Here is a 1,153,433-nt window from a genome sequence, read left to right on the forward strand (position 1 = left end):
TTTGAGTCACTAGGTAGTCACCATGAGTCACTCATGGTGGCAAACCACTTCCCCTCAGGGAGGTAAAATCTGACACACTGCTTTTTACCCTGCAGCAAGCATATTTCCTGTTGGCTGTAAACAGAATGACATTGGCATCAAAGTGCTGCCAACACCCTCACTAGCTAAAGGGAACAAGCAAAAGGGAGCAAGCAGTGTAGAGGTCTGAAGGAGAAAAAGGGAAACATTAATAATTATTGGAAGCAGTTTCAGCAAGAATCCTGGGAAAGCAATGAACGGAGTGCAGATGCACAATTTACAAAGGCGGAGACACACCCAATCTACTTTTGGAGAAATTTTCAGCTTCAGTATGACAAATTCTCAAAAAGAAACTCAATCCTGTTTAAAAGATTGCAGATTTACATAGGTTATGGCGAGATTATCGAGCATTTTAAATCTAATCATAATGTTTCGTGGAGAAAACCATCTCGTAACTTTTATTTCAACTTTAACTGAAGCATTCCAAGTAATCTAAGGATAGATAAAGCAAGGCAAAAGAAAATGGCAATCTTCATAGTATTTGCAGTTAATGCTGATTTTTCTCCATCTCTTTAATGTTTTGAATAACCACTTTCTGGAAATAATTAAATGCTTTAGTTGTCATGCTGTGATTCCCTTTCAGGAATTCTTCTTATTTATTTTTACAGGGACGATTTGCTTCTGAGATGCTAACATAATAGAAGGTGTTTTGGGACTTTCATTATTAAAGAACAAAGAACAAAGAAAATTTACAACCTAGAAACAGGGCCTTCAGCCCTCCAAGCCTGAGCCGATCCAAATATACTGTCTAAACCTGTCAGTCAATTCCTAAGCACATGTACCCCTCTGCTCCCCACCTACTCATGCATCTGTCCAGATACATCTTAAATGAATCTACCATGCCTGCCTCTACCACCTCTGCTGGCAACATGTTCCAGATCCCCACCACGTTCTGTGTGAAATACTTGCCGCGTGTATCTCCCTTAAGCTTTCCACCTCTCACCTTGAAAGCATGACCTCTCGTTATTGAATCCCTCACCCTGGGAAGAAGCTTGTCTCTATCCATCGTATCCATACCGTTCATGATTTTGTAAACCTCAATCAAGTCCCCCCCAATCTCTTTTTTTCTGGCGAAAATAAACCTAACCTACTCAGCCTCTCTTCATAGCTAACACCTTCCATACCAGGCAACATCCTCGTAAACCTTCTCTGCACCCTCTCCAAAGCATCCACATCCTTTTGGTAATGTGGCAACCACAACTGCACACAATATTCTAAATGTGACTGAACCAATGTCTTGTACAATTTTAACATAACTTGGCAGCTCTTATACTCAATATCCCCGTCCATTGAAGGCAAGCATGCTATATGCCTTCTTGACCACTCTACCCACGTGTGTAGCAACCTTCAGGGTACAATGGACCTGCACTCCCAGATCTCTCTGCCCATCAACTTTTCCCAAGGCTCTTCCATTCATTGTATAATTCATTCTAAAATTAGACTTGCCTAAATGCATCACCTCACATTTGTCTGGATTGAAAGCCATCTGCCACTTTTCCGCCCAACTCTCCAGTCTATCTATATCCTCCTGTATTCTTTGAGAGTCCTTTATGCTTTCTGCTACTCCACCAATTTTGTGTCATCTGCAAACTTACTGATCATACCAACAGTGCCCTCTTCTAGATCATTTATGTATATTACAAACAACAGTAGCCCCAATACTGACCCCTGTGGAACACCATTGGTCACCTTTCTCCATTTCGAGAAACTCCCTTCAACTACTACTCTCTGTCTCCTGTTGCTCAACTAGTTCTTTATTCACCTAGCTAGAACACCCTGCACACCATGTGACTTCATTTTCTCCATTAGTCTACAATGGGGAGCCTTATGAAACGCCTTACTAAAGTCCATGTATATGACATCAACAGCCCTTCCTTCATCTAACAACTTGGTCACTTCCTCGAAGAACTCTATTAAGTTGGTAAGGCACGATCTCCCCTGCACAAAACCATGTTGCCTATCACTGATAAGCTCATTCTTTTCTAAATATAAATAGACCTTATCTCTCAGTACCTTCGCCAGCAACTTTCCCACCACCGACATCAGGCTCACTGGTCTGTAGTTACCTGGAATATCCCTACTACCCTTCTTGTACAGGGGGATAACATGAGCAACCTTACAGTCCTCTGGCACCTCACCTGTATTTAAGGATGCCGCAAGGATATCTAATTTATAAAGTAATTACTTTTATGTATATATATATATATATATATATATAAAATATAAATTCATCTGAAGGACTGAATGACATTGCAGGTTCTAAAAAGAGGTAATGTAAGATAGCAGACGATGACACATCCCTCCCAAATCATCTCAACGCCTTCTATGCTCGCTTTGAGCAGAATTTTGGTGGAGAGGTAATACCTATTTCGACAAGTCCTAACGGACCTATCCCAACAGTCACTGCATCAGAGGTCAGATCAGTTTTCCTTCGTGTGAATCCAAGGAAAGCAATGGGACCAGACAGAGTACCAGGCAAAGCACTCAGAGCATGTACAGATCAACTGGCAGAGATCTTCTCAGACATCTTAAACCCCTCCCTGCAGCAGGCCACTGTCTTTTCCTGTTTCAAGAGGCCCAAATCATCCCTGTGCCTGTGAAAACTCATGTAGCATGTCTCAATGACTACCGCCCAATGGCCCTAACTTTGGTGGTCATGAAGTGATTTGAAAGGCTGGTCATGGCATTAATCAACTCCAGCCTCCCCACTACTCTTGGCCCACTCCAATTTGCTTGTCAGACCAACAGATCCACATCAGCTGCCATTCACAATTTTATAAACTTTGATCAAGACATCCCTCAATCTCCTGCATTCATAGTGTGGGCGGCACGGTGGCACAGTGGTTAGCACTGCTGCCTCACAGCGCCTGAGACCCGGATTCAATTCCCGACTCAGGCGACTGACTGTGTGGAGTTTGCACGTTCTCCCCGTGTCTGCTTGGGTTTCCTCCGGGTGCTCCGGTTTCCTCCCACAGTCCAAAGATGTGCGGGTCAGGTGAATTGGCCATGCTAAATTGCCCGTAGTGTTAGGTAAGGGGTAAATGTAGGGGTATGGGTGGGTTGCGCTTCGGTGGGTTGGTGTGGACTTGTTGGGCCGAAGGGCCTGTTTCCACACTGTAAGTAATCTAATCTAATCCAATCAATTTCTGTGGGCACAGGGTCACGTAGGATGATGTCCATGAAGCATGTAAGTTCATTGTGATGAAGAAATAAATGGATGTCAACCAGGATAGGGAATCAGAAATCCTCCAGGTACACCTTTAATTTATATCGGGACATTGTGCCATTTAGTTTCTTGGGGACATAGAGGAGAATTGGAAATCACATAGAGATAGGCATTTTAGGCTAATAATAAAGTGCAAATGTATGGAAAAAGATAATTGCCATTCTTAGCAAATTTGTGAAGTCACCATTTAAAGCTCAAAGGGAAAATTGGAGAAGTTTTTCTTTGTTTTCATTCTTGCCATATTTTCACAACTTTTCCATCACCATCCATTACACATTAGGAAGCAGAAAATTCCACCTAAAGATGCAATTCTTGGTCTGCCATTGGGTCTGGAAAATTAGGCAGAGAAATAACAAGAAGCAAAAAAGAAGAGAACTGCATCCGACAGCCAATGATGTTCTCAAAAAGCAGGATAAATTCAACATGGTCAATTACTGCCTCATTTATTTACTTTCAATTATTAACAGAGTGATGAAAGCCATTATCCTCTGTGCTATCAATTGGCACTTGCTTAGTGATAATCTATGCACTATTGTTAGTGTATATGCTGCCAGGCCCTTCATTTCTTCACCTTATTATACATATTTTCTAATCAACCTGTTCAGGGACATTATTATCTACATTTGAAGCATATTGAACTTGAATCTAGGCCTCTTGACCCACTACAAGAACCCTTCACTTGCCTCATTATAGCCTTTGCCAAAGCATGAGCTAAAGAGCTGAACTCAAGAAGTGAGATGAGAGTGAGTGTTCTTAGCAGCAACTTAGCACTTGACTGAACTCAAGAAGTGAGATGAGAGTGAGTGTTCTTAGCAGCAACTTAGCACTTGACTGACTAAGGCATCAAGGAACACTGGCAAAACGAAGTCACTGGGAATCGGGGACAGCTTGCCACTGGTTGGGTCATAACTTGCACAATAGAAGATGTTTGTTGTTGTCAGAGGTGAATCATTTCAGTCCCACAGGTTCACTGGAGGAGTTCCTCAGGTAGTGTCTGAGGCCCAACCAATCTTTATTTGCTTCCTCAATGCCCTTCTTTTCTTCATAAGGTTAGATGTGAGGATGTTCACTGAACTATGTTCTGCATCATTTGCAATTCCTCAGATATAGGTTGTATCACAGGCAGCATGACCTGGTCAATATCCAGCCTTGAGCTGTTAAGAGGCAAGTAACATGCATGCAATATAAATGACAGGGAATGCTATCTCCAACAAGAGAGAATCCAACCATTTTCCCTAGTCTTGAGTACAGGAGTTCGGAGGTCATGTTGCAGCTGTACAGGAGATTGGTTAGGCCACTATTGGAATATTGCGTGCAATTCTGGTCTTCCTATTGGAAAGATGTTGTGAAACTTGAAAGGGTTCAGAAAAGATTTACAAGGATGTTGCCAGGGTTGGAGGATTTGAGCTGTAGGGAGAGGCTGAACAGGCTGGGGCTATTTTCCCTGGAGTGTTGAAGGCTGAGGGGAGACCTTACAGGGGTTTACAAAATCATGAGGGGCATGGATAGGGTAAATAGACAAAGTCTTTTCCTTGGGGTCAGGGAGTCCAGAACTAGAGGACATAGGTTTAGGGTGAGAGGGGAAAGATACAAAAGAGACCTGAGGGGCAACCTTTTCACACAGAGGGTGGTACATGTATGGAATGAGCTGCCAGAAGAAGTGGTGAAGGCTGGTACAATTACAACATTTAAGAGGCATTTGGTTGGGTATATGAATAGGAAGGGTTTGGAGGGATATGGGCCGGTTGGCAGCAGGTGGAACTAGATTGGGTTGGGATATCTGGTCAGCATGGACGGGTTGGACCAAAGGGTCTGTTTCCATGCTGTACATCTCTATGACTCTGTTTTATGGCATCCATTGCTGTATCCCTCACTATCAACATCCTGGGAGCTTTGTATTGTCCAGAAACTGAACTGTACCAGCCATATAAATACAATGAGCAAATCTGAAGCTAGAACTTCTGCCACGAATAATTCACCTCCTTCTACCTACCATACATAATTTAGGGGTGTGATGGAATAATTTCCCCTTGTATGGGTTAGCATTCAAGAAACGTGACACCAATCAAGGCAAAGCCACCTCATCCATTATAATTTATTCCAGCACTGATTCACAGTGGCAGCATTTTATAACCTCTTTTAACCCCACCCTCTAAACCTGCAACCACTACCACCTCGAAGGATAAGGACTTCAAATACTGGGATCATCATTACTTGTGTTTCCTATCCAAGACATGTATCTTTCTGACTTGGAACTATATTGCTATTCCTTCATGGTTGCTGGATCAAAATCATGGAACTTCCATCCTAACAGCACTGTGGATGTATCCAGCCTTCATGCACTGCAGCAGTTGCAGAAGGCAGCTCAATACCATCTTTTCAAGAGCAACTGGCAAAGGGCAATAAAGGCTAGCCTAGATTGGGATGTCCTAATCTTATGAATGAATGAAAATAAAGGGGAAAAAGAAGAGATAGCCATAGGAGATCTTGCACATTCTGGATCTTCCTCAATAGAATATCCACCACAACTTATCTGTGAAACAGATTGTTTGGTAGCTTCACTAGGGAAGAAGTCGGTGACCTATGTGTTTTCTTGCAGAATCAGACCATGTACATCATTGCCTGTGGCTATAAACATCATTTTGGTATGGAATATTTTAACATTTGAGGTTATATATGAATAATATAATCAATATATGTCAGGTAGGAGCACATTGCTCCATCAAGTGTTTTGTTAATGTTCCAATGGACTTAGCTAAGAAAAGAACTCAGATTAAGGGGCTTTTTTTTGCCAGAACACCAGGTATCCTTTAGCTTTACAACATCATTGTTTGTTACATTTTGCTCTGGGTGCTTCATGTGAAGACTTTGGAATATTCGTCACCTGGAGGAGTTTTCACTCCCTGAATGTGCATTTGGGTGCAACCACAAACTTTGGATCACGCACCTCTGTTTCTGGTTTCCTGGTAGTGTTAATGATGCAATTATTCTTTGTCAGTCCTTATTTCCCTTCTTTTGCACCCAGACAATGGAGTGTGAGGCTGGCTGCATGTAGAATGGGTATCCCTAACCATCACCCTCACAATAGGCTCATAAACCTATAGAACAGAAGCTGAGGAGTACTGAAGTGGAGGCCATATCTCAATCAGACTTCATTCAAAAAGGGTGCTTTCATTTCCTGTATAGATCTAAAGGGATTCATCAGTCAATATAGCCCAGTGAGCAAGTTCCAATTTGTCATTGTATCCTCACATCTTGCTCAATTTTCTTTTCCACTGATTTCAATGTGGAATGAGCATGGGTCATTTTGCACAACTGCCAAAGATGGATTTCCCCTCACTATTCACTATTCTAGATCAGGATATCATGTAACATGTATTTTAGAGGGCTTTCATATCCTGAAGAGATCCCAAATGCATCATAGTTGGGGCACAGTCATTGATAAATCATGAGCAAACAGTCTGTTTTCTTGATGCTTGTTGATTAAAATTTAGCTTGGAGAATTCTCATGCTCTTCCTCCTAACGGAAGGATCTCGATGAGGGCACATCGCTTCACATCTCATCCAAAAGATGTACTGCCAATAATGCAATGGGCTGTCAATACTAAACTACATTGTCTGTATCAATTGGGCACTCAAGTTTCTGAAGTGAAGCTTAAATCTTGACCTTCTGACTCAAATGCAAGACTGATACTAAGGTTGACACTGAATTAGTAATATTTAATGTTATATTATTTTCAACTTCTATCCAAAACTGATGAATATTTGTCAGAAATCATCCTGCTTATCTCTAAAAATAATCATTTTGGTTGCTGGTTCCCAAAAAATTGTATGTTTTTGCAAAATTGTGTTAACTACAAATGTGTTATTTAGTCTTGTCAGGTATGTTTGGAGTTAATATGTATTATTTCTTCACAGAACAACATTTCTAGAATTAATATTCTAAAAAAATGCATAGACTGCAGTATAAGACAATACTGCAGAATATATTTTCTTCCAACATGTATTTGGCAAGATTTGGCCTACTCCCCCAATTATTTAGTGACCCTACAGCTTCCACCAGAGAACATTGTTCATTACCCTTTACTGATAGTAATTTATTTTGAAGATCACATTCGGTATGTATATGTGTAACCTTTAATCTATTCACTGTTAGCACTTCTGCGTACTGAAACATTTATTGTAAGGTTTTTGAGATCAACAATTGGGGCCGAGTCCTTTGTTATGAGAGCATGACTTGTTTGAGACTGAAGAGATGGTCAGTTTTGTCATCTGACCATCAAATTGCAACTTGGTCACGTCAGGATTTTTCAAAGGTTCATAAATGAATTCTGATGATTACTCACTTCGTCAGCAAACAAACAATAAGCTCTAAATGTGCCTCTGAGAAAAATGTATGCATCATCTTAATGTTAGTGATAATAATAATTGAATTTCAATTTTCATCTATATATTATTATCCTCATAATCATTTACTGAATTAATCATTTTTAAGCAGGCTTGGAAAGGAACTTTCTTTCAAATGATCTTTTTAGAAACAGGACTAGTGTCAGAAGACTGGAGGGTTGCATATGTTGTCCCCTTGTTCAAGGTGTAGAGACAACTCTGGGAATTATAGACCAGTGAGCCTCACTTCAGTTGCGGGTAAAGTATTGGAAAAGATTATAAGAGATAGGATTTATAATCATCTAGAATGGAATAAGTTGATTAGGGATAGTTTTTTGAAGGGTAGGTAGTACCTCACAAACTTATTGAGTTCCATGAGAAGGTGACCAAACAGGTGGATGAAGGTAAAGCGGTTGATGTGGTTGTGTGTGGATTTCAGTAAGGCATTTGATAAGGTTTCCCTCAATGGGCTATTGCGCAAAAAAACAGAGGCATTGGATGAAGATGATTTAGTGATTTGGATCACAAATTGGCTAGCTAAAAGAAGACAGAGGATGGTGGTTGATGGGTAATGTTCATCCTAGAGTTCACTTACTAGTGGTGTATACAGAAAGGATCTGTTTGGGACCACTGCTGTTTGTCGTTATTATAAATGACCTGGATGAAGGCGTAGAAGGATGGGTTAGTAAATTTGCGGATGACACTAAGGTCGGTGGAGTTGTGGATATTGCCAAAGGATGTTGAAGGTTACAGAGGGACATAGATAAGCTGGAGAACTGGGCTGAGAGATGGCAAATGGAGTTAAACGCAGAGAAGTGTGAGGTGATTCACTTTGGAAGGAGCAATAGGAATAAAGAATACTGGGCTAATGGTATGATCATTGGTAGTGCAGATGGGCAGAGAGATTTCAGTGTCCATGTACATAGATCCCTGAAAGTTTCCACCCAGGTTGATAGGGTTGTAAAGAAGGCATTATATATGTTAGCTTTTGTTGGTAGAGGGATTAAGTTTCAGAGCCATGGGGTCATGTTGCAACTGCACAAAACTCTGGTGCGGCTGCACTTGGAGTATTGTGTACAGTTCTGGTCACCGCATTATAGGAAGGATGTGGAAGCTTTGGAAAGGGTTCAAAGGAGATTTACAAGGATGTTGCCTGGTATGGAGGTAAGGGCTTATGAGGAAAGACTGAGGAACTTGAGGCTGTTTTCATTAAAGAGCAGAAAGTTGAGAGGTGACTTAGTTGAAACATATAAGATAATCAGAGGGTTAGATAGGGCGGACATTGAGAGTCTTTTCCCTTGGATGGTGATTGCGAGCACAAGGGGACATAGCTTTGATTTGAGGAGCGATAGATGTAGACAGATATCAGAGGTAGTTTCTTTACTCAGAGAGTAGTAGGGATGTGGAATGCACTGCCTGTAACAGTAGTGGACCTGCCAACTTTAAGAGCATTTAAATAGTTATTGGATAAACATATGGATGAAAATAGAATTGTGTAGGTTAGATGGGCTTCAGATTGGTTTCACAGGTTGGTGCAACATCAAGGGCTGAAGGGCCTGTACTGTGCTCTAATGGTCTATGTAAATCACTTTACTGGAATTACCTTTCTATCCTGTCAATAAATAAGTAATGTTTTATCTCAACTTAGTTAAACCATGTAAGTTTGTTCTCCAGATACTGTATTTTGTTTGAAATCAGTCATGCAAAATCACCCACGTGTATCAACTTCTCAAATCAGGTAGGGACATATGTCAAAAGGCACCAATGCTTAAACATTTCTTCAGCTCCATGATTTTGGTTAAAAGCCTATAAAACCATTGAAGCATTTTACAGCTTGATTGTAATCCTCTAACACAGACAGAGTTCTCCTCAGGCACACAAAGTAACTTGACACAGATACTTACAGCTGACATGGTGTGACATATGGAGTGGAGAAGCACTTGTTCCAACTAATAGTGGGCAGAATTTGAGTTGAACTACGTCAATTTTTGTGGCTGTCCACTGATTTGTTCCATTTGTCTAAACTCACTGATGCTATTTATTTAAAAATGCTGCACACATTTTGAAGTAACAATGTACTATTAGATTTTCAGTTTACGTCAGTACATGTCTGCATGTGCCTATCTTTTAATCATATTTGAACTACTCTCCCATAACACTTTTGGTTAGCAATATTATTGTTGACAGGTAAAAGGGGAGATTAGACCATATGTGAGCATTGCCTTATTTACTCCTGCCATTCTTTGCATGCCGATTAATGATTACCTTGAGCTGAGTTGCCCATTATGCAAAACAGTGGGAATAAAATTTATGTCTTTCTTGTATACAAATAAAGGGAACTCAAATTTTTTTTTATGTGTGTGATTTTGGTCCTATTACTAAACTGTGAAATTGCTACACAGCAGAGTATTATCTTATAATGATGTAATTTTGTGGCCACATCAAGCCCTGCTATATATATTTTATGCTTTAAAAAATGGAGGTGTGTCTGGCTGTATGAAAATGTAATGCAAATAAGCCTTCACCCCTGTGGTACTTGAACTGTTTTCTCTTTGATAACCCAATTATTGTCTCAAGAGCTGTGTCAATTGCTCAAGCGATCTCTTCTTGAACAAATCACTCCTGTAACCTCGAGCACTTTATATTTGATTCTGCCATTTTTTGACAGTTCAAAGCAATCAGAGCCATCCTCACAAGGATGGGGATTGATTTTGTGTTCTCGCTTATCATGCTAATTCCTCTAAAATCGGCCTTTTCATCCCCTGCATGATTACTGCTGTTTCCAAAGGCTGTGTGCTGCGCAGAATCAGACCTGGCTCAACTGCCCATTGCATTAATGCTTCAGAGTAGCGTAATTGCATTGTAATGTGTGCCTCTCCCATTACCCCGCTGGTACTATTAAAACTATGAAAAAGGCAACAAAAATGTTATCAGTCACCAATAACAATGTGAGAGGGAGCAAGCTGATCAATATTTTTTGAGGGCCAATTACACACACGTCACCATTGATTACATTAGAATCCCTTTGAGCCAGTGAGAGAAGACATTTTGTTCAATTATTAATTTTTAGGGAAATGTCTTTATATATTTTCATTCTTTTTTAAATTTCACCAGCTCAAATCTGCTTCTGAATTGATTAAAATGTTCACCTCTCACACAGGACAATTAAAAAAAACTGTGTTGAAATAACATAATATTAATATCAATGAGAGGTTCAGATAAGATCAAAGGGGTGACGTTTGAATGACATATGAAAATTGTTTAAACACCTCCCTTCTGTTACAGCTTTCACCTTCCATTTACTTACCTACAATTTTTGCACAAGATAACATATATTGATAATATCTACTTCCTATTAATCAATTGCTGATTATTTGTCAATCAATTTGTGTAATAATATCACAATTGTTGGTCTCTGTTGTTGAAGTGTCACCATGCATCAATGACATAGAATACACTGACAGTTGCCATTGGCACTGACAGTTGCTGTCAGCACAAGAACAGTCCCAAATGGAATAAAATTTCCACATAAATTAAAACAGTAATAAAAGATAGCAGAGAAGCAATACGTGGTTATAATATGATTGAAAAGTTCTGCTGACAGTTTATGATGACACCTGAACATCCCAATTAGATTACCACCTTGGAATCGCTCCTCTGAGTTTGATATTCAAGACAAATATTAGAAATACAGGTACGATATTACAAGGACTAAAGCTTTGGCTTGTTTATCACAATTAAACTGGCATATGTACTAATCTGCTAAACTAGATTGATAAACATTTATCTATCTTTTACATTTGTAACAATTCCAATTAGAAGGAATCAGTTGAACGCCTTTGTGCCTTTATTTAATAAAAGCTATAAGGAGAGGACTGAGAACTATAGACCTGTGAGTCTAACATCAGTGGTGGGTCAGTTGTTGAAGGCAAATCTGAAAGATAGGATTTACATACATTTGGAAAGGTAAGGACTGATTAAGGATAGTCAGCATGGCTTTGTGCAAGGGAAATCGTGTCTCACAAACTTGATTGAATTTTCTTGAGGAAGTAACCAAAAAAATTGATGAGGGCAGAACAAAAGATATTGTTTACATGAATTTTAGTAAAGCTTTTGACAAGGTTCCTCATGGTAGACTAATTAGTAAAGTTAGATCACATGGGATGCAGGGAGAGGTTGCAATTGGATACAGTAGGAGACAGAGAGTGGTGGTGGAGGGTTGATTATATGGACTGGAGGCCTGTGATCAGTAGTGTTCCACAGGAATCGGCACGGGGTCCACTTTTGTTAGTCATTTATATAAATGATTTGGATGAGAATTTAGAAGACATGGTTAGTAAGTTTGTGGATGACACCAAAATTTTTGGTATATAATTCTTTGAAATCTGTATCACGTGTAGATGGGATGATTAAGAAAACATTTAGCTTGCCTTCATTGCTCAGTTAGACAGATTGTTATGAGCTGCACTGAACTCAGGCCCTGAGTTTATGGCTCTCACTGATTCCACCTTCTGGGATCAACCTGAAATTGGTCTTCATTTCCATATATACTTCATTCTGCAAATGCCGCCCAGTTATCTTGAGTGAAAGTGCCCAGTTTTTGGACAAATCCAGTTTTTTGGAAAGCCATATTTTGGATAATGAAGCTATATTTCTTTTTGTATTTTAGCAAAAATCCAAGGACATACAGTTTTCTATGCTGCCTAATGTGCATTTTCCACTGCTAATTAGAAATAAATGGACTGAAAGTGTTTGCAATCTATTATGAGAAAAAGGCTAGTGCTGCTGCAAGTGGAAAACTGAACCTGCAAAATGCTATGGTTATTGTTTTTTTGTGAAACCCATTCACTTTTACAAGACACCAGTGTGTAATATCTCCTTAGAGAGCTCAGCAGAGCAATCTCTGAAAATCAAATGGAGCAACAAACTGACAGTTAATTTTAGATTTTAATAGTTTGGTTCATACCTTCAGGAAGTCACCTGACTTTCTTTATCGAGATTGCCAAGTCACAGTTTAACTGAATGGCAAACTAAAAGAATTATAGATGCTGGAAATCAGAACCAAAATCATGAATCGCTGGAAAAACTCAGCAAGTATGACAGCATCTGTGGAGAGAAATCAAACTTCACATTTCAGGTGCAGTGGCCCTTCTTCAGAACAAATGGCAACTTGGAAAAGGTTGATATTTGTGTGGAGGATGGGTTGGGGGAGGAGGTAAGGCAAAAATGATAGGTGGACATAGAATCCAAAGAGAGAGAAAAACAGTTGGACAGACAAAGAAGTGCATTAAAGTCAGTCTTGGGGAATGAATAGCTGCTAATGAGGTTGTATATGGTAGCAACCCATTTAATGGTAACACCATTGAATATAAGGGGCAGTGATTAGATCATCTCTTATTGGAGGAGGTCATTGCTTGGCATTTATGTGGTGTGAATGTTATTTGCCCCTTGTCAGCCCAATATCAGATATTGTTGCATTTGAACATGGACTGCTTCAGTATCTGAGGAATCACTAATGGTGCTGGACATTGTGCAATCTTCAGCAAACAGCACCACTTCTGACCTTATGATGGAGGAAAGGTCATTGATAAAGCAGCTGAAGATGGCCAGGCCTAGAACACTACCCTGAAGAACTCCTGCATAGATATCCTGGAGCTGAGTTGACTGATCTCCTACAATCATGACCATCTTCCTATATGTCAGTTATGACTCTAACTACTGGAGAGTTTGCTCCCAGATTCCCATTAGTTCCAGTTTTACCAGGGCTTCTTGATCCCCCAAGGTAGAAACAATGACTGCAGATGCTGGAAACCAGATTCTGGATCAGTGGTGCTGGAAGAGCACAGCAGTTCAAGCAGCATCCAACGAGCAGCGAAATCGACGTTTCGGGCAAAAGCCCTTCATCGGGAATAAAGGCCACATGTGATCAAATGCAGCCTTGATATCAAGGGCTATCACTCTCACCTTACCTCTGAAATTGTCAATATTTGAAACAAGTCTCTGGATATAGGTTTGCTCACTGACTGGGAGGTTTATTTCCAGACGTTTCATCACCTTACTAGGTACATCTTCAGTGGGCCTCAGGTGAAGCAGTGTACATGATTCCTGCTTTCTATTTATATGTTTGAGTTTCTTTGGGTTAGTGGTGTCATTTCCTGTGGTGATGTCATTTCCTGTTCTTTTTCTCAGGGGGTGGTAGATGGGGTCTAACTCGATGTGTTTGTTGATAGAGTTCCGGTTGGAATGCCATGCTTCTAGGAATTCTTGTGTGTGTCTCTGTTTGGCTTGTCCTAAGATGGATGTGTTGTCCCAGTCAAAGTGGTGTCCTTCCTTTTCTGTACGTAAGGATACTGCTGAGAGAGGATCATGTCGTTTCGTGGCTAGTTGGCGTTCATGTATCCTTGTGGCTAGTTTTCTGCCTGTTTGTTCAATGTAGTGTTTGTCACAGTTCTTGCATGGTATTTGACATTAGCTTTGCTTGATGTCTGTATAGGGTCTTTCGATTTAATTAGCTGCTGTTTTAGTGTGTTGGTGGGTTTGTGGGCTACCACGATGCCAAGGGGTCTGAGTAGTCTGGCAATCATTTCCGAGATGTCTTTGATGTAGGGGTAAGTGGCTAGGGTTTCTGGACCTGTTTTGTCTGCTTGTTTGGGTTTGTTGCTGAGAAATCGGTGGACTGTGTTCATTGGGTACCCATTCTTTTTGAATACATGATATAGGTGAATCAAGGCTGTAATGAGGTCAGGAGCTGAGTCGTCTGGCTGAAATCAAGATTGGGTGTCACTGAGTAGATTATTGCTGAGCAGATACTACTTAATAGCGTTGTTGATGACCTGTTGCATCACTATACGTATAATTGAAAATAGATTGACTGGACGGTAATTGGTTGGATTGGATTTGTCCACTTTTGTAAGAATGAACCTGTGCCTTTGCTTATTTTCAATGGATGCCAGTCTTGTAATTGTACTGGAAGAGCTTAGCTAGTAGAGCGGCAAGTCCTGGAGCATAAGTCTTCAGTACTATTGCTGGAATTTTGTCTGGGCCTATAGCCTTTGCAGTATTCAGACTCTCCAACTGTTTCTTGATATCATGTCGAATTAATCAAATTGGCTTAAGTCTAGTATCTGTGATGCTGGGGACCACTGGAGAAGATGGTCCAGTGAAATGTATCAACTGCTTGGTACTTCTAGCTGAAGATTGCTGCAAATGCTTCGAATGGCAGTTTGGTACAAAATGTGAAGTCACATGGTATTAAGGATGAGCTGGCAAGATGGATACAGAACTGGCTTCGCCATAGGAGGCAGTGGGTAGCAACGAAAGGATGTTTGTTTGAATGCAGGGTTGTGACTAGTGCTGTTCCACAAGAATCAGTGCTGGGACCTCTGCTGTACGTGATCTACATCAATGACTTGGAGGAAAACGTAGCTGGTCTGATTAATAATTTTGCGGGTGATACAAAGATTGTTAAGAGTTGCAGATAGTAAGGAGGATTGCCACAGGATACAGCAAGATATAGATCAGTTAGAGGCATGGGTTAAAAGATGGCAAATGGAGTATTATCCGGACAGATGTGAGGTGATGTATTTTGGAAGGTCAGGTACAGGTGGAAATTATACAGTGAATGGCAGAACACTTAGCATAATTGATATGCAGGGGGATGTAGGTCCACAGGTCACTGAAGGTGGCAGCACAGGTAGTTAAGCGCAAAAAAAAGCCTATGGCATGCTTGCCTTCATTGGAAATGGCATTGAGTATAAGGATAGACAAGTTGTGCTACAGCTTTATCGAAATTCAGTTTGGACACACTTGGACTATTAATACACTTCTGTTCATCATACTACCAGAAGGATGTGGATACTTGGGGATGGTACAGAAAAGGTTTACTGGGATGTTGCCTGGTAAGAGGGATTTTAGCTATGCAGACAGGTTGGTTGGACTGGGCTTGTTTTCACTGGAATGCAGGAGATTGAGGGATGTCTTGATCAAAGTTTACAAGATTGTGAATGGCATGGATAGAGTGGAAGGTATAAGGTTCTTTTTCCCTGGGTGGAGTGGTCAATTCCCCCCCCCACCCCAGGACGCAAAGGGGGAAATTTAAAAGAGAAATGCGAGGCATGTTTTTTATACAAAGGGTGGTGAGTGCGTGGAACGCATTGCCAGAGGAGGTGATGGAAGCAGACTCAATAACAGCATTCAAGAAACACCTAGATGAATACATGAAAAGGAAGGGAATAGAGGGATATGGGTCCTGTAACTGAAGACAGTTTTAGTTTGGAAGGGCAAAATGTGTCAGCATAGGCTTGGAGGGCTGAAAGGCCTGTTCCTGTGCTGTATGGTTCTTCGTTCTTTGTTCTTTTTTGTTCTTTGTTCTGGGTTATATTTTGTTGACTTTGCTGTCAGTAGAATGGACCCATTATCTCATTTTAATACCTTCATTTACACCAATTTAAAATTGATATTTTCTACTTTATCATCATCAAGACTGCCTTTATTCTTTGCTCTGGGTACCCTCGACATCAGTTCCACTCACTCCTTCTCCTATTCCATCAACAATATAAAAACCACCAATTTTCAGTTGTTTTCGGTTTTAAAGATGAGTCATGTCGGGTTGCAATGTTAACTTTCTTTCTCGGCCAGACTTGCTGAGTTTCTTTAGGATGTTCTGTTTTCTTTTCAGATTTCCTGGAATATCTTTATTTAATTTGAGTAGCTTTTTCAACTTGCATTTCATTGTAGTTTTCTTTGAGAGAGGGAGAAAAGATCTTTCTAATACTTGCTAATATAGCTGACAAGCTCAGAACATTCTCTGTGAGTTGCCTAGGCTTGTCAGCTGATCATAGCAGCCATTTTAGATCAGTAGTACCCTTTCATTCACAAAAACTTTTTTGTCCAAGAAAGTCTTATTTATATAAGTCAAATGATGAAGATTGAATATTGATAGCTCATTTTCACTTTAACGGTAACACTTTGTGTCCTCTGGCATATCCAATATAAGCATTGCTTCTGCCAAAAACATTTTTTAATAAGTTTCAAAGTGTTACAGGTCTTAGATGGTCAAATTATTAAAACAGATTGCATTAACCTGACTTGTATTTTCTTGTGTATAGAATTATCTATTTGAGGTATTTAAAATGTTTAAAAATTTCTGTATAGTTGATATAAAGAATCAATTTCTGAGAGAAAATTGACTTTGAAAATAAATGGCAAGAAATATAAAAACAAATTGCAAGAGCTTCTACATACAATATATAAAAAAGTAAGAACAGCAAAAGGAGGATGTGACTGCGAAATTGACAATGAGAATGACAGGAAATGGCAGATAATTTAATTTATTATTTTGCATTGGTTTTCATGGTGTAGGACACTATAAACATCATGAAGAAAGCAGAATAGCAAGGTACTAATGGGAGGGAAGATCTTGTAACAGTCTCTATGATGAGGGACAAATTATTTGTCAAGCTAATGGGACTAAAGGCAGTCCAATCACCAGGATCCAAAAGCTTGCATCCAAAGATTTTAAAGGAAGTATCTGCAAAGATAATGGAAGTATTGGTTGCAATATTGCAGAGTTCACTGAATTTTAGGAACGTTCCTGCAGTTCGGAAAACTGCTAATACCATTTCCTTATTCAAGACAGAAGGGAGACAGTAAGCAGGAAATTATAGAATCACTTAACATCTATCAGAAAGGTAATGCCAGATTCCATTATTAAGGAATAAATAACAGTATAATTTAAAAAAAACTTAACGCAATCAAACAGAGTTAACATGATTTTATGAAAGGGAAATCATGTTTACAAATTTATGAGCATTCTTTAAGGAAATAACAAGCAGAGTTAACAAACAGAAACCAGTAGATGTAATGTATTTGGAATTCCAGAAGGCATATGATAAGGTGCTACATAAAAGGATATTACATAAGGTAGGAGCTCACAGGATTGGGGATAACATATTAATATGAATGCTGATTTGATAGCACACTATAAGACCACAAGATAAAGGAGCAAAATTGGGCTATTCGGCCCATTCAAACAAGGAGCAGACTTATATAATTAATGGTAGGCTCTGAGTAGGGCTGTCGAACAGAGACACCAAGGGGTTCAAATGCCTAATTCTTTGAAATTTGCATCACAGGTAGACAGGATGGTTAGGAAAGCATTTAGCATGCTTATCTTCATTGCTCAGATCTTTGAGTATAGGAGTTGGGACGTCATGTTGAGGCTGTGTGCTGTATTTGTTACTCTGTTATCGGAAAAATATTATTACATTGGAGAGGATTCGGAAAAGAATTACCAGGATGTTGTCAGGAATGTGGAATTTGATATGTAAAAATAAACTGGGAAGGCTGGAACTTTTTTCACTGGAGTGTAGGAGGTTGAGGGGTTGATTTTATAAACCTTATAGAGGTTTATAAAATCATGAGGTGCATAGACAAGGTGAATGACAAGAGTCTTTTCCATAGGGTTCAAAACTAGGAGGCATATCTTTAAGGTGAGCAACTTTTTTATACAGAGTGGTTAGTGTGTGGATGTAGTTGTGATGTTTAAAGGACATTTTGGGTAAGTTCATTAATAGGAAAGGTTTGAAAGGATTTGGGTAAAGTGCAGACAAGTGGGGCGAGATTAGTTTGGGAACATGGTCGGCATGGACTGGTTGGACCGTTGTTTCTATGCTGTATGACTCTATGACTCCAAGTCTGCTCCACCATTCAATCATGGCCTATGTGCTTCTCAACCCCATTCTCCTCCCTCCTCCCCATAACCTTTGATTCATTGATTATTCAAGAAACTATCCAATCCTTAAATGCAATTAAACACTTGACTTTCACAGCCATAGAGTCATAGAATCATAGAGATGTACAGCATAGAAACAGACCCTTCAGTCCAACTCGTCTATAATGACCAGATATCCTAAATTAATCTAGTCCAATTTGCGTGACCCATATCCCTCTAAACTCTTCCAATTCATAGATCCATCCAGATGCCTTTTAAATATTGTAATTGTAACAGCCTGTACCACTTCCTCTGGCAATTCTGTGGCAATGCATTCCTTGGATTCACCACCCTCTGGCTGACAAAATTCTTCCTTATGTCACTTCTAAAAGGTCTTCCGTTCACTCTGAGGCAGTGTCCTTGGGTCCTCGTCTCTTTGACTATTGGAAACATCTTGTCCCCAGCCACTGTATCCAGGCCTCTCAGTACTCTGTAAGTGTTAATGAGATTCTCCCCACTGAGATTTCTAAACTCCACTGAGCACAGGTCCAGAGTCCTAAACTATGACAAGCCCTTCATCCCTGTTATCATTCTTGTAAGCCTTCTCTGGATCCCCTCCATTGCCAGCACATCTTTCCTTAGACGTGGGGAAAGCTGTTCACAATATACCAAATGCAGCATTACCGTAGCCGTATACAGCTCAGCAGTGCATCCCTGCTCTTGTATTCTTGCCCTTTTGTAATGAGTGATAACATTGCATTCACCTTCCAATTCCCAACTGAACCTGTATGATGCCTTAAGAAAATTGTGAACCAGGATTCCACAGTTTGTGTTTCAGATTTCTGAAGTCTTCCTCCACTTAAAAATAGTCTGTGCTTCTACTTTTCCTATCAAAGTGCACAAGAAGGGCTCATGCCCGAAACGTCGATTCTCCTGCTCCTTGGATGCTGCCTGACCTGCTGTACTTTTCCAGCAACACATTTTCAGCTCTGATCTCCAGCATCTGCAGTCCTCACTTTCTCGTGTTGTCTTTATAAGATTATTTTCAACAATATCGTCAGGGATTGATATATCTGCAGAAGGTGAGACTACCAAGGAAGAAATCAAGTAGGTTCTACCACAGCCTCCATCTCCATCTTGTAGCTTTGTTTTAGAAATGCACATTGTTACATTATTCTACCTTCTGTGCAGTTGTTGTGTCAATTTGCTTCAAGATTTTCTGGCAACATGATAGCTGTGAACATAGCATCAGGAGACTAAGAACTTGAATTGAGTGGTATCTTTTCTGTCCTTAGTGTTTTCCAAAGCATGGCATCAGCCACCAATGTAATACTTTGAACAGAAGCTTACCAGTGAGGGTGTGTGGTGTTTGATGAGGAATAGATGGCTCAAACCCTGTTGGAAAGAAAATCAGTTTGGAATCAATGCTTTCCATACAAGCTCATCCCCACAGCCTTAACATGGAGTGGGTGGGCCACTTTGGTTAATTGTGGAACAGGTTCCTCTCGCTCAAGAGCAATTCCTGCCCTCAGGATCTGTCAGCTTATCTGATTGAGTGGCAGCTCCATTGCTTTTGGCAGTGCCAGGGTTCATTAGTGGCTGCTACCTGTAATGCAGGGAGAGATCCAAAGGCTGCTTCAAGAAGGTATTAGAGGGACCCCTAGGGTTCAGGGTGGTTGGAATGGGAATGAGAGGGGGCATGTCCAGCAGGCGGATGGAAGTAAGTGTGACAATATCTTGGGGTGGTTGACCCATTGTAGGCAGGGCACCCCCTGAATGAGATACACCCTCTCAATCTCACCTTTGTTCATAACAACCAGCCAATGACTGTCTGACTGCCAACACCAACTGGATTCTGGAATGGGCATTCTTGTATAATGTTGCATGGTGGGCAGGCTTTCAGCTCCCTCCTGCTCCTTCATATTATGGGTGTGGGCACATAGATAAGTAGAATGATGATGGGCTAGGCACTAGCAGTGCCATGGTGGCTCAGCAGTTGGCACTGCTGCCTCACAGAGATCTGGGTTTGATTCCACCCTCAGGTGATTGTCTGTATGGAGTTTGCATGTTCTCCCTGTGTCTGCATGGGTTTCCTCCGGGTGCTCCGGTTTCCTCCCATAATCCAAAGATGTGCAGGTCAGGTGAATTGGCCATGCTAAATTGCCCGTAGTGTTAGGTAAGGGGTAAATGTAGGGGTATGGGTGGGTTGCGCTTCGGCGGGTCGGTGTGGACTTGTTGGGCCGAAGGGCCTGTTTCCACACTGTAAGTAATCTAATCTAATCTAATCTAATCTAAATTGCCCAATAGTGTCCAGGGATGTGCAGGCTAGGTGGATGAGCCATGAAAAATGTGGAGTTAAAGGGTTAGGGTAGAAAGGGTTGGTCTTCGGGCTGTTGGTGTGACTTGATAGGCTGAATGGCCTGCTTCCACACTTGATTGTATGATTCTAGATCTATTTTACATGACCTCCTCATGGAAATATATCTAGGGAATGCAAGAATTATCCAGCTCTCAAGATTTTTAATGTTCTGTTGTTGAGATTTGATAGATTAATGCACAAATATTAATGAGATGAATGATCAAATGATCTGATTTTCATTTATGTTAATTAGGTGCCCACAGAATTCTGTTTTTTTTATAACAATGAAATTTGTTAGATCAATCAGATAGATAATTCTTGGATTACCATTCAAGCAAGAAACAGCAACACAGAAAGTGTAACTCTCTCAGTACTGCACTAAACTGCCACGATTTTGGTCAAGTCTCCGAAATAGGGCTTGAGCCCACAATTCTCTGACTAAGACATAACTAGGTACTATCACTATGAGCTGGATTCTCATTTCTGTTGTGAATTTACAGTGCACCTTCACAATAGAATAATGTTTCAAGGCACAGATCTTTGGACTTCATGCCAAAGGCCAAACTAAAACCAGATGAAGTAATCATTAAAGGAGGCAGTTAGATTGATGTAAACACACCCTTGGTCACTGCTAACTGAAAAGAAGTATACATTTTCCAGCTTTTGCACTGATGCTGATCATTGATTTTTGAACAGAACTTGGGTATGGTAAAATTCTCTGTAGAATGAAAAAAAATCAATGCCTCAGTTGACTTAACATCTAACTGAATGGACTAACAATCCTATTAAAATCAAATTACTTCTCTGTTATGATGGAAGTATGAATGCTAATCTTTTATTATTTAGCTTGTAAGAAGCAGCAAAATGAACCCTGGTAATAAATGGAAGTTGCTGTCTCCTTTCACAAATCACTTATACCAATAAATTATGTGATGTATATTTTACTTAAAATATAAATCTTCAGTAACATCTTATATTCCAATTCAGCATATAATTCATAGATAGTATTTAGATTCCAAATGGGTAGAGTAGATTTTCCCATGTAAACTCTGTGCATTCTGACTTCCTTTACATTGTTGTTACGTGTATCCAAGATCACTTATATAGTATAATTGAAGGGATGGCAATATTAAAATAACTGTTGTGTGTTGGATTCGGAAGCCTAGCAATGAATGGACGAAGGATATTTATTGGTTATACCAGTGATGCTGTTCAGCCCCAAGTTGATTGTCAGGATATTCATCTACATTGGCTTCTTGGGTTTTACCAACTTTGAATCCAACCTTCAAAGTGCTATATAACATTGATTATGTTTCTTAAAAGCTTTCATTGTTGGGAGGAAGTTCGAAAGATCCGGAATTGCGCAAATTTTGTTAAATGTGTTCTTGGGTTTTAAGTCAAGGATACAAAATAATGTAACATATATTTGCATTTAAGAACCTTTGAAACAGATAATGCAGTAACTTGAACTGCTTGCTCCATTCTATCAAAACCTAAGCTAGATAATAACATAGTAAATCTTTTCATGTAATGAAAATTTGTCAAGCCAAATGTTACTTAATAATTAAAAACTGGTGCTGTATGTTCATTTGACAAAGTCAGAATTACTGCACAAGCAACATGGAACTTCTGAAATTCATTTTTTAATTGCTATTTTGTGTGAAAGAGTCCTAAACAAAATTCATTGCAGACTAATTCCTTGAGATTAATTTAAATGTGTTCTGTGTATGTATGCAGGACCTGCATCCATAGTAACTTTAATTTAAAGTTACCAAAGTATACGCAAATAATCTATCTTGTTCACTGCTGGCAAGTTTGGAATTCCGCATCAACCCACATGAAATTGACACCAAATGTAAGAAACAACTCCCCAAACATTAGTACAAAAATAGCAATTTTCATACATTTCTAAATTACTGTTTTTTTTAAGGTTTTACTAGTCTTGATGTGTAATCAATCCTTTGGGTTGCTGCTTGTCTGTTTATAATTGTAACTTATTACATTCCTCCTTGAAAGTGATTGCAGAATTAAATCTAAATAAACAAATATATATAATTCAATGCAAAACCTTGAAGTGAAATTAACATGGAATCTAATGAAGTGAGGTTGAGCATGCTTAGCCTGTTCCCCTCCCCCCACCTTGTCTCAGTCGGTTCCCTCAACTCAGCACCGCCCTCCTAACCTGCAATCCTCTTCCTGACCTCTCCGCCCCCACCCCACTCCGGCCTATCACCCTCACCTTGACCTCCTTCCACCTATCCCACCTCCATCGCCCCTCCCCCTAGTCCCTCCTCGCTACCTTTTATCTTAGCCTGCTTGGCTCTCTCTCTCTTATTCCTGATGAATGGCTTATGCTCGAAACGTCGAATTCTCTATTCCTGAGATGCTGCCTGGCCTGCTGTGCTTTGACCAGCAACACATTTGCACCTATTGGTTACAAACCCAGTGCAAAAGACTTACTTTGCATTAACGTTGATATCATTGAGAGAAAATATTAGAAATAGCAAGTGTAGTAAATAGTTATATTTATAATGGAACAGAAGGGGTTCTGCTTTGGGGATTGAATTCTGTGTTTCAGCTGTGATGTTCCTGATTTGGGAGAGTTTACTGCTGACACAGAATGCACAAAGCAGGAAGTGTTCTATTTGCTAACATTAAAATTGTCATGAAATAACATGGAGGACTGGATTTTCATAAAATTAAGACTACTCTATTTTATATGGTGGGCAGAATCTGATGCAAAAGCTGATTTCCCATTTTTGTCAAACATGGAGAATGGGTCAAAGTGCAAATCACAAAGGCAGGATCCCACTCTCAGCAAAGTAACTTCAAAATAGTTGCAAGTGAGTTCAAAAGGATGCCACACTGAAGTGTGGGTGTCATAAATTTTTGAAACCAATGTAAATGCTCTTTGAAAGATGGATAATATCTGTTTATGTGTCATGAACTGAAGGTATTTAAATCCTCAGTCCATCAAAATTAGAAAGAAAACAAATCTGAAACTGACAGTTAAGCATAAAGGAACAAATATCCAATATTGAAGTGCATTGATGGAAAGGCTACATGATACAGCTCAGCTAAATGCATTAACACATGTTCTTGCAATTTCAATCGATTTCATTGGTGACATTTTCGAAGGGCTGTTATTATAGCTTAGTCTATTATGAATGCTTAGTTGTGTTCCAAAAGGTCCAAAGCTACTTATCTGAGCAAGGGGCCTAAATTTACATTTTGATTGTTAGTTTTGAGAAGGTATTTCAGGATTAATTTTATTTGATGTGGTCAGTAATGAAAGATTTGATATTTTAAATAACCTTTAGTTTGTCGTTTTGTCGATTATAATTTATAGTTTTGTTTTTAATTAACTACTAGAGGAAATCCAAAATTGTCATTTTGATTTCCTAAATGAGAGTTTTGTTTTCAATATAAAGTGAAAATAGGTGAAAGGTCTCTTTGAGGCTATTCTTTTCCATCAGCACATGACCCCTGATGCCAACCAATAGTCAATACAGGGTGAACAGTTATGAAGATATAATTGGTGTTATAAAGTGCCTATAAGGAGGAGGCATCAGTGTCTGATGTTTCATGGAAGCAGCATAGAAGTGTTATGAACCAGGCTAGACCCCCTCAAAACATTTCAGGACGATAGCCTGCACCCTAACTTTCTAGTTGTTTTAAGCAGGTGTAGAGTGGATATAGAGTGAATCAGCTGGCCCAACTACTTAGTTTTAAACAAAACAGAATCTATTTACAAAATTACTGAATTAAACACAAACAAAAGAGAGCAGAATACCGAATAATCTAACCTATCTGAAAACCCGGAAGAAGGGCTCATGCCCGAAACGTTGACTCTCCTGCTCCTTGGATGCTGCCTGACCTGCTGCGCTTTTCCAGCAACACATTTTCAGCTCTGATCTCTAGCATCTGCAGTCCTCACTTTCTCCTATCTGAAAACCCAACAGACTATCCCAACTTAATGATGCTGATCTAAATACTTGCAACAATTCCTATAAACAGCCCTTCACAAAAAGGTAAAATCAAAAAAAAGGTCTTACAGGGAGTGATATCAGTAAGGACCTGCTTCTTTAGGTCCAGCAGCTTCAAAACTGACCTACCGCTTTCACTGAACAGCTGAAAGCCAAAGCAAACCAGAGGAAGCCTGAGCTGGGAGAACTGGCCAATCCCCTTTCATTGTACAAGTGTTTCTTTTAAAAACTTGAAAACCTTTTGTCTATGGCAGTATCTGTTAGCTGTAATCAAATTGGCCGTAAAACCCATCCAAGGCAGACTACTTGGAATCCCTGCTTTAACGACCACTCTGAAATAAAAGCCAAGGACAGAATAACCTTATTAAAGGAGCAGCATCATCACAGAGGTATGGCAAGAACTGAGATGACGAGAAATGTCTTCACCCAGAGAGCGGTGAGCCTGAAGAATTATCTGCCACAGTTTAGGCCAAAACTTTGAATGTTTTCAATGAAAATTGTTCTGAGAGCTAAAAGGATCAAAAAAATTGGGGAGAAATCATGAACAAGGTACGCAGTTGGATGATCATTGTATTCAATGACTTGAAGAGCAGAATGGCCTACTCCTACTCTTATTTTCTATGTTTCTAAGTGATGAGGTTGGGGGGGAGGGGGGGAGGGGAGGGGTTGGTGGGACAGGGCTTTACAAACATTTTTAAACCTGGGCGAGGCTTAAGTATCATAGAAATAAAGTGAGTCTTCTCTTCAGTCCACCTCAACACTCACCCACTTCCCTAACAGACTTCAAAGTGTCTCAGGAGGGAGCAGGCTCAACTGAATCATGGCTTCACCACCTCCCCAAGCAAAATTGTGTGTGTGTCGGATATGTTACCATGGAGATGATCTGCCACGTTTGTTGCATTCCTAACTCAAGCTTCCCTTCTCAATGGTGAAAATATAATCCAAAGTATCATCCAACTCATCATCGATACATTGTCAATCAGAATTTCCAACAATTTCCATTACTGTTTGACAAATTTTAGAAATTTGAAAAGGACTAGGAAGAGATGCTGAATCAACAGTTGTGAAAATTGTGGCCGGTGTTAATAATAATGGAACAGTGCAGTGTGTTTGAGACAAATAAACTATTGGAGGAATTGAGTTTTGGCTTCATGCTTGATATGATTACCACAGGCAAACACAGATGGTTATCCTTTATTACTTAAAACAACAAAAAAAGTCTATGAGAATTACTTCAAATTTAGGGTACACCACTTTCTTCCCTTTTAGCTATAAGTATATTGATGTAGAAAAACATAAAACATCTAAGAGCAAGAATTAATTTTACTGGGGAACACTGTCTATGACATTTGTATTGATTCCAACACAATGAACTTTTCAATCAGATAAACAGGAAGAGAAGATACTGATCATGGCAAACACATGAAAAGTAATTTAAGAATTGCTGTAAAGGGAGAATGAACAAGGTAAACCTCAATTAATAGAGCCCATTTCCAGCAATATTTCTAGTCTGTCTTTAAAAACTATTTTTCGTGATTAAGGAAACCCTTTTAAATTGGCTGTACCTGCCACTATTGTAATGAATCATTTTGTTTCTCTCAAAGAATACGGTTTCACAAGACCTGATGCAGTCGATAAGTCTAAGAAAGTGGAATATTTTCCTTGCCATTATAAGACAATGGCCTTCTGCCTGGTGTTGACAACTGAGGGCCCTTTAAAACTAAAGTTTTCTAGTATTTCCTGTTTAGCTTGAGATCCCAAGAAATGGCTGCAAAAGCAGCTACATCCTTTCCCCAAAGGTAAAAGATTTCTAATAAATAAGGACAAAAGGAAAGCGGCAATAAAGAGCAACAAGACAATGTTCCATAAGGTGAAAACAAAGAATTATCTGGCATCATATGTACCCTATTATACATGCAATTTTCAAAATACATTAGATTCTGTACAGTGTGGAAACAGGTCATTTGGCCCAACATGTCCACACCGACCCTCCGAAGAGTGACCCACCCATTTCCATTTCCCTTTGACTAATGCACGTAACACCATGGGCAATTTCCCATGGCCAATTCACCTAACCTGCACATCTTTGGACTGGGAGGAAACCGGAGCATCTGGAGGAAACCCAGGCAGCACTTGGAGGAAATCCATGTGGAAAATGTGCAAATGCCTTTCAGACAGTCACCCAAGGCTGGTAGCGAACCCAAGTCCCTGGTGCTGTGAGGCAGCAGTGCTAACCACTCAGCCACCATACAGGAAATGAATGTTGTATTCCCAAGAAGAATGAAAACTTACCTTCAGATGAACGTGGGAAAGAGGACAATGGTTATTCTTATGTTGTGAATAGTTGTCCTGTGTTCAAGGATTCAGACAAGTGATTAACACATTGTAAATGTTTCACCCCAAACTAGTATACATCCACAATACCTTGTCAGGGGGTATTCCTCATCGGGTGACAGCACTTGACATCCGACTCCTTCAGCTGGAAGCTTGGTCAGGAAAGGAAGTCAAAAACTCAGAGCTAGGTAAAAACAATGACTGCAGATGCTGGAAACCAGAGTCTAGATTAGAGTGGTGCTGGAAAAGCACAGCAGTTCAGAAAGCATCCAAGGTGCAGTACTCAGAGCTCTTCAGTTGAAGATGAGGAGGCTTTCTCCTTTGTTTCAATCTGTTATGGTTATATATTTTCCTGCCTAATTAACCGATGTATCATGTTTAAACTTAATAAACTATCAGAGAGTTCCTTATGAATGGTTGACTGCTGATATTCAGTAACTGTGGTAATGAATCCCTAAAACCTAACACAAAACAAGTTCAAATTAAATGTAATTTTTCATAACATTTATAACCCTGAAATTCATGGGCATGTTCTTTCAATATATACAGCTAGAAGATTTGATAATTAACAACATAAACTGGAATCCTAAGCATGACAGACTCGCAAGATGTGGCAAAATACTACAGGGGTTGCACTAAACTTACACTGTAATTAGTAGCAGCCCAATAGACCCTGTCCAAGAAAACAGGGATTTGATTTCACTGGATATTGGGACTCTGGCTGGACTTGTAAAGCATGGAACCTTCGCTATCCCTATGTGGGAAAATGCTGCCAAGCGGGTGATCAGATTAGCAGAGCTAGGACAGGCAGCTTTCCAGCTTCATTCATGTTTGCCACGATGGCGCAGTGGTTAGCATTGCTGCCTTACAGTGCTGGGGACCTGGATTTGATTTCACTCGTAAGCGACTGTCTGGGTGGTGTTTGCACATTTTTCCTGTGTCTATCTTATTTTCCTCCAGATGCTTGGTTTCCTCCCACAGTTCAAAATGTGCAGGTTTGGTGGATTAGCCATAGGGAATGCAGAGTTACAGGGATAGGATAGGGGGATGGGTCTAGGTGTGAGCTCTTCAGAGGGTCGGTGTAGACTTGATGGATTAAATGGCCTGCTTCCTCACTGTAGGGATTCTATTCTATGATTCTATCGGCTGTTGGACTAGAAGGAGGTGTAAAAACAATGACTGCAGATGCTGGAACCTAGATTCTGGATCAGTGGTGCTGGAAGAGCACAGCAATTCAGGCAGCATCCAAAGTGCAGTGAAATCGATGTTTCGGGCAAAAGCCCTTCATCCTTTTACTTCCGATGAAGGGCTTTTGCCCAAAACGTCGATTTCGCTACACTTTGGATGCTGCCTGAACTGTTGTGCTCTTCCAGCACCACTGACCTAGAAGGAGGTGTAACAAGTGAGATAAGGCATATCAGTTTTCAAATGATAAATTTCATCTGTATTGTCCAGGTCAACAAAGAAGTCTTGCAGAATATCTGTTATTCTGTTGAATAAAAAGTAAGATTAACTTTTTACACTTAGAGTCAAGGGAAGACTTTTTTTTCTCTAACCAACTTTGTTTCCTAGAATAGGACAATACTGAATGTATTTCCCATCCCTGAGAAGCTGATGGTAAGTGAATCTTAAGAAACTGTGTAGTTTATCTGATGAAGAAACTTAGGTAAGGCATGCCAATCTGTTGTCTGAGCAATGCTGAAGGGATAGTGGTTTATCTCCGTATCTGCATGGTGTATCTGATGGGTAAGGCAATAACACTCTCATCATGATTGCATCTTCAAGGATGAAGGAGCTAATGAAATAACCTTGGCATTCCACATTAGGCCCTGTGAATTGTATTTATGATGGCAAATGCAGTGCTGATAGAGAAGTTGGGCATTAAATTCAATGGCATAGGCACATCCAAACAAACTAGTATAGCTTGAATTGTGCTCAATCTCTTGAATGAATTTATAATGGACCATCCAGTTAAACAATGCGTATTCTATTAAACTCCCAGTTCTAGAAGGGCAATGTTGATTGTGGGAGAATTCACAATGGTGATGGACAAGGCGGATTATCTAACTTTTCTTTTGGAGTAATCATGGGTTCACACTTCAAGTGATGGAAACATTATTTTCCACTTGTCAGCCCAGGATGTCATCTAGATCCTGTTGTAAATTGACATGGATTAATTGATGAATTACGAGTACAATTGAACACTATAGAATTGTCAGAAAATGTTTAAGAAAAGCCCCACTCTTGACCTTGGGATGAAGGAAAAGTGAATCACTTTTTAATGTCATGAATTGGCTACATATTTGCATGGGGATGGGGATCCATTGAGTTACTCAAGTAGGATCATCAGCTCATGTTACATTGACAATATCATCCACTCCCAAACATGTACTGTTTAAAAGAAAATGAAACTGACTCTCCACACGTAAAGCACAGCACGTTTAAAGTAAAAATGTTGCTGTTTTTCACAAAGTTTCACAAGATGTGCTGGCATAGTCTATACATCTAATCAAATTAATCATTGTACCAAGCCAGTGAGACTCTAGCAGAGTGTATTGTGACATAATTCCAGGTGGAAAAGCAACTTATTCCAAACAGAGAAGCAACTTGCACAAAAGCATTGGATAAACAATAGTTTATCACTGTAACTGAGAGTCTGTTGAGACTTTTCATGTAGCTGCTCTTCATGCAGGATTACCCATGGTATGTTGCACTTACATGCAGTCAGATCCATATGTGTGATCCTGATATGCATCCTTCTCCTGTGCCACTACATAAAGAGATCTAAGGACCAACAAGAGAGAATTCTACAATTAGGTGATAGATTCTGCAGCACTGGGGATTCACTTGTAAATTAAAAATGATGAATACTGTGTATATTATATATAGCCTCATCAGTTTTGTGATTTACAACTTGTGACACCACTGATTAGTATTCCTGATTTTATTACTCCCCTTGTGGTCTAACTAGTTGTCAGAATCTCATAATTGTGTTGCAAGCTATTCAGACTACAACAATACTGTTAACGATACAATATTGTAGCATTGCATATGATTAGTCTCAAATTGGGGGCTTTGAAGCTTTTGCTGATCTGGAATGTTAAGTCCACTGCTTCCGTACAATACATAATTGTACCTGAGATAATTTAAAGATCAAAGTATTGCTCTTAAGATTCAAATCTCTAGTCGATAGCTGGTTTTCCTCGCAGATTATTATACATTTGTAACAAAATAAAGAACATCTATGCTATCAAACCTTAAAAGCCAATGCTCATGCTAATCATTGGTTCAAGAACAATTAATATATAAGTTGCTAACCTTGCTTGTACCTCTAGGGTTAGCCATTGCTCTAACAATTTCTACTGCCATATTTAGAAATTATACATTTTTAGTCTCAGTTTAGTTAGTCTTTCTTTCTCTTGTCACAGAATCACAGAAGTCCGATTCTCGTTAGGCCTCACGTCATAGCTGCAAAGGGAACACGTGAATTTGTTACATTGATGCTAATAGCTGTCGCAGAGCTCACAATGCCAACAGCAGGATACGCCCTTCACGGCAAGCTGCAGACTATGTAGGGAGCTCATGGCTTCCTCATGGCCAGAGCATGTCTTCTACCTGTGAAGAGGCAAACAGAAGATCAGCACAGTGTGAGGTCCTTGGACTCATTCTACTCAAATGGAGTGATTGAACTAACCATACTGGTGTGACCAGATTCACTGTGTTTGGCCTAATACTCATACCAGGCCCACTTTTAATAGAAGTGATTTGAGAAATCGCCTCTTCACATGCTTCTTGTTATCATCCCTGAAATGTAAAACAGTAGAGAGAAAAATGTCAGAAATATCAAACAAATAGATCAAGGTCTGAGATTGTGAACCCATGTACACGCAAGTTTTATCATCCTGCCATTTTTTGTCGGTTCTTGACCTGAAAATTTAAAATAAGTTTGGATCCATTTATGGGAATTCTTGAAGACTGTGCGACTAATGGGCCTGTGCCACTGACAAACATTTCTTTGTTACAGAGATTCTGCTTTCAATAACCTATTGAACACAGGTCCAACAAGTTGAGATGTACACTTCCAACACATTAGGGCGGCACAGTGGCTCAGTGGCTAGCACTGCTACCTGACAGCGCCAGGGACCCAGGTTTGATTCCAGCCTCAGGCGACTGTCTCTGTGGAGTTTCCACATTCTCCCTGTGTCTGTGTGGGTTTCCTCCAGGTGCTCCGATTCCCTCCCATAGTGCTGGTTAGATGAATTGACCTACTGAATTACCCATAGTGTTCAGTGATGTGTAAATTAGGTGCATTATCCATGGGAAATGTAGGGAAATGGGTCTGAGTGGAATACTCTTCGGAAGATCAGTGTGGACTTGTTGGGTTTAATGGCCTGTTTCCACACTGTGTGGATTCTATGAAGTCTCATGTCACAGAAGGAAGCCATTTGGATCATTTTGTCTGTAGTAGCACTTCAGATAAGCATGAAATCTAATCTAATCTAATTACCTCTGTCAATCTCCTTCCTTTTCCACCTTATTATTTTTATCCAAATAATCACCTAATTCCCTCTTCAATTATTCAATTAAATCTCTCTTCAGCATAATTCCAGGTAGAGTATTCCAGGTCCTAACAACTGGCTGGGTGAAAGATTTTTCTCACTTGTGTGTTTTTGTAAGTAACTTTAAATCTGTGTCCTCTGGTGCATGATTTTTTTACGAGTGGGAACGGTTTGTCTCCACCCATTCTATTCAGACCTCTCATGATTTTGAAAACTTATATCAGATCTCCTCAAAACCTTCAACTCTCCAACAAGCACAGACCCACTTTCTTCAATCTCTTCTCATAGCTGAAATTTCTCATCCCTGGTACCATTCTTGTCAATTGCATTTGTGGTCAGCTGACACATGACCTCCAGGATTGTTACAGAAATATTGACATTTTTTCATGAGCAGGAATAAAGAAACCAAAACATCAAAGACAAGTTTAACCTGAAGTCACATGACACCAGGTTATAATTCCAACAGGTTTATTTGAAATCACAAGCTACTGGAGTGCAGCTCAAGCCACCTGACAAAAGATTAGTGCTCTGAAAGGTGTTGTGACTTCTGACTTTGTCCACCCTAGTCCAACACCGGCTCCTCCACATCAGGTTCAAACCTAAGTGGACTCTGCAATTTGCCAACTGCAGAGCTGGAACAGACAGTATTCATGCATCTTCTGGATTAGTGGTGTTGGAAGAGCACAGCAGTTCAGGCAGCATCCAAGGAGCAGCGAAATCAACGTTCCGGGCAAAAGCCCTTCATCAGGAATAAAAGCAGGCCCTCAGACAATAAACTTTCCAACAAATCCAGACAGGCCTGGAACTGCCTGGCCAGTTGCTAACAGCTACATTGTTTCAGAATGGACCATTGTTTACATCTTCTTTGTTAGAAGAATGCTATTATCAAGATGGTGGCAGAACAGCAGGGCTGCATGCAGACTCTTGCCTAGGGCTCATCTGCTCCCATCTGTTTTCTTTCTTATCTTTCCTTCCATTTTGTCTTTTGTTTTTCTTTTCTTTGGTGAGTTAGTTGATAGCATTGGTGTGGCATGTGTATGGAGTGGCGGCAGCCTCCCAGTGATTGGAGGCAATGGCTGCGGCAAGACGTCTTCCTGGTGTTTAGGACCAGCGGTAGTGGTGGCAGAACTCCTCCAGAGATCAGAGGCAGCGGCAGCAGACTCTTCAAGATGGTAACGTCAGCAAGGCGATATCTACGGCCGGAATAGGATTCTTGGCTAGATGACAGCCTGGCCTAGCAGTAGAGTTCGGAACTCCTGGTTACAATAGGCCCAGAGCAGGGCCTCCTGGCATCACTTAGGAACACCTGGTCACGGTCACATTAGACCCAGAGCTGGGACACCTGGTTAGTGGTGAGATGACAATGGAGCTGGGACTCCTAGGTGTAGGGTGGGTGTAGGTTCAGCATGGTACTCTGTGGCAGTGAGGTGGGCTCAGTGGCAAGAGCTTGCACTTGAAAAGTGGAGACTCCTACATTGGTGGGTCTGGAGCAGGTGGCAGCGAGGCAGTGGAGGACATTCTTTCAGTTATATCGCTTTACTCTTTTTATTCTTAAACTATTCAAAATAGTGCCAGATTGTGGTGACAGTTGAAGCTTTCCAATCCATTTTATGGTGTTATTCACTGTAAAATGCAAGTGAGATAATCCATCATTCATTGATTGACTGGCTTGATGGGATTTACCTCCGTAGGAGGCCAGAGGCATAGTATGACAAGGACAGAATTTGACAAGTGAAGGTTTAAAATCATGTTCTGCAACTTCCAAATATGGATCTCTCTCTCTTTCCAGTGTGTCATATTCTTTCTATGTGGTGCCCATAACTGTCCACATTACTCCATCAGAAGTCTAACAAGTGCCTTATTCAACATCATCTCCTTGCTCTTGAATTTAAATGAATTGGCTTTATTGTCACGTACTTAAATGAGTACAGTGAAAAGTTACACATCAACATCTTAGGTACAAAGGCACCAAGGTATAGCTTCTTTAGTCACAAGATCTTAGAAAATAGAGAAATATAAAGTCCAGCATTGTGGAAATACAAGTCCAGAACAATGGTGTTCCACCCAGACCACGCTGGCACTTAGACCACACCAGGTCCACACCAGGCTTTACATTGAGAATTATGAGGCTGGGAGATTGTTCTGGAATTGCCTCAAGACCAGGAGACCTTGCTGAGGATATGGCAGACCTGAGACCGTCACATCATGCCATACCATGTGGCTACCACGTCACTCTGAGTGGCGCCACGCCAGGCTGGGAGGTTGCTCCTTGTTATGTCTGTGCCGAGGTCGGGTTGTTGGATGTTGGGAGTCGACCAGAGGCTGGGAGTTGTCAGAGGCCAGGAATCAAACCCAGAGGCCGGGAGTTGACCAGGAGTCGAGCTGGTGGCCAGGAGTCATCAGAAGCCAGGAGAGAAGAAGAAAAGAAATACAAAGAGGAAATAAATAGACAAGAGAAAGAAGAAGAACATGAGCTCCGGCTGAAGAGGCCTACTCCACCGCCATCTTGGATTATTGCACTCTATGCCACTATTAATAAAGTCGAGGATACTGTATCCTTTCTCAATTGCGCTCTCTACTTTTCCTGTCACCTTCAATGATCCATGTGTACATATATCCAAGTTCCCCTGCTCCTGCACAATCTTTAGAATTTATGTTCTCTTTCAATGTTCTTCCACCAAAGTGCATCACTTCATACTTCTTTACATTGACGCCTAATTATTTGCCAACCTGTCTAGATCCTTTTGTAGTTCTACACTGTTCTCTTCACAATTTACAATTCTTCCAAGTTTCAAGGCATCTGCAAACTTTGAAATTATCCCTTACACACCAAGGTCTAGATCATTAATATGTATGAGGAAAAGCAAGGGGAACTCCAGTACAAAACACGCCTCCTGCCTGAAAATAACCACTGACCACTACACTCTGTTTTATATCACTCAGCCAATTTTGTATCCACATAATTACTTCCCATTTTCTTTCCTTACATATAAGTTTCCTCATAAGTTTACTGTGTCAGTGAACGTTCATTTGAACAACTAAGGACCAATTTTCAAATGGGGAGCTTACACCAGCAGAATGGGAAATTCCTATTTCCATTAGTATTTGTAATGTAGATATAAGAGTGAGTCAGGTTGTGGGAAAGGAAGCAGCAGACCAAGTAAACATAAACAGCATTGTGTAGAAGTCATGGTCTGAGGAAGTTTAATTACCTCATCAATTGTGATAAGATACAGTATCCACTATAGCTTGATAGAAGAGTGGTGCTATTGTCTACGATGGCAAGAATACTTCCATCCCACTTATGTCATACAACACTTTGAAAGTATTGCAAGACTACCTGCAATGATTACTATTTCAACTGGGAAATCCTTCCCTCTACTGCATTTGCATTCTTGATAAACATTCTTGTCATTACTCTTATTAGCGATACTTAGGCACAGGGTTTTCTGTGCAGGTGACACTGCCGAAGTGACTTAGTCTATTTCTTCCATTGCTTTACCTGGTGCTGAAGATACATCAAACCAGAGAAGAGAAATTGCTTGAGAGAAAACAACTTTCCATCTGTGTTTTCTTTGATGAGCAGCGCAGCTGATCTAGGAAATATAGATTATCTAAGATGCGAAAATAAAGTTTCATGGCTGGACTATGCTTAAGGTGAGGAAAAGTAGATGGTGACTGAAGCTCCACAGACCACTTAAGTTAACATTGTTGCCTGGTATGGAAGGTTTGAGTTATAAAAAATGCTGGATAGGCTGGGACTTATTTTACAGGAGCATGGGAGGTTGAGAGGTGACCCGATAGAAGCTTACAAAATGATGACGGGGGGGGGTAGACAGAGTTGACGTTTGTTGTCTTTTCCCTAAGATGGGGATTTTCAAGACTAGAGAGCATATTTTTAAGGTGAGATGAGAGAGGTTTAAAAAACACATGAGAAAATCTTTTTACACAGAGGGTGGTTCACGCGTGGAATGAAGTTTCTGAGAAAGTGATGGATGTGGGTAGAATTACAACATGTAAAAGACATTTAGATGGATATATGAATAGGAAAGGTTTGGTAGGATATGGGCCAGAAGCAGGCAGATGGGATTAGTTTAGTTTGGGATTATGTTCGGCATGGACTGTTTGGACTGAAAGGTCTGTTTCCATGCAGTATGACTCGATAACTCTATTTACATTCAGAAATGGTGTATGAATTACAGATGCAACCTTGAAAAGTGCAAAATGACTGAAACTTTCAGCAATAAGTTTAGGTATAGCCAATAATTAGGAAATGCTTTTTTCAGATGAAGTTAACTGTCCAACATGTGTAACTGAGGACTAATGTGACCTTTGGTAGTACTTTTAATCATATTGAAGACCTGGCAGAAGCACTAAAGAACAAAACAGACCATGATAGGATGCAAAAAGCATTTTGACCTTGGAACCTTCCTGAACCAAATAGAACAAAGAAGAGAACACTAGCTGGGTGGGAACTCCTAAAACAAATGTCTCAGATATGTGGAAGAAAGAGACCATAACACTGTTATTTCTCTCACCCAATATGTAGAGTACCAGCAACACTTTTATGATCCAACAAGAATAAATGAGACACTACACTGAAAAATTGACCAATTTTTGATTGGGTGTCAAGACTGCCAGCATACTGCTCACTTTCTGAAAATATGATATCTGTATATGCAACTCTTTACACTGACCTATGGTCAAGAAATTTGCTAATTCTTGATGCACTACCCAATCTCCTGAAATTATTTTCACATAAAAACGTAAATAGCTTTTGTCCACTTTATCAAGTCATTACGAGTATATCTGTAACATTAGCTACCTAATGGCACTTTGGAGATATCCTTCACTTGCTTACATTCACATATGCATTCAATCTTGTTCCAGGTAAAACCAATGTGCAATGTTGTACGAGATAGAGCAGTGTTGGAGACATTCTGGATATCAAAGAGCTCAACCCATACAAGGAGCATGCCAGTGAGCTTCTGGCCAGGCTCTTAAGATTAGCTTTCAGGTAATGGATTTTTGAATGCACCTTTAGAATCTCTGTGCAATCTCTGTGAAATAGCACAGAGAAGATACTTTTATACTTGTTCTGTCTTCATAAATCTGTCACAGCAGTGATGAAATATGGACTATGAATTTTCAAACTGATTTTTTCAATTTGCAGCAAACCTATCAAAAGATTCTTTGTAGTTTGTCACAAGCAACATGGACAATCAGTGATTGATATCCTTTTCTATTAAGAAATTTTAGACATTAACAGTACCTGTGCTTTGTGAAGCCAAAGAAAAACCACTGAATGGACTGAAAATGCTATCATCTGACTATCATTTAATACTGGATGAATTCCCTAAAATTTTTAAACTCTAATGTTAGTGATCTGACAAAGATGTTACTTAACAACATACTGAGTGATTTTGTTGTGGCATAAAGATTGAGTACAGTTGTCATTTATACAGCGACTGTTTGAGAAGGTGGTAAGGACAAGCCAGGGAACTATAGACCGGTGAGTCTGACCTTAGTGGCGGGCAAGTTGTTGGAGGGAATCCTAAGGGACAGGATGTACATGTATTTGGAAAGGTAAGGACTGATTAGGGATAGTCAACATGGCTTTGTGCGTGGGAAATCATGTCTCACAAACTTGATTGAGTTTTTTGAGGAAGTAACAAAGAGGATTGATGAGGGCAGAGCTGTAGGTGTGACCTAAATAGATTTCAGTAAGGAATTCGACAAGGTTCCCCATGGAAGATTGACTAGCAAGGTTAGATCTCACAGAATACAGGGAGAACAAGCCATTTGGATACAGAACTGGCTCAAAGGTAGAAAACAGAGGGTGGTGGTGGTGGAGGGTAGTTTTTCAGACTGGAGGCCTGTGACCAGTGGAGTGCCACAAGGATTGGTGCTGGGTCCTCTACTTTTGTCATTTGCATAAGAGGTACAGTTAGTAAGTTTACAAATGATACCAAAATTGGAGGTATAGTGGACAGCAAAGAGGGTTACCTCAGATTACAACAGGATCTTGACCAGATGGGCCAATGGGCTGAGAAGTAGCAGATGGAGTTTAATTCAGATAAATGCGAGGTGCTGCATTTTGGGAAAGCAAAACTTAGCAGGACATATACACTTAAAGGTGAGGTCCTAGGGAGTGTTGCTGAACAAAGAGACCATGGAGTGCAGGTTTATAGCTCGTTGAAAGTGGATTCGCAGGTAGATAGGATAGTGAAGGAGGCGTTTGGTATGCTTTCCTTTATTGGTCAGAGTATTGAGTACAGGTGTTGGGAGGTCATGTTGTGGTTATACAGGACATTGGTTAGGCCACTATTGGTATATTGCATGCAATTTTGGTCTCCTTCCTATCGGAAAGATGTTGTGAAACTTGAAAGGATTCAGAAAAGATTTACAAGGATGTTGCCAGGGTTGGAGGATTTGAGCTGTAAGGAGAGGCTTAACAGGCTGGAGCTGTTTTCCCTGGAGTGTCGGAGGCTGAGGGGTGACCTTATAGATGTTTACAAAATTATGAGGGGCATGGATAGAATAAATAGACAAAGTCTTTTCCCTGGGGTGGGGGAGTCCAGAACTAGAGGTTTAGGGTGAGAGTGGAAAGTTATAAAAAAGATACTAAGGGGCAACTTTTTCATACAGATGGTGTTACGTGTATTGAATGAGCTGCCAGAGGATGTGGTGGAGACTGGTACAATTGCAACATGTAAAAGGCATTTGGATGGGTATACGAATAGGAAGGGTTTGGAGTGATATGGGCCGGGTGCTGGCAGGTGGGACTAGATTGGGTTGGGATATCTGGTCGGCATGGACAGATTGGAACGAAGGGTCAGTTTCCGTGCTGTACACCTCTATGACGATGACTCTATGACGGGGTAAAGTTGTCTGAGGAGATCACCTTGGTCACAGGCCTTCACTTAGCAAACAGCATAATTCTCCTGTTACCTCTTTGGTGAAGCACAGTCTTTTGCTCAAGACTCCCTCTCTATTTACATTGTGATTCTGTGCTTGAAATCGGGGAAGGGGTTTTACTTTTAGCACTCTCCTCAGACTTTCCTTACCTCATACTGTTACTCCATTTGCAAAACATGCAGCTGCTTGTTCGAAATCTATACACTGTATTCAGAAACTCTTACTGTAGAGAGGAGCATTATTATCTTGATGGACTCACAGACTTGATGGAAACAAATCGACTTCTACTCTGTTTTAACGCAGCAAAACAAAAACAATTTGGCAATTTCAAAGATCTGTCAAGCATTGGAAAGTTTCCTCTACCTTGTGAGCTCAGTAAGATGGCACTCACAGCTCATTATACCTGAAAGGTATACACAGTCAACATGCAGGAATGATGTATTAAGTTTCACTTGGATCCAATGTTATGAGTCTCTTCCAAGTCAAAATCTAACAGGATTGCCCTGGAATAAGAGCATCTAGATTACTACTAGAGAAATAACAAAGAACCATTAAAATATTGCAGAATTTTGTAATTTGACTAGATATAATTTTAATGAATGACTTTTTGACAGCTATATCAAAAATGTACACTAAAACAGACTTTGTCACTGAGAGATTTCTATATTTTGATCATGATATATTTTTGATTAAATTGGGCAGGTCAAAGGTAACCAATGTTGATTGATTATTTTATATTGTAAAAACCAAAATATTGGAGTGGAATATCTGGTTTCTTATTTTTAGGGGATCTGTTTTCAGAAGATGGCTACTATACTAAGTAGGTGTAGGAAGTATTCTGAAAAAAGGATGCCTTGTGACCATTTTACAGACATGCAGCATAACCCACCAGGTAAGAAATAGCAAGACCAATCAGTGAGATTCTCAAAAACACATAGACCACTATCATAAAAGCAACAACATTTTGGAGGAAGCCAGCTAACTCATGAGGATCCATTAAGCTTGAGGTTTTGGTGAGACAGAGCAAAAGATCAAAAGGGTATCATTAACTCTGCTGCCAAAATGATCAATGAGACAAAACTGGAATGGGCATTGCTAATATTATTTCTCAAGATGACAGCACATCATGATTCTGCTGTTACCTCTTACAATGGCTGGGTGTGTCAGAAAGGCATTCAGGAAAGGTTGTCCACCAACAAACATAAAAGCTGTTTAAAAACTGTTTTTAAAAACTGTTTTCTCACTAATCTTTGATGATCTTTTCATATGATTGAATAAGGAAAATATCAATATCCTGGACACAGCATTAAGAAACTGCATCAAGAACACATTAAAACCTCATGAGAAGCTCGTTTAAATACACAGGTGTCAAGCCACCAGAAGAAAATGCCAAGCGAAATTTGCAAAGAATACTGAATTATGGAAATGCCATTGTTGTTCTTTACCCTAATTTTCAGCATGTTTTAAAGTAATTTATGCCTATTCTTTTGAACAAAATTGATTCAAACTTTTAGTCTGTAACAGAAGTAAATCAGCCAATTTTGAAATATTCCCAATCACCTAAATACACTCACACAGCTTTAACCAGTCTTCCTCTAAGTGTCAAATTGGCAATTTCTGACCATTATCATTACTCATCAAACATTTTGCTGTTTTTTAAGGTATTACATGAATGGTATGTCCAAAATAAGCACTATGTACAAAAGTCGATGATCAATGACAATTAATCTATGTTTTGTGTATAAGGTAAGCAAACCTCAGGCATTTTGAAATTACTTTATGTGTCTTGCCTTCTTAATCTATGTAAAATCAATAAGTTAATAGCATAACCTGTGAAATGTTTCCTACAATTATAATCTGTTAATAGAACTTTTAACCAAATGCTTCGTAATTGTTTTTCTTAAAACAAATGTTTACAGTTTTTATTTTATCTGTGCATTATCAATGCATACTGTGGACTAGATTAGATTACTTGCAGTGTGGAAACAGGCCCTTTGGCCCAACAAGTCCACACCGAACCGCAACCCACCCATTCCCCTACATTTACCCCTTTACTTAACAGTATGGGCAATTTAGCTTGGCGAATTCACCTAACCTGCTCATTTTTGGACTGTGGGAGGAAACCAGAGCACCCAGAGGAAACCCACGCAGACACGGGGAGAACATGCAAACTCCACACAGTCAGTCGCCTGAGTTGAGAATTGAACCCGGGTCTCTGGTGCTGTGAGGCAGCAGTGCTAACCACTGTGCCACCGTGCCACCCACTTATATGGAGCTATATGGTTTGACTGTTACCCAGGTTCATACTTTGATACCAAACTGAAATGAAATTTTATCAGATAATCACTAGCCTACATTTAGATATTCCACTGACTATAAGAAGCTACGTCAACATTGCATTAGCTGGCTTTGGAAAATTGTTAACACTAACAGAGCTGAATAAACAGATTTTTTTTTTACCATTGCATTGTTTTAAGGATTAATAATCTAGATGTCAATGGAATTCAAGCAACAGTATAATACAGGCTATCAATTACAAATAATTCAATGCCAAAGAATAAGTTGTTGGGTGAAATTGGTGCATGCCAGTAGTTTGAGTGGACTAATAGAAAATTGGCAAACATGCATAGTGGATGATTTTCAGTAATAAGATCGATTCTGATGTAAAATGGGCTGCCAGTTCTCTATCAGTTAATTGTGTGGTGTTGGCAATGACTAGTGATATCTACCAAAACTACTTATTAAGATCGTTTATAACTCTTAAATCCTTATTGCCAACACAACCATGAATATAGATTAATAATGCACGCAAGTATCAGGTAAAGTGTTATGAAGTTGAAGTCAGATATTGTACCTTTAAGAGAGGGTGAATGTTGTTCTGAATAGCAAGTTTGCAAGCACCTATAATATGACTGATAGCAGTCTCAGAGTGGACTAGAAAATTGAAAATATGTAACATTTGGCTGTGTAATGGATACCTGAGTTGGTTGCTGTTTTGACAACAATGTGGATTGAACCAATCAGTTTAAATTGTGCCCCAGGATATTAAAACTGAATCAAGTTTGAATTTATTGTTTTGCTATCATCAAACCAATGAGGTGATCCAATGTTGGGGATATAAAAATGCAGTTGAAAATGTGTTGCTGGTTAAAGCACAGCAGGTTAGGCAGCATCCAAGGAATAGGAAATTCGACGTTTCGGGCATAAGCCCTTCATCAGGAATGAGGAGAGTGTGCCAAGCAGGCTAAGATAAAAGGTAGGGAGGAGAGACTTGGGGGAGGGGCGATGGAGATGTGATAGGTGGAAGGAGGTCAAGGTGAGGGTGATAGGCCGGAGTGGGGTGGGGGCGGAGAGGTCAGGAAGAAGATATATATAAAAATGCAGACATTTTGAAAATTAGAGAGAGAGAGCAACTGCCATTGAGGGAGAACCAAGAAATTAGGAAACACTCTTTATCAAAGGTACCTTTTCATATGAAACATATTTGCAGTTAAAAAAACGAAGACAACTCAGGGAGATCTTCAGCCAGAAGAAGAGATACATAGAATATGACAGCGGCCACATGGTTTTGAAATTAAGTTGATGTAATTTTAATAAATGACTTATTGGTAGTAAGCAGTTAAGAGAAATGGGGCCTTAGACTTTTGAATAGTTGTTGTTTAACGTTCACTTTTAGAGTTAAAAAATAAATTGACTTTTTTTCTGTAAATAGTGGAATTTGGGAGTTCTCTGTCACTCATATTTTAACAAATTACGAGACAAGATGAGCTTTTCTAGGTGTTTGATTTAGTATACAGAGGGGTTCGCTGTTGTATCATAACAAAAAGCTTTCCAAATTGGGAAATTTGCTTTCTTTGTAGTTACTGATTACATTGTCAAGAGTTTAGAAGAATGAAAGGTAGTCTCATTTAAGAATTCAAAATTCTGACAGTACATGACAGGGTAGATGCAGAAGGGCTATTTCCCTTAAATACGTTTTGACTAGAACAAGGGGACACAGTTTCAGAATAAGAAGAAATCCATGTAATATTAAGAGGGAGGAATTTCTTCACTTTGACGGTGGTAAACTTAAATTAATTTCTATCCCAGAGGCCAAGAAGCCTTAGTCATCAACTATATTCAAGAAAGAAACTGAGAAATTTCTAGATATTAAAAATATTAAATGATGTAGGATCGTGGGAGAAATTGGCATTGAGTTTGAAGATCAGCCATAATCTAGTTAAATGGTGGGGTAGAATTGATGTGCCAAATAGACTTCACTTCCTTCTATTTCCCATCTCTTATATTAACATGTCTATTTCATTCTTCGTTTTACAACAAGCTGTACTAAAGGTGTATTTCAATCCATACATCATAAATCTTTAGCATTAAGTGCCCATTCATTGGCTGTCAAAACCAGGCTTGGAATTTTATCCATTTCACAGAATTAAAATGCTTAGCAATTGAGAATTTATTGTTGAAAACTTAAATTTTTGTAAGACCGTAAGTTATATTAAAATGAATAGAATGTTTAGACCTTTGTGCCTGCTCCACCATTCAATAGGCTCATGGCTGATCCAGCATTCCTCACATTCATTTTCTTGTCCTTTCCCCATTGCCCTTCATTCCTTTACTGACCAAGAATCTCTATTTCAGCCTTAAATATACACATGAAAAACTCTTAAGCCTCAGGGAGAAAAAAAAATTCCTCCTTATCTCAATCTTAAATTGGTAACCAAAGATGATGGAGAAAGTGAGGACTGCAGATGCTGGAGATCAGAGCGAGGAAAAAGTGAAAAGATCCTGAAGAAGGGCTCATGCCCGAAACGTCGATTCTCCTGCTCTTTGGTTGCTGCCTGACCTGCTGCGCTTTTCCAGCAACACATTTTTAACCAAAGATGATGACCGTTGGTCCTTGATTTTCCCACAGGGGGAAACATCCTCTCAACATTTATTCTGTTAAGCCCTGAAAGAATCTTATATATTTCAATAAGATCATCTCTCATTCTCAAAATCAGTGACTAGAGGTCACAACCTGTTTAGCCCTTACTCATAAGACAATCCTCTCTATCAGGGATAATCCTCATGAACTTTCTCTGAACTGTCTCATTGAAATGATATATTTTCTTTAATGAGAGTACCAAACTGCCAAAATGTGGTCTTGCCGATATCTTGTACATTTATAATACTACCCTTACACTTCAACTCCTTTCAAAGAAGGGCAACATTCCATTAGCCTTCCTGATTACCCTGTTGCACCTTTGTGCTAGCTTTCTCTGCTTTGTGCACAAGTAACATCAAGTTCATTTGTGTTGCAGCTTTCTGTAGCTTTTCTCCATTTAAATAATAATCTGTTCCTTTGTCGTCCCTTCCAAAATTAACAACTTTACAAAGCACATGGAATGAATACATGAATAGTACAGAAATAGAGGGATATAGAGCCTGTAATTGAAGACAGTTTGAGTATGGAAGGGCATAATGTGCCAGTGTGAGCTTGGAAGGCTGAGGGGTCCGTTCCTGTGCTGTATTGTTCTTTGTTCTCTTTGTTTAATATTCCATTTCCCAACTTTTTTGCCCATTTACTTGACCAGTCAACATCTCTGTAAACTGATTGTATCCCCCTTGCAACATACCTTTCCACCTATGTAAAGTTAACAATGAAACTGAAAGCTCACAAACATCAATGGAAATTCTGAGAAAAACTTCAAGTCTGGATTTAAAAAAAAATTGAAAGTTGGGAAATGACAAGTATTGTTTTAAGTTGGAGTGCATTTGGAGGGGTGACTTCTTAAATGGTTGCTCCTTGACTCTGTGCTATTCCACTATATCCAGTTTACATCAATAATTTGGATTCAGAAACCCATTGGAAATTAATCAAATTTGCGAATATTACCAATTTTGGAATGGCAGAGGAATCAAAGGAGTCAGTCCAGAGGCTCCAAACAAAGGAGGTATTCAAATGCAGTAGGCATCGTAGGGAAAAAAAAATCACAAGGTCAACCCATGGTGTCAGACATGTGAGTTATGAATTTATTGGAGAGATTTCAATTTTTCAGTCTTGGAAGAAGACATGTGAGATGTGAGCTTATATAGGGGACAGACATTTACTACTTTAACTTGTAACTGTGAAAGCAGTACAAGTAAACAAATGTTTGAACTAAGGTAAATTTCTTCGTAAAACAAGAGATTTGAAAACTTAGCAGAATGGTGGAGAAGAAAACAGGGACTCATTTACAAAATAGCTAAATTTGAAATAAGGGGGGTGTAAGAATAAGATGAATGGATGAACTAAAAAAGGTTGAATTGGCTTCCTCAGCAGTAAGTAACTCGTGATCTTGGAAGTGGAAAGAAAAGTTAAATAATGGGACAATCTTGTGAGACATCCAACAAAAGTCTTTGCAACATCTTGTCTGGGTAAACTTGCTCACGATACTGTGTGAGCTGCTGGTCATGATGAAGGTTGCTGCCACCATGCGCATTAAATGTAGGAAATGCAGAGCACATTTAATTTTGTGTGCCAGAGGAAGATCATTTCCTGGTATGACTAGAAGTTTGTCTTTTAATTAATAAGAGATGGTGGCACAGTGGCTCAGCGGTTAGCAACTGCTGCCTCACAGCTCCAGGGTCCCAGGCTCGACTGCAGCCTTGGGCGACTGTCTGTGTGGAGTTTGCACATTCTCCCCGTGTCTGCGTGGGTTTCCTCCAGGTGCTCCGGTTTCCTCCCACAATCCAAAGATGTGCAGGTCAGGTGAATTGGCCACGCTAAATTGCCCATAGTGTTAGGTGAATTAGTCAGAGGGAAATGAGTCTGGGTGGGTTACTCTTCAGAGGGTTGGTGTGGACTAGTTGGGCCGAAGGGCCTGTTTCCACACTGTAGGCAATCTAATCTAATGTTGCAAGATGGTTTATCGCATGTTAGTAACTAGTTACGGATTACATTGATATGATAAACATTCTCAGAGACTTTGAGGACAGCCATATTTGAGATTCCAAGGTGTTCTCCCCAAAAGTTAAAATGTCATTCCCATAATGTATGGTACTTATGGCAATCTTCAGTATTAACTCTTTCAGAGCTTTTCAGATCTTTGATCAACATTTCCCAACCTCCTCTCACCTCACCCTCCTCCCCACCCCACCCCCCGCCCCCCCTCCCAAGCTTGGTTCTCATTCTTAATGCTATCTGATCATATTTCCCATTAGTGCAACTGTCAGAAATTTGCAAGTTCAGGTCACTTGGAAGTTTGACTACTTTCCTGTCATTCTTTACATTGTCTTCTGACTTGGAAGGCTGATAGTTATTAATAGTTCTGAACAAGGGTACTGGACCCAAACACAACTCATGTTTTCTCTCCACGGATCCTACCAGACCTGCTGAATTTCTCTAGCTCTTTCTATTTTTGTTTAAGACTGGGAGTTTGTTGGCTGAATACTACCGGTTTTGATTCTCTTCCTGACAGCCTAGAATCTGTAAATATGCTTATACATGAGGCTTTTTAAACTCTTGGATTTTATTTGTGGAAGATGTCTTCCCTGCTGAAACAGGGAATGTATTTCTGAAATTCTGAAAAAGGCAACTCTAACTTACAATATCTCAAATTGTTGGACATTGATTATTCCTTCTCAGTGGTGACTTCCATGATGTTGTTTGCCTTATATCTTCAATCTATGTCGGCAGATTTTCATTCTCAATGCGGTTGTAGATTTATGCTGAGGTATGTAAACCTTTTACCTCAACGTGTCAGTTGGTTTGGGATCTCTTCTTCATCTTCAGCAGCTGCAGGATTGGTGAAAACACTTCCTCAGTTCTGTTATTTAAGGATTGCTTCTTGCTTCACATGATCTCAGTCACACTTACTGAAGATTATTGAAGACTAATAAAACTGTTTTGTCCCCAAGTCCACATAACATCATTAGTGGATGGTACTTACAACATTGTTCAATGTAAACCTTTTCAGAGCTATATATAACACAACTGACCTGTAAAAGAGATTAGCTCAAAGTAATTATGGTGCACTTTAAAACCCAACTTGGTATCTGGTGGATCTACCCCAGGCTTCACCATTTAAAAATGTAACATAGGAAGTATCATTTTAAAAAAAAGACTTCATCTATGGGTTGGATGGAAAATCTTTGGGAACGAACATCCAATTCCAGATATGTGCTTCTTTGGGTGAGACTCCTCCCTGGGAGCATTCTTTTATCAAATTATTCCAATTAGGCAAAATTAATTTTAAGTCAGATTAATCCTACTTAAACAGAACCAAAAACAAAAACAAATGAAAAAAAAACAAAGTTAACCTTGTATTCACAAATAAAACAAAATACACTGAAAATACATATCAAATCTGTCAACATCTGAATAAAAAAAAGGTCAACTAGAATTGTAAATGTTGACTTTTGCTTAGATTTTCCACTATAGATTGTGTTCTCTCCCAAATCATTACAGGTAGTCACTGCACTACAACAAATCAAAGTATGTTATTTGCACATAGTTTCTGAGGTCAGCTTATTATGGTTAGGTGGAAAATCTTGTGTAATTAAAACTAATAGGATGAAATAAAAGAAAGGGACATTTTACTGTTGGAAATTTGTTTCATTCTAAATTCTTGAGTTCTTCCATTTAGTGACATCAATCAATGCTTATACACATATCCATGAACGTCCTCCGACTCTTCTTCATCTAATCAAATCAGTATATCCTTTTATTCTTTTCTTCCTCATGTGGGACATGAGAATGACTGGCTAGGCCATTGATTGTCTATCCCTAAATACCCTTGACAAGGTTCTTGAAGACCTTCTCTTAAACTAAATCAATGCTGTTCATATCATAGTAATAAATACTACATTCAAAACATTTGCATGTCAAGGTATAACTTATGAAATTCTTATCAGGTTTATTGGTGACTATCTTATATTTACGTCTGCTCATTTACATTGAATAAGAAAATAACCTATAGAATGTAAAAATACTACTTGCTGTAAGCCAAAAATGGAACATCTTTTAGTTTTGCGAGTTCACATTTTTGAACACCCTGACATTTGACTGTGTGAGCACTTAATTCTTGAATGTTTTGTCATCTTTTAAATCTGTGCCCTTTTTTTCTAATGATACTGTTTGCATTCCGTTCATAGCATTGACACAAACATAAAGAAAAGAAAATCAGGAACAAGATTTCATGAAGACATTCAGTTTCTGAAGAAGAGTTATGTTTGTCTTGAAACATTAATTCTGTTTCTTCCTTCATGAACAATGCCAGACCTGTTGAGGATTTATTTCTGCTCCCATCCTCATAACATACTGCAGTTGGTCTTCATACTTTAAATGCCATGATTGCATTTAACAGCAGAGCAGGCATGAAGGGATGAAAGGCTTACTTCTTCTCCTATTTTCTATGTTTTTATATTTACCAAATGTTGTCTTTTCAAACCCACAAACATGATGTCTGTCTCCAATAGAATACTGATGACACTGCCTTTCCTCTCCAAAATCTCCTTTGCCCCCTACACTGCTGTTTCTTCAACATCTAATTTTGCATGAGCCACCAATTCCTTCAGCACTAATGTGGGGGAGACTGAAGAATTACCTGTGTGCCTGCCAGAAACTTAAATTTGTTTTTCTGTTGATGTATGATGAAAATATTTTAAATTGTGACTGGTCAGACTACAAAAATTCAAGAAGTTGTTATAAAGATATATAATCAAGTCCGTCCTTCTCTTTTCGATCATCAGTTAGGAGTCGGCCAGATTCTTTATTGCCTCAGTACCTTCAATGAGCTGAACTGAACTTTAGATACCAAATACTCTTAAGTCTCTATGACATTGCTTCCCTTGTTTTCTAACTTAGCCTATCTGCCACTGATACCAACTTCCATATCTTTGTCTCTGCAGACTGCAATACTCTGATGTCTCTGGTTTGTTTCCCATCCTCTATAAATTCAGTATATCCAAGGCTCTGCTGTCTGCATCTTGTCTCGTCATTTATTCCTGTTTTCCATGAACTATCATGTCTTTTCAGGTCATTCTATGGTTACATGCTTATCAGTAGTGCTACCAGCCTTTTATTCATTCTAGATTATTTCATTCACTTCTTGAAAAGTCATTTATGGGATGTGGGCATTGCTAGCCTGCCAGCATATATTGTCCATCCTGATGTGCTCTTAAAAAACTGATGGTAAGCTGCCTTCTTGAACTACTGAGTTCCACAATGACCCACAATGCTATTAGGGAAGGAATTCCAGGATTTTCATCCAGCAACAATGAAGGAATGGCGATATATTTCCAAGTCAGAATTGTGAGTGGTTTGGAGGGAAATATGAAGGTGATAGTGTTCCAATGTATCTGCAGCCCTTGTCCTTCTAGATGGAAGAGTTTGGAAGTTGCTGTCTGAGGATCTTTGATGAATTTCTCCAGTGTATCTTGTAGATAGTGTTGCAACTGAGCTTCGGAAATGGATGTTTGTGGATGCAATGCCAATCAAGCAGGCTGCTTTGACCTGGATGGTGTCAAGATTCTTGAGTGTTGTTGGGGCTGCATCCATCCAGGCAAGAGGGGAGTATTCCATTACATTCCTGAATTGTTCCTTGTAAATGATGAACAGGTTCTGGGGCTGCAGCATTTCTAGCCACTGACCTGCCCTTGTAGCTGCTGTGTTTATGTAGCAAGTCCAGTTGAGTTTGTGGAATCACTCACAGTCACCTGTTAGAATAGATGGGGCCTTGGTTTAATGTTGCATTTAAAATACTGAACGCTTCTTACATTGCAACAGTCCTGGACTGCAGTGTCAGTTTAGATTATGTGTTTAGCTCCTTGGAGAGGGGTTCATATCTACTAGTTACTATCTTTCAAATGAGGATGCTACTCTAGAGTTACAGCAGATAAGTTATGCCTGATGTCTGCAGTCACAGAGTCATAGAAATATACAGCACAGAAATAGACCCTTTGATCCAAATTGTCCATGTTGTTTGTTATCAAATAGTCCCATTTGCCAGTATTTGGCTCATATCTCTCAAAACCCTTCCTATTCACACAGCCATCCAGATGCTTTTTTAATGTTGCAATTATACCAGCCTCCACCTCTGGCAGCTCATTCCGTACATGCACCACCTTCTGTGGGAAAAAATTGTCCCTTAGGTCCCTTTTAACTCTTTCCCCTCTCACCTTAAATCTATGCCCTCTAGTTTTGGACTCCCCCACCTTGGGGAAAAGACCTTGTCTATGTACCCTGTCCATGCCCCTCAGATTTTAAAAGGTCAGCCCTCAGCCTCTGATGCTCCAGAGAAAATGGCCCCAGCCTATTCACCCTCTCCCTATAGCTCATACCCTCTAACCCTGGCAGTGTCCTTGTTAAAGCAGGAAGACCAGAACTGCATGCAGTATTGCAATAGTGGCCTAACCAATGTCCTGTATAGCTGCAACATGATCTCCCAACTCCTATATTCAATGCACTGACTAGTAAAGGCAAGCATACCAAACATCTTTTTCACTATCCTATCTACCTGTGACTCCACTTTCAAGAAACTATGAACCTGCACTCCAAAGTCTCTTTGTTCAGCAATACTCCCCAGGGCCTTACCATTAAGTGTATAAGTCCTACCATGGTTAGCCTTTCCAAAATGCAGCACCTCACATTTTTCTAAATTAAACTCCATTCTTACTTTTTATTTCAGATTTTAATTGTGATGTGGTTGATTTTAGATTCAAACCACTTGTCGAACACCAGACTTTAAGTATCTGCTTCCTCCATTTTAAAAAATCATTGTCCCTGAATCATAAGGTCATTTCTCAAAGTCTGTCTTTTCCTTTCTGAAAGGAGGGAGCTGTCTTTTTGACATTCAGTGGTGAGGTTACATTCCCTTCTGAGATAAATGGAAAATGAGAACGTAAGAGAATGTTGAAATTGGAACATTTCATAAAAGTTAGCTTTTAATTATGATTAAATGTTAGAATTTTCAGTATGTTAAATGAGCATTCTGGTCTCTGCTTGAAACACACCAGAAACCTCTGGATTTGCATTTGCAGCTGACAGCAAGGAATAGGGTCAACAACTACACCAGATCATCTCCTGAAAGCAATTAGTGTCTTTTACCAACTAAGTGGAAAATCTGTCCTTTGAAGTTTTATTAAATTAATCAATTACCGTTGTGATCTAGATAACCGCTGTCTATATATAGCTAGAAATAATTTGAAGTCTGGAGTTTTCCATTGACCATTGTTTTTGTTGAATCCAAAGTTTTCTGCAGTTTTTTTTAACCCTCTAAACATTTTCTCAATCAATGCCTATGGAATATCCAGTCATTACATAATTTTATACAGGTAATGAATCTTGTCATAGTTTTTTACATCAAGCAGGGTTGGATGTATTTAATATTCTCAAACAACTCAAGTAAATTTATCAATCATCATATCCTTTTCCTGAAAGGACATTTATATTACAAGTGTATTATTAAAACTTCCTGATGAATAGATTCCTGAATTTTCCTGAATTTTGATGTTAAGCTAAGTGGTCCATTGTCCCCTGTTTTCCCTTAACTTCCTTGAATGGCAATATTACATTTGCTTCATTCCAATCTGCAGGAACCATTCTCGAATCTAAGGAATTTTAGAAAATTTTAACAGCTGTCTTTGCAGCTATTTATTTTAGTACCAGGAATGTATTACATTCTAGACCCTTAAGTTTCTCCAATACTTTTTTTTAGATTACTTACAGTGTGGAAACAGGCCCTTCGGGGCAACAAGTCCACACTGACCCTCCGAAGAGCAACCCACCCAGACCCATCCCCCTACATTTACTCCTTCACCTAACCTATAGGCAACTTACCATGGCCAATTCACTGCAGCACCCGGAGGAAACCCACACAGACACAGGGAGAATGTGCAAACTCCACACAGACAGTTGCCTGAGGCGAGAATTGAACCCAGGTCTCTGGTGCTGTGAGGCAGCAGTGCTAACCACTGTGCCACCGTGCCACCCTGTTCTCTGCTGATAATAACTGCCTTAAATTTGCCATTCTTATTAGCCACTTGTTTCCCCTCTGTTTATAGCGTTTAATCTTTGCCATCTATTGTGATTATGCACAAAGGACCAGATTTTCAATAAGTGGTAAGAAATCTGACAAAGACACAGGGGGATTCTGTGTCCTGACACTGACACCAAGACAAGCCACAATTGTGACCCTTTTTAAGATATAAATGGCCTATTTGGCTAGGAGATAACTTTGGCACCCAATTAGAGGTACCAAGTGTCTTAAGAAAAAGGCAGAGGTGGCCTATTTGGCACTAGTGGCAAAGGCAGGTGGCAACCTTGTTGGGGAGTGCCCCTTCATTGTCAATTAGAGTAGGCAGCACCTCAGAAGGTCACTGAGGTGAAAGCAGTGACGAAAAAGAGGTTTTGGTGTAGCACTCTTCCTGCAACTATTTGGCTCCTCAGATTTCAATCAAAATGACAGAGAGGAAATTACCGGGTCCCAGTATTGAAACTGACATGTACATGACTATTCGGCTTGATCAGAAAAAACATGTTTAAATCCCCAGAACAAATGGACAGGTCTCTTAATAGGTTTCTTAAAGAGCTTCTGCTTGCTTATTTGGTGGTAGGAATGTTCCCTATTCCCTTTGCTCTTCCAACTTGCTATTTTAAAATTCAAAATTGACTCTGGACATGTTAGAATTTTGATATTCAAGACAATGATTGTCAAAGTTTATCCACTCCAGGATTCTGTATGCCTTGAAATGCCTTTGGGGCGACACGGTGGCTCAGCGGTTAGCCATGCTGTCTCACAGTGCTTGGGACCTGGGTTCGATTCCTGCCTGTGTGGAGTTTGCACATTCTCCCTGTGTCTGTGTGGGTTTCCTCTGGGTGTTCCGGTTCCCACCCACAATCCGAAGATGTGCAGGCTAGGTGAATTGGCCATGCTAAATTGCCCATAGTGATAGGTGCATTAGTCGGGGTAAATGTCAGGGAATGGTTCTCGGTGGGTTACTCTTTGGAGGGTCAGTGTGGACTTGTTGGGCCGAAGGGCCTGTTTCCATACTGTAGATAATCTAATCTAATCTAAAAAAAATCCTGGCAAACAAACATTGTCTGATCTTGCTGTTATTTCCCCATTTGTCATGGCAATTTCTTCTTTCTCTCCCACTAAGTGACCAACATTTACTTGAGCAACTTACCTTTTCATGTACTTGTAAAAACTGTTACAGTCTGTTTTAAATAAGAGACTCAAGTTTTTTTTCCCTTTCTATCAACTTTATGGAAGCTCTTTGCTGGTTTCTGAAAAACTCCCAGTGCTTCGGCTTATTCATATTCTTTGAAATATTATTAGCTTCTTTCAAATGAACAAAATCCTTCAGGGACAGATCTTTCTTGATGAGTTTTTGCTTTTTCAAGACATTTTTGTTGAACATTTTGAAGTGATTCTTGAAATGTTTCCCACTTTTTATTATAATCATCCCTATTTCTCTATTTACTCAATCAACCTTAGTAAGTTGTTTCTCTCACACTGATGTAAGTGGCTTTATTTAAATTAAAGATTCTTTCTTTAGAACCAGATTGGCAATGTCGCTTTCAAACTTAATGTGGAATTTGATTTAATGATAATCACTATTGCTGTGGATATTTTACTATGGGATTATTATTAATTTTGCTGCATTGCATAATAGTAAATCTACAATAGCTTTATCCCTAATTGCTTCCCCAAATTATGTTCTAGAAGTGTCACAAATGCAGTTTACAGACTCATATTGCCCCCAAATACCTTTGTGAATTTGGTTGGCACAGTTTATACTAAAATTAAAATACTTCAATTATTACATTTTCTGTGTTATAAGCACCAACTATTTCTTGCTTGATGCTCTGTACAATGTTATAATTACTTTTATGGAGCATAAAAAAACTACTGCTCACCTGCATTTTCTGACCCTTTCTCACAGATCAGTCATACAACAATCTGACATAGCCATACTTTCAATGATATATATCTTTCAACCAACATCCCAGACGTCTCCATCATTACTGCTATTATGCCCTGTTCCACCAGGAGCATAAAACCATCTGAGGTGATCGTACAGCAACGTACAGTCAGATCTCAGTACTCCTGGGAATGCATAAGTTTGATTCAGAAGGTCAGTGAGGTGAAAACAGTGACGAAAAAGAGATTTTGGTGTAGCATTCTTCCTGCACCTATTTGGCTCCTCAGATTTCAATCAAAATGACAGAGGGAAGATTACCAGGTCCCAGTGTTGAAACTGACATGTACATGATTATTCAGCCTGATCAGAAAAAACATGTTTAAATCCCCAAAACAAATGGAAGGATCTCTTCATGGATGAGGAAGCTGACTTCTGATTTCCATCATTCTTCCTTGCATGAAGAATCAATGCACTTCCATATTGAATGGAAGAAATGCTGGTGGCAGGACAATGCAGCCATGTACTCTAGAATACTGATTTAGAGCACTCCTCTGACTCATCTGGCTGAGATTTGAAGAATCTATCTGCTAGATTGAACCAGCACAGTACTTACATTAGTGGCCCACTTGACCTCATCCTCACTAGCATGTGCTAGTGTAAGTGTTGGTAGAAGTGACTACCAGACAATGCATCTTTACTGAGGGTACCCTTTCCTGTGTTAGGTGCCATTACCATTGTTCTGAATGGAAGAGATTGAGAAACAATGTAGCAGCTCAAGTCGGGGCAAAAAGAGGCTCTGAAGATCATTAAAGTGGCAGAATTGTTCACTACCACAATATGTAATCTCATAGCCTTGCAAGTTTTTCCACTGTCACCACCATCAATGAGGACCATAAAGGAGTATAGTAGGAGCAGCATCAGGCTGCAAACCTTGCGAAGGGACAATGCAGATTGTCTGCATTTTAAACAGTCAAAGCAGCATGCATAAGGTAAATAGATTCTATGTGTGAGTCTCTATAATTAGCTATGTCTAGGATAAAAGGCTAGGTGATCCCACAACTGATGGATCTAATCAAATTCTTGCCCAATGCAGTTGTGAACGTTGATGAGCAATTGGGGAGCTAATGGGGGAGAGGTACCTGGGTATCTCATCACAATGATCAGAGAGTAAAAGCAGATCTACAAGGTCTGGAACATTACTAATGCTCAACGAGTTATGGTTGAACATATCTACACACAAGGGATGATTAGAAAGGATATCTCCAAAACCTTTCGGACCCGGTCCCAATCCAATGTAATCTGACATCATCAAGACACATTTCCTTATGGTCAGTAGCAAATCATAGTATCAAAGTATAGTCAACCCTTTACTTCAAGAACCCAGCATATAAGTGCAATAGATTAGGTTGAAGCTTTTACAATCAACTTTAACCAAAACTGCTGAATAGATTATTCATCTTGGCTTCCTTTTGTAGGTGCCTACCATAGCAGAAACCAGCTGTTAATCAATCTGATTTCCTCATTGTTTACCAACTGGCTGAGCCCACTCAATACAGGAAAGGTTCCAGGCTTTGAAAACAATTAAGCTAACAATGTTCACATGCCACAAAAACAAAAATCAATCTATATGTTGCTTTTTTTTTAACCTTTTCTCGAAACTGCACCTTTTGAGAAAATATTATGCTGTTACATTTAATTATCATTCCTGGCTTACTCTACCAAAAGCAAACCATAAATATGCTCAGTATACCAGGGCTTTTTTTGAACTAGATAATATCATAATGTCATAATATTGGGCAATGCCATTTATTCATTGCTTATTTAATCCAATGTCTAAAAAGATACAATCTGCAGATCCTGCTATACTGTGGCATGGCCAACACTAAACCTGTTTTACAAGATGATTGGTATAATCTAGAGCAACTTTTCCTGTGTGCATGTGTAAACTCAAAGATGTTTTGACAGCAAGATTGAATGATCTTGCATTCCCACCAAGAAGCAGCATTCACAAGGAATGCATCTTGGGCATAGTACAGACAAGTGAATGGGAACTTTTGGCTGCACAATAATGATTTACCAAAATGTGCTCTCAGTCTTCATTATGATCACCAGATTGCAAAATTACACTTAAAGTATATCCAGCAATTTTACAGTGACATTTTACTGTGCAATCTACAATCTTTTCATTTTTGCAGCCAGAGTTGTATGCTGATTCTTGTACAGTGTTGACTTTAGGATTTTTGTCTCGTCTTTGGTGCTAATTTCTGGTCTGCTGATATTCATCTCAAAAATGTCACTTTTTGCACAATACAATTGAATGTATTTCAATGGATTTATCTGAAACCTGGATAGCAGGTTTGAGATAGAAACCTTTTATGTGATGGCAAGTTCCCTGGCACTGTCTTTAATAGGGATGGGATCCTATATTCTTTATCTACTTTTGATCAAAGCTCAATCTATCCTCTTTCATTTTAAATTATGGTGTCTTTTGCATGTCTAATCCTATAGTTTGACATATAATATGAAAGTAAACACTTCAGTATGAGTTTTGTTTGTATTTTTTACCTAAAATCGATATCCATAGCATGTAAATTGCACTAAAGCGGGCTTGCCATTGAAAATTAATAAGAAGTATGAAGATTGCTATCAATTCAGTTGGCTGCATTTTTTGACCAACAATTAAAGAAAACATCGTCGAAGTCATTCTCCAAAGTATAGTGATCCACTATATTTGTATTTTAGCAGTAATAATGTGTGGTCTTTGTTGTTGCATCAAGATCTCGAGATTTGTTTTGAACTTCTGACGCTTTAATTTTGTGACAGCCTATTCCTTAATATCTTTGCTTGGGTCACAGGCAATTAAAGTACAGTCTGGTATTTATAGATTAGTCTTGTGAAATGATTACATTAAAAAGTAATGTGTTATTGTAGCTCATATTTCTGTAGCGACCTCAGTGAACTCACTAATTACTTACTCCTTCCTGCCACCTTTTGATAGTGTGCATGTTTTGATACATTTTAAGAACAGGATTTTTGTTGGCAGTCATTCAATACCAAATTGGCAACTTTAAAAATTAAGGTAAAACAGGGCAAAGAATTCAAAGCAACAGATTAAAAATTATAATACAGTTGATAATGCTGGCTTGCAGCAAAGACAGTCTCTAAATCCTGCTTTGTGGTGATAGATCCAGCAGTCTCTCTACTGGAGGATTGAAAAGGGATGTAAATCTAGATGAGTTCAGAAGGTGGATCAGGACCCCTTGAAACAAGAATGCTTCATATTTAAAGTCAAAAAGAAAATATGAACAAGGAGATTTCTGGAATGAAAATAGCTTCCCTTCACACCTGAATGCTTCGTACAGACTGAGCACTCTTGCCTCCAAATTCTGAAACAAATAACCAGATCAAAATATTAATCACAGCCTCCCTGAATAATGAATGCACTAAAAGCATAGCCCCTCGATCACCAGAGGAACAGAGAGAGATAGATTAGATCAGATGAAAATAGAGAAATTGTGACATTGCCTCCAAAGCTGTGCAGGTTAGGTGAATTGGCCATGCTAAATTGCCCATAATGTTCAGGGATGTGTGGGCTTAGGTACATTGGTCAGAGGTAAATATAGGATAACAGGGTAGGGGAATGGGTCTGGTGAGTTACTCTTCAGCGGGTTTGTATGGACTTGTTGGGCCGAAAGGCCTGTTCTCACACTAAAGGGATTCTATCACTGTTGTATGATTCTATGATTACTGAACTATCCAGACGCCCAGGCTAATATGCATTCATATCCAATTATGGGAGTTGGTTGTATTTAAATTCAATTATTAAAGCTGAAATACAATGACTGTGTTAGGAATGGTGACCATGACAGCCGCATTGATTGTTGTAAAAGCTCAACTGATTCACTAATGTCCTTTAGAAAAGGAAATCTCTCATCTTTACTAATCTGACCTGCAGATGGTTCCAGAACAATTGCCCTCTGAAATGGTCTAACAAGCTACATAGTTCAGGGGCAAGTACGAATGGGTGAGAAGTGCTGACCTGACCAGTGATATCCATATCTCAGATTCCAGTATTCTAAGGGCATTATGAGTCAACCTATTGTACGTAGATTACAACGGTTCAAGGAGGCAGTTCACAACCATCTTTCCAACCAGATATAAGTGCTGGGCAGCCAGCAGTGCCCACATTTCATGAGTGAATTAAAAAAATGCAGAAGTCAATTAATCAGGCTTGTACAGTCACTGTCTTCTATCTGCCTTTGCCTGACCAAATGCTTCAAAACAGTTCCGTCTCCATGTCTGAAACATGAAATGTTGCTGACATTCAGTGAAGAAGACTGAAAATTATCTTGGAGGACAAACTTTCAACAGTTCTGAAGCTGGAGAGCCAGCGTGCGACTGGAACCATTTTGACAGGCAGGGCAGCATTCTGTGTTATCTGAGAAACAGGCATGAAAATTGGGGGAAGGACTCTGGAGGGAGGTTAAATGCTGTTTGTGGAGGGAGGACAGCAGATTCCTGCTGTACTGAACCACTAATTCCTTGAGGTACTGCACAGCAATCTTAACAACTGTTGGAAGATAGATGCTGAAAATCTCTTTGCACACTAAGAAGACAGCCATGAAAGCAGCAGCTTGAGGGTTGCACGATAACATTCTGTCCTAACGTGTCAGGATTTGAACTTCTGCTGCAGCATGTGGACACTGGGGTAGGGGTGTGAGGCTTCTTGTGCTACAATGGAAGCTGAGACTATCAGACTTGGTATCAACAGTTATGGATCCACTACTTCCACATGACAAAAGGATGGACTGTAATCTCTGCACTTATCTTCAGCCAATTTAGTGCCAGACCCCTCCATTTTGGATTCCTCTAGGTTTTGACCCATATTCTGCTGAATTCAAAATCATATTTCCAAAATTTGTAATTTATCGATTGAGAGATGTACATGATACCATCATCAAATCAAGAACTGGTGTGAAATTCTTCCAGACCAAATGGTCAAAAAATTGAATCAGTGATAATAGCAAAGAGATTCTTAATGCAACCATACTTTGAAATCTGTTTTATCATAACTATATAATAAAATCATTTTAAATGGATTTAATACCTCTAAAATATTAACAGATGAAGTATATATTTATTTTAGAGGTTTATCTGATTCTCTGTACCGCCATCAATGTTTCTTTCTTGGCTCCAGATTTTGCAACCTTTGTGAATATTAGGAATTTCCATCTTCTCTTCTTCTTTGTTTTCAATCTGTCCTTGAGAATCTTTCTAAGAGCTGGATAAGAATTTAGGGTAAAATCACAGATTTGTTTCAACAGTGCTGGTATTTCTCAAGATTACTAATTTAACTACTCATTTTGGTTGCTGATTGCTTTCTGTCAAGTATTTTGTCTGAAGAGTATTATCATGCTAATTTAAAATCTTCTCTTGTACAGCAACGAACTCTTTGAAAGAGGATTATCACCTCCACCACTGTAGGTGCTGGTTTTGCCTGATGTGCACTTGTGCAAATGAATACTGTTCCAGCGTTTTGACATTTATGTTAGTGAACTGCATTGCACCCCCACTCCTCCTTATTGAATTAACCTTTTGAGGACTAGACCTTCCCGACGTAACACTCATTTTAAAATGTCTTATTTGCATAGGATTTCTCTGAATGCTGCTCTGTTCAGTTTAGTCTCCCAGTGTGCTGTAATTCTCTACTCTTGTTCAGCAGTGAGAATTTTTTGGGTTAAAACAAATAAGGAATATTCAGATGGAAATCCTATTGTTTTCTGTCTTCCTTTGTCAAAAGTGCTAGACAATAAATGAATATCTTAACGGATAAAGGGATTCCAAAACAAATGGGTATGTTTAGGCTCAGAAGCAAATCTTTCATTTTAAATATGTTTTACTTTACAATGTACTTGATCAGTTTCAAAAATTCACAATCAACCAAGCAGCACTCTTTGACTGATACAGCAATAAAATCATTAATTAAATCGGACAGAATGGAAATAAGTTCTGAAGAGAAAATGATTTGGTGCTTATAATGAATAAAATTCACAGCCCTGTGATGCTGGTTTTCTGATAGAGAGCTGTCAAAGTTCCAACAGAATAAGCATAGCACTTTAAGAATTGGAGCTTTGCAGATTCTGTCGTTATAACTGTGAACAATATTTTTTCTCTGCAAAATCTCACAAAAGATCAGTATTTTTCAGTGTAAACTGGATAACGGAAGGTTGAAATTGCAACCTGTTTCATTGATGATACAGAATTACAAGATTATATTTTAGATTACTTGTTTGCATGATTGCAAGCAACCACTTGTACCATGAATGTGCACCACTGCTCATCAACTTGTATAAGCTATCTGGAATATTTGCTGCAGCCATTTTCATTGCTGGGAGAAATCTAGAGGGTCTGTTTGATTGATTGTGGAAGAGGAAAACTACGTCATAATTTAATGACAAAAAGCCCTTATCTGAACTTGATGCAACTGTATACAAGTTAGAGTAGCATGATAAAACTTGTTACAGAGACTATGAGGAAGACCCGTTGATATCCTTCGCTATTTTTTCCCATTCCCATGTAGAGTCATAGAATTGTACAGCATGGAAACAGTCTCTTCAGGCGACTCATCCATGCTGACCAGATATCCTCAATTAATATAGTCCCATTTGCCAGCATTTTGCCCGTATCCCTCCCTATCCCCTCCTATTCATATACCCATCCAGCTACCTTTTAAGTGTTGCAATTGTACCAGCCTCCACCACTTCCTCTGGCAGCTCAGTCCATGCATGTACCACCCACTGTGTGAAATAGTTGTCCCTTAGGTCCCTTTTATATCTTTCTCCTTTCACTTTAAACCTATGCCCTCTAGTTTTGTACTCCCCGTTGCTCGGAAAAAGACCTTTGCTATTCACCCTGCCTATGCGCCTCATGATTTTATAAACATCTATAAGGTCACCCCTCAACCTCCGATGCTCCAGGGAAGAAAGCCCAGTCTATTCAGCCTCTCCCTATAGTTCAAATCCTCTAATCTTGGTAATATCCTTTTAAATATTTTCTGCAAACTTTCAAATTTAACAAAACATTTCCTATAGAGGGGAGACCAGAATTGAATGTAATATTCAGAAGTGGTCTATGCAAGTCCTGTACAGTTACAACATGATATCCCAACTCCTATACTCAATGCACTAACCAATAAAGGCAAGTGTGCCAACAACCTGCTTCACTAACTTGTTTGCCTGTGACTCCACCTTCAAGGAACTATGAACCTCTGCCCCAAGGCCACTTTGTTCAGCAACTCTCCTCAGGACCCTCATTTTAAGTGTGTTAGTCCTGCACTGATCTGCCTTTCTAAATTTCAGTACCTCACATTTATCTAAATTAAACTTCATCTGCCATTCCTCAGCCCATCAACCCACTTGTACTCTAAGATAACCTTCTTCACTGTCCATTGTACCACCAGACTATGGCACTCTTCAGCAATAACCTTTCAGACACTTAGACACTTTTCCATCACCGCCCCTCAGCTTTTTTACACTTGGCTATTTATACATTTGTGTATGTAATTACATTTATCTTGAAGCTTCAGATTTCATAAATTCAGGCATACTGGAAGTTCTACTATTCTCCAGAACTTGTTGTCATTGGATTTGTAGATTTGTTGGTCTCTGGGTTTAAGACTCTGGTTATTTTCATGACAGTATGAGATGAAACAGTGCTTTTGAACTGGAGAGCATTTATCTCTTGGGGTTTCCTCCACTGAGGACATCTTCCTTGCTTTAACAGCCAATTACTCCATAGTAATATCTGGAAGGATTTTAATCTCATGAATTTGAGGGTGTTGGCCACCTTTTGCAACAAGCACTTTCTCTTTTGCAAAACCCTGGATCTTCTGACCAGGCAAGCTTTTCCTTTTTGACATTATCCCTTAACCAAATAATTTATGCCTGATTGTGTCCCAAATCTAAATACATTAGTTGGTCAGTATCAGTGATGGCTTTCATCAAGTTGTGTATATCACATCTTCAATCTCTAGGAGCTACATTCCATTCTCAATCTGCCATTAAAACTGTGCTGAAGGGTATAAACCCTTCACTGAATTTACTTGGATGTTTTTATTTATTGTCTATGATAGTAGTGCAGGTGAGACCAGGATGTCAACTTCTCAGGTTCTGCCCAAGAAGGTTGCTTCTTGCTTGGTGAAATGTCTGTGCCCAATACTAAGGATTCCTCCTGGGAGGATAAAGAAATGAATTGTTTAAATCTGTGTCCCTTTAGTATTTAATATCAGATTTAAATCATTAATACTATCTGTTCAAGAAGATGTGTTGTATTTTAAGTGACATCAGTCCTCAATTTGTTAGCTCACTCAATCCTCCATTGGGATTGCTTGTCTCACATACTTTGCTGATTCTTGCAATCTGAACACTTTTCAGTGTTGACTGCGGTAGAAAAACATTTCTACCAAGTTGTTATAGTCACAGTTTCATCTTGCTAACTGTACATTGCAAATTTCTTTGCCAACATAGCTAACTTTGATAAATTCTGTCCTCTGTTTTGGTTCTATCATGAACTTAAAGACGCCTATGAAATCTTTTCCTTATTGTCCTTTGGTTGTTCTATGAACAGATAATCAAATAACCAAATGTTCTTTGGCTTGTTGTTCTATGACTGGCAGTTACTTGATCAGTGCTTTCTTGACTAATTTGACTCCTTATGCCATATGAGGAAGATTCGGGTCAAAAACGCACTCATGCTCAAAAGTCTGAGTTCTTGTTTGTACTCATATGTTCTGTGTTAACTGACAACCCATGTTCTAGAATTGCTTATAACTAACCTTTGATCTCAAGAAGTAAACCTTTGGATCATGTTGCATTGTTGTCATTGTAAATGGCATTTCTTGAACCAGGGTAAACTAGCTGATAATCTCATGACATGCTCCTGTAGTAAGTTTAAAATTAGAAAGATGCCAATTTCAGCAATATTCTGTTGCCAAAAATACTAAGTTTCATACTTTCTTCCCTAGATATACCTTTGGCTTTTCTTCGGTTGTAGCCATTTTTACCTCATGAACATCTTTTTCTAACTGTGACTGTGCTCCTACTTCAACACATTTCAGGAAGTAACCTATTGTTTTACAGATAAGGAAATATGCTTTAATAGGCTGGGCACTTCTTGTGTCTGAAAAGTTTCCTTACAGCACTGACATTAATGGTTAATGTCTGGTTTCTGTCCTACTTCTTGAATTTACTTCTCCTGCACGTTTTAAAGGTTTTTGTGCCTTAAGAACCGACTGGATTCTGTTGGTCATCTGTGATAAGATTGTTCTTTGCCTCTTAGGATTGATTTGTGTTACTTCCAGATCTCTGCTCCATTCACCTTCTGGATGACTGTTTTTTTTATCATAAATCTGATAAAGACTCATCAGTAATTCCAACCACAGTTCTATCTCTAATGACTTCCTGATTTGAACGCTCCAGAGTGGGTGGCATGGTGGCACAGTGGTTAGCACTGCTGCCTCACAGTGCCAGTGACCTGGGTTCAATTCCTGCCTCAGGTGACTGATTATGTGGAGTTTGCACATTCTCCCCGGGTTTGCTCTGGTTTCCTCCCACAGTCCAAAGATGTGCAGGTCATGTGAATTGGCCATGCTAAATTGCCCATAGTGTTAGGGGAAGGGGTAAATGTATGGATGCGTTGCGGGTTGGTGTGGACTTGTTGGGCCAAAGGGCCTGTTTCCACACTGTAAGAAGTCACATTTTTCCATCCGTCTGTATAGTTATTAGCCAAACGCTTAATTGATTCTGCAGCATGCTCAAGTCGTGATATTCAAGAATTTCATTTTTTTATTCATTCATAGGATAAATGGCTAGGCCAGCATTCATTGTCCATCCCTAAATGTCCATCCCTACATGTAGGCCTAAATGGATAAGGACTACAGTTTCTTTCCCTAAAGGACATTAATTAACCAAATGTATTTTTCCTGATAATGATGATGGTCATTATTAGACTTTTATTGAATTCACATTCCATCATGTGCCATCATCGGATTTGAATCCATGCCTTCAGGACATTACTTATGTCTCCAGATTAATAGTTGAGCAATAATACCTCTTAATAGGCCATCACTTCCCCTCATTTTTTGTGAGGTTAAAGTCCTTGTTCAAGAATACTAAAACTTCATCAAAAACATTGGTTGCTTCTTTTATACATTGTTGAGCTGCGCTTATGTGCCATGCTCCCAATTGTTTAAATAGTACATTTATTCATTCAGATTCTGATTAATTTTAGAGGAAACTTTGTAACTTAAGAATTATTTTCTCCAAGATGTCTAGCTCTACATTTTTTTTTGACTCTCTTGAATGTTAAATCTTTGCAGCAATATTATGTATGCTGCCGAGTCATCTCTAATGTGATTAATTATTTTCTTTGCTTCAAAGACTTTCATTCTGAACATAACAATGCTGCTACTGTGTACTATTGTGTTTAAAGCTTTTCCCATGCTTTAATAATCCAAATTAAGGATTCTCAGGTTTTGCAAATAAAATAGATGATTCTTGCCTTCTGCAAGTCAAAGGAATGAATCCTACAATTTTTACAACTTGCTGAGATAAACCCCACTAATTGTGGCCTGAAGCCCTTTTCCTGTAGCTTTAATAGAAAATCTCATAGTCTTCACAGCCTGACAAACATATGAACATCTGTAATAGGAGTGAATTGGGCCACTCAGCCCCTTAAGCCAGCTCTGCTATTCAATGAGTTTATGCTTGATCTACTTATTTTCAATTCTGCATTCCCATCTATCATATAACCTTCAAATTCATTACCAAAGAGGACTTATCCACTTCTGCTCTGCTTTGAAGGTATTCAATATCCCCACTTCCACTGCTTTCTGTGGGCAGCAAATTTCAAAGTTGCAAACTCTCTGACCAATCAAGATCCTCCTTTTCATTTGAAAAGAGCAACTGCTAATTATAAAACCACACCCTTTAGTTCTGGACTTACCCAAAGAAGAAAACATCATTTTCATATTTATCTTATGAAGACCCTTCAGAATCTTATACACTTCAATCAAGTTGCTCCTCACTCTTTTCTTCCTGGGTGCATAAGGTGAATTCCATTCCTTTAATGATTTTTCCTGGATAATTCCCATTGTCTGCATCTTCAAATGATAATCCCTGTTATTTTCCCAGTTTTCTGTTGATGAGCACTGGTTAACTAAATACTTCTTACCCTTACTGTGGTTTAAGTGATGGATCTCCTGCCTTGTATGCTTGGGTTTCTAAGTTGCCTCTTTGTCACTTTAATTCTGATGCTGTGTCTTTTCGTGTCTGTGACCTTGTTTTAAATTGCTTCTGTGGTCCTCTACTGTTAACTGTGTCTTGTGGTGCTCACTTTTTCTGACAGTAATGCTTCATATAATCTTGTAAGTAATTTGTTTACTTTTTGTTTCTCCAGCCTATAAATATGCAACATATTTTTGAAGATTTCCTTTTGCTCATTGATGATGTTAAGTTCACTCGGACAGCCTCTGTTCGTTTTCTGGCTCAACTTAGAACTGTTCCAACAATTCATCAGCACCCAATCTAATCTATAACTGCCTTGGTCTGTCTAGTTCTCCAGCTCAATGGCAATTTGACCTCACTCTTGCTGTTGCTGCTGCATGTATCTTACTGGGTCCAAAACGTTTTTTAATCATTGGCTGATGCAACCCTGTTAAATCTTGCCATGAGGTTGCTTTTTGTAGGGTTCTCAAATGTCCAGCTACTGACTGTTCATATAGACAACATTCTTAAAATTTTGTATGAAGGGTGTAAAGGAAAAATACTGGTAGTCTGATGAAAAAAGCCTTTTGCTTTAAATATATCCAGTGAGTGATAGGCATTGTGTACATTTTACATCAAGGTGGTAGGCATCATTACAGAGCCCCAGGACCTGATCAGGTGTAACTGAGAATTCTGTGGGAAGCTAGGGAAGTGATTGCTGGTCCACTTGCTGAGATGTTTGTATCATCAATAGTCACAGGTGAGGTGCTGGAAGACTGGAGGTTGGCTCACGTAGCACCACTATTTAAGAAAGGTGGTAAGGAAAAGCCAGGAAACTATAGATCGGTGACCCTGATGTCAATGGTGGGCAAATTGTTGGAGGGAATCCTGAGGCACAAACTGTATACATATTTGGAAAGGCAAAGACTGATTAGGGATAGTCAACATGGCTTTATGTGTAGGAAATCATGTCTCAAAAACTTGACTGAGTTTTTTGAAGAAGTAATAAAGAGGATTAATGAAGGCAGGGTGGTGGATGTGATCTATGTGGACTTCAGTAAGGTGTTCAACAAGGTTACTGATGGGGGACTAGTTAGCAAGGTTAGATCCCATGGAATACAAGGAGAACTAGTCATTTGGATAGAGAACTGTCTTGAAGGTGGAAGACAGAGGGTGGTGATGGAGGGTTGCTTTTCAGATCGGAGGCCTGTGACAGTAGTGTGCCACAAGGATCAGTGCTGGATCCACTGCTTTTCATCATTTATATAAATGATTTGGATATGAACATAGGAAGTATAGATGGTAAGTTTTCAGATGACACCAAAATTGAAGGTGTAGTGGACAGCGAAGAAGGTTACCTCAGAGTACAACAGGACCTTGATCAGATGGGCCAATGGGCAGAGGAGTGGCAGATGAAGTTTAATTTCGATAAATGTGAGGTTCTGCATTTTGGAAAGGCAAATCAGAGCAAGACTTATACATTAATGGTAAGGTCCTAGGGAGTGTTGCTGAGCAAAAAGACCTTGGAGTGCAGGTTCATAGCTTCTTGAAAGTGGAGTCGCAGCAAGCTAGGGTGGTGAAGAAGACATTTATTATGCTTTCCTTTGTTAGTTAGAGCATTGAGTACAGGAGTTGAGAGATCATGTTGCGGCTGTACAGGTTAGGCCACTTTTGGAATATTGTGTGCAGTTCTGTTATCACTCCTATTGGAAAGATGTTGTGAAACTTGAAAGGATTCTGAAAGGATTTGCAAGGATGTTGCCAAGGTTGGAGGATTTGAGCTTTAGGGACCGGCTGAATAAGCTAAGGCTGTTTTCCCTAGAACATCAGAGACTGAGGGGTGATATTATAGATGTTTATAAAATGAGAGGCATGGATAGGGTAAATTGGCAAGATCTTTTCCCTTTAGTGGGGAATCCAGAACTGGAGGACATAGGTTTAGAGTGAGAAGAGGAAGTTTTAAAAGGGACATGAAGGGCAACGTTTTCATGCAGAGGATGGTGCATGACTGGAATGAGCTGCCAGAGGAAGTGGTGGAGGCTGATACAATTACAACATTTAAATGGCATCTGGATGGGTCTATGAATAGGAAGAGTTTATAGCGATATGGGCCAAATGCTGGCAAATGGGATTAGATTAGGTTCAGATATCTGGTCGGCATGGACGAGTTGGACCCAAGGATCTGTTTCCGTGCTGTACATCTCTATCATTCTGTGAGAGTGAACTTTCTATTCAGTACTTATCCTTCAAAATGTAAAGAGAAAATTATTAGATACCTATAATTTATGTTGTAGTGACTGGGAGAGACAGTTGGCACTAAAACAGAGATTAGTGAGGTAATAGCTTGTGTTGGAAAAAAGGAGAAATTATAATGTATTAAATCAACGTTACCGAGCATATGTGAACACATAGAGGACAGTAAATAATTGTGCAAATTGCCATGTGCAATTATGATTTTGTGGCTATAACAGATACCTGACTCAAGGAAGCGCAGAGCAAGGTTTTAAATATCCTGGATACAAGATGTTCAGTGAAGATGAGAAATAAGAAAATGAAAAGGGAAGGTGGTATTGGTTAAAGGGAGCATTGCAGTGCTGGAGAAAGTAAATGTTCCGGTGGGTTCAAGGATTGAATGAATTTAATTGGAATGAGAAACAAAATACAGTTTTTTTTAACCATTCATGGGATGTGGGTGTCACTGGCTGGACCAGCATTTTTGCCCATCTCTAATTGCCCTTGAGAAGGTTGCCTTCGTGAACCAATGCAGTTCATGCACTGGAGGTTGGCCCACAATGCCCTTTAAGAGGGAATTCCAGGATTTTAATCCAGCAACAGTGAAGGAACAGGAATATATTTCCAAGTCAAGATGATGAGCGACTTGAAAGGGAAATTGCAGGTGATGGTGCTCCCATGTTTTTGCTGCTCTTGCCCTTCTAAAGGGAAGTGGTCATGTGTTTGGAAAGTTCTGTTTAAGGATATTTGGTGACTTTCTGAGTGCATATTGTAGGTGGGACACTCTGCTGCTACTGAGCATGAAGGCAATGGGTGCTCGTGGATGTGGTGCTAATCAAGTTGACTGTTTTGTCCTGGATGGTGTCAAGCTTCTTGAATGTCATTGTAGCTGCGCTCATTCAGGCAAGTGGGAATTATTACATCCCATTCCTGACTTGTGCCTTGCAGACGGTGGACAGACAATGGGCAGTCAGTGTGTTACTCACTATGGTATTAGAACAAAGAACAAAGGAAATTACAGCACAGGAACAGGCCTTTCGGCCCTCAAAGCCTGTATCAATCCACATCCTCTATCTAAACCTGTCCACCTATTTTCTCAAGATCTATATCCCTCTGCTCCGTGCCCATTCATGTATCTGCCTAGATACATCTTAAATGACACAATTGTGCTCGCCTATACCACCTCCGCTTGCAATGCGTTTCAGGCACCCACCATCCTCTGCGTAAAGAAATTTCTAAGCAAATCTCCCTTAAACTTTTCCATTCTCAGCTTGAAGTCATGATCCCTGGTAATTGAGTCCCCCATTCTGGGAAAAAGTGTCTTGCTATCCACCCTGTCTATGTCTCTCATGATTTTGTAGACCTCAATCAGGTCCCTCCTCAATCTTCGTCTTTCTGATGAAAGCAATCCTAATCTACTTAACCTCTCTTCATAGTTAGTGCCCTCCATACCAGGCAACATCCTGGTGAACCTCCTCTGCACCCTCTCCAAAGCATCCACTTCCTTTTGATAATGTGGCGACCAGAACTGTACACAGCATTCCAGATGTGGCTGAACCAAAGTCTTTTACAACTGTTACATTGCCTGCCAACTCTTGCAATCAACCCATTCTGATGAAGGAAAGCATGCTGTATGCCTTCTTGACCACTCTATCTATCTGCACTGCCACCTTCAAGGTACAATGGATCTGAACACCCTGACCTCTCTGTATATCAATTTTCCCCAGGACTTTTCCATTTACCATATAGTTCACTCCTGAATTGGATCTTATAGAATGCATCACCTCGCATTTGCCCAGATTGAACTCCAGCTGCCATTTCTCCGCCCAATTCTCAAATCTATCTGTATTCTGCTATATTCTCTGACAGTCCCCTTCACTATCTGCTACTCCACCAGTCTTCGTGTCATCTGCAAACTTGCTAATCAGACCACCTATACCTTCTACCAGATCATTTATATAGTGGTTCTAGCACGGATCCCTATGGAACACCCAAAGGTCACAATTCTCCATTTTGAGAAACTCCCTTCCACTACTACTCTCTGTATCCTGTTGCCCAGCCAGTTCTCTATCCATCTGGTTCGTACACACTGGACCCCATGCAGCTTCACTTTCTCCATCAGCTTACAATGGGAAACCTTATCAAACGCCTTACTGAAGTCAATTTATATGACATCTACAGCCCTTCCCTCATCAATCAACCTTGTCACTTGCTCAAATAATTCTATCAAGTTAGTAAGGCATGACTTTCCCTGCACAAAACCATGTTGCCTATCACAGATAAGCCCATTTTCTTCCAAATGGCAATAGATCCTATCCCTCAGTATCTTCTCCAGCAGCTTCCCTACCACTGACATCAGACTCGGCGGTCTATAATTACCTGGATTATCCATGCTACCCTTCTTAAACAAGGGGACAACATTAGCAATTCTCAAGTTCTGTGGAACTTCACCCTTGTTCAAGGATGTTGCAAAGATATTTGTTAAGGCCCCAGCTATTTCCTCTCTCATTTCCGTCAGTAACCCGGGATAGATCCCATCCAGACCTGGGGACCTGTCCACCTTAATGACTTTTACAGTACCCAACAGCACCTCCCTCCTTATGCCGACTTGACCAAGAGTATTCAAACAGCTGTCCTTAACCTCAACATCCATCATGTCCCTCTCCCCAGTGAATACTGACGCAAAGTACTCATCCATTTTATCAGACGCCACCATAACTTTCCTCCTTTGTCCTGAAGTGGGCCAACGCTTTCTCTAGTTACCCTCTTGCTTCTTGTATATGAATTAAAGGCTTTGGGACTTTCCTTAACCCTGTTTGCTAAAAATATTTCATGACCCCTTTGAACACTCTTAATTCCTCATTTCAGATAGGTCCCATTTTCCCGATATTCTTCCAACGCTTCATCTGCCTAGACCTTATGTATGTTTCCTTTTTCCTCTTAGCTAGTTTGACAATTTCACCTGTTATCCATGGTTCCCTAATGTTGCCATTTTTATCCCTCATTTTTACAGGGACATGACTGTCCTGTACTCTCATCAACCCCTCTTTAAAAGTCTCCCACATACCAAATGTGGATTTACCTTCAAACAGCTGCTTGATGAATTTTGCTACAGTTGGTCTTTCCCCAGTTTAGCACTCTTCCTTTAGAACCACTTTCGTCTTTGTCCATGAGTATTCTAAAGCTTACAGAATTGTGATCACTATTCCCAAAGCAATCTACTGCTGAAACTTCAACTACCTTTTCGGGTTCATTCCCCAACATTAGGTCCAGTATGGTCCCAAGTTGGACTATTTACATACTGCTGTAGAAAACCCACCTGGATGCTCCTTACGAATTCTGCTCCATCAAGATGTCTAACATGAAGTGAATCCCCGGCAATGTTGGGAAAATTGAAATCTTCTATCATCACCACCCTGTTGCTCTTACACCTTTCCATTATCTATTCACATATTTGTACCTCTACTTCACTAAACTATAGGAACGTATACAACATTGTATCTCTACCTCTACTCCTAATCTCTGACCTGCTCTTGTAGCTACTGTGTTTATGTGGCAAATCAAATTGATTTTCTGGTCAATGGTAACTCCGCGAATTTGTTAATTGGGGATTCAATGATGGTAACACCACTGAATACCAAATGGCAAGGATTAGATTGTCTCTGATTGGTGCTGACCATTGTCTGGCGTTTGAGTGGTGCAAATATTACTTGCCACTTGTCAGCCCTGATGAAGAGATATCTGGACTTGAAATGTTAGCTTGCTTTCTCTCCATGGATCCTCCCTGACCTACTGTGATCTCCACCATTTGTTATTTTCAGTAGATTCCAGAACCTGCAGTAATTTACTCCTACATTGTCCTGATCTTGTTGCACTTGAACACGGACTCCTTTGTATCTGAGATGTTGCAAATGATGTTGAACATTGTTCAATCATTGATGAACATCTCCACTTCTGACCTTATGATGGTAGGAAGGTAATTGCAGAGGCAGCTGAAGCTAGGGCCTAAGACCCCACCTTGACAGCAATTGCATTGTTCACTGTAATCTATTGATCACCAACTAATTGGAGAGGTGTGAAGGAACAAACTTGGAAAAAAATACAGAGAAGTGCAAACATTATCAAGTAGTTAGATAGGAACAACAAAGGAGGATGAAGAGATTAAGAGGGGGAAATAAACTATGAGAACATATACACACTGTAAAAGCTTTTAGAAGTATGTGAAGAGAAAAAGATTAGCAAAGACAAATGTAAGTTTCCTTCTGTCAGAAACTGAGGAACAAAGAGATGGAAGAACAATTATATTTTAGCTGTCTTGACAAAGAGTGACACAAATAACACCACAAAATATTGGGGAACATGGAGCCTAGTAATTGAGAGGAACTGCAAGAAATTAGTATTAGTAGGGAAATGCTGTTGGAGAAATTGATGTGATTAAAGGCTGACAAATCCCCAGGCCAATAATCTACACCCAGTGTACTTACAGAAGTGGACCTATAAATAATGGATGCATTGGCGGTCATTTTTCAAGATTCTATGGTCTCTGAGAATACAGGGAATTATGATCATAGAATCCCTAAAGTGTGGAAGCAGGCCATTCAGCCCATCGAGTCCACACTGACCATCTGAAGAGCATCCCACCCAGACCCATCCCCCTACCCTATCCCTGTAACCCTACATTTCCCAGGGCAAATCCACCTAACCCACACATCGCTGGACGCCATGGTCAATTTAGCTTGGCCAATCCACCTAACCTGCACCTCCTTGGACTGTGGGAGTAAACCAGAGCACACAAAGGAAACCCACGCAGACACGGAGAGAATGTGCAAACTCCACATAGCCAGTCACCTGAGGGTTAAATCGAGCCCTGGTCCTTGGCACTGCGAGGCACTAGAATTAGCCATTGAGCCACTGTGCCACTTGATTCATTGAAGTATCTCTGGAATATACCCAGTGACTAAACCTCCACAGCATCTAGGGTACAGAATTCCAAACATTCACTGTTCCTTTCTGACTTGTTCTACAGTGAGTATAGAAAATTATGTGGCATAGGGATAACATCCCTAGCTCCAGGATTGCTTTCACTCTGGTTTGATTGATATGTCTAATTCATGATTTGCAGATTTTGCCAGATGTGTGGTAGTTAGTTCTTGAAGGTTGAAGATCCATGAGATGTTTGATCGGAGGTTTGTGTGCAATCACACACCTCAACCACATTGCCTCTTTAAGAACCAACCTTGTAGTTATGTGATGGGCAACAACTACAGGTCATTTTTCTGTGTGAAATCTCTGGGCATGTAGTACCAGGAAATACTACTGAAATGTTCTGAATCCTCACTTCTCCTTCTGCCTAATGTTCACTTTGTTCTGGCCAGAGAAAGCTGTCATGCAAATGATTTCACACACATTTTTACCCTGTCCTGAAAAGCAAGAGTTAAATCCAAACTTAAACCAAAAGACGAAGATTCGATACCTTTCTGTGGTAGACTGGTTGAAAGCATCAAATCAGACTAAACAGTGTCATGTTAATAAGGTTTATCATATCACTATGAATCTTAAATCATGTTCAGCAGTGCCTATTTTAATTGCATTAAACTAACAATATGCTCTTTCCACTAATTAGGCCCTTTAGGAATGTCTACATTAAAGTATCTTTAATTTTCATATGCACTGATCATGAAACAAATTACAGATTCTCCCTATATGCTCACACGATTCAACCAAAGGCTTTTGAAAATATGCAAAATTGAAAAGATCTCTATTTAGGTGTTATTAATTTATGAGGTTTCAGTTCATAAGAAGAAAGAGAAGATTAGTTTGTACCTAGTGAGATTACAAAGCTGTAATGTGTCAGAATTGATATTCTTTACTGCCATAGTCAGGTGGTATAACATAGCTTGTGAGAACAATCTGTAGAACCCAAGCTGAAATGAGTAAAGTAAATATCGAGCAACAGATTGGGGAGGGGATTACAAAGCTGCTAAAACGACACTGCAAACTGCATAAAAAAAGCTCAAGTTGTTTATCTGTGCAACCTGAACCTTGAGCTTGTATTACTGTTGTTAACTTGCTGCTGCCTGATGCCACTTTCTGTAATAGATATTGCAATGATTTGTAATCCTTGGATGGTGCAAATTCTCAGAGGTTTACCAGAATTCAGCTTTAGCTGTGGCATTGATGTCAATGAGAGCTGTAGTTGTTAAGGTGCAAAAAAATGAGAGATTTTGACTACCTGACAGTGAAGCGTTTTACCGATAAACACTTTACAGCCATAAAAGTCAATAGAAATTTTTTTTAACAGTGATGTAGCATGATATTTCCTATTTTCTTATACTGCTTAGTCCCAAAAATCCATTGCAGTTTCACCAGAGTTCAGTTGTTATTTTGGTCGTACTGATCAAAGGGTAAGGTTCAAGTGGCTCGGATTACAGAATTGCATAAAAAAGCACCCTCAAACATTCACAATTATAAGAGGGTGGATATGAGGTTAAGACAGAGACTACTAACATCATGAATTCCCACATCCAAGACATTGCTGCAAAGTTGACTGCAAAGTGGAGGTGCACTTGCTCAGGCACCCAAAACACTCCGATGACTGGCAGTTCTACTCCGACTGGGGATTCAAGGCAGGATTGTGATCGGCCCCAAATAAAAAATAATAATTGCACATGTAAAAGATACCCCAGATGGAATTTAATGACTTTTTTGACTTCTTAAGTTAACTGTACAAAACCTATGAATGTCACTCCAATGACCCGAATTTTCAAGGAGATAGAATCTGAGCGAACATAGTGCAGATGCATGTGTTTGGATGTTGTGTTGCTGAACCCGGCCCCTTCCATTTTCACAGACATGTTGAATAAAGATGTATTATAATTTGAATGTTCATGTTTCATATAGGCTGCCTCAGACAGATCTGACATTTGTTCATGGAATGTCCAAACATGATGTACACTTTAAACCTAGTAGGAGAATGTCTAGAGGTGCTTAGGTTCTTGGGAAGTAGGGTACTTATTTGAAGAGGTAAAGTGTCTATATATAAGTCTTGAAACCTTTGGGACAAATAGTGGCATAGTGATAGTGTCACTGGAATAGACATCTGTAACACCAAGATAATGTTTTGGGGACATGTATTTGAATTGCACGATGGCAGATGGTGAAATTTGGGATTAAAAAGCTGGTCTAATGGAGACTGTGTAACCATTATTATTTGATATGAAAAATGTCCTTTGCGTTTACAAATCCCTTAGCAAAAGAAATCAGCCATCTTTACCTGGCCTGGCCTACATGTGACTCCAAATCCATAGCAATGTGCATGAATCTTAATTGACCTCTGGGAAATTAAGAATGGGCAAAAAATGCTGTCCTCGCCAGTAATGCTCATATGCTCTGACTGAATGAGAAAATGTAAGTTACCCTTTAGCACTGTTAAATGTGGACATTAATATGTGTAGAATTCCTTGGAACAATTAAGAAATCTGTCAAGGCATAAATTCCCTTCTTTGTAAATATTTGAAATAAACCCTGTCCTGTTAAGAATAAACCAGTACTTGTGAGTTCACCCTGTCAGTTGACATAAGCCTTAAGGTTGTCATTATATGGATTAGTGCTTTCATGAGCTGAAAATGTGTTGCTGGAAAAGCGCAGCAGGTCAGGCCGCATTCAAGGAGCAGGAGAATTGATGTTTCGGGCATGAACACTTCTTCAGGAATGAGGAAAGTGTGCCAAGCAGGCTAAGATAAAAGGTAGGGAGGAGGGACTTGGGGGAGGGGCATTGGAAATGCAATGGGTGGAAGGAGGTTAAGTTGAGGGTGATATGCCGGAGTGGGGTGGGTGCGGAGACATCAGGAAGATGATTACAGGTTAGGAAGGTGGTGCTGAGTTTGAGGGTTGGGACTGAGACAAGGTTGGGGGAGGGGAAATGAGGAAACTGGAGAAATCTGAGTTCATTCCTTGTGGTTGGAGGGTTCCTAGACGCTCTTCCTCCAGCCGTCTTGTTGCTATGGTCTGGCGATGGAGGGGTCCAAGGACCTTCATGTCCTTGGTGGAGTGGGAGGGGGAGTTGAAGTGTTGAGCCACGGGGTGGTTGGGTTGGTTGGTCCGGGTGTCCCAGAGGTGTTCTCTGAAACGTTCCGCAAGTAGGCGGCCTGTCTCCCCAATATAGAGGAGGCCACACCCGGTGCTTTCATGATCATAGCAGGGTTTCTGAGTGTTCGGTTTGATTTACAGCTCTAAATGGTCTTTGAAGTGGGATTATGAACACATATTGTTTTTTACAAGAAATTAAAGGAAGTTAAACACAGTGAATGCATTTCTATCTGAGTGTTTTTCTTTAAAATTAGCAAATTCATCAGTAGACAATCAAGAGGTCTTTTAAATCTCATCATAGTGCCTGAGGTCAGCTTATCATGGTCACCTGGTGAGTTTGCATTCTAGGTATAAGGGAAAAGGGGTTGACCAGTGGATGATTTACCATATGTACTCATGTAAAAGTCGATCGCATGTAAAAGTCGACCCCTTATTCTTGGCCGAAAAATCCTGCATTTTCCACATACCTCATGTAAAAGCCGACCCTACTATGTTGCATTACAAACCTCATACAAAGGAAACTACATGTTCCCATTAACCCACTTAAACAAAGTCGCATTCATTCATTTATACCGGTAACTCTACTCATCACTCTTTGTTTACTATTGATTCACTCATTCATTCATAACTCTACTTAGCCCACTTGGTTTACTTCAGCACATTTTGATTGATTGATTGATTCATTCATTCAGACCAGTACGAAATCTATCGGTACTTATCACACTTTTGTTCACTATACATCCAAAAGTTAATATTGTTAAAAAGTTGATCATTTTTATTGTGCCATTATATCTGAAGAAAAGTGAGATATATTAGCTACATACCGATATATCTTTAATAAATTTGTTAATGTTGCTAAGGCTTATAACATATTAGAGTAAATGGAAGGGAAATGGAAGTATTTTGTGGGAAAGTTCAAGACACTTACACATTCAGAATTTAATAAATGTTTCATTTTAAGTCTGTCATTATATCAGGCCATGATGATGTTGAACAGTGTGATTTTGCAGGATTTCAATGAATCTTTGAGATGTTCAATTTTCATACCGGCATGTATAAATTAAATTTCCTACCAATAATTCATTCTTGTTTCTCTTGCTTTTATCTGGTAATTACCTTGACCGTAATTCATTGTGTTTTTCTTGTTTACCTGGGATTAGTTGTGCGATCAGATTGACTTCTGCTAATAATACAGTATTTCGAACTGCAGCATGAATTTCAGCCCCTCAAAACTAGTACCCGTGTATTAGTCGACTCTATAAATTGAACCTTTAAAAATAGTCTAAAAAATTCGACTTTTACACAAGTATATATAGTAGTTAGCATGATTGGTCACGAAGTAGGGATAAAGAACCATAGAAAATTAGTAGAGGAGTGTATTTTGGCACAGAGGCTATGAGAGGTTTGGATAGGTGATGGATAAGAGGTGGCATGGGTTGCCATAGATAGGGCATGGGTATCTTGTGTGAGGAGTGAGGAATGAAGGCCAGAGGACTGATTTTATTCTTCCTTAATGCATTTGACAAAGTGCCTGTGTACTACAGCAGTCTTCAATCCAGCCTGCTTCTGCTCTTGGTAGCCTCTGAAATCTCTGCAGGGTCACAGACCATGACCCCATTTTCAATGGCTCCCTGGAACATAGATCCAAATATTTTCCTGGGCAGGGTGTGTGAACGTGCAACTTTCTCTGACTCTGCACTGAAGACTTGGAAAGAAAGATTCAGGCCTATCTATTCAATTCCTTGTGTGTATGTATCTTTACTTGGCAACCTATGACCATATCTGCATTGTAATTAAAACTAAACTTTAACTGCCTTTATGTTCAATCAAGACTAATTCGCTGGCCCTGCTTTAAATTTTATTGAATGGAAGAAGTGTTTCTCCAAAGCTGGGAAGAGATGGGAATGAGAGGTCATGTCCTCACTTCCTCTTAATTTGTACTCTTCCAAATGATCATTTCAAATCCATTCTCTATTTGAAAGAGGATTGTTTTGTGAAGTGATTGATGTTGTTAGGACTTTAAGGCACTAGATATAGTAGGCCATAGATTAGAGAGGATTATTTCCAGTAGATAGAAACCAAGGAGGACGTGGCCTGTGCTTGAATGTGGTTAAATTCCAAATTAATCTGCTGAACTGGTAGTGAGCAAGGGGCATTCTATGGCACAAACTCTTTCAGGAGACAGTGGGAGAAATTAACGTTGATTCATTCAAATGCAAATTGGATAGATTTGCAGAAAACAATATTTCTGTTTACAAGATATGAGTAATCTAAATCATAACTAATGCTCAGTGTAATCAGGTTTAGCAGGAAAATGGTGAAGAAGGATATATAGTTCCCAAAGTTTCCTACCTTTGGGGTTTTCCTTGAATCTTGGTGTCTGGTGCAATCAGGTTAATTGCCATTATTAGTCAATTACTCCATTATTAATGTATTAAATAAGTCCAATGTAAAGTAAACTAGATGGACGCTTTATAAAACAAATCTTGATTCTTTTATCATTTCGCAATTTCAATGATCCTATGTAACATTTGTAGAAACTAAGTGACAGGTGTTGGGCTAAATATTGTATTGGGTTAAAAATAATACCTGGAGTGAGAGAGCAAGAGATTAGGAATAAGATATCTTAATTTACAAAACATAAACAAAATATCAGACTGTATTAATGGCTTAAGCAGCTAAGCTTTTATTTTTGCTATCAAAACAAAGATAACATGGTGAAAAACATGGCAAAGCTTGGACTGTAATTTTTTTACTGGACAGCAAAACGGGTTTGATACTTAAAGAACCTATTTCTGCAATTGAAACAATAAACATGGGTTCCATGCAAGATAACAAATTTCGATGAAGACAATAGACTGAATCTTACTTTTTTGATAAAGTCCACATTATGTTGAGTTTTTTTGGAATGTCTGTCATCATGAGGCTTTGCAAGTTATTTTGCTTTATCTTATCAAATCTGCCTCATTATCTACCATATCCCTGTGATGTCTCTCCTGCCTGATTCACAACACATTTTACTACAAGTCATTCCCACAACAGGTTGACACTCAGCTGATATCCCAGAATTCACCAGTGTCCCTTGCAGCTGCACCATATTTAAAAGCCCAATGTGTACCCAGACAAGCACTGTCAGTCTGAAGCTGTCCTGTAAAGTTGCTGACTTTTACCTGGACCCGACAGGTGGGGAAAATTGGTGACCCATTTTGTGGGCAAAGTCCCGGTGGCTCTGCTGGATGGGGTGCAAATGTAAAACTCCCTCCTTCTCCAAGAGTAGCAATGAAGGCCTGACACCAGTACATGCCAACTTGATCTGAGGTTTCCACCCGTTAATGCATTCTCAGCCATAAGGAGGATCCCACCCACCAAGGATATATTTCCCTCCCCTCCCCTATCAGCGTTCCGCAAGGACCACTCCCTTCGTGACTCCCTCGTCAGATCCACACCCCCCACCAACCCAACCTCTACCCCCGGCACCTTCCCCTGCAACCGCAGGAAATGTAAAACTTGCGCCCACACCTCCACACTCACTTCCCTCCAAGGCCCCAAGGGATCCTTCCATATCCGCCACAAGTTCACCTGTACCTCCGCACACATCACCTATTGCATCCGCTGCACCCGATGTGGCCTCCTCTATATTGGTGAGACAGGCCGCTTACTTGCGGAACGCTTCAGAGAACACCTCCGGGCCGCCCGAACCAACCAACCCAATCACCCCGTGGCTCAACACTTTAACTCTCCCTCCCACTCCACCGAGGACATGCAGGTCCTTGGACTCCTCCACCGGCAGAACACAACAACACGACGGCTGGAGGAGGAGCGCCTCATCTTCCGCCTGGGAACCCTCCAACCACAAGGTATGAATTCAGATTTCTCCAGTTTCCTCATTTCCCCTCCCCCCACCTTGTCTCAGTCGGTTCCCTCAACTCAGCACTGCCCTCCTAACCTGCAATCCTCTTCCTGACCTCTCCGCCCCCACCCCACTCCGGCCTATCACCCTCACCTTGACCTCCTTCCACCTATCCCACCTCCATCGCCCCTCCCCCTAGTCCCTCCTCCCTACCTTTTATCTTAGCCTGCTTGGCTCTCTCTCTTATTCCTGATGAAGGGCTTATGCTCGAAACGTCGAATTCTCTATTCCTGAGATGCTGCCTGGCCTGCTGTGCTTTGACTAGCAACACATTTGCAGCTGTGATCTCCAGCATCTGCAGACCTCATTTTTTACATCAGGAGGAATGCCCAGCAATGTAAGAAGAATGTCAATGTTGTTCTCCACTGCATAGGATTAGTTCCACCATCTTTTCTCTGATTCCTTTTACTCAATCTGTCTCAATGTGTCTGCATTATTTGACCCCCTTTCCATGAAGTCACATGCTCTATGACTCTCATTATTACCTGCAACATTTTCTGCACTTGTTCTCACACAAGCCAACCCCGATAGCACTAACCATGCATATCCTCTGCACTGTCTATTCAATCGTTTTGCATAAATAGTAATGTCTTTGCCACATCCTTTCACTGCCTGCAAGACTTAGCCCTCTCTCATTACAAGAGGAAGATAGCCTACAATAGGCAGCAAGAGTCAAGATCCTGTCATTCAGCTCCTTGCCTTTAATGAAGTGAAGATCTGACACTGACTGCCCTGAGCAGGGCCTGAACTGGTACGGAGACTGCCCTTGACTTATTGTGCCAAGATCCCCTGACTGAAGACTATCCCCCTTGATTTGATTGGGACCTGCTTTCGACTTTGGCAAGCTTCCTGGCTTTGTGGTTATGCTAAATGGCAAGACAAGTCTGCAGTATTATGAGACTAGTATGACTGATTGGCAAAGTGCAAAACAACACATCAAGGCAGTACAAAGAATGGATGCAGTGAGCATGCTCTCTAATATCATGTGAAGAGCCCATAGTTGCAGCCTAGTCCATTCCATGATCTGGCTGTGTGTCTCTGAGCACAGTGTTCTTGCAGCAACATTACAATGATAGCTGTTGGTGCAGCTTGAGGTGCAGCATTGAAATGCAGGACCATTTTATAAGTACATTAATGAGAGTACTTACAGATTGACACATGTTGAATGTCAATGTCCATGGATGTGGTGTGTGTATATGTGTTCATGTGCATGTATATGTTTTACTGGTGGCTGTGGAGATACTTTGGGATGTTGGTGCTTGGTGTCATTCAAATCAGAGCAAGCGGTGAGCCAAATCTACCAGGTGCCAACTCTGGTTTCCCTTGTCAAGTTTTTCCAACATCTGGCCTATTTGGTGAGTTTGCCAAGGTGGGAGTGTACATATTAATGAGGTGTTTCAGGTCTTTAATAAAGGTATTTAACAAGCAATAATGACCATCAATTGGAATCGAGTGGGAATCTCAGCTGGTCGTTTGTGAAAAGCCTAATAGATGGTGCTAGATGATCTCTATATGGGGCCTCACTGCATTCATTGTTTGATTCCGCTATAAATCTCTGCATAGCCCATGTTGCTTAGACCCCTAAAACATTGCGCCCATTTATAATCATTACATAAAATCAAAAATCAGCTAAAATAAGTCAGGCACAATTCTAGAGCATACATTTTCAGTAAAAAAGCCTTTGTCTCCATTTTTCATTGAATTTTAAAATTGAACTGGATCTCAGAAGTCTCAATTTAGTATTAAAAACCAAACCAATAATTCTGCATCCATTCTCCTCGTAACTATCATTTGCAGAATCAAGTTTGATTATAATCAATAACAAAATTGTCAGTTTGACTGAACAGTGTACTATCAGTGCTCCAAAACCATGGGACGTATACCTGGAATCTTATAAACAGTTTCCCTCAATGTGTTTACATTTCTATGTAACCAAACAAATGAATACAAGACTGAAAAATACATTCATATGTACAACTGGTTCATAAAGAACAACACGCAACAACATTTCTTTCTCATCCTGAGGTTTGATTATTCCAGGAAAAAGGCAAATACTGAACGCAACCAATGTATCTTTTCTTCTGGACCAATCATGATCCAACCAGTTTTGCTAAATCAAACTGATGATTTGAAAGATCAAAAGGTGTTAGGAATGAGAAATGACCGTATTTTTATTTTAAAATGGAATGAGACTTTATGTGTTGAATTCTAATTATATTCTAATTCAGTTGTAATTCAGGTATATTAATTAATGTATCAACAGCATTACTGATTTTATAATGCTTCATAGATATTGTTGACTTGCTGATGCAATCAGGCCTGGTCTGAGCTATGCAAATTGGTGTTTGTAAGGTATAATTTTACTTAGTAATTTTAGTACTTTGAAAATGACTTAGTTTCAGTATTCTCTTATTAGGAGATAGGGCAGAAAAGTTGTCCATTGCTGAAGCTTGGAGACTGAAACAAAAGCCAGTGGGTTCCAATTTCCAATTTCCTATCACCTATCAGGTAGGTACCTGCCTCTTAAGTCACCTCTCCACAGCAAATAACTTTATTGCTGTTCTAAAGATCTGTACTTCTGTGCTACCACGAGCATTTTAGACTTGCCATCTATTAATTATAGCTGACAGTGGAAAGTTATTGAACTGTATCAAGCATAACAATGAACAATCTCCAAATCAGAACAATGAACTGGAAATGCTTCATTGATACTAAATGTTACTAGTAACTGCAACACTTAGTTCACACCCTATCACGAGTGGTTTATTGACAAGAACATCAGCACTGGCTGAGAATTCAACTATCACTGTATTCTAACAGATGAAAGGCTTAACAGACAATCAATTTTCAATGTATAATTTCAGTTACATCACACTGCAAATTTTTGCTATAAATTCTATGTTACGATCGAGCCCTCCACAATCACCTGATGAAGGAGCGTCGCTCCGAAAGCTAGTGTGCTTCCAATTAAACCTGTTGGACTATAACCTGGTGTTGTGCGATTTTTAACTTTGCACACCCCAGTCCAACACCGGCATCTCCAAATCATGAAACCTATGCAGAGTCAGTGTTAGCGGTTCAAAGCCAGATTAGTAGGTAGGAATCAACTTCTAATGGTAGTGAGGAGAAACAGCCAGAATTTGGTCTGACACAAAGCAAACCGTCTGGCACGAACTGAATGCCTCCCACCAGCTGCATGTGACAGTTTGTGAAAGTGAAAAATCAACCTGACAAAGGCGAGAAGCAAAGTAGGAAATCAAACATCCAAATTCCAAAATTTATGCATAGTACCTTTTCTGTTTGTGAAATTACTCCCATTACTCAAATAGCAAAACTCTATCCATAAAGGTATCAACCCAAGAATATTTCAATACACTTAGATGTTTGGGGCTGGAGAAAAGAAATACATTAAATATACTGAATTAACTTAAGTCATAGAAATAAGTTAATTTAGCAAATACTGGGCTATTATCAATTTCATGCTGAACATCTTGTGATATTTATAAAGTGACTAATTCAGTATGTGTAATCACAGATAGTGAGTATTAAGGGGCTACTTACCCTTGTGGGATATACTAGACAGTTTGATCCAATCATTGTCTTCAGTCAATACACTCTTAGATCTAAAAATACAAATATATTCATGCTACACCCTTGATTTTGGTCCTTGAACCTCATTTCCAGGAAGTAGATGATCTATGGAGGGAAGAAACAGTGTGCTGTGCATTCGGCTACAGTTACAATAGCTGTGTAAATGAAGAAGTGGCCAGCGAGATCGCAGTGGCTAGATTTGGTATGATGCGAGATCAACAACTAAGGCACGGTGTTCTGTAGCCATGGGGAGTCGAAGTCTTAAGAATAGAATTTAGGTTATTCAGTCCCTCAAGTTTGTTCCACCTTTCATGGTTGCTGTAGATTCTAATCTGCCCTAAACTCCATATGAGTTTACACTCATTGGTAGCTAAATTCTATTGATCTCTGATTTAAAATTATAGCTTTGATTTAAAATTATGTTCCACACTCCTACAATCATTGCTTGAAGTACTGTTCCCAACCTTTCTGCTGAACAGATTGGGAGAGAGATGGATGGAAGGATGAGAAAATTGCTTGTCTGAATGGTGGCTCACTCGTTCTTTTAAAATGGGAGTTTGACAAGTTGCATTCTGGTCTTACATTCAATAAAGTACATTTGAAATAGATTGAGATTTTATACTACAGGTTTTGTGGATACCAGGAGCCAGTGCAGACCAGTGAGGACAGGGATGATGAGCGAGTGGGTCATGGTGCATGCTTGCATAAAAGCTGCAGAGTTTTGGATATGTTGTAACAATTTAGAACCAAACACCAATTCAATGGACAGCTCTTTTATGTTTTAGATGTCCTAAACAATCAAAAACAAGAACTTGCTGAGAGACCAATGTGTTTCTAAAAATGAATAATGCCAATTTTAGCAAATGCCTCAGTCGGTATTAACAGTGAACAACTTGGAGATGAAAACCTAAAATGACTTTATAATTTAAGTTTGATTCTTCTAAAATAACATAATTTTGCTAATATAATTAACGTGAGTTTTTCACCTGACTGTTTTGCTAAAATGGCTTAAAACTTTTTTTTGATTATTAGGATGCAGAGTTTTGTTGTATTTTAATCTTGTTTTGTTAATTAACCATGCAGCTATGATTCTGACTACATTCTGGCTGACCAATAGATACATTAAAAATCAGTAGATTTCAGTAACTCCATGAAACTGTTTTGTCCCAGTTGGATTTTGATTGAGGAAAGCAATTTCAAATTCAGTTGTCAGTTGTCCGTTGATTTGAGAATGACTTAAGTAATGATCAATCAGTGATTGTATAGTGGACTAAAAAAAGAACCTAGCCTCAGGGAAATGTCAACTATATAGGTTAATACAAATGAAAACACATTGAGGGAGGATACAAAAAATAAACAAGCAGCAGAACCACACACTGTCTTATCCAAAAATTCACCAATCACAAGTCCTTGGAGTACACTATTATCCCACTGAACAAGAGGCATCTTCATTTTCCCTACGGGTCGAAGATCTCAGTATGCTCTGTGAGGATCAGATCAATTATCTGGTTCTGGTATGTCATGAACACTGCCATGTTCGAGCTTTCATTTTCAGGCCACATAAGAGTTGGCCCAAATACGATGCCTAAACTCTGCGATGACATGAGATTCACCAGTGCTTTCGCGATAATCCTGGAATTTAAAAAAGGGACAGAGAAATTAACATGATTAAGACAGTAGTTTGCTTTAGTCAACAAAGAGAATGAAATGTATTTCAGAGTTTAGTTGAACTTTGAGCTCATAAAAATGAAGAATTGCAATGATTAGAAATAATACAATTTTAACCATTCATTAGTATCAGCTTAGTTTAAATTCTGAATAATCTAACAAAGTTACATACTTCCATATGTAATTTAACAATGTTGTTCAAGTAAAGCTGGAAACTCACTTAATGTGGGTGAATACATGTTGAAAAATGCATGTTAGAGACAGAGATGAGATTTATGTTAATAAATTTGATTATGTTCATACTTAAAAATCAGAACTTGAAGATCAGTATGAAAATCTGGCACTGTTCGTTCCATTTAACCTTATCCAGGCCCAATACAATCTTTGGAAACTTGACTTTAATGAACATGTATAAAATAAAGCTTTACATCAAATGCAGAAATAGTTCAAAGTGTTACTTTTCAAAGATGCGAACAGTGTTTTGTAGGAAAATATATCACCCATTTTACACATAGCAAACTCATACAGCAGCACTAAATTCAATTATAACAATAATCTATTTTTGGATTATTGGAAGAAGATGGTTGATTAGGTTGTGAAGCAAGCTTTAATTTTCTCAAAAATTGTCAAAATATCTTTCATATTTGAAAATGGCAGATAGACTTAATGCTTAATCTGAGGAAAAACATTCTAATGCCATGCCATCTTAGGGCTATGTTGGAATTACGTCTTGGATGATACAGTTAAAGCAATGAACTGGGTTTAGACCCATATTATTTTGACCTAGAGATAAGAATGCTGGCAACTGAGCCAAGGTGACACACTGGGGAAAAAAAACCACCAAACAATATATCTCTAGAATACAGTATTATTCCTCTACACTTAGAGTCATAGAGATGTACAGCATGGAAACAGACCCTTCGGTCCAACCCATCCATGCCAACCAGATATCCCAACCCAATCTAGTCCCATCTGCCAGCACCCGGCCCATATCCCTCCAAACCCTTATCAATTCATATCTGGCAGCAACCAAATAATAATGTTATCAACTCTCTTATAGTCAAATTTAGCTTAAGAAAATGTCTTTCTTCCTCTAGCAAACTGAAGTAAAAGAAGATTTAAGACTTCAGGCATTGTGGCAATTGTAGGATTGTTCCTGCAACATATTACTTGGGATATAAATGCTTCAGTACATCTGCTAGATTGTAACATTGCAAAAAGTGATTAACTTTATGAACACCTGCTTTTGTGATGCATCTTGAGTTGGGTATAAGTATTTATAATTACAAGTTGCTGTTGTTTTCTAAGAGACGTTGTGTAACATTAGCTTCTGTAAATCCCAAACCAGTCAAAGCATGATTAATTTAAGCTAATTTTATTCAAAGAACATGATAATAGCATTCCAGTTATCATGCTAGAATGGCATTTTTATTATTTTTCTTTATTTTTAATTGTGAACTGAAAAGGAAAAGAATTGTTTTAAAAAGACAATGATCATTTAAAGATTGCTGCACTTTTTAAAAGCAAGTAACCCGGCACTCATTGCAAGTACAGTTTACACAGCTGCTTATTGAAGCACAAGTGGAAGCCTAGTTTGCGGATGAGCTGAAGCCAAGGGGTGTGCAGAAATGGAGCTTTGGCTGGTAGCTGATTGGCCTCTGGACTAGTGATCAAAGGCTTTTTACCTGCCAACAACTATGTTTTTGGCACCCTGCTAGCTGAACAGCTTGGGGTGTGAATGTTTTAGGAGAAACCATTGGACCTCTGAAGGAAAAAGAGCTGTGCTTTTACCCTGCAGTAAAAAGCAACTCAAGCCTGAAGATAGCTAGATATTTCACCTTTCCATTTGCTGTAGGTTGTGACTTTTAATTGATAACTCAAAAATTGTTACAAGTAGGAACCTGTTACTCATTGTCACCTGTGAACACTTGGATGTATCTGGAGAAGGAGTTTCAAGTACATCCCTACAAGTCTATGAGTCTAAGAAGCAGCATTTTGATGCTGGCATTTTGGCACAAGAAACATCTCAATAAACCCTGTTGACAAGGAGTACTGAACAATCTTCCCAGTATTTCCTGCTCTCCATGACATTTTCTTCCTGTCCATGTTTTGTGTGTATAGATGAGTTGAGTTTATAAAGAGGTCAGAATTTCAACTAATAGAATTCATAAATGCCGGAGGAAACATCACAGAAGCGCTTCACAGGAGGCTCCCAAGCACTGATGATGTCACCTAGAAAGGGGACGAAACGTTTGCAACACAAACTCCCAGTTCAGCGAACAGAACCACAACAATTCATACTGTAGTTAGAATCTATTTATTTCAAATGATTACTCATTCTTGTTAACTACAGAAGCCGGATTTCTGCTTTCTATCAATCTGGGTCAAAAAGACAGATGAATTAGGGGATCCTGAATACTTTTAAAAATCTGTAACTTTTGTGATGACTTCAGGTTTAGTGGGGCTTGATTTCCAGCATGAGGTGTAACAATAATCAGACAACATTTACACTCCCATACGTATTTTTTAAATCAATAGTATCAGAGGATGGTGCACTATTTCTCTAAGAATATTCAAAAACCATTTTCAGATTAGATTATAACAATCTGACAGAATTGGGAAAATAAAGAAAACCAACCTCTCATACAATGCATGCAAATATGACAATAAAACAGGCTGAGTTTATTATTCGCTAATATGCTTTTTAAGAATGACCATTAATTACAATACCAGGGAAATAATTAAAACATGGGGAATGCTTTCTTAAAGAGACTGATACTTGGAATTTTAAGATATGGCTTAATCTAGCATTGTGTGAACCAGCCTGAGAAGTTGAAAGATCAGTGAAATTATTTAGATTCCCCTTTATATTTAAATAATTGCTTATTCTATAGTGCTCCACCCCACAAGTTCACTGTTTTGCATGCAGGAAATATTTTGTTTGCAAAGCTGGATGTCCTTACTCTTCACTTGGATTTATGCTCTGGGGCAAGACAACGGGTGAAGTAACATGAATTAAGCAATGAACAATCTCAGTCTGGTTCCTGGTGGGTTTGAATCTATGGCAGCAACTGCCTGTAATTCAATGTTAATTGGTACTAAATTGGCAGTCTTAATCAAAGAGACCTCAAGGATGGTGAGTGCAAATGCCACATTAAAGCACAAAAATACTGTTACTCTTCTGAAATCATTTATGTGTTGGTGGGAAATTCTGACTATAAGTGCAAAATATGAGAAAATTGTTATGTCTTCTGGTTTGCAGAAGTTTGAAAGTATCAAATGGGACGGCACAGTGGCTCGGTGGTTCACACTGCTACCTCATGGTGTCAGAGACCTGGGTTCAATTCCACCCTAGGGCAACTGTGTGAAGTTTACACATTCTACCCGTGCCTGTGTGAGTTTCCTCTGGGTACTCCAGTTTCCTCCATCAGTCCAAAGATGTGCAGGTTAGGTGGATGGGCATTCTAAATTGCTCATAGTGTCCATGGATGTGCAGGCCAGGAGGATTATCCATTGGCAATACATGATTACAGAAATAGGGTAGGGGGTTGGATCTCGGTGGGATCCTCTTCAGTGGGCTGATGTGGACTCAATGGGCCATATAGCCTGCTTCCATACTGTAGGGATTCTATGAGAGGAAAAAAGACTTAAGATGATCCTGAGGGGCCACATTTTACACAGAGTGTGTTTACTGCATGGAATGAACTGCCAGAGGAATTGGTAGATGCAGGTGCAGTTATAATGATTAAAATACATTTGGGTAAGTACATGAATGGGAAAGGTTTAGAGGGACATGGATCAGTAATAAGGTAGGGAGGTGGATCTGGTGGGTTGCCGTTTTGAGATTCAGGGTGAAACAGAAATATAGAAAAAAGATGCAGGAGTAGGTCATTCGACTCTTTGAGCCTGCACCATCATTCAATAGGATCATGGCTGAACATGCAATTTCAGTATCTCATTCCTGTTCTCTCCCCATGATCCCTTTAGCTGAAAGTGCCATGTCCAGCTCCCTCTAATGAACTGGCCCCAAAGCTTCTTGTGGGAGAGAATTCCACAGGTTCACAATTCTCTGAGTGAACAAAATTCTTCCTCATCTCACACCTGAATGGCTTACCCCTTATTCTTAGACTGTGACCTCTTGTTCCAGACTTCCCCAACATTTGGAACATTTTTCTCATGTCTAGCCTGTCCACTCCCATCAGGATTTTATATGTTTCTATGAGATCTCCCCTCATTCTTCTAAATTCCAGCAAATACAAGCCCAGTCAACTCAGTCTTTCCTCATATGTCAGTCCTGCCAACCTGAGAATCAGTCAGGTGAACCTTTGCTGGATTCCCTTAATAGCAAGAATGTCCTTCCTCAGAGTACGAGATCAAAACTGCACACAATACTCAAAGTCTGGCTTCACCAAGGCCCTGTATAACTGCAATCACACATCCTCACTCCGATACTCAAATTCTTTTGCTATGTGGGAGAGCAGGACATTAGCTTTCCTCACTGCCTTCTGTACCTGCATGCCATCCTTCAATGACTGTTCCACCACAACACCCACGTCTCATCGCATCTCACTTTTTCCGAAACTGCCACCACCATTCAGATATTAATCTGCCTTCCTGTTTTTGTGACCAAAGTGGATAATCTCACATTTATCCAAATTACATTGCATTTTCCAAGTGTTTACCCACTCAGTCAGTCTTTCCAAGTCACCCTGCAGCTTATTAGCATCCTCCTCACAGCACACACTGCCACTCAGTTAGTGTCATCTGCAAACTTGGAGATATGGCAATCAATTCCTTCTTCCAAATCATTCATGTGTATCCTGAGCAGCTGAGGTCCCAGCACTGAAATCTGCAGCATCACATTACACCACCATTTATTTCAAATCTCTGCTTCCTGTCTGCCAACCAGTTGTCCATCCATGTCAATACATTCCCTCCGATACCATGAGCTTTAATTTTCCTTACTAATCTTTTGTGTGAAATCTTGTCAAAAGTCTTTTGGAAGTCTAGATACACATCTACGGATTCACCATTGCCTACCTTACTGGTCACATCCTCAAATAAATTCCATAAGATCAATAAAGCATGGGGCTGGGATATCTGATTGGCATGGACAAGTTGGACCGAAGGGTTTGTTTCCATGCTATACATCTCTATGACTCTATGACTTTCCTTTAGTGAATCCACGCTGAGTTCTGTCACCACTTTCCATTACATTCTTAATGATGGACTCCAGCATTATCCCCAGCACTGACGTCAGGCTAACTGTCCAAAAATTCCCCATTTTCTCTCTCCCTCCTTTCCTAAAGAGGGGTTGACATTGGTTATCCTCCAGTCCATTGGAACTCTTCCAGAGTCTACAGAATGCAGAAAAATGATCACCAATGCATCCTCTATTTCCAGGGCCCCTTCCTTAAGTACCCTTGGAAGCAGAGCATCAGGCTCTGAAGAATTATTGGGTTTTAATCCCATCAATTTCCCAATACCATTTCCTTCAGCTCCTCCTTCATGCTTGACGCTCTGTCCCCTTGCATTTCCTGGAGATTATTGGTGTCCTCCTTCGTGAAGACAGATCCAAAGTGTTTGTTCAATTGGTTTGCCATTTCTTTGATGTCCATTATGTGGATTCAATGGGCAGAACAGCCTGTAAGGATTCTATGCTTCTATGATCAGACTTGAAAGCTGAATCTTATTTTTGGCCAAGTGCAGCTTCTGTTGAGCTTTCTTGTTTTTTTTTGCTACAATCCTAGTGAGCATCTTATCAAAATGCCTCATTAACTATCTATCCTGCTCCTGTAGCATCCCTCACCTACAATTCCATCTCTGATTTGCCATATCCCATTCCTGAACAAGTCCCACTGCTAGGATATTCAAGAATTGACTGGCACCATGGTATTGGCATCACTTTTAACAGACTGTTGTGTACCTGGATAAGCTCTGTTAGTCTCATGTACTTCCAGGCATTTGCACTGGACATGACAAAGGAAATTTTACAGTCTGTGGGAAAGGTCCTGCGGGTCTTGCTGTATGGGTTGGTACACAGGCAGGATACCCTCTTCCCCCAGGACAATCAGAGGTGGCCTTACTCTAACAGCCTGACATTGACATCTGGGTCACTGCAGTCTCAGGTGCCTGCAAGGGGATAATGGCCTAGTGGTATTATCATTTTACTGTTAATCCAGAGACCCAAGTAATGTTCTGGGTACCCAGATTCGAATCCTGCCATGGCAGATTGTAGAATTTGAATTCAATAAAACAGTCTAGAATCCATTCTTGAGTGTCGGTGAAAAACCCATCTGGTTTACTTATACCTTTTCAGGAAGGAAACTGCCATCTTTGCCTACATGTGGCTCCAAACCCACAGCAATGTGGTTGACTCTTAACTGCCCTCTGGGCAATTAGAGATGGGCAATAAATGTTGAGTTGTCCAGTGATGCCCATATCCCATGAATGAAAAAAAAAGGGAATGCATTGCATTTTGGGAAGAACGCCAGCATAAGTACCACCATCATCTCTGAAAACTCAAATCTATCTTCTGACAATGGTTTCAAACTAAATTCTCAGAATATTAGCCTGGGGCTCTGGGTTACTAATCCAATGACATTGCTAACACACAACCATATTTTGAGTTTGTCTTTTACAATGATAAAGTTTGCACTCAGAGTGCAAAGCCCCCCAAAAGACCCTAAACTATCAACTTTTAATCTGGTTTCCTGAATTTTTTGATTGTGTTTTTCAATCTTGTTGAAAAAGTTTCAACAAGTTCACCTGGTTCTTGCCTTAAGCTTTGAAATTCATGTTCATGGGTCCAATAATGTGCCTTTGGCTAGAGATGCAGATTAAATATTTACAAAATTGTGACTGGGTATTTTACTCTCATGCCCCCTCACCCCTCAGCAATTAAACAGATTTCTCTCCTGTTCACAACAGGATACAATTAATTCAGTATGAAGTGCATTTAAAATGTTATGGCCTTATTCACAAACACCTATTGTCACCACATTGTGCCTTCTAATCCGCTGAAATTTGAAATAATCATGTTTTTAGATAAAAATGCTGGAACTTCATTCACTGTATCTTTTTATGGGTGTACAAGTTGACAGACGCATTACTGTTTAGCATCTGAATGTAATGCAGATGTAAATGTGGTTTTTGGGGTGCATATTCTGATTGCAATTAGTTTCTGGTTCTTGATGAGTAAAATATCAAGATAACAAAAAAAACTTTTGATTCTCATTCATTCTGTTGAACCTAAGAATCTCTTTGCTTTTCATTTTTCCCAGGTTTAATAGTCAATTAGTCTTTATAGTCAACATGTTTACTGGGGCAGAATCCACTGCCATCAAGAATATATTCAATTTCCATTCATTTGATATTTTTAAGGATATTTGACATATTAAAATTACAGGCATTGTATGCTCGAACTTTATTTTAAATTTAAAGATTAAACAAAGTAAGAGTCAAATTAGCTTTAGCAGTGGCCATAGTGATTTGGCTAAATTGTAAACATTATTAAATTACTCCATCTTGAATTGAAAGAATCTGTCATGATGGTCTGTTGACCGTACTGACAGAGACACATCCAACCAGTATCATCCTCACCTCAAACGGAAGAACATACAGCAGTACAGGAAGAAAATGAGATGTAAATAAAACATGTGACATCCATATCCTCTTTATTATAAAGAATATAAAAGAATGCATTAGTTGAGGACATTATAATCAACATTTATAAAAGAAAACAAAACATTAATAAAGAAAACACGTTATATATTTTGAGTTATAAACAAGTTTGAAAGGGACCAGATGTGCTTTTCAAACAATAGAATAACAAGCTATTCGCTGCACAATATGTTCCATGTGGCATTTATTGGCAAATGATAATGAAAACAAGGCTTCAGAACTCTGAAAATAATGAAACAATATTTGAATAAACATGAAAGAGGAAAATCTAAACTTGACTAATCTAGAAGGTGTATCAATGTCAAAAATGGAGAATGAGAATAAAGTTAGTTAAATATCTTGTTGCGTTTGGTAACTGCACTGTTACAGATTGTAATACCTCTATAATTATAGATGGCCAAACTCATTGAAAGGCAAACTTATTAGTTATACTATTATAAGTCTTTTAAACAATCGAATGAATCGTTCCTACATTGTAGATCATATCCTTTTCCATTCGGGGCACCAAGGGCAGCTGATTTTTTTTACCTAGATTACAGATAATGGGGTTTGTTACAGTGTTCAGTGCTATTGGTAAGTATTTGTTCAGGAAACAGGATTAATTGGAAATTGGTGATTCTACCAATATCTCATATCTACTTGTCTGCTACTTAGTAAAGCAGAATTTTACTTCCATTTATAATGCTTCTAAAGTTAAAAAGTAAGGTGAAGGTGGAAGTGGATTAAGCTCCGTAAGGACAACTATTTTAAAATATCTCCCAGTATGCTTGGCAACTAATAGCAGTTGTTCATTTTCGTGATTCAAGCATCTTAGACACAGAATAGCAAAGAAATGATTTTTTTTTTAAAGGAATTAATATTGTTGGCCTCAACTAATATTTGGGAGACATGGATTGTAAATCTGTCCTACATGTAAAAGAAAGAACAACATGCATTTATCTAACACCTTTTATGACCTCAGGATGTTCCAGAGTACTTTACAGCCAATTAAATATTTTTGAATGTAGTCAACCAGCAGTCAAATTATACACAAGAAACATTCACAAATACCAACATGAGACTGATCAGATGATCTATGTTTTTATAGTAATGCCCCTTGGTCAGGTGACTACAAATAACTCCCCTGCCTTTCTTTGAAATACCGCCACAAGACTTTTAATCAACTTGATGGGGTAAACAGGGCGTTGTTTTAACAGTTCATTTACAGACAAGTGGATTCTGAACTCTGTGCATGGTAGCAACTTCTGGAATGGAAAGCCAATATGTCAACACACTTAGAAGGAACATTGCATGTGATAGATGACACCTCTGACATACAACACACTGTCTGTACTGGACCAGTTGGATTTTTGTAATTATGTCTCTGAAGTGGGACCTGAAGCATCTGAATCAAAGGTGAGAGTGCTTCCAAATGAGCCAGAGATGCACATTGTAAAGTGAAAAGCTGCAATTTTAGATCACCATCATTGCAATCAAGAATTATAATTTTATCAGAAATCACCCACCTTTAGCTTACAGTAAGAGCTATTTGTTATAAAGAAGAAATCCAAATCAGTATTGAAAACATCAGCCTTAGTCCCTTTACCCTCGACAGAAGCCTTGCTGATCTTTCAATTTTGTTGGTACTGACTATTCTCTGGTATATCAATGAATTATTATTCATATAAGTTAGTTATTTGATACAAGTTAATGATAACTTAGCTTGATTACATTCTTATTAACTGAAAGAATGGCTAATTTTCAACTAGTGAACCCCCGTCCATTACATTCACAGAGCTCACCTGACTTTGTTACAAAAAGAGGTCAGATAAGCAAATTTGGTTATCTGGCATTTGGTTATTCAAACAAAATTTTCCCTGCCCCTGTCGTTCAGATAATCGCGGTTCCTCTGTATGGGTATTGGAGGCAATTCAGGGTAGGTTGACTAGGTTGAACCTAGGTATGGAGGGATTGTCTTATGAGGAAAGATTAGTAGGTTGGGGTTGTATTCATTGGAGTTCAGAAGAATGAGAGGTTTCTTTATTGAAATGCACTAAGTCCTTCATAAAGTGGATGCACAAAGGTTGTATTCCTCTCAAGGAGAGTCTCAGATCAGAGGCTGTAATTTCAAAGTAAGGGGTCACCCATTCAAGACAGATGAGGAGGAATTGCTTCTCTTACAGGGTAGTGAACCTGTGGAACCCTTCACCGCCCAGTGCAATAGATGCCATTAAGTATATTCAAGGCTGAGATAGACAGATTTGTAATCTATAAGAAAATTAAGGGTTATTGGAGCAAGACAGATAAATGGATTTGAAGATGATCAGATCAGCCGTGATCTCACTGAATGGCAGAGCAGACTCAATGGGTTGAATAGTCTACTTTTGCTCCTAGATCTTATAATCTGGCACATATATGAATGAATAAGAAAAGAATATAGACAAGCACAGTCTTGCAGGAATCTTTGAAACTTGAAACTAAATTCCAGCAACATTAATGATAAAATATGACAAATGGTTTAGTGCAGGAATTGGGCAGGAGGAGTGGATGGATGGCTGGACGGATAGGTTCTCTATCCACAGTGGACCAGGAGCTGCTCCAGACGAAGCCTGCAAAGGCAGTTAAGTTTTCTGGTCAACATTAGCAAGGCAAGCTTGAAGAGCTGGATGTAATTTTGCAAGATTTTCAGTGACTTCACTTGAGTTGTCAAAGTCAGTGATGCATTTTTAGATACTATGCCCTACTGTGTGCCTCTCACACTGCTCAGTTCAACCTCTCATCACTCAACTACAAACAATCTTATTTACCATAACTCAACTCCATTCATAGCTTCATCTCACCTATGTACACTTGGCACTGCTGCAAACCTCAAATTGAAATCCCACACATCGTCAGATATTCAGTTATGACAGGGACAACATGCAAATATATTGTATCACACTCACTGACACATGTCCCTCTCTGCTGCAGGACCAGTTAGTGCACACCTGCTGGTAGCTGCAAGTATACAGGAGAATCACACTTATAGTCACATACTACCTCCTATTTTAATAGAATAGCCATACAGGCAACATGATCAGAGGCAGGGCTAAAACTATCAAAGATAACAGTACAATCACACCCATCTTCCTTCCCACTTCCCCTCACTCTACACTGCCTTTGAATTTATAAGCTACAGATGATTGAAATATGCACCTCTTCTTTTTGCCCCAACTCCCATTCACAACTTGTCTCCCAATCATTAGATGCTCAGTTGCAGGCAGGATTAGCATTTGTTGCCGGTCCTTTGGTGGCCTTAGAAATGTGATAGCTTGTCAACCTCTTGTACTGTCTGTTGTCAGGTAGTAAGGAAGGGCATTAACAGAGGTGATAGCTGATCAGAAGGCAAGATTTCACACAAGCTCTGCTGCACAGATTAAGGTGGGGATATTGATGGGGAAACAGACAATTCTGGTTGTCCTGCGTTAGGAAGGATGTTTTCAAACTGGAAAGGATGCAACAAAAGGATTCACAAGGATATTACCCAAGACTGGAAGTTTTGAGTTATAAGGAGAGGTTGGATCGGCTGGCAATTTTTTCCCTGGAGCGTATGTGGCCGAGGGGTGACTTTATAGAAGTTTATAATCATGAGGGGCATGGATAAGGTGAATAGCCAAATTCTTTACCTCAGGGTAGGGGAGTCCAAAACTAGAGGTTTAAGGTGAGAGGGGAAAGATTTAAAAAGGACCTGAGGGGCAACTTTTTCAGACAGAGGGTGGTGTGCATATGGAGAGAGCTGCCAGAGGAAGTGGCAAACGTGGGTACAATTTCAACGTTTAAAAAACATTTGGACAGGTACATGGATAGGAAAGATTTAGAAATATATGAGCCAAACACAGGCAAATGGGACCAGCTCAGTTTAGGAAACCTGGTTGGCATGGAAGTGTTGGGCTGAAGGGTCTGTTTCCATGTTGTATGACTCTATGACTATCTGACAGCTGATGTTTCTGCTTTTACTATAGGACAAGCAGAATCATCCAGTGTCTGAGAGCTGCAGTCGAAGCTCAGAAATCGGTGTATGTTCAGCAGTGTGAATTTGGGATTGAGCGATAACTGGAGACTGCAAGTGCCATCACTTGAGTCAAATCAGTGTTGGAAGTGGACTGATGTCTTGATCTGCATATTTTGTACACATGCGGCAAATGCTCACAATGTCCCACACATGTGACCTACCCCAAATAGCATTCAATGTGACACCCTTCAGACATGCTGTATGTGGCACACATGCCATTTTGTGCCTGAAGCAGCATCCAAAGAACCAGAAAATACACAAACAAATTTTGCAGCCACAGAATCTAATTGAACATTTGGTAAGCATTAGCTCCATATTTTATTGACAACAGTACTTAAAGGGTTAAAAAAAAACAAGAAATAAACTAACTGGAGCTTCAGTATGCTTTCAAATAAAAGGTAAGTGAAAAAAGCTTGCACAAATCAATTGGATTACATTACTGGCATCCTTGCAGGGAGATAAATATACAAAGCAGAAACAAAATAATTTGTCAAAGATAAAATACGTGGGGTGTTCTGTTATGAACTGTATATGAATCCCAAAAATACATGCCAAATTAAACACAAACAGGATACTACTTCTTAAAAATTATAGCCTAATAGCACTAAGCAAGAATTCATCTTTACAGAGAAAGGCTTTGTACACCCATTAGTCTTTTGGCAACAGACAGAAAAGTAATATAAATTTAATAACATAAAAGAGGGGAAAGGAAATGCCAAAGCTATTCCTTGTCAAGCACAACTGGAAAAAGCAGTGATCCATCAATTTAAGATTATTATAGAGACAATCTATAATCCTAGGCTAACGATGCTGGAACGTAGAATCATGGACCATGGTTTCTTGCTATGTGTAATATTTTCCAAAGGCTAGCTGAAAAACTGTTGCTAATTCAGCAAAGCCATTGCAAGTATAAGCTATGCACTCACCTTGCAGTGAATTGGAAACCCTGCTGCCTAATTAAAGGCTGTTGCTTTTAGATGTACATCCCTAATTGGTGGGATGGGTTTTTTTTTAAAAGCTGATCCACAGGTTAAACAAAAATGGTTTCCTGTTGAGCCGCAACAACCCCACATAATCCTGTGATTTAAAACTTTGAACATTGTGCTATGCACATCCAGCATGCATTGTAATTTGTATCAAGTGTTCCAATTAAACTTTGCTGAAAGCATCAACAACAACATATACTTACGTTATGGTTTTTGGCTATGAGAACATCTCATCAACAAAACACTATGGACATAAAATCATCAAATGAAACTTACATATTACACTAAATTACTTTATAACCAGAAAGACATTTTGAACTACCGTCACTATTGTATGGGTATAGCTTGTAGATAATATATGCACAAGGCATCACAAAAAGAAACAAATTAATGAATAACCATTAATCATCTTAGTGATATTGTTTGAGGAACTTTGGGAGAGTTTCCTGTGTTGAGTGTGGGGCTTTACAGGAAATTTACCAGTGAAATGTCTATTTTAAATTAGGGCGAAACAGGTGCAGCACGCCGGCTCAGTGGTTAGCGCTGCTGCCTCACAGCACCAGGGACCCAGGTTTGCTTCCAACTTTAGGCAAGGGTTTCCTTGCAGGTGCAGGTTAGGTGAATTGGCCATGTTAAATTGTCCTTAGTGTTCAGGTATGTGTAGGTTAGGTGCATTTGTCAGGGTAAAATGTAGAGTTATAGGGAGAAGGGTCTGGATGGGATACTCTCTGGAGGTCAGTGTGGACTTGCTGGGCTGAAGGTACTATTCCCACACTGTAGGGATTCTGTGATGATATTGAAAATTAACTGGATTGTAGGGAATCTTGCCTCGAGACTGGACAATGTTATTCATTTGTCATGACGATAAAGAATGCAAACTGGAACTTATTGAAATTCAAGTGACATTTTTCACATCTTGGCAAAGATAATGTGTGCTGCTGTTTTATAAAACACAGACCCTGGAAGACATTGCTGCATGGAAGCAAGATGTTGGTAGGAATCTTTTATTTGTGTTCATGAAGAGGAACAGAGCAGATGGGGATTTTGGAGATTTAAGAAACAAAGAGGTACTGAATGGGCCTTTGTAACGGAAGTCAAATCTGCAAGGCATGGGTTGAATGAACTGACTTCCAAAGGACACTGAAAATTAGAGCGTGGTGTAACAGTGAGAAGTGGAAACTGATTCCTGTATATTGATGTATCTGCCAGAAATGCGGTGTGCAGAGAAAATAATTGAAAGTTACTTCACCATTGCTTAAACTTGTTAAGAAAAAAGTACCACTTCTTTTGCTTGATTTATTTGATGCCTAATAAATAGTGCTTGATGTCTGTCAATTTTAGCTTGTTTGCTTAATAAAAGTCTTAAAATGTCCTTTGGTTAATTTTCAGTGGTCCAACTAGTCCTCCATTATGGGAGGCATGAGGAGAGGTTCTGCTGCTATTGAAGCCAAATGAAACAACATCATTTGTTTAATTTCAATTAAAGTTTTAAAAAAAGTTATTGGAAATTAATTAGGGTCTATAGACGTTCAGATCTGCAATGGGTAAGTGCCACTCTTGCTGAAAGTGCCCAACTGTGGAATTGTCCCCATTTTGGACTGACCTCTTGGGCCCAGATTTTGTGGTCAGTGGCAAGCCAGCATTCTCTTTAAAAAGACTGTTTAAAACAATGTATGCTGTTAAAAATCTAGGGGCACCTCATTAACAAAGGTACACTTTGTCCAGGGATTTTAACAGCACTCAAGGGGAAGCTTATTTAGCTGGGTGACTTTAAAATGCTTGCAGTATTCAGCAACTTCAACAGTGCATCTTACTGAAGAGCACAAACTCACTGCAAGAAACATATGGATTTCAGAGTTATGTTGAATGCGTGTGGACTCCTGAACTTGCTGTCAGCTTCAGAGAAATAATGATGGCGAACACTCATAATTGTGCCATCATTTAATACTGCAAAATCTGGGCCAAAGCTCAGCAACCTGAAAAACTGGTGCAGCTAAATTCTTATTCAACCTTTAAAGCCAAAAATTATCTCTGCAATGTGGAAATGATAGGTTGATTGGAAAGTTTGGGTTTGGCATACATATTTCTGATGTGTCTTTCTCGGTCTCACAATAACATTGTCAGCACTGAGATTATATCTAGTCAGATAATCATAACATTTAAATGAATTTTACCAGAAAGGTTAGATGAACACATCTTGTTTTTTAATCTCTATTTATCTATGAAACACAATAATTGCTTTGGTCTATGAACCCTTCACCCTCTCAGGCCAACATTTAAGCTTTTCTCATAATTATACAGATTGAGGAGTGCCTGCACATTTGAGTGAAGTAATTATTCACGAATAATTTTTGAAAATACTTTATGTCCAGTTTTAAAAGCAGCATGACACATAAGAGGCTTTCCAAAAAGTTATGAAGTAAACATCATTTCCCACGTCGAAGTATTCCTCTATGATCTGAACTTTTGATATAATATCCAAAGGACAGCAGGAACCATAAAATGTTATGGCAGAAAACACTGGACTATACTTACGACTGAAATATGGATCACTACATTTACATTAATTTTGAAATCATGCAGTTGAAATGCTCCAGTGCTGTGCAGTGCTGCTTGACACTAGCCCACCACAGTATCCATGTGAGTAACTCATGCTTCTATGCAGAAGATCATCCAATTTGAACTAGATATTTGCAGCTCCATGGAAAATTTACAGCGTCATTGTTTGGTCAATTTCCTACTATTAATAGTTAAATTTTCCTGTTTAATTGACTAGTGAGCTCAGATGCATGTACTTTACGGTCCAGAAGCATACTGCCTCACAAACGAATAACAGATAGGGTCAGAAGGAGGAAGAACTCAGGATCTGATGTTGTCAGTGAACTGAATCTAGAATATAAAGTTTTGCACAAAGTTTTCAAATACTAATAGGAACATAAGAACAAAAGCTGACCATTTAGTCTATCAAACCTGTTGCTTCACTAAATAAGATCATGGCTGATCTGAAACCTTATCTCATAAAACCATCTTTCTCCCCAGATCCTTTATCAACCTTGGATTAAAAATTAACATTGATCTCTCCTCAGTTGCCATCTGCTGAAGACTGTTCTCATTTATAACTTCAACCATCTTTATAACTTTAACCACCTTGCTTGGGTGGCACAGTGACTCAGCGGATAGCACTGCTACCTGACAGCACCAGGAACCTGGGTTCGATTCCAACCTCAGGCAACTGTCTATGTGAAGTTTGCATATTCTCCCCATGTCTGTGTGGGTTTCCTCCCACAATCCAAAGATGTGCAGGTTAGGTGAATTGGCTATGCTAAATTGCCCATAGTATTCATGGTGGTATAGGTTAGGTGCATTAGTCAGGGGAAAATGTAGATAATAGGGTAGAGAATGGGTCTGGGTGGGTTATTGTTTGGACGGTCAATGTGGACTTGTTGGGCTGAAGGGTCTGTTTCCACACTGTTGGGATTCTATGATGATTCAAAAACATAGTGCCTAGAACTGCCTGCTGGACACCAGGGATGGTTCAATCAGGACTTTTCTTTCAAATAGTTAAAGCATAACTCTGACTCCTTTGCGTTCTAATTCACTTGATTTAAATGTCATACCAAAAGGAAAAAAAGTTAAGTTAAATATATTTTTGTAATGTGGAAGATGTTAAGTTGTTCCACCAGATTTGTGAACAGAGAAGGTCTTGAAATACAATTTCTGAAAATATGAATTTAGATCATATGAATTACATGCACTAATAAAGAGAAAACTGAATGTCTTATGCTTGACTTGATTGGTATATGCAATACAAGCTATATATGTAAACCAATGTGACTTTCCGAATTGATTTCAATGGTTTGCAGTAAATTTATGAAATGTTGCAAAAAGGCATTGTGGACAGACTATAAACTCAGTTAAAGTTGTAAAGTGACAATTATTAGAGAATGAGATTTCAAGCTGACTTGGTTAAAGACATCCATGTTGGGAAAAACAGCTTTCCTAGTTGATAATACTGAGGTTGGTTTTCTTGCACTGACAAGAGTCACATAGTTAAACTCCGATTTTCAAACCACAGTACAGAATAACTGTTTAAATATTTGATTTGAGAATTTTAATTCAATTTAATTTATGTTTAGTGATCCTGAGGTAAAATGTAAGCTTCTTTCTATGTATTCTTAAATAATTAATGCACTTTGCCATCCTAACTGGCTGCTTTGAATACAGACCCTGCAAGAGTCATTGACTATAACAGTACGGAAGGAGGCTATTTGTCCCAAACACAAACAGAAAGCACTGGAGAAATTCAGCAGGTCTGGTAGAGAGAAACAGAGTTAACATTTCATGTCTGGCGTCCATTTGTCAGAATGCATTTGGGCCAATCTGCTTGTCTCAACATTTTGAAAGAATTTTACAATTCAGTCTCATGCCCCCAGCTTTTTCATCTGAAACCTGTAAATTAGTTCTCTTCAAATAAATGTCCAATAGCCAAGTGGACTTCCTATAGATTCTGCTTTCACCACCTTTCCAAATCTTTCAGGTGGTGTGTTCCAAATTTTAATAGCTTTCTGTGAAAGAGTTTCTCTTCATTTCCTCTCCAGTTCAATTGCCATTTATATTAAATCTTGAATCAGTAACCATTCTGCAGAAGAGACAGTTTCTCCTTACTTAAAGTCCCAGCTTAAAGCTATCGGAATCCCACAGTACTGAAACAGATCATTCATTCCAATGAGCCGTCATCAGCTCTTTCAAACAGCAATCTGATTAATCTCATTACCCGCATTTTTTCCATTACCCTGCAATATTTTTCCTATTAGGTGAGTATTTAGAATTTGAATTGCACTACTTGAGGAAATTATGGAGCTATGTACAATCATGGCCTTCAAAGGAGAATCTGATAAGCACAGAAAAGAAAAGGTTTTCAGAGAAAAGATAAGGGTTTTGAGTAGGACTAGCTTAACTATCTTTGCTGAGTACTGGCACAGACTTGACCTGGGTCTCATTCTATGCTGTGACTATTCTAGAACTTTATGTAGGTGCAAATTCATCTCTCGCATGTTGTGGGCTATAGAGGCTTCCCAGTCAGCTACTTTTTTTTATTTCCATTATTAGAAAAGGTTACTCATAAATCCCAACATTTCAGTTCTAATAAATCACTCATTTTGATAATTAAAACTGATGGCCTCCAAAAGGAAGAGCAGTACCTATGGTTCAAGTTATTCCTGAGGTCATCTTGCTTAGTTAAGTAACAGTTTCTTTGAGAAACCGATGCAGTACAGGCAGGTCTTTTGGTGACAAGTGATTGCAGTAAGTTCTGGGTAATGACAGGTGTGGACATTATACCTCAAATTCTTAAAATCATTAGTGGAGAAATGACGTTTCAGAAATCATCCAGACCTACATAGAATGTTTCGGCAAACTTGTATTTGCAATTATTTTCTATGATATTGCGAAACTTTTGCTAGTTTGATAAGCATAGCCATTCTATTGATTGATTTCTACTGAAACCATATTCTTACATCAGCTTAAGCACTTTCTGACAAACTGAAGTTGACCTTGAGAATCCCTTGCTGTTATTTAATCACTGCCAACTATCCTCTGTTCAATAAACGAAAGATCTACATCCCCTGAAATTTGACCAATTGAGGAACAATGATAATAATGATGATTTGATGCTTTTAAAGCAGCTAATAAGCCACCATTAGAAATGTTGAAAGTTATTTTCCCAACTGTTGGAATTAGCAAATTTTTTCATCATGGTTTTAATAAAAATTGATGCAATCTTATTTTAGCCCAAATTCCATGAATGTGCTTACTCTTATGACTTTCCTGTGGAAGATTTGTTTTGAAGAAATATTAGTCATTGTTATTTGTCTTTATTAGTCAAATCCTTGATATAATAAAATAGGCTTATTGGTCAAAAATTCATCTTCTCAGTTTTAACCAATAGTGTGCTATTATTTCCTCCATCATGTTTAATAAATACACCTTGGCTCCACACTGGCATTTTTGTTCAAGCTTTGAATTTTTTTTAAAAGTTGTGCTTGCCTTTTACAATGTAGTGCTGGAAATGTGTTGCTGGAAAAGCACAGCAGGTCAGGCAACATCCAAGGAACAGGAGATTCGACGTTTCAGGCATAAGCCCTTTCTCAGGAATCAGGCTTATGCCCGAAACGTCAAATCTCCTGTTCCTTGGATGCTGCCTGACCTGCTGCACTTTTCCAGCAACACATTTTCAGCTCTGATCTCTAGCATCTGCAGGCCTCACTTTCTCCTTTTACAATGTAGTGTATACTTCTTGATGTTTATGTGATAGGTTATATCCTAAATCAGGGATTTAATTAACCTCACATCTCAAAAAAAGATCAAGTTAATATATTTCTTATAAAATTATGATGTCGACTTTTAGTTTAAGTGAAACAAAATAAACATGTCGTTTTAGCTGGTAATTCCTTCCAAATGTTGCCATATGATGTCAACTTGAAATGATTATTTTGCAAAACTTGTTAATTAAAACAATTTAAGGAATACTTTTGATTCCAACTCATAAAATTAAATTCAAAAGGAATCTGGAATTGTTATACAGTATTACAATAGTATTACAGTATGATAATCACCTGATGAAGGAGCGTCGCTCCAAAAGCTAGTGTACTTCCAATTAAACCTGTTGGACTATAACCTGGTGTTGTGTGATTTTTAACTTTGTACACCCTAGTCCAACACCGGCATCTCCAAATCATGAATACCAAAGGCAGACAGTGATGTCTCTGGGCAGGAAAGAAAAAAAAGTTTCATGGTGGCAATGTCATTTTTTGTAAACACCCATCTAGTTCACTAATGTCCCTTTTGGAAGGAAATCTGCTGTCCACATTTGATTCCAGACCCACAATAATGTAATTGACTTTTCACCTCTCTGTGGCAAGATAACTTAAGGGTTTTATAAAACTTTTTTTTGTAAAACCTTAAGTTACTTCAAGAATGTGACTTAAAACAAGTTCTAGGATTTACATATTAATGAACTGAAGCCTGCAACCCATTCTAAAAGTTGAAAGACTTAACAGCAATTTAGGTTTGTTCAATATATTGTTTTAATTGCATGACACTGTGATCTTTTGCTATAAATTCTGTGTCTTATGATCCTGCCCTACTATTTATCTGATGAAGGAGCAGCACTCTGAAAGCTAGTGCTTCAAATAAACCTGTTGGACTATAACCTGGTGTTAAATGATTTTAAAGTTTGTCCACACTAGTCCAAAACCTGCACCTCCACATCATGTTTACCTGAACTGACCTGCATATAAGTTTAAACCCTCTAAAATGTGATTGACTCTTAACCATTCTCAAGGGCAATTAAGGATGGGCAACAAATGTTGTCTTTACCAGTAGTGTCCACATCCAACTGAAGACTAACACAACAATTGTACAGAACGTATCTCTTTCCAACATGTTCGTGTTTGCTTCTACTCAAAAGAAATTACCTGCCAGTGAATTAGCTGAAATTATTTGACCCAAGATATCTTATCACTATTGGGAGCTACATGTGTCCTGATGTGGGGGAAGTTGGTTCTTTTTTTGCCTCTACAGTAGAGCACAAAATAATTAGTTAGTAATTAGTCAAAGTAAAATTCTTCTGCCTCTTTCAGAGTTGTTGCTGTGCTGCTGATGCTTTGAACCATTGGTTAGACACAGTAATGCCACAACTAACTGGAAACAAAACATTCTCATTACAATTTGACTCATCAGTTCAGACGTTGCACAAGTACTGCTTCAATGAGTTTTACAATCATGAATCATTACATTTTTCTCATTATCTAATTTTCATAAAAGCTATTAGAGATAAGTGCTAAATACCAATGAATAATATAAAGATATTATCCTCTTTATGAAGATCAGAGGTAACACTATGGATTGTTACGAGGTCAGCCAGATGGATGTTATAGAATATGAGTTCCCTCATTGGGGCTATTAATCTGGTCCAAATAGGGAGCCCTATTTAGGGACAGATAAGAACAGGAGTCAGATGTCCTGTTCACTCTGAGAGCAGGCACTTGAGCGAGTTGGATGAGTGTTAAGGATTCTCCACATTTAAATAAAGGGTGACTTAGTGACAGGGTATTGGTCTCTGTGGAGTTATTTCAGTAACAATAATCGCAAGTTTATAACCTAATTAAAAGTTTTGCAACTTTCAGGCACAAATGTATATAAGAAACGAACAATCATGCTAACTGCAGGTATCCCACCTACAATTTATCTGAAGAGCCACTAGGGCCAGGTAATAAATGCTAGCCAGCTAGTGACGTTAATGTCCCATGAATGAATAAAATTTAAACATTTCAATAGCATTTTGAATATGAATCATCTGACCATGAGTTATGGCTTACACTCCTGCATTCATTTAAGAGAAAAAAATTATTGGCTGACAATTGCAAAGTCAGAAAATTTTAACCACATACCCTATTCTAATGCACATATTGTTCTCATTTTTTTCTCCTCCAGCACCCTTTGCATGTTTGCTTGTCCAAAAATGAGAGAGAATCTATTGAAAATTCAATGAAACAGTTCTGTTTCCTTTTGTCATTCTGCTGTTGAATTAGTTCCCTCCTTCTGTTCATATAGTTTTCGTTCAGTCTTTGCTTCCTCCTCTTCTACTGTATCTCTTTTCATTTGTTCTCACAAAATGGCTGCCAATATTATTTCCAATTTCTGAGACTCTTTTTTTGATTTACTGGGCAGGTTAACTGCAGGTAACTGTGATCTTGGCCAATCAATTTACGCTGCCGGTTGATTGCCCTGAGATATCTGCACATTGATTGGTATTACTCAGCATGTGGCAGACTGTGTTTGAGATTCTTTCAGGAACTTGATTGTGTCATTTGCCATCAAAGCCTTCTTCGAGTATTCAATTCTCTGTCTGTACCAATTTGCTGCCAAAATGAAACATGCATACAAATGTACAGTGGCTATGTCACTGGATTAGTAACTGAGAGGCTTGCACTAATGATTCAGAGGTTGGGGTTCTAATCTCAACATAGGAAATTCCAGCTGGGAAGTTCAACTTTTGTGAATTAAATAAATCTGGAATACGAAGCCATGATGATCACAAAGCTGTAGACTCACCTGACTCTGGCAGCGATGTCCTTTCCCTCCCTCGGACTGTTGCAATCTCAGTAATGTACACACCGCTGAGTTCTGATGCTGGGAGCTAGACCTAGCAGACAGTCAGGCTATCTAGCCCATCTACATAGAAGGGCATGTTTTTTAATCATTCACAGAATGAGGGCATTATTGGCTGGGTCAGCAATTATTGCCCATCCTTAATTGTCCAGAGAGCAGTTAAGAGTCAACCACATTGTTGTAGGTATGGAGCAACAGGTAAGCCAGACCAGGTAAGGATGATGGCCTCCCTCCCAAAAGGGGTCTGCCTGACAATGGTTTGTGGTCATCATTAAAGTCTTAATTCCCTATTTTTATTTAATTCAAATTTCACCATGTGTCGTGATAGGATTTGAATCAAGGGCCTCAGGACATTACCTGAGTCTCTGGATTAACTGTCAAATGATAAGAACACGAGGCCATCACCTCCCCTTCCCACCTTACTGAAGTCCATATGTTGATTGAGGAATAAGAATTGGCAAGAACACCAGATAGTTCTTCTGGTCTTCAAACAAATACCACGGGATGTTTTAAAACCATCAGATAGGGGGTAGATTGTGCTTTTTTTTTATCCCATCCAAAACATAGCACCTACATCAGTAAAATGATGGAAAGTGTCATCAACAATGCTATCAAGCAGCTCTGTGATGTCCAGTTTGGGTTCCACCTGAGCCATGCAACTCCTGTCCTCACTAGAACCTTGGTTCAAACATGGATATAAGAGCTGAATTCCAGAGGTGAGATGAGATTGACAGCCCTTGGCAACAAGACTGCATTCAACCAAGTGTAGCATCAAGGAGCTCTGGCAAAACTGGAATCAATGGTGTTGGGGCAAAGTCTCCAGTGGTTGGAGTCATTCCCAGCACATCAGAAGATGTTCATGATAGTTAGAGGTCAGTCTTCTCAGCTCCAGGGACATCTCTGCAGGATTTCCTCAGGCTTAACCATCTTTAGCTGCTTCATCAATGACTTTCCCTCCATCATAAGGTCAGAAGTGGGAATGTTCGCTGATGATTGCAGTGCTCAGCACCATTCATGACTCCGCAGATACTGAAGCAATCCATGTTCAAATTCAATAAGATCTGTACAATATCCAGGCTTGGGCTGACAAGTGGCAAGTAACATTTGTGCCACACAGATGCCAGGCTATGACCACCATCAGTAAGAGACAATCTTACTACTGCTTGTTGATATTCAATAATGTTAGCATCACTCAATTTCCCACGATCAACAACTATTATTGACCAGAAACAGAATTGGAATCACCACATAAGTACAGAGGATACAACAGCAGATCAGACGCTAAGAATACTGCGACGACTAATTCATCTCCTGACTCCCCAAGATAAGACTCAAGTCAGGAGTGTGATGGAATACTCTCTACTTGCTTGATTGGGTGAAGCTCCAACACTCACGAATCTTGACACCATCCAGGACAAAGCAGCCTGCCTGATTGACCACACATCCACAAACATCCACTCCCTCCACCACTGATGCTCAGGAGCAGCAGCGTATGCGATCTTCAAGATGCATTGCAGAAATTCACCAAAGGCCCTCAGAAAGCACCTTCCAAACCCATGACCACTTCCATCTAGAAGGACAAGGTCAGCAGATATATGGGAACACTACCACCCTCAAGTTCCCCTCCAGGGCACTCATCACCCTGGCTTGGAAAAATATTGCCATTCCTTCAGTGTTATTGGGTCAATATCCTGGAATTCCTGCCCCAAAAGCATTATGGATCAACCCACAACAGGTGAACTGCAGCGGTTGAAGCAGGCAGCTCACCACTACCTTCTCAAGGGCAACGAGGGACAATCAATAAATGCTGGGCAGCCAGCGACGCCCACATCCCACAAAAGAATAATAAAAACAGAACTTTTGCCATGTAGTACACTCTCATTACTGCACTGAAATATTATCCTTCATGTTTGTGCTTAAATCCCAAAGTGGGATTTCGGAATTTAACTTGGAGTACTGTGACTTGGAGGAGAGAGCACTACTCATTGAGCTATAGCTGACATTGATTAATAATTTCACACAGGGGTTCCAAACTGAAGCTATTCCTGTGCAGCCATTTTAATGAAGACTGATGTGTCTGGTAATGCTTGCCCTACTTTGATGGCTGTAATGTCTCTGCCTTTGCCACTCTATATGCTACCATGGCATGACAACTGTTCTCTCTGATATTGCCCGCACTGCATAGAAGATAACTTCATGGCTGAGTTGGAATGCAGCCACTGGCATTAATTCATTGGTAATCGCAAGGTGCCCACCCTATGTCCTGTCACTTGCTCTTCTCAGCTCCTGGCCTGGAACTTATCCTGACAGCTTGACCAGTACATCATGTTTGAAGATGACTGGGCTCACAAAAGTAATAACCCGCAAAATCTGGTCAAATAGTTCTTATAATGAGCAATCTATAAAAAGTAAGCATTTTTATGGTGGCTGGGGACCAGGACAGTATGTTTTAAAAGCTTTTTGAGTATATTACTTTTATTTTGCTAAATTCAAATTTTCTGCATAGATTTTTGTTGTAAAAATCACTTTCTATAGTTTAAATAATTCCTGGTGATAAACTATTACTACTTGTGTAAACTGAACAGCAGTATTTCACCTCTCTTAAATATGTCAAGGAATATATGCTATTGAAGAAATATCTAAACACTGACAACTGTTCTTGTCTGTGGCAGCATTTATGGTCAGTGATAAGTCTGAACAAAAACTTTTCATAAGACTAGACCACTCTCCAAATCAAATAGTTAGCAATCAAATAGTCTAACCTTTATGGACAGCATTTGGTCAGATGCTTTTACCCAATTTTTAGACAAGCTGGTGAATGGAAGAACACAGCAAGCCAGGCAGAATCAGGAGGCGAAGTCAACATTTTGGGGTGACAACGAAAGCTGCCTGGCTTGCTGTGTCCTTCAAACTTCCTGCTTGTCTACCTTGGATTGCAGCATTTTCAATTTTCTTTTGTCTCTTTTCTCCATTTCTAGCAGTTAGCTGGCTCAAATGCAGATGAACTACCTTAATGAATCATTGCAATGGATTCATGGTGCTGTTCGGATGGGATTTCCATGATTTTGACCCAGTCAAAGCAAAGGAACGTTGATTTAGTTCCACATAATATGGTTTGTACCTTGGAGGGGACTTTTTAGGCAGTGCCAATTCCATTCATCTGCTGCTCTTTTTCCTTCTAGTTGATTGTGATTGTAGATTTGGAAGGTGCTATCAAAGGAGGATAACAAGTTGTTTTGGTGCATAACACATATGGAGTACTGGACACTGCTGCTAATGTACATTTCTGATGGAGGGTGTGAGCTGCTTTATCCTGGATAGTGCTGATGTTTCAAATTGCTATTGGAGCTGCACTCATCCAAGTAAGTCGAAACATATCCTATCACACTCCTGACCTATGCCCTGTTGATGGAATGGAAGCTTTACAGTCATCAAGGTGACCTAGGACCTCTCAAAGATAACAAACCAGGAAGGAAAGAAACACTGACTATCCTCTGTTTTAATCATTTTACAGTCAATGAGCTAAAGGTTGGGATAGTTTAAGCTACAAGATAAAACATCATAAAATTAAACAGAAAAATTGTTTTTAAAAATCTGTGTAGTTTCAAAAAGTTGACATTGGAGACATCTGGCATTCTGAAATTATTCATTTCTTTGTCAGTCCCAAAGGTTGTTGAACAATAGTTATGAATTTAGTATGTTATTGACACCCAACTGGTGTCAATTCAACTGGTCCTATACTTTTTCAAAGTTCTTGTAGGGAGACTAATATCATAAAATGTTAATGACAATTCAAGTAATTTCACAAGATTTACAACTGAGTGGACATCAGTGAAACTGCCATTGGAGGGCAGAATTATTGACAGCAAAGTCCACATTCCCAAAGTAACTGCACAGGTGCTAACCAGAAGTTGTCAATTTTATCGTTGCAACAATGACCAACCATGATTGTTTCTTCAGCATGACAATTGTACAATCAGAGCTGAAAATGTGTTGCTGGAAAAGCGCAGCAGGTCAGGCAGCATCCAAGGAGTAGGAAGAAGCCCTTCCTGAAGAAGGGCTCATGCCCGAAACGTCGATTCTCCTGCTCCTTGGATGCTGCCTGACCTGCTGCGCTTTTCCAGCAACACATTTTCAGCTTTGATCTCCAGCATCTGCAGTCTTCACTTTCTCCTAATTGTACAATAAGATCTGCTTGATGGAGCCAAGCAGTTTTCACCTGCTTTCTCATCGTCAGCTACAAACTCCTAATTCATTTGGTGCAACAAATCAGAAGATTCCTGTTCATTCCTCCAGTATACAACAAGCAATGCAGGTCAGAATGTGCTATCCTAAATTGTGACGATGACATCCCTTTTGTGCAAGGTAATACCACAAAAAGCCAATGTATCTCAGAAAACATTTTTTACTGAAATCACATGGAACAAATTAGTGATTTTTGAAACATACATATTCACTAAGTGGCCAATTTGAGCCGAGTCATGTGGATCGGCAAATTTGCAATTTCAGGTGACAGTACAAAGTTGACACAATAATGAAGGTGACTCTTTGTGTAATGTCCTCTTAGTCCAGGAAAGTAGTTCTCTTAACATTTGCATGACAGACCTAATTCAGAAGAGTATTAAAAGTTACTCAAGTGCCAAACCTAACTAGTCATTACTGAATTAGTACATATGATATCACTTCCAGTGGTCTAAAGTCAAATACCAGCCTTTGATGCTCTTCTGTGCTACATCTGTGCACATTAGATCTTCATGTTTAGTCAGCTTTGGTTCAACTACATCAGCCAAAATTGATGAAATTTAGTGTCCAACCCAGTTATTTTCACATACCTCATTCTAAACCACAGTCAAGAAGTGAACTTGTATCAGCACAAAATATAATCGCCATCCCACATGTTAGCTACGTAAAGCCACACATGAGTTTATGTTATCGGCAGGTTAAAATGTCAGGGTGCAGTTCAATTTTAATCAAAATAGATAACCCATTTTCCGTAAATTAAGTCTACATTGATCTTTAATCTTTAATTGATTTACATTTCAATGGGCTGCCATTTCAAGGCATTCTGTAGAATTTGAGCCTGCACATTCTGTCACATTTCTACAGACAGCAGGAAAGTTAATGGTCTCTCATGGGCCTCTGTTGACTTTTCTGTTATGAAAGCTACTTAAAAATGAGATTCTCCTGTACACAGGAAATAGGCCCTTTCCTGAAATGTTCAACTTTGGTGGAGAAATCAGGCAGGTTGTTTAATGGCAAACAATTCACAATTCACAGTTCCTGACATGAAGTTGAAAACAATCTCTCATGTCTTTTTTTCAAATCATTGTTTCAAAATTTCCAAGCATGTGATCTTACTCACAATTAAGCTCCTAATCTGTGCGTCATTCTACAGAGATGCTAACTATCTAATCTGATGATGCTCTACAGCATATAGGACAAAGACATTAAAGCTTATAGTCATCCTGGACAATATATCCAGGTTTTACCAACTCAGTTCCACTGTAAAAGTTATATTTATGATCACTAAAGAGTAGCAATAAATTCTGAGTTTTACCATCCATTTTTGATGTTACGTGAGCAATAATCTGTTTGATCACCTCTGCCATGATCTACCTGTTTACAATTTTTCCATTTGAGGCCAAAATATGGCTTAACTAGTTTAATGATCCATATGGTTTTCCTCCTTCTTGATATTTCGAAGACTCAGCATTTCATGGTAAAAATGAAGTTTACTCATGGCATCTTTCTTTAATTGCACTGTCGCATGACTGAATACCTTGCTGTTGAAAGTACAATATGTGTCACAAGTTATTATATTGCAGTTTGCTGCATGTGTGTATTAAGCCTGGTTTGCAAGTCCAGTGGTTAGTTGAATCAAGCCTTTTGATGAGTCTGAGTTGAGTCATTTTGATTCCTGGTTAGGATTAAGACCAGTAGTACAACATTGTTACTTTATGAAAAAAGCTGCATAATCACATTTCGTCTATTTACGTGATGCCATTTGGTACGGACCAGCAATAAACATCTGCACAAAGCTAAATACATAGCTGTGATGCTGACAGAATCACCAATATCAATCCTGAGTGATGTCTGCATCATACTGGCCAAGCCACAAAGTAGTGCTATTTTAATTGGTACCTTTCATGTTCAGTTTTAGTGACCAACTCACCTGGCTGTTCAATAATATGGAAAAGGAATTCAAATTAGTAGAAATGGACAATAAAACATAAATGACAAAGTATTTGCTTTTCGTAATTCCTACCATCGATTAGTGTTTGCATCATTAGGATTCAGTAGTCTTCTTGGATGCCTGGAATTTGTTGCATCTAGTGCATAAGTTGTTTCAAAGGGATGTTAAACTATTAACTGGGAGAGAAACATTATTATTTGCTTCTCCAGCATTTCAGATGACAGTTGCAACTTCCTAGATATATTTTATTTTGTTATAAATTTTGGGCTTGCCTTAAAAACCCGACTCGATTCAGTGGGACTTTATCCCTGTCATATGTGATGCATGTGCCTTATTTTAAGGAGTGTGCCCATAATGTCCAATATCTAATCATACGCAATACAGTGTCCCAAGGGAATAACGATAGTACCCCCTTGTGGTTTGAATTGGGCATTGTGACTTTCACATGTGCCATTTCGTGTACCACATCAACCTGTCAGTAGCTGGACTGTAACTGCTTAAGTGAGAATAGGCCACATACAAATTGTTAAACTGACATATAGTAAGCATTTATACAGAGGAATAGTGACAATAAAGAGGCACTTCTCTTAACATCAAGCCCTGCTTATGAATAAGTAAAATAAAAAACTATGCCAAATTGTCTGAAAATGTAACTTTTCCTGGTCAGCCATTTGCATTGGCAGACACAAAAATGCCAAACTTGAAAGCAAAAGTCATACTATAAGAGAAAAGGGTACAAACTTATTGGTAAGTTGACTCTGATTGGTTGTGGTGTTTCCATGGAGATTGCATCAAGGAACTATTGACCCTCTTGCTTGTGTTTAATTCAAGCTTTTAGTTAGCCTTTTGGTTTGGTCTTGCTTAGTGATTAAGAGATGAGTGAGCTTTTCCTTACAGTGCTGGACTTCCTTCTTAAAGATAACCAGATGGACTAACCATCAGTGTGAGTATTTCTCTTCTGTCTGTATTTATGACCACAGAATGTGGGTGGGATATCCTTCTGACCTTATTGTATTCAGTGATTCACCACAAAAACTTAATGGCAACTTCCGACCAAAGGAGTTTCTTAACAAAATTCCTATTATGGGGATGAATGAGTAAGTCTTCCCAATGATAATGAGAGTGGAAGTTTGGAGAATAAATTAACTTTTGCCCTTGATCACTGTGAAAATGCATCATCATCTTATTGCTAACTTAGTTACGAAAGCTCACAAATGTCAGGAGCAGTTCAGAGAAGGTTTACCAGGCTAATACCTGGAATAAGTGGTTGTCATTGGAGGAAAGATTGGATGGGCCAGACCTGTATCTGCTGGATTTTAGAGGACTGCCTGAAAGTTTATGGGAGAATCCAGAACTAACTGACACTGTTTAACTATCAGCAGTCATCTATTCAAAACAACAAAAAAAGATATGATTCTTCTTTTTCTCTCAGAGCTTGAGAGCCTTTGCAAATTTGTTTTGGAATGAAAAGATGATGGAGGTAGAGTCCTTGAATGGTAAACAGGTTCCTATTAACCAGGGAGATGAAAGTTAGTGGGTGCGGGTTGCAGCTTTGAGGTTACAGTCAGATCATCCTTAAACTTACTGAACAGTATATCCTTGCTTGTATGTCCGATCAGTGTCTGGCACATTTTTTGCTGGCAAAACTGGCATTTATTGTCTTTCCATGGTGAGGCTATGTGAGGTACATAACACAGCCTTAGTACACTGGTGGTGGATGTTTAAACTGGTAGATAAAGTGGTCACTGCTTTGATCTGGAAGATGTAGACCTACTGGAATGTTCTTCAACCCAGACAAATGGAAAATATCCATCACTCTCTTGTCTTTACCTTTATGTAGAGAAAATCTCTGAGACACTGGAGGTGATTCCATTGCCAGAGGATGTCCAGACTCTGGCCTGTTTTATTGTCCATGGTATGTGGCTGGGGCAGCAGAATATTTTCTGGCAATGGCAATGCAATTCAATATCAATGGAAATGATAAGCTTTCTTTGTTGGCAGTGACAATTCCTGCCACGAATGTGGTGTTAATGTTTTTGTTAATGCAAGGACTCTGATTTTTGCGTTGTAATGAAACTCCCACATGAATGTAATGAAAGGTTCTGTAGGTATGGTGGTTTAGTGCTAATGGAGCGGTAACTGGTACATAGGGATTTTCGTATTACTACTGTCCCATTAGCTGAGTTAAAATGGAGTCTAATTTCTTCATAGTGATTTAAAATCAGGGAGTTCTAGGATTGCAAATACTCAGATCTTTGAAAATTGGAACTGGATTGGAAAAGCCATAAATAGCATACAAGAGAGTTCTGATTTTAGATGTAGAGTTAAAAGGAGCAAAATGATGATGAGTCTGTACAGCATGATAATTGGCTTTAGTTGGAGAATCTTATGTGATCCAGGGAACTGCCAATATCATTCTTCATTAGGTGCCAAGAAGGGAGGTATTAATGGGCTGTATTGCAGCTTCATTTATTTTCAGTAGTTGTTAATTGTACATTAGGGGTAGATGTACAAGTACATGCAGCTGACACACACCCTCACCTACTGGCAGCACAAGTCAGAACGTAAAGATTTCACAGATCATGATTTTCCAACCAATGATTAGTAGGTTGTCTTGGGTAATTAATTTGCACTGATGGTAGCTAAAGTTCCCCACTGGTAACTTTGAATTGTAGAATTCCCATCCGTTTTTGGTGAATGAGGTTCCACATTCTTTAGCGGAGTGAAACAGACAGAACTGCCAATACCCAACATTTTGAAAATATGTATAAATCTGATCACAAATGCATTGTGGGGCAGTCACTCTATTGTTATTTAGAGGTTGCAATTACATTTGTGGGCAGCACGGTGGCACAGTGGTTAGCACTGCTGCCTCACAGTGCCAGAGACCTGGGTTCAATTCCTGCCTTAGGTGACTGGCTGTGTGGAGTTTGCACATTCTCCCCGTGTCTGCGTGGGTTTGCTCCGATTTCCTCCCACAGTCCAAAAATGTGCGGGTTAGGTGAATTGGCCATGCTAGATTGCCCGTAGTGTTAGGTGCAGGGGTAAAATTAGGGGAGTGGGTCTGGGTGGGTGGTGGGTCGGTGTGGACTTGTTGGGCCAAAGGGCCTGTTTCCACACTGTAAGTAATCTAATCCAACTGGAAAGTAATCAAACAGGCCTTGGCTCAATGGAGCATTTTTACATCTGAGTCAGATGATTGTTTTGAAGCACCATCCTAGTGATATAAGCATATAATGTAAACTGCAACCTTAGTGCAGTTAATGATGGATTTCTTTCAATAAAATTTTAAATCCTGAAAACCTGACTTCTTCAGATGGATGCAAGATATTCCATACTACTATTCAAAACAGAGCAAGAATGTTGTCCAGGTCAACATTTGTCACTCAAGCCAAATACGTAAAAGGAACACACATATTTCACTCACTGTCTTTTGTAGACCTTTTGTACAATTTTGGTAACTGCATCTTTTCTATGTTGCAATAGTGACTCCACTTCAAATATTGGCTGTGAAGTGTTTTGGGATTTTGAAAGGTGATATATAAATTCTCTCATTTTCTTTCATATTAAATTACATTCTAAAATGGTGTTGGTACAGTTCTTATCAGAAAATGGGTATTTTCACTTATTGGGGAAAATTATTGCTGACTTTACAAAACTGAAATTGTTTCAATATATCAAATGACTTTTGATTTCAATACATTTCATGGTAGGATGACAGCTTTTAGAATATTCAAAAATGTCTTTTTCTAAACTTAAAAGAGAAAGCATTGCTTCTAGTAAAAAAATCACATGCTAAAATTAGCATCAATGAACTTTGACCTTGCTTCCAAGATCTTAACAGAATAAATCACTTTGCACAGACTAATTGATTCCATGCACCACCATGTAGCAATTGTAGGTGGAGACCAAAAAGCAGGATGTTTATTAATGAAGGTTCATTAATCAAGATTGACAATCATTAGAAAAGACAAACATGGAACCCATAATGTGAAACAAAATAGATATTGAGAGCGAGGAAGCTTTATGCAGGGAACAAGCAAAATTAGTAGCCCAGCAAAGAGCACTGACACAGTATAGAAACCAAGTGAAATGGGCAATAATCCAATATATGTGAACAGGCACCACTGAAGATTCTGTGAGTAATTAATTACTATCTAATCTGAACCATTGTACAACAGGATACTGATGCTTTTTTCCCCTTAGGCAAATCTCATTAGGGTCAGACGTATAGCATCTACCGGTATGTTAAAGGTCAGTAGATAAATTTGAGATCATTTTGACACACTTTTTTTCATGGAGGATCTCGCTCACTCTTTTCAATGCCTCTAGTACTGTTGATTACAGGATACTATCGCTGCTGCATTGTAGACAACGTAGCCTTTTCTACATCGACTTAGTGCCCCACCAGCCTTTGATTAAAATAGGCACATTTACAAAATGAAAGCAATATTCAGTTTTGAACACATTCTACAAGTTACCTTCTGCCCAAATCAATTAAACTTCAGGATTGATCAAGTACTTTCAATGCTTTGTTAACATTATCCACATCACATAAAATAAGTTGGCACTCATATATTTATGTTAAAGATGAATTACATCACTTATAATTGCACAACCCTTCAAATGGCTTTGATTACATCAAAGTAAAGAGATTCCTCATTAATCATAATGTTAATATTGTTTCTTGAGAGTTTGGTACTTTGAGATTTGAAACAAGGATGAAGTTTAAACTAATTAAATGATGCTGATAAGTACAGGATAAGACTTTCCTGTACATAAAACCAATTTCCTAGAGATCTCTGTAAGTGTGGTCACATGAACATGTGCCTGTCAGAGTTGGTTCTATTTCTACCAGACATAGGAAACAAACATTTCACATTTATACAGATGCTTTTAATTTTGCGTGGTTTTCAATGCAATTTAGATCAAACATATCCATTCAGAGTTGCTTAATTTCATGCCTCTCCAGGGTAAAATTGAACCACATCAGTGGTTGTGGGTGTGACGCCCACAATACTGGAGACACTCCCAATAAAGTATCCCAGAGTCATTTGGGGCAGACATACATCTGTCCTTATAAAGTCAAAGAGTGGTTATGAAGAATGTGCAGTCTCAGATGGTCTATTTTTATTTTAAAGGTACACAGCATAATGTAAATGCATTAGTTTGAAAGCCAAACAGATCTCTAAGACTCTTGTGTTGTTTCTGTGTCTGCCTGATAAAGTTGGTGGATAAGATAGAGAAGGTACAGTGCTTATCAGCTGTCTTGTGGCATATGTCTGTGCATCTCCAAGTATTTTCTGTTAAGTCCAGGCTTTCAAAGACGTGACCATATTCACAAATGTCAGTGCAGTTCATGTTTAGTTTTACCAAGGTGGAATCTTCCTAGCTTCTGAACAACCTAGCCAATGCTGAATCATTTGGGAAAATATGGCATGATTGGAAAAATGAGATTGTCAATATTGAGGTAACAAAGTTTTAAATGGGGAGATGGGAATCTTGCCAGCATGACACAGGCAGCGTTGGTGGACTTCTCCGATTTTGATCCAGTTTCCAGAGTGTCTCCTACAAATCTATCTGCTGCTCTCGTGTCTGTTTGTGGACTTGAATGACATTACAAATTCCCAATGCCACAGGATTGAGGGTTTTAATGAGAAAGTCTCACTAGCAAATAAAAAAAAATGGGTTGATCCTCAGGTCTTTTGCTTTGGCTATGCACTTCTCATGATATTAAAAGATGACACGTGAAAGCAAGACTGAGCAAGTCTACAAAAAAAAAGTATGTGCACTAGCTACAGTAAATAATGAGTTGCTATTTTGCTCATGTAAATGTTTAGGCAAGGTCAGGCGTTTTGTTGTCTGTTTTGCATAATAGATCGAAGAACTGATTTGAATCATCACTGAACTGACTGGATTATCGAAAGAAATGGATATCGAAATGAGTATGATGTTATCTGGAAACCTCTGTCCTCTAAGACCATTTAACCTGTATTCTCCCCACCTACATGTTGGGTAGGATAACTATGACACGCTACATTATCAGAGAAGGAAATGAAATGAAGTCCAGAAATTGCTTGGTATATAGCTTTGATAATGTCAGTTCGATGGCTTTCCCAGATTATCAAGAAATACTATCGAATGTATCAGCAGTATGTCTGTACTATGCTTTATTGCAATACTAGGTTAGAAAATGACCTTCATATTTGAATACATTGCTTAGGTTTAGTCACATTTCATTGCACATTCTGTAACATTCTACATAGTCCTTTGATAATAGAATTCAATTTACTCTGCATTTTCTTACAAATACAAATACATGATTGTATTGTATTGGGGTGCATCTTTACTTGAGGGTAAATGGAGGAATCAAGGTGATTCATTTTGAATGTTGCCCAACAAGCTTGGTGCGTCAATGTGGAAAGAGGCTATTTAGCCCCACAAGTGTATACTACTCTCCAAAGAGTTTGGCACACCAATCTTTACATTGCTGAGGCTAAACGCCAGCTTGCAGACACCTCCTCCTACTGTCCCCTTGACCATGACCCCACCTCCCACCACCAAACCATCATCTCCCAGACCATCCATAACCTCATCACCTCAGGGATCTCCCATCCACTGCCTCCAACCTCATAGTCCAACAACCCCGCACCGCCTGTTTCTACCTCCTGCCCAAAATCCACAAACCTGACTGCCCCGCCTGACCCATTGTCTCAGCCTGCTCCTGCTCCACTGAACTCATCTCTGCATACCTCGACACAGTCCTGTCCCCTTTAGTGCAAGAACTCCCCACCTATGTTCAGGACACCACCCATGACCTCTACCTCCTTCATGATTTTCGCTTCCCCGGCCCCCAACGTGTTAACTTCACCATGGACATCCAGTCCCCATACACCTCGATCCCCCATCACGAAGGCCTCAAAGCCTTCCATTTCTTCCTTTCCCGTTGACCCAACTAGTACCCTTCCACTGACACCGTCCTTCGACTGACTGAACTGGTCCTCACTCTGAACAACTTCTCTTTCCAATCCTCCCACTTTCTCCAAACCAAAGGAGTAGCCATGGGCACCTGCATGGGCCCCAGCTATGCCTACCTCTTCATCGGATATGTGGAAGTCCATCTTCCGCAGCTACACTGGCACCACCCCCTACCTTTTCCTCCGCTACATCGATGACTGTAACGGCGCTACCTTGTGCTCCCATGAGGAGGTTGAACAGTTAATCCACTTTACTAACACCTTCCACCCTGACCTCAAATTTACCTGAACCATCTCAGACTCCTCCCTTCCCTTCCTCGACCTCTCCATTTCTATCTCGGGCGACCGAATCAACACGGACATTTACTATAAACCGACCGACTCCCACAACTATCTAGATTACACCTCCTCCCACCCTGTCCTCTGTAAAAATGCTATCCCATATTCCCACTTTTTTCGCCTCCACCGCATCTGCTCCCAGGAGGACCAATTCCAATACCAAACAACCCAGATGGCCTCCTTCTTCAAAGACCACAATTTCCACTCAAGACATGGTTGACGATGCTCTCTACTGCATCTCCTCCGCTTCCCGCTCCTCCGCCCTTGAACCCCACCCCTCCAATCGCCACCAGGACAGAACCCCACTGGTCCTCACCTACCACCCCACCAACCTCCACATACATCGTATCATCCTTCGTCATTTCTGCCATCTCCAAACAGATCCCACCGCCAAGGATATATTTCCCTCCCCTCCCCTATCAGCATTCTGGAAAGACCACTCCCTCCGTGACTTCCTTATCACGTCCACACCCCCCACCAATCCAACCTCCACTCCTGGCACCTTCCCCTGCAACCGCAAGAAATGTAAAACTTGCGCCCATACCTCCCCCCTCACTTCCCTCCAAGGCCCCAAGGGATCCTTCCATATCCGTCACAAATTCACCTGCACCTCCACACACATCATTTACTGCATCTGCTGCACCCGATGTGGGGAGACAGGTCGCCTACTTGCGGAACGTTTCAGAGAACACTAACCAACCTAACTGCCCCGTGGCTGAACACTTTAACTCCTCCTCCCACTCCTCCAAGGACATGCAGGTCCTTGGCCTCCTCCATCGCCAGACCATGGCAACACGACGCCTGGAGGATGAGCGTCTCATCTTCCGCCTAGGAACCCTCTCAACCACAAGGGATGAATGCAGATTTCTCCAGCTTCCTCATTTCCCTTCCCCCCACCTTATCTCAGTCCCAACCCTCGGACTCAGCACCGCCTTCTTGACCTCCAATCTTTTTCCCGACCTCTCCACCCCCACCCCCTCTCCGGCCTATCACCCTCACCTTAATCTCCTTCCACCTATTGAATCCCGAACGCCCCTCCCCTAAGTCCCTCCTTCCTACCTTTTATCTTCATCCACTTGGCACACCTTCCTCATTCCTGAAGAAGTGCTTATGCCCGAAATATCAATTCTCCTGCTCTTTGGATGCTGCCTGACCTGCTGCGCTTTTCCAGCAACACATTTTTCAGCTCTGATCTCCAGCATCTGCAGTCCTCACTTTCTCTGAAGAGTAACCCAACTAGACCCATTCCCCTACCCTATTACTCTACATTTACCCCTAACTAATACACCTAACCTACACATTGTTGAACACCATGGACAATTAATTTAATCTGCACATTTTTTGTATTTGGGAGGAAACCAGAGCAACTGGAAGAAACCCATGCAGTCATAGGGAGAATGTACAAACTCCACACAGACAGAGAGTCACTCAAGGCTGGAATTGAACCCAGGTCCCTGACGCTGTGAGGCAGCAATGCTAACCAGTGAGCCACAGTGCTGCAGTTGTGAAATAATCAATATCCAGGGCAATTATGTTGATGTTTGATGTGCTGTGAGTCTTCAACTCACAGGGTGTAGTCAGGAATATCAGGTCGTGTAAATGTTTTTAAAACTATAATTTAACCCCAAAATAGAATGGAATTGGAATTCTCAAGAATACCTAATTAACATTTCTACCTAGATATCAAGTCCATGTGATCCATATTACTGTGAAATAGAATTGGCTTTGACAGGAAAAAAGTATCAGTTCCGCTGAGGCTTAGCAGGGAGATTTAAAATTATCGACACACTTTATTCTCGGATGACCACACACTTTGAGATGGGGGTCTTCTGGGATGGTCAATAGTCAGGGACAGGAGGATGTGAAGCAAGTAAAGCAGGAAAGGGTACTCAGAGGGCAGGAAATCAGGGTCTTAACTTTGCAGTTGTCCAACATGCTTGAGTTTTTCTCCAGTTGTTTAGATGAGAGTGAGGGCTGCAAGGTGGTTTAGCTAAATGAGTAAGGTACAAAGGTACACGAAGCCATTAAAATCGGGTGAGTAAGAATGACTACAATGCTATTAGAGAATAGTATAGTGAAGGGAATCAACATTCTTCTCTGCAACAAAATGTTTGGGATGTCTGTACTAAACTGGAGAAGAATTTGAGAAGGGACTGAGGTAAAACTACAAAAGAGCTTCTGCTGAGGGTGTAAAAGTGGTTATGTGCTAAATCTTTGAGATGATAATCTTTGGATTACAAGCTAAACCATGTATGAACTGACATTGGATGGATAAGATTGGAGGAGTAAATGCATGCCTTAAAAACTGATATGGGGGGGATGTGCGTTACAGTTCAAGGTATAACACCAATAGTGGGGAAAGAAGGGGTGGCACAGTGGTTAGCACTGCTATGTCACAGTGCTAGGGACCTTGCTTCAATCCCAGCCTTGGGCGACTGTCTGTGTGGAGTTTGCATGTTCTTCCTGTGTGTGTATGGGTTTTTGCCGGGTGCTTCAGTTTCCTCCCATAGTACAAACATCTGCAGGTTAGGTGGAATGGCCATGCTAAATTACCCATCGTGTCAGGGATGTGTAGGTTAGGTTAGAAGTGTTAGCCATAGAAAATGCAGGGTTACAGGGAAAAGAAAGGGGGATCTGTCTGGGTGGATTGGTGTGGACTTATTGGGTCAAATGGCTGTTTCCACACTGTATGGATTCTATTAAAAAAACTGTACCGGTAGGATTGTCTGCACTTGAACTGTGGTCGGACTGGTGTTCTTGCAATCATGTAACAAGAGATGTAGAGGGTTTTGAACTAAATAAGTAGAGGGGTGAACTTGGGTAAATGTAACAAATCAAAGGATGCAAGAGAGCAAAACACTAATGTAGAAACTAAGGATCAGAGAATGGCAGGAAGGGACAGCGAGGGAAAAACCCGAAAAACATAATAGCGCATAAAGGCTTTGTCCCTGAATGCATGTAGCATTGCAACAAATTAACTGAACAGATAGTGCACATTGAAGTGAATAAATATGATCTGAAAGCCAACACTGAGATGGGGCTCCTGATTGACAAGGGCTGGGCTCTGAAAACTGACGCATATGTGGCACTCAAGATGAACAGGAAACTAGGTAGAACCACAGCAATAACACTTGTGATCAAAAATGGCATTGGTGCAATTGTTAGAGAAGACAGATGGGACTGTAAAACCCTCAATATAAACAGTTCAGTCATGATCTTATTGGATTGCTGAGCAGTCTTGAAGTGCCAGCGGGTCACTTAGCTCAGTTGGCTAGATGTCCGACATGTGATGAAGAGACACACCAACAACAGCATGGGTTCAATTTAGGGCTGTGTGGTGTTTCAGTGATTAGCACTGCTATCTCACAGCATCAGGGACCCAGATTTGATTCCAGCCTTGGGGCGACTGTATGTGTGTAGCTTGCATATTCTGTATCTGCGTGGGTTTCTTCCAGGTGCTCCGGTTTCCTCCCACAATCCAAAGATGTGTGCAGGTTAGGTGAACTGGCCATGCTAAATTGCCCATAGTGTTCAGGGATATGTAGGTTAGGGGCACTAGTCAGGGGTAAATGCAGAGTTATAGGGTAGGGGAATGGATCTGGGTGGGTTATTCATCGGAGGTCGAGTGTGGACATGTTGGGCCAAATGACCTGTTTCCACATTGTCGGAATTCTGTGATTCTATGAGTTCTCACACCAGCTGAGTTATCACGAAGGACCCTCCTTCTCAACCTGCCCACTTCTCTATGAATGGTGATCCTCAGATTAAACCACCACCAGTTTTCTCTCTTTGATGAGAGAGTAGCCTTATGTTCTGATAAGTTTATGGTGACCTTGAGCCTGAACTGCCAAATGACCTACACTGCTTCTAATTTGTGTAACCCATATTCTCACTGCGAAATCTGGCATTTGTTCCTGGAGAATGAAGTTCCACATAAAGGATAAAGTATAACACCAAAGGGAAATTATCTGTCACATTAAAAGTTAAGTGGGGGAATCTTTTCTGAGGCTTAGAATATAATTTGCCCACTGAACACTATTTACATAATGTTGTTTTGAGTTTGCTTATTACTGGAAATTCTTAAAATATGAAATATTGTCATGTGATCCTTCCAGTTAGTCACTGAAAATTCAAATATCAATCTAAAGATTATTAGTCACCACAGTGAACACAAGTTACTAATATATCCAAACTTCATTGATGACTATTTGCAGTTTGTTTTAACATTTTAAACTCTTTATGTATAGGTTGAAAATTACGGGTATAAAATTGTAATCAACATCGCTTTGAGTCCTCAGAGGATGCTACAGCACCACCAGTGGCAGAAGAGGAGAATAAAAATGTTTTTTTTTCTACAGAGGAACCTTCCAATATAAACATTGACTTATGAATTGATAGTAATATAAAAATGGAAACAAGACTGCAGCACAAAGATGGAAACTAATTATGTCTGCATGGCCTGGCCAAAATATTCCTACTTTCTAACCCTGCTTCCCCTAAAGGTTGTACTTGATCCTGACTATCTGTCAACTCTATAGGAGACTGATTACTACATTAGGAAGCATCCAAATGCATACTCTTTGAGTCAATTTCTTTCTTTATAAATGTGTCCATTCAGATCTATAATGGAAATGGCCTTTGTAAGCTTTTCATGGAGTGCCAGCACAGATAAAAGTTGCCACAGTTCTCCAGGACTGTATTTAGATAGCTTATTAATGAGACACAACTGGTGGTGATTTAACTTCAAGGTCACCACAACTCAGGCAAAGGGAGATGCTGTAGTTGAGAGTGTGGTGCTGGAAAAGCACAGCAGGTCAGGCAACACCTGAGGAGGAGGAGAATAGACATAAGTCCTTCATCAGGAATCCTCAGCTCTGTTCTCCACCATCTGCAGTTCCCACTTTCTCCAAAGGGAGAGGTTGAAAAGGAGAGTCCTCATGATAATCTCAGCTGATGCAGGAATTTAACGTGCTGGATGGTTGGATGATATCACTGTTTTGCAGCTGGTATCACTTAGTTGCAAACCAGCCATCCAGCCAACTGATGGATAGTGACACCTGATCTCAACTCCTCGCTTTTAATGGAGTAGGTGAGGGCTGCAGATGCTGTAGATCAGAGTTGAAGAGTGTGGTACTGGAAAAGCAGAGCAGGTCAGGCTGCATCTGAAGAGTAGGAGGATCAACATTTCGGGGATAAGACCTTCATCAGGCTTATGACCAAAATGTCGATTCTCTTGTTCCTTGGATGCTGCCTGATCGGTTGTGCTTTTCCAGTGCCATACTTTTCAACTCTTCTCTGACAATGTTGACTTTGTATGATAGCGTTAAATATGCAAAGGTGAATTAAAAGGAGAAATTAAAATTGTCTCTGCCATTTGCAATGCTTTTTGCAATCCATTATTATTTCTGATTTTTCATCCATTTATCTTTTTTCTCTGTGTCCAGAATAAAGCATCAATGATGTTAAAGTTATGCTTGTGTGAACAAGGAGATTATTAACTGATATTAAACCCTATATTCCTGACTCCTATCCAATTTTGGGATATATCCACAGTAACAACAATGGATCTTACATACTTCGTCCAAATGGTTATTCTCCACATGTGAGTTGAGAGAACAGGCACCATCAAATGGTTTGACTAATTTGTCCTTTACTGATCTCATTTGTCATCTACAAATATTTCCTGCTCACTGCTGGTTCTGTTTCTTAGCCCAGAAACACTTAAGGCAATTGGCGCAATCCTGCAGCTACCATCATGATGATCAAAATCAATACAGACCAGTGATCTAATCTAGGGACTTTTGGCCTTTGTGTCTCATCACGACACATTTGCCAACATTGCTACCGTATGTACCACTAGTTCTGTACAACCATAGTGATTTCCTGCACGTGCAGGTTCATCACATGAGCTGCCAGTCACTACACAATCAGATACAGCTAATTCTGGTTATCTGCTGTTTCTATTTTGGTTCACACATTAGTTTTATTTTAATTTTCATGCCACTCCAGTCAGATTAAAAAGTAAATCCCTGCACACCTCAAAAACATGCAGTAATATACAAACGATGAAAATTTAGCAATCATCAACTTACAGAATTCATCAAATAAGTAGACCTACTGATACAAATTTACTGATTATTATAGCCCAGATATTTAATGAAACAATTAGCATTAATTGAAAAGTTCTATAAAATATTCTGTTGAAAGGTTGTTGATCTTGAATATTTCTCCAAATAAGATTACATCGTATTAATATAAAATGTAGTTTTGTCACTTCCTGATTATTTGTTTGGTTAACTAAATCAATTCTAAACCTTAACTGTATTATGTAATATATGCCAAAGGAGCAAAATCCTGAGAAAAAGAAAAAGAGCTGAAACTTAATGCCTATCCTGAGAAAATGCTTGACATCTGCTCAAGCTAATGGTATCCTTACTAGTTTCAGTATTTGGAATTTGTTCCTTAAATGTTATAGTTTCAGTAATGATGCATTCCTTTTTCTGTATGCACTGTTCCATTGGACAATGCCATGTGTTGAACAGATAATGCCAACAGCACAGCTGAATCCAGATCTTGTCTGAAACAATCCATTGAGAGTGGGAGGGGCAATATAAATTTGCCAATTTGAAAATATGCCTGTATTCCACTCATGGAATTTTTATAAGTTATTATTTTTAATAAGGAATCAGAATAGCAATATGTAATAGTGTTATCATTCTTTTTAGTGGTTGATTAAGTGTGGCTCAATTTTTAACAAAATAATCCAATATTTTTGGATGGGTAAAACAATAAACTAAGTCTTATCAGATCATGAGGCAATATTTGACAAAGAGCTGGGAAATTGTCGCAATGTCCTGGCCACCATTTATCCCTCAAACAAAATCAGCAAACAACAAACCGATCATTTCTCCCATTTGTGGTAATGTGCTATATCTGACTTGATTGCTGCATTGACCTCCATTACAAAATGGTTGCATTACAAATGTTCTTCATTGGTTGTGAATTACTTTGGAAAATCCTGAGCATATGAAAAATTGCCATCGGCTGGCAAGGTCTGTCTTTTTTGAAAGCGACTGAAGAATATTTCTTTTCGGATTTTAATGTTAGTTTTTTAGCCTTCAGTAATTAATAAACTGCTGTGCATTAGTTTCAGAGACAGAATTTCTAAAAGTTACGTTTGAGACTTTATCTACTCCAGACTTGATTACTCTCATTCTCAATGACTTCAGCCTCTGTCCATCATACAATGGAGCTCTGTCTGCATTCTATTCCATACTTGCTCACCCATCAACCCCATGATTTCCATAATTTTCTAAAGCTTTACTTTACAATCCTCACCTTTGCATTTAAATACAGCTATCACCTCACTCTTCCTTATCTCTTTAAGCCCTCATATCCTAAAACGAAATCATAAACTATCTGTTATGTTGGTTTATTGTTCATTTCCTCATCACTTGCATCATCAATTGTATTCAAGCATTCACCAAGTTTGTTCATGCTCTGAAATTCCTTTCCTCAGTCTCTCTGCCTGTCCACCTTGTTATCCTTCTTCTAGCATCTCCTTAATGCATCCATTTGACCATTCCTCCTAAAAACTATTTTTTTTTGCCCTGGTATTCATTTGTTCTTCCTATTCACCAACATATTGGAACAGTTGTTTTGTACTAACTGGGTTGTGTAAACTCAAGTTGTTATTTGTTGTCATCACTGTCGTTCAGTGACTATCACTAAGTACCTTTCCGTGCCAATTTGTAATTGATTACAATAATTGGAATGAAGACTTCCCCTCGTTACTCAGTATTAACTAATCATAACAATAACAGGGACATTTTCTATGTTCACTACTTAGTCATAGAGTCATACAGGACAGAAACAGAGACTTTGGTCCACTCAGTCCAAGCCAAACGTAATCCCAAACAAAAATTATCCCACTTGCCTGCTCCTGGCCCATATCATCTACTTTTCATCTACTTAACTAAATATCTTTTAAGTGTTGTAACTGTGCCCACATCCACCACTTCCTCATGAAGTTCATTCCATACATGAAACACATGCTGCGTTAAAAAAAATTCCCTCATGTCTTTTTAAAATTTCTCTCCTCTCACCTTAGAAATATGCTTCCTCATCTTGAAAACCCCCATCTGAGAGAAAAGGTACCTACCATTATCCCTATCTATACCCCTTATGGTTTTATAAACCTTTATAAGGTCACCTCTCAACCTTTGCTCAGGTGAAAAAAAGTGTGACTAGAATATTGGTGATATATAATGAGACAATGAAATCTTCTGTTGTTCAAAGAGACTCAAAATACATGAATTTTACAATTAATGTAATGTAATTTAAGTTTGTTGAAAGCATCTTGCATGTTAGGATACATAGATATGAAAGAAATATTTAATTGCTTACTTTTGTAAGTGTTTAACGAGAACTCTCAAGGTATCATGGTTAGGTTTAGGAAGCTTTTTCACCAATTCCTTCACACACTGAACACGTTGACTGTAATTGTGATATTCTGTTGGAGAAAAATGACCACAGTTAGATATTGGATGAATACTGTTATCTCTCTTCAGCTGGTCCCCTGCGACACATTTATTGCATTCTGAGACATATGCAGCAGTGACAGCTGAGTAAAGATACTACCGTAACAGAGAAACGGAATGCACTCCCAGTTCTTTTAACTAAACAATTGTTCACTTAATATCAGACATTCATGACAGTGATAGAAGGCATGCATGACCCAGATTACCATCTGAGTTTTCCACAGTTATGTTTCTGAATCTTTAAAATCAAAGCACTGAGTCTATTGTAACACTTCAATATAAAAGAAAAATCTAAAACACAGACTTTTGGAGAACATGGTCAACAGGAATCATTCATTTTAATTTGTTTATTGGATGCAAGATTTGATAAGACTTTAACCTGTTAGTCACAGTCTGAGTCTTAAAAAGAACCGTATGGGAGAAATGACTGCCAACTACATTACTGTACATAGACTTAACACATAAAAACTTGAGTGCCTCTGTCAATTATCTTAAAGAAGAGTTTAACTGCTTAGTACAGGTTGATACTAAGAATAACAAAATTGGGTCCCCATGTCCTAAGCATTTTTGTGGTGTGCCTGGCATTTCCTGGTACTATCTGGCGTAGTTACACAGTAAGACTATTCTAACACCTTTTCTGTTAGGAAACTTGTGTGTAACTGATTTTGAAAGATTTGTCTACATGTGTGTGAAATATTTCAGACCCATGCCTTTCCAGTTCCCCTCCCTGGTCTCGTTGTGTGCACCCTACCCCCATCCCAATGTATCCAAAGGGCTAAGGAACTAAAATTACCTTAAAGGAAATATCCCCTTTTGCAAAAATAAGAGGAACAAAGGAAAGAGACGATGAGAGTGAAACATCATAGTGAAGAGAAATAACAGCATATTAACTATTAACCACATAGCTCGTGCTGAATTCAATTTTATATTGCAATGTCGCAACATGGGCTGCGCAGGATATGTGGATAAAAAATACAGTCAGTACAGAAGCTGATATAAATTTAATTGTAATGTCAGCCTCATTATGATCAAAAGAAATTTAAGATTAGCATAAATCAGACAAACCAGAATAAGTACTAATTCTGATTCAGTTAGCAGATGGAAAAATATACGTCACACCCCACAAAACCCTTTTCCCCCAAATTCAAAGTATTGTGTTACAGGAGAATAAAAGCAATGCTGTTATCTCAGAAATTCTGCCATTTACATGGAGTATTACACATTACTGAAGCAATACTTGTAGGAATAAAAGAAAAGTTATCTTCATATTCTGACAGACTAGGAAGTGGTTATGTTCACTGGCTTTCAAAGCCCACAAATGTTGAGATGAACAACTCTCACTGAAGCAACTTGAAAAACCTTTTTCTCAGCAATGTAGTTAAGAAAGGAATTTGCAAGCTATCTTTCAGCTATGTCAAACAGAAAAGTCATTTTCTTCTTTACAGTGAAGCTTTTACCAAGAGTTCACAATGCTCATGTGTCCATATAATTGAGGTAGCAATAGTGCAAGAAGATGATGAAATGATAGCAGTAAACAGGACAATGCCAAACCAAAGGAGAAGACAAATGATGCAGAGGTACTCTTCTCCAGAGTATACAGGCTGCAGGGCTTTCTCGATAATATCTCAGTTGAGTTTATGGAAGTGATTATTCAATAGAAATGTTATCCATTCATTCTTGTGTACAGTAGGTGCAAGAAACATATTGATTTCTTTTTCATTTAGATGGGACCCATCCTTTTATCTCTCTTTGCTGTTTCCTCTCTTCCCCTTGCCAGTAGCCAAATATCCACCCTAGTCCAAAACTCCAATAGCTCCAATTACTCCACCAAACCTCCATTTTCCACCTTGAGTTCATTTGTTGTTTATATCCAATTCTATTGCTTCAGCTCATTCCAATTAAAACTTAACCTTCCAACTTCATTTCCAGCTGCCATGCCCTCAGGAATTGTAAATCATTTATTTTCATCAGGCCCATTCAAAACTAGTATCAGCACATCCTCCTCAAACAATCCTCGACCTGTCTGGTTGTCTGATGAGACTTCTCTCCCATCTCCAAACAAAGTTTTATCTCCAAAGTCCTTCAAATAAAAAAAATATCTATGATAGATAGAAGTGAATAATGGGCCATACCTCAGAAAATGGTACATTAAAGGTCTTCAGTACCTTTTCAACCCCTTAATTAGGATGTTCATTTTTAATTCACTCCTTTATTTCATTAAATTATTATTTTATTATCTTTCACATTTCAATCAGAGTGAAAAGAACCATATTACATGTATTCTCAGTAGCTGTTTAATGCTAACATTACTGGCAACTTAGTAGCTTCAATAGGAAGGGTTGTATATTACTCACTCCACTCTCACAAAACTAACGTAGAAATTTCAATACTAGCCTGGGATTTCTCTTAATTGGTTTCCAGCCGAATTGTCAGCCAACTTAATGCATTTATGCTAAAATTACTCTGGGAATCTGATGGAATGACCTTCAAGACCTTTCAAGTCACTTTTACATTTGACCCCTTCCTGATCTCGAGGCTTGGTGGGGATAAAACTGGTATTAATAACATTGGCAAAATTTAAAATTTCCAAGCTTGTGACCATCATAATGACCATCACAAACATACAAAACGCTGTCAATGTGTGAATGGATGGTGATGGCATAATGGTATTATTGCTGGAGTGTTAATCCAGAGACCCAGACCTGCTCCAGGGACCTGGGTTTGAATCCTGCCATGGCAGAGAATGGAATTTGAATCCAATAAAAATCTGGAATTGAGCATTTAATGATAACAATGAATTCATTGCTGATTGATGGAAAACACCCATCTGGATCACTAATATCCTTCAGGGAAGGAAGCTGCCATCCTAACCTCGTCTGGCCTACATGTGACTCCAGACCCACAACAATGTGGTTGACTCTTAACCACCCTGTGGGCAATTAGGAATGGGGCAATAAATTCTGTCTAGCCAGTGTTGCCCTCATCCCATACATGAATAAAAAAAATTTGGAACATTTAGTTGCTGAAAGCCTGTTTCTCTCTGCAAGCAGCAGTCGTATTTTGAGTGTAAATAACCAAGGATCCTCTCCTAACAGCTCCACCTGAGGTCAGCAGTCTATACATTGACAAGGAGGTTGTAGAGCTTAAATGTAGTCATGGAAAGTGATTTACCATTCGTCTCCCAGTAAGCCTAGTTGATCTCAGTTGTTTGTAAAGCAGTTACCTGTTATGTACAGGCATTCATCAAAATCATTTAACCACACAGGTCATTCACGGAAAAGGTACTTTATCTTGATAAGAGATCAGTATGAATTATGGTTTGCAGCTAGGTAGAAAATTCCACTTACTATATACCTTTCTTTGTTATAAATCACCCAGTCACATCATTTTGTTCTTTTGCACAAACCTGCTGAGGCTAGTTTTTTAGATAGCATTTTCATGCTTCCTGTAGAACTTCCAACTACTGCAGCTAATGGTAAGTACACAATTATTTCTAAAGATGTTACCTCAGCGGGTCACCACTGAATATTATGAAGTGTTAGTATTACCAAAAGTGAGCATTTTCAGCCTCCTTTTCAGAATGAGAAGAAAGAAGTTTTCACTGTTTAAAGCAACATAATTTCCTTCAAGCAGATTATTCTTTTTTTCAGTTTTTAACAGCATCTTTTGAAGTATAAGAAATGAATGAACAGTATACTACAGTATTCTAATTTCTTGAATTTCCAATCTTTGTTTTCTTTCCAGAGCAGTTAACTGGCAACTCTATTGGCTGCCTGACTGGCTGTGCTTTTCCAGCACCACATGTTTTGAATCTGATCTCCAGCATCTGCAGTCCTCACTTTCTCTTGGCAATTATATGTCAACATTAGTAGAAAGAAATAGTTACTTGAGCGATTGTAATGATGTTAACATTGGACTGAAATTGACAGGTTGGTTGGAATTGTAAGCTTTTTTATCATGAGTTTTTCAAAGAACAATTGTCCTGCTTACCTCTTTTTGTTTAATTGCTTCATGTGACACTGTTACAACTGAGAGATTAGCACATGATTTACACCAAGATGAATGACCCAGGGATAACCTATCAAAGGATGCAAAGGGTTTACCACTACTGATTCTGCGCTCTCCTTATCCTTCTAAGTGAGAGACTTTGGAACCTCCACTTCCAGTTCTGTATGGTTTGGATAAGGTACCTGAGCTGAGCATGCATTACCGAGTCAAACAGCATGGAAACAGACCCTTTGGTCCAATCTGATCCATGCCAACCAAGTTTCCCACACTAAACACAGCTCACTTGCCTGCGGTTGGCTCATATCCCTCTAAACGTTTTCTAAATATGCATGTTTCCAAATGTCTTTTAAATGTTGTATCAGTACTTGCATCTACCACTTTCTCTGGCAGTTCATTCCACATATGAATTACCCTCTGTGTGAAAATGTTGCCCGTTAAATTTTTCTCCTCTCATCTTAAAAATATGCCCCCAGTTTGAAATTGCTATTCACCTCCCAATGCCCCTCATGATTTTATAAAACTCTCCACTTCCTATGATCTCATGAAGAAGGCCCCAGCCTACCCAGCCTCTCCTTATAACTCAAACCCTCCATTCCTGACATCATTCAGGTAAATCTTTTCTGAACCATCTCCAATTTAATAATATCCTTCTTATAATGGGGTGATCAGAACCGCACACAGTACTCCAAACTACTGTACAACCTCATCACAACATCTCAACTTTTGTACTTAATAGTCTGAGCAATGACTGCAAGCATGCTAAATGCCTTTTTACCCATCATGTCTACCTGTGATGCAACTGTCAGAGAACTAGGGACCTGAACTCCTCAGTCTCTCTGTTCAACAACACTCCCCAAAGCCCTACTATTAATTGTATAAGTCCTGCCCTTCTTTGGTTTACAAAATGCAATTCCTTGCATTTATCCAAATTAAACTCCAACTGCCACTCCTCGGCCCATTGACCCAATTGATCAAGATACTTTTGTAATCTTAGATAACTTTATTCAGTGTTAATTATACCATCAATTTTGGTGTCACCAATTAACCTACTAACCATGCCTCCTAAATTCTCATCCAAATCATTGATATAAATGACTAATGCAAGTGGATCCAGCACCAATCCCTGCTAAACACAGCATGTCAAAGGCCTCCAGTCCAAAAAACAACCCTCCACCACCACCCTCTGTCTCCTACTTTCAAGCCAATTTTGTATCCAGTTGGCAAGCTTACCCAGATCCCATGTGATCTAACTTTACTAATTAGTCTAGTGTGCAGAACATTGTCAAAGGCTTTATTAAAGTCCATATAGACAATGCCTACCCCTGTGCTCTCATCAATCTTTTTGGTCACAACCTCAAAAATCTCAATCAAGTTTGTGAGACACAATTTCTCATATACAAAGCCATGTTGACTATCCCTATTCAATCTTTGCCTCTCTTTATGCTTGTATTCTTATCTCTTAGAATTTCCTCCAACAATTCACCCACCACTGATGTCAGACTCACCGGTTTATAGTTCCCAGATGTCTCCTTACAGCCTCTCTTAAATAAAGGCACAACATTAGCCACCCTTCAGTCCTCTGGCACCTATGATCCTATGAACTAATCCTGTTTAATCCAACAGTTCTGGTTTAAAGAGCTCACATTCTATTGCAGAAAGCTATACAAACATCAACGTTTTGAAATGTCACACTTTGTCACTTCATGAAAAATCTCTGCCATATTTTGATGAATTTCTTAATCAACCATTTGTCTCTAACTAACCTTAAAATGTGCCTACTTATAACCATTGCACCCTGTGACCTTAAATGGACAATCCAAGTTATATTTGGTTCCAACTCTGCTGAAGAATATTACATTATCTGTTTTATCATGGACTATTGTCTTCTTTTGAAACAAATGCTGAGACTTACTATGAGCAATGTTCATGGGATATCAGCTGTAAACTTTATAAATGGTCTTGTGGGTGTAACTGTATTGGGAAGTGGACTGATACCATCAATCCTTGAACACATTGACAGCCTTTTAGAAAGATTAATTTTTTGACCTCTTGTTAGACCAGAGCTGAACTAGAACCCAAATGGTCTGAAATATTAAGTCTCAGGCTTATAAAGTTATGTGTGTGATATCCAGTAGGCACTGAGGTCATATTTGTAAGAAATTTCATAATAATAGGCTTGCTATAGCAGTAACATGTTATTCAAAGTTTGGGAGAAGATTTGTAGCTCGGGTGCTCGTTGTTGTGGTTCTGTTCGCCGAGCTGGGAATTTGTGTTGCAGATGTTTCGTCCCCTGTCTAGATGACATCCTTAGTGCTTGGGAGCCTCCTGTGAAGCGCTTCTGTGATGTTTCCTCCAACATTTATAGTGATTTGTACCTGCCGTTTCCGGTTGTCAGTTCCAGCTGTCCTCTGCAGTGGTTGGTATATTGTGACTAACTAGCCACGAAACGACATGACCAGCTATCCTTAGTAGCCACAAACTCAGATGACAAGCAACATGAGTTTGACTGGGTCAACACTAATATTATAGGACAAGCCAAACAGAGAACAGCCAGGGAATTCCTAGAGGCATGGCACTCATCCACGGATTCAATCAATAAGCACATCGACCTGGACCCAATATGCCGGCCACTGCAGCGGACAGCTGGAACTGACAACCGGAAGTGGCAGGCACAAATCACTATAAATGCTGGAGGAAATGTCACAGAAGCGCTTCACAGGAGGCTCCCAAGCACTGAGGATGTCACCTAGACAGGGGATGAAACGTTGCAACACAAATTTTCAGCTCGGCGAACAGAACCATAACAAGTAACATATTATGTTACTGTGATTAAGATTCATAACAGGTATATTTTTAGACAATTTGGATTCTAATTTGGATGAGCTTTGAGTTGACTTTTTAGCTTTGAGTTCTGTGAAATTCTGACAGCCTCTTATCAATATATTCAGTGATTGACCACTATAATAAACAAAAAGAAAAATAAACCATATTGTCTATCAAGCCAGATTTCACTCTGGAATCTAACTTGTAGCTTTACAATCAGCTGGAACCATAACAGTACTATATTTGTTGTGTAGTAAAGAGCTTGTGTTATGTAAAGCCTTCCATAACCCAGGACATCCCAAAACACTTCACAGACAGTGAATTGTAGTCACTGTCAAATAACATAGGACACAGTAGCCAACTTACACAATAGGTTCTCACAAGCAGAATTGTAATAGTGGTGAGATCATATTCTCTTCACGGTGTTGGTGGAAGGATAAACATTGACTAGAATGCCAGACAGCACTCCTTTGCTCCACTTCAAAGTGAAAGTGTTGTGGAATCTTTTAGATTTACCTGAGAAAACAGATGTTGTCTTGACTTAACACATCTTCCAAAGACTGCAGCAATGTCAGTCAGAGTTATGTGCTTGGGTATATGAAGTGAAACTTAAACCTACAAACTTATGACTCTTGAGACTAGAATTCTACCACATGGATCAAGTCTAAAACTTTGCGTCATATCCAATTTACTATTATTTTTAGCAGAACTGACTCTTTATTTTTAACGTAGAATATTTAATTTTATCAGTTAAATGACCCAAGTGAATATAATTGCGCATGGGCAGAACGTAATGATCATGGGTAGCTCAGTGGTTAGCACTACTGCCTCACAGCGTCAAGGATCTGGCTTCGATTCCAGCCTCTGGCAACTGTCAACGTGGAGTTTGCACTTTCTTCCTGTGTCTCATGGGTTTCCTCCGGGTGCTCCGGTTTCCTCCCACAGTCCAAAGATGTGCGGGTCAGGTGAATTGGCCATGCTAAATTGCCCATAGTGATAGATGCATTAGAAGGGAGTAGGTGAATGGGTCAGTGTGAACGTATTGGGCCAAAGGGCCTGTTTCCGCACTGTCGGTAAGCTAATCTAATCATGTACTCACAATTAAGAATTTGTATTTGACAGTCCTGTCAAGAAGGCAACAAAGGAGCTTGTGATGCAGTGGTTAGCATTTCTCTATCTGAGCCAGAAGCTTTGGGTTCAAGTCCTATCCTAGAACTTGATGGCATGGAGAAGGTGCATTCATAATGTGGCCAAACAAGTTGACTCTCAACCTACGAATGATTCCAACAGATATCAATGGCAGACAGTATGAGTGGGAGAGATTTCTGGACAGCTAAAGAATGTTGAAAAGTCTACCATAAACACCTATAGTTCAGACTATAACGTGGCAAACAACATGTTGCCGTAATACTTCAGATTGTCTTTATGGCTCAAACAACTGCGATACTTTCATCCATGGTGCTGAACTAAAAATTTCACAATGAAAAGATGCTGGCAAAATTCAGCAGATCTAGCAACATAGGTGGGAAGAAAGCAGAGTTCATGTATCAAGTCCGGTGACTCTTCATCAGAACTATCAGCAGCATGGAAAAAGTGATATTTATGTTCAAGACAAGGTTGGGGGAGGGGTGAGAAAGGGGACAGCTAAGTGGATAGGTGGAGCCAGAACCCAGAGAGAAAGATATGAAAAGGGTCGGTAAACAAGGAGATTAAGGTTTTCAGGCCAGGACAGAAGAAAAGCTGAATACATGATAATGAGAGCTAAGGAGAGAATGGATGAGCTGCATCAAAAGCAACCCATATAATCTGATAATAGGCCTAGGAGTAGGTGAGAACCGATGTCTATGCTAAAAGTAACCTATGCCATAACAGGACTGGGTGTGGAGTGGTTGAAAAACATGAAAGACAGAATTAGGCTCCAAAGTCATTGAACTCGACATTGACTCTTTGTGGTTACAGGGTCCCCAAGTGGAAAATTAAGTGTTGTTCTTTGAGTTTATGATGAGGCTTGCTGGAGCACTGCAGCAATTCTGTGACAGGAATGTTGGCATGGGAACCCGGTAGTGTGTGCTACTGGTCGCTTGGGGTCATTTTTGTGGGCAGAATGCAGGGGTTCTGCAAAGCAGTCTCACAGTCTGCAAGCAGCTTAGATTGATTGAAGTACAGATAAATCACTGCTTCACCAGGAAGGTAGTCTGGGACCTTGGATAGTGAGAAGGGAGCAGATAAACGGGTTGCTATTCTACCTTCTGTGATTGCATGGGAAAGTGGCGTGGGAGTGTGAGGAGGTGTTTGGAATGGAGGAGGAGTGTACTAGAGTGTTCCGGAGGGAACAGTCTCTGCAGAATTCTGACGAGAGAGTAAGGAAATGTATGTCTGGTTGTGGCATCCTACTGGAGGTAACAAAAATGGTGGCTTACAATCCTTTGGATGCAGAGCCTGATGGAATGGAAAATGAGGATTGTGGTGAGATGGAAGGGAAGGGGCGAGGGCAAATTATGGAAGATGGGTCAAACATGGCTAAGGGCTCTGTCAACTCAGTTGAGGAAAAAGATGGACATTTCTGAGTCCCTGCAGAAGATGGCATCATACAGTGGCAGAAATTCATCTTGTGCTGTAACAGAAAACATGCAGTATTCGATTGGCTGCATGTTGCATGTAGCACCCAATACTTGGTTCTAATATAGTCAAGAGAAGCAAATATCAGGTGATAGGTGTAAGGGCAAACCTGTCTGATATTTTTCAGTTTGAACCAAATCAATACATATTTCAATGCTTTATCCTTTTCATCGGACCTGGGTTTAAATCCCTTTACTGCAGTCTCATGACTTAATTACTACTTTTAGTTTCTCACTTGCCAGTCAATCAGTTCACAATGAGTGCATGCCATCTTTGTCCACATGTCGTGGAAATAATTATATTGGGAATTAGAAAAGTACGCATTGACATCTTGATGTCTGAAGTACATGCTCTCAATACACAATAAAAAAAACACAAACTGAGATGCCAACATCTAAACAAATGAGGAGAAAGATATTGGTTAGAACACAGACAGGAAGTCGGAGGGATAGACACATGGAATTAGAAATTACAAAACTCAGATAAGACTCAGATCAGCTGCTTTTGATTAAAAAAAATTGTGAAATGCATTATCATGTTGAAACACTACAAAGTACCTTACAAAATTATTTGTGAGCTATTGCAATGGTTATATTGGCAGACACAGGGTCATTAACTGCTTACAACATCTAACAAACAACAGTGAGATAAATGATCAGTTATTTACGTTTTATTTTGGTGGTATATGTTTATGGAGCAATGTTAGTGAACACCAAAGGACAGCTCCCTGATCATCTTTAAATGTGGCTTCCATCACCACAACATCTCCTCTCTCTCCACTGATTGAGCTCATCTGCTACTAAAATCCTCATCGTTCATATTATAACCATTAAGCATAACTTCTCCAATGCTCTACTGGCTGGGCATTCGCATGCACTTCAAAAACCTGAGCTCAATTAAAATTCTGCCACCTGTATCTCTACTTCCAAAATTTCCCAAGTATATCCTGTACATAAAAAGCATGACAAATCCAACCTGGCCAATTACCGCCCCATCAGTCCACTCCTGATCATCAATAAAGTGATGGAAGGTGTCATCAACAGTGCTATCAAGCAGCATCTGCTTAGGAATGATCTACTCAGTGATGTCCAGTCTGGGTTCCACCAGGACCACTCAGCTCCTAACCTCATCACAGTCTTGGCACAAATATAGACAAAACAGCTGAAACTCGGAGGTGGGGTGAGAATGATAACCCTTGACATCAAGGCTGCATTCGACTAAGCCTGGGATCCAGAAACCCTGGCAAAACTGGAATCAATGGGAATCCAGGGGAAGACTCTCTGGTGGTTAGAGTCATACCTGACATACAGGACAATGTTTGTGACTATAGGAGATCAGTCATCTCAGCTTCAGGACATCTCTGCAGGAGTTCCTCAGGATAAGGTCTTAGGCCTGACCTTCTTCAGCTGCTTCATCAATGATCTTCCCTCCACCGTAAGGTCAGAAGTAGAAATATTCACTGATGATTGTACAATGTTCAGCAATCTTTGTGACTCCTCAGATACTGAAGCAGTCCATGTCCAAACGCAACAAGATCTGGACAATATCCAGGCATGGGCAGACAAGTGGCAAGTAACATTCGCGTTACACTAATATTAATAAGAAACAATTTAACCATCATCCCTTTACATTCAATAGTGTTACCATCACTGAATCCCTCACTATCAACATCCTGGGAGTTATCACCGACCAGAAACTCAACTGACTCAGCACACATACACAGTGGCTATAACAGCAGGTCAGAGGCTAGGAATACTGCAGCAAATAACATACCTCCTGACACCCTGAAGCCTGTTCACCATTTATTATGCACAAGTCAGGAGTAGTGCTGGAATGCTCCCCACTTACCTGGGAGCCCCATTAACACTCAGGAAGCTTCAACCATTCAGGACAAAGCAGCCTGCATCGTGACTGGCACTACATCGAGAGGAATCCATTTCCTCCACCACCAATGCTCAATAGCAGCAGCGTGTACTATCTACTAGATGCAGTGCAGAACTTCACCAAAGGTCCTCACACTGGATATTCCAAACCCATTGCGACTTCCATCTAGAAGGACAAGGGCAGCAGATATATGAGAACACTACCACCTTTGAGTTCCTCTCCAAGCCACTCAGCTTCCTGACTTGGAAATATGTCGCTGTTACATCACTGTTGCTTGGTCAAAATCCTGGAATTCTCTCCCTTGGTCAACCCACAGAAGGTGGACTGCAGCGCTTCAGGGAGGCAGCTCACTATCACCTTCTCAAGGGCAACTGGGAATGGGCAATAAATGTTAGCCAGCAAGTGATGCCCACATTTCACAAATGAATACTTTTTTAAAAAATGTCAATAACTTTATATACTTGTTACCTTTGTTCTCCCTGACCCACTTTTAGCCAACTGTACATCTAGTATTTTCACTGCTCCAGCATTGACAGCCTAAGCCCTAAGCTCTGAACTTCCCTCTATAAGCATTGCTAATTCTTTTGCCTCCTTTAAGACCTTGCATGAACTGTACCTGCTGAATTGAGTTTCTGATCACCTGAACTAATAATTGCTCATTCAACATGACTAACTTTGTTTGATAATGCACCTTCAAAAAATTTACTATTCCAAGGGTTATGAAATGCAAATTTTTAGTAGTACTTCCACAACGCCTACAAGGGTAGCCTTTCCCAGCCTATTCCTGAAGAATGGGCAGCCATTGAATAAATTGAGGAAAGGTCTTGTTTGTTGGGTCTCTATCCCACTATATTAATCTGAGATGCGCCTGAAACAGGCAGAGCCTGTGGATCCAAAGAAAGGGAATTCATGGAATGCTTACAGGATAGCTATTTGGAACAGCTTGTCATAGAGCCCACAAGGGAGCAGGCTATTCTAGACCTAGTGCTATGTAATGAACCAGACTTTATAAAAAATCTTAAAGTAAGGGAACCCTTAGGAAGCAGTGATCTTAATGTGGTAGAGTTCAGTCTGCCGTTTGAAAGAGAGAAGGCAAAATAGGACCTAATGGTGTTACAGTTAAATAAAGGTAATTATAAGGGCATGAGAGAGGAACTGACGAAAATAGACTGGAAGCAGAGCCTAGCGGGGAAGACAGTAGAGCAAAAATGGCAGGAGTTGGTGGGTATAATTGAGGATACTGTACAGAGGTTCATTCCCAAGAAAAGAAAGATGATCCAGGGTGGGATTAGACAGCCATGGCTGACAAAGGAAGTCAGGAAATCTATTAAAGAAAAAGAGAGATCCTATAAAGTGGCCAAGAGCAGTGGGAAATCAGAAGATTGGGACGGCTACAAAAACAAACAGAGGATAACAAAGAGAGAAATAAGGAAGGAGAGGATCAAATATGAAGGTAGGCTCACCAGTAATATTAGCAATGATAGTAAAAGTTTCTTCCAATACATAAGAAACAAACGACAGGCAAAAGTAGACATTGCTGAAAATGTGTTGCTGGAAAAGCACAGCAGGTCAGGCAGCATCCAAGGAACAGGAAATTCGACGTTTCGGGCATAAGCCCTTCTTCAGAAAAGTAGACATTGGGCCACTTCAAACTGATTCTGGAAGCCTAGTGATGGAGATAAGGAAATAGCAGGAGAACTTAACAAGTACTTTGCGTCAGTCTTCACAGTGGAAGATAAGAGTAATATCCCAACAATTAAAGGGAGTCAGGGGGCTGAGTTGAGTATGGTTGCTATTACAAAAGAGAAAGTGCTAGAAAAGCTAAAAGGTCTTAAAATTGATAATTATACTGGCCCCAATGGGCTACGTCCTAGAGTTCTGAGGGAGGTATCTGAGGAAATAGCGGAAGCATTGGTTGAGATCTTTCAAAAGTCACTGGAGTCAGGGAAAGACCTGGATGATTGGAAGATCACTGTTGTAACCCCCTTGTTTAAGAAAGGATCAAGACAAAAGATGGAAAAGACAGGCAGGTAGTACTGAGGAAGTGGGGAGGCTGCAGAAGGATCTAGACAGTTTGGGAGAGTGGTCCAGGAAATGGCTGATGGAATTCAATGTGAGCAATGCGAGGTCTTGCACTTTAGAAAAAAGAATACAAGCATGGACTACTTTCTAAATGGTGAGAAAAATTGTAAAGCCAAAGTACAAAGGGATCTGGGAGTGCTAGTTGGGATTCTCTAAAGGTAAACATGCAGGTTGAGTCCGTGATTAAGAAAGCAAATGCAATGTTGTCATTTATCTCAAGAGGGTTGGAATATAAAAGCACCGTTATGCTACTGAGACTTTATAAAGCTCTGATTAGGCCCCATTTGGAGTATTGTGTCCAGTTTTGGTCCCCACACCTCAGGAATGACACTGGAAAGTGTCCAGCGGAGATTCACACAGATGATCTCTGGAATGGTAGGTCTAACATATGAGGAACGGCTGAGGATCCTGGGATTGTATTCATTGGAGTTTAGAAGATTAAGGGAAGATCTAATAGAAACTTACGAGACAATACATGGTTTGGAAAGGGTGGACGCTAGGAAATTGTTTCCGTTAGGCGAGGAGACTAGGACCCGTGGACACAGCCTTAGAATTAGAGGGGGTCAATTCAGAACAGAAATGCGGAGACATTTCTTCAGCCAGAGAGTGGTGGGCCTGTGGAATTCATTGCCACAGAGTGCAGTGGAGGCCGGGACGCTAAATGTCTTCAAGGCAGAGATTGATAAATTCTTGATGTCACAAGGAATTATGGGCTACAGGGAGAATGCGGGTAAGTGGAGTTGAAATGCCCATCAGCCATGATCGAATGGTGGAGTGGACTCGATGGGCCAAATGGCCTTACTTCCACTCCTATGTCATATGGTCTTATAGCCCCAACATAGCTATTTGAAGTCACATGACCTGCGGGGGTGCTCATTAATTGCTGGTATGATTTCTGGACTTCTGCCAATGAAATAATTGCTAGGCTCATAGGGCAGCCAGAATACGTAAAGTCAAGTCAGATTTTTTTGTGACGGGACTGGTCTAATTAAGATTAGATCCATAACTCATCACTAGAAGTTGACATATAAGCTAAAACATAAGAAACTATGAGATCAGGATACAAACGCTGCCACTTTAGTATCATAAGCAAGGCTTATAGTGGCAGAAGGTCACCTTATAGGACAGTACTGAATCCATTGCCTGTTATATTTCTGTTTCATTGTAGTCAAGTCTTTTATATTTGTTCCACCACTGTCACAGTTGACTACTGTTCAAGAGAGACATTCTGAGATTTTGGTAAGCATTACATAAATACAGGTCTTTATTTCTTCTTTCCAACATTGTAATGAGTGTTAGGTAGGCCACATTGAAGGAGAATTTCATTTTTTATATTATTTTTGGCTGTTGATAAGGGTGAATTGTTTGCCCATGTTTCATTAGTTGATCACCAGTGATCAGTTACATATGCTCCATCAAGGAATTACCAGAGATTGGGAACAGTATCTCTCAATAGACAGAATTCAGCACAAACTACATCACTAGACTGAACACCTATTTCATTATTGGATTGTTAACTTACATCATTGCACATTCTGAGATTGAACACAGGCTTTACCATAAGAATTCCACCAACAAAACAAAGTGCTGGGGAACAAATATATTCAGTACTAGCACAGTGTCAGAGATTAGAGCTCTGATTTTAACTCAGGATGAGCACCAAACTTTAAAAATGCTCCAGTTCACTGTGACCTACAGTATCATACTTAATGGAATCTATTTAACAGTCCAAGCCTGACACTCATCTTGATGTCAGTGACACTGGGCTAACAGCTTGGAGTGAGGTGAGCACAGCAGGAGTTTCAGCCCTAGTCTGAATTGGGAATAGTAAATGAGCAAGGGAAGGACAAACTAGAAATCCAAGGAATATCCTTTATAATTAAGTTACACTGTTGGCCTCCTGCAGCTCAGCAGCTCAATGGCAGTGGGTTTCCCAGTGAGACCGTAAGATACAGGAGCAGAATTAGGCCATTCAGCCCATCAAGTCTCCCTGTTTTTCAATCATGGCTGGTATGTTTCTCAACACCATCTCTCTTCTTTCTCACTGTAACCCTTGATTCCCTGATCAGTCAAGAACCTACCTAGCTCTGTCCTAAAGACATTCAATGACTTGGTCTCCACAGATTAACCATCCTCTGGCTGATGAAATTCCTCATCTCAATTCTAAAGTGTTGACCTTTCACCCTAAGACTGTCGAGTAAAAAATGAGGTCTGCAGATGCTGGAGATCACAGCTGAAAATGTGTTGCTGGTTAAAGCACAGCAGGTTAGGCAGCATCTCAGGAATAGGGAATTCGACGTTTCGAGCATAGGGCTTATGCTCGAAACGTCGAATTCCCTATTCCTGAGATGCTGCCTAACCTGCTGTGCTTTAACCAGCAACACATTTTCAACCCTAAGACTGTGTCCTGGGAACATAGTCTCTCCTATGAGTGGAAACATCTACTCCACATTCATCTATTGAGGCCTCTCAGTATTCTGTAAGTTTCAATCAGAACTCCCTTCATCCTTCTAAATTCCATTGAGTGCTTTAGATTTTTGAAGCCTCTCCCCATTTAAATAATAGTCTGCAGTTCTATTCTTTCTACCAAAGTGCATAACCTTACACTTTCCCACATTGTATTCCATCTGCCACTTCTTTGCCTATTCTCCAAGCCTGTGCAAGTCCTTCTGCAGCCTCCCAGTTTTCTTAACACTTCCTGCTCCTTCTCCTATCTCTTTGTCTTCTACAAACTTAGCATCAATGTCCTCTGTTTCTTTGTCCAAATCGTTAAGTTATGACATGAATAGTTGTGGTCCCACTGATCTCTGTGGAACTCTGCTAGTCACAGACTGACATCGGTGAAAAAGGCCCCTTTATCGCTACTGTCTGCCTTTTTCCAGTCAAAAATCACACAACAGTAGGTTAGAGTCCAACAGGTTTAATTGAAAGCACACTAGCTTTCAGAGTGTCGCTCCATTATCAGGTGATTGTCACCCCCTGATGAAGGAGCAGTGCTCTGAAGGTAGTGTGTTTCCAATTAAACCTGTTGAATTATAACCTGGAGTTGTGTGATTTTTAGCTTTGTACACTCCAGTCCAACACCGGCATCTCCAAATCATGACAACTTTTTTTCCAGTCAGCCAGTCCTTTATCCATGCCAGTACCTTGCCCTAAAAACCCTGGTCTTTTATATTATTTAGCAGTGTCCCGTGCGGCATTCTGGAAATCCAAATAGATCCCATCCACTGGATCGTCTTTGTCTAAGTTGCTCATTACCTCCTCAAAGAATTCTAACAGATTTGTCAAGTATGACCTTCTAGTTCAGCTTGGAAGCAGGCACTAATCATACTGGTTAGTGACACATACATGTTACTGATTAAAAACTGGTTGGGTTTGGGGACTAATAACCATATTAAACTACCATTTTCTTTTACTTTTAGTGAGACATCTGCTTGGAGTGGGGTTGAGGGGAGGTGGTGAGTGTGCATGTGGGTAAAAGGGTCAAGTGGTGAGGACCTCACAGGCTGCCTAAATCATGCCAGTTAAAAAGCATAGGCAGTTTCAGTGAGTGCCACACAGCCAATATTTCAACACTGCTTGTGCTCCATTCCAAGTGGACATGGGGATTTCAAACTAAGACATATATCCTGCAACATCAGAATATTCAGGAGAATCTCAATTTTAAAAATAGTAAAAATCAGATCAGACTGCCAAGCATCAGACTTCCTGAGTATTTTATAACAATACAGACAACTCCTGATTGAATAGATTTAAAGTGATTTTCTTTTCTTCAAAGAAAAGCAATGTAAAATGATGGCTTCACTTATGACTTTGAAAGTTAACAACATACAACATCCTTTGTGAAGACAATATCCTCCAGGACGTATGTGAGAAACATCAGTACAAATGCACGGAAGTCCATTATAGCCTTTCTTTGGCCTTTTTTAAAAAAGGTGAACTTATCTAATTTGAATCAAATACAGATATGATTAAGCAGTTCAGGTTATTTTCGATTACAAATTCAGGTCAGTGCTTATCTACTGGAAATTTTTTATTTTAATTTTTCTGATCAGTTATACCTGTTTGGAGTATGATGTGAGCGTAACTGAAACAGGAAAAGCAGTAGAAACATGCAATGTTAGATAGTGGTTTATTTAAAACATTCCATGTATTTCCAGTGAAGTATTTGATAAGTACAGGCAAGAACTACAAGTGATATTCTGCTATTAGGTGTAGATGCAATTTCCTAACATACATTTATTCCTGACATGATTCATCTATATTTCAATATAAAATGGAGTCCCGGGTTCACTCAGACTGAGCTATGTAAGGAGGTTCATTGAAAATGCATACATCAGGATTGCACAATTTTCAGTTTTGTTTTTTATCTACCATGTTTTTTTAAACAGCTGTTATTTTTCAGATATTTAGAGACACTGTGGCCTTCATTGTTCTGCTGCCATTTTCCCTCCATGACCACAATAAGGCTGCAAAAGGTTTGATTATGGAATTTCCCCTGGACCTGTGCTTTTGAAAAATGTTGAAGGTGCAAGGCAGGTCAGGTTGTACAAGATCTGCAGTACACCATCTGCTATTATTCTTATATTTTTGTTAGCAGAATGAGATGCATAAAAAGATAACCATGGGAACAACGACACTTGTGCAGCCTCTCATTCATAAGGGAGTGTGTGGTTTAGTTGTGTTACACACTGCAAAGTGATTTTCAGGCAAACTCCATCCACAACTCACCACCATCTTCTCAAGGGCATATGGGGATGGTGATGAAGTAAAAATATCACTGGACTAGCAATGTAGAAACTCAGCAGCTGGCAGCATTGAGGGTAAATTAATTGAGATTTGACAGTTTGTTTCAGTAATAGCAACCATGAAGCTACCATTAATTATCGTAAGAATGCATCTCGTTCACTAATGCACTAATATCATTTAGGGAAGGAAATAGGCTATCTCTACCTGGTCTAGCTTAATGGGACTCCACAGCAATGTGGTGTCTGAACTGACCTTGTAAACCATTTAGTTCAAGACCAATTAGAGATGCACAACAAATGCAGGCCTTGTCAGTGATGCCCACATCCAATGTAAAAATAAACAGGAAAAGCAATCAAGAATGGGTATTAAATGTTTTCCTAGTATCACATCACATCTTATCACTGGACAAAAAAACGTAAAGAACTGGCAATGATTATGAAGATCACATTGGCTCTTAGCTGAAATGTCGATTGATGATTTCAATGCATCAATGGCACCAATGCATAAATCAGACAAACTGCTGTTTGAAGGCATATTAAAAACAATGAAATTGATACAACCAAACCTCTTGCCTTCCTCATTCACAACAGGAAGCAGGAAGACAGCTTTCCAACTTTAGCAAATGTCAGTAATTCTGAAGGCCAGCAGTTAGAGGCTCCAGCTAGATAATCTAGGTGCAGTATTGCACAAGGAAGAAAACTATAGAAATGAAAGGTGATTATGGTTGACAATGTTTAGCTCATTGGTAATGACTAACAATAGATTATGCATGACAATGCTTGGTGTCCAGGAAGTTGTCACATGTCTTTACCATCCATTGACGCACCAATATCTGACTCATGGAAACAAATGTTAGCTTCATTTCTGAGTGATCAAGGCTATCATCTGAAGCTGTGACTCATGTCATTTGGTGAATTTCACCTGCAACAGTTTATATAGTTGCTGCTTTTGTACCATCCCACTTCCAAATTGCCTTATAACTGATTGGAATGTCTATATTTATATGTTTTGGCAATATTCTTTGAATAATGGTTTTTATATATATACACACACACCCAGTATAACTCCCACCATTAGTTAATTTTTTATAACTAAAATAAAAATACGAAAAGTAAGGCTATGATCCATAAACAAATCTGATTTATAATCTGGATTTCATGGTATTTCCTTTGATACATTTTCAATTCCAAACGTTGACTGCTAACAACTGGAAATAATAATAACTTGGTTACCACCACTGAACATAACTGTTGCCAAGCTATTTTCCCAGTTGTAAGAAATGATTTTTTTTTATGTGATTGCTGCATTCCAACTCCAGAGGAGAGATATTGAACAATGTCAGCATTTACAACAATGTAAAATGGCATCTGCTATTAAGGTGAGGCAGGTATTATTTGCTTTACTCTTGTTGAATGTGAAATTAACTTGTCCTCAAGAAGCACATTGACCAGGTAATCTCAAGTTAAATACTCCAAACAGGAAATGATCTCTTTTTCACTAAATGCCAAGGGCTACATGTGGTAAACTGTTTCTTCCACAGATTTAACATCCAGCAGATCATGCTGAAGGTTATTTATGCAACAAAGATCCTTTATGACATGAGGAACTGAATAGACAAGTACCAGCATCTTGCCAGGAGAAATGGTTAACTGTGATGGGAAGGGGATAGCAGGAGTAATGTAGCTCTTACTTTAATCAGTTTAAGGATGACACTGAATATCAACACAGTATTTTGTGGGTGGGAATTCATGTCTCTATTCTGAAGTTGGCCTTGAACAGACAACCTGCTAAGTCAGAAATGAGATTGCAGGCAGTATGCCAAGGTTCACTCTACCCTAAACAATAATGTCATGTTATTGCCAGGATATCAGGGCACAGAAAGGGTTACACTGATTTTAGCACATTAGTGATTACTAATCTGAAAGTCAGTTCTGAAAGTCAGTTGTGAAAGATAGGATTGACTGGATTCACAAGGCTGCTTGATGAAAACAGAAAATGACACCAATATTGTGCAAAATTTTGTTGGGTGACAAAATGACTGGCCAAGGTCATGGCAGCAAGTTGCCATTGCTCATTATTATTTTCTCAAGGAAGCAGCTTGTTAACCTTTCAGCTGATGCACTGGAAAAGAATAACAAAGTTCATTAATAGATCTATATTTACATATTGTAAAATAACTTTTCTGAAATTTACGTGTGAGGTGACCCCATGTAATCATTTATATCAGTAGCACATTAATAGATAATTGTTATAGGACAGCGAAAATTCCTGCAGTATATTGTTGCAAATAATAATGGATAGATAGTAATGATTATATGGTGGAAACCTATTGAAGGGCTTAGAGATGCAGTGCAATGCAAGAGGCAAAACTAACATTAATCCTATTTATGTGACAAGAAGAGTGTGTGATGATAAAGTGATACGAAACATTGTATTGAGAAGTATTTTACCAGGTCCTGGACTATGCAAATTTTGGCCAGAAAGCTAATATTTGCTGAATGGCAGAAATAGAGGTGAAATGTCAGTAAAGTGGCAGGAAGCTGCATCAGGAAAGCTCCTCAATGAAGTTGCATCCCTAGTTTTCCAGGAGTGAGCAGCTGGTGGACCAGGGTGCAAACAGGCTGCCTGCTACACAGAGTTGGGCAGTTGATATTCATTAGCAAGGTTCCCATTAGATTATTGGCTTTTCAGAAGAATTCAGAAGAATTAGCCGATGAATATCAGCAGAGCCTATAGCTGAGGGAGTAGATGGGAGGAATTCCAATGATATCCCAGGAAGGTCCACTCCTCCAATCAGCAGAACTATCTGTTCTTCACCACCTAGCATTTTAAAATAATATTTATCTCTCTAAGATCTTCTGGCTAATTTAGCAGTGCTCACCTTTCCTGGTTGGTTGACGGCATCAGAAGCCCATTTATCCTAATTGGACAGCAGGCCCAGAGACAGCCTGCTTCTAGCAAAATTGCTGAGCTAATCCTATTTCTAGTCAAGTGTGGTCAGGACCCATTTTGTCATTCATTAAGGTTCTGAAGGCCACAGTGAAATTCAATCCATTTTTATCCATACTTTGTGGACTTCTGTATTTTTGTGCGTGACAGGAGAGAAACAGGAAATGATGATCTGACTGAACACATCTCTTCAAAATAATGAACTTGTCATAATCTCATCATTCACCATTTTCCTTAATGAGTTATAACCTGGCTTGGGCAGATAGATAAGCAATAATTGTTGGCTAGTCTGTTTAAGTATATTTTCCACCACTACATCCCTTTATCAAATACATTTTTGAAAAAAAATGACAACCTTTTAGGCTGACATGATTAGTTGATTGCTCATCATATTCAGTTAAAAGATAAATGATTGTTCCAGTTGAAAAACAATGTTCAAGTAGGCAATTTTTGAGTTTGAATCTAAAGTATATACAATTGCAGATGTATGGAATCTAATTAATTCATCTTTTCATCGCAGTTACCTATTCTCTGAAAATGGTTAACCAGAAAATGTGGGAATAAAAATCTCCATTATTTTATTGGAGGGTATGGCCTCAATATGCCAAATCTGTGAGAAATATAACTCCAACTCTGACCAAACAATCTGGATTCAAACTTCTTAGAATTGATTTCAGAGTCTGAAATCAGCAGGCTAACATTGTACTGATAGCCCTACAAGTGCTTAACTTGGACACCCAATTTTCCACATTGCAGAACAACTGCATGTGCATGTCATGGCAGTGACTGGCAGTATGCTCACAAGAAATATGAAACTGTACATACTACTGAAAATCTTCAAACCTACCAAGCTCTTAAGAGACACTGAAATATATTTTGTCAAAGGAAATTACAAGTTTATATTCTAATTGTCGTTTGTACAGGTTAGTATGTAAGGAACAGGGTTTCATAGATGGACCATGTGTCAAATATATTTTGGTCATATTTTAGAATAAAAGCAGGAAAGGAGGGAAATATTCACAGATGCTATTCTTAACAAGTAGAAATATTCACCAGGGGATTGAAAACCATATCAATACCAGTACTATTATTCTAATGGCATATCTATGGTGCAAGGAAACTTTCCATTTTGTGTATCAGGGATAATGATACATTTTTTTTCCCTAAGATGGAGGATTTCAAGACTGGGGGGCACATTATTTTTAAGGTGAGAGAAGAGAAATATAAAAAATGACATGAGCGACAAACTTTGTACACAGAGGCTGGTTCACATGTGGAATGAACTCCCTGAGGAAGTGATGGATGTGGTCACAGTTACAAAGGTTAGAAGGTTCTTAGATAAGTACATGACTAGGAAAGGTTTGGAGGGATATGACCCAGGAGGAGGCAGATAGGACTAGTTTAGTTTGGGATTATGTTCATCATGGAGCGATTGGATTGAAGGGTCTGTTTCCGTGTTCTGTAACTCTATGCTTAGTTGCATTCCTATTTTGTATTCATGCTTCCTTTTCTGATATCATGAACTGTTGGTCCTCCTGAAAGCCTGTTATATCTACATAACAGGAGAAAGTGAGGACTGCAGATGCTGGAGATCAGAGCTGAAAATGTGTTGCTGGAAAAGCACAGCAGGTCAGGCAGCATCGAAAGAGCAGGAGAATCGACATTTCGGCCATGAGCCCGAAGAAGAAGGGCTCATGCCCAAAACGTCGATTCTCCTGCTCTTTGGATGCGGCCTGACCTGCTGCGCTTTTCCAGCAACACATTTTCATATCTACATAACCGCCTGATTGTGCTATTGTGCCTGAGTTCCCTATTGCCACGCGCCATTTTTAACCCTTTTTCACTTCACTCAAAGGAGATTACCTATTGCCAAGAGGGAGTAAAGCAGGAAAAGAGGAGGATAAGACAAGTTCCATCCTCTAAATCGTGTTAAGGAGTTGTGTGATACAATTGCATGTCATTTTGTGTTATACAACCTTGCTACTGGAAGTAGTTACCTGCTTTCTTTTTGTTTGCTTACTTAACAAAAATATAAATAGAATTGGGGTTCAATAACTTGAAGGACAGCACCAAATAAGAATTTCTTTTCTTGTCCACAATGCACCCATTCTCTCCCGGTTTATTGATATTCAGCCTGAAGAATATATACAGTTGACTTTGTGGGGAGTACATTAAGAAATACAAAATAGGTAATTGAGCAGGAAAGGTGATGGGGATATAAATATTAACGGAATAAAATGGCTTCTTCTGCCTGCAGGGGAGAATATGCGATCAGCATTCAGGCCTCATTAGTTTAGGAAGAAGGACGCTTTATATGCAAAAAATGTTGAAATCATTCAAATGTACGTTGAAGAGTTTTTTTTTACACACAGTAGTTATATGGAGAATGTTATAACTCACATATGCATGGTTCTGATGCAAAGGGATCAAAACATTTGTTAATCACAATGGAGTGGCACCAACTCTAGAGCAATCTTTAGTTAAAACACTTGCAGTAAAGCCAATGCCAGAATTACAGGGAAACATATATTACATCTTGCACGTCTCTAGCTCTACTGTCTCCTCCTTCTTAAAAATGATGATAATGATGATGAGTTTTTGTCATTTGTACTCCACAATGAACAACACAGTAAAATACAATGAAAAGCTTCAACTGTTGCGCCGTTTGAATATTTTAAGAATAAAAATAGAAAGATAAAGCTGAAAGAGAGTCGATCTTTGTTCCAGCACGAGTCCTGAGCTTTGAGCCGGCCACCCCTCCGCTGGATCCACCAAAGTCGGAGTCACCACTCTTCATCACTGGATCCAACTCACCGACAGACCGGCGATGCCAGTTCCCATGCTGGACCCACACTGGCCCCACAACCCGGACCTGCCAGCTCTGTCACCACCTCACCAATAACTAGGAAACACCAGCTGTGGAGATTAACAGGATATTGAATTGAGAGTGGTTAGCACTGCTGCCTCACAGAGCCAGAGACCTGGGTTCAATTCCCGCCTCAGGCAACTGACTGTGTGGAGTTTGCACATTCTCCCTGTGTCTGCGTGGGTTTCCTTCGGGTGCTCTGGTTTCCTCCCACAATCCAAAAATGTGCAGGCTAGGTGAATTGGCCATGCTAAATTGCCTGTAGTGTTCGGTGAAGGGGTAAGTGTAGGGGAATGGGTCTGGGTGGGTTGCACTTTGGTGGGTTGGTGTGGACTTGTTGGGCCAAAGGGCCTGTTTCCACACTGTAAGTAATCTAATCTAATCTAAAGGGGCTTCAGTAGCTTCAGTGCTTTTCTTGGGTCTGCTCTTATGCAGGTCAGTGTACGCTGAGTTATAGAGCAGTCTGTGGATAGTGAGGGATTGTATTCCTGTTTCTCCAGATGACAACAGGTTGGAACCTTTTGCCTCATTCAGTGAGTGCATACATACCACAGGACGTCTGAGTTCCTGTAGCCCTGTAGCAACAAATGTGGTGCATTATCAAGTCATGTCACATCAGGACCCTGAAGTTGATAGCCACCACTAATTCAACAGCCCTTGGCTAAAACAAATGAGTAAACCATCCCTTACACACAGGCCAATAGAGGAACACATTGAAGAATGGCTAAATTAGGAAATAACTTCAAAATATGTAAGATTGGCACCGTTCCAAGGGTGATAATTTAATACTCCATTGCAATTTATTTTCAGGGTTCAGTTGTAATAGAGGTTATGATCATCCTCACACAGTTAATCAGACTCACTTAACCTAGTATACAATATTACTGTGAAATTTTCAGTGACTTCGTTCTTTGGATATTTGCCCACTTCATAGTAATTTAACACTGAATCTTGTACACCATCTGACCCATACTCCTGGAGTAGTGTTCCGATGGGCATTGAAAATGATTGAGTATCAGTTTGGATTCATTTGAAGAAATAAGCTCCAAGGAGTGTCATTGCTGGGCTCTGGCAGGGGTCCTATGCCACCACGTATGAGCATCTGGGCACATGCTGTTATATGCCACAAAAGTAACGGCATCTATCCATTAAGTTGCTTGTTGCTGTCTTCCATGTTACCAAGATAATAGTCACTTGTCTGCATGGAATCCAGCAGTCTCACATGAACCTGAACTTGACCCTGAATGCAGTTTCAGCATGATGTAGCAAAACTCTGTCATCTTGTGAATGACAACAGCTACTCAGGAGGGTTTTTGTTTGCCTTCCATTTAGTCACCCTGGGCTGGTTTCAATCCAGATCTTAGTCAACTGCGCCACCTAGCTAACTATTTCCACTTACTGTGATTCGTCACAATAATAGAAAAAATAAGAGGAGGAATAATTATCGAATAATGAATTATTTAAACTGAGTGTTAAGGTACTTTTTGTTGTAGTGCATTATTAATTAAATATTTTAATATTCTGTCTATAAATGAGACAGTAGTCATATTTTGTAAAATTACAGTTGTCAATTTGTGTTTTTGCCAGCAGTTACTGAAGCTCTCTGTCAGTGGTTTAATACAGAATTTATTCAGAATCATTAGCAGAAGCACTACTGAGGCCAGCATCAGCACATCAAACTCTAGATGCCAGTGTTACAACAGAATGACCGATAAAATACATTTTTTTTCATATTTGGTGTGACCAATCATGTGATGCATAAAGTCTAAATAGCTTACTGAATGTTGTAGCACGGTTCCATTCCATTGGCTGCAGTAGGGGTGCATGCAGATGGATGACAGTGACAAGGGGGAGAAGTGCTTTTGCTTATCCGTGCGTTAAGATGCCATCCAGAGGCTCTATGCTACAGACACTTCATTAGAATGCCAAGATAATGGCAAACTACCACCAGGAGTGACACCCCATTTCCTGCTTACTGATCTCTCCCACCTCAGCAGATGTCAACAATCTCACACAGCCCTTGCACAGCCCTGACTTTCAAACACTTTGACTTCATGTTCTACTGTCCCTCTGACTTGAAAAATAGTACAAAATTGCAGGCAGAGAGGAAATTGTTCCACATTTCCTGACAAATTGAGTTAAACGGACATTAAGTGAGTTTAAGAAAACAAATGGCTTCCTTTATCACAGGTGGACACTGAGGCTCTGAATGGGTCTGTGCTGATTGTATCATTGCTAATGGTTTGACGGGAAGCATTAGAATTTTTCATGAAAAAAAAACTGGCAGAGCACATCTTGCTAACACAGACCTGTCAAGCGCACTCTGTCCCTTTTGTGCAGGGAAGCAGATGTTTCTAAGTATACTATAGACTGGCATTAGATCGAGTGGCAGATGCCTGTGAGGATGCCAGGTTTTTAGATTTTATGAAATGAGCATGTGGCGTTCTGGGCAGAGACTTCTCTGCTCAAACTTTGCTGCTTCTCAAAAGGCATTTCTCCTGTTTGAATGAGAACACAGTCTTTCATTATAAGTGCTTTAATACACCTAGGCATATACCTAAGGCAATTACTGAAAGCTTGATTATATGTCACTCCACTCCGTTCACTTTATGCTTTAATCCACTACTCCCTCCTGCCTTTGTTCTCATCCCGCATTGGACCATTGCATTTTTACAAGGTTTGACAAGTTCTAGACAAATTCAAACACACTTCAATTTGATTTGTTTTATATCTGACAAGTTTTTTTTGTTAAATTAGATTAAACTGTTGCCAGAACATGCTGAAAATGCTGCAAGGTTTACTCTGTAAACTTTTTAATATCACTGAGAAACTTACTGTAAACAACAACAAATTGCCTGTGTTCAAGGTAAAACAATTGCACTAAATGCTGCAGAGTATGAAAAATTAACATTGTATCACATTGCATCCAACACTTAGCCAAAAGATTTCAGAATCAGTAAAAGTCTATTGTAACATCAAATAATAATGTAATTTTGAAGCATTTGCTGCTTAAATAAAGCGAGAATAACAAATGCAACAAGGAAAACATACATGTGCTTTCCAGAATTTGCTGAAGTCATGTATTCACTAGCAGGAGCAGTCAATCTGTTGACAAATTTAATGACTTATCTATTGACTAGTTTTTCAAAACTTACTGACAATTTCCCACTATCTTGATGACTAAGGCAAAGATGAAATCTGCCTCTGCCATCATGCAACACCATCCAGTGAACTAGTTATTTAATCAAAAATTTCCTTTTTTATAGCCTCTAAGAATGTAAAATCATCAGTAACTGCAGCTGGTAATTCAAGCAAGTCCAAAAGATTGTGTAAGTTTTACAAGTGCTTAACTCTTATGTTGTCAGAATAACAGGGTAATAACAGTCTCTCTATGACAGGAAAAGTCACAACTCTTATAGCAACGCAGTGAAATACATTGGTGTAGATATTCTGATGGCCAGATAATTCTTTGAGCAGTCCAGTCTGGACTTGCAGTTTGGGACCATATGGAATCCCTGCCACATCAAATGTAGTGGGAACTGATCAAAAAATTGAATATTTCAATGGATAGTTTCCCTGTAGCCAGAACCCTATGAAATGCTTCTGAACACTGGAAACTTTGAGGATTCCACTTGTCCTAAGCTAATAGTTACTGAGGAAAGCTTGAATAACTAAAACCTAGTCTAACTGCTGTGAGCTATTAAGCTGATCCTAACCTCTTACACTCCTGAACAACACAACTTCTGACCAGATTGCTCAACCCAACATGATTTTTGATCGACCAACCAGGTCCTGATATACCCCTCCATCACCTTGGCTGGGTCCATTGAACCATACCTGCTAGCTCTGATTTTCCACCCTTTGACATCCTCCGTCTTGTGCTGGCCATGACATCCTTTCCCTCTAGCCACCATTTCTTTTTCTTCATTCATTGGGTGAGTATGTCGCTGACTAGGCCATCCCAGAAAGCAGTTATGTACTGTGATTTGGAGTCACATGTAGGCCAAACCAGATAAGGATGGCAGCTTCCTTCACCACATGACATTAGTGAACCAGATGACTTTTTCCCAACAATTGGCAATGGGTTCAAGAGGCATTATTAGACACTCAATTCCAGATTTTTTTTTCTTGAATTCAAATTCCACCATCTGCCATGGTCATACCATCAGGCTATTGCCTGCCTGGCTGGTAGCACTGACTCACCCACCTACGCTCACGTTCCCATCACTCAAGCTACACACACTATCATTTTCCAAGAACCCTAGCAATATAGCAACATCTTATCCACCTACCTAAAAGTTTAGGTGACATGGTGCCTCAGTGGTTAGCACTGCTGCCTCACAGCACCAGGGACCTGGGTTCAATTCCAGCCCCGGGCAACTGTCTGTGTGGAGTTTGTATATTTTTCCCTTGTCTACGTGGATTTCCTCCGGGTGCTCCAGTTTCCTCCTACAGTCCAAAGATGTGCAGGTTAAGTGAATTGGCTATGCTAAATTGCCTACAGTGTTCAGGGATGTGTTCAACGTGAGCAAATGTGAGGTCTTGCACTTTAGCAAAAAGAATAAAAGCATAGACTACTTTCTAAACGGTGAGAAAATTCATAAAGCCAAAGTACAAAGGGATCTGGGAGTGCTAGTCGCGGATTCTCTAAAGGTAAACATGCAGGTTGAGTCTGTGATTAAGAAAGCGAATGCAATGTTGTCACTTATCTCAAGAGGGTTGGAATATAAAAGCACCGTTGTGCTACTGAGACTTTATAAAGCTCTGGTTAGGCCCCATTTGGATTACTGTGCCCAATTTTGGTCCCCACACCTCAGGAATGACATACTGGCACTGGAACGTGTCCAGCGGAGATTCACACGGATGATCCCTGGAATGGTTGGTCTAACATATGAGGAACAGCTGAGGATCCTGGGATTATATTCATTGTAGTTTAGAAGATTAAGGGGAGATTTAATAGAAACTTACAAGATAATACATGGCTTGGAAAGGGTGGACGCTAGGAAATTGTTTCCGTTAGGCGAGAAGACTAGGACCCGTGGACACAGCCTTAAAATTAGAGGGGGTCAATTCAGAACAGAAATGCGGAGACATTTCTTCAGCCAGAGAGTGGTGGGCCTGTGGAATTCATTGCCGCAGAGTGCAGTGGAGGCCGGGACGCTAAATGTCTTCAAGGCAGAGATTGATAGATTCTTGATGTCAGAGGAATTAAGGGCTATGGGGAGAATGCGGGTAAGTGGAGTTGAAATGCCCATCAAGAGAAAGTGAGGTCTGCAGATGCTGGAGATCAGAGCTGAAAATGTGTTGCTGGAAAAGTGCAGCAGGTCAGGCAGCATCCAAGGAACAGGAAATTCGATGTTTTGGGCATAAGCCCTTCATCAGGAATGAGGAAAGTGTGTCCAGCAGGCTAAGATAAAAGGTAGGGGGGAGGGGCAATGGAGATGTGATAGGTGGAAGGAGATCAAGGTGAGGGTGATAGGCCGGAGTGGGGTGGGGGCGGAGAGGTCAGGAAGAAGATTGCAGGTTAGGAAGGCGGTGCTGAGTTCGAGGGATTCGACTGAGACAGGGTGGGGGGAGGGGAAATGAGGAAACTGGAGAAATCTGAGTTCATCCCTTGTGGTTGGAGGGTACCCAGGCGGAAGATGAGGCGCTCTTCCTCCATAACAACACGACGGTTGGCCTTACTTCCACTCCTATGTCTTATGGTCTTATAGCTGGGCGCATTAGTCAGGGGAAATGTAAAATAATAGAGCAGGGGATTGGGTCTGGATGGGATACTCTTCAGAGGATAGGTGTGCACTTGTTGGACCAAATGGCCTGTTCCCACACTGTAGGGATTCTATGATACCCACTTCACACCCTATTTAACCCTACCCACCTAGCAGACTAGCCTTATATTTACCTTACTGGCTTACCCTTTCACAGCAGGTTTCAAAGTGTCTGGCTGTACTGCTGCACAGTTAAATCTCAGACATCAATTGCTGAAAAAAAGGAGGCATGGTTTGATTCTCCCAATGAAGAATTACTGGGGACTCAATTTTGATTTCAGCTATGCTCTACATTTTTGGAGGAACTGGGATTAGAATTCATAGGTAGAAATGCAGAGCTTAGTACTGACATTAAAAAAAAGAGCAGAGTGGCACCCCTTGGAATATCCTTGGGCCATAATGCTTTCAAAAAAGTTAATCAACTTTTAAAAATGGCTTTATACCTTAATATTTTCCCTAAGAGCTGTGTGGAAGAAATTGGTTTATGGGGTAGATAGAATTTTGCTTATAAATGCACTATCACCACAATGACAGTCTACATAAACAGAAAAAGAAACTTTCAAAGCTCCTCACTTTTAGTGTGGCACGGTGGCTCAGTGGTTAGCACTGCTGCCTCACAGTGCCAGGGACCCGGGTTCCATTCCCACCTCGGGCGACTGTCTGCATGGTGTTTGCACATGCTCCCAGTGTCTGTGTAGATTTTCTCTGGCCGCTCCGGTTTCCTCTCACAATCCAAAGATGTGCAGGTCAAGTGAACTGGCCATGCTAAATTATCCACTAAATTCGGTGCATTTGTCAAGGGTAAATGTAGTGTAGGGGAATGGGTCTGGATGGGTAACTCTTCAGAGTGTCATTGTGGACTTGTTGGGCCGAAGGGCCTGTTTCCATACTGTAGGGAATCTAAAGGAGATCAACATATATAGTGCTTGAAACAGGATGTGACCCAGGAGAAGTTCCTGAGAACATCTTGAAGGCAGGACAGATAATTAGATAAAAGCAAATTACTGCAGAGGCTGGAATCTGAAACCAAAAGAGAAAATGCTGGAAAATCTCAGCAGGTCTGGCAGCATCTGTAAGGAGAGAAAAGAGCTGATGTTTCGAGTCTAACTGACCCTTTGTCAAAGCTCCTGATGAAGGAGCTGCATTCGGAAAGCTAATGTGCTTCCAATTAAACCTGTTGGACTATAACCTGGTGTTGTGTGATTTTTAACTTTTTACACTCCAGTCGAACACTGGCATCTCCAAATCATGACTACTTTTGGTCCAAGTGTTGCTTTGCATATGTTCGGTAGCCTGGGCATTTGTGTGTTGACCTATTTTACCATTGTGTGTATTTGGCACTTTGAGACAAAATAGAAGTTGTGTTCACAAAATTCTGTGCTAGAGTCTTTGCACTATGCTTTATTCGCAACATCAGACTTTACTTTTACTTTTCTGCAATTAATGAAAGATGGAATACAGTATAAAATGGCTGTTAATTACATTGTTATTGCAGATTTCAAATAATTGAGTAATTTTATGTGCACATACTAGAATTCAGTAAAGTAGTACACCCTTTGATGTTTAGGGATGTGCCACTGATTCACTATAATGATGGGACAGACTTATGATAATTAAACAAAACTCTGACCTCTGAAGACATTAAAATGGATTAGGAATGTCAGACTCACATCAGATTTACTGTCAGTGCCAGTGAAGGCGTCTACTGCATTTACCTTCTGTGCCACTGGCACCTTTCAGACCCCTGCCATAGCAACCATCGGCATCACTCAGTCAGAAATGTCTGAAACAATTTCTCAATGCACTGTTGCTACACTGAGGATGACAAATCGTTAACTTAGCTTCCAAATGAGCCAGAAGAACTAGCAAAAAAAAGAATTGTTTGCTATTATCGACTTCCCTAATGACTTTGTAATGATGAGAATGTGCAAGTATACATTGACAGCAGAGATTTCTAGCCTATGAATTTACAGGTAGAACTTGATGCCAAGTGGGTCATTATGGATGAGTTTACCAGTTAACCTGATGGCACTCATGACTCATTTATCTATGCTAATTTAGCACAATAGGACCATTTCTTAACTTAACTGAATGGTCACTGACCTGAAGTGTTAGCTCTGTTTCCTTCTCTGCAAATACTGGTTGATTTGCTAAGCAATTCCAGTTTGACTGGCTGGAAGAAATTCTATTCTTCTTCCTGATGGGAATTTCCCTTGCCTCACATACCTGTTCATGTCACATGCTTAAAGAATACATATCTCTAACATCTTTCAGTTCTGACCAAAGATCCTTGACCCGAAAAGTAAATTCTGTTTTCACCATTACAATAGTGGCTGTAATGTTAGTAAAGCACTTGGGACTTCCAGAAGCTGGATGAAGTGCTATATAAATATGTGACTCTTACTTTCTGTTTTTTTCCAAATATGCTTCTGCTTTGTTGATATTTCCAGAATATTCTGTTTTTATTTCAGTACTCCAGCATTGCAGTGATAGCGTCACAGAGGAACACTTCAGTAAATTTGTGGAAGGTAGTGCAAACAAGGGCAGAAACAAAATAGAAACTCAGTTATGGCTTTTGAAGGAAATGAACAAATCTTTAATTCAACAGGGACTAGAGGGATGAAGTTTTACACTGAGTGAAGAGGGAAATAAAAAAAGTTCATATGAGATCATAGCATGGACTTAAATGATAAAGATGCTGGAATAGATGAGAGAACCTATCTTATTCTTGCATTGCGGTTATTTTGACATTGTTACTTTGAAAAATGCTATCTATTTTTTGCGTACAATTGTACCTAGTTATGCTGCCACTTCCAGGCACCATCTCAAACAATGTACAATTAAAATTGACAAAAATAGCAAAAAAGGCAGCTTAATGTAGAATAATAACAGCTGATGATAGCAGCTGTTCAGATTGTCAATGAATTTGTTCAGCTTGCTGGCAGAATGTGCAGATCAGGGATGCAGTTTATAATAATGCATGTTGATGTGGCAAACATTTGTTATTAAACGGAACTTCTGGAAAATGATGTGAAACACAGTACACCTTAAAATGACATGAAACTTCAAAGGACATTAATGGCATACCTACCAGCTTTGGTTTCCTATTTTCTCTAGCAGTGACAGCAGGACTCATGACTGTCTGCTGCCAGCTTTGGGTGCAGCTGTTGTGCCTACTGACTCAATCCCACATGGGCATAAAGAGCCACTGCACTGGCAACACCTCCCATACAGCACTGCTGTTATGGTCTTTTCAAGTGAAATTTCATGTCAAAACCTGCAGCTCCCTACAGCATAATTTCCTAGTTAACAAATTGTAAACAAGACCTATTCTCAAAGCTTTAAAAGGCATTTGATTCGCAACAATTTCTTTTGTACACCAAGAGCAGTGAGTTTAGTTAATCTGTAATTGATCCCATGGTTAATCAATTATGTGACATAGCACAGAATTTTCCCAAAAATCGGCCAAGTGTCAATTTTGGGGAGTTTCACTGAGAGCTTCTCTTTGTGAGCTCCAACGAGTTTTTTCATGCATTTGTCCGCTCTTCTCCTCATCACCTGTAGACCATTCCCCCATAGTGCTGCTCTTATGTGGTCACCCATAATGGAAGTGCTTGTTGCTGCCTGCACCTTATGGATTTCTAGTCATTGGTGCTCTATTTAAAGTCCAGGAATACATCAGGTTAAATGCTACAATCCAGGAAATGCCTTTCTCAGTTCCAATCTAAGAAAGTTTGCCCTTGAGATGACCAACAGAAGCAAGCTTACACTCTGATTTGTGGACAGGAACCTGGAGGAGTGGGCAGCACCCACCTATTTCCTCAGGACTGACAGAGGAAACAACTTCAAGACGCTTCTAGCCTGGTCTGCAATTGCCATCCAAGTCAATGTGGAGTCTATGGTCCAGAGGAATGCACAGCAATGTTGCACAAATGCTTCTGTACTCCACAACGGTAAGTGCCAATTTATTATCTGCCCAGTAATAGTTGTAATGACGAAGTGGGACAGGAAGAGACAGGAAGTACACAAGATACAAGTACAGTAGCAAGTAGGGTCAAAGAGGATAAAAGTAGACAAAAGGAAAAATGAATGGCTCTGAAATGCATGGAATAAGAATGGAAGATGTAGAAAGTATATGGAGGTCAGATATTAACAACAGGAAGAAAACAACAGTGTGAATATTTTAGAGAACCCCTAGCAGTAGTCATTACTGGGCAGAGAATAAATTTGTCGATTATAAGATATAAAATAGTCAGTGTTTTAATTATGGGTGACTTTGAACTTCATGAAGATCGGAAACATCTAAACTAGCAAAGATAACCACAAGGAAGAATTCATAGTGTATTTGGGATAGTTTCACAGAAAAAGTTATTTTGGATATAGTACTGTGTAATGAAATAGGGTTTAATAAATTATCTCAGAGTAAAAGATCTCCTAGGAAACAGTGACCATAATATGGAAGAATTTAACATTCAGTTTGAATGAGAAACTTGTGTCAGGAACAACAATGCCAATGTTAAATAAGGTTAATTCCAAAGGAATGAGGCTAGAGTTAACTTGGAATGCTAATGGACTTGGAAAGGAGTTTAGCAGAAATGTTGGTTGAGGATTAATGCCAGATGTTTAATAAAGTAGTTAATGGATCCCAGCAAAAATATACCTCAATGAGGAAGAGGATTCTAGAAAGGGGATAAACCAATTGTGGTTTACTGAGGAGTTTAACGATAGCACCGGATGGAAAGAAAAAAAATCTTAAAATGTGGCGCAGATTAATGGATAGTCAAAGGATTGGCAAAGTTTTAAAAACCTACAAAGGATGAGATGTACAAAAAGAGAGAGAAAACAGACTATGAGGGTAAACTAGCAAGTGAAATTAAAATAGAAAACAAAAGCTCCTTTCAATATATATAAACCAAGAGAGAGGCTCAAGTGAACTCAGCTACCTGCGAGAATAAGACTTTGCGAATAATAAGTGGATCAAAGAATTGCCAGAGGAGTTGAATGAATGTTTTACATCACAATTCACTGTGGAATATACTAATTGTCTTACATCACTCTTCAAGATGGAAGATACTAATCTGAAGATACAAAATTATCAAGGGACAAAAGAGGGCGGGGCACATCATTCCAATAATTATCACCAGAGAAAAAAGTAGGGAAACTCTTGGGGCTAAAGATGAAGAAGTCCACCAGCCGTTATGGGTTGCATCCTAGGAAATGAAAGGAAGTACCTGCAGAGATAGAGAATGCATTGGTAGTAATCTTCCATAAATCTTTCAATTCTGTAAAAGTCCCATAGGATTGGAAATCTGTCAATATAATAACACCTTTATTCTAAAAGGAAAACAGCCAAAAAGCAAGTAATTGTAGAAAATTTAGCTGAATGGCTGTCATTGGGAAAATGTTACAGTGGATTATAAAAGGATGTAATAACAGTTGTACAGAGGAACGTAATTATCCGAATTTCAGATTATCTGAACTAGATCGCAAGGTCCCGATGCTTGGCTAAACTGTGTTATCCGGCATTCAATTATCCGAACATTCTATTATCCGAACAAAATACTCTCCACCTGTGTCGTTCAGATAATTGAGTTTCCTCTGTATTTACAAATACATAATATAATCAGGCAGAGCTAATATGTAAAAGGGAAATTATGCCCGACAAATTTATTAGAATTCTTTGAGGAGGTAAAAGATAGATAGATAAAGAGGAACTAGTAGATACATTTCTAAAGGCATTTTAAAGGTACCATATCTAATGTTACTTTAAAAGGCAACAGCCCATGGTGTTGGAGGAAATATTTCAGCGCAGATAGAAGATCGGCTAACAAAGAAAAGGCAATGAGTTGGGTTAAGTGGGGACAGTGGTGTTTTTGGGGTGGGGTAGGTTGCATGGAAGTGCACTTTCAGGCAGCATTGCTGGTATACCAATACTAAACGGACTGCAGCAGTTCAAAAGGTGGTTTGCCTTTCAAGGGCAACTCAGAATGGGCAATAAACATCCCCACATCCTGTGAATGCATTAAAAAAAATCATCATTTCAAGACTACATTGCTGTCATGCTGCTGCTAGGTGACAATGCCTGTAATTCAGGCACCCATCTCCTGCATTAGATCAGGGAGATGAAGTGTTAGATGGGGAGAACAGACCAATGGAATGAATATTGTACAGGTATTATTGCATTTGGATATGGACTGCTTTGTTATCTGACGAATCATAAATGTTGCTGAATATTGCGAACATCGGCGTATATTTCTACTTGACTTTATGATGAAGGGAAGGTCACTGATGAAGCAGCCAAGGATGGTTCAGCCAATGATACTACCCTGAGAAACTCCGATACAGATGTTCTGGAGCTGGGATGACTGACCTCCAACAACCACAACCAGCTTTTGGCCAGCTATGATTCCAAGCAATGGAGACTTCCCTCTGATTTCCACACACTCTAATTTTGTCAGAGTTCCTTATGCCACTCTGACTCAAGTACAATTTTGATGTCAAGGGCAGGAGTTGTCATCTCACCTTTGAAATTCAGTTCTGTTGTCCCTGTTTGAACCAAGGCTGTAATGAGGTCAGGTGGAACCCAAATTGGATATCAGAGAGCAATTTACTGCTAAGCAAGTGCTGCTTGTTAGCATTTTTGATGACAACTTCCATCTCTTTAGGTGATTGAAAGTAGACTAATTTGACAGTTATTGGTTAAGTTGGATTTGTCCTGATTTTTGAGTACAGGATATGGCTGGTCACTTTTTCCCATTGTCGAGTAGATACTTGTAAACTATTATAAATGAGTCAAAGGTATGACATGGTTGTATAGTTAGGCAATAGCTTGGCTGATGTCAACAGTATGGATGAAAGAATGAATGGAGTTTGCCCTGAAGCACAGGGGTCACTGGCCAAGTTGGATATCTGAAGAAGATGCTAGAGACTTGTAGCTCCCAAAAGAACACTCTGAGTTTCATGTTGGGAATAGTCACTATCTAAGTTCTTTCCTATTCCTGGGAAATTACAAACACAGCTAAATGAGGTAAGACTAGGTACTGAAGAAATGAAAATGCATGCAAATAGGCTCCATAACACTCACAAGTGAGATTATTATTTAGCCATTAAAACTTTTTGCACAAAGCTGACCCGGGTTCGATTCCCAGCCATCGCATGCTGTAGCTTTTTTTTTCTGACTTTGAGAATCTCATTTCTTTTTCATTCTTGCCATTTTCCTCCCAACAGATCTGATTTGTCCACATCTTTCACACCCTGGGAGATTTCCACCTAATGTAATATATACGTTACACTTTCATGTCATGAGTTCAAGTTACGAAGGTTCTCTATCTTTGGAATTCACTTAAGAACAAATGAATTTATTAATGAGGAGCAGAAGGTAGCCACTTGATCCCTTATGTCTGCAGTGCCATTCAATAAGCTTATGATTGACCTGATTGCTCCAGACTCCCATCCAGCCCCAATATCCTGTCATCCCATTGCTTATCAAAAGTCCTTTGTTTTGCCTTAAAAATATTAAGGACTCTGCCTGCTGATGAAGAAGAGTTCAAAGACTACCTTAAATTTTCTTTCTCATAGCTACATAAAACATCACCAATAAGCTATCATTGTTCAATTTATTGTATTTGCAATAAATATTGGTTGATGATCATTGATAACAGATGTGAATCTGAGGCTTAGTTCCTTCAGAGTAAATGGGATTATATGGGACAGGTTGTGCAAATTGAAGGCTCTAATGTAGGAACCAATTCATAATTTAATTTTTAAAAGATCTCAAAAGAATGTTGTAGCTTCAAACACCGAGTACAGATTGGAATTAATTTAGTGACATGTTTACAAATAAAGCAAAGTCATGGAATATACTATTTTAATCTCTAATACAAGAAAGCAGAAGCAGATAGGTTTATTGCATAGATTTATTTTGAAGTATGATTTGCCTGTAAACCATGTGAGACAGCACTTTTCACTGTACCTCGGTACATGAGATAATAATAAACAAAATCAAATGAAATTATCCATGGCTTACTTTTCTTCATGACATTTTTCATCACATCTTTAGGATTGGTTCCTACAAATCTACCTATAATGTTGAATTTTACGTAGGATATTAGGGAAATATAAGTACAATACGAGATGAGGGACCTTGCTATCAAACATCTGATTTTTATTTTATTTAAGTTTTGCTTCCTGTGGCTTGTAATCTTGATATAAAAGGAATCAAACCTGAGAATCAGTCTTGCCAGATAACATGCAGGTCTTGAGAGTAGTGGAAAACATTACTATTCCAAATGAATTTATATAAAAAAAAATTAATGCACATTCTCTTTTTGCCATTGAGAGTCAAACAAAGAGCTTATTCTTCTCTTCCTCAGATCTGTAAGGGCTGCCAACAAGCTTCAGAAACATCCTTTCCCAGTTTGTCATTTCCATGTTAAATAAGCAGGTACTAAAACAAAATATTTTTTAGCTCTACCTATTTTTGATATTCTGCCTTGAATAATAAATATAAATCTGTCTATCAACTCACATAATGGTAAAGATATGTTTGATAAAATCTATATAATTAATAATAAGCTATGTGCAGAAGTGTCTTGTGATATACATGCAATATATTGTGTTATGTGCACAACTCCACTTTATAACAGTGCAGCATAAAGAACATCTGAAAGGATCAAAATCTGTGTCCATTTGATATTTGAATCAAATGCCATAATCACTTTTTTGCCTGTTTATCATTTCAACATAATTATTAAAACAATCTGGAAGAGCAAAGACTGGTCAATTGGCAAAGGGGTCTGTGTGATTTTTCATTCAGTACCAGGAAGCTATTTGCACAATTTCTCCTCTCAGAGTTGGCCAAATGCAAAATGACAGGATGACATCAACCATCAGCAATGACATCACCAAAAGTTATTGCTACAGGATCTTTAAATGACATCTTGGCAAAGGTGCAATTTAAAATTGAGCAGAAACCATGTTTTCCTCTAATATGGTGCAGCCTTCAAACAAGTCCAGTAATAAAAGAAACTGACTAAACACAGCTCAGACACTAATTCCAGCCCATTTTTCAACACGTGGCTCATTCCAGCTCAGACTGACATAAAACAACCCTACTCGTCTGCCCAAGAGGTTAGTATGCTCTCTAGGCGCACAGCCACACTATGGCCTCATAAACCTGGGTGCATTGGGACTTGCTGAACATGCTCAAGGGCTGGATGACATCTCCCTTCAGTGTGCCAACTATTGGTCCCTCAGCACAGTGTAGACTACAGTGTGCTGACTACGGACTGCAAGCTGCAGATGATTTAATATACACCAACATCAAAGTACTTTCTTTCATAATTACATTTTTTCTGACAAATTTAATGCCAACATTTCATGAATAATCCGACTCACACAAAAATTACTGATATTGTTAAAAAGAAAGGTAGGTCAGAGTGTATTAAGCAGATTCAGTACTTCGGACTTTTACTTGTCATTTTATTTGGCGTTGAAAAATGACCGGCAGTTGGATTATAACATAATTTGTCTTGTCTTTATTACTAGTACAAAGGACACCATTCATTAATTATTCTGCCGTTGTAGCTTAACACTGCCTGGAAAGGTCCCTCTTTGGACAGATGGCTGCAAAGATGTTATTTATATCAATCAGTTCAAAATGCTCAGCAAGGATTACTGTTTCTGTGACTACAATGATTTATTTCTTGTTACCTCACACACGGTACACCTCATGGCTATTGTAGGAACTGCGCAAAGAATGCTGCATGTACAATATTCTACCAACATAAAAATTATGAAGAAAAGCTGATGAAATTGTTTATTATTCCAATTCTAAAAATCGCAATTTGTGAAAGCTTTAGGTAAACAATATGTTGTAACCTTGATGTTAATTTTTATAACTAAATATGAATATTTTTCACAGAATATCAAGATATTTCTTAGCACCCTGGTTATTCTATGCAGTTTGCTGTTATGAGGTTTTGTAAAGATACAGAAACATAATATTTCTAGAGTAACTCCCCCTTTCAAAGAGTTTGATTTAATCTGTGGTGGCACATTGTAGATAAATAGGTTAACTAAACAATTTGCACCGAGACAATTGTATATCAGTCCTGTCGGTGTCCTGAAAAGAAACAAGCAGATCTCTAGCTTTTTGAAAGATATCTTGAGTGCTGATTGTTTTTTGTAGCCTAATCTACTCTTGTTGATACACAATACTTGTCACATTTTATGGAAATATGTTTTGTTCATGCAGAAATATTTTCAGAAATACAATTGGGAATAGTACCTCATTCTTTGCTATTTAACCAATACTGTTGGCAATTTGAAAACCTGTTAACATGCTGAGTATTACACTTAAAGTTATTATACTGTGTTTCCAACCAAGAGTAAATCAGAATACTTTGTCCAAACAGGAGCATAAGTGCAAATGCACAACAAAGTTACTCTTTTTTTCAGGCAATTTAAATTATATCCTTGCTATGAGAATCAGCTTGCTGGAATTAAGCCTCATGTAGCGAAGTATCAGCAACATGCAAATAACCTTGCAGGTTCTGATTTAGATTTTAACCATATCCTTTTGCTTTTAGTTAGGGAAAAACAAAGTCTTTGTGGATCTAAGTTGTAATTTATTAAACATGAAAGACCCCTTGATGAAATATAGAAATGAGATACATTTTGCATTTCAAAGATTTAAGCTGACAACTTACTTGCATGCAAATGAGGGAGAGATTTGTAAAAATATTTGAAAAGAAATTATTCTTGAATGTACTTATTACAATAATGCGGCATGTAGATAAGTGTAACATGCTGCACAAAAAGGCATTCATTTCTCCAAAGTGTTGAAATTAGCTTCATTCTGCTATTATGAATTAATGTTCATCTGCCAGAAAGCTGAATACGCAAGGAAGTGCAAAGAATTTGTAATAAATTTGTTAATTACATATTTAAGTAATACAACTCTGTTGTTTTCTCAGTATATTTTCAAATGTAGTCTTAGTAATACAACTTTTGATAATTTACATTTAGCGCAATGCAGTCTATCTTAAAATTCCTTCAGCTTAAGAGTCAAGAGCTCCTTATTTGCTAGCAAAATCAGATATGCTATATTACATATATTTTATCATTTTGCTCATCACATTCCCATTTGTCGAATGCAAATAAGACCAATTTAAGTGCTTTTAAACTGCAATTTAAATGAAGTATGTGACTGGCTCTATCAAAATCTGTTTAAGGTTGCCATGGTTGACATATCAGTCGGGTCAGAAACATGAGCAACAAAGGTCACCTATCTAAATTGATTTACAACCTTTCAACCTTTTGTTACTTGATTACACCAATGTTTATAATACAACAAGAAATTCAATGGTGCTGGATAGTTCAAATCCATTTTAAATGGCTCCACTTTAGGTTTTGTGTTTTCTGAATTGTTTAGGTCTTTTTTAAAATCAGACACTATCCTCTTCACTGCTAATATTTAAAGAAATTACAAATTATATAAAATGTTGTTTTAAGTGAGCATTGTATGAGATATAAGTCCTAAGTAGAGCTGCTGTTGTATTTGTATATCAATAACATAAATCCAGATCCTTGCCTATCTTATTATAAGCACATAAAAATATATTGCCCTTTAGGATTTTCAGAGTACTTTAAATTCTAAAGGCTTGAATCAAATGTACCGGTTAAATAGTTAACTTTAAAATTTTTAGAAAAACATCCCATAAATAGTGCAATTTCACCAAATATTATATCTTTTTTTTACACATTATACCCTATTTCATATGTTTCAAGTATCTTATTACAGTTTTGATAATTGAGAAAAATATAACAATGCAACAAACATTTGTACATCCATCTCCAAAAGATTTCAACACAGTTTCCACAGTTTCAAATTAACTTTTCTTTATTTTGTTCTCAGAAAAACACCTGGTTGGTGAGTCAAATCCACAACTCTATCTTCAATTAAACATGCTTCATGATCTTTATGCTTACAATTTGAAGTCAGTCTCATTAAGATTAGACTTTAGTTTGAATTTTCATGCTGATCATTGCATGTTCTAAAGATGAATAACATTTATTCACTCATTAGTTTTATGCAAACTAAGATGAACATGAAAGAAAAATTGTAATAAATTATGGATGGATTGTTAAAACCTATCTCTATGCACATTATAGTATTCCTGTTTAAAATGGCACACTCACTCACTTTCGACAATTGGGCACATTTAGTATCCTTTTGGTAACCAACACCAAAAAAAAATCAAAAATCCAGTTGTATTGATGCAAAAAGGTATATTTTGGGTAATATTTTTGTAAGGCTAGGTATAAAGATGTAAAAGTAAATGACCATCACAAGAATTGAATGTAGGAAACAATGTGTTAGCCTTATTAAAGTAGGAAATGTACAAAGCCATGTTGCAAATTGTATATTTTTAAATGCCTGTAATTTTGCTTTTCAAAACATTTTCTTATTGGAAAATAATGCTAAGATTAGTTTATATGCTAAATGCACATCAATATAATGCAGCATAATTGTTATTAGGTTCAAGGAATGGTATTGTTGTATTAATGTAAACAGATACACTCAACAGATCCAAAGCAAAAACTCAATTTATCTGTGATCCTGAATCATTCATTAAGACAACCTTATGAAGATTAGTGTTCACATGTGCCTTTAATACTAGCAGACCTTTATTGCTGAGATATAATCGACTTTTTAGATTCCTGATATTTCTTAACATTTGGAACTATGTAATAACTATGAAGAGAAGCTGATCAAAAGTTTCTACGCAACCAGTTTCATTGAAAATTCTGGAGGTACAAGAAATGTGTTGGAGATCCAATGTTTTGAATTCAATCTTACATCTGTTTCTTCTGATTTAGGATTATGTGGTACAGAACAGCATGAAATGCCAATTTATAATACATTTGTGTCAAGAATCCTCAGAACACATGAAAGGCCAAGACATGAGTAAGTTATCGGGAGTTTCCCTCAGCATTTGGTATGAATTGTTGTTATTTGTTATCTCCATGCTACACTATCCTCATATTAAACACTTTTTCTTTAGTTAGAATGTCATGCAGGACTCACCATGGTCAATCATGTAGACCACATTGGACTGGGGAGAAAGGGATATAATAATTATTTGAAACATCACTATTCCGAAAGGAATAGGTTTATGTTTGTAAAGAGCATCCAAATTGAATGAATTTCTAGTATCACTATAATCAAACCACAATAACAGTGTGGGGAAGATGAGTAAATTATCCTTTATAGATCATGTGACAGAATGGGAGCACTGAGTTACGTAAGGATCCAAAGTTTGATGTTTGAAATATTATTTCCTGACAATTCTTCTCTCTTCCTTGTGGAAAGCACTCTATTGAGGAAGCAATTCTACAGCAGACTTATGGTTAAGTGCTCTCTGTTCTATGTTTGATTATGCAACTTTCATGTTACATTAATACATTACTGTACATACATTTTACTATAACTCTATACATAGCAGAACTAAGGGTAATAAAAAAAGATATGGTTTCCATATAAATGGATGTTTCACGTTGTGATTGTTTTAAGACATAGCTAATACAACCTTCAAAAAAAAAGTCTTGTTGTTGGAAAACAAATTTTTACAGATGAACAATGTGAAGGTAATAGCAAACGGTACCAGATTAGGATACCTGTCATTAGTTAGGGAACAGCTGTTTCTCAATTTAAATGCCAAATTTGTATAAATGTATCCCTCTGGGAGCATTGAAGAGTCACTTTTTCAGCAAATAAAGTAAATATGAATATACAGATTTAAGACAAATGAACTACATTATTATCAGAATCAGGTCTATGGCATCCTGTGTTGTACACTTCCTCCTTTAATAAGTCTAACACATTATTTCCTACATTTTATTCTTGTGATGGTCATTTGCTTTTATATCCCAGAATAGTTTATATTTTTTGTGGAAACATAAATGGTCTCAATGTATTTGCATAAGATACATTGTAATTTAGAAAATGTTTGAGAATTGTAAAAATAATCTGAAGCTCTGAGAAAACTCAAAAGTGGTTCACGGTATCTATAGATTTTGGGAAAGTTTATAACTTAACTACAATTTTTGATCATTTCTGTCGATTCTTACAAAACATTTGCACTATTATCACTATACCTAAAAATGACCAAAGCATTTCAAAAAAGTGGTACGACACATGAATTTTTATCATAACAAAGTTTAAACCTATCAGGTAGAAATATATGCACAAGAGAATCACCTCAGCTATTTCCATCTTCCCTTGCCTTCTTTCCTTTGTCCACATATACCTGTCTACCTAATCTCCCTCAACACATATAAATGGTCAACCCTTACGTATCACCATCTCTCATAGCCTTTGTAGAGCTATGGGGGTGGCACAGTGGAGGCACGGTGACTCAATGGCTAGCACTGCTACCTCCCAGCACCAGGGACCCAGGTTCAATTTCCGCCTTGGGCAGAGTGTCTCTATGGAATTTGCACATTCTCCCCAAGTCTGTGTGGGTTTGCTCCGGTTTCCTCCCACAATCCAAAGATGTGCAGGTTAGGTGAATTGGCCATGCTAAATTGCCCATAGTGTTAGGTGCATCATTCTGGGTGGGTTACTCTTCACAAAGTTGGTGTGGACTTGTTGGGCTGAAGAGCCTGTTTCCATACTGTAAGAAATATAATCTATATCTCAGTCAGGAGTAAAACAATTGTGAGCTCTTCCTTTTTTTGCACAATCTCCCAAATTCTTCTATTTCTAATATCACTTCCTAATGAATTATAATTAATCACCCCTGATTGTCAAAATCCCAATTGTTACTTTTGTCCCTTCAATCTTTATGGCACCTCCATGGCTCCATTTAGCCACCTCCACTTTGATCTCAATATCCAATGAGAAACCTTCAAATTTTCTTCTTTCTGTCATTTCTCATGTCATATCCTCCAACATAACTCTTCCTCTGCGCTGATCTTCGCCCCCACGCCTAACCTCGCCCCCATGCCTAACCCTGCCCCCACATTGATCTCCGCTCCCATACCCAATCCTACCCCCACACCCAACTCCGCCCCCACGTCCAAATCCGCCCTCACACCCAACTCTGCCTACATGCCTAACCCTGCCCCCCTCCCCCCCACTCCCAGCTCCAGCCCCACACCAGGTCCTAGCACCCAGCCCTGCTGTATTTTCACCATCCGTCCGGACCTCCCCCTCTCTGAGGATAAAAGATCAGTCCTCAGCAGAGGCCTCACCTTCATCCCTCTACGCTCCCAGATTAACGAGTTCAACACGCAGCGAGAATTGAACAATTCTTCCTCCACCTTCGCCTCCACACCTACTTCTTCCACCAGGACTCTTGCCCACCCTCTGACGACCCCTTCTCCCGCCTCCAACACACCCCATCCACCTGGACACCATGTGCTGGCCTCTTACCCGCCCTCGATCTCTTCATAGCCAACTGCCGCCGCGACATTAACCTCCTCAAACTGTCCACCCCTCTTACCCACTCCAACCTCTCACCCTTGCAACGTACAGCCCTCCACTCCCTCTGCTCCAACCCCAACCTCACTATCAAACCGGCAGACAAGGGAGGTGTGGTGGTAGTTTAGCGCACCGATCTTTACATTGCTGAGGCTAAACGCCAGCTCGCGGACACCTCCTCCTACTGCTCCCTTGACCACGACCCCACCTCCCACCACCAAACCATCATCTCCCAGACCATCCATAACCTCAAATTTACCTGGACCATCTCAGACTCCTCCCTCCCCTTCCTAGACCTCTTCATTTCTATCTCGGGTGACCGACTCAACACAGACATTTACTATAAACCGACAGACTCCCACAGCTACCTAGATTACACCTCCTCTCACCCTGCCCCCTGTAAAAACGCCACCCCATATTCCCAATTCTTTCACGTGCATCTGCTCCCAGGAGGACCAATTCCAATACCGAACAACCCAGATGGCCTCCTTCTTCAAAGACTGCAATTTCCCCTCAGACGTGGTTGACGATGCTCTCTATCGCATCTCCTCCACTTCCCGCTCCTCCGCCCTTGAACCCCGTCCCTCCAATTGCCACCACTGTCCTCACCGTCCACCCCACCAATCTCCAGATACATTGTATCATCCTTCGTCATTTCCGCCACCTCCAAACAGACCCCACCACCAAGGATATATTTCCCTCCCTTCCCCTATCAGCATCAGAAAGACCACTCCCTCCGCGACTCCCTCGTCAGGTCCCCAACCTAACCTCCACTCCCAGCACCTTCCCCTGCAACCGCAAGAAATGCAAAACTTGCGCCCACACCTCACCCCTCACTTCCCTCCAAGGCCCCAAGGGATCCTTCCATATCCACCACAAATTCACCTGCACCTCCACATACATCATTTACTGCATCCGCTGCACCCGATGTGGCCTCTTCTACATTGGGGATACAGGCGCCTACTTGCGGAACGTTTCAGAGAACACCTCTGGGACACCTGCACCAACCAACCCAACCGCCCCATGGCTGAACACTTTAACTCCCCCTCCCACTCCGCCAAGGACATGCAGGTCCTTAGCCTCCTCCATTGCCAGACCACGGCAACACGACGCCTGGAGGAAAAGCGCCTCATCTTCCGCCTAGGAACCCTCCAACCTCAAGGGATGAATGCAGATTTCTCCAGCTTCCTCATTTCCCCTCCCCCCACCTTATCTCCGTCCCAACCCTCAGACTCAGCACCGCCTTCTTGACCTGCAATCTTCTTCCCAACCTCTCCGCCCCCAACCCCTCTCCGGCCTATCACCTTCACCTTAACCTCCTTCCACCTATTGTATTCCCAACGCCCCTCCCCCAAGTCCCTCCTCCCTACCCTTTATCTTAGCCTGCTTGGCACACCTTCCTCATTCCTGAAGAAGGGCTTATGCCCGAAACATTGATTCTCCTGCTCCTTGGATACTGCCTGACCTGCCGCACTTTTCCAGCAACACATGTTTCAGCTCTCATCTCCAGCATCTGCAGTCCTGGGCGGCACGGTGGCACAGTGGTTAGCACTGCTGCCTCACAGCGCCTGTAGACCCGGGTTCAATTCCTGACTCAGGCGACTGACTGTGTGGAGTTTTTCAGGTGAATTGGCCAAGCTAAATTGCCCGTAGTGTTAGGTAAGGGGTAAATGTAGGGGTATGGGTGGGTTGCGCTTCGGCGGGTCGGTGTGGACTTGTTGGGCCGAAGGGCCTGTTTCCACACTGTAAGTCTAATCTAAAAAAAAATCCTCACTTTCTCCTAACTCCTCAAGCGTCAGGTTGAGTAGCTATGGCATCTATCAGACCATGTATTGACTTTCCAGTGTTAATCTTTCACCTCCAAAATAATCCATGGCTCGGGCAACATCCAGGAATGACAGTCCCAAGAATCTTTTCACTGCAAACAATAGCTTCATGAAATCTTCCTCCTCCTGCCTCTAATCTGAAACCCAAGATTCTTAGGTTTGTCATTAAGAATAGGACTGTCTGGTCAATTTTCTCCTTTTCTCTCTCCTTCCATCAAGCATAACTTTCCACGTGGTCCTTTATTCTTTCCTCATTCTCAATTCAAAACTAAAGTCTCATCTTTCATTTCCCACTCCAGTATATCTTATTCATATAAATACTTTGCAGTCCTCACAGTAGAAGAAACTAAAAGCTTTCCAAAATTATTAAATAATCAAGGGGCGAAGGAAGAAGAGCAAATGAAGTCACAACTATCACTCGAGAAAATGCTAGAGAAACAAATAGGGCTAAAGACAGATAGGTCTGAGATTCTTAGAATCCCTGGATTCTGGAAAAATTCCAGAGAATTGCAAAACTGGCCAAGTAGTACCTTCATTTAAAAAGGCATGGAGTAATATATAGATAACTCTTGGCCAGTTAACTTAATGTTAATTACTGAGAAAACATTCGACTGTTTTATCAAAGGATGTAATGCAGAACTTTTAAAAATACATAATATGATCAAGGGTCAGCATAACTTCATGAAGGGGAAATTATGCCTGACAAATCTACTAGGAATCCTTGAGGAGGTAACAAGAAGGATAAATGGGAAAGACTGAATGTAATAAACTTGAATTTTCAGAAGGCATTTGGTATGGTACCACATATGAAGTTACTTAATAACATAAGAGTCCATGGTGTTGGAGGTTATTTATTAGCATGAATAGAGCATTGGCTAACAAACTGAAGATAGAGTTGGGATGAAGAAGGCATTTAAGGAAGACAACCTGTAACCCATGGCCTGCCACAGAGGTCAATGTTGGACCCACAATTACTGACAACATATATTAATGACTTGCATGAGAAAAGTGAATGCATGCAGCCAAGTTTGTAGATGACTCAAACAATAGGTGTAAAGGCAAGTGATGAGGATGACACAATGGGTATGCAAAGGGATATAGACTGGTTAAGTGAGAGGGCAAAAATTGTAAGATGGAATATAATGTGGGAAAATTTGATGGTATGCACATTGGTAGGAATAACAGAGGAGCTGAATATTATTTAAATGAAGGAATAATGCAGCAAAACAACACAGCGGGATTTAGGAATCCTTGTGCATGAATCACAAAAAGTTAACATCCAAGTTCAGTGAGTACACAGAGAAGGCAAGTGGAATATTGGCAATAAAAACAGAAATAGCAAGAAAAGCTCAGCAGGTCTGGCAGCATCTGTCAATGTTGCAGGTCCAGGAACCCTTCCTGAGAAATGGAATATTGGTCTTTATTTCAAAAGGAATGGAATATCAAAGAAGGAAGGTTTTGTCAAAACTATACAAGCATTAGTAAAAACACAGCCAAAATACTGTGAGCAGTTTTTGACCTCTTATGTATGGAAACATACATAGCATTGGAAGCAGTTCAGAAAAGGTTCACAAGTCTTATGTGGTGAGGTAGAATAGAATGTCTGTGTTAATTTGAGTTGAGAAGAATGAGAAGTGACCTTATTGAAAAATACAAGATTCTGATGAATGACTTGAAATGTTAACTCTGTTTTTTGTCCTGAATTGATACTGCCAGACCTGCGATGTTTCTCCAGCACTGTCTGTTTTTGTTTCAGATTTCCAGTATCTGCAGTTCTTTATATTTGTTTAAGAACATTAGAGGGCTTGACAGGGTGAATGCAGAAAGATTGTTTCCCTTGTGGGAGAGTTGAGGACCAGAGGGTAAAATCTCAGAATAAAACAACATCCATTTTAAAAAGAGATGAGGTGGAATTTCTTTTCTTAGAGGGTACTGAATCCATATAATTCTTTACTGCTGTCAGCTATACAGGCTAGATCATACCAACTGCATCATATTCAAAGCTGAGATAGACAGATTTTAAGTTAGTAAGGTAATCAAGGGTTATAGAAAAAGACAGGAAAGTGGAGTTGATGATTATTAGATTAGTCATGATTTCTTGAATGATGGAGCAGACCTGGTGGGCTGAATGATCTACTTCTGTTTTACATCTTATGGTCTTATGCAACTCACTTTCTGCTTCCTTTACACTATTTCAATCTGTCTATCACTTCAGACCTGTGTCTGAAATTTTAAGTAAGACAAACAGTAATTTCCTTTGGCTGAGCATAGATTTGATGAGAAAAAAATGTCTTTCCCCTGTCACAATCTCAGTACCACAGTCAGTCAATGCTGGCCTGTCTATCAGACTGAAGAAATTGTTTTAACCCTCACGATCCTATTTATCCATCTCTTTCCACCTCCATAGTATTTGCCACCTAGACCTCAGATAGGATGTCACAGAATCCTTCAACCAAACTTTCCTCTTTTCAAATCTTGACTATTACTATGTTGTTTAATTTAGGTTCCCATGGTCCACTCTTCGTGAACTATTGCTCATATTCTGTACTGTGCAAAGTCCTGTTCAATCACTATTCACATCGTTGCTTCTAGTCCTCAAGCAAATAAATTCTAATTTCATGTCATTGTGTCTAAATTATTTTATGGTTTAATCCTCTCTATATCTGTAACCTTCTATAGTACTAAAACCTATTTTCAAACCTTTTATACTTCTGGTTCTGATCACTTTTAAAAATCCTCCCTCGTTTCATCCCATCATTGGTAACTCTGTCTTTAGCCTCCTAGACCTCATGCTCAAGGGTTATTTGAGCTGCCCAACAACTCTAATGTTCTCTCCTCTCTTAATATCCTCTTTAACATAGTCCCTTTTCTGGCTAAATTTTTGATTTTCTTCGCTATGTTGATATTAAGCATCTTGGGAAAGTTTTTCAACATAAAGGTGCTATGTAAATGCATGTTGTTGCTATTCCCGCCAACACCTGGAGAATGTAATGAAAAAAAAATGTATGTTATTTAATACTTAACAACAGAAATAAATCCCTTTGGCTAAAGAGTTTATGAGGTTGAATATGCTTAAGAAAATCATGATAAAACTATACTGGGAAATTCAGCCAGATATTCCGTAGGGCCATAATAGCTTGCGCTTTGACTTAAAAACATTTCTGAACGACAAAGCAATGTGGAGCTGCAACAGACGAATCTTGAAGCTGTGATTACATGGTATGCTGAACCTTCTTTCCTAGCAAATTGAAGATAGAATGAAAAATTGAAAATTTGTTTTTATCTTTTAAATTTCTGGCCAATCTTCAATTTTACAATGCGGTTCAAATGCCTTTTGACAATTGCTTCTGTATCAAATACTACAAAGCGGGTGAGTAGAGAGAACAATCTAGCAAAACACCAATTCCCCTTTCCTCTCTGGCAGTCAGATCTGTACCAGGAGCAACAAGAAACGATGGGAATGAACCAGACTAGTTAGTAAAATGGACAGATCTGTATGCACCGGTTTTCCAAGAATATGTTATGCCATTCCTAAGTAGTTTCACCTGGCAAGGGTTAATAAAAATAAAGCTTGTGCTCCACTTGATATATTTCCAAGGGTGACGGTCAGAATACACATATTCTACTTTTGAAAAACTGATTCATTGGTGAAAGCACTGTACCATGATAGTTCCTTTATGGGTATATCTTTTAGCAAAGCTCATAAAACCTTAATTCATCAACATGAATTGTTGACTTTATTGCATGATGTCATTAACAACGAGCTCACAATAGGGTGAATTTGTCACATAGGCAGGTGGTTTGAGATCTCTCAGTGATACCGAATGATATAAATTCTAGTTTTTTTGTAAATTTATGCCAAGTTCCAGGCAGTAAACACAGCTGCCTTGATTCTCTTCCAGAATAACAGCTTGGAAAGACATGGAGGAGTTCTCTAAATCCACCTGAGGACCCGGCCTATAAACAAAATAATGGCAGCTTGTTGACGGCTAGATAATTTGGTGGACTAAGACTTTGGTCAAAGACCCAGTTCTTCACTTAGAAAAAAAACATGTTTTCAATCCAACTGTGGGATGAATAGCATTTTCTTTTTGCTGACAGTCATCAGCGACTGTAAATAAAATGAATTTTGGCAATCAAAAATAGTCTTTCAGAAATGTGAATCTTCAGAATAATATCCTGTGAGTTTGGCAACACTAGATTAGTGATAAACATCTGGAAAATGAAAAAGATTGCTTGATGCGATGGGACATGCTCCGCTTAAAGTGTGGCTTTGAAAATATTCCTGCACTAAATACTCCAGTGCTGCATCCAAAATGAACAGAACTACTATTCAAAAAATGTAATATCCCACTACAATACAATGCAACAATCCTACATTAAGGGATTGAAGCTGTGCAAGCAAAATTTAAATTGATCAAATAATATTTTCTGTGTGGGTTTTTCGTGGTTTGAACGGGTGACAGTAAAGGCGCAAAAGGCATCTGAAGGTTGAACCTTTGAATTGGTTCAAAGTATGTTTGCTACTTTGTGTATTGTTTTTGTCTTAAAGGATCTAAATGTACTGGTCATCAACTTGGTGCTTTGATTCTTTGGTTCTGTACCCTGACATCATTGAAAGGAGATCAACAGCATAGATTGGTGAGGTATTTTCAATACTGATTGCTAGCAATGCTATACCTGCAGCAAGAAATTAGCATGTAACAAAGAGGATTTTTTGACTTCTACTGTGCAGTAAATTGTTATGTGCATGAAGAATATAGGAAATGATTAAAATGCACAGTTAACATTTGTTAAGCAACTACATAAGGAAAACCAATTAAAATGTGGTATCCACAAACTGTGATACATCCATAAACTGTGAATTCAAAAGATAATTTTCACCTGAGTTGAAATACATCTACTGAATTAAAGAACACAAGTCAATAAAATATCTGTTTAAAATTACTTACGTTAATTAGATATCCTTTTAAAGAGAGGTTTTAACTGAAGCCAGAGTTATATTTTGCCATAGATATTTAACCCTTCAAAACCTATTTTACCAGATACCTCCAATGGCTTTGTTTTTTTTTCTAGCACATCGCTTAACACATTTTTGTAAAGCTCCTTTGTGAACCATTTTAATAGATTTGCCAGTCTATTTATTTCAAGTTGGCAAACAACTACATTACAATGGCATACAGAGCAATGTTATACAACAAAAGACAACTAAGCATATGAAGCAGTCAACAAAAGGGGAAATTAAACCTTAAACTCTTCTGATTTTTGACATTATACAAATTAATCACTGCAGTCTACAGAATAATTTGAGATGAAATGGCTTCCAAAAGTCAGAATCATTTGTTGTTGCTGCTTTACAGATGAAATGTTCTTATTTTAAATTCAAAACTAAACTATTTGAAAAAAAGACAGCATTTGAAAGAAGTGTTATATTGGAATTGGAAAATTTGATATTGTTGTCTTCACAAAAGCTGCCAGACCTACTGAGTTTCTCTAGCACTTCCTGTTTTCATTTCAAACCTACAGATTTTTCAGATATTACCACCACCTTGGATCCTGCTATTAACAGTTGCTAAACTCCCTCAGGTGGGACGTTATGTAATGCAATCTTTACTAAATGGTTGACATTAATGAATACTTTTCTGTCTAATGATCACACTGTTTCACCACTGTGCTTAAAAGTCAAACATACTCTTTAATGGAGAAAGATAAATTATGTAAAGTCATTATTTGGAACGGGATGTAGAAATATGTTTTTACATTTACATTAATTGTGGAGGACACCTATTCTTATTTCCAAATAGTTCCAGTTAATGTTCTAGTTATGGTTCTTGTTATGACATTTTGTAACTTCAATGACCCAAGTTCAGTTCTTTAACATATTATAAAATATTGAGATCTGAAATTTGTTGGTTGGGTGGTCAGACTATAAAAGACATGTTGTGGCATTACAGATGGCTGGCAGCACAGCAGCACCAAGACAGGGCAGTGAATTTTCAGACAGCCAAGGGTTCTACAGCCTTCAGCAAATACTTAAAAAAAAGTTTTAAAAACATTTCAGCTGAGTACTGAAGGAGAAACCCCTTTCAGGAGGTCATTGGCTTCCCCAACCATCCTACACTCTTCCATCCACCCCCTGGCTGAATAAATTCTTTCTCTTAGTTTGCATCAAATTGTGCTAAGGTATGTATCATATGTCTGAAGTAACGGAAATGTATCCATACTTTGGACTTGGGAAATTTGGAACTTCTCTCTTTACAAAATCTGCCCAGCTTAATGAAGTTCTCCAGCTTCTTGCCATGAGAAACTGGCTTAGCTAGCAACTTCTTGGTGTGGCAGTGGTCAATCAGCCATTACAAAATGCTGATGGCCTGTTAAAGTAGTCCTTAATAGTACCTCTACAATATTGTCTCAATTCCAATACCATTGTCAGTAAAATCCTCCAATGAAGGAACATGGTCTGAGAGACGATCCACCATCTTTTTCCACCTTTATCTCCATTATCACCTCCAGGAGTTGGTAAAATTACATCCTACAAGCTTGGGATGATTTCTTAGAATTGTTTGTAAATTATTCTACGGTTCTATCTGATAAGGAATATTATAATTTCTAAGTAAGCATGCCTTTTGGCATTGTTTATCGGGTAAGAATGATTCTTTTTTCAAAGCATTAGTTAAAATGGCACCATGATAATCATCCTTCTTCTCAGGGAAAAAAACATTTCTTTCCTAAACAGTGGACTGGTCAATTAAAACGAAATGCAATAATTTTCAGAATTACAATCAGAATGTTACAACCATTTGAACTTTTGATACAAAACTGCTTACCAGACATTGGCATAGAGTTGTGTAAGAAACAATAATTCAACATACCAGGAGCAACAGATGTTCTAGTGGACAAAATTAAAGATAGACAATTAAGTGACCAATGCTCATTTCCTTTTTGCCAGAAGCACATGGTACATTAAATATGGGAATAGGCAATACCATGAAGGCAAAACTGGTCAGCAATTACATTCCGGACCTAGCCACTTCACATACTACGCTGTCAGAATTATAGTCAATTAAAACCAGAAGCTCAATAGTTTTTCAGTGAAATCTAGCACCCAGTCACCACTTGCAATACTTGCACCAATTTGTACTAAGGTTTGTCTCATATGTCTGAAGTAAAGGAAATGTATCCATATTTTTATAATGTTAAACCAAGTTAGAAGCAGATAAAATAAATGTCTCACACTTAACTTAAACTTTGTGCTTATTGTTTATCTGTTTGTGTTATCTGGTTGGAAGGTCTCAACATCAGATGCCAATTGGTACGAACTGAGTTCACAAGTGGACAACAGGGTTAGTTTAGCTAGGTATACTTGACAGTTTGTGATTGTTCAAGTAAAATATTTTGTAGATGTTGCAATCCTTGGAATGCATATGGAATTGTTGACTGCCATACCAGTCTTCCTCCCTATACTGCTGATATTTCTGCTGATTTGCTATTGACATTATCTCCTCCCTATGTTTTTCATGTCTTGGCTATCCCAGTCATGAGAACATACATGCTGACCCTCTTTACAAAGTGAAAGTTATGCAGATAACAATTATTTTGAAAACCTTAGATGTGGAGAGAAATTTAAACCATAAACGTTTCTCTGATAGATACTGCCACAAAACGTCAAATGCATTATTGATAATTCAGCATTCTCACAACAGTTGATCCTTAGCCTTGACTGGTGAATGAGAATCCCAAGTACATGGGCGGCACAATGGCTCAGTGCTTAACACTTCTGCCTCACAATGCCAGGGACCTAATTCAATTCCTGCCTTAGGTGACTGTTTGTGTAGAGTTTGCACATTCTCCCTGTGTCTAATGGGGGTTTCCTCCCACAGTCCAAAGCTGTGCAAGTAAGGTGAGTTGGCCATGCTAAATTGCCTATAGTGTTTGGTGCATTAGTCGAGGGCAATGCTGGGAAAGGAGTCTGGGTGGGTTACTCTTCGGACTTGTTGGACCAAATGGCCTGTTTCCACAGTGTTGGGAATCTACAGGCCATTCTGTTATAATGGGGATTTCTTCAACGCGAATTGACGATAACATGGTTGATGACCTTCAATCTGTATTTGTAAAACATGAGCTTACCTTACCTGTATTGGCTGTAATGTGGTTCTGGTCTCATTGGTTTAAATGGTGCTGCTATTATGTGATTTACGTATGACGTAAGATTGCACAGAAACTGAACTATCATGTTATATCAGAATAGACTGTAATGATTGAATTGAGTAGGTTATGTTTCCTTGTTATCACCTCAAATTTTTGCATTTCAATATCTGACAAATAGGTGTATTACGTCAAAGGCTTGATGTAGACCTCATTTTTCTGCATGATTTAATTTGGCAGTTTTATATCATCTCCATCCTGACATTTAAAATTTCTTTTAAGTCTTAAAGGACCACAATGACAACAGAAGTGCTGACCAACAGCATCTCAAATGCCAGGTTTGCAAAGGGAAGTAGCAAAATTACATTTGGTTAAAAATTTATGAAGGAGTAGAAATGTTCTACTTGATTCCAGCCTGCTGTTGGACACCACCTTCTTGTGCCTTACACCTACAGAACATAGAACATAGAACATTACAGCGCAGTATCAGCCCCTTCAGCCCTCGATGTTGTGCCGACCTGTGAAACCAATCTGAAGCCCATCGAACCTACATTATTCCATTTTCGTCCATATGTCTATCCAACGACCATTTAAATGCCCTTAAAGTTGGCGAGTCTACTATTGTTGCAGGTAATGTGTTCCATGCCCCTACTAATCTCTGAGACTCACTGCCTGCAACAGTAGTAGACCTGTGTCTAGGTTTCTGTGAACTGATCTTTGTCTTTTAATATGATTACCATAGTATCTGTGTGGTATCCTGATCAATTTTATGTTTCTTAACATGTTTTGTGCAAAAATGCCCGATCAATTTTATGTTTCTTAACATATCTGTATGGTATGCCTCATGTCTCCAACAAACCCATCACAGTTGTGTCCTGATGAGAGCAGAGGACATATCCACACATGGGATGTACGTGCTGCTGGCTGTGGACCATCTGAAATCACTTTTGAATATAACTGGCTATTTCAGAGATCAGTTCAGAGTCAACCACATTTCTGTGTGTCTAGAGTCACTTGTAGCCCAGATGACAACATTATATTCTAACGAAGAGTCACTGGATTCAAAGCATTAACTGTTCTTTCTTTCCATAGATGCTGCCAGATCTGCTGAGTTCCAACAGCAATTTCTATTTTTGTTTCAGGTCTCCAGTATCCGCAGTTCTTTGTTTTATTTTAAGGGCAGCAGTTTCCTACCCTAAAGGACATTAGTGAACCAGATGGGCTTTTACAACAATTCACTTTCAATTTCAAATTTTAAAAAAATTGAACTTCCAGCATCTGCTATGGTGGATTTGAAACTTACTCCCTGGGATCTCTTGAATTCGGGTCTCGCAAAAATACCACTTGGCCATTTTCTCCCCTATTTTTGCACAATTGTCTCGCTCAGTGTAGTGGTTTGCAGTTGTAGTTTCATAAAGTCACTGACATCTACAGCATAGAGAAAGGCCCTTTGGTCCATTCTGTCCATGCGTATCAAAATAAGCACCTAACAATTTTGAGGACTAAGAACCAGTTCTGAGGAATGGTCACCGGACCCGAAACATTAACTGTGGTTTCTCTTCACAGATGCTGCCAGACTTGCTCAGCTTTTCCAGCAACTTCTGCTTTTGTTTCTGTTTTATAGCATCTGGTTCTTACCTAGCTATTCTGAATGGATTTTCCAGCACCTGCTCCATTGGGTGCCATGGCATCTCAAGTGTACATTTAAATAATTTGGAGTTGCTGATTGGTCTCAGAATGCTTAATTGATTGTGAGCCTATGTGTTTAAAGACATGGAGAAGGATTTAAGAAGCAGAATAGCCAAGATAAGTAAGCAGATGTTATGAATGATGATGCAGAGAATATAGTCCTCAATTTACACATGAGCTCAGGACAACCACACCAACTCACTTTTGTGCCTTGTGAAATATATATCTAACATGTGAATGATTTTGCTTGGAAGTTTTGTCTTTTCAGAAAGTGTTCCAGTTAGCAGTGCATTCTGCTAACTGCATTTGAGTATTTGAGGAGTTGGGGTGTAGAGGTTGGCCAGTTAGAAGGCCCACATCAAATATTCAATACAGTAGCCAATTTTCTAACTGTTTAAAATTCTTCTAAACTTCAACACTTAACTCTCTCACTCATCCCAATGCTACCTCCATGCTCCTCACCTTCCACTCACTCCATATTACCCCATAACTCCTCAAGTGACTCAAGCCACATGATCTCTCCTCAGATCCTATGTACACCTCATGCCACATCCATGCGCCACTGCATCCTATGTGAATGTTCGCCTAATATCTACCATGTCCAGTCTTCAGCAGCCAGGCAACAGCATTGGCATCATTGAAACATAATCATTTCATGATCTATCAAAGCCCTGAATTTAAATAGCGATCACAGATACCAGAAAGAGAAAAATAAAAACTTTAATTTATATAAAATGCAATTATTTGAATGCTTAATAGATTTATAAACAAACAAGACACCATCATCAAAGGCACAATCTGTTAGTTTTAGCCTTTTAGAACTGTCAAACAATCTTGGATTAATTGTCCACCTGCTGAGCTGAATTCACTGTTAATTATTCATTATTTTTGAAGCACATACATCACTCATAATAGCCAATACTGCCATACCAAAAACATCCAACGACATTGTCTGAAATTCACAGGACTAATGGTGTCTTAATTCCCATTTTGAAAGTGGATATCTGTGAATCAATTGAGATGAGTAGGTGTTGGAATTTTCTTTTCCAATGAAATATTTGAAAACATAAGTATTGACCAACATGATACATAAAGGAGAGAAAGGAGAGGTGCTAAAAGGCTGGCAGCACTCCAGGTCGAGGAGTCACCAGACCCAGATAGGATATATATTAGGTTGCTCAGAGAGGTAAGGGAGCAAATTTTGAAAGCATTGACAGAAATTTTCTAGGCCTCTCTGAACACAAAATTAGTGCAGGGAGACTGGAGCATTGCAAGTATGATGCCATTGTTTAAGAAAGGGGCAAAAGATAACTCAGAAAACTACAGACCTGTCAGCTTGTCAACAAAAGTGGGAAAACTGATGGAGGCCATAATATAGATAAGATAAATATACACTTAGAGTAAAAAAGTTAATACTAGACAGTCAAAATGACTGTCAAGGGCAGGTTATGTATGACAAATTTGATCGAGTTCTTTGACGAGTTGACTCAGGCAATGCATGAGGATAGTGCTATATGTAGATGTACATTTGGACTTTCAGAAAGTATTTGATATGGCGCTACATGACAGGTTAGTTATCAAATTCAAAATGTTTTGGATTGATGGGTTCTTGGCAGCATTGATTAAACGTTGGCTAAAAGGTAGGAAACAGAGGGCATAGAGATAGACACTACTCAGACAAGATAAGAGATGAAAGTGGTGGTCCCCAGGTACCGGTGTTGTGACCCTTGCTTTTTCTGATTTAAATAAATAATTTGGAGATGGATTTTAAGGGTAAAATCTCTATATTTGCAGATGATATTAAACTAGGTCAATATTGAATTGGGAAGATGATGTTGAGTGGCTTCAGAGAGACATTGAGTAGTTGGCCAAATAGGCAGACACCTGCCAGATGATTTCAACTGCTGAGAAATGTGGAGTATGCATTTTGGCAGAAGAGACATGGAGAGACATCAGAGGCTCAGTAGCACAACTTTGAGGAGAGTATGAAAGCAGAGGGACCTTGAGGTTCAAGTGCATAATTCTCTGAAGGTCGCCAGGCAAGTTGAAACAATTGTTAAGAAGGCTTACAGCATCTTTGGGTTTATGTATAAAGGCACAGAGTATAAAAGCAAGTAAATCATTAGTCAGACCACATTTGGAGTATTGTGTTCAGTTCTGGACATCTTATTTAAGGAAGGTTGTTAAAATTTTGGACAGAGTGTAGAGGAGATTTATTGGAATGATACCAGAAATAAATGATTTTAAATGCAAGGAAGCATTAGAGAAATTGAACTTATTCTCCTTGGGGCAGAAAAGTTTCAAGGGTTATCTTACTCAATTTTTACAGAGAAGAGAAGGATATTCTGTTTCCAATAGTTGGTCTGTCAATACTGATGAGTCACAATTTTAAAATTGTCAACAAGACAGCTAGAAGTCTGGGGCGGCACGGTGGCACAGTGGTTAGCACTTGCTGCCTTACAGTGGCAGAGACCCAGCTTCAATTCCCGCCTCAGGCGACTAACTGTGTGGAGTTTGCACATTCTCCGAGTGCTTCGGTTTCCTCCCACAGTCCAAAAAAAATATGCAGGCTAGGTGAATTTTCCATGCTAAATTGCCCATAGTGTTAGGTGTAGGGGAATGGGTCTGGGTGAGTTGCGCTTCGGCGGGTCGGTGTGGACTTGTTGGGCCGAAGGGCCTGTTTGCATACTGTAAGTAATCTAATCTAAAGTGAGATCAGGAGAAACTTCTTTGCTCAGAATTGTTAGGACTTGCTGCCTAAGAGAGTGGTGGAGGTGGATTCCATAGGACATCATAAAAGGGAGCTTGTACGTTTCAAAGTGATGAATTTAGAAGGCTGTGGAGATCTAGCTGAAGAATGGGCTTGCTGGGTAGCTCTTTCAGGAGCTGGTATAGACATGATGGGCTGAATGGCCTTCTTCTGTACTACAGAACTCAATGATTCTACAATTACGAATTGTTTCTGCCCTGAAAAACAAAACAAAGTGTCATGTTTGCACCCTCATTCCCATCTCTGTTTGAAGATACAAATCTAGCCCATAATGCCACAAACCCATCTCAGGGTCAAGCAGGGCTTAAATATTACAACACCATTAATTTACCAATATTTAACGTGAAAAAAAAATCTGGTTTAGCCAAATGTGGACATTTCAGTTGATAGTACTGAGTCATTTGAAATACGCATAGAGTTGATGGAACATTGTCACTAATTATGGTGAAGGCTATGAGCGATGGAAAATGTTCAGTGCAGGGAAACAGAGATTCCAGATCTTAGAACCTGGAGCTATCAAGATCAACTAAAATTGATAGTGTATTACAGTGCATATTATAGGCGATACAATTGAGGTTTTAAAGATAAAGTGATTGGAGATAATATGTTTATATTACTTACTTGAAATATTAGCAATGGAAGGACTAATGTTCATTCCTTTAAAATCCATAGACAAAATTAGATGTCAGGAAGTATTTATTTTCACTCAGAGCCATTGCCATCTGGAACAGATGGCTGTGACATGTGTCGAGTATGGAGTCACTATAACCCTTAATAGGAGAGCTTGACAAGTTCTTGATAGGAAAAGGTATTTCCAGTCATAGAAGATGTGCTGTTAGTTAGTAATGATTGTGATGAGTCTTTTTTTTACAGTTTCTTTGGTCATGTTAGATTGCCTGAGGAAGTCAGTGAACCATTTTCTAAAATGTTTTCTGAATGAGCCACAAAGTATTTGTTTTTCCTCTTTTCAAGAGATGGCATATGAATATTGTCACAAGGTTGCATCATTAAATGGTTGGGAAGTGCAGCTGGATCTGATTGTCTTTTCTCTCATGCAAACACTATACTTTGTTTTTCTTTTGTAAGTTAGCAGAAGTATGTATTCTATTTTTGGTTCAGATTCATCATTAGGAAAATATACAACACAATACACAACATTGGCAATCTATCTGACAATGTGGAAAATTGCCCAGGTGTGTCATGTCCACAAAAAGTATAGGATCAATCCAGAACTTGGTCAGTTACTGCCCCACCAGTCTTCACCTGATCATCCGTAAAACGGTGGAAGGTGTCACTCACAGTGCTGTCAAGCAGAACTCAATCAGCAATATCCTACTGGCTGATGCTGAAACTGGGTTCTGCCATAACCACTCAGCTACTGACCTCATTGCAGCTTTGGTTTAAGAATGGACAAGAGAGCTGGATTACAGGGGTGCGGTGACGTCATGTTTGCATTTTACCAAGTGTGGCATCAAGGAACCTAGCAAACCTACAGTCAACTGGAATCCGGAAAAAAACCACCACTAGTTGGAATCAATGATAACACAACGGAATTGGTTGCAATTTTTGGAGGCCACCTAACCTCCATGACTTGTCTGAATGATTTCTCAGGTTAGTGTTCAAAGCTCAAACGTCTAATGATGTTCCCTTCATCATACCTTGGGGACGTTTACTGATTAGCGCATAATGTTCAGCACCATTCAAAACTGCTTAGAGACTGAAGCAGCCCTTGTTCAAATGCAGCAAAATCTGATCAATATTGAGGTTTGGGCTGAGAAGTATGTGACAATGGACAATCCCAAGTATGGATGGACTTTTGTTTTTGCTTTTTATTTCAAAACACCTTATTTTTAAAGGAACAGCTGTGTCAGAAAAACTATCAATTTAAATTTAGTGACTGTCCGTGCAAGTCCTGGATGGAAGCTTTGGAACGTCAGACATGTTACAGAATCTTCAAACAAGGAAACATTTAACACAAGACAATGAGTGAGCAGACTATTTCTACTGTCATGTGAAAATGATATCTTGTAGCCTTTGTGGTGCAGTGGGAGAGTCTCTATGTCAGTGAGGCATGGGTTCAAGTCCTACCTGCTCCAGGGCTGTGTGATAACACCCCTGAAGAATGTGATTAGAAAATGTCCAGACACTTCTGTTTTTCCCTCTTACAATATACAAAAAAAGATTTCAAAAAGCCGTTCCAATTCTACTGTGCTGAGACTAAACATTCACATGTGAACTTACTTGGATTCGAGCATTAGCAGGTTGTAAAGGTCACAGTTGAAGAACATTTCACTAGTTAGCCCTGTGTTGTAAGCAAAGACCTTCTTTAACTGTGAGTGCTGCAAAGTAAAAGAATCAGCCTACAAAACCAAGAGTTTCGAAAGAATGACTTCTTTCATCTTCTCATGTCAATGCTACCAATCACCTTCATTTCAATGGCCACAATGTTCAATTATCGACTCTTCATGAACATTTCAGAGATTGATCCATATGCATATTATTCTTCAAACTTTTAACTTTTTGGACTCATCTCATTTGTAATCTGTGTGTATGTGCACGTAATTATTTTTGTATTTAGTAATTAATAAATTATTTCTTTATATTGATTAAAGGCAGCCTAGTTAAATTGACTTCTTTTAAAATTTAAGGTAATTTGGGCCTGGGAGAAAGGTAATCACAAGTAATCTTTTCTAAATTAACCCTGTTACAACCAATTGAGGATGCAGGTGAATAAAAAGGGGCAGCAATTCATCCATTCTCATCGAGGAAATTAACAGTTAGGTTGTCCTGACAGGAATTTTCACAAAATGAGGACCATAAGTCACAAATAACATCCGTACCACACAAGTGCCAGGCAATGATCATCTCCAACAAGAGATAATCTCATTATCATCCCTTGGCATTCAATGGCATTACCATCATTGAAACTCCACTATCTATATTCTGGGGGCTTTACTATTGATGGGAAACTGAACTATGCTAGCAATATAAGTATTGTGGATACAAGAGCAGATCAGAGCTTAGAAAAGCACACTTCCTGATGTCACAAGGTTTATCCACCATCTGTACAGAAAAGTCAAGAGTATCATTTATTATCTGCTTCTCTAACTGAATGCAGTTTCAGCAAAATTCAACAAGCTTGACATCATCCATGATAAAACAGTCGGCTTGATGACTATGAACTATAAAGTCACTCCCTCAAACTATCAAATGCTCAGTAGCAGCAGTATGTATCATCTGCAAGATATATTGCAGAAATTCACAAAGACTCCTGAGGACCTTCCGAACCCATGACTAATACCATTCAGAAGATCAAAGGTAACAGAAATATGGGAACATCACCACTTGCAAGTTCTTCTTTAAGGCACTCATCATCCTGATTTGGAACTATATTTGTTTTCCTTGTGTGTCATTGGATCAGAATCCTTGAATTTCCTCCCAAACAACATTGGGGGTGTACACACTCCAAATGGACTACAGCCATTCAAGAAGGCTGTTCATCATCGCTTTCTCAAGGGCAGTTAGGCATGGGTAATCAATGCTGTTCGGCCAGTGATCCCTACACTCTGACTGAATGAAATAAAGATCCTGATCAATATGGAAACCAATGGTGAATACTCCACTTAGTTTGAAAGAGGTTGATTTTGCATGCAGCACAGGAATGAAAAAAAATTCATTTTTGTGTTGCGTTATTCAGTTGGTTGTAGGACTGCATTGTGCCATAGGAAGGATTTAGTTGCATGCATTAGAGCAAATCAGCATAAAATTTCATTAATAATTTTATGCTATTTGTACTTCAATTATTTCAATGATATTCAGGCAGTCCCTCGGCTGTGAACAGGCTCTGTTCTTGAGCCTGTTTGCAAGTCAATTTGTAAACGAGTCAGAAATCATTGCAGGACAATATATAGGAGCCATTTGCAAGTACAAGAAATGTTCTATGTCAGGTTTTTAAAATTACACCTCTTTATGAGATTGTGCTTGTAAGTACAAGCATTTGTAAGTCAAACATTCATAAATCAGGGACACTTGTAATTGAACTATTTTTATATAATCTCCTGTTGCTATGAAGCAGATGCATTGCAGAACAATCTAAAATGTTCCTGAAGTGATGGAATTAAAAGATGAGGTCTTCCAGAAAAATACTGGTTTGACAAGGATCAAGGACCATGTGGTAAGGGTTAACCCACAATGTTGTTAGGAAGGAAGATCAAGGATTGTGATCCAGTGACACACAAGGAAAGCCAGTAGAAGTTTGAGTCAGGATAATGAGTGCCTTGAAGAAGAGCATACAGGTGGTGGGTGGCACAGTGACTCAGAGGTTAGCACTACTGCTTCACAGCATCAGGTACCTAGGTTCAATTCCAGCCTTGTTGGTCAGTCTGTGTGGAGTTTGTATATGGTCCCTGTGTGGGATTCCTTCAGGTGTTCCAGTTGCCTCACATCATCCAAATATGTGCTGAATAGATGGATTGGCCATACTAAATTGTCATGTTGTTGGCTAGTTATGATAAACATAGGGTTACAGGTAGAGAGTAGCAGTCCAGATCTGGGTAGGATGCTGTTCAGAGGGTTAGTACAGACCAATGGGTCAAATGGCCTCTTCCAGCATTGTAGGGATTTTGGCTATAATTATCGTACTCTCTGTAGAGCACACTTGGAGTGTAATGCAATAGAACTCAGATGAACTCTGTCTCCATTTTTACTTTTTTCTTCTTATCTATGATTTTTGTCATTAATATAGACACCATGATATGGTTTAGGGTGTGATGCTGGAAAAGCACAGCAGGTCAGGCAGTATCCGAGGAGTAGGAGAACCGATGATTCGGGCATAAGCCCTTAATATGGTTATAGTATAAATGGGTGTTCTGTTTTGACCAGATCTGGTGCAGTAGGATGAGAATGACACAAGGACATAAACGGGTTAGGTATATGGACAAAAACAGGGCCACCCCAACTCCTCTGCCAGTCAGTCTGTCCTTACAATAGCATGTATAGCCTTAAATATTCATTTCCCAGGCCCTGTCCACTTGAAGCCACGTCTCAGTTATCTCCACAACATCATAACTGCCAATTTCCAAATGAGCCTCAAACTCATCCACTTTATTTCTAACTTCGTGCATCCATATATAATATTTTTAATTTGTTACTCTGCTCACCCTTCCTATCAATCCCTACTTCACTTGACCTTACAGCATGATCCTATTTGATTTGGAAGTACTTATCCGTGAATAGTGAAAAGCTGGCATCCAAGTTCACTGGATAATAGGAAAGGAAATTGAAATGATGGCCTTTATTTTGAAAGAAATGAAATATAAAAGAAAGGTAAAAATGTACAAGTTACCAGTCACACCACAGTTGTGAACAGTTTTGTCTCAGAAGGTTCACTGGGCTGATACTAGGTATGGAGAGATTATGTTACAGGAGAGATTTCATATATTACAGCTGTACTTCTTGGGAATTTTAAAGAGTGAGAGGGGTCCTTATTGAAACATATAAGATCCTGAGGGGACTTGACAAGGTAAATGCAGAGATGTTGTTTCTCTTCATGGAGAGTCAGACCAAAGGCTATAAACTCAGAATAAGGCATCATGTATTTAAGAGAGAGAGATGAGGAGGAATTTCTTCTGTTAGAGGATAGTGATTCTGTGATATTCTTTTCTGCAGAGAACTGTCGAGGTTGGGTCATTGCATATATTCAAGGCTGAGGGACACAGATTTTTAATCAGTAAGGAAATCAAGAGGTATGGGGAAATGCAGGAAAGTGGAGGAGAGGATTATCAGATTAGCCATGATCTCACTGAATGTCAGAGCAAACTCAACGGGTTAAATGCCCCATTTCTGCTCCTACTCCTTGTGGTCACCATGAGGTGTGGCTACAGGCTGATGGACATTTTTGGAATTCCAGTGGTGCTTTCATTTTGACACATAAAAAGAAGTGAGCCACAAACAAGGACTACTGAATGTCAAATGCATTAAGAAATTCGGAAGAGCTGCAATACCTGAACAATGAAAAAAAATTGCATTGTAGAAGATCACTGTAGGAAACTGCTTTAACCATTTAGTAGAAATTCCTCATTATCCAAACAGCACCCACAATTTGCCATCGCGTAATAGTCAATTCGTGTTGACGAGACATGTTATATTCAAACAACATGTATTGACAAATATTTTCACCACTGACAATATGATGGAAGAAAGGTCATTGAAGAAGGAGCTAAATTGGCTGGGTCTGGAACACTACCCTGAAGAATTAACTACCCTGTGGTGGTGTCTCTACTTCTGAGTCAGGAGGCCTGGGCTCAAGTCTCAACTGTTCCAGAGGTATGCATTTACATCTCTGAACAGGTTGATTAGAAAACATAAATACCCTCAAGAACTCCGTTAAAAATCACACAACACCAGGTTAGAGTCCAACAGGTTTAATTGGAAGCACTAGCTTTCGGAGCGCCGCTCCTTCATCAAATGGTTGTGGCATCTCCAAATCATGACTAAAGAACTCCTGCAGTCATGTCCTGGGGTTGAGCTGATTGATCTTCCAACAACCAGAATCATCTTTCTTTTGTGATAGGTATGACTCCAACTAATGGGATGTTTTCCTCCAGATTCCTATGACTCAAGTTTTGCGAACTCAACTGAACACAGCACTTGGTCAAAAGGAGCCTTGATTTAAAGGACAGCCACCCTCACCTCCCCATATTAGTTCAGCTCTTTTGTCAAAGTTTGGACTAAGGCTTCAATAAGGAGAGGAGCCGAAGGACCTTGCAGAACATGAACTGAGCATCAGTGAGAAGATTATTGTTCAATAGGTTTTACTGGAGACACCCTAACTCACTTTGCTGATGATTGAGAATAGACCAGTAGGGCAGTTATTGCCTGATTTGGATATGTTTTGCTTTTTGAAGATAGGACAAAGGTGAACAATTTTCCACACTTCCAGAGATATAGAAAACAGGAACAGGAGTAGGCCATTCAGTGCTTTGAATCTGCTCCTTCATTCATTATGATCATGGTGGATCATCCAACTCAATGGCCCATTTCTGCTTCTTCCCCCATATCATTTGATCCCTTTAGCACAAAATATCATAAATATCCAGCAACTTCTTGAAATTGTACAATGTTTTGGTCTCAAATGCTTTCCATGGTGATGAATTCCACAGGCTCACCACTGTCAGGGTAAAGACATTTCTCCTCATCTCATTCTAAATGGTCTACCTGCATTCCTACACTGTGACCCCTGCTTCTGTATTCTGCGATCACCAGGAACATCCTTTCTGCAATCGCCTTGTCTGTGCTGTTAGAATTTTCTAGGTTTTTTATGAGATTTCCCCGTATTTTTCTGAAATGCAGTGAATATAATCTGAATTGATTTAACCACATCTCATACATAAACCCTGCCATCTCAGGAGTTAGTTTGGTGAACTTTTACTGCACTCCCTCGATAGCAAGAGCGTCCTCAGATAAGGACACCAAAACTGTGTACAATATTCCAGGTCTGGAGGTCTCATGAAAGCCCTGTATAATTACAGCAAGTCATCTCTGCTCCTGGAATCAATTCTTCTTGCAATGATAGTAATATACCATTTGCCTACTTGATCGCATGTTGTACCTGCACGCTGTTGTAACTGTGTTGGAACAGCATGGCTAGGGGGCACAATTAGTTCTGATCTGCATTCAACATAAACACTGGAAAGAAACTAGGCAAGTTGAGGACTGCAGATGCTGGAGATTAGAATCGAGAGTGTAGCGCTAGAAAAGCACAATAGCATCGGAGGAGCAGGAAAATCAACGTTTCGGGTATCATTCGTGATGAAGGGCTTTTGTCTGAAACGTCAATTTTTCTGCTCCTCAGATGCTGCCTGACCTTCTATGCTTTTCCAGCACCACATCCTCAACTGGAAAGAAGCTACCTGCTCCTCTGGACCAGCCCTTGAGGTCGGGATGAGGATGTGGAAAATTGAACTTAGATGTATTGAATGCAGGACACTGATATGTTCTTGCGCTCTGAAGATTTTTCTGGTAGCAAGTTTCACGTGGTGTTTGAAAGGGTAGATAGCATTTAATTGTGCATGGTAAGAATGTGTGCAGGTCTTACTTTGTGACAGGAATGCAGAAAGTCACACAGAGATGGTCTCAGCTCAGTACACCAGAGGAGCATTGGAGCTTGTTGACCATGGTACTGTGATGAAGCTACAATGACAAAACAGGCAATTACTCATTTATGCTGATAGTCCCAACAGTTCTGGACATTACTTCTATCTTAATTCTCTGAAGTCTAGTGACACTTCCTCAATTTTATGGCATTTTCACACTTTATATCTAACTATGCACAGTGGGTTTGCTAACAGATCATTCCTGTGCGCCATGCAGTTGGGACTTTCATTCATCTCCCTCTTGCTGACCTTAATTGAATGGTTCTCTATGATTGTGCCACAAGGAACACCTATGTTAGAAATGCAATTGTGCCTGCAAATCGTCCCCAAGCCTGAAAGGTATAAAGTGAAGAAAATCCCACATATTGTAGGTAGGCCTCAGTTCATTTATTTCTTTTACTTCTTCTACTATTCTACACGAAACAGCTTAAATGTGCAGCTGTTGATTTGTGTAACTTTGAAAAATCAAACAGAAATAGGTGAGATTTTTTTTAATAACTGGCAATCCCTGTTTTTCTAGTTAGGCCTCCTTATGATGATGGATTCTGAACAGCATCAAGGGAGGCATGGATAGGATAGTAAAAAATGAGGTCTGCAGATGCTGGAGATCACAGCTGCAAATGTGTTGCTGGTCAAAGCACAGCAGGCCAGGCAGCATCTCAGGAATAGAGCAGACATTTGCCAGAGTAACAACAGCGATGAGGTACTGCACTTGCACAAAGGGAATAAAGACACTATATTGTTAATGTTAAGAGTACAAAGGTTTAAGAGGAAAATTGACAAGAGTTGGATTTATGAGTGTGTTAAATAAATTATAAGGAGAAACTGTTTCACTGTCTGGTAGAGATGACGTGGGAAGTAATACAATAAGGATAGACCTTTAAAAAGTTGATGTAGGCTCTTTGACATTCAGATTGTAAGATAATGTATCTCTCATATTATGCAAGAAATTGGACCAATGTGAAAATTGCACTGCAATATATAATGAAGATTATTGTAACATGGTGAGAGGAAACACGGGATAATATTTTTTCTTGCAGATTGTAACATAACAGGTGGATATTATTGGAATATAAATTCAATAAACTGTGATCCATAGAATCCTAAAAATGGTCAATACTGCAAAAGTATAAATAAAATAGAGAGAATACTCAATGAAATAAATAATGTCCTTGCATATTGTAAAATTAAGTAAGTAAAACAGCAAAGAATTATGTTATTCCAATTGAGTGCTCAAGATTACTTTCAGATTCTTGGAATCAATATCATTGTATATAATAAATTAGTTTTTATACCAAATATTTTGTTATAAAGTTTTTATCAGCAGGATTTAAAAATAATTTCATGAATAAACATAAATCAGACTGATCTCAACTTCATCAGAAGTTTTAGAAACTGCTCCTAAGTTTTCAATTCAGCATTTTATATCCTTCCAAACTTGACATGTAGTTAACAATTCAGATCATAATGGCAGATCCCATTTTCAGTTGGACACCAGGTCTATGTAATATTTCTGTCATTGCTTATTGCGTACAATTCTGGTCACTGCATTATAGGAAGGATGTGGAAGCTTTGGAAAGAGTTCAGAGGAGATTTACTAGGATGTTGCCTGGTATGGAAGGAAGGTCCTATGAGGAAAGGCTGAGGGACTTGAGGCTGTTTTCGTTAGACAGAAGAAGGTTGAGAAGTGACTTAATTGAGACATATAAGATAATCAGAGGGTTAGAAAGGGTGAACATGGAGAGCCTGATGGCTAGCACAAAGGGATATAGCTTTATATTGAGGGGTGATAGATACAGGACAGATGTCAGAGGTGGTTTCTTTACTCAGAGAATAGGAGGGATGTGGAACGGCCTGCCTGCAACAGTAGTAAACTCGCCATAAGACCATAAGACTATAAGACATAGGAGTGGAAGTAAGGCCATTCAGCGCATCGAGTCCACTCCACCATTCAACCATGGCTGATGGGCATTTCAACTCCACTTATCCACATTCTCCCCGTAGCCCTTAATTCCTTGTGACATAAAGAATTTATCAATCTCTGTCGTGATGACATTTAGCGTCCCGGCCTCCACTGCACTCTGCGGCAATGAATTCCACAGGCCCACCACTCTCTGGCTGAAGAAATATCTCCACATTTCTGTTCTGAATTGACCCCCTCTAATTCTAAGGCTGTGTCCACGGGTCCTAGTCTCCTCGCCTAACGGAAACAATTTCCTAGCATCCACTCTTTCCAAGCCATTATTATCTTGTAAGTTTCTATTAGATCTCCCCTTAATCTTCTAAACTCCAATGAATACAATCCCAGGATCCTCAGCTGTTCCTCGTATGTTAGATCTACCATTCCAGGGATCATCCGTGTGAATCTCTGCTGGACACGGTCCAGTGCCAGTATGTCCTTCCTGAGGTGTGGGGACCAAAACTGGACACAGTACTCCAAATGGGGCCTAACCAGAGCTTTATAAAGTCTCAGTAGCACAACGGTGCTTTTATATTCAAGCCCTCTTGAGATAAATGACAACATTGCATTTGCTTTCTTAATCACGGACGCAACCTGCATGTTTACCTTTAGAGAATCCTCGACTAATACTCCCAGATCCCTTTGTACTTTGGCTTTACAAATTTTCTCACCGTTTAGAAAGTAGGCCATGCTTGTATTCTTTTTTCCAAAGTGCAAGACCTCGCATTTGCTCACATTGAATTCCATCAGCCATTTCCTGAACATTAAGCCATGCCAACTTTAAGGCACGTGAATGGTCATTGGATAGACATATGGATGAAAGTGGAATAGTGTAGGTTAGATGGGCTTCAGATTGGTTTCACAGGTTGGCGCGACATCGAAGGCTGAAGGGCTTCTGCTGCATTGTAATGGTCTATGTTCTCTGTTTACATTTCTCCTAACCCCATCATTCTTTTTCTACACTTGTCCTTTTACCATCTGCTTTGCTTTAGATAACCATCCTTTTTGTCATTTGATCATTCCTACTGTGCACTCTATCATAGGCCTTCCCATTTGTTCTTTATTCCCTTCCCATATTTCCCTGCCATTGTTTTGGCATCAACTGACTGGCTTGCTGACAATGTCAGGGGGTGGGGCACAGCCAAACATATTGCTGTGCATCTGGAGACACATGTAGTCAAGTCTGTGTAAGGATGGCAGATTTCCTTCTCTAAGGGACATTAAGTGAACCAGAAGGGTTCTTTTAATAATCAGTGATCGTGGTTGTCTCTATCTATATGAATATCTATATTCGCTTTTAATTTCAGGTTTTAATTATTTGAAACTAAATTTCACTAACTGCATGGTGTCATTTGATCCCACATCCCTACAGCATTAGCCTAGGCTTCTGGATTACCAGTCCAATGATACCGCTTCTGCACTTGCTTAAAACTGATACATGTTTAAAGGTTCTCATTTCTGATGAATAGTCATGAACTTGAAACTCCACAGATGCTACCTAAACCCACAAGCCTCCCCAGCATCTCTGCTTTTACTCCTGAAGCTATATCATTTCACACTAAAGATCATACTACACAAAGTAGGATTAATTTGTCCTATTGCTTGAGTTTAATGTATGAATAACAAGGAAGGCTTTCTCTCTCTCTCTCTCTCTCTCTCTCTCTCTTTGCCATTATTCATTCCAAGTGTTTACTTTCAAAGAATTGAAAACAACATGCTTCAATAACAAACAAAACATGTTAGAACAGCGTCAGATCTGTGCCAGTGAGACTTTTTAAGTAATAAAGTCCAACATGCAATTGAAGCATGAAGCTTGGGAATGTGTAGTAATTAAACCAATAGTTTATAATTCATCGAAACCTTCTGCTTGGAAATCTGCTTACAGACGTTGTGACAAACACTCAGGTTGAACTAAATATAGGTTGTAAACTAAAGTGGGACAGCTTATATTTTTCAATGTTACAACCTTGCATGAAGTAAGTATAAAAGTGTACTATCAAAAATAAATTGTTGTCATGAATATTAAGAAACTGGAATTGAATAAATACAACTGCATTCAAGGCACTGATTTATGAATGCCTTTCAGCGAGCTAATAAAAAAAATTAACCTCATCTTACTAAATGGTTGAATGCAGAATAGAGAATTGCTCCTTTAGTGCTTTGAGGGTTAAATTAACATTGTATTGTACTTACTTATGGCATCTACAAATTGATCAAAAAAACTGTATGGAAAAAGTGGCTCAGGCAGCTCTCTGAAAAACATCTTTAGTGCTCCGGTGACGACGTGGATGTCCTCCCACTGGCTGTCATCCAAATTCAGCTTCTCTTCTGGGAAAACATGAGGAGAAATGGAACAACTGGTTTTAATGAAACAATTACAAGACACTAATTATTATGTTAATGTTTGCCTACTATCATCAGCAACTGTTAACAGCCTCCTGCACCTAGAGGTTTAGAACTGTGCAATTTTCCACAGAAGGACATATTCAGTAGAACACCATCTGCAGGAATGTAACATGTGCTTGTGCATACACACACACACAAACACACACACAAAGACTTGTGCTCATTGACTGGAGGTGTCAGGTACACTTATACCCATAATGCTTTTGCCGGAAAATTAACATCACCATTGAACATGATTCAAAGCTATTAGCATTCAAGGCTAAGGGAGGGGAGGGGGGGTGGGGGGAACTGTGTAGTGGCAGCAACTGCTGGCTGAGCTGAACTCATGGGACCGGCCTGCAGGCCTCGCAGAGCCAACATGAGACATATGCTAAACATGGCAATTGAAAATGAGCTATTACTTTACATGTGTCAACTCTGCCACGTACAAGGGAATTAAAGCTAACTCCCTTTTTTTTCGCTTGAAATTGGTGCCAGTTAAGAATGTATGGGAGGAAGAGAAGCTAGTTCAACACTCATGTGCTCCTAACAAAATGTTGTTTTCTTGTAATTATTCTTTCCTGACTTAAAAAAATGGTAAGTACTGTACTTCAACTCAAATAGCATCAGTACTAATGTCAAGACATATAACTAAATTACTCTAAATTCCAGATCAATGATGGCCTAATATTTGTGCATGTAATTATTTCTCTTAAAAGTAAATGTGGTTATGCCCAGCACTATGAGAAAAAATATTGCTGACTGATTTACTTAGAACAGAATTTCACTGCTACGGTTGGTATAAAAGTGCATTAAATGGCAACGATTGGCACAGAATATCAGTATCTCGACTGTCAACTGAATGATAAAAAAAACACTACTGAAAATGGAAGATGGCTTTTCAACAGTAATTGATACATTGAGAGAATACATGAAGAAACATATGTTAAAACAAAAATACAAAACATGCATAAGATTATTAAGCTAATGATATGAAAATCATTAACAGGGTTTGGTCTTCTGGCTTTGAAAATTTCAGATCAACAACCACCCTCTAGAAGCCTTCCATTCAATAATAAAAGCCTGAATGAGAAATGTAGCTACATAGTGTATAGGCAGCAGAATAATAATGCCCTTCTTCACTATCAAGACTGAATTGTCTGATCTACCAAATTATCACTACCAGCAGTTCTGAAGTAAGAGGTTATTTGTGTTAGCATCCAAATTGAGGCGTTTGCCACTATATTGATATAATTATGTTTGCATAATATTTTAAATTCAATTATTACATAAATAACCTGACCATCACTCTTAAATATTCCGATGTACAATATACACACTTAATTAATTTGACTTGCAGGGATGGTTATTACATACTCAAACATGGCAGCTATTTTACACAACAGGATTAATGACCCGTTAAATCTCTTTGTTGCTTTTGGTTGAAAAAAGAATGCCACAAGAGTGCCAAGAGAACTATCTACACTGCTTGTATACAGGATCTGTGATGTCTCATCAGAAATACTACATCTCCAGCAATGCAATACTCCAAAGGTATTGTACCAGAGTATCAGTCCAGGTGTGAGGTCTACAACATGGACAAAGGTCAACTCAATCAAGCTGAGAAATAACGAGAGATATCCTGGATTTACTCAATGGCATAGAGTCTTTCTTTCATTATGAAAAGAGGAGGTGAAGTCCCCATTTATAGTACTTAAAACTTTTCTGGGGGCAGGTTGCATTCTTTGCATGTGTTATGCAGTGGCAGCTGCCTATATCAATCTTCTCTGAATTTGATGTCTAAAATGTAATGTGCATCAGATTAGACCTGGCAGGAGCAAGTATGAACTCTATTGATTTGTTTGAGTAACCAGACTCCTCTTTTGGACAGGGAAAGGACCCCTTTTTGATATGATCTTGGGACACCTTTGGGGAGGAGCTGGTGACTTCTTGAAGAAACAAGGTGCACTTTGGGATTATTAAAATTAGGCATGATTGTGCACAAAAATATATCATCCCATTGTAACTGTTATGCTCATTCGAACAATCAAAAGGAATTGTCAAAAATGCCTGTCAAAATTTTCAACAAGAATCATCAGAATAAAGTTAACAAAAACAAGAGGAATTGTCAAAGAACATCTTTTGTAGGTGCCATCTTTTGTAGAAGAGCTGTCAAAACACTATCAAGCTATCTAGATATTTAACATTCCTTCTATTTACATGTAAAAAAACATTGTTTGGCATGCTGAAAATATCATCACCTGATATTTCACTCTGTTGACATAAAACTGAGGGTTTTCATTACTAGATTAGTGCTCCATGTCTGATTTCACTGCATGTCACAATCTCTATGTGGTCCATAGCACTTCACAATTTGATTGATGGCTTCAAGTAATCATAGACTACTTGACATAAGACTATGACTTCAAAAGCTTGTTTTATAAAGTGTTATAAAATTAATGAAGTGCATATTCTTGTACTTAAAGGAAGTTTAACATTGTAAATTACCTTTCATGACAGAGTGATTCCTTTAAGAAAGATTGCAGTAGACTTTTAAAACTGTATCACATTTCATCTCAACATTGGCCCTGACATCTGCCCAGATTGTTTATTCGGTTAGTTGGACCAATAAGTATAAGGGAAAAGGATGTTGTGTGAGGATCATGGGTTGAAATTAGTTGTCACCTTACAGCCACGATGCAAACTGAGTGACATGAGAGTGTGAAGGGGTTGGCATGAGATATACGAGAGATTTTGATGGAAGGTGGAGGGGGCTTAGATTGACACAGAGGCTATAAGAGAAAATGGACATGGGTAAAGGAGTACAGATTGGCATGGACATTACGATGAGTTATGGGGGCATTAGTGAGGAGCATAAGTTAGTATGGCTGAGGTATGGAGGAATAGGTGAGTGGTCAGGGTTATAAGGCTGTCTTATGCTTCATTGGTTAAGATTAAAATAGTGCTGGGACACCAAAATAAGCCTTCCACCCAGCCTGTCTCTGCATTTATTTAGGGTCACCTGGCCTAACTCACACAAGAACATGCCACCATAGGCTGACAACTCCACATTCTGGGGTACTTTCTCCCGGGTTATGTTTGTGCAGGAGGTAGATGACCTGACTCTGTATCCCGAACAGGAAGCAAAAATTCAGGCCTCAGTTTTTCATCCAGATGCTCACTACCATCTAGGTGTTCCAATATAGAAGTGGGATTTATGCCCTACCTCTGTGTAGGGTGAGGCAAAAGGGGAATAACCCTGGAAAGACTGGAGTTGCTTTGGAGCTGTTTTGTTTATTCATTCATGAGATGTGGGCATCACTGCTTAGGCCAGCATTTATTGCCCATCCTTAGTTGTCAAGTTAAAAATCAACTACATTTCTGTGGGTCTGGAGTCACATGTTGGCCTGACCATGGACGAACAGCAGATTTCCTTCCCTAAAGGGCATCAGTGTACTAGGTGAGTTTTCTCTGACAATCTGCAATGGTTTCATGGTCATCACAAGACCCTTCTTTATTGCAGTCTAATTCCGCCATTTGCCATGGTGGGATTATGAACCTGGATGCCAGGGACATATGCTGAGCTTTTGAATTAATAATCTAGCCATAATACCATTAGGCTATTCCCTCTGCAATGTGTTACTTTTGTGTTACTTTATTTATGCAGTCAAAAGTATCTCTGCTTATTACTGTGCAAATTGCCATTATTCAATAAAATTATTAGATTTCAAACAACTTCACCAGATTATGTAGTTTGAGGTAAAAAGGATTGTAATATTGCATCAAATTATTCCTAAGTGATCTTTTAAGTGGTCAAAAACACAAAGCTTTTAAATTCTTTTAATATGTTTTAAATTATATGAGGATTTTTGAGTCAATTTGAAAAATAGACATATTTATATAAACATATAACAGGGCAAAAAGGTTGCAGAGTTCCAGTACAATTGATATTTGGTGGAGTGCTCAGATTGAAACATGGAGACATCATGCTGCCTGCTCATTTAAGTGATTGTACCATGTTGCCCATCATTGATTATGCCACTGACAGGCTGCAAGTTCAGCCTAGACCAAGGACTCTCTGTGTGATCATTATGATATGCAGACTGATATGCAGACTGTAAGTGTTAAAGGTAGCTTAGCTCTCTTAAAGGGGAGACGAATTCTGCTTCAGCATGCAACAATCGGTGGAAAAGTTTTGTATGTATGATTAAAGTCTCTTTATATACAGTGTCTTTTTACTTCTAGATTTTAGTAAACAGTGTATTGTGATGGTCCACAAAAGAGGAATGAAATGCAGCAATCTACGAGGGATCACAACTATAGGCTATTAACGATAATAGGTTTCCTCCTGAGATGCCTTCAGACTGCCCTTGTTAAGATGCAGTGTCACTCCCTTTTGGTTCCTTACAACTTTTCGAAACCCTCCCCCATTGATTATGTTAGTTTTTTTTAGATTTCCTACGGTGTAGAAACAGGCCCTTCGGCCCAACCAGTCCACACTGATCCTCTGAAGAGTAACCCACCCAGACCCATTTCCCTCTGACTAATGCACCTAACATTATGGGCAATTTAACATGGCCAATTCATTTGACCTGCACTTCTTTTGGACTGTGGGAGGAAACTGGAGCACCCAGATGAAACCCACGCAGACACGAGGAGAATATGCAGACTCCACACAGACAGATATCTGAGGCTGGAATCAGTACTGTGAGGCAGCAGTGCTTACCACTGTGCCACCGTGCTGCCCTAACACAATGTAATACAATGTGATGTAATACACAACACTGCCACTCAGTCTACAACAGCAAAAGAAAGCACAAAGCATCTTGTTTAAAAGCCCCACGCTTATGTCTTTAAGCAGTAATTGTGGAAGAAAGCGCAAAGCATCTTGCTTAAAAGTCACATGCTTATGTCTTTAAATAGTAACTGTGGCTGGAGCATGTGTAGGGCGGAGGTTTGGGGAGTTGGTTTATAGTAGATGAGGTGGATTCCATTTTGCTGATCAACACATTCATCTGACTAATGTTGAAGAGAAGGTAGTTTTGATGCATAGCTTCCCCAGAAGCTAGTGTGCTTTGTCTCAAATTAATGTATTCATGGATCTTCAAGTCCACCTCTTGAAGATATGGAAAAATAGAACATTGTTGAAATTAAGAATATTGAATACGCCTTAAGTAACTAAACTTCACTTAGTTAACTCATATGATCAAATTGTTGCACAAATGCAAACCATGTGTCTTGATCTTATGTTTCATTGAATCCAATTTTTTTCCCAGGGACGAAAATGTTATTTAATTTCTTCCCTTAATCTCAAACCATTAAAACAGACTGTTTTATTTCTTTTGATCTTTTCTAAAGTCTCAACTGATTATGAATAAATAAAACAGTTTTCTCTCTTCAGGTTATTGCAGATCCAAGTGCTGGATTTTGCCATGGGCTTCAGGATCCTGAGTTGAGACCAAATGAGGTCCCTGAGCCCACACTTTCTGTGACTGAGACATGTTGCACAAGGATGTTTCTGGAGGGCAGCCTCTTAATTGGCCATCTTCTTGCTTACCATTCAGTTAAGGCCGATGGGCAGACTCTTGATGTTGCCAGGCCAATCAGAGGGTTGGCAGCTTTGGACTGTCAGCAGATTCATCAAGAGAGTGGGTATTGCTTGTGGAGTAAAGGGTTCTATATATTTTTACTCTAAAAATAGCTGCTGAGTGTATTTGAAATGGGCTATGTCATTGTGATGCTAGATTGTATTAAATTGGATTCTGAGTTTGACAGATTCCATATGAAGTCTTCTCTTATCATCCCTTTTACCATCCCATTCAGTCACTAGATATTAGACATTGGTTTGCTGCGTGTCGGTCAGACGTCCAAGGGGGACTCAACATGGAGGAACTTTCGCTGACTTGCATGAGCCATTAAACTCATTCAATCCAGCCTGATGTGCATATGAGAAAAGGAATTGGATTAGTATGGGCCCCAATTGTGGCCCTTTGCTCCTTCAGACACCTCCCTGGGGTGCCTTAACAATGCAAATTGGCTCTGATAGAAACAGAACTGCAAATTGGCTGTGCCAACTGAGTGTCAAAAGATGATGGTTAAATTCTGTCTTGTTGAAGTTTGTCATTGTCTGACACTTGCATGGTGCAAATGTTACTTACCACTTGTCAGCCCAAGCCTGAATATTGTCCAGGTCTTGCTCCATTTGGACACAGACTGCTTCTGTATCTAAGGAGTCCTAAATGATACTGGACATGATGCAATCATCAGCAAACATCTTCATTTCTGACCCTATGATAGAGGGAAGGCCATTGGTAAAGCAGCCAAAACTGGTTGAGCCTAGAGCACTCCTCTGAGGAACATCTGCAGAGACATCCTGGAGCTGAGGTGAATGACTTCACATATTCAGACCTACGATTGTGAGTTTGTGCTTATAATATTATTACCTAATTATTTTCAATAACCCATTTATTTCCTTTATTGATGGGATTATAAAATCAAAAGTAATGTTGAATCATCAAACATTGGAACGATTTTAACTTCCTACACAACTACCTTTACAAAACCAAAAGTCTTTATCTTATAAATTAAATGATGTGCATTATAGTTTGAGTACAAAATTACCTGCAAAAGTGTACAAAAATTGTTCAACAGTTTGTAGCTTTTAACATTATACAGAAGTTGGAATGAATAGTAACTTTGGAAACTGCAGGACCTTAACATATCCTTTTTTGAATTTAGCTTTTAATCATCAAACCAGCCCATTCACATGTTGGCCTTCTCCAGATCCCCATCTGTTTGATTGAAAACACTTCAGGAGTATCCTTTTATTACATTACATGGTTTTAATTTAAATTGACTATAGCCTAGTGGGCCTGTTCAGAACAGTCAGTGCTGAACAATGACATCAAGAGCCTAAGGCCTAATGTGGCGTACAGTCACTTTAAAGAACAGAGGTTTTCAGTTTGTTGAAGTCTGTCAACTACTTTGAGTGTTAATTCTCACCAGGGTGTCACACCCCCTACATGTCTCTTTTGATACAATCTGTTTCATTTGTCTTCAGTTAATTCAAATCTTACCACCTTCACCCCACTACCCCAACTCACTTTCCATATTGTCTGGGCTTATTCAAATCAATTGATCCCTTCCCATAACTCTTGCCAACCTTTCACATTATAATCCAGTACTTTAACTTCATTTTTTAAAGAAAAATTATTAAATAAGATGCATGAGATCATTTATAGCATTCTCCCTAAATGAGCTGCAAATTACTTCATCTGATAATAAAGTGTGTTATTATTTTTGTGATTAATTATTTTCTTTACCATTAGTTTAGCATCACTGAATAGTTGCTGCATAAGATTTTTTTTAACCAGGGTTAATGGAAGGATTATTACTCATTTAGAACATTTCATTTAATAGTTTCATAGTCCACACAGTGATGTAAGACTCTTGAACTCTATATAAGCAGTGATAATCTCAAAACTGAGTTACCTCATAACTGACTAAAAAGACAAACATGACATTATTACCTAACATAATTTCAAAATCTTTTGACTACTACAAGTTCATGTCAGCTACTTCAATGTAAACTAAGGGCCTGCTTTTTAAAAGATTTCTTTTATACCAAAGGAAACAATTTATTAGCTGGATGCATAGAGAAATGTCAATGAATTCTTATCTGCGAGGCATTTTTAGAATTTTGGAAGTTTAGTTTGCAGTATTTTACATTTGATACAGCTTTTGTAGTCTGTGGAATTAAGTTACTGCTACTGCAGATGCATAACCAGCTAAAATACTTTTGGATGTTGTTGCTATTATCATCAGAAGATAGATCCTTAATTAATTACATATGAACAAAATACTGATTTAATTACTGAAATACATTATTTAGCTGCTGGTGTTTGTTTATACAATAAAATAAATCAGAAAGGTCAGCAAGTTAACATTTTCTGAATAATAAAGGGACGAGAATTTCAGACAACTAGATTTGGTTACAACAATCAGCATATGGCACGATAATTGCGTCCTACTTTTTGTAATGTGGCACATCTATTGCAGAGTATTTTCCAGAAGCATTCAGCAAAGTCACAGGAACGTAATGGTTCAATAACCACATGTCTATCAGTAGTTCAATAAGACCCGGCATTGAATACTGTTGGAAATTATGTTCTGATTTTCCATGCAAATGTCACAGTAACATTAATTTGCTTTACATCGGATTCATTTTTAAACAATAGCTAGGGATTTTCATGACTTCATCCAGCCATGTTATGTATCTCAGGTGACAGATATTCTTATCAGGTGAAGATCTTTTGATATCTGGTTTCTTGGGTCAATGCAACAGCATGAGAAAGTCAAATACCTTTCCATCAAATAATAGGCTTTTCAAATATCCTCAGTCCAATTACACATACAGTTCTCAGTCCAACTGCTCAAAATGAGGACATCTTTTGGAAGGTTGTGCTTTACCAGCAATACATATGGTCTATGATTCCTTGTACAAAGTCAGTCTTCAAACGTCCTTTTATAGTTGAAGGAGTAAGCCCCATAAACACAGATCTTCTCTTGGGGAAATGATGCACAGAAGATGTTCCTCCTTTTGGCATGTGTGTAGTGCTTCAGATCATTTCAAATTTACTTGACCTTTAGGCAGATCATTTTTTTAAATTTTGGAGTTTGTACTTCAGCAAGTGGAAGGTGCAGCGACTTTAACAAAGCTTGTCAGGATTGTACATCATTTTATTTTTTCTTAAAAAAAGAAAAATCTTCAAGTCATTTTAACCAATGTTTAAAACTACATAACTAATATTAATGATGCTTTTGGATAAAAAGATAGGGCTCATTGTTTGCTATGTTCAGATTACTTTATAATGTTGGGTGTTATTAATATTTTTGATCAATGATCTAGTTTGCTTTTTGAAGGTACTGTTGCCTCTAACTTCTAATTTATTTCTTTCACTGGTTTTCAGGGTCTCCCCACTTATGTATCATCTAAGCTTCAAGTGAAGATATTGGAGGTAGGCGGATAGAAATCAGTCTTCTGCCCAGAAACCATTACCATTATGTAGAAACAAGTCCCTAGAGAAACTAAAGGGCTTTGGTATTGGGTTTGCCAACAAAATTGCAACTTCCTTTGGATAACCTCAGGGTCTTTTCAATTTCTTTTCACAAATGTAACAGCTAAGATGGGTAAATTAACATGTTTAATATTTGTGAAAAAAATTTAATATATTTTATTGAAAGACTAGATCTTTTAAAATATTACAACGAATACAAAACAATACAGTTCAAAACAATACAAAGAGAGAACACAAAAAAACCCTACCCTCATATATATATATATATATATATACATAGAAAAATATATAAAAACACCCAATAACTATTTAACTAAATAAATAATAACCAACAACAACCTAATAGATATTAATAACTCAACTCAACCAAACAATACACTCATACGCTCACAGTTTCTCCTCCCTGGATATTGGACTCGTAAAACACAATTGTTACAGCTGTATAAAAGTGTGGCAGATAAATCTGTGTCCAGGTATTCCAAAAAGGGCTGCCATGTCTTATAGAAATTCTCAGCTTTGTGATGTACCATACTTGTGAGAAATTCCAAGGGGATATGCTCCATGACAAATCTTCCGCCAACCTGACAGGCCCAGGGTTTTTTTCGGATATCCAGCCTAGCAAGATATTCTTGCTTGCGCAGAAAGTGAGGATGGTGAAAAATCTTTTCTTATGTGCTTCTGCAGGGAACACACTGGGCAGGCCAAGAAGAGAGATCGAGTACTTCTCCACCCTTACACCCCAAATCCTCTCCATTGCACCTGCCACAGCACTCCAGTATGTTTGAAACCTACCACAGGACCAGAGACAATGTATAAGAGTGCCTGTACAAATCTTGCACTTGGGACATGTTGAAGATACCCCTGGTTTAACTTTTGACAAATGGTGAAAATAATTTTAGTGAGTGAATGTTTATACCTGTGTGAGGCCAAACAATTTTGGAGATAGAATTTTGTATGTGTTTTACTGGCAGAAAATTATTATTGATTCAAACAGCACAAAATGTGGCCATTCAGCCAATCAAGCTTGCATTGCTGCTTTAGCAAAGATATCTAATTAATTTCAGATTGCTGTTCATTCCCTATAGCCTTGCAATTTTTTTTTCATTTATTCATCAAATTTATTTTTTAATACTGCCATTGGATATGTTCCCACCACTCTTTTAAGCAACATGTTCCTTATCATGCTAACTTACTTTACTGGAGGCCTTATACCCCCATTGTACCTCATTAGCGGTACAGTAGGAATTCCTCTGGGATTCGTGGGTATTGGAAGCTGTTCTAACAATGATGCTAAACAGGTTGATGGTCAACACACAATTCCTTCCAATAGGCCAATAACAAGCTTTTGGAGCAGGAGGGCCACTGGTCAGCTAGAGCCCTGCATGTGACAACCACAACACAACCGCCTCTCCACATTCAAAGTTTCTTATCATGGGCTGTACTCTGTAGCATACTGTGAGAGTTGCTGTGACAGACTGCCAGGAGGAAAGAATTTACTACATAAAGAAATTGTTTCATCATCCTGTACTGATTAGATTAGATCACTTTTTAGATTAGATTACTTACAGTGTGGAAACAGGCCCTTTGGCCCAACAAATCCACACTGTCCCTCCGAAGAGCAACCCACCCAGACCCATTCCCCTGCATTTACCCCTTCACCTAACACTATGGGTCATTTAGCATGGCCAATTCACCTGACCTGCACATGTTTGGACTGTGGGAGGAAACTGGAGCACCCGGAGGAAACCCATGCAGACAGGTGGAGAATATGTAAACTCCACACTGTTGCCTGAGGCAGGAGTTGAACCCGGGTCTCTGGTGCTGTGAGGCAGCAGTACTAACCATTGTGCCACCGTGCCGCCCCTAATTCTTGTTGCCAATCACCTTGAATTTGTGTCTTCTGAAATACCAACTCTGCTGCCATTAGTTTCTCCTTAATTAGTCAGCCAAAACAATTCATTATCTTGAGAGAAACCTTATTCTGAGTGCAATCCCCATTTCAACATATACTCTTGTCCTCATGATGACCAACTTTGGTCGAGAAACAGGAAGGGCCATTTTGATGTGGTTGGTTATGATGGACACTTGAGACAGGGGCCAGTGGATCAAGTGGTGTACTTAAGATAGAGGGGTTGAAGGAGGTGCAGGCTTAAGGACCTTGTGGCCAAAGGGTGGGTGGTGTGGTGTCACTGGTGACTGATTTTGAGCCAGGATGGATCTGGGGGAACATGCACAACTGCACTAAGAATGGCGCTGCTGCCTTCTGGAATGGATTTCAAATGCATGAGAACACCGACAGTCAACTTGGTGGCAAGCAACAGTTGCATCTGGTCTATGCACATACAAAAAGCCAATCAGTACTGTGAAAAAGGAAGGAAGACCTGACCCAGGACATGGGACAAAACAATGGAACTGCCCTGAAAAATCTGGGATGACTGTTATCCTTTCCACAGCTGGAACCATTCTAGTAAATTGATCTTTTTGTGTCCAAATCCTTGTCATCATTTCTAAAGTGTGGCCAGGATGTGCTCAGAACTGAACTTATCCACTTGGGTTTTCACAATTGCTTTATCAAGGATTTGCATAACTTCATTGCTTAGTACTCTATTACAATAATAAGCCAAGGATCCAAATATTAGTTGAAGAGCCTTCTCAACTTGTATTTCTAATCATTTATGGGATTTGGGCTTGAAGGGCTTTTGCCCGAAACGTCGATTTCGCTGCTTCTTGGATGCTGCCTGAACTGCTGTGCTCTTCCAGCACCACTAATCCAGAATCTGGTTTCCAGCATCTGCAGTCATTGTTTTTACCCCTTTGCTGGCTAGGCCAGTATCTGTTACTAATTCCTAACTGACATTGCAAAGGAACTTGAACCACAGCAATCCATGTAGTGTAAGTGCACCATGGTGCTGGGGAGAGTTCCAGAATTTTAACCTAACAATCACCAAGGAACAATTGTAATGTTTCCAATTCAGAGTAGTGTGTGGCTTGAAGGGGCACATACTGACATTCGGTGTTGCCATGTAGCCATTGTCCTTGTCTTTTTAGGTGATAGAGGTCACTGGTTTGGAAGGTAGTGCCTACAGAGCCCTGGATGAACTTCTGAAGCACATTTCTGAAGTTCTGAAGATGGTACACACTGTTGGTGGTGGAGGGAGTGGATGCAGTGACAATCAAGTGAGCTATTTTGTCCTTGATGGTGTCAAGCTTCTAGAGTATTGTTGGAGCTGCACTCATCCAGACAAGTGGTGAGTATTCCAGCACAGCCCTGCCTTGTGCCTTGCAGATTTTGCACAGACTTTGGGGAGTTAGGAGGTGAATTACTGGTCACAGAATTTCCAACATGTTGACCTGCTTTTGTAACCAAAGTATTTATATGCTAGGTACAATTCAGATTCTAAACAATAACAATCTCCAGGATGTTGATAGTAGGTTTTGTGATGGTTAATGCCATTAAATGTCAAGGGTGCTGGTTATATTCTCTCTTGTTTGAGATGATTATTGCCTAGCATTTGCATGGCATGAATCTTACGTATCACATGGTAGTCCAAGCTTGATTTTGATTAATTCCTGTTACATTTGAATATGGATTGCATCAGTATCTACAATATTATTGGCTCAAAAACATGGATCGGCCTCCCTAACAGCATTATGGGTTACCTGCACCAAATGGACAACAGCGGTTCAAGTAAGAAGCTCACCATAACTTATTCAAGGAAATCGAAGGTTGGGCAATAAATGCTGGTCCAGCCAGATATGCTTACATCGTAAAATGAATTGAAATAAACAAATCAGCAAATATTCTCATCACTGATGTAACGATGAAAGGAAAGTCATTGATGAATCATTTGAAGATGGTGGGGCCTTGGACACTGCCTTCAGGAACTTTTGCTGTCATTCCTGCATCCTCAAAGATTGCTATACCTACATCCCCAGGGTCCTCTGCTCCTGCACCTCTTTAACATTGTCCCGCATTTTTCAATATGCCTATTGTTATCCTTCCTAACAAAATGCATCACTTTACAGTTCTCAATATTAAATTGACTTTGCTTATTTCACCAGTCAGAACATGTCTTCCTGAATCTTGTTGCTATTCTTGTCTTTCGTTCGTGCATTTCTGAGTTTTGTGAAATCGTGCTAAATTGTGAAATAGAGCAAAATTAAAGCACTGAAGTGCATCTTATCAAATGTTTATTCTCAGCTATAGATGGTTACATACAATTTTTGAAATTACAAAGTGTATCGGTAATATAAGGTTCTGAAGCAGTTAGTGTTCTTGTCACATTAAGCTACTCCCCTTTGATGATCTCACACAGAGCATTAGTTGGACACAAGGAAGTCTACACTAACCTCCATAATGTACAGATATGTCAGGTACATCTCTAGTAACCAGGATAATTGTGACTGACTTGTAACTACAATAAACCATATTGGTAACTAAGGACAGTAACCCTTCTGTAAAAACTCAGTGATGATTGATCCTCCACCATGAACCATTAGGTAGGTCCTAGGTGAATTATAGACAATGGAGCAACACTGGTAGCGAACAAACAAAACTAACCTTTTAATCAATCACATAATAGAAGAGGTGGCAGCTGCCACAAGTTACCAGTGTGGCAATCAGGGTAATACCATATGGTGTGCAACAGCATGGTTTCGAATTTCTTACAGGCACCCCAACCACTGGAAGAAGATCATTCAGAAGAAAATAACATTTTGAAGACAGGTGAGTTGACCACTTTAAGAACATTATCACTTTAAGAATTTAGTCAGTCAGTTCAGATGAAACACAAGTAATGAGAGAGAGAGAGAGGTTGCAGCAGTTGGAGAAACTGCACTGGTAAGCTTGAATCCAATACCAAATCTTTACCAAGAAGCTAGTAAGAGGTGCAGGTGTGTTCAGAAAAGAGAGAAAATCCAGCCACACTTAGAAAAAAGACATATTGCTGAGTGAAGGATGATCTGTAGGAATCAAGAGAGGCTCTGGGGGTAGGATTGGATGTACCTCAAAGAAAATGGCACAAAAGTGAGAAAAGAAAGGCAAGAGAGTGAAAAAAGAAAGTTCTTATTTCTCCCCATCAGCGACAGTGCTTTTGATATCAGGTTCCATAAAGCATTCCTGCAAGACACAGTAAACAAACCAGAAACCAGATTGGGGGTTAGGGAATCGGGAAGGCCTAAGAATTTATCTACAATGAAACAGAGCAGATTTAAAGAAATCCAGAGAAGGAATCCAGTGGTAAACAAAATGTCAGGAGGAACTAATGATTTAAAAGCATCAGGAATTGATATTAAACCGTGATTTTGACAAGAAAATTGAGAAGGATAACAGCCAGACAATCCTATTTAAACACTTGTGCAGAAGGAAGTGCTTGGTGTTTTATAATAGGAAAGGCAGTAAAACATTCATTTTGTCTCAGAAGCAGGAGGAAAATGCTATCATGGCTACAGAAGGTGGAAAAACCTTGGAAAATGCAGGCATCCACCATTTCAATCATTAATAATGGCAGGAAAACATAATATATTGGACAGAGATACAGTTATGACTAAAAATGTGAATAGAATCTTCTTCTTGGAGATCTTAATAAAATATTACTCCAATAGAGAGTGTGAAAAGACTAAAGAATAAAGAAAATACGTACATAGTCAAGCAATTTCTACAGTAATTGAAGCTAAAACAACATTGGTGATTGCAATTTAATTGGGTTCCTGGGCTATGACAACATTCAACAAGACAAGACTACTTGTTGTGATTGCCTACAAATGTGTAAAAATGATTCAATCAGCCAAGAAGAAACGGTATCCATCAAGCCAGTAGAGACTCAATCATACTCAACAGGAACTAAAGAGTGACTAAGAATTTGTTTTGCTACCGTTCACCATTATTGCATTGAAAGATAGCCAGGTGAAAAGTTGAGGGAATTGGCTGTGAGCACTGACTTGAAGCGCTGATAGTTTTTTAAAATTATAGACAATTTACGAGTGTATGAAATAAGTTTAGCTGTCCTTGGTTCCCTTTGGGAAGATGGATGGAAAAGAATGTACTGGAATCACTTAGGCATTGCCAGGTTTGAGTTAGCAGTCTGAAGATTCAGAAGAGATTTAGGCTCTCATAATTTATTGTAAAATTTGCAATTACATAGATTTGAGAGATTTTGAAAATTACCAGTCATCACAGAAAACAAATCAGAAAACTCAGCAAAGTTTGTGGGAAGAAACCAATACTGAGAAAAAGGATGAACAGTACAATCCACTTGAGCTCATTCAGGACTCGTTAACTGCTGTTTTTCAGTCTGGTGAATAAACCATTTTCGTAGAGCAGTCAATGCCAGTGGCAGAGATAGTGCTAAATGAGCATTAATTTTTTTAATGATACAATCAACACCCTGAAAAAGTCTACTTTATTAGTCAAACAAGCACAAAAGTAAAGACATACTCAAGGGAAATCAGTTGTGTGCAACTCCATGGGAGACAGACCGATGTCCACAAATTCAGGACATGATCAAGAAGAGAAAACTGCCTGGCATAACAATCCAGGATATTGCAATTTAGAAAGACTATCTCTTTAAGTTAGAAAGATATTGGCTTATAGAAATCCAGGGTACTGCAAGGAAGAAAGTTTCAGCAAAGGAGCTGTCTTCCTTGGTGAACATGAATAAAAATACCCTGGATGCTATGATGGAGTAAATAATTGAATAAGCAAAGAAAGAAGATTCTGGAGATTGATGGTGCTCTTGACAAACAACAACACCTACATGGAATTATATCCTCCATGAAAGGTAATCAAGAGATAAAATATCATCTACTAATTATGCAGAAAGCAAAATCAATGTCACCAGTCCTCAAGTGAAGAGCTATCATTCTTTCAAGTCTGAAGAGAATGTATTCTGCAAAAATTGGAAACACACAGGCTTCCTGCATTTGTGAAGGCAGAGACTCAGGAGTGAACATATGGTAAGGAAAAAAAATGTAACATAGTTCTATACATATTGTATAATGGTTTACTATGGGAAAATAGCTTGGGAACATGTTGGATATGGTAATATTTCTGAAAGAGTTAGTATTCTTGGTGCATTGAGCTCCATCCCTTCTGATGATGATACACCCACAGCATTCTATGTGACCCTGTGTAGGGAGCAGTGCATTCTGTAAAGCTCTTGCAAGTCCAAGTAATTGTGTCCAACTTGTAACCTGGTTGTACTTAATGCTATTACCCAATAAGTCATCTTGTTAAATAAGAAGAGTGTCTCTTCTGTAAAGAACCTGCAGTGGTGTATCCTTTACCATAATCATTTGATAAACCTTGGAAAAGTACAAACAAAGGAAGATTGGTGTCAGCAAACTACCTCAAAAATTCTTTCTCGAACCACAAACTCGCAGAGGCAATGGATACCATGAAGAGCTAGTCATAGTCAATCATAGTAATAGGACTGATGTATGTTCGTGTACCATTGATTGATATAGTCTACCAATCCATGAGGTGAGAATAGACAGCTCTTGTCATCAATAGACAAGGACTTTTCTGATTTTTGATTTTAAACTCTTGAAATACAATGGATTTGTTTAAGATCAAGTTTTTAGATTTTCTTTCTGGTACGTTTGCTCTAATATATTCAAAAATGGCTTATTTGATAATATATTCAAAAAATTGTTTATTTGATGGGCTGGGTATGTGATAAATGAAACCATTTATAATGCATTTGTAAAACTGAGTTTTCAATAAATTTCTGCAAATATGTGTCAAACCATAAGATTAAGGGAAACGTACAGACTCTACAAACAGGCCCGATGGCCTGGGCTTCAATCTTCTCTGCTTTGATTTAGATTAGTATTGATGCATAATATTACAGTAAAGAAAATCAGCTTCATTTCTGGCTTAAATTTTGGTTTTGAAATACTACTGGCCTTCTTGGAAGGTCACACAGTTCTCCAAATAGACATTTATGTATTACTGTTCTGTTTTACAACATAAGAGGTACTTGTTTTTCACAGCCTTTTGAAAATACAGAGGTCTTAGCTTTCTTTCACGGTCCTTTAAATTCTTCATTATTTCCTGCTACACAATTGACAACAGAAAGCACAGGGTAATCAAGGGATAAAATAATCATTCTATTCAATATAAGAGGGAACCAGCAAATCAATTAGTAAGCGATTATAATCCTGGCTATTTGAATACAGATTACAATAATGCTGGCACCTTGAGTTACTGTCGCTTTGTATAATTCATCATTTTTCATGAACAACAAAAAACGATGTCAGGCGCAGGGCAAATTGCCCAATTCAGAATGTTCCAAACAGCTACAGGTTTTTTTTTGAAAGGGAGATGTTACCATACACATCACTATAAAAAAAAGTTATCATTCAGTGACTAAATAGAAATCCAGCGCATGACCTACTGTATCACAGCTTTCCAGTGCATTACCTCGAGCAGTAAATGAAATGAACAGGGTTTAGTACTATCGGATAGCAAAACAGGATTCTATTTTACTGCATGCATAATGGAAATAGCACGTATTGGGCCTTTCATGTTAATTTAGCATTGCATGAAATTCAGCGCCACAGGTCTGAGGTCAAGCATCATTCATCATTAGCTAAAGTGGCATTTTCTCCACTTCATAAAGCAGCTGCTTGGAAGAAAAAAGGTATTATTTAACAGTACAAGGCAAGGAATACAATTCGCTCTCTATGAGGAATGAACCACAAAAAAACAAGGTGCCCCGATGTCAGAATTCGAGTGCGTGCAAAGTTGGTGATGTCAGCTGCCATAACCCAAAGAATCACAAGACCACTGCATTCCTAAGCTCATAAAATGAGTGGATAAGTCATATCCATCTGGTTGTAAATGAATTACTGCTTGACTGAAAGCAGGTTTTTGTGCTCCTTAATCATGATTTATGTTGCCCTGTTATCTTGTTTGCTGCAACTTTCCAGTGCTACTATTGTCAACAAGAGCACCACTCATTCACATGGTAACCTCAAGGCAACAGAGGGACCATATCAGATAATTTGTCTGGAATAAATGGAAAGAAGTGTATTCCAAGTTTCCTGAAAAACATATTACTGAACTCACATGTGGATGCTTAAATGTAATTTCTTTCTCAATGGCAATTCTGACATTATATTAAAGGAACAGCATAAAAGGATAATATATTTTTGGAAGTCATGATAACTTAATGCTTGATAAAGACCGATCATAACCAGAGTAATTTCAAAGTGAAATATTGATAGGTTAATTATAAATTTGAAATGAATTCTAATAATTGAATAGAACTGGTGCATGCTTAACACTGAAATGTTCAGAATGTACTGTCACATTTCAGAACTAATATGTTAAAGCAAGAAGGGAAGAGTCAAATGTATCATGTCAAAATAACAGTACCATTTTATGTAATATTGAATTGACACAAAAAGCAATGCACAGCAGCTTTTAAAAACTAAAGACAGAATGAATCATTATACATGTGTCACCATCACATCAATAAATTATACTTTCACATTGTTATTTTTATCTGCTGCAGCTTTTGTAGTGAATCACCTGGTTTGATTTAATAATTTGCTCAACTAATTGTAAGTTATTGTTGTTCAACTTAACACAATGAAACAGAAACTCACAGAAAACATTTGGCTCAAACTCAGTCCTTGAAATTATGCTTTGTGATATTAGCATCTCAAAGTTTAATGCCTTGTATTAAAATTCTTTTGCAAGTTCTTGAAAGGGGACATTATTAAATATCCAAGTCTGAGATGATCATACTCAAAGTGGTGTGGTGCTCTGATTGGGCTATACTTTGAATACTGTTTTGTTTGTCAATGCAGACAGAAAACTGATTCAGGAAGAAGTACAGAAATGGTCATGAGTCTGATTAATGCCTTGGTTATTGCAAAGGACAAATTAGCTATTGTTTATATGTTAAACATTGTATCATATAATTTCAAGATTATGAATATTACACAAAAATGCATAGACGTCTAAATTGCACTGCAGTCTCCAGCCAACACTTAGCAGGAAATTGACAACATTTAGTGGGCTCAGCAATTTAAAAAAATCATGGGATTGTGAGAAAATTTCATGCTTGGAGGGAAGGGCATCCAATTCATTTTGCTGGGATTATGTGCTTTCGGTCAGGCATCAACTTAGAATTGACTATCACCTAACTGTGCAGCGAAATCGACGTTTCGGGCAAAAGCCCTTTGTCTGAAACATCGATTTCGCTGCACTTTGGATGCTGCCATAACTGCTGTGCTCTTCCAGCACCACTAATCCAGAATCTGGTTCCCAGCATCTGCAGTCATTGTTTTTATCTCTGTCAACTAACTGGCAATAAAACTGATACTGCACATGAATGCAGGAAGGTATTACTTTGCTGTTGTTACACTGAAGAACAGTTGGAGTGTAGATTTTCACCACTGACACAGACGATTAGAATATATTGAATGAACAGAGGGGCAGAATTGATACTACTGGCTAAAATCATCCTGCATCTGCTGCCATGTAAACTCACATACCAGCCACATAAATTGAATCTAGCAACTTGTAAGAAACAATGAGAGGTATGTTTAAATTCTACCTGAACACGTCAAGTGAATGTTTAGCAGCAATCAATGGAACAAATAGAACATGAAGCAATATCACTGAATCAGAAAAGCTCTAACTCTGAGATTAATATACTGAAGCTTTGCTGAGCCTTTACTAAGAATATGATCTAGTTTCACAAAGCAGAAGGAAAACATATTCAGGTAGAAGTGCGGAAATGATCATGAGCCTGATTGTTTAGGCTGAATTTTCCTGCAGATTTTGGAACCTTAATTTGGCTGAGTTGAGACCAGGTAAAAACAATGACTGCAGATGCTGGAAACCAGATTCTGGATTAGTGGTGCTGGAAGAGCACAGCAGTTCAGGCAGCATCCAACGAGCAGCGAAATCAACGTTTCGGGCAAAAGCCCTTCATCAGGAATAAAGGCAGTGAGCTGGAAGCATGGAGAGATAAGCTAGAGGAGGGTGGGGTGGGGGGGCACAGAGATATTCCTGGAAATGTCTTTCAAATTGGCAATCTCCTTCCTTAACATCCAGCAAAGCCTTTTAGGAAGATTTTCAATGCTGCTAACTGGATTAGAAGGCCTACAGCTTAGAAGCCTCGGTAGCTTCAAAAGGATAGATGAAAACTGCTGAGGTGCATAGGAGATGGATACGGTGCCTCAAATTGGAGGTGTCCTGAGGTGCACACAAATGTTTAAAGATTTTATATGGACCAAACCAATGTTTCCCTCCAAGCAAAGATGAAGTGCCTCTCGTGACAGGGTTTGGGCTGTGGGTGCAATGATTCCTTTCTTTTAAGGGAGGAAGTGATGGCTCTGATGTCTTGCTGAAGTGGTCCCAGGTAAACATAATTAATTTGACAAACTCACTCCTAAGTAAGGCCTTGTCCTCCTGTGGGAAACATCCCTGGCAGTGGAAGTGCATTAGGGTGGCACCCTGCCACAGCTCCCCATTATTACCCTGGTTAGAGCCAAAAAACTGCAGATTCTAGAATACAAAGTAGACAAGCAGGAGGCTGGGAGAACACAGCAAGCCAGGCAGCATCAGGAGGTGGAGATGTATAAAGTCTGAAGAAAGTTTACACGAATGTTGACTTCTCCACCTCCTGATGCTGCCTGGCTTGCTGTATTCTTCCAACCTCCTGCTTGTCCCCATTATTACCCTGTCTCCCATGTCCTAGCCATCATGCTGGAGCTAGAAATGTCCAACCCCTAGTATCAGCATATTGAGCTATTAAAATAAAAAGAGTAATGTAATAGAAAAAGTTAAGAACAGGTACATTTACTTTAAACAAGACTGCAGTACTCAGGGGATATTGTTACAAACAGCCAAATACAAGTTCAGAAATGATGCTGTAAAACAAATCGATTAAAAACTGAAATAACCTTCCAGGATGGCCGGTCACAACTTTTCTTTTGATGATGATCTGTCGTCAACCAGAAACTCCTCTTACTCTCACTATTGATGCTATTACATTTGTTCAATATTTCCAGAATTTTTAGGTTGTGATTTTTTAAACTATGGAATTATTCAAGGGAACAGGTCCTGTGATGATCAATCGGCTTCTGTTCAGTGATGGACCAGAAGGACTGAATGGCTTTCTTCATCTCTAAATCTCTCAATAAATCATTACTGAAAGCAAGGACTGACATTAAGGTGGTATATTTCAAAACCTATGGGAATTCCTTTGGGTCTTACAGCCAATGACATACCTTTGAAGAGTAGTCACTGTTGGAAGACATGATAGCCACTTTCTGTGTAGCTAGGTCCTAAAAACAGAAATGTGATAATGCCAAGCTCATTTTAATGACATTGATTAAAGGAAAAATATTGACTAGGACATGATTTAAAACTCCCTTGTTCTTCTTTGAAAATGTCCATCTCTAGTGGTTTTACATCTCATGTGAAAGATGGCGCCTTTGATAAAGCAATAATCTCAGTTGAGATTGTGTGCTGATGGTCTCTGAGATGGAACATGCAACCAATTCATGCTACCTCTGAGTCACAGTTGAAAAGGATCACTTGTGTTCCAAACTTAATTTCAAATTGAAATGTGAAAATTATGATTCAACATTAATACATTCACATTTGTGCAGAAGATATTCATAACAGAGCTTCTCATTCCCCTAAAAGGACTCAAAGCATCATAAATAATATGTGAGAACTATTAGAACAGATTTCTGGAAAGAATTAAATCCTTTCTTATAATGATGGCATTTAGCTTCTTTCAGGCCGAGAAGGAAGAATTACTTTATGAATGATGCTGCTTCACTTAAACCAAAGACTAGACTTTCCTTTCAAACTAACAAACCCATACATAAGCCTAGATTTTTTTTTGCCTAATTCTATTATTAACCCCAGTGGAGCATCAGGTAAAACAATATCTACTGTACAGCAGACAGAAAACCTCGGATTTGCTTTCTTTGCTGATTTCTTGAATGTGTTCAGCTTCAAACATGGAGAGGTGTGAGTGGCTGTAAAAATCGATCAACCTGAGCATTCTTTTGGCTTTCTTACAGAGTAATGCACCCTCAAACTCCCCTGCAGCCAACAAAGATACAAAGAGGAAAGGGAAAAAAGTCAAAGAACAATGCAAAATGAATTAGTGCCAGAACAGCAAGACTTCTCTCTAATTTGACTTTCCCTACAGGTGGCATGCAGCTGCATCAGAGCAGGTTATTTCTCTGACGGTCACTTGTGCTGTAACAAAGTGCTGCCTGTTTTCAACAGAATATATTTAGTGATGCGCAACGAGTTAGGTCTATAATAAGAAAAGCATTTTTTGGCATTGCCCAAGGAGACTCCCTATGCTGGCCATGGACAGTAATGCTCTTGTTTCAGTGTCTGCATACAGAGATAAAGGTTGTCAGGAAATGCTGGTGCACATGACCCAATGGAAACTTTTTTTTGTGTGACTAGCCTATGACTGGTTGGCAAGCAACTCTTATCTAATTGAAAATGAATAAAGTGACTGAGGAACTGAGAGTGAAGCAGCACTGCCTCAGAGGCGGCCATGGAAATTAAAAAGAAAACCTCCCTTTTTAATCATTCTACCATAGAGAGGTGTCTCAATCGGTGCCGTGAACTCATTGCTAGGGACAAGAAATAAGCCAACTGCGTTTTCCTAAACATCACAAGGTTCCTCTGAATTACATTAAGCACCAGAGTTTAAATTAGATTTGATGTGGTCACATATAATAAGTGCACCTTCATTGAATTTTGGACAATTATGGTATAAGAATCCTTCATTGTGTGCTTTGGGGGAGCTTGCCTTATTCAAGATTTTAGTTACTACTGTGAAACAAATGTGTAAAAATCTACTTAAATAGTCATGTTATTGAATGTTTTAAACACTTACATAAGTCTGTTTACTAGAGAACTGAAATCCCATTCCAAAGTCCTGTGAATTTGGTATGGTTATTTCTGTTCTCCTCATACATTTTCTTCTGTATGTAATGGGAGCTATGGCTGCAAGGGGTTGGGGAATAGCACTGCGATAGGGGCTGTTATTGTCTGACATTTTTGTTCACTACCCTACCTGAGTAGTACAGATGAAATCTTATTCACATGGGATGAATTATTGGAAATGCTGAGTTAGCAAAGCTGCCATTCAATGGGAAGATGGAAAACTACCTCAAAGAGCCAATATGCAAAAACACAATGAGATTGCCCAGGGAGCCAATGCTTTGACCTCCCACTAGAGGTTACGGGAACAGCTGAGAAAGAAATGTTTTGCGATCAAAAAAAGTGCATTTGTACATCCGTTTGGAGGGTATGAAACATCAAATCTTTAATTCCCAAATAACCAGCTTGAACACTATGGCTAGTAAAGTGAAAGAGTCTAATGGCATATCTCAGTATTGCTTGGTTAGTTACCAGATCTAAGTACATTCCCCAAACAATTTGAATGCACCATACTGGAGTCCTCCCTTCTCAAAGGGTGGAATGCAAGTTGAGTGCACCTCAGTCGCAGCCAAATGTAGGCACTGCAATTAGATATCATGCTTAATAAAAGCCTTTTATCATGTCAATGTGCTGTATCAAAGAATTCTTCTGTTATTTGCTTGATGAATTGGTTCATGAAAGTATGACTCATCTGGCAAATGTTTCTAGTTTCCAAAAATTATTTGCAGTGATAGGGTTCAAAGAAACAATCAGCTTTGCCTCTGTTTTCTTTCAGTAATTCATGTAATATGGGCATGGGGCTCAAGGTGAATTGTCGAGTCCATCCCTAATTGCCCATAGTAATGGTGAGCCGTTTATTGTAGTCCATGAGATGCAGTTACACCCATAACGCCATTAAGGAGGTTCCCAGGGTTTTGACTCAGAAATATTAAAGGAATAATTTGTGACTTGGAGCGTAATTTGCCGGTGATGATGCTTCCATGCAACTGTCACCCTTATTCTTCCAGGTATTAGAGGTGCAGATTTGGAATAAGCTATCAATTGCACATTGGGGAGTTGCTGTAATGCATTTTGCAGATGATATGTTCTGCTGTTACTGCGTATTGACCATTGAGGTTTAAGTTGCTAGATGGAATGCCAATCAGAATGGCTGCATTGTCTAAATGGTTTATAGGTGCCGGTGTTGGACATGGGTGTACAAAGTTACAGTTAACTTTTAGCAAAGTAAAATTTTTAACTTTGTCCAAATGATGTAGAGTATGGATTGTTTAGTGTTGAAGTTGCATGCATTCAAGGAAGTGATGAACATTCCAGTACACTCTTGACTTGTGACTTGTAGATGCTGGTTAGGCTTTAGATGTTAGGAGAAAGTGAGGACTGCAGATGCTGGAGATCAGAGCTGAAAATGTGTTGCTGGAAAAGAGCAGCAGGTCAGGCAGCATCCACGGAGCAGGAGAATCAACGTTTTGGGCATGAGCCCTTCTTCAGGAATCAACAGGAATCTTCAAGATTCCTGAAGAAGGGCTCATGCCGGAAACATCGATTCTCTTGCTTCTTGGATGCTGCCTGACCTTCTGAGCTTTTCCAGCAACACATTTTCAGTTTAGATGTTAGGAAGTGAGATACTGCAGAATTTCAAATCTTTGATCTGCTTTAGTATCCACATAATTATTTGGCTGATTCAGTTCAGTTTTTGATCAATGACAAGTCCCAGAATGTCGATGAAGTGAATGCATTGAAAGCCATTGAATGTCAAAGAAAGATGGTTAGATTTTCTCTATTATTGAAAATGGTCATTGTCTAGGAGTAGGTGAGGACTGCACATGCTGGAGATCAGAGTCAAGAATGTGGTGCTGGAAAAGCAGAGCAGGTCAGGTAGCATCCGAGGAGTAAGAGAATCAATGTTTCAGGCATTAGGCCTTCATCAGGAATGACCATACATGGTCATTGTCTGGCACTTGTGTAACACTTGCCACTTATCAGTTTCCCCTGAATGTTGTACAGATCTGTGGGTTGTCAACAAGGTCCACTTCAATATTTGAGGAATTGCTAGTGGCACTGAACATTGTTATCATCAGTGAAGACCCTTTTATTCTTAATGATGGAGGAATGGTTATTGATAAAATAGCTGAAGGTTGTTTGGCCTTGGCCACTACCCAAGAAACTTCTGCAGAGATGCCCGAGAGCTAAATAATTGGCTACAAACAATTGAATCTATCTTCCTTTGTGTTGGCTGTGACTCTGACCAGTGCATGTTTCCCCGAAATAACACTGACTTCAACCTTAATCCCACACTCGCCAAATATTGCTTTGATGTCAAGTGCAGTCACTCTCACCTCACTTTCAGAATTCATTTATTATTCCATGTCTACACCAAAGCTGCTACCAAAGTGAAGAGCGGAATGGTCCTGGTGAAATACATGCATTTGTATCAGAATTGAAGCCTGAGTCTGCTTTAGACACTTAGTTCTCTGTTCACTCTCCTGTGCTTCCTTTTAAATTCTCTAGCTCAGTTGGCTAGATGATTAGCATATGGATCAAATTAACGCACCCCCTATAATTTAGATGAAGTGGGTCTGAGAATACCTGCCTCATCCTTCCAGTGATTAAAAAAAATCACAGTGTTTAGCAGAGATTCAACAAATATTCACTCAGGCAATACTTTCAAATAGAGAACTCAAGAAAGGTAAAAGAAATGCTAACTTTGCCAGTCATGGCAAAATCAATGAACTTTTGTTTACAAAATGATGTGGTGGTGAATTTATCGACGTTTTGATTCTTAATCTTCTCAACATGGACCTTCTTCTTACAGGCAGGTTTCACCGTTACTTCTAAACTGATTTGAAGAAAGTGATGCTTTGCAGTTTTACCAATAACGTGTGGCCACATTAAAAGTTTTTCTCTCCTCTCCAGTCTTTGGTTTCAGCATAAGCTAGGCTTTAGCAGGACAGGCACCTTTCATTGACATTTTCTCTGAGTTTGTACATAACCTTAATGATTATTACAACTTTTGTTTTACAAAATTTCACAAAGATGCAGGTATAAAATTGGGACCAGTGCAGTAGGAAGAATTTGTTTTATAGAATCTACCCTACCGCACTGACTGCATATATGTGGATAATGTACACGCAACCTGAGAGCTTTGTCTTCTAGAACATTTCTAATCGAGCTGTTCAGAGATGTTACCACACACTTAGCAGGTGGGACTTGAACCTGAGCCTCCGGCCTTACAGGTGGGGACACTCTACTGTACCACAAGAACTCTTAGCATGTTGTTTATGCCATCCCTGCATTTAAGGTCCTAGTTACTGAAGTTGGAGCTTGTTAAATAATACTATTAAATCTGGTAGAGTAAATACTCTAATTTTTGAATCCTGAGTTTCCGAGCATTAATACAGATATTGAGATTCCTGAATAAGATTGCCTTCCTCAACGAGCTGACTAATTGAATTCAATGAAAGAAAAGCTTTACATTTATAAAGCATGCTTCACAGCCCATAAATTATTCCTGAAGGATGTTTGATGTTGTAATTTAGGACAACACAGCAGAGAGTTTGCTCTTAGCGCAACAGCACAATAAACAGCAATAATACAAGCAATAACTAGCTTTTATGTAGCATTTTTAACACAATTTTTCTCATAACTACATAGTCATGGAGTTGTACAACATAGAAACAGCCCATTCAATCCAACTCGTCCATGCTGACTAGATATCCTAAATTAATCTGCTCCCATTTGCCAGCACTTGGCCCATATCCCTCTAAACCCTTCCTATACATGTACCCCAGCAAATGCCTTTCAAATATTGTAATTGTACCAACCTCCGCCACTTCTTCTAGCAGCTCATATCATGCACACATCACCCTCTGCAGGAAAGATTTGGCCCTCTCACCTTAAACCTGTGGCTTCTAGTTTTGGACTCCTGTAACCTGGGGAAAAGACCTAGGCTATTAGCCCTATCCATATGCCTCATGATTTTATAAACCTGTATAAGGTCACCCCTCAACCTCTGACTTTCCAGGGAAAATAGCCCTAGTCTGTTCAGTCTCTCCCTATAGCTCAAACCCTCCAATCCTGGCAACATCCTTGTTAATCTTTTCTGCACCCTTTTTTTCGGTTTAACACAACCTTTCCTATGGGAAGCAGACCAAAATTGCATGCAGTATTCCAAACGTGGCCTAATCAATGTCCTCTACAGCCGCCACATGACATCCCAACCCTATACTCAATGCACTGACCAATAAAGGCAAGTGTACCAAACACCTTTTTTCACTACCCTGTCCGCCTGAGACTGTCCAACTTCAAAGAACTATGAACCTGCAGCACAAAGTCTTTTTGTTCAGCAGTTCTCCCCATGATCCTACAATTAAGTGCATAATTCCTGCCTGATTTGCATTATCAAATACAACACCTCTATGTTAAACTCCATCTGCCAATTCTCAGCTCATCAGCTCATCACGTCAAGGTCCCTTTGAACTCTGAAGTAACCTTCTTCACTGTCCACTACACCATCAATTTTGGTTCATCTGCAAACTTACTAACCATTCCTCCTATATTCACACCCAAATCATTTAAATGAATGACAAAAAGCAGTGGATCCATCAACAATTCTTGCTGCACATCATTGGTCACAGGCCTCCATCCAATAAAACAAACCTCCGCCATCACTGTCTGTCTCCTACCTTCAAGCCAATTTTTTTTCCAAATGGCTAGCTCTCCCTGGATTCCAATACGTCTAATATGTGGAATCTTGTTGAACGCCTTATTGAAGTTCAGGTAAACAATGTCCACTATTCTGCCTTCATCAATCTTCTTTGTCACTTCTTCAAAACACTCAGTCAAGTTGGTGAGACATGATTTCCCACTCATAAAGCCATGTTGACTATCCGTATTCAGTCCTTGCTTTTCCAAATGCCTTGCCTTTCCAAATACTGTCCCTCAGAATCATCCCCAACAACTTAACCACCACTGGCTTACCAGCCTGCAGTTCCCTGGCTTTTAACTCATCACCTTTCTTAAATAATGGTACTACATTAGCCACCTTCCAGTCTTCCAGCATCTCACCCAGAGCTATCAATGATACAAATATCTCGGCAAGGGGCCCAACAGTTAAAGTTGTGGTATATACATAACTATGTCCCATTTATTGAAGGATGGGACACTGTGGAGGCAGGAAGCAAGTTTCCGCTACTGGGTGAGTCCCAAACCAGAGGACACAGTTTAATAAGTGGTTCTTTTCTGTAATATGGACCCTTTTTCAGATATCACTTTTTATCACATGGAGTGATTTTTAGATCAGATGATCAAAAACTTGCTGAACAGATAGGTTTTAAGGAATGTCTTAAAGGGAGATTGTGAGCTACACAGAGACAGAGGGATTTAGGAAAAGAAGTCCAGAGGTTAAGACAGCTGAAGATATAGCGAAGGGTGGAGTAGAAACCAGAATTAAAGGACCATAGAGATGTTGCAGGTTTTTAGAACTAAAGAGGGTGATTGAGATAGGGAGATGAGACAATGAGAGAGTTAAACACAAGTACAACAATTTAGAAACTTATGTGTTGTTGAACTAAAAACAACTGTAAGATGATGAGCAACAAGTGAGTGAGACTTGGTGAAAGTCAGGAACTGGGCACAGTTTTTGTGGCTTCAAGGCAGTCTTGTTAAAATACTGTCCCTATGTCTTCTCTAATTCCATTCCATTTCGAGCTTCAAAAAGTTTGACGATTCTCTGGTTCTTGATCAGTCAATTCTTGAAATTGTGAATCCATTTTTGGAAAAAAAAGATACTGGCTTATGTATTCGAGTGGATTATAGAGTCATAGAGATGTACAGCAAGGAAACAGACCTTTCAGTCTGACCTGTCCATGCCGACCAGATATCCCAACCCAACCTAGTCCCACCTGCCAGCACCCAGCCCATATCCCTTCAAACCCTTCCTATTCATATACCCATCCAAATGCCATTTAAATGTTGCAATTGTACCAGCCTCTACCATTTCCTCTGGCAGCTCATTCCATACATGTACCACCCTCTGTGTGAAAAAGTTGCCCCTTAGGTCAGTTTAATCTTTCCCCTCTCACCCTAAATCTATGCCCTCTAGTTCTGGACTCATCGAACCCAGGAAAAGACTTTGTCTATTTATCCTATCCATGCCCCGCCTAATTTTGTAAACCTCTATAAGGTCACCCTTCAGCCTCTGACAGTCCAGGGAAAAAAGCCCCACCTGTTCAGCATCTCCCTATAGCTCAAATCCTCCAACCCTGGCAACATTCTTGTAGATCTTTTCTGAACAGTTTCAAGTTTCACAACATCTTTCCATCAGGAAGGAGACCAGAATTGCATGAAGTATTCCAACAATGGCCTAACCAATGTCCTGTACAGCCGCAACATGACCTCCCAACTCCTGTACTCAATACTCTGTTCAATAAAAGAAAGCATACCAAATGTCTTCTTCACTATCTTATCGAACTGCGCCTCCACTTACAAGGAGCTATGAACCTGCACTCCAAGGTCTCTTTGTTCAGCAACACTCCCTAGGACCTTACCATTAAGTGTACAAGTCTTGCTAAGATTTGCTTTCCCAAAATGCAGCACCTCGCATTTATCTGAATTAAACTCCATCTGCTACTTCTCAGCCCATTGGCCCATCTGGTCAAGATCCTGTTGCAATCTGAGATAACCTTCTTCGCTGTCCACTACGCCTCCAATTTTGGTGTCATCTGCAAACTTACTAGCTGTACCTCTTATGCTCGCATCCAAATCATTCATGTAAATGACAATTAGTAGAGGGCCCAGCACCGATCCTTGTGGCACTCCACTGGTCACAGGCCTCCAGTCTGAAAAACAACCCTTCACCATCCTTCTTTGTCTTCCACCTTGAAATGTTAGTTCTTAGAGAAACATCATTGTTGAGAAGTTTTTAGCGATGGCATGATTTGTTTTTTTTAACAATGAATTAAGTGGTTCTTTTAAGGCGAACATGATAAAAAGGATGGCAGACCATCATCGCATAAGTTGAGTGATTGGCAAATACATGGCAGATACAATAAAATATGGATAAATGTGAGGTTATCTACTTTGGGAACAAGAACAGGAAGGTGGATTATTTTCTGATTGGCTATAACTGAAGACAGGGGAATATGTAATGCAATCTGGGTGTCCTCACCGACTAGTTACTGGAGATAGGTGTACAGATGCAGCAGGTGGTCAAGAAGGTAAATGGTTTGTTGGCCTTTATAGTGAGAGGAATTGAATGTAGACATAGGGATGTCTTGCTGCAATTGTACAGGGCCTTGGTGAGACCATACCAATTGGAATATTGTGTGCAGTTTTTGTCCCCTTATCTGAGGAAAGATCTTCTTGCTATTGAGGGTGTGCAGCTAAGATTTCCAAGACAATTCCTGCAATGGCAATATTGATGTAAAAGGAGTGGTTGAATCAATTGCTGGAGTTCTGAAGAATGAGGGAAGATTATGCAGAAGCCTATAAACTTCTAACAGTATCAGACAGGGTAGATGCAGGAAGAACATTCCTGATGACAGAGGAGTCCAGAACCAGGAGTCACTGTACGGATACAGGGTAGACAGTTTAGGACTCAGATAAGGAGAAATCTCTTCCCTCAGAGAGTGGTGAGCTTGTAAAATTCATAACCATGGAAAGCAGTCAAAACCAGATTACTGTGTGATTTTAAGAACATGTTGATATTTATATCACTTAGTTCTAAATGGAACAATGGATATAGGGGAAAAATGGGAATAGGTTATTAAGTTGAATGATCTGAAATGATCCTCATGAATGGCAAAGCAAGCTGGGGCCCTAATGGTTTACTCCTACTCCGATTTTCTATACTTCTACATTCGATGACTGGCAGTGCAACAGTCTCAGCTGTATCATGACTATGACAGTTACTGGTGAGGCTAGGTTTGGCAGAAGAGAACACATCATTGTCCTTATCCTGACAGAGAGGTATGTGGATGCATCAGGGCCAGTCAGTAAGACTAAGGTAGCAATGGTGAAGAGCACTGAGTGCAGGTGGCATCAATACCACAAGGATAGCCATTGGTCTGGAGTGCCTATTAAAGGTATTCCTCTCTCTCAAAGATGCTGACCATCTCACCCCACCATTCCTTTCTCTCTTAAGGCCATTACACTGCAATTGGTAAAATGCAACAAAGATGGAAAAAGGTCCTTAGTCATTTAAGTGGCGCTGTTAGGTTTCAGTCTGGCAGGCTGTCTGCCACTCTTCCTGCTACTAACAACATGGCTTGTGGAAAATGGAATGAATTTGTCTCTAATGGCCTAGCAAAATTCAAGCCTGAGATTTAGTAACCCTGAAGTGGACAGTTTGTATATGAATCAAATAATACAGCAGGAAGCTATGTAGTCCGATGTGTCATGTCGGACCTTTGAATGAACAATCCAAGTTGTCCCACTTCCATATGATTTCCCCATTATCTTTCAGATTTCTCCTTTCCAAGTAATTACCTAACTCCCTTTTGAATGTTATTGCTGAATACATTTCCACCTGCCTCACGGGCAGAGAGTTCCAGATGATAAGAACTCTTAGAATAGCAATAAATTCCCCTCATCTGAAATGAAAACATGTAATGCTAGAAGTACTTATTAGGTCAGGCAACGTCTGTCAAGAAAAACAAATCTAACATTTCAGGTCAACAATCCTTCATCAGGATCCTTCTGACAATTATCTTCAATTTGTGAAAGTGAGGACTGCAGATGCTGGAGACCAGAGTTGAAAAATGTGGTACTGGAAAAACACAGCAGGCCAGGCAGCATCCGAGGAGCAGGAGAAATCAACGTTTCAGGCATAAGCCCTTCTTCAGGAATGTGTTTTTCCAGCACCACATTTTTCTCAATTTGTGTCCCATTTACCTTCTTGCAGTGGAACCAGTTTCTACTAAAGCCCTTTGTGATTTTGAATGCCTGTGTTAAAATGCAACTTTAATCTACCTCCATTGGTCAATAGAGAGCAATACAAGTTTCTTCATTCTCTTATGATTTGCTCCATAAGAATAAGAAGTTGTCCATTCCCTAAACTAGTTCCTGAGACTAAATATTATTTGCATTCAACAAGTGAAGTGAGCATCTATATCAAACTCTCATTTGACCAGGCTGAATTATTGTAATCTGATGGTGTGTTATACTCTCACTGCCACTTTCTATCAGTGAGATTATTTAGTAGTCATGTTTAATACCTCTGCTGATACACCTCAGGTCTTATGAAAGATTCTTGTGTCAACCACCTGCAGGACTTTGTGTACATACAACTAAATATGATTTTTAACCAATTTTATATCCCCACTTTAAGTGATCCAAATTCCAACAAAGGCGAAAGTGAGGACTGCAGATGCTGGAGGTTAGAGTCAAGATTAGAGTGGTGCTGGAAATGCACAGCAGATCAGGCAGCATCCAAGGAGCAGGAAGGGCTCCTGCCCGCAATGTCGATTTTCCTGCTTCTCGGATTAGGTTGTTCTGGATGATGACATTCCACTAAATGTGTGGAATTCTTCAGCAGTTCAGACACTTTCTAAACTAGTGAAGATCTGAATTTTTGCAATAATGTCACAAAAGGAACTGTGTTGACAGCACAGAAACAATTCTCATTTTGAAAAAAAATTGATCGGTGCATTTGAACACAATGAATTTGTATGAAATTCTTTGTCTGTTTACCTTAAAGGTTAACATTTCTGTTTTAGAGTACAATGCAATGTTATAAACATGTTAAGCATTCACACACTAATATTGCACAAACTGATTTCATCATTTTAAGGGTTTAGTGGGATTGTGCAGTATACTCAGTCTAAACATTGACCTTTGAAGTCAGCTGCACGAGATTCCCACAGTGATGGGATGAAAATTTTTTAATTCTGAGGGATTGTTTTCTCTGCTGGCTATTTGTGGTGAAGCTTCAAAAGCGTTTTATCAAAGGTTTTCCATTTTTGCTACAAATGGGGAGCTGGGGCAGTATTACCAATGGGTTTATGATTTTCCCACATGTGATTAATAAGGGAAATTGGCGCTCCTTTCATTCTCATTCCCAGATAATTGTTAATATCACTAAATAGAACCCAGAGTGACATGTATAATAGAGGACTTTGTTAACAACATTGTTCAAAGAGGCAACAAAGATGGTAGGTATTGGAGATAGGGATACATACATATAGAATGGCTCCATTATTGAAGCTTAGAAAAGTGTCCAATCGAGGGACCACTAAATTTCCAGGAAATATGGTATTTAGCACCATTGAGTAGGAAACATTTTTACTCAACAAAGTGATTCATGAAAAAGTTCTCTTTGAGCCGAAAAGAGGAGGTTGATCTTAAAATATGAATAAATACAAAGACAAAGTAAATAATAAAGTAATGTCTAATAGGACTTTGGATTTCTTTGCATGTGCACATCTCCGATCTCTGGGCTGCTAGTCCACTCCAGAAACTTACACACTTCTTTTGAAAAAACGAAACAGTGAGTTATTTGTTTAGATCTGACATATCTTGTCAAAGGGGAGTCCCCGCTTCATGCATTTTTTGATAATTTTCTCTGATTTGTCACTCTGTTGTTTAACCTGCTCAAATTTTCCTATAATTATTCATTTCTTCACATGAAGGGGAGTCTACCCTCTGTGAAGAAGGAAACAAATCTGATGTAAATCAAGGTCCTGAAAATCAAGGGCATTTAGTCACAAGTTTCGGTTGTGTAAAGCTGCATATTTTTGGTGCCACAGGTAATGTTTAGGGTCCAAAATGGCATCCCTGACACAGGTGCATGTGTCTGAATCTGGTTGCATGTTTGCCATTATGGTACAAGCATTTGCATGGGTGCAGGCAGTGTTCATTGGAAGTATGCAGCATAAGCAGGTAAGCAATGTTCGTGTGTAATGCTGACATGACACCACAAGTTTCTGGATTAGTGGTGCTGGAAAAGCACAGCAGTTCAGGCAGCATCCGAGGAGCAGTAAAATCGATGTTTTGGGCAAAAGCCCTTCATCAGGAATACACCACAAGTGCCAATTATAATCTGAATACTGCAGTTAATATCCTTCCTTAACTGTGCATGGCTAAATATGAATTCAGCAGCAGGAAGGATACTGCACAAATGATATTTGAAGGGATTATTTTTAGTTTGTTTGTTGATTGATTTCTAGTGGATTTTTCTGAGTGATGAGGTATTTGTAAGTTTGCTGAAAGCAGTGAAGCACTTCAGGATTGTACTTAGATCACTTGTTGCCCATGTATACACTTGTACTAGTTTCTATCCACTTTGTTCTGCTACATGATAGGAAGAAGGCATCACAAGGAGAAAATGCTGCTTGAGGAGGAAAGAAAAGGTGGATGAGGAGAGCTCTCCACAGGTCACTATGTCTGCCCTGCATAATCTTCAGGAATCAGTTCTACTATGTGAACATTTGCCAGAGGAAGCATGCTGAGTAAGAATGCACTGTTTTCAAAATTGCAGATTTTCCTGTGGTACATTGCCATTGACTGAATGCATATCACTACATCAGCACTATGTCTGAAACTGGACAGATCCCACAATTGGTAGAGATTCAACTCTCTCAATGCCCATACACAGCCCATCATACAGGCTAGTGCTCAGTATCCTGGTAATGCCTAACAATTCTGTGATAATCCATTGAACAACAGCATTTGAGACACAAAGAGAAATCAAAAGCTGTTTCCTGGGCATTTGCTGGCTTATCATGTATATATTAATAGAATGAATAAAACAAGAGCCTTACTAACACATGAAATATCCTTGAGGAGACCATTGGTTGCCTATGTAAGCAAGCCTAATCCTAGGAAAAGCTGTGGGAACTGTGGAAGTTCACAGGAAGCTATACGCCATTAACAGTTCAGTGCAGCTGAGAATGAAAGTGAAGGAAGCTCACAGACAGTATTTGCTTTCTGTAGCTGAAAAATCATAGCTCCAGAGAAATACATGGGCAATACTAGCTTGGTCAAGCAGGCTGTCTGCATAAAAGCTGAACTTATGACTGCAGCTTGGTGTTACGGTGTGGATTCAAAAATCCAGGAGAGTGTAATGCCAGGAAAAGAGGGTGAAGTAATAGAATATGTGCACTTGCTGAGGAAGTCGGTAAATACTTTTGGTACAATTCTGAAGCTAGGTCTTTGAAAGAAAAGAAATGAGATTTTGCAGAATTTAGCAAAGGTTGATTCATAGTGTCATGGGTTGAAGGGAACGCTGAGGAATATGTGGCATATGTCTTGACCACATTTGTGATGTGATGTTCTCTTAGGACTATTTGATTGTAATTTGTTTGTTACCCTTATTTACCTCATAATTGGACCAATTGCAGATAAATAGGACTAGTTTAATTGTGAAAACTGGCCAACATGGGCGAGTTGGGCCGAAAGGCAAATTTCCATGATGTAGACCTATACAATTCTATGACTCCATGGTTTCCCATGGCTAGTAGGGCAGGCATTGACCGGTGGGAGAAAGGGGATCTATTAAGGAAACCAGCTATGGGTACCAGAAGCTCGTTAAGTGGGCTGTCCTCCCACAAACTAGCAGGGATGTCTCCCTGTTTTACTGAGCTGCCTTACCATGTAGCTTTCTGCCAGTATTATTGAATGCATTTGGTGGCATTTTAAGGCTTCAAGTAGTTATGGGAAGTAGGCCAGCCTTGATTTTTCCCAACCCCTGACTGTATTAGAGGAACTCAGCTTTACCTTTGTAGAGTTTACAGATTCACCTTTGTTTCCAGTTGTGAAATTCTAACCTTCCCCAGCCTGCTTCTGATGACAGGTTGTTGAGAGGTAAGTGATGCAGATTTGGTGATTTGAGCAGGTTTGAGACACATAGTGCAATTGGTGGTGTATGGCATTTTGAGATGCCTTCAGAGATGTTGACTGTTCATATGATGTCATTGAACTTCTTGTGCCATCCTCATGAAGTCCTCAGGACTGAATGCCTGGCATTAGCCACACAGCTATCTACTCCCATTCTCTTCTGACAATATGTCTGTGAGGCCTGCTGGTGGATAACATCTCACTTTGTCTAGATCACCAAGGCCTCCAGTGCAGCACCAGTAGGTCTTGGAGTCTGCTGTCTATTTTATTGTATCATGATTCCTGATGAAGGGCTCCTGCCCGAAATGTCGATTCTCCTGCTCCTTGGATGCTGAATAACCTGCTGTGCTTTTCCAGCACCACACACTCTCGATTCTGTATCATAATTCAGTTATCTTCTTTCTCACACTCCACTCTGCAACCAGTTTTGTATCTGCACATCCTATAACATACTTCACTTTTAGAAACGCAGGCTTACCTAAAGTAGTTAAAGCTTGTTTTTGTGGTGATAGTAAATGGTAATGGTTTCGAAGGACCCCTTAAGCCTGTATTGTGGCTGCTTTTATCTTGACTTCAACTCCACTTGCCTGCCCTTTCCTTGTAACATTCTAACCTATTACTAATGAAAAATCTGTCCATCTCTGCAAATTTATTCACTATTCTCACACCACCATATGCTGAGGTAGTAAATTCCACAGATTCATGGCCTTTCATGAGAATTCCTTCTCATCTCTGTTTTAAATCTTAGTCTAAATTTAGATTGCCTACAAGGGGAAATATCCACTCTATGTCTATTTTGTCAATCCTCATTAGCACCTTATATACCTCAATTAGAACTTCTCTTATTCTTCGAAACTCTGGCGAGTATAGGCCTAAACTGCTTAATCTTGCATTATAACTCAAGCCTTGCATTTCTGGAATTAATCCATTGAACCTTCTCTGAACTGCCTTCAATGCAATTTCATCCTTCCTCAGGTATGAGAACCAAAATTGTACACAGATGCAACACCATAGCATTCTACATTAGTGTATCTTCAACCACTGATCATTTGATAGACCCGAGACAAAATATTGGCAAAGGAGAATGGTTGGCAGCGAATAATCCTTACTCTGAACCAGGGATGACAGATACCATGAGGCAATCGGCATCTTAAAACATTAACCTGTCATAATTTTATGCCCCTGATTAGCTGTACAGCCACTCAATTGCTGCTGAGCACAGGCGGCATTGCTACAATCAATTCAATATTCTGGCAGCACCAAATGTTATCCCTGACTTTCTAAATGAGCTTGGGATACAATTGTGAATTGAGAACTGCACCCTTGAGTGGGACATTCCTGTTCAGGTTGCATCAGCAATGCTTCAGTGCTACTTCCATAGAGCAATGTCAGAGAGGTCAGATCCAATTTTATTAAGTCATCAGTTTTTAAAGGTCATAAGGATTTTAGTAGAGTTAGGGAGTGTATGGGTGGATGAGTGACTTGTGGTTCAGTATTCAGAGTGTGAGGCTAGGCAGTCAGATCAGGAGTTTGGTAGCTTGGTGGGAGAATGGTTGTCCGGTGAGTCGTGTGGTTAGTCGGATCAGGAATGAGGTTGTGGATATTGGTGGTCAGATCTGGGTATGGATAGTAAGTTTAGGAGGTGGTTGGAGGTGTGCCGTGTCAGGTTTAGAGTTGGGTAGCTGGGCTGGGTGTGTAGATTGAGTGGATTAGTAGTCAATTTAAAATAGGGAAAGTTGGATTGGGTTACGCTGTTAATCACTAAGCTGCATAAGAATTGAAACAGTGTGACAATACTGGGACATGTAATGGGTAGATAGACCAGATTTGGTCCAAAATCCTGATGCTGTACTCATTGTCAGAGACATGTTCTGGGCAGAGGAGAACAAACCATCAATATTTCCCAAGCAAGCACTGTGCACATGTGCTGGTCAGTATTTCCAAACCTCAAATAATATAGCAGTGGACAGCTCAACATTTGCCATGGTTGTCATTGGAAGACCTGACCCAATGGGTGCAGGTTAATTGATTCCAACCATTTTCTAACCTCATCAAATTTTGTGACCAATGAATGAAAACAGCTGAGAGTGAAAGAGAGCATATTGAAAGCTTATATCAAATTCACTTGCTTTTATGGTTCAGGTTTTTTAACACCAAGTAAAATTATTATGCCTCAGTAGTAACTGAATTAATGTCTATTTTATTAATATTGTAATGATACTTCTTCATCCTGAAACTGAATAGAGGTCCCATGAGTAAGAGATGCCATAGCTTTAATGATAGTAGATATTCTGAGCATTGTGGTTATGCATTTGTTGCCAATCAGACTGTAAAAGCAAATGAGCCTGACATCTGCTTCTGAAATATTATTGAAGAGCTGAGTCAAAATGTTTTGGAGCAGGTTTGATTATTTTAGACGCCCATTCCAGTGATTTCCCTTAAACTGAAAAAAAAGATTGTCAATCATTTTACAATGCATTTAGGCTGGATTTCTGGTGCTAATTGTGTCAAACAAGAACGTGAAGCAACACCCTGCACTGTGTGTAACATACTTCGTTCTTGAATCAGCCATAGCTGCAACTATGGATTGAAAGAATAACTTTAATAGCAATGCTAAATGGATTGTTAAAGTTTTATTGGTATCATATGTGGGATATTACATGCCCCTATTAGGTCAGGTGACTAGACCATTGTCTTCACACCCATATCCAAACTCATTCTCATAAAACAAAGTGTGCATTAATGGCAAAATTGACATTCCACTCATCTTATGTAAATAAAAAATGATTAAGGCTGTAATCAACCGCAATAGTTGGCTGGTGAGGGGAGTTGGATAGGAGTGGATGAGCAATTTTTAAAGAATTCCATCAAGGCCGCAAGAAAGGAGTGTCAAAAATGTGTTGGGACACCCCTCTAAGATATATCTCACCATTCCTTTCCCATAGCCAGTCCAATGGAATGTGGTCTCCAAGACCCCTCCCCTGTTCTTCACCTTTAAAATCCCTCTCCACCCCAAAACTCCTGGGATGTACCTCTTCGGGCAATTATGGTCCTCACAAGGCTTCCTCCTGAAGTCCCAACAGTGCCCCATGCTGGGCTTTGGCCTGACTGACCAGCAGTTTCTGAGTGTTGGACTTCCAAGTAAGTGAGGTGTAAAGATTCCACAATGAGGAACTGCAGCCATCTTATGGTGTGGACCAGGCTTTATTCTGGTCTATCAGCTTGCCACCCACTTACCATCTAGGGGTGGGTTGGTGGATGGAGGCAAGTGGTTGGCTCTACCTATAATTTCCTACACTGTGTAGTGGTAGAACTTCCTATGAATACAGTCATATATTCAGTAAGATGACAGATCTAATTTCCCTAATACCTTGCTCTGATTTTATAAATTCCATCTTAAGCTTTTGAGAGAATCTAAATGCTCAGGTACAAGTAAAATCAATTGGCTTTTTCACATTACGTACTTTCCATCCATCAGTGTCTAATCCACTGACACCAATAGATGCTAAAGGGTTTGTTTCAAATCTGAAGTTGATGTTAACATGGACAGCCAATTTGTGCAGTGTGGAGGAGCCCAGCATGCTGGAGTTGAGTTTTGTACCTAGGTACCTTGCACCTAGCTTAGCGTCGTAAGTGGCAACTTTGTAAACTTTTCACTGCACTCATTTGAGTACATGTGACAATAAACCTTATTCTAATTCTGGTTTCTCTCTGCAGATGCTGCCAGACTTGCTGAGTTTCTCCAATAATTTCTGTTTTTGTTTCAGATTTCCAGCATCCACAGTTCTTTGTTTTATGTAATGTCATATTTTTCTCATGTTTTGGCAGCTCAAGCCTTGGACAGTATTCAAGATGGGATCCGACCGATATAATTTAAAACCACTCATGCTAGCTATTGTACAGGAGACAGATTTTTCTAGTCTTTCTGTACTTCAAACCTATTTTCCTGCAACTTCAGCAGGTAGGGTAAGCTGGCTTAACTGATCATCAAGGGATGTACAATCATAGAAGCATCAATAGTCTCACAAGCTTTTCTTATATCTGCTCATCTCAGTTCAGAATATCACAGTAAAAAATGCCTTTTCTTGGTTAACTAAGTGTTGGTAAATCTTGCTTATTGTATTCTGTAACTTAATGCTTGAACAACAAAGACTGCAGCGACTGCATTTTCATGATTCTACCATCTTTCATGCCTCATTGCAATTGGCATCTTGTTGGACACACTGTCAATAATGTTTAAAAGGATATTGTGGTAACAGGTCACTATGGGAATTTTAATTGATGTAAGTAATTTTGACAAACAATCTGAAAAGCAAGTCACAAACAAGAAGGAAAACTATTCAATGAAAGGACTGGCGGTTGTGTGAGGCTGTTGGACTTTTAAAAATTGTTCTATCTTATACTCTCACATATTTCCAATATTTCACTTCACTTTTTATAACATCAAAAATAATCTGCTGCCTTTATATATCATGTTGCTTCCTGCCATTGCAATACATAACGAATAGCAAAAAGTACATTTTTTTTTGACGAACCTAATGTCAAGTTTTGGTGGAGAGGTTCTCGCCTTGAGGCTCAATGAGTTTTTTCACCATATCTTACCAAGTGTGTCACATTAATTGGTGTTGCAGCCTACTGTTGAGTATGTTGCTTGATTACTACGTTATTACTCAGTGTTCCGAGAGATAAGAAGGAATTTCTTCAGCCAGAGGGTGTTTAATCTGTGGAATTCATTGCCACAGCAAGCTGTGGAGGCCAAGGCATTGCATGTATTTTATACAGAAATAAATAGATTCTTGATTGTTAAGAGAATCAAGGGTTTTGAAGAAAAGGCAAGAGAATGAGGTTGACAATCTTATCAGCCATGATTGGATGGCAGAGCAGACTTGACAGGCCAAATGATCTAATTTTGCTCCTGTGTCTTATGGTCTTACTGATCCCATGAGCAAGGTTTGGTTCAAGTCCTGCTGACAATCATTCCTGAAGAAGGGCTCATGTCCGAAATGTTGAATTTCCTGCCCCTTGGATGCTGCCTGACCTGCTGCGCTTTTCCAGCAACACATTTTCAGCTCTGATCTCCAGCTTCTGCAGTCCTCACTTTCTCCTGCTGACAATCATGGCAATCTCACTGATTTTGTGTCTGTGCTTTATGGCATGGCAAAGCAGTAGCAACATAAGCCTGGTATTTCTGGCTGAGGGAGCAATGCTCAATAAGGCAAGACTCTGTGACTGTCCAGGTAGTCTCAGAGAGAGTGAACATTATGATTATATGCTTAGATTCCGGAGATGCAGCCTGTGCCCATCCCTGAAGTGCGTAGTCTTGAGTGAAGTGTGTCCCTACAACAACATTACAAATAGTTGAAGGTGCAGCCAAGGTGCACCACTGAAGTCTAAAAGTTTTTTAAATGGATTGGAATTGTGCCATAAAAGTTGTTAAAGACTGACAAATGTGACACGTCAGTGTCCTTGGACATGAAGTATATGTAGCTGGTACCAAAAATGTTGGTGCCCGGTGTTCAACATGGAGATCTTTTGAAGTGAGTGGTGAGTCGAATTCGCTGAGAACCTGCTCTGTTCCAAGCTGAATTTTTACAATGGTGAGTTTGGCAGTTCCCTCCCAAAATATGTTTTCCTGAAGTAGTAAAATCTTATTGATGAAGTAATTTCTTGTCCAAATCAGTAAACAATGTAATTTATCTTGTGTTCATTTGTTTCTCAGAAAATTGAGATTCCATAGTGCCCTTATTTCATTGGATGGGGTTATTGCTGGCAAGGCCAACATTTGTTGCTCATCACTAATTTATCTTGAATGGAGTAGCTTGCTAGGCCATTTCGGAGTCATTGCTTTGAGTCTGCAGTCATGTGTAGTCTATAGACCATTAATCAATGGGACAGATGTAGAGGAACAAACCGACAATGACGTGCAAAGATAATAGAATAGTTATAATGGGGAGGTTTTGATTGTTTGAATATATGTTAAAATATAAAGGGAGCGGGGTGAAGAGTTTATTGAGTATTTGTAGGAGGATGTTTCCACTATAATGAGAAAGGGAAGACTGCTAGACCTTGTTCTTGGAAATAGTCTGGCACAATGTATTAAATGCCAGAATGGAACATTTAGTCAACATTGAACACCAAATGAGCAGTACAGTGGCTCAGTGGTTAGCACTGATGGCTTATAGCACCAGATTCTCTCTGTGTCTGCGCAGGTTTCCTCTGGGTGCTCTGGTTTCCTCCCAGTGTACAAAGATGTGCAGGTTAGGTTGATTGGCCATACTAAATAGCTGTCTGTGTCCAGGGATGTGCAAGGTAGTTGGGTTAGCCATGGAAAATGCAGGGTTACAGCGATAGGGTTGGGGTGTGGGTGGCATGCTCTTTGGAGGGTTGCTGTGGACTTGAGGGACTGAATGGCCTGCTTCCATTCTGTAGGGATTCTATGTATGATGAGATTTAGGTTGATTATGGACAAGAAATATGAATAATTAATTGGGAGACAGTCAAGTTCAGTTAATGAATAAATCTGACTCAGATAAATTAAAATCAAAGTTTTATATACCAGACTGTAGCTGAACAATGGACTGCATTTAAGGAAAATATAGTCTGGACACAGTCAAAGTATATTCCTTTGAAGGGGAAACGTCACACACTCACATCTGGAACTCTCGAGTTGACAAATTAGATAAATAGCAAGATGAAAAGAAAAGTGTTCTTAAGACGAATGTCAGGTAGACAATATGCTGGGCAACCTAGCTGAAGATGGAAAGTTAGAGGGAAAGTGAAGAAACATTTAAGGAATTCAAACAGTGTATGACATGAGATAAGCAGATAGCACCATGAGGAATCCAACAGTTTTCTATAAGCGCATAAATTGTGAAATAACGGGTTTTGTGATACCGTGTGATACGGTGTCTCTATCTCCAGACCAGGAAGCCTGGGTTCAAGTCCCACCAGTTCCACCAGATATGTAATAACTTCTTTGAACTGATTGATTCAAAAATGTTAAATATTTGAAAATATTAAAAGGGTAGTTAAGAAAGGAGTAAAACTTTAAGGCTCAAAAAGATGATTTGCACATGGATCTAAGGAGTAAAGATAAATTATTTAGTGAGTACTTGTATTTGGCTGTATCAAAGAAGAAAGTGCCATACAGGTCATGGTGATGAGGAGACACGTCAGACAGTTAAAAAGTTTCAAGTTGTTAAAGAGGAGGTATTAGATAGTTTGTCTGTACTTAATCTTCGTAGGGCACTAGGATCAGTGAGATGTGTCCTAGGAGACTGAGGCAATTAAGTGTGGAAATTGCAGACTTACTAGTACTAATTTCCTCATCCTCCTTATTCCCAGGAAGGTGCCAAGAGACTGCAGAATTACAAATGTAATAAATTTGTTTAAGAAAGGGTAAGTCCAGCAATGACATGCCAGTGGATTTTCTGCAAATTATAATGTGGAACAAGATCAATAGTCACTTGGGCAAATGCAGAGTAGACCTTACGACCATAAGAAATATGAACAGGAGGAAGCTATTCGGGCCCTTGAGCCTGCTCTGCCATTGGATTGTGGCTGCTTCGACATTCCTCATGTCAATTTTCCCTATAGTCCTTGATTTCTCTACTGATCAAGAATTTATTATCTCAGCCATAATTGTACACACGAACTTTGCCTCACATCTCTCTGTGGCATGGAGTTGCAAAGATTCTCAAGAAGTAAGTTTATTTTATTATTTTCTTTAAAGCCATGGATAAGCAAATCTTGGATTTACATGAGTAAAAAAAACCAAGTGGTAAATTTCATAGAGAAAAGTAAAATCTGTAAACAATTGTTTGTAATCACTCAGATGCTGGACTCATGGTGGGAAATGCTCCTTCTGAGCCAAAATCTCATCAAATTAAAATATCCATCTGCTCCAAGCCATTACCAGATTTGTGTGATTGGTCAGTTGAAGATTGCTTGCAAGTGCTTGCATTGTAAGATGAGAGGAGAAGGATTCAAAAAAATGGCATGAGGGGCAACATTTTTCACACAAAGAGTGGTTCATGTGTGGAATGAATTTCCAGAGGAAGTGGTGGATGTGGATGGTTACAGTGGACCAAAGGGTCTATTTCCATGCTAATAGACTTTATGACATGTGAAAAAGTTATTGTTGCCACTTGGAACTATATCTAACTGGAGAAGTACCATCATGACATGCCAAGCTCTTCTGTCTGGTGCATTCCTCAAACATCCACTGCAGCTAATCTGCAGCCAACCTGTGCCATCTGTCATCCAACAAGGCCTAAGTCAACCCCTCTTTTTGCTTCCATCCACTTTGATTTCAAGATGAGATTTCTGTCGCTAGTTAGCCCTGATCAAATGGTCAAAATACTGCCATTTTCTTCTTTTTGTTGCATTCTTTTTTCCATTATAATTTCAAACACTTCATCTGATTTATGGTTTGTATTTGGAATTTTTAGAATGCATCTGGCATTCGTGTTTCAAATGCTTTCTTTTTGCAGAACTGTAACGGTTGATCAAGTTTCTGAGACTCATGGAATGTGGACAGAATTTCCTGGTTATAAGCTTGAAACATCTTGTTAGCACATGCCTCATCTTCACAAAATTACTTCTAACTACCTAGAATCTTCTTCTAAATTTGGCATTACTTCTGCCATCTACTAATAATATTTGTTCCTTTCTTTATGGTGTTCATACTCAATCCAGATTATAAACTTCTGCATTTCAGGGTTGGCATGGAGGCTCAGTGGTTGGCACTGCTGCCTCACAGCACCAGAGTCCCAGGTTAAATTCCAGCTTTGGGCAACTGTCTGTGTGGAGTTTGCGTATTCTCCCTGTGTTTGTGTGGATTTCCTCCCGCAGTCCAAAGATGTGCAGGTCAAGTGAATTGACCACGCTAAATTGCCTGTAGTGTTAGGTGCATCAGTCAGAGGAAAATAGGTCTGGGTGGAGGGCCGACTCTTCAGAGGGTCAGTGTGGACTGGTTGGGCAGTAGGGCCTGTTTCCACACTGTAGGTAATCTAATCTAATCTACTTGATTTATGATATTTTGTAAGGACTCTTATGATTCTGCAAGTAGCACTATATCATCATAGTTTGTTATGTTCTTGCCTACAATTGTTACTCCGGGAAGTATGTCTAATTCTCTGAAAACTTTTCCGTGTGCAATCAATTATTTTGTTGCTTTTTATTTATTCCCCTATGCACTGAAATATGTCTGGTTGTATCTCTTCTAGCCTGTTCACTATTTTCTCCACTTGTTAAGCCTCACATCTTTACCGTCATATTTCAGTCACTCATTCATTATCTTTTGATGCTAAAGATGACTTCATTATCAATGAAGAAAATGTAAATGTTCTTATTTACTTTTAGATACTTATCAAAGCTTCTCTTAAGTTGATTGATCTATCTTGTTCCTACGAAATGTCAAAATCTAGACTATTTGTACCAATTTTTACTTCACATGTGCTAATATTTCTTTCTGTTATGATTCTCAAGATTACTTTAATGAGATAATTCATTAAGCTTATAGCTCTGAAAGAATTGGATTCCATTTCTTTCAGTTTCTCAGTAATAACAAATGATGAATGTCTCCAGTCACTTGGAATATACCCTTTGGTATATATTTATTCACGAAGTTTGGATATCACTTCTAATTTTGATCCTTCAAGGGAATTCTAAATGTTCTGTTACTATTTCATTTAAGCTTGGAGCATCAATTTCAAAGCATGTAATATTGTGAAAGTTTTTAAACATGTTTTATTAGACTGGTTAAGTACAATAATTACTATTCTCTTTACAAAAGCTTACAAGAAAAGCTGTCTGTGTGTATCTTTTATTTTTATAATGTAAATTGTTAAATACTTTTTTTACTCTATTCGCTGTTCACAATATGATCTACTCCACATGGAGGAGACAGAACACAGACTAGGTGATCACTTTGCAGATCACCTACTTTCTGTCCACAAAATTGGACCTGAGCTTCCTATTGGCTGCCACATCTACACATGACTGTGTTCCCAGGCCAATAAACGAGTGCAAGCTTGAAGAACACCTTATTTTCTGCATAATTGTATTCACTTACAGTATGTAGGGATCTCTGGCAAAGGCAGCATTTATTGCCTATCTTTAATTGGCTAGAGGGTAGTTAACTGTCAACCACATTGCTGTGGGTCTGGAGTTGTATGTAGGCCAGACCAAGGAGAATATTGGGCTTGCGATGGCAGGGGAATGGTGATCGTTGAGTTTGCTCCTTCAGAGAGCCAACACTATCACATTGGGCTGAATGGCCTCCTTCTATAGAGTCACCTTTCTGTGATTTTGTGAATCAAAGTAGGGCCCCCGATTCTTAGAAATAGAAATACTTAAAAAGCGAATGCTGAACCTCGAATTTCGGATGCAGCTTATTACATCCATTGTCATTGCATTGTTGACTGGTATACATGCTATTACCTCCATGCCTTGATATTTGTGGAATATAAATTGAATGATTTGATGTTTTATTTGCTTCAATGGCAGCAGAGGTACCAATAGATATTTGGAATCTGTTTAAACACAGAAGATCTGTGAATAGAGGAATTTATTGTGATTCTATTTGTATGGACATCAACCTGAAACGTTAACTCCATTTCTATCTACCTAGATACTGGCTGACTGCTGAGTTTATTCAACATCTTCTGTTTTAATTCAGATTTCCAATGACCACCGTATTTTGCTTTTGTGTTTGGGATGTGGTTTTAGCCTTTAACCTATGGCAGACCAAATGCTTAAGGGTTGTAGGACCCAGACATGAAGGATTAAGCTAGAGAACAAAAAGTTCCTGCATTTATGGGGAACGTCCCAAAACACTTTACAGTTAATTAAATAACTTTTCAAAGTATAGTCACTGTTCTATGTTGAAAAACACAGCAACTAATTTAGACACAGCAAGTTTCCACAAACAACGAGTTCATTTAATTTCTGCAGCCAAAATCCTGTGCTGTTGTATACAAACATTGACTGCAGTTGAAAACCATAGAGGTAAGCTAATGATCCAAGAGTTACAGAAGTGATTAAGGATGCGCAAAGAAATTATTGATCTGCAATAAAATTTATTGTACATTAAAGACCATTTCTCGCAACCCAAAGGACAATAATTTATTCAGTATGTAATGATAAATATCTGTTTTATAGCATTCCTGGAATTAAAACCCAGTAATGCTCTTCCTTACTTGGCACAAGCAATCTGTTTTTTCTGATGTCAGACGTCATTTACTGAGACATGCAGTGATACCAATTAGGAAACTCATGGTAGAAATAATTTTCCATCTTGAGTTTAGCTTTGTAAATCTATTTTTCCACCTGTAAACTTTCATGTTATGCTGCTCACCCATTGTGAGCTGAACGGTTGCTTGGCAACCTGCTATGAAACCTTTCTGAATGCCATTTTTGAACAATGATATTTGTGACACTGGCCTATCCCGTATAATATAATCCTTCCTTACACTCAAGTGGGAGGAAATCAGTTGTAGCTCATTTACAGTTCATAATAAATATCGTGGGGTAAAACCACAAATCTGTGGGTTATCCCAAAATTGATCCCATGGCCTTCCTATCATTACTTGGATGTACTGAAGGTATATCTGTCACTCATCCATAGGCAGCTAATACCTTGTTACGTGATGACTGTTGGATAGCTTTTCTTTTGGCATCTACCGAGAAACCCAGAGGCATATCCTGGGAAGGAAATTGATACACAGGTGGGAGGAGCAGGGGGTGAAGCTGTTTTGGGATGGAATTGTGGTGACTGGACAATATTTGTCACTGGTGGGCATGGGGACTGCTGATGAATCCTGAGGCTGACCAACCTCAGCATCTACTCCATCCAACAATAACCAGTGCCAGAAAAGGGACCTAAAACACAAGTTGGATCCCTTATTTAAATGTGTAATGCAGCTGCCCAAACTGCTTGTTAAATGGGCCTGAGGAATCCTGGTGCCCTGAATGCATATGGAGATTAAGTGTGGATCATCACTCTGCTTTTTAGTCATTTGTTTCACATGTTCTACTTTCTGAAAAAAAGAGAGACAACACAAATCTGTTCTGACCTCAGTGCCTTCACAATGATAATGACTGAGATTGGAAACTTCAACCTTGTAGACAAAAGACAAATATCATCAGATGAATGATTGTCTTTCATTATCGACATTTCAGTTCAAGATTGCAACAAATATCTTACAGCAATTACAGAGAACAATTTGTTGTTCTAGTAGTTTCTCCAGGACATAATTGCAAAATATCCAATATTATTCCCATTTTTAAATAAAAAAAGCATTATATATGCCTATTAATAAAGTAAGATTAAAAGTATTCATTTGTTTGATTGCAACATCCGACTGATAAACTTTGCAATGTTAATTGTTATCTGGTTGAACAAATAGATATGATACCTGCTGTGTTTAATGATGTTTTTTGCATATATATGTAAAATATAATCCTTCCTTACATACCATAAAATTTATATTTACTTTGAAAATACGCTTAGGTAGCATTAAATCTCTTAGAATCTCTCAGGCTGAAAGACTACATTGTGAAATAAATTGGTGTGAAGGAAATGACATAAGAACTTAAAAGCTTGAAGCTGGCATCTCTTTCAACTTCAAATTCAAATGTCAGTATATAATATATAATAGGCTGGATAAAAATGTTTGAACAAGTGCAGCTACTCTATTGTGTAAATTCACTTTCTATGTCAGAAGAAATAAAAAGGATGGGAAGGCCTATGATTAAAGTGATGAATGATACAGCTCTTTACAATCTATGGTACTTGTAGCAATTTGGAATATCATATTTCTGAAGCTGAAATATGGCTAAAAGCTATCACATGTATGTTTAAACCAACTTTACATATTAACATTTGAAGCTTTTTTTTGTTAAACGGTGATGAGATTCATTGGCATACACTAAGTCTACAGACTTTAAACGAAACCTCAATACTCCTCATGTAAAGATATTATTCACAAAAGGGGGGTTCTCACGACTGAGCTGTGTGGCTCAAGTTGTCCACATCCATTTAAAGAGTCCTGTTAGTCAAATGTTGACTTTGGGAGAAGGCAACGGGATTGAACTGGGCTTGCTAGTGCTGAAAGTAGATTCTGGGTGGCCAAGGGGTAGACAGTTGCTAAGCCAGGCTAGTTAAAAATCTGGTTAGATTTTGTCTCAGTTGTAATTACAATCCTTCTAGTCCTTGCCCTCATACATCTTACCCTCATGTCATGTCTCTTGGTCCCTCCATGTAAACTCATACCCACAACAGATCACTCACGCACCCATGTCCCCTCATGCCAACAGATGTACTCAGCCAGCTCTGTACTTCCTCTAAGAGAACTCCATGTCAACTAGTGCATTTACAACCATAACAATGCCCCCACGTCTTAATTCACATCCACTATTAGCAGAACTCATAACTTATTTGGAAGCAAAGAAAATGCTTTGAATGATCTGAAACAGATGCTACTCATACACAGCCAAGCATGAAAAAAAGGACTCTTATTCATGATACACATTCAGTTGTTTTAAAACTCAAGTGGTTAGTCTCTTATAAGATCAAATTGAATTCTATTCAGACCACACAAGCATGACATCTGATCTTTCACTGGTTTATTTAAATTGTAGATCAAAATTGTGCACTCAAAATTTCTCATGAGCTTATTATGGCTTCTGAAACTCAGCCAAGCATTCACAACAGCATAATACTGATCTTTTATAAATGTCAACAACAACCACAGATGATCTATAAATTAAAGCTGAGGTTGCGTTTTACTTCTCACTGACAATATTAGCTTGGTTTTCTTTCTTGTTTAATGAGTAAACAAAAACTTCAGATCATGATATTTAAACAGAACATATCCATCCTTTGAAATTGTTTATGGTTACTCCACTAATGTCTGATTCCCACACATTAAATTATGGCCTTTGGAACTGCCATAATCAGATCTGTTTAAGCTCAGCATTAAGTTTGGGAGATTGGATTTCACTCCTGTTTGATTTGCAACTTGGTCTCTTCCCCCAGCCAACAAAAATGGGATCAATTTGAAATGGACCTGGGACGTGCATCCAGTTCCCACCCATGATTTTTAAATGTTTACTGAGTCCTGCTGGCTCTATGAAGATATGTCACCAGAATCTGAAACCACAGGAGCATCATACAGTCAGGTCCATATTCATTGTAGACCAGGTCACTGTCAATATTAACCAATGGGATAGCTATGCCAGAGATGTTCAAAGCAATGAAAAAAAACAGATTCAGTATTATAAGAGTTAAAAGTGCACATGGGAATAAGTCTTTTTTTAAAAAATGTCTGAGAAATTTTCGGTAAATGTTTCTGTCTGTCAAAAAAATGACTACAAATCCTTTCAACTCAGCTCCGAACATTAAATCCATCAGCAGACGTGCAGTAAAATAAATTTCTCAGATACATTCATAAACAAAAATCTTATTTCCATAATTCATACAGCTGGCTGACATTTATTGTCACATCAGGTGCAATGGGGACATTTCAAGAACATTAACATGTACAGCATCATTTGTCAACAAAGCAACAATGTAAGCAAATCGTTCTGCACTCATACAGATTTACAGTGCACACTGCCAATTGCTAATTATGGTGTGTTGCTTATTTGCAGGAGACCATCCTACTGAATTATGATAAAGATAGGATCCCATCCTCCAGTATAGGAGCAATGCTAAATTCGAAAGCTAAATTGAGGTGAAGTCTAACAAACACACTTCCTTGGAAACAAATAAAGGAGATGGTATTAAGGGAGAGTTGAATAGGCAGAAATGAACAGGCAACACTTTTCCTCCTCTCTTCATCTTGGCACCTTCCTTTTGGAAACAAATAGTGTCCGTCAGTTGTCACAGCTTTTTTTGTAATAGTAACTGAAAAACTATTAAAACTACCAGTGGGAACAGGCAGAATAAACAAATGCCAGAGTGATGGTCTCAATTGCAGCTGTGCTTTTATAGTAAAAAATGGGAATTAGTTCTACAGCAGAATTAATATATCTTGCTCATAAGATTCATTTTGACAGTTAGCATATGAATTCAGTTTTACCAATGTGATTAGATTACAAAAAACAATTATATTTATATGATAATAAATGCTTATTTTTAAGGTGACAGTTCAGCAGTTACAGCTTGATTTTATAAAGTACCAGCTAAGCTTTACACTGTAAAGTATCTTTCATTGACATATTTTATTGCCTTTATGAATGGCTATTCTTTTCTCATTTGCTTTGAGAGGCAATGAGCTTAGAAACAGCAGAAAGAATAGGTCACCAAAAAGGCAGTGAGAGTGTTTCCTGGATATTTTAAGGAAATGATTGACATGAGAAAGGATTTGTTTTTTTTTCACTCTTGCACTTGATTTCATTTTCGTTCAACATTGATTTTTAAAACTTTTGTTGGAAGCACTCCACTTGAAAAAGATATTCCATTTGTAACAATTCCCATCTTACAACTTCCATGACCTTTCTTGAAGAATACATTCTGGAACACGTTAATGAAGTTAAGTGAGTACAAATATTGAAAAGCATATTTTTCAGTAAAACGCATAAAGCCATACCAATGAATGTCCTAAAAGATCCAGGTACAGAAATCATTAAAATGTCATGAACAGGTACAGAAAATAATCAAAAAGACTAATGGAATGCTGGCCTTTATATCTAGAGAAGAAAAATAGAATGGGATAAAAGTCATGCTGCAGTTATACAAAACCTTGATTAAACTATGATTTGGAGATGCCAGTGATGGACTGGGGTGTACAAAGTTAAAAATCACACAACACAAGGTTATAGTCTAACAGGTTTAGTTGGAAGCACACTAGCTGTTGGAACGGCATTCCTTCATTAGGTGGTTGTGGACACAACCACCTGATGAAGGAGCGGCGCTCCGAAAACTAGTGTGTTTCCAATTAAACCTGTTAGACTATAACCTGGTGTTGTGTGATTTTTAACTTTGATTAAACTGTACCTGGAGTATTGGGAGCTGTTCTGGATAAGACACTTTTTAAAAGAAGTCTTACCAGAAGGGCAGTGTCCATTTGCTGATTGATATCTGAATTCGAAGAACAAAATTATGAGGCAAGACTAAAAAATGTACATTAACTTTTTCTGTTTCCACTGTTGCTGTCAAACCTGAGTTCCTTCAGCACTTGCTCATTTTATTACACAAAGTAAGATTCCATTTCTTGGATATCATAAGTTTAAGTGGTGATTTGATCAAAGTCTTCAACATACTAATTGCAATAGGTGGGTTGACAGGTACTATTTCCATTAGTTGGGAAGGCTGGTTTGGGTGAACATGTCTAGGCGTTGAAGCTAGGCATTTCAGGATTGAAATTAGGCAATAATTTTACACACAAAGGGCATATAGATGCTTGGAAATCTGCCAATGACAATTGATAACCAAACAAATTGGTTATTTCAAATCTGATATTAATAGATTTCACTAACCAAATAAATTGGTGATATTGAGAAATAGTAGGTGTATGGAATTTGATCACAGGTCTGTCTAAATCACATTGAACAGACTAAAGGAGCCAACTTCCATTCCAAGTTCCTTTGCTAGCTTTCATCCTGGATAGCCACGATAATGCTCCATAACATGTAAACAGCTTCATCTTATTGATAAAGCATGAACGGTGGAAGCCATAGCTGTGTCTTGAATATCTACACAGTATCATGGTGGCACAGTGGTTAGCACTGCTGCCTCACAGCGCCAGGGACCTGGGTTCAATTCCTGCCTCAGGTGACTGACTGTGTGGAGTTTGCATGTTCTCCCCGTGTCTGCGTGGGTTTCCTCCGGGTGCTCCGGTTTCCTCCCACAGTCCAAAGATGTGCGGGTCAGGTGAATTGGCCATGCTAAATTGCCCGTAGTGTTAGGTAAGGGGTATATGTAGGGGTATGGGTGGGTTGCGCTTCGGCGGGTTGGTGTGGACTTGTTGGGCCGAAGGGCCTGTTTCCACACTGTAAGTAATCTAATCTAAAGTTTGCAAACCTGAGACAAATTACCAATTACACCTAGTAGAGATGACAGTGGGATTTCTCTGTGCATGTGCTTGGATACGTGTACAGTACTTTCCTTCTTCAGTATCTAATTGTTAAAGTTATGACAGTACGCGTAAAATCCACTTTCTCTTTGCATGATAATCATGATGTGAAGGTGCCAGTGTTGGACTGGGTTGGACAAAGATAAAAATCACGCAGCACCAGGATGTAGTTGAACAAGTTTATTTGGAAATACAAGCTTTCGGAGCACTGCTTCTTTGTCAGCGACCTCTAGTCATGTTTGTCAAGTTCACAGGGTGTTCAGCAGACTTCAGATTGGAGAAATATTGCATTTGGCCTGAGCACCAAATTGTGTGAGACTATGTTGCAAATTTTGCCATAATGTGCTTGAGCATTTGTTTCCGATTCCTAGTTGCCCTAAATGGAGTAGTTTGCTGAATTCTGAAGGCAGTTAAGAGTCAACTACAGTATTGTGGGACTGCAGTTGACCAAGGAAGAATGGTAGACCTCCTACTGTAAGGACATTAGTGAATCTAAACATATTTTTACAATTATTGATGCCAGTTGTCATGGTCACCATTACTGAGAACAATTTTATATCCCAGACATATTTATTGAATTCAAATTCCACCAGCTACAGTAGTCCTCAGGGTATTATGAATTACTAGTCCAGTATTATACATCACCATCGTCCATCTTTGTCTCAACATAAAACTGGTAATGTATCCACAGTCAGATTTTCATTGAATTTTGTGACAGACTAATCCTCCCAGTAGAACAGCTAGCTTGCTACAAAGGAATAATTGTTGAAAATAAAGTAATATAAAGGAAGACTGTAACAGTATCTTTAGAGATATAATGGGCAAAAGGGGGCATAAATGAACATTGGGACACTGGAAATAATGCTGGAAAGATAGTAGTTGACAACAAAGAAATGGCTGAGGAACTGAATAATTACTTTGTGTTAATCTTCACAGTGGAAGATATAAGTAATTTTCCAAAAATTCAATAGAGTTAGGGGGCAGAGCTGAGCACGGTGGCCAGCACGAAGGAGAAGATGCTAGAAAAACTGAGTGGCCTGAAGGTGGATAAATCACTGGACCAGATTGACTACACAGTTGAAAATGCGTTGCTGGTTAAAGCACAGCAGGTCAGGCAGCATCCAAGGAATAGGAAATTCGACGTTTCGGGCATAAGCCCTTCATCAGGAATGAGGAGAGGTAGGGAGGAGGGACTTGGGGGAGGGGCGATGGAGATGTGATAGGTGGAAGGAGGTCAAGGTGAGGGTGATAGGCCGGAGTGGGGTGGGGGCGGAGAGGTTAGGAAGAAGATTGCAGGTTAGGAGGGCTGTGCTGAGTTGAGGGAACCGACTGAGACAAGGTGGGGGGAGGGGAAATGAGGAAACTGGAGAAATCCGAGTTCATCCCTTGTGGTTGGAGGGTTCCCAGGCGGAAGATGAGGCGTTCTTCCTCCAACCGTCGTGTTGTTATGTTTTGCCGGTGGAAGAATCCAAGGACCTGCATGTCCTTGGTGGAGTGGGAGGGAGAGTTAAAGTGTTGAGCCACGGGGTGGTTGGGTTGGTTGGTCCGGGCGTCCCTGAGGTGTTCTCTGAAGCATTCCGCAAGTAAGCGGCCCGTCTCCCCAATGTAGAGGAGGCCACATCGGGTGCAGCGGATGCAATAGATGATGTATGTGGAGGTACAGGTGAACTTGTGGCGGATATGGAAGGATCCCTTGGGGCCTTGGAGGGATGTGAGGGAGGAGGTGTGGGCGCAAGTTTTACATTTCCTGCGAAATGTATCATCCGCTGTCATTTCCGCCACTATACAACGTATCATCCGTCATTTCCGCCACCCAGCTATCTGGACTACACCTCCTCCCACCCTGCCCCCTGTAAAAACTCCATCCCATATTCCCAATTCCTTCGTCTCCGCCGCATCTGCTCCCAGGAGGACCAGTTCCAACATTGCACAGCCCAGATGGCCTCCTTCTTCAAGGACCGCAGATTCCCCCCAAACGTGGTCAACGATGCCCCCCACCGCATCTCCTCCACTTCCCGCTCCTCCACCCTTGAGCCCCGCCCCTCCAACCGCCACCAAGACAGAACCCCACTGGTTCTCACCTACCACCCCACCAACCTCCGTATACAACGTATCATCCGCCGTCATTTCCGCCACCCGCAGGAAATGTAAAACTTGCGCCCACACCTCCTCCCTCACATCCCTCCAAGGCCCCAAGGGATCCTTCCATATCCGCCACAAGTTCATCTGTACCTCCACACACATCATCTATTGCATCCGCTGCACCCGATGTGGCCTCCTCTACATTGGGGATACGGGCCGCTTACTTGCGGAACGCTTCAGAGAACACCTCAGGGACGCCCGGACCAACCAACCCAACCACCCCGTGGCTCAACACTTTAACTCTCCCTCCCACTCCACCAAGGACATGCAGGTCCTTGGACTCCTCCACCGGCAAAACATAACAACACGACGGTTGGAGGAAGAACGCCTCATCTTCCGCCTGGGAACCCTCCAACCACAAGGGATGAACTCGGATTTCTCCAGTTTCCTCATTCCCCTCCCTCCACCTTGTCTCAGTCGGTTCCCTCAACTCAGCACCGCCCTCCTAACCTGCAATCTTCTTCCTAACCTCTCCGCCCCCACCCCACTCCGGCCTATCACCCTCACCTTGACCTCCTTCCACCTATCACATCTCCATCGCCCCTCCCCCAAGTCCCTCCTCCCTACCTTTTATCTTAACCTGCCTGTTACCCTCTCCTCATTCCTGATGAAGGGCTTATGCCCGAAACGTCGAATTTCCTATTCCTTGGATGCTGCCTGACCTGCTGTGCTTTAACCAGCAACACATTTTCAACTGTGATCTCCAGCATCTGCAGACCTCATTTTTTACCAGATGGACTACACAGCAGAGTTCTAAGGGAGATAATTGAAAAGACAGTGGAGCATTAGTGGTAACCTTTCAGGAATCACAAGAATCAGAGAGGGTCCCAGAGGATTGGAAAATCACTAATGTAACATCCCTGTTTAAGTCAGGAGTAAGGCAGAAGATGGCAAATTACAGGCCAATCAGTGGATAAGATCTTGGAATCCATCATAAGGATGAGATTTTTGAATACTTGGAAGTGTATGGTAAAATAGGGCTGAGTCAGCATGGTTTCATCAAGGGGAGATCATGCCTGACAAATCTGCTAGAACTCTTTGAGGAAGTAACAAGCAGATTAAACCAAGGAGAACCAATGGATGTTACCTACCTGGACTTCAAGAAGGCCTTTGACAAGGTGCCACACTAGAGGCTACTGAGCAAGATAAGGACCCATGGTGTCAGAGACAAAGTGCTGCCATTGATAGAAGTTTGGCTGTCTGGCAGAAAGCAGAGAATGGGGATAAAAGGGTTTTTCTCAGGGTGGCAGCTAGTGACAAATGGTGTTCTGCAAGGCTCAGTGTTGGGACCATAACTTTTCATTTAATACATTAAGGATCTGGATGAAGGAACAGAGGGCATTCTGGCTACGTTTGCAGATGGTACAAAGATAGGTAGAGGGACAGGTAGCATTGAGGAGACAGAGAGACTGCAGCAGGATTTGGACAGGTTGGGAGAGTGGACAAAGATGTGGCAGATAGAGTACAATGTGAAAAAATGTGAGATCATACACCTCTGATCGTCCCTGCAGAGGGATGGACTATTTTCTAAATGGGCAGAAAATTCAAAAGTCTGAAGTGCAAAGAGACTTGGGGGTTCTAGTCCAGGATTCGCTCAAGGTAAACTTGGAGGTTGAGTCACTAATTAGGAAGGCAAATGCAATGTTTTCATTTATTTCAAGAGGATTTGAATACAAAAGCAGGAATGCACTCCTGAGGCTCTCAAAGGTTATGGTCAGGCCACATTTGGAGTACTGTGTGCAGTTTTGGACCCCATATCTTAGGAAGGAAGTGCTGGAGCATGTTCAGAGGAGATTCTTGAGAATGGTCCCAGGAATGAACAGCTTAACATATGAGAAACATTTGAGGACTCTGGGTTTAAACTTGATGGAATTTAGAAGGATGAGGGGAGATTCTAATTGAAGTGTACAAAGTGCTGAATAGCCTGGACTGAGTGGATGTCGGAACAATGCTTCCATTGGTAGGAGAGACTAGGACTTGATGACACATCCTTTGAGTAAAGGGAAGACCTTTTAGAACAGAGAGAAGGAGAAACTTCTTCAGCCAGAGAGTGGTGAATCTGTGGAATCCATGACTACAGAATACTGTGGAGGCTAGGACATTGAGTATATTTAAGATGGAGATAGATAGGTTCTTGATTGTAAAGGGGATCAAGGGTTACAGGGAGAAAATGGGTGAAAGGGATCGAGAAACTTATCAGCCATGATTGAATGGTGGAGCAGACTTGATGGGCTGAATGGCTTAATTTATGCTCTTATGTTGGCCCTGTAAGTATGTCATAAGATCATAATAAATGCTGCAGAGCAGGACAGCATTCGATTCTTCACCTTTCTGTTGGGCTGAGGTTTAGATTAGACCTATAGGTTAATTTTCATTGCTCACTCTCTGCAATCTTCAATATTTCTCTTCAAGTTTTAACTAGTCCATATTAATTGGCCCAATTGACTCATTTTGGGGAATATATTCCATATCAGAATAATATTTACATGAAAAAGTCAAATTATTTCCTTTCTCTGCTTCCAGTCCTAATCCTGAATTGACCCTTCTTTATTCACAATTCACTGATTAATGGAATTCATCTTTTATTTTGTTTTATGCTGTTGAATACTTGCTTAGTTTTTGTTTTTCAACCTTTCTATCCCAAGGAACATGGTTTAGTTTTTGAGCAGTTTATTATGACATCAGAATATCAATTGTTTATTTTCTACTGTTTATGAAACTTTAGGCAGGAAAATGAAAAGATCTAAATGAAAAATTGTATAAATAAACCTTACTCTATGACAGTTTGTGTCTCGTGACCTGTAATGCAATTTTGCTTGAGCTCTGTTGTGAGACCACATTGTGTAGCATTGCAAAGTGTTGAATGTGTTTGCACAAAAAAATCTTTCTCCTATTATTTTAATTAAAACATTAACCCATTAAAAGGTGAGTGCATTCATTAAAATAATGGCTGGAGGAATTTCACATGATGAGTTTGTCTGCAAATATAACTTAATGCAATTTCATCCGTTGATTATTACAGAAACTGTAGCTGGTCGCAAACTCTGCAAATAGTGTGATGCCACCTATTCTCCTTTTCTGTAATGTTTGGAGAAATTATTTCAAATCAGTGGTTGGATGATTTAGCAATTTTCAATCACTGCTGCAAATTATGAATTTGAGTTCATAATAATCTGCTACTTTATTGTTATCCCAATCAAAATACAAACATCATTTACAGATCATATCTGTATTATATGATGCATTCAAGCCTTTGAGTCAATGCACAGTCATAATGTTGACATGAGATGATATCAATACAATGCCCATGGCTCAGTGACATTTCAAAGCCTCTACTGCTGTTTACTTTAGCAAGATTTGAGATGATTCACATCTCAATCTGCAATTATAAGCAGGCTTCTAAAATTGCTGACAGCAAAATCTAGAAAGTTAATGAATTAGTAATTAAAGGAAAAGATTTCTTTCATGACCATTCACTTCCATCCGACTCTGTTCACTTGTGAAATTGGACAAGTATACCATGGATTCCAATGATTCTGGCACAAATGCTTGATGGGTGAGCTACACATTTGAATAGGATAAAAATAACACTAGATAGAATGTTAAGGAAAAAAAAACTACCCTAAAACGTAGACTTTGAAAAATACTTGAAAAAGCAAAGGACAAGGTAAAGTAATACATCAAAACTGATTTTTGATAACGAGAATAATTTTCTTCTGTTTTCAGGGAAAGGCATGTCGGTAACATGCAGGAATTCACATCTCTACTTGAATCATTTGTGAAATTGCAAAAGTATCCAGACATGTCATTAATGATAAGCAAACAGAGAACATGAACTGACGGATTCAGGAGAAGTTCTGCGATTACATACGAAACTCAGCACAGGTACCAAAAATAAATTGGGCAGAAAGAAGCGACACCAGGGGCTAAAGATGAGAAGGTGTAGGCTCCATAGAGAATTGAAAAAAAGAAACTGATAGATGGAGATGCAGCATGAAAGAATTCAGGAAAGATGTCGTGGAATTTAGATGGCAAGGCAAAGAAAATTGTTTAGCTATGAGGAGAAATACAGCAATTCACATACTGATATTAAGAAGAGGGAACATTGCACAAATCTCCAACAAAATAATTAAGAAATTACAGAGCTACTATGCTTTGATTACTAGTTTTATTATTATGAACTGACCATAATAATCCTTTTTAAAAAGGCAATGGGCCACAAATATGGAAAAAATGGAGATTATGAGGATTTCATCAAAATCATAGCTATGAATGTAGCACCAATTTTAACCGATGCTGTAAATCAAAACTTGCGACAAAAGTACGCCAATGAATGTACATCACAAGTAAAACAGATGGCAGAAGTCTGAAAAAAAGGTCTGAATACCACCAATTTAATTTGGATATAGCTTTCTGCATTTATGCTTTGCGTGGCAGGCATTTTATGATAGTTACATTCAGCTTCTTGTAGTTTAACAAGGGATGGCTTTGGAAGGATCAATTGGACGAAGAAATCATCTTTTGTTAGAATTCTGTCTCTTTTTAAATCAAAAAGTGTATGCCTGCACCTCAGTGGAATTTTTTTTTACATTTAATGTCATGATGTTTTCTTTCCAGATCTGTAAAACTGCAAGACATGAATTGAGCAACTTCAAATATGCAAGGACGTGTGAGTTAAGGTACCGTTCAAACGTAAGATGTTCCTAAAGTGATAAGACTTTGTTGTAAAATACTTAAATGGATATGAATAAGTAGAATCTTTCGTTTTTGTAAAATGCATTTCAAGACAACAAATGATAATAATATCTTCCACAAATGCATGCCAGTTGGTTCCCAAGCCTTCTATTATAAAATCACAAATCACTTCTATTCTTGCTGATTGCCGTTGAATCACAGTCTGATGATGCATCTATATTAAACTTCTTATTCCTGTTTTTAAATCACACCATGGCTTTAAACTTTCCCATCTATGTAAACTTCTGAAAGTTCACCCTTCAAGGTCTCTATGTTCCTCTTACTTATTGTGGCATCATGGCTCAGTGGTTAGCACAGTGCCAGGGATCTGGGTTCGATTCAAGCCTTGGGTGACTGTCTTTGTGGAGTTTGTATGTTCTCCCTGTGTCTGTGTGGGTTTCTGTTGGGTGCCTCGGTTTCATTCTACAATCCAAAGATGCTCAATTGCCCCTTGGTGTCCAGGGACATGCACACTAGGTGGATTAGTCATGGTCAGTGTGGAGTTGCAGGGAAAGGATGGGAGGCTGGGCCTGGGTCGGATACACTTTGAAGGGTCAGGGCTAGTTGGCCTCTTTCCACACTTAAGGGATTCTATGTCATATTTGACTCTGAAAGGAACTTCCACCAACATATCCACACAATTACTAAGACAACCAATTTTCAACTCTCCAATTTTGCCTGGCTGTACCATGATCTCAGACGTTCTACGACTGACATCCTCATTCAAGCATTTGTTATCTCCAGACTTGGCTATTGTAACAAGTATTTGGCTAGTCTCCTACATTCTGACCTTGGTAAATTTGAGGTGATCCAAAGATCTCGATTCATGACCTATCTCACAACAAACTATGTTCAAGCTCTGTTCTCACTGATCCACTTTTGCTCATGGTTAAACTGCACTGGGATTTTAAATTCCCATCAAGTTTTAAAATTTCTCCATCACCCACATCTCCCTAGTTTCCTACAATCCCACAGTTTTTTCGAGATGTCTATCTTCAGCATCCTTGATTTTGATCTTTCCAATGGTCGCAGCAATGTTTAACTGCCTAAACTGTAGTTCCCTCCATAAACTTTTTTTTCCTGCTTTAAGACACTCATTCAGTGTAATATTGGAAAATCTGTTTATATTTAGAACATCCTAAGCTAAATTGCCAATTCTAGCCTGATGGGAGCATTTGGGGCTCCCACCATTGTTGTATTGACTCAGACACCTTTCTCAACTTTAAAAAGGCATTCAGTTTGTGACGATATTGTGTGTTTGCTGTCCAATTAAGGAAGATAACAGGGTCTTGAAGTCAGAGGGCAAAAATCACAGAATTGCTACAGCACGGAAGAAGGCCAATGGCCCATCATGTCTGCAGTGTTTCTTCAAATGAGCATCATTGCTGACTGATGATCTCCTGCTTTATCCCCAAAACCTTGCACATTATTTCTATCCAAGTAATAATCAATTATCTTCTTGAATGCTTCATTTAAACCTGTCTTCACTTTACTTCCAAACAGCGCATTCCATATTATAACTACACTGTGTGAAAAGTATTTTTTCTCACTTGGCATTTGCTACTTTTGCAAATCATTTTAAATCTGTGCTCTCTACTTGACTAGGAGGGAGAGGGAATGCTTCTTAACATGGAAGTGACCCCTGGGGAGCTTTTTAAACTTAAAAAAGGCTACAATGCAAGTGACAAATGTGTGCTGGGGTATATTGTAGTTGAATGGAACAAATGTCTGCACAGGAATGGCTAGTGCTGCAAGTCTGGCAGCAAATAGTGAGCAGGGTCAACGGTGTCAGCAAACACAAATAGAACTTAATCCAAACTGTATCATTATGAACAAGATGCCAGGCAATGAACAACATCATGAATAATGCAAACACAACAATCTAGCATCTTGCTATGCTGCGCTAAATGCATTTCAGAACATGCTTTTTTATGCCCTGCTCAAGGTTGTACCTCCCTAACCTGGCACACTCTGGTCAGCGAACACGTGTAGTCTGACATGTTCTGTCAACATGATTCCACACTACTTCTGGTTTGCAGAAGAACCTGTAGTGCTTTTGCTTTGCTGGAATTGTATTGACTACCTTCTAAAGAGGTTGTTTACCTTCTCTAACCAAATGTCTTTTATGTGGCACTATGTTACCTCCTGTGGTTTGGCAAATTCTATGGCTCGGCAAAGTCCGGTATCTCCAGATTATGGAGTTACAACCTTTATTTTTCAACTGCTTCCTCACTGAAAATATGAATTACAGAAGTTTGAGTGCTTACTCTGTAAGCTGTAAATCTTTACTCTGTAAAAAGATTCAAATATGAGCTGCATCTTGCTTCTGATATTGATGTTGTACTGGAACCTTGTCAAAATTCACAAACAAGTTGAAAGACCATACCTAATAACTGTAATCTTAGTTCTGTGACTATCTTTTTACACTTTTGTGTGTTAATGATCTTTTTATAGCAATGGAGACCAGATTAGATTAGATTAGATTACTTACAGTGTGGAAACAGGCCCTTCGGCCCAACAAGTCCAAACCGACCCGCCGAAGTGCAACCTACCCATACCCCCAACCTAACACTACGGGCAATTTAGCATGGCCAATTCACCTGACCTGCACATGTTTAGACTGTGGGAGGAAACCGGAGCACCCGGAGGAAACCCGCACAGACACGGGGAGAACGTGCAAACTCCACACAGTCAACTCCACAACAGAGTTTGCTCAGTATTCGAAGAGCTGCTAGACTATGCTGTAATAAAAGATTAAGCATAAGTTCATCACCTTTCAATTCTAAACCACAAGAAATAAATCCGAGTACTGTATCAGTATATTTAATTGTTAATATGTGATACTGCTGTTAATGATTTGTTCAACAGTATCTGCACATTGCTTTGCTCTTAGATAGTTTCTTCCTTTCTAAGGTGTCAGTAATATTCTATTCTCCCTGCCAAAGAACATTGACATATATTTTTCTATGTTAAAATTCATTTGACACTTGACTGCCCACTGTGTGTTCTGTTTTTTTGTATTATGTTGTTTCCTTCCTCAGTATTTGCTACAACCCCTGGTTTGGTCTCATATGTTATTGAGCTATTCTTCCGAACTCCAAACCATTCATGCAAATCATAAATAACAGAGAGGATGAATGAAGACAGAGCACTGGATACAGGGGAAAGAAATGAATGAATGTTTATGGACTGGAGAACAGTTGAATAACTAAACAAAGAATCAAGATAGATGACAGATACTTTCTCTCTGAAAAGATTCACGTTGTCCTATTTCCCCAATAATTCTATTACTCACTTTGCAAATTAAGCAATAGCAGGGCAAACTTTAAAGGTAATCAATCCCTTCTGTTATCAATCATTGTCCAATTAGATAGTTTCTGGAACCAGTGTGGTTCTGATATGGCATGAGTTTCTACTGGAGTTTATGAAAATATATTGGGCAGAAATCCCAAAACCAGCCCAGACATGGCTGCACAGAAAAGAGATAGGACTTGCTGGGGAGAAAACTGATGATTTTTCACTTACATGGGCAGTATACTGTTGACATCGACCGGTCCCAAACTGTGGCCTGTTCTATATTGCTGGTAGCCTAAACATTTTAATGCTTTCTTAGGACTTGACAGACTTGGATCCAGGACTTTTTCTCAGTTGTATTCAGAAAAAAAAGAGTTGGAAGCTTATAAACAGTGGTGGATATCATGATCTTCATACTCATGAAATAGACATTGCAACTCAATCATGATTCAGAATTATGTTCTCTGCATGTAATCTGAGCAGTAGATTTAAATGTGTGCATGTGATTTCACACCAATGAGAAAGATGTCATTGATGGCGAAGTAGCACTTTCGCAGCATTAACCTGCTCAGTGATGCTCTGTTTAGATTTTCCTAGCATTACTCAACTCTGGGCCAAACTCTGGGTCAGATAGGATTGCCTGTCATTTACAGACATATAGATCTTAACTGAGTGTCGCGTCAAGGAGCCTAACAAATTTGTAAGGCAATGGGACTAGCAGGAGTATGTTCCACTATTTGGAGTCATAACTTAAACAAGCAATAATGTTGTTGGCTATTGGAGGTCAATTGTCTTTGCCCCAGTATACTGCTGTAGGAGTTCCTCAGTACAGTGTCCCAGGCCCAACCATTATCAGTTGCTACATCCATGATGTTGTTCCGGTAGTCACGACTAATGATCCTCACTGATAATTCTACGGTGTTCAGTCTCATTCAAATCTCCTCAGGTACTGAACCTGTCAATACCAACATACAGTGAAAGCTAGACAGCATTCAGGAATTGTCTAATAAGTAGCATGTAACATTTGTACCATACTGACAGTCACCATGTCCAATAAGAGAGAATCTAACCATCTTTGTTTAAATCTGAAGGGCATTGAATCGTTGAATTCCCATCAACATCCCAGAGGTTACCACTGATGAAATTTAGACCAGATCAGCCATTTAAATAAGGTCATTTAAATATGAATGCAGGTAGAGACTGTGAATTCGGCAGCATCTCCTGATATCACAAAGCTCATCTATTGTCTAGAAAGCAGAAGTCAGGAGTGAGCTGAAATACTGTCTGTCTGCCTGGATGAGTGCAGTTCCAACAATAAGAAGCTCAATGCCATCCAAGCCAAAGTAACACTTTTATTGGCACCCCATCCACGACCTTAGACATTCATTCCTTTCATTACAGGTGTAAAGTGGCAGCGGTGGGCACCATATGTGAGAGAACAGCAGTACCTTGCCAAGATTCTTTTGACAGCACCTTCCAACCCAATAATCTCTACCATTTACAAGGACAAATGCAGCAGCTGCATTGGAACACCTCCACCTCACAATTCCCTCTAGGTTAGACACTATTCTTACTCAGAAATGTATTGCCACCCCTTCACTGTCATTGGAATTCCTTTTCTAACAGAACAGTGAGTGTACCTACATCACATGGATTTAAGTAATTCAAGAAGACTGCTCATGACCACCTTTGCAGGACAATTGGACTATAAACACTGACCTTGTCAGTGAAACTCACAAATTACAAATGAATAAAAAAATCTCTACGGCGTGTACCAGTGCTGCATTGAAAGATCCCCAAACATTCCTTGTCACATTTTCTCAGCGATATTCTACTCAGGTTTGCAGATGTGGAGTGACTCTACAATTAATTATGACTTCATGTATTAAATAAACATGGATTTATTCTCTGGACACTGGATGCAAAATGTCACCCTGAGGCAACAATGTTGTTACTTTTTGTATTAGCCATGGCGACACATTCATTCCTGCAATAAGCACAAAAAGGAGATGCACTGTATTGCAGCCCAAGATAATATTTGTGTTTCTCCATTTTGAGCAATGTTAGACAGATAGGACAAGACAGCAATGCTGTATCTACGAGGATATGGGCAATAGTATGCTGTCCCCTTGATATTTTGAACACTTGATTTTTTTACAACAGCAAAGACCAAAGGTTTTTTTTCAGTCTAATACCAACTGCGCGCTGGCACAATGTAATGGTCTGAGATCTTTTGTGCTTGTCTTTAAAGAAGTTTGGCATTTGGCAGTCACCAGGATAATAGATCACAATGAGAATTTTTTTCACATAAAAATGCATTTTGCTCTATGTAAAGTTTCATTTTTCACAAAGCTTAGCATGCTGGGAGATCAGAACAAAGGCTACTTTCATATGTCCACTGCATTATTCAATTAAAAATGTCAGCTGCCATGGTGGGATATTATCTATGAGCTTCACTGAAACTGCAGTTTGTTTGTGCCAATTTTACTTCTCATGTCACTGAAGTGGAAGAACTTTCCCTGAATCTAACGGTGTGTAAATACAAGTATTTATTGATTATGAACTTCAAAGTTATTTGCAATTTTTATGGAATTAGTGTTATCTAGTTCAGCATTTGTGATTGAACCAGGTTCTGTCAAGTTTCTTATTTCTCTAGCCTTGTTGATTCCAATTACAATCAAGGACATGGGCACTTCTTCCATTGGTGCCCCAATCATTTAATCATATGCAAAGACAAATGTAATAGGATATTAAATGCTATGACTACTGCTGCTTTTCTCTCGCAGTTTGTGACAGGTGGGGTTTATCCAACTCCTTGGTTCAGCTGGTTGAGATCTTGAGAGTCAGGTAAAGTTAACAAAAAGATGCTGTGATATTACTGTACTATAAACAGGTTACACAATAACTTCCATATCTCCCCCTTGAATGTCTCAATCTTTCAGTAAGACTGTCCGTGACATTTATTGGTGCTTATCTCACACTTCCAGATGTTAACCCCTTCACATCCATGTAGAACAATTAGCCCCTTTGAAATTGTAGCAGAATTACACTATAAAGAACAATGGGAAGCTAGCTGTCTAAGTACCATAATTTAATTATAGTTATTGCAGGATACAAAGGGCAATGTAAATAGATGGTTTTGCAAATGGAAAGCACTCCACCCAGTAACATTCCACAAGGATCAGTTTTAGGCCTGTTGCTGTTTGTGGCATATATTGATGTACAATTTATATTAATTAATATATAATTACTATTCTGAGGAAGGGTCACTGGACTAAAGGCTTAACTGGGATTTTTCTCCACAGATGTTGCCAGACCTGCTGAATTTTCCCAACAATTTCTGTTTTTGTGCACAAAATAGTGATGGACTTGGACAGAATGGGAAGGGAGATCCTTGTTTCCCTGAGGAGACAGATCAATTTTCAGGGAGTGCAGCATTAACATGATTGGTAGAAGGATTAGATGTGTCATGTAGAAAAATGTTTTCATCCAAAGAATGTTGAGTGTCAGAAATCCACTGCCTGGATTGGTGTTTGACGGGCAAACCATGAATTCGTTTAAGAAGGAACGGGGATTAACACATGAAGTGCCATAATCTGCAATGCCATGAACAAGGTGCTAGTAGGTCAGATTAGAATGGATGGCTAGTTTATTTTACCAGAGGAGCACGATGCGGTGAATAGCCTTTTTCTGTGCTGTATGTTTTACCTGGCTAGTAATTCTGTAAAAGTAGCAACATCGAAGTAAATTCCACAAAGGAAGAATTTGCTATACCCTAATAATGACTGGCCGAGGGAGTGTGAAATTAATAAGTAGTTTATTTACCTAATTTTTTTTCTTTTTATTAATTCTTCTGACCGGAGATAACCGACAGGTCCACACCTTGTTGCCCATCCCTGGTTGCACTGGGAAGTTGTGATGAACTGCCTTCTTGAACTGCTGTAGACTTTTGAGTGAAATCGCTGCAACAATGTTATTAAGCAGGGAATTCCAGAACTTCTCCATCATGACAATGAAGTAACAGTGAGCGATGTTCATGGAAGGATATTGCTTAACTTAGAGGCAAATCGGGAACTTGTTTCATTTGTATGCACTTGTTGTCTTGTCCTTCCAGGTTTTGTATTTGTGAGGGACAGTTGATAAGGCTTTCGTAAATGCTGGCAAGACTTGCCTATATCATAAACGTTACTGTAATATGAATTGGTTTAACTGTTTCTTCATGCAGCCCAACTATTTTGCACAAACTTTGTTTTTTTTTGATACATCAGATATAAATAATCCAATAAAATGGCAGTGATCAAATGACTGATGTGGATACTATTTACAATACTAGATAATAATTTACTCATTTAGAATTTCTTGTCTTCCTTCTTGAATTAAGACATTTTTACTTTGAACGATGCTCAGGTGTTAACATATCCAAGTGGATGGGGAAAAAAAACTGCAAGTTAATTAAAAGTAGGTGAAAGATTATCAAAATTATTAACTTCAATTGAAGCGAATATCTGGGATTTGAGCCCCAACAACTCTGAACACCAGAATCCATAAATTCTCATTCATTCTTGTTTAATTAATTCATTACTTCTCACTTCTTCACAGTAATATAAATGTGAAATATGGCACCAAAGAAAAATGGAAGAAATGGATTTTAGCTGACTACTGTCTTTAGTTTGAAAGATGGCATCATTATGAGTTAAATTAACAATACTTTTGCATTTGTATTCACTTATCTATGTAATTAAATCCTTGTTAAACATACCACATGGGTTGTAATAGTGCTTAGGAGACTTGTTGACTTTCTGTTATTTTATCTTCCCCCCCCCCCCCACAAAAAACAATTAATTGAGTTAAAACATTTTATTCAGTAAATTATTTAATCAACTTTAAATCGTTATTTAAATGAATAATTAAACATTGTTTAATTAAAGTTTTCAAATGCAATTGGTTCCTGCTTAATTAATCTATAATTTTCACAATAAATGAGAACATTTGATCAACTAATTTATAACTTCTTCATGTTGGCATCTCTTATGCTTTAGTATCATCATTTGTTTATATTTTTGAGAGTTTGTTTCAGAAGTAACATTTGCAATAGAGCAATTCTTTCAAAATAAAGGTTGACATTTCTTTTCAGGTAGTTTATTGTTTAAAATGGTTGCCAAGCTACGAATAATTTATATTTTGTACCCAATGCCAGGTTAGAAGTTCCTCAAAAGGATTACATATATCAACCTTTACTATTGGGTTATGTCTACAGTTAGAGAGTGAATATCAATATGGATTTTCTTTATATTTTTCATTGGATTAAGTGTTTGCCCATTTAATCTCCAAGAGAGGTTTTAATTTGGTTATCGCAGTACCGAAGGAAATGTGTTCAGGTTACTTAATGATTTTTTTGAGCCAAAAGATGATGTTCTTAGGCACTATGTTTGGACCTATATTTATTAACAAATTAACACATTATTTCAGCAATGGTTTCCCTAATGATTTGAAATAAAGCTTTCTAATTAAATAGCTTGCATTTCTTAACCGTAACACTAATCAGTTTGTTGGCTAGTTAGAACTTGATTGGTATTTAGTTGGTCAACTTATCTATTTTAACAGAGTCTAGATTAGAGTGGTGCTGGAAAAGCACCGCAGGTCAGGCAGCATCCGAGGAGCGGGAAAATTGACTTTTCGGGCAAAAGCCCTTCATCAGCTCTTCTTCGTCTATTTTCCTGCTTCTCGGATGCTGTCTGACCTGCTGTGCTTTTCCAGCACCACTCTAATCTAGGCTCTGATTTCCAGCATCAGCAGTCCTCACTTTTGCCTTATCTATTTTAACAGTCATTATGTAATAACGTTTGACCTTCTGATCCACTTTCTATCAATATGGCCAAAAGAACATTATCATCTAAACAAAGCATTTTATATTTGGTTATCACTAAAACTATTTAGGTTTATTTGCAATACAGCTAATATAGTCATCTTGTCACTTTAATTTGAATACTGATTAGTCATGTTCTTCTCAGCTTGAAGCACATTATCGATGAGGATGTGTGCCTCACCAAGACCTTCCCTACACTTCCACTTCTCGCCTTTTAAACAACCGCCAAACCTTAAACAGACCATTGTTCACAGCAAACTGCCCAGCCTTAGGACATTAACCACAACACTGTACAATCCTGTCATGGCAACCACTACAAGATATTTCAGAGTGTCAACATGGATACCACCATTTCACGTGGGGCCACCATCCACTATGTACACAGCAAGTACTCAGCCAATGCTGTCTCTCTCAAACGCTGCAGGCAAGCATGCCCAAGTCATGGTACATTGGTGAGACCAAGCAGACACTATGACAATGGATGAATGGACACTGTGCAACAATCACCAGACAGGGGTGTTCCCTCCCAGTCAGGAAACACTTCAGTGGTCAGGAACATTCAGCCTCAGATCTTCGAGTGACCATCCTCCAAGGTGGACTTCAGGATATGCAACAATGCAAAGTGGCCAAGCAGAGGCTGATAGCCAATTTGGAACTCATGTGGATGGCCTCAACCTGGATCTTGAATTCATGTCAAATTACAGGTGACCCCATTATACTATATACACACACACACATACAAATGCTCTTACATACTCGCATAGACCCTTTTTCATACACACGCTGTCTCTCTCTCTCTCTCTCACACACACACACATACACCCCCACATTCACACCCTCTCATAGGCTTATACTCTATCACACTCACACACATACTTTACCAAGCATACACACACGCAAACACACACTCTCCCATGTGCACTCTCACTCACACTTACATGCACACACTCACACTCTCTCTCTCTCATGGACACACACACACACACACACACACACACACACACACACACACACACACACACACACACACACACACACACACAAAGTCTATGGGGTGAAGTTGCTTTTGCAGAATTATATTTGCAGATACATTTTATTTTGCTCAAAAAATGCACAATCTGCAGGCAGTCAATACAGGCAGTCAGTCCATGTAATATTTTGTAAATTCCTACTTTGGAAATAGAACCAGCCTTACTCAAGATTGGGATACAGACAGACTCTAAGCTTACACCTTTAGTGCATTGTCTGAGCTGAGATGTCACTTTTTTTAAAAAGACTTTAAGTTATCTCTAGAATGTGACTTAAAAGAAGTTCTGGGATTTAGATATGAATGAATAGAAACCTGCAATCCATTTTAAAAGATGAAAGGCTCACCAGCAATCTCGGTTTGTTCAATATATCTGAAAATGTGTTGCTGGAAAAGTGCAGCAGGTCAGGTAGCATCCAAGGAGCAGGAGAATCGATGTTTCTTCAGGAAGGGCTCATGCCCGAAACGTTGATTCTCTTGCTCCTTGGATGCTGCCTGACCTGCTGCGCTTTTCCAGCAACACATTTTCAGCTCTGATCTCCAGCATCTGCAGTCCTCACTTTCTCCTTGTTCAATATATTCATTTCAGTTGCATGAAACTGTAACATTTTGCTATAAATTCTGTGTCTTATGATCCTCTTCCGAAGCTACTGATGAAGAAGCAGTGCTCTGAAAGCTAATGCCTCCAAATCAACCTGATGAACTATAACCTGGTGTTGTGTGATGTTTAATTTTGTTCACCCCAGTCAAACACCAGCACCTCCACATCCAGCCATTTTGATGAAGTAAATCTAAATGAAAGCAATGTGAGACCTGAAGCAGTTTTGAAATAACATCTTTACATTTTCAGTTCTTTGATAATTTTTCAACATTAGATTTTTGACTACAGATACAATCTAATATGTATAGCCTACATGAATGTTAGTAATTATTTTGTGTAAAATAGTTGCTTTGCTATTTCTGTCAACAAATACACTATTTAAATATAATTTTTACGTAAAATTACGCGGAAACAAGTGAGAAGTAATAATTACAGGTCATGTTGGGCTGATATTTAAATGAACTCACAATTCAGAGTGATTTGAATTGATCCTTCTAACTTCATTTATGAATTATGCTATCCTATTATATTATACTTGCATCAAAACGTCCATTTATCACATTAAAATGTCTGAAAGCATTTCACATAATTAACTTTAACATGCAATGACTTGTTTTGTAGATCAATGCAACAGCCATTATGCAGCAACAACTTGGTTAAAAATGTAAGGTGAGGCACTATCAGCTAGTGTGTTTTATTTTGGTGTAATAGGTTAATAAATTTTGGTCAGAACCATGGAAGACCTCCGTGGCATTTGAATGGTGATGTGGGACATTTATAGGTCCATCAAAACAATCAGACAAAGCTTTAAAATTGAACCCAGAGGAAAATACCTCGGAATATCTGACACCACTTCGCTTATGGACTCATATACGAACTAGACTTTAAGCTTTGACTTTAGTATAGATCTGAAACCTGCAGTCTTATAATGGTTTCCCAATTGAGCTAACAATTGAGACGGTAAGACATCAGAAAACACAATCATCAATATAATAGGTGTATTAGACTTTGTCCCTTTGCGAAAATGGTAGTAGAAATGCATAGAGGCACAAAAAACTTTCTGGCTTAAGTATTCTAGTGGATTATAGAGTCATAGAGATGTACAGCATGGAAACAGACCCTTCTGTCCAACCTGTCTATGCCAACCAGATATCCCAACCCAATCTAGTCCCACCTGCCAGCACCTGGCCCATATCCCTCCAAACCCTTCCTATTCATATACCATCCAAATTCCATTTAAATATTGCAATTGTACCAGCCTGCACTACTTCATCTGGTAGCTCATTCCATATGTGCACCACCTTTTATGTGAAAAAGGTGCCCCTTATGTCCCTTTTAATTCTTTCCCCTCTTGCCCTAAAACTATGCACTCTCATTTTGGACTTCCACATCCCCAGGGAAAAGACCTTGTATACTTATCCTATCCATGCCCCTCATGATTTTATAAATCTCTATAACGTCACCCCTCAGCCTCCAACACTTCAGGGAAAACATCCCCAGTCTATTCAGCCTCTCCCTCTCATACAAATTCTCCAACTCCAGCAATACAAGAAAAAAAGTAAAATGTTCTGTATTTGAATATGTGGACCATTCATACCAAAGTAAATGGATTGATAGCACACATAGAAATGAATAAATATGAGCTGATAGTTATTTGCGAGATGAGAAGGATAGGGTTCTGAATATTGAGGTGATAACATTCAAAAAGGGAAGGGCATATGAGTAGCTGTCTGAATCAAAGATTGTATTGGTATAATTTTTGGATGATCTTGGTTAAAATCAGACTGTAAAATTGGTTTGAGTGGAGAAAAAGAAAGGAGGGGAAAATGCCAACAATAGAAAAGACATCCTGAACAATAACCTCAAAACTGGAAGTGTACACGGAGAGACAGGAGGTGCGTGTGATAAAGGCAGTAATTATGAGTGATTTGATTTACATATAAACTGGAAAAATCAGCTTGGTAATAGTTGCCTTGATTAGGAGATTACAGAATGCTTTCAAAACAGTTTCTCATAGCAGCACATTCTGGAATTGACCAGACAGTAGGCTATACTTGTACTGAGTAATGTGACAGCATTATTCATGGCCTCAGAGTAAAGGAACCTTCAGGTGTCAGCAATTATTATATGATTGAATTCGACATCCAGTTTGAAAGGGAACTGAGCGGATCTAAGACTAATACTTTAATCTCCAAGAAGTGGAAGAAGTGGAAAACAGGAAGTAATAAGCTAGTTGGCTTGACATCTGATGTGCGGAAGGTGTCAGAACTGGGCTTTTGGAAAATCTCAAAGTAATCAGCAGAGTCCACCTGGGTTTGAGAAACATAAATCATGTTTAACTCATTTATTAGAAAAAAATAGTTAGAGTAATATGATTTGTGGATAAAGGGAACCCATTTGATTTACTGTACTTGGATTTCCAGAAGATGTTTGACAAGGTTCCACATAACAGGTTATTGCACACATTAGAATCTCATGCTGTAGTGGGTAGCATACTAATAGCCAGAAAAGATTCACTAGCTGGCTTGCCAAAAACAGAATATTTACCAACATGTCTTTTCCAGACTGGCAGGACCTCTTATCTCATTCTGCCAAACATTTCATCAAAGCCACATTGCTCATACCACCATAAAAGTCTGACCTACATTTTCTTGTTAAATGCTTAGGTATCTCTGAGAATGTTTCACCTTTTAATGGTCTCACCATTTCTTTCTCACCATTGTGTATTTTCATTATGTGCACTCTGATTTTTACCCCTCCAATCTGTTCATTTACACAGATTAAGGTTCTCTAGTTTGGATGTTGAAGCTTATGTAGCCCAGGGAGTCATTACAATATGAGTGTAAGAGAGTAAAATACATGGAATAACCTTAATAATAACCCTTCTTTATGTTAGCCAGCTGTCCGATTACCAATACGTCACATTAAGTAGTTTTTTTTTTCTCTCTGTGTCATACACCCTTGATCTCTGCAATTATCAGGTAGTTCAGATCCACATGTAAAGTGTTTATGTCCAGGGACTTGGGAAACAGATGATAAAATAATTTATGTATCATGTTGTACATCAGCAAATAAATTAACATTCCTAGTAATCATTTAAAAAGTACATAATTTATATATTTTTAAAACATGACTTGCCTGTCACAGGTTAATTAGGTAGTCTGGTTGGAAACAGTCACATATACAGACAATTTAAGACCACTTCCTTTTCTGATGAAATATTACCTACTGATTGGTTTAGCAAACAATGAGATTTGTAGTGTGGCCTGGAGACTGTCATGCCAAGCTTTACATAAACACAGTTTGAAAGTGAGACCATTAAAAGGTGAAACATTCTCAGAGGTACCTAAGCTTTTAACATGGGCCTGTCAGAAAGGAAATATGTAGAGCCATTTAGGTAGATAGCAGTGTCTTTTGGTTGCCTGTGGGTGTGGAGCAGGATATCTGGCAAATATTATTTAGCAGTTAAAAAGAAGTCTTTAAAGAGATTAACTCTTTTGTATGTAGTAACACTAGGGAGGTCATAAGCTCCCGGTCCTCCCAAATAGGTAGATGGAATCCATTTAGACATATATCTATAATTACTCATCATTGTGCAGCTATGCTTGACACTGCAAAGTAACCAGAACAGATATTTACTGCAGAAAACAGCTGGGACTAAAGGGTCTAGGGCTGTAGGATTTCCTGATCCCTGACACATATATACTTAAAAGGTATACTTCATTATAATTGAAATATTACCAGATCTTCTCCCATACATCAGATTGGCACATTGATTTCTGTTATTTTGTATTGAGTATTTGGATTTATTCATGCAAATCGGACATGAATTAAAAGACAAAGCAAAAAAAATTGGAGGGGGCTGGACTTTCTGGGCGGCACGGTGGCACAGTGGTTAACACTGCTGCCTCACAGTGCCAGAGACCCGGGTTCAATTCCTGCCTCGGGCAACTCTCCGTGTGGAGTTTGCACATTCTCCCCGTGCCTGTGTGGGTTTCCTCCAGGTGCTCTGGTTTCCTCCCATAATCCAAAAATGTGTAGTTTAGGTGAATTGGCCATGCTAAATTGCCCATAGAGTTAGGTGAAGGAATAAATGCAGGGGAATGGGTCTGGGTGGGTTGCTCTTCGGAGGGTTGGTGTGGACTTGTTGGGCCGAAGGGCCTGTTTCCACACTGTAGGTAATCTAATCTAATCTTCCTCTGTGGTCAAGGTCTTCTCAGCTTATCATCTGTGCATTCATGGGCTAATTGAAATTTTACAGGCAGGCATGCAGGAAGTGAAAAAGCAACTAGACAGCACTTCATTCTCTGCAACCTAGCAACATCACTCAGTTTCTGCCCATCACCTTCAGCTACCCCTGAGGATGTCAGATACAAGATAAAAAGTGAAGTTTCCCTCCACTTGGATGGCTACAAGAGGCATTTCTAACTGATGAATGCAGGCTTCACAGAGGTGGCTACACAGCTTAGTGCTTATGGACTGTTCAAGAGAAACCGCGTCCAGAGCCGCAAGAGGGTGAATTATCTATTGCACTCTAACAGTGTATGGAGTACTCTTTAATCAATGCATTATGTTCCTGTGAATGTGAGTTAGCATTGCCATTGAAGAAGACTGTCACTCAGGAGGTTGAGTGTCAAGCATCTCCATCAAGTGCTCCAAATGCAATTAATATTTGTTACTTCATTTCAGCGACAAGGGTAGCAGTGTTGGCTACACTGCTGTGTTCCTGGCGGTCACACATCTGCCAGAGTTCATATGTAAACCACAAGGAGCCCCTTCACTCTATATCTCATGCACCATTGACTTTACATCACAACCAGGAGAACATACTTAGATGATACCTGCTAATCAAAACTTACACGGATGAGCATACAACAACACAACCACAAAGGTCTTTGGAGTTGATCCACTTTTCTAACCAAGCCTGACCTGTCTATCCCTATTACCTTTACAGTCAGTGTGGCCATCTTCTTGTGTAGTCTTGTTTGTCTAATGAGGCTTCATTATACTTCATGTAGTCATGTGCAATATTCATTAAATGACAAAAATGCATATTGCACATGACTACAATTTCTCTTGAGCTGGCGAACAGGGTGAGGGTTCAGCCCTTGCACTGTAAGTGTTAATACAATGAAATAGTTTGATTCTCTTCATGCCACATTTGTGAAGAAGTTTATCTAAGCTTGGAGGAAGAAGTTTACCCTGGCAGGTACATGCCCTGTGAATACACAGTTTGTGAACAGATGAATTTGTCATTTTGGTTGAGAGGACAGTGCTAGGAAACATAATTCTAGGAGGCTAATGTGTTCATGAGACTTGAAAACTCACTGATCAATGCAACATCAATTATGGCTAGGAAGGTAATCCTACCTGAAACATTCTGAGAATTTATTGAAAGATTTAAGCCACCATTAAAAGATATGGGTTACAGTCATGTCAGATAAAATATAGTAAAATACAGAAAAAATATTCAGAATCAGGACCATTTCCAGTCTTAATGCAGGTGAACAGAGGGACATTCACCAATTAATTTACAGAAAGTGGACTTGTCATTTAAACATATAGCTTCATGCCTCCATTTAATAGCGTTAGCCCCAGGAAACTGTGTGTCATAGTTTCACAAAGCCCAGCAATTTAAACAAAGTGAGAAGAGATTCATGGGTAAATGTTGTTATAGCATGGTTGTGGTTCAGGAAGAATGGTCAAGTTGTTAACAAGCTTTATCCGACACTTACTCTACAGTTGGGTCCCCAGAACTCATGTGATTCATGACTATAATCTAGAACCCTGGACTACTATAGGATCATAGCACCTATGATCTGTGGCGCTACCTCTTAATGCAGCATTATTGCCTGCCCCTATACACATACTTGCTCTCCTGCTTTGTCCCTGTGAAACAGACTTCCAGGCTGAAGGTTCCTAAAGTTGTCTGGCCATCAGGGGACTAGAAACTCACAGGGGAAATAAAAGATTAAAGCAGCCTTGCATTTAAATTCTGCAAGACATTCAGTTAATCTGTTTCCATGTATAACTTGCCTTGGGGCTAAGATACAGGCCTTTGAGTTGTGAGGTCACTGTAATCTAGGCTGAATCTTCATTCAGTATTAAGAGATTGTTGAGTGTTGTCTCTTCCATTGGACATTAAATGCAGATAAAAACTATCTAGTTTCCTAACAGTATTTATCCCAGGGTACCAATGTATGTTAGCTCATGATCTGCCTGATATGTTGTTTGTAACAACTTGTTCTTTGCAAATTGTTTTGTAGGTTCTCCCAACATTGTTATTACTTTCTGATGACTTGTACTGAATGGACTGCGAAAATTTCAAAGACTGAGGAACATTGGGTTTGTCTTCTTTTAACAGGTAATTAAAAGGACACTTTAGTCTTTTGAGGACACTTCCTAGAAGCCACCTGTCTTATGCCAGCTGCTTGAATTTGTACATTGCAAGTCATGTGTGGATTTAAGGCTGCCAGGAGTTGTGGGTTCAGTTGCTGTGTTGCCTGCTCAAAGAAGTCACACAACTCATCCTCTTCACCTGCTTTGAAATATCTTCTGGGAATTCAGAGTCAGAGCTGGAAACAGAGATATCTGTCCTGAGTAATGATTTGGAGATGCTAGTGTTGGACTGGGGTGTACAAAGTTAAAAATCACACAACACCAGGTTATAGTCCAACAGGTTTATTTGAAAGCACACTAGCTCTCAGTAACATGGTGTTGTGTGATTTTTAACTCCTGAGTAAAGTGTTTCTGAGGAAATCCCAAAGACAATTGCACATGTCTAACGACACCGTCTGTGTCTAATGATAACTGTTTACATGAACCAAGATGCCAGACCATAGGCCATCTGGAACATTTCATATCTTATCCCATTTTTCCTCATGAACTGAGAATTATTTGCTGTAAGACTTTCTTAAGGTTTATCTCTGTAGACAATTTTAAAATAAAGTTAAGTAGGATTTTATCGTGCATGTATTTTGTTTAGAAATTCCAAATTGTGTTAATTAACATTGTATCATTTTGAAGAATACTTGTCCAGGGACTTCTCATAGACATTCAGGACACCACCCATGCCCTCCACCTCCTCCATGATTTTCATTTCCCCCGCCCCCATTGCCTCATCTTCACCATGGACATCCAGTCCCTATACATGTCCACCTGCCATGATGAAGGGCTCCAAGGCTTCTGTTTTTCCCTCTCCTGCCAACTGAACCAGTACCCCTCCACCGACACACTTCTTTGACTGGTGGAACTGGTCCTCACTCTCAATAACTTATCCTTTGAATCCTCCCACTTCCTTCAGACCAAAGGGATAGCTGTGTGGGCCCTAGCTATGCCTGCATCTTCATCAGGTACGTGGAGTGGTCCATCTTCCTTAGTTCCACTGGCAACATCCCCACCTTTTCCTCTACTACATTGATGACTGTAGCAGCGCCACCTCATGCTCCCACGAGGAGGTTGAACAGTTCATCAACTTCACAAGCACCTCCCATCCTGACCTAAGTTCACCTGGACCATCTTGGCACCTCTCTCCCCTTCCTGGACATCTCTGTTTCATCTCCAGCGACCCACTCAACACGGACATCTACAACAAACCCACCAACTCCCACAGCTACCTGGACTACACCTCATCTTGTAAAATGATATCCCTTACTTTCAATTCCTCAGCCATATCTGCTTCCATGGAGCAATACTATTAAAGGACATTAAATGGCCTCCTATTCCAAGGACTGCAATTTGCCCTCCCATGTGGTCAACAATGCCTATCAACGCATCTCCACTTTCCACACCTCTGCCCTTGAATCCTATTCCTCCAACTGTAACAAGGATAGAACCCCTATGGTCTTCACCTTCCACCCTACTAATCTCCAGATACAGCTCATTATCTTCCACTATTTCTGCCACCTACAATCAGACTCACCACCAGAAATATATTTCTCTCCCCAACCCTATCTGCATTCTGCAGAGACCATTCCCTCTGTGACTCCCTTGTTATGTCCACGCTGCCCATTAACCTACCCTTCACACCTGGCACTTCCCCCTGCTGTTGCACTTCCCCTTTTACTTCCATCCAAGCCCTCAAAGGCTCCTTCCACATCTGGCTTAGATTTTCCTGTTCATCCAAACACCTCATCCACTGTGCCGGTTGCTCTCGATGTGGTCTCCTCTAAATTGTGGAACTAGTGGAACATTTCAGGAAACATCTCTGGAACACATGCACCAAACAAACCCATTGCCCTGCGGCGACCACTTCAACTCCCAATCCCACTCCGCCAAGGATATGCCGCCCCACCATCAAATCCAAGCAACTCAACGACTGGAGGAAGACCGCCTCAACTTCCACCTTGGGACCTCCCCCAAACACATGGCATCAACATCAACTTCACCAGTTTCCTCATCTCCCCTCCCCCACATCATCCCAGATCCAACCCTCCATGTGGTCAACAATAGCACTGCTGAACTGTCCCTCCTGTCCATCTTCCTTCCCGCTTATCTGTTCTATCCTCCCTTCCAACCCCCCCCTCACCTGCATCTACCTATCACCTTCCTCGCTACCTCACCCCCAACCTCACCCTCCTATTGATCTCTCAGCCCACGTTCCTGATAAAGTGTTTATGCCTGAAACATCAATTTTCCTGACCTGCTGTATTTTTACAGCACCACACTTTTCAACACTGATCTCCAGCATGTGCAGTCCTCACTTTCTCTCAGTTGTTTTATAATATGTCAATAGCTTTGTTGTTTATCTCAGAAATCTGTTCGGTAGATTTGTGTTCTAGGTCACATAGACTGGTATATGTAATTGGCCATATTAATAGCTGAGGTAAAGCATATTTAAATAAATGTGTGTTGCAATAAGAGGAGTAGTAGACCTAGAGAAAGACAGTGCAAAGCTCATGATTTCAATCATAACAAAATTGTCTAATGCATTTTCCTGCAGAACAACTGTGCCTATAGATCAAAGGAGATGAATTGGCAATGAAGTGAGGCATTCTAAGGATGTGAAAGACTCCTCATGAATACAAGGTCTTTCTCTATACCCTATTCAAATTTAATCTGAATTAAAGGCCCGTATCGTGTCATTTCTGCACAGTGGGAAAGTTGGGTCCTATAAAAACCACAGAAGCAAAGGCTTTTAAATACACAATGTAAGAATTATATTGAGCATCAACTGGAAGACTAAGAGATAAACAGTGAAATACAGAGAAGGAATGAAATATGTGTACGTAGTAGAATATGTTAGAGCAGTAAGGGCATAATGCATACACCATATTAATTAAGATCAATGCTCTGAAAAGAAATGGATAAATGCCAACTAAAAAAATATAAAAGAGATACAGACAATGGGCTGAATTTTTCTCTTGACCACTGGGTGAAAGAACTTCTGGGGCCCAACTCATCGTTGTTTTGGCATCAGATTTTAATGATAGCCAATTAGTGTCCAGGGAGCATGGTCTCCATGCAACTGAAGATAATGCGTGGGTTTCCGAAACTGGAAGGCCAGCATTAGCACATTGGTGGCCATGGCAGGCAAATTTGACTGGGCTTCTGCTTGGGATGGAACGATGCCTGGGCCCACCCTCTCCAGCCTGTTGCCAAGGGACAGTCTTCATCCTTTGGGTGTTCCTTGGTTGGAGGAAATGCACAAGTTACTTGAATTTTTTTTTGAGTACATTTCATATGCCTGTTAGTTAACCTAGAACTTTATCTGCTGTTGAAGGATGAGTATATGTTATCCCCTTCCATCATCCTTTGCTCCTGCCAAAAGGAAATGACTTGACAACCTAAGACACTATAATTTAATTTTCTTCACACAGCTCATTCTGCCTCTGAGGGGAATAGAAAATTATGGCCAAGTTGTAGTGTTAGGCAACTAGGAAAGCCACCAAATGTATGGCTCATGAATATTGTTACACCAGAAAAAATACATGCTCCACTTCCTTCTTTTCCATGGCAAATTTGTGGTAGTAAATCTAGAAACAACTTGATACATATAATTTCTTAGACAACTGTGAATTAATTCTGTGATCCAACATTTTTAATAACATCTAGATAGTATTGTCAGGATAGCTTGCATCAAGTAGTAATGACTTGTAAGAAACATACAAGGAAATACCATTTGAACCATTACATCTACCCCATTCAACTACTGTTCAGCCAGGTATATCATCTATCCACCTATGTAAAGTAATAAAATCTCCTGGCAGAAACAAAAGCCTCAGAAAAGCCCTGGCCAATATTTGAAAAAAAGGAAATTTTCTCTCCGCGTTCTAAGTTAGCGTGCCAGCTTTGCAAGAGACTGTTGATTCTTCAACAGTTACCTTGTAAGACATCTTCTTTTAACTGGACACAGCCTCTATCAGAAATTTTAACTGCAGTGAATTGTTAAAATGTGGAATCCATTGCTTGAAATGTGAAAGATTCAGTAGTCCAATACAATAGTCACCATGTCTCATAGCAAATTATTCATGTGTGGAAATATATGCACAAAATTGATGGAAAACTGTTGAACTGCACCTCCTTCAATCCAAAACCAATGTCATGCTGACCTCAATCATTGAGCTTCAGTATGCAAATAATGCTTGTGCATGCACTCACTCAGAAACTAAGCTGTAGGTTATTGTTGACTCCTACTCCAAAGTAAATGAGAAAATAGACCTTTCATTAATAATCCTTTAAACTAAAATTCTCTTCCAGTTCCCCAAAAAAAAATGCCTGTTTCCATTGATTAGGTTCAATAGCAAGATCCGGGAAATATTTATCATTTTCAGTGTCTTGATAGCTTCATGGTAGAGGCAGACAAAGAAATTTTGAATTTCATCCAATTGCCAGCATTCTTTGGACAACTAAGGAAAAGTGTATGTGAGGGACAGGATGTCAAACTTGAGAATCAGATCATTGTGTATCAGCAGCAATGATAACTGTGCCATTATATGCTTTGGACACTTGGACCTACAAAGTCCTAGAGAGGCACCATAAGACCAATAAATGTTGGAGCCAAAGTAGGCCATTTGGCCCATTGATTCTGCTCCACCATTCAATGAGACCATAGTTGATCTGATAATTCTCAACTCTGTCCTGCCTTTTCCTCATAACCCTTGATTTTCCTACTGATTAATCATTTGTCTATATTAGCCTTGAAAACAATCCCTTGGAAGCCATCTGTCATAATGAACTCTGCAGATTCACTGCTCTCAGAGTAGAAATGCCTCTGTTTTAAATGGGTATCATTGGTGTGTTCACTATATCTTCCCAGCTTGATGGCACAAGCAGCAGTCTAATCACAATGTTTTCTCTCAAACCATACATTCAGAGTCAAGGTAGTCATCTATCAAACCAGGTCTGCTGAGTGCACCATGTTATTCATATGCCTGAGATCAGTCTGCCAAAGCAACTGTATTACTTGCTGAACTCAGTGCTGGAAGGAGACTCACAGGATGACATTGGAAATGCTTTAGGGGTGCTTTGAAAGTGTTCCTGATCTTTGCCAACTCAGGGGAGATTTGGCACCAAATGCATCAAGGAACTTCATTGACAGTGTGCAACAATACAGTCTAGTCATCAAACAAAGATTGCACGAACCTCTAGCCACCTCGTCTGCCTGACTACTTCAGTACCACCTTCTTCACATGTAACAGAGTCTGCAGATTATACATTGGATGTATTAACTATTTCAGAGTTCACTGAGGGATCACCTAAGAAGAAGGAAGGGGAATTGAAAACACCGTCCAATTTGTCTAAAGAACTGCCACAGGCATGCTGTGTCAATTGGCCTTCTCTGTGCTTTTTGATTTAATGGCATAGATCTAGTTGCACTATTGAAGGACTACAGGGAAGTCATATTGACAACAAGATTGGTGAGTTATTTCAAAGTATCATTACTCTGAGAAGACATACTTTCCAACATCTAACTTCATTTTTCATCAATGAACATTGTATTCAAATCCCCTAGTTCTTTCATGATTATTCATCTCAAATAACCTACACGACTGTGCAGAATCGAATCTGAACACTTTTTAAAAGTTGTAGTTACATAGTCTTTCAGGTAAGGGATTTGATGTGTTCAGTTGGCTCAATGGGTGATTTGTAAAATATAGTGATCAAACAGTGTAGGTTTAATTCCTGTATTGGCTGAGTTTACCACAAAGGACTCTCCTCACCAATGTCTCCCCTTGCCTGAAGTGTAGTGACCCGTAGGTTAAACTCCCACCCGTCATCTCTCTCATGAGAGACCATCCCTGTGGTCTTATAATACTATGGCAATTTTAGCTTTACAAATGAAAATAAACCTAATTCCTTGAAATTGAACTAATGACTCACATGGTATATCCTAACATGATATCATTTTAGTTATTTTCTTTGTACTTTCTCCAAATCTTCGAAGATAAAATTCAATAAATAGTTGAAGAAGTTGAAAATACAGGAATTTAAAGAGAACTCAAGGCAGTTTAGTTCTATATTAATTCAACAGTGCTCTTGACACTTTGAGCTGCAAGAATCTGTGATTCTACAATATGATCGATGGTGATCATTATGGCAGAAATGTTGAATTGCTGTAATCTCCTCATCTAATAAAGTCAAATTAGGCATCTTGGTTGAACACTATGCCACCTTACATAGTAGCAAATAAGTCAATAAGTCACTTCATTGTGAAAGTAAGTATCACATTCAATCACTGTATAATGTAGCAAAATATCAATGTTCTGGATTGTGTCTTATTGACTGATTGTAATTCCTTTGTTTAAGCAACAGTTTGTCTGTAGGATCAGCACTGGCATGGACCAGATGGGCTGAGTGGCATGTTTCTGTATTATAAATATTGTATAATACTATGTAACTAAACTTCTATGCACAGTATTCTGGATTGAAAATCCATGATTGACATAAACAATTCCAAATCGGATGAAGTGCTTAAACAATTTATCCAAATCTTGAACATTTAAGATGAGTTCTCTGATGAATTATGCAATCATTTTTTTTTATTATCTTAAATATAGCTTTCAATCCCATCTGTTGGGAAAGATACAAAGAACCAGGCAATTCAATGCTGCAGTGGAATCTGATGCATGTTCTGTTTATACACCTTTTTTGTGACAAATATTGCACTGTATACTCACAATTTTTAAAATCCATTTCAAAATGGACCTTACTGGTCATCGAGAATTGACATGTGGAGCTTCATGTTTCGGAAATTACAGTACCTCACTAATTTTAATGAAAATGGAATGGCATTTTTGCTGCTTTATATATTTTCACCTAAATGTCTGGTAAAATGTAACAGTTGTAAATTATATATGCAGCAGGTTCTTTTGATCTGGAATGCACTTGAGAAAAGAGCAGTAGAAGTGGATTGAAGAGTTACTTTCAAAAGGGACTTGGACAAATGTTTGAACCGAAAAGATTTTCAGGGTGAGGAAAGAGCAGTGAATTGGGAAAATTGGATGGTTTTAAAGACCAATGTTGTCCTATATTGTATCATTTTATGATACCTATGATGTAATTGTATTAGGTCCAGACAATTTTTATTTGTTCCAAATCATGTCAAACAAAGTGCTATAAGAAGCTCAATGTCTGCATTAAGTAATCAAGTCAGAGTAAGTGATGAGTTCTAGCAGATTGTGCTTTACACTAAATACTTTAAATTGACTTTTCCTGATGTAACAAACAATTTGACTTAATTTGTTTTCCATACTCTCTTGTTTACTGGAATTAAAATGTAAGTTATCTTTCACAAGAAATAACTGTGGAAATGGCAGAAGGACAAATCGACATAGTACATTCAAGCTTCCAAATATGGACTCATGCAGGTATGGGAATAAATTTTTAAAAATCAGTATTGTACTGATCCAACTACACTCCACTTGGGAAAGGCCAACTGTTCAAAATCTGGCTATTTGGTTATTTGTTGTGCGACCCAAGTTTCAGGTTTTAAGCGTTTTTCAAACATTCAAAAATAATGTGGATGCATGTGCATGACAATTTGAATGAGAGCAACAGCAAGATTTGAAAAACAAACATTGTGTATTCAGGAGATGACTCTGTTCAAACAAGGATTGAATACACAATCGTGTGGAATCCACATTAAGAAATGGACAGCTATAAAGATTCAATTAGCACACAGCACTTTGTCTCAATGTTAAAATGGATATATAATCTCAGACGGAAATAAAATATCATTTTGAAGTTTGAAACAGTTTTGAAACCATTTATAATGATTAAATTCAACACACTCTCTGCAGCTGGAGAAATGTCAAAGAAGCAAGTCTTCCCATTTCCATTTAGACAAGATGATGAAAATAAAGTTGCATGTATGCATTAGGCTATACTCACCATGGTCCACTACAAATCGTAATTTCTGTATTGTAGCCAGATTGCCGCTCACTCTGTAAATGCCATCAGCATCCAAACCTGACAAAACAAGCATTAATCTATGATTAAATTAAAATTTTACAATATTTTCTCCTATACGGTCCTTGAACTTTAGGCCTTATTAGAGCAATTATGTCTGTGCAACCTTGCTGGCTGACACTACATATACAATTCGAGTAGTTCACTCATCTGTAAACGCATATCTCATCATCTGTTTACACCAGATCAGTCTCAAAATATTAATTTTACCTGACCAAAATCTTTGGGCTTCTAAAGCATTATTTTCCATTATTTAGGAGCATAAACATAAACTCAAAATATATTTGAAACTGAACCCTTTAAAATTCAAGAGGTAGTTTATTATTTTAAGTAAAAAGTGAGGTCTGCAGATGCTGGAGATCAGAGCTGAAAATGTGTTGCTGGTTAAAGCACAGCAGGTCAGGCAGCATCCAAGGAGCAGGAAATTCGACGTTTTGGGCCAGAGCCCTTAACCCAATTCATGATACTAGTGAGGCATTATAAAATTATCTTGGTTACCTGTTCCTGGTTGCGTCATGAATGTATATGGTAAAGCTATTTTGTGAACCACTGGTATGCTCATGATGTACATTTGCCATTGTTAAAAATAAAGGATTTATATTTTCAGTTTATAATTGCTAAGCATTAACCAACTAACATTTAAGGCACAGAAATTCCCTGGACCCATGTGGTCTGTGACTTGCATGGTAAATCATTCTGTTCCCATTGCAAACCTACTCCAATATTTGCTGGAACATAACTTGAATATATTGGAGAATCAGAGAAATTATAAGGAGGGTAGCCAATGGTTTATACCATCTGCATCAAGAAACTAATTAAACAGCTCAATATTGGCATGACCTGAATTATAGAATTCAGAATTTTAAACTCTCTCACTGCTGAATTTGGGCATATAGAGAATTTTGTTTGAGTTATGGACATGTTCAATTGGTGTATTTCCTTTTCAAGAACATCTTAAGATGAGTTTTGGGAGAAAAGATGTTTTCCTCACTGTTTACAGTTTTCAAAAGAAATGTTATGGTTTGGTGATTTGGAGAGGTCTTACATCATTGATACCTGAGTCAGACTGTTAAGTGCTGTCATGTGCTGGAAGTGTTCAGACAGTGAGGATCAAAACTGGCTCTCAGAGTCTCTAGTTGGGCAAAAGATCACGAATGTACAATCACTGAATTTATTGCAAGCATTTGGAGACAGGCTTTGTTGGAAAACATTTTATAAAAAAATGCTTGAATGTTATCCTGAAAATTGGTGACATAACATTACCAGTATACCAATGGCATCAGTCTATTCAGGTTTTCAGACTTACTTGATGACAATATCAATCCCATCATGATGCATAGTGAAGAAGCTAATGCTTTCAGATTAGAAATAAAAATATAAATTGCTGGAAAAGCTCAGCAGGTCTTGCAGCAGCTGTGGAGTGAAATCAGAGATAACGTTTCATGTCTAATGATCCTTCTTCAGTACTGAGCATTCTTCAGTACTGAGCGTTAACTCTGCTTTCTCTCCATAGATGCTGCCAGATCTGCTGAGTTTTTTCTGATTTTGTTTCTGATTTCCACTATGCACAGTTTTGTTTTTGTTTATTTTCAATTTAGATTGGGGGCGGGTGATGCAAAAATGATCTTGTTTTGATTATTGATAATTTCTCAAAATGGTGCCCTTGTTTTTATCCATGACTTTGTTTGGAAACAGGAGAAATAACTAAGAAGACAAAAAGCTTTTTGGTAGATATGAACACACTGAAGTGTTTCAAAGTGTCATTGTGTACAGGGACTCAAGAACTCTCCCAAGTACATATTATAATCCAAGGAATAAGGATATATTCCAAGGACATCTGTCACATCTGAGTGTTGGAAGTACTAGGACTGTGAAAAGAACACAAGTAGAAGTGTCAAATCATGTCAGCCAGCATTACGACTATGAAACCGTTGCAAGCATCTGTATTAGATCTGAGAATTGAGCAGTTTTGTGACTAAATATTTTCATCGCCAACTGTGAAAATAGGAAGTAATTAAGCAGTTGAATTAAGATCAAAGTATAATTTAATGAAGATTAATTGAAGGAACAAAAACCTCAATCAGATTTTATGTTAGAAAATAGGTGCATTTTTACTTTGTTTTGATTTCTGGTGTTCATGTCTTCAGTTTCTCATTTTACTACATGCAGTGTTTTTTTTGAGTTCAGAGGTCATTGAGTTAATATATTCCTTTCACTGATGTGTACAATCTTTTGAAATATAATTACACAGGAAAACATTAATTATTTAACAGCTCAACTTTAGAATGTAGGTCTGTGTTGATTAGTGAGTTAAATGAAGATCTTAAGTGACATAAATTTTTAATGTTAGTGCCTAAATCTGGAAGTTGTATGCAGCATATGTTGTGAATTCTTGAAAGTTAAAATGTTGACTTCCCATCACTTTTGTTAAATATGCTTTCTGTACCATACATAATAAATTGAATGCGTACTTTTTAAAAAAATACTGCAAGTAACAACTAACGTCCTCGTGCTGTACACAGACAAACAGATGATTAAATACTCACATTATAGTTCATAGTATTAGGATATTGCTTGATCTCAATGCCTATTCACAATCATGCTGTTATTTGGAAGGTTTGGAAAACAGAATGTGTGCCTCTCCAAATAGGGAGGGAAAATCAGTGAGAAATTGGCAGAAAAGTCATCCCTGGGCTCCTCTAGCATGTCTCTTTATTGTTGATACAGGGCTGGTAATTCTGGTGATTTGGGAGTAGTCAGTATGCCTGCCCACTCAATCACATAAGTATGGGAGAATCAAGGGAACTCTGGAGAAACAGTGAGATTTGATGCTTTACACAAAAACATCATGCTTGAAAGTGTTTTACAAGCTGTAACATGGCAATGATTTCACAAATCCCAGAAACAAAGATTTTCAGAAGTATTTGAAATCATCAGTTTTATAAAGACCTGTGTTATCTATAAGTTTCTTCTGGGTATATCTCTAGCTGTAAAAATGCTTTCAGCAGAAAGCTATTTCCTTTTCTTAACTGCACTTATAAATTTTTTTCTGTGCTCTTGTTCTGCTCTGACTCTTTTTATTTGGTGGGCCTCTTTACAGGACTTCCAAAAATTACCATTGAACTTTATATTATTTGATTTGATTTAATATTGTCACATGTACTGAGATACAATAAACAGTATTATTTTGCATGCTAACCAGACCATTCATACCTTACATAAGTACATCATGTGAAAAGAACAGAATGCAGAATATAGCGTTATAGCTACAGAAGAAGTGCAGAGAAAGATTAACTCCAATAAATGAGAGGTCCATTCATAATTCTGATAACAGGAGGGAAGAAGCTGTTCTTAAATCTACTGATATGTGTTTTCAAACTTTTGTATCTCCTGCCAGATGGAAGAGATTGAAAGAGAGTATAGCTGGGGTGGGAGGAGTCATTGATTCTGTTGGCTGCTGTCCTGAGGCAGCAGGAAATATTGATGGAGTCAATGGATAAAAGGTTGGTTTTCATGATGCGTTGGGCTGCATTCAGAACCCTCTGTAACTCCTTGTGGTTTTGCCAGAGCAGTCGCAATACCAAGCTGTGTTGTATATGAATAGGAAGCCTTCAATGGTGCATCTATAAAAACTGGTAAGAATCATTGTGGACATGCTGAATTTTCTTAGCCTTCTGGGGAAGCAGAGGCATTGGTATGCTTCCTTGGCTGTCGAGGTGGCCGGACCAGGATAGATCATTGGTAATATTTATTCCTTGGAACTTGAAGCTCATGACCATCTCCACCTCAGGGCCATTGATATAGACAGGGGTGTGATATCTAACTGATATGGTAATAGTACCTAACTGATATATCCAAAGTCAAGAGGGGAGGTGATGGCCTAGTGGTATTATTTTTGGATTACTATTCCAGAGACTCAGGAATACACGAGGGACCTAGGTTCAAATCCTGCCATAGCAGCTGATGGAATTTGAGTTCAATAACAAATCTGTAATTTAGGTGATTTTTTGATGTCCATGAAATCAAAACAATACAATATCATTTTATTGTCATGTGTACTCCATTATAGGAGTACAGTAAAAAACTTTTACAATGTCTGCCTTCTTATGGTGACAGTTTAGGCCCAATACTTATGTAGAATTCTTGGATACAGCAGAGGAATAAAAATAGTTGCATTACTTACGGAGTTGAAAAATAGTTTAAAATAGGACAACATTAAAGGGTTGACATTGCAGTAAGGTACAGAATTTCAAATAGACACAAACCATTGCCAATTGTCAGGAAAAACCCACCTGGTTCACTAACACTCTTTAGGGAAGAAAACTGATGTCCTTACTTGGCCTGACCTACATGTGACTTCAGACCCAAAGCAATATGGTTGACTCTTAAATACCCTCTGGGCAATTAGGGATGGGCAATAAATGCTGGTCTAGCCAGCGACACCTTTACTCCATGAATGGAAGAAAATAAATTGGAGTAAGTTCGAAGGTGCTCTAGAGAAGTGTATTCAAATATAAAATCAATGCCAAATCAAAGGCTGCTAAGGGAGCTATTAGTTCTGTGTGATTGTTTGCGCAGTAATGGAGGAGAGACACACTTTGCATGAAGCCTATGTCTCCGAGCTAGCTTGAGTGCTGACATGTAAACTGAAGCTGCATGGAGGCAGAATCACTATTCTGAATGACGTAGCAGCTAGTCACCATGGAAAGAATTGCATAGAAGCAGAATGAGAGCACTGCATCCCTTGTCTGTGATTGAAAAGGCTGACTATGGGAAATGGTGTATCGTGTTGAGAGTGAATGGCAACTCAAAGAAATGAGGATTCCACTGCTTTGCACAAGGCCAGCACCTCCGTAGCAGGTTACCTGGGTGTATACGGAATACACTGTTGGGAAAATTTACCTGTCCTGTCATTGTTTGCCTGCATAGGCACAAATATCTGCCATCCTGTGACCTATGGTCTGACAATACCACCTAACAAGGCTAATTGGGAAGACGGTGCTGCTGGATGCAGTTTATATTAGATTAGATTAGATTAGATTACTTACAGTGTGGAAACAGGCCCTTCGGCCCAACAAGTCCACACCGACCCACCAAAACAAAACCCATCCATTCTCCTACATTTACCCCTTTTACCTAACACTACGGGCAATTTAGCATGGCCAATTCACCTGACCTGCACATCTTTGTACTGTGGGAGGAAACCGGAGCACCCGGAGGAAACCCACGCAGACATGGGGAGAATGTGCAAACTCCATACAGTCAGTCACTTGAGTCGGGAATTGAATCCGGGTCTCTGGCACTGTGAGGCAGCAGTACTAACTACTGTGCCACCGTGCCGCCCGCAGTTGACAAACTGACAGCGTGAAGGAATGGATATAGAGTCATGGGGGTCAAAAGTTGTACAGCATGGAAACAGACTCTTCGGTCCAACCTGATCATGCCGACCAGATATCCTAAGTTAATCTAGTCCCATTTGCCAGCATTTGGTCTATACCCCTCCACATGGGTGGCACGGTGGCGCAGTGGTGAACACTGCTGCCTCACAGTACCAGAGACCTGGGTTCAATTCCCACCTTGGGCAAGTGTCTGTGTGGAGTTTGCACATTCTTCCAGTCTCTGCGTGGGTTTCCTCTGGGTGCTCTGGTTTTCTCCCACAGTCCAAAGGTGTGCAGGTTAGGTGAATTGGCCATGCCAAATTGCCCGTAGTGTTAGGTGTAGGGGAATGGGTTGCTGTTCAGAGGGTTGGTATTGGCTTGTTGGGCTAAAGGGCCTGTTTTCACACTGTAAGTAATCTAATCAAATGTACACTCTTCCTATTCATATTCCCATCCAGATGCCTTTTTAATTGTTATAACTTATAACTTCCTCTGGCAGGTCATTCCATACAGGTAACACCCTTTGTGTGAAAAAGTTGCCCCTTAGGGTCCTTTTAATCTTTTCCCTCTCATCATAACTCTATGCCCTCTAGTTTTGAACTCCCCTCCCCAATCCAGGGAAAAGACCTTGGATATTTACCCTAATCATGCCCCTCATGATTTTATAAACATTTATTAAGGTTACTCTTCAGCCTCCAATGCTCCAGCCCCAGCCTATTCAGCGTCTCCCTATAGCTCAAACTCTCCAATCCTGGCAACCTTCTTGTAAATCTTTTCTGAACCCTTTTAAGTTTTTTTCCTACAGCACAGAGTTCAGAATTGCATGCAATATTCCAAAAGTACCTAACCAATGTCCTGTACAGCTGCAACATGACCTCTCAAATCCACTTTATCAATGCACTGACCAATAAAGGCAAGCATTCACTCCATTTTCAAGGAACAATGAAGCTGCACTCTAAGGTCTCTTTGTCAGCAACACTTCCCAGCAGATTGCCATGAAGCATATGAGTCCTGCCTTGATTTGCTTTTCCAAAATGTAGCACCTCATATTTATCTAAATTAAACTTCATTTGCCACTCCTTGGCCCACTGGCCCATCTACACTCTGAGGTAATCTTCTTCACTATCCATTACACCTCCAATTTTGTTGTCAATTGCAAATTTACTAACCATATCTTCTATGTTCACATCCAAATAATTTATATAAATGATGAAAAACAGTGGACCCAACACCGATCATTGTGGCACACAACTGATCACAGGCCTCCAGTCTGAAAAACAAGCCTGCACCACCTCTGTCTTCTGCCTTTCAGTCAGTTCTGTATTCTAATAGCTAATTTCCCCTGTATTCCATATGATCTAACCTTGCTAACCAGTCTACCATGAGGAACTTTGTCAAATGCCTTACTGAAGTCCACATAATCACATCTACCACTGTTACCTCATCAATTTTCTTTATTACTTCTTCAAAAGAGTAAATCAAATTTGTTGCTGTGTTCTAGACTTTAAATAAATTTATGGAAAGAATCAACCATATGGTGCACAAGATCCTTATTGCTGGTTTATGGGAAACTGATTCTAATGGGTCCACATGACCAAAGTTGGTGGGAATAGAGTTGCAAATGTCCTGGTGAAATGCACTATTTTGTTAAACATCAAACCTGGGTTGAGTGCGAGCTGCTGTTGGATAAGGATCAGTGGCTAAATCCTTGAAGAAGCAAAGTATAGTTCTAGCTCAAGAAGATTAATCTCAAAGGACTTTGGAGCTGAACTTGATGCTACACAGTCTGAGTGGTTCCTCGATAAATCTATAGCTTTATTTTGTGTGTATCAGCTGTTTTATGTGTAAGTTGTGACATGTGTTGATCATGATTTGCCTGTTAATTAATGTCAATTCTGTATTTGATTGTCAAAGTAAACCTATAAAAGGTTTTTGAAATCTTGTCCATTTGTCTTTCATTGGAGTCATTAAGTAACATTCAGTAACAGCACCAAATTCACTGTAATGTATCTCATCATGTTTTTCATTAAAATTGCAAACATTAATAATTTAAATTGCTAGTAGTTAATGTTTATGTTAATGGCCGAATGGTGAAGCTTGAGATCCCACATTTCTATTGGGTTTCAGGCCCCATTAAGAATCAGCTCTGGCACCAACAGTAGATCATGAGGCTATGTTGGGTTATGATTTCAAAGACATGTTGGGAAGAAAGGCAGTGATCAAAGGAGGTGAAAAAGAGGGAAAGCAGAGCCCATGTTCTTTAAATATCAGGTTAAGAGCAACACTGCTACCCTCTCTACATTCACGCAATGAAATTTCAAATTCCTGTCCTTCTAATAGTAGGCAGCCCTAAGGCATTGATTTGCTGAGTAATAAACAGATATCAGTACAAACCAATCTTGCAGTGGAGGCATAAAATGATTCTAAATAGTAAATTTGCAACTGACAGGTAACCTGGATTGGGGAATTCTCTGACCTGGAATTTAAAGGGTCTAAAATCATGCCATTTTCACTCTGGGAAGGTGGGTAGCAAGACAGAGTACCATTCAATGACGACAGCAATTCCTAGTTGGTTAAGGATGTTGGTGAGTACTGAGATAGGCTAGTTAAAGACCAACCTTGAATCTCTGGGTCCTTGTCCCAGTTATCACAAAAGTGTTTAGGACCTCAAGCCTTTATCCCTCACACCATGTCACTCTACCCTGCCAAAATCCTCTTTGCAACTCAATGTCAACTCATACCCTCCTCCCTTTGCCTCTCACAACATTCATTCTATCTTAGTGTGAACTTACTCCACATGTTCTATGCTCTCCAAGCAATGCAATGTAAACTTCCATGTCATTCATAAACCTTTCAACCTCTGATTTGAAACATTCAATTAACCTAATCTTAACAGCTTTTGGAGAAGATATTTTCAATTTTCCATGCAAAGTTCAGAGAGGAACTGAAAAAATGCAATAATATCAACAGACTATAAAATAAGGTACTGGCAGACAACATAAAAGAAAGTCCAGAAATTTTCTAGAGGGGTAAAGAGTAAAAAGGGAGGCTGAGGACATGGCATAGGTACAGTGATCAGATAAGCCATGATCGCAGTGAATGACAAAACAGACTTGAGGGCTGAATAGCCTACTCTTTTTTTTAGATTACTTACAGTGTGGAAACAGGCCCTTCGGCCCAACACGTCCACACCGACCCGCCGAAGCGCAACCCACCCATACCCCCACACTTACCCCTTACCTAACACTACGGGCAATTTAACATGGCCAATTCACCTGACCTGCACATCTTTGGACTGTGGGAGGAAACCAGAGCACCCGGAGGAAACCCACGCAGACACGGGGAGAATGTGCAAACTCCACACAGTCAGTCGGCTGAGTCGGGAATTGAACCCGTGTCTCTGGCGCTGTGAGGCAGCAGTGCTAACCACTGTGCCACCGTGCCGCCCACATGCCACCGTGCCGCCCGTGTTCTTCTGTTCCTAAATACTAAGTTACTACACCATCAATCTTTATCGAGATAAACAAATCACACGAAAACAGAAGAACCAACAGTGTAAGTAGAAATTTATAGGTATGATCTGATAGCCACTATAGAGACATGGCTGTTTGCAGCAATTACTCAGTCTTGAATTTCAAAGGGGACAAGATATGTAGCAATGAGAGAAATGAGAAGAAGGTGGAAGGGGGGCCCTGCAAGTTAGTGACAATATTAGGACAATGGAGAGGATGGCTGAAATTCAGGAAATCAAGATGTGGAAACAATTTCGGTAAAAATGAGAAATAGTGAAAACAAGAAGGCACTTGTGGGTATGCTATAAAGACAATAACGACGTGGGTGGAACATATAGGAAGAAAAAGAGAGCTTGTTTGGCAGGCATGACGATAATCTTAAGAGATTTTTATCTATTTATAGACTGAAAAAGGGAACCTAGGAGTTCATAGTATATTTCTGGGACTGTTTCTGAGAACAGCATGTTCTGGAGCTGACCATAGAATAGAATATAACAGACCTGTTATTGTGCAGTGAGATATGATTAACTAGTAATGGGTGACCCGACAGAGTAACATACATAATACTATTGAATTTCACATTCAGTAATTAAAAATAAAGTGAAAGCAGAGATAGTTAAAGTAAATTGGCAAATTAGGATATGGTTTGGCCAATAGAGATGGAGTGGTAGACATATTAGGGAACACTTCGGAATACACAGAACAGGTACATTCTAACAAGTAAGGAAAATTCCAGGGGATGGGCTCACAGTCATCAAAGATATAATATGGAGTAAAGCTCTCAGGTCTGATGGACTTCATCCTAGGTTCTTACAAAAGTGACGAGTGAGATAGTTGATGCAATAGTTTTAATTTTCCAGAATTCCCTTGATTTAGAAATTGTCCCATTAGATTGAAGATAGTTAATGTCACTCCTTTATTTAGAGAAGTACTGAGAAGGAAAGCTGTAAAGTACAACTGAGTTAGCTTAACACCTGCTATTGGGAATAGGTTAGAAGCTGCTATTAAAGAAATTATAGTAGGACACTTGGATAAGTTCAAGGAATCAACTTGAGTCAAAATCATCTGAGAAGGGGGTGATTACATTTGATCACTGTATTGGAATTCTTTGAGGAGGTAACATGTGGTAGATAAAGGGGAACCAGTGAATGTGCTGTACTTGGATTTCCAGTAGGCATTTGATAAGATGCCACATTAAATACGATTGCGGAAAATAATAAAGTCATGGTGCAGGGCACAGCATATTGGCATGGTTAGACGCTTTGATGGTTAAGAGGATTCAATAACATTCATAAATGGGTCTTTTCAAGGTGTAATGAATGATATTCCACAGGAATCACTGCTTACAAAATATATACGTGATTTCGATGAAAGTATATAAGGTATTGTTGCCAATTTTACAGATGACACAAATTTGGTCATATAATAATTTCTGAAGAGACACAAGGGGGCTATAAAAATATGTAATGAACACAAACAATGCTGGCAAAAACTCAACGGGTCTGGCAGCATCTATGGAGAGTGAAAACAGTCAAGGTTTTGAGTCTGATAAAACATCTCTTCAATCTCTGAAGCAAAACAAAGTCAGGGCGAACATTTGTGAAATCTATTCTTGGCACCAGAGGATGCATAAAATGAAATAAGAGATTTCAGATATACAGATAGACTGAAGAAACCTGGGCAATTCTCCTTGGAGAAGAGAAAGTTGAGAGAAGACATGTTTAAAATAATGAGGATTTTAAACACAGTAAGTAAAGAGAAATTGTCCCCATTAGTGTTGAGAACCAGAAGTCACCAGTTTAAAGTAATTGGCAAAAAAAAACCAGAGATAAAAGAATCAGCAATGGGGCTCAGCGATTAGCACTGATGATTCATAGTGCCAGGGACCTGGGTTTGGTTCCAGCCTTGGGTAACTGCCTGTGTGGAGTTTCCTCTGGGTGCTCTGGTTCCCTCCCACAGTCCAAAAATGTGCAGGCTAGGTGGATTGGTCATGCTAAATTGCCCTGTAGTGTCGCGGGATGTGCAGGCTAAATAGATTTGCCATGGTAAATGTGGGATCATGGGACTAAGTCTGAGAGGGAGGGTTGGTGCAGACTCAGTGGGCCGAATACCTCTTTCCACACTGAAATAATTTTTAAATTCTACAACAAAAGGAAAAATACTTTTACATTGAAAAGGTCTGGGTTCTTGAATGCATTGAATGGGATTGTGTTGGGAGCTGATTTGGTCATGGTTTTAAAAGGGAATTGGATTATCACCTGAAGATAAAACTTTTGCAGTGTAGTAGGGATAAGGTGGAACTAGCTTGGCAGATATAATTGGCTGAATATATTTCTCTGTGTTGTTGTGATTGTGAGGTTCTATGACAAATAGCGCTTGCATCTTCCTGGTACAGTTCTTGGCATTGTTGGTTGCCCTTGATTAAAAAAAATTCTAAAGAAGTGCCATTCTTAACTGCATTTAGTTTTATATGCAGTATCAATTTGCTTCTTTAGATTCCTTATAGCTAGACAAGTCCTTAACAAAACTATATAGTTGTTGCTGAAATTCCACAGAAATACTGAGTACATTACTAATATAATGAAATGATATTTTAAAAGTCATGCAGCCAATGTAAGAGAAGTTATATCAGTCTGTATTTATTATCAAATTCTATTAAAGAGGGGAAAGTATAATGTCATTTTAATGTAAACATCCACAAGAAGATCTGGGAGCTACAGATCTTCATTTCTCACATGTTTCAATACAGTTGAACAAGCTATAACTTCATCTCGGCACTGTAGTTGTTTCAGTGAATTACTCAAGGCATGAAAACAATAGAGTCAGCACAAATGAAGAGCAAAAGGAGGTGCCTCTGCAAACAGGCAATGGATTTAAGACTGGAGCTGATTATTTGGAGATAAGACAAGATCATTTGTTTAACTCCTTATTGGTGGAATTAGACAGATTCATAAATCTGAGTTCCTGTATACCTAATGGCTTGGTTGCCACAGAGGCTGTGGAGTATGCCTCATTTACATTGTAAATATAGAATGATGTGCAAGTCCTATTTGTTATTAAAGCTGTGTTAAATAGGTGAAATAGTGATTTTATTTCAACCTGTTAGCTATTTTCAAACACACTCTACTTAGCACTCATATGATCAAACTTCATGTTGCTAACAATTAATGAGTGAATCAATGTTACTTCACATTTGGAATTGCAATCTTTTTTACTGCATGTAGAGAGAATAGTACTGATGCTTTGTAAATAAATAACGCAGAAAACAGAAATTAGATCATGTGTAGCTCATGATGTTAAATGTCAGGATCTCAATGTTGGTTACATTAGAATAAACTTATCTCATACCCAAAATTAAGCTGATGTTCTGAACAGTTGAGAATTTATTCAGTGGTTTGGATTTGATTTTGCTTTCTGTATTCCTTGTCATCTTTTATTTTGAGAAGCTTCCACAGGGGATTGTTTTAATATCATGTGCAACACTGGCATTTCACATCTGGAACCAGTCTTCAATTGCAACCATACAATCAAAACAAAGAACTGCAGATGCTGGAAGTTTGAAACAAGACTGAAAGTGTTGGAGAAACTGGCTGCATCTGTAGCGAGAGAAGCACAGTTAACATTTTAAATCCAGTCAGAACTGATGAAGTGTCACTGGGCTCGAAACGTTAATTCTGCTTCTCTCTCTACAGATGCTGCCTGACCTGCTGAGTTTCTCCAGCACTTGTATTTCAATTACAGAACGTCTGATACTCTAAAGAGCTCCTTTGTTCCTTAACAGTATGAGGTCTGTGTGAAATGAACTTGGTCAACATCGAGTCATAAAGTCCTGGAGTCATACAGCAGTAAAACAGACCCTTCTGTCCAACTCGACCCAGCTGAACAGTTTTCCCAAATTAAACTAGGTTAGTTTGCCTATGTTTGGCCCATCTCTCTCTAAACTTTTCCTAATCATGTGGCTGTCCAAATGTTGGAACTGAATCTGCATCTACGACTTATTCTGGCAGTTCATTCCATGTATACAATACCCTCTGTGTGAAAATGATGCCCCTCAGGTCATTTTTAATCTTTCCCTTCTCACCTTGCAATTCAGTTTATCAATGCTTCACATGATTCAATGACCTTCCTTCAAATATTCAGATTAACAGGGGAAGAAAAGCCTTTTATTCATGTTTAGTTGTTTGCCTCACATAAAAGTTAAAATATTTCAGAACTGCCTAATGGGAAAATGTCATGCCAGTTCTTAGTGGTGTTGAAAAGAGGAATTTATTAATTAGCTCCATTTGACATGATAGTGAAGATCAAAAGTAACTTGCAGAATACACACAAGAGTATGCTAGCCATTTCATACAATTGTCCTCTCTATTAAGTTTGATGCACAGAAAATCAGAGCAAGCTATATGTTAAATGAGTGACCCACTACTGCAAATTTCACATCAATGTTAAAGTTGAATTTCATCCTCAAGTTTCAAAAATTGAACTAATAATTTTTAATGGATTTATATGATACTTCAAGATAATCCCATGCAATTTAAAAAATATTGTTGTAATACTGGCAAAATATTTTTGCACACATCAATAACATACTGTTTAAAAAAGTATTTCTGCATAGTAGACAAATGTATGTTATAAATGTGCATTTTCAAAAAATCAATTAATAGTTCAAGTAAAATGAGTCTTAGGTTGGATAAACCTAAGTTCACCTAATTTCTAAAGCCTGATATTAGCCCTCTGTATACTGTGAAATTATTCTTTAATATTTCAAAATTAATATTATGCTCATCAAATAGACGATTAATTAATCCCCAATGATTACTGTTATCATGGTTGTCCTACAAGATGGAAAGCGTTTTGGTCAGCTTTCTAAGACTGTTCCTATTTGTCTAATACAAATAATTTGGCTGCATTAAGATGGAGTGCTCTTTCCAAATTCCATTTAGAAATCAAAATTATTGTAACTGACTATGAAGTAGAAATTATGACAAATGACTGAAAATTTTTTACCTAAGTAATTGCAGAAAGTGTAAGATTCAGTTTTCAATCTTATGTAAGGTTCATGTCTTTGTTCTATGTGTACATTTTATGTGCTATTTTCAAAACCCCAAACATATTTGAAAGGTTTAAGGAATAAAGTTTCTACCAACCATTCAAAAACAAAATACAACACAATTCAGTTTTATATATTTTTACTTGTAGTGTGAATTAAATCTGATTAATTATCCGTCAAATTTAGGAACTTTTAAGAATCCGCCATTGATACTTTCCATTTGCAAGTGTTCATCGTCTTTTAAAATGCTTTATTGGGTATGGATACCATATGATAGAAGGAATTTGTAGTGTATGCTTATCTCTTGAGAGCAGTTTTTGTATTATGGGGAATACATCTGGATCAGGAACACAACTGTGAATTCAATTTTGCGTGTGTTGATGGATTATTCCGTCATATTCTTCTCTTTGGTTTTTGCCAAACTTGGCACCAGAATTAAATAATAATTTTCAAAAGGGAATTGGATAAATAATTTAAGAATAAGAAGATTACAGTTTTCTGGGGAGGATCATGGGAATGGCACTATTTAGATAGCTGTGAAAGGTTGTTCAAACAGGGAAGTTGAGTCAAAAGTCCTTCCTCTGTTGCATCATTCTACCTTTTCGAGGATACAGGTTGTACATATTTAGATTTGTTGTTTTGAAACAATTCTGATCCAAACATGCAGTAAAAGTACAGAAAATACACTAATAGTATTCACATTTTCATTGCAATAAGTGTTCCAGTTATTCATGTTCAAGGCTCACGACACAGAAAATGGTCAACCACTTCCACATATTCAACTGTCTTCATGTTTCTTAATTAACTTGCTCAGGAATTTGAAATGCTTAGTGCTTTTCCAAATGAAAGATTTAACTTTTTGTATAATAAATGCATTGTCAGCATGAAGACACCAGTGAATTAATAACTTAATTATGCACTGAACTAATCAATGGTAGGAATATTTGTGATTATGTAATCAATAAAATACTTATGAACAAATTACTGTAATTTGAGAAATATTGGGCCCATTCAGTTTAATTTTTTGATCTCTTTTTTGACGTCAGGACCCTTAGATCCAAACTGATCACAGTATTGCATTCATTGCTTCGGACAGTGGCTGCTTATAGGGAATAAGAGGGAAATTCCCACTTTCTAATTTATGCAGTGGGGAATGCTATTCTGCATTTTCCTGAAGTTACGCCATTGGTCACTGTGGTTAGTGCAAACAATTCTCACCACTTTTCCAGCACATTTTGATGTAACTTTAGTTCAATGTTGGGAAGCACACCAATCTAACTTTTGCTGTCACCATAAAGTTGTTGTACTAAAACCTGCCAATGACAATTTGTATCTAAATAATAACTAAAAAATGGAGAGCATTCTGACATGCTTCATAGTTGTTGACGAGACAATAGGAGCAGATAGAGAGTGAACAAAAGCCAACAAGTTACTTTATATTTTTTTCACCGTAATGTTCAGATATTGAAATTGGCAACGGCCATCAACACACCAACATCCACTTCGAAATCTGTTTTTAATCCATTCAATTGCTATTCATTTTAAATTTATTTGTCGACTTTTTCAGTAAGTATTAACCGCCATATTCATTCCTGAAATTAAACTATCATTTAGTTGTTTTGCTCAGGCAGCCTAAAGATTTTTTCAACTCTTGTCTAGTTGTCTTCTAAAAAATTCAGCAGATCCACAATTAATTTTAATATTGATACCATTAAAACAATTGAAAGAAGAAATATTCAAGACCCTTACTGACCCTTCCATTTAGCACCTCCTCTCAGTGATATATTTCATTTTACAAAAATGTTTTAAAATCTTAGAAACCAACTCATAACCTAGTCTTTTGTTAGACTTTCTAAAGTGTTTGATTTAATGTTGCATTTGATTAAATGTTTAATAGAATCACTGTAAGATTTATACACAAATGGATGCTGAAACAAATTAAAGGTCACTACCCAAGTGCCTGCTTAAAATGAACTGAAGTTACGAAGCAATTTGAAAAGTTTAATAGATGTAATGCTATACAAAGGATGCAAAACACTGGGGAGTGCTATGAGAGTGGAAATGTCTGGTTAAGATCACTTTGAACTCTTTTCATTCTAAACTATTAGTCACTGTTAAATGCCTGAAAGGACCCAGATAAATGTTTTGATTGAAAGTATTGTTAGTTATTCTCCACTTAGAGGATCATATCTATCAACCTATTCCTGTCTAAAAACAATAATTCAAGATGGCTTCATTAACTTTTATTGCATTCCCAGATTAGTTTGTTTCCTCCCATGCATTGTCCCTCCCCAATACTGCCTTTGAAAATGCACGCTTGCAAATAGCTTTTCTATTCCTGTGCCAAGTGTAGTTTAAAGATTACTGTTCACTATAACATATAAATATATTACATAGTTGTATGATATTTGATTGTTAGTTTAATGAAAGTACTATCTTGCAAATGGGTTATGTATTTTACCTAGGACAGCAAATAAAAAATTCTTACCAATGTAATTTTTTTATAAGTTTCTGTTGATTGATGCATAGAATGTATTTATAAACTCCATTTTTACTATGTTGTGTATTTTGTATAACATGACGGAAATATTATTTTGTACAAAGAATCCTGGAAATATGAGGACTATCAATTCACCTGCTGGGATTTAAGCTTCAGGCTGGATTTATAGTCTGAATGCCGCTAACATCAGCTGAAGTGCGTAAAATTGAGCTGAATTCTGAAATAAGAGGATACATTTCTTGCAGGGAGGCAGGCTTTTATGACTTATGTGCCATTATAGAGCCATTTATTCAGTGAAAGTCAAATTTTAGAGCATTAGGCACTCCCCCCATATATCCGAAATACTGAACCTGAAATGAGGAAACCTCATGCAACTCTTGGAATCAAGAAAAACTTGCTCTACCAGAATTGTAGATCACAACAACGAATGTATTGAAAGTGATTGATAGTGTATCAATTAGGATCTTTCAAATGTATTGGATAGAAAGTGTAGTTGGGACAGGATTGAGAAATGCAAGTCCAGCACTAATCTTTAAAGCCTACACTTATAAAGAGTTAAATTAAGAAGCTAATAATATCAGCTGCACCTTACCTGTCATAATGCATATCAGATATTCACCTATCTCTGCCAATAATTTTCTCACCATTCTGAAACTCATGGACAACACAGCTTAAATTTCCAATTAGGGTAGAGCAGAATACTCAACCACTGTGTGGAATCAAAACAAGTGATTTATTTTAAGGGTCAATGCAGATAATCTGGTGATTCATTAAATTCTGGAGCCATCAAAGTGGTGCACCAAGAAAGTCAACCAATTTGTCATCTATTAAATAAGGATGCTGGTTTGCAGAAGTCATAGAGTCATAGAGTCCGATAGCACAGTTTCAGGCTCTTTGGCCCAAACCTGCTCATGCCAACCAAAATGTCCATCAATGCTAACCGCATTTCCCTGCACTTGGCCCATACTCTTCTGAACCTTTCCTATCCATGCATTTATCCGAATGCCTTTTAAATGTTGTTCGTGTATCTGCCTCAAACTTGATCAACTAGGTGAGCTGGAGCTTCTTGATTTGCTTAACCAGACACTCAGTTAGCCATGCCATTACCCTAGGCCCAATTCTTCCTCCACCTCCACCTCCACCTCCAACAAACTGACGATCAGCTAGTACTGCATTGTTTCATATTTGGGCCATCTCCTTGGAATTGCATCCCACATGAATGAATATTTTCCTAAATGAATATTTTGCATCAGTATTTACTGTGGAAAAGGATATGGAAGATATAGACTGTAGGGAAATAGTTGGTGACATCGTGCAAAATGCCAAGATTATAGAGGAAGAAGTACTGGACGTCGTGAAACAGTTAAATCCCCAGGACCTGATCAGGTGTACCCAAGAACTCTGTGGGAAGCTAGAGAAGTGAATGCTGGGCTTCTTGCTAATGATATTTGTATCATCGATAGTCACAGGTGAGGTGCCGGAAGACTGGAGGTTGGCAAATGTGGTGCCATTGTTTAAGAAGGGCAGTAAAGACAAGCCAGGGAACTATAGACCGGTGAGCCTGATCTCAGTGGTGGGCAAGTTGTTGGAGGGAATCCTGAGGGACAGGATGTACATGTATTTGGAAAGGCAAGGATTGATTAGGGATAGTCAACATGGCTTTGTGCGTGGGAAATCATGTCAATAAACTTGATTGAATTTTTTGAAGAAGTAACAAAGAAGATTGATGAGGGCAGAGCAGTAGATGTAATCTATATAGACTTCAGTAAGGCATTCGACAAGATTCCCCATGGGAGACTGATTAGCAAGGTTAGATCTCATGGAATAGAGGGAGAACTAGCCATTTGAATACAGAACTGGCTCAAAGGTAGAAGACAGAGGGTGGTGGTGGAGGGTTGTTTTTCAGACTGGAGGCCTGTGACCAGTGGAGTGCTACAAGGATCAGTGCTGGGTCCTCTACTTTTTTGTCATTTACATAAATGATTTGGATGCAAGCATAAGAGGTACAGTTAGTAAGTTTGCAGATGACACCAAAATTGGAGGTATAGTGAACAGCGAAGAGGGTTACCTCAGATTACAACAGGATCTGGACCAGATGGGCCAATGGGCCGAGAAGTGGCAGATGGAGTTTAATTCAGCTAAATACGAGGTGCTGCATTTTGGGAAAGCAAATCTTAGCAGGACTTCTACACTTAATGGTAAGGTCCTAGGGAGTGTTGCTGAAGAAAGAGACCTTGGAGAGCAGGTTCATAGCTCCTTGAAAGTGGTGTCGCAGACAGATAGGATAGTGAAGAAGGCGTTTGGTATGCTTTCCTTTATTGGTCAGAGTATTGAGTACAGGAGTTGGGAGGTCATGCTGCGGCTGTACAGGCCATTGGTTAGGCCACTGTTGGAATATTGCGTGCAATTCTGGTTTCCTGCCTATCAGAAAGATACTGTGAAACTTGAAAGGGTTCAGAAAAGATTTACAAGGATGTTGCCAGGGTTGGAGGATTTGAACTATAGGTAGAGGCTGAACAGGGTGGGCTGTTTTCCCTGGAGCGTCGGAGGCTGAGGGGGTGACCTTATAGAGGTTTACAAAATTATGAGGGGCATGGATAGGATAAATAGACAAAGTTTTTTCCCTGGGATCGGGGAGTCCAGGACTAGAGGGCATAGGTTTAGAGTAAGAGGGGAAAGATATAAAAGAGACCTAAGGGCAACTTTTTCATGCAGAGGGTGGTATGTGTATGGAAGGAGCTGCCAGAGGAAGTGGTGGAGGCTGGTACAATTGCAACATTTAAGAGGCATTTGGATGGGTATATGAATGGCAAGTGTTTGGAGGCGTATGGGCCAGGTGCTGGCAGGTGGCACTATATTGGGGTGGGATATCTGGTCGGCATGGACAGGTTGGACCGAAGGGTCTGTTTCCATGCTGTATATTTCTATGACTCTATGACATCTGAAGGCGCCCTCAAGGTCTCTTTTTGCAATTGGTCAAGTAGCTTATGTTTAATTTAGACAGAGGAAAGAAGGCAGTGGGTTTTGGAATGCCATCTTCCCACCTAATTGCTTTGCCTCTCTGCTTCCAAGCCCAACAATTCTGGGACCTGCAGATTCTGTCTGTTGTATGAAAATACTAAGTGACTGAGAAGTCTTGAAAGTAACCATCGAACATAGAAGAACAGTAGAACAACTAGTCTTGAACAAACAAAAGAAAAAAGTTTGAACAGGTATCAAATGGAATTTATTCACACAAAGCGAGATGGATATGCAGAGTCATCTGAAGCATAGTGAACAGAGATTCAGACATTGGAAGAACTCAAAAGACAGCCTGATAAAGGGCTGATCAACAAAGAGAAATCTTTTGGTTTACCAAATAGCTTCTCCTTTGTAAGGCACATTATTTTGGTAAGCACCATGTTTACAAAAGCTTTAGTATATTTTATATCATTAAAAATGAAATTGGCAAATAACAGTAAGTCACGTGAATTATCATAAAATTTCTTACAGGTGTATTAGGTAAGTCATTACTCTTCCTGTGTTGGCATATCAAAATATGACCTCCTGAACAACTGCCTTCTGCAATCATATTGAAGCTGGAATTTTCAAATGTCAAGTATGCAAAAACACTGTGTTGAATCAATTGGCAAAAAGTGGGGATTTTGACCATTAAGCCTATGCAAAGGCTACTAACCAATTATTTGTTCACTCCACAATACAATGCACTCAGTTTGCTGGAAGAGGAAGAAAGGTGAGATTAGTGAAGAGTGATTTATAATAGAACTGCATCTTAAATTATAACTGTCTTATAGATGAGTGGGGTTGGCCACTTTGAAATATTCACGTTATTAAAATATTTTATAATCACAATAATGGCACTGTGGAGAAAAACAATGTCACTTTTACAATATTTCATTATACCATATTGTGGGTTCACATCTATCAATCTGAAAAGCTCAATCTTGTTTACATTTGTGATATTATTGTGATAAAGCCAACCAGCTGTAAAATTAATTGTCAAGTACACTTCATTGTGTTTCTATTTCAACATGACTTATGCTGGGCCATTTCCCAAATTGGGATTCCTAAAATGAACAAAGGTGAAACTGGGATAGCACATCCTCCTGATCTGAGCTGAGTACAGGGATTAATCCCTGGGTCAGAGCAGTTGATCTAAGGGGCACTCAATCTTGTGCTTCAGGCTTCAGTTAAATTTGATGGGCCAACTGTAGATGATTTGTGCAATTTCCTTGGCCATAGACCAGTGAATCTGATGTAAATTTCAGGCCACAGTGTATCCAGCAACAACTCTGAGGAAAGCTTTGGGAAAAGGTATGTAGTAATGAATAAGAATGGAGGCAATCAAAATGCCAGAAAACATCAGGAAGGGCAGATGATGGGAAGATTTGAGCATTCTGGAGTAGATTGGCAAAGGTCCTCACATAGTTCCACCATATTCCACATTTTGGTGTCTCTTGGTGTCAACTTTCAGAATACACTTTACTGAGGCCACAAATAGAGCATGAAAAAGAGATTTCTGCACTGGCTGTGTTTAGTACAGCTGAATCTTGGGAACAGTTCTGAAAAATAGCTGTTACGTACTCCATTTTGAAATGCAAAGTGGCAACAAAATGAAAAAATGGGTAGCAAACTGGCATCAATAAAAGATTGGCTGGCTAACAGGAGACAGAGAGTAGGCATAAATGGCTATTTTTCAGATTGGCAAGATGTAACAAGATGGCATCAGGATTGGTGATGGAACATCAACTGTTTATAACTTAAGGAAATTATTTGGATGAATGCATGTCATGGGTACAGTTGCCAAATCTGCAGGCAGTACAAAGATAGGTAGGAAAGTAAGTTCTGAAGATGACATGAATCGACAAAAAGTTTAGCTAAGATAGGTGATTCTATATATGTAAAATGCCAGATGTTATTTGCAACCTTTCAAACATTCTGAAGCAGGCAGCCCAGACCATAACTTTGCAATTTGTTTCAGTAAGTGTACAGTGAAAATTACTGGGATTATGTTAGCGAGGTTGACTCCCAGGTTTAAAACAGACAAAACATTTGTTCACAAAATTATACAATGAAACATGAAGAATAGAACAAAGAACCCTTACAGAGCTCAGTTTATCTAAACTAGACTTAAGTATGTTGTTCTGAATGTACACAATATTCCCAATAAGCAAACCCCCTTTAAAACACAGTACAAAAAAGGGTCAGATGCTTACAGGTTGAAGTTAGAAGGGCAGAAGAGTTTCCACACAGCTCACTGTTGAACTCCCAACCAGTTCTGGACTGAGTTAAACTGCTCAGCTAGAGAGTTAACCACGCTCGCCCTGAAGCTCTTCAACCATGTCCTGAAACAGACTCGCTACAACAGCCACATTTGCTTCCTCAGTGCCTGCCTCCGTAACCAACTCATCCCACATGGACTTCGGACCACCTTTAAACCAGCAGAGTTTGGATCCGAACAGGACAAACAGTACAGACTACAGATTCAAAAACACCAGCAATGTTTCTCCTTCAAGATCCTTCGCTCCACACTCTCAGCAATGCACTGGCACCTAACCTCTCTACAGTCAGCCCTGCCTCAGCTGAGGGCCACACTCTCTCAGAGTTGCAAAGGACCCCTTCTTCACTATATTCTCAGGAGAATTCATACTCTCAAAAAACAGTATTTCAACACCGTCTCAAACATCAAAAACTGTAAGTACAACAAACTTTTATCTACCCACCTCCATAACCAGCACTCCTCAAACATTCCAGTAAATTCCCCCGGCCTCTGTAACAGCTCAGATGCCATTAGCCATGCGGCTGGTGCAGCTACCGCCCCCACGCTGATTGATGACATCACTTCCACCCCCATCAAAGCCACTTCCACAGCCACTTTCGCCCCTCACAATTCCTCATGCACCACACTTGACATCAATTCCGTCCCTCACATTATCGCTGTTGTCACATGCTCAGTGACTTCCGACCCCCACTACTGTCATGTTTGCCACCACTTCCACTCCCATCAATGCCGCTCAGCTGCATTCTGCTGACATGCCCCTCTGCAGATCCCACTGTCACCATCCCTGCCCCCCAACCCTGAAGGGAACACAACCCCTGCTCATGACTCTACCCCCTTTCCGGGAGAAAGTGAGGACTGAAGATGCTGGAGATCAGAGCATGTGTTGCTGGAAAGGCGCAGCAGGTCAGGCAGCATCCAAGGAGCAGGAGAATATCGTTTCGGGATATGAGCCCATTTTCAGCTCTATCCCCATTTCCCCACCACCACACCCACTCCAATTACAGGCTCCGCCCGCGCTCCCAGCTCCACACCCACACCAGATCCCAGCTCCCAGCCCTGCCGAGTTTTCACCATCCCTCCAGACCTCCCCCTCACTCAGGACAAATGATCAGTCCTCAGCAAAGGACACACCTTCATCCCTCTCCACCCACGCATCAATGAATTTAATACACCCCGTGACATCAAACACTTCTTCTGCCACCTCCACCTCCGAGCTTACTTTTACAATCAGAACTCCTGCGCACCTTCTGGGGACCCCTTCACTCGCCTCCAACACACTCCATCCACCTGGACAACCCGTGCTGGCCTATTACTTGCCCTCAACGTCTTCATTTCCAACTGCTGCCAAGACATTAACCGCCTAAACCTGTCTACCCCCCTCCTCCACTCCAACCTCTCACTTTCACAACCCGCAGCCCTCCAATCCCTCTGCTTCAATCCCAACCTCGATCAGCCAGCAGATAAAGGGGGTGCAGTGGTAGTCTGGCGCACTGACCTCTACACCGCTGAAGCCAGACACCAACTCAAGGACACTTCCTCCTACCGCCCCCTCGACCATGACCCCACCCCCCATCACCAATCCATCATCTCCCAGACCATACAGAACCTCATCATCTCAGGAGATCTCCCACCCACAGCTTCCAATCTCATAGTCCGGGAACCCCGCACTGCATGGTTCTGCCTCCTTCCCAAGATCCACCCTGGCCAACCCATTGTCTCAGCATGCTCCTGCCCCATTGAACTCAACTCTACCTAACTCGACACTGTCCAATCCCCCCAAGTCCAGGAACTCCCTACATACATTCGAGACACCACCCATGCCCTCCACCTCCTCCAAGACTTCTGTTTCCCTGGCCCCCAACACCTCATCTTCACCATGGATATCCAATCACTCCACACCACCATCTGCCATGACCAGGGCCTCCAAGCCCTCCGTTTCTTCCTCTCCTTACGTCCCCAACAGTACCCTTCCACTGATACTCTCAATCATTTGGCCAAACTGGTCCTCACCATTAACAATTTCTCCTTTGAATCCTTCCAACTCCTCCAGACCAAAGGGGTAGCCATGGGCACCCGTATGGGTCCAAGCTATGCCTGTCTCTTTGTTGGCTATGTAGAACAGTCTATCTTCCCTAGTTACACTGGCACCACTCCCCACCTCTTCCTCCGCTACATTGATGACTGCATTGGTGGCACCTCGTGCTCCCACGAGGAGGTTGAGTAATTCATCAACTTCACCAACACATTCCACCCTGACCTTAAATTCACCTGGACCATCTCTGACACCTCCCTCCCCTTCCTGGACCTCTCCAACTCCATTAATGACGACCGACTTAACACCGACATTTTTTACAAACCCACCGACTCCCACAGCTACCTGGATTACACCTCTTCCAGTGAAAAGTGAGGTCTGCAGATGCTGGAGATCAGAGCTGAAAATGTGTTGCTGGTTAAAGTGCAGCAGGTCAGGCAGCATCCAAGGAACAGGAAATTCGACGATTCCTGATGAAGGGCTTGTGCCTGAAACGTCGAATTTCCTGTTCCTTGGATGCTGCCTGACCTGCTGCGCTTTAACCAGCCAGACATTTTCAGCTACACCTCTTCCCACCGTACTCCTGCAAAAATGCTCCCAGGAGGACCCGTTCCACTACAGAACACACCAGATGGCCTCCTTTTTTTAGAGACTGCAATTTTCCTTCCCACGTGGTTAAAAAATGTCCTCCAACGCATCTCGTCCACATCCCGCACCTCCGCTGTCAGACCCCACCCCTCCAACTGTAACAAGGACAGAACCCCCCTGGTGCTCACCTTCCACCCTACCAACCTTCACATAAACCAAATCATCCGCCGACATTTCTGCCACCTCCAAACGGACCCCACCACCAGGGATATATTTCCCTCCCCACCCCTTTCCGCCTTCCACAAAGACCGTTCCCTCTGTGACTACCTGGTCAGGTCCACACATCCCCCCCCAACAACCCCCCCCCCCCATCCTGGCACCTTCCCCTGCCACCGCAGGAATTGCAAAACGTGTGCACACACCTCCTCCCTCACCTCCATCCAAGGCCCGAAAGGAGCCTTTCACATCCATCAAAGTTTTACCTGCACATCCACCAATATCATTTATTGTATCCGTTGCTCCCGATGCGGTCTCCTCTACATTGCGGGGACAGGACGCCTCCTAGCAGAGTGCTTTAGGGAATATCTCTGCACACCCGCACCAATTAACTACACCGCCCTGTGGCCCAACATTTCAACTCCCCCTCCCACTCAGCCGAGGACATGGAGGTACTGGGCCTCCTTCATCGCCGCTCCCTCATCACCCGATGCCTGGAGGCAGAACGCCTCATCTTCCGCCTCAGAACACTTCAACCCCAGGGCATCGATGTGGACTTCATCAGTTTCTTCATTTCCCTTTCCCCCACCTCACCCCAGTTCCAAACTTCCAGCTCAGCACCGTCCCCATGACCTGTCCTACCTGCCTATCTTCTTTTCCACCTATCCACTCCACCCTCCTCTCTGATCTATCACATTCATCCCATTCCCATCCACCCATTGTACTCTTTGCTACCTTCCCCCACCCTCCTCCCTGACCTATCACCTTCATCCCCTCCCCCATTCACCTATTGTACTCTATACTACTTTCTTCCCACCTCCTCTCATTTATCTCTCCACCCTTCAGGCACTCTGCCTGTATTCCTGATGAAGGGCTTTTGCCTGAAACGTCGATTTTACTGCTCCTCAGATGCTGCCTGAACTGCTGTGCTTTTCCAGCACCACTCTACTCCAGAATCTGGTTTCCAGCATCTGCAGTCATTGTTTTTACCCTGCTCATTCTACAAGTCACGTCTAAGGCCTGAAGTCTCATCTGTTTACACATAAACAAAAGGCCATTCAAAATCCTTTTCATCTCTCTACCAAACCAGTCTGATTATAGCCCAGCCTGGTTTATTACTTCTCTGAGAAACATCAAGGGGCAGAGTTTCCTTGAGCCAAGAACAGGCTTTAGGAAAAAAAGGACTCAATTTGTGACACTGTTTTAGTTTTTAACTAAACCATATAAGCCATCAAAAGGAATGTGCTCTCTTGCATACAAACTTCATACTTTCATTACATGACAAAACCATCTACCCAAGCCTTCAAGTATCACTTGCCCTGCATGGAGCAGAGTGTAGATCCTGCAATGGACTTATTAGCCATCTCAGAATCCATCCAACTGGTATCCTTTTTCCCACAGGAATACCTAGGAGACAGAGTACTCCCTGAAAGCAGTGTTATGTCAAAGGCAAAATGACCAAAAACACTGTCTCCAAACATCAGGAGGACACACACACAGGATTTGTAACCTAACATGATGTGTAGAAAGGTAAAAACACATTATAATTTCAATGTGACAAATTAACACAGTAATTCTTACATAAGAACACCTACCTCAAAATTTGATTTAATTTTCATGCAAACTTTGTGTAGTTCCAAGTGCAATTGTGTCAACGGAAACAATTTATAAGATAGAAATGTTGATTCATCATTTAGCATTCACTTAGATTTAATGAATATGACAACTTTTGTACCATGGCATTGTGATTCATTCAAATGCAAATGTGATAGATTTCTTTCAAAGTCTAACACAGTACATGAGTAATTTGATGCATGATATGTGGTAAATATCACTTGCTTGGCAACTTTGGGTGTATGGTTCACAAACGTTTCACCACTGGGGTTTCCCTCATGTCATTTCTTAGTCTGTTGATGATTAATTGATAGAGATTAATGGCTGTGTTTAGACAACTCCTCCATTATCATTACTTCATATGACTCGTGGTCCACAGAAGGTGGATTAGGTAGTCCTTCATACTTTTTTTAATCGAGCAATTTCTATGTGCTTTGCAAATAATTTTAAAACTGCCCAAACCTGTGCGCTAATGTAATGTGACCAAATAAACATAGACACTGTGACCCGTATAATATTTTAACCTCAACAGTGCAAGCATGAAAATCCAGTATCCAGTTCAAGAAAAGGTTAAATTTAAAGGCAATTCCTTCGCTATTAAGTTTCACACCCACAGGATATATTACCACAGGTTAGAGTGTCGCAGGTTATGGAATATATCAGATAAATTATTGCTGCCACTTTACAACATATTAACCACTCATGGTTGGAAAATTCCAAATAATTAGCTGATGAACAATGGATAGCAGCTGTGTACTCACATCATTGTGGGATTATTCGCAGGACAGGTTGATGTCATACTATAAAGTAGCAGTTTCTCAGAACTGAATGGAGTTTTTTTATATCAGAAATATGCATGTGACAGTACTTTGTTTTTGCAGCACCAGTTAATCATAATGTAAAACGTATAATTCCAGTTTGTTATGAGACACATTGTTACTTATTGTGACCTCACTATTTTATCATGCCTTTTATTTTGAGAATTCAGGAAAGGCAGCAAACTTAGCTGTTGGAATGTGGGAAACTCTATTCTGAAACTATGTCCAACCCAATTAATCGGGGCTGCAATTTCTTGGCAAGACATGAATCCTGAACTTCACATTCAGTTCAAGCTCTCTGTAAAATAATAATTCTTAAATGCTTTCCAGCTATCACTGGATCATCGGTAAATCGCACAGGACCTGAATAGGAAGTCTTTCAGAAACACACATACAAATGTTTTCCAAATCACAAGAGATAGATTCCCTATGAAAAAATAACAAGTCTGTCCAGCAATGAGGGATGTTTTCCCACATGATGGCATGTCCGGTCATCTGTGCTCCATGAATTACTTTCTATTTTTGGCATTTATGGTTCTGCTTCCAGTTACACAGTAAGCATTTTAAAAGTCAAAGTCAATCCAAATACAACAATAGTGAGTGTTTATTTTGAGGAAGATCTGTCGAATTTGATGAGAAAAGCATGCATAGGATCTAAGAAGGTCTGAAAATAGGTTAAACTTGACTTAATACCCATGGTTAAAAACCCATCTCTTTGACCAAGGTTTTGATTATTCATCTTTATGTGGTCCAATGTCAAAAACTGCTTGTTAATATTTAAGTGAACCATCTTGGGAATAGTATACCATGTTAAAGTTGCCATACAAATGAACGTTGTTGGTAAGGCCACAGCTTGTCATTTTAAGAACCTCCAGCCCAATCAGCACAAGGAAAACCATGGCTCAGGGAGGCAGCTAACCATCTCTAGAGAGCAATGAGCAGTAGGGAAGAAATACTGACCTCACCAAATACAATGAAAGATGAACAAATGTTATGCTGATGTATCGAAACTTTAACATACAGGACATGAAGCATTTTCTCAAGGTCTGGTTTCCCAAAGAAGAGCCACATGCTTTCATTATTTCATCAAATCAAAATTCATGTCTATGAGGAGGGAAAACTGTTCTTTTTTAAGTACTTGTAAATGAATGTATTGCTCATAATGGACCTTTTCACATAATCCCTACAGCATGGAAGCAGGCCCTTTGGCCCTACAAGCCCACACCAACACTCTGAAGAGTATACCACCCAAACCCATTCCCCATTACTCTACATTTAACCCTAACCTACACATCCCTGAACACAATGGGCAATTTAGCATGGCCAATTCACCTAACCCTCACATCTTTGGATTATGGGAGGAAACAAGGGGATCTGAAGGATAACCATACAGATACAGGAAGCATGTCTATGTGGAGTTTTCACAGTTGTCCGAGGCTGGAATCGGACCCAGGTCCCTGGAGCTGTGAGACCACAGTGCTAACCACTGAGCCACCATACTGCCCTCTATTTGATGTATACAAAAAAGATAAATTATTTTGTTTCAAGTGCATGTTTTATTGTTGTTTCAACCGTCAATCTTTTTTTTTAACAGAGTGCTGTTTCTTCGAATAAATGCGATATGTTTGCACATTGACTCTGAACTCAGATGTTCACTCCAACTTGCCTTTGTGATACCAGAAATGACTGAGCTAATTGGTGCCTTAGGTGGAAAGTTTGATCTGACAAATAAAGAGAGGTAAGAAGTTAGGATAATATACAGTTTTAACTATTGTAGCCTTAATGTGTCAGTGGAGGTTCTCCTGGAGTTTGAATTTGGTTAAAAATCCTGCTGTACCTGTATATTTTCATTTGGTGAATTGTTGATGGCAATGAGCAATACTTCACTAATGTCAAAATAATATCAAGTACTTCTAAAGAGGATCTCAACATATAGAATAGTTGTGTTGAAAGATGGCCTCATGGCAACATTTGTAAGCAACATTAGTAAAACATTACTAAAATTTCCAGGTGACTAAGCTGATGAGCTCACACTTTCTTCCTGTGGCCTTTCACCTTAACGTGTTCTGCTGAACACATGGCAAGGCATCTGCCAGAAATGGAAAGAAAACCTCTCTACAAATGTAAATTGATCTTCAGTGACAAGATCAGGATTCATATCTTAGCTTAACCAGAAACCTGAGGGAGGAAAATGGCTTTGCTGAAGCTAGCACAAAGAACACTCAGGGCCAGAAGAGTTCCAAAGAGGTAAATGTGCCTCCAGAGAAGTTTGTCTTTGATTCACTAACTTGAAAGTGAAGAAGCTTGAAATAAAAGTCCTCCCTAAACCCAAGTTCCAGAGACTATTCACTTGGTTTCCTGCTTGTTAACCTTTATCTCCCTCCTACTGTTCCATACCCAGTTGTGAATGGCAAGCTAACTGAAGGAATGCACATGAGGTCTTTAAAACATGATTTGATTTAAGATGCGATGTAAGAATTAGTCTAAGTTACATAATACTGTTAGTTGTCTTCATATGCTAACGGGCCTTTTTGGAAGAGTGTAATTTGTTTCATTGTGAGCTTATTGTAGCACAAAACAAAAAATACTAACCTACTGCATTTCATTTGCAACATAAATTTGTGCAAAAACCCATGAATTTAGTATGACTATCAATGTTCAGCAGTCAACGGACATGAAATTATGTTGTGGTATATTCAGAATTGCTTCCATAAATGGTCCGAATGTATTTTGGCACAATAACATTTTTGTAGAATTTTTAACGTAGAAAACATTCAAGGAACTGTTCTATGGACAGTTTGACGGGGCTGAGTTAATTAGTAATGTAACATTCAGATTGCTAATCTAGAAAGCAATCTATAGTAAATGGTATATCAGAAATGGAAATTACATCACATATGTAGGATGTCTATTCATTTCCAGGAAACAATTTGTTTTCTATTCCCGTTTGTATTGAATCAAAGTGTTCAAGGAAATCAATTCATACCCTAGTTCAACTTAGATCTTTTCCAAAGAATCATATTTTCTGAACATCATACAATTAACTTGTGCCAATATTCTAACTATTCACTCCACACAATACACATAAAATTCAAAATGAAACAAAGACCAATATATGAAGAATAATCTGGCTAATAAGCAATTATGGGACTCAATTCATCAATGATAGAAATGTAATTGGTATAACAAATAAACATTTCCAAAGCCACAGGAAAAGAAGTCAGGACCCAAAAGTATAATTAATAATCATCTTAGTGGTTTCTTAACTGTTTGGAACATGAATCAGCAGGAGACGAATCAAAGTGAAAGTTATATGATGAAAAGTGTTTGTTACAAAGGGCAGTTCTTTGCCTGATAAAGTCTGTGAAAAAGCCTGGGAAAATACTGATCGTACATACAGCCAACATATTTAAAGCCAATAACCTCCCCATTTCTTTAAACACATATCTAAACCACCACTGGAACCTGTCAAACAAAGACAGCAAAAGCACAACAGCTGCTGCATAAATGGAGTTGAGAGATATTACTTGCTGATGACTGGATAATCATTGCAGAGGTGCAGTTCCCCGCCAAGGGCCAAAATAGAGAAACCCGAATTGCCTTTTTGGCATCGTACAAAAATGTGAACTCTTTTGTATATCCTTACTGTCAAAGCACCTTATGTTCTTCAAAAAGAGCCATTTTTGAGTATGATTAGCTAAACATTTACAGTTCACTAGAATGTTGTATTAATTTTTCATAATGTCAAGAAACTGTTTACTGATGTGCAAGCTGTCACTGCAGTTATAATCGTTAACCCGTTTTGTCTGATAATTGTATTCTCTAAGGCCAGTTAGCATCCTTGCATTAGAATTGCAAGATTTTAGTTCGAGAACAGTTAACAGCTTAATATCTTTAATCTGTCCTTCAATATCAATGTAGTAATAAAAAAATGAAATTCTTGAAACAACATTTAAAATCAGATACTGATAAAAAAAATCTGCTGATTATTTTTGAATTTAATACATTGTTGATTAAATTTTGTTCTCAGTTCTCAACTGACTCACAGTTGAAATTTAGCCTACCCTATTTGGTAGTACAATACATATTATCTGAGGTTGAATTGATAAGAGTCTGTCATAAATTGTTACCATGCAGGGAAGTGGGAAATGCCTGATGCATAATCTGAATATATCTTGCTGGATGCTTTTGCTTTAAATTTCAATGTGTTTGTATTTTACATGAGGCAGAATAATGCATTAATTTGGTATTGTGTTAGAAATATAATTTTAATCAATAAGTTCATACATGTTGATGCAAGTTAGACTTGCACATAGGGTCTTTTGCACAGAGGTAGGGATACTAGAAGAGCACCACAAGATGTAATGATATTTTGTCAGACAGTAGTTGAATTAAAAAGGAGTACTGAAGTTGTACATTGGCTGAGGACAGAATACCTGGAAGTATGGGTTTCCTGACTTTATCACAGCTGGAGAAAGAGTGTAGCAAGTTGTAGCTAGTTCACGGTCATCTTTAGACTCTTAATTCCAGATTTTTTAAAAAATTGAACTGAATACCAATCTCTGTCATGAAACGATTTGGACCTCAATCCTCAGAATGTTATCTGGGTCTACAGTCCAATGATAATTCCAGTAGGCCATTGCCTCCCCAATATCATGTTGAATAGATGAGTGCAATTAGAAGCAAATGGTCAACATATTCCGGAAGTCAACAACCCAGGAAAGACATTGAACCTTAAAATCAACTGTCTTGCTCAAATCAAGCAAACTGTATAATGAGACATAACTCTCCAAGTGCTACAGGATGCGGTTCTGAAAAGTTGACAGAAGGAAGCTAGGTACTAACTCATACGAGAATTTTTATCATAAGGAGATGAAGTGATAGCCCAAGTTGGTATCTTTTACAAAAGAAATAAAGTCATTATCCCAAAGGAAATGAGAAAAGGGATGGTGAAGCACATCCATGCAAGCCAGTAAAGTACTGAATCTAGGTTGAAAAAGGCAAAAGCAGTGTTCCATTGAGCAGATCTGCGCAATGAGTTGAAGGACCACATTGGTAAGTGGAATGTTTATATAACACGTACCGATCTAAGCAAGTGAAAGAACTACTCATGACGTGACATACCAGGGATGTAGCCAGGAATAGACCTTCTCACTCTTATAGTAACTGATTATCTTGTCATCATTGATCATTTTCTTTTAAACCACATACAGTTAATCAACTTACTCAATATAACTGGAAATGTTAAAGCATAATTTTTTTTATTAAAAGGAGGATCTCTTGAGAAATACCTTTATCCAATTAATATGCAACTAGCCAGATCGAGATGGTGATAGGCTAGGGATGGCCTGCCAAAGAGAATAGAGAAGGGAAGAAAGATCAGGGAGATTGGTTGGGAACAAATATTGGAATGTGGAACTGGGGATGATCAGGCAAGCTGAGGTTGAGTTTGTGGGGGTGGAGATAGATCAGTGTTTGGAGCTGGGGAAGAATTGGGAGATTGGAGTGATGGGGAGGATGCTTGGAATCTGGGACCAGGGAAGCTCAAACATGTTGTTGTGGGAACAGAGATTGAAGTCTGGATGAAGGATGGTTGCAGAGGCAAAATTAAGCAGGAGACCAGGTTCTGGAATCAGTATATCAGAACAGTGAAGGTATAAGAAAATTGAGATCTAGATTCAGAGATTCTCTCAAAAAATTCTTCCAGGGTATGTGGCATTGCTGGCAAAACCAGCATTTGTTTCCCATCCCAGTTGCACTTGAGAAGGTAATGGTGAGTAACATTTTTGAAGTGCTATAGCCTATCTAGTGCAGGCACATCCAAGATGTTGGCCGAGAGTGTGGTGCTGGAAAAGCACAGCAAGACAGGCAGCAGCCAAGGAGCAGCAGGATCGACATTTTGAACATAAGCCCTTCATCGGGAATCAGGAATTCCTGATGGAGGACTTATTCCCAAAACATTGATTCTCCTGCTCCTCGGATGCTGCCTGACCTGCCGTGCATTTCTAGCACCACACTCTTGACTCTGATTTTCAGCATCTGCAGTCCTCAGTTTCTTCACATCCAAAATGTTGCAGGATTGTTGATCCCCCAACAATGTGGACATTATAATTTCAAGTCAGGCTCAGAAGGGAATGCACAGGGATTGGCATTTTCATGAATTTCCTGCCCCTTGTCAATCTAAGGCTAACATGTTTAGGAGGTGCTCTGTTACACAGTATATTCAAAAACTTGGGAAGTCACAGTTATGGTCAATATAATCCTTCAGTGATAGATTCTATTAAAAAAGAATTTGAAAAATATGGTAAACTCATACAAATATATTTTTTCAAACCAAACTGCTGTTGCATTCTCCATTTTAGTCTATTTTAATTAATGAGTAGCTTTGTAAAAGGCTGATAACTTCTTTTGATGTGTATATAGCTACTTTTTATAAGAATTCTGTAAAGCATTTTCATTTGTATATTATTGATGTACCTTATTTTGGCACTGATCTTTTGCTCTGACAATTATATTCAACAGACCAACTGCAACAATAGCCATTAATGGGCTAAAAAATATTTTTAAAATAAATGTAAAAAATCTGCAAATGCTGGCCCTCTGAAACTATAAATGAAAATGGAGAGAATACAAAGCAGTTCTGTCAGGTAATAAAAAATAAATTACTCTTTTAAGTGCAGGTCCTTTTATCAGAACAAAAAACTCAAGCTGGAAAATTCAGTTTACGGACTTAAGTTAACAAACTGTTGGAGAGGGAGTACAGGGAATAACAGGTAAAAGCCATAACTGGTGTGTGCTGACTACTGTCTCAGAAAATCAGGTCATGAGATCAAATAAATTCATGACTTTTACCTGATATTCTCCTTACCTGCCCTTCCTGTTTCAGTTTGTTTCCTTTTATAAAGAGGCTTATTTATGTCTGAATTTTGGTAAAGGCTTTATATGCGTAGTTTTAAATTTTCCTCTTTTCACATTTGATGGACTGTGTCATGCATTCGTCCTGCTTACTCTTATTGTATCACTGCTCAAGGTGAACAGGATGATAAAGTAAGATGAGCAACTTGTTTGTGCCTTCATTCTGCTTGTAAACCTCATGAAATGCAAACATTGGTCATGCCAGGGTAGGCTTCTATTTGAGAAAAAAATCATTCAAATTTATTGCATTTATGATTTAACAGCAATTAATTAGAAATATGTACTCTTACTGAAATAAAAGCAAATTAGTGTACAAATGATACTATTGGCCACTTCAATGGGACAGAGCCACTTTTGTTTGTGCTAAAATATGCAATTACCAGTAATTGTTCCTGCTCACATATAAAGTCCATTTTCAAGAGGCAAACTAAGCTAATTAACTGAATTAATTTTTCAAAAATGTAGTTTTGTTTATTAATGCACAGTTAATTAAAATTAGATTTAGAAAGACCTAGCAAGTCTAACAGACATTATGCACCCATTGATCATTAATTGTAATATTGCTACTCTATTAGTATAATGATGGCAGCTACCATTCTCCCCTACATTAAAAGCATCTTCCCCATTCCTTTCATTTTTCAGCATTTTACTCCCAGGCATTCCAGGTCCTTAATGTTCTCAGTGTTCATGACTCTGCTACTTATCCTCCTCATGGCCCCACACAAAATATTGCCATACCCTGCAACCTTATACCAATATTGTCACAACTTGCGGCTGCTTTGCACTTTCCAATCATAGAGCCGACTCAGCATGATTTGTCAAACTTCCTTGTAAAACATTGTGGCACACCATCCATGAGTTTATATAATGTTTAAAGTACTTTAGTAACAACTTAGAAGATTTGTTTGTATGTATAAGAGCTGAATGAAAGAAAATAATAATTTAGCTGGCATCATGATTACAGGCAGTTCTTGGGTTGCAAACAGGTTCCTTCCTGGAGTCTGTTCACAAGTCGATCTGTACACAAGTCAGAACGCAATGCAGAACAATAAAAATACAAGAAATGTCCATATGTCAGCTCTTTAAAATTACATCACCATACGAGATCATGTCCATAAGTTAGACATTCATAAACTGGATATTCATAAATTGGCGACCCCATGCTTAATCATTTCTTGTTCAAGTTGTAGCATTATGAAAAGTAAACTATTTGGTTCACAGCTTCTAGGGAAAGACACTGTGACATAGTGGTGGTATGTGTTCCTATCTCTGGAACAGAAGCTCCAGGTTTAAGTCCCTACCAGGAGTTAAAGGCCTCAGAAAGAGTGTTCATGATCTGGCTAAATGGCTTGAGAACTAGGAGTTTTTCCACCATTCCTCACTATAAAATAAAGAGAAAAGACAAAAAAAGGGGTGTGAAGATGTGCTAAAATAAACAACTCTAATAGTTTTGTGCTGATGTGATAACTGTATATGTCACAAAGATGGTGGTCCATGCTTAGTATTAAACAAAACATGTAAAGTACAACTACTTTTTAAAACAGGATGGAAGAACAACAAGACATTAAATAGAGTGTAACTGCTTCATTTTCTGGCCTCTATCCTTTCTATTAATGATACATCGATGGGAATTATACACATGTTCTATTTCCCCCCATTATGGAGAGAAAATATGGTCAGTAAGAATGCGGCACGTGGCAACACAGAACAGGACACATGATTCCTGAACTGATTTACTCACTGTCTTTGTTTAGGAGAAAAGCTGTAGTTTGAGGTACCGGATGAATTTGTTGTGACCAAAGGTTTGCAGAGCTCATAAATTTCAGTTCAGTGACCCCTTCAGTAAAACATTAAGAAGTTCACTAAATGTCAGATATAATTCAGAGGTTTCTACGAAGAACTGCTCACTGTATCAGTTCCAGAAAGAATAGGATCAGTTACGGTAAAATAAATGTGACATTAGATGAGTCAGTACCACCAGCATTCATATTTGTGACATGAATTTGCCAAAGTCTGTATAAACAAAATTAACGATAACTTTCAGTCTCTCAAAGGAACTAATTATTTTAGAATAGTCATTTATAAAATGTGGACACTGCTGGTTAGGTCAGTATTTATTGCCCATTCCTTCCAAGCTCTGGTGAAGGTAGTGAGCTACTTTCATGTACTACTGCAGTTCTTGTGGTATAGTGTCACTGTGCAGCTAAGAAGGGAGTTCCAGGTTCTTGACAAATCGACAGGAAAAGAATGATGTTATGGGCTCATGACAGGATGGTTAGAGGGGAACGTGCAGGTGGTGACATTTTCATGAATTTGCTACTTACTACTTCCAGGTGTAGAGATTGAGAGTGTGGAAATTGCTGTGGGAGGAAACTTGGTCAGTTACTGCAGCGCACCTTCTAGATGGTACATGGTGTTACTACTGCACATTGTTGGTGCAGGGAGAGAATACTGAATGTGATGGTGGGGTTCAAATCAAGCAGACTACTTTGTCTTTACAGTTTTTGAGTGTTATTAGAACTGTATTCATTTAGGTGACTGGAGAATATCCCATCACATGCAAGGCTTGCGTCTTGTAAATGGTGGATAAGAACTTGGAGTGGAAGTTAATTGTTGCAGAGTTCCTAACCTCTGACCAATCTTGTACTTCTATGGCTCATTCAGCCAATTTTCCACTAAAATATAACCTGTGGGATTTTGGTAGTGTTGGATTCAGTAGTGATAATATCATTGAACTTCAAAGGTGATTATTAGATACTGTTGAAAATAGTAATTGCCTTGCATTTCTGTGGATGGAATATTCCTTGCTACAAATCTGAATTTTGAACAGTTGTGCTTGCCAATGGAAATAGAATGCTTCAGTACCTGATGAGTCATGAATCATGCTGAACATTATATGAGAAATATCATTGAAGATGGTTGGGCCGAGGACACTAGTCTGAGGAACTCCTGCAAAGGTATCCTGGGGCTGAGATGTTGATCACCGTTTTCCTATGTACTAGGTATAATTCTAACCAGCAGAGAATTATCCCCTCTGATTTTCCATTGACTCCAGTTTTGCTTGGATTCCTTGATGCTGTGTTTGCTCAAATGTGGCCTTGATGTCATGGGGTGCCTCTTTTGCACATGTTTCAACTAGGACAAGAATGAGATCAAGAATCGAATGACCATGGTGTATTGTAAACTGAGCAGCATTGTGTAGTTTATTCCTTTTCAAATGCTGCTTGATGGTACTATCAATGACCTTTTCTATCATTTTACTGATGATCGAGCACAGACTAATAGGACTACATTTGGCTGGATTTGGCTTTCTATTTTATTAAATAGTTATAACATTGTAACTGTGCTGAAACAGATGGACCAAGGGCATGGCTTGTTCTCGAGTACAAGTCTTCAGTACTATTGCTGGAATTTTGTCAGGACCCACAACTTTTGCAATATCCAAAACCTTCAGCTATTTCTTGATATTGTGTGGATTGAATTGGTTGAAAACTGGCATCTATGATGTTGCGGACCTCAGGAGGAGGCTAACATGGATCACACACTTCAAGCTGAAAATTGATACAAATATTCACCTTGTCTTTTGCAATGATGTGCTGGTCTCTCCCATCATTGGCAATGCTGTTATTTTTGAAAATCTCCACCTGGCACAAATGTTTAATTGTCCACCACGATTCCCAACTGGATGTAGCAGGACTGCAGAGTTTATATCTGACCTTGGTTTTGGGATCTCTTGGCCCTGTCTATTGCATTGTCACTTGCATCATTTGGTATGCAAGTTGCCTTGTGTTATACCTTCACCAATTTAAAACCTCATTTTTAGGTTTGCATTATGCTACTTAAGGCATGCATTGTTGCATTCTTCATTGAACCAGCATTGATGTCCTGGCATAATGGTTATGGCAGAGTGGGGAAATATACTGGGCCATGAGGTTACAGATTATGGTTGAGCATAATTGTGCTGCTGCTGATGGTCCACAACAGCTCATGCTAACTCAGTTTGGTGCACCACATATGCTGTATTCTCTAATTTTGATTTAATTATATTTGGGATTAGCCAAGGATCAATGCATTCAAATTAGTATCCATTTTAACTAGCTTCATGCACCAGAGCTAAAATGTATAAACCCCAATGCAATTTAACATGCTGATGGTCCACATTTCCATGACAAACCTATCATTGGGATAGAGTTAAATAACAATGACTTGTAATTACATGATGCCTTTGACAGAATAAATCATCGCAAGACATTTTATTGAGCATTATGAGATAAAATCTGGGTCTGAATTTCATGAGTCAAAAAGTGTAGTGCTGGAAAAGCACAGCCGGTCAGGCAGTATTCAAGGGGCAGGAGAATTGATGTTTCAAGCATAAGCTCTTCATCAGAAATGTAGGGGAGGCCCAATGGGGCTGAGAGATAAATGGGAAGGGGGGGCTGGTGGTGAGATTGGGGGCAAGGTAGCTGGGATTGCAATAGGTAGATGACAGTGGGGGCTAATGGTGATATGTTGGAGTGGAGGGTGGAGGGGATAGGTGGGAAAGAGGATGGGCAGGTAGGACAGTTCAAGCAGGCAGTGCCGAGTTTAGATTAGGTTAGATTACTTGCAGTATGAAAATAGGCCCTACGGCCCAACATGTCCACACCGACCCTCCAAAGAGTAACCTGCCCAGCCCCATTCCCCTACATTTACCTCTGACTAATATAACTAACACTATGGGCAATTTAACATGGCCAACTCACCTGACTTGTACATCTTTGGATTGTGGGAGGAAACCGGAGCACTGGAGGAAACCCATACGGACTTGGGGAGAATGTGCAAACTCCACACAGTCACCTGAGGCTGGAATCAAACCCGAGTATCTGGTGCTGTGATGCAGCAGTGCTAATCACTGAGCCACCATGCCACCCACAAAGGGATTGGATCTGGGATTAGGTGGGGGGAGGGGGGAGATGAGAAAACTGGTGAATTCAACATTGATCCTGTGTGGTTAGAGGGCCCCAAGGCTGAAGATGAGGCATTCTTCCTCCAGGCCTTGAATGGCTAGAATCTGGCGGTGGAGGAGGCCCAGGACTTGCATGTCCTTGGAGGATTGGGAGGGGTAGTCCAGGGCTTCCTCTACCACCAGATTCTAGCCACCCGTCGCCAGGAGGAAGAATCCCTCATCATCTGTCTTGGGACCATCTTTGCTTGTGGTTCAGGTGTAGAGTAGTGTTTATAGACATAACAGCATATTGAAAAATGCAGCAACTTTCATGATTGAGATTTTCAAAATATTAATTATGGGGTGAGACGCTCTTCTAGAGAAGACAAGCTAGAAGACAAGCTACATGCTTGGGACCGGTCGTGTTCATTTAGCAAAGATTAGTTACTTCTTTGGAGATGTCCAAACACTTCTTTGGGAGAGGAACCCAGGTGGAGAGGTCAATGTACCCTTTGAATTGTTAAGAACCAACATATAATTTGCTTAAAAGGTTAAGAAGGTCTATGGAACTATTAAGCTTTCCAATCATTTAAATCACCTGTCCCTTAATTTTTGAAAAAAAAGACCAATTTAGACATGTGAGAAATTTCCCTCCATTTCCTTCATTCAAAATATAATGGCACAGATGGTTGGGAAAATAATTGAGAAAATAGATTTTGAAGCAACATGTACACTCTCAAGGGCATTGACAGGTATTAACCAGATAACTAGTAGCAAGCTAATATTTTTGTTAACCATCAAACTGTGTAAAAAACTGAAGAAAAAACCAACATGATTCAATTGATGGAAAAGTTAAAAAGAGCCAATCATTTTCTCAACATTATAAAATGTATAAACATTTTGATGGGCACTTTTCTTTTAAAATATGATTCAGAAGGTTTGAGGCAATGTAAGTTTTTTTTTGATATGTCTTGTTTTTCAAGTTGTTGAAATTTCATGAATCTAGAATGTGTTCTTAATTTTGGGGTGTTCATAACAATAAACAAGCATTGCTCATTAGTAAAGAACTTGAATGTTATGTAAATGGGATACATCTACAAGAGTATATGCTGAATACAAGACAGAAAGCAATAATCAATAACTAAAAGGATTAAACTGAACTCATTTCTATAACTGTTAACTGTCAGAGCTATGCCTATGCTTATTGGGGTATTACTGCTTCTAAAAATGGTGCTGTCCAAATAACAGATCTGTTCTTGTTAAAAGTAGTTAGGAAAGTTAATCTCTTGAGTCTAGCTGTGCAGTGGGCAGTTTTCAGTCACTGGATGATGATGATGATGAATGCCTATATTTTTCAGATGGATCAAGACGCTGCATTTATAACTTGTGAATCATTTTCAAGTTTCTCAGCGTTGGTGGGAATACAAGGCTCCTGTAAAATTCTCATTATAATTCCATGAAACTAATGCAAGGGAACTGAAAATAAAACTTTCGCAAGCCCACACAGAGATGAGCCTTTCAATTCTGACCCAAAAGTGTTTTGGTAAATTCCCCACTGAGTTTTTGAAAGTTGGAAATACAGATAGTTCCGAGTTGTCAGATTTGTGAAAAGATCCCACAGATGATGGCGACCTTAAAACTAATTTTAAAAAAAATGCATTGAAATGGCCTCATTTCTATTAATGTGATATTTATTTACTTGAATGTGACACACAAGTTGTCGATCACAAAGAACTCATTGTCTCACAGAGAGTTTTGCTAACAAAAGTTGGTAAATATATTAGAAACTACATTACAGAGTAAGCTCAGAGAAGCTATGCCCTCAGCACAATGGCTCACTGAGCAGTTCCACTGCCTAGTGAAAAAAGTACTGAGGTCAATACTTCTGATTCATGATATTCCCTGACTCCAGTGATTAAAATCTATCATCCAAAAATTAGGAATGCCACGGACTGATCTCATTAACCTTTATGTTTGATTTTACAGACTGAACTCCTGTTAGTTGAAACTGCATTCCAGGAGCATAGCCTCAGTGATCATACACTATAACGTTCAATAACGTTTCAGTCTAAGAGGTATTTAGACTCTATTAGTTCTGCTTCTCAAAATCATTCACCCAATCTACTTGTAGACTCTTAGTTGCCTCAGTGCTGTGAAAGCCATATTTTCTGTCTTTAAAATCTTTCAAAAATCTATCTCTTTGACCATGTTTTCAATCATCTTTCTTAACTCTGCATGTTGTCTTCTTGTCTTCTCTTAATCTTGTTTATCTATCTTATTAATTTCTTTTACTTCCCCTTCCCAGTTTTCTAGAGTTCTTTGGGACATGTGCGTTACAAATGCAATTTACTATTGTCTATCTTAGGTTTAATTCTGTAGGATGGAACTTCATATTGAGAAAAACACACAACTATCATAATTTCACCTATGCCAACAGTCTATGTGTTCCACCAATTAAACAAAGAAATAGTCCATGCTTTATAAGTCTTCAACTGCTTAGGGCATTTTAAAGTACTTGAAGACTAATTGTTTAACAGGTAGGCACTCCTGTTATAGGCATATGTAGCAGTTAAGGCCCCAAATCTAGCAAGAAAGATGAACTTGCTTTTAGTCAGGGATATTGGAAATGAAGAAACTTTATTGCATCTTCTATAACTAGTTTTATCTGGGGCCAAGGAACATGTCGCCACCATGTCATTAGTACATCGAGAATTGCATATAGTCTGTCATCAAGCTTGCAGTGAAAATGGCATCTATGTCCTAGTGAGAGCATCAAAATGCAAGTTTCCCATTTCATGTACCCTGCTTGCCTCTTTTCAGGAGCACGATCTACAAAGCTGCGTTATGTCTGTTCATCCCGACTATTTTTCAAGTCTTCACAATTCCTTTTGAGTCGTGAGAAGGAGCTGGTGCATTTCAAGCCTCTCTTTCTTTTAGTTTGGAATGTGTACCCAAATGCAAGAGTGGGGTGTGCATTAATAAGTGTCAGATTTAAAATGAACTGAACTGAAATTTACACTGTGAGTGATATTACATATTTTCTACTGAGTTTCAAACAAAACACACTCAGCTCATATATCACACAGTTTAGATGCAGAAAAAAATTTGTGCTCACTGAATAATTCCTGAATACAACATCCAATGCTGCAAGTATGTGTATTTTTTTCCCCTGTGTACAGGAATATTCCGGGGATGGCGGGACTGATGCATGAGGAGAGATTGACTAAGGTAGGACTGTTTTCACTGGTGTTCAGATGAATGAGAGTGGATCTCATAGAGACTTATAAAATTCTAACAGGACTAGACAGAGTAGGTACAGGGAGGATGTTTGCAATTGTATGTCTGCCCACAACAGGGGTCACAGTCTGAGGACTCGGGATAGGCCATTTAGGATGAAGACAATATAAAGATAGGTAGAGGGGAGATGGGGGCAGGGACACTGCAGAAGGATTTGGACAGGTTAGGAGAGTAGGCAATGAAGTGGCAAATGGAGCACAACATGAAAGAGTGTGAGGTCATGCACCTTGGTCGGAAGAATAGAGGCATGGACTAATTTCTAAATGGGGAGAAAATTCAGAAGGCTGAAGTGCAAAGAGACTTGGGAGTTCTAATCGAGGACTCTCTCAAAGCAAACTTGCAGGTTGAGTCAGTAGTTGGGAAGGCAAGTGCAATGATGGCATTTATTTTGAGAGGACTTGAATAAAAAAAACAGGGATGTACTTCTGAGGCTCTATAAGCCTTTGGTCAGACCACATTTGGAGTATTATGTGCAGTTTTGGGTCCCATATCTCAGGAAGGATGTATTGACCCTGGACCATGTTCAGAGGAGGCTCATGAGAATGGTGCCAGAAATGAAAATATAAGCATATGAGGAATGTTTGAGGACTGTGGGTTTATACCCAATGGAGTTTAGAAGGATGAGGGGGATTTAATTGAAATATACAGAATACTGAATGGCCTGGACAGAGTAGATGTTGGGAAGATGCTTCCATTGGTAGGAAAGACTAGGACCTGAGGGTATAGACTTAGAAGAAAGGGAAGACCCTTTAAAAAGCAGGAGAATAGGATTGAAAAACTTACCAGCTATGATTGAATGGTGGAGCAGACTTGATGGGCTGAAAAGCCTAATTTTTGCTCCTATGTCTTTTGGTCTCATGAGGAGATATTTATTCAACCAAAGAGTGGTGAATCTGTCAAATTCATTTGGACAGGAAATAGTTGATACAAAAACATTAAATGTATTCAAGAGACAGCTAGATATAGTACTTGGGGTGAGGGGATCAAAGTTTATGGGGAGGCAACAGGATTAGGCTACTGAGTTGGCCAATTAGCTATGATTGTGATGAATGGCGGAGCAAGCTCCAAGGACAGAATGGCCTCCCCCAGCTCCTATCTTTCATGTTTCTATATAGGAATTAGAGTTGACCATTTAGCCCCTCAAGCCTGTCCCACCATTCAATGAGATCATGATGGGTCTGTGGCCTAAGTCCATATACCTGCCTTTGTACAAGGGCCAGAATCCATTGCCATTTATGGAAGAGAGTTCCAAATGTTTATCACTCTTTGTATTTCTTAACATCTTTCCTGAATGGTCTGGCCCTGACTCTCAGGCTATGCTCTCCCTACCCCCCAATTTTAGAATCCCTCAACTGTGGGAATAGTTTATCTTTATCTATCCAGTCTTCTCCACAAACTTACTAACCCATCCTTATACTCCCTCATCCTGTCATTTCTAAAAATTACAAATAGCAGTGGCCCCAAAACAGATCCTTGCGGTCCACCACTAGTAATTGAACTCGAGGATGAACATTTTCCATCAACCACCACCCTCTGCCTTCTTGCAACTAGCAATTTCTAATCCAAACCACTGAATCACCAATTGGGATCACCAATCTCGGGACTCATAGCAGAGGCAGTTATGCAAAGGTTAGAACATACAGCCCTACCACAAATCCAACCCAAACTCTGGATCAGATACGTCGATGACACCTTTGTAATCATCAAAAACACAGAAATAGAAAAAACACACCGAATCATCAACGCCACACTCACAGGAATACGATTCACGAGAGAAGAGGAAAAGGATAGCCAACTCCCATTCCTAGACGTGTTAGTAGAGAGAACACCCAACGGAGAATTCACCACAAGGGTACACAGGAAACCAACACACACAGACCAAGTCCTAAACTATGAAAGTAACCACCCCAACACACACAAACGAAGCTGCATCAGGACACTATTCAAAAGAGCCACAACACACTGCAGTACACCAGAACTGCAAAAAGAGGAAGAGGAACACCTATACAAGGTATTCGCCAAAAACGGATACCCACGCAAATTTATCACCAGATGCCTAAGAGATAGACCACGGAACGAGGACATGCCACAACCAAAAGGACTAGCCACACTACCATACATCAGGAGCGTCTCAGAACTGACAGCCAGGCTACTGCGACCCTTAGGACTCATAACAGCACACAAGCCAACTTCCACACTCAGACAACAACTCACTAGAACAAAGGACCCAATAGCTAGCACGAGCCAAACTAACGTAGTCTACAAAATACCATGCAAGGACTGCACAAAACACTATATAGGACAAACAGGAAGACAGCTAACAATCCGCATCCATGAACATCAGCTAGCCACAAAACGACACGACCAGCTATCCCTAGTAGCCATACACTCAGACAACCAGGAACATGAATTTGACTGGGAAAACACTACCATCATAGGACAAGCCAGACAGAGAACAGCCAGGGAATTCTTAGAGGCATGGCATTCATCCACAAACTCCATTAACAGACACATAGACCTGGACCCCATATACAAACCACTACAGCTGAAACTGACACCCGGAAACGGCAAGAACATCCATCAACAGACACATCGACCTGGACCCCACATACAAACTACTACAGCTGAAACTGACACCCGGAAGCGGCAAGAACAAACCACTATAAATACCGGAAGAAACATCAAAGCAGCGCTTCACAGGAGGCTCCAATAGCACTGATGATGTTCCCTAGCCAGGGAATGAAACGCTTGCAGCAAAAACTTCCAGCTCGGCGAACAGAACCACAACCACTGAATCATCCCCAATCCCATGCCTCAGTATTTTGTGCAATAGCCTACTATGGGGAACCTTATCAAATGCCTTACTGAAATCCATATACACCACATCAACTCCTTTACTCTCATCCACCTGTTTGGTCACCTTCTCAAAAGAACTCAAAAAGGTTTGTAAGCAACGACCTACCCTTCACAAAACCATGTTGATTATGCATAATCAACTTATTCCTTTCTAGATGATTAAAACTCTTATCTCTCATAATCCTTTCGAACACTTTACCCACAACTGAAGTAAGGCTGACTGGTCTATAATTATCAGGGTTGTCTCTAGTCTCCTTCTTGAACAAGGAACATTTGCTATCCTCCAGTCTTCTGGCATTATTCCTGCAGAGTGTTGTTACAACATTATATCTGTAAAAGGATAGAGTAATAACTGTTCTGAAAGGTGAAGAGGCATGATTATCACGGAACACTTAACACAAAAGTGCTGCTTAGCCTCAGAAAGAACAAACAACTTCATAGAATGCATTAACTGAAGGCCCATCTGGTTCCATATGAAATTGCAAAGTACTGTAATAGTCTTGAGTAACTTATAATCATAGATTATAAGATATTGGAGTTTCTGGCAAAATTGTAAAGTATATAAGTGAGTGAGAAAATCTATAATAGAGAGACTGTCTCTACAAGAACTGTGTTCTGTCTTCATACGTGTGGTCTCTTCGGACCAAAAGCAGTCTCTGCCTCTAGTCCCACTTGAACATGATAACAGCACCTTTTATCATCTACAGCCATAACTTTAGTCAAATCTTATAAATTGCTTACATACTATAATGTTTTTTAAACCAAGCAAATAACACTATCACTCCTAAAGGATGTGATGTAGTATAATATCAACAGGCAGGAGAGTCAACGTTTCGGGCATAAGCCATTCATCAGACATTCCTGATGAAGGGCTTGTGCTCAAAGCTTTGACTCTCCTGCTCCTTGGATGCTTTCTGGTCTGCTGTGCTTTTCCAGTGCCACACTTTTTGACTCCGACTCTCCAGCATCTGCAGTCCTCACTTTCTCCTAGTATAATACTAACAACATGGATTCAGTTCCCACACTGGCTAAGATTACCCTGAATGTCACACTTCCTCAAGTTCGCTTCAAGCCAGAGGTCTGGTGATCCTCAGGGTGCACCATCACTAATTGTTTCTTTGTAATGGGAGAACAACCTTATGGTCCAGTAGGATGAGGGCAGTATTGATATTTTCCTCAAAGTACATAGGGCACAGTTTCCCTTCCATTCATGGTGATTCATAATAAAAAATATCTAATGCCAGATGTTCACTATAAATACAATTATTTACTTGAATTGTGAGAGTAATTCTCCCACCTCTGACTCTTGCTGTGTATGTAGCACATTGTGAATCTGTGATTCACTTTAGAAAACTACAAGCACACATGCTAAATAAACAACCCATTATTTCTCCACATGAATGAACGCAAAGGCAAGTTACTGCATTTATAGTGCCCCATATTGACATAAACTGATAGTGATAACTTATAGTTGTCAGGTGGAACTTCAGATGAGACACTAAAGAGCGTCAGTTAAACTTTAATGAAACATTTTAATGTTATTGTTATTGACAACTTTATAGTTTGCAGGCAGATCAGCAGACGGACATAGCCAGAAAACAAATCCTCACTTCTACCCACCCTGTACCTACACCAAGCCATCCTCCCCTCTACTACCACACCACACCCCCATACCCCCACCATAACTCACCACCTTCTCCAAGTCATCACATCTTGGACGCAGTGGTCTCATGAGCTAAAATACTTGTCTTACATTTACATGGTCAGGAAAATCAACGTTTCAGGCAAAAGCTCTTCATCAGGAATTCCTGATGAAGGGCTTTTGCCTGAAACGTCGATTTTCCTGCTCCTCGGATGCTGCCTGACCTGCTGTGCTTTTCCAACACCACTCTAATCTTGACTCTAATCTCCAGCACCTGCAGTACCCACTTCTGCCTTACATTTAGATGGTGCCTGTTCTGCATTTACATTGGACGAACACTTAATACTGTATAAACTGTTGTTGTGTTATTGTCAGAAACCTTGCATTTCTTTTTCAGAACTTTGAATCCTGATACAGTAAAATTGCATTTGAGTGACAGCAGAATGGATTATGAAGAAACTAAATACAACTTTGTATTTGTATTCCCATGAATTACTGAGTCATCTCTAGTTAGGTTAAGTTATCTGATAATGTCATTAATGAGTAATTCTACTAAAAGATGCAAAGGAGTTTATATTACTGAATTGCCACCTACCTCTTTTTTCCACAGCTTCAATGCAAAGCTTCACAAATTTTGGAACTGTGGTTCCTTCGCGCTTGCACAGAGTAGCCAAGTGACAGCCGAATACTTGATCTACAATATAAACACACAATTAGTGTTAATAAAAAGACTCTTGTATCAGTAATTATGTTGATTCTATCTTTGATTTATTAAGTTATTCCATTTTTTCAAGGTAATTCCTGCTTCTATTTTGATTTTGAACACTTCTAATATCTCTTTATTTCCTCACTTACTAAATTGCACTAAGAGATTTCAAAGTGTTTGTCTGAAGCAACTCAGAATCATAGAGGCTGTAATACCTGACAAAGAAGAAAAATCATAGAATTATAGAATCACCATGCAGGTTAAAAGTGCTTACATCTTGTCTAGAAATCGTAATGTTTTCATGAGTCAGCTATTTTTCAACAACATTGTTCAGTATTCCAGCTGTGATTATTTTACCGATTCAAAAATGTTATGATGATAAAACACTCAATACCTCATTCTTTAGGTGACTCTGACCCCACCAATGCTACAAGCCAACAGAATTAGCAACATGGAGAAGGCAATATATGATTAGTAAGGTGTTTTGTGCTCATTGGTCAATTAGGCATAGTGTGAGCATTCCTTAGGATCAGAGGTGTCTTTCAGCACACTTCATAGTTGGGGAAAGGTAGGTAGGGGGAAAAGCCATGGTCCACAGAGTACCTGATCAGGAGAACCACAACCTGACCCTGCAAGCAAGTCACCATGTTATAACTGTTGGTGTCTAAATGTGATCAAGTTCCCTTTTGCCCTGGTAAAGTATGAATGATAGAGATTCGAGGTCCTTGAATAACCTTTGGTTGAACTGTTTAGGTCCTCAATTGACCCAAGAGTGGGAAGGCTTCCCATCTTGCCTGCTGCAGGGAAGATATCAGTGGGATTGGAAAGACTGTAGATATACCTCCTGGTATCCAACCTAATATTGTTCCCTACCCCACAGTCCATTTGCCGGCATGTTCATTTGCATTTCTAAAATTCTGGCTGTTAATTGAGTGGGCATCAAGGTGGCAAATAAAGGACAAAGTAGGAAAAAGTGAGATTGTTCACTGAGTAGTAAGAGTAGAAAAGTAGAACATTTGAAAAAGCATGAATGAATGCTGACAGACTTGGTGTACTTGTGCAAGGATTGCAGAAAGTATTTTTGCAAATGGATTAGAGTGCAAGAATACTGAAAGGTTTAAGTTATAGGGAGAGGCTGAATAGGCTGGGGCTTTTATTCCCTGAAGTTTTGGAAGCTGAGGAGTAGCTTTATAGAGGTTTATGAAATCATGAGGGGCATGAATAGTTGAATAGCTAAGGTCTTTTCCCCAGGGTAAGGGAGTTCAAAACCAGAGGGCATAGTTTTAAGTTGAGAGGGGAAATATTTAAGAGGGATCTGAGGGGTAACCTTTTCACAAAGAGGGTGATGAGTATATGGAATAGGTGGCTAGAGGAAGTGGTGGAGGCTGGTATACTTACAACATTTAAAAGGCGTCTGGATGGGCATATGAATAGGAAGTCTTGAGAGGGATGCAGGCCAAACTCTGGCAAATGGGACTAGGTCAGGTTCGGACAACCAGCGCAGTCGAGTTGGACCAAAGGGTCTGTTCCCGTGCCGTGTAACTCTATGACTCTATGACCATCATTGGGGATTGACTGTCTGACAGAAGGCAGAGAGTTGGGATAAAAGGTTCTTTTTTGGAATGGCAGCCAGTGACAAGCGGTGTCCCGCAGGGTTCAGTGTTAGGGCTGTAGCTGTTCACGTTATATATTAATGATCTGGATGAAGGGACTGGGGGCATTCTAACGAAGTTTGCTGATGATACGAAGTTAGGAGGAAGTGGGGAGGCTGCAGAAGGATCCAGACAGTTTGGGAGAGTGGTCCAAGAAATGGCTGATGGAATTCAATGAGAGCAAATGTGAGGTCTTGCACTTTGGAAAAACAGAATAAAAGCATGGACTACTTTCTAAATGGTGAGAAAATTCGTAAAGCCAAAGTACAAAGGGATCTGGGAGTGCTAGTCGAGGATTCTCTAAATGTAAACATGCAGATTGAGTCTGTGATTAAGAAAGCGAATGCAATGTTGTCCTTTATTTCAAGAGGGTTGGAATATAAAAGCACCGTTGTGCTACTGAGACTTTATAAAGCTCTGGTTAGATCCCATTTGGAGTACTGTGTCCAGTTTTGGTCCCCACACCTCAGGTAGGACATACTGGCACTGGAGCGTGTCCAGCGGAGATTCACACAGATGATCCCTGGAATGGTAGATCTAACATATGAGGAACGGCTGAGGATCCTGGGATTGTATTCATTGGAGTTTAGAAAATTAAGGGGAGATTTAATAGAAACTTACAAGATAATACATGGTTTGGAAAGGGTGGACAGTAGGAAATTGTTTCCATTAGGCGAGGAGACTAGGACCTGTGGACACAGCTTTAGAATTAGAGGGGGTCAATTCAGAACAGAAATGTGGAGACATTTCTTCAGCCAGAAAGTGGTGGGCCTGTGGAATTCATTGCCGCAGAGTGCAGTGGAGGCCGGGATGCTAAATGTCTTCAAGGCAGAAATTGATACGTTGTTGATGTCATAAGGAATTAACGCTTATGGGGAGAATGCGGGTAAGTAGAGTTGAAATGCCCATAAGCCATGATTGAATGGCGGAGTGGACTCGATGGGCCGAATGGCCTTATTTCCACTCCTATGTCTTATGATCTTATGGTCTTATATGGGTGCCATGGTATGACGACTTATACAACTTTTAACTTCTTTTTGTAAAAGTATATGTGACAATAAATTGCTCTTCTATTCTAATAATGAAGCTTTTATACAGATGTGTGGGGCTTTTGGGGGACTACTTTTGGGGTTCTGTGCACAGTTTTGTTCTCCATTTCTAATAAACACTATTTCAAAAGAATAACTTCATGTAAATGTTGAAGAACAAATGTTGAATAAATTGGTTCCGGGTTGGTCAGCATGTCCTCTGATGAGGGGTTTTAAAAAATGGGCTTATACTCTATGGAGCTTAAAAGAACAAGAAATGATCTCATTGAAAAATATATGTTTGGAAAGCGTTTGACAGAGGATAAATTGAGATGTTGATTTACTTGGCATGGTCTCAGGGTAACAGCTCAAAAATAAGGGACTGATGTAAAATAATTCTGAGAGTTGAGAATTTCTGGAATTTTGTACTTGATATGATTTCTGGAGACTCTATCTTTGCATTTTTTAAGATTGAGATAGATTTTTGAACTCTGAGGGATTCTAGGATGATGGAAAATAGGAGGAAAAGTGGATCTGAGGCAGGGATCAGTTATGATCATATTAAATGTCAAGAAGCTTGAGGGATCATATGGTTTACTCCTGCTCCTATTTCTTATGTTATTTAAAGGAAAGACCAGAGAAAGAGAGAATTTAAAAATTGTAAAGTAAAAATAATCTCCACTGCACTGAATTAATAACACAACTTTAGTTGTGACTGGCTTGTATCAACACACAAATACAACAACATCACACCATCCAAATTATTTTCAATTCTGTAGAAAAGTAATGCCCCTCCACAAGGTTGATGGCAAAGCAGCTCAACCATGACAGCAATTTTTCAAGATTCACATTTAACCTCAAATTCTCCCCCACTGGACAATTTGCACATAAATAATGATGAGCACCATTAGCTTCACCATTATTTTGACAGAAACTTCTGGTCCATTGTCACCACTTCTTGGAATTCTCTTAGAAAACATCAATCGGATTACATTTGGCACCAAAGTCACTGAGAGTGCATTAGTGACATTATCCAGTGCGACTGAATAAACTGGATATCCATGCAATACAAAACCACAAATTCATGTCAGCAAAGGAAAAATGCATGAAAGTAGGCCATAAATAGAATTAGAAAGCATTGTTTATGGCATGGAGTAATTGTTTGAAATTTGATTATGGCTACTGAGTACTCTATTACAAGCATTTACAATCAATAGGTATAATGGACATCTAAGAGATCCCAATTAAAATAGACAATAGAATAAAACACAGAGCAACTTTTATTCAATCTCCCTGGATGTAAGCAGAATATCTGAACGCAAGCAGTTTTAATGAGTTTTGGGATAATTTTCACAGAAACTCACTTCTCGGTACTTTAGCCCATTATATTTTTGACCTTCACTTTTAGATTAGATTTCCTATAGTGTGGAAACAGGCCTTTTGGCCCAACAATTCCACACCGACCCTCCGAAGAGTAACCCACCCAGACCCACTTCCGTCTGACTAATGCACCTAACACTATATGCAATTTAGCATTGCCACTATACCTGGACTGTGGGAGGAAACTCACGCAGACATAGGAGAATGTGCAAACGCCACACAGTCACCCGAGGCTGTAATCAAATGTGGGACCCTGGTGCTGGGAGACAACAGTGCTAACCACTGAGCCACCATGCCGCCTAAACTTACTTTAGTCCAGTAACCACACATATACACACATGAACACACACACGTACACACAAACCTGCAAATTTCCTATACCAGTCATCTACCTGTTACTGCTCACTAAAGCCTCAGCAACATGCTTGATTTAAGTTGATAACCACGAACTTGAAAATTTTCACATGCTCAGGATTTGGAGATGCCGGTGTTGGACTGGGGTGCACACAGTTAAAAATCACACAACACCAGGTTATAGTCCAATAGGTTTAATTGGAAGCGCACTAGTTTTCGGAACGCCGCTCCTTCATCAGGTGGTAGTAGAGGGCTCAATCCTAACACAGAATTTATAGCAAAAATTTACAGTGTGATGTAACTGAACTTATACATGAAAAATTGATTTCTGTTCAGCCTTTCATCTGTTAGAATACCATGATAGTTTCACTTCTTTAATGTGTAAATCACAAAACTTTTTTTTAAAAAGTTGGATTCTCAGGTTAGCTGTTAACAATGGTGATAGCTAGACAATATGTTGAAGGTGTTAGCCCCCTGTGTTCTCTGTCTATGCCATGATGTTTAGATTGATTCTAAGCTAAAAAGTGAGAGAACGGAGTTTTACATGAAGTCATGCAGCTTTTGAGCTCAGAGTTCTACATGAATGCATGCAGTTTTTGACCAAAGTACAATGTAATCCTGCAAGTACAAATTTACCCCACAAATGTGTATGTGTGCATGTGGGTCTTTGTCTGTCTGTTTGTGTGTGTCTGTCTGGGTTGGGGGTTGTGAGTGTGAGAAAGTGTATGTGTGCGTGTGTAGTGAGTGCAGAGTGTCTTAAGTCTGTGAGGGGGTACATATGTGAGTGTGGGAGTGTGTGTGTCTGTAAGGGTGTGTGTGGGTGTCTGTGTGCGCGTCTGTGTAAATGTGTGTCCGTGTGCATGTGTGTATAGGAGTGCCTGTGTGTGTGTGAGAGTGCATGTGTGTAGGAGTATCTGTGTGTGTGTGTAGTGTAATGGTGGTCACCTGTAATGTGACATGAACCCAAGGTCCAGGTTGAGGCCCCCCCTATGGGTACCGAACTTAGCTATCAGCCTCTGCTCGGCCACTTTTTGCTGCTGCCTGTCCTGAAGTCCGCCTTGGAGGATGGTCACGCGAAGGTCCGAGGTCGAATGTCCTGGACCACTGAAGTGTTCCCCAACTGGGTGGCAACACTCCTGTCTGTTGATTGTTGTGTGGTGCCCATTCATCCATTGTCATAGCCTTTGCTTGGTTCCCCCAATGTACCATGCCTCCTGGTATCCTTGCCTGCAACGTATAAGATAGACAATGTTGGCTGAGTAACACGAGTGCTCAAAAATGTGTTGCTGGAAAATGCAGCAGGTCAGGCAGCATCCAAGGAGCAGGAGAATCAACATTTTGGGCATAAACCCTTCTTCAGGAGAAGGGCTTATGCCTGAAACATCGATTCTCCTGCTCCTTGGATGCTGCCTGACCTGCTGCGCTTTTCCAGCAACACATTGTTGAGCTCTGATTCCCCAGAATCTGCAGTCTTCACTTTCTCCTGAGTCACATGAGTACCTGCCATGTACAAGGTGGGAGGTGTCCCCACGCATAATGGTGGTATCCATCTCCACACTCTGACACGTCTTGCAGCGCCTACTGTGACAGGGTTGTATGGAGTTGTCCTAAGAGCCAGGCAGCTTGCTACGAACAACAATCTGTTTGAGGTTTGGCAATTGTTTAAAGGAAAGTAGTGGAGGTGTGGGGAAGGTCTTGGTGAGGTGCTCATCCTCATTGATAATGTGTTGCAGGTCACAAAGAACATGGCGTAGTTTTTCAGCTCCTGGGAAATACTGAACAACGAAGGGTATCCTGTCGGATGCAGCACGTGTCTGTCTCCTGAGGAGGTCATTATGGTTCCTTGCTGTGGCATATTGGAACTGGTGGTCAATGAGTTGGGCATTGTACCCCATTTTTGTGAGGGCATACCTGAGTACTCCAGGTGTCCGCCACGTTCCTCCTCATCTGAGCAGATCTGGTGTACGCATAGGGCTTGTCCATAGGGGATGGCTGTTTTAATATGTTTTGGGTGGAAGCTGGAGAAGTGTAGCATTGTGAGGTTGTATGTGGGTTTGTGGTAAAGTGTGGTGCTGAGGTGTCCATCCTTGATGGAGATGCATGTGTCCAAGAATGAAACAGATAGTTGAGAGTAGTCCATGGTACGTTTGATGGTGGGATGAAAGTTGTTGATGTCACTGTGTAGTCTTATCAGTGACTCCTCTCCATGGGTCCAGAGGAAGAAAATGTCGTCAATGTACCTGGTGTATAATGTTGGTTAGAGATCCTGCATAGAGAAGAAGTCTTGTTCGAACCTGTGCATAAAAATGTTGGCATATTGGGGTGCAAATTTGGTCCCCATGGCTGTTCCATGTGTCTGGATGAAGAACTGGTTGTTAAAGGTGAAGGTGTGTTCAAGGATAAGCGGATGAGTTGTAGGATGGTGTTTGGAGACTGGCAGTTGTTGGTGTTGAGTACTGGGGCTGTTGCCGCAATGCCATCATTGTGGGGGATGCTGGTGTAGAGTGCAGAAACGTCCATTGTGACAAGGAATGTTCCCAGTTCAATTGGTCCATGGGTGCTGAGTTTCTGTAAGAAATCTGTAGTCTCACGACAGAAGCTGGAGATCCCCTGTACAATAGGTTTCAAGATGCCTTCCACATAGCCGGAGAGATTCTCGCATAGGGTCCCATTGCCTGACACGATGGGACGTCCTGGTGTGTTGGCTTTGTGTACCTTTGGAAGGCAGTAGAAGTTGGCTACATGAGAAGTACGTGGGATGAGGGCACGTAGGGAACTCTGAAGGACTGGATCCAAAGTTCTGATCAGTGTGTTTAATTCATGAGTGTGATCTTTGGTCGGAACAGTTGGTAGTTGCCTGCAGTGTTCCTGATTGTTCAGTTCACTTCCTTGCAGTAATCTATTCTATTCTGAATGACAATGGCTCCTGCTTTATCTGCTGGTTTGATGACAATGTTGTGATTGGTTTTGAGAGTCTGGATGGCATTCTGATGTGAATGGGAGATGTTTTGCTCTACCTTGTGGGTACGGCTGATGAATCTTGAATGATGGTTTGGGCATACATGTCAAGCCCAGGGCAGCGGTCCTCCAGTGGGGTCCATGTTGACACCTTCTTCGGTCGCTCCTCTACAGATCCCTGTGATGACAGTTCCAGTTCATCAGTGGGCTCAGTGGGATCACTGCTGGCACCTTGAAAGAATTCCCCAAACTCTGAGCTCAAAAACTGCATTAATTCATGTAAAACTCCGTTATCTCACATTTTAGATTAGAATCAATCTAAACATCATGGTATAGACAGAGAACACAGGGAGCTAACACCTTCAACATATTGTCTAGCTATCACCATTGTTAACAGCTAACCTGAGAATGCAACTTTTTTTTTAAAAAAAGGTTTTGTGATTTACACATGAAAGAAGTGAAACTATTATGGTATTCTAATAGTTGAAAGGCTTAACAGGCAATCAATTTTTCAATGTATAATTTCAGTTACATCACACTGTAAATTTTTGCTATAAATTCTGTGTGTTAGGATTGAGCCCTCTACTACCACCTGATGAAGGAGCAGCGCTCCGAAAGCTAGTGTGATTCCAATGAAACCTGGTGTTGTGTGGTTTTTAACTTTGTACACATGTTCAGAATAAGCTTTAGCCAAACTGCGCACCCGTTCAATGTATTATTTCAGATAGAAGTTAAAAATCTCTGTGCCACCTTTGAAGCTACATCTGTGTGGGTCTTAAATGATGACATAAAATTGCAAGTTGCTTAGAACACAGAAATAAGACATTCAATACGAAGGGGGACATGAGGATACAAAGACAGGCAGTCAGTAGCCCCCAGAGGATCAGGCAAGATGAAAACTCCAGGAGAGATTTACAGCAGCACTTAGAGGAGTGGGTGAGAGAAGGACCTTGTGACAGGCAGTCAGTAATAAAACTATATTATTGTTGATCAGCTATAGTAAGTTCCCTACTTATGTACAATATTGATAGAATCATCAAATAACAGAATCCCTACAGTGTGGAAACAAGTCATTCAACCCAACAAATGCACAGCGATTTTTCGAAGATTAACCCACCCAAACCCATTCCCCTACCTTATATTTACTTCCGACTAATGCATCTGACCTGTACATCTTTGGACTGTGGGAGAAAACCAGAGCACCCGGAGGAAACCCATGCAGACATGGGGAGAATATGCAAACTTCATACAGACAGTTGCCTGAGGCTGGATAAACTTTCAATAAGGATATATCTGATCATACAATACAAATATCATTGACTTCAGTTTCTACAGAACACCTTAGTGCTCATGGAAAATCAAAAAAAATTACATAAAATGCTATGACTAAATTTTGAAACACTGTACTTGCCAACTCCAAAAGTAGGTCTTCTCTTTGTATGATACCACATATTACACTGATCTGTAATCTGCAGCCGCATATACTGAATTCACATGGTTTAGAAGTTATTCTCTATAAGTTATGATTCTGAAAAGTTAAGGCAAAGATATTCAAAATTATAATTACCTGATTTAAAATAAAAAAAATATTTTATTGAATTGAATGTGGTACCAAACAATCTATATTTACTTAAATTTACTTCAAAGAGTTAATTATTAAGTTTCTGCTGAAGACCTAGCATTTATTTATAGTTAACTATGGCCTGAAATTTGTCATCTTAATTTAGTTTGGGAGTACTTCATTCAAGAAATCAATTTAAGTATTAGCTTTTCTTATTCTTCTTTATTTAATTTGCATAAATTATTTTCACTAATTGGAAAGTTGGGCAAAAAAGCCCCTATAGATCGCAGTGTTTCAACAGTGTTTTCGCAGTTGTAGAAGCAGAAGTAGGCCATTCTGCCCAATGAGCTTGTTTCGCCATGCAATAAGATCATGGCAGATCTGATAATCCTCAACCTAAGTTTTTATGCTCAATTTCCTTTAAAATAAAAGCCAACGTTCCATTTTCCTTTCCCCCATAAACCATGCTTCCCTTTTTGATTAAAAATCTGTCAATGTCAGCCTTAAATATCATCAATATCAGACATCTACAGCTCTCTGTTGCAAAAACATTCACAGATTCACGACGTTCTGAGAGAAATTCCTCCTCAATTCTGTTTTAAATAGATGACCCATTATTCTGAGATAATGCCCTCAGGTCCTCAACTCTCTCACAATGGAAAACAACTTCTCTGCATCTCTCCTGTCAAGTCTCCTCAGAATCTTATATATTTCAACAATGTCATCTCTCAGTCTTCTAAATTCCAATGGCTTTAGGCCCAACCTACTCAATCTCACCTCATAAAAAAAGTGGTTCAACCTGCTTCCATACTTCCTTTGATGAGGAGACACATATTATCAATATTTCAGGTTTGGTCGAATTAGTGCCTGACAGTTTCAGTAGGACTTTCCTACTTTTATAATCTATACCCTTTGAATAAAGGCCATCATTCTAATTGCCTTCCCTATTATCTGCTGAACTTAGAACATAGAACGTTACAGCGCAGTACAGGCCCTTCGGTCCTCGATGTTGGGCTGACCTATGAAATTAATCTGATGTCCACCTAACCTACACCATTCCATTATTATCCATATGTATGTCTAATGCCCATTTAAATGCCCCTAACATTGGCGAGTCTACCACTGTTTCAGGCAAGCCGTTCCATGCCCCTCTGAGTAAAGAAACTACACCTGAAATCTGTCCTAAATCTAACAATCCTCAATTTAAAGCTATTCCCCTAGTCTTAGCCTTCACAATCAGAAGGAAAAGCCTCTCACTGTCCACTCCATCTAACCCTCTGATTACCTTAATTGTCTCGATTAAGTCACCTCTCAACCTTCTCCCTCTCCAATGAAAACAGCCTCAGTTCCCTCAGCATTTCGTCGTAAGACTTTCCTTTCATAACAAGCAACATTCTAGTAAATCTCCTCTGAATCCTTTCCAAAGCTTCCACATCCTTCCTATAATGCGGTGACTAGAACTGCTTGCAATGCTCCAGTTGTGGCCTTATCAGTGTCTTATACAGCTGTAGCATGACCTTGTGGCTCTGAAACCCAATCCCCCAATAAATGTCAACCCACCACATGCCTTCTTAACAGCACTAAAAACCTGAGTAGCAACTTTCAGGGATTTATGCACATGGACACCGAGATCTCTGTGTTCATCTATACTGCCAAGAATTTTGTCATTAGCTCAGTATTCTGCATTCCTGCTACTTCTTCCAAAGTGAACGATCTCACACTTTTCTGCATTAAACTCCATTTGCAACTTCTCAGCTCTGCATTTTATCTATGTCCCTCTTATCCAGCATTCCCTACACCTACCAGCCTTTTCTTTCACCATAAAAGGACTCTTGTTAAATCATTTTTTGAAGGCTTCCCATTTTATCTGCGAACAATTGCTCCAATTCAGGTTTTGAAAGTTCTTGCCTCAACTTTAGATCTGGTCTTGCCTTTTCCATCACTATTTTAAAACCAATAGATTTATGGTCACTGGCCCCAATGACACCTCAGTCACCTGTCCTGCCTTATTTTGCAAGAGTAGATCAAATTTTGCATTTTCTCTCATAGGTACATTCACCTACTGAATCCCTGGAGTGTCAGAGGCTGAGGGCTAACCTTATGGAGAACTATAAAATCTTGAGGGGCATGGATAGGATAAATAGACAAGGTCTTTTCCCATGGGTCAGAGAGTCCAGAACTAGAGGGCATAGGTTTAGGGTGAGAGGTGAAAAACTTAAAAGAGACCTAAGGGGCACCTTTTTCACAGAGAGAGCGGTGCGTGTGTGGAATGAGTTGCCAGTGGAAGTGGTGGAGGCTGGTATAATTACAACATTTAAAAGGCATCTGAATGGGTATATGAATAGGAAGAATTTAGAGGGATATGGGCCAAGTGCTGGCAAATGGGAGTAGATTAGATTAGGATAACTTGTCAACATGGATGAGATGGACCAAAGGGTTTATTTCTGTGCTGTACATTTCTAAGACTCTTTCACTGAATTTACTTCTAAGCAAAGTAAATGGTCAATGATTTTAAAGGACAGTTTCAATTGTTAGCATTTAGAATTTGAAAAACGATCTTTGAGGAAGCTTTCATTTTTTTTCTTAAATCTAAAACAAAATTTGAAGTAACCTCAAAAGTTACCAGTTCTGTAAACACTTTCTAACAAAAACTGTACCTGTACAGGAAGGGTAATTAATTCACAACTCTTCTAGTACACCTCTGCTGTGCCTTTGTGACATGTTACAACTTAAATTGAAAGTTTTTCATAGCCACTGTTGAAAGCATTAGCTCAACCTGAAACACGATCATGGTCATTGGATAAGAGATTGGGTTAGAGCACCAATTTCTATTCAAACTGAGCCTTTTAAAAGGGGCCACTGGGCTCTTCTTTCCAGATTGGAGTCCTACACTGACCCTCAAATCTCAAAACCCCTCAGTGAACCCCGGACCAGTGAGTCTGACCTCAATGGTGGGCAAGATGTTGGAGGGAATCCTGAGGGACAGGATGTACGTGTATTTGGAAAGGCAAGGACTGATTAGGGATAGTCAACATGGCTTTGCATGTGGGAAATCATGTCTCACAAACTTGATTGAGTTTTTTGAAGAAGCAACAAAGAAGATTGATGAGGGCAGAGCAGTAGATGTGATCTATATGGACTTCAGTAAGGCGTTCGACAAGGTTTCCCATGGGAGACTGATTAGCAGGGTTAGATCTCATGGAATACAGGGAGAATTAGCCATTTGAATACAGAACTGGCTCAAAAGTAGAAGACAGAGGGTGGTGGTGAAGGGTTGTTTTTCAGACTGGAGGCCTGTGACCAGTGGAGTGACACAAGGATCGGTGCTGGGCCCTGGACTTTTTGTCATTTACATAAATGATTTGGATGCGAGCATAAGAGCTAGAGTTATTAAGTTTGCAAATGACACCAAAATTGGAGGTGTAGAGGACAGCGAAGAGGGTTACCTCAGATTACAACAGGATCTGGACCAGATGGGCCAATGAGCTGAAAAGTGGCAGATGGAGTTTAATTCAGATAAATGCGAGGTGCTGCATTTTGGGAAAGCAAATCTTAGCAGGACTTCTACATTTGATGTAAAGTCCTAGGGAGTGTTGCTGAACAAAGAGACCTTGGCGTACAGGTTCATAGCTCCTTGAAATTGGAGTTGCAGGTAGATAAGATAGTGAAGAAAACATTTGGTATGCTTTCCTTTATTGGTCAGAATATTAAGTACAGGAGCTGGGAGGTCATGTTACGGCTGTACAGGACATTGGTTAGGCCACTGTTGGAATATTGTGAGCAGTTCTGGTCTCCTTCCTATTGGAAAGATGTTGTGAAACTTGAAAGGGTTCAGAAAAGATTTACAAGGATGTTGCCAGGGTTGGAGGATCTGAGCTGCAGGGAAAGGCAGAACAGGCTGTGGCTGGTTTCCCTGGAGCGTCGGAGGCTGAGGGGTGACCTTATAGAGGTTTACAAAATTGTGAGGGGCATGGATAGGGTAAATAGACAAAGTCCTTTTCCTGGAGTCGAGGAGTCCAGAACTAGAGGGCATAGGTTTAGGGTGAGAGGGGAAAGATATAAAAGAGACCTAAGGGCAACTTTTTCACACAGAGGGTGGTACGTGTGTGGAATGAGCTGCCAGAGGATGTGGTGGAGGCTGATACAATTGCAACAATTAAGACGCATTTGGATGGGTATATGAATAGGAAGGGTTTGGAGGGATATGGGCCGGGTGCTGGCAGGTGGGACTGGATTGGGTTGGGAAATCTGTCGGCGTGGACTGGTTGGACCGAAGGGTCTGTTTTCATGCTGTACATTTCTATGACTCTATGACTCTAATTCAGCAACTCTTATCGCAGTCCCCTCTTTGGATGGGTTTTTGACTTGCATTTCCAATTATTTGCAAGCACTTGTTGTTGGAAAGTAAAATAAGTAACCATTGCATATCATCAAATCCTGTTGTGATATGCTGTGGATGTTTCCAGAGGGCACATCCTAATACTTTTACTCAGCTGTGCATGTTATAAGTTAACACAGCCCAGTTAAAATAAGTTCTAGTGGCAATCGTTCCCACCCTTATAACATAGTTAACTCTCCCTTGACCAATTCCTTCAACTTATAAGAAAGAGGTTGATAGTGAAGACAAATTATTTTGTGATAATCCTGTTGTTAACACGGACACGATAAGCTAAAGTGTTTGTTTAGTTTGTGTTTAGTTGCTCTCTCCAAGGTTGTCGTAAACATGACATTTCAAGGAATTTACTGACATTTTACCAGTTCATAGTAATATCCAAGAATATGTGAATTGGATCTATTCCATGAGCAGGATAAAGAAATGTCAGTAAGTAAAGCGAGGAGTACTAAATAAATGAAATGCCTTGTTTATGCATGCTTTAATAATGAATAGCAGAAAGTATCATGTATAAGCCACATTGAAGAAACATGGCATTTGTGCAGAAAAGACATGGAGATGTGAAATCCATCAAGATCTGAGATACAAGCTGGCAAATAAATGCTGCTGCTTCAGCCACTCATGTTCATTTTTGGTTCTTTCTCCTAAATTAGTTGATAAATTGTTGATTTTTGTGCTGCAGATTGTTTCTTTAGGTTAATGCTAACTGTTAAAGTCTGCTTAAATGTTTCCCATTTCTCCAATATCTAGGTTGATTAATATAGTGCACCTAGAATAATGAATAGCGAACCAATGTTTGTACCTTCAATTACTGATCCTGTTTTGCCCCTCCAAAGAAATTTCCTTTTTTTTAACTCTACAATGTAACACACACAAGCAAACACACAAAAAGACACCCACCCATGCACACCCATGCACACACACTCACTTACTCTTATTTTAGGGTTTAATTGCCAAAGAAGCATATTAAACTGTAATAGAACGGGAACATGAGTGACAATAAATCATATTTTTACTGTGCTATTAAACTTTACTAACTGCATGAGTATGTCGTGTACACTCAGTTATAGCTACAAATGTCTGAAAAATGAACAATGGACAATATGCATTGTAACATGATGAATTCACAGGGATTGGGTGACCTCCTTCCTTGCCTGCAAATTTATCTGAACCTTCCCAAGGCTGGATATTAGCCTGCTTGTTGGCCATGACATTAAATTGTAAACAGTCTTTTGGAACATTCCTTTGTGAGGACATTAAAAACAGAGCAGATCTATCCCATGAATTTAGCAGCTACTTTTGTCATTATGCTGTATCATATGGAGAATTATGCACAATCACCAGACAGATTTAATGGTCATAGAATGAGTGTGACAAAAAGCATTCCATCAAGATGGGATGAAAATGGCCAAGATTCAAGCCCCAACATATGCCAATGCTAATAGTGAAGAAACTATTTGTCTAGAAAAGGGAACATCAATACCATGGTCACCTGATAGAAACTACTTTCTGTAAGGAAATATTGATGTTGACAGTAGTTTCAGGTCAGCCATTTTTAGGGAGAAAGACAGCACAAAAGGATGAAATCATACCCAGCAAAGAAAGAACTTTGCTTGGAATCCAAAAACAATAGAAAAGTGGGTCCTGCCTTTTTATGCATAATTTTTCAGAATGAAGCTTAGTCTTCACTAAAGAGAGTCAATTACAACATTGTCTGCAGCAAAGTCAGAAAGCACTTGTTGCAATGAGTTGTTATCAAAAACTTCTTCTTTATTTCCTCGGTGAAGTAAATCCATCTCAAAAGTTTCAAGAGTAACAGTAACATTTCAGACGATACTAAAACTTCAGTGCATCACACTTTTGTAATCACCTTTTTTACATCTATGCAAGTGTGAGTGGCATCACTAAATGCCTTTGTGATTAAGTCTGGGTGTTGAGGAATAAACATTCATTCTCATTCTTTTGAAACTCATGAGAAAGTCTTGTTTCCGTTCTTGAGAAGAACATCACTCAATTGGATGAGAACACTTCTTTCTTTAAAACACAAGTTTGTGCAGTTAGTTGAAAAATGAATGAAAAGGAGCAATTCTGTTAACTCTCTCCTGACCACAAGAAGTAAACAAAATGAAGTTTGCAATTCTTGCATTAAAAAGCTGTAACAACTGTACCATATAATGTTTTTTAATGTTTTCCTGATAATACATCCTGATTTGTAAAGTACAGATTAATAGATAACTTAGAATAATAATGGAGCATTTTAAATTTAAATAACTGTCAATTTCAAAAGAAGCTGTGCATCAAATGTATATTTGAATAAGTCGTGTTAATGTTTATATTCCAATTGAATGATTTGGCTCCCTCCTTTGGACAACTTTATACAGATAGATTATTGTAGTGAAATGTAATAAACTCATCTGGCACATACCTTGAATATTATTTTTGACTTTTTTAATGCATCATGACAAAACTCTACACTGAGCTAAATATTAAACTAAATTGCTTGATTTAAATCAATGCGATGTGCCCTGGTTAAGGTAACTACTCTTGCATGTGAGGTATAAAACTCACCCAACTTACAGCATATACAGTGAGCTGAGAGTTCCACGTTCTGGATCAGTGGTGCTGGAAGAGCACAGCAGTTCAGGCAGCATCCAACGAGCAGCGAAAGGACCCACTCTGTACTGCATCCTCAGGCGAATTCATACTCTCAACAAACAGTATTTCAATTCCATCTCAAACATCAAAAGCTGTAAGTACAACAAACTTTTATCCACCCACCTCTATAACCAGCACTCATCAAACATTCCAGAAGATTCCCCTGGCCTCGGAAACACCATTAGCCATGCGGCTGATGCAGCTACCACCCCCACGGTTATTGATGATGTCACTTCCGCCCCTATCATGGCCACTCCCACAGCCACTTCCGGCCCTCACATCATCGCTGATGCCACACGCTCAATGACTTCCGCCACCCCGACTACCGTGTCTGCCAGCCCTTCCGCCCCCACCATCGCCACTCACCTGCATTCTGCTGACACGCCCCCCACAGACCCCACTGTCACTATCGTCACCCCCCGAACCCTGAGGGGAACACTACTCCTGCTCATGACTCCACCCCCATTCCCCCCACTATCACACCCACTCCAGTTACTGGCTCCGAACCCACTCCCAGCTCCACACCCACACCAGATCCCAGCTCCCAGCCCTGCCGAATTTTTACCATCCCTCCAGACCTCCCCCTCACTCAGGACGAGCGATCAGTCCTCAGCAAAGGACACACCTTCATCCCCCTCTGCCCACGCATCAATGAAGTTAATACATGCCGTGACGTCGAACAATTCTTCCGTCGCCTCTGCCTCTGAGCTTACTTTCACAATCAGGACTCCCGCCCATCTTCCGAGGACCCCTTCGCCCACCTCCAACACACTGCATCCACCTGGACACCCCGCACTGGCCTATTACCTGCCCTCAACCTCTTCATTTCCAACTGCTGCCAGGACATTAATCGCCTCAAACTGTCAAACCCCTTACCCATTCTAACCTCTCACCCTCATAACGCGCAGCCCTCAAATTCCTCTGCTCCAATCCCAACCTCACCATTAAAACAGCGGATAAAGGGGGCGCAGTGGTAGTCTGGTGCACTGACCTCTACACCGCTGAAGCCAAATGCCAACTCGAGGACACCTCTTCCTACTGTCCCCTCGACCATGACCCCACCCCCCATCACCAAACCATCATCTCCCAGACCATACAGAACCTCATCACCTCAGGAGATCGCACACCCACAGCTTCCAACCTCATAGTCTGGGAACCCCGCACTGCCCGGTTTTACCTCCTTCCCAAGATCCACAAGCCTGACCACCCTGGCCGACCCATTGTCTCAGCATGCTCCTGTCCCAATGAAATCATCTCTACCTACCTTGACACTGTCCTATCCCCCCAGTCCAGGAACTCCCCATATACGTTCGAGACACCACCCACGCCCTCCATCTCCTCCAAGACTTCCGTTTCCCCAGCCCCCAACACCTCATCTTCACCATGGATATCCAACCCCTCTACACCTCCATCCGCCATGACCAGGCCTCCAAGCCCTTCATTTTTTCCTCTCCAGACGTCCCCAACAGTACCCTTCCACCGACACGCTCATTCGTTTGGCCGAACTGGTCCTCACCCTTAACAATTTCTCCTTTGAATCCTCCCACTTCCTCCAGACGAAAGGAGTAGCCATGGGCACATGTATGGGCCCCAGCTATGCCTGTCTCTTTGTTGGCTACGTAGAACAGTTGATCTTCCGTAATTACACCGGCACCACTCCCCACCACTTCCTCCGCTACATTGATGACTGCATCGGCACCACCTCGTGCTCCTGCGAGGAGGTTAAGCAATTCATCAACTTCGCCAAAACATTCCACCCTGACCATAAGTTTACCTGGACCATCTCTGACACCTCCCTCCCCTTCCTGGACCTCTCCATCTCCATTAATGACGACCGACTTGACACTGACATTTTTTACAAACCCACCAACTTCCACAGCTACCTGGATTACACCACTTCTCACCCTATCTCTTGCAAAAATGCCATCCCATATTCCCAATTCCTCCGCCTCCACCGTATCTGCTCCCAGGAGGACCAGTTCCACCATAGAACACACCAAATGGCCTCCTTCTTTGGGGACCGCAATTTCCCTTCCCACATGGTTAAAGATGCCCTCCAATGCATCTCATCCACCTCCCGCAACTCCACCCTCAGACCACATCCCTCCAACCGTAACAAGGACAGAACCCCCCTGGTGCTCACCTTCCACCCTACAAACCTTTGCATAAACCAAATCATCCGCTGACATTTCCGCCACCTTCAAAAAGACTCCATCACCAGGGATATATTTCCCTCCCCACCCCTTTCCGCCTTCCGCAAAGACCGTTCCCTCTGTGACTACCTGGTCAGGTCCACGCTCCCCTGCAACCCACTCTCCCATCCTGACACTTTCCCCTGCCACTGCAGGAACTGTAAAACTTGTGCCCACACCTCCTCCCTCACCTCTATCCAAGGCCCTAAAGGAGCCTTCCACATCCATCAAAGTTTTACCTGCACATCCACTAATATAATTTATTGTATCCGTTGCTCCTGATGTGGTCTCCTGTATATTGGGGAGCCTGGGCACTTCCTAGCAGAGCACTTTAGGAAACATCTCCGAGACACCCGCACGAATCAACCACACCGCCCTGTGGCCCAACATTTCAACTCCCCCTTCCACTCTGCCGAGGACATGGAGGTCCTGGGCCTCCTTCACCGCCACTCCTGCACCACCAGATGCCTGGAGGAAGAACGCCTCATCTTCCGCCTCAGAACACGTCAACCCCAGGGTATCAATGTGGACTTCAACATTTCCTCATTTCCCCTTCCCCCACCTCACCCGAGTTCCAAACTTCCAGCTCAGCACTGTCCTCATGACTTGTCTGGAGTTGTCCGACCTGCCGAGCTCCTTTTCCACCTCTCCACTCCACCCTCTCCTCTCTGACCTATCACCTTCATCCCCTCCCCCACTCACCCATTGTACTCTATGCTACTCTCTCCCCACCCCCACTCTCCCCTAGCTTATCTCTCCACACTTCAGGCTCACTGCCTTTATTCCTGAGGAAGGGCTTTTGCCCGAAACGTCGATTTCGCTGCTCGTTGGATGCTGCCGGAACTGCTGTGCTCTTCCAGCACCACTGATCTAGAATCTGGTTTCCAGCATCTACAGTCATTGTTTTTGCCTTCTTGAGAGTTCCACATGTCAAATTTCTGCCAGTGAATTGTGTCTCTTAACATTTCAAAGCCTAAATCTTAAGAATTCATCTGCTAAAGTAATGGTTAGAAAACTCAAATGAAAATTTTAAAATTATCTTTTAACTTAAAGGATAAATAAATAAAATTAATATTATCCATTCATCCATGTGCAAGGCTGATAATCATGCATATACTAGGTGTAAGTTATTTTTCTTGAAATACTTAGGAGTAACTCCTATGTCCCCTGTCTTCTTGTCCAGCATTTACAGCTACAACTATACTGACAAGTTTCCCTACATCCCCATGTTATACTATTTTGTTTCATGACTGCTGTGATATGCACTCTTCTATTCAACTTAATAACGGAGTTAGCACACGATCGTTACTTTTCAGTTCTACTGAACAACTGCAGAAAGCTGTACAAGTTCATTAGTGTTGAAGTCCTGAACTTAATTTGACTATTTCTTACATTTTTGCTGCAGCCATTTATCCATTGCTGGAGGATAGGAATCAGAGTAATGCTTGCAAACTGATGAATATTCGAAATTTCTCCTTCCACTTTGTCAATTTTTATTCACATCCATATTTTAGCTAAAATTATCAAAAGCAGACATTTTAGATTCCTAATCATCTGCCTTTAAAGAAATCTAACCTCTCAAGGTAATGTGAAAGATGTTTTTTAATCAATCTGTTCAGAAATGTTATTACACACCTCTGGAGCAAATAGGTTGGGTGAGATGGTAATGTAAAATAAAACACTCTCTGATTTTATTCTGCTATTTCATCAGAATGATTTAGTCTTAATATTCGAATTTCCATACAATTCCATTAATATAATTTTGAAAATTTGTATAATATTGTTTTGAAAGAAATTTGAGTGCCTTGAATCTCCAGATTAAGTAAAATTCTGTCGAATATTCTTCCTGTTATGCTTGTATGTAATAACATGGCCAGTTCCATATCACTTCTGCAACACAATAGGTTCAGTCAAATCATTAGTTTGCCAGTATTTCAGGGGCCATGGGCCATTGCTTCTTCTTTTCAGGCTTGAAATACTGGTCAAAAATATCATGTAACAGTGTCAATGTCACAATAAATTCCATTAATGCCAAGCAATGTACCTTTAAAAGGAAAATGATTTTGTCAGCAATAATCTTGAATCTATCAATCCCAATACCATGGCAGCTCTTTTCCCATTCACTGCATTTACTTTATACTCATAGAAAATTAGAAATTACATTAAGACATAATATAATATTTGGTTACTGATGCTCAGAACATTCTGTTTTAATGAAAATTTCCCATTCTATGAAGAAAATTAAAGAGAAACTCCATTAAGCAGTATTTGAGTTGAATCAGGATTAGAATGAGTGGGAGATGAAAATGATGCACTGTTGAATGTGAATCAGGATCATAATAAATATGTTAAGTAAGGAAGTTCTATCTTTTATGGAATTTTAAGGACCACTCTAATTGAGCAATAATAAATGTGATAATGGCATAGCGTACTATAATGGTTATGGTACATTTTAGCAAGCTATGGTTATTTTGGCAGGATGTGAAGCTGATACCTTAAAATGACCTTGATTAGCTAAAATTAATCAACGCTGCACATTTCATCTACTGATTTAATGATCTGAAAATGAAAGGAAAGTTCTGCGAAAATGATATGTCTATTTTTTCTGATGTCCCTTGACTTACCAATTTGAACTATGTTTATGATAGCTTTCAAGTAAATAGGTTTTAAATAAAATCTGCTGCCTTTAAAAAAATCAATAGCATATTCATAAACACAGTCCTTTAGTAAAAAGCATTTTGAACAATGTGTATCTACATTATGGAGAAATCAAAATCATTTCATCTTCACTGCATTGTTGGCAAACTTTACCACTTTTCTTTCTCTGAAACACTGTGGACTGTTTCGTTCTACAGCTAACTACCTTTATTGCCGAGTTCTTGCTTATATGCTTTCCAGGCTAGGGAATATTGACTAAAGAAATGTGGGAACTTAAGAGCAAAATGCCAAATATCTTATCATTTTGTTATGAAATGAAGATGAATGTTAATGAAGATCATGAGGGGCATGGATTGGATAAATAGACAAAGTCTTTTTACTGGGGTGGGGAGTCCAGAACTAGAGGGCATAGGTTTAAGGTGAGAGGGGAAAGATATAAAAGGGACCTAAAGGGCAACTTCTTCACACAGATGGTGATGCGTGTATGGAATGATTTGCCAGAGGAAGTGGTGGAGCCTTTTATCAGCCTTTTATTTTCTGAGTGCACTATTTTTAATATAGAGACACACGTGCATCATAACTTTGAGCCTCTAATGTTTTAAAGCATCGAGTCATCGATGTACAGCACAGAAACTGCACGAAGTTCGGTCCAACTCATCCCACGCTGATCCAATATCCCAATCGCCAGCACATTGGCCATATCCCTTTTAACCCTTCCTATTCAAATACCATTCAGATGCCTTTTAAATGTTGCAATTGTACCTGCCTCCACCACTTCCTCTGGCAGATCATTCCACACACGCATCACCATCTGTGTGAAAAAGTTGCCCTTTAGGTCCATTTTATATCTTTCCCCTCTCACTCTAAACCTATGCCCTCTAGTTCTGGACTCCCCCACCCAGGGAAAAGACTTTGTCTGTTTATCCTATCCAAGCCCCTCCTGATTTTATAAACTTCTATCAGGTCACCCCACAGTCGTCAATGCTTCAGGAAAAACAGTCCTAGCCTCTTCAGCCTCTCCCTATAGCTCAAATCCTCCAACCCTGGCACCATCATTGTAAATCTTTTCTGAACCCTTTCAAGTTTCACAACATCTTTCCAATAGGAAGGAAACCAGAATTGCATGCAATATTTCAACAGTAGCCTAACCAATGTCCTGTACAGCTGCAAAATGACCTCCCAACTCCTGTACTCAATATTCTGACCAATAAAGGAAAGCATGCCAAATGCCTTCTTTACGATCCTGTCTACCTGCAAAACCACTTTCAAGGAGCTATGAACATCCACTCCAAGGTCTCTTTGTTCAGCAACACTCCCTAGGACCTTACCATTAAGTGTATAAGTCCTGCTAAGATTTGCATTCCCAAAATGCAGCAGCTCGCATTTATCTAAATTAAACTCCATCTGCCACTCCGCAGCCCATTGGTCCATCTGATCAAGATTCTATTGTAATCTGAGGTAACCTTTTTCTCTGTCCACTACACCTCCCATTTTGGTATCACCTGCAAACTTACTAACTATATATCCTATGTTCATATCCAAATCACTTACATAAATGATGAAGTTTAAAATTAATATTTTTGCTAAAATAATAGAATTTACATTTATTTAACATCTTACGACAAAGAAGGATACCTCAAAATAAACATTTTTTTTAAAAAACCTAGTCATTGTAGTTGATATACTTTTACACACTATTTTACAAATGGACCTTGCCTTTCTGGCTAAAAGGTTCTGACTTAGACTGTCCATGTTTAATTGGTCTTTCTGTCATCTTTTAAGGTTGTTGAATAGTTAATGGGAATCTCTGACCCTCCCTGCTGGAAGGAAGAGTGCCCTCCAGAGTTGCCACAGGTAAATAATTTCTGCAGCGCCACCAGGAGTGCTGGTCAATGCTAAAACTACAGATAGATTTGAATATAAGCTTAGAGCTACGTTCAGGGTTATGTCTAGGCTGACAGGCTCTGGTGAGAGTATTGGAGAACTGTGTTCATCAGCAAATGAGATTTCTGTGTGTACATGTGCGTTTGCGTATGTGTGTGTGTGTCCACTAGTGCGCATGGGTATATGTTTGGGAAATTTATCTTGATTGGAGGGGTGGGGGGGGATTCTCAATTGGATGGACCCCTTAATTTGCTAAAATGGTTACTACATTTCATCAGGACAGCCTTACCACATTACATGGACCCTCACATGATAAGTAAAATCCCAAAGTTGGAAAGAGGAGACATTTAACTGTTCAATAACTAGTCATTTAATTAGTCCAATTTGTTGCATGGGTGAGTGGGCTACTCATCACCTTCTCTTCTATAGGTGAAATCCATGGGTAAAAGGTGAGTAAGTAATGGGCATGCGACTACTGCCATGGCACCTAATTTTATGCCAACCCTGCTTGCCAGCTGCTGCCAGGGAGCATAAAACTCTGATCAAGGTTTTATCCAGCCTATAAAATAAATGATCATATAATTTGTTTTTGATGATGACAAGGGAGGAATTTCAGCTGGGTTGTCAGATGAACTCTTGGTTCACTTTCAAAAAAAGAATACTCTTTTTGCACCTATTTCAACGGGCAGAAATGGCTCCACGATAATAACTCATTCAAAAGACAATACTTCCAGCACTTGTTCAGTAATAACCCAGAGGTATCAATCAATCTTGTCTGCTTAAGTGCTAAGTGAAGATTGATGGCACATTCTTCTCAAATGCTCTCGGACACTGGAGTTAGGTTCCAGACAGTCCAGGAGCATCGAGTTGAATCCTGCCACTGTCAGTTATGTGGGAGGAGGTGCCATAGCGGTAATGTCACTGAGTTAGTAATCCAAACTTCCCAACGTTCTATAATTAGTGTTCTCGAGAAATGGGTTTGAATCCTTCCATGGTAGGTGGTGAAATTTTAGTTCAACAAAAGAAAACTAGAGTGAAGACTCCGGACCAATAGTAATTCAGTTGACCTTAACTATGCTCTAGGCAACTAGGGCTCAGCAATAAATGCTGGCCTAATTAAAAAAGGATAGGTGAACACTAAGGCTCCCCCATCCTGTTTACTTTCTGTGCATCTCAGCTGAGTTTGGAGGGGATGTATACAAAATCACTGGACTAGTAATTATGCAATATCTGGTAGTCAGAAGAATTGCTGATGTTTGGCCTGATACCATGACATTTCATACAGTCTGGAGTCAATGTTGGGACCTCCCAGGTCAACTCCTTCCCATATGCATTTGATTGTTTTCCAACCTCTGCTGCGTCTGTCCTACAGTGGGACAGCATACAGCATAGTGTTATCTGGACATGGTGCATAAGGTATGATTCTGTGAGTATAATTATATTCAGGCCTTTGCAAGACAAACCACTTCATCTCCAGATGTTGGGTCTTTGCTGGGTAGATATTGTGTTTCCTGTACCTTTCTCAATGTCAGTTGTCTCTTTGCTTTCATTGCTTGTTTGAAACCTTCTACTCACAACTGAATGGCTTGCTAGGCCTTTTCAGAAGGCAGTTAAGAGTTAACCACATTGCAGTGGGTCTTGAGTCACATGTAGGCCAGACTATATAGGGATGATAGATCATAGAGCACAACAATGACCCAATTTGTAAAACATATGAATGGTTTCATGCTTATCAATAAAATTTTAATTCTAGAGTTTTTTTGATTGAATTCAAATTTCACCTTTTGCTGAGATGGACATTGAACTTGGGCTTCCAGATCATCACTTGAGTCTCTAGATTAATTGTTCAATACCCCTACATTCAGTGTCCATCACCACTAATGACTCAGCAGGATCACCACTGAATCAGCTGTTGGAGTCCAAAAGGGCACTGCTGCTCGACCCAGTCTGCGGGATGTGGTGAGGAAACCAATAAGAGAGAAAACATACTTAGCCTCACCCTAGTGAATTTGCCTGCTGCAGAGTCTCCAGAATCACAGATGCCAGTTGTCAGCTAATTGGATTCACCTCACATGATATCATGGTGGAGGTACTGCGTAGTGTGAAGACTGGGATTGTGACAACATTGCAACAATAATACTAAAGACGTGTGCTCCAGAGAAATATGGCAGCCAGTGGCTAGTAGAGTTCTGCAGGGGCTGTGTTGAGACTACAACTACTCATTTTATACAGCAAGATCTGTATTCAGGAACTACGGGCATTGTTGTTAAGTTTGCAGATGATAGAATGATAGGCAGAGAAACAAGTAGTGTTGAGGAGGCAGGGAAGGTTTGGACAGGTTTGGAAAGTGGGCAAAGAAGTAGCAGATGAGATACAATGTGGGTAAATGTGAGGTTATGCACTTTGGTAGGAAGAATAGATGTGTTGACTATTTTCTAAATGGGTAGAGGCTTCAGATATCTGAAGCACCAAGGGATTTAGGACTTCTTGTGCAGGGTTCTCTTAAGGTTAACATGAGATGGCAATTAGGAAGGCTTCTACAACATTGGCATTCATTTCAAAAGGGCTAGAATACAGAAAGAAACAGCTGAGGTTCATAAAGGTTCTGGTCTGATCGTATGTTGAATGTTGTGAGCATGTTTTGAGCCCTGCTTCCAAAGAATTATGTGTTGGCTTACAATGATTCCAGAGGATCTTACAAGAAAGATCCTCGAGTGAAGGGCTTGTCATATGCAGATTGACTTAGAATACTGGTTGTGTACTTAACGGAGTTTAAAAGGGTGAGGAGGATTCTCTTTTAAACTCACAGAATATTGAGAAACCTGGATACAGAAAAGATGTTGCTACTAGTAGAAGAGGCTAAGACCTGGAGGCACAAACTGAGAGTAAAGGAACAAAACTGTAGAACTGAGATGAGGAGGAATTTCTTCAGCCATAGGGTGGTTAATCTGCATGGAACTCGTTGCCACAAAAGGCTGTACTGGCCAGTCTTTAAGTGTATTAAACACCGATAGGTTCTTGATTGCTAAGGGGATCAAGAGTTATGGGGAGAAGGCAGGAGAATGACGTTGAGAAAAATACTAGCCACAATCAAAAGGCAAAAGCCCTTGATGGGCCAAATGGCCTAATTTTGCATGCGTATTTTATGGTCTTATCATCACCTCTTGACACTTAATGGCATTACCATCACTGAATCCCACACAATCAATTTTCTGGGGTTACCAATGACCAGAACTGAACTAGACTAGTCAAATAAATATTGTGGTTACAAGAACAGGTCAAAGACTTGGAATCCTCCGTTGACTAACTCACCTCTTGACTCCCCACAATCTGTCCAATATCTACAAGCACAAGTCAGGGGCTTGATGGATTACTCTCCATTTGGCTGGATAAGTGCGACTCCACCCCAGAATATATCATCTAGGACAAATCAACCTGATTGATTGGCACTCCTCCACTCAGAGTGATTAACTATATTTCTCCACATTGAGTAGTTTATTTTTATGCCTCAGTGTTAAAGTATTTTTGAGGTCACCTATATGCCTACTTCTGAATGGATCAGCAACAATGACAGCCTCCATGCTCTCCTTCCTTAGGTGGTGGGTGTGGAAATGATCAATTAGGAGGTTGCCCCCTATGACATTGTGCGTGAGGGCACACTTACAAAAAATGCAGGCTCATGGTCCCTATTAAATCCCAACATGGGAGTTCTAAAGCCCTAGTAAAATCCTTCTCAATTATTCAGTCATCTCATGATATAAAATCTCAGTGAGCTTGTCAAAAACTTCTTAGAAATCCAATTTTGCCCCCCCCCATCAATCTAGTTTCTAATTTTCTTGTCTTTCCCCCATCATCTGAATGCCAATGGTTTACTTCCTGTATCATGTAAAGTTCTTAAAAGAACTTTGCTGCGTTCCATACAATTACAAATTATTATTGTAATTTAGATATTTCTGTTGCTATTGTATTTAGCATACTGCTTATTTTGTGAAATATTCATTTAAGATTCATTTCAGCTATTAAAACTAGATGTGGCTTGTCTTGAGATCATTCTTAATTATGTTAAGATTAAGGTCAAACACTTAAACATGGTGTCGGGAGTGGTGATCACAATTTGATATTTTCATTCAAGTACTTTATTGCTTTTTTCTCAAAATCCCATTTGCTCAAGTGCAATCTTTTAAAATTTACTTGTGGGTTATGAGTGTCGCTGGCTGGCCAGCATTTACTACACGCTTCTAGTTGCCTTTGAACTGAATGGGTTGCTAGGCCATTTTAGAGACAGTTGAGAGTCAACCATTGCTGTGGGTCTCGAGTCACATGTAGGCCAGACTAGATGAGAATGGCAGATTTCCTTCTCTGAAAGACATGTATGAATGAGAGATTTTTTTTCCCAACATTTGACAATGGTTTCACAATTGTCAGTAGATTCCTAATTCCACATTATTTTGAAATAAAATTCTACCACTGCCATGGTGGGATTTGAACTCTGGTTCCCAGACCATTACCTGAGTTTCTGGATTAATAGTCTAACAATAATACCAACAGGACATTGCCTCTCCTTGTTCTAATTGGTACCCATATCCTAAATGATAACTGCCTGTCATTTGCCATACCAGCAAATATTTTTGGATGAGGCACAAACTGCACTGTTTATTTTTGTCATTTAGATTATAGATAGTTTTGTCCTTTAATCATACTCCATTTATATTTAGGTTTAACAGTTCATGACAAATGTTTCTGTAAAATACTCTATTGAAAATTGTCCCTTTGAAAAAAGGTTCTCAAACTCAACGAAATGATGATTTTTCCTATGCCAGCTGTGAGTCTTTTTTCAAAAAAATTATTCATTTTGTATGATGTAGGCATCGCTGGCTGGCCAGCATTTATTGCCCATACCTAGTTGCCCTTGAGAAAGTGGTGGTGAGCTGTGTTCTTGAATTGCCTCAATCCACCTGCTGTGGATTTACACACAATGTCATTAGGGAGGGAATTCCAGGATTTTGACTCAAAGATAGTGAAAGTTTTGCGATATATTTCCAAGTCAGGATGTTGAGTAGCTTGGAGGGGAACATGAAGGTGGTGGTGTTCCCATGTACCTGCTGCCCTTGTCCTTCTAAGTGAAAGTGATTATAGATTTGGAAGGTGCTGTCTCAGGATCTTTGGTGAATTTCTGCAGTGCGTCTTGTACTACTACTACTGCTACGCTGGTGGAGGGAATGGATGTGTGTGGATGTGTGGTCAATCAAGCTGACTGCTTTGTCCTGAATGGTGTCAAGTTTCTTTAGTGTTATTGGAGCTGCACTCATCCAGAGAAGTGGGGAGTATTTCATCACACTCCTGACTTGTGCCTTGTAGATAGAGAACAGGCTTTGGGGAGTCAGGGGTCACTTGCTGCTGTATTTCTAGTCTCTGACCTTGTAACCGCTGTGTTAATGTGGTGAGTCCAGTTGTGTTCCTGGTAAATGATAATTCTTAGGATGTTGATAGTGTGCTTATAAATAGGAGAGATATCACAACTGGACTCAGTCCTGTCTTTATTAAGTATCCATTTTAAGCAGATGTTATCAGAAGAGTTAAACCTCATTATTAAAATAGTTCAATTTCAATACTTCCCTCTCAAACTTGGAGACATTGAGGTCATTGTAGTCTTCCTGCTGCTGCCAAGCCCTAGCTGAGATCATCTAAATAAGCAAAATTAAATTGGTGCTGTTCCTGTTTCTGAAGGTTGATGTATTAAAACATGTACTCAGTGAACCAAGAGAGTGAGACACCAGTTGTACAATAAGGCAGTGTTCATGCATGTGTGTTGGCATGGTATGGACAGGAGGGTTGTGCAAGTCCAATGAGTTGATCTTTATTCCGTAAAGACTATAATCGATATCTTTTGTTGATTTGAGAGTGTTATACTGCCAGATTTGCATACTATAGTCTCATGAATAAATGTTCATATTTACATTTATAATAGGATTGTGATTACAAAGATACTAAAAAGTCATTTTTAAAACAAAATAAAATCTGATACATTAACATTTGTTTCAAAATTCTTGTTGTCAGTTTAGCTGGTCTTCACACATGAAATTAGTTTATGGTTCTTTTGGGTAGGAAAAAATTATTTCATTCTTGAAAATGCAGCTAGGAAGAAGAGGAGAACTACATGCATTGATATTTAAAACCATTAAACATTAATTGTTGAGCTATTTACTGCTATTTAGTTTCAATTGACTATGTACAGAGGCAGTGCCATCACAAAGTGGTTGATCTAAAAGCATGCTTCCAATTCACATGCAGACATTTCCAGTGACAGCGATTATATATGTCATACAGTCACAGGTTCAAAAAGACTGGAAGTACTGATCAAACTATTGTGGGGATTATGCGTTCTACAATAGTGTGGAAGACTGTCTCTTCACTGAAGCTCTTAGCTGTCTTAATCTTATTACTAAAATCAAATGAGAATGTTATGGCTTTTAAATACAAGGTTGCTATTTTCACCACCTTATCATTTGAAAGACATATGGGATCAGGAGAAATGGAATGCAAAGTTAAATGTGGATCATCATACTTTTGCTTGCTTTTGGCTTTTATCTGTTTTCTTTACTGTGGTGCCTTCCTCCACACAAACTTTACAGCACGACAAACATAAACGATAAACATTATTGATAAAATGTATTTTTTTCGAGAAGTTTTCTTGCACACAACAAACATTATTTTTCTCAGTCACCCAAATCACCTATGGTATTTTTACATCTATTAGCCACGATGAGTAGATCAATTTTATTTTTCCCTTTGTGGGCAATACAAATCACATTATCACAGGACCTAGCTTTTGGCGGGTGATGAATAACATTTTTAACTGTTTGAGAAATTAATTTGCTGCATAAAATTTCTAGGATGCATTCAGGGTATGAAATGCACCTTAGAAATATGAGATTTTTTTTCTTCCCAATTAAACATTTTTTCAGTAGAAGTATGGGCTGCCTTTGGTCAAAAGCTTATTAGCATCCACTGTTAATAGTATCAACCAGTTCTGCCACCCTATTTTTAAGTCTATCCTTTTTGTGTCAGACAGTACAAGACATTAACAAGATTATGACTTCTTAGCTGTAGTCAGGCAGCCCACAGTCTTGAAAGCAAGCACATTTCTGTTAAGTTTTTTTAACAACTGAAATTGCATGTAAATTAATGTGACTTCAGTGTTGCACGATCTACTTCTATCATTATATCCTTGGTGTGTTTCCAAATTGTTATTTACTTTAAATCCATGGTGTAAATTCACAGTGAATCATGGTACCATTCATTCTGCTTTGAATATATGTTCCACGGAATGGCACGTTTTGTACTCATAATTATTGCTTGGAGCACCCACTGCATTTCTGAGGTATTTTCATCTGGGAAAAGCCCCCTGAGGAGTGTCATATGATGGTCAAGGTCACTGAAATGCACACACGTAAGGCAGCCCATTGAAATCACATTTGGTAAGCATGAACATTTTCCAGCCAATTATGAAAGATAATTATCACCGTTGACTTGGTAACACAGATGTTGACTAAACTGAAGAATTTTCCTTCAAAGAAAAATGTCTTAGCTTTAATATGTGAAATATTTATTTCAGTATTTAAACATGGAGCAATGCTTTTACTCAAATAAAACTTAACTAAATATTAAGCATAATCAATCGTGAAGCAAATTTACCATTATATAATGTTGCATTTTTAGGAGAAAGGAATATAAATAATAGAATAATAGAACAATATCAATGGAAATCATTTATTGTTCAAATAGATTCATAAACAATTAATGTTAATCATCACAATGACCTCCAAAACCTGTATAGCATATTAACTGCAAACTTTATTTTCATGGTTGGCATATTAGATTCTGAGCAGAATTCATTATGTTTTATCAATTCATTAGCAATTATCAAAAAGTGTTCCTAAAGTAAGATGGGAACAGGGCCAGAGGCGTAAATGTGGTTTTTTTTTAATTAACCCCTTTGCAATCAGAAATAAGTAGCATCTGAATTTAATTGCTGAGCCCTTAGGAAGTGTTTAGTTTTCAAATGTATTAGTTCTAGTACTTATATGATGCATCTATACTTTGTTACATTCTTTAGCGAACTGGAACAAGGTGAAGATTTACATTTGGATCAGTACAAAATCTTCAATTGCCCTTCATTAACTGAGTAGAAAAAACATACCATAAACTATATTCTTGTCAGCTTGGCTTTTAACCAAGGTAGAGATTATAACCTCTTTCTAAAATACAAACTACTAATGTAGGTTGATATTATAATGTAAACTGCTTTGTTGAAGAACCCAAGATCCTCTCAATTTATGGCGATATTCAAAATGAGAAGGAAATTCTCCACTTACATTGGCCAACATTTACTTTTTCATCAAACTAAATTGATTGCTTTTTATCTTGTTTGCTGTCTGTGAGAACTTAGTTATTTTTTCCCAATTATCTATAAATAAGAGCAACTACACTTCAAAAGATAAATTGGCTGAGAAGCATATTGGGGTATCCAAAGGGCATGAAATGCACTCTAACAATGCAAGGTCTTTCTTGATCATTTATGAAACAATCTCATGCTTGCCAAAATTCAAATCACATTAGTATTGCACATTGTGCACTGATGCGACACTAAAACCATATTGTATCAATGCAGAAACAGTTGTTTAACAAGCATCTCTATGCACAAGCCACTGTTTGATCACATTGATTTGGGTGTTTAATTATTTTGCGTTATCATTGACATCATTAAGTCTCAATTAAGTGTAGTAAAGTTTTCATGCAAAAATCAAGCTGCCCTATAAGATTGGGAGGAGGGGGAAATTGTGGGTTTCAATGTCTTTGAATAATGATAGCCCTGCATGCATCTCACTTTACAAAAACAAATTCTGTATTTTCTGTCTAGTTTGGTGTTAACATTTCTATTTTGACCCTTCTACTCAAAGATAAACTCCAACAAAGCAACTACAGCATCTAAAGCTACAGCCTGATTTAACAAGTAACTCTTAAACCAAATGCCAATTGTGAGTGGGCAAAAATGGCACAGAAAAACAAGCATAAGGCTGCCGGTTAATGAAGAAATGATTCATGAATTAAAAGATGGTAAGAGCATCAATGGTGTTTAGAATAGAATTTAGAAATAAATAAAGATATTTTAATTAAGATTTACCATCAGCTCGATGGAACACCTCAACCCTCAGAAATCTTTGTGGCCAGGGACATAATGAATAAGTCACAAGAGGATTGCTGAGGCAAGGATGGTATAACTGACATCACAAACTACTACCAGATCCTTTGAATTTGAACCCAATTTGAAGATGCAAAAGTGAACTTGGAGTCAGGAGAAGACTGGATCACCCTGGAAACTTGGGAATTCATTGGCAGTATGGATTGATGCTGCTTTATTACTTCTATTTCTTAATGAAGCAGATGTGTTAAAACACTTAATTGCTTTTTTCCTGAAATGGACCCACAATGCCAACAATTATGTGGAATGTGTAAGCTAACTTTTATTAACAAACAAATGCTGCATTTTCCCCAGTGGAAGAACTGCTCAATCTGACTCACTAAATACCCCTAAGTAATACAAACAAAAAATAACTTTAAAGTATCCTGACATCTCAAGCTGGTGTAAAATTATTAGGAAGATAATTTTCAATTCAAAGTGTTCAAAAACTGATATAATTAAAGCTATAGGTATTTAACTCTAAGAGAAGTTCTAAGGCAATTGCGTAATTTGGATATAGCCTAAAATCCAAAGCTGACTCGAACCCAATGTCACCTTTTATTCCCAAACAAATAGTTTTAGACCATCATTTATGTTCACAGTTATATTGATATTTTATTTAGAAAAAAATGCTCTATTTCAGCTCGTCTAGAGTTGTAGGAAGCAAATTAAAATGAACAGAATCTGTTTCAAAAATGGCTAATGCTACTAACAAGAAATAATATTAAGCTCTGAGCTAGTTTGAACATAAACTCTGCAATAAGGGTTTACACTTTTCACTCCATTGTTCCTGCATCCTTTTTTCCAGAATGTTGAAGTTATATTGGTGATTATGACAATATTTTGAGAAACTCAAAAATTGTGATTATATTGTCTGTACAGTGTGTTGCACTAGCTGTGATCTGTTGGATAGAATGTGCATTAAAGTCTGACAGGGAAACTGCCAGACCTCTGGCAAAAGCTACACAAATTACACGCAACAATTTAAGATACTTGTGTAGCTCATGGGATGCATCAGTGAAAAGCTCATCTGTTAAGTCAAAAATGCCAGTCTGTTCCTGCAGATCCAAATCAATACTGTGTACACTTTTAGTGGTAAGGCCTTCTCCCTATTGTCTCTTTGCTTCTATTGCATCTGCCAGTGTGTGGCTTATTTAGATGTGTTCTTAGATTTCCTTTCCTAAAGTTTTTAATGTTATGAAGCCCAGGTGAATGATGAAGCAGAGATTGCTCAGGGACTTCTCAAATTGTTATATTAATGCTGTTATATTCCTCTGATTAAAATCAAATTGTACAGATTGCATTAAAGAGACCAAAAAAAGTTTGCCAAACTTTGAGTTCACAAAAAATTCATGCAATCATACAAACTGTTTTCAAGGACGTTTAGCCATTGGTTCTGTGCAATACCATTGTCTTGTCGGGAACTTTGACTCTTCCCCTTTTTCAAACAGAAAAGAATCTGTGAAACACTTTTTCTGAGACATTAATGGGGCTATAAATCCTGGCAGACAAAACACATTACTTTGGATCATACGGGAACATTTAACCTGCTATTAAATCTTAGATCCACAATACTAATGCTGAAAACAGTATGAAGAATACAAAAATACCAGTTCAAATGTCACTCAGCTATTGATAACAAGCAGACAATCGTGCTCAAACAGCTTCACTAGAAAATCTAGCTGCTATCTCAGTTTTAAGTCAGTAAAAAGCCACTGATTTTTTAACATAAACAGGTGATCAACACCGCCAAACCTATTTTTCAGTTCAACTTCACCTAATATTAGTAAGTCATGAGTAACCGTAATCACCATGGCTACCATTATTTCTAATTACGTGCAACAGTGAATACACTTCCATTTGAATTATGACTAAGTGCTGTACCACAAAAAAATTGTCAAATGGTTTGTAACCTTTCAGCCAATCGGGAACTTTAGACTCCTCCCTTTTTTCAAACAGAAAAAAATCTGTGAAACACTTTTCCTGAGACATTAATGGGGCTATAAATCCTGGCAGACAAAACACATTACTTTGGATCATATGGGAACATTTAACCTGCGAGTAAATCTTATATCCACAATACTTATGCTGAAAACAGTATGAAGAATACAAAAATACCAGTTCAAGTGTTACTCAGCTATTGATAACAAGTGGACAATTTTGCTCAAACAGCTTTACCAGGAAATCTAGCTGCTAGCTCAGTTTTAGCTCAATACAAAGCCACTGATTTATTAACACAACCAGGTGATCAACACGACCAGTTTTTTTCAGTTCAACTTCACCTAATATTAGTAAGTCAAGAGTAACCATAATGCATTGCTCAATCACCATGGCTACCATTACTTCTAATTACGTGCAACAGTGAATACACTTCCATTTGAATTATGACTGCATGCTATACCACAAAAAAATTGTCAAATGGTTTGTGACCTTTCAGCCAATCACAATTAAGAATCAATTATTAATATAATAATGATATTCAGTCATAGCTATGATCAATTTAATATCCATTAAAACATTATTCTCTAGTTAAACACTGCACTGCAAGCTCCCAAAGCAGAAGAAACTTGATTGAAAAGTTTTAGGGTAGAGTTGTGCTGATGAATCATTTAAACAACCACAGCTGTTTAATATTTTTATGGTATATTAATCCTGAAACATATATAAGGGACCAGCTCAGACTCTTAAAAAGATCTGCAAATTCATGTCATTTTCCTGCTGACACAAAATTTTCCCCAATTTATGTTATAAGACCAGCTGACATTTTGCAACATAAATGTTATAATCTTGTTAATTTACTTAACTAAGAAACTGGCAAAAGTGAACAGAAATAGGATGAGTACAGCAGAGCTTTCAGATAGTAAAAGGCATTAATGAAATAGCTAATTAACTAATCACCAGTTTTAAATGATAGATGTTTGCCTGCCCAAAAGTTATAGTTTTGTTTCTTCATCTCATCATTTCAATACTTAATCTTGAGTTGTTGGTTAGAATTTAATACAGGGCGCTTCAAATAATTTAGATACACTTAAAGAGTAGACTAATATACATACATCTACATTTGAAGATGTCAAAGGATAGATTTTTAAAAAGATACTTTAAACAACAAATCTTTTCGAGAAATGAAATACTATGAAAAGGCATTTGGATAAGTACATGAATAGGAATGGTTTAAAGGGACATGGGCCAAGGGACTACATTAGTTTGGGAAATCTGGTCGGTATGGATGAGTTGGCCTGAAGGGTCTGTTTTCATGCTGTATGATTCAATGATATTTTCTTCACAGAATGCCACAAAATGATGGTTATTTTGGATGGAAAACAGGCATTAAATGTGTGTAGTGTCAGTTTCAATCAGCCTGTTTGGAAAGTCTAGATTTATCGCATTGTTTTGGCCTTAATTACTGGTTGTCACAGTTTGAACTTGCCAAGTGTTGTTAAAAAATACTTATAGGTCGAGAACACAGATGCAGATTGAGTGCAATTCTTGGGTGCCTCTTTGACTGAATGAGTGGACTATTCTGGCCAGCAAACATTGACACATTGCTGGGTGACATAGTGATAGAAGAACTTATACAGGGTCTCACATATGGCGCTGAAGATTCTCATGGGAGCTTCAATGGAAGAGGAATGGGAAGGATGAACACACCATGTTACTTTAGCTAGTGCTGCTCTGCCTGGTCCATTAGCCTCCATATATTTCTTGTCCAGACCAAGTGAGAGTCATTTACAAGATGCTCACAACTAAGCACTAACTTTTTTGGAGATCCCAATAAGTTGTTCAGTGAGATCAAGTAGAAAGATATTAAATTTTTTAGCTGAAGTCTTCAGAGAATTTTTGAAAAAGTTGTTACTGTGCTGTTGATGAAATCTTGACAGACTGTCTGAGGAAATTTCCTAACAAATGTCAGACCGCTTACACAGCCCCAGTGCAATGATCATGAAATAACAAATATTCCTTTAACAGATGCTTGAAATTGACCACAGTGCCATAATTATTCACAAACGATGAATCATTGTTAATAGAGAGCATTAAATGAAGTGCTGGTTCTTAAATGTTGTAGATTTTTTAACAACCAAACTTATTCTGGATTTAATATGATTTAACTTCTCCTAGCCCTCTCCCAGTAAAAATAAAGTTAGGTTTAGCTGATTCAAATTCTGGCCAGTTAGCAGTCCAATCATTTGGTAGCTGTTCAGTCATTAACTGTTTGGCAGGAGCTCCACTAACATCTGGATAGGTTGTCCCACATCTCAGAATTGCTGGACAATCAAATGGTCAGCATTTTGCTGGTCCAAGCAGTACACCAAGTGCAGTGACAACTGCTGGGAAACAACAATCACCAATGGCAAAGAGCCAAAGAGTCTGACTTAGAGGTAATGATGGGTGTTACACAAAGATCAGGCTGGAAGGCTCTGGTGAGAAGGCTAAGAGGACTTGGAGTCTTGATAGACAGGCTAGAGAGAGGGGGAAATGGAGGAGAGTATGGCCCACGGTTCCTTTCAACTATTTCAGGAGGAGAAAGTGAGGTCTGCAGATGATGGAGATCAGAGCTGAAAATGTGTTGCTGGAAAGGCGCAGCAGGTCAGGCAGCATCCAAGGAACAGGAGATTCGACGTTTCAGGCATAAGTCCTTCTTCAGGAATGAGGAAATTGTGTCTAGCAGGCTAAGATAAAAGGTAGGGAGGACGGACTTGGGGTAGGGGCGATGGAGATGTGATAGGTGGAAGGAAGTCAAGGTGAGGGTGATAGGCCGGAGTGGGGTGGGGGCGGAGAGGTCAGGAAAAAGATTGCAGGTTAGGAAGGCGGTGCTGAGTTCGAGGGATTTGACTGAGACAAGGTGGGGGTAGGGGAAATGTGGAAACTGGAGAAATCTGAGTTCATCCCTTGTGGTTGGAGGGTTCCTAGGCAGAAGATGAGGCGCTCTTCCTCCAACCGTCGTGTTGTTATGGTCTGGCGATGGAGGAGTCCAAGGACCTGCATGTCCTTGGTGGAGTGGGAGGGGGAGTCAAAGGGTTGAGCCACGGGGTGGTTGGGTTGGTTGGTCCGGGTGTCCCAAAGGTGTTCTCTGAAATGTTCCGCAAGTAGACGGCCTGTCTCCCCAATATAGAGGAGGCCACATCGGGTGCAGCGGACGCAATAGTTGATGTGTGTGGAGGTGCAGGTGAATTTGTGGCAGATATGGAAGGATCCCTTGGGGCCAAGGAGAGAAATAAGGGAGGAGGTGTGGGCACAAGTTTTGCATTTCTTGCTGTTGCAGGGGAAGGTGCCGGGAGTGGAGGTTGGGTTGGTGGGGGGTGTGGACCTGATGAGGGAGTCATGGAGGGAGTGGTCCTTTCGGAACGCTGATAGGGGAGGGGAGGGAAATATATCCCTGGTGGTGGGGTCCGTTTGGAGGTGGCAGAAATGACAGCGGATGATACGCTGTATATGGAGGTTGGTGGGGTGGTAGGTGAAAACCAGTGGGGTTCTGTCCTGGTGGCGGTTGGAGGGGTCAAAGGCGGAGGAGCGGGAAGTGGAGGAGATGTGGTGGAGGGCATTGTCAATCACGTCTGGGGGGGAATCTGCGGTCCTTGAAGAAGGAGGCCAAGTGGGCTGTACTGTATTGGAACTGGTCCTCCTGGGAGCAGATGCAGCGGAGACGAAGGAATTGGGAATATGGGATGGTGTTTTTACAGGGGGCAGGGTGGGAGGAGGTGTAGTCTAGGTAGCTGTGTGAGTCAGTCGGTTTATAGTAGATGTCCGTGTTGATTCGGTCTCCCGAGATAGAAATGGAAAGGTCTAGGAAGGGGAGAGAGGAGTCTGAGATGGTCCTGGTGAATTTGAGGTCAGGGTGGAAGGTGTTGGTAAAGTGGATGAACTGTTCAACCTCCTCGTGGGAGCACGAGGCAGCGCCGATACAGTCATCAATGTAGCGGAGGAAAAGATTGGGGGTGGTGCCAGTGTAGTTGCGGAAGATGGACTGTTCCACATATCCTACGAAGAGGCAGGCATAGCTGGGGCCCATGCGGGTGCCCATGGCAACTCCTTTGGTTTGGAGGAAGTGGGAGGATTGGAAAGAGAAGTTGTTCGACTTGAACTCAGCACCGCCTTCCTAACCTGCAATCTTCTTCCTGACCTCTCCGCCCCCACCCCACTCAGGCCTATCACCCTCACCTTGACCTCCTTCCACCTATCACATCTCCATCACCCCTCCCCCAAGTCCCTCCTCCCTACCTTTTATCTTAGCCTGCTGGACACACGTTCCTCATTCCTGAAGGAACGTCGAATCTCCTGTTCCTTGGATGCTGCCTGACCTGCTGCGCTTTTCCAGCAACACATTTTCAACTATTTCAGGAGCCCTATTAAGTAAAATATTGCTCTTTCCACTGCAAGCTGCCTCAGTAAAAGGTACAGAGGCTGAAAGTTTCATGTGGGCTTGTCTCAATGCTGATGAAATCACAGCAGTGCCAGGATGAGACCTGTAAGTGATCATTACTTGAGCTGGCTAACGTTGTGACACCTCCCTGACACTACTGGACAGAAGGGCAAAATTGGCCAGCAGTAAGTAGGGATTGTATGTTACAGGGCTGCCCACCTGCAAGCTGAATAGCAGGTGAGCCATTAAATCCTGCTCCTTAAGTGACATTCAGCTGTTTAACAAGATTCTGATGGCTGCTCCTAGCTCTTCTTTCAGCTTTAATGATGTGTTGGCATTTTGATCTGGGTTTAACAGTTTTGGACCCCATCTGGCCTCTCTAAGGCAGCACCTGGCAGCATCTAAATTATTCAATGAAAATCATCCTTCAATATCTTTTTTGTTTTTTTTTTAGAAAACAGCATCTTTCTGATGTGTTTAGATTATAATCCCATATAAATGCCTAATTCTGGGGTTAGAGTTAATTAATTGTAACAGTTGCATTCCTACTTGTTCATAAACATGGTTTTCCATTGGTTGAGATAGTTTTGGACCTCAGACATTTGGTTTCATGACTGAATGACTGAGAGTGTATAAAATGAAGCAAATCTTGACTTTTTTTCCCTCTCTCTATTCGGTAAAGGAGAAGTTTTCTCCGAACTCTGACCCATTAAACCACATGGTCCATAACTTACGATATGTGCCTTGTGAGCACAAGGTAATGACTTTAGCTGAGGTAATTTAGGGTCTAGGTTTAAAACACAGTAAATCTACTTGCAAATCCTGACACTTCAGATCATTAAGTTTAATTCTGCTCAAAGTTTTCTTTATTGAAAGTTTCTGGTTTCAGCAGCAGAAGACTAGCATCTGATGTATTCATTATGCATTATTGTTTCGGTGTATTGCTGGACTCCAAGACAAATATGTTATAGCATTATTAAGGATGGTTTTCAAGATTCCCTGTGTAAGTTCATTTCTAATACATGTTGGTCAATGATTTACATGAATGTGGTTATGGCATGAATGCTTGTCCTATCAAGCTTATAAATTAACCTATGAACCCACCACAGCTTCCACCCAGAAGGAAAAGACAATTGGCACTGTTTTCAAGTATCCCTCCAAGTCACAAATCATTCTGACTTGAAAATATATCACCATTCCTTCATCATTGCTATTAAATCTATGAATTCCCTCCCTAACAGCACTGTGAGTGTACCTTCACCATACAACAAATTTCTGGAGTTCTCAAAGAAGTTTCACCATTATCTTCTTCAAGTTAATTAGGATTAGCCAATAAATATAGGCAAAAGTGAGTACTGCAGATGCTGGAGATCAGAGTCAAGAATAGAGTGGTGCTGGAAAAGCAAAGCAGGTCAGGCAGCATCTGAGGAGCAGGAAAATCAATATTTCGGGCAAAAGTCCTTCATCAGGAATTTGGCCAGTGATAACTACATCCAGTGAATGAAAAAAAAAATTCTGATACAACCATAACATTACGGTCGCAAAGATACCTGCAATGGGAAGTCCATCTACAGTGAACAAATAATTGATTTTTAATCAGTAATACAATACATAAAGTATCGCAAAAGCATTTCATGAAATAGAAAACATTATGGGAATCAATGAGGTATGTATATCAGTCAATCTTTACATGTCAGAACATCTATTATGATGACCACTTTGGAGCCCCAAAATGTAACCTCAGACAAGAAACTGTTTTGAGAATGGCTGTGTTTGTTTATATTCTCTTTGTCTTTCTGTAGGGAACTACATTGTCTCTGATTAGCATGTTGCCCTAGGAGGATGATTTAAAACAGGAATTTACAGTGCAGGTATCATGAGAGCAAATCCATTGCATTTAAGTTTCCATGTGTTATAACATTGTAACTTGTCTAGAATAGCTTCAGATTGCCATTTGCCTTGAGATCAAAAACTGACTGAAGGTACTTTGTTTAAATACTTTGTCAAATATTGGACTGCATTTACAATTAATGCTTTGAATAGTGAATCTTATGTTTTAATGAGGAAAAGAAAAGATTAAGTTAAAACAAAGATACAAGTAGTTCTATTATTCATTTTTCCTCAATCTTCCCAGTAAAGCAACAGGAAGCAAGAATTTCAATGGTAAATCAGCTTTTGGGGTATTATATTGCTTCTTATTAGACCTAATCTCCTTAGATGAAATGATAGTAAAGGAGAAATATGCAACACTATAATACTGACCCTGAGCATGGCTAGAGAATATCACCTTCAAATAACATATATGCCAGGCTGTGGAAATATTCACAATGTTTCTGCCAAATGTTTTTCCAATATTCTAAGTTAATATATCTTCATACATTCTTATTGCTTCACTAAATCATGATATGGCAAGTTTCAACTAACAGTTTGCAAGTTAGATTTGGAGTTATTAAGGTAACAATGCAGATCCTTTGATTTTACGACTGCCACATTTATAGTGAACTGCAAAAATATGCTTTGTTTCAAATCATACCTTCTTTCAATCAGGTTAGTGAAAAATGTTAAATCAGTCACTTCTCTGCAGTTTCCACTAATGTTGTTATCTAATTTAATTACACATAATTTAATGCAGACTGCTATAAAACGAGTTTTATTCCTACCTCCATCACCTTCCCTTCCTCCCTCAGATCAAGCAGTAAAAACACTTTTGTAATAATTCTTAGTCAGACTCAAACTAAAGTAGTTTGGGTGGGTGGTCAATACTGTTCCTTTTGAGACATGTTTCATTTTCCACTACTTCCAAAAGAATGGCATTGTTGCATAAAAGTACAGTAAATCCTTAAACAATTACTGTAAGTCAAGATAATTGTTAATCCTTGAGTTGTTTACTTCTTTGAAAGACAGATGGTCAATAAAGCTGTACCTTCTAGATCATTGGGAGAAGAACTGCTGATGGAAAGATGGAAGTGGATTTGCTGAGACAAACCACAATGCTTTAAAATATACTGTATATTAAGGGGCCAGGTCTATTGTGGTTTTGTCAATCTGGAGAACTTGTAACACGGCCTTTGCTACATCATGATATTAACTTTTCCTTATTTTACTATGTAATGCTTTTTTTTTCATGACTCCACTCTATTCAACATTCTATTTTGAAATAAATGATGCAAACAGTAGTCTGATTGGTTAAAATATAAAATTTAAAAACTTCCAACATAAACCTCATCTATAAATGTTAATTGTAAAATTGTAACATTCTAGAATATATACCTTTAATTTAACATTTTGTAAAAAGATTAATGAAGACTTCATCCCTTCAAAAGTTATTTGGAAGACTGAAATGTTCTGACTGGAAGATACCTCCAATTGATTCATGCAGAGAGTTGGTCTCTGATTAGAAACCATAAGTGAATCAACATTTCCTTGTTCTTCTAATCTAATTATTCAGATCAAAATATGAACTTTCAAGCATTCCTGGGTATTTGAGTCAATGCCAGATGTCACACTTGTGACAATCATTATCTAGGGTGCAACAAACTAGTTCTGTTGGAGATAGCTTTACAAGAAATAATGTATTTCTCCTCTCAGAAAGGATTACTCGGATAAACTTCCATTTTCACAGTGAATAGGGTACTCTGACATAGAAAATGCATTTTAACAGGGAGATGATTTCATAATGCATGACATCCCACTGCAATATGAGCTGCTACTTAAAGATTGCTGCCAACTTTCTCTTTAAGTATAGGAAGTGACCAGACCCACATTGTCATAAGCTTGGCTGCTCAGGAACAAGGTTTGCATACTGATTGAGTAGTGCCTGGAGACAGATAAAGTATTTACCTTTCATTGTTATAGTCTGCTAGCGACAGAGAGAAGGAATAAGATCTAAGTTTGGTGACCAGAGTTGTATGATTAGTTGCTGAATTGTTGTGTGTAGTTGCTAAGTTTTGAAATGGCGGGAGAACTTGGCCCTATGTAGTGCTCCTCCTGCAATGTGGGGGATATCAAGGACATATACGTGTCCATGGTGACCATGTGTGCAGAAAACGTATTCCGTTGCAGCTTCTGATTTGCTGTATGGAGCAGCTGGAGCTGCGGATGTGCTCACAATGGAACATCCATTGAGAATGTCGCGGATGGCACATTTAACAAGCTTGTCACATGACCAGTTTCATAGACAGAGAAGAATTGGGTGAGAACCAGGAAGACTAAGAGTGGCAGTGCAGGAAGCCCCTGATTCCATCCCCTCTAGACAGGTACACTGTGAGGATACTGTTGCGGGGTGGGAGGGGATGGGGGGAGTGGAGATAGCCTTTCAGGGGAAAACAGCACCCCCAGCAGCAAGATCAGTGGCATCATAAAAGGCTCTGTTTTACAGTAGGGAGGGTTGAAGTGTCAGTGAGCAGTAGCTTTGGGAAACTACAGAATTAGGGGAACAGATAGGTTTTTCTGTGGCTGTCAGTAAGACTCCAGGATGGTTTGTGTCTGCCCTGGTGCCAGGGTAAAGGATTCTCTGGGTGGGCACAAGATATCCTGAAGGGGAAGGGTGAGCAATCAGAGGTTGTAGTTTATACTGGTACTAATGATAAAGTGAGAAAGAGAGATAAGCTCCAGCAAAGAGAGTTAGGTAAGAAGTTGAACAGTAGGACTTCTAAGGTTTCAGTCACTAAAATATTTCCTGTGCCATGTTCCAGTGAGGCTAGGAATAGGAAGATAGCACACTTGAATACGTGGCTAAAGAGCTAGTGTAGGAGGGAGGGCTTCAGATATATGGATCATTGGGAAATCTTTCAGTCCAAGTGAGACTTGTAGAAGAAGGACAAGTTACACTTAAATTGAAGGGGCACAAATATCCTGGCAGGGAGGTTTGCCAGTACCACTTGGAGATGTTTAAACTCATGCCTTGCGTAATTTTAACTTGCCCAATACTGACTGGGAATTGCTTAGTGACAGGGGCTTGGATTGTGGTCAGACTTGTTTGGTGTCTCCAGTACTTTTTTTTGGAATTATATATATAAATAGTCCAAATAAGGAAGGGGCCAAACTATACCAGGTATTGGGGATTAAGCCTGGCCAGATGATCAAAGTTTTAGTGAGGGAGCATTTCAGGAACAGTGATCATAATTCTCTAAGTTTTAAGTTACTTATGGATAAGGATAAGAGTAGTCGCAGCATTAAAGTCTAAACTGGGGAAGGCTAACCATCACAAGGCAGAAACTGGAGAATGTAGATTGGGGGTAGGTATTTGGAGATAAATCCATATCTGTTGTATGGGAATCTTTTAAAGGCCAGTTGATTAGAGTTCAGGACCCATATGCTCATGTGAAAATGATTATAAGGATGGCAAGATTCATGAACCTTGAATGTCAAGAAAAATTGAGAGCTTAGAGAAAAAGCAAAAGGAGGCATATGTTGTTGTTTTGTTGAAGAAGAGCAGCATGGATAATCCAGGAAATTACAGGGTGGTGAGCCTTACATCAGTGGTAGGGAAATTATTGGAGAAGATTCTGAGGGATTGGATTTACTCACATTTGGAAAAATATGGACTTATTAATGATAGGTAGCATGGCTTTCCAGGAAATCCTTGTTTCACAAACTTAATTGAGGAAGTGAGAAGGATAATTGATGAGAACAGGCGGTAGTTGTTATCCAAATGTGACTTCAGCAAGAACTTTGACAAGATCCTGAATAGTGAGCAGAAAGAAAAGATGGAATCTTGTGAGACCCATTAGCAAGATGGTCAGGTGGATACAGAACTGGCTTAGTCAGAGAAGATTGGCTGAGTCATGGAAATGTTGGGTGTTTTTCACATGGAAGATCTGTAACCAATGATGTTTTGCAGGGATCAGTGCTGGGACCCCTACATGATTTGGAGGAGAATGCAGATGGCCTGATTTATAAGTTTACAGACAACAAAAATTTTGGGACAGCTGCAAATCGTGAGGATGATTGCCATGGGTACAACAAGATATTGATAGGTTGGAAACTTGGGCAGAGAAATGACTGATGGAGTTTAATCTGGACAAATATGAGGTGATGTATATTAGATTAGATTAGATTAAATTACTTACAGTGTGGAAACAGGCCCTTCGGCCCAACAAGTCCACACCGACCCGCCGAAGCACAACCCACCCATACCCCTACATTTACCCCTTACCTAACACTATGGGCAATTTAGCTTGGCCAATTCACCTGACCCGCACATCTTTGGACTGTGGGAGGAAACCGGAGCACCCGGAGGAGACCCACGCAGACACGGGGAGAACGTGCAAACTCCACACAGTCAGTCGCCTGAGTCGGGAATTGAACCCGGGTCTCAGGTGCTGTGAGGCAGCAGTGCTAACCACTGTGCCACCGTGCCGCCCACCTGTGCCACCGTGCCGCCCACAAAGGAGAGCTGATGAGGAGGGAAGTATGCAGTAAATGATGGGACACTTAGTAGCATCAACACAGAGACGCATGTCAGTGTACAGGTCCACAGTTCCCTGAAAGTGGCAATACAGGTGGTCAAGAAGGCATCTGGCATGCATGCCTTCATCAGTCAGGGCATAGAGTATAACAGTTGCCAAGCCATGTTGCTATATAGAACTTTAGTTAGGCCATATTGGAATATTACGTACAGTTTGGTCACAACACTACCAGAAGGATATGGAGGCCTTGGAGAGGGTACAGAATTGGTTTACCAGGATGTTGTCTGGTTTGGGGTATATTAGCTATGAAGCCAGTTTGGACAAACTTGGCTTGTTTCACTTGAATGTCACAGGATAAGGGGTGACCTGATAGAAGTTTACAAAATTATGAGAGGCATGGATAGAATGGATAGTTGGAGTGTTTTATCCAGTTATAAATGTTAATTACCAGGGAACATAAGTTTCAGGTATGATTAAAGATGTGAGAAGCAAGTTTTCACAGGGGGCGCTTAGTGTCTGGAATGCACATCCTGTGGAGATGGAGAAGGTAAGAGTCAAAACATAGGCATCTTGACAGATATATGAATAGGCAGGGAATTAGAGGGATACAGACCACATAGAAGCAAAAGGGTTTTAATTTAGAAAAGCATCATGTGTTGACACAGTCTTGGTGGGCTGAAGGGCCCTGTTCCTATGTGTACTGTTCTTTATTGAATGCGATAGAGGAAACTCACTCCAAAGTTTAACTAGAAATGTCTTTTATAAATAATAAGATATAAATTATTCCAGTACTTTCCTGATGAAGGGCTTATGCTCAAAACGTCGAATTCCCTATTCCTGAGATGCTGCCTGGCCTGCTGTGCTTTGACCAGCAACACATTTTCAGCACCATGTGACAGTTTGCATTATTATGATAGACATTGTTACAGAGGCCATCTTGAATTAGTGCAGTCAGTGTGCTATAAGTCGACCCACAATGCCATTAGGGGGGATCTCCAGGATTGTGACCCAACAATATTGAAGGAACCACAATTCTAAGTCAGGATTGTGAGTGAATTGCACCCACAACCTTCTAATGGATAGGCCAAAATGATACCACTGTACTAAGAGAAAATGAAAATTAAGTTATGATTTCTACAATGAACAATTTATCCACTCTGTTAGATTATAATCCAGATGATAAAGGTGCAGATTTACCTCTTGCACAGTCTTTTGGCATAATGGCAACTGTTTCAAATGTTGAAAGGTAGCCAGAATAGAGTTCCACCATAATTTGTTCTCTCAATGGCAACAGAGTATCCTATTAATGATATCAGCAGCTGAAACTCAGCCAGGCCCCTCACATTATTTTTTTAACTTATTATATCAATTAGTGATACAGTTCATTTTATGAGAGTGCAGCAATGTAATTTAGGCTATAAAGCTCAAGATGAACATTAAAGATTTTAAAGTTTTAGTAGAATTACTTGTCATTTAAGTATATTGTTAGCTGATGGCTTCTCTTTCAAAATCTGCTCTGCGTAGGGTGAATTACAGGTCTTCCATAAATTTACCAGTGATCTCATAATGTGCACAGAAAACAAAAAGTGCACTGCAATACTTTATTTGAATAACTATATGGTCAGGTTGCTGGAACTTCACATTAGAAACTGAAATATATCTATGGACATATAAATGTTATACTGGTCGAAACACTAGCCAAACATTAAAGGTGATTGCTTTACAACTGAGAAACTGATGGTAATTATCCATCATATCTTACTCCACCAAAGCTCAAAAAGGTAGGAAAAATCTAATGGCAAAGGAATCACAGCCAAGATGAAAAGGATCTCACATTTTACAGAGCTGTTCATACAGATTGCTAAAGTAATGATGAAAGAGACAAACAAACTGCAGATGCTGGAATCCAAAGTAGACAGACAGGAGACTGGAGGAGAAAGTGAGGTCTGCAGATGCTGGAGATCAGAGCTGAAAACGTGTTGCTGGAAAAGCGCAGCAGGTCAGGCAGCATCCAAGGAGCAGGAGATTCGACGTTTCGGACATAAGCCCTTCTTCAGGAATGAGGCAGGAGACAGGAGACTGGAAAGACACAGCAAGCCAAGCAGCATCAGGAGGTGGAGAAGTCGATGTTTCGGGTATAACCCTTCTCCAGGACTGGGAGTGAGTATAGAGAGAGCTGCAGATAAAGGGCAGGGGGAGGCGGCGGGGGCAGAGTGGTGAAATGGGAATAGGTGTGAGGACAGGTGGAGGGTATGACTTGGTTAGCCAATGGGAGGAATGAATCCAATTGGTGGCAGGGAGGAATGGAAGGAAGGGAAGGGAGTCAGAGGATAGGAAATTAGAGAACTCAAGTTTGAGTCCTCTGGGCTGTAGGCTGCCCAGGTGGAAAATAAGGTGTTCTTCCTCCAAATTGCGGTTTGGTTCTTTGTGGCAATGGAAGAGGCCAAGGATGGTCATGTCAGAAAGGGAATGGGAAGGGCAATTAAAATGAGCAGTGACTGGAAAGTCTGGTCAGCCCCTGTGGTCCCGCTGAGATGCTCAGCGAACCTGTTCCTTAAGTTTACAGTTAGCCTCCCCGATGTAGAGAAGGCCATATTGGGAGCACCTGATGCAGTAAACTAGGTTGGAAAAGAAGCAGGTGAACCTCTGTCTCACCTGGAAGGACTTTCTGAGACCCTGGATAGAGGTGAGGGGAGTTGTGTATCGGCAGGTTTTGCACCTTTTCCAGTTGCAGGGGAAGGTGTAATAAAGTTTGGGAATCTAAAAGCTTATCATAATGTTTTTGAGTATTGTTAACTCAACAGTAAAGTTCCCCTCTTATAGTGACTTAACTATGTGTTTGATTGTGTACCTGTCCTTTGACAGGCTGAGACCGGAAATCTGGCTACGTCTGAACTGCTGGAATCACCTGGAGCAATGTGTGTATTTTGCTCCCAATCCCTGAATAAGACTGTTGGCCCTGGTTAGAGATCAACTCCTTCAATTTTCTTCAAATCCAGGCTGAACTGGAGCAGTTTATTGACTTCTTCCACAACTTCCACCTCGTCCCCAAATTCACTTGGTCCATATCGGGTACGTCCCTCCCCTTCCTTGACCTCTCCATTTCCATTTCCAGCAACAGGCTCCAGACAGACATTTACACAAATCCACAGACTCCCATAACTACTTGGACTACACCTCCTCCCACCCAGTGTCCTGCAAGAACTCTATCCCATTCATCCAATTCCTCTGCCTCCGCCGCATCTGCTTGGATGACAACACATTCCACTCCCAGGCATCTCAGATGTCCACCTATTTCACACAATGTGCTTTTCCTCCCTCTGTCATACAGACAGCCCTCCACTGCACCATCTCCATTCCCTGTTCCACTGCTCTAAAATCCTCCCTCCAAAGTCTCCCTTGTACTCACCTACCACCCCACCACTTTCAGCATCCAAAGCATCATCCTTAAACACTTCCACCAACTCCAACTAGAACCAACCACGAAGAACATCTTCCCCTCCCCACACCTCTCTGCCATCCACAAGAACCGTTACCTTCAACAGTCTTTGGTTTGCGTCACTCTCCCCAAACCCCCACCCCCACCCCACCCCAACCCCTCAGGTATCTTGCCCTGCAACCGGAAAAGATGCAAGATCTGCCAGTACACTACCCCAAACAGAGCCCCAAACAGTCCTTCCAGGTGAGACAGAGGTTCACCTCCCTCTCTTCTAAACTAGTTTATTGCATTAGGTGCTCTCAAATGGGGTCTTCTTGACATGGCGGAGACCAAATGTAAACTTAGGTGATGGTTTGCCGAGCATCTCAGCCAGGCCCACAGTGGCTGACCAGACTTTCCAGTCACTGCCCATTTTAATTCCTCTTTAATGGCCTCCTCCATTGTTAGAATGACCCAAACCACAACTTGGAGGAACAACACTTCATCATCCGGCTGGGTAGCCTACAGCTCAGTGGACTCAACATTATGTTCTCAAATTTCAAATAACCACCCTTCCTATCCCCCGACACACTTCTCAGCCCCTCTCACTTCCTTCCATTCCTCTTTGCCAGTAACCAGATTCATTCCTCCCATTCACCAACCAGATCATACCCTTTACCTGTCTTCACCTATGCCCACTTCACCACCCTGCCCCGTCACCCCCTTTATCTCCAGCTCCCACTACACCCACCTCCAGAAGAAGGGTTACAATGGAAACCTTAACTTCTCTACCTCCTGATGCTGCCTGACTTGCTGTGTTCTTCCTGCCTCCTGCATGTTGACTAAACTAATGGTGAAAGCAGACTTGAAAGCATAACTTGTCCAGGCTGAAATACCTTGCAAGAACAATAACGAATACTACATTGGAAAAACAGGCAGAAAACTAACCACCAGGATACATGAACATCAACTAGTCACAAAAAGACATGACCCACTCTCACTAGTATCTTTACATACAGATGAGGAAGGACACCACTTCGACTGGGACGGCAAATCCATCCGCAGACAAGCCAAACAGAGACACGCACGAGAACTCCTAGAAGCATGGCATTTCAACCAGAACTCTGTCAACAAACACATTTTCTTGGATCCCATTTATCACCCCCTAAGAAAAAGAACAAGAAATGATATCACAAACCCAAGGAAACCTAGACATGTAAATTAAAAAATGGGCCCTACCACCAGTGCTTCATCCAGAGGCTCACTGATCATGTTACCTACTACAATGATGAAACATCTAAAACTGAACCTTCCAGCTCAGTGAGCAAACCTACATATAGAATTCAGTAAATATTTGAAAGGGAGAATAATAATGGAACTTACCTTTTAAATGTCTGTTGATTGTTTGAGAAAAGAAAGACAAGTGGGAGGAATAAAGGTTTATATGATTTTAAAACTGTGGTAATTTACATAGAACTGGTGTCTTTCAGCACAATCTTATCCTTTCCTACATGGCGTGCTTGGGTTTTCCCAGGCTGCAGAAACGAGTCTGATTGAGGGCTTATTATAATAGGCTAGGAGGAAACCTCACACATAATGTGCTTAAAGGTATTGTTCACAGAAGAGTTATTGATATTAGTGAACTGGCCTGTTTTGGGATAAATTTTCTTCATGACTTCTTGCACAAAGTTCAGAACTCACAACAACCTGGATTATGAAACAATTGGGTATAGTATCATTCAACACAGGGAAAGTATTAGGAAGGAAAAAAGTGTTTGTGGGATAATCAATCAAGAAAACACAATGATATGAAAGGCTAACATGGAGAAAAGAAAGAGATTCTAGATTGTGGTGGATAGTAGAGGCCTTGGAAACCCTTACCTGCTCAAGAAAATCTGTCACAGAATTATTTCTTAAACACATTTGCATGCAACATCAGCATTTTATAACCTAATTAATCAATTAGTGTTCCTAATTAGTAAAAAGTCTCCATCCCAGTTTTATTCAGTAGCTTCTCTTCATTGTTTTGTGACACAGAATGCTGTTTGCAAAGAGAACAGGTTTTATTCTTAGTTCATACATGCTTAATCTGTTTGGCTGCCCAGCTGTTATCAATTTAAACCCAATGAAACTCCCACACTGAGTCCATTTAAACAGTCAATTTTAATATATCGTGAAATGTGCAGTTATTCTGAATTGGCTGAAAAAGTAAAATTCATATTTAAGGACTAACAGTAGGCTGCAAAGACCCAGTAAATCATACATCAAGCGCAGACAGTTAGTCAATATTTGAGTATGGAAAATCAACAGGCATTTTAAGAGAAATAATCCTGCAGCAGTTTATTTTGTGGCTGTTATTCATTAGGGGAGGATGAGATGATTGATATGGTTATAGCATTAATACAAAACCATGGACAAACTAAACTAAATCATCTCAGATTTTACGCTAATGTATCTTACCGTGCAGAGATGCTATCTGACCTGTCACTAATAGCTGTACATAAATGTCACCTGACATCATTCACAAGCTACTGAGGACCAGATTGGCAACAGATTACTTTTACTATAATAGTATTTATAACCAGATTTCTAAAGACAGAGTTTTTGCATTGGTGGACCTTTATAGGCTTATATTTAAATCTATAAAAATAAAAGTATATTGCTTTCATTTGTATTTCTTTAATAAAACATTCATATAACTCCAGTTTCAGAAGTTCAGGAAATTTTATTGCCCTAACCTATTCACTGTCAGTTTTACATTTAAACTATATTCAGAGAATGAAGAGGTTATGATTTTGAACTCATAAAACTGATCTCAATGTATCGGATATACCACTGAACAAAAAGTAATTTTGAAGCTACTTGTGAAATAAGGTTAAAATATTCACACCTGTGTTGATCGTCAAAGATTGAGTCACAGTTTATCTGTTAACATGTCTCAATTTACTTAACATTGCCTGAATATTCTTTAATGTGTTGCACTTTGAGAAAGTGCTGGAAAAGGATAAAATATTAACTAATCAATCATGGGAAAAAAACACAGCTGCTGCTTATTTCAGGCTGTGAATGGTCTGAACATTGTGTTTAGCAACTTCAGAGTGTATTTCAACAGACATTTTCCTTGAGCATTTTCCCTGCAATCCTTCCACTTATTTCCCCTCCCAAATGGCGTTGTTTTCTAATTTATATTTGAGTTTTTCATGCCTTCAACTGTCTTAACTGCTTCACTATCACACATCATTTGCTCTTCACTGCCTGAGGTGACCTTTATGTACTTAATGACTAACATCTCTTTCAATTCACCTGTTTGAAAGTTCTGTGTATCAGCCATGGTTCTCAATCTCAAGGTTCAAGTTTTGAGGCCTACACCAGGATCTTGAGCAGAAAAATCAAGGATGACATTCTGATGCAACACCGATGTAGCACTGCACTGTTGGAAGGACTGATATTTGGATGAGATGTTAAATCAAAGTTCTTTTGAGAGGATGTAAACATTCCTGAGATACTAATTTGAGGAACAATGGTTGTTCTGGCATTCTGGCTAATACTTCTCCATCAATTAACATGACAAAACAACCAAAAAAAATTCGCCTTTCTTGCAGTCTGTCAGAGATTGCTGAACGTAAGTTAATTTCTGGGATTTCTATATTCCAATAGTGACTTCACTTTAAGCAGTTCCTAACTGACTGTAAAGGTCTTTGAAATATCTGACAGTTAGGAAAAGTGCCGTATCAATACAAATCTTTTTTGCTTGTGAGTTACTGAAACTATTTTGCAAGCTGAACGTGGACTTGTTTTCAATGTCTCTCACCTTCATTTGGTTTTGTTCAGCGCTCTAAAATAGTTTGCTGTCTTTCAGTTTCCTGATTCTGGCAAAGAGTTTGCACCCAAAATGTGATTATATCTTTTTTTCTTCTCAGATCTGCACTTCAGATGCATTCCGGTTTCGAAATAAATGTGACCAAATGTGAAATTTGTCGATTTTCCCACAGCCCTGCATCTAAATATGAAGTGGAAAAGCTCTTTGTAAATGTTTTACACAGTTAATGTAGAGACAAGGACTCAAAAATCTATTCTCATTTATGTTTATGAGAATAGATAATATTGTATTGTGCACATGGCTACCAACCACTGAGAGTTTGTGGTTGGGCTACGATGCAGCTATCAATCCTCTTTCCTTAATACTTCTAATTAACCTGTTCAGAGATGTTATTACACACCTCTGGAACAGAATGGACTTGAACTCAGGATAATACCAGTACAGGTACATGGAAGAGTCTCTTGTGACTCTTGCATCCTGGCAAATTTAGCAGTCCATCAACATTACAAGGATAGATAATCTTGACTTTTAGATCTTTTCAAATTATCTGTTCAGAGATGTAATGACATTCTGGCGGGACCTGAATCTTGGTTTTCTCACTCAGAGGCAGGGAATGTACCACGGCACCTCAAGAACCCTTAGTTATTAACTCTTCAGTTTTCTAATCAACCTGCTCAGGGATGTTATTGCACACTTCCTGAGTGAGTTGGACTTAAACTGAGGCCTCCTGGCCCCAAGGTAGGGACACTAGATTTGTTCCACAGGAGCACCTGATCCTTCTTTCAATGTTGAGTGTAAGCTTGTCGAAGTAGAGGATAGACCACCAGTGCATGTTAACAAGAGGCAGTTGTCTTATATAACAAGAGGCAGTTTATTGCATGATAGCAATAACTACAAGTTACATTGATTAGCTAAGCATTAGTACTTAAGACCATCAGGAGACAAAGATGACTCGTCCATCTCCTCTGGGGCTTCATGCTAGACTGCCCAATTCTCTACCCAAAGACCGTGTAATGTAATCAGATTTGGTGGAGCTTAATGAAACTTAAACATGAACTTTTTTCAGAACCAATATATGATAGATGAGAATGAGTTTTCCTGAAAATCCATGTTAATGCATGTTCTGGGAGCTGGCTACAAATGCAGCCAAATCAATTCGGATCAGGAATGGTCATACAAGCTATTTGCTTCCAATAGGCTAGGGATGCGCCTGATAATACCCTCTCCCCTGCTTCAAAAAGAATCAGATGTTCAGACAATGTATTCTGGGCTGGAGGGAATAGAATTTTGAATTCTACTTTGTCAGAACAAAAAAATGTTCCATTAAAAAGGAATAGCTCCAAACTTCAACCAAAAATGTTGACAAATTTTTGTCATTCAGACCAATCATGCCACCAAATTAAGGAAAGTATCTACTTCCAATGGGTCAATTATGTTTTTAGTTCATACACATACTAGTAGTGAAGCTACACAATTATCAGGAATCACTTAATGTTATTACCCTAAACTATTAAAATGAAAACTGAAATTATAACTTTAATAGATTGTAAGCAGCAAATTACATAAATTATTGCTGCTTTGTTCTTCTTTTTTGATCTATTAGTTTTGAGCATAATAGATCAGAATTTAATATCCATCCTACTTTCTCCTCCCCCATCTACATGGGTGCTTTTGGAGTTGAAATCCGATATGATAAGAACATTAATAACTAAGACCATAACTTTAAGAGAATTTTTCTGATGAAGAGTCATCAGACTTGAAATATTAACTCTGTTTTCTCTCCATAGATGCACCCAGACCTACTGAGTTTCTTCAGTAATTTCTGTTTTTGTTGCACCTCATTCACCTGTTTTGCGGGGCTTCATAATCCAGGGATGAAAGGCTTGCTTTATGAGGAGGGACTGAGCAGTTGAGGCCTGTACTCATTAGAGTTTAGAAGGATGAAAAAGAGGGTCAAATTGAGGTATATGAAAGGCAAAAAGAGATTGATAAAGTAGACATGGAGTGGATGCTTCCCTTTGTGGGGCAATCTAGAATGAGAAAGCATACTTTTAGGCTAAGGGATGATAGATTTAAAACAAAGTTAAGGAGGAATTCCATCTCTTGAATCTGTGGAATTCATTACTCTAAGTGTGGTGGGCATAGGGTCAGTGAAGGAATTTAAGGAGGAGTTAAGAAGATTATTAACTAGGAAGTTTTAGATTATATTCCCTACAGTGTGGAAACTGGCTTTTCGGCCCAACATGTCCACACCAACCCTCTGAAGCATAACCCACCCAGGCCCATTTCCCTCTGACTAATGCACCTAACACTGTGGGCAATTTAGCATGGCCAATTCACTTAACCTGCACATCTTTGGACTGTGGGAGGAAACTGGAGGAAACCCACACAGACACAGGGAGAACGTGCAAACTCCGCACAGTCACCCAAGGCTAGAATTGCACCCAGATCCCTGGTGCTGTGAGGCTGCAGTGCTAACCACTGAGCCACCGTGCCACCCCTAAAGGATTATGGGGAACAAGCAGGAAAGTGGAATGGAAGTAGAGATGTGATATGCCATGATTGTATTAAATGGCAGAGCATTATCAAGAGGCTGAATTGCCCACTCCTTATTATAATCATTCTGTTCTTATTTTAGAACCCCCTTGCACTGCTGGCCAAAACTTTAATATTGTGATTGTATTCCTTGTACGTTCAATTAATAGAAACTGTTTTTTTTTATTTCACTTGTCTAACATATGCACTTTCATCAAACATCTCCTCAATACTCTTTACTTCAAGCAGAAGAACCCTAGCTAAGACCCTTCAACAGTGGAATCATTTTACCTTTTTTTCCAAATGATACAAACTATTCTCCTCATTCTAACTGAATACTTCATTTTCTTTAACATCTAATTTAGTGAGGACATCTATTTAGAAACAAATGGTATTTGATTGTATAAATCTGGTGCAATTTTAGACACTATTATTTTAGTCAATCAAACAATGAATTGCATCATAAACTTAATCAGAGGACAAGATCAAAGATGGGAGCAGGAGCAGGGCTTTTGACCCCTTAAACCTGCTCCGCCATTTAGTATGATCATGGCTGAATTTTAATTGCAATACCCCAATTCTGGTCGGGCGATAGTTTTTGTAATCCATGTCCAAAAATGTCGGTATATTTGTAGGTAGTTTCAAGAAGAAAACTATGGCCAGATGAGTAGCTCCATGCACTAGCAAAGGATTAACAGGACTGATGGTATCAATGTTGAGAACATTTAAATGGATTTTATAACCAGTCAGTGACAAAATACTGTATTTTACAGAGAAGACAGACTTATCAAAATAAGTTTGGAGGTGATTGTAGCTTTGGCCTGTATGATTGCAAATTTATAGGTTATCAACCTTTCCCATACAATAACAACTTGCCTGCACCTTTAACTTTCTATATTACTTCACAGAAGTCTTTTGAAAGAAAATTTGCCAATTAGTTGCATGAGGGAATTTCAGGGCAGGTAACTAAAGGAGTATCTTAAAGGAGAAATAAAACTTGAAGGTAAAACATTTTATAAGAGATTTTCAAGTTTAGTGTCTTAGCAGCTGAATGCATGCAAACAATAGTAGAACAATTACATACAGAATGCTCAAGAAGCCAAAATGAGACAACAAAGCTAGCTTACAGGATTGTGAATTCAGACAAGATGACAGAGATTTAGGTATGAGTGCATGAGAGATTATATGCAAAAATGGGAATATAGCGCCATGTTATTTATGAAAGAGAAATCAATGAGTACAGTGGTGATGGATAAATCAGACTTGGTGCCAATTCGGTGATGGAAAATAATATATTGGCTGACCTCAAATTTATAAAGGATAGAATGTGGGAGTCTGGCCAGGAGAGTATTGGAATCGTCAGGCAGGGGGATAACAATGGTGCAGAAAACAAACAGCAAACAAACTGATGAGGGGTTGGGTTAGATATTGGGCTGATATAACAGAAGTGAACATAGACAGTGGGTCGGTGATATAGCTACGTAGTAGAAAGTTTATCTTTAAATAGTTAAATTTTCAATTGATCTCGTCCCACCTCAGATTGTCATCAAAAAGAGGAGTGAATAATTGGCTCAGAGTGGAGTTTATGGATGAAGTCAATGTTTTCGGTCTTTTCAATATTTAGTTGGGAAAAATTTCTGATCATTTAGCATTGAATATGTGTCTGGAATGTCAATACAGTAGAGGTGTTGACAGCTACAAAGGACTATAATCAGTAAAGATGGAATTTGGCATAATTTTTAGATATTGTCACCAAGGGGCAGCATATAAATAAGAAATAAGAAGGGACCAAAGATAGATGCAAAGATGATACCAGAGATTCAGGAACCAGAGATAAGGCATTGGAGAGATAAGGATGGAGTCAGTGATTGTAGTTCCACCCAGCTGTACAACGGTATAGTGGCACGGAAGCAGTGTGAACTTGGGATCTGTTTCAGAGGTCTTGTCATCTTGTCCAAATCAAATTGAAAAATGCTAGCATTGATGTTTGAACAAAAGAAAACTAATTTGTGATTCAACAATACTTTCAAGGATGTTGGAGGGGAAAGAGAAGTATGAACATAAGGAAATAGTTCGTAAAAGCAATGATGTCGCACAATTATATTTTAATGAGAAGGTTGCTAATGGCTCATTCGAAAAAGTGAGAGACCTTTAAAGAGAGAATCAGATAATACAAGGAGCTAAAAATGAAAATTGGATCTTCAGCAATACAGTGGGACTGAATCAGAAGAAAAATGTGAATGGGAGAGAAAGTAGGGAAAGTTGCAAATTCAGGGACAGGGCACATTTGAGGTTTCACGTTCAATTCCAAACCTCTCCCAAGCAATTGTATGAGACTAAACCACACTGTGGCAACCTTGCTGTCATTTTTTTTACCTCAAGATGAGCTCTCAATCACATATTTATGGCACTACTAAGGCCAATTATTTCCCCAGGTAGAACACTGCGCAGTTCGGATCCTGACTGAATACTCCTCCAACTGAAAGCTTAGTTCATGCCTGTTACCTTCAGAACTGATGATTCTAATGCACTCTTGGCTGGGTTCCCACATTCTACCCACTGTAAAATTTACATCATTCAAATCTCAGTTATGCATATCCTAACTTGTATAAAATCAGATTTGTTCATCACCACTGTGTATTATATAAGGTCAGAGGCTAGGACATCTGCAGCCAGTTAACTCACCTCCTTTCTCCTCAGTACCTACTCACCATCTACAAGACCATAACTGATAGAATACGCTGTTTCTGCTTGGATTAGAGCAGCTCCAACAACACTTAAGAAGCTTGAGACCATCCAGGACAAAGCAAATGGCTTGACTGGCACCCTAACCACCACCTTTAAAATTCATTCCCTTTGCCACCAACACACTTTACCAGGAAAATGTACCATCAACAAACTGAACTAAATAACTCACCAAAGCTGGTCTGAAAGCACTTTCCAAACTCTACCATCTCGAAGGACAAGGGCAACAGAGGCTTGAGAACACTGCTACCTTCAAGTTCTCCACCTAGATGTTCAATCCCAAATTATTTTATTAAATATGTAGGGCTGCTTCTTACCATAATTTGGAAAAAAGCCACTTCTGTCAGGTTTCATGGAGGTTTTTCTCCAAAAAGCTGAACAAGTTTTCTTGCACTGTTGTCCCAAACATGCCTCATTAACTTACCTAACACACCTTTTATGAGGCTCCTCTCATCTGATGCTACCCTGGTTCTTCCACTCAGTGTAGTTAGAAGTACTCGCTACATCTAGCATATCAGGGTCCCTGGTGCCAACGCCAATTTTAAAGGCTGTTGTGTGCCAAATCAATTGCTGGCAGTCTGAAGCTGTCCTGCAGAGTTTGTGACAGTTGCTCCCTGACATGACAGATAAAAGAAAATTGGTGCCCCTCTTTGAGCACAAGGACTTCAAGTTCTTGATGTTTGAGATGGTGAAGAGGAAGGCTGCCCTCTTCTTGGACCTTTAGAACTTGCCAGCTTCATCTGAAAGTCAGCACGCAGGTCAATATAGTCTCTGTGGATTGGAGGAACACCCAGCATTGTAAGAAAAATGTCAATGATTTTCTTTTCGCCACCAGAGTAAGCACCACCATTCTCTCTCCACTATTTCACATTCACTCCATTACACCTCCACATATTGAGGCACATGCTCTATCACTCCCATTATGGCATGCAACATCTTCCCACATTCACTGACATCCACCCAATACTCCTTTCTACAAACTCTGTCTGTCGTCTGTGCTACCTACTCACTCATCCAGGACATCTCACCACCTCAGCCCACCTACACCAGCACTAACAGCTATGCCACCAATCTTTATATCACTCAACCCCTCCCTTTATTTCATTCCAAGGGAAAACAGGACAGAAAGGGCCAGGATGGGTGGTCACATTCTGGACATTCAACTCCTCACCCTTAACAGGAGGGGATCTTGACCTTTGCTGGTGAAGACCAGGATTGTTCCTGTGGGGATGTGGAAACCTCCATGTTCTAACAACCAACTACAATGCATTGTTCACTGCTGTGGCACTCCCCTCTTATATTCAATGTGCATTTAATATTAATGTGCCACATTGTGTAATCTTGATCCATTATTCTCTAAACTGTCTCCTGCAGGCACCAAAGGGGTGTCCACAATGTCCAAGGTTGAGGCCACCCAGTAAAATATACCTTTCTCTACTTCTTCGTAGGATGGTGTGGAAGTCTCAGAGGAAATACCAACAAGTCTGCATCCTGCACCTTCCAGCAGCTCATAAGCTGATTCCTCGGTGGATATTTGTCCAGATGAGATTTGGAAGCACTTGCTGGTGATGTCAGTGCCATGTCTCTGCACCTGGCTGAGGGAGAAACTCTGTAGATTGCTTTCAATTGGAGGACTGCAGGAGACCAGGCATTTGCTCAGCCCCAGGAAGGAGAGGACCACAAACCGAGATTTCTTTCTAAGTGTACAAGCAGTAACAGTAGCTACAGGCTAGTTAGTCCAGTGCTCTGGACTAGCTAATGCAAATACTGCAGGACTGCACAAATGCTATTTGCACCATGCTTCTTCGGGCATGCAAGAGACCATGAACAGCTGCCAAAGAGAGGCATGTCCAGCAGAATCTGCAGGCTATGTGCACATACCAGCACTCCATCACTCCAGCAGTGGTGCTTAGCACTAACGGCAAGATAATGGGCAGATGAGGGATATTTACCTCACATGGATACAGGGCAGTGCCATAAGGCAGCCAGCCAGAAGTGGCACCATACACAAATCCCCCAGAAGTCTCCTCTCATTTACACTGCCTGCCACCCTCAGGTCTGTAGGAGTTCAAACTGAGGAGGGTGCACTTGCTTCTGACCAAATCTCCAAAGTCAATGCATTCTGGTGTAGAGCAAGCAGTCTTTATCCTCGCTGCAGACTACACTGTTTTTGGATGCACATTCGATGGCATTATGTCACTGAGTTCCCTACATCAACAGCCTAAAAGGCACTATTGATGAAAAAAGTAGTATTATGAGAAATTAATGTGTAAATAATTTTAATGTCAATGGTGATGATCCACATAATGATACCACACTAACATCAGCATGACATGATTGAGATTTGAAGAAGAGAAGATTGGAAACTCTGGACTCAGAGAGCTATGATCAGTACAATTAATGTTCGAATGATAACAACGTGAGTATAAGATTCACCTGAGCATGTGGGACAGTTATTCTTAGATAAGGACAGAGTAGAACAGCCTCAAACAGTGCAGGACAGGAACCCAAAGATCAAGTGAACCCATGATAGACAACAAAGTAAGCTTAAGTCTAAAGGAATAGCATGATCTATAGATCGAGCCACAGCAGCACAAAGCATGGCAGCAACGGTACCTAGTCAAATTAATAAATACTGTGGCTACCAGAATAATTTAGATGTTAGTCATTCTGTAGAGAGTGAATCAGGTCTGTGTACCCCAAAGCCTTTCTATCAGGTACCTTTGGAATGCTGTAATACACCTTCCATTTTACTGAACATGTGGAGCTGCAAAATCTCTCAAAACAAAACAATGCGCATTATTGACACTGTCATCTACCAGTTTAAACATTTGTTCATGTAGCCAATTTTGTGGCAATTAATACAATATCAGGAGGCATTTTATACTTTGGAATCATGCGGGTTAACTATCTTAGAAACTAGATGTTCCTAGGTCATATGCAATTTCAACACGAGTCCCAAAGTTGAAAGGATAAAACTCTCGCACACTGTGGCACTCATTTGCAACCATCCCCCAAAAGTGAAGTATGGTGTGATGGTCACAACAGACATGCTGTCTTCAAAAGAATAAAATCAATGTGGCAATGTCTGGATATTGCATTAAGATAGTCTCCTTCCCTTACTTTAGTGGTAGTGACACACTGCCACAAATTGAAAGAGCACCAGAAGCACAAAGGCAATTGCGTTGTGTCCATAAGACAAAATCATAAAAGTTTGTGTTTTACATAAGTTGTCTAGGGCTTAACCATTAGGGAAGCACTCATGATGCATAAACAATGCATGTAATATTAAAGGTTATAGTGCATCAGTGTATTCTAATGAGGAGCTATTGCACTTATGAATCAAACACATTACCTTTAATCAGTCCTTTTTCTTGTAAAGTTTTCAATGAAGGTCGTCTTGATATGAATTTTTTTAGTCTGCTCTTAACTCTTTTCTTCTCAGAGGTGTCTGATGAGCTATGGTTCAGTCGCAGTACTGGGGATTAAGGAAGCAAACAGACATCACATTGTTAAAGAAACTGCCAGGAAAAGTTTATGAGATGTTTCATAAAGAGCAAAAAACAAATTTTTTCAAGTTATCTGGAATTTCTAACATAATATAAAAAGATCTTCAAATTTCCAAAGATTGGTTTCTACTAATAAACATATCCAAAATGCTAGTGAACACTGAGAATACCTGATCCTCATGATTCGCCTTCGACAAATATATATACTATAGCTCATTTCTCATCCTCAATGTTTTCCTTCTTCCGGAAGAAATGACTCTTCCAGTTTAACTCACAGCAGAAACCTGACAGAAACCCATTCTTGGGTTTCTTTACATGTCACCATAGATGTTGGGCATCAACAGGTTATTTGACCACAGTCAAGGCTCACACACATCTATTTTCCAGCAGTCAAAACCAGAAACGTTGATTAATTTAAATTTCCTCCCTAAGTCAGGGGTGTTATGATCAATTGAAAGCTTAACTTTAATGGGAAATTCAGACTGAACTCAGCCTTGCCTGTGTCACCCCTAAATTAGTAGAGTTGTTCATGGTGTCATCAGCAATTTCATAAAATGGCTTCTAAAGTAAAATGTCTGGTTTTAAATCAGATCCTATTGTAAGTATAAATGTCTTGTCATTATTAGTGATAATAACATAGCCTGATAAGTCCATCTTTAAGCACAAAGGTACTGCAATAAGCTGTTCTGTATCCATGTACTAATATTATGCAATGCAAATTCATTTTAAAACAGATGATATCCTATTTCTCTTGGCTTGCTTGAACTACAATTAATGCCTTCGTCATTAAAAAGAATGAGAAAAATTCCAATGCAACTTGGGTATTGCATCAGAATCCAGCATCTTTAAAACTGAAGATAAAATTTATGATAAACAATGACTTGACCTCAGCCGAATGAAAGCCACAACACGTTATTGCAACAGGAAGGTTACCTGTAAACTAACAGCTTCAAAGAGTTCAGAAAGAGAAGACAACGCAAACTAGTCCTTGCCATATTTGTCACTCATGGAATTAAAAGTAATGTGGTCAAGAGAACAAATGTCTGTTTTAAATCACAAATAGAAAATTGTTTCCATCCTACATTATCTACTTACAGTATGGTAGCTGTGAAGTAGTGACATCTAGTGATATAAAATAGCTATCACATTGGTTGGTAATGGAAACAGGAATAGGTCATTCAGTCCCTCCAGCTCATTTCTCCAGATATTTATATCAAGGTTGATCTGTACCTCAAACCCATTTACTCACTATTGCTCCACATCCCTTGCTACACATTCAAACATTGATTTCTCTTGTGGATGCTTCATGTAGACCGGTCTGTTCTGCTTTTAAGTGGCAACTTTCCATGACTGTTTATGTGAAGAAGTTCATTTTGATTTCACTCCTAAATGACTTGGGTTTAATTTTAAGTATATGCCACTTGTTCTGGATTCACCAGATGAAATAATTTCTCTTAATCTATGTTATTATATCTGATTAGCCTTTTTAGCACATTATTTAAATTACCCTCAAACATCTATATTCAGGAAAATAAAACCAATGTTTATTCCAATGGAATCATAATGTACTTCTTTTACATCACTATCTACTTCGTGAATCTATTCTGCACTTCCTACATAGATTCTTCGAGAGAAGCAATAATCAGAACTGAATACATTATTCAAAGTGGGCATCTGACCAAGGTTGTGTGTGACTGAAGCACAATGTCCTTACCTTCATTTTCTAGTTCCCTTAGATAAAAGGTAATTTTCCAACCTTTTGTATTGCTTGGTCTTTGTCTATTTCCACTAACTCATTGTGATATACACACATGGACAATTTATTTGCTTTTCCATGTTTCCTAGTTTCTCATCATTTTGCTTCTTATGCCTCCCAACTGCATATTTTGAAATGCAACTCTTTATTTGTTGCTTAATCGTTACTTTCAAATCTATTTAAACTATATCTGGTTAATCAGGTATTCCCCTAATGTCACTCAGAATAAGAGTTTTAATGCAAAATTTAATGTGACATCAGATAGCTAAAATAGACAAAGATAACCAACATTCTCACATACTGTGCCCTTATTTAATTACAATTGTCCAAAAGATTTTTTTTCACTCAAAGTAAGAGTTTTAATACTCAATTGAATGTGACATCAAATAGCTAAGAAAGACAAGGGATAACCAATATTTTCACACACTGTACCCTTATTCAATGACAATCATTCAGAATATATTTTGACTGGTTCAAAACTGTATCAAATTGCATTATTTCACAGCTTGACTTGCCCTCAGAACCTATTGATATTTAAGTATAGCTATGAGGAATTCTGAAGTATCACAGGCAACCAGAATAGTTGATTGCAAAGGTGTGAACTTCTCAGTAAATTATAGCAACAAACTCAAATAACCTTCGTTACAACCAGTTCCTGGGTGAGCTTCCCTAATTTCGCACAGTTTCAGATGGGATGTAGTAGGCGGTGAAGAAGCAAATGGCATATTGGCCTTCATAGTGAGAGGATTCAAGTACAGGCCCAGGGATGTCTTGCTGCAATTATACAGGGCCTTGATGAGACCAGCTTGGGAGTGTTGTGTGCAGTTTTGGTCTCCTTATTTGATGAAGGATGTCTTGGATATGAAAGGAGTGCAATGGATTTTACCAGACTGATTCCTGGGATGGAAAGACAAATGTATTAGGAGAGTTTGGATTGGCTAAGATTATATGCATAGAAGTTTTGAAGAATGAGGGGATGATCTCATAGAACCCTATTAAATTCTCAGAGGACTTGGCAGCATAAATGCAGAAATGATGCTCCTGATGACAGTGGAGACTAGAACCAGGGGTCAGAGCTGAAGTAGTTCATTTAGGACTGAGATGGGGAGAAATTTCCTCATCCATAGAATGATGCACATGTGGAATTCTTTGCCACAGAAAATGGTGAAGCCAAAATATGTAATGTTTTCTATAATGAGTTAGATGTAGTTTTTGGGGCTAAGGGATCAAAGAGTATGAGGATAATGTGAGAACACATTGCTACAATCAAACTGAATGATGGGACAGGCTTAAAGGGCCAAATGGGCTACTCCTTTTCCTATTTTCTTTGTTTCCATGTTTCTATACCTAAAATTGTCAAGGTCACAGTGAGGACATTTAAACCAGTTCCTCTTCTTTATTCACTGAACCCCTCAGTTGATCGCAACAAAGTTCATTTAAAAAGGTTCCCCTTCCCTTGGTGTTCTCAAGCAACGATCACCCCCTACTACATCAGACCACCAAGATGTTCAAACCCAGGTGGCAATAATTTTTTTTAATTGCCATGGGAGGGAAGGGAAGGGTTGATGGCGGAAGTGCTGGAGATGGATTGAACATGGCTGAGGGCCCTGTTCACCACAGTAACATGGGACTGTGGTTGAGGAGAAAGGTGGATCTTTCTCAGGCTCCTTTACAGAAGGTAGAACAGATGTGATGGAGACGGAGAATGGGATGGGAGAATTGGATGGAATCCTTCCAGAAAGCAGGGTAGGAGGGTGTATAATCTCTCTCTCTCTCTCTCTCTCTCTGTCTAGACTTTGGGAGACACTGAGTTTACAGCGTGCCAGCCTGTCCCCAGAAAAGGAAATACAGAAATGAAAATACAACACTTCCATGGGCAGTATACAATAATCCTATATTGCAGCATTGTCAGTGATCAGAAAAGCTGGGAGGTCTTCATATAGATTTTTTATAGGTATTTTCAAACCAGACTGTTCAGAGATTTTACGACACCACTCTTGAGCAGGTGGGAGTAATCCTAGATCTCCAGGCTTAGTCATCAGGACACTATCCCTGTTGCACAAGAGCCCTCAGGATTGGAGTCATGGTGTATAAATGTCACCTTGCACCAATAGTGCTTCTAGGAGTCCAATGTTCATTTTTCCCTCTCTTTTGCCCTTTATATATCTGAAGAAACTCTTACAGTCTTCCTTTTTATTACTGGCTAGCTTACCCTCATATATGATCTTCTCCCTCCTTATTTCTTTTTTTGTTGCCCTCTGTTGGTCTTTGTAAGCTTCTCAATCATCTGGTTTCCCACTGCCCTTCCCCACATTATGTGATTTCTCTTTTGTTTTTATGCTATCCCTGACTTCCCTAGTCAATCATGGTTGCCTCATCCTTCCTATACAATGCTTCATTTTCCTTGGAATGAATCTTTGCTGTAACTCCTGAATTACTCCAAGAAACCCCTGCCATTGCTATTCTATTGTCTTTTGTGCTAGACTCTCTCCCAGTTAGTTCTCTCCAGCTCCTCTCCCATACCTCTGTAGTTGATGTTATTCAGCTGTAATACTATTACCTCTGATGCTATTTTCTCCCTCTCAAACTTCAGAGTAAATTCTATCATATTATGATCACTGCTTCCTAAGGGTTCCTTCACCTTAAACTCCTTCATCACGTCTGCCTCATTGCACAACACTAAAAAGGATCCCTTCCCCTTGTGTTCTCAAGCAATGACCACCCCTATTACATCAGACCACCAAGATGTTCAAACCCTGGTGGGCAGTAATTTTTTTAACCCCTGGTTTTGTATATCACTGGAAGGGTATAAAAAAAAACAAAGTTGTCTGCAGGAGATAGTTTACTGCTGCAGCCTCTCATGACCGCTCTTTCTTTTTAGTCTTTCTGTTTGAGGTTTGCCTGACCCTGTACAGATGGAACACTCCATGGGACAAAAAAAGGAATCTGCCCCGTAGTCACTGAATTTATATCCACTGCCAAATTTTCACTGTGGCAGTCCTCTTCTTAAAAGTGCAATTTGGAATCAGGTGTTTTATATGTTCATAAGTAGCTTTCAAATCTGACTTGTTATCATTGCATTACAGCTTTTTGTAAGCCTCAGTGTAGGGAGAAGATTCAAAAACAATGCACACCATAGACTGTTATGTTTTGGTATTAAATATGGAAATTGCTCATTTGAAATCTCTGCTTGACAATGAATAATGTAACATAATCTTCCTTTAAAAATGGGCACAATACAGTTTTTAATTATTAATTGATTTTTTAAGGCCAAATGCCAATGACAAAAATTATGTGGTAATTTTTTTTACTGCTTTATTTTAATATCAAACTCAACTCTCATTCAATTGTCTTTTGATTCATTTACAAGTATCACATATTACACCTTATTTCAGGAAGCAAGGTTTTACGGCCAAGGTGTGGATCACTATAAATATTTTGTGGTTCTGTCAAAATTTGTGTAGCCAGCAATTTTGTCTGAATTACTCCACACAGAAAAACAATTCTGAAGAATTCAAACTGCCCACATCTTGTGAAATGGTTGAAGTGCTGCATGGCTTTGCAAATACTCCTGTCAAAGGGATAAATCCTTTCAAAATTGGAATCTTGCTACTTTTGCTGTACTAATTTAATTTCTTTTTTTATAAAGATGAAAGTGACAGCCAGTTCATGGACTCCAGCTGATCACATGTAGTAAGACCATATAATCAAAGCAAAAACATTTTTCAGAAATATGGTACCATGCATGTGGTCTGGTATGCCATATGTATATTTTTTTGGTTAAAACTTATATAATTCCTAAGGCAATAGAAGCCTTCTGCTAATCTTCCTCCATTTGGAATCCCTCCTCCTGTGTAGATAAATCTCCTCCTTTAGCATAAAGACAAGTGAAGTATGTCTAGGAAGATGCTACATAAAGCATTTCTGGTCATCCCAGCTTTGTTTTGATGTAAATACTGGACTCTTCTTCAGACACTGCAGTGACATTTTGACAGATGTTTCTCATGAGGTGGACCAATAATATGGAAGGCAGATTTTGTCCAGTTAAATATCATTTTTGTACTCTAAGACCTGCATTTTTTAGGTCTGATTTGACACCAAATATAGGACAATTGTGCAAGAACTTAAACATGAGATATCAATATCAGTGGGACAAAGTGTAACTTTATTATCCTACCATTATAAAAATGCATGAAGTGAAATAAAAATCTCTTGGAAAGAACAGCTGTGGTCAGACCAACTAGAACCTTTCTAATTAAATGTAAACTGGAATTCAAGTGACCATTGAGGTATTGACAATTGGTCTTAAACTTTAACGGTAGAAGAATTACATTTCTAACAGCACAAAAATGGTACACTACAAATACCAAAAATTGATTAAAAACCAACATGCTATTTAGACACAACCTAATATCATGTCACATGCCAATAGTCCAGGTCAAACAAATAATCTCATGCTGCTACATTTTGGCAGTGTGCTGGTGGGATTTTCTAATTAATAGAATGCTGCTGTAGGTCTAAATGGACACTGTGACTACTGTATAATTGAACAATGTTGTGTGTGAATTGCATTGTTAAATGCAATGTCAGATATGGTTGGATGTATTTTGCAATGATTGGCTGATTGAATAAAACATCAGACCTCACTTTCCTCCAGACTTCAATCAGCCAGCACTTGCAAAACCCAAAACAAAATGTCTATTGTTAGATGTTATTAGGTATCTGAAGACCCACAAATATATACCCTTTTGGATGACAATCATATATGATCCGAGAGGTCGCTAATTATTGATAAACAATACTTGTTGAATAATCACAAGTGTGTTGATAGCCCCACTAACAACTAATTCAAGATAATCAGTTAGGCTCATACAATGGCTCACTTTGGAGACATGATGGTGTAATGTTGTATTATTACTGAATGACTCATGCAGAAATACTGGAATACTCTAAGGCCCCAGGTTCCAATCCCAACACAGCAGATGGTTGAACTAGATCCATCTTCAAGGAGAACCAGGACAATATCTAGGCTTGGGCTGACATGTGGCAATTAACATTCATGTCACACAAGTGCTAGGCAATGACCATCTCCAACAAGAGAGAATCTCATCTTTGGCCCCATATTCAGGGCATTACCACTACTGAATCTCTTACTATCAACACCATGGGGCTAACTATTGACCAGAAACTGAACTGGACCAACTATAAAAATATTATGATTGCAAGACCAAGTCAGACACTCTGAATTCTTCAGTGACTAACTTACCTCCTAACTCCCCAGTGTCAGCCCACCATCTAAAAAGCACAAGCCAGGAATGAAATGAAATACTCCCTGCACTCCTGGATAAGTGCAGCTCCATCTCTGGTAAAGAGGCTTAGCTGAAAATGTGTTGCTGGAAAAGTGCAGCAGGTCAGGCAGCATCCAAGGAGCAGGAGAATTGACGTTTCGGGAATAAGCCCTTCTTCAGGAAGGGCTCATGCCCGAAACATCGATTCTCCTGCTCCTTGGATGTTGCCTGACCTGCTGCGCTTTTCCAGCAACACATTTTCAGTTCTGATCTCTAGCATCTGCAGTCCTCACTTTCTCCCTAAAGAGGCTTGGCATCATGGGGACATTGGATGCGACAGATCAAATATGGAAAGAGCAGAGGAAGTTAAGGCAGAAATACAGTAACATGGAAAATGAGGATCAAAAAATGATAGTACAGGAAAAGGGGAGGACAGAAAAAAAAAGGTGGGAATATACCGGCAATTAACTAAATATTACAGAAATGAAAACACAAAATTCAAAGTTCTGTATCTGAATTGTGTAGTAATCTTAGAAAAGTAAACAAGTTGCTAGTATTTATTTAGTTAAATGTATATTATCTGATTGACATTTCACGATGTCAAGGGATTAAGTCCTGAATACATTTACAATGACGTCACAAATCTGAATTACTATGGGTGTTTTTAACTCCAAAATGTATCTTTAAAAGGGGATTGCTAAAGCTACAAAATAACTGTGGGTGGAATTTCAGTGGCTAGCTATTGAAATTTTGTGTAAAGCTGGTGGAATGTAACACATAAAATGGCAAAGAACTTCTGTGACAGACAGACTGAGAGAGAGTGTCACCATTTGCAGACTTTGTTTAAATGGTTCCCCTTTCCAGAAATGTGTTTAAAAGAGAGATTCATCACTCATCTGTGTGCTCTATTAGGCGATAGACTAGGGTGTATCTACTATGCTGCGGAAACCAAAATTTGAGAACAGCTGGTAAGTAGCCCTGGCACCACAGGTAAAGAAAGAAATTCTTTCCCATTCTGAATACACCACATCATTTAAAATCAGGACAAAAGAAGTTCAATTAAGCTACAAAATCAAAAAATTTCAAAACATTCTTATTTAACTCTCAACATCAATGTTACTGGTATAACCTAAAAATGGCTGCAACAACTTACTTGTTCTTCATGAACAATTCAGAGATATTTTGCATTTTAAAAACAGTTTTTTATCTTTTGGGACACACCTCTTATTTATAATTTGTGAATTTGTGTTTTATTATTATTTCTTTACATGATTTGATAAACTTTTCACAAATTCAATGAAGTCTGACTAATTTGGCTCCATTTTCAAGGATGTGTTCAATTGGTCTATGAAAATAAGTATCCAGAGAAGGGATCTTATTAAAGTTAACCACATTGCAACCATCTGAGAGGCTGAGTGAATAAAAAAAGGGGAGGTGATTCATTTTTCTTCACCTGGGATCTTAGTAGTTAGGGATATTTCCTCTGGAAATGTAATGATTTATTAAGGAAGATGGTATTTGTAAGTTTGGTCTGATAAGTACAATATGAAATTTTCATATCATATTGCTTTTGGTAATAATATTCAAGTTATAATCTTGCATTTGTTAGTTTATTTTTTGGGCCATACAACATTGGATGGATACAACAAAATAGGTATGCACACAAATTGTTTCTGTTCAGAACCAATGAAAGCTGATTAAATAATTGGATTTCAATTAGTTCATGATGCAGTTAAAACGACTATCATGTTATCACAACATAAAGAGCAGGGCAACCAAAATGATCCAATATATCATCAACTAAAGGAAAAAATATTTATGATTGTTCATTTACACAATTTCTTAAGCAATTACTTCCAATGTATTATGAGCAACAAAAGGGAGTTTGAAGAAATGTCTATTAACCATCCTCAGTAATGGGTACAAGGTCTATTGACAGTGGATGTCAGAGTAAAGTGCTATTGATTGCCACTCTTCATGAGTATGACAAAATCTATTAATCTGAAGAGTAGAAATAACGTCTGCACTTTTCTGAAGTATCATGTCATTGTCTGCCTTGACATGGCAAACTGACTAAATGTTGTAATGACTGAGCTTGGGAAAGGTAAGAACACTTACCAGAGTTAAAGATAACAAAATTCTCCACACATAATGCAGGCACCGTGGTGAATGCTACTGCCTGCCTGTTTGAGCAGAGTCCAGTGTATCTTCATAGACTGTACAATAATTTATGACAAAGGCAATGCTGAGCTTTCTACCGCAGCATCGCAAAGATAATTTACTTTCCATCATTTAACATTTCTGAAAATAATATTCTGCCACTTCTCAAGACTATACTTTTCAAAAAAATTATAACCAGATGAGAAAAAAAGTAATGTATCATTTTATTTGTACAAGAAAAAAATCTTACTGTCATCTAAACAAGGTGGAGATAAATGTTTCCCAAAGAATGCATTATTAAAAGGCTTAGTTGCATTCAAGGCTTTCCCAGAAAAAAAAACTAACAGCAACTTATAGGATAAACTGATGGGGTGGTTAAACTCCTGGTTCATAACCTGGCTTTGTTCATGTTCCTACTGTATAGATAACAGATACAAGAAAGTCCCCCCTTTCCCAGCTAAATCACATTATTTAAAGTTAAGAGGTCAGAGGAAAAGGATATCTGAATTTTGTAATGTTGTACCAAGTGATAATAGCTTCTGATGAAAACATCTGTGCTTGCTAAATTTCAAGATGAGCACTTGAAATAAACTACCAAATGCCAATCATACTACCTTTCTGTACACTAGACTGAAAGGAGATTAATCAAACTGAAAGCAACATTATCTCTGTTTATTTGTGTAATCTGTCTAGACTAATCCACGATTATACAAAAATGTCACTGAACAAGAGGATATCCCTTGAATATCTGCCTCTTTTCAGAGCACATTCTTTGTAACCAGTGAAAAAGTTCAGCTTTGGTAAAATGCTGCAAATATCGCAGTGGCTAAAATTCACCCTGTGTGTGAACTAAAATGACAATATTTATCATCCATGCAAAGTTTTAATTATTTCTGAACACCGATAACCAAATAGAAAGTTTATTACTGTGACTATAACTTGTGTAATTCATAAAACTTTGCTTATGTTGTCATTTAAAGATTTTGCTCCTATAAGCAGGATCTAATGGCACAGTTATGAATTTCATTTGAACATTGGTATACCAATGCAAATACCAATTGCAAATACCAATTGCAGAACTGCAAAGACCTGTTATTTTATAAATCAACATGTTTTGATGGTATTGAGCATTTCAAGTTCACAAAAGTCTACAGTTATGTGAAGTACATTTATAATATATTCTATTACATATTCCCATAACGAAAGAATAGAAGTTCCAACTACTTTATCATCTTTCCCACCTTCAGGATATTCTAAGTGCTTTGCAGCCTAAAGGTGCTTTTTAAAGTACAGTTGCCATTGTAAATGTGATAAAATGTGGCAAACAGCTTGTGCATAACACAGTACTGAATTGAATGATATATTGTCACTTGTATTTTACAGTGAATAATACGGTAAAATATAATGAAAAGCCACAATCCGGCATCATTTTCAATATTTAAAGAATAAAAAGAATGAAAAGATAAAATGGAAAGAGAATCTGTGTTTGGTCTACCACGTTGCCATGATTCTTGTGCCCTGAGCCAGCTCACCAATGACACCTGTACCTCCACCCCTCCTCCACTGTCTCACTGCCACCACTCTTCAGGGACCATCTCTTCACCCCTTGGCCCACCTTGCTGACATGGCTGCCAATGCCAGCTCTCGAGTTGAGTCCACACTACCCTGCAACCAGGAGTCTCCAGCTCTGCTGCCTTCTCTGCCATGCCGATAACCTGGAGTTCCTGCTCCAGGTCTATCACAACTGCAATCAGGAATCCTTGACTCCGCTGCTGCCTTGATGATGCCAGGAGTGCCCGGTCCGGGTATATCATGCAGTCAATGCTGCCTCTCCCACACTGGAGTCCCTGCTCGGGGCCTACTGCAGCCAGGATTCCCTGGCTGTGCTGCCAGGCCAGGCCATTGCCTTGGCAAGAGCCTGGCTCCAGCTGTCCTCCTCTAAGATGTCATCTTCTCCAAGAGGAAGAGAATGACGGAAAAAAAAAGAAAAAAGAAAAGGAAAGAAGACACAAGGGTAAGGAAGAAGGAAGGAACTAGCTGGTCTGGAGCAGTCAGGCTCAGGAGACTGACACTGCCGACCTTGTCGGTGCCACCATCTTATTCACGATCACAGCAGCAATGAAATTGATGTCCAGATAATTATGTTGTTTGTAGATAAATGTTAGGGCATGAAGGAAAACCTCATTAGTTGCCTTAAAAATGTACTTTAGTATGTTTATGCCCAACTTTGATTGCAAATGAGGCCTCAGTTCAATATCACATTTAAAAGACAAAACCTCCATAAGTGTAACACTTCTACAGTTCTTTGCCAATGTGTCCATTCTGGATTTCTGGGGCTTGAACCTACAACTTTCTAACATTGAGATGTGTTTGCAATTAAATAAGCACAAATGAATCATCCTCAGATTGGAAAACTGATGAGTTTGGGCACAATAATTTTAATTTGAGGTTAAAATTACTCAGACAAAATAGAACTGGGATATAAGACATAATACCATAAAATAAAAGATCAAAATTAGGCCATTCAACTAAGTCTTCTCCACCATTCGATCATGGTTGAAATGTTTCTCAACCCCATTCTCTTGCCTTCTCTCCATAATCCTTGATCTCCCCATCGAGCCCATCTATGTCTGTCTCAAGTACACTCATTAACTTGACCTCCACAGCGTTATGTGGATATATAACATTGCCAAACATGCTTACCTTCACAATAGAACATAGAACATAGAACATAGAAAAATACAGCGCAGTACAGGCCCTTCGGCCCTCAATGTTGCGCCGATGCAAGCCCACCTAACCTACACTCACCCACTTTCCTCCATATGCCTATCCAATGCCCGTTTAAATGCCCATAAAGAGGGAGAGTCCACCACTGTTACTGGCAGGGCATTCCATGAACTCACAACTCGCTGAGTAAAGAATCTACCCCTAACATCAGTCCTATACCTACCACACCTTAATTTAAAGCTATGTCCCCTTGTAATATCTGACTCCATATGTGGAAAAGGGTTCTCATGGTCAACCCTATCTAAACCCCTAATCATCTTGTACACCTCTATCAAGTCACCCCAAACCTTCTTTTCTCCAATGAAAACAGCCCCAAGTGCCTCAGCCTTTCCTCATACGATCTTCCTACCATACCAGGCAATATCCTGGTAAACCTCCTTTGCACCCGTTCCAGTGCCTCCACATCCTTCCTATAGTATGGCGACCAAAACTGCACACAACACTCCAGATGCGGCCGCACCAGAGTCTTATACAACTCAGGACTCCAGAACTCAATTCCTCTACCAATAAAAGCCAGTACGCCATATGCCTTCTTCACAGCACTATTTACCTGGGTGGCAACTTTCAGTGATCTGTGTACATGGACACCAAGATCCCTCTGCTCATCCACACTACCAAGTATCCGTACATTAGCCCAGTACTCCATCTTCTTGTTACTCTTACCAAAGTGAATCACTTCACACTTAGCTACATTGAACTCCATTTGGCACCTCTTTGCCCAGCTCTGCAGCTTATCTATATCCCGCTGTAACCTGCCACATCCTTCCTCACTGTCAACAACTCCACTGACTTTCGTATCATCCGCAAACTTGCTCACCCAACCTTCTAGCCCCTCCTCCAGGTCATTTATAAAAATGACAAACAGCAATGTTCCCAAAACAGATCCTTGCGGAACATCGCTGGTAACTGCACTCCAAGATGAACCTTTACCATCAACTACTACCCTCTGTCTTCTTCCAGCCAGCCAATTCCTGAGCCAAACCTCCAACTCACCCCTCAATGCCATACCTCCATATTTTTTGCAGTAGCCTACCATGGGGAACCTTATCAAATGCCTTACTAAAATCCATATACACCACATCTACCGCTTTACCCTCATCCACCTCCTTAGTCACCTTCTCATAGAATTCAATAAAGTTTGAGGCACGACCTGCCCTTCACAAAACCATGCTGACTATCCTTGATCACATTATTCCTATCCAGATGTTCATAAATCCTATCCCTTACAATTCTCTCTAAGACTTTGCCCACAACAGAGGTAAGACTCACCGGCCTATAGTTACTAGGGTTATCCCTACTCCCCTTCTTGAACAAGGGAATCACATTTGCTATCCTCTGTTCTTCAAGTTCAGCTGTTGCCTTGTGACTTCAGAAAAACTGATGACTTTGTTTTCTTTTTGGTTGTAGCCACCACCAGGACCTCAAGCGAGTGCTAACTTCAGTCCTGTCAGCAGCTCTTCCCAGGGGCAGCATCTAGTCAGGAATAGCCAATTCACAGGTCATCATTATCCAATTAAGAGCACAGCATGCCCTGAAGGATTATCAACCCAATTGGTGGGCCGGCATTTCCACAGCCTCAACATCATAACCATAGTATTGGCCAGGATGAGGCTGCATTACCAGGGAGAAGATGCTGGAGAAGTACTCTCCAGCACATGGAAGCTCTTTGATGATGTCTTGACTAAACTGGCAGGTGTGAGGGGTATGTTAGATAGTGGGCTGAAATGGAGCAGCATTTAGAGTTTTGGAGTGCTGGTACAGCCATTGTCCTCTCCATGGGACACAGAAGGAGTACTCTATAATCCCTCATCTCAAGTCCTCTGAAAGGCTGGCAGCGTTTCTCTGGTAATCTCCTAAAGCAGCATTTTGCCCACTCACCATGGGAAAGTGCTCACAAGGTAATTGAGTGGAAAATAATTGGGTCATTAAGTGATTCAGTTTTCCATCTGAAGGGTGGATATGCTAATAGGATTCCAGCCACAGACATTTTGCCAAGGCAGTGGCAAGTGGTTGAGATTCTTCGCAAAACTTTTCTATTTTTTTCATCCCTTCCATTTCCTATCCTATCTCCACTGGGCTGTTACAATTCAGCCCAAAGAGTCAATCCATTTGGGAGAATGCAGGAGAAACAACAAAAAAATGAACACTAGGCAGTTTTCTGAAAAAAAAACTTCATCAAACTGTAATGCTCCTCATTACACAATTTTTCCCAAACATGCTCATGCATTTTGTCTTTATACAGTAATTTTTCATAATGAATTAATTTGCCTAATGTATACATCTATCATAAAATCTGGATGGAGGTCCAAGTGAAGTCCAGCATAAAGCATGTTATAGAATAATATGTTTCCATTGCAAAAACAATAAAACAATAGAGAGCATATTAATGACGGTTATTTTTGTTTCATTTATGAAGATGTTGCTCCTCTTCTTGGTTTTGAAATAAAGCTAAAACAGGGACAAATAAATTATTGATGTTGGGTATTCGCAATTTTATTATTAATGATAATATTTCATTAAGGAGCTTTGACTGCAGCATTGGGACTTACATAATTGTGGCATCCATACTGATCTGATCTTTCTGTCAATACTAACAATTGTAACTCCTACTTTTTTTCACTTTGAGTGAAAACTTTTACCACAGAACTGAAGACTTGGCTGAGAAACAGTATATGAACATATTTACTCGACTTAAAATAATATTTGTATAATCTTAATATGCCATAATTATTTTTATAAATCCTACCAATACAGACTCTGAAATTTCTGACCAAAGTTCACTGGACTTGAAAGGTTAATTCTGTTTTCAGATTTTGCCAGATCTGCTAAGTTTCTCCAGCACCTTCTGTTTTTGCTATGAAATTCATAAGCTGGTTGTTCAATAATAGTAACTGACTGCTTGACTTCACTTGCTCATATATATCCATTACTTAACTGAAGTAAAATAGACATAAATCTGGCATGGAAACAACAAAGTGCCATTTTTGTGCTGTAGACTAAAAAAAAGTTGACAGTATTATTACATGTGTGTGCGCTGTGAAGATCTTTAACTTTGAAGTACTGCAGTAAGGAAAGAACTATATGTTTTCAGAAAGGTCAAACTGTGAACCAAGGTGTTATTGCTTTGTCAATTTTAAATGAACTCTGGAAAGCTACATCATCAGGACTGTCACGATCTGATGAAGAGAGGGTTTATAGAAGAATGCCTTGCTGATGGTGATCCTGATTTACCCTGTGTGGCTAAAGAAAATAATATTCTGGAATGATACAGCTATTTAGTGTCACATCTGTAATGGGAAGAGATGTAAGTGCTTGTGATCATGGTACTTGTGTCTTTGTTATATCAACCATTTAAAGTGAATGATTTGGAGGAGCTGGTGTTGGACTAGGGTGGACAGTGTTAAAAATCATACAACACCAATTTATAGTCCAACAGGTTTATTTGGAGGCACTAGCTTTCGAATTGCTGCTTCTTCATGAGGTGGCTTTTTCTAACCTGGTGTTGTGTGATTTTTAAATTTAAAAGGAAAACACCTTTTTGTTTGAACCATCAATTGCTTGCTATGTAATTTGCATTTATTCTATTCCATGTTGAAGTAAAAACTACAAGATATGGAAACTTGTTGGCATTTTCTTCATTTGTGTTTCCTTCTGTAAACTTGGCAATTTTGGTTTAAAATTTTTCCTGGAGATCATTACAATGCATTAAGTGGATCTGAAGTTAAGTCTTGTTCACTGTATGTTCTTAAATACTTGACTAATTATTGCTAAGTTTTCAGATTATTTCCACAAAGCATTGCTATATAATTTTGCAATTATATCCTGGAAGGATCTAAACAATTTTAGTACTCTCTGTAGAGTATTTGTCAGTCTGCTGCATTTATAAACAATGTTATTAACATTTATCAGGCATGAGCCCTGAAAGACACACAAAAACAAGAAACTGAAGTTTTGTTTTCATACAGCTGCTTTAGTCAGTCAACTTCTGTGATTATTCAGTGATTGTACCTATTGAATAGCTTGAAAGCCCCAGGTTTGATCCACATTTTGTTGACCTAGCATTTCAATGGGCAAGGAAAGTGTCACATTTGTTGTTTCATTTGGAGATAAGGAAAGTCAGTCAACATCTTAGTCTTGAACAGAGCACTTGAATATGTTGAATAAGGACAGAAAATGTCTTTTTTTTGCATGGATTGATGCCACGCTATGAGTTTGGGTTCAAGACAGACTGGTTCAGGACAAGGCAAATTTAGGGGCGCAGGTTCAATTCCACACTTGGGTGACTGTTGGTATGGAGTTTGAACATTCTTCCTGTGTCTTGCTCTGATTTCTTCCCACAATCCAAAGGTGTTCAGTTGAGTGGATTGGCAATGCTAAATTGCTCAAAGAGTTAGCAACTTTTGAAATTCTCTACACCGTGGGGCTGTGGTTATTCAGTGATAAAGTATGTTCAAGGTATAGTCATGGATGTGAAATAGTGTGGGAAGCTAGAGAAGAGAGGGGAGATCAGTCGTAAATAGACTAAATGGTGGATCTGACTTGAAAGGCCAAATGGCCTTTTTCTGCTCTAATTCTTGTCCTTGTGAATTCAGATTCTGCTATGAAATGCCTGAAATGCAATAGTTCACTGATTCTGTCAAGGAGTACAGCTCAATAATGGTCACTGGTATGGCACACTATGGGTATGGTTGCATATGAGTTTGCATCATGCATCTGTTAAATTATATGTCATTAACTCCTGCATGCAAACATAGGAAGAATGAAATTGGTAAGAACGAAATGTAATAAAAATCTTCAATATTTAAATATTAGGCTAAGATTCTGCAAATACAACAAATTTGGATTACTTGTTACAGGGACAAATAAGTTGAAGAAAGTAAAACATGCTTGTTCTGATGGAACAGTATATTCACCCAGTTAGAAAATGAACAGTGCCTAAGATTTCAATTGCCAAGGAAATTTTCAATTTTCAGAATGCAATATTACATGCGAGTTAATTGAAGTAATAATTATTTCCCTTGCATTATAAAGCTGAATGCTGCAAAAGACAATACACACAAAATAATAAAGTGTTTCCTAATTCAATATCCTTCAAAAGTTGTTGATAAGAATGCTCCACCAATTTATGATGCAGTAAGAAAGGAGTTTAGTATCATGTACTGAACAAGTTAAGAAATTACAATCATTGAATGTCATTGCAAACTGAATAGATGTTACCTTCAAGGAGGCAATGTCTTTGCTTAAATATAGATGACCTTTCACAATGGAAGGTATAATTGCTTTTGTACTTATTCGGATCACTTGTAAATTTGCCTATTTTGCTCTCAATCCACAATAACACACTCAAACCTTCTCCTTATTCTTTGCATTTGTCAGATCAGCACCCTGGGCTTTCTAGACAAACCACACCATTCACTAAAATTGCTCTTTCATTAGCTGACAGGAAGCATGGATCAAATGAATGGAAATGGACAATGCATAATACTTGTACTAGCATTCTTTATGAGCTGGGCTTCATGTTCATTCACTGGAGGGGCAATTACTTGCAATTTTGGCATTTGTCATCCATTTCCAGATGCCCTTGAGGCAGTGATGGTGGGTCTTCTGGTTGAATGTCTGCAATTTAAGCTATAGGCAGAGGTTGAACAGGTCTGAGCTATTTTCCCTGGAATGTCACAGATTGAGGGGTGATCTTATACAGAAGTTTATAAAATCATGAGGGATGTGGACAGGGTGAATTGTCTTTTCCCAGGTTAGGGGAGTCCATAGCTAGAAGGCATAGGTTTAAAGTGAGAGGGGCAACTTTTTCATGCAGAGGGTGCTGTATGTATGAAATGAAGTGCAAGAGGAAGTGATGGAGGTGGGTACAGTTACAACATTTAAAGAGGTATCTGGATGGATGTATGAATAGGGAGGTTTTAGAGGGTGGTGGGCTAAATGCTGGTGAATAGGATTAAATTAATTTAGGATATCTGTTCTACATGGACTGTTAGACTGAAAGCTCTGTATCCATGCTGTACATCTCTATGATTCCATGATCATAAATATGTGCTGAGGTTGTTCCCAACTCTGCTGTTAGCTTGGGAGTTCGAGGAGTCTGAGCTAAAGATGTTTAGTTTTCATGCAGTGCTTAATTTGGCGGCACATCAATTGGTAATAGGAAAGTGTCTAGCTGAAGAAAAGTGAGTTCCAATAATAAGCTATATTGGGACTTGAATAGGCAATCTTCTTGTTGAGAATAAAGCACTAAATTGCCTCAGCCATCTTACTCTTGTATGAAGTTAATTAGAAACAAAATTACTATTTTAAGCTCATATCATCACAAATCAGGAAATATTTCCCAAGGGTTCTCTGACAAAATGTTTGCTTTAGTTATTAGTTAAGAATTCCCATAATTTAGGTGGATATTTCTTTTGTTTGTTCTCAGTGTGTGCAAACAGCCATGGTATGGTTCCCACAATCTTGCCAGGCTTCTCAGCTCCTTAAATTAATTCCAGAAATATAAAGTACTTTCAACTTCTAAGCTTTTCTAAACGTCCAGGCCAATGAGGAATAAATCTTTTTTCAAATGTTTTAGATGTAAAGAAAGAAGCAAAACAAAAAGCTATTTTTCCCAGAATCACTAAATCAATGTGGTAACTAAAAATGAATTATAGTTCACCCAAAAATGCTTATGGCTCTTGAAGAACTGAGCTTTGCACCATCTCCTGAACCAAATATGGTAAGTTTCCTGAGTGGCTTTTGTTGTTTATGTAATGCTTTTTGGCATCAAGTGATTGAACATTACAAATACGAGAATGCTTGAAGATAGATTGGAATGGACAATTTTTCATGTTTAAAAGATAATAGCCCTCCTTCCATTTCTGGCTTCACAGTAAATGTTTAAGGCAATAAGATGATTTCTCGTGGTGTTGAAATTGAGTATCTCAATAATTCAAACCTTTCTTGGTTAGCAAAGTCCTGATGATACGGCAAAAATCAAATAGCCAATGTGCAGGAAGTACTGGTCAACATTTAGCACAAATGTGAAGAAAGCAAAAATAGTTTCTAATGCTTTTAATTCAACTCTGATTCCAAGAAGAAGTAGCTTTTAGCACAGTACAGGCCAGCAAGCAAAAGAAAAAGCAATCCATTCTACCTCTAAAGGAGAAAACAGTGTGAGAGATAACTGGAGGCCACTAATGCAGGAATTTCCAAAACAAGAGGAGGAAATTTATTATGCTAATGAAACTGTAGCAAAGAGACAAGAACAATGAACTGACAAAGAGAACCCAGGAAAGGGTAAAGGGAGAAACGGTAAGCTACTGGAATGAACTGGGGTGGAAGAGAGAACAATTGAAGATGAGGAAGAAAATTGTGACACAAATGCAATGAGAAAAATGACAGCAAGAACCTTGGATTCTTTAGGTTACAAGGTTGGAATTTCAGACATGGGCTCTAGCCAGCTGAAAATACAGTGACTAGAGACAGGCCAAAATATGACATCCACAAGCCTGTCTGGCTGTTCATGTGGAAATCAAAGATCCCATGACTTATTAATACTTCCTCAATCAATGCCATCAATTTTTTTTATTACCTAATTGTCTGTTCAGGGATTTGGTTGCATGAAGTTAGTTGCCACAACAAAAAAAAAGTACTAATTGCCAGTAATATATTTTAGAATTTCCTGAGGATGTGAAAGGTGCTCTGTAAATATAAGCATTACTTTCTGACCCTGTTTTAATACCCACTAGAATGAAAATTGAATTGCATAATTCTGAATTTCCAGGTTCTCTTTTTGATGGGGGGACACTCAGTTGCAGAGTATTCTGAAAGTAAACACTTTTGCACAATCTTCAGCTTGTGGTTTTCATCCACAAGTATTCTGAAGGTGTGACGTGCGGGGATTCCATAATGGTCATGGTTCTGATCTTAGTCTGGTGTAGAATACACCATCAGTGCAATATAAGTAAGTGATAATCTCACAACAGGAAACAGGAAACCCCCTCACTGACCCTCACACAACTTGAACATACTGCTGGGAACCACAGTGTGAAAATGTCAGATGCAAGCCAGCTTCTGACTCACATCTATCATGAGCATTTGCTGAATGACGAATTCTATCATTTTATAGTAAATACATCAGCACCCGCATTAAACTAAAGGCGAGGTGAAAATTCTAATAATACTATCTATACAAGGGGAGCATCTATATGATGCATAGTTGTTCTTGTATGTTGTGTGAGGCAACAAATTAATCATATTCACTTTTCAAACAACTTTGAACTCATTTAGCTAACTCCATCTTTTTTCTTCTTCCACCTCTTTGGAAGATACCAGTTGCTTCTGGGCAATGGTTGCAATCACACCTTCAAAAATTTTACCCTGGAGCTCCACTACATGTATGCGACTAAAACTGGTAATCTATTTGACCATGGGGATTTTACAGCTCTCACTTATTATTCCAGTATCAAATGGTCAGTGGAAATTCACTGGATAATGATCAAACACAGGAATCTCTTGTGCATTTTTTTCTTCCTTGTCCCAACATGATGAGGCCAATATTCACATCCAACTCTAGAGTAAAACTTGTTGCCTATTATCTTCATATCTTCCAATGAACAAGTGAGAGGTAGTGTGGATTTCATTCACATATTATCCAGATTCAGATTATTGACCCATTCAAAATTAAAAATGTTGTGTAGTAATGTTCCACTTCTTATGAAAAGTACTTTGTCCGTCACCACATTATTAGAATATCTGCTTCAGTTTCAAACACCATTCCTCCAGATAACAGAAATGAACATACAGAACCCTAACCAAAAGATTTTTTTTTGCCTTTATGAATTACTCAGATGACCCCTCAAAGAAGGCTTTATCTTAAAAACAGGGTTTTATTTTTCTTCACAGAAGTTTGTATTTAGACTCCTTGAACTTAAAGGAAGCTAAAAGTCTGAGAATTCGAATGTAGCAATAAACTACAGAAACATTTTTAAAGTCAAAATATTTTTAAAAGAGAAACTACATTAAATAAAATCTCTCATTCTGGTCATTCCCGCTGGTATTGCTTCCCATTTTGTTCAATGTTTTAGGTGCAAAACAGGCAAAAATTTCCTATCCCACCTCCTCTTGACACCCTATAATATTTCTGTATGACATAGGAACAACACATAATTCTATTGTTCTCTTCACATCAAAAAAAAGGAAATCCCAAAGAACATTCATAGAGATGAACACTAAACAGGAAAAGCAGGAATTTGAGGCCAGAGGAAGAGACCAACAGGTGCAATTAGACAGAAAGTTCTTCAGGATCCTTTGAAAGGAAATTGCACATTGGAGTACAATATTTTTTCCAGTATAAACCAAGCATTCTCACATCAGGTATAACGTTAATTACAGCAAAGGAAATTCTGTCTTTACTCTTTTAACCATGTACCTTAACCACTTTTGAAGAGCACCCCCTAGTGCAGAAGTCTTACATTTTCATTTCTTAACCCAACCAATTGGTACTTGTTGAGTTACACTTCTACTCTGTGCTAACAGCATATACAAATAGAAACTGGGTTGGAAATTAACTCAGTTTTGAATCTGTTTTGCAGCCTTATATTCATGACACAGTGAGAGTGGATGCCCATGTCTTCATCCAAATTTGGAGCTCAGGTACGCTTTGCCTATAAATGGCAGACATACAAATACAGCTTGTTAGTAGGCAAGAGGATAGGTAGCTCTGGCAGATTTCCTGACAAAGTCCCTCAAATCATTCTTTATGTGAGGGGATATGAGCAATTATGAGGGAGGAATAAATGATGGGGATTAGTAGAATTTTGGGGACTGTCATGGAACCAGCAAGAATGAAGCATTCTTGGTGCAAATAATTTCAATTTGGCTGCTTTCAGTGAAGCTGAATTTCAGGAAGGATACTTCTAATGTATTCCCACCACTGGAGAAGTTTCCCAGTGAGGGACTAGGATCTGGAACTGCTGTGTGCCTCACAGAAACTGGCAAGGAATTTCGGACAGACTCACTAATTAGGAGCAAGAGTGGGCCATTCCCCCATCCTCAAGCCTGCTGATCTTAATGAAATACCACCTTAGGAGGTTGAGTGTCAGTGAGAAAGAAGAGAGAGAGAGAGAGAGATAGTGTGTGCATTTTTCTGAGGGACAGGTTGTGAGAATGTGTGAGAGCATGTGAATAAGTCTGTGATTGAGTGTGTGTGAGTATGAAGAAGTGTGTGAGAGTATGTATGAGTGAAAGTCAGTGAATGAGTGAGTGAGCAAATGAGAGTGAGAGAGCATGTGTGAAAGAGAGAGAGAGGGAGTGTATGTGCGTGTGTTTGGTAGAGCGATAGTTGTAGACACTGCTGGCATTTTGCTGCAGCTAAGATCCTGGAAGCAGCCCCCTGTGATCATCCAGGACTGTTTGGGGCTGGAGGGAGGAAACAAATCATCCCCCAACCACAATCCTCCATCAGGAAGTGTCTTGCCTCCCTTCTCTTGGGTCAGTTCCCTCAGCCATCCAGAATAACATATTAGCATAGTCCACTTGTCCAGCATGCTTCCATATTGAGGTGGCTTCACATCATCTGAATTGCCACAATGACACTCACAATTCAATAGGGTTGCTGAGGCTTCTGGTCTTCTGATTGGATTAGTGGTATTGACATCCTGTCCATTGTCATTTATTGGTTGACAAGCCTGGAGACAGTTAATTGGAGGCTGGCTATGGGAATATTGTTAAGCCAGTGCCATTATGGCCAGTTGAGTCAATAAAAGTCAATGTTTGCAAGAGAGGAAGAGGGAAAACAATTAAGGAAAAATTTCAGTTTGCAAATTAGAATTGCCACCACACAAAAAATAGCTTGAAATACAAACACTGTTAGGGTTGTAAAGAGAGAGACAGGAGACTTTAGAGTGCATGACTTCACAGAAGACTAATATATTTTCAAATTATCTTGTTGCTCTTCAATGAGTCAGCCAATTTATGTCTCATTGTTTATACAACACTTGTGAATATAGTATTTCTAATACTTGTGCTCAGGAGTCAATTTTTATTAATGTAGGGAAGAATTTATTTTACAAAGCCTGAATGAGCCAACTTACATTCAATTAAACTGCTTTCCCAATATCACAATATGGACACAATGAAGTGTTTTTTATTTCTGCACTACAAATTGCTTCATTGAGAAGGTCATTTTAGGCAATATATATCCAGTGTCGGCATCAATAAACATGTCCCACATGTTGTATAAACAATGGAGTCTGGGCCAAACCATTTGTGAATCTATGGAAGATAGAAGTGAAGTCAACAACGATGATTTATGTAAGTTCTATACTGTATAGCTTTAGCTGTGTCTCAGTGATATACGTTAAAAATATTGACGAGTGAATGATGGGGACACTGCAAAATAAGACAACATTTCTTGAGGTTACACTGCAATGGAGGGGGACTGGGTTTCCCCTGGGATAAACTATGTTGTGGAGGGAATGTGAGTCAGTAACAGTACAACTGGCCATCATAATATCCTTTTAACCCTACAGCCTAGATTCAGGAGTGGTCTGAAGTAGTCTGATTAATACTCTTGTCTGTGAAGAAGCTGTAACTAGTGGATTTCCTCAGGGATCAGTGCTAGGACCTCAACATTTATAATATACGTCAATGACTTGAATATGGTGATTTAATGTGTGGCAGCTAAATTTACCGATAACACTGAATTAGGTAAGTTTGTAAGTTATCAAGAGGAGGTAGAGCTGAAATATAGGTATATGATTGGGTTCATTGAGTAGGCAAAAAAAAATTAGCAGATTGAGTATAATATGGGAAAACCTTAAATTGTTTTGCGGAATAGAACAGAAAAGTGGTATGCTACTGAAATAGAGAGTTTTTTTTATTTGCTCATGGGATGAGTGTGTTATTGGCTAGGCCAGCATTTATTACCTATCCCTAATTCCCAAAGGACAGTTGAGAGTCATCCACATTGTTGTCAGTCTGGAGTCACATGTAGGCCAGACCAGGTAAGAACAAAAAGAGATTAGTGAACCAGATAGGTTTTTCTGACAATCGGCAATCATTTCATGGTAATAAAGATCCTTAATTCCACCTTTCTCTTGAATTCAAATTCGACCATCTTCTGTGGCAGGAATTCAAACCTGAGCCCCTAGAACATTACTCAGGTCTTGGGATTAACAGTCGAGTGATAATACCACTAGGCCAACACCACCTCAACTGCAGAACTCTGAGGTACAGAGGGAACTAGGTGTCCTGGTACATGCTTCACAAGAAGTTACATTTCAAGTAAAGTAGACTACTTGGATGGCAAATGGAATGATGTTTACTGTAAGCGGAATATATAAAATATATAAAAATAGGGAACTTTACCACAGCTGACCAAGAGTAGTGTGCAGAGTTTTGGTCCCCATATTTGAAAAAAATAACATAATTGTGTGAGAAACAGCTCAAAAAGATTAACTTAGCTTATTCCTTGGATGAAGGAACTACCTTATTAACAGTGAAAGTTTAACAGTTAAGGCATATACCAAATCGAGAGTATATTATTAAACATAGGAGATGGAGAAGGAACTTAACAGCTCTTCTGCACAATCTCACAAGGCCTTATTCACCTTTGGCAGGATGTTATGGAGCTCATAAGAGTGGAGAATGTGGTTTGCAGGATAAGGTGGGATGTGAAGTTTCGGTTTTCTCATGGTTACCTTGATAAAATTAGGAGCATGTTTGTGATGTGACCTAATAATAATCATTAACTGTGGTCAATTTTCAAATAAGTCCTACTTTCAAGATTAAGTCAATGGCACAAGAGGATCTTGTAGCACGTAATTCACAATTGTTTTACAAGGTTTGCCAACAGTTTGCTAACTGTTAAATCAGATATGTTTTGCATGTATGCAGGTGAAACATAGCATATCAATTGTAATACTGTGGAGAAAAGACAAAGGGAGAAGACAGAAGTGACATACACCTCCAGTTAGGGTTTCTGTAATAACAAGCTGCTGACAAAATCAAACCCCTTACTTAGGGGATCATGACTACAATCCCTTCCATTGTGAAGACTGCGGTGTGTGATTGTCCTGTTAGGAGAGATGGAAGAGACCTCACCTCTATTATCTATAGTTTAGAGGAATATGAGGTGGTTCTTGCAGGAAATTCCAGGGCAATTGATCATAAACATTAACTCTGTTTCTCTCTTTGCAGATCCTGCCAAAACTGTTGAGTTATTCCAGCGTTTTGCTACTTTGCATGTTTTTTTCTGAGTAGGATCAGAGGGGAAATAAAATTTGAATCAGGGCACACTATCTCTCAGTAGAAAGTATGCCACAACAATTGAGATGAGGAGAAGGTTTTCCATCAAGGTTGATGAATCTTTAGAATTCTCTACCACACGGTGCTATAGAGGTTTAGTCAATGAGTGTTTTCAAGAAAGAGATCAAATAAGTTTTAGATAATAAAGAAAACAAGAAATATGATGACTGTGCAGGCAAGTGGCATTGAGGTAGAAGATCAACATAATCTGGCTGAATAGCAATGCAAGCTCGAAGGATAAAATAACTTACCCCTGCTCATATATTCCCAAATTCGTATATTAAAAACACATTGACAAAGAGTCACAGGATGCAAAATGGAAACTCTCCATAGATATTGAGTTTCTCCAGCAATTTTTGCTTTTATTTGTCTGAGAAGTACAACCATGTGGAAACTGTCTAATCCTGGTATGCTAGAACCACCTTCAGAGTGCTACGAAATGTGCCTTTAAGAAGGATTTACATAGAACATAGAACATTACAGCACAGTACAGGCCCTTTGGCCCTCAATGTTGTGCAGACCTTTTATCTAATCTAACATCAAACTAACCTTCATACCCTTCATTTTGCTATCATCCCTATGCCTATCCAAGAGTCACTTAAATGTCCCTAATATATCTGACTCTATTACCACCACTGGCAGTATATTCCATGTACCCACCATTCTCTGGGTAAAGAACCTACTTCTGACACCTCCTCTAAACCTTCCTCCACTCACCTTAAAATTATACGTCCTTGTGATATCCATTTCTATCTTGGGAAAAAGTTTCTGATGATTCACTCTATCTATGCCTCTCATCACCTTGTACCCCTCTGTCAAGTCACCTCTCATCCTTCTTAGCTCCAATGAGAAAAGCCCTAGCTCCCTCAACCTTTCTTCATAAGACACACCCTCCAGTTCCTGGCAGCATCCAGGTAAATCTCCTCTGCACCCTCTCTAAAGCTTCCACATCCTCTCTATAATGATGTGATTGGAACTGACTGATTCAGAACACAATATTCCAAGTGTAGTCTAATCAGGGCTCTATATAGCTGCAGCATAACCTTGTGGCTCTTAAAGTGAAACTCTCTGCTCTGAAAACCAACACACCATATGCCTTCTTAACAACCCTATCAACTTGGGTGGCAACTTTGAGGGAATCATGAAAATGGACCCCAAGATCCCTCTTTTTTTTAAGATTAGATTAGATTCCCTACAGTGTGGAAACAGGCCCTTTGGCCCAACAAGTCCACACTGACCCTCCGAAGAGCAACCCATTCAGACCCATTCCCCTACATTTACCCTTGACTAACTCAGATAACACTATGGGCAATTTAGCATAGTCAATTCACCTAACCTGCACATCTTTGGACTGTGGGAGGAAACCCATGCAGACACGGGGAGAATGTGCATACTCCACGCAGACAGTTGCCCGAGGTGGGAATTGAACCTGGGGCCCTGGCACTGTGAGGCAGCAGTGCTAACCACTGACCCATCGTGCCGCCCTTTTCCTCCAGAATGCCAAGAATCCTGCCTTTAACCCTATGTTCTATATTCAAATGTGATTTTCCAAAATTAATCACTTCACTCTTTTTCAGGTTGAACTTCATTTGCCACTTCTCATTCCAGCTCTATGGGTTGCACGGTGGCACAGTGGTTAGCACTGCTGCCTCACAGCGCCAGAGACCTGGGTTCAATTCCCGCCTCAGGCGACTGTCTGTGTGGAGTTTGCACATTCTCCCTGTGTCTGCGTGGGTTTCCTCCGGGTGCTCCGGTTTCCTCCCACAGTCCAAAGATGTGCGGGCCAGGTGAATTGGCCATGCTAAATTGCCCGTAGGTAAGGGGTAAATGTAGGGGTATGGGTGGGTTGCACTTCAGTGGGTCGGTGTGGACTTGTTGGGCCAAAGGGCCTGTTTCCACACTGTAAGTAATCTAATCTAATCAAGTAATCTAATCTCTGCATCCTGTTAATCTCCTGTTGCAACCTATAACAGTCCCCCACATTAAGCACCACTCCACCAACCTTTGTGTCTTTGGCAAATTTATTAACTCACCCTTCCACTTAAGTCGTGTATATGAGTCACACAGATCAGAGGTCCAGAACAGATCCCTGCAGAACACCACTGGTCACCGAGCTCTAGGCTGAATACTTTCCATCTACTATCACCCTCTGTCTTCTAAGGACCAGCCAGTTCTGTAACCAGACAGACATGTCTCCCATGCTTCCTTATTTTCTGAATTATCCTACCATGGGAAACCTTATCAAATGTGTTACTAAAATCCATGTACACCACATCCACTGCTCTACCTTCATCAATGTGTTTTGTCACATCATCAAATAATTCAATAAGGCTTGTGAAGCATGACCTGCCGCTCACAAGGCCATTGTTCTGTCATTTTTCTTTGAAATGCAAGTGTAAACTTGGAGCAGAACCCAGCTAACTTTTTTTTAAAAAAAGCTGTAACATTAGAAGCAGCATAAAGGGATGGGTCAAGCTTCCACAGAACCAGGATTTTAGTTGTAGCTTTCAGCAGTTGCTAGGGTTTTGATGCTAGATGTGGAATCTGTTATTCTTTTCTCTGTTACAGCTAAAAGCTGGGATTCTCTTCTTGCTGTTAGACTTCTACATGAGACATTCTATTTTACTGAATCTACTATTCTGTTAAGTTTTCCAATATATTTAACTTATTCCAATTCTTCTTTGTTTTGTTTATATTTTAACTACAGTCCAAGGATAAAGTGTGTTTTGCTTCAAGCCTGGTAGTTTGACCAATTAAATTGCATCCAGATCAGAAGACTTTACACTTGCCTTTAAAAATAAGAAAAATGTTGGGGTCGAGGCCATCTTACTATATTTCGAGGGGGCTTGGTCTGGTCCATAACAAGTGTCTATGTGTTGCATTCTCTGTTCAACAATTATGCTTTATCAAATAAAAGCAAACAGCTGCAAACGCTGGAAATCTGAAATAAAGAAAAAAATGCTGGAGCAAACCAACAGGTCTGGCACCATCTGTAGAGAAGGAAACAGTGTTAATATTTTGTATGCAAAGACTTCTTCAGGATTTTAAGGTCATAACTTTATTAAATATTCATTTCAAGCATAGATTGTTTCCTTCATAATGAAAAAAATCAGGCTCTAAAGTACCCATTGTGGTGCTCTAAGCAAATCTGAAATACAATCCAATGGAAAATCACATTTCCCGAATGTAATAAAACATATTTAAAAGTGGACAGTGTTCAATAATTATAAAAGTTTTGGTTTTGTGATTGTGATAAGCTTGATTTTGTTCCTCATCTACAAATTTTGCTTCACATCATGCCCAGAATCTATCCCTTACTTTTGAAGAAAGCCATGCACTCTCGAAAGATTGAGGAGAAAAGAAAAATCTGTCACCTAATAGATGAATAAAAGGTATTACATTCATCATGGCAAAACTTCTGTATATTACTTCGGCTGCCACTGCAGTGCTGATTAAAATCAATAATAATTTCAGTGACCTGAAGAAGTAAGTTCAGTGACTTAAAGAAGTAAATTATGAGCCAACCATGTTTTTTTATTAGGTTATAATAGATTCCTGATGGGCTTCAAGGCCACAGTGCCATGCAACAAACAGCACAGCAGCAACACATCTTTATCAAGCCAAAATTAACTTTTTTTAAAAAAAGAAAAAGACGTACAGTTAAGAATCCATGACTGTTGCTTGACAGAACACATTCACTAACCATCAATTCAAATCATGAAGCCTTTATTTTGGCTTAAAAAACAAGGCAACAGCTTTTCCTCAAAAAATGTCATGATTCAGGCTAGATACTAGACATTGTGAAATATAGGATTAAGCACCAATATCATACACAAATTCATTATTACAGGATTATTGACCCAATTTTCCTCTATCAGTATTTTTTATCAAAATATATCTACATATGCTGACTTTTCAAATTCTCTAACGTAATGGTTAATGTGATGGACCAGATTATACCAAGCATAAAAATTTCCGGCCGGATTTTAGTTGTGATACTGATAAAACAAAACGAGGTCCTTTTCTTTGTCAACAGACACTGGCATCCAGTAAACTAAACTGAAATAATCCTTTAGTCAATATATATATATTGAATTATGAAGCCAATCTACTTCTAACTTCTGTGAGTGGTTACAAGACTTAATCACTACAATATCTTTTGAAAGAGTGGCAGGAACTCAGAAGTAAATTAACCCAGCTTAACAATATTTGGGGGCCACTGTGGAAATATCAAGTCTTTCCTATGCCTCTTGGGAATCAGTGCTTTACTGATTCCTGCCAGACAAATCCACAAAATCTGGATTTATTGGAACCTGCTGAAGTCTGTGTGTAATGCTGCGTTACTTATGCACAGATGCGTGTATGCATGTCTAGTGGCCCTTGTTATAAATGTTATAAGGATTTTGTTTTCAAATTTAAGGTTCAAAACAAGTTCAGAATTAATGATGATGAGAAATATCTAAATAAAAGGTGTTAATTATATCATTGTATATATTGCCTGCTGACAAATTCTAATGCCATAATTAAAGACAAGTACAATGCCAAGTCATTGCCCAGTATGATGATAGCACCTTGTTCTAAACTTATCCTTAATTTTGACTATCATTTCTGCCACCAGGGACAACAGTAGAGGAAGTTCAATTATCGAATGTAGCTTCTGCCGATGGTATTAGCAGAACACTCTTGCACAGAAATGCAGAAATAACTGTGTTCAGAATTTAGAATTTGCTGAGAGTTCACTTCTGTCTCTTGGTCTCAAAATGGATTCTGGTGCATGTGCAGTGGTCCTACCAACAGGGAAACTAATTTGTAACAAAGCTTTTGTCTGTAGTGGTGCATTCATATTCATCAGAAATTACCAAGACCACACTGGTGATCTGCAGAGGTTTATTAATCTTAAATGGCCAACTTAATGGAGAGATACAAGCCAACAAAGTCAAGGTTTCTGGTTGCTCTTGTGCTGAGACTAAAAAGTTTAGGCAGCATAACAGTTAGATTTTCAGCATATATCTTGTACTAGAAATTGAATAAATCAAACACACTTAACTGTTCAAGAACGACAAGTCAACTAAGTCACAGTTTCAGACTTATCACCTAGATACTTTGCCCAGTAGGTTGTCATTTTTAAAGTAGATTCGACCTGTGTCTTCACACTGAGCCTTCTTGTACATTCATGCTCAAATTGAAAGCTTACCTTTCAATTCCTCAGACAAACTTTACTTTCATCTACCTCTCTGCTTTGGAATATAAACTAAACAGAGAAAAAAGTGAAGTCTGCAGATGCTGGAGATCAGAGCTGAAAATGTGTTGCTGGTTAAAGCACAGCAGGTCAGGTAGCATCCAAGGAACAGGAAATTCGACATTTCGGGCCAGAGCCTTCCTGATAAAGGGCTCTGGCCCGAAACATCGAATTTCCTGTTCCTTGGATACTGCCTGACCTGCTGTGCTTTAACCAGCAACACATTTTCAGCAATATAAACTAAACACCTATATATCTAAGCCACGGTATCTATGTGAACTTGACAAAATATGTTAATACCAAAGCAAAATACTACAAGTGTTGGATCTTTTTGTTACATTTTAATTGGTTTAGTCATATAATCTCTCCTGTTCATCACCATATTCGAAGCCACAGAATTGTTATGGTGCAGAAGGAGCCTATTTTGACCTGTCATGTCTGCACCAAATGAGCATTATGACTTAGTCCTATTGTCTTACCCTTTTCCCATAACTTTGCATATGTTTTCTTATTTAAATCATTTTCTCATAATCTTGTGAATACTTCAATTGAACCTGTCTCCATCACACTTCCCAGAAGTATGTGCCAAACCCTAACTACTCTCATGATTTTGAAAACTTCTACTAGATCTAATGTAAGTCTTTTGCATGCCACGGAAAACTATCCCAACTTCTCCAAATCTCTTCTGTGCTCTCTCTCTCATATGTTCATATCCTTCCAGAAGTGTGGGGCCCAGAAATGTTCATGGTACTCCTCCTAGGACAGACTTTCCCTCTTATTCTTTATGCCTTCTCATCTATTTGTTCTTGCCTATTTTTTTAAAAAATATCTGTAACATCTCCAACTTCTCTCAGGTCTGATGAAAAGTCAGTGACCATAAACATTAACTTGTTTTCTTCCTTTCCACTTACTGCCTGCCATGACTAGTATTTCGAGCAGTTTTCATTACATCAGTATGTATTACATGATAATGTGTACAACTAGAAGCATGGACAACAGCTGATAATGTGCTTGCACATGATATATTTTTACACTACCCATTTCCCAGTACTGTGCAATGGTACATGTTGACAATGTAGAGGGAACAGTGGAGAGCAACTGTCATCATGGATTTTGGCATCTGAACTTGAAGAAGACACTGAAGACTGAACATTTGCATTGAATAAAAAGTAGCACAGTCGAGATTTCAAAAAGAGAAAGACTTGCAAATATACAGTGCCTTTCATGTCCTCAGGACAGAATGAAGAACTTCACAGCCAACAATTTATTTCTGAAGCGTAGTCACTGTTGTTTGATGATGAAATACAGCTGCCAATTTACATGCAGCAAATTCTTACAAAAAAATCTTTAGTGTTGGTTGAAGAATAAATAACATCCAAGACACCAGGTGGATTTCCTGAACGTTTTCAAACAGTGCTGTTCAGACTTTTTCACAGCAGAAATAACTGATATTGTAGGGGATATTCATGATTCTAAAGACGAGATATAAATTGAAGTGTAGTCATATGTTTGGCAAAAGATCAAGGCATTAATTTGTGTTCATAAAAAGGAAGATGATCAAATGTCAGAGACAAAATAGTTTTGTATAAAGAATGGTGAACATCAAAAAAAGTACGATGTAAGATTGGGTAAATGAATAGTTTTAGTAAATTGTAGAAGGCACAAAATAGATAATTGATGCAGCACATGATTAACATGAATTTTTTTTTCTTGAGAGTGTTGAGATACAGTGTATTCATCTCTTTCAGTTATATAAGTTCTTAAAATCTATCGGCCAATGGCATAGGCAGGACAAGGCAGAAATTCTGCAGAATCATTATGAAGAGCTAAGCACTAAATTAGAAAGCATGCTATCATAAATTTGAGTTAGGGGCAAATTAGCAAAGGGCAAGGAAGATTAGATAAATTAATGTACAGCTCAAAGATTGGTATGGGAGATGTAGATTTCGATTCATGAGACACTTCAACCAATTCTATTGAAGTAGTTACATTGGGGCGGTCTGCATCTGAACACTGCTGGGATAACTGTTCAAGAAAGCCACATAACTAGAGATTTAAAGAAGGTTTTGAACTTTTTAATGGGGAAAATGGATCAAACTTGGGAAAATGTGATCAGCCAAAGAGTACAGACAAGGCAAGAGAGAAACACATTAAAAAGGTAAATGTTTAACAGACATTAAAATCTTCGAGTAAAAAATGAGGTCTGCAGATGCTGGAGATCACAGCTGCAAATGTGTTGCTGGTCAAAGCACAGCAGGTTAGGCAGCATCTCAGGAATAGAGAATTCGACGTTTCAAGCATAAGCCCTTCATTCCTGATGAAGGGCTTATGCTCGAAACGTCGAATTCTCTATTCCTGAGATGCTGCCTAACCTGCTGTGCTTTGACCAGCAACACATTTGCAACAGACATTAAAAGAAAGGGATAGATGAAGTATACTTGTGAGTGGTTCATGATTACAATGATAATAAATGAACAAAACTAAATTCAGGTTGCATTTGGAAAAAAACAAATAAACTATGCATTGAGATAGCATTAATTAATGAGCTCATATTAAAGGCTCCTCTCATAACCAGGATTATAATAAGCTTGAAATTTACTTTCAATTTGAGGAATGAGGAGTGTGCCCTCTCATTTTTTCAATTTCATTAAGGACAATTTTGGGGGTATGGAAGTAGAACTTGCCACAGTTAATTGGCAGATTCATTCCAATAAGAAAGAAAAATTCCGAATGGAAGACCCACCATCCATGGACAACTCAAAAAATGTTAAAAGCAGTACCAAATTGAAAGAAAAAGCTTATAATTGTATAAAGATTGGTGGCAGGTTAGAAGATAGTAAAGAATATGACAAAAAGGTGAGTAAAAGATTTATAAGGAGAAAACAATTAGAGTACAAGAGAAAATTAGCCAGAAATATAAAACCCATATAATAGTAGTTTCCATCGATATTTAAAAATGAAAAATGTTATCAAAGTGAACATTGGTCCTAAAGAATGTAAGTCTGGTGAATTTGAAATGGAATATACGAAGATGGCAGAGGAACTGACCAGGCATTTTGCAACGGTCTTCATTGCAGAAGTTACATATCAGACATAACTATAATAAAGGAATGTTGTGGTTCTGTTCTGTTCTGTCCTGGACCCAATATATCGGCTACTGCAGTGGACAGCTGGAACTGACAACCGGAAGTGGCAGAGACAAACCACTATTAATGCCGGAGGAAACATCACAGAAGTGCTTCACAGGAGGCTCCCAAGCTCTGAGGATGTCACCTAGACAGGGGACGAAATGTCTGCAACACAAATTCCTAGCTCAGCGAACAGAACCACAACAACGAGCACCTGAGCTACAAATCTTCTCACAAACTTTGAATAATAAAGGAATAGAAGAAATAGAGGAACAAAAGAAATTAACAAACACTGGGGAAGTGGTATTGTTGGTCATAGAATCCTGACAGTGTGGTCGCAAGTCATTTGTTCAATCAAATCCACACTGACCCTCCAACCACATCTCTGTAATCCTGCATTTCCCATGGCTAATCCACCAAGCCTGCACATCCATGCATACTACAGACATGTTAGCATGGCCACGCCACCCAATATTCACCATGTTTGGACTCTGGAAGGAAATTAGAGCACCTGGGGGAAGACCTCACAGACATGGGGAGAATATGCACACTCCATACAGAGAGTAGCCTGAGGCTGGAATTTAACCTAGGTCCCTGATGCTGTGAGGCAGCAGTGCTAACCACTGTGTCACTCAAGTCTTTGGGTCTTTTGGACTTCAACCTAGGGTTTTACTAGTTGCTAGTAAGATAGTTGATTTCTTAGTTCTAATTTTCACAAATTGTCTGAATTCAGTGATGGTCCCCTTAGATGGAAGATAGCAAATTTTATTCAGAATTGGAAGGAGACAGAAAGCAAGAAACTACAAAGCCAGTTAGATTAGATTAAATTTCCCTACTGTATGGAAACAGGCCCTTTGGCCCAGTAAGTCCACATCGACCCACCCAGACTGATTCCCCTACCCTATATTTATCCCTGACTAGCACACCTAACACTATGGGCATAGCTAATTCACCTAACCTACACATCTTTGGTTTGTGGGAGGAAACCAGAGCACCCGGAGGAAACCTGCGCAGACAGTGAGGAGAATGTGCAAACTCCACACAGACAATCATCCGAACCCAGGTCCTTGGCACTGTGAGACTGAGCAACCATGCCACCCCGAATTAGCTTAATATTTGTCATAAGGAAGATGTTCAAAGATATCATTAAGACTTCATAGCAGGCAGTCAGACACGCTCAAGATAATCAGGTAGAGTCAGAATATTTGTGAAAGTGAAATCATATTTCAGCAATTTATTGACGTTCTTTGAAGAAGTATTACGTGAAGAAGTATTTCATGGATAAAGGGGAATCAGTGGTTATACCATACTTAGATTTCTACAAGTTTTTTGATGAGGTGCCACATCAAAGCTTATTGCAGAAAGTAAATGCTCAAGATCAAAGTGATAATATATTGGCATAGAAGATCAGGCAACCAATGGGAAACAAACAATGGATAAATGGGTCACTTTCCGGGAGGCAATGAGTGGGGTCCCACAGGGATCAGTACAGGGCTTCAACTTATAATTTATAGAAATGACTTGCATGAAGGGACCGATAGTCTGGCTGCTCACTTTGCTTATGAAACAAAGAATAGGTGGAAAAGTAATTTGTGAAATGAACTCAACGAAATTGTCCACTTTGGAAGGAAGAATTGTCTAAATGCTGAGAGATCGCAGAGCTTTGAGGTGCAAGGCTATTGATGTTTTACTATAAGAATTGAGAAAGGCTTAGATGCAGGTTCAGTAAATAATTAATAAAGCACATTGAATATTTATTTATTAGTTGTTTATAATGAGGGAAATTGCTGATAATAAGGGGTTATGCTGCATTTATATGGGGCACTGAGTGCAACCAAATCTGGGGCATAATGTACATTATTGAATTCAAATCATAAATGTAACAAAAGACATCCTGAGCCTCTTCGGGACCTGATATATGTACCTTTAACTGTTTTCTTTCGACAATGTCTAGAACACACTCATTTGCAGATGAATCTTGTTTCATTTAATTGCATTGATGTCCTATCTCTATCCCACACCAATATTCATTTTTATTGTTGCTTTCTTGCAATTATATTTCAATATTACAGTGACTAAAATGTGCTGTAAAATGTCCAGAGATCTGGTCACTTATTTTTGATTGAGATAATGGAATGTCTTGGCATATGTTTCATGTAGTAATTTAAGAAAGTTTGGCAAACTAAACTTTAATATGATCCTTTCTCATTTTGAAATAACACAGTTATCTGGAACTTCTGACTCATAATTCCTGTGTATTTGTATCTTGATAGAAGCTGATTTGGGAAAAGGAAAAAAAATACCAGCAATGATGAATCAATTATACTTTGCAAAAATGGTTATGTTTAAAAAGCTATGTTCTTTGTGATAATAAACAAATTTCATATCAATTCATAGAAAATAATGTAAGGCTGTTACATTCTGAATGTTGCAAAAAAAACCTGAAGGATGATAGGATTGAAATTCCTTACACTTATGTTGTTTGTGACAGAAGTTGTCCTAACAAAATGAACTTTACCACAAAATAAATGCTTCAACTAAAAATTAATGTAACTTTCCAAATTAAGACTAATCTAAAGAAAGCATTACTTTACATGAAATGCCATTGGCTTCGACGCATGCCTGAAACATTCCATTAAATTTAATAATGGTCTTAAGTATCCCTTTCTAATATTATTCCTCTGTCTAAGTCACAAGATTCAATTGTTTAATTGAAAGCTGCAAATATTTACCATTGCTGTGTGTAAATATGTGCAAAGTAAATGAGAAAAATATCATTGGTCTATAATAAATGTTTTAATTAAACTTTCCAAATACTATTTTTTCACTGACGTTTGTTAGAACATCAAGAGTCTTCAAAGTCAGAGTGACATTTTTGGGAGCATACTGCTTTCACTCCATTAAATTCTTTGTGCAAACAATCTCCCTGGCAAACTACAGGATTTGCTAATATGGTGGTCTCCAATGATTTGAGATCCCATGTCAAAGTCAGTGATCTAGAAAATAAAAAGTTTTAATCTATGGTTTAAAGGGCTTAGTGTTTGGTAAATAAGATCAAAAGAAATGTTGAAAAAATAATATTTGAAGTTTGACTGAATAGCAATACTTGCAAAAATATTGTCTTTCTGAATTGAAGATCATCAAAACGATTGAAAAGCTTTTGTCTCATCCTTCAATCATTCAGCCTATCCTCAATGGGTCTCTCTCAACAGTCAACTGAGCATGCTTAATTGGAATGTGTTATGAGAATATGCTTCTTTTATAGCAAAAGCAGCATGGGGGATAATTCTATAATGCATTGAGGTCCTTCCCCAATGAAAAGCTACTGCTAACTCTTATTTCTTAAGCCAATACATGGTCAAGCTCATTGCTGTTTAACTGTTGAAAATGCTTCAGTTGACAAATAATGGTTAATTGCTACAAACTGTTATGTGTTGAGGTGAATAACATTTACACATGATCAAATAGTGCCTCGAAAATGCTTGAACTCCCACAGTCAGTTAACCAAAACAAAAATGACTAAGACGAAAGAAGTTTACAGAAGTTAGGTAACTCATATGCATAAAAGTAGCTGGTTTGATTCTAGATGTCACCATTTTAAAAAAAAGTCACTGTTAATACTAACAATTACAGATTTCTGAACAGATTTCCTTTGAATAATTCTGATGAACCAAAGACAACAGAAATGTTTGCTGACTTGTTTTCAGCAGAGCAAAAACAAACAGTATAAATCTACAGGGGAACAGAAGAAAGAATAAAAAGACCAAGGTAAGTGTTTCAAAGCAAACATTCATTAAATGATGCACAAATTATTCCAGCATTTAAACATGGTTTTCTCAGCATGATGAAAAGAGGATTAATCATCAAATATCAGTCTGATTTCAAATGCCAGGTTTCAACATAAGCTGATGGGAGAAAAAGGCAACAACAAAGAGGGCAGGAATAGTACAGAGCACCACAGGGAGTACTTCTGATTTGAGCTGCAAAAGGATTTCTTTGTTGAAACCTTTCTCAAAGCAAACATCAGTACCACATAACTGCAATCAGCAGCATTTACCAAATAGCCTACCTGTCTATAAAGTCTAATTCCCCGAGCATCACAGGAAGCCTTTAAAATTCCATGTATAGAAAAAAATGACACAAGTCTAAGGATTAACTATGAGGATGACAATTACAAGTTTTTCTTCTTTTTATGAGTATCTTGAGCTAAAGTTATTGAACAAAATCCTCAATCTTGCTATAACCATGTGGGGACTCATTTGAAAGCTTGATTATTCCTTTTTGTTTGCCATGTAAGGCAAATTTTACACTACATCAAAATTGTATAATAAAACATCTGAACAAAACTGCAAATAACAATAATGCATAACAGTACCTCTACAGTGATAGCTATTTTAGCATTCTTAGCAACTGAAAACCTGTGACATAAATAATTTAGAGACATAAGCTGAATCCAAAACACATGTTTTGGTTGTTTTGAAATATTGTCAAGGTGACCTTGAGAAAAATAATCATGGATCATGTGCTTAACAATGTTTGTAATCAGTTTGCGAAGGCACATCAGCATCATTGACATATCAAACCATTAATTAATACAAAAGTCTAAAAATAATTAATTACTGTTCATAGAAATCCAGCACCCAGCCCAACAAGCTTCTACATATGACATGCTGTGTCACTGTACTGGAAGATCCCACTCCACTGTAGGCTGCTTAGCTGAGAAATCCTATCCCTTTACTGATAGCCAAAAGGCCTTATGAAGTTTCAAAGTTGGAATCTTCACAAACTCACCTCAGGTTTGTTATTTTGGGAGTGAAGTTGAATTTTCTGACTTACTCAAATCAGAATTAAAATGTAAGAAAGCCAACTTTAACGGTTGTTGGTTCTGATGAGTGCAGGATAAAAACCTTCGACTTCATGGCTTTTTTTTAGCAAAGTTTATGTTCTGTCATATCAAACAAGCATTTACTTCTGAGTCTGACTTAGCAGCAATGATAACAAGATATATCACCATATGAGAAACAAAATAAAACTTGCTTTATATAAATCAATTGTTCGATTGGAAAATGCATCATGCAATCTAATAAGCTGTTTACATGATTTTTCTATGTATCAATATGCTCCCCATCAAGTATTAGGCAAAATATTAATGGCATCTGCCAAAGGAACACTGAAATTTTGAAATCTTGAATTGAGGGTCAATAATTCACAAGCACTTTAGCCTAATCTAAACAAAAATTGCTAATGCGTAAGTCACGGAAAGAAAAACTGGTCAGGTTTGCATGATGCCTGTGCCTTTTGAAACATTCCAAAGAGGGCACTATTTTAGCTTTAACAGTGTCAGCAGTGCATTTTTCACCATACTTTGGCAACGCTATAGCTGTGTTTTAAACATTGGCATATTTGCCATCCCTCATGTGAGCAACCTTATGTCACAGTATTTTTCAAAGAATCTGAAAATGTCAACATTTGATTAAAAAATGTAGACACATGAAAGTGGCAGAAAAAGGTAGGTAATCCTCAAAGAACACATTTTCAAATAGAGCAGAATCTAGACATGGCTAGCAATGCCACCAATTATCATGCCTTATATTTTATGTATGTTTGTGATTGTAAGAAAATCATTCGATGGGAATGACAGAACACAGGACTTAGCTGTAGGAGAAGAACATTCAGCACTTATTTAATTTGATCATGGTTAATCAGGTTGTCATCACAGCTCCACTTTCCTATCTGCTCCCATAATCCTTATCTTCCTTGTTTAAAAATCACTTATCTAATGATTCCTGAATAAATTCAATGACCAAGCCTCCACTGCTTTCTGGAGAAGAAAATTCCACTTACTAGTGACCCCTGAAAAATATTTCTCTTCATCATCATTTTTGTCGGAGGCTTCATTTTCTTAAAGTTTTTCCCTTAGTTTATTCATCAACAAAAGAGGAAACATCCTCTCAGTATTCAACCATACAAGCCATAGAGTCATTGAGATGTACAGCATGGAATCTTACATAAGCCACCATGATCACATCTCACCCTTCTAAACTCCAATGGTTATTGACCCAAAGGATTGAGTAAACCATCTCTGAACTGTTTTGAATGCAGTTCTATCTTTTTCTTCAAATGAGACCAAAATCGTATATAATACTCCAAATGTGATCTCACTTAAGACCTGCACAGCTTCAGAAAAAAATCCTGACTATTGTTCTTAGATGTCATTGGAATCAACACCAATGTTCCCTTTGCCTTCCTATTTATTCACTGTACGTGCTAATTTAGCTTCTGGTGATTCATGTGTCAGGACACCCAGATCTCTATGTACTGCCTTGATAAGCAGTCTACATTTACACAGTAGACTTTACACAATAGCATGCTTTTCTATCCTTCTTGTTAAAGTGGACAAGTGTACATTCTCCCATGTTATATTTCAACCTTTTTTTGTCCAATCACATAACCTGTCCATATCACTTTGCAGATTCTTTACCTCATCTTGACAATTTACAATTCCAATCTATTTTGGAATCATCAGCAAATTTAGTTACCATGTATTCAGTACCTCAATCCAAGTCATTGATATAAATTGCAAATGGTTGATCCTACTGGGTCCACTACTCTTTGCTAGCCACCTTAAAAAAACATTTATACCTGCAGTGTGCAAACTGTTAGTGAACCAATGCTTTGTCCACATTGATACGTGATCTCTGGCACTGTACGCTCTTACCTTACTTTGTAACATTTCATGTGGTACCTTATCAAGTCTTTCTGAAATATATCACTGTATTGAATTTTATCATAGAATCCCTACCATGTGGAAACAGGTCATTCAGCCCATTAAATCCATAGTGACCCACAAAAGAGCATTATACCCCAACTCACTCTCTACCTATCCTTGTAACCCTGCAATTCCCATGGCTAATTTAGTTAGCCTGCACATCCCTGTAGAATATGGCAATTTAGCTTTGCCATTCCAACTAACTTGCGCATCTTTGGGTTGTGGGAGGAAACTGGAGCACCCAGAGGAAACCCAAGCAGACATGGGGAGAATAGGCAACTTCCACACAGATAGTTGCCCGAAGCTGGAATAAAATCTGGGTCCCTGGTGCTGTGAAACAGTAGTGCTAACCACCGAGTCACCATGCCACCCAACTGCTCATATCTGTAATCTTAAACCATAATGTGCGATGACAGCCTTGCAATCACAGAAACATATCCATTTGTTGCAGTGATAAAAATATTTTTTTAAATTGTAATTGGGCTGCTATTACTTTGGCCAGTATGATGTTAATGATTTTAGTAAAATTACTTCCATTTGATTCAAAACCTACTTAAAGCCAGAACAAATATAGAATGGCCACCATACTTTTCAGTGCAATAAAAATGTAAAAACATTAATCCATCGTCATAAATTCTGTTAGTTTACATTCAAAGAACACAGTTGCTGTTATAACAAAGCACAGAAGTATTATTTCAGCACATAGTTCCTCTATTGTTTTAATTTAGAACTCAGGGAGTAACTTTTACCATAAACTATTAGCAGCATTGTCTGAAAGACCAAATAAATCAAAACATTGTAAGAAATAGTTTTTCATCAATACAGAAGCCACCAAGAAAAGGACAAGAAGTGATGGAACAATACTCAAACAATATTTGTCCACAATACTCAAAAAGCACTTTAAATATTCTATAAAAGCAAAAACAGTTTGATTCAGAAATAACTCAAAAATGAGCAATCGAAAATGATTTAAAAAGCCTCCTAGATTATTCCTAATTCCAATTGAAAAGGAATTCTCCTCTAAGGTGATTGATGACAGTGCCAGGGAATACACCAATGTTTATTGCTTCGTTTATTCTCTATACTAGACCAAAATATATTTTACAACATATACCTTTGTTAAAATACATTGCAATAAGGATTGTTACAACAAAGCTATTTTATCTAATTTTATTAGATTACATATTGCTCTCCTTCATATATCTCCTAGGTGGTTCTACTTTCAAGTACATTTTGAAAGTCAGTTACCGTATCAACTTAACAGCTAAGATTTAGACAATGGTAGAAGCTGTGACAGAACCTCAAAGTCTGATATAATTTATTTGTGATGGTTTCACTTAACCAATAAATTGTCTGTCTAGTGATCTGGATTTATACAAACGCCCTTGCAGAATCTGCTAAATAATAGCAACAAACTTTGACCTTGGGTGCAGATGTCTGCAATATCTTAGGTAAACTAAATGAGAATGAACACTGACAGTTTAGAAGTGCTTATTTGCTTATCCACAGTCCCAGCAGACACTATAGGGGATTAGGAATACTTTCAACTTCCAGCAGTAAGGAATCATAATGTTGAACATTTCTATGCAGCACAACAGAACATAAAAGAGCCACAGAATTCTTTTGCTGAGCAAAGCATTGCACATTTTTTCAGATGATTAGTTTGTGTGTTTTTGTTGTCTTCACTGTGATTTTCCAACATAAACGTGAACGGTTATCATTGCCATAGCTGTTTTAAGTAATTCAGGAAGGACTGGTGGTTACCAATAGCTCCTGTTGATTTTCTTTCTGTTTAGAGTAGTAAAGAATGGTTGGTTGAGGGGGTAAAGGGAAAAACTGGGAGTGCTGATGGATGGGAGGGTGTGGTATTGGGGGGGGGGGTGCAGTGTAGCAGGTTTGGTGCTTGGTCTTGGTGGACACTTTCAAAAGTAAGGAGAAATATATAACTATTCATTAAATAATGAATTTGACACAAATTTTATCAAAGATGAATGTGAACATCAAAACCTTTTCCTTCCAAGCAACACACCATCTTGACCTGGAACTGTATTGCTGTTGCTTCATGTCATTCAGTTAAAATCCTGGAATTTCCTCCCTAACAGCCCAATGGACAGTAACAGTTTAAGAATATGGCTCATCACCACCTTCTTGAGGGCATTTAGGGGTATGTAATCAATGCTTGCTTTTGCCAACGATTCTCTCATGAACAAATAGAAAAGAATTAATACATTTGCAGAATATAATTCCGTGTGATTTTCCAAAGAGAAGCTTACATATGAGACATGACAATGCTAAATTACTTACTTATTGATTTTCTGTGTTCAGGCTTTGCTTCTTTTGTGTTTGATTTGCTGTTGTTGTCACCCTCATTTCTACTCAGCTCTTCACTGCTTGAGCTTTTCCAGATACTGATTGCTGTTGTGGAGGTTCCCTTCTTTGACCATAATGTCATTAATAGATAGATAAAAAAAAAGGAGATATACTCATTACCACATTTGTAAAACGATAATTGTAGTACATGTGTCAATGGTCAATTTTAAGTAAAATTGTGGTAGATAAGAGTAGGTGTAATAATGCATAGTGACTTAACTTTGTTGCCTCTGATTTATTCCAAAGCAAATTCCCATACAATGTTAGATGACAAAGGGATTACTCTATAGCAAAAAAGGGAAATTGAACATTCACATGTAACCTAGCATGCCTGGCATGCCATCGATCAGTTCTTCCATTAATCCCTTTGACTAGATGTGTGATCAAATATCTTGATTGTGAATTGGTGTGTGGTGGTTGGGAAAAAGAGGAAAAAGAGAAACATTTTGCAGAATGTAAGTTGGTGGACTGCATCATGAACAACTGAGAAGCTCACAATGATACAGTTTATGTTATTTCACCTGATTAGGTACATGAACTGAAATAAAACTCCACCTTAGAGGTTTCCAAATTGGACATCAACCCATCGTTTCCTATCATACCCACTATTCCCACCACATCATTGGGTTAAAAAGTTACAACATCCTTTACATGACAATTTATTTCATTAAAAGTTTCCTCTAGAATCTCTACAGTGTGGAAGCTGGCCACTCAGCCCATACTAACCCTCCAAACAGGGACCCACCCCATCCCTGCAACCCTGTGTTTCCCAAGGCTAATCCACCGTACATACACACCACGGGCAATTTAGCATGACTGATTCACCTAACTGCACATCTTCAGACTGTGGGAGGAAACCAGAAATCAAAATTGCAATTAATAAAAAAGGATGGTCAGTAGAATTCTGAAAAATCTCAATGATAAAGCACATTCGTGACTTTGAGTCTGAAAGTTGTAGTTTCATGTCTTGGTCTTAAGCACAAAATCTAGGCAGATATTCGGTATCCTAGAATACTTACCCCTCAAGAAACAGGTTACCCAGTTATTAGGAGAAAGTGAGGACTGCAGATGCTGCAGATCAGAGCAGAAAATGTGTTGCTGGAAAAGCGCAGCAGGTCAGGCAGCATCCAAAGAGCAGGAGAGTCGACGTTTCGGGCATAAGCCCTTCTTCAGGAAAAAACTTTCCTGAAGAAGGGCTCATGCCTGAAACGTTGACTCTCCTGCTCCTTGGATGCTGCCACACTTACTCTGTTATTATCTTATTTTGGGGAATTTGTTATAGGTAAGTTGAGACTTACTTTTTTTCAAATACATATAAAAGTAATTCATTATCTTTAAATCATTTTAGGATGTCTAGCATTTGTGGAAATATTATATAAATGCAATTAAAATGAGGAGGTGCTGAAAAAACTTAGCAGTTTGGGTAAAATCTAAAGGGATTTGCTACCTGATTTGCGAGAATTTGCAGCATTTTCTGATTCTATTTGAGTATTTCCACAGCATTTTGCCTGTATATATGAAAGTCCTTTTATTTTTCTAACTTTAACTCTTATAAGAAGGAGCTTACTTCTATTTAATGTCCAACTTAACTGATTTAGTTATTTCTTAAATTCTATTGTTTGTGAGTGTGTCACGAGAGAGAAAAAATAGAATAAATAACATGGAACTGATTGTGGTGCTTCTAATGCAGAAACACTTCAGTTGAAAGTATTTCTGTCAGCGTTAAAGGTGCTAAATACTATCAGTTAGAAATGATATATGATCTCATTGAATCAAAATGGAAAAGATGGGGCACACAAATAAGAATGAATATGTCTGTTCGTGTCAACTATGAAGAACTCATGCTTATTTACAAATAACTATCTATGGATGAATTTCAAATAGTATTAGTTTGCTGATGATAGTGTAAAGTCAGAGTACAAATTTATGGGTTACATGTTAATATGCTGAACTTGATGCACACGATAAATGCACATTATGTCCTATTTGAGTAATTTCAGGTCTGTTTTAAATTTAAAAACATCATGCCAAACCATTTTATAGAAAATATGCAAAGAGGGATTAACAATGCCACAGGGAGCTATAAACAAAAGAAACATGGTCTAAAGAGGCCGATCAGAGCTTGAGAAACTCAGGAAATATATGGGAAAGTATTTTTTTGGCAAAAAATCTAAAAATGTTTATTGTGCAACTTCTAAGACAGATTGAACAAATACACAACTCCTTTCATTTGATTCCAAGAGAAACTATTTTAGTTAATGTTAAGAGTTAAAAGCATTATACGTACAAATTTGTCAATCACGTGTCTGATAGCCTGGTACCAGTCATGTATACTATCATCATCTGAATGTAGAAGAAATTCATTCCCTGAGATGGTGGTGAGCTGTATCAATAAAAAAAAGGAAAAACAGTGTGTAATTTTGTTTAACGCTGTAAGAAACATAAGAATAGCACTGCAATGTAATTGGTCACCATGTTATGATCCCAAATCCACATTAGTGAAAAATAACATAGTAATTGCTCCCAAAAAAGACTAAAGTTCATCTAATTCTTCTTGTTCTTGTCATCACATGATACAATGAAAATTGGAGACCAATCAATGCCTCTTTGGCAATCCACTTTAAACTACTTATTACATACATATCTGTCTAACACAGTGAAGAGAATATTACATTTAACCAGCTGTTTCAGTCCACTTTCTTAACTTTAACTATAAAAGAAAAAGATCAGATGAATGTAAAACAACAAGTACACATTCTGTGACCATTTTAAATTAAAATATTAACACATTTTTTCTTACTTGCTAAGTAGTTGATGGCTGCCCTTACATTGAGCATTTAATGTTTATATAAATGAAAAAGAACGGATTGTTCAATAATGAAACACACAATATGTGCCAGAACAAGGGGTAGGTTAATTACAACTCATCTATGAAAGTAAAATCCATATTACTTCTTTGAAGTAACTTCATAAACATTACATAAAACTTTAATTTGCAATATAGGTGAAGGAAAACATAAAGAAATTATATATGTTTTTCTTTCTCTTCTACAATGCAGGCTATTTGGAACTTTTCTTTATTCATACATAAGATATAGACATTGCCAACTGGCTCAGCATTTATTGCACATTCCTAGATGCCCTTGAGAAGGTACTTGTGAGCTGCTTTACTGAATCACTGCAATACATTTGTTTTAAAGAGTGTTCATGCGGTGTAGTGGTAATGTCCCTACCTTTGAGATAGGAGACCCAAGTTAAAGTGCCACCTGCTCTAGAGATGTGTCATAACATCTCTGAAAGGTTGATTAGAAAACAAGTATAAAATAAAAAATGACTTAGATATGCCCACGTTGTCATTACGGAGCGAGTTCTGTATCTGTTTCCTTTGTCCCTGTATATGATAATAGTTGTGGTTTTGGAAGGAGCTGTTGCAGAGCCTTTGTGAATTTCTACAGTGCATTGTGTAGATGATGCACACTGCTGCTACTGAGAGACAGTGCTGGTTGGTGGATGTTTTGCCAGTCAAGAGAGCTGCTTTATCTGGATGGTGTCAATCTTTTGGAGTGATGTTAAGAGCTGCACTCATCCAGGCAAGTGTAGAGCATTCTATTGCAATTCTAACTTGTGCTCTGTAGGTCATGGTCAGGCTTTGGGGAGTCAGGAGGTGAGTTATTTACCACAGTATTCCTAGTTTCTGATCTGCTCTTGGAGCCATTTTGTTTATGTTGCTAATCTGGTTCAGTTCCTGGTCAATGGTCACAAACAGATGTTTGATCATTGAGGGTTCAGTGATAGTAATGCCACTGAATGTCAAGGGATGGTGGTTAGGTTCTGTCTTGTTAGAGATAGCCTTTGCTTGATATGTGTGGTATGAATGTTACTTGCCACTTCTCAGCCCACACCTGTCAAGATCTTGCTGTATTTGAATGTTAAGTATTTCAGTATCTGAGGATTCGTAAATGGTGCTGATGATTGTCCAATCATTGCCCTTACTTCTGACCTTATGATGTTGGGAAGGTCATTGTCGTAGTGGCTGAAGATGGCATAAGATACCATCCTGAAGAACTCCTGAACAGATGTCCTGAAACTAAGATGACAGACTTTCAACAACCACACTATATTTCTTTGAGCTAGGTGTGATTCAAATCAGTGGAGAATTTTCCCTGATACACATTGATGCCAGTTTTGCTAGAGCTTTTTAATGTTATATTTAGTTAATTATAGCCTTGTTGTCAAAAGTAGTTACCTCACCTTGAGAATTTAGTTGTCCTTGTTTGAACCAACCTTATAATGATGTCATGAGCTGAATGGCCCTGGTAGAACCCAAACTGAGTGAAGGTGAACAGATTATTTCTAATTAAGCCCTGGTTGATAACACTCATCATTTTACTGATGATTAAGAGCAGATTGATAGGGCAATATTATGGTCAGGTTGGGCTTGTCCTGGTTCTTGTGTACAGGATATATTTGAGAAATCTTCCACATTGTCAGGTAGATGCCACTGTTGTAGCTGTACTCCAACAATTTGGGAAGGGGTGCAATAATTGCAGGAACACAGAACTTCAGCTCTATTGCTGAAATGTTGTCAGGGCCCACAGCATTTGCAGTATTTAGTACCTCCATTTTGATATCATATGCAATGAATGAAATTTCATGAAGATTAGCATCTGTGATCTGAGGGACCACTGAAGGAGGCCAAGATGGATCATAAGACATAGGAGTGGAAGTAAGGCCATTTAGCCCATCGAGTCCACCCCACCATTTAATCATGGCTGATGGGCATTTCAACTCCACTTACCAGCATTCTCCCCATAGCCCTTTATTCCTTGTGACATCAATAATTTATCAATCTCTGCCTTGAAGTCACTTAGCGTCCCGGCCTCCACTGCACTCCGCGGCAATGAATTCCTCAGACCCACCACTCTCTGGCTGAAGAAATATCTCCGCATTTCTGTTCTGAATTGACCCCCTATAATTCTAAGGCTTTGCCCACGGGTCCTCGTCTCCTCGCCTAATGGAAACAATTTCTTAGTGTCCAAGCCTTTCCCAGCCATGTATTATCTTGTAAATTTCTATTAGATCTCCCCTTAACCTTCTAAACTCCAATGAGTACAATCCCAGAATCCTCAGCCATTCCTCGTATGTTAGACCTACCATTCCAGGGATCATCTGTGTGAATCTCTGCTGGACACGCTCCAGTGCCAGTATGTCCCTCCTGAGGTGTGGGGCCTAAAACTGAACACAGTACTCCAAATGGGGCCTAACCAGAGCTTTATAAAGTCTCATCCTCTCAGCACTTCTGGTTGAAGTCTGTTGCAAATGCTTCAGCCCTAACTTTTGCACTGCTGTGCTGAGTTCCCACATTGTTAAGGATGGGGATATTTGTGGAGACTCCTCCTCCAGTAAGTTGTCTAATTGCTCATCACTATTCACAACTTTGTATGGCAGGACTGCCGAGCTTAGACCTGATCCATTGGTTGTTAAATCACTTAGTTCTGTACATCACTTGCGCCTTATACAGTTTGGCACACAAATAGTCCTGTTTCATAGATTCACCAGATTGATAGCTCATTTTTGGGTATGTCTGGTGCTACTTCTTGCATGCACCCCTGCACTCTATATTGATGTTGGCTGGATGAGAGAAGGATAGTAGTTCCTTTCCTAAAATTTGGACATCAGTGAACCAAATGCTTATGTTATGAAAATAGATTCTTATTTTGTGATTTACTCATTGAATTTATCACATGCCTGGTGGGATACAAACCCTGGTCCCCAGAATGTCAAGACAGGTTGGGGTGGGTACACAGAGGTACAGGCACATCTTGATTATCCAACAGCCACATAATGAGATGGTCAGGCAGATTTTGGTATGGGCACGCTTCATTTGCACGTAAATCAGACAAGAGACTGATTTCTATTTGAAAATTGTTTCCTTTGCTGGTTTAGAACTCACTTGCAGTTTTGGTTACACACAGCAGTTTGTGCATTTTCGCCAAATCAGCAGTCCTTTGAAGTGGGGAGTTCAGATGTGGCCTGATATTTTGTTTCTGGTGCAAAGCATTTCCTGACCTCAAAGGAAAGCTGCATCCCTTTGCTTTTTGCTCTGTCCTTGACCACTGCCTTCCACGCAACATCTCACTTTCGGCATTTAACGTAAATAAGCTTCCACTAGACCTTCTTGAGCTTTTAGCAATTGACCTGAATAATACTGAGGACCTGAAAATTATTTGGATCTTATCACTTTATGCTATTTTGGGAAGAGATTAACATATGAACGTAAAAATCAGCAGCAGGAGTAGGCCATACAGCCTCTTGAGTCTGTTCCACCAATGAATAAGATTATGACTGATCTGATTGTCACCTAAAGTCCATTTTCTTGACTACCTTCTTCATTCACTAGACTAAAAAATATTCAAGAACTTACTTCCTCTAAGGTTTCAGAAAGAGAGTTTCAAAGTCAGAGACTTTTGAAAGAATTTGTATCTCATCCAGAACTGGAGGGCATATCAGACAGGCAGTTCACATTGCAGAGGCAGTGGATGGTTAGAGAGTGGTGATGGACAACCAGACTTAGCTGTCATCAGTATACTTACAATACTGATGCTATGCCTTTAAATCAGATCATCAAGGGCAATATGTAGGTGGGCAATTGTAGGAAACAAGGCAAATTCCTTGAGGTAAAGGTGCAGGGTAGGGAAAATAAGTCATCCCAGGGTATTCACTGGTTATGGTCAAGTACATAGAAGTGGAACAAACTGAGAGAAGTCTCATTCCAGTGTATGTGGAAATGAGACATCTAAGGATGACCAAATATAAAATTGATGAGAGCCTACAGAATTCTTAACAGGATCATTGAGAGAGATGCAGGAAGGATGCTTCTCCTGGCTGTGAGGTCACTTAAGGTTGAGATGAAGTAGAACTTCTTCACCAAGAACATGGCGAATCTTGGGAATTCTTTTTCCCTAAAAGTGTGGACACTCAAGCATTGACTGCATTAAAAACAGAGACTGATAGATATCTGGATATTGACAGGTATCAGGATACTGCTCGGAATTGGCATTAAGGTGAAATAATCTTGTTGAATAATGGAGCAGGCTTGAGAGGCTGAATACTGCTCCTATTTCCCATGTTCCTATAGTTATTTGGCATACATAACATTCGAAAGATTAATTGTCTTTATCTGTTTCAAGCATTATTGAACAAACATGTTTATTTTGGAGTACAACCTTGTAAGATACAACCCCATGGTTAAATTGTTCTGCAAACAATGCAGTATTTGTATTATTATAGTGTAATGAAACTTTATAACCTCTGCAGCTTCATGATGATGGTGAAACCTTTGAGTGACCTTTAAATTAACCACCACTTGTTAAGTTACTTTTACAAATTCAAGCTAATATTTGTGTACAAGAAATGTCAAACGTGGTGTAATTCTGAACAATGTTTTTACGTCTTGTGGAAAATGCTGATGACATGGAATACAATATTAATTAGTTAATTTATTAACCCAATTCGAGTGTGCTCGATTGTTTCTTCCTGATACCTGGAGTATTACCTCCAGACAGGAGTGGATAACAGACTTTGTGAGGAACAATCACTCCCTCTCCTTAGTGAACTGCAAGATATTTATTTCTAAGATGAAAGAAGGCATCCAACTTTCCCACTGGCCAGTATTTCTTACCTGTAATATATAATAACTTTGAGACTATTGAAAATCATAATGTTGAATAAGGAAAAGTGGGAGTATCAACATAAATTGGGATACACAAACTTTAGGACTCATAGAGTAATCCAATCTTTAACGAGCAATTAATGGATGCAAGATGTGTGAGTTATATAGATATATCTATACATATTTTAATATCATTTATTTTAGAGTATGGATTTTGAACTAGTGACACGTGGGTTTTCAGTTTTACGTACGAGGAGGTTTAATGGTTAACTTGCAAGTAATGACTATTCTTAACCAATAGGAGAGGGAGAGTTCTTGAGGTGATAACAGGGATAATGGGAATTTGTTTGTATTGAGAGAATGGACAGAGTAAATGTTGAGCATTAGCTTGCCTTTGGTTTAAAGGATCAGGATAATTTTGTTTAGGAGAAAAATCTGTAGCTTGGAAATATTTTGTTTTCTGTTCACAAAAGTCCTGGCTGAAGTTAAATGCACGAAACAGTTTCTTCTGAAGAAAGAGCTAGTTCAGAAAAATTAGGAAATAGGTTAATAAGAGTTTTAGTTTGAAAGTTCAAAATCAAAAATATTTGGTTAGAATACTGAAGGAGAAAGTGAGGACTGCAGATGCTGGAGACCAGAGTTGAAAAATGTGATGCTGTAAAAACACAGCAGGTCAGGCAGCATCCGAGGAGCAGGAGAATCGACGTTTCAGGCATAAGCCCTTCTTCAGGAATGAGGCTGGTATACCAGGTGATAAAAGCTAGGGGGGAGGAAATTTGGGGGAGAGGCGTTGGGAATACGATAGGTAGAAGGAGGTGAGGGTGAGGGTGATAGGCCGGAGAGGAGGCGGGGGCGGAGAGGTCGGGAAGAAGATTGCAGGTCAAGAAGGTGGTGCTGAATCCTGGGGTTGGGACTGAGATAAGGTGGGGGGGAGGGGAAATGAAGAAGCTGGAGAAATCTACATTCATCCCGTGTGGTTGGAGGGTTCCTAGGCGGAAGATGAGGTGCTCTTCCTCCAGGCCTCATGTGGTCAGGGTCTGGCAATGGAGGAGGTCAAGGATCTGCATGTCCTTGGCGGAGTGGGAGGGGGAGTTAAAGTGTTCAGCCACAGGATGGTTGGGTTGGTTGGTGCGGGTGTCCCAGAGGTGTTCCCTGAAACGTTCCACAAGTAGGCAGCCTGTCCCAATGTAGAGGAGACAGGCCGCCTACTTGTGGAACATTTCAGGGAACACCTCTGGGACACCCACACCAACCAACCCAACCGTCCCGTGGCTGAACACTTTAACTCCCCCTCCCACTCCACCAAGGACATGCAGGTCCTTGGCCTCCTCCATCGCCAGACCCTGACCACACGGTACCTGGAGGAAGAGTGCCTCATCTTCCGCCTAGAAACCCTCCAACCACATGGGATGAATGTAAATTTCTCCAGCTTCCTCATTTCCCCTCCTCACACCTTATCTCAGTCCCAACCCTTGGATTCAGCACTACCCTCTTGACCTGCAATCTTCTTCCTGACCTCTTCATCCCCACCCCCTCTCTGGCCTATCATCCTCACCCTCACCTCCTTCCACCTATCATATTCCCAATGCCCCTCCCCCAAATCCCTCCCCTCAACCTTTTATCTCAGCCCACCTGGTACACCAGCGTCATTCCTGAATAAGGGCTTATGCCCGAAACGTTGATTCTCCTACTCCTCGGATGCTGCCTGGCCTGCTGTGTTTTTCCAGCATCACATTTTTCAACTCTAGAATACTGAAGAGGTTATTTGAAGCAGAAAAAATGTAAACTGAGTTTTGTGACTACTCAACAAAGAGGCTATCAAACTCTCAAGCTAACGAATTGAACAAAATAGTTAAGTTAAACCTATATGCATGACAGAAAAGTAAATTCTCTCTGAAGATTGAGGACTGCATCATCGATTGCAGGAAACCAAGGAAAGTTCCTTGGGGAGTTACTGTCCATTTTGAAATCTTTCAGACTGTGATACATGTAAATAGCCTGGTTGATTCTGTTTTATTTTCATTTCTTTTGCATAATAAACTTCTATTCTATCATTAAATCCAAATCTGCAGCATTATATGCCTGTGCTTGAATGAAAGATCACTTTGTTAAATAAAAACAAAAATAAAATTATCCATCAAGCCAAATTTCAACCTGGGATTTGACTTTTTCAAGTAATAACATCAGCTGGGATCATAACAATATATTTTACCAAAACAACAGTAATCGAGTTGAAAAGGGTTGAAGCATTTTGAAGAAGAATATGGTAATGTGTATATTTTCAATCATTTTATCAAGTTCACCTGTGTTTTCATTGCAGTTTTTTAAAAAAAGTGTCTTTTTCTGTGACATATCACATAATATTTATGATACTATGATAAAATAACATTTACTTGTAAAACTGTGCTTAAAAAAAAGCAGTGGCTCTAAATTCATATCCAAAGGAATCACCAATGGATTTATGGATCAAAGGTATTTATATAATGGGTTAGTGATGAATTTGCTCATGTCTATAATGGTCTTTTCCAAATATTAACAATCTAAGTCATGCTTTAAGCGGAAAGATCTCAGTGAAAGTCAAAAACTTGCCAATTATAAAATAAAAATTATTAAATTGCATATTATGAAAAAGGACAAAGAGTTAAAACCATAAAAATAGCTAAAAGCACTAATTGAACACTATCTCAATTTAATAAATGCATTTTGCTGCATGTTGGTTCTCTATTGCTCAAGAAAGTAAAACCTCATAGCTGACGAGATCTTTGAAGGAACATATTGCTGCAAGTTATACCCACTAGTCAAAAAATGCAGGCAAGCATAATAATTAAAAGGAAACACAGCATTTTCAGCCAAAATGTAAAAATAAGTGTTGGAGATATGCTTCTGTATAGTTCCCTTGTAAACTATAATACTGCACAGATTGTGAAGATTGACACTGAATCTGGTGCTATCATTCATTATTGCCATGTCACTCAGCTTCTTGGCTCACTCAAGCTCAATCTGTGACATGTTTGTGATTATCATACTCATTTAGTAACTATATGGCATATGGAACACAAATACTATTTAGCTGCTTAGGGTTGGGTCATTCGCTTCTAAAATGCCACCAAACTGGAATAATTTAATGTCCGCATTACACTTACATGAGGCTCCAAAACCAAACAAAAATCAATAATCTCAGTCTTTTAACTACTTGATGTTCCCAGAGCACTTAAAATACAGCATTTAACTGAAAAAAAAACCCACAACTGAATATGAGTCACAGATTGTGTTTAAAGACTTGGTTCATAATCTGCACCTAAGCAACGGGTAGTAGGTTTAATAAGCAATAAAAACCAAAACAAAATCAGAACTGTTTTTTGGCCCCAGAACATTTATGGGCCACAACTATCATTGCTAAATTATGAAGGCATTAATGACTGCAATTTAAATGTTCATTTTTGCATCAGAGGTATGATGAAGACCAAGATGCCTTTACCAATAGAGAAAAAAAACAGAAGTCTTCTATCTCCTTAAAATATTTCTGCCATCACTTTAAAAAGGATTTGATGGTGCAAGTATAAAATATCAAAAATTTCAACTTATACAAGTTCAACTTATACAGTGTCATTCAAAACATACTTTGCTTTTAATTCTGCATAACATTGATATACTTCAATCAGAATATCTAAGGGGCCTAATTTCTGCTGTGTACTGGAGCTAATATTCATAGATAAAGTAATTCTTGAACAGTAATGGAACTCAATAGCATTTTTGCCATGCCCTTCATTGTAAATATTCTAATGCAAATTAACATGTAATATGGAGCGGCACAGTCGCTCAGTGGTTAGCACTGCTGCCTCACAGTGCCAGGGACCTTGGTTTGATTCCCGCCTTGAGCAATTGTCTGTGTGGAGTTTGCACATTATCACTGTGTCTGTGTGGTTTCCTCTTGATGCTCAGGTTTCTTCCCACATCCAAAGATGTGCAGGTTAGGTGAATTGGCATACTAAATTGCCCATAGTGTTAGATGCGCTATTCAGGGATAAAGTCGGGTCGGGGAATGGGTGTGGGTGGGTTACTCTTCAGAGGGTCAGTGTGGACTTGTTGGGCCAAATGGCCTGTTTTCATACTGTAGGGGATCTAATCTAAATCTAGAATTAATATGCTCATTGATTGTTAACTTTTTTTTTAGCAATCTATATGAAACACACAGGATTAATACAGCACCAAATACATTCCTTTGAATTACTTGTTCTTAATTCATTCATGGGATGCAGGATCACTGGCTGGCCCAGTGTTTATTGCCAATTCCTGTTTGCTCACAAGCCAGTTAAAAGTCAATTGCATTGCTGTGAATCTGGAGTCAAATGTAGGCCAGACCAGTTAAGGACAGCATTTTCCTTCCCCAAAGGACATTAGCCAACAAGATAGGTTTTTCCAACAATCAACAATTGTTTCATGGTCATCATTATATCCGTAATTCCATGATTTGGAGATGCCGGTGTTGGACTGGGGTGTACAAAGTTAAAAATCACACAACACCAGGTTATAGTCCAACAGGTAACCTGGTGTTGTGTGATTTTTAACTCCGTAATTCCAGAATTTTATTGAATTCGAGTCCTGGTGACCCACATCCCCAGAACTTTCCCTGGATTAACAGTCTAGCAACAATACCATGAGGCCACCACCTCCTCTTTGGCTTTTATTACAAGAAAATTTAAGTTCAGAAGTAGAGATATCTTATTGCAGTTATACAGGGCCTTCGTGAAGCCACATATGGAGTATTGTATGCAGGTTTGATCTGCCTACCTCAGAGAGAATATATTTGCTATAGGGGGAATAAGGATCATTAGGCTGACACCAGGAATGGCAGGACTATCTTCTGAAGAGAAATTGGTTCGACTTGGCCTGTATTCATTAGAGTTTATAAGAATGAGGGAGGACCTGATTGAAACACAAAACTCTAAAAGGGCTAGACCAGGCTAGATGTAGGGAGGAAGTTTCCTCAGTTGGAGCCCCTAGAATCAGGGGTCACAGTCTCAGAATACAGAGTAGGCCATTTGGGACTAAGATAAGGAATTATTTTTTCATGCAGAGTGATCAGCCTGCGAAATTCGTTATCAAAGAAGTTTGTGGTGACCAGGCCTCTGGGTATATTTGATAAAGAGCTTTAACTTTTTTGATATTAAAGGCATCAAGCGATATGGAGAGAAAACAGGAATATGGCATTGAAATAGATGATAATCCATGATCAAATTGAATGGCAAAGCAGGCTCAATGGGACAAATGACTCATTCCTGTATTTTTCCTTAATAAGGACACCTCACATATCATTATTTGCTTGAAGCAGTGTATTTGACTTATAGGTTTCTGAGATGGTCTGTAGCATGAATATTGATGTAGCACAGTACAGTACAGTACAGTGATATGTCCACTTTCAGTGTAACTGAAACATATATTTCTCCCCACTGTCACAAACTGCCTATTTCTTCCATTGTACAAAAAAGCAAGCTAAAGCATAGAGGGTGGCAGCCTGTAACTGAACGCTTAATACCTTGTGTGTTAAGAAAGCAATGTGACTCACACAGAGCCTGGCAGCCTGTAATTCAGTGAAAACATCAGTGTGCACTAAGAAAGCAAGCAAAGAGAATAAGATGCTTATGGCCATGGCAGCTGAAATGCTTCTTCATGTGTAGAAGTATATGCTGTGTGGCTGACCTGTGCACAAAGTGACCTGACAGAAGCTTGCAAATCATCAGTGTCCGTCAACTCCAAAGAAAAGGTTGAAAGCCAGCAGTGGTGGCTGATTTGGTCCAACAGTAGGTATGATGATCCGAGGAGGCTGCGGGTTCTCTGATGCTGAATTGCATACATGAAGCGTTAAGAAGGATGGTGACAATTGAGCATGCAGTGTCACAGTTCTGAAGAAGCAGTGGCATTTAGTGTCCAGGTGCCACTTTGTTTTACCTGTTAGCAAATCGTGTTGTCTATCTTCTCAGATGAGGAAAAGAGAATGCAAATTTGGTGTGTTGTGATTTTAATAAAATGAAAATGCTTGGAGTTAAGGTAGTCACCACTCAAGGTCAAGATTCTGAAATCATCCTTTCACACCTGAGGGAAAAAATCAGGAGAAAGAAATGGAAATCTTACTTTTTAAACTTTTGCACTATTTTGTCGCCATAATCACCATTACGCTTGTCCCACCAGGCTTGGCAGAATTCCACCCTTTTTTCCTTTGATAGCTATTTATTTTCCATTTCTTCATTGTACCAAAATAAGATCTATTTATCCATGGCTTATCCCACTTGCACACCAAACTTACCTAAGTGTAGCTGTAGCATCTGTTCCTTGAGTTTTGGTCTAGTATTTCATTAGTGCCCTTGACATGGATCAAAATACTGTTGTTTAGCAGCAGAATAATTTAATGCCAGGATTTTAAAGACAATTTACTTTAACAAGCACAAATACTGCTGTAGAAATCATTTACAATCAATAAATTTTTTTCTTTCATTCTGTCTAATCACCCTTCTGGGATCAACAGAATGTTTATTTGGTGGGATTACTGAACTGTGTTGTGTTAGTATCCAAATTGTTCCCTCTATTATTGTACTGTTGCCATCCTGAACTTCTGCCACTTTTAGAAAGGGATCTATGCAAACTCTCTAGCACCCCCTAGTAATGGGCACTGGACATTTTAATTTACTGGCAGTTTCATTGTTCCTCAAGAAGTTTCTTCAGTTTGCAGGCCTACGAAACTATCTTGCACACTATCTGTAATGGTATATTTACTTGCAGAGTTGAGAAAGAAAAGACGTGTATTAAGAATTTTCATAACCCCTGGAAGCTTCAGTGTGTCTTGCAGTCAGTTCAAGACTTTTAACCCACCTAATTTGCATTGAAGGTTCCATGGTAAGACTGATTTGCTCACGTGGTTAGAGTGTGATGCTTAGTAACATTGACAGTGTGAATTAAATCTCCATATCATTTGAAATAATTTGTGGACCTTGATTCATCTACTTGTCTCATTGTGATATCATAGGATCATAGGCAGGCTTTGTGAAATAGAGGTGTGTGGAGAGCCATAATTAGCAAACTTCAGATCATCTAGGACACTTCATTAAGTGAGAGGAAATTTAATAAATAGTTATGAGATGAATGGATAGGTAAACTATATTTGATAGTGTTATTTAAGGAATCAGTGTTGGCTAGAACAATAGAAATATTCCCTATGCTTCTTTAACATCGTGGGATCTTTTGCACTCATTGGACAGAACAGACATGACTTCAGTTTAATGCCTCAACATAAAGACTTCATTCCTAGCAATGTTGCATTCTCTCTGCTTAAATAGTATAGAGTGGTGCTTGAAACCTAATTTGTAATTCAAGTATTTTGGATTGTGAAGAGGACGTGGGAAGTAAGAAATCCATGAATTAGGAATTGCTCATCTTATCTAATTGAGATGGGACAATTTGTTGGCACTTATTCTGGGAGTTTTACAAATAACTTTCTGTTTGGGAACTGAACATCTGATGTCTGTGTATCAGATATTGTTATGGCCAATAAAGTTGTAATTTTTAAAACACAAAATATTTTTGTTGATTATCATGCTATTTTCACATTTGTCAAAACAAAGATTCCATTTTCATTTTGACAAAACCAAAAGTTCCTCTCATGTTCTTCTCATTAACGATGTTAGTATGAATATTTCCATGAGGCAACCAAAGGAAATAAATGGGTATAGCATCTCATCATCCATAGACGATGTTATAATGTTACTACATTCACTGAAACATGAAATTGTCTTCATATTTTATGTATTATATTGTGAGTGTTTTATGTGATTATTGATTTGGCAAACATTAACATTTCCAAAAGAACCTTTCTTTTTCTGTTTGAGTACTTATTTATTGCTTGACATGTATCACCTAACAAATCCACAGTTCATATCTGTACTGCTAATAATTGAAAGCAAATAAAATTACCATTTTGGTAACTGTAATAAAAGTAAAAATGCCATGTACCCTTCCATGTAAGATAATAACAACCACCTATTTTCTTCAATCCTAGCTTGGAGTCTTTGATGATGGAATCGGCAAAATCAATTATGAAATAGGGCTAAAATGACAGTTCTTTTCAGTTTGGATTTGGAGAGTCAGAGACTGGGAGAATATAATGAAGTGCAAAGGCATCTTATATTTCCACTAATCTACATCTGCCTGATAGCAGAATGGAGCTGAATTAACCCGAGCATAAGTGCAATTATTAACATAGAGCACTTCAGGGATTGTGCCATTTCAATTGTGCCTGACATTCTGCTCCTTTGCACTGTTGCATCTTAGCAATTCTTACTAGCCAGTTCCCCAAAGAGAATTAAAAGAAAAGTATTGGAAAATGAACAGAAATTAATAAAAGTAAAGCAAGATGTTAAACATATTCTTAATTTGTTGTAACTACTTTTTTTAAGGAGTGTGAACAGGAAGACTTTGTTTTTCAAATAATGTCCTAATCATGGCCTTTTTAAGAAATCAAAGTTATCATTCATCTAACTTTTCTAGTAAGCAGTGAGAACTAATTACATTATTGTGGGATGAGGGAAGTGACTCAGAGTTACTGTCCCTTGATACTGTGAAATAACTGAACTGACATATCAAACTGTTTTAACTTTAATTGTACACATTACTTCAACTTCCTCACTCTGTCAAACTCAGTAACTCCTCTGGGGCACTTGAGCTGGGATCACTAACACTATTTAAACAAAAACATTCTTAAAGAAATCAACTGGGAAAACAAGCTTAATGTTGACTCTTTATGACTGTCTGCTGTCCACAAATATACTGATAATAAGACTCATTCATATATCTTTAATGGGAAATCTATATTTGAGACGTAGTCATGGGGAAAAGGTGTGTCAACTCTCAGAAAGGAACCCAATATTAGTGTGCAGTTGACAGACTGAGTCACACAAATATATGAGAGCTCAGTATAAGCAAATAAGAAACTGGATTCTCGTGGGATTGATAATGCTGGAATAAACAAGAGTTAATGATATCATCTACCATGCTGATACTGCATGGACTGAAAGCTCAGAAGCCCTGTTAAAAAGGCCAGGTTTTGGCCAGAGTTGAGATTCAACATTAGCATGCCTGTCCCCAGCTGTTGCATGTTGGAGAGTTTACAACTTCTGATTCATTGTAATAATATGTATTTACACTGTATATAACCCCTTAAGTGCTGATTGCACAGATCAAGTTCAAACATAAAAGGTCTTCTGGCATCATGATCATTGGATAGCCATAAAATAATAATTCAATCTTCAGGCTTAACCAGAGTGTTTTAAGAAATATTGCACATGGACTGCCAATTAGATTCTGTTGTTCATTTTTTTTTCTCTTTTAAGTTCTATTTGACATGATGTTGCCTTTGTGGTTTTTCATTGTGATATTCATTTCATCTCTTATGAAAATGTATTTTTAAGTTGCTGTTAAAATGAATAAATGAATAAATGAATAAATGAATAAACTAATCAAAACAGACATATCTTGTGTTACACTATTTGGGTTATATGCAAGTCTCAAGGTTAATTGTAATGCACTCTGCTCCATTTGAAATTATGTGTAATAAATGCAAAAGATGAATTGTCATTTTGGCTAGATGGTGGCAAAGTGGTGATTTCATTGGTTTAGTAATTTGAATAAAATTTGCAATTTAAAAGTTAATGTCCTTTAGAGAAGAAATCTGGTGTACTCATCCAGTCTGACCTACACATGATTCCAGAACCACAGTGATGTGGTTGACTCCCAACTTCCTTGTGAAAAAGATGAGCAAGCTATTCAGTTCAAGGGAAACTATGGATAGGTAACAAATTTGTTGATTTTGCCAGAAATGCCCAAATCTCATGCAGAGATAAATCTAAAGTCAACATTTACTTTCCTAATAAATTAAAAACCTGAAATTATAGCTGGATAGTTGGGTAAAGTGCATCGATAATGAATGGCGATGTTCATAAAAAGATTATGCTCATTTCCTGAACCACTATGCAGATTTGAAATAAATTCTCAATGACTATTATGTGGTCTAATATGAAGTGGTAGTGTTTCACTTCTGTTGAATGTTTTGTTGACAATTGTTGGCAGTTACAGATATTGGATGCCGTAGCACTCCAGTCAGCCATATGGGAAGTCAATCATGAATGGGCAAGTCAGTGCATTGGTCAGTGTTTTGAGTACAGGAGTTGGGATGCCATGTTGCTGCTGTGTGGGACATTGGCAAGGCTATTTTTAGAATATTGCATTCAATTCTGGTCTCCCTGTAATAGGAAGGATGTTAAACTTGAAAGGGTTCAGAATAAATTTACAAGGAATGGAATGAGATGCCAGAGGAAGTAGTGGAGATCGGTACAATTCAAACATTTAAAAGGCATCTGGATGGGTATATGATTAGGAAGCGTTTGAAATATTGATATGGGACAAATGCTGGCAAATAAGATTAGATTAATTTAGGAAATAAGGTCAGTATGGACAATTTGGACTGAATGGTATTTCTGTGCTGTACCACTCTATGATTCTAAGTTAGATCCATGTAGTCTTATTGGCAAAGAACATATCAAATGCCATAGATTTGTTTGTTAGTTGATAGCATGATTAAATTTGTTTACAGGTAGATGAAGAACACAAAATAAGCAATATATATATTTTTTTCATGCTAAATTAACAAGAAAAAGAAAGCAATACGATAATTATTTGAAAATGGGAATCCAAAAGAGTTTAGACATATAAGAAATGGAAAACAAAACTAGTATTTAAAAAAAAAATCTTTTTTACTCAAAAAGAAAGAAGTGATATTGAGAAGCAAGTCAAAATTGGTTAAAACTCTTGGTGCATTTCTTTTGGAGGACAAAACCATGCATTGTACCGCTCTGGGATGACTCTGAGCTCATGAAATCCCTGTTGTAATGAGCATCTGAAAACATGTGGCACAGTGGCTCAGTGGTTAGCACTGCAACCGCATAGCACCAGAGACCTAGGTTCGATTCCAGTTGAGTATGACTGTCTGTGTAGGTTTTCTCCCACGGTTCAAAGATGTGCAGGTTAGGTGGATTAGGCATGCTAAATCCCCCATTGTGTCTAGGGATATGCAGGCTATGTAGATTAGCCATGGTAAATAGAGGGGTGTCTCTGGGTGAGATGCTCCTTGGAGGGTCACTATGGACATGGTGGGCTGACTGGCTTGCTTCCACTCTGTAGGAATTCCATAAAATTAAAGTTTGATATAGAGTTTTAGGAATGTTGACATGGAAATGTTAATATTTTATGCAGTATGACTAAGAGAACACAAACAATTGCCATAAGTTGTTAGACATAGTTCAAAACTTTCACCAGTGATCTTACAGGAAAAATACATTTACTGATGATAATTTATCAGTAATATAACTTCCAAGCCTTGACAAATGCAACATTATACATAGAAGTTAGTATGCAAGATAACAAACAACTAGCAGTTGCAATATAAAGAGCATGAAGGCTGGCTGAGTTATGTATGCAGAAAGCTATTGTCACTGTTTTATAAGGAGCTCGAAAAAATAACAACTAGAAGGATGTGAATAAATGTAATGGCTTGTCACGCCTTTCTGTTGTACAGACATTGCACTGCATGTGCTAGCAAATGGTACTTCAACATAAAAGTCTTCAAAACACACTCGGTAATCAGTAATTATATTAACTGGAATGGCAAATCTATTCTGACGTTTGACTCCGGTCTGCAGTGGCAGACATAGCATCATAAGGGATTAGAATAAAATGAATTGTCACAGCACAGTGTGAGACCATTCAAATCATTATATTGGTGCTGACTTTCTGCAAGAGAAATTCAGCTAGTCCCATTGTCTGATCTTTTCCGTAGCCCAGAATTTTTTTCTTTTCCCTTTTCAATTAACTATTTTATTCCCATTTTGGACACTTTGACTAAATTTGCCTCCACCACACTCTCAGCCAAATCCCACCCGCCGTTTTTTGTCAAAAAGCATATTTGCTCATATTGCCTTTGCTTCATTCACTCCTTCACCCTGTTTCTCAATGCTTCCAACAAAAGGAACAGTCTTCCTTATTCATTCTGAACAGATCTCCCAGGATATAGAGAAGTCCACTCAAATCTCCACTTAAACTTCTCATCTTTAAGAATATTAGCTCCTGCTTCTCTAATCCCATTCATCCAACTGGTTCCTTGGAACTATTCACATAAATCTTTTCTGCACTCACTCATGTCCTAATGTTTGGTCTCCTGATGATGTGTTAACCTTGAAATGTCTGCTCTTTTGCTTCTCAGATGCTGCCTGACCTGCTGTGCATTTTCCAGTGCCACACTTTATCAACTCCAGAATCAAACACAATGCTTCACTTGAGACCAAACTAGTACTTCATAAAGGATCATCATAACTAGTGTGCTGTTCTATTGTTTGCCTTCATTTATAACACACAAGATCCATAACCTTTCTTAGCCATGTTCTTGATCTGCTGTGACACTTCTTCTGATTTAAGCACATGTTCTGAGATCCTTCTGCTCTGAGTGCCCCTTTAGAATTGCAATCTTTATGTCACATAATTATAGTTGTTTTACAGTTAACTTTATTGAATAACATGGAAAATTCTGTAATTACGACTGTCACACAGTTCCATTTAAGCTAAAACCTTAATTGAAAACTAAATTGGCAAACAATTGGAAAGAATTACTTGCTCAGATTATCAGATGTTTAACAAGTTGGGCATTTGCACACAATAGAACTTTTTTTGCAAATAATAGACAGTATGTGTTAACAACACAGCAATTTTTTTTTAATTCTGAAGTGAATATTTCAGTAATTTGCTGATATTTTCAAAAGGACATCAACAACAATGGCAATTCTATTGGGTAGCAGTGAATGTTGACTCCATGTTTACTACCATTGCATTGCTGCTCATGCCAATGAAGTTTAACTTTTCTCATACTAATAAAATTATTTTAAAATCCTGCTTTGAAATATCTGTATGATATGAAACTATTTAGCAAATGCAATGTGTGTATTCAATAGACAAATAACAAAATATAAAAGCAACAAATGTTCAAAGTGTAACACTGTTTTCCAACAAATGCAGGAAAACCACCTTAATGGCTCCTGGATGGTTTACAATCACACAGGGTATCACATTACATGAGACAATTTCATTTCTTGGTGAGTAAACATAGGTTGAACACGAGGAATTAACTTAACCAGCCTATGTTCTTCTTTCAAAGAACTGTGATACAATATCTATTGAAGCCACTAAACCATCACCTGTGTGTATTTTTGCTTATAATCTATTTTTGAGGACAACTGCCATGTGTGTAAAATGCGCAAAAAAGTCAGGACTCTAAGACTTCATACAAATAACGTAGAGATGCATAACTGCATTATATTTGAATTGGAACTGGTCTATGAAGTACCTCTCATTCTTTGGATTATTTTTTCAGCTCTTGAGACACTTCAGTCAGTATTCATGAAAATACTTCAACACATTAAATATCCATCCTTCCATATTTCAGAGAACCTGACCATAAAGATGTCCCTGAAACCCTGTGATGAAAATCTGATGTTACTTATATTATGAGAGATAGATTTATGTAATACAGGTCAGGTATAAGAACAGAAGAAATAGGAGCAGTAGTAGATAATTCAGCCCCTCAAGCCTGCGCCACCATTTGACATGACTTTGGCTGACCTCACCTTGGCCTCAACTCCGTTTTCCTGCCTGCTCTCCATAACCATTGCACATATACTAATCACATATCTGTCTACATCTTCCTTAAATTTACTTAATTGTTTATCCATACACCCAGAAAGACCTTTCCACTGCAGAAAAGCAGGTCTTTTCAAAATGGACCTAAACAGACCCAACTAAACCCATTAACATGCTGCGTTTGAGCCTTTAAAAAAAACCTTTGCTTGGCTTAAATGAACACAGATGGTCCTAAAAGTGGAGCTTTTGTCAAAAAGCCCGAACTCAGTGTGGTTACAGGTCTGTTCAGTTCTGTTCAGGCCCTTTGAGAAGAATAACACTTTGCTTATTTGTCCATTCTCACCAAAAGCAGAGGTTCTATTCAAAAGGATCTGAATGGACTCAAACGGACCCAAGTGGGTAAGGGTAGTAACAAATGGAAACAAAGAATAATAATTACAGAGATAATCAAATAAAGAAATTATAAATACCATCACGTTTTTGGAGAAGATAACATTAGCCCATGCCCCAACAGATGAGGATACAATGAGTGAAGAGTGAATGAAAATATTGTTTTTGGTTGCGAGATAGTTAGTAAAAGATCTCAAAGGAGAAGTAAGTGTATTTACAAGCCAAGAAAGTCCTTCATCCGGTAAACAGTTGGTCGCGAGATTTTCGGAAAATGATTTCCCAACATGTTGTAAAAATTATACATTAAGATACAGTACCATTGTGTTAAAAAGTTACTGGGAATCAGTTTTTTTTCTGAGAGACAAAAAGTAAATCAAAAGGAAAATTGTATTATTTTCATTCAGATGAAGTTTCCTTGTAATGTCATTACAATGTAAATAGATGCAGTTAGGTGATCTCATTTTTGTGCTCATACTCTTTTACAAAAGGATGGCATCTTTTTAAAATAGGGAAACACAAGGCCATCAAGCAATTGTGAAAAAAACATAATATTCTCCCAAGTGTGAAGAAAGATCCAGTAACACTAAAAAATGCGGCAATACATTTGACAAATACTTCTATATGCCAAGGCAAAAAAGGAATACAGAAACCTTGACTGGAAAGGCCATTACACAGCATTGCAAGCATTTTCGTCACGCATGTGAAAAATATTCCACATCCCCAAAAAATGTAGAAACAGCTGCTGCTCCCATATCAATCAGCCAAATTATCCATTTATTTACCTGTAATACTATACGGCCAGCACCTGTAGTCCTTTAGTGTCAGGTGGCAGCTTAACAACAAGAAATGAAAGGGGAAAATGGTTCAGGACCTTATCTGTGTTTTCAATTTTTCAACACCTGTCATACTGAGGGCTTTGTCAGTCACATTTGAATCCTCTCAGGAGAATTTTGCTTGCCAACCTGAGTGATGCCAGCCTGAGAAACTGAAGACTGTGCCAGAAGGTTGTTCTGCTTTTTATACCACATGCTTGGATTCAGAACAAGTGGAGTAAAAATTTGTTTTTGTAATGTACCAATCTACTTGGCATGCACTGCTTTGACTCAAAATTGCAGCCGAGCTCCCTGCAGAGCCTCACATTATGTTTCAAAAACTTTTTTCTGAAACTTCAGGATAAAAGTTGCTTTGGGTGCGGGGTTTGGGGGAGGGAGGAGTTTCCTACTTACTTGAAGAAATAAATTATATGATGTAATAGCACTAATTAAAATTTGTAACAATAGCTACATCGACACATGAGTGTTTATGTTTATATAACTTCAGTTTTTCTAAACAAATAAATAATCCAATATAAAAATCATCCAAATATTTGAAGTTCTCCCATTTAGAATCAGCAAGATGGGCAGCGTTTTTCCACACACTCAACTCCATCCAATGTCCTTCCATAAATCATACTTTTTGAAAGTTGATTTTAGAAACAACAGTCTTGGTGAGATGTCAGGGGTTGCGCCTGCCTTCTAAGAACCAGTAAGAGAGCCACAGTCCTTCATGGGCAAGCCTGCTGAACCACATACCAACTGACAATGCCAAGGCCACTGGGAGATCTTTCCCTGGAAACAAGGTCTCAGGGGAACTGCCGAGCAAAACCTGAAGGCCAATCATCGTCCAGCAGGCTCCTGCACTCAGCAGTGTCATAGAGGGGCATTTGTTGCTGGTAGAAACCTACACTTGAAATCTCAGGAGCACAGAAGATGCAAGATGAAGGGACAAAGAAAACAGAACAGAGAGCATTAAGGCACAGAAACAGGCCCTTCATCCCCGCACCCCCCCCCCCCCCCCCCCCCAACCACCCACCCACCCCAAGCCTGCGCCAATCTAGATCCTCTATCTAAACCTGTCGCCTATTTTCTGGGGATCTCAGGCTTGGAGGACCAAAGGGCCTGTTCCTGGGCTGTAAATTTTCTTTTTTCTTTGTTCTTTGATCTGTATCCCTCTGCTCCCTGTCTATTCATGTATCTGCCTAGATACATCTTAAATGACATTATCATGCCCACCTCCACCACCTCCACTGGCAACATGTTCCAGGCACCCACCACTTTCTGCAGAAAGAATTTTCCACACATATCTCCCTTAAACTTGTCCCTTCTTACCTTGAAATCATGAACCCAAGGAAAAAGCTTCTTGCTATCCAACCTGTCTATATTTTTCATGATTTTATAGGCCTCAATCAGGTCCCTCCTCAATCTCCATCTTTCTAATAAAATAATCCTCATCTACTCAACCTCTCTTCATAGCTAGCACACTCCATACCAGGCAACATCCTGGACTACTTCTTCTGCATCCTCTCCAAAGCATCCAGTTCTTTTTGGTAATGTGGCGACCAGAACTGAATGCAGTATTCCAAATGAGTTTGAACCGAAGTCCAATACAACTGTAACATGATCTGCCAACTCTTATAGTCAATACCACATCTGATGAAGGAAAGCATGCTGTATGCCTTCTTGACCACTCTATCGACCTGTGATGCCTCCTTAAGGATACAATGGCCCTGAACACCCACATCTCTCTGGACATCAATTTTCCACAGTACTCTCTTGAATTGAATTTTTCAAAATGTATCACCTCGTATTTGCCTGGATTGAATTCCACCTGCCGTTTCTCCGCCCAACTCTCCAATCTATCTGTATTCTGCTACATCCTCTGACAGTCACCTTCACTATCTGCTACTCCACCAATCTTAGTGTCATCTGCAAACTTGCTAATCATACCACCTATACCTTCCTCCAGATCACTTATGGATATCACAGATGACAGTGGTCCCAGTACGGATCCCTGTGGGACACACTGGTCACAGTTCTCCATTTTAAGAAACTCCATTCCACTACTACTCTGTCTCCTGTTGTCCAACCAGTTCCCTATCCATCTGGTGAGTATACCCTGGACCCCATGTGACTTCACCTTCGCCATCAGCCTTACTAAAGTCCATGTATATGATATCGACAGTCCTTCCCTCATCAATCAATGTTTTCACTTCCTCAAAGAATTCTATTAAGGAGATAAGACATGACCTTACCTGCACAAAACCATGCCGTGTATCACTGATAAGCCCATTTTCTTCCAAATGTAAACAGATCAAATGTAAATGGTCTGTGATTACCTGGATTATCCTTGCTCCCCTTCTTAAACAAGGGGACAACATGAGAAATTCAGATGATATGGGTAGTGGGACTCCTCAATGGGGGGTGGAGGTCACAGGAAGAATGGGATGAGGGTATTAAAAGCAAGGGCAGGCACTAAGTTTTCACCTATGTGTGTATTATTTCATTGTATTCCAGAGCCTCTCCCCTAAATCCAAGGTGGTAAATTGTTTGTTATGTAACAGTTACTGTGCATGCCATATGGCAACTTGCCCATGTATAGCCAGTAAACGGAAGCGTTTGCTTGATTTTTCATCAACCAGCTCTTGTTTCCCATCCTTAATTATCCATGAGCGAGATCAAAGTGATTAGGACCAAGGCAAAAACAAGGTACTGAGTTCATTGATCAGCCATGACCAAATTGATCAGTAGAGCAGACTCAGGGGATGAAATAGCCCACTTCTGTCCCTCTTTCCTAATCATTTCAGAGGGCAGTTAAAAGTCAACCACATTGTTGTAAATTCAGTCACATGTAGGCCAGACGAGTAAAGGATGACAGATTTCCTTCTTTAAAGAGGCATTAGTGAATCATATGTGTTTCTACAATTTAAACTATAATTGTCATAGTCGCTATTATGGAAACCAGTGTTACATTCCAGAATTATAAACCAAATTTATATTTAACCAGCTACTATGTTGGGATTTGAACCCAGGTTCCTAGATCATCAGCCTGGAACTCCATTTCGATGGTTCAGTGATAGTGTGACTACCTCACCATCCCCTCCCTCTTTACAACAACTTGAAATGCATCTCACTTTTAAACCCATGTGCAAAATATTTATACCTATTTAATAATATTTATATATATTGCATAAAATACTGGAACAGAGATTTGCTTCTGTATATCTATAGTTGTATTCAAAGCATAATTTCTAAGAAAATTATTTGTTTTATACCATAATAAAGCCATTCCTATATTCTTTTTCGAGTACATCTAATTTTGCTGCAAATTGCTTTTGAAGCCCATGTACATATTGAACATAACTTACTTAATTAGGGCCTTAGGAATAGTATAAATGATTTGAAACAGGTTTTCAACTATTTGTTACTATTCAAACCTAGTTCTAATTGTTCAGTATTGCTGTTCTTTTTGAATAATCTTGCCAATAATTTGTGGGCGGCACAGTGGCACGGAGGGCAGCACGATGGCACAGTGGTTAGCAATACTGCCTCACAGTGCCAGAGACCAGGGTTCAATTCCCGCCTCAGGCGACTGACTGACTGTGTGGAGTTTACACATTCTCCCCATGTCTGCATGGGTTTCCTCCAGGTGCTCCGGTTTCTTCCCACAGTCCAAAAAATGTGCAGGTTAGGTGAATTGGCCATGCTAAATTGCCTGTGGTGTTAGGGACAGAGGTAAATGTAGGGGAATAGGTTTGGGTAGGTTGCGCTTTGGCGGGTCGGTGTGGACTTGTTGGGCCAAAGGGCCTGTTTCCACGCTGTAAGTAATCTAATCGAATAAAAAAAATTGACTCAAAACACACTTAAAGGAACACATACTTGACAAAGTGCTGCTACCCTAGATGAAGGTTGAAATTGGAATCAGGGTGGAGTGTGTACAAATAGTAGGTCAATAATTCTTGTGGCATTGCACTTTTCCAAAATAAGCTATCGTGTGGAAAAAGTTTTCAATGCAACATTAGTACTAACTGGACACATATCGTAGGCCTAGAACAAGGGACAGTCGCAGAATGAAAGGATGAAATTTAGATCTGTGATGAGGAAAAACTTCTTTACTCCGAGGAGAATGAGACTTTGAGTTTCTCTGTGCCAATGGGCTGTGTTATCTCAGATATTACATGAGTTTAAGGGAGAGATTGATTTATTTCTACCTATCAATGAGAACAATGACAACAGGGATAGCGTGGACATAAGGCATTGAGGAGATGGTCTGCTATGAGCTAGAATATTGGAGAAAGATTGCATAGCTTAATAGCATATTCCTGCTCCTGTTTTCCTAAGTTAGTAATCATCTTAAAATTCCATATATATTCATTGCATGTATATATAAACTTAAAATTACTACCTAAAAAGCTAGATAGATTTATTTAATGCACAATAATAAAATATAACAACATTGTAAATAAAAGTAGTTACAACCTTCATCCATTTCTTTTGCTAGCTGTATATGTTTAACTGCTATCTAGATCAGGCATTTAATCATCTCTAAGTTGTAATCTTACACAAATTCCTGCCCTACACAAACTCGTAATGTTTACTTTGATTAGTTTGCACAAAAAGCTAAAAATTTCAAAAAATTCTTGTTTCTTTCAGTGCAAGTTAACAACATTATTGTGAAACATAAAATCTCACAAATCAATGCATTTTAAATCTTACATGAAATATCCTAATAAATTATAGTGAAACATTTCCTTGTACAATTCCTTCCCCAATCATTTTGCAGATATCTTTTTCAATGAATCCATTTTCTTTTTCCGATATCATGTGACATGTGTCTTCATTATGGAGAAGCGATAGCCAAAAGATGTGCAGGTAAAATAGTTTCAATGAAATTTTTACCAAGTGGTCTAGCTATCCAGCAAAAAAAACCTATGGCATTGCTCACAGTAAGGTCAAGGATTTGCTGTCATCAACAAAACAGTTATGCCATTTAACATACAATCTATTATTTACTTACACAAGTAAATTGGAATATAATTAGCTTATTCTGTTTAAGACCACAAGGTTTAATTCTTGTAAATCATGAGGGTAAATGGAGTCCAGTTACTATTAGACACATTCTGAATCAGTCAGAATTAAATATTGGCTTTTGGTTTGCTTTTGGGCCCTTTCTTAAAAATGAATACTGTATCGTTCAGTACAGTGTGACATCTGAAATCTGATGTATTAACACAAACTTTATTTGATAGATAAAATAAGAGGAAGTCAATATAATGCAGCTCAGGGTTTGATGTTCTTCGATTCTTTTTCGATAGACACTCAGTTTTTGAAGTCATCCAAACACATTAAATGTTGATGACTCCTACTTCATATCTCATATTTAAATATAATTCCATGCAGAATTTGTGGAAAGTGCATAGTTTTTAACATCAGAGTAGCTATTACATTTGGAGGATCAGTTACAGTATAGGAAAGTTTGGGCAGGCTGAGTTCCTGGAATGCCAGGAACAGGCTTGGTCCAAAAATTCAGTTGCTGTGCTACCATGTTGGCTGTCAGGGTAACATTTGTACTGCAGCAAGATGTTATACTTATGCAAAACAGATTTTGTGTTGATATCATGGACTCCATTTCTAAACATGGCTAAAGGTCTTGCAAGACACTTTACTATGGCAACGTTGCCCCTTTCAAGGCAGTTCAAAGCTAGAGGAATATCGTCAATCTCAGACACATGGTTTATTCCCAATCAGTTCTGCGCTTCGGTGTAGATATGATTGCATCTTGAGAACAAACAACATCATAGTGCCACAAAATGCAGGACAGTCATCAGATTAAAACATATGTTCAAGCATGCAGAGAGTAAATTCCACATCTTTGCGCAATGGTACATGCTTAGTCAGTCACATAAATCTTTTTCTGATTGCACTGGTTTCCTTTCTAGACAATTTTAATTTGGCATATCCTACTCCTTTGACCCACTTGTTCTACAATAGTGTTATGGGTCCAATTCTCAGCACATGAGAATTACTTTGCAGAAATCCAGATAATTATATACTGAAGATAAGTCAGGGATATAAAGCTGATTCTTCTCTACAACATTCCAGTGAAGGGCACGTTTTCAGGATTATTTTAGTTTATTGTTTGCTCGGTAACTTAGCAGAGGCCATTTCACAACAGGACTGACTTCTGCTATGTATAAATGGGGAATTAAGGATCACTGTCTCAAAATGGAAGCAAAAATGTACCAAAGGTAAATTTTAATCAAGAGCAACTTTCAGGTATATCTTTATAAAAGGTAAATTTACACACTTCCTTGCATGTATGTCGCATGGCTTAAATGATGCAGTTAACCACAGTGAAACTATACTGAAAAGCCCTATCTTCTAGATAAAAAGCCATATGTAATTAATGGTATGCCTATTTGAGAATACTTTATTGAGTGAGCAATTTTTGAAAACTAATGTGGTTTGAGATCATAACGCAAAGTAAAATACCTTTAACATGATTCGAGGTGCAAACCATCACTGCAAAAGCTGTCATGGGCTATCTTGACTCAGCAGAGAAGGGAAGCACTGCTCTTGATCACTGTGCTTTTCATATTAAAGAGTTCCAGCTCCCACACCCCCGCTCCCTCCACCATACTAGGCTCTAACCCAACACAGTTTAAATACAGAGCTAATGGTAAATCAAAGATATGTTTCTCTTCAGACTTTGACACAAAGGGGAAATCCAAAAAGCCATTTGTCAAGTTTTTCTTGTCATTTTTAAACTGGGATCAACATTGTTTCTGCTAACCTACAAGTTTAATGAAGGTGTTGTGTCAAATGAAGTCCTTCCTCCCATTATTTCTCCACAAGACCTAAGGTTGAGATCCTCTGATCTTGAGCCACATGCTGTCGGTGACTGATTTGCTTCCTGTTTTTGTCAGAGGCAGTTTGAAGACAAAACTGAATAATTACTTCCACAGTTACAACATCTGCACTGCTTCTTGAAATCTACCTCAGAATTAGGAAAATAATTAAACAGACAGGCATTATCATGTTGAGGACAGGATGATAGACTAGTCATTGAACTTATGAAAATTGGGACACCATCTGAAATAAAACACATCACATGATTTACAGAAGTAAACCAACACTGAATTAAAGATGGGCAAATCTGCTTCTTAAGTAGTAAGCTGTTGTCGAACATGACATCAAGGTTCACATAGGTCAAAGATACCGATTTCTGAACTGTTTGGTTTCCAAAATTTAAGGTAAAGGTTGCCTCTCCATGCTGGAAGTTAGTCAATAGAAGCAAGTTTGTTATTGTGGAATCATTAATCCAGAAGAGTGTAAATTAAATCCAACCAAAAGATAGCAAAAGGATCATTGCTGACAATTGCTTAAAGGACAAATTGTGGTTCTGCTGCAAATCAGCTGCAATTCATGCTGGTAAAATGATTTATAAGTGACTTTATCAGATTGCTAAAAACCGAAATGCACAAAGAGCACACAAATAAAAGTAGAATAATCAAAAAAATCAAGATTTGCAATAGCTGTAGCAGATTCTGGAATCCAGCTCTAAAGGCATGCTTACATAATTAAACTGAGATTTCAGAACAGACTGCTTCTGCTTTCCCAGGAAGTGGGGTATCAATGCTATGACCAATTGCCTTTAAAACTAAAGTTCAATGTGAACGTTCAGCAAAACTAATAAAGTGAGATAGGAGCAGTACTCAGAATGAATGTCTAGCATAAATAATAGCCATAAATGATGCATATTTCTGAGATGATCAGGGACTTGATTCTTAATGAATTTTAGGCACACTATTGGAGTGTATGACTTCTGCTCCTGAGTGAATTATTTTATTCAAATCAGATCTTCACCCTTTGAGTTAAAAAACAAAGAACAAGTTTTGTTTTTGCAGAAATCTGATACCATTCTGAAGCATGTTTTACTCCCTTCAATCCCAAGAAATGTCTGAATGTTAATTGTGTGCCAGTGCCTTCATCACAGTACAAAACACTGATTTGTTATGGGTATATATTTTTCCAGTCCAGAAAAGAAATCTTGTTTTTTGGGTCAAACTATCAGCTCTCTCAATTATTGTTGGAATCATTATATTAACCTATACGAAAACAAAAGTGCTGAAGAAACCCAACAATTCTGGCAGCATCTGTGGAGAGAAAGTAGAGTTAACGTTTTGAGTCAGATAAAGAGTCACCTGACTCAAAACATTAATTCTGTTTTTCTCACAGATGCTGCCAGAACTATTGAGTTTCATCAGCACTTTTGTTTTTTTTAATATAGGTTAATATAATGATTCCAACAATCCTTAGAGAGTAGAGCTAACGTTTTGAGTCAGATGAAGAGTCACTTCACTCTGTTTTCTGTCACAGATGCTACCAGACCTGTTGAGTTCCCCCAGTAATTTCTGCTTTTATTTCAGATCCCCATCATCTGCGATTCTTTGTTTTATATTTTAATTTACATTGCCATCATGAGCAGCAGTGGGTACTGAAACCTCATGCTCAGTAACAAAAGTGTTAAGCTTTCTTGCTTCATTCACAAAATGCTGAGAAACTTGAAGGCTCATCAGTGTATGGCAATAGAAAGAGAAGGCAGTTTGTAAATAATATTTTTCATGAATTAAAATGCAATATGTCCTAAACTGAAAATGCACTAAACAATACAATGCCCATGAGTAAATATCCTTTTATGAATGCAGAAGTGTTTTTAAAAGTAACATATTTGTTTGAATATGAATCAAATTATCACATCTTCAAATGATTTAACGTATCCTTTTTATTTGTTCATTTGACACACTTATAGACAATATAAAATCTATTGCATGTATTACAACTTTTATTTTGGAATATCTTGCTGACTACACTGTTCTCAAATGTTTATGAACCCCTGTCAATCCCACCAGAGTCAAAGCATTCAATATGGCATCCAGCATGGAGACATGTTCTAAGCCGGTAGCATTTCATATGCCATATTGGTATTTCCAAATCAAAGACACTTTTCCAGTATGAATTTGCACTGACTGTAGCAGTTAATCGGTTGACATTGTTCAGAAAAATCAAACCTAAGATGTATAAGGAACCAATGTTAAAATGGAATATTGTAAGGGCCACAAATGAAGTAAACTTTTTAAAAATACTGATCATAATATGGAGACAATAAGGTGCCAAGCCTTGATAGAGAATCATATTTTTCACAACTTTGGCATCATACTTAATATCACGCTGACCATATAAGGCTATACTCACTTAATAAACTTGTTGCAAACATTGCACTAATCGACTGTGTATGCTCCATCTTAACTCATTTTCTCCTGAATCTTTCATCCATATTTCTTTTGCAGTCTTGACTTTTTCAACACCATACTTACAGACCTTCCATGTTCTATTCTCTTAAGTTGCAATAGAAATTCTCAGATAGTTTGATGAAACGACTGAGTTGGTATGTTGTAACCCACACTAATTACAGCTCAACAACCACCTGCTTGCTTGCTTGCTGATCTGCATTAGTTTTTTTTAAACCCCAAATTCTCAGCTTCATATTAAGACCTCTTCATAACCCTATTCTTTTCTATCTCTGAAACTTCTTCAAACCCGACAACTCTTTAACAACTCTCTGCTCCAGGATCTCTGAGCTGTAATGCATCTCCACTTGCTTCAGCAAATGTTTAGAGCAATATTATTAGCTGTGTGGGTCAAACTTGAGGAATTCTATCTTTGAACAACTTTATATGTCTCCTCCTTTAAGATCCTCCTTAAAACTGTTTCTTTGTACAAAATTTTATTACATGTCCAGCTTTGGCTTAGTGTCATTTTTTTGTCTGATCACATTTCTGTGAAATGTCTTGCGACATTTTATGTTCTAAACACTACAAATCATGGAGTCACAGAATGGTGACAGCACAGAAAAAGACCATTTAGCTGATCATGTTGATGCCAGCTCGCTGAAATACTCAGTTAGTCCCAGCATTGCCTGTGCCATTGGATCTTACCCTACATTTTTATCTCTCTTGAGATAAGATGTTGTTATAGAGCTCAAGTAATATTGGCTGTTGCTAAAATCTCAATGCAAGTAGCTATTGCGTGGATCACATATTCAATCTGTAGAGGACAAAGATACGTAGTTCTCTTCCCAACAAAAAAAATGCAGGATTGAGATAAGTGAAGAATTTTTTTCGAATGGTGCTGTCTCTTAAAATAAAACAGCTGCAGAATAAATTAAATGTTACATCAGTAGCACAGCATTATTGACTTATTTCACCTGTGAAAACAGCCTGAATATATTTGCACCTATGTCACTCTCTTGATTTATGACATTCTGTGACTCCACATTTTGACATAAATTTTGACAAGTCTCGGAGAGACTTAGGGTCTTTTATGTTTCAATGCAGGAGAGGGGTGCCATGGAAGTATTTCAAACCAAAGGTTTATCCATGGAGTTTATCATTTTCTTTACTCTAAAGAGATGAAAATATATTGTAATCTATTCTACAGTTGTATTTCGGTAGATATTTCTTCTGAAAACAAAATGCACACTGTATGCAACAGCTTGACCTTGGCAAGTACGCCAACAATGTCTGAAGTTTTAAAACCAATTTGTTATGCCTGGCTTTTCTGCACCTGTGGCATTAAATCAGCAGAACTAATTCTCTCTATATTGCTTCTTTAGCTCTTGAACACTGGAACTATGTAGGCAATATATTAGATTGTTTGCAAGGCCTGCATTTACAAGATAGCAACTATGAGTGCATTGGTTTCCAGTTCTCATCCAGCTACATGTTCTAGTTACATGATATTTAGGTTGAATGCAGAAATAGAATAGAGAATGCTTTGTCCAAAATAAGCACCTTTAGTGAGTGCTTAAGAGGCAAGAAGGTTATCAAAATGGCCTGGGAAGGTGTTTAATTGTGCCATCCCATCACCACTGCTGCAAATGTGTTGCTGGTCAAAGCACAGCAGGCCAGGCAGCATCTCAGGAATAGAGAATTCGACGTTTCGAGCATAAGCCCTTCATCAGGAATAAGAGAGAGAACCAAGCAGGCTAAGATAAAAGGTAGGGAGGAGGGACTAGGGGGAGGGGCGATGGAGGTGGGATAGGTGGAAGGAGGTCAAGGTGAGGGTGATAGGCCGGAGTGGGGTGGGGGCGGAGAGGTCAGGAAGAGGATTGCAGGTTAGGAGGGCGGTGCTGAGTTGAGGGAACCGACTGAGACAAGGTGGGGGGAGGGGAAATGAGGAAACTGGAGAAATCTGAATTCATACCTTGTGGTTGGAGGGTTCCCAGGCGGAAGATGAGGCGCTCCTCCTCCAGCCGTCGTGTTGTTATGTTCTGCCGGTGGAGGAGTCCAAGGACCTACATGTCCTCGGTGGAGTGGGAGGGAGAGTTAAAGTGTTGAGCCACGGGGTGATTGGGTTGGTTGGTTCGGGCGGCCCGGAGGTGTTCTCTGAAGCGTTCCGCAAGTAAGCGGCCTGTCTCACCAATATAGAGGAGGCTACATCGGGTGCAGCGGATGCAATAGATGATGTGTGTGGAGGTACAGGTGAACTTGTGGCGATATGGAAGGATCCCTTGGGGCCTTGGAGGGAAGTGAGTGTGGAGGTGTGGGCGCAAGTTTTACATTTCCTGCGGTTGCAGGGGAAGGTGCCGGGGGTGGAGGTTGGGTTGGTGGGGGGTGTGGATCTGACGAGGGAGTCACGAAGGGAGTGGTCCTTGCAGAACGCTGATAGGGGAGGGGAGGGAAATATATCCTTGGTGGTGGGGTCCATTTGGAGGTGGCGGAAATGGCGGCGGATGATACGTTGTATGCGGAGGTTGGTGGGGTGGTAGGTGAGAACCAGTGGGGTTCTGTCTTGGTGGCGGTTGGAGGAGCAGGGCTCAAGGGCGGAGGAGCGGGAAGTGGAGGAGATGCGGTGGAGGGCATCGTCGATCACGTCTGGGGGGAATCTGCGGTCCTTGAAGAAGGAGGCCATCTGGGCTGTGCGGTGTTGGAATTGGTCCTCCTGGGGGCAGATGCGGCGGAGACGAAGGAATTGGGAATATGGGATGGCGTTTTTACAGGGGCAGGGTGGGAGGAGGTGTAGTCCAGGTAGCTGTGGGAGTCAGTTGGTTTATAATAGATGTCTGTGTTGAGTCGGTCGCCCGAGATAGAAATGGAAAGGTCTAGGAAGGGGAGGGAGGAGTCTGAGACAGTCCAGGTGAATTTGAGGTCGGGATGGAAGGTGTTAGTAAAGTTGATGAACTGTTCAACTTCCTCGTGGGAGCACGAGGCAGCGCCGAATCACCATGCTATTTGCCAATGCAAATAGTAGTGGGTTGGATGACAGTCTGGAGACAAATTGAACTACTTAGGTGGCCAATTAAGGGCCATTTGCCACCTCACTGGCATTTTCTTCCTGGTATAGGCAATAGACAATAGGTGCAGGAGTAGGGCATTCAGCCCTTCGAGCCAGCACCACCATTCATTATGATCATGGTTGATCACTCACAATCAGTATCCTGTTCCTGCCTTATCCTCATAACCCTTGATTCCACTATCTCTCAGAGCTCTATCCATCTCTTTCTTGAAAGTATCCAGAGACCTGGCCTCCATTGCCTTCTGGGACAAAGCATTCTATATATCTTCCACTCTTTGGGTGAAGATGTTTCTTCTCAATTCTGTTCTAAATGGCCTGCACTTTATTTTTAAACTGTGTCTTCTGGTTCTGGACTCACCCATCAGCAGAAACATGCTTCCTGCCTCCAGAGTGTCCAATGCTTTAATAATTTTATATGCCTCAGATCCCCTCTCACCCTTCTAAACTCAAGTGTATACAAGCCCAGTCGCTCTAATCTTTCAACATATGATAGCCCCTCCATTCTAGGAATTGACTTTCTGAACCTGCAGTCCCTCAGTAGCCAGAATGTCCTTCCTCAAATTTGGAGACCGAAACTGCACACAATACTCCAGGTGCGGTCTCACTAGGGCCATGTACAGCCGCAGAAGGACCTCTTTGCTCCTATACTCAATTCCTCTTGTTAAGAAAGTCAGCATGCAATTAGCTTTCTTCACTTCCTGCTGTACCTGCATGTTTGCTTTCATTGTGAGGTAAAAGGAAGCAAAACATATCAGTTGTCTCGCTGTTTTGGAATGAGCTCATTTATGGATTGTCCATGATCCAGGGAAGAGCCTCTGGCAGTAATGGCTGTCCCTATGGTCATGACATGTCTGTGCTTCATGAACACCCTGCCTGATTGTTGGGATCAGCCTGTAAAACCTTTATTTCATCAAACTCTACTTGCCCCTCTTTGTGGAGTCATAGAGTCATACAGGACTCTTCGGTCTAATTCGTCTGTGCTGACCAGACAACCCAAACTGACCTTGTCCTATCTGCCATCATTTGGTCCATGTCCCTGTAATCCCTTCCCATTCATATACCTATTCAGATTCCTTTTAAATGCTGTAATGGTACCAGTCTTGGGCAGCTCTTTCCATATACACAACCGTCTGCATGAAAAAAATATTGCTTTAGGTCCCTTTTGCATCTTTTTCCTCTCACCTGAAACCTATGCCCTCCAGTTTTGGACTCCCCCACCCAAGGCAAAAGGCCTTGGTTATTCACCCTATCCATGCCCTTTATGATTTTATAAACCTCTATAAGGTCACTTCTCAGCCTCAGAAGCTCCATGGAAAAATGCCCCAGCCTGTTCAGCCTCTCCCTGTAACTCAAACCCTCCAGTCCTGACAACATCCTTTGTTGTGCTCTCTCCAGTTTAACAACATAGCTCCTATGATGGGCAATCAGAGTTGCATGCGGTATTCCAAATGTGACCTCACCAGTGTCCTGTAAAGCTGCAACATGATGTTCCCACTTCTATACTCAATGTTTAAAGATAGTTTGCTCATTGATGTGACCTCTCTTCGCAGCTGCAGGTTGAGTTTGATTGGACCAGCTGGTCTTAGAGTTGCAGCCCCATAATTGACCATAACAAGAATCCCACCCACCCCAAACACCCCCTACACCTTAGGCCCACCTGTTGAAGCGGGTCTTCTTTCACTTCCAGCCCCTGTAGTGAGAGTTCAGATATTTTGAGGAAATTCAGGTTGATATGTCTGTCATTTATTGACGTTCAATGGAGTTGTATAGCTTCTTATAAGTGATATTGCTGGTCAAAGAACCTGTGAAGTATCTCTCAAGAGATTTTCCATGGGACAGGTAATTTGACTAGCTGTAGTAACTGTGTAACAGAAGGAGCAACAAGTTCATAATTCCCACACAAATTATCCTCATGTTTGTGTTCGGGAAAGGTAATTGATGCAAAGTACAAGAGCCAATTGATACGTAAAGATGAATTGTTTCTCCCCACAATATGAAATGAAGCTTTATGAAACAAATATTGGCCCAATGCAGAATAAATGGCCAAAAAGGATATACAGGCATTACCATCATTACTTTTCTCATTACATATTTTAACGAGTGACTCTTGTTGCACAGTGATAATGTCCCTTCCCCTGAGCCAGAAGGACTTGGATCAAATTCCATCTGCTCCAGTGGTGTGAAATAGCATCTCTGAACAGTTAATTGGAAAATATCTTAAAATTATAACCCCACTGTATCCTAATTTTTCTTCACTGGCCTGCTTTCTTATGGGTTTAGATCAGAGTGGTGCTGGAAAAGCACAGCAGGTCAGGTAACATCTGAGGAGCAGGAAAATCAACGTTTCAGGCAAAAACTCTTCATCAGGATTCCTGATGAAGGGCTTTTGCCCAAAATGTCGATTTTCCTGCTCCTCAGGTGTTACCTGACCTGCTGTGCTTTTCCAGCACCACTATAATTAAACTCTGGTTTCCAGCATCTGCAGTCCTCACTTTTGCCCACCCGCTTTCTTATGGGTATTGAAGAAGAAAAAAAGGATAAAATATTCAGGGAATACAGGAATAATCTTATCATGATCTAGGAACATTAACATATGATTGATCATCATTGATTGCAATTTATTTACATAATTTGATGATGTTATTCTCAAGTTCATTGAAATATTGTGTGTATTATTGTATGCAGAATGCTTTGGGCGGCATGGTGGCACAGTGGTTAGCACTGCAGCCTCACAGCGCCAGGGACCTGGGTTCAATTCCCGCCTCAGGCGACTGATTGTGTGGAGTTTGCACATTCTCCCCGTGTCTGCGTGGGTTTCCTCCGGGTGTTCCGGTTTCCTCCCACAGTCCAAAGATGTGCGGGTCAGGTGAATTGGCTATGCTAAATTGCCCGTAGTGTTAGGTAAGGGGTATATGTAGGGGTATGGGTGGGTTGCGCTTAGGCGGGTCGGTGTGGACTTGTTGGGCCGAAGGGCCTGTTTCCACACTGTAAGTAATCTAATCTAATCTTTATAATACTATTCTGCACCAGGTCGTCCATGTTCAAAGTATGTTCCCTGAACTCTTACATCTGCTGTAAAACATCAAGTATGTGCCTTGCTTGCTGGGAAACCCTCCCTCTACCCAATGCCATAAAGTTATTAGGGAAAAATGCCCTTATTGCCAACATGATTACATGTTTTATTAAGTGTGCAACAATTACATGTTTTGCGATCAGTCAATTGTAACTAATAATCAGTTAATGGATGAATAATAACATTTTGTACTTTTACCATCCTGTTATTGGCCCCTTTTCAAATACCACACAATGTAATAGTCATCAATTGTTTTCAATATGGCTTGTGGGCAGTGAAGAACTGAGTGTTATCATTTTAAGGATATGTGATATATCTGATGCAAAGTGAAGGGTTTTGCATTGTTCAGTAAAAACAGGAGCCAAATGTTTATCTGTACAACAGATGCTGCTTTTCAATGGCTTACAGGTGGATCACAGATTACAAATAAACCACAGACTAAATCAGTTCACCTAATCACAGAGTAATCATATTGGTCAGGTTTACATACATTTGCTGGATTTAAGAAAGGTTAACTATCCTGATTTAGCCTGAGAAACTAGTTTTTAGATTGCAATCAGCATGGAAATCTGCTGTTGTTTGCCTAAATCCTTCCTTCAGACTGGCGATTAACAACTTAAATTTTGATTTGATTAATGATGCATACGGTGTAAGCAGCTTTAAAAAGGAAAACAAAAATCAGTACATTTTTTTACGCTGCACTTTATGTCAGGTTCTATTTCCCATTCAGCTGCTAATAAGCAAGTCGGCAAAATTGAGTCACAGTGTGGGTTAACAACGTTTTCCAGACTGTGTTGAACATCTTCATCTACTCAGTGATAATTAAATCTGAGAATCACAGGTGATGTCCTCGCACAGACTCTTCCAGAGGCTCCCAGTAGGCCTATAATGCAGGCCTCCCTCTGAGGCCTGTTAGCACAGATCAGGTGGTTATGTGGAAGGACAGATGAGCTTTATCTGACAGATGGCAGAATGACCTGGAAAACCTGCCCCCTTTTCTGGGATCAGACAACAGCTGACAGGTATTATTTAATAAAACAAAGTCTAAAAGGAATCACTGGAGTCCTCACATTAATCTGAGGCTGCAACCAGGCATATAACTTTCGTGTCAAGACCAATCTGCCTGTGCTTTATAAAAAGAAAATGGATTGCAGTTAATTTCTTTCCAAAGTTAATGGACTGGATTTTAACTTCATGACATGCTGGATGTTTGATGGAGTCCATGGGGAATGGACAGGGCATTTGGTCTGAGGTATATTTAGCCTGTACTGCATTCAGGCACTATTTTGTGTTCCTGCCCAACTAGTGTAACTAGACATGATGACAATTTGCCTGGGGAGATTTCAACTCCAGAATCTAATGCCACACTCCAACCATGTAATCTGAGAATGCTAGGTGCACAATAGAATGAACTAGCAGGGTGCAGCCCAGATGTTTAAACACTGTGCCTCTTTTTAGTGAAGCCTCCTTGGATTGGCTGTAAGGGCTCCTAAAGGCCTTCTGGGAAATACTCCTCCCTACTGCTGCAAAAAAAAGAAGCCTACTGATAAGATTTTTAAAAATTAAATCTTATCTATGAAGTTAATGGAAGGACAGTGGTGCCATGCTTATGATTTTGCTGCCAAAGATTTAATTGATGAATCGTGACTGAAAAATAAACTCAGTCTACTAAATCCAAATGCATCTCCCTCAACTTCATCAGGTTTAAATTTTACATATTTTATTGGATAGGCAGTGTATGGCTTTGTTTATGGTCATAGGCCCTCATCAGGGGAGATCAGCCTACCTCTGGGAAGGATCAGGTAAAGTGATGTGATCTTTAGAGGTGGTGGGTGCACATTGGAATGGTTAAAGGAAGCCATGAGTGGGCAAAAAAGTGCATAGGTTTATCAACTGTCAAGCTCATTCATATTATCAACAGATTCATCAAAATCAAATTCCAAAAACATCAAAAGCCATGATTGCAGTGAATGGCAATTGTCAAAGGAGGGTATGAGTCTGTCAAGATACTTAAAACTCCTTCCTTTTATATCTTTGATATCCACTAAAAAAATTCTTGCTGCTTCACTGTTGATATAGTCTTAAGATTTTCATATTCACCCATTATCACAGCCGGTGCCTACCATTGCATCATTTGACTGACAGCTCAAGCAGTTGTAGACTGTTTGAAGCAGGAGTATAAAATAATTCCAATGCTTGTTGTTATGAGAGAATGTGCAACTAAATGAAAAGTTTATTTCTATAAGTCACTATGTAGGTGAAAGAATGTAAATATAGAAAATGGGGTTTTATGAATGGCATTTCCTTTTTCAATATAGCAAACCATAAAATACACATTTAAAACAACATTATATTGTTTCTCATTTCTTCATGGGTCCTGAGGACTGTCCATTGTGGATCCAATAGGAGTTGGCATGGTAGATGTTGGCAAAAGCTGATTGATGGAAAGTATTGGCTGGAAATTTTCATTAAGTTACATTTGCACTCAGTTGACATCTTGGTTTTACACAGCCATGGAGGTTTATGTGACATAGGTTAGCATAGAAGTTATGAGGGGCCATGGGCACATATACAGTGGCATAGGCTAGTATGGAGCATATGAGGCAGTATGGGCTGGACAGAGGTTGTGTTTTGATCAGGAAAGGAGAGGAGAGTCAACTTTCAATCTCCACAGTTAGCCGCAAAGAATTAATGTTCATGTTTAGCAAACAGCTAAACCTCACTCCAGTTTAAATGTCGCTAACAACTTTACAAGAAAAAAAAGACGAAATATACTTTCTTGTTCTGCTGCTCCAAATCCACCTTCAACGTTCTGCCAAATCAATTGCTTGATATATAATTCATTTGTGTATTCCCTTGTCTGTGGTTATTGTTTCCAAACTGGATAATTACAGGTGAGTCTTTCATCTCCACTGTATGAAATTTGTCATGCAGGTCTAACTCCTAGATAGGTACGTTTCTTCACATCTGTTTGGTTTCAGTCTATTTTGATAAAAGGGTCAATTTCAGTTCAGACAATTTCATTTATTCTACACTGATTACCTGGAGCTTTTCTCAACCTGTGGTTTGGTGACCACTGCAGCTATTTTTAAGACAGTACCTTGCCTTTTTAACATCAACTCAATTCACAAAAAAACGATGTATTAAAATGAGATGATGGAAGTCAAAATTTAATAGTCCATATTTTATGACTATTATGACACTTCCTCACCACAAGAAAAGACGACAAAAATATTTCTCCCTTTTTTTTAGGTAAGCATTCCACTATAACTTTGGTATGAAATAACAGTAAAATAGTTAGGACAATGGTAAATACACGCCCACTATGAATTCACTATTTTCATCTTAACCCAGGTTCAGAACTCTCTTTGGTGTTCGCAGTTGAACTTGCTCCCTCAGCTGTGTTGCCTGTCTGGGTTTTAACCCTTCACAGATCTCTTCTTATCCATGTAATGGATTCAAAGACTTTTCCAAATTTGATGAAAGGAGGATAGTGGGTGATGAGCCTTGTAAGAAGTCTGGACTTGAATCCTGGAGCTCATTTTCATTTAACTCTGCATAAACCATATTCACCGAATTGAGGTTTAAATCTCAGTTCTGTTCCTTTCACCATAATTGGTAACTGAGCATTTATCTCACTAATTATCTCAGTTCTGAAGAAGGGTCACTGGATCCTAAACATTGACTCTGCTTTCTCTCAACAGATGTTGCCAAGACTGCTGAGTTTTCTCATCAATTTCCATTTTTGTATCTCAATAATATGCCACTGGTGGTCTCCAATAATTGTGTATACTTTGGGGACTTTTACTTTTTCTTTTTTTTTCTTCATTCTCTAATTTATTCTTCTTATTCTACTGCCATCAAGTTGATGATCAACCTCTGTTTTACTCCTCTGTGACTCTTCCCCTTGATGCCTCCACATCTTCTTGAGGCCATCGTAATATTCAAGGACATTCCAGGATATGGGATAACTGCAGGAAATTGGGATTAGCGCACCTTTGATGGTAGTTATGTTGGTGCAGACTTGATGGATGGAAGAGTCTTTTCTGCACTGTATGCACTTCCATGACTCTATCTGCTAATGAGGTCAATGACTCTGTCGTGTCATCTTTTATGTGGTGGTGGTAATATAATCATAATGTCACTGGACTAGTAATTCAGTGCCCAGGCTAATGCTCCAAACGCATGAGTTGAATCTCACCATGATAGATGGTGAAAATTGAATTGACTAAAAATTAGGAATTTAAAGTTGGGCTAATGGTGATTGTAAAGACTTACTTGATGTATTCATGCCTTTTCCTCTACATGAGGAAACATGCAGTCCTTCCCCATCTGACCCCATACTGACGAAAATGTAATTGACTCTGAATTACATTCCGGGCAATTAGGGATGGCCCAGCCAGAGACACCCACCTCCTGTGAATGATTAAAATAATAAATTTCCCTAGATTTTCTTTTATGTCTATGGTTGAGCTCTGGCTCTTTAACTCTTTGAGGTTTTTCCCGAACCTTTCTGAACCTGCGGACTTGTCTTTAGCCTGTGAGTCTTCCTTAGCCACCCTAATTTTGCAGGTTTTACAATTTCCTGTATGGCTGCTAGATATTTCTCAGTGTTTCTGCCTCTTGACTTCCTCAAACCTTCATTGGTTTTACTGTCGCTGTAGGGTTTCCACGACTCTCTGTTGCTGCTGTCTTTGCTGTTTTCTTTCTCCTGCCTTTCCAACTTTTCATGACCGTCATATTCTGTTTGAGGGAGATATCTAATAATCAATTAAACTGCTCCCAATAAGTATCTATCGCTAGCATTGGCGAGTGCAGGACTACAACCATGTTTACAGTCCACAAACTCTTTGAAAGTAATCAAGGTTTGTGTAAAGATTTGTAGCTCGGATGTTGGTTGTCATGGTTATGGGTATGTTCGCCGAGCTGGGAAGTTGATTTGTAGACGTTTCGTCCCCTGTCGCGGTGACATCTTCAGTGCGTTGGAGCCTACTGTGAAGCGTTGCTGTACTATGTCTTCTGGAGTTTATTTGGTTCTGTTCCTGCTGCTTCTGGTTGCCGGTTCCAGATGTTTGTTGCAGTGACCGTTTTATTGGGTCTCGGTCAATGTGCTTGTTGATGGAGTCTGTGGCTGAATGCCATGCTTCTAGATGGGCCCTGCTACTTTCTCTTCCCCTTTATCAATGCTGATTAGAAAGCATATTGCATTTTTTATTTCCTGAGATTTTCCTCATGAAAAGCTTGTATGTGGACTCAATTTTAAGTGCACTTGCCTACTAATCATAGGAGAGCAGCTTAAGTCATTCAAATTACCCATTTTCTGATCCCAACTTTTCCTGACGGTGTGGATTTTTTACTGATACATCTCTCACACTATCTGGTCCTCACTTCCAATCGCCCCCTTTGCTGCCTCTTAGTTACTCTTCTCAAGCAAGATGGAGTGATCTTGTGAGCTTTCTCTGTCAGTGTGTTCTGCAACAACCATGTTTCTTGGTCACTGGCCATTTCAACTGTTGTTCTAACTGCTCAAAAGAGCTAAAAATAGTATTGACCACTTCTCACCAAACAAAAGGGAACTTGAATATTTCTGCCATTAAATCAATAGAAGGTGATTAGTCAGCAGAGGTTTCATTGCTGTGGGATTCCCTCCCTCAACTCAAGCTATTTCAATTTTCATTCGCTTTTCCATTCCTTTTCTTAGAATCATTTCTTTTATCTCTCCTTATCTTCATACTCCCTTTCCCGTTAGCTTTCTGATTCCTGCTTCTCTCTTTTACTCATTGTTATTCCTGTAAATCTCTTTCCGCCTTTTTTACATTCGAATTACAGTTCTAATCTTAGCTGCCCCAATTTTAGTTTATTTGTATTGGTATCCACAATTTCTAATTCAAGATCATTTTGCCACTAGTCTTGCAATTTCTGTTTCCCTGGCTTTCAGTCAAAGTTCTACCTCTGAATGTCTGGCTATCCTTTCTAACTCATCGATGGGCAGCACTGTGAATTTTAAATATGTTATTTTGTCCTACAAAACTATTAACATCAATTGTAAACATCTGAGTGCTTTCTTGAGTACAGACCCAAGAAAGTGTTATTGCAGTTATTTTTTTTCAAAACAAATATCCCTCAATTCAACTCTTTAATAGAACTATGGAACCAGAGAAATGTTACAGCACAGAAAGAAGTTGGCCAACCATCTCTGCACTGGTTCAATAACATTTCTGCCCATTCTAATCTGACTGTAACCTTGCAGGTTGCATCCCTTCATATGCAAATTCAAATTTCTATTAAAATACTTTATTTTATTTTATTTTATTTATTATTCTCACATCAAATCGAGTTGAGGGTTTCCACCTCAATTAGCAAACTGGGAGGCAAAGTCCAGACGCCCACCAACATCCGGGTTTTTTTACATTATAAAATTTGTTTATATTTTCCTTAATTTTACCAGCCAAAAGTTTCTAGTATCCTCTCTTTGCATTTGTAATTTCCTTATTTATTTTCACCCCTGCATTTTCCGTACTCATCCAAGGTTTGTCCATTTGTTATGCTTTTGGAACATTTTGAGTTGAGCCTCAATTTTGTATTTAGCAGGTGGGGAGGTGTGAATATTGCAGTATTTAGCATTCCACTATAGTTCACTGCAATTAAAATGCAGTTAACGAGTTCACCAGAAAATAAAATAAAGCCAATTACAAAGTTTTCTTCATTAAAAGGAAGAACCATCTTATTACTTGCTAACCTCAAGAAAACTAATTGATGCAACATCAAACACACACATATGAACGCAAGTGCATAGTGTCCAGTTTGAAAAAGATAAAAGAATATGCAATTTAAAGTCCTTAAGGTGTCCTTGAGGTGTTAGGTTTTAACTTGAGTCCATAGTTCATTAAAGTTGTCCTACATTAGCAATAGCTTCAAATAATACAGGGATCTTTGAGTTCTCAGTGTTCAGATGGTTCTCTAATTTGTGTTGTTAATGATTACTTTGCTGTTCTACTCTGCTATTACAAATACATCTCAAATATTCTACCAAAGCAATTGTTTGAAATACGCTCATTCTTATGTTCCTCTGTCTGGGGTTATTTCTTGTGAATTGGATATTTGCAGGCAAGGCTTTCATTTCAAAGATGTGCAACTTATCATGCAGGTGTAAATTTAAAATAGGAGATGTAAGTTTCTTCACACATGACTGGCTTCAGTCCCTCTTGATAAAAGTGTTAATGTCAGTTCAGACAATTTAGTTTGTTCCACATTGATTTCTTGGAGCTTGGCTAAAACTGTGGTCAGGTGATCCCTGAGGCCATTTTAAAATCCATGGCTTTTCTTTTTAAAGCATTTCAACCAATCTCCTGGGAATTAAAATCAAATAATGTTTGCCATAAAATAGAGGGGACATAGATTGTCACAGTTGGCATGGAAAATATGAAATGGAATGTAGGGTGGGTACAGGGCATCAGGTAGCATGGATTATCATTGATGGAATAAGGGGAGTATGTGGTGATTAGGTGTTTTAGGGCTGAGGATTTGAGGGCGAGTTTTTTTTGATACTGTAATACAGTGCTTAGAGGCAGACATTCTGCCTAGCTTACCTCTTCATCCAAAGCCCATGCTCTCCTTTCAACATCCAATTTGGACTCTTCACTTAAAAGCAGCATTAGAGCAGCTATTTTAAAACCAGGGCTAATGGCACTGAGAATTCTTCTGAAATTGTGCACCCAACCTGCCAATGAAAATCTAGGTTCTAAGTGTTTGTGCACATGTACCCTGTGGGTGATTTGAACCCTTAATTTTCTGACTCAGAGTCAAGAGTGCTAACAGCTGAGTCATGAATGAATAAAATATCAACTCCTAACATGGATTTAATGTTGCTGTTTATTGATAGCCTTTTTCTGTAGTTGAATTTTCTAAAGCAACTAAAGTACAATGCAAATGTGTATATCATCTTTCTTACTCTGATCTGGAGACTCAATAACATTGTTTAGATGGCATGGCTTCTTTTCAGCTATTGTTGCATGATGTAGTGTTTTAAACCTGATATTAATCATCTACGTCTGATAACAGAATTGAAATAGGAATCTCATGTGCATACATGAGAACAGTAGATAGTATCTTAAACAACATCGCCAAAGCTTACATAGGTTACAGATATAGCTGATTTTCATCATCTTTACTTCATCGGTCCTTCTGTAAAGTGATTCCATGGAGCATGGAGGATGTTGCTTAGGTGTGCAAGTATTCAATAAATATTGCTGGCTGAATATTTAATTCCATATTTAAATTTGCTTTCTTTTCTTACTTGCCCCACCGTTGTTCCATCCCATCAGAATTCCCCCTTTTTCCTGTCTATTGGAGATTAAGAAATAGCAGCAGAAATTTAATGCAAAGTTATCATTTGTTCAGTTCTGATTTATATTCTGTACTTAAATCTATAACTAGCGTGACAATATGTGTACATGCTTACATACAGATCTTTATTATATCTCTAAATTAGATACTCAATATCGCTGTTTTGCAGGAATGGCTTCCTTCACATTACACAGACTTTGAAATGCCAATATTTTTTCTACATAACTCAAAAACATAAGATATTAAAATGCAGACTGACTGGGAGAGAATCAAGACCATAACATTGAGTTAGAGGATGAAGACAGAAACTACCTGGAAGATTGCAAATACACAACTGAAATATTTATATACCCTGTGGCATCTCAACTTGCTTGTTGTATGCGTATACGTAACATTTAATTATAATTAACCTGTTCCATAAACAACAGTATGCTGAATTCACTTACTAATAATTGGTAATTTCTCAAACAATCTCTAACATTTTCTGTCCTGAGTATTGTATAAAAAGGTGCAAGGTTCTGAGGAGTGCTGGAGAGTGTATTAAATATCAACCAATATATGATTTGAATTTGGGCTAGGTAATAGATCTTGCAGGATATAAGCTTACCATGTATTTCTTGTTTATAACCTTAGTAACAATCTCTGTCATAATAATCATGCCAGCATGTAACAAACAACATTTTATTGAAGACAACAGCCTCTTCTCATGAGTAACTTTTCTCCAACCTTGCTAGAACAGTAAAACCACTTAGGACTCAATGCAAAAGGAGATTAGTGGCAACAACTCTGCCTGATGTATCTTTCACCAGGGTGACTATAGTGATGATCCATGACTGTTGCTGTTATATGGTTCCACAGCTAATGACAATCCTTTGTACTCCGCCTAAGAGATCACTCTTAATGTGTGAACAAGATGAGTGGAGGGGTTTTCTGCTGTAACGTAGAAGAGCACAAGTGAATACGTGTGCATCCCTTACTACCAGAGACTAGGCCACACTTACTTTTCTCCTCATCTAGGAAAATTGAGGACAATTTAAATACCTCTGCTTCCGCCAATATTACTATTGTGTTAGCATATTCATGCAAAAGAACATTGAAACAAGGTTTTAAAGTTCTTTTGGACATAAGTGTTACACAGTTAAGATCTCAGCAGAAGTATCAGTCAGACCATTTGTGTTGCCCAGAAAGGAAGGTTGGTTACATAATATATGACATGTTTTGTAGTCTGATTTTATTAAATTGTTTACCAAACTAATATGATTCTGTATTCAGCATCTGTTACCATTTGTCTGGCTCTGCCCTTTCTCAGAGTGCTGATGAGTCAAGGAAGACATGAATACCTAATTTTCAAATATTTAAACAGCATCAGTGCTGCATTTGTGTCCCTGTAGCTAGTCAACTCCACCGTGCATCATCAGTAATCTAACTATCTCGCTGTTTATAGTTTACACTCATTTTAAAATCCTTACAACTTTACATTTTCAAACTATATATTTTCAAACATCAGAATATTTAAAATTTTCATCTCTTTCTATAAATTTTCATCAGAACGATCTTCCATATGCATCAAACACAACCATTGTGAAAAATAGGTGTCATGGTATGGCAACTTCAACACTTCTCACTATTTTTTGTAAAAAAAAATATAAGTGACAATAAATGATTATTCTATTCCATATTTGGAAAGGTAAAGCATTCCTCCAAATGTACTTAAATGGTTGCCTAATAACATGCCATAGGAAAGAACCAGGAACTCACAAAACTTCTATTTACACTAAGACTTTGCAAAGAGGCAGAGGTGGTGCAGGAATCTCTAGCATTTTTTAACATTAGAAATCACTTGTCCTCGCAGTCCCCAATAGCAAAGATAAACAGATTTCAAACCATGTTGAAATCTCGTTAACTACGATCAGCAAGAGGCACAATCAAGTTTTATAATCAGTGCTCTGAATGCATGTACCAAGCAACTATGAATGTGTTGACACCTAATGATAGAGTCTGCCACTTGTTCAGGCAGATAACCGCTCTTCGAAAATTATTTAAGTAGAAAATTAATCAAATGCCGTCAAGGACAATCTACTGCATGTATCAAATAGTAGTGGCAGTACCAAACCCTGCATTATCATGCTTAGGATAAATAACTGCATAACATGTAACTAAACATCTTTCTCCTCTTTCATTCATCTTTTCCGAAGGTATCAATTGATTGTATTTTTCCCTAAAGTGACTATATTCATTTGTGAGGTGGATGATCGCAACAGCAAGCGGTGTCACTAAGGTAAGGTGGTTGAGGTCAAACCTGCCCTTATCTAATTTACATACACATGAAACTTCCATATTGCGTCTTTGGCCAGTCACCAGGGCGAGTAATTCTGTTTGGTTTCCTCCTCCTCAAACCTGGGGCTTGAGCCAAACAAAGTATATACTAAGAGTTTTTATTCAATTGTTGGACATGGGTGCTATTAGCTGGCCAGCATTTATTGTTTCCCTTGAGAAGATGGTGATAATCTGCTTTCTTGAACTGTTGCAGTCCATGTGCTATAGGTAGACCCACAATGCAGGTAGAGAAGGAACTGCAATCTTATTTCAAGTCAGAATGGTGAGTGGCTTAGAGGGAACCTGGCAGGTGGCAGTGTTCCCATGTACTTGCTACCCTTATCCTTCAAGATGGAAGTGGTCATGATTTTAGCAGGATCATTGGTGAATTTCTGCAGTGCATCTTGTAGATTGTACTCACTGCTGCTACTGAGTGTCAGTGATGGAGGGAATGGATCCTTCTGAATTGTTGCTAATTAAGTGGGCTACTTTGTCCTGGATGGTGTCAAGCTTCTTGACTGTTGTTGGAGCTCATCCAGGCAAGTGTGCAGTATTCAATCACACTTCTGATTTGTGCCTTGTAGATGGTGGGTAGGCTTTGAGGAGTTAGGAGGTGACTTATTCATTGCATTATTCATGACCTGTACCTTGATGTCAAGGGCTGTCACTCTCAAATTCTCTAAATTCTAAAATTCATCACTTCTGTCCATATTTTAAGCAAGGCTGGAGTGAGGTCAGAAGCTGGATGGCCCTAGTAGAACCCGAAAATGGCATCATTGTTGCTGAGCAGTTGCTGCTTGATAGCACTGTTGATAAAACTTTCCATTATATTACTTATGATCAAGAGTAGACTGATGGGACGGTAATTTAACAGGTTGGATTTGTCCTGCTTTTTGAGTACAGGACATAACTGAGTAATTTTCCACATTGGCCGATAGATACTGATGTTGTAACTGTGCTAGAAGACCTTGGTGAGAGGTAAGCAAGTTCTGGAGCCCAAGTCATCAGTACTATTGCAAGAATGTTGTTGGGCCCATAGCCTTTATGGTATCCAGTGCGTCCACCTGTTTCTTGTTATCACATGGAGTTAATTGGATTGGCTAAAAACTAGTATGTGGATGCTTAGTCTCCTGGAAGAGGCTGAATTGAATCATCTACTTGGTAGTTCTAGCTGAAGATTGCTGTGAATTCTTCAGTCTTGTCTTTTGCACTGATATGCTGGGCTCTTCTATCATTGAGGATAGGGATATTTATGGAGCCTCCTCCTCCAGTGAGTTGTTTAATTGGAAGATGGAAATCAGGAATACAGAAATCCTCATAATTGGAAGAACACAGAATTCTCAAGTTTGTAGGCTTGGGTTACATTGTTGGGGTGCAATGAGGCAATAGAGGGATTTGAACTTAAAGTTGAGAATGTTACACTTGAGGCTTATCTGTTCTTGAGCTTCTCAAAATAACCATGCAGGTTGATAAGGTAAGAGAAAGTACAAATACTGGGATTCATTTCTAGTGCTGTAAAGTATAAATAGAATTTTATATAGATCCTTGGTTGCAGCATATTTAGAATACTGTGCATTGTTCAGGTCCTGAAACAAGTGCTTTCCCTTGGAAACTTTTCTACATTTTGTCTGGAATCAAATCAAGGTAAGTTATAGTTCTCAATAATTCACAAATTCTGCTCAGTACCACTGCTATTCTCTAAAATGTGAAATTTCTTGGCATCCTTTCACAAGGTGAGACAGCCCAACCTCATCTCATGTGAAGATGACGTATGTCCATCATCGCTTTCTTTCTTAGTGACTCTAAAGTCAGAAAACACTCATGGTTTCTGATAGCCCTTTGCTACTATCTACAGGTCCTGGTAGATTCTCTCTCCAGTTCTCAAAGCTGCTCTGAAGCTGACACATACTGCAAGAGAAAACAGAGAAACCTAAAATCAATCTTTTTGCAATCTGTCTTCATGGCAATGTGGCATAACTGGGATATCCCACTGAGATATTCCCAAATCATCTCTCTGTTCTGAGAAATCAGGTAAGTGATTTAAACCCCTCTGAAGGCAACTGTAGATATTTTGTCTCCATAAGAAACTCAGAAAGAGGCCACCTATTGTTTAGCATTTTACCACTTCTAATTCTGAACTTGTTAAATAAACACAAACAATTCAGTGCAACCGTTTGCAAACACTCTGGATCAGTTTACTAGCCTTTCACCAAGGTTTTCATTTAACTTACATTTAAAGATTTCAATCCCCAAAACATTTCCAAAACATATGAATATTTTAAATTGACATTTTCACAAAGTGAATATAAAATTATAATTAATATAATATAATATAATTAATTCAAATTCAAAATTTAAGTGGAATTTCTTCATAAAAGAGGATGGTGAGAATGTAATTTCTTTCTGACATGGCATAGTTGAAACATAAAACATGAGCCTATTTATGAGGAAGTTTGGTGAATACACAATAGAGATCTGAAAATAGAAAATTTTGAGCAGGATAGTAATAATCTGAGTTAGAGGAGGCATACCTGGAGGGAAGATTGGGTACAATGGTCTCTTACTGTGCTGTTTATTACACTAACCAGACTGTTACCTCTGTAGGATTACAGAAATTTCCCAAGTTTGTGAAGAAGCAAGTGTGAGTGGGATATATCCATCCAGTATGTCTTCGTTCTTACTTATTCAAATGTCATAATAATAATTGATGAGAATGCTTAACTCTTTGAACCTAATTTCATTTCTGTCCTCTAGGAGTAGTAAATAATTGCCCACCAAATTTTGATTACCAAGATATTCACTGCTGTTATATTTGTGATCCTAAACACTGTGAAAAACTATGTAGCACACAAGGAGGTAATTATACGAAGAATCAAAAATACACAAGCCTGTTACATATAAGTAGAAAAGCAGAATTTCCCCTTAATAAGTATGCCTTAGTTGTGAAGTCAGCATTCGGAGGGAAATTGACATTAGAAACATGTACAAAAGGAAACATTGCAATGCTATCATGGTTGTGCAGCTCACACATTGTGTAATTTTGAGACTCCATTCACAGAAAGTGACAAAAAAATAGAACAACACGATGATTAATGAGTATGGGGTTTATAGTCTATTAATATTGTAAAATATAATCACTTCTGATGTAAACCTTACAAAAATCTATGACTACTTGTGTGTTTCTCCTCTCTCTCAAACTTGGCTGGAAAACATATGACAGTGACATATTCCTCAGGCTTTGTCTCCTGGGATGAATCTGCTACTGTCAAGCTGCAAAGCACCACCAGGTACGGCTGCTGCCACTAATTACACTGCATCAATTTATATTCAAATTTTTATACGAACCAAGAGGTGCGCTTTAGGGCATCGGCGTTATGCTTTTTAACAGTGCCATCACCACTTGATAGGAATCATTCATAGCTTCCAGGATTCTATACATTTGAAAATATAGAAATATATTTCAAATTCTTGACAAGCAAGTTTGTAAAATTTTACACCTCGTCCGACAAGTTTATTTTGCATTTACACCTTCCAAGTGCTCTTTATGTGCTGGCGATAGTGTAAAAGCCCAGATTGTGGCCTCTTTTTTTTTGTCTGTATGCGTGTGTGTGTTTCCCCTGCCGCCCCCGTGCCCCCTCCCCCCCCAAAAAAAAATTGTCTTGGCTGAGCAGCCACTGAGGGATTCAGGATTTAGTGAATAAGGTAAGTGTGACTACGAGCTTTGGCTCACCATCTGCTCCCCAGCAGAGCCTGGGCCAACCTGCATAGCCTGCAGCAAGGACCAGGGCGCCATTCTCCCCAGAACCCTTTCCAACCTGGCTCAGGCATCAAATCACAAACAACCCTGCCATCAATTCTCCTGTATAGCCTGTGTGTTTGGGTGAAGGAACAATGAACAACTGGGAAAATACAAAATACAATGCTGCTGATTAAATTGCAACAGTGGTTAATGTTAAGATCATCTTCCTGGACATCAATTATTCATCAAGCCATTTTTGTAATCCATGTTCAGGTGGGACTGAATACGATAGAATGTGTTACAATTTAATACTGACATAGAATTTAACTGTTGGGAGACAAAAAACAAGGCGAAAGATTAAAAGTAATAACCAAATATGGAAAACAGATTGCACTAAGAAAAATCTGAATGTCATGCTACTGTTGTGCTTTCCTGTTTGACACTGGTTTTCAGCCAGTTTAAATAAACAGCACGGAATTGATACGTGGGAGAGATTAGAATGTTATTATCTGTGCAAAGGGTTTAGATGACATCATATAACTTGAGTGCAAAACTTGAATTGTTCATGACAGTGACTTGAAGCACTTATTTATAATTTTTACCCCTCACATGTCAGAGTTTCTTTAGCTTTTTATCAGTTTGGGTGTTGGCACTAACTCATAGCGTCGATATTTCCTTCATTCTCAATTCACAAAAAACGTCAACTGTAAAATCGTGCCACCATTATCAATCTGTGATTTCCCGAAAACGAATTCACAGTTGATCATACCAAATCAATTAAATAATAGTTTGAACGTATCAAGTATTTAATAGAAAGAGGTCACTTGTAAACATATTTTCGTCAAACTGTATATGTTTATCCAGTACTTCTCTACTCAGCTCCACTCTGAGTTGCCACTATTTTTGTAAACATAGCAGCAGAAGATAGCACTTCAAAATTATATGGTCTTTTGAATTAATGAAAATATCTAATAAAGAATATTTTGAAGTATACACCATTTACTTCAAATGCAAAATGAATAAACAGAAAAATAAAACAAAGGGGTCCTCAGTGACTTCAGTGAAAATATTAACAGTATGTCTACAAATGTTTCTATGGAAACACTGGCAAAATGTCAACTGGTACTTCTGTGGGTTAAAGAGTTAAACTCATAACTGAGATTTATGACTTGTGCTCTGGTAGCACAATGCATGAAAAAGAAAAGGTAGCATTATCACTTCAGTGATTGTCTGTTAATATTCATGCTCACATGATTCCTCCAGGTCTTTGGGTTAGCTCAAAATCAAAATACTGAGTTACCTTACACAAAGATTGTGTTAAAAACAGGTAAAATTAGATAAGTATTCTCATAATGAGGTGTCAGAAAAGTAATTCTAGTATACCATCTGGTATTACTTTGTAAATCTAACACACCTTAATTTCCTAATGATACTCATGATGTTGTGCCACATGGCACAATTTTCATCTTTATTTGGCAACTAAGAGACTTATATTGACTTGAAATAAGAAAGCAATATTTAAAAAGGGGATGTTTTAGAGGAATTAGATATGGAAAAGAGAAAACTTCTGATTCCAGCCCCAAAACACTAATAGTTTAACATTTTCAAAGGTTTGCACAGTCACAATAAGTAAAATGAACTCTTTCCTTCATTTACAATTCTGCTCTTAATTCATTCATGCCTGCTTATGGATTTCTTTTCTTTTACTCACGTAAAGAACCACAGAAATGTTTCAATCTTTGGTACATGTTATTTGTGGGAACACTCATAAATTGGTTGCAACATTTGCCAAAAACGATCACCTCCATTGCATAGGCAAAGAATTTGATAATCTTCATTGATTAGTAACACACGTAAAGAATACCAATTGAGCAAAGTACTGGAACCCTGAAGGGTCTTTGTCTTCTAAGAATCTGCACCCCACCAGGAATTACTGCCTTCAGGACAGGAGAAATGTAGAAGAAAACAAAAGAAAATTCAAAGTATTATATATCACTAAGTGAATTACAAGGCAATAATCCCAACATAAAATCAACTATATACTTTATATATTAAAAAAGAAAGATGTCCCGAAGTGATTTATAATGCAATCTGCAGCTCTTGATTGGATTAGTGCCTTGTAATTTACTGAGATGTATCCATTATTCTCTCTATAACATGCATGGGAGTGTTAAATCTCTATGGTACAGATTGTATTAGTTTGCTGTAAAAAGACTTTTCTTCTGTCAGCTGCCATTATTTTACCCGAGGTCATGTACTGTAATGTTATGATCCCACCTAGCTGTGTAACATGTAACATGGAAATATGGGGAAGGGAGGTGACAATTATTCTACCCCTCCCCTCCATGTGTTAAGTCAGAACAGTGTTGCCCAAGTTTGCCTTTCTGAAACACACCTAAATCTGCCTACATAATCAGGATTCAGTAATTTGCATTTAGTTGGTGTACGCAAGCAGCATATATCATTTGGGGTTGGGCACATGGCCAAGAAGGAGGACTTTAAAGATATAGCAATTCTCTTTAAACTGCATTGAACACGTATGTAGCAACAGTGAAGGAAACAGCTGAGACTAACTGCACCCATGCCTGTACCACTGATCCAGGTTTGATATCCTGTTACAAAAACTTCAGTTCAGCAAGTTGTAGTACTTAAACAAGAGATTATTAGGTCAGTAAGATTATGGAGAAGTAACGGAGGCAGAAATGGCCAATTGCATCAACACCAGCAGTTATGCAAAGAATAGGCTACAATGCCAGCATTTGCATCTCACACAATAACACTTAATGCTGCCATGCTAGCCTTGAATGGATGTGGATGGATAAGGTTTCAGTCCCGCCTGACTACAGCAGTCACAAACACAGTAGTCTGCCTTCACATCTAATAACATGACAGGACTGCAAAATGGGCAGAGGTAGATTCTGCTTGCCCATGTGTCTGTTCCTGCAGAACTCAGTTATATGCTGCTACTTGCAGTTGTCATAGGGTAGATTTATGGTGGATATTGGTTCAGTGGGTGGTGAGACAGCAGAACTGCTCATGCCCTGAGAGAGGGCTAAATGTGTCACTCCTGATTTCTAATAAGAATCCCATAAGCTGTTATTGAAATAAGATCCAAAGGAGACATGAGAAAAGTTTTTTGGGTGTTATGATCCGGTATGCACTGACTCAAAGGGCAATGAAGGCAGTTTCAATAGTAAAAGTCAAAAGGGAACTGGATAAATATTGCAAAAAGAGAAAGCACTGTTGACCAAAGAGGCAACTACGAGAGAGAAGGTATAAAGCCCAACTCTTTTAAATACACTGCAGTCACAATTGATAAAACTATCTCTTAGTTCGCCATTCTGACCCTAATTCATTCATGCTTCATTGTGCCTTTCTTTATTTATCATGCAAGGAATCACAGACATGTTTTCAACCTCTGGAATATCCCATTGCCTAGTTATGGGATTATTCACAAGTTTGTTGCCACATTTGCCAAATACCAACCATTCTAATTAACTGCTTATGAAATAACTTGAGAATATGACAATATCTTAAATGTATGAAAGTATATTCTCTTTTAATTGTCATGAATAATGGAAAGTTCCATTAAAACAATAGCAATAACAGTGCCTGTAATTAACTTGTAAAGTCTTTGGTATTGAAATCCTAATTAATCATTTCACAGAGAGAAAGAATTATGTTTTATGGAATAAAAACTACCATAGCCTGTCAGATGGGTGTATGACTAGATGCTAGAATGCAGTAAGTAATGACTTTGGCAATGTATCAAATCTGTTGTAAGCTCTCAAAAACGTACATGAGTTCAATTTAGTGAATTGTGGTGATGGCTCTGTTGGTATCACTTAAGTCTCTAAATCAGAAAGTTTAGGATTCCACTTCAGACTGGAGTGAAACATTTTAAGCTAACACTTCAATGCAATACTAGGAAGTGCTGCATTGTCAGAGATGTTATCTTTTGGATAAGAATAAATCTATGGCTACCACTATATTCCCTTTCAGGTGAATGTTAAAGAACTTATGATACTATTTTAAGGAAGAGCAAGAGAGTGGTATTCAGTCCAATTATTTATCCCCATCATGAACATTGCAAAAATAAATTATTTGCTTATTTTCCTTGCTGTTTGTGGCAACCTGTTGTGTACAAATTAGTTGTTGTGTTTCCTACATTGCAGCTGTGTGCAGAAACTTTCAATGGTTACAGTGTGCTTTGGGAGATTGGTGGCTAAGAATGATGCGATTTGCAAATCTTTCTTTTAGTTTTCTTTCTAAGGAAGACCACCAAAGGTACAAGTGTATATATGGAAGTTGTTAACACAATATGGAGAGAAAATTTAATTTGACCCTGTGGGCTGTTGACAATTTGTGGGTTAGCATTTTAGATTAAAACGTGCCAGCTTTTGACAGAGAACATTTTAACACAAGCTTAGAAATGCCAAATCACTTGGTTTCAGCTTATGTAGATGTTCTAGGTAGTAAGGCAGACAATTTCTATGCCATAACTACTGCTCCTTACAATAGCAATATATATTTGAGTGTTTTAACTTTCCTTCATCAACTCTGTAATGAAAAGAAAGAACCATATTTTTGGAGCAACAAGTATCTTAACCTGGGAGAAAGTGAGGACTGCAGATCTCTTAACCTGTCAACAAAGTATGAGGAAAAAATGGTGGTAATTGTTACATGGACTATGATTTAAATTACAGAGAACAAAAATATTTTCAAAACCACAATAACTTTGACCCTTCTTACAAATGTAACAATTCCTAACTTATTTTGTCAAGCACTGAAAATTTGAAGTTAAGAAAACATTGAGGTGTTCCTAACATTTATCCTAAGATAATTTATTGTAGGCTTAGAATGCAGTTTTGACTCCTTTCTCATTGCACCATCAAGACTCTGTTTTGTTTTATTCTCAGAGTTTTTTTCCTTCTACCAGATCTCACATGAGACATTTTATGGCACTTCCAAGCAAGATATGGCACTTCCAAGCAAGACTGTCAATAATAATTAGTCAAGACCAGCAGTTATGCAAAGAATAGGCTACAATGCCAGCATTTGCATCTCACACAATAACACTTAATGCTGCCATGCCGCTTACTTGCGGAACGCTTCAGAGAACACCTCTGGGCCGCCCGAACCAGCCAACCCAATCACCCCGTGGCTCAACACTTTAACTCCCCCTCCCACTCCACCGAGGACATGCAGGTCCTTGGACTCCTCCACTGGCAGAACACAACTACACGACGGCTGGAGGAGGAGCGCCTCATCTTCCGCCTGGGAACCCTCCAACCACAAGGTATGAATTCAGATTTCTCCAGCTTCCTCATTTCCCCTCCCCCCACCTTGTCTCAGTCGGTTCCCTCAACTCAGCACCGCCCTCCTAACCTGCAATCCTCTTCCTGACCTCTCCGCCCCCACCCCACTCTGGCCTATCACCCTCACCTTGACCTCCTTCCACCTATCCCACCTCCATCGCCCCTCCCCCTAGTCCCTCCTCCCTACCTTTTATCTCAGCCTGCTTGGCTCTCTCTCTCTTATTCCTGATGAAGGGCTTATGCTCGAAACGTCGAATTCTCTATTCCTGAGATGCTGCCTAACCTGCTGTGCTTTGACCAGCAACACATTTGCAGCATAGATGTGGATGGATAAGGTTTCAGTCCCGCATGACTACAGCAGTCACAAACACAGTAGTCTGCCTTCACATCTAATAACATGACAGGACTGCAAAATGGGCAGAGGTAGATTCTGCTTGCCCATGTGTCTGTTCCTGCAGAACTCAGTTATATGCTGCTACTTGCAGTTGTCATAGGGTAGATTTATGGTGGATATTGGTTCAGTGGGTGGTGAGACAGCAGAACTGCTCATGCCCTGAGAGAGGGCTAAATGTGTCACTCCTGATTTCTAATAAGAATCCCATAAGCTGTTATTGAAATAAGATCCAAAGGAGACATGAGAAAAGTTTTTTGGGTGTTATGATCCGGTATGCACTGACTCAAAGGGCAATGAAGGCAGTTTCAATAGTAAAAGTCAAAAGGGAACTGGATAAATATTGCAAAAAGAGAAAGCACTGTTGACCAAAGAGGCAACTACGAGAGAGAAGGTATAAAGCCCAACTCTTTTAAATACACTGCAGTCACAATTGATAAAACTATCTCTTAGTTCGCCATTCTGACCCTAATTCATTCATGCTTCATTGTGCCTTTCTTTATTTATCATGCAAGGAATCACAGACATTACAGACTTGTGTAATCAGGCTACTTTTGAATTTGCATTGACACTTCATGTAGCCATTTTACATGGGACTGTTACAGCAGGCATCCCCTCAACAGGAAATAAGGGACCACCAAACAAGACTTGAGTCCAGAGGTGAAATGGAAGATAAAAGCCTGGTCTTACATTAATGATGTTTGCTAAATCATTACACAATTGATACTAAAAGTGCCTCATCAGTTTATAAACAGACGATAACATGTGAATCTTTACAATTGAATGCAGTAGTTACTTACCAAAATCCAATGTTTAGAGAGAACTGTAATGAGCAAAATGCTTTAGACTGTAGTTCTATGTGGCTGTTTATTGTGAGAAAGTCATAAACATGTCGTGGCAGAGGTTAGAGACTATAATGGATCACAAAACATGATAATGATAGGCTAATATATTTGTCCTTTTCTCTCAGCCACTCACCATAATAAAACAGGCATGCAGCAAGCACCTGCTATAGTCATGACAAATACAGTCTTTCACAAAAGCCTGTATTTTAGTATTTACTCCTGCTAGGTGTTTATTATACTTTATTCAATCATGTGTCCCGAGGGATAGTTAATATATTTCTTGTATTGACTTGAATTTACCACCCCATTTTTACTTGTCATGTATTTGAAGTTATTGAGAACACAAATACATGTATGGTTTCTTCTATTCACTAATTATATCAAAACTGTAATTTAAAGCTTAAACCCATAAGAAATAGAATCAGGAGTAGGACATTATTTCCAAAATGAGCAAAGTTTTTATTATAATCTTGATGCACTATTAGGATCAATGTCATGATAAAGGACAGGATTTTGATCATGTATGAGTGCAAAACCAAAAATATTGGCAGGAGCAGAAACAATCTACAATTTCTGCCTCTATGAAACTTTTGAGTGTATGTGATCCTCCCAATAAAAGGGAAGTACTATTAATAGAACTTGTTAATCTGCCTAAGTTACATCTTAAATTGATTCAATTATACAATCAACCTTTCTTGCCTTTTAATTCAACAATTCAAGTGGAATTTAAAGCCTTAGCATTTTAACCATTTTTGAACAATGTTTTCAATGGAATGGATACAGAATTCATCTGTGTTTCCAAATAAAAAACAAATTTCTCTAATATCATGGTTATACAGTTTTATCCTTACAAAATCACATGGTAAATCCAAACCTCTCTCAATCACTAACCATTGTAGTGTAGATGATGATAACAATTAGTTATTTTGGCCATAGGAGATTTTCTTTGAGCAGCTGGAACTCAGTTGTGAAATATTCAAACACACTTTAAACATGGATTTAACTCTCAAATCCTAAGGTATACCCATGTGAAATCAAAGGAAAGTCAGCAATGCTGCGAAGAGCAATGAATTTTTGTGACCAGGTGAGGAGAGTGAAATTCTTTTCTTGCTCTTTAACCCCCTTGGTCTGGGGGTGACCAAGTATTTTTATTATTTATTTTCAGTGTGCAGCTATCATGACTCGACTAAAATAATAGATTGTTAGAAAATGAATGAGCAAATCACTACAGTGTTCTGAGGTGTAAAAGGAATTTCATTATTTACAAATCCCAGGGAAAAAAAAATGAAAACATGACTACAATCATACTCACAAACACAAATAGTCAGTTTAAAATAGAGGCAGGTAGGATAAAGGCTTCACAGCTAAACAGTAGCTGTACCCATAGAGTCATAAAGTCACAGAGATGTACAGCATGGAAACAGACCCTTCGATCCAACCTGTCCATGCCGACCAGATATCCCAACCCAATCTATTCCCACCTGCCAGCACCTGGCCCATAATCCTCCAAACCCTTCCTATTCATATGTCTATCCAGATGCCTTTTAACTGTTGCAATTGTATTAGACTCCACCACTTCCTCTGGCAGCTCATTCCATATATGTACTACTCTCTGCATGGAAATGTTGTCCCTTAGGTCTCTTTTATATAGTTCCCCTCTCCTCCTAAACCTATGCCCTCTAGTTCTGGACTCTCCCACCCCAGGGAAGAGACATCGTCTATTTTTCCTATTAATGCCCCTAATGATTTTGTAAACATGTCACCATTCAGCCTCTGACGCTCCAGGAAAAAAAGCCCCAGCTGATTCAACCTCTCTCTATAGCTCAAATCCTCCAACCCTGGCAACATCCTTATGATTCTTTTCTGAACCTTCAAGTTTCACAACATCCCTCCGATAGGAAGGAGACCAGAATTGCACGCAATATTCCAAAAATGGCTTAACCAATGGCCTGTACAGCCGCAACATGACCTCCCAGCTCCTGTACTAAATACTCTGACCAATAAAGGAATGCCTACCAAACACTATCTTCACCTATCTACCTGTGATTCAACTTGCAAGGAGTTATGAACCTGCACTCCAAGGTCTCTTTGTTCAGCAACACTCCCTAGGACCTTACCATTAAGTGTATAAGTCTGCTAAGAGTTGCTTTCCCAAAATGCAGCATCTCGCATTTATCTGAATTAAACTCCATCTGCCACTTCTCAGCCCATTGGCCCATCTGATCAAGATCCCATCGTTATCTGAGGTAACTTTCTTCGCTGTCCACTACATCTCCAATTTTGGTGTCAACTGCAAACATACTAACTATAACTGTTATGCTCACATCCACATAATTTATATAAATGATGAAAAGTAGTGGTCCCAGCACTCCACTGGTTACAGGCCTCCAGTCTGAAAAACAACCCTCCACCACCATCCTCTATCTTCTACCTTTCAGCCAGTTCTACATCCAAATGACTAGTTCTCCATGTATTTCACTATCTTTAACCTTGCTAACCAGTCTCCCATGAGAAATCTTGTCGAACGCTTCACTGAAGTCCATATAGATCACGTCCACCGTTCTGCTCTCATCAATCACCTTTGTTACTTTTCAAAAAACTCAAATCAAATTTGAGACATGATTTCCCATGCATAAAGCTATGTTGACTATCCCTAATCAGTCCTTGCCTTTCCAAATACATGTACATCCTGTCCCTCAGGATTCCCTCCAACAATTTGCCTACCACTGACGTTTGGCTCACTGGTCTATAGTTCCCTGGCCTGTCCTTATCACCCTTCTTAAACAGTGGCACCATGTTAGCCAACCTCCAGTTTTCCAGCACCTCACCTGTGACTATCAAATATCTCAGCAAGGGGCCCAGCAATTACTTCCTTAGCTTTCCCCAGAGTACTCGGATGTACCTGATCAAGTCCTGGAAATTTATCCACTTTTACGCATTTCAAGACATGTAGCACTTCGTCCTCTGTAATATGAACATTTTTCAAGATGTCACCACTTATTTTTCTACATTCTATATCTTCCATGTCCTTTTCCACAGTAAACACTGATGCAAAATATTTATTTAGTTTCTCCCCCACCACTTGCAGTTCCACACAAAGGTCGCCTTGTTGATCTTTGAGGGGGCCTTATTCTCTCCCTGGTTACCCTTGTGTCTTAATGTATTTGTAAAAACCCTTTGGATTCTTCTTAACTCTATTTGCTAAAGCTATCTCATGTCCCCTTTTTTGCTCTCGCGATTTCCCTCTTAAGTATACTCTTATTGACTTTATACTCTTTTAAGGATTCATTTGATCTATCTTATCTATACTTGACATTTGCTTCCTTCTTCTTCTTAACCAATATCTCAATTCCTTTAGTCAACCAGCATTCCCTACATCTACCAGCCTTTCCTTTCACCCTAACAGGAATATACTGTCTCTGGACTCATGTTACCTCATTTCTGAAGACTTCCCATTTTCTAGCTATCGCTTTACTTACAAACATCTACCCCCAATCAGCTTTTGAAAGTTCTTGCCTTATACCATCAAAATTAGCCTTTCTCAATTTAGAACTTCAACTTTTAGATCTGGTCTATCCTTTTCATCACTATTTTAAAACTAATAGAATTATGGTCGCTGGCCCCAAAGTGTTCACCCACTGACATCCCAGTTACCCGCCCTGCTTTATTTCCCAAGTGTAGGTCAAATTTTGCACCATCTCTGGTAGTATATCCACATATTGAATTAGACATTTTTCTTGTACACACTTAACAAATTCCTCTCCATTTAAACTTTTAACACTATGGCAGTTCCTGTCTATATTTGGAAAGTTAAAATCCCTACCATAACCACCCTATTATTCTTACAGATAACTAAGATCTCCTTACAAATCTGTTTCTCAATTTCCCTCTGACTATTAGGAATCTTTGAGGTGTTAGCTTGTAAACCAGAAACAGTTTCTGATTAATTATTTATTCATAACTGCAGTGGTAGTAGGATCAATAAATATATTGGTATTTGGTCAATAGTTGTTTTCCCAAGTTGCTTTAGTAGCAGGCACTGTTTTTCCTGGATGGAGAGTGAGCCAAGCAAGGAGAGGGAGAAGGAGAGTGAAAAACCCTTCTATGTTCTGCTTTGAAAAATGCAAGTACTTTCTATCAGTTGTTAAGCAAACATAAAAACTATTCTGTAGTCTTCAAAATATCCAGGATTCGCATATGAGTAGTTATTTTGTTGTTGATCGAGTTGTTTGAGGGATTTACATTAGCTAGGTTTTTTTTCCTATTCAGTCACAAGCTGAGGGCATTGTCTATTAGGCCAGCATTTATTGCCCATTCCTAATTGCTCATAGGGCAGTTAAGAGTCAACCACAATGCAGTGGGTCTAGAGTCACATGTAGGCCAGACCAGGTAAGGACAGCAGTTTCCTTCCTTAAAGTACATTAGCGAACCAGATGGGTTTTTCTAACAATCTGCAATGTATTCTTGGTTATCATTAGACAAATTTCAGATTTTTATTGAATTCAAATTCCATTATCTGCCATGGGAGTGCCTGAATCTGTGCCCCTGGAACATCATCTGGGTCTCTTGATTAATAGTCCAGCTACATTACAATAGGCCATCACCTTCCGTACGGAAAACTCTCAATCTTCTTCAAAATCTGCAACAAGATCCTTGACATTGCATCGTGGAATTTTGTTGTCTTTTCTGAAGGCTAGAGTATGACCTAAGTAACATGAGATAACCAATTCTTACAATGAGGCTCAAATCCACCGTCTTCTGACTCAGCAATGAGAGAAGTATATCTCAGCTTATATTAAATTATCTAGCATTTGCATGCAAAAGTAAATTTACATGCAGAGATTGTTTGAAGAGCAGACTGGGCTAAATCATGTAAGTCTAATGGAAAGAGCAGGCAGGACCAGGTTAACGGACAAGGTAGGACTAGCAGTCTGAAGTGTATTGATTTTATTGCAAGGAGTATAATAGGTAAAACAGATGAGCATAGTGCCTGGATTAGTACATGGAATTACAATGATGTCACCATTTTGGAAAACTGGTTGAGAGAATTGCAGGACTGACAGCTCAATGTTCCAGGGTTCAGGTGTTTCAGGCATGTTAGAGAGGGATGTAAAAGGGTGGAGGAATCACATTAAAGAGAACTTCACAGCTTTACCAAGACCGTATGATAAAACTCAGGAAGATGAAAGTGACACTTACTGTGATGGGGTTATACTATAGGCCACCCAATAGCCAGGGAGAATTAAAGGAACAGACATGTGAGCAGATCGTGTAAAGATGTAAAAACAACAGGGCTATGGTCGTGGGTGATTTTAATTTTCCCTAAGAGCCAGGGGCTGAGATGGGGCAGAATTTGTTTGGTGTATCTTGGAGGAATTCTTGAAACAATATGTAGGTATTAGAAAATTCTTGCAGTAGGCAAACAGCCCTTTGGTCCAACAAGTCCACACTGACCATCTGAAGATGGTCATCTGAAGACCCACCCAGACCCTACCCTATATTTACCCCTGACTAATGCACTTAACCGACTAATGCATCTAATTTAGCATGGCCAATTCACCTAATTTGCACATCTTTGGACTGTGGGAGACAGGGGGAGAACGTGCCAACTCCACAAGATAGTCGCCCCCCCGAGGCTAGAATCGAACCCTGGTCCTGACACCATGAGGCATCAGTGCTAACCTCTGAGCCACTGTGCCACCCTAAAAGCAATTGGAAAGGAACTATATCAGATCTTGTATTGGCCAGATGAATGACATTTCAGTGGGGAAGCACCTTTGGAACAGTGGCCATAATTCTATCAGTTTTAGGATAGTATTGGAAAAATAGCACACATCTTCAGGTGGAAGTACTAAATTGTGGAGGACTAATTACAACAATAGTGGGCAAGAAATGAAAAAAATCCATTTAGGACAGCTGTTTGAAGGTAAATTCACAACTGACATGTGAGAGTATTTCAAAAATAGCATGATCCTGTGAGGATGAAAGATTAGGGTAGCAAGATTCAGGAGTCTTGGTTGATGAGAAATGTTTAGATTAGATTAGATTACTTACAGTGTGGAAACAGGCCCTTCGGCCCAACAAGTCCACACCGACCCGCTGAAGCGCAACACATCCATACCCCTACATATACCCCTTACCTAACACTACGGGCAATTTAGCATGGCCAATTCACCTGATCCGCACATCTTTGGACTGTGGGAGGAAACCGGAGCACCCGGAGGAAACCCACGCAGACACGGGGAGAACGTGCAAACTCCACACAGTCAGTCGCCTGAGTCGGGAATTGAACCTGGGTCCCTGGCGCTGTGAGGCAGCAGTGCTAACCACTGTGCCACCGTGCCGCACCGTTGTTCATTTAATTAAAAGAAAGGAAACATACATAAGGTTTAGGAAACAGAAATTAAACAAGACCCTTAAGAAGTAACTAGAAAGCAGAAATAACTTAAAAAAAAACAAATCAGGAGGTCTAGAAGGGGCCATTTAATGGTCTTGGCAAATAGGATTACAGAGAATCCTGAGGCATTTTATATGTATATTTGGAGCAAAAGGATAACTCGGGAAAGCATATTTCCATTCAAGGACAGAGGACCTGGGTGAGGTCCTTAATAAGCACTTTGCATTGGTATTCATCAAGGAAAAAGGCATGGATGATGGTAACTTTACAGAGGGATTTGTTGATACTCCAAGACATGTGGATTTGAAGGAGGAGGAGGAGTTGGATCTCTTTAAAAACATGTAAGAAGGTAAGTCCCCAGGGCAAGTGGGGATGGAATCTATCCCAGGATACAGAAGAAGGTAAGGGAGGAGATTGCTGGGGTATTTGCAGAACTCTTTATATTCTCTTTAGTCATGAGTGAGTTCCCAGTTAACTGGAAAATAGCCATACACACATACAACACACACACACACACACACACACTTCTTTGTTCAAGAAGGCCAATAGGGATAATCCAGGAAATTATAGGTCGGTAAACTTGCATCAACAGTAGGGAAATAATTGGAGGAGATTCTTAGTAACAGGATTTACTTTCATTTGGAGAAGAATGGACTTATTTGGGATCATCAATAATGATTTATGCAGGAGCAGTCTTGTCTCACAAAGTGATCAAGCTTTTGAGGAAGTGACAAAGATGAAATTAAGGCAGGGAATGTTGCCAACATGGTCTTTACAAAAGCATTTGACAAGATCGCTCATGGTAGGCTGGTCCAGAAGATGAAATCACATGGAATCCATGGTGATTTAGCAAGTTAGATACAAAATTGGCTTGACTATAGAAGACAGAGGATAGTTGTGGTGGGGTGTTATTCTGACTGGAGATCTGTGACCAGCGATGTTCCAACATCAGTGTTGGAACACCTGTTGTTTGTAATATACATGGATAATTCAAGTGAAAATATTAGTGGTCTGATTAGTAAATTGGGTATAGAAATAACAGATGGAATTTATATCTGAAAATGTGTGAGGTAGTGCATTTGGGAGGTCAAATGCAAGAGGAAATTATACCGTAAATTGTTGACCCTGAGAAGCATTGATATACAGAGTGGTCTTGTGGTCCAATACTACAGCTTCCTAAAAGTGGCAACACAAGTGGATTAGGTGGTAAAGAAGGCATGTATCTTTTTTACTTCCACTGATCGGTGCAAAAGTGTAAAAATTGGCAAGTCATGTTGCAACTCCATAAAACTTTGGTCAGACCACATTTGGAATACATTTGCAGTTCTGATTGGTGTGTACTACAGGAGGGATGTGGAGGCTTTGGATAGGGTGAAAAAGAGGTTTAGCATGTTCTTGGAATGAAGTGTATTAGCTACAAGGAGAGGTTGGACAAATTTGGATTGGTTTCTCTGGAGTGTCAGAGGCTGAGGAGTGACCTGATAGAAGTATATCAAATTCTGAGAGGCATGGTTAGGTTGGATGGGTATAGTCTCTTTCCCAGCGTGGAAATGTCATATTCTAGGGCACTCAGGTTTAAGGTGAAAGAGGACTGTTTAAAGGTGATGTGTGAGGAATGTTTTTTTCACATAGAGGCTGGGAAGTACCTGGAATGCATGCCATGAGAGGTGGGAGATGGAGATTAAATAGAGCATTTCAACAGACATATGATCAGACAGAAAATGTGCAGGCAGATGGGATGAGATTAGAACAGCATCATTGTCAGCATGGTGGGGGTGGGGGTGGGGAGGAAGGAAGCGGAGATGTTGAAGGGCCAGTGTCTTTGCTGTACTGTTCTATGTTCCATGTTAATGCTGCAAGTAGGCTGCAGCGGTTCAAGAAGGCAGGTCACCACAACCTTCTGAAGTGCAGCTAGGAATGGGTAAAAAAACGCTGGACAGCCAGCGATGCCCACATCTCACAAATGAATAAAACAACCTAAAAGTGCACAGCATATTCCAGGTACAGTCATTCTCTTATTTGCAATATTGATAGTGTTGAGTATTGTATTTAATGCATTGTTCAAGGAGTTCAGATTAGTCCAAATATTTTTTTCCAATGCACTCTGTTTCTGGTAATGTGTTTTTCTTCTTTTACAAACAGTTTTTTTCAACAATTACTCACTGTTTGCCACCCTGTGTACGTGTCACACATGTATTGTGAGTATGTCAGATTTATGAAAGGATCATTCCCATGCAACTGACTGTGCATTATGTGAGTCATTTCATTTAAAGTCATAATTTAATTCATTATGACCAGCTTGGAACCAACTTGCAATGAACCACTATATGAGAAGATTATTTTGTAGAAAATGTCATCCTTAATTTAACAGTCACTATTTACATGGCGCCTGTTTTATTTTGAACAAAATTTTGGATACTACCTCATTCTCAAGACCAACCACCTTAAGTACAAGAGATATACAAAACGCCAGGAGTACCAGATTATGAGCAGCTTCACATCCCATTTTCCATGGACAGGAACCTACTGAGAGCTCTGTTTTAGCCACAATGTCAACTCTGATTTGTCTGCTCACAGGGTCCAGGCATAAATTGTCATGGGCAGCCTCTAATGGCAGTCCAAAGGCTTTAACATAGTCAATCTACCACTCAGTGCGGTCAGAGGCAGGATCCTGTCCATATAAGAGGCAAGGAACCACATTTCAGACAACCCACCACCTTTTGGATTCTTTCAGCCCCCGAACATACATGAACACCAACTAGCCACAAAAAGACATGACCGAGTCTTTCTAGTATCCTTACTAGACACGGACACTACTTCGACCGGGACAACACACATCCATCCTAGGACAAGCCAAACAGAGACATGCACGAGAATTCCTAAAAGCATGGCATTCCAACCAAAACTCTATCAACAAACACATTAACTTGGATCTCATTTACCACCCTCTGAGAGAAAGAACAAGAAATGACATCACCAACCCAAGGAATCAGAATTACATAAATAGAAAGCAGGCCATATCATAAATGCTTCATCTGGTGGCAGTTGGGTACAAAAGGAAAGACAAAATGTGTATTTGGTATTGGATAGAAGTGACACATATCAGTGGAGTGGGGAAGGTCATTGACCTACTTAGAACCAAAGAGTCAGACACTATGGAAACAGACCATCCAGTCCAACTCATCTGTGCTGGCGAGACATCCCAATCTGACCTAGTCCTATTTTCCAGGATTTGGTCAGTTCCTTTTAAACCCTTCCTATTCATATACCATCCAGATGCCATCACTTCCTCTGGTAGCTTGTTCCATGCACTCACCACCTTCTGTATGAAGAGGTAACTCTTCAGGTCCTTTTTAAATCTTTCCCCTCTGATCTTAAATCTATGCCCTCCAGATTAGGATGAATCTCCCCCTCCACCCCCACCCCACCACCACCCCTAATTCTAGGAAAAAGACTTTGGCACTTCACCCTATTCATATTCTTCATGACCTTATCAAGCCCTATAAAGTCACCACTCAGCCTCTGATGCTTCAGAGAAAAAAGTCCCAGTCTATTCAACCTCTCCCAATAACTCAAACACTCCAATCCCAGCAACATTCTTGTCAATCTTTTCTGCACTCTCACAAGTTTAACAACATTGTTCCTATAGAAGTTAACCAGAATTATACAGAATTGTAAAAGTGGCCTCACCAATATCCTGTACAACCACAACAAGATATCCCAATTCCTAAGCTCAATGTTCAGACCAATGAAGGCAAGTATGCCAAACACCTTCTTCATCACTTAGTCTACCTACAACTCTGCTTTCAAGGATCTATGCACTAGCACCTCTAGGTCTCTTTGTTTGGTAACACTCCCCAGTGCCCTACCATCAACTGCATATGTCCTACTTTGGTTTCTCTAATCAGTTCCTGCGGATTGGAGGGTGGCTAATGTTACACCACTTTTTAAGAAATGTGGGAGAGAGAAAGCAGGAAATTATAGACCAGTTAGTCTGACCTCAATGGTGGGAAAGATGTTGGAGTCTATTATAAAGGATGAAATTACAACACATCTGGATATTAGTAACAGGATAGGTTAGAATCAGCATGGATTTATGAAGGGGAAATCATGCTTTACTAATCTTCTGGAATTTTTTGAGGATGTAACTCTGAAGATGGACGAGGGAGATCCAGTAGATATAATGTACCTGCACTTCCAGAAAGCTTTTGATAAAGTCCCACATAGGAGGCTAGTGAGCAAAATTAGGGCGCATGGTATTGGGGGCAAAGTACTAACTTGGATTGAAAGTTGGTTGGCTGTTAGGAAACAAAGAGTAGTGATAAATAGCTCCATTTCAGAATGGCAGGCAGTGACCAGTGGGGTACCACAGGGATCAGTACTGGGACCGCAGCTTTTTACAATATATGTTAGTGATATAGAAGATGGTATTAGCAATAACATTAGCAAATTTGTTGATGATACTAAGCTGGGTGGCAGGGTGAAATGTGATGAGGATGTTAGGAGATTACAAGGTGACCTGGACAAGTTAGGTAAGTGGTCAGATGCATGGCAGATGCAGTTTAATGTGGATAAATGTGTGGTTATCCACTTTGGTGGCAAGAACAGGAAGGCAGATTACTACCTAAATGGAATCAATTTAGGTAAAGGGGCAGTACAGAGAGATCTGGGTGTTCTTGTACACCAGTCAATGAAGGGAAGCATGCAGGTACGGCAGGTAGTGAAGAAGGTTAACAGCATGCTGGCCTTCATAACAAGAGGGATTGAGTATAGAAGCAAAGAGGTTCTTCTGCAGCTGTACAGGGCCCTGGTGAGACCACATCTGGAGTACTGTATGCAGTTCTTGTCTCCAAATTTGAGGAAAGACATTCTGGCTATTGAGGGAGTGCAGTGGAGGTTCAGAGGTCAATTCCTGGAATGTTGGGATTACCTTACACTGAAAGACTGGAGTGACTGGGCTTGTATACCCTTGAGTTTAGAAGACTGAGAAGATTGAGACATATAAGATTATTAAAGGATTGGACACTCTGGAGGCGGGAAACATGTTTCCGCTGATGGGTGAGTGCCGAACCAGAGGACACAGCTTAAATTATGGGGTAGACCATTTAGGACAGAGGTGAGGAGAAACTTCTTCACCCAGAGAGTGGTGGCTGTGTGGAATGCTCTGTCCCAGAGGGCAGTGGAGGCCCAGTCTCTGGATTCATTTAAGAAAGAGTTTAAGATAGAGCTCTCAAGGATTGTGGAATCAAGGGTTATGGAGATAAGGCAGGAACAGGATACTGATTAAGGATGATCAGCCATGATCATATTGAATGTGGTGCAGGCTCGAAGGGCAGAATGGTCTACTCCTGCGCCTATTGTCTATTGTCTATTGTCTAATCAAAATGCAACACTTCACATTCATCTAAATTAAACTCCATCTGCTATTCCTCAGCTCATTGGTCCATCTAATCAAGGTCCCATTGTACTCCAAAATAACCTTCTTCACTGTCCACTATGCTACTGATTCATCTGCACACTTACAAACCATACCCCCTATATTCACATGCTAATCATTTAAATATTTGACAAAAAACAGTGAACCCAACACCAATCCTTACGGCACATCATTGGTCACAGGATTCCAGTCCAAAAAGCAACACTCTACCATCACCATCTGTCGTGTACTTGCAAGCCAATTTTGTTTTCAATTGGCTAGCTCCTCTGGATTCCATTTGATCTAATCTCACTAACCAGTCTACCATGTGTAACCTTTACAAATGCTTTATTTTTTTACAATGCTGGGCATTCCTCCAGATAGCTGAAACTGGTTAGTCTCTGGCTAACCTGGGAGGCAACCACAGACCAGGCTGATATGATTTAGTGCTGTGGCCTCCTCAGCTGGTTATGGGGGAAGAAGAAGTCCCATGTTTGCACCACCCCATCCAGCAGGACCTCCATGTCCCTGCCTGAAAAGTGGGATGACAATTTCCCACTGATTGCAATGTTAGGTGTGAACGCGAGGAAAAAGGCATTGAAGTTTTAGACTTAGCAGTGTTTGTCTGGGTACATGGTAGACTTTTGAAGATGCTGCAATCTCAAATGTAAGGATAAAGTGGATATGGAAAGTAAGTTTCCATTGGTAGGAAAGACTAGAACCTGAGGGCACAGATGCAGAGTGAAGGGATGATCCTTTGGAACTGTGTTGAGGAGGAATTCCTTCATAAGATGGTAAATCTATGGAATGCCTTGCTGCAGAGGGTTGTACAGGCCAAGTCATTGAGTGTCTTTAAGGCAGAAATAGATATGTTCTTGATTAGTAAAGGGATTAAGGGTTATGGGGAGAAGGCAGGAGAATTGAGTTGAGATGGATAACCACAATGGAATAGTGGAGCAGACTTGATGAGCCAAATGCCTAATTCTGAACCTAATCTTATGCTGCTCTTTCAGTGGATCAGATGCTGCCTGGCCTGCTGTGCTTTGACCAGCAACACATTTGCAGCTCTTTCAGTGGATATCCCACAAAAGGTGGGATGTTCTGGATATGGCATGTGGCAAGATGGGACAGAATTGGATGTGAATGTTGCCATTGGGACAAAGTAGCCAATTAATGAGGTATGACTGGTACAATACAGTGAGTAAACTCACCATGATGAGTATCACTCCAAAAAACTTGACATAACTCTAACTTAGCCAAGAAACATCAGATTCAGCTCACTGTATTAGTTAAATTTCAGTATTGCACTTAGAAAAGTAAAATAGACAACCATTTAGAAGGCACAGAAAATTATCCAGAGATGCATAATATTATTGTCAGATTGTGAATTAAACTAATGTTCCTGTGTGCCTTCAACGAAACACAGTTTCAGTGAGGCAGCAGAATGCACTGTGGGTGAAAATTTCCATTTTTTGCTGAAGTGTGGGGGCAAGTGTGTTAAATAGTGACTAATGTGTCATTCCTGCCACCAACAAAATCTGTCCAATTGCCTGCCAACCAGCTCATTAAAAGCAGACATGCGAACGTGGACAAATCTCGGGTCTTGACACTGGCGTCTGGGTCACCAGATGTTGCCGGAAAATCAGACGCTGGCAGCTTCCTGATCCTAAGGTCCATGACTCCAGGCCTATTTCTTGGGTGATCTATTGGCAAGGAAGTAAGTACAGGGTATAATATTCCAGTGAGGTGGGGATCATGGGGATGGGCAGGTGGACGTGTATATTGGAGGCAAGGTCGGAAGGCATATAAGATTTTGGTTCAGCCACATTTGGAATACTGCTTACAGTTCTGGTCACCACATTACAAAAGGATGTGGATGTTTTGGAAAGGGTGAAGAGGAGGTTCACCAGAATGTTGCCTGATATAGAGGGTACTAGCTATGAAGAGAAGTTGAGTAGATTAGGATTATTTTCATTAGAAAGATGGAGGTTGAGAGGGAACCTGAGTGAGGTCTAAAAAATCATGAGTGGTGTAGACAGGGTGGATAGCAAGAAACTTTTTCCCAGAGTGGGGGACTTAATTAATAAGGGATCATGAGCTCAAAGTGAGATGGGATAAGTTTAGGGGAGGTATGCATGGAAAGTTCTTTACACAGAGGGTAGTGGGTGGCTGGAACATGTTGCCAGTGGGGGTGGTAGAGGCGGGCATGATAGCATCATTTAAGATGTATCTAGATAGATACATGAATGGGCAGCGAACAGAGGGTCAAAGGGCCTGTTCCTGTGCTGTAATTTTCTTTGTCGTTTGTTCTTGTTCATGCTCACCATCTGATTCAAGATTACCACCAGCTTTGGATAAGTGGAGGCATTCCTCGCTAACCCAGTTAGGAAACTAGACACATTTTGCCCAGCAGGGAGGGAGATGATTGGGGAAGTCGTGTGTTGAGGCCCTTAAGTAACTATCAATTGATCATTTGAACATTGGATCAAAAAGGTCACATATGGATCAACTTGCCCAGGAGTTAATTAGTGACATGGTGAGAAGGGGTGAGTTCCTTATCAGGGACAACTCATTCATTTATTTATTTTTCTCAGAAACTCACTTCTTTCTTGCCACCTTGCAATGTTAGAAAGAATCAGTTGTAATAAGTTCTGGTAATAATAATAATAATAATAAATAATAATAATAGAGGTAATATTTGTCACAGATGTGAAACAATCCCATCACATAAATGTAAAGCTAAATGCCACTGTTGTTTCACCAGCCTCCAGCCGTATCTCCAATGGGCAACAAGTGGAATCTCTGGGGGAAAATGACAGAAACAATCAGTTCCACTATTTCCTGGGAAGTTCCCTGATCTGCTATCAGACTAATAGCAGGATACCAATGGAAGCACAGGGAATTTCTGCTCACTGCTTTTGAGTTGAAGTTTGAAACTGGTAAATATATTTCACTGATCCATAATTTGAAATGAGATCTGAATAACCACAGGCTGCGTCCTGTCGTTTAGACTTGTGAGCTTGAAAGGTATTCATTTACCTGAGGACTGTGATAGTGCATTGCAAATTTCTTGATTCAGTGCTCATGTTCTAGCAACATATTCTTTGATGCATCTTTACTGTGTGCAGTAACACTGAAGATTTGCCAGCAGTGTGGTAAAAATGTTACATCTATATGACAGTGGATAAAGGACTAAGAGTGTATTCTTTTTGAAATGAAGTAGTAAAGGATCACAAACTCTACAATATTTTGAAAGCATAGATAATGTTTAACATACACATAATCATCTAAAACTAAAACACAATTGAGGCAAAGTATTTTGGGTATGTATATTTCGGAAAGATCTTTCAATATCGCTAAAATGACTTCATCTGCTATATTTCCTTTGTAATCATTCTGAGCGCCAAAAACTGATAAACTAACATTTATAAATTTTTGAGAAGTTCTATCTTTATTTAAGTTTTAAGAGAGGTTCCAACTAGAATTCTTGAAACCTAATGCAATTGTTTCAGTTGACAATTTTAGCAAACACCAGGTACTATAATCATTAATAAAGAAGAAAAGGTATGCTTTATTTTCTCAAGTCTGACCTTTTGGTGTGTTTTGCTTTATGATTCTTGCCACAGTATGTGCATAGATTTGCACCGATATTACTTGCAAATACTTATTTATGTTGGTGAGATGCAGTAGAACAACAAATTTAATCATTTAGCTTTGTGTTATGGTTGAAGAAAATTTGACTTGTTTTCCAAAACCAGACAAAAAGCATTTTTTCATTCCTTCTATAGTATTTGCTTATAAACCTCTCTCTTCAGTGCAGATGTGTACCACTGCACTGCTCTCATGTCCAAGTAATAACTTACAACAGTGAAGCATTTAGTTGAATGTAACTAACATCCTGCAAGATCTGGTTGGAGAAAATCAGCTCTGCAGTATCTGAATTTCAGGCATTCACCAGCCGTTTTTTTTTCTAGTTATTTCAAAATAATTCAAATGCACCTCTTTATTAATCATCATCACCATCCTTAGGAGACTGTGCCTTTAATGGGTACTGATGATAAGATTCCCGATAAGTAAACATATGGTTGCTGTTTAAAGTGCCTCAGGATAGTTTCTCAACAGGAGCTGTGATTAGTATTGCTGAACCACTTCAGGAAGCAGCTCTGTCATATAAATGTAGTATTAACTGGGAACATTGTACCACATTCAATCGGTTAGATATAACAGTGCACATGGGGTGAAATCTTCTGCACTCAGCCCCTGCTGGAAGAGCAGTTTCATTTGAGGCAAATGATTCATCATATAGCTTCAATGAAGCTCTTTCTGCGAGTTGTAGTTTCCCATCCTGCCTCTGGCTCACTTGACAAATCAGGATAGACAGAGTAAACACAGCATTCATTCTGTCAAAGGAAGGGCAGCACTTGCATTTTTGAGGCTGTGGGCGTGGGCATTAAGTGAAAGGGTTTTGGGGGAAGATGGTGGTTGCTGATGGCTATCCTCCAATGACAGGCAACTGATTGGCCACAGCTAATTTTTTCCTACTTGCTACAATGGGAAGGTGGTCTGAGGGTGTAGAAATCAGCAAGTGTTGAGTGTCTCTGTTGCCTGATGAAAGTGATGATCCTCTTTCTATACATCTTATGTGGGAATGTTGCTTCTTTCTAACTGATCACAGTGTTCATACTCTCTATCCTGTGGAAGGGTGTGTCTTTGAGGAGAAAGCAAATGCAGAAAGCGCTGCTAGTGCAAAAGGCATGGTTTTGCTCTGCTTGTCCCTTCAACAGGACAAAGCATGCAGTTACATTATCCCTTCCCAAGCCATGGCCGCAGGAAGTGCAGTTGAAAGTGTATTAAGTACGAGACAGATGAAGAATCTTCCAAAGAGTTGGCAAACATTTGGCCAGCAATGAAAACACTGTTTCAGAGAAAAAACTGTTTTAACAACAGCTTCTCACCTGGCTACTACTGGAGCTCTTCAGAGTACCTGATCAAATCTATCCCAGTTTATTAGTAGACTGAAGGAATACTTACATTAGTGCGCTCATCTTGTTGTGCCGGGTGTGTTTGTAGCAAAACAGAATACAGGTTCTGGTTAGGAAATCTAAAGTTGACAATTAGTGCTGGTCTGAATGAGTGTCACCTCAACAAGTAATAGTGAAACAGCATGTCAGTCAGGTTGGTAGAAAAAAGCCCCTTTGCTCTGATGATATTTAGCCAGTAATCACATTGCTAAAAGAGATGATGTGGTAATGCTACCTGTCAGCAAAACGTAGTTGATGTAAAGCACCATCAAACTTCCTGAAGACATGGAGCCAAGGTGTATGTATGAATGGAGCTTAAGCTGGAAATAGGTAGCTGATTGGTCTGGGCTAAGGTGATCAGTTATCAATTACTTCTGCCTGACAACAACTGTATGACTGACTTGCAGATAACTGAACAAATTGAGAGATCAAACTGAATGCTTTGGTAGAAAGCATTGGACTTTAAAAAGGGTGCTGGCTGTTCCTTTTCTTTGGGGTAAATAAAACACCTTAAGACAGAAGAAAGGCAATTCATTTTGCCTCAGCATTTGCCATAAGCTGTGATTTTTCTTTAACCCAGTAAGTCAGAGATTTTATACATGTAAACTATCAGCTCTGTGCCTCCTGCAAGTAAATGCGAGTAACTAGAGAAAGAAGCTCAAGATGTACAATCCTGACAAACAAATAGTATAATCTCAATGAACCCTATTAAACTGTCTGCCTGTCTCTCAACACATCACATCCACTTCTTTTTCCTATCAGTACATGTCTATATGAGTGTGTCGGGGATGTTTATGGGAGAGCTATATGCCAATGGCTTGTAGTTGTTTACTTGGAAGAAAAGTCTACTTATTCACCATAGTAATTCAAGGAAAGCACAGAAACGTGTTCCATGCTTTCTGTCAACCTTGGTCTAAAAGACAGGTAAATTGGAGAATTCTGCTTACATTTTAAAATACGTAATGTTTGTGATAACTCCAGGGACAGGAGAGTTTGATTTCCAGCATGCCACTTTATTGAGGCATAACACTACTTCTAGACCTTGGGCAGACATTGCAAGAAGGCTTTGCTCCATAATAGAGGACAAGTGAAGCCCCACTGTATATAACCGATTTTGAGTTGGAAAACATTTGTGGGCCACCCATTCTACCAAGCAGTAAGACCTAGAACCAATTGTTGCTGGAAGCAGCCAATTCAGCGGTGAGCCACTCAAATGCCAGCTGCTCAGCAGCCTCTGCTTGTGGTGGACATACAAAAAGGTGTGGATGATGGCGTTAGAGCCCAACCAGCAAGTTTCATGTGGGAACAGGTTACCACCAGAATATTCTTTTATATGGTATAAAGTGCAAAAAGAGGGGTCACCTTCTCCCACCCCATAATACATGGAGCCTGCTAGAAGATTACCAAGAACAACATGGTACTCTCCCCATGGTGTAGCATTTCCCTTAACACATTGCAGCAGTGAGAGGGAAAAGTGTTTTATTGATCAATAAGTGGCTCAGTTGTGCTCCTGGTGACAGCTCAGTGGCCATTTTTCCCCACTGTTGACACACATGGTTATTTTTTCAGCCTTCCTACCTTTGAGCTTATTACTGATGGGCCTGGATAATTCGATCCCTTAAGACAATTAAATTCAATCAACTTTACTTAAATAATTAAATTAAATATACTTACATTCACAACAATTATGTAAGTTGTGATGTAATCTGGATATATATTTTAACATCATTTCATTTTGACTTCGGATTTTTGAATTTGAACTAGTGATATATGTGTTTCCTGTGTGTCTGAAGCTGTCTAACATCAACTTTTTGAGCATTTCTGTTGCCATGGTGATTTCTTTTGGAACAGTTTGAGGGAGCTAGCCTCCATGAAGTAATGGGTTTACACTGGCAGTGTATGTCAGCAAGCAAAGTTCACAGTGCAGTATATTAGATTTTATGATTAAAGATCCTGAACCTTTTTTTAAGTTTAAGGAGAAATATGTAGCTGAAAGGGGACTTGTCAGTTTTTGTTTCAGTGTGGGGTACTTCTCTGCGGTCCTGAATTGAAGGTGAATGTGTAAATTGATTGCTTTCAAGAAAGGAAGAAAATAGTTTAGATTTGCAAAAAATTGATCAGTTTAGAGTAAGGAGTTTAGATCCAGGCTAGAAATATTTGGTATAGAACCTGAATGGTTTATTTGAATCTGACAAAGTGACAGCTCATGTGAGCGAAAGCCCCGGGAAGAAATCAGATTGTCCAGATTGGGAGTTGAAGTAACAGTTAAGTTAAGCTTGGAAAGTTGATAGAGAAGGAGATCTGTCTGCTGTGGGTACTGTAAAGCTGTGCTTTTGTGATCTACAAAGGAGTGTTTTGGTATCTGTAAAAGATTACTTTGGGGATTAACGAATATATTTTTACTTTGTTTCAAAATCTTTAAATGCACTGTAGATAACCTTAATTTCCTTTATTCCATTATATCTTAATTTATTTTGTAAAATAAACTTCTGTTTAACTATTAAAGCCAAACCTGCAACATTTATTTTAGTCATGTTACTACGTGGCACCACATTGTTAAAACTAAATGGAAAATAATCTATCAAGCTAAATTTCAGTCTGAAATTTGAATTATCCAATAATAACTTCTGTTGAAATCATACCAAAATATCAATTTATTTTTATATTTCTCTTATTTTGAGGTTGCATTTTCTTGCTTATTTTTCTGAAGATGTTGGCTCATGCTATGGCTCATGTTCTAGGATGGGCGACTGACATTCTTTCTATTTTACCTTGATTTATTGATTAATTTGCTAAGGTGAGGGAGGCGAGTATTATTAAATCTAAGTCCAATATTTATGTCATCTGATCCTTTCAGTGTATCTTTTCTAATAGAGATCATTGAATACAAGAAACTCTGTCTGAATTTCCTTAGCCCTCTCCCAGGGTGCTAAAGTTTTGCTATTCATTTTGCCACCCCTGTTGAGGTGTAAGAGTTAAATAGATGGATAATGAATTATGATTTCCAAATGTAAACAAAGGCAAGAAATAAAATTTTGTTTTTTACATTGTGCCAAGAGCATCAAAGTTAGTCAAGGGTTAAGAATGAAATAAATGAATGATAAAAAAAAATGTCTCCTGGGTGTTATTTCAAGGAATGAACTATGTATTAATTTTAATTTTAACTTTAATTAAAAGTTGTCTGTTGAATTGTTTGAAACATTGCTCTATTATGTTTTGAAATATGTCTTAGTGAAGTCAGAAATTGCCTGAAACTGGAAATGAAGATACTAAAATCATCCTCATACAATATGTGCAATGCATGAATGTACATGAATTATAAAAATGTTAACTGGTAAATAATAATTTTGTGGGCTATTAATGAACAAAAATTCATGAGCAATTTCTAGAAGCTAAGGCACGGTCATAAAATGATCTTGGCATTCCGATACATTACGTTCCAGTTCCAGTTGGATATGGCTGCTCCCTGAAATTCCTCAGTGAGAAGCAGCTAATCAAAGCAAAGAGATTTTGATCATCAAATTGACTAGTTAATTGACAAAGTTAATTGAGTAAAAAGGATGTTTTAAAGTAGTTCCTGGAAAATGTTTAAAAATATTTACATTGCTATTTTATGCATTATTATAATAATGTCAGCTCTAAATGCCTGGGGCTGTATTCTGGTAAAATGGGAAGATAATTATGCAAAATGTGCAGGTCTCTTACAACGTAGGGGTTTACTCGGTATGGTGTTGGTATTTGCGTATTCCTACAAGTTCACTCTTTTAAATCAATTTGTTAGTTCTACAAAGCCTTCTCCCATACCAAAATGCACAGCTAAGTTACAAAATGAAGACTTAATAAAAAAAAACGAAGTGTTCTGAAGAAAGATCAGTGGACTTGCAACATGAACTCTGCTTTCACTCTACAGAGGTAAAAAACAATGACTGCAGATGCTGGAAACCAGATTCTGGATCAGTGGTGCTGGAAGAGCACAGCAGTTCAGGCAGCATCCAACGAGCAGCGAAATCGACGTTTCGGGCAAAAGCCCTTCATCAGGAATAAAGGCAGTGAGCCTGAAGCATGGAGGGATAAGCTAGGGAAGGGTGGGGGTGGGGAGAGAGTAGTATAGGAGTACAATGGGTGAGTGGGGGAGGAGATGAAGATGATAGGTCAGGGAGGAGAGGATGGAGTGGATAGGCGGAAAAAAAGCTAGGCAGATTGGACAAGTCCGGACAAGTCATGGGGACAGTGCTGAGCTGGAAGTTTGAAACTAGGATGAGGTGGGGGAAGGGGAAATGAGGAAGCTGTTGAAGTCTACATTGATGCCCTGGGGTTGAAGTGTTCCGAGGCGGAAGATGATGCGTTCTTCCTCCAGGCGCCTGGTGGTGAGGGAGCGGCGGTGAAAGATTCACTCTACAGATGCAGCCAGACTTGCTGAGTGTTCCCAGTAGCTTTTTTTTTGTTAAAGGCATAACTAGACTTGTAACAGCAGCATTTATACAGGCAAGAAACATGTCACACTAATTAAATGCTATCTGATCACAATGTTGCAATCTTTTTAAAATTCATTTCCTGCATCATACACCATTGAATCAGTCAGGATGGTATGAAATTGCCTTGTAGGTCTCTAGCAGGATTTAGTTGTGAAACAATGGCGAGGTCTCTGTTTAGTTGTGAAACAATGGCCAGGTCTCTGTTCACCAGTTTCTTTAATCTCTTACTGAAGTGCCCAAATCATGTAAAATTAAAAATATTGGGCTGAATCTTGTGTCATACGCTGTGGGCAAGTTTGGTGCTGGGAGGGGCATTTAATCATTTGGGATGGTGATAGGTGAGAATCTTGCTTCCAGCAATGACAGAAGGCCTCTGGAGTATCTTCCCCTAATACCACCAAACTTATGCATGTTTTTGTATAGGATCTTTGTTGGGGATGTGTTTGAAGGCATTTAGTGCTTGACCTGGAGATCTAACATTGAGAAACGAAGGCAGGCCACTCCATTTCCCATTTTAAACCTCCCTATTCAATTCCAGGTCCTGCCAATAATCAATACCATGCAACCTCCTTCCCTCCACTGCTCATCACTGGTCTGTGATCTAGTGATTAGACTAAGCCTTCGGTAAAAATGGCACCGGCAGCAGTCACCATCTCTTTGTCAGTGTTGCCATTCAAGTACACAGCAGGCCTCTGTTTGGTAGAACATTTGACCGCCATATCTTTGAGCCCGAGTGAAGCACCAATGATGCCCTGTCAAAAACAGGATGCAGCAAGCGTTTCTGAAAAATTGTGAGGCAGGACTGTCACTGGCTCTCTGGTTTAGGGTTGACACACCCATTTACCCATGTATAGTGATTGTAATGAGGTCGGTTAGATGGACTTCATAGATTATGATTTCCTTGATTGGGTCTGTTAGTCTGGTCCAATCAGGGAGCCCTTGCTGACAATTATAAACAGGAGTGTCAAACATCCTGTTCACTCTTAGAGCTGGATCTGAAGGATCTCGATCAGTGCCAAGTAAAGGGTGACTTGGCGATAGGATATAGACCTTTGTGGAGTTATTTCATAGCTGTTCCCTGTGTTGCAGTATAACTATTTCAATATAATTTTTCATGTATCTAAATGTTACTGGATCAGAACAAATCTGCAAGTCTGGAAATGCATTGTGGATTCAAAGGGTTAAAATTTGTTGCAGAAAGTATTCTTTTGACTGATTAATCAGCAAATAATGGTTTGTCTATAACATCATAGACTGTCACATATTTTACATGAAGTATTACTTGTAATTAAGATAACTAATGAACAACATTCCCATATATTAATATCTAAATTTCCATTTCTCCAAGTCCCCTGCACCACAGCATAAAACAATTTGCAACAGAGTCACCAATCGATAAAAAAAATTGGAGCTAATTATTTAGCAGCCATTGGATTCCAAAAATATTTTAAACTTAGTTTACAGCTGTTCCTTCATGAATATCCTGTTTATGTCTACAGGGCACATAAAGCATCTCTGCTCTGTCACAGCTATTTCTCTCTAGCAAGTCCTCCATATTCTAGTCTTGCAATGCATCACTGTTGAAGCACTAAGTGCAGTATCAATTAACAGAGAAATAACATTAACAATGCTCCCCTGCACACCACTTGGTGCCAACTGTTCTCTCAGAAACCATTAAAGGTCAGGTCTGGACAAATGTGTGGTGGAAAAACACCTTATTTCTCTGGGGAAGGATTTCCCAGGTGCAAGCTAAAGGTTGTTAAATTACCTATCAAGGCTGCACTGTCTCTCTGATGATAATAATTATATGCTTTTAGAGAATGCATCCCTGATGCCTTGGTATCTAATGGCCATATCTCTGTATGAGTCATTCTGCCTGTCTGCAGGGTCTGCACCTCAGGACAGGTCAGCAGAATGGCACAGCTTGAAGGGACTAAATTCATTGCGTGCAAGTCACTGAATCAAATATTCTTAAACTTCAGACACAATTTGACATCTTGACCCTCCCATTTTACTAAGGTTTCAAATTATAGCTTTAATAATTGGTAAGTGCCCCGTCTTAAAATTATGATAGATGTGTATAGATATTTATATTTTGCTACATGTAATTAAGAGCTACAAACATGTGCCATGAGTCATACATCCCTCTCACACAATTGCTAGGAACGCTGACCAAAGATTGAGTTCAAACCTAAAAAATGTTGGCTCATTAAAATGGAGCTTGTATTTTAACACCTTTTCATTATTTATAAATACTCAAGATCAGAAGTGGTCTACAGAAATGTATGCAAGGTGAATGAATGGTGCAATACTAAGTATAGAAAATATGAAATCAAGCAAACTAGTGGGCAGGCTACAAAACGTGAATGAAATAATTAAGGATACGTGATATTTTTCTACACCAGAGTGCTTCACAACCAAAGAAAGGTTTTTGAAATATTATCATGATTGTAATGTAGGAATTATAGCAGTGAATTTGCATACAGCCGGCTCTCACAAATGGCAATAAACAAATGTTCAGATCATTTATTTTTGATCATGGTTGATGGAGACACATTGACCATGCTATTGGTTCAACTTCCCTGCTGATCTTCACATAGTGCAATGGATATTTTGTGTCACCTGAGAGTGCAGATGGAGCCTCACTTTTATATCTCACCCAAAAATGACAACTCACACAGTATAGCAGTTCCCTAGCACAGCACTGAAGTATCAGCTGAGACTGCTTAAATCTCTGAAATGAACGTTTAACCCAAAACCTGCTAACTCAAATGCCAGATTGCTAATGCCCGGGCAGGGCTAAGAGAGAATGGGTTCATAGATCTTATTCCTGGGACCAGCCAGGAAATGTCTAATGAAATAGGATTACTATTAGATCTCACAGTAAAGAATTTTCTTGGTAAGAGTCTCCATAAAACAATAGTAATTTACATTAAGTCTGAAAACAAAAAATCTGAGTCTGAAACAAATGGTCATAAACTTAAATAAAGGCAATTACAGGAATACGAATGCAGAGATTTCGTTAAAGTGAATAGGGAAACGTTAAAGGGTAAGATAATCAAGAAGCAGTGGCAAGACATTTAAGGAGGTCTTCATAATTCTCAAATATAAATTTAATTAAGAAAGAAAAAGCATCTTTCTTAAGATGCAAGGTGCCAACTAACAAAAGAAGTTGCTTCTTATTTATTCATGGAATTGCTGGCCAGGCTGGCATTTTGCTTAAAACAACTCACCTGGAGATAATGTGTTAGTTGACTGCCTACTTAAACTGCTGCAGTCCCAGGGGTGTAGGGACACCCATAGTACTGTTAAGAGGGAAGTTTCAGGATTTTGACCCAGCAAAAGTGAAGGAACTGTAAAATAATTCCAAGTCAGGATAGTGTGTCCCACTTGAGGGAACTTCAAGATAGTGGAGTTCCCACGCATCTTACTTCAAAGTGGTAGATATTGTGGATTTGGAAAGTACTATTGGAGAACCCCTAGTTACTGCAGTGTACCATGCAAATAGTGTAGACTGCTGCCATTGTGAAGGGAGTGAATCTTAAAGTTTGTGGATGGTGTGCATTCAATTAAGTTGCTTTGTCATGGATATTGTCAAGTGCTGTTTGAGCTATTCTCATCTAGGTAAGTGGAAAGTATTTAATCAGATTCCTGACTTGTGCCTTATAGATGCTGAACAGGCATTAGGCAGATAATAGGGGAGTTTCTCACAGCAGAATTCCTACCCTCTAACTTGCTTTTGTTGCTACATATTTATGTGGTTGGCCTAGCTTAGTTTTTGACCAGTGGTAACTGCACAACATGTTGATAATGGGGAATTTCAGCTTCAAAGATTTCATTCAATGTCAGGAGACGATAGATAGATTCTCCCTTAATGTAGATGGTCATTGCTTGGCACTGTGTGGTGTGAATGTTCCTTGCCACGTTTTAAACCAAGCTTGGATGTTTTTCAGGAATTGCTGCATATGTATATGGATTGTTTCAGCATCTGAGGTGTTGTGAGTGTTACTGAACATTGTACATTGATCAGTAAACATTCTCACTTCTGACCATATAATGGAGTGCAGTTCATTGATGAACCAGCTGGAATTGTTGGGCCTAGATCACTTCCCTAAGGAACTTGGGCAGTGATATCCAGAGGCTTAAATGGTTGACTTCTGTCAACCACAGCCACCTTCATTTGTGCTGGGCATAACTTCAACCCATGGAATAGTACCCCTCAATCCACTGACTGCAGTTTTGCGAGGCGTCCTTGATGTCACACTCAGTCAAATGTTAGGTGGTATCAAGGACAGTCATACTCATCTTACCACTCTTGATCAGTTCTTTTGCTGATGTTTGAGTCAAAGCTGTATTGAAGTTAGAGCTGAGCAGCCCAAGCAGAATCAAACAGCATCAGTGGGCAGGTTATTCCTTTATAAGTGCTGTTTTATAGCACCTTTGATGCTGCTTCCATCACTTTGCTGATTATCAAAAGTAGGCTGTTTACGTGAGCGGACTAGGTTGGATTTGTTCTTCTTTGTTTGCACTGGACATACCTGAACAATTTTCCAAGAACCTTAAAGGAAGTAGCTGAAGTGATAATTGATATATTTGTTCAAATCTTTCAAAATTCTCTTTACTGTAGAAATACCCCATCTGATTGAAAAGATGTTACTGCGTAAAACCACTTTTCTGGAATGGAGCAAGACAGATAACAAGAAACTCTAGGCTAGTTAGTTTAACATCTGTCATTGGGAAAGTGTGTGAAAATACTTGGGTTTTAGGAGGCGTATTTTGTCCTGACTTATTTTTATGAAGAGAGGTTGAGACAGAGGTGCTGAGTGGTCTTTAGCAGGTCAGTAAAGTAAACAGTTTGTAAGATCATGGTTTTTTCTTTAAGTTGGAAGAATAAAAGCAGCCTAAATGGTTGGGGTCAAGCTCCCACAAAACCAGGATCTTAGTTTTTGCTTTCAGTAGCTGTTGGGGTTGTGAAAGCTGCTACATCCCTCTCTCTCTCTCTTTCTCTGTTACAGCTAAAAGCTTGAATTCTCTTCCTGCTGCTGGAACGACATGTGAGAAAATCTATGTTACTGAATTTGTCATTGTCAAAATGGGATGTTACTATGATGGAACAGTCAATGAATAGTTTATTATTTTGTTAAGTATTTCAATAGAGTTACAGTTAAGCATTTCTTTACTTTCATTTTTATTTTGTCTGTATTTTAACTATAATACATGAATAAAGTATGTTTTGCTTCAGGTCTGACAGTTTGAACAATCAAATTGCATTCGGAAACAATGCCTTTTAAATAAGAAAGAGTTAGGGTCTAGACTATCTATTTGACATGTTTGAGAGGGTTTGGTCTGATACATATAAAGTGCTGAAATCCATTATTACAGAGGAAATGGTGGGATAATTAGCAAAGCAACACAATCAGGCAGCTAACATAATGTTTTGACAGAAATCATGTTTGACAAATCATTCAGAGTGTTTTGAGAATGTGAAAAGATAAAAAAAAACAAATCAGTAGGTGTTGTGACAAGTGCATAATAATACAGGTGATTGAAAATCTTAAATAAAAATAAAGAGCTGGAGGAACTCAGCAGGTCTGGCGATACGCGTGAAGAAACAAGCAGAATTAATATTTTGAATCCAAATGAATCTTGAGAACTAAAGAGAGAGGTGGAAAAGTGATAACTTGTATATTGGACAAAAATATGGGAAATAGCAAGGGGTTCCACTTGTTCTTCTGCACCTTTACTACAGTATAAATTTTAGTTTTATTACAGTGGATATTTTGTATGTGGTTTATCATAAGGTATTCCATACAAAATCACATAAAATATTATTGTACAAGATAACAGCTTATGGTGTTATTTATGGCATTATGGTAATATTTGAGCATGAATAGAAGTTTGGCTAATTAACAGAAACAGAAAGTCAGGATAAATTTTAAGGCTGACAAACTACAAAAAGTTGGATGCCGCAGTGATCAGTGTACTGGGACTTCAATTAGACATCATCTTTATTCATGATGTGGAAGAAGGGACTGATTGTATTTTAACCAAATTTGCTGATGATACAAAGATGGGAGGAGAATATAAACATGTACACATGGAGTGACAGAAATAGGTTTCATGAGTTGACACAAAACTAGGCAGTATAATGTGGGAAAATATGAGTTTATGTATTTTGGCTGTTAGAATAGCAGGTCAGGCAGCATCCAAGGAGCAGGAGAATCGATGTTTCAGGCATGAGCCCTTCTTCAGGAATCATGCCTGAAATGTTGAATCTCCTGCTCCTTGGATGCTGCCTGACCTGCTGCGCTTTTCCAGCAACACATTTTCAGCTCTGATTTCCAGCATCTTCAGTCCTCACTTTCTCCTGACTGGTAGAATAGTAAAGTAGAATATTATTTAAATGTAGAGAGACTGAAATTTGCTGCAGTACAGAGAAATCTGGCTGTTCTTGTCCCTGAATCATTTAAGAAGTTTGCATGTTATTCCAACAAGTAATCAGAAAGGCAAATGGATTGGTTCCATTTATTGCAAAATGGTTTGAATATGAAAGTCAGGAAATCTACTGTCACGGGCAGAGGCGAGTCTACATCTGGAATAAGCTGTCCAATGTTAATCTTGTTGCTTAATAGAGATATACTTGAGCAATTCAGTGAAGGTTCCTCCTTAGGATGAAGGGGTTTACTTTACAGAATAGAATGCACCAGCTCAGATGATATCCTTTCGAGTTCAGAAGTGATCTAATTGAAACGTAGAGGATTCCGAAAGGGCCTGACATGTTATATGATGACAGAGTATTTTCACTTTTGACAGTATAAAAAAATAAAGGGCTCTGTTTGAAAATAAGGGGTCTCTCCCAAAACTTTATTGACTGTCAAATATGAATCAAGTGGGTCAAATAATCCTATCATTATTTGTTGTGATTCTTATTACAAAAATATTCATACAAATTTCCGATTATGCCAAATTAGAATATGATTTTTGGTTGCATCCAGTCCTGAAGAAGGGTTACACCCGAAATGTTGACTTCATTTCCTGATGCTGCCTGGCTTGCTATATTCTTTCAGCCTCCTGCTTGTCTACCCTTCATTTCTTAAGACAATTATCCAACACTATCAATATGCAAAAAATGCATGGTGTTATGATTTATTGTTGCTTGTTGGTGCAACCTTTCCAGCTAACAATCACAGGACAATTGGGTCAAAAAATCAACATTGATAGAAAATGACTGATTAGGGAGAAGAATTACATTGAGCTGGGGGTGTTTGAAAGTTATATTCTTTACCTTCAGAATGTTAATTACTCTAATGTATGGAAGTTCCTATGCTGGGAAAGGCTGTACAGATGAAAGTAAAACCATATTCACTCTTCCTTGTGGCTTTATCATTGCACAAGTTTATTCAATCTATTATGTCTTTATTTTGAATAAAATACTACATTACACAGTAATATTGACAAAAGATTTAGAACCTTAGGCCACTTAATTAGTAGCAACATTTCACAAATGAATTACAAATTTGTAAAGTTGATTTATGTTTCCTAGTTAGATGCAAAAATATTATGAGCAGTCTGAGAAATTTCAGCGTTACTCTACGTTTTCCATTTTGTTTCTGTGAGAGCAGATATCAGCACAACTTCAAGAAGGGTAATCTCACAGTGGCACATGTGAGTTAGAGTGAGAACAGGGGTACTGGTTTATTGCTCATGTGGCTGGAGAACTGGTATAGGAGAGAAGGTATCAGATTTCTGGAGCAGACAAACTGGCCGGGTTACATTTTGACAGATATCCTCTCAGACAGACTTGCTAGTTTTCTTGGGATAGGCTTATGTTAGCTTGGTATTGGAATGGGGACCTGAGGAATAATCAAATTTGAAGGAATTAAGTTTATTTACAGCAAGTTGAAAAGCTGGAGAGGAAACTAGAAGGCAGGAGAAACAAAGCTGAACATTGAGCATGCTTCGAATGCAGAATGATGTCAACAAGACCAAGTCAAGTGCACGCTCCCTAAATGCATGCACGTTTGCAAAAGGGTAAACGACCTAAAAGCGTACATTGAGGTAGATAAGTGTGAGCTATTTGCTATTACAGAGACATGGTTAGCAGGAATGGGAACTGAATATTCAAGGATGTTCAACGTTTTGGACACATGGATAATAAGGATAAAGGAGTAGAGTTGAGCTAAAAATAAGGGCTGCAACCAATACACTAATAAGGCAGGATCTCAGATCAGAAAGGCAATCGGTAGACTCTATTTGTGTGGAGGTCAAAAACTGAAAGAGACAGTAAACATTGGTTGAAGTAATTTAAAGGTCAACAAATAGTATTGGTAGTGGGAGCATGGTATTAATCGGGAGAGGAGATAAACATTTAACACGCACACACAATTATCATGGGTGACTTCAATCTGCATTGAGTACATTAAACAGTAAAGCTGTGGAGGGCAAGTTAGGGGTGGCATGGTGGCTCAGTGGTTAGCACTGCTACCTCACAGGGCCAGGGACCCAGGTTCGATTCCAGTCTCGGACGACAGTCTGTGTAGAGTTTGCACAATCTCCCTGCGTCTACGTGGGTTTCCTTCAGGTGTTCTGGTTTCTTCCCACAATCCTGTGCAGGTTAGGTGAATTGATCATGCTAAATTGTCTCGAGTATTCAGGAATGTATGGATTAGGTTCATTGGTTTGTGGCAAATGTAGAGCAATAGATTCACTCGGTCTGGTTGGGTTATTCTTCAGAGGATTGGTGTGGACACTGTATGGATTTTAATTCTAAGTTTCCAGAGTATGTTTGAGATGTTTTTTGTAAACTTTGCAATTGATATTATCTAATGAAAAGGAATAAATTGACAAAATTGTTGCAGAAGATCTTTTGGGTCGAGTGAGCAAAATATGTGGAATTTTACATTATGTTGAAAATGTGATAGTTCAATCTGAAGCAAAGATTTCAAAATCGAATAACGGACGTAATGATGGAATAAGACAGAAATTAGCTAAGGTGAAATGGGAAAATACAGTAAAAGGCACATTGGTTGTGAGATAGTCTTTAAAGAACTAATACATGGTTTGGAGCAACGATAAATTCCTTCAAAGTATGAAAAGGGTCAGTGAACCATGGTTGACAAAGGAAATTAAGGATTGTATTAGATGAATAGAAAGGCTTATAAAGTTGCTATAAATAGCAATAAGTTGGAGGAATAATTTTTGAAATACAGCAAAGGAGCATCAAGAAAACAATAGAGATTACTGAATGTATAAACGCCTGAGTTAGATACATTTTTGAACTCAGCAGGATTCAAGCATTATTGGAAGCAGCCAGTAAAAGTGTGTTCATGCCAAGATCAGGTCAGCCATGATCTATTGAATGGTGGAGGAGGTTTGAGGAGCTGAATGGTCTACTCTAGTTTCTCCTTTTCAGATTTTAAATCTGATTACTGCTATTTAACAACCTGTTTGTCAGATGAGCAATGCCTAATTCTTAACCAGAGGCTTTGTTTTTGAATAACATCCCAATCTCTATCATCAACATGCAATTTCTGTAAATCCTCTGCTGAACCACTGGATGAAATAGTTTGCAAAATTGGGAATATTTGCCTGCTGAACCCCATCTCACACAGGCAGCTCACAGAAACATGTCATTTGTTAAGCAAGCACAGTGTGCCATTGACAGCAGCTGTGAAGTGTGCAGTCTAGATCATGCCATTTTGACAGTAGGACAGCAGTGGGGATGTAATAAGGGAAGGGGCTGGTAAATCTAAATAATTACTGCTCTTTCTAAGTCCCATGGTATCATTTTTGTTTTGACAGTACCAACTGCTACTGCGCTAGGCTGCCAGAAAACTCAGGTGCACACCTCACGACACTAGGCTACTTGGATATAAACCCCATAACACTAGTCAAGAACTCAGATGTTTGTAAGTCAGTACATTATAAGGGAATTGAGATTCCATTAGACTAGCAAGAACATTAATGTTATTGTTTATATTTTTGCTGTTAAATTCTTGTTTTATATTTCAGAAAATTTCAGTTCAATTCCATAGGTTAGTAAAATTGCACAATGTGTTGGTTCAATGCATCAGACTCAGTCAAAGTCAAAGTATCCTCCAACCTACTAGACAATATGAATCAGCTATCAGGGACAACCAGAAAAGAGCAAAGCATAGCCACTGTGCAACATAATGCTAATAAAGAAGCTATGTATTAATCATAAGACCACCATGAAACAATACAACTGAACCATCAGGAGAATGGGTGACATAACTTTGAAATTTTCACGAATAGCAGGCACTTAGCCACAAGACCACCATGAAACAATTACTGAACAGAAGGCAGAAATGTAAAACTGTTGGATACTGTGGCATAAGCTGAAAAGAGCATACAGACCTGGAAGAGGAGCTTTACCTGAAGAGCTGATATGCACAGAGCATGGTGAAACTTATTTTCTGAGCTATTCATAGTTAGTATGACATTGAAACTAATAGAATGGACAATTCCTGCAAACAAGTCTAACATTTTTTTTAAAGGGACAGGCAAATCTGGTTTTAAATGATCCAATGTGCACCCCAAGTTCTTGCCTTCACAGATATCAGGATTTTGTCTCCATCAAATTAATTCTTCTTAAGATTTCATCTTGCATCCTAATCTTCCAGTGAAGTTTCTGCTCCGATAGGCCGGGTTAATAGCAAACGATTTCACAGCATTCAGTAATTTGTCTCCAGGACCAACTTTCAATACCAAATAGCAACAGGAGAAAGATAAAACCCTCTAACAGGAATTTCAATTTATAACAAGTATTTATGGATGAATATTCTTCCTTGTTCCTAAGAGGATTGGTCTGTGTCTTTGTGGTATCTTATTCTGTATAAGACAGAAGAGCCACATCTGTTCACTGTTTGAAATCCAATTGAAACAGATGCAGAGAAAGGTTTTTTCTAAATATGAGTGATTAAAAAAAGTTAAGTCTTTAAGCTGACTCCTCTGGGCATGTCTTTCTGTTTATTATCTATTATAGGTTCTGCTTGCTGTGTTTGCAATGGATTGACTCATATAATTACTTGCATGTCACAAGTTCTATTTTAACATTTTTATATTCCACACTAGTTATTGTCAAAATACACTATTAGTTTGTTTGAATAAAATCCCTCAACCACAAATTAAAATAATAATTTGATATCCAAAATGATAACTGTACCAGAAAAATCAACTTATAATGTTACAACCATTGAGCACTGTTCATTGCAAAATATTTTCTTGACTGCTTTAAAGTTGGGATTTTTAAAGATATATTCTTAAGGGAGTGTTATTTTAAAATATTGCTTCTCGTTCCATAACAAGACATTATAGCTCACGAGTCAGTAAGACTTCAGAATTTCGGCTAGTTCAAGTTGAAGGAACACAGAATCTACAAAAATTCTGTAAAAAGTTTTAAGCATACCTCAAACTCATAAAATAAAATTTTAATAACATAACTATGAATTTTCTTATGGTTAGCAGAGGCCAAACTATTTTAATCTCTTTATTGCTGAAATTAAAACTAAAATATATTTGAAAGTAATATTATACTTTCTTGTAAAGAAGCATTCACACATCTCTATTACTACAGGGCAGGAAGTAATGAAAATTTATAAGCACAATAACTTGGTGTAACTAGCTCATATTATGTTAAATAAGTACCAGATCCATATCTGTGGTCATACAAATATGACACATTCAATGATAATGGATAATGCATAATAAGTGCAATTCAGAGAAACAGCTGAATTAAACTTTGTATATGTAGGAACAGAGTCATTGATTTCCTGCTTATGTGTGAATTGTTCATGACAAAATAATGCACTGAAGAGAAAAACAGTTTTTTTTTCACAAAGTTAACAGAACCTTGCAGAGAAATTAAGAGAGTTTTGGAAAAAATGTACTTAAACCTAAATGAAGTTGACCATCCTCACACAGCTGATTAAAAACTGAACTGCAGAATTAAGGGAGTAAAAGTAAAGCAGCTCGTCTCAGCTGGGTGGCTCAGGAACAGTAGCATAAAACTCATAACATACCTGCAACAATTTACTGGGGCTACTTATCTGTTCAATCACATAAAAAAGGCTATACTTGATTAAAAAAACCTCCTCATAATAAAATAATAACAAAATAATCTGTTGTGAGACTGTTCAGGAGAAGGACATATTTCAAAAGCTAAGGCCTTTTGATTTTGTGATGTATCTGCACATATGAAAACTGATTAGTTGAGAATAAGTATGGTAAGGTCTCGTAAATGTGATACTGCAATAACATGTGACATTAATATTTAATTGCAGTTTCACTGCTGCAAAATCTTGGAAATTAATGTTTTGCAAAATTAACATTCAGTGCACAGAAGCTAAGTCATTCTGGGTGTGACTGTGATTAACAATGCCATTCACTCCAGATAATATATGAATATATTATACAAGATATAGTCTAATGCCTCCAAATTGGAAAGGTATCATCATTTTATTAAAAAGATAAAATACTATTCTCTAATTTTTTTTCCGCTTTGAGTTTGGGTTACCATGTACTTCATCTATCAATGTTTTAGTGCTGCTTTAACATTTTTCTTACACTTCTCATAACTCCCTTGTACTTCTTTTAATAGCCACAGTTTGAGTGCAGTTCAGACAAATTTATCAAACTTATGGTGTTGTCACTGTAACAAGCTGAAGTAATTAACATAGAACAAAGGCTAAATGACACACTTGTTTGAAACAGCAGAATGCTCATCATTTGTGGGAATTCATTTTCCAACCCTAAAATGAGTGAAGTAAAACCTTATTTTCCATTACCAGTCTTAGTTTCATACAACTGAACTGTTTCCAAAATGTGAAACTTATTATTGTATCATTAAGCTGTATTCTTAAAGTTGAAATGCATTAGAATCATAATGTATAGCTGGTTTATCTGTTTGTTTTTGGAAATATGTACTTTCACAGAAAATGTAGATCAGCCATCTGCTGAGAGTCTGGGCACGGACTGCATGTAGGAAGTGGACTTATCAGTATTCAAATAGTTTTGCTTCTCTCCATCCAAATTTGTGCAGAAATGGCAGGAATAAAAAATATATAATCTCCACAGATAAATACAATTACTTCAATTTGGTTAGAATTCTTTTAAAAGCATAATTTCCTTTTTAGAAGCACTTAAATGATGATTTTGGAAAAAAAACATCAAATGTAATAAGCTCATGAAGACATAATTGAACTGACTCACTTTGGTAAATTGTAATATAAATACACACATGTATAGATAAGTTATCATGATAATAATATAAGATTATAATAGATAGTTTCTAAGCTATGATATGAACTTGAGGTACCCAGAGACTTGTATATGTGGAAGAGGTGGATTTTTCATTAATTAAAACAAGTAATGGTTGAAAGACCAACTATTAGCAGGATGTATTGATAACTGATACATGCTGCTTCAATTTTATTGGGGATATGAGAAAAGCAATATGAAATTGTAGCACTTACCACAATTTTTAAAAAAGCCAATATAACATAGCCTTCTTCATTTACAGTAAATGATTCTCCAAGGATATAATGGCAGCGTATTAATTGAAAATGACAATTTTTGACCACTTGGCACCAAACTGAATTCCCAACTGCACTCTTAAGCAGTCGGTGTCATATTAATTGCCTTGCTCAAGATTGTTTAACACTTTTTCAATACTGAAATCACAATTGCTTTAAAATACATTTTACCATGCTTTATTCATTAATATTATCATTCTGTAAAAGTTACTAGTAAGCTCTTCTTTTAAGACTATGCAAGTTAATTATGATTTAAAGTAATTATAAGTTTGTAAGTTACATGGCAGGTGATGTCTTGAATTTGTTAAATTACATTTTGCATTGCTAACATTTCATGAGAAAATTTGGAATTTCCTGGGCAACAATCTTTGGAGAAGTACCTTTTCTATCTTTGTACAATCATGATCGACTTCTTATCACTTATGTTAATCATGTTTCTCGAGTGGCTGGTGAATAGACATCCACAATATGATGTGGAAATAGAACAGTACACAAAGATCTTAAAGATGTTTATGATACTCATTTTCTGATTATGTGCACTGTGGGTTAACCATACCAATTGCACACATTGAAGTAAGCCTATCAGAATAATTTAAACCCATAACATGAAATATCATCATCTCTCAATCTCCCTTACTCTGCCTGCACTGTATTGAGCTGTCTAGGAAATGAGCTACAGCATTGATATTGACACATTCCTGTAGCAATGTCATCAAGTAGATCATGATGTCTTCAAATACAAACATATTTATTTGTCTTGATATCATGATGGTATTGCTGAATATTCTGGACCACCTTCAGTGAGACCTAGCAGTTTCACTTTTATCTTACAATTCAAGAACATAGTGACATTTGGGTATAGCACATTTTTTAATGCAATTTGAGACCAGCATTCAAATCTTCTTCTAGAATCCAACTTCACGGGTTAATAACAAAATATAAGCTGTAACTATTAACAATGCTGCACTGGCACATTAAAAGAAATGTTTAAGTTGAAGTACTACTTCTGCTCCTCAGGTAAAGTTCAAAGCAAACTTTCTCAATGGTGAACATAGTGAATTACCTATTCTCATTTTTAATAAGTCTCCAAGTATGGAGACAATAAGTTTTAAAAATATGTAGGTTTCTCTTGCATCTAGCATCCAATCTAGTTGACATTTGAAAGTGAAAGGTATCAGGATTAAATTTCTTAAATGAAATTAAATGGTGCACTAGCTTTTTCTCAATGGTCAAGCTTTAAAGTATTTGCAGGTTTTCCTCAAAGTGGAACTACTTTTAGTAGTGTTCCAAACAGCTTCTAACCATAGGCACCCTAGTACCACAGTTTGATTTTTTATAGTTTTCAAACATTACAGAGAGAAATTTTTCAAAGTAATTGATAAGGTAGCTGATAGAGAGTAGAAACTGAATTCAGGTAAGTGGGGTGAAATGGAAGAAAGAAAATGGAAAGAAAAAGGACAGTTTAAGAGGGGCCATTGGAGAAGTACATGAGAATGCCTTATACAAAAGCCAAATTACATTTTAGATATTAATGTTCCATTACAATAATGGTACAGTATGGATCTAATCTGTCTGGAAATTCAAGTAAAAACTATCTAGACGACTGGCCAGGGACATGATATTGTATGAGTTAAAAAATTCAGTACATGCTTATTTGCATGGGATACATTTATCAGCCTCAAGTATTCTTGATGCCTTTATAGTTGTACACAAAAGCCTTACAAGTCTGCAAAACTTTGTTGTGACCAAGCTGTTTCTGGATTTCAGAAATTCTGGATTATGGATCTTTGTTAGAATACCTAACCAATAGAACAATGTAGATATAAATATTTACTTAAAGCTGTGATAAAATCATTAAAAAACCCCAAGAGCTTTACATATCCAAATGCTTTATCTTTCTTGTTTGCACTCACAGCTGGTATACAAGTTAGTTGAGAGCTGACTCCATAGGTTGCTTGAATCTACTTAAAATTTTTTTTTGGAGTACCTGGGATTCATGAATTGGAGCGGTTATAATGAATAAAGTTGAAAAAGAAATAACTTACCAATTAGTCATTTCCAAAAAGTAAATCAAAGCACAACTGACAAGCAAAACTCAGTAAGGCCATTTCATTGACATGGTCTCAGTCCATTACTCAGGTCAAGGTTGGATTTACCTCCAACTGCATTATATTTGAAATGATGAGAGAGAAATCTCATGCAATAATGATATTAAAGATACAGAGTAACCACTTTATTCCAACCTCACCATTAAGCCAGCGGATAAAGGGGGCGCAGTGGTAGTCTAGCACACTGAACTCTACACCGCTGAAGCCAAATGCCAACTCGAGGACACCTCTTCCTACTGCCCCCTCGACCATGACCCCCCCCTCCATCACCAAATCACCATCTCCCAGACCATACAGAACCTCATCACCTCAGGAGATCTCCCACCCACAGCTTCCAAACTCATAGTCCGGGAACCCCGCACTGCCCAGTTCTACCTCCTTCCCAAGATCCACAAGCCTGACCACCCTGGTCGACCCATTGTCTCAGCATGCTCCTGCCCCACTGAACTCAACTCTACCTACCTCGACACTGTCCTATCCCCCCAGTCCAGGAACTCCCCACATACATTCAAGACACCACCCATGCCCTCCACCTCCTCCAAGACTTCAGTTTCCTCGGCCCCCAACGCCTCATCTTCACCATGGATATCCAATCCCTCTACCTCCATCCGCCATGACCAAGGCCTCCAAGCCCTCCGATTTTTCCTCTCCAGATGTCCCCAACAGTACCCTTTCACCGACACTCTCATTCGTTTGGCCGAACTGGTCCTCACCCGTAACAATTTCTGCTTTGAATCCTCCCACTTCCTCCAAACCATAGGAGTAGCCATGGGCACACATATGGGCCCCGGCTATGCCTGTCTCTTTGTTGGCTACGTAGAAGAGTTGATCTTCCGTAATTACACCGGCACCACTCCCCACTTCTTCCTCCGCTACATTGATGACTGCATTGGCACCACCTCATGCTCCTGCGGGGAGATTGAGCAATTCATCAATTTCACTAACACATTCCACCCTGACCTTAAATTTACCTGGACCATCTCTGACACCTCCCTCCCCTTCCTGGACCTCTCCATCTCCATTAATGATGACCGACTTGACACTGACATTTTTTACAAACCCACTGACTCCCACAGCTACCTGGATTACAATTCTTCCCACCCTACCTCTTGCAAAAATGCCATCCCGTATTCCCAATTCCTCCGCCTCTGCCGTATTTGCTCCCAGGAGGACCAGTTCCACCATAGAACACACCACATGGCCTCCTTCTTTAGAGACTGCAATTTCCCTTCCCACGTGGTTAAAGATGCCCTCCAACGCATCTCGTCCACATCCCACACCTCCGCCCTCAGACCCCACCCCTCCAACAGTAACAAGGACAGAACGCCCATGGTGCTCACCTTCCACCCTACCAACCTTCGCAAAAACCAAATCATCCGCCGACATTTCTGCCACCTCCAAAAAGACCCCACCACCAAGGAATATATTTCCCTTCCCACCCCTTTCCGCCTTTCGCAAAGACCGTTCCCTCCGTGACTACTTGGTCAGGTCCACGCCCCCCTACAAACCTCCCTCCCATCCTGGCACTTTCCCCAGCCACCGCAGGAACTGTAAAACCTGCACCCACACCTCCTCCCTCACCTCTATCCAAGGCCCTAAAGGAGCCTTCCTCATCCATCAAAGTTTTACCTGCACATTCACTAATATCATTTATTGTATCTGTTGCTCCCAATATGGTCTCCTCTACATTGGGGAGACTGGGCGCCTCCTAGCAGAGCCCTTTAGAGAACATCTCAGGTATACTCGCACCAATCAACCACACCGCCCCGTGGCCCAACATTTCAACTCCCCCTCCCACTCTGCCGAGGACATGGAGGTCCTGGGCCTCCTTCACCACTGCTCCCTCACCATCAGACGCCTGGAGGAAGAATGCCTCATCTTCCGCCTCGGAACACTTCAACTCCAGGGCATCAATGTGGACTTCAACAGTTTCCTCATTTCCCCTTCCCCCACCTCACCCTAGTTCCAAACTTCCAGCTCAGCACTGTCCCCATGACTTGTCCGGATTTGTCCTACCTGTCCATCACCTTTTCCACCTATCGACTTCACCCTCTCCTCCCTGACCTATCACCTTCATCCCCTGCCCCACTCACCCATTGTACTCTATGCTACTTTCTCCCCACCCCCAACCTCCTCTAGCTTATCTCTCCATGCTGAAGGGCTTTTGCCCGAAACGTCAATTTCGCTGCACTTTGGATGTTGCCTGAACTGCAGTGCTCTTCCAGCACCACTGATCCAGAACCACTTTATTCAACCTAGAGGAGTGTTTCTGCATATAAAAGAAGGTTACTATATCAAGAGTGTTCTATTTCACTATAAAGCTGCTGATTCAAAATCAGTTGTGTTTGGCTTACCAAGGATTCAAAATTATTGGTTGTATTATTTATGGAATGAACACCAGTAAACCAGTTGAGTTACATATCGGTGCAAACTGTCAGAAGATAGATGTAAGAACACTGAGCAAAGCAAAGTTATTCCTTTCCAAATTCCCTAAATACAAGCATTAAGAAACCTGTCATAAAAATTTGATGGCAAGGAATAATAAATAGAATAAGTCTCATTGGGTGAGTCTTTCACCTCTGAACCAGATGGCCCTGAGTTCACATCCCATTCCAGGATGTGCTTGTCACTGAAGAACACAACCAAGTGTGTATGAGTATCAGTCCACAGCCTGGGTAAATGGAAGTGTTAGCAGCAGGAAGGGCACCCAGCTATAAAACCATTTGTCAATTCCAAAAAAAAAGATGGTTGGAATGAAGGGTGATCAGCCTACATGCCACATGGGAAAAGCTGAAATAAAATATAAAGAACAGCAAATCAAAGCAATTCATGTAAAAAATTGGAGTGAAAAATGTTAATGTATTTCTTTCCCCACAATTTGAACAACTGGCAATTTTTTTCAGAATAAAAGCAAACTGTTAATAGTCCCAAAAGTTAACTTCAAATCCTGACATCATTTAAAGGCTTATTCTAATTAGTTAGTTGTTAATTTGTCTCCTAATGGCACAGTAAACTTCACCAACAGGAATAAAGATGTTCCTGTTCCCATTGACTGCATTTATATTCCTACCACAACATCACAACAGCTAATAGCAGGGTTATTAACATAACAAACGTAAATGTTCTATATAAATAATACTGTTTCAGGCAGACATCAGCTCAGCTGACAGCATTTAAGCACCATCTCAACATCTGTTTATGAACACTTTGCCTAATGATATCATCAGATATCATTAAGTGCTGTGTAGCTGCGCAGAGGCAGGTGCAGCTGCCTTCCGATGCTTTAACTACCCATCACACAGAAAGCTGCATCTTGATCCCAGACCCATCATTAGAAAAATTTTCTTCTACAAGCCATCCCTATGATTTAAATCTGTATATCACCTGTAATTTTGTGGTTAAGTGAAGTCTGATTCTATACATTAAGCAAAGGCTCCACATTTAACGTCTGAATACAAAAAAAAGTGTGCATCCAGCTGTAGGCATTATTCAGATTATTAACAAATTACTCAACAAAGTAATACTCTTATGTGTTGCTTTGTTTTATTTTATCCTTACTATATTGTTAAGAGGAGCTCCAATGATGAACATTGAAGCTCTATTAATCATGGCCAATAATCTTATTGTTCATTAATTAACTCTTCTATCTCTGTGTCAGCAATTTTACAATTGCAATTTTGATTTTTTTTTGTTTTTGATTAATACCCAAATGCTAATCAAAGTATTACTTATAACTGCTGCCCTTTCATTGGGGGAAAAAAACCAAAGGAAATGAACCTAAGTTTTTTTTTTCAAATTTAAGCAAGCAACAACAGAATGGCTTAAATATAATGTGAATCAGGCCTGAGACAAGGTACTTAATGGGTGAATGCCCTACTCGTGATGTATATTCAATTGCATGTAATATGCAGCAATAAAACATGGTCCGAAGAATTGATATTCACCTGCAAAATGACAGTGTAACATAGAATTTTCTTATTACAATGGCAGTAGATAACCTGTCAAGAGATTGCAACACCCTCACCTTAACCTCCTTCCACCTATCGTATTCCCAACGCCCCTCCCCCAAGTCCCTCCTCCCTACCTTTTATCTTAGCCTGCTTGGCACACCCTCTTCATTCCTGAAGAAGGGCTTATGCCCGAAACATCGATTCTCCTGTTCCTTTGATGCTGCCTGACCTACTGCACTTTTCCAGCAACACATTTTTAAGCAAGAGATTGCAACAGGCATACCTGGCATGTTTTCAGCAAAAATTAGATGAAACTCCCCTTGTATTTACCTATTTCTGTGACCCCAATCTCTGCCTGTATGTGAAGGCTTAAATTAGTCAAAGATGACAGGCACATGACTGTGGATCATTGAATGAGCCCATAGCTCAGATGGAAAATATGTGCTCAAATCAAAGAGGGATATAAACAAACAAACCAGAAGTGGCTGCACTTGGAGTCAGAGTGCTTGTTACATCAGAAGAAAAAAATTAGTCTGGTGGTGAATGACAAAACAATAAAGTAGTTGTGGAATGGGAACAGGGAATCTTAAATGAAGTCTTAAATGGGTACAGCCAGGAGTTAACAAATGGGAAGCACAGGTTTTGATGTGCCTTGCCAATCAAAAACAAAAACTGTGCATGTTTGAAATTGTAGAATGGTTACAAGAAAGAAGGAGGTCATTTTGGTCCATCAAACTTGTACAAGCCCCTGAAAGTGCAATTCAGCTATTCTAACTCCTGCTCCATTTACCCAGAGCTCTGTATCTTTCTCCAGATAAATATCCAATTTCTGATTAAATCTATTTCCACCATACTTGCAGGCAATGCATTCTGGATCCTAGACACTCACTGTATTAAAAAGATTTTCTTCATGTCACCTTTCATTCATTTATCATTGATTTTAAATTGCTTCTCGTTGATTCTCTATCCTTGGATTTCTCTATAATAACCCCTAATGATTTGGAGCACCTTTATAAAATACCTCCTCAATTTTCTTTATTCCAATGAAAGCAGGGGCACGTTCTCCATTCTATTCATGTAATTGAAGCTCTTTTCCTTGGAAACAAGCTCCTAAATATTTCCCACAAACTCTTTTATGCCTTCGCATCCTTCCTAAATTATCATGCCCAGAACTGGACATAATACTCCATCTGAGTCTGAAAGTGTTCAAAAAAGATTCATCACAATTTCCTTGCTCTATGCCTCTATTTTTAAGTCAAAGATCCTCAATCTGACAAATAGAAGAGAAAGGTTTGGAAACAGTTGGCAAGTCAGGCTATATATTGGTGAACCTAGAAGGAGGCAACGGTCTAGTGGTATTATCTCAAGACTACTAATCCAGAGACCTTGGTCTTAGAATCCCAAGTGTGGAAACAAGCCCTTCAGCCCAACAAGTCTAAACCAACCCTCCAAAGAGCAACCTACTCAGACCATTCCCCGGCTCTATATTTACCCCTGACTAATAACCTATACTTTGGCAATTCAGCATGGCCAATTGACTTGACTTTGGGCTGTGGGAGGAAACTGGAGCACTGGAGGAAAACCACGCAGACACGAGAAGAATGTGCAAACTCCACACAGATGGTCGCCTGAGGCTGGAATCGTACTCCGGTCCCTGGCACTGTGAGGCAGCAGTGCTAATCACTGACCCACCATGCCACCCCCTAATGTTCTGGGGATTTGAATTCTGTCATGTCAGATGGTGGAATTTGAAGTCAATAATAAAAAAAATCTGGAATTAGGAGTCTAATACCGACCATAAAAATTACATTGTTGGCTGTCGAAAAACCCCATCTGGTTCATTAATGTCTCTGAGGAAGGAAACTGCCATCCTCACCTGGTTTACATGCAACTCTCCAGCAATGTAGTTGCCACTTAACTGCTCCCTGGGCACTTAGGGCTGGGCAGCAAATACTGGCCTGGCCACTGATGCTCACATGCCATTAATTAATTTTAAAAATTAGCAGTTGGGGTTCTGATGTCAGGTCATTGAATTGAAATGTTAAGACTGTTTCTCTTTCCACCATGCTGCCTGAGCTCTTAAACATATCCAACATTTTCTGTTTGTATACATTAATGGGAGATGTTGGCAATGCAGATTTAATGATACTTCAATGCTCACCTCAACTTATGATGTGGAGGAACCGATGTTGGACTGGGGTGAGCAAAATTAAAATTCACACAGCTACCTGATGAAGGAGCAGTGCTCTGAAAGCTAGTGCTTCCAAATAAACCTGTTGGACTATAATTTGGTGTTGTGTGATTTTTAATTTTGTAGATTTCCAGCCCTATACCTTTTAAAACAGAATAGGTAGCAGAGTGGCCCAGTGGCCCACTGCTGTCTTGTTGTGCCAGGGACCCAGGCTCAATTCCACTTCAGGCGGCTGTGTGGAGTTTGCACATTTGCCCTGTATTTAAGTTTTTTTTTCTCTGCGTGCTCTGGTTTCCTCATCCAGTCCAAAGATGTGCAGTTTAGTGAACTGGCCTTGCTAAATTGTCCATGGTGTTCAGGCATGTGCAGGTTAGGTGCATCATTCATGAAAATGTAGACTAATAGAATGGGGGAATGGGTCTGGCGAGGTTACTCTTTGGAGGGTCGGTGTGCACTTGTTGGGTCAAATGGCCTGTTTCCATAATGTAGAGATTAAATGAGTACAACAGAAATAAGCCATTCAGACCTCAATTGTTTCATCTATAATTAATATCTGAACACCATCTACCCTTTTTGGTTTCATTTTTCATAAACCTTATTTGATAAAATCTCATCAGTCCACAATTTTTAAAATATCTATAATTGACTTTGCCTTGTTTGGGAGAAAAAGAGTTTTGAAATTCCTCTATCTTTGGTGTAAAGAAATGCTTTCAGCCATCACCTTTAAGATTTTCCCCCTTTTCTCTGGGCTTCCCTACAAAATATAATAGGTTCTCCATTGCATAACTTAATCTTTCATTTTAAACACCTCAGATAAAGTACCCTTAAGTACACACAATAAATACAAGCTTAGTTGATGCAACCCGTGCTCTGAATTTAACCTTTTGATCTTGGTATCATCTTGGTGATCTGCACAGCATCCTTCAAAGGTCAACATATCCTTCCTGCAGAGCAATGTCCAGATGTGAAAGCAGAACACAATATGTCATTTATTCAGGTCTTTTTCAAATGGCGGCACAGCTCCCACCCTTTTATATCCTGGCATCCTTGAGATAAAGGCCAACATTCAATTAACCTTTTGATTTATTCCTTTTGCTTTTGCAGACATGCATTTTTAGTGATTTCTGTATATAGATACCAAAATCTCTTGAATCCTCCTGATTCTCAGTCATTTAGGAAATGCTCTGACTTAACTATCTTCAGTAAACTTGGGAATCAGCTGTAAGTAATTCTGGCTTGAAACAATGTCTAATAATTATTACTTGAGATGTGATTCATGTTAAAAGAAGAGTTGAGGGCCTTCTGCACAGTACACGTTTCTTTTTGGAAATGCCCTGGGGCTCCACCACAATATGTAAATAACCAAACAGTAATTTGGTGCTGACTAACTTTGCTTTAAGAATTAGTAAAAGGTTTCATGCTCCTAATCCTGCTGCATCAAGGTTTTCAGGATCTCATCCCTTTGTCAGCCCAAACTTTAATATTACCAGATCTTGCTGCATTTGGACATGGACTACAATCCACAAGGGAAGGATACAGTCTCCCTGGAGAGATGCAATCTGTGAAGATGCTAACTCTCGACAAGTTGAGCGTAATTAATTATTTGCCTGTAGCCTCAGTGTACAGATTGGTATCTTCTCCTACCACAGGTTTGATGCTGTAGTCATCTTTCTTATTCGACTCTTTGCACAACAGCTTATCCCTCACCTTCCTGGAATACAGGCAGCACCTCTCGCTCGAAATCTGGCCTCCTCCATCTCCTTCCTCTCACTTTCTCCTCACTAGCAGAATCTCCTTCAGAATGCATAGGGTCCATGAGAATGCTGATTGTTTTCTTTTTGCCATTGTTCTCTCTCCAGGATAATTCTGTAGCCAGGCCCTCTTCCTTCTCACTTTCATCTTATTTATAATGTCAACTTATAAAACTGAAAAAGTAAATATCTATTAATGGCAAAACCTTGTCATTTTCAGTAGAAGGTTTGGCTGCCATGGCCCCATTTGCAGGTCTCTACATCAGCCCTTGTGCCATCTCCTCACGTCTGGCATAAATTACTCCAATGGATTTTTACAGCTACCAAACAATGGAGTGTGTGGTGTAAAACTGCAGTCAATTGCCTCCTTAATAAACTGAATACTGTAGATCTTCATTTTTTTTTCCCAAAATGACAATGGGTTTCAACTTATGGCATCCGCCTACCTACCATTATTTTAGAAACAAGTACTCTGACACTGGATTTATGTCATTGCACTGCATTTTGCATAAACATGGGGGAGGAGCTGCCCATCAACTTGTGTTCTTAAAATTCAGCCTAATGGTTCATGAGCAAAATGCTGGAAATCTGAAATAAAAGCAGAAAACATTGCAAATGATGATTCACAAACTCTCAGTTCTGTCTCCAGATACATCAATGATCCGTTCTAGTTCTGCCTGAAGTGGAATGTCCATCCTGCATTGCAACATCAATTTGAAACAACTGGAATGCAAGCTCCCTTTCGATGCAGCTGTAGGCTCTGTCATAATGCCCCAGATATTCTCTCAGAATTTCACCAGCAAGTAGTGGAACCCTATTTATACATGTAATTGTATAAATTATGCCACAAGGTGAACCTGACACATTTTCCAGGTACTATGGTAGGATAGGCAATTTAAAAAAAAAATCATCTGTAGAATGTGGGTGTCACTGGCTGGCCAGCATTTATTGCCCATCCCTAATTGTCCTTGAGAAGTTGGTGGTGAGCTGCCTTCTCAAATTGTTGCAGTCTACCAATTGTTGAAGTCTAATAGTACAACAAGACTTCATAGTAAAATCCAAAATATCAAAGAATCAGAATCAAAACAGCTGAGTGATCAAATTGCCAAATTAGATTACTAGTCAATTATGCCGACATACTATTTCGTAGAATAAGCTAAAAACATATACGTCATGAGCCTCAGAAGAGACACTGGAAGAAAATGTTTGAAACTCTATAAGTCAGAAATACAAATAATTGTAACTCCTCTGTTCATATCAAATTAGATCTTACATATTGCTGTGTGAATCAGAAAGATTTTTTGTTACAATTGATATACACCTGATTTTGAGATACAAGTTGCATGACAGGATAGCAACATTGTGATGGACTGATGAATTGTCCCTTTCACTTCAAGTGTCAAATATCGAAGTAAAATGAGAAATGGAGGCTCAACGTGTAACAGCAAAAGGAGATTACATATGATGCACAAATGCTGAATGCATGAAATCAACCCACCTACACAACTACTGGTACAGAACCAAAGATGAAAGAAAGAAGAAGGAAAGATTAGTGCGAGAACTATCTGATAAATATTGTTTTATAAGCTTGGTGAAGTTGAGGTAATCAGCAAAAGAAGGTAGAATTCATAGATTCCAAAGAGCAGCCTTTAAATGTACAACACTATAGTCTGTCATTTCTCCAACATTATACAAGTTTACTTGGTACAATTTGCTCAAAATCATTTTTAATGGAAAATTAAAGCTGCATATTAATTGCCAATTACTTTCAACACAAACTGAATTTCCATAGCCATTTACTTTTGTTTTAAAACTGTAGTGATTGGAATGAAGGTCCGGTGGATCCCGTTAAGTATGAAATCCCTGATTTATATTGTTAACCTGAGCCAAGCAGGGAGTCCCAGCTGACAGACATAAACAGGAGTCTCAGAGATTCTCGCAACTTTAGGGACTAGCTCTGAGCTAGCTGGTCAGAGTCCTTGTACTGTGCATGTGCAAATAAAGGGTAACTTGGTGATGGGATATTGGTCTTAATGGAGTTATTTCAAAAATGTTTTGCTGGAATTAGGTCAATTCACACAATTGGCTGTGCAACCCAGGATGAATCCATCACTATTGTTTCTACTAACTGTACTTGTTTGAAGGCATAGAGTCATGGAGATATACAGTATGGAAACAGACCCTTTGATACAACTCATCCATGCCAACCATATCCTAAATTAATCTAGTCCCATTTGCCAACATTTGGCCTATATTCGTCTAATCTCTTACTATTCATATGCTTAACCAGAGGCCTTTTAAATGTTGTAATTGTATCAGCCTCCACCACTTCTACTTTTAGCACATTCCACACACCCTTTGAAAAGGCTCTTTAAAATGGTTTCTTTAAGAACAATGCTATTAATGGTAAAGTGACAAAAATATTTTGATCCTTTTTAAATTTACAAACAAACTGACCAGCATACCCCAAACACACCTGCTTCTGCATTTTTAAGAAGTAATTTTTAGCCATTTGAAATCACGGATAAGTCAAATTCCAGCTACATTAATGCATAGTCATTTATGAATGAATATTTTTAAAGCAATTTTTATTTTTAAGGATAAAGTTTAGAAAGTTGTCTCATTATGCTGGTTCATGTCAAATTTTCTGTTTGGCTTCATGTAAGTGAATTGAAGTTGAGAAAAATAAATTGGTAAATCTGCACTCATTTTATCAATTGTACACAAAATGGAATAAGGTAAAAACAATGACTGCAGATGCGGGAAACCAGATTCTGGAATAGAGTGGTGCTGGAAAAGCATAGCAGTTCAGGCAGCACCACTCTAATCCACAAAATGGAATCTCTATCCATATGTATACATTTTGGACAGGGATGGGGATTTCAAGTTTTTAATCATAATAGCGGTGGATGTCACTTCCAGTTTGTTTTCATATCTATCACCTAGAACCACAATCAAGCCCTGGTTAACTACCTTGGGCCTCTTTGCTTTTGGATAAACTGGAGAAATATCCATTCTATCTCATAATTTACAAGTGATGTATTCAACTTCCTAATTTGGTGCTGATAGAAAACAGTTTCACCAGTTCTAATAAAGAAAAACTGGCGAAACATAAACTCATCAAAAATTCTGGGCTGGATTTTGCAAAGAGTGGCAATCACATACAGATTGCCATTTTTCACTTATAAAAAAATCCACATTCCTGACAAAACAATCAATCAGGGCTCATTCAGACAAGAATGACCACAAAGTTATTGAGGACATAATATTAGAGTACCAGATAAAGCTGGCGAGAAATATAAGAATAGGTGGTAAGAGTTTCTATAAATATTTCAAGTGATGTGTTATCAAAATGAGTGTAGTCCAATTGGAAGTGACACTGGAGAATTTGTAATAAAATAACGAAGTGGCAGATGAATTGAACAGGAATTTTGCAGCAGTCTTCATAATAGGACACACATATAAAGTGTGTGTCAGAAGCAACAATAAATTAGGAAACAGAAGAGAGGGAAATAATGTTCATAGAAAGGGTACGGAATAAATAAATGTGTGGAGGTGAGGGTGAATTTGTGGTGGATATGGAAGGATCCTTTGTGGCCTTGGAGGAAAGTAAGGGGGGAGGTGTGGGCGCAAGTCTTGCATTTCTTGCGGTTGCAGGGGAAGGTGCCGGGAGTGGAGGTTGGGTTGGTGGGGGGTATGGACCTGACGAGGGAGTGCACCTCCACACACATCATTTACTGCATCCGCTGCACCTGATGTGGCCTCCTCTATATTGGGGAGACAGGCCGCCTACTTGCGGAACATTTCAGAGAACACCTCTGGGACACCCGGACCAACCAACCAAACCAACCCATGGCTCAAAACTTCAACTCCCCCTCCCACTCCACCAAGGACATGCAGGTTCTTGGACTCCTCCATCGCCAGACCATAGCAACACGATGGCTAGAGAAAGAGCACCTCATCTTCCGCCTAGGAACCCTCCAACCACAAGGGATGAACTCAGATTTCTCCAGCTTCCTCATTTCCCCTCCCCCCACCTTGTCTCAGTCCCAACCCTTGAACTCAGCACCACCTTCCTAACCTGCAATCTTCGTCCTGACCTCTCCACCCCCACCTCCACTCCGGCCTATCACCCTCACCTTATCACCTTCACCTTACCCTCCTTCCACCTATCGCATTTCCAACGCCCCTCCCCCAAATCCCTCCTCCCTACCTTTTATCTTAGCCTGCTTGGCACACTTTCCTCATTCCTGAAGAAGAGCTCATGCCCGAAAAGTCGAGTCTCCTGCTCTTTGGATGCTGCCTGACCTGCTGCGCTTTTCCAGCAACACATTTTCAGCTCTGATCTCCAGCATCTGCAGTCCTCACTTTCTCCTGAGAATCTTATTTGCCATGATTAAATGGTAGAGTGGACACCATGGCCTAATTTCTGATCCTTTGTCTTATGGTCGATATGGAGATGATGTTCCCTCTTATCTAAAACTAGGACTCATTGTTTAAAAATCAGTGGTTTCTGAGTTAAAACAGAGATGAGGTTTCTCTTTTCACTGTGGGCCTTGAGTCTTTGGAGCTTTCTCTCTGAGAATTTTTAGGGTTGTGGTTGATAGATTTGTGTTAAGTGTGGGGATGAAACTTTATCAAGGCTCAGTAGGAATACAGATTTGAGACCTCAATCAGATCAGCTCCTATCTTTGTGAATGATAATTTAGACTTGTAGGGCTGAATGGCCTACTTCTGTTCTTGATACATAGCTTGATGTGCTCATACGTCTGTTGTATAATCCTCTCCACAGCTCTGAATACAAATAGTTCCTTTCTTGTTCCCTCTACTCTATCAGTGATTGATGATCCTTTGTACTCCAATGTAAAGATTACTCGCTCCAAGAGCACTGTGACCACAATATCATAGAATTCAACATATAGTTTGAGAGGGAGAAGCTTGGGTCAGGTGTAAAAGTATTACGATTCTTTAAACATCACATGAAGGAGGAGCTGGCCAGTCATAGAGTCATAGAGATGTACAGAATGGAAATAGACCCTTCGGTCCAACCTATCCAAGCCGATCAGGTATCCCAACCCAATCTAGTCCCATCTGCCAGAACCTGGCCCATATCCCTCCAAACCCTTCCTATTCATATACTCATCCAAATGCCTTTTAAATGTTGCAATTGTACCAGCCTCCACCACATCCTCTGGCAGCTCTTTCCATACACGTACCACCCTCTGCATGAAAATGTTGCCCCTTAGGTCTATTTTATGGTTGCTTGAAAGGGAAACCTCGCAGGTAAGATGGTAGAACCAGCAAAGGCAGGTGTTCCTGACAATATTTTGGCAGGCACAGCAGAAACTCATTCCAATGAAGAAGAAACATGCAAAAGGGAGGATGAAGAAAACATGACTGACTAAGGAAGTCAGGGACAGCAAAAAAGCAATAGATCAAGCACACAATGTAGTCAAGACTAATGGGAAGCCAGAGGATGGGAAGGTTTTAAAAGCCAGCAGAGGACAAATAAAAAAAACATTAATAAGTGCAGTGAAGATAAGATATAAGGGTAAGCTAGCTAATGATATAAAAGAAGATTGCAAGAGCTTTTTCAAATATTTAAAAAGGTAAGACAGTGGCAAGAGTGGACATTGGACAATTAGAAAATGAGGCTAGAGAGGTAGTAATGGGGGAAAAAAACGGCAAAGGAACTGAGTAGGTACTTTGCATCAGTTTTCACAATGGAAGATACTAGCAGCATATGAAAACTTCAAGAGAGTCCTGGGGGCAGAAGTGAGTATAGCGGGCATTGCTAAGGAGAAGGTGCTCGTGATGCTGAAAGGCCTGAAGGGGGATCAATCACACAGACTGGATGGACTATCCCCAGAGTTCTTAAAGAGAAAGCTGAAGAGATTGTCAAGGCATTGGTGGTGATCTTTCAGATATCCTGGAGTCTGGAAGGGTCCCAGAATACTGGAAATGGCAAATGTAACAGCTTCAGTAAGGGGAGGTTATTCCCAACAAACCTGTTGGAAATTTTTGAGGAGGTAGTGAGCAAGTTAGACAAAGGAGAGCCAGAGGATGTGATTTATTTGGATTTCCAGAAGACCATTGACAAGGTGCCGCAAAAAAAAGGCTGCTAAATGAGCTAAGAGCCCACAGTTAGGGATTGATAGAGGCTTGGCTGACTGACAGAAAGTAGACAATAGGGATAAAAAGGTGTTTTTCAGGATCTCAGCTGGTGACTAGTGGAGTTCTGCAGCAGTCACTGCTTAAACCACTAGTTATGCAGAACATTATACATTAACAAACTGAATGAAGGAACTGAGGATATTGTTGCCAAGTTTGCAGAAGACACAAAGGTAGATGGAGGGACAGGTAGTGTTGAGGAAATGGGGAGGCTGCAGAAGAATTTGGACAGAATAAAAGAGAGGATGAAGAAATGGCAGATGGAATACAATATGGGAAAGTGTGAGGTTATGCATTTTGGAATAAAAAGTTGAGATGTAAACTTCTACATGGGGAAAATCTTTGGAAATATGAAGCACAAAGGGACTGAGGAGTCAGACTATCAACTGGCTGAAGGGAAAGAATTTAACAAGCAGTGATGGTTGGAACGGTGAAGTGGCTGCTACTCAAAATCCAAAAGATGCTGGAGCATGGCTCTCAACCAGAGAAATATCTCAAAAACTAAACTCGCTGTTCACTTCCTGGAGCCAAAAGGATTCACTTCAGAAATCTAGTTCATATTTTAGTTATACTTTTGTCTTAATTTTATATTGCTGAGTGATACAGAATTTTGCATTTGTTTTGATTTGTTACTTCACTACTCACTGCATTGGGAAATAAATTTGAAATACAGTTTAAAAAGCCATTTTTTTAATTAAATAGGCATTGTACCAAAAGATTGCACCGATCAGACTTAATGCATGAATGTTTGTCATTTCCTGTCTCTGTTTAAAATTAGGAAGGAGTTTGTTTCACTGCTTTATTAAATAACCGAGATTGGATTAGATTGAATTATTGCAATGTATCACTGTACTTGACCAATTTTGAGTAAATTGCCAAATAAAAAAAAAGATTTTATTTCTAGTAACATATTTTAATGGAGTTGAAAGTGTCACCTATGTGAAAATATTAAAAGTCAAGCTTTGTTGTGGCGTCTTTTAGAAACTCAACTAATTAATGTGTTTCCATTAATTGTATTAAAACAACTGAAGCGAGATTAGGTCAGATATGGCTACTGTATTGTGACAGCTGAATTTTCTAAATATTCAATTTATGATTTTTAAAAAATCTGGTAATTTGCCTTTTACCAGCCTATTTATGAAATGAATACAATTACATAATAGTTGTTGTTCATCAATAAATCATTAGAGACTTGAAGAAACAATACACTATTAAGCTTAATCGCAATCAGTAGTACAACAAAATATTGACAACACATGGCTGCATTTGCAACATCAATTCGGCATGTTTATAGTCATAAATCCCAGGATTTAAAACTTGCTTCTATCTTGGATTGGCTTCAGTAGGATAATCACAGTTTAGCTGACTCGGTTTTAATGGACGAGAAACATTCATGAGTTAAGTTCACTTAATATAGATCTAGTTTTCACCACTCAAAACAGAAAATGTTATTCTAAAGAAACTTGATTATTTTACTAGAATTTCTTGAATTTTTCAAACATAAATTTTAAATAAAAATGGCAATATTTAAAATAATGTTGCTGTAAAATATTCTGGGTAGTGTGAGGCATTCAATACCAGTTTAAGAGATTATTCATATTATGAGTGCTGAGGGAACACTGAACTGAAATATAAGTCAACAGGTCAAAGATATCCTACCAATTAACAAGAATTCAAAATAGATGTTTTTATCCATAAAGAAAGAAAATTGGACATGGAACTTAGTAATAAGACAGCTGAAGTTATTGCAAACTTACTGCATAATTTGGATATGTCTTCATGACCTGTAGCTAAATTCTCTGCGTAAATCTGCATTTTGAGTTTCTAATTAAAGTGACATGATAAACCTTTTAGGTACAGAGACTTCCAGTCTGACCTTGAGGGGTTGGATTAACTCTCCACTGGCATTATGATATTACTACTCCTTGGGCAGGGAGCCCATAAATCTCAGATTCAGAAATAAACTGGCCTCACAGTAGCAGTTCTATGTAATGAGACAATTTTCAGAAATTGATTGAACACATCTGCTTATACTAGACTTTTTTAAAAAAACTCTCTCTACCTATAATCCAGCAGAGGTAAAAAGAATACCAGTTTCCACAAAGTTAACAACAAACACTATGAATTTATTTAGTGCCTGATCATATCCTTCAAATAATACTAATTTCTATGCTGAGCAGCAGTATTTGGTTTACCAAAGGCAGGGAATGACTTAGATTCATTGATTCAAACAACGCAGAAAATGCCCATTTGCCCATCAAGTCTGCGCTAATGTAACTACCACAAAAAGTGCGCTAATCGCAATTTCTTGCACTTGTACCGTATCCTTGAATGTTATGATATTTCAAGTGCTCATCCAAATATTTTTTAAACGTTATAACATTTCTAACCTCCACTACTTTCCCAGGCAGTGCATTCTAGATTCCCAGCAGTCTTTGAGTGAAACATTTTCCCCAAATCCCCTCTGAATCTCCTGCCCTTTAGCCTCAAACTATGCCCTCTCATGTTTGATCCCTCAACCAAAGGGTACAGTTGCTTTCTATTCACCCTGTCCATAAGTCTCATAAACTCATATACCTCAATCATGCTGCCTCCTCAGTCTTTGCTGCTCAAAAGAAAACAATCCAAGCCTGTCTCATCTCTCTTTTTAGCTCAATTTCTCCATCCCAGGCAACATCCTGGTGATTCTCCCCTGTACCCCATCTTGTGGTACCAGATCCATCCTGTAGTGAGATGACCAGAACTGCACACAGTTGTGGCCTAACTAATGCTCTGTACAAATTCAACATTACCACCTTGGTCTTATATTCTCTACCACAACTGATAAAAGCAAGCATCACATATGCTTCCGTAACTATCTTACTCACATGGTCTGTTGACTTCAGGCATCTGTGAATAATTACCCCAAGATTCCTCTATTTGTCTGAACTACCCAGTGTTGTGCCATTCATTAAATACTTCCTTATCCTGTAGTTTCTTCCAAAGTGCATCATCTTGCACTTATCAGGGTTAAATGCCCATAACTTAACATGTCTTTATCCCATTCGTTTGCAGATAAAAGATTTTGACCATTTCTGATTAGCTCCTGATTGTGTGGTGAAATCTAACTTTTATTCATTCATGGGATGAGAGTGGCACTGGCATTCATTGCCCATCCCTAATTGACAAAGGACAACCATTTTGTTGTCGATATGGGGTCACAATAGACCAAGCCAGGTAAGGATGGAAGTTTCCTTCCGGAAAGGATATTGACAATTGACAATGGTTCATGGTCATCATTAGATTCTTAATTTCAGATATTTTATTGAATTCAAGTTTCACCATCTGCTGTGGCAGGATTTGAACCTAGGTTCCCAGAACATTACTTGGGTCTCTGGATGAATAGACCAGCAATAGTATAATTATATCATCACCTCCTCTCCTTGTATAACTCTAAATGCTTCTTCTACTTATAAAGCTCTTATCTCCTACAAAGTGTAATGACTATGCTAACATATTGACACACGATAAAAACAGCCCAATTATAATATCAAATACAATAATAAAGTTGTACGTAAGTTCTTTGCCCCAGATTACCCAAGATTAAAATAGAAAATGGAAAGCTTACTGATGATTACATCTTGTAATCAGCCCTACCTTCAGATAAACAACCCAATCCCTGATAAATAATCAGTCACAAGATCGCAAACATTTGGAAAACAGTTTATTTTCACTGTTGGATCAACTGAATTGTTTCAAAATAATTGAAGCAAAATAACAACAGTTCTGCTCAAGCAATGCACATATTTATTTGATATTTCAGATATAAATTATTATTCAGCCAGCTGCCGTCTATCTGAACTCTATGGCAATGAGGTTTTATGTTTATATGAAGCAAACCAAGATGTCCTTTGTATCTCAAAGCCAAATCAGAAGGAATGTCAATTTTTACAGTCCATTTATGGTAATGTGATAGTGTAATAAAATCTCAGTTGAGGTTTTCACATTATAATGACCTCTATACCTGAAATAATACTAGTTGAAAAAGTTGCAATTTATTGCAAGTGTTTGTGAAATCTGTGACTGTTAATAACGTTTGAAAAAGACCTTTTAGATTATACATCAGCTGCAAAGAGAAATACTGGTCCATTCGATCTATTGATTCTTGACATGGAAGCAGAACTAACAGGAAGGGAGATTCAACCAGAAGTTGAGCCTCACAGATCAGAAGGCATTTGGGCGCAGAAGGTGATCATTAGCTACAGGTAGAAATAGGGGCTGCAGGACAACACAGTTATCAAAACCTAGAATATTTAGGAACATATTGAGCTCACAATGAAGTTATAGTTTTCTTTCTGGCAGCAAGTAGAAAAGTAGAATTCCAGCAGTTTCGAATTCTGATGTATGACCAAGCTAATAGATCAGATCCTGTAGGTATGATGACTAGCTTGGGCATGCAAAAGACTGGAGAGGTTTGATCAGAGGACCAGATCATAAATCAGGTATTGTCAAGTGGTCTGTTAGAAAGGAGATCTGGAAGGCGATGCCAAAAGAATTGATGTGAACCGAGTGAGAGAGAGTTTGCAGGAAAAAGCTTGTTGGTGTTAACCAACCCTGGGGACCTCATTAAAGTACAGCTGTTGGTGAATGCGAATTGAAGGCCGAATCTATTCTGTGGCAGAATGGGACTTCCAGCATACTAGAGCTTCAGTTAGAAAGACTATGAGGTTGCATATGGCGCTACACTTGTGCAGGAAGTGATACGGGTGCTTGTGATGATATAAGACATACCTTTGGTGTATCAACTTATTCAATTTACCTTCTTGAAATTCATCTTTCTATCTGAGGTATCATTTGTCTGATAATTCATGCGTAATTAGCATTGATCCAGAAACATTAAATTAAAAGCTACCAAAAATAGAATCCACAAGGTAACGTCTTAATTTGATCATTCAGTAAAATTGTTATTTTGGTTCACAGTATTCCGACAGGGATCATAACACCCTGAACATGCATCCAATACAATATATCAATTGTACAATTTTCCCACAACTTAAGTATCAAACATTGTATTAGTCATATATACAAATAATCAAGAGGATGATTTAGTCTACATTGATTAATCCATACATATTAATGACAAATTCATTGTAACATTTAATATGTACCTTGACTTGAGTGTAGGAGTAGCATTAGAAAGTTTGCAGGTGAAGTAAAGTTTGAGATGTTTAATATAATAACGAGGATTCTTTTATTAAGGATGACATGCATTAGATGGTCAAATGGGTAGAAATGTTAGATATTAAAGTGTGAACTCCAGTACTGTGTCAGGACTACCATATAACCACAATACAGTATAAATGTCAAGATTCTGCAGATTAGATTAGATTAGATTACTTACAGTGTGGAAACAGGCCCTTCGGCCCAATAAGTCCACACCGACCCCCCGAAGCGTATACCACCCAGACCCATACTCCTATATTTACCCTTTCACCTAACATTACAAGCAATTTAGCATGGCCAATTCACCTAACCTGCACATTTTTGGATTGTGGGTGGAAACCGGAGCACCCGGAAGAAACCCACATAGACACGGTGAGAATGTGCAAACTCCACACAGAGAGTCGCCTGAGGCGGGAATTGAACCTGGGTCTCTGGCGCTGTGAGGCAGCAGTAGATTAGATTAGATTACTTACAGTATGGAAACAACAAGTCCACACCGACCCGCCAACGCGCAACCCACCCAGACCCTTTCCTTTACATTTACCCCTTCACCTAAAACTATGGGCAATTTAGCATGGCTAATTCACCCAACCTGCACATCTTTGGATTGTGGGAGGAAACCGGAGCACCCAGAGGAAACCCAGCAGACACGGGGAGAATGTGCAAACTCCACACAGTCGCCTGAGGCGGGAATTGAACCCGGATGTCTGGCACTGTGAGGCAGATCCTAAAAATGGAAGGGCAATTTTATAAGCATGTAAGTTATTTGGATTCACAAATAGACAAATGAAATATAACAGCAAAAGGAACAGACTGGAACTTTACATATGATAGGTTAGGCTGCAACTGGGAGATTGGAGATAAATTTGGGTACCAACTTCAGGAAACTTGTAAAGAACTGAGAAAGGCTGAAGAAGACATGAACTGGACTGTTCCCAGAGATCAAGAAGACTCCGAAAAGATCTACCAGGATGTTGCTGGGACTAGAGGGTTTGAGTTGTAAGGAGAGGCTGGATAGATTGGACTTTTTACACTGAAGCATAGAAGGTGTAGGGGCAATCTCATAGAGGTTTATAAAATCATGAAAGGCATAGATAATGTAAATAGCAACGGTCTTTTCCCTAGACTGTGTGAGTTAAAAACTAGGAGGCACACTTTTAAGGTGATAGGAGAAAGTGGTTATAGACAATAGACAATAGGTGCAGAAGTAGATCATTCTGCCCTTCGAGCCAGCACCATCATTCATTATGATCATGGCTGATCATCCTCAATCAGTATCCTGTTCCTGCCTTATCCCCATAACCCTTGATTCCACTATCCTTAAGAGCTCTATCCAACTCTTTCTTGAAAGTATTCAGAGACTTGCCCTCCACGGCCTTCTGGGGCAGAGCATTCCATACACAATGTTGATGTAGGTACAGTTAAAAGTTTTAAAGAAATTTGGACACATATATAAATAGGAAATGTTTAGAGGAATATAGGCCAAATGCAGGTGCGTGGGACCAATTTAATTTGAAAACTTGGTCAGCTTGGATGTGTTGAAACTGAAGGGTCTGTTTCTGTGCCGTATGACTCCATGACTCTACGAGGGAGCTGTTATCAGAAGAGATTGGAAAGGTTGGGAATATTGTTCTTGGAAATGAACAATTAAAGCTCAAGAGATATTCCAGATGATGAGGTTTGATGATGTAAATAAAAAATCCACAAGTTTCTCATGAATGTTACAAGTCTAACCATATAAATACTGCACCTACAACAGTAGGTCAGAGTTTGGGAGTCTTGCAGCCAGTAATTCACCTTCTGACCTTCCAAAGTCTGTCCACCTACAAAATTAGGAGTGCGATGGAATATCCTCCATTTGCCTGGATGAGTGCAGCTTGAATATCACTCATGAGGTATGACACCATTCACGTCAAGGCAGTCTGTTTACGGCACCACATCCATAAATGTTCACTGCACACACCAGCAACACTAAGCAACAGCAGTGTATACTATCATAAGATGCTCTACAGAAATTCACCAAGGCTGCTTAGATAACACCTTTCAAACTCATGGCCACTATCATCAAGAACGCCAAGGGCAGCAAATACATGCAGATACCATTACATGCAAGTTTCCTTTCAAGCTGATCACCATCCTGACATGTAATTATGTCCATGATGTGGAGGAGTGGTGTTGAACTAGGGTGGAAACCTGTTGGATGAGAACCTCGTGTTGTGTAATTTTTAACTTTGTAATTATATCGCCATTCTTTGGTGTCACCGCGTCAAATTCCTGGAATTGCCACTTGAAACAAGATTGAAAATGTACCTATATGGTCTATAATAGTTGAAAAGGCAACTCTCCACCTTCTCAAGAGCAATAAAAGATGGGCAATAAACGCTGAATTCACACACCTGAAGAAATAAAACAAAAATGAAGTCTAATCCCTGTTGCAAGTGGATCAAAAACCATATGTCCCAGAAATATCATCAGTAAAAGATTTAGAGACAAATGAAGTCAAAGCTTTAGACTCAGAAAGTTATTGATGTTTAGGAAACCCAGCCTGCAAACATGTTGAATGCCATTCAATATCACAATAATTTTGAAAGTCCATACCACAGGTAATTGAGGATGTATAACTAATAAAGTTAAAGAAAAATATGTGGGTGTGTGATTAAGAAATGTTGGTTTTTCAATGAGATAGAACAGACATTAAAAGTCAAATGGCCACCTTTGTCTGTTTCTACAACTCTATGAGCAGTTAGTGAGAAGAGATGGTTTGGCAACACTTGGTACCTAATAAAATGCCAGCTTGATTGAATTGGTCGATTCAGCCTCACACCAGGAGCACATAATCTAACTAGACTCTTCAGTGAAGCACTGAAGTACATTAAATTATCACAAATGCCATCATCATTTAGATGAGTCATTATATTGAAGCCAATGATATATTCTAGACTTCAAACCTAGAAATGAAAATGTCATTAAAGCTTGGTAGGACACATAATCAGTAGCTTAATGCAATATTTGGAAAATGTAGTCTTTTGAAATTCGGAATTTTTTTTATACATACTTCTTCAACAATATCTCTCAAATTTACAATCTGTATCAAGTAAGAGCACAAGCACAGAAGGTGAGTAAGAACTCCAAGATTCACTCATATTAACTGGACATAGATATATACTAGTGTTCCTTCATTATTTTTACTTTAACTTGGACCTTCTGACCTAACTGCTTCATGGGAGCACCTTCACCATATGGACTGCAGCAATTCAAGAAAACGCAACAGCTGCTTCCCAAGGGTACTACATATTTGCAATAAATTCTGCTCTTGTCTATAATGTCTACATGCACAGAAAAGAAAGGTAGAGAAAGGAAATATGCATGAGCAGGTAAGTCCATGATACTAACATTCTAATTATGAGGGATAGATTGCCTTCATCACATCTTAACTCATGCCTCAGCATGATACACTGCTCTGTGTTCCAGTATATTTTTGTATTCACGACTTGCTACAAAAGTTGGAATGTTGGGAATACTAAAGTAAACAAGCTAAAACCACGAAATTATGAACACAGATCAGCAGTGACTTTCTTAATATTGCCTAGCTACAATGAATTCAACAATTATAGTATTGAGGTTAGTTGAAGCTGAGTAAGAAGATTTGGTAGCCCCATTTGATGATCTATTGCTATTTGATGATATATCTAACAGCATTTATTACATGACTGATCAGTAACATCCTGAAGTTCCACCAACTTGATAGCCATGCCATTTTGAATCAAATTCAATTCCAAATGGCCCTTTAAAATGCTTAAAACCAACCCTGAAAGGATAATCATCTCTCATTGTCAACAATGAGAGAGTTTTTCTCTCTACAACAGGCTGTTATAAACTAGTAAACAAAAATGTATGTTTATGTTATTGCTAAACCCATGACCGGAAAAAATTTCAACCAATGTTTGCCTTATGATCCTAATGTTTCAGTGACCTAAAAGTTAAACCAGGAATTTGCTGTAGTATCAGAATAAAGTGAGAAAAATAATGTTGGAGAGTGACAGTTTGCACTTTTGACTTAAATGATTAAAGGATTTCACAATTTGTTCTTTCACAGGAAACAAGTTTTAGAAATCAAAAGATTTTTAAAAAATTCTTTCATGGGATACGGGCTTGATTGTAGGTTTTTTATATTTGCTGCCCATCGTTAATTGTTCTGGAGAAGGTGGTGGTGAGGAGCCTTCATGAACAACTGCATTTCATTTGATGCAGGTACAGGTACCTGTTTGGAAGGGGACTCCCAGATTTTGTTCAGTCACAAGTCAAATAGTTTTTGGCTAGGAAAGCAATTGGTAAGTGGTGTGTTCCCTACAGTTGTGCTCTTGTGCTTTTCAGTGGTAGAGGTTGCTGGTTTGAAATATGCTGTTGAAGGAATGTTGGATGAGTTGCTGTAGTGCAACCTTTAAAGGGTACACTCTGTTGTCACTGCATGTCAGTGTTGAAGGGAATGAATCTTTATGTTAGTGAATGAGCTGCTAATCAAGAAAGCTGCTTTCCACAGAATGATATCAAGCTTCTTGAACATTGGTGAGCCACACTCATCGGATAATTAAAGAATATTGCATCACATTCCTTATTTGTGCCACGGAGATAGTGGACAGGTTTTGGGCAGTCAGGAAGTGAGCTTCTTGCCTTAGAATTCCCAATCTCTAACCTGTTCAGATTGAACGGAAAATTGGGTGAGCTATGCTTCTTTATTGTATTAATCATTCTTAACTTTGTGAAAAAGCTGCCGCCTTTTTCAGATTTAGAAAGAAGATTTGATGTTAACAAATAAAAATGGGTAAACAGTACAACAAAATATATTGTCTCCCAACTGACAGAGGATATTGTACAGAAGAAAAATTCACTGAGATATCATCAAAGACATCAATAGCAATTACAGGCTGGTTTTAATAACTTGCTCGTGTAAATCTATACAACCGTTACAAAAACAAATAAAGGAAATAATTTTTGCTATACTTTCTGAACAAAATATCAAATAAATAGTCAAACCCGTTATCAAAAGACACTGAATAAGCATGTTTTTGTTCTATTTTGAGAAGTATTACACTAATAGTAAATTATTAACACAAGAAACATTTATTAAAGTTGAATTGTGTTTTCTTGCTCAGGCTTTAGATTCAGTAATTTCTCTTTTCATCTGCCTTCTTTTGTTCAAATAACAGGTCAAAATTCTCTGTGGAAAAATGCTCATTACTTTATAGCTTCAGGCAGTATTTACTGCTCTAACATATCCATCTTCTTGTTTTTTTTGTATCTATATTTCCAGAATCTTGTTCTTGTAAACGTGCCTAATGCTATAATGTAGCAGCAGTTTGTTCAAAGCACCACACTGATTTTTGCTAACAGCAGGTGATACACAAACTCTGATAAATTATTGAACTAGGAGCCCTGCAGTAAGAGAGACATTTCTGCACCCTGCTGCTGAAATAGTGACATGGTCAGCTCAAGTTTCTTTTCTTTCCAGAAGCCAAAGAAGATAATCTCAGTTTGTTTTCTTCTGTAATATATAATGTCTATAGCCTGTTTAAATTAATGATGGAAATTAACCTCTGAATGTATAATTACATTGACCTGTGTATGATAACTGCTGCAAAATGCACAGCAACTTTTCAACTTTAAATGGAATTTTCACTTTTGATCATTATTTTGTGTTCATTACATTTTTCAATCATTTAGTGCATTAATTTAAGAAAAAATACAAACATAACAACTGGTAGCCTATATCAACTAGGCCCCTTGCGCCTGCTTCACTATTTCGTAAGATCATGGTTGATCTGATTGTTATCTGAACTTTACTTTCCTGTCTTATTTCCTATATCCTTTGACTAATTTGTCAATCAAGAATTTATCTAATTCAACCTGAGAGTCCTGAGGAAATTACATCCTTAATTGGCAGTGAGAACTCTGCAATCCATGCTCCAACTCCATGGTGTTCATTTATTTCCCCAAGAAATCTTGCCCCCTCACGAGTTGCCAGCCAATTGGTCCATCACTGTGCATGATAGCTAGTGCCAATAAAATACAGTGATGACTATGATAAACTTGATAAAGGTGAAATTTGGATGGTGCTGTTAGTGAGGAATTATAAGGAAGGGAAGAGGACTGGCTTGCTACGGCCCCCACTTTCTGATATGGCGGTCCCTTGATCAGGTACTGAGTGCATTTGAATAAGCTGCACCCTAGAATCCTGCAAGCTTTCATTCGCCAATCTTCCTATATTAAGTATACACAGGTATCACCCCAGTGGCAAGATGAGGCACTTAAATTTATTAAAGGAGAAAAAGTAAGGGCCTCAATAGGAAAGCTGCAAGTCATTCTGCCTACATTGAACACAAGGCAAAGGCAGGGAGACAGCAGGATGTGCATCCTCTGTCTGATCACATGGCAGTGGGAGAGGGGACATTAACTTCTGCTCTCATACAATGAATTATGATTCAAGTCATGTTGACAGGATAAAGGAGAGATAGAAGCAGCCAATTGATAGATCCTAATGTAATATTGCTGGGGTGTGAAGGGGAGTCATTGATTCTCTAGTGACAACTGAACATATAGGATGGAATCAGCTGAAGGCAGTCCCACCCATTTAGGTGTTGGAGGATTGTTTTGGAGGAGGGCAGCATGACCAACTATATCAATGGCAGACTTGGAAATAACAGCTTTTCTGCACATTATGTGCACAGGTTTATCCAGGTTTAGATCAAGTTTAGATTTTCAAACCTTGACCAAAGAATGATTCACCATTACCTCTCAAGGGCAGTTATGGATGGACAATAAATGCTGTTCCTTCCCAGTGACATTCAAATTCCATGAATGAATAAAAATAGTATAACCATTCAATTTTTCACAACAGATATGGTTATGCTCTTTAGGGGTGCCATTGCCAACTTAATTCAATATCTGCCAAGTTATTGTATTGATTTCTGACAAAATGCCACTCCTGATTAGACAATTTCAGGAATCTGGGAACTGCACTTGATGGTAATTTGGTTAAACCTAAAATCTGCCAATTCCAAACAAAATGTTTGAATCAATTTTCTCTGAAATGAGTTAAAATGTAAGAATTAAAATGATCTAAGTATACTTTATCAGCAGGGAACCCTGCGAAACCAGCTTGTATCTTGGGAAAATGTGACCAAATAGGTTTAAATTATAGACATATGGGGCCAATTGCTTATGTCTCAACAAATGTTTCTTCATTTTTTTTTCAAAAAGCACTAATTTGTTTTCAAATGAGGATGTAAGGCAGAAGGTTACAAGCTTAGTCTCTGCAGAAACAGTAGAATCATATTATGGGAATTATCATATCATCTTTGATTTGCCTGCCTTGTGCTTGGTTTTTCCCACAGCAAACCAATTAGCAGCCCTCCTCTGGAGTCCCTGAACAATCATGAGGCAATATAGAATCTTTATTTAAAGGGGCCCCAGCCAGGGCAATAGTGTTTGGAATTTAAAATCTGCTGTGGCTGAACTGCAGAAATAGATAGCACAATGGATGGAAAGCATGCCCTCTGATTTACAGATTCATCCATGGATTCAAGCAAGGTTGAAATGAAGAGAAACCGTCTTCCGTGAGGATGGCAAGGTCAGGCCAATCACCCCGACAATGCTGGCAAGCATTCAAGTTGCTGAGGCAATGAGTATAAGGAGTGCAATGCTGAGGATTAGGATGCAGTGCTAGATAAGGGGCTGTGACCTCATGAGCAAGTAAGTGTCCAACAAATCTCGTTAGAGACAGACAAAAACTGCAGATGCAAACTCCAAGGGAGACAAGCAGGAGGCTGGAAGAACACAGCAAGCCAGGCAACATCAGGAGATGGAGAAGTCAACGTTCTGGGTATAATCTGAAGAAAGGTTACATCCAAAATGTTGACTTCGCCACCAGTCCTGAAGAAGGGTTACACCCAAAATGTTGGTGTAAAAAGTGAGGTCTGCAGATGCTGGAGATCAGAGCTGAAAATGTTTTGCTGGTTCAAGCACAGCAGGTCAGGCAGCATCCAAGGAACAGGAAATTCGACGTTTCGGGCCAGAGACTGATGAAGGGCTCTGGCCCGAAACGCCGAATTTCCTGTTCCTTGGATGCTGCCTGACCTGCTGTGCTTTAACCAGCAACACATTTTCAGCTATACCCAAAGTGTTGACTTCTTTACCTCCTGATGCTGCCTGGCTTGCTGTGTTCTTCCAGCCTCTTGCTTGTCTATCATGCAAATCTCATCTCTCAGCTCAATCACCTCCTTTGCATTCTCCTGCCCAGTCCCCTGTTGACTTACACAACCCACAGACCTACAAACTCCTTTCTCTCCAACCTCCACCTCACAATCTCCAACTTAAAAAATGACATACAGTTCATTCCTCACATCCAGTGACCTCAAATATCTACACATAGTCCTCAGAAATCAGGGAACTGCTGGCAATTCTAACTCTGTGCCTTTCCTCTTTGCAGAGGAGAGCTGACCAATCCAGGTAGAGACAGACTTCTTGGAGTGGACATCAAGCTATCGATGAAGGAGGAAGACATGGAGAATGGTAGAATGGTAGAAATTCATGTGTTTACCAATGAAGAGAAAGAGACTGCTAGTGACTTGAGGCTGAATTTTAGCAGCTGATAAGAAGTCCTGTTGCGAGAAAAAGGTAGGACTACATTTTGCATTGCTGAGGGGACAAGAGGAGTGGTGGTGGTGTGGAAGTGTCTTTGGGGAAGCATTTTACTAGTGGGATCCAATTAGAAAGCTACCTCAAGTTCAGTGGTCTAATTGAAGCCAGTTGAACACCCATTCATTCCCAATGGAAAGATATTTTCAGATAGGCATTCTGCTAAAGCAATAGAGATTCTATATTGAAATTACAAAGGGAAAGGTGCAAACTGGCAGGGTCACTTCAGAATCCAGACCTACCATCCTTTTCTGGAAACCTCCAAGTGTGCTTGCTCCTCATATTCACCTACAATGGTCTGGGAAAATACTGTTAATATTTTAATTAAATTTTGCTGAAAAAGACACATTTTGCTGAAATGTTTTGCTTTGCAAATATCAGGACAATTTGCAAGAATACTAATGTAAAGGATCCATTGTTGAATAAGCTAGCAAAGTCGAGTGAGCAGTTGGACACTGCATTACTATGATATGCAAGTCCTTGTATGGCCTCATTGTGTATGTGGAAAACCTGCTCACATCTGGCACACCTTGAATGTCCTCATTGAAGGTATGTGGCTTTGAGCAGAAGCAACAAGTCACTTTGTTCCCGTGTATTAGATGTTCTTGCCCTTATAGATGGTTTAAGTTACTTATATGCAAGTTGCTGTCCAGAGGAGCCTGAGTGATCAAGTTCTCCATATTCTTACAGACCGGGTGGGGGTATTCCACAAAGCTGTCACCCTGCCTACTTTTTTCTCCCCACCTGGAGACTAGATTGCAGATAGCTTAAAATTGATTACACTTCCAACCCCCCCCCCCCCCCCGCCCCCCCATCCTTGCTTTGTTTCCAAAGAAGAGCCAAATTGGGCTCTAATAATTAACTCTGTTTCCCACTGCACAGATTGGTTAGCTTGCAACACAGAGAGATGCCAACAGAGTAGATTAATTCCCCACACTAGCTGACATTGCCATGAAAGAGTCTCCTTCTCTCTCTTTGCCTGAGGTGTAGTGACCCACCACTAGTCATCTTTCTCTCTCTATTGAGGAAGCAGGCCTATGGTTTGGTAGGACCGCAATGAATTTACCTTTACCTTCACAGATGCAGCCAGATATGCTTAGCAAGTTTTGAGAAGATGTGTAGCTCAGGTTGAGGTTTTGAATGTAGATTTGCTCATTGAGCTGGAAGGTCCATCCCCAGACATTTTGTCACCCTACTAGGTAACATCTTCAGTGGGACTCAGGTGAAGCACTGCTGATAGTTCCTGCTTTCTATTTATATGTTTGGGTTTCTTTGGGTTGGTGATGTCATTTCATGTGATTATGTCATTTCCTGTGGTGAAGTCACCTCCTGTTCCTTTTCTCAGGGGGTGGTAAATGGGGTCTAACTCGATGTGTTTGTTGGTAGAGTTCTGGTTGGAATGCCATGCTTCTAGGAATTCTCATGTTTGTCTTTTTTTGGATAAATCAAACAAAGTTTGACCCCATCTACCACCCCCTGAGAAAAGGAACCGGAAGTGACTTCACCCGTCGGAAGTGACGTCATCACAGGAAATGACATCACCAATCCAAAGAAACCCAAACATATTAATAGAAAGTAGGAATTATCAGCATTGCTTCATCTGAGGCCCACTGAAGATGTTACCTATAAGGGCGATGAAACAACTGGAAATGGACCTACCAGCTCAGCGAGCAAACCTACATCCAGAAATGCTTTCTCCAGCACATTCCATCAGCTAAACATAATTTCTTTCTCTGCTCGCCATGGACTTATTGGACCAAAGAGTCTGATTTCATGCTGTATGACTCTATGACTCTATCACATGGCTTTTCTTTACATTTAACAGCTGAGCTTCCCTTGGTGCTTCTTTCAAACTACTGTTGTTCTCGAATTTTTTTGTTAACTACCAGCTGGGTTGCCAGGGAATTCCTGTTTAAAGTTATTTTTCATATGCTGGTGGTGAAGCAGCGAACTTTATTTCCTCTGAGGGTTGGAGCATGCTGATGCATTGACTTCTAGTTCATGTGGTCTCTGTTGTGCACAGATTTCAGGGATTCACACAGAAGAAACAATATTCCAGGAAATGTCACCAGACTAGTCATCCTGAATTGTAGGCAAATGTTCAAGACAACATGGGTTTGAATCCCACCATGGCAGATGGTGAAACTTAAATGTAATAAAAATCTGAAAGAGAAAGATGGTCAAGTAACCACCATGTAACCACTATTTATTGTCATTTTAAAAAAAAAGAAGTGTCTGATTCACTAATATTCTTTATGGACTGAAATCTGTAGTCCTTACATGGCCTGTTCTACACATGATTCTAGAGCAAAGCATTGTGGTTGACTCTAAACTCTCCTCTGGGAATTAGGGATTGGCAATAAAGACTGGCCTTTTTAGCAACCTCCAATCCTCCGGATCAATTTTTTAAAAAGCCTTTGCTTTTTGACTGGTTTCTTCTCTTCTTATCTACATTGTTTATGGTATACTGGTAGACATTTCTACGATGGATTCATAGGGTGGGTGTCCAGGTGGCATGCTTTTTGAAGAGTCGGCGCAGACTCGATGGGCCAAGTGGCTTCTTTCTGCACTATAGGGAATCTATAATTCTATGATTTGTAATTAGTAATACAACATTAAAATTGTTATTATACATAAACAAAAAGTGCAATATTGCTCTGGAAGGCTTGCACAAATCAGAAAAAATAATGAGTAAATGCTGATATTGCAGTTGTGCAATACGTTCACTGTGGTAATTTTTTAGAATTGTGTTCCTGTTAAGAAACATTTATATTGTGTTATTCATAACCTATTTACAGGTATTTTACTTGTAAATCAAGTTGAATGTGTAGCGATCACTGCTTGGTTAACCTTGAATTTATAAAATTGGCCTGAAATTGACTAGCTCATAGTGATAAGGAAAACTACACGATTAATCACACATCAGTTTTATTTATTCACTGCATTTCTTATTTACTGAAAGAAGTATTAGAGAAAGGAATGTGCTGCTTTTTGCCACACCTTGTTAATTTTAGGAATATTTCATATTCAAGTGTAATCAGTGTTGCCAGGTTCTGATTGTGTGCAGTGACTTTAGCGAAGCAATCTCACTTGATCTTGAAAGTACATTTGACAATACTGATGCAGTTTGGCAAAATTATTTTGGGTGTGTCACAGAAACTACTGCTGAGAATTATAACTGAACAATAACAGAAAAAATAAATAATAGTGAGTTTCAAAAGTTTTATTTTCTTATTTTTCCACCTTTGTTTCCTTCCTGCTCCTACTTCTGCTCACCTCTGGGCAATTTCCTGCAATTGGTATGGTTGCCAAATCTTTTAATGTCTTTGGCAAATAAAGCGATTCAATGCCACTGAATGTCAAGTGATGAGATTGAACTTACTCTTCTTGGAATTGGTCATTACCTGGCAGTTGTGTGACCCAAACATCACTTGCCAAGTATCAGACCAAGTCTGGATGTTGTCCAGGTCATGGACGTGGAATGCCTCAGGATCTGAGTAGTAGTAAGTGATGCCACACATTATGCAAGCATCAGTGTTCAGCCCCACCTCTGACTTTATGATGCAGCAGTGCTACTGATTGAGCTGGTTGGGTCCTAAACAACATAGCTGCTAGACCCGATCTGCAGTACATGGTGAGGGAACCAACAAGAGAGAAAAAACATACTTTACCTTATCCTTACCAAACTGCTAGTTGCAGATGCAACAGTCCATAACAAAAGTGGTAAAAGTGACCACCGGACTGTCCTTGTGAATACAAAATCCCGCCTTCACATTGAGAATAACCTCCATCATGTTTTGTAGCACTATCACTATGTTAAATGGGACATACTTTGAACAGATTGAGCAACTCAAGACTGGGCATCTGAGAGGCACTGTGGGCTATCAATTGCAGCAGAATTGTATTCCAGCACAATCTACAACCTTATAGCCTGGCAAATCCTCCACTCAAGCATCACAATCAAGGCAGAGGATCAACTCTGGTTCAATGGAGAGTGCAGAAGGGCATGCAAGAAGCAGCACCAGGCACACCTGAAGATGAGGTGTCAACCTGGTGAAGCTATCAAACAGTACTACTTGTGTGCCAAACAGCACAAGCAGTAAGGGACAGACATAGTTAAGTGATCCCACAACCAATGGATCACATCTAAGCTCTGCATTCCTGCCACACCTGCTTGAGAATGGTGGTCGACAATTAAACAACAGCTCCACAAATATCTCCATATTCAATGATAGAAGTTCCCAGTATATCAATGCAAAAGATAAAGCTGAAGCACTCGCAGCAATCTTCAGCCATAAGTGCCGAGTGGATGATCCATCTTAGCCTCCTATAATGGGCCTCAGCATTACAGATACAAGATTTCAGCCATTTCGGTTCACTCTCCATGGTTTCAAGAAAGAGTTTAAGACACTGGATACTGCAAAAACTATGGTCCCTGTGCTCCAGTACTTGCTGCTCCCTGAGCCAAACTGATCCAGTACGGTTGCATTGCTGGCATCCACCCAACAATGTGGAAAATTATGCAGGTATGCCCTGCAGACAAAAAGCAGGACAAAAGCACCAGCCAATTACTGCCCCATCAGTTTACTCTTGATCATCAGTTAAGTTATGGAAGGTACCATCATCAGTGCTTTCAAGCAGCACCTGCTCACAGTGATGCTCAGTTTGGGTTTTGCCAGGGCCACTCTGCTCCGGACCTCATTACAGCCTTGGTTCAAACTTGGACAAAAGAACTGAATTCCAGAGGTGAGGTGGAAGTGATAATCCTTGACATCAAGGCCGCATTCAATCAAGTGTGGCATCAAGGAGTCCTAGCAATACTGGAATCAGTGGATGGTTGGAGTCATATCTGGCAAATAGGAAAATGGTCATGGTTGTCGGAGGTCAGTCATTTCAGCTCCAGGACATCTCTGTAGGAATTCATCAGGGCAGTATCTTAGGCCAAACCATCTTCAACTGCTTCAGCAATAACCTTCGCTCCATCATAAGGTCAGAAGGGGGGATTTTCACCAATGAATGCACAAAGTTCAGCATCATTGCTTCTCCACAGTTACTGAAGTACTTCATGTCCAAACATAGAAAGATCTGCCAAGTATGAGCAAGTACCATTCATTCCACACAAATGCCAGGCAATGACCATCACCAATAGGAGACAATCTAACTACTGCTCCTTGACATTCATGGTGTTACCATCACTGAATCCCCCACTATCAACATCTTGGGGGTTATCATTGACCAGAAACTCAACTGGACTCATCACATAAACACAGTGGCTATGAGAGCAGCCCTGAGGCTAGGAATACTGCAGCAAGTAACTTGCCTCCTGACCCCCCAAAGTCTTTCCACTATGGACAAGGCACAAGTCAGGAGTGTGATGGAATATCCCCCACTTGCCAGGATAAGTGTCCCCAACAATTCTCAAGAAGCTTGACACCATCCAGGACAAAGCAGCTCGCTTTATTGGCATTTGATCCACAAGCATCCACTTCCTTCATCACAAATGCTTAGTAGCAGCAGTGTGTACTATCTACAAGATGCACTGCAGAAATTCAACAAAGATCCTCAGACACCATCCAAACGCACAACTACTTTCATGTAAAAGGATTAGGGAACATTATCACCTTCAAGTTCCCCTACAAGCTACTCACCATCTTGACTTAGAAATTTATTACTGTTCTTTCACTGTCACTGGGTCACAATCCTATTATTCCCTCCCTAATGGCATTGTGGGTCAATCCACAGCAGGTGGACTCCAACGGTTCAAGATGGCTGCTCACCATCATCTTCTCAAGGGCTACACAGGACAGACAATAAATGCTGGCTTGTCAGTGATGCCCACATCCCTCAAAAGTGATTAAAGAAGAAAAAAAATGCAGGATAGGTAATTAGTGAAGCAGCTGAGAATAGATGAACTTGGACCATTGCCCTGAGGAATTCCGACATATATGTCCTGGAGCTGAGATGATTGACCTCAAACATTTTCTTTATTGCCAGGTATGACTTCAACAACAGAGATTTTACTTCTATTTCCCATTGATTCCACTTTTTTTTTAGGGCTTCTTCAAACAATACTGAGTAGAATACTGCCTCCTCATCAGAAGTACTCTTATCTTAACTTTGGAGTACAGCACTTTTTTCCATGATTAATCCAAAGCTGCATTGAGGCCAGGTGTTGAATAACTCTGGTGGAACCCAGACTGGGTGTTCGTATGCGGGTTAATCCATTGCAATTGCATTTTTATTGTACTGTCAATGACTCTTCATTCACTTTGCTGATATTTGAGAGAAGGTTGTTAGATGGTAACTGCTGGATTGGATTTGTCATTCTTTTTGCCCACCAGACATACTTGCCGATTTTCTATATTGTCGATAGATCCTAGTGTCGTAAGTGTACTGGAACAGCTGTCTGGGGATACAGCTAGTTCTGCAGCACAGGTCTTCAGCACTCTTTCTGGAATATTCTCAGAGCCTTTGCCAGTATCTTCAACCAATTCTATATCTCACATGAAGTGAATCAAATTAGATGTATGCCGAACAACAAAATTCAACACTGTAAGCCATAATCTATCAGTTGCAAGGAATTGTATACGTACTTCCATCTTGAGCTGCTTAATTGTACCTGCTGAATTTGTTGTGCTACTGCTATCACTTACAAAACAGAAACAAACAAGCCTCAGCACATTTCAAATCATTTGTCTCTTCCTAGGTAACAATAATATGATGAGCTTTAGAACCACTCTGAACCAAATGGAATCTTATAGCATTTAGCAATGCTGCATAGCCTGAAGGATTCTTTGAGGCAAAAATATCTATAATCAAGTTAACAATTCACTGACTGATGGTACAAGAAAACTATTTCATACTGGTCTTCCTTCACTGATAATGTTGAACAAATACATAAAATATCACAAATGTTCAACTCACACCTAATTTTATAATACTATAGAGATGGTCTTTCTAATAAAATTTCTTGGCTTTTTTTGCATATTAAGTCTGCCCTGGGAATTGAGTATCTATTATTCTTCTCTCTTATTAGTTTAAAGTTTAATTTATTTTGTCTTCTTTTTAGTTACTTATATATACTTTGATTATGTTGACCAATTATGTTATCGCACTTTTTTTTTACTTATAATTACACAGTACCAAAGAAAATGCTCAAGGTAATCTAACAAAAAAAATACATCTCAACATTCTACATGAAGTTGTGTGAAACTGGATTCAATGCCACTGGTAGTTTTTTAGTTAAAATTACATAGTGTGAAATCTTACAGGGACATGAATAATGTGGGTCATGGCAAGAAATGAGACAGAATTGCATGGGAAATCTAGCAAGGTGTATCTCAACATTGGGAGCAACCCACTGCAGCTTTTAACTGAATTCCAGTTGTTGATATGAAATTCTCACCAGACAGCAATGAATTGCCTATTAAGGGAAATCATTGCCTCTCAATGATCTTATTAATTGTGCATCTTGCCTCAATAATATGCAGCTTCTTATCATTCGCCTCAAACAAGCAACAAGTCAAGAGTTCTAGAAATGGAAGTCAGAGCAGCAACCCGGAAAGTTCAGCTTGTCACTTGCTCCGTAGAACATCCATGTTGGACATTGACTCAAAGAACTTACGGCATACTACCAGCAAGGCAGGGTAGCTTCCAAATTGACAGTGCTTCTCCAGATGCATGGTGGCATTTTCAAGATGGCATTGGCCCCAAGGATTCTGGTCCATCTGAAGTATTCCAGTAGTGGTGAGTTCTTTCAGTACATTGACTGAAAAACAGGGCGAGAATTGTACAAGAGAGACACCACTGGGACGTTGGTAGGTGGTTAATGGGGGCATACTTGGTAGGATACAGAGGAAGATCTCACTAGGCCTCATGAAGAGTTATCTTCAATGAAATTGACACTTAGACAGAAATCATAAGATTACACCTGTTGAATTGACAACACAAATTACATTACTCTGTCTAACTTTCCATGCTCACATTTATGCTCTACATTAGCCTCCTTCCGTGCTTAATCGTCTAATATCATAAGCATAATCTTCTGTCCCTTTTCTCTCATTTGCTTATCTAGCTTCCAATTAAAACATCTTGATCATTCACCTTAATCATTCCCACCGGTGGCGTGTTCCACATTCTCATTACTGTCTAGATAAGGAAACTGCTTCTGAATTCTGCATCTGATTTCTTGGTGGCCACTATGTTTTGAAGATCTCTACTTTTACTTTTCATCACAAGTAGGACTCTCTCTGTGTGGTTATTTTAATTCTAATTCTTTATAATTTAAAAAAGTTTTATAAGACTCTCCCTCTTACTTCTTTCAGCTTGTTCATTCTTTCCTGATAGATATACACTCTTAGCCTGGTATAACCACTGTCGATTCATTTTGTAGCCTCACTAGTCTAACTACATGCCTTTTATAATGTGAGCTACAATGCTTCAGTGTGACCCAGCCAAGCTTAACGTAACTAATTTTCAATTCTACACCTCTTGGGGGAAAAAAAAGCCCAAGTGCTATGTCACTACTTTCAGCAATTGGTTTATTTGTACTCCCAGATTTCTTTGCTTTTCTAACCCATTTAGATTCTTTTTATTTTGAATAATATATGGCCTTCTTAGTTTTGTTCCTAAATACAGTACCTCATGCTTATCTACACTGAAGTTAATTTGATCCTAAATACATTCATTTCTTCTATTTAAATAATACACATTGCCTATCCTCCAATTTATGAATTATGCCTGTATTACTGTTGGTTTAAATGTTTTATATTTAACAAGAAGAACTGAGTTAAAAATCTATCACAGCATTTTAAGTAATTTGTAACATGAATAGTTAATTAATATTTAACCATGTGAGACACATTGTAAGTCAAAGGAAAAGCTTAAACATATTTAATTAACTTTCTTTACAACCACATAATGCTTTATACTAGTTTATTACAGTGCTTCTTGTTTCAATATTTGTTATTTCTACAGCTTTTATCAATTAATGTGTTTCAGTACCATTGACATTCTATCTCCAAAAACTGATGCCATGTATTGAAGGTTCTGCAATTGCCACACTTTGAAATCTGTACATATTTATGGTTACAAAATCCTTGAAAAATGCCCTATCTTTCATTTTGCTTTAGACTGCATCTATTTCTCAGTTGATCTCATTAGTTTTGAGGGATTCAGACCATTTATAAAGATGTAGATGACACAAACTTTAATTATCTTAATTAATAAAGCAACATGGTCTTACATCCAAGCTATACACACACAAAAAAAATCAAAGGAGTTCAGTAATAAATTGTTCTGGAATGGAACAGAAATGGATAGAATTGTTAATCAATAATAAAACATGTTTTACTGTTTCCTTTGTTTTACAGTTTGTGATCCAATCTAAAATAAATGGAGTTCTGGTCATGTAGAAATCTGAGATGATAACATTTCAAATTGCCTGCAAAAGTCGTACATTAGAACTAAAGCTGAACACTGAGAGATTCAAAGACTGGTTTTTAAAAAAAAACACTTCTCACAAAGAAGAAAAAATTCCCACAAGATTTTTTTGAAAGTGAATTTCCCATGTCATAATTAGCCATCCTAGTAATGGAATGTTAATCCAAGCAGGTGGCTGCAGTGGTTCGAAGTGTGAACAGGTGCTGATCCAGCAATACAACTGTAGAAAGTGTTCTGCTCACCCGATAACGGGATGCAATTGAGTTCTTTTCTCAAAAATACAAAAAATTGTGAACTTCTTGTTTCACTGACTAACTGCATTTGCCAGGGAACAGTGAAATGCAATTGCCCTTTATCAACATTATTTCTTTCCACAGCTGGAATTGTCGGCAAACATAGGCAACTATGCTGACCCATTGTGCCATTGCTGAGTGATGTGTGCTACAGCCTATGAACTGTACTTCTGAAGCTAACTTTGTTTTTCACAGCTGAATGGGGGGAGAGAGAGAAAGGTACTGATTAAGATTCTAACACAGCTGAAACTGTCAATCGTGGTTCTGCCCTTTCTAAACATTTCTGGAACAACTGCAGCTGCTAGCGAGAGGGAGGATTAACTCTGCCCACCCCCACCACCTCCCTACCAACCCCCTCCCCTCAGTCCAAGAGCAGTGCAAAGCACACAATGATCAGCCTGGACAGAGCAACCATTCAGTCAGATCCAGAGCTCCTAGAAAAGCAGCTGCCATGGCCAATCCTCCTGGGGTCTCCTGTTGAATCACTTGAACAAATATTAAAATATTCAGACAAGTACAGCCTTGTCGACAACATGTAGTACCCCTGCCTGAATGCCTCACATGTGCAAGCCGGACCAGCTTGCCAAGGAGAACAATGGAGCAAAAACAGGTGCTTACGAAAAATGTCTCCTGCTCTCAAGACCAGCTGCTGGAGATGAAATTTGATCAAGGTAACCCCACAAAAAGCTCTTCATCCCCATGTGCCTAGTATACGAATGAGGCACTTAATGCTGATTTAAACTGAGTATTATGCATTAGGGCAACTGCTGTAAGATGACTGACATAATCACAGTACTTAGTGTTGCTGATATTTTTAAAATTGCACTTAACTTGTTTACTGTGAATACAAATGCCCCATTCACTGAGCAGAGGGAAGCTGCTTCCTGAGGCTTTAGCTACCACTGTTTCTCTTGCATTGCTATTTTACTTTTGGACTTCTTGAGCTACAAAAGCACCAGGGCAGACCATAGTAATGAATGGAATGTGAAGTGGCATCCATTGGTCAGTTACATTTCCTAATTTCTGAATTATTTTGAATTGAGCATGTGTCACAGGAGATTAGGATTTATGGGCCATATTGACTTGATGGTGGTGAGTGATCAAATCCACGAATTGTGGAAGGACAGCCCAATGCATTAGCTGAATAAGTAAAACTAACCTATATATGTAAGGCATGGAGTTGTGCAAGTGTGCATCCTTTGTTTTAAGTGTCCAGAGATCTTAAAGGCAAGAGGTCCTCTTTACATTTACATAAAAAAGTTTCTGAGTATAAAATAATAAGACTATTTTGTTTTAAATGTATAGTGATTAACCCTCTTCTGTGTTCAATTTCACCCTGGAACTGCTTATATAATAATTGTTTAAATATCTGCTAGTGACTAAAAAGTTAAAATTTTAATTACTGGACCATTAAAACAGTTTGAAGTAGGCATATTGCTATAAATATGTAAAATGGTATTGACTATGTTTTCCTGTCAATGGATGGCACTATGAAGAGATCATCCTGTTAGCATGGGAAGTTTTGAACAAATTATATATTTTTTTCTTTGATAATGATATTGTTCCATTTTGATATGAAACAGATGCCAATAGAAGAACATCAAGAAACATATCTGGCCCAGTAGAAACATCCAGACAGGAAGTATAAGTGCAATGCATTAAAATGTTTTCAGACAAGGTTTACTTCTGTCAAGTTATGTCTCATACTCGTTTGAGTTTCCCTGTGCTCTGCACTATTTCTGGCCAACAGTATGAGCTGTCAATGCCATTCTGAAATCTGATGTGATTCTCATTTCCTTTCTCTGTCTGGGCTTCATTTCCATGTTTTTGTCTTGCAGCTGCTTCTTAAAGCTGTTTCTTTTAAAAGGGCATAAGTCTTACTTAAAGTCTACTCTAAAGAAAGAGAAATAGGTAGTATTTCAATTTAATGACCAAAGGTAAAACTGGTGATGCCAACTGGATGTATGCCATAGAAACTAGCCAATTTTATGGCTATTAAAATGAATGATGTGATTATTGGTTGAGCATGATAACAACTGGGTGTCCCGTTCAATTAATTTACTGTTGCCTGGTTTTGGTGAAAACTGAACACTAAATGATGTACACCATGGAACTTCTTAAATTAAGACAACATTACTGGCTAAGCTAATCCATTAGAAGTAACGATCTTTTCATGCCTAGATATAAGCTTTGGAATTCCCTCACCATTGAAAAATCTTGTGCCCTTCACTATGTAGTGTTTGATGGCAGAAGCCAATGAATCAGATGGAAGAGTAGCAGGTATGGACATTGTTTTCTTCATGTCCCCATCAGAGTAAGTCTGTGGCAGGGAGGCCTGTAGACAACCTTTCTACCCTACTGCCAACTCTGGTCATTGTGGCCAATTAATGCCCGCTTAAGGGCCTCATCTGCTGCTTGTGTTAATCTATTGGTGGGCAGGGGAATCTTCGAGTGGTTGTGTTCCTACCTTAAGGTCAGAAAGTCCATTTTCAAGTCTGACTCTCAGCAATGATAGAAAGATTAAAATTGGGCATGTCCAAAACTTTCTGTGATGCTTGTATATTGGAGGGTTGCAGAGCTATAAGAGATTATGGATTGTGGGGAAGGCCATTGTCGAATATGAAAAGAACAATAAGCAATTTATAATGTTTGCTGTCCAGAGGTCAATTTAGGTCAGCAGGCACAGAGGTAATGGGAGAAAGTGACCTGGCAACAGAGTTTTGGTTGGGTTAGGGCTGGAGCCATTCTGAGGAAGGGTTACTGTGAGGAAGTTAAAATAAAAACATTTGGGATCAGTTCCATCTTTTACTTCTCCTTCAAGGCACATTGGGGACTCAAGGGTTGAACATTCCACTGCCAAAAAGACTCACTGCAGGATCAATCAGAAGCATGTCCTCTTACAATATAGACAGAACATCTCAGTAGGGGGAAGGCTGACTGTGTCCAAGAAGAGGAGCTTAGTGGAACCACACATGTGGATTCCCCTGTAGCCCTCAGACAGAGGTATTTGTCCTTTCCAGACAAGACTGTTAGCTTTGGCCGTAACCCTGTTAGATTGCCTCCCACTCCCATAGTCTTACTTCCCCTCCATATTAGCATAGGTGTGGGACTCCCCCATTTACAGCAAGCAAAACCCTTCTGCCTTAATCTCTTACCATCAACATATAATCATGAAGAATATGGTAATCAGTTCCTGTAATCCATTCACATGTTATCACAGAACATCAATATTCGTCAGGCTTTGTAAATTCATAATTACCTACTTTAACCTATGTAATGACAATTGACCATGTAACTGATCAACCTTTTTTTAAATTCCTATATAAAAAATACTGTCTTTGTGAGTAAAGCAGAGATTCCTGGAGAAGTGTAACCACAAGTAGACAAATGGCTACTTTTGGGGACATTGATAATCTCTTGCTGACTGTCCAATAATAAAGCATTTGCTGTTGTATTGAAACCTTGTGTCGTCTTGATTTGTGAACAAAGCAGACATTGAACAGATGCATATTGGAAAAGTCAGGTCTAGAGGAGGTAGCAACAGAGTTTCAGCAACAGATGGGTTGAGCAATAGATATTTTCTAATCAACCATTTTGGAGATGTTATTATACACCTCTGGAGCAAGTGGGACTTGAACCAGGGACTATTAAGCCAGTGGCAGGGACACTACCACTGCACCACCAGCACCAAATGCAGACAGAATTGAGTAGTGTTACAGAAGTGGAAATAGATTGTTTTGTGATTTTAACCTGTGGCTAGTCACTGGACTTTCTTCTTTTAAGTCTGTAGGTTGTAGAAATTAGGAGCACCTAAAGATTTTGCATTAATTTTCCTTTCTGTAGGTGTCCTTGCTGCAGAAGTGATAGTATGAACAGGGAATAAATTTAATACTCTCATCATTGGTATGGTCTGGTTGGGTTGGAAAGATTAACCGTGTCTGGTCCATTGCAATTAATACTAGGTCTGATTTAATCACAATGATCATTGACAATAAACTTATTTCCTTCAAAATCATATGAGAATATTTGCTATTTTGTTTGCTATTTATATTGCTGAAATTCATTCATTTTTAGTTTTACAAGGTCCAGAAGAATAAGTAATTTGGCATCGATAAGAAAGAAATATTTGTTTTTATACAGCATGTTTTATGCCAAAATACTGGTAAAGATTTCACATTACTAATTAATTAATGATGTCATAGTTAATGTTGGTATGTAACAATGAATCATAATAAAGTTAATCATGATATTAAACTTATGTGACCAGAATTATCATAATGCAAATTTATCTTCAGCATCATGTTGCTGAGAATGACATTATATGTAGATTGAACAATAATTATTAAAAAATCTATCTTATTTGGTTACAATATGTAGGCGCAACAGGGAGAGATTACATTTTGAATCACTGAATAATGACAATTTTGGAATTTCAAAGCTTTAAGAAGTAGTTAGACATCCCTGTACCATTTGGATCAGGCTGGCAAATGAGGAACATGATGAGTGCGGATTCAGGTGGAATAACAAGGAGTGGTATACTTGCCACTTTTCCACCTTTGTAATTATTTCCCAGCAGCTAGCAGGGTGAGGGGTATACCATGTGGCGAGATTACGAGCTGTGCTGTGATGGCTTTACTTTGGGTTTTGGACTGTAGGTAACCTGACTCAGCAGAGGACACACCAATGACAAGAACTGCCTGTGCTGGATGACAGTGCCGATTGGCTGACAGCTTTTAGAGGTTGATGCACCCTTCCTCAAAAGGGAGAAAGCCACAACTTCAGGCAACTAATTGTTTGCTGCAAATTCAATAAAGTCGGAGTCTCCAGTGCTGCAAGAATGGCCTGAATTTCCAGCTCCTGTATGGGGACCACTACTTCCATATTAAATCCCACTCAGGCATCATTGTAGATCTGAGCATTCCACAATGTGGAGAACAGGGCAGGTGGAACTCATAAGTGCATGGCCATTTTAGAGATTAACAAATGATCCTTGAACCAATTCCCAAATTCTGCTGCAATGGACTGCTAATGTTATGATCCCTTTAAGCTTTCTGAAACAAAATTGGTCAGTAGTAATTCCCTCATTTATTATAAATTTAAGGAAATAAAGAAATGAAGAATGAGTTCTGTTTTTTGCAGGCTCCTTTGAGCAATTTCTTTCACATTTCTCATTCCGCAAACTAAATCCAGTGTCCATACTTTGGAATATGTCACAGAAATAGAGAATTTTAATCAATAGGAACTTCAAGTGCCACATCAGCTACTTTGGAAAAGAGATATGTTGCAGCTTTAAAAGGGCTGTCTCCAGAAACACAAACAGAATTATGTTTAATTCATTCACAGGATGTGGGAGTCACTGGCAAGGATTATCCATCCCTTAATTGCCCAGAGGGCAGTTAAAAGTCAATCGGATTACTGTGGGTCTGGAGTCACATGCAGTCCAGGTCAGATAAGGATAGCAGTATCCTTCTCTAAAGGGCATTCATGAACATGATGGGTTTTCCCAACAATTGACAATGGTTTCATGGTCATCATTAAATTCTTAGTTCTAGAGTTTTGATTAATTCACATTCAAATTCTACTATCTGCCACAGTGACATTCAAACCCAAGTCCCCGGAAGATAACCTGGATCTCTGGATTAACAGTCTAGTAATATCATTTGACCAACGTAACACCTTACAATTGACTTACATTGGCTTCAATACCATTGGAACTTCTAGCCCATCCAAGAATACTGAAACATATAATTCCTTTCAGTTGTGGTCTTTCTCAACTTCAATTTCACCACCCTGCAACTTATTTAGTTTGTGGGCTACCGTGTGTATGTATGCCTCAGAATTCATGCTATGTTTCATCTTTTTATAGGTTTTCTACACTTCTTGAATAAATTTTATAATAAATAATTTCTATTTATTAGAAAGGCTCTTTCTGGTTTACTTCTTCATATGATTTTACGCATGGTCAAGTACATATTTAAATGATAAAGCAGATCTTAAAAATTCAGACTGTGTTACAATGGACCTCAGGAGTGAAAAGAGAGGAGCCCATTCATCTTCTTGAACTTGATTGTAACATTCTCTATAGATGCTGCCTGACCAAATGAGGTTTTCTAGCTTTCTCTTTTCTTATTTTAGTTACCAGACTTCCGAGTATTTTGCTTTTAGTTCAGTCTGGCTGGCTTAGTTATCCCTTGAGTGTTGTTAAAATCCATCAACATCCATCACCAAGAGTGGGTCAGTAATATCCACTAATGATTACTTTGGTGAAGTGCTGAAGAACATGTCTGCCAATTGATCAGAGGACCGGTGGGCGGCACGGTGGCACAGTGGTTAGCACTGCTGCCTCACAGCGCCTGTAGACCCGGGTTCAATTCCCGACTCAGGCGACTGACTGTGTGGAGTTTGCACGTTCTCCCCGTGTCTGCGTGGGTTTCCTCCGGGTGCTCCGGTTTCCTCCCACAGTCACAAAGATGTGCGGGTCAGGTGAATTGGCCAGGCTAAATTGCCCGTAGTGTTAGGTAAGGGGTATGGGTGGGTTGCGCTTCGGCGGGTCGGTGTGGACTTGTTGGGCCGAAGGGCCTGTTTCCACACTGTAAGTCTAATCTAATCTGACCCAAACGAAATGGAAACAAATTCAACTTCACCATCTCCAATGTACCTGAAGTGGATGGATATGTCCATGAGCATATTCGTAAGAGTGACAATGACGAAGTCTTTATGGTAATGCCCTTACTGTTGTCCTTCTAAAATCACCCTCTATTGAGTTGTGTTGTAACTACTTAAAAACTGGGAATGATTCAGAAGACATCTAATGGCTCAGCACTAAATATCTATGAGTTTCTGTGGGTCATAATCGACTTCAGAAATGATGCTGAAAAATGTTTTGAAGAAGAGTCCTATTGGCTTTTAAATGTCAACTGACTAAACGGCTGATGGGAGGAGAAAGAACATTGCCATCCCCAAGATAGTGGAGTCCAGCACGTCTGTGTAAAAGACAAAGTTAAAATGTTGTAATCATTTTCATTGGAAGTGTCACATAGATAATCCATCTTGGTGTCTTTCTGAGACCCCCAATATCACAGAAAACAACCTAGAGCCAGTTCAATTTGTTTCTCATGATACCAAGAAATACCAAACACACTGAATAGAGCAAAGATGATGGATCATGACAACTTTCAGTCTATTATGCTGAAGACTTGTGATGCAAAACTAATCACCCCTAGCCAAGCTGTTCCAGTATAACACTTGCATCTGCTCAACACTATGGAAAGTTGCCCCTAGTATTTCCTTTCCATCAAAAGAATGACAAATCCAATCAAACCATTTTTTTCTATCTCGGGCGACCGACTCAACACAGACATCTATTATAAACCGACTGACTCCCACAGCTACCTGGACTACACCTCCTCCCACCCTGCCCCCTGTAAAAACGCCATCCCATATTCCCAATTCCTTCGTCTCCGCCGCATCTGCTCCCAGGAGGACCAATTCCAACACTGCACAACCCAGATGGCCTCCTTCTTCAAGGACCGCAGATTCCCCCCAGACGTGATCGACGATGCCCTCCACCGCATCTCCTCCACTTCCCGCTCCTCCGCCCTTGAGCCCCGCTCCTCCAACCGCCACCAAGACAGAACCCCACTGGTTCTCACCTACCACCCCACCAACCTGCGCATACAACGTATTATCCGCCGCCATTTCCGCCACCTCCAAACGGACCCCACCACCAAGGATATATTTCCCTCCCCTCCCCTATCAGCGTTCCGCAAGGACCACTCCCTTCGTGACTCCCTTGTCAGATCCACACCCCCCACCAACCCAACCTCCACCCCCGGCACCTTCCCCTGCAACCGCAGGAAATGTAAAACTTGCGCCCACACCTCCACACTCACTTCCCTCCAAGGCCCCAAGGGATCCTTCCATATCCGCCACAAGTTCACCTGTACCTCCACACACATCATCTATTGCATCCGCTGCACCCGATGTGGCCTCCTCTATATTGGTGAGACAGGCCGCTTACTTGCGGAACGCTTCAGAGAACACCTCTGGGCCGCCCGAACCAACCAACCCAATCACCCCGTGGCTCAACACTTTAACTCCCCCTCCCACTCCACCGAGGACATGCAGGTCCTTGGACTCCTCCACCGGCAGAACACAACTACACGACGGCTGGAGGAGGAGCGCCTCATCTTCCGCCTGGGAACCCTCCAACCACAAGGTATGAATTCAGATTTCTCCAGCTTCCTCATTTCCCCTCCCCCCACCTTGTCTCAGTCGGTTCCCTCAACTCAGCACCGCCCTCCTAACCTGCAATCCTCTTCCTGACCTCTCCGCCCCCACCCCACTCCGGCCTATCACCCTCACCTTGACCTCCTTCCACCTATCCCACCTCCATCGCCCCTCCCCCTAGTCCCTCCTCCCTACCTTTTATCTCAGCCGGCTTGGCTCTCTCTCTCTTATTCCTGATGAAGGGCTTATGCTCGAAACGTCGAATTCTCTATTCCTGAGATGCTGCCTGGCCTGCTGTGCTTTGACCAGCAACACATTTGCAGCTGTGATCTCCAGCATCTGCAGACCTCATTTTTTACCCCATTATTGTATATTCCCAATCATCAATAAAAGCAATGAAAAGTGCTGTTGACAGTGTTATCAAGAGGTACTTTCTTAATTGTTAACCACTTGCAAAAGCTCATTTTGGGTTTTGCTGAGGCCATTCAACTTGAAACATCATAACAATCTTTGACCAAGCATGGATAAAACTGCTGAAATCCAAAAGTAAGGTGAGAGAGACTGACCTTGGATTCAGGATGAATTTGACTAAATATGGTATTAAGGAGGTTTCAGAAAATTGAAGTCAATAGTAATCAAAAGAAAACTCTCCCCTAGCTGGAGGCATGCCTAGCACAGAAGAAAAAATGATTGTTTTTGAAAATTAGTCCTCTCAGGCACAGAACATTTGTGTCCCAATCATTTCAGCTCCTTCCATCTTAAGGTCAGATATGGAGATTTTTGCTGATGGTTGCACAGCATTCAATTCCATTGACTCAAAGATATATTGATGCCAAAGATTAATTTTAATTTAATCAGTTAGATTCATGCCTTGAATTTTCAAAAGGGATACTTACATTGAAATAAACAAAGAGCTTGACATTAAGATGATCAAAACTAATTATGTCTCCAGATATTTTTGTAGTATCCTTATAGAAATAGGCTTCCCTGAAGATGTGTGAACAGCTTTCATCCTGTCTGACCAAACAATACCTAGGTAAGCCCTTACCATATGCACTCAGTTAGAAACAGGACATTAAAATCTAATCACCTGGGGCCATAACACCATGGCTAACATAAACAATGCAAGATATGAGCTCTTCATGTCACTGCGAAAAAAAATGTTGCCAAACTTTTTTGTCTTGCACGAACCAGAAAATTTTTAAGAACACTGGTGTAGAGGAGAACAAGACTTTTTTTTCATTGCATGAAAAGGGAATGCTGATTAGTTGACAAGTGGACTCATTTTAAAAATTTCTATGCAATCACATCTCAATAAGCATCCTAAGTTAATGACAATTAATATCAAACTGAATAGAAAATCAAAGAATTCAATTATGCATTTCAGGAATGGAAACAGGTGGAATGCTTTTCATGGTCCTGCATCCAGATGTACATGAAACAACAAACCAAGTAAAATCAAGGAAGTGCTGAATACGCAATATCAAGAATGATGTGTCACAGAAAGGGGTACAAATAACTAAAGTGGCCAGACAAGTTCAAAACTGACAACAGTGGAATAAATGATTATAATCTCATCCTTGTTGCAAAGTTGACAAATAGGAATTTAATACTAGCGGTATTAGAATTGAGCTAACTGCCCCAAACAAACATGTAGGTACATATAGTAAAGACATTCAATGAACCCTAACAATTTTTATTAGAGTAGATTTTTATAACCTTAACAAGCTGAATTGATGATATGGACTGAGTTAACCTGGAACAATGCATGTGGGAATATAAAACATCTTTTGATATGTCTAACTCTGAAAGATTTTCTATCTTTCATTTACTAGCAACATGCCTTTTCGCTTGTACAGTTTCAATAATAATTCTGAAAAGTAGTGCATTGATACTAAAAAGCACTCTTGCACGGTAAGAAATCAAGAAATATACAGTATACGGCTGGTAGCTAGACCCAAGGGAAGCTCTTCCAATTCTGTTTGTCATAGCTGAGATCCATCATGTCATGCAAGCCTAACTTACTAGCACTCTGTTTTTGCATGCTCCAACTATTTTCTATTGAACTCGGCTGTCACAAGAAAACTGATAAAAATGTTCTTTTGCAAATACAACATTGGCACATGTTCACTTCCCATTGAAATTCTTGAGAGTTAGTGTTCTTTTTCCTTTGTCTCTAGCAAGGTGAAAGGTGACTGACTGCTGAACATTCCTCTCATCTGTGACAGGGTAAAAACTATTTAGTGCAATGCTCAGAATACCAAAGAAATGTTTAATATTTGGCCACAATTGAATTGAATTATATAATGATACAGAATAGTGATAGAAGATAATATTGAGATAAGGCAAATAGCTGCAGCCAAATGAAATAGCACTATGAATTGGCAATATATTATTAATTGATATGTATCATATTTTCTTCAGTCTTCACCCAATATAGTTAATTGTAAAGATATATGTAAATGTGTTATGAATTGAGGTTTACAGTGTCTGTTTTAAATGATTTAGGCATTTTTACTGAGTAACTTTTGATGCAACCTCCACCTCTATTGGTGTTAGATCTTCAGAATCAGCATACTGATTATTGTGCATCTATCATTGCATTCCTATGGATCAAAATATTAGTGATTGATATTCATTATGAAATTCATTCACCAAAACACCAATCATCAGTATAAGCCTTCTGTTTCTTTTCAGTGATCCTCATTTCCCCTATGAGCTAGCCCAACAGATAGGTAAATGTAGCAAGACCCTAGAGACAAACAGAGAAACCTCCTCACTGTTATTCAATTTACTGGAATCCCTCATGTGCAGCCGCAGCCATTCTCATCTTTGATAGGCTGAAAAATACACACATTTTTAGCAGATGGTTACAAAACTGTGAGCCAAATGTTTTCAACACCAAAAGCAGGTAAATGAACAATTGCTAAGACAAAAGGTATTTTGAAATTAAGTTTAATATTTATTAGTTACCTGATACAGACCATAGCACATAGGCTATCCTTAGCTAATATTATTTGTTTCTTTCAGAGGATAGAAATGGTATTTTTTGTGCAGAATTCGGCATCCTATGATCCTGACCCCAGCTACCTGATGAAGGAAAGCATGTGCTTCCAAATCCACCTGTTGGACTATAACCTGACTATAACCTGGTGTTGTGTGTTTTTAAAAAACTTTTGTATAGAAAGTGTTATCACTCTGCCACCAATTGAAACCTAAAGCAGACAACTAGTGGAGCCACATCCTGAAGTCACTGGTATTAATGCAGGAATGGTTCAGGAGGATTCACCTTGTGGGGTGTACAACAAGCAAGCCCCTGCAGAGTTGCTTGTTGCTGTATCTAATTCAATAACTCTCAGTGAGTTGTCAATCTCCCAGCATCGGGAGCGGGTATGATATAGGACTGAGCAGCATCCCCATGCTCTCGTTGTTAACTCCTTTTGGCCAATGTCCATATTTCTACTCATGACACTAACCTATTATCCCTCACCTCTGACCTGACTTTGAGTGATGATATCGAGTGATGAATGAGTCAGCATGGTACTGGCAGAAACCACAATGTTGGTGGGGGAAGGCCTGCAACTGGCACATCAAGCTTCTGAATTGAACATGATGCACCAGGCCTTTCCAGAAATAAGTAATGTGAGGTTCTGGTCAGTTCTCTATCCAGTGGCCAGGACCCCCGTCATCTCCAAATAACTTCTCCCATTGAGTCATTAAGACAGTCCAGTTTACAGATTTTCAGTTCAATATAAATCAATTCAGCCAGTCCCATTTCCACTGCATCAAACTATCTGTTAAGAAATTAAGGTTGCAATGCAGTTTAGTATTAAGATACTTTTCATCTGATTGAGTTTTCATTATGCATTCATTCAAACTCTTTAATTGTCCAAATGTATTGTATTTAACACGAAATCTCCACCATTAGTATTGTTTTATTTTGAGGTTTGGGCTTTCAGGTGCCTAGGGCCAAAGCTCTGGAATTCCCTCCCTATCCTTCTCAACCTGTATCTGCTTCATTTCTTAAAACACTCCCTAAAAGCTTTTAGTCGCTGTTCTAATATAACTTTAATTAGTTTGATATACTAGTTTTACAGTGACTTTATACATACAAGTTGTTGATTTATTTTAAAACCTGTCTCACAGTTGCAAGGTATTAGAAAGTTACTTAGTGGTACATCCTTTAATTGTCTAAATGTTGAAGTTCTGGAAAGTAGCAGAAGCTTGTATGTAAATAATGGGGGAAGTATCTCTAAGCATCTAGCTAAGGAGCGGCAGTAGCATGCGACCCTACTCATTTGAAACATGATATCTTAAGGACTATTTTTACCACCCAGGCTGGAATTGCACGACAAGTTCTACATAATTAATCCATCAGCCTTAAGATTGGATCTCTGTTGGACCAGAGAATGTGCTGGACCACAGAAAGTCACTTGTCAGTATCAAAACAATCATCAATCAAATGCAAGTTACTCACTTTAGTACCAAGATCAACGACTGAAGTCCTAATGAAATCTTTTGAGCTATCAAAAATATCAAGTCAAAATATCATTTATCAAAATATCCAAATATATTTTCAACACGCCCACACCTTTTTCCACTAGTAAAGACTTCACCTTAACTTGTTTTAATCACATATGAATTGGATGAGTAATTTTCTAATTGGACACGAAAACCAGGATTTAGAGTATCCAAGCTACACAAAATATAACAAAGAGTATTACAAATAAAGATTGATGCCAGTAATTGCTATTGCAGAAACAAAAAAGCAGAAATGTTGTGAGTGATGGACAGCAGACCAGAGAATTCCAGATTAGGGAGTTGCAACCTGTACCTCCCAATATATTTTTATCGAAAAGCTATGAACAGTTTTAATTAATAAGCTGTACTGACACAATTTGAATCAACTCTATTATATATCCACAGAAAATGTATATGTAAGCTGACATATTGAACTAAGTGCTCATCCAATTCACTCACATAAAGGACAATATAATAGAGTACTAATACTTGCATTCAGCAGAACTGAATCTCTTTCATATTGTACTTGTAGTAATATAGTTCCTGCAGTTAAAACCCAAGAGCTATATTTGGAAAACAAATTATAAAAAAAAATCCCTGTAGTTTGCTTTTAAAAATTAGCCTTTGATACTTCTTTAACAAGTTTCAGTGGGGCTAGGTAGAATATTGCTTTTGTTTGTTCACATTCGTTAACAATTTCACTGCTAAAGCTCTTGAGACACTACTAATTGGATCCACATGTTTATACTATTTATGGTCAGATAGGTAAAACTTTGCACATGAGGTTGGCAAAACAAAGAATGCAAGTTCTTTATCTGAAATAATTGACTTCTTTGAAACTAAGAGTTAGAATAGATTTATTTATAGAAATCATAACTGCTAAATTAATATTTATGCCTGCACACTCTCCGACGATATCAACTTGCTCAGGTATGCTAAAAGATTAATTACAATGGTCATTGCAAAATATCTCTGCAAGATTTTTATAATTTTTCCTGAGTACAGTAACTTGTTAATAAAATGTTACATATTAATGCAACAGTTTTCTTTCCATTTATTTTGACTCTGGGTCACTGTGCAATCCAACTGGCGGTCGAGTATAATTCATTATATTTATAGGTAGATCGTAGATTGCTGAAGGGAGGTACTTGTTTTTAAATAATCTCAAATATGCCGGAGAGAAACAGAAATAGGACATGACAAGAGAAGACCACTGAGTTCATAGACTAGTTCTGAACTTTCTTATCATTTTTTTTGTCTCTGGGAAAGGCTGTATTTGTGCAGCTGGCTTTAACTTCTGTTGAACAGATCTTTGCATTGATTGTTCCCACAGATATTCTTTTTTAAATAATATTCACCTCAAAGAACTCGAGTGCTTAAAGCTGTACTCCCTTTTGACAGCTCTGATATTGCATTCAAAGCTACTCAAGTTTTCCTGTATTTATAAATGATGAAATAGAATAACCCTGATTCACTGTCAGATAGTTATAAGCAGCAGTTTCAGTATATTATGTAAAACATGAAAAAACTGTGTTAATGGGACTAGATTTATTTCAGCTACTGAGGTCAGTTTGGACTGTTCTATTAATAATGTAGTTTTTTTTAGCAGTTTACCATTAATTTTGGCAACAAAAATTATATGAATGATGTTGCAATCCCTAACAAGTATGCTTTTAAGGTGTAACTTCCTCCTGTCATCTGATTGCAATAACAAAATTAACAACAACCAAAATAAATGACTTCAGACAGAACAACAATGTTCTCAGCTTGGGTTGGGCTGAATTATTGCTCCTGAGCCATGTATATAGAGTCAGGGACATTCCTAGTGTTCTTAAACTGACGTGGACCCTATATACTCTGACTTTCATTCGGGGGTGGGGTTGGAGATAGTAATTGCTCATAGAATTAAGGCCGACTGTCTCAGGAAACTGCCTTACCAGAGGCATACACAGGGTTTACCATGTACAGGAATGAGGTCTCTACCAGGTTCACCTTTATGATACAGAGCTGTACAAGAAAGCTCACCCTTCAAACTGCACCTTCTGCGTACTCTGCATACTTGATCCACGACAACTCATGGCACCTCAGGCCTCCTACCAACACCAATGCTAATGCTTTTGCCCTTATATTAGCCATTACAACTCACCCTATTATTTATCATCAACAAGCCTTTGCTGGCATGAAAAGAAATACATTTGTTAGTGTGTATTAATGCATTCAATATTTTTTTTAAAAAGCTATCATTGAGAACCAAATCTGTTCAATGCATTTCCAAACCTATAGTTAGTTCATCACATATGAGAACAAATATTTGTATTCAAACCCCCACTTCAAAGGTAGCTCTCAAACAAATTGTGTTTACAAGTTTACAAAATATTCCCTCAACCCTCCACCAAATCTCACTGTGATAATCACAGTTACTTGGACTAAACCCACTGACTCTCACTGCTACCTGGACTAACCCATCACCTCCCACAGCTAACTGGACTGACCCATCGACTCTCACTGCTACCTGGGCTAACCCATCACCTCCCTCAGCTAACTGGACTAACCTATCGACTCCCACAGCTACCTGGACTAAACGTATCGACTCCCACAGCTACCTGGACTAACCCACTGCCTCCCACAGTTATGTGGATGAACCCACCACCTCCCACAGCTAATTGGACTAACCCACTGACTCTTACAGCTACCTGGACTAACCTACTGACTCCCACAGCTATCTGGACTAAACCCACCGACTCCCATAGCTACCTGGACTATCCCACCACCTCCCACAACTATCTGAACTACACCTTCTCCCACCCTGCGTCCTGTAAAAATGCCATCCCTTATTCTTAATTCTTCTTCCTCCATTGCATTGGCTCCCAGGAGGATCAATTCCACCACAGAACATCCCAGATGGCCTCCTTGTTCAAAGACCTCAACTATCCCTTCCACGTGGTAGACAATGTCCTCCAGTATATCTCCTCCTCTTCATGCACCTCTGCCCTTGAACCCTACCCCTCCCAATGCTACAAGGACAGAACCATCCTGGTCCTCACCTTCCAACCTACCAACCTCCAGATATATTGTATTATCCTCCGCCAGTTCTGCCACCTACAAACAGACACCACTACTAGGGATATATTTCCCTCCCGACCTCTATCTGCATTTTGGAGAGACTATTCCCTCTGTGACTCCCTTGTTAGATACACACTCCCCACTAGCCCACACCTCATTCTGGGCACCTTTCTCTGACATCGCAAGAAGTGCAAACTCTGCGCCCACACCTCCCCCCCCTCACCTCTGTCCAAGGCCCCACAGGATCCTTCCACATCTAGCAGAAATTTACCTGCACTTCCACACATGTTTTCTAATATATCTGTTGCATCCGTTGTGGTCTCCTCTACATTGGGGAGACAGGATGCCAACTTGCGGAACGTTTCAGAAACATCTCTGGGACACCCGTACCAACCAACCCTACCACCCCATGGCCAAACACTTTAACTCCCCGTCCCATTCCACCAAGGACATGCAGATCCTGGGCCTCTTCCATTGCCAAGTCCTAAATCACTTGATGCCTAGAGGAAGAACGCCTCATCTTCTGCCTTGGGCCTCTGCAACCACCTGGGATCAATGTGGATTTCACCAGTTTCTTCATTTCCCCAACCCTCACCTTATCCCAGTCCTAAGCCTCCAGCTTGATCTTCCCAACTATCTGCTCCACCTCCTGTCTGACCTCTAACCTTCCCCCCACCTTCAGCTACCTTCCCCTCAGCCCCACTCCCCTCCCAGTTATCTCTCACATGATCCACCCCCTCCCACCCCCCAGTCCACATATCTCATTCCTAATAAAGGGCTTATGCTCGAAACATCGATTCTCCTGATCCTAGGATGCTGCCTGACCTACTGTGCTTTTCCAGCACCACAATTTCAACTCTGAAGTCAGCATCTGTACTCTTCACCTTCTCCTTGGAGGTGGAATTAGTCATAATATGTTAATGCTTTCATGATAATCTTCAGGCTTATGTCAACAGATAGCCAATGAAATTGTCAACTGTCATAGCATGATTTATTTCAGGTTAAGAGAGCTTGAATATTTAAATGCTTTACAGCTTAACAGTTCCCATTAGAATATCCACTTATTATGCACATCCATGACCACTTTTAATAATCCCAAATGGCACCACTAAGAACATCTTCTAACAGGAATCTTACTTCTCCCAAAGGGATTACTGGACCTATCCCTATGGTCCTTTCTTCTCCAATGCTCCTGCAGCATTAGGCCCTTTGCTCAAATGACTAAAATCCATGATTTACATTTTGCACATTCCACTGATAGAAAGTGCAAGTGTTTGAAGGCCAACCATGAACATTGGATGTGCAATGTGATCCCGTTCTGCAAATAATTAAATCTAAAGTGCTGGGTTCAAGGGCAGGTCCTCCAGAATGGGGTTCCAGTGCCATTTTAGTCAAGTATCATAACAGACAATTTTTATATACACACCAAAGTGACCAGCTCGGCAACAGAATGCCAGGGTGTGACTCTATGCTAACTAATTCAGCACATAGTGAGTTCCCTCTCCCATTGTGGAGATAAAGCAACAGAGAAGAGGAGAGATTAAGGTGATAGAATGCAAATTCATAGCTTGAATTCTCCACATGTTGAGAAATATCTCCGGCAGGTGGACAGAAAAACCTTATTTTGTGCATCCCTAAGAAGCTGGATAGGCTGTGGCAGTGCCATTACTGGTTACTTCAAAAATAGCAACTTGTGTTTTATGGTATTGCTCAGTACCTGGATAAGTTTCCATTATCTCCCTGCACATAAGTTCTGTGCGAGTACATTTCCCTCCACTGCTATGTTTTATAGCAGCCCATACCTGAGCACCATGATCAACTGTCACATAGTTGGGAGCTTCAGTCCCACCTCAGGAATTAAGTTCATCATCCAAACTGAATCTGCAATACAGTACAGAGGGACTACTTCATTTTCAGACAATGTCAGCCATATCCTTTAAATCTTCCACTGGGACATCCCAGATTTAGAGCTTTCATTGGCGTTTCCGGATACGTGCAGCCACATTTACTTCATAATACTTGGAAAAGAAAATTGCTTTATTAAACTTTCAGCCCAGGTCCTTTCTATCCTTACAGCATCTCCTCACCTATTCCCTCTCCAATATGAGTGACATTTTATTTCCCAAAATTAAGCCACAAAATATCAGACTTGTACTATAATAATGCAACCTATTTATAGCTTAAAGATGACCAGCAAAAAGGAGAGTATGGACTGGAAATGAAGATGAAGGAAAGAAAGCAGGTGAGCATTGTCAGTGGGTGGACAAACATTTTAACAAGTCCAAAGCACAACTTGGTCCCAAAGCTACAGTAGGAGATACACGAATTGAAAAGGGAAATTAGGGCATGTTGTTAACTTTAAACTGTTTACATTCAGTTGTTTAATTCAAGATAAAGAAAGTGACAAATATATCAAAGAGACTTCTCCAATCCAGCATTTGACAAAGGGTCAGTTAGACTCGAAACGTAAGCTCTTTTCTCTCCTTACAGATGCTGCCACACCTGCTGAGATTTTCCAGCATTTTCTCTTTTGGTTTCAGATTCCAGCATCGGCGGTAATTTGCTTTTATTTGATCCATCTTAGTACTCTTTCCAAGTGATCGCTGGTTAGGTGAGCAGAGCAAGAATCAGCAAGGCTCAATATCTATTTAGAAGGAAAAATCCTTACTGAATCATGCAGAGTATAGATTAGATTACTTACAGTGTGGAAACAGGTCCTTCGGCCCAACAAGTCCACACCGATCTGCCAAAGCACAACCCACCCAAACCCATCCCCCTACACCTGAAAGTACGGGCAATTTAGCATGGCCAATTCACCTAACCTGCATATTTTTGGATTGTGGGAGGAAACCGGAACACCTGGAGGAAACCCACGCAGACACGGGGAGAATGTGCAAACTCACACTGGGAGTCTCCTGAGGCGGGAATTGAACCCGGGTCTCTGGTGCTGTGAGGGAGCAGTGCTAACCACTGTGCCACAGTGCCGCCCCTTTTTTTTAAAATTGGAAAAACAAGAAAGCATACGTTAGATTTAAATCACGTTAAGAAAAATAATGATTGGGCAAGTAAGAATCAGTTATGAAGGCAAGATATTTGCAGAGAAGAGTAATAGTGAGCCCTTGCTTCAGAAACATTGAGGGCTTTTGTTGTGCAGTGATACTGTCTATTCATCTGGGATTGGAGACTTGGGTTCAAGTCCCGCCTGTTCCAGAGGTGTGCAATATTTTCCTGAACAGATGGATTAAAATGCCTGTAGTAATATTCAAGTGTTAATCCAGGTAAAATAGATCTGAAAAGACTGTAAAAAAGACATGTGACAAATTGCAAATTTTTTTTTTAGAGAAAGCACAATAGGCACAAGACTTTTAGTATTTGACAGAGTGATAGATGACCACACACACATTAAATGAAATTTCTCTGGCAAAAGCTGAGAAGGATTCAAATACTTCTTACTCTTCCTTTCACTTGAGCTACTGATATACACAGGCTCAGTGGTATCATCTCACCTCTACCCAGAAATGACCTCTGTAATCTGTGCTGCCTGTTCATCACTCTCTGAAAGTCAGCTCTTTTTCAAGTTTTGTTATAACGTACCTCCCTTTCACGTGTACCTTAGTAGATGAAATTTAAACCACATGCATGGAAAAAATAAAATGGAATTCTGATTTTAGCCACTGATATCACTGTTAAAACTGATACAGCTTGATGTATATTAGTTCCTAAAAGGACAATTAATCAGCAAAATTATACCTATAGCTGTCTGTTACATGCCTCAGCAAGATGTTTGAAATATACGGTTATTACCAATAACTGCTGACCAGTCCCATTGGTTTTTTTGCTGAGCTATACTGAAATCACTATAGATACAATATTTCCAGCTGCTTTAGTGTTGCTTTTCAAAAATCAATGTGAGTGAACAAAGTCTCCTTGCAAGACTTACTGATTCATTATACGTAGAGGGTTTGTGTTTCTTGGCACTTGTTAGTGCTCATGGGAAAAAAAAGCATATTTAGAGTTCTCTGATCAATAATAAAATACTGGCAAATGCAGCATTTTTGGAATGTTTTCACAATCTACAAAAGTAAGTAATATGCAGCAGATTTTGTTGTACACAGTAGTCTTTGACTGACACCAGATAGCTATTAGAATTATATTGAGCATCGTGTAACTAATACTGTTTAATAGGGGAAAACAAAAGAAACTTCATAACAGACAAGTTTCAATTAGAAATATCCCCATATTTTGATTTAAATTCAGCAAATACACAGTAACGTTTATCAAATTAATATTGATATTGTAAATTTAATAACTTAGCAAATTATTTCAAAACAGGGGACATTATCTCTCTGTACTAACCATAACAAGGCCTCTCGTGACATTTCTTTTCATAAAAGTGATTGTAATTTTGTTCTGTGTAAAGTTGGCATAGTCCCAGAAGACCACAGAGCTGCTCTCTTATTAAAGAGAGATAACTAGTGCAAAGTGGTATGGACCAGACTAAACTCCTTTAAAATATATTAAGAAGGTAGCCTAGCCACCAACGTTCTCTTATATTTTTAAAAGCAAGCTTTGTTCCGGATTCAATTCAATTGGTTAAACTATCAGGCTTGAAGCAAAACACATTTTATTCTTACACAATAGTTAAAATACAGACAAAATCAGGATGTTAAAAAAAATTAGCTCAGCTGTAACTCGATCAAAATTCTTTGCAAGATAATATCTATGGTAACTGCTATGATTAGTTGTTCCAAGAGAGTAACCTCTCATAAACGCACCCTTGGCAAAGACAAATTCAGTAAAATAGATTGTCTCATATGTAATTCTCCAGTCCAGGAGTAAAGAATATCAAGAGAAAGCTCTGAGAGAACAACAGAACACAGGCATTTTTCTGTAGTAGGAGAGATGTTTTAGCAGCTTCCACAACCCAATAGCTATTGACAGTTGAACTAAAATCCTGGTTCTGTTGGAGTTTAACCCCGTCCACTCATGATTCTTTTGTCCACTAAAAAAACAAAAACTAGCTACATTGCTGCCTTGAACAGACAGCTCTGCTCCAAGTTTATAACACTTGTTTTCAAAAGAAACATGAGACGATAAATCTGACTCAAAGGCACATCTAATAACATAACTTTAACCGGAAGGTCACCATGCCACAGATGAGGGGCAAGGTTTAGAGAGTGGTACCTTCAGGGTAACACAGCCAAAGGAGGAGCTGAACCCACACATTTGGTGCGACTGCATTGCAAATGAGCTGTCCACACACCTGATAATGCACCCTCTTGCCCTGTGTATCCCATTGCAAAATCATGTTTTCCTGGATTTTACTTAGGTAACAATGGTAAGGCTAACAATACTAAATTATTCTAACATTGTTAGAAAATAAAATAGACAGCACCTTTCGCATTTGCATGTACACAGGTTTGTATAGAAATTTGGAAGCTGTGGTCTGAGCTAAATCATAGAATCATAGATGTTTATAGCATGGAAATAGGCTCTCCAGCCCAACTTCTCCATGTTGCCCTGTTTTCACAGTCAATCTAGCCCCATTTGCCTCAGTTTGGTCAATATCCCTCTATACTTATCCCATCTATGTACCTGGACAAATATCTCTTAAATAACTAAATCATATTCACCTCCACCACTACCTCTGGTGGCCCATTCGAGACACTCATCACCCTCTGTGTGAACAAAATTGCCCCTCTGGACCCTTCTGTACTTCTCACCTCTCACCTTAAACCTATACCCTCTAGTTTTAGATTCTCCTACCATGGGTATCTACCTTATTGTGCCTCTATAAGGTCATCCCTCAGTCTCCTATGCTCCAGGGAAAAAGGTCTCGGTCAATCCAGTCTCACCTTATAACTCAACCTTCCAGTCCATTTAGCATCTTAGTAAATCTTTTCTGCACTCTTTCTAGTTTGATAGTATCTTTTCTATAGTAGGATGACCAGAAGTACCCACAGTACTTTAAACTTGGCCTTACCGACTTAGCCTGCTTGGCTACTCTCTCTCATTCCTGATGAAGGGCTTATGCTCGAAACGTCGAATTCCCTATTCCTGAGATGCTGCCTGGCCTGCTGTGCTTTGACCAGCAACACATTTTCAGCTTACCGACATCATCTTCAACTGCAACAAGATGTCCTAACACCTCTACTCAATGCTCTGACCATTGCAAGCATGCGGAAAGCCTTCTTGACCACCCTGTCTACTTGTGACTCCACTTTCAAGAAACTATGAACCTGCACCCTGAGATCCTACCATTGACTATGCTGAGCAGATGAACTGCTCTCTTCGGGTTTGACTGTAGCAGTGCTCACTGATAGTCTAGGCACTGAAATCAACCCAAGAGCAGAAAATGTGGTTCTTTGCCTCCCAGTTACTCTCTGAAGATGCCTGAAAACTTGCAGCGAGTACATTCAGGATTAAGTAAATGTTTAATGATGTATGTGATAAATACTGCAAATACTGCGCTAGCTTTGCAAATTTAATTTTACTTTCACATATTTGTTTTTTTTTCTTTTATGTCCTTAATGTCTGTATTTTTGAATTCTTCATAGAGGATACTGCTCACATCTCTGCCCCAAAAAGAAAGTCAGCAAGAAGTTGGTTCACTCCTTGTGAGCCCACTCCTTAACCATAACACACTTCAGGACATCATCCTCACACATGGGAGGTTGTTCCATCTCAGAGAACTGTGAGCTGGAGAGAGAGAAGAGTTGGGTGGGGAGGGGATGGATTCTATTCGATTGGCATGGAAGGAAGTGGTATATGACATCTTAGTGCAGATGGCCTGACACACACAGAACATAACTTCCCTGACTGAACTGCTGCCCCCTTCCTACTTGCCTTTCCTCACAATGGCCATAAAAAAAACCTGTCAATTTCTGTCCAAATACCCAACGTATTATACTTTGGCCAACAAATTGTCCAAAACATTGTCTGTGGGTGGCCTGGTGGCACGGTGGTTAGCACTGCTGCCTCACAGCGCCAGAGACCTGCGTTCAATTTCCACCTCAGGCAATTGTCTGTGTGGAGTTTGCACATTGTCCCCGTGTCTGTGTGGGTTTCCTCCCGGTGCACCGGTTTCTTCCCACAGTCCAAAAATGCGTAGGTTAGGTGAATTGGCCATGCTAAATTGCCTGTAGTGTTAAGTAAGGGGTAAATATAGGGGAATGGGCCTGGGTGGGTTGGTGTGGACTTGTTGGGCCGAAGAGCCTGTTTCCACACTGTAAGTAATCTAATCTAAAAACAAAGGTCTAATTGATTTGTTTATGTAAATATAGGAGTGCCAGTCATTTTTTTTAGCACCCACCTTCCTAGTGTATTATGGGAATGAGCTCTTGGATTGATAGAAATGTAGTAAACCTGTTCCCCTATTTACCTGAGGATTGGCTAACCAACAGAAAATAGAGAGTATGCAAAATATTGTTCTTTACTGTTTGGCAAGCTGTGACTACTGGGGTGCCAGAAGATTTTTTTCATGGGTCTCAACTATTTACAATCTATATTCATCACCTGAATGCAGGGGGAAAAAAAAGTGCTACTGCCGAATTTGCAGGAGGCCCAAAAATAAGTGGGAAAGTAAGTTCCATTAAAGTAATAAGAAATTTACAAATGGATATGGATAGGTTAGGTGAATGTGCCAACATTTATACAGGCAGAGTTTAATGTAGCTAAGTGTGAGGTTATCCATTTTGGTTAGAAGAACCAAAAGGTAACTTACAATCTCAATGGAGAGAAACTTCAAAATGCTGTGATGCTGTTGAATCTGGGTCTCCTCATGCATGAGTCACAGAAAACTGTCAGGTAGAGCAGGTAATAAAGAGGCCAAAAGGAATTATTATTAAAAGCAGGAAAATATTGTTACAATTGCACAAGACATTGGTGAGACCACATCTCGAGTACAGTGTTGAGGTTTTGACCTTTGGCTTGAGGAAGGATGTAATTATTTTCAAAGAAGTTTAGAGAAGGTTCACTAGATTAATTTTAGAGAGGACAGTTTGACAGCAATGGGCAAGATGATGACTGAGTAGAACCCTCCAACCAGATCTCCACCACTCCTTCTGTTTAGTTCCCGTTTCCTTCTCTTTGTTTCACTCTTTTTCCCCTTTTTGATGTTTTTCTGTAATGTAGAGGGGGTTGGAGGCATGAAGCAGAATGCGCTGGAGGCCTGAGCATAGTGGGGACAGCTAGCATGCTGGAGGATCGAGTGGAGCAGGGATAGCCAGGGGGCTGGAGGATCAGGCGGAATGGGGATATCCAGCCGGCTGGAGGTTCAAACAATGTGGGGACGGCCAGTGGGCTGAAGGATTGAGCAGAGCAGGGATGGTTCTTGGAGCAAGAGTCAGTGCAGGCAGTCAGCGGCTTACGAGCCTGGTCAGACCATGTGCGGAAGCCACTCAGCTGATCTACTGCAAATGCTTTGTTGAAAGATTGTAAAGTGTATCTTTTTAATTTTATTGCTCATTTATTCTAACTTATACTATCAATAAATGTAAGTAACATAATCTTTCTCCCCTTTTTTCCTCTTATTTTTCTATTTTGTCTTGAAGATCTGTACCGAGGTACCTGTAACTAAGATGGTGCCAAATGGGCAACATTTTAAATTTGCACTCTATTCCTGTACTTCTGTACTTGAGTACACATGACAATAATGGATATTCTATTCTATTCGATTGTCTTATGAGGAGAGAATGAACAGTTTAATCTATACTAGTTAGAGTTTAGAAGGATGCGAGGAGATCTAATTGAAGTATATAAGATGGTAAAGGTAATTGACAAAGTAGATGTAGCAATGTAGAGTAGATGTTTCCCTTGTGGGGCAATCTTGAACAAAGATCATAGTTTTAAACTAAGGGGTGGCAGACTGAAACTAGAAATAAGGAGAAGTTACTTCTCTTAAAGGATTGTGAATCTGTGGAATTCATGACAACAGAGTGCAGTGGACGTAGGGATACTGAATAAATTTAAGGGGGAGATAGACAGGTTCTTAATTAGTAATTGATTGTGTGATTATAGGGAGCAGGCAGTAAAGTCAAGATAGGATGAACCATGATCATATTCAGTGGCAAAGCAGGCTCAAGGGGCTTGAGGGCTCTTAGTTCTTATGTTCTCATGTGCTAACCCCAGTTGGAAACATATATGGTGATATATAGGATTCAGCTCTTTTGTTCTTTTATTTTATCTGGTTTAAATCTAATTCCTACTTCCTAGTTTAGACTCTGTGTGTCTCAGTGAAGGTTTTCCATTTTAATTAGTTAAAGATCCTTGTTGCTTGTCTCATCACAGATGCCTTAGATCTCCTATAGAGAGCACTGTGCTAGATCATTCACTGGACCAAACATTGTTTGGTTCAAAAAGTTTGCAAGATTTGTGAGGCAACTGTCAATGTGGTGAACAGTGAACACTGTCCCTTTGGCGTGAAATAAAAATCAAAACCTTTCTGTCTTGAAAGCAGAATAGATGTGGCTGTTGATTTTTCGCATTTAAATGTCGCATTAAATCTCACCTTTGCTAACCCAAATATGCATTCCTGGAAAATGTTGGCTTTCTTTTGCCAACTATTTCAGTGTTAACGTTATTTTACAAAATAGAAATCAGACATAATTACTCCCCTTGAAATGGACACTCAGGTTAATTACTTTTGATATTTTGTTAAAGCTATTAATAAAATGTTACTGCACTAAATATGGGTTTTATGGTATTCATAAGCAACCCAGAAATTTTATCTTATTCATGCATGGTGATACCTACACTGAGGTGTTAAGAATGGAACATTATCATTCTAAGTCAACAATATAGTTACATAAAACTGTTTTATAAGAAATAACACCAAAGAAATATTAGTATGGAACATTTGTACTTTAATATTTATTGTTGTTCTCTTGTTTATTTTCAGTAAAAAATGGAATCCAGTGGGAGGATTGGTAAGTAAAACACATTGACATGAAGTGATTAATGAAAAAGCAGTGATGATGTGTGGAAACATCTTTTACACAGATCTGGCATGGATTGTCTGAAAAGATGGTGGAAGCACACTAATTTAATTACATTTAAAAGAAAATTGGATAAATACTTGCTGATAAAAAGGAACAGCCCTGTGGTGAAAGAGCAGGAGACTGGGAATAATTGGATAGCTCTACCAACAAAATATCACTAGCATAATTAACTGGCCTCCTTCTGTGTAATGTTCTTTGATTCATATAATGCTTCAGTTTTTATAAAACAGGTAAGTTGGTTATTAGCTATAGTTCACAAAGAACTACAGGCATATCTCTCTAACTGTGTGAGAGAGAGAGAGAGAGAGAAACAAAATCTAATAGCTTGAGGGGCACCACTCTGTCGAGTATAGGGCAGGAAAAGAGGTAGCTTCCAAGTCAATCTCAGCCAGAACAAGAATTGAATCCATTCTGTTGGCATTATTCTGAAGCACATGTCTGCCATCTAGCCAAATGAGTTAACTGGCTCTGTGTTTTCAAGCTACTGTGGAGTAAATAATGCCAGTTGACACATATACTATTTATTGATAAAACTAGTATGTGCTGAATAAGGTACTGTGATTCCAACAAACGCAAGAATGGTGGGTCCTTGATTTTTGTTCATTTTACAGAAAGTATTCACCCTTCTGTTATTCAAGTAGTTACTGCAATGAACAGCTATTTCATGGAATCAAGCCACAAATACAATTCAAAAGGGTGTAAAAATCAAAGAATCAGTGTAATAATATAACCTTTCTGCCCAGCTCTCCTCTTTCTTAAAGTTTGCAGACCAGATTTTATTGTTATGGAAAAGAAATTTTGAAGCAATGTCTCTTGCTATTTTAGAGTATTTTCATCCAAGTACAGTAAGCAAGACTCCTTTTACAAACCCATACCCATTTCCTTAAATTTCACTTCCTATCATTTGGACAGAAAAGATTTCTCTCCCCTTCTTTCTAGTGCCAGATTAAACAATTGACGAGCATTCAAAAATTTACATCAGATGACCCTTTCCATCCAAACTCCCTCCTACATCTTGGCTGAGCCATCAAAGCTATGTGCTGCGAAAGGTTTTGGTCTGTTGACTGCAACAACGAACAACCCAGCAGTGCATAAGCTTTTGATATTTTCTCACAAAATCTGCACAATGACCCTTTCAAGCTCCTATTTTGCTCCGGCTCATGACCTTGCTGCAGCAGCTAAGTGGAAACTGCTATGGCTTTTTCGAATATTGTTTCTCTACTTTAGTTAGGAGTCACAAAAATTAAATTGGCTTTTCTTGCATCTTTTCTTTGGAGATTCGCAATTCTTACACAATGTTGCACAGCATTTATACACATCTCTGTCAGCTTTCGTGTGGTAATGAATTTAATATTCTAAAGGTTTTCCTGAACCCCGCTCTTACATTTCTAATTATGTTATATTTAAGGCTCCCAGTTGTGATCTCTCCCACAATTGGAGACATATTATTTTCATCAGTGCAAAGAAAGCTTTTCGTAATCTTAACCCTCTTAATTGGTCAATGCCAATTCCTAACTTATTTCTTGCTATTGAAATAAATTTCTACCTATTTACTCTTTCCTGAAAGGTTTAAATTCTCATCTCTGATATAATTCTCATAAATAGTTATTGCTTGTATTTTGGCACAATTGTCGAAAGTTACCAAGTGAATTGCTGAAACAATATTTTCATTTTACTTTTTCTGACCACTTTCAGACACAAATTGAATACAATCTCCTTCAGATCACAGAAGATTCAGCACCAAACATGTCTCTATTTGTCTTTGGAAAGGCCAACAGTAAAATCAGATTGCATTGCAGAAATCTGTTTTTAGCAATATTAATGTTATTTATGGAAATCTTCCAGCCTAAAACACAACTCTCAGATTTTAATATTAAACCTGGGGAATTAAATTCTGTCAGTGACAGAGATGAGCGCCCTCTGTGTGCATTGCCAGTTCTCTTCTGAATGTGTATGAAGTTTCCATTTATCCAGCTGTAAAAACATGTGGGTGTGGATATTCTGCGAAGATAGGATTGGACTTAATTTTGATATCCATGCAATGATTTGGAACTTTATGAGAATAGTTGATTGTCATGGCAAAGATGGAGGAAATTCAAGGATGAGTGACTTAGGCTGTTTTTACACCACACTAAAGTTTCCTTTATCTCTTGCACTGATTCAGTGAAATTACATTAAATCTCCCTATTTCTCATGATTACTATCCACACCCTATTGAAAGAACTAACAAATATGTTTTAACTATGAAAAGGGTCTCGTAAAGTTCCTGCATTGATGCCAGTATGAACATGTATAATTTTCTACCTAACGTTTAGGTGCTATGGGACTCTAACTCAGAAATATTGAATCTCATTAAAAAAATAAAAGTTTCTCAGACTGATTTTGTTTCTTTAAATACATTATTAAGCAATCAGGATGAGTTACATTAACAATGGGTAAACATTCAAATGGTATTTGTTCAGAATGATGGCTTCAAATTTCTTTCATACATTAAAAAGAATATAGAATAGGTTTTGTCATTTTCTTAGAACCTCCTAATTGTTTATGGAATTTTACCGGTTTTGTGCTGGCTTTTGATATTTCAGCGGATGTTGATGAAATTCTTAGGTTATTTCAACATAGGTTAGTCAAAAAAAGTGCTGCAAAATTCATATAGACCAATGGCTACCCCATCATGAGGAATTCTTAGGTTACTATACCAGGCATAGAGAAAACTAGATGAAGTTTAATTCCAGATGGTCTTGATTTATCTAATTCAAGTGCCCATTTTTCTGATATCATAGAACTATAGAATATGCTGAAAGAAATACACATTTTGTCAAACATTTTCATCTATTGTCTTTTTGCAATATTCATTTGTGATTAGTATGATAGGCAGAACATCTTTTTGGATTGACAGAAGAATCTTGTTCAGAGTGAACCACATTCATGTTATTATTGCATAATGTGGAGCTGTCGGTCCTGGATGGGGGTGGACAAAGTCAAAAATCACATGACACCAGGTTATAGACCAACAGGTTTATTTGAAACTGCAAGCTTTCAGACCCCCCGTTCCTTCTTCAGGCAGCTAGTTTGCGGTTTCAAATAAACCTGTTGGACTATAACTCAGTGTCGTGTGATTTTTGACTTTTTTGCAATAGTGACAGCAGGAAACAGCTTCACCTGGTGCCGAAGATATTTGAGATATCTTCCAGGGTAATCTAAGGTAGACTGTAGACTGTTCAGGTAGTGTGTGTGTGTGTGTGTGTGTGTGTGTATGTGTTGATTTACTTTGTGAAATCGTCTTATCAGGATATCCTTTATCCTACAGAATTGCTTTGATGCATCTGATTTCAGTCTCATGCATGCATGGTAAAAAAAAAATTACCCAGATCTTATTTACAAGGTTTCCAGTAAGGACAATCTTATAGCATGTGAAACTGTAAGAATGCCATTGCATTCAGTGAAAGTCAGCTGTGGCTGGACAGCAGTAGAGAATTCCATGACAGGTTTTTCAACTTGAACATAAAGGAAGGGAACGCCTTTGACTGCTTCATTTCAAAGGTGAGTTTAAGTGCAAGATATGTAAGGAAATTCTTCCATGCAACTGTGAAAACAAATGTGACAAAGATATCATCTACATATCAGAACTGTGCAAGGGGTAGGAAGTCAGCTATCGTTTCATCAAAGGATTATTTATCATGGAAACCCAATTAAAATGTTTGAAAGTGTGAGCCAAGTCTAGGACCCTATGGAAAAAGTGAGGACTGCAGATGCTGGAGATCAGAGCTGAAAATGTGTTGCTGGAAAAGCGCAACAGGTCAGGCAGCATCCAAGGAGCAGACCCCATGGCAACATTTGAGCTTGCATGGTGTCACTGATATTGAACTCAACCACATCAGTTTTTAGGTTCATAAATTCAATGAATACTGATTCAATAATTTCAGCAGTACTCTAGTTTTTTGTTTAGCTACCAAAGAATTAATCGTAGAACAGCACAACGCTGAAAGAAATATTTGGTCCACTGAGTCTACATTAACTCATTCAAAGTATCTTCCAGTCATTCCCATGACCATCCACACTAAGTCTTTCCTCTTTTTCTTTAAATATTCATCTCTTTCCCTACTATTTGTATTTCTCAGTTGTTTCCACCCCACTATGGGGAATGGTTGGAGTGAGGATAGAAGAAAATCCCATTTACCACAAATTTCCGGGTCTGGAAACTTCCACTTTTCCCAAGGGTGCACAGTGTCTAATGTTGGCAATCTGTGCAACCATAGTAGGAAGCCAATTAAAATAGTTAAGGAATCAATTTTCTTCAATTTTCCCAGCATAAAGGAAATGTTGCCAGAGTGGTATGGGCCCCCAGCTGTGTGGGCAAACCAACAACACAGAGGAGGCAGCTGAACAGTGCGAGGTTAGAGCTGTGTGAGATTTCAACGCAACGTCAAGGCTGCTGCATTCCTGTTTTAAAGGATTGCCACAGTATTAGGATCCCCCAGAAATCAATATCTAATGTTGATACTGAGACATTGTTTCCAATGGTCAAGGAATCTAAAACATCAGGGTACAGTCTTCGAGTAAGAGTCTGATCATTTACAACTGAGGTGAAAAGAAAAAAGTTTTGTGAATCAATGGAATTTTGTCTCCTAGAGGCCTGGTGAACATATTTAAGGCTGGATATCTCAGGGAATCAAGGAATATGGGTCTGGGCAAAAAGGTGGCGTTGAAGCCAAGTTCAGCTACAATCGCATTAAATTGAGGAACAGGTGCAATTGGCCAAATGGATTATGCCTGCTCCTATTTCTTGTTCATGTGTTCTTCCGAGGACTGATTGAGCACTAACTGCTCACTTGAAATACTGCCCCTACCCCTCCTGCTGCCTGCAGCTCAGAAAGAACTTTTGCAGGTGACATTACAAAAGTTCCTGACCATCCTCTTATTGGCTGCAGTGTATCCACCTTTTGCCTTTGGAACCTGTCTGCCAGTGCAAATAGGACGGTGGCCCTGGAGGCAGAGTCTTAATTGAACAACTCATGCAGTTGAAATCTTTCTGTTTTCTGAATGTAGTCAGGATCTGAAAATGGTTCCAATGCTTCTATCTTTTTCCAAAGAATCCAACAAAATCAGCCGCACTTACTCTGAAAATGCAATTCATAATTTGCCAGCACTTAATATACAATTTAGACTGATCCTTCTCCTGAGCATAATGCAGGAATTGCTGATGCACATGTGCAATAGTGTAAATGTCAGTAGTGTGTACAGTGTAGATGTATGCATTAGTACAAAGTTCACATCAAAACACAATAGTGCTCTGCTCTAGATTCATGCACTGATAATAATTGCTTAGACAAAGTGTTGGGAAGAAATTGGCACTTGTGAAAATGTACTCAAGGGAAGAATCAATGCTTTCACAAAAGGAAGAAGTGCAAAGAATTGGCAAGCAGCAAAAGAGCAGAATGAAACCACATTGACTCTGAAATTCTGGAGACACTTTTAGCTAAATGTTTGTGTGCAGCCAAAATATGTGGCAAGGGTCCACAGATGAAACACGTACCGTTCTTACAATGCATGAGAAAGTCACCTTTCACCCATTCAAAGCACACAAACTACACCACAAACTGGGTCATGACTCATGCACTTTTCCCACCCGTCACATCCTAATGTGGAACTTATATTTTCCTAGAATTCTAGTGTTATATTTTCCAATCCAGGGACTGCACATTGGTAAAACCCTTGACTTTTTTTTTCTCAGCTTTTTTTTCAACAACACTAGGAACATTTCATAAGAGCTCCTCCCAACAACCATTGTCCAGCTCAATTTCTGTAACACTTCACATAAACAAAAGTCATTCCACATATTCCATTGTAAGTATGTCAAACTCAATATGAATTCCTGGCAAACTTACCTCAGGGCTGCCTTGATAGAAAAGCATTTTTCTTTTTCAGAATCATAACAGTGTATTAACTTTTCTTTGCAACGCAAAATGACAACCAGCATTCTTACACAATGCCACCATGTTGTTTCCAAAACATTTCAGAGGAATAACATGGTTTATATTTGCAAAAGACATGCCTTACCCTGAATTAATTTCTGCAATGCAAAGTGTTTGAAGTGTTGGTAGCTCTCCAGAACCTCTGTCTTTGATGCAAAATAGTCTAGTGAATTGCAGAAGCATCAGCTGTATAACCAATGCCATACTTGCCTAATATCCAAACATAGCTATACAATGGTGGTTAATAGATATGGATTAAAAACTGGAATTTCTAAATGATATTTTCTTCTTTCCCACTCTCAAAGTCTCTTACCTTCAATACCTTTGTTGGTCAGTTTATTCAGCATTGCACATATAGTTCAGTGTCATGTTACTCCATGTATAGGGGAACAAAATAATTCTTAAACTGAAATTTCTTTATCTATGATATTGTAATATTGATGTTGGGTTTTGGCAAACCAACTGGTAGTGGTCAATCACACATGCCCATTGTGAAGATTACAGATCAAGTAGATCAAAAGGTTTAGTTCCTCCATTAACAATTGCTTATCTAACCACAACAGTGTTACTAGTATATTTTTTCTGTAGTTATAAGTTTTTGTCATGTAAATAGTCCAGGTACACCCTCAGATTAAGTCAGTACCCAATGTAGCACTGAAAATGGAGGCAGAAATTCAACTTCTTATTGCATTAGTTGCAATAATGTGTTTTGAAGCCTTCTGCTTATAAACAATAACCACGTGGGTTCTAGTCAATCTCTTACCTGATGTTCTGTTAACAAGGAAAAACATTCCCATGTAGGTCCACTCATTGAACACAGAGACTTGAGGTTACTAGCTCTGAGTAAGGAGGTAAGGAGATTGCAGTATCTTGCATGTTCTCACATAAAGGAGAGTCATTGGAATTGTGCCTATTGTAGGCATGGACATATCCTGCCCCTTATTCTCTCATCCTCAAGGAAGCTCCAGAAATCCAAAAGTGAGAAGGTGAGAGGAGTAAGGGCATGTTACTGCCACCAAATTTCCCTTGAAGCAAAAAATGCTGGTAGGACTGGTGAAATATGGGGTACAGGTCTCTGGCACAGAGTCTGTCCCTGTTGCTCAAGGGGGAAGAGGGGAGAAAAGCAGAGCATTAGTCACTGGGGACTTTCGATTTAGAAAGGAGATTTTGTGGGAACGAGAGAGACTTATGGTTGGTGTGTTGCCTCCCAGGTGCCAGGGTTTCTGATGTCTTGGGTCATATTTTCGGGATCCTTGAGGGAGAGGGAGAGCATCCCCAAGTCATGGTCCACAAAAGCACTAATGACATAGATAGGAAGAAATGTGGGGATCTAAGGCAGAAATTCAGGGAGCTAGGACAAACAGAGTTATTGTCTCTTGTTTGTTACATGTCCCATGTGCCAGCAAAGTGAGGAATAGGAAGAGACAGGAGTTGAACATGTGGCTACAGGGATGGTACAGGAGGGAAGGTTTCGGATACTTGGATAATCGGGACTCATTCTGGGTTAGGTGGGACCTCTACAAACAGGATGGTCAAGCCTGAAGCAGAGGGGTATCAATATCCTGGGGGAGGAAATTTACTAATGCGCTGCAGGAGGGTTTAAACTGATTCAGCAGAGGGATGGGAACCTAAATTGGAGTTCCAGTGTCCAGGAGGTTGAGAGTAGTTCGGTCAGAAATAATGTTTCAAGGTTGCAAGAGTGCACTGACAAGCAGGAAGGTGGTTAGAAGTGTGTCTACTTCAACACCAGGAGCACCCGGAATAAGATGTGTGAACGTGCAGAATAAGTTGGTACCTGGGACTTTGATGTTGTGGCCATTTCGGAGACAGGGATAGAGAAGGGACAGGAATGGTTGCAGTGAGTTTCGAAGATTTAGCTATTTCAGTAAGAACAGAGAAGATGGTAAAAAAATGAGGAGATGCGGCATTGTTAGCCAAGGACAGTATTACAGTGGCAGAAAGGATGTTTGAGGACTCGCCTACTGAGGTAGTATGGGCTGAGGTTAGAAACAGGAAAAGAGAGGTAACTTTGTTAGGATTTTTCTATATACCTCCGAATAGTTCCAGAGATGTAGAGGAAAGGATAACAAAGATGGCTCTAGATAGCAGTGAGAGTAACAGGGTGGTTGTTATGGGGGACTTTAACTTTCCAAATATTGACTGGAAATGCTATCGTTCAAATACTTTAGATAGGTCAGCTTTTGTCCAATGTGCGCAGGAGGGTTTCCTGATACAGCGTGTAAACAGGCCAATAAGAGGCGAGGCCACATTATATTTGGTACTGGTAATATTTGGTAGAGGTGTTGAATTTGGAGGTAGGTGAGCACTTTGGTGATAGTAATGACAATTCAGTTATGTTTGCTTTGGTGATGAAAAAGGATAGGTACATATCGCAAGGTAAGAGTTATAGCTGGGGAAAGACAAATATAATGTGATTAAGCAAGATTTAGGATGCATATGATAGGGAAGCAAACTGCAAGAAATGGGCACAATTGAAATGTGGAGCTTATTCAATGAACAGATTCTGTGTGTCTTTGATAAGTATGTACCTTTCAGGCAGAAAGGAAGTGGTCGAATGAGGGAGCCACGGTTTACTAAGGAAGTTGAATCTTTTTGTCAAGAAGAAGAAGAAGAAGGCTTATGTTAGAATGAGATGTGATGGCTCAGTTAGAGCTCTTGAGTTAGCCAAGAAATAACTAAAGAGAGAGCTACTAAGCACAAGTCGGGGACATGAGAAGTCATTGACAAATATGATCAAGGACAACCTAAAACTTTCTATTGGTATATCAGGAATAATATAATGACTAGAGTAAGATAGGGGCCAGTAAAAAATGAGGTCTGCAGATGCTGGAGATCACAGCTGCAAATGTGTTGCTGGTCAAAGCACAGCAGGCCAATTCTATTCCTGATGAAGGGCTTATGCTCGAAAGTATTCCTGATGAAGGGCTTATGCTCGAAACGTCGAATTCTCTATTCCTGAGATGCTGCCTGGCCTAAGATAGGGGCCAATCAAGGACAGTAGTGGGAAGTTGTGTGTAGAGTCCGAGGAGGTAGGGGAAGCACTAAATGAATATTTTTTGTCAGTGTTCACATTGGAGAAAAACAATGCTGTCGTGGAGAATACTGAGATACAGGCGACTAGACTAGGCTAGATTGAAGTTCGCTCGGAAGAGGTTTTAGCAATTCTGGCAAGTGAGAAAATAGAGAAGTCTTCTGAGCCAGTCAGGATTTATCTTAGGATTCTCTGGAAAGCCAGGCAGGAGATTGCGAGTTTTTGGCTTGAATCTTTATGTTGTCATTGTTTAGAGGAATAGTACCAGAAAACTGGAGGATGGCAAATGATGTCCCCTTGTTTAAGAAGGGGAGTAGAGACAACCCTGGTAATTGCAGACCAGTAAGCCTTACTTTGGTTGTGGGTGAAGTGTTGGAAAAGGTTATAAGAGGTAGGATTTATAATCATGTAGAAAGGAATAAGTTGATTAGGGATAGTCAACATGGTTTTGTGAAGGGTAGGTGTGCCTCACAAACCTTATTGAGTTCTTTAAGAAGGTGACCAAACACGTGGATGAGGGTAAAGCCATTGATGTGGTGTATATGGATTTCAGTGAGGTATTTGATGAGGTTCCCCTCGGTAGGCTACTGCACAAAATATGGAGGCATAGGATTGAGTGTGCTTTTATGGTTTGGATCAGAAATTGGCGAGCTGAAAGAACACATGATTTGGAGATGCCGGTGTTGGACTGGGGTGTATAAAGTTAAAAATCACACAATGCCAGGTTATAGTCCAACAGGTTTAATTGGAAGCACACTAGCTTTCGGAGCAACGCTCCTTCATCAGGTGATTATCAGGTGAAAGAAAACAGAGGATGATGGTTGATGGGAAATGTTCATCCTGGAGTTCAGTTACAAGTGGTGTAGTGCAAGAATCTGTTTTGGAGCCACTGCTGTTTGTCATTTTTATAAATGACCTGGATGAGGGCGTAGAAGGATGTGTTAGTAAATTTGCGGATGACACTACGGTCGGTAGATGTTGCAGGTTACAGAAGGACATAGATAAGGTGCAGAGCTGGGCTGAGAGATGGCAAATGGAGTTTAATTTGGAAAAATGTTAGGTAATTCACTTTGGAAGGAGCACCAGGAATACAGAGTACTGGGCTAATGATAAGATTCTTCGTAGTGTAGGTGAGCAGAGAGATCGCGGTCTCCATGTACATGGATCCCTGAAAATTGCCAGCCAGGTTGACAGGGTTGATAAAGAAGACATATAGTGTGTTAGCTTTTATTGGTAGAGGGATTGCGTTTCGAAGCAATGAGGTCATTTTGCAGCTGTACCAAAACTCTAGTGTGGCCACACTTGGAGTATTGCATATAGCTCTGGTCACGGCATTATAGGAAAGATGTGGAAGCATTGGAATGCGTTCAGAGGAGATTTACTAGGATGTTGCCTGGTAAGGAGGGAAGATCTTATGAGGAAAGGCTGAGGGATTTGAGGCTGTTTTATTTAGAGAGAAGAATGTTGAGAGGTGACTTAACAGAGACATACAAGATGATCAAAGGATTAGATAGGGTGGACAGTGAGAGCGTTTTCCTTGAATGGTGATGGCTAGCACTAGGAGACATAACTTTAAATTGAGGAGTGATAGATGTCAGAGGTAAGTTATTTACTCAGAGAGTAGAAAGGGCATGGAACACCCTGCCTGCAACAATAGTAGACTCGTAAATGGTCATTGGATAAAGATATGGATGAAAATGGAATAGTGCAGGTTCAATGGACTTCAGATTGGTTTCACAGCTCACTACAACATCGAGCACTGAAGGGCCTGTACTGTGCAGTAATGTTCTATGCTTGATATGCTTCAAGATTAGATCCTTGAGTATTTGCCGAAATTATAAAATGTTGACTGGAACTAAAACTTCACATTAACACAATACATCGAACTTTCAGGTATCTCACACCTTGGTCCAGTCTCATTGGCTGCATTGGAGAATGTGAGAAATCAAATTGTTTTTGTTATACAAGCCAGATCTTGATTTGTCAATTTTGACTGTTCTTGCAAATGCAATTGAAGGGAAAGGACAGGATGGGATTGTTGCCCTTTGAGCAGAAAAGAATAACCTAAGATTTGATAAAGGTGTTCAAAATTATGGAGAATTTTGATGAAGCATATGAGGAGAAACTGTTTTTACTAGCATAAGGGTCAGTAACTGAAAGGCACAGATTTAAAATAATTGCAAAAGCACCAAGGTGAAATTGAGAAGGCTTTCTTTTAGTCAACAAGTTGTTATAGAATATATTGCTTGAAAGGGTGGCAAGACAGGTTCAATAGTAAGGGAATTAGTTACATATTTGAATAGGAAAATAATATTGCAGGGTTTTGGGTAAAGCACAGGAAAATGGAACCAATTAGATTGTTTAAAGAGCTGACACAGCATGAATGTACTCTTTCTGTACTCTATAATTCTGCAACTTAATATTGAAATAAAAACTTTGAGCGAATATAGTTATGCCAGCTTTAATTTATCAGCCTGTACTTCTTATGGCTATGTCATTTTCAATTGCACTTGCAGTCAAAGCACAAAAAGTTGAATTCATAATGTACAAATTTGATATTTACCCAGTTTAACAAGTATAATTTTAAGCACTAGATGGCAGCAGATTTGGTTTTATTTGTTCATGAAGTGTTTCCTGTTCCAGACTCTCTGTGCACAGACATAGCACAGGGACTGAATTCACATTTCAAGCATCAAAACCTGGAGCATATGAAACATGAAGCATGAGCTTACAACAGCAAAACTTGAACAGAATCATTTCTGGCAGACTGGTAGAATCCAAGGTATATTCAAAGGAACAAGCACAATTGAAGCATTCAGATGATTCATCCCTCAGGTTAACATAGGAGATCTGGCCTTGATGATTAAATCCAAGCCTGATACATTTATTTAAAGAGAATCGTGTTGGTTTAGAATACATTGGCTTCAGTGCCTGTAGCTTTAGTTTACAATTGGGCAGATAAGGTCACGGAAAGAGTGGGTAGGTATTTTAATCCATTTAACTCCCGCTACCTCCCTTCCCTAACTAAGGAATGGGCAATAAATGCTGGCCAGCCAGTGATGGCCACATCCCAAAAGCTTGTTCATATTTTTCTGACTTGAGTTTAGAAAGCAGGAAATCTCCTCAGCTTTCTCTAAAGAATAGTGCGAACAATTTCAAAATGTATTCCCTTTTTGGAAATATGTGAAAAAAGCCCTACAATACCTTTGGAATTTCTGGGCAAGACTTCATTATTGTTTATTTATTTTGGCAGTGTTTGAACAAGACAGTTTACCCATCCATTTCTACCACCCAATCAAACCCCAGATGGTACAGTTTTGATATAATATGTGACAGAATTGGAGATCAAATTAATTGAATAACCATTATTATTAAGTGTATTATGTGGCTAAATCTTCATCAGAGTTAGTTACAAATTTGAAAATCAATATGACTAACTTTTAGTAAAATGCTTAATGTATTGACCTCCAAGATTTAGCATTAATAAGGTTTTATCTCAACACATTTCCACTGCATGCAGTCTACAATTTGCAGATAAGAATAACTGCCCTTTGTTTCGATCTACCTAGACTGTTTATTGGCCCTAAGAACACAGGATAGATGTTTGTTATTTCAAATGCTGAATTTGAAAATTCATTCAACAAGGTAACAAGATGGTTGCTACTTTCCAATGATAGAAAATCGAGAATTAATTAACTACAGCATTAATCTCTTATTATTAGTTTCTTTGTTTTCTTTGGTAATCTAAAATTTTAAATTTGTCAAGTTTTAAACGCATCCTATTTCTGAATGTTTGGCAGTGTTGTTAGTAATGAGGAACATTAAGCAAAGTGTATTTGTCACAATTTGGGAAGGATTTAAAATATCACAGATTTTCTTAGCTAAACTATCAACACAATCAAAACACTGGGAATCTGTAATAAAGACAGAAAAATGCTGGAAATATTCAGCAGGTCAAGCAGCATCTGTGGAAACAAAACAGAGTTAATGCTTAAGTCACTGCTCACATATCAAACATGAGAAAGTATCTTCCCATTCTGATGAAAGGTTATTGATCCAAAACATTTTACAACCCATAGCAATAGCAATGTCTTAACTCATTGGCCTGAAATAATAAAATGACTAAAAAGCTTGGAATTCAAGTGATATTAAAGTAATTTAATTTAATAGAAGTGAAAAATTTTAGGGTTGGATAAGCTTTGCATTTGGAACCATGGAGCTGAAACCTGAGCACAATGACTCAGAATTGAAATATGTCTAAAAACAATGAAGTACGGATGCTGGTACTCTGAATCCAAAACAGAAGTTGCTCGAGAAACACAGCAAATCTGGCAGTATCTGTGGAGAGAAAGTAGAGTCAATGTTTCAGGTCCACTGATCCTTCTTTGAAATACTGACTCGGCTTTCTCCAGCAATTTCTGTTTTTGCTTTAAATACATTCAATTTTGCATTGAAATTACCTCATAAATGTCAAATCTTATCCCTGGAAGTAAATTTTTAAGATGGTTATAACTAGCCATGGAAAAGAAATGAAAAATGTTTCTGTTACAACAGGATCAACAATGAAACATCTTTCATATTTGAAAATGTCACAAGGAAAATTAGTTAAATGAAAAAAAATCAGTTGCATAAATATGAGTTTCAAAGAAACACCATAGACTAGTGACAAAAAAATTCTGGATAATTTATTTATGACTTTGGCACTCATAAGTTATTAAGGTCTGCCTCACTCATGAAATAAATTCCATATTCTACAGTTTTCCATGGAGACTACCCATTCAGGCCACCCCTTAAAGTGGCTTGAGAACAAACGTATTATAAGTGAATATAAGTTGTGGCAACATCACAGAAATCACTTTGTGATGGAAATATTTATGTTTTATTCATTTCTTTTGAATTGTTAACAATGCAACAACTTGACAATTGTGCCTTTTGAAAAAAGCAAAACTCCTTCAAACTGAAATGAAATATAGCCACAAAATCACAATTTAAATCAGCTGTGTTTACTGTAATATGAAATACTTTTATGAAATCTTGTTTACTCTAAATTTAAGGTATATGTTCAAGGCACTGATAAAAATCGCAATTGTTTGTAAGTAACTCTTAATGTTAGTTCATGTAAAAGGTCTGGAAGGAAATGATGAGTGTTAGCCCATCTGTTTCAGACTATACTGCTCTGAACTGTACATCATATTCAATGTTTCTGGTGTGGCCAAATCAGCGATAAGTACTGTGTAAGTTAATCTTTAGAAATGGAAAATGGAAATTAGAAGTCGAGAATAGGAGCCTTCTATCCAAAACCTGTCTAACCTGTCCAAGACTATAACTGCAAATTGAGGCAAATTTCTTTTTGTGAACACAAAACAAAAATTCCATGAATTAATACCAGAAAGGATCCTATAACAGGTGGGCCAATTATTCTGTCAGATTACCCCACGGGGGTGAAGGCAGGAATTTATTTCATGTAGGCCTGAAAATGGAAACATTTGCAAACATAATATACACATAAATTAATTAATTTTATTTTCTTTATACTTTCTTGGGGTGAGAATATCGCTTAATATTCTAGTGTTTGTTATCTATCCATAATTAGCCTTGAACTGAATGGTTTACAAGGCCATTGCAGAGTGCAGTAAAGAGTGGGGCAAGTGGCAGTGGGCCCAGAGTCACATGTAGACCAGACCAATCAATGATCGCAGACTTCCTTCCCAAATGACATCAGTGATCTAGGTGGGTTGTCAAGACAATCAAGAAGCTTCATGATCACCATCACTTAGACTGGCTTTTTGTATTCCAGGTATATTAACCATCCCTTAAACATTAGCCTGAGCATCTGGATTCTTGTCCAGTGATATTACCACTATGTCAGCATCTCCTCCAATTATTGGCCAAATAGGTACAGAGAATAATACTTAATATTAAAAGTCACTAAATCTCACCCTCCAAATTTGAATATTTTTACAGATAAAAATATAAATAATTAAGGCATACATATAGAAATAAAGTAGAAGATAAAATATTGTATGAACAAACTTCAAAACATGTTTAAAATATTGTGGAATATATTTTACTTTCAAGATGAAGAAGATGTTTCCTTTATTAATTCATGGGGTGTGGACATCACTGGCTGGCCAACATTTATTGCCCGTTCCTAATTGTCCTTATGAAGGTGGTGGGGAATTAACTTCTTAAAAACACTGCAGTCCACATACTGTAGGTTGACCCAGAATGCCCTTAGGGAGGGAATTTCTAGATTTTGACCCAACGATAATGAAGAAATGGTGATATATTTCCAAATCAGGTTGGTGAGTGGCTTGGAGGGAAACTTGCAGGTGGTGGTGTTCCTGCATCTGCTGCCTTTGTCCTTCTAGATGGAAGTGATCATGGCTTTGTCAATGGATCTTTGGTGAATTTCTGCAATACATCTCATAGATAGTACACACTGCAGCTACAGAGCATCAGTGGTGGAGGGAGTGGATGTTTGTGGTTGTGGTTCCAGTTAAGTGGATTGCTTTGACCTGGATGGTGTCAAGCTTCTTGCGTGAAGTTGGAGCTGCAGGCAGGTGGGGAGTATTCCATCAGGTTTTGGGGAATCAGGAGATTGAGTTACCTAATGTTGTAACCATGTGTTTATGTGACTCGTCCAGTTAAGTTTCTGGTCAATGGTAGCCCCAAAAATGTTGATAGTGGAAGATTCAGTGATGGTAACACCTTTAAATATCAAAGGATAGTGGTTAAATAGTCTCTTATTGGTAATGGCTAGCATTTATGTATTATGAATGTTACATGCCACTCATTAGCCCAAGCCTGGATATTGTCCAGATCATGTTACATTTGAACATGGACTGCTTCAATATCTGAGGAGTCATGAATAGTTCTGAACATTACGCAATCATCTGAACATCCCCACTTCTGACCTTACAATAAAGGGTTCGTCATTGATCATGGTTGACAGTAATGATGCATTTAGGTCATGGTTAAGAAACTAGTAATGCCATTTTCAATGAGGCACAACTGAAGATTAAGAGCACAAGTGTAGAGTTTCTCATCAGTTCAGAGACTTAGAATCATAGAGTCATAGAAATGTGTAGCACGGAAACAGACCCTTCAGTCCAACTCGTCCATGTCAACCAAATATCCTAAATAAATCTCGTCCCATTTGCTAGCATTTGGCACATATCCCTCTGAACCTTTTCTATTCATATACCCATCCAGATGCCTTTTAAATGTTGCAATTGTACCAGCCTCCACCACTTCCTCTGGCAGCTTGTTCCATACACGTACTAACGTCTGCATGAAAAAGATGCCCCTGAGGTCCCTTTTAAATCTTTCCCCTATCACTTTCAACCTACACCCTCTAGTTTTGGTCTTCCCCACACCGGCGAAAATACCTGGGCTCTTCACCCTATTCATGCCCCTCATGATTTTATAACTTTCTATACAGTCACCCCTCAGCCTCTGACACTCCAGAGAAAAAGCTCCAATGTATTCAGATACTACCTACAGCTCAAACACTCCAATCCTAGCAACATCCTTGTGTACTTTTCTGAGCCCTTTCAAAGTTTCATAACATCCTTCCTATAGCAGGGAGACCAGAATTGCACACAGTATTCCAATAGTGGCCTAACCAATATCCTGTAGCTGCAACATGGCGTTCCAACTCTTATACTTAATGCACTGACCAATAAAGGCAAGCATACCTAACATACCACACACTATTCTACCTGTGAATCCACTTTCAAGGAGCTATGAACTTGCACTCCAAGGTCTCTTTGTTCAGCAACACTCCCCAGGACCTTACCTTTAAGTGTATAGGTCCTTCCTGATTTGCCTTTCCAAAATGCAGCACCTCATATTTATCTAAGTTAAACTCCATTTGCCATTCCTCAGCCCATTCGCCTAGCTGATCAAGATCTCTTTGTACTCTGAAGTAACTTTCTTCACTGTCCACTGCACATCCAATTTTGATGATATCTGCAAACTTACTAACAAGACCTCCTATGTTCACATCCAAATCATTTATATAAATGACAAAATGAAGGGGACCCATCACTGATCCTTGTGGCACATCACTGGTCACAAGCCTTCAGTCTGAAAAGCAACCCTCCATCACACCCCTCTGTCTTCTATAATTGAGCTAGTACTGAATCCAAGTAGCTAGTTCTCCCTGTATTCCATGTGATCTAACCTTGATAACCAGTCTACCATGAGGAATCTTGTCAAATGCCTTACTGAAGTCGATATAGATCACGTTCATTGATCTGCCCTCATCAATCCTCTTTGCTACTTCTTCAAAAAACTCAATCAAGTTAATGAGGCATGGTTTCCCACTCACAGCCCTTGTCATTCCAAATGCACATAAATCCTGTCCCTCAGAATTCCTTTCAACAACTTGTCCACCATGATATCAGGCTCACCGGTCTATAGTTCCAAGACTTTTTAAAATCACCTTCCTTAAATGGTGGCACTATGTTATCCAACCTCCTGTCTTCCAACACCTCACCTGTGGCTATTGATGATACAAGTATCTCAGCAAGGGGCCCAGCATTCGCTTCCCTATCTTCCCACGAGTTCTAAGGTACACCCCATTAGGTCCCAGGGATTTATCCACCTTTATGCATTTTAAGGCATTCAGCACCTCCTCCCCTGTAATATGGACATTTTTCAGAATGTCGCTATTTATTTCCCCACATTCTCTATCTTCCATATCCTTTTCAACAGTAAACACTGATGCAAAATATTCATTCTGTATCTCCCCTATCTCCTGCAATTCCACACCTTGCGGACTTGTGAGCTGTAAGAGGCCCTATTCTCTCCCTAGTTATCCTATGTCTTAAATGTATTTGAAGATCCCTTCGGATTCTCCTTAACCCTATTCACATCAGTCGTATGATACTTTGATCTTTTGCTATAAACTCTGTGTCCTATAGTCCTGTCCCACTAGTTACCTGACAAAGAAGCAGCACTCAGAAGACTTATACATCCAAATAAACCTGTTCAACTATAATCTGGTGTTGTGTGATTTTTAACTTTGTTCACCCCAGTCCAACACTTGCACCTCCATGTCATGGCTATTTGGCAAAGCTATCTCATGTCCCCTTTTTGTCCTCCAGATTTCCCTCTTAAGTATACTCCTACTGCCTTTATACTTTTCTAAGGATTCACTCGATCTCCGCTGTCTATACCTGACTTTTAATTGAGGAATGAAAATCAGAGTATTACTTCAACGGTGAACCGGAGAATCACAAGATGCAAGTGATTTAGGTGTGCTTGTGCATGAGTCACAAACTTGCAGCATGCAGATACAAGAAAGCTGATGGGATGCTATCCTTTACGAAGGAATTCAACATAAAACTAAGGATGTTATGGTTCAGTTATACAGGACACTCACAAGATTGCATGTTGAATACCGAATAAAGTTTTTGCCTCCTTAATTGAATAAGAAACTGGTTAAGAGAAGGTTTACTATACAAAAACAGAAATTGCTGGAGAAACTCAGTAGGTCTGCTACTTCTATGGGAAGAAAACAGTGTTAATGTTTCTAGTCCAGTGACTCATTATCATAACAGTCACCTGACATAAAACATTATCTCTGTTTTATCTACACTGTTGGTTTACAGACCTGCTGAGTTATTTTTAGAAATTTCTGTGTTTGCTGCAGATCTCCAGCATCTGCAGTTCTTTGTTATATTTTAGTTAGCTTATTCCTGGAATGAGTGGGTTGTCTTATGAGGATAAGTTGGACAGGCTGGGCTTGTTTCTATTAACCTTAGAAGAGTGAGAAGTGACTTGATTGAAATTTATATGATCCTGACTGGCATCGACAAAGTTGGTACAGAAAGGAGGTTTCCCTCTGTGTCAACCAGAAGTAGTGTATGCTGTTTTAAAATTAGTGGTTGGCCCTTTTAGAACAGATGTCAATGTGCCAGTGTCAGACTGAAAAGGACAAAGTCAGAAGTCAGAAGTCACATGACACCTGATGAAGGGGGAGCTCTCTGAAAGCTTATGATTTCACTTAAACCTGTTGGACTATAACCTGGTGGCGGGTGACTTCTGACTTTTAGAACAGAGGTGAAGAGAGGGTTTGAAACTCTTTGCCTCAGAATACAGTAGAGGCAGGATCATTAAGTATTTTTAAAATTAAAGTAGATAGATTTTCATTAATCAAGATGTTCAAAGATTATTTGTGTGGATGTGAATATGGAATTGGAAACACAAGCTGATCACTATCATCTTATTGAATGAAAAGCAGGATTAAGGACCCTAAAAGGCTACTTCTGCAACTATTTTGTGCGTTCACAGGAATATCATCTGCGTGGACTTTAACAGCACATCCTCCACAAAACCACAGAATTACTGAGGCAACCTCTGCATCTGAGCATGTAACTAGAAACATGCAAATGTCAGAAGTTCCAACAGTTTCAGAAGAATGATTATGGTAAAGGCTGGTCATTTTCTTCATTATTACTACTGGAAAATTGAGGCCTTATATGTTAGTTTTATTATTGGACTGGATAAATTCTTTAATATCACTTTTTGTCACATCAGAGATGCATTTCTAAAGAGTATTGCAAATAGGCAGAGATGTTTAGTTTATCCACTTGTGTTATTACTCAAAAGGATGTTACCTCCAACCACTTGGCGTCAGTAAAAAAAAATCCCAGTGCAGGCATAGAATTATCATCTACATATTAAGTTTCCATGTATTCTGACCCAATAAATTTTCTTAACTCCTAGGTAAGAAGAGAAACTTCATTGTATCAGGAGGCCTTCTGTTTCTCAAATCTGCCATACCTGCTAATTCCTGGGCATTTCCTGCTAATGAAAATGCAGTCATTTTGATCTGAAGATATGCCATTAGGCATCACTAATGCTCAACCTATTTGATACAGAAGAAAGTATTTAACAAAGAAAAAAAGGAATTATTGTCCAATAATTCTGAGTTGAATTCAAATCTAATGCTTAGATGTGCAGTGCTTAGGGAATGCACCATCAGCAGCATTGCAGTGTTGAAGATACAGAAATAACTCCTTCTTTCTTTCATCAGATGATCAAAAGAATCTAATCGGGAGAAATTACTAACGTTGGGGCTTTGACATCATGACATACAGTACTTTCCTAAATGTCAGTATTTGCTGAAGTTAAGAAAGAAAATCTAACTTTGGAGGCTTTCTTTGCATTTTCAAACAAAATCTAGTATTCCTCAGACAAATGTAACCTATTAAAATTCAAGTTTTTATTTCAATCTATGCAGTTCAAAAGGAATTTATTATTTGTCTGTATAATTTTAAACTTCAATTTTAATACCATTAGTTCTGCACTCCATGTGTGAATTCTATTTGACAGGAGAATATAGTGAAAGAGGTTATTAAAACCTAACAACAGGAAACAGATGATTCAAAAAGATTTATGTAGATTAAAGCTTAACTTAGGTTTGAATGATTCAATATCAAAGTTTGATTCAGGTTTGGATTTGTTTGCTGCTTAGAGCGAGAAACCTCTAAATCTTTTTGTTAAAAATCTGGTGGCAAGTTAATTAAAACATTGAACTGTGCTTCAGTGTAAGTATTGAAAAATAGAAAATTTCAAAGCAATGTCATTTGAAATACAACAGTGCAGAATATCTGATATGGATACAACTTATTCCAGTATGAGTGGTGAGGTGTACTAATCTCATCTGTACTGCAGTGTAGTGATTGCATACAATTTCCATGGTTATCTTATTATGATGATCATGCATTATTTACAGATTTGAACATTAACAGAGAATACATTAGAGTGGAAAATTACATGCAGGTAAAATTAGAAGGGGCATAGAAAATTGAAGAAGAACAACAGAATTAAAAAAAAATGTTGTGAAGCTTGGCATTTAAATCCACGGGCAATCTGAGGCAACTACAGATGAAGGCATTGGATCTATAAGATGTTGATTACAACGTGCAGACAAATGTTTGTGGATGTGATGCAGCTCTACACATGGCCAATAGGGTTGTGAAATATACCACAGAATTTAATAATTGAAGATGATGACCATCGTTTGACACTCTCCATTATCATTTTTTTTAGACTAGAACTGTAGTATGCCATGAAGATTATAGTATCATGTCTTCTTTCACAATATACTACAAAATGATTCCCAACAATGACTTATATTTCTTTACAGGATGGTGCTAACATCAGAAAATATTGCAATATAGTTCACAGGAGTGTCATAAAACATATTTTGACCTCTTAGGTCAAATTGTCATTTTAATTATCTCCTTCAAGGATGAAAGATGGTGTAAGTATCCAGAGAGATGAAGGAAGGGCATTGCAGAGTGAAACATCTGAAGGCATGGCCACCAGTGAGGGAGCAAATAAAATCAGGGAAGCTCCAAGGTAAGACTTAGATGAGAATGGATATTGCAGCAGATTGTGGAACGAGCTGAGGGAGAATGGGGAAAAAAAAACAGAGCAACTTGAAAACATAGATGGAAATTTTAAATTTTTCAGCAATTTGTTTATATTTTCCATTCTAAAGTTTTGCGAGTCATTGTAGATTGATGAGTGTGGGAGTGTTGAGTGAGTGGAACTTGGTGTGTGGTTAGCAGATGTTTGGATGATCTTAAGTTTATGGTGGGTGAATGTATACTAACCAGGAAAATGGTCAGGCCTAGAGGTAATAAAGGCATGAGTAAAAGTTTGGGCAGCCTATCAACTGAGGCAGCGATAGAGTCTGCTAAGATTACAGAGTTGGAAAGACAGTCTTAATGATGGTTTAGTTATATGCTCAGAAGCTCATCTCAGGATCAAGTATGACACCAAGATTGCAATCAATCAGATTTAGCTTCCAACAATTGTCAATATGGTGTTTTGATTGAATTGGGTGTCATGGCCATCCATATGAAAACTAATACTTTATTTCTAGATATTGAAGGCAGCATGTAAATCAGTAAAAGGGGATTACAGAAAACAGGAGATTAATATGTAAGTACTTCTGATCAAAAACAACACTCTTATATTTTGCTTGGATTTACAAACACGTTTTCTCCTTTGGGGAACAGTAGGGAAAGTTTTGAAAAGTTCAGTAGATTGGTTATCAACCTGTTTGAACCACATCACAGATAATCCTTCTGGTGCCAACCAATTCTTGAAGCAGGCTCCAAGTGCCAAATGGTCTACTCCTGCTCTTATTTTCTGCGTGAAACTTGAACTCAGAGGTTCTGACTCAGAAGCAGACATGCTATCTGCAGTGCCACAATACACTGATATTTACCTATCGTATTTATGCTGTTCAATCTGTGGTTCTGCGTTCCTCTGGACATTGGAGAATCTGTATTGCAAAGCACTGAGATATATGCCTTTGTCTACTGTTGATATGCAAATATCAATGAGTAAGCATGTAATTTGCATGGTACTGTCTTATCTGTTTAAGGCATCATCCATTGCTCCTACTTCATCAATTATTATTGGTACAGAAAGGATGGTAATAGGCAACTTATTGTGCCAACAATGATACAGTCAGAGAAAGAAGGTAATTGTACAGCAAATATCACAAGACTGGAAATAAAGTGTAAAGATATAGGAAAGGAAATAGAGAAATGATGGCAAAATGACATTTTTGCAAACAGTTTCTTTGCTGCATTCTGCTCATTGTCTCGGAATCTTGAACACAAAATATTATGAGATAATACAATAAAGGAGAAATAACAAACAAAAGCATGCATGATATCATTAATGCCCTTTTAACTAATGTGGACACGTACACAAAAATAGGCAGGTGCTTCCTACATGCATATGATGGTAGGAAGAGTGAAGTTGCAGTAGTTAGCAGAAATCCAGCATAGCCTTCACTCACTTTGCAACTGGATAAATCTAATATCTATTTTCAAATTTGATGAATTCAATCCAAAAATGCACACTTAACATATATTCACTTTATACTATCTATTGACAACAGTACTATTCTTAGGCAAAGGCAGCAAGGGAACTCTTTAAAGTTGCCAGAATATGTGAAATCGCAGCTTTCTTCAGTTAAGCAATTGTTTTATCATTGTATTATGCAAATTACTGGATTAGCAATAATGTTAAATGTATACATTGACAGTGAAGACTGCCAAATACATTAGATACCTTCCATTTAAAGTATATAGATATTTCGTTTTTCTGTTTTCTCTGCAAAACGTTTTTACTTTTCATATTAGAACATGGTCTTGTTGCCTGCCATTTATCTCCATGTCAGATCTCCCTCACCGCTAAGGGTGCTTTTTGGTAGCAACAATTGGAAGCAGTTTATCTTTTAAATTACTCTTGTGTAGCCTGCTGAATGGGGGGGGGGGGGAAGGAATGTGCAGAATTAGTGCGTGTTAGGATGTTACAGGATTACGACACTAGTGATTCCATGAGCAAAAGCTCCTTTCCCCAGGTCTATGGTTTTCTCCATAATTGACACCACTATAATATTTTTTGTGGGAGATTTATCCTGTACTCAAGAGTCTCAAAAATAGCAATATATTTGACACATTAAAAGTGAATGCTACACAAAGTTGTGGAAAAAAATAGTATTTACTTCTGAACAATACATGTTTCTTTTCTATTTCCTTCCTCTGTAAGCTCTATAATTACCTTTTTAAATTGTGCATCATGGTACTACTTTCATTATGTTTTGACAAAGAAGTATTATATTTAAAACATGGGAATCATTGCTAATGTTGCTGTCAGAGATTTCTGCAAATGATTTTGCATTTCTTCCTATACCTTCCTACTATGAAAGTTTACCCTTGTTTTACTTATTTTCATTAATTTATTCCAAGATTTTTGTGTCCATTGTTAAGGATGAAATTGTAGTAAAAGAATGTGGTAAAATAGGGCTGAGTCAGCATAATTTCAACAAGGAAAGGTCATGCCTGACAAATCTGTTAGAATTCTTTGAGGAGGTAACAAGCCAGTTAGACAAAGGAGAGCCAGTGGATGTGATCTATTTCGATTTCCAAAGGCCTTCGACAAACTGTCACATGGGAGGCTGCTAAACAAGATAAGAACCAGTGGAGTGAGGAACAAACTGGCAGAAAACAGAGAGTAGGGAAGAAATATCTTTTTCAGGATGGCCGCAGCTGTCTAGTAGAGTTCAGCAGGGTTCCATGTTGGGACCACAACTATTCACTTTATACATTAATGGTCTACATTATTGCAGATGACACATTGTTAGTTAGAGAAACAGATAATATTGAGGAAGTGGACAGATTATAGGAGGACTTAGACAGACTAGGAGTGTGGGCAAAGAAAAGCAGATGGAGCACAATGTGGGAAATTGCGAGATGTGCACTTTGGTAGGAAGAATAGAGGCGTAGATTATTTTCTAACTGGAGAAAGGATTCATAAATATGAAGCACAAAAAATCTTGAAAGCCCTAGTGCAGGATTATCTTAAGGTTAACGTGCAGGTTCAGTTGGCAGTTAGGAAGGTAAGTGCAATATTATCATACATTTCAAGAGAGCTAGAATACAAGAGCAGAGATGTACTACAGAAGCTGTACAAGGGTCTGGTCAGACTGTGTTTGGAATATTGTGAACAGTTTTGTGTCCCATATCTAAGGTAGGATGTTCTAGCACTGGCAGGGTTCCAGAAAACATTTATAAGAATGAAGATCTTGTCATACACAGTTAAGGGCTCTACATCTGTATTCTGTGGAGTTTAGAATGATGTGGGTGGTGGGTGGGGACAGGGATATCTCATTAAAACTCACAGAACACTGAGAGGCCTGGAGAGGGTAGAAATTGTGAAGATATGTGTCCTAGTAGGAGAGACTAGGACCCAATGGCACAGCCTCAGAATGAAGAGACAAAACTTCAGAACTGAGATGAGGAGGAATTGCTTTAGCCAGTGGGTGGTTAAAGTGTGGAATCCATTGTTGTGGCAAGCTGTGGAGATCAAGTAATTGCATGTATTTAAGACAGAGATAGATTTATTGATGGTAAGTGGATTCAGGGTCATCGTCGGGAAACATATCAACCATGATTGAATGGTATAGCAGATTTGATGAGCCGAATGGATTATTCTGCTCTGATCTCCATGGTCTGATGGATACCAAGAAATGGGGAGATTCATTCGTAAAGCTAAATAGTTCTATATTTCTTAAATAATTCAGTTACTGAGAAATCATTTTTGTTGTTGCCTGTAAGGTTAAAATAAGGTTTAGAGGGAAAATCTCAGTAGGCACATGCCCGTAATCATATTCTCTAAATCATTCCAACAAATCACCAATATGGAGCCAGGGGACAGGTAGCAACCTGTTCATTTTTGCAAAGTGGTGGGGGAGGGGTGTGTTCCAAGGATAGGAAGGAGGTCTGAGTCTCAGTGGAGGGAGGTAACTGGGGGAATAATTACAAATCTAGGTCGAAGATTGGAGGCCTATGATGTAGGTGTGACCCTGCAGCTTTGGCGATTTGTGAGCTGGGGATTGGAAGCTTTGGAAAAGGGAACTTGTTGGCTTGGGCAGTGAAATCAGAAGTTGTTGGAGAAATAAATCCACAGAATTAGAAGGTTTGGGATGAGGTCAGCCAATTATAGACTTGCCTATGTAGGAACATTAGATTTAGCAGATAGCTGCAAAGGCACTTGACTCCTAAACTTGGCTGCTTAATTGCAATATTTCAAAACGCCCACTCTTGATTTCCAGAATTGGCTAGGCTAGAGATGGGTTGGTGTTGGGATTTTGATTTTTAAGGCTTTAACCCCACCAAACAACCCAAACCTGTTTATTTTTATTATTAAAATATCCCCATTGGGTAAAAAGCTTGATCAGTTAGGCTGGGGAAGCACACACCAGTTGGTAAATGACTAGTTTCTGCACTCTAAATTCTATATCATTACCAGTCTGGAATAATGAGTTCAAGAAAGCAGTACTTTAATGAGGACCTCTTTAACAGGCTTGAATTTTAGGAAAATGTTTTAGATCATTTCAACAAAATCAGTTGCTTCCTTCCCTTGGCACATCTTCCATTCACACTGACAAACTGTGCATGGAACATACCTGCACAGCATATATACAATGCAGCAGGATGAAAATAGGATTTGTATTTATATCATCAGTATTTAATTGCATCAGAATATATCAATGGATTGGGTGAAGTTTAAGTGCATATTACAGTTGACAAGATATGCATTTTAATTGCTGGAAGCTGGGATCATTCTTACTCAAAGCTATTGCCCCCTTTAACATATTGTAGTCAAGCATGAGGCAAATCTAATTTCCTCTGCCAGCCAGTCGCAATGTTTCAGCAATAATTGTATTCATCAGAATCTTAGCCTTACTTATTGATTAATCTTGGATTAAGCCACTTTTCATGTTGAGACTTAATGAGATTTCTGTAATTACATCCAACTAAACTACTTAGTGTTTCTAATTGCTCTTTCTCTAACAACAAAGTGCCATACTGCACTATTATATCCTGGAGCAATCTAGAATTATATCCAAGGTATGAACCTACGTGTATATGAACTAAGAACAGAAGTAGGTAATTCAACTCCTAAGCCTGCTCCATCATTGAATAAGATCATCACTGACCTGATTGTCATCTCAACTCCATCTTCTGACCTATCTTAGACAACCTTTGACACACTTGTTAATCTAGAATCTTTATACCTCTTACAACTCCCCATACCATCTCTGGAAAGAAACACCTCCACACCCTTTAACTTTTTACTGATGTTTTATTTTTTGTAGTAACATTTAATATGGCACCTTGCTGAATGTTTTCTAGAAATCTAAGTACAGTATAACTACAACATATCTGTATTTCTTGTAGATGTGCTTATTATTTCTGAAAGAACTTCAATGAACTAGTCAACTATGATTGACTTCTCACAAAACAATGCTGTCTGAGAGTATTGAGGTGATCTATGCAAACCTTCTTAATAAGAGTCCAGTGTTTTCCCTATGACAGATTTTAAGCTCACTGGTCTCTTGATAATTGTTTTCTGTCTTTTTCCTTTTTTGAATACAGGGGTATTTTCTACTCTCAAATTTGTTTGGACCTTATTTGAATCACAGAAATTTGGGAAAAATAAAAAAAACTCCATTATCTAAGTAGTAACTCCTTTTAAAACCTTAGGATGAAGTCCATTGGGACCAAGAGCTTGTTGGCTTTTAGTTCAAATAATTTTACAAGCACCCTTTACCTCCTCCCTTCTTTCTACCAACTTACACAGAATTATTTCTGGGAAGCTACTTGTATCGTCCACACTGAAGATAGATGCAAAATATCTGTTCAATTCATCTGCCATTTCCTTGTTTGCCTCATAGTCTTGGTCTCTAGAAAAATCAATGCTCAATTGACTTTTTTCAGTTTTGAATGCCTGGATACTCTTTTACTATTTGTGTTAATATTTCTGGCTAGTTTTCTCTCATAATGTCATTTATTTCCCTCTTCTTAACCTTTAGGTCGCTCATTGCTGTTCTTTATCATTTGTTCAATCTTCTCACTTGCCACTCATTTTAACAAAGTTAAATGTTTGTTCTTTCAATGCAATACAATCCTTAACTACCTTCAAATACCATAGATGGAGCATTCTTCCTTTAAAATCTCTATTTCTCACTGAGATGTATCTTTCCTGAGTATCTCTGATCCTAGCTGACCTAAGCAATGGACACATCTGATTTGATTAGTTTATTTTTATTTCATTTAACAAGATGGTCTTTCACTGAAAAAGCAAGCATGCAATGTTCCAGTTATGGCTTTAATACTAATACTTTTATACTGATACTAACAGTTTTATGCAAAAGAAAATAAATTAGAATAAAACAAGTCATTTACACGTGATAATTTGAGAGGTTTCACAATACATAGTAAAGATATAATTTCATCAATTGCAGCATCATCACTTTAAAGAACTCCAACACCAGAGAAATTTCCCTTCACTATCACATCTATAGGTTTGATTTAATTGTCTCTTTCAAATCTCAGTCTTTAAAGTTTGATAGCCTTTTTCTTCAACTGAGCTGAAAACCATCCAGGGCTTTATTCAGCTATTTTTGGGTTGGCACTTTCAAACTAAAAACTTTTTCTTAAGGTGACCTATTTTCTTTACTTAACTGACTCCTTTCTCGACGAGAAATGGTCTCATACAGGAAATTTCAACCAGGTTGGCGTTTGGATAGGAATACAGTCCTTCTTCCAGTGGACCACCTGGAGGCACATTATCAGACTATGCTAACCTGGGACTAAATAGTAGGCTAAGACAGTGCTGTGTCCTGAAAAAGAAGGGCTGCCCAATAATGCAGATAAAAGGCCAATAATCTACTCTTCAGTACAAAGGCAATGCCACCATCTTCTCACACAGCCACCATTCACTCCAACTCTCTCACTGAACACACGTCTCATTAAGGCACATGGACTGCAACTCTCAGAACTACATGCATCCCACCCACTCTACTGTGCTCACCCACATCAGACTCTCAAGCTATTCACTATTCCTGCTTTCTGTGCCTCAGAGTGACTCAAAGGGGAAATCTCACCATTTCTCCTCGGGGTGCAGATACATGGTTTCTTGAAAGTGGAGTCGCAGGGAGACAGGGTGGTGAAGAAGGCTCTTGTTGTCATTGGACAATACATTGAGCATAGGAGTTGGGACACCATGTTCTGACTGTACAGAAGCTGCAACATGATAGAAGGTGAGGCCACTTCTAGAATAATGCATACAATTCTAATCTCCCTGCTAAAGGAAAGATGTTGTTAAGCTTGAAAGGGCTCAGAAAGGATTTACAAGGATGTTGGCAAGATGGTGGGGTGGGGGGGGGGAGGAGGCGGTGAGGGGGGGGGGGGGTGCGGTGTTGAGCCATAGGGACAGGGTGAATAGGGAATAGGCTGGGGCTGTTTTCCCTGAAGCGTCGGGATGCTGAATGCTAACCTGATAGATGTTTATAAAGTCATGTGGGTCATGGATAGGGTAAATAGCGAAGGTATTTTTTCCCAAAGTTAAAGAGTCCAAAACTGGAGGGCATACATGAGACAGCAAGATTTAAAAGGGACCTAAGGGTGATGCATGTATGGAACGAGCTACCAAAGGAAGTGGTGGCAGATGGGTACAATTACAACATTTAAAAGGCATTCTGCTGGGTACAAAAATAAGAAGGGTTTAGAGGGATTATGGGCCAAATGCTGGCCAGTGGGACTAGATTAGTTTAGGATATCTGGTTGGCATGACCAAGTCAGACTAAAGGGCCTGTTTCCATGCTTTATAACTCCAGGTCTACTTTCTGGACCTTGATACCTATCTCATTTGCAGTCATATCCTCCTTTTCCTGACCATTTACTAAATCAGAAAACTTTATCCTAAAATGTATGCACAGCTCTAGGAGCAAAGTGTCTCATTGCATACTGTCCCTGATATAGTAAAATGTTTGCAGTTTAACCACCAGCTCAATAATTCTGAACTAAACTCCCTCAAGCTGCAGATATGTTTGCCTGGCTCACCACCAGTGTCCAGAAGCTCTCACATCTTGCAGCTGTAGCACATCAGTTGTTGTACTGTTATTATTGTATTCAGTAATTATTTTATCTTAATTAATAAACAGTACTATCTCAATAAACAGATGAAGTTACCAATAGCAAAGTGTAACAATTACAAATGAATGACAGGAGTTTTGACAAGATTACAGCTTAGTTTTTCAAAAGATAATTGCCTAAGCATGCTGCACAAGAACCACATAGCCCTTCAACATTCATTTCAGCACACAATTTAAAATAAAGAACTTAATGGAAAAAGAAATCAACAATCGACTTGAGAGATGATAATTATTATTATTTGGCTTAGGATTGTTTAGCCCTTTCTAAATATTCACTGCAATAGTTTGCATTTTCATGTAAATATTTAGGTTTGATTGTTATGAAATGTCTAGCTGACTTTTGCACAAAAGTCAGTAAGGAGAAGAGTGTAAGAAAATAAATATTACTTTGGGAAAGAGCATTTTAGACTATTTCCCACAATTTAACAAAAATGCAAACACTTCAAAAGGCAAATGTAAACAATTTAACTGTGTCACCATTATGGACAAAGATCAAAAAGTTCTTTATCCTCCTTCACTGGCCTAATATAGTGTGTATTGAAACAAATCTGAGTTAACAAAGAGGTTGTTAAAAAGCAACATCTGTAAATTGTAAAGATCTGTATTTTATTTACCGTTCTGTCTAAGTTTAAATGATCTTCCCCATCTCCATTATATAATTTACAGAAAGCATTTTCTCCTGCATACATTCAACAAACTATGTCACATTTCTAGATGTTTTCTGATACATTACAACTAAATATGTGACATTTTTGAAAAATCGAAAGGCTTTTTTTGGTTTCATCACTGAAAATATAAGCTCAGTGTTGCAATATTCTTTTCTCAATTCTGAATTCTCCATACACAGCATAAAGCTTATCTGGCAAGCACAAACATAATTAATTGACTCAAAAATAAAATATGATTCGAGATTGATGGCCTCACTTTAGCAAAATAAGAGGACACCTTTGTCGGAATTGTTTCTCATCAAGCATGACTCCTGTCAAACAAGCAGGAAAGATTTGAAAAGGCTTGAAGAAGACTGTGACCCAATTTTAGAGCTTCCCTTTAGAAGGAAAATGCGGGAAGGTACAGTCAAGATTAAATTAAATAAAAGTCCAGATAAACTGAAGCAGGGAAAAAAAAATATTTTTTAGTTATTTGTGGATGCTGAGCACATTGATTTGCTAATTGAATTTTAGGTGAGTGTAAGAATTTTTTACTGAACAATGTGTTAACCATGTGTTCAAGGATATCCCCAGAAGAAGGCTGCTTTAGATGCTGCTGATATGTTTTTGTGCTTCATTCTATAATTCCACCAAACTGTGCAATTTAAATCTGATGTTCCTTTCGCCCTTTTCCATGCAGAAGCTGAATTCACTTGCAATAGATGGAATGAGGAAAAGCGACATCCTTCAGCAAAGCAGTGCATGATTTTCAAGTGAAATCTAGCTCGGCAACATCATTTGAAACATTTTGCAAATGATAGCTTTGCACAACCTTTTGTTTCGGTGCCAGCAGCACAGCTAAGATGTGCTGCATCAGCTTGAAATGGAAAAATAATATGTTTCAACATCAGAAAATGCAGCACAAATTTAAATTTTAAATCTACCGCCAGCCCCCTCAAGAAGACTTCGCAGCTCCATTTAAAATTTAAAAAGGTGCAGGGATTTCAGAACATTACAAGCAAACATGTACACACCACACACATGCACGCATACAAAATTATTCTTGACAAATGAATGTCAGGCCATGGCACATTTTCTGAAGCACTTAACCCCCTGCTGTTGATTGACAGTATTGTCCACCTTTAAGATGGTTTTATTTAGTCACTACATACACTATTATGTTGATGACACTTTGGATTATTTGGGTTTATGGAGTAATCCTTTCCAATCCTCATCACCTCAAGTTTCAAACCAAAAATAAACATTAAACTAACACCTAATATTGAAAATATTTTAAACATCTCAATTCGCCAGAAAACCTGGGTTATTCAAGTGACAAAAATAAAGCTTGCCTTTAGCAAAGCTGATGCAACCTGTTTTAATCTAAACCAAACTTCTCACAGCCAGCCTTATCAGATAATCATTGGCTGCAATCTTGGAACGTCTGTTTTTAGCCACAGGCAGCAGTACAAATAAACTGTGCGGTCACCAGCGCTAGGACTATGATCTTGTGTAAGCGTTTTAGAAAAGGAGCTTTTATTAAACTCTTCAGACTTGAGATGGTAGGAGAGACTATCATACTCTGTATGTCTACAAAATGAAGTGCTGAGTGGCTTTATAAAAAGCCTGCATGTAAATGTGATTGAAGTTGGATGGAGAAGAAAAGCTCTTTCACACTGAGCTCCAAAGATCTCTCAAGATTTCTGAAGGATGTAGTTAATGGATAACTATGAAACAGATTTCTTGGAAAGAGATTCAAACACAACGTAATTTAACCCAATTGAAGAGGGTAATGTGTATGTGATAAAAGATAGTAACAACTGAAGAGAATTATAAACTGTGAAATAATAGTACCACTACAGAAGTTTCCTGGTGGCTTCTTTTTGAGCTGTACCATTTCTTTCTCAATATTTGACATTTTTGTACAATCCTGCATGGCCTATTTCAGCTAACTTATCACTTTTATGTATTTCCTGTTCAACATCCATGGAAAGGATAGGAAGCCTTTGTCAGACTGTCATAATGAAGTCGACATTTGAAACCTTTATTTTTCAAAATAAACAATGGTATTTTGAATAAAAACATGACTGAGCACCTTACTAATATCACAACCAGTGATTTGAATCGTAATGCATTACACAATGGTTACTCAGATGCACAATTTTAATTTGGCAATTGTGACATTAAATTAAATGAATGGCTGTTTAATCAATTAGAAAACAACTCCCTATCCAATGGTCACAATGAAAAGGCACATGGAGGATAGGGGAGAATTTTAACATTTGGGTAACTAACTGTGAGGAATACTTGGGCTGGCTACCCAATATTTTCAATGAGAGGCCTAGTTCATTTCAAGGGACAAGACACATGAACATATATCCTACAAGCCGCAGAGCTTTCATGGATATGCCATAGCCGTTTGAGCAGAATCAATCATAAGAGGCTTTGAGATTGATCTGATAGATCTGGATGGGAGGCATGATCATGGAGAGTTGGGAGGGGAAGAGTGAGAGCATTGAATGACAGATGTCTATGTTGACCATAGAGAAACAACCGGGCCCCTTCAAAATAATTTGAAAACTTGTCTTTTCCTGTTGCCTGTATCTTTTGCATACCAAATCTTATTGAGAGTACAGGCCGTGGAATACAATATGATTAATATGTCACTCAATCCTTTTGCATATGTGAATGTCGATTAAAGGATGTCTGTCTGCATGTTTTCATAAAGGTTGCCATCAGGTGTATAGAGTTGAATGTCCATGAAAACTTGAGAGCAAATAAAGCAGTGAATATAAACTAAGTAGGAAATCTGGTGGTAAATGCACATTTATGATTTTAGTTCGAACTGCTCCCTTTCCAACAGAGGCAGTTAATGTAGGTGTCACTGTTTTGGTAAATTGAATAGATTGTGCTAGTTAAGTACTGCATAAGATAGCAACATGGTCTAATGTTGTTAAAAAGGCTTTTCCAAGTGAGATTCTTTTCAGTAAGCTGTCATCTGTACAGTACATGGGGATTCTTCTACTTCAACATGCTGTTTTCCCTCAATCAGTTCTATTTACTGTCTTTTCTGCATCAATTTCAAAAAAATGACAGCTCATCTACGAAAGCTCAAGTACTGAAAAATTTCCAGCCAGACAATTGAAATGAGTACAAGATTGATCATGTTGTTATCGAAACTATCCTACCTGAAGCACATTTTTTCTGCTGGATTTGTCTTTTGCCCAATCAATCTGAGCACCGCACAGGTCCACGTTCTCCGGTTTACAGCCTGTTTTCTGCACAGAGGGAGTGAGAAACAATGTCACATCCAAATCTCAAAAATTGTGAACAAATACTGAAAATGTGAGGATTAATCAAGAAGAAAAAAACCGTTTTGACAACTTCAGATAAAATTGGAAACAATATTTAATAACTCACTCCAGTGCTCATCATTGTATGAGATAGGACATTTCACATCAAACATCAAAAACCTAGACAGTGAAAAGAATAATTTATGTCTGTGTTATAGTGGAATAGAAGTTTTTTAAAAAATGGCATGGTCGAAAACATAATTTGAATACCATTATTTTAAAAGATCAGATCCATAAACATAAAAATGTTCTGGTGAGTTTTTCATGATTATGGATTTTAGTGCCGGATTTTGATTTGAATTTCTTTCTACCTTTACCCAATATCGACATCAAATATGTTCAAGTAGGTATGTGCAAATAAAACACTCTCTTCTTTTCCATAGCAGTGTGTCAACACAAAACAAGAAAGAGCACCACCTACTGCCTCTCTCAGTTGTTTCACTTTCATAATTCCTCATCATGACCTATCCAAGTGAGACTGCCATTTGGTGGTCATTAGTTGGCCTTTTGCCCTGTAAACCTGTCACTGCTGCCGAGAGTAAACCAACTGCTTCCATGAACAACCCTGATAACCTACAAATAATACTATCACACTGGGCTGCTATTAAATTTCAATTCTATTATGCCACTCCACTCCCTTTCCTGCTTCTTAGATAGTCTCTTGAGACCGAGGATGACTGGTTACCACTCCAGTGTTGTTGAGGCAACAAAACAGTTCAATTCTGGATCCCTGTCAACGCTGCTAGTTGATGAGGTGGGTGGGTGGGATTCTTAGGTCTCCATGGGCTTCTTCCACTGTCTGGGCTTGGCCTCCACCTGTGCCTGTCAGCAATACCCAAAATAGTTGGAATCCACAAAGATGCCTCTTCTCTAGTTTGGGTGGTCTTGACAAGAGATTCCCATGTGGTCTTGGCAAGGGATTTCTATAACTTCATGGGAATGTTGCATTTTTTTCAGGAAGGCTTTGAAAATGTTTTTTGCATTTCTGGTAACCACTTTCCATGACAAAACTTCGTGTAGAGAGCTTGTTCGGAATCACATAATCCCCATAGTGTGGAAGCAGGCTATTCATCCCACCAAGTCCACACCTACCCTCTGATGAGCATTCCACTCGGATCCACATCCCCTATCCTATCCCTGTAATCCTGGACTTCCTATGGCTAACCCACTTAGTCTGCACATTCCTGGACACCATGGGTGATTTAGCATGGCCAACCCATTTAACCTGCATATCTTGGACTTATGTTCTGGGGAGTCTTGTGTCAGCCATGTGGATGATGTGGCTCGCCCAGCACAGCTAATTGATCACAACCAATGCCTTGATACCAGACTGGCTTATTGGTTGCTGAAAATGAGTTGCTGGAAAAGCGCAGCAGGTCAGGCAGCATCCAAGGAGCAGGAGAATTGACGGTTCGGGCATGAGCCCTTCTTCAGGAATGAGGAGAGTGTGCCAAGCAGGCTAAGATAAAAGGTAGGGAGGAGGGAGTTGGGGGAGGGGCATTGGAAATGCGATAGGTGGAAGGAGGTTAAGGCGAGAGTGATAGGCTGGAATGGGGGTGGGAACGGGGTTCATCTAAGGGATGAACTCAGATTTCTCCTCATTTCCTCTCCCCCCACCTTGTCTCAGTCCCAACCCTCGAACTCAACACCACCTTCCTAACCTGCAATCTTCTTCATGCCCTCTCTGTCCCCAGCCCCACTCCGGCCTATCACCTTCACTTTAACCTCCTTCCACCTATCGCATTTCCAACAACCCTCCCCCAAGTCCCTCATCCCTACCTTTTATCTTAGCCTGCTTGGCACACTCTCCTCATTCCTGAAGAAGGGCTCATGCCCGAACCGTCGATTCTCCTGCTCCTTGGATGCTGCCTGACCTGCTGCGCTTTTCCAGCAACACATTTTCAGCTCTGATCTCCAGCATCTGCAGTCCTCACTTTCTCCTGGCTTATTGGTTGCACCCATTCCCCATTTTGAAGTTCCTATTCTAACCCAAAGTTTTCTTTCAACATAAAATAAAATATAATACAGAACGGTCGGTTTCCTGTCATATGATGTTTGCAAAGTAACAAGAACATTAACACCGTTACCATTTCAGTTTAAGTGTGATACTTAAAGGGTTAAAGTAAATTATGAAACCATTTCATAAGTAAAGTGCCTTATAAATATGTTTTCTTTGTTCACAGCCCAAAAGCGAGCTGGTGGCAGTCAGCCATGGTGCCTGAGGTCTTTGCCAAATGTATCCTGTGTGCTACGTCCCCAACTGATTTCAGTGGAGACTGGACTCCGGAGTTCTAGCAAATCTCACACTGAACATGGAAAGCATGAGTTGATTATCATCTACCACAGCTTGGAAGCACACCATATGAGGACTCAGCATTTTACTTAGTTTCATGCGTTTAAAGTCCTCTAGCACCATCGTCTGACCTCCACAACATGTACAAGTCAATGAAAGAGCAAAGCATCCCGAAGTCGGCACCATTCCTTCAGTTAAACAAAAAAAAAAGAACTGCAGATGTTGAAAATCAAAAACAAACGTAGAAATTGCTGGAAAAACTCAGTATGACTGGCAGCATTTATGGAGAGAAGTCAGAGTTAATGATTCAGGGGTCCAGTGACCCTTCTACAGAACCATTTTTGTTTTTGCTTCCATTTTATCAATTAGCTACTTTCAACAATTAGTGTAAGCTTTAGTCATTGCATCTTACCAATAATCTAGCATTAGTCTTCGTGAAGTAACAAGGTGGTTAAGGTAATAACACATTCAAATAAGGCTATATTTTTTCCTTCAAGATGAAAAGCAAAATCCACCTCTAGAGAATTTGTTAAAATTTATTCATTGCTTTCATTGCTGAAATCTAGTTATTTTCCAATGTTATTTTCTAGTTACTCAGATTGATGGAAATGAACATCTAACTCCTTCTGATTAGTTGCTGAGTTGTTAAATAGTGAACATCCAATGATAATCCAGCCATGCTTTCCTTGTTCAAAGAGAGATCGGGTGGCTTCAACCAATTTACCTAGTCTGCAAATGGCTTGAATTGATACTTACAGGAGAATCCAATAAATGTGGAGACTAAAATTCATGAAAAGTTAATTTGCTCATTAAGGTCTGTTTAGAGAGCAGTAGACCAGGGGCACACTTAAATCATAATAAAACCAGAAGACGTAAGTTCAGAAGTAGGCCATCGAATCTGATCTGCCATTCAGTGAGATCCCTTGATCCAAAACAAAATCATTACTGCAACACACTGAATAAAACTGGTGAACCAACAACCTTTTTTTAAAGGGTTGATAATCAAATTTTCTGAGACATGGGAGATTGTGAAAGGCACTACATAAATGGAAATCTTTCTTTCTTTTCCTACATTACGGACAGGATTACATAAGAGTTGAAAGGTATGGTACTGGAAAAGGACAGCAGGTCAGGCAGCATCCAAAGAGCAGGACAATCGACGTTTCGGGCATAAGCCCAAGACCTGCTGTCCTTTTCCAGCACCACACTTTTCACACTGATCTCCATCATCTGCAGTCCTCACTCTCTCCTAGACAAGGTTACACCTTAAGGGAACTTTATAAGCCACAAAATAAAGCATCTTGTGGTTGCCTTACGACTAGGTGGTAAGGAGGGGATGCGAGAAATTACCTTGTCTTCTTATATGATCCTCTCTGTCAGTTGCAACAAATAGTTTTATTTTATTTTTAGCAGCCAGTCATTACACTTCCAAGAGCATATAATTAAATAAATTAAAATTAAGCTGCCAAATTACACGGTGAAACAAAGAGGAATGTATTACCTTCAAAAAATTAAAAAGACATCATCAAACACATAGACAAACATAGGTAATGAGTTTTAAAATGAATGAATGATTTTATTGCCACATATGTTTTATAGTGAATAGTCTAGTAAAATACTATGGAAAGCTTCCACTGTAACCATGACCTGGTGCCATTTTGAAAAGTTTAAAAATAACAAGTTTAAAAAATATATAGCTTAACGAGAGTCCATAACCCTTGCGCCACCATAAGTGTCTGACGCAATGTTGAAGCCACCAATCCTCAGGCACCATCTTTTGCCACTGGGCCTACCTCGCCCGGTAACACCTCAGTCACGGCTGATGCCAGGTCCCATGCTTGCCCCTCTGCAAAGCTGCTGCCAGAGCCCCGCTCTGGACTCACAACCAGCCTGGGCCACCCATCCACCAGAATCCCACTCCGGGCTCACTAGTCACCGCTCCCCTCAGATCAGACTTATCCTTGTGTACTCATGGTTTCCTAAGCTTGTCTCAACCTGGTCAGGTAATCACAGCAGCTGTTGTGGTTCTGTTTTTAAATATAAAGTACTGCAGATGCTGGAAATCTTAATTAAAAATAGAAAATGTTGGAGAAACTCAGCAAGTCTGGTGGCATTTATGAAGAGAGAAAAAAAAATCATACTTTGAGTCCAATATGATTCCTATTCATAAACAACTCAAAATCTTCACTGCACATCTCTCTCTAGTGACGTTGATAGACTACTGAGTTTCACCAGCACTTTATCTTTTTAACTTAGGTTAGTATTTGCCCTCTTTTAAAAAATAACTTTTGTCCATAAACATCTCAGGTATTAAAATCAGAGATGAAAATTGAATATTGATAATTTATGTAGCCATTTATGTAACAGTTGTGAAAGGACCTGTATAATTATAAGTATTTATATTCTCTCTCTCTATTAAATTTCTGAGTCAGAACCAAAAGCCTTTGGATTCAAAGAATGTCAGATCTCATCAGTGATTCATTCTTCTGATATGTATAATACCGAGAACCAAGTCACAGGAAGGAAAAGAAATATTGACCATCAAGCAGCAATTCTTGCATTTTTACAATATTTTGTAAGTGTTCAGCAAAATGTGTCTTCCAAACCACACCCAGAAGCATCCTATGCCCACAAGAAATTGACCTCTGAGGTTAATAAAATTCAAAATAATCATAGATAGTTAATTCAAAAATGTGTTAAGTTGAATAAACACAACGTATTCTAAAACAAAGGAAAGTCAATGCTTAATTCCACTTTGTTGATGCCATGACCATAGTGACCACGATATAAAAGTGAAAACATTCTTCCTTTGTCCAAGTTGCAACAATGTGTATAATGTTAACAACTCCTTAATGAAAATGGGAATGGCATGTCCATTTCCTTCAATCTTTATATCAAATATCCAGTTATGCAAAATGATTTTAAGTGCCAGATTTGAACTCATACACCAGAAATACGAAACGCCGAACCAAATATGTGGATGAAAAGTCAGCTTTCAGGATGTGGGCTCTTAGCCTAGTTAGCTGTCAATTATAGATATTGAAAAAAATGTTGGAAGAAGGATAGCAAATCAAGAACTCGACTTACAGTAATATCATACACATATCCACATGTAAACACACATCCTAGAAAATGCAAACTTAGTGGTTAATCAACTTTGCATTTGTTGATGATATTCATTCCAGTTCATGTTAGGCCTTTTTTTCTTTTATTCTTTTATGCGATATGGAAGTCACTGGCCAGGGCATTATTTACTGTCCATCCCTTCTTCTAAATAATGCTATTATCTATCGGGACTTAAGTTCGTATCTGCTTTGCACAAAGCTCTTCAGATCCGTAAACCATTGTTCCTTAAGTTGATCATTTCTTTGAGTTTATAGGAAAATAAAACTGTCAGCAAATGCTATTTTTGAATGCAGAAAATAATGTAATTAAAGTTTTATTAATGTAGAGATACAGCTAACATGCATTAGAAGTGACATGCGGCAAACAAAGAATCAAAATGGCTCTGTCTCTGTTTCTCTTGCATTTTGAATCCAATGGAAGGACCTACTAGCAGAAAGGGAGTGACCTTGAGTAAGCTACTTCCTAGCCTTGATAATGGAACTCCTTTTCCCACCTTCATTGGCATCTTGATGACTACTCTGGTGACCCTGCCCATCTCTTTAACTCCCGGGTTTCAATGACAATCCTTTCCTCAGCCTACTGCAATACTCAAGTAAGCAAATTGAAATGGAATTGCTGCTTTATTGGATGGAACATGGTCAATATCCACACAGTAAGCTTCGACAAATAGTAAACAGATTACCACCAGATCATCTGTTTTATAATCTTGATTGAAGTTATCAAGTCTCCCAGGTTCTTCCTCAGAGTGGGCATTAGGACCTTTTAGGTCTACTGGCACTTGTGTGGGCAAACGGACTTTGGTTTAATGTCTCAACTGGGAGTTGGCATTCTTTTAATACTGCATTCCCTAGATAATTACAGTGTATGCTTCCAATTCCCTAGTGTGAATTTGGCTGGGTTCAGACCACCTTCCTATTAATTTTGTTTCTGTTTCCACTGATTTCACAAGGTTTGATAACACTTTAAATATTTTCTTTATTGTATCCAAACATATCTCCCCTTCTTATGTGGTCAATGTATAGTGAATGCACAATGCACATACATTATGCAAAATGCTGATAATCTGATCCAAATAAACATCAGCTTGGAGCTGGGACACAAATTTTAAGCATAATACCTGAACAATTGTGCCACTGTTACGCTAGAAAATCATTAGACAAAAAGAGCGAAAAAAATAAATTGGTGCAGTTTGAAGTAAATGACAATGCATAATCATTATCATAATCAAGCTGATCTTAAAAGAGAGTTAAAACACCTATCTAAATGTATGAAGCTGTAATCACTCAATGTTGAATAGTAGATACAGTTGTAAACAAGTTCTAGATAATTACCAGCAGATATCACACATTCCGTTCATGGATTCACTAATTTACTGATTGGTTAAATTTGTTTATCAGTCCATGTTTTATGGCTTGTGGTATTTGACTATAACTCCTTCAATGTATGTAAACTAAAGCATCTATAATGGGGTTAGATCCATTAAATGTAGTACTTAGGCTCTTTTTACTATGTTTTAGTAAACACTAGAACAGCCTAAGTGATTGAGTAAATTCCACTTATCACATAAATTAAAGTTTACTGTCTAATTTGTTTATATGTCTCTGTTATAGCTTTCTCTTTGCTGTCACTGAAGCTTGGACTGATTAGTTAAATTATACACAATGTAAGGTAAACTTCATTTGAATACATATTCAAATTCTGTGTCCTGACATTACTAACTGGAAATAATGCTCCACATCACAGTACTAGCCCAGAATTGCAGTTAATGTTAATGCACACCATTTGTTTTTGACAACATTTTAGTGATGATGACTTTTTGTTGACCCTGACAGTTCCTGCTAACTTGTTCAAAATTCAGTGCGTTTTTTGTTACACCTTATCTGGATTTTCTTATGTTTAAAAGAAGTATTTGACCTGAGGCATGATGGAAGTGTAGCAGTAAGAGCACATGTTTCATAATCTCACTGTCTCAGGTTTGGGTTCGGTGACTGCTTAATAACTGAATCTGCCAGCTTTTCCACCCACCAGCTACAAAGTCTGATAAGTCCAATTGCTCTGATTCTGCAGTAACTCTGAAGTGATCTGCGCCTGTGATCACTGTCATGCAGACTCTTTCACAATAGATACAGCAGAATTTATCCATCTTGTACTTGTCAGTTTTATTGGTTACAGACTTGGAACATGTCAGGTTTATTATTTTCTTTCAACAAAAAAAAAGTTTGCGATTAACTACCCTGCTCTAAATTCCAATTTGCTGGAATTGAATTGGGTTCAGTGGTTTAAGCTGTCCTTTACTATTGCTGGAATTTCAGCAAGGTATTATTTCAAACAAGTCAGCCTGATCCATTCATGATCAAATTTGTCATCAGATTCTAAAAAGAAAGACTGCCTATGAGCATGTTCCCAGGATACATGAAGAAGAAAGAAAATGTTGACAATGCTTGAGAGGTGCCATCAAAAGTACATTTCTGCTGGTCAATCATTAAACAATCTTATATTTTGCATCCACTAACCAGATATAAATTGATTTGCACAAAAATATAGCTCATCTCCATATTTTCTTTATCAATTCAGAGAGTCAGGTAATACCCAGTTGGCAAGTAAATAACAGCATTTTCATTGATAGAGCTACGACCTGAATCTTGAGCCCCCCCCTCAGATGAATTTGGTAGTAGGGGTGTTTGATTAGACAATTAAATGCCCCATTTTCCTTTATTTCATTTAACCTATTTATCAAATCAATCTGTTTGTCGATGTTATTGCACACCTCTGGAGCAGGTATGGACCATCATGAATAAGAGACAATCAAACCACTGCCCCTTGGCATTCAACAATGTTGACATCACTAAATCCCACAGAATCAACATCCTGGGGGTTATCATTGACCAGAAACTCAACGAGACTCATAACACAAATAAAATGACTACAAAAGCAGGCCAGAAGTTAGGAAAATTGCAGCGAGTAACACCCTCCTGACTCCTCAAAGCCCATCCACCAACTGCAAGACACAAGTCAGGATTGCGATGAAATACACCCCACTTTCCTGGATGAGTGCAGCCCCATCAACACTCAAGAAGCTTGACACCATCCAAAACAAAGCAGCTCTCTTGATTGGCACCACATCCACAAGTATCCAGTCCTTCCACTACTGATGTTCAGTAGCAGCAGTGTGTACTATCTACAAGATGCCCAGCAGAAATTCACCAAAGATCCTCAGACAGCACCTTCCAAATCCACAACCATGTCCATCAAGAAGGACAAGCGAGCAGATATATGGGTACCATCACCTTCAAGTTCCCCTCCAACTCACTCACCACCCTGACTTAGAAATATATCGCCGTTCCTTCACTGCTGCTGGGTCAAAATCCTGAATTCCCTCACTAATGGCATTGTGGGTCAAGCCACAGCAAGTGGATTGCAGCAGTTCAAGAAAGCAGCTCACCACCACCTTCTCAAGGACAACTAGGAACGGGCAATAAATGCTGGACAGCCAGCGATGTCCACATCCCACAAATGAATTTTTAAGAAGTCCTTCCCAAAGTGCAGCGATGCAGGAAATCTTGCTGGTTTTCTGCTCAGCAAATGAGACATCCATGACTGCCATAGGATTCCAAGTGATATCACACCTGTTTTCTCAGCCCAGTTGACATGTAATCCTGTTATAACGTGAAAAATTCATTAAATTATTAAGTACTTTCAATGACTAGTGCTGTAGTGGGGACTCGAGCACTTGTGACAATGTGAGTTTGCGGCTTGTTCACAATAAACGGTGCCTCAGGATTTCCCTGGGGCAAAAGTAAGGGTGGATAGAAAAATCTTGAAAGGCTGATTATCTATTTCATCCTCCTGACCAAATCATCTTACATCACGTGGGCTTTCTCAATTCAGAAACTCGATTTGGAATTTCTAATATATTTAACTTAAAGCCAGAATTCTTTGTCCAAGTTCATTCAATTTTTGTCAAAATATTTACTGATGCCAAAGCATTGTTTGATGAAAACAAAATGCTCTCAAATGTTACATTTCCTTGAGCAGATACTATCTTTCATTTTAACATGCCAGATTTAATTTCATTGATGGAAATGCATTAAATTATATCTGAACGTGTACATTATTTTGTTTTTCTTGTGTCATTTGCATAATACAGCTTATTAAATATTCTATTGTGTTCTGGCTTCCATTTTTTTCATTTTGTATGAAGCATTCTAAAAATTAATAAAATGGAAATGTGACTTTTGATTGAAAAAAATGCCTGACAGAAGCCCAGTAGTACAGTAGCAAAACATACATTTAATATATATAATTTTGATCCTGTCTTGATGCCGATTCTGAGGACTTTCATATTTTAACTTGATAGCATTTCCCTTGGTCTGTAAATCTCCAGTAGTAGCTGTTGCAGTATTCATACCTTCACACTCTTCTCTTGGAGAATGGTGTGAAGTAGTGACAGGAGTCATACATTAATTAACAGTCTGACTGCCTGCAAAGTGAATGCACCTTCCTTGGCTGCAGCCAACTATATAGTAGCTGAAGAGTTGGCCTGCCCGAAATGGCAGAAAGGTTTTGTAGAGCCCGTCATCCATACTGTGAAGAATGGATGACACCCATCAGATGTCAGTATTCCTCAGCACTTCAACCTGAATTCACCTATTGCTGCCTGACCTAATCTTGGAGAGTAATACAACATTGAAACTGGCCCTACAGCCCACCATGTCAAAGAAGAATAACACCAAACTACACTTATCCCACTTACCTGCATTTGGTGCAAAGTCTATTGTAACCTGGCATTTTAAGATTAGATTAGATTACTTGCAGTGTGGAAACAGGCCTTTCGGCCCAACAAGTCCACATCGACCCGCCGAAGCGCAACCCACCCATACCCCTACATTTACCCCTTACCTAACACTACGGGCAATTTAGCATGGCCAATTTACCTGGCCCGCACATCTTTGGACTGTGTGAGGAAACCGGAGCACCCGGAGGAAACCCACGCAGACACGGGGAGAACGTGCAAACTCCACACAGTCAGTCGCCTGAGTCGGGAATTGAACCCAGGTCTCAGGCGCTGTGAGGCAGCAGTGCTAACCATTGTGCCACTGTGCTGCCCACTTAAGTGCTGATCCAGATGCTCCTTAAATATTGCGAGAATACCTGCCTCCACCACCATCTCAGGCAGTGCATTCCATATTTCTACTAAGCTCTGGGTCAAAAATGTATTTGTCAGATCTTCTTTGGCTACTTATTTCTCACCTTAAAATTGTGCCCTCTGGTCTTAGATATATCTGCTATGGACAAAAGATTCTCACAACCTATCCTGTCTATGCCTTTCATAATTTTGTATCCCTCAATCGGATCCCGTCTCCACAGAAAACAAACCCACCCTATCCTGTATCTATTCACAAGTGAGACTTCTAAGCCATGCAATATCCTGGTGAAGCTCCTCTGCACCCTCTCCTGCACGATCACATGTTTCCAATAGTGTGGTGATCAGAACTGTACACATATTCCATCTGTGGTCAAACCAATATTTTATAAAGTTTAATAAGGCATCCTTGCTCCAATATTCTATGACCTGGATAATGAAGGCAAGTATGCCTTCCTCACTACTGTGTCTCCCTTTACTGACACCTTCAGGTATTCATGGACTACCACATCAAGGTTTCTTTATTCCTCAGTTCTGCCTAAAGACCTACATTCATTATGTATATCCTTCCCTGATGAGACCTCCAAAAATGTACTTATCACCTGATTGATATCAATGTGTACACAGAGAGCATCCTCCTCAATATCAACCACACCACCACTTTTCCTGTCAGCTGCAAATTTAATAATTATACCTTCTACATTCGCATCTAAGTCATTAACATACAGAACAGAGAGCAAGGATCCCAGCACCAGTCTCAATGGTACTCCACTGACTACAGGCTTCCAATCATAGACACAACCCTCCATCATTGCATTTTGCCTTGCATTTGTTCGCCAATTTTGGATCCAGTTTTCCAACTTGCCTTGGATCCTGTGGGCTCTTATCTTTTGGACCAGCCTTCAATGTAGAACCTTGTCAATGGCCTTGCTGAAGTTAATGCAAACCATGTTAACTGCACTGCCCTCATCAGTATATTTAATCACCTTTTATTATATATTATATATATGTATAATATATTACGGGGAACAAAGAAATGGCAGAAGAGTTGAATTGGTACTTCAGATCTGTGTTCACTAGGGAAGACACAAGCAATCTCCCTGAGGTAACAGTGGCTGAAGGACCTGAACTTAAGGGAATTTATATTTGCCAGGAATTGGTATTGGAGAGACTGTTAGATCTGAAGGCTGATAAGTCCCCGGGGCCTGATGGTTTACATCCCAGGGTACTGAAGGAGGTGGCTCGAGAAATCGTGGATGCATTGGTGATTATTTTCCAGAGTTTGATAGATTCAGGAACAGTTCCTGCGGATTGGAGAGTGGCTAATGTTGTACCACTTTTTAAGAAAGGAGTGAGAGAGAAAGCAGGAAATTATAAACCAGTTAGTCTGACCTCAGTGGTGGGAAAGATGCTGGAGTCAATTATAAAGGATGAAATTATGACATATCTGGATAGCAGTAACAGGATAGGTCAGAGTCAGCATGGATTTATTAAGGGGAAATTATGCTTGACTAATCTTCTGGAATTTTTTGAGGATGTAACTCTGAAGATGGATAAGGGAGATCCAGTGGATGTAGTATATCTGGACTTTCAGAATGCGTTTGATAAAGTCCCACATAGGAGGTTAGTGAGCAAAATTAGGGTGCATGGTATTGGGGCAAAGTACTGACTTGGATTGAAAATGGGTTGGCTGATAGGAAAGAAAAGGTAGTGATAAACGGCTCCCTTTCAGAATGGCAGGCAGTGACCAGTGGGATCAGCGCTGGGATCGCAGCTTTTTACAATATATATTAATGTTATAGAAGATGGTATTAAGAGTAACATTAGCAAATTTGCTGATGATACAAAGCTGGGTGGCAGAGTGAAATGTGAGGAGGATGTTAGGAGATTACAGGGTGACCTAGACAGGTTAGGTGAGTGGACATATGCATGGCAGATGCAGTTTAATGTGGATAAATGTATGTTTATCCACTTTGGTGGCAAGAACAGGAAGGCAGATTACTACCTAAATGGAATCAAGTTAGGTAAAGGGGCAGTACAAAGAGATCTGGGTGTTCTTGTACACCAGTCAATGAAGGGAAGCATGCAGGTACGGCAGGTCGTGAAGAAAGCTAATAGCATGCTGGCCTTCATAACAAGAGGGATTGAGTATAGAAGCACAGAGGTTCTTCTGCAGCTGTACAGAGCCCTGGTGAGACTGCACCTGGAATATTGTGTGCAGTTCTGTCTCCAAATTTGAAGAAAGACATTCTGGCTACTGAGGGAGTGCAGCGTAGGTTCATGTGGTCAATTCCAGGAATGCGGGACCATCTTATGTTGAAAGATTGGAGTGACTGGGCTTGTATACCCTTGAGTTTAGAAGACTGAGAGGGGATCTGATTGAGACATATAAGACTATTAAAGGATTGGAGGCAGAAAACATGTTTCCGTTGATGGGTGAGTCCCGAACCAGAGGACACAGCTTAAAAATAAGGGGTAGGCCATTTAGGACAGAGATGAAGAGAAACTTCTTCACCCAGAGAGTGGTGGGTGTGTGGAATGTTCTGCCCCAGAAGACCCAGTCTCTGGATTCATTTAAGAAAGAGTTGGATGGAGCTCTCAAGGATAGTGGAATCAAGGGTTATGGAAATAAGGCAGAGACAGGATACTGATTGAGGATGATCAGCCATGATCATAATGAATGGTGGTGCAGGCTCGAAGGGCAGAATGGCCTACACCTGCACCTTTTGCCTATTGTCTTTTCAAACTACTCAACAAAATTAGTAATTCTAACATTTGACTAACTCTAACAAATCCATGCTGACTATGCCTGATCAATCCCTGGCCTTTCCCAGTGTTGATTAAGCCTGTCTCTCAGAATTATTTTCAATAATTTCCTTAATACTGATGGTAGAATAACTGTTCAGTAATTACCTGGCCTATTCCTGCTGCCCTCCTTGACTAAGGAACCACATTAGCTATTCTCCAGTCATCTGGTACTTCATCTGTGACCAGCAAAGTATTATATGCCAGGGTTCCAGCAATTTCCTCCTTTGCCTCCCAATGCAGCCTGGAATAAAGCTCATCAGGATCTTGAGGGCTTTATGCACTTTTATGCCCATTAAAACATGTAATACTCCTCCTTATTATCCTTAACATGCTCTAAAACCTCAACATCCCAACTGAAACCCCAGCAATAATGCCGTTGTACTCTGAGGCTCTCTTCCCTGGGACTTCCAAGACCTGAAACCTCTGACAAAAAAATATAAATGCTATGACTAAGGCTCACCCTTTCCCATTCTAATGGTAGCAACATGACTGAAACAAATGCATATAATTATTTCCTCAAAAAGTTCCCTCATGTCAGAAAAGGTTGATATTCTTCTCTCACTGCAATTACATTTTAAAATTAAAAATGACCAAGTGGATCTAAGTATTGAAATGTCATGATATGTTATATTAAATGCCTCTACCAAACTCATCTCTCCACAACTGGAAGAAAGACAAGAAGATATCAATGTTCTGAACATTGCAGAGAGTGTGGTGCTGGAAAAGCACAGTAAGTCAAGCAGCATCCGAGGAGCAGGAGAATCAAGGTTTCGGGCATAAGCCCTTCACTGGGAACGACATTTTGTTTCAGTTTTTGTTTCAGTGTAAAGACACTAATAGACATTTTTTCAAGCTTTCATGTTTCAAAGTCATTTTCAGCTATTTAAAATCAGAGTGGTCTGGACACTTCCAAAAGTATTAATATTTGCAGAGATACTTGCAGTTGCATTCAAAAACCTTCATCAACTAGGAGAAAGTGAGGATTGCAGATGCTGGAGAGTCAGAGTTGCAACATGTGGCATTGGAAAAGCACAGCAGGTCAGCTAACTTCCGAGGTGCAGGAGAGTTGGCCTTTCTGACATAAACCCTTCATCAGCTTACGCATTGCAAAACCATAAGATCAAATTTTTCATGCAAAGAAGATATGTTCCATTGCACTGCCCAGTTGCACTTCCTTAAGGAAGACTTTATGTTGTGATTATGTAAATTATTTGAGTGAAAACTTGGACCATAGCTTCACTTCAGGAAATGATTATAATTGAGGTCCAGATTGCCAATTGTTCTGAAAGTAGAAATTCTTCTCATCGTCATTTCATAACAGATTCTCCAAAGGGACTTACTGATGCAAAGCACAAGTCTCAGCAGAATAAATAATAGCAAATTATAAGCATAATTTTTAAAGGACAGGCATCATCAACACATGCACAAAGTGTACTAACTCGTTTTCTTTACATCTAATAATGTCATTTGGCTCTTTTAAAGTGATCACATTAACAGATCAAACTGTTATGTTGTTATTATTTTAAGGGGTATGTTTAATTTAATAAAGAGCTACACATAACCCAGATGGTTAAATGTTTCTTAAAAAATCTTTTGTGCTTGCTAAATTTGAACAAAAAGTTGCAAGCTTGTACTCATTTGGATGCATTCTTCCTTTGTTTATAATGGCCAATCGCTTTAGGAAGGATTGAACTTTTGGCTATTAAGTTCAAGTGTAAGGCTATGAAATACAGATTGCCTTTTCCTGTGGCGCTTAACATTTCAATTTTTTCAATAGCTTATCTTGGTCATTTTGTCAGAATTAATATGGGAATCGGATATTACAAACTGCCAAAATGCTTGCATGACAATCGGAGTAATGGATTTTTGTTAACTGCAACATCAAAAGAGTTTATTCATTTTGACTCCTGCATAGAGAACACCTTCCCAGCCGCACATCATTTCAATAAGGTCTGGCAGGTCCTACCCACCCTTGAGAGCACTTAGCAGTGGGCTATCATCAAAAGCAGCTATATCTTCTACAGACACTGTGTCACTGTCAGCTCCCTGGCCTTGATCCCACACAGAGGTGCGCATTTTGCTTTTCCCTGAGCATCTTTCAGCTGCAAGGTAACAACTGCTGTCATACAGTCAAAATCTTTGATATTTTTACCCACGTCTGTCACAGTTAGTTATTAATGCCGAGTGCTTGGGAAAGAAAATCAGTGGTCTTGTGTCTTCCTTAAGGCTTGCTTTTATTCCCAACTGCAGCTATTCCTATCCCACCTTCAAACTGACTAGCAGACAGCACGAGACATTTAGCTGCAGATCAAAGGCTGCACGTCAAGTGCAGGTCTCACTTTAACAAGATGTCACAACAGATATCTTTAGAAGATCTTACCAAACTGGCTAAAGTTTGTTGCTTGCGCTCTTTGTAGAATTCAATTTTGTTTCCCTCGAGACAAACCCAAGAAGTAGTCCAGTTTTTCCTGAAAAAGAAACAAGAGATTGATGCCCTCAGACCAAATGTTGTCACAGTGCAGAATGTTCATGACGATCAATCTTAGTGCAATACTCGATCAATCAATCTGTTAATAATTAGGCTGACAAAGGTTTGTTCTTAAATTAAGAACCAGATAGGTTTATTCCTGCATCAAATTTCATTTCATTCTCCTGTTACCCTTGGAACACAAAACAGACTGAAACAACTTAGGTGCTGAAATCTCTTCCCCTGAAGTTGACGGTTAGGGTTTAGAATGGATATCAGCAGAATATCAAAACTAACATGGCATCATATGGAAGAAAAATGTGTGCTTTCATCTCATTTTTATGATCCTCATCATTCCCTACTGATTTCCAAGAAGGATTTTATTACTACAAAAAAAACTTGTCATAGAACAGTGAAATTCTACTACTTTTGGATGAGAGCAGCTTCATTAATTTTATTCTAGTACGACAAACTTCTTCATTTCTCTTTAACTAGATAGCATGTTTTCAACATTGTCAATTTTGTTACCGAAGGATTCATTAGTTATATACTATCCTTATGTTAGTACATTTTGAAAGGTATCGAAATCAAGTTCAATTAATTCTTCCCCCTCATCACTGGAAAGTATGGTTTAGGCTGTACTGTGGTTATATGGACCCGACTTTGGTCAAATTGTTATTCTCCATTTCTGATCTGAGCCAGGCTATTTGAGTGTGACAGCATCAGAGGCATAACCAATTCTCTCTTGTCATCATCTTTTTTTTAAATGGCTGTTAGAAGGAATGTCAGTTATTTTGTTCTCTCTCCTGTATTACCCAGGGAGAATGAATGAGGCACTAGGGATTACCCTGACTGAGATCAATAAACTCAGCACGGACTAAGTATCAAATCTGAGACCTTACTTGTTGGAATTATTCAATTCCAAACTTTTGATTCAGTTCTCAATCAAGTCACTGAAGATATTTCAGATGAAGTTTTATATTTCTGTTTCTCATGCAATCATGAATTATTTTAATGTAGAAAAATTGGAAAATTAGTGCAGCCACAGGGTAGTGCCAATGCTATCTTATTAAAACTATCACCACATTTATCACCTTAGGACCTAATAATGAAAGAAAAAGAAAACAAAACAAGGCTATTCTGTCCCTGTAAGTTAAGCATAGGATAGTTTTACATTGCAAATCAGATGCCCTTCTAATGAAATATAATGAGTTTGAGAACATCTATGAAAAGGCACATCTTTATAAAAATATCTGATTAAGGTGTTGATGAACCCTGGTCAATTCATGCCCCTACCTCTGGACCAGGAGGCCCAGGTTTAAGTCCCACCTGCTCCAGAGGTATGTAACAACATTTCTGAACAGGTTGCCCTAGAAAACATCTAAGATGCAGTACCAATGCTAGAATTACATCTTGTACAACAAATGATGAGAAAATAAGGAAATGCTTTGAATCTCCTGAATAATTATTATGATAACTTTAAAAACCTCCTTGCTGCTTCCTTAGCAAATACATTGCCTTGGACTTCACCAGTTTCCTCATTTCCCCTTCCCCCTTACCTCAGTTCCAACCTTCCAGCTCAGCACTGTCCTCATGACCTGTCCTACTGGCTAATCTCCCTTCCCACCTATCTGCTCCACCCTCTTCTCTGACCTACCAAAGAACAAAGAAAAAACAAAGAAACTTTACAGCCCAGGAACAGGCCCTTCGGCCCTCCATGTCTGAGTCGATCCAAATCAACCGTCTAAACTTGCCACCCAATTCATAAGCATTTGTATCCCTCTGCTCCTCACCTACTCATGCATCTGTCCAGATGCATCTTAAATGAATCAACCGTGCCTGCCTCTACCACCTCTGCTGGCAACTCGTTCCAAATGCCCACCATCCTCTGTGTGAAGTACTTGCCTTGTGTATCCCCCTTAAACTTTCCACCTCTCACCTTGAAAGTGTGACCTCTTGTTATTGAATCCTTCACCCTGGGAAAAAACTTGTCTCTATCTACCCTGTCCAAACCCTTCATGATTTTGTAAACATCAATCAGCGCCCCCCCCGCCCCCCCATCTCCTTTTTTCTAATGAAAATAAACCTAACCTCTCTTCATAGCTTGCACCTTCCATACCAGGCAACATCCTCGTAAACCTTCTCTGCACCCTCTCCAAAGCGTTCACATCCTTTCAGTAATATGGCGACCAGAACTGTACACAGTATTCCAAGTGCTGCCGAACCAATGTCTTGTACAATTTTAACATGACTTGCCAGCTCTTATACTCAATACCCCATCCAATGAAGGCAAGCATACTATATGCCTTCTTGACCACTCTATCTACCTGTGCAGCAAACATTCCCATTCCCATTCCTCCATCCCCACCCCCATTTACGTATTGTGCTCTTTGCAACCTTCCCCCACCCTCCCCTCTGACCTATCCTTCCAGCCCCACCCCCATTCACCTACTGTACACTTTGCTACCTTCTCCCCAGCCGCACCTCCTCGCGCACGCCCCTCCCCCCCCACCCCTCACTTTTCTCTCCACCCTAGAGGCTCCCTGCCTCCAATCCTGATGAAGGGCTTTTGCCTGAAACATCAATTTTCCTGTTCCTCAGATGCTGCCTGACCTGCTGTGCTTTTCCAGCACCACTCTAATCTAAACTCTATTAGAACTGTTTCTTTGACAACTATTTCATAAGATTTCTGATTAAAAACCAGGTGTGAACAAACATATATAGGATCCCAATTATCATTTTAAGACTAAATTAGATGGAGGGTGCCAATGAGTGATCTGCTCTCCTCCATTCTAAATAAAGAGATGTCACTGAAGGTGGGACAGATTTTAACTTGTCCCAGTCAGCCTTTACAAGAAAAGAAATTGCACAAAATGTGGTCAAGAAACTTACCATCCTCTGAACTCATCCTTCTGTCACCATTATTAAAGAGACTGACCATTGGGCAGGTAAGACAACTGCCTGCTTTATGTAATATGCATTTTCTAAGTTTGAATATTGGAATCCCATTGCATAGGGCCTTGACTGATGTGCACGGAGACAACTTGGCAGTACATGCATTGGACACTCTCTAATTTTACTGGTCATCCAGTAGGGCAGCAGTCAAAAAGGTAAATATTGTTTTTCATGTGTGGAGGCTGAAAGAGCAAGAATGCTCTGTTGAATGTTTATCTTGATTAAAACAGATTCTCTCTGCACTTACCAAGTAATTTAATCATTCTTTGATTTAAATTCAGATTTCCAATAATCACAGAACTTTGCTTTTGTATCAGCGATACAAAAATGGATGCCACAAATCACTGCAATTTCTTGTAACTACATGACAGAATACACTTATTAGACACATATTGCTATCAGTCCCTATTAATACCAATTCCTATAGATAAAGTGTTTAAGTGGCATCATTAACCATTTTAACATGTATGTCTAAAGGGGGTGAGAAAAAGCTTTTCTGTGTGACATGTCCTTATATAGCCACTAGATGGTAGCAAAATCAGCAACACACCATTGGAGATGAAAGGAAAGTACCAAATGGCAATTTTATTATTTTTTAAAAGCCCATTTTATTGTGCAGTTAGTAACGTCTGTATAATTAGGATGCTCAGAATGTGAACTCCTCCAGGATTTCACAGTCTACTGAATTGTACAGGAGAGATTTATGAACGGGACTGCACAGAATCAAATGGAAGTTAAGATCTCCCTGAGGTGTGAGCCAGGGGTGAATTTATTACATTTGTCTTACTTTTCCTGCCTGTTCCTGTTAACACACGAATCTATTCTGAAACAGTTAGATCAAAGAAATCATCATGGAAACTGAAAACCATACAATAGGTGAGATGCAAGACAGGTGATTTTTAAAACAAAAACACAACTGCAAATGCTTTTATGTGTAACAAATGTTGCTCCTGACAGAATTCATTAGTATTGAGAGCTTTTTTAGCATAATTACATTTTGGTAAATCAGAAGAAACTGAAGTTAACTGAGAAATACAATGTTTTGCTAGTGCCAATGAGTTATATTGTTATACATGACGGAAATGAACAATTTATGTTTTGTACCATCATTCAACTGAATGGAAAGGAAATATATAACTTCTTAAAAAAATACTTTTTTTCAAAGAATGCAAACTATTGTCCTCCTCATTCTTGTTTAAATTTTGGTCAATATCTTCAAATGGTTGTTAAATGTTCCTTCTTTTGTTCAGATTAAAATATTTTAACTGACTTGATCTTAAAATACAAACACTTAAAGAACAAAGTGGTCACTTTTAGCTCTAAATACACATTCATTGAATGGGGTGCTGACTTTTTGAGTCAGGTTGTTTTTATTCATATGAAAATTTGACAATTACTACACAGTTGGAAATAAATATTAGAATTTTTACTTCTTTTTGGAGTTTTGCACATTATTAGTAAATCTATTGCACATTTAAAAATGAACTGGATCTACTCTGGATCACTAAATTCAACCAATAAATGAAACAAATTATAAAGAATCACAGTATCAAGAATGAATTGTCAACCGTGGTATGATGTCACGGAGGGAGAAGGTGTAAATATCAATAAGAAAAGCTAATGTATGAATTATCCATAGGACACAAGTTTAAATCAAACTATCAAACAATACATTGCTAATATGCAAAAGAATGTTTGGTTTGTAAAATTGCATAAGTGCATCTAACAATGGATAACCTCTCAGGCTTTGAATTAAATTTGAGCTATGTTTTATTTGATACTGTGGTGCATTCAGATACTTAAACTTCCTATTATAAATTTTCCAAATCAAAAAACACCTGTTGATAACTTTGACCTGTTTTTTTAACATCAGACAACACTAGTAAAATGAAAATGAGAGATTTAGAAATAATGTACTCTCTCAAACTGTGCATTAAAAGGTAAACAATTAGTTCAAAACTCAACTACCGGTAATAAAACAATGAACAAAATCGGAGAGTCATAAAGTTTTACAGCACAAAGAAAGGCATTTTTGCCCATCATTTCTACACTGGTTATCAAGCACCTGTCTGCTCTAGCCTCATTTTACAGCTCTTGGCTAGTATCCCTGCATTTTATGGCATTGCAAGTGATCATCTAAGCACTTCTTACAGTTTGTGATGGTTCTTGCATCTATCATCCTTTGAGGCAGTGAGTTCTAGATATCCACAACCCTGCAGTTGAAAATTCCTGAAATCCCTTTAAACCTTTTGCCCCTTACCTTAAAGCTATGTCCCTTTGTTAACGATCTTTCTATTTATGGGAAAAGTCCTTATCTACTTTATCTATGCCCCTCAATTTTACACACCACAATCAGTTACCCTCTTAGACTCCTCTGCTTTGAGGAAACAACCTAGCATATCTAGACTCTCTTCACAGCTAAAATACTCTAGCCCAAGTAAAATCATAGTAAATGTCCTCTGCACCCTTTCAACAGCAATGACATTCTTCCTACAGTTTGGCAACTAAAACTGTCCTCAGTACTCAAATTGTGGTCTAAACAATACTTTACCCAACTCCATCATAACCATTGTATCCCAACTATTAAAGGCAAGTATCCATCTGCTTTCCTAACCAATTTATCTACTTGTCCTAAATAAAAACAGAAATAACTGCTGATGCTGGTATTCAGGGAAAAAAATCAAAAATTTCTGGAAAACCCAGCAGGTCTGGCAGTATTTGTGGAGAGAAGTCAGAGCTAATGTTTCAGATGCAGTGATCTTTCCTCAGAACACTTGCACTGTTGCCTTCAAGGATCAGTGGACATAAAAAAAATGCTGTTCTGATTCTCCCTACTTTCATAAGGTCTGACCATTCATCATGTACTTTATTGTCTTGTTCAACCTCCCAAAATCCATCAGCTCACAATTCTCAGTATTAAATTTCATTTACCATTGTTCTGTCCATCTGACCAGCCATCCGTAATGTCCTGTAGACTTAAGCTTTCCTACTTGCAATTGACCACACTACCAATTTTTATGTCACCTGTGCACTTTCTGATGAAACCTCCTACATTCATGTCTACACCATTAATGCTACAAACAGCAAGGGACCCAACAACAAACCCTGTGGTATGCACTGAAAACAGACTTTCAGTCACAAAAAAAAAATCTGAGCATCACCTACTGCCTCCTGTTGCTGAGCCATTTTTGGATCTAATTTGCCAAATTGCCCTGAACCCCATTGGCTCTTACCTTCTTGAACAGTGTCCCGTGAGAGATCTCAGCAAAAGCCTTACTGAAGTCTATGTGGACTACGTCAGCTGCATTATCCTCATCAACACACCTAGTCACCAGCTTGTAAAACTCAACAAACCTTTCAGACATGATCTTTGCTCGACAAAGCCATGCTGACGATGCTTGATTAATCCTTGCCTCGATAAATGCAGATTAACTCCGTCCCTTAGAATGTTTTTCCAATAGTTTCCCTGTCATTGATGCTAGATTCAATAGCCTACAGTTCCCTGGTTTATCCCTACCATCCTTCTTTTATAATGATACCATATTATCTGTCCTTTAGTCCTAGGACACTTCACTTCAGAAAAGTTAATTTTGTACCAACATTAAAAAGAAATTAGGGCATGACAAGAAGTAATGGCTAAATGATGACAAATATGACTTTCAATAGCTTGCTTCTTGAATTAGGCAGAGGGAAGAGGGAAAGATTGAGAGAAGCAATAAGTTCCACAGTTCTAAGGTCCTAGAAAAGAATGAGTTCGAGTAGGAGACTGTGAAATGAATGTTGATTTTAATGCAGAGAGAGGATAAGTATGTGGCACCTGCTGGTTCATGAATTAACTGGAAAACAGATATTGGATTTGTATGCAAATCCCAATGAGTCCACATCATGAAAGTAGAATCAATATTCATTGGAACAGACTGCAGCATTTAAAAGCAGTTCCGTGATACTGTTTACAAATGTTGCAGTCTGTTCCTTAGGCACACAAATTTACTTTTACAGAATATATTTTACAGACCTAAAAAAAGGTGATAGGTATTTAATTTTGTATGTGGTATCTTGAACAAAATAAATCATTCATGAAAACAATAATGATTTCTGGTAGTTGGAACAAACTTGTTTATAGCTATCCAGCTTTCAGTGAGCTCTGTGATAACCACAGAATAGAATTATTAATTCTCTTTCATGAGATCCCAAACAAGAAACATCATTGTGAACGCAGCTTTTAAAATTTAGACAGCAGCATACTTTGAGATAACATAGGACACAGCATTTTTGACCAAATTTTGTCTTGAAATAATGGTTAAACAGAACAGCATTTGCTGCTATAAAGAAGTGTATCAGACGGTAACTTCCAGTATCCCCACCTGCACAGATAAATATAGACATTCATAAAGTGCCACCAATGCCACTCTGCTCCACCATAACCTATAACAGACTTTGCTGATTGGTTTAGAACTAATGTCAACATAATAGGAAGACTAAAGAAATATTACTGAGCGTACATTTAGGAGTCAGAGAATTTTTAACTATATATTAACAGTAAGTACTATCAATGATCTCTTTGGCCCAAAAAATTCAATTTCACCAATATGGAGTCATATTCCTGCCAAATCATTTTCCTGTTGAAAGTCATGTTTTTTTTTATTGATTCTTTTACCTTTGTTGTCTCATTCAATCTTTATTTCACTTTCTGCCAACGATTTAAATCTAATTGATACGTTCTAGTTTAGACTATTTCTGGGAAGTTTGCCCAGACAATCGAAGGCAGGTTTGGATGTTCATTGGGAATGAATTCTCCTAAAACTTTACATCAGATTCGGAACCTGATGTCATCTTGTCCTCTTCTCACAAGTGTGGGTTTGAGGGAAAGAAGGGAAACTACATGCAGTTGTGAGGAGAATATTAAAATGAAAAATTAAGCTCTCTTGTTAACCAAGACTTCGACATTTAACAGACAGTGCACCTATTTCTCAGGTTGCATTGAACCTGTTGTAAGTAGACAATGTGACTGCTTCTCCAGTGAAACTCAAAGGCTGGGCAACCTCTGGTCACTGAAAATCAAGAGCGCAGGCCCTGATAAGGTTAGAAATTGCAGCTAACAGGAATTTTCTTCAAAGTGTTTTTTTTTCATGTCTTGACACCTGATTGTCAACTTCACTTATCTTATCCTTTCAATACTTGGCTCTACCCCACGTGGATACTGTAGGCAGGAATTCAGGGGTTAAGTTATGAGCAGAGATTACAAATATTAGACCTGTTTTCTCTAAAAGTTAGAAGGTTAAGAAGTGATCTGATCAAAGTCTTTAAGAATTTAACAGGAAGAAACAGGCCAGATAGAGATAGAAATAGAAATTGCTGGAAAGGTTCAGCAGGTCTGGCAGCATCTGTGGAGAGAAATTAGAGCTAACATTTCAGGTTGAGTGACCTTTCCTCAGAATCTAGATAGAGATAAGCTATTTCTACAGGTTGAAGATTCTAGAACAATGGGGTGCAGTTCAAAAATTAGGGCAAGACCATTCAGGAGAAATGTTAGGAAGCACTTCTACATACAAATAATGGCAGATGTTTGGAATTCTCTTTGACAAATGGCAGTTAATGCTAAATCAGTTGTTAATTTTAAATCAAAACTGATTGAGTGAAAGTATTAAGGGATATGGGTCAAAGACAGGGATATTGAGTTAGACCGGAGATCAGCCATGATCTCATTGAATGGTGGAACAAACTCAAGGGGCTGATTAAGCTCCTCCTGTTCCTATGTTCCTATACAGCTTCAGCTGCACATCCCTGTTGTTAGACACCTCTGATGAAGAAAAGACCAGCAACACCAATGGCAAGAGAAGCTATACATGCCACAGCCCTAAACTCAAACAAATTCCATACCATAGGGCAGGGGGAACAGATACAGAAATTAAGCTCCAAGAACCTAGAAACATCAACATAGGTGCACTGTCTATTAAATGCAGAAGCTTTGGTTAAAAATAGAGTTAATTTTTCATTTTAATATTCATCCCACAACTGCACTTGGTTTCTCTTCTTGCCCTCAAACCCACACTTGTGAGAAAAGGACAGGATGAAGTCAGCTTACAGCCAGAAGCTCTCAGTTTGTGGGTATGTGCCTCAGCAGGGTTAGATATTCACTGAAGGTCATTGCTGATATCCGCAATGCCCTGGTATAAGACCTTCTTCCCATTTGGTCACAGGGACACACATTGTCAGTGGCCGTCAATAGAGGACCATCCCCAAACCCTCGGAATGATGTTCTTCTTTGTATCCCTACTGCACTTCTGTCTCAAAACATTAAACCGGTGTCCCTAATTCTTGCATCATTAGCTAATAGAAGCTTTTCTTTGTCCATCTAATTTAAACCTGTCATAATGACGTACTCCTCTATCAGGTCCCCCCTCCCCTTGCTTTTCTCCAAAGAAACAATATCAGCTTCTCCAAACTAAACTTATCATTGAATTCCCTCATTCCTGAAACCATTCTTGTAAATCTCCTTTGCACCCTTTAAAAGATTTTCTCAACCTTCTTACACTGGGCTGGCCAGAACTGCCCCTTACAGGAAAATGTGGTGTTATTCACCAGCATTTAATCACTCTCATTTACTACAAATCTGTATTCAAAAGTATTTAATCAGCATTCTAAACTGTTCATTCAGTCATTGCTTGACATCTAGTGGTGGTCTATTGAAATCAACAACTATGAACAAGATCACGCATCAAGCACAGCAATTGCAAGCAATTATGTTCCTTTAAAGTACTCAACATTGTTCAACTAAAATCATTGGAAATCAACTCAAAAGAAAGCAAGCTGAAACAAAAGCTTGATTAGCTTTGAAGTGATCAAGAGGAGGAAAGACTCAGAGATCAGAATATTTTAAGCCCCAGCTGAACATTCTGATTATTTAACAAGGTAAAGAAGAACAAGGACAAATTTCAGATATTTTCCAAGTCCCAGTTGCAAGTGCAATTTAGAACTAAGCTGATTACAGCCAAGTTAGAAAGAAAGTGAAAAAATAAATAAGAGAAACAAAGAGGGATTATGAGAAAAGTCCAGTAGCTAACATAAAGGGAAATCCCAAAGTCTTCTCTCGATGCAACACTGGTAATAGAATGGTAAAGGCAAGAATAGGGCTTATTAGGGATGAAAAGATGATGACGAGGAAGCAAGAATCATGGATGTGGTGTTAAATGAATACTTTGTATCTGTCTTTACTTACCTGCAGATGTTGTCAAAGCTATGGAGACAGAGATCGAAATTCTGTCACTCAAAGAATTTAATATTGGTAAGAATTAAAATTGAATAAGCTGTCAGTACATAAATTTGATAACGCATTAGGGCCAGATGAGATGTATCGAAGGATATTGAAGGATATTGAAGGAAATGGCAGTAGAAATTGTGGAAGCAATAATCTTTCAATCTGCCATGGATTTGAGGGTGGTGCCAGCGGACTGGAGTTTTGTAAGCATTATGCCCTTATTCAAAAATATTGTAAAGATCAGTCCAGTAATTACATACCAGTCAGTTTAACTTAAATGGTGAGTAAAAATTTTAGAAACAATAGATTAAATAGTCACATCGAAAATTGTAGGTTAGTTCAGAAGTGTCAGCTTGTCTAATTAACTTGCTGGAATTTTTAAGAGGTAAATAGGAGGGTTGATGAGGGCATGGCTATTGATGTGTGGTGAATGGGCTTCCAAAAGGCATTCAATACAGTGCTATATAATAGCCTTGTGAGGAAAGTGAGAAGTCATAGAATAATAGGGACAGTAGCAAAACGGATATGCTGAGTGATAGGAAACAGAGATTAATAGTTAATGCATATTTTTCAGGCTGGCAATGGTTGGTAGAAGAGTTCTCCAGGTATTGGTATTGATACCCTTACTTTTGCAGAGATATACAAATGATCGAGAACATGATGTTCTGGCAAAAATTTCGAAGTTTGCAGAAGACCAAAAATGTGTGAGGATCGTCGACTGTGAAGAAGACTGAGTAAAATGTCAAAAATGTCATTGACAAGTTGGTGGAGTGGGCAGATATGTGGCTGATGAGGTTCAATGCAGAGAATAGTGAGGTCATACACTTTGGTACAAAGAGTGCAGAGAAGCAATTTACAATAAAGGGTACTATTCTAAAGAGCGCACAGGAACCGAGAGACCTGGGTATGTGTGTACATGTCATTAATGATGGCAGAACAGGTAAAACTAGTTGTTAATAAAACTATTAAATACAAGATTCCATGCTTCATTAACAAGTGTAGAAAGTACAACAGTAAGGAGGTTATGCTGAATGAATGTAGGTCTTTAGTTACATCTCAGCTTGGAGTATTACGTACAAATTTGGGTGTAACAGTTTAGGAAAAATATAAAGGAGAGTGCAGAAGAAGTCTACAAATATTATTTAAAAGATGAAATCCTTCAGTTATGAGGATAAATTGGAGAGGTTTGCACTATTTTTCATGAAGAGGTGAGATCTGAGGGGAGATTTCAGCCTCTGATGACTCTCTGTGTGGAGTTTGCACATTCTCCCCATGTCTGCATGGGTTTCCTCCAAGTGCTCCAGTTTCCTCCCACAGTCCAAAAATGTGCAGGTTAGGTGAATTGGCAGTGAAAAATTTCAAATAGTGTTCAGGGATTGTAGGCTAAGTGCATTAGTCAGGGAGAACGTAAAGTAATAGGGTTGAGGAGTGGGTCTGGGTGGGATACTCTTTGGAGGGTCTGTGTGAACTTGTTCGGACAAATGGTCTGTTTCTACATTGTGGGGACACTGTGATTCCATGATTTGAAAGAAGTTTTTCTTATTGTTTGGGTCTGGACGAAGTAGATAGGGCAAAACTGTTTCTGCTTATAAAAGGATCCAGAACTAAAGGGTAAAGTTTTAAAATGTTTTAGAGTCATAGAGTCATAGAGACATACAGCATGGAAACAGTCCAACCCGTCCATGCTGACCAGATATCCCAATAAACACACATAAATTGACAAAAAAAAACTTGTTCACAACAGTGAGTCATCTGGATTTGGAATACACACCCTAGAAGAGTGATGGAGGTAAGTCCAATTGAGGCATTGAAGAGGGCATTGAATGATTATTCAAATAGAAACACCACGTAGGGCTATGGGGAAAGGTAGTAGTTTGAGCCAAGATACTCGTACTGCTGGTACAGCCATGATGGATCAAATGGCCTCCCTTCTGCAACAAAACAGCTCTTAGATACTTTGATTCTGTTATTCCTGAGTCTAGAGCCATTGTTTTTCTAAGCTGTCTAACTGGCAGGTGAACGTTTTATCTCCCAATATCTAAAATTATCACTTGAATAGTATGATTATTATAAAAATGGACAATTGATATTCAACTTCAATAATTTGATTCCTAAGACCTTGCATGGATGAAAATATGTGTTTTTAAAGGACTAATACTGGCAAAATATAGCAAAATATAAATATACAAAATAGCTGCTATGATCACCTCACTAGGTTGAGCAGAACGGATAAAACCATTAGCAAGTCAGTACCTGTCGGAGCTGAAATTAATGTCATTATAAAAGAACACTAAACTCAAATCTGTATCTCCCAGTTGATTCAAACTTTGTTGAACATTACACATTAAAATATGGCCCACAGAGTATTCGTCTTGGACAAATGTTCTGAGGAGAAAGAGACATGTACAAATGGACGTTTACCAACAATGGTTTCTGAGTAACAGTTCAGAGAGCAGGAAAAGTTGAATTCATACACAAAGGGAAGAGGCATTCTGACTGTCTCCCTCGCTCAACCTCAAAAATCAGTGCCCAGTGAAAAAGCAATGACAATAACAGTTCACTGAGTGCTCAAGGTGTATAAACTTCTCGACTGTTGAAGTGACAGAAAACTAAATAGTTGAGCTTCAGATGATTATCAAAACTAAAGGACTTTTAGAATTTTGGAGTACAATTGCCTATACCTCCCATCAGTAAAGACACTCCTCTACTGCTCAGTTCTTTGTAAGTTTATTTCCTATGTTTGTGTCTTTGTTTGATATGGTTCTATCAGGATCATAGCTAATAAAATTCCTCTTTCTTTCACACAAGAAAGCCTCATAACTATTTGGCTCCCTCAGTTTAACCTAGTTAAGTATGTTTTTGTTGAAATGTGATAGTTGCATGCTAGAATGAATAAAAATAGTTGTTGGGGTGGGGGGGGGGTGGGGAATAAAATGAAAGGAGCCATTTGCTTCTCCTTACCTGGTTATAATACAAGTATGAATGAAGGCAGGAGGCACAAGACCATCAGACCAGAAGATACAGGAGAAGAGTTAGGCAATTTTGCCTATCGGGTTTCTCAACCCCATTCTCCTGTCTTCTCCTAGCAACTTAGATCCCCTTTCTAATCAAGATATTATTTATCTGTTTTAAATACACTCAATAACTTGGTTTCCACAGCCTTCTGTGGTAATGAGTTCCACAGAGTGGCCTCCGTTTGGCTGAAGAAATTTTTCTTCATCTCAATTCTAAAGGATCATCCCTTCATTCTGAGGCTGTGCCCTCAGGTTTCAGTTGCTCTGAGTGGGGGAAACATCTTCTCCACATCCACTCTATCCAGGCCTCTCAGAATTCTGTAAAATTCAATTAGATCCCCCAAAATAAGGCTTTCATATCCAGGATTATTCTTGTAAACCTCACCTGGATCCCCTCCAGGGACAGCACATCCTTCCTTACACATGGGGCCCAAACCTGCTCACAATGTTCCAAATGCAGTTGGACGAGAGCCTTAAACAGAACATCAGACCAGAAATGTTAACTCTGCTTTCTTTCCACAGATGCTGCCAGACCCGCTGAGTATTTACAGCAATTTCTGTTTTTGTTTTGTTTCTGATTTCCATCATCCTCAGTTCTCTCGTTTTTATGCCCAATTCCTGGTTGGCTTTTTTAAATTGACACCACTCGCAATTGATTAATTCTTTGTCATGCAAATCACTTTGAAAAATCATCCCTTTTATAATAGCTGTCCCTTTTGACATACAACTGCACGGATCTTTAACAAGAAAAGGCGGTACTCATGAACAATATGCATCTGCTGAGAGTATGTAGTGTCATCTCCCAGAGATTAACTATCATCCAAAATGTCCCAAATGATGCATCTGAATGAGCCACCAAACCAAACAATTATTTCTAACTAAAAAGAACTGCAAATGACTCCAAAACAACTATTGACACCTAAAGCAACTTCAGTGAAGTTATTTTCAAAAGCCCATACAGGCTTCTTTTGTTCTCAAAGAGATCTGTCTTATATGTTATGTACGGCTGAAAATGTGTTGCTGGCTAAAGCACAGCAGGTTAGGTAGCATCCAAGGAACAGGAAATTCGACGTTTCGGGCATAAGCCCTTCATCAGGAAAAGATTTCCTGATAAAGGGCTTATGCCCGAAACATCGAATTTCCTGTTCCTTGGATGCTGCCTAACCTGCTGTGCTTTGACCAGCAACACATTTGCAGCTGTGATCTCCAGCATCTGCAGACCTCATTTTTTACTTGCTGTGCTTTAACCAGCAACACATTTTCAGCTGTGATCTCCAGCATCTGCAGACCTCAGATTTGGGGCAGCACGGTGGCACAGTGGTTAGCACTGCTGTCTCACAGCGCCTGAGACCTGGGTTCAATTCCCGACTCAGGCGACAGACTGTGTGGAGTTTGCACGTTCTTCCCGTGTCTGCGTGGGTTTCCTCCGGGAGCTCCGGTTTCCTCCCACAGTCATAAAGATGTGCGGGTCAGGTGAATTGGCCATTCTAAATTGCCCGTAGTGTTAGGTAAGGGGTAGATGTGGGGGTATGGGTGGGTTGTGCTTCGGCGGGTCGGTGTGGACTTGTTGGGCCGAAGAGCCTGTTTCCACACTGTAAGTAATCTAAGTAATGACCTCATTTTTTACCCGAAGATTATATGTTATGTAACCAAGTTAAAACAAACCAAGCCAAGTCGTTGAGCAAAAGCCTTTTACATCAAGGCATTTTCACATTTGTTAGCCTGAGCTTAAATTAGTGGAAGCCCTAAAAACAGCACTGAAACAATAAACCTATGACCTTACTTCAAACTGAGCCACATGACTTGATTGCCACAGAAACTGTTCTACCAACTAACCATAATTAAATAAAGTATAATTCAAATCCTCACTTGATTAATTAGGATGAAATAATTAATTATTGAAAAACAACTCAGTCTCAGACGTTACTAAGCTAAATCTCATGACGTGATAATATCTCTTCTTCAAATGTTCTTTCAAAGACACTTGGCTCACTTGTCGAGAGTGTGATGCTGGAAAAGCACAGCAGGTCAGGCAGCGTCCAAGGAGCAGGAGAATTAATGTTTCGGGCATAACCCTTCATTCAAAAAAACTTGGCTCACCTCATTGCTACAGGGTCAAACCCAACAAAGTCTTCTTTCTTTGGACAAAATACCAAGGCTAAATTTGTTTGCAAGAATACTAGTGATGACATCAGTGCTGACCTACTTTAATGTGACTGGTTAGCAATGACATGCAACCTTACCTGAGCATTCAATGCAGCGCTCTAGAACTTGCTGTCAGGAATTCCTTACTTCTGCCTAACATGTGCAGTTGCAGTCCCTAGATCTGAAATAATTAATGACATCAATTGACTGTATACGCATATCTGTTTTCCACAAAAGAGCTGAAAGCTTTTTTGTGTGTTCAGGAATAAGTACTTTTAACATGGGATAAATGTTGATACTGCTGAGCAACTGCTGGAAACTTAAGATGCAGTTAAGACCCTGGGGTCAAATGCTCCAAGCTCTTGTGGGGAAGCTCTAAGTGCACAGGGCAACTTTATTGAATGATGAAAAAGCCACCATAGAGGCTACTGTCCAAGTATGCTCACCTGCTTCTCAACATGACTGCATCATAATGGTCAAACCATACATCATTAGATTTTCTGCCTGTAGAATCTTGTGATTTACTACAGTCATTTCTGTCCACACAAACTACACCTCTTGGTTAAAAGGAAGGGAAAATAAGTGGCAGAGCAAAAAAAAAATAACTCAATTCAAACACAAGAATAGACAGCAATGCAAAAGGGGCAAATTCCTGGAACTAACGCAAAACTTAAAATTGTTTTAAGGTGTCAAATCTGAGTTTTCTTCCATCCAATGCTAAAATGACATAATCTGAGCTTTTCAAACTGCAATACATATTAACATTAGGGTAGGGCAATGTCTGATCACAGTGCCATTCAGTTTGCCTCTTGCCAAAAGGATTAATGAGTTAAAACAAAACTTATCAATCGATCATCAAAAATACTTACCACTTGGATGTCTACACTATTCATGGCACAAAACAAGCAATAGAGTAGGTATATTTCTACAAGAGTCAAAACAAAAGACAGACAGCTTTCTAGAGTCTCAGGCACTTTCTTGCTGAGTACTCACTGTGTCCAACCCTGCACAGCAGAAGTAACAAGATGCCCGTTGATGCAGTGTCACTGCCCTCCTACTGTGACACATGCTTATTTGCATATAATTAAAATTTTGTGTGAGCACTGGCAGGATAAATAGTTTGCTACAGTGAGAGAAAAGAAGACTTGTAAAGTTTTAGAAAAATCTTTATTTGGTTTTGGAATTAGGTTAACAGCACATGGGAAAAGCATTAGCAGTTCTTATTTGTGAGACAAAAACTGGCTCTGCACAAGTTTAAAAGACAAGTTTATGTAACTCCTGATAGTTGTGAAACACCAGAAGTTAGGAGAGAAATGGAAACAGTGAAATAGATAAGTTGTTAAGACTAACTTCAAATTAAATTTCTCCTATGATGTCAGGTTTGTATATTAATATGATGATCCAGAACTCTGCTCAATTTACATTTTTTCCGAGCTGTTACATTACTGGGATCTCCATGTAGGAGGACATAGTTGTATCAGTTTACATATTAATACTTGGTGTTGTTGTAATGAATATTATCTGGCCAATGTTGTTCCTGCACCAATGCCTCTTTGGTAACACTTCCAACATCACTACCTAAACTAACAAGATGCTGGCGAGTTACTCAGTGTGCCACATGTGGTGGACCAGAAGGAAATTCTCATCTTGGGAGGGTTAAAGGATCAGATGCTATATTTAAAGATCAGTTAGATGCTATCTCAATGCAAACAAGGAGCTTTCCATGAAAGAATGCAGTTAGATACTATTTCATTGCAAAGGAGCTTTCCATGAGCATCCCAGGAGAGTTCTAGGAGGCTATACAAAGAACAAAGAAAATTACAGCACAGGAACAGGCCTGTCAGCCCTCTAAGCCTGCGCCAATCCAGATCCTTTATCTAAACTTGTCACCTATTTTTTTAGGATCTGTATCCCTCTGTTCTGTGACCATTCATGGATCTGTCTAGATACATCTTAAATGATGCTATTGTACCCACCTCTACATGTCCGCTGGCAACACGTTCCAGGCAGCCATCACCCTCTGTGTAAAGGAATTTCCACATTATCTCCCCTAAATTATTCTCTTCTCACTTTGAACTCGTGACCGATAGTAATTTAAGCCCCACTCTTGGGGAAAAAAAGCTTCTCTTTATCCACCCTGTCTATTCCTCTCATGATTTTGCAGACCTCGGTCAGGTCCCCCCTCAACCTCCATCATTATTATGAAAATAATCCTAATCTACTCAAACGCTCCTCATAGCTAGCCCCCTCCATACTAGGCAACATGCTGGTGAATCTCCTCTGCACCCTCTCCAAAGCATCCACATCATTTTGGTAATGATTCAACCAGAATTGTATGTAGTATTCCAAATGTGGCCAAACCAAAGTCATATACAACGGTAACATAACCTACCAACTCTTGTACTCAATACTCTGTCTGATGAAGGAAATCATGCTGTATGCCTTCTTGACCATTCCATTAACCTGTGTTGCCACCTTCAGGGTACAATGGACCTGAACACCCAGATCTCTCTGTACCTCAACTTTCCCCAGTGCTTTTCCATTTACTGTATAGTTCGCTCTTGAATTCAATCTTCTAAAATACATTACTTCGCATTTGCCTGGATTGAACTCCAACTGCTATTTCTCCAAACAACTCTCTAATCTATCTATATTCAACTGTATTCTCTGACAGTCCCCTTCACTATCTGCTACTCCATCTTAATGTTATCTGCAAACTTGCAATCAGACCATCTATACACTTCTCCAGATCATTTATGTATATCACGAACAACAGTGGTTCCAACACTGATCCCTGTGGAATACCACTGGTCACATTTCTCTATTTTGAGAAATTCGCTTCCACAACTGTTTTTTTGTCTCCTGTTGCCCAGCCAGTTCTTCATCCATTTAGCTAGTACACCCTGGACCCCATGCAACTTCACTTTCTCCATCACCATGGGGATACTTATCAAATGCATTACTGATGTCCATGTAAATTTCATCTACAGCCCTCCCCCCATCAATCAGCTTTGTCACTTCCTCAAAGAATTCTACTAAGTTAATAAGACATGACCTTCCCTGCACTGGGCGGCACGGTGGCACAGTGGTTAGCACTGCTGCCTCACAGCACCAGAGACCTGGGTTCAATTCCCGCCTCAGGTGACTGACTGTGCGGAGTTTGCACGTTCTCCCCGTGTCTGCGTGGGTTTCCTCCGGGTGCTCCGGTTTCCTCCCACAGTCACAAAGATGTGCAGGTCAGGTGAATTGGCCATGCTAAATTGCCCGTAGTGTTAGGTAAGGGGCATGGGTATGGGTGGGTTGCGCTTCGGCGGGTCGGTGTGGACTTGTTGGGCCGAAGGGCCTGTTTCCACACTGTAAGTAATCTAATCTAATCTAAAACCATGTTGTCTACCACTGATAAGCCCCTTTTCTTCCAAATGGAATTAGATCCTATCCCTCAGTATCTTCTCCAGCAACTTCCTACCACTGACGTCAGGCTCACTTGTCTGTGATTACCTGGATTATCTCTGCTACCCTTCTTAAACAAGGGGACAACATTAGCAATTTTCCAGTCCTCCAGGACCTCACTTGTGTTCAAGGATGCTGCAAAGATATCTGTTAAAGCCCCAGCTATTTTCTCTCTCACTTCCCTCAGTAACTTAGAAGAGATCCCATCTGGACCTGGGGACTTGTCTACCTTAATGCCTTTTAGAATACCCAACACTTCTTTCCTTCTTATGCCGACTTGGCCTAGAGCAATCAAACATCTATCCCTAATCTCAACATCAGTCATGTCCCTCTCCTTGGTGAGTACCAATGCAAAATACTCATTAAGAATTCTCTGACTCCACGTATAACTTTCCTCCCTTGTCCTTGAGTGGGCCCTCCCTTTCTCCAGGCACTCTTGCTCCTTATTTATGAATAAAAGGCTTGAGATTTTCCTTAACACCGTTTGCAACAGATATTTCATGACCCCTTTTAGCTCTCTTAATTCCTCATTTCAGATTGGCCTTACTTTCCCAATATTCTTCCAAAGGTTCATTTGTCTTCAGTTGCATAGACCTTATGTATGCTTGCTTCTTGCTCTTAGCTAGTCTCACAATTTCACCTGTCATCCATGGTTCCCTAGTCTTGCCATTTCTATCCCTTGATTTGATAGGAACATTTCTTTCCTGCAAATCTCCTATCACATCTTTCTATGATCTCTCTACATATTTGTACCTCTATCTCATGCTAGCTGTTGGAAGGCCTATGGTACAGCCTCAACATTGTTTCTGCACCCTTCCTATTTCTGAGCTCTGCCCATATTGCCTCACTGCTTGAGTCCTCCATAGTGCCCTCCTTCAGCACAGCTGTGATATCTTCTCTGACCAGTAATGCAACTCCTCCACCCCTTTTATCTCCCTTTCTATCCCGCCTGAAGCATCTATATCCTGAGATATTTAGTTGGCAATCCTGCCCTTCCCCCAACCAACTCTCAGTAATAACAATAATATCATACTCCCAGGTACTAATCCAAGCCCTAAGTTCATCTGCCTTACCCACTACACTTTTTGCATTAAAACAAATGCACCTCAGTCCCTTTGCATTCATCATCTGCTCCATGCCTATTCTTCCCCTTACTCATGCTAACTTCATTATCTAGTTCTTAACATGCTTTAGTTACTACCTCCTTATTATCCATTAACCTCCTCATTTTGGTTCTCATACCCCTGCCACATTAGCCTCAACCCTCTCCAACAGCATTAGCAAAAGCACCCCCTAGGACATTGGTTCCAGTCTGGCCCGGGGTGGACCATTCAATTTGTAGTGGCCCCACTTCCCCCAGAACCTGTTCAAATTTCCCAAAATTCTGAACCCCTCCCTCCTGTACCATCTCTCAAGCCATGCATTTGTCCTGCCTATTCCTTCAATTCTACTCTGACTAGCGAGTGGCCCTGGTAACAATCCTGAGATTACTACCTCTGAGGTCCTGCTTTTTAACTTGACTTCTAACTCCCTAAATTCTGCTTATGGTGGTTGTCACCAACTATGAATGTAATGCCTCCTAAGTAGCAGAAGCTGCTCCCTGTCTTCAGTGACAATTTATTACAATTGCTTCTGGATGGGGTCACTGACAGAAGGAACATTCTGATGCCAGGGGATGGTACCCAGAGGCCATGCAATTTAAACTATTTGATCTGAGACCAGACAGCTGCATAGAACTTTGTAAGTGGCCTTCACTAACAGGACTGCAAGCAGGGCAGAAGGAAAATGAATGATGTCCTACACTCCAGAAGGAAAGGTGACATCATATTCTCTTTTCTACTTAAATTCACTGCCTGATATAGTTCTACATGTTCAAAATTGCACCTGCACCCATTTCCATCACACTTAATCTTTTGCTTTATCTCTTTCAGGATAAACTGGCACACAAATGTGTGGTGAGGGCTTAGACCAGTGAATGGTTACTGGACATCAAGGTCATCACCTCTTGGCTGGGAACAACTGGAAGTGTCTTTTAGTGACAGGAGAGACAGGAATGGGCAGGAAGCCAGGAAGCAAATTGTAATCTGCTCTTCTCAGATGTCTGCAAAGGCAAGGTTGTTGATTGGCTTGAGCTAAACTGCATCTCCACCAACTAATTCCTTCTCTTCTCTTCTGCAGGCACAAGTCATTGTGAATATGGGATGGAGTTTTTACAGGGGGCAGGGTGGGAGGAGGTGTAGTCCAGGTAGCTGTGGGAGTCAGTCGGTTTATAGTAGATGTCCGTGTTAAGTCGGTCACCCGAGATAGAAATGGAAAGGTCTAGGAAGGGGAGGGAGGAGTCTGAGACAGTCCAGGTGAATTTGAGGTCGGGATGGAAGGTGTTAGTAAAGTTGATGAACTGTTCATAAAAACTCCATCCCATATTCACAATTCCTTCGTCTCCGCCGCATCTGCTCCCAGGAGGACCAGTTCCAACACTGTACAGCCCAGATGGCCTCCTTCTTCAAGGACCGCAGATTCCCCCCAGACGTGATCGACGATGCCCTCCACAGCATCTCCTCCACTTCCCGCTCCTCCGCCCTTAAGCCCCGCTCCTCCAACCGCCACCAAGACAGAACCCCACTGGTTCTCACCTACCACCCCACCAACCTCCGATGATACAACGTATCATCCGCCGTCATTTCCGCCACCTCCAAACGGACCCCACCACCAGGGATATATTTTCCTCCCCTCCCCTATCAGCGTTCCGCAAAGACCACTCCCTTCGTGACTCCCTCTTCAGGTCCACACCCCCCACCAACCCAACCTCCACTCCCGGCACCTTCCCCTGCAACCGCAGGAAATGTAAAACTTGTGCCCACACCTCCTCCCTCACTTCCCTCCAAGGCCCCAAGGGATCCTTCCATATCCGCCACAAGTTCACCTGCACCTCCACACACATCATCTATTGCATCCGCTGCACCCGATGTGGCCTCATCTATATTGGAGAGACGGGCCGCTTACTTGCGGAACGCTTCAGGGAACACCTCTGGGATGCCCGGACCAACCAACCCAACCACCCCGTGGCTCAACACTTTAACTCTCCCTCCCACTCCACCGAGGACATGCAGGTCCTTGGACTCCTCCATCGGCAGAACATAACAACACGACGGTTGGAGGAGGAGTGCCTCATCTTCCGCCTGGGAACCCTCCAACCACAAGGAATGAACTCAGATTTCTCCAGTTTCCTCATTTCCCCTCTCCCCACCTTGTCTCAGTTGGTTCCCTCAACTCAGCACCGCCCTCCAAACCTGCAATCTTCTTCCTGTCCTCTCCGCCCCCACCCCACTCCGGCCTATCACCCTCACCTTGACCTCCTTCCACCTATCACATTTCCATCACCCCTCCCCCAAGTCCCTCCTCCCTACCTTTTATCTTAGCCTGCCTGGCACACTCTCCTCATTCCTGATGAAGGGCTCTGGTCCGAAACGTCGAATTTCCTGTTCCTTGGATGCTGCCTAACCTGCTGTGCTTTAACCAGCAACACATTTTCAGCACCAGGATCAGCACAAGAGGGCACAGCCTGAGCTTCTCAATATCTGTACCACCCCTAATGGAGAAGCTATAATTCCTCAGAGGACTAACCAATTATATATTCATCTGCACTATCCACCATTACCTTTGTGGATAGATTAGACTTGAGAACACAATTTGGTAGGAACATCTTTGATATCTCTCTGCCGACAGTGGAGGAAAAAATATCTAAGGTCTCTTAAATTCAGACAGATGGAGATCATGCACTTATTGAGGCACATGTTGTTGACATACCTCAGTGCTCAACCATAATAGAAATGGTCAACTTGCACAGAGAGGCACAGAACATCAGGAAAATGTGCCAGAAGCTTTCCATAAACTGGAATGAAGGATGGAATATGCAGTACAGGGTCTTGCAGCAGACATAAAATGTATCTTTAAGGGACGTGCTTTCAACGTGATCACCTTATCATTGCACGTGACTTAACAGTATCAGGTTTTCAGCCTCCATTTTATTGAACTTCATTGTCTTTGTAGCAAGATATGATGAGGAAGCATGCTGCATTATATCCCATCTGCTTAGATTCAGTCAGAGACACACACAACTGCCTTTGATTGTCATGTACTTAAATACCAGGAACTGTAATAAAAGTTAATTTAATTCTTCAGTACACATGATCCACATCTCATATTTATGCTTTATGAGCTAGTATGTTTATCACAATGCCACATTGAGGAGCTGAAGATCATCATGCCATATAATCACGTCACGGAGGCAGAGCAATACTAAACATCAATAACTGCTTATGAAGGAATCCTCACTGAAGATTAGGTAGCTCTGCATTGTAAGGCAGTTAGACAAGCAACTACAATAAATTTACTTGAATAGAGATCTTCAACTTAAATAGCCAGGAGGCAAGCTCACATTTTTCTACTTAAAGTTCAAGACCTATTAAGCTATAAGTCTGTATCTCTCTTACAAAACCAAAATGAAGTTTCAGGTTGATTCTTGACATAAAAGTTTAAATAGAACGAACAAAAGTTTTCTTATGGATTTAAAGATAAAATTAGCAGCCAAAGGCTTCTTCCAGGATTACAACTAACAGTGGCAGTCAAAGGAATCTACTGGTTTAGGTACACATCCTGTTGAAAAGAATGGCGTTTTAAGCACTAAAATGTAACATGGTGTCCTTAGGTTAATACGCATTATTTGACATGAATTGCCTCTTGTAGATGAAACCTGATAAAACTTACTTTTGTTCTCTAAAAGACACAAAGCCACATTCAACAGATCTCTCAAAAAGGCCAAGAATGTGCAAAATAAAGTTAAATAAAAAAACGACAGAAGGAAAACAAAAAGACAGGAAAACAAACAATTAAAAGACAGGAAGAAACAAAGCCCTACATTCTACTTCAATAAAACAAAATGCTACACACCTTCAACAAGAATTGAAGGCAAGCATTTGACTATGAATTGGGTAGCAAGTGACATCTTCACTGAACTACAGTGACCTGTGAACCTTTACTTCACAGATTAAGACAGAAATCATCCTGAGTGGAGATCTCTTAAAATATTAATTTATATAAAGAAATATAAAATGCAGGTATGAGACTGGCTTAACAAATTATCATAATGCAAGCTGTATGCTCCCTTGCCTGAGATTTGCTCACCGGCAAAGTGAGATGCCTGGTTGCATTACTGTGTTAATTAGCACAGTAAAACCAGGCAAATGCTGATGCTCGTAGAAATCATAGAGCCCTATAGTGTGGAAGCTCATCAAGTCCACACTGACCCTTTGAATAGTGCCCCACTCAGACCCACCTTCTCTACCTTATCAGTGTTATCCTGCATTTTCCTATGGCCAACCCATGTAGCCTGCACATCCTTAGACATTTTGGGCAATTTGGCATGGCCAAACCACCTAACTTGCACATCTTTGGACTGCATGAGGAAACCGGAGCACCTGGAGAAAACCTACGCAGACACAGGGAGAATCTGCAAACTCCACACAGACAGTCGCTCGGGGGTGGAATCAAATCCCGGTCCCCGGTACAGCGAGGCAACAGTGTTAACCACCGAGCTACCAGGCCACGCATGTTGTGAGATTTTAGGTAGCTGTTAAATGAATGAGTGGTGAGAGAGTAAGTGAGCAGCCCTGAGATGAAAGCTTGGCTGATTTGTGAGCCGGAAGCCCATATGCACAAAGAGTCTCAGAGCAGCCTTCCAAAGCTAATTGTGATGCTCATCATGCAGTGCACTGCTCGTGTTTTGTAGAGGTGCAAGGTTAGCAAATGCTGGGTGCCTGAGGATCATGCCATGAGATACAGCTAGGCTCATCACACAAAGATGCCTTTTGGAGCAAGCAGTGAGCTGAATTCATCAGGTACTGTTCTGACTTCCCTGTTGAGATCCCCTGATGTCTAGTTTGTTTGTCACGTTTGGTCGGATGGAAAGTTAAATATTACTGAATGATAAAATTGACATTGCTGCATAAACTCAGCATGTCTGGCAGCATCTTTGGAGAGAAAGCAGAATCAATGTCTCAGTCCAGTGACTCTTCTTCAGAACTGACTGTAGCTGAGAAATGGTTGTGTGAATCCTGAAGGCTATGGTTTCCCCTGCACTGGGGAGATGAAAGGCAGACTGGGTGACTGTGTTGCAGTTACCAGAGAGCACATATTTAAGATGACTAATGAAAAACGAGAAGTGAGATGAAGAAATAGTTTTTTTAAAAAAATCAAACAGGCTGTTGTGAGTTTCCTAAAGAAGTGTTGGATACAAGTTCACAAAGTAATGGGAATTGGATGAATACTTGAAAGGTTAAAAAAAAATTATGAGGGAAATGCAAGTCTACCAATGGCCCAACAGCCTCCTTTTGTGCTGTATCATTTTATCATTCCATCATTTTATTCTTCATTGATACTATCACTGATGACTTTCTTTGATCTTAATTAGGTTTCTGCAGTGTATTCACCAATTTCCCCACTTTCCCAAACAGCCCGGAAATATCATATGAAGTAGTGACACAAAAACTTGGTACCCAATAAGCGAAGACATTCATAGATTGTGAAGATCATCAAATTAAAAACAGATATAATGGTCACAGCATTGTGGAGCAAAGACTATTTTATTTAGCAAAACTCTTAATTTTACTACCTATTTCTTCCTGGTAAAGTTTCTGAGAAACTTTGTGTGTAACAATATTTTAACACATATTGGTTTACTTTAATTGGGTATAATTAATGCCCATACTTCCAACATTATTTGCTAAACTATGAATGCAATTCACCTCAGATGAGAAACCTGTCTCTTCAGTTCAGTTTAGTTGCAACAATCATATGTAATCATTTAACTTTTGTACAATTCCTAAGTAACAAATTGTTCTATATTCGCTTGGGATAATAACTCGTAGATTTACAGTAAGGCTCATATAAATTTGCATTCTGCATGAATCAGAGGTTACATTGTTGATCTGCTTTATGCGTACCAAAGTGTATTAGAGATTGATGGTAATTGAAAAACAATTAGTCAATATTAAAAATAACTCAGCACAAAATCGCCCGATAAAACGATGAAAATAAAAGTTGCAGATGCAGTTTGCTTAAAATGGTGATGCTTATTTCAGATTATTAACACATACCATCAAATGTCATTATGTATTACTGATTTGTAATTATCATCACCAGAAATACAACTTTCACTACAGCCCATTATAGAGCATTTATGTTCCCTTGTAAGTAATTCAAACATAGTCAATCTTTTAAAGGGATAGGGAAAAATCAGTCACGCAGAATGTGTTAATAATTTCTAAGCAGTCCCACAAATTTTTTGGCAGAGAATACACATAATGCAAGTTCCCACATTTTGGTAATTACGAAAAGAAAATTTGCTCAAAGTTACTTGCAATGGGGGATGAGATCTGCCATCGACAGTAGCTCAAAACAGACTCATAGACAATTTGCAGTTATTTTTACATCATACTCAATTGTGTTTTCCATTGAAATCAACAGATTTTCATTTTCACACTCACTTTGCAATACTGTTGCGGGTGATAGCCAGTTCAATAGTCTCCATATTTGAATAACCTGAAGGGTATATAGCAAAACATTCAATTCTCAGCAAAGAACACTGTATTGGCCCAAAGATTGCTGGACAGTTAATAGCAATCATCAATACTCATTTGTAAAGTAAATGCAGCAGCTTGTGTTATAGGAGAGATAGGTCAGTTCGGATATCCTGCGAATTGCTGGATCATTTATGTTTTCCACATTTTGCCTCAAAACCTCAGGAATATTGCAATCTTGGCACATTCCTTTCCACTGTGTCGCACATCACTAATCTATTAGATTTATGTTGTTAATGTGAATTAATCTTCCTGTAGTGACTCAAGGCAGATAATTCATGTCATAAGGACCTTGTAATTGAGATGATTTATAAGGCTGACAAACATGAATGTCCAGATATGGAACAATGAAAAGGGGAGCTACAATTTCACAAATAGTTCTGTAATTCTTCTCATTTTCTTCAGATCATAGGTGTGGCCATGGGTAGCCATATGGGCCGCAGTTATGCCTGTGTCTTTCTGGGTACGTGAAACATTCCTTTTCTATTCCTACTAAGGTTCCTCCTCACAATACTTTCTCTAGTACATCAATGCTTCCCTCTCTCATTCTAATTTCCACCCTGCCCTCACCTTACCTGGTCTACCTCCGACTCTACTCTTCCCCTCACTTCCTTGGCATCTCTGTTTCCATTTCTGGTGATAGGCTGGCTACCAATATCCATTACAAACCCACTTTGGTACTGCTGCTTCACAGCACCAGGCACACTGGCTTGATTCCTGCCTTGGGTGAATATGTGTGCACATTCTGCCCGTACCTGTGTGAGTTTCCTCCAGGTGTTCTGATTTCCTCCCACAGTTCAAAGAAGTGCAGGTTAGATGGATTGGACATGCTAAATTGCTCATAATATCCAGAGATGTGCCGGCGAGGTGGTTTAGCCATGGGAAATGCAAGGATATAAGGGTGGGTCTGGATGGGATGCTCTTCGGAAGGTTGGTGTGGATTTGATGGGCTAAATGTCCTGCTTCCACACTATAGGGAATCTATGATAGACCTTCTCTGATGATTCTCCCACAGTTAAATTGACTGTACATTCTCATGGACCCCTTCTTATTCTCTCAGTTTCTCTGTCTTCATGATATCTTTTCTGAGGAGGCCATCTTCTGCAGGGGAACTTCAGAAATGTCCACCTTTTTCTTTAACTGAGGATTCCCACACAATTGTGTTCAACAGGCCCCTAGTTGTGTTCAACCCATCTCCTGCACTTCCGCCCTCACTCCTTCCCTTCCCTCCCAAAACAACAGTAGCATCACCCGGCCCTCAGATACCAGCTCCCCAGCCTCCCCATCCAAAGGTTGTAAGCTGCCATTTCTGTTGCATCCAATGGGATGACACAACCAGACACATAATGCCCTTCCCTCTCTCGTCAGCATTCCGCAGGGTCTGTTTTCTCCAGGACACCCTGTTTCACTCCTGCTCCATTCTGAACACCTCCCCACATTCCTATGGCATCTTACCATGAAATCACAGAAAGTGTAATACCTGCATGTTTATCTCCTCTCTCCTCACCATCCAAGGCCCCTAACGTACCTTCCTGGTGAAGCAGTGATTTGTGTGAACTTCATCCCATCTAGTCTGCTGCATTCACTGTTCACAGTGTTGTCTCCCCAACATTGGGAAAACAAAACACAGACTGGGTGATTGCTTTGCCTGCAAAAATGATCTGAGCTTGCAGTTACCTGCCACTTCAATACAACATTGTGGTCCCTGGGCAACATTTGTGTCACAGGATTGCTGCAGTGTCCCAGTGAATCTCAGCCCAATCTCAAAGAGCAATATCTCATTTTCCACTTAGGGACCTGCAGCCTCTAGCTCGTAACATCAAGTTCAATAACTTTGGAGCCTGATTACATTATTCCATTTTTCTGCCCCCAACCCCACACACAGTCCTATATGACATGGTTGTGTTTAGCACAGTCACTCATTCTGAGGTCTATTACCTCATTATATGGATTGCTTTCAGTACAGCACACCCATTGTTATCATTGATTCAGTTTCTCTTTTCTCCTGACCTGCTATCCATAATCTCCTTTCTAACCCACCACTTTCATCTCTCTCTTTCTCGGTCTCTCTTCTGGGCTCCAACTCCGCCAATCTGCTCACTTGTCCTCTTTGCACCCCACCTTCCCATCTTCCTTTTCAGCAAAAATAATATTTTCCTAGCTGCTGGCTTCTGATGAAGTGCCACTGGACTTGAAATGTTAACTCTGAACTCCCCTCCCCTCTCCTTTTCTCTCCTCCCCTCCCCTCCTCTCTCCTCTTTCTTGCCACAGATACTGCCAGACCTGCTGAGTTTTGCCAGCAATTTTTATTCTCGCAGATAGAGGTTTATTTTGAAAACTTCTTATGCATCTTGGCTGCATCTTTGTGCCAATCTTGGCATTCACATGTCTGTTGGCTTTGGAAGGCCATCAAGATTCAAAGCTGTTTCGACACTCAGTCTGAATGGGAAAATGAAAAGTCCAAATCACATTGCTCACCGCAAGGTAATAGCAATTTCTGAGCCAATATATATTGTTTTTTTTTCCCCAGACATGACTGGCTGCTTTGGCATGAAAAGGGAAAAATAAAATCACAGGCATGAAAATGGGAAGCAGTGAAGAAACAAACTAAGAATGAATAAAATTCATCAGTTTATTCAACCATGTTCCCCGAAGGAATTATATGGCAAATAAAGATTCTGCTGGCAATTCCCAAACACCTCAGACCTCCTGATAAGTATCCATCTAAATTATGGAATTTGGAGGGTTTATACTGTCGATAATTACGGGATGTGTATTAGGTCTTTTCCCTCAGGTAGGTGATTTCAAAACAAGGAGGCATATTTTTAAAGTGAGAGGAGAACGATTTATAATTGCCATGAGAGGCCTTTTTTTTAAACACAGGGTGTGGCTTGTGTGTGGAATGGACTTCCAGAGGAAGTGATGGATGCAGGTACAGCTACAATATTTAAAAGACATGAATAAGAAATGTTTGGAATGATATGGGTCATTGCAGGAGGTGGAACTAGTTTAGTTTGGGATTATGGTCAGCATGGACTGGTTGGATGGAAGGGACTGTCTTTGTGCTGTATAACTCAATTACTCTTTTAGTAAATAGTTACGCAAGTAAATTAGATTATTAAGTATGTGACATCCCTCCTTCTACCCACCTCTGACACAGATCTGACACCCTCTGTAGCTCCTGATTCTGGTCCCCCTTTCTCTGCAACAGGATCTGACATTGCCACCAGATCCAACACTCCTTCTTCATGCTCCTGGTCTTCTTCATGCCTTCACATACGCTTTCTGGAACCTGACACCCTTACTGTCCCAGGACACATAACCTCCTGCCCTGCTGCTAGACCTGACCCATGCTGCCCCACTCTGGACCAGACATCCACTGAAGCTGACCTCCCAAGCTTGCTGCTGGACCGTTCCCCTTTTTTCATCATTTTTGTAACCACAACACCTGCCCCTTGCCCCCTCTGAAACCTGACAACAAGGAGCAAACCCAAGCCCCACATTCTGAGCTCTGGAGCCAACACCATTCTCTGCTATTGCCCCATTGCCAGACGTGAACCCTGTCCCATTCCCCATGGGACCTGAAATTACTCACCATCCCCAAAGTGGTATCTCCCATCCTCCCTAGTCTTTCCAAAATGCCATCTTGTACTCCCATTGCTATCTGGCAGCCTACCCTCTATCTTATTGACACCCTTTCTTTCTTGCACTCTATTTCCTGGCACTTCACCCACCCAGCCCATTACACATCTGGCACCTAAAACTTCCAGCACACTAATTTCACAAGTACCTGATTACAGAAGCTGTTAGGTAGTTTCTATACACTGGACCTGTAAAACCACAGAATACGGCAACTACAACAACAAAAACAGAATTTAAGGGAAAGCTCAGCAGGTCTAGCAGCATCTGTGAAGAGAAGTCAGAGTTAACATCTTGGGTCCAGTGACACTTCCTGAGAAGGGTTCTGAGGATGGGTTACTGGAAATGAAATGTTGACTTTTCCAGCAACTTCTGTTTTTGTTTCTGATGTACAGCATCCACAATTCTTTCTGTTTTTAATTTGAATACGGCAAGTGACTGCTGTGGATAAGAGGACATGCGTGCCTTCTCCCAACTGTTCTACTGTGTATACTCTGTCAGACATAAAGTGCAGCTTCCCATTTCTGAAAGAGCCTGGATCAAATTTCCTGTCCAAAAATGTAGGGTTTTCACATTTCATAAAGAAAGGAACGTAATGCTAATCTGCTTACGATTCCATGCCTCTGTAAATTTAGTCAATTGTACAAGATTCTTCTCAATTTCCTACCTTTCACCATTCAAAACATTGACTGTAATACATTAAAACCTCAATGTTCTTTTAGCACAACGTGCAGAGCCATTTACCATGTATATATTGTAAACCCTTATCAACTATAATAACAGATGTTCTTCAGAATAAAGTGAATGGCCTTTCTTATAAATCTGCTTAATTTCCCTAGCAGGCATTTCCAGAGGCTGTGAAAGAATAATACCAAGATTCCCTTGTTAACTGCTCCCAGGTCCAGGTTGTTGGCTATAATATTCCCACAAGCACTCCTGCACAGCAGATTGCACCTTTTCTTCACAAACTTCACCATTCTGATTCTGGAAGTATTAATTAAATTGTATTATTAAAATGCTCTCTGTAATCCTTAAAGGCTGGAATATGTCTAAGGTTAGTTTTGGACATGTTATGCAGGCTTCAGTTATGGATTGAATCCAACACTTAATGTCAACAGACATATTTCACTCTCTTTAGACAAGCATTGCTCTTCCTACTCTGAGACAGAGCTGGAGAGGGTGATACTGGAATACTTAAGTATTCTCTTATCACTGATCAAATTTTTAGCAAAGATTGTCTGGATACTTGGACCGCTGCCAAATGGTCTCTGCTGTATCCTGAAGGATCTGAATTATCTCGTTGAGAATGTCAGTTCAGACATCTGGGCATTGTATCATTAAGCTAACATTTCCAAAGAACGTTTCCTCATCACCTAGGGCCTAAGTGTCAATTTATGTTTCCTTTAATGAAAATGTCTTGCTCTTTGAGATGCAAAAATATTTTAAGAATGTCATTTCTTTGCATTGGCTGCTTTTCATGGAACACATCATGAATGCATGCAGCTAAGATCAAACAGCTCTTAACACACCAACAGCCTACTCACTAATGCTCAGTTTGGATACTTCAAGGTCACTTGGTTACAGCCTTTATTAGCACTTTGTTCCAAATGGGGACTAAAGAACTGACCTCCAAGGGTGATGTGAGATTGAACGCACCCGACATCAGTACAACATTTGACCGACAATGGCATTAAGAATCTGAACAAAATTAAAGCCAATGGGATCAAAGGGGAAAGCTGGCTAGTATAATACTGAACATAAAGAAAATGGCTGCATTTGTTGAAGGGAATCAACTAATCTCCAGGGCAATATTGGAGGAGTTTCCTCAGGATAACTATTTTACATCAATCTTTTTCACCATGTTATGTCAATCTCTGGACAAGATGGGACTAGAATAGAAACCTTTTGGTCCAGAGGCAGGAACTTTACCACTATGTCAGAAAAGCCCCTTTTCAGGACACCTCAGGAGCAGGTCTGACCTTAACTCTTTCTTAGGGCAGACATTTTCTGATGAACCTATTCAAAAAAGCTATTATACACTTCTTAATTGCTGCGACTTGAACCTGGGACTCCTGTCTCAGAGGGAGGGATGTTACTCATATGCCAAGAGCCTTCCTTTCTCAGGGCAGATATTTTCTAATCAAACTATTCAGACATGTTATGACATACCTCTGGTGCACGTGAGTCTTGAAACTGGGCCTCTGGCTCAGATGTAGTGCCATTACTACTGTGCCACAAGAATCCACTTTTCTCAAGGCATGGTCCTAGGACAAATTACCTAGAGGTGTTTTATCAATGGCTTTCCTTCCAATTTATGACCATAAGTGAGGATACTCACTGAGTATTCAGTATTCTGTACCATTTGCAATCTCTTAGATAATAAATCAATCTCTGCCTGAAAGCACAATATTGAGGTTTGGGCTTGTGAGAGGCAAATAATAATCACATAAGGCAATGCCTGTCTCTAACAAGAGTGAACCTCACCATTTCCCCTTGGCATTCAATGGTACTTTTATTGGTAATTTTTTTTCATCACTATCGTAAGGCTCACCATTGACCATAAATTGACTACACAGGCTAGATAAATACTGTGACTCGAACAGATCAGAACTTAGAACTTCCAAGGTGTAAATCTCATCTCCAGACTTCTCAAAGCTTGTCTGTCATCTACAAAGTATAAGCCAGAATTGTATCAGTATGTTCTCTACTTGCGTAGATGGAAGTTTTAAGGAGGAAATTGAGGTAGAAAAACACAGCGCCACACAGGGAAGGAAATTCCAGGGTCTGGAGCCTTAACCATTGAAGGTAAAACCACTAACGGGCGTGCAATTAGGATTGGGAATGAGCAAGGAGACAGGATCAAAGAAGCACAGATATCTCAAGGTGATAAAGTTGGAGAAAATAGCAGAAATATTGAAGTGTGAGGAATTTGAAGTCAAGACAAGAATTTGAAAATCAAGGTGCTGCCTGACAGGGAGACAGTAGATTTGTAAGCAGTGATTTGGCAATTGGACACGCTGCAAATTTAGATAGATGTCAGAGTTTTGGATGTCTTCAGGCTTATATAAATTAGAATTTGAATGACTCACATCATTACCAGAACCTGGATGAGGTTTTTAATCCGTTCCAGTTCCAGGCAGGATACCCCAAACTGTTAGAGTCAGGCAAAATGAACTGGCAACCTTCTTTACACACACAACCCCTTGATTAGTTGCAACAAGATTAATGTAAAAATGATCCCTTTCCTTGTGGGTACCTTTCATCCAGATCTAAATAAACTTATGCTTCCAAAGGAGTCCGTTTAAAAAGGCTTCCTTAAATTGACACAAAGAGTGAGTTTTCTTAATCACTAAACATGAGATGAGCTAAAAATATCACACAAGTGCACAGATTAGAAATAAGAAGTGAGTCTGAAAAGATAGAAGTTAGAAAATGATATGCATGTCAGTCACTAGTGTTCATGAAAAGGTGATAAATTGAACATTGCAATGGATGTCATTGGTAGAGTTGATTTTGCTAGTTGATCAGTTGTTTTTTGAGATTCTTTGTTTTGCAGGTAGATTAATGTTCTTTCATTCTGGATTAGTGGTGCTGGAAGAGCACAGCAGTTCAGGCAGCATCTGAGGAGCAGTAAAATCGACGTTTCAGGCAAAAGCCTTTCATCAGGAATGCAGGCAGAGAACCTGAAGCGTGGAGAGATAAGCTAGAGGAGGGTGGGGGTGGGGAGAAAGTAGCATAGAGTACAATAGGTGAGTGGGAGAGGGGATGAAGGTGATAGGTTGGGGGGGAGGATGGAGTAGATAGGTGGAAAAGAAGATAGGCAGGTAGGAAAAGTCATGGGGACAGTGCTAAGCTGGAAGTTGGGAACTGCGGTGAGGTGAGGGAAGGGGAAATGAGGAAACTGTTGAAGTCCACATTGATGCCCTGGGGTTGAAGTGTTCCAAGGCGGAAGATGAGATGTTCTTCCTCCAGGCATCTGGTGGTGAAGTACCTCCATGTCCTCGGCCGGAATCTGGTTTCCAGCATCTGCAGTCATTGGTTTTACCTAATGTTCCTTCATGCTGATTTTTTAACTGGCTTCAAACACTCAGGGTAGGATAGGGTCTTTAGTTGCGATTCATGGATTATTAGGGGATTGTTCTTCAAGAATGACCTTCACAGTTCTCTAATGTTTGAATCCAGGCAGGTGCTCACAAGAGTCAGTGCTATTAATGTAACCCCAGTAGAGTTGAAACTGCCTTTTTAACCTTTGTCCCTGTGTATTCTTTAAAGAAGAGCAATAAGATGTGTTTGCAGTTTGGGATATTATCTACAATGGTGGATTGTTGTTGGACAGGGAGATATCAGTCCCTTGTTACATTTGCAGTCACAAAAGCTTAGTCCAGTCTGTTCAAAGTTTCTTTTGGCTCGTTTAGGTATTACCTCCCATTAGTCCCATACAGAATTAACAACTGCCATTGAATTTACACATGAAGTTATTTTATCTCTGTAATAGTCACCTTTTAGAAACACACACTTTGGAATTAAGGGCTAAAATGTCCACAGTACTTGGAGGTTTTGACTCATTCTTGTAACACTAGTCAGTCATCCAATGGAATAGCAGAGTCGAGAGATAACAAATGGATGGATGTGGGTTTCAGTGGTAAATGAGCTGAGACGGGGGCGAAGTCAGACAACTGAATGGGACCACCACAATTTTCAAGCTCCTGTTCAAATTACACATCATTCTGACTTATAAATATCTCAGAGTTTCTTGACTGCTGCTGGGTAAAAATCTTGGAACTCCCTCTTTAACAGCACTGTGAGTATAACCCAACCACATAGACTCCAAGCACTTCAAAAAGATGGGTCATAAATACCTTCTCAAGGGCAACTGGGGATGGGCAGCACTTGTTGACCTTGCCAGTAACTGTCATATCACATTTGATGCATTATGTGTCAGTAAGGCAGTTGGAAAAGACATAACAGTGTGTGATAAACATAAAAGAGTCAATTCTATTGCCATGGTCAAAGGTTTCAGGGGCTGCTTTGATAAAATAGAAACAAAATACGTCACCTAACATTCATTTTTTTTCATTTGTTTAAGGGAATGTGGGCGTTGCTGGTCAGCCCATCACTAATTACCCAGAAGAATGTAGTGATGAACTGCCTTCTCGAACTGTTGAAGTCCTTGGGGTGTTGGAACACCCCCATTACTATTAGAAAAGGAATACCAGGATTTGACCCAGCAACAATGAAGGAACAGCAATATAGTTCCAAGTCAGGATGGTGTGTGATTTGGAGGGGAATTAAAGAATCTCATCTCTGCATGAAAGACAGTAAACATTAATGGGCACGTAATGAACCAGCCAAAACAGCGATTGAAAAGATATTTTGATAGGAACAAGGTGTTCCAGAAAGCATCATTCGATATATAGGGTGATCATTTTACAGATTCAAACACATGCACTGCTATTCATGTGCACCCAACTGAGGTAGTCATTTCTTCCTTTTTTATAATGCATTTTGAGACTTCTAATCTTACAGTTAGATCACTGAAGACCACTTCAAAAGACATCAAGCTATTAACAATCCCTCTGATCCGAACATCAGCTGGAACAGGAATTCTAACACTGAATAATGCTATCCCTGCTGCCATCACATAACAGATGCCAGTCCTAGGAAACAGCGGGAGAAATTGCCATCCTCCCTCCTAATGACAGGAACAATATCAATTATTTATTCTGCAATAACGTTGTGACACAGAATTTGATCAGAAGCTGGAAATATTTTAAAACTGTTAAACTAAATTCTTTCCTTGCATTTCTTACAACTTTACAATATTGGGAAAGTAATAAAATGCACATTTCCTTGTCTTTCATTTTCCAGAGAAATTTTGACTTGACGGTAATGTGGTGGCAGGGGCAATAAAAATTAAGAAATGCAGTTGGAACTGTTGTAATCTTTTTTGGTAAATACCTGAAAACAGAGAATGCATGAAATACATCCAAACTACTGTCTTTTTGTGGTTGTGAGAATAATACATGCAGTGAGAGAAAATGCTATGAAAATTAATCTCTGAAACTGGAAAATTGTTGACTTCAAAGTTTCTTGTCAGCTAAAAGTAAGTGAGAACAGTGTCATCGGCTACCAAGATGTCAAAAAGTCATTAATAGTACAGAAGCATTGCACCACAGGCTCTGCTTACTGCTTATTTTACAATTTCTTATTCATGAGTGACTGAAAGAAAAAAAATACCATACTACATTACATTTTAGAAAATAAAGTAACTTGAGTGTTAACCCTGTCTCAGTTCTTGACTGACTCTCAAGGTTCAATTACATAAGAATCAAAGCTGAAACTCAGTCCAATACTGAGTGAAGCATTTTTGGAGGTGCCAGCTTTTGAATGAGTCATTTATCTGTGCGCTCTTGAGTGGACATAATAGATTCCAAAACATTATTTCAAAAAAGAGCAAGAGAGCTTTCCTTGGTGTCTTGGCCAATATTTATTTTTCAATCGACATGACAAAATAGGAAAAGTAAAACAGTTTATACAGTCATTATCACATCACTGCTTGCTGTGTGCAAATTTGCTGTCATGTTTCCTATATTACAGCAATGGCTACAATTCAAAACATATTTAATTAACTCAAAAATGCTTTGAGGTGGCCTGAAATCATGAGAGATGCTATTTAAATGAAACATTTTTTGTACACTACCACAATTTATTTAGTGTACAAAGAAAGCATAGCAATCTATAGATTTTGCTTTAAAAAGTTCTATGTGAAGGACGTAGACCTTCAGTAATACTCATCTGTGTACTCTTCACAGATGCTTACAGATTCTATAATCTCTTACTCATGGAACCTTTCTTCACTAATCCTCCTGAGTACTGTTTCCATATGGCTATGATATCTTTCCTACAACTAGGTGCCAAGATTCAAAAACAACGCTTCCACTATGATCTAACCAATGTTCTATTCAAATTCAACATGACTTCCTTGCTTTTGTATATTGGCATACAAAACTTATGCACTTTTTATAACTGTTCCCAGCTAACTTCTACCTTTTAAAATCTATTAATTCTTATATTCTTATTCCCACAGTTAAACTAAAAAAAGGCCCCATGGTTCTGCCACTTACATAATGAGTTGCCGTAGTAAGTTAGTAGTCTAGTCTATTAAATTCCACACTACCAGATAACTAATGTGATTTAAATAATCCTAATGATGCATTTTCTCATGTATAGTGCTGCATGAAATTGTACATTACAATGCACTTACACCTCCACATGCCTGGGAATTAACCCATTCTGCAGCTCTTTTAAGTGCATCCACTCCCTTCTATGAGTGGCAAAGCAGCAGAGTGTACAATGGGCACATAATCTTTGATATTTTCTTGAAGAGTATAGTTTAGGTGACAGAAGATTGCCACAAAATACTGGCTCTATGTTCGACAGGAGTTTGGGTGAAGACATGAGTCTCACTGTGCATTCATTAATTTCCAGTCTGGGGGATCAAAAGCCAGGACAGGAAGGCTCTTCAACAGCTAATCTTCCACTTCCTTCTGACGATTGGGCCCTTACTAATGCATACTTTACCGTGATTGGTACTGAGGTATCCTACAACATTAAGATGTTAAAAAATGGGTGGAGGTTCTACAGGAGACCAATAATCAAAATGAATACTTTTCATATGGGACTGTTATTTTGTGGTTTGATAGTTGCCATCAATAGGGCTCTGCACATTTAGGAACCTAGTTACTTAGCAGAAATCCATGTTCTCTTCATTTGCTCCTTCCTTTCCATTGGGAAAATAACAAATGTGTTTTTTCCTGGAACAGGGAACGTTTTAATGCAGGCAGCTGACTCATCTGGTACCTAGTAGCTTAAAACAAACTAACAGCATAAAAACCGAAGTGGTGCTGACTTTTAACCACAACACAAAGGGTCTCTCTTTGTGCTGGATATGGTGAGAGTATCCGGCTCCATTGAACCACATGACTTTCCGACCGTCTCCCTGAAGTTTCATAGACTGTAAAGGGCAAAGTATGTGGGCTTGACGCTTATGACTAAAATCTTGGGTCACTCACAGATGGATACTGGATGCCTGCCATGCCAACAGACCTGCTTGTCCTTTTCAGGAATTTCTTTTCTTTTCTAAATCCAACACTGCCATCAACTGGCCAGATTGAATGCCTATGGTCAGTACTGCTTGCAGCTACAGGAGCCAACTATTAGAAAAAGGAATGTTACTGTGGGAGGTGTGTTCAAATAAAGAAGACCAGCAGCAAGCAAAATAAATCAGAAAGACAGCATCACAGATATGATAAGTTGCTTTACGTTTGGCTTTATTCAGCAAACAGTTTAGAAGCCTACCAGCAGCAGATTGCAGCAAAAATCAATAAACCAAGAAAATGAAAGCGCTGCTTTCAAAAATTTTCAGACTTTTCTGGAGTTGCAATGGGTGCAATAATTACTAGAGAAAGAGCCTCAGAAATTCTGAGGAGCTGTAATAGAGATTCTGTGTCACAGGTTTTGCTCTTTATTCCTCTCCTTCGTGCTGCAATTGCATTTTTTGTCACGTGCAAAGGAGTGGACCGTGGGTGGCTTGGTGCTTAGGTACACTTTCTATTACTGTCCTTTTCCCCAAACTAAATACGCATATCCTGTTCAATGCCATTTATCCATCAGTGCGGTTTCCAATCTATTTCCTCATAGTTTGCCTGTATCCTAATGAAACAACGGTTTGTTTTGATAGCATTCATTTTACGGCTTTGTCCAATCACAAACATCATGAAAACAAAGGAAAAATGAGAACATAGTCCTCGAGTGAGCCAGAATCCTGTAAATTTAGAAAAATATCCGTTTGCCATTCCACAAATTTCTGCCTTCTAACTAGATGGTGATGTTTCCTAAATATCTAACAGCAATCTCGGAGAGTGGATCAATTGCCACATACAGAACTTGTCTAATATTAATAGCGCTGATTTCAGGTAATGACTACCTATAAAGGGTTTATTTTAAATTAATTTTGCTTAATTACCACCTGAAATAAAAGGCCCCATCTATCTCCATGCACCTTAATTTGTGCAACATTTATTTTATGTAGAGCTTTCAGTATACTTCAAAACCCAGATTTGCAGCATTCAATGCATTTCCTTTATCCATGCACTTTACACATCCTTAGTTTCTTTGCAAATGTTAAGTAGGCAACTTTCGCTTTCAGAGCAGACTCGCAGTAATGGACCGGCTGCTTGTTAATTAAGTCACCAAGTTTCTTATGCATTGACTTTAATGGAAAGATTCATTTTCAGGTTGGACAAAGGATAGCTGAACCATGCTGGCAAGTTTTCATCTGTGCTCAAAGTGAACATTCCTCCCTGGAGTTTTACGTATTACTAGACTCAAAACGTTCTGAGGAAGCATTACTAGACTTGAAACATTAACTGTGATTACTCCCCACAGATGCTGTCAGATGAGCTGAGCTTTTCCAACAATTTCTGTTTTGTTTCTGACTTGCAGCATCTGCATTATTTTGATTTTTAGAGTTAAACTGGATGAGTTATAATTTGTGGTTTGGACAAGCAACAACTTGCTGCCTCTGGGGATTTAGTACAATCCCCATTTCCAAAGAATGGGGTATCATGGTGATTGATAGGCATGATCATTTTTGTGTTAAGATGTTCTGCTCAAGGAACAAGGAACAGATTTACACATTTGGAAAGTACAAAATAAACAAATAAATTCTTCAAAACTTGTAACAAATGCATCCAACTCATCCCAAGCAAGACCAGACATAAAGTAAAAATAAATGAGGGAAATGTGTAAGCATTAATTCATAAGATACAGCTAATCAATATATATTTTTAGGGAGGGGCCTCAATGTATTGTAAAACTAAACTGTACTGCATACCTTTCACTGAAGTAGAAAAAGGAGAAGACAGCTGTCATCTCTCTAGTATTCATCGAACTCTTGATCTTGGCTGCCTTTTTTTTGACCTGAATCTTCCATCATACCACTTGTTGTGCACTTCAAACCACTCTCAACCTGCTTGAGATAGCTATGTTCAATTTCTGAATGATGCTTTGCCAAGTTACTTTTGGCAACATTAATGAATCTCCTGCTACATGAAGTCTGAACTCTTAAAGACAATAAAGAAGGACAAAGCATCATTCAGAACTGAAAGATTCATATGTGTATTTCCACTTCCCCCGAAGTGACCCGTGATTCCCAATCTGAATTTATTACCCTCATCTTTGAGGAAGAAAGAAAAGTGGATACCATTACCACACTTTTGAACATCTTCCTCAATTTAAGTCCATCTTCTAAATTAGAAATTGTAGTGATTTTAATGTCATTTTTATTCACGTCAAAAGCGTGCCTTACATTCTAAAAGGCAGGAAGTTGCTGATTAATGAACATAGCTTGCTTGAACAGAAGAAAATTAATTGTTTTTGTCAGTTCAGATATCCCATTTTAAAAATTTTATTATGTATATGTAAGGACTGAGATGATTGAATGATAGAATTTTGTAATATTACATTTTCAGCTCTCAGACATAATAGAGCAGGCACTTGAGTGATTGACTACAGTTTTTTAATTGGCATCAGTGCTCTTGGACAGTGTGGGCTATCTGGAAAGAAACTACAATTTAATTGGCAACATAGAATATGACTTGTGACTAAAACACGATGATAGCAATAGCACTGATAAGCATATTGTCAGCTTTCCCAAAACATTTTGGACTTGAATTGAAGAATAATGCATTAATTTAAGGAGAAAGTTTGTAAATAGCAGAATGAGAAGATTAATATTACCCTAATGTGAGTAAAGTTTACTCTGGAGCAATAACATCATTGTAGGAAAGTAATAATGATTGACTTAATAATTGATTCCAATGGCTAAAACTTGCTTTGAACAGGCTGTAAAAGTGTGGGGAGGATATCATAATATTCACGAATAAAGTTCTAATAACAGTAGAGATTAAATAGGATGCTTGCATCTTTTGATAGCCTGTATTATGCATCTCTTCCAAACTATTATAAGTTCCAAATTATGTTAATTCCACCTACATCAACCAGCTCAACAGTGAATTTGACCAGGAATATGTGCAGACATTTTAAGAATATTTACTTTGAAAATAAATAGAAGGAACTATTTTACAATGAGATAACTGTTTTTCATCCATAAACATAATTGTTGCTTTATATCCATATCTTGTACAATATTACTTTGGTAAGATCAGAATTTGGAAGTGGGTAGTAAAAATGGCATTTCTAGATTTCATTCCTTTCTCTTGTTGAACTGCAATTTTAGATTAGACTAGATTAGATTAGATTCCCTGCAGTGTGGAAACAGGCCCTTCGACCCAACAAGTCCACACCGACCCTCCGAAGAGTAACCCACCCAGACCCATTTCTCTCTGACTAATGTACCTAACACTATGGGCAATTTAGCATGGCCAATTCACCTGACCTGCACATCTTTGGACTGTGGGAGGAAACCCACGCAGACACGAGGAGAATGTGCAAACTCCACACAGACAGTCGCCCAATCGAACCTGGGACCCTGGTACTGTGAGGCAGCAGTGCTAACCACTGAGCCACCGTATATAAAGATCTAAATAACAATCTCTAGGAAATCATGAGTGATATTAGTTATTTATCTTCCTGATTGTTAAACTTGCTATTTCACAGAGTCTTCATGTGTCTTTACTGTAAATAATGAACTTATTATAAGTTTATTAGGACTCACTAACATTACTTGAACTTACAAAAGCTTGGAGATGGTTTCACATTACATAGACACATGGACTGCAACATATCTCTGACATTGCACTGCTTTCTAAGTTAAAATGTATTATAATACACAGCCAGATTTATTGGCAATGAGAAATATTTAACATGGGGATAACACAAATGCAGCCTCATATATTAAGTGACTTAAAGTGGTGAGGCCTCCCTAAGAGCTTTTGTTAAGATTCCTGAGGTACTTTGATACCTGAAGCTGCCTAAAAATTGGGCATCAGAATTCACTAAATCACATGGGTAAGTGACAAAGTGTTGATGCCACAGAATACTCTACATGAGAATCAGTTGAAAACATTATTGGTGGATCACTTGCATTGTGAACAAAGTCATTAATGGTGAGGAATGCAATTTCAGGAAACTGCAGCTCTCAGAAATGACATTTTTCCTTGCCTAATATAAGATCACCATTTTGAACGCAGTGACTTCCTGAACCACATCCACCTGGAAAACTAAGGGACCAGATGCACGTCTATTTTATTCATGGGAGACAATACCGCTCTATTCAAAATGCTTTATGTGTGTTTAAAGACCAAACAAATAGTGGAATGGGCATCTTTAGAGGCAGTTGTGCTGAATGACAAGTTCATAAAACAGGTGCAAAAAGGTTCAATTTTTACTCTGAAGTAAAGTGTTCATCTATGTATCCATCAAAGGCATGGCTATTCCACTGAAATATCGTCATTACAAGTGCCATACAGCTATAAAATATGTAGTGCATTACACCAGAGAACTTAGCTAACAGAATAGTACAACTCTTTGGATTCAAACTCATATTTCTAATTATATTTGTGATATCTTCAATGAAAATTCATACAAAGCAGAACAAGTCATTCAACATAAAAATAAGCAATGCCTTAACAGGCCAATTTTAGATTCCTGTCACTGTAGAACAAAGTATGTCAAACATACCTCAGTTTTTTGCCACCCTCTGTAATCTTTGCCTTATTGAGGAATCCATTTTTCTCCATTGGTTGTAAACACTGAAATCAACAGGATAGAATACAAATGAAAATAAACCAACTAAACAGTGTCCATGATCAAATAGAACTAAAGCTCAGACTGATCAGCTGAAGGGCAATTAATTTGCCATGGAATAACAAATCATGACTTTTTTTTGTATTTCCACATTTAATGTGAGCAATACAATAAATGACCAAAGTGAAAGTGCTTGCTTCTCAGTACATCTGAATAATGATTTTAAAATATCACTTGTTCTGGCAATATGCTGAAGGAGTGCTGTTGACAGTGTTGGAATAATTGATTTTCATATGAGAAATTAAGCCAAGGTTCTGATTCCCGCTTGGTAAGACATAAGCAGCAGAAAATTGTCCCCTAATAAAAATAAAAGGTGATGGAAAAAACCTAACAGGTCAGGGAGTACTGGTGGACTCAGAAAAAGAGTTAATATTTTGAGTGCAAAATGACTTATCTTCTAATTCATCTTATGTTCTGAAATCTGTCTGAATGTTTCTCTCTCCACTGATGCCAGACCATTTGAATTTCTCAAACCCTTTCTGTTTTTATTTCAGATTTCAGCATCTACAGTATTTTGCTTCCATCAGAATGTTCTCCCCATGTTCTGGCTAATAATTATCCCTCAACCAACATCATTAAAATAGATTGTCGTGTTTATTGTGATATTGCTGTTTGCACGAACTTGGTTTCTGTTGCCATATTTTCTACATTTTAACAGCGACATAACTCCAAATATATTTTGTTGCATATGAAGTACTTTTGCACAGCCAAAGGTTTTGAAAGGCACAAAGTAAATGAGCGTTCTTTCTCTTACTATGTTGAACCCTATAATTAGAAAGTAGACTTGCAACTGAAGCTGCTTTTACACAGTACGGTAAAATAATACTTTCACGTAAGATTTTACCCTTGAGCAGCATACAGGTTAGAAATTGATTTAAGGAATACTTTGTTCAAGACCACAGAGCTACATTGAATTATGTGAATCACTTCAGGCAGAACTAAGATGGAATCAGAAGTATCCTGCAAGCCTCTGTATCCAAAGGGATAGCACAAACATAACAGGCAGAGTATTGCGCTCCACCTGGACCTCTTCTGCTCCAACTGTTTTTTTTAGAGAGTCACTGAGACGTTCAGCACAGAAACAGACCCTTCGGTCCAACTCTTCCATGCTGACCAAATATCCTAACCTGATCTAGTCCCATTTGCCAGCACTTGGCCCATATCCCTCTAAGCCTTTCCTATTCATATACCCATCCTGATGTCAGTTAAATGCTGTAATTTTATCAGTCTCCACCACTTTCTCTGGCAGCTCATTCCACACATGCACCACCCTCTGTGTAAAAATGTTGCCCCTTGGGTTGTTTTTTTATATCTTTCTGCTCTCACCCTAAACCTGTGCCCTCTAATTCTGGACTTCCCTACCCCAGAGAAAAGACATTGTCTATTTATCCTATCCATATCCATCATGACTTTATAAGCTTCTATAAGGTCACCCCTCAGCCTCAGATACTCCAGGGAAAACAGCCCAGCCTGTTCAGCATCTTCCTACAGCTCAAATCCTCCAACCCTGCAACATCCTTGTAAATCCTTTCTGAACACTTTCAAGTTTCACAAAACCCTTCCAATAGGAAGGAGATTGGAAGTTCATGCAATATTCCAAAAGTGGCCTAACCAATGTCCTGTAAAGCAGCAACATGACCTCCCAACTTCTATACTCATCTTTTCTTTCTTTCTCTCTCGTTTTAGCAGTGGCTGAGTAGAGTGAGGGGAAACGAGTCCCAGAACAGGTGGATCCTGAGCAGCATGAGGAGAAACTAGTCCTGGGGCAACTTGAGGACAATGAGACCAGGAACAGCATGAGGCAACAAGACCAGGAACAGCATGAGGGCAATGAGACCTGGAGCAGCATGAGGGTAACTAGACCTGGAGCAACGTGAGGGCAACAAGACCGGGAGCAGCGCGAGGGCAGTGAGACCTGGAGCAATGTGAGGGCAATGAGACCTGGAGCAGTGTGAGGGTAACTAGACCTGGAGCAGCATGAGGGTAACTAGACCTGGAGCAGTGTGAGGGTAACTAGACCGAGAGCAGCATGAGGGCAATGAGACCTGGAGCAGTGTGAGGGCAACGAGACCTGGAGCAGCGTGAGGGTAACTAGACCTAGAGAAGCATGAGGGAAATGAGACTTGGAGAAGCATGAGGGTAACTCGACCTGCAGCAGCGCGAGGGCAATGAGACCAGGAGCAGCGCGAGGGCAATGAGACCTGGAGCAGCGGGAGGGCAATGACACCTGGAGCAGCACGAGGGCAATGAGACCTGGAGCAGCGTGAAGGTAACGAGACCTGGAGCAGTGTGAGGGCAACGAGACCTGGAGCAGTGTGAGGGTAATGAGACCTGGAGCAGTGTGAGGGCAACGAGACCTGGAGCAGCGCGAGGGCAATGAGACCTGGAGCAGCGCAAGGGCAACGAGACCTGGAGCAGCATGAGGGCAATGAGACCTGGAGCAGCGAGAGGGCAACGAGACCTGGAGCAGCATGAGGGCAATGAGACCTGGAGCAGCGCGAGGGCAACGAGACCTGGAGCAGCGCGAGGGCAACGATACCTGGAGCAGCATGAGGGCAATGAGACCTGAAGCAGCGCGATGGCAATGAGACCTGGAGCAGCGCGATGGCAATGAGACCTGGAGCAGCGTGAGGGCAACGAGACCTGGAGCGGTGCAAGGGCAACGAGACCTGGAGCAGCGCGAGGGTAACTAGACCTAGAGCAGCACGAGGGCAATGAGACCTGAAGCAGCGCGATGGCAATGAGACCTGGAGCAGCGTGAGGGCAACGAGACCTGGAGCAGCGCGAGGGCAATGAGACCTGGAGCAGCGCGAGGGCAACGATACCTGGAGCAGCATGAGGGCAATGAGACCTGAAGCAGCGCGATGGCAATGAGACCTGGAGCAGCGCGAGGGCAATGAGATCTGGAGCAGCGTGAGAGCAACGAGACCTGGAGCAGCGCGAGGGCAACGAGACCTGGAGCAGCGCGAGGGCAATGAGACCTGGAGCAGCGCGAGGGCAACGAGACCTGGAGCAGCGCGAGGGCAACGAGACCTGGAGCAGCGTGAGGGCAACGAGACCTGGAGCAGTGTGAGGGTAATGAGACCTGGAGCAGCGCGAGGGCAATGAGATCTGGAGCAGCGTGAGGGCAATGAGACCTGGAGCAGCGCGAGGGTGACTAGACCTGTAGCAGTGTGAGGGCAATGAGACCAGAAGCAGTGTGAGGGCAGTGAGACCTGGAGCAGCGCGAGGGCAATGAGACTTGGAGCAGCATGAGGGTAATTAGTCCTAGAGCAGCATGAGGGCAATGAGACCTGGAGCAGCGCGAGTGCAATGAGACCTGGAGCAGTGTGAGGGCAGTGCGACCTGGAGCAATGTGAGAGCAGGTCCAGTGCAGAATGAGGAGTAGCAGGTCCCAGTGCAGAGAGAGATGGGAAGTGAATCCTCATGCAGTGCAACATACGTTGGGCTGGAGCAGACTGGAGGCTTGGAGCCAAGTGGGACAGTTTTTGGACTGTTGTCTGGTTTGAACGGTTGGACCTTGTGCTGAGCTGCTGCTATTTGAAACTCTTTACCAGACTGAAATGTCAATTCTTTAACTATGTTATAACTACCTTATTTCTAACCTATGTTTTACACACTGTGGGTAATGCTACAACTTTTTCTTTTATTCTTCTTTAATATCCAAGATTTGTACGTGGGTACTTGTACCTAAGATGGTGCCATTTGAGGCAGCCATTTTAAAAAAACTTTTCACTGTACTCCTATACTTGTACTGGAGTACATGTGACAATAAAAGAATATTCATATTCATGTTCATAATATTGGCAATCCAGAGCTGATGATGTGTGTCATTTTGATGTTGATTACTGCTGTTATATAGAATAATAGTCTAGCAAATGGAAACAATGAGATTGCTGCAGAAAGACAGGATAGGATACGTCAGTTACAGGAAAGAGGATCCATTTATTGACGATATGAAAGGACAAAGTCCAGTCTGGTCATCTTGGGTTAACTCTTGTTTTTAGTTCACCATGTCCACACACCAAAGTTTTATGCCACAGCATGTATCCTTTATGGAATCTACATGTCATAACAAAACCCTCAAGAACACAAATAAGCTTATCTTTGCAAAAACATTTCCTATTGTATTCAAAGTGACATGGGACCTTGTCACTTGCAATGCGTTGGCTGTGTATTGAGGTCAACGGTTTCCTTCAACTCAGTTCCAGGTAGAAAAAAAATTGATGTTGGAACAATCTTGACAACATGATTAGTGTTTGTTGTACTTTCCTTTCTTCTAGACATGAACAGTAGCCTGGAAATATATCTCCATTGAACAGACCATATGTCAGCACAAATTATAGTCATTCAATCTTTTTCTTTAACAAATATAAGCTGTGATGTATGATAAGGAAGACACACAACTAGAATGCATGTGAGCAAGAATACTTACAGACTGATCCACCATCCCAGTAATTTCTGTAAGATTGTGCTGAGAGTGGTTTCGCCTATGGCGGGATCCCTGGAAGACAAAATCATAAGGGCATTTTAAACTTAAATACTTGTTCTCAGTATGTATTTTACAGTTACTGGGTGAAATATATGATCGAATCTGCTTTTGGGTAAAGAACTTCCTTGGGCCAGTTTCTTGTGAGTTAAGATGCACCCAAACTCTGCTGCTCAATCAGCAACATAGTTGTGGTGTGCAGCTCAATGAAAACTGCTACTGACTGAAGGAACTCAACAGAGACCCAAGAGCTTGCATAACTACATTCCCTGTGCAGCTAAGAGATACCCCGACCCTATTGAAGATGGGATGCACTCTGTTTCCTCAGAAACAGTCTCAAGAAGTCTCTGGTTGAAGGTAGAATGCTGATAATGGAGCATCAAATCAGAGAAAAGGACTCCCGTCAGCAGCAATATAGTACTGGACACATTAATGTTGGAGGTGGAAATGGAAAGATTAGATTAGATTAGATTAGATAAGATTCCCTACAGTGTGGAAACAGGCCCTTTGGCCCAACAGGTCCACACCGACCCTCTGAAGAGCAACCCACCCCCAACATTCACCACTGACTAATGAACCTAACACTATGGGCAATTTAGCATGACCAATTCACCTGACCTGCACATCTTTGGACTGTGGGAGGAAACCAGAGCACCCGGAGGAAATCCATGCAGACACGGGGAGAATGTGCAAACTCCACACAGACAGTTGCCCAAATTTTAAATTTCAAATTTTCACAGGGGCTTAGTGGCTTTCAAGATGTGCTCTCCTCAAGGAAAATGAGGACGTGCTTGGGAAGTCAATTACTGGAGTTTGGCCTTAGGGATCCAGCTGATGTGCAAACACAAAAGTTCAAAGATCTCACGTGTGAAGTTAAGGTACGTGAATGCAGCTTCACATATTGTATACTCCCAATCTACCAGACACGTGTCCTGTTCAATGTAGTATATTCCATAATTTGCCTGTGAACAATCCTGCTCAATATCCATCCTGCACCCCCCACACATTTACCAGTGTTGTCAGCATCACATGCACCTCTCGTGGGTTCCACTCCAGATATTTGACTATTGCAACACATCACCCAAAAATGTTGCAGCACACTAACATGCTACTCTCTCTCTTGCAAGAGGTTCATGGATAATACAGTCTGCAACACAGAATCAGCAGGGAACCAAAACATCTTTCATCTTTGATGGAGTAGATGGTCCTCCACATAATATGGTTGGCAGACACTGAGCCCCTTGCATCCTGCATTATTGGGAACATTTAGAATGATGGTATGTTCCTGTGTTAGGCTCCTTCTGTAATCCAACTTCACCTTCATCCTACTATCAGACATGAAGTACATACTGTGATCAAGGGCCACTTTGTTCATCCTCCTTCCTCGGGTCCTCTCCTACATACCAACACCCCCTCATGCATTTTTTTTCTTTTCCAGATTTGTTTACTAGTCAGCCAGTGCAACTTCATCCTAAAGGGCATAAGCAACTGCATACCTATGATGAAAATGCACCTGCCTGTAATTCATCCTGGTGGCTCAAAGATATCGGGTTTGATAGGGTGGCTTCGGTGAATGTGTCGTGGCTACTGTCAGGATAACACTCATCTTCTAATAGGATGTTCTGCGTATGCAGCTGCTTGTTTACTGAGTGGTAGCCTTTAATCTCTCATTAATATGTGAAACCTGCAGTTGTGCTTTACTTCCCCTTGTGCTTGTTTAGTAGCTAATATCAGGCATGAATCATGCATAAGAGACTTGGTAAAACAAAGGTAAGGAAAAGGTTAGTAACAGTACTATACAGTTAGAGAAGCTAAACAAATATCTGAATTGGTAGCTTTCTTAGAACAAGCTGTGAGGAGATCTGAATCACACCGTATATTACATCATTCCCCCTTAATGGTATGGATAGAAAACCATCACACCCACTTAAAGGTTTATCACAGAACCCACAGGGCTAGATGTAGGGAATTAATAGGCCTAAATCGTTGTGAAACCGATCACCATGACAAACCCATGTGTTTATGGCCACCTTTGTGTGTGGCTGCATCAAGCTGTGCGTGGATCCCCGGCACGCAAACACCAAGTGTCACTACGTACTGAGGTTTTACCTGTCCCCGGTGTTGCGAAGGATGGGCCTGGCCTCGCTGCTGCGGAACACTCCGAGTAGTTGGACCGTTCCGTATCACCTGTCCTTCATGGAGAAGTTTATGAAGAAAAACACCTTTGACCACAAAGTCCATCAGGAAGTGGTCAGCACGTAGTGTCCTTGAGACCCCTCGGGAAAAGGAGAGGGCGGATCCTATCAAGCAGTTCCCTGAGCAGACTGTCAAAGTTATTTGGCAGAATGCCTCATCGCCAGAACTTTCCAAGACATGGCTTGGCTGGGGGTGAGAAGGGCTCTGCCTGTGAGATCCGTTATGCACGCCCGGACTCTCAGCCGCACCGCACGCTGCTGTGGGGGGGATGAAACTGTCACACACCTCCTTCTGGAATGTGCCTACGCAGAAGAAGTCTGGAGAGGAATGCAGTGGTGTTTGTCGAGAGTCATCCCGAGCAGCGCCGTGACACAGGACTCCGTGCTCTACGGCCTGTTCCCCGGGATGCACACCGGAACAAACATCAACTGTGCTTGGAGGATCATCAACTCGGTGAAGGACGCTCTCTGGGCGGTCCGAAACCCGTTGATCTTCCAGCTGAAGGAGTTGACCCCGACCGAGTGTTGCAGACTGGCACATTCCAAGGTCCAGGACTACATGTTGAGGGACGCGCTGAAGCTTGGGGCAGTTACCGCCAAGCCGCAGTGGAGAAAGACCACCGTGTAACATCTGCCTGTCTAAAGAAGAACAGGGGGCCCATGTAGTCATTTGGGCTCTGCTGATGTCTCAGCTAAATATATGGGCATATGATGGAAAAATGTACAGACCTGTATATAACAATGATAAATTCCGATCTGTGTATGTAAATGTATACATATGTATAGCATGACCAACTGTACAGACCATCAAATTATTTTATGAATAAAGTATATTTTTGAAATTAAAAAAAGTGTTTATTCTTCCTGCTTTTCTCGGTAATGAGACTATGAGCTACTCTTTCCTAGGAGACTGTCACTTCATTGACACAATGTAAACTGTGACATTAGAAATGTGATTTGCTCCCACCTCAGAAGGGATGTGCCATTAAAAATTGAAGTCCACAGCATTCATGATCACTGTTAGCACACTGCATGGTCTGCTGTGAAGTTAGGTCTGGTGGCAGGAGATAGCACAGTTCTGTCATCTCCTTGGAAAAATGCAGACACCTCAGGAACTGTTCCTAGCTGCAGTGAAAGTTGGGTGAGGCTATTGTCTGAAAAATCTCAGCGACAATGACTTTCTAATGAGAGCTCTCCTCTCTGCTCCATTTACGTGCATAGCCACAGACCAAAAGAACTGCAGAGTTTGCAATTCAAACTCACATTAATCAGAATAGGCTTTCTCTTGAGAGGCCTTCAAGCTCTTCAGACCTCTATATCAAATTGACTTCCTATACTCTTCCAAAATCACTCAATTGAATACCTCCAATTATTTCACACTTACAGCTGGAGCTTCATAAGGGACACAGTTGTAAAGATACAGTTGGAATGATCTGGACACTCAAGTTTAACCAGAATAAAGTCATCGTCAAATTTTCCAGTAACCTTATTAACATAAATCTGAACATTATATCACTCTTGAATCCACACAATTAATAATGCAATCAGACTTGATCACTTGCTGTCGGATATATGGCCAATGGGCCTTGAACTTGCTGAATTGTACCAAATTAGAAGGATCATGTGTTCAGGTAGGTGCAGCAGTATAGGAAGGATATTATTAAACTGCAGAGGTTTCAGAAAAGATATGCCAGGATGTTGCCGTGATTAGAGGGTTTGAGATATAAAAACAGACTGGAAAGGTTGGGGCTTTTTTTTCACTGGAGCATAGGAGGTTGAGGAAAGGTTTGGAGGGATATGGACAAAGCACAGGCAGCTGGTACTAGTTTAGTTTGGGAGAATGGTTGGCATGGACTGGTTGGACTGAAGGGTCTGTTTCCATGCTGTTAAGACTCTATGATTTTTTTGACTCTAATAAGGGTATCAACAATTTCAATTGACTGGTAGTCACTGGAATGCACCTTTGGATGGTCAATTGTCTGAATTTAAAGTATAATTTAAAATAATTTTACCATCAACATGGGAAACAGACCAGAGTGAGATTTCTAATGCTTGTTGGTCACTATGTTTGCTCGACATTAACAATGGATTAATATGCAAGGGTCCTTGTGGTGCTGTGGTAGTCTCTCTCCCTCTGAGCCAAGAGGTTAAGGGTCAAGTTCCATCAGAGGTGTGTAATACCATCTCTGAACAGGCTAATTAGAATACATATGATCATGTTTGCTAATGCGTCTGAAATGAAATAGACATCCACAAATGGAAGCCATCATTGGAAATTTGCCATCCTAACCTGAGGGCAGGGCTTCCAATCAGATTGCATTTGTATCTGGTCAAAAAGCATGTGAAAATGTCAGGGTGTTATTGTAATTAATTATTGCACAAGCAACATCTCTTGATTAAGTAAATTATTATTTCACTGATTGTAGTTCATGCATTGTATTTTATGAGGTAAAATCAATAGGGTCTGGGACACCAATCGTGTAGTGTTTTCTCTTGTCCTATGGTACTGCAGATTTAATGCGATGCAACAGTTGGTTCTCCCCATCATTAAATTCATGATAGTGAGTTTTTGATCTTAGACACGTTATATCACTAACAGAGCTCCAGCACTGGACTTTCCCTTTTCTTAACAGATGATCTTATTTTCATTTACACAAATTTTCACTTTTGATGTTGATCATTGACTTTAGATATAATTTTACATCCTTCAGATAATTTATTGGAAGTTTAGTGTCTTTCATAAATGGTAATTTAGCAATATCCTGGGATATATTTTACAAAATGCACCTAACATCTTCAGTTACATGGTCAATTGCCATAGTAAAAGCAAAGCAATTGCTTTTATGTTAGATAAGTTATACTGTTATTTTATTCAGTATATTACAGTTCTAATTGTTGAACCAATGAATGCTATGACTCCATGAGAGAGCATTACCACTTAAATTTTATGTAAAGCTTATTTCTTCTTAAACACTTAAGAGTGAAAAAATCTTTCCCTAACATCCTATTTTGCTGAATATTATTCATGCATAATATCTCAGTTATAGTTTGTTATGTGACATAGCTTTGTCCCCCAAGTGTTTTCTTACTCCTATTATTGTCCTGTATCTTCAGCAAGACAGCTTCCAAAAGAAATAGTGTAGTTTCTGGCAGCTGCTCCTTCAGGGAATTGCAAAAGTGTCAGTTTAAATTTTATACATACTAAACCTTTTTACTGAAGTGTCACTTCACTGTCTTAGTACCATATTCGCTACGTAATTTGCACAGATAAATATGAAATTTGTTATCCATTGTGCTTTGATGCATGTTACTCTGTATTACATATTTGTTCTTCCATTAACTCCTACCAGTGTACATCTTGTACTGGATCCCTACTTTTCACAAAGTATTTTAAAAAATTATTTGGCCTGTTTTAAAGTCATCTTTACTTGTCATCCTTCCTTTAGTCAAGAAATTAAATACATTTTGAATTGAAAGTTGTCTGCTTGCTTCTTTGTTTCCCTGATCCGATACAACATTGTTACGCAATTCAGCAGTAGTCATATTATTCCATTTATAGCAAGTATCTTTGGATGCATATTTACATTTGGTTCTGCAGTTTTGTGAACAAAGATTTAATGCCCCACTACAAAGTTTTCAAATATATAGTTCTGCTGTTGGTTTTACCAGTTTAATATCTTCCCTATGCGTCAGATCACACATAGAATTCCAGATAGGAGATTGGATCTTTTATCCACACCATTCACATAGCCAGCATCAAGGATTCTTGAGCTCATATACAATGGAGGCTCATGATATAGGTACCATAGAAACATTGAAGGCTGTATGGCCTGTCATGAACATGCTCGTTCTTTGAAATCGTCATTATTTATAATCCCGCATTTCCCAGGCATTTTGATCATAAGGTAAATAAGTTCTCTTTCCTCAAATTGCGCTCTATTAAAATTATACATGGAATCAGCTTCCATCACCTTTGCAGGTAAGGCATTTGAGATCCTGGAAATAGTGAGATAAAAATAGAATTCACCGTCATCTTTCTTCTAGATCATTTGACATGAGTTAATCCATGAAATGTGGTTATTAATATACTCAGCAGAGGAAACATTTATTCTGTATTTACTTTATCAAGCTTCTGATCACCTGGAAAATCTCAAGATTTTCCACACATTTTTTGTTCCATGGAACAAATAGCATTTTATCATACTCTCCTCATAAATGAGGTTATCTTGGTAAAACTCTTTTCTGCCTTATATCTATTTCAAAGCCAGTGTCATACCTGGGGGACATTCTTTATGGGGTTCTTTTTTGTTTTATGCATTATATACATGTTTAATAACCCAAAAAACCCACGTACTGTTGGCCATTTTAACAATACTGTGCCATTCTTGAACTTCTTTTTATTCACAATTTTCCTCAGTAGTCTTCTCTGATTTCCTTTCATTCCATGTCTTAGGTTTACAATGTTTGAAATATGTAAATATTTTGTTCTCCAGAATTATCATTTTTGAGTGTAATGAAAGAGGAGATAGTTGTAACAGGGCTCCTACCCAAATTTGTTGAGAAGATCAACTCTTTGTTCCTCTGTTGTTGTGGTTCTGTTCGCCGAGCTGGAAGTTTTTGTTGCAAACGTTTCGTCCCCTGGCTAGGCAACATCATCAGAGCTCTGGAGCCTCCTGCAAAGCGCTTCTTTGATGTTTCTTCCAGTATTTATAGTGATCTGTCCTTGCCACTTCCGGGTGTCAGTTTCAGCTGTCCGCTGTAGTGGTTGGTATATTGGGTCCAGGTCGATGTGTTTGTTGATGGAGTTTGTGGATGAATGCCATGCCTCTAGGAATTCCCTGGCTGTTCTCTGTCTGGCTTGCCCTATGATAGTAGTGTTTTCCCAGTCGAATTCATGTTGCTTGTTGTCTGCGTGTGTGGCTACTAGGGATAGCTGGTCGTGTCGTTTCGTGGCTAGTTGATGTTCATGTATGCAGATTGTTAGCTGTCTTCCTCTTTGTTCCTCTGTTACTTATGAGGAAAGTGTGTCAACACTTCTATGTCTAGAATATGTGCAATGCTCAGCATCAGATTGATCTGTGATGTTTCACCATCTTACTAGAAGTAATCTGCAAATTAACTTAAAATAAATCACAATAACTTGACTTCCTGGCTCCTATTCAAAGGGATCGTGGCTGAATATCACAGATGCTGAGATCTGAAATTAAAACAGAAAATGCTGGAGAAAGTGAACAAATCTGGCAGCATTTGTGGAGAATAGTACTGGACATGAAATGTTAACTCTGTATCTCAATTGCCAGGTTGCCAAACCTGCTGAGTTTCTTCAGCAGTTCTTGTTTTTAATCCTGTGACCTAACTTCTTTCATGAAAATGGCTAATTAAACCAGCAACCACAGATTTAAAAGAAACAATGAGATCATTCGGCAGAGTGCAAAGCTCCACCCTTCTGTATTAATTGTAACACTATTACAATTAAATAACTCTTTGTTGAGTCTTTTTCCTGCCCAGTTGATGTTCTGTAACCAACAAAGCTCAAATTAAATTTTTTTTTGCTTAAGAGCTTCATCTCACTGATGAGGTTTCAGTTTAATCCACATCCACCAATCTGCTCTGAAAGGTCTGCTCACATTTTGACAGCAATGCAGGTTGTAGCACAGTACAGATTCTGAGACAATGTGCATTTTTTAAAAACAATCAGCAGTATTTTAAATTAAGCAAAGCATGACATTTCAAAAGGATTAATCAATTTGCCCTGTCTCAAATGTTAATGGATCCTTTAAAAACATCTAGAGTCCAGATTCAAAACTTCACTAAAATTTCATCAGTTATTTGTTAGGTCATTCCCTTTCTGGTTGCCATATTTCATTGAAAACTGTCATTTGTACATCAGTTTTTTTAGAAATGTTTACAGATAAATGGGGTGAAAAAATTACCTCTCTACAGCAGCGGTGAAGGTAATTAGCAATTAATTAATATCCATTTCCAGCTGTGAAATGAATTCCAAGCCTCTTCCTCACCTCAATTGTTCTTTGTTGGAAAGTCTGATTACTCAAAACTGTATTAATTGTGCTGCTAGAAATAATATCATTTTTGTGTACATTTTGTAGAACATGTCATTTAATGTATGTGGACCTTGCTGTGTACAAAACAGTGGCAACACTTTAAGCATAATTTGTTGTTTTAAGAGTTTTGGGGCAATTAGTAACCATTATAAAATGCAAGTTTTTTTTTCTTCCAAGTTGTCATTTGGTTTCTAAATTGATTTTAAAAAATTAAAAGTCTAGTTAATTTACAACTACGCTGAACTTAGGTAGGATTACAATAGACACTTTTAGGTGCAGCATAAATCATGTTAAAAAGGAAGTCCTAGGAAATATAACCTACTTATTGTCTAGATTAACTGAACCATATTTGATCGTGAAAGGCAACAAACCTACACTGCAAACACTTCCTTTAAATTCCACACTCGTAATATGCTTTAATTACTGAAACAGTTTGGTTAAATTTACCATTGAGTGGTGCCCACAAGAAATTCAAAGCACTATGAAGAAATACAATTCTGTACAGATAAGTTTTATTGTGCAATCTACAAATAAGAGCAAAAGGACTTACATATGATCAGAGGAGGACACAATTTTTTAAAAAGTAATGATTGTACAATTTAGCATCTCATGGTGACTGAGCACTCCTGAGTCAGATGAATGCAGGCCTGCCCATTCAGTTGCACATCGTTTTAATTGCAAAACTCTTACCCATGTGACAAACCAAACAGTAATCCAATTTCTGTTGTCTTCATTCTTAATCAGTCCCTCCAAAAAACACCCAGCATTTCAAAATTTCTCATATCTTTCCAAATAATACCTCAGGACACATTGCATGCACTTACATTGTCATCACAATATTTTTATATTAATATATGCTGAATTCTAGCCTTTCAGCTTGATCTGATGTACAGTATAAAAGTCACCAATTGATTTTACAATAACATCTTACACTTAAAATTGTTAGGAGATAATGTGTGATGTTACTTCTCCACCAGGTGCATTTTTACTATGGTCTGAATAGCCAATGTTTCCACATATGCGCAAAAGACTTAAATAAAAGTGAAGTGACAAGGGTTTATTACTGCAATGACAATTTATTTCTGTAATAGTGACATGGAGAGGTTTTAGTACATAAAGCACAAATCGCTAGCGCTTTTTCACTGCCTTGGCAGGTTCAAGGTCAGAACCCAGCTATTCAGCTCATCTTCCCCAATCCATGAAATAAAATGACAAGGTAATGCTAGCTGGGGTCAGCTATGTTATAGGAACTGTTACATAAAGCAAGAAAGTGGAAATCAATCCCAGTTGACAAGTTCTTCAGGATAATCAGAACTCGCTCCATGCCACTGTCAAGTCCCTGATATCAAACACCAGATCAGCGATGTCATCTCTATTTATTAACAAACAACTCTTGAGTGTAACAGAATGATTCAGGATTTAATTACTCCTCTGCTTCTGTGGCAAAACAATGCATGAATTGGCAGACATTCTAAACTCTCACAGGTCATTGAGCATTCTAGTTAATTACTCCACGAATAACCTACTTTTCCACCCTCTGGAAACAGTTTTATAATGGCAGTCTAGGTCTGACAAATGTGTCATCTACATAATTAGCTAGGAAGCAACACATAAAACATTAAGCGCGCTTTGTGTCGTTAACTATCAAAACATTTCATTTGTTGTCAATAATTCATCACTTGTAGGCTCTGAAGGGGTTTTTAATATGTAAATAAGTCCAGATGCTAACAAGGTCACACTTATCATTTGAAATAGCAAACAGAGAACCAGATTGAATAGCTCAGAGTCTGACAATACTGCACTAATCTCTTCATCAAATGAAAAAAAAAACGATGGCTGATGATCAATGCTTCTCTCATATTGATCCTCAAATGAAGTTTGACAGCATTCATTGGCAGTATATTTAGGAAACATCACTACTTGCAAGTAGAAAAAGTGCTGACTAGAATGGTAAGCAATTATTTGCCTGTTAGATGCCAAATCTTATCAATCTGTGCTGACTCAATGTCATTTAAGTGGAACACCATTATCTAGAGCAGGCACATCTGAAAAAAAAGCTCCAAATTATCCTCTAAACCTGATGCTTCAAAAATAGAGCCCTAACCCTGCCCGCCAAATTGCAGCATAAATCCTTAAAAAAAATGTTCTGAGTTACTTTGCAGATGGTGCAGACACAATGGGCCAAATGGCTCTGTTCTACACTGTAAATATTCTATGATTCTGTAATACTATTTACAAAAGTTTACAGCAAATATAATGTGTCCCATAATTTGGAATGATATGCCTAATTTATTACCCTCAACAATACAAATCATATCAGGTTCAGTAACCTATTGAGATACATTATAAAGGCTCTGGTATTTATATTCAAAATGAATAACTTGATCATACAGGCCTCCAAAATCTGTCAAATCCTTACAGTTACAATGTTCAAGCTTTGAAACCAGTCAACATTCAGCCATTGAGGTCACTTAGTTCCTCTTTGTTACTATTTGATTAAATAGGGCCAAAGGAAATGAGGATATTATCCCTGGACAAGGAATAAAATCATATATTCTCATTCATCCAGTAATTAATTTATAAAGAAAAAACATAGTAATTTTTTGGCACTAAACTGCTATTAATAATGCACAGCCTCAGCAAAGCCAGCCAGATTTATTTTAATGAGGTAAATTTCTACAGAGATCATCAGGAATATCTTTATCCTGGAAATATTTACTGATTTTATTTTGACTGCAATAGATTTTGGCATTTGGACTCCCGTGCAGCTTGAAAAATGTCCAATGTAAAGAAAATGTGAATTATTCCAGGACAATGAGGCTGATTCTAAGTTTTCAACTCTGATTAATGAGGCAATATTGCAAAGCTTTGGCTTTTCAGTCTTGAAATAAGATTTAGAAATGATCCTGCTAAGTATATAAAGATATTAATGGCCTCTATTTTGCAGTAGAAGTAACAGTGAGGCTATCAGTACTCACTGATATTAAGGAATAAATTAAAGAGCATCTTCAACATATGCACAGTTAAATGCAGAAATCAGGAAGATGTCTCAGCCATCGTGCTGATCTACAAACATTGCTACAGAGTATCGATATCTCACAAAAGGCCCAGCATTCAAAGTCGTGAAAATGAAAAAACAATTCTTACAATGTTATATACAACCAAACATGCCTAAAACAGTAAGATTTCTCCGTTCAAGTGTAAGGGAATTTCTAATGGTGTGATAAGTCTTAATTTCCATGGAACTGAAATATGGTGTCCATCCTTTCAGTTATTCTCAGAGATTTCTAAAGAGAAAAATCATTTTCATTTCTCTTTCAGCATTTTTTGCTTTCTGTACATGATTTGGCATTGAATTAAATACTCAAAGATATTTCCTGGTTCAGATGCTGTGATGTGCAACTTGATGATTTAATGACAAGATGTCCCAGATCTTTTGAGAGGACACTACACTGTTTTCAATCCATAATTACCACCGATTCTGGTGCAAAACTACGGAAAGCCTGTAACAAACAGCAAAAGCCATTTGTTGTGAATGCAAAATCTAAGGTAATAAATATGACAAGACACTGCTAATTAAATCTTGAAAGTCAGATAAGTTGGTTAAAAATGAGATTAAGACTGCAATCGGGATGTTCTTTCTCACAGCAATGTATGAATGGACTTCTAAATAGAATATTGAGGTAAAAATATTGAAATTATTTAAGTAATAATCGAATGATGCAAAAATTCCAACTTATTGAATGAATTAACTAGTTTGAAATCTCTTCTTTGGACATCTAATTGATTAGGCCTGCTGCTTGGGTCTGGAACCACAATTTTCAACCACCTAGTTGCCACTGCTTAGATTTAGGTGGCAAAGTACAGATTTTGTGCAGTTGTCACATCTGTACAATTGTGGCACGGACCCAAGATGCCCCTATGCTACTGTTGGCTCTTGAACAGCATTGTCTCTGAATCAAGCAAGACAGCTATGCAGCAAACCATATAGTGTAGCCAGATTGCATTTATAAATGACAGGCTACATTTTAAACAGAAACACTACAAAATTATTATTGCAATGTAAATTTGTGCAGCAAAGGGCGGGAGGAATTCATCATGATGAATGTGGTGATGGAGACATTAATAATGCAGGTCAGCAGTGGTGGGGGTGGAGGGGGGTGGGGGGAAGATGCATTGAGTTCTGCAGAAACCAGGAGATAGCCCTCAGAATGGCGTGAGACCAGATACCTCAGCTGCTACAGTCTGGGTGACATTACCTCAAAAGGTCTAATGGCTTCACACAATTGGTCAATGTGAATTCAAGACATCTTGTCTCAATTTTAACATCAGTCCCTTGCTTAATACACCCCACACATATTACTCACTCAGCAGCATTCACTAGCAGTAAGGGCTTATGCTTAACATCTTTATACTCAAACTCTTTGTACACTGACTAAAGCTGCCAATCTCATTTCCACTTCTCACTGCCTACACAAAACGTCTGCTATTCATATAAGGCACATCTTCCAAACACTTTTCTACACAGCCACTGATATTCTGCTCTCTTCTTTGCTGGAAGTGGTGGTACACAGTTGAAGGGAGTGGATCAGAATTGGGTGGCATCTCTGCATCCCACATCCTCTAAAGAGGGATCTGCACTCTGTGTCATTGTACCATCTGCAAAGAGGCTAATGCATTGAACATTGCTGAGAACATTGAGGATGATGGTATGTGTCCACCTTTAAATCATTTCTGAACTCTCAAAACAACCTTATGTGGCTTTTTGGCATGACAAGCAAGCTGTTAATAGTGTGACCATGGAGCTGTTACTTTTAACCTTACCCACCTTCACTCGCACAAGTCCTCCACTTTCATGGACCCAAGAATTACTCACAATCAGAGGAGTCCCAGGAAGAGGAAAGACAGTAACAGATCAGCACTGATAAAAATGCCTTGTCACATGATCTGACACTTGCAGACATCATGGACGTAACAGAGAGGACAGTGTACAGTTGAGATCAACACAAGGTGAGCTATCCATGCAGTTGTCTTCAGCCAGTGCAAGGGTTAATAATGATTCAGACATCAAGGTTTAAGGCAAGTGCTACTGTATAGGATTCATTTGAGGGCTTTGGTAGGATGACATGCAATTGTGTGCTGATGAGGATATACTGTGTACTGAGATGTTGGGTCAACTGGCTGGACAGTTGACCAAGTACCTGTTACGAGGTGGAAGTAGGTACTGCAGATGCTGGAGATTAGAGTCAAGATTAGAGTGTTGCTGGAAAAGCACAGCAGGTCAGGCAGCATCCAAGGAGCAGGAAAATCAATGTTTTGGGTTTTCCTGAGGAAAGGCGTTTGCCCGAAATGTCGATTTTCCTGCTCTTCGAATGCTGCCTGACCTGCTGTGTTTTTCCACCACCACTCTAATCTTGACAGGTACCTGTTACTGTCAAGGAGCATGGATAAGCTGGGAGAGGACAACAAACAGAGCTATCCTCTCCTCTGATGATCACAAAGATCTCAGAGAATTGAAGGGCAAGGGGATTGCTGTTTTGTCATGCTAGCTCACAAGATTGTGATGAGCTCATGATGAAGTTTGCTGCTATCATTCCTTATAAGTGTAGGAAACTACAAAGCCTGCCTAGCCTAATGGAGGAGAGGAAAACAGCCTGTTGGTCTAGCTTTATGTGTTTCTTGTTGGTCTTGGGCTCGATGATGTATGCATCATTGGCCATATTTTGGGTGCATGTAACATGGAAAAGTGGCTCACCACCACTCTTTCACTCACCCCTGGGTTCACACCCCCAAATCTAAGTACATGATTAAGGGTCAATTAAGTTGTTAAAATCTATTCTGAATTCACGTCTCTGTCACTTTGTAGGCACAAATGCAATGGCACAGCTCCACACCTGTCAAAACCATTGTGCGGCCAAGTTACATTGTGTACTGCCCTCCCATGGCAAGGTTTGAGCAATGGTCTGGCAAATCCAGGAACTCACCTCAACAATAACAATCCAGAGAAGTTCCAGATACTTTGAAATAGAGTAGTTCCAAATACTTACATTACTCAAAGTGTCTATTTTTTAAAAATGTGCAAATCAATCTTGCATATTCATGTCTTTTTTGGACTGAACAAATAATGCAGATCCTTCTTGGACACTCATTAAACAAATTTGGAATTCTGGTGTAGTATCAGCCATTTGCGCTGTTCATTCATCTATCAGCATTTTGGAAGTGATATCAGTTTGGTTACTGTTTGCCTCCTTTTCCCTAAAGTCTAGCTATTTTTTAGTCTTTCAGGCAGATTTTTAATTCCTTTTTAAGGTTGTTACTGCATACTTTTTGGGCATTCCATACCTGATGACAAAGGCTTGTTGCATTACAAAGTCTCCTGACTTTGCCTCCTGTTCCTTCTTTATCTCTAATGATCTTGTAATTTTGCAATCTGCAATTTAATTCTCAGACTGTGTCAATTTCAAACACAACATCTCAACATGCTTAAGTTATGCTTATCAGGCTGTATTCTAGGAAACATGGCCAAGGTATTTCTGGGCTATTGGAATTACCACAAACTAGTTTGCATTTTCAGTATTGTTGACATGAAAGAGGCAACATGGGAAGCAGTGATGGATTATGGCCTCTATGTGTGTGTGCCTTTCAATTTGCCTGGAGATCGCTGTATCACATGATGAGACAAGACATGATATTACATTAGCTTATTGACTGATACATGGGCAGTTATAACTTCCAGGTACAAGAAAACATTTGCACTTCCTAAGGGGTTATGGATTTATCAAAAAATAAACCACTTAAAATATGGATCTTACAGATACCCTTCGTCTTGCATGGCTTGATATGATCAATGGTTTACTTCTTGGTATACACTGAAGCTCAGCCATATTTCCTCTGATCGAGATATTTTAATTTTCTACATGAATGAAAGATCTTACACTTTGACAGTATTTATAAAATGCATTGATGCTGATCCTATGAAGTTAGCTTCAGGGCTTCTGGTTGCACACATGAAGTCAGTATCATTAAAATTCACAGTATAGTTACATTGATTGTGCATACGGAGTGAGGAAAATATCTTCAAGACATGCTGTATTGCCAGTGACACTTTTGCAAAACTATTTGAAATATTTTGACTGAATTTACATGTGGTTGTTGGATCGAAGGTTATTCCTTTAAACCTAACATATCGAATCTAACTGGACTATTATATTTAGTTATACTTATAGGATAAAGGGTCAGTCCAAATTATACTAAAACTCAAGAACTGTGGATACTGGAAATCAAAAACAAAATCAAAAATTGCTGGAAAAACTGAGCAGATTTGGCAGCATCCGTGGAGAGAAATCAGAGTTAACATTTTGGGTCCAGTGACCCTTCTTCAGAATGGCAGCTTCCTCTCCGCAGATCTATGAAATTTTTCCCAGCAATTTCTGTTTCTGAGTCCACGTTATACATTATTCCACAGTCTAATTTGTTCTCTATTATCTCTGAACTCACAAAATGCACATGGAGATGAATAACATACTACCAGGATTTCATCAAGACCTTTCTAAAAAAATGGTACATAAAAAAGTAAATGCAATCAACTCTGTAACAAAAGTTGCCTGAGATTTATTGAATTGTGATATTGGTAAGAAATATCTCAATTAGATCATGAGCACTACAGTTGTCCACTGGAAAGTTTTTGTTATAGTTTGCTAGAAAAATAATCCAGCATGTACAATACATCAAAAAGACATAAGTAGGAAGAGGGAAGAGTTCCTGCAAAGACAATTAAGGAAGTTAAAGTAGGGAGCGAACAAACAGGACTACCAGCACAGTAAACTCAGGATTACTATCTGTGCCATGGGTGAATGAGGCTAGGAACAGAGAGAGAGTATAGTTGAACACGTGGCTATGGAGCTGGTTTAGCAAGGAGGGCTTTAGATATATAGACCATTGGGATGTTCTCTGGGGAAGGTGGGACTTGTACAAGAAGGACAAGATAAACCTAAGTGGGAAGGGCACCAACATCCTGAATGGGAGGTTTGCTAGAGCTCTTCAGGAAGGTTTAAACTAGTGTGTGAGGAAGGCAGGAACTGGCCAGTAATTGCAGGGACTGGGGAAAAAAGTGAGATATACATAGTGCAGAGTAAAAGCAAGTATGGGAAATTCATGGGGCTCAGAGGGACTGGAGGTCTGGACTACATTTACTTCAATGCAAGAAGTATAACAGGTAAGACAGATGAACTAAGAGCATGAATTATTGCATGGACTTATGATGTTATTTCCATTACAGAGACATGATTAAAGGAGGAACAGGACTGGCAGCTTAACATTCCAGGTTATCACTGATTTATGTGGGACAAGAAGGAAAACAAAAAGGGTGGGGGAGTTGCATTGCTAATTAGGGGTCACATCATAGCTGTGTTGAGGGAGGACGTGTTGGAGGGATTGTGCAGTCAGGCATTATAAGTGGAGTCAGGAACAGGAAGAGTGAAAGAATGTTGGGATTTTTCGATATGCCTTCCAACAATCTACGGGAGACAGAGGAGCAGATATGTAGTCAGACACTGTAAAGGTGTGAAATAAGCAGGGCAGTTGTGATGAGTGACTTCAACTTTCTCCTTATTGACTGGGAGTCCCTTAGAGCTAGGAGTTCGGATGGAAAGCAACTTGTTAGATGTGTCCAGGAGGGCTTTTAAGGCAGTATGCTGTCAATCCAACCAGAGAGGAGGTCATATTATACTTGATATTAGGGAATGAGCCAGGACAGGCAATCAATGTTTCAGTAGGAGAGCATTTTGGGCTTAGCAACCATAACTCCATATGAGTTAAGGACAAGAGTGATCCTCCGGTGAGGGTGCTTAATTGGGCAAGGGTCAAGTGCGTACAAATTCAGCAGGAACTAGGGAATATGGATTGGGGGCATTTATTTGAGGGCAAATGTCCCCCTGGCATGTGGGAGGCTTTTAAAGACCAGTTGATTAAAGTGCAGGACATGCAAGTCCCTGCAAAACTGAATGGTAGGAATAGCAGGGTTCAGGAACCATGCATGAGATGGGAAATTGTAAGCTTAGTCAAAAGTAAAAAGGAAATATATGATAGGTCAAGGCAGTTACAAACTGATAAAGCCCTTCAGAGTATAGATAAATTAGGAAGGAACTTAAACATGGAGTTAGGAAGGTTAAAAGGGGCCATGAAATTTCTTTAGCAAACAAGGTCAAGTAGAATCACAAGGTTTTCTACACATATATTAGAAGAAAGAGGGTATCAAGCACAAAGGAGGAAAGTTATGCATGGAGCCATAGGAAGTTGGAGAGATGCTTAATGAATACTTTTGGATCAGTGTTCACCAAAGGACATGACTGATGATGAGGTCAGGGATGAGTGTGTGAATACTTTAGAGAATGTCAATATATTGAAGGAGGAGGTTTTGCATTAAGGTAGACAAGTCCCCAGGGCCAGATGGGATCTATTCCAGGTTACTGCAAGAGACATGGGAAGAAGTAACTTGTGCATTAGCAGATGTCTTCACATCCTTTTTGACCACAGACAAAGTCCAGGGGGCTGGAGATTAGCCAATGTTGTTCCCTTGTTTAAGAAAAGTAGCAATAATCCAGGAAATTATAGGCCTGTGAGTCTGTGGTGTGAAAGCTTTTGGAGAAGATACTAAGGGACAAGATATATACACATGTGGAAGAAAATGGTCTAAGTGGTACAATGGTTTTGTATGGTGAAGGTCATGTCTTATCTACCTGACTGAATGTTTTGAAGAGTTGACAAAGATAACTGATGAGGGAAAGGCTGTGGATGTACTTTTTATTTACTTTAGTAAGGCATTTGATAAAGTCTCTCATGGCAGATTGGTACAAAAACTCCTACTCAAAGGAGTTGCCCACGTGATAAAAAGGCATATGGCATGGTTGCCTTCATCAGCTGGGGCGTGGAGTACAAGAATTGGCGAACCATGTTGCAGTTATATAAAACCCTTGTTAGACCACATTTGGAGTATTACGTGCAGTTTACGTCACCACATTGCCCAAAAGACTTGGAGGTTTTGTAAAGAATGCAGAGAAGGTTCACCAGAATGTTGCCTAATCATGAGAGCATTGACTATGAGGAATAGTTAAAAAAGACTGAAATAGATTGTCAGAGACTTTTTCCCAGGGTTGAAGTTTCAATTACAAGGGGCTACAAGTTCAAGGTGAGAGGGGAAAGTTTAAGGGAGGTGTGCAAAGGAAGTTTTTCACACAGAGACTGAGAGGAGCCTGGAATGTACTGCCAAAAACTGATGGTGGAGGCAGGCACATTGACAACATTTAAGAGGCATCTGGATGAATACATGAATAGGGAGGGAATAGAGGGATATGGACCAAATAAGGGCAGAACGTTTGTATTTTAGTTTAGTTAGGGCATGATTATTGTCACAGGCTGTGAGGGCCAAAGAGCCTGTTCCTGCGCTGTACTTCTGTTTTGTTCTCTTTGTTCTAATACTCCAGACCATAGATAGTTGAGTACCAACTGATTTCTGCCAGGATTTCATCCTAAGTTATTTAGTTCATTATTTATATGGGCAGCAAATTATTAAATGATATATTAAAGAATAGATATTAGCATATAAACAAATAATTCTTGATAAGTTGCATAATGTATCACAAGTCTATGATTAGGATCTGCTTATTTTAAGAAAACATCTGCACTTTGCACCCTGAATAACATCAGAAAATGGTTTCAACAGCTGAGGAGAACCAAAGAAACAATTTCAAAGTGCTTCAAGGATTATCCCTACTTTTCCATTTATAATATCAGTGCATAAATGAATATCATACATATTGACATTAAACTTTCAAAATATGTGACCTCTACTTAAATCATGCTGATGATTATATGGGGTAGGCAATGGCATAATAGTAATTTCACAACACTATTAATCCAGAGAACCAGGTAATGTTCTTTCATTGCATTCGTCAGTACTTAGTTCTTTCCTGTCAGTTTTAAACACTCACGAGGACAACTCTTTGCACTTGAAGACCAGCAGGTTATGCAAGAGCTTAAGAAATCAAAATTATATGTGAATTTTTGGGAAAAATAAGATAAAACCATTCCAGATGCCTCACCCACCTTCTTGACTCGGAAATGCATTGTGGCACCTCTACTGTCACCTGGAGCCCCTTATCAAACAGCACTGTGGGTGTACCGACAGAAAATGGACATATGGCTCCGGAAAACAGCTCACCAGTACCTTCTTAAGAGCAGTCCCGGATGGACAATAAATGCTGGGTTAGCCATAAATATCCACATTCCATAAATTATTATATTTTTAAAATTATACTTGGAAATGCAATGTCTTCTGGTTCAAATAAATCTGGAAAGTTGAACAGCATACTAATGACAAATCAGGTATTTTCAAAATGTCTAGAACTAAAGAATTTAAACAGAGTGTGGAAGCCTCTGTCTGATAACTACAGTATTCAACTCTTCAATGCCAGTATCCTTGTACTTACATTGTTACATCCAGTACTTTTGAAACCTTCTAGGAAGATTTGCAGTTCACTGGCATCATAGATGTGATTGCTGTTCTCAAAATGAAAAGTCCTGTCTTCTCCTTAACAGGACTCCTAATGACAGTGGACCTTTAACAAGGTGGATACATGGCACTTATAGAACACATGCTGGCCTCTACTTATAATCCTGACTCTCGTAACCACAAGCAATAGTTATGCAGCTGGTTTACTCATTAAATACATTTCTTGTACCACAGGAGACTGGCAAGTAGCCTTTCTCCGTTGAATAACCCTCTAAGCTTCTTCAAAACCTTCATTATGAAATTCATTTTAGGGATGAAGGCTATCTGCCAAATCATCGTTTGTTGAAGTCTAACACAGTGACATCTGTGCAGCAGAGAACTATTCTACCATAATGCACTGCCAGGTTTCCAGAAAATAAATGCTGCAGGCAGAACTGACCAGGCAGATCAACAGCCCTCTTAGGGGTTGGATTGAATGGACACTTTTTTTTCAAAAATCGGCAGCTTCTTCACAAACATTTTCCAATCAATGAGACATTCATCCACGTCGACAGTTTAAAATCAGCAAATTTTTCACTAAAAATTTCAAATCATAAGTCACTCGCCCATATCCACATCTATGTGACTGCAGAACTCATGTCTGTAAAGGAGGACACATAGTGGTGTGTTTTTACTTATATCAATGACAAGTTGATAGAAAATGGGCATAATTAAGTATATTTAAGTTTTCTTTGAAGTATAATTTTTTTTTGTAAGAACTGAATGAAGAATGGGTACAGTATTGAAAATGAATTATTACCAATAGTTTTGGTTCTGAGTATTATAAAGAATTAAGCAAAATTACCTTTACTTCAAGATCTTTAAAACAACAATAGCTTCATCCTATCAAGTAGAAGTTAATTCTGTCACTACTGAGGTATCAATTACTAACTGCTTTTGTACTTTTTTTAAATTTAATTTGAGCAAAAATTCTACCGAGAACTTATGGACCAGCTGATTTGTTTCTGTACCGTGATTCCCTGCAATTAAAGGCTGGCCACAAATCAGCAATGGAAGTAATGACTCAGATATTTAAGGAGTGGGAATTCCAAATGATGGGGTGGATCCTTGATATTTCGCAGTATGCATGTTTGTTTCCACAGATCCCTGCCAAACAGGAATGCAAAATTGTTGACAGGCTCCCTAATGATTGAGGAACACTTCAGAAGAGGCCAGAGCCCACAACACTCTCCTGGTGTTTGGATGAAGATTGCAGAATTGTGGAGGGACAGAACAATATCCCCTTTAACCATTTTCTAGTGTGTGTCGCTGATTCAATTAAGTATGTGATGGGGGGGGGGGCGCGGTTGGGGGCGCGGGGAGGGGAGCGGAATTCTGGTCTCTAGGATGCAGGCACATTGGCAACATTTAAGAAACATCTGGATGGTTACATGATTCGGGAGGGAATAGAGGCATATGGACCTAATAAGGGCAGAAGGTTTGTATTTTACTTTAGTTAGGGCATGATGATTGCCACAGGCGTGGAGGGCTGAAGGTCTTATGGGGAATTGCCCCATAATGGAACCATACAAAATAGGAGCCAAAAGTCAGCTATTAAACTCCTCAAGCCGAGTCTATCATTCAATATGGCTGATCATTCAACTCAGTACACTGCTTCTGCTTTCTCCCTTCAGACCAAAGAACTATATCAAGCTCCTTCTTGAAAATATTCAATGTGTTGGCCTCAACTGTTTTCTGTGGCAGAGAATTCCACAGGCTCACCACTCACTAAAGAAATTTCACCTCACCTCAGTTCTAAATGGCATACACTGTATGCTTAGACTGTGACTTCTGGTTCTGGACTCTCCTGTCATGGGAAACACCTTCCAAATGTGCAGTGGCAAACAGGTTTGCTAAGTGGGCTTGGGGTACATCATCACTTTTCATCTTAGTCCAAACGAAATGCTGGAAAAGCACTATCCCTTCCTTGCAGCATCCTTGTCTCCTTTTAGATTCTGGGTAGGCTGGTTAAAACAAGACAATTGTTTGCCTGACAATTATCTCACCTCCATTAAAATCAGAAGTGCAAGAATTCAAGGTGAATTGACTTAGAGTTGAAGAATTAATGCGTTTCATTCTCCTACCTGATCCAAATCCACCCTTTTATTGAGATTAAATGAATTGGAAATGTGTCTCACAATTATTCACTCAAGGGGCTGGAACTTTGATGTTTATCTTATGCAAGTCATAGGGCGGCATGGTGGCACAGTGGCTAGCACTGCTGCCTCACAGCGCCAGAGACCCGGATTCAATTCCTGCCTCAGGCAACTCTCTGTGTGGAGTTTGCACATTCTCCCCGCGTCTGTGTGGGTTTCCTCGGGTGCTCCGGTTTCATCCCACAGTCCAAAAATGTGCAGACTAGGTGAATTGGCTATGCTAAATTGCCCCTAGATTTAGGTGTAGGGGAATGGATTTGGGTGAATGGCGGGTCGGTGTGGACTTGTTGGGCTGAAGGACCTGTTTCCTCACTGGAAGCAATCTAATCTATACTCTGTTTCCTTGTATTCACATTAGTACATTCAGTGTAATTTTAGACTAGTGGGAAAAATATATCTAATGTCTTGTTATTACATCAGTAGGGCCAGATCTAGTAGTGTAAATGGATCAGACATTCGGTCTCTGTAATTTGAATTTAATAACAGTCAACATAGAAGTGCAAGTGTAGTTCAAAATCCCAGAAATAATTTAATTCCAAGTCAATTTTCATTGACTCCAGTAGAAGTCCCATGTTGCCTCCCTTTAGGCCAGGTCCACTGAATTCTCTGGCATCTACAAAATTCCATGCAAGGATTGCCACAAACACCACATAGGACAAACAGGAAGAAAGTTAGCCATCAGGATACACGAACACTAGCTAGACACAAAAAGACACGACCCTCTCTCCCGCATAGCCCAACACACGGAGGAAAAAAAACACAATTTCGACTGGGACAACATATCTATCCTGGGACAGGCTAAGCAAAGACATGCTAGAGAATTCCTAGAGGCCTGGCACTCCAACCACAAAGCCATAAACAAACACACAGATCTAGATACCATCTATCAACCCCTCAGAAAACGAACAGGAAATTACATCACCACAAACCTCAGGAACCCCATCCAGGACAAACATATAAATAGAAAGCAGGAGACAACAGCTTCGCTACACTTGGAGGTCGCCACTAATGATGTTACCTAGCCAAGTAATGAAACGTCTGGATATCAAACCTACCGCTTAGTGAGTAAACCTACACCCTGCTTTGCTATGTAAAAAGAAAAGTTGGGCCACATTTTCCAGCAATGGTAAGGTCGGTGATGCAGAGCATAAATTTTGCAAAGTCCTATATAGATTTTATCATTGATAAATAGCTCCAGACTTTCATGCATTTCTCATTAGAATGAACCTCGTTGAACATGGTGATGACTAAGAAGCAACACAAGAAGCAAGGGCTAACTATTACAAAGAGAGACAGGGAGTTTCCAGAAAATTTTCATTTTCACCATGAATGATTGTGTGAAGCAATTTGAACTCCAATTAGATCCTGAATTTTTCCAAGTGTGAAAGTAAGTAAAGTTGATTTTATTAGATTTTTTTGAACAAAATTCACCCACAGAATGAAAGCTTCAGTAGCTGGACCAGCGTTTAATGCCCAGACATAACTGCCGTTAAGAAGGTGGTCTTCTTGAACTGCTGCAGTCCATTTGGTGGAGCTACAATCGCACTGCTGTTAGTAAGGGCGTTCCAGGATTTTAAGTCAGTGTTCTTGAAGGGATGGTGATGCGCTTCCACATCAGGATGCTGAGTAACTTGGAGGGTAATCTTCAAATGGTGATAATTATATGTATCTTATATTCTCCACCTGTGAGATGACAGTGCCATGGATTTAGAAAGTTCTTGGATTATTAGATTAACAGATCTATAGCATTTTTTCATCCAGGTAGGAGATTTTAATTCTAAATATGATGGGGATCTGGGACCAATATTATCCAAGAGTAATTTAACTTTGAGTAGAGTTTCCACTTTGGTACAATCAAAAAATTGTACTCAAAATGTATACAAAATTCCACAAATTAATTAATTTGCATAATTTAAAATATAATTCTTTGAATCAGCACAAATGAGCAGCACAGTGGAATCTAATTGCTTCTTCCATTCTTCCTGTTACATTTTCTTTGATGTATTTCACAGCTTTAACCTGCTGCAGTTTTATAAATACAGTTGAAAGTAGATTTATTATCAAGGCAATAATATTAATAGAGGAGTCCAGCTTGCGTGTAAACTTTTTGTGCAAATTTTCCTTTAACTAAATGATTGAACACAAAAAGTTGTACTGAATGCTTGATTTGAACTAATCGCATAGGACCGGTGTTAGGACAAAAGCTTTACTTCATCAACGTTAATAAGACAGACTTGGGGACAATGGGAATAATATTAAAGTTTTCAGATGGAACAAAACTTGTAAATGTACTAAAGTGAGGAGGACAGCAGCATATTTCAGGAGAATGCAGATTAACCAGGCAGATAGAGTCAGAGGGTCATACTGCACAGAAACCGATCCTTCGGTCTAACTTGTCCATACCGACTGAGTTTCCCAAAATTAACTAGTCCCACTTATCTGCATTTGGCCCATATCCCACTAAATGTTTCCTATTCATGTATTTATCAAATGTCCTTTAAATGTTGTAACTGAAGCTACCACTTCCTCAAGTAGTTCATTCCAAATGCAAGCCACCCTCTTCTGAAAAGGTTGCCATTAGGCTCTTTTAAAATATTTCTCCACTCATCTTAAAAATATGCACGCTAATTTTGAACTGCCCAATCTAGGGAAAAAGACCTTTGGTATTCACCTCATTTATGCTCCTCATGATTTTATAAACCTCTATAAGGTCAGCCTTCAAACTCTTACACTCCAGTGGAAAATGTTCCAACCTATCGAGCTGATCTTATAGTTCAAACACTCCAGTCCCAGCAACATCCTGGTAAATCTTCTCTGAACACTCTCCAATTTAATAATATCCTTTCTATAATGGAATGATCAGAACTGCACATCTCCAGAAGTGGCCTCATCAATGTCCTGTACAACCTCAAAATGGTGTGTGTATGGAATGAGCTGCCAGAGGAAGTAGTGGAGGCTGCTACAATTACAACATTTAAAAGGCATCTGGATGGGTACATGATTAGGAAGGGCCAAATGTTGGTAAATGGGACCAGATTAATTTAGGATATCTAGTCAGCATGGATGAGATGGACCAAAAGGTCAGTTTCCATGCTGTATAGTTCTATGACATCCCAACTTCCATACTCAATGGGCTGAGCATCAAAGGCAAAGATGCTGAACAGCTTCTGAACCACCATGTCTACCTGTGCTGTAACTTTCAAAGACTTACGTGCCTGAAGGATGAGGCTAGTTGAAATGATCAAAAATGGTATAATTTTAAAGTGGGTGCAAGTACAGAGAGATTCAGTGCTCACAGTGCCAAGGACCCGAGTTCGATTCCTGGCTCGGGCAACTGTCTATGTGGAAGTTGCACATTCTGCCTTGTCTGCGTGGGTTTCTTTTGGGTACTCCAGTTTCCTCCCACAGTCCAAAGATATGCAGGTCAGGTGAATTGGCCATATTAAATTGCCCATAGTGTTAGGTTCATTAGTTAACAGAATGGGTCTGGGTGGGTTACTCTTCAGAGGGTCAGTGTGGACTTGTTGGGCCAAAGGGTCTGTTTCCATACTGTAGGGGTGTTCACATAATCAAACTTTTAAGGTGGCCAGACAATGTCATTTTTTTAAAAAAGTGTAGTTTCCATGGCATACAAATAGAATTTTATATTTATAATTTATAAATGAATGTAAAACACTTGGAAAAAAAACATTATTAATGATAAGGTTTTATTGATGAGATGCTGCAATGGTTTAAAAGCTGCCTTTCAAAAAGTCCCAATCAGTGAACACATTAGCATATGAATTCAGTGTAACCAAAGAATGTAGTTAAACTCACAGTTCTGCTGCCAGACAACCAGTACAGACAGCTGCAGTGGCAACAAAAGTGGTTTTAAAGGCATAACATTTGTGAATGCTATTGATTTGAATGAGGGGTAGAACTATGATAATTACCTTCTAACAGTTTTTGGCAAGGGTAATGAAGGAATAACATAAACTTCCAGGAAGATATGGCATGGAATATTTTATTCATTTACGGCTTGTGGGTGTTGCTGGCAGGGTCAGTATTTACTGTCCAATCCTAATTTTTTCTTCAGATGGTGTTGGTGAGCTGCCTTCTTATATCATTCAGTTCATATGGTGTATGCACACGCACACTGCGGTTAGGGAAGGAGTTCCAGGACATTTTCCCCAGTGACAGTGAAGAAATGGCAACTTACTTCCAAGTCAGGATGATGAAGGAGAACTTGAAGGTTTTGACATTTCTATCCGTCTGCTGCCCTTTTCTTACCAAGCAGAAATGGGTTTGGAAGATAATGTTGAAGGAGTCTTGGTGAGTTGTTGCAGCATATTTCAAACATGGTACACACTTCTTCCATTGTCCATCAGAAGTGGAGAGGGTAAATGGTGAGGTGCCAATCAAGTATGTTGCTTTAGTCCTGGATGGTGTTGATTTGCTCAAGTGAATTTGCGCTGCAGTTTCTTAAGTGACTTGGAGTTGACCTCATTCGCACAAACCAAAAGCATTCCACCACACCCCCAACATGTGCCTTGTAGATGGTGAACCAGCTTTGAGTTACTAACCACAGAATTCCTAACTTCTGACCTCTCTTTGTATAACATGACTTCTAAAGCTGATCCAATTCAGTTTCTAGTCAATGGTAACTTACAGGATGTTGATAGTGGGGTATTCAGTATCGGCAATGCTATTGAATGGCATATCTTGTTAGCTGCATTCTTTCTTGTTGAAGATGGTAATTGCCTGGTACTTTTACAGTAGAAATGTTACTTGCCAATTGTCAGCCTCATTCCTGATGAAGGGCTTTTGCTCGAAATGTCTATTCTCCTGCTCTTCGGATGCTGTCTGACCTGCTATGCTTTTCCAGCACCACAGTCTCGACACTAATCAGCCCAAGTCTGAATGTTGTCTAGATTTTGTCGCATTTGGATATGGACTGCCTCAGTAACTGAGGAATCATTAAAGGTGACAAACATTGCATAATCATCAGTGACCATCCCCACATCTGACCTTATGATGGAGGAAAGGCAATTGATGAAGCAGCTGGACATATTTAGGCCTATAAGAACGATGGCTGGTGATCTTCATTTGTACAAGGTATGACCACAATCAACAGAGAGCTTTCCTCCTGAAATGTGAGGTGCTACATTTTAGAAAGGCAAATTGAGGCAGGACTCTTATATACTTAATGGTAGGGTCCTGGGGTGTGTTGCCGAACAACAAAACCTTGAACTACAGGCTCAAAGTTCTTTGAAAGTGGAGTTGCAGATAGATAGGATATTGAAGAAGGCATTTTGTCCGCTTTCCTTCATTGGTTACAGTAATGAGAGTAGGTGTTGGGAGCATCAGAGTTGCGGCTATACTGGACATTGGTTAGGCCACTTTTGAAATATTGTGTGCAATTCTGATCTCCTTCCTATTGGAAGGATGTTGTGAAACTTGAAAGGATTCAGAAAAAATTTATAAGGATGTTGCCAGAGTTGGAGGATTTGAGTGAAAGGGTAAGACTGAATAGTCTGAGGCTGTTTTCCCTGGAGCTTTGAGGCTGAGGGGGTGACCTTATAGAGGTTTATAGAGGGGTATGGATAGAGTAAATAGACAAGTTCTTTTTCCTGGGATGAGGGAGTCCAGAACAAGAGAGCATAGGTTTAGGGTGAGAGGGGAAAGAGTTACAAGGGTCCTAAGGGATAACTTTTTCATGCAGGGAGTGGTGCGAGTGTTGAATGAGCTGCCAAAGGAAGTGGTGGAAGTTGTTACAATTACAACATTTAAAAGGGGTCTGGGTGGGTATATGAATAGGAAGGATTTAGAGGGAAATGGGCTAAGTACTGGCAAATGGGACTAGAATTATTTAGGATATGTGGTTGGCAGTTTTGCTGTGGCTCCTTCATTCCACATGTTTGGACGAGGATATAATAAAGTCAGGAGCTGAGTAGGCCAGACTGAACATAAACTGAACATCAATGAGCAGCCTTTTGCTGAGTAAGTGCTGCTTGATAGGATAGTTGAGCACACCATACAGCACTTTTGCTGACAGCAACTGTTGCCAGGATAGCAGGCATTCACCAGCACAATGTATTCTGTGCAGCCAAACACCAACTACACATCAAATGAGTGTTTCCTTGACAATTTCTGGACATCACACCGTTGAGCTGACTGCCACAAGCTATTGATGCAGTCAGTGGTTCACTGCACCACTCGAAGTCTGTTATGCTGACAAAGTCAAATGTCTGCTTTTTTTTGCTTCTTTACATATTGAAGGAGGACAATGTCATCCTCCTCATGAATTAAATACATTCTGTCACCTCTGGACAGAGTGGCAGAGGGCAATATGCGAGTTGTTTCCCATGCTACCCTGTTCCAGTCTGGAACCATTGGCTGACGAAAAATTCAAGGCACAGTCACATTGCTGACCACTGACAATACCATTCTCACCGTTTTCTGAGGCTGTGGCTATGGTTCCAGGAGGCGACACAATTTCTTCTAGTTTTTTTGGTGAAATTCTGCCATCAAAGATACTGTTCCTATCTTAAGTGCTGGCAGGACATTGCTTCCCTGAAGAGCTTGATCTTCCAGTAAGTTGGAGCTTTCATCTTCCCTCTGCGAGCAACTTATAGTCTTGTTGCCTCTACTCCATCTCTCTTTGAAACTGCTGACCACGGGAGACAGATAATAGCCACATGATTTAGAGCGAGTAATTGAAAGACCTTGCAATAGAAACCAATATTTCCTATTGTCCATCACCACTCTGATCAGACTTTACTAACTTTTATAAACTAATCCAAATACCAGTACTTACATGACCTATGACCTCGGTAAAAGCCAGCAGTAAGCAATCAGTCATTGACCTACAAGTTTGTTGATGACTTGTGTGCGTGTGTGTGTGTGCCTGTGTGTGTGTGTGCACAAATCTGTTGAGGCTTCCCTTCTGCTGAACATATTTCCAGCTGTGTACATTTAAAGATGGCCTTAACTACAATGGTAAAGTTGAAAATGGCATGGCAAAAATCAAATCAGCATTAAATGCTAACTGACTTCACAATCTTCCGAGTTTGCAAACTTGCAATGCAAGTATGTAACACTGGTGATAATGGCCTCAACAAAATGGCACTCACCTTGTGCTATGTTTAAAGTAGGTGGGTGCAGCCTGGACTAAGTTTAATGTCAAAACAGTACTCATCGAGCAAAACTACAGATGCTAGAGTTGCCAAATTTACTGATCCTTCCTCCCCATTTGAAACAGAATATGTATTCTCTGAATGTTTTAACACTTAGAATATCACAATACTTTAATAATAAATATAATCTCTGTGTAAAACATATTCCAGAATGACAATTTTAGTACAACTCAATGGAAATCATCACAACAGCATATCTATTCTAAAAATACTTCAGGAAATTCTGAATATTAGTCTGTAATCTCATATTAATCTGAAGTTTGTACATTTGTTTGATAGAATTTCAAACAAAAATATAACTGTTATAAAAATGAAGTACCCAATAATCAGAAGAAAAGGTTTAATGAATGATTTCCTATCAAAAATGAAAGATGCTTACCTTGTCATATTTAGCAGCTGGATGCAGAAATGCTCATTAGTTTTAAGAGGATTAATATATTTAGCTGTTGCATATTGATATCCCAATTATGTCTAATTGTATAAAAGCCATCACTCAAGGTAATAGTGCATAAACATATGAAAGTTATTAAGTATATCCCAACATGTAATAAAGTAGGTGTTAATTGGTAGCTGAGTTCTTCAGGGTATTGAGGTGGATAATCTGGCGGGAGATGGATCACTAGAAATTTTTTGCACATAATTCCATTTGCAGGCACATGCTGTGCAGCTTTCATGCTTGTCAAAACCATCTACAGTCTAATACCTTTTGCCATATGCATTGCATAAAGGCATAAAAACATCATTAGAAAACAAAGTTAAATTTTATTCTACTCTATTCCCAATTAAAAGTTACAAAGAGACATGAATCTGTTAGAAATCAGCATACTATAATATGACAACTGATGAAAATTGCTGTAAGAAGGTAACTGGTTTTGCCTTTCATTTTTTGATACTCAAGGTCAAATTAAGCAAAATGGATGCCAATATATTGCTAACTTTAATTTGCTGGCACCTCAGATGAGATATGCCAATGCTGTAGACATCAATTTCATCTAAAATTTCACTTTGTTCTTACATCTTATATAATATAAGTGACAAAGTCTATTAAATTAGCTTTATTCAAGGAAGCAAACACAATATTGTTGAATCCATCACAATTTGTTTCAACTGGAGCTAGTCTGGAATTGGTTTCACTTTAACCCAAATATAGCTGGAAGCTTGTTGAGATGAGGGGGTGTGCAGTTTGTCACTAGGCTGGAGAGCTACAGGGAGACCTGCACTGCTCGAGCAGGGAAGGTCCATCCAGTTAGTCCAGTAGTGGTGAGTACATTGGCAGACGTTTCACCTTCATTTAAGTCCACAGAGTTAGCTCTCCTACCCAGAGGCAATGGCCAGTAAATTAGAGGCCAGCAGCTCTTGCACTCAGCAGCTTCACAGAGGAGGTAGTGGCTGCTGTTGGAAGAGAATCCCAGGAGTCCCAGTCTAACAGATCATGGATCAAGGTATAAGTAATGACTTGTGTAAGTTATGGGATTTGGGGACTGCAGGGAGATGGTGGCAAGCAGATCATGACCAAGAGAAGGTTGATAACTTTCAGCAGATACCCCCTCACCTTATGTCCAGTCCCATGATCACTGATTCCCTTTTATTGAAGGAGCTGATCAGACGGATTGACCTGTTGGACATGCTCTTCGGTTCATCCCTACAGCAGGGGCAGCTGAGGTGCTTAAGTGGCTCTTAATAGGGCACTTAGAGCTTTGAATGGCAGCAGGGAGGAAGGTGATTCATAGATCCTGCAGGCCCTCTCTTATCTCCAGTGATGTGCTTTAGTCATACCTAATGAAGTTCCCTTCCTGTATTCAAGCTAACCACCTCCAAAAGAAGAAGATTGCACTTGAAGTCCCCCACATGAATCATAGTTGCATGAAGTTTCATTTTAAAGAAATCTGGAATAATCTCAGAATAAAAGTCCTCACCTTGGAAACTGGACTGAATATAGAACACCTCAGGAAGATGTCCTTTAGCCCACCAGGGCAGCAGTTATAATGCCATTGTAAATGCTATCTGCTTGCCCCTGGTTGGAATCCCTCTATTTCCTGCCTGCTTCCAATATTTGTCTAAATGCCTCTTAAATAGTGTTGTTCCAGCTCTAACAAAAACAATCCAAATTTTTCCCACCTCTTCTTACAGCTAATACACTCCAATCCAGGCGACATCCTGGTAAACCATTTTTGTATCCTCTCCAAAGTTTCTACCCCCTTCTTATAGTGTGGTGAACAGAACTGCACATAATACTCCAAACATGACCTAACTAAAGTCTTAAGTAGCTGCAACATGACTTGCCAGCTTTTATGCTCAATGCCTCTGTTCATTAAGAGACATATCTTTGCCATCTTATCCACTTGTGTTGCTACTTTCAGGCAGCTATAGACTTGTAGCCCAAGATCTCTCTGTATATCAATGCTCTGAAGGCTCCTGCTATTTACTGTATACTTTGCCCTTACACTTGACCTCCAAAATGCATCACCTCACAGTTGGCTGGATTAAACCCCATCTGCCATTTCTTTGCCCAAATTTCCAACTAGTTCACATTTTGTTGTAGCCTTTGGTAACCTTCCTCATTAATCCACAACACTAGCAATTTTCATGTCATTTGAAAACTTACTAATCAGACTACTTACATTTACATCTGCATTATGTGTTACAAACAACAGAGGCCACAGCACAACTTGAAGAACACAACTGGTCACAGAATTCTGGTCAGAATAGTACCTCTCCACAATTACCCTCTGTCATCTATTATCAAGCCAATTTTGTAACCAACTTACCAACTCTCTATGGATCCCATGTGACTTAATCTCCTGGACCAGTCTACCATTAGGGATCTTGTCAAATGCTTTAGTAAAGTTCATGTAAACAACATCCACTGCCCTAACATGATCAATCATCTTTGTTCCTTCCTCTAAAAATGCAATCATGTTTGTGAGACAAATCATGCTGCCAATCCCTAATAAGTCAATTATTTTCCAAATGTGAGTAAATCCTGTCTCTAGAAATCTTCTGGAATAATTTCCCTATCGCCGATGGGAGGCTCACCAGCCTATAATTGCCTGGGTTGAAGACCTAAGTGAGTGTTAGAGGTCTCGGGGGAGAATACTTGGAATCCTGAGAGTGTGTCAGATATCTTAGTTGCTTAAATGAGGTATCGTTGGTGTGGATTGAGGGTCTGTGGCTTTGTTGGGTAACTAAAAGATTGGATGCCTCCTGGGTAAGATTAGTGATTTCAGATGGTGAAAGGATCAAAGTTAACAATCCCTTCAAAGGTTAGGAGAGAGCATTGATGGGAAAATTGAATTTTGAAGAGTCACTACTGGCATCCAATTAACAAACTGATGATTTGTCTGCTCTTCTGGACATTCGCTTCATGCAGTAACAGTTGCACCATATGCGTTCCAAGAAAATGCATCTCATAAGTATGCACATCTGCTAGAGAATGCAAGATTGGGTAGCGATTACTGATCAGTCTTGAGGGTGCTAATAGCTACACTAACAACCAGCTTAAGATAATGTTGAATTGTTGTGATCATTTTAAATTTTAATTTTTTGCATTTGTTCTTATGAGTGCAAAATTAATATCTTTAGCAACATGTCTGTGTTTTCAGAGATATTCGGATTGTGTACTATCAAGTGACAGTTTTTAAATCTTGCACGAATATGAAGCAAACTTTAATACATTTTGATTGATTTGCTTTGGAAAAGTGAATAATGCTGACAAGGTCACTTCTACTTCCTCTGTGAAGGTGGTCCTGGATTGTTTTCAGAACCAATTCAATTCCTATGGTCCATGGAGCTCCAGACATAATAATGTAAAGGGCCACTGTCAGCATGTACCCTTCATACCAGCAAATAGCTCTCATCATATTCATGCCACCATATTTCCCTACTGCTTTAAACTCATCTTCATCATTCACAGATACAATTTAATCTTAAATGCTAGCATAGTTTCTATGTCAAACAAGAACTCTCAAAGTAAATCTTACTGCCTCATCATACACTTTGTTAAATAAGTCCATTTGCCCTCTGTTCTAAAACATTTACATTTAATCTTGTACTTCCAGCCCTGTGCTCAGGAAATCTCAACTATCATCAGTCTGCTCCTGTTCACTCAGTCCCAGCCTTTCATACAGTTAAATAATTCAATCGTGTTATCATATGATTTGTGATATTCTGAAAGGAAAAGTTTTAACCTTTCGGATCTTTTGTGGGGATGATGCTCAAATTAACTAACTATATGTATAAGTGTTGTAAAGAGATGCATATTGTTTGCCAATGTACTTCTTTCAAGATTTTCTTTCACTGAAGAAAATTGTGTATATAGCATATCCTCATACAGATTGATCAGTGAACAGCTAATCATGTAAGTTGTATGTGGTTGAGTTAAGATTACGCATACTTTGAATTTTCACTTCTGATTAGAAACTTAAAAATAGATCAAAATTTTTTTCAATGTGTTTTCAAATGTAGTTCTAAAAACTGCTGCTTTTAATTCAACCAGACATTGAAAAATGGCTGCAACTTATCTTTTTAAGTGCCTGCATTACTGTGCATCAGATTGGAAGGAATAAATCTGTTTCTGGAAACAACACTATAGATTGACTAACCCACATGTGGCATGCCCATCACATTTAATGTCAGGATTGAATCTTAAATATAAGCTTTGCCAAATCTGTTGTTACACAAAAGACTAATCCTATAATCTTTCCAACTAACCTTAATGCAATGCAATGGGCCTGATTTACATGAAGTCAACTCCTTTATCTAGAGATTTTCCTGTTTCAATAACCCATAATAGGAATGGGAATAGGAATCTGAAAACTACTTACTAAAATGTAAATTCAAAACAACATTAAATTAATCAAAATTTGTCTTTACGCATCTACTTACTTGTATCTGCAAAAATGTAATTTTATGATATTTTTTCTATGCCACCGGCATGTAACATAGGTCTGCATATAGAAACAATCTACAATTTTGAGATTTGCTCCAGTTGCAGAAATTTAGTCAACTTTCCCAAGTAAGCATGAGCCACAGTTTCCATTAGCAAGCTTTTACATCCTTAAAGTCGTGAAATATCCTGTTCAAAATAGCACCCAAAGACAAATATATAAAATATCTAAATCATAACGTCTCATCAATAAATTTTATGGGTCTTTTCTACAGCTTAAATAATTTATTTTGCCTCTAACTTTCAGAAATACTCTGCTGAAAATTCAACATTTTAATTAGATGAAATTCAGAAAAAAAAAGCCTGACGAATGCAGAATGGGGCAACAGTAGTAACCAGAAGAAGAGGTTTGTAGAAAAGGAATGGAAAAGTAGGAGCAAAAACATTAAATAAAATTCATTTCATTTCACATCAAATTAAGTTGAGACAATAAAGAAAACAAAACACATTTTTCAGGAACATTAGACATGTCATGACCAAATTCTTGTTAAGATCCCCAATGGTCCCAAAGAGAATACCCCAAACTGTTGAGATCTTTCCAGAGAAGAGATAAATGGGTTATTGTCTCTATAGCAGTCCTCTTTGTTATAACCTTTCTATGGAGGAGATTTTATGGATTTTGCAAATTCATGAAACAGGATGTGCAAGGTGACTAAATTAGGTTGGAGTGAAACTTTTAATTTCCAAACAATGAATTCAGATGTGAAAACATCTTGCAATTGGGACGCACAACTGTAAATTTTATGCAGTTGTTTCTCAGGTCAATCTTTTTCCTGTTGATGTCTGCTGTACAAGGGAGTGGAGCATGAGAATGGCATCTTGCATGGAAGCTCAGGGCTGGCAAGGTTGAGTTAATGGTGAGAAGAAGGTTTTGAGGTGGGGCTCTGATGAAGTGAACTGGGAAGGGCTTGGTGTCCTGTATGTGATGGATTTTGTGGGAATAGTTAGCCAATGAAAAGGGAATAGTATCAGGATTTTCTTTTACATATGCACCTATTGCTGAGAGTATGTCTTTTAAAATGCACAGCAAAGAAGTGATATCTGAGGCTGCAAATTCAGCTTTGTCCTCCAGACTGACAAGTAGAATACCAGCTACTAAAATTAACATTCAATAAAGAGCCACAGCAAAAACATCTCAGTGTTTCTTCTGCCATGTAGAAATATTCCCGACTCCACTGTAACAATCAACATGTGCCAGCCATGAGGTGTGTCAATGTATCTAACTCTTTGTGCTAATCTAAGAGCATAATGATCATGCCCATAAGGATTACGTTAAATCAATGTAATATTAAATATTTACAAGTGAGCTTCAAATTTGAAAAACATCCATGCTACCTTTATGTCTTTAAGGAGCCTAATGTTAAGGTGAATCGAGTTGACTGCAAAAATTGTGGCTATAATCTAGAGCCCCATGGTTTATCAAAGAATCTCTTTCATTGTCCACCGATTATTGATGGTGGGCTATAAAAGAACCTCCTGGGCAAATAGGGAGACACTTTGAAAAGCTTCCCCTATCATGTTCTTGATTCCTGATTACGAAGGTGACGAAAGATTATCACAGGTATGTAAGAATGTAGAGTTGTGGTTATAATAAAATCAGCCATGATCGTATTGACAGATGGAGAAAGCTCAAAGAGGCAATTAGCCTATTCTTGTTCCTGGTTCATTCACTCGTACATGATCACACAAGTCTCCCATGAATGTTGATGTCTTTTAAACTTTAATTGTTATCGCAAGGCAACCATCAAAAAGCACAAGAGCTGAAATGGCATTATTTCCCGTTCTGCCATCACAAAGACCATGGAACAGTTAAAAATCTGCCCTTAACGGAGTAAGTTTTATATGATAGCATTTATTGTTAACACTATTGCAACATATTAAAGAAACAAATCTACACAAAACTCTAACAGTAAACTTTTTCTAACAATTCAAACTCCAATTTACTTTGCATTAGAATCCAAGACATAGGGTGCAGCATTTCTTCCCATCTACGGCCTAATCACATCCCCCACTGTTACTCAATATGTTGTAAGCTACCTAACTAATGATGCTTCTCAACCAAAGATGTTATATTCCATGACTGAAAAGTTATTCCTACTCAAAATTCTAAAGATTTTGCATTTAATCTGTTTAAATCTCCACAACATTAGCAAAGGATTGTTAGGATCAGTTACACAAGGCTCCTACAAAGCTTTTGAATGTAAGGGTAGATTTTAAATCAGTGGTGCTGGAAGAGCACAGCAGTTCAGGCAGCATCCAAAGTGCAGCGAAATCAACGTTTCAGGCAAAAGCCCTTCATCAGGAATAAAAAGCATCTGCTGCATCTGCAGTCATTGTTTTTACCAGGGTAGATTTTAAGCCAGCCATATCTTAAATTTTTATGTATTTCTAATGACCACAAATAGTAATTTTTAAAAAATCATTCACATAATGTCTGGGGTAGTTGGCTAGGCCAGCATTTATTGCCTGTTGCTAATTGCCCAGAGAGTAGTTGAGCGTCAACTATATTACGATGGATCTGGAGTTACATGTAGGGCAGACAAGGCAAGGATGGAAGTGTGCTCCCTGAAAAGACCTTAATGAACCAAATGGGATTTTCCTGACAATCAGCAACAGTTTAATGGTCACCACTAGCCTCCTAATTGTAAATCTTTATTCAGTTCAAATTCCACCATCTGCATGGTGGTATTTGAAACGAGGTCCATAGAACCTAAGTAAACTAGTGATACCACAACACATTTGACACTATCACAATTACAGCACTTCTTAAAAATACACTTTTCTAATCAATATACAAAATATAAAATACATCTGAGATAGCACACTTGATAACCATATTGTAGGCAGACTTAAACCTTACTACACAAACTATGGATTATAGACATTTCTAATCAAGCTGTTCAGACATGTTATAATACACTTCTGGAGTAGGTGAGACTTGAACCCAGGTCTTCTGAACAATCCCCATAAATGTTCCTCCAAGAACCATCCTTAAGTATACTAGAGTTATAAATAATGTTATTTTTAATCATTTTAAACTCACTATAATATATCCTACTGTGGACACTGACTATAATTTTTCAGTTATTTGCACTTTATATTACCAACTTTACATTAAAATGATTGTAGATTTTGCAATAAATTTTGTACTGTAATATTGTGAAAAGGTATGAGCCATGTATAATATTAACTTGTTTGGATGTAAACAGTACTGCTTTCACAGTTAATGCAAACTAATTAATGTCAAGCTTAACACTTTGAGATTATTAATATTTAAGCAGGATTTAGGCATGACCAAATGGAACTCAAAACAATGCTGGTTCCTGTCTAAAGAACAGCAAAGAGCTTTTAGATATTGTTACTATGTCATTGCACTGCATTGACTGCATCATTTTAGCAAGTGACTGTTTCCAGGCAGTAATGTCATTGTGGTCATGAGTATCACCTTAATTCAGCATTTTGTCGAAGATTTTACAGGCATTCTTATATGAAACATCTGTATTTCAGGCATATGTAACCTGTTTGCTGTTTGTAGGCAGATAATATTTTCCAATTCCTATACCAATCAAAGATTTTTTTTAACATTAGCTTCCAAGCACAATTTTAGTATGCTCCTAATATTTAATTAGGACAGCTTATATGTTTTTACATTTCTTTGCAGTAATCTGGGAGGATTGGCAGAAGGCTCAACAATGTGACAACTGAAGAAGAAAAAATATGGCATTCTGAAAACTACGAGACTTCCATCTTTGCTTTGCTTTGGCTGAACAATATTCATAGAGGATTAGTAAGACATTTAACTTTCATAAAGTTGATCAAAATAAGTTTCAGTTCCCTTTGCCTTCATAAAATGGGAGTTTCTTCCATGTAAACTAATATTTCCTGTAAAGAGTACAAGTGCTCAAGAGTTTATATGGTGGGCCTCAAATCTGTTTGTCATGATACTGAGCTTCATTATGACAGTGAAACTGAAATATATTAATTGCACACTTTATATCATACTGAGCTGCATCTGGGGCTCTGAATTTTAAATTATAAATGGTAGAAATGTATTACAGCAGAGTTATTTTCAGAGTTACAATTACGTGACTCTGCCGTAAACCTCCACTGTTCATGCTGGAATGATCCAATTGAGATAGTGGGCCAGATTGTCATGGTCACTGTGGGAAACAAATGTATGCAGGATCTAAAAAAAAATACAGCAAGTCATCCCCATTCATTCACTCAACTATTTTCCCCAAGGGTAGTGGCTGGAATAGGTCCATTGTGATCCCTCCTGAGGTAGGGTTATTGTCAATTTTCACAGAAGTGTTTGAGCTTTAGCAGCTTTCTCGTTTTACTCTAGCTGTATGGGGTTGTGAAGCATGAATTGGAAGTGGGAAGAGTTTAAACATCAAGTGAGATATTTTTCTCACTTTCATCATTCATCATTAAACGCCGTATCATGAATTATATCTGTGTTCTGTAAGGTGAGTTATGATAGTGCTGTGAGTGGAAGGTATAACTATCACCTAAAAATGCATTTGCCAGATTGTCACTTCTACCAACTTTTATAGAATCCCTACAGAGTGGAAGCAGGCCATGCAGCCCATTGAGTCCACACTGACACTCCAAAGAGCATCCCACCCAGACCTACACTCCCTCCGCTATTCCTGTATCTAACAAAAATAACCTACATGTCCCTGGACAGTATGGGCAATTTAGCATGGCCAAACCACTTAACCTGTACATCTTTGGACTGTGTTAGGAAACTGGAGCACCTGATGTAAATCAATACAGACACAGGGAGAACGTGCAAACGCCACACATACAATCACCTGAGGCTGGAAGTGAACCAAAGATCCTGATGCTGTACTAACCATTAAGCCACCATGTCACCCCCTTGACTAGCATTGTCAAGTAAAAGAGCAACATCATGAATGTGGAAAATTCTTCAGGTTAATTTTGTTTTAATTTCATCTTATGACTATGATATTTCATACTATTAAAAGGATAGCTAAATATTACAACCGTGTGTAAATATTTAAGCATTTATCATTTAACCCCCAAAATTTATCTTTGGTATTCTCCTAAAACAATGATGCAAGGTGCAAATACTTATTGTAGGCCTTTAGCATCTGCAAAGGCTTGATTCTGAAAAACTATTGCAGCCATCAGCAGCTCCATTGGAATATCACAAGTTTGAATAACTTGTGACTTGACTCACCCACCAAGACAGTGTCGAGCATTTTGTGGCATATACAAACTATGTTCTGCAAAAGGAGATTGGGCTAAACTATTCACAAATCCTATTGTCTGGAAAAATTCAAAGTATGACACAATACTAAAGTATGTGAAGAAGAACTAACTGAGAAACAATGCCTACAAACTTTCCAGAGTTTAATTGAGGTCTATATGCCTATCATAGAGTCATAGAGGTGTACAGTCCGGAAACAGACCATTCGATCCAACATGTCCATACCGACCAGTTATCCCAACCCAATCTAGTCCCACCTGCCAGCACTTGGCCCATATCCCACCAAACTCTTCCTATTCATAAATCCATCCAGATGCTTTTTAAATGTTGCAATTTTATTAGCCTCCACCACTTCCTCTGGCAGCTGATTACACACATGTACCACCCTCTGTGTGAAAACGTTGCCCCTTTTATATCTTTTCCCTCTCACCCTAAACCTATACCTTTGAGTTCTGGACTCCCCAACCCCAGGGACAAGACTTTGTCTATTTATCCTATCCATGCCTCTCATGATTTTATAAACTTCTATAAGGTCACCCCTCAGCTTCCAAGACTCCAGGGAAAACAGCCCCAGCCTATTTAACCTCTCCACACAGCTCAAATCCTCCAACCCTGGCAACAGACTTGGTAAATCTTTTCTGAACCCTTTCAAATTTCACAACATCTTTCCGATAGGAAGGAGACCAGAATTGCACGCAATATTCCAACAGTGAGCTAAACGATTTCCTGTACAGCCTCAACATGATCTCCCAACTTCTTTACTCAATTCTCTTACCAATAAAAGCAAGCGTATCAAATGCCTTCTTCACTATCCTTTCTACCTGCGACTCCACTTACAGAAGCTATGAACCTGCACTCCAAGATGCCTTTGTTCAACAACACTCCCTCGGACCTTAACACTAAGTGTATAAGTCCTGCTATGATTCCCAAAATGCAGCACCTCGCATTTACCTAAATTAAACTCAATTTGCCTCTTCTCAGCCTACTGGCCCATCTGATCAAGATCCCATTGTAATCTGAGGTAACCTTTTTCACTGTCCACTACACCTCCAATTTTGGTGTCATCTGCAAATTTACTAACTATACCTCTTATGCTCGCATTCAAATAATTTATATAAATGATGAAAAGTAGTAGATCCAGCACCATTCCTTGTGGCACTCCACTGGTCACAGGCCTCCAATCTGAAAAACAACTCTCCACCATCACCCTGTCTTCTACCTTTGAGACAGTTCTGTATCCAAATGGATAGTTCTTTCTGTATCCCATGAGATCTAACCTTGCTAACCATTCTCCATGGGGAACCTTGTCGAGCACCTTACTGAAGTCAATATAGATCACATCTAGCACTCTGTCCTCAGCAATCCTCTTTGTTACTTCTTCACAAAAACTCAGTCAAGTTTGTGAGACATGATTTCCCATACACAAAGCCATACTGACTATCCCTAATCAGTCCTGACCTTTCAAAATATATGTACACCCTGTCCCTCAGGATTCCCTCCAACAACTTGCCCATCACCAATGTCAGGCTCACTGGTCTATAGTACCCTGGCTTGTTCGTACCACCTTTCTTAAACAGTGGCACCACATTAGCCAACCACACCTGTGATTATTGATGTAACAAGTATCTCAGCAAGAGGCCCAGCAATCACTTCCCTAGCTTCCCACAGAGTTCTCGGGTACATCTGATCAGGTCCTGGGGATTTATCCACTTTTATATTTTTATGCACTTTAAGACATTCAGCACTTCCTCCTCTGTAATATGGACATTTTTAAGATGTCACCATCTATTTCCCTAGATTCTATAACTTCCATGTCCTTTTCCACAGTAAATACTGAAGCAAAATACTCAACCAAGCAAAGGAGGTAACTGTAATGTTACAACTTAGAGACTACAGATTGTCAGGACATATGGTAAAGTTGATGCCCCCTATGGGTAGGATCAGAAAAGTTGAGCCTTTAGTTCAGTTGAAGCCCTCAGTTCCAGTTGATATAACCCAAAAGGAATGGACAACATGAACTATATGCCAAAACTGATCTTTGTGCAAATGAAAATATAATCCCTATTGGCATCTTATACAAGGTGTACTCAGGAAACTGGAACAACAAGGTGCAATCCACACAAGCTATGCTAACTGCTTACAATAGGTCTGGGATTACATGCACCAGCATTACCTGCCTTAAATGCTAATAAGGATCATTGAGTTGGACACCCAAAACACTCTACATTGTTGAAATAGGTGGACCTTTTATTATTGGTTTACCTGCATGCACAGATCTATATACTATCATGGTCTACAAGATAATGAACCAAAGCTGAAAATGTGTTGCTGGAAAAGCGCAGCAGGTCAGGCAGCATCCAAGGAGCAGGAGAATCAACGTTTGGGGCATGGGCCTTCATTCCTGAAGAAGGGCTCATGCCGGAAATGTTGATTCTCCTGCTGTTAGCAGCGGAGTGCCTCACAGCACCAAGGTCCCTGGTTCGATCCCAGCCTCAGCGACTGGAGTTTGCATATTCTTCCCGTGTCTGCGGGGGTTTCTTCCAGGTACTCTGGTTTCCTCCCACAGTCCAAAGATGTGCAGGTCAGGTGAATTGGCCATGCTAAATTACCCATAGTGTTAGGTGCAATAGTCAGAGGAAATGGGACTGGGTTGGTTACTCTTCGGAGAGTCAGTGTAGACTTGTTGGGCCAAAGGACCTGCTTCCACACTGTAGGAAATCCTAATCTAATCTATGATGCAAGACTGCAACTGATACTTATCGTGGCTATGATCACAATTACATTCTAGTGATTGAATATTTCACTAACTTCCCTCTTGAGTGATAAATGAAAGGTAGTACCAGTACAACAGTTGTTGATGTTTTCTGCCAGATTTATTATGTTCGGTGTGCCTCACTAAATTATATCCATCAACACCCTTTCAAGACATGCAAGAAATGCAGTGCTCAACATATTATCTCCTCTAATCACTATCCTCAGTTGAATTGTCTCACAGATTGCATCGTTAGTAGTAGAAAAAAAAAGTATTTTGGATAACTGTGTTAAATCTGCATGCTACTCCTGTTGGCAAAAGTTTACACTCACCAACAGCTCTCACATTTGCAAGGCAAATTAATTCAGTCATTTCCTTTCACACCCTCACTACCCAATGAATTGTGCATGTCATAAGTTGGAAAGAAGGGACAAAATGGTACAAGAGTTTGACCAACCAGCATGCAGGCATTTATCCAAACACGAACCAGGACAAAACATAAAACGAAAGTTTAAAATTTTTGCATGAGTTCATGGAAATGTAATATTTTTGGCTTTTTCCAACTTATGTCATATAATGCTATAATAAGCAATAATCAAATCTTGCAAAGATAAAGATGAAATATCTGCACAGCATGACATCAACCACCCGTCACATAGGACAGTCAATTGAATGCTGAAGGTATGATGCCAAGCAACAACTGCACATCTACAACAAATAATACATACGCTTCTGTGATGACAGCGCAGAGTGAAGCTACCCCGCAAAGCCAAGATAACTGTATAAGAACTAGATATGCTCATATTATACGTCTATTAAGGTGTTATCTGAAAGTATAGAGACAATACATCTCTATGGATAGCTGTACATATTTATATGAAAGACACCTCCCATTCTTTAAAGAGAAAAAATTAGAAGTTGCATTGCGGCATTGATTCCAGAACAAGCAGATCTGTACATTTAAGACAATTACATGGTACATGTGGCATTGTGGTACAAAGTTGCCAGCCTGGCCTTCAGTCATTCTCAATGTATCTTTGCATTAATATAGTGTGCTCAGTCAGCATGTGTGTATAATGCAGAGTAACATCAGTAAAACAGAACTCAGATTGTGTATACAAGTCTGTGATATTATAGCTTTGTAAGTATTTATTGTTCTAAATATACTTCAAGATATCTGACTCAACAAGAACATGACTATCTGTGGTGTACATCACATGGGCTAACATACAAAAACCACAAATTGCCTCAGAATAGTTACAATAATAACACTTTTGTAGAAATAGGAAAGGCAATAATAACTTCTACAATTTACAATTACAATTTAACATATTTTAAAACTATTATCACATGCAACTATAATATGAAATGCAGAGAGAGGGGGAGGGAAGAAAGTGTAAGGACAGGAAGCATAGCGTATTGGATGACTTAATGAGGTAGGATGTGAAATCTTGATTTTTCTCACGGTGGTTTGAGATGCAGCGATAAAGTCAGTGGTGTGTTTGCGGTGTGTTGCACATTATGCCAACCTGTGCCAGCTTCATGCTTGTAATACACTAGCACAAAATGAATACCCAAGATTGTGAAATAGTTTTCAATAAAGTCTGACCTTCAATAAAAGGTGAGTGATGCACAAGAACCTCATGGCACCCAGTTCACAGTCATTAAAATGTAGTGTCCAGCAGTTCACTTTGTGTGGTTTTGTATACTATCAGCAATTTTTCCTGTTTAGCTCTGCATTACCAGGGAGAGAACTAGGCAAATGAATTCTTGAAGCTTGGGACTGACAAGAATAAGTCAACAATGGATTGAGGTGGGATTGAGGCAGATTCAAACAGCGATACATAGGAATTCAGCAGAGGACAATGTGAGTACAGAGGAATGGAGAAGGTGGAGGATAGAAATGGGTTGGACCTGGATAATTGGGTGTGTTTGCAGTGACAGTTGTGGGTGGGGTGGGGAAAGGGTGGTTGGTGCTGAAGGTGTTGTTGAGAACAATCAGTCTGGGTAAGTTTGTCTGTGGGCAGTGCTGTCCAAAGATGCATGGATCTCAGGGAGTTAGTTGCCAGAGTCCTTGCAGGGCCTTGATATCAACTTCAATATTTCAATTACTAATGCTGGGATTGCTCTGGCATACTGTCCTTTACAGCGCATTGGATGGAGAATCCGTTAAGTCTGTAAGTTCGGGTATGCCACATGGATGATTAAGTGCTACAATGGACACCAATATAAACATTCAATAAAGACTGGGCAAAGAAACAAAGTTCAGTAAAATTTGCTGCTTTTTCTTTGACGTACATTGGTAAGTGCAAAAGTGTAGGGGGAACACTTTTTCCCCCTCACACAGTGAGCAGTAAAGCCCACATCATCATAAGCCTATCAGATTTTCAAGTGGGGTAACTGATGTTTGCTCTTTGGAAGCTATTAGCCAATTAGAAACCAGCAGCCACTGTGATTCAGCTATACATCTCTGGAGTAATAAGCCACTTGATTAACTTCCACTCTCATTCCGTCCTCACCACTTTGCATGAGAGGAAGATATAATAAAGAAAGTGTCTTTAATTCCCATGTAATCATCAATGCATGCCAATCATGAGGGCTATCAGTACACTTAGCTCTGTGACTAAGCTATTCTTAACAATTAATGACAATGCATACTTGAATAAAGTTAAATCAATGTAATGTGAAATATTTACAACTGAAATTTAATTTTGCAAAATGCTCATGTCAATTTAGTGTTTCCAATTTGTATGTTATTTGTTATTGAGCTGGTCAGGAAATTTGTGATCATGATGCAGTCTTTTTTGTTTGGCCAATGTCTCTTTAAAAGGTTGTGCATAGATGCAGTATTGTCAGCTGGTGATAGGTTTCCCCAATACAAAGCATCCGCAGTCACTAATTTGAATGTACCTTTCTGCTGGAAATTAGATTTCATTTCTAAGCACATGGGAAAAGGCAACAAGGGAGAGAAAAAAAAAAGTGGTATGCAGTTCCAGTTAAGACACTGAGCATGGTACACTGTGAGTCTAGACTAGAGCGGTGCTGGAAAACCACAGCAGGTCAGGCAGCATCAGAGGAGCAGGAAAATCGACATTTTGGGAAAAGACCTTCATCAGGAATAGAGATGAAGAGTGTTTGCCTGAAACATCGATTTTCGTGCTCCTCGGATGCTGCCCGATCTGCTGTGCTTTTCCAGCACTGCTCTAATCTACACTCTAGTTTCCAGCATCTGCAATCCTTGTTTTAACCATGGTTCACTGTGAACAAATCTAGCCCATGTTTCTGGTCAAGTGCAGGAGCCACCTCTGTTTTACCATTTTATAAAGTGATTTTCCAATTCATGTGCTCAATATGATCTCCTTTTCTCACCATTCACTAACTTCAACATATATGCAACAGGGAAATATAAATTATATTGTCATTTATAACAATTTGTAAATCTGAATCTGTATACAGTCTGCCAGGCCCATTAAAAAAAATCTCCATTTCTCCATTTTAAGCTATCATATATGGAAAATACTAAGAAACTAAAAAAGAAAACGTGACCAGTTGTCAGAACTCAGTTCTACAGTTTTTCTCGACAGTTTTATTACTTATGAAACAGCTTAAAAGTATTCCATTGAAAATGATTTAATCAGCAGACTGTTTCCAGCTAACAGACCTCTGCTTTACCTGCCTTAGGGTCCATGTCAGATTTGATTGTGAGCCAGTTTGTCTTCTGAATGTTAAATGCATGCCTGGTTGAGATTATTGTTGCTTCATGTTACGAATGGGTTCCGTCATAGATTAGCACGTTAAATCTGGCATTTATTTTTAATAAAGGGAGCTGTATCCTCTAATGTTCTGCCAATGCCTTGACAATTACTGTCATTTTTCATACAAAGTAGTGGTAGCCCTTTATCAAGGGCCAGATAATGTGCTCAAAATAACAGTGAGGCTAAAGGTGTCTACCGTTATTAAAGTGTAAATTGAACGGCAGCTTCCAGCAACTTGAAATAAAGTTCCATTTAAGCCATAGTTACAGTATTACATTCAGTTATCTTAATTAGAATCCTTCAGGAAGGATATAAGGGTTCTTGAGAGGATGCAGAGGAGATTATTCCATAAAGTTCTAGAGATGAAGAATTTTAGTGAGAAGGTTTTTTTTGTTCACAGGAGTTTTGACTGGCTAGGACTGAACCATCGCTTCCAGTACTATAAGAATAGTGCACTAAAATCACTCACTGCTCAGTCACTTACATTACTTTCGAAAGAGAATTCTAAGATTTTGAGCCAGTAACCAAGAATGTTGCAATCGTTTCAAGTCAGGTTTGTGTGTGGCTAGGGTGGGGAACCTGCACATGATAGTGTTTCATATGTAAATTGCATTAGTCCTTCTGGGTGGCAGAGATTGTGTGTTTGGAACATATTGTTTTGTGCTCACTTCAGCAGCACATATAATAAAAAATTGGAATGTGTTGCTGAAGAATCCTTGGTGAGTTGCTACAGCATACTTTACAAGTGACACATAATGCTGCCGCAGTGCATCAATGGTGGAGAGAGTGAATGTTTAAAGAGTGGATGGGTGCCAAGCAAGTGGGGCTTTATTTTGGATGGTGTCAAGCTTGAGCTATACATATTCAGGTGAGTGAAGAATACCATATTCTTCACTTAGGCCTTGTAGATGTTGTTAAGGCTTTAGGGATTCAGCAATTACACTACTTGCAACAGGATTTACCATGCCCTTGTTTCAACGGCTTTTATCGGGTTGGTCCATTTTAGTTTCTGGTCAATGGTCAACCCCAGGACATTGGTATGTGGTAACTAAGTGCCAGAAATGCCAGGTAAATTTTAGTTAATACTAAGCAGACCCCCTAGCGTTAAGAAGTAACTTTAACAAAAGTGTAGTGTCAATCCTTGCCAACAATGCCAACAATGGTTGTTGGCAATTTAAAATAACAACTAATAACTTTTCACTATGTAATTTCATTTCTTCTTTTTTTCAATTTTTTGTTTTAATTTCACTCTTTAATGTCTGTCTTTAACAATTGACATTGACTTTACTGAACATTTCGAATTCAGACTTAGTGCTGTTTATTATCGTTTCTTCAGGAGATATACCTTTTTGCCCTGTCTGAAGGTACCAGATTCTCTCTGGAGGTCATTGGGCATTTTCAGTAGTTAGGTAACAGGAAACGCCAGTACAAATCCCTATTGAAGTCTAAGCTCAAGTTTAATGAATGGCTGACACAAAAGCTGAACCATTAAAGTATTTGTGACAATTCCACAAGGAATCATTTTTGACCTGAAATGCACAGTTATGTCAGGCTCCAAGATTCTGGAAAGTGCACAAAATAATGCTTTAAGTATAAAACTTTCTTGGGAATAAGTCCCAAACCACCTCAGAAAATTATTCTTCAGACTTCATACTGTTCTTAGTAATTCCTGTGTTCACCACTTCCACAAGCCTCCACTTTTGTGTATTTAAAAATGTTTCCTCTGCAATAAATTTGATTGAATTTGGCTATAGCAGCCTTTCAGTTTTGACAATTTTAGGTACAATTTTCTCTACCTTTGGTCTGGATGATCAGTTATTTGGCCGATCAAATCAGAATTAGACCATACGAAATAGAAATAGGAGCAGGAATTCTATTCTGCTAATCAATAGAAGCATGGATGACCCAACACTCCTCACATCCACTTTCCTACCTTTTCCCCATAATCTTTGATTCCCCCACTGATCAAAAATCTATCTCAGTCTTAAATTTCTACAAGGACTTTGCCCTCTCAGCTGTTTGTGGCAAGGAACTGCAAAGATTCAGAGCCCTCTGAGAGAACCAGAACCTCCTTCTCTCAGTCTTAAATGGGCATCCCTTTATTCTGAGATTATGCCCTCTGGTCCTAGATGTTTCCATGAGGTGAAACATCCTCTCAGCATTTACTCTGTCAAGCTCATTCAGATTCCTATATGTTTCAATACCAGTATCTCTCATTCTTCTCAAGTTCAATGCATAGTGCCCCAGCCTTTGCTTATAAATCAAGTCCTTTCATATCATGGATCATTCTAGTGAACCTTCTCTGAATTGTCTCCAACGGAATGATATCTTTCCTCAGATAAGGGAACTAAAACTGCTCACAGTACTCCAGATGTGGTCTCACCACACCTTGTATATTTGTTTTAAGCAGCAGAGGGGATAAAAATACAGGAAACACTAAAAATAAGGATCACCACCCATATCGTGGAGATTTAACCATCCACAACAAAAATTCAAAAAGCTGAATAGCAATATGATTGACAATCCTATTGTCATGGTTAAAGTGTCAACTCACTTAGAGTAGCTCTTTTATCTACCAGACCACTTCATCTCTATGCTTCAGCTAAAATTGTGAGTGACCAGATGCAAATTCTGGATTTATACATCCACTGAACCAGATCTACAAATATCCTAAGGTGTACATTCAGGTCTATTCATTAGCCATGTCAGATTTTTTTGAAACTGTCCTATTTTGTTAGTCTTTTTCAGCCGGTATGCATGGACACAGTGCAGAAACCAATTATAAACAGCAATTCCCTGAATGAATGTGATCAATGTGATCAGTGCACAGTTGAATACACCAGCAGGAGCCAGATTTAACCCTGTGGAGCTCTGCATCTCTAAAAACAATCAATTCATCATAATAATGTATGTGACAAGCATGACTTTAAAAAGCTCATGAAAAACCAACACAATTTTCTTGATAAATCCCACATTTCAGTCAGAATGTGAAAAATCATAAAAGCAGCAATATCTTGCTGTCCATATATACAGGTCATTCGATATTGCCCAACAACATCATTGTTTTGATTCTTATTTGTGAATGCTATTTATTTGGATGAAATTCAGAAAACATTTTGAAATATAGTTCACCCACCACTCAACAAAATGAAAACCCGAAATTGCTTGCTAGCAACCATTTCCCACATTTTTACTGCAGGTCAAAATGTGGTATTGTCTACTCACCGGTAACTTGAGTGGGCTGGAGTCAGTGAGAACCATTGACTTTGTCTGGCTGAGGCGATCACAGTTAGCGGCTGCACTTTTCACTCTCCGCTGTACTGCGGAAGGACTAGCTTGGGATGAGGAAATATGCTCGGTGGTGGATGTTGGCTGGGCATTTGGTTTTGGTTGTGGTGTTGGTCCAACCTTTGGAAAGAAATTAGGAATTCATGCTTAGAAGCTGAAATTAATTCACACAAAATGTTAATTATCTGAATATCTATATTGCCTCAGTATGTTTACTGCCAATCATACTTTGCAACCTTATTTACTGTCTGTTAGTAATTTCCTTTTACATTCATTCAGTATGATTACTGTGTCAGAATTTAATCATTATAATGAGTTTGTTAACTGGGGTGTGTTGAATGAAGTGACCTTGGGTCCAGTTTCATAGTTTCTTGAAAGTGGAGTTGCAGGTAGTCAGGTAGTGAAGAAGGCATTTGGTATGCTTGCCTTTCTTGGTCAGTGCCTTAAGAATAGGTTTTGGGACATCATGTTACAGCTGTACGGGACACCAGTTAGGCCACTTTTGGAATATTACATTCAATTCTGATCTCTCTGCTACAGAAAAACTTGAAAGGATTCAGAAAAGATTTACAAGGATGCAGGGGGGTTGGAGAGTTTGAGTTATAGGGAGAGACTGAATAGGCTGAGCATATTTTCCCTGGAGTGTCAGAGGCTGAAAGGTGACCTTATATAGGTTTATTGAATCATAAGGAGTATGGATAGGGTGACTAGACAAGGTCTTTTTTTTTCCCCAGGGCAGGAGAGTCCAAAACCAGAGGGCATAGGTTTACGGTGAGAAGGCAAAGATTTAAGAGGGACCTAGGGGCACCTCTTTCATGCAGATTGTGGTGTGTGTATGGAATGAGCTACCAGAGGAGGTGATAGAGGTTATACAACTACAACATTTAAAAGGCATCTGAATGAGTATATGAATAGGAAGAGTTTAGAGAAATATGGGCTAAATGATGGCCAATAGGGCTGGATTAATTTAGTATATCTGGTCAATGTGGATGAGTTGGACTGAGGACCTGTTTCCATGCTGTACATCTCTCTGACTCTAATGTGCTGAATATTAAAAGGGGAACATTTGAATGCTTCAGATCAAAAGCAATCAGAACCTTTCCCTGAACCTGGAGTGATTGCATCACCAGCAAATGCTGAGTGTAGGAATTTCTGAAAAGGCAGGAACACAAACCCCCCAATGATTAGGTAAAACCTGAAAGTGCCGGGAAAGCTGAGCATGCCTGGCAGCATCTGTGGATTAAAAAAAAGTCAACTATAATGTTAGTCTTCTTTACCCAGTAGTGACCAGACACTAAACTGAAAGCTCAAGTTCACTTCCAAATCAAACCAAATGTTGGGACCATAACTGTTGACTTTATACATTAGTGAAGTAACTGATGACACAAAGATAGAAAATGTTATTTAGACTCAAACCATTTTCTCTCTTTCTCTTGTCACAGATGCTGCCAGTAGCTGCTGAGTTTTCTCTGCACTTTTTGTTTTTATTTCAGGTTTTCTGCAGCTGTGACTCATTGCTCCTGTTATAACTAATAACTAAATAATTTATTTGCTTTTCATCTGTTAGCCATAAAACTAAAGTTTTGAAAATTTGGCTGATATTAATTTACAGATAAGTGGTCCTCCCAATTTACTGCGCTAGTAACAGCTTACCATCTCAAAAATTCTCCTGCTATTTCTAATCCTGATTTACTGATTCTCAATCCACACCATATATTATACTGTAGATATTGGCATAGATATGCAACATATACCAGACGAACAAAATAATGGCAGTGCAGTAAGCCCCAACATAAGTTTTCTAATTTAGCCTTCTTCTGCTTTAACATCACAGACATAATAGGACATGCATATGCACACTGGTGCAGGGATTTGAGCTTTTTCATTCTTTTATGCCAGGGGCAATGTAGCAATTGAAGCAACTTTGGACAAGGGAGAGCTGTTTGATTAAACTTAAAGCAACAATGATTTATCTTCAAATTCGGCAGCACACTTTTGTGAAATCTATCGCATGAGCAAATTTTTTTTTCTGTGGTCCCCACTTAATCTTTCACATTCGCTGAGCCCCATCCATTAATTTTCTCTCCCCTGTTCACCAATGCTCTGAGTCACCATTTTCCTCGATGACTTTTCCACTTGCTTGTCATTCCCCTCACTTGCCACTTCTCCTGGTAGCTTCTTTCTTCCCTGACACTCTGTTCACAATTACTCTTACTCCTTCTCTTCCTCCCCCTCACTGCTTCTCCCCTAAGCCCTTGCTCACGTGTGTATTTTGGAAACAAGTGGCAAGTGGAAAGGGAAGGGAAGCAGCAAAAAGGAGGGATGCTGAGTATAATGGTCAGAGATTGAAATGCATTGCGAGGCAGTGAATGGGAGGGTCGGCAAATGATAGGGTTCGTGAGAGAAGTTTTGAGTGTAAGGGTCAGAGACTGGGAGAATCAGCAAGCGAGAAGGTCGGTAAATAGAAAGGTCAGGGCAGAGGGTGGAAAGTGCGAGAGGTTATGATTGAGAAGGCAGAGGAGCAGGAGGCAAGGAAAGGGGACGGGAGGGAGAGACAGGTGGGAGGACAGCATAATTCTTTTATATCTTAAACTTATGTTATTTGGAAAGTTACTTCAGTGACCAATGCAGAAATATAAGATGTAATTTAGGAACTACAGTGTACTATTTCAACTTATGTGGCATAATGTTTCAATTGGCTTTCTGATGAGAGAAGTCCGGCAGATTCAAATGACAACTTTTATATTAGTTATAGTTTGCAAGTTTCGTTTGCTTAACTTTGTTTTACATGAAGTCACACTTTTCAGCAACGCAATAACAATATTAAGTTAGGAATTATGGTGGACCATCGCATGTGCTCCATTATTCTGTTATGTCATGATTGGTTTGTAACTCAGTACCATTTATCCACCTCTGTTTCATTACTCTTGATATTAGCTCACAAAAATCTATTGATATCTGTCAATATTTATAGTTTGCATTGACAGTATTAATAACATTTTGGCAAAGCTCATTTCTGATTTTGATTTAGAGGATGCTGTGTAAAGTTATGTTATAGACTGACTCCACACCACCTCCTGGCTAAAAAAAGGCAGGGCTCTGGGAATGCATGATGGTTACATTTTGAAAATAACAAAGAGTTGACAACAGAAATTAAGAATGAAGATTAAATGCTACCATTTTAAATCCTGTTTTGCTTTCATTTCTATTGCATGGCAATTATATAATGTCACATTTGGGCAATTTCAGTCAAATTACAGTTTGCACCATTAAGAAACAGAAACTACTTTGCATTCATTCAAAATGAGTGTATGACTCTCAGAGATATTTAAAACTAAATTGCTTGACATTTCTATACCGCATCATCAAATCTGAAAGGACAGCAGCTTGACATCATGAGCACAAACAGGATTCATCAAGTCAACAAATGTAACATTTTACCTCATCTTTAATTCAAATGAAGATAATAGTATAAAAGCTGCATTGAGAAAATTTACATTAATGCTGCTGTAATATCTGCTGCTGTATAAACTTGCTGCAGCACATCCTGCCAAAATGTCATGGCATTTTTTCATCAAGAAAATCAGCTGGTATCAATATATTTAGATCAGATTACTTACTTACTGTGTGGAAACAGGCCCTTCGGCCCAACAAGTCCACATCAACCCGCCGAAGCGCAACCCACTCAGACCCATTTCCCTACACCTAACACTACAAGGAATTTAGCATGGCCAATTCACCTAACCTGTACATTTTTGGATTGTGGGAGGAAACCCATGCAGACGGGGGGAGAATGTGCAAACTCCACACAGAGAGTGACCTGAGGCAGGAATTGAACCCTGGTCTCTGGCGCTGTGAGGCAGCAGTGCTAACCACTGTGCCGCCCACATCTTGCACAATATTTCTAAAAATTATCAACTTTTACAACTTTTAAATTGCATTTTACTATGAGAAAAATGGACATCCTATCCGACACCAAAAAGCTAATTAATATCATTTTTGTTTTCAGTGAATCAACTTGATTATTGCACGGAAGTGTAGTTACTGACATGCAAATAGTTGGTTAGTACAAATGCAGCAAAGAATAAAATCAATGCATTTCAAACCACAGATTGCATACTGTAGTTCCAATAAGAGGTCAAAAGTTGAATCTTTGTGCTAGTAACAATTGCAAATACCTATGTATTTTGACAGGATTCAAATTTAATAATTTTCAGGAGCAGTGTATTTTGCTACTGGCTTTAAGTGTCACTAAAACAAAATGTTCTTTTTACCACCAACAAAACTAATCAGAATTAAAGACAACAACCTGGATGACAATAAAGACTTTGTGAGACACAGGATCTTTGCTCAAAACATTTTGCTAGTGGCTGAATTAATAACTAGCAGAACTGTAAATTCCACCTGCATATTGCTAGTGGGTTAGCATCATATTTGATCTCCACAATCATTGAGTCAGTTTATTGAGCCTAATAACCAGTGATTGTTCTATATAGGTTTTATGGGAATCTATATTTGGAGGGGAAAGGGTCAAGCTATGTATATTTATACAAATATATACAGTCAGTGTATACAGCTGGTTCTGTTATAATCATGTTTCTTCAATGCAAATTAGCTTTAATGCAAAAGAAGAATTTCATCTGTTATTTATAGAATGTGAACTTTCCTTACCTGTTTTGGCTATAACACAATTCCAGCCACATTAGTTTAACTAATGTAGCTACTGCACGATTTTCTTATAACGTAAGATTACAAGAGAATGAAACTATCACATTATATCAGAACCGACAGTAGTTGCGTTCTCAAAAACAAAGTTGTAGCATTTATGAGAACATCCAGCAAGAATTGTCTTTCCTCCAATGTCAAAGAAATTAAAATGGAAAAGTGGAAATTGCCATAAACATCTCTGCTAATTATGTATCTCGATTGATCATGTCACAAAGCCCCTGAGAAATGAATATACACATGTATATGAAGAAAAAAAAGCAAATTAATGGCAAGTACCATTATTATTTCTCAAATCATTCACGGTGGCACAGTGGTTAGCACTGCTGCCTCACAGCGCCAGGGACCTGGGTTCAATTCCCACCTCAGGCGACTGACTGTGTGGAGTTTGCACGTTCTCCCCGTGTCTGCATGGGTTTCCTCTGGGTGCTCCGGTTTCCTCCCACAGTCCAAAGATGTGCGGGTCAGGTGAATTGGCCATGCTAAATTGCCCGTAGTGTTAGGTAAGGGGTATATGTAGGGGTATGGGTGGGTTGCGCTTCGGCGGGTCGGTGTGGACTTGTTGGGCCGAAGGGCCTGTTTCCACACTGTAAGTAATCTAATCTAATCAATTTGGGGTAAAGAGATATGCCATGACTTCTTATGTACAACTTAATAGATGATTACCATATTAGCCATGACGTATCAGCAAAAACTACAATTTAATCATGAGCCTTATTATTTTGCAGAAATCTAGATAGTCAAGAATAAACAAGTTTCTGTCCTGACAACTTTTATAAGTATCTAATGTTCTCCATGTTTTATTTGCCTTTAAAACATTCCCAAATTTTGAGTGCTTCATCAAGTGTGTATAACGCCATACTTTTGGTCTAGTATGAGTGTACAACCTGACCAATGAAGTTCTGGATTTCTTTTTTGGAAATAACATAAATTTGTGAGAGTTGGAGATCAAAAATGAATGCTAGAGTTTGTGAATTCACAGATGACCCTGTGATATTAAATAGCTATGATATGACCTCCATTTATAGAACGTGTCTGTGTATGCATGGATGATATTATCAGCCTGGTATCTGAATCCCTCCATGTTATTCCCTCAAGGTGGCTGTGGTGGGGAAGAGATTGCTGTCAACCTTGTTGTGGATTGCCCCTTCATAAAGAAGATCAAGAGGGATATGCAGTGACTTTTAGTTGAGGTTCATGCCACGCAGCTCCATGCTGCAGGACTCTGTGCTCCACAGGTTATGCACTGGGATGCACAGAGAGACAAACATCAGCTGTGGCCAGAGAACCATCAAGGTAGGAAAATATGCTTTTGCTTATCCAAAATCTGCTGATATTCAAGTGCCAGGAATTGTCTTCGAATGAATGGTGCAGACTGATATATTCCATGTCCTGAGGCATACATTAAAGATTGAGGCAGCTGCAGCAGAGGTATTATGGGGTAAGTTCACTGCCTAGAAACTTTCAGCAGTGGAAAAGCTGGAAACAGTACTACCACTCATGCTGTGTACCTTATGAATAACTGCACATTTTGACTCAAGTGTTGGGAATGTATTGAGCCACCTCAGATTGGCATATAGAGGGAAATTGTAAATCTACTGAACATTTTGTAATTTCTGAATTGAAATGTCTTAGCTCATTCTACATACCTGAAATAAAAGGTATTTTTTTAAATATAAAGACTATTATAATTGTATATGTAATTATACGGTAATCATCTACAAATGGTACATGCTGTATTGGGACAAAGAGAATTTTCTTGCAAATTCTGTAATATTCAAGTAAAATATTTTGCAATGTTTTAGGAACCAAATTTTATGAATGAAGTATATTTTTTGGGAAAAAAAATGACTGTTTAAACGAAGAGTTGCAAAAGCTTTATTGGAGTGAATTGTGATGGGTTACACTCATTCCAGCCTTCTAACTGGTTTGGAAAAAATCCTTTTCATAATTAAAGAGTCTTTGGGAAAACTTTACCAGTTGACAAGAAACAGATATTCCTTCACCCACTTCTTTTTTTCTCTCTGCATCACCAGCAGGTGAAAATGCTGATGTAGAAATTTGGCGTATTTTCAGGCTTCAAAATGCAGGCATGTTTATCTGAATGGGCTTTTGGACCTAAAATCATTTTACTGGAATGGTTGTACCACCAGAGATAGCTCACACATTGAAGTTTGTGAAAAATACATAGCCTGGAACGAAGCCCTAGGGCACATTATTTTGACTAGGGAGTTATTGGAATATGCTTACTCCAATTGACTGAACACGAATGTTTGGTGAAAATATATGTATCTTTGAATTTTCTTTTATTGCTGGCCCAACTTTTTCAACTCAACTGTAAGTTTGCCTGAGGAATCTTAAACAAGTATTAAGTCCTAATTAGTATGTTCAAGCAGCCTGATGTCTTTAGGGAACTGTCCATGATGTATAAAAACTGGGCTGAACAATTTTAATTGTGGTCTGTTTGCCTACACAACTTGAAGATGTGTTTATCAGTATTGTGCTGGTTTTATTTCAAAAAACCAATGCAAGTCGATTTCAATCACAAAATATCTCTTCTGCTTGCCATATTAATTATAACCAGGAGGTGGCGCTGTACGACCACAACTGCAACCTAAAGGTTTGACTCTGAATAGCCAGAAGAGGGAGTGGTAGGCTACAAAAAGAGAGTATTTTCCTCTCTTAAAACTAAAAACTTGCATTCACAGCATTTTTAATTAATGCTTTTAATAAAAATCTTGAACAGTAGTTAAATGAATTCATAAACAGTAGAAACGATTTATGTAACCTTTAATCAACACAAATTCTGTTTTGCAAGTAGGCTTAAAAATGCCCACACTGAATATTAACTATTAGTAAATCAAAATAATCATACCCTCATCTGGCTGCAGGAGCATGTTCTCACATTGACCAATGTCTCGTTTGACATCATTCACTTCCTCCAAATAAGAAGCGTTGCTATGGGAACCGTATTGAGTTGCCTGACATAGTGAAATATTTCTTATTTGATTGCCACTCAGGTTCCCCACTTTATGGCTTTCCCTGGTGCATTTATGACGTTATCAGTGCTGTCACCCGGAATTGGAAAATTTCATCAGTTTTATTTGCATTTTCCAAGTTCAACTTTCCTCAAGTTCACATGATCCTTTTCTGAGTCTTTCCTTCCTTTCCTTCACTTGTCTGTCTGAATTTCTGGAGATCGGCTATTGCCTCATGTCCCTTGATAATCACAGCTACCCCTGCTGTACGTCCTAACACTTCACTTCCTGTAAATACATTCTCATTGTTCCTGTGGCTGAATCATATCTCTTCTGACCATGCCATCTTGCACACCAAACCATTTGACCAGTTTCTTCAACCAAGCATTCCATATACCCGTGTGACCATTTCTGTTCCATTTCCTGCAGTTCTCCCCACAATCCATCTCATACCACTCAGAACCACAATATTGTCCTCCTTACTTTTCACATTCAACCAATCAGTCTCTACATTAAACAAACCATCCTCCATCCATTTCTGCCTCCTCCAATATATAGCCACCATCAAACAGACCTTTTCCTTCCTTTCAAGCGTTCTCTCCTTGACATGCCGACTGACTGTTTAATCCCTCTTGATAGCTCCTCCAATTCCCACAGCACATTGCCACACTACAGCTGGAGAGGTTCTTTAGATTAGATTACTTACAGTGTGGAAACAGGCCCTTCGGCCCAACAAGTCCACACCGACCCGCCGAAGCGCAACCCACCCATACCCCTACATTTACCCTTTACCTAACACTACAGGCAATTTAGCATGGCCAATTCACCTGACCCGCACATCTTTGGACTGTGGGAGGAAACTGGAGCACCCGGAGGAAACCCACGCAGACACGGGGAGAACGTGCAAACTCCACACAATCAGTCACCTGAGTCGGGAATTGAACCCGGGTCTCAGGCGCTGTGAGACAGCAGTGCTAACCACTGTGCCACCGTGCCACCCACAAAGTAATATATGTCAATTTACTTCCTCCTGTCCCACTACCTAGGATGGCAAATACTTCTTCCAGACTTATCTATACTTCTTTCAATTTAGCAAATTCTGTTTGCTGTTTGTGATGCAGTGCCTGCTACATTGGAGAGACCAAATACAGATTGAGTGGCTGTCTCTATTCAGCTTGCAAGCATTCCCCTGAGCTTCCACCTCATCATTTTAATCCTCCACCTCTTTCTGTCTCTGAGGCTCCCTGCTCTTTGTTGCCCACACTTATCCAACATAAGCAAGAAAGTAGCACCTCATGTTTCAACTTGATACTTGACAGCCTTCCACATTCTTTCAATAAAGAAAAAGGTCATTTCCAGAACATTGAGGTGGGTGGATAGATGGCAGATGAATGCTAATACAGAGAAGGGTGAGTTAATGAACTTTAATAGGTGGAACATTGAAAGACAATACAAAATAGAGGTAAATTCTATCGGGGTGCAGAGCAGAGGGACCTGAGTGCATACGTGTGCAGATCATCGAAGATGGCAGAACAGGTGGCGAGGGTAGTTAATAAAGTTTACAAGTTTATCAGCTTTATTGATAGGGACTAAGAATACAAGAGCAAGGAGGTAATGATGAACTTGTGTGAGTCATCTGTCAGATGTCAGTAAGAGGATTGTCTAAAATAGTAGTTATCACATTATAGGAATGACGTGACTGCATTGGAGAGAGTGAGGCAGCAGTTTCCAATGGTTCCAGGAATGAGAAACTTCAGTCATGTGAAAAGAAGGAGGAGGGGAGTATTGAAGGAGGCTTTCAATCATGAATGGGCTGGATAGAGCAGATGGGAAGAAGCTGTCCCTCCTTGTAGAAGGGACAAGAACAAAAAGGCATCGATATAAAATGATGTGCAAAAGAAGTAAAAGTGAAACTTTTACATACCGTGAGTCATTAGGGTATGCAATGCTTTCCTGGAAACATGCTAGAGGCAGGTTCAATTGTGAAATTTGAGAGGGCATTGAAGGTTATTGGGAGAAAAATAATTTCCAAAGATCTGGGGGAAAAGCAGGAGATTGGCACACATAATGCTTTGAAGAGCCAGTGTAGACACAATGGACCGAATGCCTTCCTGTGCCGTAACAATTATGTGATTCTCTGAATTTCTGAACATAACTTCTGATCTCCGTTTTTAAGGATGACAGCCTTTGGTGATAATTCTATTTAGCCATTTTTATTTCATCGTTACCTCCTAATGCAGTGCAGAAATATCGCATTGTCATTGTATCCTTCCTGCATATCATTTTATCACCCCCTTTCCCTATCTCCCTTCCGCTACTTCAGTGTTTTATTAAACAGGGGTGTTTAGCTCAGTTGGCTGGACAGCTGATTTATAAGGCCAAAGTAATGTTAACAACATAGGTTCAATTCCTGCACTAGTTGAGATTACCATGAAAGTTACGCCTTTCAACCTCATCACTTGCCTGAGGCATGGTGACCTTCAGGTTAAACCACCACCAGCATCTCACTCTTTCTGTAATGGAAGAGAAGGACTATGGTGACTTTACTATTTCACTTTCTTAACAGATCAGCACTTCTAACTTTTTTCCAGTCTGAGGAAAGACCATTGATCTGTGAAGTATGATATTAATTTGGTTTATGTCTCCAGACTGACCCACTGAGTTTTTCTGGCATTTCCATTATTATTTCAGTTCTAGCAACTACAATATATTGCTTCTGTCTTTGTGTCAGACTTCTCAATAGAAACACAATGTAATTCTTAATTAGAAATGTCTGACACAGCAACAGTGACAAGTGAATCTTCACACAGTTTCCTGATCTCTGCTGGTAGCAATGCTCACAAAAAAAATTGAGTTGGTGGAATGTGACAACATATGTCAAAATTGCTCACTCTACATTATAAGGTAGCCATCAATAAATGCAACTGTGAATTCGGAAGAAATTTCTATACTCAAGGAGTAGTGAGAATGGGGAATTATCTTCCAAAAAGACTACCACATAGTACAATATTCTGCCCCAGTAGTGGCATGTTTGGAGGTAGGGAGAGCATTAAATCAGGCCAAATTATTTTGCATCATCAACTCCCTTCACACTGAAAAGGACCATCATACTAGCCATTTAGACGTTTGATACCTACACGTTGCAGCCTGTTGTCACTACCGTTAGCCCAGCAGTGTGGCCCGGTCACCTTGCAGACAGCCCTAGTTAAAAACTAGGCAAGCTACTCCTGGGAGGAAAATGGTGTGGGTGGGGGGCACTGGTGAGGGTTGAGGGGTGTGGGGTTGTGGAAGGGTGGTTTGGGTTGGGGGTAGGTTGTGTTCCTCCTTCAAAGGCACTCAGTGTTTAATTGAGGGCTATGGTATCAGTAAGTGGGGGGTAGGGGAGGGGGTGTTGTGGGGGTGAGGGCAAAGAGCTGTCAGAGAGCCACTCTTTGCTTTTGCTACCAATACCCCATGTACCCACTCCCTTCTACCTCTTGCAGCCACACCGGGAAACCATGACAACAATGATCTGTGTCACCCCTTACTCCTAGCCCTTTAGTTGATGACATTCTGGAGAAGACACTGCCTCCTTGATGACACTGCTGAACAAAAGAGCTACTGACTTTTGATTGGCAACAGCTTTTGATAGCTGGGACCTCCGCCTCCTGTTGCCAGGGCAAGGCTAACCATCAGGTTCTCATATTCCTGGTTGGCTTATATTAAAGTGGACCTTCTGCAAAGGAGATAATATGTGTCTCGCAATGGCTCCTCAGCCAAATTAGCACCCCACCCTGTTGCCATCATAGGATTTCAAGCCATAGCTTAAATTGAGTTAAAGCCAGTGAGCATTAAGAACAAAGGAACTGAGTGTTAAGCAATATGGTTCGATGTAAAAAGTGTAGACAAAGGCTTATGTGGAACATAAAGAGCATCATTGGATTGAATATCTTGATTCAGTGTTGCAGGCTCAATGTAATTTGTTTATGTAAATGCAAAACCTCAAGTGAGGACTAGCTAATTGACAAAACAGATAGCAACTACAACATAATCATAAAGTGTCATGTGGATTTCCATAACACAATCTAAACTAATTCAGATTTATTCAGGCTACAGAAAACAATCTAGATTAAATTACTGATCTCCATCCCGTTTTATAATTTGACCTCCTTTCTTTCTGTTCCCTGAGCTGTACTAAGTAAAATGCAATTCAATTATTTTAGCGGCATTCTTTCCATAATGTGCTGAATCAGAGCTCTTAAAGTAATTAATCATGAAACACCACATATTTTTTAAAGAGATGATTATTGTAAGTGGAAGGAATTTGTTCATTGCTGTAGGGACACCATGTCTGATACTTGCTCTGACCAGCATTTAAATGCGAGAAGCTTTGGCATTAGACAGTTTGCTTGATGCATTTCAGATAGATCCCTGCACTTACTAAACTGTAAATGAAAAGCTTTTATGAATGTTGACAAATCTCAAATGAGCAAATTTTAAAAATACATACACAGAAGAAATAACTTCTTATTTTGTCTTCAACCTCTGAGATAGTTGAGATTCTCTCAAAAAGATGTATCAACAAATGGGCATGGGCGGCACGGTGGCACAGTGGTTAGCACTGCTGCCTCACAGTGCCTGTAGACCCGGGTTCAATTCCCGACTCAGGCGACTGACTGTGTGGAGTTTGCACGTTCTCCCCGTGTCTGCGTGGGTTTCCTCCGGGTGCTCCGGTTTCCTCACACAGTCCAAAGATGTGCGGGCCAGGTAAATTGGCCATGCTAAATTGCCCGTAGTGTTAGGTAAGGGGTAAATGTATGGGTATGGGTGGGTTGCGCTTCGGCGGGTCGGTGTGGACTTGTTGGGCCGAAGGGCCTGTTTCCACACTGTAAGTCTAATCTAAATCTGAAGAAATTACCAATAGTAGTCAACTTCACAACAACATTAGCGTTGATTTCATGCACAGGGAAAGCATGTTATATTTATAACTTCAAATACTGCCTGTGCTCCTGTAGAAGCTTCTGGACTTATCCTTTTTTTAATGGAAGCTGATTGGATGACTAAGATGGCTGCCCAAGGAAATATAGAATATAGTAGCAGGTGTAGGTCTCTTTGGCCCTTCAAGTTTGCTCTTCCTTTTAATATGATCATGGCTGATCATCCAATTCAGTATCCTGCTCCTGCTTTCTCTCCATATCATCTGTCTGGATCTGGAGAACTTTGCAAGACTAACACAGACAATCTTAAGCCTCCAAAATACTCCCAACTGAAATTGTCCTGGGTGGGGGACAGCCCCCTTGATTGGACCATGCCAGACAGAACACATTTGTGGAAATCACACTGTGTCAGAACAATAATGAGACTTATTTCAGGTTAAGAATTGTTGTGAAACCATCCTAAACTGCATTCCAGGCTTGATTATTTTTTGAATATCATGAATAGCAATGGTCTTAATCCACCTGGGTTTGGGGGTTACGGGTGGAATGGCTGAAAGTGATACACCAGGATGTGGCTAATGTAGAAAGACCAACACCATATTTGGAAGGGAACGGTCAAATGGTGAGATAACTGTGGTTTCAGCCGTCCTTTTTATTCAAACTTGCAGTTTTCAAAAATACACCAAAATGAGAACAGCTGCAACTTAAGGCTGTTCCATCTTTGCCATTTAAGAACCAGGAAGCTGTAAATTTTTTATCATCATTTCAAACTGACTCCTAAATCCAAGATCACCCCGAAAGGAATTGGAGCTTCTGATACAAAAGCCATTAGTGCCTAGCTTTGCAAACTGCTGAATACTCATCTCATTAGGGCACTTCTGCACTAACCCTAATATTCAAACCGAAAGAATGTTCCAGTTTTGAAGACGTCATATCAGACTCGAAATGTCAACTGTTTTTCTCTTTCCACAGAAGTAGCCAGACCTGCTGAGTCTCTGCGCACTGCCTGTATTTATTTCATTTTCCGTCATCCTTTAAGATTTCAATACTAAAACTGTTAGTTAGTCCAGTATTATTATCTTCGATGAAACCAATGCCCAATCCCAGTCACAGGCAGGGACATCTCTGCAATGCTTATAGCAGCAAGGCATTGAGCATGTTCTCAATACTGTTTGAGTGTGAGAATATGGCCCCAAAATTTCAATAATTTGAACCCTTGTTCCAGCAAAACAATAGGTGAAACAAGCTGAAAAATGTGTTGCTGGAAAAGCACAGCAGGTCAGGCAGCATCCAAGGAGCAGGAGAATTGACGTTTCGGGCATAAGCCCTTCTTCAGGAATGAGGAAGGTGTGCCAAGCAGGCTAAGATAAAAGGTAGGGAGGAAGGACTTGGGGGAGGGGCATTGGGAATGCGATAGGTGGAAGGAGGTTAAGGTGAGGGTGATAGGCCGGAGAAGGAGTGGGGGCGGAGAGGTCAGGAAGAAGATTGAAGGTCAAGAAGGCAGTGCTGAGTCCGGGGGTTAGGACTGAGATAAGGTGGGGGGGGGGGAATGAGGAAGCTGGAGAAATCTGCATTCATCCTTTATGGTTGGAGGGTTCCTAGGCGGAAGATGAGGTGCTCTTCCTCCAGGCGTCGTGTTGCCGTGGTCTGGCAATGGAGGAGGCCAAGGACCTGCATGTCCTTGCGGAGTGGGAGGGGAGTTAAAGTGTTCAGCCACGGGGCGGTTGGGTTGGTTGGTGTGGATGTCCCAAAGGTGTTCTCTGAAATGTTCCGCAAGTAAGCGGCTTGTCTCCCCAATGTAGAGGAGGCCACATCGGGTGCAACGGATGCAGTAAATGACGTGTGTGGAAGGCAGGTGAATTTGTGATTGATATGGAAGGATTCCTTGGAGCCTTGAAGGGAAGTGAGGGGCTAAGTGTGGGCACAAGTTTTGCATTTCTTGTGGTTGCAGGGGAAGGTGCCGGTAGTGGAGGTTGGGTTGGTGGGTGGTGTGGACCTGACGAGGGAGTCGTGGAGGGAGTGGTCTTTCCGGAATGCTGATAGGGGAGGGGAGGGAAATATATCCTTGGTGGTGGGGTCTGTTTCAATTATATGACAGCATTCTTCAGACACAAAATATCACAAACAGTGAATCATAAAATGCTACAAAATTATTCCCAGGTATGAAACCATTCAGCCCATCATTCTTGTGCCAGTTCTAGTTATTTATTTCAACCCAATTTCCTTGTATTAGTATGCATTCGTTATATTTTCTGTCTTTAAGTATTAATAATCCCATTTCACATTATGTTACAGATTCTGCACAACAGCTTCAATGGTAAAGAATGTCATATTCAAATGCTCCTCCATGAGAGAAAAAAAAGTATTTTTGAACTTTGTACTTCATATGTCCAGTGATAATTCTTAAATATTGTCCTCTATTAATCAGTTATCAGTCTTTTATGACTCATTCTCTGAAATACATTGTAAGGAGTACTTTGAGGAGAGACGTTTTACAGTTGGCTCAAGCGAAAGCCTTGGTAGAGTATTCTTTTAACATAATCATCCTAATTTTATTAGTCAAGCTTGATAGGATTCACTGGAACTGTTAAACTGGTCCTGATGATCTGGGAATGGAACACCCATGCATGCTCATTATAGTTTCAAATAAACCTGTGCATTAAGTAAGAAATTAGCTTGAAGACTTGCCACATTTTACCTAAGACAAAGTGAAACAAAAGCACTGATTTAAGTAATTTAAGTTGCTTCTAAAGCAATTAAGAACAGATTTCAAACTCATGCAATTTGACCGTACTAAGACTGTGAGCCAAAGCAAGGATTGTTGTTTACAGAATTTATAATTTTCATGCACAAGGAAACAGAACAGTGCCTGTTTGCATTATAATTACATCAACAGTATATTTTCTGAAATCATACATTTCCAAGCCAGATTTCCTAACAAATAAGGAGACAGAAAACAACAAGTGTTTTTAGTTGCAAGGAAAGTTCTGGACTTAGTTGTTTAATTAAGGCCTTTATACCCCAATAAATCAACCCAACTGGAGATGAAAAAGGATAGGGACAGGGAAAAAAATATAAATACAAGTTCTCCCAAAACGTTTCACTGCAGATTAACAGTAATTCAGTTCATTTGTTTTCCTAAATAATGAATAAAAATACAAGATTTCATTATCAATATGGATGTCTCTGATATCAAAAAAAATTGCTAAATTTATATTTAAAGTAACTTCTGATCAACTATCAATAATACTCATGTTATAAGAAGGAAGACAAAACCACTTTTGATGATTACAGAACATTCCAGAGCACTTTACAATTGATGATGTCCATATCAAGTGTTGTTATGTTAGAAATGAGGCAACCAATTTGCACATAGTAAAATTTCACAAACAACTTGAAAATAACCTGATAAGCTACTTTTAATAATGTCCATTGAAGGCTAAATATTTGCCAAAGTACTGGAAAGAAGTCCCCAGGTCTTTTTCAGAATACGGTGATGCATTCTCAGAAGTCTACCGGAGAGCCCAGATAGCTCAGCTTTACATTTCATCCAAAAGATGGCATCTCTGATACTGCAGCACACATTCAGTGCTGACATGAGATTGCCAGCTTTTATTGCATGCACAAATCTCTGCAGAGGGAAATGATTTAAATGATTTGATCTGCAGCATATTGGCAATAAATTTGTTTTGAGATATTCTGAATTTTCAGAAGGACTGTTTATATCATAAATCATTGTAAGTTTCACTCATATTTTTAAAATCCTAAGTGATGCATTGGAAAGCTACCTTTGAAGTAAAATATACATTTTATCAATTTACATTTTAAAATATTACATATCAGATCCTAAGTAATTTGGTAGTGTAACTGGAATTCAAAGATTGATTTACAGTATTAAACTGAGGACATAAGTTTATGTTACATAATATTATTCAATGGCTTATCTTACTTTTGAGCTATCAGATGAGGATTTGATTTTTTAAATTGATATATACAGAGGAATATACCTTACATTACAATGTAGGATTGTAATCAAGAGACAGTATGTTTAGGTAAGGGTGTATTAAAAATGTATTGTGATACTTGATCTGAAGGGATGAAACACCAGGTACTTGAAAATAACTGCACAGAAGCTGGTTTCCCATCACCAAGTCTCTCTTTATTTACATGTCCACTTTGGCCAGGCAGCTCAGAGTCAGTCCCTGATCTCAGCAAATTCTAAATCTACTGTGTTTTTTTTAAATATGTGCACAATGGCCAGTCAGCTTGGAGTCAGTGACCCAAACTGAGCAGATTCTATATCCCCTGTTTAGAGTTTTTTTTTCCTTTTTTCCTTCTTTTTTTTAATAGAACCTCTGACACTCCTGCTTTTTTTATCTTACCCCCACACACCCGCTTAACTGCGGTAGTGCTGATTATTTTTTTTCCCCCAGCAGCAATGGTGTGTGTGTGTGTGTGTGTGTGTGCAGGTGTGAGACACAGTGAGAGACACAAAGTGCATGAATCTTTATTCAATTTCCACCACCAGGAAGATAGGAAAACACCCAAGTGGCCAGTGACAAGCAGTACCCTTCACAGCGCCAGAGACCCGGGTTCAATTCCTGCCTCAGGCGACTGACTGTGCGGAGTTTGCACGTTCTCCCCGTGTCTGCGTGGGTTTCCTCCGGGTGCTCCGGTTTCCTCCCACAGTCCAAAGATGTGCGTGTTAGGTGAATTGGCCATGCTAAATTGCCCGTAGTGTTAGCTAAGGGGTAAATGTCAGGGTATGGGTGGGTTGCGCTTCGGCGGGTCGGTGTGGACTTGTTGGGCCGAAGGGCCTGTTTCCACACTGTAAGTAATCTAAAAAAAAGGGCAATGCTGTGTGATCAAACAGTAAAGGGAAGGCGAGGGACTAAATCAAAATAGAGTTGGAGGGGGATATCATGCATTCCACTCCCTGCGGCACCCACCTCTCCCTGAACAACTCCAGGGTGTTGGTGGACACCGCATGCTCCTTCTCCAAGGACACCCGGGCTCTAACGTAACCGTGGAAGAGAGGCAAGCTGTCGGCTCTAACAACCCCCTCTATGGCCCGCTGCCTGGACCTGTTTATGGCCAGTTTGGCCAGTCCCAGGAGCAGATCCATGAGGAGGTCATCAGACCTGCCCTCCCTCCTCCGTACTGGGTGCCTGAAGATCAGGAGCGTGGGATTGAGGTGCAACCAAAAGCAGAGGAGGAGGCTTCTCAGAAAATCAAAAAGAGAGTGCAAACGCCCACACCCAATGTAATCCCTTGTTTATATTGGTCAGCCAGACCTGGGCCAATCAGGCCTTCATTCCTGATGAAGGACTTTTGCCTGAAACATCGATTTTCCTGCTCCTTGGATGCTGCCTGACTTGCTGTGCTTTTCCAGCACTTCTCTAATTTAGACTCTGATTTCAAGCATCTGCAGTGACCACTTTTGCCAGGTTAACAACACCAATCCAGAATCTCATGATCAATGAGATCTGCCTGGTTCCAATCACTACAATGCTATATTGCAACAGTAACACTTCAGCTGTATTTTATATAAATGTCATGTTTTTTTCACATTTTTCTGTTAAAATGGATTATTGATATTGAACTTCCATTGCCTGAGTTGGATACCTGAGACCGTAATTAGATTACCTACAATGTGGAAACAGGCCCTTCGGCCCAACGAGTCCACACTGACCCGCCGAAGCACAACCCACCCATACCCCTACACTTACCCCTTCACCTAACACTACGGGCAATTTAACATGGCCAATTCACTTAACCTGCACATCTTTGTACTGTGGGAGGAAACCGGAGCACCCGGAGGAAACCCACGCAGACACAGGGAGAATGTGCAAACTCTACACAGTCAGTCGCCTGAGGCGGCAAATGAACCCGGGTCTCTGGCGCTGTGAGGCAGCAGTGCTGACCACTGTGCCACCGTGCCACCCACAGAAATGGACAAACCTGATTTTTAGAAGGACAAATATTGACATGAAATGATGTGTGGTGATCATTTGATTACAGACTGAAACAAATCTATGTAGAATATCCAAAACCAGCTAAGCTGAAATGACCATTTCACCCAAAGACAGTGAAAACAGTTTACTAAGTCAACATTCAGAAATTTGCATTATTTATTTAGTTCACTCTTGAAAAATAACACACATAATGAGAAATGAACAGCTGCCTATAGAATATTTTGCTTGGAAAGACTATGGATCTATTCTTGAGAATATAGAAACAGACCATATTTCAGTGGCTTGCTTTGCAGAGAGGAATGTGAATTCAAAAAAAAAGCAAAACCATTCAATGAGAAGACCAGAATTCTGAAAATTTCACTCTTGCTGAGATAGACAACAGCTAAGTAGTTGGGACTCAGGTTTCATTCTGACACTACAAGACATTAAGGACTTTTACTCTGTCTGCCTTTATTCTGTACTACTTTTTTCCCTTCGCAATTTATTAACATTAAGCGTGTTTATGTTTGTGTGTGTGTTTGATTTCTTTCTTTCTTGAAGGGGTGAGTGGGTAACTAGCGGACTCAAAAATTGAAATGGAGGAGATAAGGATAGGCTGTTCTTGAAGTAAGGGAGGCACTGAGGCCAGATAAAAGGCATCCAAGGGTTCTGAAAGAAATAAGAGTGAAAATTGCTGGGGGTCTCACCAGGTGTGGTGACCAAAGGCTGGAGCATTGCAAATCTTGTTCAAAATAAGATTAGGATAAGTCGAAAAGTGTGGCACTGGTAAAGTACAGCAGGTCAGGCTGCATCTGAGGAATAGGTGAGTCAAAGTTTTGGGCATAAGTCCTTCATCAGGAATGTGGAGGGGGAAGGGGGATGAGAGCTAAATAGCAGTGTGAGAGTGGGGGTTGGGGGTAGGTAGCTGGGAAGACGATAGATGGATGCAGGTGGGGGATGATGGTGATAGGTATGTGGGGAGGGTGGAGCGGATAAGTGGGAAGGAAGATGGACAGATAGGGCAGGTCCAAAGGGTGGTGCTGAATTGGAGGATTGGATCTGGGATGAGATGGGAGAAGGGGAAATTTAGAACCTAGTGAAGTTGATATTGATACCATGTGTTTGAAGGGGCCCAAGGCAGAAGATGTGGCGTCCTTCCTCCAGTTGAAGGGTGGATTTAATCAAGCGGTGGAGGACACGCAGGACTTGCACATCCTTGGGGGAGTGGGACGGGGAGAGGTCAGAGGGAGGGCAGTGGGGTTGTTTGGTGCGTGCTTATCAGTTTAAATTTAGTAGTGGGGAAATCGCTATCAACAATAAGCATAGGATTGTATTAATGGTCACATAAACAAAATGTGGGATTAATTGAGGACAGCCCACATGGATTTCCCAAGAAAATGTCATATTTACTTAACTTACTACAATTTTCTGAAGAGGCAACAAAGAGATTTTCTGAAAATGATGTTGTTGATGTGAACATATGAATTCCAAATGGTTTTTGATACTGTGCTACACAACAAACATGCAAGCAAAGTTACAGCTCTTGGAATAAACAGGACAGTAGCAAATGAAAAAAAAAAATGGCTGAGTGATACGGAACAGAAAGCAATAGTTAATGGGTACTGGAGATAATACAGGAAGGCTCGCAGCAAGGCATTTCTTGACAAGCATAAATGATTTAGACCTTAATGTATAGGAGACAATTTCAAAGCTTGCAGATAATACAAAACTTGAAAGAATTGGAACTTGGAAATCTAAGTAGAGTATATCCTCAAGTTTCCCTTTATCCACAACACATGTGACCTCCTCGGTAGACCCAATAGAGTGGTCAAAATGATTTCCCTTTCACAAAACCGCATTGACTCTTCCTTATTAACATCAACTTATCCAAGTGTCTTTCTATTACTTCTTTAATATTCTTTTCCTCAATGATGGATGTTAAGTTAACTGGCCTTTAGTATCCTACTTTGTCTCCCTTTGACTTTGAATGAAAAAGTTACATTCACTATCTTCTCATTTAACAGGACTGTCCTTTCATCAAGAGAATTTTAAAGTTTCTGAATAATTGACATTCTTCTGATAAAAAGAGATTCCTCTTAAGAGAGTCAAACATACTGAGTTAATGATGGCGTAAAAAAAGAACTTTTTAACATATCCGAATATCCCTCTGTAGTTAATTGCTATAGTGGATGAATGGAAATCAGTGTGCCATAACAAGTCATAAAGCACAAAAACAGACTATTCAGTCCAATCAGTCCATGTCAAACATAATCCCAAACTAAAACTGTGCCAACTGCCTGCTCCTGGCCCATGTCCCTCTAAACCTTTGCTACTCATGTAATTATCCAAATGCCTTCCTCAGAAAGATCATTCTACACATGAACCACCCTCTGTATTAAAAAAAAACCCTTATGTCTTTTTTTAAATCTCTCTCCTCTCATGAGGAGATATTTTTAACTTACCTTTCAGAAATTCCCGCATGGAGACTATGGCTCCTGACAACTCTGAAATGCCATGAACCACAAATTCTTTATGTGTTGAGGTCAACATGAAAATTGCGGAGGCATGGGACTTGCCTGACCTCATAATGGAGCCTGCCAGTTCAGGAATGCCAGGTGTGGACTTGCATTCTTAAACTAACTCCTTTAATGACACTCCTAAACTTTGGAAAACCTGGCACATGGTCAGGATTCCCAGAATAAGGGCACCTTCATCATTTTAAAACGCTCTTGAATCATCTTAACTTTGCAAAAATCCAGGCCTACCCCTTCTACCATCCACAGAGCACCAGCTTTGTATACACGGCCATTTCCATTTTGAGATTGTACCTACACAAGCCCTTCTTTAACAACGGATCATTGTTTATTCATAGTTTTGACATATATCACTTGATAATCTTTGATTCAAGGGAGAATTATGTTCCCATCACATCAAAATGGGCTCTCCTCTGTTTAAACATTTTAACCCTAGATTTTTCCAGCTATCCCAAAACTTATGATATCATGATTACCATTCCTTAAATATTTCACAATTGGTATTAGATCCATTATATCAAAAAAATTTAAATTCTTTGCTTGTAATTATACTCTAGATACTAGCATCCAACCAATTAAAGTAATTAACTCCCTATAATTCGTATAATTATTCTCAATTTTTTTAACAGAGGCAATTAATTCATTTAAGAAAGCATTAATCTAATATATTTCGGATTAATTTTAGGGCATCTGTTATTAAATAAGAACTATTTGTAACAGGAATTTACATATTGTCTCAAGTTTATGTGATCAGAATTTATCCTCAAATTAGTTAATACTGAGTAGGTGTAAGAAACACACAGGAACTCTGTTACCGTGTGAATAATTGTCACAAATATTTTGATACTTCATGGGATGCCATTCCTTCTAGCATCAAACAAAGTTGGCCTGAAAGTGACACAGAATGAGCCTTGGAAATATTTCGAACCGCAACTTCTGGTTGCAAGTCAGGATGTGATGGAGTACTCTCCACTAGCCTTAATGAGTGCAACTCCAACACTTAAAAAGTGTGACACCATCCAGCCTGCTTGTTTGGTACCCCATTGACCACTGTAAACATTCAGTGAGTCCTACACCAATGACAATAGTAGCAACATTTACTAGATGCACTGCAACAACTTGCAAAAGATTTCTTGATAACATCTTCCAAACCCATAATCTCTATTGCTTAGATACTATTCACAAGTTTGTTTCCAAATAATGCAACATTCTGGCATAGAACGATATTGCGGTTCCTGGATCATCTCTGGATGAAAATCCTGAAACTTTCTCACAAATAGTTACATGAAAACATAGAGAATGGGTAGGCACAGGCTATCCTGCCAATTGAGCCTGCGCTATCATTCAATGTGATGATGACTGATCCCCTACTTCAACTCCATACTCCAGCTCTCTCTCCATACTTCTTGACACCTTTGGTGTTCAGAAATCCATATATTTCTAGAGACATAAGGTGATGGATTCATAGAGTCATACAGCACCGAAATGGACCCTTCAGTCTAACTCATCCATCCTGACTGCATTTCATAAACCGAACTAGTCCCATCTGCGTGTGTTTGGACCATTCCTCTAAACGTTTCTTATTCATGCACTGTCCAAATGTTTTAGAAAACAGACGCAGGTACATTTTTTTCCTGTCGATATTTACACTATATGGGTTGCATCAGTTTAAAACAGCAGTGGGGTCATGACATCATAAGATCTGGGAGCATAATTAGGTCATTCATCCAATCGAGTCTGCTTCATCATTTGATCATGACTGTTATGTTTCTCAACCCCGATTGCTCGATGCCTTTTTAAAGAAAATTAAGTAATGTTCACAACCAAGAATGAGCAAAAATATGTTAGCTCTAGTTGCAATGCAAATATACCTCAAATGTAACTTTAAATGGACAACTTAGTTTATGTAATTTGCTCACAATAAAAAAGTGCAAGGTCACCTTAGATGATTTGCGTGTACTGCATTCATATCAAAGGAGTAGTTGTAATTAAAATGGTCTTCCATTAGGAATTTAAATTAAGATACTTCAAACAGATTTATTCCTTGCAGATTTGAACCTAAATAGAGTAGCCTGTACAAACATAATTGGATTTCAAGAAAAAAATAAAGTTCGTACATTTCTATAACATCTTATATGACCTCAGGTCATTCCTAAAGCATTTGACAACTAGTTAAGTATTAAGTTAAAACAGTAGCTAGTCTTATGATGGGAAAAAAGGACATGGCTGTCAATATGAACAGTGCAAGGTCCCCAAAAGAGCAATGTTGCTTGGGGGATCTAAACTGGCAATATCACCATTTCTTGTCTTATCCACGACAGTGCCTCGAGATATTTTACGTCTACCTGGGACGGATGGAAGGCTTTTGGTTTAATGTCTCATCTGAAAGACAACATATGCTATTTGTATAGCTCTGGAATGTCAGTCATGAATCTCTATCATGAACTTTTCCAAGAAATTTCAAACTCAGTTGTGAGTGTGCTACCATGCTGCCAGCATTTACTGAGTCTTAGCAGTTTACTACTTATTTTTATCTTCAGCATTGTATTATCCCTTTTTGGTTAAAGGCTCTCATTGTTTATTTTTTTTTCAAATGCAAATAAAACCAAATGCTTCAGACAACAACTTAAGTTGGTAGCAATAATGTAGCTAACAATATATACCGGCTCGACTATCTTGTTTTAGCACATATCAACTTATAGGATTCGAGGTGCAGTTTCAGTGGAGCTCTCTATCTACATGCAAGGCCTCCATTCATTTGTAACGTTCGAAACTTCTATTCAAATTTGCCGAAGAATCTCAGCTATCTAGCTAAACCCTGGGCACTTATGAAATGTGTCTGAAAGTATCCAGTAAGCATAATGCATGAAATCCAACATTGAAGAGGCTCTCATACTGCTGTAGCTTCCTGTGCTCAGATGTCAGGTCAAAATCATCAAATGACAGTGTCACTGTAATCTAAAATTTCAACTGCAAATGCGAATGTAACTGATATTTGAAGCATTCATCCCATGAATCATAGAATTATAGTATCACGCGACACAGAAGGATACTACCTGGTCCATTCTTCTTCATCAGCCTTTTGACAGGGCTACCCAATTAGTCGTACTTCCAAAGCTTTTCTTCATTGCCGTACAATTTCTTCCCTCATCCAATTTCTTTTTGAAAGTCACTACAAATTCTGTTACCACTGCCCTTTCAGGAAGTGCATTACAGATGTAAAAACAAGTGCTGCATAAAACTAGTTCTCCAGTTTCAACCCTTGATTTTCCTTTTCAATTATTTTAAGACGGCTGTGACACTTGGTGACTGGCCCTCGAGCTAGTGGAATCAGGCTTTACACAGTCTTTGCATCACAGAACAGGTCAATCAACCCAGCAAGCCGAGGCTGTTGTTTGAGCTTCATTATACACTATCTCACACTTATCTATCTTGAAGTCAAGTCAATTTGCTCAAATCTATTCTGTACATTTATTATTGTCTTCTAGCATTTTGTTACATCCTCCATCTGGAACAATCACACCACAATTTCACACAAATTACTCGAGCAAAATCCAAAATAATGCCTATTTTTAAAAATCTTATTGTATGCCTTTTCTTCATTCAAAATAAATTAATTTAAATCTTAAACACCAAATTTTAATGGTCCTCTGAATGGAAGTATTTGGATTTAAAATATTTTAAATTTTGAACTTGAATTTAGGTTTGCTGACAAAAACCTACATTTACTGGTCAATAATGTTATTAATCACATTAATTAAATTGTTGCCATATTTACCCTGAAATTAAAATTGTAAGCTTAATATTTAAGTGAAATAGCTGGACAGACATAAAGTGAATTAGTTTTGTACAAGAATGAGTGGTAGAGCAAAGTGTGTAGAGGATACTGGATGACTGCAGAGAGATTTGGATAGGTTAAGTGAGTGGGCAAAGGTCTGTCAGATGGATTATAGTGTTGGTAAATGTGAGGTCATCCATTTTTGCAGGAATAACAGCAAAATGGACTATTATTTAAATGGTGAAAAATTGCAGCATACTGCTGTGCAGAGGGACTTGGGTATCCTTGTGCATGAATCATGAAAAGGTTGGTTTGCAGCTGCAGCCGGTAATAAAGAAGGCAAATGGAATTTGTCCTTCATTGTTAAAGGGATAGAGTTTAACAAATAGGGAGGTCGTGCTATATAGGATGCTGGTAAGGCCATGCTAGAGTATTATGTATAGTTTTGGTCTCCTTATTTGAGAAAAGATTTACTGACAATGGAGGGGGTGCAGAGGAGGTTCACTAGGTTGATTTCAAAATTGAAAGAGTTGGTTTATGAAGAGAGATTAAGTAGACTGGAATTATACTCATTATAATTTAGAAGAATGATGGTGGATCTTATTGAAACATATACAGTTATGAAGGGAATAGATAAGATAGAGACAGGGTTGTTTCCCCTGGCAGGTGAACAAGGGGGCAAAGCCTCAAGATAAGGGGGAGCAGATTTAGGACTGAGTTGAGGAGGAACTTCTTCACACAAGGAGTTGTGAATCTGTGGAATTCCCTTCTGGTGAAGCAGTGAGGTTATCTTGTTGAACATTTTTAAAATAGAGATAGATAGATTTTTGAACAGTAAAGGAATTAAGGGTTATAGTAAGCAGGTGGGTAAGTGGAGCTGAGTCCATGATCTTACCGAATGGCAGAGCAGGCTAGATGGGACAGATGGCCTACCCCTGCTCCTATTTCTTATATTCTTATGAAAGAATATTTTATGGATTCTCAGAAAAATGAGAGAACAAAAATATTGTCTTATGTCTTGCATCACTGTACCTTCAGGGGATATATTCATGATTTAGTCCCTGAATTGTAACATGGAGTATTAAGCTCAGAATTTGCAGCTGACTTATCTCTGTTCTTTTGGAGCACGAAAAGCTGAAAGAAGTATGCCAGAGAACATTTCAATGATTTAGCTCAAGCTAAGGCACGCTTTGTTATGTTTAGCTGCCAAGTACTCTGTTAATGTGTAATGTTTCAATCCCTTCAAGACCATTGTTCAATAGTACAGTAATACAGTGGAAATCTGGATTATTGGAGATATTGCATTTTGAGTGAGATGTAAACTAAGACTTCATCTTTCTATCCAGGCTGACCCATGGCATTCTAATCATCTGAACTAATCTGAGAAGTTGTGTTATGGGAAGGCAGAGGGCAGACAGCTACTTGGAGATAGTAAGGACTGCAGATGCTGGAAAGTCAGAGTTGATAAAACATGAAGCTGGAAAAAGCACAGCAGTTCAAGTAGCATCAGAAGAGTAAGAGAATCAATGTTTCAGGCCCAAAACATTGATTCTCTTGCTCCTCTGATACTACTTGACCTGCTGTGCTTTCTCTAGCTCTACATTTTATCGACAGTGGATAGGCAGTTATGCTTACAGTCCACAGGCAGATCGATGGGGGTAAAGGAACATACATAGCAGAAACAAAGTTCAAAGTTTGTGAGAAGATTTGTAGCTCGGGTGCTCGTTGTTGTGGTTCTGTTCGCCGAGCTGGGAATTTGTGTTGCAGATGCTTTGTCCCCTGTCTAGGTGACATCCTCAGTGCTTGGGAGCCTCCTGTGAAGCGCTTCTGTGATATTTCTTCTGGCATTTATAGTGATTTGTATCTGCCGCTTCCGGTTGTCTGTTCCCGCTGTCCGCTGCAGTAGCCGGTATATTGGGTCCAGGTCGATGTGCTTATTGATTGAATCTGTGGATGAATGCCATGCCTCTAGGAATTCCCTGGCTGTTCTCTGTTTGGCTTGTCCTATAATAGTAGTGTTGTCCCAGTGGAACTCATGTTGCTTGTCATCTAGTGTGTGGCTACTAAGGATAGCTGGTCGTGTCGTTTTGTGGCTAGTTGGTGTTCATGGATGCAGATCATTAGTTGTCTTCCACATAAACCAACAGCCACTCTCAGACAACAACTTACCAGGACGAAGGACCCGATACCCAGCATGAGCAAAACCAATGTTGTGTACAAAATCCCATGCAAGGACTGCACAAAACACTACAGATGACAAACAGGAAGACAGCTAATGATCCGCATCCATGAACACCAAAATTCAGGGTGTGGACTTTTTTTCTGAAAATACTAATTCATTCACAGTATAATTATGTTAGTCTCATTGTAACTTTTGTTCTTCTGCAGAAATCATACACTGACAGATTATACAACTACTTATGTTTCCTTTGGAAAATTTTCATTTACCTTTATGTCTCGCATGCCCACAAAGAGCCTTGGCGGTTTCCAGGTCTTCTCTTTTGTGACCGTATTAATGTAGAATTTGCGATCTGTACTTTCATCCAAGTGAACCTCCCAAATGTCCATCAGCTGGATGGGAGGTCGATTGGGATTTGGAGGCTCCAGTCTCACTTATTTTATATCTTCTCTTAGAAATAAAGTTTGCCTTTTGGCTTGGCAGTAGGTTTCAGCTGTAAAACAAATGTGCAATATCTTTTAGTTGAGTTGAATAAATACACAAGACCCAAAATTTATAGTTTCCTTCTGGCTCACCAATATCAATGAACTCAATCACTTCAAATTATTTGTCAGGCAAAGTATTTGATGTATTTCAGTTGCATAAATGAACTAAATTACTTCAGACTCGAACTTTGGCTTAATACTTTACAAAGCCATTCCTGATGAAAGGCTCTGGCCCGAAACGTCGAATTTCCTGTTCCTTGGATGCTGCCTAACCTGCTGTGCTTTAACCAGCAACACATTTTCAGATACTTTACAAAGCAATTGTTTTTATAAAAATTTCCATAGCACAATATGAATGGTATATATTGATTACCTTCAAGATAAAAATGATCAAGCTATTTATTATTAACACCATTTATTTCCTTTAATAATTTGCCCCAGTTTTTACCCCTTCTCACCTGATGCCATTAACAATTTCAGGGCATCCATTTTCTTACTGTGACCTGTTCTCTGTACTTTTTCAACAGGCAACTAAAATGTCAGCAAATACTCAATTGCCTTGCCTGATATGTCATGGAAACAACATAAAGTCACAGAATATTGCCATGACCCTTTGAAATTGCAGATATTAGACACACTTTGCAAAGTGTTCAGTAGCATATGTGTTTTATATATATATAATATATATATATTAATATAATTTATATTTAAAGTTGGATTTTTGAATACTGAATTCAGAACATATGGTTTTTGTTGTGTGTCTGAATTGTTAAATGATTAATCTGTAAGCATTTCTGTTGCATTGCTGAATTATTTTAAAACAGTCAAGAAGAGAAATTATCTCCAGGGCTAATTAACTGTCGTTTACATTAGGAGACTTTATAATGAACAAAGTCAACAATTGTGCATCAAGGTTGCAGTTGGAAAATTCTGAATTTACTTGTAAGCTTGAAAAATCCATCACTTGTTAAAAATAAAAAAGGTTTAGGTTTGGGAATTCTGCAGAAGCTTGGAATGCAGATAGATGTGTTAAGAAGTTTCTCCTCAGAAGGAGAGAAGATACTAAGATTTGTTAACAAAACATTACCTCAGAATATTGAGTTTAGTAATAATTTCAGATGAGGTGATTTTGCATACAACCACAAAGATGCCATTTAAAGTGAAAAATGTTTAATTCAGGTGTATGAAAGCTCCAGGAAGGAGTTTTCAGATTTTCCACACTGGGAGTGGAAGTCAAAGCTATATTAAACCTATAGATGGATTAGAGTAGGCATTTTTTTTCTGACATGAGTATTGTACCAGGCTGCTTTTGGGTACTGTACATGGCTGTTTGGGGGATCTTTAAAGGAGTGCTTTGCAATAACTGAGATAATGTGTTACCATGTGTTTCAAAATCTTTAAGTTTTTGTTGTAATAAATAGTCTGGTTAATTCTATTTTTACTTTCACCTCTTTTGTTTCATAAACTTCTTTTTTATTGATAAAATCAAAAGATATTGTGTAGTTATGATTGAGTGAAGGATCACCTTGTTAAAAACAAAATAAAACAAGTATCAATCTTGATTTCAGTCTGGAATCTGACTTATCCAGTAGTAATCGGTTGAATAGAATTTCAGTTTTGGTGAAGAACAGGGACATGTGGTTGAAGATTTTAGTCTTGTACTCCTCAGGATGGGCACAAGAATGCCACATTTAAAACTGAATAATAACTTATCATCCATAAGAAAAGGTTGCTAATTGGTTAATTGGTCATAACCTTACTACTCAGAATACATAAGAAGCCTTTAACCTGGCACTATAGTTTGATTCTATTAGGGACCAGGCAAGACTCCCTCAAACTATTTCAAGAGAGTAGCCTGGACCCTAACTTTTTCTTATTTAAATGTAAATGTCAGTGCTGCGTGCCAGATGCAATTCGATTGGTCAAAATACATGATGTTGAGCAAAACACAATTTCTTCAAAAACTGGTTTAAACACAATAAAAGACAGAAGGACTTGGAATATCTTAACTCTATTGGAAAACTTAACAGAATAATAGATACAATAACTATGATTAATTAACTGTTCCAATATTGTAACACCCCATAAACACAGCTTTGGCCAAAAGCAATTCCAGAAAATAGATTTTGTCTCACATGCAATCCAGCAGTCTAGAAAGAGAACCCCCAGCTTTTGACTGTAACCAAGATAGAGAAAAATTACTTCCACTTCTTCAAGACCCCAACAGCAATTGCTAAAGCTAAAGCTAAAATCCTTGGTTCAGTGGGTGGGGGTTTAACCACACCCATAAAAGGCTACTTCTGTTGTTCCAGCTTTCAAACAAAAAACACCCAAGGCTTTACAAGTTGTTTATCTTCTCAAAGACTGCTAAGCATCTGCACCCCAGTCTCTCTCAAAAAGAAACTATAACAAAACATACCTCTTAATGCGACTGCTTCATCATAATGCAAACAAGGCACAATGGACAATTACCTTAGAAAGGTAAGGCATCTCAAAGAATTGGAGCAACAGGGGAACTAGCTGTTTTATCCTGCCACCTTGCAGTGGAAATGAACTAACAGATTGTTTCACTCAAGTGAAAAAGATGCTCAGTTTGCCACACAAATGAGTATAGTATTATATCAAATTTAGTGACAGTGTGATCACTGACAAAGGAACAATGCCCCAACAATGAGTGAAAGCATATGGAACAATACACTCCTTCAGTTGTTCACAACGGGCAGACTATTGATCGCACTCAGCCACCCCAAAAACGAGAAAACTGTGGCTGAGCTTTCCCCACGCATGGCATTCAGAGTCGGATTGATTGCCACTCCACTCCTGTTTTTTTTTAACTCTTCAACAGAGCTCTAAATTTCTAGTTGGGAGTGCAGATCATAGTTCTTTCTGAAGTGTGGAGCATTTGTGAAATCAGCACAGTTGCCCCATAGTGCAGGATAATCAGTGAAAGTCAAAACATGGTCTTCTTTTGCAATAGAGACAAAAGAACTGCAGATGCTGGAATCCAAAGTAGACAGACAGAAGGCTGGAAGAACACAACAAGCCAGCCAGCATCAAGTCTTCATTTTGGGTGGAACCCTTCTTCAGTCCTGCCTTTCTATTTTGGATTCCAGTATCTGCAGATGTTTTGTCTCAAACCAAGTTTATTCCCCTGCAAAGTCTCTTCAGAGGATGCCCATTTTGAAGAAGTTCTCTGTCTGTCCTGAAGAATGGTTACACCCAAAACATTGACTTCTCCACCTCCTGATCCCGTGTTCTTCCAGCCTCCTGCCTGTCTTCTTTTGCAATAGTCAGCTACTATGTTGTGAGTTTAAAGATTGGGCAAGACATTTTCATAGCTGCTGTGAAAAGGTAAAAATGTTGGGCAAGTGTGGAGTTCATATAGTAATTGGTTAATGAGTTAGGATGCCAGGTGTGTATACAGCACACCTAACTTTGTAAAACTTTTCAAGGCACTTAACAATCATGCTTGAAATTTTTATGGCACTAAATAAGAAACATGCCAAGGAGGGAATGCCAATAACAGGCATAGAGAAAAGAAAGAGAAATGTAGAAGTTCTGACCATAGAAAGCAAAGGCATTGTGAAGAATAGCATTCAGATGAGGGAACAGCATATAGGGATTTGCAATGAATTCAAAGGGACAGCAGCATGGTGACAGAAGGAGTATCTGTGTACTGGAAGGAGTGAATGGTGAAAAGTACAAAATTGGAAGAGCAGAAGGCATGACCTGGGTTAGAAAATTGCAGGCACACTAGACAATTGCTGTGTGTGGCAGCTTCACAGTGCCCAGCCACATACATAATTTTGACAGCATAGTTTGTAACGACCTGTGCATTCATTAAGAAGACTGCCTTCCTGTTCAGAAAAACTACCAGCTTATATGCACCATTACAACTGTTGCAGTCTGAATAACCTTGCGGTGCAAACAATACAGAGCTGTTGTACCAGGAAATATCTGGTCATCTCTCACTTTGTTCTCCATGTCCAGCAGCAACAGGAGCAAGCTCTCAATGGAAGCAACTAGAAATTATGAGAGCTTTTCACTTGCTCAAGCAGACTTTGCTGCTTGTATTTGAAATGTCTCAGGCATAGGGGAAAAAATTGTTTCAAATTTCCAGCTCGGCAATGACTCTTGCTTATTTAGTACTGAATTACATAATGGCATAGCACAAAAAGCAGCCAGTCAGCTTATCAGCCTGTACTGGCAGCAAATTCAGGAAGTGCTTTCTTAAATTACCCGGATTTAGTACCAGCGCTACCCAACAAGTGCCTCACTGGGTAGGTGCCCTGAATTTCCCTCTCAAATTACAGCAAGTTCCTACTAGCCTAACTGAATTGCTATTTAAATACTGTTACCGCAACATACAGAAACATACTGCTGAGTGGTTGCACAAGTCAGCAGCCAGACCAAGTATATGCAACAGCAGCATCACTGAGAGCCAGCTTGCACTATGTAAAGTCAAGTTACACCGCTTAAAAGGGAAAGGTATTTTGGCTGCAACCGTCTTAGAAATGGTTACAGAGAAACAAAAAAAAACAACAGGAAAAATTAACAATGAATTATGGCACAGCAGGGTAAGGGACCCAAGAAGCCTTCCAGACAAAACCAATCTTTGATGACCTCTCACAAATGCAAGGGTCCAGTGAGTTCATCTTGCAATATCAAATCCCTTCAACAGCTCCAGTAGCCTCACAGACTGCTCAATTCTGACATCCTCAACCCTTTCCCCAGCGCTTTTAAAATCACACACAACCCGTCTCGAACATTCAGAGCTTCACCTCACCCTCACAGATTTAACACAACTGCAAGCTTCATGCCAACACCTCACACACTATTCAATTAAGTTAGCTCCATCACCTAACAACTCTCACTGACACAGTTCCCTCTCTCTTACAGGATAAGATAGAAAATAACCAGTGATTGCAACATTTAAACAGTGTGACTGCTATGACTGCAATTTATCAATCCTGTGAAGGAGATAGTTGTTCCCGTTACTGGAGTAGCCATGACTGACACAATTATCATTAGGGTAAAAAGTGAGGTCTGCAGATGCTGGAGATCACAGTTGAAAATGTGTTGCTGGTTAAAGCACAGCAGGTCAGGCAGCATCCAAGGAACAGGAAATTCGACGTTTCGGGCCAGAGCCCTTCATCATTAGTTGAGTTTGAAATGATTTTAGATTATGGTATATGTAAATCTAAGCCTCCTAGTCTCAACCTACATGCCCTTCATGATACAATCTCTTCTGATTTAGAAACTGGAGATAGTGTAAGAATGCATTTCTTGCTTTCCCCACATCTTCCCTTATTACAGCTTACCTTCGCACATCTGTCCTTTCAGCTCCACACGAGCTTTTAACAATATAGGAAGGGGTGAATCAGAAAGTGCTGTGACAAGAAGATAGTGATGAATGAAAAACAATATCAAAACCTCTAACGTATGCAACCCCAATCTCAAATTGTGGTAAGGGAAGATGTGATAAAGCAAGAAATGCATTCTTACACCATCTCCAGTTTCTGATTATTCCAGCAATGGGAACCAGTGACTCCTCCACAGGATTAATAACTTGTCGTCATGCCAATGTCACTGGTTAGATGCTGCTGTCTGCAGAACTTCAGAAGATGGCTTAGAGGGGGATATGCACATGGTAGTATGCTGAAATATTTGACCTGAGAGGCCTACAAACTGGATAGGGCGGGTGTGCAGCACAAGTGTCAGATCACCAAAGACAGAGTTCTCACACGGGAACTGCTGCCGTGGACTTAGATGCCATGCCCTACTGAAAGAGTCTGTAAGGGCTACTCAACGTTAGTAGGTCTGACACAACATCCTCCATAAATATCAAAGAATATGAGGATGTGGGGCATGGGTTTTGCATCACACTTAAGGTGGAACTTGGAGACTATACTTTTCAGTATGAAAGTTGTGACCACCTCCATGTACAGAGGAACCTCAATTGTCAGGCATTCAATTATCAGAATATCGGATTGTCCGGCAACATCACAAGGTCCTGATACTTGGCTAAACTATGTTATTCGAATACATAGAACATAGAACAATACAGCACAGAACAGGCCCTTTGGCCCACGATGTTGTGCCAAACATTTATCCTAGATTAAGCACCTATCCATGTACCTATCCAATTGCCGCTTAAAGGTCACCAATAATTCTGACTCTGCCACTCCCACAGGCAGCGCATTCCATGCCGCCACCACTCTCTGGGTAAAGAACCTACCCCTGACATCCCCTCTATACCTTCCACCCTTCACCTTAAATTTATGTCCCCTTGTAACACTCTGTTGTACCCGGGGAAAAAGTCTCTGACGGTCTACTCTATCTATTCCCCTGATCATCTTATAAATCTCTATCAAGTCACCCTTCATCCTTCGCCGTTCCAATGAGGAAAGGCCTGGCACTCTCAACCTATCCTCGTACGACCTATTCTCCATTCCAGGCAACATCCTGGTAAATCTCCTCTGCACCCTCTCCAAAGCTTCCACATCTTTCCTAAAGTGTGGCGACCAGAACTGCACATAGTATTCCAAAATCTGGCCTTACCAAGGTCCTGTACAGCTGCAACATCACCTCACGACTCTTGAATTCAATCCCTCTGCTAATGAACGCTAATACACCATCGGCCTTCTTACAAGCTCTATCTACCTGAGTGGCAACTTTCAAAGAGGAAGCGGAGGAGGTTATTGAGAGGAATTACAGGGAGGTAGTTACTCCACAGCCACGTGAAGAAATTAGATGGGTTACCGTCAGGGGTAGAAAAGGGAACCGGCAGGCAGTGCAGGATCTCCTGTGGTGGTTCCCCTCAAAAACGTATATCATTTTGGATATTGTTGGGGGGGGGGCAGTGGGGGTTTGGGGAGCGTACCAGGGGTAAGCATTGGAGTACAGGTTTCTGGTGCAGAATCTGTCCTTGCTGCTCAGAGGGAAAGGGGGAAGAGGAGAAGAGCATTAGTCATTGGGGACTCCATAGTTAGGGAGACAGGAGGATTTGTGGGAATGATTGAGACTCATGAATAATTTGTTACTTCCCAGATGCCAGGCTTCGTGATGCCTCTGATTGTGTTTTTGGGATACTTGAGAGTGAGGGGGAGCAGCCCCAAGTCATGGTTTACATAGGCACCAATAACATAGGAAAGAAGAAAGATGTGGATCTAAGGCAGAAATTCAGGAGCAAGGTTGGAAGCTTAGAGTTATAACAAACAGAGTTGTTATCTCTGGTTTGTTGCCCGTGCCTTGTGCTAGTGAAGTGAGGAACAGGGAGTGAGCAGAGCTGAATACGTGATGGCAGGGATGGTGCAGGATGGAGGTTTTGGATTCTTGGAGAATTGGAGCTCTTTCTGGGGAAGGTGGGGCCTCTACAAACAGGATGGTCTTCACCTGAACCAAAAGGGAACTAATATCCTGGGTTGGGGGGGGTGGGTGGGATTTGCCAATGCAATGCTCTATGGCAGTGGGGGGGGGGGGGTAAGCAGGTTAAACTACTGCAGCAGAGGGATGGGAACCTGAATTGTAGTTCCAGTGTACATAAGGCTGAGGGTAGTGAGATCAGGGATAGGTTTACAAGAGGGCACCGGCAGCCAGGATGTTGGTTTGAAATGTGTGTACTTCAATGCCAGGAGCAACTGAATGAGGTAGGTGAACTTGCAGCATGAGTTGGTACCTGGGATTTCGATGTTGTAGCTATTTGAGAGACATGACTAGAGGAGGGACAGGAACAGCTGTTGCAGATTAAGTAAGGGGTAAATGTAGGGGTTTGGGTGGGTTGCGCTTCGGCGGGTCGGTGTGGACTTGTTGGGCCGAAGGGCCTGTTTCCACACTGTAAGTCTAATCTAATCTAATTTCAGGATTGAGATGTTTCAGCAAGAACAGAGAAGATGGCAGAATAGGTGGGGTGTGTGGCATTTTTAATCAAGAGTAGTATTACAACAGCTGAGATAACATATGAGGACTCATCCACTGAGGTAGTTTGGGCTGAGGTTAGAAACAGGAGAAGAGAGTTCACCCTGTTGGGACTTTTCTATCAGCCTCCAAGTTATTCAAGGGATATAGAGGAAAGGAGAGCAAAGATCATTCTCGATAGGAGCGAGAATTGTTGTTAAGGGGGACTTTAACTTCCCCAATATTGACTGGGAATATTATAGTTCAAGTAGTTTAGATGGGTCAGTTTTTGTTCAATGTGTTCAGGGGGGTTTTCTGACACAGTATGTAGACAGGCCAACAAGGGACAAGGCCATATTGGATTTGGTACTGAAGAATGAACCCGCCAGGTATTAGATTTGGAGGTAGGTGAGCATTTTGATGATAGTGACCATAAGTCAGTTACATCTACAATAGCAATGAGCAGGGATAGATGTATACCGCAGGAAAGAGGTATAACTGGGGGAAAGGCAATTATGATGCAATTAGGCAGGATTTAGGATGCATAAGATGGAGAAGGAAATTGCAGGGATGGACACACTTTAAATATGGAGCTTATTCAATGAACAGCTATTCCGGGTCCTTGATAAGTATATATCTATCAGGCAGGGAGGTAGTTGTCAAGAAAGGGAGCCATGGTTTACTAAAAAAGTTGAAGCTCTTGTCAAGGTGAAGAAGGCTTATGTGAGGATGAGGCATGAAGGCTCAGTCAGAGGACTGGGGAGTTATAAGTTAACCAGAAAAGATTGAAAGAATGCGCTAGGAAGAGCAAGAAGGGGACATGAGAGTTGTTTGCGAATGGTATCAATGAAAACCCTAAGGCCTTCTATTGGTATATATCAGGAATAAAAAAAATGATTCATTTAAGATTAGGGCCAATGAAAGATAGTTGTAGAAAGTTGTGTGTGGAATCTGAGGTCATGGGGGAGTGCTTAATGAATACTTTCTGTCAGTATTCACATTGGAAAAGGGCAATGTTAATGAGAATATGGAGATACAAGCAACAATGTTAACTGGGATTGAGGTTGACAAAGAGGAGCTTTTAGCAATTTTGGAAGATCTGAAAAGAGATAAGATCCCTGGGCTGGATGGGATTTATCCTTGGATGTTCTGGGAAGCCAGGGAGGAGATTGCAGATCCCTTTGGCTTCGAGCTTTATGTCATCAATTTCAACAGGAGTAATGCCAAAAGACTGGAGGATAGCAAAAGCTTAAGAAGGGGAGTCGGGACAATCCTGGTTACTGTAGGCCAGTGAGCCTTCCTTCAGTTGTGGGTAAGGTCATAGAGTCATAGAGATGTACAGCATGGAAACAGACCCTTTGGTGCAACCCATCTATGCCGACCAGATATCCCAACCCAATCTAATCCCACCTGCCAGCACCTGACCCATATGCCTCCAAACCCTTCCTATTCAGATACCCATCCAAATGTACCAGCCTCCACCACTTCCCTCTGTCTTCTACCTCTGAGCTAGTTCTGTATTCAAATGGCTAGTTCTCCCTGTATTCTGTGAGATCTAACCCTGCTAATCAGTCTCCCATGGGACCTTGTTGAACGCCTTACTGAAGTCCATATATATCACATCTACTGCTCTGCCCTCATCAATCCTCTTTGTTACTTCTTCAAAAAATGCAATCAAGTTTTTGAGACATGATTTCCCATGCACCAAGTCATGTTGACTGTCCCTAATCAGTCCATGCCTTTCCAAATACATGTACATCCTGTCCCTCAGGATTCCCTCCAATAACATGCCCACCACTGACGTAAGGCTCAGTGGTCTATCGTTCCCTGGCTTGTCTTTACCGCCCTTCTTAAACAGTGGCACTAAGTTAGCCAACCTCCAGTCTTCCGGCACATCATCTGTGACTATCGATGATACAAATATCTCAGCAAGAGGCCCAGCATTTCTCCAGCTTCCCAGAGTTCTCGGGTACACCTGATCAGGTCCTGGGGATTTATCCACCTTTATGCGTTTCAACACATTCAGCACTTCCTCCTCTGTAATATGGACATTTTGCAAGATGTCACCATCTATTTCCCTACAGTCTATAGCTTCCATATCCCTATCCACAGTAAATACTGATGCAAAATGCTCATTTAGTATCTCCCCCATTGTCTTTGGCTCCACACAAGGGCCACCTTGCTGATCTTTTAGGGGCTCTATTCTCTCCCTAATTACCCTTTTGTCCTTAATGTATTTGTAAAAAAAACTCTGAAATAGGATTTATAATCATCTGGAAAGGAATAATTTTATTCGAATTATTCAACAGGGTTTTGTGAGGGTAAGTCGTGACTCACTAATTTTATTTAGTTCTTTAAGAAGGTGACAAAACGAGTGGATGAAAGTAAAGTGGTTGATGTGGTGTAAATGGACTTCAATAAGGTGTTTAATAAGGCTACATATGGTAGGCTATTGCATAAAATACTGAGTTTCAAGATTGAAGGTGATTTAGCATGTTTGGATCAGAAATCGGCTAGCTGAAAGAAGACAGAGGATGGTTGTTGAAGGGAAATGTTCATTCTGGAGCTCAGTTACAAGTTGTATGCTGCAAGGATCTGTTTTGGGGTCTCTACCATTTGTTATTTTTTACAAATGATGTGGATGTGTGCATAGAAGGACGGGTTAGTAAATTTGCGGATGACACTAAGGTAGGCAGAGTTGTGGATTGTGCTGAAGGATGTTGTGGGTAATAGAGAGATATAGATAAGATGCAGAGCTGGGCTGAAAATGGCAAATTAAGTTTAATGCGGAAAAGTGTGAGGTAATTCACTTCAGAAGAATAATAGGAATGCAGAGTACTGGGCTAATGCTAAAATTCTTGGCATTGTAGATGAATAGAGAGAAAGCGATGTCCACGTGCAAAAATCCCTGGAAGTTGCCACCCAGGTTGATAGGGTTGTTAAGAAGGCATATGGTGTGTTGGCTTTTATTGTTAGGGGGTTTGAATTTTGAAGGCATGAGGCCATGTTTTAGCTGTACTAGACACTGTTAAAGCCGCACCTGGAGTGTTTCATGCATTTCTGATCACCGCATGATAGGAAGGATGTGGAAGCTTTGGAAAGGGTTCAGAGGCGATTTACTAGGATGTTGCCTGGTATAGAAAGAGCGTCTTATGAGGAAAACCTGAGGGAACTGAGGTGGTCTTTGTTGGAGAGAAGAAAGCTGAGAGGTGACTTAATCGAGATGTATAAGATAATCAGAGGGTTAGATAGGATGGACATACAGAGCCTTTTTCCTCAGTGAAGGCAAACATGAGGGGACATGGCATTAAATTGAGGGGTGATGGCTTAGGACAGATATCAGGAGTAGTTTCTTCACTCAGAGAGTAGTAGGGACATGGAACAGCTTACTTGCAATAGTAGTAGACTCACCGACATTAAGGGTATTTAAGTGGGCCTTGGACATAATATGGATAATAATGGAATGGTGTAGGTTAGATAGGCATCAGATTATTTTCACAGGTTGGCACAACATCGAGGGCCTAAGGGTGTGTACTTCGCTATAACATTCTATGTTCTATGTTCTAAATTTGTTTTTTGCATAATTCTTTGCACATTCAGGATTGTGTGAGAAATGGTGTCTGATTGTGGATTTGCGTGCTCTATTCTTTAGAACATGAAAGAACGTGTGTACACTCTGTATCAGTTCCAGTAAAACAGAATAGGGGACAGCCATTCTCTAGCTCTGGTTATTCTCATTGCCACTGGTGATGCCATCTTCTCTTTAAATGAAAATTGATGTTGGGGCTGCAGAAAGTGGCAAAATCCAGTGAGTACCTTTCTCACAAAGCGGCATGTCAGATAGAGTGTTCACCCCAGACATTCTGGCAGGAAAACCATTCTCTCAGCCAGCAGACTATACAGAATTTTTCTCTAACTTTTACTTTTTCCTCTTTCAGCAGCTTATCCGACATTGTGTGTTGACCCTAGTCATTTCTCGCCTACCACCTCCACACACACAAACCACCCCACCCCGCACCCCAACCCCCACCTCCAGACTGAGGCAAATGCAAATTACAGCAGCCACTGTGTCTATGAAAATGTTGCTTCCTCAGAGTTCCTGAAGGCAAAACAATATCTGTCAGCAGTTGTCTTAATCACTTCCTGTAGAGTTCAGCAATTGTACATAGCTCTGGAAACCACCAACCAGTTCTATAATTGGCATGGATAGAAATCAACCAACAACTCAACTGAATGGAGTTGAGGATCCTTTTATATAGCATTCTCGGTCCATAATCAGGACTGCCCTAGCAGACCCAGTATTTCAGTCATGCAAAAGGGCTTTTGTGGCACATTGGTAGTGTCCCTGCCTCTGAGCCAGAAGGCCCATGTTCAAGTCTCGCTTGTTCCAGAGTGTCATAACATGTCTGAACAGGTTGACAAAAAAGCACTTTTGGGTATAATTACGCTGCAGAACATCTCTCCAGCTGTGCGAAGTTCAGTGCTGAGTTTCAAAATAGCAGTAGTGCTATTAAACCTGGAATACATTCCTGACAGATGTCAGAATCTCCCTGTGCGAGCACTCTCATCAAAATGGTAACTAGTATCCTTACCACTCTATGCACCAGCGATAGCTAATATTGCTTTGGAATATTGTACTTAAACCCAGGTTCTAGAAATCTAAATTTCAGGACTAAGTTTTACTTCACAGTTTTTTTTCTAAATGTGAGTAAGTGCAAAACAAAGCTGATCAACAAATTATCCTTCATTCTGGATATAAATGGGTCATTCTTTGAGCTTGTGAGATTGAGTTCCTAATACCATGTCCAGATTATAGACCTGTGCCTCAACAAGTATATAACGTTGTTTACAAGGCTTCAGTCACATGTGTGAAGTTGTTAGCTTTGGTTGCGATTTTCATTCTTTTAACCAATTTTAAAACAAAATCAGGGCTCACACTTTGTTGACACCATTTTCTTTGAGCTAATTTGGCTACACTTGATGCAACACAAATGATATAAACCATGTAAATTATCTGTTTATCACATATTTGTTCCTTGAAAATCTTATGTCCTTTTTTTGTCTTTATTTTTAAACTTCATTTCTGTCATCAAACTTATAAGGATTGCTTATTTAAACTTTTGGTGCACATAAAATAAATTTCCAAGGAGCCAGTGCTGTTGTTGCAACTGCTATTCAGATTCAGTGCATAAGCAACTAAGAAATGCAGAAGGATGAGGCCATTTGGACCATCGAGTCCATGCCAGGTCTTTCAGGAGCAACCCAATCTGTTGCACTCCCCTGTTTAATCCTCATGTTGCTGCAGGTTACTTTCATTTTTAATTTCATCCAATTTCCTTTTGAAATCTTCAATTATTTTTGCTTCCATCAACTTCATGGATACCAGGAACCCAGTCATTTGATTTGATTTGCTTCAACTTATTGTTGTCACATGTACCTAGGTCTAGTGAAAGGTTTGTTTTGTGTGCAGAACAGGCAGATCATATCAAGCAAAGTGCATGAGGGTAATAGAACAGAATGTTTCGGGAATCCTGCTGAGGGGTTTATGCCCGAAATGCTGATTCTCCTGCTCCTTGGATGCTGCCTGATCTGCTGTGCTTTTCCAGCAACACATTCTCGACTCAATGTTTGAATGACAAGATGAGCATTTCCAATATGTGAAAATCTATATGCATACATTAACATCTAATTACTGATTTTCAACTTATTTGCAGTTTACTATTTCCTCCAAAGAGCAGTGGGAGCGGATATATGGCAACTATTCCTGACATGAAAGTTAGAGTGGTTCCAGTTCACTCCCTCTCCTTCAGCCCTCAATGCTGATACCATTGCAATTTGTGACGGATTACACTGTTCCATCTTGTTTTCCCATGATTAGTTTAAGGCTTTAGTTACCAATATAGCTGGCATTCAAAGTTTGTGAGATGATTTGTAGCTCGGGTGCTTGTTGTTGTGGTTGTGTTCGCTGAGCTGGGAATTTGTGTTGCAGACGTTTCGTCCCCTTCTAGGTGACATCCTCAGTGCTTGGGAGCCTCCTGTGAAGTGCTTCTGTGATCTTTCCTCTGGCATTTGTAGTGGTTTAAATCTGCCGCTTCCGGTTGTCAGTTCCAGCTGTCCGCTGCAGTGCTCGGTATATTGGGTCAAGGTCGATGTGCTTATTGATTGAATCTGTGGATGAGTGCCATGTCTCTAGGAATTCCCTGGCTGTTCTCTGTTTGGCTTGTCCTATAATAGTAGTGTTGTCCCAGTCGAATTCATGTAGCTGGTCCTTAGCTATCCTTAGTAGCCTCACACGCAGATGACAAGCAACATGAATCACCTAGACAGGGGATGAAACGTCTGCAACACAAATTCCCAGCTCAGCGAACACAACCACAACATAGCTGGCATTACCATGCTGCAGGGCACTATAGAATACACACACATTGCATAATATTGCTGACTTCATCAACAGCACAGGGTTTCATAAATATATTAGTCACATGCGATCATTGGTATCTAGTTGAAGAAGACTGTGCTAGGTGCCCTGGGAGCTGCCATGAGCATATTTCATTGAGAACCCTCATATTCCAACTTCAAGTGTTAGGTGACTTTCTAGAATGACTACTGGGAGACAAGGACTACTCTCTGCAACCATGCCAAATGACTCCACCCTCACTGAGGTTGAGTGTCGATGCCATGTAGCTCATTCTTCCACTAAGGCCATTACTATATCAGACAATAGGCCACTTAGAAATAAGGTTCCAATGCCAGGATCAGTCTTGAATTTGGGATAATGTCAAAAGATTATGGAGGTATACAGCATATGAAAAAGACCATTCAGCCCATTGAGTGTGCACTGGTCTCTCTCTCTCTCTCTCTCTCTCTGTCTCTCTCTCACACACACACACACACACACACACCTTTTTTTTGGTTCCTTACAGCAGGAAGCCAGGCCCTTTGGCCCAGGCTGGTCCATGCCAAACAAAATGTTCACCAATGCTAACCCCATTTCTCTGCACTTGGCCATGTCCTTCTAAACCTTTCCCATCCATGTTATTCAAATGCCTTTTAAATATTGTTAATTTACTGGCCTTAACCACTTCTGCTGGCAACTCATTCCATATGCATAGCAACCTCTGTGTAAAAACGTTGCCCACCAGGTTCCCTTTTATTCCTTCCCTTCAACTTTAAATGGATGCCCCATAGTCCTTGATTCCTGAACCCTGGGAAAAAGACTGAATGCATTCATTCTATCCATGCTCTCATGATCTTATACACTTCTGTAAGATCCCCTCTCACTTTCCTATGCTCTAAAGAAAACAAACTTAGCTTGTCCAACCTCTTCTCATAACTCAGACCATTGAGTCCTGGCAACTTTCTTATAAATTTCTTCTGCACTCTTTGCAGTTTAATAACATCGTTCCTAAAGCAAGGTGACCAAAACCGAACACAACACTCCAAATGCGGACCCACCAACATTCTGTACAACTGTAACATAGCTTCCCAACTTACATACTCAGTGCCCTGCCTGATAAAGGCAAGAGTGCCAAAAGCATTCTTCACTGCCCTGTCTCCCTGTGATTCCACTTTCAGAGAACCATGCACCTGAACTCCAAGATCCCTCTGTTCCACTACACTCCTGAAGGCCCTACCATTCACCATCAAACTCCTACCTTGATTTGACTTTCCAAAATGTGAAACCTCACACTTATCGAGACTAAACTCCATTTGCCATTTCTTGGCCCATTTCCCTAGCTGATCAAGGTCCTGTTGCAATTTCTGATAACCTTCCTCACTGTTCACAGCACTGCCTGTTTTAGTGTCATCTGCAAACTTACTAATCATTCCTTGCACATTCTCATCCAAATCATTGATACGGATAACAAACTGCAAAGGGCCCAGCATCGACCCCTAAAGCACTCCAAGAGTCATTGACCTCCAGTCCATCAATCACCCTTCACTATTACCCTCTGCTTCCTACAAGTAAGCCAACTGTGCATCCAATTTGTGTATTCTAATCTCTTTTCCAGCATTTGGCCCAATGTGAGTGTGGCATCGACATACTACTTAAGATTTATGAGAGTATCAGCCTCTACCAACATCACAGGACTCTTGCAGTACAGAGCAGACAATATATGCTGCTTAATCTACTTATTGAACCAGATCTAGAGGGGGTGTAACTGAGGCTGAAGAGCTGGGAGAGTGGCAACAGCCATCTGAGGATGAAGATGAGGACATTACACAGGAGGAATTTTACCTTCACCACGCTGCATCAGGCACAACATGATAGATGGAACTTAATTAATTTCTGGTTCTCGTAATTATGAGCTAGGTGATGTGATCATTCGTTTTCTGTTAATTTGTTGTTACTCAAAAAAAAACACATAGACCCAGTTTATTCCCAGAAAGAAATACAATTCTTTTTTTGTTTGCTTTTACTGTTGTTGAATAAAAGTTAATATTTTCAACTCTTTGAAAGATTTCCAATATTTGATGCTCCTTCATTGTACAGGACAAAATATTATGCTGTGCTAGGGCCTTGGGAAAAAGCAGTACCCCTGAATACAGGGTTCTGAGATGATTTGATGCTCAGCCCAAGTATCCTGTGCATAATCCTTGATTCAGCTAGCTGCAATTACAATGATAGTTGACCATATAGGTGGAAATGTAATGTAGCAATATATTTATGAATGTGAGCTTCTATTTCCAATGAAATATCACTCAAGCCATTTATGTAACCTAGGAAGCTGTTCTTCTTGTTTTTCTCTGACTACCTGAATTGTGTTTGGCTAGCCCTAGCTGCCAAAGATTGACCTGGTGCAAAGCTGAGCTTGAAGTATGGCGCCAGCAGCAGAAATCCTGGAACGCTCCAGCAGTGTCAAGTATATGTGCCAATGTTGTGTGCAAAAGAGTTGGGTGACAGTGCCAGAGAGGTGTGATATTTACATAATGAGTTAAGAAGTGGAGAATTTCATGGGATAACTCACTGGAGCTCAAGCTTCTCAAAACTCCTTGCAATTGACACCTAGTTGATTGTGGATGCATTTCAGACCAATATTGTACTTGAACCTTAGTTCTGCTTTGTGAAGTTTAAAAATAAATTGCCTGCTCTTGTACTCCAAGCCTCTGTTCATTAAAGGCAGGGTCCTTTATGCTTTCAATATGTTCTGTGACTTCCACATATTGATGCAGTTGCATCCACAGTTCCATCTGTTTTTGCTCACTCTTTAGAACTGTACAGGATGGCTTATATGCTTTTGAAAGCATGTAATTATCTTTTTGAGTGATATCCCTTTAAGATAGAAATATTCTATAAGCGAGTTAATTAGTTTCCTGATTATAACTTTAGTGTCCAAGAAATGTCCTTGTAACTTTATGCTGCAATACGAATAAATCACTAAGAAGCAAGGGGTAAGTAAAGAGTTAATTGCAGTGGGGTTTGATCAGCTTTTGTTTTCTGTTCGGCAGTTCAAAACATACACAGAACTGAAGAGGAAACAAGCAAGGTTGTCTCTGCAGTAAATGGTTTTCTATTTGGCAGTCTTCAAGCAGATCTCAATGTCAAAGCAAGCAGGCCTCTGAGAATTAAATGGAGTCTGTGTCACGATATTATAAATTTGGAAAGAGAATGAGGAGTACAAGATTTTGTGAGTTGGACAAGACCCATTGTTGCTGTTTCAGTGTTTCCTGAACCCACCAGAACATTTAAAAGAAGGAAACAAGGGAGTCTGTAGTTCATGAATTTGGAGAAATGATTGTGTGTAGTGATTGTGTGTCAGGAAAACTGCAATAACTGAAGTGCAAGAGGAGATGTATGTTTTGTCAGTGGTAACCATGTCTGAAGACTTTAGATGTATTATGACTATTGGCAAATGTTTTTCAAGATTACGGTAATTGGGTGGAAAGTGAAAATCCTACAAAATGGACGCCAACTTGGAATAGTGTAGGATTAAATGTGACCCTGCATTTGCATGGATAGCAATGTGTGCACTTTTAACTGCATTACATACATCTTTGTTGATTCATCTATTTAAAATGAAATGTATGATTTTATTAAATATCCTACACCTGTTAATTCATGTTTGTCTTACATTGATTAAGGTTGATTTGTTAAAGTAAAAGTTACTGTAAAAGGTAAATTCTTCTCCAGCGACTGTCATTCCCTTTATTTTACCTTATTGCCCAATATTACATCCCATGTAAGAAGGCTTGTCAAACTATGTAATTTTGTATTTTCATTTGAGACAATTAAATGAATTGTATATTTTAATTAACCTAACTAATACAAATGCACTTGCTTGACAAAGTGGAGTTGTAATGACAAGTAGCCCTGAACATCAACAGAAGTTTGCAGTACAATGAAATCTGCAACAGAGGAAGTGGTGGAGGCTAGTAGAATTGCAACATTTAAAAGGCAACTGATGGGTATATAAATAGGAAGGGTTTGGAGGGATATGAGCCGGGTGCTGGCAGGTGGGACTAGGTTAGGTTGGATTATCTGGTCGGCATGGACGAGTTGGACTGAAGGGCCTATTTCCATACTGTACGTCTCTCTGACTCTATGACTCTATGTGAACTAGTTGGACTCCATTTGCAGATTCTTCAATGAACTGCAAAGGCAGTGTTGTAGAGCTTCTGCTCGAAATATGATTAGCAACCCAGATGCAAGTAGTGCTTAAAACTTTACTAGATTTCCAAAATGAGGTTTTTGTCTTGTGTTCCATTCAAACTTATTTGCATACTTGTAAATATAGAATCCTTCTTGAATCAGCACAATCAGGCATGAATTATTTCTTTTCCCTTCCATTAAAATTGTTCACTGATGCATCAAAGAGTTCTAAATTGGGGCAGTTTTATTAATTCAGGTAAAAATTGGTTGTCACAAAGCAAATAAGGATTTTAATCAAAGTGTCTTAGTAAATTGAATGTTTCTTTAATATTTAAAATTTTGTTAGAGGCTTGTTGAAGACATAAAAACATGCACAATTACATGGAAGTCACCGTAGTGAATAACTTGTGAAGGATGTGTGACCAATTTTAATGGTGAACTCATCTTCCTGGGGGTTAAGTTCATGCATGTTTGGCCAGTTTCAGGTGAACTTAGGAGAAACTGTGGACAAGAAGGTACATACTGCATCTGTATAACATGAAGGTGCTTTTAGCTAGAATGTTATATACTTAAAATACACAATGTAGCCGATGTTGCTCTGTTCTATTAATTTATAATTTTAATGATCTTATAGTCATTGTAAAGAAATATATTTTCTGACTAGCGCATTTTAGTTTTCGAAAAGGTCATTTCAGCTTTTAATTAAAGAAATTGTAATTTCTAAAACACATACACCGGATGTTGAGGCCCAGATTTTAGACCCTATTGCACTCCATAAATAGCCTTATTCCATACATACTGAAACAGTGACAGTGTGATCTTGGCCAATGTCAGTTTTATCTAAAGCCGTAATGTGTGTTGATTATGTTTTTCAGACTCAAGATAATTTTACCAATCCTTACAGGAGAAATAAGAGCTAACTAATCCTATTCAGAACCTTACTCTTTGATACAGTCAACAACAATAAAAAATTGTGGATGATGGAAATCTGAAACAAAAACAGAATTTGCTGAAGGAACTCAGCAGATAATGCAGAAGGGTCACTGGACCCTTAACATTGACTGAAAATGTGTTGCTGGAAAAGCGCAGCAGATCAGGCAGCATTCAAAGAGTAGGAGAATTGACGTTTCGGGCATAAGCCCTTCTTCAGGAATGAGGAAGGGCTCATGCCCGAAACGTCAATTCTCCTGCTCTTTGGATGCTGCCAGACCTGCTGCGCTTTTCCAGCAATACATTTTCAGCTCTGATCTCCAGCATCTGCAGTCCTCACTTTCTCCTACACATTGACTACCAGCTTTCTCTCCACTGACACTGTCAGACCTGCTGAGGTTCTTCAACAAAATCTGTTTTCGTTACCTTTTGTTAGATTACTTGATTTCTGGAACACTATATAAGAAATTGGGAATGATGGAGACACAAAGCAATCTTAATCACCTCATTGGTTATTACTTTCCATCAATTGTAAGGCTCACAAAGTATTATGGATTTTTGAGGACTCAGCTTAGAAATGACGGATGCAGACTGCTGTTAACCAGGGAAGCTATAACAAAGTCATGTTGCTGGGTTAATATCCTACTTGTAATTTAACATCATTATGGGAATGTTTTCACCATTGGGAGAGCAGGCAGTTCAAAGTGAGTGCTGGTCATCTTAAAGCCAACTTGAAAGTCAACCTTGCACATGGAAAAAGTAACACCTAAAAAATGTTGTAATCTGACTCAGAATCGAACTTGAAGATTGTGCGATCACTTTCAGTGCTGCAAGTAGGTGTAACAATGGAAAATTCAGTATGAAAGAACAGTGAACCTATATAGAGGAATAACAGTAAACGAGGCATCCATGACCACTACACCATGTCCTCTGCATTTAAATACTGTGATACTGCTAATACATGGAGAAAGGCAAGCTGACATATTGTTGTTGTTAATAACAGCTATGACTCAGTAGCAGCACCCTTACCTCTGAGCCAACAGCTTTTGGTTTTAAGTCCCAATCCGGAGACTTGAACACAAAAGAAAGCCAGAGGTACTGTCATTTGGATGAGATGCTAAACCAAAGCTAAATCTGTTTCATGAGGTGAATTTAAAAATACCGCATGACATGATTTCAAAGAAAAGTAATGAAGTGTATTTATCCATCAACCAACATAAAATCCCTGAAGCATGGAAGCAGGTCATTTTGTCCATCTCCAAAGAAGATCCCACTCCCATCCCTGTAATCCTGTATTTCCCATGGCTGATCTAGTTAGCCTGCACATGCTTTGACACTATGGTCAACTTTGCACAGCCAATCTATATATCATTGGTCTTGAAAGGAAACCAACACAGACATGAAGAGAAAGTACAAACTCCACATAGATAGTTATCCAAGGGTGGAATTGAACTCAGGTCCCTGCTACTGTGAGGCAGCAGTACTAACCACTGAGCCACTGTATGATTGTTTTACAGCATTAGCAGCAAATGATCTAATCATTTTCTTATTGCGTTTCTGGCACATTATTATCTGAAAATTGACTGGCACATTTCCTTCATTACAAAAGTAAACTGTTCTGAAATTCAGAAAGGTAACATTAAAATCCATATCTTTATTTGCAATCTCTGGTGATCTCAAGAGTGCCTGATTGTTATTTCTGTTGTCAGATGAATCCTCACCAGAGCTCCTTGTTGTGTAAGATTCTGCTGCTAGATTTTCTACCACCATCCTTCTTCGAGGATGGGAGCTACACGGCCTGGTGATGGGAGAAGAAAAGCACTAGGAAAACAATGAGGGGACGCTTTTAAACAAGATGTTGTTTCTTGCCTGATAGCAACTAAGTACACATTGTACTGCTGCGATAGTTGTTGTTACATGGAATATCAGAGAGGCCATGATATTCTGCCTTGATCCTTTGAGATCCAAAGGTGTTTAATGCACTCCTCAACACTAAACCTTTCTGATCCATAAATCCACTGAATATTTTTACTTCATTTCATCTTAATTGATTTTAGCCTCATATAGCCAATTATGGTGCAGCTTTACAGAGGATGCCTGACATGCTGAGGATCTCCAGCATTTTCTTTATTTCACGATTCCAACATCTGCAGTATTTTTCTTTTGATTACCTCTTCTTTTGTGTCTTGTCAGCAGGTTTGCTTTTTTGGTTTCCCTCGACTCTGATTTAGATTTCAGTGAGGAAGGAGTAAGGGGGACAGCAAGCATCCAGAGGGTAGGAGTAATCGTGTGAATGTGAATCTCTTTTTTTAACGCCCTCTCTAAATTCTGAAAATATGTTCACATCACTGTGCAATGAGGTACAACCAACTCCTGAGGGAATCTGATATCATGCAACTGAGAGTGATGATCAAAATAAAATGGGGTTCTTATCCCATAACAGGAGAAAATAATAGGACTAACATTTATATTTTCATAACGCCCATTCATGGAAATTAATGTAAATTTAAATTCTGATCAATATTAGACTTGAATTACTTCTTGCATGTAGAGGCGCCTGAGGCAAATGAAGCATGTCTGTTTCTTGAGCTCATTTTACCTATAATAAATCTCTAGGCTGCAGCTATAGCTTGAGCAGTGTAGTTTCACACCAAGCAGGAAGCCTCTCCTGCTTTATTTATCTGCCAGATATTTTAGAAGAATTTGCAGACTGATAATAAACCTCTTTACTATGTCATGAATTCATCATCCATGATCATTTATGCCTAGAGTGGAATTTGAACCTGGAACGTGTGGCTCAAAGGCAGGGCACGGCCTATTGTGCCTCAAGGCCTCCCTCTGATGGTACTTGCCTGCAGGCACTGCAAAATTTAGCTCAGTTAACAGGTTCTGAGGAACAGGGGAGCATCATATTCCACAGATTACAAGTGAAAGTGAGAGAGGTTGAAAGTGGTATAAGAAGTACCGGATTCCAAAGAAATGGAAAACCAGGAACAGACCATTTTTTCTTCTGATCCATTCTTCATTTACCTGATGCTAATATATCTCTCATTGTGACAAAGACAAAAAAAAACTAAGGCATTTATTGTCACCACAAAATTCTAAATATTAGATTTTTCTTCAGTAAAATAACCCCTGGCTGTTAAAGGAAAAGTCTGCATAAGTTCTTCAATGGTTTGTAAAACATGATAATCTTTATGGACTATGAACTGAAACAGATAATGCTAAGGACAGAACTTTACAGTTCTGCACAGATGGGTTTGCAGTTGGCAGAGAGGAATGGTAAGATTTTCTGGAATGCCTTTCTTCTCCCTTCCGTCCATATCCCACCTGCTCACATTGGATGTGCAAGGCCAAGTTGCTGTACACTGTCTCACTACAACTGAGACAATTTAAGTGTCACATCTCAGCTGACATTGATCTTAAGGCTGCTGGCCCCCTTTGCTCTCTGTGATACCTACTCCATAACTCCTCATCCACCTGTCAGCAGTCTCCCATGGCCTGGAACTGAATGATAATAATAGGTATCAGGTGGGTGTAGTACCACCAGAAGACATCACCTTGCTCTGGTAATTTAGCTTTTTAAGGGAGCTCATCTCCTCTGATTGGCTGGTAGCTTTTGATGGGTAAAAGTTTTGCCCTAAAGCCATTGGTCCCAGGGACAACTTCCCATTTTCCATTTTAATGCTTGTGTGGACTTTCCCTAAAACAGACTCTTTTTGTGCTTGCCACCTCTATAGATATGGTTAGCAAGACAGCCCAGAATGTCCATCCACCACTGTCAATTTATCATCTACTGGTCAGCTCCCTTGGAATCCTTCATTCAGAACATTGAACTCAAGAACTTCAGAGTTTACCTATAGCCTAATTTCAAACCCATTTTAATTCCACACTCAATATTTATACTTTCTGATACTTTTCTGTATTTTCCAAAGTCTTAAATTTCCTTGATTCAAGGTCATAAGTTTTTATTGAGTTGAGTTTGACTTAGTTATATTTCCCCATTCCCTTTCTCTGATTGTATTGTGGACGCCTAACTCTCGTTTTCCAATATCTGAAATATTAACTTATCTTTTCTCTTCTCAGATGTTGTGTGCTTCTGGCATTTTCTGATTTTTTTTATATAATGCAAGTTAGTTGCAGAGACGTTGCTGCACTCACTGTACCTGAAACATAATTGGTAGTGATCTCTCATTCTGTTCTCCCGGTGCCTATGATACACATGATCAATTTAAGTGTCAGTTTTTGGACAGTTTTATTCTGTGGACCTGTGCTCTCCAAAAAGGAGGTCAATTGTTCATTCAATTGACCGAGCAATTTGAAGATATCAGAAAGATGAATGTTCAATCCAAACATCCAAATTAGTCCCAGACGTAGAAGTAAAAGAAGAGTGTTCACCTGAACCATGATTTAAAGTGAATAGATAAGTATATCACACTCAGGCATTAATATTTTACTATTTTTCCCCCCTTTTCCCTCATGAAGGTGCTGACCCATTGTTTGTTTTGAAATTGTTGTTGTCAGTCACCCTCCAAAGAATAACTGCATTAACATAAGAAACAAAAATAGAAATTGCTGTAAAACTACAATAGGACTGGCAGCATCTGTGAAGAGAAAGTGGAGTTAACGTTTCAGGTCGAGTGACTCTTCTTCAGAACTCTGTTTTGACCTGCTGTGTTTTTCCAGCAATTTATGTTTTTGTTTGTGATTTCCAACATCTGAAGTTCTTTGTTTTTTTTTAATGTCATAAGATTTTGCTATAAATATCAGCAGCATATTAAATCACAGACTAAATGTAATCATGTTCACACCGTGTATCTTGTTTTGTTTCCTTTTGCTAATTCTGGGTCACTGCAAGTTTTAGATACCCTATATTCATTGCTGCTGAAATCACTTTACCAGCATAGACTGAGGATTGGATATGAAGCTGTTTGGTCTGAGAATTCAGCTATGTATTGATTACATGGAGCTAAAAGTGTTAGGCATGTCCCCAAGAATTGCCTTTTATCTTGCAGGCAATTCAGAGGCTTGAGCGCAAGATCTAGACTAAAACTTGAGTGCCATACTGAGGAAGATTCCATGATTTCAATTAGATGTTAAACTGAATAAACCATCACCTACCATTTGAGGTGAACTGAAAAGATTGCATGCCACTATTTCAGAGGGGAACAAATATCTTCTGGTTACTCCCTGGTCAATAGTTATCTCACGACCAACATTGTTCGATAGATTATCTTGGTAACTTTCTTATTTTTGTTTGTGTGACATTGTTGAACAAAAATTAGCAGAGATAGTTCCTGCAACAAAAGAATAGCTAGACCTTTAAAGTAATTCATTTCCTATAAAATGCTGTATGATCTCCTCAGCATATGGAAGGTGCTGTATAAATACATTCTGGGTCAGTGGTGCTGGAAGAGCACAGCAGTTCAGGCAGCATCCAACAAGCAGCTAAATCGATGTTTCAGGCTTTTGCCCGAAATGTCGATTTCGCTGCTCGTTGGATGCTGCCTGAACTGCTGTGCTCTTCCAGCACCACTGATCCAGAATCTGGTTTCCCGCATCTGCAGTCATTGTGTTTACCTCGCTATATAAATACAGTTTTATCTTTCCCTTTTTGACTAGAGAAGTCAACATTTGATATTGAATTAGATATTTTCAGTTTAGAACCTGAAATATATATTGCTACAGTCCTGAATTAACATGTTTTAATAAAAAAAGTTACATCGTAATAATTTCAACCAGTTTTTCTACTCATCTAAATCAGATCCATTTAACTGTTCACTGAGTAGTAAAGAGAATATCTGATTTTTAGCATACAGAGTCATCAAAAACCAAAATAAAATATATTAACCCTAATGCAATTATTCTGTTTTTATGAGCAAACATGTTGGAAAGAAATATTTTGAATGCAGTGGGTGAATTACTTATACCTCCGAAATTTACAATATTACTGGAGTTAAGAGATGATAGAAACATTTCTCTAAAACTAAGCTTCAGGACTCAATGGTCAGGCTTGTGGATCTTGGAAGGAGGTAGAACTGGGCAAGCCTGACCACCCTGGCTGACCCATTGTCTCAGCATGCTCCTGCCCCACTGAACCCACCTCTATCTACCTCGACACTGTCCTATCCCCCCTACTCCAGGAATTCCCCACATACATTCAAGACACCACCCACGCCCTCCACCTCCTCCAAGACTTCCATTTCCCCGGCCCCCAATGCCTCATCTGCACCATGGATATCCAATCCTTCTACACCTCCATCCGCCATGACCAGGGCCTCCAAGCCCTCCGTTTTTTCCTCTCCAGACATCCCCAACTGTACCCTTCCACCGACACTCTCATTCGTTTGGCCGAACTGGTCCTCACCCTTAACAATTTCTCCTTTGAATCCTCCTGCTTCCTCCAGATCAAAGGGGCAGCCATGGGCAGTGCATGGGCCCCAGCTATGCCTGTCTCTTTGTTGGCTATGTAGAACAGTTGATCTTCTGTAATTACACCGGCACCACTCCCCACCTCTTCCTCCGCTACATTGATGACTGCATTGGCGCCACCTCATGCTCTCACGAGGAGGTTGAGCAATTCATCAATTTCGCCAACACATTCCACCCTGACCTTACAAGTTGAGAATGTGGTGCTGGGAAAACACAGCAGGTCGGGCAGCATTCCTGATGAAGGGCTTTTGCCTGAAACATCGATTTTCCTGCTCTCAGATGCTGCCTGACCCGCTGTGCTTTTCCAGCACCACACTCTTGACTCTAATCTCCAGAATCTGCAGTCTGCACTTACGCTTATATTCTCACAAGGCTGTTTCACAAAGTCAAATGTGATAAAATCTTAAAATGGAAAATTCTTATTGCATCCACTTCCATTATGATTCTTTGGAGTTTCCGTGCCAAAACAAGGCCTTAAAAAAACTGTCAATGCGGGTGCAGATCATTCCACAACCATTTTCTGAATTGTTTATATCTTGGATACTCTCAAGGTTGTGTTCGACAGACATCTGATAAACAACATATATGAAAGACTGCAGAAAAGTGGTGATCAAGTCATCATCAGCTCAGCCATGATCTTATGGTGCAAGTTTAATGGGCTGAATGGCCCTTGCTTATGCTTTTATTTCTTAGGATCTTATGCTGCCTGTTTGCTGTACTTACCTTAAGGATACAGAAATATTGCTGCAAAGTATACAGTTTCAGATTCTGATTCCTCAGATTACAAACTAACACCTTTTCCAATTTGCCTATGATTATTATGCAAAAGAAAACCTGGTCTTTTGTGCTTTATGAATGATTGATAGAATAGAACTTATTACCCAGGAGGTACATCAACCACAGATGCTGAAATTGTTCTGCTTGGTCCATATTCCTATTCTTAATCACATGTTCACTCATGGCTATGAATAATAGGTTTGTCAAATCTAAGGAAGTTCAGTATATATACAATTACCACTGAGAATTAGATTGAAATTGAAAAAAGGTCTTGTGACTCTAAGCCATCAAATAGAATCAATCACAATTAACAATTATTTGATTACATTATTATATTATTGAATCCACATAGGGCTGTGCTGAAGATATTCGTTAGTTTTGGAACCTTGAATTTGGATTAAAGCTGGCATTGATCTGCACAACCTGAACTCTCTGGGGTTATAAACAATTCAGAAAAGTAACTGACAATGTTCACTTAGAAAATTCAATATGAATCTGTTGAACTATAGTTAAGTAAAAACATGGCAATTTATTATATGCACTGATTTCCCCAGCAGGCGAATTTCTTGGTCAAACAACAAGACTTTTGCTTAACAAGGAATAAAAGTCAAACTGTTGGCTAAAATATTTGCTCCTCCTTGCCAGCTATGAAATTGAGTTTGAAACATGATATTTTAAATTAGTGATCAATACTGAACTTCATTTTTCTTTTTGTTTTGAAATAACTCATAAAGGGAGAGCTGGTATGAGATCTGAAAATGGATGTGTGTTGTTAGCTCATGCTCATACAATTAATGCTGTAGCGACAGAATTTACTGGCTATTGCAGTTAGGTTTCCCCAAATATTAATAGTCAGCAATATAATGACCATTAATGCTATTAAACATCAAATGAGGGTAAGTGATATTTTCTTGTTCGAAATAGAACTTTTGTGGTGGGAAAAATAGAAACCACTTATCAGCCTAACGCTCAATCTTTCATAGAAACTTAGAACAAACAGGCAGGAGTAGACCATTCAAATCCTCAAGGCTACCCCTCCACTCAAGATGATCATGGTTGATCATCGAGCTCAATTCTCTAATTCCATTCTCCCCCATATCCCTTGAGCTCATTAGCATCAAAGCTATATTTATCTCCTTCGTGAAAACACATAACGTTTTGGCCTCAGTCACTTTCTGAATTTGACAGGCTCACCACTCTCTGGATGAAAAAAATTCTCCTCATCTTAGTTCTGGAAGCTATTAACTTATCCTTAAACTATGACCCCTCATTCTGGACTCGTCAACCACTGGGAACATCTCTTTTTCATCCAACCTGTCTGGTCCTGTTAAAATTTTATAGGTTTCCATGAGATCCCACTCATCCCCACGATTCTTTTAACTCCAGTGAATACAATCCTAAGACTTCTGAAAATCCAAATAAACCATATTTACTGGCTCTCCAAATGAACTCTATTACTTATATCCTGAAAGAATTCCAGTAAATATGTCAAGCAGAATTTCTCTCTTGTAGATCCATGCTGATTGTGTCATTGTTTTCTAAGTGCTCTGCTATAAAATCCTTCACAATGGACTTTAGCATCTTCCTCATCACCAACATCAGACCCACTGGTGTATAATTCACAATTTTCACTCTGCCTCCTGTTTTAGCTATTGAGGTTACATTAGCTACCCTCCAATATGTAAGAACTGTTCCATTCTCTGCATAGTATCATTGACAGCTTCGATATTAAGACCATAAGACATAGGAGTGGAAGTAAGGCCATTCGGCCCACCGAGTCCACTCCACCATTCAATCATGGCTGATGGGCATTTCAACTCCACTTAACAGCATTCTCCCCGTAGCCCTTAATTCCTTGTGACATCAAGAATTTATCAATATCTGCCTTGAAGACATTTAGCATCCCGGCCTCCACTGCACCCTGCGGCAATGAATTCCACAGGCCCACCACTCTCTAGCTGAAGAAATTGAGGATTTATAAATGAACCAACACCTTGCAGTTGTCAACAAACACTTCTAATCTTAAAATGAAGGGAAGGTTATTGATGGAGCAGATGAAGATGGATGCACCAAGGACTATGATGATCACTTTGATATGGCATCTTTCAGTTGTCCATCCTTCAGCAGTGACCTCTATGCAGAAGTGGGTCAAGGCATATAAGGGGTTTGGTGAGGAGTAGTTGGCGCTGTATTAGGTAAGTTTAGATCAGAGTGGTGCTGGAAAAGCACAGTAGGTCAGACAGCATCCAAGGAGCAGGAAAATCAATGTTTTGGGCAAAAGCTCTTCATCAGGAACCTACTTTTGCCTGAAACGTCATTTTTCCTGCTCCTCAAATGCTGCCTGACCTGCTGTGCTTTTCCAGCACCACTCTGATCTAAACTGTAGTTTCCAGTATCTGCAGTCCTCACTTTTGCCTAGCTGTATTAGGTAAGCATAGTATCAGTTTAATCATTTAATTCTTGCATAAATGCATACTTAACTGCTTAACCTTCCCTAAATAGCCATTTCACTTACTTATAAAAGGAGGTTTTCAAAGGGTTCCTGGCATGGAAAAAATTCCCAGTAGAAAAGTTAATTCCTGGGCAATTCCTTTGATGTGTTCTATGAAAGGGGTTCTAAGGGTCCCCATGTGAAACTCCTACCTGGAATCATAGCATCCCTGCAGAGCAAATGCAGGCCATTCAACCAATCAAATGCACACTGACCCTCTGAAGAATGACACACCCCTATGACCCTGCATTTACCATGGCTTGGAGACAATGAGGACTGTAGATGCTGGAGATCAAAGTCAAAACGTGTGATGCTGGAAAAACACAGCCGGTCAGGCAGCATCCGAGAAGCTGGAGAGTTGATGTTTTGAGCATGAGCTCTTTGTCTCATGATGAAGACCTTATACCGAAATGTCGACTCTCCCACTCCTTGGTTGCTGCCTGACTGGCTGTGCTTTTCCAGCACCACACTTCTTGACATTTAACATGGTTAATCCACCCAGACTGTACATCCCGAGACATTACAGGGCTTTTTAGCATGGTCAATCTACCTAATCTACACAACTTTGGACAGTGAGAGGAGCCTAGAACACTTGGCAGAAATGAGGAGAACATGCAAACTCCACATAGACAGTTATCTAAGGCTGTAATTGAACCTTGATCCCTGTCGCTGTGAGGTAGCTGTGCTAACCACCATGCCACCTATACAGGAATAATGACTGAGTTGCCAGCAGAATCTGAGTCTCTTTTGTCATGCAATTTCACTTGAGATTCACAACAATTACAGCTTTGAGACTGCCTGCCAAATCTTGTAAAGGTAGTGAAGCACTTTGCGACCCTTTAATAACAACATTTACGGGCTACCTAAATGCAAGTCATTCTTTGGCATATGTTTAGAATGGCTGCAATAGGCTGAATGAAGCCTAAGAAGTCTCGAGTATTTCATCACAAGTACAATTGCACAAAAACATGATCCACAGTTTCCCGCAATGATGAAATCAGTGACATATGCCATAATTTCATCAAGGTTGATCTCCCCATTAATATCATGCCTTAATTTGCAGGAGTTTGAACACATTGTCACAAGTACACTGCTGAATCAGGAGTGACATGGAAATAGCATTCAATTGTGTTATTTTAGAATATTATATATAATATATAAATGTCTCAAAATAACTACTATAATTAATATAAACTCCAAAACTGGTGGAACATTACAGCTGTTTGTCTTCAGTTCCTCTTTGTTTTATAATGTTTTTTGTACATTTCGTGGACTGGATCTTGAGAATGCATGATATTAGTAATGTGTTCTGAGAGTTCTCCACTCTCGATGCTGCCTGGCTTGCAGTATACTTTCAGCTTCCTGCCTGCCTACCTTGAATTCCAGCATCTGCAGTTTTTTTTGTCTCTAAGCATTATGAATGTACCTACCAGTTGTGATTGTCAGGGAAATAGAGATATGTGTGGGTGGAAAATTTTCAAAATTTTTTGGTTGGTTTGTACATTGTTTGCTGAACACAAATAGCATCTCACTTTATCCTGCTCTTTTTAAAAACTCTTTCTTTAGACCTTGGAATGGAGGTTCATAGCTCCTTAAAAGTGGAGTTGCAGGTAGATAGGATAGTGAAGGAGGTGTTTGGTATGCTTTCCTTTATTGGTCAGAGCATTGAGTACAGGGGTTGGGAGGTCATGTTGTGGCTGTACAGGACATTGGTTCAGCCACTGTTGAAATATTGCATGCAATTCTGGTTTCCTTCCTATCGGAAAGATGTTGTGAAACTTGAAAGAGTTCATAAAAGATTTACAAGGACGCTGCCAGGGTTGGAGGATTTGAGCTATAGGGAGAGACTGAACAGGCTGGGGCTGTTTTCCCTGGAGTGTCGGATGCTTATAGAGGTTTACAAAATTATGAGGAGCATTGATAGGATAAATAGGCAAAGTCTTTTCCTTAGGGCCGGGGAGTCCAGAACTAGAGGGCATAGATTTAGGGTGAGAGGGGAAAGATATATAAGAGACCTAAGGGGTAACTTTTTCACACAGATGGTGGTACGTGTATGGAATGAGCTGCCAGAGGAAGTGGTGGAGGCTGGTACAGTTGCAACATTTAAGAGGCATTTGGATGGGTATATGAATAGGAAGGGTTTAGAGGGATATGGGTCGGGTGCTGGCAGGTGGGACTAGATTGGGTTGGGATATCTGGTCGCCGTGGACGGGTTGGACTGAAGGGTCTGTTTCCATGCTGTACATTTTTATGGCTCCATGACTTGGAAGCACCATCACTTTCAAGTTTCCCTCCAACCCACTTAACATCCTGACTTCAAACTATATTGCTATTTCTTCACTGTTGCTGTGTCAATACCTAGAATTTCCTCCATGATGGCATTGTGGGTCAATCCACAGCACATGGACTGCAGCATTTCAAGAAGGCAACTCACCACCACCTTCTCAAGTGCAACTACATGCTGGTCAGGCAGCAATGCCGACATCCCAGAAATGAAAAAAAATCTGAACTATGTGTCCAGACTATTCAAATGCTGTATTGTGACTAAGCTAAAGGAAAGATCTTATGAAAGCATGTAAAATCCTAAATGTTACAGTGAGAGTGCAACAAAGATCATTAATACAAGGGAAGCAAGAGGAGACATTTGATAAATTTAACTTCATCAGAAAACTCCTTAAGTTTGTGTAATATTTATTCTTATAATGTTTGATTTTTCTTAGTTTTGTTTTTGCCAAGCTTTTGATGCCAGAACAGTTATGCATAGTGTCTTATATTAGTTCAAATATATCTGCAGTTAATAAACCCTTCTGCACAACATATTAATGTAGAGGTGATACATATGTTTTGATTCAGAAACAATGATATAATGAAAGTATATATACATGAAAATTTAATGGTAAAACAATTCATAGAATTCCTACAATATGGAAAAAGTCCATTTGGCCCAACTAGTACACACCAACACTCCGAAGAGTAACCTTCCCAGACCCTTTCCCCTACCCTTTTTTTCTAACTTTATCCCTGACTAATGCACCTAACCTACACATCCCTGAGCACTATGGGTGATTTATCATAGCTAATTCACTTAACTTACACATCTTTGGAGGAAACCCACGCAGACATGGGGAGAATGTGCAAACTTGACACAGTTGCTTGAGGCTGGAACTGAGCCTGGGTCCCTGGCGCTGTAAGGCAACAGTGCTAGTCACTGAGTCACCACATGTCACAGTAGATACTATCATACAAACAATTTGTAAGAATTATAACTTGAACATGCCATCAACTTAGAACCTCACTACACAAGTTAATTCACATTTCAGCGTTGACTTTGATTCCTTGCTGGGTTTTAAATTTCCGACTCTTTTATCTGAATCTATTAACAATGCTCCTCTCCACATTTTTTTTTGCTTCTGCTGAGTCAGCCTGCAACACATAAATTATATTGTCTTCTGATCTTTTAAATTTAACGTTCATTTCAATAGGACTTATTTTAGTTTGGAGTTTGTGGTAAGAATTACGTTGAGGTTATCAGGGAGGAAATTGGAGAGTATTTTCGGCATCCACGTGTGCAATTAATACACAAGTCAGGAAGTTGCTGTCCATGCTACTCTGCTCCTCCATAAGCTGCACTACCCTGGTACCTGATCAACTGATTAAATGTTCAAACACAAAGCGATCATGATGATCTGCTACTGCACAGGATCGCAGAAGTCTTATGGCACAGAAGGAGGCTATTCATCATATCCTGTCTGCACTGGCTCTGCAATGAGCATTATGACTTGATGCCATTCATCAACTCTTTTCCCAATATCCTTGCACATATACAGGAGGCGATGGCATAGTCATGTTATCAGCAGAGTTCAATCTAGAGACCTGTATGATGTATTGGGGACCCAGGTTTGAATCCTCCAATGCAGATGCTGAAATTTCAATTTCTTAGAAATCTGGAATTAACAGTTCAATAATGACCGCTGTTGATTGTCAGTGGGAGGGAAGCTAAACAAATGTCTGATTCACAAATGTTGCTTGGGAAGGAATCTGGTAACCTTACTCAGTCTGGCCTACACTTTGCTCTTGACTGCTCTCTGGGTAATTAAAAACTGCAATGAATGCTGGTCTTGTCAGTGAAGCTGCCATCTTGTGAATTAATAAAAAAAGACTTTAGATGATTATTTGAATAGAAATCTTATTTGCATTGTCAGGACAAACTTCAGCCTCTGTTTGCGATCAATCTATGTAAGTAAAAGTTCATGTTTGCATTTGTCTGATTGTTTGCCAGTATACATTGTACACTGTTTCCCTGTTAGACAAAGACAGTTTGTGAGACATCAGTGGCCATTGAAGACAAGGTTCGGAGACGCTGACATTGGACTGGGGTGTACAAAGTTAAAATTCACACAACACCAGGTTATAGTCCAACAGGTTTAATTGGAAGCACTAGCTTTCAGAGCGCCTCTCCTTCATCAGGTGGTAGTGGAGGACACAATGGTAAGGCACAGAATTTATAGCAAAAGTTTACAGTGTGATGTAACTGAAATTATAAATTGAAAAATACCTTGATTATCTGTTGAGTCTTTCATCTGTTCGAATACCATGATACTTTCACTTCTTTCATGCATAAATCTCAAAACCATTTTTTAAAAAAGTTGCATCTCAGGTTAACTGTAACAATTGGTGTTAGCTAGACAATATGTTGAAGATGTTAGCCCCCTGTGTTCTCTGTCTGTGCAATGATGTTTAGATTGATTCTAATCTAAAAAGTGAGATAACAGAGTTTTACATTAATTCATGCAGTTTTTGAGTGTATATATGTATATGTGTGCAAGTGGGTCTTTGTGTGTGTGTCTGTCTGTCTGGTTTGGGGGGTTGTGAGTGTGAGAAAGAATGTATATGTGTGTAGGGACACCTCCCACCATGTACGTGGCAGGTACTCATGTGACTCAGCCAATGTTATCTATCCTATACGTTGCAGGCAAGGATGCCCTCAGGTATGGTGCATTGAAGAAACCGAGCAAAAACTATGTCAACAGATGAATGGGCACCGCACAACAATCAACAGACAGGAGTGTTCCCTCCCAGTTGCAGAACACTTCCGCGGTCCAGGACATTCGATCTCTGACCTTCGGGTGACTATCCTCCAAGGCGGACTTTGGGACAGGCAGCAGAGAAAAGTGGCCGAGCAGAGGCTGGTGGCTAAGTTCCATACCCATAGGGAGGGCCTCAACCGGGACCTTGGGTTCATGTCACACTACAGTTGACCACCATTGCACTATACACACACACACACACACACACACAAACGGACACTCATATACAGACACTCGCACAGACACTCACACACACTCCCACAGACTCACACTTGCATTCTCTCAGAGACTTAGACCACTCTACACTCATATACACACATATACACTCTCTCTCACAGACACTCACAACCCTTCACCCTAGACATACACACACTCCCACACTCACACATGCACCCCCTCACAGACTTAAGACACTCTATATTCACATACACAAATATAAGCACTTTCTCTCACACTCACAACGCACCAACCCAGATAGACAGACAGACACACCCACATACACACACACAGACGCAAAACCCCACATGCACACATATACCTATATGTTTGTGGGGTGAATTTGTACTTGCAGAATTACATTGTACTTTGCTCAAAAACTGCATGAATTTATGTAAAACTCTGTTATCTCATGCTTTTGATTAGAATTAATCTAAACATCATTGCACAGACAGAGAACACAGGGGGATAACATCTTCAACACATTGTGTAGCTAACACCAATTGCTACAGTTAACCTGAGAATGCAACTTTTTTAAAAAATGCCTTGTGACTTACACATGAAAGAAGTGAAACTATCATGGTATTCGAACAGATGAAAGGCTTGACAGACAATCAATTTTTCAATGTATAATTTCAGTTACATCACACTGTAAATTTTTGCTATAAATTCTGTGCCTCACAGTTGTGTCCTCCACAACCACCTGATAAAGGAACAATGCTCTAAAAGCTAGTGTGCTTCCAATTAAACCTGTTGGACTATAACCTGGTGTTGTGTGATTTTTAATATTGAAAACAAAGCAGTGCTGATGTAGAGGGTGTTCAAATGGGATCCAACTACAGACAAGTAAAATGCATGCTTATACAATGACTGCGGTGAGAGAATGAGTTGTCTGTTCATGGGGGTGTCAGGTATGTGCTGAGGGCTACATACTTCATGGCTGCTGTACCATGACATTGTTGGTGAGGGGTAACACCGGATTACCAAAGTTTGTCCGGGTGCACAGTGGCCTAAAGTTTGCATGGGTGCAAATGATGACAATCTTTCTACAGAAATCTCCTGAATGTTAAGTTATTCTGTGAGCAGCACATGGTAAAATAGAGCCAGAATCAAAACTGAAGAACACCATAAAAGCAGTGTGGTTAATTAATGAGGATGATTTGGGAAGAAACCCTGAAAAATTTCATGATGCCAATGACAGAAATCCTTCCAAAAATACAATCCTTCTTAACACAATTCGGACTTAGCTGAAACCTCTAAGATTGAGACCAATGTCAGCTTATGAAGTAAGCATAGGAAATGTCAGGAATACCCAATTGGTCCGACAACAGATTAGTTAGTTGAGATTGAATGTGACTGTCCTTGATGTCAAGGCAGATTTGACTGAATGTGTCATCGAGGGGCTCTAGATAAATGGTAATCAGAGGAAAAACATAACGAGTGGAGCCATACATCGCATAAAGGAAGATGGTTAAACTCAGTCACAGGGCACTGTGTAGGAGTTCCTTAGGTTTATGTCATAAAACCATCCATTTTCAACTGTTTCTTCAATGATCTTCCCTCCATGTTCAGATAATAAGTGAAGATTTTCGATGCTGATAGCATAGTACACAGAACTATCCACAACTCCATGGACACTGAAATAGTCCATGTCTGTATGCAGCATGTATTGAACAACATTTAGACTTTTTAGCATAAGTAGTAAGTGACATTTGCACCACAAAAGTGCCGAGCAATGATCACTTCCAACAAGATTCATTCCAAGTATCTTCCCTTGTGGCCATAGCATCAGTGAATTCCTGATTAATAACATTCTGGATGTTACTACTAACTAGAAACTGAACTGGAACAGCCATGTACTATCATTACAAGGGTGTGTCAGAGTTAGGGATTTTTCAGTGATTAACTCATCTCTTCATTGCCAAAGCCTTGTCCACCACTTACAAGGTAGAAGTCAGGAATGTGATGGAAGAATACACTTCACTTAGCAAGAAGAGTGCTGCTCCAAAAACACTCAAGAAGCTCAACACCATGAAGTATAAAGCAATCCCCTTTTGGCCACCTGATATACCACCTAAGTATTCATTTCCTCTACCATCTGTGCATTACAGATGTATCTATATCAGTACTGAAGAAGGTGACTTACCACTGTTGTGCAAGGTCATTAACACCCTGGAGCAACACTGTGATAATGCCACATAGCCGCATATTATTGAGCAAAACTAATAATGTGGGTGGAGATAGACTGCACTGCACATTCTGGAAAAACTGCACCAGATAAGTAGAATCTAGCTAGAGGATTCACAGGACTATTTGGTCATCATGAAGCACGTGAAGAAGGTAGATTACTTCATACCTAATGTAACCATAAATAAGAAGTTATTGTGGCTATGACTACCATATATTACAGTATTTAATATTGTGATGATGCTGTTCCTTTAACAAGGTTATGTTATCCTTGTATTTTTTTCCCAGGAGGTCATAAAGGCACAGGTTCTGAAATGTCTGGATGTTGATCTTCTTGAAGAAGCTTTTAAGTTTAAAAAAAATACTTGAACAATGGAAGAGGAGTGGCCAATTCTCCCAGCTCAGCTTTTCACTGGTTTGGGTTTGGTTTTGTTAGCAAGCAGTCAGTTATGAAGCTACCAGGCCCAAAGAAGCAGGTCGTGGCTGATCTTCCCTTTTTCTAACATCTCTCCAGAAAGAATGTATTAGAGTTTTCCTTGTTTTTGCAAAGGGATGTTTTTGGGGATTGTTGCATGTATTTGGAACAGCATCATTAAGTTGGGATAATCTGTTGGGTCTTCAGATAGGTTAAGTTATTCTGTATTCTGTCCTCTTCTGTTTGTGGTTTATTCGGCAATCTTGCAAATAAATTCTGTTTTGTTTAAACTAAGTGGTTGGGCCGCTGAATCACTCCTGGAATATCCACAAACACCTGCTTTAAACAACTGGAAAGTTAGGCTCTGGGCTACTTTCTTGAACTATTTTGAGGGGGTGTGGCCTCATCTAATATTAACGTATAATTAGTGTTATTCTGAATTCTAAGGCTTAAGGCAGTCTTGACAATACCCTCTCCTTGACTATTCTGTACAGAACTCAAACTCATAGTACCTATAAGAAAATATCTACCACTTCTGTTACAATTTATAAAACATTGGTTAGGCACAGATGATATATTGTGTGCAGTTCTGATTGCCACACTCTTGGAAGGAGAGAGGGTGCGGAGCTTATTCGCCAAGATGTTGCCTAGCATTAAATGTCTTAGTTATGAGGAGACTGAATACGCTGGGCTTGTTTTCCTTGGAGCAGTGGTGGCTGAAGGGGATTCTGTTTCAAAACTACAAGAGGCGCAGATAGAGCTACTCATGGGATATATTTTTCTAAGACCAGAGGGCATAAGATTAAGGTGAGGAGCAAGTGGTTTAAAGGAGCTCTAAGAAAAAAATCCCTGGAGGTGGTAGATATATGGAACTTGCTGCCTGAGATGGTGGTGAATACAGTGCTCTCACAACATTTAAGAAGCATCTGGATGAATACTTGAAATGCTGGGGTGTAGTAGGCTATTGATCAAGTACAGGTAAATGGAATTAGCTTAATTGAGTGTTTGTTGCATGATATAGACATGGCAGACAGTAGGGCCTGTTTCAATGCTGTAAGACTGTATAACAATCATTTGTTGTTTTCATTTCTAATTTCCAGCATTCAGAGTTTTGTCTTTTCTTGTCAATGCCCTTCAAATCTCCCGTTAGCCGTTGTAAAGAAAATATCATTGAGTTCTCTCAACAAAACTACTAGAGTCCATTGGGGCCTCAGTTAGTAGCACTGTTGCCTTTGAGGTACAAGGTTCTTGGCTGAAGTCCTACTCCCGTGCAGTGTTAAAGGAGTGCTATTGAAGATGCTGTGTCTTACTGCATGTACTGGACATATTAAACTGAGGTTCTGTCTTCCCTTTTGGTTTGATGCACATGTTTTGAAGAAGACCCTGGAATCCTGGCTAAGATTTGTCCCTCAAACATGATCACAAGAACAGATTATCTGGTAATTAGCACATTGTGGTTTGTGTGAACTGTTGTGTTCAAAACGGCCACCATGATTGTTGGCCTACAAAAGTGATTACTCTTCACCTTTATTGGCTGCAAAAACATTTTAAGATGCTCAATGTTTCTGAAAAGAGCAATATAATTCAAGTCTTTTTTTTCTTTTCTACATGTAACTTTACTCCCTCATTTCAGAATCTAATCTCCTCTGCACACTGTCCAAAACCTTGCCATCCTTCAGAAAGGGAATACCAAGAAAAATATTCCAGCTGAGACCTTTCCATTGATCTATACAGATTTATTATACTTCCTTGCTGATTAAATCAATGCTACTATTATAAAGCCAAGGATATATGATTTTTACCAGTTTCATGTACGGGTCTTACTCGTATCAAAACAAATGAGCCCCGATGTTTCTCTGTTCCTGACCATCTTTCAACTGTGTAACATTTCGTTTAGATTATCTGCCCTCATTCTTCTTCTGAAATGCATCAGATCACATATCGCTGCATTAAATTTTATCTCCCATGTGTTGCCCATTTCACCTGTCTGCCTATGTCTTCCAAAAGCCTGCTGCAATCCATTTCATCATTTTATGCATTTTTGAGTTTTGTGGGATCAAAAATCGTTGAAGTTGTCAGCTGTATACTCAATTCCAGGTCATTATTACATGAAACAATTACCAGTGTAATACACTGTGCACATCCCTTCTGGCTGAAAATATCAGTTCATTACGACACATTGCTTTCTGCACTTATGTAAATTTTGCATTCAAAATGCTGCCACCACCTTTTTGTCACATGGACATCAATATTGAAAACAAAAAAGGTAATTTTCACCTCACTGGCCTAGCTGAATGCAAGCTATGAACCTAAAGGACAGATATCGTTAGATTACCTACAGTATGGAAAAGGCCAGAAGTGCACACTGACCTCTTCTCCTACTCTATATTTATACCTGACTAATGCACCAAATACTATGGGCAAATTAGCATGGCTAATTCACCCAACTTGCAAATCTTTGGATTGTGTGAGAAAACCCATGCAGACACAGGGAGAATGTGCAAACTCCACATGGACAGTTGCCTGAGGCTGGAATCAAACCCAGGTCCCTGGCACTGTGAGGTAACAATGGTAACCACTAAGCCACTGTGCCACTCTAAACAATTGTGTTCCAATTCATTTCCTCCACTAGGCTTTTCATATTACAGCCAAATATAAAATACATATAATAAATATAAAATACATACTATGGTTGTAGGAACTGCTAATTTTATCCCAACTCGTAGTAACACCATTCTAAAAACAAAAAAACGTTGATGGGTCCCAAGTCGCGATGGCATTCACTGAGTTACAATTCCAATTTATTGAGCAATGAAAAGTTATTCTTCTATTATACTTTCAGTTAACATTACATCGAAGGCTGATGGAATTTGTGTTATCTCTACAATGCTCCAGACACAGCGATTCTCAGTTTATTGGAGATGATTATTAGAAAGAGAAAGATAATCTACAGGCGGGAGCAGTTGAAAGTTTAGTTGACACTTGTGTTAGCATGGCTATTATAGACCATTTAGAGGTGACCCACGTAAAGTGCCAAGCACAGAATTAGGAAGAAATGATGGCCTAGTGATTATATCACAGGACTGGTACTCCCCAAGGGCCCCGGTAAGTGTTCTTGAGAACACAGGCTCAAATCCGATTACAGAAAATGGGGAGTTTAAAAGTCAATGATTAAAATTTGCAGTTAAGCGTGCAGTAATGTTGACCATAAAGTTATTGTTAAATGGGCACAAAAATCTGATTCACTAACAGTAAGAAGACATGTTATGCTTACTTGGTCTCTATGTGACTTCAGACCTACTTCCATAAGACATTGGAACAGAAATTAGGCCATTCAGCCCATCATGTCTGCTCCGGTATTCAATCATGGCTGATGAGAGATGGCTGACATGGTTGACAATTAACTGTCCTCTGAAATAGCAAGTCCCTCAGTTCAATGGCAATTGTATAGAGTCAATTATTTTCGAGTTGCTAATGCCACTAACATCGCAAATTCATTGTATAAGATTTATATGCAATGGCAAAAGCAAATAATTAAGAGTTAACAAGCGTGAATTTGCATTTCAAAATATTAACGCGCTTATCAATTGAAGAATTATGAATGCAGAAAGTGACAATGTTATGAGGATTCTCTGATCTGTAGCCATAAAGGTATTTATGATACTAAGAGAATAGGAAAAATAATTGATATTAACCATAGACCACAAGTTTCCTCTTACAACATTGCACCAGCCTTAGCTCAGTGCAAGAACTCTCACCAATGAGTCAGAAGATTATGGGTTGAAGTCCCACTCTTCAGGTCTAAACGCAAAGTTTAGGCCAACACTTCAATGCATTATTGAAGGAGTGTGATACTATATTAACAGGCGATGTCCATTGTAATACCCTAAACACTCGCTGGAAATGCATACCAGCCACACCACTGAGAAGGAAGTCTATTTCCAGGAGATTGCACATGCCAACAGTGACCTGCTGGAATTGTCTTAGGCATGGCTTTTCACAGATATAGAGTGGCTGGTCCTCTACCTGTAGATCGAATATTGGAAGGTTTGTGCCTTTTTGGAATTCAACCTTTGTAATTACCCCTTTTGTCCAGTGGGGCAGCATTTGACTGAGACAGGAGGCAGCTGGCACTGCCTCTGTTGCTATTTCTGTGCTGCTGCTAATAATATGAGTTTTCCTGTTCCTCTTGCTTTTCATAAGGTGCAGCATTGCCGTGATGAGTAGTGACAGCAGTGAAATGAAATTGAAAATGAATCAAAAATGGAACACTGACTTCCAAGGAGTTAGCAAACAACTGTGAAAAATTGCCAGGTAATACTGACAGTATGTGATGCATGTATTGCCAGTAATCCTGCTGGATAACCTCAATGCATCCTATTTTGGGATCAAGCTTGAGTAAATGGCTCAGGTATTATTTGTGAGATTGCCTATAAGGCCAAGCTTAAAACACATGGAGCTGTAGAAATACTCTTATACACCAGTAAAGGATGGCTTGCTGTTGACAGAAGTGGAGAATCCATTCATGGATATCAGAACAAACACATTAAAGAAAGGTTGCTCACTAGATTTCTCCATTTCAAAGGTGAACTGAAAAGGTGATGAAAGTAGACATTCTTGCATCTACATCGATGAGTGCTACAAGAAAACACTGATAGTATTTGTCTTTTTTACAGCAATTCTTAAGTTAGTTTTCCCACTGTAACATACATAACACTAAAAGGAAACATTAGGCCAGTGTAGGCCATTTGATCTTTCTAATGAACACTTGCCACAGACCACAAGCAGAATTCAAATGATTTAGTCACCTGAGTAAAAGTTTTACGATACAAAAAAGTAATTCAGTGAACATTGAGCATAACTTCTGAATTTTGAGAAAAGCTCATTCATGAAATAGAATAATATAAAGGGATAGAAATGCATTGAATAAATGGTCTATAAATGTATTAGGGAAAAGTGAATGGCTGGTTATTACTTGTGCCCTGACATATAGGTGATAAGTAGATTTCTGCATGCATAAGTTACACTTGAAGTGGCATTTACTGCATTGTCTCATGGCGGTTTGGGTAGTGGGGAGCCATTTAAATAGATTGGAGTGTGGTGTGTAAAGAACCTGCTACCTACACAATTCTACCCTAATTAAGTTACAACACTGGCACCTACCTGATGAAGTGAAAAATTGCATAGATATGCTTTGTACAAAACAAACAAGACAAGTCCAACTCAGCCAATTACCACCCCATTAGTCTACTCTTGACCATCAGTAAAATGATGGAAGGGGTCATCATCAGTACTGTCAAGCTGCAACTAGTTAGCAATAACCTGCACATTGAGGTTCAGTTTGTATTTCGCCATGGAGACTCAGCTCCTGTTTTCATTACAGCCTTAGGTCAAACATGGACAATGGACCTGAATTGCAGAGTTGAAATGAGAGTGACTGCCATTGACTTCAAGGCAGAATTTGACTGAATCCAACATTTAAAGATCTCTTGAGAAACCCGAGTCAATGGGAATCAGGGAAAGCACACTGCTGGTCAAATCAATACCTAAGAGAAATGAAAATTGTTGTGGTTATTAGAGGTCTGTCATCTCAGCTCCAGGACATCTCTGGTTTCTTGGCTCAACATCCTTAGCTACTTCATCAATGATCATGATAATTGCAATTTATTCACTACCATTACAACTCCTTAGATACTGATGCAGACTATGAGCAAATGCAGTAAGCCCTGAAGAATATCCATATTTGGACTACCATTTGATAAGTGACACCCTTGCCACATAAGTGCCAGGCAATGACCACCTTCAACAAGAGAAAGTCTAGCCATTGCTTCTTGACATTTAATGGGATTACCATCATCAAAACCCCCACTATCAGCTTTCTGGGCGATACCTATGATCAGAAACTGAACTGGTTTGGCATATAAGTGCTGTGACTACAAGAATAGCTCAGAGTCTAGCAATTCCTGCAGTGAGTAACTTACCTCCAATTCTGTCTATCATCTCTAAGGTATAAGTCAGGAGTATGGTGGAATTCTCCCCACTTGCTTGGATGATTATAGCTCTAAGCATACTCGTAAAGTCAGAGTCCTACAGATTAACAGCATAGGAAAGGGTCTTTTGGCCTGTCAAATCAGCATCTGTCAGAAACAACCATCTAATTATTCCAGTCCCATTTTCTAGGACTTGGCCCATAGACTTGGCATTATTCTTAAATATTATGAATGTTTCTGTTCCTACCAGTCTTATAAGCTCCAGTTTCCCACCAACCTCTGGGAACGTTTTCCTCGCATCTCCTCTGAACCTTCTGCTGATCTTAAACCTTTGCTCCTGGACATTGATCCCTCCATAATGGGTAAAAGTTATTCCTGTTTATCGAACGTATGCCCTTCATAATTTTATACATCTGAAACATGAACCTTCTCAATCTCCTCTGCTCCAAGGAAAACAACCAGTTAGACAATCTCTCTGTATAACAGAAATTCTCCAGCCCAGACACTATCTTGGTTAGAATTCTCTGCACCCTCTCCAATGCTGTCATACCTCTGTTATAATGTGGATTTCAGACCTGCACACAACACTCTAGTTATGGCCTAACCAACATTTTGTACAGTTGTAGCATAACCTCCCTGCTTGTAAACTCCTTGCCTGGGCTAATAAAGGTAAATATCCCATTAGTCTTTTTAACTATATTACCCATCTGTTCAGGAACTTTAAGTGACCAGTGTACATGGTCTCAGATCCTTGGTGCTTCCCAGGTTTCTACCATTCAGCATCATTCTCTCGCCTTGATGGCCCTATCCAGTGCAACACCTCATACTTATTTGGATTTAATTCCATTTTCTACTACCAGCCAATTTGACTGGCCTGTCTTTATCCTCCTGTAACCTAAGGATCACTTACTCATTATTTACCACACAGGCAATTGTTGTATCATCTATGGAGTTATCGATCAATCCTCCTAAATTCATGGAAAGATCATTTATATAACCAAAAACAGCAAGGTCTCAACCCTAACCCCGATAAGGCCCCAATGGATACAGACTTCCAGTCAGAAAAACACCTTTCGATCATTACCCTCTGCTTCCTACCACTCAGTCAATTGTGGATCTAATTTGTCAAATTTCCTTGGATCCCATAGCCTCTTAGCTTTGCTCTCCGTGTCCTGTGCAGGAATTTATCAAAAGTTTTGTTGATGTGCAAGTATACTATGTCAAAAACATTTCTCTCATCTACCAACTTGGTCACCTCTGAAAAATTGGCTCGTTTGAGGTATAGACAAGATGGATAGCAAAACGCTTTTTCTCAGAGTGGGGGAGTCAATTACTAGGGGTCACAAGTTCAAGGTGAGAGGGGAAAAGTTTAAGAGAAATATGGGTGGAAAGCTCTTTACACAGAGGGTGGTGGGTGCCTGGAACACCTTGACAGGAGAGGTGGAAGAGGTGAGCATGAGAGCATCATTTAAGATGCATCTAAACAGATACATGAATGGGCAGGGAGCAGAGGGGTACAGTTCTTTGAAAAATAGGCGACAGATTTAGATAGAAGATCTGGATTAGTGCAGGCTTGGAGGGCTGAAGGGCCTGTTCCTGTGCTGTATTTGTTTATGTTCTTTGGTGAGACAAGGCTCTACCCCTTAACATAACCTGTTAAGACAGTTCTTGATTAATCCCCACCTCTCCAAGTCCAGATTAATTCAGTCCCTGAGCATTGCTTCCAATAGTTTCCCGAATGCTGAAGTTAGACTGACTCAAGGAACTTTACACTATGCAGAGATAAGCAGCCCACATCCTCAGAGACAGAGAACTTACTGGCATGGTGTAAAGACAATAATCTCTCCCTCAGTTTCAGCAATATGATGGAGCTGATTCTCAACCTCAGGAAGCAGAGTGGAGTTCATGCCCTTGTTTGTATCAATGGTGCTGAGGTGAAAATGGTTGAGAGATTCAACTTCCCAGGAGTAAATACTACCAACAATCTGTCCTGATCCATCCATGTCTTCACTATGGTCAAGAAAGCACATCAACACCTCTACTTCCTCCGAAGGCTGAGGAAATTCGACATCTCCACAAAAACTCATCAATTTTTATAGATGCATGACAGAAAGCATCCTATTTGGATGCTTTACAGGTTGGTATGGTAACTGCTGTGCCTAAGACCATAAGAAATTACAGAGGGCTGTGAACACAACCTTCATACAAACCAGCCTTCCTTCTATTGTTTCCGTCTACACTTTCTGCTGCTTCCAGAAAGCAGTCAACATAACCAACGAACACCTCCCCCCGCCACACCACCCCCACCAACCTCCACCCTCCCCCCCACCCCCACCCTGGTTATATTCTCTTCCACCCTCTTTGATGAGGCAGAAGATGCAAATGTACCAACAGATTCAAAAACAACTTCTTCCCCACTTTATCAGATTTACAAACAGACCTCTCATAAATTTGAGCTCATCTTTCTCTGCATTTCTCTGTAGCTGTAACACAAAATTCTGCATTCTATTCTAATGCCCTGATGTACTTAGGTAAGGTATGATTTGTTTGGATAGCAGACAGAACAATACTTTTCATTGTTTCTCACATGTAACAGAAATAAATCTAATCAAATCAAATTAAATCAAATCAAATCAAATCAAAGGAAATCTAACATCATCATGCCTACCTACACCAAATGGACTGCAGTGGTTTGAGAAGGCAGATGTACACCACTTTCTCAAAAGCATGGAGGCCCAGACAGTGACACCCACATATCATGCTGCACCATCAACTGAGGCCTTTAATGGATCAATTGATGCTCACTTAAGACTTAAGACCTCTTCCTGTCATTGCTGGTGCTCACCACGTGGTGCACATGACAATCATAGAGTCACAGAGTCATAGAGATGTACAGCACGGAAACTCATCCATGCCGATCAGATATCCCAACCCAATCTAGTCCCACCTGCCAGGACCTGGCCTATATCACTCCAAACCCTTTCTATTCATATACACATCCAGATGCCTTTTAAATCTTGCAATTGTACCAGCCTCCACCATTTCCTCTGGCAGCTCATTCCATACACATACCACCCGCTGCGTGAAAACATTGCTCCTTAGATCTCTTTATATCTTTCCCTTCTCACCCTAAACCTATGTTCTCTAGTTTTGGGCTCCCCATCCCAGGGTAACGACTTTGTCTATTTATCCTATCCATGCTCCTCATAATTTTGTGAACATCTGTAAGGTCACCCTTCAGCCCCCGACGCTCCAGGGAAACAGCCCCAGCCCGTTCAGCCTCTCCCTATAGCTCAAATCCTCCAATCCTGGCAACATCCTTGTAAATCTTTTCTGAACCCTTTCAAATTTCACAACGTCTTTCCAATATGAAGGAGACCAGAATTGCACGCAATATTCCAACAGTGGCCTAACCAATGTCCTATACAGCCACAACATGATCGCTCAACTCCTGTACTCAATGCTCTGACCAATAAAGGAAAGCATACGAAATGCCTTCTTCACTACCCTATCTACCTGTGACTCCACTTTTAAGGAGCTATGAATCTGCACTCCAAGGTCTCTTTGTTCAGCAACACTCTGTAGGACCTTACCATTAAGTATATAAGTTCTGCTAAGATTTGCTTTCCCAAAATGCAGCATCTCACATTTATCTAAATTAAACTGATCCAGATCCTGTTGTAATCTGAGACAACCTTCTGGGCTGTCCTCTGCATCTCCAATTTTGGTGTCATCTGCAAACTTACTAACTGTACTTCTTATGCTCACATCCAAATCCTTTATATAAATGATGAAAAGTAGTGGACCCAGCACCGATCCTTGTGGCACTCCACTGGTCACAGGCCTCTAGTCTGAAAAACAACCCTTCACCACCATCCTATGTCTTCAATCTTTGAGCCAGTTCTGTATCCAAATGGTTAGTTCTCCCTGTATTCCATGAGTTCTTACCTTGTTAACCAGTCTCCCCTGGGGAACCTTGTCGAACGCCTTACTGAAATCCAAATATATCACATCTACTGCTCTGCCTTCATCAATCCTCTTTGTTACTTCTTCAAAAAAAACTCAATCATATTTGTGAGACATGATTTCCCACACATAAAGCCATGTTGACTATTCCTAATCAGTCCTTGCCTTTCCAAACACATTGACATCCTGTCCCTCAGGTTTCCCTCCAATAACTTGCCCACCACCGACGTCAGGCTCACTGCTCTTTGGTTGCCTGGCTTGTCCTTATCACTTTTCTGAAACAGTGGCACCACGTAAACCAACCTCAAGTCTTCCAGCACCTCACCTGTGACTATTGATGTTACAAACATCTCAGCAAGAGGCCCTGCAATCATTTTCCTAGCTTTTCACAGAATTCTTGGGTATACCTGATCAGGTCCTGGGGATTTATCCACCTTTTATGCATTTCAAGACATCCAGCACTTCCTCCGCTGCAATATGGACATTTTTCTCAATGTCACCATGTATTTCCCTACATTCTATCTCTTCCACATCCTTTTCCACAGTAAATACTGATGCAAAATACTTGCTTAGTATCTTGCCCATCTCCTGCGGCTCCACACAAAGACTGCCTTGCTGATCTTTGAGGGGCGCTCTTCTTTCCCTAGTTACCCTTTTGTCCTTAATGTATGTGTAATGTATTTGCAATGGATTCTCCTTAACTCTATTTGCCAAAGCTATCTCATGTCCCCTTTTTGCCTTCCTGGTTTCTCTCTTAAGTATATTCCTATTGTCTTTATACTCTTCTAAGGATTCATTCGACCTATCCTCTCTATACCTGACATATGCTTCCTTCTTTTTCTTAAACAAAACTACAAGTAATGACATATGTTTGCTTGGGGAGTGATGGGATCAATGGGTAGTGGGTGGGGTTCTTTATTCAAAGGCATTCGATACCTGATCACTGGTTCAAGACATGGGAAAGTGCAAAAGTAAACTTAGAGCCATCCATCCCTGCCATTTCTACCAACCCTGGACCTCTTCCTCAGGACAACTTATTTGTCATCCCTCACCACTGTCCTGGGATCCAGTGATAATACTAGGATGAGTGTTGTACTGGCAACAGCTACCTCCATCCCCTTTCAGTATATCTCCTGGCCTGTGATTTGCTGACAGGTCCTCATGATTAAAACTTTCATCCCTTGACTCTTGATCTGAGGGAAGTCTGTCAAGTGCCTGAATAATGAAATTGGCCTTCCTGAAAGCATGTGGCATAGGACTCTTTGGGTAACAGATGAGACCTTCATCTCCTTCCTTAAACACTGCCCATAGCTTCTAAAAGTAGAAAACCTTGGCTTAACTTTGACTCAGTTCTGGGTCAAGGACATAACCAAGATACTTAATGTATTCTTTGTATCTGTCTTCAGCAAGCAAGAAGGTACTGCCCAGGTCATGGAATAAAAGGAGGTAGTTCGAACATGTGAAGCATTTAAAACTGATAAACTGGCAGTTTAGATATTGGATATAAACTGTCAGGAATAGATGAGATACAAATAAATGTACTAAGGGAAGAAATTGCAATGGCACTGGTTATAATTTTCAAGTCTTCCTTAAACATGGGGGATGACTTGGTCATCAGAGAATGGAAAATTGCAAATATTATACCCTTGTTTGAAGAAATGTGCAAATTTGCTCAGCAATTGTATGCTAGTCAAGTTGGATTTCATGGTGGGAAAGTTCCTAGAAATGGTAATTTGGGACAAAATTAGTAGTCACTTAGGCAAATGTGTCCTCATTAAGGAAAGCCAACATCGTGTTGTTTAGTAAAATCTTGTTTAATAAACTTGCTGGAGACTTTTGATGAGAGCAATATTATTGATGTCATGTTAATGGTGTATGATACAATGCAGCACTGCAGACTTGTGAGCAAAGTTATAGCTTAAGTTAGAGAACAGTAACATTGATACAGAAATTGAGTGAAAGCAAAGAGATCTGTGTTATTGGAAGTTTTCATACCAGGGGAAGGTTTGTGGTGAGTCCCCCAAAGGATGGTGTTCTTAGGATGCTCTTTCTAAAATATTACTGATCCAAATCTTGGAGTACAAAATCTTGGAGTGCAGATGATAAATACTGAAAACATTGTAAACTGTAAGGGAAGTGTAGAACGTCAAACATACATGTACAAGTTAGTGGAGTGGCGGACTTCAATACTGGGTAGTGTAAAATAATTCAATTTGGTGGGAAGAACTAGTTAGACAATGTGGAATAAAGAGTGCATTCTAAAAAGGGTGCAGGGCTCTGGGTGCATATCTGCATAAGTCTTTATAGGTAGTAGGACAGTTTGTACGTGTGTTTCAGGATTACAGTATCATATGCTGAAATGAGGACATGGAATACAAAATCAAAAAGGACATATTAAACTTAAATGGTACACTGGTTCAGCATCAACTGTAGTATTGCATTCAATGTTGGATGCAGACATGAGATAAAGTGCAGAGAAGATTGACAGGAATGGCTTCAGGTCTGAGGAAGTAGATAAATTGGAGAAGATGGGACTGTTTTCCTTGGATAAGAGAAAGGTGAAAGGAGATATGGTAGAGATAACCAAAATCATGAAGTATCTGGGGACAGTAGATAAGGAGATTATCTTCCACTCGTGAACGGTCCTAGATTGAAAATAATTGGCAAAAAAAGGAAGTGCACAAGGGCAAAATTTCTTGATCAGGCAGTGGTTAAGCTCTTTGATGCCCAAGAGTGTGACGAAGGTGGTTTTAAATAAGACAGTCAATAGGAAATTGGATTAATTACTGAAAAGAAATTGCAGGGCTACAGGGAAAAGTTTGAGAAATGGCATAAGTTGCATTGCTCATTCGGTGAGCTGGTACAGATACGATAGGCTGAATGGTCACCTTCTGGGCTTTAACAATTCTGAGATCTAAGCATAAAGCCATCTTTGATTTACTTATAGAAAAAAATAATCTTATCGCAGTCAGCAGGGTATGTCAAAATTTCTGGATGAAACTAGTTTTATCTGTGAAGGCAGGCAAATGTTAGAAAGAAGTTAATCAAGGACACACATGAGGTAGGTGATATCCTTAAAATGGATGCAGCTCTGGGCCTATGCACATTTGGGTCATAGCTACGTCCCTACAATAAGATGAGAGGGAAGCAAATTGAACGCAGCTGCAGAGCAGAACATTTTTAGGTTTGCAAGTAACGTCAAAGGTGAAGACACAGTGTGAAAGTAACGCATATATTTAGTTTAAAAATAGAAATTCCTCCAGTAGTCATTATATATACATATTTAAACATGAACCATATATTGAAATGTCGATTCAATTTAAATTTATTTGTCTAAGGATATCTGCTTCTGTTTTTGGATTTCACACTCCTTAAATGTAGAAATGCAGATCATCTACTGCAAGTCTAACTTTGCACAGAATATTGAAATGCACAATAACTTCTCCAACTAGATGTGAAATATCTTTTTCTCCACAAGTATATATTGTCCACAGTAACCTTGAAGAAAAAAACACATTTGGCTTTATATCTGTGCCAAAGGCATTGAGCAACATGTGCAACTGAATAAGTCAGCAAATCAGAGAAGAAATAAAATACCCATTCCACAATGATGGCCAGATCCAATGGCATCCACAACATCTGTTAAATGAAATAAGCCAATAACTGCTGGTTAAAGTTAGTTTAAAATAGCATGTTCTTACCTAGTCCTCAGCTTACTTTTGTCTGTTCAAACTGCCATTAAGACACAACGGTTTTGAGAACGTTTTACCAAATAAAGGAACCTACCAGTGGTCACATGCATATAACGCAATAATTGTTGCAAAAAATCTTGCAGGGCGTACATTGTGGATGAAAGATACAGTGCCTACACACAATCTGCAAAGTTAAACCACATCCTGTTAGTTCAATGTTAATTTTTCTAAAACTGTAGAACAAATAACTGTAAAACCCATTAACACTTGTGCTGTTCTGTTCTGAAATACTGTGTCACATATAGAATTGAAAAAAAACTCTTTGTCAGCTAACAAGAGAAAGCTTTTCTGATGACATACATATTTATCAATTAAGGTGGAAACTAGGGATTTAGCCTTTATGTGAATGTAAACCTTCTATTGCCACCTGTGGTAACTTCTTCTTTTTCTGATCAAATTTAGCAACTGCTGACTAAAATATTTTTTGAACATTTCGATGTTCCAGTTTAATAAGCAGGTTTCATTTTAAACATGTAGAGTTATATTTGCATGAATAATAATGTTACTTGCCCTTGCTGTAACAGGTTGTATCTTTGAACCAAACTTAATCCAGGCAAGGATCATAGGAAATACAATTAGGAGTAGGCCATTCAGCCCCTTGAATCTGCCCTACAGTTCCACAAGGTTGTGGCTGAACTGACTGTGGTCTTCACTTTTGTGCCCATCACCCTTATTATAAAGTCATATAATCATTGAGCTATACAACATGGAAGCAGACCCTGCAATCCAACTCATCCATGCTGGCCAAATATCCTAAATTAATGTTGTCCCATTTGCCAGCATTTGGCCCATATCCCTCTGAACACTTACTACCCACCCAGATGTCTTTTAATTGATGTTATTGTACCAGCTTCCACCACTTCCTCTGGCCACTCATTCCACACAACCATCAGCGGGAAAGTCACTCCTTAGGTCTCTTTAAATAGTTTTCCTCTCACCTTAAACTTATGCCCTCTTGTTTTGGACTCCCCTACCCAGGGGAAAAGACCTTGGCTATTCACCTTAACTCTCATGATTTTGTAAACTTCAATAAGGTTATTCCTCAGTCTCCAACACTCCAGGTAAAACAGCTTCAACCTATTCAGTCTATCCCCATAGCTCAAATCCTCCAAACCTGGCAACATCTTTGTAAATTTTTTCTGAACCTTTTCAAGTTTCTCACGTTAATCAAAAAATGGCATTGAATTGATTACATTCACTGACCCAGTCTGAAAAGGAGAATTCCAAAGTTCAAAACTCCTCTGAGAGAGAAACAAAAATTCTCCTAATCTTCAAAATACTTTATTTTTAAAATGTATTCCTGACCCGATTATAATTTAATATTGAGGGGCTGTCAAAATCATGACCAAATTGTCTTTTGTATGATATGAAGAAATATTAGTTTTGAAAAACAGTTAGAGGTTTAACAGAAGCGAATTGCATTAAACAACCAAATGAGCAGAAATCATTTAGAGGCCCATCAAAATCCTCGAAACAGTCATCAGGTTAAACAATACCAAGGGAAGAACAGAGAAGTCAAAAATTCAGTTCTGATAAATTAACAGCTTTTCTAAACAACTTCCACAGAATCTCAGGAATGGAACTGCAAAGTGTAAAATGATAGTAACCTGGAACAATAAGGGCGCAATGAAAGAAATTGAAGATAGTTATAGCAAAGTATGCTTCCCCTGGGGGTGTATGTCTCTTCTTATCCCCTCCCTTTTTGTTCTTGTCATGGTATATGCTAATCATTTGTAACAGCTTTCAGTCCTGCAGAGGATGCATAACTGAAACTTTAACTGATCTGTCCACATGCTAACAGTATTTCTATTCCAACCTCTGCCATTTTTTGACTTTATAAATGCTATATAAAGGTCCATTTACTTTCAGATTTAAATGTAGAACAGCGTAGAAACGGGTCCTTCGGCCCACAAACATGATGCTGAATTAAACTGATCTCTTCTGTTTGCCTTTGGTCCATATGCCTCCATTCCTTGCTTATTCATTTGCTGATCTAAAAGTCCCTTCAACACCCTTATTTTATCTGCATCCACCACCATTCCTGGTAGTGCATTCCAGACTCCCACCACCCTCTGAGTAAAAAGCTTGCCCCTCACATCTCCTTTGAATTCTCCCCCCTCTCACCTTAAATGCATACCCCCTAAAATTAGACGTTTCAACTCTAGGGAAAAGACTCTGAAAGTCAACCGTACCTATGCATCTCATAACTTTATAGACTTCTGTCAAATCTCCCCACAGCCTATGCCGTTCCTGAGAAAACAATTGGGTTTTAACTAGCCTCTCCTTATAGCTCATTAAAGTTGGTATTATGGCCAAACACCTAATGAGTCAAATGATTTTACGTAGAGAAATAGAAGCAAAGCCCAAATCTCCATAGTTGTATCCTCTCAGTATATGGTTTCTGACTTAGTCTTTCCACACCAATGCTCAGTCCCTCCCACCTCTCATCCCCACCCAGTATAAATTCAACTATGTTTTCCCACAGTAAGAACTAATCTTAATCAGAATTAGTCTTCTGAGAAACGGCCGTTCTATTATTGCTAAGGATAAATCGCTCATCTGCACATATATTTATCAGGGCAACGTTTAAAACAGTGGTCTGGAATTTAAGAGAAATATGTAATTTTAGAAAAAGTTAAAGGATTTTCATTCACATAGTTCCTTTTATAATCTCGGTATTACAAATTTATACTCTAATAATTATACACGCATTGAGGGCCATAGTGTCGGACAAATAAAATCATGGTAGCAGGAGGAGTGAAACAGGAAGACTCGTTGTCACCTGTTTTATTCAATACTCTTATCCAATAGTATTAGACCTCCAATTATCTATGCATTTTAGTTCTTCTATTTCATTACTTTTGGGGATTAAAGTATTCCTACTTATCTTAAGACAGTCGGGTATTACCCCTGTTTTAATCCACAAGGAATAAAATATGAGGAGTTCGGTAATATGCTCATTATGAAGTGCCTTTAAGGTTTAATAATCCATGCCATCTGGCTCTGGTACAGTCTTGAGGTCTATCCTCACCAGTGCTTGTTCTACCTCCATAAGGCTTATTGGCTGAATCAACAATTGTCCTCGAACTATACCTTCATAATTAGCAAATTCACAATGTTAGCTTTATTATTTGGCAGCGATAATTTACTTGAAAACACTTCCTCAAGTCCATCCTTCTTAAGGCGAGGTACATTATTTGAGGGGGTGCCCATAAGCTCCCTTGTCAGTTGCTGTCGTTTCCATCAAAACATAATTTGCATTTCCTGAAATGTACTTTTCTTCATTGTATAATGCGGTTTGGCATTATTTCTAGAGGTTTCTTTTCCAACTAATTTATTATCTACTTTATTCTGAACTAGTTTACCCTTATTCTTACGGCCTTTCCTTATCTTTCTGAAGATTTGTTCAGTAACGGTTTCAGTTTAGACTAAATTTTCTGCCGTACTACTGTGATGTTTTCTTTTACTAATATCATTCTCCAGCTGTTCTAATAATTCATTAATAGGTCATAAAGCATTTTGAAGCATTTTAACTATTTGAAAGAGTGCCTCTGTTGGAATACAAGAAGCTGGGGACAATTAGCAACAGCAATAGCTGACAAACAACAGTAAGGTCCCTGAATAGTCAGCATTTTGCACATTGAAATATAAGTAATGATCAGGACACCTCTTTGGCTCTTTTTCAAATTGCAGCAAGGGACTTTCTACATTCATCTGAGAGGACAGAAGGGGCCTCCTGCTTATCATCTCATTTAAAACTTGCACCACAGACAATGGAAGGTTTCCTCAGAATTACAATGAAATTCCAGATTCACTAGAGTCATAGAACAGTGCAGTATGGAAACAGATCCTTCAGTCTAAGTTGGCCAAGACAACCAGACATCCAAAAGTAACCTAGTCCCATTTGCCAGCATTTGGGCTCATATCCCTCTGAACCCTCCTATTCATATACCCATCCAGATGCTTTTTAAATGTTGCAATTGTATCATACACACACCACCCTCTGTGCAAAAAAGCTGCCCCTTGCGTTCCTTTTAAATCTTACCTCTCTCACTTTAAATCCTTCAATATCCTGTTTCCACACTATACGTAATCTAATCTAAACTCATTCTGAACTACTGATCATCTCCCCACTGGAGAGTTATGAGTTGCTATCAATTGTGTTGATAACTTAGTTGTCTTGCTACTGGTTGCTTTGTAATAATATTGTGTGATAATCATTGGTGTTTTCTTAAATAAAACAGAAAATCCTGGAGAAACTCAGCAAGTCTGATAGCAACTGTGGAGAGATAAATAGAGTTAATGTTTGAATCTGAAATGATTCCTCTTTAGAACTGAAAAGGGCTAAAGAATGGTGGATTTTAGGCTATTGTTGGGGGTGGGAGTAGGAGCGAGTGGAACCAATGGTGACAATGCCAAGAGCAAATGCTGACTGGCTGAATTTCAGCAAAGTTTAAATGTGTAATGGTACTGAGAACTCACATTCTGTTATAAATAGCCACTGTTGTTTACCACATTGCCATTGTGATTTGCCATTGTATTGAGTCTTTGCAATCAGAATGGTATTTGTTCCTGATGCAGCAATACATAATTCCCAAAGCATAAGAACTAGATATGGATAAAGTAACACTGAAACATTTAACAGATATTTAGTACAGCTATAAGCTTCTGTATTTAGGTAAATGTTTTGATACAGAGAGTAACTAATTGCCATTGGCATGTCATGATTCAGTTAGCTCCAGTTAACATAGAAATTGAAACTGTTATGCCCTCAGGTTTCCTGTGATGTTAATGCTGGTGATATTATGAGCATGTTGCATGCTAGCTGTGAGAAGTAACACAACAGTGTAAAAAACTCCACTGCTTGCTTAGCCTCGCTCCATCCCTGTCCCTGGTTGTGGACCCAGGCTATTGCTTCCCCTGATGAGTCTTCACCATCTTGGAGAGCTACAGCCCCCAGGTGACAGCTGCAGCCTCTGCAATTACACTGTTGAGGCAACTGGACTACTGATTGGCTGCTGGGTTTAAAGGTTATCAGTGCCAGTGGTGACCACTTTAATTGACCGCTGCTGGGAAAATGCAGCACTAGGTCCTGCTGACGAGGTACAGGGTGAATGGGAAATATGAGAAGAATGGAGACATCTGACCTAGAGAGACCAAAAGCTCTCAAAAGCACTGATGGGCCAGTGAATTAAAGTAAGTATTTCATAGAAACATAAGGAATGTCCAATAGTAAAACTATTTGACCACCGTTTTTTCCATCGGTTCATAGATTTCACTGTGACAAATTGATCCTCTATACAGTTGACTGAGTAATTTGACATTTTGGTATATTGACAACACTAACATCTACCAAATCTTGTCCTTGCATTTCAATGAAATATTTTGTGCAACAACATGTTTTCCCAAGTGTAATTATGGAAAACTCAAATATAGCAGGCAATTCACCAAAGGTCTTCTCATAGCACCTTTCAAACCCATGACCACTTCTATCTAGAAGGACAAGGGCAATTGATACATGGGGACACCAGTACCTACAAGTTCCCCACCAAGCCACTTATCATCCTGACTGTTCTTTCACTGGCTTTGGATCAGAAACCTGGAATCCCCTTGCTAATGGCATAGTGGAAATGTGTTGCTGGAAAAGCACAGCAGGTCAAGCAGCATCCAAGGAGCAGGAGAGTTCATGTTTTGGGCATGAGCCCTTCTTCAGGAATGAGGAAAGTGTGTCCAGCAGGCTAAGATAAAATGTAGGGAGGAGGGATTTGGGGGAGGGGCGTTGGAAATGTGACAGGTGGAAGGAGGTCAAGGTGAGGGTGATAGGCCAGAGTGGGGGTGGGAGCGGAGAGGTCAGGAAGCAGATTGCAGGTTAGGAAGGCGGTGCTGAGTTCAAGGGATTTGACTGAGACAAGGTGGGGGGAAGGGGAAATGAGGAAACTGGAGAAATCTGAGTTTATCCCATGTGGTTGGAGGGTTCCTAGGGCGGAAGATGAGGCGCTCTTCCTCCAGCCGTCGTGTTGCTATGGTCTGGCGATGGAGGAGTCCAAGGACCTGCATGTCCTTGGTGGAGTGGGAGGGGGATTTGAAGTGTTGAGCCACGGGGTGGTTGGGTTGGTTAGTCCGGGTGTCCCAGATGTTTTCTCTGAAACGTTCCACAAGTAGGAGCTTGTCTCCCCAATATAGAGGAGGCCACATCAGGTGCAGCGGATGCAGTGAATGATGTGAGTGGAGGTGCAGGTGAATTTGTGGTGGATATGGAAGGATCCCTTGGGGCCTTGGAGAGAAGTAAGGGGGGGGGGTGTGGGTGCAAGTTTTGCATTTCTTGCGGTTGCAGGTGCAAGGGTGAGTTGAAGTGTTGAGCCACGGGGTGGCTGGGTTGAAGTGTTGAGCCACTCAACATGACACCTGGTGGAAGAGCGCCTCATCTTTCGCCTAAGAACCCTCCAACCACAAGGGATAAACTCAGATTTCTCCAGTTTCCTCATTTCCCCTCCCCCCACCTTGTCTCAGTCAAATCCCTTGAACTCAGCACCGCCTTCCTAACCTGCAATCTGCTTCCTGACCTCTCCGCCCCCACCCCCACTCCGGCCTATCACCCACACCTTGACCTCCTTCCACCTATCGCATTTCCAACGCCCCTCCCCAAGTCCCTCCTCCCTACCTTTTATCTTAGCCTGCCTGGACACACTTTCCTCATTCCTGAAGAAGGGCTCATGCCCGAAAGGTCAATTCTCCTGCTCCTTGAATGCTGCCTGACCTGCTGTGCTTTTCCAGCAACACATTTTCAGCTCTGATCTCCAGCATCTGCAGTCCTCACTTTCTCCTAATGGCATAGTGGGTCTTTTTAAAGCCCATGTTCAAAAAGGCAGCTCACTACCACTTTGTCAAGCTCAACAAATTTTAACCAGGCAGGATACCCATGTCTCATGAAAGGATTTTAAAAGTTCACACCATCAAACCACCTACTTCTACCTCTGTAACATCTTCCCATTCTAGTTTAGCCTTTCGGATATTCTCACCAATTGTGAAGAAGCAAAAGAGAAGTTTTTGTAAGGTTCTTTTAATGAAAGGGTCCTGCCTGAAACATTGACTCTCTTGCTCCTCAGATGCTGCCAGATCTACTGTGCTTTTTTCCAGTGCCATCCTTTATCAATTCTAACTCTCCACCATCTGCAGTCCTCACTATATCCTAACCATAGGGGATAATAATGAATGGGCTGCTGTTTTGTGCCTTATTATTGTTCCTATTTGTTGCATTTCTTTATAACAATGAAAAGTACTCCCTTATGAGTAAACAGCATCATCCTTATTGAACATAACTTTAAAAAATAGCAAGAGTAGGCATCTTCTCTGGCGCCCTACAGACCTTGGTTCCAAGTCCATGTGATCTCATGTCACCCTGACTTAGCTATTAAGCATTTGTGAAAGGAGATATTATGAGCAAAGATAACATCAATTCCTTTACATCCTCTCCGGTCCCAAAATCTTTTATAGTATTCCACTTGTATCATTAACATTGAACAATGACCTTTTTTCAAACCTTTTTCTAAACCTTCTTATTCCATTTTCTGCTCTCCCTGCACCTCAAGAAGCTTGATGAACTAATATCCAACAGCATATTCTGTTCTTTTCTATGTCCCACATGTCCTCGATGCTTTCTTGCTGTAGAATGGCAGGTTCTGGTAGCAGTTAGACTTTAGGCTGTATCACACACAAGAACTTGACAGTAGCAGCAGTGAAGGGTGAGAACATTGACTTTCTGAGTGTGAGACTTTTGTAAACCTTCTGCAAATTTTCACCCTGCAAAATTTGCTCACATTAGTTGATTGCTAAAAGTTGAACATTTAGTTTCTTAGTCTCACTGAGGTAATTAGATTGTTTCAGTTCTTACTGAGTTCTTTCTTTTTCAAGCTCACTCCAATTCTCACTAAAAGGCAGGACCTCAACCGGGACCTTGGGGTCATGTCACATTACAGGTGACCACCATTGCACTATACACACACAGAGATACTCCTACACACACACACACACACACACACACACACACACACACACACACACACACACACACACACACACACACACACACACACACACACACACACTCCTATACAGACGAGCACACAGACACCCACACACACCCTTACAGACACACACACTCCCACACTCCCACATGCACCCCCTCACAGACTTAAGACACTTTGCACTCACTACACACACACACACACACACACACACACACACACACACACACACACACTTTCTCACACTCACAACCCCAAACCCAGACAGACAGACATAGACAGACAAAGACCCACAAGCACACATATATTTTGTGGGGTGAATTTGTACTTGCAGGGTTACATTGTACTTTGCTCAACAATTGCATTCATGTAGAACCCTGGTCTCAAAAACTGCATGAATTCATGTAAAACTCCGTTATCTCACTTTTTCGATTAGGGTCATTCAAAATATCATGGCATAGACAGAGAACACAGGGGGCTAACACCTTCAACATATTGTCTAGCTATCATCATTGTTAACAGCTAACCTGAGAATGCAAATTTTTTAAAAAAGGTTTTTTGATTTATACATGAAAGAAGTGAAACTATCATGGTATTCTAACAGATGAAAGGCTTGACAGACAATCAAGTTTTCAATGTATAATTTCAGTTACATCACACTGTAAATGTTTGCTATAAATTCTGTGTGTTAGGATTGAACCCTCCACTACTACCTGATGAAGGAGTGGCACTCCGAAAGCTAGTGTGGTTCCAATTAAACCTGTTGAATTATAACCTGGTGTTGTGTGATTTTTAACTTTGTACACCCCAGTCCAACACCGGCATCTCCAAATCATTCTTTCTTTGTAACTGTGTGCTGAAAGAGCAAACCACTGTCTGAAACACCCTCTGGTAGCTATTGTTTTCTTGTGTTGGTGTTTTCTGTTCCTGCAATTTTCAGCTTCTGTATTTAAACGAAGATGAGGGTCTTCTCCGCTTTCTTGCAACGCTGGGACTGGTGTTTCTGTAGCGTCTGCCAACCACGGAGTCTTTAAGAAAATATAAGCAGGTCCATTCAATAAAGAATCATAATGAAAAGGAATCAGGTACGAGATGTCTGAAATCTCACTTCCATTATAGTAAATGCATCTGACCACTTATATTTTAGTACCTCAGTTTCATAACGGGATAGAAGGCATTGTAAAGATTCTTGGCCTCAATCCAGAATGATAATAATTTCATTTCTGTATCTACTTTGAAAATGACTTTATTTTTACTGCCATTTACCCTTATCACTGCATCATAGAGTTCAATAAAAACCAAAAGATTTGCAGATGCTGTAAATCAGAAACAAAAACAGAAATTGCTGGGAAAGCTCAGCAGGTCTGTCAGCATCTGTGGAGAGAAATCAGAGTTAATGTTTCAGGTCCAGTGATCCTTCCTCAGAACTGTAGAGTTCAACCTTTGTGTCTGTCCCATCCAAAGGTTCAACGTTTGTTCTCAGCCTGCTTCATCTCCTGATTGCTTTCCATATATATTGTTGTGGACCTTCTCCTAGCTTTCTAAATTTTCAATTTTGGCTGTTCCAGTCTATGATGCAGTCCATAAAGCAGAATTGGAGTCTGCCATTCACTAGCTCCTACTAATGCTCAGCTTTACGTCCTGTATTTATGACTGCTAGCTGCAGGTTGAATGGCGTTTGTCATCATTACCACTATATAGTAATATGTGATCTACACCCTTGCCAGTGAACAGTAACAGGCTTTATAGAATAAAATAGCATAGAGAAGATACCATTGAATATAATGCCATAGAAGAGAAGACATCTTATCAAGACCCAAATGGACCAAGTTCCATGGGATGTGGTCCCACTATGCTCAGTAACTGTACTTAGAATAATAACATATTTCCCTTACTTGTCATTTCATCATTCACGTGATGCAGACATTGTTGACTGGGCCAGCATTTATTGTTCATCCTTAGTAGTTTCTGAGTGTGGTGGCGAACTGTCTTCTTGAACTGCTGCTGTCCACTTGGTGGGTTGTTAAATCCATAATGTATTTTTAATGGGAGATCCAGACTATACTCTACATTTCCTTCTTCCATTATGTTGAAAGCAAAAGTTTGTCTTTTGCTAAAGCCACCTTAGCTGCTTACTTTATTTGAACATGATGAGGGAGGAATGGTGATGATTCAAAACTTTTAGAACCATAGAATTTCATTCCAGATTATTTGTGACCATTTGTAATCCAGTAATAAAAAGATAAGAGCAGGTGGCATGAGGTATGCGTCTACATTGGCACATTATTCGGATATGGGTGTGAGCTGGTCTTTTGCATAATTTGGAATTGCATAATTTAACAGCAGAAGATATTGGCAGGCATTTCTTAAACAACAAAACCAATTGAGGGAATTTGTGTGTTGTAATGTGACAGCTTAAAATACACGCAAGTGCGTTTTTTTATCCAAATCGTCTCACTGAAAGCATTGCAGGAAATCCCAAGACAGCTTGCAAGAAACCAAAAGCAATTTTACAGATAAATTTCAAATCAGGTTTATAGTACACGAATTACATTTTAAGAAACTCAAAAAATGCAGTTTGGCTAACTAAATTGACTCCTGTCATGCACAGTTAACATCAAGGAAACTTTAGTCAATGGCAGAAGGCCTTTTCATGCCAAGTGGCAGTATTCAGCACATGTTGCACAATTTACAGTCTGAGTGCATAAATTCACAAATTGTCACAGGATATTGTGACATTAAATCTCATGTCCAATGGCTTAAGTGGTGCTTTTCCATTTCTGAGCTACAATCAATAACTGCTGCTCTGAAACCTGTTTTGACAATGACACATTCAAAATATCCTGAGTGTCAAAGTTGTCAGTTTACATGTTGTTGTCTAAATGGGCAGCAATATTACTGTATAGCTTTGTTTCAATTTGAGCTTTCAGCATATACGGCTCTTCAATGGGGCACAGCTCCTCCCTTAGAATGTGTAATGTTCAATGTATCTTTTATAAGGAATGTAAATGTGGAAACAAATTCAGCAGAGGAAATAGAATCTTGAACTTTAAATTTAACAAAATTTTGGGGTGTACCATTGAGAAGCATGGAAGATGGATATTTGTGTGATGGAACACAACCTCCTGCAAGTTCCAGTCCAAGCCACTCACCTTGGAAATATGTTGCCATTCCTTCAATGGTTTGAGTCAAAATCGTGGTATTCCCTCCTTAATGGCATTGTGGTCTACCTATTATGCAAGGACTGCAGCAGTTCTAGAAGACAGCTGATCATCACCCTCTCGAGGGCAACTAGGCAGGGGCAATAAATGCTGGGTCAGCCACTGATGCCCATGTCACTCAACCATGACAACCAAGTGAATAATTTAAAAAAAAACAACAACTGGATCATTGACTAAGTTAATTTGAAGCTTTTTTTAGAAAAGGTAACTTAAAGAGATCGAAGAGTGTGATGCTGGAAAAGCACAGCCAGTCAGGCAGCATCTGAGGAGCAGGAGAATTGACGTTTCGGGCATAAGCCCTTTATCGGGCTTTTGCTCGAAACATCAATTCTCCTGCTCCTCGGAAGCTGCCTGACCGGCTGTGTGTTTGCAGTACCACAATCTTCGACTCTGATCTCCAGTAGTCTTCACTTTTGCCGCACACTTAAAGAAAGGCAGATATTGTATAACTCCAACTTGAATGAAGTGAGGTCAGCGTGACAGTAACTTCATTTCTCCTGCTAGTGTGCCTTGAATTCTTCATTTAATTAGATTCATTTGGATAGATGACACATCTTACATGTTAAGCAAAACCTTTTGAAATTAAGTTTTTAAAAAAATCTCATTATTACTGAATTTGTCGTGCACACCCCAGGAGGGATTGTTTTAATCAAAGTTTGCACATTTACGCTTATTGGCTTAATGGAAGTAAAAACAACAAAAGATCCAGAAACATGGAGGAGGGCAGTCAGTTTCTCCAGAGAGAAAGAGTAAAATGATATGTTTGATGTAATTCCTGGTAGGACTGACAAAGAATCAACAGTAAACAGCGTTTAAATATCAGAACAAAGAGTAATAAATAAACACAGATGAATGCAGTTAACTGTAATATCTTTAAAGGAAACAAATTGTTTGAGGGGCAATTTGTGTTCGATTGACAATGTAACTGACACAAGAATCCTGAAGCCCAGGTTGCTACTCAATTGATAAAAGTTAGAAAATTACAAAACTCTTAGTGTCAGCATTGGTGACCATGACACTGTAGTCAACTGTCACCAAAAATTCATCTGGCTCACTAATTTAGGGAAGAAATGTTGACCTTATTACCTGATCTGGCCCACATGTGACTTCAGACTCTTGATGATGTGGTTGATTCTTAACTGCCCTCTGAAATGGCCAAGCAAAAACTTCAAGGATAATTAGGAATAAGCAAATGTTGACCCAGCAAGCGACAGCCCACATTCCATAAGAGTACTCTATAACAGTTGGCAGTTTTCCCTGAGAAGGTACAAGATTGAACATGGCACCATACTTCCACTTATTCCATAGGCAAAGCTGTAATTTGCATATATTTTTCCAATTTCCTGCTGCTTATAGCGCTGTCTCCTGGGGAAACCAAATATAGGTTCGATTACTCCAATGCAGTATGTATCCATTCTGGCCACAAATGCATAGGTTCATACAGCATGGAAACAGACCTTTCTATTTCAGTCCAGTCCACACCAATCATGTTTCCAAACTAAACTCGTCTTGCCTGCACTTGACCAATATCCCTCCAAACCATTCCTCTTCATGAACTTATCTAAATGCCTTTTAAACATTGTAACTGTACTTGCATCCACTACTTTCTCTGACAGTTCATTCCACATACAAATCACTCTCTATGTCAAAAAAGATACATTGTGTATCCATTTTAAGTCTTTCTCCTCTCACCTTAAAAATACTTCCCCTGGTTTTGACCTGGCCTACACTAGAGAAAGGACCCTTGCCATTCTTCCTGTCATGTACCACTTCAATTGCCTTCCCCATTTTCACAGATATTTCCAAATAAGCACTTTACCTTGCTATTAGGTGCTCTGGTGCCTTCTGACATTAACATCAAATTTCCTAAATCTTTACTCCATCCTCCACTTTCTTCATGGTAAGATTTGTTGATGTTGCAGGTTGACACTACTTGCCTGGGGCCAGGGGAAGTGACTTGACAGTTTGGAGGTGGAGATTTCTGCCACACCACATTGTTAGCTGTGGCATATTTGCCTTTGCTATCAGCCTACTTTTCTTTCTTGGGTACTGAATCCTGCAACAGGTCCAAATTTCTCAAATTCGCATAGTGTAAAGCCTTGCCTCCTTCATTTTACCCTGATCTTTTCAACACCTGCTGTGTTAAGTTTCTCTTCCTTTATCTCCCTGTCTTTCAGAAAACTTATATTATATGTTTCCTTTATCATTTCAGCCTTTCAAAAGTCTCCTGCTTTTCTTAGCAGCACATTGAAGGTCATCCTGTCTCATTCTGTTCTGATGCTGTTTCAAGTACTGGTCCTTTCCTGAAGTCTGATATTGCAGTGCACTTTCAACACCACAAGAAAACATTTTGTTTGTTCTTTTCACAAGCACTGACTGAATGTTACTTTCCTTTTCAATTTCAATCTTTCTTTTTACTGGTTTTGTTTTTATAGTAAGAACTCCAAACAAGGTTTCTGAAAACTGGGGTGAAGTAGCTAAATTATGACAGTGTTAGGCATTAAGTGGAAAACATTGAAAAAGCAAGCAGTAAATTATCAGGACCTTGATCAGGAGACATATAAAAATGTGAACACTTTTTTTTCAAATTATTGTAGATTGTCTGCAAAAATCTATACATCGTGACTGCAAATAAATGTTGGAAACTTCATTGAATTGTACCTTCTTCTCTCCAGGGTGAACAGTCACAACATCTTCAGTCTATCCTCTTAGCTGAATTTTTCCATATCTGAAACCATTTAAGTAAATTGCTTCTGCACTACCTCCATTTTTATCATTGCTTTTGTCAGTGCAATAACTATTCATTACTTAACATTCATTTTCCATTGCATTACTTCTTTCCTATAATGTGGCGCCCACAGCTGTACACAATACTGCAGCTGAGGTCGAACAAGGGTCATATACAAATTCAACATTACCTTCTTGCTGTTGTAGTCCAAGGTCTATTAAAGTAGTTAAGAACACTGTATGCTTTACTTACTGCCTTCTGCACGTGTCCTCCCACCTTTTATGAAATGTACACATATACACCTAATTAATTCTCTACCTGCAACACCTTAATCCCTTAATCTACCTGTATAGCTTTTTATATCATCCTTCAGCAGTTTTCCATTCAAACTGCATCCCCTCATGCTATTCTACATTGACCTTCATCAGCCACCTATCCACCCACTCTGCCAAGTTACAATGTCCTTATGGTGTTCCACCCTCTCCTTCTCAGTTTATAGTTCTAACAGCTTTAGTACCATCTCCAAATTTGGAAGTTGTTCCCACACACCAAGACCAGGTCATTAATATATATCAGGAACAGCAAGGGTTACGATACTGACCACTAAGAAACTCCACTACAAACCATCCTCTAGTCTAAAAAATATTTATTGATCATTACTGTTATCTATCACTTATTCAATTTTTCTACCATCACCTGCAACTTCCCTCAAGTCTACTATGATGCTTATTTCAAATGCTGTCTGGAAATCTGTGCATACCATGTAATTTTAGATACCCTTGTTCACCCATTCCATTATCTCTTCAAAAATTCTGACAAGTCACTTTAACATGATTTTCCCTTTAGAAATCCATACTGACCTTTCCTAATTAATCCACCTAATTAATACATGATCTTGATGAGGCACTGGGTGCATTTGATGGTGTCCTAATGCCATTTTCCTCAAACAAGCGACATGCTAGGTTTTTGCCAGGGTCCAAATTTGTGATGGGCTGACTACTGAACTGTCATTAATTGACCACTGAAGGACCCCAGTTAGTGGCAGGCTGGAAAGATTACCCTTTCTGCTGAGAACTTAATTCGGCTGAAGATGAGAAAGCAGTGGAGATCAGATATCCCTTCTCCTTAACAAAATATACTTGTTGCCTCCTCCCAGACCTATTTTGGGGTCAGAAGATTCTGCCTGTAGTGTATCCAGTGCAATGTGCTCTTCTAGAAAGAGCATAGACATTCAGCATTGAGGATTGAAATTATGATGCTATTCATATGGATTTCTCAGGAGATGCATTGAGGTGCTGCATTTGTGTAGGTGATAGTTGACTCTAACTAAGTAGGACACCATCTGTCATCAATATGTGAAATAAAAGAAGGTGGGGGAGCGAGGAAAGAAATTCTTGCTTTGACTTTAAAAATGAAGAACGAGAATTTACTCTAAGCAGTGGTCAAATTAAGTCTCTTCCTCTGGTCAGATATTACATAACATGCTGCAAAGGCGAGTTGGATATCAAACGATATGTGGCTGCATCTTCCACTCTTTAGAATGTTAAAAATCACACAACACCAGGTTATAGTCCAACAGGTTTAATTGGAAGTACTTGCTTTTGGAGCGCCTCTCCTTCATCAGGTAGCTGTGAAGTAGGATCATAAGACGCAGATTTTAGAGCAAAAAATTACAGTGTCATGCAACTAAAACAATATATTGAACAACCCTAGATTGCTGCTAAGTCTTTCATATTTTAGAATGGATAGCAGGTTTTGCTTTATTAATATGTAAATCTCAGAACTTCTTTTAAGTCACATTCTTGCGATAACTTAAGATTTTATAAAATAAAGGTGACATCTCAACTCAGGCAATGCATTAAAGGTGTAAGGTTAGAGTCTGTCTGGATTCCAGTCTTGAGTCAGACTAGTTCGATTTCCAAAGTAGGAATTTCTAAAATGTCACATGCATTCACTGCCTGCAGGTTGTGTGCTTTTTGAGCAAAATAGAATGTATCTGCAAATACAGTTTTTTTTTAGATTAGATTACTTACAGTGTGGAAACAGGCCCGTCGACGCAGCAAGTCCACTCCGACCCTCCGAAGAGCAACCCACCCAGACCATTCCCCTACATTTACCCCTTCACCTCACACTCTGGGCAATTTAACATGGCCAATTCACCTAACCTGCAAATTCTTTTTTGGACTGTGGGAGGAAACCGGAGTACCCAGAGGAAACCCATACAGACACAAGGAGAATGTGTAAAGACCACATAGACAGTTGACTGAAGCGGGAATTGAACCAGGGTCTCTGGCACTGTGAGGCAGCAGTGCTAACCACTGTGCCACCGTGTCGCCCATATGCCACCATGTTGCTCATTGCCACCGTGCCGCCCATTGCCACATGCCGCCCATTCTGCAAATGAAAATTCACCCCATAGACATATATGTATGTGTGCATGAGAGAGTGAATGTGTGCATGTGAGTGTTTGCTTGTGAGTGTGAATGTGCATGAGAGAGTGCGTGTTTGCATGTGTGCATGCTTGGTGGGGTATGAGTATGAGTGTGACAGAGCATAAGCCTGTAAGAGGGTGTCTGCATGGGTGTGTGTGGGGGTGATGTATATGCACGCGCATGTGTGTTTATGAGAGAACGTGTGCATGAGTGCATGAGTATGTAAGAGTGTGTGTGTGTGTGTGTGTGTGTGTGTGTGTGTGTGTGTGTGTGTGAGAGAGAGAGAGGTTGTATAGTATAGTGAAATCACCTGTAGTGTGATATGGATGCAAGGTCTCTGTTGAGATCATCATCATGTGCAGTGAACTTGGCTCTCACCCTCTGTTTGGCCACTCTGCGTTGTTGCATATTCCAAAGTCTGCTTTGGAGGATTGTCACCCGAGGTTGATTCGAAGTCAAGTGTCCCTGACCGCTGAAGTGCTCCCCGACTGGGAGAGAGCATCCCTGTCTGGCAATTGTTGCGCGGTGTCCATTCATCCATTGTCATAGTCTCTGCTTGGTCTAGCCAATGTACCATGCCTCAGGGAATTCTTACCTGCAGCGTATGAGATAGACAACGTTGGCCGAGTCATTTTAGTACATGCTGCATACATGGTGGGTGGTGTCCTCATGTCTAATGGTGGTATCCATGTTGACGCTCTGACACGTCTTGTAGTGGTTGCCATGATAGGGATGTATAGTGTTGCGGTCGATGTTGTCCTGATGGCTGGGCAGTTTGCTGCGGACACTGGTCTGTTTAAAGATTAACGGCTGATTAAAAGTGACAAGTGGAGTTATTGGGAAGGTCTTGGCAAGGTGCTTATCCTAATTGATAATGTGTTGTAGGCTGTGAAGAACATGACATAGTTTCCGAAAGCTAATACTTCCAACTAAACCTGTTGGACTATAATCTGCTGTTGTGTGATTTTTAACTTTGTCCACTCCAGTCCAACACTGGCAACTCCACATCATGACTTTACAAAGTGACAGAATTCTGGTAGAATTTGTTAATGGATCACAAATCCACCTTTAGCACAGCACTGGGAATGCTTCCTGTTCCTTCATGAACATTAAAACACTCAAAAGGAGCAATAGGCATCATTTTAATTAGAGCTTGATGTTTAAACAGAACTATATAACCATGGTAAGTAACAAAGACATGTATTTTACTAAAAGGTACATGTGACACTCGTGAGTGAATGAAAGGAAAAACATCTGAAAGGAAGAACATTTAACTCTTAACTTTGTTCTTCCATTCTACTTCATTCTAAAGATTCTGTAACTGGGTACTTGTACCTAAGATGGCACCTTGTGTGGCAATATTATATCTTTTCACTGTACTTCTGTACTTTTGAACTTGACTACATGTGACATTAAAAAAAAAGAAACTTGTCACTGTGAAATAACATTCTTATGCATAGATGCATGTGTCCAAAATGAGTTTGGGTCTGGCAGAGTCAGCAAGAGTTTGGAGGTCAGGGGTCAGAGTTCAGGAGTCTGGTCTAAAATCAACAACAGGTGGGCAACATTGGGGGCCTGGGAACAACAGTGGGTCTAATGCAGAGCCAGGTTATCAGGTCTTGGATTGTGGGGAAAAGTGTATCAGGTCCCTGGGATATATCAGATCAGGGTCTTGGAAAGGTGTATTTGCGCATGTGTGAGGCACGTTGAATAGTTATTTGAATAGTTAGACGGTGTATTTAATAGTATAACCATTCCTGAACAATTTTAACTTAATTTTGTTAGAACTTCTCAAATTCCCAGTTTAATTTTCAGAGGAATCTTTCAGTAGAAAATTCAATTCCTTGAATTCCTTCTGAGAGCCCTGCAGAGTCCTCAGGTGTACCATTGATTCATACTGGCATAATAACTGGCCTGCAGAAAATCAAGGCTAGTGTTTTACACTCTTGGGCTTGTAAAAAAAGTCTGATGTTCAAACAACATTAATGAAAAATCATTGGTAGGTGATGCATAGCAGGCATAGAGATCATGAGAACTTGGGCAGTGAACATCTGCCATCCATGTAGAATTTGAGTATTTATGATGGATAATTGAAGCCAGACAAAACACTTAAGATACATATGGAGTAAGATCTCTCATTGCCTGCTCAATTCAGTAAACTTCCATGTGGGCACTGTAATTTCTACAGAACTGTGTACGGTTCATGTAACTTTTAATGGTTTTGTGTACATGGGGCAAGCAATGTGTTTCATTCTTTAAAAAAAAGGAATTGACACCATACTGAAAGCGCATTGCATGCTCCATGTATTTTTGCTCATGTGTGTTGTGAAGTTAAGTGTGCTTACTTCTGTATGCTATTGTCAACCTAATACCAAGGGAGTAACACTGGTGAATGGGTAATCATAACAACTGAATGTACAGTTTACTTAAATCTGCAATATTGAAGCCGTTTCCATTACTTACAAGGCATGTGTTGGTGCTATGTCGAATAGTTTTCTTTAAGGATTACATGGTATATCATCTTTTCGACAGAACAAGAGAGAACTACAACAATGATTAAAATGAAGATTTGTTTGGTTTTCACTTCTACCTCCAGCTATTAAAAGTCTGAAGTTCAGGAATTTGTTCTTCATGCAAGATGCTTTTTCTAATCTATTGGTTTAACCAAGCCTAAGAACGCCTGTCCTTATATTTCCTTATGTGAATTGGTTTAAAATGTTGCTCTGTAACATCCCTCTTGACCAATCTAAAGTACTATAACTATAATATTTCCAGTCAATATTTGGAAAGTTAAAGGCCCCCATAACAACTACCCTGTTTCTTGCACTTCTCTGCAATATCATCTTTGCTATCCTTTCCTCTACATGTCTGGAACTACTCAGAGGCGTATAGAAAACTTTCAACAAGGTGACCTCTCCTTTTCTGCTTCTAACCTCAGAATGTTTTAGACAATTACATGGTAGAAACATAGAAAATAAGAATAGGAGTAGGCCTTTTGAAGGAGTTGCTCCTTCATTCAATATAATCTTGCCAGAGCGGCGAGGAGAGAAGGAGAGGTGAAACGAGGGCTGCCAGGAAGGATGAGTTTTCCTGCATTAAAAGGGAGAGGTGTGAGGGAGGAGCAAAGGACTTCTGAGAAGTCATATATTTGTGTGGTTGTGTTACCCGAAACACTACTCAGGTAGTGTCTCCCACTCATCCTCCTCCGCTAACCAAAAAAAAGGTTGCATGCGCCAGCTTGGTAAGGTAACACATTCATTTTTTTATTCCTTATTTTTCAACAGTCTCTTTGGGAATTTAGAATAGTGGGAATGGAGGTTAGGGCAGTTGAATGTTCCTCCTGCAGAATGTGGGAGGTAAGGGTCACCACTAGTGTCCCTGCTAACTAACAGTTGGGAAGTGCATCCAACTCCAGCTCCTCGAAAACCGCATTAGGGAACTGGAGCTAGAGCTGGATGAACTTTGGATCATTCGGGAGGCAGAGGGGGTGATGGAAAGGAGTTACAGGGAGGTAGTCACTTCTCAGGTACAAGGAAAAGGCAGATGGGTTACAGTCAGGGGGCGGAAAGGGAACCGGCAGGCTGTGCAGGGATCCCCTGTGGCCATTCACCTCAACAATAGGTATACCGTATTGGATACTGTTGCGGGGGACGACTTACCAGGAGAAAGCAGTGGGGCGCAGGGCTCTGGCACAGAGTCTGTCCCTGCTGCTCAGAAGGGAAGGGGGAAAAGGAGCAGAGCTGTAGTCATTGGGGACTCCATAGTTAGGGGGACAGATAGAAGGTTCTGTGGGGACAAGAGAGACTTACAGTTGGTGTGTTGTCTCCCAGGTGCCAACGTTCGTGATGTCTCTGATCGTGTTTTTGGGATCCTTAAGGGGGAGGGGGAGCAGCCCCAAGTCGTGATCCACATAGGCACCAATGACATAGGTAGGAAGAGAAATGGGGAATTAAGGCAGAAATACAGGGAGCTAGGATGGAAGCTTAGAGCTAGGACAAACAGAGTTGTTGTCTCTGGTTTGTTGCCCGTGCCACGTGCTAGTGAGGTGAATAGGGAGACAGAGGAGTTGAACACGTGGCTACAGGAATGGTGCAGGAGGGAGGGTTTTGGATACTTGGATAATTGGGGCTCTTTCTGGGGTAGGTGGGACCTGTACAAGCAGATGGTCGTCATCTGAACCAGAGGGGTACCAATATCCTGGGGGAGAAATTCGCTAAGGCTATTGGGATGGGTTAAACTAATCCAGCAGGGTGATGGGAACCAAAATTGTAGTTCAAGTATAGAAAAGGTTGAGAGTAGGGAGGTCCGAAATCAAGTTTCAGGGATGCAAGATGGCACCGGCAAGCAAGAATTTGGTTTGAAGTGTGCCTACTTCAATGCCAGGAGCACCCGGAATAAGATGGGTGAACTTGCAACATGGGTTGGTACCTGGGACTTCGATGTTGTGGCCATTTTGGAGACATGATAGAGCAGGGACAGGAATGGTTGTTGCAGGTCCCAGGATTTAGATGTTTCAGTAAGAACAAAGAAGACGGTAAAAGAGGGGGAGTTATGGCATTGTTGGTCAAGGACAGTATTACAGTGGCAGAAAGGATGTTTGGGGACTCATCAACTGAGGTAGTATGGGCTGAGGTTAGAAACAGGAAAGGAGAGGTCACCCTGTTGGGAGTTTTCTATAAGCCTCCAAAGAGTTCTAGAGATGTAGTGGAAAGCATAGCAAATATGATTCTCGATAGGAGTGAGAGAGACAGGGTAGTTGTCATGGCGGAACTTCAACTTTCCAAATATTGACTGGGAACATTATAGTACGGTTACTATAGATGGGTCAGTTTTTGTCCAGTGTGTGCAGGAGGGTTTCCTGACACAATATATAGACAGGCTAACAAGGGGCAAAGCCACATTAGATTCAGTACTGGGTACTGAGCCCAGCCAGGTGATAGACTTGGAAGTAGGTGAACACTTTGGTGATAGTGATCACAATTCTGTTATGTTTACTTTAGTGATAGAAAGGGATAGGTGTATACCACTGGACAAGAGTAACAGGTGGGGGAAAGGCAATTACGATGCAATTAGGCAAGATTTAGGAAGCATAGGATGGGGAAGGAAACTACAGAGGATGGGCACATTAGAAATGTGGAGCTTATTCAAGGAAAAGCTCCTGAGTGTCCTAGATGAGTATATACCTGTCAGGCAGGGAGGAAGCTGTAGAGCATGGAAGCCGAGGTTTACAAAGGAAGTGGAATCTCTGATCAAGAGGAAGAAGAAGGTTTATGTTAGGATGGGATGTGAAGACTCAGTTAGAGCACTTGAGGGTTACAAGGTAGCCAGGAAAGACATAAAGAGAGAGCTCAGAAGAGCCAGGAGGAGACATGAGAAGTTGTTGGCGGATAGGATCAGAGTAAACCCTAAGGCTTTCTATACGCATTTAAGGAATAAAAGAATGGTGAGAGCAAGATTAGGGCCAATCAAGTAGTGGGAAGTTGTGTGCGGAGTCAGAGGAGACAGGGGAAGCACTAAATGAATATTTTTTGACAGTATTCACTCTAGAAAACGACAATGTGGTCGAGGAGAATGCTGAGATACAGGCTACTAGACTAGTTGGGATTGAGGTTCACAAGGAAGAGGAATTAGAAATCCTGCAGAGTGTGAAAATAGATAAGTCCCCTGGGCCAGATGGGATTTATCCTAGGATCCTCTGGGAAGCCAGGGAGGAGATTGCCGAACCTTTGGCATTGATCTTTAAATCGTCATTGTCTACAGGAATAGTGCCTGCGGACTGGAGGATAGCAAATATGGTTCCCCTGTTCAAGAAGGGGAGTAGAGACAACCCTGGTAAGTATAGACCAATGAGCCTTACTTCAGTTGTTGGTAAAGCGTTGGAAAAGGTTATAAGAGATAGGATTTATAATCATCTAGAAAAGAATAATTTGATTAAGAATAGTCAGCATGGTTTTGTGAAGGGTAGCTCGTGCCTCACAAACCCTATTGAGTTCTTTGAGAAGGTGACCAAACAGGTAGATGAGAGTAAACTGGTTGATGTGGTGTATATGGATTTCAGCAAGGCGTTCGATAAGGTTCCCCACAGGAGACTATTGTACAAAATGTGGAGGAATGGGATTGTGGGAGATATAGCAGCATGGATCAACAATTGTCTTGCTGAAAGAAGACAGAGAGTGGTGGTTGATGGGAAATGTTCATCCTGGAGTCCAGTTACTAGTGGTGTACTGCAAGGGTCGGTGTTCGGTCCACTGCCGTTCATCATTTTTATAAAAGACCTGGATGAAGATGTAGAAGGATGGGTTAGTAAATTTGCAGATAACACTCCGGTCAGTGGAGTTGTGGATAGTGATGAAGGATGTTGTAGGTTACAGAGAGACATAGGTAAGTTGCAGAGCTGGGCTGAGAGGTGGCAAATGGAGTTTAATGCGGACAAGTGTGAGGTGATTCACTTTGGTTGGAGTAACCGGAATGCTGGAATAACTGGAGTACTGGGCTAATGGTAGGATTCTTGGTAGTGTAGATGAGCAGAGAGATATTGGTGTCCAGGTACACAGATCCTTGAAAGTTGCCACCCAGGTTGACAAGGTTGTTAAGAAGGCATACAGTGTTTTAACTTTTATTAATAGAGGGATTGAGCTCCGGAACCATGAGGTTATGCTACAGCTGTACAAAATTCTGGTGCGGCCGCACTTGGAGTATTGTGTACTGTTCTGGTCACCGCATTATAAGAAGGATGTGGAAGCTTTGGAAAGCGTGCAGAGGAGATATACTAGGATGTTACCTGGTATGGAGGGAAGGTCTTACAAGGAAAGGTTGAGGGACTTGAGGCTGTTTTCGTTGGAGAGAAGACGGTTGAGAGGTGACTCAATAGAGACATATAAGATAATCAGAGGGTTAGATAGGGTGGACAGGGAGAGCCTTTTTTCCAAGTATGGTGACGGCAAGCATGAGGGGGTTTAACTTTAAGTTGAGGGGTGATAGATATAGGACAGATGTCAGAGATAGTTTCTTTACTCAGAGAGTAGTAAGGGTATGGAATACTTTGCCTGCAACGGTAGTAGATTCGCCAAGTTTAAGCACATTTAAGTCATCATTGGACAAGCATATGGACGTACATGGAATAGTGTAGATTAGATGGGCTTCATATTGGTCAGTGCAACATTGAGGGCCGAAGGGCCTGTACTGTGCTGTAATGTTCTAAAAAACATCTTCGTTGCTCATCCTAGTCTACCATGGATGGCAGTGGATTAGGACTTCTGAGCCCAAGACTCCTCCATCTGTCTGCTTTTCTTTTCATTTCTGTTCTTTATCTTTATCCCTTTTCTCAGTTGTCTTTTCAACTAAGGGAACCTAAACTGTAGCTCCAGTATCCAGGAGGTTGAGAGTAGTGAGGTTTTTAGGTTGCAAGAGTGCACTGGCAAGCAGGAAGGTGGTTTGAAGTGTATCTACTTCAATGCCAGGAGCATTGGAATAAGGTGGGTGAACTTGCAGCATGGTTTGGTCATTTTAGAGACATGGATAGATCAGGGGCAGGAATAGTCATTGCAGGTTGAGTGTGTACTTGATATGCATGTACATGCCAGGCAGGGAGGAAGTGGTTGAGCGAGGGAGCCATGGTTTACTAAAGAAGTTGAATCTCTTGTCAAGAGGAAGAAGAAGGCTTATGTTACGATGAGACTTGAAGGCTCAGTTGGTACATTTAAGAGTTACAGCTTAGCCAGGAAATACATAAAGAGAGAACTTAGAAGAGACAGCAGGGGAAATGAGAAGTCATTGACAGATAGGATCAGGGGAAAGCCTAAAGCATTCTATAGGTATATAAACTAGAGAAAGATTAGGGCCAATCAAGAATAGTAGTGGGAAGTGGGTGGAGTCCAAGTGGATAGGGGAAGCGCTAAATTAATATTTTTCGTCAGTATTCACACTGGAGAAGAAAATGTTGTTGAGGAGAATACTGAGACAGAGGCTACTAGACTAGTTGAGATTGAGGTTCACAAGGAGGAAGTGTTAGCAATTCTGGAAAATGTGAAAATAGATTAATCCCCTGGGCCGGATGGGATTTATCCTAGGATTCTCTGGGAAGCCAGCGAGGAGATTGTAGGGCCTTTGGCGTTAATCTTTATGTCATCATTGTCTGCAGGAATAGTGCCAGAAGACTGAAGGACAGCAAATCCAGTTCCCTTGTTCAAGAAGAAGAGTAGAGACATTTCTGGGAATTATAGACCAGTGACCCTCATTTCGGTTGTGGATAAAGTGTTGGAAAAGGTTATAAAAGATAGGAGTTATAATCATTTATAGAGGAAAAAGGTGATTAGGGATGCTTTTGTGAAGGGTAGGTCATGCTTCATAAACCTTATTGATGTCTTTGAGAAGGTGATAAAGCAGGTGCATGAGGGTAAAGCTGTTAATATGGTGTATATGGATTGCAGTAAGGCATTTGATAAGGTTCCTCATGGTAGGCTATTGCACAAAATACAGAGGCATAGGGTTGAGGGTGATTTAGCAGTTTGGATCAGAAATTGGCTCACTGAAAGAAGACTGAGGGTAGTGGTTGATGGGAAATGTTCATCCTGGAGTTCCGTTATGAGTAGTGTGCCACAAGGATCTGTTTTGGGGCCACCGCTGTTTGTCATTTTAAAAATTACCTAGCTGAGTGCGTAGCAGGATGGGTTAGTAAATTTGGGGCTGACACTAAAGATGGTAGAGTTGTGGATATTGCCAATGGATATTGTAGGTTACAGAGGGACAAAGATAAGCTGCAGGGTTGGGCTGAGAGGTGGCAAATGGAGGTTAATGTGGAAAAGTGTGAGATGATTCACTTTGGACGGAGCAACAGGAGTACAGAATACTGGGCTAATGGTAAGACTGTTGGTAGTATAGATGAGCAGAAAGATCTGTCCATAGTTCCCTGAAAATTGCCACCCAGATTGGTAGGGTTGTTTAGAAGGCACACCGCATATTAGCTTTTATTGGTAGAGGGATTGAGTTTCAGAGCCATGAGGTCATGCTGCAGTTGTACAAAACTCTGGTGCAGCCGCATTTGGAGTATTGGGTGCAGTTCTGGTCACAGTAATATAGGAAGGATGTGGACGCTTTGGAAAGGGTTCAGAGGCAATTCACTTATGTGTTGCCTGATATGGAGGGAATTTCTTATGACGAAAGGCTGAGAAACTTGAGGTTGTTTCTGTTAGAGAGAAGAAGGATGAGAGGTGACTTAATTGAGACATGTGGGATAATCAGAGGGTTAACTAGGGTGGACAGTGAGAGTCTTTTTCCTCGGATGGTGATGGAAGACATGAGGGGACATAGCTCTAAAATGAGAGGTCATAGATATAGGACAGATGTCAGAGATAGTTTCTGAGATTAGAAGGGACGTGGAATGCCCTGCCTCCAATAGTAGTAGACTCGCCAACTTTAAGGGCATTTAAATGGTAATTGGATAAACATATGGATGAAAATGAAATAGTGTAGTTGGATAGGATTTAGATTGGTTCCACAGGTCAGCACAACATTGAGGGCTGAATGGCCTGTACTGCGCTGTACTGTTCTGTGCTCTTGAAGAGCTTGGATGCAGTGATGGCTCAACGGCAGCGGATAGGCTGAGCAGGGTGGACCTGTGGCAATAGCGGTAGAGGTGGGTTTTGGTTCCCAGAGGTATCTGTGTTTGCTGCAGACTCTTGGAAGCAGCAGCGGAGGTGAGTTTGGGCCCAGAACGAGACGCAGTGAGTTGGTAGCTGCTGCATTGATGAGATGGGCCTGATGCCAGCTGCAGGGTGGAATTTGAGCTGGAACAGTATCCAATGACATTGATGATTTCTGCATTGGTGAAGTCCACCAAGGACTCATTTGATAATGCTGCTCCTTTAACAAAGTTAAGTTGTTCATGTCTTTTGTTTCAAAACTGTTGTATGAGGCAGAATTGCCGAGAAGTCTGACTTGGATGGGTTTTAGGGCCATTTGATTATAGCTAACAGGTACTGCCTCAGGAAAAAGGCTTGCAAGTTAAAAAAAGACCCTTGTACAATGAAATGGGAGTGGCTAGTTCTCCCAGCTCAGCTCTTCTCTGATTGGGTTTTTACAGCCTGGCTGTTCAGTTTAAGCTGGTCAAAGAAACAGCTCCATGGAAGAAGGTGTTCCATGCTGAATCTCTCTGCCATCTCTCTCTCCTGTAAGACCCTGGGTTTTATATTTCCTTTTTTGCCAAGGGGTGTTTATGGGGATGGTGCCAAAAGTTTGGAACAGTACCATTAAGTTGGGATAATCTGTTTTCGGACCAGTTACATTATTCTATATTGTATTCTCTTTTTGTGATTTATGCGGCAATCTTGCAAATAAGTTCAGTTTTGTTTAAAAATAAGTGGTTGGGCCAACTGCATCACTCCCAGAATACCCACTTAACATCTGCTTAAAACAACTAGCAAAGATAGGGTCTGGGTTACTTTCTTGAAATGTTTTGAGGGGGTCTGACCTGGTCTATAACCCTCATAGAGGTGAGGGAGTCGGTGGTGGCGAGATAGCACTGAAGACTGGCAATGTTCATTCCAGTGGCAACAAAGAGGACTCATGCCTCGCCAACAGGCCCATGGACCATGACAGAGCACTTAACAAGGACTGCAAAGTTGAACACTTCTTTTTTTTTATTTCTGCATTTTTATGCCTTTATTTCGATGTTTTGGTTTATTTTTCTGTGTTTTAAGATGGCACAGGAGAGTGGCAACACTATGCAATACTTTTCACTGTATTTTGTAAAATACACATGACAATAATGAAATTAAATCAAATCAAATCAAATTCCTGCAATCTTACCTAGTCATCAGCAGCATTCTCTTACACTTACCTTCTCTTGGGCTCATTCGAATTTTCTCGGTCACCTCCCCACCCTGCCCAATCCGATCCAGGCTCTCTTCATGTTTCAGTCATGTAAGAACATCCTTCCTCTAATAAAGGAGCCCGATACCACACACTATACTCTAGGTGTGGTCTCACCAATGTCCTGCACAATTGCAGCAAAACGTCCCTGTTCCAACTCAAATCCTCTTACGATGGAGGCCAACGTACCATTTAACTTCTTTATAGTCTGTTGGACCTCCACGTTTACTTCCTGTAACCGATGCACAAGGACAAACTGGTAACATTGTAATTCCCCTGTTACTAATATTTCACTATTCAGATAATAATCTGCCTTCCTGTATTTTCTGCCCAAAGTTGACAATCTCATATTTATCCTTTTCATTCTTAATGCTTTCTGGGTATAAGCTGGCCATCAATATCATTACAAACCAATCTACTCCCACAGTTACCTTGACTATATATCCTCAACTGATTCCAACTATGACAAGGGGGCCTCTGAAATGTTCACAGTCTTCCTCAACTGAGGATTAGATTAGATTACTTACAGTGTGGAAACAGGCCCTTTGGCCCAACTTTTTATATCCACACCGACCCACCGAAGCGCAACCCACCCAGACCCATTCCCCTATATTTACCCCTTCATCTAACACTACGGGCAATTTAGCGTGACCAATTCACCTAACCTGCACATTTTTGGATTGTGGGAGGAAACCGGAGCACCCGGAGGAAACCCACGCAGACACAGGAAGAATGTGCAAGCTCCACACAGTCAGTCACCTGAGGTGGGAAATGAACCCAGGTCTCTGGCGCTGAGGCAGCAATGCTAACCACTGTTCCATTGTGCGACCCAGCACTGTTGTTGACAGACCCCTCAGCCAGGTCTGACCAACCTTCCACACTTCATCCCTCACCACCTCTCTTCCCTCCCACAACAGCAAAAGGGTCCTCCTTATCCTCACCTACTATCCCACCAACATCCACATTCAGAGGATCATTAGCACCATTTCTGCCATCTCCAACAAGTTACCACTATCAAACATACTTCCTCCCCTCCCCCATCACCCTTCCACAAGGACTGGAACACCGTGTCTACTCCTCCTTCACTCCCAAGACCCACCCACTCCCTAGCCCCATGGCACTTGCCCCTGCAACCGCAGAAGGTCATAAAACCTGCTTGTTTATTGCACTATTGTTTTCTGCCGTTTGTTGTCATTAAATCCTGCCCATACAGATTCCGCTTCACCCAAGCTAATATCCGTCTTCACGAATGAGTTAACGTCCTCTTTAACTATACATCCTCAGCTGATTCCAACTTTTTGTCTGTCCTTTCTAAAAGCTGAATATCCTGGATATTCAATTCCCATTCCTGGTTACCCTGTGTTTAGTAAAGAGTAAACTTAGTCCTTTGTTCATTCAAGAAAGCCTGCTGAAATTTGTTCTTTTTAAAGGGAAAAGTTCACTTGATTTCAAAAGGAAGGCATCCACAAGGAAAGGGATCATTTTTTAAATTAACCACCTTGCAACCAATTTAGGAGCTGGACAAATAATGAATGGGGCTGAAAATGTGTTGCTGGAAAAGCGCAGCAGGTCAGGCAGCATCCAAGGAACAGGAAGTTTGATGTTTCGGGCCAGAGCCCTTCATCAGGGCTCTGGCCCGAAACGTCGAATTTCTTGTTCCTTGGATGCTGCCTGACCTGCTGCGTTTTTCCAGCAACATATTTTCAGCTTGATCTCCAGCATCTGCAGACCTCACTTTTTCTTCGAAAATAATGAATGGGAGTGAGTTTATTCCTCCTCAACAGGGAGCTTAACAAGTTTGCGGTAAACCGTCCAGAATTATAACAAATTATGAAAATCACTTGGGGTCTAGTCGTAATATTTGACCTCAAATCAAATTCAGCCAGATACATGGGCGGTGAATGTAACAGCAAGGATCTGTGCAGAACAAGATTCCAAAGAGAAGCTCTTGTGTTATGTCAAAATGAGAAAACATACTCAAGTTGCTTACTGTGTGAGGAGGGTAAGTTAGACCCTGATGGGGCTTTCACAAGCTCTCCTCAATGTTCTCTGTAAGCATTCTCTAAAGTTGAAGCCATCCATCTTAAAGAAGGAGCTTATCATATTATCATCACTCTTCTCCAAAATGGCCTCATACAATTGTTTGCTGAAAATGTGTTGCTGGAAAAGTGCAGCAGGTCAGGCAGCATCCAAGGAGCAGGAGAGTCGACGTTTCGGGCATGAGCCCTTCTTCAAGAATGAGGAGAGTGTGCCAAGCAGACTAGGATAAAAGATAGGGAGGAGGGACTTGGGGGAGGGGCGTTGGAAGTGCGATAAGTGGAAGGAGGTTAAGGTGAGGGTGATAGGCTGGAGTGGGGGTGGGGGCGGAGAGGTCAGGAAGAAGATTGCAGGTTAGGAAGGTGGTGCTGAGTTCGAGGGTTGGGATTGAGACAAGGTGGGGGGAGGGGAAATGAAGAAACTGGAGAAATCTGAGTTCATCACTTGTGGTTGGAGGGTTCTCCAGCATCTGCAGTCCTCACTGTCTCCTCATACAACTGTTTGACAATTATTCCTTTCTCATTACATAATACCCATTCAAGAGGCCTATCATTTAGTTGGTTCCTCAACATTTTGATCCAACAAATCATCTCATACATACTGCAGGAATTCCTCCGTGGTGACATTGGTACTAATTTGGCTTGCTCAATCAATATATAGATTAAAGTTGCCTATAAATACAGCTCTACTTGTTAAGATGCCAACATCACTGCAGCCACTAAGCCATCCTGCAGAAATAATGTGGAGGTGCTGATGTTGGACTGAAGTGAGAAAAGTTAAAAATCACACAACACCAGGTTATAGTCCAACAGGTTTATTTGGAAGTACGAGCTTTCAGAGCACTGCTTATTCATCAGGTAGCTAGTGACCTGAGGAAGGAGCAGTGCTCCAAATGCTTATGCTGGACTATAATCTGGTGTTGAGTGATTTTTAGAACATAGAACATAGAACAATACAGCGCAGAACAGGCCCTTCGACCCTTGATGTTGTGCCAACCTGTGAACTATTCTCAGCTCAGTCCCCTACACAATCCCATGATCATCCATGCACTTATCCAAGGAACTTTTAACTTTATCTTGTAGAAAGAAAGACCTGATAATGGTTAAGATCTTAATTGAAGATGGGAGCAGTGTTGCTTTGTTTTTAACAACACATACAGTTGATATTGCAAAGACACTACTCATCTGGAACTTCATGTATTTGGTCATTGGGCTGTCCTAAATTACTCAGCCAGATTTCCACTGTCATGGCAGAGCAGATGAGTGTCTGTCTAGTATAAAATGTTCTTCAACCTTTATTTCCTAGTAAGTTCTGTATCCCTGCAATACTGAAGGAGAAGGGCACACTGCATGATGGGCTTGTGCTGTGCATGTTTTGCTTTTCCTGCAAAGTGAATGCCATTCAATTTCTTGTATGTGGCACATAAGTATTCTTTCAGAACCATATTTGAGGTTTATTTGTTGAAAATGGTCTCAGTTTTCATGCTGTGAAATGTTTCTTCAGTGCAATTGCTCAGAAAGTGAATTACAGACATTGATAATTTACAGCATCAACAAACAGACATCACACAGATCGCTGTTTCTGCATAGAGTGGGTTGCATTTCATCATGACTGATTCTTGTGTTGTCCATCTCTGATGGACAACAATATGTACATAGACGAAGGTACAGTGGAGACAATTAGAGCTCGATGAATAGCACATGCTTTTAACTATAGAGATATCTTAATGTCTTTCACTGCCCTGGATTCGGTAACTTAGCCCAAGCCTTATTCTCCAGGAGTGTTGGTAGTTGGTCAGGCTGGAAGCCTTCTTGACATCTTCACCATGCCTCTAGATGTAGGGTACCTCCTGCAGAGCTATTCTTCAAAGTCCAGTTGAAAATCAATGATTTTTTTTTGGCTGCTTTGTATACAGGTCTTGTGCCAAATGTGTGTCTTGTTTGGAATTAACCCTGCATGTGACCAATCCTAGACATTTTGTCTTCATTTGGTAGATACAGCCGTTACTGATTTCCTGCAATCTCAGTTCTTAGCAGACTTGAATGACAGCATAATTCCACTCACATAACAGCCCGCTGTAAAGCCTCTTGTGGGTTCCTATCATCTTGTGCCTTATCCAACACTTGTATTTGCATGTTGAAGTAAAAAGTAGGAACTTGGTTTTAACAGCATAGCTTCTGCAAGATAACAGGATATGCTGACAAATCACAGGAACCAGTTTTAACTTTTGAGAGCACAATAGCTCAGTCTTTTGCTAAGGATGTCAAAAAGTGCAATTGGACCGACCGCACAGTGTCGTCTATGAGGACTGCCAATCATTTCAGTGGCTGAGTCTCAGAAAGACAAGAACCAAAGCAAACCACTGGCAGCTTGTAGATGGAGAGAGTGGGGTAAGTGCAGTAATCCAGTGGCTCTTCCCTGGAGCCAAGACTGAAGCTTGCAAATTACTCGAGAAGAAAATTTCAGAGGGAGCATGGCTCAACAAGACAAGCAATGGCCAACGCTAATTGTTGTGCAACCAAGAGCAGTATTCCTGTATGCAGTGGATGTCCCTTCAAAAATCATTGATGTCTGCAGACAGTTAAATGTGCCCTTTGAAGATCTCGTGGTGTTTCACCCATTGATAACTAGGAAATCATCTTAGGACCCTAATTTATATCCATAAAAGGAGATGACTCTCTGAATAAGGAAGTCATTTTAGGTTTGAACTGAAAATGTGTTGCTGGTTAAAGCACAGCAGGTCAGGCAGCATCCAAGGAACAGGAAATTTGACGTTTCGGACCAGAGTCCTTCATCAGGGCTCTGGCCCGAAACATCGAATTTCCTGTTCCTTGGATGCTGCCTGACCTGCTGTGCTTTAACCAGCAACACATTTTCAGCTCTGGTCTCCAGCATCTGCAGACCTCATTTTTTACTCGAAGATTTTAGGTTTGAAGCCTTAACAAAATGACAGTTGAATCTGGATGAGAATGAGGCAGTAAGTTAACTGATTTTCAGAATGTCCATATTCTCCTTGTAAACAGTGAAAATAAAAGGACCAGATGGAGGAAAACAGAACTGCATAATTTGAACCACATCAGAACTGTAGCTTATAATTAAGTGTTACTGGCAGAATGTTTATTGAAGCCAAGGATGGAACAAATTGTGTTCCTGAAACTGGTCAAACAACAACACCAATCAAAATGTTACCTTTGAACTGCTTCCTTAAGCTTTAATTGATCTCAGCATACCCACATTTTCTGATACTTCATATAGTGAGTCTGATCAAACAATATATCTGCACTGAACACAAAATATGCAAATGTCTAAGATTGTATTCTCTTGAAATTATGTGGAATTAATGTGTTCAAAAATGTAATGAAGAAATTGTCAGTACACAGAAAGATGAATCATTTTACCAGTCCAAATTTACTTTTAGCTTTGAATAAATTTAATTCTACTTAGCATTAATATTGAAGTTTGCACTGCTATTTCTATTTCTTAACTTAGCTGTATTAGATTATGAAGGATTAATTTAAATGTCTCATGATGTAGAGTTTAATTTCCTTCTTGGGTTGAGGTTACTGGGAGGAGGTCAGCTGCTAGTCTTTGCCAATGGGACCTGGTAGTCAGAGATGCAGAAGAATACTCTTAATTTGCAGATTCACTGATTTTCCATTTTCTCTCAGTGAAACATCTTGCATTTAACATACTTTGTATCTTTGAACTGCAACTTTATTAAAATCAGAAATTCATTATGTGAAATACTAAAATATATATAGGAAGAGAAAATTGACAGGAGCTACTAGGTACAGATTTGGTATCCTTACATAAAAGAAGGATATGCTTCTTTTAGAGGGATGCAATGAAATTGCGTATTATGTGCAGTTTTGTTCTCCAAATTTGAGGAAGGACATTCTAGCTATTGAGGGAGTTCAGCGTAGGTTCACAAGATCAATTCCTGGAATGGTGGGACTATCATATGTCGAAAGATTGGAGTGACTGGGCTTGTATACATTTGAGGCAAAAGTGAGGACTGCAGATGCTGGAAACCAGAGTTTAGATCAGAGTGGTGCTGGAAAAGCACAGCAGGTCAGGCAGCATCCGAGGGGCAGGGAAATCAACGTTTCAGAAAAAAGCCCTTCATCAGGAATAGAGGCAGGAAGCCTCCAGGGTGGCGCAATATATTTGGGGGGGAGTAAGGGGTGAACATGGGGCTGGGAGAAGGTAGCAAAGAGTACAATAAGTGAATGGGGGTGGGGATGGAGGTGATAGGTCAGGGGGAGGGTGGAGCGGATAGGTGGGAAGGGAGATCGGCAGGTAGGACAGGTCATGGGGATAGTGCTGAGCTGGAAGGTTGGAACTGGGGTAAGTTGAGGGGAGGGGAAATGAGGAAATTGGTGAAGTCCACATTGATGCCCTGGGGTTGAAGTGTTCTGAGGAGGAAGATGAGGTGTTCTTCCTCCAGGTGTCAGGTGGTGAGGGAGTGGCGGTGGAGGAGGCCCAGGACCTGCATGTCCTCGGCAGAGTGAGAGGGGGGAGTTGAAATGTTGGGCTACGCGGTGATGGGGTTGATTGATGAGGGTGTCCTGGAGATGATCCCTCAAGTGTTCTGTGAGGAAGCGTCCAATCTCCCCAATGTAGAGGAGACCACATCGGGAGCAATGGATACAATAAATGACATTGGTGGATGTGCAGGTTAAACTTTGATCGATGTGGAAGGCTCCTTTAGGGCCTTGGATGGAGGTGAGGGAGGAGCTGTGGGCACAGGTTTTGCAATTTCTGCGGTGGCAGGGGAGGGTGCCAGGACGGGAGGGTGGTTTGTTGGGGAGCGTGGACCTGACCAGGTAGTCATGGAGGGAGTGGTCTTTATGGAAAGCGATAAGAGGTGGGGAGGGAAATATATCTCTGGTGATGGGGTCCGTTTGGAGATGGCGGATATGTCGGCAGATGATGCAGTTCTGTATTTGTTACAGTTGGAGGGGTTGGGCTTGAGGGCGAATGTGCGGGATGTGGATGAGATGCGTTGGAGGGCATCTTCAACCATGTGAGAAGGGAAATTGCGATCACTAAAGAAGGAGGCCATCTGGTGGAACTGGTGCTCCTGGGAGCAGATACGGTGGAGGCGGAGGAATTGGGAATACAGGATGGCATTTTTGCAGGAGGTAGGGTGAGAAGAGGTGTAATCCAGGTAGCTGTGGAAATCCGTGGGTTTGTAAAAAATGTCAGCGTCAAGTCGTTCATCATTAATGGAGATGGAGAGGTCCAGGAAGGGGAGGGAGGTGTCAGATGGTCCAGGTGAATTTAAGGTCAGGGTGGAATATGTTGGTGAAGTTGATGAACTGCTCAACCTCTTCGCGGGGAGGCAGAGATTGATAAATTCTTGATGTCACAAGGAATTAAGGGCTAAGGGGAAAATGCGGGTAAGTGGAGTTGAAATGCCCATCAGCCATGATTGAAGATGGGCCGAATGGCCTTACTTCCACTCCTATGTCTTATGGTCTTATGGTCTTATGGGAGCATGAGGTGGCGCCGATGCTGTCATCAATGTAGCGAAGGAAGAGGTGGGGAGTGGTGCTGGTGTAACTACGAAGATGGACTGTTCTACGTAGCCGACAAAGAAACAGGCATAGCTGGGGCCGATATAGATGCCCATGGCTACCCCTTTGGTCTGGAGGAAGTTGGAGGATTCGAAGGAGAAATTGTTAAAGGTGAGAACCAGTTCAGTCAAACGAATTAGTGTGTCGGTGAAAGGGTACTGTTGGGGACATTAGGAGAGGAAGAAATGGAGAGCTTGGAGACTCTGGTCATGGTGGATGGAGGGATTGGCTTTCCATGGTAAAGATGAGGTGTTAGGGGTAAAAGGATGAGAGGGGATCTGATTGAGATATATAAAATTATTAAAGTATTGGATATTCTGGTGGCAAAAAGCATGTTTCTGCTGATGAGTCCAGAACCAGAGGAGACAGTTTAAAAACAAGGGATAGGGCATTTAAAACAGAGTTGAGGAGAAACGTTGTCACCCAGAGAGTGGTGGATGTATGGAATGCTCTGCCCCAGAAGGCAGTGGAGGCCAAGTCTCTGGATACTTTCAAGGGTTGGATAGATCCTCTTAGAGATAGTGGAATCAAGGGTTATGGGGATAAGGCAGAAACAGGATACTGACTGTGGATGATCAGCCATGATCATAATCAATGGTGGTGCTGGCTCGAAGGGCCGAATGGCCTACTCCTGCACCTATTGTGTAGTGTCTATTGAAATTTTATTGTGGTTTTTGAGATAAGTGGGATGGCCAAAGAGGAAAGATTGAGGAGAATGATATCTAGAGTTTACAAAATTGAAAGTTGATCCCATTGGAACAATTTTGTTTTCAGAGAGTTTGACATATTAGATGCTGAGACTGTTAAAGAGCAAAGGTTAAAGTTTAAAGTCTCAGATATTTAGGACTGAAATAATGAGAACAGTCAACACAGACTAGCAAATCTTTTGAGTATTTTACACAAAGACTGATGCTTTGTGGATGCACATATTCAAGTTTGGTATAATATTTGGGGTATTAAAGGAAATTAATGATAATGCGGCACAGTGGTATTGATGCAGAAGTTTAACTAGGATCTTTTTAGGATCCCCAAAGGAGCCTTCCATATCCATCAAAGTTTCACCTGCACTTCCATACATGTCATTTAATGTATCCGTTGCTCCCGATGCGGTCTCCTCTACTTTGGGGAGACAGGACGCCGGCTCGCAGAGCGCTTCGGAGAACATCTATGGGACACCCACACCAAACAAGCCCACTGTCCTGTGGCCAAACACTTCAAGTCCCTCTTCCATTCCACCAAGGACATTCAGGTCCTGGGCCACCTCCATCGCCAAACCTTAACCATCTGACACCTGGAGAAAGAATGCCTCATCTTCCACCTCATGACCCGCCAACCCCATGGCATCAATGTGGATTTCACCAGTTTCCTCATTTCCCCTCCCCCTACATTATCCCAGATCCAACCTTCCAATTCGGCACGGTCCTCATGAGCTGTCCTATCTGTCCATCTTCCTTCCCATCTATCTGCTCCACCCTTCTCTCTGACCTATCACCACTACCCCGCCCCACCCCACCTCCATCTACCTATCGCACTTCCAGCTACCTTCCCCCCAGCCCTACCTCCTCACATTTATCTCACCACCCCCTCGGCTCAGCCTCACTCCTGATGAAGAGCTTTTGCCCAAAATGTCAATTCTCCTGCTCCTCAGATGCTGCCTGTCCTGCTGTGCTTTTCCAGCACCACACTCTTGACTCTAATCTCCAGCATCTCATAGAATCATGGAATCATAGAGATGTACAGCATGGAAACAGACCCTTTGGTACAACTCGTCCATGCCAACCAGATATCCCAATCCAATCTAGTCCCATCTGTCAGGACCTGGCCCATATCCCTCCAAATCCTTCCTATTCATATACCCATCCAGAAAGCCTGTTAAATGTTGCAATTGTACTCACCTCCACCACTTCCTCTGGCAGCTTATCCCATACACGTACCAACCTCTGCGTGAAAAAGTTGCCCCTTAGGTCTCTTTTATATCTGTCCCCTTTCATCCTAAACCTGGGCCCTGTGGTTCTGCACTCCCCCACCCCAGGGAAAAGACCTTGTCTATTTATCCTATCCATGCCTGTCATGATTTTATAAACCTCTATGAGGTCACCCCTCAGCCTCTGACGCTCCAGGGAAAACAGCCCTAGCCTATTCAACCTCTCCATATAGCTCAAACCCTCCAACCCTGGCAACATCGTTGTAAATCTTTTCTGAATCTCACTTTCACCTGGGATCTTATTAAATACAGACACATGTATGGTGTAATCTATTTAGAGTCATACAGCGTGAAAATAGATCCCTTGGGCCAATTAATCAATGCCAACCATGTTCCCAAATTTAACACATCCAACCTGCTTGCATTTGGCCCATATCCCTCCAAACCTTTACTACTCATGTAGTTATCTAAGTGTCTTTTAAATATTGTAACTGTATCGCTATCCATCACTTCCTCTGCCAAATCATTCCACCCACATTCCATTCACTGTGTAAAAAAGTTGCCCCCTTTTAAATCTTTCTTCTCTCAACTTAAAAATATGCCCCCTAGTTTCTTAAGCATGACGCAATATGTTAATTGTTTGTTAAGACTCTGGGGAATTTATCAGCAGTGTAAAATAATCTGCTGATCATAAGATCATCCCACCACTCAGAAAAATAAATTGAATCCTCGTGTGTTAGCCATGAACTTGAAAAACATCGTTATGGCTCGTCTACAGGGTAAGAACCCATCAATGGTCCACAAGTATGCAAGATTAATTGTTGCATTCCATAATCATATGGGACTTCTGCACTGATCTACCATCATCCTGGCCAAAATACTTAGAATTTGATAATTATAGTTGCATTCTCTGTTCAAATCAATGGTGATCATAGTTGATGCCAGATATTATCGTCACTTGGACTCAAATCACTGGTGAGGTGGTAGCGGTGTGATTTATTGCTCCAAGTTAGGTTTTATTAGGCATATTTCCAAAACCCAAAAGAAAATTTCAGTAACCTTGCAACAGCAGTTCATTCTAAAGCAGCATGTCACTAATTAGAAGAGTGCTCATTGAGCACAGGAGACACTGTTTCAGACCTTTCTCATACATCCAAGGTGCCTATGAAGTCTGCTATCTCACCTTCTCTTGGCTCCAAGATTAATTAGTATGAAGTTCAGGACATCACAATGACATCTGCTCTGTTAAAAGTGATGAAGTTGGAAGAAATATATATGGTTCCAGGAAAGAGCAGAGACAGAATTTGAACAATTTTAATGAAGATAGAGAGGATTAGGAACTTCTACAATCAAATTAAACAGTGAAATTTCAATCGGAACAATGATTAAAAAGAAAACACCCAATTGGTCTGTCAGCTAGTTATAATGATCGTGCTCTATTTATCAGAAATAGCAATCTCCCAGTCTCCTTGACAGAGGCAGGATCTCTGTCTCAGTGTACCTACCGTTCACTTAGAGCTTTTACAATCATTAACAGAGCACTTACAAAATGCATTAGCTGGAGTTGGAGTGTTGTACAAAGCTATGGATATTTCATAATAAAATGATTAACGCCAGGGAAAATTGCAACGCAAATTCATTATGATGACAGGCTTAAAAGGATGCATTAATGATGTGAGCCTCAACCAAGGCTACATTCATTATTCTGATGATTAAAAGGAGAGGTTTTGTGAGAGGGAAGAACAGGAATTAATAGGGATGAGGTTAAGAGGAAGAAAAGTTGTGAAATGATTGAAGAGGGTAAATTCTGAAAAAGCTACTTCCACTAATCAACGAATCAATAAAGGAGGGACATAAGTTCAGAATTAGTATTAAAGCAGGAGATTAGATTGTTTTAGTGCAGGACTGTTGGGTAGATCTTCCATTTAAGCTGTTGATGCCTCAATACAAATGCTGTACAAGTTCATTTCATCATTTTTCAGCTGAGCTTCCAAATGGAAGTTTTATCTCATAACTTATTTAATCAAAAATGGCTGTTAAAACACAGACAATCACAATAAGTAGACATCCTGCCATTTGTGATATTCCCACCCATGAAACTGCTGATCCATACAAAATATTATGTAACTCAGTTCACTTATTGGAGTCTAATCTTAGTCAGGAGTTTCAGAGAAAAGGAAACTTGTGGAAATGTCAAAACATGAAAATGTCCCTCAGCAAATGAAAACAAACTTACGATACAGAAGGTATCCATAACATACTGTACTAAATGGACTAGAATATGCACAGTTCTCATCCATTGACTGCCATGTTGCCTACTGGAATGTTTGTATGTGGGTATTCATAGTTGTTATCAACATCAGCTAAAGAGCCTTATAATTAAGGACAAGCGTGGCCTAATATTTCAAATGATTTTACAGATCGCTGTAAAGATGTCCTCCTGGAATTTGTGTAAAATAACTGCTTTAGTCTTTTATCTTCCACAATACAACACATTGGTCAAATTTTGGCTTGACTGGAACATAAGAGAAAGTGAGGACTGCAGGTACTGGACAGCTAAAATGTGTGGTGCTGGAAAAGTACAGCAGGTCAGGCAGCATCCAAGGAGCAGGAGAGTCAATATTTCAGGCATATGCCCTTCATCAGGAATATGGCTAAGACATTTGGCTAGTGTGAGTTTTAAAATAGGAACCTTGTTAAAATTGAGACACAGAACAGTTGTGAAAGATTTTAAAATCCAGCTCCTGAGAATGGATAATTTGGTGTCAATCATTCTTTCTCTGTTAAGACTGGAATATGTGGGCTCAAACTGGGTTGAATTCTTTTTGAAATTTTAGGGGAATGACTCTTGCAGCTCCAAAGTTCATATAACCCTAGACCTGCTTTATTCAAAATAGCTTCATGAAGATGGCATCCCTTTCAAAAAAACTGCTGAATGGTCTGAGTATTGGCCATATTTTACTGAAGTCAGCCCATTTTGGTCCTTTTGTGAAGTCAAAGAATTGATACTTGTTTCTAGAACTGATCCTAAATGTCCTTTTTCTGCTTTTAGAAGGGTTATACCTTTAGTGCATGACTAAAATCTGTTTTCTCCCTGCCATATTAAATGCATGTGCCTGTTTGGAAGTACACTATAAAATGTTCTGGGATTGTCTAAAGACTCCCTGGTCCTTTTCAGGAAGCATCTAAAATTCCTCTATATTGAGTTGTCTATTTTTCTGTTCTAGACAGTAAAATACTGCTATTCCAAATGTTTACATTCCTGGTAAACCTCATGCACAAATATTATAATGAGAGTCAATTGAGACAGTTCTAATCACAGTTGAAAAGTGTGGCACTGGAAAAGCACAGCAGATTAGGCAGCATTCGAGGAGCGGAAAAATTGACGTATCAGGCGTAAGCCCATCATCAGGGAAATGGAGCGGTGGAGGGGTCTGAGAGATAAATAGGAGGGTGGGGGTGGGGGTGAGAAAGCTGGGAAGACAATAGATAGATGCAGGAGCAGGGGTGATGGTGATAGGTCAGAGCGAAACATGGAGTGGATCATTGGGAATAGCAGTAATTTACTGTCTACAACAGAAAAATAGACAATTCATTAAAGAGGAATTTTAGAAGCTTACTGAAAAGGACCAGGGAGTTTATAGACAATCCCAAAACATTTTATGGTGTACTTCCAAACAGGCACAAGCATTCAATATGGCAGGGAGAAAACATATTTTAGTTATGCACTGAAGGTATATCACTTCTAAAAGCAGAAAATAGTGGGCGGCACGGTGGCACAGTGGTTAGCACTGCTGCCTCACAGCGCCTGAGACCCGGGTTCAATTCCCGACTCAGGCGACTGACTGTGTGGAGTTTGCACGTTCTCCCCGTGTCTGCGTGGGTTTCCTCCGGGTGCTCCGGTTTCCTCCCACAGTCCAAAGATGTGCGGGTCAGGTGAATTGGCCATGCTAAATTGCCCGTAGTGTTAGGTAAGGGGTAAATGTAGGGGTATGGGTGGGTTTCGCTTCGGCGGGTCGGTGTGGACTTGTTGGGCCGAAGGGCCTGTTTCCACACTGTAAGTCTAATCAAACTAATCTAATCAAAAAAAGGACATTTAAGATCAGTTCTAGAAACAAATGTCAATTCTTTGGCTTCGTGACAGTACCAAAGTGCCTTCAGTAAAATATGGCCTATAATCAGGCCATCCAGCAGTTTCTTAAAAGGGATGCCATCTTCATGAAGCTATTTTGCATAAAGCAGGTCTAGGGTTATATGAAGCTGCAAGAGTGATTCTCATAAAATTTCAAAAAGAATTCAACCCACAAAGTATCCATTCTCAGGAGCTGGATTTCAAAATCTTTCACAGATGCTCTGCGTCTCCATTTTAACAAGGTTTCTATTTTAAAACTCACACTAGCCAAATTTCTTGGTCCTCAGGTAACCTTGTAAAAAGTGAGGTCTGCAGATGCTGGAGATCAAAGCTGAAAATGTGTTGCTGGTTAAAGCACAGCAGGTCAGGCAGCATCCAAGGAACAGGAAATTTGACGTTTCGGGCCAGAGCCCTTCATCAGGAGCCCATCATGATGAAGGGCTCTGGCCCGAAACGTCGAATTTCCTGTTCCTTGGATGCTGCCTGACCTGCTGTGCTTTAACCAGCAACACATTTTCACCTCAGGTAACCTATCAGATAAAGAAAACCTTTAGATCCTTACATGCCTCTATAGGGCTGCTTGTGGGCAAAGAGAAGTGGGAATATTTCCTCCATGGCCCACAATCACCTCAATGATGCTCCACCCACAACTTTCTCCCATGCCAATTTGTAATCTCTCCTCCTTCCCACTATGATCTCTCAATCCAAATGTCCCACCTACAGCTCCTTGTCTACCTGATGCTTCATCTTTTTTGTGCGACAGACAGATAAGCATCTCAATCAGGTTGGCATCGGATTGGATGCAGAAATTATAGGAGATGTGAAGAAAAGAGTCACTCAGACTGGAATTAAAGCTCCCAATAATGTGCAAATTGTTTAACATGTTTTGTTCCCTCAAACATCTGATGTGTATGATATCAACAATTCATCCTTTCTCTAGGCTGCCAAGAACATCAAATCACAAAAATGTGTGAGTGAGTAACTTGCAATTAGTAAGATAGAAGGCCAATAATACTTGATCATTTTCACAATTTTCTTCTTGAAAAAAAAACTGTGGCAGTTGTGACTTTTTAATGCCATTGATATAAAGGATTTAGATGAGAAGAGAGAAGGCATAGTTAGTAAGCTTTGAGACAACACCAAAATTAGTTGTATAGTGGACAGTAAAGAAGTTAATCTAAGATTACAAAGATATCATGATCAATTGGTTCAATGGGCTGAAGAGTGGCAGTTGGAGTTTAACTTGGATAAGTACGATGGATGGGATTTTGGTAAAACAAACGAGGGCGGGACTTATGCAAATAAGAGTAGGGTCTTGGCTAGTGTTGTAAAACAGACTGAGGTGCTCAGGTAGATAATTCTTTGAATTTTGCATGACATACAGACTGGATGGTTAAGAAAGCATTTCGCATTCTTGCCTTCATTGGTCAGACATTTGAGGAGAGCAGTTGGAATGTCATGTTGAAGTTGTACAGGACATTGCTGAGGACTTTTCTGGAGAACTGAGTCCAGTTCTGGTTAAAAAATGAGGTCTGCAGATGCTGGAGATCACAGCTGAAAATGTGTTGCTAGTTAAAGCACAGCAGGTTAGGCAGCATCTCAGGAATAGAGTTTCGAGCATAAGCCCTTCATCAGGAATGAGAGAGAGTAGCCAAGCAGGCTAAGATAAAAGGTAGGGAGGAGGGACTTGGGGGAGGGGCGATGGAGGTGGGATAGGTCGAAGGAGGTCAAGGTGAGGGTGATAGGCCGGAGTGGGGTGGGGGCGGAGAGGTCAGTAAGGAGATTGCAGGTTTGGAGGGCGGTGCTGAGTTGAGGGAACCGACTGAGACAAGGTGGGGGGAGGGGAAATGAGGAAACTGGAGAAATCTGAATTCATACCTTGTGGTTGGAGGGTTCCCAGGCGGAAGATGAGGCGCTCCTCCTCCAGCCGTCGTGTTGTTGTGTTCTGCCGGTGGAGGAGTCCAAGAACCTGCATGTCCTCGGTGGAGTGGGAGGGAGAGTTAAAGTGTTGAGCCACGGGGTGGTTGGGTTGGTTGGTCCGGGCGGCCCAGAGGTGTTCTCTGAAGCGTTCCGCAAGTAAGCGGCCTGTCTCCACAATATAGAGGAGGCCACATCGGGTGCAGCGGATGCAATAGATGATGTGTGTGGAGGTACAGGTGAACTTGTGGCGGATGTGGAAGGATCCCTTGGGGCCTTGGAGGGAAGTGAGTGTGGAGGTGTGGGCGCAAGTTTTACATTTCCTGCGGTTGCAGGGGAAGGTGCCGGGGGTGGAGGTTGGGTTGGTGGGGGGTGTGGATCTGACGAGGGAGTCACGAAGGGAGTGGTCCTTGCGGAACGCTGGTAGGGGAGGGGAGGGAAATATATCCTTGGTGGTGGGGTCCGTTTGGAGGTGGCGGAAATGACGGCGGATGATACGTTGTATGCGGAGGTTGGTGGGGTGGTAGGTGAGAACCAGTGGGGTTCTGTCTTGGTGGCGGTTGGAGGAGCGGGGCTCAAGGGCGGAGGAGCGGGAAGTGGAGGAGATGCGGTGGAGGGCATCGTCGATCACGTCTGAGGGGAATCTGCGGTCCTTGAAGAAGGAGGCCATCTGGGCTGTGCGGTGTAGGAACTGGTCCTCCTGGGAGCAGATGCAGCGGAGACGAAGGAATTGGGAATATGGGATGGCATTTTTACAGGGGGCAGGGTGGGAGGAGGTGTAGTCCAGGTAGCTGTGGGAGTCAGTCGGTTTATAGTAGATGTCTGTGTTGAGTCGGTCGCCCGAGATAGAGATGGAAAGGTCTAGGAAGGGGAGGGAGGAGTCTGAGACAGTCCAGGTGAATTTGAGGTCGGGATGGAAGGTGTTAGTAAAGTTGATGAACTGTTCAATCTCCTCGTGGGAGCACGAGGCAGCGCCGATACAGTCATCGATGTAGCGGAGGAAAAGGTGGGGGGTGGTGCCAGTGTAGTTGCGGAAGATGGACTGTTCCACATATCCTACGAAGAGGCAGGCATAGCTGGGGCCCATGAGGGTGCCCATGGCAACTCCTTTAGTTTGGAGGAAGTGGGAGGATTGAAAAGAGAAGTTATTCAGGGTGAGGACCAGTTCAGTCAGTCGAAGGAGGGTGTCAGTGGAAGGGTACTGGTTGGTGCGGCGGGAAAGGAAGAAGTGGAGGGCTTTGAGTCCTTCGTGATGGGGGATGGAGGTGTACAGGGACTGGATGTCCATCGTGAAAATAAGGCATTGGGGACCGGGGAAGCGAAAATCCTGGAGGAGGTGGAGGGCGTGGGTGGTGTCCCGAACGTAGGTGGGGAGTTCTTGGACTAAAGGGGACAGGACCGTGTCGAGGTATTGGGAGATGAGTTCGGTGGGGCAGGAGCAGGCTGAGACAATGGATCGGCTGGGGCAGGCAGGTTTGTGGATTTTGGGCAGGAGGTAGAAACGGGCGGTGCGGGGTTGTGGGACTATGAGGTTGGAGGCGGTGGATGGGAGATCCCCTGAGGTGATGAGGTCCTGGATGGTCTGGGAGATGATGGTTTGGTGGCGGGAGGTGGGGTCGTGGTCAAGGGGGCGATAAGAGGAGGCGTCCGCGAGCTGGCGTTTGGCCTCAGCGGTATAAAGGTCAGTGCGCCAGTTCTGGTTGTCCTGTCACAGTAACACTGTGGGCGGCACGGTGGCACAGTGGTTAGCACTACTGCCTCACAGCACCTGAGACCCAGGTTCAATTCCCAACTCAGGTGACTGACTGTGTGGAGTTTGCACGTTCTCCCCGTGTCTGCGTGGGTTTCCTCCGGGTGCTCCGGTTTCCTCCCACAGTCCAAAGATGTGCGGGTCAGGTGAATTGGCCATGCTAAATTGCCCATAGTGTTAGGTAAGGGGTAAATGTAGGGGTATGGGTGGGTTTCGCTTCGGCGGGTCGGTGTGGACTTGTTGGGCCGAAGGGCCTGTTTCCACACTGTAAGTCTAAGTCTAAGTCTAAGTCTAAGTCTAAGTAAGGATAAGCTGGAGAAGGTTCGGAAGAGATTTACCAGGATATTGCCAAGAATTGAGGATTTGAGTTATAAGGAGAGGTTGTATAGGCTAGGTTTCACTGGAGCATAGGAGGCTGAGGAGCTCATAAGATGTAGGGCAGAATTAGACCATTTGGCCCAATGAGTATGCTCCATCATTCGATCATGGCTGATATGCTCCTCACCCCCAATTTCCTACATCCTCTCCATAACCCTTCAACACATTACCAACTAAAAGTCTGTCTGACTCCTCCTTAAATTTACTCACTGTCCCAGCATCCGCTGCATTTTGGGAAGCAAATACCACAGAATATCAAAGAGGGGTGACCTTCTAGATGTTTAAAGAAATCATGAGGAGTATAGACAAGGTTCATGGTAGTGTTTTTTCCCAAGGCTAGGAGATTTCAAGACTGGGGGCATATTTTTAAGGTGAGAGGAGAAAGATTTAAAAAGACATGAGGGGCAATATTTTTACAAAGAGCTAGTTCATGTGTGGAATGACCTTCCAGAGAAAGTGGTGCAAGTTGGTACTGTTACCAATGTTTAAAAGCCGTTTGGAAAAGTACATGAATAAGAAGTGCTTGGAGGGATATGGGCGAAACATTGGCAGGTGCAACTAGTTTAATATAAGATTTTGCTCAGTATGGACTGATTGGACCTAAGAGTCTGTTTCTGTGCTGTGTGACTCGATGACTATGTAGTTTTCTTCTCTTGGATAATTGTCATGCTTATGACTATAAAGGTTGAAATGCAGAAAAAAAACACTCTTTCACAGGTTTTAAAACTGATGTGGCAATGAATAAATGTATCATTCCAAAATAGTAATTTTGAACATTCAAAACTTTCTGATATGCTACGACAATAAATCTTAACAACAAGCAAAAATTAGGCTCGACACTACCCAGAAGGTGGCGCTCTAAATCAAATTATCATTTGATACAGTTTTGCACAAGTAAATGATTTTAAAAATAATCACTGAACAATAATGTTGAAAAATTTGAAGTTTTTACCTTGTTTCACACAATTAAGTCATTAAAAACATCCTAGAAACATCTAGAACATAGACATAGAACACAGAAAAGTACAGCACAGAACAGGCCCTTTGGCTCATGATGTTGTGCCGAGGATTAATCCTAATGTAAAATAAAATAACCTAACCTACTCACCCGTCAATTCACTGCTATCCATGTGCATGTCCAGCAGTCACTTAAATGTCCCTAATGACCCTGCTTCCACCACAACCGCTGGCAACGCATTCCATTCATTCGCAACTCTCTGCGTATAGAGCATACCTCGAATGTCTCCCCTATACCTTTCTCCTAATATCTTAGAACTATGACCCCTCGTGCCAGCCAATCCTGCCCTGGGGAAAAGTCTCTGGCTGTTGACTCTATCCATGCCTCTCATTACCTTGTATATCTCAATCAGGTCATTTCTCTTCCTCCTTCTCTCCAGAGAGAAAAGTCTCAGCTCAGTCACCTCTCTTTGTAAGACAAGCCCTCCAGTCCAGGCAGCATCCTGGCAAACCTTCTTAGCACCCTTTCAAAAGCCTCCATATCCTTCCTATAATAGGGCGATCAGAACTGGACAGAATATTCAAGTGTGGTCTCACCAGGGTCTTGTAGAGCTGTAGCAAAACCTCGCAGCTCTTAAATTCGATCCCCCGTTAATAAAAGCCAAAACACCATATGCTTTCTTAACAACCCAATCCACTTGGGTGGCAACTTTGAAGGATCTATGCACTTGAACACCAAGATCCCTTTATTCCTCCACACTGCCAAGAATCCAGTCATTAATCCTATATTCAGCATTTACATCTGACCTTTCAAAAATGCATCACTTTGCACTTATCTAGTTTGAACTCCATATGTCATTTCTCAGCCCAGGTCTGCATCCTGTCTATGTCGCACTCAGCCTGCAATAGCCCTCGATATTGTCAACAGCACCTCCAACCTTTGTGTCATCGACAAATTTACTAACCCACCCCTCAACTTCCTCATCCAAGTTATTTGTGAAAACTACAAAAAGCGGAGGCTGGAGAACAGATCACTGCAGGACACCACTCACCACTGACCTCCAGGCAGAATACTTTCCATCAACAACCACTCTCTGTCAGCCAACCAATTCTGAATACAGGTAGCCAAATCTTCCTGTATCCCATACCTCCTGACTTTATGAATGAGCCTATCATGGGAATCTTATCGAACACCTTGCTGAAGACCATATACACCAAATCCACTGCTCGACCTTCGTCAACCTGTCTCGTCACCTCCTCAAAGAACTCAATAAGATTTGAGAGCATCACCTGCCCCTCAAAACGCCATGCTGACTGCCGTTAATCATGCTATGATTAGATTAGATTACCTACAGTGTGGAAACAAGCCCTTCAGCCCAACCAGTCCACTCCGACGAATAACCCACTCAGACCCATTTCCCTCTGACTAATACACCTATCACTATGGGCAATTTAGCATGGCCAATACACCTGATCTGCAGACCTTTGGACTGTGGGAGGAAACCCACACAGACACGGGGAGAATGTACAAAATCCACACAGACAGACGCCCGAGGCTGGAATTGAACCTAGGACCCTGGTGCTGTGAGGCAGCAGTGCTAACCTCTGAGCCTCTGTACCGCCCCTGCTTTTCCAAATGGTCATAAATCCTATCCCTCAGAATTCTTTCCAAAACCTTGCTGATCACAGACATAAGACTGACTGGTCTATAAGTGCCAGGGATTTCCCTATTCCCCTTCTTGAAAAGAGAACAACATTCGCCTCCTTCCAATCATTCTGTACTACTCCTGTGGAGAGTGAAGAGACAAATATCCTTGCCAGTGGCTTAGCAAACTCCTTTCTCGCTTCCCAGAGCAACCTAGGATAAATCTGGTCTGGCCCTGGGGACGTATCAATCTTAATGTTTTCCAAAACTTCCAGCACATCAACTTCATCAATCTTGAACTGGTCAAACTTTTTTCCCAGCTCCTTAAAGTTCTCATTCAGAACAAGGTCCCTTTCCTTAGTGAAAACCAAAGTTAAAAAAAAAATTTAGGGCTCCCCCTATCTGCTCAGACTCCACGCAGAAGTTCTCTACACTATCCTTGACCGGCCCTACCTTCTCCCTGATCATTCTCTTACTCCTCATGTATGAGTAGAATGCCTTTGAGTTCTCCCTAATCCTTCCTGCCAAGCCTTTTTTGTGCCCCTCCTGGCACTCCTCAGTCCATTTCTGAGCTCCTTTCTAGCAAGCCTGTAATCATCTAAAGCTGTGCTAGATCCTTGCTTCCTCCACCTTACTTAAGCTGCGTTCTTCCTTTTGACAAGAAGCTCCTCTGTTTTTGTCATCCAAGGTTCCTTAACCTTACTTCTTCTTACCTGTCTCAGAGGAACAAATTTGTGCATCACTAGCAACAACTGCTCCTTAAACAGTTTCTGTATGTCTGTTATGCCCTTTCTGTGGAACAATTGCTCCCAATCTGTACTTCCCACTCTTGTCTGATAGCGTCATAATTTCATTTTCCCCAATTAAGTATCTTCCCTCGGTAACTGCTCCTTTCCCTCTCCAAGGCTATGGTAAATGTGAGCCAGTTGTGGTCACTGTCACCGAAGTGTTCTCCCATCATGGGATCTGACACCTGTCCTGGCTCATTGCTGAACACCAAATCCAAAATGGCCACTGCCCTCATTGGCCTGTATACATACTGAGTAAGGAAACTGCCCTGAACACACCTGACAAAAACGACTCCATCCAAACCATCTGCACTAAGGAGGTTCCAGTCAATATTGGGAAACTTGAAGTCACCCATAACAACAACACTGCTACATCTGCATTTTTCTAAAATCTGCCAGCCTATGAGTTCTTCAATCTCCCTACTATTATAATTTAAAAAGATTCTGTGGCTTATCCAAATTTTCAACACTACATTTGCACTTTTTGCAAATTTGAAACTCACCCAAATGATAATTTGTCCTGTAAAGGCATATCCTGATGTTGTCTGATTACATGCAGTGTCTTATCAAAATGAATTTTAAGGTGGGAACCTGTTAGCAGCTTTGAAAAAGTGAACCTAAAGTAACAGTATTGAATTGTTTGTGCATATTTTTAAACTCTTTTAAAAAATGAATTTTCAAACTGAAAAATGTTAACGTTGTGCCGAGAAAAAGAATGGCAAAATCGTTCACATGTTCTTGAAGCTGGTTCATACATGTAAAAGGTTCTTTATTTGACAATTTTATTTTTACAAGATTAGTTGTTTTTAATGTTGGTCAGTCATTAAAAAGGTTACTTTGTGTGTCCAAATAAGAACATGTTATGGTAATTTTCATATTTTAAAATTTTTGATTTACCGGGATATTTCACAGGGTGATTTTTATTATAATGTTCAAATGTGAGCAAGGATGTGTGAGGAGAATTCTTTAGTTGTTTACATGCAGTATTTCAGTGATAGCAATAATTGCAGCAATGGGGAAGCAATAATGTAGTGGTGTTATCAATACACTGTTAATACAGAGACTCAAATAAAGTTCTGGAGACCGGTGTTCAAATCCTGCCATGGCAGGTAGTGGAATTTGTATTCAATGAAAGAAAATCAGGAATTGAAAGTCTAATGATGACTATGAATCCATTGTTGATTGTTCGGAAAAACTCATCTGGTTCGCTAATGTCCTTTAGGGAAAGAAATCAGTGTTTCAGGCATAAGCCCTTCATCAGTAATCCTGAGGGTCCTGATGAACCCTGTCTGAAACGTCAATTCTCCTGCTCCTTGAATGCTGCCTGACCTGCTGTGGTCTTCCAGCATCACACTCTCAACGCTGATCTCCAGCATCTGCAGTCCTCACTTCCTCATAATTAGGGATGGGTATTAAATGGTGCCAGGTCAGTGACGCCCTCTTCCCATGTATAAATAATTTTAAAAAATTATTGACTTAACCATGACGGCCAGGAAAAGGTCAGAATACATCATTAATAAATGATTGTTACAGTTCCAATTATTGTACGCTATTATTGAAGAAATTATTTCAGGTCAAGCAAACTATCACAATCACTTCTCTAATGCATTTAAAATTGCTTGTTAATTTATCATTTTTTTTCATTTGTAGGACTGAACGCAAAATGCAAAGCAGGTCACAATTAAAATGGTTGCAGGATATTCTAAGTACATGTACATCCATACATCCAGTTGAAAGGTTATCTGAAGAGTTGTCTATTGATCATATTATGACATTGCCTACTCATCGAGCCAATATATATTTAAAAAGAACTATAGACATGGAAACCAGGTGAGTGAAAAAGTGAGAAATTCATCCAAGATATGAATACAAAACATCTCATCAGCAATCAGATATTGATTTCGTTTGAACACAGTGGTTTAATAACCTTTCACCCACACCCCCTTCTCCCCTCTCCTACCCTGTGTATCAGAATATATCAACATTAGTGTTAAAATGTTCAAATAATCTGCTTCTGCCATATTTCGAGGAAGAGAGAGTTCCAACAATTCGCCATTTTCTGTGAGAAAAATATCCCTCCTCCTTTGCACCTGATATGGTTGGCCCCTGATTTTTAAACTTTTATTCCCAGTCCCAGCTTCATTCACAATCTACATCCAGCTTGTCAAGAGGGAGGGAAGTGAATTAAATTGAATTGAATTGAATTGAAATGAATTGAATTTATTGTCAAGTGTACTGAGGCATAGTGAAAAGCTTTGTTTTGTGAGCAATACAGAAAGATCACACAGTTAAATAGCATAGATAAGTAAATAATAGGTAAACAGCAGCAAAAATAAAAACATAGGTACAGACGAATGTTAAGAGTTTGTGAGTCCATTCAGTATTCTAACAGAAGGGTCAAAGCTGTTTCAAAACTGGCTGGTGCATGTGTTCAGGCTTCTGTACCTTCTCCCTGATGATATAGGTGATAGAAAAACATTGCCAGAGTAGGATGGATCTTTAAGAATGCTGGCAGCCTTTCCTGGTAGATGGATTCTATAGATGGCCAAGTTCACAATTCTCTGTAACCGTCTCCAACCTTGAATGGTACAGTTGCCATACCAGGTCGTGATACACCCATGACAGAATGCTCTCGATGGCGCACTTATAAAAGTTGGCAAGGATATTTACCATCATACCAAATTTCCTCAACTGCCTTAGGAAGAAGAGATGTTGTTGGACTTTTGTAACCAGTGCGTCCACATCAAGAAAGCTTGTTGTTGATGTCCACTCCCGGGAGCCTGATATTCTCCATTTGTTCCATCTCTGTGCTGTTAATGTGTAGGGGGGGCGTGAGTAACATCCCGTCGAAAATCAATAATGAGTTACTTGGTTTCGCCAGCATTGAGAGCTAGGTTGTTCTCAGTGCACCATTTTTCCTAGGTCTTCCACCTCCCATCTGTAGTCTGTTTTGTTGCCAACTGAGATTTGACCGACTACGGTGGTGCCATTAGCGAACTTGTAAATGGCATTATAGTTGGTATTTGGTGATGCAGTCATGGGTATAAGTGAGGACAGTGAATGAATTTTATTGTCCTCCTCTCCCATCCATAACAGAGAGGAGTTTCAATTTTTCTTTTCTTAATTTCTTCTTTCTTTAAAATAAAACATAGGCAACAAATGTTTCCAGTCCTATTTGGTATATCCAGTTTTAACTTGCTGAAAATGTGTTGCTGGTCAAAGCACAGCAGGCCAGGCAGCATCTCAGGAATAGGGACAAAACAAATTTTTTTTGAGTCAATTAAACCATAAACAGGAAGGCAATGGCCTAGTGGTACTATCACTAGAATATTAATCCAAAAACTCAGCTAATGTTCTGGGGATCTGAGTTCAAATCCTGCCATGGCAAATGATGGAATTTGAATTTAACTAAGAATCTTCTGGGAACCATTGTCAATTATTGGGGGAAAAAAAAAACAATCAATCTAGTTCACTAACGTCCTTCAGGGAAGGAGATCTGCCATCCTCACTTGGTCAGTCACATATTTTACTCCAGAACTACAGTAATGTGGTTGGTTCTCAACTGGTCTCTTAAATGGCCTAGCAAGCCACTCAGTTGTGCCAACTGCTACAAAATTGTAGCAAAGAAATGAAACTAGATGAACATCTGTCATTGAACTAGGGACCAAAAAGACAATGGCAGAAACAATCCTGCAAAGTCCTCCTCTCCAACATTTGAGAGATAACATCAAAATTGGGAGACCTGTCCTACAGTCTAGTCAAATAACAGCCTGACAGATTCATAATTACAGAATCATACCTTAGAGATAATACCCCAAAAGCAATCATTACCATCCCTCAATATGTTCCATCCCACTGGCCAGACAGACTGAGCAGAGGTGGTGGCACAGTGGAATAAAGTTTGGAAGAAGTTTCCCTGGAAATGCTCACAGTTGACTCCAGATCCCTGAAGTCTCATGGATTCAGGTTAAGGATGGACAATTCTGCTGATTAGCACATACCACTCTCCCATATACTTCTCCATTTTGAACAACACTTGGAAGGAAGCACTGAAGATGGCAATAGCATAAAAATGTTCTCTGGGTGGTGAATTTCAATGCCCACCACCAAGAGTGGCTCAGCAGCAGTACTACAGATTGAGTTGGTTGGGTCCTAAAGGACATAGCTGCTAGATTTGGTCTATGGCAGGTGGTGAAGGAACCAATAAGAGGGAAAAGCATACTTGACCTCATCCTTACTAATCTGCCAGATGCAGATGCATCTGTCCGTGACAGAATTAGTAAGAGTGATCACCACACAATTCTTGTGGAGATGAAATCCTGCCTCCACATTAAGAATAATCTCCATTGTGTTGTATAGCACTATCACTGTGCTAAATGAGACAGACTTCAAACATATCTAACAGTTGAAGACTGAGCATTCATGAGGCACTGTGGGCCATCAACAGAAGCAGAACTGTACTCGAGCACAATCTGTAACTTCAGGGGCCAACATATTCCCCACTCAACCATTACCATCAAGCCAGAGGTTCAATAGAGACTGCAGGAGAGCATGCTGGGAGCAGCTCTCGGCATACCTAAAAGTGAGGTGGTAAGTGAGCCCACAATTAACAGATCAGATTTAAGCTCTACAATCCTGCCACATCCAGTTTTGAACAGTGGGGGACAACCAAGCAACTCACTGGAGGAGAAGGCACCAAAAATATCCCCATCCTCAATGAAGGACGATCTCAGCACATCAGTGCACAAGATAACCCTGAAACATTTGCAGCAAATTTCAGCCAAAAGGGCCAAGCAGGCGATCCATCTTGGCCTCCTCCAGAGGTCTCCAGTGTTGCAGATGCTAGTCTTCAGCCAATTCGATTCACTCCATGGGACATCAAGAAACACAGAATTGCAAAGGCTATGGACTCTGATAATATTCCAGCAATAGTACTGAAGACTGGTGCTCCAGAACGTGCTGCTCTCCTAGCCAAGTTGTTGCATTATTGACTTTCTTCGAGATGTTATGCATGCCACCCTACAAATGAACAGCACAGAGGTGGAATGAGTGGAGAGTATCAATCTCCTGGGAGTGGTCATTAACAACAAGCTTTCTTGGACTCTTCATGTGGATGCACTGGTTACAAAGGCCATATAACACTGACAAGACATATTACAAAGGCATTATAACACTGGCATCTAATCAACAATGTGGAAAATCACCCAGGTATGTCCTGTGGACAAAAAGCAGGACAAATCCAACCAGGTCAATTACCACACCATCAGTCTACTCTCAATCATCAGTAAAGTGATGCAAGCTGTCAACAATGGTGCGAATAGGTCACACCTACTGAACAATAATCTGTCCAGTTTGGGTTCTGCCAGGGCCACTCAACTCCTTACCTCATTATAGCCTTGCTTCAAACATGGACAAAAGCGCTGATTTTCAGAGGTGAGGTGAGAGTGACAACCCTTCATATCAAGGCTGCATTTGACCAAGAGTGCCATCAGGGAGCCCTAACCAAATTGGAATCAATGGGTATCAACAGGCAAACTGTCTGTTAAAATTACATGAACTTCATCTCAAAGCTACTCTGTCTTGGTCTTCCCTGACGTCCTCAGTTTTCTTGCTGTTGTTCTCCGAGTTGTCTTCTTTCTTTTCACTGTGAATAGGCTTTGCATGAAAAGGTATTTTGATAGAGAGGATTTTTTTTTCTGATTTCATGGTTGGAGTCATGCCTGGCACTTAGGAAGGTGGTCATGGTTGTTGGAAGTCAGTCATCTCAACTCCAGGACATCTCTGCAGGAGTTCCTCAGGATAGTGTCCTAGGCCCAAATATCTTCAGTTGTCATCAATGTCCTTCCCTGTCTCAAAAGGTCAGAAGCGCAGGTGTTCACTTATGATTGCATAATATTCTGTACCACCAGCAATTCCTCAGATACTAGAATAGTCCATGTTCAAATACAACAATATCGGGACAATATCCAGGCCCTTACAATTTGCAAGTAACATTGGCACCACATATTTGTCAGACAATAGCCATTTCCAATAAGAGATAATCTAACCACCTCCTTGACACTTAATAGCATTACCATCGCTGAATCTCTCACTATCAACACCCTGGGGTTCACAATTGACCAAAACCTCAACTGGACTCAACATATAAACAAAGTCACCACAAGAACAGGTCAGAGGCTAGGAGTACTGTGGTAAGTAATTCATCTCCTGACTCCCCAAAGACTGTCCATCATCTGCATGCCACAAATCAGAGTGTGATGGAATATTTCCCACCTGGATGTGCCTCCTTGATTGGCACGATATCCACAATCATCCACTCCCTCCACCTCCAGGCTCAGTACCAATAAGAAGTATTGCAGAAATTCACCAAAGATCCTGAGACAGCATCTTCCAAACTCATGCTCATTTCTATCTAGAAAGACAAGGACAACAGATACATGAGAACACCATCCCTGAATGTTCTCCCTAAACCACTCGTCATACTGACTTGGAAATATGTTCACAGTTACTGGGTCAAAACCCTGAATTCCTTCCCTAAGGGCATTATATGTCGAACTACAGTACATAGACTGCAGCAGTTCAAGAAGGCAGATCAGCATCACCTTCTCAAGGACATTTAGGGATGTGAAATAAAAGTCAGTGACACTTACATTCCATGAATGATTATTTTTTTTAAAAGCAAGGTTCATTGATGCATTCCATACTCAGAAGAATAGTTTGCAACACACATTCTCACACACATGCATTCAAGGAAAGGGAACAGAAAGGAGAGGAGCTACCAATTACTTCAATTTAAAGATAAGGATACCTGAAATAGTTCCCATGAATAAGGAAATACAGTGAGTCAATGTCCAGTCGAACCTCTTTCAGTTGGCTGTGCAAAAAACTCTCCTTTATGGGAGCTCGGATGAAATAGGATTTCTGGTGCAAGTGTAGCAGTCGGTGCTATTTCATATCAGATTGAAGTGAGGATAAATGTCTTCGGAGAGTAGTGAGGCTATAGAATTTTGTAGCACAAATGACTGTAAAGGCCAAATCACCTAATATATCTAAGAAATATTGAGATTTCTAGAAGTTTGAGATGTCAAAGATTTTGGAGAGAGAATAGGAGAGTAGCATTGAGATAAAGGACTAGCTACGTTCATTTTGAATGGTAAAATAAACTCGATTGGCTGAATGGTCAATTCCTGCTCTTATTTTATGTATTATTATTTTTCTATGAAGCAGGTTTATTTCTGGAAATCAGACTTTTAATGCAATATTGAGATCTCACACATGGGTTTACCTAAACCCAGATTTGCCTAATCTTCTAGTGTCGCACGCAGACTGACAAAAAGGTGTCAAGGATGTATCATTAAAATATGTGCCAAACTACAGGCCGTTCTGCTGTAATGTGTGTTTCATTAATGCAAATTCATTATAAGAATTGGGAATGTTGTTTCTAAAGCATGGATTTGTAAAGCGTGCATTGGTTATAACGTGATTCTGGCTCCATTAGTTTAAATGGGGCTGCTATTGTGTGATTTTCTTATAACACATTTGTACAAGAATGGAACTACCACATTATAGCAGAACTGACTGTAGATTGTTCTGGACCAAGACTTCATATTGACACATCCAACCTATAAGATGTACTTTTATATCAATTCATCAGTAGCCATTGTATTTTTAGCAGAGTCTAGGTTAGAGTGGTGCTGGAAAAGCACAGCAGATCAGACAGCATCTGAGGAGCAGGAAAATCAATGTTTCGGGCAAAAGCCCTTCATCAGGAATAGAGGCAGGGACCCTGCAGGGTGGAGAGATAAATGAGGTGGGGGTGGGGAAAAAGTAGCATAGAGTACAATAGGTGAATGAGGGTGGGGATAGAGGTGATAGGTAAGAGAGAAGGGTGGAGTGGATAGGTGGAAAGGAAGGTAGGCAGATAGGACAGGTCATGAGGGTGGTGCTGAGCTGGAAGGCTGGAGCGGGGGTGAGGTGGGGAAGGGAAAATGAGGAAACTGGTGATATCCACATTGATGCCTTGGGTCAAAGTGTTCCGAGGCGGAAGATGAGGCATTCTTCCTCCAGGCATTGGGTGGTGGGGGAACGGCGGTAGAGGAAGTCCAGGACCTGCATGTCCTTGGTAGAGTGGGAGGGGGAGTTGAAATGTTGTGCCACAGGGCGTTGGGGTTGATTGATGCGGGTGTCCTGGAGATGTTCCCTAAAGCGCTCTGCTAGGAGGCATCCAGTCTCCCCAATGTAGAGGAGACCGCATCAGGAGCAACAGATACAATAAATGATGTTGACGGATGCGCAGGTGAAACTTTGATGGATATGAAAGGCTCCTTTGGGGCCTTGGATGGAGATGAGGGAGGAGGTGTGGGCGCAGGTTTTGCAATTCCTGTGGTGGCAGGAGAGGGTGCCAGGAAGGGAGAGTGGTTTGTTGGGGGTGTGTGGACCTGACCAGGTAGTCACAGATGATTGTGGGGATTTCAAGAGAAGCAATCATGGGTTTTGATAGTCTCCCTTGTTCAGGGCTGACTGAGATAGACATGTCATCTTCTAATCAATAGTGGCGGCCTGGCTGGAACATTCATACAATCAGAAGAGTGTCACATTCCAGGGAGTTTTTTTCACCTGGTAATGGCGAGATATTTCTGGAACCAGTCAGCTTGCTCATTCTGTGTTCAATAACAGCCATTTAAAAAGTCCAACAAGACTCAATTTTTATATTAAAAAAGATTATATAATTTAAAAAGAAACAATGTAGGATATTTTCCTTCCTCTCAACATTACAATCTGATATGTTGCCATCAAGTTAGCTCTTCTCAACTTGCTAGGATACAAGCCGTGCCTGTCCATCTTTTTCTTATTAGACAACCTTTCCAGGTGTAAAAATGGAACTTCTCCAAACTGCTTCCAACGCACTTACTTATATTGTTCCTGAAATAAAGAAAGTTGAAGTATAAAATCATTACTTTTTATTCAATTGCCTTCTCAATAAAAAATAAAGTTCTGGTAGCTTTCCTAATTTCTTGCTGAATTTCCACCTCAAAGTCTTTAATTCCATCACTTGATAAAGAAATAAAAAAAACTGTAAATATTAAGTATCCAGAGCAGGATTGAGTTGTACAGTGGGAAATAATTGTGCAAAGACTGAAGAATTTGAACATTCTATTGAAAATTTATGCCGTCATGAATTATATCCACCTCCTTAACCACTATCACGCAATACCACAGAACACTTAATTTTATCCTTTAGTAGATTATTGTTTGTTTTCCTTGATTAACTGCTTCAAATCAAAGACTATCTTTCCACATAGAATTCATCATTTATCTGTATTTATATAATTAAAAGCAGTGATTGTCTTGACAATATATTTATCCAATATATTTGAATTTAATTTAAATTATATTTACTATCTTAGCTGAGTTATTATTTCACATATCCTTTCTTTAGAAATTGCTTGGACTTTATTGATTGTAGCTTAGAAACTTCAGCATGGTGTGAATTTCACGTGTCCATGTGATTTTGGAATGAATATATTTAGATAATCATAGAGTCATAGAGATGTACAGCATGGAAACAGACCCTTCAGTTCAACCTGTCCTTGTCGACCAGTTATCCAACCCCTATCTAGTCCCACCTGCCAGCACCAGGCCCATATCCCTCCAAACCCTTCCTATTCATATACCCATTCAAATGCCTCTTAAATGTTGCAATTGTGCCAGCCTCCATCACTTCCTCTGGCAGCTCATTCCATACACGTACCACCCTCTGCGTGAAAAGGTTGCCACTTAGATCTCTTTTATATCTTTCCCCTCTCACCCTAAACCTATGCCCTGTAGTTCTGGACTCCTCGATTCCAGGGAAAAGACTTTGTCTATTAATCCTATCCATGCCCCTCATAATTTTGTAAACCTCTATAAGGTCACCCCTCAGCCTCCGACACTCCAGGTAAAACAACCCCAGCCTGTTCAGCATCTCCCTGTAGCTCAAATCCTCTAACCCTAGCAACATCCTTGTAAATATTTTCTGAACCCTTTCAAATTTCACAACATCTTTCCAATAGGAAGGAGATCAGAATTGCATGCAATATTCCAACAGCGGCCTAACCAATGTCCTGTACAGCTGCAACATGACCTTCCAACTCATGTACTCAATACTCTGACCAATAAAAGAAAGCATACCAAACACCTTCTTCACTATCCTATCTACCTACAACTCCACTTTCAAGGAGCTATTAACCTGCACGCCAAGGTCTCTTTGTTCAGCAACACTCTTTTGGATCTTACCATTAAGTGTATAAGTCCTGCAAAGCACCTAAATGTCAAATTGCCTAATGGGGATACCCACCCTCTGGATTCTGTAGAATTATTCAAGAGTACGATATTGGTGGGGCCATGAACCTACAAACTCTACTTAGTTTTTGTCAAACATCTTACATATTTTGCAGATAACAAAATGACAGTCAATCTTTCTTGAAATATTTACCATTCAAACATGGTATCATGGGGCACTCTCATTAGCAGACTTTGTGACATGATTTACCATTGTCTATCTAATAGCAGAGTCAGTATTTCCTGTAAAGTGTCAGTATTTCCTGAAACTGAAGAATTAACAGTAAGAAGAAGACTGAGAGGTTCCTAAATAATTCAATATGGAGAAGGTATGGTGGAGCAAGATGGTCATCAGCCTACAGCCACAGAAAGGAAACAAAAGTTGCACTTTCACTGAATGGAAGAAAAGAAACTGAGGAGTATTTCTTTCTTATCAATGTTTCTTTCCATCCATAAAGACCTGCACTTCATGCTTTGTAAACGTCATGCTCTATAAAAAGATCATGCTTTCATTTGTCTTGACCCAAATTAGCCAAGTTCAAAAGATCTACAATAATGAATTCCGATGTTTGTGGTTAAGAAATATTCATTTTAACAAGCGAAATCCAACTATAGATTCTAATAAGTTCTTACATCTTATTTGCAACCCAGTGCTGATCTTCACATCTACACTCTGCCAGCCACCTTACTTCTTGTAGTTACTATCTTACTTCTCAGAAGTGTTACATTAATGATATGTGTTTGAGAGATGGTGGTGTAAAATCTCCACTGGGATCTCTGTGACCTTAGATAACTCAGTGGGCGGCACGGTGGCACAGTGGTTAGCACTGCTGCCTCACAGTGCCTGAGACCCGGGTTCAATTCCTGACTCAGGTGACTGACTGTGTGGAGTTTGCACGTTCTCCCCGTGTCTGCGTGGGTTTCCTCCGGGTGCTCCGGTTTCCTCCCACAGTCCAAAGATGTGTGGGTCAGGTGAATTGGCCATGCTAAATTGCCCGTAGTGATAGTTAAGGGGTAAATGTAGGGGTATGGGTGGGTTGCGCTTCGGGCGGGTCGGTGTGGACTTGTTGGGCCGAAGGCCTGTTTCCACACTGTAAGTAATCTAATGTAATCTAATCTTAACTCACTGAATCTGCTGGCCCTGAGGGATCTGCTTCTTCAAGTCCCTCAGGACCAGCAGCTGTCAATGAATTCTGAAGTTTCCTTGCATGCTTCTAAAGCCATTAGGTGAGACAGCAATTTCCGTGAAAACTCCTTCCAGCTTAGTGCACGGTGGCTCAGTGGTTAGCACGCTGCCTCACAGCACCAGGGATCCAGGTTGAATTTCTGCCTTGGGTGAATGTCGGGGTGGAGTTTGCACATTCTCCCCATGTCTACATGGGTTTCCTCCCACAGTCCAAAGATGTGCAGGTCAGGTGAACTGGCCATACCAAATTGCCCATCGTATTATGTGCATTAGTCAGAGGGAAATGGGTCTAAGTGGGTTACTGTTCAGAGGGTCGGTGTGGGCTTGTTGGGCTGAAGGGCCTGTTTCTACACTGTAAGGAATCTAATCTAGTCACACAGAGCACAGGCTTAGATCTGTATTAGTCAGCATGACTAGAGAAAAATTAGTCCCCAAGTGCTGGAAGCACTGCAAAGATGTTTCCTTCTAAAACCTTAAACTCTGATTTTCAATCAAGTACAACCAATTTTCTGTATCAGTACCAAGTTTTGAGAATTGCAGATGCTAGTTTAAATTAAACATATGTTTCCCACATGGACAATATATGAGTCCACACATTTGTGGACCAAAACGGTGTATTAAGTTTTTAACATAGTCGCTTTTGCAAAATCAATTTTATCTGATTTTCTTCCCAGGAATTAGGTGGATAGGGCATGGGAGGTAAGAAAGCATATCATGCCAATATCAATCATTTCACATTTGCATGGGATACAGTGCCTTCATATAGAATCACAGTCATACAACATAGTCACAGACCCTTCAGTCCAACTCGTCCATGCCAACCAAACCAAACCTGTGTTTGACCCATATCCTTCTAAAACTTTATCATTAATGTACCTGCCCAAATGTCTTTTAAACGTTGTCAATGTACCTGCCACTTCTTCTGGCTGTTCATTGCACATATGAACCACGCTGTGTGTGAAAAAAGTTGTCCCTTCTGTCCTTCTTAAATCTTTCTTATCTCACCTTAAACCTTTGCTGCTCAGTTTTGAACTTCCCACCCCAGAGAAAAGACCTTTATGAGGGGCATGGATAAGGCGAAGAGAAAAGACCTTTTTTTCTCTTCCCCTTATCCATGCCCCTCATAATTTTATAAACCTCTACAAGGTCAACATTCAAACTTCTATGATCCAGTGAAAAACTTCTCCAGCCTCTCTTTATAACTCAAATTTACCTGATGTTAATTCAATAAAGTCCTTTATTTTGTCTGCCTCAATTTGAACAAAAGTGGTTTACAGTTTCAGAGTGCTTTCTATCCTCAGTTGTCCAGAAAATTCAGCTGTAGACTATTTTTGAAAATTAAGATATCCATTGAAACATCAGCAAGTCTGAAACATTTCATCATTCCTTTACTCTGAAGTATTTTCCTTTCCCATGCTTAGTAGTTTTGAACTGCTGTCCCCGGTCACAGGAGCTTGCTCCCCTCCTGTTACAAAGGAACAGTAAACCAGTAGCCAGTGGTTTTACCATTATAAATATGTCCTTCATAACTAGTGAGCCCCATGGTAAGTTCATGGGCTAAGTGGTGCAACACTTCACAGAGCAGCTCAGAGCAAAAGGAGAAAACCCTGGATGTGGTTGATGTTAGGCTTTTGGTGAGTCTCATATTGCAATAGATGATAAGAAAATGTATGAACTATATAAACAGGCCGAGTTACTGATGTAAATATGAAAATCTCAGTGACTGAAGCACACTTGCATTAATCCAAGCTCCACAATATTGGGGATTAAATAATAGAGGGTTCCTTTAATACACTTTAACAGATTGTAATTCATAAAAATGCCCAGAATTGGAGCTCTAGGCAATGTGGTAAAGCTTTGCAAACATTGGGACAGATTTAACACAACCTCCTCTCCTAATTAGTAGCAATGACAAAAAAAAATCTCATATATGAGAAATGAAGCAGGAAAGAAGGTTAAGCACCAAAAATGACATTAAATTATTATTAGAGCTTGGTTTAGCAGAATAGTCATGTGGTTATAGCAGATTTATTCTTGATCCAAGGGGACAATATTATGGATTCTATCTGCAGGGTTTCAAACAGTATCCACATGGTTCTAAGAATATTTTGTAATTACATTGCATTGAGCAAAGCCTCTAATGATTACCAGGGTGTGTGACAATTCAGCACTGAAAAAGACTAATGACATGTAAATTTTCGTTTTAGCTCCCACAGTCTTGGATTAAATGGGGCTAATGTTATTCCTGTAAATTTAGAAAATTATTGTGTTGCTTATCTATACACAGTTGTTGAAGAAATTGGTCTTGAACAATTGCTGCTCAGTTGGATTCACTCACTTGATGGTTTTTTTATTGTCACACCTGTGCTATACATATAGGATTATTGCCTGTACTTTCCACTCATCCATGTCAATCTTTCACAAAGATGATAAGGTCATAAATCTAAAGCAATGAGCGCACGAGTGAGTAATGTAGTTCTTACAAAATAGTGATTGATCGATCGATTCATTGTTCCCTGATGAAAGTTAACACATGTTTTAATAAATTGTTGCTCAAAAAAGATGTTTTTGCTTGAGATCACACACTAACAACCAACATAATTTGTAACAGTTTGTACATTTGTCGTCTCAGGGCTGTGCTCCATGTATAAAAACCTTTGCCTCTTCATGGTGATTTAAAGATATCTGCCATACAAAGATTTTACATTTCCAAATGTACAGTCAATAAGTGATTTAGAATTTCCAGAAACAATGCGAACAAATGGTTTCTTTATTAAATAGTGGCTCTCTTTTGTAGTTATTATGCAATAATGTGTGAAGTACCGTTTCTCTGAAGTTTAAATCTCTGCATATTTCTGAGCTGTGCAAGGTGATTTTTCCAGGTAAAATGTGGTCACAATAGCAGTGGCACAGTTACCTGGTCACCTAAAGTGTCTTTAACATAACAACAAATCATTTTGGCATTTCATTGAGAAAAAAAAACAACTGTAAATTAATCACTTCTTAAATGTCTTGTACTGTAACTGTTGTATTTGTTTGTATTTCAGCGCTCATTACTAAGAAGCAAGGATGCAAATACCATAAGCCAATAAGACCATAAGACATAAGAGCCGAAATTAGACCATTCAGCCCATCGAGTCTGCTCCATCATTCAGTCATGGCTGATAAGTTTCTTAACCGCATTCTCCAGCTTTCTCCCCATAATCCTTGATCTCCTTCACATCAAGAACCTATATATCTCCATTTGAAATATATTCAATGACCTGGCTTACACAGCCTTCTGTCATAGTGAATTCCATAGATTCACCACACTCTGGCTGAAGAAGTTTCTCCTTATCTCCATTCTAAAAGGTCTTCCCTTAACTCTAAGGCTGTTCCCTTGGGCCCTAATCTCTCCTATTAGTGGAAACATCTTCCCAACATCTACTCTGTCCAGGCCATTCAGTATTCTGCACGTTTCAATTAGGTTCCATCGCGTTTAGATTGAGAGTCCTCAGACCTCCCTCATATGTTAAGCTTTTCATTCCTGGGACTGTTCTCATGAATTTCATCAGAACACGCTCCAGGGCCAGTACATCCTTCCTGAGATATGGGGCCCAAAACTGCGCACAATACTCCAAATGTGGTCTGACCAGTGGCTTGTAGAGCCTCAGAAGTACACCCCTGCTTTTATATTCAAGTCACCTCAAAATAAATGCCAACATTGCATTTGCCTTCCTAACTATTGACTCAGCCTGCAAGTTTACCTTGAGAAAATCTAGAACTCTCAAGTCTCTTTGCACTTCAGACTTCTGAAACTTCTCCCCCATTTAGAAAATAGCTCATGCTTCTATTCTTCTTCCCAAAGTGTATGACCTCACATTTTTCTACATTGTACTCTATCTGCCACTTCTTTGCTGACTCTCCTAACCTGTCCAAGTCTTTCTATAGCCTCCCCCGCCTCATTAATGTTACCTGTCCCTCTACCTATCTTTGTACCATCTGGAAACTTAACCAGAATGCCCTCAGCTCCTTCATCCAGATTGTTAATGTATAAAGTGAAAAGTTATGGTCCCAATACTAACTATTGCAGAACACCACTTGTCACCAGCTGTCATCGTAAGAAAAACCCTTTTATCCCCACTCTGTTTTCTGCCAGACAGCCAATCTTTTATCCATACTAGTACCTTGCCTCTAACACTATGGGCCCTTATCTTACTCAGGAGCCTCCTGTGCGATACCTTGTCAAAGGCCTTCATGAAAGCAAATGACCAGAGGGGGTGGGTTTTCCTTACTAGTAAGGAATAAAATAAAATTAATAGTAAGAAATGAAGTGGAGTCAGATGATGTGGAATTTGTATGGGTCAAATTGAGGAACCACAAAGGTAAAAAAATGCCATAGTTGGAATTATGTACAGGCCTCCAAATTGTTGTGAGGAGTTGGGATGTAAGATACACCAGGAGAGAGAAAGGGTGCGTAAGTAAGGCAAAGTTACAGTGATCATCGAGGATTTCAATCATCAGGTGGACTAGGAAAATCAGGTCATTAGTGGATTACAAGAAAAGGAAGTTGCCTACAAGATGGCTTTTTGGAGCAGCTTGAGGTGGACCCCACTAGGGAACAGGCAGTTCCAACCTCATAGTCCAGGAATCCCGCCCTGCCCGATTCTACCTCCTTCCCAAGATCCACAAGCCTGACCACCCTGGCTGACCCATTGTCTCAGCATGCTCCTGCCCCACTGAACTCATTTCTACCTACCTCTACACTGACCTATTCCCCCCAGTCCAGGAACTCCCCACATACATTCGAGACACCAAACACGCCCTCCACCTCCTCCAAGACTTCCGTTTCCCCAGCTCCCAACACCTCATCTTCACCATGGATATTCAATCCCTTTCCACCTCCATCTGCCATGACCAGGGCATCCAAGCCCTCTGTTTCTTCCTCTCCTGACGTCCCCAACAGTACCCTTCCACCGACACTCTCATTTGCTTGGCCGAACTGGTCCTCACCCTTAATAATTTCTCCTTTGAATGCTCCCACTTCCTCCAGACCAAAGGAGTGGCCATGGGCACATGCATGGGTCCCAGCTATGCCTGTCTCTTTGTTGGCAATGTAGAACAGTCCATCTTCCATAATTATACCGGCTCCACTCCCCACCTCTTCCTCTGCTACATTGATGACTGCATTGGCGCCACGTTGTGGTGCCACGAGGAGGTTGAGCAATTCGTCAACTTCACCAACACATTCCACCCTGACCTTGAATTTACCTGGACCATCTCTGACACCTCCCTCCCGTTCCTGGACCTCTCCATCTCCATTAATGAGGACCGACTTGACACCAAAATTTTTTACAAACCCACCGACTTCCACAGCTACCTGGATTACACCTCTTCCCACCTTACCTCCTGCAAAAATGCCATCCCGTATTCTCAATTTCTCCGCCTCCACCACATCCGCTCCCAGGAGGACCAGTTCCACCACAGAATACACCAGATGGCCTCCTTCTTTGGAGACCGCAATTTCCCTTCCCACATGGTTAAAGATGCCCTCCAACATATCTCGTCCACATCCCGCACCTCCGCCCTCAGACCCACCCCTCCAAAAGTAACAAGGACAGAATGCCTCTGGTACTCACCTTCCACCCTACCAACCTTTGCATAAACCAAATCATCCACCGACATTTCTGCCACGTCCAAACAGACCCCACCACCAGGGATATATTTCCCTCCCCATCCCTTTCCACCATCCGCAATGACCGTTCCCTCCGTGACTACCTGGTCAGGTCCATGCCCCCCTATAACCCACCCTCCCATCCTGGCACTTTCCGCTGCCACTGCAGGATTGCAAAACCTGCACCCACACCTCCTCCCTCACCTCCATCCAAGGCCCTAAAGGAGCCTTCCACATCCACCAAAGTTTTACTTGCATATCCACCAATATCATTTATTGTATCCATTGCTCCCGATGCGGTCTCCTCTACATTGGGGAGGATGGATGCCACCTAGCAGAGCGCTTTAGTGAACATCTCTGGGACACCCGCAACAATCAACCACACCGCCCTGTGGCCCAACATTTCAACTCCCCCTCCCACTCTGCTGAGGACATGGAGGTCCTGGCCCTCCTTCACCACTGCTCCCTCACCACCAGACGCCTGGAGGAAAAACACCTCATCTTCTGCCTCGGAACACTTCAACCCCAGGGCATCAATGTGGACTTCAACAGTTTCCTCATTTCCCCTTCCTCCGACTCACGCCAGTTCCAAACTTTCAGCTCAGCACTGTCCCCATGACTTGTCCTACCTGCCTATCTTCTTTTCCACCTATCTACTCCAACCTCCCCCCTAACCTATCACCTTCATCCCCTCCCCCACTCACCTATGTACTCTATGCTACTTTCTCCCCACCCCCACCCTCCTCTAGCTTATCTCTCCACCCTTCAGGCTCTCTGCCTTTATTCCTGATGAAGGGCTTTTGTTCGAAACGTTGATTTCGCTGCTCCTCGGATGCTGCCTGATCTGCTGTGCTCTTCCAGCACCACTAATCCAGAAATCTGGTTTCCAGCATCTGCAGTCATTGTTTTTACCTAGTACTGGATTTGGTGTTGTGCAATAAGGCAGACTTGATAAGGGAGCTTCTGATGAAGGCAGTGATCATAATATGAATTTACTCTGCAATTTGAAAGAGAAAAGACAGAATCATAGAGAACAATATTATAACTGAATACAGCCACTACAGAGGCAGAGGCAGTTAGGAGAAGCTAGGCAGTATTGATGAGGAGAGGAATCTAGCAAGAAAGAAACTGGAACAATAATGACAGGATTTTCTGGGAGTAATTGTGGAGTCACAGCAAAATTTATCTCTAGGAAAAAGATGCATGGTACAGGGAGGATGAGGCACCATGGCTAACTAACAAAGTTAGGGATAGCACAACAGCAAAAGACAAAACATATAATGTGCTGAAAGGCAGTGGGAAACCAAAGGATTAGGAAACTTACAAACACTAACAGAGGACGACAAATAGAGAAATAATGAGGGAGAAGATTAAATAGGAGGGTATGCTAGCTAATAATATAAAGGGAGACTGTAAAAGTTTCTTTTGATATATAACGAGCAAAAGAGAGGACTGCAGGAAAATGATACTAGAGAGGAGGTTGTGGGGAATAATATAATGGCTGAAGAATGAATAATTACTTCGTGTCAGTCTTCACGGTGAAAGACTGTGTATTATCCCAAAAACTCAAGAGAGTCAAGGCAGAGCTTAGTATGATGGCCATCATCAAGGAGAAGGTGCTAGAAAAACTGAATGGCCTGAAGGTGGATGCATCACTTGGACCAGATGGACTACACCCCAGAATTCTAAAGGAGATAGCTGAAGAGGTAGTGGAGGCATTAGTTGTGACCTTTCAGGAATCATTAGAGTCAGGGAGGATCCCAGAGGACTGAAAAATTGCTAACTTGACACCCCAGTTTAAAAAGAGAGGAAGGCAAAAGATGAAAAATTACAGGCTGATTGGCCCAACCTTGGTCATGGGTAGGATTTGAGTCCATTGTGAAGGATAAGATTTCTGACTCCTTGGAAATATATGGTAAAATAGGGCAAAGTCGGCTTGGTTTCAACAAGGGGAGGTCATGCCTTGGAGGGCGGCACGGTGGCACAGTGGTTAGCACTGCTGTCTCACAGCGCCTGAGACCCGGGTTCAATTCCCGACTCAGGCGACTGACTGTGTGGAGTTTGCACATTCTCCCCGTGTCTGCGTGGGTTTCCTCAGGGTGCTCCAGTTTCCTCCCACAGTCCATAGATGTGCGGGTAAGGTGAATTGGCCATGCTAAATTGCCCGTAGTGCTAGGTAAGGGGTAAATGTAGGGGTAGGGGTATGGGTGGGTTGCGCTTCAGCGGGTCGGTGTGGACTTGTTGGGCCGAAGGGCCTGTTTCCACACTGTAAGTAATCTAATCTAATCTAAATCTGTTAGAATACTTTGAGGAAGTAACAAGCAGGTTAGACCAAGGAGAGCCAATGAATGTTAGCTAGCTAGACTTCTAGACCATCAATTCTGGATAGTTTAAAATCATAGCAACAATGAGAACTAGAAATGTTGAAAAATAAACTGATCTCAAGTTTGACTGTGCATTCAGACAACAAAGTGGTGAACAAATCACCCTGGTTCTTATCCATGGACTGAAGTGACATATCAAATTGAGACAGGCCCACAAAAAAAATCATTTACTTTCTAAAGTATGAATGAAATGCTAGTTAAATAATAGACTGATGTGTAAATTTATTCTTTTTTAAATGGATTTTTGTTCCTCTTGAACATTGCCCAAAAGGACAGGCACTTTCAAGTGCTTTTATAATCAAAGGTCCAGATTACCTAGTTTCTGGATCATTAGAGACTGAATGCACAACTCAATGTGTGTCAGGTCCCTGCAGAGATGATAATGCATTAAACCTCTGCAGGAAGGAATGTTCAGGGATATAGACAGAATTCCAAGGATACATCTCTTGCTTTTTTTTTCAAGCTATAATGATCTTTTAATTACAGCAATACAAGCAGATGGGGTATATATTATAGCTCGGATTTGTTTGTGTCAGTAACTTTCTTCTGAGAAAATTTTTCCATCAGAATTCAAATTGTGATAGCAATTCTAGTTGCAGACATTTATCATGGCCTCTGCTTTTGAACCATTATTTCCTTCCAATTTTCATAACTTTTCTGATACCCACTAATTTTCATTCTATAGCCTTTCATCAATTCGGTCATTCTATTATAAAGCACCTGGTCAATTGCAAATTCAATGTCCTCACCAATTTAACTTCTTTGATCATTTCCTGCACAACACCAAATGATTCATTTTATCATTATTTCACATTAGAAGTTAAAACAAAAGGTGTGCTGGATAAAAATCACTAAACAATAGATAGAGATAAATTAGCAATGGCAAAGAATACATTCTCAAAACAGAGTTGCTCTGCATAAGAAACAATAAGCAAGGGCAAAGAAATCACGATTGATAATTTGGAGTGTTCTGCTAAATAAGGCTGAAGCTTGAGAGAGATAGACACTAAAGATTAGAAAGTTGCGAAATGCTGTGGAGAAGTTCTAGATTGGATCATTCAAAGAACAAGAATAATGAAGAGGAGGTGAAAAATGTGTTGCTGGAAAAGCGCAGCAGGTCAGGCAGCATCAAAGGAGCAGGAGAATCGACGTTTCGGGCATAAGCCTTTCTTCAGAAATGAGAAGGGTGTGCCAAGCAGGCTAAGATAAAAGGTAGGAAGAAGGGACTTGGGGGAGGGGTGTTGGGAATGCGATAAGTGGAAGGAGGTTAAGGTGAGGGTGATAGGCCGGAGAGGGTGTGGGGGTGGTGAGGTTGGGAAGAAGATTGCAGGTCAAGAAGGCGGTGCTGAGTCTGAGGGTTGGGACTGAGATAAGGTGGGGGGAGGGGAAATGAAGAAGCTGGAGAAATCTGCATTCATCCCTTGTGGTTGGAGGATTCCTAGGCGGAAGATGAGGTGCTCTTCCTCCAGGCGTCGTGTTGCCATGGTTTGGCGATGGAGGAGGCCAAGGACCTGCATTTCATTGGCGCAGTGGGAGGGGGAGTTAAAGTGTTCAGCCGCAGGGTGGTTGGGTTTGTTGGTCCAGGTATCCCAGAGGTGTTCTCTGAAACGTACCGCAAGTAGGCGGCCTGTCTCCCCAATGCAGAGGAGGCCACATTGGGTGCAGCGGATGCAGTAAATGATGTGTGTGGAGGTGCAGGTGAATTTGTGATGAATATGGAAGGATCCCTTGGGGCATTGGAGGGAAGTGAGTGGGGAGGTGTGGGCGCAAGTTTTGCATTTCTTGTGGTTGTAGGGGAAGGTGCCGGGGGTGGAGGTTGGGTTGGTGGGGGGTGTGGACCTGACGAGGGAGTCGCGGAGGGAGTGGTCTTTCCGTAACGCTAATAGGGGAGGGGAGGGAAATATATCCTTGGTGGTGGGGTCTGTTTGGAGGTGGTGGAAATGACGAAGGATGATATGATGTATCTGGAGGCTGGTGGGGTGGAAAGTGAGGACAAGTTGGGTTCTGTCCTGGTGGCGATTGGAAGGGCGGGGTTCAAGTGCAGAGGAGCGGGGAGTGGAGGAGATGCGGTGGAGAGCATTGTCAGCCACGTCTGAGAGGAAATTGTGGTCTTTGAAGAAGGAGACCATCTGGGTTGTTCGGTATTGGAATTAGTCCTCCTAGGAGCATATGCGGCGGAGGCAAAGGAATTGGGAATATGGGATGGCGTTTTCACAGGGGGCACGGTGGGAGGAGGTGTAATCTAGGTAGATGTGGGAGTCAGTCGGTTTATAGTAAATGTCCGTGTTGAGTCGGTCATCTGAGATAGAATTGGAGAGGTCTAGGAAAGGGAGGGAGGAGTCTGAGACGGTCCAGGTAAATTTGAGGTCGGAATGGAAGGTGTTAGTAAAGTGGATGAACTGTTCAACCTCCTCGTGGGAGCACAAGTAAGCGCCGATACAGTCATCGATGTAGCGGAGGAAAAGGTGGGGGATGGTGCCAGTGTAGCTGCGGAAGATGGTGCCAGTGTAGCTTCAGAGTGAGGACCAGTTCAGCAGTCGAAGGATGGTGTCAGTGGAAGGGTACTGGTTGGTTCGGTGACCTCCTTTGAACGACTGGTCTTCACTCTGAGCAACTTCTCTTTCCAATCCTTCCACTTCCTCCAAACCAAAGAAGTAGCCATGAGAACCTGCATGGGCCCTAGCTATGCCTGCCTCTTCGTCAGATATGTAGAACAGTCCATCTTCCGCAGCTACACTGGCAAAACTTGCGTCCACACCTCCCCCCTCACTTCCCTCCAAGGACCCAAGACATCCTTCCATATCTGTCACAAATTCACCTGCACCTCCACACACATCATTTACTGCATCCGCTGCACCCAATGTGGCCTCCTCTACATTGGGGAGACAGGCCGCCTACTTGCGGTACATTTCAGAGAACACCTCTGCGACACCCGCACAAACCAACCCAACCACCCCGTGGCTGAACACTTTAACTCTCCCTCCCACTCCGTCAAGGACATGCAGGTCCTTGGCCTCCTCCATCATCAGACCATAGCAACACGACGCCTGGAGGAAGAGCGCCTCATCTTCTGCCTAGGAACCCTCCAACCACAAGGAATGAATGCTGATTTCTCCAGCTTCCTCATTTCTCCTCCCCCCACCTCATCTCAGTCCCAACCCACGGACTCAGCACTGCCTTCTTGACCTGCAATCTTCTTCCCGACGTCTCCGCCCCCATCCCCTCTCTGGCCTATCACCCTCACCTTCACCTCCTTCCACCTATCGCATTCCCAACGCCCCTCCCCCAAGTTCCTTCTCCCTACCTTTTATCTTAGCCTGCTTGGCACACCCTCCTTATTTCTGAAGAAGGGCTTATGCCCGAAACGTCGAATCTCCTGCTCCTTTGATGCTGCCTGACCTGCTGCACTTTTCCAGCAACACATTTTTCAGCTCTGATCTCCAACATCTGCAGTCCTCACTTTCACCTAATGAAGAGGAGGTATCAGTGTTGGACTGGGGTGGACGAAGTTAGAAATTACAACCTGTTGGACTGTAACTGTTGTTGAGTGATTTTTAAAGAATAATGAAAACATTCTTAGACTTGGAATCTTCATGAAAAGGCAGTAACATTAGAGTCATCAAATTCCAAGGCAGGAGATCTTGCTAAAGAAAATCATTAAAGGAAGATTAGAAAGAAATAAATAAAGAATAAATACTTTAGAGCCCGGGTGTCCCTGGAGAAGGAGCACATGGTGTCCACCAACACCTTGGAGTTGTTCAGGGAGAGGTGGGCGCCGCAGGGAGTGGAGTGCATAATTTCCCCCTCCAACTCTTTTTTGATTTAGTCCCTGCCCTCCCCTTCACTGTTTGATTACACAGCATTGCCCTTTGATGTGAAGGGCACTACTTGTCACTGGCCACCCGGGTGTTTTCCTATCTTCCTGGTGGTGGAAATTGAATAAAGACTTGTGCACTTTGTGTCTCTCACTGTGTGTCTCACCTGAACACACATACACCATGGGTGCTGGGGAAAAATAAGCACTACCGCAGTTAGGCGGTAGTGTGGGAGTTAATAAAAAAAAGAATAAATTTGGGAAACTTGCAGTTTAAAATGAAAGACTCTTTGAAGCAAATGAAGAAGAAAACATAAGAGATGTGAAAAAGTAAGGACATACCCTTAGTTAGGTCATCACAACCTTATCTTTATTCAGATTTGGTTAATCATCTGGTTAGTCATTTCAGATTGAGGGTTACAGTTAGTCTGATTTTGGTTTTAGTGGCAAGATTTGTTAAGGCTACAACCCTCAAACCTGGTCATTTTGACATTTTATAGACTTATTAAACAGTGCTTCCCATATAATGATTACAACACTTTCATATGGTTTTGACTCACATTTCATCCCTCTCTCAATCAATTTGTACATTATGTTCTTATTTCTAGCCTTCCAATAATCTTCACCAGGTTCTAATGAGTTATCATTTTTTGATTCACAAATATGTTTTAGCTGCTCCGTTCACAGGCATAAATGGATCAGATTTTTCAACATAATTGATGTCAGGTGTTTAGCAATTGCCAGACCAAATTAACAAGTACCTCATCATTTAGAGTCTATGGGGAAATTAAAGCAAAATTATCTCATTAGTGTGTTAACTACCTATCAGCTCAATGTTTATAGACTTGAATAAAGTGAGTACACCTTGAAATGCAACATTTAAAAAGCAATTATGGTAGTAGCCATACCTTTGGACCAGATAGTTCAAGTTTATGTCACATTTGCCCCAAAGGTGTGTTTATAGTATGCCTGTGTTATGATGATGATGATGATGATGATGATGGAGGACCAGAACACCAAAATATTTATAACTGTTTTTGTATGTTCAGTTCCAAAATGTTTAGTTTAGAAAGGAGGACTGCGACAGAAAAAAATGCAGACTTAAATTCAGTGGCTGTGCAGCAAAGTCTTGTATGGAAACCATGAAATATCCCCCCTGTAAAGTATCAGGGAAATTTCAGCAGCAAGATCCTTCATTTTTTAAAAAAAGCAAAAAGGTAACTAGAAGGGCCAACCTCTTGTCCTCTACCCCATGCAATAAAAAAAAGTCAGTTTTACTTTCTAGGGATATACAAAAAATGGGGATAAGCATAAGCCTGTTTCAAATTTACTGGAGGGAACTAGTAGGAATGAACATTCAAATGTTTACCAGGTTGGGTTGGAGTATTGGACTATAACTTTCTCTTACTTTAAAGATAAGTATAAGGTATTGCAGTTCAGATGCAACTTCATTGGTCAAACTACTCTACTTTATTTTTATACTATTGTTAAAGAAGGCAGTGCTGAGTCCGAGGATTGGGAATGAGGTAAGGTGGGGGGAGGGGAAATGAGGAAGCTGGAGAAATCTGCATTGATCCCTTGTGGTTGGAAGGATCTTAGGCGGAAGATGAGGCGCTCTTCCTCCAGGCGTCATGTTGCCATGGTCTGGTGATGGAGGAGGCCAAGGACCTGCATGTCAAATAAAAAAGTCTTAACTGTGACTCCACTGAAATGATTCAATCTAATTTAACTGTTCCAATATAGTAACATCCCATAAATGCACCCTTGACAAAGGCAAATTCAGTAAAATAGATTGTCTCACATGCAATTCTAGCAACAGGAATAGAATCTCAGCTTCTGGTTGTAACAGAGAGAGTTAAAGCATCCACCTACATCTTCCAAGCAACTACAGAAAGCTAAAATGATAAAAATCTGGTTGTAAGGGAGCCTGACCACACTCATTCAGACGGTATCTAATGGTCCAAAAAAAAAGTCAAGGCCTCACAAGCTGTTTCCTCCATTGGCTTTACACAGACCGTATTTCACCTCTACCTCAATCTTTCTTAATTAAAAAAAAGGGAAAACAAATAAACCTCTTAAAGCCATAATATCACCACACCTGCTGTTAGATTTAAGAACTATCCCTAATTACTCTTATGTCCCAGGTAAAGAACCCCTCTCTAGCTCCAAGTGTTGAAAACCAGTTTAAAAGTTAATCAGGACAAAGGAATTTCAATCAGCTTACAAAAGTAGGAAGATCAAAAGTTGGCTATTCAACTGCTGACGTCATCATTACTGGTAAATTTAACAGCAATGGCTACAATATTCAACTGTCTGATTTTCAAGGACATTTCAGAGATTGATCCATATTTCTTAAGCATTCATATTTATGGACTCAACTTGTTATTAATTTGCATGTATGTGTATTATATTACTAACTCTTCTTGCATATAATAATTTACAATCTCACTCTTTTCCTGAGTCAGGATAGCCTGGATAAATTGGCTCCCTTTGAAGCAGGTCCATTTGAGTTGTGAAGAAAATAAGGAGGGGGATTGTGTAACCTTGCCAGGGATCTGGTCATGACAGTAGGCATATTTCAAATAATGTTTGCAATTGTAGAATGGTTACCGTACAGTTGGAGGCCATTTGGCTCATTATGTCCATGCCTGTTCCTTGCCCAGGCCAATTCAGCTATCCCCACAGCTCCACTCTTGGCAAATTACCCTCCATGTAATTGTCCATCAGAGATCCATAGGAGGGGCAGGAGCTTTGCAAATGCAGAGAGATACTGTGCTAAAGGTGAACATGGAAAGTAATGGGTTTGGGGGGAAAGTGAGATGTGGCTGCAGACAGAAACAAAGAAATGCTCAGAGATCACCATATCAGTGGTTAATGCAATGGGAGTAGAGAGATCATGTATCACATGGCAAGCTCAAAGCAGTCTTTGTGAATATGTGAAAGTGAGTTAATATGAAGGGAGACATTTTAAAAAAAAGAATAGAAGGACAATTAACTCAGAGGACAGCAAACATGTTGAGTTGAGCTACCTAGATTACACCTCCTCCCACCCTGTCCCCTGCAAAAACGCCATCCCATATTCCCAATTCCTTCGCCTCCGCCACATCTGCTCCCAGGAGGACCAATTCCAATACCGAACAACCCAGATGGCCTCCTTCTTCAAAGACCTCAATTTCCCCTCAGATATGGTTGATGATGCTCTCCACCGCATCTCCTCCACTCCCCGATCCTCTGCCCTTGAACCCCGCCCCTCCAATCACCACCAGGACAGAACCCAACTGGTCCTCACCTACCACCTCACCAACCTCCAGATATATCGTATCATCCTTCGTCATTTCCGCCACCTCCAAACAGATCCCACCACCAAGGATATATTTCCCTCCCTTCCCCTATCAGTGTTACGGAAAGACCACTCCCTCTGTGACTCCCTCGTCAGGTCCACAGCCCCCACCAACCCAACCTCCACTCCCGGCACCTTCCCCTGCAACCGCAAGAAATGCAAAACGTGCGCCCACACCTTCCCCCCTCACTTCCCTCCAAGGACCCAATCACAATTTCACCTGCACCTCCACACATATTATTTACTGCATCCGCTGCACCCGATGTGGCCTTCTCTACATTGGGGAGACAGACCGCCTACTTGCAGAACCTTTCAGAGAACACCTCTGGGACACCCGCACAAACCAACCCAACCGCTCCATAGCTGAACACTTTAACTCCCCCTCCCACTCCGCCAAGGACATGCAGGTCCTTAGCCTCCTCCATCGCCAGACCATGGCAACACGACGCCTGGAGGAAGAGCGCCTCATCTTCTGCCTAGGAACCCTCTAATCACAAGGGATCAATGCAGATTTCTCCAGCTTCCTCATTTCCCCTCCCCCCACCTTACCTCAGTCCCAACCCTCGGACTCAGCACTGCCTTCTTGACATGCAATCTTCTTCCTGACCCCTCCGCCCCCACACCCTCTCCGGCCTATGACCCTCATCTTAATCTCCTTCCACCTATCGTATTCCCAACGCCCCTCCCCCAAGTCCCTCCTCCCTACCTTTTATCTTAGCCTGCTTGGCACACCTTCCTCATTCCTAAAGAAGGGCTTATGCCCGAAACATCGATTCTCCTGGTCCTTGGATGCTGCCTGACCTGCTGCGCTTTTCCAGCAACACATTTTTCAGTTGAGATGAAGTCGTCAAAGATGAGAATTTGCCTGGTGCAGAAGCTGAGCGAAAAGTTGCAAAGTCAGCTTGGTGAAGAGTTGGCATGTTATTTGGGTGATGATAAAGAACAAAGCTATTAAAGGTGAGAGTTGAAAGTGCTGGAACAAAACAGAAGCCACAAAGGAAGATGGGTAAGGTGTTTGATTAGAAGAGTGACAAACCAAATTGGGAGCAAATAGTTAGGATTACATCGCTATTGCAGTAGTTTTGGTGGGTCAAGTGTTGGAGGGTGTAGACTAAGAGGTTTTTTGAGGATATTGTTGGGGAAGAGATTTGTGTCAAGCTTGTAGTATTCATGCAATAACTCCCATTTAAGGCAAAAGTCATGTTCAGAAGTGAATAGATTTTCTGGAGCAAGATGCAGAGAGGCATTACTGGCAAAGTCCACAGAATCAATGCCAGGAATCGTGAGTGGCATGAAAAGGAGCATGCATGATTATTTCCTAAGAGGTGCCCTGGGCATGAAGGTTGGCAGCACAGCAGTATGGAGCAGTTGGCAGTGGCTGCTTGTGAGGATGCAGCAAGAATTGATGTGAGTCATCTTTTGGAAAATATCCATTGAGGTATAGAATGAAGCTGCAGTTTTCAAGAAGGAGTCAAATTTGGGACAATGGCTGGGGAATAGGAAGGTCAATAATTAATGAAGAGTTGGAATAGGGATTTGGATGGACAGAGTACTTGAGTAGAAATGAAAAGAAGAATGACAACAGGAGAATGGGGCCTTGCTGGGGTTTATAATGAAAAGGGCAAAGGAGAGAATAAAAGGGAAATGAAAATGTTAGACTTAAGCTCAAAATAATAGCAAGTGCATAGATAAATCAGTGCAGAGAATTCAAATTACATAGTTGTTTTAATTTGGATGTAACCAAGTCTATGTCCTGGTCTTAAAGGGAGATTGTAGAGGAAATAATGAGTGATCATCTTGAGGTAAAATCAGCCTTTTCATGGTGGGAATAAATTTGAAGTAGGTAACATGGAGTCAGCTTGCTGGATCAACTTACATATGTCTGGAATTGGATAATAGAATGGTTATTACATAGCTATAGGCCATTCAGCCAGTTATGTGCAAGCCAGCTCTCTGTAAAAGCAGTTTGACTAGTTCCAGCACCCATATATTTATTTCCTTAAGATGACTATCCAAATATTTTCAAAGTCTAATCATCAGACGCAAAACAAATTCAAAACCAAAGTATAGTCACCCAAATGACTCTGCATTACAAAGGGAGACTAAACAAATTGCATTTTCTAGATGAAAAGTAAAAACAAACAAACTGTGATTTTGTTGACAAAGTACGTGCATAATCCAATGCAGTAGATGTACTTACAAGGGCAAATGGAGGATAGGAAAGATTTCTCCCTTCTTTGTTGTGGTGTTTGCTCAAGTTGCATGACTTAAACATCTAAACCATCAGTGCCAATCCAAAAGGCAGGAGGATAAAAAGTTTGTCCCAGTGTTTACATTTTAAAAACATTACAGTTTCAGTCTGTCAAACAATCATTTATTTTTCTGTCTGATGACTTCTTGAGTAATTTTAGGATGCAATCCCTTTCTAAAACACTCAAATCATCATGTCGTGCACCATGACGAACACAAAGTGTTGCATGACAGTAAATGGGTCTCTGACATAAGATATTTGACAGAGTTTTGGTGTATCAACAAATATTGTTTTCCAGTTGTCATGCTGATAAAATAGTAGTCTGCAGGTATCAGTGTGGATGCATCTAAAGCACGCTAAATAAAAACTGGCTTACAGCTTTCATCCGATTCTGGCCAGAAACTGCCAAGTTCCCAACAGGTGAAAACATGAAATTGTCTTGCAGGAGGTGAATGGATGGGGCTGCGATAATGATTTGGCATTCGGATAAATTCTTGAAAAACATTTTCATGAAGGTGTCACCTCATGATCAGGAATCGGGCAAGGCCCTGGGAAGTGAAAGTGTAAACTTTGTTGTGGATATTGGTTAACTATTGTTGCTTCTCTTACATTGACAAGAAAAGTCATAAAGAGGGAAAATAAACCTTGTTTGGGATTCTTCTGGCTTGTATCCTATTGTTACTTGAGTTGACTTTGTTGGAAAGTCACCGTCGTTTCTGTTGTTACATTATCTGTGTATTTATTTTTTCAAAAACTACATTTACTGGTAGGCATGTCTCAGGTCATCTTACCTGGGTTGTCCAGCAAAATTGGATAATGGAACATGTCAGCACACCATTTCATCTCTGAGGTGATCGGATTGGAAATGTTTTCTTTCCGTTGTCTCTGACTCCTGTAGATAATAGATTTTGAACAACCTCAACTCAGGTCCTAATGGATAATTGATCCACTTCATAAAATTAGTAAATTCACTTGTTATCATTGAGACAGTAGGAGAATCCCTTTATAAGATTTGAGCCTGGACATATTAATGGGATTGAGAAGATTCAGCATTATTTTATATTTGATGACACCAATTATTGCACTCTTTATACAGATACTAGGCTGGAAAGTGGAAGTGTTCATTCCCAATATTGATTTTCCTCAATTAGTGAACAATAATTCACCACACCAAATTGTGAAATGAACTGAATGGAAAAGCAAGACATTTAAAAACATAACATGTGCAATTATGTGATAAAATATACAGCATAAGAACTTCCAAACTGCAAAAGGCCAAAATTAAGTGTAGCCCAAATTAAAAGAAAAATGTGCATTTCTATAATAACTTATCATTGCCTCAGAATGTCCTAAAGTACTACACATTCAATCACTTATCTTGAATTGCAGTAAATGCTGTTATTCAGCCATTATCTCATTAACCTTTGAAAATTAGCAGACTCAGTCTCTCTAAGTGCACAGATTAAAAAGATATGTAGAACTGTCAGCAAGCAATTGGTGAAGTATTACTAGGAACAGTTTTAAACTCGGCATGTAGGATTTAATATTAACCCCAATGTGATAGGCAGGAGAAGTAAAACATAACCTTAACCTGCCATGCACTTTCACCCTGGTTAAGAAAAGGTCAGGGTTTTGAATATCCCACTTTGGTCAGGCAAGAATAATATTTTTAAAATCAAACTCTTACATTGGCATTGGGAACCCAGCTTGAAATTAATTTCTTTTGCGCATTTTTCTCATGAAACTGAGCAGAGCAAATCAGACTGAGAATGGGTGGCATTTTAATGGGATTGTGAACTGTGTGAAGGTCTAAATAACATACTTACATTTGTTTTTTCAGTTTTTTTTTCCTACGAGTGATTTAATGAAAGCATTTAGTTTGAAAGGTTCATTTGTGGAATTTTGAGGTGGCTTTGCAGAGACAATCAAGTTGACTACTTTTGATTGGATTGAAGACAAGAAAGAAAATGAACATCATCAGCAGTGTGCTACAGACGCACTATTGTAAATGGATCAGAACAAAGCTCTGGCACATCCAGTTACAAATAATGATCAACAATAATAAAAAAAATTAGAATGAGGTTCCATGTGTCTTCCTCAGTGCCTGCAAAGCCCAGCACATGGGTACAAAGGATAAGGCTGAAGCATTTGCACCGACCTTTGGCCAGAAATGCCAATTAGATGATCCATTTTGGCCTCCTTCTGAGGTCCACAGATATCAATCTTCATCGAACGAAGACAGCAAATGCTAGAGAAACTCAGCATCTGGAGAGGTAGAAACAGAGTTTTGAGTCTGGTATGACTCTTCTACAGAATGGTTTGTTGCCTCTGTTTCTCTCCACAGACGCTGCCAGACTTGCTGAGTTTATTCAGCATTCTTTAAGTTTTGTTTTCAGATTTACAGCAACCACAGTACTTTTCTTTTATTTTAATCTTCAGCCAGTTCAATTAATTCCACCGAACATCAAGAAACAGCTGAATATACTGAACACAGAAAAGGTTATGTGCTCTTGCAGGAGAATCTTCCTCCAGAATTAACTGCACCCTTAGCTAAGTTGCTCAGCACTATTAAAACACTGGGATTTGCCCAACAATATAATAATTGCTGAGGCTTGATCTGCCATAAAGGTGGGACAACTCCTACCCAGCCAATCAACACCCCATCATAGAACATAGAACATTACAGTACAGTACAGAGCCTTCGGCCCTCGATGTTGCACCGACCTGTGGAACCAATCTGCAGCCTATCTAACCTACATTATTCCATCCTCATCCATATGTTTATCCAATGACCATTTAAATGCCCTAAATGTTGGCTAGTCTGCTACTGCTACAGACTGGGTGTTCCACGCCACCCCGCTCTCTGAGTAAAGAAACTACCTCAGGCATTTGTCCTACATCTATCACTCCTGAATTTAAAGCTATGTCCCCTTGGGCTAGCCACTACCATCCAAGGAAAAATGCTCTCGCTCTCCACCCAATCTAACCCTCTGATGGTCTTAACCTCTCGACCTTCTTCTCTCCAACTGAAACAGCCTCAAATCCCTCAGCCTTCTCATTAGGCCTTCTCTCCATACCAGACAACATCCTAGTAAATCACCTCTGAACCCTTTCCAAAGCTTCCACATCCTTCCGATAATGCAGTGACCAGAACTGTATGCAATACTCCAAGTGTGGCTGCACCAGAGTTTTGTACAGCTGCAACATGACCTTGTGAATCTGAAACTCAGTCCCTCTACCAATAAAAGTGAACACGCCGTATGCCTTCGTAACAACCCTATCAACCTGGGTGGCAACTTTCAGGGATCTATGTACATGTACACTGAGATCTCCCTGCTCATCTACACTGCCCAGTAATCTTTATTCCTGTTGCTCTTGCTGAAGTGAATCATCTCACACTTTTCCACATTAAACTCCATTTGCCACCTCTCAGCCCAGCTCTCCAGCTTATCTATGTCCCTCTGTAACCTGCAACATCCTTCAGCATTGTCCACAACTCCACCAACCATAGTGCCATCAGCAAATTTACTAACCCTACTTCTTACACACTCACCCAGGTCATTTAATAAAAAACAAACAACAGTGGACCCAAAACAGATCCTTGTTGTAAAACACGAGTAACTAAACTCCAGGATGAACATTTCCCATCTACCACCACCCTTTGTTTTCTTTCAGCTAGCCAATTTCTGATCCAAACTGCTAAATCATCTTCAATTCCATGCCTCTGTATTTTGTGTAATAGCCTACCATGAGGAACGTTATCAAACGCCTTACTGAAATCTATATACACCATATCAACCGCTTTACCCTCACCCACCTGTTTAGTCACCATCCCAGAGATATTAATAAGGTTTGTGAGGCACGACCTACCCTTTACAAAACCGTGTTGACTGTCCCTAACAACTTATTCCTCTCTAGATGATTATAATTCCGATCTCTCATAGCCTTTTCCAACACTTTACCCACAACCAAAGTAAAACTCACTGTCTACAATTACCAGGGTTGTCTCTAATCCCCTTCTTGAACAAGGGTACAGCATTTGCTATCCTTCAGAATTCTGGCACTATTCCTGTAGATAATGATGACATAAAGATCAAAGCCAAAGGCTCAGTAATCTCCTCCGTGGCTTCACAGAGAATCATAGGATAAATGCCATTCAACCCAGGGGACTATTCTATTGTCACACTTTCCAGAATTGCTAACACCTCCTCCTTGTGAATTTCAATCCCATCTAGTCTAGTAGTCTGTATCTCAGTATTCTCCTTGACAACATTGTCTTTTCCAGTATAAATACTGACGAAAAATATTCATTTAGCGCTTCTCCCATTTCCTCGGACTCCACTCACAACTTCCCACTACTGTCTTTGATTGGCCCTAATCATATTCTAGTCATTCTTTTATTCATGATATTCCTATAGAAAACATTAGGCATTTCCTTTATCCTACCCGCCAACAACTTCTCATGTCCCCTCCCGGCTCTTAGTAGCTCTCTCTTTAGTATTTCCTGGCTAGCTTTAACTCTCAAATGTCTAAATTAAGCCTTCACATCTCATCCTAACATAAGCCTTCTTCTTCCTCTAGACAAGAAATTTGATTTCTTGCCTAATTGCATCATAATTGCCTTTCCCCCAGCTATAACTCTTGCTCTGCGTTATATATACCTACGCCTTTCCATCGCTAAAGTAAACATAACTGGTTTGTGATCACTATCACCAAAGTGCTTATCTGTCTCCAAATCTAACATCTGGCTGGGTTCATTACTCAGTACCAAATCCAATGTGGCCTAGTCCCTGTTGGCCTGTATACATACTGTGTCAGGAAACCCTCCTGCACACATTGGACAAAAACTGATCTATCTAAAGTACTTGAACTATAGTATTGCCAGTCAATATTTGGAAATTTAAAATCCCCCATAACAACCAAGCTGTTACTCTCGCTTTGATCCAGAATCATCTTTGCTCCCCTTTCCTTTACATCTCTGGAACTATTTTGAGGCCTATAGAAAACTCCCAACAGGGTGACCTCTCCTTTCCTGTTTCTAACCTAGCCCATATTACCTCAGTTGAAGAGTCATCAAATATCTTTTCTGCCACCTGTCCTTGACTAACAATGCCACACCTCCCCCTCTTTTACCACCTTTTCTGTTCTTACTGAAACATCTAAATCCGGGAACCTGCAACAACCATTCCTGTCCCTGCTCAATCCATGTCTCCGAAATGGCCACAACATCGAAGTTCCAGGTACCACACCATGCTGCGAGTTCACTCACCTTATTCTGGATGCTCCTGGTATTGAAGCAGACACACTTCAAATCACTTTTCTGCTTGCCGGTGAACTCTTGTGACCTAGAAGCCTTATTTCTGACCTCACTACTCTCAATGTCCTGGACACTAGAACTACAGTTAGGTTCTCATCCCCCTGCTGAATTAGTTTCAACTCTCCCGAAGGGCATTAGCAAATCTCCCGCCCCCCTCCCAGGATATTAGTACCCCTCTGCTTCAGGTGAGGACTATCCTGTTTGTAGAAGTCACACCTACCCTAGAATGTGCCCCAATTATCCAGGAATCATAAACCCTCTCTCCTGCGCCATCCCTGTGCCCATATGTTCAACTCCTCCCTCTCCCTATTCCTCACCCTGCTAACAAGTGGCATGTGTACAAACCAGAGACAACAACTCTGTTTGTTCTAGCTCCAAGCTTCCACCCTCGCTCTCTGAATTTCAGCCTTAAATTCCCATTCCTTTTCCTATCTATTTTGTTGGTGTCTATGTGGACCACGACCTGTGGCTTCTCCCCCTCCCCCTCAAGGATTCTGAAAATACGATCAGAAACATCACAAACTCTGGCACCTGGGAGGCAACAAATGAAACGTGAGTCTCTCGTGCTCCCACAGAAGTGTCAGAGACCTGTACCCATGGCTTAACCCTTGTAAACTCCACTTCCCCCCAACAGTATCCAAACAGTATACTTGTGACTGAGAGGAAAGGTCACAGTTCTGTTTCTATCACCTGACTATAACCCATCTGCCTTTTTCTTGTACTGTGGTGTGACTACCTTCCTGTAACACATCTTAATAAGTCCATCCACCTCAAAATGGTCTGAAGTTCATCCAGCTTCAGCTCTGGTTCCCTATCAATTTATTTTCAATCATCAGGAAAATGACACAAAGGCTTGTCAACAGTGCTATCACATGATATTTACACAACAATGATTTGCTGACTGATGCTCAGTTTGGTTTTCATTAGCACTACCCTGTTCTAGACCTCATTGCATCCTTGACCCTGATATTACAATGGAGTTGAAATTTAGAGGTAATAAGACCAGAAAACCTCAAGAAATAGAAACAGGAGAAGACTGTTCAGTCCCTCAAGGCTGTTCCACCATTCAATAGGATCACGGGTGACCCAAGATTCCTCATGTCCACCTTCCTGCACTTTCCCTGTAGTCCTTGATTCTCTGTTGATCAAGAATCTATCTCTCTTAGCCTTGAATGTACAAAAAAGGATTCTATTCCCACAGCTATCAATGGCGAGGATTCCCAAAGACTCAGAACTCACGAAAAGAAAAAAAATCCCTTTTACATTAGTCTTAAATTGGTGCCCCTTTATTTTGCAACTATGTTTTCTGGTAAAAAACATACCTACCTTTTATCTCAGCCGGCTTGGCTCTCTCTCTTATTCCTGATGAAGGGCTTATGCTCGAAACGTCGAATTCTCTATTCCTGAGATGCTGCCTAACCTGCTGTGCTTTGACCAGCAACACATTTGCAACTATGTTTTCTGGTCCTATATATTCCCTTAAGGAGAAACATCTTCTCAGCATTTACATTATCAAGCCCCTTAAGAATCTTAAATAATTTCAAGGCCACCTTTGGAATATTTTGTGAAAATCTAGTTTTTGTTCTATTGGAAGGATATTGTGAAATTGAAAGGGTTCAGAAAGGATTTACAAAGATGTTGCCAAGGTTGGAGGGTTTGAGCTACAGGGGGAGGCTGATTAGGCTGGGGCTGTTTTCCCTGGAGCATCAAAGGCTGCAGGGTGACCTTATAGAGGTTTATAAAATCATAAGAGGCATGGATAGGAAAAATAGACAAGGCCTTTTATCGGGGATGGGGGAGTCCAGAACTGGAGGGCATAAGTTTAGTGTGAGAAGGGCAAAATTTAAAAGGGACCTAAGAGGCAACTTATTCATGCAGAATGGTGCATGTATGGAGTGAGCTGCCAAGGGAAGTGGTGGAGGCTGGTACAATTATGGCATTTAGAAGGCATCTGGATGGGTATATGAATAGGAAGGATTTAGAGGGTTAAGGGCCAATTGCCGGCAAATGGGACGAGATGAAATTAGGATATCTGGTCGGCATGGGCGAGTTGGACCGAAGGGTCTGTTTCCGTGCTGTACATCTCTATGACTCTGTGATATCATCTCTCATTTTTGTAAACTCCAGTGAGTTAGGATGCATCCTTAATTAGGATGCAGAAATGAATGTTCTGAATGCAAATGTCCTACATTACAGGATGTCTGGCATGATTGTAAACTATTGGTTATGTGGCCTGGCCAGGCTGAAATTCATAATGTTACTTGCAAAATGTCCAGATTACAGAGGAGGAAGTGCTGGATGTCTTGAAAAGGTTAAAAGTGGATAAATCACCAGGACCTGATCAGGTGTACCTGAGAACTCTGTGGGAAGCTAGAGAAGTGATTGCTGTGCTTCTTGCTGAGATATTTGTATCATCAATAGTTACAGGTGAGGTGCCGGAAGACTGGAGGTTGGCAAACGTGGTGCTACTGTTTAAAGAGGGTGGTAAAGACAAGTCAGGGAACTATAGACCGGTGAGCCTGACTTCACTTGTGAGCAAGTTGTTGGAGGGAATCCTGAGGGAGAGGATGCACATGTATTTGGAAAGGCAAGGACTGATTAGGGATAGTCAACATGGCTTTGTGCATGGGAAATCATGTCTCACAAACTTGACTGAGTTTTTTGAAGAAGTAACAAAGAAGATTGATGAAGGCAGAGCAGTAGATGTGATCTATATGGACTTCAGTAAGGCGTTCAACAAGGTTCCCCATGGGAGACTGATTAGCAAGGTTAGATCTCATGGAATACAGGGAGAACTAGCCATTTGGATAGAGAACTGGCTCAAAGGTAGAAGACAGAGGGTGGTGGTGGAGGGTTGTTTTTCAGACTGGAGGCCTGTGACCAGTGGAGTGCCACAAGGATCGATGCTGGGCCCTCCACTTTTTGTCATTTACATAAATGATTTGGATGCGAGCATAAAGGGTACAGTTAGTAAGTTTGCAGATGACACCAAAATTGGAGGTGTAGTAGACAGCGAAGAGGGTTACCTAAGATTACAAGACGCTCTGGACCAGATGGGCCAATGGGCTGAGAAGTGGCAGATAGAGTTTAATTCAGATAAATGTGAGGTGCTGTATTTTGGGAAAGCAAATCTTAGCAGGACTTAATGGTAAGGTCCTAGGGAGTGTTGCTGAACAAAGAGACCTTGGAGTGCAGGTCCATAGCTCCTTGAAAGTGGAGTCGCAGGTAGATAGGACAGTGAAGAGGGTGTTTGGTATGCTTTCCTTTATCAGTGAGAGTATTGAGTACAGGATTTGGGAGGTCACGTTGCGGTTGTACAGGACATTGGTTAGGCCACTGTTGTAATATTGCATGCAATTCTGGTCTCCTTCCTCTCGGAAAGATGTTGTGAAACTTGTTAGGGTTCAGAAAAGATTTACAAGGATGTTGCCAGGGTTGGAGGATCTGAGCTACAGGGAGAGGCTGAACAGGCTGGGGCTGTTTTCCCTGTAGCGTTGAAGACTGAGGGATGACCTTACAGAGGTTTACAAAATTATGAGGGGCATGCATAGGGTGAATAGACAAAGTCTTTTCCCTGGGGTTGGGGAGTCCAGAACTACACAGCATAGATTTAGGGTGAGAGGGGAAAGATATAAAAGAGACCTAAGGGGCAACATTTTCACACAGAGGGTGGTATGTGTATGGAATGAGCTGCTAGATGATGTGATGGAGACTGGTAGAATTGCAACATTTAAGAGGCATTTGGATGGGTATATTAATAGGAATGGTTTGCAGGGATATGGGCCGGGTGCTGGTAAGTGGGACTAGATTGGGTTGGGATATCTGGTCGGCATGGACAGGTTGGACTGAAGGGTCTGTTTCCATGCTGTACATCTCTATGACTCTATGACTCTTGATGTGAATTCATGTTCAGAATGCAAAGAGTCAATTCTCTAAAGGTCCATATCCTTTCAATTACACTGGAAAGTAGACAGCCATTGAACCTAATAAGAGATAATCCTATTGACAAAAGTTATTGAGTGAGCCATTTAAACTGTTATCCATAACAGTCTGAGACAATAAGGATATTTTGCTCTCACTTCAGGTGATCTCCGGCTATTCAACTTGGGACTTGGTGAGAAAAGCAGTATTCTTGTGTACACAGCATGGGTTACTTGGAAGGAATATACTTTTGTAAGGACAGTAGTTTAATTGGAAGTACTGCTAAAGATCCCCATGGACAAAGAATAAGCCAGAGGTCAAAATGGCAATTTGTTTCCATTTAGAAAAGCCACTTGAGAGCAAACACCTCTTCAGTGTACAATGAGAACGTTTGCAAATGACACAAAACTTGGAAATATCATAACACAATAAAGATTTCACAAGAACCTAGATGAAAATTTGAAATGGGCAGACATATGAGAGAGAAAATTTGTGAAATGTGAAGTAGGTGAGACTGCCAGGAAAAATGAGAAGAGTAAGAGCAAATGGGACAATCTTAAAGGTGGTGCAATAACTTTGGGATGTGTGTGCCCGGAACTTTGAATATGACAAGACTCATTGAGAAGGTTGTTAAAAGACACATATGATTGGATTTAATACTAGAGTATAAAACAAGGAAGCTGGGCTATACATATATATAAAATTCCAGCTATTGTATTCAGTTTAATTCTAGAAAGTATACTAGTGGAGAAGGTTATGACCCAAGAAAAGAAGAGAAATACATTTACAAAAATAGAATATGGCACTTTTGGTTATCTGAAGAGAAAGGATAACCTTACAGTGAAGAAGTAAAAAAGGGAGATGTCATCGAGGTATTCTTTAATGGTTTAGCTTAAGTGAATATCCTGGAATGTTTCCAGTGCCAGATGTAAATATAAAAAAGGACTCAGATTTAAGGTGATGGGAAATGAAAATAGAGATGACATGTGAAAATTCCTGCTTTACTGTGAATTATTATGATTTTTAATAACTGCATGATTAGATATTAAATGCCAAATTTCAGCACAGTGGCTCAGTGGTTAGCATTGCTGCCTCACAGCACCTGGATTACATTTGATTGCACCCTTGGGCCACTGTCTGTGTGGAGTTTGTGTGTTAGAACATAGAACATAGAACAATAAAGTGCAGTACAGGCCCTTTGATCCTTGATGTTGCATCGATCAAGCCCACCTAACCTACACTAGCCCACTATCCTCCATATGCCAATCCAATGCCCGCTTAAGTGCCCATAAAGAGGGAGAGTCCACCACTGCTACTGGCAGGGCATTCCATGAACTCACGACTCGCTGAGTAAAGAATCTACCCCTAATATCTGTCCTATACCTACCATCCCTTAATTTAAAGCTATGCCCCCTCGTAATAGCTGACTTTATGCGTGGAAAAAGGTTCTCATGGTCAACCCTATCTAAACCCGTAATCATCTTGTACACCTCTATCAAGTCACCCCTAAACCTTCTTTTCTCCAATGAAAACAGCCCCAAGTGCTTTAACCTTTCCACATACGATCTTTCTACCATACCAGGCAACATCCTGGTAAACCTCCTCTGCACCTGTTCCAGTGCTTCCACATCCTTCCTATAGTATGGCGAACAAAACTGCACACAATACTCCAGATGCAGCCGCACCAGAGTCTTATACAACTGCAACATGACCTCAGGACTCCGGAACTCAATTCCTCTACCAATGAATTCCAGTGCACCATATGCCTTCTTCATAGCACTATTTACCTGGGTGGCAACTTTCAGAGATCTGTGTACATGGACACCAAGATCCCTCTGCTCATCCACACTACCAAGTATCCGACCATTAGCTCAGTACCCCATCTTCTTGTTACTCTTACCAAAGTGAATCACTTCACATTTACCTACATTGAACTCCATTTGCCACCTTTCTGCCCAGCTTTGCAGCTTATATGTATCCCGCTGTAACCTGCCACATCCTTCCTCACTGTCAACAACTCCACCGACTTTCGTATCATCTGCAAACTTGCTCACCCAAACTTCTAGCCCCTCCTCCAGGTCATTTATAAAAATGACAAACAGCAATGGTCCCAAAACAGATCCTTGCGGAACACCGCTGGTAACTGCACTCCAAGATGAATCTTTACCATCAACTACTACCCTCTGTCTTCTTCCAGCCAGCCAATTCCTGAGCCAAACCTCCAACTCACCCCTCAATGCCATACCTCCGTATTTTTTGCAGTAGCCTACCATGGGGAACCTTATCAAACGCCTTACTAAAATCCATATACGCCACATCTACCACTTTACCCTCGTCCACCTCCTTAGTCACCTTCTCAAAGAATTCAATAAGGTTTGTGAGGCACGACCTGCCCTTCACAAAACCATGCTGACTATCCTTGATCACATTATTCCTATCCAGATGTTCATAAATCCTATCCCTTACAATTCTCTCTAAGACTTTGCCCACAGCAGAAGTGAGACTCACCGGCCTATAGTTACTAGGGCTATCCCTACTCCCCTTCTTGAACAAAGGAACCACATTTGCGATCCTCCAGTCTTCTGGCACTATTCCTGTAGACAACGAGGACATAAAAATCAAGACCAATGGCTCTGCAATCTCCTCCCTTGCTTCCCAGAGAATCCTAGGATAAATGCCATCAGGCCCAGGGGATTTATCTATTTTCACCCTTTCCAGAATTTCCAACACCTCTTCCCTACATACCTCAAAGCCATCCATTCTAATTAATTGTGACTCAATATTCACATCGGCAACAATGTCCTGTTCCTGAGTGAATACTGATGAAAAGTATTCATTCAGTGTCTTCCCAATCTCTTCAGCCTCCACATGCAACTTCCCACTACTATCCTTGACTGGACCAATTCCTACCCTAGTCATTCTTTTATTCCTGACATACCTATAGAAAGCCTTTGGGTTTTCCCTAATCCTATCAACCAAAGACTTTTCATGTCCCCTTCTCACTGCTCTTAGCTCTCTCTTTAGATCTTTCCTGGCTACCTTATAACTCTCAATTGCCCCAACTGAACCTTCACGCCTCATCTTTACATAGGCTGCCCTCTTCCCTTTCACAAGGGATTCCAATTCCTTATTAAACCACAGCTCCCTCACATGACCCTTTCCTCCCTGCCTGACAGGTACATACTTATCAAGGACACTCAATAGTTGCTCCTTGAACAAGCTCCACATATCGATTGCACCCTTCCCTTGAAGCCTACTTTTCCAAGCCACACATCCTAAGTCATGCCTCACCACATCATAATTTCCCTGTCCCCAGCTATAACTCTTATCCCTCTCCATCACTAGAGTAAAAGTCATCGAATTGTGGTCACTGTCCCCAAAGTGCCCACGTACCTTCAATTCTAACACCTGGCCTGGTTCGTGACCCAGAACCAAATCCAGTATGGCCTCACTCTTGTTGGCCTGTCTACATATTGTGTCAGGAAACCCTCCTGCACACATTGGACAAACACCGACCCATCTAACATACTCGAGCTATAGCTTTCCCAGTCAATATCTGGAAAGTTAAAGACCCCCATAACAACCACCCTATTACTTCTACTCTTCTCCTGAATCATCTACGCAATCCTTTCTTCTACGTCTCTAGGACTATTAGGAGGCCTGTAGAAAACTCCTAACAGGGTGACCTCACTTTTCCTGTTTCTAAGCTCAGCCCAAACTACCTCAGATGGCAAGTCTTCATCCATTGTCCTTTCCACCGCTGTAATACTATCTTTGACAAGCAATGCCACACCTCCCCCTCTTTTACCCCCACCTCTGACTCTACTAAAACATTTAAACCCTGGAACCTGCAACAGCCAATCCTGTCCCTGTTCTACCCATGTCTCCGTAATAGCCACAACATCGAAATCCCAGGTACCAACCCACGCTGCAAGTTCACCTACCTTATTTCGTATACTTCTCGCATTGAAGTATACACACTTCAAGCCACCTTCCTGTTACAGGCACCCTCCTTCGAGATTGATGCCATGTTCCTAACCTCCCTACACTCCAGATCCTGAAACCTAAAGCTACAGTCCAGGTTCCCATGCCCCTGCAGAGTTAGTTTAAACCCCCCCAAAGAGCACTAGCAAACCTCCCCCCGAGGATACTGGTGCCCCTCAGGTTCAGGTGTAGACCATCCTGTTTACAGAGGTCCCACCTTCCCCAGAAAGAACCCCAGTTATCCAGATACTGGAATCCCTCCCTCCTGCACCATCCCTGTAGCCACGCATTTAACTGCTCTCTCTCCCTATTCCTTGACTCTCTATCACGTGGCACGGGTAACAAACCAGGGACAACAACTCTGTTTGTTCTAACTCTGAGCTTCCAACCTAGCTCCCTGAAAGGCTGCCTAACATCCTCATCCCTCTTCCTACCTATGTCATTGGTGCCAATATGGACCACAACTTCGGGCTACTCCCCCTCCCCCTTAAAGACCCAGAAAACACGATCAGAGACGTTCTCCCTATGTCTGCAGGGATTTCCTCCCGGTGCTCCGGTTTCATCCTACACTCCAAAGACATGCAGGTTAGAGAGATCGGCTGTACTAAATTCCCCATAGTGTTCATGTATGTTTAGGCTCAATGGGTTAGTGGTGGGGAATGCAGGGTTATAGGGATAGGGTGGGTTTGGGTGGAATGTTGTTTAGGAAGTCAGTGTGGACTTAATGTGCTAAAATTGAGAGTGTGGTGCTGGAAAAGCACAACAGATCAGGCAGCATCCGAAGAGTAGGCGAATAAATGTTTCGGGCAAAAGCCCTTCATCAGGAATGAGGCTTGTGAGCCAAGGGAGTGGAGAGATAAATGGGAGGGGGGGTGAGGGGGATTGGGGGTAAGGTAGATGGGAGTGCAATAGGTAGATGGAGGTGTGAGGTGTAATGATGATAGGTTGGAGAGGAGGGTGGAGCAGATAGGTGGGAAGGAAGATGGACAGGTTGGACAGCTCATGAGGGTGGTGTCAAGTTGGAAGATTGGAAGTGTGATAAGGTGAGGGGAGGGGAAATGAGGAAACTGGTGAAATCCACATAGATGTCATGTATTTGGAGGGTCCCAAGGCAGAAGATGAGATGTTCTTCCTTCAGGCATTGGGTGGTTAGAGTGTGGCGATGGAAGAGGCCCAGGTCCTGCATGTCCTTGGCAAAGTGGGAGGGAGAGTTGAAGTATTTGGCCACGGGATGGCGGGGTTGGTTGTTGCGGGTGTCCTAGAGATGTTCTCTGAAATGATCTGGATGTAGGTGCCCTGTCTCGCTGATGTAGAGGAGGCCATATCAGGTGTAATGTATACAGTAGGTGACATTGGTGAAGGTATAAGTACATTTCTGTTGGATGTGGAAGGATCCTTTAGGGCCGTCCTCTATGTCGGGAAGACAGGACACCTACTTGCAGATCATTTCAGAGAACAATTCTGGGACACCCACACCAATCAACCTCACTGCCTCATGGCTGAACACTTCAATTCCCTGTCCCATTCCATCAAGGACATCCAGGTCCTGGGCCTCCTCCATTGTCAAACTCTTACCATCTGATGCCTAGAGAAAAAACACCTTGTATTATGCCTCGGGACCCTGCAACCACATGAGATCATTGTGTATTTCAACAGTTTCCTCATTTCCCCTCCTCAAACATTATCCCAGTCCCAAGCCTCCAACTTGGCACCACCCTCCTGACCTGTCCATCAGGTTTCCCATCTATCTGCTCCACTCTCCTCTCCGACCTATGACCTTCTCCCTCATCTTCACCCACCTATGGCATTCTCAGCTACCTCACCTCAACCCCACTGCCACCCCCCCATTATGATCGAAATGTCGATTATCCTGCTCCTTGGATGCTGCCTGACCTGCTGTGCTTTTCTAGCACCACACTCTCAACTCAAAGCATTAACTCTGTTTCTCTTTCCAAAAATGCTACAAGACCTGTTGAATTTCTCTAGCATTCCTGATGAAGGGCTTATGCCCGAAACATCGATTCTCCTGCTCCTCGGATACTGCCTGACCTGCTGTGCTTTTCCAGCACCACACTCTCGACTCTGATCTCCAGCATCTGCCGTCCTCACTTTCTTTCCATTGGGTCAAATGGGCTGCTTCCACACTCTAGGCATTCTATGATTCTAAATATTAGAACAAAGGTACTCGGTAAATACTTGAAGGGAAAAGCACACAGGGTTGGGAATAAAACACAAGGATTGGAGTTATTTTGATGGCATTACTAAGGAGCCAGCACAGACATGTTGACCTGATAATCCTCCTTCTGAGCTGTACTGTACTGCACTACTATACAACGTTCAACATCAGTTCAAACAGCTTCTGTGCGAAACAAGTCTGACCTGGGCTAGAAATTAAGATTTCTGTATTGGCTGACCTGAATAAAATAATACTACTTCCCACCTAAATTGGGCATTGACAACTAGATATACTTGTTGATCTCTATTATCTAAGACTTTATCTGAGTAAAAATATACTGGCATTGGTGGAAATCCAGAGAAGCTTCACAGAACTGATGCCAGGTGTGGAGGGGCTGTCTTATGGTTGAGTTAGGTTGAGTCTGTACTTGTAGTAGTTTAGAAATAGGAGATATGACCTTTTTGAGCTTTCAAGATTCATACAGGATACATGTGGAGCAGTTATTTCCCCTTTGGGAGAATTTAATGCCAGAGGGCATAATCTCAGACTAAGGGGAACTCAGTTTAGACAGAGATGAGGAGGAATTTCTTCTCTTGGAGGGCAGTGATTCTGTGGAATTGTTTCCCGCAGAGGGCTGTCAAAGCTGGTCATTAAGTATCTTCAACGTTGAGATTGATTGATTTTTAATGAGCAAGGGAACCACAGATATGTGGAGTTAAAGATTATCAGACTGGTCATGATCTCATTAAATGGCAGAACAGACTCATTGGGTTGAATAGCCCACTTCTGCTCCTATGTCTCATGGCCTTAAATATATTTGAAAAAGTTTAAAAACAAACAGATTTAAAAATAAAAATTGAAGTGCACACTATTCTGTTAAATTATGTAAAATCAGCTTTACATTAATATTGACTCATCATTTTGGCTTTTAGAGGATTAAAACCAACAAATATGCAGGGTTGGGAATAAAACACAAGGATTGGAGTTATTTTGACGGCATTACTAAGGAGCCAGCAGAGACATGTTGACTAATTAAGTTCATCTAATTCCTACATTCTTCAGATTAACTTATTATACTCCTTGGTGTTGTCCTACATTAGTAATCCTTTGAATCTGTTCCATAGTGGACCTAATGATGCAATCAGAATCACTAAACCTAAGATTCCAAGATGTACCTGATATTTATTACAACTACTTTTTCTTCTCTGTGTTGAATTCATTGAGCTTGGAAGCAGAATCTCAAAGAGCTTCCCAAAGTTAATTGAAAGTGGCCAGAATGTGATACCCTACTCAAAAAAACCACAACAAAAAACCTGTAATCTACTTAGGGGCACAAAACCTACTGGCATTGCTAGATTGGCAAATGCATTTTCATAAGCATGGCATGTTTTACTTTCTCAGTGTAAATTGACACCAGATTCCTTATAATATACCATAACCAACTCAAGCTGAATCAACACAGGCTAAATATTGATTTGCAATTTAGTTGTATTTTATTATGGCACTAGCTTGCACCAATATAAGCAGAAGTTTGATAACAAGTTTGTACTAAAGAATGCTTGGTTTATGCCAATTGCAAATCTGATTTCAGACTAAACTTGTTTTCTCACAAATGCTGTGGATCTTAAGTGATAAATAAAGTGCAATAATCCCTAAATTACACTTTGACGTCATTCCAATCTTTTTTATTGATGTGTAGTTAACCTAATCTGACAAGAAAATGTCAAATTCTATAATTAATTCGTCTTAATGTTCGTTTTAATTTGGCAGTCAAACATTGACAGCTGGCATGAGGTTACATGAAGAGGCTTTCAGCAGGTAAACTCTGTGACTGTGAGTAGAATCAGTATGTGTGGATATACATTATTCAACATCTGAACTGGCCTGGCTAAGGAGAGCCTATGGGATTTCGGTTTATTGAAACGAAACAGACAATCAAAGTAAAAATGGAAAACAATCATGAAAGGGACACCTCAGTTTTCTCGATTACAAATTAATAGGCATAAACTGTCAAGATAACCCAATTCCGACCAATATTGAACACCTCATGTATTGCTAAGAGGGGACAAGTATAAATATTGAAAACTAGACAGTTCATTTATATATATTTCTGTCAGCTAGGAACCTGATTAGTTTATTTTATACAATTTGGATATTAGTAGCAAAACCAATGTTAGCAATGCTCAAGATTAAAAATTCATTTGCAATGTTTTTAGGCATGCGGTGGTAGGAGAGTGGTCACAAATTGCAATTGGTGATCACTTATTGCTGTTGAGGCATTCTGCATGCAAGCTTGAATGATTACACAGAGCACCACAGAGCCTGTGCTGCCATGTTTAACAGGGGACCAAACCAGTACATGCTTTAGCTAGTTTCCTGGCAGCAGTTTTAGAGGACCTTTAACAATACAAATCAGAAATTGCTGGAAAAACTCGGCTGGTCTGACAGCAGCTGTTGAGAGAAAGCAGAGTTAACGTTCCGGGTCCGATGACCCACTTCAGAATTCAGATCTCTAATGCCCAAGTGTGAGTGGGCAGTCATTGAACACAAGTCCAAAGGACATCTTATACTTCCCAAAAAGTTTTCATTACCATCCATAAACTATCCCTAGTACTCAAAATTCACTCCTCATATTCAATAGTCTCTCTCATCCTCGTAAATGATGCTAGTGCTGCTGACCTCATACCAACCTCTCACTGCATCCATATATAATCAGGTGTGGCAGACATACCAACAAAGGTGATGGAAATATAACAACATATCAATGGCTTTTTGCCTTTTGTCTTGCATGAAAAGATTGCACATAATGGAAGGGACCAAAATCAGACTGATAGGAAACAGGCAAAGTTTGTTCCACTGAGCTTGGTGGAAGAAATGATGCTGTGTATCATGGGACTGTTGTGAGCCAGCATTGAGCATCCCTTGTCTCTGACAACATTTAAGACAAAAATATGCTACTGAGGTATTATGTTCAAAACATCACAATGTTCTCCTATTAATATTTCTGTCCTAGTCTTTTGCAGTGTTCCAGCAAAGATCTCCAAAGAAAGAATAACTTTCAATTTCCACTTAGCCATCTTAGAGCCTACGGGATTCAAAATTGAAATCAAAAATTTCAGAGCAAGATCTCTGTCCATGATTTTTGTTAGAGACTTCTACCCCCATCCCTCCCAACCTAACCCTAACGATGCTGTCTTACCCGCCAGGCAGGCACCCTCTCCTCATTCCTGATGAAGGGCTCTGGCCCGAAATGTCGAATTTCCTGTTCCTTGGATGCTGCCTGACCTGCTGTGCTTTAACCAGCAAAACATTTTCAGCTCTGATCTCCAGCATCTGCAGACTTCACTTTTTACTCGTTTCCATTACATTGGCAAGACCAAAGGCAGATTAGTTGACCACTGTGCGGAACACCTCCTCTGTGTCTATAGGAATGACCTCAATTTTCCGGTTGCTTGACATTTCAATGAACCACTTTGTTCTCCTGCTAAGATTTCTGCCCTGAGCCAGCTACAATATTACAACAAAGTACAATGCAAGCTGAAGGAACAACATCTCATTTTCCACAGAAGCACTTTACAGCCTCAAGGACTCAATATGGAATTCCAAAACTTCTGAGGCTGACTGCATGATGTCTGTTCGCCACTTATCTTACACTCTTCCCTACATACCCAAACCCCAGCCCCATAGCCGTATCTTGTTTGCATGTTGTCTACTTTGGGTTTAAAAGCAATAACTCATTTTCTTCCTTTCACGTTTTAATTTACACAATTTTACATCTCTGTTTCTCTTTCATTTCAGTGAACTTTTGCATTAGGCCTCTGCACCAGCTGTGTCCCTCACCCCTCCTCTACTTCTGTCAATGCATACTCTTTGGAGGGTCATTGCGCTGTAAGGATTCTATGATTCTAAGAACCATTGATCTCTGGAAAAGTGAATGGTCACAGCTTCATTCATTTATGTCTTCTTGAGGCACAGTGGTAGTGCCCTTACCCTTGGACTGGGAAGCTCAGGTTTAAATCCTATCTGCACTAGAGCTGTGTAATAACATCTCTGAACAGGTTGATTGGAAAAATAGGTTAAATTTAAAACAACAATTTTCAACAATTTCCGGTTCTGAAGCAGAATCGTACTGGACTCAAAACGTCCCCGTCCCCCACCAGGCCACACCCCACTCCCATCATCTCTCCCTGCCACCTCAGGAAGTGCAAAGCCTATGCCCACCCCTCCCCATTCACCTCCGTCCAAGGCCCAAAAGGATCCTTCCACATCCGACAGAAATTTACCTGTACCTCCACCAATGTCATCCATTGTATCTGTTACACCTGATGGGGTCTCTTCTACATCGGGGAGACAGGACACCAACTTGCTGATTATTACAGAGAACATCTCTGAGAGACACCTACCAACCAACCCTGCCACCTTGTAAACATTTCAACTTCCTCTCCGACATGCAGGTCCTGGGCCTCCTCCATTGCCAAACCCTTACCACCCGAAGTCTGGAGGAAGAATACCTCATATGCCACCTTGGGACCCTGCAACCACACGGGATCAATGTGGATTTCCCTCACCTTATCCCAGATCCAACCTTCCAACTCAGCATTGCTCTCTTGAACTATCCTAACTGTCCATCTTCCTTCCCAACTATCTGCTCCACTCTCCTCTCTGGCTTATCACTTTCTCCTCCATGTTCATCTACCTATCACATTCTCAGTTACCTTCCTCCCAACCCCATCCCCTTCCACTTATCTCTCAGTCCCCCCACCCACACGCCTCATTCCCGGTGAAGGGCTTATGCCTGAAATGTAGATTTTCCTGTTCTCAGATGCTGCCTGACCTGCTGTGCATTTCCAGTACCACACTCTAACTCAAAACATTGCCCCTGTTTTTCTCTCTCCACAGATGCTTCCAGACCTATTAAATTTCTCTGGCATTTTTGGTGCTTGACATTGGCTTTCAGTACTTCCATTTGGACTTGCCTTTCAGACAGACACAATGCCAACCAGATTGTCACTGCCATTATCCTTGTCATCTGTCAAAGGGGTGGACATGTTGCTGAAATCACTGGGCTACGTCAGTCTCATTCCTTGTACTGTGCGCCAGAAGCTTATGTGGCAAACACAATGAATGTTTCAATGAAATGGGCATGTCCCAAAGTATAAGAGGAGGTAAACCTCAGTCTGGCCAATGGAGACAGTCTTCAGTCAGGGTACCCTGGGACAGTAGGTCAAGGACAATGTCTAATATCAGCCCATTGGCTTGAGTACTATGTCAGTTAGTTATTTGTGCATATATGGCACAGAATCAGTATCATTAGAGTCCAGAGAGTGGGCCATCATCAGTCTTGCCGGAGCAGTGCAAACATTATGAGGAGTTATAGTAAGTCAGTTGGGGATCTACACATAGAGCTGAAAATGTGTTGCTGGTTAAAGCACAGCAGGTTAGGCAGCATCCAAGGAACAGGAAATTCGATGTTTCGGGCCAGAGCTCTTCATCAGGAATTCCTGATGAAGGGCTCTGGCCCGAAATGTCGAATTTCCTGTTCCTTGGATGCTGCCTAACTTGCTGTGCTTTAACCAGCAACACATTTTCAGCTCAAATCTCCAGCATCTGCAGATCTCACTTTTTACTCGAAGATCTGCACATAGACAAGGGTCTAGTCACACATTAGTTGTGCTTGTCTAGCCAATTCAGTCAGTAGTGTAGGCCAGGACTCTCCTAAAGGTCTGTTCGTTGAAAGTCAAGGGGTCTATCAGGTGCTACTGCCATGATAGAGATATTTGGGGAAGTTAATTGTCGGACTGGAAGCGTGTGCTGGGATGCAGAGGGTCAATACTTACGAAGGTTGTGCTGAATATACGAAGGGGAGAAGATATACATCTGAGGACCTAAGTTACTGTGAAAGGGGGAATGGAGGGAGTGATCGATGTTAACAACAACATTGTCTTCAGAGTGAGGGGAGAAGATGGAGCAGCTTGATAGTTGGCATGATGATGCCGAAAGGCCAGGGCTCAGGGCATAATGTTGGGAAACTAAGTCACAATTCAAAGATGTGTGCAGCAATGTTTGGAACCTTAGTCTTGATGGGCTGAATCAGAGATTCATCCCGACGACAAAGGAACATTGTACAGGGAGGATGAGGCAACTGTGGTTGACTAGGGACGTCAGACATGCATAAAAGAAAAAAATGAAAAGCATATAATGTGGTGATGGACAGTGGGAAACCAGAGATTTGGGAAGCTTACAAAAAAAGAAATAAGGAGGGAGCAAATTAAATAGCCAGTAATATAAAGGAAGACTATAAGAGTTTTTGGATATAGAAAGGGTAAAAGAGAGGGAAAAGTGAACATTGGGCTGCCAAAAAGATGATGCAGGAGAGCTAGTAGTGGGGAACAAAGAAATGGCTGAGGAACTAATTAATTATTTCTTGTCAGTATTCACAGTGGACGCAAGTAGTTTCCCAAAATTTCAAGAGAGTGAGGAGGTCAGCTGAGTATGGCTGCCACCACCAAGGAGAAGGTGCTAGAAAAACTGAACGACCTAAAGGTGGATGAATCATTGGGACAGATGGGTGACACCCCAGAGTTCTAAGGGAAGAAAGCTGAAGAGATCCTGGAGGCATTGCTGGTGATCTTTCAGGAATAATAGAATCAGGGAGGGTCACAAAGGACTGGAAAACCGCTAACTTGACACCCCTATTTAAAAAGGGAGTAAAGCAGAAGATGGAAACTTACAAACCTAAGCTCAGTCGTGGATAAGATCCTGGAATCCATCATGAAGGAAGGATTCCTTAATACTTAGAAGCGTATGGTAAAATAGGGGGAAGTCAGCATGGTTTCATCAAGAGGAGGCCATGCCTGACAAATCTGCTAGAACTCTTTGAGGAAGTAACGAGCAGGTTAGACCAAAGAGAACCAATTGATGTTATCTATCTGGACTTCAAGAAGGCCTTTGACAATGTGCCACACAGGAGGCTACTGAGTAAGATAAGGGCCCATGGTGTCAGAGGCAAGGTGCTAGCATGGATAGAAGCTTGGCTGTTTGAGAGAAAACAGAGAGTGGAGATAAAAGGGTTTTTATCAGGATAGCAGCTGGTGACAACTGATGTTGTGCAACGCTCAGAGTTTGGAAAACTACTTTTCACTTTATATGTTAAGGATCTAGATAAAGGAACTGAGAATTTTGGCTAAGTTTGCGGATGATATGAAGATAGGTAAAGGGACAGGTATCATTGAGGAGATGAGGCTGCAGAGGGACTTAGACAGGTTAAGAGAGTGGGCAAAGAAGTGGCAGATGGTGTACAACATGGGAAAGTGTGAGGTGATGGACCTTGGTAGGAAGAATAGAGGCTAAATGGGGAGAAAATTCAGAAGTCTGAAGTGCAAAAAGATTTCGGAGTTCTAGTCCAGGATTTTCTCAAGGTAAACATACAGTTTGAGTAAATAGTTTGGAGGGCAAATACAATTGTTGGCATTTATTTTGAGAGGACTTGAATATATAAGCAGGGATGTACTTCTGAGGCTGCATATGGCTTTGGTCAGGCCACATTTGTGCAGTTTTGGGCTCTATATCTCAGGAAGGATATACTAGCCCTGGACCGTGATCTGAGGAGATTAAGAAGAATGGTCCCAAGAATGAAAAGCGTAACATCTGAGTAACGTTTGAGGACTCTGGGTGTATATTCGATAGACTTTAGAAGGATGAGGGGAGGATCGAATTGAAACTTAAAGAATACTGAATGGCAGAATAGATATTGAGAAGATGTTTCCATTGGTAGGAGAAACTAGGACCTGAGGGCACAGCCTTAGAGCAAAGGGAAGATCTTTTAGAACAGAGATAAGGAAAAATTTCTTCAGCCAGAGAGTGGTGAATCTATGGAATTCACTGTCGCAAAAGGCTGTGGAGTCTAGTTCATTGAGTATATTTAAGAGGGAGATTGATAGGTTCTTGATTGTCATGGGGATCAAGGAGTATGCGGAGAGAGAGTGGGAGAGTGGGATTGAGAAACATATCAACCATGATTGAATGTCGGAGCAGACCCGATGGGCTGAATGACCTAATTTCTGTGCCTATGTCTTTGGGTCTTAACAAGGAGTTCAAGGAAGAAAGCTTCAAGAGATTTCAGGTCAGGGCTTGAATTGCCAAGCAGGGCCTGTGTCTCACTATGACATCTGTGATTTGTGATGCCTTCCATACACATGAGACACGTACATTTGCATTGGAAATGGAAAATGGCAATGACCACACCTGACTAAGCGTTGCCTTTCTGTCTGAGCAGGCAGCCTCTACTTCTGAGCAATGTCAGGCTCTCCAAATGACAATTGCACAAATAATTGTACTTTCAGAGAACAGTTTGAAGTCATCTGTCATCATAGCACCATGCATGTGAAATATATGTAATGTCCAGCTGTGTGGGATTCAAATCCTTGACACAATCAATGTTGACCACATAATTGGTCATTTCATATTGATCATTGTCTTCTTGGTAAAGCAAAGGTAATCACAGACAATGTTAAAAGGGGCAACCATGGGCCACAATTTACGAAGTCAGCTTTCGATCTCATTACTGCACTAGGGCATGCATCTGATTCTCTCACACTTTGAACTCTTAAGTATTCGAGTAAAAAGTGAGGTCTGCAGATGCTGGAGATCAGAGCTGAAAATGTGTTGCTGGTTAAAACGCAGCAGGTCAGGCAGCATCCAAGGAGCAGGAAATTCGATGTTTCGGGCATAGCCCAAAACTCTCCCACTCTCTCTCCGCATACTCCTTGATCCCCTTGACAATCAAGAACCTTTCAATCTCCCTCTTAAATATACTCAATGAACTAGACTCCACAGCCTTTTGCGGCAGTGACTTCCATAGATTCACTACTCTCTGGCTGAAGATATTTCTCCTTATCTCTGTTCTAAAAGATCTTCCCTTTGCTCTAAGGCTGTACCCTCAGGTACTAGTTTCTCCTACCAATGGAAATATCTTCTCAATGTCCATTCTGCCATTCTTTAAGTTACAATTAGAACCACCCCCCCCTCCCCCATCCTTCTAAAGTCTATCGAATATACACCCAGAGTCGTCAAAGGTTACTCAGATGTTAAGCTTTTCCTGATGAAGGGCTTATGCCCGAAACGTCGAATTTCTTGTTCCTTGGATGCTGCCTGACCTGCTGCGCTTTAACCAGCAACACATTTTCAACTCTTAAGTATTCACCAACATGTTCTTATTTGCAATATTGCCTGTCTTCGCTGATATGTGATGGGAGAACAAAGTATCAGTAATCATTACAGCACTTACAATCTCCTGTATTAACATGACATGACTTTTGCTGTGTTCATCATACAGTCATCAAGATGTACAGCACAGAGGCAGACCCTTTGGTTCGACTCATCCATGCTGACCAGATATTCCAAATTAATCTAGCCTCATTTGACAGCATTTGGCCCATATCCCCTTAAACCCTTCCTCTTCTTATACCCACCCAGATGCTTTGTAAATACTGCAATTGTATCAACCTCCACCACTTCCTCTGACAGCTCATTCCAGACATGCATCACACTCTGCATGAAAAAGTTGCCCCTTCGGTCTCTTTTAAATTTTTCCCTTCTCTTTTTAAATCTATGCTTCCAGTTTCAGACTCCTCTATGCTGGGAAAAATGCTTTGGCTGTTTACCCTATACATGCGCCTCATGTTTTCATAAACTCCTACTAAGTCACCCCTCAACTTTCAATGTTCCAGGGAAAATAATCCCAGGTTATCTAACCTCTCCCTATAGCTCATGCCTTCCAACCCAGGCAAAGTCCTTATAAATCTGTTCTGCAACCTTTCAAGTTTAACAACGTCTCTCCCATACCAGGGAGATCACATTTAAACACAGTATTCCAAAAGTGGCCTAAACAGCTGCAACATGACTTCCTAACTCTTATACTCAATGCACTGAGAAAGAGATAGGACTAATCATGGCTAAGAGAAACCAAAGACCTTTGGATGCTGGAATTTCTGCATACAGAAATTTCTGGTAAAACCCAGCCTGAAGTACTGAGGAAGAGTCAGCAGAATAATATCGCTATGTCAAAGATTCAAGTATCAGTGTTCCTTAGCTATTCTTCTCAGAGTTCCCCATGTCCCATTGTGTGGACAAATATGCTAAACTCTTATTTGTGAGTGATGTAAATGCTCTCTGCTCACATTACAAAAAATATGTTCTGTTTCTTATGTTCCCAACACTGAGTCATTAAAAGTATGACTGATAGATCCAACCACAAAATGGGTTCTTGTTGCTATTGCTGTGCTGTGATGCAAAAAGGGTGCAGAGAAACAGAGGAGAAACCAATGCACCAACAAGATCAGGATCAATAGCAAACTCCAGTGGAGATGAATAGCTTCCACATGAAGAAATTGCAGAGGAAGGTCCCTCCTGGATGTGCAGGAGGTTTAGAGTCTATTGTCCTTCATCCTTTTCATCCAGCTTAGCAAAGCATTGTCACACACTGAGGTTGTCCCAGGTTACTCAAGGCTGGAGTGGCAATGTGGGTGGGTCTACTAACCTGGTGGCTGTCAAGTTAACAGATGTGCTAAATATCTATGCAACTGGCTGCAAAAGATCCATCAGTAGTGCCCCGTATTAGAGGTTAGTAAATAAAATTATATCACAGAATTTGTGGTCTGGCAAATTATTAATGAACAGAAATGAATCATAGGCATAAATGGACCATTCTCAGTTTGGTAGACTATAACCATTGTGTATCCCAAGAGTTTGAGCCTCAGGTGTTCACAATCTATTTAAATGATTTGGATGAGAGGACCAAATGTTATATTTTCAAGTTTGCTGACACAAACTAATTTGGAATGTATTGGTAAAGAGCAAGCAATGATGCTTCAAGAAGTTAGAAACAGGCTAAATAAATGGGCAAGAACATAGCAGAAAAGATAACTAATTAGGAAAAATTTAAAGTTATTAAATTCGGTATAATAAACAGAAATGGAAAATGTTTTATAAAAGGCATGAATTTGTGAAGTGTTGATATTCAAAAAACGTGGGTGCCTTTGTTCAAGTGTCATTGAAAGCTAACATGCAGATTCAGGAAACAGGAAGGTTAATGATATGTTGGTCTCCATCATTGGAATATTTGAGTACAAGTGTAAGAGGTTTTGCTGATGTTATATAAAGCTTTGATGAGATTTCACCTGGAGTATTGTGTCAGACTGAAATTCTTAATTCAGGAAGGATATATTTGTGTGATAAAGATAAACAAGATAGTATTATCAATGTCAAAATTTGTGTTTTAAAAAAAATTGAAACAGATGGATTTTGTTTTCAATTCTGTAAAGGTGATTTTTTTTAAAGAGGTCAGAAGTCATTTGGAACAATGCTTGAACACATTATTTTTAAGAATGCAATTCAGTTAAGTGCCTTCCTGTGACATTAATTACATTGCTAAGTTGGCGTATATAGTTAATTTTGACTTTAGTTCGTTCCATAAATAATTTCCTTCAATTAGAAGAACCAAGTTCTCGAAAATATTCTTCCAGAAGAAAGATTTCAATTTGCAAATCTCCAAACTATGAGATTTGGTACAGAAGTTTCAACTTGTCACAACCAAAAATATGTTCAGGTCAACAGAACTGTAAATAGGTCATTACCTTGTCATAGTAGGCTAAGAAGGAAAACTGGAAAAGAATCTGTCAATCAAGAAATTATAGAGTTGAGTTAGGAGTAATATTTATCTCAGATTGAGTAGCTGTAAAGGACATTGCAGGGTAACAGATTGAAACTCTTCATGTTCAGATTTGCTGTTTGTGTGTCTAACCACAATGCTAAACAACAGCAAAAATTAAAATTACTATCTATTTAAGTCAGGTTTCATTCCAAGATTTGACTTGACCATTACCATCATAGATCATAAAACATGTCACAAAGGGAATGCAACAGTTTCATCAGGCTAATTCCTAGCCTGGCAGGATTGTCCTCGGATGTCAACAAGTATCGTCTTGGTTTCTACAGTTGGTCTATATTCTCTAGAATTCTCAAGCATACAAAATCCTTACAGAACTTGACAAGGGTATATAGTCACAGAATAAAGGGTAGCCCATTTGGGACTAAGATGAGGAGGGATTGCTTTACTCTGAAAGTGCTGAATCTTTGGAATTCTTGACTTTAGAGGGTTGTGTTTTCAAGTCCCAGGTAAGAAAGCATCAAGGCATATTAGGGTACAGCAGGAAATTGGCATTCTGATGGGAGAAGCTTGCCTATTTCTTAATTGTATGGTGGAGCAGGCTTGATGAGCTGAATGGCCTATTTCTACTCCCATTTCTTATTTCCTATCCCTATAAATGGATGCAACAATACTGTCATGTAGGTAAACCTGGAATCTAAATCAGTTCTGATTTACCAAACCAAGTTAATGTGTCTCAATATGTTTTTAAAAAAGTTAGATTTTATAACAGATTAGTAAATTTAGTGATATAGTGTTTGTTTGTATTTGAAACTCTGACTTGTGCATGATGTTAATCATCATTTTTTGAAAATGACTTAGAAAAGGTATTACATATCACTAGAGCATGGAAATAGTTTTCTGAAAATAGATTAGAAAATCATTTCTGAAAATAGATTAGAACATAGATTTGTATATTCGCTGACAAAAGCAATAAGTTAAGAATTCAAATCAACCAGTATCTGTACTGAGAAACAATATATAACAAATGGCACCAGGTACTTTCCAGAAATTAAGGAAAGCAATTCGATTTGTTTCATGGTTGAAACAATCAAAAAGGATTGGCACCTTTTTATTTACAGCTATATCAAGACTATCTAGAGAAGCTCGTTATCACTAAATTATACCATCTCTCAGGTGATTATCAACATTTCATTAACTATCCAACTCACCAGACTTAATGTTCTTTTCCCAATTAATATCTACCTTCTTTAGATACTTGACGTTTTAAAATCTCAACTGTAGAAATCAAGAGAATACTTGTTGAGTTGGGTGTTCTACCACCGTCCTGGATGAGTACAACTATTGTGGCCATATTCCTCCTTCTCATCTTACATAGAACTACTACAACTCTGGGAGGTGCATCCATGTTGATTGAGGCACAATTCATCCCTGGATCATCCCTCCACCCAACTGGCAAAGACAGTGCCAACAGTCAAATTCTCAGTTGGCACTACAGTGCAAAAGTTCAACAATCAACATAAGGTGATATATTTGTGGGCAGGTTCAAGCAGTATGTTTTGTCTCTTGGCTTACACTTTAGCACAGAAGGGGTGGCAGGGAAGCTTGTAATTGTAGGAAAGAATGAGGAATAAATGTGGAAAGGAGGATCGGGGCGGGAAATCACAGGGCATGACAAAGAGATGTATCAATGTCAGAAGTGATATGTGTGCCAGCAGCTATTGTCGCAAATACACTGCACATACTTGAAAACATGACTTTGTGCAAAAGGTAAAAGGGAGCCACATTGTTTATTGGGGTAGGTTGCTCCCCATTCAGTCAGTGGGTACTGTCACACCCAGTCCAAAGGACGGCCTTTGGTTCTGGAGATGGTGATTGTGGTTGTCAAGTGGTTGGTTCAATACAAGTCAGGAGATCTGCAACGTTGCATCCTGAGAAGTTGACCACTGTCTGACTTGGCAGTCAACCAAAATCACTCCAGGCCTTGCCCAGTCAGTTGGAGTCATCCAATGAAGTTAGCCCAAAGATTGCCCTGTGAATTCTGTCCAAGAGATGGGTTACAGCAAGTCAAGGAATGTATGTTATACGGATTCCTGAGGGGAATTTCAATTAGTTCAAATTATTCTCAAAGTTGTGGACAGCTCAAGTCTAGTGACGAGCTGACTGTATTCAATGGCTGAAGAATAGTCACAGATATTGCACACTTATAGATAATAGATGGGAGCCTGGTATCTTGTTAGAGGAGACTGCACAGTCTTGACTTGCAGTGTCGCTGGGTGGTTGAAGGCATGTTCTGGTCAATCTAGGCTCAATACGGGAAGGGTACAGAACAGCAAGAGCAATAGAACTTCAATTACTAGGGATTCCGAGAGTAAAACAGAGACATTAAGGAATATGGAAAGGATCTTAGTTGAAGTAGTGGAGAAGTTATAGGGACATAGAGTTATACAGCATGGAAAATGACCTTTCCATCCACTTCATTTGTGCCAACCAGAAGTCGTAAGCTGACCGAGACCCATTTGCCAGCATTTGGCACATATCCCTCTAAGCTCTTCCTATTCATGTACCCATCAAGATGCCTTTTAAATGTTGTAATTTTAACAGCCTCCTCCACTTCCTCTGGCAGCTTGTTGAAAGATCATTTGGGCACAGGCACACGCCACACTGGTGGATATGATGAATGACAGGTGGAGGTAGCCTTACAATATGAGCTCAGAAACTCATCTTGGGGGCAAACATGACCACATATACTCTGATGCAACCTCAGACAATTACCAGAGAAAGGGACAGTGCTGGGCGATCAGGATTTCTGGGACGGCCCAAAGACAATCACTTCAGGCTATTTTTATTTAATTAATTTATGAGATGGGGGTGTTATTGGTAGACCAGCAATTTTTATCCATTCCAGTTAAAATTAAAATCCCTACAGTATGGAAACAGGTGTTTCAGCCCAACAAGTCCACACCAACCCTCTGAAGAGTATCCCACCCAAACCCATTCCCCATTACTCTACATTTACCCCTGACTAATGCACCTAACCTACACATCCCTGAACACTAAGGGCAATGTAGAGTCATAGAGTCACAGAGAATGGAAACAAACCCTTCGGTCCAACCTGTCCATGTCGACCAGATATCCCAACCCAATCTAGTCCCACCTGCCAACATCGGCCCATATCCCTCCAAATCCTTCCTATTCATATACCCATCCAAATGCCTTTGAAATGTTGCAATTGTACCAGCCCCCACCACTTCCTTTGGCAGCTCATTCCATACACGTACCACCCTCTGCATGAAAACGTTGCCCCTTAGGTCCCTTTTATATCTTTCCCCTCTCTCTAGTTCTGGACTCCCCGACTCCAGGGAAAAGACCTTGTCTATTTATCCTATCCATGCCCCTCGTAATTTTGTAAATCTCTTAAAGGTCACCCCTCAGCTTCCGACGGTCCAGGGAAATCAGCACTAGCCTGTTCAGCCTCTCCCTATAGTTCAAATCCTCCAAGCCTGGCAACATCCTTGTAAATCTTTTCTGAACCCTTTCAAGTTTCACAATATCTTTCTGATAGGAAGGAGACCAGACATACACACAATATTCCAACAGTGGCCTAACCAATGTCCTGTACAGCTACGACATGACCTCCCAACTCCTGTACTCAATACTCTGACCAATAAAGGAAAGCATACCAGACTCCTTCTTCACTATCCTATCCACCTCCGACTCCACTTTCAAGGAGCTATAAACCTGCACTCCAAGGTCTCTTTGTTCAGCAACACTCCCTAGGACCAGACCATTAATTGCAAAAGTCCTGCTAAGATTTGCTTTCCTAAAATGCAGCACCTCGCATTTATTTGAATTAAACTCCATCTGCCAATTCTCGGCCCATTGGCCAATCTGATCAAGATACTATTGTAATCTGAGGTAACCTTCTTTGCAGTACACTACACCTCCAATGATGGTGTCATCTGTAAACTTACTAAGTATACCTCTTATGCTCACATCCAAATCATTTATGTAAATGACAAAAAGTAGAGGACCCAGCACTGATCCTTGTGGCACTCCACTGGTCACAGGCCTCCAGTCTGAAAAACAATTCTCCACCACCACCCTCTGTCTTCTACCTTTGAGCCAGTTCTCTATCCAAACAGCTAGTTCTCCCTGTATTCTGTAAGATCTAACCTAGATAATCAGTCTCCCATGGGGAACCTTGTCAAATGCCTTACTGAAGTCCATACAGATCACATCTACTGCTCTGCCCTCATCAATCCTCTTTGTTACATCTTCAAAAAACTCAATCAAGTTTGTGAGACATGATTTCCCACGCACAAAGCCATGTTGACAATCCCTAATCAGTCCTTGCCTTTCCAAACGCATTTATATCCTGTCCCTCAGGATTCCCTCCAACAACTTGCCCACCAGAGACGTCAGGCTCACCGGTCTATAGTTCCCTGGCTTGTCTTTACTGCCCTTCTTAAACAGTGGCAGGACGTTTGCCAACTTCCAGTCTTCCGGCACCTCACCTGTGACTATTGATGATACAAATATCTCAGCAAGAAGCCCAACAATTACTTCTCTAGCTTCCTACAGAGTTCTTGGGTCCACCTAATCAGGTCCTGGGGATTTATCCACCTTTAACTGTTTCAAGACATCCAACACTTCCTCCTCTGTAATATGGACATTTTGCAGGGTGTCACTATCTATTTCATTACTTTCTATATCTTCCATGTCCTTTCCCACAGTAAATACTGATGCAAAATAATCGTTTAATATCTCCCCAATTTTCTGCAGCTCCACACAAAGGCCGCCTTGCTGATCTTTGAGGGGCCCTATTCTCTCCCTAGTTACCTTTTGTCTTTGTAAAAACCCTTTGGATTCTCTTTAATTCTATTTGCCAAAGCTATTTCATGTCTCCTTTTTGCCTCCCCAATTTCCCTCTTAAGTATACTCCTACTGCCTTTATACTCTCAACCTATTCTATATCTTACATATGTTTCCTCCTTTTTCTTAACCAAACCCTCAATTTCTTTAGTCATCCAGTATTCCCTAAACCTACCAGCCTTTCCTTTCAGGTAAAAACAATGACTGCAGATGCTGGAAACCAGGTTCCACTTCCTCCAGACCAAAGGGGCAATCATGGGCACACGTATGGGCCCCAGCTGTGCCTGTCTCTTTGTTGGCTACGTAGAACAGTTGATCTTCCGTAATTACATCGGCACCACTCCCCACCTCTTCCCCCGCTACATTGATGACCGCATTGGCTCCCACAAGGAGGTTGAGCAATTCATCAACTTCATCAACACAATTCCACCCTGACCTTAAATTTACCTGGACCATCTCTGACACCTCCCTCCCCTTCCTGGACCTCTCCATCTCCATTAATGATGACCGACTTGATACTGACATTTTTTACAAACCCACCGACTCCCACAGCTACCTGCATTACACCTCTTCCCACTCTATCTCTTGCAAAACTGCCATCCCATATTCCCAATTCCTCCACCTCCGCCGTACCTGCTCCCAGGAGGACCAGTTCCAGCACAGAACACACCAGATGGCCTCCTTCTTTAGAGATCGCAATTTCCCTTCCCATGTGGTTAAAGATGCCCTCCAACACATCTCGTCCACATCCCGCACCTCCGCCCTCAGACCCCACACCTCCAACCGTAACAAGGACAGAACGCCCCTGGTACTCACCGTCCAACCTACCAACCTTCACATAAACCAAATCATCTGCCGACATTTCTGCCACCTCCAAAAAGACCCCACCACCAGGGATATATTTCCCTCCCCACCTTTTTCCGTCTTCTGCAAAGACCGTTCCCTCCATGACTACCTGGTCAGGTCCACGCCCCCCCTACAGCCCACCCTCCCATCCTGGCACTTTCCCCTGCCACCGCAGGAACAGTAAAACCTGCGCCCACATCTCTTCCCTCACCTCTATCCAAGGCCCTAAAGGAGCTTCCACATCCATCAAAGTTTTACCTGCACATCCACTAATATCATTTATTGTATCCGTTGCTCCCAATGCGGTCTCCTCCACATTGGGGAGACTGGGAGCCTCCTGGCAGAGTGCTTTAAGGAACATCTCCGGGACACCCACACGAATCAACCACACCGCCCCGTGGCCCAACATTTTTACTCCCCCTCCCACTCTGCCGAGGACATGGAGGTCCTGGGCCTCCTCACTGCCGATCCCTCACCACCAGATGCCTGGAGGAAGAATGCCTCATCTTCCGCCTCGGAACACTTCAACCCCAGGGCATCAATGTGGACTTCAACAGTTTCCTCATTTCCCCTTCCCCCACCTTACCCTAGTTCCAAACTTCCAGCTCAGCATTGTCCCCATGACTTGTCCGGACTTGTCCTACCTGCCTATCTCCTTCTCCACCTATCCACTCCACCCTCTCCTCCCTGACCTATCACCTTCATCCCCTCCCCCACTCACCTATTGTACTCTATGCTACTTTCTCCCCACCCCCACACTCCTCTAGCTTATCTCTCCATGCTTCAGGCTCTCTGCCTTTATTCCTGATGGAGGCCATCTGGTGTGTTCTATGGTGGAACTGGTTCTCCTGGGAGCAGATACGGCGGAGGCGGAGGAATTGTGAATACAGCATGGCATTTTTGCAAGAGGTAGGGTGGGAAGAGGTGTAATCCAGGTAGCTGTAGGCATTGGTGGGTTTGTAAAAAATGTCAGTGTCAGGTCGGTCGTCATTAATGGAGATGGAGAGATCCAGGAAGGGGAGGGAGGTGTCATAAATGGTCCAGGTAAATTTAAGGTCAGGGTGGAATATGTTGGTGAAGTTGATGAATTGCTCAACCTCCTAGCGGGAGCACGAGGTGGCGCCAATGCAATCATCAATGTAGGGGAGGAAGAGGTGGGGAGTGGTGCCGTTGTAATGATGGAAGATCAACTGTTCTACGTAGCCAACAAAGAGACAGGCACAGCAGGGGCCCATACGTGTGCCCATGGCTACCCCTTTGGTCTGGAGGATGTGGGAGGGTTCAAAGGAGAAATTGTTAAGGGTGAGGACCAGTTCGGCCAAACGAATGAGAGTGTCGGTGGAAGGGTACTGTTGGGGACATCAGGAGAGGAAAAAAACGGAGGCTTGGAGGCCCTGGTCATGGCGGATGGAGGTGTAGAGGGATTGGATATCCATGGTGAAGATGAGGCGTTGGGGGCCGGGGAAATGGAAGTCTTGGAGGAGGTGGAGAGTGTGGGTGGTGTCTCGAACGTATGTGGGGCGTTCCTGAACTAGGGGGGAATAGGACAGTGTCGAGGTAGGTAGAGATGAGTTCAGTGGGGCAGGAGCATGCTGAGACAATGGGTCGGCCAGGGTGGTCAGGCTTGTGGATCTTGGGAAGGAGGTAGAACTGGGCAATGCGGGGTTCCCGGACTATGAGGTTGGAAGCTGTGGGTGGGAGATCTTCTGAGGTGATGAAGTTCTGTATGGTCTGGGAGATCATGGTTTGGTGATGGGGGGTGGGGTCATGGTCAAGGGGGCAGTAGGAAGAGGTGTCCTCGAGTTGGCGTTTGGCTTCAACGGTGTAGAGGTCAGTGCGCCAGATTACCACTCCACCCCCTTTATCCGCTGGCTTAATGGTGAGGTTGGGATTTGGAGGGCTGCTCATTGTGAAGTTGAGAGGTTAGAGTGGGGGAGGGGGGTAAACAGGTTGAGCCGTTTAATGTCCCGGCGGCAGTTGGAAATGAAGAGGTCGAGGGCAAGCAATAGGCCAGCACGGGGTGTCTAGGTGGATGCAGTGTGTTGAAGGTGGGCGAAGGGGACCTCGGAAGGTGGGCGGGAATCCTGATTGTGAAAGTAAGCTCGGAGGCGGAGGCGACGGAAGAATTATTTGACTCACAGCGTGTATTAAATTCATTGATGCGTGGATGGAGGGGGATGAAGGTGAGTCCTTTGCTGAGGACTGATCGTTCGTCCTCAGTGAGGGGGAGGTCTGGAAGGATGGTGAAAACTCGGCAGGGTTTGGAGCTGGGATCTGGTGTGGGTGTGGAGCCGGGAGTGGGGGCAGAGCTGGTAACTGGAGTGGGTGTATTGGTGGGGGGAATGGAGTTGGAGTCATGAGCTGGGGTAGTGTTCCCCTCAGGGTTCTGGGGGAGTGGGATAGTGACAGTGGGGTCTGTGGGGGGGCGTGTCAGCAGAATTCAGGTGAGTGGCATTGGTGGGAGCGGAAGTGGTGGTAGACACGGCAGTCGGGGTGGCGGAAGTCACTGAGCGTGTTGCATCAGCGATGATGTGAGGGCCAGAAGTGGCTGTGGGAGTGGCCATGATGGGGGCAGAAGTGATATCATCAATCAACGTGGAGGTGGAAGCTGCATCAGCCGCATGGCTAATGGCGTTTCTGAGGCCAGAGCAATCTTCTGGAATGTTTGAGGAGCGCTGGTTATGGAGGTGAGTGGATAAAAGTTTGTTGTACTTACAGTTTTTGATGTTTGAGATGGAATTGAAATACTGTTTGTTGAGAGTATGAATTCTCCTGAGGATGTAGTACAGAGTGGCCCTCAGCTGAGGCAGGGCTGACTGTAGAGAGGTTAGATGCTGGCGCATTGCTGTAAGCATGGAATGGGGGATCCTAAAAGAGAATTGTTGCTGCCTGAACTGCTGTGCTCTTCCAGCACCACTAATCCAGAATCTGGTTTCCAGCATCTGCAGTCATTGTTTTTACCTAAGTTTTGCAGCTTCTCTAGTAGGTACATCCACATACTGAATCAGACTGTTTTCTTGTACACACTTAACTAATTCCTCTCCATCTAAACCCTTAACACTATGGCAGTCCCAATGTATGTTTGGAAAGTTAAAATCTCCTACCATAACCACCTTATTATTCTTATAGATAGCTGAGATCTCCTTACAAGTTTGTTTCTCAGTTTCCCTCTGACTATTAGGTAGTCTCTAATACAATCCCAATAAGGTGATCATCCCTTTCTTATTTCTCAGTTCCACCCAAATAACCTCCCTGGATGTATTTCCAGGAATATCCTCCCTCAGCACAGCTGAAATGCTATCCCTTATCAAAAACGTCATTCCCCCTCCTCTCTTATCTCCCTTTCTTTCCTTCCTGTAGCATTTGTATCCTGGAACATTAAGCAGCCAGTCCTGCCCATCCCAGAGCCATGTTTCTGTATTTGCTATGATATTCTAGTCCCATGTTCCTAATCATGCCCTGAGTTCATCTGCCTTCACTATTAGGCCCCCTGCACTGAAATAAATGCAGTTTAATTTATTAGTCCTACCTTGTCCCTGCCTATCCTGACTGTTTGACTCGCTTCTGTTCTCAACTGTACCAGTCACAGATTGATCTCTTTTCTCACTATCTCCCTGGGTCCAATTCTCCCCCAACCTTACTAGTTTAAATCCTCCCGAGCAGCTCTAGCAAATTTCCCTGTCAGTATATTAGTCCCCTTCCAATTTAGGTGCAAACCATTCTTCTTGTACAGGTCACTTCTACCCCAAAAGAGATTCTAATGGTCCAAAAATGTGAATCTTTTGCCCATACACCAGCTCCACAGCCATGCATTCATCTGCTCTATCCTTCTATTCCTGCCCTCACTAGCTCGTAGCACTGGGAGTAATCCAGATATTCCTACTCTCGAGGACTTCCTTTTTAAATTCCTGCCTAACTCTATGTAATCTTCCTTCAGAATCTCAACCTTTCCCCTTCCTATGTTGTTGGTTCTAATGTGAACAATGACCTCTTGCTGGCTCCTCTCCCTTCTCCCCCGTGAGAACATTCTGAGACATCCTTGATCCTGGCACCAGGGAAGCAACACACCACTCTGATTTTCACTGCTGGCCACAGAAACATCTGTCTGTATCTCGGACTAGAGAGTCCCTTAACACAACTGATCTCTTGGAACCCGACATAGCCCTCATTGCATTAGAGCCAGTCTCAATACCAGAAACTTGCATGTTCCTGCTACATTCCCCTGAGAATCCATCACGCCCTACATTTTCCAAAACAGCATACTTGTTTGAAATGGGTATAGCCACGGAAGGCTCCTGCACTAGCTGCCTACCTCTCTTACCTTTCTATCCATGTGATTGTATCTGAGCGTTAACCCATCTGTGTGCATCTGAGACATCCCCCCTTCCTATAGCTGCCATCTGTTGCTGTTGCAAATTCCTCATTGCTTCTAACAGTTACAATCTTATCAGATCCATTCGATCTGATAAGACTAGCAACCAATAGCATTTATTGCAGATAAAATCCACAGTAACCCTTAAACTCTTTTTAAACTCTACGTCTGACAAGAAGCGCATATCACTCTACCAAAGGCCATTTTTGCTCCTTCACAATCTACAGACCCAGAAAATAACACCGTCTTATTCCTCTCCAAAACACTGTCCTAGGTTCAATTAATATTTATGGCTTATATTTAAAGTTTAATCAAGAGACATGTCTCAAAAAACATATAATCAAGAAAGAACTCACTCTACTCATTACTACAGACATTCTGTAGGTCACACTTAAAAATGATACAATACATTTGTCTGCTTCTGTGCTGTGAACTTGGCCCAAACAGTTCCTCCAAGATCAGTTGTGAATTTCACTGTTTGCTCATTTTCCCAGATGCGCTCCAATGTCCAGCGATACATGAATTCAAACAGTAAAGGCAGTAACTGTGCAGGTTCACTGCTCTGTCAGTTTCTTTCTCTCTCTCTCCTGCACTGACCTCACCATGTGCTTCCTTTGTCTGTTCTTCTCCCTTTTAAAACTGCTGTTGTTTTAATTACTTTCCCCTAAAGTTCCGAAACAATGCAACAGCATATAAAACAGTAATGGTGCTCCTGGAATTCAAGGAAATCACCTCAAGCACCTAAAATACCTCAAAAAAGGAGCAGCTGTTACAGCCAGAAATTTTTCCCATCCTCCATCTTGAATTGTACAGAATCATGTTCAGCATGGCCAATTCACCTAAACTGCCCATCTTTGGATTGTGGAAGGAAAGTGGAGCACCCAGAGGAAACTCATGCAGGAATGGGGAGAATGTGCAAACTCCACACAGATAGTCTCCTGAGGCTGGAAACGAACCCAAGTCCTTGGTGCTTTGAGGCAGCAGTGCTAACTACTGAGCCACTCCATTAGTTGTCTGTGAGATTGTATCAGTGAGCTGTCTCCTTGTGCTACTGCAGTCCATTTGATATGAATTGACCCACAATGGCATCAGAGAAAGAATTTTAGCGAGTTCCTGCAGTGTGTCTTGTTTTTGGAACATGTTGCTGCTCCTCCTGAACCTCTGAGTGGACAGTGCAAATGTTTGTGAATGTTGTGTTAATCAGATAGGCTTCTTTATCCTGAATGTTGTCAAATTTCTTGTGTGCTCTTGGAGCTGCAATCCTCCAGGTGAATGGGAAGTATCAGTTACAGTCCTGACATACCTTTTAGATGGTGGGCAAGTTTTGGGGAGTCAGGAGGTGCACTGCACCTGCACTGTTCACTGCAGGATTCCCAATCTCTGACCTGATTTTGTTGCCATAGCATTTTTATGGCCAGATGTTTAGTTTCTTGTCAGTGTAAACTACCAGAATTACTGTAGTGGAGGACTTTGTAATGGTAATGCTGTTAAATGTCAAAAAGCAGTGATTACATTCTCACTGGTTGGGGGTGGTCATTACACAGCACTTGGTGACAAGAAAGCTACTTGCCACTTGTCAGCCCAAACTTGGATATTATTCAGGTCTTGCAATGTTTGGATAAGACCTGCTTCAATACCTGAAGAATCAGGAATGGTGCTGAGCAGCATGCAAACCTTTTCATTTCTGAACTTATGATGGAGGGAAGGTCATTAATGAAGCAGCTCAACATAATCTTTGGACTCGGACACTGCCCTGAGGGAATTCCTGCAGAGGTGTTCTGGAAAAGAGCTAACTGACCTATAACAAGCACAAACACCTTCCTTCGTTCCAGGTATGAATCCACCCAAAGGACAGTTCTTCCTGATTCTAATTAGCTTAAGTTCACTCAATGTCAAAGGCTGTCATTCACCTCATCTCTGGAATTCAACTTGTTTGTCCATGTCTGAACCAAGACTGAGATGAGGTAAGAGTTATGTGGCTCAAGCAGAATTTTGGGGCGGCATTGCGGCACAGTGGTTAGCCCTGCTGCCTCACAGCACCAGAAACCCGGGTTCAATTCCCACCTCAGGCAACTGTGTGGAGTTTGCACGTTCTCCCTGTGTCTGCGTGGGTTTCCTCCAGGTGCTCCGGTTTCCTCCCACAATCTAAACATGTGCAGGTTAGGTGAATTGGCCATGCTAAATTGCCCGTAGTGTTAGGTGAAGGGGTAAATGTAGGGGAATGGGTCTGGGTGGGTTGCTGTTCGGAGGGTCAGTGTGGACTTGTTGGGCCGAAGGGCCTGTTTCCACACTGTAAGTAAGTAATCTAATCTAATCTAAACTGTATGTCAGTGAACAAGTTACTAGTAAGGAAGTGCTGCTTGATAACACACTGTAGATGTCCCCTTCCTCCTTTGATCATGGACTTAAAAGTTGCTACACAAGATTAGGGCTCATGGCATTAGTGGGTTTGTATTAGTATGGATTGAGAATTAACAGACAGGAAACGAGAGTGGGACTAATTGGATCATTTAAAAAAAAGTAATTTATAACTTGTAGAATGTCATAATGATTGATAGTTGACTTCAGCTATTAACACTGGTTTTGATGAGAGAACCAGTTGTAATATATCTAGATTTCTAGTTGATACAAAGCTAGGGAGGAGCAAGTCAAGAGGCTGCAAGTTGAGAGACTGGGAAAGGAAGTAGCAAATAGAGTACAATAACAACAACAAAATCATATTATTACATTGTTTCTTGCAGGCACTGAAACATTCCAAGATGCTTCACACAAACATTTCAAAACAAGATAGGACAGCTTATCACAAGAAAACATAAGATCAGATCATTTAAAACCTTGGTCGATGAGCTCAATAGTTTCAGAGTGTTTTAAAGGAAGAAAGCAAAGTGGACAGGTGAGTGTATATGGGTGTTCTACAACTTGAGGCCTAGTTAACCAAAGACATGGCAACCAATTAAAATTGGGAATGTACAAGAGGCCGGGACTTAGAGGAGTGCAGCTATCTTCGAGTTAACGGAGGAGAATACAGATAGAACCAAGATTACAGAGGGATTTGAAAATACAAACTGGCACTTAAAATCAAGACAGCTGGTTGTCCAGTAGCTAATCCAAGTCAAACAGTGCAGATGTGATTATTGAATAGTAAAAACTGCAAGCTAAGACAGAGACAACAGAGTTTTGGATGACCTTATTATAGAGGATACAATGTGGGACACAAGTCAAGCTTGCACTGTAACAGTCATACTTATAGACAACAATGGCAAGAATATCAGCAGCAGATGAGCTATGTCAGGGGCAAAGTTAGGCAAAATTACATAGGTTGAAATAGATGATCATTGTGATGATATGAAATGTAGTCAGAAGCTCTCCAGGGAAAAGGTATGACTCCAAGTTATGAATAAAATAATTTGGTATCCAATTTTTGCCAGGGAGGAATATTTAATTAGAAGAAATTTCTGTGCACTCAATGTGAGAAAGTGTGAAATTACTTGTTTTAATAGGAAGAACTGGAGCAATCTGGAATATTATACTCAAAAGTATGAGTACATATGGTATTCAGAATAATTTGAAGATAATGGTACACAAATCACAAAATGTTAACATGTAAATACACCAAGCAATTAGTATGACAAATGAGACATAAGCCTTTATTGTAAGGGGGTTAAAACAAGGAACTCTTGCTGCAACTATAGCCTTAGATGAGACCATGAGACCACAAGGGAACACCTAGGGTACAATTTACAGTTTATGTCTCACCTAATTTTCATTGGATTGATTCCTTGCTCGAGTATAATTTTTCTGTGAGGAGTCTTTGAGTATCATGAACCTATACTGCCTGGAGGGGATAATTGTTGATAAACTGCTTCCCCAGCTAGAAAATCAGTAACTAGCAACTTAGACTCAAAAAGGAGAAGAAATTTCTTCAGTCAAAATGTTGTGAATCTTGTACTTCTGCACTACAGAGATCTGTGGATATTTAGTTCTTAAGCAAGATTGACAGTGATAGGAATTTTGGGCACTACAGGAGTGAAGGAATATTTAAATCAGGTGTGAAAGAGAGGTTATCGCCTATTATCATATTGAATGTTCGAGCAAGATTAATGCAATGTAAGAACTACTTCTGTTTTAGTGTCTCATATTATTTTGTTCTACTCGCATTTTATTGTCCTTTTTTTGTTCTAATGATGAAGATTCAAGCTAAAGTAATACAGGAATAAATCAAATGAAGAATGTTTGGTAAGGTTTAAATAAACAGGGCTTAACACAAAACATAGACATATTTCAGCCAGAAGGAAGAACGTAAGATTTACGTGGAGAAAATAATAACTGAGTAAAATGTTGCAATATTATTAAAATAAGATTAGAAAGATATGCCAAGCAAAAAGACAAGATGAACTTTTGTAAGGACATTTTCATGGAAACACTGAGTATATATAACTTATTGTATGAATTAAATTTTCATCAAACTAAAATGATTTAATTTTTCCTGAATAAATTGGACTGGTTGAAAAAATGTAGAAATCAGGCAAAAGTGTAAAGTACAACGTTGTGCAAGAATTCATAAAATAATTGAATTCATTGTTGTGATTAGGTAGATGTCTCTCAATCATAATATTCATGATGCTGAAGCAAAAAAGGGCAGTAATCCATCAGCTTCAAATATAATTTCAATTTGACTTTACTTCCCAACGTCATGAGGCCCTAAAACACTTCTCAGCCAAGAAAGTCTGTTTGAAAGTTAGGAGAAAGTGAGGACTACAGATGCTGGAGATCAGAGTTGACAGTGTTGTGCTGGAAAAGCACAGCATGTCAGGCAGCATCCGTGGAGCAGGAGAATATTTAATGTGCATGGGTAAACATTTCCTCTCCTATGGTTAATGCTTCAGGCTCTCCATTTTTCCTCCAATGTTCTGCCCTTTCCCAACACTGAAACATCAAAGGGACAGGGATGTGAAGTTTCCAAATTAATTTCTCAAAACTTTGATCTATTTCCACGCACAATTACTGATTATGTACAGTGCTCAACTTAATTTTCAAAAAAAGCTATGGCAAAATTATCCTTAAGTGGAAGAAAATAGTTGGAAGGCATGAATTATTCCATGTCTTATAAACAATTGTTGCTTAGATCCTTGCCCCTAGGCACTACTTGTCTGCATCAGCTGGAACAAGGTGAAATAATTTAATGTCTGCCGGTCACTGTTCACAATCAGTCATTCACGAATGCTTTAGTGACTGTTAGTGGAAGTGAAAGCATGTTTAGCTACCTGAAGAGTAAGTTGATGCATTTATTTTTCTACTGCCATTCAACTGATGTTGGGTAAAGTAACTTGAAGGAGGAGGGGTTGCATGAGCAATTTCCATAGCTTATGAAGAAAAAGAGCTGACCTTTATACGTTATCCTTCCCAACTTCATGAGGCCCGAAAACAGTTCTCAGCAAAGAAAGCCCATTTGAAAGTTAGGAGAAAGTGAGGACTGCAGATGCTGGAGATCAGAGGTGGGCGTGTGGTGCTGGAAAAGCACAGCAGGTCAGGCAGCATTTGAGGAGCAAGAGAATCGATGTTTCAGGCATAAGCCCTTCATCAGGAATGATGCTTGTGGGCCAGGGGGCTGAGAGATAAATGGAAGGGGGTAAGGGTGAGGGGAAGGTAGCTGGGAATATGATAGGTTGATAAGGGTGGGGTGAAATGAATTGGTCGGAGAGGTGGAGCAGATAGGTGGGAAGGAAGATGGACGGGTCAAGAGGGCAGAGCTGAGTTGGAGGCTTGGGACAGTGATAAGGTGGAGGAGGGGAAATGAGGAAACTGGTGAAATCCACATTGATCCCTTATGGTTGCAGGGTCCCAAGGCAGAATTTGAGATGTTCTTCCTCCAGGCGTCAGGTGGTTAGGGTTTGGTGATGAAGGAGGCCCAGGACCTGTATGTCCTTGGTGGCGTAGGAGGGGGAGTTGAAGTATTCATCCATGGACAAGTGGGTTTGGTTCGTGCAGGTGTCCCAAAGATATTCTCAGAAATGATCTGCACATTGATGTCCTGTCTCTCCAATGTAGAGGCGAACACATCGGGTGCAACGGATACAGTAGATGTATCTGTCGGATGTGTAAGGATCCTTTGGGGCCTTGGATGGAGATGAGGGGGGAGGTGAAAGTGCAACATTTCCAAGTTTGCTGATGACACAACACTGTTGATATGGAGTTTTGAAGAAAATGTGAGGAACCTTCACTGTGATTGAAATGATTTGAGCAAATGGACAAACACAAGGCAGATGCAGCGCAATGTAGCTAAGCGTGAAGTTATGCATTTGGTGTAAAACATATGTTCAACACATTACCTCCTCTCCACTCTACCCTCAGTCAATCACATAGACCACATCATTCATAAATATAAAATCCATAATTATTAAATGTACAGTGACTTGCCTTTGGACAGTTATGTTAAATCTATCTACTGTCCTTGAGGCAATTCTTTATTCTCTCTGGCAGCTCTTGGGAAATTTGCATGTACTGAATGATCTGGGTGTCCTTGTAACCAGTCAAAGTAGATAGGTTTCAGCAGCAAGAAATGAGGAAGCCAAATGATATATTGGTCTTCACTGCATGTAGATTTGCCTTAATAAATGGGAATATCTTATGAGACCACAACTAGAGTATTGTGAGAAGGCTTAGTTCCCTATTGAAGAAAGGTTTTATTTGCCATAGAGTGAGTACAGCGCAAGTTCACTCAGCTGATACTCAGGGTGGCAGGGCTGTCCTAAGAGGAGAGATTGGTTTGACTGAATCTTTATTCACTAAAGTTTAGATGGATGAGAAGGGATCTGATTGAAATATGTAAAACTCTTACAGGGCTGAACAGATGAGGTGCAGTGAGGATGTTTTCACTGTCTGGGGAGTCTTAAGCCTGGGATGCAGTCTCAGAATACAGGAGAGATCTTTTCAAAATTATATGAGGAAACATTCCTTCACTCAACAGGTAGTGAACCATGAAGTTTTCTTCAAACAATGAGTGTTTCCCTGAATCTAAAATAAAGCACAACCCAAATCTGCCAAACTGAAGTCAAATGGACAAACTATTTACTCTGTTTGAAAACAAAACCACATTACTCTTAAGGAAATCTCTGCCTTCATACAGTGCTTCAAAAGAAATCACCATGGCAACAGAAATGCTTAGAAGTTAATCATTAAATGCTTTCATGGACACAAAGCAAACTTGCATACCTAACGTCACAAAACCTTTACCTCCATCCAAATGATGGATCTTAAAAGGGAGAATTGACATGCACCATATGCTAAAATTGGCACTGGTGCCAGTGCAAAAATCATCCCTTTACAAACCTAACATGTGATTTCCTCAATAAAAAGGCATAGTTGCAGTACACACAAGAAAAGGCAACTGCTTATATTGTGTCAGACATCCCATTCACAGGCACTATCCATCATAAATCTGAATACAGATCCTTTGCATGGACATTCCATGAAACCCTTTTCATCATTGAAACAGATGAAGTTTCTACCTTTGGACTACCTGTAGGTACAGATCATATGGTTCATGAGATAACAAATTCATCAGTCGCAACAACGATTCTTGATTACAATATCCATCTTACATATTTTGGCCATCGTGAACCAGAGTACACTTAGATGATGATTACCTGCAATAGCTCAAGAAGATTATCATCTGTGGGAGGCCTGGAAGCTTTTGACAGTTCTCTGAGCTAGAACATTCACAAATGAAATTTGGCTCTCCCTGAATGCAACTTTTGCATGTAAACAACTCATAATTCTGTAAGGTCAACAATAATACATGCTTAAACATATGTTTATATGTACATGGGTGCAGATGAAAATGTGAGTCAATATGTGTATTCATATATTTGCCTGGCATAAATAAGAACATCAATCATGCAATCAGGTAGTATGTTTCATGTCAATTTATTAACATGAACAATCAAGGAACTTCTCCTTCCATATGCTGTTCTTTTTGAGCAACATAAAAATTTGTGACTCCTATTTATCATGCCTATGGATAGAAGTACATTCAGGTGACAAACTAATTCATGAAATTTCTTTTGTGTGACAAATCAAAGATACCAGTAGTGCAACACTGTTGGCATGTTGACCACCATATTTAATATGTTCAAAGTACATCAAGAAAGTGTGTCCAACAATAGTTTGTAAATCATAAGTACACCATTCCAAGGATTGTGCAGGAAATGGGGTATTCAACATATGACTTCCTCTCCTTTCTACCCTCATTCAAATAGTCACATGATCATTTTATTCATGAACATAAAATCCATAATCATTAAATGTAAATGCTTGTGGATTGTTATGTTAAATCTATGTACTGCTCCCCAGGCAACTGTTTATTCTCTCTAGCACCTCTGAAGTTTGGAAGACACGTCCACACAGTCCTTCCATCCCATACTCTTGCCACCACAGTGCACACCATATGGTTGAAAATAAAAGAGAAAATGACAGAAAGGCAGGAATAATGAGCATGTTGACAGTAATTCCAAATGGAATCAGAACAACCTTCACAAGTTTAATCTTATCACAAGAATATATGGGTTCATGGAAAGATATTACATTGTTTTGTTCAGACTGTCCATATATTGGACAGTCACCAAACTCCCAAGTCACCCAGAACCCAAGTGCACCCAACTCCAGCTCCTCAAGAACCATGTTAGGGAACCGGAGCTGGAGCTGGATGAATTTTGGATCATTCCGGAGGTGGAGGGTGTTACCGTCAGGGGTAAGAAAGGGAACCGACAGACAGTGCAGGGATCTCCTTTAGTGGTTTTCCTTCAACAACAAGTATACTGTGAATACTGTTGGTGGGGGGTTGGGGGGGGGTGGGGGTTACTTACCAGGGGTAAGCATGGGGCATTGGTCTCTGGCACAGAGCCTGTCCCTGTTGCTCAGAGGGGAAGGGGGAAGAGGAACAGAGCTTTAGTCATTGGGGACTCCATAGTCAGGGGGACAGATAGGAAGTTTTGTGGGAACAAGAGTTGGTGTGTTTCCTCCCAGCTGCCAGGGTTTGTGGTGTCTCTGATTGTGTTTTTGGGATCGTTGAGGGGGAGGAGGAGCAGGATAGTCTTCACCTGAGCCAGAGAGGTACTAATATCCTGGTGGGGAAATTTGCTAATGCTCTTTGTGGTGTGGTTTAAACTAATGTAGCAGGGTGGTGGGAACTTGAATTCTAGTTCCAGTGTTCAGGAGGTTGACGGTAGTGAGGTCAGGGATAGGTTTGCAAGGTCATGAGAGAGGATCGGCAATCAGAATATTGATTTGAAATGTACGGACTTCAATGCCAGGAGCATCCGGAATAAGGTGAGTGAATGTGCAGCATAGGTTGGTACCTGGGATTTCGATGTTGTGGTCATTTGAGAAACATGGCTAGAGGAGGGACAGGAATGGTTGTTGCATATTCCAGGATTTAGATGTTTCAGTAAGAACAGAGAAGATGGTGAAAGAGGCAAGGGGATGTGGCATTGTTAATCAAAGGTAGTATTACAGCAGCTGAGAGAATGTTTGAGGACTCACCCATTGAGGTATATTGGGCTGAGGTTAGAAACAGGAAAGGAGAGGTCACCCTGTTGGGAGTTTTCCATAACAATTCTCTCTGAATTGTTCTGGGGATATACAGAAAAGGATAGCAAAGATGATTCTTAATAGGAGAGAGAGTAACAGGGTAGTTATTATGGGGGACTTTAACTTCCTCATTATTGACTGGGAATACTGTAGTTCAAGTAGTTTGGATGGTTCAATTTTTGTTCAATGTGTGCAGGGGGATTTTCTGACACAGTACGTAGGCATGGCAACAAAGGAGGATGCCATATTGGATTTGGTACTCGGGAATGAACCCGGCCAGGTGTTAGATTTGGAGGTAGGTGAGCATTTTGGTGATAGTGACTGCAATTTGATTATGTATACAAGAGTAATGTGCAGGGAGATGTATATACCACAGGGAAAGAAGTATAACTGTGGGAAAGGCGTAATGATGCAATTAGGCAGCACTGTGGCACAGTGGTTAGCACTGCTGCCTCACAGCGCCAGAGACCCGTGTTCAATTCCCAACTCAGGCGACTGACTGTATGGAGTTTGCATGTTCTCCCCGTGTCCGCGTGGGTTTCCTCCGGGTGCTCCGGTTTCTTCCCACAGTCCAAAGATATGCAGGTCAGGTGAATTGGCCATGCTAAATTGCCCATAGTGTCAGGTAAATGGGTAAATGTGGGTTGCGCTTCGGAAGGTCAATGTGGACTTGTTGGGCCGAAGGGCCTGTTTCCACACTGTAAGTAATCTAATCTAGGCAAGATTTAGGATGCACAGGATGGGGAAGGAGACTTCAGGGGATGGACACACTTGAAATGTGGAGCTTATTCAATGAACAGCTATTGCGGGTCCTTGATAAGTATATACCTATCAGGCAGGGAGGTATTTGTCAAGAGAGGGAGCCATGGTTTACTAAAGAAGTTGAAGCTCTTGTCAAGAAGAAGATGAAAGCTAATGTGAGGAAGAGGCAAGAAGGCTCAGTTAGGGGGCCTGAAAGTTATAAGTGAGCCAGAAAAGATCTAAAGAGAGAACTAAGAAGAGCCAGGAGGGGATATGAGAAGTTGTTGGCGGAGAGGATCAAGGAAAACCCTAAGGCCTTTTGTTGGTATATCAGGAATAAAAGAATGATGAGAGTAATATTAGAGCCAATCAAAGACAATAGTGGGAAGTTGTATGAGGAATCTGAAGACATAGGGGAAGTGCTTAATGAATACTTTTCAGCAGTATTCACATTGGAAAAGGGCAATGTTAGTGAGAATACGGAGGTACAAGCTACTGGATTAGATGGGATTGAGGTTGAAAAAGAGGAGATTTTAGAAATTTTGGAAGATCTGAAAATAGATAAGACTCCTGGTCCGTTTGGGATTTATCCTCTGATTTTCTGGAAAGCCAGGGAGGAGATTGCGGACACTTTGACTTTGGTCTTTATGTCATCATTGGCCAGGAGTAGTGCCAGAAGACTGGAGGGTGGCAAATGTTACCTTGTTCAAGAAGGGGAGTCAAGACAGCTCTCATAATTATAGGTCAGCGAGCCTTACTTTGGTTGTGGATAAGGTACTGGAAAAGGTTATAAGAGATAGGATTTATAGTAATCTGGAAAGAAATAATTTGATTAGAGACAGTCAACATGGTTTTGTGAAGGGTAGGTCATGCCTAACTAACTTTATTGAGTTCTTCGAGAAGGTGACAGAACAGATGGATAAAGGTAAAGCAATTGATGTGGTGTATGTGGACTTCAATAAGGTGTTTAATAAGTTTCCACATGGTGGGCTATTGCACAAAATATTGAGTTTCAAGATTGAAGGTGATTTAGTGGTTTAGGTCAGAAATTGGCTAGCTGATGGTTGATGGGAAACATTCAACCTGGAGTTCAGCTATGAGTGGTGTGCCACAAGGATCTGTTTTGGGGCCACTGCTGTTTGTCATTTTCATAAATGATCTGGATATGGGCATGGAAGGATGGGTTAGTAAATTTGTGGATGACACTAAGATTGGAAGAGTTGTGGATAGCGCTGAAGGTTTTTGTGAGTTACAAAGGGACATAGATAAAATGTAAAGCTGGGTTGAGAAGTGGCAAATGGAGTCTAATGCAGAAAAATGTAAGGTAGTTCTCTTCAAAAGAAGTAACAGGAATGCAGAGTACTGGGCTAATGATAAAATTCTATGCAGTGTAGATTAACAGAGACATCTCAGTGTTCAGGTGTATAATTCCCTGAAAGTTGCCACCCAGAATGATAGGGTCGTTAAGAAGGCATATGGTGTGTTGGTGTTTATTGGTAGGGGGATTGAGTTTTGAAGCCACAAGGTCATGCTTCAGCTGTATAAGACACTGGTAAAGGCCCCACCTGGAGTATTGCAGACAGTTCTGATGACCGCATTATAGGAAGGATGTGGAAGCATTGGAAAGGAGTCAGAGGAGATTTTCCAAAATGTTGCCTGGTATGGAAGGAAGACCTTACAAAGAAAGGCTGAGGGATCTGAGGCTGTTTTCGACAGAGAAAAGAAAGTTGAGAGGTGATTTAATCAAGACGTATAAGATAATCAAAAGGTTCAATTTGGGTGGACGTTTGCTCGGATGGTGAAGGCTAACATGAGGGGACATTGCTTTAAATTGAGGGATGATAGATTGAGGACAGATATCAGTTTTCTTTACTCCAAGAGTTGTAGGCGCGGGGAACGGCTTGCCTGCAATAATAATAGATTTGTTGGCGTTAAGAGCATTTAAATGGGCATTGGACATACATATGGATAATAATGGAATGTTATAGGTTAGGTGGACATCAGATTAATTTTACAGGTTGGCTCAACATCAAGGGCTGTAGAGCCTGTACTGTGCTGTAACTTTCTGTGTTCTATGTTCTGGTGTTCTATTACAGTGAGCAATGGCCAAGTCCTGTGAAGAAATAGACAGCATATCCAAACTGCATATCATCATCTGTCACACAGGATGATAACTGAGATAGTGAAGATATCATGCTAGACAACAACTACACAGCTATGACAAATTATACACTTCAATCGTGATGACAGGTAGAACACAGTAGAATGAAGCTAAGCTGCCAAACTGTGACAAATATGTAAGGACTAGATCTGGCTGTGTCATATATCCACCAATAATGTTATCTGATTGTAGTGAGAAGTATGTGTGAGCATCTTTGTAAATGTTTTCAGGAAAGATTGCCATTCTTTAAAGGGGAAAATGGGAGTGTTATATTTCATCATAGATTCCACACCACAGAGGACAAGTAAATGAAAAAAAAAACTCAGATTGATATTACCTTTTGAGGACCCAAGTAGAGCAGGGATGCGACTGGGCTCCATCAGAATATTGCTGGTTGCTGTTTTCCCAGCCACCTCACCGTGATTGTTACTTCCTTATCTAAATCAATCGGCTTATGTAGGATTTGGACCACCTGGTATTCTGCTAGCTTGATAGAACCAAATGGTAAAATGCTGGAATCTGAAATAGGAACAGAAATTGTTAGAGAAACTCATCAGTTCTAGCAGTGGAGTGTGGAGAGAGAAAAAGAGTTCATTTTTCCAGTTCAATATGTATGTCTTTCGTAAATGTAGATAAAGGAGAATGAGTGATGTATTTCATAATATATGGCATGTGTTCTTCACCTACAGTCACCCACTTTCTGAAATGGAGCCAGTAGAGTTAGTTATGTCTGTAATGTACAGTAAAGTGGGCGGCACGGTGGCACAGTGGTTAGCACTGCTGCCTCACAGCGCCTGAAGACCCGGGTTCAATTCCCGACTCAGGCGACTGACTGTGTGGAGTTTGCACGTTCTCCCCGTGTCTGCGTGGGTTTCCTCCGGGTGCTCCGGTTTCCTCCCACAGTCCAAAGATGTGCGGGTCAGGTGAATTGGCCATGCTAAATTGCCCGTAGTGTTAGGTAAGGGGTAATGTAGGGGTATGGGTGGGTTTCGCTTCGGCGGGTCAGTGTGGACTTGTTGGGCCGAAGGGCCTGTTTCCACACTGTAAGTCTAATCTAATCTAAATATCTATGAAATATGGAAACTAGATGATGTGTGTAAGTCTGTGATATTGTAACCTTGTAAATACCTGGTGTTGTACATAAACTTCAAGATGTTTTAAGAAGAATCTGACTGTGATATAAATTACCCAGAGAAAGTGAGGACTGCAGATGCTGGAGATTAGAGTCACAGCCCACACTGTTTGAGCTGGAAGGTTGGAACTGGGATAATGTAGGGGGTAGGGAAAATGAAGAAACTGGTGAAATCCACATCGATCCCGTGTGGTTGGAGGTTCCCAAGGCGGAAAATGAAGCGTTCTTCCTCCAAGCATCTGGTGGTTAGTGTTTGGTGGTGCATGTCCTTGGCAGAGTGGGAGGGGGATGGAAGTGTTCATCCAGGGGACGGTGGAGTTGTTTAGTGCGGGTGTCCCAGGGATGTTCTCTGAAACGATCCACAAGTTGGTGTCCTGTCTCCCCAATGTAGAAGAGACCACATTGGGTGCAATGGATACAGTAGACAATGTGTGTAGAAGCACAAATAAACTTCTGTTGGATGTGAAAGGATCCTCTGGGGACTTGGCAAAGGTGAAGGAGGAGGTGTGTGTGCAGATTTTGCATTTCCTGCAGTGGCAGGGGAAGGTGCCCAGACGAGCAAACCACAATGAATCTACTAGCATGCAGATAATGTAAGACTAAGCTTTTTAGATACAATAAACTCACAAACAACAGAACAAACCACTGTGGATAGTGGAAAGCAAAATACAAACAAAATACAGCAAATACTTTGCAGTCAAGCAGCATTTGCAGAGAGAAGCAATGGTAATGGTTTCGATTGGTGACCTTCCATCACTTGAGTTTTGACTATAGATCAAAAGTTTAACTCTGTCTCTTTTTCAGACACAGCCCAATGTGCCAAGCTATTCAAGCATTTTCTGTTTTGCTTAAAGCTAATGTGAAATCCCCAATCCTGCATTTAACATTTTATATATTGTTATGAATTATTATAATCAGGAACTGTGTTGTCATGATGAAAACAATAGTTCTGTTTAAATAGAGTTGGAGAACCTCATGGCTGCATTGAGCAGATGTGGTATGTTGAAGTCCTGAAAATTGTCAGGAAAAACTTATTGTCCTATTCCTGTTCCAAATTGGCTGACAAGACACCGAAGGAGCCTACTGGATGGTAACCTGCTTACTTCAGGTAGTAGACCTTTTATGGACACAAATGCAATTCTATAACATTTAATGGGGTCCAGTGCCAGGAGTCTTTGGAAACAACAGGGGTCCCATGACTAGATCAAAAAGCTTGGCTGACCTCGCTCTAATAGGTGACAGAATCCACAACCATCTCTATTAAGGGTTTCCAAACCTGCCCCTATCCCCAGTATTCTCGAGACTGGTTGACCCAATCCTGATGAAGGGCTTATGCCCGAAACGTTGAATTTCCTGTTCCTTGGATGCTGCCTGACCTGCTGCACTTTAACCAGCAACACATTTTCAGCTCTGACCCAATCAAAAGACTAGCAGCTCAGTTGCTTCAGCTATACCAACATGAATGGTGATTTTTGCTGGTGCTCGACTAAGGGGATGAGGACACATTGTCACATGGGTGTCACACCACCCAGGTCAGTGAGATTTGGGGGCAAAGGGCCAGTCAGACAGTACTTACTGAGGAGAGAAGGAAGTTGGGTCACTGACTGTATAGCTGGCCCCAGGCAGACATGCCATTAGGGGACACTATTGTATGGCAAAGGATACCCAGAATGCAATTCGCTGCAAATTTACCCTGGATCCTGCTGGGAGACCACCAGGGTTTAATGCCTGCTATGTTGTTATTGATAAGAAACAGGCTTTGCATGGGTAAGACATGGGATATGCCACCATGCCTTCCTATGCCATTTTCCTACAGCACTTGCCTTCCACTCACTTTCCAAAGGCCTGTAGAATTTCTGTGATGAATTCTGTATTCAAAAATGATTGGTGGATCATGTGCATTGCATGGTGTAGTTAAAAGTACAGCCAAACAATGGAGGAAAGTCAGCTTACTGTTATCTTTTGTGGAGCCATGCAGTGGAGGCATGCAACCCTTGTATCCACAAGAATACTGTGGGACTTTGTCACTCCAGCTTCCTCACTGTGATCATCAGTTCCTCCTGCACCATCCACATTTCTTTGGCCTAGTTAGATTTTGACTGTCCTGGTATTCTGCCAGTCCTAAAGTCAGCAGGAGAGAGAAAGTCAAAATACTGCATGTATTGGAAATCTGAAATAAAAACTGGAAGTGCTGGATAAGTTCAGCAGATCTGGCACCTTCTGTGAAGAAAGAGAAACAGAGCAAATGTTTTGGGTCCAATATAACTCGCTTTCTAAACTGAAGGGAGTGCTGAAAAAGTGATGTATACTCTCAGGTTGAAAAAGATGGAGAAGACCAAAGGAAACACAAGGGAAGGTTGGGGAAGTGTTTAGAGGGGAAGGGAGTTTCTAGATAATAAGTATCATGGAACAAAAGGCAAACAGAGTGGTGAAACTACTGAAAAGATGAGAACTTTGTGAGACATTAATTCTGTTTCTCTCTCAACAGATGTTGCCAAACTTGCTGAGTTTCTCAAGTATTCTCTGTTTTTGTTTCAGACTTCCAGCACCTACAGCATTTTGCTTTTATATGATGATGTGAGACAATTGTTTGTTGCTCTCAGTTTGTTGGTGATGTGATACAAAGGTTCAACCCAGAAAATGCTATCCAGTAGTTCAAAATCTGCTTCACAATGTCCACAATAAGAAACTAAATGAGATAGCCAAAGTTCCATTTACTGAAACTATCTAAAAATGGCTTTAATGCAATATGAAAACAAAATGACATACAAAACTCTCACTGTGAATGTCACCATGTTCAACGTTTGTTTTTTAAGGTCACAATCCAGTCAACCTTCAGCATTGTGACATTTCAGACAGCTGAACATTCAGCCTGATTTTCTTTTTCTAGAGTAGCAAGCTGCAGCAATTCCAATTTCCCCTGAGGGAAAACCATGGATTGATGAACAGCAGATTTTCAGGGTCCACAATGACAGCATCCACTGAACTCCAAGTGTCTCCTTTGAGTAAATGGTTAGAGCTGATAGATTGCCCATAAATTCAGATTGCAATCTTAACTCCAGTGAGTAAATGCAGGACTGAATATGTTACAGCTGTAATTTTTTAGTTTCAGTTGACAAGAGGTATGGAGTATTGCCTTAAAGAACAAGAATTGATCCTTTAACGATCCAGAATATTAGATGCATTGGAAGAGACTTAAAGATAAAAAGACTGTGTATGACATTGTGGTTTTGCAAACTGGAGCTCTGATAGACTGACCTATCCAGAGCAATGATACAAGTTTGCTCTCACAGAGCTGTACAGAATTTCTAATTTGAGTTGTTCTGCTGAGGAAGGCATTTAGACAAAGAAAGTTATGTAACTAGCTGAATGGAAACAGAAAAAAAAAGGAGACAAAGTTATTGAAGAAGTCTTTTTTAAATGTGTTTTATTCATCTTTTTGTTCACACTTGGTGCATAGCTCAGGGAAAAGATGGCAGAAGAGTAGAACATCTGAGCCCAAGGCTTGTCCCCTCTGAGCACTTTTCATTTATTTTCTTTATTTTTACTCTATTCTCTCATTTTCATTTTGTTCCTCTTCCATTTTGTTTCACTTACCTCTTGGTGATGAGCTTGGTTGCAGTGACAGACGTGACGGTGGATGGACCCAACAGTGTGGGCTTATGGTAGCAGGTGGGTTTGGGCAGAGAGTGAGACCTGATGGCATCAGAAGTGGCTTCATTAGTGAGGTGGGCCCAAGGCAGACATGACGCAGTAGAATCGTGTTTGGGCCAGATCGGTACCCAGCAGCATTGGTGGCATCTGCATTGGCAAGGGAGTCGATGGAGGCAAGATGGTGTCAAAGAGTGGTGCTCCCATGGAACATGGCGAAGGGGATTCGTGCCTGGCCACCAGGCCCATAACCCATGATGGAGCACTTAACAAGAAGGACTGTAAAGTTGGACACTTCCCTTATTTCTTTATTTTGCTGTCTTTATGTTCTATGATTTGGTTTATTTTTCTATGTTTTAAGATTGCGCCGGAGAGTGGTGACGCTATACCACACTTACTGCATTTTGTCACAAGATACATATGACACCAAATAAATCAAATTAAATTAAATCAGAAAGGAGGAAACATTATTTTGATTTAAAATCTGTAAAACATGACAATACCAATGCTGGTATTATAATGGTGTTACTGCCTTAAAACAGAATGAACATTAATGAACTAAAGACAAGTTTTCAAGTTTGTCAGCTGCTTAATAACACAATTATCTGTGACAACTAATCCTTAACTGTGACAGCCTAACTGTGAAGCATCCTTGTGAGATTGTCTTTTGCAGGTTATCACTGAGGAATTCGCAGTGACACCCAAATCTAACACTTTATGGAATTAACAAATATGTAACTTGTGCACTACAACAACAGAATGCCTAAATATTCAAGGGTGTTTTGACTTCAAATGTTATGCATGTGTTACTGAAAATCGATCCAACTATAGATTGCTCAGGAGAGTATTAACCTGTTTCACAGCCTGTCATGTTCATAATGGATCTACCGGGAAAGTTCACTTCTGTCTGACAAAACCTATACAGGGAACTCAAAATTAAACTTGGTAGTATAAAGATATTTAGAAACAAACTTAAAGACTTCAATAAAAGTTTTTATTCAGCATGAACAGTTACTTTAGAATTCTTCCCATTAGGTAGCTAGAGCTGCTCTTTCATTTTTTATACTGCTTGCATTTTTGGCAATACTGCCATCCCTCTCCCCTGGTTTTCCTATTGATTTAAGTCTCTCTAATTTCCACGACTCATAGTAAGTTTATTGAATCAATAAATTTAGATGTTTAATCTGATTAAGGAATTCAGACAACCACTACCAGTTTCACGACCTGACCCAGAATGAGGTTCCTCATTCAGACAGAATTATCTCAAATTAATGAGGGATGAACTGACTCCCTTTCTTTATTCACCTGCCTCTTCAGTTTGTTGTCACAATGTTAGATTGCAAGGATGACTTCTCCTGTGGTTACCTGTCTCCCAGGCCCAAATGAACCTCTGTGTTTTAAGGGAATCAGTTTAGCCAGGCTTACTTGAAATAAATTAACATAAGTGTGAGTTTATTAATCACTACATGCAAGAAGGTGTAAACATACTGAAATGTGAAGAAGTAGTAAATAGATGCACATAGATTAGAAATAAGAAATTAGACCAAAGGATTAAAGTTAAAAATAAATACATTATGGATCAGCCTCTGAATTATTTGGACAGGGCAGATGGTTGAAAAATGTAAGCCACTGCAGTAAACGTTATGGTTATTAGTAGCATTAACATTTGCAGCTGAACAGTTGGTATCACAGTCCTAGTTTTGCAGGTTGGTGGAGATTTTGTAGTTTTGATTTGTTTCCACTGAGATTGAGTTCTGGCATTCAAGGTGAGAGAGAGTTAATTTGTTGCCATGTCTCCTTTTGTCAGGTTTGCAGTAGTCCGAGTGAGAGAGCATCTCCTTTAACTTGAAACATAGGGCTGACTCGGGGATAGGTATTTGACAATGAACATCACAGAATAGTAATGCTCAAATCCAGGCCAGTGCACACAAGAACATGCAAACCCAATACTATACCCTAATAGTTAGTGTTGAAACTAACTATTGAAACATTGTTCTTGTCTATTCTTCAAAGGGAAAAACACAGCTTGGTATAAAATCTGCAGGGTTTGACTCATTCTTGAGGATGGCGTCTGACTTACCTCTTCTATCATTCTCCACCCCAATTTTGAAGGCCAAATGTTTGAAGTTCCCTTTGTATCTTTACATGTGGAATTCCATGAATCTCTCTCTTCAGACAGCCATCTCATTTACATCTACAGCCGACTTGACTGTATGAGCCCTCTTTAAAGAAAAACACGTTTTCAGAATTATAATTTTTAAAAAGCCCATTGCTCTTTCTGGTTCTGACTGAATTTGAGGCAACTAACCACTTTTCCCATCTGGCATCTATGTTTTAAGAATCTTGCTGTATGTCTATGAAACTTGATGCCTCACAGCTGTCAAGCATAGAAAGGCAACAATTTCTAGTTTCCATGTCTTTGGTGCTCAGGTAAATGCAAGGATTAGTGATGGTTGCATATCAGAAGACCTTTACTGAAGCCAGATGACAACCAGGATGACCAAAGGTGACTCATTTGCCCCATGACATTCAACGGTATTATGTTCATTGAATCCCCCATTGTCAACATCCTGGAGGTTACCATTGACCAGAAACCAAATTGGACTCACCCGATAAAGACAGTGACTAAAAGAGCAGATCAGAGGCTAGGGATACTGCGCAACTAACTCACCTCCTGACACCCCAAAGTCTATCCAACATCAACAAGATAGAAGTCAGGAGTGCGATGGAATACTCCCCACTTGCCTGGCTGGGTGCAGCCCCAACAACACTGAAGAAGCTTGAAACCATCGAGGACAACTTCATTGGCACCACATCTACAAACATTCAGTCCCACCACCACTGCTGCTCAGTAACAGAAGTGTGTGCTATCTACACGATGCACTGCAGAAATTCACCAAAGATCCTTAGACAGCAACTTCCAATATCTATGACCACTTCCATCCATTAATTCAGTCTTTGGGTCAAAATACTGGAATTCCCTCCCTACTGGCATTGTGGGTCAACCCACAGCAGGTATATTGCAGCAATCCTCAAGGACCAATAGAGCTATCAATGCTGCCCAACCAGTAATACCCAAGTCGCACAAATAAATTTTAAAACAAGAGCCAAATGTTTGGTAGTTGACCACCTGTCTTGACTCTTTCTTCCTTTTTTTTGGTTGAATAAGAGTGAAAATGAGGCAGATTCTAAAGGAAGTGAAAGGGATGGCACAGCTGCTACTTTTGGTGCAGTTGGGGTAAGTAACGAGCTAATAAGTAAGCAACAAAGCGACAGTAGAATTGGAGGTTGAAATGGTTGAGAGTGAGTAGGTTAGATATTGCAGTCAATAGTGAGGGTCTTAGAGCATGAAAATTTGTGGGAGGTGTAGCAGCAGAGATAGAGGTAGTGTGAAGTAATGGAGAGAAGATGGTGGAACTTATGCTGGTGAGGTAGAGAATCCGAAACTAATTGGTAATTCTCTAGAAGTTCAGATTGTTTTAAATCAGGGAGCAAACTCTGACCAGGCTGACATGGTCTGGTATCCTGGCTTCTTCTGATGACCCTGGATGGAAGAGATATCCTGCCTCTACACCATCCTTGGTGGCAGAATCTCCAAATGACTACCCAAAAAACCGGTTTCCCCAATCTCTGTGTTTGGGGACAAATTTCAACAACAGTGCAGAGCAGTTGTGGACTGTGTTATTCCAACAAATCTTCTAGTTTGTTATGGATTAGTCCAAAACATGTAAAGGAGGTAGTCCAGACCCTAACGTTTTCTTATTTAAAAGTAACTGTATGTGTTACATTCTAGATACAATTCAATTGATCAAACTACTCGACTTTAAGCAGAGCACACATTATTTTTGCAATACATTTAAAATACAGACACAGTAAAATAAAGGAATTGGCTTAACTATAATTCTATTGAAATGCTTAACAAAATAATGTAACATATATAAACTACTATTAATTAACGGTTCCAATATAGTAACATCTCAGAAACACACCCTTGGCAAAGGCAAATTCAGTAAAATAGATTCTCTCATGTGCAATTCTAGCAGCAGAAAAGAACCCTTAATTAAATGAAGAGTTGAGGATCCTTACTTAGAGATGGAGAGAAACCTGACTCAAATGCAGCGTATGTTTAGAAACCTACAGATTGAAATTCTCCACACCTATATTTAGGGCTGCACAGTAGCTCAGTCGTTAGCACTGCTATCTCTCTGCACCAGAGACCCAGGTTTGATTCAAGCCATGGGTAACTGTCCGTATGAAGTTTGCATATTCTCCCCATGTCTGTGTGAGTTTCCTCCAGGTTCTCTGGTTACCTCCCACAACCTGACGATGTGCAGGTTAGGTGAATTGGCCATGCTAACTTACCCAAGGTTTTCAGGGAGAGGTAGGTTAGGTGCATTAGTCAGGGGTAAATGTGGCAGAATGGATCTGGGTGGGCTTGTTCGACTGAATGGCCTATTTTCACACTGTAAGAATTCTAAGTGTAGATAGTAGTAGTAAAGGACAAGATAGAAGAAAACATCAATTACCATGCCTGATGACAGAGGATAATAACAATACCTCCTATCCGTTGTCACCTCCTCAATGACCAGGGTCTATAGCAAGGCCAAAAGTAACAACTCATGATGACAACTCTGTTAGTGTGCAGAGCCTGCCACTCAGGTGTTGGCGTCATCAGTAATGTGCTGTGTATGAAAGCCACCCATGAAGACCACCCCATTTGAAGTGGCAGTCAGTTTGCTGCTAATTCATTATCTTCTGTCGTTGGCATAATTCAATTTTAATTTTGGTCGAGCAGCTATTTACATTTTAAATAGATACTATGGCTTGAAGCAGACTAAAAACTATCTGTAATTTATATTGAACACTCTGCTCTCAATTAATTGCAGTTACCATAAGACATCTTGATTTTAAAGCAGCAATGTATCACTTAGTGAAAAGCATTTCAGTGCCTGTGCCAAATGGATTAACATGATACTGAATTCCAGAACAAATTAATTATGATTGCTGCAGGAAATTGTGGTTGATACTACTCTTCTGAATACCACTGCTACCATTGGAGTCCCAATGAGCAGTCCATCATGATCCAAATCTCACCAAAACTTGTAAGTCCTCTCTAACTTTCCCTCCTTCAGGGAAGTAATACTTCACCTCCATATACCACTGCTCAAAACCTGAATACTGAAACTCTTGAGTGATCCTATATGTTGTTGGTGCTTAATTATGTTGTACACTTTTTTGAATGCAGCTATGGAAAGAGCCCTATTGTGTCTCAGTGGTCATGTCCTTTCCAATGGATCCAAGTTCAAGTCCCACCTGAGTTCCTGAGGTGTATAATAACAATGCTGAACAGGTTGATTAGGAAAGAAAAATCGGGAATGGTGAACCAATAGAAAATAAATAAAATGTTAACTACAAATAGTTATATGGTCTATCAGAATGCTTACCACAGAACAATCCTCTAGATGTTTAAGAAACACATATTTTCATCCATCGTTTTGCTTGGAAGTACAATCCTGGTGCTTTTCAGATTCTGATGTTCTCATTTCATTCTAAAGTTACCTTTTGATGAATTTAAACATGGCCTCTGTGCTTTTCTCACCTTTAATAAAATGTATTTAATTTAAAGTATTGTAGGTTACTTTTCCTGATAGAATTTGCCTTTCAATGTAATTGTATACGTGAGAGGAATTTTCTGCAAATTGAACATTCTATCAGAATGTTCTCATCTTTCCTCAGAATAGAGATCCCCTACATTGCAGAATCTCCATGGGTGCTGACAGTAAATAGGTAATGTGGCAATTATTTTAAAATGACCTATTGATTTTAAAGTTCCACCATTCATTTCAATATTTCAAACACAGAAAGACTGAAATTAGTTTACAAAGGAAATCAAAAAGCATTGACTTACAATGACCATAGACATGAACTGAATGAACATATTTGGGCAGTTACATTACCCAAAACGTGACTTAGGTAGTGTCTCCCACCCATCCTCCTCTTCTAACCAAAACTAAAGGTTCTGTGAGCAGGACTGGTAGGGTGACGAGTTTTAGTTTTTTTTCTTATTTTTCAATAGTCTGGAAATTTAGAATAGTGGGAATGGAGGTTAGGGCAGTTGAATGTTCCTTCTGCAGAATGTGGGAGGTAAAGGTCACCACTCGTGTCCCCACTGACATCATCTGCAGCAAGTGCGCCCAACTCCAGGTCCTTGAAAACTGCATTAGGGAACTGGAGCTGGAGGGAGATGAACTTCAGATCATTCAGGAGTTGGAGGGAGTTATTGAGATGAGTTACAGGGAGGTAGTCACACTTCAAATACAAGAAAAAGGTGGATGGGTTGCAGTCAGGGGATGGAAAGGGAACTGGCAGACAGTGCAGGGATTCCCTGTGGCCATTCCCCTCAATAACAAGTAGATGTTTTGGATACTGTTATGAGGGACGACTTACCAGGAGTAAGCCATGGGGAGCAGGTCTCTGCGCAGAATCTATCCCTGTTGCTGAGAAGGGAAGGCGGAGGTGAGATGAGCAGAGCATTAGTCACTGGGGACTCCACAGTTTGGAGGACAGGGAAGAGATTGTGTGGGAATGACAGAGACTCTTGGCTAGTGTGTTGCCTGTCAGATGCCAGGGTTCATGATGTCTTGGATCATGTTTTCAGGATCCTTGAGGGGAAGGGGGAGCAGCCCGAAGTTATGATCCACAGGGGCACTAACAAGGTAAGAAAAGGACTGGGGATTCAAGGAAGAAATTCAAGGAGCTAGTTTGGAACCCTATTGGTAGAATAAACAGGGTTGTTATCACTGGTTTGTTGTCCATGCCACACGCTAGCAAAGCAAGGAATAGAGAGAGAGAGGAGTTGAACACATGGTAATAGGGATGATGCAGGAGGGCAGGAGGGCTTTGGACACCTGGATAATTGGGGCTCATTTGAGGTAAGTGGGACCTCTCCAAACAGGATGGTCTACACCTGAATCAGAGTGATGCCAACAGCCTGGGCGGGGGTGGGCAGAATTATGCTAATGCTAAACTAATTCAGCAGAGGGATGAGATCCTAAATTATAGTTTCAATGTCCAGGAGTTTGACAGTAGTTAGGTCAGAAGTATGGTTTCAAGATTGCAAGATTTGACTGGCAAGCAGAAAGGTAGTTTGAAATGTGTCTACTTCAACACCAGGAGCATTGGAATAATTTGGGTGAACTTGCAGAATGGGTTGGTACCTGTGATTTTGATGTTGTTGCCATCTCAGAGACATGGGTGGAGCAGGGACAGGAATGGTTGTTGCAGGTTCTGGGATGTAGATGTTTTGGTAAGACCAGAGAAGATGGTAAAAGAGGGGGAGGTGTGACATTGTTAGTCAAGGACAGTATTATGGTGGCAGAAAGAACATTTGAGGACTCGTCTACTGAGGTAGTATGGGCTGAGGTTAGAAACAGGAAAGCAGAGGTCTCCCTATTGGGAATTTTCTATAGACGTTTGAATAGTTCCAGAGATGAAGAGGAAAGGATAGGAAAGATATTTCTGGATAGGGATGAGAGAAACAGGGTAGTTGTAATGGGGGATGTTAACTTTCCAAATACTGACTGGAAATACTTTAGTTCAAGTACTTTAGATAGGTCAGGTTTTGTCCAATGTTTGCAGGAGGGTTTCCTGACACAGTAGGTAGACCAGTCAACAAGGGGAGAGGCAACATTGAATTTGGTACTGGGTAATGAACTCGGCCAGGTGTTAGATTTGGAAGTAGGTGAGCACTTTGATGATAGTGACCACAATTCAGTTATATTTATAGAACATAGAACATAGAACATTACAGCACAGTACAGGCCCTTCGGCACTCGATGTTGCGTCGCCATGTCATACTAATCTGAAGCCCATCCCACCTACACTATTCCATGTATGTCCATATGCCTGTCCAATGACGACTTAAATGCACTTAAACTTGGCGAATCTACTACTGTTGCAAGCAAGGTATTCCATACCCTTACTACTCTCTGAGTAAAGAAACTACCTCTGACATCTGTCTTATACCTATCTCCCCTCACTTTAAAGTTGTGTCCCCTAGTATTTGCTATCCCCATACTTGGAAAAAGGCTCTCCCTGTCCACCTTATCTAACCCTCTGATTACCTTGTATGTCTCTATTAAGCCACCTCTCAACCTTCTTCTCTTTAACAAGAACAGCCTCAAGGCCCTCGGCTTTTCCTCATAAGACATTCCTCCCATACCAGGCAACATCCTAGTATAGTTGAAAATGTGTTGCTGGTTAAAGCACAGCAGGTTAGGCAGCATCCAAGGAATAGGAAATTCGATGTTTCGGGCATAAGCCCTTCATCAGGAATCCTAGTATATCTCCTCTGCACCCTTTCCAAAGCTTCCACATCCTTCTTATCATGATGCAATGGGATCAGTGTATGCCGCAGGGCAAAGGTTATAGTTGGGAGAAAGGCAATTATGATGCAATTAGCCAAGATTTAGGATGCATAGGATGGGGAAGGAAACTGCAGGGGATGGGCACAATTGAAATGTGCAGCTTATTCAAGGAACAGCTGCTACATTTCCCTGGTAAGTATCTACCTGTCAGGCAGGGAGGAGATGGTCTAGTAAGGGAGCAGTGGTTTACCAAAGAAGTTGAATCTCTTGCCAAGAGGAAGAAGAAGGCTTATGTTAGGAGGAAACTTGAAAGCTCAGTTAAGGCGCTTGAGAGTTACAAGTTAGCCTGGAAAGACCTAAAGAGAGAGTTAAGATGAGCCAGGAGGGGACATGAGAAACCATTTACAGATAGGACCAAGAAAAACCGCAAAGCTTTCTATAGGTATATCAGGAATAAAACAATGATTGAAATAAGATTAGGGCCAATCAAGGACAGTAGTGGCAAGTTGTGCATGGAGTCTGAGGAGACAGGAGAAATACTAAATGAATATGTTTTGTCAGTATTCACAAAGGAAAAAGACAATGTTGGCAAGGAGAATCCTGAGATATAGGCTATTTAGATTAGACAGGATTGAGGTTCACAAGGATTGAGGTGTGAGCAATTCTGGAAAGTGTGAAAATGGATAAGTCCCCTGGTCCAAATGGGATTTATCCTCGGGTTCTCTGGGAAGCCAGGGAGGAGATTACAAAGCCTTTGGCTTTGATCTTTATGCCATCATTGTCTATAGGAATAGTACCAGAAGACTGGAGGGTAGCAAATTTTGTCCCCTTTGTTCAAGATGGGGAGTAGAGATAAACCTTGTAATTATAGACCAGTGATCCTTACTTCAGTTGTGAGTAAAGTATTGGAAAGGATTTTCGGAGATAGAATTTATAATCATCTAGAAAGGAATAATTTGATTAGATGGTTTGGATCAGAAATTAGCTACCTGAAAGAAGAAAGATGCTAGTGGTTGATGGGAAATATTCTTCCTGGAATTCAGTTACTAGTGGTGTACTTCAAGGATCTGTTTTGGAGCCACTGCAGTTTGTCATTTTTATAAATAACCTAGATGAGGACATAGAAGGATGGGTTAGTAAATTTGCGGATGACAATAAGGTGGGTGGAGTTGTGGATCATGCTGAAGGATGTTGTAGGTTACAGAAGGACATAGATAAGCTGCAGAGCTGAGCTGCAGGGTGGCAAATGGAGTTTAATGTGGAAAAGTGTGAGGTGATTCATTTGGGAAGGAGCAACAGGATTAAAGAGTACTGGGCTAATGGTAAGATTCTTGGCAGTTTAGATGAGCAGAAATATCTCACTGTCCATGAACATAGATCCCTGTCCATGAACATAGATCCCTGTCCATGAACATAGATCCCTGACACCGAGGTTGATAGGGTTGTTAAGAAGGCATATGGTGTATTAGCTTTTATTGGTAGAGAAATTGAGTTTCGGAGCCACAAGGTCATGCTGCAGTTGTACAAAACTCTGGCGCAACTACACTTGAAGTATTGTGTGGTGTTCTGGTCACCAGATTGTTGGAAGAATGTGGAAGCTTTGGAAATGGTTTAGAGGTAATTACTGAGGTTGTTGTGTTGCATGGAGGGAATGTCTTATGAGTAAAGGTTGAGGGACTTGAGGCTGCTTTTGTTAATAAGAAGGTTGAGAGGTGACTTAATTGAGACATGTAAGATAATCAGAGAGATAGACAGGGTGGACAGTAAAGCCTTTTTCCTCAGATCGTAATGGCTAGCACAAGGGAACGTAGCTTTAAACTGAGGGGTGATAGATATAGGATAAATGTCAGAGGTTGTTTCTTTACTCAGAGAGCAGTAGAGGCATGGAATGCTCTACCTGCAAAAGTAGTAGACTCACTAACTTTAAGGCCATTTAAATGGTCAATGGATAAACATATGGCTGAAAATAGAATAGTGTATGTTAGATAGGTTTCAGATGGTTCCACAGGTCGATGTAACACTGAGGGATGAAGGGCCTGTACTGTGCTATAATGTTCTATGTTCTATGAATAGGCAGCATAGTTTTCAGATTCATTGTGGATTAAAAAGCAAATAGTTGAGTTGAAATGAACATTTTATGCAATGTGATTAAAAAGCCAGCAAACTCCCTGGAAAGGTCAGAACAATACTTCATCTCCTGTTTTTATTTACACCTTTATGAGAATGTCCACATATCGGAGATGAAAACTCACCTATATCTTTATTTGTGTTCTTCTAACTAACATGAATTAAAATGGCTGTTTTTTCACTCAAGAAATCTTGCAATTGGCTCCTTATTCTTCTGATGAAAACAGCTAACTACATTTTAATTGGGAAAAGACAGATCTGCGTACCAAAAAACTTATATTTTTATTACACCAGTGCAAATTGGAGGACCAGGATTCAAATGAGGGGAACCTGCTTATAAAACTGAGGCTAATAACTGAATCAGGAATATATATGTTTTCAGGTCTGTCATTGCCAAGTTGATGGCAAAATGGACAGATCGACCAATGGACATAAGGGAACATCACCCTTAGAATTGTAGCAAAGAGTTTTTGGGGATAGGCACCAACAATTGGGTCTAGGTGGGAGTAAGACTGGCGATTGGGAAGCTAAAGGTGCAAGCACTCATTGGGATTGCTCGTCCATGAAGAATGTAAAAGAGATCCATTTACCTTCTGGATCCAGTAGCTTCTTCATCCCTTCATTGCAAGTTGCAAGGTCTCCTGTGAAATCATTATAGAGTGCTAAATTTCAAACCCTTCTCCCAAACTTAGCATTACATGATGAAACCCTGAGATCTCTTGACATCCACTGTCATAAAAAAATAAGATGCAGTGGTAGGGAAGCTGTTGGAGAAGATAGTGAGGGATAGGACCTATTCCCATTTGGGAGAAAATGTGCTTATCAGTGATATGCAACATGGTTTTGTATAAGGAAGGTCATGTCTCACCAACTTAATAGAATTCTTTGAGAAAGTGACCAAGTTGATTGATGAGCAAAGGGCTGTAGGTGTCATATACATGGATTTTAGTAGAGCATTTGATAAGGTTCGCCATGGTAGGCTGATGGAGAAGGTGAAGTCGAATGCGATCCAGTGTGTACTAGCCAGATGGAAAGAGAACTGCTGTGCAATAGGAGACAGAGAGAGTAGTCAAGAGAGTTTCTTAAAATGGAGACCTGTGACAAGTGATGTTGCACAGGAATCTATGCTGGGACCACTGTTGGTTGTGATATACATAAAGGAAGGTCTGATTAGCAAGTTTGCAGATGACACTAAGATCAGTGGATTTTGAGCTAGTGAAGGGGACTATCAGAGAATACTTCAGAATATCGATAGATTGGAGAATTGGGCAGAGAAATGGCAGATGGAGTTCAATCTGGACAAATGTGAGGTGATGCATTTTGGAAGATCCAGTTCAAGGACAAGATATACAATAGATGGAAAAGTCCTGGGGAAAATTGCGGTACAGAGAGATCTGGGTGTTCAGGTCCATTGTACCCTGAAGGGGGCAACACAGGTTAATGGAGTGGTCAAGAAGGCTTATGGCATGCTTTCCTTCATCAGACTGGGCTTTCTGCCCTCAATGTTGCGCTGACCTGTGGAACCAATCTGAAGCCCAACTAACTTACACTATTTCATACTCGGCCATATGCATATCCAATGATCATTTAAATGCCCTTAAAGTTGGCGAGTTGACTACTGTTGCAGGCAGTGTGTTCCATGCCCCTACTACTCTGAGTAAAGAAACTACCTCTGACCTCTCTCTTCTATCTATCACCCCTCAATTTCAAACAAATTCCCTCTTAAACTGTAGTCTTTGGTAGCAGCTGAATAATGACTTTTCTCTGCAACATTTAAAGGGTGTCAAATCTTACTCAGTCTTCAACAACAAGAAATGGATGTGCTACATTGTCATTGATCAAGCACTGCACTGTTTGATCACACTGATCCACTGACGTATTCTCTACTGATTTGATGATGTAATTTGACCTTCATTTAGCTTTGTTGATTTCTACTCTACATTGATGGATGTATTGATTTGACAAGATTCCAAGGTCTCTTTCAATCTCATTTTAACCAATTCAGTACCATTTCAGGAGTACATATATTTGCAGATCTTCCTTACTATGTTCAAAATCTTACACTGCTCAGCATGAAATTAAAACTGCTATGTCTTGGCATCCTCACATATTTTGTTCAGTCCATCATGTAGCTTCTCACTTAGTTGTTTCCTTTGCATGTTTCTTGATATCATTTGAAATTTCAATCTCTAAGCTTTGCAGTCCTGAATCTAGTTTTGATGTGATTTAAAGGCTGTAGTGATTTCAACAATGCATCCGAGGCACCTCGCTCAGCACAGTTGCTCACTAAGGCATTACTTGTATTGATTTTGTTTCTAACCTTCAGATAATATCTTATTTATAGTCAGGTTTTGGCCTGGATTCCACATAGCTTTCAATTAACTTTGTAATTGTTCACGTGGAATCCTGTTACATTTCTTTTGGAAGTCACATTACAGTTAACTTATATTTGGACTTCCTCAAAGAAATCAAGGTGGTTTTATCTTTCAGGATTTTCAATATCTGAAGTAGTGTTGACTGTTGTTTATTGGATGTTGATGTGCAAATAATCCTCAAGTTTTCTCCTGATAATTGATTCTATTATTTTACATATATTTGAAATAAGATTGAAGTGTCTGAATTTGTATCTCTCCAATGCCCATTTCTCCTCTCATTATAATTATAATATGGTCCTGAATCCTCTGGAATGAATATTATTTAAATCTGGAGATTTATTATTTAGGGCTTTTCACCTTTGTTTACATTGAGGTCTTGAGTTATACCTTCATACCTGTTTTTGAGAAACTCATGTCTTGATTAACCTCCTTCCACCTATCGCATTCCCAACACATTCCTTTTATCTTAGCCTGCTTGGCACACCCTCCTCATTCCTGAAGAAGGGCTGATGCCTAACCGTCGATTCTCCTGCTCCTTTGATGCTGCCTGACCTGCTGCGTTTTTCCAGCAACACATTTTTCAGGATTCTATCAAGGCAAACTTACAGGTTGAGTCAGTAGTTAGGAAGGCAAATGCAATCATGGCATTTATTTTGAGAAGACTTGAATATATAAGTGGGGATGTAAATGGTGTTTTGAAGAATGGGGGGAGGGGGATCTAATGAAACTTACAGAGTACTGAATATCCTGGATAGACGAAATGTTTTAGAACAGAGATAAAGACAAACTTCTTCAGCTAGAAAGTGGTGAATCTATGAAATTCATCACCACTGAGGGCTATGGAGGCCAGCTTATTGAATATGTTTAAGACTGAGGTAGATAGGTTCTTGAATATCAAGTGGATCAAGGGTTACTAGGAGAAAGCAGGACAATGCGGTTGAGAAACATATCAGCCATAATTGAATGGCAAAGCAGGCTTTATGGACTGAATGGCCTAATTTCTGCTCCTATGTCTTATGGTCTTATGATATAACACATTCCATTGTCAGAAACCTGCACAGAAATGATGATTTGAACTTTGAACAGACAGTTAAAATGTCAATTAGAGAGTTATTGTGGAAGTAGATTCAGCATTTGTCCACTACTATTGCCAATAGAACTTCTTAAATCATTGAACATAGTGAAATATTTGGCAGTCATCTGATCTATCAGTGCCAAAATCTTAATAACCCTTATTCAAATATACCAAATTTTCCATGAAACTCTTCCACTTTCTGTTTCCTTGGTAATGTTTTGATTGATTGCCCTGAAGTTTACAGCAACACAAGTTAATATCTAACCCTACTTAAATGTGATGACATCCTTTGACTCAACCACTTTTTAAGTAACTCAACTAATGTTCCATGAACCTGAGTTCAATCCCACCAAAGTAGATGGGAGAATTTGAATTCAGTTTTAAAATATCTGGAATTAAGAATCTACTGATGGATCATTGTTAATATTCGGAAAAACCTGTCTGGGTCACCACTGTCCGTCATGGAGGGAAATCTGCCAGTTTATTTGATATTCTGAGAATTGTGGAGAATTAGGAACAATGCCTTCACAATCTCTGAGTCAGTCTTGTTTTAATCTCTAGGATGTAGGACATTAACCCAAATCAATTTGTCAGCTTCTCAGTCCAGTAATTTCTCCAGTGCTGTAGTTTTTTTCTGCTGCTACTGATTGCTATGAGTTATCATTCTTTTCATATTTGATTCTGTTTATAATTCAGGCTAAAATTCATTTTGTCTGGACAACGGCAAATAGCATTGGGAGTTTTGTAGGAATTCCAACCAGAAGGCCCAGTGAGATTTCCTGCTGTATTTTACCCTTTTCCTACGTTGGCTATCCTTGAGGATTGAAAATGACTTGCTTCCACTCTGGCTGAATATAGTTCTGCGGTGGTTGAACAATCCTATGCTGGAGCCGTGGGCTCTGCTCCAGCTTGGGCAGGTGGTATTTGAGGAGGTGAATGGGTGTGATGCTTAGGATTCTGCATGCGGTGTCCACTGTTTACATTTGGTATCCACAACTCCACTCGGTGATGCTTGAAATCTTTGGCACCTTGTGTGGATACTTCCTCCTCAGACTGTGCGTTCCAGAGCAAGTGACTCCTATGAGTCAGTGGGTGTGCTGCATTTCTTTAGGGATGCTTTTAAGGTGTCCTCTACTCTCCTCGTGAATCACTTTCTATTTTTTGAGTTCAAAGGAGAGCTCTTGCTTGGGAGTCTTAGGTCAAAAGTGAAGACAATATGGCTTGTCCATCTGATGCTGCACTATTCAGTCAAGGACACTTTGTGAAGACATTTGAGATGGGAAAATTGGCATCATGACTCTCTAACAGGGATTTGGAGATCTGGCTGAGGGGTGGTACAAAGGGGAGGAATCTTTTTTCTCATAAGACCAGCAGAGGAGGCCTTGCAACCTGACCCTATGATATGGTCCGAGGTTGCTACAATGCCATATTGATGGTGTGGAGAAATGGCAAACAGCGCCATGGAAAAATTACTGACATGCCCGGGTAAGTACCACACTTTTTATCTGTCACTTCACACTCACTTTATCTCTGTTACTGCTTCTACTTCTCAGCACAGCTCATGCTCAACCACTCTCACTCTTATCTGTATTGTCTGCAACACCTTCTCTTTCACTCTTACATAACCAATTCTGCCTCGTCACTAACTTTGAATGGTGTCTGTACTGCTTCACTCCTTTAGAACAATTCAACAACTTTTGCCAAACAGTACCAGTGCTAGCAGAGCTGCCACCAACTCTTATCTCACTCAGTCAATCCCTTTCTATCATCATTGTAGAAAACTACTCATAACGATGCAGAAAGACTCTTAATGGGTGGAGGAGCGCCCAAAGTTAGATTCCTCAGCCCCTATGAGGAGAGAACCCTGGTCCTCGCAGGAGGAGACCAGGACAGTTCCTGTGAGAATGCCAAGACAACCATGTCCCACTAATCGAGTAAATGCCACTCTTCATTCCACTACAACCTTCATAGTGAACCCACTGTTTTATGTTTTGGTCATCACCTCCTACCATTGGTTGTGACACCTTTTCCCTCTTTTGATTTGTAGCCACAGCCAGCGTATAATTCACTTCTGCAGAGAAGTGGACTCACCTCCCCCAATATGTCTCCTCCTTGACATCTAAGAGCTAGAGTACTGAGGCCTCAAAAAGGCAACCACCTGCATCCCCCCCCCCCCCCCCCCCCCCCCCCCACAAGATCAGATACTGAAACCTCAATAGTATAATATCATGAGCACCTCAACCTGGCAGCTCTGCAACTGGCCAAGTATGAAACTCCCAAGAAACTAAATTTCAGAGCACAACGGAGCTTAGATAATTAGCAATTTTTGTGATTTGTAACTCAGGTTGATGATAAGTATGTCAGTTAATTTGCCGAGCTTGAAGGTCTGTTTTCAGAAGTTTCATCATCATACCAGGTAACATCATCAGTGAGAGTCTCCGGTCACGCACTGGTGATATGTCTCGCCTTCCTATTTATAGGTCTTGCTTTCTTAAGGTGGGTGATGTCCGTTCCATTTTTTTTCAAGGGAAGGTAGATAAGATCTAAATCGATGTGATGGAGTTCTGGTTAGAATGCCATGCCTCGAAGAATTCTCGTGCATGTCTTTGTTTCGCCTGCCCCAGGATGTATGTGTGTGTTGGAGTGAGATGCTCCTGATGTCACAACAGACACCATTGGACTTCTTGTCCAAATCTGCTACAGACTTGCTATTGCCTATATTGCTAAGGTTATGATAAGATTCCACCCAATGTGTTTAATATCAGATACAAAAATACAAACTTTGAATTGAGACTGGGTTCTTAGATGGTTTTAGAGTTGTGGAACATTGCAAGATTGTGGAAAAGCAATGCCTTGGAGGGATTTAATTATGACGATGACAATTTACAATTTGCTGTATCCAGTTATTAAATAATGATTCAAAGTAAGGGGAGAAAAACCATCCATGAGCACTGATGTGATGCTGAAACAAAGCTTGACGTGTAGTAGACACCTGAATTTTAAATAAGCTCAGGTTTATGGAGATCAAGAATTTGCCAGGAAAGCCTGCTGTACACTGGATGATGAGGTTACAGAGATGAATCTGAATCGTGCATGTACATTCTTCCTTTTCTCTCCTTTCACAATTATGATAGAAATTTTAGCCAGTGATAGATTTTTGTTATTTGCTTTGATCTGCATTTCTGGTTGTTGAACCTGCTACAAATGTTTCATATCCATGAAGAATGTTCTTCTGAAATCTCTACTTACCTCAGATTCCACTTTGAAGTCAGAGTAATGAAGCTTGAAAATCTGACTGTGCTCAAAAATGGATGTGAATAAGTCAGCGGATGCACTAAAGATGTTGTTTCAAGCTGCACTTAATTTTGTCTGCCTCCTATAGTCATTTAGGTTTCCTGCTAGACCTAGCAGTGTAACAAGCAAGTTTCAACTTTTTTTAGAGCTCTAAAAACAACTGTTCACCAGAAAATTAAACAACAGATGTTTCTGAAAGCGGCAAATTAATTACTCATCTGACATGTGAAATATCCATGCCTAGAACAAATTATTAAAGCCATATATCCGTTTGTTTCGCTACAAAGACTAATTTCACAAATGACTAAACACATAAGCTGAGGTATTCTGTTCATTCTCTTTCTAAATTGTTTTTTGCTTCTCAATTTTCCCATTGCTCCCTGAAGATGATTATTCCCACTGGATATTGTTCAATTGATGCTGGTAGATTCCTGGAATCATGCTTATGCCCATTCTTTACATGTGAGATAGTAAATAGATCTTTCACTTCCCACCCTAGAATCATACTGACAATGCCAATTAGACATCCAATATTTTCACATCCACATAACTCCAGGAGACAAGTTTCCAAGAAGTTGTGTTTAAATCATAGAGTTTTAGAATGGTTACCCCACAGAAATGTGCCATTCACCCCATCAGGTATATGGTTGCTGTCTTCAAGAATAACACAGTCATGGAGTCATAGATTAATAAGGTTGTACAGAACAGAACGAGACTCTTTGGTGCAACTCATCCATTCCAACCAGATATCCCAAAATAATCCAATCTCATTTGCCAGCATTTGGCCCACGTCCCTCTAAACCTGTCCTATTCATATGACAATCCAGATGATCTTTTAGATGTTTTGTATGCAGCTTTTTAAAATCTTTTCCCTCTCACCTTAAGCCTATGCCCTCCAGTTTGGACTCCCCTACCCTGGGAAAAAGACCTTGGCGATGGAAACTCCTTGACACTGATTTAGTTTCCTCAGAGCCAGCTCTCAGAGAGAACAAGGTGCTTATCATACCTGATCTTAACTGTCAGCCATGGCTCCCTGATTGGACCAGATTAACCAATCAGCCTCAATCAGCAAACTCATATTCTATGAGAAACAAAGACAGAAGTTGCTGGAAAAGCTCAACAGTTTAGACAGCATCCGTGAAGAGAAATCAGAGTTAATGTTTCGAGTCTGGTGACCCTTCCTCAGACCTGCTGAGCTTTTCAGTAACTTTTGTTTTTGTTTCTGATTTACAGCATCCACAGTTCTTTCAGTATTTATTCATATAAGGTCTTCCGGGCTAACCTCATTCCAATGACTACAGTGAATCTTTGGAACTTCCTGCTACAGAGGGCTGTGTGGCCAAATGTTCTTGTGCACACTTAAGGCTGAGATTGGTGCGTTCTTGGTCAGCAGAGGAAATCAAAGGTTACGTGGAAAGGGCAGGAAAACAGATATGAAGAATGTTGGATTAGTTATGATCCAAATGGCCTACTCCTATTTCTATGATCTTATGGTCTTCTAGAACATTCTCATGACTATTCATGATGTACAATGATTTTATTGATCCATGTCACATCTTGAAGCACAATCTATTGTGATGATGCCAAAACCATATAGATCACAATGATTGTTCCTAGATTGTTGTAAATTCAACACAGTAACATGCGTGGGTTCATATCCAATTCCATTAATAGAAGATTGTTTTGAAAGGATTGGGCAATCGTGTATCATTACAAAAATTGACTTATAAAGAAACATTGGCTTGATCCATTAGATTATTGAACATAAAACTGTACAGCACAGAAACAGGCCCTTTGGCCCACCATATCTCTAAATTAATCCCATCTGCCTACGCATCAAATCACAGAATGATAAAATTATGGTATCCCCACAGTTATCTTCCTTTATTTCCTGCCTGACTAAATGGTTCTTTAACTCATACAGTAATGTTTGTAACCCTCGATAAATTTTATCAAAGTGATGTCATGAAATTCATAATAAAAAAAAGCACACCAACTCCAAAGTGATTGAGGGTTTCGGCATCATTTGATGATTTTATGATATTCAGTCAAACCAGGAGAGACAACACCTCACATTTCTCTACAATGAATTTCATGTTTCTTATCTGCTCACTTCACCAGCTTGCATTTTGAAATTCAATTCTTTCATCCTCACAGCTTATCATGATTCCAAGTTTCCCATCATTCAGAAATTTTGAAATTGTCTCCTGTACATAAAGATCTAACTCATTGATAAATATGAGGAGATGCAAGAGTCCGAGAACTGTTGAGGAGAAAGTGAGGACTGCAGATGCTGGAGATTAGAGCTGAAAATGTGTTGCTGGAAAAGCGCAGCAGGTCAGGCAGCATCTAAGGAGCAGAAGAATCAACGTTTCGGGCCTGAGCCCTTCTTCATGATTCCTGGAGAAGGGCTCAGGCCCGAAACGTCGATTCTCCTGTTCCTTGGTTGCTGCCTGACCTGCTACGCTTTTCCAGCAACACATTTTCAGCTCCCAGAACAGTTGGACATTCCTGTGCTTGGAAGTGATAATAGAAGTAGGCATAATTGAGATATTCAAAAGGGTATTAGATAATTATTTAATTGAAAGCAATGTATAAGGTTGCAGGGAAGGGCAGATGATTGCCACTAAGTAACAATTATACACCTCCAATAATGCTCACTTGGAGGCTTGGTGCAGACATGATGCACTGAAAATCTTCCTTCTGCACTGTACTACTTCTGTGGTGCTCAGATTGCTTTATGACAATGTAAAATTACAAATCAAGCTTAAAACTATGGATTGTTTCATCCATTTTGGATCCCACATTTAAAAATACATATTATACCGTATCATGAACCTTGATCACACTCTATTATCATTTTTATCAAATGTTCCTCACATTCCTGGGAAGCCTGTTATTGGCACCTTTATTAGATGTGTTACTCATCTTCACACAGAAGAAAATATCTTCAATGCATCCATTTACCCTGGGATGGTTGTCTTGATTTTAAAGTTCTCATCTTGATTTTATATCCATCCCCCAACTCCCATAACATATTCCAGCTTTAGACCGAATATCATTTCTGTGGTCATCCAATTGTGGTCTCTTGCTCATGACTGACTTGTATTGATCCACCTTTGCTGGTCATGCATTCAGCTACCTGGGCTGTAAACATTGTAATTCATTCCCGAATCCTCTCTGTTTCTCTTCATCTCTTTTCCTACTTGAGACTTTTTTTAAACCTATGTCTTTGGTCAAGTTGTCATGAAACTTAATGTTTCTTTATGTGGGTTAATGTCAAATTTGGTCTGATAATACTCCTGTGAGAAAAAAAGTGAAAATGTTTAATGATGCTAAGTTATCTGCATAAATGTAAGATGTTGTTATTCACAGTTCTCTGGTACCTTAAAATTGATATAGCATCATGATCCCATAAAAGAAATTACAAAACAATGAAGCTTTCTTTTGTTTTCAAGATCCATTTTTCCAATATCCTCATTCAAACTCTCAGAAGAATTGGGTTGTAAATGTTATCGAATCTGACAGGAGCAAACAACTGAATTCACATCAGGCTAGACAGGCTCATTAAGCTTGAACTTCTATGCATTTTCACATCATGTCAATGCTTGCAAATTCATGAAAAATATATTCACAATAACAAAGAGTTCGAACTGAATGAAAGAACATTAATACATTTTTTAAAAATGTAATGATTTAGCTTTAATCCATTAAATAATTTCCAAATCTCATTCTCAACTCATTGTATGATATCCAGTCATGTGTAAAATGATCTAATGGTCAGATAATCTCAGTTCAACCTTCACTAATGACAAAAATGAGAGCAAGGTAATGAGTTATGCATTGAACGGTCGTCAGTCACATAAATGAAAATTATGGAAAATCAATTCAAATCTCTTGGCTAATCCTTAAAAGAAAACATTTGGAAAGTATGGCAAAGTAGCTGTAATAAATTAGTAATGATGAAAAATAATAAACTACCTTGATCTTTGAAATGTTCTAGCAGTCATGCAGAAGATAATAGCACTCTGCCTTACTATGATGAAATGGCCAAACTGATCCAGGATAGAATGTGAATGCTTTACCATATTAGTTCAATGCACAGACCAGAAATAGATATTTAGGTGATGATAATTCTCAGATTAAATAAAATACCTGACAGAATGTCTCTTTGTTTCATTCAGTTGTGGATCATTAGCTGAGATGTAACATATGGCAGCAAATGAGATTTTTCAATGGTGTATTGCCTCTCTGGTGTCACAATCAGAGATGTCTAGAGCAATGCATTCCAGAGGTGAACAGCCAACTTTTGTGGTGCATGTCAGTACCAATGACATGGGTAATGGAAAGAAAAGAGGTCATGCAGCATAGTGTATAGAGAGCTAGGTAATAGATTAAAGAGGAAACCCACTAAGGTTTTATTCTCTAAATATTTCCAGTGCCATGCAATACTGAATATAGAACAGAAACATAGGTCAGATGAATGTGTGACTAAAGGAATGGCATAGAAAGGAGGGTTTTAGGTTTTTAGATCATTGGGACAGCCTGAGATAGGGCTGTCAGGGCTGAACCTGAACTGGAATAAGTCTAAAATTCTTGCTGTGAAATTAGGTTGTGCAGTTGGGGTGGTTTTGACCTGATTTGATACTGGGATAGGACACAGAATGAATGTAAAGTTGGGAGAAAGGCTCAATTAGATGTAGAAGAAATCCCAGCATAGTGAGTAGGTGGTGAAGATATAGGCAGGATAGGCACAGAGGAGGTCTGGAAAGCTAAAAGATATCTATTTTATTGCAAGAAACTTGCCTGGTAAGACAAATGAACTGAGAGCATTGATCAGCACTTGGGAATATGATTGAAGGTAAAACAGGATTGGCAGCTCAACATTCTAGGGAATAAAAGTTTCAAGGTGGATAGTGGGGAAAGTAAGATAGGTGGGGGCATTGTATTCTTGATAAAGGAAATCATCATTGCATAGAAGGACGTTATAGAAGGATCTCCAAATGGGGCCATCTGGGTAGAGTTTAGAAATTTTAAAAAAGGATGATTACTTTGCTGGGATTGTACTACAGGCCCTTGAACCATCAGAAGAAGACAGAGGAGCTGTTACTGAGCAAATCACAGAAAAAGCATGAGAGAAATAGGTAGACAGGTAGGGGGTTGAAAGAACACAGTAAGCCAGGCAGCATCAGAAGATGAAGAAGTAACTGTTTCAGGAGGAAACCTTCATCAGGACTGGGGGTGAACATAAAGGGAGCTTCAGATAAAGTGGGGAAGGGGTTGGGGGCTGGGGGCAGGATGGTGAGGAAGGGATAGGTGAACACAGGTAGAGGTTATGACCTGGTCATTTAGTGGGAGGAATGAACACAGGTAGAGGGTTTTACCTGGTTGAACACAGGTAGAGGAGCTATAGGTGCAGACAACCTCAACTTTGTGAACATTAACTGGATCACCTTGATGTAAAATTATCAGAATGGGGTGGAATTTTTAAAGTACATCCAGGAGATCTTTCTGTCCCAGGATGTGGCTAGACTGATTTGAGATGGAGCAGTGCCAGAATTGGTCTTAGGGAATGAAACCAGTCAAGTCATTGAAGTTTCAGTGGATGAGCATTTTGGGGATAGTGACTATAACACTGTAAGTTTCAAGTTCGTTATGGAAGGGGATAAGGATAGTGCATAAATTAAGTGTTTAAACTACGGCAAGGCCAATTCTGAATATCAGGAGTAATTAATATTTGGAAAGGTAGGGAGTGATCAGGGATAGTTCAGCATGGCTTTGTCATAGGGCCATCCTGTCTGAATAATTTAATTGAGTTTTTTGAAAACTTGACTGATGAGGCTGGTGCAGTTAATGTGGCTTATGTGGAACTCAGTAAGGCCCTCGACACGATTCCACAAGGAAGGCTGGCTCATAGGGTAAGAGCCCTTGGGATCTAAGGCAGGTTGGCAAATTGGAACCAAAGTTGCTTTACAACTAGGAGGAAAATGGTGATAGTGTGGGTTGTTTTTGTAATAGGAAGCCTGTGACCAGCATTGTACCACAGGGATTGGTGCTGTGATACTTGATGTTTGTTATTTATTTTAATGTTTTGGGTGTGAAAGTAGAAAGTATATTTAGTCAGTTCATAGATGACACAAATATTGGGGATGTGGTTTATAATGAGGAGGGTGATGTCAGGCTACAATCTGATGTTGACCAGCAGAGAAATGGCAGATGGAATTTAATCCTGATAAGTGCGAGCTGATTCATTTTGAGATGTCAAATAAGGGAAGAACATACACATTGAACAGTTAGTCCCTAGGGAGTACTGTGGGCCAAAGGGACCTTTGTTTATAAGTCCATAGATCCTTGAAAGTGTCAACACAAGTAGGCAGGTTGGTGAAAAAGGCATACCGGTTGCTGCCTTCATTGTTTGGGATGTACAATAGAGGAGCAAGGAAGTCTTGTTATAACTTTATAAAATATCAGTTAGGCCATAGATGAAAAACTGTATGCAGTTCCAGTCACCATGCTATCAGAAAAAGGTGATTGCACTGGAGAGGGTGTGGAGGAGATTCACCAGAATGCTGCCTGGGATGAAACACTTCAGTTATGAGGAAAAACTGATTAAGTGGGATTTGTTTTCCTTGGAGCAGAAGAGGCTGAGGGGAGATCTGACTGAGAAATACAAAATTATGAGAGGTATAAGCAGAGTAGATCATGAGTATTTCTTCCCTGTGGCAAGTGTGACTAAGACTAGAGGGCATAAGTTTAAGGAGAGAAGCAAAATGGTTGAGATAATGAGAAAGACATTTTTCACTGAGAGAGTGGTAGAAGTACAAATGTGCTGCTTGCAAAGGTGGTGGAGTCAGGTGCTCTTGCAACATTTAAGAAGCATCTGGATTAACACTTAAAATACCAGTGCTTAGTAGGCCACGGATCAGGCGAAGGTAAATGGGATTACTGTAATTTGTGTTTGCTGGCCAGCATAGATATGGTGGGTGGAAGGTCCGCCTCTAAACTGGAAAACTTCATGACTTGAAATATTGATGTTATTGCAACCAGGTGAGGAGGGATGAATGAACACTTTTTTTCTTTTTAATCCCTTTGATTGGTGACAAATATATGTTAATTCTTTTAATCATGCAGCTATAACAGACTTTAACTGAAATGTAGCACTAGTCAAAATGAAGAAGTCAATTAATTGTTTTCTTGAAAGAAAGATTGACTTTATTCCTTAGTAACCCTGAGAAAAATAATAAAATGCAACATCCAGTGTAAACACAAATGGCTGTTTAAAGTTTAGGAGAAGGTCTGGTTCAATAGGAAAACAATGAAATACAGTGATATCAATTTCATAAAATCCTTGATTTGGAGATGCCGGTGTTGGCCTGGGGTGTACAAAGTTAAAACTCACACAACACCAGGTTATAGTCCCACAGATTTAATTGGAAGCACACTAGCTTTTGGAGCGACGCTCCTTCATCAGGTGATTGTGGAGGGCTCGATCGTAACACAGAATTTATAGCAAAAATTCACAGTGTGATCTAACTGAAAATATACATTGAAAAATTGATTGTCTGTTGAGCCTTTCACCTGTTAGAATACAGTGATAGTTTCACTTCTTTCATGTGTAAATCACAAAACCCTTTTTTTAAAAGTTGCATTCTTGGGTTAGCTGCTAACAATGGTGATAGCTAGACAATATGTTGAAGGTGTTAGCCCCCTGTGTTCCCTGTCTATGACCTGATGCTTAGATTGATTCTAATCTAAAAAGTGAGATAACAGTTTTACATAAGTTCATGAAGTTTTTGAGCATTCATGTAGAACTCTGAGCTCAAAAACTGCATGAATTTATGTAAAACTCTGTTATCTCACTTTTTAGATTAGAATCAATCTAAACCTCAGGTCATAGACAGAGAACACAGGGGGCTAACACATTGTTTTTACCTTCAACGTATTGGTTTTGAAAACTTGCTTCAATCTGAAATCTGTCATTTTCATTCTACGTTCCTTCTTTTTTCAAAAAAAATATATTGTCAAACATAAAGTCTTAAATACGGTCATTCTGCCTTTTACCAGCATGAATTGGCGATAACATGGTTGATAAATTGTGGACATTCTTTGGTTAATGTGAACTTTCTATGGAAGGGGTGTAACGATTTTAAATATTAGTTTTCCAGAGTGTGATTTTCTATAGCATAAGGTTACAGAGGAACATATCTGTCGCGTTATAGCAGAATGGCCTATATTAAAATCAAGTGATGGAAACTGATAATTGTTTATAATCTATTATCATGACAACATCATGTGATATTCCTTACCTGATGATATGGACTGTTAGCATTTAGAAGCACATGTCCTCAACATTGAATTCACCAGTTTCCAAATCTCCCCTCCCCCCCCCCCCCCCCACCCCATCCCATCCCATCCCAGATCCAACCCTCCAATTCAGCTCTGCCCTCTTGACCTGAACTACCTGTCCATTTCCCTTCCCACCTATTCACTCCACACTTCCCACCGACCTATCATTATCGCCTCCTACCTTCGCCTACCTGCCACCATCCAACCTCTCTTTCCCTATTTACTTCTCAGCGCTCTTCCCCTTCCCCAGTCCTGATGAAAGGTCAAGCCTGAAACGTCAACTCGTTTGCTCTTCAGATGCTGTCTGACCTGCTGCGCACTTTATCGACTATGACTTCTTAAGCATCTGCAGTCCTCACTATCTCCTGGAATTTAAAACCATTCATCGTCTTGCTGCTGTAAATTAATTCAAACTGACCTGTCTGTGGTACTGAGACAGGTGGATTGAGCCATTTTTTTAGATTAGATTAGATTATTTACAGTGTGGAAACAGGCCCTTCAGCCCAACAAGTCCACACCGACCTGCCAAAGCACAACCCACCCATTCCCCTACATTTACTTAACACTACAGGCAATTTAGCATGACCAATTCCCTGAACTGCACATTTTTGAACTGTGGGAGGAAACTGGAGCACTCGAAGGAAACCCACGCAGACACGGGGAGAATGTGCAAACTCCACACAGTCAGTTGCCTGAGTCAGGACTTGAACCCGGGTCTCTGGCGCTGTGAGGCAGCACTGCCACTGTGCCGCCCACAGCCATGTTGCCCAGAAGTCAGTGTTATAGAATCCCTGCAGTATGGAAACAGGTCATTTAGCCCATCAGGTGCACAGCAACCCTTTGAAGAGCATCCCATCCAGACCCAACCCCCTACCCTATTCCTGTCGACTCATAACCTGCACATATCTGGATTGTCGGAGGAACCCGGAGTACCCAGAAGAACCCCCACACAGAAAGAGGATGAATATCTGTGTGGAGTTTGCACAGTCACCCCAGGGTAGAATTGAACCTAGGTCCCTAGCACTGTGAGGCAGCAGGGCTAACCACTGAGCCACTATGACACCATGCTGCAAGCATTTGGTCTTTGTTTTTTCTTTCTGGCATTTCCTTTGTTCCCCTTTGTTATAAATTCTGGACTGCAGTTTGCAGTTTCTAAGATGACTTTGGGAATTCAATGTTCAGGCTTGTAAATAACATGTCCAGAAGCTCATAACTGAACCTTATTAACAATAGCTTCAATTCCAGTCTTATTGCAGTACATGGGGATATCAAAGTCAGGTATGGTGACACTTGATCTCAAAATTTAAGTATAAGAAGAGCCAGAGAAAGTTGTCCAGTTGCTGGGTATGATGGTGATAAAGTAAGAATCTTCCAGAGCAAAGCAGAAGCAAATTTGTTTCAATCAACAAATGGGGTATTCTGGTGCTAAATAAAAAAGAACACTTTTCCTGGGATTTGGCTGGCTGAGAAACATGATGCATGATATGCATTCTGCAAGAATTTCACAATCATTTACTGGGATTTTTTTTAAATGCACTAGTGGACTGAACAGAAGAAGTTAAAGCCAAGCTAGTTGATTTTACTTCTGGACCTAACTTCATGGGCAATGTATCAGTGCTAGTGCACAAAAACCTGAGAATGCTAGAGATCTGAAAAAAAACACAGGAATTGCTGGAAAAACTCCACAGGTCTGACAGCATCTGTGGAGAGAAAGCAGAATCAACATTTTGGTCCAGTGTCCCTCCTTCAGAATTGATTATAGTTACGGCAAGGTGGCATATATGCCGTAGGTTGGGAGGGGCACCATGGGAGTGGGGGGATGTAAAGGAATAAATGAAAGGTGGAGCTGGAATCCAGTGAGACAGAACAGCTGTTAGGCAGACAAACAGATGGATATTAGTGAGCCAGCGAGAAAGAAAAGCTAATAATAGGTTGGTTGATTGATTTATTTATTGTCACATTCTGAAGTACAGCGAAAAGCTTTGTTTATGAGCAGTACAGGCAGATTAAAATAAGCAAGGATGTTCAGAATAAATGTTTTAGATAGGGGCATGCAGGTAACATTGCACAGAACATACAAGAGAGATCAAGGTTAGCAAGATCAGCATTGTTTGAGGCTGAGGAGTCAATTCAATAATCTCATAACGAACAGGAAGAAGCTGCCCTTGAACGTACTGGTGCGCATGTTCAGGCATCTGTTCCTTCTGCCTGATGGAAAAGGTTATAGGATATCATTACCGGGATCTATGATGATGCTGGCAGCCTTTCTGCACCAATGAACAGTGTAAATGGAATGCATGGATGGAAGGCTGGCGTCCGTGATGGTCTGAGCTGTACACACCACTCTCTGTAATTTCCTCTTATCAACTTTTCTTTCTCCCAGGCTCATCATTATCTGCCTCATTACTGTTATTTCTTTCTTTCTTTCTGGGCTCCATTTCCACCTAGATTTTACTCCTTTACCCCCACCTCATATCATCACCTCCTGCCCCACTGAACTCATCTCTACCGACCTCGACACTGTTTTATTCCCCCTAGTCCAGGAACTCCCCACATATGTTTGAGACACCACCCATGCCCTCCACCTCCTCCAAGACTTCCGTCTCCCCGACCCCCAATGCCTCATCTTCATCATGGATATCCAATCCCTCTACACCTCCATCCGCCATGACCATGGCCTCCAAGCGCTCCGTCTCTTCCTCTCTCGATGTCCCCAACAGTACCCTTCCACCGACACTCTCATTCGTTTGGCTGAACTGGTCCTTACCCTTAACAATTTCTCCTTTGAATCCTTCCATTTCCTCCAGACCAAAGGAGTAGCCATGGGCACACATATGGGCCCCAGTTATGCCTGTCTCTTTGTTGGCTACGTAGAACAGTTGATCTTCCGTAATTACACCGGCACCACTCCCCACCTCTTCCTCCGCTACATTGATGACTGCATTGGTGCCACCTCGTGCTCCCGCAAGGAGGTTGAGCAATTCATCAACTTCACCAACACATTCCACCCTGACTTCAAATTTACCTGGACCATCTATGACACCTCACTCCCCTTCCTGGACCTCTCCATCTCCGTTAATGATGACCGACTTGACACTGACATTTTTTACAAACCCACCGACTCCCACAGCTAACTGGATTACAGCTCTTCCTACCGTACCTCGTGCAAAAATGCCATCCCGTATTCCCAATTCCTCCGCCGCATCTGCTCCCAGGCGGACCAGTGCCACCACAGAACACACCAGATGGCCTCCTTCTTTAGAGACCGTAATTTCTCTTGCCACGTGGTTAAAGATGCCCTCCAACGCATCTCGTTCACATCCCGCACCCCCGCCCTCAGACCCGACCTGCCAACCGTAACAAGGAAAGAACGCCTCTGGTACTCACCTTCCACCCTACCAACCTTCACATAAACCAAATCATCCGCTGACATTTCTGTCACATCCAAATGGACCCCACCACCAGGGATATATTTCCCTCCCCACTCCTTTCTGCCTTTCGCAAAGACCATTCCCTCTGTGACTACCTGGTCAGATCCATGCCCCCCGACAACCCACCTTCCTGTCCTGGGACCTTCCCCTGCCACGGCAGGAATTGCAAAACCTGCGCCCACACCTCCTCCCTCACCTCCATCCAAGACCCTAAAGGAGCCTTTCACATCAATCAAAGTTTTACCTGCATATCCACCAATATCATTTATTGTATTTGTTGCACCCGATGCGGTCTCCTCTACATTGAGGAGACTAGACGCCTCCCAGCAGAACATTTTAGGGAATACCTCTGAGACACCCACACCAATCAATCACACCGTCCTGTGATCCAACATTTCAACTCCCCCTCCCACTCTGCCGAGGACATGGAGGTCTTGGGCCTCCTTAACCACCGCTCCCTCACCACCCAATGCCTGGAGGAAGAACGCCTCATCTTCTGCCTCAGAACACTTCAACCCCAGGGCATCAATGTGGACTTCACCAGTTTCCTCATTTTCCCTTCCCCCATCTCACCCCAGTTCCAAATGTCCAGCTCAGCACTGTCCCCTTGACCTGTCCTACCTGCCTATCTTCTTTCCACCTTTCCACTCCACCCTTCTCTCTGATCTATCACCTTCATCCACCCACTGCACTCTTTGCTACATTCCCCCACCATCCTCCCTGACCTATCACCTTCATCCCCACCTCCATTCACCTACTGTACTCTATGCTACTTTCTCCCCACCCCAACCCTCCTCTCATTTATCTCCCCACCCTTCAGGCACTCTGCCTGTATTCCTGATGAAGGGCTTTTGGCCGAAACGTCGATTTTCCTGCTCCTTCGATGCTGTCTGAACTGCTGTGCTTTTCCAGCACCACTCTAATCCATCTCATATCATCAGCCTATATGTCACCTTTTTCTAACTGCAATCAGCTCTGATGAAGGGTCACTGGACCAGAAATGTTGACCCTACTTTCTCTCCACAGATGCTGCCAAACCTGTTGAGCTTCTCCAGCAATTTCTATTTTCTTTTAAATAATTGAAAGTTCCTTCCTTTGTACTTTCTTTAATTAATCCATTCAAAGTTTAGTTTGAAATATTTGGTTTGTCAGTTTACTATTGCCATGCCGATCAGAGGGAGAATCGATGATTGATATGCTATATCACACTTTCTTTTATATTTTTTAAAAATAATGTAGAACAATTCAATTAAGTTCTTTATCAAAAATAAAAAAAAAATTTGTAAAGCATTTTCTCCTAGTATTCAAACTTTCCTAATTAATCCAAGTAAATTTGTGTTCAAGACATTTTCCTGACTCAAACTGGTATATCCTTTCAGTATTCTGTTTTACTAATATCTGTTTTAAATTTTCTTTTTAGAAGATAAATTTATGTCCTCTGATCTTGCTAAGTGTCTTACTTTGAAGTGATGTTCCACAAACATTTGCAGCAGTGATGGAGTGGTTTGCCCTTAACATTCATGTTGATTCAATTTCTTTCCTGTCCTCTTCTGGCGTAGATCAATCTATCCAGGTAGTAGATATGATGCACCGAAGAGATTTTAGTTTTTCCTTTGTATTACGGAATTTGTTTTCTTTTCTTGTCCAAGGTTGGAGGTCAGATAGACACTCATTCAATTGTACCTTCAAAAAATAATCTTTGGAATATCTTTATGTCTGACTTCAAATGAAACTTCAAAGAAGCCTGAAGATGTTCTCTCCACTCCTGTCTTCTAAGCCTGCACTCAAGATGTTCTTCAAAACCTGATTCTTGTCATACAGTCATAGGCAGAGAGATTTACAGCATGGAATCAGGCCATTCGGTCCAACTTGTCCTTGCCAACCAGAGGTGCTAATTTAATCTAGTCCCATTTTTCAGCATTTGGTCCATATTCCTCTAAATTCTTCTGATTCGTGTACCCATCCAGATACCTTTTAAATGTTGCAATTGTATCAGTCTCCACCTCTTCCTTTGGCAGCTCATTCCATACATGCACCACCCTCTATGTGATAATGTTGCCCCTTCAGTCTTTTTAATTTTTTTGCCCCCTCAACTTCAACCCATGCCCTCTAATTTTGGACTCCCATACCCTAGGGAAAAGACCCTATTCATCCTGTCCATCCCACTCAGTATTTTTAAAAAATCCATAAGGTCACCCCTCAGCCTCTGACGATCCAGGGATAAAGTTCCACCCTATTCAGCCTCTCCCTCAAATTTAAACACTCCTACGCAGGCAACCTCCTTGTAGATCTTTTCAGAACCCTTTCAAGTTTCATAACATCTTTCATATAGGTGGGAGACTATAATTAAATGTAATATTTCAAAAGTGGCCTAACCAATGTCCTGGAGACATGACGTCCCAACTCCAATACCCAATAATATTGTGATATCATTGTGAACTAGAATGGATTTTGAAAATAAATAACAGCTTTTGTTTTCTGATGTTCCTAACTATGGTAATCCTAACTATGGGAATGAGTGCCCAATGTCTTAGTCTGGGATGGATTTCATGGCCATGAAAAGGGTACAGAAAAGATGTTTTATGATTATACTGATGCTTAGGCACTTGACACACACAACACAGTCTTACTGTTTTTCACCAGAATGGAGGAGGTTAAGAGCAAATTTCATAATGGGACTCACACTATGAATGATTTTGTTAAAGATAAACTGGGAACATTATATCAAAAGGTGCATGAGATAGTAGGAGGCAACTATTAAAATCATCACCAAACAAATAAGTCAATGTCTAGGACTATTTTAATTTACACACAACATTTGTTAAATACAGAATCCATTATCAGAAAGAATAATGGGGCAACAATCCAAACTTGCTATTATATTAAAGGAAAAAAGGTATCAAAATGACAGTTGGATAAAAAGTGACTTCAGACAATACAAAAGGCAAGGGGCTCAGCAGATAGCTTCTTCTTGGAGTTAGCAAAGATGTAATAAGGCAATTCATTTGTCCTATACATTGAAATTTTCTAATGCTGTGAACCCCAACTAAGAAATAATTTAGCTATGCTGGAAAGGTCAGGTCTGTAGCAAAGCTACCTTAGCACACAGAATCACGAATGTTGTAACTGAGTAGAATAACTGGCATCTGCTTAGCTTTCTGATGAGCACCTTGATTATTCAATTTTTTTAAATATGTGGGTGACTCACATGCATCTTACGTGTTATGTGCTATGGCTTTTGCCCGAAATGTCGATTTTACTGCTCCTCGGATGCTTCCTGAAATGCTGTGCTTTTCCAGCACCAATCTAATCTAGACTATGGATCTATTTGCCTTATGCTAATCCTTTGTGCCATACAAATGCCAGTTAATGACCATCTCTGATAAGAGACTATCTAACCATTGCTCCTTGACATAGTGTTACTATCACTGAATCCCTCATTGGGTTTACTATTGACCAGAAACTCTCGTGGACTCACCATATGAATACAATGGCTACAAGGGCAGGTCAGAGGCGAGGAATACTGTGATGAGTAATTTCTGACTCCCCATAGTCTGTCCACCATTTACCAGGCACAAGTCAGGGGTGTGATGGAATTCTTCCCACTTGCAAGTTTGGGTTCAGTTACAAAAATATTTGTTATGGATGAGGCTAGAATACTCAAAACATTCTAAAGCAGGCAGCCCTAGATCTAACTTTGCAAACTGTTTTGCTAAGTGTACAGTGAAAATTACACGGAGTAAGACAGTTACGGTGAGTACTAGATTTTAAAACAGACAAAGAAATTATTCACAAAATTACACAATGAAACAGAAAGAACAGAATAAAGAACCGCTACAGAAATCAACCGATCCAGCTAGACTTAATTATACTGTTCCAAATACACACAACGGTCTCAATAGGCAAACTCCCTTTAAACAGAGGAACCTTGATTATTCAAATATCAATTATCCAAATTTTGGATTATCCGAAGGAGATCTCAAGGTCCCGATAGAAACATTACATCAAAGAGGTGTTCCCAACACTGGTTGCATCTATTGTTTACAATGATTAAAAATGAACTCAGCTAAGACTGAAATGCTGCCAAGATCAGTCCTGGACATCGCTGGGAGCCTAGACACTCTCCAAATGACTGACCTCCTGCCATCTCTCTCTCCCTGGAGTTCTACACAGGGGTGTACCTTAGATCCCACTTCCCCAGACAACATTGCCAACATTGTCTTGTACAGGACAAAGATGGAACTTGTCAAAACATTGCAGTAAAAAGTTGTGTGTGTGGCTTTGTTTTTGTTTGTGTGTGCACGTGCTATTTGGAGATTCACTCTCCAAAGGCAGCAGCAGTCTTGCTGTTGGTGTCCAGTCCAGCTGCCCTGGAGGTGGGGGAGAATAGGGCGGGTGGTAGTGAATCGTCGATGTGGGGTGGAATGTGGATTCTGGGTGGGTTTGGACAGGGTTGGGGCGGATGGCCGTCAGGTGGGGGCGCAGACGGCAGCGACCAGTGGATGGGAGCATACGGGTGCCGGTGGACAGGGAGTGGATGGTGAGGACAAGGGGTGAATGGTGGGTGGCAGCAGATGGGGGCGAGGATGGAGGCTGATGGAGGGTGTAGTTGGGCGGGTTTGGGGGCATGGACAGTGGGCGGAAGTCGGGGCAGATGCGGGTGGCAGAGGCAGACATGTCGGCACTGTTAAGTGGAATTGGGACGGACAGGCAGTGGAGGGTGGGGGTGGGAGTGGACTGGTTGGCGGTTGGGGGATGGGGGCTGATGGGGCAGGGTTGGGGGTGTGGAAAAAAATTAAGGACAGAATCTCCTTGAGCCACGGAACAGCTTTTAGAAAATAAAGGGACTAGCTTTGTGAAACCACCCCCACCCCGCTTAAAAAAAATTGAACGATCAATACCAAATGATGGCTTCATTTTTCACCCTTCAAAGACCTGGTTAGTAGTCTCAATGCACATATATATTATACTAACTATAAACATGCAAACATGCACAACCACATGCAAATTCGGGCCACTGCATCCCAACCACCAAACACCTCATTCGAGTCTCGATAATGCATGGGCAATCACATTTTCGCAACCTGCCATTTGCACAATTGTCAAATTGAATGGCTGCAACAACAAGCTCCATCTAAACAATCTGGCATTTTTGTCTTTATATTTTTCCACAAATGTCAATGAGTTGTGATCGGTGTATACAATTATCTAAGATGCCTTGCTGGTAATGTAAACACTGAAATGTTGTAATGCCAATACCAAGCTTAAAGTCTCTATCTCCACTGTTGAATATTTCTGTTGATGAACATTCAAATTCCTGGACAAATACCCAATGGGTCTTCCTATTCCCTCGTCATCCTCCTGCAGGACCGCTGCACCGACATCCACATCACTGGCATCAATAGCCACATTGAAAGGCTTTGTGTAATCTGGTGTGGCTCATACTGGGGCAGTAGTTAACACAGTCTTTAGACCATCAAATGCCTTTTGACAGTCCTCAGTAAATTGAAACTTCTTGCCCTTTTTTAACAATTCAATAAGTGGAGCAGCCACACTGCTAAGTTCGACATAAAATTTTGACAAAATCCACCCCAGGAACCGTAGTACTGCTTTTTTTTCCCCAATGGTGTGTGAAATTCCCCAATTATTTTCGCTTTTGTATCTCGTGGGGCCATTTGTTCATGCCCAATAACATGGTCCAAAAAGTGACTTGGACTTTGACAAATTCACTTTTAGCTATGTTTACCACCAAGCCTGCCTTTCGAAGTCGATCGAACAAATCTGATAAATGCTGCAAATGTTCCTTCCATGAGTGACTAAAAATCACCAGGTCATCAATATACACCGCACAGTTAGGTAATCCGGCATTGACCTTATTAGTCAGTCTCTGAAATGTGGCTGGACCGTTTTTCATACCAAATGGCATGACTTTGAACTGATATAGTCCATTTGGCATTACGAAAGCTGAAATCATCTTTGCTCTCTCTGACAGAGGTACTTGCCAATAACCTCTGAGCAAGTCCAACTTAGAAATATAAGTTGCTTGCCCCATCTTTTTAGCACAGTCCTCCAATCATGGAGTTGGATATGCATCAGTCTTTGTAACAGTGTTGACTTCGCAATAGTCCACACATAACCATTGGGTACCATCTGGCATTGGCGCCATGAGTATAGGTGAGCTCCAGTCACTGTAACTTACTTCAATTATGCCATTTTGGGGCTTGCGCTCTATCTCCTTCTGAACTATGTTAACTCTAGAGGGTTATGCCGATAAGGATGTTGCTTAATTGGAACAGCATCTCCTATATCTCCATCATGCGCAATTAGGTTAGTACTTCCAAATTTATTTCTGCTTATCTCCCCATGTGATAATAGTAATTCTTGCAGGTCATTTTGATTTTCTTGTGGAAGGTAACACAATAATCCATCCCAATTTTTGACAACTTCCTCATTGCCCAATTTGATTTGAGGAACGTCCAATTCAGAATCCTCTGAATTTGTTCTTCCTTCTGTGCTGTAAACATTTACATCTTCTCCTCTTGCTTTCCTTCCCTATCAATATAATATTTGAGTATACTGACATGACACACTCTGTGAGATTTCTTCCTGTCTGGAATCCTTATCAAGTAGCTCACTTCACTCAATTTCTTCTTAATTTGATAAGGACCACTAAATCTTGCTTTTAAAGGCTCACCTGTTACTGGAAGCAACACCAATACCTTATCCCCAATTGCAAAATTGTGAATTTGTGTTTTCTTATCTGCTTTCTGTTTCATTGTTTGCTGTGATACTTTAAAATGCTGTCTTGACAACTCTCCAGATCTATTTAATTGATCTCTAAAATTTGGCACATAGTCCAAACGGGTGGTTTCTGAATTCTGACTTATTAATTTCTCCTTAATCAATCTTAAAAGTCCTCTCACATACGCCCAAAAATTAAATCAAATGGACTAAATTTGGTCGATCCATTCGGTGCATCTCTGATTGTAACAAGTACAAATGGAATTCCCTTAGCCAAACCATCTGGCTAATCCTGACCATAAGCCACTGACATAGTCTTCAGTGTTTGATGCCATCTCTCTCGGGCTCCCTGCAACTCAAGATGGTACGCAGTAGATTTGAATAGTTTTATTCCCAACCTCCTTGAATAGTTTGGATGTGAAGTTTGATCCTTGATGTGAGGGGATCTCGACTGGTAGCCCGTATCTAGTAAAAAAAAAGTAATTCTACTATAACCCTTTTAAGCTGTGATGTTGTGGAATGGGATTGCATCTGGAAATCTAGTTGACGCATCCATTATTGTTAATAAATACTTATTCACACGTTTTTGTTTGAGGTAGGGGACCTATATAATCAATTAAGACTCTTGTGAAAGGTTCCTCAAATGCTGGAATAGGTATTACAGGTACAGGTTTTATTACTGCCTGTGGTTTTCTGATTAGCTGACATGTATGACACGTCTGGCAAAATTCAACTACATCTTTGTGTAGTCCAGGCCAGTAAAAATGTCTTTATATTTTAGCCTATGTTTTCTTCACCTCTAAATGACCTCCAAGTGGTAGCTCATGCATCACTTGCAGCACCTCCTTTCTATACCCTACTGCCAAAACAATTTGATGAATCTCTGCCCATTTTTCATCTGCTCGAATGTGTGATGGTCTCCATTTACTCATTAAGACATCATTTGTTCTGAAATAACACACAGGAATGCATTCACTTTCTTTCTTAGTAAATGGCTTTTGATATAACTGTTTTAACTCCTCATCTTTCTGCTGTAATTCAATCAGCTTAACAGAGCTATATATATCAGCTTGTTTACCTATTTGCTCCTTCTCTGTCCTACTTATCTTATCAAAGAAAGTTTTGGATAACTCTACATCAGCTTCCTTATCTGTGCCTTTTGATCTCTCCTGCTTCAGCTTATGCCTCTGTTATCTTGTGATCACACAATCAGGGAAAATTCCTGGATAAATATTCTCCAGGTCTTCAGTTGCCTGCATTTCTACTAGCTTTTCAATTAGAGTAGGCAGCATGCCTACCGGTGAATCAGCTATATCATTTGCAAGGACAAATTGTATTCCTGGAGCTGAGAGTTTGTCTAGTGCTCCTACCACAAATTCTCCACTCTTCTCTGGAATCTCTAGCCTCATTTTACATAACTGAGCACTTTTTGTCTCACCGTGAATTCCTGTTACCAGTACCTTCTCTGGCAATAGTCTCTCAGGAGTATATATCTCCTCATCCTTCAGCATTACAGACTGAGAGGATCCCTTAATATTGTAACTTCCTTATCGACTACTCCTGACCTATGTGAATAAACTTTATCCTTGTATGAGTATTTTTTCAGCAGATCTGGCATTTCCTCCTTAAGTAACCTTTCATCATTTTGTAGACTCTGAGGCAGTTGTCTAACTTCCCTGTGTTTCTTGTGACAAGTCCAACAAAACTTCCAGGCTTGTCTAGTTTTCCTACATCTGGCTTTCTCCTCGCCCACCAACACTGCGATTTTATGTGGCCCACTTTATTTCAATGAAAACACCAGAGCTTTTTAATTTCTTTGTCCCCGTCCAGGGTTTTTTTTTAACCTGTGGCAAATTATCCTTATGGTCATCACTGATATCTAAGTTTATCTTTCCAGGTGAGAATTTCTCTTTGCCCCAGTTTCTATCTCTCATGGACTGAAATTGATTCTGGAAGTCAAACCGAGTTTTATGGTCCAGCTCACAATCATCAGCCACTTCAGCTGCTAACCTTGCTGTTTTAAATCTCTGCTCTTCCACGTGAGTTTGTGTTGCTTCAGGCAGTGAAGTTTTAAATTCCTCCAAAATACTTCTCGAAGGGCATCATAGCTTTAATTTTTAAAGCTCTTATCCATCCATCAAAATTACTCTGTTTGATCTTTTCAAACTCAATACAGGTTTGACCTGGGTCCCTCCTTAGATTCCTGAAACATTGCCTATTGGCTTCTGGTACAAACTTATATGCACTTAAAGTGGCTTTTTTCACCTCCTCATACTCCCCAGATACCTCGTCTGCTAATGATGCGAATACCTCACTAGCCCTACTTACAAGTTTTGTTTGGATCAATAAACCCAAATTGCCACTGGCCACTGCATTCGTTTAGCCACCTTTTCAAATGAAATTAAAAAAAGGCTTCCACATCCTTCTCATCAAATTTAGTCAATGCTTTAACATAGTTAAACATTTCTCTCTTGGCTCTGACCACCAGCTCATCTTCACTCTCTTGCTCACTAAGCCTACCGTTAGCCTTTGTCTCCAGCTTTTTGTGCTGACTTCCCTTAAGTGTCAAGTTTTGAATTTCAAAAGCTCTTTCTTTTTCATTTCTACTCTCTCTTTTTCCCTCTCTTCTGCTATTAATCGTAAATCAAAATGTTTCATTTCTGCTGCTTTTTCTTTACCTCTGGCCTCTAACTCAAGTTGATTCTTTTGCAATTGAATACTTGCTTCTCTATGGATTCTGATGGTTTCTCCTGCCAGTTTAAATGCTTACCTACTGCTGTAATTATCTCTGCTTTCCTCACAGGAGCAGACAGCTCCAATTCCAGTTTCTCTGCTAATTCTTGCAACTTGGTCTTAATCACTTTTTGCAAAACATCCAAACTTACCACATCCACATCCAGAAAATCTTTGGTGAATGACAGAGCCATTATTATCCCAAGTTTTGTCTACCCAACCAAACCAACACCGGACAGAAAACCACTAGCACCTATCACTCACTGTTTAAAATCCCGGACGACTCCCCAATCTGTTATGGACTATGCCAGACCACTCAAAAAATTCTTAAGCAGACAGCCCTCCAACTTTGTAATTTGTTTCAGTAAGTGTACAGTGAAAATTACCTGGAGTAAGGTAGCGAGGTTGACTACTAGGTTTTAAAACAGACAAAAAAAACTATTCACAAAATTGCACAATGAAACATAGAGAACAGAATAAAGAACCCCTACAGAACTCAACCTATCCAGATAGACTTAATTATGCTGTTCCAAATATACACAACAGTCCCAATAAGCAAACTCTCTTTACAGACCAGTATAAATGTGAAACACATGCTTACAGGTTGAAGTTGAAGGGCGAAAAAGAGAGCAAGTTTCCACATGGCCCCCCATTAAACTTTCCAGTTCAGGACTGAACTAAAACTGCTAAGCTCAGCTAGCTAAAGAGCTGACCACTCCCCTCGCCTTATACAGATCACTTCTAAAACATGACCACTTTGGCCTGAAGTCTCATCTGTTTACATATAAACAAAATGCCTCTCAAAATCCTTTTCATCTCTTTATCAAACCATTGTAGCCTGGCCCTATTTATTGCCCTTCTGAAAATAAATCAATGACTGAGTCTCCTTGAGCTAGGGAAGCTTTAAGAAAAAAAAGGACAAGGTTTGTGACATACTCAAAAGGCTTGACATTATCCAAAACAAAGCAATCTGCTTCATTGGCATCACATTCTCTCCCTCAAGCATCCATTCCCTCCACTGCCGACATTCAGTAGCAGCCATATGAACTATGCACATGATGCACTGCAGAAATTCACCAAAGATCCCAGAGGCAGCGTGGATCTTGCAGCTGGTTCTGGGATTGCATGCTTAGTTAAAGATTCATTATAGTTCTATTACAGTTATTATAGTTATTATATGTACAAGTTTTGAAGGGATATGGGGCAGAAACAGACAGGTGGGACTAGTTTAGTTTGGGATTATATTCAGCATAGACCGGCTGGATTGAAGGGTCTATATCTGTGCTCCATGACTCCGTGACTCCATGTAGGGATGATCTGCGTTTGATAAAAAAAAGCCCATGTCTGCTCACACAAAATGGCCAACGAAAAGGCTAGCTCAGAATAACATTAAAGTACAAGATGGCTGAAAAGATATGAATGAGACCAACAGTCTGTCCCAGCCTTTAAGTAAAGAAAACAATGGTACCTTTGAGCAAAGGGTAAAAAATGAAGTATGCAGATGCTGGAGATCACAGCTGAAAATGTGTTGCTGGTTAAAGCACAGCAGGTTAGGCAGCATCCAAGGAACTGGAAATTCGATGTTTCGGGCATAAGCTTATGCCCGAAATGTCGAATTTCCTGTACCTTTGAACAAACCTACTCCAAAGCCAGGAAAGAGGGCTTTGAGTGGCAACCATCCTAGATAGTTATGATAAAAACATGCCTATAAATAAGCAAATAAATCAGCTCATTGATGAAAGAATTATTATGCCACTAGGCAATAAACACCAGATGCAAGATAGTAGCATACTAAACTCCTTAAATAGCCACCAGAAAACACATAGCTACTTCAAAGTAAAGTTTTTTCTTAACTACTCTGCAATGCTAGGTGATAGTTTCTAGTTAGAGATTCTCCAACATAAATATAAATACATATAACCAAAACATTTATGCCTATGTGCGAAAGTTAATTACTTTTGGAAATACCCTCATTAGCCTCCAATCGTTCACAATCATTAACCACAGAGTACTAAGAGTAGATGTAGTTATACCTGACCTTAATGAACTTTAGAACTGAAATCAGTATTACAAATCTTATAGCAGCTAGTTAAAACTAAATGTCTTTTGTATTTTTGCGTGTATGATTAGAGCAGTGGGAAATATAAGGGGAATAATTTGATGGGATACAGTGAATAATAGAATTCAAGCTGTCCTTAAGAGATAAGCCAGCAAGCGTGACTTTGGAATGTGAATGAATAAGATGCATAGAAAGATCCCAAGGACTAGTGATTGTAATGGCTGGTAATCACCATGAGATCATGGAAAGCTGAGGCTGGTTGGATAGGTGTCTATCACTGATTAGGTATTTTACCGGAGTGGGTGTATGGATTAGGAGGGAAGTTACATTGGATGTAATCATTAGAAGACAGAAATGTATATAAAATACTTTTTTCCTCCACGAGTTAGAGTGTGTCATTGATCTATCTTCGATCTGATCTAAAAATTAAGTGAATAATTGAGTTCATACATCAAGGCCAGATTCAGGGATGATCCTTTGGCCCTTTCCCTGTTTTAACTGGTTCCTACATGAATAAGCTTCCACCTGCTTGAATCCTGCCTGTCTTCTGAGTCTTCATTCCCTTTCAGGGAAAAATGCTTTGACTTCTTTCTTACACAGATCCTTCCAAACCCATCACCTCCATCCAGAAGGACAAGGGCTCCCCTCCAAATAACTCACCATCCTGACTTGGGAATGTATTGCCATTTCTTCAACGCCATTAGCTCAAAATCCTGGAAGTCCTTCCCTTTGGGCAATGTGGGTCAACGTATAGTACATTAACTGTAGTGATTCAAGAAGACAGTTCACTAGAGCTTTCTCAAGGGCAACAATAGACTGGTAAGACATGCTGGCATGCTCCCATGAATGAATTAAAACAAAACTCCTATCCATCATCAGGATAGCAAATCCTTTGGCACAAAAATCATAACATCCCAACTTTGGAAGACTTTACCCTCAATAATGGCATGACGTTTACTCTGTGTATTTTCTTAGTAAAATTAGTTAGAACCTCTATCCATTAGAAACTGAATTGCTATTGGCAAATTTGCATTCAAACAGACAGAACTCACATTGATTAGACTTACAGTGTGGAAACAGGCCCTCCGGCCCAACAAGTCCACACCGACCCGCCGAAGCGCAACCCACCCATACCCCTACATTTACCCCTTACCTAACACTACGGGCAATTTAGCATGGCCAATTCACCTGAGCCGCACATCTTTGGACTGTGGGAGGAAACCGAAGCACCCGGAGGAAACCCACGCAGACACGGGGAGAACGTGCAAACTCCACACAGTCAGTCGCCTGAGTCGGGAATTGAACCCGGGTCTACAGGCGCTGTGAGGCAGCAGTGCTAACCACTGTGCCACCGTGCCGCCCACAAAGTTCCTAAAGTTTTGCAAACATTTTTCCTTCTGATCTTCATTCATTATCCTTGATTAACAAGCATGAACCAGTTTAATTCCTACAATCAGAGCACTTCCCTTCCAAAACTAATTGCATATATAACTGAATAATGACATGAGCATTAATTTATTTAACAGTAAGGCCTCTTATCATTGATTATTTATCTTAGAGTGAAATTGCATTTTAATTCACCAGTAATTGCATCCAGTTACGACATAGGGAAACAGCCTTTAAAAACCAAATTCTTATCTCCACTTTTTCATGAATTATTACAAGAAATATATCTAAACCTTATTGTTATGTCATTTTTCTAAGCTATTCAAGATATTAACATATTGTCTGCTATTAAATGAAAATGACTCAATCATGGCAAGATTCATTTGTTTATTTAAATTTGCATATTGATCATTGTGTATTGATAGTTAGAGAGGGATATGTTTTTACAGTGGGGGTGTGAAGCAGGGTGTTGCTTATTTTACTGGGGGATGGTGAGGGAGGAGGATGTTTTTACTGGGATGTGGTGAGGGAGGGGAATGTTCTTATTGGTGGTGGTGGTGAGAGGGAAATCTTTTTACTGGGGGTTGTGGTGAGGGAGGGAGATATTTTTACAGGGAGGATGTGGTGAGGGTGGGGAATGTTTTGACTGGAGGGGAGTGGTAAGAGAGGGAGATGTTTTTACTTGGGGGGGTTGGTGAGGGAGGGGGATATTTTTACTGGGGAGGTTGGTGAGGGAGAGGGGTGTATTTACTGGGAGGGAAATAGAACATAGAACATAGAACAGTACAGAACAGAACAGGCCCTTCAGGCCACGATGTTGTGCCGACTATTGATCCTCATGTAAGATAAACCTAATGTACAAACCCTCAAATTTTTGTGACCATATGCATGTCCAGCAGTCTCTTAAATATGCTCAATGATCTCGCTTCCACAACTGCTGCTGGCAATGCATTCCATGCTCCCACAACTCTCTATGTAAAGAACCCACCTCTGACATCCCCTCTATACTTTCCGCCAAACAGTTTAAAACTACGACCCCTCGTGTTAACAATTTCTGCCTTGGGAAAAATTTTCTGGCTATCGACTATCTATGCCTCTCATTATCTTGTACACCTCAATTAGGTCCCCTCTCTTCCTTCTTTTTTCCAATGAAAAAAGTCCGAGCTCAGTCAACCTCTCTTCATAAGATAAGTCCACCATTCCAGGCAGTGTCCTAGTAAACCTCCTCTGAACCATCTCCAAAGCATCCACATCTTTCCTATAATAGGACAACCAGAACTGGACACAGTATTCCAAGTGCGGTCTAACCAAAGTTTTATAGAGCTGCAACAAGATCTCATGGCTCTTAAACTCAATCCCCCTGTTTTTACTTGGGGGATGTGTTTTTTTGGGGGTGGTGTGGTGGTGAGGAACTCTGATTTTAAATCTCCACTGACTTGCGGCCATATCCACTCATGGGAAAAGCTTTGGGAGTAAACCCTGAGGACAAATCTAGAGTTGGAGTCCCTAAAGCAGTCCAATGTAGTCTTCAACCTCGTTCTCGCAACTCCTGCAATGACACTCATGCCAAGTTGCGACAGCCCTTGACCTTCTCTTGGACAACATCAGTGGCATGGAGAGGGGAGACCTGCTACATGGGTACTGCCAGTCTTCTATGCAACCTTGCCCAGGTCTGCACCCAGGAGAGGGCAGTCCAGCGTCACCTCACCACAATGGCACAACACGAAAAGCAACAGTGTACTGTTTGTAAGCCTGCGCTCGGTTGGCATAAAGCAAGGCACCAGAATAGCATAACTATTTGAACACCAAATCAACTCTATCACAACTTAATGATGCAGTTTCAAATACTTGTAATGTCCCCAAAAACAGTTCCTTGGCAGAAAAAAAGTAAAAATCAAGCACAGATTCTTACAGGAGTGATGTCAGAGAGAGAGAGAGAATCAACATGAAACTGCTTCTTTGGATCCCCAGCAGCATCTCTGGGTTCCCAACTAAAACTTGACTAGTAGCTCAAACAAAACAGCTTGCTAAAACCAAACCAAATCCTGAACTGGGAGAACTGGCCACACCTCTTACATTGTACAAATTTATTTTTTGAAACACTTAAAAGCTTTCTCAAGTGGATATTTCCAGACATATTTGAAACCTCTGTCTTTACGACCTCTTTTGAAAAAAAACAAGGCCAACATAACTTTGTTAAAGGAGCAGCATCATCACACTAGTGATAATACCACAAGGACATCACCTCTTCAAAGTATTTTTCAAAGTATAGCAGAGCCTTTTTATGTATACCTAATAGGACCACAAGAACATTAGTTTGTTATTTTTTTCTGATAGTATTTCCTCTGAAGTACCAACCTGGCTTAAAGAGTGGAATGTGAACCTACACTTTACTAGCAAAAAAGTATAACTTGACTGACATCTAAAAAAGACATGAATCAATGTTAGAAACAATGTTATAGCATGCATTAATGCCTACGTATTTTTAAAATCCTTTTCTTGGATGTGGATGTTTATTACCTATGCACTGTTGATATCATTCTAGCTGGGGGCTGTCACAGATTTGGAAGGTGCTGCTGAAAGAGCCTTGGTGATTTTCTGAACTATAACATTTAGATGGTTAGTCTGATGGTGGAGAGAGTGAATGCTTTTAGATGATGGATGGGGTGCCAGTCAAGTGGGCTGATACTGGGGATTCAAAAACTGGGGATCTCAGAACATAAGTGTAAACATAGGAGCTGAAGTATTTGCAGCTGTCTTCAGCCAGAAGTGCTGGTGAACAACTCATCGAGGCCTACTCTTGAGATAGCCTCAACATTGAGAATATATATGTGAAGTCTTTTTCTCTGGTTCATTATTTAACTGTACACCACTATTCATGATTAGATGTCACAGGTCTGTAGGTGTTTTGACATGATCCATTAGTGCAGGATTACTTAGCTCTATTTATTACATGTTACTTCCACAGTTTAGCATGTAAATAGTCCTGTGCAGCTGGTGAACAATGATTTATTGTGCTAACTGGATGAATGTAAGAATATTATTCGGATAGCATGATTAGCATATGTCTTGATCAATGCATGCTGGGAATGAAATTCAACTTCAATAAGGGCTGAAAATAATCCAAGGTGTATTTGTTCACTGTTAAGCACCATTCTAAATTTTTCTTCCTATTGATTTCAGTAGTCCTGGCCATCTTATTCGATGCATTGCAGCCATTCTCCTGGAAGGTGACCTCTTCCCGTGTTAAATGATCAAAAAGAGCTAAGATCCAGTCCAGCTGTCAGATCCTCACCCTATTTTAAACATGCTCTTCATGCAAAAAAAGTTACAATGGTGATATAGAAATGAGTACCTACTATGAAACTTAGTGTGTCTTTGATCCAATCCTAGATATTTTTTAATCAAGCTGTTCCGAGATATTACAGATCTCTGAAGCAGATGGATCTTGAACCTGAACCGAGAAATAGGGACATTACCATTACATTGCAAGGGCTCTCTTCATTTAATTCTATTGGGAAGGCAACAGATTTTCTCCACCAGCCTTCTGTTTGATCTCTATGGTCATTTGACAATCAGCCCAATTAAAATCAATTTTTTTTTTACACAGGACTCCAGCCACCAACACTTGCTTGTTACTGCTCCAAGGAATTCCTTTCAAAAGGGTGGCATGGTGGCTCAGTGGTCAGCACTGCTGTCTCACAGCACCAGGGTCCTAGGTTCGATTCTAGCCTTGGGCAACTATCTGAGTGGAGTTTGCACATTCTCCCTGTGTCTGTGTGGGTTTCCTCCCGTAGTCCAAAGATGTGCAAGTCAGGTAAATTGGCCATGCTAAATTGCCCATAGTGTTAGGTGTAATGGGTCTGGGTGGGTTACATTTCAGAGGGTTGGTATTGACTGGTTGGGCCAAAGGGCCTGTTTCCACACTGTAGGGAATCAACAAGCATAGCGATCGGATCTGGATCGATTTCTCCAGCAGAGTTCAAACTGGTGTTTTCACAAGTATATTGTGACTTGCCTGCTTTCATACTTCATGCTCCCATTTGTGAAACTGAGTGTCCCTTGCTAACCATCTTTCGATCTGCACTGCCAGTTTTAAAGCACAAAAAAGTTCTCAATAACATCTTTATGCAGACAAGAATGATTACACAAGAAGGAAACTGATAGAAAAACTCAAAAACTGAAATTCTGAAAACATTTATTCTGAGAAGAGTATTTTCTTATCCACAATGAAATGCAGGTACCCTGATTTCCAATGAATCATAGGGCAGAATTTTACAAGAACCTGAGTGACGTGGGCATTGACAAGTCAGTTGGGAAAATATGGCAGATCTCGCGGTGGGAGAGCACTAATGTGTCAGATCTCGCGGTGGGAGAGCACTTTGGTTACAGTAATCACAACTGCCTCACATTTAGTATAGTCTTGGAAAGTGAAAGGAGCAATTACCAAGGGAAGATATTCAATTGGGGAAAAGGAAATTATGATGCTATCAGACAGAAGTTGGGAAGTATAGACTGGGAGTAATTGTTCCACAGAAAGGGTACAGCAGACATGTGGAGATTATTTAAGGAACAGTTGCTGCGAGTGATGCACAAAGTTGTTCCTCTGAGGCAGGTAAGAAGAGGTAAGATTAAGGAACCTTGGATAATGAGAACAGAGGAACTTCTCGTCAAAAGGAAGAAGGCAGCTTATGTAAGGTGGAGGAAGTAAGGATCTAGCACAGCTTTAGAGGATTACAGGCTTGCTAGAAAGGAGCTCAAAAATGGACTGAGGAGAGCCAGGAGGGGACATGAAAAAGGCTTGGCAAGAAGGATTAAGGAGAACCCAAAGACGTTTTACTCATACGCGAGGAATAAGAGAATGATCAGGGAGAAGGTAGGGCTGATCAGGGATAGCATAGGGAATTGTGTGTGGAGTCTGAGCAGATAGGGGAAGCCCTAAATGAGTTTTTTGCTTTGGTTTTGTAATAACAAGGGAACTTGTTATAAATGAAAACTTAGGGGAGCTGGGATGCCGTCTTGACCAGATCAAGATTGATGAAGTTGATGTGTTGGAAATTTTGGAAAACATTAAGATTGATAAGTCCGCACAGCCAGACCAGATTTATCCTAGGCTGCTCCAGGACGTGAGAAAGGAGGTTGCTAAGCCGCTGGTGAGGATATTTGCCTCCTCGTTCTCCACGGGAGTCATACCGGAGGATTGGAAGGAGGCAAATTTTATTCCGCTTTTCAAGAAGGGTAATAGGGAAATCGCTGGCAATTACAGACCAGTCAGTCTTATTCTGTAGTCAGCAAAGTGTTGGAAAGAATTCTGAGGGATAGAATTTATGACTATTTGGCAAAGCATAGTGTGATTAAAGGCAGTCAGTATGGCTTTGTGAGGGGCAAGTCATGCCTCACAAATCTTATTGAGTTCTATGAGGAGGTGTCAAGACAGGTCGATGATGGTCGAGCAGTGGATGTGGTGTATATGGACTTCAGCAAGGCATTTGATAGAGTTCCTCATGATAGGCTTATTCATAAAGTCAGGAAGTAAGGGATACAGGGAGATTTGGCTATCTGGGTTCAGAACTGGCTGGCTGACAGAAGGCAAAGAGTGGTTGTAGATGGAAAGTATTCTGTTTGGAGGACTGTGTTGAGTGGGGTCTCGCAGGGCTCTGTACTTGGGCCTCTGCTCTTGGTAGTTTTTACAAATGCAAGCATAAGAGGTACAGTTAGTAAGTTTGCAGATGACACCAAAATTGCAGGTGTAGTGGACAGTGAAGAAAGTTACCTCAGATTACAACAGGATCTGGACTAGATGGGCCAGTGGGCTGAGAAGTGGCAGATAGAGTTTAATTCAGATAAATGTGAGGTGCTGCATTTTGGGAAAGCAAATCTTAGCAGGACTTATACACTTAATGGTAAGGTCCCAGGGAATGTTGTAAAGAGACCTGGAAGTGCAGGTTCATAGCTCCTTGAAAGTGGAGCCGCAGGTAGATAGGAGAGTGAAGAAGGTGTTTGGTATGCTTTCCTTTACTAGTCAGAGCATTACGTACAGGAGTTGGGAGGTCATGTTGTGGCTGTGTAGGACATTGGTTAGGCCACTGTTGGAATATTGCATGCAGTTCTGGTCTCCTTCCTTTTGGAAAGATGTTGTGAAACCTGAAAGGGTTCAGAAAAGATCTACAAGGATGTTGCCAGAGTTAGAGGATTTGAGCTATAGGGAGAGGTTGGTGCTGTTTTCCCTGGAGTGTCGGAGGCTGAGGCAACTTTTTCACGCAGAGGGTGGTACGTGCATGGAATGAACTGCCAGAGGATATGGTGGAATCTGGTACAATTGCAACATTTAAGAGGCACTTGGATGGGTATATGAATAGGAAAGGTTTGGAGGGATATGGGCCAGGCGCTGGCAGGTGGGACTAGATTGGGTTGGGATATCTGGTCAGCATGGACAGGTTGGACCAAATGGTCTGTTTCCATGCTGTACATCTCTATGACTCTATGACTTGGATGAGGAGGTTGAGGGGTGGGTTAGTAAATTTGCAGATGACACAAAGGTTGGAGGTGTCGTTGATAGTATAGAGGGCTACTGCAGGCTGCAATATGACATAGACAGGATGCAGAGCTGGGCTGAGAAATGGCAGATGGAGTTCAACCTGGATAATTGCGAAGTGATGCATTTTGGAACGTCAAACCTGAATGCTGAATATAGGATTAAACACAGGATTCTTGGCAGTGTGGAGGAACAGAGCAATCTGGATGTGCAAGTACATAGATCCCTCAAATTTGCCACGTAACTTTAAGAAAGCATATGGTGTTTTGGCTTCATCAACATGGGGATAAAGTTTAAGAGCCGTGAGGTTTTACTGCAGCTCTACAAGTCCCTGGTGAGGCCATACTTGGAATATTGTGTCCAATTCTGGTAGCCCTACTATAGGAAAGATACAGAGGCTTTGGAGAGGATGCAAAGAAAGTTTACCAGGATGCTGCCTGGACTAGAGGGCTTGCCTTATGAAGAAAGGTTGAATAGGCTCGGACTTTTCTCTCTGGAGAGAAGGAGGAAGAGAGGAGACCTGATCGAGGTATACAAGATAATGAGAGCAATAGATAGAGTCAATAGCCAGAGACTTTTCCCGGGGCAGGATTGACTGGTATGAGAAGTTTGAAGATATTAGGAGGAAGGTATAAAGGAGACGTCAGAGGTAGGTTTTTTACACAGTGAGTTGTGAATGCATGGAATGCGTTACCAGCGGTGGTGGTGGAAGCAGAGTCATTGGGGACATTTAATAAACTGCTGGACATTCACATGGCTAACAGTGAATTGAGAGGTGCGTAGGTTGTTACTATATTTTACATTAGGATTAAATCTCAGCACAACATTGTGGGTCAAAGGGCCTGTTCTGTGCTGTACTTTTCTATGTTCGATGTTCTATGGCAGAAATGGGTATTGCAGATGCTGGAGATTAGAGTCAAGATTAGAGTGGTGCTGGAAAAGCACAGCAGGTCAGCCAGAATCCAAAGAGAAGCATAGGAAAATATGATGAGCTCTGCAGAAATAAGATTCTTGATATTGAGAAAAAATGCCCAATTCTCCAACTGGCTTCTGAACAGAGAGGTGAGAATCTCACTGGTGAGCAGCAACAGCCATATTTTATCCAATTGCATGCATTTTTGTGCTGTTATTATCTAACAGTGTTTTGTTGAAATGCAGTTTCCTATTTTCTCATCCTGCAGGTAGAAAGAAGATGGCAACCATTCCTGTCATAAAAGTCAGAGTGTACCTGACGACTCCAGGACACTGCTGCTCATCCAGGCCTCTATCCTGGACAACAGTTTCTAACATCTCAAGGCACAGTTCATGGGCAGTGACTGCCCACAGTCCATAAACTCAAAGATTGATATCAGAAATGTTCTAGTCTCAACACATTCTCATATCAGACCTGATTACAAGATTGTTCTCCACTTCAATGCTGGACTTTGCTGTGCATCGGCATCAATCATCATGATATTGCTGGCAAGTTACTTTGCATACAGATGCAGGCATCCAGCTCATGGATTAAACTAGGACTTGCTTGCTCTTTTAGGGGTCATTCATTTTGTACCTACTTCGATGTTCACAACATGTTCTTGCCTTTATCTGACCCATTCAGTCAAAGTTTAAAGGCTCACAGTTCTTTCATCTGACTTTGCCTTTTAGCACAGACACATAACCATGCTGCATGCCATGCTTGTCAGTAATCATCGGCCAAGGGCAATGAAGATCGGCAAACACACAGTATGTACTTCAACCAAATTGCAATTCTCAATGTCTAAGGGGTGCAACCCTCTGTCACGTGAAGGGAGTCACTTAGGTAAAAAAATGACTGCAGATGCTGGAAACCAGATTCTGGATCAGTGGTGCTGGAAGAGCACAGCAGTTCAGGCAGCATCCAAAGTGCAGCGCTTTGGATGCTGCCTGAACTGCTGTGCTCTTCCAGCACCACTGATCCAGAAAGAAGGGAGTCACTTGTCATTCGAGGATTTCAGGCACAGTGTGTGAAGGGCAGAGACCACTATCAGACCAGGAACTTGAATACAATCTGGCTCCTTGTGATTGTCAGGCTCAAGGGTTTTGTACCACCATAGTCTGGGGGTTGGGTCACTCCCAGTGTTGCAACTCCAGTGCAATGAGTCTGGAAAATCCCGGTTAGACAAATGCATAGAAATCAATCAGGGGTTGATTCATCAGTCAGGGTTGACCATCCATGTCTGTCAGAGGGTTGGGCTGTGGATTGGGTCTATTTACTGAAAGGTAGAAGTGAGGACTGCAGATACTGGAGATTAGAGTCAAGATTAGAGTGGTGCTGGAAAGGCACAACAGGTTGGGCAGCATCTGAGGAGCAAGAAAATCAGTGTTTTGGGCACAAAGTCTTAATCAGGAATGGGGTTCCTGATGAAGGGCTTTTGCATGAAATGTCAATTTCCCTGCTTCTTGGATGCTGCCTGACCTACTGTGCTTTTCCAGCACCACTCTAAGTCTGTTCACTGAAAGCCAAGGTGCGTGATGGTTGTCAAGGGATGTGGTGTGGAAGCTGGAAAACTCAGTTGGAGTAATTGAGGCTGCTTACTGGGATGCAGAAGGGATAGTTGTGAGAGGGGAGCTGATAGAACATGGAAGGGAAAGGAGTAATGCAGAATAAGGGGAAGGTTTCTTACAGGAATTAGAACCCTGGCATCAATGGGAAAACTGTGTACTGCTACATCTGGCATAGTGACATGGTATACCTTGGCTCAAGCATTAAAGATTGCCACTAAACAGTTAAATAAACAGGCTAGGTAGGAATGTGGGCAAGATTAAATTTGATTGTGTTGACATTGATGGCAGCCAAGAAGGGAATATGAATATTTTGGGTGTCATCTAGACTGAGTGACTGAGGCTTTACCTCACTTTGTGCAGCACAATTGCTCACAATTTCTGACTTGCATCCCTAACTAGATGAATCAAATTGCAGACAGCAAATAGAGTAATATGGATTTAAAAATGTACAAGAACATTGTTGTTTTACACCCAAGCAATGCTTAACTTTGGAGAGAGAAGGAGATATAGGAGATAAAACTGCAGGGTAATTTTACCCTGTGCTTGCAAGGGAAGTTGCTGCAGGGAAGGGAACAAATCTAAGTGACAAAGGAGACCAGGTATCACAGAGGGAATGGTCCTCATTGAATTCTAAAAGGGAACAGGAGGGGAAGCTGCGTTTTCTTGTGATATTGTACCAAAAGTGGTAAAAATAGCAGAGAATGATTTATTAAGAAGGCTGGGGATGCAGTTGGAAAAGGAGTAAGAGCAGAGCACATGGGAAAGAATAAATGTCGTAGTTGAGGAATCCCTCAACCCTGTTGGTGGGGATCCTTTGTTGAGGAAGAAGGAAAATATATTGCAAGTCTAGTATGAGAGGTTGTATTGTCTAAACAGATCTAACAGGAAGGTCAAAACTAGGAGAATGGAATCGACTCCTCAGAGAAAGCAGGGTGTAATGAAATATAATCAAGTCAACCTTGGCAGTCAGTAGGCTTTTGGTTAATGACGTTTGATAGTCTGACCCTTGAAATTGAGATAAACAATTCGAATAAAGGGAGAGTCAGAGATAGACCCCCTGCACACAAGATAGGGTGGATGTTGAATGTAAAGTTGATTAAGTTTTCCTGTTCAGCACATTATGATCTAATTAGGATCAATTCACCTATAAAGAGCAATCCAACTACCTCATTTTGCCCAATAGAACTAAAACACAAAGTTTCACAATCTTTATAAAAAAGCCACAAATGTTATTGTGCAGAGAACACTAATCAAGTCAAATATGATTAAATTAACACTGCAGATTTTTTTTTAACCAACATCCCAAAAACTTTCTCCCAAAAATTCCTGTTAAGATACATGCCTCTTGAAATTATTTACCTCTATAGGAACCACGGTAGGTATGTCACCATCCTGTGCGATGAGTTTAATTGTCCTCAGCTCCTGCTATTCTCAAAGTCAAAGCTTTAATTTACCAGCTCTTGAGCCTGGAATCCTTAGCCCTTGTTCTGATTATTTTTCCTTTTTCTCTTAACTGGGTTGCTGGTTGTTTTCTTTGTCACAAGACTCATAGAGGACTACAGCAGATTCTTAATGTTGTTTCAAATTAGACAATCTTCCAGCTTCTGTTTCCTCAAAGCAGTCAACCGAAAGTAAGCCCCTCCTGCATTCTACATGGCAAATGATAAAATTATGGTGTGTTTTTCCTTTGTATGCATCAAACTAACCATCATTTATTTTGCTAGCTCTTAGTGAGGTGAAAAACACACTAAGTCCCTTTTTGTTTGATTTCTCTTTTCTGTTTCTGACTTCAATGTATGTTTACAGTTAGACCAAGCCTAGCTAATGTTCTATCTTCTGCTGTTAGCTCCCTGCGGATCTCTACATGACATTGGCACGCAGAAAGTATCGCTGAAATTTGCTGCGGAAGCTCTAGATACTGTTCTTCCTCCAGATTCCACCACTCCAGTCGATCCCCACTCTTTGCTAAAAAACACCTAATCAGATGAAATGAAAATATACGATTTCAATGGCCAATCAATCCCTTGGATCAAGCAGTCAAGATTTCATAGGTGTGCTAAAATTTCACAATGTACAGAAGAAATTATGTTCAGGCTTGACAGACTACTCCTATGAACATTCTTGTGTTTTGATCAGGACAAATATTCATCACGCCAGATTTTTATTTATTGTAATGACCAAACTTTACATTATATTTAATGATATGTCTAATCACAAAAATACTGCTCATCTTAAGTGTAAATCTATAATATGCAAAAAATATTGAGTGACAGCATTGAATAGTTCTAAATTGTTGATACTCCATTGAGCAAAGCATAATATTGCCTCAGGTTATGTGAAAATCGAGATACTGAACTGAAACCCTTTATTTTATGTTTCCAACTATATTACATGCTGGAAGTATAACAGTAAATTTAACAGAGACTGAAACGTTTAAGTGAGGATAACTAAACAAACCTCTTCTCTGACATGTCTTCTTCCACCTCTCCTGAATCACCCCCACTTCTTTTCACTTCCAATGTTCTGCTCCCTCCTCAGTGCCATCTCTCCATCCATTTCCTCCCATATCTTTGTCTGCAGCCATCCCCACACCTTTCTTTTCTCTATTCCTTTTTCATTTGAACTTCACTCCTTCTCCTCTCTAATCACCTTCCATTCCATCCAATTCTATAAGGTAAGAGAAAAATAACACTACAGAAACAATACAGTGCAGAAAGAGATCAGTTGGCCATCATGTCTGCATCAGCTGAAAAATAGGAAAAAAAACCAATCATTCTGATCCCATGTGCTAGTACGTGTTTTGTAATCTTTGTGTTGTGATCTCAAAATGTTCAGACAATATGTCCAGAGAACATAACAGGAATTTTTAAAAAACTGACTGCATGAAATGTCAGATGATCAGCTCTGCACGTGTCTTTTCCATAATGTACATGGTCTACTGTTTGATAGTCTACAATAAAAAAGCAGATATAATGTAGATTCAACTTCATTAGGCTGATACAACATATTACACTTGCATTTTGAATTTGAATTTTGTTTCATAAAAAGACCAAACAAGTCAATTCCTTCAATTCAGTGTAATTAAAATGGCTTATTTTATGAATATGCGATGCTTCCATGCATATTGTGTATAGTTTTAAAATGATAGCATTTGGTCTACGTTCCCCATTATAAATAACATATTGTATACAAATATGTAAATGAAATGTGGTTCCATTTATGAAGAAGGAATTTGGAGAAGTGTCAAAATTTACACCTAGCAGCTTATGTGATGCAGTTATAAATTGTATGGGACTTCTTGTTTTTAAATGCTGAAGTTTTATGAGACAGAAATTCCTCTCCATGCTTGAGAGCTGCAATGTATAAGAAATGCAATTGCATCAAGTCATTAAGACAAATGGCTAAGTTCATCATGCCAGATAGCAGTATTTTATTTATTGTAATGACAAAACTTTACATTAAGTTTAATGTTATACCTTATCACAAAAATTACTCATCATAAGTGCAAATTATACAATATTAAAATATTGAGTGACAACATTGAACTACTTGTAAGTTTGTTGACACTCCATTGAGCAAAGCATAATGTTGCCTCAGGTTATGTGACAATTGAACTACTGAACTGAAGTCCTTTATTTTATGTTTCTAACGGTATTACATTTTGACAATATAACAGTGTATTTCACAGAAGCTGATACATTAAAGTGAAGATAGAATCATAGAGATGTACAGCATGGAAACAGACTCTTTGGTCCAACCCATCATGCCGTCCAGATATCCCAACCCAATCTAGTCCCACCTGCCAGCACCACCCAGCCCATTTCCCTCCAAGCCCTTCCTATTCATATACCCATCCAAATGCCTCTTAAAACCTCTTATTTGACTTATCTCTTCTTCTGCCTCTCCTGAATCACCTCTCATCTTCTCACTTCCAATTTTCTGCTCCCTTCTCAGTGCCATCTCTTCATCCTCTTCTTCCCTTCTCTCTGTTCCCAGAAATCTCTCACCCCACCTCTTTTCTTTTCTCTATCCCTTATTCATTTGAACTTCACTTTTTTTTTCCCTTGATAATTACAGCACTTCATCCAATTCTGTAAGGCATCAGAAACATAACACCATCGAAACAGTACAGCACAGAAAGAGACCACCTGGTCATAGAGTCATAGAGTCATAGAGATGTAAGCACGGAAACAGATCCTTCAATCCAACTTGTTCATGCTGACTAGATATCCCAACCCAATCTATTCCTACCTGCCAGCACCCGGCTCATATCCCTCCAAACCCTTCCTATTCATATACCCATCCAGATCCTTTTAAATTTTGCAATTGTCCCGGCAGGCCTATTTTGTCAGCATGCTCCTGCCCCACTGAACTTATTTCCTCCTACCTTGAATCCATCCTTAATCCTCTGGTTCACTCCCTCCCCACCTACATCCGGGATTCCTCTGATGCCCTGCAACACATTGACAGCTTTCAATTCGCAGACCCTAAACGCCTTCTATTCACCATGGATGTGCAATCTCTTTACACCTCCATCTCACACCAAGATGGCTTGAAAGCTCTTCGCTTCTTTCTTGAAAAGAGGCTCAAATAATCTCCATCCACCACCACTCTCCTCTGCCTGGCTGAACTTTTTCTCTCTCTCAACAACTTCTCCTTCAACTCACCCCGGAGCTTTGACAAAGGGTCAGTTAGACTCGAAACGTCAGCTCCTTTTCTCCTTACAGATGCTGCCAGATCTGCTGAGATTTTCTAGCATTTTCTCTTTTGGTAGCAAATTCCAGGTATCCATTTCATTCACAATGTAAGTTTTTCCTCATGTCCCCTCTGATTCTTCTGTCCATCACTTTAAATCTGTACCTCTTGGAAATGTACTTCTTTGCAAAAGGAAACAAGGCTTTCCTGTGTACTCTGTCTTGATCTATAAAAATTTTGTACATTTCAAACTCCTTTCTCCTAATGAAAATAAGCCTAGTGTATCCTATCCTTCCTCATAGTTGTGATTATCAAGCCCTGTCAATATTCTTATCGTTCTCCAATATACTGTCTCCTGACCAATGACATCCTAGCTGTAATGTGGTGACCAGGGCTGTAAGCTGTGGCCTAACTAACATTTCATACAGTTCTAGCATTCCATCTTAACTTCTGTTTTTATACCTTGACAATTAAGGAAATTATAGAATGCCTACAATGTGGAAATAGGACATTTGGCCTACCTAGTTCACATTGATGCTCCAAAAAGCATCCCACCCTGACCCATCCCCTTATCCAAACCTTGCATTTCCCACAGTCAATCCATCTAGCCGGCATATCCCTGGACAATATGGGCAATTAAGTACAGCTAATTTACCAAACCTGCCTATTTTGGATTGTGGAAGGAAACCAGAGCACCTGGAGGAAACACACAGACATGTGGAGAATATACAAATTTCACACAGACAATCCGTGGAATGAAACCTGGTTCCCTGGCATTGTGAGGTGGCAGTGTTAACCACTGAGCCAATGAGCTGCCCTATTCCTTCCGTATGCTCTGTTTGTTGCTTTATTTATCTGACCTGCCACCTTCAAGGATGTGTAGACTCAAATATCTCTCATTTCCTTTATTTCTCTAAATATCCCCATGCTCATTATATATTCTTTAGCTTTGTTAATTCTTCCAAAATATGACCTCACACTTCTCCAGCTTGGTGTCCATTTGCCATTTTTACATAAGAACATAAGAAATAGGGGCAGAAGTTAGCTATCTTGTCTATCAAGCCTTCTCCATCATTCAATAAGATCATGGCTGACCTTTTTATGGATTCAACTCTGCTTATCCACCCATTCACTATAACCCTTAATTCCATTACTGTTCAAAAATCTATTGATTTTTGTCTTAAAAACATTCAACAAAGCAGCCTCAACTGCTTCACTGAGCAGGGAATTCCACAGATTCACAACTCTTTAGGCGAAGAAGTTTCTTCTCAATTCAGTCTTAAATCTAATCCTCCTTATTTTAAGACAATACTCCCTAGTTCTAGTTTCACCTGCCATTAGAGACAATCTCCCTGCTTCTATCCTATTTATTCACTTCACAATTTTATATGTTTCTATAAGATTCCCACCTAAATTCCACCCACTTAATCAAACTTATTCTTGAGTCAACAGCTATCCTCTCCACCATCAACTTCTTTGTGTCATTTTTGTGTCATCTGGCTCAATCATATCTGCCACCTTTAATTCCGACCTATTAATATATCTTAACCAGCATTGAGCCCACTAAAAACTACTTACCAGTCACAAAAACATCCATCAACTGTGACTCCTTGTTTCCTGTTGCGACTTTGAATCCAACGCATCACATTCCCCTCTGTTCCATGAGCTTTACTTTCCTAACTAGCCTTTTCATACTACATATAAGATTCCATTTAGACAACATCAGCTACACTACCTTCATTGCTTCTTATTTCTTCAAAAGCTTTTAACTACGTTAGTAACCAATGATATTCTTTTTGCTAAACCATACTAAACTATTTAATCTGTGTCTTTCAAAGCAACAGTTTTTCCTATCTCTTACAATTGATTCAAATACTTTGCACACCGCTCAAGTTAGACTGACTAGTTTGTAATCATTTGATTGATGCCTCAAGCCCTTTTGAAACAGTAATCTGGCAGAATTTGTGAAGAGAGAAAGAGGGTTAAAATTTTGAGGAGAAAGTGAGGACTACAGATGCTGGAGATCAGAGCTGAAAATGTGTTGCTGGAAAAGCGCAGCAGGTCAGGCAGCATCCAAAGAGCAAGAGAATCGACGTTTCGGGCATGAGCCCTTCTTCAGGAATGAGGAAAGTGTGTCCAGCAGGCTAAATTAAAAGGTAGGGAGGAGGGACTTGGGGGAGGGGCGTTGGAAATGCGATAGGTGGAAGGAGGTCAAGGTGAGGGTGATAGGCCAGAGTGGGGGTGGGGGCGGAGAGTTCAGGAAGAAGATTGCAGGTTAGGAAGGCGGTGCTGAGTTCGAGGTATTTGACTGAGACAAGGTGGGGGGAGGGTAAATGAGGAAACTGGAGAAATCTTGGTTCATCCCTTGTGGTTGGAAGGTTCCTAGGCGGAAGATGAGGCGCTCTTCCTCCAGCCGTCGTGTTGCTATAGTCTGGCGATGGTGGAGTCCAAGAACCTGCATGTCCTTGGCGGAGTTGGAGGGGGAGTTGAAGTGTTGAGCCACGGGGTGATTGGGTTGGTTGGTCCAGGTGTCCCAGAGGGGTTCCCTGAAACGTTCCGCAAGTAGGCGGCCTGTCTCCCCAATATAGAAGAGGCCACATCGGGTGCAGCGGATGCAGTAAATGATGTGTGTGGAGGTGCAGGTGAATTTTGAGTCAACTTGGACTCTTCTTTAGAATACTTCAGTGGTGTATTGGTAAGTTATTTGATGAAGCATTTTTTTGAATAACAAAATGTCAGCGGTGACTTTCTGCAACAATGATCTAATCCAACCTTGATCAGAAAGCAAATGACTACATATCCTTGTGATCTGTTAGATTTTTTTTAGATTTTTTTTAGGTTACTTACAGTGTGGAAACAGGCCCTTCGGCCCAACAAGTCCACACCGACCCTCCGAAGAGCAACCCACCTAGACCCATTCCCCTCCATTTACCCCTTTACCTAACACTATGGGCAATTTAGCATGGCCAATTCACCTAACCTGCACATTTTTTGGACAGTGGGAGGAAACCGGAGCACCCAGAGGAAACTCATGCAGACACAGGGAGAATGTGCAAACTCCACACAGACAGTTGTCTGAGGTGGGAATGGATTATTTTTATATACTGTGATTGTTTAATTGAAACTCCTCTCTGTTATGGATGGTAGAGGAGGACAATAAAATTCATCCACTGTACTCACTGTATACCCATGACTGCGTCACCAAATACCAGTCTAATGCCATTTGCAAGTTCGCTGATGACTCCACCACAGACAGTCGAATCTCAGATGGTGATGAAACAGATTACAGATGAGAGGTGGAAGACCTTGAAAAATGGTCCACTGAGAACAACCTAGTTCTCAATGCCGGCAAAACCAAGGAACTCATTATTGACTTTCAACAGTATGTTACTCATGGCATCCCCTACACATTAACAGCACAGCGGTGGAACGAGTGGAGAGTGTCAAGCTCCTGGGAGTGGTCATCCACAACAAGCTTTCTTGGACTCTTCACATGGACACACTGGTTACCAAGGCTCAACAACATTTCTTCTTCCTCAGGCAGCTGAGGAAAATTGGCATGATGGTGAATACCCTTGCCAACTTTTATAGGTGCACCATCGAGTGCATTCTGTCTGGATGTATCACGACCTAGTATGGCAAATGTACCATCAAGATCGGAGATGGTTACAGAGAGTGGTGAACTTGGCCCAGACAATCACAAAGGCCGAACTCCCATCTATAGAGTCAATTTACCAAGCACGGTGTCAAGGAAAGGCTGCCAGCATTCTCAAAGTTCCATCCCACCCTTGCAATGTTTTTTGACAACCTCTACCACTGGGCAAAAGGTGCAGAAGCCTGAACACACGCACCAGCCAGTTTCAAAGCAGTTTCTACCCTACGAGAGTATGTTAGAATACTGAACGGACTCGCACACTCTTAACAGTCACCTGTACCTGTGTTTTTGTTTTTGCCACTGTTTATCTATTATTTACTTATCTATGCTACTTAACTCTGTGATCTGCCTGTATTGCTCGCAAGACAAAGCTTTTCACTGAGCCTCGGTACACGTGACAACAGATTCAATTCAATTCAATTCAATTAAGGCTATTAAGACCTTTTTCAATGAAGAACAGTTGAATATTAATTTTATTTTAAACGTCCAGAGATTGAAAGCCTTTCTGATAATTTAGAGGAGATCTGTCTGGGGTCAAATGCAAGTTCTGTGTTTCTCCTAAAAAATACTTTTCAAGAGTATTTCAGGGAAAATACCATTACCTTAGTAAAAATGTTTCGGTTTTGTATCTTCCAGACTAAAAGCATTTGCTTGAAAATCTATTGCTTAATCAAAATCAAGAAAGTCAAACCTCTTAGTTTCGTAAGTATCGATTTTAAGAACTTTATTTAGCTGTGCGTTTTAAGGTTTTGTTAAAATGTCTTTAATGTCAAGATAGATTTAGTTTTGGATTTACTGTCTTTACTGTAATAGAATTCTGTTGTTAAACTACCTCTGCAGCCTCCTGTAACTATGTTTTAGGAATTGACCATTATGTTAGCCAAAACTAAAACAGATCAATCAAACCTGATTTCATTCTGCGATCTGACTTGTTCAATAATACCGTCAGCTGAGGTCATAACAGATGTTGATTCCTCTTGTATTATAGCTGTTCTATCTAATATTCCAAATGCCTCCTCTTTGTCGAGAATGGCTGTATCATCCCTCTTATTTGTCAAGACAGAGACAAAGTACTAATTGAGAACTCTGCTCAATCTTCTGTACCCGTTGGATTTGAGCTATAGGGAAAGGCTCAATAAGCTGGGGCTGTTTTCCCTGGAGTGTCGGAGGCTGAGGGATTACTTTGTAGTGGTTTATGAAAGCACAAGGGGCATGGATAGGGCAAATGGACAAGGTCTTTTCCATGGGGTGGGGGAGTTCAGAACGAGAAGGCATAGGTTTAGGGTGAGAGGGGGAAAATTTTTAAAGGCACCTATAGAGCAATTTTTTTCACACTTTGAGTGGTACGTGTATGAAATGAGCTGCCACAGGAAGTAATGGAGGCTGGTATAATTACAACATTGAAAAGTTAAAAAACACACGACAACAGGTTATAGTCCAACACATTTGTTTGGAAGCACTAGTTTTCGGAGCGCTGCTCCTTCATCAGGTGGTTGTGGAGGATAAGACTGTAAGACACAGAATTTACAGCAAAGGTTTACAGTCTGATGCAACTGAAATTATATATTGAAAAAGACCTGGATTGTTTGGTAAGTCTCTCATCTTTTAGGAAGACCATGTTTGTTTCTGTGCCTTTAAATGTAAATTGCAAAACTTTCTTTTAAAGTTACATGCTCAAGTGAACTTTAACAATAGATGCATGTCAGCTCAAATAATGCATTGAATGTGAGGTGCCCTGTGTGAGGTTGCCTGTGCTACAATGTTCAGACTGATTTTATTTCTAAACATTGGATTTATAGAGCCTTACATTGATTCATTCAATTTTAGAGCAAAATAAAATGTAATTCTCAAGTAAAAAATCACCCCACAATTGTGTGTGTGTGTGTGTGTGTGTGTGTGTGTGTGTGTGTGTGTGTGTGTGTGTATGTGTGTGTATGTGTGTGTATTGATGTGAATGTCTGTGAGAGAGTGTCTGTACGTTTATGTGTATGAATGTGGGCGTGGATGTGTGAGGGTATGAGAGAGAACTTGTGTATGAGAGAGGGTCTGCATGAGTGTATGGGTCTGCAGGATTTTGTGTATGTGTGTGTTTCAGAGAGTGTGTAGTGCAGTAGAGTCACCTGTAGTGTGACATGAACCCAAGGTCCCAGTTGAGGCCATCCCCATTGGGATTGAACTTGGCTATCAGCCTCTGCTCGGCCACTGTCCCGAAGTCCACCTTGGAGGATGGTCACCAGAAGGTCTGTGGTTGAATGTTCCGGTGACCCCACTGCACTACACACTCGCTCACACGTATATGCAGGTGCGTACACACACCCACATATACATTGGTGAGGTGAATTTGTACATGCAGAATTACATTTTATTTTGCTCAAAAATTGCATGAATCCATGCAAGATTCTGTAAATCCCTATTTTTTAGAAATAATCAGTCTGAACCCTGTAGCACAAACAGCCTCAGACAGTACCTCACACATTTAGGTATTATCTGAGCTGACATGACACTGATTGTTAAAGTTCACCTGAGAATGTAACTTTAAAGAAGTTCTGGAATTTAGTTATGGAGTCATGGAGATGTATAGCACGGAAACAGACCCTTTGGTCTAACTTATTCATACTGATCAGATATCCCAACCCAATCTATTCCCATCTGCCAGCACCCAGCCCATATCCCACCAAACCCTTCTATTCATAAACCCATCCAGATGCCTTTTAAATGTTACAATTGTACCAGTCTCCACCCCTTCTTTGCCATCACTGCATTTGACTTCCTAACTACTGACTTAACATGTTAGTTTACCTTGAAAGAATCCTGGATTGGAGCTTTCAAGTCCCTTTGGACTTCAGACTTAGAGTCATGGAGTCAAAGAGGTGTACAGCATGGAAACAGACCTTTTGGTCCAACTCATCCATGCCGACCAGATATCACAACCTAATCTAGTCTCACCCGGCCCATATCCCTTCAAACCCTTCCTGCTCATCTACCCATCCAGATGCCTCTTAAATGTTGCAATTGTACCAGTCTCTATTACTTCCTCTGGCAGCCCATTCCGCTCACGCACCACCCTCCTTGTGAAAAGGTTTCCCCTTAGGTCTCTTTTATATCTTTCCCCTCTCACTCTAAACCTATGCCCTCTAGTTCTGGACTCCCCAACCACAGGAAAATACTTTGTCTACTTACCCTATCCATGTCCCTCATGATTTTATAAACATCTATAAGGTCACCCCTCAGCCTCCAACACCCCATCAAAAACAGCCCCAGGCTATTTAATCTCTCCCTATAGCTCAAATCCTTCAACCCTGGCAACATCCTTGTATATCTTTTCTGAACCCTTTCAAGTTTCACAACATCCTTTCAATAGGAAGGAGACCAGAATTGCATGCAATATTCCAAAAGTGGCCTAACCAATGTCCTGTACAGCCACAATGTGATCTCCTAACTCCTGTACGCAATTATCTGACCAGTAAAGGAAAGCATACCAAATGCCTTCTTCACTATCCTACCTACCTGTGATTCTACTTTCAAGGAGCTGTGAACCTGCACTCCAAGATCTGTTTGTTCAGCAACACTGCCGAGAACCTTACCATTAAGAGTATAAGACCTGCTAAGATTTGTTTTCGCAAACTGCAGCACTTTGCATTTATCTAAATTAAACTCCATCTGCCACTTCTCAGCCCATTGGCCCATCTGATGTGAAAGAACTAAACCCAACATGGTCATTCTAAAAAAAAATGAGAGACTTAACAAACAATCCAGGTCTTTTTCAAGGTCTAATTTCAGTTGCATCAAACTTTTGCTATAAATTCAGTGTCTTACGATTTTATACTCCATAACCACCTGCTGAAGGAGCAGAGCTCTGAAAGCTAGTGCTTTCAAATAAACCTGTTAGACTATAACCTGGTGTTCTGTGATTTTTAACTTTGTACACCCCAATCCAACACCAGCACCTCTACATCATAACATTCAAAAAGCATCTGGATATGAATAGGAAAGATTTAGAAGTATATGGACCAATTGCTGGCAAATGGGAATGGATTAGGTTAGGATATCTGGTTGGCATGGTTGAGTTGGACTGCAGGGTCTGTTTCTGTGCTATACATCTCTATGACTCTAAGTGTAATTCTGAATGACTCAAACATTTTATTATATATCCACTTAATCTTAGCATACTGATGAAATATCTTTGAGATTTTATTAAATTTACCATGGGTGTTCCAGGGTTTAGATGTTTCAAAAGAAATGGGGGATGAGGGAGGAGGTAAAAGAGGTGGACGAGTGGCATTGCTAATCAGGGATAGTATCACAGCTGTAGAAAGGGAAGTTATTAAGGAGGGTTTGTCTACAGAGTCAATATGTGTAAAAGGCAAGAAACAGAACTGGAGCAGTCACTTTATTGGAAGTTTTCTACAGACCCCTCAAAAGCAACAGAGACATGGCAGAGCACATTGGGAGGCAGATTTTGGAAAGGTGTAAAAGTAACAGGGTTGTTGTCACGGATGACGTTAACTCCCTTAATATTAATTGGAACCTCCTTATTTCAAATAGCTTGGATGGAGCTGTTTTTGTCAGGTGTGTGTATTCCTGACTCAATATGCAGATAGGCCAACTGGAGGGGAGGCTATATTGCATTTGGTGCTTGGCAACAAACCATGCCAGGTGTCTGATCTCCAAACCCTTCCTATTCATATGCCCATCCAAATGCCTCTTAAATGTTGCAATTGTACAAGCCGCCACCACTTCCTCTGGCAGTTCATTCCATCCACATACCACCCTCTGTATGAAAAAGTTGCCCCTTAGTCTCTTTTATATCTTTCCTCTCTCACCCTAAAACAATGCCCTCTAGTTCTGGACTCCCTGACCCCAGGGAAAAGACTTTGCCTATTTACCCTATCCATGCCCCTCTATAAGGTCACCCTTCAGCCTCCGACACTCCAGCGAAAACAGCCCGAGCCTGTTCAGCCTCTCCCCATCCTTATAAACCTTTTCTGAACCCTTTCAAGTTTCACAACATTTTTCCGATAGGAAGGAGACCAGAATTGCACACAATATTCCAACAGTGGCCTAACCAATGTCCAGTACAACCGCAACATGACCTCCCAACTCCTGTACTCAACACTCTGACCAATAAAGGAAAGCATACCAAACGCCTTCTTCACTATCCTATCTACCTGTGACTCCACTTTCAAGGAGTTATGAACCTGCACTCTAAGATCTCTTTATTCAGCAACTGTCCCTAGGACCTTACTATTAAGTGTATAAGTTCTGCTAAGATTTGCTTTCCCAAAATGCAGCACCTTGCATTTATCTGAATTAATCTGCCATCTGCCACTTCTTAGCCCATTGGCCCATCTGGTCCAGATCCTGTTGAAATCTTTGCTGTCTGTACACCTCCAATTTTGGTGTCATCTGCAAACTTACTAACTGTACCTCTTATGCTTGCATCCAAATCATTTATGTAAATGACAAAAGGTAGAGGGCCCAGCACCGATCCTTTTGGCACTCCACTGGTCACAAGCCTCCAGTCTGAAAAACAACCCTCCACCATTACCTTCTGTCTTCTACCTTTGAGCCAGTTCTCTATCCAAATGGCTAGTTCTCCCTGTATTCCATGTGATCTAACCTTGCTAATCAGTCTCCCATGGGGAACCTTGTTGAATGCCTTACTGAAGTCCATATAGATCACACCTACTGCTCTTCCCCCGTCAATCTTCTTTGTTAATTCCTCAAAAAACTCAGTCAAGTTTGTGAGACATGATTTCTCGTGCACAAAGCCATATTGACTAGCCCTAATCAGTCCTTGCCTTTCAAAATATGTGTACATCCTATCCCTCAGGATTCCCTCCAAACACTTGCCTGCCACTGATGTCAGGTTCACCGGTCTATAGTTCCCTGGCTTGTCTTTACCACCCTTCTTAAACAGTGGCTCCAGTCTTCTGGCACCTCACCTGTGACTATTGATGATACAAATACCTCAGCAAGAGCCCCAGCAATCACTTCTCCAGCTTCCCACAGAGCTCTTTGGTACAGTTGAACAGATCCTGGGGAGTTATGCACCTTTAACCATTTCAAGACATCCAGCACTTCCTCCTCTACAATCTGGACATTTTGCCTACAGTCTATATCTTCCATATCCTTTTCCACAGTGAATACTGATGCAAAATATTCATTTAGTATCTCCCCCATTTACTGTGGCTCCACACAAAGGCCACCTTGCTGATCTTTGAGGAGCACTATTCTCTCCCTCGTTACCATTTTGTCCTTGATGTATTTGGTGATGATCTTTGCATCCTCACTCTCCACTGAAGTAGTACTATGCTTGGAGGGCAGCAAATATTATTCCCTTGTTCAAGAAAGGGAATCAGAATAACTTTGAGAACTACAGACCAATCAGACTTATATTGGATTGGATTTTGAGAGATAAGATGTACGATCACTTGGGAAACCATAGCTTGATTAGAGATAGTCAGCATGGCCTTGTGAGGGACAGGTCCTTCCTCACAAATCTTACTGAATTCTTTGAGGATATGACAAAATACATTGATGAAGGTAGAACAGTGGGTGTGGTATACATGGATTTTAACAAGGCGTTTGATGAGGTTCCCCATGGTAGGCTCATTCAGAAGGTAAGGAAGTAAAGGATCCAAGGAGATCTGGCTGTCTGGATACAGAATTGGCTGGCCCATAGAAGCCAGAAAGTGGTAGTATATGGAATGTATTCAGCCTACAGCTTGGTGTCTAGTGGTGTTCTGCAGGGATTGGTTCTGGGAGCTCTGCTCTTTTTGATTTTTATAAATGACTTGGATGAGGAAGTGGAAGGGTGGGTTAGTAAGTTTGCCAATGACATGAAGGTTGGTTGAGTGGTGGATAGTGTGGAGGGCTGTTGTAGTTTGCAACGGGACATTGACAGGATACAGATGGAGTTCAACTTGGAAAAGTATGGCGTGATTCATTTTTGAAGGTTGAATTTGAAAACAGTGTTAAAGAACAGGATTCTTGGTCGTGTGGAGGAATCTTGGGGTCCATGTCCATAGATCCCTCAAAGTTGCCACTCAAGTTGATGGAGTTGTTAAGAAGGCATATAGTGTGTTGCCTTTCATTAGCAGGAGGATTGAGTTTAAGATCCACGATATCACCCTGCAGCTCTACAGAACCTTGGTTAGACCACACTTGGAATATTGTACTTAGGTCTGGTTGCCTTATTATGGGAAGGATGTGAAAGTTTCAGAGAGAGTGCAGAGGAGATTTACCAGAATGCTGCTTGGACTGGAGGCCATGTTTTATGAAGTAAGGTTGAGGGAGCTAGGGCTTTTCTCATTGGAGTGAAGAAGGATGAGAGGTGACTTGATAGAGGTGTACAAGATGATGAGAGGCATAGATAGAGTGGATAGCCAGAGACTTTCTTCCCAGGGGCAGAAATAGCTATCACAAGCAGCGGAACTTTAAAGTGATTGGAGGAATGTTTAGGGGCGATGTTAGAGGTCAGTTCTTTACCAGGGAGTGGTGGTTGCATAGAATGCACTGCCGGTGGTGGTAGTAGAGTCAGATACATTAAGGATATTGAAGCGACTCTTGGATAGGCACATGGAAAATAGTACAATGAAGGGTACGTAAATTAGTCTGATCTTAGAGTAGGATAAAATATTGGCGCAACATCAAGGGCTGAAGGGCCTGAACTGTGCTGTATTGTTCTTATGTTCTTATGTTCTATGTTTACCTGCCAATATTTCCCATATTCTTGTTTTGCTTTCAAAATTTCCTTTTATAACTTCTCTTCAGTATTTTCTATACTTCTTAGGCTTTCTAGAGTTCTTATGATTGTTAAAAGATATATTTTTCTGATTCATCTTACCTTGTATGTTTCGAGATAATCAGAGAGTGCTAGATTTGGCAGTCTCAGACTTCAGTCTTTGAGGCGACGTTTCCATACTATGTCTATAGAATCCTGCTTTGAAATGGCCGAACTGGGAGTGATTTTCCTTTAAATAACTGTATCCAGTCCACTTTTGCCAGGTCACCTATTACTTTCAAAACTTTTGTCGCCCAGTTTAGATCTTCCACTTCTGTTCTACACTTGTCCTTTTGCATAATGATGTAATGGTCACTATCTCAAAAATGTCACCATCAATGTCGATTTCACCAGTTTCCTCATTTCCCCTTCCCCACCTTACCCGAGCTCCAACCTTCCAGCTCAGCACTGCCCTCATGACCTTTCCTACCTGCCTATCTTCCTTTCCACCTATCCATTCTACCCTCCTTTCTGACCTATCACCTCCATCCCCACCCTCATTCACCTATTGTACTCTATGCTACTTTCTCCCCAACCCACCCATCTCTCATTTATCTCTCCACTCTGCAGGCACCCTGCCTCTATTCCTGATGAAGGGCTTTTGCCTGAAATGTCAATTTTCCTGCTCCTTGGATGCTGCCTGACCTGCTGTGCTTTTCCAGTACTACTCTAATCTAGACTCTGGTTTCCAGCATCTGCAGTCCTGGCTTTTACCTGCTGTTACTTATCCATTTGCCCTGCTTCCTATTTTAACACTAAATTGAGAACTAAGACCACTCTCATTGGGATCGTTCAATACTGGCATAAAAAAAGCTCTCTTGAATGCAGTTCAAGAATTTTCAATCCTTTGTGCCTTTCATGCTATGATTACCAATTGATAGGAGGTTATTTGAAATCCTCAACTGTTGCACAATCGCTTTTGCTCTCAAAAATTGCGACATATTTGTTCTTCTACCTTTCTCTCTCACTATTTAGGGATCCAATTATACTCCAAGCAATTTTTGCTGCCCCTCTTGTAGTTCTGTGGTCAACTCATATGAATGCATTTGATGCCTCATTTAATATGTAAACCCTTCCTGCAGCTGTAATTGCTTTATCACCCTCCAATATTTATCCCTGCTGGAATAGGGTACAGGGATGCTGAGTTGTTGAGATTTTGTTTCTATAACAATAAGACTGCTTCTTTTTAATCAAGATTAGACTGGTGCTGGAAAAGCACAGCAGGTCAGGCTGCATCTAAGGAGAGGAAAATTGACGTTCCAGGCCGGAGCCTTTCATCAGGATGCTTCCTCAGATACTGTCTGACCTGCTGTGTTTTTCCAGCACCACTCTAATCTCCAGCATTTGCAGTCCTCACTTTCACGTAGTTGCTTCTTTCTAATATCTAATCCCACACTACTATACAATGGAATCATTTTTCTCAACTGCCCACTTGCAGATTTAAAGCTCTTCTTCCGTAAACTATTTATGCTCCTCTACCTTCACCCTCCATCCCAACTCCCTCTTCCCTTTTTTTAGATTAGATTCCCTACAGTGTGGAATCAGGCCCTTCGGCCCAACAAGTCCACACCGAAGAGTAAACCATCCATACCCAGATCCATTTCCCTCTGACAATGCACCTAACACTATGGGCAATTTAGCATGACCAATTCACCCGGCCTGTACATCTTTGGACTGTGGGAGGAAACCGGAGCACCCGGAGGAAACCCACGCACACACAGGGAGAATATGCAAACTCCACACAGACAGTCACCCAAGATTGGGATTGAACCCGGGTTCCTGGCGCTGAGGCAGCAGTGCTAACCACTGAACCACCGTGCCGCCCCAAGATTTTGTGCCATATTCTTGTCTGCTACCCTTACAGATCTGCTTCAGTGCTGCACTAATTATTTTCTAACTGGTTTTGACTTGAAGGTTACACTTTGCTACAGCAAATTGACCAGTATATTGTGTTCCATTTTTGCACTTTTTATTACCATTTAACAATTGAATCTGCCACATCAAAGGCTGCAGAAGTAATGAACATTTCTAATATTTTTCTGTTTTCTTATTAGTATGTCTCTTTTGAGATGAATTAGGTCAATTATCAGCTAATGTCCTCCCTCCCTGTGGGGAAACAGCTTGCTTCTGTTCAATGCTTTCTCATAGAAGCGGTTCTGTAATCAGAAACTCATTAGAGTTAAGGACTGAACTTGTGTCCCAGTACTCCATCATATCATATTAGTATTCCAGTGCACTGATGTTGACTGGAAAAGGCTTGCTATATTTTCATGATTTTTCTGATCAGGAGCTCATCTGAACGCGTAATCAGTAAAGTCGGAACTTTGCTCAAATGACAGTGTGATGAAAAACTTGCATTCAGTGGTTGAACAGTTCAATATCTTTTTGCAAATTAATTTTCTGTTAGCAGTTGGAGACGTTTAAGTACTAAGAACCTACATTCAAGTCATAGTTGCTAAACACAGATTAATCTGAAAATAATTAATTACAATAGCAATGTAAATACTGAAGGGACAGGATTATGAAAGAATGTTTAGACATTTTCTAATCAATCTTTACAGAGATGTCATTACATACATCTAGAGTAGATTGGACTTGAACTCAGGTCTCCTGGCTCAGAAGTAAGAACATTACCACTGTGCCACAAGAACACTTCAAAGATTGCAAGGTAAGCCTGCAAGTTTTAATATATAGCAGGAGGAATACAGAATTCATTCCAAAATATTTTAATTATTTTATTTAATCTTTCATGATGGAACAATTACAACTTAACCAAATTAGAAAAGTTGCTGAATTAAATTACACTTCTAAATTTTCTTTTTGAAAGTATTCTTAAAGTTACATTTTTGATAGGGGAGAGTGACATTTTTCACAGTTTGCTTGCCAAAATGTTGCACTGATTCCAGTAGAGCTAAAGTGTCAAAGTGTACAGATGATGCAGCAAAACACTTAATCTACAATATGTATCACATGCATACCATATGGAATTTGGGCAGGAAACGTTCATCTGATGTGTGTGCATTATTCATAGGATTTGCTGCGTCCACTTGAGCTGTTGGAAAGAAAACTATTCCATCACCTGTACATCTTGACCTACTCTCAAATACTTACTGCCCTGCGTTGATGGATATGCAACTTATGCTGCATGCAGCCCACATTGTAAAGACATTAGAAAAACAACACATACTCGCCAACAAATTCCGTTTTATCTTGCATCCAGCCTGTTGAAATTGCATGCAATGTTTATTTGTTGTTTATTGAAGTGCAACATGTGTAACTATTGATGAAGGCTTATTTGGTGAACTTCAAACAGATGTTCATTAGTATTATCACATCTGCATTTAAATGTATCTTAGCTGCATTTGTAATCTGTTGGAAGCTCAGTAAATATAGAGATTGGAAGACGTTGGGAGTCCTGGTCCCATTCCTTTGATCAAGTGTTAGCGTGTGATGAAAAATATGTCATAATGTCTTGTTGAGAGAAAAAGACATGATCCTAGTTCCTCATGGCAGAAAATTGCCATTAAGATCTGTACCCCAGAATCTATAATGTCTCCATGTAAATAAAGAGTGTTACAGTAATGGAGTGGTGAATTTTATTAGAATAAGGAGCCAGCAGCCTCCAAATTGTTATGAGTAGATTCCCAGATTCCCATAGACCAGATGTAATGAGGCGAATTATCCAACCATGCTAGTAACAGCGTTAGTTTGAACAGTTGTGTGAGGAGGAAAGATTCAGTAGGTTTGACTTGCACTGAATGGCATGACAACCTTTTTGAAGTATGTAAGATCCTAAGGAGGTTTGACAAGGTACATACTGAGAGATGTCCCCTCTCATTGGTGAATCTAACAATTGACAAAACCATGCCAAAGTAAGGAGTCTCAGAGAAAAATGGAGATGAAGATTAATTTAGTCTCCTTAAAGGTCATAAATCTTTGGATTACATTGCTCCAGAGAGCTGTGGGGATTGAATCATTGAACAATTTAATGCTAAGTCAGACTTTTTTTTTAATTGAAAAGATTGTCAAAGGTTTTAGGTATCCAGACAGGAAACTGGAGGGAAGGCCAGAATCCAGCCTTGTTCAATGGTAAAGCTGCTGTTTGGGCAAAATGGTCTACCCCACACTTTCCTTTAGATTCAAGTCAGGTTGGTGATTTACTCCATTTCCATCAAGACTGTGTCTTAATTTATTCTTTCCTATTTTTGATTATATTTAGACGACATACATTCCTTACAGATGGTTCCTATCCTTTTATTAGTTTAAAGCCTTTTCCATCTCTCTGTTTATAATTGCCACAAACATATAGGTCCCTTCCAATTGGAGTGGAGACTGCCAGCAGAACAGTTGTTTCCTTTTCAAGCACTAAGGCTGGTGTCCAATGAAAAAGATTCCTTTTTCCAATACCATCTTTTGAACCACATGTAATTCTCCCATTTTTTGCTCATATTCCAATTTATATTTAGTTCAAGCAAAAGTCAGAAATTATTAACCTTCATGTCTTGTCTTTTAATTTAGAATGTAACACCTGACACTATTTCAGTAGAATTTCTTATGTTTGTCATTCAATTCAGCATAGCCATTACTAGAGCATAAAACTGTTTACTTTCTAAGTGCTTTTCTAACTGCTGTAAAATATTTGTTCACTTGGAAGTGATGGTAATGTACCCTTCAGGATATTTGTTGTTGATCATGGAGGATGATCTCTCTCCAATGTAATGTCCCAAATGACTGCCATATTTCAATTTTCTCTTCTAAGACAGCTTTTTGTCCAACAGTCCCATGGTCCACACAGCAGCTGTTCACCCTGCAATATTTCTCTTTGTTCCCACAAGCATGCAACAAGTACATACCAACTGTTACCCAGGATGACTATCTGAGGGACTTTCTTCTCAACCTCTCTTGAATCCATGTCATGGAGCTTCCCATCAATAACATTTTTCTCTTTCCTGAATATGTTTCCATATTTTCTTCTGGGGTATGAATGTTTTCTGCAAAAACAACTATCCAAACCTTCTTATTCTTCCCACATGTTGGAGTGTCTCCAGTTTCTCCACTGGCCCAATACTTTTGAGACAAAGTGAACTAAGATAAAGATATCACTTCACATTTCATTGTCAGATGCACAATCTGCTATGCAATGTCTTAAATAATTTACTTTATTCATTCAAAGTTTGTTTAATTATTATAAGTAGTTATTTCAAAGAAATTAATTAATCTATCAATTTACTAGAGTAATTATACCATCCTGCTCCAAGTTTAAAGTTCTTTCTTAATTTAGAGAGAAATAACTCATCAACCTATTTTGTTTTCATTCTGAATTGAGATGTGGCATTGTTGGAAACACCATCATTTGCTGTCCATCCAGTTTTGCCTTTGAATGGTGCCTACTTGAACTGCTGGTGTAAAGACACCTGTTCTCAAAAGCCTTTTCAGGATTTTAATTCAGTGACAATGAATGAATGGGAAAATATTCCTATGTCAGGGTAGTATCTGGTTTGAAGGAGAATTTATGGGTGAAGGCTGTCCCTTGCAACTGTTGCCTTTGACTTCTTGGTTGAAAATGTGTTGCTGGTTAAAGCACAGCAGGTTAGGCAGCATCCAAGGAACAGGAAATTCGACGTTTCGGGCATAAGCCCTTCATCAGGAATGAGGAGAGTGTGCCAAGCAGGCTAAGATAAAAGGTAGGGAGGAGGGACTTGGGGGAGGGGCGATGGAGATGTGATAGATGGAAGGAGGTCAAGGTGAGGGTGATAGGTTGGAGTGGGGTGGGGGCGGAAAGGTCAGGAAGAAGATTGCAGGTTAGGAGGGCGGTGCTGAGTTGAGGGAACCGACTGGGACAAGGTGGGGGGAGGGGAAATGAGGAAACTGGAGAAATCTGAGTTCATCCCTTGTGGTTGGAGGGTTCCCAGGCGGAAGATGAGGCACTCCTCCTCCAGCCGTCGCGTTGTTATGTTCTGCCAATGGAGGAGTCCAAGGACCTGCATGTCCTCGGTGGAGTGGGAGGGAGAGTTAAAGTGTTAACCCAACCACCCCGTGGCTCAACACTTTAACTCTCCCTCCCACTCCATCGAGGACATGCAGGTCCTTGGACTCCTCCATCGGCAGAACATAACAACACGATGACTGGAGGAGGAGCACCTCATCTTCCACCTGGGAACCCTCCAACCACAAGGGATGAACTCAGATTTCTCCAGTTTCCTCATTTCCCCTCCCCCCACCTTGTCCCAGTCAGTTCCCTCAACTGAGCACCGCCCTCCTAACCTGCAATCTTCTTCCTAACCTCTCCGCCCCCACCCCACTCCGGCCTATCACCCTCACCTTGACCCCCTTCCACCTATCACATCTCCATTGCCCCTCCCCCAAGTCCCTCCTCCCTACCTTTTATCTTAGCCTGCTTGGCACACTCTCCTCATTCCTGATGAAGGGCTCTGGCCCGAAACGTCGAATTTCCTATTCCTTGGATGCTGCCTAACCTGCTGTGCTTTAACCAGCAACACATTTTCAACTATGATCTCCAGCATCTGCAGACCTCATTTTTGACCTCCAACCATTACCTTGTGGCAGATATGCCTCTGAATAATAGAGAGTTTTCCCCTAATTCCCAGTGTTTCTTGAGCTACTTGATGCCACACTTGGTCAAAGTTGGCCTACAGGCATACATAGACATTCTCACCAGCTGTGGAATTCATTTCTTTAATACATTTTTTATCTAAGACTGTAATGAGGTTTGGAGCTCAGTGGCCCTAGTGGAACATAAAATAAGTATCAGAGAGTAGGCTATTGATAATTAACTGATGCTTGATAGCACTGTTGGTAATACCTTCCATCACTTGAGTGATGATTGAGAATAGACTGAAAAAAAAATTGCCGATTTAATTTGTCATGCATTAAATCAGGGTTGATGCCTTGGTTTGAGGGTAATGGTATAGTTATGGATATGGTGGGCCAAGGGGTTACAGATTATGCTGAAGTACATTTGCTTCTTGCTGATAATGCATATTGATCCTTGGGTTGTATGGGTTGCTTTGCTCAATCAGTTCAAAGTCTAACCCAATAAGCACAGTGTTATTGCCAAACAACATGATGAAAATGTCTTAACGTGAAGACAGAACTTCACCTTCACAAGTATTGTAGAATGATCACTCTTACCAATGCTGTCATGGATAAATGCATCTGTGACAGGCAGATTGGTGAGAATGAGGTCAAGTAGAGTTCACCCCCTTGTTGGTTCCCTCACATCTTGCTGCAGACTCAGTTTAGCGGCAATGCTTTTTAGGACTCAAGCAGGTTGGTTAGTCATGGTACTCCTGACCCACTCTTGGTGATGAACATTGACGTTCACCATCCTGAGTAAAAATGTTGCCCCTGCCTCCTTCAGAGCTTCCTTCAAATGGCATTCAACATGGATAAGTATTGAATCATCAGCTTCGGGAAGGGGAGGGGAGGGGGGGGTTGATGTATAATGTGGTAATCAGAAGGATGCTTTCCTTATCCATTCTTACCTGGTGTCTTGATATTTCATGGGGTCCAAACTGAATATTGAGAACTCGCAGGGCAACTCTTCCCTATTGACACCCCTGCTGAGTTGGTTCTATTGGTGGGATAGGACATAGAATGAGATGGTGATTGTGCTGTCTTGGACATTGTTTATTGAACTATATTAGGCTGATGCTTGGCTAGTCTGTGAGACTATTCCCTGTCAATTTTGGCACTAAACGGTATAACTAAGGAGGACTTTACAGAGTTGGATATAACTGTTAATTGTTGTAAGGCATTTCCAGTCCTTTAGTCATTATCAGGTGGTCCAGTTCCATTCCTTTGTTTAGACTTTTTAACAGTTGATTTAACTGTGTGGCTTGCTAGGCCATTTCAGAGGGCAATTTGAGTCAACTACCACATTGTTGTTAGTGTGGGGCCACATGTAGGCTAAACCAAGTAAGGATGACAGATTTCTTTCCTTAAAGGCTATTAGTGACTTTTTTTTAAACAATGGTTTCATGGACATAATTAGGCTTTTCATTCCAGATTTTTATTGAATTAAAATTTCATTACCTTCCATATCAGGACTTGAATCCAGGTTCCCAGAACATTATCTGAATCTTTGATTCAATTAGTCCAGTGACAATATTACTCAATCATTCTCCTGCACTTCCCCCCACCTCCCCCAACCCCCATAATTACCATCCAATCAGCAAACATAGCAACTATTTCTAACAGGCAATTTCTTTACCGTTGACAAAACTGCAAGTCAGTTTGAAGTAGATTTAAATGTTCAATCAAAGCTTAACTAGATTTTTGAAAGTGATCAAACTTGCATACCTATTAGTTGTATGTGAGCCTACAGGTATATTGACAGAAGGGCTCTCTTGATGCACAGCTATAATGTCCATGGTCCCTGAACTAGGCGGCCTGGACTCAGGTCCCACCCACACCAGAGGTAGAATAGCAACTCTGAACAGGTTGATCAAAAATGAATAAGGTCAGCACACATTGTTTATAGTAGATCAAAAGAATGTGCTCATTTATTCCATGTAACTCACAATATATTATAGGGGTCTTTGGTTGTATTGCTTAAATGATATGGAATATTATTTAATTGTAGAATATATTCTGAGAGTGCTAATAAACTTTTGATCTTCATATTTTAGGACTGTGTGATAGCTTGATATGATGTAACATACATGAAACTGTTGCTTATTTTTATGGATGCATTCACTGGATGTGAATAACTGCTAACCTTGCCAATGACAATGTCCATTCCTAGCTGCCCTTGGGAAGATAATGATGAGTTATTTTCTTGAACCATAATCAGCGATGTGGCACAGGTACTCCCACAATGTTTTAATGAGTTTTATCTAACTATTATGAAGAAACAGTAATGCATTTCAAAACAGCATTGTATGTGATTTGACAGGGTAATGATGATAATAATGTCCTCATGTGTTGGTTGCTGTTATGTCTCTAGATTGTAGATGTGTGGATGGTGCTTCTGAAGAGGTGTTCATGTTGGGGTGATCACTCAAAGCCAGGGAGAGATAGTAGGGACTTCCAATGGACACCAAGTGTCCGAGCAGGAGGGCTGTGCCCTAAATCCACAAAACAAAAGCCACCTGGTGATAACATAGGGAACCTCCTATTGCTGGTAATATCCCAATGATGGTAAAAGTAGACATTTAACTAACCATTGTCGAGAGTATGTTTTTGGAAAAGCACAGCAGGTCAGACAGCATCTGAGGAGCAGGAGAATCAACATTTGAGGCCAGAGCCCTTCCTCAGGGGGTCAATTCTCCTGCTCCTCATAAGAGGCAACTTGATGCTAAGATGCTCCTTCAAAAAGACCAGCAAACCATCTATTCTTCTACAAAGTCTAAACAAAGGATTGAAACCAGTTAGCACACTGAGCAATGACCTAGACACAGGAAATGACAATGGCAAACAGAAGTTTGTTCATACAGCAAAGGCTTCCTTACTTGTATCTGGAGGGCTGTGCCAAAATGTTGAGAGCTTTTCTACAGACTAGTTAAACAAAAGCTTGACATAATCATACTTTCAAAGTCATGAAAATATCCCAGGCACTACCATCACCAACCCTAAGTTTTTCCTGTCCCATCGGCAAAAAACAACTAACAATATTATGGCTTTGGATCATAGGAAGGTATTTCCTAGGAATCAGCAACATTTTGGGTGGCACGGTGGCACAGTGGTTAGCACTGCTGTCTCACAGCACCTGAGACCTGGGTTCAATTCCCGACTCAGGCGACTGACTGTGTGGAGTTTGCACGTTCTCCCCGTGTCTGCGTGGGTTTCCTCCGAGTGCTTCGGTTTCCTCCCACAGTCCAAAGATGTGCGGGTCAGGTGAATTGGCCATGCTAAATTGCCCGTAGTGTTATGTAAGGGGTAAAAGTAGGGGTATGGGTGGGTTGCGCTTCAGCGGGTCGGTGTGGACTTATTGGGCCGAAGGGCCTGTTTCCACACTGTAAGTAATCTAATCTAACCTTAGATCCAATAAAGTCTCTTGACATCAACTTGTATGTGGGCCAAGAAAGCTCTTGCTAATTACCAAGCACCACTCCCCCATCATCTCATAAATCCTTCAAATAGAGGAAACATTCAGAATGGCAAGGGCACATAATGCATTCTAAGTGGGGCACTTCAATGTTTATTTCCAAGAGTGGCTCATAGTAACAACATGGAGCTAACTCAGCAGGTTTTAAATAGCACAGCCACTGGAATGAGTTTAGAGCAGTTAGTGAAGGAATGCAACAAGAGGAAAAAAAACTATGACATCATTCTCAATTTGCCTGTCAATTTGCCAATTGGTCCATGATGAAATTGTAGGAGCAATTACTTCATATTTCTTAGAGAGAAAAAGCTGAGTCACACTTTGATGGTATTCTTGATTGCGTGTGAGGCACTACAACACTGCTAAAAGGGATAGTTTTGAATAGCAAGAGGAGGCATCCTTTCCAAATCAACCCTGTCAAGACACCTTAGATTCTTATATGTTGAAATCAAGTCATCTCTCACTTTTCTAAATTCCAGCAGGTACAAATCTAACTTGACCAGACTTCCTGTCCATTCCAGACTCTGAAATAATCGGAGGCACTGTATATGGCAAAGGCCATGGGAGTTAACATCATTATGTCAATAATACAAAGACGTTGTGTCCCATAACATGTAGAACATCAATTGCAGTTTATCCATAATGGTGGTATCCATCTGACAATATTGAAAATTGACCAGGCATGTCCTGCTCAACAAAAGCAGAGCAAATTAAACCCAGCCAATTTACTGCTCTATCGGTTTACAGTTGATCTTCAGTAAAGTGGTAGAAGGAGTCATTGATTGTGTTATCAAACAGCTTGGTCCATAATGACCTGCTCATTGATGCTCAGTTTAGTTTTCACCTGGACCAAATAGCTCCTATCTCATTATAGACTGAAACAAAACATAACAAAAGAGCTGAACTCCAGAGGGGAGGTGAGAGTGACCACCTTTGACATGAAGGCAAAAAGTGATCGAGTTTGTTTTTGAGGCGGTAAGAGCAAAATTGGAACCAAGTGAAATTGAGAGTGTCATGGTGGTGGGGGGGGGGGGCGGGGAGCAGGAGTTGTGGGGTGCGGGGTTGGTGGGGACAGAATCTCCACTTGTTGGAGTTATAACTAACACAAAGGAAGATGTTTGTAGTTGTTGGAGGTCAACCTTCTCAGCTCCATAATATCACTGCATGAGTTCCTAAGGGTGGTATGCTACCCTAATCATCTTATACTGCTTCTGTATCAGAAGACTATCTAAACTGCAACAATTTTTAGGATTACGGAGAAAAGGCAGAAGATTGGCTTTGAGTCATAACGCTCAATCAAAAATTAGGGAAAGGCACAATGGTCTTCCTCCGCACCAGAACAATTCTGTTGAGTTCTGCGATTGATCAATGACCCACCTACCATGGTCATAAGGTTAGAGGTGGGTATATTTGCTGATGACTGAACAATGTTCAACACTAATTATGACTCTTCAGTTGCTGAAGCAAGCTGTATTCATATGCAGCAAGACCTGGACAATATCTAGGCTTCGGCTGTTAAAACTAGCACCAGACAATTATGATGCAATGATCATCTCAAACCAGAAAGAACTTAATTATCTCCCTTTGACATGTGATACAACTACCCATATAGAATGCCCCAGTATTAATATCCTGGGGGTTACCATTGACCAAAAGCTAAACAGGAACAGTTACATAAGTATTGTGGCTACAATAGCAGTGGCTGTTAACCCAAGTGTTTTGTCCATTTCTTTATGTACTCATAATCTTCTGAATGATTAAAGTCTGGTTGAATGAGTTTTGTAGTGGAATTTCTCCCTGTTGAATTAGGTATTGGCTAATAACATCTGAGGGACCTTTAATCTTCTGAATTTCTTATCATGAATGTTGGCTGCTTTGTGGAAACAATTATGTTCTTCTTCCTCAGGATCCTGAATTGCTGAACTTCAGGTAACTTTTTCCCTTGGACCATGTCCATAAGCCAGAAGACATAGAAGCACAAGTTAGGCCATTCAGCCCAACGAGGCAGTTCCACTATTCAATCAGGATGGCACAGTGGCTCAATGGTTAACACTGCTGCCTCACAGTGCCAGGGACCCAGGGTCGACTCCGGCCTCAGGCGACTATCTGTGTGGAGATTGCATGTTCTCCCCATGTCTGAGTGGGTTTCATCCAGGTGCTCCGGCTTCCTCCCACAGTCCAAAGATGTGCAGGTTAGGTAAATTGGTCATGCTAAATTGCTTGCAGAGTTAGGTGCATTAGTTAGGGGGAATGGGTCTGGGTGGCTTACTGTTTGGAGGGTTAGTGTGGACTAGTTGGGCCGAAGAGCCTGTTTCCACACTGTATGGAATTTAATCGAAAAAAGTTTCTCAACCCCATTCTTCTGCTTGCTCCCATTGACCCCTTGATAATCAAGAATCTAAATATCTCCATTTTAAATATACTCAATGATCTGGCCTCTACCGCACTCTGTGACAATAAATTCCACAGATGTGCCACTCTCTAGCTGAAGAATAAATTTTTCCTTATTTCCGTTCTAAAAGATCTTCCCTTTGATCTCAGGCTGTGCCCTCAGGTCCTAGTCTAGCTTAGCAACGGAAACATCTTCCCAACTTCTACATCTACACTGTCCAGGCCATTCAATATTCTAACCTTCAATTAGATTCTCCCCTCATCCTTCTAAACTCCATTGAGTATAGACCCAGAGTCCTCTAACTTTCCTTATGTTAAGCTTTTCAATCCTGTGACCATTTTTTACGAATATTCTCTGAACCTGCTCCAGGGCTGGTACATCCTTCCTGAGATATGGGACTGCAAATAATACTCCAAGTCTGGTCTGACAAGAACCTTATAGAGCTTCAGAAGTACATCCCTGCTTTTATATTCAAGTCCTTTTGAAACAAATGGCAACATTGCATTTGCCTTCCTAACTACTGACTCAACCTGTAAGATTACTTGAGAGAATCCTGGATTAAAACTCTCAAGTCTCTTTGCACTTCAGACTTATGAATTTTCTCCTCAAATAGAAAATAATCAATGCCTCTATTCTTCTTACCAAAGTACCATGTTGTACTCTACCTGCCACTTCTTTGCCCACTCTCCTACCCTGTCCAAATCCTTCTGCAGCCTCACCGCCTCCTCAATACTACGTATCACTCTACCTATCTTTGTATCATCTACAAACATAGCCAGAATGCCCTCAGTTCCTTCATCCAGATCTTTAATGTATAAAGTGAAAAGTTGTGGTCCCAAAACTGAGCCTTGCAGAACACCACTTATTACCAGCTGCCATCCTGAGAAGAAAATCATTTTATTCCCCACTCTCTACTTTTTGACAGACAGCCAAGCTTCTGTCTATGTCTCTAACACCATAACCCTTATCCAACTCAGCAGCATCCTGTGTGGCACCTTGTCAAAGGCTTTCTTGAAGTCCAGGTAGATAACATCCATTGACTCTCCTTGCTCTAACCTGCTTGTTACTTTCTCAAAAAATTCTAGCAGATGTGTTAGGTATGACCTCCCTTTGATGAAACTATGCTGATTTTCCCCATACATTTCCAAATATTCAGAAATCTCATCCTGTAGAATGGAGTCCAAAATCTTAGCCATGACCGAGGTTAGGCTATATGGCCTGTAATTTTTCATCTTTTGCCTTACTCCCTTTTTAAACAGGGGTGTCATGTTAGCAATTTTCCAGTTCTCTGGGGCCCTCCCTGACTCTAACTATTCCTGAAAGTTCAGCACTAATGCTTACACTATCTCTTCAGTTATCCCCTTGAGAACTCTGTGGTGTAGTCCATCTCGTCAAGGTGATTTACCGACTTTCAGACCTTTCAGTTTTTCTAGCACCTTCTCCATGGTGACGGCCACCATACTCAACTCTGCCCCTGACTCTCTTGAATTTTTGGGATATTACTTGTGCCTTCCACTGTGAAGACCAATGCAGAGTAATTATTCAATTCTTCAGCCATTTCCTTGCTCCCCACTAATTATTTATCCAGTGTCATTTTCTAGTGGTTCGATATTTACTTTTTTGCCTCTTTTTTACCCTTTAGATATCTAAAGAAACTCCTGCTGTCTTCTTTTATACAATTGGATAGCTTACCCTCATATTTGATTTTCTCCCTCCATATTTTTTTTTGTTGTGCTCTATTGGTAAGGTCCTCGAGTTTCCCACTGTCCTTTGTCACATTCTATGCTTTCTCTTTTGCTTTTATGCTATCTCTGACTTCCCTAGTCAGCCATGATTGCCTCATCCTCTTTGTACCTGAATTCCTTGGAGTTGTAAGCAGCTAGTATCCATCTTAAGCATGGAAACCTGTATTCTCTATCTCCTGATGAATCTGTATGGCATTATACCAGGTGAGAAGGACCCATTGGCTTCACTTTTTAGTTCTCAATCAGACTGTTACAAAAAATAATTTCATTTCTTTTTAGCATGCAGCTATCTTGTTTTAAATGAAAGGTAGTTCACGCAGAAATATGACAACCAATTAACAATGTTTTCTTGAATAAAACAGGGAGGAATTTTATTGCCTGCTGATCCTGTGAGAAATTAATAAAATAGGGCATCAAATAGGCACACAAATAAAGATCATAAATTTAATAGAATGCTGTGGGTAGACATCTAATTCAGTAAGAAAGAAGCAAACTTAGAGTCATAGAGTCATAGAGATGTATAGCATGGAAACAGACCCTTCGGTCCAACCCATCCATGCCGACCAGATATCCCAACCCAATCTAGTCCCACCTGCCAGCACACGGCCCATATCCCTCCAAACCCTTCCTATTCATATACACATCCAAATGCCTCTTAAATGTTGCAATTGTACCAGCCTTCATTACATCCTCTGGCAGCTCATTCCATACGCGTACCACCCTCTGCATGAAAACATTGCCCCTTAGGTCTCTTTTATATCTTTCCCCTCTTACCCTAAACCTATGCCCTCTAGATCTGGACTCCCCAACCCCAAGGAAAAAACTGTCTATTTATTCTATCCATGCACCTCATAATTTTGTAAACCTCTATAAGGTCACCCCTCAGCCTCTGACGCTCCAGGGAAAACAGCCCCAGCCTGTTCAGCCTATCCCTATAGCTCAAATCCTCCAACCCTGGCAACATCCTTGTAAATCTTTTCCGAACCTTTCCAAGTTTCACAACATCTTTCCACTAGGAAGGAGACCAGAATCGCACGCAATATTCCAACAGTGGCCTAACCAATGTCCTGTGCAGCCGTAACATGACCTCCCAACTCCTGTACTCAATACTCTGACCAATAAAGGAAAGCATACCAAACGCCTTCTTCACTTTCCTATCTACCTGCGACTCCACTTTCAAGGAGTTATGAACCTGCACTCCAAGGTCTCAGCAATACTCCCTAGGACTTTACCATTAAATGTATAAGTCCTGCTAAGATTTGCTTTCCCAAAATGTAGCACCTCGCATTTATCTGAATTAATCTGCCATCTGCCACTTCTCAGCCCATTGGCCCATCTGGTCCAGATCCTGTTGTAATCTGGGGTAACCCTCTTCGCTGTCCACTACACCTCCAATTTTGGTATCATCTGCAAACTTATGAACTGTATCTCTTATGCTCCCATCCAAATCATTTCTGTAAATGACAAAAGGTAGAGAGCCCAGCACCGATCCTTTTGGCACTCCACTGGTCACAAGCCTCCAGTCTGAAAATCAACCCTCCACCACCACCCTCTGTCTTCTACCTTTGAGCCAGTTCTGTATCCAAATGGCTAGTTCTCCCTGTATTCCATGAGATCTAATCCTGATAATCAGTTTCCCATGGGGAACCTTGTCGAGCCTTGTTACTTCTTCAAAAAACTCAATCAAGTTTGTGAGACATTGCACATTACAAGTTCTTAGAATCCTTAAATTTTGTGAGTAAAACCTGATTCCAAAGCTGATTAGATGTTGTTTTGTTTCATCCATAATAGTGAACCTTGTGAAATTCTGGAATCCTCAATGAATGGTCACTTCTGAAGTTGTTTTTGCATCAGAGATTGACAGAAAAAATCACAGTGGGGAAAGAGGCAGAAAAAGAAACCTTTCAAGTTCTCTTTTCATAAATCCATATTTCCTTCTCCTTCTGCTCTGCTGAGCATAAAACTAATTCTTAATGTCTTCTGCTTTATGCTCACAAAAATCTCAGGCTGGGTGGAGCTTAATGCAGTCTTTAACATTAACGCTTTCAAAGCCATTACCTCGTATGAAACCTGTAAGAGCAATTCACGAGTCTAATAGAAAAAAATACTCTCCTCTTGGCTGAATGGAATCACCTTCAACAGAACCTAAAAAGCTGAGCACCATCCAAGACCAGGCAATATGTTTAATTGATCCCCCCGCCAACTCCATTCACCATCTTCAACTTGCAATATCTTCATCACCGATGCATAGTGGTTGGGGTATGTTCCATCTAGCTGAAAATGTGTTGCTGGAAAAGCGCAGCAGGTCAGGCAGCATCCAAGGAACAGGAAATTCGACGTTTCGGGCATAAGCCCTTCATCAGGAATGAGGAAAGTGTGTCCAGCAGGCTAAGATAAAAGGTAGGGAGGAGGGACTTGGAGGAGGGGCGATCGAGATGTGATAGGTGGAAGGAGGTCAAGGTGAGGGTGATAGGCCGGAGTGGTGTGGGGGCAGCGAGGTCAGGAAGAAGATTGCAGGTTAGGAAGGCGGTGCTGAGTTCGACTGAGACAAGGTGGGGGGAGGGGAAATGAGGAAACTGGAGGAATCTGAGTTCATCCCTTGTGGTTGGAGGGTTCCCAGGCGGAAGATGAGTCGTGTTGTTATGGTCTGGCGATGGAGGAGTCCAAGGACCTGCATGTCCTTGGTGGAGTGGGAGGGGGAGTTAAAGTGTTGAGCCACGGGGTGGTTGGGTTGGTTGGTCCGGGTGTCCCAGGGGTGTTCTCTGAAACGTTCCACAAGTAGGCGGCCTGTCTCCCCAATGTAGGGGAGGCCACATCATGTGCAGCGGATGCAATAGTTGATGTGTGTGGAGGTACAGGTGAATTTGAGGTGGATATGGAAGGATCCCTTGGGGCCTTGGAGAGAAGTAAGGGAGAAGGTGTGGGCGCAAGTTTTGCATTTCTTGCGGTTGCAAGGGAATGTGCCGGGAGTAGAGGTTGGGTTGGTGGGGGGTGTGGACCTGTCGAGGGAGTGGTTTTTCAGAATGCTGATAGGGGAGGGGAGGGAAATATATCCCTGGTGGTGGGGTCCGTTTGGAGGTGGCGGAAATGACGGCGATGATACGCTGTACATGGAGGTTGCTGGGGTGGTAGGTGAGAACCAGTGGGGTTCTGTCTTGGTGGCGGTTGGAGGGGTGGGGCTCAAGGGCGGAGGAGCGGGAAGTGGAGGAGATGCGGTGGAGGGCATCGTCGATCACGTCTGGGGGGAATCTGCAGTCCTTGAAGAAGGAGGCCATCCGGGCTGTATGGTATTGGAACTGGTCCTCCTGAGAGCAGATGCAGCAGAGACAAAGGAATTGGGAATATGGAATGGCGTTTTTACAGGGGGCAGGGTGGGAGGAGGTGTAGTCTAGGTAGCTGTGGGAGTCAGTCGGTTTATAGTAGATGTCTGTGTTGAGTCGGTCGCCCGAGATAGAAATGGAAAGGTCTAGGAAGGGAAGGGAGGAGTCTGAGACAGTCCAGGTGAATTTGAGGTTGGGGTGGAAGGTGTTAGTAAAGTGGATGAACTGTTCAACCTCCTCATGGGAGCACAAGGCAGCGCCGCTACAGTCATTGATATAGCGGAGGAAAAGGTGGGGGGTGGTGCCAGTGTAGTTGCGGAAGATGGACTGTTCCACATATCCTACGAAGAGGCAGGCATAGCTGGGGCCCATGCAGGTGTCCATGGCAACTCCTTTAGTTTGGAGGAAGTGGGAAGATTGGAAAGAGAAGTTGTTCAGGATGAGGACCAGTTCAGTCAGTCGAAGGAGGGTGTTAGTGGAAGGATACTGGTTGGTGCGGCGGGAAAGGAAGAAGCGGAGGGCTTTGGCTCCTTCGTGATGGGGGATGGAGGTGTACAAGGACTGGATGTCCATCGTGAAGATAAGGCATTGGGGACCGGGGAAGCGAAAATCATGGAGGAGGTGGATGGCGTGGGTGGTGTCCCGAACGTAGGTGGGGAGTTCTTGGACTAAGGGGGACAGGACTGTGTTGAGGTATTGGGAGATGAGTTCGGTGGGGCAGGAGCAGGCTGAGACAATGGGTCGGCCGGGGCAGTCAGGTTTGTGGATTTTGGGCAGGCGTTAGAAACGAGCGGTGCGGTATTGTGGGACTATGAGGTTGGAGGCGGTGGATGGGAGATCCCCTGAGGTGATGAGGTTATGGATGGTCTGGGAGATGATGGTTTGGTGGTGGGAGGTGGGGTCATGGTCAAGGGGGCAGTAGCAGGAGGTGTCCGCGAGCTGGCGTTTGGCCACAGCGGTATAAAGGTTGGTGCACCAAACTACTACCGCGCCTCCCTTGTCTGCCGGTTTGATGGTGAGGTTGGGGTTGGAGAGGAGGGAGTGGAGGGCTGCATGTTCCGAGGGTGAGAGGTTGGAGTGGGTAAGAGGGGTGGACAGGTTGAGTCGGTTAATGTCACGGCGGGAGTTGGCTATAAAGAGATCGAGGGCGGGGTAAGAGGCCAGCATGGGGTGTCCAGGTGGATGGGGTGTGTTGGAGGCAGGAGAAGGGGTCGTCAGAGGGTGGGCGAGAGTCTTGGTTGAAAAGTATGTTCTATCTACAGTACTTCAATAACTCAAAAAGTCTCTTTTGACAGCACCTTTAATTACCATAACCAAGAATGGCAATGGCAGTAGATTCACAGGAATAATACTCTCTGCAAAGTTCCCTCCAAGTTAAACACACTTTTGGTGGAATGACAGTCCTGTTCCTTCCAAACAGCATGATGGGTGTATCTACGCTCCAAAGACTGCAGTGATTCAAAAAGGCATCTAACCACCACATTCTTAAGAGCAGATAATGATGGGCCATAATTCTGTCCTAGTTAGTGATACACACATCCTGTGAATAAAAAAAAATATAAATAGGGGATTTAGGAATGGTAAAGCTGTGTAATATTAATAGGTGAAGATTGGTCCCACTCTTATTCAAGATGCTCTTGTATTTTGCATTGAGTACATATTACTTTCCACTTAGCAGCCCAAGTCTAACTGTTGTCCAGGTCTTGCTATCTGCAAGTAAAAAAAAATCATTGTTTTATCAATTTAACACCTGCAACCATTAGCAAACATCTCCATTTCTGACCTGATGGAGGGAAGGTCATTGATGGAGGGTGGGCTGGTGGCTCAGTGGTTAGCACTGCTGCCTAACCACGCCAGGGACTTGGGTTTCATTCCAGCCTTGGATGACTGTCTGTGGAGTTTTCATGTCTTCCCTGTGTCTGCATGGGCTTAATCTGGATGTGCCAGTTTCCTCCTGCAGTCCAAAGATATACTGGTTAGCTGGATTAGCCATGCTAAATTGTCCTGTAATATCCCGGCTTGCTCAAGCCAGGTGGGCTAGCTTTGATGAATGCAGGGATATGGGGATAGAGTGTGGGCAGGCTCGGTGGGCTGAATGGCCTTTATCTGTACTGTAGGGATCCTGTGAAAGAGCTGAAAATGGTTAGTTTTGGGACACCCTCTGAGGGACTCAACAAAGTCCTGAAACTGAGATGACTGACATCTAACAATAACAATTACTTTACTTTGTGCTTGGTCCAGTTACAGGAATTCTCCTCCAAATTCTATCAATTTATTGATGATTGAGAGGAGAATGATGGGTTGGCCACTGGCTAATTTGGATTGGTCTTTCCTTTTCTGAATTGATAGACCTTGGTAATTTTCCACTTTCTCCAGTAACTGTCAGTGTTTCCTGTGCTCGAACAACTTGGCCAGATGCATGGCTCATTCTGAAGTATTAGTCATTGGAGCTACAACAGGATATCAAAGCCCATGTGCTAGCTCAATCTTTGATATTGTATGAACTGAATTGAATTGACAAAAGACTGGCTTTATGATGAAGGACACCTCAAGAAGAGTCATGGAGTCAGAGAGCAAGGAAGCAGGCCCCATGGTCCAACACATCTATGCTGACCAGGTTTTCCAAACTAAAACTAGTGCCATTTGCCTCTCTAGGGCCCATAACCCTCTAAACCTTTCCTATTGATGTACCTGTCCAAATGTCTTTGTAGCTGTGTCTACCACTTCCTCTGGCAGTTCATTTCATAGATGCAATACCCTCCTGTGAAAAGATTGCCCTTCAAGTTCTCTTTTAAATCTCCTCCCCGCCCCCCACCTTAAAATCACACCCTCTGGTTTTGAATTCTCCTACCCTAGCGAAAGGACCTTTGCTAAGTAAAAACAATGACTGCAGATGCTCGAAACCAGATTCTGGATTAGTGGTGCTAGAAGAGCACAGCAGTTCAGGCAGCATCCGAGGAGCAGTAAAATTGAAGTTTCGGGCAAAAGCCCTTCATCAGGAATAAAGGCAGAGAGCCTGAAGGGTGGAGAGATAAGCTAGAGGAGGGTGAGGATGGGGAGAAAGTAGCATAGAGTACAATAGGTGAGTGGGGGAGGGGATGAAGGTGATAGGTCAAGGAGGAGGGTGGAGTGGATAGGTAGAAAAGGAGCTAGGCAGGTAAGACAAGTCATGGGGACAGTGCTGAGCTGGAAGTTTGGAACTAGGGTGAGGTGGGGGAAGGGGAAATGAGGAAACTGTTGAAGTCCACATTGATGCCTTTGCTGTTCACCCTATTCAGATGTTTAATTGGATCATCCATCCTGTAAAGAAGAAGATATTCAAATGAATCATCTGCTTACCAGTCAGAATCTTCCGTCTTGTCCTTTCCCGAGCAATGCATTTGTAGATCATTACTGTATGCCATTCTGCTGCTGGTGATTGCTGTGTTATGACCCATAATCAATATGTCAGTACACCTTTATGAGGAATACTCATGATATCATCACTATATCATAAGATGTGATATAATAAGTATATGAGTGCATACTCCACCTTAACTTGAATCAAAGAAGTGTGACATGCCGCACTGAAGCTCTAGTGTAATTTAGTGTTTGTTTAAAATAGTTGGCTGTAGTAAATGTCGTAAAGTCATAGAGCTGTACAGCGTGGAAACAGACCCTTCAATCCAACTCGTCCATGCCAACCAAATATCTTAAATTAGTCCAGTCCCATTTGCCTGCATTTGGCTCTTATCCCTCTAAACCCTTCCGATTCATCCAGATGCTTTTTAAATGTTGAAATTATACCAGCTTCCACCACATCCTCTGGCAGCTCATTCAACACACACGCCACTCTCTGCGTGTAAAAGTTGCCCCTTAGGGCCCTTTTATATCTTTTCCCTCTCACCTTAAACTTATGCTCTACAGTTTTAGACTCACCCATCTCGGGGAAAAAGAACTTGACCATTCCCCCTATCCATGCCTCTTTTGATTTTATAAACTTCTATAAGGTTGCCCCTCAGCCTCTGACATTCCACAACCTCTCCCCACAGCCCAAACCCTTTAACCCTGGCAGCATCCTTGTAAATCTTTTCTAGTTTCAGAAATCCTTCCAATAGCAGGGAGACCAGAAGTGCACACAGTACTCCAATGAAGGCCTAACCAATGTCCTGTACAGACTTTGTATTCTTCAAAACCCAGTTTGTTTTGCAAGAGTTAGCATAAGTATCACTCTTGCAGGAAAAATACCCAGCTTGAGGCAAAATCACATCAATGTTACCCCATAGATGCATCGTGAATGCCCAGTTTTGAATCGCCAGATGTGTTTTCAAACTATCCCACCTTGAATGGCAGCAGTGGCTGAAAAAATGCCAGAGGGTGTTTTCATTGTGAAGTTGGGTCTTCGCACAAGAATTTTGTGGTAGCTGTTTCCACCAATAGTGTTATGGTTAGAACATTGGAGGCTGATAAATTGATGTGCTTAAGGTCAAGTAGTTTTTGTTTTCTCGTGTTGTTTCTCTCACCACATGCAATAACGTCTCTATAGCCGCTTGAGCTACAAAGTCATCTTGGATCTGAATGTTGAAATTCCCCACAAATAATAAATGTTGCGCTCTTAGTACATCCATTAAAACTTCCTAGCCATCTTCAACCCAGAGACATGCAGGATTCTTGCATCCTTACTACATGATAGTAAACGTTGCCATAAATAGCAAAAGTATGGGAAACCTAGAATTGGGATCCACCCACCATTTCTCAAGGGCTTCTGAGTCAATCAGCATAATCTAGGTCTGCATTTTTGCTCTTGATTAATCGAGTTAAATTTCCCAAACAATTCCCGTTGTATTGAGACATGAACTCCTATGACAAGACCATGAGTCCAGGTTGGTGGAAAAGTCGACTGGTAACATAATAATGCCAGTTAGGATTAAACCCATTTGGGAGAAAAGAAATAAATATAACGATAAAAAGACAACAGAAATGGAGCATTTGATTAAGAGAAATCATGTAAAATATGAAATGAAATCCAAATTCAAAACAAATCTAGCAATTTTTGTGTCACTATAGCATTTAATTGAAGTTATGATCCATTTGAATTGCTCAAAGTTAAAATTAAAATGCTTACATATCAATAATAAAAAAGGGAGAAAAAAAAGATTTGCCTTCCTTTTGGAGCTATCACATATTAGGATATCCACTGTATGTTACAGGATCATGGGAAAATATGGCCAAGGTTGTAAAGTAGAAAATGGGGTAACAATTACCCCACAGCAGGATGCTACATGTGACAATAACCAGAAAAACTATTCATTTTTAGTCAACTTGATCATATCAGATCAGATGTAATTCTTTGTTGTCTTAAGGAATTATTTCATTTTATTTTAAATGATGTTTTTGAGTTTTAAAGTGAAATCTTTATCCGATGTTCTAGAACATCATTCTTATCTCTCATGTACAGCTTTGTGTCTTGCAAGCGTGAAAGCATGAAATGTTAGGATAACATTATTCATAATCTGTCTCTCTGAGAAATGTCTTCAAGCTACAAAAGATTGCAAATTCCACTTAGATCTCACAAGATGGCACCCTAGTCACGAGGACTTGATTATTGCAAAGAACTGATGACCTCATGTAGATAAATGTGCTATTCAAATAATGCAATGTTTAATACACACAGCCACAGTCGATTTCTACTAAAACTGTGGTCAGAAATAGATATAGAGGCTCATTACTAGATGGTTTATTGCACTGATCACATGGTGTTACTCCACAATTAAATCTAAATTTATTTGACAATCAGTGTTTTAATCAGTCCTTAATCACCTAACAGAATTTGTTTGCAATTCTAAGTAATATTGGAAAACATGATTCCTAAATGCTTTAATGCAAAGTTGACACTAATCTGAATGCCAGCAAATTATCAGCAACACTTAACATGGATAAATGTGAAGACGGGAAGAGAGGTCCTAAATCTCATGGAGAAAGAATTACTGTCAGAACTTTAATTTGGAAAATTAGCTTGTTGTAATGCAATGCTGATAATGGCTACAGGCACTCTGCAAGTAAGACAATTTTAGTCTTTCAGTGAACTAAACTGAAGTATCCAAAGGTTCAGTGTTAGCTCCTTCACTTGTTTTTCCATCAGTGATCTTGAGTAACGTTTGTATAATTCTGCAAATTTACAGTTCATTTGAAAAATGTGCACAAATTAGAAATAAGAAGGTTAATATTTGGCTGACTGAATTTGATACAGGCAATAAGAATTATAATTTTGCTGTAAGCCAAGCATTGAGGACCTTAAAAAAAATTGTTGATCAGATATAGGCTTTGCCACTGGCCAGCATTTATTGCCTGTCCCTAGTTGCCTGTGAGAAGGTAATGGTGAGCTGCCTTCTTGAATCACTGCAGTCCATGTATGGCACTATGGATCTACTTACAACGCATGGGCTACAGCAGTTCAAGGAGGCAGCTCTCCACCACCTTGTCAAGGACAAGTGGGCATCAGCAATAAATGCTGACTTAGGCAACAGCACCTATGTCTTCTGAATGAATTTTTTAAAAATCCTCGATGATGGATACTAAATCATACAACCTACTTAGCCTTTGGTGCATATACAGATTTGGAAAAGGCTCTGCAATCCATCAGAGAAATCTTAAAAACAAATATGTTGTAGTTTCCATTATCTTTAATATGTAGCCAGTTCTGCCTTTTTCTTCCCCACACTGTGTGTTTTACTATCTTACTGCATTAAAGTCATATTCTCAACAAATTTTCTAAATTATTTGCACACTTTTATTCTTTGAACCATCTTGAATACTTCTTAAGTTTGCAGAACATATTTGAGGTTTTACATTCTTGACTGTCTTCTGAGTGGAGATGCATGTCAGTTTAATAAGTTTGATCTCGATACAGCGTGAGGAACAATGGCATGATATTGTCAAGACAGCAGCAGACTAAAAGTTCTGACATGATATAATAAAAATCACTATCAGCAGGGCTCCATTTTTAATTGTTGAACAGCAAAGCCAGTTGGACTGGAAACTTCAGGGAGCTATTTAAAATAATGATACTGAAATAAAATTGAGCCATTAACAGACAAAGGCAGTGGGCTAGTACAATGCCATTTTTGCTGTGGTTTGTTAGATTAAGGAATACCATCAACAGACTAGCAAACTGTTTAAAATCACAGCATATTCAACTGAGGGAACGCTTAGAGTGCAATTACTGGGCAAAAAATAATAGCCAGCAGGCAGTAGTGACACATTTTTAGAGGAACCAAAGGAAATAAACAGCTAAATTAGACTACTTTGCCTATATTACAACAGGGGCTACAGTTCAAATTGTATTTCAAGCAATTTAGGATGTCCTGAGATTATAAAAGCTATCATAAAACTGCAAATATGGCTTTCTTTTAATGAAGCCTGGTTCAGACAATATCTTGCCTCTCCCAACTGTGTAACCATGCTTCCATTAAATACTGTGGGCTGCCAGGGTTTTAAGCAACAGACATGTTATATTCTTTCCTCCTGTGATGACATTATAGTGTTTGGATATGAATAATGGATTAGAAATTGAAGGTGAGAAATTATGTTTGAAGTTGTTTCCATATGTTGCAGTAAGGTCAAGTGGACTGAGAGGGAATTAAACATCATGAAGAACTAAGTCTCTATAGATTTTGCAGTAATGGACAAAGCAACACCAGCAAGAACGAGATTTATATTGCACAATAACAAGAATGCAGAAATTAAAGATAATCATAAGGCAACTTAATTACATACTACCTCTAATGTATAAAAATGCTCTAATGCATTGCACAATAACATAAAAAGAATTTGAATCTCAAACTAAAGATATTAGAATCGGTGACTAAATACTTGAGCTCAGGTCTTAGTTGGATGTACCATAACAGATAAACAATGGCACCCCTTAGAAGTCCTAAAGCACTGCCTATGCACTAAATTTCTGGCAAGTTTACACTTCCAATTTCTGAAAAGATTTCCAACTCTGAGTTAAAATTGGAGACCTTGGAGGGCCTGAATATATACCCAGGGTAATTTAGAGGAATTAAAACCTGTTCTGGAAAATTACAGAACTGAAAGCAGACACATTTGACCTATCCTAATCTGTCATCCACTTAACTGCCACCATTCCCCCATTCCTTCAGTTACCTTCCAATATATCACCTGCTATCCTATTCCTTCACCCATTACCTGCCACTTTGCATCCTGAATCACTTCAAATCCTCCTTAGCCCTACCCCTTAGCACCCTAAACCCTTGCCAATCTGCCACGCTATTCTTTCACCGAATTGCCTGCCACACTGTCTTCTGATCAACCTACCACTCTATCTGCTGACCCACTCACCAGCCACCATACTCCCTCACAACCTTGTAGCATATCCCTTTATCTACGTGCACCCTCATACCATTGACACTATTCTCCTTCTTGTCCACCCGTCTACTTCCTGAACACTTCATTCGCTTACCACCCCATGCCCTTATCCACCCCATCGATCAAACTACTGTGCACACTGTGAACCTTCTCTCAGTAACTTGTAAAAAAGGTTTGGTCTGTGTTGACTGGCTGGAATATACAGCTCCTGCTGTATAAAGTGGACATTGCTCCTGTGAAGAACTTATCCTGTGAAGAATCTAATTTGTAAAATTATATTTGCAGATACATGGTATTTTGCACAAAAGCACACAATCTGTAGGCAGTCAATGCAGGCAGTCAATCCATATGACATTTTATAAACTCCTACATTGGAAATAGGACCAGTCTGACTCAAGATTGGATTACAGACAGACAGTAATCTCACACCTTTAATGCATTGTCTGAACTGAGATATCTTTTTTTTACGAAATCTTTAGTTATCTCAAGAATGTGGCTTAAAAGAAGTTCTGGGATTTACATATTAATGAACTGAAACCTGCAACCCATTTTAAAAGATGAAAGACTTAACAGCAATCTAGGTTTGTTCAATATATCATTTCTGTTGCATGACGCTGTAATCTTTTGCTTTAAATTCTGTATCTTATGGTCCTGTTCCACAGTTACCCGGTGAAGGAGCAGTGTTCCGAAAGCCAGTGCTACAACCTGGTGTTGTGAGATTGTTAACTTTGTCCACCCCTGTTCAACACTGGCTCCTCTCTATCACCTTAAAGGGCAGCAGTGATATGTGATTAAATTGACAGGATGTATGCCTCAACACTCTACGGAGGCTAACCTCTGATTACCACCCATCAATCTCCTAAAAATCAAAATTCATTGCCAAGTGATAGAAAACAACTTGAAATAATAACCATTCACCATTGAACTTAATGATTCTACAAACTCTGGCACCACTGGAAAATGTTTAACAGCTAAACAGTGAGAAGTCAGGTCATTTTCAGAACTCAGACTCGAGGAACTTTAAACTGCAATTGCTTTTATCTTCTTGTTTGCAAATATATCCTCTTTCACCTTTTGCTTTACAAGCTAGAATTGCACAATATATGTTTTGTGTAGTACATAAATCATCACCTGCTAGAAATTAATGTTTTCAGAATTCAAACAACTAAAATTACAAAATGTTTGTAAAATATAAATGAAGTCTTAAAAATTTTATTAATATCTATCTTTTCATTCTTGATTTAGTGATTGCATGCTGAGATGTTTTAAAATCTGTGCGTGCTCAGAAAGGACATACACGAGAGAAAACCTTGCCTTAATTGTGTAGTAAAAATTTTCAGTCAAAACTGAGGCTTGTGGGAGAAGCTGAAGCCTTTTAATAAAAATGTTAATGAAGATATTAAAAGACAATTCAAACCATACCATTAATCATGTGATTGCAACAATGTAAATTCTGACTTTTTGCTTTATCCCTTATTTAGTTCATTAGAAATTTCAGTTGAAACAAATAATTTCCAGAAATAATTTCTATAGGCAATAGTCAGCCATGTTGCAGAATGAAAGTGTTGCACTCACATAACCCCCATTCATTGCAGCCTTACAATGAAACTTCTCTGATAATATAACCTAAATGAGCAACAATTACTGTGTTAACTTTTTTGTAGGGTACCTACACAGAGTCTTCAGTGAAATGCATTGCTCTCAAAATAAATTTAATGGACAATAAATAGATGATTAGTCTCAGGGGATATACATGGCCTTATGCTAATAAGGACCTTTTCTATAGAAACCTTGGAACATTTTCAATTTTTTGTTCACAGGATATGGGTGTCAGTGGCAAAGCAAGCATCTCTTGCTCCATAAGATCACCAGGAAAGATCATGGTCTAACGGTGTTAGCTAGAAGACACGCAGGTATTGTGCTGGGGATCCAGTTTCAAATCCCAAGTGATCAAATTTGAATTCAATCAAAATCTGTGATTAAGAATCTAATGATGATCACTACATTTAATTTGAGAGCTATGCATTTCACTGAAGACTCAGTGTAAATACCCTACAACAAAGCTATTAATGGTCAAGAAAACTCCTCATTCACTAATGTTCTTTAGGGAACAAAACTGTCATTATTCACTGTCTAACCTAGATTTGATTCTAGACTCACAGCAATATAGTTGACTCTCATTTTTCCCACTGGGAATTAAGAATGGTCAATTAATATCGGTCTGGTCAATGATGCCCATGTCCTATGAATGAATGAAAAAGGAGTAGAATTAGGCCATTCAGCCCATTGACTCTGATTCATCATTAGATCATGGCTCATATGTTTCTCAACCTTATTCTCCTGCCTTTTCTCCCTAACTCTTGATTCACTTACTAATCAAGAACCTATCTATTGCTGTTTTAAATCAGTCAATGTCTTGACATAGACAGCCTTTTGCGGGAGAGTTCTACAGTTTCACCGCCCTTTGGCTGAAGAAATTTTTCCTCATCTTGAAGGGTTGACCCTTCACTCTGATGCTATGCTCTCAGGTTCTAGTCTCTCTTAGTAGTGGAAACATCTTCTCCACATCCACCATATCTCGGCCTCTCAGTGTGATGTAGGTTTCAATCAGATTCTGCCTCTCCTTCTAAACTTCATTGAATGCAGACACAAAATCATCAACCACACCTCATAATAAAAGTTCTCTATATAAACACCCTCGGTTTATTCTTGTAAACCTCTTCTGGATGTCCTCCAATTCCAGCACATTCTTCCTTAGATATGGGGCCCGAAATTGCTCATAATATTCTAATTGCAGTCTGACCAGAACTAGAATCTTGTTAATACATCTGATATACCTGATCTATTCTTTCTGACAACCTATGCCTGAAACACATCTAATTTTACATATTTATTGTTAAAAGTTATAACTTTAATGATTATCCTGGGAATAGAGGGGTTTGATTTCCAATGCACTACCTCAGTGCATCATGATAAAGTGTATTGAAGACAATGGGAATGATTAGCAATAAAGTAGATCATATTAAAGTAAAATGATGGCAGCCCAATAGTCTTAAGTAACTGGAGCACCCCTTTCAAAACAAAGTTGCAAGAGTTAGGATATTCGATATGAGCTCAAAGACTGATCTTAAAGGTTGATGTTTTTAATTGCACAACTTAAATAGGGGATAGATCATAATGTCTCAGATCTCATTAGATACTGGCATCCTGAATGATACAGGCCAACTATGGAGTCGAATAAAATCAATAAAAAGAAATAATACAGCAAAATAGCAAGATAGTTGTACAGGTTGATCTGCTATAACACATGTTTCATTAACACAAATTTGCTGCAACGTGGTTGACAAACTGGGGCCACTGTTTCAAAAGCACGAACCTTTAAAACATGCAACACAATTACATTGCCAATACTTTAAGTGCCTTTTCTAAAGTGCAATTTTTCTATAATATAGGGTTGCACAAGAACCACAAGGTTGTGGTTCTGTTCGCCGAGCTGGGAATTTGTGTTGCAGACGTTTCATCCCCTGTCTAGGTGACATCCTCAGTGCTTGGGAGCTTCCTGTGAAGCGTTTCTGTGATGTTTCCTCCGGCATTTATAGTGGTTTGTATCTGCCGCTTCCGGTTGTCAGTTCCAGCTGTCCGCTGCAGTGGTCTGTATATTGGGTCCAGGTCGATGTGCTTATTGATTGAATCTGTGGATGAGTGCCATGCCTCTAGGAATTCCCTGGCTGTTCTTTGTTTGGCTTGCCCTATAATAGTAGTGTTATCCCAGTCGAATTTTTGTTGCTTGTCATCAGTGTGTGTGGCTTCTAAGGATAGTGGTCGTGTCATTTCGTGGCTAGTTGGTGTTCATGGATGCGGATCGTTAGCTGTCTTCCTGTTTGTCCTGTGTAGTGTTTTGTGCAGTCCTTGCATGGGATTTTGTACACTATATTGGTTTTGCTCATGCTGGGTATCGGGTCCTTCGTTCTGGTGAGTTGTTGTCTGAGAATGGCTGTTGGTTTGTGTGCTGTTATGAGTCCCAGTGATCACAGTAGTCTGGCTGTCAGTTTGGAAATGCTGCTGATATATGGTAGTGTGGCTAGTCCTTTTGGTTGTGGCATGTCCTCGTTCCGTTGTCTTTCCCTTTGGCGTCTGTTGATGAAATTGCGCGGGTATCCGTTTTTGGCGAATACATTGTATAGGTGTTCTTCTTCCTCTTTTTGAAGTTCTGGTGTACTGCAGTGGTTGTGGCCCTTTTGAATAGTGTCTTAATGCAACTTCTTTTGTGTGTATTGGAGTGGTTGCTTTCATAGTTTAGGACTTGGTCTGTGTGTGTGGCTTTCCTGTAATCCACAGATTCAATCAATAAGCACATCGACCTGGACCCAATATACCAACCACTGCAGCGGACAGCTGATACTGACAACTGGAAGCGGCAGATTCAAACCACTATAAATGCCAGAGGAAACATCACAGAAGCACTTCACAGGAGGCTCCCAAGCACTGAGGATGTCACCTAGACAGGGGATGAAACGTTTGCAGCACAAATTCCCAGCTCGGCGAACAGAACCACAACAATGAGCACCCGAGCTACAAATCTTCTCCCAAACTTTGAACCTTAAAGAAATTTCATACTTTGAAGATAACGTGAGAGCACAAATACTTATATTTTGTGACTTGACAAATGAACAAAAGAGATCAGCAATTGATATTGAGAATATTCTGTCTATCCATACTAAAGTTAAAGCCATAGGCATATTTATAGTTCTGTGGTCTGTAAACGTCAAAGTTTACTTGGTAATGACTGTCACTTTAAGTTGCATGACATTAGACTACATCAAATCATAACACATTGAGTGATTGTTAATCCCTACTGAAATTCGTCAGTTCAAAAGATATATGTACTTACTCTGAGAGTTTAACAGCTCATTAACCTTGATCAAACTAATCTGGAATTTGTAGTTTGCTTCTAATTTATAACGTTTAATGTCACATATTACACTTCTGTATGAATCATAAGAGATTACTCATCATCCTCATCATCATATGGTAACTTTGACAAACATCTCAATAAACAAATTACTCAGTACTGAAATAATTGGATAGTCTCACAAGATGGTCAGAGGACAACAATATATTTGAAAACTTATGAGCTAATAAAGCAAGGTACTTATGTAAAAGACAATGCTAAATGCCTTGTAATTTATATAATTAAATTATATACTTAATTAAATTATGGACAGAATTGGATGTAACTGATCAATAGTTAATTGTTTCATTACAAAGCTCATACCCTATCTAAATTTTAATTTGCTTGATAATAAGTGGCTCAATCAGTTCATAATCACCCATAGATAAAGCATGATGATTGAATGTTTTATTGAAATGTAGACACATAAAAACAAAAAGAAAGTCAGAATGATATTAACTTTTAATGGGGCTGCATATGAAGAGAACCACTTAACACTACATCAAGTAATCACTTGTCGATTGAATATTATACTTGCTAATATAGTGAAAGATCTTGAGGAGATTCCTGCATGAACACAACAAAACATTATAAGAATAGGTGTTTGAGAAGCAGAGATTTCTAATGCCATTGAATACTAGTCATTGATCACTTTTTTTAGAAATAATAGTTGTGATGTTAATTCACACTCCATACAGAATAGAGATGAGGCACAAGAAGCACAGGTTGGAAAATCCCAATGATCTCCTTGCCATGAGGATGGAGTTATTTTAAGAGATGAGGTAAAAACAATGACTGCAGATGCTGGAAACCAGATTCTGGATTAGTGGTGCTGGAAGAGCACAGCAGTTCAGGCAGCATCCAAAGTGCAGCGAAATCGACATTTCGGGCAAAAGCCCTTCATCAGGCTTTATTCCTGATGAAGGGCCTTTGCCTGAAATGTCGATTTCGCTTCACTTTGGATGGTGCCTCAACTGCTGTGCTCTTCCAGCACCACTAATCCAGAACTATTTTAAGAGATGGTCTAATTTAATTAGATTATTTTGTTCTTCTATCTAGTACTGTTACAAGCGATGCTATGGCTGACAAACATGAATGGAAATTAGGGTAGGAGTCATATTCTGCTGGGGACTAAAGGGAATGTTGTCCATTTATCAAGCTGTGGTGGGACAATGGTCAGAATAGTTTGGCATAAAACTTGGGTTAGAAAATTCCAAGGAGAAAGTGAGGACTGCAGATGCTGGAGATCAGAGCTGAAAATGTGTTGCTGGAAAAGTGCAGCAGGTCAGGCAGCATCCAAGGAGCAGGAGAATCGATGTTTCGGGCATGAGCCCTTCTTCAGGAATGAGGAGAGTGTGCCAAGCAGGCTAAGATAAAAGGTAGGGAGGAGGGACTGGGGGGAGGGACATTGGAAGTGTGATAGGTGGAAGGAGGTTAAGGTGAGGGTGATAGGTTGGAGTGGGGTGGGGGCAGAGAGGTCAGGAAGAAGATTGCAGGTTAGGAAGGTGGTGCTGAGTTCGAGGATTGGGACTGAGACAAGGTGGGGGGAGGGGAAATGAGGAAACTGGAGAGATCTGAGTTCATCCCTTGTGGTTGGAGGGTTCCTAGGCGGAAGATGAGGCACTCTTCCTCCAGCCGTCGTGCCCGATGTTATGGATCCTCAGACAGCTATATTAACCACACACCAACTCTGATTATACTGAGTGAGCTGTCTTAAAGTTAGAGCCATATAAATCATGGAAGCACAATCAGAAAATTCTGTTAAGTTTTACAAAAAAAACAGTCTGTTAACTGGCTGCAGTTGGTAAGTTTCAAATTAATCCTGATTGAGGGAGCACACCTAATAGGTCTCCAACTCTGAACTCTTCTGTACACTAGTCAACATTTGGAGATGTCGGTGTTGGAACTGAGGTGTACAAAGTGAAAAATCACAGAACACCAGGTTACAGTCAAACAGGCTTATTTGGAAACACTAGCTTTGTGAGCACTGATCTTTCATCAGGTGTTTGTGGAGTATAAGATCATAAGACAGAATTTATAGCAAATGTTGACAGTGTCATGTAACTGAAATCATATATTGAAAAAGACCTGGATTATTTGTTAAGTCTCTCATCTTTAGATTGAACATGTTGGTTTCAGTTCTTTCACATGTAAATTGCAAAACGTTTTTAAAGTTACATTTTCAAGTGAACTTTAACAATTGGTGTCATGTCGGCCCAGATAATGCATTGAAGGTGTGTGGTGCCCTGTGTGAGACTGTCTGTGCACAATTTACAGACCGATTCTAATCGTAAAAAAAAACAAATTTATAGAACCTTACAAGGATTCATGCAGTTTTTGAGCAAAATAAAATGTAATTCTGCAAGTACAAGTTCACCCCACAAACTTATGTATGTGCATGTGTGCGTGTGCACGTGCGTGTTGAGGTGGGGGTGGGGAGGGGTTATGAGTCTGAGACAGTGCGTGTCTATGTGTGAGTGTGAGTTTAAAGAGGTATAAGTTTGTGAGGGTGCATGTGTGCGTGAGAATGTGAGAGTCTATGTGTAAGTATATGAGAGAGCTTGTGTATGAGAGAAGGTCTGAGTGAGTGTATGTGTCTGTTGGAGTGTGTGTTTCTGTAGGAGTGTGTGTGTGTGTAGAGGTGTTTGTGTATCTGTGTCTATATGTGGTTGTCTGTGTGTGTGTGCTTCTATATCTGTGTGTTTGGCTGTGTGTGTGTGTGTGTGCGCGTGCGTGTGTGTGTGTGTGTGTGTGTGCGCGTTTGTGTGTGTGTGTGTGTGTGTGTGTGTGTGTGTGTGTGTTGCAGTGGGGTCACCTGTAGTGTGACCTGAACATAGGGTCTCGATTGAGGCCATTCCCATGGGTACCGAACTTGGCAATCAGCCTCTGCTGGGCCACTTAGCGTTGTTGCCTATCCCAAAGTCCACCTTGGTGGATGGTCACCTGAGGGTCTAAAGTTGAATGTCCCCCCCCAGGAGTGTTTCCTTCCAGTCAGAGAACACTTCAGCGGTCTGGGGCATTCGACCTTGGACCTTCAGGTAACCATCCTCCAAAGCAGACTTTGGAACAGGCAACAATGCAAAGTGGTTGAGCAGAGGCTGATAGCTAAGTTCGCTACCCATGGAGATGGCCTCAAACAGGGCCTTGGGTTGATGTCACACTACAGGTGACCCCACTGCACTACATACACACAGACACAGACACACAGGCACAGAAGCACGCACATAGACAAATGCACACAGACAGACTCACACACAGACAGACAAACATACACACACACAGACACAGACACACACACTCCTTCAGACCCATACACTCACATAGACCCTCTCTCATGCACAAGCTCTCTCTCATATGCTCACACATACACTCCCACACTCACACGCACACACATACACCCTCTCACAGACTTATACCCCTTTACACTCGCACTCATGCACATGCACACACTCTCACGGACACTCATAACTCCCACCATCCCCCCTCACACATGCGCACGCACACACACACACATTTGTGGGGTGAATTTGTACTTGCAGAATTACGTTTTATTTTGGTCAAAAACTGCATGAATCCATGTAAGATTCTGTAAATCCATTTTTTAGCTTCGAATCAGTCTGCACATTGTGGCACAGACAGTCTTACACAGGGCACTTCATGCCTTCAATGCATTATCCGGGGCAACATGACACCTATTGTTAAAGTTCACTTGAGAGTGTAACGTTTAAAAAGTTCTGCAATTTACATATGAAAGAACTGAAACCAACATGTTCAATCTAAAGATGAGAGACTTAACAAACAATCCAGGTCTTTTTCAATGTCTGATTTCAGTTACATGACACTGTAAACATTTGCTATAAATTCTGCGTCTTATGATCTTATACTCCACAACCACCTGATGAAGGAGCAGTGTTCTGAAAGCTAATACTTCCAAATAAGCCTGTTAGACTATAACCTGGCATTCCATGATTTTCAACTCTATTCAATATTTAAATGCTTTTGGATTCTTGTGTCACATTTAGTGGTAGGATTGTCCAACTTTTCCAAGCTGTGTTTCATTTTCAACACCTAATCCCTGGAACCAAATCTTTTTCTCAGTTTTCTGTTCACAGTGTCATAAAGTTTTTGTTGTTGTTAAGAATAATAAGTAAAGGGCTAAACCAGACAGGCTGCATCACAATAACACATGTTCTATAAGCTGCATAAGTTCCATAAGTTATGCTCAGGAAATATGCACCATTTGTATGATAAACGTGAGCCATTTATATGAATTGCTGCATCCATTTGTGTTTCTTCATCATCGATACATCTTGACCTAATATATTTGCCATTCTGCTTTGATACACATATTGCAAAAGTGTTCAAAGACAAGCATACACTTGCCACCGTACATCAGGTCTGAGTTAATAGTTATTTTTCATCCAGGCTGAAGTGTCTTCAAATAAATTCTAATGGATGTTTATTGATGTGCAAGATGTGTTACAATTGATGAAAAATTATTTACTGAAGCTGAAACAGATGTTCATTAGTGTTAACACAGCTGCGATCAATTCTTAGTTACATTGCCGATGTTGTGGAGGCAAATCTCCAGGACAATTTATGCTCAAAAACATTAAGAGATTGACAGGACCGAGATTGAAACAATTATGTGCCCTCTGTTTTATTAAACTGAGATTCCGATTAACAAATGCTGAATTATGCTTGAGCAGGCTTCCAATTTAGCCTCAATTTAGCAAGACAATAATCACAGAAGTAAACCATGGACAACTTTTAATTGTGTAACCCGATTTATTTGAAATGTTTGCTCCAAATACCAGTCATGCTGTATAAGACAACTTCTGAGCAATTATTTGGACATCTGAACAACCACAATAAATGTGTGACTGTATTATTTGTAACATCGACAAAATAAAAGTGTGATACGCATTTAACTGTGGATCACAGAAGTGAACAAAAGGTTAAGCCATTTATTGCAACCTGTAAAATGTTATTAACTATTCCTTAATAGATTTGGATTAGTTTATGAACTCAACAAGATCAGTCCGAGTGAAGAACATTTTCATTTCAGGCACTCAGTGTTAACAGCAAGCTTCTTGTTGAGGCAGAACGTAGTTAGACAAAACATACCAACAAATGAGTTAGGAGGTCATTTGACCCCTCGTGCCTGCTTCGCCATTTAATAAAGTAGAGTAGAATAGGGTAGAGTACCATTATTTGTTGCTTCTACCATATATAGCTGGTACAATAAAAATAAGACAACGATCCTCCAGGATCAAGATGCTACATGAACACACAGGCAACACGAGAGTACAGTCATATACAGGGCAGCATAAAGTGCATAGAGAAGTGCAAAACACTCAAGATAGCACAGTAATTCCTGACAAGACAAGACAATAGGCACGATGGTGGACAAATTACACTGTAACAAACATTATTTTAGCAGCATTTCAAAAAATCGTCCAAGAATTGCAAATGGAATAGAGTGTGATCATACAGTGTACAGGAGCCTGACCGCTTGGGGGAAGAAACTATTGCACCGTGAGAGACTGAATGCTGCAGTATCTTCGGCCAGTTGGCAGGAGAGAGAAGAATTTGAATGAAGAATGTGTGGGATTGTCCACAATGCTGTTAGCCTTGCGGATGTAGCATGTCGTGTAAATATCTGTAATGGAGGGAAGAGAGACCCAGATGATCTTCTCCACTGTCCTCATTATCCTTTGTAGGTTCTTACGATCTGAGATGGTGCAATTCCCGAACCAGGCAGTAATGCAGCTGCTCGGGGTACTATCAATGAACCCTCTGTAGAATATGGTGAGGATGGGGGATGGGAGATGAGCTTTCCTCAACCTACACAGAAAGTCAAGATGCTGCTGGGCTTTCTTAGCTACGGAGCTGGTGTTGAGGGACCAGGTGAAATTCTCCACCAGATGGATGCCAAGACATTATGTGCTTTTCATAATAAGATTATGCTGATCTAATTGTAACCTCAGTAGCAGTCTGTGACTGCTCAAGTGGAATAAAAATTGTTAAGAAGAGAGGCCATCCATACAGGATGGCAACTGAAATAATCAGGGCATTAAAATTGGTCAAAAAACAAAGTATGCTGCAAATGCCTGAGCCAAAACAGACACAAGAGACAATTCTACCTAGGGACAAGTCCTAGAAGATCCAGGCCCTGACAATTGAAAACCAGTGAGGCATCACAACACATTAGGAAACGTGAAAGGGCACTTCAACTCTGCCTGAAAAAAAAACCAGGTGTATGGAGTATTCATGCCTCAATAAGACGAAAGACAAGATTCTGGGATGAAATCAGACTTCCAGGTCAAAAAGCACACACATCACACTGTTAAGCAAGCTATTGAGAGTCAATAACAGGACTTCAAGGTGATAAAACCAATTAATTTGATACCTCTGATTGGTCAAGTCCTTGGCAAGTTCTAGAGGGTAGCCAAGAGGATGTAAGAACCCAGCCAAACAGGACTCGGGATACCCAACTTTCCAGTCAAGATGTACGTCAGGATACAGCAGTGACCAGAGCAGCTCACACTCCAACCAGAGCAAGAATAAATCCATGAAGAGAGGAACAGACTGAACAATTCAACAAAAGTTACGAGTATCTGGGAAGGATTTTAACATTTTAAAGAAAATGATTTGGATGCGAGCATAAGAGGTACAGTTAGTAAGTTTGCAGCTTGGAGGTGTAGTGGACAGTGAAGAGGGTTACCTCAGATTACAACAGGATCTTGACCAGATGGGCCAACGGGCTGAGAGATGGCAGATGAAGTTTAATTCAGATAAATGCGAGGTGCTGCATTTTGTGAAAGCAAATCTTAGCAGGACTTAAACACTTAATGGTGAGGTCCTAGGGAGCATTGCTGAACAAAGGGAGTGCAGGTTCATAGCTCCTTGAAAGTGGAGTCGTAGGTAGATAGGATAGTGAAGAAGGCATTTGGTATGCTTTCCTTTATTGCTCAGATTATTGATTACAGAAGTTGCAGTTGTACTGGACATTGAGTACAGGAGTTGGGAGGTCATGTTGTGGCTGTACAGGACATTGGTTAGGCCACTGTTTGTGAAACTTGAAAGGGTTCAGAAAAAATATACAAGGATGTTGCCAGGGTTGGAGGATTTGAGCTACAAGGAGAGACTGAACAGGCTGGGGCTGTTTTCCCTGGAACGTCTGAGGCTGAGGGGTGACCTTATAGAGGTTTACAAAATTATGAGGGGCATGGATAGGATAAATACGCAAAGTCTTTTTCCTGGGGTCAGGGAGTCTAGAACTAGAAGACATACGTTTAGGGTGAGAGGGGAAAGATATAAAACTTTTTCCCACAGAGGGTGGAATGAGCTGCCAGAGGAAGTGATGGAGGCTGGTACAATTGCAAAATTTAAGAGGCATTTGGATGGGTATATGAATAGGAAGGGTTTGGAGGGATATGGACCGGGTGCTGAAAAGTGGGATGAGTTGGGTTGAGATATCTGGTCGGCTTGGATGGGTTAGACCGAAGGGTCTGTTTTCATGCTGTACATCTCTCTGACTCTATGAGTCTAATCAGATAGATTAGATTCCTACAGTGTGGAAACAGGCCCTTCAGCCCAACATGTCCACACTGATCCTCCGAAGAGTAACCCACCCACACCCCTTTCCCTCTGTCTAATGCACCTAACACTATGGGCAATTTGCCATGGCTAATTTACCTGATCTGCACATCTTTGGACTGCAGGAGCAAACCACGCAGATATGGGGAGAATGCGCAAACTCCACACAGACAAAGCTGGAATCAAACCTGGGTCCCTGGTGCTGTGAGGCAGCAGTGCTAACCACTGAACAACTTTGCCAAAATAGTTATCAAAAGTGTAAACTTTAACTCATAGCTGTCTTCAAATAAAATAGCGACCTGGTTCACTGACTGCAGACTCGTCAGTGTAGTCCTTTCTTGATACATGCTCAGGTGCCTGGGTAAATTAGTATACTGTTCACTGATTAAGGAGTCTGCAGGGTCTGAGAGAAATCCTGTTCTAGACAACACCTTAAAATCACATTCCTGTCCATCCCAATAACCATTCACAGCATTGCTTATGAAGAGCCGATACACCTTGGTCTTAAAAATAATTCGAGTCTCTGCTAACCTTTTGATGAAGAGAATTCCAAAATCTTACAACCTTCCAAAAGTAAAAAAAGGCTCTTCTGTCTTGAATGAGTATCTGGATTAGTGGTGCTGGAAGACCACAGCAGTTCAGACAGCATCCAAAGTGCAGCGAAATCGACGTTTCAGGCAAAAGCCCTTCATCAGGAAGAAAAACCTTTTCATTCCTGATGAAGGGCTTTTGCCTGAAACGTCGATTTCGCTGCACTTTGGATGCTGTCTGAACTGCTGTGGTCTTCCAGCACCACTAATCCAGAATCTGGTTTCCAGCATCTGCAGTCATTGTTTTTACCTCTGTCTTGAATGAGTAGCCCATTATTATTAAACAGTATCCCCCTAAATCTGGGTTATCTTACAAGATAAAACATTCTCTCCATATCTGACCTGTCAAGCCCCAAGAGGACCATATATCTTTCAATTAAGTTTCTTTTTACCCTTCTAAACTCCAGTGGATTCTGGCTGGACTTGTCTAACATTTCTTCACGAGATAACCTAACTATTTCAGGAATAGGTTAGTAAGAGGAAAGTAGGACTGCAGATGCTGGATGTCAGTGTCTAAATGTGTGGCAAAGGAAAAGCACAGCAGGTGAGACAGCATCTGAGGAGCAGAAGAATAGACATTTTGGATTTCAGCCCAAACCTTCTCTGAACTGCTTCCAATCCATTTTCACCCTTCCTTGTATAAGGAGACCAATACAGTTCTCTAATGTGTTCCAACTCAATCCTTGGAACATCATCTAACTGTGCATCAATTACAATAGCTTATTTTCCATATTTTCCACCCTGTCAAAGTGAGATTGTTAATGTAGAACTCATTTAGGGTCAGATATTGAGACTGCTCAATCTTATTATCATTGCAGATTCCCAAGGGCATGGCAGTGTGGCATCCAGGGTTAACAATGTTGCAGCGATTTCTGCCATGGCAATGTGATAATGTAAAACCATTTTCTTTTAAAATAACTTGGAAAATAAAAAAAATCCCACAATTATTAAAAATTGTGAAGCTATTGTACTGGTGCGACATTGTAACATATTCACTAATGTCCTTTAAGGAATAAAACCTTCCACCTATACTGAGTAAATATATAAAGACGATGTTCAGTATAGTGTTGAGTGAGGTCAGGCTCCCTGTCAAAGTCCATTGTGCAGGATTTGTTAAATGGTATTGCTATTCTTTCCCAAAACATGTGGCAGCGGCATTTTAGATGATTAGATAGAGATGTTACAATCAGCTGCGAAGGAGTCAAATTGAACTCTTCTTTTGAAAGTCCTTGTTCAGCTGCAAAAGGTGTTTTTGAGAAGAATACGCTGCTAACTCTGAGTGCACAACATGTAACACATCATGATCATAAAAGACACAATAAGTCAGACAGACTTTGTTGAGTTTTAACATGGAAAAGAAGATTCTTGTACTTAATCTGGTCTAGAATATAGGTCAATTTTGTAAACACACATTTAAAGCTTGCCCACGAACAATTGCACAGATGGAAAGAAAAACTGGTAAAAATTGTCAATGTTGCACACTGGTCTGACTTGTTTTGTATACCTCAGACCAGTCGTCTAAAATTAGAGAGACAATGAGGGAGAGTGAGCATCTTACCTGTTTTACTGTTCTGTAGAGAACACTGGTTCTTGAAACAAGCAAAAGAATCAACTTGCCACATGATCTCTCCTTCTCAGTGCCTTCAATTGCCCAGGACATCAAATAAAGTTATGACCAGTATTCTACAATGCAACATAAGGATCTATAATGTTTTAGGGCTATAATTGTTTCCTTAAAACAGACTGCAAAATTTGCTGCAATGAAGAGTAAACTGTTCGTACAATTATGAGTGAAGAAGAATTGTAATAAATGTTAGGCATGTTCAATTGTTTATTGATATTTTATAAAAATATACAGAACCCAAAATATTTAGGTTCATAAATGTTAATTGTTTCTGGCAAGCTGACAAGCTACTAATGGCAGGGTGAGTCAAATAACCTAAATGAGAGAATGAGAACATCACAGTAGATGACAGCCAGTTAAAACAATTAATTTATTTTGCTTTCAAAATGACAGCTAAATTAACACCATTAGCATAAAATCATTTGTTATTAGAAAATATATCAGGGAAAAAGTATTAATGTGTGACAATGTCTAATTAAGATAATCCTAATTAGAAAATTCTCAGAGATCATTTACATATCGCATTTTTAGCCCATTATTTGAAATTATTCTGCATAAAATCAGGAACAGACATAACAGTGGCATGGTGTTCACACTGTTGCATCACAGTACCAGGGACCCAGGTTCATTTCAGCCTTGAGTAACTGTCTGTGTGGTATTTGCATGTTCTCTCTGCATCTGCGTAGGCTTCCTCCAAGTGCTCTGGTATTCTCCTACAGTCCAAAGATATGCAGGTTAGGTGAATTGGCAATGTTAAATTGCCCTGTAATGTGCAGGCTACATGGGTTAGCCATGGTAAATGTGGGGCTATGTGGATGGGGCAGGGCATGGGAATGTTCTTCAGAGGGTCGGTGTGGGCTGAATGGCCTCTGTCCACGCATTCATAAGAAATGTCTTTGTATATTATCTTAAGCTGCAACATAATTTTAAGTATTTCCTCATTCTTTAGTTAAAATAGCAAGAGAATGCCATTCTAAAGTAATTATCAATGATATCATATAGCACTGTTGCACAATTACATGCCAGTAAAGAATCAACAGCAATCACCAGTGATTGTTTGACATTGCTGGCTTTGCGAGGCAGACATAACTGTTGGACTTTAATTGTTTAACTGTGTGGAATGCACTTGATAGCACTATGAAAAAGCTAAGCTATTAGACTGTCAAGATCTGTTGAGCAAAATATGGCCTCACCTCTTCAGTGGCTCAAGCACAAACAAGTTAAACTTAACACTTGAATTGTACCTTCTTTTTATATTTAAATGTGTGTTTGATGCCAATGGAGATAATGTTTTAGGCCATGGCAATATAGTGAAAAGTTCATGGATCTGGGCATCTGCTCATTGGCTTAAAGAAAATAAGCCTCATTTTTGCAGCATTCTAAATTCATGCAGAATTCTTTTCATCATTCCTGAAAATTTGAAGTATTGAGTTTGAAATTATAAGCTTTTTATTTTAAATAAGCTTCACTCAGGAGTGTAATTTGAAGAGCTCACAAATATGAAGCTCAGCATTAATAAAAAAGTAGATGAAGCAAAGGAGGATATTAGCCAGATTTTAAATAAAAGCTAAAGCCATCTTCCACAGCTTAATGCCTGGCAAACAGAAACAGAAGAGAGCCTTGTAATAGTACTTAAAAAAAAATTGTTTCCCTGGAAACCACATTGACAAATGTGGTGAAGTTAAATGACCTTGAAAATCCCTCATGCAGGAATCTTTTTGCAAATAATCAAGCATCTTTTTGTGAGGACACAAGGAACATTGTCTCTCCTGAATTTACCTGGATTTTTTATCAATTTAAACTGATAAGCTATTGAGTATCTTCAGAATTGTTTAAATGTGTACCCAGGAACTGTTTATTTGTTAGGCTTTAATGAACAAAGGCAGCACTCTGCTCAATCTTTGATAATGAAATGTCAGCTACTTTCACCCCCCTGAAGAGGAGTTACCAATAAATCAGAAAAGACTTGGAACAACCCCAAATAAAATTTGACTGGCCTGAGAAAAGGATTTCTACTCAACAGAGGCTCAAGGATAGCTTAATGTACTGAGGATACCTGAAGATCAAAGTCAGAGAGTCATAGAGCTGTACAGCATGGAAATAGACCCTTTGGTCCAACTCTTTCATGCCAACCAGCCATCCTAAATAGATTTAGTCCAATGTCAAACTAAAATACTTGCAGTAGTAGCTGAAGTGCGTAAGACTTGAGTGTTTTTTTTTAACATTTAAGATTACTGAAAAAGTGTGTAGCCCATTTAGAATGCCTGCGGCTACTTTTCTAACATTAAACTAAAATGTTGCTGTGATCTTCACTGTCTTTTAGCGGCTTTTAGTAGTTCACCAAACCCAACTCAACCAAAATGCTTACTTATAATTATTTTCTATCTCTCAGCAACCATAATGTGTAATCTTCTGACTATTACTATTCTTCATGAGACTTATTTTTCCAGCAAGTTGTCATCAATTCTGTATAATGCAGCATCAACGATGAAGGGAGTCCTTTCCAGTCATAATATGCCAGCTCATGAGCTCAGTTTAATTGTTTAATATCATACAATGTTTGTTGTTTAATACTTTTCCACATTAAATCATGAGGAACAGTTTAAACCCCATTCACAATGAAAACCAAGTGGGCACACTCCCTGTCCTTTTGACTATAAGCCTTCAGGACAGCAGCTCGGAAAAATGTCAAACTGCAGTTTTCCATTGTGGAGAAAACAATGGAAAGGGTGCTGCCACCTGATGGGGTTTTATGGTCCAGTGATTGTTTGGAGGTTGGATTCATTGGGAGTATCCAGGGTAGAGCAGAGGTTCTTTTGTGTTATGGGTCAGGCCCATAGTTTATGCCATTGGAACACACACATGACACTAGAAGATTATCCCCTCTTTGCATTGCTGTCCTTCTTCACTCTTTATGGTGGTAGATTATGACTTGTTGATAAAGTCACTGGACTTGGGTGACCTCATAAAGTTATCAAATCATGAGTGGAATGGATATGATAAATAAGCATTTGTTTTTTCCCCTGAGGTGGAAACTAGGCATTTGCAGAGATTCTTGCTTCACCTTTAGCAATTGGTCAAGCTCCAGAAGAATGGAGGGTGGCTAATGTTCTTCCTTTGTTTATGTAAGGTAGTAAAGACAAGCCAGACCAGTGAGCTTGACATCTGTGGTAGGTTGCTTGAGAGTATACTGAGGGACAAGATCAACAACCATTTGGATAGTTAGGGTCTGATTAGGGGTGGTTAGCGTGGATTTGTGAATGGGAAGTCATGTCTGACATATATTTTAGAGTTTTTTGATGAGGTAACCAAGATGATAGAACAGGGAAGGGCAGTGGATATTGTCTATATGGAGTTCAGTAAGACCTTTGACAAAGTCCCGCATGGCAGAGTAATTAGATTAGGTTACTTACAGTGTGGAAACAGGCCCTTCGGCCCAACACACGATATCCCTGACACAGTTATTTTTCTATCTGGCATCTTTACCAGAGAGTTTACCTGACTCAACTTTTTCTCAAAATGAGAGGGACCACTAAACTTGGCATTGAAGGGATCTCCTACCCCTGGGAACAACACTAATATGTCACCCTCCCCCTCAGGAAAACACCTGAGTCTGAGAATTTTTATCTGCCACCTTCTTCACTCTATGCTGTCTCCCTTCACTGTTTCGCGAACTCACCGACCAGATATAATCTCTCCCTCACCTCAGATACATCTCATGAAGGTTAGATCGCATGGGATCCAGGGATAGCTAGCTAATTGGATTCAAAATTGGCTCAATGGTAGGAAGCAGAAAGTGATGGTTGAAGATTGTTTTCCGGACTGGAGCCTGTGACTATTGGTGTGCCACAGGGGTCGGTGTTGGGACTCTTGTTCTTTGTTATTTATACAAATGATCTGGATGTGAATGTACGAGGCATGATTAGTAAGTTTGTGGATGATACAAAATTAGGAGGTATCATTGATAGCCAGGAATGTCATCAATTACAGAGGGATCTTGATCAGATGAGGAAATGGCCTGGGGACAGGCAAATGCAATGCAATATAATGCCAATAAATTTGAGGTGTTGCACTTTGGAAAATCAAACCAAGGTAGGACTTATACAGTAAATGGTACAGTCCTGAGGAGTGTTGTGGGACAGAGGGAGCTAGGAGTATAAGTACATAGGTCTTTGATGGTGGTGTCACAGGTAGATAGGGTGATGAAGAAGGCATTTAGCATGTTCCCTTCATTGAGTACCGGACTTAAGACTTAATGTTACAATTGTATAAGTTGTTGGTGAAGCCACACTTGGAGTATTGTGTACAGGTTTGGCCACTCTGTTTTTAGGAACGACATAATTAAACTGGTAAAAGTACAAAGATGACTCACTATCAGACCATAAGACATGGGAGGAGAAATCAGACTATTAAGCCCATCGCATCTGCCCCACTATTCAATCATGGCTGATAGGTTTCTCAAACCCATTCTCCAACTTTCTCCCTTTAACCCTTGATCCCCTTGATACTCAAGAACCTATCTATTTCAGTCTTAAATATACTCACTGGCCTGGTATCCACAGTTTTCTGTGGCAATGAATTTCATAGATTCACCACTCTCTGGTAGAAGAGGCTTCTCCTTATCTCCATTGTAAAAGGTCTTCCCTTTATTCTAAGTTTGTGCCCTCAGGTCCTAGTCTCTCCTACCAATGGAAACATCTTCCCAATATCTACCCTGTCCAGGCCATTCAGTACTTTGTATGTTTCGATTAGATCCCCCCTCATCGTTCCAACCTCTGTCAAGTACAGATCCAGAATCCTCACACATCGCTCATATGTTAAGCTTTTCATTCCTGGGACCATTCTCATGAATTTCCTCGAACATGCTCCAGGGCCAGTCCATCCTTCCTGAGATATAGAGTCATAGAGATGTACAGCTTGGAAACAGACCCTTTGGTCCAACCTGTCCATGCCGATCAGATATCCCAAATCAATCTAATCCCACCCGCCAGCACCCGGCCCATATCCCTCCAAACCCTTCCTATTCATATACCCATCCAAATGCCTTTTAAATGTTGCAATTGTACCAGCCTCCACCATATCCCCTGGCAGCTCATTCCACACACGTACCACCCTCTGCGTGAAAAAGTTGCCCCTTAGATCTCTTTTATATCTTTCCCCTCTCATCCTAAACCTATGCCCTCTCGTTCTGGACTGCCCCACCCCAGGGAAAAGACTTTGCCTATTTATCCTATCCATGCCCCACATAATTTTGTAAACCTCTATAAGGTCACCCTCAGCCTCTGATGCTCCAGGGAAAACAGCCCCAGCCTGTTCAGCCTCTCCCTATAGCGCAAATCCTCCAACACTGGGGCTCAATATTATATATAATACTCCAAGTGTGGTCAGACCAGAGCCTTATATTACCTCAGAAATACATCCCTGCTTTTATATTCAAGTCCTCTCAAAATAAATACCATAATTGCAATTGCCTTCCAAAATATTGACTCAACCTATAAGTCTACCTTGAAAGAATCCTGGACTAGAACTCCCAAGTCTCTTTGCACTTCAAGTTCTTGAATTTTCTCCCCATTTAGAAAATAGTCCATTCTTACTACCAAAGTGCATAACCTCACAATTTCCTACGTTGTATTCCATCTGCCACTTCTTTGCCCACTCTCTTAACTGTCCAAATCCTTCTTGAACCTCCGCGCCTCCTCAGCGCTACCTGCCCCTCTACCTATCTTTATATCATCTGCAAATTTAGCCAGAATGCCCATAATTCCTGCATCAAGATCATTAACTTAGAAAATGAAAAGTTTCAGTCTCTACACTGAGCCTTGCGGAACACCACTTCTCACCAGCTGCCATCCTGAGAAGAACCCTTTTATTCCCCATTCTCTGCTTTCTGCCAGACTGCCAAATTTCTATCCATGCTAGCGCCTTGCCTCTAACACCGTGGACCCTTATCTTACCAGTAACCTCCTGTGCAGCACCTTGTCAAAGGCCTTCTTGAAGTCCAGGCAGATAACATCCATTGGTTCTCCATTATGAAGATATTGCCAGGATAAGTAGGCCTGGGTTTAAGGGAGCGATTGGCTATGATAGGACTTCAGGAGGATAGGAAAATGAGAGGTGACCTTATTGAGATATATAAAATCATGGGAGGCATAGATAGAATAAATACATAGTAAATACATAGAGTCTTTTTTTTCCCAGGGATGGGGTATTGAAAACTAGAGGGCATAAGTCTTTGGTGAGAGGGGAAAGATTTAAGAAGAACCTGAGGGGCAACTTCTTCACACAAAGAGGGCTGTCTGAGAAAGTGGTTGAGGTAGGTATGATAGCCACATTTTAAAAAAAATGAATAGGTACATGGATGTGAAGGGTTCAGAGGGATATGGACCAAACATGAGCAACTGGAACTAGCTAAGTGGGCACCATGGTCAGAATGGACCAGTTTGGGCCGAAGATCCTGTTTCCATACTGTAATACTCTATGATTCTATGGTTAGAGGGCATAGGTTGAAGAGAGAGGAAAGATATAAAAGGGACCTAAGAGGCAACCTTTTCATGCAGAGTATTTTATGTGTATGGAATGAGCTGCCAGAGGAGGTGGTGGAGGCTGGCATGAAATTCAACATTTAAAAGGCATCTCAAAAGATATATGAATAGGAAGGGTTTAAAAGGATATGGGTCAAACACAGACAAACGGGACTAGATTTATTGAGGATATCTGGTTGACTAGTTGGACTGAAGGGTCTGTTACCATGCTGTATGTCTTTCTGACTCTTGGATTTGTAATTCAGAATCCCAGGTTAATGTTCTGGGGACATCATTTTGAACCTCACAACGGCAGATGGTGAAATTAAATTCAATAAGCATCTCAAAAGAAAAAGAAAAAGATTTTGTTAAAATGGATCTAATTCTTTAAAAAACATTGTAGGAAGAAAATCTCCCATCCTTATCTGGCCGACGTGTTTCAACAGACCCACATCAATGTGGTTGCCTCTTAGGGATAGACAATAAATGCTGGCTTAGCCAGTGAAGCCCATATCTCATGATTGAAAGAAAATCATTTAAAACATTTTGTCTGAAGAATTGATACAAGATATCAATAAGTGAACTATATGTGGGAGTTTAATTGTCTCCTGTCTACTTTCGCTGAGGTGAACAGATACATTTTTACTCTAAATCAAAACAGAAAATATAAAATTTGAGCACATCTGGCAGCATCTGTGAAGAGAGAAATTGAGTTCATGTTTTGAATTTCTACAGAACTGAAAGAGGTAAGAAAGATGTAAATTAAGTATCAATGAAGGTATGAAAAAGAGGAAATGGGACCACTCTGCTCAGAGCAAAGTCATCAAGACATATAAAACAGCATCAGCCTCACCTGAGGCAGTGTCTGTGGATCTAGTATTGGACTATTTGCTCATCTCAAGACCCACAACATCAGAATGGAAGAAGTTAAAAAATCACACAACACCAGGTTATAGTCCAACAGGTCTAATTGGAAGCACACTAGCTTTCGGAGCACTGCTCCTTCATCAGGTGGTTGTGGAGTACGCAATGTATGACACAGAATTTATAGAAAAAGTTTACAGTGTGATGTAACTGAAATTATACATTGAAAATGTACTTTGCTTGTTTGTTAAGTCTCTCATCTGTTAGAATAACCATGTTAGTTTCACTACTTTCATATGCAAATCACAAAACTTTTTTAAAAAGTTACAATCTCAGATTAACTTTAACAATTGGTGTCAGTCCAATTAATATGTTGAAGGTGTTAGCCCCCTGTGTTCCCTGTCTGTGCCATAATGTTTAGACTGATTCTAATCTAAAAAATAAGTTAACAGAGTCTTACATGGATTCATGCAGTTTTTGAGCAAAGAACAATGTAACTCTGCAAGTACAAATTCACCCCATATATGTGTATGTGTGTGTGTGCACGCTTGTTTGTGTGTCTGGGGTGGGAGGCTGAGAGTGTCTGTGAGAGTGAGTATATATGTTGTGTGTGTGAGTGTAAAGGGGTCTAAGTCTGTGAGAGGGTGCATGTGTGAGTGTGGGAGTGTGAGTGTCTGTAGGAGTGTTTGTGAGTGTCTGTGTGTGTGTGTGTGTGTGTGTGTGTGTGTAGTGCAATGGTGGTCACCTGTAGTGTGACATGAAGCCAAGGTTCTGGTTGAGGCCCTCCCTATGGGTACCGAACTTAGCTATCAGCCTCTGCTTGGCCACTTTTCGCTGCTGCCTCTCCCAAAGTCCACCTTGGAGGATGGTCACCCGATGGTCCAAGGTCGAATGTCCTGGACCGCTGAAGTGTTCTCCAACTGGGAGGGAACACTGCTATCTGTTGATTGTTGTGTGTTGCCCATCCATCCATTGCCGTAGCCTCTGCTCGGTTTCCCCAATGTATCAAACCTCAGAGCATCCTTGCCTGCAGCGTATGAGACCGACAACGTTGGCTGAGTCACATGAGTACCTGCCATGTACATGGTGGGAGGTGTCCCCACGTGTAATGGTGATATTCATGCCCACACTCTGACACGTCTTGCAGCACCTACCATGACAGTGTTGTCTGGAGTTGTCCTGAAATCTGGGCAGTTTGCTATGAACAATGATCAGTTTGAGGTTTGGCGGTTGTTTAAAGGTGAGCAGTGGAGGTGTGGGGAGGGTTTTGGTGAGGTGCTCATCCTCATTGATAATGTGTTGCAGGCTGCAAAGAGCACAGTTTTTCGGTTCCTGGAAGTACTGGACAACGAAATGTCCCCTGTCGGTTGCAGTTTGTATCTGTCTCCTGAGGAGATCATTACAGTTCCTTGCTGTGGCACGTCAGAACTGGCGGTTGATGAGTTGAAGAAAGTCAACTTCTATGCAAGGTACTGTTTCAGGGAAGAAGATCAACAACCCAGACTTAATCTTATTACAGACAGATGGGGAAGTGATTGAAATGCCTGAAGGATCAATGTTGAGGTAATGATTGTTTCTCTCATTAAAGTCTAAAATAAGTCGAAAATAATTTTTTTTTCTGAGAAAAGTTATTAAAGAACTAGATCAACTATTTTTTTTTAATTTTGAGATGTTTATTGTATTCAATTTCACCATCTGCCATGTTAAAACTGCAATCTATTTCTAATAGAACCCAAACTATTTAACTAAAGGTACTCCATAGGACTCATATAGCACCAGAACGACTGGCAAAATTTAGGGCAGGAACATCTCCAATGTGTTCTAAATGTGAAATTGAAGTGGGCACTCTCACACACTACTTATAGATATGTCATAAGATCCATAAATACTGGACCAGAGTAGCAAATGCACTGATAGAAATCTTGGGAGCGGAAATTGGAGTAGATCCAGTATCTCTTCTCCTGGGCTTTCCGACCCTGCCCTCCCTGGATGTGCACGACAGGAAATTATTTTCCATTCTCTCCTTTTGTGCAAGGAAAAATATTTTAGTAAATTGGGTAGCTGAGGGCTCTCCAGGACTTTCTAATTGGCCCAGGTTAATCATGGAATGTATTCCCCTTGACTTCCTTACAAATATGGTGCACCAAAAAAATTGAATTATTGTATAAAATATGGCAGTCCTTCCTGAACTATATAGATACGGATATTTTGGCCATATTGTCAAGGGCTTTTATCTAGTAGTGGTAGAGATTCTGGCTGGTCGGGAGACCCCCAGGCGGAGGAATCCCATATAAATATGGATTTTATTATGACTTGATGTTAATTCATTCTGAGCATATACTTAATTATTTAATTGCTATGTTTTTTTTGAGTAATGTAAGATATGGGCGGCACGGTGGCACAGTGGTTAGCACTGCTGCCTCACAGCGCCTGTAGACCCGGGTTCAATTCCCGACTCAGGCGACTGACTGTGTGGAGTTTGCACGTTCTCCCCGTGTCTGCGTGGGTTTCCTCCGGGTGCTCCGGTTTCCTCCCACAGTCCAAAGATGTGCGGGTCAGGTGAATTGGCCAAGCTAAATTGCCCGTAGTGTTAGGTAAGGGGTAAATGTGGGGGTGTGGGTGGGTTGCGCTTCGGCGGGTCGGTGTGGACTTGTTGGGCCGAAGGGCCTGTTTCCACACTGTAAGTCTAATCTAAAAAATATTCTATTATATGCTTTGGTTATTTGTAGGTTCGCTTAGTACTTAGTTGAGTTTTTTTTCTTTTTTTGTGTTTGTTGTGTTTTGGTTATTATTTATTTAATAGTTAATTGTATATTCGTGTTTATATTTGTTTGTGTTATTTTGTAAGTTTGTAAAAAAAAAGTTTTTAAAAATTCCTTTTTCTTCAATAAAAACATCTATAAAAAAAAAGCTGCAATCTTTCAGATGAGACATCAAATAGATTCTGGTTGTCTTATTAGGAGGACCTAAATTGCATGACACTAGAATTGGGTTTTCTCTCCCTTGTTCTTACCATCACTCACCAAACAGATTATATGATCACTGTTCTATTGTTGTTTCTGGAATGTTGCTGTCAACAAATTGTACACTGCCAATCCCATGTTATAACAGCAACGAGACCATGTTAGTAATTAGTTGACTATAAAAGCTTCTTGTGGTATCTGAAGATCATGAAAGGTATTATGTTAATGCACAAATTCCTTTCTTTTTTTGGAAAACTATTTCAGATCACATTCTAAATGTTAAGGAAATATTGAACTCATGGGTAAACAAAATATGCCTCAATTTGTTTGATGAATGGTGTTAAACCTTCTTGAATAGCAACTGAAGGATGTCTGGGAGAAATTACAGACACAGTGCTGACTATCGTGAGTCATTGTAGATTGCAGTATCACTCTTGTTGGTTAAATGTTTGTGATAACCAGAGATGATTTGCACTAGGTCTGTTATGTTATTGAATAAATGTTATTAAACTATTGAATTATTTAATCTATTAAATAAAGCTTTGGAATTATTGAAGAGACATTTGAATACTGGATAGGTGAGGAATGGATGATGGTGATTGTAACTTTTTTAAATGGAGGGACCTATAAGATGAACAAACTGGCTTCCCTCTTTTGTGTGAATCGTTGAGAGTTGGGTGTGATTGTTCCTTTAAATGAAATGACACTGCAGTGAAACATTATCTTAACAGCAGTAGCTTTCAGTTACTGACTCATGAAATGCTCCCTTTGAATCCTGGAAGGTGATTTACAACAGAAGTGATTGTACCACAGCAATTTGGTGTTAATAGGAGAAAATGACATAATTTATCTGCAAGAATTGCTGAGAATAAATGGCTGCATGTATCGAAAGTCAAATTCTTTGCATTATCTGTTAAATGGCTTTGAGCATCAGTGGAGGCAATCCAATTCAGGTAAAATGAGGTTTAAAATATTGCATTACAGTTTTCATATATATTACTTAGATGTATTTAATGGATTAAATCAGACAGGAACATATAGGTAACAATATGATTAATACTTGTCTTTGGTCTTTTAAAAAAATGGAGTCTTGCCAGACACATTAGTCAAGATATCAACAATGTAGTCAACTCTTAAAGTCCAAGGTCATACAACCTGCAAAATGCCCACGAACTCTTCAGAGATGGAATACATTAGTAAATATTCAAATTAATCATACACAATTTGATCTGTAACTATCACAAAAACACACTGGTTCAGTATCCATTTATACTTTGAAAACATCAGTTTATCAATATAACAGTGGATCAAAACTCATTCGTATATGATTCAATTACGTGTTAACTTTTGAAAATAAATAACTGTGCTATTGGGTTCAAATGATGAGATGGGAACATGTAAATTTGAGTGAAAAACCATGAATATTTTTCTTTTGAAAATCATTTTCTGTACTACTGTGACGTTTCCATTTCCCACCAAATCTATGCTTAATAGCTTTGCTCAACCTGCCCTATTGAATTTGCATTAGATTGAGGTTGTCCAAACTTATTTTACTTAAACCTCTTAACAGCCATTAAAAAGAAAAGACTTTAATCTTCTCCACCGAGCTGAATTGCAACTCTGGTCCCTGAGATGAATGGTGTTCTAGCTCACTGTACTGTACAGATCTCCATAAAATAATAGAGTTGGTATTATCTCACTGACTTCACAAGGTATTGGGTCGTATATTGGACCAGAATTTCATCTTTGAGATCATAAGATAGAGATATATGCAACACGCAAATCTTTTGCCCTTAAAGCCTGCAAAAAGTCTTTTAAAATGAGCTGCCTCAGCATCAAAAATGTAACTTTCAGTAGCACTTGTAGAATAATACCTCACTTCAGTCTACTCATCTTTAATAGTCTTCTGAAAATGCATACACAAGTTAATCATCGAATATCGATGATAGTGATAGTGAATGGCTAACTTCAAAATTAACAAATTTTCTTTGACAAAAACAAATTTTAAAAGTGGTTAAAGCTGTATTTCAATTTTTTGTAATATTTTGTGAAATGCAATGACTTGACTGAAGGATAATAAGCACAACTGGTTAGACAACCTCCAAGGGACAGGAAATTCAACATTTTGAGCCAAAACCCTTTGTCAAGACTGGGGAGGGGGAGGGAGCCTAAAAGAGGGAGGAGATGGGGCAAAGGAAAGGGTCAGTGGGATGGTGATAGGCAGATGCAGGTAGAGGGTTATTGTGATTGGTCAGTGGGAAAGGTGGAGTGGATAGATGAGTAGAAAGGTGGATAAATAAGGTCAGAGCAGGGAGGCAATGAGCAGGGGAAGGCTGGACGTGGGATAAGACTGGGGGAGGAGAGGTTTTTAAACTCTTGAAGTGAACATTGAAGCCACTGGGCTGTAAGTTCCTCAGGTGGAATGTCAGGCGTTGTCCCTCCAGTTGATATCCTGATATTCTGCCTGGGGAGCTTACATTGCAATGGCTTCAACATCAATTTTACCAGTTTCAAAATCCTTCCACATTCAGCCTTATCCCACGTCCAGCCCTCCCAGTCCTCCTCACCTCCATGACATGACCTTATCTGACCATCTTCCTACTCACCTATCAGCTCCACCCTTCCCACTGACAACTCATAATAATCCCCTACCTGCATCTACATACCACCATCCCAGCTACCCTTCCCCCAGCCTCAACTCCCTCCCTCTATTTATGTCTGGGCTCCCATCCCCATCATAGGCCTGACAAAGGGTTTCTGCCCGAAATATTGACTTCCCTGCTCCTTGGATGCTGTCAGACCTGCTATGCTTTTCCAGCTTCAACTCTATTGACCCTGGATTCCAGCATCGGCAGTCCTTACACTCTCCAAACAAGCATTCAGATCAGTTAAATTTTGAAGATTTTGGCATGTATTTGTGATAAATGTGTCAGTCCAAATTAGCTTAGCTAAGGCCTTCCTGCCCTTCTGCACTCAGTATTTTTAATTCCTTCAAAAAGTATGCTTTGCTGCATATTAATAAGTTACAGTCAATGTGTTATACTCTTTTCCATAAGCAGCTTTAGCTAGGCATTCATTCGAATGAAGTGATCTATCCGGGCTTCATGTTTTCTCTATTTGTTTCACTTCTTCAATCAAAGTTGGAAATGGCTACAACCCACAGCTAAAAGCTTTCCTGATAAGACTGTAGAATCAAATTTATTGATTCTACACCATGCTAATACTTCTGTATGTGTTTCTGGAGAAATATTGCTGTGCATAACAATATAAGGCATTACTTATGCATCACACACCACTATTTCTCTGATTGAAGTTGAACAAAACATAAGTTGAACAAAACAAAACAAGCCTGAATCATCCACTGCCCATGAAGATTTTCCAAACCCAATGTGCCCTTTTTTTTGGGGTTCTTCCACTCCTGGCTGTCAGAGAAATAGCAGCACAGCACAATTTGGGGAACACCACCAGTTTGCAGTAATGTCTGCAGAATAGAAGATAGACGCTTTCATTATTTAGTGCTAGTGCTGCATTCATGTAAGTTTAAAGGTCCAGTCTATGAGTGAGTATGCGAGCAAGCAAGTAAGTAAGAGAGCAGTGAATAAGTGAATGGTTAAGTGAGACTTTGCAGAGGTTTATAAAATCTAGAGACATATAGACAGGGTTAATGTTAAGTGTTGTTTCCCTGGCATGGGGGATTCCAAGATTAGGAAGCATTTTAAAAGGTGAGAAGAGAAAGACTTAAAGAAGAATAGAGGGGCAAATGTTCTACGCAAAAGGTTGTTCGCATGTGGAATGAAATTCCTGAGGAAATGGTGGGTGTGGGCACAATTACAATGTTTAAAAGACACTTGGAGAAGTACATGTGAAGGTTTGGAGGGATATGAGCCAGGAGCAGGCAGGTGGCACTAGTTCAGGTTGGGATTGTGTTCTGCATGAACTGGCTAGACTAAAGGGTCTATTTCTGTGCTGTATGACTCTACAACTCTTATGGATAGCTGGGTGAGTAAATGAGGTGGCTGAATGAATGATGAGGCAAAGTAGAGAGGTGGATGAGGTGATAAGACAGAGTGGGATAGAGGTGGGGAGGTGGATAGATAAATGAATATGCTGGGTGAGTAATATGCCCTTTTTACAGCTGAATCTATCTTACTGAGAAGTAAATTTTACAATTTATGTTCAACTCAAGTTTACCATTCAAGATTACTCATGGATAAGGAAACATTTCCTTTTTCGTGAATAATGTTGAAGTTCTCATTCAGATAAGTGGAAGGTATTCCACCACACTCCTTACTTGTGCTTTGTAGATGATAGACAAGCTTTGGGGAGACAGAAGGGAGTTACCAGCATTAGTCTTGTTGTTTTAGCTGCAGTTGACCCTGTCCAATTTGTGGTCACTGATAGAAAAATGATGTCTGCATTCCTGTGTGTGTATATAGTTCGGCTTAAGTAAACAGAATAATAGCAAGAGAGCTTATGTTGTTCAAAACTTACAGATCTATAAGGTTATTATCCTCACTTTAGCTTTGTTCCTTTCACATGTGCCTAGCTATGCTTAGAGTAAAATGTTAATGAAGACACCCTTTGCTCTACATCTCCCTCAAGTTAATTTTTTTACGCCACTCCATTTAATCACTAACATTTAACTCTTTATTCCACCTGCTGCCAAAAATAATTTGTCTTGAGAACAGATTGGAGGGGGTTATGTTGTTGAAGGCAGAGTTAGTTGATGAATCATTCTCAGTCTATGTTCAAAAACTAAGCAGACAACGAGATGTGTGTGTCACCACTGACATGAACTTCACTAGCAAGTGCGTGGAGGACTGCAAGCCAAAGAAGTCAATCCGAATGTTCCCCAACCAGAAACCTTGAATGAATTGGGAAATCCACTGTCTACAAAGACCAGGTGTGCAGCATTGAAGTTGGACGACCCAGACTTGTACGGAAAATCCAGATATGACCATCACAAAGCCATCAGAGATGCCAAGAGACAGCAGCAGACCAACTTTGAGGCCCAAACCGACCTTATAGGCTCCCACTGTCTGTTGCAAGGCCTAAACAATGCAACAGGATACAAAATGGAGCAGAGCAAGGTAGCGGGCAAAACTACATCTCTCCCTGATGAACTCAATGCTTCCAATCCTCCATTCGAGCAGATTGCAGTGGCATGGTGTCACTTACCGCAACAGTCCCAGATGTGCCTACTCCCTCTATCACCACTGTAGACCTCAGATCAGTTTTCCTGAGTATCAACCCAAAGAAATGAGAGGCCCAGATGGAGTCCCCGGATGTACACTTAGATCCTGTGGGGACCAGCTGGTGAAGGTATTCACTGACACCTTCAACCTCTCTCTTCTACAAGTGAGGTCCCCACTGCTTCAAGAACATCACCATCACCCCAGCATTAAAGAAACCACATGCAATGTGCCTGAATGATACCGGCCAGTGGCTCTGACCTCCACAATCATGAAGTGCTTTGAGAGGTTGGTCATGGCCCACATCAACTTTAGCCTCCCAGCCTTCCTTGATCCTCTGCAATTTGTCATCCAATGTCCCTGGAACAAATGGACCCCGAGTATGCCTATGTCCAACTCTTACTCATCGAATACAGCTCTGCCTTCAACATCATAATCCCCTCCAGTCTGATCTCAAAACTCTGAGACCTAGGTCTTAGCTCCACCTTCTGCAACTGGATCCTCAGCTTCCTGACCCACAGACTGTAATCAGTGAAGATAGATAACCGCACCTCCTCCATGAAAAACTCAACACTGGAGCATACCCCCCCCCCCCCCCACCCCCCAAGGATGTGTTTTCAGCCACCTCTTGTACTCCCTGTACATTCATGACTGTGTTGCTAACTTCTAAACGAATGCCATCTACAAGCTTGCTGACAACACTACCATGTTAGTACGGATATCAAACAATGTTGAGTCAGAACAAAGGAAAGGTTCTGAGGGCTTGGTGATGTGGTGCCATGACAACAATCTCTCTCTCAATGTCAGCAAAACTAAAGAACTGATCATTGACTTCAGGGAGAAACAAGAAGGACACATACCCCCATCTATATCAACAGAGTTGAGGTGGAGATGTTTGACAGTGTCAAGTTTCAAAGAGGGACGATAACTGACAATCTGTTGTGGATTACCCAGGTCGGTGGGATCATCAAGAAAGCATAACAATTTCTCTTCTTCCTCAGGCAGCTTAGGAAATTAGATATGTACATAAGGACCCTCATCAATATTTATAGATGCACCATAGAAAGCAAACTATCCAGGTGCATAACAGCTTGAGTATGGCAAGACTGGAAGAAGCAACAGAAGGTTATGAGCACAGCCCAGACCATCATGGAAGCCAATCTCGCATCCATGGATTCCATTTACACTTCTCATTGTTGTTGAAAGGCTGCCAACATCATCAATGACCCATCCCATCCCGATAATGTTCTCCTATAGCATCTTCCATTCGGCAGAAGTTTGACCATACGCACCAACAGGTTCAAGAACAGCTTCTTCCCTGCCATTATTAGACTGATTAGTGGACTCTCTAACATCAAATAATGTTGACCTTGCTAGTGCTGATCTTGCTTTGTGCACCTTCTGTGCAGCTCAAACCTTGTGAGCCTCACTCTGTCCAAGAACCCAATGATCTCAATATCCTTGTTTGCTATGATCTGCCTGGATTGCTCGCAGAACAAAGCTTTTCACTGTACTTAAGTACCTGTGACTTGAATAACTCAAATCAAATCTAAAGATGTATGGGCTCTCTTATCCTTATCTTGGAGAATAAATAAAAGGTTGGGATGAAATCATCTCTTTAAGCAATACAAAAACTGGGCCACCTTATGTTTGCATATTTTAAAACTGTGGATTGCAAGGAGAAAGAACTCTGATTTTTATTAATCAAGATTTATCAGGATGTCTGCGCAAATTCATTGCAAGAAACTCAATACCTGTTGTGAATCCTCTTTTTGTGGTTGTAAATTCCTGCAGTGAATAAATGATAAGGTACTGAGGAATTGTTTACAACAAAGAGACTTGGGGTGTTGATGTATATTTCCTTGAAAGTGGAATCAAAGTGGACAGTCAGGTGAAGAAGGCATTTGGCATACTTACCTTTATTAGTCAGTGCATTGAGTATAGACATTGAGATGTCTTGTTGTGGCTGTACAGGACATTGGTGAGGCCACTTTTAGAATATTATGCTCAATTCTTGCCTGCCTGCTATAAGAAAAATGTTGTTAAAGAGTTCAGAAAAGATTTCTAAGGATGTTGCTGGGATTGGAGGGTTTGAGCTGTAGGGAGAGGCTGAATAGACTGAGCTGTTTTGTCTGAAAAACATTGGAGGTTGAGGAGTGACCATTTAGTGGTTTGTAAAATCTTAAGTGGCACAGATAGGATGAATGGCCAAGGTCTTTTTCCGAGGGTAGGGGAGGTGAAACCTAAACAGTATAGGTTTACAGTGAGCAGGGAAAGTTTTAAAAGGGCCCCGAGGAGCACCTTTTTCATTCATAGGGTAATGCGTATATGGAATAAGCTAATGGAGGAACTGATGGAAGTGGATACCACATTTAAAAGACATCTGCATGGGTATATGAATAAGAAGGTTTAGAGGGATATGGGGATAACTTGGCACATGGGAGTATGTCAGTTTAGGATATCTAGTCGACATGGACAAGTCGGACCAAAGTGTCTGTTTCCATGCTGTAAAACATTAAGACTCTATGATTCTATTAGTGAAGGGATTTGATTCTTAGCAAAGTGAACAGGTTGGAATTAGTAATACGTTAGAGCCACAGACACAGAGATAGACAGAAATGCAGAAAAATATATATAATTGCTCTCCCCATCAGAAGCTGCCTGTTCTTTGCATAAAACAAATCTCAGCTTAAACTTGACGGAAACCAATTACCTTTCCTGCAGCAGTTGCTGTGATCCGTGACTTCTGAATTGATAAATCAAAGACATTTTCCAAGTGAATCAGCTGCTCTGTATTTCTTACATCAAATGTAAGGCATTGAATAACAATGGGCATGGCCAGCCAGCTCACCAGCAGAACCAGAAAACAGATGACTGAACTAACTTTCCAGAAATTCTACCTCCACCAATAATCTATTCTCCTGAATCGTTTGTGCATGTTCTGTGTAAGGGAGAGCTTATTAGGGAATAAAAGTTTGAATTAGTCATGTTAGATGCCAATGCTTAATATCTGTTTACGTGTAGCTAAATTCTAGTTACATTTAGAAATAATAATTCCCGTTTAGTACAGAAATCTGGACTGTGTTTTCTTATCAACCTTGACCTGAAAGTCAGTTAAATTGGGATGCTGTGCATATGCAAAAACAAAAATTATGTTTGGCACAAATCTCAAATAGCAGAACCCAATTTATGTGTTATCTCAGTGTATTGTTAACCCAAGACTATTTCTGGAAATCCATTGGAAAGAAGTGCAACATTGTCTGTGAAATAATAGACTTCTGGACCAGGATTTAGAAGAAGATCTTTCATAGCTTGTTGGTCTGTAGACTGGATAGAAAATTGTTCTCCTCTATGAAGTATTTCCAAGCATTTTTTCAAAAGGTTGTCCTAATTTTGCAGGTGTTTGCCATTCATATCAAGCACCTGTTCTTAATTACAGACAGTCTCCATGTAAGGAGCAAGCTCCATGCCTGTGTATGCTCAGAATGAGTTTGTATGCAAGTTGGAACACACCACAGTCCAATATAAATTATCTGTTCATAAGGTACAGTTGGAAGTCCACATGTTGGATCCTTATAGATTAGACTTGCCAACTTTAAGGGCATTTAAATGGATCATAATGGAATAGTTTAGGTTCAATTGGTTTCACAGGTCGGCACAACATCGAGGACCAAAGGGCCTGTACTGTGCAGACATGTTCTATGCTGTCTGTTCTATGTTATGATTAATAGTAATATAAGATCTTGCATGTAATTACGAATGTTCATAAGTCAGACATTTGAAAGTTGGGAACCATCTGCAGTCAGATACTCTTCTGCAAAAGTGACCAAAGCTTTTGTTATCTGTTAAGATTTTTTCTTTCACGTCTAAGATCAGCACACATTGATTGTAGCAGAATATTGTTTTCAGCTATTAATATCAGTGATCCTTCAAGATTTGGTACTTCTCTCTGTAGATGTGCAATAACATTATCTGCCTCTGTGGAGGATTTTCAAAAATCTACTTTTTGCATTTCACTCATTTATTTTGTGACTTGCAGTTCATTGTCTTTATGGTAGTTGGACCTCTCTAACTTTTTGTTGCCATCAACATTTGAGCTCCTTTTGAAGCTTGACTTAAGCTGTTCCAAGATGATTTTCAGCTCAAGAAGCTCCAGATTGATCCACTTTGGATATATCATAACATCTTCCCTGGATAGATTGATTTTGATTGTTTACATTTGCTGAACTTCCTCTTTATGGGCTGTTTCTTGAAGCTTTTCTTATTACTGTGAAGATGAGTTTGCTGCTCTCTGCACTCTTAAAACATCGAAGAACAAGTTTCTACCAACACAGAGCTCCACTTTGCCTGCTACTATAATATTCATGAATTTACAGGAGAGCTATGATGTAGGATCACTTTCCCATAGACTAAATATGTCTTTCTAATTCCATAAATTGAAACATTTCAGATGTCTTGGGGACTTTGCTAGCAGTAAAGTTATTTGAAGCTTCATTTACTTTGATTTGTGTTTCATCAATTATATATTTTTGTTCCCAATTCCTTTCTACACAAAGAGATCTTTCTCATCCAAATGGCTTCTGACCCTTGCTTTGCATCTTCTCCATAGCATCTGTAAACAGAGGAGACAACTTTACCTCTTTTTTGCTTTCTTCAAGAAAAGAGTGAATATCTTTAAAAGAAGCAGCAGTAGGTTTAGGAGCAGGGCCATCTGGATCCGGCAGTAGGAGGGTTCAAAATCTCAGCCTCCGTGAGATGAACAAGCAGAGTGGTGGATTTCTTCACTGTGATGGTGGTTTGAAAGAACCAAACAAGGTGTGGATGGTGGTCTAATGGTCGGTGATCTCCTTCTTTGTGGACATTTTCCCTTGCCATTTGTTTCAGGTTTCTTTTGAAAGAAAATGAAGAGTCCATATTACATTTTGTTCAGTCCGAGGCCTGAAGTATCTGTAATTGAGAATTTCAGGCTCGTGGAATGAGTGTCAGTGCCTCTGTGTCTGCAAACAAAGATCATTTAAAGGTATGCATTCAACTACATTTACCATCCCTGAATTCTCCACTGTCAACCTCCTAGGGAATACCTTTCAATAGAAACTGAACTGGAACAGCTAATATAAATGCTTTGATGACATGGGCAGGTCAGAGGCTAGGGTTTACTCAGAGAATCTTCGAGTAAAAAGTGAGGTCTGCAGATGCTGGAGATCACAGTTGAAAATGTGTTGCTGGTTAAAGCACAGCAGGCTAGGCAGCATCCAAGGAACAGGAAATTCGACGTTTCGGGCCAGAGCCCTTCATCAGGAATGAGAAGAGTGTGCCAGGCAGGCTAAGATAAAAAGTAGGGAGGAGGGACTTGGGGGAGGGGCGATGGGGATGTGATAGGTGGAAGGAGGTCAAGGTGAGGGTGATAGGTCGGAGTGGGGTGGGGGCGGAGAGGTCAGGAAGAAGATTGCAGGTTAGGAGGGCGGTGCTGAGTTGAGGGAACCGACTGAGACAAAGTGGGGGGGAGAGGAAATGAGGAAACTGGAGAAATCTGAGTTCATTCCTTGTGGTTGGAGGGTTCCCAGGCGGAAGATGATGCACTCCTCCTCCAGCCGTCGTGTTGTTATGTTCTGCCGATGGAGGAGTCCAAGGACCTGCATGTCCTCTGTGGAGTGGGAGGGAGAGTTAAAGTGTTGAGCCACGGGGTGGTTGGGTTGGTTGGTCCGGGCGTCCCTGAGGTGTTCTCTGAAGCGTTCCGCAAGTAAGCGGCCCGTCTCCCCAATATAGAGGAGGCCACATCGGGTGCAGCGGATGCAATAGATGATGTGTGTGGAGGTGCAGGTGAACTTGTGGCAGATATGGAAGGATCCCTTGGGGCCTTGGAGGGAAGTGAGGGAGGAGGTGTGGGCGCAATTTTACATTTCCTGCGGTTGCAGGGGAAGGTGCCGGGAGTGGAGGTTGGGTTGGTCGGGGGTGTGGACCTGACGAGGGAGTCACGAAGGGAGTGGTCTTTGCGGAATGCTGATAGGGGAGGGGAGGGAAATATATCCCTGGTGGTGGGGTCCGTTTGGAGGTGGCGGAAATGACAGCAGATGATACATTGTATACGGAGGTTGGTGGGGTGGTAGGTGAGAACCAGTGGGGTTCTGTCTTGGTGGTGGTTGGAGGAGCGGGGCTCAAGGGCGGAGGAGCGGGAAGTGGAGGAGATGCGGTGGAGGGCATTGTCGATCACGTCTGGGGGAATCTGCGGTCCTTGAAGAAGGAGGCCATCTGGGCTGTACGGTGTTGGTACTGGTCCTCCTGAGAGCAGGTGCGGCGGAGACGAAGGAATTGGGAATATGGGATGGCGTTTTTGCAGGGGGCAGGGTGGGAGGCGGTGTAGTCCAGGTATCTGTGGGAGTCAGTCGGTTTATAGTAGATGTCTGTTTTGAGTCGGTTGCCCGAGATAGAGATGGAAAGGTCTAGGAAGGGGAGGGAGGAGTCTGAGACAGTCCAGGTGAATTTGAGGTCGGGCTGGAAGGTGGTAGTAAAGTTGATGAACTGTTCAACCTCCTCGTGGGAGCACGAGGCAGCGCCGATACAGTCATCGATGTAGCGGAGGAAAAGGTGGGAGGTGGTGCCAGTGTAGTTGCAGATGATGGACTGTTCCACATATCCTACGAAGAGACAGGCATAGCTGGGGCCCATGCGGGTGCCCATGGCAACTCTTTAGTTTGGAGGAAGTGGGAGGATTGAAAAGAAAAGTTATTCAGGGTGAGGACCAGTTCAGTCAGTCGAAGGAGGGTGTCAGTGGAAGGGTACTGGTTGGTGCGGCGGGAAGAGAAGAAGCGGAGGGCTTTGAGTCCTTCGTGATGGGGGATGGAGGTGTACAGGGACTGGATGTCCATCGTGAAGATAAGGCGTTGGGGACCGGGGAAGCGAAAATCCTGGAGGAGGTGGAGGGCGTGGGTGGTGTCCCGAACGTAGGTGGGGAGTTCTTGGACTAAAGGGGACAGAACCGTGTCGAGGTATGCGGAGATGAGTTCGGTGGGGCAGGAGCAGGCTGAGACAATGGGTCGGCCTGGGCAGTCAGGTTTGTGGATTTTGGGCAGAAGGTAGAAACGGGCGGTGCGGGGTTGTGGGACTATGAGGTTGGAGGCGGTGGATGGGAGATCCCCTGAGGTGATGAGGTTATGGATGGTCTGGGAGATGATGGTTTGGTGGTGGGAGGTGGGGTCATGGTCAAGGGGGCGATAAGAGGAGGCGTCCGTAGCTGGCGTTTGGCCTCAGCGGTATAAAGGTCGGTGCGCCAAACTACTACTGCGCCTCCCTTGTTTGCCATTTTGATGGTGAGGTTGGGATTGGAGCGGAGGGAGTGGAGGGCTGCACGTCCTAAGGGTGAGAGGTTGGAGTGGGTGAGAGGGTTGGATAGGTTGAGTCGGTTAATGTCACGGCGGCAGTTGGCTATAAATAGACCGAGGGCGGGTAAGAGGCCAGCACGGGGTGTCCAGGTGGATGGGGTGTGTTGGAGGTGGGAGAAGGGGTCGTCAGAGGGTGGGCGGGAGTCTTGGTTGTGAAATTAGGCACGGAGGCGAAGGCAGCGGAAGAATTGTTCAATATCTGCCGCGTGTTGAACTCATTGATCCGAGGGAGTAGGGGAGTGAAGGTGAGGCCTCTGCTGAGGACTGATCTTTCATCCTTAGAGAGGGGTAGGTCTGGAGGGATGGTGAAGATCCGGCAAGGTTGGGAGCTAGGACCTGGTGTGGGACTGGAGCTGGGGATGGGGGCGGGGTTAGGGGCGGGGACAGAGATCGACGTAGGGGCGGGGTTAGACATGGTGACGTTGCTCGGTGTGGGGGCGGGGTCAAGCGTGGGGGTGGGGTCATGCGTCCTGACGGAAGTAAGCATGGGGGTGGGGTTACGTGTGGTGGCGAAAGTCGGCGTAGGGGCGGGGTTATGCATGGTGATGAACGTTTGCGTAAGGGCGGGGTTACGTGTAGTGACGAAAGACGGCGTGGGGGCGGAGACACCTGAGGCGTTGTGGTCGTGCAGGTTAGTGATGTCAGTGGAGGCGGAAGTGGCTGCGGTGATGGCAAACGAAGGGACGGAAATGGTTGTGGCGACGAAAGAACCGTTGTCATTCCCGGTAGCCGTGGGCGTCGCGAGTCCGTCGGCGATCTTCCTGGCGATCGTGGAAGCGGTTGTCTGTGTGGCGATCGCCGGGGCAGTTGTTTGGGAGGCGATCCCGGAGGCTCTGAGGTCGGTGTCTGTGTGGCGATCGCCGGTTAACCCCTGCAACCGCAGGAAATGTAAAACTTGCGCCCACACCTCCTCACTCACTTCCCTCCAAGGCCCCAAGGGATCCTTCCATATTCGCCACAAGTTCACCTGTACCTCCACACACATCATCTATTGCATCCGCTGCACCCGATGTGGCCTCCTCTATATTGGGGAGACGGGCCGCTTACTTGCGGAACGCTTCAGAGAACACCTCAGGGACGCCCGGACCAACCAACCCAACCACCCCGTGGCTCAACACTTTAACTCTCCCTCCCACTCCACAGAGGACATGCAGGTCCTTGGACTCCTCCATCGGCAGAACATAACAACACGACGGCTGGAGGAGGAGTGCCTCATCTTCCGCCTGGGAACCCTCCAACCACAAGGAATGAACTCAGATTTCTCCAGTTTCCTCATTTCCCCTCCCCCCACCTTGTCTCAGTCGGTTTCCTCGACTCAGCACCGCCCTCCTAACCTGCAATCTTCTTCCTGACCTCTCCGCCCCCACCCCACTCCGGCCTATCACCCTCACCTTGACCTCCTTCCACCTATCACATCCCCATCGCCCCTTCCCCAAGTCCCTCCTCCCTATCTTTTATCTTAGCCTGCCTGGCACACTCTCCTCATTCCTGATGAAGGGCTCTGGCCCGAAACGTCGAATTTTCTGTTCCTTGGATGCGGCCTAACCTGCTGTGCTTTAACCAGCAACACAATTTCAACTTTACTCAGAGAATACCTTCCTATCTATCCAAGACCTATCATCTACAATATATCAGTCAAGAATGTGATGGACTACTCTCCACTTGCCTGGATGGGTGTAGCTTCAATAATACTTAAGAACCTTGACACCATCCAGGACAAAGCAGCCTGCTTAATTGGCAGACATTCAACCTTCACCACTGACACACGGTAGTAACCAGGTAGATGTAGGAATTAATGTGTTTAATATTGCCAAAGTGAAGATTCCTCTTTGAGATTCATGATTCATTTTTGGTATTAAACTTGCTGTCCATGTTGGCGTGATCATTTCCAATGGTAAAATTGGCTAGCAGTGAACTGATTTCCTTGCTTGGCGAAGATTATTCTGATTCAGGCAAAATCCTAGCTGTCAATTTAGCTTCTGTATCACATGATGAAATGTATCCAATCTGCAGGCTTTGACTTTAGTGATCACCTTCTTTTCTTTCAGCTCTTGAAGTTTTCTGTCATGTTTTTTCTGAGCAAGCGTCACTCGATCCGAAATGTTAACTCTGATTTCTCTCCACAAATGATGCTAGATTTGCTGAGCATTTTCAGCAATTTCTATTTTTGTTCCGTTTAGTTTTATTGTTTCATTATGTATCATTAGTTTCATTGTTGATGCGATACTTGAAAATTTAAAGTATTCAACTATTCCATTAAAACACTCTGGTATATTTGCACCACATTTTCTTTTTATCTGAACATGGAGAACGTTTTGATGGGTTTGTTATCTTCACCCCTCAGTGTTGCCTCCTTCAACTCATTGTTTACTGAGCTGAGTTGTAATTGTTTGAGACGACTGAATCCCATGATAGCAGAGTGACCTATTTTAGTGATATGCAGTTAGGACACTTTTTGTGTGTTCCTATGATTTATGTTATGTCACACATTTCCATTCTCCTGTGTGTATTTAGTACAACATTGCTTAGTTTCAGAGCATCTTTCTTTGGATAATCATTTACATAATTCAGGAAAGATATTTGCCTGTATAATATGAGTGGGCGGCACGGTGGCACAGTGGTTAGCACTGCTGCCTCACAGCACCTGGAGACCCGGGTTCAATTCCCGACTCAGGCGACTAACTGTGTGGAGTTTGCACGTTCTCCCCGTGTCTGCGTGGGTTTCCTCCGGGTGCTCCGGTTTCCTCCCACAGTCCAAAGATGTGCGGGTCAGGTGAATTGGCCAGGATAAATTGCCCGTAGTGTTAGGTAATAGGGGTAAATGTAGGGGTATGGGTGGGTTGCGCTTCGGCGGGTCGGTGTGGACTTGTTGGGCCGAAGGGCCTGTTTCCACACTGTAAGTAATCTAATCTAATCTAATACAGCAATTGCACAAAAAAAAATCAATGGATAGTCATGAGTTTGTGAAGAATTATACTGACAACCAACGAGGAATTTTCACTCGAGTTTGAAATGTAGCACACAGAATAGCCCAGTTCTGTGGACTAAACCCTAGATATATTAAACACACAGGTCCCCGTTCTTTGTGGACAGAAAGAATGTGTGCACAAATTGTTGCTGCTTCAACTCAACAAAATAAGTGAAAGTCATTCATTAGTTCATTTCTCGGGGGAATATCCTGCCCAATCAGAGTCCACTTGCCTAATTTAAACAAAACTGAGTCATTAATAGACAATCATTGTTAATTGGTGTATTCTCCATGGCATCACCTCCGACAATCAGAGTCCACTTGCCAACTGATTAACACTCCCTCGCAAGTAGTATAAATGTCAGTTTTCCCCTTGAATTGATATTCTCATGTATTGTCTTGATGAATGCAAGATAAAAAAACTTTGAGAAAGTATGATTTATTTTTAAGTAATACTGGTGAATGTCTGGTTTAATTTGTGCTGGATGACACTATGCTATGCTTTGGCATTCAGCTTCAGCTTCCATTTTGAGCTATTAGCTTATTTCTCAACCACTTGACGATCCAAATGGTTATGTGATTTTTTTTCTGTCTCAGAACTGCTGCATTCGGCTATTTCATACAGTCATAGGAACATGGGAACCGAAGTATTTAATCCGTTCCTCAAGCCCATTAGACCATTCAGTGAGATCATGGTTGATCTGTGGCCTAATGCCATTTACCTGTGTTTGGCCCACAACCTTTAATACCATTGCTTAATAAAGTTTCAACCACATCAGATTTGCAAAATAACAACTGATCCTGCATCTACTCTCATTTGTAGATGAGAATTCCAAACATCTACCACTACTTATGTGAAGAAGTGTTTCTTAACATTTCTCCTGAACAGTCTGGCCCCAATTCTCAGACTATGTCTTCTAGTTCTACAATTTCCAACCACTGGCAAAACTATATCTTTAACTTTATCACAAGCACCCCCAGTTCTATCTTTTATCTTTATCTATCTGTATTTTCCTTTTAATATCATGAAAGCTTCAATCAGAGCATGCCTTAGTCTTCTAAATTGAGAGAAAATAGATCAATTTGTATGATCTCTCCTCATAACTTCTAAAGTCCAGAGACCATTCATGCAAACCGATGTTGTAATGCCTCCAAGGCTAATGTATCCTTCCTAAGATGTTGTACTCAGATTCAACATAGAATAGAATATTATAGAATCCCTACAGTGTGGAAACAGGCCATTTAGCACAGCAAGTCTACACCGACCCTCCCAAGAGTATCCCACCCAGACCCATCCCCTTACTGTATAACCCTACATTTCTCATGACTAATGCGCCTAACCTGCACATCCCTGAACATTCTGACAATTTAACATGGCCAATCCACCTCATCTACACATCTTTGCTCATTAGTACACCAAGTTAAGGTTTTCTATTCCTGCAGCATAACTTCTACATCCTTGTATGCTTTCCTCTAAATACTGTATAAAGGTCAGCATTCTATTAGTTGCCTTGATTATTTTCTGCACCTATTTGTGACATTTTAAAGATCTATGCAACTGCACCCCCAAAATCCATTGTATTTAAAACAATACCATCTAGAAAGTACATTTTTCTATCCTTTTTGGTCCAAAATGGATAACCTCACATTTGCATACATTGAATTCCAACTGCCACAGTTTTCCCCATCCAATTGGTCTATCAACATCCCTTTGTAATTTTATGTTATCCGTCTACACTATCACCAGTGGATGTATGACTTTCCATGCCATTACTCAAGTCATTAATAAATGATGCAAATGACTGAGGTCCCAGCACAGATCCTTATGAGATACCACTAATTATATCCTGCAAATTTGAATGCCGATCCATTATCCTTGCTTTCTCTCATTTGCCACTGAACCAATTTCCCACCAAGTCAATAATTTGTCACCAATTCTGTGGGCTTTTCTCTTCGATAATAGTCTCTTATGTCGAAGTTTATCAAATGCCTTCTGGAAATTCATCGAAACAACATTCATAGTCATTTCCCTGTCCACTACCTTGGTCATCTATTCAAAAAATTCAATGATATCAATCAGGAATGATCTACCTGTCATGAATCTATGCTAATTCTCCATGATTAACTAAATATTTTCAAGGTTTTCAGTTACCCCATTCTTTTTTAATTATCGACTCCAGCAATTTCCTGATCATAGATGTTAGGCTAACCAGTCTGTACTTCCTTTTGCACTTCCTAGAAGTGGAGTGCAATGTGCAACTTTTTCCAAACCAGAGGAGTGACCCCTGTACATAGGGAATGCTGTAAGATTTTAGTCAGGACACCTACAATGCTCCCCTGCTTCCTTTAACACTCTCAGACAGAAATCGTCAAGCCCTGGGAACTTTTCACTCTTTAATTCCATGAATTTCCACATGTTTGGTGAATTCTTATGTTAATGTTATTCAACACATCGTTCTGATTCACTATTTATTTCTTTTGGGATTGCAGCAAACTATCCTCCTTTCCTACTGTAAATTCTGAGGCAAAGTAATTATTCAACATGACTTCCATTCCCCATAAGTCATTGATGATATACCCACTTTCATTCTTTAGTTGACCAGCATTGCTCCCACATATGCACTATCCCTTTATCTAGCTAAATATTTTTTTAAAAAATCATTCTTATGCAAATGATGCCTGCAAACTCAGCCTTAACTTATGGAGTCATTGATCCTTCAGTCCAGCTCATCTGCGCTGACCTAGACCCATTTGGCAGCATTTAGCCCATATCCCTTGAAACTCATCCAGATACTTTTTAAATGTTGTAATTGTATCTGCCTCCACCACTTCCTCCAGCATGTGGATGCCTTGATTGATTGATTTGATTTATTGTCACATCTACCTAAGTGCAGTGAAAAGGTTTGCTTGCGAGCAGTACAGGCAAATCATAGTAAGCAAGGACATACAAGTGTATGCACTATGCAAAATCAACATTAACAAAATCAGTTCGCTTCTCAGCCTTTTGGCTAAGATCAAGTGTCTGTTCTTATCAGGGCAGGGGTCAAGTTGCGAGTCATCAGAGCTAGTGGAGATCATCGCTGGATCGTGATTGGACGTTGGAGGATTGTTTGGTTGTGCTGACCTGCTCTTGGTGGATCTTCATGCTGGCATCGGCCTAACGCCAATTCAGGGACCAGCCAACCTCAAGAGCTATGGCCTCAACAGCTGCCCACAGCCCTGCATAGGGGGTTTGAAACACAGTCAGGGTGACTGTGGAGAAGGTAGAGGGTCATACACTGGTCGATCGCATCCTATTTATTAAGAAAGTGCTGTTGGGAAGCTGTGGGTTTGCCCCAGTGGACATATACTGCCTGCAATTGGATCAGACTGCTCTACACCAACATCGTCAGTGCAGTCTCAATCAATGGGTGGGAATCAGATAGCTTCCCAGTCAGATCTGGAGTCAGGCAGGGCTGCCCTCTCTCTCCTGCCTTGTTTGTGTGCTGCATAGAGCCATTTGCCGAGTCCATCAGGAAGGATGCGAGCCTGAGAGGGGTAACAATTCCTGGCAGCGGGGGCCTGCAGGTTAAGGCCTCCCTGTACATGGATGACGTCGCCGTTTTCTGCTCAGATCCGCTGTCCGTGCGCAAACTCATGTGCATTTGTGACCAGTTCGAACGGGCCTCGGGGGCCAAGGTAAACCGAGGCAAGAGCGAGGCCATGCTCTTCGGGAACTGAGCCGACCAATCCTCAATCCCCTTCACCGTCAGGACCGACCACCTGAAGGTGCTGGGTATTTGGTTCGGGGGGGCTGGGCATGCGCCAAGTCTTGGGAGGAGCATATCAGTAAAGTGAGGCAGAAACTGGGCAGATGGAGGCTACGGTCTCTTTCCATCACTGGAAAAAACCTGGTCATCAGGTGTGAGGCACTGTCATTGCTGTTGTACGTGGCACAGGTCTGGTCTATTCCCAGAATCTGTGCCGCTGCAGTCACCCGGGCCATCTTCCAGTTCATATGGAGTTCAAAGATGGACCAGGTCCGAAGGGACTCGCTATACAAAGATCTGGGCAACGGGGGAAAAAAATACACCCAATTCCACCCTCACCATGATGGCCACCTTTGTGTGTGGCTGCATCAAGCTGTGCATGGATCCCCGGTATGCAAACACCAAGTGTCACTACGTACTGAGGTTCTACCTGTCCCCAGTGTTGCGAAGGATGGGCCTGGCCTCGATGCCGCGGAACGCTCCGAGTAGTTGGACCGTTCCGTACCACCTGTCCTTCGTGGAGAAATTTCTGAAGAAAAACACCTTTGACCACAAGTCCATCGAGAAGTGGTCAGCACATAGCGTCCTTGAGACCCTTCGGGAAAAGGAGAGGGCGGATCCTGTTGAGTGGTTCCTTGAGCAGACTGTCAAAGCAATTTGGCAGAATGCCTCATTGCCAGAACTGTCCAACAAGCACCAAGACATGGCTTGGCTGGTGGTGAGAAGGGCTCTACCTGTGAGATCATTTATGCACGCCCGGACTCTCAGCCGCACCGCACGCTGCCCTCAAAGCGGCTGTGGGGGGTACGAGACTGTCACACACCTCCTTCTGGAATGTGCCTATGCAGAGGAAGTCTGGAGAGAAATGCAGTGGTATTTGTCGAGGTTCGTCCCGAGCAGCGCCGTGACGCGGGACTCCGTGCTCTACGGCCTGTTCCCCGGGACGCACACCGAGACGAATATCAACTGCGTCTGGAGGATCATCAACTCAGTGAAGGACGCTCTCTGGGTGGTCCGAAACCTGTTGATCTTCCAGCTGAAGGAGTTGACCCAAACTGAGTGTTGCAGACTGGCACATTCCAAGGTCCAAGACTACGTCTTGAGGGACGCGCTGAAGCTTGGGGCAGCTGCCGCCAAGACGCGGTGGGGAAAGACCACCGTGTAACATCTGCCTGTCTAAAGAAAATCAGGGGGCTCATGCAGTCAGTTGGGCTCTGCTGATGCCTCAGCCCAATATATGGGCGTAAGAGCGAGAAATGCACAGACCTGTATGTAAAAAAGGAAAATTCTAAGCTGTGTATGTTAATGTGAACATATGTATGGCATTACCAAATGTACAGTGTATCAAATTATTTTATGAATATTTACGAATAAAGTATATTTTTGAAATAAAAAAGACATGTACTGCCTGCAGGATTTCCCTGGGGCAGGCTACTTTGATGTAACCTTCAGAAGTGTGAAGCAGTGTGAGTAGCTCCTGAAGGTCTTCAAGGAGAAGGAAGGGAAGCCACTATTCTCCATCTTGTCGGCGATCCCATTGTGTGTGCTTCCTGCACAGAGGAGTCGGGTTGTTACAATCCATATGTACAACCCCTATGTTCCAGTGGCTGATGTCCTGACCTTCCTGGGAAGGTACATCCAAATTGAGGGAGAAGCCACTGATATGATTGACCCCTTTGGATCTGGACCAGAAAGCGGCAGGTCAGGGTAACTCTGAGGGTCGATGATAATAGGAACATTCTCCACCCACCCTCGAGCTTCACAATTGGAGGGAGCAGAGGCTACCTGACATATGCAGGGCAGCCGTAAGTGTGCCGAACCTGTGGGAAGGCAGGACACGTGGTGGCGGACTGCAAGGTGACCATCTGCAGGAATTGTAAACAGGTGGGTCACCTGACTAAGGACTGTCAGGAAACAAAGAACTGCAACCTGTGCAGAGAGGCGGGCCACATTTACAAGACCTGCCCAAGACGGGGGCCCCACTTACGCACAGATGGCTGGGAGGTGGCAATGTGAGCTGTGGACCCCTAAAGACCAGCAAGGTCCACCCAGACAGCAGGGAAATGGAGTCTGGTGGCACCCAGAAAGAAGAACAGGCTGGAGTGGAGGAGGCAGCAGCCAGCGGAGAGACACAGCAGCTGATCCTAGCTCTAGCAGGGCAGATGGAAGCAATGGAGGAGGAGGTAATCAAGAAGGCAGAGGAGTGAATACCTGTTAAAAACAGGAAGAGAAAATCCTGCCAGGCCCATAAAGCCTCCCAGCAAAAGGGGAAAAGACAGCTGCGTGAGGGAGAGATGGCCAGCTCTTCGGAAGGGGAAGACGGCGCAAAGAAGGGACAGAGTGCCGTAGATAAAGAGGAGGGCATTCCCTCCCAACCAGGAAACAGCGGACCCCCCGAAGTCCACCCTCCACCCAGTGAGAACCAGGGGGTACCCACTGCCCCACAACTACAGGTAACTAAAAGCTGTGATCCTTTGACAGTCCCATTGTCAGACACAGAATTGGACGATGCGGACCCTTGCCTTGGCTCAATGACACCAGAGCGGGTAAATGACCCCAGTGAGGAGCTGGATAGCTACCTCAGCCCAACGAAGGTCCAGCAGTTTGTGCTCACCATGGGAATGCAGACAGCTACCCCAGAGACAGGACAGTCAAATGGACAATGGTAACCCCATAAACTGGGAGTTAAAGAAGGTTCCTTTGCTATCGTATAACAGGGCACCCACTCACTAGGTGGGTTCCACTGAAGCCACAGCTAAATAATAAGAGACTGGATGGTTAATAAAGGGAATTGTAAATAGGAAAACTGTAAATTCGATTAATTCAATCTGTTCTTTGTAATGTTAAGACATGCAATACCTATGAACGACATGACAAATTGTACAGGTACCAAAGATTTATTTCTATGAATAAAGTATATTTTGAAATAAAAAAAAGGACGTGCAGGATTTCCCTGGGGCAGGCTACTTCGATGTCACCTTCAGGAGCCTGAAGCAATGTTCTCCATCTTGTCGGCAGTCCCGCTGTGTGTGCTTCCTGCACAGAGGAGTCGGGTTGTTACGATCCACATGTACAACCCCTATGTTCCAGCAACCGATGTCCTGACGTTCCTGAGGAGATATGTGCAGGTTGAGGGAGAAAGCACTAACGTGGTTGACCCTTTCGGGATCTGGACCAACAAACGACAGGTCAAGGTAATCCCGAGGGTTGATGCCAGCGGGAACATCTTCCACCCACCCTCCAGCTTTGCTATCGGAGGGAGCAGAGGGTACCTGACTTATGCAGGGCAGCAGAAAGTGTGCCGAACCTGCGGGAGGTCAGGCCACATGGCGGCGGACTGCAAGATCATGATACATCGGAACTGTAAGAGGGAGGGCCACCTGACCAAAGAATGCAAGGAGGTGAAAAACTGCAATCTGTGCGGGGAGGCGGGCCACATGTACAAGCCCTGCCCAAGATGTGGGGCCATTACCTACGCGCAGATGGCCGGGGGTGGGCCACAAACGAGCAAGGGAACTGTGTCTGGGGGCATGCAAAAAGAAGCTGAAAATGTGTTGCTGGTTAAAGCACAGCAGGTCAGGCAGCATCCAAGGAACAGGAAATTCGACGTTTCGGGCCAGAGCCCTTCATTCCTCATTCCTGATGAAGGGCTCTGACCCGAAACGTCGAATTTCCTGTTCCTTGGATGCTGCCTGACCTGCTGTGCTTTAACCAACAACACATTTTCAGCTCTGATCTCTCCAGCATCTGCAGACCTCACTTTTTACATGCAAAAAGAAGGACAGGCCAGAGGAGAGCGGACGACAGCTACTGGAGAGGGACAGCTGCCGAGCAATGCTCCGACAGGACAGGCGGAGGAGGAGGAGAAGGGAAAGAAGGAGGCAGAGGAATGGATCCTGGTGCAAAACAAGAGGAGGAAAACCCACCCGACTGCCAAAACCTCCCAGAGAAAGAGGAAAAGGCAGCTGCATAGGGAAGACACGGACAGCTCTTCGGAGGGACATAAGGAGGGTCGTCACCAAAAGAAGAAGCAGAGTGCTGTGGGGAGAAAGGAGAGCAGCAACTGCCAACCAAGGGACGATCCTCCTGAGGCTATGGGAAGCTATCACCAGGTAAAAGCCAGGAGGGCCCCATCGCCACACAGCTCCACGTCACTGGGAGCAGCGACCCTCTGACAGACCCACTGTCAGATATAGAAGCAGATAGTGTGGACCCTGGTTGCAGCCCGATGACACCGGAGCGGGCAAATGGACCGAGTGAGGAGCTGGACAGCTACCTCAGCCCTGCGAGGGTCCAGCAGTTCGTGTTCTGCATGGGGATGCAGACAGCTACCCCAGAGGGCAGGACCAGCGGCAATTGGACACGGGTAACCTCACAACTTGTTAAAAGAAATGGGGATTAAAATTGCAAGTATTAATGTGCACAGCATAAAATGTGCTGCGCGATGTGATGCAATGCTGGCCTTCCTGGCCAACGTCAAAGCCGATGTCCGGTTTCTGCAGGAGTGTGGGATACCGCACTTCAGCAGTTCAGGAGATGGTCGAGCTTGTGGGCCCATGGGCCATCAGTGCGGTCAGGGGCAATGATAACCGCTCCTCAGGCCTGGGTATCCTGTTGTGGGAAGGCAACATCACCGTCTCCGTGGTTAAGGAGGTGGTGCGCGGGCGCCTCCTTGTTGCGGATGTTAAATACAGAAACGCTCCCTTGAGACTAATCAACGTGTACGCCCCAGCAGATAAGAGTGAACGGTTGGCTGTCCTGCAACAGCTTCCACTGTTGCTGGCTACGTCCAGACCGGTCATTCTGGCCGGAGACTTCAACTGTATCTTTGATGCAGATGGACGATCCGACGGGGGGACAGTAAACTGGATGCCACGTCCAGAGCCCTGATGGAAACAGTCAAAGATGCCAAGCTGCATGACGTCTTCAGCACCCCTGCAGATGGAGCGCAGCATAGATACACCTGGGTCATGGGCAGATGGGTCCATAGTGTAGTGGTTCTGTTCGCCGAGCTGGAAGTTTTTGTTGCAAAAGTTTCGTCCCCTGGCTAGGAGACATCATCAGTGCTCTGGAGCCTCCTGCGAAGCGCTTCTTTGATGTTTCTTCCGGCATTTATAGTGGTCTGTCCTTGCCGCTTCCGGGTGTCAGTTTCAGCTGTCCGCTGTAGTGATTGGTATATTGGGTCCAGGTCGATGTGCCTGTTGATGGAGTTTGTGGATGAATGCCATGCTTCTAGGAATTCCCTGGCTGTTCTCTGTCTGGCTTGTCCCATGATAGTAGTGTTTTCCCAGTCGAATGTTGCTTGTTGTCTGAGTGTGTGGCTACTAGGGATAGCTGGTCGTGTCGTTTCGTGGCTAGTTGGTGTTCATGTATGCGGATTGTTAGCTGTCTTCCTGTTTGTCCTATATAGTGTTTTGTGCAGTCCTTGCATGGTATTTTATAAACTACATTAGTTTTGCTCATGTTGGGTACTGGCTCCTTTGTTCTAGTAAGTTGTTGTCTGAGCGTGGCTGTTGGTTTGTGTGCCGTTATGAGTCCTAGGGGTCGCAGTAGTCTGGCTGTCAGTTCTGAAACGATCCTGATGTATGGTAGCTCGGCGAACAGAACCACTACAACAAGCACCCGAGCTACAAATCTTCACACAAACTTTGAAGATGGGTCTATTTGCTCAAGGATAGATTACTTGTTTGTGTCCTGAACGCTCTCGATCAGAATCACCGACGTCAAGCCGGTGTTCTTCTCTGACCACTGCCTCCTGCAGGCCGGCTGTCACCTACAGGACGAGCAGCGGGTTGGTAAGGGAACGTGGAAACTGAATACTAAGCTGTTGACCCCGGGAAACATCGAGGAGCTCAAGAGGGATTACGCAGGTTGGAGAACTGCGAAGCCCCTCTTTGAGTCTCTAGCAGACTGGTGGGAAACAGTAAAAGGGAACATCAAGAGGTTCTTCATCCTCAAAGGTGTTCAGGAGGCGAGAGAGGCGGGGAAAATGTCCCAGCTCCAGGAAAGTATGCAGAACCTGCTCCTGCTGCAGACGTTGGGGGTCAATGTCATGGAGGACCTCCAGGAGGTGAAGGGCCAGCAAGCTTCGCTCTTTGACTCGGAGGCCTCCAAGATAATCTTCCAGTCCAGGGTCCACTCGGTGGAGCAGGACGAGACGTGCTCACGTTTCTTCTTCCAGAAGGTGCACAAAGAGAGCTCCGTGCTCAGCAGCCTGAAGGAGGAAGATGGTTCGGTAACGTTATCTCAGGCTGACATCATGAGGATCAGCAAATCCTTCTATGCCAGTCTGCATGACTCGAAGCCCACCGACAGCGTGGCCTCCCAGTCGTTCCTGTCCTCTATCACGGAGGTCCTGGATGACGGAACACGAGAGAGGCTGGACCAGCCGCTTTCTCTGGATGAGCTGACCAAGGCCCTCGAGTCCTTCGAAAAGAATAAATCTCCCAGAAGTGACGGCTTACCGGTCGAGATCTATTCTCTCTTTGGGACTTGATTGGCTGGGACCTGCTGGAGGTGTATGTCAGTATGCTTCGGGCAGGTACCATGAGTGAATCCATGAGGAAAGGCATCATCACCCTCATCTACAAGCAGAAGGGGGAGAGGGAGGAAATTAGAAATTGGAGACCGATCTCACTGTTAAACACAGACTACAAACTCTTGTCAAAGATCATCGCCAACCTGCTCAGGTCTGCTCTGGGATCGGTGATCCACCCTGACCAAACCGGTGCTGTACCGGGCAGGAAGATCTCTGAGATTCATGCACTCCTCAGGGATACGATCGCCTACGTGCAGGACAGGGGGTGGACACCTCACTCATCAGCCTGGACCAGGAGAAAGCCTTTGACAGGATATCGCATACATATATGAAGGATGTCCTCTCCAAAATGGGCTTTGGGGAGGGATTCGGAAATTGGATCAGACTGCTCTACACCAACATTGTCAGTGCAGTTTCAATCAGATAGCTTCCCTGTAAGATCTGGAGTCAGGTAGGGCTGCCCCCTCTCACCCGCCTTGTTTGTGTGTTGCATAGAGCCATTTGCTGAATCCATCAGGAAGGATGTGAGCCTGAGAGGGGTGACTATTCCTGGCAGAGGGGGCCTACAGGTTAAGGCCTCCCTGTACATGGATGATGTCGCCGTTTTCTGCTCGGATCCGCTGTCCGTGCACAGACTCATGTGCATCTGTGACCAGTTCGAACGGGCCTCGGGGGCCAAGGTAAACTGAGGCAAAAGCGAGGCCATGCTCTTCGGGAACTGGGTCAACCAATCGTCTATCCCCTTCACCGTCAGGACCGACCACCTGAAGGTGTTGGGTATTTGGCTGGGGCGTGCACCAAGACCTGGGAGGAGCAGATCAGGAAGATAAGAGAGAAACTAGGCAGATGCGAGTAACGGTTGCTCTCCATCGCGGGAAAAAACCTGATCATCAGGTGTGAGGTACTCTCAGTATTGTTATATGTGGCACAAGTCTGGCCTATCCCCAGAACCTGTGCCGCCACAGTCACCCAGGCCACCTTCCACTTCATGTGGAGATCAAAGATGGACCGGGTCCGAAGAGACACAACGTACAAAGACCAGTGCAATGGGGTGAAAACACGCCCAATGCCACCCTCACCCTGATGGCCATCTTTGTGTGTGGCTGCATCAAGCTGTGCGTGGATCCCCAGTACGCAAACACCAAGTGTCACTACGTACTGAGATTCTACCGTCCCCGGTGTTGCGAAGGATGGGCCTGGCCTCGCTGCCGCAGAACGCTCCGAGTGGTTGGATCATTCCATGCCACCTGTCCTTCATGGAAAAATTTATGAAGAAAAACACCTTTGACCAAATGTTCATCAGGAAGTGGTCAGCACGTAGTGTCCTTGAGACCCTTCAGGAAAAGGAGAGGGTGGACCCTGTCGAGTGGTTCCCTGAGCAGACTGTCAAAGCTATTTGGTGGAATGCCTCATCGCCAGAACTTTCCAACAAGGACCAAGACATGGCTTGGCTGGTGGTGAGAAGGGCTCTGCCTGTGAGATCCTTTATGCACGTCTGGACTCTCAGCCGCACCACACACTGCCCTTCAAATGGCTGCGGGGGGGAAACGAGACTGTCACACACCTCCTTCTGGAATGTGCCTATGCAGAAGACGTTTGGAGAGGAATGCAGTGGTGTTTGTCAAGGTTCGTCCCGAGCAGCACCGTGACAAGGGCCTCCGTGCTCTATGCCCTGTTCCCCGGGACGCACACCAAGACGAACATCAACTGTGCCTGGAGGATCATCAACTCGGTGAAGGACGCTCTCTGGGTGGACCGAAACCTGTTGATCTTCCAGCTGAAGAGTTGACCCTGACTGAGTGTTGCAGACTGGCACATTCCAAGGTCCAGCACTACGTGTTGAGGGACGCGCTGAAGCTTGGGGCAGCTACTGCCAAGGCGCGGTGGGGAAAGACCACCGTGTAACATCTGCCTGCCTAAAGAAGAACAGGGGGCCCACGTAGTCATTTGGCCTCTGCTGGCACCTCAGCTCAAAATATAATCATACCGACCTGTAAGTAGGAATGATTACTCTGTTTCGGTAGGAAAAGAAATGGAATGTTTACCTATGTACGTCATGTCCAGTTGTATAGATCAAAGTATTTATGAATAAAGTATATTTTTGAAGTTTAAAAAAATCAGCATTATTCCTTTTACTTCACATTCATCCTGTTGTTCTGCCTTTGATAAATTGATTGCCATCTTCTCTATTCATTTGGAACATACTTTCCCAGTGATCAGTCTTTTCACATATTCTGTTTGATCCATTTGCAGAACATTTACTTCTGACTTTGAACTCAAAGGGATATTCATAGCTCTTGCACATCTTTTGTATGGTATGCACACGTTTGTTGCTATTTCACTGCTGTCTTTCTTTTGCCTTAACTGCAGGTCAAGAGTTTGAGCAGTCTTTTTCTGTCTATTTATTGCTTCATGTGCTCTAACAGTGTCTACAGCTTGTGATATTGTGGGGTTGTCCCTTCCAATTAAATCTTTTTTGTTTTGTAGGGTGTGCAGAGCCCTAAATGAGTTGATGCAGCAGCCTTTCAACTGTGGCATTAAGTTATCATATTCAGTCTGCATTTTCAACCTTGTTATGAAATATAAGCATGCTTACCTGATTCCTGACTTTAGATTGAAGCAAAATTTTACAAGCATTTTATCTAGGTTTCTGCATCATCCGCACTCAGCTCCCAGTTGTTAAACAAATTTCACTGTTTCTCTTTTGCTAAACAAAAGAGGCCTACAAAACCATGAAAGGTGTAGACAGGGTGGATAACAAGAAACTTTTTCCCAGAGTGGAGGACTCAATTACTAGGGGTCACGAGTTCAAAGTGAGATGGGAAAGTTTAGGGGAGATATGTAAGGAAAGTTCTTCACGTAGAGGGTGGTGGGTGCCTGGAACACTTTGCCAGTGGAGGTAGTAGGGGTGGGAACAACAGTGTTATTTAAGATGTATCTAGACGGATACATGAATGGGCAAGGAGCAAAGGGATACAGATCCTGAGAAAAGAGCTGGCAGGTTTAGAGAGAGGATCTGGATCAGCACAGGCTTGGAAGGCTGAAGGACCTATTCCTGTTCTGTAATATTCTTTGTTCTTTGTTTGATACAGATACTCCTTTCTTCTTCATGAGTTTTTAAGAGTATATTTAAAGATGTGGTCATCATTAGCTTGGCCAGCATTTATTAGCCAACCCTAAATGTCTTTGAGAAGGTGGTGATGAGCTGTCATCTTGAAATACTGGTCCAGTAGTCATTATTCTTGTGTAGACGGGAGTTGTGTATAGGAATACTGCAGAATCCCCCTTATTGCAGTCTTCAAAGAAGACTACCCAAGAAATTGAAGATTCTGATAGGCAATTCCAGTGCACCTGGAACACTTGAATAGACTCCATTTAAACTGGTTGGGTCAGATTAAATTAAGTAAAATAATTACTCAGGAAAAGATAGACTATTAAATACTTAGCCTATCTCATATGTAACTATTCAACGCACAACCCCAATGAACCTCTCTGAGAAACTTGAACAAACTTGGACACTCCTCTCCACAGGTGGACATTACCCCCTTCACCCCCAACTGACCAGACTGCACCTGAACACTCACACTTCATCCCAACATCTATCACCTGACACAATACTCTCCATCCAACTCGACACTACCAGGGCCTGGCTCCTTGTCATTGGACCTGCAACACGTGCATCCCTCCTTTCTCTCTCCACACCCAACTCAACTTGGCCCTGCCATTTTGCTCTAATGACTGACTTAAATCTGGTACTCAAACAGATTAATTTTGACAAATTCATCACAAATTGTTTCTTTTCACTGAACCCCATGAACTGTATTCGTCACCATGAGGAAATTCTTTCCCTTTAAAAGTGAAATTATTGCTTCCACCATTGTGTTAGTTCAGTTGTATACCTTAATTAGAAGGCAATAGTGGCTGACTACAAAGTATAGGCCTGTTATGTTTTTCAAACGTTAACAAAAACAAAACAGCAGAGTGAGCACTAAATCAATGCTGTCATAGTTGGATCAAACTATTGTGAATGCTACTAATGGGAAATAAAAACAAGGTGCTGAAAGTACTCAGCAGGTCAGGCATCATCTGGCTGAATGATGAATGGACAGGTGGACAGATGGATGCCTGCTATAAATTTCCAGCACATTCTGTTTTTATTATAAAAGATGGATATGATCAGCTGTGGAGGACTATTCTGTTGCTGGATTTCCAGTTCAAGATATAAACTGAACTAGAAATCATCTTTAAAATGTATTAAAATGTAAGAATTTGTGTAAAACAAGCTCACTACTTCAAAACAGTTTTGCAGCAAATTTCATTTGAAAACAAAGTCTTGAAGCCAGAAAAAACAGATTAAATAGCAAGGTAACATGCGGGCAAGATTTGAAGGTGGAAAGTGATCGCTTCTTTCCATTTTAGCACACAGAATAGTGACTTCAGTAAAGCAACAGAATGGAAAAGCTGATAAACTGATTTGAAAATGTTAGGATTGCTTCAGGCTTCAATAAGAAAGATGCACTGCATCAGATTAATATACAGATTATTATACAGGTATACTCAGTGATTGAGGAAACTGGAGATTTAAAGTAGATTTTAGGGGCTTGTTCATTTTTTTTGCTCATGAAACGGGTTGAGATTGATTTGAGAAACATTTTGTTGTCTGCAGAAGCACAGTTATTTCAAGAGTTGCATCCAATCAAAGGAGACAAGAAGAAACCATGGCAACCTGTTGTTGTCTGACCAAATGCATTTCCTACGGTTCTCTTCCTGATCAAATGATTTGTAAACATTGTGTTAACCAGAACATTACTGATGTTGGGAACAGAAAGTATAACCAAATATTTTCTCAAAAGTAAATTCTTGTGACATTTTCAAAAAATTTCAAGTAAAATAAATCACAATAATAGATATTGTGACAATATTTTTACATTGACAACAGTTAAATTCATCTACCTTATTTATGTGGTAGTAAATCATTTTCAATACAAAATCTTTTTCCATTGATTAATGGAAAATGATGGAACTTGTGGTTATATCCAGTCATCCAATTTATGATGAATGACCCCCATATTAATCTACAGAAAGGCAAGCAAATGGAAAATCATCCAATCAATAGGATTTAGAAAATCATAACTCGTGTTGATTTCTTTTTGTGTGGCAAGGCAGTATAATCTGTTGCACTGGTGCTCATAAAAAGAATGACTCAGATAACTGATTCTTTTTTTCATGCATCTGTTTTGAAGATTATACTTTAATCCCATCAATATAGATGATTTCTGCTCAGAATGCAATTTCTTTTATTCCTCTCTGATGTTCTCCCCTCCTTCATTGACTCTTGGTGATGTATGGTTCCATAAGCGTGGCAACTTTTCTTACTTAGGTCCTGCCAACTACTGATAAGGGAGAAGCTTAGCTCACAAAAATAAAAATACATTTCAAAAGCATGATACAACAGAAAACAATCAACACAGACACATGGAAGAAGCTAGGAGAAAATGCTTGAACCTTTGTAGATGAAGTGTAGTCATGTATTTGTGAGAGTGCGAACTCATACCAGACAGTGGTGAAAATCCTATTGGCAATAATGGAGGGAAAAGGAAGTCAGAGACAAAGATTTAAAGCTAACAGAATATGTTCAAACTCATTCACAGCAGGAGTTACATTAATCAGAGTAAATGCATAATGTGGAGGTGCTGGCGTTGGACTAGGGTTGACAAAGTCAGATGTCAGACAATGCCAGGTTATAGTCCAACAGGTTTATTTTGAAATCACTCAGCTTTCAGCCTGCTGCTCTTTCATCACCTGACATCTGACTAGAATAAATGCAGACGGAAACATCAAAATAACAATCAGTGCAATTGAAGCAGAATTGGAGGAGAGGGTTCAAATAATTTTAAAGAAGAGTTACAAAAAGACAGCAGCAGTAGTGGACTCCATGTACATTCTCAGAGTAACATCCATTATCTCAAGAAACTGGATTCAGTTAAAATAAACATTTGAGAATAAATGCATGCCCAGCCTATTGGAGGATGATGATGAAGCAGAACTATCCGAAGAAAGAACATTATGCAACTGACGAATGCTGTTACTAATGTACAAATCAGCCAGGAATTTTAGAACACCTAGCCATAACTTTGGGATTTATAAATTTCCAGAAAATATTAGCATATATTCAGTGCATTTACTTTTAACAAATAATATCACACGTTATAGCCTGAGTGTTTGCTGGATTCCTAGATTAATTGTCCATTAACCCACCACATATGATAAATTAAACATTTAATAAAGTAAGCATTGTTTAATCAGACAGTCATTACTGTAAACTGCCCGTCAATCGCAGACCTGGAGATTGAGCAATTTACACAGGAGTTTCATTCCTTCATATAATGAATTATAACTGTGGGAGTTAGGTTTGGCTATGTGTCATTTAATTCCTTTAGCCAGTTCTGCCATTCAGCAGAATGATGACTGATCTGTGAACTAACATCATCTTTCTGGCTTTTCCCCATATCTTAGAATACCATCGTTTTACAAATCAATCACAAATTTTTAAACTTGCAATTAGACCAGTCTCAGTTACCACTTGAGGAAAAGAATTCCAAACAGTTACCATTCCTTATAAATAGAAATATTTTCTAAATTACTCCTGAAATATCTATCATTTTTGTTTTATACCTCCAGTCTTAGCTTTCCCAATCAGTGGAAGTAATTTCTCATCTGTCTTATGAGTTTCCCTTAATAGCTTAAACATTTTAATCAAAATACCCGTTTAACATTCCGGGTTTGTGCATTCTCTCCTGTTAAACTAACTCTTGGGGTTCAGATGTCTTTCTGGTGAACCAAGCTGCATTTGGTGAGATCCCAGGACTGTTGGAACAAAAGTAGTTGAACCATTGAATCCCATTCATTTTCAAGAATCTTGCCCCTTTCTTATTGCCCATAATGTAGATCTGTATAGGATAAAAGAACAGTTAGCAAAAATGCATGTAGCACTCTGGCTCGACAACTCTATTGTAGGAAATCATTTCAGAGTCCCACAATTTCAATGGGAGTTGTGTTTGCTGCTAAGGAGATCTGATTTATGATTCTTTAGCGAAGTTATGAATCATGGGTGAGATTTACAATAGAATTGGAAATCTTTCAACAAGTGCATTCAAGGGGTGTTACCAGCTTCATATCTCAAAATAAAATGTGAAGTTATTTTTGTTTTAACACCAGGATCAATGTTAAGGGTTTGTTCTGTGAAGTTGTGACCATTAAATTGACTACTTCTATAAAATTATGAAATATGTTCCAAAGCCTTGAGGTATATCGTCCATTGGAAACATACTCTTCTGGAAGGTATTATTGTTCAGAGTTTGACTGTCAGTAGCAACATGTAATTTAATATTTTCTTTGATTAACAACAAGACATTTGCTCCTTACCTCAAAAGTTGAACAAATGACCGAGGTTTTCCAAAGATAAAAAAAAAGCTCATTTGGTTCTGTTTATACAATAGAACCCATTATTAATGCTTGACTGAACACCAAATCCCACTAATGGATTCAACTCATCTGAAGTTGTTGAAACAATCATCAAAGGAGATGTGAATTTATTTATCTTGACAGTTTTATGATCACAAAAGAGTAATTCTTTCCAAATGCTTTTTGAATGACTATTTATTCAGCATCCCAATGTTATTACAGAGATCTGGTGTTTTGTGCATAGTGAATTCTGGCAAAGTAGAAAAGGGGATGAGAAGATAATGAGGAATGGGAGAATGGGGATGCTGCAGGTGGAGGGGAAATTAAGTTTGAAGGTATGTTGGACTGGGTGAGTAACAAATGGGAGCATGGGGGCAAAGAGGGACTGCAAAGGTCAAACAAAGGTAAGACGACTATAGAATTATGAGCCTGGTACAGTGGAATTGTAGGCATATTCAGCCAACTGCAGCCAATCATGGCCAATATTCCAAGGATATCAGCCTGGCTCCATTTCAATCTCTCATCTTTATGACCAAGAGACAACCTCCCCATATGATCACCACCTTGATAAACATAGTGTGGGTAGGCACTGTCAACCAGTAAATGGGATTGAGATGTCAAGAAGTGACTCAATTTGTCAATTTGTCCAAGCCTGGGTGAAGCCTTTCAAGGGTTTTGTTTCACTGAAACATGACTTCAACACGTGTTCTCCAAGTATAAGGCCCGGTATTCCAGGTGTCTTTTATTTTATGTACTTATTCATGACATTTTACTGATCAAAGTACCTGGGTTTCCCCAAGTCTTTTCAGAAGATTATTGCTTCCAACTTTTTTTAACCAGAAACAACTATCCTGCTGTATCTTTTTTGGTCCAAAGTATATCACCTTACTTTTGTCCACATTGAAACCCATTTGACACAGTTTTGTCCATTCATCTAATCATTGGTCCATATTTACCAATGGGAAGGTAGTCACTTCAGTAATGTACACTGAAATATGTGCCATGAGACGTCTTGGAAAACGTGATGCATAATTACCTGTAATTTGTTGCAGAAGTTCAGAGTTCTCATAGCGATTATTGTCAGGAATTCTCTGAGAAAGTCTCTGATCCTGAAACAGAGATATCCAGAAAGATTTGGAGGATTAAACCCACTCCAACTTCTGAGTATAACGATAAACTTAATCCCATGACCCACCATCGAGACCCCCAAATACATTACATTCGTCGCCTGTAACAAGCATCTAACCTGACAAAACACACCCTCAACACAATTAATAACTTCTGCAAATCCTACCTAATAAACCCTGGCATCTCCTAACCCGACACAATTTAACACCTGCCTTATTACCTGAAAACCTGTACCCACACTCCCAATGCAGCTAAAATGAATGGCTTAGCTGCTACTTTAATACTTCACCTTCCAGACAGCCTATCCCCGACCCACTTACTTTACATATAGAACATAGAACATTACAGTGCAGTACAAGCCCTTCAGCCCCGATGTTGCGCCGAGCTGTGAAACCAATCTGAAGCCCAACTAACCTACACTATTACATTATTATTCACATATTTATCCAGTGGCAATTTAAATGCCCTTAAAGTTGGCAAGTCTAAACTGTTGCAAGCAGGGCATTCCACACCCTTACTACTCTCTGAGTAAGGAGAAAGTGAGGACTGCAAATGCTGGAGATCAGAGCTGAAAATGTGTTACTAGAAAAGCGCAGCAGGTCAGGCAGCATCCAAGGAGCAGGAGAGTTGATGTTTCAGGCATTATTCCTGAAGAACCTACCTCTATCACCCCTGAATTTAAAGCCCCGTACTAGCCATCACCATCCGAGGAAAAAAGGTTCTCACTGTCCACCCTACCTAATCATCTGATTATCTTGTATGTCTCTATTAAGTCATGTCTCAACCTTCTTCTCTCTAATGAAAACAACCTTAAGTCCCTCAGCCTTTCCTCAAAAGACCTTCCCTCCATACTAGGCAACATCCTAGTAAATTTCCTTTGCAGCCTTTCCAGTGCTTCCATGTCTTTCCTACAATGTGGTGAGCGGAAATTTACGCGATATTCTAAGTGCGGCCGCACCAGTGTTTTGTACAGTTATCACATGACCTCATGGCTTCGAAATTCAATCCCTCTATCAATAAAAGCAAACACACCTTATGCCTTCTTAACAACCCTTTCAACCTGGGTGGCAACTTTCAGGATCTATGCACATGGACACCGAGATCTCTCTGCTCATCCACACAACCAAGAATCTTACCATTAGCCAAGTACTCTGTATTCCTGTTTCTCCTTCCAAAGTGAATCACCTCACACTTTTCCACAATAAACTCCATTTTCCACCTCACAACCCAGCTCTGCAGATTATCTATGTCTCTCTGTAATCTGCAACATCCTTCCACACTGTCCAGAAGTCCATGGACTTTAGTGTCATCTACAAATTTACTAACCCATCCTTCTCTGCTCTTATCTGGATCATTTTTAAAAATGACAAACAATAGTGGCCCCAAAACAGATCCTTGCAGTACACCACTAACAACTGGCCTGTGAGACACGACCTACCCTTCACAAAACCATGTTGACTATCCCTAATCAAATTATTCCTTGTTATGGACTAGGCCTGACTACTCAAAACATCCTTAAGCAGGCCATTCTTAAACATCCAAAACCCAATGTAAATGGAACACTTGCTTACAGGTTGAGGGGCAGAAAAGAGAGAGTTTCCACACAGCTCATTGTTGAACTTCTCAGTTCAAGTCTAAACAAAAACCTACTCAGCTCAGCTAGATAAAGAGCTGACCACTCCCCTCTCTTTATGCAGGTCACTTCTAAAGCATGACCACTTTGGTTTGAAGTCTCATCTGTTTACATATAAACAAAAGATCTCTCAAAATACTTTTCATCTCTGTACCAAACCAGACCGATCGGAGACCACCCTGGTTTAGTGCCCCTCTGAAAAGAATCAAGGACAGCATCTCCTGGAGCCAAGGTACAGCTTTTAGCAAAAAAGGGACTAGCTTTGTGACATCTCCCTCCCATCAATACCAAAAGACGGCTTTATTTTTAACCCTTCAAAACCTGGTTAGTAGTCTAAACACACATATACACATTACTAACTATAAACATGCAAACATGCACAACCACATGCAACGTCAGGCCACAACACACCTGCCACCGAGCGCCCCTGTGTCTAATTCGAACCTTGATAATACATCGGCGATCATGTTTTCACAACCTGCCATTTGCACAATTGTCAGATTGAATGGCTGCAACAACAAGCTCCATCTAAACAATCTGGCATTTTTGTCCTTAAATATTTCCACAAATGTCAATGGGTTGTGATCAGTGTATACGATTATCTCAGATGCAATGCTAGTAATATTAACACTGAAATGTTGTAATGCCAACACCAAGCTTAAAGTCTCTTTCTCCACTATTGACTACTTCTGTTGATGAATGTTGAGCTTCCTGGAAAAATACCAGGTGGGTCTTTTTATTCCCTCGTTATCCTCCTACAGGAATACTACACTGACATCTACATAATTGAAAGCCATAGCCACCTTGAAAGGCTTGTGTAATCTGGTGTGGCTAATACTGGGACAGGGGTTAACACAGATTTTAGGCTATCAAATGTCTTTTGACAGTCTGCAGTCCACTGAAACGTCTTGCCCTTTTTTTAACAATTCGGTGAGTGGAGCAGCCACACTGCTAAAGTTCGGCACAAACTTTCGATAAAGTCCACTCAACCTCAGGAACCGTAGTACTGCTTTTTTCATTGACTCTGCAGGAAATTCCCCAATTACTTTTGTTTTTGCATCTCGTGGGGCCATTTGTCCATGCCCAATAACATGTCCCAAAAGGTGAATTGGGCTTTGGCAAATTCACTTTTAGCTATGTTTACCACCAAGTCTGCCTTTTGAAGTTGATCAAACAAGTCTGATAAATGCTGTAAATGTTCCTTCCATGAGTGACTAAAAATCACCAGGTCATCAATCTTCGTCACACAGTTGGGTAATTCAGCAATGACCCTATTAGTCGATTTCTGAAATGTGGCTGGAGCGTTTTTCATACCAAATGGCATGACTTTGAATTGATATAGTCCTTTCGGTGTTACAAAAGCTGAAATCACCTTTGCTGTCTCTGACAGAGATACTTGTCAGTAGCCTCTGAGCAAGTCCAACTGAGAAATGTAAGGTGCTTGCCCCACTTTTTCAACACAGTCCTTCAACCCTGGAATTGGATATGCCTCAGTCTTTGTAACGGTGTTGACTTTGCGATAGTTCATACATTACCGTTGGGTACCATATGGCTATAGGTAAGCTCCAGTCACTGTAACTCACTTCAATTATGCCATCTTGGAGCTTGCAATCTATCTCCTTCTGAACCTGTGCCAACTTTAGAAGGTTATGCCTATAAGGATGTTGCTTAATTGGAACAGCATCTCCTATATCTACATCATGCACAATTAGGTTAGTACTTCACAGTTTATTTCTGTATATCTCTCCACGTGATAGTAATAACTCTTTCATGTCATTTCCATTTTCTTGTGGAAGGTAATTCAATAATTTATCCCAATTTTTGACAACTTCCTCATTGTCCAATTTGATCTGAGTAATGTCCAATTCAGAATCTTCTGAATTTGTTCTTCCTTCTGTGTTGTAATCATTAACACCCTCTCCTTTTGCTTTCCTTCCCTATCAAAATAACTTCTAAGCATATTGAAATGACATACTCTGTGAGATTTCTTCCTGTCTGGAATCCTTATCAAGTAGTTCACTTCATTCAATTTCCTCTCGATTTGATTAGGACCACTAACTCTTGCTTTTAAATGCTCACCTGTTACTGGAAACAACACCAATACCTTATCCCCAATTACAAAATTGTGAATTTGTGATTTCTTATCCACTTCCTGTTTCATTGTATGATGTGATACTTTTAAATGCTGTCTTGACAACTCTCCAGCTCTATTTAATCATTCTCTGAAATTTTACATGAAGTCCAAATGGGTGGTCTCTGAGTTCTGACATTAATTTCTCCTTAATCAATTTTAATGGTCCTCTGACTTCATGCCAAAAATTAATTCAAATGAACTGCATTTGGTCATTCCATTTGGTGCATTTTTGATTGCAAGAAGTACAAACAGAACTCCATTATCCCAATCATCTGGATAATCCTGACCATCAGCTCTGAACATGGTCATCTGTGTTTGGTGCTATCTCTCGAGCGCTCCCTGCGATTCCAGATGGTACACAGTAGATTTGAATTGCTTTAATCTCAAGTTATCCATTTACATCTGGTTGAAGAGCTTGGATGTGACATTTGATCCTTGATCTGACTGGATCTCCATTGGTATTCTGTATCTCATAAAAAAAGTTAAGTAATTCTTTTACAACCCTTTTTTAGCTGTGATGTTGCATAATGGGATTGCCTCTGGAAATCTAGTTGATACATTCATTATTGTTAATAAATATTTAGTCCCACTTTTTGTTTGAGGTAGAGGACCTATGCAATCAATCAAGCCTCTTGTGAAAGGTTCCTCAAATGCTGGAATAGGTATTAAAAGTGCAGGTTTTATTACTGCCTGTAGTTTTTTGATGAGCTGACGTGCATGACCCGTCTGACAAAATGCAACTACATCTTTGTGCAGCTCAGGCCAGTAAAACAGTCTTTGTATTTTAGCCTGTGTTTTCCCCACCCCCTAAATGACTTCTGAGTGGTAGCTCACGCACTACTCGCAGCACCTCCTTTCTATACCCTACTGGCAAAACAATTTGATGAATCTCTGCCCATTTCTCATCTGTTTGAATGTGTGATGGTCTCCATTTCCTCATTAAGAGATCATTTGTGAAATAATAACACACAGGAATGCATTCACTTTCTTTCTTTGAAAATGGCATTTGATATAACTGTTTTAACTCCACATCTTTCTGCTGTAACTCAATCAGCTTAACAGAGCTACAAATATTGGCTTGTTTACCTATTTGTTCCTTATCTGTTCCACTTATCTGACCAAAGAGAGTTTTGAATAACTCTATGTCAGCTTCCTTATCCGTGCCTTTGATCTCTCTTGCTTCAACTTATGCCTCTGTGATCTTATGAACACACAGTTAGCAAAAATTTCTGAATAAACTTTCTCCAGGTCTTCAGTTTCCTGCGTCTTCACTGGCTTTTCAACAACAGTAGGCAAGACACCTATCGGTGAATCAGTGATATCATTTGCAAGGACAAATCGCATTCCTGGAGCTGAGATTTTGCCCATACTCTTATCACAAATTCTCCACACTTCTCTGGACTCTTTAGCCTCACTTTACATAAGTGGGTATTTTTTTTTGTCTCACCATGAATTCCTGTTACTATCACCTGTTCTGGCAATAGTGTTTCAGGAGTACATACCTCCTCATCCTTCAGCATTACAGACAGAAAGGATCCTGTGTCCCTTAATATAGTAACCTCCTTACCTATTACTCCTGGGTTATGTATGCATTTGCATGTATATTACCCTTTGATGCATTTTTTTAAGCAGATGTGGCATTTTCTCATTAATCGACCTCTGATCATCTTGTACACTCTGATGCAGTTGTCTAACTTTCCTGTGCTTCTTGTTACTAGTCCAACAAAACTTCCAAGGTAAAAACAATGACTGCAGATGCTGGAAACCAGATTCTGAATCAGTGGTGCTGGAAGAGCACAGCAGTTCAGGCAGCATCCAACGAGCAGCGAAATCGACATTTCGGGCAAAAGCCCTTCATCAGGAATAAAGGCAGAAAGACTGAAGCATGGAGAGATAAGCTAGGGAAGGGTCGGGGTGGGGAAAGAGTAGCATAGAGTACAATGAGTGAGTGGGGGAGGAGATGAAGGTGATAGGTCAGGGAGGAAAGGGTGGAGTGGATAGGTGGAAAAGGAGATAGGTAGGTCGGACAAGTCCGGACAAGTCATGGTGACAATGCTGAGTTGGAAGTTTGAAACGAGGATAAGGTGGAGGAAGGGGAAATGAGGAAACTGTTGAAGTCCACATTGATGCCCTGGGGTTGAAGTGTTCCGAGGCGGAAGATGAGGCGTTCTTCCTCCAGGCGTCTGGTGTTGAGGGAACGGCTGTGAAGTAGGCCCAGGACCTCCATGTCCTCGGCAGAGTGGGAGGGGGAGTTGAAATGTTGGACCACAGGGCGGTGTGGTTGATTGGTGCAGGTGTCTCGGAGACGTTCCCTAAAGCGCTCTGCTAGGAGGCGAACAGTCTCCCCAATGTCGAGGAGACCGCATCGGGAGCAACGGATACAAGAAATGATATTAGTGGACGTGCAGGTAAAACTTTGTTGGATGTGGAAGGCTCCTTTAGGGTCTTGGATGGAGGTGAGGGAGGAGGTGTGGGCACATTTTTTACAGTTCCTGCGGTGGCAGGGGAATGTGTAAGGATGGGAGGGTGGGTCGTAGGGGGGCGTGGACCTGACCAGGTAGTCATGGAGAGAACGGTCTTTGCGGAAGGCGGAAAGGGGTAGGGAGGGAAATATATCCCAGGTGGTGGGGTCTTTTTGGAGGTGGCGGAAATGTCGGCGGATGATTTGGTTTATGCAAAGGTTGGTAGGGTGGAAAGTGAGCACCACGGCCGTTCTGTCCTTGTTACGGTTGGAGGGGTGTGGTCTGAGGGCGGAGGTGCAGAATGTGGACGAGATGCATTGGAGGGCATCTTTAAACACTTGGGAAGGGAAATTGCAGTCTCTAAAGAAGGAGGCCATCTGGTGTGTTCTGTGTTGGAACTAGTCCTCCTGGGAGCAGATACGGCGGAGGCGGAGGAATTGGGAATACGAGATGGCATTTTTGCAAGAGATAGGTTGGGAGGAGGTGTAATCCAGGTAGCTGTGGGAGTTGATGAGTTTGTAATAAATGTCAGTGTCAAGTCGGTCATCATTAATGGAGATGGAGAGGACCAGGAAGGGGAGGGAGGTGTCAGAGATGGTCCAGGTAAATTTAAAGTCAGGGTGGAATGTGTTGGTGAAGTTGATGAATTGCTCAACCTCCTCGCGGGAGCACGAGGTGGCGCCAATGCAGTCATCAATGTAGCGGAGGAAGAGGTGGGGGAGTGGTGCCAGTGTAATTACGGAAGATCAACTGTTCTACGTAGCCAACAAAGAGACAGGCATAACTGGGTCCCATACGTGTGCCCATGGCTACCCCTTTGATCTGGAGGAAGTGGGAGGATTCAAAGGAGAAATTGTTAAGGGTGAGGACCGGTTCGGCCAAACGAATGAGCGTGTAGGTGGAAGGGTACTGTTGGGGACATCTGGGGAGGAAAAAACGGAAGGCCCTGGTCATGGCGGATGGAGGTGTAGAGGGATTGGATATCCATGGTGAAGATGAGGCGTTGGGGGCCAGGGAAACGGAAGTCTTGGAGGAGGTGGAGGGCGTGGGTGTTGTCTTGGATGTATGTGGGGAGTTCCTGGACTAGGGGGGATAGGACAGTGTCGAGGTAGGTAGAGATAAGTTCAGTGGGGCAGGAGCATGCTGAGACAATGGGTCGGCCGGGGTGGTCAGGCTTGTGGATCTTGGGATGGAGGCAGAACCGGGCAGTGCGGGGTTCCCGGACTATGAGGTTGGAAGCTGTAGGTGGAAGATCTCCTGAGGTGATGAGGTTCTGTATGGTCTGGGAGATAATAGTTTGGTGATGGGGGGTGGGGTCATGGTCGAGGGGGCAGTAGGAAGAGGCGTCCTCGAGTTGGCGTTTGGCTTCAGCGGTGTAGAGGTCAGTGCGCCAGACTACCACTGTGCCCCCTTAATCTGCTGGCTTAATAGTGAGGTTGGGATTGGAGCAGAGAGATTGGAGGGCTGCGCGTTGTGAGGGTGAGAAGTTAGAGTGGGGGAGGGGGGTAGAAAGGTTGAGGCGGTTAATGTCCAAACGGCAGTTGGAAATGAAGAGGTCGAGGGCAGGTAATAGGCCAGCGCTGGGTGTCCAGGTGGATGCAGTGTGTTGGAGGTGGGCAAAAGGGTCCTCGGAAGGTGGGTTGGAATCCTGATTGTGAAAGTAAGCTCGGAGGCGGAGGCGACGGAAGAATTGTTCAACGTCATGGTATGTATTAAATTCATTGATGTGTGGACGGAGGGGGATGAAGGTGAGTCCTTTGCTGAGGACTGATCGTTCGTCCTCAGTGATGGGGAGGTCTGGGGGGATGGTGAAAACTTGGCAAGGCTGGGAGCTGGGATCTGATGTGGGTGTGGAGCTGGGAGTGGGGCCGGAGCCTGTAACTGGAGTGGGTGTGATGGTGGGGGGAATGGGGGTGGAGTCATGAGCAGGGGTAGTGTTCCCTTCAGGGTTCTGGGGGGTGGGGATAGTGACAGTGGGGTCTGTGGGGGGGGGGGTGTCAGCAGAATGCAGGTGAGTGGCGCTGGTGGGGGCGGAAGTGGTGGCAGATACGGCAGTAGGGGTGGCAGAAGTCACTGAGCATGTGGCATCAGCGATGATGTGAGGGCCGGAAGTGGCTGTGGGAGTGGCCATGATGGGGGCGGAAGTGACAACATCAATCAGCGCGGGGGTGGAAGCTGCATCAGCCACATGGCTAATGGCGTTTCCGAGGCCAGGGAAATCTTCTAGAGTGTTTCAGGAGCGCTGGTTATGGAGGTGGGTGGATAAAAGTTTGTTGTACTTACAATTTTTGATGTTTGAGATGGAATTGAAATACTGTTTGTTGAGTATGAATTCTCTTGAGAATGTCCTTTGCAATTCTGAGAGAGTGTGGCCCTCAGCTGAGGCAGGGCTGACTGTAGGGAGGTTAGGTGCCGTCATTGCTGCAAGTGTGGAGCGGAGGATCCTGAAAGAGAACTTTTTTAGATTAGATTACTTACAGTGTGGAAACAGGCTCTTCGGCCCAACAAGTCCACACCGACCCGCCGAAGCGCAACCCACCCATACCCCTACCTTTACCCCCCACCCAACACTACAGGCAATTTAGCACGGCCAATTCACCTGTCCCGCACATCTTTGGACTGTGGGAGGAAACCCACGCAGACACAGGGAGAACGTGCAAACTCCACACAGTCAGTCGCCTGAGTTGGGAATTGAACCCGGGTCTCAGCCGATGTGAGGCAGCAGCACTAACCACTGTGCCACCGTGCTGCCCAACACCGTTGCTGGTGTTTTTGAATCTGTAGTCTGTACTGTTTGTCCTGTTCGGGTCCAAACTCTGCTGGTTTAAGAACAAAACTTCCAGGCTTGTCTGGTTTTCCTACATCTGGCTTTCTCCTCACCCACCAACACTGTGATTTTGTGTGGCCCACTTTATTTCAATGAAAACACCAGAACTTTTTAATTTCTTTGTCCCCATCAAGAGTTTCTTTTTTGCCCTGTGGTAAATTATCCTTATGATCTTCACTGAGATCTACCGTTACCTTTCCATGTGAGGATTTTTCTTTGCCCCAATCTCTATCCCTCATGGACTGAAATTGATTCTGGAAGCCAAACCGAATTTTATGGACCAGCTCATAATCATCAGCCACTTCAGCTGCTAACCTCGCTGTTTTAACTCTCTGCTCTTCCACATGATTTCGCACTACTTCAGGCAGTGAATTTTTGAATTCCTCCAAAATAATTACCTCTCTAAGGGCATCATAGATTTGCTCGATTTTTAAAGCTCTTATCCATCTATCAAAATTACTGTTTCTTTTTCATACCCAATAAAGGTTTGATCAGAGTCCCTCCTTAGATTCCTGAAATGTTGTCTATACTATTTGCTGGTACAAACTCAAATGCACGTAAAATATTTTTTTCCATCTCCTCATGCTCCCCAGATACCCTCTCTGATAGGGTTGTGAATACCTCAGTAGTACCTACAAGTTTTGTTTGGATCAATAAAATCCACATTGCCACTGGCCACCGCATTTGTTTAGCCAACTTTTCAAATGAGATGAAAAAGCTTTCACATCTTTCTCATCAAATTTAGGCAATGCTTCAACGTACTTAAACAGTTTTTCACTACACTTCTGACTACCAGGGGCTTGCTCATCCTTACTCTCTTCCTCATTAAGCCTATCCTCAGCCTTTATCTCTAGCCTTTTAAGCTGACTTTCCTTTTTAACTGTCAGTTTTTGAATTTCAAAAGCTCTCTCTTTTTCTCTCTGTTCTGCTGCTCTCATTTTCTTTCTCTGCTAATTCCTGCAACTTGGTCTTATTCACTTTTTGCAAAACTTCCAAAGTCACTACATCCATATCCAGAAAACCTTTGGTGACTGGAAGAGCCATTATTATCCCAAGCTTTGTCTACCCAACCAAACCAACATCCGAAATAAAGACACTAGCACCTACCACTCACTGCTTAAAATCCCACAAAGAGGCCCCAATCTGTTATGGACTAGGCCAGACCACTCAACACATTCTTAAACAGGTAGCCCTTGACCTAACTTTGCAATTTGTTTCTGTAAGCGTACCGTGAAAATTACCCGGAGTAAGATAGCTCGTTTGACTAGTAGCTTTTAAAACAGACAAAAAAATGCATTCACAAAATTACACAATGAAACACAAAAAGCAGAATAAAGCATCCCTACAGAATTCAACCTGTCCAGCTCGACTTAATTATCCTGTTCCGTATACACACAACAATCCCAACAGGCTAACTTCCTTTAAAAACCAAATGAATCACATGGTTACAGGTTGAAGTTGAAGGGCAGAAAAGAGAGAGAGTTGCCACTCAGCTCCCTGTTGAACATCTCAGTTCAAGACTGAACTAAAACCTGCTCATCTCAGCTAAAGAGCTGACCACTCCTTTTTCATTATACAGGTCACTTCTAAAGCATGACCACTTTGGCCTGAAGTCTTATCTGTTTACATATAAACACAAAGCCCCTCAAAATCCTTTTCAACTCTACCAGACAGACTGATCAGAGTCCAGCCCAGGTTATTGTTCCTCTAAAAATAACCGAGGGCAGAGTGTCCTGGAGCCAAAGAACAGCTTTTAGAAAAAAGGGACAAGCTTTATGACACTTTCCAGATGATTCCTATCTCTCATAAGCCTTTCCAATACTTTACCCAAAACTGAAGTAAGGCTCACTGGTCTATAATTGCCAGGCTTGTCTCTACTCCCCTTCTTGAACAAGGGAACCACATTTGTTATTCTCCAGCCTTCCGGTACTATTCCTGTAGATAACGTTGAGATAAAGATCAAAGCCAAAATCTCTGCAATCTTTTCCCTAGCTTCCTAGAGAATCCAAGGATAAATCTCATCCGGCCCATTCTATTTTCACACTTTCCACAATTGCTAACACCTCCTCCGTATGGACCTCAATTCCATCTAATCTAATAGCCTGTATCTCAGTATTCTCCTGGATAATATGGTCTTTTTCCAATGTGAATACTGATGAAAAATATTCATTTAGTGCCACTTTTATCACTTCAGGGTTCACACACAACTTCCCACTACTGACCTTGACAGGCCCTACTCTTACTCTAGCCATTCTTGTATTCCTGACATACCTATAGAAAGTTTTAAGGTTTTCCTTGATCCTACCTGAACCTGACCTTGACCTCTTTGAGGCCGAATGTTCCCTCCTTGGCTTCCAGCCTCTGCAGTTGTTTTCTATACTTGTTTGGCACCCCAACTTTAAACAATCATTCCTTTCAGCATAATTCTATAGTGTCTGCAATGGGTACTGTCCACAAGTTGCTTTGCAATCCTGCTCCTTCGACATCACGATCAAAACCCACTACTATCTCCCATGTACAAGAACAAATGCAAAGGTACACCTGCATGTTTTCCTCCAGGTCCCTTTATTGTCATTAGATTCCTCACAGCACTGTGGCTATCGACGTCCAAATCACATGAATGAACAAAATAAAAATAACCTTTGATCTATGTTGAACAGTTGTTACTTTGTTCATATCCAGTTAAAGTGAATAACCAGATACAAAACAACCTCAATTATCTGAATGAGGCAGATGGGGAGTATTTTGTTGAGATAATTAATTATTCGGATAACAGATAACGTTTTTACGGGACCTTCAGATCTTGATCGGATATTTGGATAATTGACTTTCAGATAACTGAGGTTGTTCTGTATATCATTGCAACCACAAACATCTGTACACAACTAAAGAGGCCATGCCTCCACTCCTTGGAGGCAGCTGATCAAGAAGATGCAATCTCACCACTGACACAGAGTACAGGATGACAATTGTTTCCCAGCAATAGAAATGGATCAGCAACATTTACCATGGTAATGGCCCCCACGACAGGAATGATACGCCTCAGAGAAGAAACAGCACTCTAGAAACATGCAGATACCAAACCAACAGCCAATGACAATGTGTAACCATACCAATAGAAAAAATGCACAATTTAAAGACTATATATGTAATACACGAACAGAGACTCAAAAAAAAAGCTACTGACTAGAGTTAAGATAGAGTTCTGTTAATGAATGAAAATTTTTATTTGCTGTGCACACCAGACAACTTGGTAATGTGTAACTGCAAATAATATTCAAAAGAATACAATAATCTGATTTGATACTGCAAAAGAATACTGAACAATGTAGTGCTACAAAATCAAATGGATGTATAAGAGCCCATAATACAAATTTTGAAGTAAAACAGGAAATTTACCCCTAGAGACTGCAGAAGTGATTACTTTTCAGTTAAGGTCACAAATCAAATTACATATCTTTATTTCAGAGCTGATTGTGGGACATTACCACACACAAACTGGCTGCCTCTTTTCCCCCATTACAACAGTGAACATAATTCAAAAGCATTTAATTGATTTGGAAGCATTTTACAAAGCATTGTTCTAAGGTTTTTAAATAAATTGTAATAATGCAAGTCTTTTTTTATCATTTATCTTAAAGATAGCTTTTTTTTGCCCTACATGTTTTGTACTAATATTTTTCTCATAGACGCTCTTAGTCGTTTCAAATGTTCTGATGCAACATAACTTATTTCTTCATAATAGTTCAAATTTTTCCTTTTCTTTAATTACACAACATTCTTCCTCTTTAGTCTCAGTTTTGAAAGAGAATTTTAACCCTCCTCCTTCAGCAGGAACAGTGTACGAAAACAATACGTTTCTCACACCATTTTAATCATGGAGTGGATAGGTGGAAAAGATGATAGGCAGGTAGGACAAGTCAAGGGGACAGTGCTGAGCTGGAAGTTTGGAACTGGGGTGAGGTGGGGGAAGGGGAAATGAGGAAACTGTTGAAATCCACATTGATGCCCTGGGGTTGAAGTGATCCGAGGCAGAAGATGAGGCGTTCTTCCTCCAGGCGTCTGGTGGTGAGGGAGCAGCTGTGAAGGAGGCCCAGGACTTCCATGTTTTCGGCAGAGTGGGAGGGGGAGTTGAAATGTTGGGCCACAGGGCGGTATGGATGATTGGTGCAGGTGTCCCGGAGATGTTCCCTAAAGTGCTCTGCTAGGAGACGAACAGTCTCCCCAATGTAGAGGAGACCGCACCTTCAACCCCACCCTCCCCGCCGACCTATCACCTTCATCCCCTCCCCCACTCACCTACTGCACTCTATGCTACTTTCTCCCCAACCCCACCCTCCTCTCTCTTTTCTCTCCACCCTTCAGGCTCTCTGCCTGTATTCCTGAAGAAGGGCTTTTGCCCGAAACGTCGATTTTACTGCTCCTTGGATGTTGCCTGAACTGCTGTGCTCTTCCAGCACCACTAATTCAGAAATCTGGTTTCCAGCATCTGCAGTCATTGTTTTTACTTAGCACTAAAATGTACCCTCGTAATTCACGCATCATCTGACCTGATATTGTTTTTCCTCCATCATCCCTGGTTTGAAATCTTAAAATTTTCTCCTTAATGGCATAACAGGAGTACTGCACACCTTCAAGGAGTTGGTGCAAGTGATTGGCAACTACTTTCTTCAGAGAAATTAGAGAAGGGCAGTAAATGTTGGCCTTACTTGTGTTGTCCACATCTCATGGATGAATAAAATACAATGTTAGTAACAGAATTTTTTCCAACCTTAGTATTTTTCCTCTAATCTGATAACTTATTCCGTAGCTCTTTCCAAAAATGGGATTTTAGTAGCTTATTAGACTTCTGAAATTAAAAAAAACGTAAGAAGTCTTACAAGAATGTTAGAGTCTATTGCATTGGAATTGCTGAAAGCAATTAGAGATTACCATTAAGTAAATGCAGTATTTAGTACTAAGGGACACTTTTTAAAAATAAAAGTTTTCCCATTTAGGATAGATTTGAGAAGGAATTCTTTCTGTCAGAGGATTGTGAATCTTTGGAAGTCTTTTACTAGAGAAGAGTGCAGATAGGATCATTGCATATTTCAAAGACAGAAGTAAATAGAGGATCAGTTAACAAGAAAACCAAAGATGGTTGGAACTTGGGGAAATGTGGATTTGAGGCTGCAATCACATCAGCCATGATGGCGTTGAGTGGCAAAGCAGGGCAAAAACCCAAATAGTCTGCTTTTCCTCCTGGTCTATATATTTGAATATTCCATAAGAAATTGAATATGAAGCATTTCTTAGAACCCGAGTGTACAGGGCTAAATATGAATTTTATATACTTTAGATATCGGAAAAATAATGCACATGACACCCATTACAGTTGCATACTCAATTCAACTATCTCATTCAATTTTTCATTTTGCTCAAATATAATCTATCATCAGCTTAATCAATAAGAACAATATTAATGCTGTTAAAATACCTCTGACAAACAGTGCAAACTGCATTTATTCAAAGTAAAGTAATGTTTTTATCAAAAAGTTAAAACGAGAGATTAAAATGCAGTTTAAAACCATTTTAATCATTACACGGAGGCAGGTTTTGTATTTCCTAGCAGAAATCTGTTTATTTCTAAAATATCAGTGGATTTTAGGGTAATTTTTCAGTTAAAATATTTATTACCAGTATTTGATTTACAGAAAGGTAGATCCACTAACATAAAATTAGCAATAAAATCAGTGACTTTTATTGAATGGCGGAATCGTAAGACACCTTGTCATGCCATCAAGCACTCTCACAGAAAGATGTTAGTCCAGAGACATACTGGGTTCCCATTCACAGTTTGATCATCAGATGGCATTTTTAAAAGGTCAGCCACTATGTTTCACTAACTTCCATGCCTAAATTCAGTGATGATAAAATTTTGATGAATCTGTGAGAGATTTCTATTTCAAACTCAGAGTTCACAGCATAAAAGCAATTTACATTATTCAAAGTGGAAATTTGCAGCAAATATATTGACAGCAAGTTTGAGGGTATAGCATTTAAAACTATTCATCAAGTCAAAATTAAAAATCATGCAACATCAGGTTTATCTAACAGTTTATTTGGAATCACTAGCTTTCAAAGCATTGCGTCTTCATCAGGTCGAGCAGTCATTAGACACAGACTTTATAGCAACAGGATTGCAATGTTATGAAATATTAAACAAATTTAGCTTAAGTCTTTCATCTTTTAGAATGACAATTTAGTTTCAGTTCCTTCGAATGTAAATCCCAGAACATTTTTAAAGTTACATTTTCAAGATAGTTTTTACCAGTAAGTGTACCCTCAGATCAGCTAATGCATTGAAGGTGTGATGTTAAAGTCTGTCTGTGTCCCAATGTTAGATCAGACTGATTATGTTTCTAAAGTGGGAGTTACAGAATCTTACATGGATTCATGCAGTTTTTCAGTAAAATAAAACATAATTCTGCAAGTACAAATTCACCCCACAAACTAATGTGTGTGTGTGCAGGGCAGACCGAGTGAGTGTGTGCATATGGGTGTGTGTTCGTGTGAGAGTGTGAGTGTCTGTGAGAGAGTGTATGTCTGTGTGTGAGTTTAATGGTGTATAAGTCTTTGAGAGGGTGTTGAGCAAAAGCTTGTGTGTGTGTGTGTGTGTGTGTGTGTGTGTGTGTGTGTGTGTGTGTGTGTGTGTGTGTGGTCACCTGTAGTGTGACATATACCCAAGGTCCCAGTTGAGGCCATCCTCATGTGTACTATACTTGGTAATCAGCCTCTGCTCGGCCACTTTGTATAGTTGCCTGTCCCAAAGTCCACCTTGGAGGATGGTCACCCAAAAGTCCAAGGTCGAATGTCCCGGACTGCTGAAGCGATCCCCAATTGGGAGGGAACACTCCTGGTTGGCACGGTGGCACAGTGGTTAGCACTGCTGCCTCACAGCGCCAGGGACCTGGGTTCAATTCCCGCCTCAGGCGACTGACTGTGGAGTTTGCACGTTCTCCCCGTGTCTGCGTGGGTTTCCTCCGGGTGCTCCGGTTTCCTCAGGTGAATTGGCCATGCTAAATTGCCCGTAGTGTTAGGTAAGGGGTATATGTAGGGGTATGGGTGGGTTGTCGCTTCGGCGGGTCGGTGTGGACTTGTTGGGCCAAAGGGCCTGTTTCCACACTGTAAGTAATCTAATCTAATCTAACAAAGGGCATGGTTGGTGATTGTTGTGCGATCGTGAATGAGAGAGAGTAGCCAAGCAGGCTAAGATAAAAGGTAGGGAGGAGGGACTGGGGGGAGGGGTGATGGAGGTGGGATAGGTGGAAGGAGGTCAAGGTGAGGGTGATAGGCCGGAGTGGGGTGGGGGCGGAGAGGTCAGGAAGAAGAATGCAGGTTAGGAGGGCGGTGCTGAGTTGAGGGAACCGACTGAGACAAGGTGGGGGGAGGGGAAATGAGGAAACTGGAGAAATCTGAATTCATACCTTGTGGTTGGAGGGTTCCCAGGCGGAAGATGAGGCGCTCCTCCTCCAGCCGTCGTGTTGTTATGTTCTGCCGGTGGAGGAGTCCAAGGACCTGCATGTCCTCTGTGGAGTGGGAGGGAGAGTTAAAGTGTTGAGCCACGGTGGTTGGGTTGCTTGGTCCGGGCATCCCTGAGGTGTTCTCTGAAGCGTTCCGCAAGTAAGCGGCCTGTCTCACCAATATAGAGGAGGCCACATCGGGTGCAACGGATGCAATAGATGATGTGTGTGGAGGTACAGGTGAACTTGTGGCGGATATGGAAGGATCCCTTGGGGCCTTGGAGGGAAGTGAGTGTGGAGGTGTGGGCGCAAGTTTTACATTTCCTGCGGTTGCAGGGGAAGGTGCCGGGGGTGGAGGTAGGGTTGGTGGGGGGTGTGGATCTGACGAGGGAGTCATGAAGGGAGTGGTCCTTGCAGAACGTGCAGCCCTCCACTCCCTCCGCTCCAATCCCAACCTCACCATCAAACCCGCAGACAAGGGAGGCGCGGAGGTAGTTTGGCGCACTGACCTTTATACGGCTGAAGCCAAACGCCAGCTCGCGGACGCCTCCTCTTATCGCCCCCTTGACCACGACCCCACCTCCCACCACCAAACCATCATCTCCCAGACCATCCATGACCTCATCACCTCAGGGGATCTCCCATCCACCGCCTCCAACCTCATAGTCCCACAACCCCGCACCACCCGTTTCTACCTCCTGCCCAAAATCCACAAACCTGACTGCCCAGGCCGACCCATTGTCTCAGCCTGCTCCTGCCCCACCGAACTCATCTCCCAATACCTCGACACGGTCCTGTCCCCTTTAGTCCAAGAACTCCCCACCTACATTCGGGACACCACCCACGCCATCCACCTCCTCCAGGATTTTCGCTTCCCCGGTCCCCAACGCCTTATTTTCACTATGGACATCCAGTCCCTGTACACCTCCATCCCCCATCACGAAGGACTCAAAGCCCTCCGCTTCTTCCTTTCCCGCCGCACCAACCAGTACCCTTCCACTGACACCCTCCTTCGACTGACTGAACTGGTCCTCACCCTGAATAACTTCTCTTTTCAATCCTCCCACTTCCTCCAAACTAAAGGAGTTGCCATGGGCACCCGCATGGGCCCCAGCTATGCCTGCCTCTTCGTAGGATATGTGGAACAGTCCATCTTCCGCAACTACACTGGCACCACCCCCCACCTTTTCCTCCGCTACATCGATGACTGTATCGGCGCTGCCTCGTGCTCCCACGAGGAGGTTGAACAGTTCATCAACTTTACTAACACCTTCCATCCCGACCTGAAATTCACCTGGACTGTCTCAGACTCCTCCCTCCCCTTCCTAGACCTTTCCATCTCTATCTCGGGTGACCGACTCAACACAGACATCTATTATAAACCGACTGACTCCCACAGCTACCTGGACTACACCTCCTCCCACCCTGCCCCCTGCAAAAACGCCATCCCATATTCCCAATTCCTTTGTCTCCGCCGCATCTGCTCCCAGGAGGACCAGTTCCAACACCGCACAGCCCAGATGGCCTCCTTCTTCAAGGACCGCAGATTCCGCCCAGACGTGATCGACGATGCCCTCCACCGCATCTCCTCCACTTCCCGCTCCGCCGGCCTTGAGTCCTGCTCCTCCAACCGCCACCAAGACAGAACCCCACTGGTTCTCACCTACCACCCCACCAACCTCCGCATACAACGTATCATCCGCCGTCATCTCCGCCACCTCCAAACGGACCCCACCACCAAGGATATATTTCCCTCCCCTCCCCTATCAGCGTTCCGCAAAGACCACTCCCTTCGTGACTCCCTCGTCAGATCCACACCCCCCACCAACCCAACCTCCACCCCCGGCACCTTCCCCTGCAACCGCAGGAAATGTAAAACTTGCGCCCACACCTCCACACTCACTTCCCTCCAAGGCCCCAAGGGATCCTTGCATATCCGCCACAAGTTCACCTGTACCTCCACACACATCATCTATTGCATCCGCTGCACCCGATGTGGCCTCCTCTATATTGGTGAGACAGGCCGCTTACTTGCGGAACGCTTCAGAGAACACCTCAGGGACGCCCGGACCAAGCAACCCAACCACCCCGTGGCTCAACACTTTAACTTTCCCTCCCACTCCACCGAGGACATGCAGGTCCTTGGACTCCTCCACCGGCAGAACATAACAACACGACGGCTGGAGGAGGAGCGCCTCATCTTCCGCCTGGGAACCCTCCAACCACAAGGTATGAATTCAGATTTCTCCAGTTTCCTCATTTCCCCTCCCCCCACCTTGTCTCAGTCGGTTCCCTCCCCTCAGCACCGCCCTCCTAACCTGCAATCCTCTTCCTGACCTCTCCGCCCCCACCCCACTCCGGCCTATCACCCTCACCTTGACCTCCTTCCACCTATCCCACCTCCATCACCCCTCCCCCCAGTCCCTCCTCCCTACCTTTTATCTTAGCCTGCTTGGCTACTCTCTCTCATTCCTGATGAAGGGCTTATGCTCGAAACGTCGAATTCTCTATTCCTGAGATGCTGCCTGGCCTGCTGTGCTTTGACCAGCAACACATTTTCAGCTGTGATCTCCAGCATCTGATTACCTCATTTTTTACTCGATTGTTGTGCGATGTCCATTTGTCCATTGCTGTAGCCTCTGCACAGTCCTGCCAATGAATCAAGCCTCAGGGCATTGTTGCCTGTAGCATATGAGATAGACAAGGTTGGCCAAGTCATATGAGTACCTGCTATGTACTCATATGTGTTCCCCATGTGTAATGGTGGTGCCCGTGTCGAGACTCTGACACATCTTCTAGCCTTTGCCATGACAGGGTTATACGGTGTTGTCCTGAAGACCAGGCAAATTGCTACAAATCTGTTTATGGTTTGGTGGTTGTTTAAAGGTGAGAAGTGGAGGCATGGGGAAGATCTTGAGGTGCACATTTTCATTGATAATGTGTTGCAGGCCACGAAGAACATGCCAGTTTTTTATGCTCCAAAGCAGTACTGGACAATGAAGGGTACCCTATTGGCTGCAGCTTTTATCTATCTTCTGAGGAGGTCATTACGGTTTCTCGCTGTGGCACATCAGAACTGACGGTCGACGAGTTGGGCATCATACCCCATTCTTATGAGAGCATGCTTGAGTGCTTCCAATTGTCTGTCACATTCCTCCTTGTCTTACCCGATCCTGTGTATGCTTAGGGCTTGTCCTTAGGGGATGGCTGTTTTAACATGTTTCAGGTGGTAGCTAGAGAAATGTAGCATCGTGAAGTCATCCGTGGGTTTGCGGTACAGTGAGATGCTGCGGTCCCAACTTTGGTGAAGATGCATGAGTCCAAGAATGACGTAGGTACTAATGAGTAGTCATGTTGAGTTAATGGTGGGACAAGGCTCATTGATATCACTATGCAGGTGTTTCAGTGACTCCTTCTCATGGGTCCATGTATAGCGTTGGTTGGAGGTCCTGTGTAGAAAAGAGTGTTGTTTAAGCCTTTGCATGAACATGTTGGCATATTGGAATACAAACTTAGTCCCCATGGCAGTTCCATGTGTCTGGATGAGAAACTGGTTGTCAAAAGAGAAAACATTGTGGTTGAGGATGAAGTGGATGAGTTGTAGGACAGTGCTTGGAGATTGGCAGTTGTTGGTGTTGAGTACTGAGGCTGTTACCGCGATGCCTCCATTGTGTGGAATGCTGGTGTAGACTGCTGAAACGCCCATTGTGGCGAGGAATGTTTCTGATTCAATAGTCGTGGGTGCTGAGTTTCTGTAAGAAATCTGTAGTGTTGCGACAGAAACTGGCGTGTCCCATGTACAATGGATTTCAAGATGCCGTCAATGTAGCCAGAAAGGTTTTCACTTAGGCTCCCATTGCCTGATACAATGGCACGTCCTGGTGTGTTGGCTTTGTGTATCTTCGTAAGGCAGTAGAAGTTGCCTAAGCAAGAAGTACGTGGGACGAGTGTGCGTAGGGAACTCTGAAGACTGGATCGAAAGTCTTGATTAATGTTGTTAGTTCAGTGGTGTGCTCTTTGGTCAGATCAACTGACCAGCAGATAAAGGAGGAGCCATCATCTTTCAGAATAGAATGGACTACTGCAAGGAAGTGTACGGAACAACCAGGAACACTACTGGCAACTACTGACCAATCCAACCAAAGTCATTTGGAATCTTGTGTGCAATTTTAGTATCCGTCCTATAGGAAGAATGTTGTCAAACTTGAAAGGGTTCAGAAAAGATTTACAAGGATGTCGCCAAGGTTGGAGATTTTGAGCTATTGGGAGAAGCTGAATAGGCAGGGACTGTTTTCCCTAGAGCGTCAAAGGCTGAGGAGTGACCTTAAAGAGGTTTATAAAATCATGAGGGGCTTGGATAAGATAAATAGGCAAGGTATTTTCCCTAGGAATGGGGGAGTCCAGAACTTAGAGAGCATTAGTTTAGGGTGAGAGGGGAAAGATTTAAAGGGACCTAAGGGGCAACACTTTCTCACAAAGAGTGGTGCTTGTATGGAATGAGCTGCCATGAAAGTGGTGGAGGCTGGTAAAATTACAGCATTTGAAAGGTATCTTGATGGATACATAAATAGGAAGGCTTTACAGGAATATGGGCCAAATGTTGGAAAATGGGAGTAGATTAATTCAGGATATCTGGTTGATATGGATGAGTTGGACTGAAGTATCTTTTTCATGCTGTACATTTCTATGACGATGACTAAAGGCTGGGGTTTATAAAGGTTTACAAAGTCATAAGGGTCACTGATAGGGTGCATAGCCAAGGTGTTTTTCCTGTTGTGTGTAGAGCCCGAAGCTAGAGGACAGAGGACTAAGGTGAGAGGGAAAAGATCTTAAAAGGACCTGAAGGGTAACCTTTACATGCAGAGCATGGTACATGTATGGACTGAGCTACTAGAAAATGTGGTGAAGGTGCGTTCATGTCGGAGGGTTCTGGTTTGTGGTCAGTAATTTGCTGATGATCAGGTGGTTTGAATTATAATTAATTAATTATTATAATTAATGAGGCTGTTAAATTAGGCACAGGTTAAACACTATTGGAAGGTAAACAGCAGTTTTAATCACAAACTTTAATCAGGCTTCCTACCTTTGGGATCCCATACACTGTCACCAGCCTCCTTCCCCTCTCTGCTCTCTAGGTCAGGAACTCTGGAGTCTCAGGAGTTTCAGTTTATGACTGAGGAGAATGTAGTTTTAAAGTGTGCTTAGTTGTTGAAGTTCTTGCTGTTGATTCTCTTGGCTTAGAATAGGTGTCTGTCTGGTAGCTCTTGTTTGGACAGTGTTTAGTTGACTTCCCCCCTCTCTTGGATGTCTTTTGCTGTGATGATGCCCTTGGTTTGGCTTCTTGTTTCAGACCCTCTGTTTGGCCTCTGTGGTTCTTGGTTCAGAAGCTGCTTGTTGGGCTGGAAGTATGTGGAACAACTTTCTCTGCAGAAGTTTTTGTTGAGAAAGCTCTATCCTCAGATCAGATCCTTGTTTTCAGAAGGATGATATTAAACTGGAAAGAGTGCAGAGGAATCTTAATGGTCTGAATTATAGGGAGAGGGGACAAACTAGGACTTTTTTCTTTAGACCATAGCAGACTGAGGGCGGCACAGTGGCACAGTGGTTAGCACTGCTGCCTCACAGCGCCAGAGACCTGGGTTCAATTCCCGCCTCAGGTGACTGCCTGTGTGGAGTTTGCACATTCTCCCCGTGTCTGTGTGGGTTTCCTCCGGGTGCTCCGGTTTCCTCCCACAGTCCAAAGATGTGCAGGTCAGGTGAATTGGCCATGATAAATTGCCCGTAGTGTGAGGGGCAGGGGTAAATGTAGGGGAATAGGTCTGGGTGGGTTATGCTTCGGCGGGTCGGTGTGGAATTGTTGGGCCGAAAGGGCCTGTTTCCACACTGTAAGTAATCTAATCTCATAGAGGTGTATAAGATCATGAGAGGCATGGATGGGGTGAATGCGTTCAGTCTTTTCCCAGGCTTGGGGAATCGAGGACGAGAGGCATGAGTTTAAGGTTAGAGGGGAAAGAATAAAAGGGAACCTGGGGGGCAATGTATGGAATGAGCAGTCAGCAGAAGTGATTGAGGCGGGTACATTAACACCATTTAAATGGGATTTGGACGAGTTAGGAAATGTTTAAAAGGGTAAGGTCCAGGTGCAGGGAAATGGGGTTAGCATGGATGGACATTTTGGTCAGCATCGACCACTTTGGGCCAAAGAGCATCTCTCCATGCTGTAGGACTCTATAAATCTATCCAGGGCTAGCAGCTATAGAGATATTGTACCCCGTTATCTCCCCTTAAATCTATGTTGTTCATTGTGTTTCCTGTGTTTTCTTCTGAAGTCAATAGTTAAGAATATGTGTAAATGGATTTTGATTGAAGTTGAATGTTAGGTGTCTGTGTAGGTTGTGTTGGGTAGCCTGAGGTGTAAAAGTTAGTTTCAGTGAAGCATGTTCAGCTTTTTGATTGTTCGTTTAAAGTGGAAATGTAAATTGGATTCCAAGGCTGAACATTAGCCCCAGATTGAAATCGTTCTGGCTCTGTGTGTGTTTGTTGCAGCTTGAGCTCAAGATTTTGTCCAGTGTTTAGATATTAGAAAAGTCCGGGGTCTTGTCCATTATTTTAGATAATGGGGATTTTTGCTCAATTCTACAATGAGGATGGATGGGACTGAAGGGTCTGTGACATTGTAACTACACCATAGTTTCAATGTAGAGTACATTGCTGCTATATTAATTCTTGATAAATGAATGGAAATCATGTTGAGAGAACTGACAAGTTTTTCTATCAGATTAAATAGCTTGAAAGAAAAAAAAGACAACAAAGTGGCCTAAATATTTATCAATAACTAATCCTTCTCTTATCCTTGAAAGACTGGTCATGGCAGTTATCAATTTCAGCCTCCCCACTACTCTTGACCCAATCCAAATTGCCTATCGGACTAACAGGTCCACGTTCATTCCTCCTTAGAACTTCTTGATACCAAGAACAGCTACGTATGAATCCTACTCATTGACTACAGTTAAACTTTCAACATTAGTATCCCCTCGAGATTGATTACTGTGTGTGCCTGGGGTGGGGGTTTGTGAGTGTTTGTGGGAGAAAGTATGTATGTGTTTGTGAATGTAAAGGGGTCAAAATCTGTGAGAGTGTGCATGTGTCAGTGTGGGAGTGTGTGAGTGTGTGTGTGTGTGTGTGTGTGTGTGTGTATAGTGCAGTGGTGGTTACCTATAGTGTGACATGAACCCAAGATAAGGGTTGAGGCCCTCCCTATGGGTACCAAACTTAGCTATCACCCTCTGCCCAGACCACACACACGCACACACACACACACACACACACATATACATTTGTGGGGTGAATTTGTACTTGCAGAGTTACATTGTACTCTGCTCAAAAACTACATGAATCCATGTAAGACTCTGTTAACTCATTTTTTAGATTAAAATCAGTGTAAACATTATGGCACAGACAACAGCACACAGGGGGCAAATACCTTCAACACATTATCTGGGCTGACACTAATTGTTAAAGTTAACCTGAGAATGTAACTTTTTAAAAAAAACATCTGTTAAAATAATTTTAAACTAAGTTTTCAGCTTTCTTCTTCTGATTGTGAATTCCAAGCCCTATTTCAAACCACAAAATGGAAGATGCTTGAACTCAGCAAATACAGGCTGAATCTCATGCAGGAATCAAAGTTTTCAATGAAGAAAATTAACCGTCCTCAGTAGGATCTGTTCTTGTTGTGATTCTAGTAATTGTTGGCATTCAGCAATTTCATAATATTGGCAGTATGCAGCACCATGAGGGACAGCAGATGGAAAGGACAAAGAGAAAGCAAGAACATGCAATTTACTGCTATAAGTTAACAGTGAGGGGTAGGTGAGGATAAGCACTGCTTCCTCTCAGGGGATTTCTATTGTTGTCTCAGGTCACATATCTTTTATTGTTTCATAAGAGCTGTGCAGCTTGCATTTTCATAGCTGTTAGGGTCAGTTCCATTCTTTTGTAATACAACCACAGGATGTACCTTTCAATGAAAGGGCATATTCTTATTGATTTCTTTGAAATGAATGTCAGAGTCCAAAAGCTGTCTTGCCAAGTAAATTAATGTTATCTTGTATATTTGTGAGCTTGTTAGATAAAGGAGCAAAGAACTTGCATTTACGTTGTGCATCCTTCTTCTACATATGGCAATGAATGTAATAGGTTAATCAATGAACCAAACTATAGCTCCTCTAATTCTAATGTGTAACACAACCATTGGGTGGATAATCAGGGCTTTTGGCAATTGCAGTTGGGTAACAACACTTAAGACTCCAGCATGATCTGTAGATTTTGGCACATGTGAGTTATTTGCCTCCTGTTAGTCATAATTAACAAGCCTGAGATTTAATATAACCTGTATACAGTTACCAACATGATATAAACCACGTTTAGTTCTCAATGACATTTCGTTCTCTTGTGCTGCTTAGATGTATTTGTGATCCATATTCCTCTGCAGACTAGAGAAGAGACCCTCAGGCCAGCATAGGAAGGAGATTAGCAGCAGCCATACTCTGTCCCAACCATAACCATGGCTTGGAAAGGATGGACGCTAGGAAATTGTTTCCATTAGGCGAGGAGACTAGGACCCGTGGACACAGCCTTAAAATTGGAGGGGGTCAATTCAGAACAGAAATGTGGAGACATTTCTTCAGCCAGAGAGTGGTGGGCCTGTGGAATTCATTGCCGCAGAGTGCAGTGGAGGCTGGGACGCTAAATGCCTTCAAGGCAGAGATTGATAGATTCTTGATGTCACAAGGAATTAAGGGCTATGGGGAGAATGCGGGTAAGTGGAGCTGAAATGCCCATCAGCCATGATTGAATGGCGGAGTGGACTCAATGGGCCGAATGGCCTTACTTCCACTCTTATGTCTTATGGTCTTATCAATGCAGGTACTACATCAAGTTACAACATGACAACCGTGGGATACTTATCCCTGTCATAATTGTCAGTCTATCACAAAAAGCTGTATAAACAATATATTAATTCAAAATACAATCATGAATACCATATATCTATACATGGCAGCCAACTTGTTTACTACAAAGCCTTATAACTGACAAACGAATGAATGACTGGATAATCATTTCTCTTGTTTTGTTTTATGGGAACGACAAACCTTCTTTTCTTTAGATTGTATATTGTTGCTGGTAATTTCGTGAAAGGTTCCTCTGCGGCTGAGTTTGTATTAGGGTGCTCTTTTAACACACTCCAATAGCTTACCTCTGCTCCTCATTCACATGTTCATATGGTTATATGTTCAAATATCCAACATGGATTTTAACCTGCACAGTGAACCCAACCACAGAGAGAAAAGACAGAAATGGTGCACGAGGCCACACTAAGGTTGGTGTGCAGTTTGAGATTGTGAAGATATGCAGGTAACGTTTTCCTGAGTCCAAAGGAGGAATCCAATCTAGAGCTCCCTCTAATGTCAGTGGAGAGTCAGTAGAATTTTCGCATACAGCAAACAATCAGAAAAAAATTAAAAATCACACAACACCAGGTTATACTCCAACAGGCTGAATTGGAAGCATTAGCTTTTGGAGCACTAGCTTTCCATCAAACAACCACCTGATGAAAGAGTGGTGCTCTGAAAGCCAGTGTTTCTAATTCAACCTGTTGGACTATACCCTGATGTTGTGTGATTTTTAACTTTGTACACTGCAGTCCAACACCGGCATCTCCAAATCAAAAAAACATTAGAAACTTTGTGACCATTGAAGACTATCAGATGCTGGTTGGAATCTTTCAGTCCGGCCTGCGATGAGGTTTTGAAGGTGATTCCTTGTCAAATGATAGGAAAACATATGTTGCAATATGACTTTAAGCAAGATGCTGCTTCCTGTCATCTTACATTTTAACAAACACCAGTAGAGAAAAATTAGTGTGTCTTAACCATTTTTTTTCCTGTTATTGTCTACTTTTTGTAGTTTTTCTTTGTCTTCCTGTGTTCCACTTTTAGTAGCTGTAATGCTTCAAAACCTTCAATCCTCAATCTCAGTTTTACTCTGACTCCATGTGAGTCACAGAACACCAGTCTAGCTTGTCCATTGTCTTAATTGAACAGAATGTAAAATGGCTGTGTATAGTCAGCATCTCATGACAGAGGTCACATGACTTATGGCCAGGCAGGAAGGACATTTGTTCATGAATGCATTTCAATCCAAACATGTCGCCTATTAACAACGAAGATCTGTGTCCCCTCAAGAGGGGCCTCTTGGTTTGAGACCGGTCAAAGGAATCGACAAATGTGGTCTGTTCAAAAGCAAGGTTAATTAGTTTATTGAATTAAGGTACCTGGACACAATTCTATCCAGCAACACAGAGATTGAAGCATGTGTTCCATGATGAAGTTGCACAATTACATGTGAAAATTACACATTATTTTTTTTTAAGAAATAGTGCAGCTTTAATTACAAGAAAGACCAATCACATATAATAAGATGACGTGATTTACAGCAAGTTAATCCAATGATATTTTCAGGGAAAGGGTTCTTAATTACAAGAAAGGTCCAATCAACCGTAACAAGGTGACATGATTGAAGACAGGCTAATCCAATGGTATTCTATGCTAAAAGATATCTTATTTACATAAATTGTCATGCCATGTACTGATTCAAGTTTTGTTCAAATGGTCAATTAATGTGTCAGTATTCAGCTTTTGAAAAGTCTATTGTCCTCTTATCTTTGAACCGCAACTTAATTCTGCAAATCAGCAGTATGGTTCACAGGCCATTTTATAGTATTCTTTTAAACCGAGAAACCATTTTGTTATAATAATAATCTACATATTTTGGTGCCTAAATTCAAATTTTAGATCCTCAACAACAGAGCAAAAATAACTGGGCCATATATTTCCTTTTCTTTCTGAGTTCTTGCTGTTGTTCATTAATAACTTACTATATATTTACTCCATAATGCATTGTTTTACTAACATTCTTATATTCAAAGACAACATTCTATATTTTCTTGAATCTGGACTGAAGGCAAAGTTAAGAATTTTTTAGATTACTTACAATGTGGAAACAGGCCCTTCAGCCCAACAAATCCACACCGACCTGCCGAAGCGTAACACACCCAGACCCATTCCCCATACACCTAACACTATGGGCAATTTAGCATGGCCAATTCACCTAACCTGCACATTTTTGGATTGTGGCAGGAAACCGGAGCAGCCGGATGAAACCCACACAGACACGGGGAGAATGTGCAAACTCCACATTCCCTGAGGCGGGAATTGAACCCGGGTCTCTGTGAGGTAGCAGTGCAAACCACTATGCCACAGTACCACCATGCTGCCCATGGAGAGAGGGTTATACCTTTTTGTAACTAGCTGGTGTTCATGTATCCTGGTGGCTAACTTTCTTCCTGTTTGTCCTACGTAGTGTTTGTGACAGTTCTTTCATGGAATTTTGTAGACAACGTTGGTTTTGTCCATGGGTTGTACTGGGTCTTTTAAGTTTGTTAATTTTTGTTTAAGAGTGTTGGTGGGTTTGTGTGCTACTAGGATTCCGAGGGGTCTTAGTAGTCTGGCTGTCATTCCTGAAACTTCAAGGTGTTTAGGGTTTCTGGCTATGTTTGGCTTGCTTGTCATGGTTTGTTCTTGAGGAATCTGGGGACTGTATTTCTTGAGTATCCGTTCTTCTTGAATACATTGTATAGGTGGTTCTCCTCAGTTTTCCAAAGTTGGTCTGTGCTGCAGTGTGTGGTGGCTTGTTGGAATAGAGTTCTGATACAGCTTCGTTTGTGTGTGTTGGGATGGTTGCTGGTGTAGTTAAGCATTTGGTCAGTGTTTGTCGGTTTTCTGTATAATTATTCTTCGTGTGAGTTTTACTTCTTTTCCAATTCTGAGGATCTATTTAAAATTAAAGTGTTGCTCTTCCATTTTTAATGTGTACATTTATGGAATATTCCATTCTCGCAATTTCTTTTCCTCCACAATCAGAATTCCAACAGTAAGACATTAAAGTTTTTAGTTGTTTAGTTTAATCTTATTTAGCCTCAAATTACACCTCAATGGGTGAGATTAAAATCTCCTTTGTTTAATGTCCAGTGGCTCAATGTTCAACATGCAGTCACAAGCTCTTTCTCCAAAGTATGAGTTCACAGATGAAATTCTCCACAATCTGGGCTCTTTCACTCAAAGCAATGACCTTTCTCTGGCACACTTGTTGCCATGGAAAATCATGCACATAGAACTAGTACCTGGGAAGTTGTATTAAAGCACTTTGGGCAAAAGCATTCTTACTTTAGGTATCTTAGCTGAGAAGGCTTGTTGATGACAATCTAATAGAAATAGAAGTGTTTTGTTCCTTTGCCCTATGGTGATTTTTAAGTATGATTTTAAGTCTTGATTTTGAGTGGGCAAAGGCAGATTATAAAAGAAAGAAATTTCACTTTATTACTTATATGTTGCCCTCAACTCTACCCAGGCACTATACTGTGGAGACAAATAATTGCATATAAACAACAATGGGTGAACATTTCCTCAGAACTCAGGGTCAGGTGAATTGGCCATGCTAAATTACCCGTAGTGTTAGGTAAGGGGTAAATGTAGGGGTATGGGTGGGTTGCGCTTCAGCGGGTCGGTGTGGACTTGTTGGGCCGAAGGGCCTGTTTCCATAGTAAGTAATCTAGTCTAATCAACTGCTTCATTTCTGCAATCTTAATTTTGCTGTAAATGCAGCAGAACCTCTCTTTTGTGCAGAGACATCGTTTATGCCTCACTTCTAATGAAATTATAGTGCAGTGGGATCATGCCTCAGGAAATCCAGTGACAGCTTTTGATTTTGGAGAATTAAAGGCTGCGAATGGGGACTATTAGTGGCCAACAATAGGTTATTTGATTTTCCTAGACTGACCTGTACCTAATCCTTCGTGTGTTCAAATGTTTTTCTCTCTCTTTGGCTCATCTCCATCTTTCACATGAGGAACGCTTGAGGACTCTGGGTCTATACTCAATAGAGTTTAGAAGGATGAGGGGGAATCTAATTGAAACATAAAGACTACTGAATAGCTTGAACAAAGTAGATGTTGGGAAGATGTTTCCATTGGTAGGAGAGACTAGGACCCAAGGATCCTTAGAGTAAAGGGAAAACCTTTTAGAATGAAGATAAGGAGAAATGTCTTCAACCAAAGTGTGGTGAATCTATGGAATTCATTGTCATAGAAGGCTGTGGTGGCCAGGTCATTGAGTGTATTTAAGACTGAGACAGATAGGTTCTTGAGCGTCAGGGGGATTGAGGATTATAGGGTGAAAGCAGGAGAATGGGGTTGAGAAACTTATCAGTTATAACTGAATGGCACAGCATACTTGATGGGCTGAATGGCCTAATGTCTACTCCTATGTCTTATGGTCTTATGTATTTTCTCATTCCCCTGTCTCCCCACCCCATCTTCAACATATATACCAACCTTTTCCGTGTTCCAATCAGTTCTGAAGATGCAGCTAGATCAGTGGAATTTTTCAAGCAATTTCTATTTTTGTTTCTGATTTCTAAGAACTGCTGTTCTTTGTGGGTTTTTTTTTGTTTAGCTTTTGTAATTAGATGGAACACAGGACTTCAGTATAAGATCAGAATGGGAGCCAGTGGAAGGGAACAAATAAAGAACTCACCATGGGAACTAATGTAACAATTGACAGCTAGAGACAAGGCTGGGAGGCTAAACCAAGAGACACGGGTGAAAAGCAAAGAAGTGAGGCAAGGAGAAGAGTAAGAGTGGAAGTAACAGGAAGAGGTACTGAGGGCAAAGATGCAAACACCAGGATAAATGGCATGGGCATATGCTTGTCACAGAAGAAGTCTGGAGCAAATGATGTTAAAGTGAAAGTGGCATTTCTGAACTATATATTATCACTATTTTATTAACAATATTAAAATAAAACAGTGTTGCATGAGTCAGTGTTAAGTGAGTCAGTGTTAAGTGGTGACTTGTTGTCTGTAGTTGATGCTGTGGATTAAAGGATCACTGTACTGGAACATCTGTGTTTATTAATCTTGTATCATATTTGAGTTACCTAATGTTAAACCACTGAAATTTACTTTTACAAATGTATGAAAGCATTTTCTTGTTATGTTGGAATAGGTTAATCAGTTCCTTTGTAAAACCAGACAAAAATCACAGTTCAATGTTTCAAATACTCTTTAATGTCCTTTCCCCCTCAACCCCCAAAACCTTAATTTTTATGCATCCATTCCACCCCACTTACACATACACACGAGCAAAAACCTGCACATGGGTGTAGTTAGAGAAACTCCAAGTGGTTAGTAATTTGAGGGATGATTGTTTCATGGGAATATCATTGGACTGGTAATTCAGAGACCCAAGCAAATGTTCTGGCTATATGGGTTCAAATCCCAACACCAACATACTGATGAAATTTTAATTTAATTTTTCAATATTCTAAAATTGAAAGCAAGTCTAATTGTGACCGTGTAATCATTCCCATGCATCATGAAAAGAAACAACTAGTAACTAAGGTAAAACTGAAAGAACTGTAGATGCTGTAAAATAGAAACAAAAACAGAAATTGGTGGAAAAGCTTAGCAGGTCTGACAGCATCTGTGAGGAGAAATCAGAGTTAATGTTTCAGGTCTGGTGATCATTTCTCAGAACAGTATCAGAGAACAGGTTCGGGGATTATGTGATTGGAAGCTGTGGGTGGGAGATCTTCAGAGGCGATGAGGTTGTGGATGGTCTGGGAGATGATGGTTTAGTGATGGGAGGTGAGGTTGTAGTTGAGGGGGCAGTAGGAGGAGGTGTCTGTGACCAATCTGTCATCTGGCTTCAATGGTGTAAAGGTTGGTGTGCCAAACTACCATTGCATCCCCCTAATTGAAGAGATCACAGGTGGGTAACAGACCAGCATGGGGTGTCCAGGTTGATGGGGTGTGTTGGAGTTGGGAGAAGGAGTCCTCGAAGGGTGGTTGGGAGTCTTGATGGAAAAAGTGGGCTCAGAGGCAATGCCTTCTGCTAATGTTACTGCTGACAACACAAGAAGTGCAAAACCTGCACCCACACCCCTCCGCTCACCTCCATCCAAGGCCCCAGTGGATCCTTCCACATCCAACAGAAATTTACCAGTACTTCCACACATGTCATCTACTGTATCCATTGCACTCGATATGGTCTCCTCTACATCAGAGAGACAGGACGCCAACTTGCGGATCGTTTCAAACAACTTCTCTGGGACACCCGCACCAACCAACCCCACCGTCCCGTGGCCGAATGCTTTAACTCCCACACCTACTCCACCAAGGACACGCAGGTCCTGGGCCTCCTCCATCCCAAACCCAAGCCACCTGATGCCTGAAGGAAGAACACCTCATTTTCCACCTTGGGGTCCTACAACCACACAGGCTCATGTGGATTTCACCAATTTCCTCATTCCCCTCTCCTCCCACCTTATCTCAGTCCCAAATTCCAACTCAGCACTGCCTTCTGAACGTGTTCATCTTCCTTCCCACCTATTCGCTAGACCCTCCTCTCCAAACTATCACGCTCCCCCCACTTTCATCTACCTATTGCATTCTCAGATACCTTCCCCCCAGCCCCACCCCCCCTTCCCTTTATCTCTCAGCCCCCGGTTCACAAGCCTCATTCCTAATGAAGGCCTTATGCCCAAAACATTGATTCTTGTGCTCCTCAGATGCTGCCTGACCTGCTGTGCTTTTCCAGCACCACACACTCGATACTTCAATATGAGATGACAATGTGGTAAAAGTCAAAGCAAGACTGCTGAATGCCAAACACAATGAGCAGCATACAATCAGATGCAATTTTGGTCTTCTTATTTAAGGAAGGATGTGGAATACATAGGTATTTCAGATGATGTTTACTAGAGTGCCTTCATGGAAGCTGCTTGCAGCATAAAGACACTGAACTGATAATCCATAACCTCAGGTTAATGTTCTGTGGTCATGAGTTCAATCCCAGCTGAAAAATGTGTTGCTGGAAAAGCGCAGCAGGTCAGGCAACATCCAAGTAGCAGGAGAATCGATGTTTTGGGCATAAGCCCTTCTTTAGGAATGCGCGAAACATCGATTCTCCTGCTTCTTGGATGTTGCCTGACCTGCTGCCCTTTTCCAGCAACACATTTTTCAGCTCTGATCTCCAGCATCTGCAATCCTCACTTTCTCCTAGATGAGTTCAATCCCACACTGGTAAATTATGAAATTTGAATTCACCAAATATCTGGAATTAAAAACTAATTTCAATGACAACTCTATGTTCACTGTTGGTTGTTATAAAACACATCCTATTCACTCATGCCATTTAGGGAATGTAATCATCCATCCTAACCTGGTCTGACCTATGTGTGATTCCTAACTAGCCTCAGGCAATTAGAGATAATAAATACATTCTGGGCTAGACATTGTTGCCTGCATCCTGTGAAAGAATGAAAAATGAAGATAACTGAATTATTGGGTTTATGAGGAAAGATTCAACAGATTGCACTTGTTTCCACTGAAATTCGGAAGCTTAAGGAATAATTTGTTTGCAGGACATAAAACCCTGAATGCTCTTACAATGTGAGTGTGGGTAAGATACTTCCTCTAGTGAAACATATTCCTCCCATATCCAATAATGAACAATAGTGGACAATTAACAACTAATAGGAGGAGGAGAATCCAGAAATATCTCAATCCTAGACAGTGGGGGACCCCAGCACGTTAGTGCAAGAGACAACGTTCAAGCATTTGCATCCATCTAGAATTGCTAGCAATCTCAATAAATTATTGATCTTGGCATCTTCCTAAGGTTCCCATCATCGCAGATGCCAGTCTTCAAGACATTCTTTTCACTCCAAATGATATCAAGAAATGGCTCAAAACAGTAGAAACTGTAAATGTTGTGGGTTGTTATGACATTCCATTAATGGTGCTGAAGACTTGTCCTCCAGAACCAGCTGCACCCAAGCTATTCCAACACTGACCAATACTTGGTGTGTGGAGAATTGACTAGGCATATCCTGACCACAAAAAGCTGCACAAATCCAATTGAGCTAGATATTGCCCAGTTAATATGACCTTGGTAAACAGCAAAATGATGGAAGAGGTTGCCAAAGTGCTTTCAGGAACACAAGTTTAAGTTACTCTGACCTGTTCTTGTTAGGAAAGTATTTGTATTCTGGTCCAGTTCAGTTTCTAGTCAATAGTAACTGCCTCGATGTTGGAGTGGTGAATTAGGTTCTAGTAATGTTATGGAAAGTTATGCCTTGATTCTCTTTTGTTTGAGATATTTATTGCTTAGCGCTTAGGTGTTAACTTATCAGTCCAAACTGGATGTGTCGATGTATTGCTCACAAATGTATACATAAATGAATCTACAAAGGTATGAATTAGAAGCAAAGTAGACCAGTTATTCTCTCATCCCTCCCTATTTCCTGAAATCCATTAATCTTTAATTGAGGGAGTAAGCAAACCTGATGAACAATCTGTATTGTAAATAGTGCATACACAGTAAAAGGCACTTTAAAGTGATTAAGTATTATTTTCAACTTCAGCCTGTCTGAATGAATAAACTCCTTAGACGATCAGTTTGAGTCTCATGATGCCCCACGTTATTTGGAACCATGCCCATTCAGAGCTAGCACCATTTTAAAATTATAAACTGCTGAGAATTGCACAAATCAGGCTTGATAATGTTGCAACCACCTCATTGAGAAATTGGGCACCGGACTTAGAACAGTCAACAGAGGATTCTGCTCATTAACTTGCTGCAAAACATGCTAATTTCTGTATCAAGATGGATTTGTAGTGGGTGGAACCAGGAACATAAACTCAGAACACTTATCCAATTACATGTTTCTTTCTTTTCAAGAATGTCTGCTTTTTCTTTCCTGCAAGTTTCCAGACTTGCTGTTTTCCTTTAATTCATGTATTAGAATAAACTATCTCTGAGGATTTGTCAGCTAAATAAAAATAGAGGGGAGTAGAATTCGGAAAAAGATTTGAGTATTTTTAGCTTGAACTACTTCAACTGGGTCAGATCTTGGTGTTAAAATGAGTAAAGTTCACCAATTTAAAATAAGGAGCACATTGACAGTCGAAGGCAGATATCTAAAAGTTTCTGTCTTAATTGTATCCCTGCATTGTTCACTCCTTAGACAGTACTTTCCAAACCCATTTAGAAGGATAAGAAAAGCGAATGCATAGGAACACCATCGTTTGCAAGTTTCTTGCCCACCACTCAGCATCCTGACTTCGAATTACTTTGCTGTTCTTTCAGCATCGCTGTGTCAAACACCTGGATCTTCTTCATTAATAGAATTGTGAGTCTATCCACATTAGCTGGATAGCAATGGCTCAAGCCGCAGAAAATGGAGGGGATACTAAATGAATATTTTGCATCAGTATTTACTGTGGAAAAGGATATGGAAGATATAGAATGTAGGCAAATAGATGGCGACATCTTGCAAAATGTCCAGATTACAGAGGAGGAAATGCTGGATGTCTTGAAACGGGTAAAAATGGATAAATCCCCAGGACCTGATCAGGTGTACCCAAGAACTCTGTGGGAAGCTAGAGAAGTGATTGCAGGGCCTCTTGCTGAGATATTTGTATTATCGATGATCATAGATGAGGTGCCGGAATACTGGAGGTTGGCTAACGTGGTGCCACAATTTAAGAAGGGTGGTAGGGACAAGCCAGGGAACTATAAACTAGTGAGCCTGACCTCGGTGGTGGGCAAGTTGTTGGAGGGAATCCTGAGGGACAGGATGTACATGTATTTGGAAAGGCAAGGACTGATTAGGGATAGTCAATATGGCTTCGTGCATAGGAAATCATGTCTCACAAACTTGATTGAGTTTTTTGAGGAAGTAACAAAGAGGATTGATGAGGGCAGAGTGGTAGATATGATCTATATGGACTTCAGTAAGGTGTTCGGCAAGGTTCCCCCGGGAGACTGATTAGCAAGATTAGATCTCATGGAATACAGGGAGAACTAGCCATTTGGATACAGAACTGGCTCAAAGGTAGAACACAGAGGATGGTGGTGGAGGGTTGTTTTTCACACTAGAGGCCTGTGAACAGTAGAGTGCCACAAGGATCAGTGCTGGGTCCTCAACCTTTTGTTATTTACATAAATGATTTGGATGTGAGCATAAGAGGTGCAGATGGCACCAAAATTAGAGGTGTAGTGGACAGCGAAGAGGGTTACCTTAGATTACTATAGGATCTTGACCAGAAGGGCCAATAGGCTGAGAAGTGGCAGATGGAGTTTAATTCAGATTAATGCAAGGTGCTGCATTTTGGGAAAGCAAATCTTAGCAGGACTTATACACTGAATGGTAAGGTCCAAGGGAGTGCTGCTGAATAAAGAGACCTTGGAGTGCAGGTTCATAGTTCCTTGAAAGTGGAGTTGCAGGTAGATAGGTTAGTGAAGAAGGCACTTAGTATGCTTTCCTTTATTGGTCAGAATATTGAGTACAGGAGTTGGGAGGTCATGTTGCAGCTATACAGGACATTGGTGAGACCACTGTTGGAATATTGCATGCAATTCTGGTCTCCGTCCTATTGGAAAGATGTTGTGAAACTTGAAAGGGTTCAGAAAAGATTTACAAGGATGTTGCCAGGGTTGGAGGATTTGAGCTATAGGGAGAGGCTGAACAGGCTAGGGCTGATTTCCCTGGAGTGTCGGAGGCTGAGGGGTGACCTTTTAGAGGTTTACAAAATGATGAGGAGCATGGATAGGGTAAATAGGCAAAGTCTTTTCCCTGGGGTTGGGGAGTCCAGAACTAGAGGGCATAGTTTTAGGGTGAGGGGGGAGAGATATGAAAGAGACCTACCGGTCAATTTTTTCCCACAGAGGATGGTACGAGTATGGAATGAGCTGCCAGAGGAAGTGGTGGAGGCTAGTACAATTGCAACATTTAAGAGGCATTTGGATGGGTATATGAATAGAAAGAGTTTGGAGGCATATGGGCCAGGTGTTGGCAGGTGGGGCTAGATTGCGTTGGGATATCTGGTTGGCATGGATGGGTTGGACCGAAGTGTCTGTTTCCATGCTGTACATCTCTAAGACTCTATGACTCTAAGAAGACACCTCAACACCACCTTCTGAGATCTGCTAGGAATGGACAATAAATGCTGTCCCAACCAACTTTGCCGACATCATGTGAATGAATTTAAAAGGAAAGGCCATTAATGTGGCACGCTTTACAAGAAACACTGAGAATTCCTGCCCAATCTTTCAAAAAAAAGGACTCCATGTGACTTGCACATTGCCAAAAAACATATAGCCCATGATCCCTGATGAGGTTGGTTAGCTCAGTTGACTCACTTGGCTGGATAGCTGCTTTGTAGTGTGGGGTGATGTTGGCAGTATGGATTCAATGTCTGTTCTGGTTGAGGTGACTATGAAGCACTGTCTTTCTCAATCTCATGTTTGCCTGAGGCATAATGATTCTGTTATCCACTGCCCACTGAGAGTTGTCTCTCTCTAGGATCATGATAACTTGACCCTAGACGTTATAAAGAATAGTCTGTAAATAGAAGGTCTTGCTACTTGTTGAGTGAAGTCCATGGTGAAGTGTTCCCAATAGGAAAGCCGGACTTTGAGGGTATATGGATCAGAGACTTGCTAAAATGTGAGAGTTAAATTCTCTCACCTTCTCTTCCTGCAATGATGCTCCCCACTGGGAATACAGAAGAGCAGAATTAGTTGTAATATCCTCAATCAGTGTCACACAACTGAGTTCACTGGGATAGTCTGAATAATCACTAATCATTCCTCACACTGACAGCTTATCACCTGTAATTTATTGCATGTTATGGTCATTCAGCAGCAACATTGATTTTAAATCATAAGGCAGAGATATTGATTTTGTGTTTCTCAGCTTTCATAAACTAATCAAACTCTTAGCTAGAGCCCTGAGAGCTGATAACATTTATAATCAAATAGAAGATGCGCACTCATTAAGCATGTCACACCAATCCAAAATGCAGGGAAACAATGAAATGATTATACTCCAACATAAGATGGAAAATTATTTCCACTCTCTTCACATTGCTAATAAAGGCACCCCTCTCATTTTGCAAAAAAGTCATCCCACTAAAATACTAAATCAAGTGGGAAAGCAGACAGCGATGAAGAGATAAAGAGTTTACAGATGGATATTGATAGGCTGGGGGAATGGGCCAGAAGCTGGATAAGTGTGAGGTTGTCCATCTTGGTGAGAAAAATGAAAGGACAAATTATTATTTAAATGGGAAACAAATTCAAAACGTGTTAGTGCAAAGGGATCTGTGTGTCCTTGTATATAAATCACAAAAAATGGGCTTGCAGATGCCATATATAATTAGAAAGGCAAATAGAATCTTGGCATTTATTGCAAAAGGACTAGATTGTAAAAGTAATGAAGTGTTGTTACAAACATATTAGGTGTTGTTGAGACCACACCTGGAGTACTGTGTCCCGTTTTGGTCTCCTTACTTGAAAAAAGATTAGATTAGATTCCCTACAGTATGGAAACAGGCCCAACAAGTCCACACCAACCCTCTGAAGAGTAACCCACCCAGATCCATTCCCCTACATTTATCCTGAACACTACAGACAATTTAGCATGTCCAATTTACCTGACCTGCACATCTTTGGATCATGGGAGGAAACCGAGCACCTGGAACAAACCCACACAGACATAGGGAGAACATGCAAACTCCACACAGACAGCCACCTGAGGTGGGAATCAAACCCAGGTCTCCAGTACCATGTGGTAGCAGCGTTAACCACTGTGCCATCCCTAAAGATGTAGTGGCATTGGAGGCAGTTCAGAGAAGGTTCACCAGATTGAGTCCATGGGTAAAAGGTTATTATATGAATAGCAGTCAAATAACTTTCCATTGTACTCGCGGGAATTCAGAAGAATGAGTGGGGATCTGATTGAGGTATTTAAAATGCTAAAGGAGATGGATAAAGTGAACATTGAACAGATGTTCGCTCTGTGGGACAGTCCTGAACAAGAGGGCATAGGTATAGAGTGAGAAGAGATAGGTTCTAAACTGAAATGAGGAGAGTTATGTATCTGTGGAACTCATTGCCCCAGAGTACAGTGGAGGAGAATCAATCAACAGATTTATGAAGATATGTTTCTGATGAAAAGTGGGAAAAGGACTATGGAGAGCAGACAGGAAAGTGGAGATGAGCCCAGAGTAAGATCAGCCATGATAATGTTAAATGACGGACTGGGTCAAAGAGCTAAAATGTCTACACCTGCTCCTAACTGCTATGTTTCTGTGCTCCTATGTTAGATGGGATCAATGCAAATATTGATGCATGATTAAACATTTGCTTCACTGTTTTACTAATGAGGTGTATTAATCATTACTCTAAAAGATGAGTTACCAACTCTCTGCCAAAACGTGAAACTTAGATACTCTTTAAAAACATTCAGTTATACAGCTGCTTAATGGGTTTCCTTTATCTTTTCTGACAATGTTTTGAGTGTTTCAAATCAATTGTAACTGTAGAACAGTAAAAAAATCAGTTTTTGATATTGATATGAAGCAACTTCAAATATAAATCAAATTCAAGTTGTAAGACCTGTTTGTAACACCACTGCATGATTATCCCCAAGTATCAGGTGGAGGTCTTTATTTCCTGAACTTCACACAAAATATATTTGGAAAAAATGCAGTAAAATGGAATAACATCATAATCGTTTCTTCCAATCCCAATTAGCATGACTTTCTTTTAAATTCCTTCATGTTGCCCATCCCTAATTGCCTTTGAGAAGACAGCATTCTTCAACTGATGCAATCCATGTGGTTGACTTTTCTGTTGCGGTTTGCGAACTGAATACTTTGCTGGGTCATGTAAAAGGACAACTAAACATAATCCGCTTTACTTTGGGCCCGAAAGTGAATGCAGGCTAGGGTAAGGATGATGGATTTCCTGTAACAAAGAACTTCGACTATTTCAATGCCCATCATCAAGATGGTTTGACATTAATATTTCAGACAGAGCTGAACAAGCCTTGAGGTATATACTGCTAGGCTTTGCCTTAAGTATAGGGTAGGGAAACCATGGAGAGGGAAAATATCTATTTGATTTCAGCCTAAATGGGATAGTTGCTATCCTAAATTGTACAGTTCAGAGTACATCCAGCAGCTCTGGTTATTATAGGAAAGGTCAAGTCACTAAAGTACTTATCTCTCAGTGGAAAGAGGATTGGTGTTGAGTTAAAGCTGATCATCATCACATATCAGGCAAGGAGAAAAATCAAAAAGTTGGGATCTTCATTGTGGGAATTGAAGATTCTCTCTGCTGTTCATGTCACTCTGCATCTCAACTGAGCTGTTCAGTCAACTGAGCTAACCAATTACCAAGAATTATATATTATGTAATTTATTAAATATGCTCAGTTGGATATCAGGCATCTATGAGGTATTGTATGTCATCAGCACAAGCATAATTGTATACAATCTTCAATCTCTTGACCTGGCATATCCCTGAATCTCGAACAGCAACAAGCATACTGAAAAATGAGGTGCTAACTCTGTAAAGACACAACGCATATGAACATATGTTATTCAATAGAAGGCTGTAACCGAAGTTAAGTAATCTCTGATCTAACAAATCAGGTAAAATTCTGCAGTCCTGCAATATCAAAATGTTTGTGGAAAATTAGACAATTAACTGGGGAAGATGTTTCAACAAATAATCCCAGTTGAGATCGCTTCACAGATCACAGATGCCATAAGCCAATTTAACTCACATTACATGATAACAAAAATTGGTTCAAAACATTACATGGGCCTTGACAACATTCTGTAGGGGCTATAATTGTCTTAACAACTCTAGATTCAGACACTTACTTTAGGCATCAATGAATTGGATGAGTTGAAACGTTCCTTTTATTTGTTCCCAAGAGTATTCATAATTCAGCAATGTTCTCTTACAAGCTTTTATGATTGCCTTTATGTGGAAGCAGACACATCTGTTACTCATGTCACTATTTTTCCGTTTCATAGCAAGGGCTACCCGGATTTTTGCCAGGGCCAATCAGCTCCTAACCTCTTTTGGGTTCAAATATGGACAGAAGTGGTGTGCACCATCTGCAGGATGCACTAGAGAAACTTAACAAGGTTTCAAACCTGTGACCTCCACCACTTAGAAGGACATGGCACTATCCTGACTTGGTGTCATCTCACTATTCCTTCACTGGGTCCAAATCCTAGAACCTCCTTCCTCTCAGCACTCTTCGTGTACTGCATGATTTGCAATGGTTTAATCCGCCCCAGTTTCTAAAGGGCAATAGAGATGAGCAATGAATGCTGTCCTTGCCAATGACACTCATTTCCTTTGAAAGATCAAATATAAAGATAACCCAAAATGTTGTTTAAAATCAATGATGTTAGCTTCCTGTTTTTGGCTACATTGTGGTGATCTCTGCAAGAACAGATAGGGTCTGATGACAATATACCGCTCATATTTGAATATCCTGGCAACATTTGTGGTCAAGGCTCACGCATTATTGTCTGCTTAATTCAGAGACTGACCCACTCTTGCATACAACAATTAATACTTTCAGAATTTGCATAGTGGGAAGATTTTATAGAAACATAGGGTCTTAAAGCACAGAAACAGACCATCAGTCCAACTTGTCTATGCTGACCAAGTTTCCCAAACTAAACCAGTTTGTCATTTGTCTGCATTTGACCCATCTCCCTCTAAGCCTTTTCTATTCATGTACTTGTCCAAATGTCTTTTAAATGTTATAATTATACCTGTATCTATCACTTCCTCTGGCAGTTAATTTCATATACAAACTGCATATGTGTGTACCTGTGTTTAAAATTTGCCCCTCAGGTCCCTTTTAAATCTTTCTCCTCTCACCTTAAAAATATCCCCTCTAGTTTTACCACCCCTGCCCTAAGGAAAAGACCTTTGCTATGCACCTGATCTGTGCCTGGCATTATTTTATAAACCTATACAAAATCAACCCTCAACCTACTATGCACCAGTGAAAAAAGTCACTGCCTATCTAGTCTGTCCTTATAACTTAAACCCTCCAGTTGTGGTAACATCCTTATAAATATTTTCTGCATCCTTTCTAATTTAATAATAAGTTTTCTTTTGCAGGGTGTCCAGAACAGTACACAATACTCCAAAAGTGCTCTCACCAATGTTCTATAAAACTGCAACATGACGCCCCAACACCTACACTTAATGGTCTAAGCAATTAAGAAAAGTGTGTTATATGCCTTTTCGATCATGCTGTCCACCCTGCAAATTTTAAAGAATTATTTACCTGAATCTTGAGGTCTTTGAGTTTGACAACACTCCCCAGGGCCCTATCATTAACTGTATAAGCCCTGCTCTTGTTCATCTTACCAAAATGCAACACCTTTGCTACTCCTCAGCTCATTGGTCGAATTGAATACGATGCCTTTGTAATCTTCAATAACCTTCTTCACTGTCCACTATACCACTAAGTTCTCCCAGTAAAAATCCTATTACAACCTTAATGCAAAATCTGAATTTTAGAGTTGAATGTGACTGTCCTTAAAGTCAGCATTTAACAAGATACAACACCAATGAATCCTAATAAAATTAGAGTCAAACAGAATTAAGGGAATAAGCTTTCAAGTGATAGAACTTGCATCTGGATCAAAGCAATGGAAGCTAAAGGATAGTCATCTTAGTCCCAGGATACCATTGTGGGAGTTTCTCAGGTAGCATCCATCATTCAGCTAAAGCAAGAAGGAGAGTAAACAAGAAAGGGAGTAAATGATAGAAAAAGGAAAAAAAGGATTGACAGAAGAAATAACAGGTGAAAGAAAAGGTGAGAAAAGAAGAAAGAAAGAAGGAAAGGATTAAAAAAAGAAAGATAAATTGAAAGAAGAGCAAAGAGAAAAGATGTTCTTTGCATGATGTATTACAAATTTGATCCAAATTGTACTCTTAAAATGCATTGTTTTGCATTGCAAGATTTGAAAGTTGCAAAGTAGTTTAGAAAAGTATACCCTCCAGTTAAAATATATGAATTGTACTTTTCTTAAATATTGGAAAAAAAAATGCAGCCTGCCTCAGGCTCTGACTGTTGAACTGCATTATAAAAGAGAAAGACATTTTTGTGTCTCAAAGTAATGAGCTTCAAACTTTACAAATCAGCAGATTCCGATTCAAAGCATTTTCTAACATAAAAATTGCTGAATGAGTATATTTATATTCGCTTTGCTGTGCAGTTCTGAACTTAGATCCATTATATGAGAACATTAAATTGCCCATTGTTTGCATAATATTTTAGTACTTTTTGCTGGGTTAACAAATGTGGTCATAATTGATATCTGAGGTAAAGAGTATGAGAAGTCCATGTTCAGGACAACCTAATACAACTTTAGTCCAAAAGTAACAAAGGAAATTGAGAGAAGAACATTGTTGTTTGAGGTAATGGTGCACCAGGCTAATTTTCCTCTCCGCACCCAAACCCCTTCTCCCATTAAATATTGTAGTCCAACGCAATTTAAATGAGCACACCAACTTTCTAAAGCAGCCCCCAATTATACCCATTCTTTTGTTCAATTGTTTTCTCTGATTTGTTTTTGTTGACTTGCTTTTTAGAAGTTCTTACAACAACAATCTATGCTCCAAGACAATTCATGGGAGCATTCCAAACCCAAGATTCAGAATCATTGAGATTTACAGCACAGAGAAAAAAAAATCCCTTTGGCCCATTGTGATTATGTGGGTCAAAAATAGCCACTTAACAATGCCATATCTAGCATTTGGCCCATAGCCTTGTTTGCCATGGCATTGCAAAGGCACATCTAAATTCTTCTTAAATGTTATTAGGGTTTCTGCATCAAATCTTTCCCTTACAAGCAGCAAGTTCAGATACCCACTATGCTCGAGGTGAAAAAAAATTCCTTCACATCTCTTCCAAACCTTCTGCCCCTTAATTTAAATCTCTGTCCCTGAGCTACTGATTCCTCCACCAAGGGAAAAGATTTTTTCCTGTTTACTCTGTTTATGCCCTTCATAATTTTGTATATCTCAATCAGGCCCTGTCTTAATCCCCTCTGTTCTGAGGAAAGCATCCTCAGTCTGACAAATCTCACATCATAACTAAAACTCTCCAGCCCAATCAACATCCTGGTAAATCTCCTCTGCACTCTGTCCAGTGTTATCATATCCTCCCTAAGGTATGGATTCCAGAGCTACATACAATACTCCAGGAGTGGACTTACCAATTTATCACGCAGTTGTAATAAAACATTCCTCCTTTTTAACATTATGCTTTAGATAATACAGGCAAGTATCGCATTTACCTTCTTAAACATGTTTTCCACCCGTCTTGATACAAGGTCTCTTTGGTCCTTGGTGCATCCAGTGTTCTGCTGTTCATCATTGTTGTTTGTCCTGCCCAAGTGTATCACTTCACATCAGTGCAGTTTAAATTGGATTTGTTACAATTAAACTGAAACACAGAAGATTTTAGCTTAGGTGACCAAATGCTCTGTTAAAGAGGTAGGAAAAACTTATATTATTAAAGCACATGAAAGCATATTATTAATTTTCACATCCACAAGATATCCTGAAGCACGTGATAGCCGAGTAATTAATTTTGAAGATTAACCATAGTTGCTTTGTAGGCAAATCCCATCAGATGGATAAAGTCACCTTAGTCTTACAGGATCATAGAGCTGCTCTCTCATTCGAGAGAGATAAGTGGTGATGTTTTAACCTGAGATTCCCACATTTCAGGCAAGGGAAGAGATTGACAAGCAGTGTCCTATATGGTAACCACAGCTGGAGAAGGAATCAAACTCTGTCAGTGTTACGTTGCATTGTAAATCAGCCATCCAGCCAACTGAGTTAACCAAACCTGATTCCATCCTGCACCATGCATGTGGAAAAACCTCACAACATTAGAGTTAAAAGGTCAGTTAATCTTCTTTACTGATGCAGGACAATGGAGAAGTGATATACAGTGTTCTATCTTCAATAATGACATGGGATGTATCTGAGCAGATCAGCAGGGCCTTAATTTTAACTCTCAGGCAAAAACTACAACTAGAAAATGTAATGAATATTTCATGTCAGTATTTATTGTGGAGAATGACTTGGAAGCTAGGGAACTTGAGAAAATTAATAGCGATGTCTTGAAAAGTGTCCATATTGCCGAAGAGGAGATGCTGAAGGTAGAAAACGGTAGATCCATCCTTGTTCTGAGAAAGGGTAACTGGACCCAAACATTAACTCTGATTTATCTTCATAGATGTTGCCAGACAGTTTCCAGCAACTTCTGTTTTTGCTCTTGCAGTTAAACCAAAGGTGTAACACCTGCCCATTTCCTTCCTCCCTCTTCAGTATCCTGGGGCCGAAACATACTTTTCAGGTGAAGCGGCACTTTACCTGCACTTCTTACAATCTAGTCTATTGGATTTGCTGCTCACAATGTAGTCCCTCCTACACTGGAGAAACAAAGCGTAGACTGGGTGACTGTTTCACAAATCATCTACATCCTTCCCACAAAAAGACCCAGAGCATCCAGTTGTCTGCCATTTTAACATACTACCTTCTTCCCTGGCCAACATCTCTGTCTCAAGCTTGCTGCACTGCTCCAGCAAAGCTCAACATAAGCTGGAAGAACAGCACCTTATTGTCCGTTTGGGAACCCTGCAACTCTGCAACCCTGCAGCCCTCCGGACTCAACATCGTTCAATAATTTTAGGGCCTGAACTCCCCTGTGTCATAAGACAATAAGACCATAACACCATAAGACATAGGAGTGGAAGTAAGGCCATTCGGCCCATCGAGTCCACTCCACCATTCTATCATGGCTGATGGGCATTTCAACTCCACTGACCAGCGTTCTCCCCGTAGCCCTTAATTCCTCGAGACAACAAGAATCTATCAATCTCTGCCTTGAAGACATTTAGCGTCCCGGCCTCCACTGCACCCTGTGGGAATGAATTCCACAGGCCCACCACTCTCTGGCTGAAGAAATGTCTCCGCATTTCTGTTCTGAATTGACCCCCTCTAATTCTAAGGCTGTGTCCACGGGTCCTAGTCTCCTCACTTAATGGAAACAATTTCCTAGCGTCCACCCTTTCCAAGCCATGTATTATCTTGTATGTCTCTATTAAGTCTCCCCTTAACCTACTAAACTCCAATGAATACAATCCCAGAATCCTCAGCCGTTCCTCATATCTTAGACCTACCATTCCAGGGATCATCCGTGTGAATCTCCGCTGGACACGTTCCAGTGCCAGTATGTCCTTCCTGAAGTATGGGGACCAAAACTGGACACAGTACTCCAAATGGGGCCTAATCAGAGCTTTATAAAGTCTCAGTAGCACATCGCTGCTTTTATATTCCAACCCTCTTGAGATAAGTGACAACATTGCATTCGCTTTCTTAATCACGGACTCAACTTGCATGTTTACCTTTAGAGAAGCCTCGACTAGCACTCCCAGATCCCTTTGTACTTTGGCTTTACAAATTTTCTCACCATTTAGAAAGTAGTCTATGCTTTTATTCTTTTTGCCAAAGTGCAAGACCTCGCATTTGCTCACGTTGAATTCCATGAGCCATTTTCTGGACCACTCTCCCAAACTGCCTAGATGCTTCTGTAGCCTCCCCACTTCCTCAGTACTACCTGCCTGTCCACCTAACTTTGTATCATCTGCAAACTTCACTAGAATGCCCCCAGTCCCTTCATCCAAATCATTAATATATAATGCGAACAGCTGTGGCCCCAACACTGAACCCTGCGGGACACGACTCGTCACCGGCTGCCATTCCGAAAAAGAACCTTTTATCCCAACTCTCTGCCTTCTGTCAGACAGCCAATCCTCAATCCATCCCAGTAGCTCACCTCAAACACCATGGGCTGCAAATGTGTTGCTGGTCAAAGCACAGCAGGCCAGGCAGCATCTCAGGAATAGAGAATTCGACGTTTCGAGCATAAGCCCTTCATCAGGAATAAGAGAGAGAGAGCCAAGCAGGCTAAGATAAAAGGTAGGGAGGAGGGACTAGGGGGAGGGGCGATAGAGGTGGGATAGGTGGAAGGAGGTCAAGGTGAGGGTGATAGGCCGGAGTGGGGTGGGGGCGGAGAGGTCAGGAAGAGGATTGCAGGTTAGGAGGGCGGTGCTGAGTTGAGGGAACCGACTGAGACAAGGTGGGGGGAGGGGAAATGAGGAAACGGGAGAAATCTGAATTCATACCTTGTGGTTGGAGGGTTCCCAGGTGGAAGATGAGGCGCTCCTCCTCCAGCCGTTGTGTTGTTGTGTTCTGCTGGTGGAGGAGTCCAAGGACCTGCATGTCCTCGGTGGAGTGGGAGGGAGAGTTAAAGTGTTGAGCCACGGGGTGGTTGGGTTGGTTGGTTCGGGCGGCCTTGGAGGGAAGTGAGTGTGGAGGTGTGGGCGCAAGTTTTACATTTCCTGCGGTTGCAGGGGAAGGTGCCGGGAGTGGAGGTTGGGTTGGTGGGGGGTGTGGATCTGACGAGGGAGTCACGAAGGGAGTGGTCCTTGCGGAACGCTGATACACCCCCCACCAACCCAGTCATCACCATCAATGATGACAAACTCAGTGTCATCCGTCAGTGTACGTATCTTGGCTGTACCATCACTGACAACCTCTGCTTGGACACAGAGATCAACAAGAGGGTCAGGAAAGCAGCCTCAAATCTTGTTCACCTCATGACTCGAGTATGGACAAATCCCAAACAGACAGTGAAGTCAAAAATGTCAGTCCACAACACCTGCATCATAAGCACACTGCTGTAGGGCAGTCAAACATGGACTGCATATACCAGACAGGAGAGAAGATTGAACACCTTCCACTTGAGGAGTATCTGCCATATCCTGGGCATATCGTGGCAAGACAATGTCCAATGCAGCGGTCCTATCTTGCGCTCGCCTTCCTAGCATGTATACTCTGCTTAGGCAGCAGAGACTGCGCTGGGTGGACTACATCCACCACGTAGAGGATAGCTATATCTCAAAGGATATTCTCTATGGAGAGATTTTATCTACGAAGAGACCCACTGGGCGTCCCCAGCTGCGCGACAAGGATGTCTGCATGAGGGACATGAAAGTGCTTGATATTGTTACAGAGTCCTGGGAAAGGCTTGCAGTTGACCGCACGAGATGGAGAAGCACCCTGAACCAACACCTCAAAAAGGGGAAAAGAAGCTGATGAGCGCGGCAGCAGACAAGCAGGCACCAAGGAAGCAGTACAGCAGCTCGAACAGATCAACGACCACATACAGATGTGACCCCTGTGACCTGGACTGTCACTCTAGCAGTGGTCTCTTCAGTCGCAAGCAATGTTGCTTCAGGGAAGCAGAAAGCCAGAACAACAAAGATGCAACTCATGGTCAGCCATGACCAAGGGGCCTCACACACTTACATTAACAGACAAGCCTAACAAGTTTGTGCCTGAATGCACAGAGCAGTTGAAATAAAATGGATGAATTTATCATGAAAATAGATGTAAATGGGTATGACTTAGTTGGGATCACTGAGACATGACTGCAGTTAGACTAGGGACCAACCTGGGGTGTTCAGTATTTAGGAAGGACTGACAAAAAGGAAAAGGCAGTGGAGTTTCATTATGCTTAAAAAAACTATAAACGCAATGTTGAGGAAAGATAATGTGGAAACTGTGTGTGTAGAACTCAACAATACTAAGGACAAAAAAGAAGCATTGTATATAAACTGCAAACTGTCATGGTGATGTTTGAAATGACATAGAGTCATACAGTCATAGAGATGTACAGCATGGAAACAGACCCTTCGGTCCAACCTGTCCATGCTGACCAGATAGCCCAACCCAATCTAGTCCCACCTGCCAGCACCTATAGAGGAGGGAAAGCTGGGGTGCAAATGGAATGGTTTCCTGGACCAATACATTGGGGAACGAACTATGGATCAAGTTATCTTAGATATTATGAAATAAGGAAAGAGTAGATTAGATTAGATTAGACTTACAGTGTGGAAACAGGCCCTTCGGCCCAACAAGTCCACACCGACCCGCCGAAGCGCAACCCACCCATACCCCTACATTTACCCCCCACCGAACACTACGGGCAATTTTAGCTTGGCCAATTCACCTGACCCGCACATCTTTGGACTGTGGGAGGAAACCGGAGCACCCGGAGGAAACCCACGCAGACACGGGGAGAACGTGCAAACTCCACACAGTCAGTCGCCTGAGTCGGGAATTGAACCCGGGTCTACAGGTGCTGTGAGGCAGCAGTGCTAACCACTGTGCCACCGTGCCGCCCACTAATGGTAATGAGTCATGAGAGGTCATAAGACCATAAGGTATAGAAACAGAATTAGGATATATGGCCTTCAGGTCTGCTGTACCATTTGACTATGGCTGATATATTTCTCAACCCCATTTTCCTGCATTCTCGCCACAACCCTTCATCTCCTTACTAATCAGGATCCTAAGTATCTCTGTCTTATGTCCAATCAATACCTTGGCCTCCATAGTGCTCTGTGCAAGTGAGTTCCACAAACTCACCACCCTTTCCCTGCAGAAATTCCTCATCATCTCCGTTCTAAAATGTCATCCTTTCACCCTGAGACTCAGCCCTTGGGTCCAAATGTTTCCGACGAGAGGAAATAACTTCTGCACTTTGATACAGGACTCTCAGCGTTGTTGAAAAATGTGGTGCTGGAAAAACACAGCAGGCCAGGCAGCATCCAAGGAGCAGGAGAATCGAAGTTTCGGGCATAAGC

The 1,153,433-nt window shown here is 40.2% G+C and overlaps 1 protein-coding gene across 2 annotated transcripts; it reads right to left on the reverse strand.

Moving 5' to 3' along the window:
* Window positions 1-83,761: 83,761 nt before the first annotated feature.
* Window positions 83,762-819,830, reverse strand: arhgap15 (Rho GTPase activating protein 15). Of its 2 annotated transcripts, none has more exons than XM_060827830.1 (15): window positions 819,775-819,830; window positions 768,880-769,103; window positions 741,484-741,666; window positions 692,381-692,449; window positions 687,820-687,890; window positions 644,933-645,020; window positions 629,018-629,107; window positions 438,431-438,526; window positions 436,078-436,204; window positions 393,200-393,322; window positions 332,492-332,590; window positions 285,199-285,276; window positions 200,081-200,215; window positions 127,976-128,081; window positions 83,762-84,154 (listed from the first exon to the last, which is right to left on the reverse strand). In XM_060827830.1, the coding sequence occupies exons 2-15, from the start codon at window positions 768,997-768,999 to the stop codon at window positions 83,980-83,982; spliced, it is 1,560 nt and encodes a 519-aa protein (XP_060683813.1). In that variant the 5' UTR covers window positions 769,000-769,103; window positions 819,775-819,830; the 3' UTR covers window positions 83,762-83,979. The 2 variants fall into 2 exon arrangements, with proteins under 2 accessions (XP_060683813.1, XP_060683812.1); XM_060827829.1 differs by having other exon boundaries at window positions 436,078-436,207.
* Between the last annotated feature and the right edge of the window lie 333,603 nt (window positions 819,831-1,153,433).

Source organism: Hemiscyllium ocellatum, chromosome 7 (assembly GCF_020745735.1).
Source record: "Hemiscyllium ocellatum isolate sHemOce1 chromosome 7, sHemOce1.pat.X.cur, whole genome shotgun sequence".
Lineage (NCBI taxonomy): Eukaryota > Metazoa > Chordata > Chondrichthyes > Orectolobiformes > Hemiscylliidae > Hemiscyllium > Hemiscyllium ocellatum.

Coding starts and splice junctions, on each gene's coding strand:
- arhgap15 (XM_060827829.1), bottom strand. CDS start 768,999: ATGGACATTTGGGAGGTTCACTTGGATGAAAGTACAGATCGCAAATTC. Junction 393,323..436,077: donor TGAACACAGAAAATCAATAA/GTAAGTAATTTA, acceptor CTTAATCCCCAG/TACTGCGACTGAACCATAGC. Junction 285,277..332,491: donor TGAAGCTGTGGAAAAAAGAG/GTAGGTGGCAAT, acceptor TTGTTTTGTCAG/GTTTGGATGCTGATGGCATT.